The sequence below is a fragment of the Bubalus bubalis genome, chromosome X (genome assembly GCF_019923935.1).
Source record: "Bubalus bubalis isolate 160015118507 breed Murrah chromosome X, NDDB_SH_1, whole genome shotgun sequence".
Lineage (NCBI taxonomy): Eukaryota > Metazoa > Chordata > Mammalia > Artiodactyla > Bovidae > Bubalus > Bubalus bubalis.
Window position 1 is genome coordinate 101,820,900 of NC_059181.1, and position 1,153,433 is coordinate 102,974,332.

The window sequence follows — 1,153,433 nt, forward strand, 5'->3', positions numbered from 1 at the left end:
TTCAAAATAAAAGTATGTCACCTAAGATTAAAATATTGCCTAAGATCTACTTTTTACATAATAAGAAAGGAAACATATCTTTCATACAGATATACATTTGATTCTGTATTTGCATGAGATCCTAAGAATTAATCTCTCCCTTTACTTAGTTAAGTTTCTTGAGACAAAATGATAATGTTTCTGCTAGTTAGGGTAGGGAACCAACATACAAATTGTGTCAAATATGTAAATTAGCATTGCTAAGAAGCTGACTGAAATTTGGTCTAAGAGAAACTAAAACATGACCAACCAAGCCATTTATTTAAAATGTATGCCAATCCTATAATCCTCTAATGCTCATTACACTCAGATGAACCATTATGACACAGAATGTGTAAGAAGGGACATTCTACAATATTCTTTCTAGCCCCTGATCCCTAAGTAGCAGTATTTTCCTGTTCTGTTTCTATGCTTGTACTGGATCATGCAGAGAAGTAACCGGTGTTCACTCATTTTGCACAGTTAAAACTCACTGAAAAAATTCTAAAAGTGATTCTACAGTATTTTCTTAAATAAAACAAAATAAAATTAAATTTGTATTTGTATTTCATTAAATTAAATTCAAGTTTTACAAGTACTTTTGTTTGTAAAAATTAAAGGGAAATTTCGTAATTAAATTAAATATCCAAACCACAATGTATGTTTCTAATAACAGAACGATCTGATCTTTTCCCTGTAATTTGAAACATTATATCTGAATTTCAAATGTGAAGAGAAAGATAAACATACTCATATTTTAAATAATAAATACTACTTGATCTAAATAAGGTCTAAGAATAGAGTGCTTTTCCTACTAAAAGTTGTTTTGTTTTGCTTTCTTTTTTCTTTTTTTTTTTTTTTTTTACAATACAGATTTTTCCTTCAGATTGACTAAGTTAAGTAAGAATTTGATATGTGGTTTTGAACTAAATATGCATACATTTCTATTTTTTTTAACTTTATTTCCTATAAACAAAGCTAATCCATCATTCAGAGACCCAGGTTTGATCCCTGGGTGGGGAAGATCCCCAGAGAAAGGAATGGCGATGCACTCCAGTATTCTTGCTTGGAGAATTCCATGGACAGAGGAACCTGGCTGGGCTACAGTCCATGGGGTCACACAAAGTTGGATACACTGAGCAACACACACACACACATATTTTCAACATTACACCATATATGGATATCAATAAACTCCAAAGACCCATCATAAAACTCTTTCATTTTGAAAAATTGGCACTTTCAAGAATGAACACAAGCCATTCCCAGCTATCATTTCACTCTTTAGTTCAAATAATTTAAATGATATACATTAGAAAGAAGATATAATTCAAAATTAACTATATAATCTAAATCGATAACTTTAGGAGTCATAAACATATAATAGAATGCAATCCTAACACGAATAAATAAACATAGTGACATTAAATTTAAAATATTGATAAATATGTGTAAATTCTTGACCAAAAACGTCTCAAAGAACAAATACGTTACATAAGTGAAACGATTTTCATGCCATGCATAATCAAAATCCAAACATATTCTGGGGCAAAAAATATACATTTATGAGCATGTAGTAATTTATTAATAAATTCTCTCACAATACTTTTGGTCAAATATTTTTTTGTTTGTTTAAGGCTAACATGCAATTGTCTATTTAGGAGAAGCTTACACAAAGAGTAACCTAAAATAGTGTCTGACATGGTTAAATCTTTGACAAATATTTGTCGAGTAAATGAAAACTTGTTGAAACATTTGAATGTCAGTATGCCACAATCACCCTGTGACACTAATTCTAGCTAAGTGAAAATTAACAAAACAAAATCTAAGGATGAAAGATAAAATTCTGTAGTATATGCTTGTATCTAACCCATTTCTCACATTTTTCTGACAAATTTTCTAAATGGCCTTTTTGTCAGACTTCTGTATAATGTATTTCTGTTGTAATGAACATCCTTCTGTGTCACTACTTTGGTTTACAAAATCATGGGTACTCCTCCAATTAAAGCTTCTGGAACCTTACGTCCTCTATGATTTTTAATCTTAAAAGAAGAAAGAACACTTTTTTCTGACTCTATTTGAGCTGAAATCTCAAATCTAAAATACCAAACAAAACATGTCTGATATTCTTTAGACCAAAAAAATTTATCATTTATTATGTTTCAGGTCTTGTTATGTGTTGAGAAAACTTTTGTTAAAAAAAAAAAAAGAAAGAAAGAAAGAAATGTTCTCAGGTCACCTGGCACTTATATTCTATTGAACAATATGTATGTAATGGAAGATATGCTGATGCACAGGCCTCTATTTAGCATTGTTGAACGTTTTGTCCTTCTAGCGTTGTTTTGCTGCCACAGTGAGTTGCTTTAAAATGACCGAGCTAGGTGTCAGTTTACTATAGGTGATTGATCCAAATTATCTCTACAGATCATAGAAAATCAGCTCAATGGAACTATTATTGATACTTTAAATTTTAGAATATGATAAAACACCTAACTCGTTGTCTCCATACATATATCTATATCTATATAGCAAGTAGGTTGTAATCATTTAAAATATTAATATTACAAAGGTCAAAAAACTAGAGTACATGCAAATTTCACCTGAATTACCATACTTGAAATCACTTTACAAATCTTAAATTTGAGACTGTAAATATTTTAAATACTATTTCAAAAAAGAAATGCCTTTTTTTTTTCAAAGGACATCTAAACTCTAGATTGCATCAGAAATAATTTATGAGACAATAGGGAAATGTTTAAAAGATGCTATACGTAGTACCACAAAATAGAAAAAGAATTTCTTTCTGTTGACTAAACAGTTGGGGTGATTCCATTTTATGATTTTTTAATTTGATGGCAGTTTTAAAGTATCTAAATTTGACAACTGAGTAGAAAGATCATGGATTCAGTTTTCAAATATCTATAACTACACTCCTTACTTGATATATAACCTCTATTGACAAAGTATTTTGTAAGGTCAATACATATTTATATTTTAAATAACTGAGACAAGAGTTCACTATCTTATATTTTCATAAAGTAGTGTTAATTAGGACCAAATTCAGAGTATATTTCATAACTATATTTTCTATCACTTCTATATACTGCATCTTTGTGGCATGCAGGAGTACAAATCAGATGTTTATTACAAAGCAAGAAAACTAAGTCATTTCTCTAGTTTCCATTGACTTAGCAATCAAGGAAGTCACTTGGTCTTTATCATTAATGTATAATCCCCATTTTAATATTTAATACTGCATAAGATATATCATTACCGGTCACATTTTTAAGATAGATCTAAAAGAGGAACTTCTGTACCTCAAATGCAATTATAAATATTGATATCTCTATAAATATTCAACAATTATAATTCCATATGGGTCATTCCCTAAGTAAGTGAAGGAACTTATAAAAGAGGGACAGAGATAATAACAAAAACAAGGATACAGAAGTAATAGAAGGAAGATATATAAATGCCCCAAGTAATATCTCATAATATTATCTATATTTTGCTTTGCTTTTAGATCGTCTCAGTTTTGAACCATAGTGTTCAAACAGCATTTCTATACACTCTGTCAGGATGAAATGATCTTTGTTCCCACAGGAAGTTTTACTATGCATATTAAAGAACTCACAAAATGAGTGGTTAAATCTACCCAAGCTTACAAAACTGCTAATTTCTGGACTCAGACAATCTGATCCTGATGTTTATATTCTTTGTTTTATTAAATGTTTTGTTTAACCAAATGTGTCTATACATGAATCAGACTGTAGTCCCCTAGACTCCTCTGTCCATGAAATTTCTCAGACAAGAATACTGGAGTAAGTTGCCATTTCCTTCTCCAGGGGATCTTCTTGATTCAGGGATCTAACTCACATCTCCTGCATTGGCAGAGAGATTCTTTACCACTGAGCCACCAGGGAAGCCCAAACATATCATACACAGATAATATTAACATACAATAGAATTCACATATCCATGTGTGATAAAAATAATTTTACCTGTTCTTCAGCTTTCATATCAGTTCTATGAATGCTCTCAGATTCATAAAAATGTTATGATATAATTAGCATATGAAACTCTAATATCCATTTAAATAAATGCTGATTACCTCCCTGTTTCCTTTATTTTGAGAATTTTAAAATCATTGAATTTAGCCCAGGAATTTGACATGATTAAAAGGAAAATTTTGCTTTTCATCTGTCTTGTAAAGTATTTTATGATTCTCAAAGAAATAATGTTAAACAGATGACCATAAACAAAAGGGAAAGGCTACCCACTCCGGTATTCTGACCTGAAGAATTCTATTGACTGTATAATTTGCGGGGTCGCAAAGAGTCGTACACAACTGAGTGACTCTCACTTTCACTTCACTTTAAAACAAATTACAATGCCAGAAATTTTCGGCTCTTAATCAAATTAATTACTATTAATCAAACTAATACAATTATGTAAAGTTTAAAAATAAAATAAAATTTAAAAAATTTAAAAAAAAATCAAGCTTCTTTGATTTTCTTATCATGAAGGCTTTTCTGTTATATTTAGCTTAACGGCGTTTTGAGAATGTGCCTCCTTAGAAAATATATTTTCTTACCTCACGACAAAAAGAACTGATGGAATCAAAGATAAAAACTTTAGCTTCATTTGTGTGTGTGTGTGTGTGTGTGCATGTTAGTTTCTTAGTTGTGTCCGACTATTTGTGACCCCATGGACTGTAGCTCACCAGGATCCTCTGACCATGTAATTTTCCAAGCAAGAATAATGGAGGAGGTAACCATGCTCTTCTCCAGGGAATTTTCCCAACCCAGGCATTTAACCTGGGTCTATTGTATTGCAGGGAGAATTTTTTTTACAGCCAGAGCCACGAGGAAAGCACCTCCTTCATTTTTCAGTCAGTTGTGTTGCCCAGTCGTGTCCAGCTATTTGCAAATCCATGGACTGCAGCATGCAGTCCCTGTCTTTACCAACTCCTTGTCCTTTACCAACTCCTGGGGCTCACTCAAACTCATGTCCATTGAGTTTGTGATGCCACCCAAAATCTCACTCGCTGTAGTACACTTCTCCTCCTGCTTTCAATCTTTCCCAGCATCAGGGTCTCTTCCAATGAGTCAGTTCTTCACATCAGGTGGCCAAATTACTGGAGGTTCAGCTTCAGCATCAGTCTTTCCAATGACTATTCAGGACTGATTTCCTTTAGGATTGGCTGGTTTGACCTACTTGCAGTCCAAAGGAGTCTCAAGAGTCTTCTTCAACACCACAGTACAAAAGCATCAATTCTTTGGCACTTAGCTTTTTTATGGTCAAACTCTCACATGCATACTTTGCTACTCGAAAAACTATAGCTTTGACTATATGGACCTTCGTCAGCAAAGTTAATGTCTCGGCTTTTTAATATGTTGTCTAGGTTGGTCATAACTTTTCTTCCAAGGAGTAAGCGCCTTTTGATTTCATGACCACAGTCACCATCCACAATAATTTTGGAGCCCAAGAAAATAAAGTGTGTCAATGTTTCCATTGTTTCCCCATCTATTTGCCATGAAGTGCTGGGAACAGATGCCATGATCTTAGTTTTCTAAATGTTGAGTTTTAAGCCAGCTTTTTCACTCTTCTCTTTCAGTTTCACCAAGAGGCTTTTTAGTTCTTTGCTTTCTGCCATAAGGGTGGTGTCATCTGCATATCTGAGGTTACTGATATTTCTCTCAGCAATCTTGATTCCAGCTTGTGCTTCATCCAGCCTGGAATTTCACATGATGTACACTGCATATAAGTTAAATAATCAGGGTGACAATATACAGCCTTGACATACTCCTTACCTGATTGGGAACCAGTCCCTTATTCCATGTTCTAACTATTGCATCTTGACCTGCATACAGATATCTCAGGAGGCAGGTAAAGTGCCCTGATATTCCCATCTCTTGAAGAAATTTCCACAGTTTGTTGTGATCTAAACAGTCAAAGACTTTGGCATAGTCAATAAAAAAGAAGTAAATGTTTTTCTGGAATTATTTTGCTTTTTCTATGATGCAACAAATGTTAGAAATTTGATCTCTGCTTCCTCTGCATTCTCTAAAACCAGCTTGAATGTCTGGTAGCTCTTGCTTCATGTACTGTTGAAGCCTAGCTTGGAGAATTTTGAGCATCACATTGTTAGTATGTGAGATGAGTGCAACTGTGTTGTAGTTTGAACATTCTTTGGTATTACCTGTCTTTGGGATCAGAATGAAAACTGACCTTTTTCAGTCCTGTGGCCACTGTTGAGTTTTCCAAATTTGCTGGCGTGTTGAGAGCAGCACTTTAACAGCATCATCTTTTAGGACTTGGAATAGCTCAACTGGAATTCCATGATCTTCACTAGGTTTCTTCATAGTGATGCTACCTGAGGGCCACTTAAGTTCACACTTCAAGATGCCTGTCTTTAGGTGAGTAATCACACCATCATGGTTATTTGGGTCATTATGATCTTTTTTGCATAGTTCTGTGTATTCTTGCCACCTTTTCTTAACACCTTCTGCTTCTGTTATGTCTATATCATTTCTGGTTTTTATTGTGTCCTTCTATGAAAGAAAGTTATGACCAACCTAGACAGCATATTAAAAGGCAGAGACATTACTTTGTCAACAAAGGTCTGCCTAGTCAAGGCTATGGTTTTTCCAATAGTCATGTATGGATGAGAGAGTTGGATTATAAAGAAAGCTCAGTGCTGAATAATTGATGCTTTTGAACTGTGGTGTTGGAGAAGACTCTTGAGAGTCCCTTGGACTGCAAGGAGATCCAACCAGTCCATCCTAAAGGAGATCGGTCCTGGGTGTTCATTGGAGGGACTGATGTTGAGGCTGAAAATCCAATACTTTGGCCACCTGATGCAGAGAGCTGACTCATTTGAAAAGACCCTGATTCTGTGAAATATTGAGGGCAGGAGGATAAGGGGAAGACAGAGGATGAGATGGTTGGATGGCATCACTGACACAATGGACGTGGGTTTGGGTGGACTCCAGGAGTTGGCTCTGGACAGGGAGGTCTGGTGTGCTACAGCTCATGGGCTTATAAAGAGTCAGATACAACTGAGAGACTGAACTGAACTGAACTGATGTAATGAAATGTTCCCTTAGTATCTCTAATTTTCTTGAAGCGATCACTAGTCTTTCCTATTCTACTCTTTTCCTCTATTTCTTAGCATTTATCATTAAGGAATGCTTTCTTATCTCTCCTTGCTATTCTTGGAACACTGCATTCAGATGTGTGTATCTTTCCTTTTCTCCTTTGCCTTTCACTTCTCTTCTTTTTTCAGCTATTTTTAAGGCCTTCTCAGACAACACTTTTGCCTTTTTGCATTTCTTTTTATTGGGGATGTTTTGATCATTGTCTCCTGTACAATGTCAGGAAACTCTGTCCATAGTTCTTCAGGCACTCTGTCTATGAGATCTAATCTCTTGAATCTATTTGTCACTTCCATTGCATAATCAATCTTAAGAGATTTGATTTAGGTCATACCTGAATGGTCTAGTAGGTTTCCTTCCTTTCTTCAATTTAAGTCTGAATTTGGCAATAAGGAATTCATGATCTGAACCACAGTCAGGTCCCAGTCTTGATTTTGCAGACTGTTTAGATCGTCTCCATCTTTGGCTGCAAAGAACATAATCAGTCTGATTTCAGTATTGACCATCTGGTGATGTCCATGTGTAAAATTATCACTTGTATTGTTGGAAGAGGGTGTTTTCTATAACCAATGTGTTCTCTTGGCAAAACTCTGTTAGCCTTTGTCCTGTTTCATTTTGTTCTCCAAGATCAAACTTGCCTGTTATTCCAGGTATCTCTTGACTTCCTACTTGTGTATTCCAACCCTTTATGATGTAAAAAACCTCTGTATTTGGTGTTAGAAGGTCTTGATAGAATCATTAAACCCCAGATTCTTCATCATTAGTGGTTGGGGCATAGACCTGGATTACTGTAATATTTAATGTTTTGCCTTGGAAATGAACAGAAATCATTCTGTAGTTTTTGAGACTGCACCGAAGTGCATTTCAGACTCTTCTGTTGACTATGGGGGCTAATCCATTTCTTCTAAGGGATTCTTCAGTTCAGTTCAGTCACTCAGTCATGTACGACTCTTTGCAACACCATGAATTGTAGCACGCCGGGCCTCCCTGTCCATCACCAACACCCAAAGTTCACTCAAACCCATGTCCATCGAGGCAGTGATGCCTTCCAGCCATCTCATCCTCTGTCGTCCCCTTCTCCTCCTGCCCCCAATCCCTCTCAGCATCAGGGTCTTTTCCAATGAGTCAACACTTCGCATGAGGTGGCCAAAGTATTGGAGTTTCAGCTTCAGCATCAGTCCTTCCAATGAACACCCAGGACTGGTCTCCTTTAGGATGGACTGGTTGGATCGCCTTTCAGTCCAAGGGATTCTCAAGAGTCTTCTCCAATACCACAGTTCAAAAGCATCAATTCTTCGGTGCTCAGCTTTCTTCACAGTCCAACTCTCACATTCATACACGACTACTGGAAAAACCATAGCCTTGACTAGATGGACCTTTGTTGGCAAAGTAATGTCTCTGCTTTTGAATATGCTATCTAGGTTGGTCATAACTTTCCTTCCCAGGAGTAAGTGTCTTTTAATTTCATGGCTACAATCACCATCTGCAGTGATTTTGGAGCCCCAAAAAATAAAGTCTGACACTGTTTCCACTGTTTCCCCATCTATTTCCCATGAAGTGATGGGACCAGATGCCATGATCTTCATTTTCTGAATGCTCAGTTTTAAGACAACTTTTTCACTCTACTCTTTCACTTTCATCACAGGCTCTTTAGCTTCTCTTCACTTTCTGCCATAAGGGTGATGTCATTTGCATATCTGAGGTTATTGATATTTCTCCCACCAATCTTGATTCCATCATGTGTTTCTTCCAGTCTAGTGTTTCTCATGATGTATTCTGCCTATAGGTTAAATAAGCAGGGTCAAAATATGCAGCCTTGACATACTCCTTTTCGTTTTTGGAGCAAGTCTGTTGTTCCATGTCCAGTTCTAACTGTTGCTTCCTGACCTGCATATAGGTTTCTCAAGAGGCAGGTCAAGTGGTCTGGTATTCCCATCTCTTTCAGAATTTTCCACAGTTTATTGTGATCACACAGTCAAAGGCTTTGGCATAGTCAATAAAGCAGAAATAGATGATTTTCTGGAACTCTCTTGGAACTCAAATGGTAAATGATTGGAATGCATTTTTTTAAGTTTTTCTGTTTAAATCCTGCTTCTCCAATTAACCTACACATTTAATCCACTGGATAATTTAGCAAAAATACCATTTTCAGGCTCTATTCCAAGAGTAAATGATAACATTTGCCTGGAGTGGTACCTGGTGTCAATATAACTTTTTTTTTTTTTTAACTGTGGTAAATTATGTGTGTGTGTGTGTGTATATATATATATATATATATATATATATATATATTATGAAAATTTACTGAAAAAATAATCTCCATAGTAAGATCCCACAGGTGATCCATCTGCATATGTGAATTTGAGATGCATTCATTTTAACTACTCTGAAAATCATTCATATGTACTTTTTTCATTTCAAGCCTTCTGGAACAACAGACTGGTTCCAAATAGGAAAAGGAGTTCGTCAAGGCTGTATATTGTCACCCTGTTTATTTAACTTATATGCAGAGTACGTCATGAGAAACGCTGGACTGGAAGAAACACAAGCTGGGATCAAGATTGCCAGGAGAAATACCAATAACCTCAGATATGCAGATGACACCACCCTTATGGCAGAAAGTGAAGAGGAACTAAAAAGCCTCTTGATGAAAGTGAAAGTGGAGAGTGAAAAAGTTGGCTTAAAGCTCAACATTCAGAAAACGAAGATTATGGAATCTGGTCCCATCACTTCATGGGAAATAGATGGGGAAACAGTGGAAACAGGGTCAGACTTTATTTTTTGGGGCTCCAAAATCACTACAGATGGTGACTGCAGCCATGAAATTAAAAGACGCTTACTCCTTGGAAGGAAAGTTATGACCAACCTAGATAGCATATTCAAAAGCAGAGACATTACTTTGCCAACAAAGGTCCGTCTAGTCAAGGCTATGGTTTTTCCTGTGGTCATGTATGGATGTGAGGCTTGGACTGTGAAGAATGCTGAGTGCCGAAGAATTGATGCTTTTGAACTGTGGTATTGGAGAAGACTCTTGAGAGTCCCTTGGACTTCAAGGAGAGCCAACCAGTCCATTCTGAAGGAGATCAGCCCTGGGATTTCTTCGGAAGGAATGATGCTAAAGCTGAAACTCCAGTACTTTGGCCACCTCATGCGAAGAGTTGACTCACTGGAAAAGACTCTGAGGCTGGGAGGGATAGGAGCAGGAGGAGAAGGGAACAACAGAGGTTGAGATGGCTGGATGGCATCACTGACTCGATGGACGTGAGTCTGAGTGAATTCCAGGTGTTGGTGAGGGACAGAGAGGCCTGGCGTTCTGTGATTCATGGGGTGGCAAGAGTCGGACACGACTAAGCGACTGATCTGATCTGATCCGATCTATGATTAAAGGTTGGTGCAGCTGTTAGATAGCAGTCAAGTAGCTATGATGGATATACACAAACTGCAAACAAACTTCTTTAGACATTAAATTGATTAAATGTAATGACTTTTCATCAAAATTTCAGTTTAGATATGTAAATATAGTGTTAAATTTGATTGATATTTGCCATAATCGATGTCCTACTTTGACATTAATGATTTAAAAACTCTTTTGACAGATCTTTGCTTAACCAGTTCATTGGTCAAACAAAGTTCATTTTTTGTTTCCATTGAATAAAACATATTGACTTTTGACCTCTATAAGCTGTATGTACCTAATTAGGATGCTGCTACTTCCATTTACTTTTTTGCTGCCAAAATGAGTTTTATGCTTAGGAAAAGTTAGATATGTGTTCACAGACATGCTACTATCACTCCACTTGCTATTAATTTTTTTTCATTTAATTAAAATTTTATGCTAACTAGTACAATATGAATATAAAATAATTCCTTCAAAGAAGATCAAATTGAACTTTTCAGAAAGAATTATAAAGGGCAATGCTCACTAAAATTTGTCAGATAATTATGTCTAAGTAACAAAAGAGCAGAAGATTCAGGAAATTTACTATAAAATTTCATATTCATAAAGCTTTTCAAGACTGCTAAATACACATTGTATTTCATGGGATTCAAAACTGAAAGTTGCAGACTATGTATTATGGGTGTGGTTTGTGTAATAAAGATGATGCATGACTCTATCCAGTGTATGACTAACCAGTGAACATATATGTAAAGAAAAGGCAAAAGCCCTACTTCAAATAATGGAAGGTAAATGTGCACTTCTTTGTTTCAACTATTTATGAATCACATATATTTAAGGTAGGGCTTCCCAGGTGGCACCATTGTTAAAGAATCTGTCCACCAGTGCAGGAGATGCAAGAGACAAGGGTTCGATTCTTGGGTCAGGAGGATCCCCTGGAGGAGGAAATGGCAACTCACTCCCTTATTCTTGCCTGGAAAATCCCATGGACAGAGGAGCTTGAGGGCTACAGTTCATAGGATTGCAAAGATTCAGACACAACTGTAGCCACTTAAGCACACACACACACACACACACACATGTTCTTAAAAATAAAAATCTTCTAAACACAATTTGTTAATCTTATCAATAAAATTTAGCTCTAATTTCAGGTCTTTGTGGTTTAATTCTCAGTGTGTACATGAATGTACATGTATGTGGAGAAAATTTTCCCAATGATCTGAGATGGACACAAATACATTTGTCTTCACCTCTTCAGAAACTCAATGAGTTATTTATTTCTGTATTTATTTTTTAATCAATTTATTTATTTTAATTTGTGGGTAATTTCTTTATAATACTGTGATGATTTTTGCCATATATTGACATGAATTACACACGGGTGCACATGTGTCTCCCCATCCTGAACTGCCTCCCATCTCCCTCCCAACCCCCTCCTTCTAGGATGTCCCAGAGCACGGACTTTGAGTGCCCTGCTTCATGCATCAAACTTGCACTGGTCATTTATTTTACATATGGTAATATACATGTTTCAATGCTATTCTCTCAAATCATCCCACCCTCCCCTTCTCCCACAGAGTCCAAAAGTCGGTTCTTTCCATGTGTGTTTCTTGTGCTGCCATTGGTCATCGTCAATGGCTATGGATCATTCATTGGATCATCAGGATCGTCATTGCTAAGTTGCTTCAGTTGTGTCCGACTCTGTGCAACCCCAGAGATGGCAGCCCACCAGGCTCCCCCATCCCTGGGATTCTCCAGGCAAGAACACTGGAGTGGGTTGCCATTTCCTTCTCCAAGGATCGTCATTACCATCATTCTAAATTCGATATATATTTGTTAAGATACTGTATTGACATTTCTCTTTCATGACTTACTTCACACTGTATAATAGTCTCCAGTTTCGTCCACCTCATTACAACTGACTTAAATGTGTTCTTTTTTTTTTATAGCTGAGTAATACAGACCAGTTTCTAACACCATACACACACACACACACACACACACACAAACTCAAAATGGATTAAAGATCTAAATGTAAGACCACATAAATTATTTATCCAACATGAGATGAAATAGTATTTTTATTAAATTACACAACTATACATTTCCAATTAAAGAAAAAAATACAATGCACTTTTGTTTGTTACACATATGTGTGAAGAATGTTTTTCTTGCAGTCATTGTATTTCTTCAACAGATATCTAAGTTTGTAAGTATTATTTCACTCCTAGTTAATGGATAAGAAAACTGACATTCAGATAAGACGATTAGGAACAGATCTGAGACAAACAAAGTTTCTGACTCTTAGGATCTTTGTGGGCTTAATCACTGCATGTCAATATTCTTCCAGAATGTTCCCTGAAAGAATGGGCAGAACAAAGGGCAAACTGTCATGTAAGATTCAGTTTGCCAAGTGCTCATTTGTGTACCTATGGGCAAATAACCTTTCCTTCAGCCTAAACTCCAGATCTGTGGAGTGCAGTGATTGTGTATGTTATTTTAAATATTAATTTTATTATTGAAAGTTTTTTTTTTTTATATTCTCATATCAGGGACACATTTTTGAATTAGCAGGTTGACCGGAGACCCATTTTCTCCTTATTTTCTTGGCTGTTATCTTATCTTATTCTTCTAACTCACATGAAAATAACCCTCTGATAATGGTACGAAATCAAACAAAAACTTCATTTGAACAGTTAATTGAAATTTGTGGTAGAAATGATTGAAGTTATTATATTAGAAGTTAATCATAAGTGTTTATGATTTTCAAATCTGCTCTGTCCTGGTTCTGTTTAGTTGACTATGCTTGTTGACTGTTTATACTGTCTGTACCTGAAATGTCTAAGTATGATACCTGCACTACTTGCTAATATTTTTCTTTAAAAGTAAAATTCTACAGCTTACTTGTAGAGCAATGACTGCAGTTCATCATGAATGAGCAAAACACTCAGAGTATGTCTGTGCTGATCTTTCTGTTCTGAACCAGTTTAGTTACCAGATGAATGTCAAACATTTATTTGTTAGACTTGGCAAATACAAGTAATGCATGTTTCATTTGAAAAGGAATTTATAAAAGTCCTATATGCTATATCAGGAGAAGGAACTGACAAGCCACTCCAGTATTCTTGCTTGGAAAACTCCATGGGCAGAGGAGCCTGGAAGGCTAGAGTCCATGGGTTCACAAAGAGTAGGATATGACTGAGTGACTAGCACACATATGCTATATCAAGGTGTCTATCTGAGGAATGTCAAAGTCAGATTCACTTATGTGACTCATTTTAAAATGATATGAAAATCAGTTGCTGTTATTTTTTATGTGCTCATATAGGCCTTGAATTTTTTAAATTAATTTCTTTATTTTAACTGGAGGTTAATTACTTTACAATATTGTAGTGGATTTTGCCAACATCAACATGAATCAGCCACAGGTGCACATGTGTTCCCAATCCAGAACCCCCTCCCACCTCCCTCCACATCCCATCCCCCAGGGTCATACCAGTGCACCAGGTGTGAGCACCCCATCTCATGCATCAAACCTGGACCAGTGATCCGCTTCACGTATAATAATATACATATATTAATGCTACCCTCTCAAATCATCCCACTCTCGCCTTCTCCCACAGAGTCCAAAAGACCACTCTTTACATCTATATCTCTTTCTCTGTCTAGCATATAGGGTCATCATTACCATCTTTCTAAATTCCATACATATGTGTTAGTATACTATACTGGTGCTTTTGTTTCTAACTTACTTCATTCTGTATAATAGGCTCTGCTTTCATCCACCTCATTAGAACTGATTCAAATACATTCTTTTTAATAGCTGATTAATATTTCATTGTGTATATGTACCACAGCTTTCTTATCCATTTGTCTGCTGATGGATATCTAGGTTGCTTCCATGTCCTAGCTATTGTGAACAGTGCTATGATGATCATTGGGATACACGTGTCTCTTTCAATACTGGTTTCCTCGGTGTGTATGCCCAGAATTGGGATTGCTGGGTCATATGGCAGTTCTATTTCCATTTTTTTTTTAAGAAATTTCCACACTGTTCTCCATAGTAGCTCTACTAATTTGAATTGCCACCAACACTGTAAGAGGGTTCCCTTTTCTCCGTACCCTCTTCAGCATTTATTGTTTGTAGACTTTTGGATAGCAGCCATTCTAACTGGCATGAGATGGTACCTCATTGTGGTTTTGATTTGCATTTCTCTAATGACCAGTGATGATGAGCATTTTTTCATATGTTTCTTAGCCATCTGTATATCTTCTTGGGGAAATTTCTGTTTAGGTCTTTGGCTCATTTTTTGATTTGGTCGCTTATTTTTCTGGAATTGAGCTGCAGGAGTTGCTTGTATATTTTTGCGATTAATTCTTTGTCAGTTGCTTCATTTGCTACTATTTTCTCCCATTCTGAAGGCTGTCTTTTCACCTTGTGTATAGTTTGCTTCATTGTGCAAAAGCTTTCAAGTTTAATTAGGTCCCATTTGTTTATTTTTGCTTTTATTTCCACTAATCTGGGAGGTGGGTCATAGAGGATCCTGCTGTGATTTATGTCGGCGACTGTTTTGCCTATGTTTTTCTCCAGGAGTTTTATAGTTTCTGCTCTTACGTTTAGATCTTTAATCCATTTGGACTTTATGTTTGTGTATGGTTTTAAAAAGTGTTCTAGTTTCATTTTTTTACAAGTGTTTGACCAGTTTTCCCAGCACCACTTGTTAAAGAGCTTGTCCCTTTGCCATTGTATATTCTTACATCCTTTGTCAAAGATAAGGTGTCCCTAGGTGTGTGGATTAATCTCTGGGCTTTCTATTTTGTTCCATTGATCTACATTTCTGTCTTTGTACCAGTACCATACTGTCTTGATGAATGTGGCTTTGTAGTATATTTTGAAATCAGGCAGATTGATTCCTCCAGTTCCATTCTTCTTTCTCAAGAATGCTTTGGCTATTAGAGGTTTTTTGTATTTCCATATAAATTGTGAAATTATTTGTTCTAGTTCTCTGAAAAATACCATTGGTAGCTTTATAGGGATTGCATTGAATTTATAGATTTCTATGGGTAGTATACTCATTTTAATTATATTGATTCTTCCAATCCACAAATATGGTTTGTTTCTCCATCTATTTGTGTCATCTTTGATATCTTTCATCAGTGTTTTATAGTTTTCTATATATAGGTCTTTTGTTTCATTAGATAGGTCTATTCCTAAGTATTTTATTCTTTTAATTGCAATGGTGAATGGAATTGTTTTATTAATTTCTCCTTCTCTTTTCTCATTGTTGGTGCATAGGAATGCAAGGGATTTCTTGTGTTGATTTTATATCCTGCAACTTTAATATATTCATTGATTAGCATTGGAGAAGGAAATGGCAACCCACTCCAGTGTTCTTGCCTGGAGAATCCCAGGGACAGAGGAGCCTAGTGGGCTGCCATCTATGGGGTCGCTCAGAGTCGGACATGACTGAAGCAACTTAGCAGCAGCAGGAGCAGCAGCTCTAATAAATTTCTGGTGGAGTCTTTAAGGTTTTGTATGCAGAGGATCATGTCATCTGCAAACAGTGAGAGTTTTACTTCTTTTTTCAATCTGGATTCTTTTATTTCTTTTTCTTCTCTCATTTATGTGGCTAAAACTTCCAAAACTATGTTGAATAGTAGTGGTAAAAGTGGGCACCCTTGTCTTGCTCCTGACTTTAGGGGAAATGCTTTCAAATTTTCACCATTGAGGATAATGTTTGATGTGGGTTTATCATATATGGCTTTTATTATGTTGAGGTATGTTCCTTCTATTCCTGCTTTTTGGAGGGTTTTTATCATAAATGGATGTTGAATTTTGTCAAAGGCTTTTTCGGCATCTCTTGAGATTATCGTATGGTTTTTATTTTTCAATTTGTTACTGTGATGTACCACATTGATTGATTTGCGGATATTAAAGAATCCTTGTATCCCTGGGATAAAGCCCACTTGGTCATGATGTATGATCTTTTTAATATGTCCTTGGATTCTGTTTGCTAGAATTTTGTTAAGGATTTCTACATCTATGTTCATCACTGATATTGGCCTGTAGTGCTTTTTTTTTTTTTTTTTTTTTTTTTTTTTTTGTGGCATCATTGCCTGGTTTGGGTATTAGGGTGATGGTGGCCTCATAAATTAGTTTGGAAGTTTACTTTCTCTGCAATTTTCTGGAAGAGTTTGAGTAGGATAGGTGTTAGCTTTTCTCCAAATTTTTGGTAGAATTCAGCTGTGAAGCCGTCTGGACCTGGGCTTTTGTTTGCTGGAATATCTGATTACAATTTCGATTTTTGTGCTTGTGATGGGTCTTAAGATTTTCTATTTCTTCTTGGTTCAGTTTTGAAAAGTTATACTTCTGTAAGAATTTGTCCATTTCTTCCAAGCTGTCCATTTTATTGGTGTATAGTTGCTGATAGTAGTTTCTTATGATCCTTGTATTTCTGTGTTTTCTGTCCTGATATTCCCATTATCATTTGTAATTTTGTTGATTTGATTCTTCTCCCATTTTTTCTTGACACGTATGGCTAATGGTTTGTCTATTTTATTTATCTTCTCAAAGAGCCAGCTTTTAGCTTTGTTGACTTTTGCTATGGCCTCCTTTGTTTCTTTTACATTTATTTCTGCCCAAATTTTTATGATTACTTTCCTTCTACCCTGGGGTTCTTCATTTGTTCCTTTTCTAGTTGCTTTAGGTGTAGAGTTAGGTTATCTGATTTTTCTCTTGTATATTTAGGTAAGACTGTATTGTTATGAACCTTCTCCTTAGCACTGCATTTACTGAGTCCCATAGGTTTGGATTGTTGTGTTTCATTTTCATTAGTTTCTATGCATATTTTGATTTCTTTTTTTTATTTCATCTGTGATTTGTTGGTTATTCAGAGGCATGCTGTTTGGCCTCCATACGTTTGTATTTTTAATAGTTTTGTCCTGTAGTTGGCATCTAATCTTACTGGATGGCGATAAGAAAAGATGCTTGGAATGATTTCATTTTTTTTTTTTTTTTAATTTACCAAGACAAGGCTGTCAAACTTCTGCACTCAATACGTCAGCAAAACTGGAAAACTCAGCAGTGGCCACAGGACTGGGAAATGTCAGTTTTCATTCCAATTCCAAAGAAAGACAATGTCAAAGAATGCACAAACTACCACACAATTGCACTCATCTCATATGCTAGTAAAGTAATGCTCAAAATTCTCCAAGCCAGGCTTCAACAGTACGTGAACCATGATCTTCCAGATGCTGAAGCTTGTTTTAGAAAAGACAGAGATCAAATTGCCAACATCTGCTGGATGATTGCAGAAACAAGAGAGTTTCTGAAAAACATATATTTCTGCTTTATTGACTATGCCAAAGCCTTTGACTGTGTGGATCACAATAAACTGTGGAAAATTTTGAAGGAGATGGGAATACCAGACCACCTTACCTGCCTCTTGAGAAATCTGTATGCAGGTCAGGAAGCAACAGTTAGAATTTGGCGTGAAACAACCAGACTGGTTCCAAATAGGACTAGGAGTACGTCAAGGCTGTATATTGTCACCCTACTTGTTTAACTTATATTCAGAGTACATTATGATAAATGCTGGCCTGGAGGAAGCACAAGCTGGAATCAAGATGGCTGGGAGACATATCAATAACCTCAGATATGCAGATGACACCACCTTTATGGCAGAAAGTGAAGAAGAACTAAACAGCCTCTTGATGACAGTGAAAGAGGAGAGTGAAAAAGTTGGTTTATAGCTCAACACTCAGAAAACTAAGATCATGGATCTTGTCTCATCACTTCTTAGCAAATATATGGGGAAACAGTGGATACCGTGGCTGATTTTATTTTTCTGGGCTTCAAAATCACTGCAGATGGTGATTGCAGCCATGACATTAAAAGACGCTTACTCCTTGGAAGGAAAGTTTTGATCAACCTAGAGAGCATATTAAAAAGCAGATACATTACTTTGTAAACAAAGGTCCGTCTAGTCAAGGCTATGGTTTTTCCAGTGGTCATGTATGAATGTGAGAGTTGGACTATAAAGAAAGCTCAGTACTGAAGAGTTGATGCTTTTGAACTGTGGTGTTGAAGAAGACTCTTGAGAGTCCCTTGGACTGCAAGGAGATCCAACCAGTCCATCCTAAAGGAGATCAGTCATGGGTGTTCATTGGAAGGACTGATGTTGAAGCTGAAATGCCAATACTTTGGCCACCTGATGTGAAGAGCTGACTCATTTGAGAAGACCCTGATGCTGGGAAACACTGAGGGCTGGAGGAGAAGGGGATGACCGTGGATGAGATGGTTCGATGGCATCACCAACTCAATGCACATGGGTTTGGGTAGACCCAGCAGTTGGTGATGGATGGGGAGGCCTGCCGTGCTGCAGTTCATGGGGTCAGAAAGAGTCGCACATGACTAGGCAACTTAACTGAACTGAACTGAAGGCTAGATTTATGGCCCAGGTTGTGAACTATCCTGGGGAAGGTTCTATGTACACTTGAGAAAAAGGTGAAATTTATTGTTTTGGGGCAAAATGTCCTATAGATATCTATTAGGTCTAATTGGTCCTTTGTACCATTTAAAGTTTGTTCTCCCTTGCTATTTTTCAGCTTAGTTTATCTATCCATAGGTGTGAGTTGGGATATTAAAGTCTCCCAACATTATTATGTTATTGTTAATTTCCCCTTTCATACTTGTTAGCGTTTGCCTTACATATTGTGGTGCTCCTATGTTGGGTGCATATGTATTTATAATTGTTATATCTTCTTGGATTGACCCTTTGATCATTATGTAATATTCTTGTTTGTCTCTTTTCACAGCCTTTATTTCAATGTCTATTACCTAATATGAATATTGCTACTCTAGGTTTCTTTTGGTCTCCATTTATGTAGAATATCTTTTTCCAGCCCTTCACTTTCAGTCTGTCTGTGCCCCTTGTTTTGAGGTGGGTCTCTTGTAGACAGCATATTTAGGGGTCTTATTTTTTGTATCTAGTCAGCCAGTCTTTGTCTTTTGGTAGGGGCATTCAAACCATTTACATTTAATGTAATTTTTGATAAGTATGATCCTGTTGCCATTTATTTTGTTGTTTTGGGTTCAAGTTTATACACCTTTTCTGTGTTTCCTGTCTAGGAAAAATCCTTTAGCATTTGTTAAAGAGCTGGCTTGGTGGTGCTGAATTCTCTCAGCTTTTGCTTGTCAAGTTTTTGATTTCTCCTTCATATTTGAATGAGATCCTTGCTGTGTACATTAATCTGGGTTGTAGGTTTTTCTCTTTCATCACTTCAAGTATGTCTTGCCATCCCCTTCTGTCCTGAAGAGTTTCTATTGAAAGATCAGCTGTTATCCTTAAGGGATTTCCCTTGTGTGTTATTTGTTGCTTTTCCCTTGCTGGTTTTAATATGTACTCTTTGTGTTTTATCTTTGTTAATTTGATTAATATGTGACTTGGGGTGTTTCACCTTGGGTTTATCATGTTTGGCACTCTCTGGGTTTCTTGTACTTGGGTGGCTATTTCCTGCCCCATTTTAGGGAAGTTTTCAACTATTATCTCCTCAAGTATTTTCTCATGGCCTTTCTTTTTGTCTTCTTTTTCTGTGACTCATATGATTTGAATATTAGGGCATTTGACATCGTCCCAGAGGTCTCTGAGGTTGTCCTCATTTCTTTTAATTTTTTTTTTCCTCTCTACTTCATTTATTTCCACCATTCTATCTTCCACCTCACTTACCAAATCTTCTGCCTCATTTATTCTACTGTTGGTTCCATCCAGAATGTTAATGAATTATTCATTATTAATTGATTTCTTATCGTGTCTTCTAGGTCCTTGTTAAGCATTTCTTGCACCTTCTCAATCCTTGGCTCCAGACTATTTATCTGTAACTTCATTTTGTTTTCGAGATTTTGGATCATTTTTACTATCATCATTCTGAATTCTATTTCAGGTAGACTCCCTATCTCCTCCTCTTTTGTTTGGTTTAGTGGGCATTTATCATGTTCCTTTATCTGCTGAGTATTTCTCTGTCTTTTCCTCTTGTTTAGATTGTTGTATTTGGGGTGGTCTTTCTGTAGCTGGAAATTTGTGGTTCCTCTTTATTGTGGAGGTTCCTCCCTGTGGGTGGCATTGGACAAGTGACTTGTTGAGGTTTCCTGATTAGGGAAGTTTGCGTTGGTGTTCTGGTGGGTGGAGCTGGATCTCTTCTCTCTGGAGTGCAATGAAGTGTCCAGTAGTGAGTTTTGAGTTGTCTATGGGTTTGGTGTGACTTTGGCTAGCATGTGTATTAATGTTCAGGGCTATATTCCTGTGTTGCTGGAGAATTAGTGTGGAACTTGATGGATATTGAATGGAGCTTGGTTTCAGTGTAGGTATGGAGACTTTTGGATGAGCTGTTGCTGTTTAATCGTCCCTGGAGTCAGGAGTTTCCTGCTGTCCTCAAGTTTGGGATTTAAGCCTCCTGCCTCTGGTTTTCAGTCTTATTCTTATAGTAGCCTGAAGAATTCTCCATCCATACTGCACCAATGATAAAACATCTAGCTTAATGGTGAAAAGATTATCCACAGTGAGGGACACCCAGAGAGGTTTGCAGAGTTACGCAGAGAAGAGAAGAGGGAGGAGGGAGATAGAGGTGACCAGGAGGAGAAGAGGGGGAATCAAAAGGGGAGAGTGCAATCTAGCCAGTAATCAATTCCCTATGTGCTCTCTACAGCCTGGAACACACAGAGAGGTTCACAAAGTTACACAGAGAGGAGAAGAGGATGGAAGGAGATAGAGGTTACCAGGAGGAGAAGAGGGAAAGCCAAAAGGAGAGAGACAGATCTAGCCAGTAATCAGATCCCTAAGTGTTCTCCACAGCAGTATACCCAAAGAGATTCAGAGTTGGGTAGAGAAGAGAAGGGGGCGGGAGGAGATAGAGGTGACCTGAGGGAGAAAAAAGAGAGTCAAAATGGGGAGAGGGCAATCAAGCCAGTAATCACACTCCTAAGTAAAAATGGGTACTGAATATTGGATTCTTAAAGGTACAAAATTGATAACAAATACCAAAAAGCAAAGATTAGAAATCTAGAGTAGAGGTTAAACTCTCAAAAATACAATATGAAAAAATAAATAAATAAATAAAATCACAAAAATTATTTTTAAAATATAAGAAATTTACTTTAATAATAGGGTCTTTTCCCCCCCAAGGTAATAGAAGGTTCTAAAAATGATAATTAAAGAAGTACTAAAGGACTTAAAATATTTTTTTAATTTAAAAATTGATAATAGTAAAATATATCTAGGAATTTCTCTGGAGCTGTTGAGGGCAGTGTGGAGTCCGTTCAGTTTCAGATAGTTCCTTGTCCCAGCTTGTACTTCTTCTCGAGTTCTATAGCCCCCTTCCAATGTATTTGGTGCTAACTACAGGGTTTTAATCTGTTGTACCTGTCACTTCCAAAGTGGTTCCTTCTGTTTATTTTGGCTTCTTCTGTTTGCAAGTCTCTTCAGTGTCTAACTTCCACCCTGACACAAGGGGTCGGAAGTGGTCACTTATTTAGGTTCACTTGTTCATTTGTGCTGTGGGGAGGGAAGAGCACTGCAAACAAACAACACTGGTGTGTGGGGGAAGTGCTCTCAGTGTCTGGGCCACACTGGGTTTTCCCCTGCTCACGGCGTGTGTGCTTTCCCAGTCTATACTACTCAGGCTCCAGGTTGCTCTGCAGGAGAACTGTCTAAAGTGGGCCCTGCATTGCATGCATTTCCCAGGTCTAAGCCTCTTAGGTTCATGTTCTCAGATACTCCACAAAGGCACAGACTCAGTTGGGCCTGCTTTTTGTGTCCTTCCCAGGTCCAAGCAGCTCAGGTGACCAGGTGCTTGGCGAACACACTGTCCCCAGATGGGGTGGTGCATCTTATCACCTCCCCCATCCCAGCTGCTAGGTTTCCTTGGTGCACAGTGAGAATGCCGTCTCAGGTGTGTGGTGTCTCCTCTGGGGAGCTGATCTCTGGCTGCGACCCTCCTGGTGGATGTCAGGATGCCAGGAAGACTTGGTTAGCAACTGGGGGCCTGCTCACATTTTGGTGGAGGATGCTGTCTCTGGGGCCAAGACTGCCCCTCTCCCTCGAGCTCTGGCTATTGCCCCCTCTGCCTCTGCCTCTGCCTCCAGTGGGCTGTGGGCTGGTCTGCAGCCAGCTAGTTCTCCTCTGGTAATGGCTCAGCCGTTTGTCCTGTGAACAGGCCTGGTAGTGCCTTAGGTTAGAGTTTTTCGCGGGAAAACTCTCTCTCTCTCTCTCTTTTTTTTTTTTTTTTTCTCACTGGCTATCCCACAGTTTGTGTTGCTCTCTCACGTTAGCTCCCTCAGATTGTCCTCAGGGCATTCAGGCCCGGTCCTTACCCTAAGCAATGCATCCCACGCCTTCCTGTTCAGCCTCCACTTGCTGGTGGCGGACGCGAGCATCTGGGCTACTTCCCTGCTGGGAGTTGCAGTTAGGTGCATCATCTGTGGGTTTTATTTATTTATTTTTTTCCTTCCGGTTATGTTACCCTCTGAGATTCTAAAACTTCACACAGACCCGCTGGTGAGAGGGTTTCCTGCTGTTTGGAAATGTCTCCTCTTTCAGGACTCCCTCCCCGGGATGGGTCTCCATCCCTAACTCTTTTGTCTCTCTTTTAATCTTTTATATTCTCTCCTACCTCCTTTTGAAGACAGTGGGCTGCCTTTCTGGGTGCCTGGTGTCCTCTGCCACTGTTCAGAAGTTGTTTTCTGGAATTTTTTCAGCATTCAAATGATCTTTTGATGAATTTGTGGGAGAGAAAGTGGTGTCCCCGTCCTATTCCTCTGCCACCTTAGGGCTGCCCCCCCCCAAATTGCTATATGTTTTAAAAGGTAATGCTTTTGCCTGCTAATGAACAATAAAATTCAGGCTATAAGAAATTAAGAAATTACTGAAAATGAATTAACTATGTTACTTATATAAACTGTGCACAGAATTTTCCTTTCAAAATTCTTAAATTTGGAATGGTCAAACCCTGCTCCCTATCCTGTGCAATTTTTCCTCTATGGGTTCATTCTCTTCAGTTCTCATTTTAAAAGATACTGGAAATTACATATGATCGATTCAGGACAATTGTTTGTAATATTCTATTTTGCAGTGCTCTCTTTTGGGTTTATTTAATTTGGAAAAAAAAAAAAAGCATTATTTGTACACTACATAGGAAAACGGAGGCTAAAAGTGATCTAGAATTAAATACGAGGTCACATTCAGGAAGTAAAAAATATTCTTGTTTTTTCTTTTGTTAATTCTGCTTCATGACCCATTGAAAATGACTTTCTAAGATTAAAAATTTAGGTGCTGTTAAGTAAGTATACAGAATTTAAAATCTGATCAGGCTTTAGTGAAATGTTGAGCCATGACAAAAACAAATAGTATGAGGTTAAATTAAGAAACCTCATTGAAGTTGAAGGTATTTCATAGCATGTTTTAATCCTTTGGGATTATCAAGGAATCAAAGAGTAGGGACAAAATGATAATTTTCCTAATCCAGTCTGCTACCTCATTCCAACTAATTTTAGTTATCTGTGCTACTGTTAATTATTCTCAAGAGAGATGACTCCACAATTTCTCAGAGACTATATACAATGGCTATCTTACTCTAAAGAAACAATTCCTCAGTGCTAGTACAATCCCTAAATTTAATTCAAAATCCTTTTCCATACTTAATGGAAAAAAAAGAACTCTCAATCTTCAAATACTCTTTCAGTAAATACTTAAAATACTTGAAAACAACTTTAAAATTACTTTTCAACCTTTCCTGCTCCCAATTCCTCCTTTATACTTTTCTCATGGGTTATGTTTTCTTACCACGATTTTTTTTTTTCCTCTACTCTGAATACTTTTGTTGTTTTCAAACAAGCCTCATAGTTCGTGGTGCCCGAAACCCTAACAGTCTCTCATTGGTAAAGGAATGATATCAAAGTTCTTTTGTTTCAGGTAGACTGTTACTTATAAGATTTATATTTCTCTAAAGACCCAAATATGTGATCCTACTTGGTTGAAAATTTAACTTTAGGCATCATTAAAATCTGTGCTGTAATTTGATGATATTTAAATTATTTTACCTAAAAAATTGTTCATTTTATCACATAATAAATAAAAATAGATTAATAACACATGACTAGTGAATCAGAAAATTACCTTAGCTTCTATACCTCATGCTGTGCACAAAAAACTAAACAAATAAAAATTACCCTTTATCCTATTAGATCTAACTTCAAGTTTTTTTCTTCAGTTATCTGTTTTCCTGAATAGTATTTAGATTAAGGTCAACCTAAATGATAAGCACTTTGAGTAACTATATCCAAGATCTGAATATGGCACTTTTCATCTTCAAATTCTCTAACATGCTAGTTCATGAATATACCACTATAACATTGATTTATTTAGGATGTATGTTATCTACTTTACAAAGTGACTTTCAAACAATTCTTTCATTGATGCATCTTAAAACTAAATCTCAGTCTTATTTGGTATGAACTGTTGATATCCATGTTGCCATTAATTTGTATCTGAAGAATTTTAAAGTAATCTGTGGTATTTAAAGGTATGAAATCTCACAAATTATAAGACCATTGGAAGCATAGTTTATAAAAGAATAGTTAGCATTTAACATTACTTAATAGTTTTAAAATTGAGATTGTACTTGAGAATCTAAAGGAAAAATTACCACATCATAATAAAAGTGGACAAAATTAAATTTAAAAACTAGTCATCACAGCTTTAAAATAAGTATAATTATCAATTAGAAATAATTTTAAAAGTAATATTTTATACCCCATACTTTTAAATCCTAAAATTTACAATACTTTTCTGCTTGTTGATATAAGAAGTCTTTAGTCTTCCAAAGGTTGTGAATATAGTGATCTCTTTGAAATCATTTTGTTTTAAATATTTCGAATGCATAAACTAAAGGCAAAGGAGAAAAGGGAAGATATACCCATTTGAATGCAGAGTTCCAAAGAAGAGCAAGGAGAGATCAGAAAGCCTTCCTCAGTGATCAATGTAAAGAAATAGAGGAAAACAATAGAATGGGAAAGACTAGAGATCTCTTCAAGAAAATTAGAGATACCAAGGGAACATTTCATGCAAAGATGGGCACAGTAAAGGTCAGAAATGATATGGACCTAACAGAAGCAGAAGATATTAAGAAGAGGTGGCAAGAATACACACAAGTGTACATAAAAGATCTTAACGAACCAAATAACCACTATGGTGTGATCACTCACATAGAGCCAGACAACCTGGAGTGCAAAGTCAAGTGGGCCTTAGGAAGCATCATCAGGAACAAAGCTAGCAGAAGCAATGGAATTCCAGCTGAGCTATTTCAAATCCTAAAAGACGATGCTGTGAAAGTGCTGCTCTCAATATGCCATAAAATTTGGAAAACTCAGCAGTGGCTACAGGACTGGAAAAGGTCAGTTTTCATTCCAATCCCAAAGAAAGACAGTGAAAAAGATGTTCAAACTACTGCACAATTGCACTCATATCAACCATTAACAAACTAATGGGCAAAATTCTCCAAGCCAGGCTTCAACAGTACACGAACTGAGAACATCCATATGTTTAAGCTGGATTTAGAAAAACCAGAGGAACCAGAGATCAAATTGCCAAAATCCATTGGATCATCGAAAAAGCAAGAGAGTTTCAGAAAAAAAGAAAATCTACTTCTGATTTATTGACTATGCAAAAGCCTTTGACTGTGTGGATTACAAAAAACAGTGGAAAAGTCTTCAAGAAATGGGAATACCAGACCACCTTACCTGCCTCTTGAGAAATCTGTATGCATGTCAAAAAGCAACAGTTAGAATGGAATATGGAACAACAAACTAGTTGCAAATCAGGAATGGAGTACATCAAGGCTGTACATTGTCACCCTGCTTATTTAACTTATATGCAGGGTACTGCCTGTGAAATGTGAGGCTGGATGGAGCAAAAGCTGGAATCAAGACTGCCAGGGGAAATATCAATAACCATAGATACACAGATGACACCACCTCTATGGCAGAAAGAGAAGAAGAACTAAAGAGCCTCTTGATGAAAGTGATGGGAGAGACTGCCATCAAGAAGCATCCATAAGCCTCTTATCCTTATCGGACAGAGGACAGACAGAATGAAAACCACAATCACAAAATACTAATCAAACTAATCATGTGGAACTGTGCTCTGTCTAACTCAGTGAAACTATGAGCCATACCATGTAGGGTCACCCAGGATGGATAGGTCCTGGTGGAGAGTTCTGAGAAAATGTGGTCCACTAGAGAAGGGAGTGGCAAACCACTTCAGTATTCTTGCCTTGAGAATCTCATGAACAGTATGAAAAGGCAAAAAGATATGACTCTGAGAGATGAACTCCCCAGATCAGTAGGTGCCCAATATGCTACTGGAGAAGAGTGGGGGAAATAACTCCAGAAAGAATGAAAAGACAGAGGCAAAGCAAAAGCAATGCCCGGTTGTGGATGTGACTGTTGATTGAAGCAAGGTCCAATGCTGTAAAGAGCAATATTGTAAAGGAATCTGGAATATTAGGTCCATGAATCAAGGTAAATTGAAAGTGGTCAAACAAAAGAACCAAGAGTGAACATTGAATTTTAGGAATCAGTGAACTAAAATGGACTGGAGTGGGTGATTTTAACTCAGACGACTATTATATACACTACTCTGGGCAAGAAGCACTGAGAAGAAATGGAGTTGCCCTCATAGTCAATGAAAGAGTCCAAAATGCTATTGTTGTGTACAATCTAAAAAATGACAGAAAGATCTCTGTTCATTTCCAAGGCAAACCATTCAATATCACAGTAATTCAAGTCTATGCCCCAACCACTAATGCTGAAGAAGCTGAAGTTGAATTGTTCTATGAAGACCTAGAAGGCCTTCTAGAAGGAACACCCCCCCCCCAAAAAAAAAATGTCCTTTTCATCATAGGGGTTCAGTTCAGTTCAGTCGCTCAGTCGTGTCCGACTCTTTGCAACCCCATGAACAGGCCTGCACAACAGACCTCTGTGTCCATCACCAACTCCTGGAGATTACTCTTCCATGTCCATTGAGTCAGTGATGTCATCCAACCATCTCATCCTCCATTGTCCCCTTCTTCTCCAGCCGTCAATCTTTCCCAGAATCAGAGTCTTTTTAAATGAGTCAGCACTTCACATCAGGTGGCCAAAGAATTGGAGTTTCAGCTTCAACATCAGTCCTTCCAGTGAACACCCAGGACTGATCTCCTTTAGGATAGACTGGTTGGATATCCTTGCAGTTCAAGGGACTCTCAAGAGACTTCTCCAACACCACTGTTCAAAAGGATCAATTCTGTGGTGCTCAGCTTTCCTTATAGTCCAACTCTCACATCAATACATGACTACTGGAAAAACCATACCCTTAACTAGACAAACCTTTGTTGGAAAGTTAATGTCTCTGCTTGTTAATATGCTGTCTAGGTTGCTCATAACTTTCCTTCCAAGGAGTAAGCATCTTTTAATTTCATGGCTGCAGTCACCATCTGTAGTGATTTTGGAGCCCAAAAAATCAAGTCTGCCCCTGTTTCCCCATCTATTTGCCATGAAGTGATGGGACCAGTTTCCATGATCTTAGTTTTCTGAATGTTGAGTTTTAAGCCAACTTTTTCACTCTCCTCTTTCACTTTCATCAAGAGACTATGTAGTTCTTATTCACTTTCTGCCATAACGGTGGTGTCATCTGCATATCTGATTTACTGATATTTCTCTCAGCAATCTTGATTCCAACTTGTGCTTTATCCAGCCCTGTGTTTCTCATGATGTACTCTGAATATAAGTTAAATAAGCAGGGTGACAATATACAGCTTTGACGTACTCCTTTCCTGATTTGGAACCAGTCTGTTGTTCCATGTCCAGTTCTAACTGTTGCTTCCTGACCTGCATACAGACTTTTCAAGAGGCAGGTCAGGTGGTCGGGTATTCCCAACTCTTTCAGAATTTCCCACAGATTTTTGTGATCCACACAGTCAAAGATTTTGGCATAGCCAATAAGGCAGGAATAGATGTTTTTCTGGAACTCTCGTGATTTTTCTATGATCCAGCGGAAGTTGGCAATTTGATCTCTGTTTCCTCCACCTTCTCTAAAACCAGCTTGAACATCTGGAAGTTCACGGTTCATGTATTGCTGAACTCTGTCTTGGAGAATTTTGAACATCACTAGCATGTGAGATGAGTGCAATTGTGCAGTAGTTTGAGCATTCTTTGGCATTACCTTTCTTTGGGATTGGAATGAAAACTGACCTTTTCCAGTCCTGTGGTCACTGCTGAGTTTTCCAAATATGCTGGCATATTGAGTGCAGCACTTTCACAGTATCATATTTCAGGATTTGAAATAGCTCAACTGGACTTCCATCACCTCTACTAACTGGATTCCATCACTGCCACTAGTCGTAGAGGACTGAAATGTATAAATAGGAAATCTAGAGATACCTGGAGTAAAAGGCAAATTTGGCCTTGGAGTACAAAATGAATCAGGGCAAAGGCTAACAGGTTTTGTCAAGAGGACACACTGGTAATATAATCACCCTCTTCCTACAACACAAGAGAAGACACTACACTTGGGCATCACCAGATGGCCAATACCGAAATCAGATTGATTATATTCTTTGCAGCCAAATATGGAGAAGCTCTATACAGTCAGCAAAAACAAGAATGGGAGGGGACTGTGGCTCAGATCATAAACTGCTTATTGCCAAATTAAGACTTAAATTGAAGAAAGGAGGGAAATCACTAAACCATTCAGGTATGACCTAAATCAAATCACTTATGATTCTATAGTGGAAGTTACAAATAGATTCAATGGATTAGATCTGATAGAGTGCCTGAAGAACTATAGATGGAGGTTCATGACATTGTAAATGAGGAAGTGAACAAGATCATCCCCAAGTAAAAGAAATGCAAAAAGGCAAAGTGGTTGTCTTAGGCGCTCTATAAATAGCTGAACAAAGAAGAGAAGCTAAAGGCAAAGGAGAAAAGGAAAGATATACCCATTTGAATGCAGAGTTCCAATGAATAGCAAGGAGATATAAAAAGAAGTCTTCAATGAAATAAATAGAAGAAAACAATACAATAGGAAAAAACTGGAGATCTCTTCAAGAAAATTAGAGATACAAAGGGAACATTTCATGCAAAGATGTGCACGTAAAGACAGAAATTGTATGGACCTAACAGAAACAGAAGATATTAAGAAGAGGTGGCAATAATACACAGAAGAACAATACAAAAAAAGATATCCATAACCCAGATAACCACAATGGTGTGATCACTGAACTAGAGCCAGGCATCCTGGAATTCAAAGTCAGGTGGACCTTAGGAAGCATCACTATGAACAAAGCTAGTGGAAATGATGGAATCCAGCTGAACTATTTCAAGTCTTAAATTATGATACTGTGAAAGTGTTGCACTCAGCATGCTACTAAATTTAGAAAACTCAGGAGTAGCCACACGACTGCAAAAGGTCAGTTTTTATTCCAATCCCAAAGAAAGGCAATGTCAAAGAATGTTCAAACTACCACATAACTGCACTCATTTCTCATGCTAGCAAAGTAATCCTAAATATTTTCCAAGCCAGACTTCAACAGTACGTGCATCAAGAACTTCCAGATGTTCAAGCTGGATGTAGAAAAGGCAGAGGAACCAGAAACCAAATTGCCAACATCTTTGGATCATCGAAAAAGCGAGAGTTCCAGAAAAACATCTACTTCTGCTTTATTGACTATGATAAAACCTTTGACCTTGTGGATTACAACTAACTGGAAAATTCTTCATGAGATGGAAATACCAGACCACCTTACCTTCCTCCTGAGAAATCTGTATGCAGGTCAAGAAACAACAGTTAGAACTGAACTTGGAACAACAGAATGGTTCCAAATCGGGAAAGGGGTACCTCAAGCCTGTATATTGTTATCCTGATTATTTAACTTATATGCAGAGTACATCATATGAAATGCTGGCTGGACGAAGCATGAGGTGGAATCAAAATTTATGGGAGAAATATCAGCAACCTCAGATATGCAAATGACATCACCCTTATGGCAGAAAGTAAAGAAGAAATGAAGAGCATCTTATTGAAAGTGAAAGAGGAGAGTGAAAATGTTGGCTTAAAACTCCATATTCAGAAAACTAAGAGCATGACATCTGGACCTATCATTTCTTGGCAAATAGATGTGGAAATAATGAGAGACTTTAATTTTGGGGGTTCCAGAATCACTGCAGATGGTGAATGCAACCATGAAATTAAAAGATGCTTGCTCCTTTTAAGAAAAGCTATTACCAACTTGGCATATTAAAAAGCAGAGACAGGAACACGTGTACCCCCGTGGGGGATTCATGTTGATGTATGGCAAAACCAATACAATATTGTAAAGTAATTAGCCTCTAATTAAAATAAATTAAAACAAAAAAAGAAAAAAAAAAAAGCAGAGACGTTACTTTGCCATCAAATGTCTGTCTAGTCAAAGCTATGATTTTTCCGGTAATCGTGTATAGAAATGAGAGTTGGACTATAAAAAAAGCTGAGTGCTGAAGAATTGATGCTTTTGAACTGTGGTGTTGGAGAGGTCTCTTGAGAGTCCCTTGGACTGCAAGGAGATCCAACCAGTCAATTCTAAAGAAATAAGTCCTGAATATTCTTTGGAAGGACTGATACTGAAGCTGAAACTCCAATACTTTGGCCACTTGATGTGAAGAACCGACTCACTGGAAAAGACCATGATGCTGGGAAAAGCTGAAGGCAGGAGGAGAAGGGGACGACAGAGGGTGAGAAGGTTTTATAGCATCACCGATTCAATGCACATGAGTTTGAGCAAGCTCTGGGATTTGGTGATGGACACAGAAACCTGGCGTGCTGCAGTCCATGGGATCACAAAGAGACAGACACGACTGAGTGACTGAACTGAACTGAATGCATAAGTATATGCAAAGAAGGAGTAAGAAAGGGTAGAAGGAAAGGGAAGAGAAATATGAAATTTCTATGCTGATATATTTTTACACACCTAAACTTACACTTTCAAGAAGTTTACAAAATGTCTGTTTAAAATGCTTCCAGCAATGATTACTTAAGTGGCATGTGTCTTTAAATGTAGATATAAGACTCTTCTGGCAAGCTTTTCATCCTTAAACCCATCCTCTTGTGAATATTAACATGTCCTTCTAAATAATAATGTTTTTAGCACTAGGTGATTTGATCAACAGTCAATCAAAAAAGTGGCATTTTTAAAATATCATATGGAGGAAGATCCTGTGGCTCTGATTCAGTTGTAGTCTGTCTATATTCTTCCAGATTTAAGTCACATATTGTCCTTTTAAACTCTGTTCTCATTTCAGTATACTATAAAGTGTCACAATCCAAGGTAATTGCTAAGAGAACACAAAAGCTAAATTATTTTTATTATTGCAGTCCATTCAGTGCTATTACCTTCAGAGACGTGATCCTAGAGACACTCTTCTTTCCTTCTTCATTTTTATGACAGTTTATAACCTCAGCTTAATTGTGTAAATGCCATTAATCCACAATAACACCTAATTAGTCCAAATCGAATCTGAGTTATATATTTATGCCCATTCTGATATTCACTGAAAGACCAGGTTTCTCCTGTGTGTTTTGATAACAAAAAAATACAAAATTAAAAAATTCCTCATATATGTACTTTCCACATCATGGCATATATGCTCAAGTACATCAGATTTCCCTCAATGAATGTTTGATCCATAAATCACTTTTTAAAATTAAATATGACAAAATCATCAATTCCTTTAACTAATATTGCATTGAGTAAACTCAACAGCACACAGGTAGCTTATTATTATTATTATTATATGTGTCATGTTTCCTAAAGGATTACACATACAATTTTTAACACAATGTAAAGAATCCTTCAGGTTATAAATTGACTAGTTTTGTAATTAGAATAGGAGAAGGAAATGGCAACCCACTGCAGTATTCTTACCTGGAGAATCTCACGGACAGAGGAGCCTGGTAGGCTACAGTCCATGGGGTCACAAAGAGTCAGACATAGAAAGGAGGATATGTGGAATAAGTTGTTTGAATAATGAGAAGCAATATATGATTTATATAAATTTCCTTATAGCACTAAATTATTATAGATTCTAAAATATTGCTGTTTGCTAATGTCTACCTTACTACCTCGGAGAAGGCAATTGCATCCCACTCCAGTACTTTTGCCTGGAAAATCCCATGGATGGGGGAGCCTGGTAGGCTGCAGATCATACTACCTATCAGATTATGTTCAAACCATGCAGTCTGCATTTTAGGCAGAACTCAATTTTCTGTTCAATCTAATCTTCCATTAATCAGCAATGCTTCCCTTATTGTTTCTAGTACTCCTAATCATACTCCCATTCAATCTGTTCAGTTCAGTTCAGTTCAGTCGCTCAGTCATGTCTGACTCTTTGTGAACCCACGGACTGCAGCAGGCCAGGCTTCCCTGTCCATCACCAACTCTTGGAGCTTACTCAAACTCATGTCCATCAATCAGTGATGTCATCCACCCATCCCATCCTCTGTCGTCCCCTTATCCTCCAGCCTTCAATCTTTCCAGCAGCAGGGTCTTTTCAAATGAGTCAGTACTTCACATCTGGTGGACAAATATTGGAGTTTCAGCTTCAGCTTCAGTCCTTCCAATGAATATTCAGGACTGAGTTCCTTTAGGAAGGACTGGTTGGATCTCCTCACAGTCCAAAAGACCCTCAAGAGTCTTCTCCAACACCACAGTTCAAAAGCATCAATTCTTCAGGGCTTGGCTTTCTTTATAGTCCAACTCACATCTATACGTGACTACTGGAAACACCATAACTTTTTTTTTATGTATTAATTTTAATCGGAAGCTAATTGCTTTATATTGTTGTGGTGGTATTTGCCATACATTCACATGAATCAGCCATGAGTGTACATGTGTTCCCCATCCTGAACCCCCCTCCCTCCTCCCTCCCCATCCCATCCCTCAGCATCATCCCAGTACACCAGCCCTGAGCACCCTGTCTCATGCATCAATCCTGGACTGGTGATCTATTTCACATATGATAATATACATGTTTCAATGCTATTCTCTCAAATCATCCCACCCTCGCCTTCTCCCACAGAGTCCAACAATCTGTTCTTTATATCTGTGTCTCTTTTGCTGTCTTGCATATAGGGTCATTGTTACCATCTTTCTAAATCCCTTATATATGAATTAATATACTGTATTGGTGTTTTCTTTCTGACTTACTTCATTCTGTATAATAAGCTCCAGTTTCATCCACCTCATTAGATCTGATACAAATGCATTCTTTTTAATAGCTGAGTAATATTCCATTGTTTATATGTACCACTACTTTCTTATCCATTTGTCTGCCGATGGACATGGAAGGTTGCTTCCATGTCCTGGCTATTGTGAACAGTGCTGCAAAGAACACTGGGGTACTTATGTCTTTTTCAATTCTAGTTTCCTCAGTGTGTATGCCTACCAGTGGTATCGCTGGGTCATATGGAAGTTCTGTTTCCAGGCTTTTAAGGAATCTCCACACTCTTCTCCATAGTGGCTTTATTAGTTTGCATTCCTACCAACAGGGTAAGAGGATTCCCTTTTCTCCACACCCTCTCCAGCATTTATTGTTTGTAAACCTTTTGATTGCAACCATTCTGATTGGCATGAGATAGTACCTCATTGTGGTTTTGATTTGAATTTCTCTGATAATGACTGATATTGAGCATCTTTTCATGTGTTTGTTAGCCATTTTTATGTCTCCTTTGGAGAAATGTCTGTTTAGGTCTTTGGCACATTTTTTTTTTTTTATTGTGTCGTTTATTTTTCTTGAATTGAGCTGCATGAGCTGCTTGTATGTTTTTGAGATTAATTCTTTGTCAGTTGCTTCCTTTGCTAATATTTTCTGCCATTCTGAAGACTGTCTTTTCATCTTGCTTATAGTTTCCTTCATTGTGCAAAAGCTTTTAAGTTTAATTAGGTCCCATTTGTTCATTTTTGCTTTTATTTACACTACTCTGGGAGGTGGGTCATAGAGGATACTGCTGTGATTTATGTCAGAGGGTGTTTTGCCTATATTTTCCTTAGGAGTTTTTTTGTTTCCAGTATTACATTTAGATATTTAATCCATTTTGAGTTTATTTCTGTGTATGGTGTTAGAAAGTGTTCTAGTTTCATTCTTTTGCAAGTACTTGACCAGTATTCCCAGCACCAATTTTTAAAGAGATTGTCTTTTCTCCATTGTATATTTGTGTCTCCTTTGTCAAGGATAAGGTGTCCATAGGTGCATGGATTTATCTCTGGGCTTTCTTTTTTGTTCCATTGATTTATGTTTCTGTCTTTGTGCCAGTACCATACCGTTTTGATGACTGTAACCTTGTAGTATAGCCTGAATACCTTTGAATAGACGGATTTTGTTGTCAAAGTAATGTCTCTGATTTTTAATATGCTGTCAAAATTGGTCTTAAGTTTTCTTCCAAAGAGCAGGGATCTTTTAATATCATGGCTGCAGTCACCATCTGCAGTGATTTTGGAGACCCCCAAAATAAAGTCTGTCACTGTTTCCATTGTTTCCCCATCTACTTGGCATTAAGAGATGGGACCAGATGCCATGATCTTAGTTTTCTGAGTGTTCAGTTTTAAGCCATCTTTTTGGCTCTCCTCTTTCACTTTCAATAAGAGGCTCTTTATTTCTTATTCACTTTCTGCCATAAGGGTTGTGTCATCTGCATATCTGAGGTTATTGATATTTTTCCTGGCAATTTTGATTCTAGTTTGTGCTTCATCCAGCCTGGCATTTCACATGATGTACTCTGCATATAAGTTAAATAAGCAGAGTGACAATATACAGTCTTGATATACTCCTTTCCCGATTAGGAGCCAGTCTGTTGTTCCATGTCCAGTTCTAACTGTTGCTTCTTGACCTTCATACAGATTTCTCAGGAGAAAGTTCAGGTAGTCTGGTATTCCCATCTGTTCAAGAATTTTCCACAAGCTTGTTGTAATCCACACAGTCAAAGGCTTTGATGAAGTCAGTCAAGCAGAAGTAGATATTTTTCTGGAAATCTCTTGCGTTTTCAATGATCCAATGTATATTGGCAATTTGATCTTTAGTTCCTCTGCCTTTTCTAAATCCAGCTTGAGCATCTGGAAGTTCACAATTCACGTACTATTGAAGCCTGGCTTGGAGAATATTGAATGTTACTTTGCTAGCATGTGAGATGAATGCAATTGTGCAGTAGTTTGATCATTCTTTGTCATTGCTTTTCTTTGAGATTAGAATGAAAACTGACCTTTTCCAGTCCTGTGGCCACTGCTGAGTTTTCCAAATTTGCTAGCATATTGAGTGCATCACTTCAACAGCATGATCTTTTAGGATTTGAAATAGCTCAACTGGAATTCTATCATCTCCACTAGCTTTGTTCTTAATGATGTGTACTAAGGCCCATTTCACTTTGCATTCCAGGATGTCTGGCTCTAGGTGGGTGATCACACCATCATGGTTACTTGGGTCATTAAGATCTTTTTTGTATAGTTCTTCTGTGTATTCTTGCCACCTCTTCTTAATATTCTCTATTTCTGTTAAGTCTGTTCCATTTCTGTCCTTTAGTGTGCCCATCTTTGCATGAAATGTTCACTTGGTATCAACCTATGAGAGGGTAACAGGCAGGAAGGCCAGGGGTCTCCAAATGGAGGAAATGGCCTGCAAGTGTCAGACATTTTTATCTCTCTTAAGTGGCAGGAGGAAACAAACTAGCAATATTTTTTCCTTCTCTATACAAATTTAAAGGGAGGTTTTTCTTAAAATACTGTGTTGCCATAATGACACCTGGTTTCGCCTGAAGTTAGCTACTCTTGAGCCTAGAGATAGCAAATGCCTTTTTCTTATGGAAATGTTTGTCTTAAGCTATGCTAATGTACTATGCCTTTACCCCAAACTCTGTCTCCAAGTCGGTTCCGCCTCTTGGCCCAGAACCTACTTGACAAACCAGTATGTTATACTCAGATATTGTTCCCCTAATGTATGTAAATGAAACTATTTGTATGGTGGTCTGCCCTTCTTTAAGATTCAAGTTAATCATTTTATGGCCCAGGATAAACCATTTGGTGCCATTCTGAATTTTAAGACATTCCTTTCTTTCATTAACAGACTGCTAGTGACTATATAACATCCATCTGAAGACTAGCAAGGGGGTACTCTTTCTGCCCCCTTCTGATGCCTATGTCAGAAGCTTTCTCTATCTCCTTTATACTTGAATAAAATTTATTACACAAAAGCTCTGAGCGATCAAGCCTTGTCTCTGGCCCCGGATTGAATTCTTCTCCTTTGAATTCTTCTCCTCCGGGGGCCAAGAATCCCTGTGTATTCGCGTGATTCAACAACAACCTTTCACCTATTACCTACAATTTTATTTACCTTTCCATCCATCTTTTTAAAAGCTGCATTTTATCAAGGCTTATACCCAGCATCATTTTCAACCTTTGAGTTCTTTCAGACTAATTCTAGGTTTCTTATAGGAACATTGCATGTGTACCAAATTATCTATATTACATCAGTTCAGTTCAGTCACTCAGTCATGTCTGACTCTTTGCGACCCCATGAATTGCAGCACACCAAGCCTCCCTGTCCATCACCAACTGCTGGAGTTCACTCAGACTCACATTCATCGAGTCAGTGATGCCATCAAGCCATCTCATCCTCTGTCGTCCCCTTCTCCTCCTGCCCCCAATCCCTCCCAGCATCAGAGTCTTTTCCAATGAGTCAACTCTTCACATGAGGTGGCCAAAGTACTGGAGTTTCAGCTTTAGCATCATTCCTTCCAAAGAAATCCCTGGGCTGATCTCCTTCAGAATGGACTGGTTGGATCTCCTTGCAGTCCAAGGGACTCTCAAGAGTCTTCTCCAACATCACAGTTCAAAAGCATCAATTCTTCAGCGCTCAGCTTTCTTCACAGTCCAACTCTCACATCTATACATGACCACTGGAAAAACCATAGCCTTGACTAGACGGACCTTTGTTGGCAAAGTAATGTCTCTGCTTTTCAATATGCTATCTAGGTTGGGCATAACTTTTATTCCAAGGAGTAAGCATCTTTTAATTTCATGGCTGCAGTCACCATCTGCAGTGATTTTGGAGCCCCCCAAAATAAAGTCTGACACTGTTTCCACTGTTTCCCCATCTATTTCCCATGAAGACATGGGACCAGATGCCATGATCTTCGTTTTCTGGATGTTGAATTTCAAGCCAACTTTTTCACTCTCCTCTTTCACCTTCATCAAGAGGCTTTTTAGTTCCTCTTCTGTCATAAGGGTGGTGTCATCTGCATATCTGAGGTTTTTGATATTTCTCCTGGTAATCTTGATTCCAGCTTCTGCTTCTTCCAGCCTAGCATTTCTCATGATGTACTCTGCATACAAGTTAAATAAGCAAGGTGACAATATACAGCCTTGACGTACTCCTTTTCCTATTCGGAACCAGTCTGTTGTTCCATGTCCAGTCCTGTTTCTTCCTGACCTGCATACAAATTTCTCAAGAGGCAGGTCAGGTGTTCTGGTATTCCTATTTCTTTCAGAATTTCCCACAGTTTATTGTGATCCACACAATTAAAGGTTTTCACATAGTAAATAAAGCAGAAACAGATGTTTTTCTGGAACTCTCTTGCTTTTTCGATGATCCAGTGGATGTTGGCAATTTGGTCTCTGGTTCCTCTGCCTTTTCTAAAGCCAGCTTGAACAACTGGGAGTTCACGGTTCACGTATTGCTGAAGTCTGGCTTGGAGAATTTTGAGCATTACTTTACTAGCATGTGAAATGAGTGCAATTGTGCGGTAGTTTGAGCATTCTTTGGCATTGCCTTTGTGCACCTGTTGCAGGATTTCTGTTTCCACTTAAAACTGTGGACCATTCCATGTGAGAAATCTCTTCTGCTTCTTTAAAAGCCTCAAAGGTAATAATAACACATTGTCAGAGCAAATGATATAATTAGCAAAGCCAATGAAGTTAATTAATGAGCAAATGTTAAGTTTAAAGAGGAAATGATAGATGGCACACATTATCAATCAGCAAATTATTCATATCCATATTTATATCTCTGTTTTTTAAGGTCAGTTATGTAAGGTGATTTATCCTTCTTTATCAGTATTTGACTTTCCAAACTTATATTTACCTTTCAAATTTATTGATTTTCTGGGTAGATATTTACCCAAGAAATTCACTGCAAAATTTTACCGACACTTGTATAAAAAATATGAAATTTTACTGAAATGATTATGTGATTATTCATGCTTTTATTCATATTTGTTAAGTGGTGCATTTCTGGGTCAATCACATGTTAATAAAATTTTCCAAAACATTTTTTATTTATATTAAAATATGTAAAATAAATCTAATTAATTACTAGGGTAATGCAATTTAATTGAAGAGTTAGAAGTAGTATTTCCTTTATAGCGTTTCTTTAAAGGAATTTTTTTTTTAATTATTTAGGATTCTAATCTTATATAATTTTCAGAGGAGTGAAAACAGATGGATTCCTAGACATAACCTAATTAATTTCTATAAAGGTGATACAGAGTGAGATAATTAATTCATAAGCAACATGCAACCTCTCAAGTGACCAGCCTGAATATATATTGTAAGTTGGTGATTTTCAGGCTGAAACAGATATAGGCAGACAGGATTTCTTCTCACACAACTTCAAGATAATGTGATTAAGATGGCTGAGGCTTGAATTAATAAATATATCACACATGATAGATAATAATAGCTGGATAATAATGCTTCCTGCTTATTATTCATCACCCCCTAAAATATATGTCTTTAAGTTCTGTGGATTTACAAATACTTTGGTTACTTAGGTGTCAGTAAGCCTGCCAAAAATGGAGACTGAGTTTTCTTGTAAGTCTTTCATTTGATGAAATTCTGCCAAATCCTAAGTGTTTCCCTTTTATTATAATGCTAATTCAATGATGGTATTGTCATATAGGGGGCAAAAATGTCCCTATAAAATACAATTATCTAAAAGTTAGATGTCTTTGGTGGAAAGTACCTGTGTACAAACAAATTTTAGAAATGCATTACTTCTATCACACAAAACATCAACAAAGCATTTTCTTCACAAGTGTGGAGACTTAGAAGTATACATATGAATGAAAAAATGGGGGAAAGTCAGTTTTCAGTTACATTTTGAGGGGGAGTGTTAGATATCCTATACTTTTCATTTTATTTCCAAAAAACAGTATTATTATATAATATAAGATGATGACAGATTTTTTATCTTTGAAAAACAAAAGAAAGAGCATCTTCTGCAGGTTAATTTATATTCTGTAAAATCAGTAGAAGTATAAGGACAATGGAATTCACTTTAGCTTGTAATTCTTAAGCATTAATTTATCAGTGAAGAAATTTCGAAGTTGAGGTTTTGAGAATACAAAGATATATTGTCTTAATAGTCAGTAGTATAAAACACATGCTATCATGCATTACAGATGGATGCAAACAGAGTTGTAAACCTGACTTATTTTATTTTATGTATTATGTAAGGTGCTGCCTTTTACTAATGACAATTAACAACATATGACAAACCACAATTACAATAGGTTGTACTTTCAGACTGTTTCTAACAAATATTTTAAACCAGTCTTCCACAACGAAAATAACACAATTTCTTTCCTCTGATTTTTAGATATATTTCTAACTTAATTAATGAATATGGATTTAAGATTGACGGCAATGGAGGTTGCAAATTGTTTTTAGAGCAGATATGTTGGAAGTTCAACCACATAGCCAAGACAAAACAGCCACTGAGAGGAGCACACTCCTTGAAATTAAGCTAGTCTATGAGCAAGTTACCTCTTCCTTGGACAAATAATAAAACATAAATAAAATAAAAGTCACTTGGTCTTGCCTGACTCTTCGTGATCCCATGGACTGTAGCCCTCCAGGCTCCTCTTTCCATGGAGATTATCTAGCAAGAATACTGTAGTGGGTAGACGTTCCCTTCTGCAGGGCATCTTGCCAACCTAGTGATCAAACTCAGGTATCCTGAAATTCAGGCAGATTCTTTACTCTCTGAGCCAGCAGGAAAGCCCCTCCTCAGATTTAATTGGTGAAAAAACGTTGAAATTATCACAAAAAATGAACACTCTAAAGTAAAATGGACAACTGCTCAATTGATACTAGAAATAAAAAGTCTAGTCAAACAACTGTGCCAAACTACTGAACAAACATCCAATCAATTGCCATGGGAAATTAATTCTTAACAGCTATTTTTCAAATTTAATATTTTTATTCTGAATCTTATTTAGCCTTATTTCCAACCTCAAATAAAAATAGAACACAGAAGTTCAAAATGGAAAAGTATGCATTTTAGGATGAACTGTCAGAAATTATGAACTTCCACAAGAAGCCCTAATATTTGGTAAGATGTCACTTAGAGGATATTTTCACAATGGATAAAATTATAAATATGGTCACAGTACATTGAGCTCAAGTCTATTAATTTTAAGCCTGGAAAGAAGTCATTGATAACTGTTCTCTGAAGACATTAAGGCAGATGGTAAGTCTCATATTCTCAGTTCAGTTCAGTTCAGTTCAGTCGCTCAGTCGTGTCCGACTCTGAGACCCCATGAATTGCAGCACGCCAGGCCTCCTGTCCATCACCATCTCCCGGAGTTCACTCAAACTCACATCTATCGAGTTGGTGATGCCATCAAGCCATCTCATCCTCTGTTGTCCCCTTTTCCTCCTGCTCCCAATCGATCCCAGAATCAGGGTCTTTTCCAATGAGTCAACTCTTCGCATGAAGTGGCCAAAGTACTGGAGCCTCAGCTTTAGCTTCATTCCCTCCCAAGAACACGCAGGGCTCATCTTTAAAATGGACTGGTTGGATCTCCTTACTGTTCAAGGAACTCTCAAGAGTCTTCTCCAACACCAGAGTTCAAAAGCATAAATTCTTCGGTGCTCAGCTTTCTACACAGTCCAACTCTCACATCCATACATGACCACTGGAAAAACCATAACCTTGACTAGACGGACATTTGTTGGCAAAGTAATGTCTCTGATTTTGAATATGCTATCTAGGTTGGTCATAATTTTCCTTCAAAGCAGTAAGTGTCTTTTTATTTTATGTCTGCAGTCACCATCTGCAGTGATTTTGGAGCCCCCCCCAAAAATAAAATCTGACACTGTTTCCATTGTTTCCCCATCTATTTCCCATGAAGTGATGGGAACACATGCCATGATCTTAGTTTTCTGAATGTTGAGCTTTAAGTCAACTTTTTCACTCTCCTCTTTCACCTTCATCAAGAGGCTTTTTAGTTCCTCTTCACTTTCCACCATAAGGGTGGTGTTATCTGCATATCTGAGGTTATTGATATTTCTCCTGGCAATCTTGATTCCAGCTTGTGCTTTTTCCAGCCCAGCATTGCTCCTGATGTACCTTGCATACAAGTTAAATAAGCAGGGTGACTATATACAGCCTTGACATACTCCTTTTCCTATTTGGAACCAGTCTGTTGTTCCATGTCCAGTTCTAATTGTTGCTTCCTGACCTGCATATAGGTTTCTCAAGAGGCAGGTCAGGTGGTCTGGTATTCCTATCTCTTTCAGAATTTTCCACAGTTTATTGTGATCCACACAGTCAAAGGCTTTGGCATAGTCAATAAAGCAGAAACAGATGTTTTTCTGGAACTCTTGTTTTTTCCATAATCCAGCGGATATTGGCAGTTTGATCTCTGGTTCCTCTGCCTTTTCTAAAACCAGCTTGAACATCTGGAATTTCACAGTTCATGTATTGCTGAAGCCTGGCTTTGAGAATTTTGAACATTACTTTACTAACATGTGAGATGAGTGCAATTGTGTGGTAGTTTGAGCATTCTTTGGCATTGCCTTTCTTGGGGATTGGAATGAGAACTGACTTTTCCAGTCCTGTGACCACTGCTGAGCTTTCCAAATTTTCTGGCATATTGAGTGCAGCACTTTCACAGCATCGCCTTTCAGGATTTGAAATAGCTCAACTGGAATTCCATCACCTCAACTAGCTTTGTTCATAGTGATGCTTTCTAAGGCCCATTTGACTTCATATTCCGGGATGTCTGGCTCTAGATGAGTGATCACACCATCGTGATTATTTTGGTCTTGAAGATCTTTTTTGTACAGTTCTTCTCTGTATTCTTGCCACCTCTTCTTAATATCTTCTGCTTCTGTTAGGTCCATACCATTTCTGTCCTTCATCGAGCCCATCTTTGCATGAAATGTTCCTTGGTATCTCTAATTTTCTTGAAGAGATCTCTATTCTTTCCCACTCTGTTGTTTTCCTCTGTTTCTTTGCATTGATCGCTGAGGAAGGCTTTCTTATCTCTTCTTGATATTCTTTGGAGCTCTGCATTCAGATGCTTATATCTTTCCTTTTCTCCTTTGCTTTTCCCTTCTATTCTTTTCACAGCTATTTGTAAGGCCTCCTCAGCCAGCCTTTTTGCTTTTTTGCATTTCTTTTCTATGGGGATAGTCTTGATCCTTTTCTCCTGTACAATATCATGAACCTTAGTCCATAGTTCATCAGGCACTCTATCAGATCTAGTCCTTTAAATCTATTTCTCACTTCCACTGTATAATCGTAAGGGATTTGATTTAGGTCATACCTGAATGGTCTAGTGGTTTTCCCTACTTTCTTCAATTTAAGTCTGAATTTGGCAATAAGTAGCTCATGATCTGAACCACAGTCAGCTCCGGGTCTTGTTTTTCTGACTGTATAGAGCTTCTCCATCTTTGGCTGCAAAGAATATAATCAATCTGATTTTGGTGTTGACCGTCTGGTGAAGCATAATTCGTGCCTCTGTACAGACAAAAATTGCTAAAACTGAAAGATCCTTTCTCTTGCTTAACAATGTATTGGAAATTTTAAAGAAAACTTTATTATGAAAGAAGAAAGCCATCACTTACTTTTCTTCCACATGGACAAACTTGAGTGTGATATTGTCTGTCAGTGAAACTCATCAGGCAGTCATTCTCACAAGACTATGTACCTCTAGGGGTCTTATCTAGTGGCTCAGTGGTAAAGAATCCACCTGCAATGCAGGAGCCACAGGAGAGGTGGGTTTGATCCCTGGGTTGGGAAGATCCTCTGAAGGAGGGAATAGCAACCTATTTCAGTATTCATGCTTGGAGAATCCCATGGACAGAGGAGCCTGGTGGGCTATAGTCCATAGGGTTGCAAAGAGTGAGACATGACTAAAGTGACTGGTATGCACACACCTCTAGGAAGTTCAGAGAATCTGGGTAGTGAGGAGGTGTAATTTGAAAAAGCCCTTCAGTTATCATGATCTATGTCCCCTAGAGGTGCATTACCAGTCACTCATGCTTTCTGAGGTCTTCCCTAGAGCTCAAACAGTAAAGAATCTTCCCAGAATTCAGGAGTCCTGGGTTTGATCCCTGGGTGGGGAAGATCCTCTGGAGAAGGGAATGGCAACCCACTCCAGTATTCTTACGTGGAGAATCCCATGGACAGAGGAGCCTGGCATTCCTACAGTTCATGGAATTGCAAAGAGTCAGACACAACTTCGTGACTAGCACTACATGCTCTCTGAAAATCACGGATCTCTCTTCCCCCATGAGGTACAGAATACTACAAACAAGGGCTTGTGTATAAAAACATCTAAAACTAGATCTATCTCAGTTTTTCCCTAAGTGTGGAAGTGTATTCTTTTAAAATTTCACTAACTCCCTGACATTGACTTTCCTTGGCCTATTTAACTCCTGAAGGTGTGTATGGCAAATACTATTAACAGACAACAGAATTATCTATGATTTTTATCATCAGGCTGTTAACTCCTGAAGGTGTGTATGGCAGATACTATTAACAGACAACAGAATTATCTGTGACTCTCATCATCAGGCTGCTAGCTGCCACCTGTGCTTTCTGGGCAGGATGATTCTGTAGGAGGGTCTCTATGCCTTCCTGGGGTTGAGAAACTTCTTGAGTTTTTTCTTTTTTATATTTCAGTTGTCACTTTCAGGATTTATTTTGCTTCCTATGCCCCTGGGAGTTTCTTTTCAGATACTATTGTATTTTCCATTGGTCAAGGTAATTGTTGTCACAAAGGTGAAAAGGGAAAGCCACTTAGCATTCTGTGTTATCTTCTCCTGAATAAATGCAAAAGGATAGTTCAAGTCATTGGCTACTAAGAAGAAAATTATTTGCTATTTTCTGTAGAAGCTAAACTTTTTTATTTTAAAATTCAACACCAAAAATCTCAGCATTGAGACATCTAGAATGCATTCATCTGGACACAGGCATTGTCTGGTGCAGGATATAATCAATTCAGTACCTTTGATAGATTTGTGACTGGGCTTTATGCAGTGTTATCCCCTCTTGCCTTATTGAAAGCCAGATTATACGAGCCCATCTGCTCCAGATTCACCCTGCCGTATGTGTTATGAAAGCTCTCCTGCCTCAGAAGAGAGGGTGAAACTATAAATACCCAGGTGCCTTGACAGCTGTGGCACAAGCTGGATTTATTTAGTTCATGTTAATTATGCCATCAAAGAAGCTAAAAGGCTAAATTTTCAGATGGCACAACAGTACCAGCATGATCACTGAAACAGATAAATAAGTAAACGTATGAGAGCTGGCAACACAAAAAAAAAAAAAAAAAAAAAAAAAAGACAAGGCATTTTTATAAATATAGATGAATAAAAGCCATGATGTGTGACGCATTCAACCACCTTTTCTATTTGGGTAGGTGGGAGGGGCTGTAATCATGATATGTTATAGAGGGCTTTACCTAAAATGTCAAAGGGAGAAAAGGAAATCAAGAGGGACACCAGAAAAGGGAGCCTATGACAACCAATACATTTGCTTACACATGCTCCTGCCTTCCTCCATTATCTCTAGATAATAAAACCATGAAGGGAAAACATCAGTCTTGCCTGGGTGGGCTGGATGAGAAAACAAACAGCGAGGCAAACAGAAGGGAAAGCACAGTAATATGTACAAAGAAATCCACCACCACATTATTCAGCCCTTTATGAACACAGATGCACAATTCAGTTCATGCTAATAAGGGCCATCAGTTCCCAGAGAAAAATCATTGCCTTTTCCTTTATGGTGCACACACATGTTCTGCAAGAGTTTTATTACAACATGGAAGGAAGCACTGCAAGAAATGTTGCTATACCATTTGTATACTTGTATAAGAAATGGCAAGGACATCAGTAATTGCTCATCTGAAGCTCATAAATAAAATTCTCCATATCACTCTCTAACCCCTTCAATAGAACAAATACTCTAACAACAAGCTCGACTTGATTATAATTATTAAAATAATTGGACTTCTTAGGATGGTATATAGAAACATGCCAAAATCTTAAAGCAAAGATAATACTTGTTTAGATTATGGTTTTTTTATGCCTCCACTTATTTATGATGTCACTAATTGAATTTTAAGTAGACCAACTCCATAACAGTTCACAGGTTCTACTATGTCTCTTCTTTGAAACAGTGACTATGAATGCGTTCGTGAGTTTTCAGAAAGGTACTTCTTATTTGAGGAGAGCTGTTTATGATAATAAAAAGCTAGCAATGGCATTATAAACTAAACATAATTATCCTTATTTTCTAGATTAACAAACTGAGGATCTGAGATAGTAAATCATTTGCAAATTTCAAAATAAATAACTATGAAAAGTGAAATTCAATACTATGAGTATCTGCACACTTAAACCAGTAAATTTTAAGTATATTTGTCAATAGTCCAGAGAAAAGAGAAACCTTGAAACATGATTGATTTGAAGTTCATGAAATAAATGTCAGGGTTACTGTTATCTCTTTCTATCCCAGGATATATGGGCTAGTTTGTTCTCAGAAAGAGTAGAGATTATTTTTTTAAACTACAAAGAATTAAGAACATTCGAGTTCTTTATGGCTTCCAAAGGGCTTTAGGTGTGTCTGTATGTGTAAGGAAAGAATTATAGGGGAAAGTACTAGGATAATTCTTCTTTTTTAACCTTCTCCCATTTGATTAACACGTAAGTCTTCCTTTCTTAAAGGAGAAGAAGAAGCAAAAAATTAAAAGGGAGTAGGGAGAAAAGAAGGGAGAAAAGAAAAAGAAAAAGTCAGGTAGTGAAGAGAAATAAATGAAGAAAATACATTTTCCTAATATGTTTAATTTTCTTCTCTAATATGATTCTGAAAAATAAAGTGGCAAGAGTACTGAAAATCATCAGATAGCAAACTTTGTTAAAATTAGTCCTATTACTTTGGGTGAGTCATTCTATACACTGTATTTAAATTTCTACATTTATAAATACATAAACTTGGACCAGATCATCTAATGGGTCCCTTCCAAATAAAATTACATTATTCTATCTAATATTTTCACCTTAAGTTATAAGATAAAATACTATTTTAAAAGAGTATACTAAAGATAAGCAATATAATGTTTTCATTATTTCAACATTTTCAACTTCATAAATATAGACATATGATGGTTAATAATTTCCCAAAATAACATAACTTATGTAACAATATGTAAGCATTGATATTATGCATGATATTATTAAAATTGAGCCTTTATATTATTTCTTCTAATAGTTTTCAGCATTTCTGTGTACTTTCACAGAATATAGTTTGATGCAAATTTTTCATTATTTTAAAGTATATGTCAGTCCTAAATATGTGATCTCAAAATAATGTGGGCCAAACTGTTAATACAATATTCACAAAACTGATGAGAATACACTTCTTACTCATTTTAGGTTGCTCATTTTAGGTTTCTCATTTTAGGCTACTCATTTTAGGTTTCTCTAACTTGCATCACCCTTTGAAGACAGGACACTAATGTTCCAAATTGCTTACAGCAATGCCTGAAGTCTAGAACTGTTGAAATATCTTTTTAGCTCTATAAATATTATTTATGCTCTATTTATTAAGAGTATAATTTTTTGGTTAGTTCCACTATACTTTGTGGTCAATAGGTATCTGCTGATTATTTAATAACTTAATGATAACAATAGAAAAATATATACAACAGCTGAAAGAAACAACATATTAATAAAACCATAATCTTTTGTCAAAATACACTCTAGATTTCTGTTCTTTGAAAATGTTGTCTTTGAACTCATACAATTTCTCTGCTTTTCTTTTAGCAAACTCTTCAAAATAATTGTCTACATCAGTTATGTCCAATTTCTCTCCTCTCATCTGTCTTGAACCCACTTGATCCAGACTTTCACTTTCAATACTACTCTGAAAATTTTCTTACTGAGGTATGAGTAACTTTCATGGTACTAAAATCAAATAGTTAATTCTCAGATCTAATTTTACTTGACAGATATCATTTTCTTGATTTATGTTTGATATTGTTTCCATTGCTTCCGGTCTCCCACTGACTCAATTTTTCTCTTATATCATACTGCTCTTTCTCAGTCTACTTTGTTGACTTCTTCTCAGCTTTTCTACCTCTAAATGTTGGAATGTCCTTGGAACAAGTTCTCAGAACTTTTCTCTTCTCCATCTTCACTTACTCCCTAGATGATGTCATCTATCTTCATGGCTTTAAATTCTATCTATATACACTAAAGATTCCAAGCCAAGGCAAATTGCCTAAAATCCAGCTCGGTGTATCTAAGAACCTATTTAACATCTTAATCTGCATGTGAAAGAAGCCAATATGCCCTCCCTCCCATGAAAATTTCTTTAACCCAAAACTTACTTCTTCCACACTCTACCATTTCAATTGAAAAACAAAAACAAAAAAAAAAAAAAAAAACATAAACTTAGGTTTGTATTTCCTTAGATCAAAAAACTGGACTGCCATTGATTCCTCCATTATTTTTAAAATTCCATATCTCACATTTTAGGAAATCTTGTTGGCTTTATCTTTAAAATACACCTACAATCTGATCACTATCCTCCACATATACTGCTACTATCTTTGTATAAATAATTGACTTGAATTATTGTAATGCTTTATAACTAATCTGTTTTGCTCTAGTACCATTCAGTATGTTCTCCAAAGAGTAATCAGTGATCATCCTAAATCGGACATGAGATTATGCCACTTATCTGCTCAAGATCTTCCTTTAGGAACTATCCTAGCCAGCTTGCAGTTCTGTCAACACTTAAAGAAGCAATCAACTCACACCACCTTCTCCCTGATGCCTGTACCAGTTGGTCAACATCACTGTCTCAAGGTCAAAGTCTCAAGACAAAAACCTCCTTCTGTGCTCATAGACATAAGCACCAACTGAAATTCACCAATAACATAAGAGATCACTGATCACAGATCATCATTAAAAATATAATAATAATGAAAAAGTTTTAAATATTACAAAACACAAAATGTGACAGAGATACAAAGTGAGCAAATGATATTGAAAAAATACTGCCAATGGATTTGCTTGATACAGGGTTGCCACAAACCATCAATTTATGTAAAAAAAAAAAAATCAGTATCTGAAACAAAATAAAGTAAAACACAATAAAAAGAAGTACCTCTGCAAACTACAACCTAAGCCTCAACTAACTCTTGAGGCATACTGTACTGAAATATCTAAAATAAACAAAAAATAATTCATTTAATGTGATCAATGATAGAATTGAGATGGCAGAAGAGTCAATAGACTTGAAGATAAATCAATGGAAATCATCCATTCTGAAGAACAGAGAGAAAAAAAAAAATATATGATTCAGCCATGGGTGTACATGTGTTCCTCATCCTGACCCTACCTCCCACCTCCTTCCCTATCCCATCTCTCAGGGTCATCCCAGTGCACCAGATTTTTAAATGTTATGTTTCATTATAATAAAAGGCCAGTAGAGAGTATTTTCAGGAATGAAGGAAGAGCAAGAAAAATAGTGATTATACAGGTAAATATAAAATTATATTTTTTCTTATGCATGCTTACTGAAATCAATTTATATGGATTTAACCCATATGACAACTGTAATGAAAAGTTTAATGGGAGAGAATAAAAGGAACCTGTATGGTTGTAAAGCTTCTAAATTTTTAATAAAGTGGTAAAATATAACTGAGTATACTATGGACGTTTAGGTATGTATATTATAAAGCCTAGAGCAAACACTAAGAAATAATACAAAAGATAAGGGCAAAAGTTAATAGGCAATTAAACTAGAACATTAGAAAAATACTCAAATAATCCAAGGAACACAAAAGAGAAAGACAAACTGAAACTAAGTAATATAACGGTAGAATAAAATACAACTCTATCAAATAAATACATCAAAATAAATAGCTGTGACAGGTTTATTAAGAAATTGCCAGGTTGGATTAAAAACAGAAAAAAAGACTCACCTATATTGTGTCAACAAGAAACCTACTTTAACCATAAGGATATAGATAAGTTAAAAGTTGGAGGGCAAAAAAATGATATGCCATGCAAACAACAATCAAAAGGAAATTGCAACAACCACATTAATATCAGAAAAGGCAGACTTTAGAACTAGGAATATAACCATGGATAAAGAGATAAATTATATAATGATAAAAGGATCAGTTCACCAAGCAGACTGAACAAGCTCACAAGTATATGCTTCATGTTACAGAACTCTGAAGTACATGAAACAAAAAGAAATAGAACTGCAGAGAGAAATTTAAAAGAAAAAAAAAAAACACTTCTAAACAATACGTGGGTCTAAAAAGGAAGTTTCAAGGGAAATTAGAAAAAAAAAAATCTGTTGAATGAAAATAAAACTACAACATGCTTCAATTTGTAAGATGTAGCTAAAACAGTGGTTACAGAAGATTACATTAAATACCTCAGTTTGGAAACTAAGGTCTCAGTGATGACAAGATGGTGGAGGAACAGGTGGATATGGAGTACTTCTCTCTCCACAGATACATCAAGAATACATCTTCAGATGAAGAGGATCTCACAGAGCACTAGCTGAGAGCTGGCAAGAGTCCTTGACCAGTGGAAAGGAATATATGGACACATGAAAAACTTGGTAGGATGAAGGAAGGAAGAGAAAAAAAGGAGGAGAGTGAGTGGGACTGGACCAGTACCTGGGGTATGGAGTAACTGAAGCAACTTCCCACATCAGAGCAGTAGTATGGGACAGAGGAGAGGCATTTGAGGCTGTTGGAGAATAAAGCAGCTGATCTGTGATGGTCTGAATGAAGTGAGAACCACACAGACATTTCATACTTCAGCCCTATATACTTAATACAGAGACATGAGTCCTCTGGTATGCATGGTAGCCAGAGACTGCAGAATAGGGATTGGAGAGAAATCCCAGGGCAAGGACTACTGTTGACTGAGGGAGGAACTCACAGCAGGGAATGTCCTTGGAGAAAGCCAGGCAGCCATGGAGGCAGAGTGATACTGCTGAGTCATGCACAGGGGGTGGAACCATTACTGTAGCCTCTCTCTTTCCCCATACACTGAGGATGGGCAGCTGACCAATAGAGAAAAACTCCAGAGAGGGTGGCCTTTTGAGTGCCTGACAGGCTGAGCAATAGAGAAGGACCCCAATCAGGGGGCCTTTTGAGTGCCTGTTGTGCCAAGATGCAAAGAAGGATCAGACTGGGAAGCCTTTTGAATGCCAGCTACAAGAGGATAGAAAAAGACTCTAATAGCATCTTATCTCTTGTGCCCATGGTCAACGGCTTCCCTGTACATCTGGTGCCAGCAGGTTCCCCACAATCCAAACAGCCATGCCCCCTCAATCCCTGATCCTCACTGAGGCAGAGCTGCCAGAAGCTATTAAAATAATAATAATAATAACCATATCTTCTGTGCCTGTGGCTGCTGGGTCCCCTGCATACCTGGTGCTACCAGGGTCCTCACAATCCAAGCAGCTGTGCCACCTCCATACCTGGCTGTCACTGGGGCAGACCCAAGTCCTTCAAGGCAGCCTTAGGAGCAAACTCTTGTGGATAACCTCGATGCAGAGGGGGGATAAAACCCACAATAGAGCTCCGGGGGCAAAGGGGCTACGGAAGAGAATCAAAATCTTTCCACGAGCTGTACAAGATGCAGATTAAATCCTCAAGATACACTAGGTTGACTTTGTGTCTAGGGGATATATAAAAGGACAATGAGTGTTCACACAAAAGAAAAAGCCCTATCTCTGGCAACCGTGGATGTTGGAGGCAAGTACATGCCAGAGTAGAGCCAGATTACAGTCTGAGCTGTCCATGCAGCAGATTCAGAGAATGGTCCAATATCAGAGGGCCTCCTAGGGAGGCAGAGGTGGAACTACCACTCTATATACCTTTTTTCTCCTTTTTTTTTTTCTTTATTTTTCCCTTTTTTTCTTTTATTTTTTTCCCCCCATATTGCTCTCATGTCCTCAGTATGGGCATCATCAAAAAATCTACAATCAATAAATGAAAAAAGTGTGTGGAGAAAAGGGAATCACCTTGCACTGTTGGTGGGAATGCAAATTGATAGCGTCACTATGGAGAATAGTATGGGGATTCCTTTAAAAACTAGAAATAAAACTATCATATGACCCAAAAATTCCACTACTGGGCATATACACTAAACAGACCATAATTTAAAAATACACATGCACCCTAATGTTCATCAGAGCACTGTTTATAATAGATATAATATAGAAGCAACCTAGATGTCCATCAACAAATGAATGGATAAAGAAGTTGTAGTTTATATATATATATATATATATATATATATATATATATATATACACACAGTGGAATATTACTCAGCCATTAAAAGGAACACATTTGACTCAGTTCTAGTAAGGTGGATGAATCTAGAGCCTATCATAGAGAGTGAGGTAAGTCAGAAACAGAAAGACAAATATCATATAGTAACGTGTATATGTGGAATCTAGAAAGATGGTACTGATGAACAAATCTGCAGGGCAGCAATGGAGATGCAGACATAGAGAACAGATTTATGTATCCAGGAAGGGAAGGAGAGGGAGGGACAAACTGAGAGAGTAGCACTGAAATATATATATTCAGCTCAGTTCAGTTCAGTCGCTCAGTTGTGTCCGACTCTTTGCAACCCCCATCAATTGCAGCACGCCAGGCCTCCCTGTCCAGCACCAACTCCTGGAGTTCACTCAAACTCATGTCCATCGAGCTGGTAACGCAATCCAGCCATCTCATCCTCTGTCGTCCCCTTCTCCTCCTGCCCCCAATCCCTGCCAGCATCAGAGTCTTTTTCAATGAGTCAACTCTTCGTATGAGGTGGCCAAGTATTGGAGTTTCATCTTCAGCATCAGTCCTTCCAATGAACACCCAGGACTGATCTCCTTTAGAATGGACTGGTTGGATCGCCTTGCAGTCCAAGGGACTCTCAAGAGTCTTCTCCAACACCACAGTTCAAAAGCATCAATTCTTCAGTGTTCAGCTTTCTTCACAGTCCAACTTTCACATCCATACATGACCACTGGAAAAACCATAGCCTTGACTAGATGGACCTTTGTTGGCAAAGTAATGTCTCTGCTTTTGAATATGCTATCTAGGTTGCTCATAACTTTCCTTCCAAAGAGTAAGTGTCTTTTAATTTCATGGCTGCAATCACCATCTGCAGTGATTTTGGAGCCCCCCCAAAAAGAAACCCTTGACACTGTTTCCCCATCTATTTCCCATGAAGTGATGGGACCAGATGCCATGATCTTCGTTTTCTGAATGTTGAGCTTCAAGCCAACTTTTTCACTCTCCTCTTTCACTTTTATCAAGAGGCTTTTCAGTTCCTCTTCACTTTCTACTATAAGGGTGGTCCGTATGTAAAATTAAATAGCCAGTGGAAATTTACTATATGTTTCAAGGAGCTCAAAACCAGTAATCTGTGATAACCTAAGGCATGGGATGGGATGGGAGGTGGGGGGGCATATGTATACTTATGGCTGATTCGTGTTGATATATGGCAGAAACCAACACAATAGTGTAAAGCAATTATGCTCCAATTAATAACAAATTAAATTCAAAATAACAGTTCTCAATTCCATGTTCTAAATTTCCACCTTAAGAAATGAGAAGATCAAGTCACACCTGAAACAAACAAAAAGAAAGAAATAACAAAGAAAAGAGATCAAAAATCGAGAACAAAAATAACAGAAAAGTACAAATAAACCAAAAGCTGGTTATTTGCAAGGTCCAAAGCTAGGGGTGGGGGGGTGGGGGGAACAATACACAGGATATAGTAAATGTTACATTATCTTGTAGAGATACTTCTGCTTCTGGTGAAGTAAATCTATGGACAAGATGATCAGAGTTTGAGCTATATTCTGTTATCACCTGGACAGTTTAAGTTCATTCTATGTCTGTAGAAATTATGAAAATCTCTATATGCTTATATAAGTCAAGTGATAGATGAGACATCATCATGGAAACTATTGTTTTTCAAAACTTTATGTTCTAGCACTACATAAAAGATAATTAGAAACAAAATTTGAAAATTATAGGGTCTCATTACATAAGATTTTTAAAAAATATCTTAAACCATATTTGGTTAGGAAAATAAGTATTAGTATTGCTTTCCTAATACGGAGATGGAGTTCCCAGAGGCCTAATATGAGCTCATTGAAAAATTCAGATTGTGTTAAGGATAGAACTACACAGTCTACAAATCTATATATACTACAGTCAGATGATATTTTTGATCTTCACTTTTTTCTAAATAATAGGGTAATATGAATATAATATTCACAAATGAATTATAGATCTGAAACTGTTAAAAATATCTGGAAAGCCATTGTAAATAAATACAATTTAAGATTGAATAAATATATGATAGCTGTGAAAGCCTTCATCATACATGGTTTGGTGACTTAAATGATGATTAAACTGTCCTGCTGCAACCATAATAGAATCATTTCACAAAAAGTCTCAAAAGTTAGTGGGATAAAAAAATAATGTCATATATATTTCATCAGGGAAAACATTTTATTTATTTAGAATATTTTGTTTGTTTTATTCCTCTCACCATTGCACTATGTGTCTTTTCAATATAAACTTTCATCTAAAAATGGAATTAACTCTGGATATGTCTATAAATATTCACACTGCAATAATAGAACTCCTATTAAATTTATCAGGCTTTGTAGAAAGTTGGATGTTTGTAATGATTAGAATCTGGCTTGTTGCTCTAGGAACCACATCTATGAAAATACACTTGTCTGTCAATTGCCCCCCAAGTAAACAAATTATTAAATGATTTATGACAGTAAGTGAATGTAGAGAAACAATAGTGGGAATGCAAGTGGAAATCTATGAAACCCCCGCTAAACAGATCATAAAATATTGTCCTCTGGTGCCATTTTCTCACTATTCGAAATATGTCACATTGTACTAAATAAATGAAATTTACATAGCTATCATTTCTGTTGAAGTCCCTTATGCTATGCAGACAGCACAAGGTAATTTGATGCCATTCTAGGTGGATAATATGAATAATTTATGACAAATCTAATGGGAACTAATCTTGTTTTATTCAAGGTTAAGAATTACTTTCTGCCTTACTTCCAGGTTTATTGGCTTGATTATCTAAAGAACCTTTTGATCTTACTGACTACTACAAAAATAGGAACATCTGCCATTATTTCAGAAATTGCTATTAAAAATATCAACAAAAGCCAGATCTTGTAAACATTCTATCACTTGAATGCAAGTTGTATACTAGAAGAATTATTTCCTTTTCTGACAACACTGGTTTGTATTATGTTCTGAAAATGCAAACAAGAAGTGAGGATAAAGTATTTTAGAATGCCCTAAATGTTCAGAAATGTTTAACAAATTCCTAAACGTTGCCTTACTTTACTAACTTTTTATTTCTAAATGAATAATTCATCATTATCAAAGGATAGGAGACAACTAAAGTTTGTTATTAAAGCCCCAAGATATGGATTACCTAATATTTATGTATCACAGCAAACCTCTAAAATAAAACGTTGATTAAAAATTGGTATATTATATATACCTTCACCTCTAGGGGAAAAAATCATATAATACATTTGTAATGCATATACACTTTTGTGATTTTCTGGCCATTTTTACTTTATGAGTATCTGTCTTTATGGATAATCAAGAGTTTGCTCTATTTTGATACATTTGTCTTAGCAGGCAACACAATTTAGTAGTAATTGTTCCACACTTCTAAACTAGTTGGAAGTACTAGCACTATCAAATGTGTTAAATCAGAATAACTAAAAAGAGAGAACAAAATGAAAAACTGGTAGGTAGGGAAAAGATCTGCTTTTAGGTGATAGAATAATGTTGGAAGTGGTGAGAAGTTGTTCAGGTACATGCAAATATACCTCAGCAGAAGGATAGTTGAATGTTATTCAACATTATATTCAAAACACGAAAGTTAATATTTAAATAGGTCAAAGGTTATTATATTAAAAATGAGTAAACAGAACACATTTCAAGTAGTAAACCAGTCTGTCAAGAGTGGGTTGTTCAAACCTTAGTTTTCTAGTATGTGAAAAAAGAACAAGCTTTTCATAAGAGGTGAAAGAAACAGAAACAAAAAAACAGAAGAAAGGAAAAGCATGTGACCAGGGCTGTAAGTCAAAGTGATTTGGTGGTTTTTCAATACTAATTAAACACATTAGGCAACGAGTTAAACCACTACAATATCCATAGCCTATAATATTTTCATAGTCTCCTTAACCAGTCATTATTGTCTTTAAATTTAGTATGAGCAAGGAGCAGAAACAAAGTTTAACAAAAATTACATGTATAGATTAGAATTCCCTAAACATTGAAATATATTTTTCAAATTCGTATTGAGTATTCCCTATGTGTCTTTCCTGAAAGAAAGTTAGATGAACATTCTATTTCAATATGGCAATGAATAAAAGGTCTGTTTGAAAGCTAGTATAGAAAATCCATAATTCAATACTGACACATTTGGGAGCCAAGTCAACGGTGACCAATGTAGAGCACATATTTTTTGTTCTAATGCTGACTACATTTCTAAAAATCTAAAAGTATAATGTCAATTTGGCAACTATGTGCCTGGTATGACATTAGCAAGATAATAGAAAAAAATCACACAGAAAATTATTAATACTTCAGAAATACCAACTTCTACAAAATGCAAAAACTAATATTTACTTGCTTTTTACAATTCCACTAACCCTACTTGTTAAATTCTGCCAGGAGTTTGTTTATTGTTACCTTTTTTTCAACAAATTATTAATTTCTCAACAGATGGCATTTATCTCATGCATAATGGACAATACACCATTACTCAGAAAAAGGCTATAACAGATAAAAACAAAATACCTCTGACTAACAGCCACCCATCTCTGTCATTGCTAAAATCAATGAGATGCATTTATGTGAAGTGAAGCAATAGTCCTGTATACTAAAGCTATAATTGTGAGATGATGTTAAATCTACAAAAAAAAAAAAAAAAAAAAAAAGCCACTAAAGTGGTTTGGAGCCTGAAACATCAATAAATTATGTCCAACATTTATTTATATTTAACAAATATTCAGTTACCTGAATAAATAGAGGCACCAGGCTTAATGTTCTCAAAGACAAATAAGCACTTAAAAAAAAAAAAAAAAGGCGGAATCAACTTTCTACTTTCCATTCTCAATTAAGCCCAGATCTTCTTTTTAAACATATGCCTTCTTTTTCTTTTCCATTGAATATACAGGAGTTTTATACACTAAATATTGATGTTTACTTAAGAAAACACACAAACACAACAACAGCCTATCTGTGGCTTTTAATTGGTTAGAAAACATGAGATATATTTTTAATTCAAGTCACTTAGAAGCTTCATTATACGTACATTCAATACAGCACAGTAAGAAATAAAAACTAAGACAATGTTTACTTTCCTATGAGCACATATTAAAGCAATTATTCCGAATAAACAGAGTGAAAAATAACTATGGATACTTAGCCTTCCCTAATAGTATAGAGCTTTGGAAGTATTTTTTTACTAGTAAGTAAATTGTAGAATATCAATAACTAATTGTGGAATTTAGAATTCATGCCATTTCACCTACTAATTAAAACAAATATTCAGCATAGATTGTGTCCTATAATTCACATTTGCAAAACTTCTATTCAGTGAAGTATTTAAATAAGCCAAACATACCTCTCACTGTATTTATAACACATTCTTTCTCTTTTCTAAAATTCCAGACAATTCAGCTTTATAGTCACTAAAATAGTTTCTATTGGAAATGTTTTCAAATTGTTTATACTATATTTTTTGATTATTTTAGTGAAAATAAATGCTGATTTTTATTTTAGAATATCTCAAAAATGTCATTTTTTTAGTCAATAAAATACAATTCTTTCTTTTCATAAAATATATTTAATATTCAGATAGGACAACTGATGCACTTTATTTTTCATTCAAGGACTAGTCATCATATACATATTAAGAAGTAGAAATTAGGTTTTGTTAGTCAATGACATGTCTTTGTAGTTGTTTGGTCTCTCACTCATGTCTAACTCATTAAACCCCTTTGACTGCAGCATGCCAGGCTTCCCTGTCCTTCACCATCTCCCAGAGCTTGCTTAGACTCATGTCCATTGAGTTGGTGATGCCATCAAACCATCTTGTCCTCTATCGTCCCCTTCTCCTGCTTTCAATCTTTCCCAACATCAAGGTCTTTTCCAGTGAGTCAGATCTTTCCAACAAGTGGCCAAAGTACTGGAGCTTCAACTTCAGCACCAGTCCTTCCAATGAAGATTTAGGATTCATTTCCTTTATGATTGACTGTTTTGACCTCCTTGCAGTCCAAGGGACTCTCGACAGTCTTCTCCAACACCACAGTTCAAAAGCATTAATTCTTTGGCATTCAGCCTTCTTTATGGTCTGATTCTCACATTCATACATGACTTCAGGAAAAAACCATAACATTGACTATACGGTCCTTTGCTGGCAAAATACTGTCTCTGCTTTTTAACTTGCTGTCTAGGTTTGTCATAGCATGGCTGCAGTCACCATTCACAGTAATTTTGGAAACCAAGAAAATAAAGTCTGTAACTGTTTCCACTTTTTCCCCATCTATTTGTCATGAAGTGATGGGACTGGATGCCATCATCTTAGTTTTTGAATGTTGAGTTTTAAGCCAGCTTTTTCACTCTCCTCTTTCACTTTCATCAAGAGGCTCTTTAGTTCCTCTTTGCTTTCTGCTATAAGGGTGGTGTCATCTGAGTATTTGAGATTGTTGATATTTCTCCCAGCACTCTTGATTCCAGCTTGTGCTTCATCCACCCAGCATTTTGCATGATGTACTCTGCATATAAATTAAATAAGCAGTATGACAATATAGCGACTTGATGTTCTCCTTTCCCAATTTTGAACCAGTAGGTTGTTCCATGTCCAGTTCTAACTGTTGCTTCTGGACCTGCATACAGGTTTCTCAGGAGACAGATAAGGTAGTCTAGTATTCCCAACTAAGTAGTCAGTGAAGCAGAAGTAGATGCTTTTTCTAGAATTCTCATGTTTTATTTATGATTCAACGGGTGTTAGCAATTTGATCTCTGGTTCCTCTGATGTTTCTAAATCCAGCCTGCACCTCTGAAAGTTCCTGGTTCAGGTAGTGTTGAAGATTAGCTTGGAGGAGTTTGAGCATTACTTTGCAAGCGTATGAGATAAGTGCAATTGTACAGTAGTTTGAGCTTTCTTTGGCATTGACTTTCTCTGTGATTGTAATGAAAATTGACTTTTTCCAGTCCTGTGCCACTGTTGAGTTTTCAAATTTGCTGGCATATTGAGTGCAGCACTTTCACAGCATCATCTTTTAGGATTTGAAATAGGTCAATTGGAATTCCATCACCTCCACTAGCTTTGTTCGTAGTGATGCCTCCTAAGGCCCACTTGATTTCACACTCCAGGTTGTCTGTCTTTAGGTGAGTGATGACACCATTGTGGTTATGCAGGTCTAAGATCTTTTTTTCAGCACTGTACAACACTGATCTGTGTACTCTTACCACCTCTTCTGAATATTTTCTGCTTATGTTCATTCTTTACCAGTTTTGTCCTTTATTGTGCCCATCAATCCTTGAAATGTCTCCTGGTATCTTTGATTTTTTTTGAAGAGATCTCTAGTCTTTCCTATTTTTTTTTTCCCCTCTATTTCCTTACATTGTTCACTTAGTAAGGTTTTCTTATCTCTCCTTGCTATTCTTTGGAACTCTGCATTCAGATGGTTATATCTTTCCTTTTCTCTTTGCCTTTTGTTTCTCTTCTTTACTTATCTCTTTGTAAGGCCTCCTCAGACAACCTTTTGCTTTGTTGCATTTCTTTTTCTTGGGGATGGTTTTGATCACTGCCTCCTGTACATTATGAACCTCCATCCATAGTTTCAGGTCCTCTATCTATCAGATCTAATCCCTTGGATCTATTTTTCACTTCTACTGTATAATCATAAGGGATTTGATTTAGGTCATACCTGAATGGTCTAGTGGTTTTCCCTACTTTCTTCAGTTTAATTCTGAATTTTTCAATAAGGATTTCATGATCTGAGCCAAAGTCAGTTGCTGATTTTTTTTTTTTTTTTTTTTTTTTTTTACTGTATAGAGATTTTCCATCTTTGGTTGCCAAGAATATAATCAATTTGATTTCAGTTTTGAACACCTGGTGATGTCAATGTGTAGAGTCATCTCTTTTGTTGTTGGAAGAGGGTGTTTGCTATGACCAGTGTGTTCTCTTGGCAAAACTCTATTGACATACAGGTACATTAATGTAATGAAGTAAAGTCCATGATCTCTTGGAAATTATTTAAAAAGGCAAAATGATAGGTATATATATGTTCCCTCATATGTGGAAGTTAAGTGGTCCTCCTGAAAGCAGTAGTGTAACTCAGTGTAGAGCACTCTCCTTTAATGAAGATGCAGTGTGAATGGGTAGTTATTAGTGAGTTTCAGAACTTTTACTCAATGCCATCTGCTTCAGAGAACAATACAAAAGTAAAAATAGTTTACAATTTTTACTTTACAAGGCAAAGTTCTGAAGAGTACTACATTTCATTTCAAAGCCCCATGCTTGTGAAGAAAACCTTTCCTCTTTAATCTAGCATTATTGACCAGAACTAAGAATTTATACTAAAATAAATGAAAATAAATTATACACTGTACCCAAAGATAAATGCTGAGAAATATAATACAATTGCTTTCTGGAAATCAATTTTTCAATTTAGATGCCACTGGATTTGGCTGAGAATAAAAATTCCAGTATGATCTCTTATGTTGTTCTTTGGAATAGTATTTCATGCTAGGACTCAGGACGTGAGGAGACACTGGTGAAGCCATGTGACTCTTGTTGGTTAATACTGGTTGATTGTCTTAGAAAGCTGTAAACTTTTCAAATAATAAAATAATAATAGTGATTCTGCAAAACAGTTGGTGATATCTTCTTGCTCAATTCATAATCAATGTTTATGTGAAGATATCATGAATCTATAAACAAGCGTTTGTGTCAGGTCCACTTAATAGTTAATGATAAAGATGTTGGAATCAAATGTATTACTGGTCCCTTCATGTTCTAATGATATAAACTGGCAACCTGTTTAATTTAGCTTTTAAATTTGAGATATTAAATTTTGTCCCATATGTTTGATTCTGAGAATAAAATCTTAGTGCCTTGAACTCAGTAAACACATGATAAAAGGCATTGATATTAGTAATTAGTAGCAATATTTAAACAATGTCATATTTCTAAATTTTCCACTGTTATTACCTCTTGATCCATTCTATAATGGTATAGTAGGAGAATATGAATTGAGAGATCATAAATAACAAAGGCCACCAGACTTACTTTGTAGTAAAACTTTCTTGGAAAAATATGTGCATCAGTGTTTGATTTTTTTCTAAGAGATAGCAATAGAATTTGTTTTGTTCTTGAGAATTTATATATATATATATATATATATATATATATATATATATATATATATCTCCAAATGTTGCCAAGTTCTTCTTAATAAAATCTGGGTTGTTTATGCTATAGGAAATAATCAAAGATTATTTATTCTAGCTTTTATGAATTTTTTTCTGAAACAATAATAAATTAACATGGGGACCTGAATAAGGAAAAATAAAATTTTATTCCAACACTAACAAAGAACCAATCCAGGGGTAAAAAGAATGATCAAACCGAATATATGATTACTTACAACTGGCAGTTTATATTGAACACCTCTTAACTAGGTCATCTATAAATAAGAAAGACAAATGAAAATGACATTGGTTGGTTAAACTCTTGTAGGCACAAAGACTATTTTTTAAAACATTGAACTTTAGGTAGAGATTTTCGGTCAATATCCCCAAATCTGTTTTAAGCTTTTCACATCATATCTATTCCAAACAAAAAGCAATGATTTATTAAATGAGAAAAAGTAACTATAATGAATACATAGTGATAGCTTAATTAAAAATTCATTTTAAAATGTTGGTCTTTGGTATTTTTATAGGAGAGAAACTATTGTCTAAAATATGCTTTAAATTGTTGTTGTTTAGTTAGTTCCAGTATTACATTACTTTTCAGAAATACAAAAGTTATCCAAGAAGAAGATGGAAATAAGTGGGACAATGAATATGATAAGATTTAATGTGATTGAATGTAAAATTTTAAAAATGTATTTTCATTGAACTAATTATAATGCTATAAGGCAATTTCCAGTTTCAACTTTGATATGTAAAGAGCTTGGGCTGCCCAGGTGGTGCTTGTGGTAAAGAACTTGCCTACCAGTGCAGGAGACATAAAAGATGTAGGTTCGATCCCTGGGTTGGGAAGATGCCCTGGCGGAGGGCATGGCAACCCACTCTAGCATTCTTGCCTGGAGAATCCCATAGGCAAAGAATCCTTGTAAGCTACAGGCCATAGGGTCGCAAAGAGTTGGACATGACTGAAGCAACTTAGCACACATGCACGCTTTGTTACAAGAAAAAATCTGAAAAAGCTGACAATCACATGCTTTCCTTAGACCTATCAGAGAATTAAACTTTCAGGGCAAACAGATGGACCAAAATCTGGAGAGATAGACAAAAATCAGTCATGGGTGACCCCTGCATATCTGGAACAAAAGCCTCTAGAGTCATAAACAGGCATCAATCCTTAAATGGTAATTCTGATGAAATACAGGAGTTATGGACTATGCTGAGGGTATTAAAAAAAAAAAAAACTATTGAAGACCCTCATTTCTGGAAAAGATCCCACAATTTAATGAACTTTATCACCATGAAGACTACCAGGTTCTCATGGTAAAGATCTAGGAAGATCTGACTCTGGCTGGGAATAAAAGGAGTTAATTAACATTGTGAAATACTCCAGATTCTTTCCCAGAACAAAGGCAAGAGGAAAAGACTAACAAAGTCTTATTTTTGATGGAGGAAGAACATTTCTTCCAGTCCAATCCCCTCTACAGCCTTCCTGTCTTACTCAGGATGTTAATGGAGAAGCTATACCACTTGAGAAACATTTGTGAAGTCACAGGTCTGAGATGCAGACTCTCTAAGAGACTAAAATATAAACATAAAATTATCAAATGCTTCTACTCCCCCTTATCTTACCACCACAGCCAATAATATTGGGAATGTTCCAGTAAAATAGTATTGTATTATAGCCAAAGAAATTGCAAGATAGACTTTCTGAGGAGGAGTACTTCTGCAAGCCCAGTATCAAGAGGGTAGATAAAAACAAGGACAATAATGAAATTAAAAACCTCTGCAGCCTACAGATGCAATAATATTAAACACAGTATAAAACTAGGCAGATTAATATAAATCCTTATGAAAGAGGCTTGTATACATCAATCACTTCCTATTACCCAATACAGTATGTCCAACTTTAAGCAAAACATAAAAAGGCAAGCAAAAACAATCTGTAGAGACAAGAAAGGGAAAAGGCAGTGGCACCCCACTCCAGTACTCTTGCCTGGAAAATCCCATGGATGGAAGAGCCTGGTGGGCTGCAGTCCATGGGGTCGCTAAGAGTCAGACATGACTGAGCGACTTCACTTTCACTTTTCACTTTCATGCCCTGGAGAGGGAAATGGCAACCCACTCGGGTGTTCTTGCCTGGAGAATCCCAGGGATGGGGGAGCCTGGTGGGCTGCTGTCTATGGGGTCACACAGAGTCAGACACAACTGAAGCGACTTAGCAGTAGCAGTAGCAAAGACATGAAAATCACCAGAACTAGACTCAAATATGATACAGATATTAAAAGTATCAGAAAAGTAACTATGGTTAATATTTTAAGGAATGGCACCCCACTCCAGTACTCTTACCATGGAAAATCCCATGGATGGAAGAGCCTGGTAGGCTGCAGTCCATGGGATCATGAAGAGTCGGACACGACTGAGCGACTTCACTTTCACTTTTCACTTTCATGCATTGGAGAAGGAAATGGCAACCCACTCCATTGTTCTTGCCTGGAAAATCCCAGGGACGGGGGAACCTGGTGGGCTGCCGTCTGTGGGGTCCCACAGAGTCGGACACGACTAAAGCGACTTAGCAGCAGCAGCAGCATAGGGAAAAAGTAGACAATATGCAAAAAAAAAAAATGGGTATATAAAACATGGAGATGCAAACTCAAAGAAAAATCAAAAGGGATTGACAGAAATCAGAAGCACTATAACAGAAAAGAAGTATGTCTTTGATGGATTGATGAGTAACCTGGATGTGGCTGAGGAAAGAACTGGTGAAGATTTATCAGTGGAAACATCCATAACTGCAAAACACAAATAAAGAATACAGATTCTTGGAGCCTCTTTAGTGTCACAAAGAAATTTGTGGCTCAGTGGGGAGGAGCTAAGATGGCGGAGGAATAGGACAGGGAGACCACTTTCTCCCCCACAAATTCATCAAAAGAACATTTAAACGCCAAGGAAGTTCCACAAAACAATTTCTGAATGCCAGCAGAGGACATCAGGCACCCAGAAAAGCAGCCCATGGTCTGCGAAAGGAGGTAGAAAAAAATTTAAAAGACAAAAAAGGAGACAAAAAAGGGAGGGACGGAGCTCCATCCCGGGAAGGGAGTCTTAAAAAGAGAGAAGTTTCCAAACACCAGAAACACTCTCACTGCAGAGTCTGTGCTGAGCCTTGGAAGCACAGAAGGCAACATAACAGGGAGGAAAAATAAATAAACAACTAAAACCCACAGATTACAAGCCCAACGGTAACTCCACCAGCGGAGAAGCAGCGCAGACGCCTGCACCCGCCACTAGCAAGCGGGGGCTGGGCAGGCAGGCGTGGGCTGCATCCCTTAGAGTAAGGAACTGGCCTGAATGCCCCGAGCGCTATCTGAGTGAAATAACTTGGGCTAGCAAACCAGACTGTGGGATAACTGCCACGCGAAAAGCCAGCCCTAATTTAAGACACCACCAGGCCAATGCACAGAACAAAGGACTGAACAGACATAGCCGGCTGCAGACCATCCCCTTCTGGTGACAGGCAGCCAAAGCTGGAATGGGGCAATCGCAGCCCCAGAGAGACATTATCTACAAAACTGTAAGCAGGCTTCTTTGTTAACTAAGACTTCTTGGGGTTCTGGATGGTCAACATCCACCTGAGAAGGTGCACCGGTTGTACAGCCAGAAAACTGAGCAGCGGGGAGGCGATAAGTTGCAGCGACCGTGCTCGCCAAACACCTCATCACCTGAGCTGCTTCGATCTGGGAAGGGCAAAAAACGCAGGCCCAACTGAGTCTGCGCCTCTGAGGAATACCTGAGTGCCTAAACCTGAGCAGTTTAGACCTGGGAGGTGCATGCAGCCCAGGGCCAGCCTTGGATGGTTCCTGGTGGAGCAACCCAGAGCCTGACCAGTGTGGGCAGGGAGGGTACCCGCACCGTGAGTTGGGGCAGGCCCCGTGTGGCTGAGGCACTGCGAGTACACGCCAGTGTTATTTGTTTGCAGTGTCCCTCCCTCCCCACAGCGCGACTGAACAAGTGAGCCTTAAAAAAAAAAAGTGTCCACCACCGCCCCCTTTGTGTCAGGGTGAAAATCAGACACTGAAGAGAGCAGCAAACAGAAGAAGCTAAAACAGAGGGAACCGGCTTGGAAGCGACAGGTGCAATAGATTAAAACCCTGTCGTTAATACCAACTACATAGGAAGGAACCTACAGATCTTGAGAAATATAAGCTGTACCAAGAAACTAGCCAAAAATGAACTGACCACACAATACCCACAACAACACCAGAGAAAGTCCTAGATATATATTTTACTATTTTTACTATCATTCTTTCTTTCTTTTTTAATTTTTAAAAAATTTTAAGTCCTCTATTACTCCTTTAATTTTCACGTTTATAACCTATTATTACTTTGCAAAAAAAAAGACCCTATTTTTTAAAAGCAAACTTTATATATATATATATTTTATAATTTTTGTGACATTGTTTTTTTTTCTCTTTCTTTTTTTTTTTCTTCTTTTCTTTAACATTGTATTTCTGAAATTCCAAACTCTACTCTAGATTTTTAATTTTGCTTTTTGGTATTTGTTATCAATTTTGTACCTATATATATATATTTTTTATAATTTCTGTGACTTTTTTTTCTCTTTCTTTTTCTTCTTATTTTCTTTAACATTGTATTTTTGAAATTCCAAACTCTACCCTAGATTTTTAATTTTTGCTTTTTGGTATTTGTTATCATTTTGTACCTATATTTTCTTTATAATTTTTGTGACTTTTTTTTTCTCTTTCTTTTTCTTCTTCTTTTCTGTAACACTGTATTCCTGAAATTCCACACTCCACTCTATATTTTTATTTTTTGCTTTTTGGTATTTGTTATCAATTTTGTACCTTTAAGAACCCAATCTTCAGTACTCATTTTTAAATGGGAGCGAGATTAGTGGCTTGACTGCTCTCTCCCCCTTTGAACTATCCTTTTTCTCCACCAGGTCAGCTGTGTCTCCTCCCTAACCCATCTCTGCTCTACCCAACTCCGTGAATTTCTGTGTGTTTCAGATGGTGGAGAACACTTAGGGAACTGATTACTGGCTGGATCTGTCTCTCTCCTTCTCATTTCCCCCTTTAATCCTCCTGGCCACGTCTGTCTCCTTCCTCCCTCTGAGTGGTCCAGTTGTGGAGTGCACATAAGGAAGTGATTACGGGCTAGCTTGCTCTCTCCTCTATTGATTCCACCTCATCTCATTCGGGTCACCTCTAACTCCCTCCTCCCTCTTCTCTTCTCCATTTAACTTTGTGAACCTCTCTGGGTGTCCCTCACTGTGGAGAAACTTTTCATCTTTAACCTAGATGTTCTGTCAGTGGTGTTGTATATAAGGAGAAGTTTTGAGACTACTGTAAAAATAAGACTGAAAACCAGAATCAGGAGGCTTAAGTCCAAACCCTGACTCCAGGAAACTTCTGACTCCAGATCAGATCAGATCAGTCGCTCAGTCGTGTCCAACTCTTTGAGACTCTATGAATCGCAGCACACCAGGCCTCCCTGTCCATCACCAACTCCTAGAGTTCACTCAGACTCATGTCCATCGACTCAGTGATGCCATCCGCCATTGCATCCTCTGTCATCCCCTTCTCCTCCTTCCCCCAATCCCTCCCAGAATCAGTCTTTTCCAATGAGTCAACTCTTCGCATGAGGTGGCCAAAGTACTGGAGTTTCAGCTTCAGCATCATTCCTTCCAAAGAAATCCCAGGGCTGATCTCTTTCAGAATGGACTGGTTGGACCTCCCTGCAGTCCAAGGGACTCTCAAGAGTCTTCTCCAACACCACAGTTCAAAAGCATCAATTCTTCGGTGCTCAGCCTTCTACACGGTCCAACTCTCACATCCATATATGACCACAGGAAAAACCATAGCCTTGACAAGACGAACCTTTGTTCTCAAAGTAATGTCTCTGCTTTTGAATCTGCTCTCTAGGTTGGTCATAACTTTCCTTCCAAGAAGTAAGCGTCTTTTAATTTCATGGCTGCAGTCACCATCTGCAGTGATTTTGAAGCCCAGAAAAATAAAGTCTGACACTGTTTCCACTGTTTCCCCATCTATTTCCCATGAAGTGATGGGACCAGATGCCATGATCTTCGTTTTCTGAATGTTGAGCTTTAAGCCAACTTTTTCACTCTCCACTTTAACATTCATCAAGAGGGTTTTGAGTTCCTCTTCACTTTCTTCCATAGGGGTGGTGTAATCTGCATATCTGAGGTTATTGATATTTCTCCCAACCATATTGATTCCAGCTTGTGTTTCTTCCAGCCCAGCATTTCTCATGATGTACTCTGCATATAAGTTAAATAAGCATGGTGACAATATACAGCCTTGACATACACCTTTTCCTATTTGAAACCATGTCTGTTGTTCCATGTCAAGTTCTAACTGTTGCTTCCTGACCTACATGCAAATTTCTCAAGAGGCAGATCAGTCTGGTATTCCCATCTCTTTCAGAATTTTCCACAGTTTATTGTGATCCACACAGGCAGATCAGTCTTTCATTCCCATCTCTTTCAGAATTTTCCAGAGTTTATTGTGATTCACACAGTCAAAGGCTTTGGCATAGTCAATAAAGCAGAAATAGATGTTTTTCTGGAACTATCTTGCTTTTTCCATGATCCAGCAGATGTTGGCAATTTGATCTCTGGTTCCTCTGCCTTTTCTAAAACCAGCTTGAACATCAGGAAGTTAACGGTTCACATAATGCAGAAGCCTGGCTTGGAGAATTTTGAGCATTACTTTACTAGCGTGTGAAATGAGTGCAATTGTGCAATAGTTTGAGCATTCTTTGGCATTGCCTTTCTTTGGGATTGGAATGAAAACTGACCTTTCCAGTCCTGTGGCCACTGCTGAGTTTTCCAGATTTGCTGGCATATTGAATGCAGCACTTTTACAACATCATCTTTCAGGATTTGGAATAGCTGAACTGGAATTCTATCACCTCCACTAGCTTTGTTCATAGTGATGCTTTCTAAGGCCCACTTGACTTCACATTCCATGGTGTCTGGCTCTAGGTCAGTGATCACACCATCATGATTATCTCGGTCGTGAAGGTATTTTTTGTACAGTTCTTCTGTGTATTCTTGCCATCTCTTCTTAACATCTTCTGCTTCTGTTAGGTCCATAAGATTTCTGTCCTTTATCGAGCCCATCTTTGCATGAAATGTTCCTTTGGTTTCTCTGATTTTCTTGAAGAGATCTCTAGTCTTTCCCATTCTGTTGTTTTCATCTATTTCTCTGCATTGATCGCTGAAGAGGGCTTTCTTATCTCTTCTTGCTATTCTTTGGAACTCTGCATTCAGATGTTTATATCTTTCCTTTTCTCATTTGCTTTTCACTTCTCTTCTTTTCACAGCTATTTGTAAGGCCTCCCCAGACAGCCATTTTTCTTTTTTTCATTTCTTTTCCATGGGGATGGTCTTGATCCCTGTCTCCTGTAAAATGTCATGAACCTCATTCCATAGCTCACCAGGCATTCTATCTATCAGATCTAGGCCCTTAAATCTATTTCTCACTTCCACTGTATAATCACAAGGGACTTAGGGAACATTAATTTACAGGAGCTCATCAAACACCTCCATACCCTGAAACCAAGTACCACACAAAGCCAACAAGTTCCAGGGCAAGACATACCACGCAAATTCTCCAGCAACACAGGAACACGGTCCTGACCTCCAATATACAGGCTGCCCAAAGTCACCCCAAAACCATAGACATCTCATAACTCATTACTGGACACTTCATTGTACTCCAGAAAGACAAAATCCAGCTCCACCCACCAGAACACGTTTCCCTAACCAAGAAACCTTGACAAGCTACCTGTACAAACCCACACACAGTGAGGAAACGCCACAATAAAGAGAACTCCACAAACTGCCAGAATACAGAAAGGACACCCCAAACTTAGCAATTTAAACAAGATGAAGAGAAAGAGGAATACCCAGCAGGTAAAGGAACAGGATAAATGCCCACCAAACCAAACAAAAGAGGAAGAGATAGGGAATCTGCCTGATAAAGAATTCCAAATAATGATAGTGAAAATGATCTGAAATCTTGAAAGCAAAAGGGAATCACAGATTAATAGCCTGGAGACAAGGATTGAGAAGATGCAAGAAAGGTTTAACAAGGACCTAGAAGAAATAAAAAAAAAAGTCAATATATAATGAATAATGCAATAAATGAGATCAAAAACATTCTGGAGGCAACAAATAGCAGAATTACAGAGGCGGAAGATAGGATTAGTGAATTAGAATGGTAGAAATAAATTAATCAGAGAGGAAAAAGCAAAACTAATTAAAAGAAATGAGGACAATTTCAGAGGCCTCTAGGACAATATTAAACACTACAATATTCGAATCATAGGAGTCCCAGAAGAAGAAGACAAAAAGAAAGACCATGAGAAAATACTTAAGGAGATAATAGTTGAAAACGTCCCTAAAATGGGAAAGGAAATAATCACTCAGGTCCAAGAAACCCAAAGAGTCCACAACAGGATAAACCCAAGGCGAAACACCCCAAGACACATATTAATCTAATTAACAAAGATCAAACACAAAGAACAAATATTAAAAGCAGCAAGAGAAAAAAAACAAATATCACACAAGGGAATTCCCATAAGGATAACAGCTGATGTTTCAACAGAAACTCTTCGAGCCAGGAGGGAATGGCAAGACATACTTAAAGTGATGAAAGAAAATAACCTACAGCCCAGATTACTGTGCCCAGCAAGGATCTCATTCAAATATGAAGAAGAAAACAAAAGCTTTACAGACAAGCAAATCTGAGAGAATTCAGCACCACCAAACCAGCTCCCCAACAAATACTAAAGGGTATTCTCTAGACAGGAAACACAAAAAGGGTGTATAAACTCAAACCCTAAACAATAAAGTAAATGGGAACAGGATCATACTTATCAATAATTACCTAAAACATAAATGGGTTGAATGCCCCAAACAAAAGACAAAGACTGGCTGAATGGATACAAAAACAAGACCCCTATATATGTTATCTACAAGAGACCCACCTCAAAACAGGGGACACATACAGATGAAAAGTGAAGGGCATGGAAAAAGATATTCCATGCAAATAGGGACCAAAAGAAAGCAGGAGTAGCAATACTCATATCAGATAAAATAGACTTTAAAACAAAGGCTGTGAAAAGAGACAAAGAAGGTCACTACATAATGATCAAAGGATCAATCCAAGAAGAAGATATAACAATTTTAAATATATATGCACCCAACATAGGAGCACTGCAATATGTAAGACAAATGCTAACAAGTATGAAAGGGGAAATTAACAATAACACAATAACAGTGGGAGAATTTAATACCCCACTCACACCTATGGATAGATCAACTAAACAGAAAATTAACAAGGAAACACAAACTTTAAACAATACAATATACTAGTTAGACCTAATTGATATCTATAGGACATTTCATCCCAAAACATTGAATTTCACCTTTTTATCAAGCGCACACAGAACCTTCTCCAGGATAGATCACATTCTGGGCCATATATCTAGCCTTGGTAAATTCAAAAAAATTGAAATCATTTCAAGCATCTTTTCTAACCACAATACAGTAAGATTAGATCTCAATTACAGGAGAAAAACTATTAAAAATTCCAACATATGGAGGCTGAACAACACACTGCTGAATAAGCAACAAATCACAGAAGAAATCAAAAAAGAAATCAAAATTTGCATAGAAACGAAGGAAAATGAAAACACAACAACCCAAAACCTGTGGGACACTGTAAAAGCAGTCCTAAGGGGAAAGTTCATAGCAATACAGGCATACCTCAGGAAACAAGAAAAAAGTCAAATAAATACCCTAACTCTACACCTAAAGCAACCAGAAAAGGAACAAATGAGGAACCCCAGGGTTAGTAGAAGGAAAGAAATGCTAAAAATTAGGGCAGAAATAAATGCAAAATAAACCAAAGAGACCATAGCAAAAATCAACAAAGCCAAAAGCTGGTTCTTTGAAAGGATAAATAAAATTGACAAGCCATTAGCCAGACTCATCAAGAAACAAAGGGAGAAAAACCAAATCAATAAAATTAGAAATGAAAATGGAGAGATCACAACAGACAACACAGAAATACAAAGGATCATAAGAGACTACTATCAACAATTATATGCCAATAAAATAGACAACGTGGAAGAAATGGACAAATTCTTAGAAAACTACAAATTTCCAAAACTGGACCAGGAAGAAATAGAAAATCTTAACAGACCCATCACAAGCATGGAAATTAAAACTGTAATCAGAAATCTTCCAGCAAACAAAAGCCCAGGTTCAGACGGCTTCACAGGTGAATTCTACCAAAACTTTAGAGAAGAGCTAACACCTATCCTACTCAAACTCTTCCAGAAAATTGCAGAGGAAGGTAAACTTTCAAACTCATTCTATGAGGCCATCATCACCCTACTACCAAAACCTGACAAAAATCCCATGAAAAAAAGAAAACTACAGGCCAATATCACTGATGAACATAGATGCAAAAATCTTTAACAAAATTCTAGCAGTCAGAATCCAACAACACATTAAAAAGATCATACACCATGACCAAGTGGGCTTTATCCCAGGGATGCAAGGATTCTTCAATATCTGCAAATCAATCAATGTATTACACCACATTAACAAACTGAAAAATAAAAGCCACATGATTATCTCAATAGATGCAGAGAAAGCCTTTGACAAAATTCAACATCCATTTATGTTAAAAACTCTCCAGAAAGCAGGAATAGAAGGAACATACCTCAACATAATAACAGCTACATATAACAAACCTACAGCAAACATTATCCTCAATGTTGAAAAATTGAAAGTATTTCCCCTAAAGTCAGGAACAAAACAAGGGTGCCCATGCTCACCACTACTATTCATCATAGTTTTGGAAGTTTTGGCCACAGCATCAGAGCAGAAAAAGAAATAAAAGGAATCCAAATTGGAAAAGAAGAAGTAAAACTCTCACTGTTTGCAGATGACATGATCCTCTACATAGAAAACCCTAAAGACACCACCAGAAAATTACTAGAACTAATCAATGAATATAGTAAAGTTGCAGGATATAAAATCAACACACAGAAATCCCTTGCATTCCTATACACTAACAATGAGAAAATAGAAAGAGAAATTAAGGAAACAATTCCATTCACCATTGCAATGGAAAGAATAAAATACTTAGGAATATATCTACCTAAAGAAACTAAAGACCTATATATAGAAAACTATAAAACACTGGTGAAAGAAATCAAAGAGGACACTAACAGATGGAGAAATACACCATGTTCATGGATTGGAAGAATCAATATAGTGAAAATGAGTATAATACCCAAAAGAATTTATAGATTCCATGCAATCCCTATAAAACTACCAACGGTATTCTTCACAGAACTAGAACAAATAATTTCAGAATTTTTATGGAAATACAAAAAAACCTCAAATAGCCAAAGCAATCTTGAGAAAGAAGAGTGGAACTGGAAGAATCAACCTGCCTGACTTCAGGCTCTACTACAAAGCCACAGTCATCAAGACAGTATGGTACTGGCACAAAGACAGAAATATAGATCAATGGCACAAAACAGAAAGCCCAGAGATAAATCCATGCACCTATGGACACCTTATCTTTGACAAAGGAGGCAAGAATATACAATGGATTAAAGACAATCTCTTTAACAAGCAGTGCTGGGAAAACTGGACAACCACTTGTAAAAGAATGAAACTAGAACACTTTCTAACACCATACACAAAAATAAACTCAAAATGGATTAAAGATCTAAATGTAAGACCAGAAACTATAAAACTCCTAGAGGAGAACATAGGCAAAACCCTCTCCAACATACATCACAGCAGGATCCTCTATGACCCACCTCCCAGAATATTGGAAATAAAAGCAAAAATAAACAAATGGGACCTAGTTAAACTTAAAAGCTTCTGCACAACAAAGGAAACTATAAGCAAGGTGAAAAGACAGCCTTCAGAATGGGAGAAAATAATAGCAAATGAAGCAAATGACAAACAACTAATCTCAAAAATATTCAAGTAACTCCTATAGCTCAATTCCAGAAAAAAAAAAAAAACAATCAAAAAATGGGCCAAAGAACTAAACAGACATTTCTCCAAAGAAGACATACAGATGGCTAACAAACACATGAAAAGATGCTCAACATCACTCCTTATCAGAGAAATGCAAATCAAAACCACTATGAGGTACCATTTCACACCAGTCAGAATGGCTGTGATCCAAGTCTACAAGCAATAAATGCTGGAGAGGGTGTGGAGAAAAGGGAACCCTCTTACACTGTTGGTGGGAATGCAAACTAGTACAGCCACTATGGAGAACAGTGTGGAGATTCCTTAAAACGCTGGAAATAAAACTGCCTTATGACCCAGCAATCCCACTGCTGGGCATACACACTGAGGAAACCAGAAATGAAAGAGACACATTTACCCCATTGTTAATCGCAGCACGGTTTGTAATAACCAGGACATGGAAGCAACCTAGATGTCCATCAACAGATGAATGGATAAGAAAGTAGTGGTACATATACACAATGGAGTATTACTCAGCCATTAAAAAGAATGTATTTGAATCAGTTCTAATGAGGTGGATGAAACTGGAGCCTATTATACAGAGTGAAGTAAGCCAGAAAGAAAAACACCAACACAGTATACTAAAGCATATATATGGAATTTAGAAAGATGATAACAATAACCCTGTATACGAAACAGCAAAAGAGACACTGATATATAGAACGGTCTTGTGGACTCTGAGGGAGAGGGAGAGGGAGAGGGTGGGTTGATTTGGGAGAATGGCATTGAAACATGTAAAATATCATATATGAAACGAGTTGCCAGTCCAGCTTCTATGCATGATACTGAATGCTTGGGGCTGGTGCACTGGGATGACTCAGAGGGATGGTACGGGGAGGGAGGAGGGAGGAGGGTTCGGGATGGGAAACACGTGTATACCTGTGGTGGATTCATATTGATATATGGCAAAACCAATACAATATTGTAAAGTTAAAAAAGTAAAATAAAATAAAAAAATAAAAAAAAAAAAATTTGTGGCTCAAAATAACAATGATAAATGTGTTGTAAAAAGGATGCAAAAGCCACCTTGAATGAGCTCCCAATACCCAAAGTTGGAATAATTTGAGCAACAAAATAAAAGTTGTATTTATTTATAACCCAAAGTATAAAATAAATATCCATGGGTTCATACTGCTGTTAATAAAGGATTCAATATAAATAGATAGAGGTGAATGAAAGAAATATCTCATATAGAATTCCAAATAATTTATATAAACACTCTTGCCCTCAAGGAAGTGGAGTGTTAACTCCCCAAGCCTGAAGTGTGGGCTGTGCAGAGCATGGAAAGGGAGAAAAAAGGAGTAACCATGGTGGATAAACCTGAGGAACACTACCTCAGTCAAGTGATCAACATTAACGTCCTCAGTGATGTGTCATGTATGATGTATAATCTTGATAATGATGTGATGACAATGAAAGTTCACCTCTGTTTATCTGATTAACCCTCTCTGAAATATCATGTTTGATTTTCCTTTCCTGTTAACTCTTAACTGTCTTAAAAAATAAGTGCAACCACATAATTTTGCCAATTTCTTCAACCTGAAGGTAAATATATGTCTAATGTGTCTTCATAGCATTGAATTACTCAAACATTTTCTGGCAAAAATTTTTTGCAATGTATTGCATTTTAAAATCTTTCTGCCTCATATTTTTGTTAGTTTTTAAAACTTAGTGATACAAAACAGCCTGGAATAAAGAAAACACTGAGGCTATTTGAACTGTAATCTGCTGATTTTATCACTTTCACAGATAATACTGAAATATAAATGGTTTTCTTGAATTGTCTTTTTCTTCCTGATACCACATAGAACTACATTGCTTTTTAGAGTGTTTGCAGATACCTCTTTGTTACTCTCAGGGCATAAATTTCTTAATGGAAGACTAGTATCCTTTGATGTTATCAAATACTAGCTGACCTTCTGAAGTCCCTCAAGAAAGTAGCCCTTACCACTTATTCAGATTCCCTTATCTTATTCCCATTATCCCTTGTAACTTTTTGGCATTGCTGAGCCAAATATGACTTCTAAAATCTTAATATGCCCTACTATTTTTACAATAATGCATATTATGCTAGGGCTTCTGGATATACAAGCTGTATTAAGTATTTTAAGCCAAACTTGTAAAAGTTAATGATAATCACAAGTTATATTTTCCTTTATATCTTGAAGGAATCAACTATCTCTCTTCAAAGCTATCTTTTTGTCACTCTCTTTCTTATTCTCCTTTCCATTCAGGTGTAGCATTAAAATTCTCTTGGTACTGCAGGGACAATCTGCATGAAGGATGCTACTCAAGTACCAATTTCACCTTGAAAATAAAACAACATATGTTGCTGTGCAACCAATTATCAATATTTATAGTACATTGTCAAACAAGTCACTCACTATATGTACCAAGAAAATGACCCACTCTATCTCTAGCTAAACACCTGAAGGGAGACCTACCAGCAAGCAATGGGAGGAGAAGAGAAAATCATGCTTGGTAATTCCTAAGTGTGATTTTCCTTCCTTAATCACATTCCTTCCTACCAATTTTCCCAATAACAATGATGCAGGGTGGAGGCAACCCCGAAATGCATAAAGGATAGTTTCTTTAAAAATAAATTATACTGAGGTCATTGGAGGGAGGGAAGTCTTTATTCACACATGGATACATCCTTCTGAATTCCTCACAAAGTAATTAAACCTATTACTACAGTCACATTTCTAGTTTAAATTCTTCTTCCACCAGTCCAATGTGTAAATGTATGTTTATTTTAAAATGTTAAAAAAGTGGTGGATTCATTTTGATATTTGGCAAAACTAATACAATTATGTAAAGTTTAAAAATAAAATAAAATTAAAAAAAATAAAATAAAAAGGCCTTTAAAGTGCTGGGGAAAGAAAAATATTTCAAACTTCAAGGCATAAGTTTGAATAAGCAATTTCATGGCATTTATTTTCAGTAAATACAAATTTTGAGTCCACTAACTGAAATAGAATAAGTACAAGCAAACTGAGGTAGAGTAAAACAATTAACTAAGAGTACTGTGAATCAAAAATACTTAAGGACCAAATCTGCACTTGAGTTTAGCCATTGTTACTTTTTAACCCAGTTTTTAACAAAGCATAATTTCAATACAACACTATTTTGTGATCACAGAATTTGATTTTTTTTTTTTTTTGGCCTATTTCAGAGCTAGGGGAGAAAAATACTGCCTAGCTCTATCATTTCAGCCAAATGGAATTCTCTCTCATTACCATCTACTTGCTACTCACTGTATCTACATTATACTTTCACTAATATACATAATTTGGATGACTTATTCATCAATGTAGAATTATTCATAGAATGAATTAGTCATAGCAACAAGACAGTACTTTATAATTTTTATACCTCTTGAACTCAAAAAAATGAAGAGCAGGGCAAGTTTACCATTATGATATGTTCTTTAAAATTAAGTATTATGTGGTATTCTTGTGTCTATATGATAGCTACTATTTCAAATTGTCCTCTGCTGAACTATGATAGCATTGGGAGTATTACTGGATGACACACAATTTAATTCTAAAATTGAATTTGGTATTGTAAATAGCATCTCAAATTGGTCCTGCATGATTAACATAAGTACAGTCACTTATAATTAAAGAAAGTCATGCTAGCAAAATAAATTCTACCAAAGTACTTTAAAACATTTCAAATTAGCAAATGATATCTTTCCTCCCTAGCCCTCCAGAAGTATATAACATACAGTATGTCAATGTAAGTTGGGAAATGTCAACATTAAATATAATTAGCCAGGTAACTTTTTAAAAATATTTTAATGCTAAACATCCTTTTACAGAGATAGAATCTATATAAACTTCTGTAATGTACAATCCTGTAAAGAATAGTGACAAAAAGGCATTTCTCATAATTACATGCATTCTAGTAAACTACAACAAACACTAACATTTTGGGTGTTTCATCTGCCTTCTGTATGAGTTAAACAATGCAGTTTAATTTCTGTGCATAGAGCTTTATGTAATTGAGAAATTCGAGAATTTACTTTCAAAAAACTGCAGTAATTGACAAAAGTCCAATATGTTGCAAAGCAATAATGATAAAGGGAAATTTTTATAGCTGGAATGAATATTCTGGTGAACACGTGTTGAAACATGCTAAGATGTTCTGTCTCACCCATAAGTATCGAAAATTATATACAGACATCAACGAGAAACATTTTTCATATATCATTTAAGCAAAATTATAACAATATTCAGTGTCTGTAAGAGTGTAGGTGATAGGGAAAGAATAAGTTATACAGGTAGTTGTAGAAGTCCCAATAAGAGAGTATAGATAGAGGGAAGGCTAAGGAATGATACCTCAAGAAAACTACCTGAATGTCATGGAACAAAGCAGGTTTGCTTAATTACAAAGCTACAAATAAAAGCATGAGATATGTCCCAGGCCACTGAGTAGAAGAAAAAAATGTTACCACCCTTTTGCTGATTTGAATAAATGCTATGACAGTCCTGGTTTGGCCTCATAGAGTCAGATACTCTCCAGCCTGATACAAAGGAAGAGCTAGTGATGTAAGCCTGATGTCTACTAGAAGAATAAGGAAGAAAGTGGTCTTTTCCCCCTCCCCCACTTTCCTTTAATTATAAAATCGTAGCACACTTAATCCTTGGTGCAGAGCCCCCTCACTTGCTTGTGACTCTCACAAGTGTCCTACTTCTTTATCATAAAGCTACTTCTTTATCGCTTTGCCTCTCACTGAATTCCTCCTGCACTAAGATGCAAAGAAACTGATCCTCAGTAAGTCCAGACACCAGGTGAATGATTCTAATTAAAAGACTGTAGGCTTAAGTCCCAATCAGAGTTTAGGTAGGGTTCAAGTCTTGGCACATGGATTCAAGTCCCAATCTGAGTTATATGGTTAACAGGGGAAAAGGAAACTCAAGCACACTTAGTTTGTAAATGTTTCCCAGAGCTTATGTCATTTGATCCTGAAAACAATCCATTAGGGTAGGGGTTAACATTATCCACATTAATATTAGCCATTATCCCCCCTTTCCATACAAAGAGATAACTTGATGGAGAATGACCATGTAACTTCCTCAAAGTCACAAGCAAACACCATCCAATAACGTGCACCTTTATTCTTCATAATGAGTGTTCGGGCAATAACAGAACATAGCATGCATGGAGAGTTCCTCTAACAAGCAAGTAATGTGTGTCCTTTTCAGTTCAGTTCAGTCATGTCCAACTCTTTGCAACCCCATGGACTGCTGCACACCAGGCTTCCTTATCCATCACCAACTCCTGGAGCTGGCTCAAACTCATGTCCATCGAGTCAGTGATTCCATCCAAATATCTAATCCTCTGTCATCCCCATCTCCTTCTGCCTTCAATATTGCCCAGAATCAGGGTCTTTTCTAATGAGTCAGGTCTTCAAATCAGGTGGCCAAAGTATTGGATTTCAGTTACAGCATCAGACTTTCCAATGAACATTCAGGACTGATTTCCATTAAGATTGGGTGGCTTGATCTCCTTGCAGTCCAAGGGATTCTCAAAAGTTTTCTGCAAGACCACAGTTCCAAAGCATCAATTCTTCAGCACTCAGCTTTCTTTATAGCCCAATATTCACACCCATACATGACTACTGGAAAAGCCATAGTTTTCACTAGATGAACATTTGTCTGAAAAGTAATGTCTCTGCTTTTTAATATGCCATCTAGGTTGGTCATAGCTTTTCTTCCAAGGAGCAAATGTCTTTTAATTGCATGGCTACAGCCACCATCTGCAGTGATTTTGAGGCAAAATAAATAAAATTTGTAACTGTTTCCATTGTTTCCCCATCTATTTGCCATGAAGTGATGGGATCAGATGCCATGATCTTCATTTTTTAAATGTAGAGTTTCAAGCCAGCTTTTGCACTCTCCTCTTTCACTTTCATCAAGAGGTTTTTTTTTTGTTTTTTTTTTTCTTCTTTGTGTTCTGTCATAAGGGTGGTGTCATCTGTGTATCTGAGGTTATTGATATTTCTCCTAGCAATCTTGATTCCAGCTTATGCTTCATCCAACCTGCTATTTCTCATTATGTACTCTGCATACAAGTTAAAAAAGCAGGGTGGCAATGTACAGACTTGACGTAATCCTTTTCCTAGTTGGAACCAGTCTGTTGTTCCATGTTCAGTTCTAACTGTTGCTTCTTGACCTGTATACATATTTATCAAGAGGCAGGTCAGGTGGTATGGCGTTCCCATGTCTTGAAGAATTTTCCGCAGTTTGTTGTGATTTACACAGCCAAAGGCTGTGGCGTAATCCATAAAGCAGAAGTTGTTGTTTTTCTGGTATTCTCTTGATTTTTCAATCATCCAACAGATGTTGGCAATTTGATCTCTGGCTCCTCTGCCTTTGAAGTATTGTTGAAGCCTGGCTTGGAGAATTTTGAGCATTCCTTTGCTAACATGTGTGATGAGTGCAATTGTGCAGTAGTTTGAACATTCTTTGCCATTACCTTTCTTTGGGATTGGAATGAAAACTGACCTTTTCCAGTCCTGTGGCTACTATTGAGTTTTCCAAAGCTTATTGAGTGCAGCACTTTAACAGCATCATCTTTTAGGACTGAAATAGCTCAACTGGAATTCCATTACCTCCATTAGCTTTGTTGGTAGTGACTTCACATTCAAGAATTCTTCAATTTTGTGCTTGCTTAGACAAAATGGCAGAGGCCAGACCTGGCTATACTATATGTAATTAAGTCCATTCTCCAATATCTGCCTACCTCTCCCAACCACTGGATGGAGTGGTGGAATATAGTGATTAATCTTCAAGATCCACCTATGACCTAGCCACTAACCATTCTACTTAAATTCTGGTAAAGAAATTGTTCCAAAGAAATGCAAACAGGAAGACCAGAAGCTGTACTCCATTTGTAGCTCTGCTATTTATTTTTCCCTTTTCTCTTTAGAAAAGATTAAGGTTATGCCTATACCTACAATTATAAGATAAAAATGGTATTGTATTTTTACTATAGATTAGGTTTAGTGAGCCTAAATTTCATACATACATATATGTTATATTAGCTATATATATAATTATATATATATATGGTAAATAGTACTGATTAATTATATATATATAATATATATTATATATATATATATATATTAGCTAGGAGAATGTATACAATTGAAATTTTAATTCTACATTTCCACATGATCTAGCTAAAGACAAATTCTCTACATAGGTAATTTGAACATAAATGAGGGTAGATTGAAAGTCAATTCATTCACTCATTTATTTCTGAGGATAGATAGTAAAATATATGTTTTAAAATCTGGTTCAATTTTCTTTCATAGCATTGATTCCTCTGAGGATAGAAGCATAGGTTTGTTAGGATTTTGATATAAGTAATAATAAGTTAGATCAGTTAGAAAGTGTACAATATCATATGGCATTTGTAAATTTATTTTTATCAAAAAGAATATGCTTTTAATATTAAACTGTGAAACTCTAGCAAAGCCTTCCTAGTTAAATTCTGCCAGTCTTTCTATCGTGAAGAATTAATTACTATCATCATGTTAAAGATAAGCTTGTGATTCAAATCAAATGAATTACTCAGTACTATTTACCATTTTTTTTTAAATTATGGCTCCAACCAGGAAAATTAAATCCTACAAAAGAAAGGTGAAAATGTGAGTCACTATGTTCTTTTTTTTTTGTTAGATTTTATCTAAGAGACAAAGCTTTGCTTATCATCAAGACTTCTATTTTCCTGATTTCAGTCTCATTTCACTTGCCCTTGATAAGACATGTGTGCAGTGACCTCTAGCTTGTTAAATATTCAGCAGAAAGTTTATGGACTTTCCCATAACCTTGATTAAAAGCCTCAGATTTATGTTCATGTGTGGCAGAACCAATACAATATTGTAAAGTAATTAATCTCCAATTAAAACAAATAAATTTAAATTTTAAAAAAGCCTTTTGGTAAAATAAATGCTGAAACAAGAACTTCATTTGAAAAACAACTTGAGTGCTCCATACTGATTTCAGTGTCTCTAATAGTACTTATAATCAGCAGTCACTGGCATATGATGAGGCCAGAGTTAAAATATGGAAAAGAAACCTTTCTCTTCTTATGGGTTACTATAGTAGAAGACTAAATAAGGTATTTACAACTTGATTTAGCAAGCAGAAGACATTTATTTTTAAATTCATGGGAGGAATGCATGAAGTGACTTACAAATTTACATTCTACAAAATAAATAGCAAGCATATATCCCACCCATATCTCTGAATGCACATATAACAGGTACTCAGGTAGGTACTCAAATACACACAACTCATGATGCTTTGAACTAAAATAAATAGGAGGTCTGTAGATTTTAAAGTTGAAGATCTAGATGCAAATTAATAATTCAGACTGATTTGAGTTTATATGAAACCCAGGGAAATTTCTAAGGTATGAGGAATCATCATTATCTCAAGAGAGTAATCCTCTGCCTAAATGTCTAAATCATCTTTATCTTAAATTGGATAAAAATGGACTTGTAATATTTTATTAGTAATTTATGGTTTATCATTTCTTCAATGTATTACTTTGCTTTAGAATCTACTATCAGTAACTCAAAGCCATTGCAGTAAGATGTTCTGGATTTAAATGCACTATTCACCTTTAATTATAATCTGTAAAAATCTAGTACATTTATTTTTCTTTTTTTTTAATTTTATTTTATTTTTAAACTTTACATTTATTTTTCAACCTGCTATTTTGTTTTGCTATTATATGTATAAAATAAAATAATTCACCATCATTATATCATTGCCTTCAATAAATGTTTAGATTGGAAAAAGGAATCTAGAAACTCAGAAGGAAATTAGATTTTATATAATGTTCAAAAAATAGAAGTCAATACCATAGAATTTTTGTTTTGTTTTGTTTTGTTTTGTTTTTTTTTTTTTTTTGGTTACACCATGGAACATGCAGTCTCTTAGTTACTAGACCGAGTATCAAACCCATGTGCCCTACAATGGAAGTACGGAGTCTTAACCACTGGCTCACCAGGGAAGTTCCTTGATCTTCTTATGGAGTATTTTAGCCATGATTTGTCTTTCCTTTATTTATCCTTCCTTTTAAAAATAAGCTTCCTACCCAAGGTATCTATTGCTTACATTATTAATGAGTGATTTTTGTCAGGTAGGTTTTAATGCAAAATCTGCTGATAGTTTTTGATTGAATTATTAAATAAATAGAAGAGAAATGAAATTTACAGACAATGACATTTAAGGCATTATTAATATTTTTTGAAAGTCATATGAGATATCACTTAGTGATCATCCCTACGAGTAATGATGACATTGGAAGTAAGCCATAATCTCAGAGAAAAAGTGACTTTCTTATTTAATATTGAGTTGTCAAGTGGCACTAGTAGTAAAGAACCCGCCTGGAACACAGGAGACACAAGAGACTTGGGTTCTATCCCTGGTTCAGGAGGATCCTCTGGAGGAGAGTATGGCAATCCACTCCAGTATTCTTGCCTTGAGAATCCTATGGACAGAGGGGCCTCTCTGGCTACAGTCTACAGGGTTGCTAAGAGTTCAACCCAACTGAAGTGACTGAGCACTCACAATGATAGCCAAGTTATCATTCTGCAATGCAAATTTTAAAATGGACAATATAATATCAAACTAAAATTCCTTCACAGATTTAAAGAACCTACCATTGTTTCTATAGAAAATTTCAGAGTGCCTTGGGTTTTAAACATGACAAATAGCCTAACTTGGATTAAAGTTCCAAGATTTTTAAGTACATAATTTACACATAATCCATAAAACCAAAGTGACAACAATAGAGTATTAATCTTCAGATGGTAATCATTGTCGGAAATTTTGTTTAAAACTTTATCAAGAATTCACCATATCGTCATCATGTTAATGGACTGAGAACAAAACACAAGTACTTTGGAACATATTACATGTGTTACTTTTCTTAGAAATTGCATTTTAATGATTTGTAAGATATTTTGATTTTAAAGTGATTTGGCTTCAGGGTTATGTCAGATATATAAAACAAGTCTTTAATATAATATTTCCATGGGCTCTTAAAAAGTTTATGAATTGATCTAAAAATAACAAAAAATATACAACATAATTGAATATGTATTTGTATATGTGTGTATATGGCTTCTCTGATTGCTCAGTTGGTAAAGAATCTGCCTGCAATGAGGGAGACCTGGGTTTGATCCCTGGTTTGGGAAGATCCCCTGGAGAAGGGAAAGGCTACCTACTCCAGTATTCTGGCCTGGAGAATTCCATGGAATGTATAGCCCAAAGAGTCGGACAAAACTGAGCAACTTTCACCTTCACTTTCATATATGTATGTATATATGTATGTGTGTGTGTGTGTTTGTGTGTATTTGTAAAAATACTTAATTGCTCCCAGTGAGAGACCATGTTCACATAAGGGTATTCTTTATTTTCTCTTACCTTTACTATATCCTTCAACAAAAATGTAATAATTAAACATTATTACTAGGCCTGTGCCTTAATGAAGCAAGTCTTTTCATAGTATATTAAAAAGAAAGCAGTGTGTAATTAACTTTATCTTTAACTACATACATCCTCCCTTCCCACCCAAATGAAATCTAATGAAATAATAATCTCTATTCACCAACCCACAGGTGGGAGGTAAGGCTTATCATTAACCTATAAAAAGCATAAGCCCTCAGCAGGTTTACAGGAAGAAAAAGTATTTTTCATCTCAACATTTGTTTAGATGGTACTTTCTCTAACCAATGGAAACAAATGATGACTGATGATATGTATGTGTCTGCATATAGTTTTGGCAAGTGTATGAAACTGTAAATACATATAAAAGAAGAAATGCAGCAGAATCAGTTGAAAAGACAGTGTTAATTGTTCATCCCATATTTACCTAAGAAGCAATTGAGAAATTTGGTGTTGTTAAGTGAAGACCTAAGGAAAGCTATGTAGTCAAAACACACACACACACACACACACACACACGCCACAAAAGCCTTAGGTATTTCTGATAAGATAGTGGGCAGTGGTGGAATGGTATGCTTCATGAACCAAATCTATATGGTAGAAAATAGACTCTTCCTTCTATTTTTAAAGTAACATCAAAGTGTCACCTACATCTGCAAATAAACCAAATAGTACATGAAAAGTAATAGTTTTTGTTTTTTGATTAGGTCATGCTTTAAATTGCTAAAATGAGAAAATAAATATTTTTCAAGTTCTAGTGATCCTCCTTAGGTAATACTTTTTACTGCAAGCACTTTACGTTTTATCAGAATTCCCTAGGAAGTTTTCTATCTCCATAAATTATATGTGATTGATTCAGTGCCTATGAATCACTGACAGTAAATCAACATGTATAGTAAAATACTTTAATGATATATTTTAAAATATTTTCTTGCTGACTGTAATCACTGAATATAGTTCCTTTATTTTCTCTAATATTTCCTAAAGTTATGTCATACCTATTCGTCTACTAGAATTTCCCTTAAGGCTTAACCTCAGTAACATATTTTCCTCAGAATTTAGCTGGTTATTTTTTTGAGATTTAAGGTTTCCACCTTCACCTTGAAGTCATTATTTTTTTAGCACTGCACAGTATTTTGTTAGCTAAAACAGAAAATTAAAATTCAATCCTTTAGCATTAATAACAAGTATTAGTGATAGATATTATTCAGCATTAACAAATTAAGAAAATGTAACAGGAAAAAGAAGAAAATTTTTAAATGGTCATTTAAGTGTAATATAATATTTTGTATGGGAAAATTGAACCGCAAAATCATGGAACCATTCCAAGTCTGTCATTTTATAAATATGTGACATGGGCATAAATAGAATAACTGACTTCTTTAAGGACATGAAGAGTTATTTACAGAATCTAGATTATATCTCAGGTTCCCTTATCTCTAACCTTGTTCTTTCTATATCTATATAATATAAGTAGATATGTATCTATTCAGTTGATAACAAAATTATTCTTTCCTTCAAAAACAGGAAGGGGAAACTTAAAGAGGACACTAAGGATTAATTCATGCATCCATCTAAGGGCCATTTACTTTTCCATACAAATGAGTATTTCTCTTAAAAGTCATTTCTCTATTTGCTTAAGGATGTAGATTCAAGAAAGAGGAGAAAGAATATAAATGAGGCATCATCATTTGATTTATAGTAATTTGTCAAAACTGCAAATCATTGCTTCAAGAACTCTCGTACATGCCTAACACTGTCTTCATTAGATAATTACTTGTTATAAATCAGCACAGACTGAAGTCTGAAAGGGCATTCAACATTCCAGATACATAGCAGTTTCTTTACTTATATCAAGATAAAATACTTTAAAAGAAATTTCATTAATTAATTAAAAGCATATTTTGTGTTCACCTATGACTTTTTTAAGAAATAGCTTTTTGTCATGTGTTTATTTGCAATAAATCACCTTAAAATATTCCAATAAAATGGCTTTGTCTTATATATAATAATATAGGCAATGTACAGAGCATTTAAGAAATATAATTTACAAAGAAATGCATTTGTAATGGAGCAAAAATGTGGGGTTGCAATCCCATGAACTGCAGCATGCCAAGCTTCCCTCTCCTTCACTATCTCCCAGAGTTTGCTTAAACTTGTATCCATTGAGTCAGTGATGCCATCCAACCATCTCATCCTATGTGATGATTTTGGAGATTAAGAAAGTGAAATCTGACACGGTTTACACATTTTCCCCATCTATTTGCCCTGAAGTGATGAAGCCGGATACCATGATTTTAGTATTTTAAATGCTGAGTTTTAAGCCAGCTTTTTCACTCTCCTCTGTCACCTTCATCAAGAGACTCTTTAGTTCCTCTTCACTTTCTGCCATTAAAGTGGTATCATCTGCATATCTGAGGTTGTTGATATGTCTCCTGTCAATCTTGATTCCCAGCTTGTGCTTCATCCAGTCTGGCATTTTGCTTGATGAACTCTGCATATAAGTAAAATAAGCAGAGTGACAGTATACAGCCTTTATATACTCCTTTCTCAATTTTGAACCAGTCCGTTGTTCTAACTGTTGCTTCTTTGCCTGCATAAAGGTTTCTCAGGAGGCAGATGTGGCCTGTTATTCCCATTTCTTTAAGAATTTTCAGTTGAAGGCTTTAGCATATTCAGTGAAGCAGAAGCAGATTTTTTTTTTGGGGGGGGGGCGGAATTGTTGGCAATTTGATCTCTGGTTCCTCTGCCTTATTAAAATCCAGCTTGTACATCTGGAAGTTCTTGGTTCACTTACTGCTAAAGTCTAGTTTGAAGGATTTTGAGCATAATTTTGCTGGTATGTGAAGTGACTGCAATTGCACAGTAATTTGAACATTCTTTGGCATTGCTTTTCTTTGGGATTGGAATGAAAACTGACTTTTCCAGTCCTATGGCCACTGCTGAGTTCTCCAAATTTGCTGGCATAATGAGTGTAGCACTAACAGCATCAACTTTTAGGAATTGAAATAGCTTATCTGGAATTCCATCACCTCCACTAGCTTAGTTCATAGTAATGCTTTCTAAGGCTCACTTGACTTCACAGTCCAGGATATCTTGTTCTAGCTGAGTGGCCACACCATCATGGTTATCTGGGTCATTCAGAGCTTTTTTGCGCAGTCTTCTGTGTATTCTTGCCACCTTTTCTCAATCTCTTCTACTTCTTTTAGGTCCTTGCCATTTTTGTCCATTATTGTGCCTATCTTTGCATGAAATGTTCCTTTGGTACCTCTAATTTTCTTAAAGAGAACTTTGCTAGTCCCAATGTGGTTCCCAGACTAGCATGATCACCATCACCTGAGGGCTTGTTAGAAATGCAGAAACTCAGTTTCCCACACCAGACTACTGTGTCTACATTTTAGCAAGATTTCTAGGTGGTGTGTGTACTCATAAACTTTGGAAAGTACTGTGTGAGAATATGCATTATCACAGGAAAAAATCCTGTAAAATGTTTTAACTGTATATGTATATATACTCAGATACATGTGCACACACTCTTTTAATGCAACAATACTGTGAGACAGCTGTTATCATTGCAATTTTAATGATGAGGAAAAATGAGGCATGAGGATCTTAAATGTCTTGCCAATGTAATATCACTAGTGAGTTGTAGGACTGAGAGTCTAACTAAGCAGTCTGGCCCCTCCCATTAGAATGGTTCTCTTCACAATTCATTATTTAATCTTACATATTACAACAGCAACTAGGCTCACTTATAGACATGAGACTAACACAGAAATAGGAGAAGATAAAACATATCTGCACTTTATCTTAATGTATTTTTTTCATCTTCTGAGAGTTAAAATTCTTCAATTTTGGAAAAAAAAAAAAAAACTAAACCTATCTGGGAGTGGGCAAACAAAGAAAATCAATGTCTTTTAAAATCAAGGTCTCTTAAGGTCTTAGCTTGAATATGCTCCAATATTTATTTCTTTTTGCAAAAATAGTATTGCTGAAGCAGCTCAGAAAACTCAGTTTAAAATGTATAATTAATTTTACCTATGCATTGGTCTTTCACACTCTGTCCTGAAAGCAATTTGCTATTTTTCCTATATTGAGTGGTAAAGTATAGACAGATTTACTTCATACTATTGGGTATTACAGAATCTTTCTAGATGAAAGTTCTGTGTGTGTGTGTGTGTATTACTTAGCCACAGTTTATATCCTTTGAAACTCTGAGGGGATATTTCAAAGAGTTACATGGGTATTGAATTGGGTTCACTGTGTTTAAGATCTTTCCTCACGATATTTGGATTTCAGATATTATATTTTAGAAGCTAAGCTGTTCCGCAAAAAGTAATGGTTAGTTCTTTCAGAAGGGAAGTCTTATGGTAAAATATGATGGTACTTTTAATTGGAATTTTAATATTTGCACTTAATTCTGGTTGAATCCCAATACTCCAATTTTATACTTGAAGAAAAACAGATGTTTACACGAAGTTTTTGATATACACTGCTCTCCTTTCCAATTCAGCTCAGAATCAAAGCTGAGAGGAGAGGACAGAACATTAAAAAACATTAATATTGCAAGTTTGCAGTAGTTCTAAACATGTAAAAGTACCTTTTATAGAAAATGAACTCTAGGGAAACAAACAAACAAAAAAGATTAAAACAGAAACAGCTGAATAAAAAGCATGATGACTGAACAATTGAAAAGGCCTTTGGTGCATTCATAGTTCAAAAACATCTCTGATGAGTACCACATTCTTGTAACTAGAGTCTGAATTAAGCAAAGAATCCCTGAATTTCTTGTTAATATTTAACTTAGCCTTAAATAAATGCACTAGTCATAGCAAACACCCTCTTCCAACATCACAAGAAAAGACTCTACACATGGACAACACCAGATGGTCAACACTGAAATCAGATTGATTATATTCTTTGCAGCCAAAGATGGAGAAGCTCTATACAGTCAGCAAAAACAAGACCAGGAGCTGACTGTGGCTCAGATCATGAACTCCTTATTGCCAAATTCAGACTTAAGTTGAGGAAAGTAGGGAAAACCACTAGACCATTCAGGTATGACCTAAATCAAATCCCTTATGATTATACAGTGGAAGTGAGAAATAGATTTAAGGGCCTAGATCTGATAGATAGAGTGCCTGATGAACTATGGACTGAGGTTCATGACATTGTACAGGAGACAGGGATCAAGACCATCTCCATGGAAAAGAAATGCAAAAAAGCAAAATGGCTATCTGGGAAGGCCTTACAAATAGCTGTGAAAAGAAGAGAAGGGAAAAGCAAAGGAAAAAGGAAAGATATAAGCATCTAATGCAGAGTACCAAAGAATAGCAAGAAGAGTTAAGAAAGCCTTCCTCAGTGATCAATGCAAAGAAATAGAGGAAAACAATAGAATGGGAAAGACTAGAGATCTCTTCAAGAAAATTAGAGATACCGAGGGAACATTTCATGCAGAGATGGGCTTGATAAAGGACAGAAATGGTATAGACTTAACAGAAGCAGAAGATATTAAGAAGATGTGGCAAGAATAAACAGAACTGTACAAAAAAATATCTTCATGACCCAGAAAATAACGAGGGTGTGATCAGTCACCTAGAGCCAGACATCCTGGAATGTGAAGTCAAGTGGGCCTTAGAAAGCATCACTACAAACAAAGTTAGTAGAGGTGATGGAATTCCAGTTGAGCTATTTCAAATCCTGAAAGATGATGCTGTGAAAGTGCTGCACTCAATATACCAGCAAATTTGGAAAACTCAGCAGTGGCCACAGGACTGAAAAGGTCAGTTTTCATTCCAATCCCTAAGAAAGACAATGCCAAAGAATGCTCAAACTACCACACAATTGCACTCATTTCACATGCTAGTAAAGTAATGCTCAAAATTCTCCAAGCCTGGCTTCAGTAATATGTGTACCATGAATTTCCTGATGTTCAAGCTGGTTTTAGAAAGGCCAGAGGAACCAGAGATCAAATTGCCAACATCCGCTGGATCATGGAAAAAGCAAGAGAGTTCCAGGAAAACATTTATTTCTGCTTTATTGACTATGACAAAGCCTTTGACTGTGTGGATCACAATAAACTGAGGAAAACTCTGAAAGAGATGGGAATACCAGAACACCTGACCTGCTTCTTGATAAATCTGTATGCAGGTCAGGAAGCAACAGTTAGAACTGGACATGGAAGAACAGACTGGTTCCAAATAGGAAAAGGAGTACGTCAAGGCTGTATATTGTCACCCTGCTTATTTAACTTACATGCAGAGTATATCATGAGAAACGCTGGACTGGAAGAAGCACAAGCTGAAATCAAGATTGCCAGGAGAAATATCAATAACCTCAGATATGCAGATGACGCCACCCTTATGGCAGAAAGTGAAGAGGAACTCAAAAGCCTCTTGATGAAAGCGAAAGTGGAGAGTGAAAAAGTTGGCTTAAAGCTCAACATTCAGAAAGCAAAGATCATGTCATCCAGTCCCATCACTTCATGGGAAATAGATGGGGAAACAGTGGAAACAGTGTCAGACTTTACTTTTCTGGGCTCCAAAATCACTGCAGATGGTGACTGCAGCCATGAAATTAAAAGACTCTTACTCTTTGGAAGAAAAGTTATGACAAACCTAGATAGCATATTCAAAAGCAGAGACATTACTTTGCCAACAAAGGTCCGTCTAGTCAAGGCTATGGTTTTTCCTGTGGTCATGTATGGATGTGAGAGTTGGACCGTGAAAAAGGCTGAGTGCTGAAGAATTGAGAGTCCCTTGGACTGCAAGGAGATCCAACCAGTCCATTCTGAAGGAGATCAGCCCTGGAATTTCTTTGGAAGAAATGATGCTAAAGCTGAGACTCCAGTACTTTGGCCACCTCATGCGAAGAATTGACTCATGGGAAAAGACGCTGATGGTGGGAGGGATTGGGGGCAGGAGGAAAAGGGGATGACAGAGGATGAGATGGCTGGATGGCATCACTGACTCGATGGACGTGAGTCTGAGTGGACTCCGGGAGTTGGTGATGGACAGGGAGGCCTGGCGTGCATGCTGTGATTCATGGGGTCACAAAGACTCAGACACGACTGAGCGACTGAACAGAACTGAACTGAACTGAAAGATTAACTTGCTGCACTCTTTAAAAAGACTTAGATATGTATACACCTCTGTAAAATTTGTTCCTCCTTCAAATCAAAATCAAGAAGTATTTATGTATTATGAGGATACACATTTTGCAGAGATAAGTAGGGTGTAATTAAATAGAGCTATCAATTAGGAAAGAATTGTTTAATTCGGTTCTGGATTAATTTATATGCATAGATCTACAAAGAAGTTAATCTAATCTGACATGACCCCAGTCTTGGAAAACTAGGCCATTAAAACAAAAATGATAGTGTGCCTACGAGCCTATGATAATGTGCCTAGATCACTAACGAGCCAAAGAATAGAAGTAGAATCTTCAATAAAACAAGTTAAATCATAATTTTGTGTGTGTGTGTGTGTACTTGCTTAGATAACTTTGAGCTGTAAAAACACTGCTATTTGTGAGACTAAAATGTATTTTTCTCAAAATATCTTTTTAAATTGCAACATGACTTTCTCAATCCTGAGACTTAACTTCTATGTCATCAACCTAGTATAAATAAAAACAAAGTCACTTCCTAGGTAAGACAAACTCCTTCACACAATTAAAAAGTTTGAGCAAAGTGCGGCTGTTTTTATTTCCTAAAAGTTATGCTGCTTTATCTTTAGTTCAAGTCATCACCCATAAAAGACTGTTGCGATTTTTCCAAACATTTTACTACATGGCACACTACTAACTCAATGGACTTGAGTCTATCAAAATCATTTCCCTGTTAATTATAACTTCAGCATTCTGCTAGAAAATTGAAGTTGCATAGAATGACAGGAATTGCAGAATAGAGAAAGATTTGTTTCCAGCAGAAAGGAAGAATATGTTCATATATTCATCCTGTATTTCAATCCCTTGAAGTTCTTTTTATGTACTTTTCACCGTGTTCAGAGGAAATTAACTTTCAAAAATTCATTTTAATACAAATTTTCCTTCTAAGTAGTACACACACATACACACATGCACACAATAAAAAATGTATGTATATTAGATATTCATAGTAAAGATTAGATAGCTTTTATGATACAGTAATCATCAACATTCAGCATATTTACAATTTCCCCTATGAAACTTTCCCTGGTTAGCAGAAATAGTAATTTTGGAAATTATCTGTCTATATTGCTCAGTTGCCTTTAAGTTGTATAAAATGCTAAATGGGAACCTTTAAAAATTTTTTAATACAGGGCCTTGTCACATATATAAAAAAATGTTCCATATGGATATATTATAACATTCTCCTTGATGAATGGTAAATATTTAAATTTTATACTTGTCTATTCTCAAAAAAACACTTCATTTAAATTACAAAATGTAGCTGCTTACCAACATAAGTGACTCTTCTAGTTTAGAACTTGATAAACCTTAAATCTTGGTTTAGAACATTAAGCTATTGATCAAAAGGTTTAAATCTCAGTTCTCTCATTTGCATAATGAGGGAGTTGGACTAAATGGTCTTAAGGTCCCTTAGAGCTCTGAAATTCAAAGACTATATAAATGGCAACATCTGAACATGTACATTTTGCTGTTTTAATAGATACAAAACTATGACCATAGAAGAGGAATTAGGGATCAGTATAATCCTCTGATTTTATAGCTAAGGAAAAGAAGACACAATAAGGTTAAAAGGCCTATCCAAGGCCACATTGCTAATTAATTGCAGCGCCTGAGTTAGAACCTTGTAGTATGCAAAATGATGGCATAAATGAGATTATCTGCTGTGGTCTGTGGTAAAAATATTTCATTACTAGTAATTACAAAATGAAGTATTAGAACTATTAGTCAATATCCAAATTTTTAAAAAGTATGATTTACATGGAATACCTCAAAGTAATATTTCAAATCATCTCTTTTCTCATTGCTTCTGGGAGCTATACCCATAATAGGAGAAGAAGTTTCTAAGAAAAAAAAAGAAACTTATAAAGGCTAATTTCATATATATTACTTAGAAGAACTTTTGAATGTAACCTATAAATTTTTCCAATGTAAGAAAGATAAAAATAAGCTGTCAGATGATCATGTGTTTTATTTTTATTTTAGTGGAACTGAGACAATAATTACTATGATTCTTGATTAAAATAGGGAAAAAAACTGATTCAGCAAACACTGTCACTTCTATTCTATTCTCTATTTGGAATCTTCAGTATTCAATGAAGATGCAAATTAACAAATTGCAGGAATCATGGTAAGACAGATTGTCTATAATTATTCATTATTTAGTGATTTCCTTGATATACTCACTAGTTGTTGAGTGTTCCATTGACACAATCAGTTATGACAGTTGCAATTTACTGTACAATTTAAAAGTGTCATGGGGCAAAATATACTGCTATAATGCTTCTCATTTATTAAAATGTATAAGTTATTTTAAGACGAGATATTGGCTCGTGCTAAAATTAAATAGTTCGTGTCCCCTAAGAGTTTCATCCTGGATGACTGATTGTATTATCTTTCAAAAAACTACATAAAGAACAAATTGGCATACATTCTTCTCTTACAGGCTAAGTAAAGTGAGAAGCGAGACATAAAGTAAGTAGAATAAAGACACAAGAATGTCATGAAACATACTGCCTCATGGCTTATAAATAATAGAAATATATATGTCAAATTAACTTTGTTATATAGTATAGGTAGGCGAATAAAAATTTAGATGCAGAGGAAGGCTTTTTGTGAAGAGAAGACCACCTATTCTCTGTCCCTAAAGGCGGTTTTTCAAGCTTACTGACATTCCAGACCTTACAGCATTGGCTTTCAAATGGCAGCTTATGCCAAGCTCCTAGTACTTGTCATTTTCAAACAGAAAAGACATAATAAGAGTTTGCTTTACTTAGAATGGCCTGTTATTGATTGATAAACCTCCATCTAATCCATATTAGATTTAAGATACTAACAATATACTCATCTTAGAGGCTGTTAGGCAAATGGAATCCCGTAAATGTCTTCAAGTTTCCAACTTTAGAATTTACTTTTCATTTTGATCCATGACTTGTGAATTTTTTTTTTTTTTGGATTATCTCTAGTATAAATCCTTCATTGCCATTACGAAGCCTAGATACTTCGATTGGCTTGTAAGGTGGTTGCAATTCCTGCATAGGAAAGTTGGATATGATAGGATGGTATAGTAAGTTTTGTTTCACCCACTTTCTTATTATGATATATATTTTAACTTTCCTAAGTTTGAATAAAAAAAAATTGGGTCTTCAAAAGCATGTCAGTTTAAGTGATAAAATTAATACAAATTACAGAGCATCTTCCACTAGATCATTGTTCATATCTGCCTAAACTCATTTAGTATACAAACTGCTCTCAAGTAAACCTTATTCTTTCCCAAGCAATGGCAGATAGCTGAATTCTTGGGTGGAACCATTCTTTCTAATTTATTTCTATACACTGTTATTTATATAACACACCAGGGACTAAAATAAGCTGGAAGTCACAAACAGTATTCATGACTGCAATGATTTTCCTGTAAGAATGCATGAAAGTGACTTTGATATTATTGTTAGCTTAAAAATTTTTACTCTCTGAAGAATTTTTTTTTCAATAGATAGATAAAGCTAAAGCTGTTGTCGATTGGTAACACAATGAAAATTATCAGGCATTTGTCTTTCTTACACTTTCAGAATCCAGGAACATTGAGTTTAGTCCATTTCTTCAAGTGGGACAAAACTGACAATTGATATTTGATAATGCAGCCATGAAATTAAAAGAGGCTTACTCCTTGGAAGGAAAGTTATGACCAATCTAGATAGCATATTTAAAAGCAGGGACATTACTTTGCCAACAAAGGTCTGTCTAGTCAAGGCTATGGTTTTTCCTGTGGTCATGTATGGATGTGAGAGTTGGACTGTGAGGAAAACTGAGCGTCAAAGAATTGATGCTTTTGAAATGTGGTGTTGGAGAGGACTCTTGAGAGTCCCTTGGACTGCACGGAGATCCAACCAGTGCATTCTGAAGATCTCCCTGGGATTTCTTTGGAAGGAATGATGCTAAAGCTGAAACTCCAGTACTTTGGCCACCTCATGGGAAGTGTTGACTCATTGGAAAAAACTGATGCTGGGAGGGATTGGGGGCAGGAGGAGAAGGGGACGACAGAGGATGAGATGGCTGGATGGCATTACTGACTTGATGGACGTGAGTCTGAGTGACCTCCGGGTGTTGGTGATGGACAGGGAGGCCTGGCGTGCTGCGATTCATGGGGTCTCAAAGAGTCGGACACGACTGAGCGACTGAACTGAACAGAATGTACTCCTTAGAAACACTGATTGATTTACCTTTCAAAATCTGTGACTTCAGATTTGTTGAGCTAATTTGAATTATTTATTTATTATACTTTTCCCTCCCTGGACTGACACTACTATACAGGCTAAGAATGAACACAGTTTTAGGAAACTCTTCATATACATAGCCAGCTGAGATAGAATTCGCCTAGGTGGATAATTAACCTTTAAAAAGAGCGTAACTTTGCTTTCTTCGTTTGAATGCATTTTCTATTTGTTCACATTACAACATTAACAAAATTATTTCGTTCACTTTTATTCTTGTTATGATATGGAAATTAATGTGTGACTTTGTTCAAAAATGCATTTAAAAATATTGGAGGACTTATGAAGTCAAATTTCCTGGGTATTTGGCAACAAGAAAAAGTACCTAATTAAAATTTATATGAGTAATATTTGCTAAATTGTAGATTTAGATGATTTTTTTCTGACATCTTCTGGAAAAGTAATGGCTACTGTCCCCTTAAATATATAAACCAGTTATTGTTCTTCTTTCTATTTATAACAAACTGAATTGTTCAGATGAGTAATTAACACAGTGCTAGCATATCAAATTTGCCTGAAAGAATATATGGATAGTTTTATTTTGCCTTTAGTTGTCTGACTCCTAATGTTCTTAATTATGAAGGGCGGAGTTTTAATGGTCCATTATTAGGTGAGCTTTTTAAAGTTACCATTTTTTTTTTTTACCAATTTCTACATTTAGAATTAGATATTCAACTAATCAAACATTCAATTAATAACTACTGTGGTGTTATTCATGTCAACAGTCTCTGCAGAACAAGACAAAATTTTGCATTCCTCTGAGTAGTATTCTAGTCAATCAAATTCTTCTGTGTCAATTAATTAGATTACTTGTAGAGGATCAATCAAAATGTTTTTCAGGGAATGATTAATTACTTCAGTTTTCTGTGAACTAACTAGTACCATGTTAAGAGTGCTAAGTAAACCCAATCCAGTGAAAGAAAAATGAAAGTCATAGAGATGTTTCAACCTGAGATATACTCTGGTAGGGAAATTTATCATTTTTTTTAATTAATGAAAAATATATTCCTCTTTATTTTAATGTAGAATTTCTTTCGGAGTAGGCAATGGCACCCCACTCCAGTACTCTTGCCTGGAAAATCCATGGACGGAGGAGCCTGGTAGGCTGCAGTCCCTGGGGTCGCTAAAAGTCGGACACAAATGAGTGACTTCACTTTCACTTTTCTCTTTCATGCATTGGATAAGGAAATGGCAACTCATTCCAGTATTCTTGCCTGGAGAATCCCAGGGAAGGTGGAGCCTGGTGGGCTGACGTCTATGGGGTCGCACAGAGTCGGACACAGCTGAAGCGACTTAGCAGCAGCAGCAGCAGCAGCAGAATTTCTTTAGCCCTAAATGTTCTTGGAATTATATATATATTTTTTCTCTTACATAACAGAAAGGAGAAAGGAGAGCATTACAAAGCACTTTTTTTTTAACTGATAAAATTTTACACATATTTTGTTACTTTAAATCCAAATTTTTGACAATAGACCAAAATTTTCAGGTAGAGAGACTTCATGTGTGAAATGACCACATAAAATAAGAGGCTTCAAAAAATGCAGATGACATAACTTTTGCAATTGAAAATCATAAAAATGTGGAAATCTTTTTTTTCCCTTTATTTAGGAGGATTTTTTTTTCCTGAAAATGAAGTGTTACAACTGGTAAACTGAAGACTGAAGAATATCTTTAGTAACATTTTTTTTCACTATTTCTTCCAAAGAAACATGGATGTTTTCTATGATCAATTAAACTATAACATACCAGCAGATCATTAGAAATTTGTAAGTATTAATTGTTAATCTTTTCATTCCAGCTCACCCATAGTGAGAGAGTAGCAAAACATCCTCTATTTAAGGGGAAAACACACACACACATATTCACACACACAGACATTCACACACACACACACATGTTGGCTACATGTGTATGAACCATTCAGGAATATCTAAAGTTTAACATGATAGACCTTCATTAATATTTCCATGTGTCTCAGAACTTATTCTAAATTATAATATCAGAACAATGCTTTACAAAAGAATGTCAGAAAGTATTTTAAGTCTTCTTTTCATAAATTATATTTTACCTGATGCTACTTGCAAATAAATATATATTTAATATATGAACATAAAGTGAAAATGAAAGTGTTACTTGCTCAGTCGTGTCTGACTCTTTGTGACCACATGGACTGTAGCCCGACAGGGTCCTCTGTCCATAGAATTTTCCAGGCAAGAATACTGGAGTGGTTAGCCATTTCCTTCTCCAGGAGATCTTCCTGACCAAGGGATCAAACCCAGGTATCCTGCATTGCAGGCAGATTCTTTACCATCTGAGCCACCAAGGAAACCATATGAAATAGTGAAGTGAAAGTCACTCAGTCATGTCCGATACTTTGCAACCTCACGGACTATACAGTCTTTGGAATTCTCCAGGCCAGAATACTGGATTGGGTAGCCTTTCCCTTCTCGAGAGGATCTTCCCAACCCAGGCATTGAAGCCAGGTCTCCCACATTGCAGGCAGATTCTTTACTAGCTGAGCCACAAGGGAAGCCCTATGAACATAGGGCCATATGTAATCTAGTGTGTTTAGAGTAGTCCCAAGAAATCACACTGTCCTCAAGTCTCTTAATGCTATATCTTGACGTATACAATTCTCAGCAATATATGGTCATATTCTGTTGTCTACTATGGCCATGGTCTTGTAAGTCTCCACAAGATTATTTGAAAATGAAAAGATATAATCTGTCACAGTATTCACAGTAACCCAGAAGCAACTAATAATACTTTATATAGGCTGGATTTTTGTTTGCTTATATTTTTACTAATTAGCTAACTTCAAAGAGCAGGGTCTATTTGAAATGATACACATAATTTGATGGGGTTATGATGGGAGAAAAGCTCTATGACATTGGCTGTCAGCCAAGGAAGAAAAAACTTCATAGAGTGTCATTAAGCAACTCTCATACCAAAAGCTAAAGTCAGGAAATAGCAATTGTGAAATTTAAAAACTAAAAAACCTTCAAGTGGAATGAGACAGAATATTTTATTAAACTTGTCTCCTGAAAGAGAAATGATTGGACTGGGTCTTCTTGTTCCTTCTTTATCTTCAAAAGGGAAGTTAAGGGGGCAGTCCTAAGATGGTGGGCGAATAGGATGGGGAGACCACTTTCTCCCCCACAAATTCACCAAAAGATCATTTGAATGCTGAGCAACTTCCAAAAAACAACTTCTGAAAGCTGGCAGAAGACACCAGGCACCCAGAAAGGCAGCCCATTGTCTTTGAAAGGCGGTAGGACAAAATATAAAAGACAAAAAGAGAAACAAAGGAGTTAGGTATGGAGACCTGTCCGAGGCAGGGAGTCGTGAAGGAGGAGAAGTTTCCAAACACCAGGAAACCCTCTTACCGGCAGGTCTGTGGGGAGTTTTGGAATCTCAGAGGGCAACATAACCAGGAGGGGAAAAAAAAAAACAAAAAACATAATTAGTGCCTAAGGGCAACTCCCAACAGAGAAGTAGCCCAGACACTATTATGCACTATTTCAGAGCTATAGAGCTTCTTTTTGAAAGTACCTTATCATCTGTATTAGCCTAAAGAGACGATTTTGCTATGACCAATTTTATCATCAGCTATTTTTTCCCTTAAATCAAAGCAAAACATACATGTATATGCTAAAAATCTCACTAGTATGCCATATTAAGATAATAAAGTTCATTTAAAGTGAAATACGCTTCTGCACTTATATTATGGTCCTTTATTGTCCAAAATGGACAACATTCTCTTAGAACATGATTTAGAGGGAAGTTTCTGTTTCATTGGTAAACTAGGTAGCTAATATGACTCATAGCAAAAATAGATTTTAAACATTAAACCATAAATATTGTCACACTTATACAGAAATGAGTATTCATTTTTAATTTTCTATACCCATTACATAGTTTATTAAAATAATAAGTAGCAAAAATATATTATTTGCAGTATCATTATTATTGCATATAGCCATTTCAATTTTAAAATAAAGCATAATAAATTACTTCACTGACTTAAATTTTCCATTGCTTAATCCTGTACAGTAAATGTGAACCAAATATTTAGTAGTCAAAATTATTATAGTGTCAATATGAGCAAAGAAGAGAAATGTTTAATCCCTGGTAGAAACAAGCTTTAAAAATAAAGCTCTCAAGTATGTCAGTTCATAGATTTTTACTAACACTTACACTCTTTTTTTTTTTTTTAAAGTATGGTTGATTTACAGTATCGTATCAATTTCAGGTATATACTTGTACTCTACTAATAAAATCAATCCCTGCAAATAACTCTTCATTGAAATGTTTTTAAACAACTGCCTATTAATATGTATAATTGAGATAAATACAGCTGTGCTTAATTTTAAATGTCTTATAAAAAATTCTAACCCATACCAATGTGGTATGCTCCTTTAACTATCAATAATATAACATCTTAGTCTTATTCAGCTTAACAATATTTTTCAGAGTTAGATCCACACTGTGGATGCTTCCTCTGAGTTTACTCTTTAATGATTGCTATACAGTCTTCTAAGAAAAGTGTTTAGTAATGCATGTAATATGCAAAAGAATCAGTTCTGTTTTATAAAAATGATGCTTATTTCATCTATATACTTCTGTTACAAGGTAGTGGTATGTCTACAGTTAAAACAATAGTCTATGAAGTAATAAAGAACAGCCTTTGCTTAATGCATATTTGTTACATATGATTATATTCTTATTAGAAATTGACTCCGAGTTCATTATAGCAGAAGATACAGTCACAGCCATGTATTTCCTCCAGAAGTCATTATGTCATGTTACACATAAGTAAATGAAAGGTAGATTGGCATTGTATATTACAGAAGAAGTTTTCATCCTTAGAATGAATGCTGATAAATTGTTTTAAGCATAAAATTGAATATAGAGATATATGTTTAGTACTTTCTGAATTTTGTGTCTAAAAAGTCTCTAAAATGTTCATATTAAAAACATCTTTAATAGTCAGTGTCTACTTTTGTTGGAGCTTCCCTAGTGGCCCATACAGTAAAGAGTATGCCTGCAATGCAGGAGACTGGGATTTAATCCCTGGGTCTAGAAGATCCCCTTGAGAAGGAAATGGCAACCCACTCACGTATTCTTTCCTAGAAAATTCCATGGATGGAGGAGTCTGGTGGGCTACAGTCTACTTTTGTAGTGCAAAAAAGTCTGATATGCTGTCACTGGTTCTTAGTATGTATGTTTAGTCTTAGATTATATCCTGATGTTTAACCAATAATTTCCTTTTTTTTTTTTTTTTTAGTTTAGAAAATATGGATTAAAACACAATGATGGGGAGACCATTTTATTCTCAAAACTAGAGGTTTACTTAGATTATATATCCATACAATCCATAATGTTCAAAATTGTAGGAGACAGGAAGAATAAAAGAAAAGCAGGCCCCAGCAAAGGCCACAAAAGAGATTTATAATTATGGATAAACTGGATACTATAAGGCATGAGACGCTTGGAAGAAGTCCAGAGGGAACAGTTCATAGTCTTGAAAACAAAATATGATCCTGGGGTCGGAAAACCGACACCAGACTGTTTTTCAACTGGAGTCTCAGAGTCACATGTTTTACGTTTCTGGTGGAAATCTATAGATAAGAATATTAGTCTGAGTTACTGATTTGTTATTGATTACTGTTTTTTAGTTGCTCAATGGTTAATGATCACTTTGTTCTTTGGTCCTGAAGGCCACATGAATTATAGCTTAACTCCCCGCATATTCTTGTTTTCATGGCTGAAAGTATAATAAAGCTGGCTTGGATTCAGTTTTGGCACCTTCACCTTAGAGAGGTGTTGGGCCCCTGATCCTCTCTTTTCACTGAATTCTTGTGTTTTCTTTCTCATTCTCTCACCATATCATGCTTTTGGAAACCCTGCTTGTTGAGCCGGTTTTGAAAAAAATACCTTTCAAAATTTCTATTTAATGTTTATTTATCTTATATGTTACTTGGTCTCTTTTTTCTTCTTTCTCCATCACGTATATGGTATACTTTTCTTGTACCTATACAGCTTTATGTATATAAAACATACTGAGGCAATTTATAATTCTGCAAATACAAGAATCTCCTGAGATATGTATAATCTTATAAAATTTTGTATTTCCCAAAATTATGAAAACATAGGGATTTTCAAGATACATGTTTAAGATAATTTAATGAACTTCATGATCCTTTATAAGAGTTCAACATTTCTGAACTGTGTGAAATATAGCCTTTAATGCCTTCAATCTGAAGACCAAATCTGAACATCTTTCTAAACAGTAACATGGCATAAGGCATGTGGTTTCAATACATTATTGAAAACCTCAGACCAGTTTTTCTGCCTTGGAGTCAGGATCACTCATTTCCTCAAAAGAATTAATTGTCTATGATTCTTATCATTATTAAAAATTAAATTTAGAAAATACTTTATATGAATTATAAAATTATTTCTGTACACAAATAAAAATAAAGTGGCTGGTTTTATATATATATATATATATATATATATATATACACACAGATATACGCATAGGTAAATATAAAATTCTATCTATGCCTAGACAATATGACTATTAGATTTCATAGCAAATTTCAAAGTAGATATGATCACATATTTCAAAAATTATAAACTGCTGCATATATGCCTTCCACCTAATTTTGTATTGCTACCTTTTAAAAATGTGTTACTAACACATTTAAATTGGCCAATGTTATTATGGTTACAGTTGTTTTACTTGCAAACACAATAAGCCTTTTAACTTCAGGACTCGGGAGTTATCAACTTACTGGATTCAGGATCAGAGTTGCCATCCCCTTCAGTGCGGTTGTTGTTTGCAGCATGGTCAAAGTACTCCTCCTGAGGATAGCCAAGGGGCAGGGCATGGGATGTGCTGGAAAGGCTGCCTGCATCATGGTCTCCCAGTCCACCATCACTGCTGCTTTCTTGAGAGCCTTCTGGTAGGTGAAACGTGACACGCCGCTGGGACTAAAAGGAAGACAGAAAATTACAGGGTTTCAGCTATGATCTGAATAATTCCTTAATGCATCCAATTTAGAAAATGTATTATTTCCGCTGTCTAGTGAAGTCACATTAACATTATCTTGAGTTGTGAACAATTTCAGGCTTTTGTAAACAGTTCTATCTGTGTTCAAACCTTTTTCACCTGAAGCAGAATTGCTTTTATTATATTTTTAAACAGGGCTTATCCAGTTACAGGCTAAAAGTCAACTTGTTCTAAAGCTAGAGGCTGTCACCCATGTAGAAACTCAAGCACATTGGAAATTTTGATCATCATTTGAACATGGATTTATTTAATTATAATTTGACAAGATTTCATTTTTTGAACAATAAGCCTGAATGGATATAACAAAATTTCATTGCTATTTCTGTGAGATTCTGCCTGGCTGAAACAGTAAATAATAATACAAATTTATTCAGTCATGTAGACTTACAAATTAAAGTTACAAACCATCTTTTCAAAGAGTCTTAGGGGATATATTTTGATTTGGAATTTATTTAAATTGATTCTACACTCTAAAAATAAAAATAATTACATGGTATGGATAACAGGTGATAATTATAAAAGCAAACTATAGGTAGCATCTCTGATGGTAAATATAGCAGAACATTAAAAACATACACATGCCAACATGACATCCCATAGTGTAATAACTTCACCAGATGTAGCAGTGATTTTGTTTGCAGCATTGCTATATGTAGTAGTTACTCTCCAAAGATAGCCCTGACAATGAACCTCACCTCTTAGCATTCAAATCCTTATGGAGTCCTCTACCACAATGAATATGGATAAGTCCTGTGTAACCAAACTTCCTAGCTTCTGCCTTGCTCTCTCAGAATACTCATTCAAGAAAATCAGCTGAATTGAAAGAAGTCTGACTAATGGGAGACTGCCATACCATGAGGAAGTTCAAGCTGCCCATGTGGAAAGAAAGGTTGTAAATAAAATACCCAGAGAGACAAAGCAGCTCCAGCCACTCAAGTTCAGGTGACAAATATATATATGAAGAATCCATTCTGGACTTTTTAGTTTATGGCCTCATTTGAACCATCCATCCCAGCCATCTCCAGATATTTGAGCCACATGTTTGAAATACCAGTCATTGTGAAGCAGAGATAGCAATCTCTGCTGTGTACCACCTAAATTCCTGACCTAAAAAATGTCAGGTACAACTGGTTTTTGTTTTATGCTCCAAAGATCAGGGGCAATTTGTTATGTAACAATAGATTAAGCAAAACATTTAATTACTAGTAGCATGAAAGATGCAATTTAGAGATAATTATTTAAGAAATGTATGCATCTCAAAGGGTACATGTAATCAGGTACTAGGAATTCCCATGAAGTAATGCATATACTTTCACAAGTTCAGGCTTGATATTCAACCATTTCTTCAGATGCTGATATTGCTATAGACTATAGGCTTGTGCCCTCTCAAAAGTCACATGTTAAAAACTAATTCCCAGCATAATGGCATTTGGAGGTGGGATCTTTGCAAAGTGATTAGGTTATGAGGATGAAGCCCTCAATAATGGGATTAGTGTACTTATAAAACCAACCCTAGATACCTCCCTCTCCCCTTCTTCCATGTGAGGATACCGTGAGGTAATTTTGTCAGTCCAGCAAAGCTGCATTTGACTATTCTCTAACAAGCCAAAAGCTCATTTAGTTATAGCTTAAACTTCATTTAATTCCAAAAATTATTTATAGTTGTTAACATATTTCAGTCACTTCAAGTAAAATATAAGCATTTATGTTCATAAACCGTTTTTTAAAAGGCAAGACCTGGAAAAACAGGATTTTAAAAAGCTTGCAACCTTATATTGTAGACATTTATCTACAATTAGTTATTGTATATAATTTAATGTCAAAATAATACTTAAGACATAAATTAAAAAGTCACTGTATATAAAATAAGCCAGTTTAGCATGAGACAAATTTACAGCTAGTGGTGCTAGTGGCAAAGAACCCACCTCCCAATGCAGGAGATGAAAGAGACGTGGGTTCGATCCCTGGGTCAGGAAGATCCCCTGGAAGAAGTCATGGCAACCCACTCCAGTGTTCTTGCCTGGAGAATCCAATGGACTGAGGAGCTTGGTGGGGATTACAGTCCATAGGGTCTCAAAGAGTTGGATACAACTGAATCACTTAACATGCATACTTCACCATAATTCATAACTGTTAAGAGATATTTCAATTTTCTATTAAGACCAGGACATATATTTCAAGTATGTCTTATATTTCAAGTTTTTCATTTAACTTTTAAAAGCATTAGACCTATGTCATAGAATCTATAAAGGAAAATAATTACTGCTGACAAAAATAAATGAATCTAGAGCTTTAATATGCATTATTTAAGCATGGAGTCATATTGTTTAGTCACTAAGTCATGTCCAACTCTTGTGAAGCCAGTACTCTAACCCACTAGGGTTCTCTGTCCGTGGAATTTACAGAGCAATAATACAGAGTGGGTTGCAATTTCCTTCTCCAGGAGATCTTCCTGACCCAGGGATTGAACTTAAGTCTCCTTCATTGGCAAGTGGATTATTTACCACTGAGCTACCAGGGAACCCCATGGAGTCATATACCCTAACATAATTAAAAATGTGTCAGTTACAAATTATCACTTCCCTGTCAACTACAAATTGGCCCTTGTCAAAAAATGAACAACCACAACAAAGGCATTTGACATCTGCCTCTGTGGAGATTGAACCTGTGCTGCTTCAGCTGTGGACCTTCAATACCCCCTGGGTGTAGAGTGAGGCACTCTGTGCTCCAGGAAATCTGATGGAAGAGGTCTTTAGGTAGTCAGATATTTTTAGGAATTGATTTTATGATCCCAATCCTTGTTGTTGTTGTTGAGTCATTCAGTCATGTCTGACTCTTTACCACCCCATGGACTGTAGCATGCCAGGGTTCCCTGTCCTTCAACATGCCCTGAAGCTTGCTCAAACTCATGTCCATTGAGTTGGTGATGCCATCCAACCATCTCATCCACTGTCATCCCTGTCTCCTCTGCCTTCAATCTTTCCCAGTAGCAGGGTCTTTTCTAATGAGTTAGCTCTTCACATCAGATGGCCAAAGCATTGGAACTTCATCTCAGCATCAGTCCTTCCAATGAATATTCACAACTAATTTCCTTTAGAATTGACTGATTTGATCTCTTTACAGTCCAAGGGACTCTCAAGAGTCTCCTCCAGCACCACAGTGCAAAAGCATCAATTCTTCACCGCTCAGCCTTCATAATGGTCCAACTCTCACATCCATACATGACTGCTGGAAAAAACATAGCTTTGACTAGATGGACCTTTGTTAATAATGTAATGTGTCTGCTTTTTATTATGCTGTCTAGGTTTGTCATAGTTTTCCTTTCAAGGAGCAAGTGCCTTCTAACTTCATGGTTGCAGTCATCATCTGCAGTAATTTTGGAGCCCAAGAAAATAAAGCCTGTCACCGTTTCCATTGTTTCCACATCTATTTGCCATGAAGTGATGGGACCAGATGCCACGATCTTCATTTGTTGAATGTTGAGATTTAAGCCAGCTTTTCATTCGCCTCTTTCACCTTCACCAAGAGGATCTTTAGTTCCTCTTCAATTTCTACCCTAAGGATGGTGTCATCTGCATATCTGAGGTTATTGATATTTCTCCCAGCAATCTTGATTTCAGCTTGTGCTTTGTCAAGCCCACCAGTTCTCATGATATACTCAGCATACAAGTTAAATAAGCAGAGTCACAATATATAGCCTTGACGTACTCCTTTCCAAATTTTGAACCAGTAGGTTGTTCCATGTCTGGTTCTAAGTGTTGTTTCTTGACCTGCATACAGGTTTCACAGTAGGCAGGTAAGGTGGTCTGGTTTTCCCATCACTGTAAGAATTTTCCAGTTTGTTGTGATCCACATTGTGAGGTCAAGAAGCAACATATGCATATCAAGAAGCAACAGTTAGAACTGGACATGGAATAACAGATTGATTCCAAATCGGGAAAGGAGTACATCAAGGCTGCATATTGTCACCCTGCTTGTTTAACTTATATGCAGAGGACATCATGTGAAATGCCAGACTGGATGAAGCTCTAGCTGAAATCAAGATTGCTGGGAGAAATATCAATAACCTCAGACATGCAGATGATACCACTCTTATGGCAGAAAGTGAAGAGGAACTAAAGATCCTCTTGATGAATGTGAAAGAGGAGAATTAAAAAGCTGGCTTAAATCTCAACATTCAACAAATGAAGTTCATGGCATCTGGTCCCATCATTTCATGGCAATTAGATGCAGAAACAATGGAAACAGTGACAGACTATTTTGGGGGGCTCCAAAATCACTGCAGATGGTGACTGCAGCCATTAAATTAAAAGATGCTTGCTCCTTGGAAGAAAAGCTATGACAAACCTAGACAACGTATTAAAAAGCAAAGACATTACTTTGCCAACAACGGTCCATCTAGTCAAAGCTATGGTTTTTCCAGTAGTCTTGTATGGATGTGAGGGTTAGACTATAAATAAAGCTGAGCATTGAAAACTTGATGCTTTTTGAACTGTGATGTTGGAGAAGACTCTTGAGAGTCCCTTGGCATGCAAGGAGATCCAATCAATCAATCCTAAAGGAAATCAGTCCTGATATTAATTGGAAGGTCTGATACTGAAGCTGAAACTCCAATATTTTGGCCACTTGATGTGAATAACTGACTCACTAGAAAAGACCCTGATGATGGGAAAGATTGAAGACAGGAGGAGAAGGGGAAAACAGAGGATAAGATTGTTGGATGGCATCACTGGCTCAATGGACATGAGTCTGAGTATGCTCCAGGAGTTGGTGATGGACAGGGAAGCCTGGGGTGCTGCAGTCCATGGGGTCTCAAAGAGTCAGACATGACTGAGCGACTGAACTCCAACTCCAACATAGTCAAAGGCTTTAGCGTAGTCAGTGAAGCAGAAGTAGATGCTTTTTTTCCCAATCCTTGTATCTTTTCAGATCTAAAAACATCAGTAAATTCCTTCATGATGACATCAGCTCCTGGTGACTGCAGAAAAGCTTTTGTAAAATAAGTGCTTGATTTCACTGAATTCCCCCTTCACCAAAATATTATATATTGACCTTCCCCCACTACCTCTTTGGAGCAGTCTCTCAGAGCTTTGAGGTGCTGTCTCCTGGGCTTCAGTACTCATTTGACCCAAATAAAACTTAATTCACAGTTCTCAGATTATGTGTCATCTTTTATTCAAAATTGCCAGTGAATAGAAGGCAAATTTCTATCAAATGATAAAAGTAGAGTTTATATATTACTTCCTGATGTAAGAGAAATATAATTTTGTTTTCTCTTGCTTATCTTCACAGAAAAAAAGACAATTTAAGTCAAAAAGATATCTCATTCTATGACACCTGTAACTAGTAACTTAACTAAAATCCCTCACAAAGGAATGCTCTAGAGTGAATCTGTAATTACCCGTGTCACATACTGATCTCTAATGCTCTTGATGCTCATAAATTGAATCCCTCTAAGGCTACAGTCCATAAGATAGCAACGAGTCAGACACAACTGAACATCTGAGGACTGGAAGGGTAAATATAGGGGACTAAATGGGTTGGTACGGACTCCCTTTAGTGAATCCAACTGTTTTTTGTCCCTTCCTGAATGCTCATAAAATGCAAACAGTAGCATCCTGAAATGAAGTTTTTATATGTGACAGTATTACATATACACCTTTGATATTACTAACAATCATGCAAATAAACTCCCTTGTCTATATTAATTTTAACCAGTATTGGAATGCCTCAAGTGGAGACCAATGTACATTGTTTTGGTCATTAATAATGCCATGTTATTTTAAAAATAGTCCAAAGTTCAAAAGCATATTGAGGATTTGATTATTTTTCTCTCAGTTCACAGTTACAAAGTTTACAGTCTAAAAGATTTTTTTTTTACTTATTTCTATAATCTGTATAAAGCATTCATATAGCTTTGATTAAATGTGATGTTCTATTTCTTTATTTAGTGAATTCACAAGAGGCTCTTTATTGGCACATGTGTGATTAAGTTGTCCATCTTTGTATTAAATTTTCATGAAATATTTCCTTAAGTGAAATTGTTGAATTTAACTTTTAAGGAATTGTTTTCAAAAAGCTTCTGAAAATTTAGCTTTTAATGGGAAAAGAACAGTTACCTACTTTTTTTCTAGGGTTACTTTAATGATTTCTACTTAAGCTTGCATTTTGCAATTTGTGACACTTCTAGATAGAACTGAACATAAAATAATTATATGAATTTAGGACTTTCCTGTAGCTCAAATGGTAAAGAATCTACCTGTGATGCAGCAGACCAAGGTTCGATCCTTGGGTCAGGAAGATCCTCTGGGAAGGGAATGGCAATCCACTCCAGTATTCTTGCTTGGAGAATTCCATGGACAGAGAAGCCTGGCGGGCTACAGTTCGTGGGGAGCAAAGAGTCAGACACGACTGAGCGACTAACACACACGAATTTATGAACCCTTTGTAGTAAATTGTGGCAACTGGGTTTAGCTCATTTGCCTTTTACTTTTTAATGGATGAATCCTTAATCTCTGATGGCACTTTTCTGCTTAGATTTGTAATATAGATGTGTTTAAAATACAGAGGCATTTTTTTCCTATTCAATGTATTTAGAAATATTAACTATTTCAGGAAAATCATCCGTTAGGTCTGTCAAAGAAAAGAATAAATAATCCCCCTTTTTCAAGTGTTGACAAAGATTGCTATGCAATATAACAGAGCTATTACATTAATGACCATGTCATAAATTGTCTCTCTGCCACTCTTCTAGGAAGCTGTGTCATTCAAATTAAAACAATCTTTTGACTGCAATCATGACTTTATGGGATGGAAATAAATCTTGTATTATTCATGAATAAATGTCTGTAATGAAAGGCTAATTATTTTTCTGCCAGTAAGAAAAAATCCAGAGTGCCTCTCCATCTAATCTATAATCTACATGCCTTGCTTTTAGCTTTAATCAATCAAAATTCCAGAATGTATGAAATAATACTGGTGTCACCTAGGTGAATCATTTACAGGCAAACTATCAAATTCCCAACATTCTTGTGTCGATTATACTTCACGAAGGCATAATTCCATATCAAACATCAGGTTAACATTGTTACATCTTCATAACATGATGTAAATGGCATTTTAGGAAAGTTAATCTGGCAGCAGAGAGACTGCATACAGATAGGCCACCTTGTGACTCTCATTACTGAACACTTCAGTATCGTGTTCTAGAGGGCTTATCAGAATTGCCTGTCAAAGTTTTCAAACTAATCATACAACCTTGCATTCCCCCTGACTCCAATTGTAATATACCATGACCCACTCTACCTTAGATTCACTGCCATCACCAGAACTCTGATTAGAAAGGGTAATCATAGATAGGGTTATTATTTTTTAAGGATTACCATATGTAGGGGTGATTTGATTCACTTATAAAATATTCTTGGTATCAAACTATTTAACATATTTTAAGCTTCTGAGTTCCCATATTCTATAATATTCAACAGCTTAAATCTGAATGTCAGAGGTTGTCTACATTTTCCCATGGGTCCTGTCTCTTTGCAAAATAATTTATAATTACTCAATATATTATAAATTTAAATGTGAAAATGTCTTAGTTAGAAATTCAACTTGGAATTTTCACCAACATTACATGGTCAGCACACATATCCCACTTGTAGCTCATAATTCTCAGTGTGAAAACCCCCAGAAGACATAATTTCTAGTAGACCCTTACTATTTGACCCTATACTTGTAGTCATAAACCTCCTACTTTTCCAACTCAAGTTGTCTTGCAGGATAGATCAGTTCCTCTGATTATATTTACACTGTTCCATTTCCTAAAATTTGAAAGACCTGTCTCATTTCTCATCTTCCCTTTCATATTGTTTTCCTGAAATTATTACCTTACAAAACTTTTATTTTTTCAATACCATAACTTATTACCAGCATATGAAGAAAGTTCATGATCTTCTCCAGAATCAGATCTTCTCTTAGCTCCATTTTGTCATGAAATTTTTATGGCGTTTGCTTTTTTTTTTTTTTTAATTTATTTTACTTATTTAATTTTCTGGCAAATTGGTCAGACGTTCATTTGATGGTTAGAAGACTACATGGAATTTCATGAAGGTATCTGCCCTTGAGTCATGATTCATTTCAACTCAATCAAAATGGACATAATCCATTTGTACATAGGTACCATGAAAAACTGTTAAATTGGCAATTGGCGGAGTTTTGTGAGTTTAAATTTACAAATGTTTAAGAAGCTACAATTGTGTGACTAACAATGAAAATACCAATGGAACACAACTGAAACCTAACATGATTTGAAACTGTCATGTGTATAAAAATTAAGACCAGGTATTAAAGTTGAAATCTGATCACTGCAATGGTGTCACAGACAAAACCCAAGTATCAATTTTTAAAAATAGATGCAATATCTCTAATTTATTTTTGGTGCTAACCTCATGTAGATTTAGCAACTTACACTTAAATATATAAATCATTATAGGGCATTCATTATCCAAAAGCTGCACTCTGGTTACCTCAAACTATTCAAAAATCAGTTATGCCAGGAAGTAAGAAAGAAAACAAAAAGCATGTGCTAAAACATTTAACACTAAGTTACTGCTCAGAATCATGTTTACTTTACTCTGTTTTCATATTTAACTTTAACATCTTTGATTATTTGATTCCTGAGATCAGAATGTAATAGAATTCTTGGTAGCTGCTGGAAATAAAAATATTGACAAAAGGAGAAATTCCCATCAATTATTACTATATCCGTCTTCTGTACATATATAGAATAAGTGCGATTCATGTACATGACAAACCTTCCAGTGTTCTAAATATAGCTAATCATCATGTGCTAATATTCCTATTCCATGCTAAATTCTCCAACTTAGTTTGGTATCTATAGAGAAGCAGATTTTTTCTCCTTGGCAGATTAATTATTTTCAGCTGATCTTTTTCTAAGACACAGCAGACATGGGAAAAGCTCTGAAAACCAAGTAGCAGTTACCCTTTTATAGGAAATATTTACATTTGTAGGGAAAACATCCATTTGTAAGGGCATCTCCCTCCTGTACCTGGAAAAGAAAGATAACTAAATCCTTAGAAACGCTTACTAATGCAGAATTCAATGACTGAATGAGATGGGAACACAAGACCACCTTACCTCCCTCCTAGAAACGTGTATGCATGTCAAGAAGCAAGAGATGGAGAATCAGACATGGAACAACGGACTGGTTCAAAATTGGGAAAGAAAAAAAAATTGGGAAAGGAGTATATCAGGCTGTATATTGTCACCCTGCTTATTTAACTTACATGCAGAAAGCATCATTTGAAATGCCAGGCTGGATGAAGCACAAGCTGGAATCAAGATTGCCAGGAGAAATATCAATAACCTCAGATATGCAGATGATACAACTTTAATGGCAGAAAGCAAAGAAGAACTAAAAGAGCCTCTTGATGAGAGTGAAAGAGAAGAGTGAAAAAGCTGGCTTACACCTCAGCATTAAAAATCAAAGATCATGGCATCTGGTCCCATCACTTCATGAAAAATAGATGAGGAAAAAGTGGAAACAGTGACAGATTTAATTTTCTTGGGCTCCGAAATCAATGTGGATGGTGACTTAGCCATGAAATTAAAAGACACTCGCTCCTTGGAAGAAAAACTCTGACAAATCTAGATAGCATATTAAAAAGCAGAGACATCACTTTACTGCCAAAGTCCATATAGACAAAGCTATATTTAGAAACTTTCTTTTTTAAAACTCTTTTTAAAAATTTTGTGATGCCATGATTTTACGAAGAAATCACATCTAACTTTTTCCCCCCAGTGGTTTAATTTTAACAGCAACAAAAAATATTATACTTACAAGATGGTTACTGATAATTCATTTTGATAGCCCTTTGGAAAATAGTTTATTTTCATACCACTTTGCTGCTGCTGCTGCTGCTAAGTCACTTCAGTCGTGTCCGACTTTGTGCGACCTCATAGACGGCAGCCCACAAGGCTCCCTTGTCCCTGGGATTCTCTAGGCAAGAACACTGAAGTGGGTTGCCATTTCCTTCTTCAATGCATCAAAGTGAAAAGTGGCAGTGAAGTCGTTCAGTCGTGTCCAACTCTTAGAGACCCCATGAACTGCAGCCTACCAGGCTCCTCCATCCATGGGATTTTCCAGGCAAGAGTACTGGAGTGGGTTGCCATTAAATATGGATAAATAAGATCTGAATCACTGTGTATACATAGTGATATGAAGTATCATTGTAAACATCCCATTTAATTAAATTCCAAAAGCATTTGTTAAATGTCAACAATGTAATAGATACTGTGCTAAGTACAAGGGACATAAACATGAATAAAATATAGTTTCTGATCATCAAAGCTTTATAGAAGTCCACACTTCATGGTGAAGTTGCTCAGATACAGTTTTTATACTTGAAAAAAACTCATATCCAGATGATGAATCATTGAACTTTCTATTATTCACAAATAAGCCTACAAAATGTTAATTTTCCCAGAGAATTATTCTTCAAACAAGTTAAATCAATTATCAAATAGGAAAGATAATCTAACATGAATTTTGCACACCTAATAGACATTTCTGAAAGTAGAAGAAAAAAGAACTTCTCATTGATACTCTAAAGTATTAGTTAATGTCTTTCTTATTGTTAAAATGTTAGAATTAAATATCTAGACAAAGTGAATGTTCTCTGGGATAAAAGGGATAAACAATCTTTGGACAAAAGAGAAAGATTAAGATAAATGCCCTGTGTAATGGAAATCTGAGGCAGTAAATCTCAGGGTTTGTTTGAAGTAGGGGAAATGGATAATATATGACTTACAAATAAATTGATTGGTAATAATATTCAGAAATCTAGAATTTGGTACATGTATTTTTAAAATGATTGAGTTTACTGGATTTTTAAAATTTATACAATAAAAAGAGTGAAGAAAATGTACAGTCTGTTGAGGAAGAAATTGTTAGGCAGTCAGTGTAAGACTCTGAGACTTCAGTATTGTTTTCAATAAAGATCTCACCCCATTAACCTAAAACTATACCCTTTGTCCCGAATTCCGGGAATGTGTCCTTTGTCTGATAAATTATCGGTGTTCAAATCCAGGAAAAGGCAGCAATTAGTTTCTTTTTCATATGCCTGAGGGAAAAACAACTGGTGAACATTAATCTTTAACCCACACATTTGGTCCATTTTAAAATGACCAGGAGACATGAAAAATTATGGGGACTTAATCCGAGGATCAAAAGAAGCCATAAAATGTTAAGTTAAACATTGTGACCTTTAGACTGATTGGTTAAAAATACTTAAGGACAGGATCCAACCAAAAATTTACAGATCGATACTAGTAAAGATATAAACTGCTGTTTGTCCCACCATTTGGGGAACACTCTACCCACTGTCGGAGAAGGCAATTGCACCCCATTCCAGTACTCTTGCCTGGAAAAATCCCATGGATGGAGGAGCCTGGTAGGCTGCAGTCCATGGGGTCACTAAGAGTCGGACACGACTGAGCGACATCACTTTCAATTTTCACTTTCATGCATTGAAGAAGGAAATGGCAACCCACTCCAGTGTTCTTGCCTGGAGAATCCCAGGGATGGAGGAACCTGGTGGGCTTCCGTCTCTGGGGTTGCACAGAGTCGGACACAACTGAAGCGGCTTAGCAGCAGCAGCAGCAGCAGCTACCTCCTCTCAGTATCTATGCTGAGAGCTTTGTACTTTTCTTTCCTCTAATTAAACTTAAAAGCTTCTGCACAACAAAGGAAACTATAAGCAAAGTGAAAAGACAGACTTCAGAATGGGAGAAAATAGTAACAAATGAAGCAACTGACAAACAACTAATCTCAGAAATATACAAGCAGCTCCTACAGCTCAACTCCAGAAAAATAAACGACCCAATCAAAAAATGGGCCAAAGAACTAAATAGACATTTCTCCAAAGACATACATATGGCTAACAAACACATGAAAATATGCTCAACATCTCTAATTATCAGAGAAATGCAAATAAAAACCACTATGAGTTACCATTTCACTCCAGTCAGAATGGCTGCGATCCAAAAGTCTATAAGCAATAAACGCTCTAGAGGGTGTGGAGAAAAGGGAACCCTCCTACACTGTTGGTGGGAATGCAAACTAGTACAGCCACTATGGAGAACAGTGTGGAGATTCCTTAAAAAACTGGAAATAGAACTGCCTTATGACCCAGCAATCCCACTGCTGGGCATACACACCGAGGAAATCAGAAATGAGAGAGACACGTGTACCCCAATGTTCATCGCAGCACTGTTTATAATAGCCAGGACATAGAAGCAACCTAGATGTCCATCAGCAGATGAATGGATAAGAAAGCAGTGGTACATATACACAATGGAGTATTACTCAGCCATTAAAAAGAATGCATTTGTATCAGTTCTAATGAGGTGGATGAAACTGGAGCCTATTATACAGAGTGAAGTAAGCCAGAAGGAAAAACACCAATACAGTATACTAACGCATATATATGGAATTTAGAAAGATGGTAACAATAACCCTGTACAAGAGACAGCAAAAGAGACACTGATGTGTAGAACAGTCTTTTGGACTCTGTGGGAGAGGGAGAGGGTGGAATGATTTAGGAGAATTGCATTGAAACATGTATAATATCATATATGAAACGAGTCGCCAGTCCAGGTTCGATGCACGATACTGGATGCTTGGGCCTGGGGCACTGGGATGACCCAGAGGGATGGTACGGGGAGGGAGGAGGGAGGAGGGTTCAGGATGGGGAACACGTGCATACCTGTGGCAGATTCATGTTGATATATGGCAAAACCAGTACAATATTGTAAAGCTAAAAAATAAAATTAAAAATAAATAAATAAATAAAAAGCAAAGCCAAAAAAAATAAAATAAACCCCATTTGCTTGCTACCGTAAGCGTTTGAATGTTTGTGAAATTCATTCTTCGGATCTCCAAACAAGAACTCATATTCTCATTTCCTGTGATACATTTCAGAAGAAAAATATGCAAATATAAAATTCAGGCTTTGAAAATCCAATTGATGCAATAAATGTTCACATATTGAGGTATGGGGAACACATTCTGGCTTATTCATAAACTTGAATTTTATGCTAACTAAAACTGCCTGCTTGTGGCCTATTACAAGTACATGACACATCTGCTTTAATCTTTGAAGAAAAGAATGCATTTACAAATCATTATATGAATAAGCTCAAACTGAGTCCCCCCCCCCATAGTAGAATGAAGTTTGTGTAATTTAACACAATATTTCTCTATACTTGATCTAGGAATAGTGGCAGTAGTAGTGGTGGTGGTGATTGACAAGACCAAATAAATATTCAGAATCAATCTCAAGTGTCATGGTCTAGAAATTTGCCTTTTTACTTGAACCCTTCATGACTCTTCTGTTCCCTAAACTTTGAGTGTCACTGGCTATGGATAAATTATTACAAATTATATTATTTTCAGCTAATTGAAAAATTATAAGGGAGAAAATGCCCCACATTTAGATGTCATTACAATTCTAAAATTTATATCATAACTGAATATTCTTTAACTAGATGAATCAAAACAGTTATTGAATACTTAATCGTTATTTTGGTCACATGAAAACACATAATATAAATATATCAAGAAACATAAGTCCATACAAGCTAGAAGAATCAGAAGTTCATACAGTTGTATCTAATTCCCCCCAAAATCTAGTCTCTTAAGATTAATTCAAATATCTCCTGGTGTATCTCACTTCTAAAGTAGTTGTGCCCACTGAAACTTATGCCTTCATGACATAGACACAAGATGCACATTAGGGTAATGAAGAACAAATCTATAAGTAATGTGCTTCTATTATATTAACAAGAAATGGAAATCATGATACCAGTAAGGTTTTACACCATTTCAAGAGTAGTTTCTTTTTCTTTTTTTAATATAAATTTATTTTAATTGGAGGCTAATTACTTTACAATATTGTATTGGTTTTGCCATACATCAACATGAATCCACCACGGGTGTACACGTGTTCCCCATCCTGAAAACCCCCTCCCACCTCCCTCCCCATACCATCCCTCTGGGTCATCCCAGTGTACCAGCCCAGAGCATCCTTCTTCAAAACTCTTTCTATACTTACAGATTGTATATTGATTATTTATGTTGAAAGTTTAACAGGATAGATAAATATTACCTTGGTAAAGCTGATAGCAGGTAGAATTTATTTTTATAAATAAATGCAAGTGGCAACTGCTTCACCAAAAGGAAAAAAGTTTTATTTCAAAGCACATACACACACACATGTGCACACATCCTTAGGATTTGTATGTTTTATATTAATTTTTTAGATTATCTTGCATCATAATAGAAACTAATGAAAATCCATTGTCAAGTAACTGCTTGATTAATACTATGAAATATGGTTTCTTTAAAAAGATTATCATGTTGAGAATTAAATTGAGATTCATGTTAATGTATGGCAGAAATCAGCACAATGTTGTAAAGCAATATCTTGATATAATTTTTTTTAAAACCTTCCCTTAAATTTCCTAAATAGATATTCATAACATTCCTAGGATTTCAGAACACCAGAACAAAATCCAATAAATATTTTGGGTCCATACTTTTTTTTAAAGATTCTTAATTATCCATGGCCTTAATTATTAGTAATAATTGAATTTAGCTTAGCAAATACATATTTGGAAAAAAAATTCCTGCAAATTTAATAGTAAAGCAAATTATAAAATGTTCATGTAATCAACCTAATTCATATTTTCTCTTTAACCACAATATATCAGCTTAAAATAATCTCACATGCTATTTTTAATAATACCATCTGGTTGTTCTAAATTACCACTGCTCTCTCATTCTCATATGATACTGACTGAAAATAGGAAATCATTTGATATTAGAGAATTTTTTTTTCTTTTTAAATTTGTGATGAGAGAAAAAGAGAGGGAATCAGGACAATAATGAGATATGTACTACAGGAATATGAAAGAGCTGAGTGAGAAATTATGTACAGAATATTTTAAATATAAATTGAAGTAAGTTTGCAACTATCATATTTTAACTTAAAATTGCTTCCATGATTTAACTAAATGGAATAGAAATCTCTTGAGTCTCACTGCATTTACAAGCCATGTCTTATGCAGTATCATAAGAAAAACCAGGTTGTTCTCAGTTCTATCCATGATTAAAATCAAAATTTTCCTGACTTGTTTTGTCATTCTCCAGCTTTATTCAAACTGAGTAACTTTTCTGCACAGCATTAATTAAGACATAAAAATTCAATTATAGTTTAATAATGTTTTTAATTATAAAAATTTGAAATTAAAATTACATTTAAATTTTCAAAAAATTATTAAAGATGTTTTACAATCTTTTTAGTTTATTTAAAAAAAAAACTTTCACTTTCACTTTTCACTTTCATGCATTGGAGAAGGAAATGGCAACCCACTCCAGTGTTCTTGCCTGGAGAATCCCAGGGACAGGGAAGACTGGTGGGCTGCCGTCTATGGGGTCACACAGAGTTGTACACAACTGACGTGACTTAGCAGCAGCAGCAGCAGCAGCAGCAGCAACAAATACTACTGGTATATGTTTGAGTTTATTTCTGAATTGTCAATGGTATATTTCTCTGTTTGCTTTCCAGTATCATACTGTTTTGATAAATACAACTTTATAGTATACCTTGAAATCAGAAAGTACTGCTTTGTTCTCAAGATTTCTTTGGCTATTTTGAGACTTTTGTGGTTCAGTATAGATTTTAGAGATGTCACTTCTACTTCTCTAAAAAGTGGGGGGTGGGGGCAGAGGATGAAATGGTTAGACAGCATCACTGACTCAAAGGATGTGAATTTGAGCAAACTCCAGGAGATAGTGGAAGACAGAGGAGCCGGGTGTGCTGCAGTTCATGGGGTTGCAGAGTCTGACAAGACTTTGTGAGTGAACAACAGAATGCCATCAGAATCTAGGAATTCCATTGAATCTACAGATGGCTTTTGGTAGTACTGACATTTTAACAACATTAATTCTTTGCATCTATGAACAAGGGATACCTTTCTGTTATTTGTGTATTTTTCCAGTTATTTCATCAATGTCTTCTAGTTTTCAGAGTAGAGAACTTTCACTACCTAAGCTAAATTTATGTCTGAGTATTTTGTTATTTTGGTGCTTTTGTAAATACAATGGATTCATTTCTCTTTCAGAAAATTCATCATTTGTGTATAGAAAAGTTACTGACTTTTGTACATTAATTTCCTATCTTACAATTTTACTTAATTCATTAATTAGATCTAATTTTTTTTTTTACTAAATCTTTAGGAACTTGTAAATATAAAATCATGTCATCTGCAAAAGAAATGACTTTACCTGTTCCTTTGCAATTCAGATCTCTTGTATTTCTTGTTCTTGCCTGATTGGTCTAGCTAGGACTTCTAGTACTTTGTTGAATGGGGGTAGAGAATGTGTACCCTTGTCTTGCTCCTGATCTTAGATGAATAGCTTTCAACCTTCCACTATTAAGTATGATGTTAGTGGTCAGTTTGTCATATTTAGCCATTATTATGTTGAGATATGCTTCTTCTATGATTTATTTGGTGAGTTTTTTAATCATGAATAGATTTTAATTATGCCATATGCTTTTTATACATATATTGAGATGATCATATGAGTCTTTTATTCTAGCAATGTGATATATCATATTGATTGATTTGAATATGTTGAATCATCTTTGAATCCCAGAGATAAATCACACATGATCATAGTGAATTCTCAACTTAATATGCTGAAGAATTGATTTGTTAGTATTTTATTGAGACTTCTGCATCTATGCTTATTCCCTGGTGGCTCAGAGGTTAAAGCGTCTACCTGCAATGTAGGAGACGTGGGTTCGATCCCTGGGTCGGGAAGATCCCCTGGAGAAGGAAATGGCAACCCACTCCAGTATTCTTGCCTGGAGAATCCCATGGGTGGGGGAGCCTGGCAGGCTACAGTCCATGGGGTCACAAAGAGTCGGACACGACTGAACGAGTTCACTTCACTTCACTTCACTTCTGCATCTATATTGCTCAGAGATATTAGCCTATAGTTTTCTTTTCTAGTAGTGTCCTTTTCTGGCTTTGACATTAGGATAATGCTTGCCTCTAAAATGAATTTGAGAGTGTTCCCTCCTCTTCATTTTTTTTAGAAGAGTTTGAGAGGGATTGGTGTTAACTTTTTTAAGTGTTTGATAAAATTCACCAATGAAATAATCTGCCCCTGGGTTTTTCTTCACTTGTATATTTGATTATTTATTTATTCTCTTTACCATTTTAGATTTCGTATTTCTTCCTGATTCAGTCTTGATAAACTGTTTCTTATAGAAGGCAATGACAATCTACTCCAGTACTCTAGCGTGGAGAATTCCATGGATGGAGGAGCCTGGTAGGCTACAGTCCATGGGGTCACTAAGAATCGGACACGACTGAGCGACTTCACTTTCATGCACTGGAGAAGGAAATGGCAACCCACTCCAGTATTCTTGCCTGGAGAAACCCAGGTACAGAAGAGCCTGTTCGGCTGACGTCTATGGGGTCGCACAGAGTTGTACACAACTGACGCGATTTAGCAAGCAAGCAAAGTGTTTCTAAGAAATTTTACTTTTCTTTGAGGTTGTACAGTTTGTTGGCATAGAGTTGATTATTGTAATCTCTTATGATCATTTGTTATTCTGTAGTTTCAGTTAAAATGTCTCCTTTTTCATTTATAATTCTTTTCTGTTTGCTGTGTCCCATAATTCCCATAGGCTTCACTCCTTTTCATTCTTTTTTGCTTTTGGCCCCTCTGTCAGGTAATTTCTAATGTCCTGTCTCAAGGCTGTTGATTTTTTCTTCTGCATGGTCAAGTCTACCTTTGAAATTCTCTATTGAATTCTTCATTTTAGTTATTGTATTTTTTAATACCAGAATTTCATTTTTGTATGTTTTCTATTTCTTTGTTGAGCCTCTCATTTTCTTCATGCATTGTTTTCCTAAGTTTATTTGGTTGTCTGCCTGTATATTCTTGTAGCTCACTAAACATCCTTTGGAGGTTTATTCTGAATTATTTGCCTGTTCATTTTCATTTCCATTGGGTCAGTTATTGGAAGTTTATTAGTTTCTTTTGGTGGTATTAAATTTTTTTGTTATCCTTGATTCCTTACATGAGTATCTGTGCATTTGAGTAATTGTGTTCTTTCAGGCTTTACAGTTTTGCTTTGGTAGAGACAATTCTTCAACAGTCAGCTCAGTTTGGGCTTCTGGGCATGTCTGGACTGGTAATATCTAGGGCAGGTGTTCTGCAAACTATCAGTTTTACCTGTTCACGTAGACTGTTACAGCTTCTAGGAATTGTCCTCCGTCCTTCTGATTAAATGAGGCTGTAAGACAACCTGATGAGTGGGTGGACCTGTGCCTCAGCTCCCTTGATTGAGTTGGAGGGTATGGGGCCACTCTAGGCTACTTTTGATTTCCCAATAGTCTCTCCAGTTAAGAAAACTCACAACTACTCCCAGCCTTGCCTGTGAATATCATTGAAATTGTCCACACTTGATACTGACCTTGCTCTGGGAGCAATCAGTTCTGCTTGCCTGAACTGCAACTGCGTGCCTCTGAACCACACTGCTTCCAGGAGTTATTGCCAGTCTTTCTTCTCAGATCGGGCTGAAAAACACTCTCCATAGTGAGTGGATCTCTGATTCAGTTCCCTGCCTGAGTGTGGACAAACTGGGCTCTAGGGCCAGTAAAACTCCTCATTTGATGATGTGAATCAGGCAGATCTTCACAGCCTGCTGAGTTCCCTGGTCAGGATGCACTCTTTCTTGTTTCTGCATTTGAGAAAAGCCTCTGGTTGGAATTACTACCTAGTACTGCAGGTATGAACTCCATCTGCCAAGAGCCTTGTGCTGGTTATTGCTACCACCTCATGCTCACCCCTGATTTTAGCCCACCACCATAGATTCCCAGTGATTGGGGCCTTCAGATTCCCCTGCAAACCCATGATGTGAGATAAGAGTAGGGGTTTATGAAAAGTGCTGAAAGGGCTTGGTTGGCCCCTGTGTTTCCCCCCTCCCCCCACTGGAAGAAAAAAAAGGTTCAAGGGAAACTTCTCTGCATGGTGCTCTACTGGACTTTGTGAGGGACAATGTGATCAACATATAGCTGCTTCTCTTATTCTTCCATGCAGTCTGTTGTACAGGGAGGTGTTTAAGCCCCACCCTTATGTGCTAAGATCCTCTCAGCAATGCCCTCTTCTTAAATAGGTATTAATTAATATTCCCGTGAGAGGAATTAAAGTCAAAAACAACTTATGTCACCATCTTTGTGACATTCTCTTACTGAATTCACTTACAGTATTATAGTTTATTTCATTTTAAAATATATTTTTCAAAACAATGCAAAATCAAAAATTGGATTATTGTCTTTTATGAATTAAATAAGCAATTGCTTATCCTGAAAAATAGGCCATGCCTCTTCCAAGAATCTTTTAATTTTCTTCATACTATCAGTGTATTTTTGTCATAGCCTTCTGAACGGAAATTCTGATATTGATAATCATTAATTCCTCATTGTCCTACATGGGTTCTGGCCTTACTTTCTTAATCATTAAGCCTACATTGATTGCATTTGAGCTTAAGAGAGAGGATTTATATATGCAGCTAGTTATCAGTTTATAGGAAGCATACTAAGTCATGTGCTTTGTAAATGAGATACATAGCATTATTTCTTGCATTATAAAGATAATCAAATCTCATCAATGTCTCATACTGTAATTGTAAAAGTTCATGCATAGGGCTTTTGTTTGTATTATGAACCAAATCCAATCGATTTTCTTCCTTATGTACCCAAAAGTACTTCAAGCTTTACACTTAAGAGCCAGAAACAGAAGGAAAATATTTGACCATGCTTGCAAAGCATACAAGTTAAAAAGGAAAAACAAAAACCTGATGCTTTTAAAAATTCACCAAGGAATTTTTCCTTCATTAATTTATAATAAAATATATTGGCAATGTTGCTAATATATTTACCTTATCCATAAACATGGGTACAGTCCATGGGTCACAAAGAATTGGACACGACTGAAGCAACTTGGCACGCATGCAAGTGGTGTTACTGTTACCATTTCCACTTCTCTAGGTATTTCACAGCACATAAAAAGCTTCTGACATGCTACACATTTTAAAATTATCTTTCTTTTCTATCTCCATAGGGACAGAAGCTTTTATCCATCTTATTCACTGTAATATGCTTGGTGCCTCGAACAACATCCAAAACTTAGTAGGTAAAAGTCAAGAAATATTTGTTGAATTAAAAATAAGTTAACAAATTTAAGGGCCAATATTTGTAAAAGACCATAATACTTAGCCTTAAGTGACATGTTGAGAAATGTAATGTTTTATGTACTATATCTTCCAGTTTTTACCTTAAATATTGAAAACAAATGTCAACAGTAGCATCCTCTTTTTTATTTAAGTCAGTCCTGTAATGAACATACAAGTTAAGGTGTCAAACAAAACAACTGGAAATTATGTTTTGTACCTCAAGAGAAGTCACTTACACTTTAAGAGGTCAGTTCCAATTCAGAAAGTATTTAAGAGGAAAGAGCATTTTTAAAACACCTAATATGTATTGGGTACTATATTTGAGGGAGTATTTTTTACTAACAGTTCTTGAAAATGGGATAGAATGGGAGACAAAAGAATCAAGGACAAAAAAAAAAAAAAAAAAAAAAGGAATAGCCAGAGAAATAAACAAAGCAAAAATAGAAGAATGAGATGTAGGCTAATGATTTCAGATGTCAGTTAGATAATAAGATGATTGACTAGGATGTTTCAGGTTCACATTTCCCCAGTGAGATAGCAAAACACACACACACACAACACAACACACTTAGGAAAATAGCTTTGTTGGAGCTCTGGCAAGATGCAGGATACAGGATGCTTGGGGCTGGTGCACTGGGATGACCCAGAGGGATGATACAGGGAGGGATGTGGGAGGGGGGTTTAGGATGGGGAACACGTGTACACCATGGCAGATTCATGTTGATGTATGGCAAAACCAATACAATATTGTAAAGTAATTAGCCTCCAATTAAAATAAATAAATTTATATTAAAAAAAAAGAACAGGCATCTAACAACTAAAAGTCCAACCAAGAAAAGTCCACACTCAAAACAGTGGGAAATTTCATGATATTTTCCCTTATTTTTCCCCTATTCACTGCCCCAGTGGTATGTAGTACAGAGGGAGAAGCCCAACTCCCAGTTGTTCCCTCAGAATGAAGAGAAAGTGTCAAAATTGTTTCTAACATTCTGGCTTTTGGGAAGGGATTACTACCCAGAGAATTTGATTTCATCTCTCCTTACTCAGAGTGCTGTTGAGAATTATATAATAGTTTGGATGTCAAATTAGAGGCCACTTAAAGCAGTAATGGTAGCCATGTTCTTCAAAAAGACCAAAGAATTTGCAAAATTTTAGCTAGATTTACTAAGGAAAAAAGAGAATACTCAAATAACTAAAATAAATGAAAAAAAAAAGGATATTAAAACCAATTTTACAGAAATAAGGATTATACTATGAACAAATGTATCCTATTTATGTATGTATGTGTGTGTGTATGTATATATATATATATATATATATACATACACACACACACATATGCTCAGTCATCCCCAACTCTTTGCTACCCCGTTGACTATAGCTTACCAGGTTCCTCTATCCATAGGGTTTTCCAGGCAAGAATACTGGAGATAGTTGTTATTTCCTACTCCAGGGGACCTTCCTGACCCAGGAATCAAACCCATGTCTCTTGTATCTCCTGCATTAGCAGGCATCTTTACCACTGCACCACCTGTGAAGCCCACAATTTAGATAACCTAGATGAAGTGTACAAATTTTCAGAAACATTCAACATACTGAGGCTAATCTTGAAGAAATAGAAAATAAGCACAGATTGAATCAGTAGTCAAAAATCTCCTAACAAAGAAAAGCCCAGGACCAAATGGCTTCACTGGTGAGTTTTAAAAAATATTTTAAAATAATTATACCAAAAAAAAAGAAATATACTAATTTTCCTAAATCTCTTCTAAAAAGTTGAAAAGGAGGTAATTCTTGCCAACTTTTTTTCTGAGGTAATTATCATCCTGATGTCAAAGTCTGACAGAAGACATCATAAGAAAAGAAAATCACAAAACAATATCCCTGGTAAACATTAATAAAGAAATCCTAAAATAATAGTAGCAAACAGAATTCAGTAGCACTTTATGTGGATTACACACCAAGAATGAGCATAAATTATTCCTGGAATGCAAGGATGGTTTAACATACAAAAATCAATCAATGCAATATACCACATTAGAAAAACGAAGGAAAAACAAATATAAGTTGCTTCAGAGGAAGCTTTTTGACAAAATTCAGCACCCATGCATGATAAAATTTCTCAACAAACTAAAAATTGAAAGCAATAATTTCAACATTATATAGACCCATATATGAAAATCCAACAGCTGACATCATACTCAATGGTGAATATCTACAACCTTTACATTTAAGATTAGGAACAAGACAAGGAAACCTGTTTGTAAAAACTTCTATTCATATATTACTGAATAGACAAATTAAGTAAAAGAGAAGTAAAAACCATCCAAATTAAAAAAGATTATCTCTGTAAGTCTACATGAATTTATGTTAAAAAAAAAAAACCATAAGGATTCTACATATACAGAAAATGTTAAAACTAATAAACAAATTCAACACTCAAAAATGAGTTATTTCTATACAGTAATGATAAACAATCTAAAAGGGAAATTAAGAAAATGATTCCATTCCCAAGAGCATCAAAAATATAAATTATTTTGTGTAAACTTAATTAAGCAGGTAAAAGACTTATGCACTGAAAACTACATAATTTTACTGAATGAAATTGCACACAGAAATTAAAAGACATACTGTATTCATGGATTGGCAGACTTAATATTGTTTAGGGGTCAAAAATACTTATTCTATAGATTCGATGAAATGCCTAACAAAATCCTATTTTTTTCCTAAAGAAATTCATCCTAGAATTCATATAGAATCTCAAGAAACTCCTAATAGTCAAAACAATCTTGACAAATAACAAAGATAGAAGTCTCATGCTTCTTGATTTCAAAATTTATTCCAAATCTACAGTAATAAAAACTGTGTTACTGGCAGAAAGATAGATATGAAGACCAAAGGAATAAAGTTATAGAATAAATAAATCCATAAATAAACCTTCAAGTGTATGCCCAAATGATTTTCAAGAAGGGTGCCAAGACCATTAAATGGGGAATGGATGGTCTTTTCAACAAATGTCCATTGTAAAATATTGATACCCATATGCAAAATAATGGTATCCTATACAAAAATTAACTCAGAAGGATCAACTATGTAAACATAAGGAGCAAAACTATTAAATACTTAGAGGGAAATATAAAGGAAAAACTTCATGACTTTGGATTTGGCAAACAATTTATTGGAGATGGCAGCAAAAGTACAGTCAACAAAAGGATAAATAAATAAACTAGGTTACATCAAAATGTAAAATTTCTGTGCATCAAAAGATAAAATCAATGAGAAAACAACTCATGAACTGTTTAAGGAGGTGAGTTTTATGTTATTTGTGTGTTACCACTATTTTTAAAATGTTACAACAGAACAGAGGCATATAAAATGGGATAATAAAAAAAGGCAATAACAACAAAAAAACCTAATAAACCAGAGATTTTCAAGAAGTTATGAACTGAGAAAAATCAATGATATTGGTAACCACTGGTTCCCTTAAAGAAAATAAAATGATGAAATTGTGAAAATAATTCCATTCAAGAAGTTAAAAAGTTGATGTCTTCTGGTGGCAGTTATGGAATGAATACATAAGACCTTAATGAATACAAAAAATATCTTAATGGCCCAGATACACAAAAGTGTGATCAGTTACCTAGATCCAGACATCCTAGATTGTGAAGTCAAGTGAGCCTTAGGAAGCATCACTATGAACAAAGCTAGTGGAGATAAAAAAAATCCAGCCAAGTCATTTCAAATCATAAAAGATGATGCTCTGAAAGTGCTGCAATCAATTTACCAAAAATTTGGAAAACTCAGCAGTGGCCACAGGACTGGAAAAGGTCAGTTTTCATTCCAATCCCAAAGAAAGGCAATGCCAAAAAAATGTTCAAACTGCTGCACAATTGCACTCATCTCACATGCTAGCAAAGTAATGCTCAAAATTCTCCAAGCCAGGCTTCAACAATACTTGAACTGTCAACTTTCAGATGTTCAAGCAGGTTTTAGAAAAGGTAGAGGAACCAGAGATCAAATTGCCAACATCTGTTGGATCATTGAATAAGCAAGAGAGTTCCAGAAAAACATCTACTTCTGCTTCACTGACTATGCCAAAGCCTTTGACTGTGTAGATCACAACAAACTGTGGAAAATTCTTCAAGACATGGGAATAGCAGGCCACCTTACCTGTCTCCTGCAAAGCCTGTATGCAGGTCAAGAAGCAATGGTTAGAACCAAACATGGAACAACGGACTGGTTCCAAATTGGGAAAGGAATATACAAAGGCTGTATATTGTGACTGCTTATTTAAATTCTATGCAGATTACATCAATTGAAATGCCAGGCTGGATGAAGCACAAGCTGAAATTAAGATTGCAGGGAGAAATATCAATAACCTCAGATAGGCAGATGACACCACTCTTATGGCAGAAAGTGAAGGGGAACTAAAGAGTCTCCTGATGAAGGTAAAAGAGGAAAGTGAAAAGGCTGGCTTAATACTCAGCATGCAAAAAGCAAAGATCATGGCATCCACTCCCACTGCTTTATGGCAAATAGATGGTGAAACAAGGGAAACAGTGACAGATTTTATTTTCTTGGGCTCCAAAATCACTGCAGATGGTGAATGCAACCATGAAATTAAAAGATGATTACTCCTTGGATGAAAAGCTATGACCAATCTAGACAGCATGTTAAAAAGCAAAGATATTACTTTACCGACAAAGATCCAACCAGTCAAAGCTACGGTTTTTCCAGTAGTCATATATGGATGTGAGAGTTGGTTGATAAAGAAGGCTGAATGCCAATGAATTGATGTTTTTGAAATGTGGTGTGGAGAAGACTCTTGAGAGTCCCTTGGACTGTAAGGAGATCAAACCAGTAAATCCTAAACAAAATTGATCCTGAATATTCATTGGAAGAACTGATGCTGAAGCTGAAGCTTCAACACTTTGGCCACCTGATGTGAAGAACTGACTCATTAGAAAAAACCCTTATGGTTGGAAAGATTGAAGGCAGGAGAAGAAGGGGATGACAGAGGATGAGACAGTTGGATAGCATCTCTGACTCAATGGACATGAGTTTGAGCAAGCTCTGGGAGTTGCTAATGGACAGGGGAGTCTGGCATACTACAATCCATGGAGTCACAAAGAGTTGGGCACTACTGAGTGACTAAACTGAACTGAAGAGATGGAATGAATGATCTTTTCAATAATATGGAGACAACAAAAGTAGAGTCTGAAGGAAAAGTAGGGCTTAATATTTTTAAATTTATTTGTTTTTTTAATTTACTAGGTCCTGATCGTGCATACAGATAAAGGAAGATCAAATAGAATAATAATAAAGATTCAAAATGCAGAAATTGAAAGCCAATATATATATATCTTTTCTTAAAAGATAAAAACAAGAAAAGAAAGTTAAAGGAAAATTTCAATGATATTCTGAAATGTAGAGGTGAAAACCTAAGTTAAATTATTTTAATCTCCTAAACAAGATAGCAACTGAGATAATATCTGGCAAACTGTTAAGTGGCATTGGATGGAGCTAGGGGTTTGAAAGACTGAAAAAATTTGAATCAGCTTCTGAGGATAATGTGATAAGAAACAATTCAGTTCAGTTCAGTTCATTTCAGTTGCTCAGTCATGTCCGACTCTTTGCCACCCCATGAACTGCAGCATGCCAGGCCTCCCTGTCCATCACCAACTCCTGGAGTTCACTCAAACTCACGTCCATCAAGTCAGTGATGCCATCCAGAGATCTCATCCTCTGTCGTCCCCTTCTCCTCCTGCCCCCAATCCCTCCCAGCATCAGAGTCTTTTCCAATGAGTCAACTCTTCACGTGAGTTGGCCAAAGTACTGGAGTTTCATCTTCAGCATCATTCCTTCCAAAGAACACCCAGGACTGATCTCCTTTAGAATGGACTGGTTGGATCTCCTTGCAGTCCAAGGGACTCTCAAGAGTCTTCAACACCACAGTTCAAAAGCATCAATTCTTCGGTGCTCAGCCTTCTTCACAGTCCAACTCTCACATCCATACATGACTACTGGAAAAACCATAGCCTTGACTAGATGGACCTTTGTTGGCAAAGTAATGTCTCTGCTTTTGAATATGCTATCTAGGTTGGTCATAACTTTCCTTCCAAGGAGTAAGCGTCTTATAAATTCATGGCTGCAATCATCATTTGCAGTGATTTTGGAGCCCAGAAAAATAAAGTCTGACACTGTTTCCACTGTTTCCCCATCTATTTCCCATGGAGGACTAATAAAAATACTGCCCAGAGGCACCCGGAGCCCTGACTGAATAATGGTCCAATGTCTTTTTAAATATGTATAACATAGAAGACAACAGCAACAACAACAAAATCAACAAAAAAAGCTAAACTAAGGCAGTTTTGCTGTGTTTTTGTTTTTGTTTTTTAACTACGACATGATAGGGAGAAATTTAAACTTTAGTTTAGACCAAAAATACTGAAACAGCATTTTGATCTGAATGATGTCCAGTTTTGCTTTTCTTTCTCAGCTATATATAAAATAACTTCTCCATCTTAGAAGTGCTTACCTGATTTATGGACATTATATTTAGATAAGCTCAATTCCAGAAAAGACTATTCTATCCATATATCTTAAGTGTAATGTGAACAAATTCAAAATATTTTGAGTATTAAAATGTTCCAGTCTTTCAAACATTGTAGGAATACAAATGAAATTATGCTATTGCCCTAAAATTGTTTTTCAGTGTAAGTGAGAAGTAGCATCAGAAAAGAAAGGGATAAAGCTATGTTTCACAAACTGATAAAAGTAGTGTACAAGCACTTCAGAAAAGGGAACAACTAGAATATATAGCTTTATTTGTACCATTGAACTTATTTACAAAACAGAAATAGAGTCATAGATGTAGAAAACAAACTTATGGTTATCAGGGGGGAAATCGAGTGGGAGAGGAATAAATTGGCAGACTGGGATTGACATATACAGATTACTATATATAATATAGGAGGAGATCACAGCAACCCACTCCAGTATTCTTGCCTGGAAAATCCCCTTGGACAGAGAAGCCTGGTGGGCTACAGTCTACAGGGTAACAAAAAGTCCAATACGACTAAGGAGATTAGCATGCATGCATATGTAAAATAGATAACTAATAAGTACCTATTGTATAACACAGGGAACTCTTCCCAGTACTCTTTAATGACCTATATGGAAAAAAAGAATCTAAAAAAGAGTAGATATATGTATAAATGAAGCACTTTGCTGTACAGCAGAAACTAATGTAATATTATAAATCAACTTTAATAAAATTTTAAATAATAAACTATATACATTTAAACTATAAAAAAGTTCCTATAAAATAAAAAAAAATAAAAAAAATAAAATGAGGTAGACTTTAAGTTTTATAAAATTTGGAATTCAGATCTTTTGAATTCAGGTAATTTATAAAAAAAAAAAAGATTCCCTGAGGAGTGAGAAAATAAGGACCTTAGCAATGAAATTTGATTCAAGGATTTTTTTTTTTTTTTAATGCTTAGACAAATGGGTTGTTTGCTCTTACAGAAAACTCATTTATAAATACATATTAAGTATGTGCTGGGTGCAAAGCACTGAGGAGGAGCAGAATGGCTCTTTTTTTTTAATGAAGCAATATTGTGTTTTAAGACTTTTATAAAATTAACAGATGATTTAAATAATTCTATGATAGGTATCCTGTATACAGTATTTATCTATAATAGAATAATCCCATTTATTATGCTATCAGGTAATACTTTTGTTTACTTGTTCCAATAAGATCTAGTTACCATACACAAAGGCCACAATAGATTTGTTACACTTTCAGACACCAAATTATACATATTTTAGCTCATTTGCTGGCTCTGAATATCTTAAATGGCAGAGTCAATCAAATCTGTTGAGTCATAAAAAGAATCCAATGTTAAGTCAGCTAGAAACATTTGGTTTTCAATCCACTGAATTTCATCATCTAGACATGAACTTTTCCTTAAACTAAAGTTTAACTTCAATTGCTTTGCTTTTATTGTACTGTAAAAGAAATTGAATACAACAATCTAAACTGTTTATTGTGTATATGTTCCAAGGGATCTATTAACCCTTAATTGTTATGAGAAATCTATTTAGATGTTTTAAGCTAATGTAGTAGCCTATAGACTTGCAATTACAGTTTATTCACATGGTCCTTTTTTCTTTGCTGGTGATCAGCAACTTAAAATAATGAGTTCTCAAATTTGGCTTTATATTAGTGGTGATTATAAATAATCAACCCCTTCTGAACAACCCAAAAGGTAGAAATAATCCATTCAAACAAAATGTATGTTCATCCTCCTTTATTCCCAAGGTAATCATATGATTTTTCTAACAAAGGGCAGTTAGTATCAAAGTACACAAATGAGATGAGATGAAAAATAGCCGTTCCTGCCACAGGCATGAGGAACCACCACTGAACAATATGTGACACTCAATTTCCAGGGAAAATGTACACTTCAGCAACTGCCTTCAGATGACAGCTTTTCACAGAAATCAGATTATAAGGCTGAAGAACTACAGGCTAGTGAGAATAGATGAAACCATAAATGCCCTTGCTTTATTAAGACTCTACAGGCTGAAGTATAAACTTCCTGTAAGACTAACAGTGAGTCCCTTATGAGCAGAAATTGTAATAAATGAACAGAAGGAATTATAGATCTCAGATTCTAGTTGTTAAAAGTAAAATAAGAGGAACTAATGGAGGGTAGTGGCTTCACTGGTGGCTTCATCAGTAAAGAGTCAGGTAAAATGATATTCTGTTAGCCCAAGATCACACTTTCATCTCTATCTATGAGCATAATAGATAGAGTATTTTCTCATGTCTGTCGGTCCTCAGACTGTGTTGCTTGTAACTTTAGAGCTAGGAGAAATACTGAGATTCTTTAAGTCACAGTATAAACTATGGGTGATTATGGAGAGACAAATATTCAAATAATCAAATTTCTGTGTTAGAACAAAGTTCAGTGAAGCAAACAACCAGAAGTGTATAACAGAAATATATGTATATATGTGTGTGTACATATTATACACAATTAAAAGTATTATTACAATACTTATAACAACGCTTTCATAAAAGCCTGAAAAATACAAATCTAGTGCCATAAAGAATCTGGCAATGGCCCAAAATACAGATCCTACTTTAAATGAATTCATACTTTCAGCATCATTGTGTTTTCAATAACTTGAGTGTTATATCTTCTCATCATTTTGTGGGTGGTACAAAATCAACAGTCGAAATTGTTTGTTGAATACATGAATGAATCTGTATGTTGAGGCTCTAGAATCTCTCTCGATTTCACAATTTCAATTATTGCCTCTCTCCAATGACTTTCAAATATTTGCCTTCAGCATAGTTAGATGTTACTTGTGAGATTTAAAACAACATTGTTTTCCAACTACATACAGGAGGTGCCCAACTGATTGTTTATAGACATTTCAAAATCAACATATCCAAAAATATAATCTATATTGCCTTTGTCCCAGTCTTCTCCTTGTACTTCCTGCTTGTGAGATTTAAAACAACATTGCTTTCCAACTACATACAGGAGGTGCCCAACTGATTGTTTATAGACATTTCAAAATCAACATATCCAAAAATATAATCTATATTGCCTTTGTCCCAGTCTTCTCCTTGTACTTCCTGCTTGTGAGATTTAAAACAACATTGCTTTCCAACTACATACAGGAGGTGCCCAACTGATTGTTTATAGACATTTCAAAATCAACATATCCAAAAATATAATCTATATTGCCTTTGTCCCAGTCTTCTCCTTGTACTTACTGTTTTCTATTACTTGTGGTTTCTTAACCTTGGCCCCTTAATGCTGCTGCTGCTGCTAAGTCACTTCAGTCGTGTCCGACTCTGTGCAACCCGAGAGATGGCAGCCCACCAGGCTCTCCTGTCCCTGGGATTCTCCAGGCAAGAACACTGGAGTGGATTGTCATTTCCTTCTCCAATGCATGAAAGTGGAAAGTGAAACTGAAGTAGCTCAGTCGTGTCCGACTCTTAGCAACGCCATGGACTGCAGCCTACCAGGCTCCTCCGTCCATGGGATTTTCCAGGCAAGAGTACTGGAGTGGAGTGCCATTGCCTTCTCCATGGCCCCTTAATAACACATCACAAATTCTTGTCCTTACTGCACTCTCTGTGCTGCTGTGGTTAGTTGCTCAGTTGTGTCTGGCTCTCTGAGACCCCATGAACTGGAGCCCACCAGACTCCTCTGTCCATGGGATTCTTCAGGCAAGAATACTGGAGTGGGTTGCCATGCCCTACTCCAGGGGATCTTCCCAACCCAGGGCTCAAACTCAGGTCTCCTGCACTGCAGGTGGATTCTTTACCATCTGAGACACCAAAGAAATCCTACTAGACTTTCTATATGCCCCACATATGTCTCTTCACTTAACCCATAAACCTCTTGCCTTGTTCCTACAGTTATTGCCTGTGACTAAAACTCTTATCTGCAAGTATAAACAAAATAAAAATAACATACATTCCTGAAAAGTAACTTTTAGGAAGTGAAAGTTGAAGAAAGTGAAGAAAACCACTAGACCATTCAGGTATGACCTAAATCAAATGTCTTATGACTATACAGTGGAAGTGAGAAATAGATTTAAGAGACTAGATCTGATACAAAGAGTGCGTGATGAACTATGGGTGGAGGTTTGTGACATTGTACAGGAGACAGGAACCAAGACCATCCTCAAGAAAAAGAAATGCAAAATGACTGTCTAAGGAGGCGTGACAAATAGCTGTGAAAAGAAGGGAAGTGGAAAGCAAAGGGGAAAAGGAAAGATATACCGATTTAAATGTAGAGTTTCAAAGAATAGCAAGGAGAGATAAGAAAGCCTTCCTCAGTGATCAATGCAAAGAAATAGAGGAAAACAATAGAAAAGGGAAGACTAGAGTTGTCTGCAACAAAATTAGAGATACCAAGGGAATATTTCATGCAAAGGTGGGCTCAATAAAGGACAGAAATGGTAGGGACTTAACAGAAGCAGAAGATATTAAGAAGAGGTGGCAAGAATACACAGAACTGTACAAAAAATATCTTCATGACCCAGATAGTCACGATGGTGTGATCACTGACCTTGAGCCAGACATCCTGGAATGTGAAGTCAAGTGGGCCTTAGAAAGCATCACTACGAACAAAGCTAGTGGAGGTGATGGAATTCCAGTTGAGCTATTTCAAGTTCTGAAAGATGATGTTGTGAAAGTGCTGCACTCAGTATGTCAGCAAATTTGGAAAACTCAGCAGTGGCCACAGGATGGGAAAAGGTCAGTTTTCATTCCAATCCCAAAGAAAGGCAATGCCAAAGAATGCACCAACTATTGCACATAGGCACTCATCTCACACGCTAGTAAAGTAATACTTAACATTCTCCAAGCCAGGCTTCAGCAATATGTGAATCGTGAACTTCCAGATGTTCAAGCTGGTTTTATAAAAGGTAGAGGAACCAGAGATCAAATTGCCAACATCTGATGGATCATGGAAAAAGCAAGAGAGTTCCAGAAAAACATCTATTTCTGCTTTATTGACTATGCCAAAGCTTTGACTGTGTGGATCACAATAAACTGTGGAAAATTCTGAAAGAGATGGGCATACCAGACCACCTGACCTTCCTCCTGAGAACTCTGTATGCAGGTCAGGAGGCAAGAGTTAGAACTGGACATGGAACAAGAGACTGATTCCTAATAGGAAAAGGAGTATGTCAAGGCTGTATATTGTCACCCTGCTTATTTAACTTATATGCAGAGTACATCATGAGAAATGCTGGGCTGTAAGAAGCACAAGCTGGAATCAAGATTTCTGGGAGAAATATCAATAACCTCAGATATGCAGATGACACCACACTTATGGCAGAAAATGAAGAACTAAAGAGCCTCTTGATGAAAGTGAAAGAGGAGAGTGAAAAGGCTGGCTTACGGTAAACAACAAATATAATTATCAAGACAATCACCAAAGTTACAGTTACAGATCTGATACTGTGGGTAATACTTTGAAACCATCCTTGTGTGTCTAGCCCGGATAATTTGTTCAGCTAAAGTTTCCAAATTAGGGGAATAGGGCAGATTTTTAGAACAAGTTTTAAATATTTCCTTTTTAGTAAATGTACATTCAGAGAGGCATTATCATGTATATTTTGTAAATGAAATTTGATTTGTTCCCAGTTGTAGGCACTATGATTGAATGGAACAGGAGTAACACAAAATTGAGTAGCTTAAAGAAATAGAGGAGTTAAGACAAGTATATAGTTTTCAATTAATACAAGTTACAGAATGTAAAGTCTTATTAAATTGTAAATTTCCTATGGCTATAACAAAAGGAAGTGGGACACAGGCTTGTATAAAATATGACTGATTATAGCGAAGGAAATAGTTACTATGACCACGACAAGTCTCTGTGAAATGTCAGGTCCAAGTTCCAAATTTTTTGGTGTTCACAGCAAGTTTCCAAATGTCCCATTGTTCAGGCCCAATCTGTTTATCGAGGACAATTCGAGGAGGAGGAGGAGGAGTGCCATTCCACCGTCAAGCCAGCCAAGAAGTCCTTTGTCATGGTAATGTTTCATCAGAGTGTCAGTGACCTTCCATATCACACACAGTGTTGTTAATATCATCTGAGCAGTCAGATAACCACATGCCATGGGGTCCCCAATCAACAATTATATGATTAGCCACAAACATTAATTTTCTTGATTTGGTTTGACATTTGTCCCACCAAATGGAGTATATGTAATGTTTTTATAAGTAAACCCTTTGCATAATGTTTTTTGTACTTTACCTAACTCTTTCCCTAAAGTCTCAGTAGTATAAACGTGGTTCACAGACAAAGAAAGGGCAGTAAATAGTCCTAAAATCCTTTTTGGGAGGCAGGGCAAAAGCCCAAGTTTGTTGGCTGACGTTTATGCTCAATACTGCTGGGCCCATGCACAAGGGAAGGACTTCATAGCCTAAAGAAATGTTAGTTTTTCTTCCTCCCCAGGGTGTGATGGCTCCTTCACGTTCTAGGGAGGGGGCATATGTATAGAGTCATTAGTTGAAATGATTGGTCCACTCTGTCCATTCGACCACCTGTAATAGAGGGGGGTTGGGTATTAATCGAGCTCGAGCGGGAGGAGGTACAGGCCAAAAGACTGAGCATTGCCAGGAGAATGTGTTCAGGACTCCAAGGCAATCCCTGTTGAGAGACCAAATTTTCAGCTCAATTAGTAAGAGTTTTTATTTGTCCCCAAGTGGGGAGATCATAGGGGTGATGCCACCGAGGGTGGTGCTTTCTGGAGATCTTCAGAGCGGACATAGCCCATATTCTTCTTCCTGGGGTTCTTGTTGTTTCATCTCCATTTTGAATCGTGGGGGCCCTCTTGGGTCCAATCTTCCAAAGAGGTTAAAAAAATTTAAAACAAATAAAACTGTATTAATAATAGTTATAGGTTTACAAAATATCTTATGTTGGAATCTAGTAAAGTCTGCTTTAGATAAGGAAGACAATAGTGTACCTGTGTATACCCCCTTTTTAAATTTTTTTTTTGTAACTTTAGTGTGTGATGTGTTTGTTTGACTATGTCTTGTGCCTATGGATTATAAGGAATACCTGTAATATGTTTAATAGAAAAAGGTTGTAAAAACTGTTTCAAGTGTCTAGAAATATAGGTAGGGTATAACATGTTGTGTAGCTTCACCATGAAGAGGTGTGGCCCAGATAAAAGAGGAATTTGTGTCTATACAGATATGTAGGAAAGAAAATGGAGAAAGATCAGGGCAATGAGTTACATGCATTTGCCATAGTTCATTAGGTTGCAAACCGCAAGGATTAATACCTTGTGTGATGGGTGGAAGATGTAGGGATCTACAAGTAGAGCAATTACTAATAATTTCTTTAGCCTGGCGGTATGGGATTTTCCATAGCTGGTGTAGGGAGCCAGCATTGTTATGCAACAGAGCATGCTGTTCCTCTGGAGTAGCAAAGGAAACTAGTTTATCAGCTTGTTCATTATCACAAGTCATGGGGCCCTGAAGACAAGAATGTGTTCGAATGTGTAACATAAATGGGAGAATTGCGGTTTTTAACAACAGATTGTAGTTTGAAAAATAGTTGTTGAATAATAGGTTGATTGGAGTTTATGGTGGAGGTTTTTATATTTTTAATACAAAAACAGAATATATAGAGTCAGAGACTATATTAATGGGGTAAGGATGTAGGCAAACAACTTAAATAAGAACATATAATTCATTTTGTTGAGCAGAATGAAATTTAGTATAAAAGACTTTATATTCCTTAAGAGACCAGAATGAAGCTTTGGCGTTTTTAGTCCCATCTATATAAAAAACCTCGGCCTGTGGTATAGGCTGTGAGCTGATAATGTGAGAAATAATAAACTCAGCATTTTTGAAGAAATTCCACAGCTTTCCAGAAGGATAATGAAATGAAATTTCTCCAAAATATTCCAGATATGCCAATATTGAGGAATAGTGGTAGGTGATGGGATTCCCGGTTATAATGTACCCATAGGTTTCATAGATGTATTAACTTTTCTAAGGTCTGTTAGGGAACAGCATTTGTTAGATTTCTTTTTTATAACAAAAATAGGAGAGTTCCAAGGAGAACAAGATTTTTCAATTTGCTTTAATTTTAGTTGTGTATCTATAAGTTTCTTAGCTGCTTGTAATTTCTCTTTCGTGAGGGGCCACTGCTCTGTCCAAATAGGCTTGTCATTCTTCCAAGTTATTTTAATAATTGTATTGTTTGTTAAATGAGCAGTGGCCTCTAGGAAAAATGTGGAATGTATATCTGAGTTTGCCATATCTTATATCTTTTTATAAAAGCATGTCTTATTTTTCCTTAGCAACTATGAAGTGGCTTGTATATTAGCATTTTATAGATTGGTTAATATATTTATTATATCATATTATAATATACATATTCATTATATATATAAATATATGTATTTATATTTTTATATATAAATATATTATACATTATATAATATATATATTAATAATTTAAAATCTCTTTAGTTTTTCTGTAAGAAAAACGTTTTGTAAGAGGAAGTTAATGTTTAGTAATTAATTTTTTAATATCTTATTTTGTTTGGAAATGACCTAGTTATTTAATAAACTTTTATTATTTACTTTAGTACAAATCTAGAAATTTAAGTTATCCCAATCCTAAGAGATTATTTTAGATTATAATAATAGATTATAATAATAGATTATTTTATTTAAAATATAATTATTTTAACAGTTTATCTAAAAGTTTTTATCTCATTTATATATATATAGAGAGAGAGTAACCTTTTTGTTGACAAATTTAGTTTACCTTAAATCTAGGCATAATAAAAGTATTATATAATGTTGATGACTTAAGACATGTCTTAATTAGATTAGCAATTATATTTATATTTAAATAAACATTAAATTTAATATTGATTTTTTTTTAGTTCACGTGAGTTTGAATTTAAATAGAGCTCATTAACTTCATATTATCTAAAAACAAAACTGGTATATCAAAGGCAGCACTGCCGGATATTGAGGGTTTGAGGGAAAAGATGGAATTTGCCCCTGGTTTTTGTTGAAGGGGACCCTGGGGGTACCCTGCTTGGAGTTTCCTGGAATAGGTTTTCTTTAAATGTCAAATTTAGACTAACAATATTTGGCCCAATGCATTCCTCTACAGTAGCGAGGGCAGATTTTTGGAGGTATTTTACTTTTTAATTTATTTTTTATTTTATTTTTTTAGCTTTCTTAGGGCAGTGCCTTTTTAAATGGTTCTTATTTCCATATGTAAAGCATCCTTCTTTTCCCTTTCTTAAGGTACCAACCATTGTTTTAGCTAGCATTTGCAACTTTTGAGTTTCTAATATTAGATTGTGACAACCCTTCAAATAATCAATAATAGTTCCTGTCTCATGAATTGGAGCTATAGCTTTTTGACATTCCTGATTTGCATTTTCATAAGTAAGTAATTTCTCTAGTTGCCTTTTGGCTTTTTCTCCAGTTACAGTATGGGAAATAGCAGTTTCTAAAGCGAGGCTTCAGTAATATGTGAACCATGAACTTCTTGATGTTCAAGCTGGTTTTAGAAAAGGCAGAGGAACCAGAGATCAAATTGCCAACATCCGCTGGATCATGGAAAAAGCAAGAGAGTTCCAGAAAAACATCTATTTCTGTTTTATTGACTATGCCAAAGCCTTTGACTGTGTGGAACACAAGAAACTGTGGAAAATTCTGAAGGAGATGGGACTACCAGACCACCTGATCTGCCTCTTGATAAATCTGTATGCAGGTGAGGAAGCAACAGTTAGAACTGGACATGGAACAACAGACTGGTTCCAAATAGGAAAAGGAGAACGTCAAGGCTGTACATTGTCACCCTGTTTATTTAACTTATATGCAGAGTATATCATGAGAAACGATGGACTGGAAAAACCCAAGCTGGAATCAAGATTGCCAGGAGAAATATCAATAACCTCAGATATGCAGATGACACCACCTTATGGCAGAAAGTGAAGAGGAACTAAAAGCCTCTTGATTAAGGTGAAAGAGGAGAGTGAAAAAGTTGGCTTAAAGCTCAACATTCAGAAAACGAAGATCATGGCATCCGGTCCCATCACTTCATGGGAAATAGATGGGGAAACAGTGGAAACAGTGTCAGACTTTATTTTTGGGGGCTCCAAAATCACTGCAGATGGTGACTGCAGCCATGAAATTAAAAGACGCTTACTCCTTGGAAGGAAAGTTATTACCAACCTAGATAGCATATTCAAAAACAGAGACATTACTTTGCCAACAAAGGTTCGTCTAGTCAAGGCTGTTTTTTCCTATGGTCATGTATGGATGTGAGAGTTGGACTGTGAAGAAGGCTGAGTGCCGAAGAATTGATGCTTTTGAACTGTGGTGCTGGAGAAGACTCTTGAGAGTCCCTTGGACTGCAAGGAGATCCAACCAGTCCATTCTGAAGGAGATCAGCCCTGGGATTTCTTTGGAAGAAATGATGCTAAAGCTGAAACTCCAGTACTTTGGCCACCTCATGCGAAGAGTTGGCTCATTGGCAAAGACTCTGATGCTGGGAGGGATTGGGTACAGGCAGAGAAGTGGACGACAGAGGATGAGATCTCTGGATGGCATCACTGACTCGATGGAGGTGAGTCTGGGTGAACTCCGGGAGTCGGTGATGGACAGGGAGGCTTGGCATGCTGTGATTCTTGGGGTTGCAAAGAGTCAGACACGACTGAGCAACTGAACTGAACTGAATCTAGCTAAAAAATCAGCATATGTTTCATTAGGTCCCTGACCTTTAAATAAGTGATGAAGTAAAGTAGAAAAGTGATGGGGCTTTCCAGCCATTTTACCCATGTCTTAGTACTTACCGGCCTCAATAGGCCCTGAGGTCACTCCATCCGAATTTGCCTAGGTGTATCAAGCTCCTGTTCTGGGCACCACTTGTTGAGGTCCTTTAATGGACCAGAACGTGGTGGTGTGGAGTTGACCAATAAGAAAGTAAAGGAGAGAGAAAGAAGCTGATATTCCTTGGTTTACCCAGAAAGCCAATAAAGCCCCTGCACAGGGCTTGCTCTGTTCACAGAGGCCTCAGGTGCCCTCTTGATGGGGTGAAGGCACAGAGTGCCTTCTTGAGAGGGTCTTAGAAGCCCAGGCAGGAAAGTAAACACAGAGGACCTCTGTGCTCCAAAGAAATAGCCTGAGAGAGAGAGAGAGAGAAAGAGAGAAAGAGAAAGAAAGCAAGACATGGGAACCAAAGCTCTGATGGAGCAAAGGTATTTTAATCAACATGGTGTGGGCATATATACTGTAGTTATTCTCAGCAAAGATAAAGATTAAAATTCCAGACTTACAAAACATAGGCGATCCATATTAAAGAGAGAGAGAGAGAGAGAGTTGTAAATAATCACTTTTACCATATGGTTCATAAAAAGGAAGAGGGTACTTATCACCATATAGAAAAAGTAACGAAGGAAATGCCTGGATTCCTCAGCCCCTGGGAGAGGCTTGCCTCTCCTCTTAACTCCTGAATATTCAGAAATTAATAAGGAACAGAGAATTCCTGACAGATCCAAAACAGCACACAGGAAGCCTCCTGTTAAATGCTTCCTGACAACTCTCCACTGAGAATCCAAATGAGATTTTCCAACTTGGCCCCATGCTGAGTCACCTGCATTAGGTATTCAGTACTTACTGCATTTACACTATTCCATAGAAGCCACATTCCCTGCAAAAAGAAGCATTTCTTGCTATCTTTAACAATAATTATCTCCATTATGGTCTCTGAATCATCCAGAGTGGGCATCTTTATGTAGACCAACTTTGGATAATAGTAATCACTATGTAAATGACATTCACTTTAAGTAGATAACTAGGGAAACTGACATAGCCAAAACCATACACTAAAGATCACAGAAATTCCCCAGTAAGATATCTTGTGGCATATTTGTTAGCAGTTTTGCTTTATTTACTCTATTAGGCTTGAAAGATACATCATTTAAGTCATTTTATTTTTTTGCTCAGTGATTATAGAAATAATACTGAAATGGTAATACAACAAATAAATGTCATTATCTTCTGTATATCAGGCACTACCCAGATCAAACTTGTTTTCTACTTTCACTTAGGCTGTTATATTCTTGCTGCATTTGTTGTTTCTTGTATCAAGAGGTGAGTACATTGATTTTAAATTTTATTATGACAATGTGATTATACTTTAAACTATGTTGTAACTATAGATATATTTTGAAGGGGGTATATATTACAACTTAATAGTTGTAAGCTTAGGATAAATAGTTAAATTAATGGAATTTATATGACATATAGCCAAACATATTAACGCTAAATTTGGTATTTTTGTTTCCTTAAATAATTCAGTATTAGGTTTTTTAGAGACATGAAACATTTTAGTGTTGTTAATGGATCCTTTTTATAAAGCAATATAAATTCTAGTTTCTCTGCTGGCATGGCAAAGCCCATCTGTGAATAAAGTAAATGTATTCCTAGTGCATCAAAGGAGAAGAGAAAAATGTTACAAATTTTACTTTGCTCTCCAAATTATCTCCTAGGGTTCCCTCCAAGGAATAAAAGTTGAAGCATTTATCAGGAGCACTGACATAGAAGGAGCTCCTGGTTGACTAATTAAAAGAGACAATAAGAGCTATTCTTTCATTCTATGTATGAATTGCTCAGCTGCCCAGCTGAAATACGAGGTACAGAAATAGCAACATTTGGGTATATTTAAGGCAACAGTTAAAGAGTCTTTTTGAATCTACAGGGATTATATGGATATCTGTGATATTATATATTTGCACAGTCCCAAGATCAGGTAGCACATTTCTTTGATGGCAGTGATCAGTTCAGATCAGATCAGTCGCTCAGCCGTGTCCGACTCTTTGCGACCCCATGAATCAGATCACGCCAGGCCTCCCTGTCCATCACCAACTCCCAGATTCACTCAGACTCATGTCCATCGACTCAGTGATGCCATCCAGAGATCTCATCCTCTGTCGTCCCCTTCTCCTCCTGCCCCCAATCCCTCCCAGCATCAGAGACTTTTTCCAATGAGTCAACTCTTCACATGAGGTGGCCAAAGTACTGGAGTTTCAGCTTTAGCATCATTTCTTCCAAAGAAATCCCAGGGCTGATCTCCTTCAGAATGGACTGGGTGGATCTTCTTGAAGTCCAAGGGACACTCAAGAGTCTTCTCCAACACCACAGTTCAAAAGCATCAATTCTTCAGCACTCAGCCTACTTCACAGTCCAACTCTCCCATCCATACATGACCACTGGAAAAACTATACCCTTGACTAGACGGACCTTTGTTGGCAAAGTAATGACTCTGCTTTTGAATGTGCTATCTAGGTTGGTCATAACTTTCCTTCCAAGGAGTAAGCGTTTTTTAATTTCATGGCTGCAGTCACCATCTGCACTGATTTTGGAGCCCAGAAAAATAAAGTCTGACACTGTTTCCACTGTTTCCCCATCTATTTCCCATGAAGTGGTGGGACCAGATGCCATGATCTTCGTTTTCTGAATGTTGAGCTTTAAGCCAACTTTTTCACTCTCCTCTTTCACTTTCATCAAGAGGCTTTTTAGTTCCTCTTCACTTCCTGCCATAAGGGTGGTGTCATCTGCATATCTGAGGTTATTGATATTTCTCCTAGCAATCTTGATTCCAGCTTGTGTTTCTTCCACTCCAGCGTTTCTCATGACAATGGTCAAAAAATACTGCAATATGAATCTATATTCTCTCCCTGTATCCTTCTAAATGGATCCTTAGGCTGTTAGTGCTTGGTCAGGACCAAACTAGATGTCTATGAGCCAGATATAGAACACAGAATATCTCTATTAGATCATATTGTATTTGCAAAAAATCCAAGGACTCTTAGAAATTTGCAAAAACAGTTTATACTACAGTAAATACATGAAGAAACCATTCACCATGTCATGTTTTAATAATATATCATGGTTATAAAACTCAAAACCGTGTCTTTTATTTCTTACCTTCAGGTAGTAAAGAATTTTTTCATTATATTATTTCTTTTGCTTTTGGATTATTTTAACATACGATATTCTTCTTCCACAACTATTTTCTTTTTCCTGCAAAATAATCAACCTAGATTTTATTGGATTCCAAGACAGATAAAGATTACAAGAATAACAGTTCCTTTTAGAAAGTGAAATCAATAAAAATTACTAATTAATTAGAACTTTAATTACAGACCAGCATAAGTAAGGAATATTTATTTCAACTATGCTGCTATTGTTCAGAACATCATTCTGTTTCCCTTTCAGATTGATCTTCAGTGCTAGGTTATAAGCCACATAAAATCACTTTTATTATTTTACTGACTGACTCCACATTTATCAAGGCTTTTAAAACTCTACCACACTGAACTTATTATTATTTTTTTTTTAGAGTGCTTTTTTTTTCTGATGCTTTTCCTTGGTGCCTTTATTATTAATTCAACAAATTTCAAGCATTTTATTTTCTCTTTGACTATATATGTCAATGTCGATGTTACTATTCCCATGTCCTATTTGACCACTAAGAGAACATCAAAATTTTAGGAATCAGTGAACTAAAACGAACTGGAATGGGTGACTTTAACTCAGACGACCATTATATTTACAACTGTGGGCAAGAATACCTTAGAAGAAATGGAGTAGCCAACATAGTCAACAAAAGAGTCCAAAATGCAGTACTTGGATGCAATCCCCAAAACGACAGAAAGATCTCTTTTCGTTTCCAAGGCACACCATTCAATATCACAGCAATACAAGTCTATGCCCCAACCAGTAATGCTGAAGAAGCTGAAGTTGAACTGTTCTATGAAGACCTACAAAACCTTCTAGAACTAACACCCAAAAAAGATATATTTCATCTTCAGGCTTCAACAGTACGTGAACCATGAACTTCCAGATGGATTTAGAAAAGTCAGAGGAACCAGAGATCAAATTGCCAACATCCGCTGGATCATCTAAAAAGCAAGAGAGTTCTAGAAAAACATCTACTTCTGCTTTATTGACTACACCAAAGCCTTTGACTGTGTGGATCACAACAAACTGTGGGAAATTCTTAAGACATGGGGATACCAGACCACCTTACCTGCCTCTGGAGAAATCTGTATGCAGGCCAAGAATCAACAGTTAGAACTGGACATGGAGCAACAGACTAGTTCCAAATTTGGAAAGGAATACGTCAAGACTGCATATTGTCACCCTGCTTATTTAACTTATATGCAGAGTACATCATGTGAAATGCCGAGCTGGATGAAGCACAAGCTAGAATCAAGATTGCTGGGAGAAATATCAATAACCTCAGATATGAAGACAATACCACCCTTATGGCAGAAAGCAAAGAAGAACCAAAGAGCCTCTTGATGAAAGTGAAAGACGAGAGTGAAAACGTTGGTTTCAAATCAACATTCAGTAAACTAAGATCATGGTGTCTGGTCCAAGCCCTTCATGGAAAATAGATGGGGAAACAAAGGAAACAGTGAGAGACTATTTTTTTTTTTTTTTTTTTTTTGGCTTCAACATCACTGCGGATATTGACTAAGTAAGTAAAGTGAAGTTGCTCAGTCCTGTCTGACTTTGTGACCCCATGGACTGTAGCCTACAAGGCTCTTCTGTCCATGGGATTTTCCAGGCAAGAATACTGAAGTGGGTTGCCATTTCCTTCTCCAGGCGGTCTTCCCAACCCAGGGATTGAACCCAGGTTTCCCACATTGTAGGCAGATACTTAACCATCTGAGCCACCCGATGAAATTAAAAGATGCTTGCTCTTTGGAAGGAAAGCTATGACCAACCTATACAGCATATTAAAAAGCAGAGACATTACTTTGCCAACCATGGTCCATTTAGTCAAAGCTATGGTTTTTCCAGTAGTCATGTATGGATGGGAGAGTTGGAATATAAAGAAAGCTGAACACCAAAGAATTGATGCTTTTGAACTGTGGTTTTAGAGGAGACTCTTGAGAGTCCCTTGGCCTGCAAGGAGATCCAACCTGTCTATCCTAAAGGAAATTAGTCCTGAATATTCATTGGAAGGTCTGATGCTGAAGCTGAAACTCTAATACTTCGGCCACTTGATATGAAGAACTGAGTCACTAGAAAAGACGCTGTTGCTGGGAAAGATTGGAGGAGGGAGGAGAAGGAGATGGCAGAGGATGATATGGTTAGATGGCATCACTGACTCGATGGACATGAGTTTGAGTAAGCTCCAGGAGTTGGTGATGGACAGGGAAGCCTGGGGTCCTCTAGTCCATGGGATTGCAAAGGATCAGACATGACTGAGTGACTGAACTGAACTGATATATGTCGATACCAACACTTACCTTAGTGAGGAAAACAAACTCTTACAAAATAAAAGATCCAACATCTTTTATTTCTAATAAAATGTGCAAGACATAGTCAATAAAAAGGAGAGTTTAATGGAGTAGGAAGAGCCCTAGGTTGTGAATTGAGAGAACAATATTTCAGTCCCAGTTCTAGTTCATGTAAATCTGGGCAAATCAAAATACACCTGCCATCCGTTTTCTCTTCTGCCAAATGAGGGTTAGATCAGTCTCTAATTTTTAAAATATCTTTCCTCTCTTAAATTTTATGGCTTTTGTAGAAATTAGTTAATTCTAGGCATGAGTCCTAATTAATTTAAAATGTAAAGTCAACAGATGAGTATGAGAGTAACATATGAAATCTTCAAAATTACCATTTTTATTGTATAAAGTATAAAATCCTTATGATAATAATGAAAATTACTCTGTCCAGTTTAAGGCAATTGGAAATAATTGATGGTGTGATCATCTTTCCTCTCCTCAGTTTTCCACTGTCTGAAAATAGAGATTTCTATATAAACCCTTCACAGCTTTTCTACATAATCTATGTGATGCTTTATAGGCAACATTCAGGTGTGGAATGATGATCTTAAGGAAACAAAATATTAGCAAAACAACAGTTGATATGTCAGTAATTCAGGGTGAATCAACCTCTCTTGACCCCAACGCCATGAAAGTTCCACTTTAGTCAGATGTGCCCATTTTAAGGGAGAAACCACAAAATCACGGTGGAAAATTATGAAGGCAGTTGAAGAAAAGTGTATTTCATCTCAGATAAGAATCATATACTTGCAGGGACTGAGCATGCAGTGTTTGATCACAGTGTTAGAAATTTTGACCTAATCCCAGGGTGCACTATACAAATGCAGAAGTAATATCATTAGTATTACACTACAAATAACATTGACAATTCTTAAGACGAAATTGTGTATAGCATAGTTGCAGGTCTTGGAAAATTACTCGAATTCTAATCATGTCTAAAGAAATGGAAGAAACACATACTATTAAATGCTCATTACACAGTTAAGTAAAACAAACTAAGTTTTGATAAAATTAAATATCATTAGTTTACATGAAGTTAAATTAGGTCACCATTAAGTTGACCTAAGAATGACCAGTTGACCTAAGAATGACCAGTCTGAGTCATTCTTGGACAGCTTATACTGAAAGCAAGGAAACTTGAAATTATTTACTTGTAAACCAGTACAAAAGAGCTTCATGGGGGTAGAACTCAATTGAAAGGATGGTTCAAAGAAAGTGAGTCTTGTAAAATAGAGGTAATTTTAGTTCTTGAAACAGATGTACCTGATTAGGCATTATTGTCTCATAGGACTGAAGAACAATGGAACTGTGATCACAGTAAGTAAACATCTTGCCAGACAAAGGTTACTCAGAAGTTTAAAATCAACTCACAAGTTCTTTTTTCCCCTTTGAATTGCAAAGTAGTCTATATAAGTTCAAAAGCTGCCAGCAGCAAAATGAAAAACCTAGAGAAACATGGCAATTTCCATTGTCTATCAGTGCACAAATATTTCAAGACAAAAGAAGAGAATAATGGATGATATGGATAAGACAGATATATTTTGAAGTATAGTAGTATGAAAATAAATGAAACAGAATAACTGGTCACAGATTTACAATTTTTACACACATACTGATAAGCTATCCCACTTTATTTGTATTCAAGTTATAAATTTAGATCTACTGGAATTTTTTCTGTTAGAAAAGAGCTAATGTTTTTAGGCATTAAGAACATCATTATATAGACACAAATTATATTTATCAGGAAGGATAGAACATGGCTCCAATTATACAATCTACTTTTGAATCATTTTTCAAATGTCTTTATATAATTAACTTAATTGTCAACTAAAATCCATAAAGATTATCTCATCTTCAGTCAACAACTATTTATTCATCTACTATCTGCTAGAAACTGTTGTATGAGGTGAAGATACATCAGTTAAAGCAAAACAAGAATCCTTGGTCTTACAGAACTAATATTCTAATGTGGGCATCCAAATAAATAATATTTAGCCATTATATGGGCTTCCTTGGAGAAGACCTGGGTTCCATCCCTGGGTTGGGAAGATACCCTAGAGAAGGGAATGGTTACCCATTTCAGTATTCTTCCTTGGAGAATTTCATGGCCAGAGGAGCCTGGCAGACTACAGTCCATGGGGTTGCAAAAAGTCAGACACAACTGAGCAAATTTCACTTTTTTCACTTTAGATCATTATTTAGCCTAAACAATCACAATTTTTGCTGGTATATTTAAATTTTAAAAACTGTGAAAAAATCTAATAGATATATAAAAGGGATTTTTCCCAATCCAGGGATCAAGCCCAGGTCTCCTGCATTGCAGGCAGATTCTTCACTAGCTTAGCCACAAGGGAAACTCATATATATGTGTATACAATGCCTTTAATCATCTAAATATGTGTTAATGGACATTTCACAAAGATCTAAGCAGAAAGTTACCATGTTTAAGATCCTATGAGCTCTACCAGCTACAGATACATGCACTAAGCTGCAATTATACACTAATCACCATATACTTAAGATGCTTAGAGTTCTTATTAGAATTAATGCTTCTCTTTAAGAGAGCATGTATGCATTAAATTTTGACTACTATCAAGAAGCCAGTGGTGCTGACTATGATCAGTTTCCCATACTTTATTTGTCCCATATCGATTGTTGGGTTTGATTTCCATGAATTAAAATATCTCATAAATGAATGGTCTTAATCCCTGAACTCTGATTTTGAAGCCTACTGGGGCTTCCCTGGTGGCTCAGAGGTTAAAGCGTCTGCTGGAATGCAGGAGACATGGGTTCGATCCCTGGGTCGGGAAGATCCCCTGGAGAAGGAAATGGCAACCCACTCCAGTACTCTTGCCTGGAGAATCCTATGGAGGGAGGAGCCTGGTAGGCTACAGGCAGCCCATAGGGTCACAAAGAGTTGGACATGACTGAGCAATTTCACTTTCACTTTCCTTCAAAGAGAATTGAAGATAATGGTGACTTCCCTCAGCAGATCTTGTGCATGTACTGCTACAATCTGTCCCCAATCCTGAAGCAGGCCACCACCGACCCATGCCTCCATGAGAGATTCCTGGACACCCACAGGCAAGTCTGGGACAGTCTCCTTTGGGGTCACTGCTCCCTTGTCCTGGGTCCTGGTGCACAAGCTTCTGTTGTGCCCTCGAAGAGACTATTTCCCAGGTCCTGTGTAAGTTCTTGCAGCCCTATGGTGGAGTTAATGGCGACCTCCTCCAAGAGGGCTTATGCCATACCCAAGTCTGCTGCACCCAGAGCCCCTGTCCCTGCACCAGACCACAGCCAACCCATACCTCCACAGGAGACACTCAAACACAGTTCTCTCTCAGTCCCTGCGGGGTCCCTGGGTTCTGGTGCACACAAGGCCTGTTTGAGCCTTCTGAGCATCTCTGGCAGGAATGAGGTTTGATTCTAAATGTGAATTTGCCACATCTACCATCTTGCTGGGGCTTCCCCTTTGCTGTTGGATGTGGGGTCTCTCCTCACAGCCACTCCAGCACCTACCGTCTTACTGGGGTTTTCTGACCTTGGACGTGGGGTATCTCCTCTCAGCTGCTCAAGTCTGCAGTGTGGCGCTGCAGCCCCATACAGCCACCACTCGCTGCTCACCCATTAGAATAAGATGAAGTTTTCTCCTCAGTCTATCCCATCAGGAATCTTCCATAAGCTTCTTATCATTAACCATCAAAGGGCAGAATGAAAACCACAATGATAGAAACTATCCAATCTAATCAGAGGGAGCACAGTGTTGTCTAACTCAATGAAACTATGAGCCATGCTGTGTAGGGCCATCCAAGATGGAAGGGCATGGTGGAGAGTTCTGACAAAATGTGGTCCACTGGAGAAGGGAATGGCAAACCACTTCAGTATTCTTGCCTTTAGGACCCCACGAACAGTATGAAAAGGCAAAAAGATAAGACACTGAAAGATGAACTCCCCAGGTCAGTAGGTGCCCAATATGCTACTGGAGATCAGTGAAGAACAAACTCCAGAAAGAATGAAGAGACAGAGCCAAAGCAAAAACAACACTGAGTTGTGGATTTGATTGGTAATAGAAGCAAGGTCCAGTGCTGTAAAGAGAAATATTGCATAGGAACCTGGAATGTTAGGTCCGTGAATCAAGGCAAATTCGAAGTGGTCCAACAGAAGATGGCAAGAGAGAATGTCGACATTTTAGGAATCAGCGAACTAAAATGGACTGGAATGGGTGAATTTAACTCAGATAACCATTATATCTACTACTGTGGGCAAGAATGCCTGTGAAGAAATGGAATAGCCATCATACGCAATAAAAGAGTCCAGAATGCAGTACTTGGATGCAATCTCAAAAATGACAGAATGATCCCTGTTCATTTCCAAGGCAAACCATACAATAACACAGTAATCCAAGTCTATGCCTCAACCAGTAATACTGAAGAAGCTGACGTTGAATGGTTCTAGGAAGACCTACAAGGCCTTCTAGAACTAACACCCAAAAAATATGTCCTTTTCATTATAGGGGACTGGAACGCAAAAGTAGAAAGTCAAGAAACACCTGGAGTGACAGGCAAAATTGGCCTTGGAGTACAGAATGAAGCAGGCCAAAGGCTAATAGAGTTTGCCAAGAGAACACACTGGTGATAGTAAACACCCTCTTCCAAATACAAGAGAAGACTCTACACATGGACATTACCAGATGGTCAACACTGAAATCAGATTGATTATATTCTTTGCAGCCAAAGATGGAGAAGCTCTATATAGTCAGCAAAAAACAAGACTGGGAGCTGAGTGTGGCTCAGATCATGAACTTGTTATTGCTGAATTCAAACTTAAATAGAAGAAAGTAGGGAAAACCACTAGACCATTCATGTATGACCTAAATCAAATTCCCTATGATTATACAGTGGAAGTGACAAATAGATTCAAGGGACTAGATCTGATAGACAGAGTGCCTGATGAACTATGAACGGAGGTTTGTGACATTGTACAGGAGACAGAGATCGAGACCATCCCCAAGAAAAAGAAATGCAAAAAAAGCAGAATATCTGTCTGAGGAGACCTTACAAATAGCTGTGAAAAGAAGAGAAGCGAAAAGCAAAGGAGAAAAGGAAAGATATTTGCATGCAGAGTTCCGAAGTATAGCGAGGAGAGATAAGAAAGCCTTCCTCAGTGATCAATGCAAATAAATAGAGGAAAACAATAGAATGGAAATGACTAGAGTTATCTTCAAGAAAATTAGAGATGCCAAGGGAATATTTCATGCAAAGATGGGCTCAATAAAGGACAAAAACGGTATAGACCTAACAAGCAGAAGATATTAAGAAGAGGTGGCAAGAATACACAGAAGAACTGTACAAAAAAGATCTTCATGACCAAGATAATCATGATGGTGTGCTCACCTAGAGCCAGACATCCTGGAATGTGAAGTCAAGTGGGCCTTAGGAAGAATCACTATGAACAAAGCTAGTGGGGGTGATGAAATTCCAGTTGAGCTATTTCAAATCCTAAAAGATGATGCTGTGAAAGTGCTGCGCTCATTATGTCAGCAACTTTCGAAAACTCAGCAGTGGCCACAGGACAGGAAATGGTCAGTTTTCATTCCAATCCCAAAGAAAGGCAATGTCAAAGAATGCTCAAACTACTGCACAATTGCACTCATCTCACACACTGGTAAAGTAATGCTCAAAGTTCTCCAAGCAGGCTTTAACAATACATGAACTATGAAATTCCAGATGTTCCAGCTGGATTTAGAGAAGGCAGAGGAAACAGATCAGATTGCCAACATCCTCTGGATCTTTGAAAAAAAACAGAAAATTCCAGGAAAACATCTATATCTGCTTTATTGACTAGCCAAAGCTTTGACTGTGTGGATCACAATAAACTGTGAAAAATTCTGAAAGAGATGGGCATACCAGACCACCTGACCTGCCTCTTGAGAAATCTGTATGCAGGTCAGGATGCAACAGTTAGAACTCGTCATAGAATAACAAACAGGTTCAAATCAGGAAAGGAGAATATCAAGACTGTATATTGTCACCCTGCTTATTTAACTTATATGCAGAGTGCATCATGAGAAACGCTGGGCTAGATGAAGCACAAGCTGGAATCAAGATTGCCTGGAGAAATATTAATAACCTCAGATATGCTGATGACACCACCCTTGTGGCAGAAAATGAAGAACTAAAGAGCCTCTTGATGAAAGTGAAAGAGGAGAGTGAAAAAGTTTGCTTAAAGCTCAACATTCAGAAAACTAAGATCATGGCTTCCTGTCTCATCACTCCATAGCAAATAGATGGAGAAACAATGGAATCAGTGGTGGACTTTATTTTTGTGGTGCCAAAATCAGTGTAGATGGCGATTGCAGCCATGAAATTAAAAGACGCTTACTCCTTGGAAGGAACGTTATGACCAAACTAAACAGCATATTAAAAATCAGAGACATTACTTTTTCAGCAAAGATTCGTCTAGTCAAGGCTATTGTTTTTCCAGTGGTCATATATGGATGTGAGAGTGGACTATAAAGAAAGCTGAGCATCAAAGAATTGATGCTTTTGAACTGTGGTGTTGGAGAAGACTCTTGAGAGTCCCTTGGACTGCAAGGAGATCCAACTAGTCCATCCTAAAGGAGATCAGTCCTGGGTGTTCACTGAAAGGACTGATGTTGAAGCTAAAACTCCAGTACTTTGGCCACTGATGTGAAGGGCTGAGTCATTTGAAAAGGCCCTGATTCTGGGCAAGATTTAGGGCAGGAGAAAGGGATGACAGAGGATGAGATTGTTGGATGGTATCACCGACTCAATGGACATGAGTTTGAGTGAACTGTGGGAGTTGGTGATTGACAGGGAGGCCTGGTGTCCTGTGGTTCATGGGGTCACAAAGAGTCAGAAACGACTAGCAACTGAACTGAACTGAGAGTTAGGAGCTTTCCTTTACATACAGATATACTAGGAAAAGACTTGTCAGTTGGCTCATTGATAAAGAATCTGACTACCAATGCAGGAGATACAGGAGACATGGGTTCCATCCCAGGGTCAGGAAGATCCCCTGGAGAATAAAATTGCAACCCACTCCAATATTCTTGCCTGGAGAATTCCATGGACAGAGGGGCCTGAAGGGCTATGGTCTGTAGGGTCACACAGAGTTGGATATGACTGAGCACACACACAAAGAAATAAAAGTACTTAAGAAATCCAATTGTACCCAGAAACCTCTCAGATTTTAGACTATGATTTCAAGTGCCCTTTATTTTTTCCAGGCTATTTTATTCTTTGCTTTCTAACTGCCAGATTTTTTGTTGCATTAGAAGCCTGTAAAAACATCTGAAGGGAAAAAAACAAAACAAAACAAAAATCTCTTGATTAACTATTAATGTCATGTTTAACATCAAACATTTCATTGCATGACACTATGTGAATGCACAATAACATCTAATTTTCTACAATTTCTTAAATTACTTAATGGATTACTTGTCTATGAATAAGTTGTTTATATGTTGTTGATTAATCTGACATTTATCATTAGCAATAACATTGTTTAAGGGTGAGCTTGGCCATGCATACATAAATATGAACACATTGCAAATAACTAAAAAAGTCTGTTTTATAAAGCAAGGTACAGCTGTAATTCAATATATACTTAAGAATGTAAAAGTGAATTTTAAGTCTATCTAAAAATAGAAAAGATTATTTTAGTACAAAATACATAAGTACTTACTTCAAATGAATAATGTGAAGCTGATTTAATAAAACCTAGTTCTTTTAACCTACACTGACATTAAATTAATGATCTCTGTTCAACTTCAAGACAAACCATTCTTTATCACAGTAATCCAAGTCTATGTCCTCACCACTAATGCCAAAGAACCTGAAGTTGACAGGTTCTATGAAGACCTATAAGACCTCCTCAAACTAACTTCAAATAAGATGTCCTTCTCATCACAGGGGACTGGAGTGCAAAAGTAAGAAGTCAAGAGATACCTGGAGTAACAAGCAAGTTTGGGCCTTGGAGCGCAAAATGAAGCAGGGCAAAGGCTCAAAGTTTTGCCAGGAGGATGCATTGGTCATAGCAAACACCCTCTTCCAATGACACAAGTAATGAATGACCCTACACATGGACATCACCATGGACATACACATGGACATGACTATTCAGATGGTCAATACTGAAATCAAACTGATTATATTCTTTTCTGCTGAAGATAGAGAAGCTCTATACAGTCAGCTAAAACAAAACTGGGAGCTGACTGTGGCTCAGATCATGAACTCCTTATTGCCAAATTCAGACTTAAATTGAAGAAAGTAGGAAAAACCACTAGGCCGTTTGTGTATGACCTAAATCAAATCCCTTACAATTATACAGTGGAAGTGACAAATAGATTTGAGGGACTAGATCTGATACAGTTCCTGATGAACTATGCTTCATGACATTGTACAGAAGAAGGTGATCAAGACCATCCCCAAGAAAAAGAAATGCACACAGTCAAAATGGTTGTCTGAGGAGACTTTACAAATAGGAGGAAAAGAAGAGAAGCCAAAGGCAAGGAGGAAATGGAAAGATAATCCAACTGAATACAGAGTTCCAAAGAGCAGCAAGGAGAGATAACAAAGCCTTTCTAGTGAACAGTGAAAAGAAATAGAGGAAAACAATATAATGGGAAAGACTGGAGATCTCTTAAAGAAGATAGAGATACCAAGGGAACACTTCACGCAAAGATGGACACATTAAAGGACAGAAAACTGTATGGACCTAACAGAAGCAGAAGATATTAAGAAGAGGTGGCAAGAATACACAGAAGAACTGTCCAAAAAATGCCATAATGACCTAATCATGATGGTGTGATCACTCATTTAGAGCCAGATATCCTGGAAAGTGATTTCTAGTGGGCCTTAGGAAGCATCACCAGGAACAAAACTAATGAGGTGATGGAATTCCAGTTGAGCTATTTCAAATCCTGAAAGATAATGCTGTGAAAGTGTTCAACTCAATATATCAGCAATTTTGGAAAACGCAGCAGTGGCCATGGGACTGGAAAAGGTCAGTTTTCATTCCAATCCCAAAGAAGGGCAATGCCAAAGAATGCTCAAACTATCACACAACTGCACTCATTTCACATGCTAGCAAAGTAATACTCAAAATTCTCCAAGTGAGGCTTCAACAGTACATGAACAGTGAACTTCCAGATGTTCAAGCTGGATTTAGAAAAGGCAGAGGAACCAAATTGTCAACAGAGATCAAATTGTCAACATCAGCAGGATCATCAAAAAAGGAAGAGATTTCCAGAAAAACATCTACTTCTGCTTTATTGGCTACACCAGAGCCTTTGACTGTGTGGATCACAACGAACTGGAAAATTCTTCAAGAATGAGAATGCCTGACGACCCTACCTATTTCCTTAGAAACCTCTATGCAGGTCAAGAAGCAACAGTTAGAACCGGACATTAAACAATGGACTTTTTTTCAAATTGGGTAAGAAGTATGTGAAGGCTGTACATTGTTACCCTGCTTATTTAAATTCTATGCAGAGTACATCATGAGAAATGTCAGGCTGGATGAAGTACAAGGTGGAATCAAGATTGCCAGGAGAAATACCAATAACCTCAGATATGCAGATGACACCACCCTCATGACAGAAAGTGGAGAGGAACTAAAGAGCCTCCTGATGAATGTGAAAGAGAAGAGTGAACCTTTCTTAAATCTCAACGCTCAAATAACTAAGATCATGGCATCTGGTCCCATCACTTCATGGCAAATAGATGGGGAAACAGTGACAGACTTTATTTTCTTGTGTTCCAAAATCACTGTATATGGTGACTGCAGCCATGGAATTAAAAGACACTTGCTCCTTGGAAGAAAAGCCATGACAATCCTAGACAGCGTTTTTTTTTTTTAAAGCAGAGACATTACTTTATTGACAAAGATCAGTCTAGTCAAAGCTATGGTTTTTCCAGTAGTCATGTATGGATGTGAGAGCTGGATCGTATAGAAAGTTGAGAGCCGAAGAATTGATGTTTTTGAACTGTGGTGTTGGTGAAGACTCTTGAGAGTCCCTTCAACTGCGAGGAGATCATACCAATCTATCCTAATGGAAATCAATCCTGAATATTCATTGGAAAGTCTGATGCTGAAACTGAAGGTCCAATACTTTGGCTGCCTGATGCAAAGGGCTGACTAGAAAAGACCCTTATGCTGAGAAAGATTGAAGATGAGAGGAAAAGGGGACAGCAAATCACGAGATGGTTGGATGGCATTATTGACTCAATGGACGTGAGTTTGAGCAAACTCTGGGAGATAGTGAAAGACAGGGAAGCCCTTGGGATCACAGGGTCAGATAGGATTGAGTGACTGAATAACAACAACATAAAGTGCAAAGTTAATTAGAAATATATTCTATCTTAGTGGGTGCTACACAAAACATTTTCTGTGGGAAAAATATACTCTAGGTCACGTTCTTTAAGTTTTGAATCCATGTATAAAGATGCCTGTTAAATCTGTGGTATAAAAGTGAGTTAAATCATTATCTAGTGATGGTTATAACTACATGTCTGTGGCTGCCATCATAAGTATGGACTAAGATAAGCCCCTTGATTGGAATTAATTATTGAACATCAAGAAAACAAACTTAATAGAATTTGGATGGAATATGTAAATTTTCTGTAGGAAATCAGCATACACAAGCATTTATATTTTAAATATAATAGTCAATTATATATGCCTGTATTTTCACTTAAACATATAATTCTATGCATCACAAGTAAATTTTTAAATACCAGTTCTTACTTTCTCAGAAGATAGTCTGATAAAGCTATTGTTTTTTTTTTTTTTTATCTGTACAGATTTTATTGATGTTATGAGAGAAGGAGATTTGGAAAGTGGAAATAACTTCTCTCACACAGAGGATCCATCTAGTGACTGAGTATTCCATTATTGCAAAGTTTAAAGGATTATAAGCCTTGAGGTGTAAAATGAAGTAAAGATACTTTGCTCCAACAAATAAACCATGAACCCCATTTGAATTGTTCACTGACATTAAACAGACATTTCTATTTTACTGGACAATACGACTGATAAGAATTCTATGACATTTCCTTTTCCTCTTTCTTTCCTGCACAACAAAAATTTTCTACATAAAAATGTCATGGAAGGTACAAGAACTTGATCTTGAATCTGTCATATGAGTTGATAGACTCATTGCCAATATAATAGTGACAGTTTTTACTGTACATCTAAGAATTGTGTTAATATTTGTTGGTTCAGTTAAATAAGGAAAAAAAAAACTTTAACATAATTAGAAATACAAAACAACATTTTTTAAAGATGGAGTTCTGTGCATTTGCTCCTTCATATTTTAGGATTCTTTTGAAATATTATTATTCACACGTTGGAAACTATTCGTTTTATCAGAAAAGTTACAGATACTAACCCATGATACTATTCTAATATATGTTCAGGAGTGACTAATCAGTTCTCAATACCACATCCACTGTGTTCATTTATTTTTGAAGATAATGAGTGAGATTATTTTGATGAGTTTTACAATAATTCCAAGGCACAAATGCAGATGTCGGGAACAACTTGTTGAATTTCTACAATGTAAGAAAGATAATAAATAATTTTTAAGATTATGACCTTAATTTATGAAGTATTTTGAGATTTATTTTGCAATTATTATAATTCTTGAAATTAATATTTTAAAAATCATAAATTAAAAGCTTTCTGAATTAAAAATAATTATTTTAAGCATTTGTTAAAAGATTTTTAACATTTCTAATATTCTGATAGTAAGTATTTGTGAATGTTTGCATTGTATATTTGAGGGCAGTCAGAAAAAGGGTATAAAGTTTCATATCCTCAGTGAGTTTTCTCTGTGGTTTTCTCCTTGTAATTCTTCCAAGTTTTCTTTTTTCTTTTCAAGCTAATAAGATATATTTTGTGAAAGTACTGCACAACCAGTTTACCTGCATCCAACTCAAAGTGACTTTTGATGATTTGTCTGTTTATAAGGAGTAGTAGTCATAATTGAATTTAGTCATGTTATTAAAAAGCAGTACCTAAATACAACAGAAAAATCAAGCATCAAACTGAACAGATCTGTTTATTTCTATTTTTTTTCCTCTTCCCAATAAAGCTATGCTATTTGCTTATTTGTATCCTCTATTGTTTGATTAATAAGATTTACAAATTGACTGTTGTCCTTCAAAGAGCTCAAAAATTGAACCTAGTGGAAAAGAATGACTAAACTTAGAGAGACATATGGAAAAGTCAAAGGAAGGAAACTGGAGAAGGAATAAAAACAACAACAACAAAAGGGGAAAGATGATAGGCAAGCATTTCTACCTTTCAATTGTACAAAATTAAGAACAATTTGTGGGAGGTATTTGTCTTACCCCTGCTTCTTGAAGAGATAGTAGACACCATTCTGTTAGGTTCCTGGATTATCTTCCCAGACTTACACACATTGTTTCATTTTTAATTTCTATTTAACATTATTAATTTCAATTTCTTTGCTGTTATTACTTCTACCATTTGCCCCTTTTCTCATTCCTTATTCAAAATTTAGCTTATTGTATAAATTAAATGTTGAGAGAGAATATAAGAGTAACTTACAATAAAAATGTTCTTGACAAATCTGTTTTATTTCCTTATCAAATGTCATTAGTTTTATTTGCCTTGGTGATATATTAATAAAATCCATGGACGTTATTGTGATCAATGGCATTTCTATGATAAAATTCTATAGTAAACGTATGGAAAATATAAAGAATAAGATTTTCTTTTTACAAGTGTTTAACATGTCACATAAATGTCTTTTAACAGTTAAGATGACAGCAGCTTATTGTAAGGGAGACTTGAGACTAAGAAAGAACATATAAATTATGCTTCTCTCTCTACTTTGACTTGCTACATGACTTTGATAAAATAATGCAATAACCATATTGTTAACCAGTTTTCTCTTTATTCTTGCTGCCTCATCATTAATAATACCTTTAATTTTCCTCTAAGACATGAAGAAGAGACCAGATGGACACAATCCCCAAATATCATCATTCATTAGCTTCATGTTCTGTATATCAGAAATTATTAATTTCTTGAGTCTCTATTATGTACAGAAAATTGTGATAAAACTTCAGGAGCTAATGAACTTGTTGGTCAGAAGCAAAACAGACAAAAAGCCCCAAATTGTCATGTAATCCATCATCAAGGAATTTGCAATTTGATGTAGAGGTGCATGCATGTGTGCTCATCCACTTTAATTGTGTCCAACTCTTTATGACCCTATGGACTATATTCCGCCAGGCTCCATTGTCCATGCGATACTCTAGGCAAAAATACTGGAGTGGGTTGTCGTGCTCTCATTCAGGGGAATTTCCCTGATCCAGCATATTCTTTAACCATTGAGCCATCTGAGATGCTAGATGTAGAGATAGAATACGCAAAGCTCCTGGATAACCATGATAGTGTGGGTATGCAGCTAGAGCCAGACATCCTGGAGTGTGAAGTCAACTGGGTCTTAGGAAGCATAACTACCAACTAAGCTAGTGGAGGTGATGGAATTCCAGCTGAGCTATTTCAAATCTTAAAAGATGATGCTGTTAAAGTGCTGTACTCAATATGCCACCAAATTTGGAAAACTCAGCTGTGGCCACAGGACTGAAAAAGGTCAGTTTTATCCCAATCCCAAAGAAAGGTAATGCCAAAAAAATGTTCAAACTACTGTGCAATTCTGCTCATTCCCCATGCTAGCAAGGTAATGCTCAAAATCCTTCAAGCTAGGCTTCAACAGCATGTGAACCAAGAACTTCAGATGTACAAACTGGGTTTAGAAAAAGCAGAGGATCTAGAGGTCAAATTGCCAACATTCACTGGATCATAGAGAAAGCAAGGTAATTCTAGAAAAGCATCTACTGCTGTTTCATTGACTGAGCTAAAGCCTTTGACAGTGTGGGTCATAACAAACTGAAAAATTCTTAAAGAAATGGAAGTACCAGACCATCTTACCTGTCTCCTAAGGAACCTGTATGAAGACCAAGAAGCAACAGTTAGAACCGGACATGGAACAATGGACTGGTTCCTAATTTGGAAAGGAGTATGACAGGGCTGTATATTGTCATCTTGCTTATTTAACTTATATACAGAATACATCATGAGAAACCCTGCACTGGATGAGCTACAAGCTGGAATCAAGATTGCCAGGAGAAATATCAACAGTCTCAGATGTGCAGATGATACCACTCTAATGGCAGAAAGTGAAGAGGAACTAAAGAGCCTCTTGCTGCTGCTACTGCTAAGTCGCTTCAGTCGTGTCCGACTCTCTGCGACCCCATAGACAGCAGCCCACCAGGCTTCCCCGTCCCTGGGATTCTCCAGGCAAGAACACTGGAGTGGGTTGCCATTTCCTTCTCCAATGTATGAAAGTGAAAAGTGAAAGTGAAGTCACTCAGTCGTGTCCGACTCTAGTGACCCCATGGACTGCAGCCTTCCAGGCTTCTCCGTCCATGGGATTTTCTAGGCAAAAGTACTGGAGTGGGGTGCCATTGCCTTTGAGGGTGAAAGAGGAGAGTGAAAAAGTTGGCTTAAAACTAGACATTCAAAAACCTACATCATGACATCTGGTCCCATCACTTCATGCCAAATAGATGGGAAAAAGGTGGAAACAGTGACAGATTTTCTCTTTTTGGTCTCCAAAATCAGTGTGGACGGTGACTGCAGCCATGACATTAAAAAAAAATGCTTGCTCCTTGGAAGAAAAGTTATGACAAGCCTAGGCAGCATATTAAAAAGCAGAGACATCACTTTGCTGAAAGGTCTTTTTAGTCAAAGCTACAGTCTTTCCAGTAATCTTGTACAATGTGAGAGTAGGACCATAAAGAAGACTGAGGCCCGAAGAACTGGTGCTTTAAAACTGTGTTGCTGGAGAAGACTCTTGAGAGTCTCTTGGCCAGTAAGATCACACCAGTCAATTCTAAAGGAAATCAGTCCTGAATATTCATTGTAAGGACTGATACTGAAGCTGAAACTCCAATGTTTTGGCCACCTGATGTGAAGAGCTGACTCATTGGAAAAGGCCCTAATGATGGGAATGATTGAGGGCAGGAGGAAAAGGGGGTGACAGAGGATGAGATGCTTGAATAGCATTATCAATTCAATGAATATGAGCTTGAGCAAACTCCAGGAGATAATGAAGGACAGGGAAACCAGGCAGGCTGCAGTTCATGGAGTCACAAAGAGTTGGACACTACTTAGAGAGTGAACAACAATAAAGTTTTCTCATGTAGCTAAATTCTTAAACATTCAATTGTATTCTCATTTTCCAGACTCAACATGAGTCAATTTAGTTTACATACAATGTATAACTGAATGTCAAAAAATAATATTGAATGTCATTGAGTTAGGTACAAAATTTGGCAGCATTATTTTCCCAATTTTCTTGATTAAAACCATTAAAAAATCATGTTTAAAAAATTACAAGCTGTATTTTTTGGGGGGATATTATGGTGTGGTTTTATTTTTTTTTTAATTTTTTTAAAAAAATTATTTATTTATTTTTATTTATTTTTTTTTTACTTTAATATTGTATTGGTTTTGCCATACATCAACATGCATCTGCATTCCACATCCTGAACCCTCCTCCCACCTCCCTCCCCATACCATCCCTCTGGGTCATCCCAGTACACCAGCCCCAAGCTTCCTGTATCCTGCATCCAACCTGGAATGGCGATTCGTTTCTTATATAATATTATACATGTACAAACTATTTTTAAAGCTATAGAGAAGATCCTTCAGATAATTCAAAACTAGTTTGATCACACTATAAATATTGTCTAATGTGATCTTTTTCTCTAAAGACGAAAGGTTTTTTTGCATGAGGAATTAAGCCTGGAGATAGAGCCTAAATAAAACCTAAATAAAATATTTTGTGCATGTTTCCTTATTTTTCTATTCAATATGAGTGACTCTGAAATAAAATTTAAGGTTTACAATTTAAGGTCATTACAGTTTTAGGATTTACTGTTTCTTTTCCCCATCCTTCAGTGTAATCTGACCTTCCCATTAAAGGCTGAGGTGAAAACACATTCTGAAAATGAGTCTCAATATCTAAGTGCTTTTGGTTGATTTCTAAAATCATAGAAACATATAGGCTTATATCATTAGTACTCAACTGATTTCTGCTAAATTCTATGCTATCTTTTATTCAAGAAGACAGATAGAATTTCCAAAATGAATCCAGTCTTAAACGTTGGTCTTCCAAATGGCTTTGATGCATAGCATCTTAAAAATTGATTTTGTCTGAACTCTGCCTACTACACATTTACAATGTCATTTGAGTTACTTGAGTTGCAAAAAAAATGTATTAGCACCAAGCCAGGTTAAGCAAATAATGATTTTGATTATACAAAATACTCAATTTCATTAGAAATATTCTTACTTTAGCTGGTTGTTTAGCTTGGAAAATGTTTCAGATTAGCTACTAAAGAGTATGAAATAGACATAATCCAATAATCAGGAAAGTTAAACAGAAGAATATAATTATCTTCAAATATTGTTGTTGTTCATTTTGAACTTCTAAACAAGGTAAACAAATTTAAATCTGAGCTTTGATCAAACACTAGTAATTATGAATGGAGAAAAAGTAAACCAAACACTTCAAAATCAGTCTTAATACCTGAACTTGAAGATATCAACCAACATGGCCCAGCCAGTTATTGTAGAGGAATCGGTAACAATACTGATTAACAATTTGATCTTATTGACTATAGGTTATTTATAGGCATTTAACATGCTTGTTGTTTTTCTATATTTCTAAACCACTTGACGACCACTATAATGGGGTCTAAACCTAATAATTACCCATGGCAGAAAAACAGTATAATATGTTGGAATGCTTCCAATATTTGGTAAAGAATTAATTTTATATATGTGTAATCTTAGGAATTTGATTATTGGAGAGAAAATTAACTACAGGTTCTCTACTTAAATGTACTTATAGTTGTTTTACAATATATACACATTTTTATGTTTCCATGTTCAACTTCAGTTAGTTCATTTCAGTCACTCAGTAACGTCCGACTCTTTGAAACCCCACAAACCGCAGCACACCAGGCCTCCCTGTCCATCACCAACTCCTGGAGTCAACCTAAACCCATGTCTATCGAGTCGGTGATGCCATCAAACCATCTCATCCTCTGTCGTCCCCTTCTCCTCCTGCACTCAATCTTGCCCAGCATCAGGGTCTTTTCAAATTACTCAGCCCTTCACATCAGTGGCTAAAATACTGGAGTTTCAGCTTCAACATCAGTCCTTCCAGTGAACCCCCAGGACTGAGATCCTTTAGGATGGACTGGTTGGATCTCCTTGCAGTCCAAGGGGCTCTCAAGAGCCTTCTCCAACACCACAGTTCAAACGCATCAATTCTTCAGCACTGAGCTTTCTTTATGGTCCAATTCTCACATCCATACATGACTACTGGAAAAATCATAGCCTTGACTAGACGGACCTTTGTTGGCAAAGTAATGTCTCTGATTTTTAATATGCTGTCTAGGCTGGTCATAACTTTCCTTCCAAGGAGTAAGTGTTTTCAATTTAATGGGTGCAATCACCATCTGTAGTGATTTTGGAGCTCAGAAAAATAAAGTCAGCCACTGTGTCCACTGTCTCCCCATCTATTTGCCATGAAGTGATGGGACTGGATGCCATGATCTTCGTTTTCTGAATGTTGAGCTTTAAGCCAACTTTTTCACTCTCCTCTTTCACTTTCATCAAGAGGCTTTTTAGTTCCTCTTCACTTTCTGCCATAAAGGTGGTGTCATCTGCATATCTGAGGTTATTGATATTTCTCCCAGCAATCTTGATTCCAGCTTGTGCTTCCTCCAGCCCAGGGTTTTTCCTGATGTACTCTGCATAAATGTTACATAAACAGGTGACAATATACAGCCTTGACGAACCAGTCTGTTGTTCCATGTCCAGTTCTAACTGTTGTTTCCTGACCTGCACATAGGTTTCTCAAGAGGCAGGTCAGGTGGTCTGGTATTCCCATCTCTTTCAGAATTTTCCAGAGTTTACTGTAAACCACACAGCCAAAGGCTTTGGCATAGTCAATAAAGCAGAAATAGATGTTTTTCTGGAACTCTCTTGCTTTTTCCATGATCCAGCGGATGTTGGCAGTTTGATCTCTGGTTCCCCTGCCTTTTCTAAAACCAGCTTGAACATCTGGAAGTTCACAGTTCATGTATTGCTGGAGCCTGGAGTGGAGAATTTTGAGCATTACTTTACTAGTGTGTGAGATGAGTGCAGTTGTGCAGTAGTTTGAGCATGCTTTGACATTGCCTTTCTTTGGGATTGGAATGAAAACTGACCTTTGCCAGTCCTGTGGCCACTGCTGAGTTTTCCAAATTTGTTGATATATTGAGTGCAGCACTTTCACAGCATCATCTTTCAAGATTTGAAATAGCTCACCTGGAATTCCATCACCTCCACTAGCTTTGTTCATAGTGATGCTTCCTAAGGCCCACTTGACTTCACATTCCATGATGTCTGGATCTAGGTGAGTGATCACACCATCGTGATTATCTGAGTCATGAAGATCTTTTTTGTGCAGTTCTTCTCTGTATTCTTGCCACCTCTTCTTAATATCTTCTGCTTCTGTTAGGTCCATACCACTTCTGTCCTTTATTGATCCCATCTTTGCATGAAATGTTCCCTTGGTATCTCTAATTTTCTTGAAGACATCTCTAGTCTTTCCCATTCTATTGTTTTCCTCTATTTCTTTGCATTGGTCACTGAGGAAGGCTTTCTTATCACTCCTTGCTATTCTTTGGAACTCTGCATTCAAATGGATATATCTTTCCTTTCCTCCTTTGCCTTTTGCTTCCCTTCTTTTCACAGCTATTTTTTCAGGCCTCCTCAGACAGCCATTTTGGTTTTTTTGCATTTCTTTTTCTTGGGTATGGTCTTGATTCCTGTCTCCTGTACAGTGTCAGGAACCTCTGTCCATAGTTCATCAGGCACTCTGTCTATCATATCTAGTCCCTTAAATCTATTTCTCACATCCACTGTATAGTCATAATGGATTAGATTTAGGTCATATCTGAATGGCCTAGTGGCTTTCTCCACTTTCTTCAATTTCATTCTGAATTTGCTAATAAGGAGCTCATGATCCGAGCCACAGTCAGCTCCCAGTCTTTTTTTTTTGCTGACTCTATAGAGCTTCTCCATGTTTGGCTGCAAAGAATATAATAAATCTGATTTCGTTGTTGACCATCTGATGATGTCCATGTGTAGAGTCTTCTCTTGGCAGAACTCTGTTAGCCTTTACCCTGCTTCATTCTGTACTCCAAAGCCAAGTTTTCCTATTACTCCAGGTGTTTCTTGACTTCCTATTTTTGCATTCCAGTCCCCTATAATGAAAAGAACATCTTTCTTGGGTGTTAGTTCTAAAAGGTCTTGTAGGTCTTCATAGAATTGTTCAACTTCAGCTTCTTCAGCATTACTGGTTGGAGCATAGACTTGGATTACCATGATGTTGAATGGTTTGCCTTGGAAACGAACAGAGATCATTCTGTCGTTTTTGAGATTGCATCCAAGTATTACATCATTGTAATATGTGTAAATGATTTTTTTTTGTAAGGTGTAAAAGATTGCACATTGTATTACATCTTTAAATTTCCAGGTTTCTTGAATGATTATGAACTTGACTCTAGCTGGAAATGTGCCTTATTCAACTCTATATCTGCAGGGCCAAGAATAATTAATGAATTGAAGATATTCATTGGTTGAATGAATGACCTATGGATGTTAGCCTTTTTTCCCAAAGATGTTACTAAGGATAATGTGTTTTCTTTATCTGAAAAACTAATGATTGAAACCATTGAAAGTCTGTTAACTTTCCAAAGAGAATGAGAATTCTCAGTATTATCTACCATGAGCAAGGCACCAGGATACAGTCTTCATAGATAACTTATGGAATTCAACAATATGCCAGAAGTACTGTAAGGCATCTTGGAGAGCAAAGTGAGAGCTTCCCAGTTAACAAATATAAATTTCCTACCTTAAAAGATAAAGCACAGAAAATACATCACTCTACTCACAGATGAAACTTCAGTGTTCCAACTGTTTCCATTTTTCAACCTTATGAAAAAGATCATAAATGATTCTACTATGAAATGCCAAACATTCATAGTTTAAATAGGATCAAACTCATTATTTGTGCATTTTCTGAAGAATACCTTCACACTGTCATTTAATTTTGGAGAAACCCTCTGTCACATAGAGTGAGATGTCAAATATTTTTAGTCTATCATCCCCTTCTTACATAAATATAAAGCTGAGAGAGCATTGTGAGGAGCTGAATCCAAAAGACTGTTTTATGAATTGTTTGGTAAAGTTGAGTTAATAAGATCTCAGCCTCTCTGACTCTTTTCTTAAAACAAATTTGTTGAACAGATTGACCCAAAATCTTACTAGAAGAGACTCAGCTGCAATGAAATAAATATGCTGATGTAGTTGTCCATGCATTGTATGTCTCATAAACATGATGTTTGTAAATTTTGAGAAGTTTGAGTGAATTTGAAGTAAAGTAATTGTGTAGCATACAGTTTTCCCTACAGCACACAAGGTGAAAGTCAACGAATTGCTTAACCAAAAAGAAAAAAAGAAAAGAATCCTTATAAAAATATATTGAAAATATACTTTCGACCTAAAAGAAAAAGTTTTTGTATGTTGTCAGAAACTAGCTTTTGACATTTTCAAGTTCAAGATAATGTAGACCATCAACAATTAATTAATTAAAAAATTTGAATACACTTGCCATATGTGTAAAATAAGCATTTCTACATATTTATTTTCAGAATTATCGAGTACCTATGTTTTTGTTCTTGTTTTTTTTTTTTTAGAAAATGTTAATGACTTCAGGATTACAACTGAGTCTTTCCAGTATCTCAAAATGCAATCTGATTTTGACCTTGAAGTCACCTTTGTTTTGAAATAAATTTGTGTGTACAAGTTCTTCACAGATTTACCTGAAAAAGAAGACTTTCCTGTTAGAAATAATCAAAGAATAAATTAGATTACTTTTAATGATAATTATCATTATATAATTGTAACATATTTATATGACAGTTTCCTTGTAACTATAACGTAATGACCACAAGCAAATCACTAAAATTATATCTGTAGTTGTTACCTTGTAGTTTGTGTCATCTATAAGCATTAAAACAGCCCACTAGTTAATTTCCAAATCATAACACAGCTTTGCTAAATGACTAATACTGGCCTAATTAAAATGAAGATTCTAGTCTTATTTTTATGTCACCCACATACAAAGTTAGGTCAATAAAAACAAAATGTAATGATATTAAATAGGAAGAGAGGTCAGATAAAAACTCTCAGATAATAATCACTATTGTAACTGTTTTACAAACACACTCCTACACTCAGTTTCTATAGATCTATCTATCCAGTATGTGTGTGTGTGTGTGTGTGTGTGTGTATATATATATATATATATATATAAAATACTGGATGGAAGTAAGTGATCTCATTATAGTGATGTTTCAGGCTAACCAGCAAAATACTTTTAAAGAAACTTTTCTACACAACATTCTTGTAGATGCTTTCTGTTACTCATTTTAAGTGTGATTTTCACACAGTTTGGAAAACTCAAGATTGTTAGCCTGCTCCATTAACAGATGGAGTGTTATTGATTTGATACTTGCAGATTAGAGTGGAGCTCATCTTCACTCTTAAGATTTGTTATCATTTGGACATATCATTCTAGTCCAACAATGTTTGAAAAACATGCCTATGCATGCAAAGACCATTTGAGATGAATACATTTTGATTTCCTACAAATGCCTTGATTTTCACTTATTTTCAGGAATCAGAGCCTGGAGCACATTACTTTTAGATTTCTGATTATAGATGAAAGTATTATTTAAACATAAGAAGCTACTTACAAGTAAACCAAATAGAAAAGCAATCTCTCTTGTTGGATCAAGATTTACTTGAGATCTAAAGCTATGGACTTTGGTGTTCATCTGGAATTGAAAGTAGTTATTTTTATGCCTTGGGATTTCAAAAAAAAAGTGGTTTTTCACAAAATCAAAGTAGCTACATCCATCCAATATTGGGAAAATAATTTATTATTTTTAAATTGAAAAAAAGAGGGAGATATAGCATATCAGGAACACAGTGAATTTTGTTTTATCCTTAATGGATACTGATTGACCCTAAGTCCCTGAACTCTGAGAGACAGAACAAAATAGTCTGAAAACAAATGCTATATTCAGAGCCTAGAGTATAAACACACACTTTCTAATATAGTTGAATTGCAAAAGCATTAAAATAGATTGCAGGTCCAATTTTCAACACTGATGATAATTTACAGGTTATTTTAAAGGTAAAAGATCATAAGATTTTTTGGTCACTAAAGATGCTAATAAATATATCTTGCTTAATTGAACTTTCTAGAACTATCAAAGATAATTTTTAATGTCAATTTAATATCAGAAGATTAAATGGAACAGAAAGTGTTTAGATCAAATAGGGAAAATTGCCAGGCTAAACTAGAAAAGTGATCTATCCTATTAAACCTCTGTTCAGAACATGAGACTTGTTCAATGCCCACCTTACCTCAGGAAAGGTCTCAAAGTGAGTTCTTTCAATATCTTTATTTACGTGGCTACATATGCACTTCAAGTGACTTTCTGAATAGTGAAAAAATATTTCCAAATCAATCCTCCAGAAATTAAATGCTTGATAAAATATTAACTCTTAAGTGCAAAAGGTTTTCTCAAACAGATAAGAATGATTTAATCACTTCGTAACTCATATACAGACATTGATCATCGACTGTATAACATAAGCCACAAAAAAGGGGGGCAAAATGTAGTTTCGAGCAAAATCTTAGGATTTAAATATCTTAGAATTCAGACCCTTCAAATGTATTATTTTATCCTCACAAAATGCTATTCATCCGGTAGTATAATCAGCATCCTCAATTTGCACTTATGGATTTCTAACACAGAGGTTTAAAATAACAAGTTTTTATCACTAATTCATGGCGAAGCTGGGCTTGAAAACTTTAGCAACTTCAAACAAAATCAAGAGCACTAAACTAATAATCTATGCTGGCTTCTTTGTACATGTTGCATAGAATTTCTACATTCAGTTTCTTTCTTACTCTAGGACTTAGTATTCAATATCATAGCATTTCTTATTGGCTAATACTCTCTTGAATGCATAGTCATAAACCTAAGTTGTTAAGTTTCACTTAGTCTAACCCAGTAGTTACCTTTAACATGCAGCAGAATAAACCATAGCTTATTAAAACATCAATTTTTGGGGTCCACCTCTGGAGTTTTGATTCAGTCAGTCTGGCATGGGGCTTGAGAACGTGCATTTAGAATCAGTTCCCAAATGCTGTTGTTGGTCCAGGAACTACAGTTTGAGAATCATTGGTCTACTAACTCAATCCATTGCTTATTAATAAGCACGATATTTTGTGTAAGTACATGATAAAGGTAAATCACGATATTTAGATGCAGAGCTTCTCAGGACATATTTGTAAATCAAAGCCAATAATTTTCATTACTGATTTCCATTTCTTCACTGAGGGACAAGTTCTACTAGGAGAGAGTGGTGATACTTCAAGAAACACATAGGAACTCATAGTACCACAGATCTTATATCTTATGCTTTTATTATAACATTTGTAATCTTTACATACTAGGGACCTACAGACACACACACATGCACACACACACAAGCACACACACCAAAGATATAGTAAAATAAGACAAAGTCCAACCTGAATGTTCTTATTAAGAGTGAAGTTGCCCTGTGATACCAGTAAATAAATGCCCGTGTCAAAAGAAAAGAAATACTCATTTAAAAAGTATTTGCTTGCTCTCTTAATTTCTCTCGTTTTTATGTCTCATTGTGTTGAATATTAGGTGCTTCCCAGGTGGCACTAGTGGTAAAGAGCCCGAGATGCAGGAGATATGAGTTTGATCCCTGGGTCAGGAAGATCCCCTGGAGGAGGGCATGGCAACCCACTCCAGTATTCTTGCCTGGAGAATCCCATGGACAGAGGAGACTGATGGGCTACCATCCAAAGAGTCAGTCACAAAGAGTTAGACACAACCGAAGCAACTTAGCACACATGCACACATGTTGAATATGAACATCATTTTTCCAAGAAATTTAGGTGACCCCAACTCTTAAATGTTTAGCAGATAGTTAGCAAATGGTAGTGATTTTATTTTTAAAAAACAGCCTATAATTGCAAGTTAACACTCCAATAATTTGGCCACCTGATGCAAAGAGCTGACTCATTGGGAAAGTCACTAGTGCTGGGAAAGATTGAAGAAAAAAGAGAAGGGACCTGCAGAGGATAAGATGGTTAGATAGCATCAACAACACAATAGACACGAATTTGGGCAAACTCTGGGAGATAGTGAAGGACAGAGCAGCCTGATGTGCTGCAGTCCATGGGGTCACAAAGAGTCAGATGCAGCTTAGCAACTGAACAATAACAACAAAAACTGTAAACTTCAAATTGGAAATAACAAAACGCAAGCTATGGTAAGTGTCATAATTAATAGTTACCTGATAATGCTACTAATCTGGATGCCAATTATTCATGGAATGCTGGATTTAACAAGGAGGCATACAAAATAAATGAAAAATATAAGGTTCCTCAATAGCAATTGATTTAAGTTGGGCTTCTCTGGTAGCTCAGCTGATAAAGAATCCACCTGTAAAGCCAGAGACCTGGATTCCATTCCTAGGTTGGGAACATCCCCTGGAGAAGGGAATGGCTACCCACTCCAATATTCTGGCCTGGAGAATTCTATGGACTGTATAGTCCATGGGTCACAAAGAGTGCACATGACTGAGTGACTTTCATTTTCACTTTAAAGATGTAAATTGTAAACAAGCAGATTAACTTAGAAAAGCTGAGTTTAACAAGCTTGAGAGGATGTGTATTAAAGTGTGTGAATGAGAGAGGGAGGAGCTAAGATGGCGGAGGAGTAGGACGGGAAGAGCACTTTCTCCCCCACAAATTCATCAAAAGAACATTTAAACGCTGAGTAAATTCCACAAAACAACTTCTGAATGCCAGCAGAGGACATCAGGCACCCAGAAAAGCAACCCAAGTCTTCGAAAGGAGGTAGGGAAAAATATAAAAGACAAAAAAGAGACAAAAGAGGGAGGGACGGAGTTCTGTCCTGGGAAGGGAGTCTTAAAAAGAGAGAAGTTTCCAAACACCAGGAAATCTTCTCACTGCCGAATCTCTGCTGAGCCTTGGAAGCACAGAGGGCAGCGTAACAGGGAGGAAAAATAAATGATCAATTAAAACCCGCAGATTTTGAGCCCTACGGTAACTCCCCCAGCAGAGAAGCAGCGCAGATGCCTGCACATGCCACTAGCAAGCGGGGGCTGGGCAGGGAGGCGTGGTGCAGGCTGCATCGCTTAGAGTAAGGATCTGGCCTGAATACACCAAGTGCTATCTGAGCGAAATAATTTGGGCTAGCAAACCAGTCTGTGGGATATCTACCACGTGAAAAGCCAGCCCTAATCTAAGACACTGCCAGGCCCACACACCGAACAAAGGACTGAACAGAGATAGCCGGCTGCAGACCATCCCCCTCTGGTGACAGGCAGCCAGAGCTGGAAGAGAGCAATCGCAGCCCCAGAGAGACATTATCTATAAAACTGTAAGCAGGCTTCTTTGCTAACTAAGGCTTCTTGGGGGTCTGGACGGTCAACATCTGCCTGAGAAAGTGCGCCGGTTGTACACCTAGATAACTGAGCGGTGGGGAGGCGATAAGTCACAGGGACCGTGCTCGCCAAACACCTCATCACCTGAGCTGCTCGGACCTGGGAAGGGCACAAAACGCAGGCCCAACTGAGTCTTCACCTCTGAGGACCACCAAGTGCCTGAACCTGAGCGGCTTGTACCTGGGAGGTGCAAGCAGCCCAGGGCTGGCCACAGATGGTTCCTGGCGGAGCAACCTAGAGCCTGAGCAGTGTGGGCAGGGAGGCTACACACACCGTGAGCAGGGGCAGACCCAGTGTGGCTGAGGCACTGCAAGCACACCCCAGTGTTATTTGTTTGCATCATCCCTCCCTCCCCACAGCGTGACTGAACAAGTGAGCCTAAAAAAAAAAAAAAAATGTTCTCCACCATCCCCTTTGTGTCAGGGCAGAAAACAGACACTGAAGAGACCAGCAAACAGAAGAAACTATGACACAGGGAACCGCCTTGGAAGCTACAGGCAATAGATTAAAACCCTGTGGTTAGTACCGTCTACATAGGAAGGGGCCTATAGATCTTGAGAAATATAAGTCGCACCAAGGAACTTGCCGAAAATGAACTGAACTCACAATACCCACAACAAAACCAGAGAAAGTCCTAGATATATTTTTACGATCATTCTTTCTTTCTTTTTTCTTATTTTTTTAGTTTTAAGTCCTCTATTATTCCTTTAATTTTCACTTTTATAACCTACTATTACTTTGCAAAAAAAGACCCTTTTTTTTTCTTTAAAGCCAACTTCTTGTATATATTTTTTATAAATTTTGACCTTGTTTTTTTTTTTTTTTTCTTCTTTTCTTTAACATTGTATTTTTGGAAATTCCAAACTCGACTCTACATTTTTAATTTTAGCTTTTTGGTATTTGTTATCAATTTTGTACCTATATTTTTTTTTGTAATTTTTGTGACTTTTTTCCCCCCTCTTTCTTTCTCTTCTTCTTTTATATAACATTGTATACCTGAAATTCCAAACTCTACTCTAGATTTTTAATTTTTGCTTTTATGTATTTGTTACCAATTTTGTACCTTTAAGAACCCAATCTTCAGTACTCATTTTTCACTAGGGAGCGAGATTACTGGCTTGACTGCTCTCTCCCCCTTTGGACTCTCCTTTTTCTCCACCAGGTCGCCTGTGTCTCCTCCCTAACCCCTCTCTACTCTACACAACTCTGTGAATTTCTATGTGTTCCAGATGGTAGAATACACTTAGGGAACTGATTACTGGCTGAATCTGTCTCCCTCGTTTTCATTCCCCCCTTTTATCTTCCTGGCCACCTCTGCCTCCTTCCTCCTCCTTCTCTTCTCTGTATAACTTCGTGAACATCTCTGAGCGGTCCAGTTGTGGAGTGCACATAAGGAAGTGATTACTGGCTAGCCTACCCTCTCCTCTATTGATTCCACCTCATCTCATTCGGGTCACCTCTAACTCCGTCCTCCCTCTTCTCTTCTCCATGTAATGCTGTGAACCTCTCTGGATGACCCTCATGGCGGAGAAACTTTTCATCTTTAATGTAGAGGTTTTATCAATGGTGCTGTATAGAAGGAGAAGTTTTGAAACTACTGTAAAAATAAGACTGATAACTGGAAGCAGGTGGCTTAAGTCCAAACCCTGACTCCAGGGAACTCCTGACTCCAGGGAACATTAATTGACAGGAGCTCATCAAACACCTCCATACCTACACTGAAACCAAGCACCACACAAGGGCCAACAAGTTCCAGGGCAAGACATACCAAACAAATTCTCCAGCAACAAAGGAACACAGCCCTGAGCTCCAAGATACTGGCTGCCCAAAGTCACCCCAAAACCATAGACATCTCAAAACTCATTACTGGACACTTCATTGCACTCCAGAGAGAAGAAATACAGCTTCACCCACCAGAACACCGACACAAGATTTCCTAACCAAGAAACCTTGACAAGCCACCTGTACAAACCCACGCACAGTGAGGAAATGCCACAATAAAGAGAACTCCACAAACTGCCAGAATACAGAAAGGACACCCCAAACTAGGCAACAAGATGAAGAGACAGAGGAATACCCAGCAGATAAAGGAACAGGATAAATGCTCACCAAACCAAACAAAAGAGGAAGAGATAGGGAATCTACCTGATAAAGAATTCTGAATAACGATAGTGAAATTGATCCAAAATCTTGAAATCAAAATGGAATCACAGATAAATAGCCTGGAGACAAGGATTGAGAAGATTCAAGAAAGGTTTAACAAAGACCTAGAATAAATAAAAAAGAGTCAAAATACAATGAATAATGCAATAAATGAAATTAAAAACACTCTGGAAGCAACAAATAGTAGAATAACAGAAGCAGAAGATAGGGTTAGTGAATTAGAAGATAGAATGGTAGAAATAAGTGAATCAGAGAGGAAAAAAGAAAAACGAATTAAAAGAAGTGAGGACAATCTCAGAGGCCTCCAGGAGAATATTAAACGCTACAACATTCAAATCATAGGGGTCCCAGAAGAAGAAGACAAAAAGAAAGACCATGAGAAAATACTTGAGGAGATAATAGTTGAAAACTTCCCTAAAATGGAGAAGGAAATAATCACTCAAGTCAAAGAAACCCAGAGAGTCCCAAATAGGATAAACCCAAGGCAAAACACCCCAAGACACGTATTAATCAAACTAACAAAGATCAAACACAAAGAACAAATATTAAAAGCAGCAAGGGAAAAACAACAAATAACACACAAGGGAATTCCCATAAGGATAACAGCTGATCTTTCAATAGAAACTCTTCAAGCCAGGAGGGAATGGCAAGACATACTTAAAGTGATGAAAGAAAATAACCTACAGCCCAGATTATTGTACCCAGCAAGGATCTCATTCAAATATGAAAGAGAGTTCAAAAGCTTTACAGACAAGCAAAAACTCAGAGAATTCAGCACCACCAATCCAGCTCTCCAACAAATACTAAAGGATCTTCTCTAGATAGGAAACACAAAAACGGTGTATAAATTTGAACCCAAAACAATAAAGTAAGTGGCAACGGGATCATACTTATCAGTAATTACCTTAAACGTAAATGGGTTGAATGCCCCAACCAAAAGACAAAGACTGGCTGAATGGGTATGAAAACAAGACCCCTACATATGTTATCTACAAGAGACCCACCTCAAAACAGGGGACACATACAGACTGAAAGTGAAGGGCTGGAAAAATATTTTCCATGCAAATAGGGACCAAAAGAAAGCAAGAGTAGCAATACTCATATCAGATAAAATAGACTTTAAAACAAAGGCTGTGAGAAGAGACAAAGACGGTAACTACATAATGATCAAAGGATCAATCCAAGAAGAAGATATAGCAGTTATAAATATATATGCACCCAACATGGGAGCACCGCAATATGTAAGACAAATGCTAACAAATATGAAAGGAGAAATTAACAATAACACAATAATAGTGGGAGACTTTAATACCCCACTCACACCTATGGGCAGATCAACTAAACAGAAAATTAACAAGGAAACACAAACTTTAAATGATACAATAGACCAGTTAGACCTAATTGATATATATATATATATATATATATATATATATATATATGACATTTCATCCCAAAACAATGAATTTCACCTTTTTCTCAAGTGCACATGGAACCTTCTCCAGGATAGATCACATCCTGGGCCATAAATCTAGCCTTGGTAAATTCAAAAACATAGAAATCATTCCAAGCATCTTTTCTGACCACAATGCAGTAAGATTAGATCTCAATTACAGGAGAAAAACTATTAAAAATTCGAACATATGGAGGCTGAACAACATGCTACTGAATAACCAACAAATCACACAGGAAATCAAAAAAGAAATCAAAATTTGCATAGAAATGAATGAAAATGAAAATATTACAACCCAAAACCTGTGGGACACTGTAAAAGCAGTCCTAAGGGGAAAGTTCATAGCAATACAGGCATACCTCAAGAAACAAGAAAAAAGTCAAATAAATAACCTAACTCTACACCTAAAGCAACTAGAGAAGGAAGAAATGAAGAACCCCAGGGTTAGTAGAGGGAAAGAAATCTTAAAAAATTAGGGCAGAAATAAATGCAAAAGAAACAAATGAGACCATAGCAAAAATCAACAAAGCCAAAAGCTCGTTCTTTGAAAGAATAAATAAAACTGACAAACCATTAACCAGACTTATCAAGAAACAAAGGGAGAAAAACTGAATCAATAAAATTAGAAATGAAAATGGAGAGATTACAACAGACAACACAGAAATACAAAGGATCATAAGAGACTACTATCAACAATTATATGCCAATAAAATGGACAACATGGAAGAAATGGACAAATTCTTAGAAAAGTACAACTTTCCAAAACTGGACCAGGAAGAAATAGAAAATCTTAACAGACCCATCACAAGCATGGAAATTGAAACTGTAATCAATAATCTTCCAGCAAACAAAAGCCCAGATCCAGATGGCTTCACAGCTGAATTCTACCAAAAATTTGGGGAAGAGCTAACACCTATCCTGCTCAAACTCTTCCAGAAAATTGCAGAGGAAGGTAAACTTGCAAACTCATTCTATGAGGCCATCATCACCCTAATACCAAAACCTGACAAAGATCCCATGAAAAAAGAAAACTACAGGCCAATATCACTGATGAACATAGATGCAAAAACCCTTAACAAAATTCTAGCAATCAGAATCCAACAACACATTAAAAGGATCATACACCATCACCAAGTGGGCTTTATCCCGGGGATGCAAGGATTCTTCAATATCCGCAAATCAATCAATGTAATACACCACATTAACAAATTGAAAAATAAAGCCATGTGATTATCTCAATAGATGCAGAGAAAGCCGTTAACAAAATTCAACATCCATTTATGATAAAAACTCTCCAGAAAGCAGGAATAGAAGGAACATACCTCAACATAATAAAAGCTATATATGACAAACCCACAGCAAACATTATCCTCAATGGTGAAAATGTGAAAGCATTTCCCCTAAAGTCAGGAACAAGACAAGGGTGCCCACTCTCACCGCTACTATTCAACATAGGTTTGGAAGCTTTGGCCACAGCAGTCAGAGCAGAAAAAGAAATAAAAGGAATCCAAATTGGAAAAGAAGAAGTAAAACTCTCACTGTTTGCAGATGATATGATCCTCTACATAGAAAACCCTAAAGACTCCACCAGAAAATTACTAGAACTAATCAATGATTATAGTAAAGTTGCAGGATACAAAATCAACACACAGAAATCCCTTGCATTCCTATACACTAATACTGAGGAAACAGAAAGAGAAATTAAGGAAATTAAAGAAATTAAGGAAACAATTCCATTCACCATTGCAACGGAAAGAATAAAATACTTAGGAATATATCTACCTAAAGAAACTAAAGACCTATATATAGACAACTATAAAACACTGGTGAAAGAAATCAAAGAGGACACTAAAAGATGGAGAAATACACCATGTTCATGGAATGGAAGAATCAATATAGTGAAAATGAGTATACTACCCAAAGAAATTTATACATTCAATGCAATCCCTATCAAGCTACCAACGGTATTCTTCACAGAGCTAGAACAAATAATTTCACAATTTGTATGGAAATACAAAAAACCTCGAATAGCCAAAGCTGTCTTGAGAAAGAAGAATGCAACTGGAGGAATCAACCTACCTGACTTCAGGCTCTACTATAAAGCCACAGTCATCAAGACAGTATGGTACTGGCAAAGACAATCTCTTTAACAAGTGGTGCTGGGAAAACTGCTCAACCACTTGTTAAAGAATGAAACTAGAACACTTTCTAACACCATACACAAAAATAAACTCAAAATGGATTAAAGATCTAAATGTAAGACCAGAAACTATAAAACTCCTAGAGGAGAACATAGGCAAAACACTCTCCGACATACATCACAGCAGGATCCTCTATGACCCACCTCCCAGAATATTGGAAATAAAAGCAAAAATAAACAAATGGGACCTAATTAAACTTAAAAGCTCTGCACAACAAAGGAAACTATAAGCAAGGTGAAAATACAGCCTTCAGAATGGGAGAAAAATAATAGCAAATGAAAAAACTGACAAACAACTAATCTCAAAAATATACAAGCAACTCCTACAGCTCAACTCCAGAAAAATAAATGACCCAATCAAAAAATGGGCCAAAGAACTAAATAGACATTTCTCCAAAGAAGACATACAGATGGCTAACAAACACATGAAAAGATGCTCAACATCACTCATTATCAGAGAAATGCAAATCAAAACCACTATGAGGAACCATTTCACTCCAGTCAGAATGGCTGTGATCCAAAAGTCTACCAGCAATAAATGCTGGAGAGGGTATGGAGAAAAGGGAACCCTCTTACACTGTTGGTGGGAATGCAGACTAGTACAGCCACTATGGAGAACAGTGTGGAGATTCCTTAAAAAACTGGAAATAGAACTGCCTTATGACCCAGCAATCCCACTGCTGGGCATACACACTGAAGATGGTGAAGGACAGGGAAGTCTGGCATGCTTCAGTCCATGAGGCTGCAAAGAGTTGTACACAACTGAGCAACTGAAATTAACATCTTAAGGCAAGTCTGGCATGCTGCAGTCCACAGGGTCATAAAGAGTCAGACACGACTGAGAGACCGAATGGAACATCTGAACAATATTGAGAATTTCCATCCATATTTGATATTTTGCTTATTCTTTGTTAGTATGTAGAAATACAATTAATATTTGTATATTCATCTTGTATCCTACAGCCTTGATGAAGTCACTTGTTAATGGTAGTAGTTTTTGTGTAACATTTTTTGACATCTTTGAAGAAAGTTTTACTTCATTTACAATATTATTTCTTTTTCTTATCTTAAGCATTGCAAGTTAAATAGACGTGGTGACAACAGATGTTCTTGCCCTGTTCTTGATCCTATATAGAAATTAATTAGCATTTCATTATTCTGTATGTGGAGAAGGCAATGGCTACCCACTCCAGTACTCTTGCCTGGCAAATCCCATAGATGGAGGAGCCTGGCAAGCTGCAGTCCATGGGGTCGCTAAGAGTTGGACACCATTTAGAGACTTCACTTTCACCCTTCACTTTCATGCATTGGAGAAGGAAATGGCAACCCACTCCAGTGTTCTTGCCTGGAGAATCCCGGGATGTGGGAGCCTGGTAGGCTGCCGTCTATGGAGTTGCACAGAGTCAGACATGACTGAAGCGATTTAGCAGTAGCAGCAGTATTCTGTATGAGGTTAACCATATGTTTTCATGAATATCCACTATCAAGCTGAAAAACTTCTCTTCTAGTCCTAGTCTATTGAAAAAAATTTTATAATAGATCAATGCTGGATTTTGTTGTATTATTTTTTATATTGATTGAGATGCTCATTTGGTTTTCCTTTCTCAATCTGTTAGTATCATGAATTATACTACTTGATTTTGAGTGTTTAAGCCAATCTTGCATACCAGGGATAAGTCCCCCTTGTTCATGACATAGTATATTTTACTATATTGTTATATTTAATTCATTAAACTTCTGTTAAGAATTTTTGCATCTATGTTCATGAAAGAACATATGTTTATCAACATATGTTGATATATTGATATCAACATATGTTCCCTGGTGGCTCAGATAGTGAAGAATCTGACTGCGATGCAGGAGACCGTTTTTCAATCCCTGGGTCTGGAAGATCACATGGAGAAGGTAATGGCAACCCACTCTAGTATTCTAGTATACCTGGAGAACTATATGACTAGAGAAGCCTGGCAGGCTGCAGTTCATGGGGTCACAAAGAGTCAGATATGACTAAGCAACTAACACTAATGAAGGATATTGGTATGCAAGTTTTCTTTTTGTCTAATATTTGTTTCTGGTATTGAGATAAGAGTAATTTCAGCCTCAAAGAATGATTTGGTATATGCTTTCTCCTCTTCAATTATCTCAGTGTTTGTATAGAATTAATATTGTATAGTTTTAAAATATTGGTAGAATTCCCTAGTGTAGCCATCCAAGCTTGGAGAATCCTTTCTTAAAAGAATATTTTCAACTACAAATTCAAATTATTTAATTGACACAGAACTATTCAGGTTTTCTGTTTCTTCCTGAGTGGGTTTTTTTTTTTTTAATTTTTCCAAATATTTGCTATATTTCATCAAAGTTGCAAAATGTAGAGGTATAAATTTCATATTTCCCCATTTTACTTGAAGTATCTACAAAGTCTGTAGTGATGTAATCTTTCAGAATCCTGATATCAGGAAACTTTGTCTTCTCTCTCTTTTTTTATGATTAGTCTGGCAAAAGTTTTATTGATTTCATTTAACTTCCTCAAGGCAAAAGTTTTTGCTCTTATTGATGTTTCCATTATTTTTCTTTTTAGAAATTCTTATTTTATATTGGAGTATAGTTGATTTATAGTATTGAATTAAAATTTCAAGTATATAGCAAAGTGTTTCACCTATACATACACATATATCTATTATTTTTTCAGATTATTTTCCCATTTAGGTTATTATAGAATATTGAGTAGTATTTCCTTTGCTATGAAGTACTTCCTTGTTGATTATATATTTTACATATAGTAGTATGTATATGTTAATCCCAAACTCCTAGTTTATCCCTCCACTACATCTTTCCCCTTTGGTAACCATAAATAATTTTTCTAAGTGTGACTTACTTGTTGTTTTTGCTGTGGCTTCCTTCCACTGCTACTACCAAGGTGAGGAGAAGGCCTATTTTTCTATTTTTATTTCATTGATTTGCTAATTTTCTGTATCTCTTTTCTTCTCTTCTTCTCAATTCATTTTTATTCTTGCTTTTCATTTGCTAATTTCTTAGTGTGGAGGCTTAGTTAAGACCACCTTTCTTTTCTGATATATAATTATACACTATACATTTTCCATTTAACACTACTCTAGGAATCTAGCCACCTTGGCTTCCTTTCATTCAAAATTCCAGAAAAGTCAACTTCAAGAGTCCACTGTGCTCTCCTGTGTTTCCTCTCCCTGTGTTTCAGCTTAAAATCTAACCCAGGCAGTAAGCTAAAGCAATAGCAGAAATCACCTTATTTGTTTTCCATCTCTTAGTATCACTATCCTAGTAATTTTATGTATAATATCTTGAGAATCATTGTTACATGGTGCATGGTGGAGGATAAACTCTCTCTCTATTACTCAATATTGGCCAGAGGCAGAAGTTGGAAAATATTTTATTGCTTGTTTTTATTTAAATAAAATTATTGCCTTAAGTATCTGTGTATAAGTGCTAAATCGATTAAGTTGTGTCCGATTCTTTGCGACCCTATGGACTGTAGCCTGCCAAATTCCTCTGTCCATGGGATTCTCCAGACAAGAATACTGAAGTGGGCTGCCATGCCCTTTTCCAGGTGATCTGCCTGATCTAGGGATCAAACCCATGTCTCATGTCTCCTGTATTGGCAGGAGGGTTCTTTACTTCTAACACCACCTGGGAAGCCCCTAAGCATCTGGGTTTCTGAAAAGAAAAAAAAAAAAAAAAGTTAAAATAGGGCATTTTTAGTAACATATTACATGATTCAGAATCATTTGAGTTATGTCTCAGAGATTTTATATTTCTGAGGAAGAAATATTTACAGGCTTGATCTTATTTACACCTTTTAAAAAGTTTTAATTTATTTATTTTAATTGGAGGCAAATTACATTACAATATTGTAGTGGTTTTTGCCATACATTCACATGAATCAGCCATGGGTGTACATGTGTCACCCATCCTGACCACCCTCCCCCTCCCCGCACCTCCCTCCCCATCCCATCCCTCAAGGTCGTCCCAGTGCACTGGCCCTGAGTGCCCTGTCTCATGCATCAAACCTGGACTGGAAATCTATTTCACATATGGTAATATACATGTTCCAATGCTATTCTTTCAAATCATCCCACTCTTGCCTCCTCCCACAGAGTCCAAAAATCTGTTCTTTGCATCTGTGTCTCTTCTGCTGTGTCACATGTAGGGTCATCGTTAACATCTTTCTAAATTTCATATATATGTGTTAATATACTGTATTGCTGTTTTCTTTCTGAGAATTCATTCTGTATAATAGGCTCCAGTTTCATCCACCTCATTAGAACTGATTCAAATGCATTCTTTTTAATAGCTGAGCAATATTCCATTGTGTATATGTACCACAGCTTTCTTATCCATTCATCTGCTGATGGACATCTAGATTGCTTCCTATTGTAAACAGTGTTGCAATGAACATTGGGGTATATGTGTCTCTTCCAATTACCAATATCTTAGTTGCTCAAAAAAGTCTTCCTGTTGCAGAAATGTTCCTCAAGGAGGATTAAAATATACTTTGATGCTGTATCCTAATTGAATAGAAACCTCAACATGTGTACTAATGTCAGGTGCATACTATATTGGCAATTTGAGATGTCTTCAATAATTAATTTCTGTCAAAGCATGATCAAAAACTGTTAGGACTCAAAGTAAAATGATGAAATTAATTATTTCTTTTCAGAATGGCAATGATTAATTCTCACACAATGGATGTTATTTTCCCAAGTAACAAAAAGTACATGGGAACCTTGCAGGTAGTCTAAAGGAAACCTTTTATGTGTTCTTTCTAATAAACCCCCATAAAGCTTCAGAATACAGCTCTATATACAGTCACCTAGACTGCCCAAGTGTAGGTGACAAATGAGAATTTTTTAGGGCAATTATGCACTGCTGAAATGATATAATTCAAGCATTCGAAATGTTCAAGGGCTTCCAAGTTCATTCTTTGATCCACTAATGTAGGACTTTCAGGTCTAATGCTAATCTCTCTATTTCTGCACTATAATGATTTCCTCTATATATGGCCTTTGAATGTATGTAATTATGGGCTGAATATATATGAAGATATAGTCTTTCAGACCATTAAAACAGATATCTAAGAAGACTGATGAAAAACTTCAGATTAAAATGTTTTATAATTCTTTACTGTATTGCATTTTCAAATTGTAAGGTGAAGGTTTGGTATTTATAATAATTTCCAATTTTTTTTTCAAGGAGAATGTGACTTTTCAAACACCAATATAGGTTAAAATACCTTTGTTAAATATGCAAAAGCTAAGTAAGAGTTTAAAAGTTTTGGGGTAGTCTTCCTTAGGGAAACATGTAAAAAGAAAATGAAAATTCCTAAGTAGCATTCAATCAATTCTCCTATCATTTTCTTTTCCATTATATATTGATAAACATTGTTCAAAAATAAATATATCATATTGTAGAGTAAATATAATGAAGTCCACAAAATGTCCATATTACTCATTTTGGCAGATTATTAACTTCAAAAGATGTCTACAAAACTATCTCCTACCCTATAATTTCCTTTAGATCCTTGCCACTCTACCATCAAATAGTGGAGTCTGTATTTCCTCTTCTTGAATCAGAATGGGCCTTCATAACTATCTCCACTTACAGAGTGGAGCAGAAATGATGCTATTTAACTCCAATGGTAGGACATAAAATGTTGTGTACTTTCACCTTTTTCGCTGTTGGATCCATCAATCCCCCTGTAAGCAATCTGATTTCCCTGAGGCTGCCATACTGCAAGGGAGTCCGAAGTACTACATGAGGAGAAACCTGGAATCTATTTGAAGAAAGAGCTGCCCTGCCAGTATCCAACTCTTTCAGTCATCTGTTCCAGATCTATCCAACTTCTGACTGCAACTATATGAGAGACCCCAAACCAGAACCACCCATTCCATCCCCTCCTGAATTCCTAACCTATAGATACTGTGAGACATAAAAACATATTTGATGTTGTTTTGGAGAAGGCAATGGCACCCCACTCCAGTACTCTTGCCTGGAAAACCCCATGGACAGAGGAGCCTGGTAGGCTGCAGTCCATGGGGTCGCTAAGAGTCAGACATGACTGAGCGACTTCACTTTCACTTTTCACTTTCATGCATTGGAGAAGGAAATGAATCCCAGGGACAAGGGAGCCTGGTGGGCTGCCGTCTATGGAGTCACACAGAGTCAGACATGACTGAAGTGACTTAGCAGCAGCAGATGTTGTTTTGAGTCACTGAGTTTAGCAATGATTTGCTATGTAGAAATAAATAATAAAAAATCTCATTCCTTTGATTTATTTTAAAACATTGATTTTTTGCTGTCATCAATTATTAACACTGTGATGTTATTCTTTTCTGAGCATCAGTTGACTATAAAGGGAAGTAATGGAGGAAGGCTAGCTTTGATATGAATGTGGAGCTCAGGAAAATTCTGGAGCAATTTATGAAAGTAATATAAAATGACTTTGGGCATCCAGGGTACAACATGAGGAAAAGTGCTAGATTAAGGGATTTATTGGAGGCAGAGATAAGCTTTGTCTCCTGAATTAAGGTGCTATTAAAGTATAAGTCAGGGTTCTGCTGACTGACATTTGCCACAGCCATGGCACAGTTATGATCTGCCTTCTCTATAGCATGGGAAGAAACTGGAATAATGCAAGATATTTGTGATTTTCCTCTCATTTAAGTGAAAAATATCATTTAAAATCAATTTTGCTCTTTAAATTGGAATTATGATTTTTATCTGTAAATTATTTTCTTGGTGTTAGAATTATTTATGCAGAGACTATCTTTATTATTTTTTTACTTTACAATATTGTATTGGTTTTACCATACATCAACATGCATCCACCATGGGTGTATCTTAATGTAATTTTAGTTGTACTCATAGTTACTGTTTTTTTTGAAATTGGGAATTTTTACATAATTTTGTGAGAAAAGTAAGAGTTGTTGGCTACTATCATCTCTTTTCTTTTTTCATTTATTTGATTTAAGATCACAGAATCTGTGGTCTGACCTGGTGAGTCATTTACTTCTCAAATTCTTAGCCATACAATGTTGCCAAATTTAAAAGTATATAATACCATCCCTAAAGATTTCTGTTGCTCAGTTTCTATCCTTCCCAACCAGATATAACATTGTCCCAAAGAATTTTAGTGTGTTAATAATAGCACTCAAGGTGATAGTGATAAATAATAATATCATATACTACACTTATCTTTTTTATACTAGGACCTTAACTCAGCTATAAATTGTATATAAGCATTACTCAGGATAGTCTATCTTCCTGTTTCCTCTTTCCATTGAAAGAAGAATAGGAGAATGCCCCTGAGTTATTTCAATACTTCTACAGAGTGCTGTGAAACTCTCAAGCTATAAATGAAGGTAAATTTATCTGGCCTATGAAGTCAGATTGTTCATTCTATTGACACTGAAGAAAGGGATTGAAAAGTTGATTTATAAGTACTAGGGACACCACCATATTAACTCACTATCTTCCAGCAACATGTTGTCAGGTTAACTCAAACACTCTATGCACTAGGGTGGCCTCATGTGTGACCTGAGGGCTCTGGCTAACAGGACAGAGCAGGTGTGAGTGACTTTAACACATCTTGTTAAAAACCTAACTACTAGAAATGTCACTGTCCTGTACATCAAAAAGAAAAAAAAAAAGTGTATGAGGGTTTCTTTTACTTTTGTACCTTTTATAAGCCATTTATTGTACCTTTTATAAAGGTATAATAAGTTTTTACCTTTTCCCTCTCTGTATGCAGTTCAGTTCAGTTCAGTCACTCAGTCGTGTCCGACTCTTTGCGACCCCATGAATCACAGCACGCCAGGACTCCCTGTCCATTACCATATCCTGGAGTTCACTCAAACTCACGTCCATCGAGTTGGTGATAACATCCAGCCATCTCATCCTCTGTCGTCCCTTTTTCCTCCTGCCCCCAATCCCTCCCAGCATCAGTCTTTGCCAATGAGTCAATTCTTTGCATGAGGTGGCCAAAGTACTGGAGTTTCAGCTTTAGCATCATTCCTTCCAAAGAACACCCAGGGCTGATCTCCTTTAGAATGGACTGGTTGGATCTCCTTGCAGTCCCACCCTAAACCACCAGCTTAAGTAGAAACACACTAATCACTGTTATCAAAATAATTTTAAGTCAGACAGAGAAAAGCACATATCATATGATATTATATGTGGAATCTAAAACAATGATACAAATGAATTTATTTACAAAATAGATTCACAGTCATAGAAACCAAACATGATTATCAAAGGGGATGGGGGATGGAACTATGTTAGGAGTTTGGGATTAATATATATACACCACTGTATAGCACAGGGAACTATACTCAGTATCTTGTAATAGTCTATAAAGGAAAAAAAAAACAAAAAAATTATATACATATAAAACTGAATCACTTTACTGTACACTTAAAACTAACACAACACTGTAAATTAACTATATTTCAATTAAAAAGATAATTTTCATAAAGAAATACAAAATATATGAACTAGAGTAGATCATGATCTAAAACTAGTCTCTGGAATATTGATTGAATCTTATTTTAATGTAATTAATTTTCCTGAATTGACCTTAAGTATGTTATTAAGGGGCTTCCCAAGTGATGCTAGTGGTAAAGAACCTGCCCACCAATGCAGAAGACATAAGAGATGCAGGTTTGGTCCTGGGTCAGGAAGATTCCCTGGAGAAGGGTATGGCAACCCACTCCAGGATTCTTGCCTGAAGAAACCCACGGACAGAGGAGCCTGGTGGGCTACCGTCCATAGGGTCATGCAGAGTCGGACACAACTGAAGCAACTTAGCCCACATGCATGTTATTAAAGTCTGTAAAAATTGGAAAAGGTATAAAATAATCTCATTTCACTGAAAGGAGATGAAAATGAAGAGAAATCCACATATTTAAAATAAATGAATTTGGCACTTTTAGAAGCAAGATGAATCTAATCAGAGAATGTTAGTGTGTGATAATGAACCTCCCTTCCCCAGAGGCACACATCTGTATTCCTGAAAATATCAGCATCTGAAAGTTGAGAGGGATGGGCTATTCTAAGATAAGCACAGAACATTCTCCTATACAGGGCTCACCAAGCCACCAGTAAAGAGACATGTATGAAAACCAGGTTTCAAGAATGAATCTGTGAATGTATTGCTTGTTTATTCATCTAATGGTGAGAGGTAAATGACAAACCCTACAGTTACTTCTTTTTCTGGTCCTGCAACAATTCAAATACCAGTCTATCTAAATAGTATAATAGTAGATGGAAAAAATCATAGCCCAATAGCTTTTTTGATTAGTTTTTATGATGTATCATAGTTATAATTGAAACTCTATGAGAAAGGCCTTATTTCCCTTCTAAAACAAAACCTTTAATATATTCCATTCACATAAGCATAGTGATAGCATTAAATATAGAAATAGGCTTTTTCCCCTATGAAGCCTTTATGAAGTATTTGTTTATTGTAATGCACTTGCTTGTTAATTGTTTAGTTTCTTGCTTAAGCTAGCAAATAACCTAGAAAGGATAGTGTCATTACTCAGCCACTAAATGAAGTACCTGTAAAGGTCAATTTCAAGTTAACAATCTTTCCCAGTGGTTCCAGTGAAAGAACAGTATGGAACCGAGAGAGGAAACAAACTAGGCAACATATCTGAAGGACACAACATCACTAAAAGATAGCTGAAATAAAATGGTGTTAATAGGCATGCTCTTCATTTCAGTTTTACTCTTTGATTTCAAGCTGTTTTTCCCATCTCTGTCATTCTTTTGTCCTTAAAATGACTATATTTCCCTTGCTACTGCTACTGCTAAGTCACTTCAGTCATGTCTGACTCTGAGCGACCCCACAGATGTCAGCCCACCAGGCTCCTCCGTCCCTGGGATTCTTCGGGCAAGAACACTGGAGTGGGTTGCCATTCCCTTCTCCAATGCATGAAAGTGAAAAGTGAAAGTGAAGTCGCTCAGTCATGTCCAACTCTTAGTGACCCCATGGACCGCAGCCTGCCAGGCTCCTCCATCCATGGGATTTTCCCGGCAAGAGTACTGGAGTGGGGTGCCATTGCCTTCTCCGATTTCCCTTGCAATAGGTTTTATTAGTGTTGTTAATATATTGTTATTAATAGCATTGTGGTAGCTATTGAAATAGTATTGTTAGGAAATGACTCCTGTAAATAAAATTTTTTTTGTCAAGAACTATTTTTAGAATTATGTATTTATATGACTGTCATACAGTTGGACCTCTGACCTATGGGCTCTTCATTCATTAATTCAACCAACCATGAATAGATAATATTTGATAAAGAAATTCCAGAAAGTTCCAAAAAGCAAACTTAAATTTGTCTTGGGTAGCAAGTATTTACATAGCATTTACATTGCATTTACAACTATTTACATGGCCTTTACATTGTATTTATAACTATTTGCATAACATTTACATTGTATTAGGTATTATAAGTAATCTAGAGATAATTTAATGGAAAAAGCAATGGCACCCCACTCCAGTACTCTTGCCTGGAAAATCCCATGGACAGAGGAGCCTGGTAGGCTGCAGTCCATGAGGTCGCAAAGAGTCGGATACGACTGAGCGACTTCACTTTCACTTGTCACTTTCATGCATTGGAGAAGGAAATGGCAACCCACTCCAGTGTTCTTGCCTGGAGAATCCGAGGGACAGGGGAGCCTGGTGGGCTGCTGTCCATTGGGTCGCACAGAGTCGGACACGACTGAAGCGACTTAGCATCAGCAGCAGCAGAGATGATTTAAAATATACAGAGGGTGTGTGTAGGTTATATGCAGATACTAAGCCATTTTATATAAGACACTTGAGCATTTTTGGAACTCAATATATGTAAGGGTCCAGGAACCAAACCCCATGGATACAGAGAGACTACTATATATATTCATATTTGTACTTAGATGAGTAGAAACATGATAAGATTAAAGCAAGACAAAGACTTCATACAGCTCTAAGGTTATACTCCTGTCTTCATGATTAAACTCACTTTTTTCATATATTTTTATATTGTACTTAACCCCACTCAGCCTCAGTTTTTCCATTTGTAAAATATTGATTAAAAATATCTTTCTTCTTCAGTTACTTTAAGTGATATAATGAGCAGAAAGTACATAGTAAATATGGAGTAAATGTTTATTTTTGTTGTCACTCTTGTTAGTGTTCTTCCTCATACATATTTGATTCAGCCACCTATGCATTTGGAGAATATTGCATATAATTCTGGAAACTCTTAGTAGTAATTACCTAGGGCCAAGTGGGTTATATCTAAGGTAATACTGAACATTTAGTACTTGTTTTCAGTTTGGTTCACTTTGGACGCTCAATCGTGTCCAACTCTGCGACCCCATGGACTGCAGTATGCCAGGCTCCCCTGTCCATCACCAATTCCCGGAGCTTACTCAAACTCATGTCCATAAAATCAGAGATGCCATCCAACCATCTTATCCTCTGTCAGACTCTTCTCTTCCTGCTTTCAATCTTTCCTAGCATCAGTGTCTTTTCCAATGAGTCAGTTCTTCCCATCAGGTGGCCAAAGTATTGGAGTTTCAGCTTCAACATCAGTCCCTCCAATGAATATTCAGTACTGATTTCCTTTAGGATTGATTTGTTTGATCTCCTTGCAGTCCAAATGACTCTCAAGAGTCTTCTCCAATACCACAGTTCAAAAGCATGAAGTCTTCAGCACTCAGCTTTCTTTGTAGTCCAACTCTCACATCCATACATGACTACTGGAAAAAACATAGCTTTGACTAGATGGACCTTTGCCAGAAAAGTAATGTCTCTGATTTTTAATATGCTGTCTAGGTTGGTCATAGCTTTTCCTCCAAGGAGCAAGCATCTTTTAATTTCATGGCTGCAGTCACCATCTACAGTGATTTTGGAGCCCCAAAAAATAAAGTCTGTCACTGTTTCCAGTGTTTCCCCATCTATTTGCCAAGAAGTGATGGGACCGGATGCTATTATCTTAGTTTTTTCAATGCTGAGTTTTAAGCCATCTTTTTCACTCTCCTCTTTCACGTTCATCAAGAGGCTCTTTAGCTCTTCTTTGCTTTCTGCCATAAGGGTGATGCCATCTGCGTATCTGAGGTTATTGATATATCTCCCAGCAGTCTTGATTCCAGCTTGTGCTTCATCCACCTGGGCATTTCACATGATGTAGTCTGCATATAAGTTATATAAGCAGGGTGACAATATACAGCCTTGACGTACTCCTTTCCTTATTAGGAACCATTCTGTTGTTCCATGTCCAGTTCTAACTGTTGCTTCTTGACCTGCATACAGATTTCTCAAGAGGGAGGTAAAGTGGTCTGGTATTCCCATCTCTTTCAGAAGTTTCCCAGAGTTTGTTTTGATCCACACAGTCAAAGGCTTTAGCATAGTCAATAAAGCAGAAATAGATGTTTTTCTGGAACTCTCTTGCTTTTCTATGATCCTGCTGATGTTGACAATTTGATCTCTGATTCCTCTGCCTTTTCTAAATCCAGCTTGAACATCTGGAAGTTCACTATTCATGTACTGTTGAAGCCTGGCTTCGAGAATTTTGAGCATTACTTTACTAGTGTGTGAGATGAGTGCAATTGTGTGGTAGTTTAAACATTCTTTGGCATTGCCTTTCTTTGGGATTGGAATGAATCCCAATTCACTTCTTTTCTCCTTCTGGGAAATACTTGTGTGTGCACATAAATATTTAAGATCAAATTTCTGTAATATATAACTTACTAAATCATCCATATGAGAATATCAATAAAAAGTTAATGACAATAGTTATAATTTAAAAAACTATATATCAACAAAGTATATGTTTCTGCTACTAAAGTTTAAAAACAGAATACACTGTGTATGCCATGTGTGCAATTATGTGGAAGCTATATGTGAATATAATAAAAAACTGAAACAAATAATCATTGATATTTGAGTAATGGAGATAAGAAGATTGAAATTAATTTCTCTTTGCATCCTAATATCTTCATATATTGCTAGAATTAACTATGTATAATTAATTACAATAATGAGTTTAAAATCTATAACACCCTTTACTTGCTAGCGATATGAGCAAGCCTAGTGATTTATTCATCATATATTCTTTGTATTGTTGATTTGGTTGAACAAAATGTGTGTGTGTGAGAGAGAGAGAGAGAGATCTTTGTCTTTGTTAGATTTGCCCATTTTCTCTCTCCATTGTAAGTTCTATAAAAGGAGAAGTGGACAAGCAGAACAAATTTTAGAAGGAGTATATAGTATATATATAGTATATATACTCAAAGGAGTATGAAAGATAACTTTTGTCTACCATGGTGATTGTTCTTCATATTTTATTTTTCTCACTAGCTAATTGCCATAAACACATGTAGCATTTGTGTTACCATTCATAAAAGTGAGCAATATAAGAGAACGTAAAATGAAACATGTTTGCTTGGTTAGGTACATATAGAATGTCATATCCCATAGTTTTTTGGTACCAACCAAAACCCATTAACTGTGGTAACAATTCTGGGTACTGCATGTTGCCTTTAACTAAATTGCTGAGCATACATGAATATTGATTTGAATTACACCATGATGCTCACTTAGCAAAGTAAAAAAAAAAAAGTGTAATATTTTAAGAAAGCACAGGAAAGGTTAGCAATAAATGGCAGCATTTCAAAATGTATTCTGTACTCACTAGACACAAATCAGAAAGCCTTGTTCTACTAATCAGTATTATTTTGCATTTACAAATTTTAATTTATCATTGATAATAACAACTCTAATCTATACAGCATGCATGATATGACAGGCCTGTGTTAAGCACTTTACATGTAAAACCTCATTTCATTTTCTTGATAACCCTATCTGAGGTAGATAAACATGGTTATCTGCCCTTAACATAGAAAATAACTGAGCTAAATAAATCTTAGCTCTGTGACCATGATCTCATTCTTAATACATAGAAAACCTGGATCTTAAAACTCAATCCAACTTATTTAATTCTATATTTTGTAACCTGACCAAATTTTTAAAGCCTCACATTCAAAGTCCTCATGCACTGACATATATATATATATATATATAATCTTGAACAATCAAAATTTAAGCTGACAGTTTTGCAGGATGGTTTCAGGATATGTATTGTAGACAAGCATATATGATAAATAACCAACTGACAGAGAAACATGGACTTACCATGCACTCTCAAGATAACCAGAAGCCCCATGTAAAAGCTCTATAATATCAAGCATGGAGATAATAAGGGAAAATTCAAGTAGTTATCAAAGTTATCTAAATATTTCCACAAAGCAGTTTTATGGTTAATAAAATCTTTTAGTTTAGCTTACATACAGCTCTGTCCACAGAGCAATGAGACTGCTTTCAAAACGTGTGTAAAATGAGGCATTTTTAGAGAGAATTTGAATTCTTCTAATAAAGTGTTGTTATTTATTAGACAGTGCCTACTTTATTCTGCAAAGAGAAATTGTTTTAAAAAATAATGATAGTTTCATTGACTAGGACTTTTCATGGTATATAGTCTGTGAAGTCTTTAAATGACCATGAATTTCTTGGTCTTCAAGGATGTTAATAGTTTGCTTAACCTCTCACTGATCATTAAAACTGATGAAAACATTTGACTACTACAGAATTTTTTGCCTTTACCTTAGATAGTATTCTTTCCAATTTTTTTCTAAAGGAGTCTATTTTCCCTTAGTTAGAAAAATAATGAAAGACTTACTGAAATTTTAGGTTATCATATATTAAATCAACCATTTTAATGCCTAGGCACTTTGAAATAATAAAGATGCTGACCTATACCCATATAGTGGATGTTAAACATTAATCTTACACAAGTGCAAGAGTAAAAAGTATCCCACAGGAGAAGCAAAAAGATTTATGCAAATAAACTTCAACTACCCAATCTTTGTACTTCAAAAGACAACTTTTGCTTCTACTGACTATTCTTATTTTCGTCTTTGCATTTGCATGTGGTCTTTGATTGCTGGATATCACAGGCAGGAAATTTCTGTTTGACAACTGTCACAAAGCATGGCAGAATCAAGTTTAGCTACAATATATGGAATTCCCAGGAATGTGGAAAATTCTAAGTCAAGGGATAGAAGCATCAGTTTTGAAATGCAAATAGGCAATAAAAACATCTTAAGACCAAATAAATATGGCATTAGAAAGGTGATTTCACATTATGGGTTTTAGCATGAAATAAGCTAGAAAATGTCAAAAATAAGTTAATGGAGAAGGCAATGGCACCCCCACTCCAGTACTTTTGCCTAGAAAATCCCATGGACGGAGGAGCCTTGTAGGCTGCAGTCCATGGGGTTGCGAAGAGTCGGATACGACTGAGCAACTTCACTTTCATGCATTGGAGAAGGAAATGGCAACCCACTCCAGTGTTCTTGCCTGGAGAATCCCAGGGACGGGGAAGCCTGGTGTGCTGCCGTCTTTGGGGTTGAACAGATTTGGACACAACTGAAGCGACTTAGTAGCAGCAATCATATTTTCAGAGAAATTGTACTTCCATCGCTACTACTACTATGTCACTATTTCTACTGAAACTACTACTACTAAGAATAACATTTAATAAGAAGTATTGTGTATTGAGACATTTTATGTCTATTGATATATTTAATGCTAGCAGTAGTCAGGGGAGGTAGTTACCATTACCAGTTGGGTAAATTGAGTTTCAAAGAAGCTATGAAACTTGTTAATTTCAAATAGCTAGTAAATAGGGCATCCAGGATCTAACCTCAGGTATTTCTAATGCTAAATGTTTAAGCCTTTCTCCAATACTCTTATACACTTAAGTATGAGAAGAAAAAAAGATCTGATGGAACTGCTTAGGTTTGCTATGGATTATAAATCTTGTTTCAAAATAGTCTACAGATGTTTACTTACTGATTTTTTACCGAGACAATATTACAACTGAGAAATAATTAAGATATTTTACAAAACACTGAAAAATATTGTCAATAGTTACTGTCAGTTTATAATCATACTTGATATATTGTGAACTGAAGACCAGTATTAGAGAGACAAAGACAGAGAGATGGAACTTTTAAAAAAGAACTATCCTTGTAACAAATGGAAATTTTCATATTTGTACAACCTAGAGTTTGGGACTCTTCAGACAAACTGGTAGAATGGTGAAGAAATCTGAGCCAAAAATGTAGAGATATACTTTATAGGCTAAAAAAGGATAAACAAGGAACATCTACATATCAAATTATTTTTGTCTATCAGTATGTCTTCGATTAAATGTTACTCCTGGAGCAACCTGTTCAGGGATAATTCCAAAACAAGTGATGACAACATGTTCTTTCCAATTAACATTTCTTCACTCTTGTTCCTATCATATTTCCACTCTCTAATTCCAACATTTGGAATCTAAGTTTTATTGATGACTTTCTCCTCTTCCATCCTTGACTGCAATTGTTTTTTTATAGTATGTATTTGCCTGTCTTTCAGACATAAACATTTTAATTGTGCTTCTGGTACTGAAGAAACAGAATTGAACTTTTCAATGTAGAAGGACACAATACCTATCAGAAACTAGTTTTTTAAGTAAGTACAGGGACTTCATGAGATTAAAATTTCAGAAAAGCAGTTACTTGGTTTAGCAGACCTGGAAAGAGAGTTTCCAAAATCTACCAGCTTTAAATTCTTTAAAACTTAAAATACAAAGTAACTTTACTTTTCTCAAAGTTCTTTCTGATATTGGTCTCTGAACAGTTTTGACTATATAGTAAACTACTTGTAAAGAGTCCCAAATAAAAGAAACTAGTAATATTATGTCAATAACAGAAAAAAAACCAAACAAACAAATCTGACATCACTGTTTTCATAATTTCACAATGGTATCTTTCACAATGGCACTAAAAATTCCCAATAATGTCTAATTAAATTTCTAAACTGAATGAATTATTGGGTGCATAATAACAGACAATAATTGCCTTGGATATAAAGAAGAAGCTAATTTGGGAACTCCTTTTGAAAAATAAGTTTTGACTAACTGATTAACCAATCAAATTCAGCATTTACTGTTCCATTTAGAGAAATTTGTACATTTCTCTGCATCTTAAGCAATTTTCTGATGGGATTATGGAAGCCAGTTTCTTTTCAATGTGTCAGCAGAGATAAAGGATGATAGATAATAACCATGTATTTGGTTTCTATGCTGTCCCTTTAAAACAAAATCAGAGGACATTGATGGAAGTGAGGTAAGTCTTTAAAGATACAGCCTAAGTCCACAAGTTCAAATTCAATTTCTACAAAGGAGGCTAAGAAGTAGTGTAATTATTCAAGAGTAATTCAAATGATCATTCCTTAACTAAGAATTTTTACATGTTTGTATATATCTATATGGTGTATGTGTGTGTGTAGAGAGAGAGAGAGAATGTGTGACAGCGAGATAGAAATTTTCCGCCTTTATCAACTCTCCCTACTCTCTAAATATATATCTACCAAATGAGCAAATCAAACCAAACACTTTAATGCTTATCTGGCAAATAAAAAGCTCTTAAGGGGCTTTTAGCACAGCTATTCATCACCCCCACGTTTTTCACCCTCTATCATTTGATAGTATAATCCACTATAGTAACATCAAAGGATATTATATGCTTTTACCCTTATTATACTTTCTTCTGTCTAAAATATCAGTAGTTTCATGTACCCTGATTTCATCCCAGTGGTGTCTCAAAGAAAGAATATTACTCTGTTTCACTTTTCCCTCATAATCCCTCATGTACATGGGTATATGACCTCAGCTAATGCTAAAAGAAAATTTTATTAAATTCCAGAGTGAGCTGTGCACCATTATTTGTATCTTCCTATTACTTCTGCCTATAATCCTATCTTTTCTGCTTCTCTTCCTAGAAAAAGCTTAATCATTCTCCAAATTCAATTCGAATACATGTCCTTCTATGATTTTCTTATATAGTCATTCTCACAGTATTCTCTGCCTAGCATTTGGTAATGTTTTTGGAGAAAATGTTAAATATATTGTTTTACAATTTATGGTTTCTTTATCTTCCTCTGATACTACCATGAGTTTGTCTTAAGCAAGCACTATGTTTATAATCTTCAGATTTTAGCACAGTTCTAGGCACAAAATTTTCCTAGAAAATTTGATGATTAAATCATATGAGGTTTGGTACTTCCTCTGACATTAATAGGGCACCAATAATTTGTTCTACTAATGAAGGTAACATTTACATTACATTCATTTGCCAAGTCCATCCAGGTTTAAAAAAAAATAAAAATAAAGTACAGTTTTGTTTTAGTTGTTACACTTTCATTGATTACCTGAGTTGTTTTCTCAACTCTCCACTTGATTTTGGTTAAGAAAGTATAGCAACAATAAGTGAAAAACAGTGTCCCTAAATTAAAGGATTCTATTCATTCTAACAGGAATGTTATGGTTCAAGGTCACTTCTCTGAAGCCAGTTCTGCATAACTGAAATTATTCAGATGATTAAAAAAGCAATCTAGCTAGCGAACAAAACAAAAAATGCCGCTGTTAAGTAAAAGGAATTTGAAATATGTAAACTGCTATTTGTTGATTAATATTTATCAAGCAGATGCCAATCTTTCTCTGCACTTTATGCTACATAGGTCTAGCATGAATAAGTTGTACATATTACAGAATATTTTAGTATGGCATAGAGTGTACAGTTAATATCTCTGCACATCCATGTGCATCTATAAAAGATGTATAGCAATTCAACTTGCTTAAGGCTCTCTGGGAGGTATATATATTGATTGCACTCTTCCTGTGGCATGTACTTCCCAGGGGGATGGAAAGAGATTAGCAAAATTCACATTGATACTTGAAATAAAAAGAAACTAAATGGGAACCCAAGTCATGGCATATTATAAAGCATCCAAATTTAAATGTATTGAATCTGCACCTATGGAGATTTTCATAGAAGTACTGATTTATCCTGGTCTCCAAACATTGCAATTTTCATTCTTCATAGACTTAAAAAATGGTCTACTGTCCCTTAGGTTTTAATCTTATGCCCTATTTATATGATTGAGAATCTAAATGTTTTAGGTATTATAAAAAGCACTCCAGTGTTCTTTGTTGGTTTATTTAATAACATTGTGCAAAGAACTGTTTGAGGCTAGTATTAGTATCATTTAAATAAACTTATACAAGCATAATATGTTCAAGAAAACATTACATAGCAGATATTCTAATGTAAGGACAATTATAAATGAATCATACTTTTCCTTAGTATGATTGCATTGTGTAATGATGGAAAGACTATAGCTTTTGCCCAGATAGATGTAGGTTTGTCTTCTCAGAACATCAGTCACCAAATATGTGATCTTACCTCAGTCCCTCAGCCTAAGATTTTGTTTTTCATCTTCAAAGAGATCTAAAAGCACCTACCTTTGTGTAAAGTGTTTTGTAATGTTCTTGTCACATTAGTTCAGTTAAGTCACTCAGTCGTGTCCGATTGTTTGCAACACAATGGACTGCAGCATGCCAGGCCTCCCTGTTCATCACCAACTTCCAGAGTTTAATCAAACTACTGTCCATTGAGTCGGTGGTGCCATCCAACCATCTCATCCTCTGTCATCCCCCTCTCCTCCCACCTTCAATCTTTCCCATCATCAGGGTCTTTTCAAATGAGCCAGTCTTTTGCATCAGGTGCCAAAGTGTTGCAGTTTCAGCTTCCACATAAGTGCTTCCATGAATATTCAAGATTGATCTCCTTTAGGATAGGCTGGTTGGACCTTCTTGCAGTCCAAGGGACCCCAAGAGTCTTCTCCAACACCACAGTTCAAAAGCATCAATTCTTTGGCACCCAGCCTTCTTTATAGTCCAACTCTCACATCCACACATGACTGCTGGAAAAACCATAGCCTGACTAGACAGACCTTTGTTGGCAAAGTAATGTCTCTGCTTTTTAATATGCTGTCTAGTTTGGTCATAACTTTTCTTCCAAGGAGTAAGTGTCTTTTAATTTCATGGCTGCAGTCACCATCTGCACTAATTGTGGAGCACCTCAAATAAAACCAGCCACTGTTTCCATTGTTTCCCCATCTATTTGCAATGAAGTTATGGGACCAGATGCCATGATCTTAGTTTTCTGAATGAGGAGTTTTAAGAAAAGTTTTTCATTCTCCTCTTTCACTTTCATCAAGAGGCTCTTTATTTCTTCTTCACCTTCTGCCATAAAGGTGGTGTCATCTCATTATCTGAAGTTATTGGTATTTCTCCCGGCAATCTACATTCCAGCTTGTGCTTCATCTATCCTGGTGTCTCTCATGTTTTATTCTGTATAAACTTAAATAAGCAAGATGACGATATACAGCCTTGATGTACTCCTATTCCTATTTGGAAGCAGTCTGCAGTCTGTTGTTCCATGTCCAGTTCTAACTGTTGCTTCCTGACCTGCATACAGATTTCTCAAGAGGCAGGTCAGGTGGTCTGGTATTCCCATCTCTTTCAGAATTTTCCACAGTTTCTTGTGATCCACACAGTCAAAGGCTTTGGCATATTCAATAAAGCAGAAATAGGTGTTTTTCTGGAACTCTCTTGTTTTTTCAATGATCCAGTGGATGTTGGTAATGTGATCTCTGGTTCCTCTGCCTTTTCTAAAACCAGCTTGAACATCTGGAAGTTCATGGTTCACATATTTCTGAAGCCTGGCTTGGAGAATTTTGAGCATTACTTTACTAGTGTGTGAGATGAGTGCAATTGCGTGGTAGTTGGAACATTCTTTGGCATTGCCGTTCTTTGGGATCAGAATGAAAACTGACTTTTTCCAGTCCTGTGGCCACTGCTGAGTTTTCCAAATGTGCTGGCATATTGAGTGCAGCACTTTCACAGATTTGAAATAGCTCCACTGGAATTCCATCATCTCCACTAGCTTTGTTCGTAGTGATGCTTTCTAAGTCCCACTTGACTTCACATTCCAGGATGTCTGGCTCTAGGTTAGTGATCACACCATCATGATTATCTGGGTTGTGAAGGTCTTTTTTGTACAGTTCTTCTGTGTATTCTTGCCACTTCTTCTTAATATCTTCTGCTTCTGTTGTGTCCATCCAATTACTGTACTTTATTCAGCCCATCCCTAGTTTTCTTGAAGAGATCTCTAGTCTTTCCCATTCTATTGTTTTCCTCTATTTCTTTCCATTGGTCACTGAGGAAGGCTTTCTTATCTCTCCTTGCTATTCTTTGGAACTCTGCATTCAAATGGGTATACCTTTCCTTTTCTCCTTTGCATTTTGCTCTCTTAATTTCACGGCTATTTGTAAGGTCTCCTCAGACAGCTGTTTTCCTCTTTTGCATTTCTTTTTCTTGGCGATGGTCTTGATTCCTGTCTCCTGTACAAAGTCATGAACCTCCATCCATAGTTCATCAGGCACTCTGTCTATCTGATCTAGTCCCTTGAATCTATTTGTCACTTCCACTGTATAATCGTAAGGAATTTGATTTACATCATACCTGAATGGTCTAGTGGTTTTCCCTCACTTCTTCAATTTAAGTCTGAATTTGGTAATAAGGAGTTCATGGTCTGAGCCACAGTCATCTCCCGCTCTAGTATTTTCCGTCTCTATATAGTTTCTCTATCTTTTGCTGTGATTATAATCAATATGATTTTGGTGTTGACCATCTGGTGATGTCCATGTGCAGAGTCTTCTCTTGTGTTGTTGGAAGAGGGTGTTTTCCATCACCAGTGCATTCACTTGGCAAAACTCTATTAGCCTTTTACCAGCTGTATCTGTACTCCAAAGCCACATTTGCCTGTTACTCCAGGTGTTTCTTGACTTTCTACTTTTGCATTCCAGTCCCCTATGATTCAAGCATCTTTTTTGGGTGTTAGTTCTAGGTCTTGTAGGTCTTCATAGAACCATTCAACTTCAGCTTCTTCAGCATTACTTGATGGGGCATAGACTTGGATTACCATGATATTGAATGGGTTGCCTTGGGAACGAACAGAGTTCATTCTGTCATTTTTTAGATTGCATCCAAGTACTGCAATTCAGACTCTTTGTTGACCACATCTACTCCATTTCTTCTAAGGGATTTTTGCCCACAGTAGTAGATATAATGGCCACCTGAGGTATATCCACCCATTTTGGTCCATTTTAGTTAATAGTATGTAGCAAATAAATGTTAGTTCCCATCCTTCTTATCAAAGGAACCAAAAACAAAACAAACAAACAAAACAAAACAAAAAAGCCCTCATTCTGTGCAATTATAGACCACAAAAGGGCCATCTTTGTCTCTCCTTTGCTACTGGTCACTGAATTGCCTTGGTTCCCCTGAGTACTAATGAATACTACCATCAGGAAAATATGCATAATGATCAATAATACAACAACCCAGCCATTAAGAAGAAACCACCATGTAGGGAATAGTAGCAGGAGGAAAATCAAATAGTCATCAGACGGACAGCTTTAGATACTTGATTAAATAAGTCCAAGTCACAGAAACTCACTGGAGGAAACCACTATTACTGAACAAGTACTAGAAATTTCCGGCTTTAGAGGTATCCTTGTTAATTCCTCTCATTTAGGATACATATTATATATAAATATAGATATAACTTGTGTTAGTAGAAAAATGATATAAAATAAAGGAGCAAGTTCAAACAGTGGAAAATGTTTTTCAAATGCTAAATAAAATCTACTTGTATATAAATGTTTAATGGTTATGATGATTTGTGGTATTGTCATTCTAATTTCTAAGGTTAGAAACTGCTTATCATTCCTGCAAATAGGAAACTAAATGGCCGGCATCTGTCTTTTTTTTTTTTTTTTTAGTGTTTTTGTGTAGTAATTTATTTAAAAATAGTACATTTATGTCAGCTATGCTATTACTGGGATTGTGGATTAATTAAAACCTTTTCCCCAGGGGACCTAATCTCTAGCTTTATCATATAAGCTAAAATATAAATAGGATTCAATTTCAACAACTTTCATTTAAAGGAAACTTTCACTGGAATAAAACTATTTTATTAAATATAAAACATATATGCTAATGACTTTTTTTCATACTATATATAAAATCCTCTCTTAACTTACTTGACAGTGATATTAGGTGTCGCAATTTTCTTATTTTGCTCTGCAACTTCTCTACAGGGTACAACAACTTCATACCAAACATTCCTATATTTCATAAAAAAAGGTAAACGACTATGTTTTGTGGGAGGCAAATAAAATAGAAAAGTTAGCTTATCATGTAACAGTTTCATGACCACTAGCAGGAAAAGTCAGAGCATAAGTAGATCTGACCTTTTATCTCAAAGGACATCAAGCTATGCTTTTGCACTGAAAAGATGCCAAATTTATTAATAGATAATGCAAAATAATTTAAAACCAACCATTTATTTGACAAAGCTTAGATTATCTAACCTACTCAGTGAAGATGGGCTTCCCTGATAGCTTAGTTGGTAAAGAATCTGCCTGCAACACAGGAGATCCTGGCTCAATTCCTGGGTCAGAAGATCCCCTGGACAAGGGATAGGCTACCTACTTCAGTATTCCTGGATTTCCCTTGTGGCTCAGCTGGTAAAGAATCTTCCCTGCAATGCAGGAGGCCTGGGTTCGATCCCTGGGTTGGAAAGATACCCTGGAGAAGGGAAAGGGTACCCAATCCAGTATTCTGGCCTGGAGAATTCCTTGGACTGTATAGTCCATGGGGTTGCAAAGAATCTGACATCATTGAGGAATATTCACTTTCAATGCAGATACTTAATTCTCAAAAAAAAAAAAAAAAAAAAAATATATATATATATATATATATATATATATATCTTTTGCTGACCTATTTTCTCAATAATAGTAACTTTTTTTTTTCTATGCCATAAAGAAAATAATCCTGTCTTATGGAAAAACTGTTAATATTTCCCCCAATGTCTTAATTATATAGTTCATATATCTTATCTATAGGTCAGATACAATGAGGAAACAAGTACAATATCTTTTCTTTTCATTAAAAAAAATAGTAGGTAGAGGACAGTCTTAAGATGGTGGAGGAATAGGATGGGGAGGCCACTTTCTCCCCCACAAATTCATCAAAAGATCATTTGAATGCTGAGCAACTGCCACAAAACAACTCCTGAACACTGGCAGAGGACACCAGGCAGCCATAAAGGCAGCCCATTCTCTTCAAAAGGAGGTAGGACAAAATATAAAAGACAAAAAAAGAAACAAAAGAGTTAAGGAAGGAGACCCGTCCCGGAGAGGGAGTTGTGAAGGAGGAGATGTTTCCAAACACCAGGAAACCCTCTCACCAGCGGGTCTGTTGCGAGTTTTGGAATCTCAGAGGGCAACAAAACCAGGAGGGAAAAAAAAAAAGAACAGAATACATGCCTTAACTGCAACTCCCAGCAGAGAAATAGCCCAGATGTTTGCATCTGCCACCAGCAAGCGGGGGAGGCACAGATGTCATACTTAGGGTGAGGACTGGGCCTGAATGCTCTGAGGACAATCTGAAGGAGCTAACGTGAGATAGCAACCCAAACTGTTGGATAGCCAGGGAGAGAGATAAAAAGAGAGAGGAAGAACTTTCCAGTGAAAAGCTCTATCATAAGGCACAGCCTGGAGGGCTCACAGGACAAAGGAGAGGGTTAACTAGCTGCAGACTGGCCCATCCCCTGCCAGAGGCAGATAGGCAAGCATCAGACAGCCAGAACCAGAAGGCAAGAGGCAATCTCAGCCCCAGAGATGGCAACCTCCTGGCATCCTCCACCAAACTGTGAGCAGACTCCTAGTTACTAACCAAGTCTTCCTGGGATCCTGGACAGTTGACATCTGCCAAAAGGGCGGCAGCCTGAGATCAGCCCACCAGAGGAGACAAATGGCACACCTGAGATGGTGCTTTTGCAGTGCACCCAGGAAACCAAGCAGCTGGGACCGGGGCAGTGATAAGACGCACTGCACACCTGGGATGGTGCACTCGCCAAGCACCTGGTCTCCTGAGCTCCTCAGACCAGGGAAGAGCACAAGACGCAGGCCCAACTGAGTCTGTGCCTTTGTGGAGTATCCAAGAACCTGAACCTGAGCAGCTTAGACCTGGGACGTGCACACAACTCAGGGCCCACTTTGTACAGTTCCCCTTCAGAGCAACCTGAAGCCTGAGCATTGTAGACCAGGAAAGCACAGGCGCCTTGAGGGGGGGAAAAACCCAGTGTGGTCCATACCGTGCAAACACGCTCCACACACACCACTGATATTTGTTTTCAGTGTCCCTCCCTCCCCAAACCACAACTAATCAAGTGAGCCTAAATAAATGACCCACTTTGCTCCCTTGTGTTAGGGTGGAAATTAGACACTTAAGGGACTTGCAAACAAGGAAGCCAAAGTAAACAAAGAAGAGGGAGCTGCTCTAGAAGTGCAACTGAATAAAGCCCTGTGGTTAGCACTTACTAAGCATTGGAAGTGTGATCACTCACTTAGAGCCAGATATCCTGGAGTGTAAAGTCAAGTGGGCCTTAGAAAGCATCACTAGAAACAAAGCTAGTGGAGGTGATGGAATTCCAGTTGAGATATTTCAAAACCTGAAAGATGATGCTGTGAAAGTGCTGCACTCAATATGCCAGCAAATTTGGAAAACTCCACAGTGGCCACAGGACTGGAAAAGGTCAGTTTCGATTCCAATACCAAAGAAAGGCAATGCAAAAGAATGCTCAAACTACCACACAATTGCAGTCATCTCACATGCTAGTAAAGTAATGCATAAAAATCTCCAAACCAGGCTTCAGCAATACGTGAGCCATGAACTTCCAGATGTTAAAGCAGGTTTTAGAAAAGGCAGAGGAACCAGAGACCAAATTGCCAACATCCACTGGATCATCGAAAAAGCAAGTAAGTTCCAGAAAAACATCTACTTCTGCTTTATTGACTATGCCAAAGCCTTTGACTGTGTGGATCAAAATAAACTCTGGGAAATTCTGAAAGAGATGGGAATATCAGCCCACCTGACCTGCCTCTTGAGAAATCTGTATGCAGGTCAGGAAGCAACAGTTAGAATTGGACATGGAACAATAGACTGGTTCCAAGTAGGAAAAGGAGTACGTCAAGGCTGTATATTGTCACCCTGCTTATTTAACATATATGCAGAGTACATCATGAGAAACGCTGGGCTGGAAGAAACACAAGCTGGAATCAAGACTGCCGGGAGAAACATAAATAACCTCAGATATGCAGATGACACCACCCTTATGGCAGAAAGTGAATAGGAACTGAAAAGCCTCTTGGTGAAAGTGAAAGAGGAGAGTGAAAAAGTTGGCTTAAAGCTCAACATTCAGAAAACGAAGATCATGGCATCTGGTCCCATGTCTTCATGGGAAATAGATGGGCAAACAGTGGAAACAATGTCAGTCTTTATCTTTTGGGGCTCCAAAATCACTGCAGATGATGACTGCAGCCATGAAATTAAAAGACGCTTTCTCATTGGAAGAAAAGTCATGACCAACCTAGATAGCATATTAAAAAGCGGAGACATTACTTTTCCAACAAAGATCCGTCTGGTCAAGGCTATGGTTTTTCCAGTGGTCATATATGGATGTGAGAGTTGGACTGTGAAGAAGGCTGAGCACCGAAGAATTGATGCTTTTGAACTGTGGTGTTGGAGAAGACTCTTGAGAGTCCCTTGGACTGCAAGGAGAACCAACCAGTCTTTTCTGAAGGAGATCAGCCCTGGGATTTCTTTGTAAGGAATGATGCTAAAGCTGAAACTCCAGTACTTTGGTCACCTCATGCGAAGAGTTGACTCATTGGAAAAGACTGATGCTGAGAGGGATTGGGGCGGAAGGAGAAGGGGACAACAGAGGATGAGATGGCTGGATGGCATCACTGACTCGATGGACGTGAGTTTGAGTGAACTCCGGGAGTTGGTTATGGACAGGGAGGCCTTGCATGCTGAAATTCATGATGTCACAAAGAGTTGGACATGACTAAGCAACTGAACTGAACTGATTACCTTGCAAAAAAGACCCTATTTTTAAATCAAAATTCATATATATATATATATATATATTATAATTTTTGTGATTGATTTTGTTTTGTAGTTTTAATATTGTATTTTTGAGAATCTAAACTCTAGATTTTAATCTTTGCTTTTAGGTATTTTATCAATTTTGTACCTTTAAGAATCTAATCTTCAGTACCCATTTCTACTGAGGGGTGTGATTACTGGCTTGATTGCTCTTTCCCCTTTTGACTCTCCCTTTCCTCCCTCAGGTTACCTCTATCTCCTCTCTCCCCCTTCTCTTTCTACTTAATTCTCTGAATCTCTCTGGGTGATCTGACCTGTTTAGAACACTTTAGGAACTGATTACTGGCTAGATTGGTCTCTCCTCCTTTGACTGCCCCTCTTCTCCTCATCACCTTTATCTCCCTTCTCCCTCTTCTCTTCTCTATGTAACTCCATGAACCACTGGGTGTTCCAGACCGTGAAGAACACATAGGGAATTGATTACTGCCTAGAATGTGCTCTCCCCTTTTGAGTTCCCCTCTTCTCCTCCTGGTAACCTCTCTCACCTTCCTCCCTCTTCTCTTCTCCATGTAACTCTGTGAACCTCTCTGGGTGTCCCTCACTGTGGGGAATATTTTCACCATTAACCTAGACGTTTTATCATCAGTGCTGTATGGATGGATAATTCGTCAGGCTACTGTAAGAATAAGACTGGAAGCCAGAGGCAGGAAGCTTAAATCCAAAACTAGAGAACACCAGAGAACTCCTGACTCCAGGGAACATTAATCAAAAAGAGATCATTCAAAAGTCCATACCCACACTGAAACAAATCTCCACCCAAAAGCCAACAAGATTCAGAGCAAGACATACCACTATAAATATCCAGCAATGCAGGAACATAGCCCTAGCATTAAAATACAGGCTTCCCAAAGTCACACAAACTGATAGACACCTCAAAACTCACTACTTGACACTTCATTGCACTCCAGAGAGAAAAGATCCAGATACACCCACCAGAACACCAATACAGGCTTCCCTAACCAGGAAACCTTGACAAATCACTAGTCCAACTCCGCACCCCTCCCCCAGGGAGCAACCTCCACAATAAAGAAGAATCACAAATGTCCAGCCCACAGAAAGGCCATCCCAAACAGATCAGTCTAAACAAAATATAAAGGTAGAGAAATATTCAGTAGGTAAAGGAACATGATAAATGCCCAACAAACCAAACAAAAGAGAAAGAGATAGTGAGTCTACCTGAAAAAGAATTCAGAATAATGATAGTAAAGATGATCCAAAATCTTGAAAACAAAATGGAGTTACAGATAAATAGACTAGAGACAAGGATTGAGAAGATGCAAGAAATGTTTTACAAGGACCTAGGCGAAATAAAAGAGAGTCCATCAATAATGAATAATGCAATAACTGAGATCAAAAGCACTCTGGAGGGAACCAACAGTAGAATAACTGAGGCAGAAGATAGTATAAATGAGGTGGAGGAGAGAGTGGTGGAAATCAATGAAGCAGAGAGGAAAAATAATTGAAATAAATGAGGACAACCTCAAAGACATCTAGAACAAGGATAACACCCCAAATTTGAATCATAGGAGTCCCAGAATAAGAAGGCAAAAAGAAAGGGCATGAGAAAATACTTGAGGAGATAATAGTATAAAACTTCCCTAAAATGGGGAAGGAAATAGCCACCCAAGTTCAAGAAACCCAGAGGGTCCCAAATAGGATAAACCAAAGGTGAAACACCTAAAGACACATATTAATCAAATTAATGAAGATCAAACACAAAGAAAAAATATTAAAAACAGGAAGGGAAAACAACAAATAACACACAAGGGGATTCCAATAAGGATAACAGCTGATCTTTCAATAGAAACTCTTCAGGACAGAAGGGAATGCCAGGACATACTTAAAGTCATGAATGAGAAAAACCTACATCACAGATTATTATATCCAGCATGAATCTCATTCAAATATGAAGGAGAAACCATGAGTTTTACTTACAAGCAAAAGCTGGGAGAATTCAACATCACCAAACCAGCTCTTCAAAAAATGCTAACGGATCTTCTCTAGACAGGAAATACAGAAAAGGTTTATAAACTCGAACCCTAAAAAACAAAGTAAATGGAAATGGGATCATACTTATAAATAATTACCCTAAATATAAATGGGTTGAATGCCCCAACCAAAAGACAAAGACTGGCTAAATGGATACAAAAATAAGACCCCTATATATGCTGTCAATAAGAGACCCACCTTGAAACAAGGAACACATACAGACCAAAAGTGAAGGCCTGGGAAAAGATATTTCATGCAAATGGAGACCAGCAGAAAGCAGGACACACAATACTCATATCAGATAAAATGGACTTTAAAATAAAGGCCGTGAAAAGAGACAAAAGAAGACACTACATAATTATGAAAGGATCAATCCAAGAAGAAGATATAACAATTATAAATATATATGCGTCCAACATAGGAGCACTGCCAGAAGCCAGCATGGGAGTTCCCACCCATGACAAGGTCATGCGGGAGAGGCCTGATGGGCAAGGCAAGTCAGGACTCGAGGGGCCCCCAGGATCTGCTTGAGCATCTACCCCAAAACCAGAATCTGTCTGTTTTACTATTTTACGACTTTCACAACTCCTCTGATATTAACGGGGGGCTATCCCTGACCACCTTTCTCTGAAGGAAATCATCTTAGAGCTCTAGTTAATAAGCCTCCTGGGCATAATAGGAGTGTTTCAATCCAAACCCCTCAGATGGCTCTCTAACTTGCCTGACAGGTTTATCCGGACTCCTACAGCTATGCATATGATTGTTTACAGCCTCCCAACTGCAAGAAGCATGGAAAGCTTAAGATATTCAAATAGTATAGAGCCTCTTGGGGAGCTAGAAATTATTAGAATAGAACTAGTAGAAGATTTCATTCTTGAGCTACTGCTTGCTGCCAAGTTTCCATATCCCTTACCCACTGTGTCCCTGGGATTATATTAGTTAATATAGTCGGTATATAGAAAAAATAAGTAGTGGCCTTGGTGTTAACAACTTTAGACCCTTGAAGTAGTAAATTCTTTCCTTGGTACAGCCCACTACACCTTTGCCCTATAGGAATGTAACTTTATCTAGTGCTTTTGGAAAGTGGCTCCAAACTTTAGAAAAATTACTTTTAGAGAAAATAAACTTTCTTGTTAACTAACCTTTATCAGAACAAAGAGTCATAAAATGTTAATAGGCCTCCTGGCCAGAAGATGATGTAAATCACCTAAAGCATTTGTATACGATAAGTTTGCAGAAAAGAAAGCCTGGTCTCGATAAGGGTCAAGGACTGCTGACTTTGCAGGACTCTGCATCCCCTATTATCCTCTATGTACAACTTAGGGTATAAAAACTCCTTTTGAAAATTAAGCTATGGGCCTTGCTGATCAGGCTTGGTCTCCCTGTGTCGTTCTTGTTTTCTTTTATCTCCTTTTCTTCTCTGTTATTCCTTCAGGATCACTAATTGGAGTGTGGGGGCCCTCTGAGACCACTTAACTGCCCGGGCTTCTAAGACCCACTCGAGAAGGTGCCTAAGGTGGGGCACCTTCAGCTATTCGAAAGGGCGCCTGTGGCCTCCGCGGTCAGAGCAAGTTCGGTGTCACGAATTTTATTGTCTTTCCATGTAAACCAGTTAGATCAAGCCTCTTTCTCTCCCCTTTTATCTATCCTCTTTTGCTGACACCGTTCTCCTGAGGGAATCCCTGGATCCAACCAGGGCTGGACCCTGGTAGAGCACCACAATATGTAAGGTAAATGCTATCAAGTATGAAAGGGGAAATTAACAGTAATGCAATAATAGTGGGAGACTTTAATGCCCCACTCACAAATATCGATAGATCAACTAAACACAAAATTAGCAAGGAAACACAAACTTTAAATGATACAATGGACCAGTTAGGCCTAATTGATATCTATAGGACATTTCACCCCCAAACAATGAATTTTACCTTTTTCTCAAGTGCACATGGAACATTCTCCAAGATAGATCACATCCTGGGACATAAATCTAGCCTTGGTAAATTCTAAAAAACTGAAATCATTTCAAGCATCTTTTCTGAGCACAATGCGGTAAGATTAGACGTCAACTACAGGGAAAAAAAAAAAAAAACTATTAAAAATACAAACATATGGAGACTAAACAGCACCCTTCTGAATAACCAACAAATCACATAATAAGTAAAAATATGCTTAGAAACGAATTAAAATGAAAACACAACAACCCCAAACCTATGGGATTCAGTAAAAGCAGTGCTAAGGAGAAGGTTCATAGCAATACAAGCTTACCTCAAGAAACAAGAGAAAAATCAAATAAATAACCTAACTTTTCACCTAAATGAACTAGAAAAAGAAGAAATGAAGAACGCCAGTGTTAGTAGAAGAAAAGAAATCATAAAAATTATGGAAGAAATAAATGAAAAGGAAACAAAAGAGACTATAGAAAAAATCAACAAAACTAAAAGCTGGTTATTTGAAAAGATAAATAAAACAGACAAATAATTGGCCAGACTCATCAAGAAAAAGAGGGAGAAGAATAAAACCAACAAAATTAGAAATGGAAATGGAAAAATCACAACAGACAACACAGAAATGCAAAGGATCATAAGAGACTACTATCAGCAACTATATGACATTAAAGTGGACAACTTGGAAGAAATGGATGAATTCTTAGAAAAGTATAACCTTCCAAAATTGAATGAGAAAGAAACAGAAAATATTAACAGACCAATCACAAGCACAAAAATCAAAACTGTAAACAAAAATCTTCCAACAAACAAAAGCCTGGAACTAGACTGAATTCTACCAAAAATTTAGAGAAGAACTAACACCTAGCCTACCACTTATAAAAGAATGAAACTAGAACACTTTCTAACACCATACACAAAAATAAACTAAAACTGGATTAAGATATAAACGTAAGACCAGAAACTATAAAATTAGCTTCCAATTAAGATTCATTAATTAAAAAAATAGTAGTTAGAAACCTAAATTCCCAATTTAAATTATAAAACTGAATGTTAGGGACAAAAAAAAAATGTGTCAGTTCAGTTCAGTTCAGTCACTCAGTCGTGTCCGACTCTTTGAGACCCCATGAATCGGAGCATGCCAGGCCTCCCTGTCCATCACTAACTCCCGGAATTCAACCAGACTAACGTCCATCAAGTCAGTGATGCCATCCAGCCATCTCATCCTCTGTCATCCCCTTCTCCTCCTGCCCCAATCCCTCCCAGTATCAGAATCTTTTCCAATGAGTCAACTCTTCGCATGAGGTGGCCAAAGTACTGGAGATTCAGCTTTAGCATCATTCCTTCCAAAGAAATCCCAGGGCTGATTTCCTTCAGAATGGACTGGTTGGATTTCCTTGCAGTCCAAGGGACTCTCAAGAGTCTTCTCCAACACCACAGTTCAAAAGCATCAATTCTTCGGTGCTCAGCCTTCTTCACAGTCCAACTCTCACATCCATACATGACAACAGGAAAAACCATAGCCTTGACTAGACAAACCTTTGTTGGCAAAGTAATGTCTCTGCTTTTGAATATGCTATCTAGGTTGGTCATAACTTTCCTTCCAAGGAGTAAGTGTCTTTTAATTTCATGGCTGCAGTCACCATCTGTAGTGATTTTGGAGCCCAGAAAAATAAAGTCTGACACCGTTTCCACTGTTTCCCCATCTACTTCCCATGAAGTGATGGGACCCGATGCCATGATCTTCATTTTCTGAATGTTGAGCTTTAAGCCAACTTTTTCACTCTCCACTTTAACTTTCAGCCAACTAAAATGAACTGGAATGGGTGAATTTAACTCAGATGACCATTATATCTACTACTGTGGTCAGGAATCACTCAGAAGACATGGAGTGGCCATCATGGTCAAGAAAAGAATCCGAAATGCAGTTCTTGGATGCAATCTCAAAAATGACAGAATGATCTCTGTTCGTTTCCAAGGCAAACCATTCAATATCAGAGTAATCCAAGTCTATGCCCCAACCAATAATGCTGAGGAAGCTGAAGTTGAATGATTCTATGAAGACCTACAAGACCTTTCAGAACTAACACTCAAAAAAGATGTCCTTTTCATTTTAGGGGAGTGGAATTCAAAAGTAGGAAGTCAAGAAACACCTGGAGTAACAGGCAAATTTGGCCTTGGAATAAGGAATGAAGCAGGGCAAAGACTAATAGAGTTTTGCCAGGAAAATGCACTGGTCATAACAAACACCCTCTTCCAACAACACAAGAGAAGACTCTATACATGGACATCACCAGATGGTCAACATTGAAATCAGATTGATTATATTCTTTGTAGCCAAAGATGGAGAAGCTCTATACAGTCAGCAAAAACAAGACCAGGAGCTGACTGTGGCTCAGATCATGAACTCCTTATTACCAAATTCAGACTTAAAGTGAAGAAAGTAGGGAAAACCACTAGACCATTCACATATGACTTAAATCAAATCCTTTATGATTATACAGTGGAAGTGAGAAATAGATTTAAGGGCCTAGATCTGATAGATAGAGTCCCTGATGAACTATGGAATGAGGTTCTTGACATTGTACAGGAGCCAGGGATCAAGACCATCTCCATGGAAAAGAAACGCAAAAAGAAAAAAAAAAATGTGTCAAGGCCACTGTAAATGCTTCCTTTCTTGACTGCGTGAAGCCAATACTAGTAGTGGGTTTGAGGCCTGTGAGCTGCTCTGAAAAAAATTTTATTTCATTGCTTTTCTAAGGACTTCATTTTCAATTGCCAACTGTGGCAGCTCCTTATTTTAACTGAACAATGTCAATATTTAAGTAATAAGGATTTGTTTTAATTTTTTCTTCTAATTTAAGAACTATGCATTTAAACAATAAGTCCCTCTGCAGATAGCACACCAAATAAGATTACAAAATAATCAGAAAAAGAAAAACAAGAAGAAATAAATGCAAACATTAGCCTCTACTTATAAAACTAACAATTAGCTAATGTAGAACACTACTATTTTTAGAAGGTTGACTCTACCTTGGAATGGATTCAAGGTGAAAAATAGAGCTAATTTGAAAGCAGAAAACAGCCTACTGTAATCAAATGTTTACTAGGTTTCATGTAGATTTTATGCATTATTTTATTTTAGCAAACGTTGAGAGTTTGGCCTCATCCCTATTTTACATTTCCAGTTTTCTTCAGTGTTAGACATATCTAAGTTTATTATCCATCTACTACTCTTCTAATAGAAATTTGGCAAACTGGAAATTTGGTTGAGATAAAAGTCACTATAGATAAAATCTTTTGGGTTTCAGAAAGAAAAAGAGATTTCAAATATGTTTATAAAATTTAAAAGTTCCGGTTTTCAAGTTTAATTAAACAGCGTTCCCAATCCAACCTTCTTATTGTGCCATATTTCAACCTCAACAGAAGAGCAAAACATGAGAGAATATTTAAAATCAGAGAAAAGTATGCAAAGTTAGGTCATAATGGAGAGTTGAATAGTTTATAGGGAACAGGGAGCACAAAAAAGAAAAGTTACTATAGTTACCTGCATGTTGAAAAATAGGGTGAGGATCCTTCGTTTTCTTTGTGGAGAGAAAGCCCTATTTTGTTTCAGACAGGGTAGGAGTTACAGGTTTGCATTTGGTTTTGCTTTGTTTTAAATCTTTTTTTATTGTGATAAAATACAAATAACATAACATTTACCATTTTAAGTGTACAATTCAGTGACATTGAGTACATTTGCATTGTTGTACAATCATCACAATAATTCATATCTAGAAATTTTTCATCTTCCCAAACCAGAACCCCATACCAATTAAAAAATAACTTCTCATTCTTCTCCCTCCCCTCTACGTGGTGCTTGGCAAACACCATTCCACTTTCATCTCTATTAATTTCACTATTCTAGGTACCTCATTTAAGTAGAAGTGCTTTTATGAATTTGTTATTTTATGAATGGCTTACTTCACTTAGCTAATGTTTTCAAAATACCTCCATGTTGTACCATGTGTCAAAATTTAGTTCCTTTTTAAGGATGAAAATGCCAAACTGGATGAAGCACAAGCTGGAATCAAGATTACAGGGAGAAATACCAATAACCTCACATATGCAGATGACACCACCCTTATGGCAGAAAGTGAAGAGGAACTAAAAAGCCTGTTGATCAAAGTGAAAGAGGAAAGTGAAAAATTTGGCTTAAAACTCAACATTCAAAAAATGAAGATCACAGCATCCAGTCCATCACTTCATGGCAAATAGATGGGGAAACAATGGAAACAGTGACAGACTATTTTCTTGGACTCCAAAATTACTGAAGATGGTGACTGCAGCCATGAATTAAAAGATACTTGCTCCTTGGAAGAAAATCTATGACTAACCTACAGAGCATATTAAAAAGCAGAGACATTATTTTATTGACAAAGGTCAGTCTAGTAAAGCTATGGTTTTTCCAGTAGTCATGTATGGATGTGAGAGTCGGATCATAAAGAAAGCTGAGGACAGAAGAGTTGATGCTTCTGAACTGTGGTGTTGGAGAAGACTCTTGAGCGTCTCTTGGACAGATAGGAGATCAAACCAGTCAATCCAAAAGGAAATCAGTACTGAATAGTCATTGGAGGGTCTGATGTTGAAGCTGACACTCCAATACTTTGGCCACCTGATGCAAAGAGCTGACTCATTCATTGGAAAAGATCCTGATGCTGGGAAAGATTGAAGGCAGGAGGAGAAGGGGACAACAGAGGATGAGACTGTCGGATGGCATCACCAACTTGATGGACAAGAGTTTTTGCAAGCTCCTGGAGTTGGTGATGGACAGGGAAGCCTGGCATGCTGGAGTCCATGGGGTGGCAAGGAGTCAGATATGACTGAGCCACTGAACTTACTGAACTGAATATTCCACTGTGTGTATATACCACATTTGGTTTCTCCATTCATCCACTGAAAGACAATTGGGTTTTTCCACCTTTGGGCTATTATAAAAGTACTGCTATAAGCATAAACATGAGTGTACAAGCATCTATTCAGTCTTTGCCTTCAATTATATTGAATATATACCCAGAAGTGAAATTCCTGGGTCATAAAGCAATTCTGCTTTAATTTTTCCAGCCCTGAAATTTTCTCTGTTGAGAGGTTTATGATTATTGACTCAATTTCCTTATTAGTTGTAGGAGTATAAAGATTTTCTGTTTCTTTATGATGTAATTTGGAAGGCAGTGTATTTCTAGGCATTTGTCCATTTTATTTAGGTTATCCAATACATTGGTGTCATCAATTGTTAATGCTATTCTCCTTATAATTCTTTTTTAAAATATCATTAGTAATGTTCTATCTTTCACTTTTGCTTTTAATTATTAGAAGCTGCTTTTTTCCTAGTCAAACTTGCCAAAGGTTTGTCAATTTTGTTGATATTTTTTTAAAAAACAACTTTTGGTTTCATGGATATTCTCTGTTGTTTTTCTATTCTCTGTCTTACTTATCTCTTTTCTGATCTTTATTGTGTCTTTTATTTTAGTTTGTTCTCCTTTTTCTTCTTCTTGATGGAGAAAGGTAGATTGTTAATGTGAGATTATTTTTCTTTTTTAATGCAAGTATTAATAGGTATAAATTTACCTTTTATACTGTTTGCACTGCATCCCATAAGTTTTGGTACATAGTGTTTTCATTTCCATTTATCTCCATTTATCGCAAGATTTCTTCTTTGTGATTTCTTCTTTGACCCATTGGTTATTTTAGAATTTTCTCTATATTGCAAATTTCCCTTGCTGTTGATTTGAGTTTCATTTCATTGTGATTTAAAAAGTTGCTTTGCATTATTTTAATCTTTTTTTTTTTTTTTTAATAAGACTTGTCTTGTGGCCTAACATGTCATCTTTCCTGGGAAATGTTCCCTATGGTCCTGAAAAAATGTTTTCCACTGTTGTTGGGTGGAGTGTTCTGTATGTTTCTCTTAGGTTCAGTTTTCTGTAGTGTAGTTCAAGTTCTCTCTTTCTATATTGGTCTGGTCATTTCAGGTTTGAGTTTATTTTTTAATTTCGTGCTCATATTAGCTAGTTTGTTAAGGTACATTTTTATATATTTTAACCAAGGAATACAGAGCATTACTAACAAAGTATTCACATCTTTAAAATTATCAATTTTCATTATTAGTTGTGCAGTTCTGAATTATCATCTAGTGTTAGTTTTCTACATTTATTTATACAGAGTTTTCTCTTTAATAACATATTCAACCTCACGTTGAACAAAATGCCACATTTGGTTTCTATATTGTCTTTCTCTCTCTCTTTGTCCAGAAAAACTTCCTTCCAAACAGTCATAAAAGCTCTGCTTCTGCATCACTCAGACAACTCGATACCTACTACCTTAGAAACTGGAATGCAAGCTTTCTGAATAATAAATGAGTGCATTGCTTTGTATTTAAATGAAATTGATGTGCAAAGACAACATTTTACTGTTGCTTTTAGAGAGGGTTTTGGTATCAGGGCGTAGAAATATGCCTTTTCCCAATTGGGAGCAGCTTTCACTCTACTGTGATCCAAATGATTGCTACATACATAACTTATGAAATATCGACAAGAAGTCAAAACTTATTTATATCAATCTTACAAATAATTTAAAAAAGAAAACTACTACCATTGCTATCAACTTTGTTTTGGTTCATAATTTTTTTTTGAAAAAGGAAATTATGTATACCTGTGGCGGATTCATTTTGATATTTGGCAAAACTAATACAGTTATGTAAAGTTTAAAAATAAAATAAAATTAAAAAAAAAAAAGGAAATTCGTATTCATTTATGTTGGTTAAATGTTGTCCTGGATAAGTGCATCTAAAAAGCAAGAAATGTTTAGTGTGGTGTCTAGTTTGAAAGTACTGTGTCATTCAATGGCTTTTCACTGTATTAGTAACATGCAAGTATGTGTCAGCTCTTCCTCTAGGTAGGTTCCACTTTAAAAGTTTTTGAGTAGCAAAGGTGTGATAATAAGGTAAAAGAAAGTTAATATGTTTAAGAGGTGTTACAGAGTGGACTGTATCCCCTCAAAGTTCATATATTGGAGCTGTAACCCTTAACATGAGTGTATTTGAAGATTTATGAGATCATAAGGGTAAGGGCTTATTTCAATAGGACTTGTGTCCTTATAAGAAGAGGAAGAGACACCAGAGATCTTTCTCTCCATGTATGCACAGAAAATAGACTATGGGAGGCTACAAGAAGACTGTCATCTACAAATATCATTTATCACTTCAATGTAAAATTTTTAAAAAATGGTACAAATGAACTTAAATAAGTTCATTTAAAAGCAGAAATAGAGTTACAGACATAGAAAAGAAACTTATGATTACCAGGGGGAGAGTGGGGGAGGGATAAATTGGGAGGTTGGGATTGACATATATATACCACAATATATAAAATAGATAACTAATAAGGATCTACTGTGAGGCTTCCTAGGTGGCTCAGTGGGTAAAGAATCCACCTGAAATTCAGGAGACACAGGAAAATCGGGTTTGATTCCTGAGTCAGGAAGATCTCCTGGAGGACGGCATGGCACTGCACTCCAATTTTCTTGCTTGGAAAATCCCATGGACACAGTAGCCTAGAAGGCTACAGTCAATAGGGTCTCAGTTAGACATGACTGAAGTGAATGAGCATAAGGACTTAGTGTAGGAGAGAGGGAAATCTATTTGATACTCTATAATGATCTATATGGAAAAAGAAATTTAAAAAGGGTAGATATATGTATATGTATAACTGATTCACTTTGCTGTACAGAAAGTAGTATAATATAGTAAATCAACTATACTCCAATCATTTTTTAATTAAAAAAAATAAAAACAGTACTCAGGGGGGAGAAAAAGAAAGTTGTCATCTATAATCCAGAAAGAGACTTGTTGCCAGAAACCAACCCTGTGAAGTACCTTGATCTTGAACTTCTATCCTCCAGAACATTGAAAAAATAAATTCTTATTGTTTAAACCACTTAATGTGTGGTATTTTGTTATGGCAGCCCTAGCAGCAGGCTTTCTGCTGGCTATGTGTGGCACCATTATCAACATTTTGGGGATTTATTGAGGATTTTTTGCTGAGTATTTATGTAATCTGCTGTTAAGTGCACCCTTATTAAAATTACCAAATCAACAACAACAAAAAATTATTCAGTTGGCTGATGGTGGGCAGATGTGACTATAATAGATTGATTTCAAATATTCTTATTTTCAGTATCATCTCTGGGGAAACAAAAAAAATAGTGTCACTGAATTATATTCATTGCAATCATGGGTAACTTAAGAGGGCTGAGAAACTGTCATTTTTCTAAGTTTATCTCAGTTCTACATCATCTTATGTTCATCTCAAATTCACTAGAATAAGTAGTCAATGTAGCATTTTCATTTTATTGCTCTTTGATCAAAGATTATTATGACTTTTAGCATAAGGGTTATTCTAGTAAAGTGGAAGATAGGGCAGATAGAGGTCAGAACATAAGGATGGTTGTCCTGATCTTGACTGTAAGATGTTTTGTGAGCCAGGGAATATCATTTAATATTCCTAAACCTCATTTCATCATCTGAAAAATGGGGATTGGTGGGTAAACAAGATAATCCCTAAGGATTTCCCCAGTTCTGACAATATATTATTTGAAGATTAATATTCTTCCTACATAATATGCTCTCTTTATTTTGTCTGAAGGGAATTACAGCAGTAATAAACACATATAACATAGATATAGACATTGTAACATGTTTCTGTATTAGATGGTTCTTCTCTAGTATCACAAATGCATATCAATTAAAACAAATCATATATCTAATCAGCATTTATCAACTTAATAAACTCCAGTGAATTTGAGTCAGTTTCTGTTTATGCCTAATACGTTGCACTTAAAAGCTTTCAATGATAATAAGATCATCATTTTCATATATTATTTTATAGATTATATTCTCTAAATGAATACAGTGAAACCTTTCAGTAAACACAAGTTTTAGTTAATTGTTTTAGTCAACATTGAGTCCAGAGTTAAGCTGGGAAACATAAAGAAAGGATCTTGCAAAATATCTGATTAATATAATCAGTTTAACTAGCCAACCAGCATGAATGATCATGGGTCAATATAGTTTAAATAAGACACAGCATAAAATACTGTTTTTGTGATTTGCCTTTAAATATTCTCCCTGTTTGTTTTCCCTAAACATCATTGCTGAGAAAATTTCTCATTCCACTGGGAACTGAGAGTTCTCATGCTCTTAACATAAAATATCTCTGTCATTTAAAACTCATGTTGTATTGTAATAAATATCTGAATGCTTTTAAGCACTGTTTATCTTGTAAGGCATGATTTTAAAACACTAGTATTAATGACAGTACAAGGGATCGTCTTGGGTTGTAATTACAAACTTTAGTGTTAGTTGTTTTCATGTGAGGGAAAAGCAGATTCGCCATATGATAATACTATGTAAAAATAATCTTTAAAAAATGAGACTTAAATTTTACTTTTTAAAAGGTTTGAAATATCTCAGTTCTTAAACATTTGAGGGGCCTGAGAAACATTTAAACACATGTTTATAGGTGCCAAACCAATGCAAATTTGTTCATAGTTAGAAACAGAAAGCAGGACCTGTACACCAGACATTTGTCAGATAGTGTTTCTTTAAATGAAATGGAAATATATATTGCCAAGGTTGTTCCTTTTGTTCAGATTTATATCACTTAAGGGTTCTGTAGGATACTATATAAATGATCAACTTAGAGGAGGAGATATAAAAATCCACTGAATTTTAGAATACTATATAGAAATGCTGAAATTCTATAAAGGTCTCCTCTTCCTGAAATTATTGTCAAGCATTTGCTTTGCAACACTATTATCTTCCTCTGTTCCATTTTATTATTCTATTATCTATTAGTGAAATTTTGGGGTTCATTTTCATCCATTGAAATTCATTGAAATTATATTGTGCATAATTTTTATCTTCTTCTCTATGTTTTCTTGGGCAATATTATCTATTCAAATGACACATCTCTACCTTCAAGCTCCAATTCTCCCAGAACTCAAGACCTCTATTTTAGTTGCCTTCAGAATATCTTCATTGTGATGTCCTACAGTTCCATCAGTTTAATGTCTCCAAAACCATACCCATCACCTCTGCCTCAAATTTTTTCCTCCCTCTATATATCTTACTTGTGTTGAAATCAGAATCTAGTTAGAAACTATCATTCCATCATTAAATTTTTACTTGTCTTATATTCAATGTCCATATTCAATCAATTTTTAACTTTATATCTCTTATATTTCTTTTAAATGTATTCTTTACCTGCTTTTATATTAGAGTCGTGATATAGGCTCTTAAGAACTTCAATATGTAGATCTGCGCTTAGCTTACACCAATACTTGTCCATATGGAGGCTAAAATTGTTTTCTTTCTCTCTCTCTCTTTTTTTTTTTAACCCAAATTTGATCATATCACTCAGGATCTTAGAGGGTGCCAAAGTGCTACATGACAAAAGGATAATTTTTAATTCTGTATGCCATACAAAGCCCCTCACCATCTATGGTAACCTCATATCTTAAAGCTGTATCCTATGTAAAACAAAACAAAAAGTGTTCCTTCTAATAAACTCTGACTTTATACTCCATCTTAAAATTATAGAGTGAAAAGGGACTTCTAGCAGGACATCTGAGGAACTCCACAGAGTTGCTCCCCACTGAAACTGGTAAAAATTGTATAAGAATAGCCATTTAAAGTCTTTGGAAATGGACCTAAGTCATCCAAACAAATTAAGAAATACTTATTCAAGAATATCTACTAGAATTCAGTCAAAAACAGCAGGGGTCTATAGTATCTGAATAAAAGCATATATCTTTCATTTCTTTCTCTCTTCCAAGTGATTGCAACAGAGAGATAGGGGCTCCCTGCTTCCACCTCGCATATGGGATGGAGGCTGAACTTGGGGCTAGACTCATCTGAGAATATTGCTCAGTCGCTTTAGTCCTGTCTGACCCCATGGACTGTAGCCTGCTAGGCTCCTCTGTTCATGGGATTCTCCAGGCAAGAATACTGGAATGGGTTGCCATAACCTTCTCCAGAAGATCTTCCCAACCCAGGGATCACACCTGAATTTCTTACATCTCCTGCATTGGCAGGCCAGTTCTTTACTGCTAGCGCCACCTGGGGTCCAAATCTAACCTACCGAGGTTTGTGAGGTAATAAGTCTTCCATGCCCAGAGAGAAAGACTGAGAAGATTTGAAATTACTGTGACTGCCCATATCTTCTTTTACCAAGCCCTCAGCAACTAAACCAAGATTATCACTCAGAGAGAAGTACACCAATCCAGGATCAGATGACTTCACTGTTTAATTCTATTGAACATTTAAAAGAGGATCAGGATTAATTCTTCACAAACACATCCTCCCAAAATGGAAGAACCAGTGAATGCTCCCTAACTCTGTAACTCCCTAATCAGAGGACAATATTTCTCTGATTCTCAAACCAGATGAAAAATATCACAAGAAAACTACAGGCGTATTTCTTATGACTATGGACATGAAAATTCTAACATATCTATATATATATACACACACACACACACACTAGAAAATACAAAATTTCTGAAAAAAATGCTAGATAACAAATACAGAAACATATGAAAATAATTATACATAGCCAAGTGGGATTTAACCTAGGAATGCAAGGATGATTCAACATACAAAAAATAATCATATACCACATCAGTAGAAGATATAAATCCACATTATAATTTAAATAGATGTGGAAAACATGCTTGATAAATCCAACACCTTTTAATGGAAAAATACTCAACAAACTAGGAGTAGAAGGAAACTTCCTTGATCTAATAAAGATCATTTATGAAAAACCTACAGATAACATTATAACTGATACAAAAAAATTGGTTTCTTTCTCACTAAGACCAGGAACATAACAATGCTGTCCACTTTTGCCACTTTTATTCAACATTGTTCTAGAGATCCTTGCCAGAACGGTTATGCAAAAAATATAAAAATAAACAAATGAAATACATATCAATTGGAAAGGGAGAAATAAACTACTTATATTTGTAAATGACATGATCTTGTATATATAAAATCTTATGTAATCCACTGAAAAATAATCAGAACTCATAAAATTCAGAAGGTTTCAGCATACAAGATCAATATATAAAAATCAGTTGCATTCATCATTTATTTTATTTTTTTGTTTTTAGATATGACAGATGTAACCAACACCATATATTTTACTTTTGGACTGATTATCATTTTTATGCTTTCTCAGTTCTATAATTGCTTGCAGTTCAGTGTTTATTTTACAATTTTACTTATAAAAATATTTTACATTTGTCCTTTGTAAAATGTAAGGTATTTTTCATGTTTATTTTCTCTATATTTTTGGTATCACTACAAGTTTTCTTAATAATTCATGAAATAGCAGTTGTCTATTTATTCTAATTAATTCACAAAACAAGAGATGACTTCCTTTTAGGTAGTTACCATTTTGGCTTGTAGAGACTAGTTTAAAATAGCTGAATGAGAAATAGAAAACTTCAAAACTTCTTTGACTCAACAAACTTTTACAATGTGAGATGCTTCATCCTACACAACTCAAGACCAAAATAGCATCGTGCTTACTGAAAATGGCAGGCATATATTTCTATAGGGCTGTGAATCTAATAATTACTATTTATCTTTATGTATTGTCACACAGTCTGACAGGATGCTCTTGTTCTACAACTGAAAACACCAAGGTATTCTGATTAGAACTAGCACATAGAACTTGTAGAAAATTAGTTAATAAAAAATTTCTCCTTGCAGTCATTGTGGGTCTACTTGTTTTTCCATAAGACCACAGCTCCTAAAATGTATAAACAAAAATTATTTCATATGCATCCATTCCTATGAAGTGTTGAAATGTTGGAGAAGCCATGTCCTTAACTAATGGGCATATTTTCTAAGAAGGGGAGATTATTAAGCAGACTGGAGTAAAAGCCTTTGAAACTGCTAGAGTTGCTACTACAGCAGAATTCTCTAATACTTTAACATATGATTAAAATTGTTATATTTATTTTAGAATTGTTTTAGACTTGCAGATAAGTTGTAAATGTAATACTGATAGTTCCCCTACTCTATACACATTTTTCTCTCTTACATTGCTATGATACATTTTGCCACAACTAATAAACCAATCTTCATGAAGAAAAATTCATGACTCAGTAGCCATAATGGTGTGATCACTCACCTAGAGCCAGAAATCCTGGAATGTGAAGTCAAGTGGGCCATAGGAAGCATCACTACAAACGAAGCTAGTGGAGGTGATGGAATTCAAGTTGAGCTATTTCAAATCTTAAAAGACGATATTGTTAAAGTACTGCACTCAGTACTACACCTAATTTGGAAAACTCAGCAGTGGGCACAGGACTGGAAAGAGTCAGTTGTCATTCCAATCTCAAAGAAAGGCAATGCCAAAGAATGTTCACACTGCTGTACACTTGCATTCATCTCACACACTAGCAAGGTAATGTTCAAAATTCTCCAAGACAGGCTTCAACAGTATGTAAACTGTGAAATTCCAGATGTTCAAGCTGAATGTAGTAAAGGCAGAGGAACCAGAGATCTAAATGTCAACATCCTTTGGGTCATTAAAAAAGCAAGAGAGTTCCAGAAAATATCTACTTCTGCTTTATTGACTATGCCAAAGCCTTTGACTGTGTGGATCACAACAAACTTGTGGAACATTCTTCAAGAAATGGAAATACCAGACCACCTTACCTGCCTCCTGAGAAATCTGTATGCAGGTCAAGAAGCAACAGTTAGAACCAGACATGGAAAAACAGACTGGTTCCAAATTGGGAAAGGAGTATATCAAGGCTGTATATTGTCACCTTACTTATTTAACTTGTATGCAGAATACATCACACAAAGTGCCAAGCTGGATGAAGCACAAGCTGGAGTCAAGGTTGCTGGGAGAGATATCGATAACCTCAGATACGCAGATGACACCACCCTTATGGCAGAAAGTGAAGAGGAACTAAAAAGCCTCTTGATGAAGGTGAAAGAGGAAAGTGGAAAAAAGTTGGCTTAAAATCCAACATGGAAAAAACTAAGATCATAGAATCCGGTCCCATCACTTCATGGCAAATCAATGGGGAATCAATGGAAACAATGAGAAACTTTATTTTCTTGGGCTCCAAAATCACTGTAGATGGTGACTACATCCATGAAATTAACAGATGCTTTCTCCTTGGAAGAAAAGCTATGACCAACCTAGACAGCATATTAAAAATCAGAGACATTACTTTTCTGACAAAGGTCCATCTAGTCAAGGCTATGGTTTTTCCAGTAGTCATGTATGGATGTGAGAGTTTGACCATAAAGAAAGCTGAGCACTGAAGAATTGATGCTTTTGAACTGTGGTGTTGGAGAAGACTCTTGAGAGTCCCTCGGACTACAAGGAGATCAAACCAGTCAATCCTAAAGGAAATAAGTCCTGAATATTCATTGGAAGGACTGATGCTTAAGCTGAAACTCCAATACTTTGGCCACCTGATGCAAAGAACTGTCATGGGAAAAGACCCTGATGCTGGGAAAGACTGAAAGCAGGAACAGAAGGGGCCGACAGGATGAGATGGTTTTATGATATCACCAACATGATGGACATGAGTTTGCACAAGCTCCTGGAGTTGGTGATGGACAGGGAAGCCTGGTGTGCTGCAGTCCATGCAGTTGCAAAGAATAAGACACGACTGTACTGACTGAATGAATGAACCAATACACTATTATTAACTAAGCTATGCTTTATTTGAATTTACTTAGTTTTTACCTGATGTCTTTTTCTTTCCCAAGATCTCCTCCTGGATTTTGTATTGCATTTGGTCATCGTGTTTCCTTAGAGTTCCCCTGCTATAACAGGTTGTCAGACTTTGTTTTTGATGATGTTGATGATTTTGAGGATTACTGGTTAGGTATTTTGTAGAACCTCCTTCAATTTGGCAAAAACTTAGTGCTTTAAAATTCATATTTCATAGCAGAAGACACATAATGTGCTTCTACATGCCAGCATAGCTTTTGAGAATGTGTTTTAGTTTTAAGTTCAAAGGAAACAAGATAAGTGATATAAAACTTCAATTTTCAATTCTAGTCCTAGATATGTCAACATTAACTGAATAGACACAGGTTCCTAAAGAAGTAAAACCTGGACCTTTTATTTTTTTAATTGTATTTGATTTGCATGAAACTGCCATATCAAGTATCTTCTCATTAGGAGGTTACATTCATTTCTTCTTTATCTGCTTTTTATTTGTCCCTTTTACAACATGTTTGAAAAATTGTTTTCTTGGCATAAAGATATCTTATGCTTAGAAATATAATTAGAACTACATAAGAAAGTGAAAAATTCTGACCAAAATTCCCAACTTCTTAGAACTTATTTTTATACCTTTGACATATTAAGAGAAATAGACAAATCACAATGAGAATAAACAAAAGCACTGATTTAGTCCCCAGATGACTTTCAAGTTATGTTCTTTAATCATAGGGGATTCATCTCAGTGTCCTATACTTTTTACATGTAATCTACCACAGTGTACCCTGTTTTGTTTGGCCATGTTAACTCTGATCAGATCAGATCAGTCCCTCACTCGTGTCCGACTCTTTGCAGCCCCATGAATCGCAGCACGCCAGGCCTCCGTGTCCGTCACCAACTCCCGGAGTTCACTGAGACTCACGTCCATCGAGTCTGTGATGCCATCCAGCCATCTCATCCTCTGTAGTCTCCTTCTCCTCTTGCCCCCAATCCCTCCCAGCATCAGAGTCTTTTCTAATGAGTCAACTCCTCGCATGAGGTGGCCAAAGTACTGGAGATTCAGCTTTAGCATCATTCCTTCCAAAGAAATCCCAGGGCTGATTTCCTTCAGAATAGACAGGTTGGATCTCCTTGCAGTCCAAGGGACTCTCAAGAGTCTTCTCCAATACCACAGTTCAAAAGCATCAATTCTTCGGCGTTCAGCCTTCTTCACAGTCCAACTCTCACATCCATACATGACCACAGGAAAAACCATAGCCTTGACTGGATAGACCTTTCTTGGCAAAGTAATGTCTCTGCTTTTGAATATGCTATCTAGGTTGGTCATAACTTTCCTTCCAAGGAGTAAGCATCTTTTAATTTCATGGCTGCAGTCACCATCTGCACTGATTTTGGAGCCCAGAAAAATAAAGTCTGACACTGTTTCCACTGTTTCCCCATCTATTTCCCATGAAGCGATGGGACCGGATGCCATGATCTTCATTTTCTGAATGTTGAGCTTTAAGCCAACTTTTTCACTCTCCACTTTCACTTTCATCAAGAGGCTTTTTAGTTCCTCTTCACTTTCTGCCATAAGGGTGGTGTCATCTGCATATCTGAGGTTATTGATATTTTTCCCGGCAATCTTGATTCCAGCTTGTGTTTCTTCCAGTAGAGCTCTGATACCAACAACTATTTTAACATATTTAACATTTAATATTTAACTATTTTAACATATTTAACATATTCAACTCTGATACCAACAGTATTTTAACATATTTAACAACACTATTTTAATTCACTTACAATAAATATATATTATGTTATATTCAATATATTTATAATGATTTTTAATGACTAGCCTAATGCATCAACAAATGAGTAGATGTTTATTTTTGTTTATTTTATGTAAGCATTTTTGTCACTAAGATGAATAATTCCAGTTTTACTGATTTAGGCTTATTATATATAAAATGGTAGCTGGAGCATTGGGGTATATTCCTTTTCATTCAACAATTGATTCACAGTATAAATATTTTAGAGCAAGTGTGACAAAGCATTTCATCAATTAATTAATTAATTAATAAGATGGAATTCTAAACATAGAACAAAATGAGTTAATTTATTTTATTTTCATTTCCACATTTCCAAAATAAGCATCATATCTTCCCTTGTATATCTAGTGAAGGGAGTAAAAACAGGTGAATTAGAGGGCTCTGAAATCCTTAGAACAAATACATACTTAATACATACATATATAATGGAAACAAACTATTTACTGTATTATTTATTGCTGGGGTCCAGCCCCGGCTGATCCAGGGAGTTTGAAGCGGAGACAGCGTCAGCGAGGATCAGGATACGATAGCTTCAATTAGATATTAATCAGAGATGTAAAGAGTAATAGAATGAGGATAGCTCAGTAGGAAAATTCAGTGGAGAAAAGAAGCTGAGTAGCTTGGTTTATGCCAGAGACCAATAAAACTTCAAGACAAGAAGTTTGCACCACTTACGTAGGCCGCAGGCGTCCTTCCATTCTCCCAAAGGAGAGGAGACACTGAGGCCTCCCCGGTCGGATCTTAGAAGCCCAGGCATAATTAGTAAGCATGGCGGGTTCTGCGCTCCAGATGGAGACTCAGCCACGGTTTGAGAGAGAGAGAGACATGGGAAGACCAGTTTTTCGAGGAACTGATCCCATTTTTTATTTTCCAGGGTCTGTTTTATACACTGAGATGTTATGCAAAAGTCATGCAGGGACAGCAGTCCTGACTTTTATTAAAGTCAGGTGCTTTGTACAAATGTATACAGAGGTCTTAGGGGTGTTACATCATCTTCTGGCCAGGGGGGCCTGCTGACAATTTATGACCCTCTCCTTGTGACAGCAGTCAGTCAACCAGAACACTTATTTCTCCAGGGGTGATTATTCTTAAAACAGATGCCACCTTCCGAAGGTACCAGATAAAGTTACATTCCTATAGGGTGAGGGTATAGTGGGTTTTAATTAAGGAAAGAATTTGCTTAGCCTAAGGTCTAACGTGGTTTATATCAAAGGTTAATACTTATTTCTTCTATGTATTCATTAATGTGTTTAAGGGCAGGGGATGTGGAGACTTAGCAGCAAACATTGGCTCAACAAATGAAAGACCCTGCACCAATACAATTTCTAATCAGCCCACTATACTTATATTAATAGTTTTCTAACTTCTCTAAGGAACCTATTTTTAGAAGGTTTAAAGCATCTCATGCCTCTAACAGTTGGGAGGCTGTGAGCAATCACATGTGGCTGGATAAGCCTGTCAGGCAGGCTAGAGAACCTTCAGAGGAGTTTGTAGGTTGAAACACTCCTATCACGCCCAGGAATTATTATTAACTGGAGCTCTAAGTTAACTCCTTCTCCAAAAGAAGTGGTGGGGGACAGCCGCCCATAAAGGCAGAGGTGTAGGTGAAAGCACAAAGTAGTAAAGTAGGCAGACTGGTTTTGGGGGTAGATGCTCGAGAATTTCCAGGGGGACTCCTGAGGCTCCATCCTGCCTTTGCGTATGTCGAGCCTCCTTCCTCATGACCTTTGCCACAGGCGGAGTGCCTCACGCTGGCCCCAACAATTTATTGTAACTAGAATATAAATAGAGTAAAGTTTACAAAGGTGATTGCATCCATTATTATTCCAAAGTAACTAATTACATTTTATTCAGTGTTGCATTAAAGTTTACTTTTTGTCACACTGGAACATTGCATTTAAATGAAAAAATGTGTTGTATGCCACTCACCACACACAGCTTTTCTTAAACTTGGCATCAAAAACGGCATTGTGATATCACTGAGATCTGCCTACTACTTTATTGTTCTCTTCACTTTATTTTCCATAGAAGAAACTTTCATGTAATGAAATCTCAGCTGGTGCACACTCATGGTCAATTATAGCTTGTGTGTGTGTGTGTGTGTTTGTGTGTGTGTGTTAGTCGCTTAGTCATGTCTGGTTCAATTATAGCTTGAGTCATTGTTAACCCACTTAAGAACACTGAGAAATCCAAAAGATGCTTTGAGAAATTCATAGACTATAACATATAGTACATATTTAATTTTTTTCATGTCAGCTCAACTTTTCCTAGGCACAAAGACATAATTTTGTTCCTTTTTGAGAATTTTTAGCTGTGAGACATGATAACCATGACAGGAAACCCTACAGTTGTTCACAGAACCTTAAAGGAAATGAACATTTTAATTTTATTAGCTTTCAAAGATTGTTTGGTAGTGGTTAATGAAGACACAGCAGAGAAATTCACTGGCTATAATTGTAATATTGGACAGTTTAACCAATAAAGTCTCACATTCATCAGCATTTACCAAGCATTTTCTCTTCACTTTCAAGGGATACATTTAAATATCTCTGCACAGATGCCCACATGTACAACATGACAACTGCCTTTGGCAAAAGGCTTTTTGTTTTGCTGAATGGTTCCATTATGATATTATTTCTCTGGCTGTGGTTGATTCCTGAAACGAATATGATTCTTTCTTGGTATTAACAGGCAAACTTTTCCTTGTTAATTACTCTTAGTTCAAATAAGTTTGCATTTCATTGAGATCAACAAATTGAAGGAATTAAATAAATAATTCATGTTGTACTCTTACAGTAGCTTTATTTCCTTTACTTTGAAGTTCTTTGAATACCAATAAATACTAAAATGGTTTTCTTCCTTGCCTATTGTTCTCAATAGTGACTGTGCATAGTTATGTGTGTTGGGAGGGAGTGTGGTTTTGTGGTGCAGTATACCAATGTAAAGTGTTCATAGCTAGAGGTAGGAAGACAACTTCTTTGAACATTTTCTTTTTGACTTTTCTTGCTTTCCTTCTCAGAAGATTGTAGCTCTATTAGGTTTTATTTGAATAGCTACGGATGTATTAAAAACAAAACACACACACATCCTTTATGTGCCAAACTCTAAGAGGTCTCCTGAACTGTTCTCAATTCAAATAGAATAAGAGGTAATCTGACTTAGAAAATAGTGCATAGAAATGACTTCCATGAAAAGATAGCATAAGGAGAAATACAATAAGAGTGAAAGCATTTAAAGGACAGTGTGCAAGTAAAGTGCTCCAGCAGCATACAAATCCATTAAGGATCTTTCTAATTTGTAAAGTCTTCATTGTTTTCAGTAAAAAACTTGTCTGTTGACTATTATGGCACTTAAATATTTTTTCTAAAGTGAAATTATTTTTTTGCAGCAGAATCTGAGAATTGTTTACCCATTGATCAAATAAGATCAGCCACTTCATTAGTTCTAAGATGCAAGTGACTACTTGCATCCATAATCCACAGATATAAGATTAAACTCTATGTTTTCTACATCTACTATGTTATTGTCAGGGAACATTTATCTGTAGGATTCCTGTGTGCTGTTTTCTGTCTCTCATAAGCCCTCTGTTCCTTATCAGTTCCTGGTAACAGAAACGAGTGGAGCGGCATGCTGATCCCAGGACTGAGGTCATGGGATGGAATTCATGCATGTATTTCCTTCATTAGCTTTTCCATATGGTAAAAGTGATTATTTATGACCCTCTTTCTTTTGACATGGATTGTCTTCTGGCTTTATGACCTCCTTGTTTCCTTGGTAACTTGTAAATTTGGTTTTTTGATCTTTATCTTTGCTGGAAAAGCTACCTTGTAAAACAGTATATATATACTCATACAAAGTTCAATAAAGCACCCTTGTTCCACTAGAGACTTGGGTCCCCGTGTCCTTTTCTTTCTATATCTCTCTCCCTCCGGCTAATTCTCCGGAGTGTGGAAACCTGCTGAGCTCACTTTCCTGCCCAGGCTTTCAAGACGTCCTTGAGAGGACGCCCTGTGCCTCTGTGAGCAATATAAGCCTTGTTCTAGGGCTTTAATGGTTCTCTGCATTAACCCCTTTCTCTCTCTCACTTTCTTATCATCAACTCCAGACTACCAGGTTCTGGTCCATTAAAGGATCGCAACAGGTTATAAATATTAAATATAAAGTCCAGTATTATATATAATTGGAGAAGGCAATGGCAACCCACTCCAATGTTCTTGCCTTGAGAATCCCAGGGATGGGGGAGCCTGGTGGGCTGTCATCTATGGGGTCGCACAGAGTCAGACACGACTGAAGTGACATAGCAGCAGCAGCAGCATTATATATATTGACCATCTTTTCTTGGAATGTATATGGCCATCTACTAATACTTAACCAAATAATTATACTTGACTCTACATTTTTTCTATTCAGAGCTGATTTTCCAGAAAGTTTACAGGGTGGATAGTTAAAGAAAATGAATTATTCTTGTTTTCACTGGTATTCATATTCTCTATAATAATAATAAATACAAAGCCTGCATCAGTTCTTTTTGTTTGTTTGTTTGTAAATGGAGAGGCAATGCCATTCTTCCCTCAAATGTAATTTCTTTTGAACTTTCAGGCCAAAGAGCTTGATTACAGGAATACCTGGTTAAAATGGACTTGATTGGAGTTCTAAAAACAAATTAGCCTTATAACCCTTAATATAATTACCAATATACTCACATTATCTTTTATGAATCTAAATAGGTAACTGCCTTTTTCAATGAACTCACTATCGAAGATGAGTATTTTAAACAAAATTGGAAAACAGACTCACAGGATAATTTTCAAATCTATTTTATAGTAGATACAAGCTCATATTTTCCTTTGTATCCCCAATATCAATACATATATGCTGCTAAGTCACTTCAGTCGTGTCCAACTCTGTGTGACCCCATAGACGTCAGCCCACGAGGCTCCCCCATCCCTGGGATTCTCCAGGCAAGAACACTGGAGTGGGTTGCCATTTCCTTCTCAATACATATCTAACAATCTGAAATATTCAAGAGCGATAATAAGAAAACTTTCTATTTCTTAGGAATGAAGCAATGTACTCCTAGAAATATATACCACGTTTTCACCTATAAAACTCTCCAGATATGCAATTGTACTCAATTTCAATTGATTTTTTTTTCTCTTGAACAACATCATCTTCATATTTCTGAGCACTTGAAAAAGTAAATATCAATAACATTTATCACTTCCTTGTAACCACAGATAAATTGGAGAAGAAGGATTAATGCTTTCAGACCTTCACTTGTGGCCTAGTTCTGCTATTAACAAATCAGCTGAATGATACTTTCTGTCCAGTTCCAATCACTAATGGACATGTCAGAAAGATATCCTCTACTTTCCTGATTTCCTTCTTCTATTCAAATGTTTTTCATAACCTTTCAGTAATTTCCCTTAGAAAAATCATCCTATGGCTAACAAACACATGAAAAAATGCTCAGCATCACTCATTATCAGAGGAATGCAAATCAAAACCACAATGAGGTACCATTTCACGCCAGTCAGAATTGCTGTGATCCAAAAGTCTACAAGCAATAAATGCTGGAGAGGGTGTGGAAAAAAGGGAACCCTCTAACCCTGTTGGTGGGAATGAAAACTAGTACAGCCACTATGGAGAACAGTGTGGAGAGTCCTTACAAAACTGCCTTATGACCCAGCAATCCCACTACTGGAAATACACACCAAGGAAATCAGAATTGAAAGAGACACATGTACCCCAATGTTCATCGCAGCACTGTTTATAATAGCCAGGACATGGAAGCAACCTAGATGTCCATCAGCAGATGAATGGATAAGAAAGCTGTGGTACATATACACAATGGAGTAGTACTCAGCCACTGAAAAGAATACATTTGAATCAGTTCTAATGAGGTGGATGAAACTGGAGCCTATTATACAGTGTGAAGTAAGCCAGAAAGAAAAACACCAGTACAGTATACTAATGCATATATATGGAATTTAGAAAGATGGTAACAACAACCCTGTATGCAAGACAGCAAAAGAGACACAGATAGAACAGTCTTTTGGACTCTGTGGGAGAGGGGGGGGGGATGATTTGGGAGAATGGCATTAAAACATGTATAATATCATATAAGAAACTAAAAAAAAAATCATCCTAAGCATTCAAAAATGAGTTTGAAGACATACTCTATGTTACTTGATGCCTGCTGTCAGGCAGTCTTAGTCACTTCTCTGAGCATAATGAGAATTAAATTTTTGATCAAAATTGCAAACATCAATCAACTGTCTATATTCAGTATTCAGAGCTAGTTTATAGAAGGCAGTGGCTACAAACGTCATATACTGGAGGAAGGCAGGGGGAAAAGCCAACTTGTCAAATAATACCATTTCCATTTCATACCCACAGTGTCCCATGGCAATAATTAACTATAGTTATTATGACTAGTGATAGTTATTCCTTCTCTTCAGCCAGTGCGTTTAGAGTCTTCTTGAAGAAAATACATTTTCACCTGAAGGGGGGAAAATTAAGCCAAAATACAAGGCATGGGATCACAAGGAAGAAAACTTAAATGGTAGAATCCCATGAAATTCAGGGCATATGAGTGAGATAAAGTCCATTACATAAAAAGGAGCTAGAGCAGAACTGAGGCAAACTTGGGTCTATTTCCAACTTTGTATCTTCTTGAGAGGAAATGCCATTGAGCTACCAAGCAATAAATTTTGATTCTAATCTTGCCTATGATATAAACCAGTTGTTACCTCCTCTTTCTAAACTTCTAAATTTTAAGTTCGTCATGTGTGAAATGATACTGATGCAGCAGATGATCTCTAAATTATCCACTAGCTTTAAGGTTTCAGACAAGACACCTCAAAAAACCTCTCTACTATATAATTGGGCAAAATATGTTTCACAGGAGATGAACACTCTACAAAGTGAGTAAGATTTGTCACAGTTTATAATCTGCTTTTGTAACTATAGCTCTGTCTCTGCTGATGCTCAACACAGCAGGGAGATGAATTACATCAGATGTGCAATTGCCTACAATGACATAGCATCCTTTTCTATAACAAGTGCTCCATGAAATACTCAAACAAACGTTTTTTTTTTTTTCTTTTCCTTTGTGAAGAAAGAAAAATAAAAACCTATTTTTAATTTGTCATTCTGATATTACTTATGCTTTCCCCTTTGAGCTTTAAAACTTAATTGCTCTGGTAAACACGGTAGAGTAAAGGGATGTAGAATGAAGGACTGACTTTGAAGAAAAGTGCTAAATTTGTGAATTAGTTCTGCATTGAGTACTGTAAAGATTACATATTTTTTCATAAACTTAACCAACAAGTATAGCATATGGAATGCACTCAATATCTTATAATAATATCTTATAATGGAATAGAACATAAAATACACACACATACACACACACACACATATGTAAAAAACTGTGTGTGGTCTGTCACGTCCAACTCTTTGCAACCCCATGGAATGTAGCCTGTCAGACTTCTCTATCCATGATATTTTTCAGGGAAGAATACTGGAATAGAGTGCCATTTTCCCCTCCAGAGGATCTTCCTGATCCAGGGATCAAATCCGCATCTCCTGTGTCTCCTGCAATGCAGGTAGATTCTATACCCATTAGCCATCAAAGGCAATGTATAAAACTGAGTGTGTATGTGTGTGTGTGTGTATAACTGAATCACTTTGTTGTACATCTGAAGCTAACACAGTATAAAAATTAATTATATATCAATAAAAATGTTCCTAGAAAGCATAAATGTAATATTAGGTGCCATTTTTTAAAGTGCCTTTTACACTTAGGTAAATAATGTTATTCAAAATATGTAGGAATTTTGCATTTTCCCATTAAGAAATACATATAGACAGTCAATGAGAAATAATCCATTTCAAAATATTTATGACAGGGCTTGAAAGCTTATTGAAATGCAATTTGATCTCCTGTAGCTTTGGCTGCAACAAGCAGGCCACTCTTGATTACTTCTGCATGTCAATTAGAATTACAGCAATCACATTCTCAAGTCTAAATTGCTGAAAATTGGTCATCTGTCTCCAGAAGCAATCAGGGAAATGTACTGCATGTCTACCAACATGTAATCAAAGTTTTAGTTTAGAACTAAGAGTGACAACGGAGATAAAAATGGGATCAAATTCAATTTGCAGAAAGATAGGGGAGTGTATCTATCAAATTATTGACAAATTGAGAAATAACCAATTAGCAGAAATTTGTGTAGCAAAGACACACATTTTCTGAGATTTTAAGGATCCATTTGTGAGGAAACAATTTGCTGTGATACTATAAGTACAATTTAAGGATATTCTTCCCTGTGTAAAGAATTCTTTCCTGTGTAAAGAATCTTCTTACCAATGCAGGAGATGAGAGTTCAATCCCTGGGTCAGGAAGATCCTCTGGAGAAGGAAACGGCAACTCACTCCAGTGTTCTTGCTTGGAAAACCTCATGGACAGAGGAGCCTGGCAGTCTACAGTCCATGGAGTCCAAAGAGTCAGACATGACTTAGCAACTCAACAACACCAACAACAGTCTAAATAGAGAGGTATTGCAAAACTTACTTGCTGTCATCTCTCCAGCTTGGCTCCAATTCCTAAAGTGTCAGTCAAACATTTAATATTGATATCCCCAAATAGTATCATAAAGATTGCCAAGAGGTCAATATGCTGTCTGTCACTAAACATTAAGGTAAGAAGACTCTATTTTTCTTAACATTTTATTATAATTATCAGTTGTTCAGAGTAGAGAACTAGGACTGAGGATGGAGTACAGACAGGACAATGGTGACAAGAAGATGAGATCACAAAGAGACATGCCGTGGGTCCTGCCGGGCATAAGAAGGGATGATTCAAATCCACTTGGCATGGATTGCATGAAAGCATGAGGTAGATTGAAGGGAGGATACACTAGAAACAAAAAGCCTATTGTGTTGAATTTTTCCCAGATTGGGCCATAACCCTATTGAGGGTACCAACAAAGTGTTATTGTAAGTTTATTTAATACACATTTCCAACTCATTATTGTGTGCAGTATGACAGTTTATTGGCTTCCCTGGTGGCTAAGTGGTAAAGAATCTCCCTGCCAATGCAGGAGACACAAGTTGGATCTCTGAGTCAGGAAGATCTCCAGGAGAAGGAAGTGGCAATCCACTTCAGTATTCTTGCCTGGGAAATCCCATGAACACAGGAGCCTTGCAGGCTACAGTCCATGGGGTTGCAAAACAACTGGACACAACTTAGTGACTGAACAACAACGAATGACAGTTTATAGTACTTAAGCAGCATGTATGAAATTTCAGGTAGACTTCCAGCAACTTATTCTAAAGTTTTAAACTTGTTATAAGCTTTTCCTTTAACTCTTTGTAAAGTTACTACTGATTCTTGGATAGGAAGTGGTTCCCATAGTTTTTCTACCATTCCTAGAATACACTCCCTTTTCTGTTCTCTTCCTTATTTTTTGTGTCTGTTAAGTCTTAGTCATTTAGTCATGTCAGATTCTTTGCAATCCCATGGACTGTAGCCCACTAGGCTCCTCTGTCAATGGAATTCTCCAGGCAAGAATACTGGAGTAAGAAGTCATTCTCTTCTCCAGGGAATTTTCCAGATCCAGGGATCAAAACCAGGTCTCCTGCATTGCAGGCAGATTCTTTACCACTGTCTAGGTCCCAATTGATAATCACTGCTTTTCTTCACAACCAATCCAGTATCTATTAATACAAGAGAAATTTAGGAAAAAATTAATTAGTAATGTGAATATTTATTTTCTCTTCTTGAGACAAGAAGAGAGGAAAGAAGGACAAATAAAGAAAGTATTGATACCTTTTAAGGGAAATCAGAAAAAGAAAGAAAAGGAACACAATTCAGGGAAAGAATAAAATGAAAGAGGACAGGGTGTCAAACTGTTGTAGGCCCATTCCCACCCTGCTTTTTATCTCACACTATTAAAAAAAAAAAAAAAAAAAAACCTTCAAGTTTATTCTGGCTGATCAGCTCACTACCTTTTGTCTCATCTACAATCCAAATCCAAACTTACAGTAGCTCTAGCAAAGAAACTGTGGTTAAAAGAGATTTGCAGCAGGCAGAATTATAGGCATAGTATTTACTATGAATTTTTATACAGAAGTGTTGGCAAATGTCTCTTCCTTTGTTCCTTTTTTCAGTTCTAAAGGAGGAACCAGCAGCAAAACTTCATTATGGTAACTTAGGAGTCAGATAAAGGACAGAGGTAGAAACTATCCTTCTTTCCTTATGATTCTTTGAGTCCAAAGATGATGCAAAGTCATGTCAGACTCTTTGTGACCCCATAGACTGTAGAGGAGCCCTACCAGGCTCCTCCATCCATGGGATTTTCCAGGCAATAGTACTGGAGTGGATTGCCATTTCCTTCTTCAGGGGGTCTTCCCAACCCAAGACTCGAACCTGGGTCTCCCACATTGTAGACAGATGCTTTACTGTCTGAGCCACCAGGAAAGTCCAAAGAAGACATTCAGTTCAGTTCAGTTCGATTCAGTCTCTCAGTCATGTCAGACTCTTTGGGACCCCATGAATCACAGCATGCCAGGCCTCCCTGTCCTTCACCAACTCCCGGAGTTCACTCAGACTCACGTCCATCAAGTCAGTGATGCCATCCAGCCATCTCATCCTCTGTTGTCCCCTTCTCCTCCTGCCCCCAATCCCTCCCAGCATCAGAGTCTTTTCCAATGAGTCAACTCTTCGCATGACATTTACTTAATTAAAAAGATAACTTCTTTGTGAAAAAAAAAAAAAAATCTCTTCTTTCCCTTTCCATTTTCATCCGTCCATTCAACCCCATTCCTGCTACCCCTCTTTTCTAATGCCTTCCCTAGATTTCAAGTTGGAAAAATGAGAAAAAAAATACTTTCCTCCTTTGGGCTTTATATGACTCTAAAATGCTATGATCATTTCCCATGATAAAGTGTTGCTATGTCCTTTTCCCTCAGAACTAAAAAAAAAAAAAAAAAAGTAGGTCTTGGGTAGAGACATTTGCCAACACTTCTAGAGGAAATTTATAGTAAACGCTGCTTGCCTATAATTCTCTCTATAGCAAGTCTCTATTAACCAGAATTTATCCATTTTACTAGTACAGGGATGATGGGCATTCATGATTCCTCTCAATTGGTGAAATTCATATGGACCTTTTGAATTATTAGGAAATAGTGTCAACTAATCTATATTGTATTGCAATGCTTTTAAAAGTGATCATCAAATGATGAGATATACAACAATTAAATTTAACCAAGCAGAATTCCTTTCTTCCTGACTCTGATTTAAAAAAAAAAAAACTGTAACTTTACTGTACAATATCCTCACTCCCTAATGTAAGGAGTCAGTCTAAAACAGCAGGAGCAAAAAGCAGACAACCACAGCCATTATCTTTCAACAGCTGAGGAATAGCTCAATTGAATGCATGACTTCAGGTCTTTCTATTTTTCAAACTCTGCCCTATTCACAGAAATAAATGGTGCAGTGCAACTGTACTTTCAAAGAGTTGAATATAGATTCAGGAAAGGAGGCTAAATTTATCTGAGTTCCACACTGATTTTTACTTAGAAAGCTATCTTTTGTTGCTTCAAATAAAGCATTGTTAATATCCTGCAAAGTCTCATATATACTATCTTCAGCAATTTACATTTTCATAATGCCACACAGTATACTAAGTTATGATTTAGAAGCATTTACAAAACCATAAATTATGTCTCTGATGCTTTGATCCAAGATAGGATATTTCCACCTCTGAGCATTTAGGCACGAAAAGTACTATTTGATTCATTTCCAAAGATGAAAAAAGTGAATCATGTGATTTTAATAACAGTTTATGGAATTTTTTCTAAAGGTGGAAACTCACAACAAAATTAAAAACTAATTATCTTTCTTATATTTTAAGCAACAGAGAGTAATTAGATAGTTCATTTTGCTAGTTTAAGATCCCATAACCATTTTTATCCTATATCGGTTGGATGCATAGGCTTTAAAAGGTTGAAATTGGGTTAGAGCAAATATGTGTTCTATTTTACTGAACAATAAAAGTTACAAATGTGGTGTATCCATCTGTGAGTTCTCTCTATATTAAAAGATGGTGAATCTTCTGTGATTTCGAAAAAAAGGAGAATTCCATTTCTTTTCTGAAATTAGTTTTTAATTATTTAAAACTACCAAACATGCATCTTGGACACAGGATATACATCTTCACCCTAAACACACATACACAGGCTTATTAATGACTTTATAAACAAAAATGTTTGGAAAGACAATGTTATATCAGTATCTTTAAACAAATGAAAATTTCTTTCTCAGTTCATCTTTCATCCACTAATTACATCCTCCATGTAAATTACTTTGGGATTCTAAAAATATAAATCATATTAGTAATAAATACATGGCAGTGCATGGTTATTACTACTATGTTAATGTAACTGCTATACAATAACTTTGCATACTGAAATAATGTGACTGATAAAATGAGTTCAATGGGGGCCTTCCCTGGTGGTTAAGACTTTGCCTTCCAATGCAGGGGATGCATGTTCAATTCCTGGTTGGGGAGCTTTCCCACATGTCTTGTGACCAAAAACCCCAAACATAAAACAGAAGCAGTATTGTAACAGGTGCAACAAAGTCTTTATAAAAAAATGAGTTCAAATGACTTCAATCAGATTTATGTCTTTTGAAAATATTTGCACACTTATGCCACTGGTTAAACATCACAAAATATTAAATTTATTTCAGACAAACATGACAATATAGGAGGACAATTTCCTTAAAACACTTGATTTTCTTCATTTACAAAAAACAGTTTGAATCTCTCCACAGGTCAAAACTTTCTATATGTTTTCTATAGAATCATTGAAAGTATCTTTATTATTACTAAAATAATCAGATGTGGGATCTGAATTAAGGTTAAAGCACATGTTTGCAGAGCCAGATGTTAGAAGCCAACTATTCTTCACTGATTATTTCATTGCATATGTTTGACAATGCATTTTAACCACCCAGTGAATTTGTAGAAGTGGTATACTAACTATAACATCCTTCCAATCATTGTGGAAGAAATAACCACTGGTTTGTAATGCTTGTAAAAATTAGCATATTTTATATCTAATCATCTCTAATATACATATTGCAAATTGAAGGTAAATAAAATATGAAAGTGTAATTAACACAAATTGGATTTATTAATGATTTTAGTAGATGTCAAACAAGTGAGAGCATTTACATTGATCATAATCAAATAATTGTTAAAGAAAAATAATCAAACTTTAGCTATACTTAATGACAATTTTAAATGTTATCTCTCATTGCTCTTACTACCCTTGTATCAAAGAACTGTTTTAGACTAATGTCTTTCAGATTCATGACTATGACTCAATTTATTTAAAAATATGTTAGAACAAACTATGACTTAGGAAAGCTTAAAAAAATTATAAACTTCCCTAGGAAATCTTTATTAGATAAGATGATAGTTCAAAGAAATTTTCATATAAAGTATTATAATATATACTGATTAGTTAAAAGAAAAAATATATTGGCTTCTGTGTATTAAATTATGATCTTTCACTAGATTGCTGCTCCAATTTCTGAGTCTACACATTGTAAAACATAACTGCATTTTTCAGCTGAATCTATCTGACCTCATCATAACAATTTGTTATTTATGTTTATGTGAACATCTTCACAAATTTATTTTTCTTCTCACTCAATAGTACTCATCTCTTAATTTGCTAAAATCTATTAAAATAGTATTTACAGTTTCCATTTTAAATACATTTGTTCATATTCATCAGGACATAAATACTTATTTATAAGTGAAAGCTGAAATAATTTGAACAGTACTTTAAACATTAAATGAAATTATTTAACTTCCTAATGATTCAGTAGTTATGTTTCAGCCCTTGTTATACTAAGTTGGGAAAACAGAGTCTGAATTCCAACAACATTAATAAGCATTTTTAAACAAATCTAATTGTGTCACATACTGCATTCATTGAGAAGACAACAAATATATGATTCAATCTGTGATTTTAAGTATATAGGCTGAATATAATCTGAAGTTCAGATTAAAAACTTCACTGTAATCATTAAAAATATAGTGAAAATGAAAGTCACTCAGTCGCCGTGTCTGACTCCTAATTTTCCAGGACAGAATTCTGGAGTGGGTGGCCTTTTCCTTCTCCAGGGGATCTTCCCAACCCAGGGATCAAACCCAGGTCTGAATCATTGCAGGTGGATTCTTTACCAGCTGAGCCACAAGGGAAAAATACAGATGTAATAGTAACAATTTACATTTGAATGCAAATTTTAATTACAGAAATTAAAAGCCACTGGCTGATGTCAGGGGAGGAGCTGGGTCCATTGCCATGTTGAAGGAAAAACAACCCCCCCCCTCAAAAAAAAAGGGGGGGATACATTTTGAAGGTACTTCAATAAATAGGTTTATGTAGTAGATAAGAAACAACTATAAAAATTGAACCAAGCTAAGATTAAGTGGTAACTCTGTTTTTTTAGTACTAAATTTCCTAAAACCAAAAATATATGCAGTCTAAATTTAAAGAAATATCACTATTTTAGTTGATGATTTATAGTTCTTAAATAAATAGAAATTATAGAGGAATCAAATGCAGAGTGATTACCTTTCAATATGTAGCCATTAATTTCTCTTTTACACTATAGAAGTATTGTTCAACTAATAGTTTATAAAACTAAGAAAATATGCTTGCATTCATGATCATTCTCTATAAAACATTTTGAAATACGTGAAGTCTGGAAATGTTTTCTCGGATAAAACGAAACCTGGTACATGCTTTTGAAAAAATAACATTAAGATTAAAAAGAATCAGCTCAAAAAAAAAAATCAAAGATTTATTTATCATATTATTTATGATTTAATTTTCCACCCTGATGATAAAAGGCAGAGGAACCAGAGATCAAATTGCCAACATCCACTGGATCATCAAAAAGCAAGAGAGTTCCAGAAAAACATCTATTTCTGCTTTATTGACTATGCCAAAGTCTTTGACTGTGTGCATCACAATAAACTGTGGAAAATTCCGAAAGAGATGGGAATCCCAGACCACCTGACCTGCCTCTTGATAAACCTTGTATGCAGGTCAGGAAGCAACAGTTAGAACTGGACATGGAACAACAGACTGGTTCCAAATCGGAAAAGGAGTATGTCAAGGCTGTATATTGTCACCCTGCTTATTTAACTTTTATGCAGAGTACATCATGAGAAACACTGGGCTGGAAGAAGCACAAGCTGGAATCAAGATTTCCAGAAGAAATATCAATAACCTCAGATATGCAGATGAAACCATCCTTATGGCAGAAAGTGAAGAGGAACTAAAGAGCCTCTGAAAGTGGAAGAGGAGAGTGAAAAAGTTGGCTTAAAGGTCAACATTCAGAAAACTAAGAAGATCATGTCATCTGGTCTCATCACTTCATGGGAAATAGATGGGGAAACAGTGGAAACAGTGTCAGACTTTATTTTTGGGGACTCCAAAATCACTGCAGATGGTGATTTCAGCCATGAAATTAAAAGATGCTTACTCCTTGGAAGGAAAGTTATGACCAACCTAGACAGCATATTAAAAAGCAGAGACATTACTTTGTCAACAAAGGTTTGTCTAGTCAAGTCTATGGTTTTTCCAATGGTTATGTATGGATGTGAGAGTTAGACTGTGAAGAAAGCTGAGCGCCAAAGAATTGATGCTTTTGAACTGTGGTGTTGGAGAAGACTCTTGAGAGTCCCTTGGACTGCAAGCAGATCCAACCAGTCCATCCTAAAGGAGATCAGTCCTGGGTGTTCATTGGAAGGACTGATGCTGAAGCTGAAACTCCAATACTTTGGTCTCCTGTTATGAAGGACTGACTCATTTGAAAAGATCCTGATGCTGTGAAAGTTTGAGGGCAGGAGGAGAAAGGGACAACAGAGGATGAGATGGTTGGATGGCATCATCGACTCAATGGACATGAGTTTAGGTAAACTCTGGAGTTGGTGATGGACAGGGAGGCCTGGCCTGCTGTGGTTCATGGGGTCACAAAGAGCTGGACACGACTGAGTGACTGAACTGAACTGAACTGATGATAAAATTTAACCAGTTTTAATGACATAGTTTGTGTAAAGAAATAATAGCCCTCCTTGATTAGTGGTAAAATAAATAAATAAATACTTAAGGGTAGAATGTATCGATACAGCTTTAGAGAAATAACTAACCCCAAATTTCTAGTATCTCACTAGCAGTGCCTAAGCACATCCTTCCACAATGTAGTATAAAAGCCCACTGACTACTATCCTAGACCTCTCACAACAGAGCTAAAATTCTTGTGTGTGTGTGTGTGTGTGTGTGATAAATAGCCATTGATTTTTGACTTTAGAATCTCCTTGTAAAGGGAAAGTGCAATCCTAAGAGTGTGTGCTCACTCAGTCATGCCCTAATCTTTGCCACCCTATGGACTGTAGCCTGTCAGGCTCCTCTGTCCATGCGATTTTCCAGGCAAGAGTACTAGAGTGATTTGCCATTTCCTGCTCTTTGATATCTTCCTGACCCAGGGATTGAACCTGTGTATCTTGTGTCTCTTGCTTTGGAGGCAGAGTCTTTACCACTGAGCCAACTGAGAAGCCCAATTATAAGAGTAGTAATGCCTTAAATCCAACAGCACTGATTTATTTCAGTAGAAATAGCTAGCTATCTGTTTATTGTGTAGAGAATAAAGCCTGAAGAAAAAAGATATTGGTAAGAACATATTGATGTAGAAAATTAAAGGAAGAGGGTGGGCGGGGAGAACAATTCTACAATCTAGGATGTTTTCCAAATAGCATTAGGTCTTTTGGGACATACAACACAAGTATCCTTGCTTCTGGTTTATTGAATGGAGACACTAGAGAGACAGAGAATGCAGATGGTAGAAACTGAAAGGGATATATGTTGGGACAGGTAGAACAGAATCGGTATTTTCACATTCTATATTTTTACTGATAGTCAATTACAAAAACAAGATACTAGTTTGGTATCCATTGTTTTAAAGTCATGTAAATACAGTGCATTTAATCATTCTAACATTACCACTAATAATGATACAGGCTAAATATTGCACAGTGCTTCTATATGCCAGGCACTTGTTAAGATTAATTTTAGATACATGAAGCTATTTAATATACACTTATTTAATCCTTACAGCAACTCACAGAAGTAAGGATAATTATTATCTTCATTTTACTACCTTAAAAAAAAGACCTTATTCGATCCTTTAAGATGATTTCATGTTTGTAGATCTTTTGAAGGGATCTTATAAGATCTTTTGAAGAGATCTTATATCTGGAGATTATAACTCACTTTTTGCTATATTTTCCGATTTTCAGTCTTTGCTGCTCTTTCTTTTTTTTTTTCTTTTTTAATGTTTTTATTATTATTATTATTACTTTACAATATTGTATTGGTTTTGCTTTAATTACCACTAAAAAGTAAACTAAATTCTCTAATAGAGAATCTCGAGAATTGGAAACTAGTAAGATCATTTCAGCATATTAAAAAGCAGAGACATTACTTTGCCAACAAAGGTCTGTCTATTCAAGGCTACGATTTTTCCAGTAGTCATGTATGGATGTGAGAATTGGATTATGAAGAAAGCTGAGTGCTAAACAATTGATGCTTTTGAACTGCGGTGTTGGAGAAGACTCTTGAGAGTCCCTTGGACTGCAGGGAGATCCAACCAGTCCATCCTAAAGGAGATCAGTCCTGGGTGTTCATTGGAAAGACTGATGTTGAAGCTGAAACTCCAGTACTTTGGCCACCTGATGTGAAGAGCTGACTGGGAAAGTTTAAAGGTGGGAGGAGAAGGGGAAGACAGAGGATGAGATAGTTAATGGCATCACTGACTCAATGGGCATGAGTTAGGGTAAACTCCAGGATTTGACAATGGACAGGGAGGCCTGGCATACTGCAGTCCATGGGGTCTCAAAGAGTTGGATGCTACTGAGCGACTGAACTGAACTGAGGATCATTTAGGAGAACAGACCTTTGTGTAAGCGTCAATTTGAAAGTTAAGAAGCGCATTTAATTTAGAATAAGATAAATGGCTTCTTTTAAGGAGTTTATCCTCATTATATCCACTTGCTTTTCCTTTATTATTTATACTTTTGGTATTAAAGCAAATGTTTTGGGGTTAAAGCATTAAGAAGAACAATGCCTACTATTCCACTCTATTTTTCAAAATGTCAAGTGGTGTTTTGGCTAACCATCAGTATCCCTCATTTCAGGGCTAATTCTGAATCTGCTGTGAATGCTGGAATATTTTGTGGATCAACAATAAAGAATTTTTTCTAGGCTCATTAATGAAAGCAAACCAGAAACCACCTACATGTAACAAAGCAGTGTTGAAAACATTTTTTTTCCTAATAAATATTCCATATATGTGAATAAAAAAATAGACAATTGTGGTCAATATATTTCCTTGTTTTCAATTTTAGTTCTCTGACAAAACTCAAACGTAAAGTATAAAGATACATTATTACATACATAGATTGACCTATTACTTTTCTTAAAATATGCTACAGTCTGTTAGAAAATCCATGCTCTATAATAACGTGGGACCATTACCATAGACTTTGTTTATATATCTGCATTATGTTGAGTTCTGCTACCCTAATAATGATAATAAAACAACTAGGCACTGAATAAATGTCATCTTTCATCACAGTACAAAATATCTGTGCTTGTGTCTTCCTTGCAATGTCAGTATAGGTTGCTTGTATGCAAACTGCAGTTATTTGGAGTGAGACGGCAGAGGGAAAAAAACAAATAAAAGTGATTTTTGTGTGTATGGGCCTCCAGATACCACAGTTCACTAGCTACACAAATTGTTTTCAGGTGTTTTGACATATCCCATCAAGTCCCTCAGATTAAATTTGAACTGCAGTCCCAGATGTGAAAAGACAGTATTTTGCACACTAGACCCCAGAGTTTCAGCTTGTTTTTACACAAATTTCTGCAAAAAGCCATTGAGACTTGACACCAGATTATCCCCCAAACAAAATCTCTATATTGCATTAGAATATATCCTGCTCAAACATAAAAATAAACTGCATTTATTTTTTTTGACAGTAGAAGTATCCTTGTGCACAATTTCATCTTCCTTAAAACCATCTGAAACAAGTGGCCCTATCTCTCAGCAAAATTGTTCTTATCCTTTGTTTGCTGGCAGCTCATTAAGTGTACCTATCAAGAAAAGGGTCAGTAATATCACTTTCTTCCATGCTTAGAATCAATCCTAAATCATGGACATTTGTGGTGGGAGAAGATATTTTTATTTGATGTCTTTTATTCTGGGGAGGTGTAAGAGAATAAACAACAGCAGGTATCAGCATAAATTTTTATTTTTTGTGCTAAATTATAATCGCTTCAAGAGTGCATAGTAATGTGCAGTGTGTAACAGCTTGATTGAGTCTTACACATGTTCTGTTACATACATGTAGTTTTGATTTTTTTCTTTCTAAAAATACAATTAAGAAGCACAACCTTAGAGTTAGCAGGAATAAATATGAGCCATTCTAATGTTTATCACTAATATGACTTTCACCCAAATATAGTAAAAGATAAAATAAGATTTTATATTGGCCACCAAAATTACATAAATTGACTTAATAAAATTGATTGACTTAAATAAAGTTATTTATATGAAGATGAAGATGTAGAACTATTGAGAGGTGAACTAATAGAATAAATATGCTTAGAAACACTGGCTATATAACTTGGTAGATATAGCATTTTATAAAGGTATATGCCAAATAGTTCATCAGATCATGGAAAGTGCCAAATTCTTTGCTTTAGAAAAGAAGGTGATTTGTGGAAATAGAAGTGGAATCATGTGGGAAGAATATTAGGCTTTAGAAACCTAAACATAGCTGTAAAAAGCAAAAGAAAAATGAAATAAAATCATATTAAATTATTGTTTCATCAATGTTGGTCATGACATGAAAACTAGACTAAAAGAAAATCTTCAATTCTGACTGGGAAAAGGTCAGAAGTTCAGTGCATTCTGCTTTACTTAATCTAATTAAACTAACTAATCTGAAGTTTATTTCATACACGCTGCAGCTGTGTACACTCATGATTAGGGGATGAAAGTAATAATACTACATGTTTTGTGAAGCATACTCAATCGTGTCCAACTCTGCAAACCAATGGATTGTAGTCCATCAGCTCCTCTGTACATAGGATTTTCCAAGCAAGAATACAGTAATGCATAGTCATTTTCTCCTCCAGGGGATCCTCCCAACCCAGGGATCTAACCCACGTCTCCTGGATCTCCTGCATTGGCAGGTGGATTCTTTACCACTGAGCCATCTAGGAAGCCCAATAATAAAGGTAGATAATTTCAATAAAAATTATATTGAAATTCTTGGTTACACAGTTTTTCTTGTCATTAGAAAGTCCAGGGATTCCCAAGTGGCTTTAGTGGTAAAGAACCCACCTGCCAATGCTAGGGATGTGAGAGACGTAGGTTCGATCCCTGGGTTGGGAAGATGCCCTGGAGAAGGGCATGGCAATCCACTCCAGTATTCTTGCCTGGAGAATCTCCATGGACAGAGAAGCCTGATGGGCCCCAATCCATGGAGTTGCAAAGAGTTGGACACAACTGACTTGACTTAGCATGCACAGAGAACAGGGGCAAGAAAACTAACAAACTCCTGCTCAGACGATAAGAATCCACCAGCAATGCAAGCGACCTAGGTTTGATTCCTGGGTTGGGAATATCCCCTGGAGGAGAGCATGGCAACCCACTTCAGTATTCTTGCCTGGAGAATCTCCATGGACAGAGGAGCCTGGCGGGCCCCAGTCCATGGAGGCACAAAGAGTCAGATATTACTGAGTGACTAAGCACAGCACATATACCTTTTTATATACCTATAAAAAGCCTTCTAGGGAATTGATTTTTTTTTTCCATTAAGAGAATTTTATAAAGACTGAAATAAACGGGCATCCAAAAGTGCAATGTCTGGTGAATCTGGCAGATGAATCAAAACTTCCCAGCCAAATTGTAATAGTTTTTGCCTGGTCATCAAAACAAAAAACAAAAAAAAAAAAAACAAAAAAAAAAAAAACAAACAAAAAAAAACATGTGGTCTTGTGTTATCCTAATGGAAGATTATGCATTTTCTGCTAGTTTCAGATGCTTTTTGTTGAGTGTTGCTTTCAGCTAGTCTAATTGAGAGAAGTACTTGTTGGAATCAATTGGTTTTCTGGAAGGAGCTCATAAAAGAGGACTCTCTTTCAATTCCACCACATACCCATCACCTTCTTTGGATAAAGGTCAGCCTTTGGTGTGGTTAGCTGTGGTTCATTTAGCTTTTCCCATGGTTTCTTCCTTGCCATTTTATTGTACAGTATCCACTTTTCATCACCCTTCACAATTTGTCTTAAAAATGGAATGTTTTCATTAAGTTTAAGTAAAGAATCATATGTGAAAATATGGTCAAAGTTTTTTTTTTTTTTCACTTATGTAGAACCCAAACATCAAAATGATGAACATAACCAAGCTGGTGCAGATGATTTTCAGCACTTGATTTGGATATTTTGAGTATGCTGGCTATCCCCTGCATAGTATAACATTAATTGTTCTCAATGTCTCATTTTAACCACTAGCAACTTCAACTGGTCTACCTGACTGTGGAGTGTTGTCCAGTAAGAAGTCTTCAGAAAGAAATTTGGCAATCACTTTTGACATGCTTGATCACCTTCTCCATACACTGCACAAAACTTTGTATTTCAACTGCAAATATATCTGAATGCAAATGTTAAAATCTAACAACTAGCTCAGTTTCTGCCATATAGTTGGACTTCCATAAATTTTTGTTAAATGAATGAATGAGTTTGAGTCCCCATGGCACACATGGTCATGTGTATTTTAGACACAGAAGTCTCATTCGTATCTGCTACTGGCTTGGTTTAAGAAGAATATAAGGCTATGATACAGGGTCCAGATGAGTTGAAAATATGGGATAATTATTAGGTCAATATCTATAATTCAAATGTTCTTAATTTTGATTCTTGCTGTTTGAAGGAAAAGTCATGTTACAGGGGAGTCAGAAAACCCAATCAACAGAGATTATAATTATATGCCTCATAACTTTGGGCTCTTAGATTAATTGATGTTCATTTTTCCTATAAATTGTGTATCACTCAATTACATTGATACGTATTTTGTTGACTCTTTACAAATTGACTCTTTAATTTTATTAATTATGTTTCCAGATGGTTTTGCAACTTTTACTGTCAACTGCCTAAGTTTGACTTTTTTTTAACCACCAATTTTTTTTCACACAATGTGTATATACAAACACATGTAAAGTTGGATAGATTGAAATATAGATACTTGACCATATGTAAGCGATCCTTGCTTCAGAAATATATGTAAAAGATCCAAATGCTTGACCTTATGTAAATAATCCTTGATTCAGAAATGGAAAGGAGGTTCAGTTACTATGGAGATAAGCAGTGGTATGGTCAATAGAAAAATCCAGTGAGACATTGAGAAGCAAGATTTGATGTTGCACCATCTTCTAATCAGTTTAGTCCAATGAGCTCAGTACACAAATGGCCTTTATCCATCACCACCACTGATACTTAAAATTCAGCTAGTTAAAAAACTGATGCTCATACTTACAATGCTATAGAGGGAACTCATTCTGAACCTTAACATACTTTTTGTCAGTTCCTTGATTCATTTGCTGAAAACAATTTTTATACTTCCTATCTGGTGGCTCAGATGGTAATGTGTCTGCCTACAATGTGGATGACTGGGGTTCAATCCCTGGGTCGGGAAGATCTTCTGGAGAAGGAAATGGCAACCCACTCCAGTATTCTTGCCTGGAAAATCCCATGCATGAAGGAGCCTAGTAGGCTACTGTCAATGGGGTCACAAAGAGTTGGACATGACTGAGCGACTTCACTTTCTTATATATTTAGTTTTTGCAATAATATTAGACAAGATCTCAAGTTTTCCCCACATTTGATACTACACCCAATAAATAAAGAGCTACTTTCCACTATAATGTCAAAATTTTTAAAAATCTATTAGGTTAAATAGCTTTATGTCTCAAAGGATTGTTTGTTTATAGTATATATATTCCTTAAAAAACTAAAACATAGAGCTCTCATATGACTCTGCAATCCCACTCCTGGGAATACATCCAGAGAAGAACATGGCCCAAAAAGATACCAACACTCCAATGTTCACTGCAGCACTGTTTATAATAGCCAAAACATGGAAACATCCTAAATGTCCATCAATAGAAGATACTTGTAATTAAGAAGGAAAAAGCAAAAATGACTTGTATCTACATGATGTCAAATGTGTGGATGAAAAGTGAACTTATCAATTATTGAACAAAGTTTTTCCATATAGCCTGGATATTGAAATGTTTCTAAAGTTAGCATCACAATTACTGGACAATATTTCCTGAAAAAAATACTTTGATATGATATAAGCATAGCCTTAAGGAAAAAGAAAGAAAAGAAAAGAGAGTGCATTAAGAAAAGTTGAAGTCTAATGAAAATCATCAAAGGCAAAAAGAGAAAATTAAAGTGACTGAATAACTGAAAAATTATATCAATTAATTCAGTTTAAGATAAGGTTAAATAGGAAATCATCATATAACTAACAGTTGCTGGATTTTCTGACTTCCAAACTGGGATATTCACAACATGTGTTCCTCACATAAACAATAAAAATGGTCAAATTACCTATGAATATAGATATGGCCATAGACCAAAGACTGAGATGTATTGTGTATTTAAAATTGTATGGAGATGTATTTACTATAATATGTAAATTGATATTATTTTCAATGATTGCAAATGTATCTTTTTCAGTCACTGTTAAATTGTCTTTCAAAAATGTTAAAATTGCATTCAAATCATGTCTTAGTTTAGGTATTTCTAGCCAACAAATTTGCAAACCTAGGCTATTATTAGTCTCAAAATTAGTATGCATATATATCTAGAGCTAACATCTAAAGTTACATTTGACCATAGTAAGTCATCTAAATGGGGGAATTTGGTATATGCTTTTAGATTTTTTTTTTAATTTAATTACTGTAAATCACTTTGGTGTCTTTTATCTCCACATTATTTGAAATGAAATAACTTATAAAAAACAATATATTCTAAAAGGTAAAAGGCTAGAAATCCAATATATTGAACTTAAAAAGGAAATTTTTAAAATTAATTTGTTTATTTTGATTGGAGGCTAATTACTTTACAATATTGTGGTGGTTTTTGCCATATATCAACATGAAACAGCTACCGGTGTACATATGTTCCCCCATACTGGACACCTTTCCCACCTCAATCCCCACCCCATCCCTCTGGGTTGTTCCAGAGCGCCAGCTTTGAGTGCCCTGCTTCATGTATCAAACTTGCACTGATCATAAGAAGAGAAGCAAAAAGCAAAGGAGAAAAGGAAAGATATAAACATCTGAATGCATAGTTCCAAAGAATAGGAAGGAGAGATAAGAAAGCCTTCCTCAGCAATCAATGCAAAAAAATAGAGGAAAACAACAGAATGGGAAAAACTAGAGATCTCTTCAAGAAAATTAGAGATACCAAGGGAATATTTCATGCAAAAATGGGCTCGATAAAGGACAGAAATGTTACAGACCTAAGAGAAGCAGACCATATTAAGAAGAGGTGACAAAAATACACAGAAGAACTGTACAAAAAAGATCTACAAGACCAAGATAATCATGATGGTGTGATCAGTCACCTAGAGCCAGACATCCTGGAATGTGAAGTCAAGTGGGGCTTAGAAAGCATCACTACGAACAAAGCTAGTGGAGGTGATGGAATTCCAGTCGAGCTATTTCAAATCCTGAAAGATGATGCTGTGAAAGTGCTGCTCTCAATATGCCAGCAAATTTGGAAAACTCAGCAGTGGCCACAGGACTGGAAAAGGTCAGTTTTCATTCCAATCTCAAAGAAAGGCAATGCCAAAGAATGCTCAAACTACCACACAATTGCACTCATCTCACACACTAGTAAAGTAATGCTCAAAATTCTCCAAGCCAGGCTTCAGCAATACGTGAACCGTGAACTTCTGATGTTCAAGCTGGTTTTAGAAAAGGCAGAGGAACCAGAGATCAAATTGCTAACATCCACTGGATCATTGAAAAATCAAGAGAGTTCCAGAAAAACATCTATTTCTGCTTTATTGACTATGCCAAAGCCTTTGACTGTGTGGATCACAATAAACAGTGGAATATTCTGAAAGAGATGGGAATACCAGACCACCTGACCTGCCTCTTGAGAAACCTGTATGCAGGTCAGGAAACAACAGTTAGAACTGGTTCCAAATAGGAAAAGGAGAACATCAAGGCTGTATATTGTCACCCTGTTTATTTAACTTATATGCAGAGTACATCATGAGAAATGCTAGACTGGAAGATCACAAGCTGGAATCAAGATTTCCAGGAAAAATAGGGCAGAAAATGAAGAGGAATTAAAAAGCCTCTTGATGAAAGTGAAAGAGGAGAGTGAAAAAGTTGGCTTAAAGCTCAACATTCAGAAAACTAAGATCATGGTATCTGGTCCCATCACTTCATGGCAAATAGATGGGGAAACAGTGGAAACAGTGTCGGACTTTAATTTTTTGGGCTCCAAAATCACTGCAGATGGTGATTGCAGCCACAAAATTAAAAGATGCTTACTCCTTGGAAGGAAAGTTATGACCAACTTCCATAGCATATTCAAAAGCAGAAACATTACTTTGCCAACAAAGGTTCATCTAGTCAAGGCTATGGTTCTTCCAGTGATCATGTATGGAGGTGGGAGTTGGACTGTGAAGAAAGCTGAGCACTGAATAATTGATGCTTTTGAACTGTGGTGTTGGAGAAGACTCTTGAGAGTCCCTTGAACTGCAAGGAGATCCAACCAGTCCATTCTAAAGGAGATCAGTCCTGGGTGTTCTTTGGAAGGAATGATGCTAAAGCTGAAACTCCAGTATTTTGGCCACTTCTTGGGAAGAGTTGACTCATTGGAAAAGTCTCTGATGCTGGGAGGGATTGGGGGCAGGAGGAAAAGGGGACGACAGAGGATGAGATGGCTGGATTTCATCACCGACTTGATGGACATGAGTTTGAGTGACCTCTGGGAGTTGGTGATGGACAGGGAGGCCTGGCATTCTTCAATTTATGGGGTCGCAATTTCAATGTCATTCTCTCATATCGCTCCACCCTCGCCTTCTTCCACATAGTCTATTCTTTACATCTGTGTCTCTTTTGCTGCCTTGTATATGAGGTCATCATTACCGTCTTTCTAAATGCCATATGCTGCTGCTAAGTCGCTTCATTCGTGTCTGACTCTGTGAGACCCCTTAGATGCCAGCCCACCAGGCTCCCCCATTGCTGGGATTCTCCAGGCAAGAACACTGATGTGGGTTGCCATTTCTTTCTCCAATGCATGAAAGTGAAAATTGAAAGTGAAGTTGTTCAGTTGTGTCCGATTCTTAGAGACTCCATGGACTGCAGCCCACCACGCTCCTCCGTCCATTGGATTTTCCAGGCAAGAATACTGGAGTGGGTTGCCATTGACTTCTCTGAAATTATATATGTGTGTGTGTGTGTGTGTGTGTGTGTGTGAATATACTTAAACAGGAAATATTCTGTGTTATAGTAAGCTGAGTTTTCTACTTAGGAAAAAAGACTTTTTAGAAAGAGAATTTCACTTGCTTTAATAGATTAAAACATAACAAGGCAAATCTATAATACCTTAGGATGGTGCATTCCCAGTGGATGAATAATTCCTAACTAATAAATTATTATATCTCATATGAGTTTCCTTCCTTTTGAATAGAGAAAATATGGGTTAATTTGTGTCCTAAATGATGTTCAAAGGGCAAACTTGTAACAGTTTTTCAATGGCCAATGTCTGAATTGTGATTTTGATGTGAGAAAACATTGGAAGTACTCTTGAGCCCGTTCTCAATATAGTTAAGATCTCCACTTGAAAAGCTGCAACATCTGTGTCAAGTTCAGTTCAGTTCAGTCGCTCAGTCATGTCTGACTCTTTGCGACCCCATGAATCGCAGCACACCAGACCTCCCTGTCCATCAACAACTCCCAGAGTTCACTCAGACTCACGTCCATCAAGTCAGTGATGCCATCCAGCAATCTCATCCTCTGTTGTCCCCTTCTCCTCCTGCCCCCAATCCCTTCCAGCATCAGAGACTTTTCCAATGAGTCAACTCCTCACATGAGGTGGCCAAACTACTGGAGTTTCAGATTTAGCATCATTCCTTCCAAAGAAATCCCAGGGCTGATCTCTTTAAGAATGGACTGGTTGGATCTCCTTGCAGTTCAAGTGACTCTCAAGAGTCTTCTCCAACACCACAGTTCAAAAGCATCAATTCTTTGGTGCTCAGCCTTCTTCACAGTCCAATTCTCACATCCATACATGGCCACAGGAAAAACCATAGCCTTGACTAGATGAACCTTTGTTGGCAAAGTAATGTCTCTGCTTTTGAATATGCTGTCTAGGTTGGTCATAACTTTCCTTCTAAGGAGTAAGCATCTTTTAATTTCATGGCTGCAGTCACCATCTGCAGTGATTTTGGAGCCCAAAAAAAATAAAGTCTGACACTGTTTCCACTGTTTACACATCTATTTGCCATGAAGTGATGGGATCAGATGCCATGATCTTCATTTTCTGAATGTTGAGCTTTAAGCCAACTTTTTCACTCTCCACTTTCACTTTAATCAAGAAGCTTTTTAGTTCCTCTTCACTTTCAGCCTTAAGGGTGGTGTCATCTGCATATCTGAGGTTATTGATATTTCTCCCGGAAATCTTGATCCCAGCTTGTGTTTCTTCCAGTCCAGCATTTCTCATGATGTACCCTGCATATATGTTAAATGAGCAAGGTGACAGTATACAGCCTGATATACTCCCTTTCCTATTTGGACACAGTCTGTTGTTCCATGTCCAGTTCTAACTGTTGCTTCCTGACCTGCATACAGATTTATCAAGAGGCAAGTCAGGTGGTCTGGTATTCCCATCTCTTTCAGAATTTTCCACAGTTTATTGTGATCCACGCAAAGGCTTTGGCATAGTCAATAAAGCAGAAATAGATGTTTTTCTGGAACTCTCTTGATTTTTCAATGATCCAGCGGTTGTTGGCAATTTGATCTCTGGTTTCTCTGCCTTTTTTAAAACCAGCTTGAACATCAGGAAGTTCATGGTTCACGTATTGCTGAAGCCTGGCTTGGAGAATTTTAAACATTACTTTACTAGTGTATGAGATGAGTGAAATTGTGTGGTAGTTTGAGCATTCTTTGGCATTGCCTTTCTTTGGGATTGGAATGAGAACTGACCTTTTCTAGTCCTTTGGCCACTGCTGAGTTTTCCAAATTTGCTGGCATATTGAGTGCAACACTTTCACAGCATCATCTTTCAGGATTTGAAATAGCTCAACTGGAATTCCATCACCTCCACTAGCTTTGTTCATAGTGATGCTTTCTACGTCCCACTTGCCCTCATATTCCAGGATATCTGGCTCTAGATGAGTGATCACACCATTGTGATTTTCTGGGTCGTGAAGATCTTTTTTGTACAATTCTGTGTATTCTTGCCATCTCTTCTTAATACCTTCTGTTTCAGTTAGGTCCACACAATTTTTGTCCTTTATAGGGCCCATCTTTGCATGAAATATTCCCTTGGTATCTCTAATTTTCTTGAAGAGATCTCTAATCTTTCCAATTCTGTTGTTTTCCTCTATTTCTTTGCATTGATTGCTGAGGAAGGCTTTCTTATCTCTTCTTGCTATTCTTTGGAACTCTGCATCAGATGCTTATATCTTTCCTTTTCTCCTTTGCTTTTCACTTCTCTTTTCACAGCTATTTGTAAGGCCTCCCCAGACAGCCATTTTGTTTTTCTGCATTTCTTTTCCTGGGGATGGTCTTGATCCTTGTCTCCTGTACAATGTCACAAACCTCAGTCCATAGTTCATCAGGGACTCTATCTATCAGGTCTAGGCCCTTAAATCTATTTCTTACTTCCATTGTATAATCATAAGGGATTTGATCTAGGTCATACCTGAATGGTCTAGTTGTTTTCCCTACTTTCTTCAATTTAAGTCTAAATTTGGTAATAAGGAGTTCATGATCTGAGCCACAGTCAGCTCCTGGTCTTGTTTTTGCTGACTGTATAGAGCTTCTCCATCTTTGGCTGCAAAGAATATAATCAATCTGATTTCAGTGTTGACCATCTGGTGATGTCCATGTATAGAGTCTTCTCTTGTGTTGTTGGAAGATGATGTTTGCTATGACCAGTGCATTCTCTTTGCAAAACTCTATTAGTCTTTGCCCTGCTTCATTCCGTATTCCAAGGCCAAATTTGCCTGGTACTTCAGATGTTTCTTGACTCCCTAGTTTTGCATTCCAGTCCCCTATAATGAAAAGGACATCTTTTTAGGGTGTTAGTTCTAAAAGGTCTTGTAGGTCTTCATAAAACCATTTAACTTCATCTTCTTCAGCATTACTGGTTGGGGCATAGACTTGGATTACTGTGATATTGAATGGTTTGCCTTGGAAATGAACAGAGATCATTCTGTCATTTTTGAGATTGCATCCAAGTACTGCAATTCAGACTCTTTTGTTGACCATTATGGCCACTCCATTTCTTCTGAGGGATTCCTGCCTACAGTAGTAGATATAATGGTCATCTGAGTTAAATTCACCCATTCCAGTCCATTTTAGTTCGCTGGTTCCTAGAATGTCGACATTCACTCTTGCCATCTCCTGTTTGATCACTTCCAATTTGCCTTGATTCATGGACTTGACATTCCAGGTTCCTATGCAATATTGCTCTTTACAACATCGGACCTTGCTTCTATCACCAGTCACATCCACAGCTGGGTATTGTTTTTGCTTTGGCTCCATCCCTTCATTCTTTCTGGAGTTATTTCTCTACTGATCTCCAGTAGCATATTGGGCACCTACTGACCTGGGGAGTTCCTCTTTCAGTATCCTATCATTTTACCTTTTCATAATGTTCATGGGGTTCTCAAGGCAAGAATACTGAAGTGGTTTGCCATTCCCTTCTCCAGTGGACCACCTTCTGTCACACCTCCAAATGAGAGAGTTAAAGTTGAAGCTGAATAACATTGAGATCTAAATAATAATATTCTTTCTTTCCAAATTTCTAATCTCCTAAGCTACAACTCCTCAAATTTCAATAAAAGCTTAGTTTAAGAGCATATATTTTCTTTCTTTTATTATTTTGATTGTGCTGAGTCTTCCTTGTGGTGCTCAGCCTTTCTCTCATTGAATTACACAGGGCCTTTTCTCTAGTTCCAGCACTAGGGCTTCTCTTGTTGTGGAGCCTGGGCTTCTCTAGTTGTAGAGCATGAGCTCTAGAGCACATGGGCTCAGTAGTTGTGACCCGGTGGCTTCTCTAATAGTGGTGTGTGGGCCCAGGGCATGTGGGATCTTAGTTCTTCCATAAGGTATCAAAGCTACATCCCCTGCATTGGAAAGCAGATTCTTAACCACTAGACCACCAAGGAAGTCTCGAGCATTTATTTTTGTAGCAAAAGTTGCCACATATCTTAAACACAACATGGTGAAGTAATTCCAAGAAGTGATGGTAACAGAATGGATTTAGAAAGCAATGATAAGATGTTATTCCTATAACATTATAGGTTCCCTCTATTGAGAATATCCTTATCTATACTGAAAGCATATGGCAAAATAAACTTAACCAAAAGCACATAGAATATAAAAGAAAATGACATTGCTTGCTTTCTCTTGATAGTGATGATGAAAAAGATTTGCACTAAATATTAAATATGGTTAATGCTTGGTATAAAGTGTTCCAGTGAGGATGAATTTCTGTTTTTTATTAAAATATCAGTAGGGATGCTGAAATAGCAATAATATTCTCTGCTAGAAAAAGTATTAATAATAGAGTGTTGTAACACCTCAAAGCACAGTGAATATATCTCTCAGAAATATTGTTATGTGCCATGCAAACAAGTTTTATGTATTCAATAGTATGTGCCAGGCAGAAAATGACACTTATTTTAAAAGGTTCTATATCTAAGAAATGTCTTTATTCCTACAATACACTGTTAAGAATACATCAAAGATTGTGGGGTGCCATTCATATTTAAACAGATTTCTTGATAACAGCCACTTGAATAATGAGTGTAGAGTGAGAGATCAAGGATTCACAGTTCACACTCTTTAGTAAAAGCAATATAATCTTGAGATTTTTTGCACATTTTGTAAATAGGTCAAGAGTACTCTACATATCATCAGTTTCCAGAGTTTATTTCATGAGCACCCAATGTTTTCTTGCCATTCAGTTCTTATGCACTTCTCTCAGTACCATTGTCTTTAATTCACCCTCAGGATTCATTTGAACTCCACCTTTAGCTGGCTACCTCCTACTCTGATCATTTTCCAGCAATCTTTCCTATTTGACAAAACTTTTGTTTATCCAGTGGTGCTACAATATAATCACAGGAAGAATGGAAACTTTATTCAATTATTTTATGTTTATAGATTTCTAATGAGTACATTTAAGTCACTCAGTCGTGTCTGACTCTCTGCGACCCCATGGACTGTCGCCTACAGGGCTCCTCTGTCCATTGGATTTTCCCGGCAAGAGTACTGGAATGGGTTGCCATTTCCTTCTCTAGTGGATCTTCCTGACCCTGGGATTGAATCCAGTTCTCCCACATTGCAGGCAGACACGTTACCATTTAATACACTATTACCTTGACTTGGGATAGTGTCATGAAGCAACACTATTTCAACACTTCATTCCATAATGAAAAATATCAGAAACTATACATATCATGGTTGTTATTTGGATCAACATAAATAAATGGACACATTACTATCCTTACTCAATACCTAGATTTAAAATCTAGTATGCAATAACCATGGACTTCCCTGGTGGCTCAGATGATAAAGAATTCACCTGCAATGTAGGAGACCTCTGTTCGATTCCCGGGTCAGGAAGATACACTGGAGAAGGAAATGACTACCCACTCAAGTATTCTTGCCTGGAGGAGTCCAGGGACAGAGGGTCCTGGCAGGCTACGGTCCATGGAGTCACGAAGAGTTGGACACAACTGAGCAACTAACACTTTCACTTTCTTTGCCATGCTATAATCATCATGGCATCTTTTAAATACTATTAAACTGTTCTATACATCTGCGTCTCTTTTGCTGTCTCACATACAGGGTTGTCTGGGAGGGGAGTTCAGGATGGGGAACACATGTACACCCGTGGTGAATGCATGTTGATGTATGGCAAAACCAATACAATATTGTAAAGTAATAATAATAATAATAATTTTAAAAAAATCATCACATGAGAAATATTTCTCAAAAAAAAAAAAATACCATTAAACTTTAAGATTGAGTAAACAATCTAACTGGGATCTATTAACCAGGGACTGAATAAACCTATTGAAAACATGTGCTGCCTTTTTGGAAGGTTTTATATCATAAAAATCACACATGCATATATTTACTAGGCTTGATTAACCTCATTGACAAACATGTTATTGGTCATTGCTTGCCCTTACTGTGGTTACTGGTCCTACTTTGGCATGCAACCTATATTTTATGTCAATAAATTTAGGGCATTATTTTCATAACATTCATGAAAGGACCAATCATTCCAATTTTTTCCTCAAACTTAAGATTTTATATGGAGGCTTTGCCACAGAAACAAAATTTTCTAAATCTAAATTTAAGACAGTAAGAATTGAATAAAGTAGTTCTCAAAGTTGTCTAATATTTGAAAAATCTAGGGAGCTTAAGAGACTACCCATGCTTGAGTCCCACCCTAGAGATACTAATGTGCTTGCTTGGGATGCAAACTGGGCATTGCCAGGTTTCAAAGGTTCCTAGGTGAGTCTAACATACAGTCAGAGTTGGGAAGCACTACAAAAACTACCTCCCCACTTGAGAATCACTGTGCAGTGAGCCACGTTAGCTGACACTCATAAGAAGATTGGGAGAAGCAACTGGACTAATTGAGCATTTGCTACCTACTTGCTTCACAAAACCCAACAAAAGCTAAAAACTTTACCCACTTAGAACTTTTGTTTACTAGGTTTATTACATTGGTTTCTGCTATGAAGTGTGATTTTTTTTTTTTTTTTCCTGTGACAGGTGGCTTCTTTCCTCAGTTGTGTAACAGGATTTCCTGTTTTGCAATAGTCACTGCAGTTTTTATGGCTAATCCAAATCATAATGTTTTCAATCAATTTAACCCCCAGACAACTTTACATAGGCATTACAGAGATAGTATCTTCTCATCAATAAAAAGGATACACAACCTGTTCTGAATTACACATACAATAATTCTCAAGAATCACCTTTATTACAGAATATGAAACAGATCCCAGAGATGGTTCATTTAATGCTAGAGATTTACAGCATTGCATTCACAACTGCTTACTATGAAAAAAAAAAAAAAAAACAAAAAAAACAGCTAAAGGTCAGTATTTGAGATTTGCTCTCCTACACATCTTGTTTTAACGAAAATAAGGAGGAAAATCTGTCAAGTTAGTAATGAGATACACTGTTTAAAGCATTATGCACTTCAAGGAGAAAACTCAATTCATTCAACAATCAATGTTTAAGGTATATTTGGATAACAGTAGCTCTCACTCATAAATAATAAAACAAGCTGTTAAAGGGTATCTGATAAATACTGTAGGCCAGGAGGGGTTAAATATAATAGGGAAGGGTATGCTACTTGAACAGAATAAAAATACAATGGTTTATGTGACTGATATAAGCTAAAAAGAGACCAAAATATAGGTGCTCAAAAACATAAAAAAGAAGAAATTATATGTTAAAGAAAGGTTATGGAATTTATGGAAGCTCTTACCTCTCAATGAGTAAACCTGATAGAAAACTTAAGTACACATGAGTGGAATTTATTTTTATTCAAGAAGAATAATCTATAATAGATTATTATAATAGTTAAATAAGATTGTTAAATAAGCTAGTTAAATCAGATTGAATTTTTAGTTTACATATCTTATTTTCCTTACTACACAAAGGGGTCCTTGAGGTCAAAGATACTATCTGAACCCTTAGATATTTTCATCACAAAGCACATTCTGGCACACAGAAACCATTCCATATATGCTTGTTAAATAAATGACAAATTTTAATTAAATATTTACTATGTTTCAAGTAGTGTGATAGGCATAGACTAAGTTAAAAGACATCTTGAATTATTAATTCTTTATACCTCAACATTAGACTGTAAAATTTATCACTTTAGTGTCTCTAAAGCATAATCCTAGAAATTTCTTTTAGGGTATAAAGAAATAATTCAAGTAAATGAGGTAGACTATTTTCACAGGAATCCTCAATAGATGGGCTAGGAAATCAACTAACATGTTCATAGTTTTTTGGTAAGATAACATCTAATGATTAATTCTCAGAGGCTTCCCTTTGAGTTCCCTATGAGTTAAGTGGGATACTTGCCCACCTTAAAAATTAAATGCATGATGAGGGGCAAATATGTGAAAAATAAAAGAATACAAGGAAGTATGTCAAAGATAATGTATCTAACCTAATGATCACAAGATACAAGACTCTAAAATTTCTGTTTTTATTTATAAATGTCTCAGTGTCTGATTTAGCAACACTTGCTAACTATTTCTGTTGAAAAAATGTATGTTCAGAAGAAAACTCCTGAATCTTCCAATATAAATGTTGCTTGGCAAAAAAGAGATGACTGGCACTATTACTCCACTTATACTGCACTCTAATGGGACTTTCCTATAGCCAGATGGTAAAGAATCTGCCTGCCATTCAGGAGACCCAGGTTTGATCCCTGGGTCAGAAAGATCCCATGAAGAAGGAAATGACAACCCATTCCAGTATTCTTGCCTGAAGAAGGATCCTGGTGGGCTATAGTCTATGGAGTCTCAAAGAGTTGGACATAACTAAGAGACTAACACACATACTGCACTCTTAAATCCAGATATTTTGTCATAGAAAAAGATAAAATATTTATCGGTACTGTCATGCATTGCCAGACTTCATCTATCTTTCATGGGTCCAGTCTACTTGTAACATTTGTCATTAGTGTGTGCTTGTTCTAGTCCTCAAATCATGCTGCTCTGAAGGAGATCAGCCCTGGGATTTCTTTGGAAGGAATGATGCTAAAGCTGAAACTCCAGTACTTTAGCCACTTCATGCGAAAAGTTGACTCATTGGAAAAGACTCTGATGCTGGGAGGGATTGGGGGCAGGAGGAGAAGGGGACGACAGAGGATGAGATGGCTGGATGGCATCACCGACTCGATGGACATGAGTCTGAGTGAACTTCGGGAGTTGGTGATGGACAGGGAGGCCTGGCATGCTGCGATTCATGGGGTCGCAAAGAGTCAGACATGACTGAGCGACTGATCTGGTCTGATTTGATCTGAAGGGACATAACACATACAATAAATATTTAAAATATGATAATAATGGAGTTTTTGATGATTGAAAGACTCAATGAAAATTCTACATATCTTGTTACTATAAAGTTCACAGAATTATGGATATTAGAAAACTGAAAAATTAGCATCACTGCAAAAGAACATGGTATAACAAATGTAAACATGACTTATATATGCAATAGAAACTGAATAAGAATCTGTCCTCTACTGGTGGCAAAAAAGCAATAGATCATGGAGTAACTAAGCCTCAGCTCAGTCATGGAGAAAAACATACGATTGAATGAAATAAACATGATTTATCTAGTATTTCAAAAGAAAGTAGTCAGCAGATATCTCTATAGCAATGATACTGGCAAAGTTTATTAGAAAACAATATCCAATAAGTTGCCTAAGAAAGCTTCCTCTCCTAACTGCTTTCAGAAATCAAAATATACGACATAAGAAAGTGATATGCCTAAAGTGCAGGCAATATTGTAAATCAACTATACTTCAATTAAAACAATAAAAAAATAGGAAAGTAAACTTTAAAAAAAAAAAAAACACCAAAACTTTAAATGCATGAATTATATCTCCAATAAAGCTGTACACCAAAAAAAAGATGAAAGCAAAATAAATCTTTTTATAAACTAAAACAAGGGGAATTTTCCTTTTCAAAGGTGTTTCTGATATGAAAATCTAAATTTAGAATAGAATTGTAATTGTTTCAATTGTTTGGTTGAGATCAAAGGCATAAATCCCAATCTGAACAGTATAGTTTAGAGTATCAGTTTCAATGTACCAGTGGTTGAGTTATTCATAGACAGTACCAGAAAAGGCATCTAAATTATGTACTGACTCAGATGGCACTGACTGAAGAGAAACAAGGACTTTCAACAGTCACTAGAAAAAAAGGGATGGAAAACTGCTCAGTCTGTGAAAATGGAACAGTACATACAGGATAGGGTGAATTTGCAACTACATCTAACAGTATTGTAAAGCTAAAGACCTGGGAATAGTGCATTCAATACACATAAGAGTGCTATTCAAATACACCTTGAAATTGCTTTCTCCTTTTCTACTTCTTTGAATAAAATATATTTCAAAACCTTTTAAAACCCTGACTTATTTTACTTAAGATGTCACTGTCTATTGTTTCCCATACATTCAGAATAGGGCATACAGTTGAAATGAATATGTATGATTTTATTTCAGATTGTCCTCAGTAAGATGCCATACATAGAGTGAAAACATCTGTTTCTCAGAGATATAATGGGTGAATTTTGATACTGCAAGATGAGACAATAGGTAGGCAAAAGACTTAGAACATTTTCAGTAGCGGCTTAGAGATTTTCACTAAGGGACAAGGAAGAGGACACAGTACAGGCACCCCCCACCCCATCCACTTTTTTGGCATAAGAGGAAAGAAAAATAACATTTTTTAAAAAATAGCCTAACTTTGACAGTTCAGTCAATTGGGACCTTAAAGAAAAATACTTGAAAAAAAAAAATTCAGTGCATCAGAGTTTTAAAAAGAAAACTCTTCCCAGCATTGATTTTCCTAGGATACTTCTACACACACCAAAGAACAGGTTACAAGTGCCTGAATTAGGGCTAAGGAGTAGCTCACTATTTGTGATATCAATTTCCTTATATTTTACATGAACTCAGAGGACCCTAAAAAGAAGATTTATAAATCCCTATATAATCAAGCATTTGCTACTACATTAGTTGAATACTCCACATTTTATTTTGGAAAAGTATAAGTCAGTTTCATTTGGATTAAGTCAGTTTGGTTAAGCTTATCAAAATTTGGAAATTTAAAATAAGACAAATACAGCAAATATTTATAAAAAGTAAACATGATAGGATAGTGTGCTAGTGATAGGTTCAGGGCAGGCCATCCCAAGATATACTGCTTCAGCATATTAATCATTTTGAATTAAAGTAACAAGAAACAGCAAGTACAAGGACACTCTGACCTTTCTTTGTTCCTCTAACAACAGGAAATGAATCTCCGATGTGAAAGATATCTTTCCTGTTCAAGGAGAGACATAGAGATTCTCATCACCAGATTCAGAGAAGTCGGGGCTGAAAGGTTGCACAGAAAAACCTTGTTACCTTACTTCTTTACTAAGTTTAGTACCCCAAACCCAAATCCCTACGTATTGTTAATTCTTCACAAATTTATTGTTTCTTTATCTGAAAGGTATAAAAGCTGCCTGCTTTGGTTACTTCTTTGAACATTATTAGCTCCCATACATATGAAATTAAATTTTGTTTTCTCCTGTTAATCTGTCTTATATCAATTTAATTATTAGACCAGTGAAAGAATCTAATAAGGAAAAGTTTTCATTTTCTACACTAGGAATTGAAAGGATATAGAACAAATATGTACTTTATTAACATGAACTCACAATCCAGTTGTAAACACTATGTTTATGTGTAGAAATGGATGGACTGATCACAGATGGCTTTATGGAAGAAAGGTTTCCAGAAATAATGAGAGAGGGACAGTTTTTAAAATGTCAAATGTAACAGAAATTCTGGAGATATTAAGCAGAAAATCTTGGGCAAATGATGAAAGGGTTATATTTCAACTGTAAGGAAAGATAATAGATTATAGCAAGAAATGTGTGGTGGGAAAATGCAGTTAATAGAGATGATTCCCTCAATTTAGTAGTGAATTGCAGCAATGGCTAAAGAGTATTTAATCTACTTGGAGGGGTAATTATTTCATTTTTATTTTCCTTGACAAATGACATTTATGTATATTTAAAGGAAAAATGGAAGTGCAGTGTAGAAAGAGACTAAAGAGCTAGATACTTCAACAATTAAAAGGGAACAAATGAGATACTAGAAAGAAAATCAGAGATATATTGGGGTTACAAAGATGGTTTCCGTCTTAGGACAGTAGGACCTAAAGTAATTCAGGGTTGAAAGTTGTAAAAGTAATTTGAAGATAGTTGAAACGGTTTGGGACAGTCATTCAAGACCTAGGACATAAAGTTAATGAAAAGGAGCATAGAAAGACTTCTCACCAATACCTAGAGCCGCAGGGGAAGTTTAATACTATGAATGTGTAGTAAGTACAATTTTGTGATTTTTTTCTCCTTTTTCCAAAGAGTATTCAGTGACCTATGGAGAATATGATCTGTGATGGAACTACAGTTGGAAATTGGCACCATAAACAGAGTGAGAATCCAAGAATGAAAAGTCAAGAATGGCAATGATAAGATGGGGAAAGAAATATAACCAGGAAGAAATCTCATAAATTGGGATATGAGCAATTAGAAGACCTAAGAAGGAAAAGTTCAAGTTAACCAGATAGGATAATACAATGCAGATAATCAAGTTATGGTAATAAAAAGAGAGACACTTCAAAATCATGGAGTCCTTGTAATCACTGTTTATTAGGGCTATAGGATCAACCAACCCAGCAATAAAAATAAATAAAATAAAAAACAGATCATGTAAGACAAAATAGATATGTATTTATGGTGATAACTACATTAACAGCTTTAACATTGAATATCAGGTACAAGCAGAAGTCTTGAATAAGCACAGAAGTATAATCCAAAGATCAAACCAGAGATGTCCTTCAAATTATCTGTCACTTTTTTGCTACTAAATTTTCATTCACTACCCATTGAGTTAAATAATCGATTCCAAAGCAAAATAAGAAGCTGTTAAGACACTACCAAGGGACTCAAAGTATACCTGCAGTACAATGTCCCTGGAAGATCCTATCTATGGAACATATGTAAGAAAAAAGTTAATTGGTTTGCTTGTAGGTGGTAATGCTAAATTAGAGCACTTAGTGTGATTTAACTTTCTCATATCATTATTAGCATTCAATTGAATGCTTTATAAGGAAAACTGATTAGTATAGAAGAAATAGCATTCACAATTGCTGCAGATTTAGCTTCATGCATTTGCTAGCTTATCATGCTGTAAAAAGTATTATAAAAATAAACTTTCATTAAAGCCAAGGCCTGTGGATACAGCTCTTCAGTAACATACCCTTAAAATTAGTTTTATTTAGAGATAACCTTTAAAAAAATCTAAATATGCTCTGCTGTATTCAAATTCCTAAATTGTACAGTTAGAATAATTTATGATGAATCAACTTCCCAATATTCCTGGATTATTGAATAAGATAAGGGAAGAAGTACCTTGGAGACACCAGTAAAATGGTTAATATATATATATATATATATATATATATTCCTTCACATTCTCATTGCCTTCCTCTTCTTCATGTAGCCTTGGAGCAAATGGTTACACAAACGCCAGAGGTCTGGAAGAGGAGAGGCCAATGACAGACAATGGCTTTTGTTTGCTTTTTGACTATAGGTACTCTTTCTGATACCCGCTAGCCTAGTCTGAAAGAAGCCACTTTGTAAATTCACCTCAGGCAAATATAAAGAAATAAAAAATATACTTCTTTGATGGTCTCATTCAGTTCTGTTTCTGCCATTTTCAGTTTAGCACTTTTGTGAACATACGCTTTAAAAAGCATGGCCAATTGTGCAAACCCTAAGAGCAATTCTTGGTGGCTCCGAGGTTAAAGCGTCTGCCTCCAATGCAGGAGACCTGGGTTCAATCCCTGGGTCGGGAACATCCCCTGGAGAAGGAAATGGTAACCCACTCCAGTATTCTTGCCTGGAGAATTCCATGGATGGATAAGCCTGGTAGGCTACAGTCCATGGGGTCGCAAAGGGTCGGACACGACTGAGCGACTTCACTTAAGGGCAATTCAGACTCATGTTTAGCTAAAGGGGGAGGCATCTTGAAAAAAAAAAAAAGTCTAAGTGGAAATTTTTAGGTTAGTACTAAGGGAACCAGTTTGTGTTTGAGCAAGAAACGTTACTTTGTTTTAATATTAACCAGGTTCAAGCAATTGCACTTTTCCCAAGTTGAAAATAAACATTGCTAAGGGACTCTGTTGGAGAAGACTCTTGAGAGTCCATTGGACTGCAAGGAGATCCAACCAGTCCATTCTAAAGGAGATCAGTCCTGGGTTTTCTTTGGAAGGACTGATGCTGAAGCCGAAACTCCAATACTTTGGCCAACTTATGTGAAGAGTTGACTCATTGGGAAAGTCTCTGATGCTGGGAGGGATTGGGGGCAGGAGGAGAAGGGGACGAAGGAGGATGAGATGGCTGGATGGCATCACCGACTCAATGGACAAGAGTTTGGGTGAACTCCGGGAGTGGGTGATGGACAGGGAGGCCTGGAGTGCTGCAATGTATGGGGTCACAAAGAGTCGGACATAACTGAGCAACTGAACTGAACTGAACTGAACTGAACTGAAGGGACTCTCAAGAGTCTTCTCCAACACCACAGTTCAAACACATCAATTCTTTGGCACCCAGCATTCTTCACAGTCCAACTCTCACATCCATACATGACCACAGGAAAAACCATAGCCTTGACTAGACGGACCTTTGTTGGCAAAGTAATGTCTCTGCTTTTTAGTATGCTGTCTCGGTTGGTCATAACTTTCCTTCTAAGGAGTAAACGTCTTTTAATTTCATGGCTGCAGTCACCATCTGCAGTGATTTTGGAGCCCCCAAAAGATAAACTCTTACACTGTTTCCACTGATTCCCCATCTATTTGCCATGAAGTGATGGGACCGGATGCCATGATCTTCATTTTCTAAATGTTGAGCTTTAAGCCAACTTTTTCACTCTCCACTTTCACTTTCATCAAGAGGCTTTTTAGTTCCTCTTCACTGTCGGCCTTAAGGGTGGTGTCATCTGCACATCTGAGGTTATTGATATTTCTCCCAGCAATCTTGATTTCAGCTTGTGCTTCCTCCAGCCCAGCATTTCTTATGATGTACTCTGCATATAAGTCAAATAAGCAGGGTGACAATATACAGTCTTGATGTATTCCTTCTCCTATTTGGAATCAGTCTGTTGTTCCATGTCCAGTTCTAACTGTTGCTTCCTGACCTGCATATAGGTTTCTCAAGAGGCAGGTCAGGTGGTCTTGTATTCCCATCTCTTTCAGAATTTTTCACAGTTTGTTGTGATACACACAGTCAAAGGCTCTGGCATAGTCAATAAAGCAGAAATAGATGTTTTTCTGGAATTCTCTTGCTCTTTTGATGATCCAGTGGATGTTGGCAACTTGATGTCTGGTTCCTCTGCCTTTCCTAAAACCAGTTTGAACATCTGGAAGTTCATGGTTCATGTATTGCTGAAGCCTGCCTTGGAGAATTTTGAGCATTACTTTACTAGCGTGTGGAATGAGTGCAATTGTGTGGTAGTTGGAGCATTCTTTGGCATTGCCTTTCTTTTGGATTGGAATGAGAACTGACCTTTTCCAATCCTGTGGCCACTGATGAGTTTTCCAAATTTGCTGGCATATTGAGTGAAGCACTTTCACAGCATCATCTTTCAGGATTTGAAAGAGCTCAACTGGAATTCCATCACCTCCACTAGCTTTGTTCATAGTGATGCTTTCTAAGGCCCACTTGACATCACTTTCCAGGATGTCTGGCTCTAGCTGAGCGATCACACCATCGTGATTTTCTTGGTCATGTAGATCTTTTTTGTACAGTTCTTCTGTGTATTCTTGCCACCTCTTCTTGAGATCCACCAGTCCATTCTAAAGGAGATCAGTCCTGGGTGTTCTTTGGAAGGAATGATGCTAAAGCTGAAACTCCAATATTTTGGCCACTTCATGCGAAGACTTGACTCATTGGAAAAGACTCTGATGCTGCGAGAAATTGGGGGTAGGAGGAGAAGGAGATGACAGAGGATGAAATGGCTGGATGGCATCACCAACTCGATGGACGTGAGTTTGAGTAAACTCCGGGAGTTGGTAATGGACAAGGAGCCCTCCGTGCTGTGATTCATGGGGTCACAAAGAGTTGGACATGACTGAGCCACTGAACTGAACAGTAATTTATTCAATCACAGGTGGTTATGTGTTGAAATGTGGTTTCCCCTTAGTTAACTCAGCCCTCCCATACTAAAGAATTATGGCACTATGGAGTATGGCATTTGTTTTGTTTTTCTCTTTGAATGTCACTAGCTTCTCTATGAAATGTAATCTTAAATAAATAAATAAATAAAAAGGAGGTAGAAAAGCTTGTCTATCTCTGTACTTTAAACCTCTGATTTGGAATCTAAAACTAGTCTGGTGAGGCCTCTGAAGTAATTTAAATATAAATAGCTGGGGCAGTCATTGAGCAACTCTAGGTTCTTTGATGTTACAGTCTCTAGATCCTTTGATGTTTGAGACTCTAGGACAAAGCATTCATTTAGATACTTCTTTCTTGGCTAATATGGGCCCCCCCCCCTTTTTTTTTTATTTTAAACAAATGCAGGAACCTTTTATTTTTCACTTTGAATTAAACTGAAAATAAAAGTCATATTTTATAATCTAAATTTAAAAGCCTCCATAGGTGAAGTTCAAGATTTCAAGAGATTATTGAACTTTTTATGGAAACATTTCCAATAAATCCAAAGTTAATGAATATTATGACACCATATATTTAATGTTTATAGCTTCCTGAATTTAATATCCAACATCAAATGTATATATAAATGCAATGAACCAAAAATAAAGGGCATCAGAGGACAGACTTAATCTCCATAGTATATGTTAATCATATTACATCAATTTAGGTATGGAGTGAAAGGGCTTGATAAGGAGTCTGTAGCATCAGAGTTTTCAGAGGTAAAATTTTTAAAAAATATTATTCTTCCAGAAGCATCTTAAAACATTAAACATACTCAGGGTACTAAAACACACACACACACACATAAAAAACAGTTTTGATATGAAAGAAGTATTTGTTTTATGATTTCAAGTCTTTCTTTTTTTCTTTTTTAAAAGGTATTCTGGAAAAATTGTCTGGATTCAAACCATATCTCTTCTACTTGTGAGCTCTATACTCTGGCAATGAAAGGTTGTTGTTGACTCACGCGAATACACCAGGATTCTTGGCCCTCGGAGGAGAAGAATTCAATCCGGGGCCAGAGACGAGGCTTGATCGCTCAGAGCTTTTGTGTAATAAAGTTTTATTAAAGTATAAAGGAGATAGAGAAAGCTTCTGACATAGGCATCAGAAGAGGGCAGAAAGAGTACCCACTTGCTAGTGTTAACAATGAAGTTATATAATCCAAAGAATGTCTGGAGGTTGTAAAGACCTAATCAGACCTATTCCCATAATTTACATTTTAAGATAACACTGTCCTCAGGCAAGATACATCCTTGTAAAGACCAGGTCTACTCCCATAATTTACATTTTAAGATAACAGAAAGTTGAATCCAAAGACTGTCCTTAGGCAGGATACATTATTGTTATATAATCCTAAGGAATGTGGAGAAAGAAAAAAAGTTTGTCCTTTCTTCCTCCTTGAGAATTCCAGACCCCTCTCTCCTTGGGGACCCCTAGACTCCCTATCAACCTGCCTAGGAACTCACTCTCTCAGCAAGTCACTTAGGGTTTCTGTACCATGATTTCTTCATCTGTAAAGAGTTTATAGGATTCTTGTTAGGACTAAATTTGTAGTAGGTATAGAGATACAGATGTGGGTATAGAAGAATAGATATATACATATATGCCCTTATATGTATGCACACATACACACACATAGTGCTTTGAACAGAGTAAGCACAGTATTAGTGAGTTAATTTTACTATGCTTATTTTGGTATAGAAATGTGCTGGGGAAAATGAACAATTGCTCACAGCTTTCCCTTTCTTATCCTCTGCTTTTGAGGCAGGAGAGAAGTAGGCAGGGCACAACCATGAAAAGAATGACACAACTGTTGAGAAAAACAGGATGCCACAAAAACTGGATAGAACCTACTAGGTCCAAGATGGCAGAATATTTCACTTCCAGGGGACCTCGAGCCTCATTGTATGCTCATTGTAATGCATTAGCATATGCTAAGTGACATACCCACTTGCACCATGATAGCTTGGAGGCCAACAGTGAAAGACCCAAAAGTTGGTGGTGTCCCAATTCTTGGAAGTCTCTGCCCTTTCCCAGAAATAATTGGAATAATCCACTTGTTAGCCTATGAAATTACCTAGCCCATAAAAACTAGCAACCTGTATTCCCCAGGACCCTCTCACATTCTGAGATGGAACAAATTCTGCCTATGGAGTGTGTGTCTGCCTGAATAAATAGGCTTCTATTCTACTTGGACTCTCTCCTAGATCCTTGACTGTGCAAAGTCAAAGACCTTCCCTTGGGGGCCCATCCCAGGGACTTGCCTGAGACCTGGGATATGACCATTCTCTTGCTACCTCCTTCTCTTACAAGACTTTGTCTTGACTAAACTTTGGTCAAGCATCTCTCTTTCTTCTGGGTTCCAGAGCTCTGCTTGCTCACAAGCAATGAGCAAGCACTAAAACTGTGGAACACGTCCCCTTTATAAGGGTCTCCTGGGAATCAGCTGACCAAAGCAAGACACTTTTTCTGGTGGGTCCCACTGGTCACTTATCATGCTTGTCCAGTTTCTTCTTTAAAAATTCTGTTTATTTCTGCTTACCCTTTTTAACTTAAAAAAAAAAATAAAGTTTTTTTTTTTTTAATAAAAAAACAAGTTTTTGTTGTTGTTGTTGTTGGATTTTAAGAACCTGCAGTTTTCTGAGATCAGACCCTTCTCTCTGTTATGAATAAAATCTCTCCCTAAGCCCAGATTTGCTTTGATTTGACCAAAAAAAAAAAAAAAATCCTTCACTAAAACCATTTCCATTGCTCCTTATATTGAGATTATATTAATGTTTTAATATTCACAATTAAAATGTTTTAAGTTAAAATTTCAGGAGCCAGGTATCTTATGAATTTGCCCCAGACATTGTATACAAAGACCTAATTTTTAAAAAATAAAAAATACTTTTCTATTTCTAGAATAACTACACCTGATAAAATTTGCCATTCTGTTCTTCAAAATTCCAACTTATGACTGAGCAAGCAGTTCCATTTCTAAATTTATCAGATGATTGAGAATGTTGCAACACCTAAAGTCTTTAGAGCTTCTCTCTTTTACTTTATACAGCTAGTAACATTTCATTAACCTTGCTTCCCTCCTTTTAATTGTAGAACTCTTCTATGACCTTTTGACTTCTGGGAGGAGTTAATTTTCAAAAAGTTATCATTCCAAGGTCATAGTGATAAGATAATTCAGAAAGGCATTTGGAAATTCAGAAAGTGAAAATTTTCTAATGCTGATATTTTAGTTTATTTTAGTTTAGTCTCAAACACTAATGAAAATACATTTTGACATTCTACTCAGGCACCATTTTCTGGTAATTCTCACACTTTATAAAGCCATCTAGGGCTAACAGAGTACCTTGAGCATAGACTAGACCATCCTTTGGTAAGTTCTTTTTCAAAAACAAAATCTAGTCTCCCACACTATAGGAGGATATTACCAAAAAAAAAAAAAAAAAACTTACAAAAAAAATCACATTTAACTTAGGATATGGTTACGGCAATGTTTTGGTTCCTAATATGAACAGCATTTAAGGCTTATTGATTTTAATTTCCAAAATATCTTCCATCAGAAGCTTAAGGGAAACCTATTTCGTTCAACCTCAAAACATGGTGAAGAAACTGAGGCATAAATTCTAAGAAATAAATGTCAGTGAATTATTTGTAGTGGTGGAGCAGTCTAATAAATAAGGTAATTAAAATTTAACAGTATGTGTGACCTAGTTTATTTTTTTTAATTTAAATTTATTTACTTTAATTAGAGCCAATTATACAAAGTGCAGTAAGCCAGAAAGAAAAACACCAATACAGTTTACTAATGCATATATATGGAATTTAGAAAGATGGTAATGTAACCCTGTATGTGAGACAGCAAAAGAGACACAGATGTATAGAACAGTCTTTTGGACTCTGTCGCAGGGTGGATGATTTGGGAGGGGGGTTCAGGATTAGTTTATTTTTTTAATAGTAAAAAAACTTCAAATTTTTCTAGAAAGCTCGACTGTTTATATATACATGAGCAGAACTTAAAATTTTCACATTGAAGGAGTCAAAAATATACAACATGTAAAGTCTCTTAAAAAAAAAAAATGCTGTTGGGAAAACTAGACAGCTCCGGGTAAAAGAATCAAACTGGACTACTTTTTCACACCATATGGAAAAATAAACTCAAAATGGATTAAAGACTTAAATGTAAGACCTGAAACCATAAAACTCCTAGAAGAGAACATTGGCAGCATGCTGTTAACAATATTGGGGGGGGGTCTATTTCTCAGGGAAGGGAAACAGATGTGATATGAGAAGATGTTCAACATCACTAATTTTCAGGGAACTTCAAATCACACCTGCCAGAATGACTATCATTAACAGAAAACAAATAACAAATGTTGGTGAAGATGTATGGAAAAGGGAACCCTTTTGTGTACTGTTGGTGGGAATGTAATCAGTATAGATAACTGTGGAAAACATTATGAAGTTTGCTCAAAAAAAAAATAAAATAAAAATAGAACTTCCATATGATACAGCTCAAAAACACTAAATCAGAAGGATATATTATACACTCCAATTCTCATTGCAGCATTATTCACAATAACCAAGATATGAAAGACACCTAAGTATCCATCAGTAGATGAATGGATGAAGAAAATGTGGTATGTATGTACATCATGAGAAACGCTGGACTGGAAGAAACACAAGCTGGAATCAAGATTGCCAGGAGAAATATCAATAACCTCAGATATGCAGATGACACCACCCTTATGGCAGAAAGTGAAGAGGAACTAAAAAGCCTCTTGATGAAAGTGAAAGTGGAGAGTGAAAAAGTTGGCTTAAAGCTCAACATTCAGAAAACGAAGATCATGGCATCCGGTCCCACCACTTCATGGGAAATAGATGGGGAAACAGTGGAAACAGTGACAGACTTTACATTTCTGGGCTCCAAAATCAGTGCAGATGGTGACTGCAGCCATGAAATTGAAAGACGCTTACTCCTTGGAAGAAAAGTTATGGCCAACCTAGATAGCATATTGAAAAGCAGAGACATTACTTTGCCAACAAAGGTTCGTCTAGTCAAGGCTATGGTTTTTCCTGTGGTCATGTATGGATGTGAGAGTTGGACTGTGAAGAAGGCTGAGCACCAAAGAATTGATGCTTTTGAAGTGTGGTGTTGGAGAAGACTCTTGAGAGTCCCTTGGACTGCAAGGAGATCCAACCAGTCCATTCTGAAGGAGATCAGCCCTGGGATTTCTTTGGAAGGAATGATGCTGAAGCTGAAACTCCAGTACTTTGGCCACCTCATCCAAAGAGCTGACTCATTGGAAAAGACTCTGATGCTGGGAGGGATTGGGGGCGGGAGGAGAAGGGGACGGCAGAGAATAAGATGGCTGGATGGCATCACTGACTCGATGGACATGAGTCTGAGTGAACTCCGGGAGTTGGTGATGGACAGGGAGGCCTGGCATGCTGCGATTCATGAGGTCGCAAAAAGTCGTACATGACTGAGCGACTGATCTGATCTGATCTGATGTATATATGTAATAGATCATTATTCAACCATTAAAAATCATGTCATTTGTGACAACATGGATGAATCTAGAAAGTATTTTGCTAAGTTAAATAAATCAGTCAAAGACAACAACTGTAGGTTCTCATATCCAGAATCTAAAAACCAAAAGAAAACAAAAACAGACTCATAGCTACAGAGAACAAAAAAGTGGTTGACAGAGGGGAGGTCGGTGAATGAAAAAGGTAAAGAGGATCAAGAGATAGAAACCTTCAGTTTTAAAACAGGTAAATCATGTGGATGCAATATACAGCATAAAAGATATGGTTAATAATATTGTGATAACTTATATGGTTGTATATGGTTACTGGAGTTATCATGGTGTTGATCATTTCATAATGTATCAAAATGTCAAATCACAATATAATATATCTGAAAGAAACATAATATTGTACATCAACTACATTTCAATTAGAAAAAAAAAATTCACATTGAAATATGACATTTTAAAGCCCAATTTCTCAGAGAACATCAAACTACTGATTGACCATGTTTATAGTATTTTTCTCTGTGACCTTATCCAAGATCATCATGCTTCATATTTGCTAACTTTTGCTGTCACTGTTAATTGTGAGCTGACACCAAAATGGTCCCTTCTATTGCTAAAATTTATCATAAAATAACTGTATTACCAGAGCATTCACAAAGTGATGCTGTCATCGGGAAGATGTTTTGCCACATTGGGAAAAGAAAGTGTTGCTGAAAAATAAAATAAGCCTTGAAAATTGCCTCCAGGACTTTGTAAATAATACAAAATGCAGAGACAGTTCAGCTTGAAGCTCTTTTAAGGCAGAACTACAACATATGTCATCTTAAATACTTACAGTTTTAACTGCACTTAGTAGCTACTGTAGCTTCAGAAATTTAAGAAAAGATAGTGCAACAAATTTTGAGTCAATTTTCTTTGAAATTAGCATCTTACCTTTATTGTCCTTTTCCCCTCAGATTTCCGCTGATTTAGGATAAAATGTAGGAAAAGGAAGCAAAGGAAAAGAAAACAAAAACAAAAAAAATCAGTTTCAATTTGTTATTGCAAGTACATTAAAAAAAAGTCAATATTCTCAGTGCAATAATACAGTTTTGGTCTTCTAGTGAAACTATTTTTATTTGTTGCATTCTTCAGTGGTTTCAGGAAAAGTGTATAACAACATTGTAAATATCATGCAACAATATGTAGAACAATATGAAGCCTTCTTTTGGCATCAAAAATTGTTATATGCTTAGCTCACATAGGCATTAGGCGAGAAAAGACATCTTTCCAGTAAGATATTCTCCTATTATATCATTTATTTTCCATTCATTTTATAATGGATGAGTTTGTATATTTTTGAGATTAGTTGTTTGTCAGTTGCTTCATTTGCTATTATTTTCTCCCATTCTGAAGGCTGTCTTTTCACCTTGCTTAGAGTTTCCTTTGTTGTGAAGAAGCTTTTAAGTTTAATTAGGTCCCATTTGTTTAGTTTTGCTTTTATTTCCAGTATTCTGGGAGGTGGGTCATAGAGGATCCTGCTGTGATGTATGTCGGAGAGTGTTTTGCCTATGTTCTGTAGGAGTTTTACAGTTTCTGGTCTTACGTTTAGATCTTTAATGCATTTTGAGTTTATTTTTGTGTATGGTGTTAGAAAGTGTTCTAGTTTCATTCTTTTACAAGTGGTTGACCAGTTTTCCCAGCACCACTTGTTAAAGAGATTGTCTTTAATCCAAGGTATATTCTTGCCTCCTTTGTCAAAGATAAGGTGTCCATAGGTGCGTGGATTTATCTCTGGGCTTTCTATTTTGTTCCATTGATCTATATTTCTGTCTTTGTGCCAGTACCATACTGTCTTGATGACTGTGGATTTGTAGGAGAGCCTGAAGTCAGGAAGGTGGATTCCTCCAGTTCCATTCTTGTTTCTCAAGATTACTTTGGCTATTCGAGGTTTTTTTGGTATTTCCATACAAATTGTGAAGTTATTTGTTCTAGCTCTGTGAAGAATACCGTTGGTAGCTTGATAGGGATTGCATTGAATCTATAAATTGCTTTGGGTAGTATACTCATTTTCACTATATTGATTCTTCCAATCCATGAACATGGCATATTTCTCCATCTATTAGTGTCCTCTTTGATTTCTTTCACCAGTGTTTTATAGTTTTCTATATATAGGTCTTTAGTTTCTTTAGGTAGATATATTCCTAAGTATTTTATTCTTTTCGTTGCAATGGTGAATGGAATTGTTTCCTTAATTTCTCTTTCTATTTTTTCCTTATTAGTGTATAGGAATGCAAGGGAATTCTGTGTGCTGATTTTATATCCTGCAACTTTACTATATTCATTGATTAGTTCCAGTAATTTTCTGGTGGAGTCTTTAGGGTTTTCTATGTAGAGGATCATGTCATCTGTGAACAGTGAGAGTTTTACTTCTTCTTTTCCAATTTGGATTCCTTTTATTTCTTTTTCTGCTCTGATTGCTGTGGCCAAAACTATGTTGAATAGTAATGGTGAAAGTGGGCACCCTTGTCTTGTTCCTGACTTTAGAGGAAATGCTTTCACTTTTTCACCATTGAGGATAATGTTTGCTGTGGGTTTGTCATATATAGCTTTTGTTATGTTGAGGTATGTTCCTTCTATTCCTGCTTTCTGGAGAGTTTTTATCATAAATGGATGTTGAATTTTGTCAAAGGCTTTCTCTGCATCTATTGAGATAATCATATGGTTTTTATTTTTCAATTTTTTAATGTGGTGTATTATATTGATTGATTTGCACATATTGAAGAACCCAATCAAAAAATGGGCCAAAGAACTAAATAGACATTTCTCCAAAGAAGACATACAGATGGCTAACAAACACATGAAAAGATGTTCAACATCACTCATTATCAGAGAAATGCAAATCAAAACCACTATGAGGTATCATTTCACTCCAGTCAGAATGGCTGCGATCCAAAAGTCTATCAGCAATAAATGCTGGAGAGGGTGTGGAGAAAAGGGAACCCTCTTACACTGTTGGTGGGAATGCAAACTAGTACAGCCACTGTGGAGAACAGTGTGGAGATTCCTTAAAAAACTGGAAATAGAACTGCCTTATGATCCAGCAATCCCACTGCTGGGCATACACACTGAGGAAACCAGAAGGGAAAGAGACACGTGTACCCCAATGTTCATCCCAGCACTGTTTATAATAGCCAGGACATGGAAGCAACCTAGATGTCCTTCAGCAGATGAATGGATAAGAAAGCAGTGGTACATATACACAATGGAGTATTACTCAGCCATTAAAAAGAATACATTTGAATCAGTTCTAATGAGGTGGATGAAACTGGAGCCTATTATACAGAGTGAAGTAAGCCAGAAAGAAAAACACCAATACAGTATACTAACACATATATATGGAATTTAGAAAGATGGTAACAATAACCCTGTACACGAGACAGCAAAAGAGACACTAATGTATAGAACAGTCTTATGGACTCTGTGGGAGAGGGAGAGGGTGGGAAGATTAGGGAGAATGGCATTGAAACATGTATACTCTAATGTATGAAACGAGTCGCCAGTCCAGGTTCAATGCACGATACTGGATACTTGGGGCTGGTGCACTGGGACGACCCAGAGGGATGGTATGGGGAGGGAGGAGGGAGGAGGGTTCAGGATGGGGAACACATGTATACCTGTGGTGGATTCATTTTGATATATGGTAAAACCAATACAATATTGTAAAGTTAAAATAAAAAAAAATAAATAAAATGGATGAGTTTTTATCTTGAGCATGAATACATTTCTTAAAAAAAAAAAATCTAAGCTGGTTGGAGATTCATGATTTAGGAGTAAACATAAATATCTATACAGTTTTGGATACTATCCTCAAGTACCTAAATATTGACTTTTGTGGGTCTTAGGAATACCTTAATTCAATTCTATTCAACTAAATCTTTTCTGCAGCCATCCTGGTAAAATCATTCTTTTTGCTTTTATTTAAGACTCTTTTTTTCATCCCTTTCAACCTCAGGAAATGGGCAGTAAACTGATTTTGAAGACTCTGTAAGCATTTAGGTCATTTATCCCTTGAATTCATTCTTCTTTGTATGGGATGAATACATCACGTGATGAAGTATCATGTATCTAACATTTCTAGCTAATTATGGTCCCCAAAGTCCTTTCTCCTAATATTTTATCACACTTTCCTATAATAGTTACAGTTGTGTAAACGTTTCTTTGAGCATCACAGAAAATTGTGGAGGAGATAAGGCTGAATTTGAAATGAGGGTATGTACAAAAAGTGATACAATAAATATAGTAAGAGAATGAATGCTGTTGTACAGTGCTTTGATATGATTTCATATTTACTTGTTCATGACAAATATTAAGTTGTTTTGATCTAAGAACAAAGGTTTTAAAAGTAATATTGTTTTGATAAGAGAATTGAAGTTGTTATGTCAAGGTGTCATCATCAACATTTGCAACTGCTGATAAATACTCAGTCGTAGTTCAGATACTAAGGGGCAGTCCTGGGGTCTTATCAATTAAGAACAGATGAAGATGCAACTATGGCAAGGAGATATTAAGAGTACAAATATCCAGAGTCTATGAGAACCATCTGAGAGTGTTCAGTCCAGACAAGGTGTCTCTTGCTGATCTAAATAGCTCTCTGACTTTGGAGTATTAACTCCTGCCTAGGAAGGTGGATCCCTGCTTAGCAGTGGTGAAAATCAGGCAGTGGCGTGGAAGAAGGAGATTATCATGCTGGCCAGCACTAATGCCTTCATTTTCTAGTGATATGTTCTAGTAACAAGGGACTTTCATCTTTGCACTAACAACTGAACATCAGTTCTCAGTTGGCTAAGCTCTCTCTCCCAAAAGCCATCTCATAGAAATGTTAAGGAACTGTTGAAAGAAACCCACTGCTTTGGCCAGTTGCAATGATAACCTCTTGCCTGAGTTGTCTTGAAACAGGAGGTCCTGATAAAGAATGTGATGCTGCCACTGAAAACTAACTGGGAGAATTTGGGAGGGGTCAAAGAAAGGGGGAGAAGATGATATGTCCTGTCAATTTCCCAGAAACCCTCACACTAGAAACCATCTTGGCTGAAAGATGCAAACATCACCAGGGAGGACCCTCAGTCAGATCAAATATAAGCCAAGAAAGATGATTGATCAGCAACAACCCAGAAGCTAAGCACATTATCATAAAACCTGAGACTGCACACCATGTGGCAGAGCAGTCCTTCTGGTTTCTCTTACCCTCCTGCCCTCCACCCAAGAGCCCATTTACAATAAAGTATTTTGCTTTGTCAGTACATGTGTCTCCCTGGACATTTCATTTCCAAATGTTAGACAGGAGTCTACTCTCAGGCCCTGGAAGGGGGCCCCTTCCTGCAATAGAAAGGTACACCTCAGATAAATTTGGACCTTATTCTTTTCATCGTGCCCTTTGTCTGGAAAAATAGTATAATTAACCTATCATTGGTTTGGAGTATGTTATTTCTTTATTGGCTTATTAAGGGATATTATCTCCATGCTATTTGCTTATGAAATCATAATTCCCAGACTAGACCTGTGTTAAACAAAATATTAGCAAATATAATCTCATTCTCTGAGCATAATTTGCCTTGAAACAAAACAAAGGCTCTATATTTTGTTATACAATGACTTATTCTCAGACCAAAAAGGGTATATCTATATATTTCTTTTTCCTGTCATTTTAATATAACCTAAGTTTGCAAAATTGATATTTGACCCAGATAAGGGTATATCTATATATATTTTTTCCTGTCATTTTAATATAACTTAAGTTTGCAAAATTGATATTTGACCCAGATATCCTGACATGGGCACAATTCTATTACATAAGGAAATCAAAGTATGTTTGTTTTTTCTTTCCACTTTGGATAGTTATTTTTGGCCTTAAATATTCATATTGTTCTTATGTGTTGATCAAATTCAGCCATCAATGGCTCTGTGTTAGAATTTCATTTGTCTTTGAAGGCATAGCCTGAGCATAATGCTTTGAATAATCTCTTTGAAGAAAAAGTCCTTGTATTTTAATGTATTTAAACAATTGGTATTTATATCTCCTTTTATTATTAATGATAATTCTTAAATAACAGGTTAAAAATGTCAACTTTCCTACAGAGAAAATACCATGTACAAAAAAACACTCAAAAGTTTATCCATATCTAAGAATATGACATTCATGTCAATGTATGGCAAAACCACTACAATATTGTAAAGTAATTAGCCTCCAATTAAAATAAATAAATTTAAAAAATAAAAATACAATTCTTTCTTTTATAGAATAACAATAGATATTTCTATATTTGCTCCATTAGAATTTACTTTCAAGAACACAGTAGATTTTAGTTAGATGTTTTACCATTTATTACTGAGCAACTCAAAATCCTTAGCAAGACAAGTGAAAATATGAAAACATTAGTTATATCTATCTTGGTAAATCAGTGAATTATTGACAAATTAATGATAATATTTAAGGCTAGTCAAATATTCAGGAGAACACTTCTTTATCACTGCGGTGAAAAAAAGACAACTCCAGAATATGTGTTTATTTCATTAAATTATGCATTTTAAAAACAATAGCCTATGCTGTGCTACTTTTGCCCTTGTTTGAGAATTTCTACTGAGAAAAGTTCAAAATAGATCAAGTGGTAAATATTAAAATGATAGTTTTTGCATTTTTCTTACCACATAGACATAACACAATCTTTCACTATAAGTGGGCCATTCTCATGACAACTAGACAAGCATTAGAAATAAAAGAAAACACAGAAATATATTGGCAGGAATGTGAGTAGATTGTCAAATTGATACCAGATTTGATGATAGAAACATTTTTAAAAAATCAATTCTGGAAGGGAAAACACATGCTGAAAAGCAACTTATATTTTAATGAGGACATGGATTTTTAATCATTTTATATTTTTTAAAATAACCCCAAGAGATGAGTATTGAATCAACAAAATCACTGTCCAAACTAAATTATATATAGTGAAGGAGGGAGAAAAGTTCACCAGTCTGAACTTTATAAGCTCAGAAATTTCTATAATACACTAATCAAGTAGTTTTCACACATTTTTATCAACATCTAGGTGTAAATAAATTATCTTACTACCAATAAATAAACATTTCTCCTATTTTATCTAATTTTCAAGATTGATAGAGCTGATTGACTCATTAAAAAGAGGAGCAAGATATAGAGCAGAAGAGAAGCAAGTTTGTTAATATCAATGAAACGATCCAACTAGGAGATAAACCTCAAATTTTAGTTAGCTCTCTTCTGTATCACACAGAATTACCATAGTAGAATACGGTGGCAAATAAGTCATCACAGTGAAGAGTTATTCAAGTATACACTGAGGCTGTAACTGTATTGGTATAATTGAAAGAAATGATAATATTTCTTTGATCAAACGATTTTGGTATTCCTCAATATCTATGTGCTTTTGTATTTTAGCTTTGTTTTCAGTCTGTGCATTCAGAACAAACACAGCAAGAACAAAGTATGAGGTCAATACAAGAAGTTCTCTCTAACCCAAAAGAATATGGCCTCCCTGCAGATTCTGAGAAATCCTAATTCCTTCTTTTACCCATCTCCAGGTTTATCACTTCTCTTCCTTTGCTTAAATGCATACAGTACAGTTGTTACCTTTATTCTGCCTTCATGTAATGCTGTTGCTTGCAGAGTATATGTCCTCTTGAGTATAACTGTTAAGAATTTCTTTTTTATTATTTTTTAAATATATTTATTTATTAATTGAAGAATAATTACTTTACAGAGTTTGTTGTTTTCTGTCAAACCTCAACATGAATCAGCCATAGGTATATATATATCCCCTCCCTTTTGAACCTCCCTCCCATCTCCCTCCCCATCCCACTACTCTAGGTTGATACAGAGCCCCTGTTTGAGTTCCCTGAGACATACAGCAAATTCCCATTGGCTATCTATTTTACAAATGGTAATGTAAATTTCTATGTTACTCTCTCTATACATCTCACCCCTTCCTCCCCTCTCTCCATGTCCATAATCACTAAGGCTAATGATAGATGAAGTGTTAGTCACTCAGTCTTGTCTGACTCTTTGCAAACCCATCGACTGTAGCCTACCAGGCTCTTCTGTCCATGGGATTCTCCAGGCAAAAATACTGGAGTGGGCAGCCACTCCCTTCTCCAAGGGATCTTCCTGACCCAGGGACTAAACTTGGGTCTCCCGCATTGCAGGCAGATACTTTACCATCTGAGCCACCAGAGAAGCCCCAGTGATAGAGTAAAAGGCATAAGAACTAAAGTCAGAAGCCAGGGGCACCACATCTCTGAACACAGGTAACAGAAAGAGGAAGAAATATATTAGAGAACAAAGACACCAGAGCTTATCCTTAATTACTACCCTGCCTCCTAATTAGGAAAGAAATAGAACAGCATGTTTATAGAGACAATGCATTTAATAAGAATAGATAAATTTTAAAGGCTTATTACAATGATCACTCAATAAAGCATCGACCATAATTAATTTTTTTAACTGAATTAGTATTATTGTCGGTTTACAATGTTGTGTTAGTTTCTGGTGTACAGCAAAGTGATTCAGTCATGCATACATATATATCTATTCTTTTCTTACTCTACCCTTATAGGTTATTACAAAATATTGAGTATAGTTCCCTGTGTTATACAGTAGGTTATCTATTTTACATATAGTAGTCTGTATATGATAATCCAAAATTCTTAATTTGTCTCTCCCCTTTTCCCCTTTGGTAACTGTACATTTGCTTTATATGTCTATGTGTCTATTTCTGTTTTGTATATAAATTCATGGGCTTCCCTGGTGGTTCAGTTGGTAAGGAATCTTCCTGCAATGCAGAAGACCCAGGTTCGATCCATGGGTCAGGAAGATTCCCTGGAGAAGGAAATAGCAACTCACTCCAATATTCTTCCCTGGGAACTCTAATGGACAGAGGAGCCTGACGGGCTATAATCCATGGGGTCACAAGAATCAGACATGACTTAGGGACTAAACAACCACCACCACATAAGTACATTTGTATCATTTTTTTTTTTTTTTTTAGATTCTATATATAAGAAATATTGTATGATATTTGTCTTTCTCTCCCTGGCTTACATCATTTGGTATGATAATCTCTATGTACATCCAACTGTGACTCAGTTTTTGTCAGTTGGATCAGGTGCAATAGCAAATTGAGATGTTCACTGTGGTAAAAATAACAAAAAGCATTTCTGATGACACGAGCAGGGCTGTAAGGGTAACTTTTCTGAATTGCATAGTCAAAATGAAACATTTATAACTGTATACACAGAATACACATAAAATAAATATTTGTCTAACAAATGGCCAAAACTGCATGAGAAGTTTAAAAAAAGAAATCTTTAGGGTGCATGTGTGTTTATAGTGTAACAAATTAGAAGCCTAAGGAATCAGGTCTAATATTAATACTATAGAAGGTAAGCTTACCACTCCCCCTAATATACACTTTAAAAATATCAGAATGTGGAGTATAATTTTTACTTGGTTTAAATCTTCATGTAACTACAGTGGCCTGGTTTAATTTTTTTTAGTAGGCTGGTACACCTGACATTGTATTTCAGAAATTTATTCAATTATCAACTTAGAGTGTTGTTGGCTTCAGGGGAAATATACTGGTGAATCTAATAAAAATAATAAACTTAAATGTATTAAACATGTTTACTATTTTCTTTCTAAAATATAAATCATCATTTCAAAAGAATACATTTATGAGAATGTATCTAGGTATTTTTATTGCCTTATTCTCTTTTTTTATAAATTTGAGAATTGATATAAAAGTTGTATACATAGTGTCAACTCATCAGTAAAGAGATTATGAAATTTGAAATCAGAAGATCATTGGGTTTCAGTCTTAAGTTCACAAGTAGCTATATGAACTTATCCAAACAAAACTTTAGAAGGCTGTATCTTCCTCCTACACTAAAACCAGGGCATTAGCTACATTTAATGATGATCATGATGGGCTTCTCTGATGGTTCAGATGGTAAAGAATCTGCTTGCAGTGTGGGAGATCCAGGTTCGATCCCTGTGTCAGGATGATCCCCTGGAAAAGGAAATAGCAACCCACTCCAGTATTCTTCCTTGGAGAATTCCATGGACAGAGGAGCTTGGAGGGCTATAGTCCAAGGAGCCGCAAAGAGTTGGACACAACTCAGAGGCTACACTCAATGATGATGGTGGTAATGATTGTGACAATGACAGGAATAATATCACTATAATTTTCACTGCCACTGGTATCATCACCTTTCATTTATTGAGTGTGAAGCATTTCACCAAATGCTTTACAAGTATCATCTCACTGAACTGATATAGTGACACTTTGATGTGAGAAAATTATCAATCCCATTTTACAAAGAGGAATATGTGAATCAAAGAGGTGAAGGAACTTATTTAGTCACTCTACTTGTAAGGTATAGAAGTTTTCAACTCAGCTCTTCTGGATTCTAAAGTTCTGGAATGTAAGCTCCATGGCAGCACACATTTTGTCATTTTGAGTTTTGAAATTCTGCTATGTTCTTAATGCCTAAAAGAGTGCCTGGTACTAAGGAGACCTGCAATAAATATCTATAAATTGAATTAAATAACAAGATATTCCTCCATTTTTTAATTGCATAGATAATTAGAGCTGTGGCATAATTGATTATGACTCTTATTGGAAAGTACAAATTTTATAGCTTCAGTGATTGGATTCAACTGTTGCCTTGGTCACTTATTACCTATGTGACCCCAGGCATGCTTCTTCTTGTCATTTTGGCTTAGTTTAATCATCTATAGAATAGAGAAATATGAGTTCCTACTTTACAGTATTTGTTACAAGGGTTAAAGTAAACTAGGAGCATTGAACTGTAGTTGGCAGTTTTAATAGTATATATATATGTTAGTTATTGCTGGTGAGTCATATTAACACATTTATTGATATATAACATATAATGTAGAATTCATCCATTTAAAGGACAAATTCAGTGTTCTTTTGTATATTCACAGGTATCTGCAACCATTATTATAGTCAATTTTAAAGTATTTTGTCACCTCAAAAAGAAACCCCACACCCTTTAACTGTCACCTCCAACCTTTCATTTCTCATAAGCTTTAAGCAACCTCTAACCTACTTTCTTTTTATATTTCTCTGTTCTGGACTTATGAATAAAATCACTTAATATGCAGCCTTTTGTGGCTGGTTTCTCTCATTTATCATAATGATTTAAAGATTTAGCTATGTTGCATCATGTTTCAGTAAGCCATTCATTTTTTATGTCCAAGTAATATTTCACTGAATAAATATACAATATTTTGTTTAAACACTCATCAATTAATGGGAATTTGGGTTACTTACACCTTTTGGGTATAATGAATAATGTTACTTGTAAACACATACAGAGGTTTTTGCTTGGACATGTGTTTTCATTTCTCTTGGTTATACTTGTATACCTAGGAGTGAAATGGCTGAAAACTCTATGCTAAAACATTTGAGGAAATGCTAGACAGTTTTTCAAAACAGCTGCACTGTTTTACACTCCCATCAGTAGTGTACAAATGTTCCAATTTCTCCAAACCTTTCCCAACAATATAATTTCATTTTTAACTTATTAACTTTAGAATTAAAGACCCTTGAAAATATAATATAATTAAATATTAGAATTAAGTATTAGAAAATTTATAATTAAATACCTGTCTAAATATTTTTTAAACTATATGCTGGAGTTCAAAATTATTTTAATTAGGTCTGTAAAACTATGGTACATGAACTATTCTACTATTAATATATGAACTTAACGTGGTATTCCTTGTTACTAAGATATCAGTGAACAGATTGCCAAACTCATCCATTCAAAGGGTTGAAAAGTTACCTATCTCTTGATATAGGTCTACCTTTGTGGCTCAGACAGTAAATAATCTACCTGCAATGCAGGAGATCTGGGTTTGATCCCTGGATGAGGAAGAACCCCTGGAGAGGAGAATGACTACCCCCTCCAGTAGTCCAGATATGAATTTACACATAATTTGAAATACGTTAAGGAAATTCTCTCTGAATGAAACTTTTTAAAATGGTTGCCAAATTATTATTTATTCAAGTCCACCTACCATATAGTGTGTGTGTGCATGCTCAGTCATGTCTGACTTTTTGCAACCCCATGGACTGTAGCCTTCCAGGTTCCTCTGTCCATGGGATTTTCCAGGTAAGAATACTGGAGTGGGTTGCCATTTCCTCCTCTAGGGGATATTCCCGACCCAGGGATCAAACACGCATCTCCTTTGTCTCCTGCATTCCAAGGATTATTTACCCCTTGAGACATCAGGGGAGCCCATGGAACAATGACATTGCATTTGCTGAATATGGGGGAAAGGGATTGAAAGTACTTGATTAAATCCAGTTGAAATGATTTTTCATGGGTCCTGAATCTTGGAACATGCAGAGATTATATTCAGTACCAGAATGAGAGCCAAACTAAAGGGGGAAAAAAAAACAACAACAGTGCTTTATTCAGAATTGATACTAGAATTGATCTAACAAAGCTAAACAAGAGTAAAATATTCTCAAAATGACCTAGAAGCAGAATATTATGGATGATACAAATCCATAGTTTCTTATTGAAGACAGGGTTGGGCTAGAATACTATTGCACTTGCTTTCACATAATCTTTCTGGCTTATTCAAAACTCTACTCTTGCCCTGAAATATTCTTATACTGTGACAGTAACAAAAGCAATGCGACAAACACATCTGCTTTCTGAAAATACTGCAGGTCAGTTGAAACAATGTATCATTTTTGTTTGAATTTTGCATAAAATACCTCTGTTTGCTGCTAAAAAATGTATGCCATTGTCTTTATCATCATTTTAAATTACAGATCATCTTAACATGTCCTTCTCATGAAATGTAAAAATCTGACAATGCTGCATTGTGTCTATTAAACTTATAGATGTTACAATATAAGCATCAAAGTACTAAAGTGATTATGAGAATAAACATCAGAATACAAATGATCTTTCTTTTTTTCTAGAAGGAAAACATTTTTTAAAGTGCAGTAGCTACCAGACTGCTTACCTCTGTGAAGGCTTTTTTTTTTTTTTTAATAATAGATGAAAGCATAACTAGATCTATGATAAAATAAAAATTGAAAAGCAACCTATGTGTCTGCCTTTATATCAAACTCTAAGATAAACAAAGACTACTTTTAAGTAGTGTTATTGTTCATTAGCATTGTTTCAAGTGAAAGTTAAATGTTAATCTTATATAAATACTAGTTAAGCATGTGACTTTCTGATTGTGACTTGAAACTAAGATTCTTAATTTATCCTTTGGCTTTAAACTAGTATTACCTAGCTGAGAGAAAAATAAGTTATTACACCTGTCTGATATCAATTGTCATTTCTGGCTTATTTTCTAGATGGGAAAAATATTCCTTTTTAAGATTATCATTCAGTTTTCTTGAACTTTTAGCTGATTACTGATATATCCTCCCCTATTTCAAACTCCTCTAGCAATTCTATGCTGAATTTCTACTTTTCATGCATTTCTGTGGAATTTCAGCTTTATTTCAAATCATTAAAAAAAAAAAAAAAAAAACAGAGACTCGAATCCCTTCATTTTTTCCCCAGCTGAATGCATTGCTTTTAGGTTTGCTACATTCATTAGGCTTGTCTTAATAATGTCAATTCAAATAAAGCATAATAGTTTTAGTGGATAAAATAATGTACTCCAACAACTCATCTCCACTCCAAACTCAAAATTTGATCTTATTTGTAAAAAAAAAAAAAATTTTGAGATGTTAGTTAGATAAGGATCTTCAGTTGAAATCATCCTGGTTTTAGAGATGCCCTAAATCCAATAACTGGTGTCCTTTTAAGAAGAAACTTGAAAGTGTTAGTTGCTCAGTCATGTCTGACTCTTTGGGACCCCGTGGACTGTAACACATCAGGCTTCTTTGTCTATGGACTTCTCCAGGCAAGAATGCTGGAGAGCGTTGCCATTCCCTTCTCCAGAGGATCTGCCCAGGGCAAGGATGGAATCCAGGTCTCCTGCATCACAGGCAGATTCTTAACCAACTGAGAGGACACATATCAACAGAAAGAAGGTAGCCAAGTGATAGCAGGACAAGACTGGGGGGATGCAGCTACAAGCTAAGGAATGACAAAGATTGTCAAGTGCCCCCAGAAGCTGGAAGGAACAAGGGGCTCTCAGAGGCACTGAGGATACCTTGATTTCAGAATTTGAACCTGCAGAATTGTGAGAGTATAAATTTCTGCTGTTTTAGCCAATTTTTTTGGGTAATTTGTTCTGGTGCAAACAAATAGTGAAGGGACTATGCTCCCATTTCAACAAAAAAAATACACAAAGATATAAAATAGATTGTTCTATTTTCTGATTATCAAACCAAAATGCATTGAAAGATTATTGAACACCAATCACTGTATTTTATATAATATGTAAATTTTTGGAGGACTGGTATAATCATAAGCAAGAATATCATACAATAGACACAGAATATCCAGTTTTGAATAAATAGATACAGGTTCCAGTTTCAGATCTTTTACTCATCTGTAAAACATTTGGCAGAACCCTCTTTGGTACTATATACACATACTCTAAATTATAGAAAAATGAATGGAATAAGGCCCTTGCCCAAAAGGATCTCAGAGTTTAATAGGGAAGCCAGAGGTAGTAATCAATAAATACAATATTACATATTAAGTGTTACAATGGGCAGATGAATAAAATACTATCATACCATAAGAGAGCAAGTAGCTGTTTAATGCTGAGCAAGTCCTTTGAGATCTCTGAATCTGTTTAATGATCTGTAAAATGGAGATAACAATAACAATTCATAGCCTACCTACCTCTGGAGATTATTTTGAAGATGAAATAAAATAAAATCCTCTTCCTCTGATCCCTCCTTTCTTCTATATTTTTCTTTCCCAACTATTTTGAAAATCTACTATTTTAAGAGTCTTATGAATCAGACTCTCTCTTAGGTATTTAATATGCATTATTTGAATTATCCTTAAAATAGTTCATCATGATAAATGAAATTGTGCTAATATTACATATTCGGAAATCAAGGTGTGGAGATTTATACTATGTGCCAAAATTGCGTAAATCAGGAAGGAAATATTCTTTTCATCTAAGCCTGTTGTAAGTCTTAGGTATAAATACATGAAAAATAAATATTATACTACTAGAAGTTAATGTTCTATGTACCTCAATACCTAATAATAAATTAGATGATGAACAATTCTAACTAGATAAATATTATATATTCCCTATAGTACTTTATTAGCTCAGAAAGAACATTCTTATGTGTTTCTATAAAGTAGTCATAGGCATTGATTTTAATGGTAGGCAATTACATTTGTATTTACCTATTGGATTTCTCTAAGCTAATTTTCCCTTAAAATTTACAATTACATTTATATTAACTGTAAGAATATTCAGTGTTTTACATATGCAAGCAACATGGCCAGCTGTATAGTGTGGAGCCTCCAATATTAGTTTATTTTATATAATGTAGGCAAACTACTATTTTGTTGCTGTTCAGTCACTAAGTCATGACAATTCTTTGCCACCTCATGGACTGTAGCATGCCAGGCTTCCTTGTTTTTCACTATCTCCCAGACTTTGCTCAAATTCATGTCCACTGAGTCAGTGATAGTATTTAACCATCTCATCCTCTGATGGCCTCTTGTCTTTTTACCTTCAATCTTTCCCAGCATCAGGGGCTCAGTCTCTAAGTTGTGTCTGATTCTTTATGGCCTCATGGAATGTAGCCTACCAGGTTCCTCTGTCCATGTGATTCTCCAGGAAAGAATACTGGAGTGTGTTGCCATACTCTCCTCCAGGGTATCTTCCAGACCCAGGAATCAAACCCACATCTCTTGCATCTCCTGCATTAACAGGCAGATTATTTACCACTAGCACCACTTGGGAAGACAAGACTATAATTGGCCAATTTTCCAATTTAAGCATTTTAATTATTTGTTCAGTTTCCATCTGGTGAATTCAGATGCATCATATATGTAAAGAGAGCATCTTATTTGTGGAGAAAAGACCAAGGATTCACAATCGTGTTCCTCTTCAGGGTAAGAAGGACTATTCAGTGTGACAATGTTGGGAAAATACAGCCTAGAATGAACTCTTGCTTATTCCATCTCCTATAACTTCTTCATCCATTCATTCACCAGGCTAGTTATTAAGATACAGTGATCGCCAAGATAGAAGCAATCATCTTTTTGCTTACATAGATTATAGTATTCATAAGGGGATAGATAAGAATATAGATAATTACTTGTGATCTCAAAATAGTTTGGCAGCTTTTTACTTAATAATAGAAGTATCCTTTATAATTTCATTTCCCAGAGAATAATTTCTAATCATTTAGTTACAGCTTTGTTAGTGTTGGTAGCTCAGTCTTGTCCAACTCTTTGTGACAACAGAGTTATAAAGTGAACACTAACTAATAGTACAACTGAATATTTACTGTAGCTAAACTCCAATATCTATGATGCTGCCAGATTTCTATAATATGAAAATAAAAGCACTCCTCCTGATTGATCTACGAAGTCTTGAATTATCAAGAACTTACATTAAAACTGCATAAGATGGGGTCTGAGCTTTATTTAAAAAGGCATTTCATTCCCCTAGAGGCTCATCTGCCTCAGCTGTCTTCCCAGTATTTAGCTCTTCATCAAGTAGTTAGAATTTCCCATCTGTTGTGGGTTTTAGTTCTACTGAAGTATCTAAAATATTTTAAGCTTGTACATTTTTTACTGCTTTGTGAATCTACCATATAGATTTTCATATTTTTTTCTCCAATTTATCACATTTACACATTTAACCACATTGGCATTGTTATTTTGAGTGTCCAATTCAACATAAAACAGTGGATGGTTTCATTTATCTCTCTGGGTGCATTTATTCTCAGCAGAGCTCTGTATACAGGACATTTTTATTTTTATGATTGGTTATTTATCCTTGTTTTTAGAAGAATGAGAGAGTTGTAATTATTGGGAGCTTTAACTATAGAATTTTATCAGTCAACAAATATTTATTGAGCATCTACTATATGACAGGCATGGTACTTAGGATCATGGGCTCTGGAAGTAAACTGCCTAGCTTAAAACTCAGCTCTACCATTTATTAACTGTGTGACATTGGGCCAGTTGCTTAACTTCTCTATTTCCTGCTTGAGCTTGTCTATCTGTAAAACATCAAGAATAAAAATAGCAGCTGTATAATAGGGTGTTTGTGAGGGCTAATTGAGTTAATACAGTTGAGCATTTAGCACTATCATACAGTGAGCTCTCAACAAACACTGTATGTTATTGTTAATATCAATATCATAATTATTATTTTAACTATGCACTGGGAAACCTTGAGTACACTATAACAGACAAGGAAGAATCTTACAATCCACTGACCAAGTCAGCTACTAAAAAATACTTAGAGATTATCAGTGAATTAAATGCTGATATATATAAGAAAGTGCCTTGAGTGGTAGTAAGAGACTGTGAGAAGGAAAACTTTTGCTTTGAGTTCCCAAGAGAATCACTATCTCATAAAAATGAATTATAGAAAACTGTATAATACTGATCTAGTTTGCCTGAAGCATATAATATAAAGTCCCAGTTAAAAAAAAAAATCAAACATTTTATTCAGCTAGTGACTGTGGTCCAAAAGTAAAAAGTTAAGTTTACTAAGGGCTTTAAACATTTATAAATCTCCAGAGCCACAAGATTTAATACATGGCCCTTAATGTTAAATCAAGTAGTGAAACAGAGATTTCTATCTTGGGCTCATGGGATCAGGATCTTGGCCCAGATGATAAGCTCTTTATCATATTCATTCTAACTGTGGCTCATCTTGAAATGATTAGATCTATTGTTAGGAAGAGACCTTGTCAGCACTAAGGATGCAGTGATTAATAGAAAATTCAGTATAAATCCTTTGGATATATGTCTAAAATCTCAATTGAGACCTGGACCACATTATTAAGTGATTAAAGAAATTGTAATTGCCACCCTTTATTCACATTCAACAACTAATTAATTAATCATTGCAAGAAAAGAATAGCAGAAAGCAAAATATTTTATAACTAATATTTTACAGATAGATAGCAAAAAATTAAAATGGGCTACAGGAACAATGCTTGATATCATAAGCCAGAAAAAACAAATCATCAGAAATGCTCTAACAAAATCTGGTTTAATTTCAGTGAAGTTCAAATTTACCCTTGGGGCCACTCTTTTTTTTTTTTTTTCTTTCACTATTATGGCAAACTTAGCTTTGTTTTGTTTGTTTTTACTTCAATAAAAGGTAGAAAGTGACTTTCAGTCATCCCTGCCTGATAATCTCCAGAAGTTTTATCTTAATAGCATGCTGTTTGTAGGTGAGTTAACAGTCTGACATGTTTGTTCAGCACAAAGACATGTTTCCAGGTTGTAGCATATCAATATTAAAAGATCAGGACTGTCTCAGTGTTTCCCTAAAGTTGAATGGTTGTAGGAAGACCTACAGGCATAGATTTGGATCACCATGATATTGACTGGTTTGTCTTGGAAACGAACAGAGATCATTCTGTCGTTTTTGAGATTGCATCCAAGTACTGCATTTCGGACTCTTTTGTTGACTATGATAGCTACTCCAGTTCTTCTAATGGGTTCCTGCCCACAGTAGTAGATAAAATGGTCATCTGAGTTAAATTCATCCATTCTAGTCCATCTTACTTTGCAGATTCCTAGAATGCTGATGTTCACTCTTGCCATCTCCTGTTTGACGACTTCCAATTTGCCTTGATTCATGGACCTAACATTCCAGGTTCTTATACAATATTGTGTTGGGAGCCGCATTAGGCATTACTGACAAAATGGAGGCACAGCCCCAGACCCCTCTCCTCATTCAGCAGGCAGGGTCCGGGGATGAAGGAGTTAGGCCTTGAAGTTCTGACTTGTCTTTTTCTCTCCTCAGCTGAGTTGACTGAAAAGGAATATTAAGGTGCTTATTGTTCTTGAGAGGAGCATGAGAAGGCACAAAGCCTTCTGCGGCTGTGCTCAGAAAATAATTCATAAAGTTAATCATTGACATTTGTTCAAGGACTCTTACAAAAGAGTTTTCCAGGATGAGCACATAGGCCGTAGCTTGAGGCCATGGGAGGGATTGCTATCTGAAGCCTATTTGTGAGGAGAATGTTTATGGCAAAGGAGTTTGCTGAATTTAGGGCTTAGAAATAATTAAAACAGTTAGAAATTAAAGATTTAAGGAATGTTGTAAATTTAGCATATTTTACTATAGCTTATAGAAGTTAAGAATTTTTAGAGACACTATAGCTAGAAGCCTTTTTAAGAGATAGTGAGCTCAGGATAGCATATTGAAAAGCAGAGACATTACTTTGCCAACAAAGGTCCGTCTAGTCAAGGCTATGGTTTTTCCAGTGGTCATGTATGGATGTGAGAGTTGGACTGTGAAGAAGGCTGAGCACCGAAGAATTGATGCTTTTGAACTATGGTGTTGGAGAAGATTCTTGAGAGTCCCTTGGACTGCAAGGAGATCCAACCAGTCCATCCTAAAGGATATCAGTCCTGGGATTTCTTTGGAAGGAGTGATGCTAAGGCTGAAACTCCAGTAGTTTGGCTACCTCATGCGAAGAGTTGACTCACTGGAAAAGACTTTGATGCTGGGAGGGATTGGGGGCAGGAGGAGAAGGGGACGACAGAGGATGAGATGGCTGGATGGCATCACTGACTCGATGGACGTGAGTCTGAGTGAATTCCGGGAGTTGGTGATGGACAGGGAGGTCTGGCGTGCTGTGATTCATGGGGTTGCAAAGAGTCAGACACAACTGGGCAACTGAACTGAACTGAACTGAACTGAGCTCAGGATGTTAGGGGCAAACAGGATTTAAGAAGATAAGTAGTAAACTGAGGAATGTAGCATGAGTTACAATGTAATCACAAGTTAACTATAGGACACCTTACAGGAGGGAGATAATAGATGATAAGGCTGATTCCGAGAGAATCACTGAAGCAGGAACTCAGTTTGAAGAGCAACAGTGATTTATGGAGATAATAAATCTAGGAGAGGGGGAACTGAAAATGTCAAACCTCTGACCTAATGTTTTTGTAAAAGTATAAAAGAAAATCTTAAACTTGAAATAAATAGGCAGTCCAAGAAAAATGAGAGGCTGTCTCATTACTCGCTGACACCGTTCATCTCTTCAGGTTGAATCCCTGGCTGCTGGAGCTGGACTCCAGCCATATTGCTCTTTATACCACCGGACCTTGCTTTTATCACCAGTCCCATCCAAAAATGGGTGTTATTTCTGCTTTGGCTCCTTCCCTTTATTCTTTCTGGAGTTATTTCTTCAGTGATCTCCAGTAGCATATTGGGCACCTACCGACCTGGGGAGTTCATCTTTCAGTGTCTTAACTTTCTGCTTTTACATACTGTTCATGGGGTTCTCAAGGTAAGAATACTGAAGTGGTTTGCCATTCCCTTCTCCAGTGGACCACATTCAGTCACCAAACCATTCAGGTATGACCTAAATCAAATCCCTTATGATTATACAGTGGAAGTGAGAAATAGATGTAAGGGACAAGATCTGATAGAGTGCCTGATGAATTATGGACAGAGGTTCATGACACTGTACAGGAGACAGGAATCAAGACCATCCCCAAGAAAAAGAAATACAAAAAAGCAAAATGGCTGTCTGAGGAGACCTTACAAATAGCTGTGAAATGAAGAGAGCAAAAACAAAAGGTGAAAAGGAAAGGTGTACCCATTTGAATGCAGAGTTCCAAAGAATAGCAAGGAGAGAGAAAAAAAGCCTTCCTCAGAGATCAATGCAAAGAAATAGAGGAAAACAATAGAATGGGAAAGACTAGTGATCTCTTCAAGAAAATTAGAGATATCAAGGGAACATTTTATGCAAAGATGGGCTCAATAAAGGACAGAAATTGGATGGACCTAACAGAAGCAGAAGATATTAAGAAGAGGTGGCAAGAATACACAGAAGAACTGTACAAAAAAGATCTTCATGACAGAGATAATCATGATGGTGTGCTCACCTAGAGCCAGATATCATGGAATGTGAAGTCAAGTGAGCCTTAGGAAGAATCACTATGAACAAAGCTAGTGGAGGTAATGGAATTCCAGTTGAGCTATTGCAAATCCTAAAAGATGATGCTGTCAAAGTGCTGCACTCAATATGTCAGCAAATTTGGAAAACTCAGCAGTGGCCACAGGACTGGACAAGGTCAGTTTTCATTCCAATCCCAAAGAAAGGCAATGCCAAAGAGTCCTCAAACTACTGCACAATTGCACTCATCTCACATGCTAACAAAGTAATGGTCAAAAATCTCCAAGTGAGGCTTCAGCAATACGTGAACCATGAACTTCCTGATGTTCAAGCTGGTTTTAGAAAAGGCAGAGGAACCAGAGATCAAATTGCCACATCTGCTGGATCATCAAAAAAGCAAGGAAGTTCCAGAAAATCATCTATTTCTGCTTAATTGACTGTGCCAAAACCTTTGACAGTGTGCATCACAATAAACTGGAAAATTCTGAAAGAGATGGGAATACCAGATCACCTGACCTGCCTCTTGAGAAACCTATATGCAAGTCAGGAAGCAACAGTTAGAAATGGACATGGAACAACAGACTGGTTACAAATAGGAAAAGGAGCACGTCAAGGCTGTATATTGTCACCCTGCTTATTTAACTTATATGCAGAGTACATCATGAGAAATGCTGGGCTGGAAGAAGCACAAGCTGGAATCAAGATTGCCAGGAGAAATACCAATAACCTCAGATATGCAGATGACACCACCCTTATGGCAGAAAGTGAAGAACAACAAAAGAGCCTCTTGATGAAAGTGTAAGAGGAGAGTGAAAAAGTTGGCTTAAAGCTCAACATTCAGAAAACTAAGATCATGGCATCTAGTCCCATCACTTCTTGGCAAATAGATGGGGAAACAGAAGAAATAGTGGCTGACTTTATTTTTCTGGGCTCCAAAGTCACTGAAGATGTTAATTTCAGCCATGAAATTAAAAGACGCTTACTCCTTGGAAGGAAAGTTATGACCAACCTAGACATCATATTAAAAAGCAGAGACATTACTTTGTCAACAAAAGTCTGTCTAGTCAAGTCTGTGGTTTTTCCAGTGGTCATGTATGGATGTGAGAGTTGGATTGTGAAGAAAGCTGAGTGCCAAAGAATTGATGCTTTTGAACTATGGTGTTGGAGAAGACTCTTGAGAGTCCCTTGGACTGCAAGGAGATCCAACCAGTCCATCCTAAAGGAGATCAGTCCTGGGTGTTCATTGGAAGGACTGATGCTGAAGCTGAAACTCCAATACTTTGGCCACCTGATGCGAAGAGATGACTCATTTGAAAAGACCTTGATGCTGTGAAAGATTGAGGGCAGGCGGAGAAGGGGACTACAGAGGATGAGATGGTTGGATCGCATCACGGACTCAATGGAGATGGGTTTAGGTGGACTCCATGAGTTTGTGATGGACAGGGAGGCCTGGCATGCTGCAGTTCATGGGGTCACAATGATTCGGACATGAATGAGCAACTGAACTGATACTGTTCCCTCCCATTAAGAAGCTTGCACATGCCTCTTATCCTCATCCATCAGAGGGCAGACAGAATAAAAACCACAATCACAGAAAACTAACCAAAATGATCACATGTATCACAGCCTTGTCTAACTCAATGAAATTATAAGCCATGCCATGTAGGCACCCCCCCCCCCCAAGGCACAAAAGTCATGGTGGAGAGTTCTGACAAAATGTGGTCCATTGGAGAAGGGAATGGCAAACCACATCTGCATTCTTGCCTTGAGGATCCTATGAACAGTATGAAAAGCAAAAGTATATGACACTGAACCATAAACCTCCCAGGTTGGTAGGTGTCCAATACACTACTTGATAAGATCAGAGAAATAGCTCCAGAAGGAGAAAAGAGACTGAGCCAAGGCAGAAATGATGCCCAGTTGTAGATGTTTCTGGTGGTGAATGTATAGTCCAATGCTGTAAAGAATAATCCTGCATAGAAAATAGGTGAATGAATCAAGGTAAATTGGAAGTGGTCAAACAGGAGTTGGTAAGAATGAACATTATAACCCTGACCCAACACTAACAAAAAGCAATGTTAATAAAACAAAACCATAATACTAACCAATATCTTTCATTTGTGTTAGCAAATCAAATTCAACAATCTATAAAAATAATCACACACCATGATAAAGGGCATTCCAGGTACGCAGGACTTGCTCAACTTTGGAAAAATAATGTCATCCACTATCAAAACAAGCCAAGGAAGAAAATTATATGGATCTACCAACTGACACAGAAATTGCTTTTTGAAATGAAGCGAGACCATGTGGGTTCCTGGGCACAGAAACTTTCTGTGTCTCCTCTTTCTTGTTTATGGGGAACAAGCTTCAGCCTCTATGACCTTCAGGGCTTCCCTAGTAGCTCAAATGGTTAAAAAAAAAATCTGTCTGCAATGCAGGAGACTTGGCTTCAATCCCTGGGTTGGGAAGATCCCCTGGAGGAGGGATTGGCAGCCCATTCTAGTATTCTTGCCTAGAGAATTCCATGTAAAGAGGAGCCTGGCAGGCTACAGTCCATGGGGTCACAAAGAGTCAGACACAACTGAGTGATTAACACTTTCACTTTCTATGACCTTCCCTGAGTTCCAAGGGGCAGTTCAAACAGTTGCTAATCAGGGAAGGGAAAACATGCAGAGGCAAGGGAGGGCCAGGCAAGAAACAATACACAGCCTTGGGGCAGGGTTCTGGTTCTGTCTCAAGATCTTTGAGCTTCAGTAGAACTAAAACCCACAACAGATATCTGGAACATGCTAACTACTTGATGAAGTGTTCTTCATTCCAGAGAGAAGGTCACAGTTTGATAACCTTGAGAACCACAGAAGTTCAGAAGACCACCTGAGGCTAGATTAAAAGAATGCAGGCCCTGCACATAACCCTAATCCTTATCAGCAACCCCACAATTGAACTATTGCTATAAAACTCCTCACTAAACACCCCTGAGTTGGAACACATTGTTTTCAGGGCACAAGCCCACTGTGTCCCTCTTTGCCCGACAAAGCAATAAAGCTATTTTTTTTTTCCTATAACACCCAAAACTCTCTCTGAGATTCAATTCAGCACCAGTGCACAGAGGCCAAGTTTCAGCATCAAACTGGCTATTTTCAAAAAGACAACAAATAACGACTATTGCAAGGATGTGGAGAAAAATGAATCTTCATGCACTCTTGGTGGGAGTGTAAATTGGTGCAGCCACTATGGAAAAAATATATAAAGATTCCTCAAAATATTAAACATTAAACTACCAAAAGCACAATTCCTAAAAGTAAAATTAATCATGTTTCATCAAAATTTAAAATGTTTATGTGAGACCCTGTGAAGAGGATGAAAATACAAGCTGTTGTTTGGGGGAATATATTTGCAATTCATATATCTGACAAAGGGATAGTATCTACAGTATAGTAAAAAAAACTCTTAAATGCAACTTATAAAATCAAACAAACAAACAAACGAAAAAAAACCTCGGGTAATCTATTTAGAACATGAACTAAAGATACAAACAACCGTTTCCTTAAAAAAGATATACAGATAGCAAATGAAAAGATTGTCAGCATCATTAATATCTTAGTCTTTTGGGGCTGCAATAAATAGGTAACATAAACTAGGTAACTTAGACACAAAAAAATGTATCTTTCTCACAGCTCTAGAGGCTGATAAGTCTTAAGATTTGGTTGATTCGATGTTTGGTGAGGGACTAATTTCTGGTCCGTAGAAGGTCTTTTTGCTGTGTTCTCACATGGTGAAAGGGCAAGGGAGCTTTCTCAGACTTCTTTTATAAGGATATTAATTCCCCTTATGCCCTGGTCTCATGACCTAATCATCTTCCAAAAGCCTCACCTCCTAATACCATCACCTTGAGGGTTAGAACTTCAGCATATGTATGGGGGGTGGGACACAAATATTCATACCGTAGCAATTAGCCATCAGGGGAATGCAAATTTAAACCATAATGAAATAGCATTACACATCTATCAGAATGGCTAAAGTTAAAAAAGGAAAGTAACAACAGCAAATATCAGAGAGATTTCAAAGAAAATGGATCACTCATTCACTGTTTATGGGAATAAAAATTGTACATACACTGTGGAAATCAATTTGATGGTTTCTTATGAAATTAAACATGTGACCCAACAATTACACTTTTGGACATTTATGTCAGAAAAATTAAAAATTACATCCACACCAAAACTTGAATGCTAATGTTCATTGCACCTTATTTCATAATAGAAAAAAATTAGAAACAAATCAGATGCCCATCCACAAGTGAATGGTTAGGCAAATTATGGTGTCATGGTATCAATACCATGAAATGCTGCTGCTGCCACTAAGTCGCTTCAGTCGTGTCTGACTCTGTGCGACCCCATAGACGGCAGCCTACCAGGCTCCCCCATCCCTGGGATTCTCCAGGCAAGAACACTGGAGTGGGTTGCCATTTCCTTCTCCAATGAATGAAAGTGAAAAGTGAAAGGGAAGTCGCTCAGTCGTGTCCAATTCTTAGCGACCCCATGGACTGCAGCCTACCAGGCTCGTCCATCCATGGGACTTTCCAGGTAAGAGTACTGGAGTGGGGTGCCATTGCCTTCGCCACCATGAAATGCTACTCAGCTATATAAAGGAACAATTGAAGCATACGAAAACTTGGGTGAACTTCCCATAATTCATGCTGAGTGAATTATCCCTGATTATAAACTGTATGACTTGATTTATTACAATCTCAAAAATTTCAAAATTATGAAATTTGAGAATAGATTAGTAGTTGTCAGAGAGTACACATGGGAAGGAATGGTGTGAAGGAGATGAGTATGCTAATAAAAAGGCAATAGGAAAATTTTGGTGATGGAACTGTTTGATTTATTGACTATGGTGGTGGGTACATAAATATACACATGTGATAAGGCTGTATAGAACCACACATACACACACAAGTGAGTGTATGTAAATTTAATAACATCTAAATGAGTTTGGTGGACTGTATAAATGTTTATATCTTGGTTTTGATATTATGTTAAGAGTGCTGCAAGATGTTATCACTGGAACAAAACAGGTAAAGGGTATAAGGGGACATAAAATAATATATATGCCATTACATTTAAATCTAGAAGTATCTCAATAAAATTACAATTGCAATTTAAAAAGCAAAACTTACTTGAGTTTAAAAGAGAGCAAGGAAGGGAAAGTAGAATTTTTAGAAGCCAAAAAGTTGCCATGTCTGGGACAAAAGGTATTTACTATAAACATTTTCTCTGGTGCAACAGACTTCTACTTACAAGTATGTCCAATTTTTATAGTTATAACAAATTTTTAGTTTTTAGTAACTAGAATTTTTTTAGTGTTCAGTTTTTTTTTTTTTAACACAAATGACAAGGGGAGATAAAATGTGAAAAATGAAAGATCTAACCATGAAGCTGGAAAGGTTTCATCATGGGAAGTATTGGATTCGGATGCAGATGACACCACCCTTATGGCAGAAAGTGAAGAGGAACTCAAAAGCCTCTTGATGACAGTGAAAGTGGAGAGTGAAAAAGCTGGCTTAAAGCTCAACATTCAGAAAATGAAGATCATGGCATCCGGTCCCATCACTTCATGGCAAATAGATGGGGAAACAGTGGAAACAGTGTCGGACTTTAATTTTTTGGGCTCCAAAATCACTGCAGATGGTGATTGCAGCCACAAAATTAAAAGACACTTACTCCTTGGAAGGAAAGTTATGACCAACCTAGATAGCATATTCAAAAGCAGAGACATTACTTTGCCAACAAAGGTTCGTCTAGTCAAGGCTATGGTTTTTCCTGTGGTCATGTATGGATGTGAGAGTTGGACTGTGAAGAAGGCTGAGTGCTGAAGAATTGATGCTTTTGAACTGTGGTGTTGGAGAAGACTCTTGAGAGTCCCTTGGACTGCAAGGAGATGCAGCCAGTCCATTCTGAAGGAGATCAGCCCAGGGATTTCTTTGGAAGGAATGATGCTGAAGCTGAAACTCCAGTACTTTGGCCACCTCATGCGAAGAGTTGATTCATTGGAAAGGACTCTGATGCTGGGAGGGATTGGGGTCAGGAGGAGAAGGGGACGACAGAGGATGAGATGGCTGGATGGCATCACTGAATCGATGGACGTGAGTCCGAGTGAACTCCGGGAGTTGGTGATGGACAGGGAGGCCTGGCGTGCTGCGATGCATGGGGCCGCAAAGAGTCGGACACGACTGAGCGACTGATCTGATCTGATCTGATGATATTTCTGTAATAAAGTAAATACTCTTTTCTAGACTTTGTTGTACATAATAAGAAAGGCCAGTGTAGCTAGAATCACCCTATCAGGTTTCTCTTTTTACTGGCTTGATTCTTATTAACAATTTTGGGAAATTATTTTAGCTTTAAAAAAAAAAAGTTATATCTTCTTTATCTTGTATACATTTTCCCAATAAATAACCCTTTGTTTGATCATTCTAGTGAGGTATTACAGCAGTCAGGTGAAATTTTAGAAACTCAGAAATGTCAGTGAGTCATGAGGGGAACTGGTTAGGAAAGTAACACAAGGACTAGGGCTACTTTTATAAATTTTAAAATCATTGTTAAAAACTATATAAAATAATTGATTTCATTTTTTGTTGCCTATTCATTGTCTAAAAATGCAAATTAATATAGATCACTTCCAAAATTATGTTTCATTAAAAAAAACCCCAATTTCCCATCTGTAAGTTTTAAATCCCATTCATCAACAATACTACTTAGTCAAGACTACAGTAGGGGATCTGAAATTATTTCTCAGATCTCAGTTGACTGGGCCTTAACTTGATTAATCACCACAGTATATGAGTTCTTTGATCTTCACATGTTTAAAATAGTTAATGTACTTAAATCTACTTAACATGTACTTAAAAGAGCAAAAGTCTTAGATTTCTTTGTTAACATTGTGAGAAATAGAATATACTTAATAGAAAGTTTTAGCTTCTTAGCATCTAAAAGGTAAAGAACTTTTTATTATGGAAATATCAGGATAAGGTAAAACAATAGAGGTTATTTATGCCATCTAATGGAGAAGGCGATGGCACCCCACTCCAGTACTCTTGCCTGGAAAATCCCATGGACGGAGGAGCCTGGTGGGCTGCAGTCCATGGGGTCGCTAAGAGTCGGACACGACTGAGCGACTTCACTTTCACTTTTCACTTTCATGCATTGGAGAAGGAAATGGCAACCCACTCCAGTATTCTTGCCTGGAGAATCCCAGGGACGAGGGAGTCTGGTGGGTTGCCATCTATGGGGTTGCACAGAGTCGGACACGACTGAAGCAACTTAGCAGCAGCAGCAGCAGCATGCCATCTAAGCTGACAGTATCTATTTTTCTTAGGAATACATGAATTGAAACTTGAGTTGACAAGTTTTTCCAAGAATAAAAACCAAAATCCTGCACATAGCTGTACATAAGGGACAACCGCGAGTTCTGGGGTGCATTGCAAGCTATTGTTTGATCAACAATCTCTCAAAAACTTTGAGAGATTACACTAGCTACAAAAGCAAAATTAGAACTGCACTTGCAGTTCAAGCAAGTGCAAAGATGAATTCCTCTCAACATGATCCCACTACATGGGTTTCCAAATTGGCTCCTTAATAAGTTGACCCCTTTTTCCTTTTTCTTTCCCTTATGGGAGAAGGAATACAAAGACAGCTTTGAAGGTGGAGGGCTGCTCTGCTGGCTTTATCGAAGCTCTAAAGATATAAACCAACACTGTCATTTTCTAGTCATGATAATGAAATAACAAAGTCCATTTGCATAAAACTTTGAGAGATTATACTAGCTACAAAAGCAAAATTAGAACTCTTGTATTACAAGGGAGAAAATACTTTCAAGTTGATTTTATTTATATTCTGTTTCATGTTATCATTTACACTGTACCATCTTTATCAGAAAACATGTCTATTAGGGTAAGGAGCCTTATTTGTCAAAATTCTCACATAATTGGTCAAGAACTAACAATGTCACTGTGACAATATTACAATTTTACTGAAATCATAACCTGAACCTGACAGCTGGAATTCAGTGCAACCCAAGCATGCAAAGCCTCTGGGAGTCTCAGGGTTATTTCTGAAAATCCAAGAATACAAACAAGAATCATCTATGTAAGCAAGCTACTGCATTCCTAGACTGTAATATAGCTATAAAAAAAAAGAAAAGAATACATTTTGTGCTTGTATTTATTTTTCTTTCTTATTGTATCAATAAGTTCTTTCAATTAAAAAATTCATGCTTCTGAGGTTTCTTTCCTACTGTGTTAAAATATAGTTTGAAGGTATATAATTTATAAAAAATATATATATTATCCTTTGCAATACCTAGGTGAAGGAATTCTTTTTATTATCTTTTAATGCACCAATTCTTAAGAAAGACATGGTTTAACCAATGATAAAAATCCTTCCTTCTGAGAACTTGAGTAAAATACGTTGGCTCCTCTATGGTCCACTTACTAAAGTAACAGCTTTCTCCAGATGTAAATGCTCACAATAGGAAAAATAAAAAGTGCTTTTGAAGCTATAATAAGAATGATGATCCTTACGTTATATATTGTTTCATTTAGAACAAACAATGTGATATTCTAGGTATTCTGTGAACTTTGTCATAAAATGGTACAATTCATACTCATCATGTATATGCTTAAGTCTCTTGGGAAAGAAAGCCTAAAAATGAAAAACTATGATGAGTTTGCTGAATGCCAATATGAAGATGCATGCTAAAACTACCTTATACATTAGATTTGATATTGTCTGGTCTTGAGTACTTTGTTTGAACTATCTGCATTGAGTACCTGCTGTACATGCCTTAATAATGATAACTCTGCAGAGAATATTGCCCCCTGAATCTCCTCTGGTATGGTTGGGCAAGGCCCTTCTTTCTCCATTTTGGCAGCTGCTATGGCAAATCAGCTTGTCAAATCTATGTAGTTATCACTTTGTTTGCATGCTCTGACTAGCCAGTCTTCTCTTTGTAGGTAACTTTTAACTCAGTACAACTATTGACACACCATTTATTTGTTTGTTTGTTCAGTTGCTTAGTTGTGTCCAACTCTTTGCAACCCCATGAACTGTAGCATGCCAGGCTTCCCTGTCCTTCACTATCTCCAGGAGTTTTCTCAAACTCATGTCCATGGAGTTGGTGATGTCATCCAATCATCTCATCCTCTGTCGTCCCCTTCTCCTCCTGCCTTCAATCTTTCCCAGCATCAGGGTCTTTTCTGGGTCAGCTCTTTTTTATCAGGTGGCCAAAGTATTGCAGCTTCAGCTTCAGCATCAGTCCTTACAATGAATATTGAGGGTTGATTTCCTTTAGTATTGATTGGTTTGATCTCCTTGCAGTCCAAGGGGCTCTTAAGAGTCTTCTCCAGCACTACAGTTCAAAACATCAATTCTTCTGTCCTCAGCCTTGTTTATGGTCCAATTCTCACATCTGTACATGACTACTGGAAAAAACCATAGCTTTGACTAGATGGACCTTTGTTGGCAAAGTAATGTCTCTGCTTTTTAATATGCTGTCTGGGAATGTCATGGCTTTTCTTCCATGGAGCAAGTGTCTTTTAATTTCATGTCTTCAGTCTCAGTTCACAGTGATTTTGGAACCCAAGAAATATAGACTGTGCTATTTAATGCTGTAGAGTTTATGCCAATCAAAAGCAAATGATGTATTTAAAAAGAACATAATTATCTCATTGTCTTGGCTCCTTGATGATCTCCTAGAACATGAGGTCTAGAAATATTGTATTATTCTATGAAAATCAAGCTGTTAAACCGAGTACGGACATGGGAAATTGAAACCACTATGTTGTCATATAGTCATAAACTTGGAATTTCCTTTCATTTGGAAGCATGACTTTCAATGAGTACTGCAGAAAGCATGAGATATGTTTAAAGAATGTAAAAAGGTATAATTGAAACACCACTGCTCTTGCATCAATGACTCAAAGTAGTCTTTACTAGTTAAGACCCAAGCACATTTGAAATATCTGTGGATAGTAGAACTACTCTATAGAGTCAAAAGTACCCATAGTTTTAATGTGTATTCTTCATTACATTGGTTTCAATTAAATAAATAAATATATATGTGCAAAAATTTCTCATTGAGCTAAAGCACATACATAAATGACTAGTCCCAACAATGAAATGAATTAGCCTTATACCATAAAGCACAGGATAAAATAGAGAAACCATTAACAAAAATGGAAAAATTATGTCAGGACCTGAGAAATACATACTACCATAGCTCATAGGTGCTTTAATTTTATAGTCAAGCAATGAAATTTTCTCTGACCTTCATGACAAAGAAAGCACAAACAATAATCTAAGTTACTATCAAGGTCTATGACATGCAGTTCTAGGAACATATGAGTTGCATATTAAATTATGTAGAATGTTGTATAATAATTTCTATATTATTAAACAAATGAGAAAATACTATGTACTAATAGGTACTAAGTATGACAATAAAAAAGAAATAAACATAATCAAAGAGGTCATAGGTTATTACCATAGTATACTACCAAATATAAGGAAGCAATCCACAATGTGAGTTGTTTCTTAAGAAAGTACATTTGTGTGACTCTCTAGAAGGCATTAAGTGGGGCTTAGGGTGCAAATAATTGGAAGGAGCAATGGATAGAATAGGCAAGGAGTTTGGATGAAGTCAAATTTTACGGCTGACCTATATTTAGGACATGCCTGAATGTCAGCATGAACAAGCTTTCTCTTTGTTGCGAGTCTCTAAATTACATTGTCAACCTTGCTTGTGTGCAACCTTGCTTGTCAACCTTGCTTGCAACTCTTTGTGACCCCATGAACTGTAGCCTGCCAGGCTCCTCTGTCCATGGAATTCTCCAGGCAAGAATACTAGAGTGGGTTGCCATGCCTTCCTCAAGGGGATCTTCCTGACCCAGGGCTCAAACCCATGTCTCTTACGTTTTGTGCATTGACAGGTGGGTTCTCTACTGCTAGTACCACCTGAGAAACTCCTTGTCAACCTTGGACTCATTGTATATAACACTATGTCCTGGAAAAAATAAAATAAGTGAATGTATGCACTTACACGTGGACATGTGTAATTCCCCTATGGGCAGCAAAATCATATTAATTGGCAAGTAGAGTTATATGTACTAGCCTTTAGAGAGTTACAAGTAAGACAGATATTCCATATTTCTAAGAATTTCAGAAGGAATTCAAATATTTTATATAGTATCTTTTAAAATTTTGGAGCTGTAGCAAATGGCAACCCACTACAGTACTCTTGCCTGGAAAATCCCATGGACGGAGGAGCCTGGTAGGCTGCAGTCCATGAGGTCGCTACAAGTCAGACACGACTGAGCGACTTCACTTTCACTTTTCACTTTCATGCATTGGAGAAGGAAATGGCAACCCACTCCAGTGTTCTTGCCTGGAGAATCCCATGGACGGGGGAGCCTGGTGGGCTGCTGTCTATGGGGTCGCACAGAGTCAGACACGACTGAAGCGACTTAGCAGCAACAGCAGCAGCAAAGTTGCAGAGTGCACCATCTAGTGGTTCAGTGTAGTACATGACAATATCTTCTAGTGTTAGACTGCACAGAGTTCTTGTTTGCAGTTTTGTTTTACAGTTGTGATATCCCTTCTGTTTGCCTTTATTGCCATTCACCATAGTACTCCATTCTTTTGAAGAGAAATGAACTCAATTAGCATAGTGTTTATAATATCCCCTGCCATAAATCTGTTCTGTCATTTTTCATCTTAAACTATAGAAACTTCATCAGAGACACCTGATTCATGCAATAATAATAGCTGTGATATATATCATGGTCAAAGAATGGGTGAATCCCAAATGCAATCATCCATCTTCCCTCACAAAACTAATGTTGCATTTGGAGCAATATATGGACCTTTGCCTTCCTTATAGTTTCTCAAATCAACTGTCAAGCCTACTTTGGAATTTTGTCTTCATAGTCACATTTGACTTGAAATATGTCTTCTTTGTTTACACCAGCCCAAAGATGTACTCAAGAGTTTCATGATGGCCCCATGAGGTTTTGCAGAATAATACAGCATTTTGAATTGGGACTTCCCATGACCAATTACATCCTGTGGGAGAAGTGTAGCTTACTAGCCCATGTTCATATAACTTAAAATTGACATATGTCTAGTTATTTCTTATTTTGCATGCATTTTCACATGCCAGATGATGCTTTTCACAAATTTTAAGATTCTCATTCAACTACTGTTAATGACTAAATAACAGAAAACTGCATATTTAGCTGTAGAAATATATGACTATATCTCTACACAGCTACAAAGAGCAAATATAAACATATGAAAGGCCTTGCAGGCCTCATACAAACAATAAGGCTCCTAGAACTTGTTTACCTTAATCCAGAATAGAATTTCCCTAGTTCACCGACTTAAACTCCGACTGACATTTTTATTGCCATTATTAGAACTGTTTGAAATAATGGGGGGAAAAGAGAAAGAGATTTTCAGGGATATTCATTCTTCAAGATAATTTGGAGTTTTTTTTCATAGACCTTCAGCTATAGAATATCAAACATTACACAGAAGAACTACAAATTATTTTAAATAAATAAAAAGTTTCCTCTATAGCATACTTTTTCAGTTAGTAAACAATTAAAAAGCTTATATCTAATTATCTTCTAAGGAAATGGCAACCCACTCCAGTATTCTTCCCTGGAAAAATCTCATGGACAAAGGAGCCTGGTGGGCTGAAGTCCATGGGGTTGCAGAGTCAGGCACGACTGAATGACTAATACTTACTTACTTACCTCAAAATGGGTATATTTGGAAAAACAAAAAGAAAAAAATAAAATGCTCTTCTCTACTAAGACAGAGTTAATGAAGAAAATTATAATCCTCTTTCTATTTTTACTTTGGTAGAAGTTACCTGTTAAACATAGACAAATTCTCTATTAGAAATGAATCATTTATTGAAAAATGCCTAAAACTGCTATCTTTGTTCTCCATATTCTCAGATATTAGTGAAGAATTGCAGTGATTTTACTGCTTATTCCCTGTTGTTACCTTCTGTACTTTCAGACTATATTCTAAAGTTGTGGCAGATTAAAAATAAGAAATCCCTGAAACAGTGACAAATTTACTTCATTGCCTTTCCGCACAGCCATTTTCTCTTGTGGTAAGACTAGCAACAGAGAATCAAATTGGAATGTCCTGCAGTGTATGACTTCTCTGGAATATTTGCTGACAGTGGCAGAATATTTGTCAACAGCTCTGCAAGTTGTATAGCAACTTCTTCCTGTTGTCTCTTTGTCCCTTAAAAGTAAAGGAACAAGTTCCCTGGACACCAACTCTGTTGGTCACTCTAGCAACGTTCATATCCACCAAACCAAAATAACTTTGGGTAGAGAAATACCCCTGCCTTCCAACATGAAAGATATATAAATTCATACACATAGACAGAAATGCTTTAGAATAAAACTGGGATATTAAAAAAAATAAGACAATGGGAGAACAATGTAACTTCCAAGGCATGCTCTGAGTATGCCTGTTCAAACTATCTTAAGGTTATGTTTACCTTATCTGGTGTCCAAATTGCAAAAAATAATAAAGCTAATTCTTTTTGTACATGGATATTGTTCTCAAACAATTTCCCTTATACTTAAAATAGTTCTCAACTATTTTTATCATAAGTATAATTTCAGAATATGAATAAGATTTTTGCTTTACAAAGATGGGATATTCTCACTTTCAGATTATCCACATTTTCTGTGATTGCCCTCCAATGACTTTAATTACCTAGTGTGATCAATAGGACATTAGTTAAAAAAAAGTTATCAACAGTTCTGAGTTCTAGTTGAAAACAATTTGAATACTCTTTTATAGGTATTGTAAACTGTGCCTAACTAGGCTTTTTTTTTTTTTTTTAGAAATCATTTTTAGGGTGGCCAGAAACTATTTTTCAAAAAAGCAAGATTGTAAAACAAAAATCAAGTAACTTCTTTCACTGACTATACCAGGGCCTAGGCTGCATAGCAACTGAGGTCATTCTCTAATAAATAAATATGTTAAATTACAACTTCTTTATTTTATTTCAATTTACCCAAAATAAACATTAAAATCTGATTTTTGACTTGTCAGTGGCCTGAATGGTTAATGAGTTATTACAAAATTGGAAAAGCTGATAGATATAATTATACCCAGAAAAAACTTATGTCAATGCTGTCACTTTTCTGATATTAGCTGACTATTTATTTCAGGTGCTGTCATGAAAGTTTCAAGTCTAGACTTTTTCTCCACTCTGGGCTGTTAGTGCATCTTGACAATATTAATGGCTCCCTAATGGGGAGCTGAAAGTGCAACTCTTTAGGCATTAGCATTTATACTTCAGAATCACTTAGCAGGGAAGAAAACAAGTTTAAATTCCTCTGTGCCAAGCACTCCTACCACTCAGTTATCTTCAGGAATTGCCTGGGAAGAAAAATGAAATCTTGGCAAAATGAGGAGGGACCTAATGGCTACTGCATGTTCTGATTGATCTGATTGCTTATGATCTGATTGCTACTCTGACCACCACAGATGCCATTTTTTTTCTCCTACTTCAACTTTACTCATGCTGTTGACAATTTTTTCTCTTTAGATCTCATTAGAATATTCTCCTTTTCCTATCCAAATCATATTCATCTCCGAAGTCCCAGCTCCGATCTCACCTTTTCTAAGAAGCTTTACTGTATACTGTAGCAACTATCAGTCACATCAGTCTGTAACTCCTACACTACTTTTCCTCTGTAATGCAGAATTTTAGCACTTAATTAAAGCAGATTTGTGGCTTTTAATGTGATTTTTCTCCCTGTAACCTAGCAGGACCCTATGGGAACTTCCCAGGACAGACATCTTCCCAACCATATCCTCCTCTATAGCTCCTCTCTGAAGTACTCAGATAATAGTATCTCATGTATATTTCTGGAGTTTCCCAGATGCTAAAAACCACCACAAAAGGGAAGAAATTAACTACTTGATGGTCATGAACATGTAGTTCCCAAAACTTTTTGGTGCCTAAGGATCAATTGCCATGAATGAATCAGAATTGTTCATGAGGTGATCACGTATGCTGGGATGCCTCTCCCTCGCATGGCCTTTAAAACTGCTTTGCTGAAATTCTTTGGGGAGTTCTGATTGTTGGATAACAAGACACTCATTCTTGCATGGCCCTGCAATAAAACTTTATTTGCTCTGAAACTCTAGCATTTGGTTTCTTTGACCTCATTGTGCATTCAGGCACACAAACTTTTGCATGGTAACACTGGGGCTTCCCAGGTGGCACGGTAGTAAAGAATCTGCCTGCCAATGCAGGAGACACAAAACATGCAGGTTCAATCCCTGGATAGGGAAGATCCCCTGGGGGAGGAAATGGCAACCTGCTCCAGCATTCTTGCCTGGAAAATTCCATGGACAGGGAAGCCTGCTGGGCTACAGTCCATGAGGTCATAAAGAGTTGAACACAACTGACAAAGAGAGAGAGATCCCTATTCAAGGCATAGGTTTCTTCTAAGAAATAATTAATTTTTGAACATCTGTATATCCCTTAGCCTATACAATGCACATCTGAAATCTGATGAATTGCTTTGAGTGAGATGTTTATAAGAATTGATAAGGTCTCACATAGTGAAGGAGTTAATAATCATTTTCCAGTGAAGGGAAAAGGTCCACTACTTGTCCTTGGAGGTAAACAGAGCAAGCAGCCAGATAATATCCCTTTTTAAATGTTGAATAAAAAGATTTAAGGAACAGTAACAGCTTCAGTTTTAGAGCTTTGGCTGTGTCCTATCACTGGCCCAATTGTTTGACATGTATTGTTGAATTTAATCCTTCCAACAGCCCTCTGCAGCAAGTATGGTATTACAATCTCAATTTTACTGATGAGAAAACTGAGACTTAGAGAAATTAACTAGTTTGTCCATTGTTGTATAATTAGTAAAGACCGAGTTAAGATTCAAACTTCACTTTCCCGATTTACAAAGCTCAAGGTTCTTAAGCATAAAGTATGTTTTGTTGCCTTCCCAAAGTGAAATTGAATTATACGGCTACTGCTGCTGCTGCTAAGTCGCTTCAGTCGTGGAGGACTCTGTGCAACCCCATAGACAGCAGTCCACCAGGCTCCTCTGTCCCTGGGATTCTCCAGGCAACAATACTGGAGTGAGTTGCCATTTCCATCTTTGTGAATTCAATGGAGAGGGAGTAAATACAGAATTCCTGCTTTCAAATTTGAATGTAAATAGAATCATAGGGGCAGAACTTAGAGATACCCTGAAGTCTCCCTGCCTGGATCCATTTTCTTTTAGAAGTTCAAAAGCAGTTTCTGAATTTCCCATTTGAGTGTGACTTAAACCATTACCTTCTCATTTTGACACATTGATTAAAGGAGGAAAGAGAAACTGAGGGAAGTCCTTTCTGCTAAATCCTTGTTTCATATTTAATCTTTAACGTTACTTGATCTCAGATTTAGTATGCATAAATTAACTGATTGGATGTACCAAAGCTGCTGAACTGAAGCCCCAAAGAAAAAAGCAGGTCTTCAGATTTCCTAGGCATTGTGTAAGATGTCAAATGTTTGAATAGCAGTGCCAGTTATGGGTGTTTCCAAACACGGTCTAGACATAAAAGGAATTTGAATTCATGTAGAATTTTTAAGATTCTGTGTCTACTTCTATTATTTTTATATCATTGCCTTAAGTTCTATGCCTCAAGCAGAAAAGTGTAAGTTTATTCTTTTTATCTATTAAATAGCTTAATCTTAGTTTAAAAATAATAATAAAGGTAAAAGAGATTCACTAAAATAAAAGTCTATTCTTAATCCCTCCTCTTGGGGCAATATAAATTATTCCTTCAGTTAGTGTTCTGTTCTGAATACATCATTTATTTAGTTTATTACTGAGCCCAGTTGATATATATATGGTAGCCTCTCCTTTAAAAAGCAGTTCAACCTAAAGATTTTTAGATTAACTACAGGTTATTTAAATTCTCTTTGCACAAGTTTGCACAAATTGTAGTATCTCTACAGTAATTTCCTTAAATTCAGTATCTATTCACTCAACAAACTACTTTTACCTCTTCTGTAGCATGAATCACAGGAATTTATCAATATGTGAAAGAAGTATCAGAGGTGGCAAAACATGTTTGTTGCCTATAACATGCTCCTATATTATTATAAGACTAGTACCAATAGTTCTTATATTATTTAATTATAGGCTGTTAATAATACTTAAGTTATTTGATGAAATAGTACATCAAATAACTAATGAGCATTTCATTTTCTTGTTTACTATGTGAATCCCAAAATTTAAGCACCCATTTTCTCTCTCTTGCCAGCATTTTAAGCATTTTCTAAGTATCTGTTAGAGAACATGAAAAGCATTGAGGGAGGAAACAAACAGAACAAGTTCCATCTTAAAAGCAGGGCTCCATCTTAAAAGCAGGGCTCCATCTTGAAAACAGGACTCCATCTTGGGCCGGACTGTGGACTTAGAGCTATATGCCCAGTATCTATGGAAATGACATACCAACTGGAAAACCAGATGCCCCTGATAGAAGAGCCCCAGGGCTCAAACCTAGACTCTCCATCGCCTAAAGGAATACCCTAATTATCTGTGTAACAGGATAGAATCATAAATTCTATTATGCTTATTGGGGTGTGACCACAGGCCTATTGATAATTGTCCACTGTTAACTACCTAAGCTTAAGGCATATGAATCATGGGTTAACTTTGATTGTATCTTTCTTTTCCTTTGTCCAGACTAGTTTCAGAGAATTTGGGAAGGTGGGTTTGAGCACGTACACTTAGGGTACGTAAGGTTTTCACAAAAACTGATCGGGGTCCTTGGCTAAGAGGAAACTCTGCCTTGGGCCCACCAGTGTAATAAACTGCACTCCACTATCTGCATTGTCCTTCTGAGTGAGTTTGTTTCTGGGGATGTGTGGCTACAACATTTGGTGCACTGGCAGGGAAACTCCTCACTTTGAGGAGACAAGTCCCATTTGGGACTACTCCAAGGCCTTGCAGCTTGAATCTTCTAGTGGAGGAAGGCACCTCGCCCTTCTGGAAGGATTCTGCTTCTCAATGCCCAGACCTTTCACGTTAGCAGGTAGTGGATGGCAGGAGGGGAACTGAGTGCTCAGGTGAGGAGGAACTCACTTTGCAGGGTGGAAGAGGGGGTCTGATCACCCCCTTGGGAGGGACTAGAAGGGATGTGGACCCACAGGAGCCTGGAATAGGCAGGTGGCAGTGATTGCATGGTACACAGGTTGACAAGTGTGTTAGGGCTTAGGAAGGAAATTTGTGAAGGTCATTTAGGAGGTAGTGTCCATGCCGTCTTGGGGGAAATTATTACCAAGCAATCATCAAGGAATTGTTAAGAGAATAAACTTGGCCTTTGTGTGCTTATATTCTGCCCTCCCCAAGGAGGTGTCCGATTTGCTGTGAAATTCTTGAGGCCCTCAGAATTGTCAGGCCAGAAGGAGGGGGATACATAAGTGATTATGAAATGGCTTTTCCAGAGATGGCTTGGGATGTGGGATATTTAATTCCTCTGTGTTTTCATCCATACCCAATCAAGCCCACCAAGCCAGAATGGAGTTTAAAAGTTAAGGGAGAAACAGTCTTGGAACACGTGGTGTTCTGGTTAGGCCATGATGACCGCAGGTGAAGACACGCCCATCCCCCTCTCCCTCTGGGATCTGGCAGGTAAGACTTTTCTCACCCCAATTAGGAAAGAGATGAAATGGCAATTTGAGTGTTTCATTGAGTGAAAATACAGAAGTACACAGGGTACCAAGAACTTCATAGATAGAATGAAAAGCAAAAGTAGAAGAAGGTCCAAGAAGGTAAGCAAGATTGGGGGAAGTGAATCTAAGGCAACTGTATCAGAGTGCATGATTAAAATTTTAAAGAAGGGATTTGGAGGAGACTATGGGGTGAAGATGACGCCTAACCACCTCCACATACTTGGTGAGGTCGAATGGCCCCCTATGGGAGTAGGATGGCCACCAAAGAACACCATGAACTTAAAAATAGTGGAAGCAGTCTATAAATAGTCATAGGAAAGCCAGGACACCCGGATCAATATCCATTTATTGACTCATGGCTAGGGTTAGCTCAAGACCCGCCTACTTGGACAAGGTTTTGTATCCAGAATGAAAAGAGAAAAATATTAATGGCACAAACATTGACTGATGATAAAAATGGAAATTCTACAGGATTTTGATGGGGATGACCCAACCCCTCCACCATACTGGAGAATGACACACCTGCCTCCCAGTGTTCCATCAGGACCAGAGCCCACCTTAATGCCTGATACAGGGCCAGGTGAAGTTCATGCAGCAGCCTCTGATCTTCTGTCAACTCTCCCAGAAATCATAGAGCCGTTTTGGCAGGCTCCGATCCCAGCAATGGAGACCTCTGGTTAATGCCCCCAGAATTTCACCTCGGCTGGATCTCCTAGATTGTATCCACCTCTCCCAGTGAGTACTGATGGGAAGGGGGAAGAAAACACAGGAATTAGACAGATGCTGCCCTCCACCAAGGAACAGGGGGAAAGAACCCCACTATAGATGCCCCTCAGAGAATTACAACAGCGTCCGATTCAGGATGCATGTGGGCACTACCATCAGCCCCCTGTAGCCTATGATTACCAGCCATTTTCCTCTACGGATATATTAAAGTAGCAGACACACTCCACCATACTCGGGGGAGCCACAAGCCATGATTAGGCTAATGGAGACTATTTTTCAAACCTACCGCCCTACATGGGATGACATAATCCAACTACTGGTCTCCCTTTTCAGCACTGAGAAAAGACATAGGATCCTAACTGAGGCCAGAAAATGGTTAAGAGAAATGGCACCTGAGGGTACTGCAAACCTACAGCGGTGGGCAGAACTAGCCTCCCTGGATGAGAGGCCCAATTGGGACTGTAATACAGATGAAGGGAGGGGCAACCTGGAGAGATATTGAGTAGCTACTTTACAAGGTCTTAAGAGGGGGGCACGGAAACCTATGAGTATGGCAAAATCCTCTGAAGTGATTCAAGTGGAAAGTGAATTGCCCTCTGAGTTCTATGAAAGACTATGCAAGGACTGTAGACTTTATACGCCAATAGATCCAGAGGCTGCTGTGTCTCAGATGGTGATAAGTGCAGCCTTTTGTCTCAATCCTACCCTGAAAATGTCAGATGGGGGGACACCAAGTAATTCATGAATTTTTATACATTCCTGAATGCCCAATACCTTTGTTGGGAAGAGACTCGCCATCTAAATTGGGAGCACAAGTGACCTTCCCCCCCATGAAAGGCCCACTCTTTGAGTGAGCTCAACCACCCATTTACTCTTCCTCTCAGTAACCCCTCAAGTTGAATGGAGGTTGCACGATCTCCGGGAAGGGCTAAACATTCGAGAGAGAGAGAGAGTTAACTCAACAATTCCCTGAGGTCTGGGTGGAAGACAGCCCCCTCTCCCCAGGATTGCAAAACGAGTCCCACTGGTAATAGAACTAAAACCCAATACAATTACATCAGCATCTGCCTTGGGCCTGCCAGACCTTGTTAAGCTGTTTACTTTTTACATGAGTGAAAAGGACAAGGTGGCTATGGGAATGTTGTCCCAGACTATGGGGACATGGGACAGACCCGTGGCTTTTCTCCCGAAACGGCTGGACAATGTTGCCACTGGGTGGCTAGGGATACTTACGGTCAGTTGCTGCAGTTGCCTTACTGGTCTAGGAGGCAACCAAGCTGACTTTGGGCAAATGTTTGATCATAAAAGTCCTTCATGAGGTCAACTCTCTCCTGCAAGGGGATCCCCACAAATGGCTGTCATCATCCCAGATTACTCAATATCAGGGACTGTTATGTGAGAACCCCCATGTTACTATTGAGCCTTGTCAGGCCCTGAGTCCAGCCACTCTCTTTCCTGTGGGAGAATGTGGATCCTCACATGATTTCAAGGAAATATGCCAGCAGACTTGATTGGAGAGACCAGCCAATCCCGGACCCAGATTTGGTCCTGTACACCAATGGCACCAGCCTGGTGAAACAAGGACAACGACTGTCAGGATATGCAGTAGTCATGGAAGAAACCATCGTTGAGGCTAGCTCTCTGCCATCACACTGGTCTGCTCAATGGGCTGAACTATATGCTCTAATCCAGGCCCTACAGCTGTCAAAAGGTAAGAAGACAAACATTTACACAGACTTCAGGTATGCTTTTGCCACACTACATGTACACAGGGCTCTGTATAAGGAGAGAGGCCTTTTGACAGCTAGTGAAAAAGATACTAAAAATAAGGAAGAAATTAAGACCCTATTAGATGCTGCCTGGGAACCAGAAAGGGTTGCGGTCATAAACTGCTGAGGACATCAAAAAGTGGATACCCCCCGGGCTCAGGGAAACAAACTGGCAGATAAGACCTCTACACAAGCAACCAAGGGCTTGGGGATGACAAGTGAATCCTCTATTAAAGCTCTCATATTGGCAGAGCTGCCTGAGCTAAAGCTGGACTCTCCAAAATACACTGAAGCCCAAATCCAACTATCCAAAGTGTAAGGGGGCATCCAGACTTAAAAGTGACAGTGGGAATTGCCAAGTTGCAAATTATTGGTACCAGAGGATCTGGCACCCACTCTGGTAAGCCAAACACACCAAGCGACCCACTTAGGCCATGATAAACTGGAAGAGATAATTCAAAAATATTTATTGGTCCCTCCCCCTCCTACCTTCCCTATGCCGGACAGAATCTCAGAACTGCACTGCCTGCTCACCAGTCAAGGCTGCCTCTCAGCACAGACAGAAACCTCCGGGGATTCAGCTAAAAGACACGTTGGCCTTTGAACACCTGGATGTGGACTTCACTGAAATGATGCCTCATTGACATTACCGTTATCTGCTGGTCATTGTATGTACATTCTCTGGATAGGTAGGAGCTTTTCCTACCCAGACTGAAAGAGCATCAGAAGTAGCCTGGTGCCTGCTTAGGGAGATAGTTCCCAGAACTGGATTTCCTGCCAGGATTGGATCGGACAATGGCCCAGCTTTCATAGCTGATTTAGTATGACAAGTAGGCAAAACTTTAAACATGAAATGGAAATTACATACAGCATATAATTCCCAGAGTTCTGGGATGGTGGAAGGAACCAACCGGATACTTAAAGAGACACACTCCAAGTGAATCATAGAGACTGTGCTCCTGGGTGGACTTGTTTCCAATGACTCTTCTCAGACTCACAATGACCCCATGGCCCCATGGCTATTCTCAGTACAAAATTGTGTATGGGAGGCCCCCTTCCATAATAAAACAGATGTCCACAAATTTGCCTCATGTAAGGGGAGATGAGAGTTCACAGCAGAAGGAACAACTGGGTAAGGTAATAAATCAGGTAACTACCACACGCCCAAGGCCAGGGCGGCGGCCTGGAGGAGCTACCCCACACCCGAGGTTAGGGGAGGTGGCCGAGAGGAGCAACCCCACTTCCAAGGAACGGCGGCTGCGTGGGCAAAGGAGGGCAGAGAGGAGCCACTCCACATTCCAGGTGAGGAGGGGTGGCCGTGAAGAGATACACCTCGTCCAAGGTTAGAGAAATCCAAGTAAGATGGTAGGTGTTGCAAGAGGACATCAGAGGGCAGACACACTGAAACCATAATCACAGAAAACTAGCCAGTCTGATCACATGGACCACAGCCTTGTCTAACTCAGTGAAACTAATCCATGCTGTGTGGGGCTACTCAATATGGGAGGGTCATGGTGGAGAGGTCTGACAGAATGTGGTCCACTGGAGAAGGGAATGGCAAACCACTTCAGTTTTCTTGCCTTGAGAACCCCATAAACAGTATGAAAAGGCAAAATGATAGGATACTGAAAGGGGAACTCCCCGGGTCAGTAGGTGTCCAAAATGCTACTGGAGATCAGTGTAGAAATAACTCCAGAAAGAATGAAGGGATGGAGCCAAAGCAAAAACAATACCCAGTTGTGGATGTGACTGGTTCGATGTGGAAGCTTCCAAAGTGTCAGATGCTTCTGATGTGGAAGCAAGGTCTGATGCTGTAAAGAGCAATATTGTATAGGAACCTGGAATGTCAGGTCCAGGAATCAAGGCAAATTGGAAATGGTCAAACAGGAGATGGCAAGAGTGAATGTCGACATTCTAGGAATCAGTGAACTAAAATAGATTGGAATGGGTGAATTTAACTCAGATGACCATTATATCTACTATTGTGGGCAGAAATCCCTTAGAAAAAATTGAGTAGCCATCATGGTCAACAAAAGAGTCCAAAATGCAGTACTTGGATGCAATCTCAAAAATGACAGAATGATCTCTGTTCATCTTCAAGGCAAACCATTCAATATTACAGTAATCGAAGCCTATGCCCCAACCAGTAATGCTGAAGAAGCTGAAGTTCAACGGTTCTATGAAGACCTACAAGACCTTTTAGAACTAACAACCCACAAAAAAAAGATGTCCTTTTCATTATAGGGGACTGGAATGCAAAAGTAGGAATTCAAGAAACACCAGGAGTAACAGGCAAATTTGGCCTTGGAGTGTGGAATGAAGCAGGGCAAAGGCTAATAGAGTTTTGCCAAGAAAACGCACTGGTCATAGCAAATACCCTTTTCCAACAACACAAGAGAAGACTCTACACATAGACATCACCAGATGGTCAGCATCGAAAACAGATTGATTATATTCTTTGCAGCCAAAGATGGAGAAGCTCTATACAGTCAGCAAAACAAGACCAGGAGCTGACTATGACTCAGATCATGAACTCCTTATTGGTAAATTCAGATTTAAATTGGAGAAAGTGGGGAAAACCACTAGACCATTCAGGTATGACCTAAATAAAATCCTTTATGATTATATACTGGAAGTGAGAAATAGATTTAAAGGACTAGATCTGATAGACAGAGTGCCTGATGAACTATGGATGGAGGTTCGTGACACTGTACAGGAGACAGGGATCAAGACCATCCCCATGGAAAATAAATGCAAAAAAGCAAAATGGCTGTCTGGGGAGGCCTTACAAATAGCTGTGAAAAGAAGAGAAGCAAAAAGCAAAGGAGAAAAGGAAAGATATAAGCATCTGAATGCAGAGTTCTAAAGAATAACCAGAAGAGATAAGAAAGCCATCCTCAGTGATCAATGCAAAGAAATAGAGGAAAACAACAGAATGAGGAAAACTAGAGATCTTTTCAAGAAAATTAGAGATACCAAGGGGACATTTCATGCAAATATGGGCTCGATAAAGGACAGAAATGGTATGGGATTAACAGAAGCAGAAGATATTAAGAAGAGGTGGCAAGAATACACAGAAGAAGTGTACAAAAAAGAGCTTCATGTCCCAGATAATCATGATGATGTGATCACTCACCTAGAGCCAGATATCCTGCAATGTGAAGTCAAGTGGGCCTTCGAAAGCATCACTACAAACAAAGCTAGTGGAGGTGGTGGAATTCCAGTTGAGCTATTTCAAATCCTGAAAGATGATGCTGTGAAAGTGCTATACTCAATATGCCAGCAAATTTGGAAAACTCAGCAGTGGCCACAGGCCTGGAAAAGGTCAGTTTTCTTTCCAATCCCAAAGAAAGGCAATGCCAAAGAATGTTCAAACTAGCACACAATTGTACTCATCTCACATGCAATAAAGTAATGATCAAAATTCAGCAAGCCAGGCTTCAGCAATACATGAACTGTGAACTTCCAGATGTCCAAGCTGGTTTTAGAAAAGGCAGAGGAACCAGACATCAAATTGCCAACATCCGCTGGATCATGGAAAAAGCAAGAGAGTTCCAGAAAAACATCTATTTCTGCTTTATTGACTATGCCAAAGCCTTTGACTGTGTGGATCACAATAAACTGTGGAAAATTCTGAAAGAGATGGGAATATCAAATCACCTGACCTGCCTCTTGAGAAACCTATATGCAGGTCAGGAAGCAACAGTTAGAACTGGGCATGGAACAACAGACTGGTTCCAAATAGGAAAAAGAGTATATCAAGGCTGTATATTGTCACCCTTCTTATTCAAATATTTAGCACCTATTTATTGTTATTTTATAATTAGTGGTTAGCACACCTTTTTCTTGCTAAGCTGTAAACTACTGGAAGACAAGGCTTGCATTTTTTTTTTCTTTCTCATGATTATATTACCAGTATTTGCCTCAGGAGTTCTCACAAACTAAACACTCAATAAATGCTGTTTTTGATTTCTTATTGTTTTAAGTGACAATAAAGTAAGAAAGAAATAGTACAAACAGCTTACTTTGGAAAATGTTAGACCACACAGAGAGAGTGGGACATATGGCACAAATTATTTATTTACCTTAATTTAGAGCAAAATGAATTTTGTACAAGTGTAAATTATATTGTCTCAGAAGAGGTAACTCTCAAAGGTGTTTTTATTAGAATATTAAAAGAAAAGTTTGTATTTGATATGTTGTAAAACTCCTTTTCAAACTAACAACAAAGCTTTTAAGAGTTGTAATAGGAAAAAATATCAACAGAAGGTCAATATGTTTCCATGCTACATATTAACAACTATGCCTAACACTCAGAGGTGATGCAAGGGAGAAGAGGAAAGGCAATTGAATTGGTGGAGAACACCCACAGAATTCCCAAAGCACACCTGATTAGCCAAGACAAACATTTTAGACAGAACAAAGGTAAATGATACCTAAGGCATGTTTTCCATGATTAAGTTCCACTTTTAAGGAGTTGCTGGAGTTGTTCATTTAATTAATTTCTTGTTGAAGTGCATGCATTAAATGCCTTCAAGGATCCAAAAAGTCTGCAATATTTTTGTATCATCCTTTCTCTATAAACATTCTTTACTACCATCTCTTTAGGGAATCAGGGAGGAGACATGCTATGCTGGTTAAGTGACCTCAGTGTTGCCTTCAAGTATCAGAAGCCTTAATAAGCACCACTGCCTCAAAAGAGTCAGCACAGTTGTGTGACTGATTATTCATCTTGCTTGAACTCTCAACATACTTTGATTAGATACTTCTTCAGGTTTCCTTTGGTCAATGGGGAAGAGAGGCTGGGGGCTGGGATGTAGAGGTGTTGCCATTCTTATTCCTTGCATCAGAACACTTGAGACACTCCCTTACAACAGCTCATTTTCTCTATGCACAAAGCACACCTTAAATTTACACACAGTTACATGTCAGTTGAGTTCAGTCTCTCAGTCCTGCCCAACTCTTTGCGACCCCATGGACTGTAGCCCACCAGGCTCCTCTTTCCATGGGATTCTCCAGGCAAGAATACTGGAGTAGGTTGCCATGTCCTCCTTCAGGGGATCTTTCCGACCCATGGATAGAACCCACGTCTCTTGCATCTCCTGCAGGCAGATTCTTTACGGCTAGTGCCACCTGGAGAGACCACATGTCAGTTACATATATCTCAATAAAACTGAAAAACAATGGTCCAAGAGTCCCACAGTTATCTTTCACGGTCCAAATACATGTGCATTAAAGAGGCAAGGCAGATCACTAAATCCACTATTTGTGTACCTTCAGTATTTATGCCCAGTAAGCAGGTTCCCATTCCTGTAAATCCACAGAGTACAAGAGTAGCTCACATATAAACAGATACTTTAGAAAGAATTCATCCCCAAAATGATTTTATGGAGTATGTCGAGAGATCACTCGATAGCACTGAGCAAATTACTTATAGTTGATTTTTCAAATGTAGCTTTAATTAGGATGTCAATTATTGAAGCCTCCAAGCATCAGAGTTCATTTGATCATGTTTCAGATTTAGCCTCATTACGAGGAACACTGATGGAATTCTCAAGAGCAGCAGTGATGATGAATAGAAAGTGAAAGACAGTTTTGCTTCTTGGGTCTCTTGTTCCATTATGTCTTACCATTTGACCTCTTGCCAAAGAAGGGCAGAGTTTAATTAGTTATTTTAGAGGCTAAGTAAACAGGTAAGAGTTGGACTGTGAAGAAAGCTGAGTGCCGAAGAATTGATGCTTTTGAACTGTGGTGTTGGAGAAGACTCTTTAGAATCCCTTGGACTGCAAGGAGATCCAACCAGTCCATTCTAAAGGAGGTCAGCCCTGGGATTTCTTTGGAAGGAATGATGCTAAAGCTGAAATTCAAGTACTTTGGCCACTTCATGCAAAGAGTTGACTCATTGGAAAAGACTCTGATGCTGGGAGGGGTTGGGGGCAGGAGGAAAAGGGGATGACAGAGGATGAGATGGCCGGATGGCATCATCGACTCGATGGACCTGAGTTTGAGTGAACTCTGGGAGTTGGTGATGGACAGGGAGGCCCGGCATGCTGTGATTCATGGGGTCACAAAGACTTGGACATGACTGAGTGACTGAACTGAACTGAACTGAATCTTCCTCTTTGGTGACTTTAAAACAAAAACGGAAACCACGTTGTGAAATGAAATAGGTTGAAAGACAGAGTAGCATGGACTTCTTGAGAATAAATGGATTAAGAAATAAACAATGTTGCATTAAATTAGAAAACACTGATCTGTGGCCTGGAGTTCAAACAGTCAAACTGTGTACACACACACAAAGTCACACACGTTCGTATATAAAATTAACTTTTATTGAATATTTACAATGTGCCAGACATTGTGCTAAGTAATTTACATAGGTTATGCATATAATCTACACCAATTTCTGATAAAAGAAATGTATTAGTATTGTCATGATAAACAATGAAAATAAAACTTAGAGCTATTAAACAGTTTGGCAAAGATTACATAACTAGTCTGTGGCAATGCTGATATTCAAACCCAGACTTTTCTGACTCCAACGTGCAAACTCTAATTCAATATGATGTATGACCTCATCTCCTGTATTGGCAGGTGGTTCTTTACCACTAGCACCACCTGGGAAGCCTCTTCAAGAAAAGTGTAGGTGAATACCAGTCCTTAAGTGGGGGAGAATATTTTGTCTCTCATTGGAGAACTCTTACAGAATTCAAGATACACTACTAGATATGGAGTCATGAGTTGAAATCCATCCTTGTTCTCAAAGAGCTAACATTATAGAGGGAGAATAAGATATGGGCACAAATATTTGAAATGTAAGCCTGTGTGTCATAAAAACCCTGAGGGGTACATACACAGTGCTATGGGAGCTCAGGGAATGGAGTGGACTCAGTCAACTGGGTGGACTGAAAAGCATTTCACATGGTACCTTAAAAAGATGAGTACTATGCCAATGGTTCAGCACAGGAGGAGATAAGGGAGAAACATTATTTGGAAGTGGAGAAATAGATACAAACAAATAGGTAGGGGGGATTAAGAAATTGAAGGAAGAGTAAAGACTCTATTTTGATTAGAACATATGGTAGGCATTGAGCAATGAGCCAGAAAGAAAAGTGCAGAAAGACCAGAAAGAAAGTGTGGGTCAAAATATGGAAATATGGTTTCAACATTATTCTCTAAAATCATCCCACCCTCGCCTTCTCCCACAGAGTACAAAAATCTGTTCTTTACATCTGTGTCTCTTTTGCTGTCTTGTATATAGGGTCTTCATAACCATCTTTCTAAATTCCATATATATGCATTAATATACTATATTGGTGTTTTTCTTTCTGACTTACTTCACTCTGTATAATAGGCTCCAGTTTCATCTGCCTTATTAGACCTGATTCATGTGTTCGGGGAGGGAGGTGGGAGGGGTGTTTGGAATCAGGGGACACATGTACACTCATGTCAATGTATGGCAATATATGGCAAATTCATGTCAATGTATGGCAAAAACCACCATAATATTGTAAAGTAATTAGCCTCCAATTAAAATAAATTAATTAATTTAAAAGAACATGGAATCATGGGACTGTAACTAAACTTCATTCAGTAAGTAATGGGACGCAGTTGATTTTTAAAGTAAGAACCTCCATATGGACCTTCCAATCAGTATTGGAATTTAGGATGAAATGGAACAACAAACAGGTTCCAAGTAAGAAAAGGGGTCCGTCAAGGCTGTATATTGTCACCCTGTTTATTTAACTTATATGCAGAGTACATCATGAGAAATGCTGGACTGGAAGAAACACAAGCTGGAATCAAGATTGCTGGGAGAAATACCAATAACCTCAGATATGCAGATGACACCACCCTTATATGCAGAAAGTGAAGAGGAACTAAAAAGCCTCTTGATGAAAGTGAAAGTGGAGAGTGAAAAAGTTGGCTTAAACCTAAACATTCTGAAAGTGAAGATCATGGCATCCAGTCCCATCACTTCATGGGAAATAGATGGGGAAACAGGGGAAACAGTGTCAGACTTTATTTTTCTGGGCTCGAAAATCACTGAAGATGGTGATTGCAGCCATGAAATTAAAAGATGTTTACTCCTCGAAGGAAAGTTATGATCAATCTAGATAGCATATTCAAAAGCAGAGACATTACTTTGCCAACAAAGGTTCGTCTAGTCAAGGCTATGGTTTTTCCTGTGGTCTTGTATGGATGTGAGAGTTGGACTGTGAAGAAAGCTGAGCGCCGAAGAATTGATGCTTTTGAACTGCAGTGTTGGAGAAGACTCTTGAGAGTCCCTTGGACTGCAAGGAGATCCAGCCAGTCCATTCTGAAGGAGATCAGCCCTGGGATTTCTTTGGAAGGAATGATGCTAAAGCTGAAACTCCAGTACTTTGGCCACCTCATGTGAAGAGTTGACTCATTGGAAAAGACTCTGATGCTGGGCGGGATTGGGGGCAAGAGGAGAAGGGGACGACAGAGGATGAGATGGCTGGATGGTATCACTGACTCAATGGACATGAGTCTCAGTGAACTCCGGGAGTTGGTGATGGACAGGGAGGCCTGGTGTGCTGCGATTCATGGTGTCGCAAAGAGTCGGACACGACTGAGCGACTGATCTGATCTGAACACGGTAGTTCTTTGAGAATAGACAGGAGAAATCTAGTAGAGGGGAGAGGAATGGGAGTTTTACAACAGCATTCCAGGTGTGCTTTTGCAGCTTTATCGTAAAGAACATATAGATGAAATATATTTGGAAACTCACTTTGATAAATTCTAAGGTAACTCAAATCTGACCAAAGATCTTTTGTAGAAACCTCATGAGAGTTTCAATATGAGTATAGGTCTTCTGTTACCATACTCATTTTTCAATAATTTTAGTTAACAAAAAAACAGCTTTATATCACAGAGAAGGGCTGACAACTGCAGAGGGATCAAGATGGTCTACAGTGTTTGCTAATAGGAATTAGCAGCTGGAAATAGCAGCAGGGGAGAAGGACTAGCTACTGCAAAATCAAAGAAAACAGAAAACAAAAGAAAAAAAAAATCTTTACTGTCAGAGGCATGTAAACTGCTAAATTGCTCTAGCATTGCTTCTCTGACATTTGGGCACTAACATAAAATGGAGCGATTTGACATTGTTGCATGTGAAACAGAATATATTCTAAACAAATAAGTCCTGGAATGACACATTTACTATTTAGATTATCTGTCAAATTCATGAGGTGAAGTACTTTCACATCACATTAAGGAATGTGATGTTCTATACGTTTTATAGATTATAAACATTATATGTTCTATGTATGTGTGTGTGTGTGTGTGTGTGTAAGCATGTGCATTAGTCACTTCAGTCATGTCCAACTCTTTGTGACCCTAAGGACTATAGCCTGCCAGGCTCCTCTGTCTATTGAATTTGCAAGGCAAGAATACTGGAATGGGTTCCCATGCCCTTCTCCAGGGGATCTTCCCCATCCAGGGATCGAACCTGCATCTCTCACATCTCCTGCATCAGCAGGTGAATTATTTACCACTAGCACCACCTGGGAAGCCCACATGTATACCCAGGGATCGAACCTGGGTCTCCCGCACTGCAGGCAGATTCTTTACCATCTGAGCTATCAAGGAAGTATGTGTGTGTGTGTGTGTGTGTGTGTGTGTGTGTGTGTGTGTGTACTTATGCTATATATATATATGTATACATATGCTATATATATATATGTATATATAGCATAAGTGTGGCATAAACTGTTTCCAGTTTTTTTTCCACATTTATGGTAGAAATCAACAATTGGTCTAATGATTAGGTAATAAAATAGACCTAGAGATGAGATTTTGAAAGGTTTTTTTAAATTTTTTATTTTATGTTGGTGTGTAACCAGTTGACAATGTTGTGATCATTTCAGATAAACGGTGAAGAGACTCAGTCATACATACATGTGTATCCTTTATTTTTACTAATTTTTAACTTAGCTATAGATTATATCAGCAGGTGGATCAAAGTAACTTAGGGACCATATGCACTTGTTACTATGAACCTGTGCAAACTCAGCAGTGCTTCTTCTAATAGGATTTCTTTAATTTGCTTATGACAGTTTTAGATTAGATAAAAGGAAATCTCTTAAGCATATAATCTCTTGCTGATCTGAGAAAATAATATATAAACTGGAATTTTTCCTTCAGTATATCTGCTATGAAAATAAAGAGGCGTGAAAGTATGATGTCTCTGGCAATTATCTAGTTTTCCGTTATAAATACTTCTGAAGGTTGTTAGCCCACTGAACTGTACAAGGTGAAAACCAACTCTACATTGGCCCTGAAATTATCTGTGTCATATGTGGGAGTATTTTAAGATGCTCAATCATCTTACTACCTAAGGGCAGAGTGTTAAATACTAGGGCAGGCCATGCAAACCTAAGTGTCCATGCTTGCTATTGCCAGTTTCACTCAGTCAACTCATATACATGGAATTATCCCTAACTTCTTGCTTTACTTTCCAATTTGTAGATGGGATAGGAGAAAAATGAAAAGGAATTGAATATCTGGCTATTGAACATCTATTGTGTGCCTGCTTTAGAATCTACTGTGTTAACACTCATAGCAGTTCTATAAGAATGATATAAACATCCTCATATTGCAGGTGTGAAAACAAATTTAGATGCTTTATCACTGATTCCAAGCTTCACATATAGTAATGGAGAGCCATTGGCTGGAGTCTTACAATAAAGAGAACCCAATAATACGGTTGCCTAACCATGAATTACCAGCACTGCTTAAATATCTTTTCTACAGAATCCTTCCCACTAGTTCAGGATATCTGGCTTCTGAACGTTAGTCCAAGTTTATCATATTCTTCCTTGGGCATTATACCTTGCCTGCTGACAGTTCACTTTTAAGGATCATACCTTCACCCTGAATGGTGTCCCAAACTCTACACAACCTAATTTGATGTTTATTCCTTTCTCATATAGTCAACATTTAATTCCCAATATACTTTATTTATGACCTCACATGATAGAGTATACCAAGTGATGAGCTTTTAACATTGTGATCTCAGTATCATCAAAAAGTTTCATCTGTGATTATAAATACAATTTATTTTGCTTGGGAGGTAGACATTGCTAGAGGACTCATGTGCAAGCTAAGTCATAATCCAGATTCTGTGTAAAGAAATGATTAATATGATAAAAAGTATATTCATCCTTGATTTCTTTCTTATATATTGAAAATTGAGACTTTTTAATTCATAAAAATTACTATTATATATTTTTGGTCCATATTCATATTATACTTTAAAGCTTAATAGCCAGTGGATATTAACATCATAGTTATCAATTTTTAAAAACTGGTTGTCAATATTTTGTAGTCTAAGAGTTCCAGAAGAATGGTTCCCATCTTTTGCAGTGTGTATTCATCTGCTATGGGTGTTTACAAGCCTTTTATCTGTGGACATGGCACAAATCTGCTATGCTGCTGATATTCACTAATATGCCATGGGAATCAGTCACATGTGGGTTGTGTCACATGTCAGGTCACATGTCAGTCACATGTCAGGTCACATGTGGGATGCATGTTTCACTGAAGAGGAATTCTCTATGAATGTAAGAATGGGAGGCAGTGTATGGTTGGGGGAAAATCATGAACTTTAGAATCAGAACATTAGAGTTTGAATCCCTCTAACACTCAAGCCTTACTCACATTATTCAACCTCTCTGAGCCCCAGTTTTCTCACTAAGAAAAGCAGATATTATAGCTGTACATCAACAAAGCTGCTGTAGGGACTGGAGAAAAAGCAGAAATTGCTGTGGAGCACCTAGCATGATGACTTTAGTAGTCATTTAAAAATAAAATCATTAATAATTAAAAGTAAAGTACTCATACCACTAAAGATCAAGGACAAAGGCTAAACTCCTAGGGCTCTAGTCACAGAACAAAGCTATTTTCCATATGTCTGAAAATAAAGCCTTATATATAATGTTACATCAAGGCATGTTGATTTATTTTTTCTTTATTTTTTACCAAGCTTCTTATTATGTCAAGACTAAAATCAGAAGTTGGCTTGGCATTTTAAGGCTTTCCACAAAATAACCCTTGAGGATGAAAATAAACCTCAAAAGTTCCCAGATTAAGCTTTGGGAAAATTTTGATCTCAGATCCTTGTATGATCATCATTAGCTTACATTCCCATAGAACATATACTTTATATCTACAACATAAAGGAATAATAACCAAAACAACAAAAAGCACCCTGAATTTCCAGCCAAAAGATAAGTGCTTTGGGCTTTGAGGAAAACATAAATTATGAAGTGTGTGGTTCAAAAAAAATTTTTTTTAATTAGTGTACATCTTAAAAGCATTATCAAAAACATCATCTGATATGAAACCAAGGTTGGCAATTAAAAGAAATTAGTGGTATGTACACTTTGGAAATTGTTCTGTGTTTTCATGACCCCAGTGAATTTTTTTCAAGATATTTTTGCTGCTAATGAAGAAACATAAGTGGCCCCACTGAGTAGACACATATTGAAATCAATACAAAATGCTACCTGAGTGTATTCTAACATTTCAGAATTCAATTATACACAGTCTAAGAAGGAAGTTTTCTTGAATTATTTATTTTTTTTTCCTTGCAAGAGAAGCAAAGACACCAGTATTGACCTGAGCACCTAAACTTTCCTTTCGTGTTATTTTATTTCAAAACAAAACACAAAAATCAGTGTCATAGGCCATTTAAAATATGAAGGAATTGTAAGAGTTTATTTTACTTTATGAAAACTGATTTATCAAAGCCCTGTGGATTTCCTAACCATGCTGTGGTAAAATGTAAGATTAGTGTAGCAATTCCTTCATCAAATGGATTTACTTTGACCATATCGACTTAGTGATCCTGTTAGCCACTATTTCAAGATTACAAGGTAATTCTTTAAAACCATGGGTATTCTCACATTCTGTCATTGTTAATTAGCCTTTCTCATCCTGCAGAAAGATTTTCATTAAAGATTATCATTGTAGATTTAATATTTCTAAAAATTGCCTTTTTCTGATTATTTTTAAAACCTCATATTCTTTATAATCCACGTCTTTATTGTTCTTTTATTTTCACTCTAGCATCATAAAGGGGTCATCTTTATCATATGCAAATACATGCAGGTGTTCTAGCTGAATAGAAAACTATGCTAGTTTAACACTAGAAAGAGACTCCTTTTAAAATATCTCTTGCCCTAGGGACCACCTTCCATTATCACTGTTCATTCCTGGTGAGAAATTATTAAGCAGTTGTTACAAAGATAAGCTTTAGAGCCAGACCCAGGAAATCTGCAATCTGTCTTTGGTACTTTCCAGCATCTCTTAGTGCTTCAACTTCCTCATCTACAAAATAGAGTTAATGATAATAGGCTTAATAATAGCTATAAGTTTGTAATGAGAATTAAATGAGTCAATGTTGTAACTGTTTAAAAGGCTACCTGCTATGTAGTAACTTTTATATAGATTTTGTGAAATAAAATAAATATATTCCATTGCTACATATGACTTTCTTTGTCTTTCCAAAGTAAAAATGTGTACATAAGATGTTATGGAATAACTCAAATGAACTTTTTGGCTATCCTAACACTTTTTATTATTCCCCTGTACCACTTTACAGAGTTTGCACTATTTTATTTACTGTCTGTGTCAGAGGTCATTTGTGTTATTTGTGGGAGACTTGAGTCACTAGCTGTGGGTGTGAAGGTTTGCCTGGAGAATCCCATGGACAGAGGAGACTGGCAGGCTACAGCCCATAGGGTCACAGAGTCGAACACAACTGAACATGCACGCATATACACCTTAAACTTAAGTAATACTACAAAACAGTGGTTCTCGATTTCTGTTGTTGTTCTTCCACTACCTTGTGACTAGACTTAAACATCGGTGAAACAATCATTTAGAATATACTTTTTGGGTGATGCTTGCATCTGATGTAACAAATAAACTACTTCCACTATTATTATCGAACCACACTAGGAAGAAATAGGTATTTACAGTCATATTTTCACACGAGTCGAGGGCAAAGTCACCTAAAGAAATTTCAAAGACCATATATTGAGAAATATAACAAGAATTTTTTTGTATATAAATTCATAAAAATCAGTTAAAGGGAAACATTGTGTTTCCTTTCAAACCTGTGATTGGGGATGAGTCCAGATCTCCACAGTAGTTGTTTCTTTCATGGGTGTGTGAGATCGTACAACTTCCTTCATTGGCTTTAAAGAAGGAAAAAACAGAAGTATTCGATAAATGATTTGTTAAAAGTGAAAAACATAGTACATTGCACACAAGCATCAAACACAGGTAAGTAAAAGAGTGCCTGAGTAAATATCTCTTTCCAGATATTGCAGTTATTGAGAATTTACAGCGTAACAAGTACAGTTCTAGGTAAGGGAATAAACAAGAGAAAAAAGAATTCTTTTTCTCATAAAGCTTATATACCAGTGTTACATTTAAGAGTTCCATTAAACATATGAATAGGATTGTGGAGGGCGAATTTTAAATATTTAAATGGATGAAATTTAAGCTGCAGACACTTTCAGTCCAATGCTTTTACAACTCAATGGCTTCAATAACTTGTGTTTGCAAATTTACAGTGTCTGAAATTAAAATCTATCCTGGGAGTGCCACCACATCACAAAGTTGCTATTTATCATAAGAAGATATTTAATAGTTCATATAAGTGCCAAGAAATTTATGAATTGGTACACAGACACTAGCATACCAACCCAGAATAATTATCATGATCTTGAAAAGACATTTTATATATACTTTATTTTTCTCAAGACAGAGAGCATATTCTCTGCTTTAATAATGCTGAATATATTTAGAAAAGGCAGAGGAACCAGAGATGAAATTGCCAACATCTGCTGTATCATTGAAAAATTGAGATGGTTCCAGAAAAACATTTACTTTTGCTTTATTGACTAGGACAAAACCTTTGACTATATGGATGACAACAAACTGTGGAAAATTCTTAAAGAGATGGGAATACCAAACCACCTCCCTTGCCACCTGAGAAATCTGTATGCAGGTCAAGAATCAACAGTTAGAACTGGACATGGATCAACACACTGGCTTCAAATAGGGAAAGGAGTATGTCAAGGCTGTATATTGTCACCCTGCTTATTTAACTTATATGCAGAGTTCATCATGAGAAATGCCAGGTTGGATGAAGCACAAGCAAGAATCAAGATTGCCATGAGAAATATCAATAACCTCAGATATGCAGATGACACCACACTTATTGCAGAAAGCAAAGAAGAACTAAAGAGCTTCTTGATGAAAGTGAAAGAGGATAATGAAAAACCTGGCTTAAAACTCAACATTCAGAAAACTAAGATCATTGCATCTGCTCCCATCACTTCATGGCAAATAGATGGGGAAACAATGGAAACAGTGAGAAACTTTATTTTCCTGGCCTCCAAAATCACTGCAGATGGTGACTGCAGCCATGAAATGAAAAGACGCTTGCTCCAAGAAGAAAAGCTGTGACCAACCTAGACAGCATATTAAAAAGCAGAGGCATTACTTTGCAAACAAAAGTCCGTCTAGTCAAAGCTATGGTTTTAACATGTATGAATGTAAGAGTTGGACTATAAAGAAAGCTGAACATCAAAGAATTGATGCTTTTGAACTGTGGTGTTGGAGAAGACTCTTGACAGTCCCTTGGACTGCAAGGAGATCCAACCAGTCCATCCTAAAGGAAATCAGTCCTGAAAATTCATTGGAAGGACTGATGCTGAAGCTGAAACTCCAATAATTTGGCCATCTGATGTGAAGAGCTGGCTCATTTGAAAATACCCTGATGCTGGGAAATATTGAAGCTGGAGGAGAAGGGGAAGACAGAGGATGAGATGGTTGGATGGGCATCACCGATGTGGTGGAGATGAGATTGAGTAGGCTCTGGAAGTTGGTGATGGATAGGGAAGCCTGGCCTGCTGCAGTCCACAGGGTCACAAAGATTTGAACACGACTGAATGACTTAACTGACTGACTATATTTTCTATATGTGTGAATTTAGTATATGGGATAAAGGGTTTGGAACATCACATTTTTAAGGTTTGGTTGAGCAAGAATTATTATGCTTTCATTTAAATGCAAATTGTGTTTATTCTGCAATGACACTATAGCTGTGACAAAAAGAATTCAATATGCATTTATATTACCAGGCTAAGCACTTATCACAACATTCCAATTCACAGGAAAGCAACAGAAGAATTAGGAATTTAAAATGAAACATATCATCTTAGAATTTCATCACAAAAATAAATAAAAATGAGTGACAAAAATCAGTTTCTGAAAGATTCATTTGTTAGCCAATCAGAGAGAACCACTTACTGATGTGAGTTATTAAATCAGGCTTGCTTAGATAACCAAAGAAACAGGTCTAGAAAACATAAACTTAAGATTATTAGCATTTCACCACATTGAGAGTAACATCAATGGTGATTTTTTTTTTTTTTTTTAGGCAAATGATATTGGGTAGTTTTCCTTGTCTTCTTCATGAGTTAACAGATCCTACCAACAACTTTTAATTATTGATACTTACTTGAGGAAGCAATAACAAGTTTGAAGTGACTGAAGAATGAATTGTGTAGAACAGAATAGACAATATTTTCAAAGAATTTGACAAAACCTGATCTGGAATCTGCTAAGGTGTCTTGCAATTAATAGTGGATAAGATAAATGTGGCAAAGAAAAAAGTTTAACTGGACAAATATACAAGACTTGGGAAAATGTAAGGTGTTCAAAGCCTATGTTTATTGTACTAATATACATCAGCAGGTGTTTTGTGCAAAATATTTGAGTGTATCATGTGTTATTGAACTAGGAGTGTCAATAGTGAACTTTATTCACTACTGATAATGGAACCATATTCATTCTGTGAACTTTCATCTAAACAGCAAGCTGAATATTCTTACTTGCCCTACCATATAAGTAGTTAGAATATAAATTGACTTATAAGTGGCAAAGGTTTATTTTTGAGCTCAAAGTCAAGACTGAAATTTTGCTGAATTGGAAGTTCCCTTGACCACTATTATTGAATACTGACTCACTCTGGCAGTTAGTTTTTATTGCAAACTTGATAATGTCTCAATAAATCAGTCTAAAATTGTAAGGTTAATGAGTGCTTATATGCAAAACTTACACTACAGTAAAATCATTTTGATGACAATCAAAATTTTGAATCACAAGTAATGGTAAGTTACTATATACACTCCAGTCCTCTAGAAGTTCAAATAAGCAAAATCTCCATCTGTGCACACACACAAATTTGCAATGGGTTGAAGTAAATATGGAATTAAGGAGCCTTTACCTAACTGTCAATTATAAATGTTTAATCTTTGGGACTTCCCTTGTGGTCTAGTGGTTGAGAATCCACCTTCCAATGCAGGGGACTTAGGTTCAATCCCTGGTCAGGAAACTAGGATCGCATATGCCATGGAGCAGCTAAGCCTGTGCACCGCAACTACTGTACTTGTGCACCACAACTAGAGAACTCATATGCCACAACATAAGATCCCTTGTGGTGTAACTAAGACCTAACTCAGACAAATAAATAAATATTTTTTTTAAAAAAGAAATGATTAATCTTCAATATAATCACACTAAATGGCTGCTGCTGCTGCAGCTAAGTCACTTCAGTCAAGTCAGACTAAAGGGCAGATATGAAGGAAAAATCTAATAGAATTTTTCACATGCCTTCTAAAGATAGATATGTTGAGTTAAAACTATTTGTTTCTGGACTGATATCAGTATTTGGCAGTACCTATCTGTGTGAAAAGACATTTTCCAAGATCAGATACACAAGTCCATTAATTAGTAGTTCTCTGCTACATGAAACTTTGTACTCATTACACTTGATGATGTAAATAGCATCAGTTGAAATTTTATGGGAATTTGGTTTCTCTTTTGTTATATATAAAACTTCCTGAAACTGAGCAGGGCCTTGTGGGGCTCCTGGACACTAAAGTCTTTCTATTTTCCCTGTTTCTTGTTTGTAGGAAATAGGCTTCATCCAGGCTCCATGACCATCCCTAGTTCCAAAGGGCATGTTCAAACTGTTGCTAATCAGGGAAAGGAAAGGATAGGAGAAAAAGGAGGAGCAGTTAAGAAACACTAGTGCAACCTTGGGGCAGGGTCCTGGTTCCTCCTCAAGGGATTATATATAACAATATTTTTGAGTTCTTCTACTGGAACTAAGATCCCAACCAAATGGAAGATGTTAACTATTTGATGAAACATTCTTCATTCCAGAGAAAAAGTCAGAGTTTGATAACCTTGAGAAACACAGAAGCCCCTCATAAGACCACATGATGCCAGGTGATCTGTATATTGAAGGAATGCAGACCCTGCATGCACCCTGATCCTTTTCAGCAGCCTTGCTCCTTGAACCATTACTAAAAAACTCATCACAAGCTCCCTTGGAATGGGACACACAGTTTTGAGTTCATTAGCCCACTGTGGCCTCTTTTGCCTGCAATGGCATTCTTTGCCTGGCAAGGCAATAAAGCTATTCTTCTCTACTTCACCCTTTACAGAAAAAGTTTGCTGACCTCTGATCTAGAGGAAAAGAAAAGAAACACTAGTAACTATAATTGATGAACAAGTCTATGAAATAAATGCAACCCCTAGAAGCAGAGGGTAAAGAGGAGAGTTTTTCTGGTAATTTAGTCTAAGTTAGGGAAATCCAAGATGTGTTCTATATGATGGAAGATGTAACTGAATGATGGGACAAATATATGGGAAAGTGAATTAAGCACATACTCCTGATGGACTTGTAAAGTCAACTGGTGATTTTATAGGGGCTTCCCTGGTGGCCCAGATGGTAAAGAATCTGCCTGCAATGCAGGAGACCCAAGGTTTGATCCCTGGGTTGGTCAGATCCCCTGGAGAAGGGAATGGCTACTTACTCTAGTATTCTTGCCTGGAGAATTCCATGGACAGTGGAGCCTGGTGGGTTACAGTCCATGGGGTTGCAAAGAGTCAGACACAAGCAAGTGACTTTCACTTTCATGTTTTCATTATACACTAAAAAAAGCAGAAATACTCAAATGTATTTGAGCAAAGTGTTCTGTGCCATAGGAGTTTCTAGGCAGATTTTTGCTCAGATCTCAGATTTAGCTTTATTATTAAACCAAGTCTACTAGTGTTACATTTCCCATGCACATTTTAACCATTTGCTTTTAACATTTTCTGTCAATTGTAAGCAGTTTTATGTCTGTCTGTGGAGCTATTTGTTAAATGTATCATGCCACATTGTAGATGAGCAAAATGCCACCCTAATATATATTTTTGACATGAGGATTAATTTAGGCTGATTATTTTTAAGTAACAGAGAGCTCAGGAAGTTTTTCCTTTTCCTTCCCCCTTAAATTCCTAAAAGAATTTAGATAAAGGGCTTATTCCCAGAACAGAGCTAACACTAGAGATATTTGCAAAGAATATAAGCATGATGAGATGGGGGAAACTAAGCAGGGCCTCTGTGTCCCACCCTCTCTGCAGGGTCCAGGGAATATTTGTTTACCAAAGATTTGCTTTTCTATCTCCATCTGAATTGCCTTCCTCAGCTTCAAAGTCCCAAATCACTACCCCCAAGATCCTTCTCTGTGTAGAGCTGAAGATGATATTTAAGGTGAGACTGACAGCCATTTTGGTGAGTAATTCAGTTTCCCTCAGTTCAGTTCAGTTCAGTTCAGTCGTTCAGTCGTGTCCGACTCTTTGCGACCCCATGAATCGCAGCACGCCAGGCCTCCCTGTCCATCACCAACTCCCGGAGTTCACTCAAACTCATGTCCATCGAGTCGGTGATGCCATCCAGCCATCTTATCCTCTGTCATCCCCTTTTTCTCCTGTCCCCAATCCCTCCCAGCATCAGAGTCTTTTCCAATGATTCAACTCTTCACATGAGGTGGCCAAAGTACTGGAGTTTCAGCTTTAGCATCATTCCTTCCAAAGAACACCCAGGGCTGATCTCCTTTAGAATGGACTGCTTGGATCTCCTTGCAGTCCAAGGGACTCTCAGGAGTCTTCTAGGTCTCTCCTATGTATGCATGTTATTCAATTTTTGTTTGATTTTTGCCTGTTAATTTGTCTCATGTCAATTTAATTCTTAGACCAGTGAGAAGAACTTAGAAAGATAGAGTAAAATTTTTTCCTCTCTGTGCTGTGCTTAGTCACTCAGTCATGTCCGATTCTTTGCAACTCCATGGACAGTAGCCCACCAGGCTCCTCTGTCTATGGGGATTTTTCAGGCAAGAATACTAGAGTGAGTTGTCATGCCCTCCTCCAGGGGATCTTCCCAACCCAGGGATTGAACCCAGGTCTCCAGTGTTGCAGGCAGATTCTTTACCATCTGGCCCAACAGGGAAGCTCATTTCCTCTCTGACAACATTCAAATGTTCACTGAACTATATAAGGATGGTATTTTAGGTGGTCAAATACTTAAAGCTATGCGTATGTATCTTTTCCACTTAAATTTGGCAATTAAACATCTCCATTGTATAATATGCTTCAATATTCAAACATTAAGAAAAATCTATTGAAGTTTGTTTTGTACAAAAATAACAAATTAAAGTTAAAATAATACTCCCACCCCTAAAAATGTTCTTCCATTACCCCTCCCCCTTCTACCAAGACCCACAGTTTTAATTCTAGTAACTAGGAAATAGTCTAATAAAATAGCTCTAACATACAGAACTGCTGAGCATTAACTACAATAAAAGTGAGAGAAATGGCAGTTCTAGGATTAATACTGATCAAAAATATGTATTTTACTTTTTTAAAAAAAATGAAATATGGTTCATCATTGACATCTAAAAATTAATATGCTGATCTACATTTCTGTTCCCTTACATGTACCATATACTGAACCAAACTGCATTTTCCCTTTTATGGAATCAGATGTCAAGTAAAGAGTAAAGTGCTTTATAATAATCACTATCTTTAAAGATTTAAGCCTCATTTTAATCCAGTTCATGTTAAGAGAGTGCTCAATAGTAAAAAGTGAGAAGTATGTCTTACCATTGAGCTTAAAGAGTTTTGAGAAGTGTCACTGGCATTATTGCTAAAAGTACAAAAATAATACTTTCAAGAGAAGGATGGATATATATTGGATCTCCTTATCATTCTTGAGTCAGATATTACTAGTTCATAGTTTAGACATTGGAAAGGAATTCAATGTTATTTTAAAATGTATTAAATCCTTAAACACTAACATTTCACCCATGATGTTCTGTTGGTCTAATAAAATAGTCATATGCGAAAGAAAAAAAAAAGTTCATTTATCTTATTTCACCTTTCAGAATCCAGAAATTTTATAGCTTAAAAATTTATCTATAGTTTGCTTGAATGATTTTACCTACAAATGTGGGAAGAGTCCAGATAATAAAAAGTATTGATTCAGTGTAAATGACCAAAACTCTATTAAATCTCCCCCAATTTGAGGGGGGGGGGCAGGTCTGAGGCAAGAAGTAAGGAAATTTCAGCCAAATTTCTATTCACAGAAATGTGAATTGTAGCTCATAATATATACAATGATATAGTTTCTGTGATTGTCAGGAACATATTTTCAGCTGCCACAGGATTTACTCTTTCAAAAAATAATGGGAGACTGTTACACGTGACCTACAAGAGTAAAATTCACTTCCCCAACTGTAAGGGGACAACAGAGGTTGAGGTGGTTGGATGGCATCACTGACTTGATGGACATGAGTTTAAGCAAGCCCTGGGAGTTGGTGATGGCCAGGGAGGCCCGGTGTGCTGCAGTCCATGGGGTCACAAGAATCGGACACAACTGAGAGACTGAACTGAACTCGACTGTAGGTGCCTTGCCAAAAAAAAAAAAAGGCTTATGAAGCAACATGATTTGATTGAACTCTCTCAATACAGCAAGACCTTCTAACTCTTCTCGAATATTTTCCTAACAGTGTCACACAGAAGCTGAGCTTCAGGGTCTTAACATATTGACTGCATACCTTCCCTTGACTAATCCCAAATTACTGGACCATGCAAACCCAGACTAATTTTGTGATCAGTTTAAGGTGAAATGTGGAATGCATACCTTATTCTCCCTGTTAAAAAAATTTATTGCCACTTAAATCTAATTGTTAGGGGAAGCACACTGACTGAAACCACCCACCCTGGCCAGGCACCATAGTAACCATTTGCATGAGTTGTTTTATGACAGGAGATCCTGATATGAATACAGAACTAATAAGCCACCACCAACTGGAAGAGTTCGGGAAAGGTCGAAAGGAGACACCTCACGTCCATCAACTTCCCAGAATCCCTCTCACTAGCATCCATCTTGGCTGAGTGATGCGTGCACCACCAGGAAAGACTCTGAATTAGAATGATTGGCCAAAGACCACCCAGAATCTAATCCCATCACCATAAAACCCGAGACTGTGAGCCATGTGGCAGAGCAGTTCTCCTGGGTTCCCTTACCCTACTGCTCTCCACCCAGGTGCCCTTTCCCAATAAAATCTCTTGCTTTGTCAGCACATGTGTCTCCTTGGACAATTCATTTCTGAGGGTTAGCCAAGAGCCCAGTTTCGGGCCCTGGAAGGGGTCCCCCTTCCTGCAACATAATGATAAAATCATAGTTAAAATAAGATCATGATATCTCTGACTAGAGTCTCAACATTATATTATTGTTTCAAAATCTAACAAAAAGAGAATCCGGAGGAGCTTCAGTGATTCAGCAATTACATTTCTTTCTCAAATATAGCTGGTTTCCCATTAGAAATGCAAGTATGTTTCCATTTTCTTGGTAATCATACACACTCCAGGAATCTCAAATTTTGCAGAAAAGTGGCATTCTAAATTGTCACAACCATCCCTTTATTTAACTACCAAAGACTACAAGTGAATTTAACTCATAGATTATTGTTATTTTATTGCCGTATATTTGACATATTGACAGATTAGGGGGAAAAAGTCTCCTCAAACTATCATATGAGACAATTTTAGGAGAGTTTTATGTAATACCTACCACAAAGATATATGCCTAAAGAAATGTAAGGTTGCAGGTGATGTTTCTAGAGATAACATTTACAAAAATGTTCCCTCATTCTCATTTACTTCTTTAAAAGAAATCAAAATCCTTACTATGGAAATAATATCCATCAAAACTGTGGCAACATTTACAAATATGAACTGTAATTTGATCCCTATTTTTGCCCATGATATGTTTAGTTGAAGGATTTTGTGTTAAAATCCTTGGCAAAATATCAACTTTCAACTTTTGTAATAAATCACAGGGAACATTTTTCAATGATAGAGAATACACTCCAGAAAGTTCCTGAAAATTCCTTAGTTAATTCCTACTCTCTTTAAAGTTTCTTAAGGTCCTTCTGCATGTTTTTCTGTCTCACAATTAGCAAAGTGGTAGGCAATGTATACCTGTGGTGGATTCATTTTGATATTTGGCAAAACTAATACAATTATGTAAAGTTTAAAAATAAAAATAAATAAATAAATAAATAAAAAGAATTAACATCTACTCAACAACACAGTGTTATAATGGAAAAGGCAGGGCTATTGGAATCTGCTTCTGTCTCTACCTCCTACTAGTTTTACGAACTCTGTCAAATTAAAGATGACTATCAGTTTCATTATCTGTGAAATGAGTATAATATGAGCCTCTTAGGATCATTGTATTATACCAAGTTACTATAGTAAAGTGCCTGGCATTTTACAAGTATCTGATTCACTTGAATTTATGGATATATCTTCCCTAATCACATGAAGTGGAAACCATCTAAAGCCATCCACCATGCGGTTCTCTCTCTCCCCCTCCCTCTTCTTCCCTCTTTTTACCCCAACATTTTTGAAACTACTAATTCCAATTACTTACAAAAGGTTCTTGCATATTTGAAAAATTAAAATTACAAACCACTACAATAAACAGCACAGTAATATGATGATGAAGGTAGAGGGCAAAAGAAAGGCAGACATTATTCTCTACTTTTTGAAATTATTGTATAGCCTCTAATTGGGAGAAAAAAACAGGTTTTTGATTATAGATAAATTCTATTATTTTGATTTTAGATAAATTTTTGATTATATATAAATTTTTTGATTATAGATAAATTCCTCTTAGCACCAAAAAAATAAATTATTTGTGAATTTAGTTGGTGTTTCCAAAAAAGTTGGTTTATAGAGCCAGAGATTTGTGAAATCTTCAGAGTCTGAGAGCCAACATTAATCATGTTTATGAATGTCTAAAGATAAATAAAGCCAAATTGATGATTTAAAATTTTTCAGTGAATTGACTAATTAAAATGTTATAGAATGTGTGTAAATTTGCTGAAATTTCAATGAAAAAATTTTTTTGGATTTAGGCACGAAAGAGAGAGTTTAGATTGAAATTTAAAGATGGAGTTTGATACTTGGTATTCATTTAAATTTTTGAAGTTTACTTAAAATATTGTTCCCAAAAGTACTGAATCAATTATACACTTGAAGAAATATAACAAATTAAATTTTACCTAATAAGTTATACAGAGTAAAGCCTTCCCATATAAACTCACAGACTAAATTTATACCACATTTTTGGGCAAGGAAGTAAGGCCATAAAATACACAATTTACTATGTTTCCTTTCCACATGGTAATTGGGACACATTTGTCAGAGTTAAAAAGTTATGAAAACCTATATTTATCCACATTTTGGTATAGATAGAATATTGTGGTTCTGGAACACTTTATGTCCTACTATTAACTCTTCTTTATTGTTTGGATTTTTTTTTCTCTCTTTTTTACTTGCTAGCTGGTTTTAAGAGACATGTATACCTGTGGCGGATTCATTTTGATATTTGGCAAAACTAATACAATTATGTAAAGTTTAAAAATAAAATAAAATTAAAAAAAAAAAGAGAGACATTGGTTTCTCAAAGGAAAGCACACATTTGTTAGTGGTAGATGGAATGGTGTAGAAAGATTTACCAGGTTCAGTTCATATCAGTTCAGTTGCTCAGTTGTGTATGACTCGTTGAGACCCCATGGACTGCAGCACATCAGGCTTCCCTGTCCATCACCAACTCGCAGAGCTTGCTCAAACTCATGTCTATTGAGTTGGTGATGTCATCCAACCATCTCATCCTCTGTTGTCCCCTTCTCCTCCCGCCTTCAATCTGTCCAAGCATCAGGGTCTTTTCCAATGAGTCAGTTCTTCACATCAGGTGGCCAAAATATTGGAGTTTCAGCTTCAGCATCAGTCCTTCCAATGAATATTCAGCACGGATTTCCTTTAGGATGGACTGGTTGGATCTCCTTGCACTCCAAGGTACTCTCAAGTCTTCTCCAACACCACACTTCAATAGCATCAGTTCTTCAGTGCTCAGCTTTCTTTAAGGTCCAATTCTCACATCAATACATGATTACTGGAAAAACCATAGCTATGACCAGAGGGACATTTGTTGGCAAAGTAAAGTCTCTGCTTTTTAACATGCTGTCTAGGTTGGTCACCTCTTTTCTTCCAAGGAACAAGTATCTTTTCATTTCATGGCGGCAGTTACCATCTGCAGTGATTTTGGAGCCCCCCAAAAATAGTTTCACTGTTCCCATCATTTTGCCATCTATTTGTCATGAAGTGATGTCATGAAGATCATGAAGTGTCATGATCTTAGTTTTCTGAATGTTGAGTTTTAAGCCAACTTTTTCGCTCTCCTCTTTCACTTTGCTATGCTGTTTCCAGTGGTCATATATGGATGTGAGAGTTGAACTATAAAGAAAGCTGAGCACCGAATAATTGATGCTTTTGAACTGTGGTTTTGGAGAAGACTTTTGAGACTCCCTTGGACTGCAGGAAGATCCAACCAGTCCATCCTAAAGGAGATCAGTCCTGGGTGTTCATTGGAAGAACTGATGTTAAAGCTGAAACTCCAATAGTTTGGCCACCTGATGTGAAGAGTTATCTTATTGGAAAAGACCCTGATGCTGAGAAAGATTGAGTGCAGTAGGAGAAGGGGAGGACAGAGGATGAGATGGTTGGATGGCATCACTGACTCGATGGGTATGGGTTTGGGTGGACTCCATGAGTTGGTGATGGACAGGGAAGCCTGACGTGCTGCAGTTCATGGGGTCACAAAGAGTCAGACACGACTGAGCGACTGAACTAAACTAAACTGAACTTTCATCAAGAGACTTTTTAGTTCTTCCTCACTTTCTGCCATAAGGGTGATGTCATATATGTATCTGAGGTAATTGGTAGTTCTCCTGGAAATCTTGATTCCAGCCTGTGCTTCATCCAGCCCAGCATTTCACATTGTGTATTCTGCATATAAGTTAAATAAGCAGGGTGACAATATACAGCCTTGACATACTCCTTTCCCAATTTGGAACCAATCTGTTGTTTCATGTCCAGTTCTAACTATTGCTTCTTGACCTGCATACAGATTTCTCAGGATGCAGGTAAGGTGGGCTGGTATTCCCATCTCTAAGAATTTTCCACAGTTTGTTGTGATCCACACAGTCAAAGGCTTTGTTGTAGTCAATAAGGCAGGTTTTGTTTGTTTGTTTTAACTCTCTTGCTTTTTTGATGATCCAATGAATGCTGGCAATTTGTTCTCTGATTCTTCTGCCTTTTCTAAACGCTTTACTATGAGCAAAGTTAGTGGAGTTGATGGAATTTTAGTTGAGCTATTTCAAATCCTAAAAGCTGATACTGTGAAAGTGCTGCACTTAATATTCCAGAAAGTTTGGAAAGCTCAGCAGTGGCCACAGGACTGGAAAAAATCACTTTTCATTCCAATCCCAAAGAAAGGCAATGCCAGAGACCAGGATAATATAAACTAAAATTTATTTTAAGAATATATAGTTTTTCTAAAAAAAAAAAAGAATATATAGTTTTTCTATGATAATTGCTATCATCAAAGCTTAAAGGATGAAGGCTTAGGGAAAGCATTGTAGAATTATTCAGTAGGCATATCCAGTGTTTTCCAGACTGGTCTGAGTCCCTCAGATGTGTTTTGGCATTTCAAGAATATTCGGACTCTCCTTCTGGTTTTAGTTAGGCCTAAGCAAAATGTGGCAAAAAGAAGGGAGTAGGCTTTGAGGAATATATTCACTTATCCATGAAGATTCCAATGATTCTGCCAAAAGCAAACAACTATTTTGAAACTGTCTTCAAGGGTAACAAATCACCATGTGGAAAAATCAAGAAGCTTGGAGCACTTAATTAGATCTTTTATCTTAATCATCAATAAGTCAAGTGCATGCTTGTGTGTTTAGGGAAGGGGGAAAGTGTTATAGAAGGGGGATGAATTAACACTTAGAAAGCTCAAAGGTTTAACAAAACCTGACATGAGATTTGCCAGATGGTTTGGTACTGGATTGTAAAACTTGAAACTAATCTTAGTTTAAGAGTTTTAATGGTTGTATATCTTTTATAAAGCCTCTTGCTCTTCTGCTATGGTGATTCTGCAAAATTATAGATCAGGCTTTAAAGAACAGCTTCTATGAACAGAGTCTCCTTAAATCTCAGCTAAACTGAGCAAGAAGATTATATGTTATTATGAGGCAGCACAGCAGGATTTTTCCCCAGCAAACATAATGATGTGAAAATGGATAAAGCTATGACTCTGTGCAAAGAGGTCATCCATTGAAGAACAATGATTTTCACACAGATTATATGTACATGTTGAAACATTCACATTGCAAAAGCTTTTTCTTAATGTCTCTTTGAAGAACTCTGATCCCAACAAGCAACCAGATCTAGATAACAAGACCCAGTGATCATATCACTAGGAGGTGGCTTGCCCCAGGGCACTTGAAAGAGATTGTGTCTGTCACAGACATTTACCGGAAAAAAATAAAGTATAATATTTATTTACCAGGTAATTTGTATTTAGTCCCAGCTTACTGAATTTATTTGAAGGAGAAGATATTTTTCTCAGTTTTACATAATTTAAGTTTACTGCACATTAAAAATACATATTCTTATTAGCGCACAAAAGACCAAAAAGGCAATACACAGAACTATAATCCTGTATGTATTTTCATATTTCAGTATTCCTACTAAAAACTGATTAAGGTATGTGCCATAATAATGACCCTCAAATATGCAGTAGAAGACTTATGCCATCATCAGATTATTTAACACCAGATTGTTTGAACTTTCTTCTTTTAAATATCAACAACTACAGAATATACCAATACATTATGTTTAACACCTTGAAAGAATAATTTGTGTTTGCTTATTCACTAGGTTAATTCTTGCTTTCAACTCTCTGATAATGACTGGAAATTACTCCTCAAAGTAGACACGGATATTTCAAACATATCACTGCTAATTTTTTTGCAAGAACTAGATCCAAATAAAGACACAAGAATATACACTCATGGGCTTCCCAGGTGGCTCAGTGGTACAAGAATCAGCCTGCCAATGCTTAGGACACAGAAGATTCAGATTCGGTCCTTGGTGGGTAAGACCCCTTGAGAAGGAAATGTAAACCCACGCCAGTATTCTGGCTGAAAAATTCCATGGACAGAGAAACTTGGCTACAGTCCATGGGGTCTCAAAGAGTCATACATGATTGAGCACATGTATATGCACAGGCATACACATGCACACACACACACACACACACACACAATTATAAAATTCATTTAGTAATCATTTTCAAAGGAATTATTGTCATGGCAGTTACCGTAAATTCCAAGAATACACCATGTAAGAAGAATCTGGGCTAATCTCTTAAATGATTTCAAATTCTTTAAAGGTGGCTATGAAAGCATTAAAAACTATTCTAAGCTTACAATTCAAAAATAACAATTATACATTTTCAAAGATTTTATAAATTGTTAGAGAAAGGATGGGATTGGTAGTAAATCTTTGCTCTAAAATAATTTTTCTAATAGGAATTGAAAGAGCTCGAAAGAGTGAGATTAACTGACTATTTTGCAGCTTAATGTAGGGTAATTTTTATATAAACATTAATTTTTATAATTTTTCTTAGACATGTAGGAGCAGAAATAATTCATGCATTTATCACACATTTTAAAACATGTGTCTTTCACTTGGAAACATTCCCATGCATAAATCTCTTTAATGGAGAAATATACAATAATTTATTACATGTTATAACAATGTTTAAGTTGAAATATAAATATTATTTTGCAATTGGAAAAGAAAAATACAGCAAGTTTGGCCAAATTGCCATTTCCTTCTCTAATGTGTGAAAGTGAAAAGTGAAAGTGAACTCTCTCAGTCGTGTCGGACTCTTAGTGATTCCATGGACTGCAGCCTACCAGGCTCCTCTGTCCATGGGAGTTTCCAGGCAAGAGTACTGGAGTGGGTCGCCAGTGCCTTCTCCAAAACACAGTATGCTGCTAAGTCACTTCAGTCGTGTCCGACTCTGTGCAACCCCATAGACGGCAGCCCACCATGATCCCCTGTCCAGGGGAGTCTCCAGGCAAGAATACTGGAGTGGGTTGCCATTTCCTTCTCCAATGCATGAAAGTGAAAAGTGAAAGGGAAGATGCCCAGTCGTGTCCAACTCCTAGCGACCCCATGGACTGCAGCCCACGAGGCTCCTCCGTCCATGGGATTTTCCAGGCAAGAGTCCTGGAGTGGGTTGCCATTGCCTTCTCTGAAACACAGTATAGATGAAGCTAAACTCCTAAAGATTTAACTCTTTCCTACAATGAAAAACATGACACAATAAAAATTGTTTAAGTTATTGGCATCTTTTTCATCTCCAATAAAGGAACCAGATCAGTATATAAACTAGATGTCATCATGAAGAGGATATGATGTATATCAGTAGTACTAATATCCACATCCCCTGACAATCTCTGGTAAAGATAAATTAACCTTTCTTAAGAACACACACATAAAACAATGTCTTTGTCACTACCACCAGTCTGTAATCTTGCTTGCAGTAAGTTTTCCTAATGATTATGTAAAATGCACAATCTCTCTTTCAGTTACATATTAAAATCTGGATTGGTAACTCCTAAATGTTAAACATGTTTGCCCTTAACTATAAGTGAATTATAATTGTATCATCTATTGTATGTATCTATTCTGACTGGCCATCATTCAGACATAAAAATGATGACACCAATTATTTAAATAGGGAATGAAATTATGGACTTCTAATTTTTCCTTCTAATGTTTCCCCCATGAACACAAAATCTATGGGAAAAGGGTTGTCGGACAGCTGATGGTCACAGCAATTATGAATTAGCTTTCTTCTTCAAAAATCAAATTACAAGTCAAAAATTACAAATTATATGCTTTTTTATCTCCTAACATCAGGACATTAGATTCAAGTGTGGGACAGAGAGAGTAAATTTTCTTATTGCATTATGGAAATCATGATTTCCCTCAGGATTTGTATCATAAGGCATAAAAAGAAACTTCTTCCCAACCATGAAAATTTAGTGAAGGTATATTAATAATTTAGAAAATATGTTTTCATTTCCAAATAAAGAAACAAAGTCTTACTAGATTTCTTGTCCAAAAGAAAACTATCCATGAGATTGCTGTCATGAAGTCTTCTGAGTTTTTCAAAGGTGCTACTTATATTGAATTTTTCGGAAACATGTGTGTATGCTTAGTCTCTCAGTCATGTTCAACTCTTTGCGACCCCATGGCATGATCAAATAGGGATCCTCATTGCCACTATGAGAACTTGGCTTTGTAAGTATAAATTCAATATTAAAGAATTAAAAACAATCCATGTAAACCCTATTTAAGCTTCTAATTAAAATTAGTTTTCAAGATCAAAAAGCTTACTAATTAGCTACTTTAAAAGCATTCATCAGTATTGCTTGCTAAACATACATATCTCCAATTCCTAGCTTGATATTAATAAATCAGTAATGAAATAAGAGTGATTTATACAGTTAAAAAAATATGCTAGACTAAGGTATGGTTAAATCTAATTTCCTTTTGCAAGAACCTGCAGAATATTATATTAATATGATTATACTAAAGGCCTTCATAAAATAATGACATTTCTAGTTCCTCAAGAGATCCTTCTGGAAATCTCAAGTGATATGGTAAGCAAATTTTTTGACCTGAATTTGTCTACAACCTACATCAATCAGCTAAAATCATGGAACAAAGAGTAAACAGAGGAATGGAGAATAACAAATAAATAAGAATGGAAAAATAATAAATCTAATTAGTGAGGAAAGAAAGAAGTTAGCTGTCTGGAATATGACAGGAAATACTATAGGTGAAATAGAGACATAACCTATATAACTGGGCCCCTATCCTAAGCGATTACTGAATTTAGATGGATAGTAAGGCAAAGGGGAAATATCCCAATGTCAACAACAAAAACTAAAGAGTCCATATTAGCTTAATTAGAGCAAATTTACCTTGACCAAAGCAAAAGGAATAACAAACAAATATGAAAATGGAATGTTAAAATTGGAATTAATTTACGAGTAGAAAATTAGCACTGGTTAGTTTTGTATTAGAACTTTAGGGGAAATTTGCATATTATGACATTATAATAAAAGTAATAAAAGCATCAGCAAAGTAACAACATCACAAGTATGTTTCTTTATAGGAAATTTTCTAAACCTATGTTAGATTAAAATCTCAAGTTTATTTCACAGTAGATTTTATAGAAAGTGGTCTTTAAGGACTAGCTAAAAAGGGGGAAAAAGTAAAAATAAATAATATATATTTCTGAGAAAGCAAACATTTCATATATCAAGAAATGTATGATTAGGTATTATTATTATTATTTTCCCATCAAATGTATTGAGAAAACATCTATTTACTAGACTCATTGGAATCTTAAGAGAAATGAGCACTCATTATGTACATACATGGGAACAATATTTAGACTGATAAGACAGGAATGTTGAAATCCTTTTGAAGTCAAGGGAAAATGCAATAGTTTGGCAGTGTTTAGTGGGTACAGTGATGGCAGAAATAAACTAAATTAATAGCAAAGATTTTGAACTATTATTTTTTAAGCTGCCTACTTTAACTCTAGCCTAACCTGATTAAATAATATACCAAATAGGGGTTTTCAAAGAAGATACGAATGTAATTATTCTTCTAGCTCAAGACCTACATGCTGCATGCTTAGCTGCTCACTTGTGTCTGACTCTTTGTGACCCCATGGACTGTAGCTCACCAGGCTCCTCAATTTATGGGAATTCTCCAGGCAAGAATACTGGAATGGGTTGCCATGCCCTCCTCCAGGGGATCTTCCCCACCCAGAGATTGAACTCATGTCTCCTGCATTGCAAAAGGATACTTTAATATCTGAGCCACCAAGGGAAGCATATTATGTTTTAGATTTCAAATATCTAATAAATTTGGCTATTTGCAACAAAATAATTTGTATATAAATAGTTTGAGTCGACAGGTAAAAATAACAGAGTTTTGGAACACAGGGTTTAGAATCACACAGACCTGAATCAAATGCCTTTTGTGCATGTTAACATATTGTAAAGTCTTGTACAAGTCAGTTAATTTATTTGAATCTCTGTTTGCTCATCTTTAAAAGAGATTGGAATGAGGATTAAACAGACATATGTGCATAGCAATTAGAATAGTACCTGATATATATCATTAGTATTCAATAGATCCTGCCGTCTATTTCATGTTAGTCCAAAACAAATATAATCACCTTGATCCATAATCAATGTTTGGGCATAAGAGGGTCTACTTTAGTTTCCTATAGACTCCAAGAAGGAAGAAAATGATAGTCCAATACAGCACTTCAGTCATAACATATAACCTCTTTGAGAATGACTCTGTAACAATTTATATCTCATTCCACATAATATCACTTACCAGACATCCTATGAAACAGCCTTAGACTACATTATTAATTATATTTCTCTCTCTGCCTTCTTCATACTGGCCCATCCACACTGTCTTCTTTGTTTCCCTTTTACTATATAACCATGTTCTGGCTCCTTGTTCTTGTGCATTTGGAAATGTCTTCCTCTAGATTTCCATATGGCTCAATCCCTGGAGAAGGAAATGGCAACCCACTCGAGTATTCTTGCCTGGAAAATCCCATGAATGGAGGCTCCTGGCAGGCTACAGTCCATCGGGTTGCAAAGAGTCAGACACAACTGAGCGGTTTCATTTCACTTCACTTACTGCTTTCAGATCTTTGATGACATAGGAAAGAAAGCTATGTCAAACCTAGACAGCATTTTAAAAAGTAGAAACATCATTTTGCTAACAAAGGTCTGCAAAGTTAAAGCTATTGAGCTTCCCTGGTTGCTCAGATGCTAAAGAGTCTGCCTGTAATGCAGGAAACCCAAGTTTGATCCCTGGGTCAGGAAGATCTCCTGGAGAAGGAAATGGCAACCTGCTCAAGTATTCTTGCCTGGAGAATCCCATGGACAGAAGAGCCTGGAGAGCAACAGTCCATGGGGTCACAAAGAGTCGGGCATGAATGGGAGACTAACACGTCACTTCACTTCATGGTTTTATTAGTAGTCATGTATGGATGTGAGAGTTGGGCCATAAAGAAGGCTGAGCACTGAAGAACTGATGCTTTCAAATGGTGGTGCTGGAGAAGACTCTTGAGAGTCCTTTGGACAACAAGGAGATCAAACCAGTCAATCCTAAAGGAAATCAGCTCTGAATATTCATTGAAAGGACTGATGCTGAAGCTGAAACTTCAATATTTTGGCCATCTGATAGAAAGAGCCAACTGACAGGAAAAGACCCTGATGCTGGGAAAGATTGAGAACAGGAGAGGAGGGTGACACAGGATGAGATGGTTGGATGGCATCACTGACTCAATGAACATGAGTTTGAGCAAACGCTGGGAGATAATGAAGGACAGGGAAGTCTGGCGTGCTGCACTTTCAGTTCAGTTCAGTTCAGTCGCTCAGTCGTGTCCGACTCTTTGCGACCCCATGAATTGCAGCACGCCAGGCCTCCCTGTCCATCACCGTCTCCAGGAGTTCACTCAAACTCACGTCCATCTAGTCAGTGATGCCATCCAGTCATCTCATCCTCTGTCGTCCCCTTTTCCTCCTGCCCCAATCCCTCCCAGTATGAGAGTCTTTCCCAGTGAGTCAACTCTTTACATGGGGTGGCCAAAGTACTGGAGTTTCAGCTTTAGCATCATTCCTTCCAAAGAACACCCAGGGCTGATGTCCTTCAGAACGGACTGGTTGGATCTCCTTGCAGTCCAAGGGATTCTCAAGAGTCTTCTCCAACACCACAGTTCAAAAGCATCAATTCTTCAGCGCTCAGCTTTCTTCACAGTCCAACTCTCGCATCCATACATGACCACTGGAAAAACCACAGCCTTGACTAAACGGACCTTTGTTGGCAAAGTAATGTCTCTGCTTTTGAATATGCTATCTAGATTGGTCATAACTTTCCTTCCAAGAAGCAAGCATCTTTTAATTTCATGGCTGCAATCACCATCTGCAGTGATTTTGGAGCCCAAAAAGATAAAGTCTGACACTGTTTCCACTGTTTCCCCATCTATTTCCCATGAAGTGATGGGACCAGATGTCATGATCTTCGTTTTCTGAATGTTGAGCTTTAAGCCAACTTTTTCACTCTCCTTTTTCACTTTAAGAGCCTTTTTAGTTCCTCTTCACTTTCTGCCATAAGGGTGGTGTCATCTGCATACCTGAGGTTATTGATATTTCTCCCCGCAATCTTGATTCCAGCTTGTGTTTCTTCCAGCCCAGCGTTTCTCATGATGTACTCTGCATATAAGTTAAATAAATGGGGTAACAATATACAGCCTGGACGTACTCCTTTTCCTACTTGGAACCAGTCTGTTGTTCCATGTCCAATTCTAACTGTTGCTTCCTGACTTGCATACAGGTTTCTCAAGAGGCAGGTCAGGTGGTCTGGGATTCCATCTCTTTCAGAATTTCCACAGTTTATTGTAATCCACACAGTCACAGTTTTTGTGCTGCATTTTATGGGGACAGAAAGAGTCGGACATGACCTAATAACTGAACAATAACACATTTGCAATTTTTCAGTATGTTCTCATAATCTCAAACTTCCTTCTCTATTTTATTCAATAGTACTTAATATGTTGACTGTCTTCATTTTCTAAGACTGCTATAACAAAATACCACAATCCTGACTGCTTGAAACAACAGAACGTAATTTCACAGTTTGGGAGGTCATAAGTCCAAAATCTTGGTATTAGCAGATTTGGTCCCCTCTGGCAACTCTGAGGGGAAATTTTTACCATGCCTTCTCTCTCCTGGCCTCTGGTGGCTACTGGTAACCTTTGGCATTCCTTAACTTGGGGCTGTATAACTCCTGTCTCTGCCTCCTTCACATGGCCTTTTTTTCTGAGTCTCTGTGTCCTCCCCTCTTCTTATAAAAGACCTGTCAGTGGCTCTAACTCACTCCCCACCCACAATACACAAGATTCTTAATTATATCTGCAAAGACTCTTTTTCCAAATAAGGTCACATTTATAGGTACTGGGGATTGGGACTTGGGCATGTCTTTTGGAAGGACACATATTAATCCACTAGATTAATTTAGTATAAATGTTTATCTATATTTATTTATTCATCTATTTGTTCATTTTCAATGTCCCCCTACTAGAATGTTGTCCTTGACAAAGTTTAATTTTTTTTTTGTTTATATTTGTGCCTTGACCAATTTCTGTCACACAACAGGAGCTTAATAAATATGTGTTAAATAAATGAAGAAGAAAATGTGTATGAGACACAGAGGTTATCAAGATAATTGAAGCCAAAAGTAGAAATAAAAAAAAAGAAAGAAAAACAGGAAAAGAGAATTTGAAAAATAACGTCAGACTGTGTGAAGAAATACAGAAAAGAGTAAAGCCTTTGAAGCCAAAAGTATTTACATGTGAAAGAAAAGAAAGGGAAAAAAATCATGGTCACTTCATTTCCTGGAGTAGTGACTACTTTGAATAATATATTTGTTAGAATGAGCAAGCTGATGTTAAGGCTATGGGTTAAGGAGAAATAGGATCATTTATTTTAATTATTCAATCAACATTAACTGAGAAGCCACTATATGCCAAACAGAGTTGTAGGGTGTAGAGTCAAAGAACATAGCTGTCTGAGATTGTGTCATCCCTACTCTACAATGTTTGATGTGTTCCCATTCAGTGTCATTGTCTCAAAGATTTAGAGACATTGGAAAAACTAACTAATCTTCCGCCTCCATTTTCATTAAGACATTAAGTATTTTACAGATACTCCCAACACACTGTCAAGAATAAGAGCTGAAAATAAGTGTGTTAGCTTGATTACACTAAAATGCATATGATTACACTAAAAAGCATGACAGATATAAAAACATCACATAAAATGTTAAATGAAATTATCAAATGATATACTAAGAAGAAAGCAAAATAATATGCTTAGCAATATATGCTTTAAAATATGCTTGATATAAAAAATAACGTTGCATCTGCTAAGAAATATTTTTTAGACCAAGAGGATGATCAACAGAGATTTGCTACAGTGCCAATATGCAAACTTTTAAAGAAAATTTCTGTAATGTGAATGCACACTATGTAATAGGCTGACAAAAATTTAACCATTGATAGTTTAGAGCAATGAGAACTGCAAATCTATTGTTAAATTTAAATTTTAAATGTCCTTGGTTCCCATTATCATTCCTATAGAAACAAGATAGATCATATATTCATTCAAAGTGCTAAAATAATTCAATATATAAAAACATATTTTAAGACTGTCACGAGGAGTTAGAATCTTAGTCATATTGCTATATTAAAAATCACTTATATTTGGATTTCTGCCAACTAAACTTGACCATGTGAAATTATATTCCATGTATATATAGTCATGGTGAAAAACAAACAGATATGTGATTATACTGAAAACACATTTTACCACAATGAAAGATTTTCCATTACTCAAGTTCTTCCCTTGTAAATGTCATAAAATCAATAACTTTGGCATCATCTTTGAGATCACTTTTGTATATAAACTTGTTAAATGTGGATGTCTAAAAAGTAGAGACAAAGATGTTCATTTAATTTCCCTTCTTAAGACCTTTGAGATTCTCCAGAATACATTTCAGTCTCATTTCATCCATCATCTCTCATGGCCAAATATGAAAATATGAATAAAAAAGAAAATATGAATTAAATAATAGGAAAAAGTAATAGTCAATGTCTTCCTCCCATGCAATATTCTGTAGCTATTTGCAATGATGCCAGTTTTTCCTAATCATAACAAAAAATGTTTAAGTAGCTGCCCTAGGATTCCCTTTTTTATAAACCCCATTTAGACTTGTTTTCCCTCAGCAAGTCCCCAACATAAATTTCCTTTCTCTATTTTTCCATCAAATAGATTTTAAAGTTTTGTTTTCTCAGAACCATCTATTGTCAATCACAGGCTAATTTGATTAATATATCCTAAAGTATTCATCTCTTATTATGCTAATTCTTATTATGCTGAATTGATAGAGACCTAAAGTCTTTATCCAACTGAATAGCTATAATGATGAGCTATGTAGAGGCTGGAAATGCCAATGAGGGAAGAACCTATAGAAAAAAACAGAGAAGCAGGAAATTAGGGAGATAGGACCCCCCAGTCTTATCTCATCATTTTCCCAATCACGCCATTCATGATATCTAGTCACAGCTTTCTCATCCTCTGCCACATAGATTACAGGAATTCCTAACTCTCCTCATGGGTATATATGAATATAAAACCCACCCATGGAATGAGGTGACAATTGTTTCAGTCAGTTGTTCAGCATCCTGGACTTTTCAAGAACTTTATGTAATCAGTTTTCATATGTAAGTTTCACTCTCCTTGTACACTTCATCTAAGTCATCACCTTTCACTTCTTATTTTCACTGACTGTAAAAATCCATATAGGGGATTTTCACACCTTTGATAACACAGAGAAGAATAAATATCCTCATGTTTATATTCAAGATTAGCCCTGGGGATCCACGGGGTGTGGGTTTGATCCCTGGTTAGGGAACAAAGATCCTGCATGCAGTGTGGTCAAAAAAAAAAAAAAAAAAAACAAGCTTAACCATAGTTTAGAGCAAACAAAAATCACTTGAGCCTTCATCCCTCACTGGAAACAAATCATTCGTGTTATTTAATAAAGATATAACAACATTTTGAATCACATATTCAGAAGTGTCTGCAATTTTTTTCTTTGCTGAAATGAAAACCTAAACTTGCAGATTACTTCACAGGATCTATTCTTTCAACAGTACTGGCAGATTTGTAAACAGCATAAAAATTCTACTTTTATAACTAACTTCTTAAAATATTAGGATACATATTTTATCTTAGGAAGAATTTCACTATTTGCTTAGATGTTGACAGTGTTTTCCATCACCACTTTAAATTAATTCCATTAAAAATTCAACATTTTATAGTAGGTAGAATAATGACTCTTCCAACCTATCCATATCCTAAACACTGAATTTGTAAAATGTTAACTTGCAGATTGCATTAAATTTAGGTACCTGCAGTTGGAGAGATTATCCTGGATTATCAAGGTGGATGCAATTTAATCACAAGTGTCCTTAGGAAGGAAAAAAAGAAGGAGAATCAGAGAAAAAAGATGTGAAGAGAGAAGTAGAAGGCAAATTGATGCAGCCCCAGGCCAAGAAATGAAAGCAGTCTTTAGAAGCTGGAAAAGACAAGAAAACAGATTCACCTCAAGAGCCTCTGGAAGGAATATAGGCCTGATGAAACCTTAATTCCAGCCACATAAAAATCATTTGGGATTTTTTATGTCCAGAAGTGTAAAATAATGATATTTTTGGTGTTAAGGCACTACTTTTTTGGTATATGTTACAGTAACAATAGGAAACCAATACACCTACCACATGGTGAGTTTAAACCATAGATGTTCTGAAATATGTAAATATATAGGTTAGATACAAAACATTTTAAATGGCAATGAGAGCCTTGAAAATACTGACTAGTGCTGATTTGTTGGGATGTAAGAAAATTCAGTGGGCTTGGCAGCACAGTATCTACACTTCCACCAAAGCTCATAATAAACAAAATCTCATGAGTACAGGTCACCATGAACTGTACAGGACACTTAAGACAAGGATACTTCACATGAACATTCATTCACTCATTTATTCAGTATATATTTAATAAGCACCTAATAAGTACTACACACTGCTCCACATATGGACAGTGGTGAATAAGACCATCAAAATCTCTGCCTCATGGAGCTTATATTCTGTAGCGAGTGTGAAAGAAATAAAATCAACAAAATGCATAGTCTGTATGTTTTTAGCAAGGAGATTAAAAAAAAAAGCATTCCTAAGTGAACAATGCAAAGAAAGAGAGGTAAACAATAGAATGGGAAAGACTACAGATCTCTTCAAGAAAATTAGAGATACCAAGGGAACATTTTATGCAAAGATGGGCACAATAAAGGACAGAAAAGGTATGGACTTCACAGAAGCAAAAGATACTAAGAAGAGGCGACAAGAATACACAGAAGAACTATACAAAAAAAGATCCCAACTACCCAGATAACCACGATGGTGTGATCACTCACCTAGAGCCAGACAACCTAGAGTGCAAAGTCAAGTGGGCCTTAGGAAGCATCACTATAAACAAACCTAGTGGAGTTGATAGAATTAAATATTAAAAGATGATGTTGTTAAAGTGCTGCACTCAATATGCCAGTAAATTTGGAAAACTCAGCAGTGGCCACAGGGCTGGAAAAGGTCCGTTTTCATTCCAATCCCAAAGAAAAGCAATGACAAAGGATGTTCAAACTACCACCAATTCCACTCATCTCTCATGTTTGCAAAGAATGCTCAAAATTCTCCAAATGAGGCTTCAAGAGTAAGTGAACTGAGAATGTCCATATGTTCAAGCTGGATTTAGAAAAGCCAGAGGAACCAGAGATCAAATTGCCAACATCTGTTGGATTATTGAGAAAGTAAGAGAGTTCCAGAAAAACATCTATTTCTGCTTATTAACTATGTCAAAGCCTTCGACTGTGTGGATCACAGCAAACTGTGGAAAATTCTTCAAGAGATGGGAATACCAAATCACCTGACCTGCTGCCTGAGAAATCTGTATGCAGGTCGAGAAGCAACAGTTAGAACTGGACATGGAACAGTGGACTGGTTCCAAATAGGGAAAGTAGTACATCAAGGCTGCATATTGTCACCCTGCTTTTTTAACTTTATGCAGAATATATCATGTGAAATGCCCAGGTGGATGAAGCACAAGCTGAAATCAAGATTACCAGGAGAAATATCAGTAACCGCAGATATGCAGATGAAATCACTCTTATGGCAGAAAGTGAAGAGGAACTAAAGAGCCTCTTGACGAAAGTAACAGAGGAGAGTGAAAAAGTTGGTTTAAAACTCAGCATTCAAAAGACTAAGATCATGGCATCCGGTCCCATCACTTCATAGCAAATAGAGAAACAATAGAAACAGTGATAGACCTTATTTTCTTGGGCTCCAAAATCACTGCAGATGGTGACTGCAGCCATGAAATTAAAAGACACTTGCTACTTGGAATAAAATCTATCACCAACCTAGACAGCCTATTAAAGGCAGAGACATTACACTGCCGACAAAGGTCTGACAAAAGTCAAAGCTATGGCTTTTCCAGTAGTCATGTATGGATGTGACAGTTAGACCACAAGAAAGCTGAGAGCCAAAAACTGATGCTGCTTAACTGTGGTGTTGGAGAAGATTCTGAGAGTCCCTTGGACTGCAAGGAGATCCAACCAGTTCATCCTAAAGAAAATCAGTCCTGAATATTCATTGGAAAGACTGATGCTGAAGCTGAAACTCCAATACTTTGGCAACCTGATGCAAAACCTGACTCTTTAGAAAAGACCCTGATGCTGGGCAAGATTGAAGGTGGGAGGAGAAGGGGATGACAGAGGATGAGACGGTTGGATGTCATCACCAACTCAATGGACATGAGTTTGAGGAAGCTCCAGCAGTTGCTGCATTCCATTGGTTCACAAAAAGTTGGGCACAACTGAGACGACTGAACTGAACTGAACTGCACTGAATGTAGTGGGACAAAATTTAATGCAAATCAGAGGGACAGAAATTTCTAGAGAGTATGGTTGCTATTCTACATAGACAGATTAAGGGAAGTCTCATTGAAGATCTGATTTTGAGTAGAGACCTAAAGGAGTTTTGTTTTCTGTTTTTTGTTTTTGTTTTTGTTTTTGTTTTTTTAAAGCAAGCTATAGGGATATCTGGGGAAAGGGAGTCCTAAGCAAATAAAGCAGCAAGAATAATGTTCCTAACACAAAATAATGATATGCTAGATGTGTCTAATGAACTGTAAAGGGGCCAGTGTATATAGAGTATAATGATTAAGGAGGACAGAAACATATGAGATTAGAGAAGAGACACAAGGTCTGTAAAATCATATAGAGTCTTTCAGACCATTGAATACATTGGCATTCATTTTGAGTGAGTGATAAGGAATTGGAACATTTTGAACACAGGAGAGACATAATCTGACTTGAGTTTTTACAGGATTTCTCTAGATGCATGTAAATAGACTGGAAGGCAACATGAAATGTAGGGACACCTGTGAGAAAGTCATTTTGATAATCCAAGAGGGACATGATGATGGTTTGGACAAAGGGGTTATCAATGAGGTAGTCAAAACCAGCTGGCTTCTATAGATCTTAAAGACAGAGCCCACTGCTGCTGCTGCTGCCTCTAAATCATTTCAGTCGTGTCTGACTCTGTGCGGCCCCAGGGACGGCAGCCCACCAGGCTGCCCTGTCACTGGGATTTTCTAGGCAAGAACATTGGAGTGGGTTGCCATTTCCTTCTCCAATGCATGAAAGTGAAAAGTGAAGTCGCTCAGTCGTGTCTGACTCTTAGCGACCCCATGGACCGAAGCCCACCAGGCTCCTCTGTTCATGTGATTTTCCAGGCAAGAGTACTGGAGTGGGGTGTCATTGCCTTCTCCGGACAGAGCCCGCAGGCAGGAGTTGTTAAATGATTGGATATGTGATGCTACAGAAAAACAGAGGAGTAAAGACGGATCCCAAAGTTTCTTCAGGACCAACTGAGATGGCAAAATCTCAGAAAGAGCAGATTTGGAGGGAGGGAATCAGGCATTGAGTCTTGGGTGTATTGTTAGAAAAGCCTGAAACACATTCAGGTAGAAACTCTGGAGTTTAGGGGAGACGGACAACTGGGGGATATACATTTGGAAGTCATCAGTATGCAGATGTTATTTAAGCCATAAGTCAGTATAAGCCCACCAAGAGAGTGAGAATTGATAGGAAAGAGAAGTTCAAGCCCTTTCCACTGCAATGTAGAGAGGCTGAGAAGATGACGATTCAGCAACAGACACCTGAGAATGAATGGCTTTGGGGTTAGAGCAACAAGGGACAGTAAGGTCCAGGAAGCCAATGGAAGAAAGTCATTCAAGTAGGAGTGAGTGACCAATCTAACCAAATGCTACAAGCAGATCAAGTAAGATGGGAATTTTGAACTGATCACTATATATAGCCACAGAGAGATAAGTATTGATCTTTCTATAGCTACTTCAGCCGAGTAGTAGGGGAAACTCCTGATTGGAGGGGGGATAAGATGTCTTTCAGGCTATCCAAACATTTTTCAGATTTTTACAACCATATTATTTCTAACTGCTTTCTGAATAAGTTAAAAAAAGATAGCATGATACAAGCATGGAATTCACTTTTAATACTGCCTATTCCATTACGTAAGTTATGCATAAAGTAATAAGCATTTTCCTAACAAGAAATTGTGATTTTTTTATACCAAACATTTTTCAATAGAATTGAACAATTTTTCACTATTTTTCTTTCTCCATGTTATTCTAATTATATGCCTAGCAGTTTAGACATGTGTCTTTTTTATACAATGTTTTTATGGTCAGTTCAGTTCAGTCACTCAGTCGTGTCCCACTCTTTGCGACCCCATGAATCACAGCATGCCAGGCCCCCCTGTCCATCACCAACTCCCGGAGTTCACCCAGTCTCACATCCATCCAGTCAGTGATGCCATCCAGCCATCTCATCCTCTGTCGTCCCCTTTTCCTCCTGCCCCCAATCCCTCCCAGCATCAGAGTCCTTCCTAACTCTTTACATGAGGTGGCCAAAGTAGTGGAGTTTCATCATTCCTTCCAAAGAAATCCCAGGGCTGATCTCCTTTAGAATGGACTGGTTGGATCTCCTTGCAGTCCAAGGGACTCTCAAGAGTCTTCTCCGACACCATAGCCAGTAGTAATATAGTTTTATGTTAACTTTTTGAAATTCAGATGGATTAAAAATTTCAAATGTTTGTGTCATCATTAGAGATGGATATATACAGTAAAATAAAGGGAAAGCAAAAATACTTCTGAAAAGAAGGTTACTTGAAGTAGTCTGCCTTTTGGAAAATGAAACCTGATGCCTTTATGTGTTTATATCCTTCATAAAAATGTCATACTCTAATTATCCATTCGCTTTAAATGGTCCATGTTGTCTTGTTTATATACAGAGTGAAATGGAAAATTAAAAAAAATAATTCAAATACTTTAAGATAAAAAAAATACAGCTTTACCTGCTCCTAATTGAATGTTGTGTTTTTGACATAATCTGTAGCTTCTATCAGCAGGAGAGTTTTACACCTATTACATGAAGAGATGCTCATTATATATTGTGAAATTCATTTTTTTAAGCAAAAAAAAAAAAAACTTTTACTTCTGTATAAGTTTCAGAGAATGTCATCTTTTGACTTGGGTTTGCTAAGTTGTTTCATTTTTATACTTTCTTATATATGTGGAGAAACATGAGAGGTATTCTTGACTGAGAAACAATATACATGCAGGGAAAAGCTGACGGATAAAAGAAGCATTATCTGAAAACATTTTGTGTGAATTCATGTGTTTAATGGCATGTGAATTCATGTTAATAATGGCAGTGAAAGATGTACTTGCCCATTTTTCATAAAATGTTTTATTTAATCCTGAAAGAGCCTCTGATTTGAAACAAAAGACCCCTTTCTTTGTAACTTTTAGTCTTAATGATTGTGAAGTTTGTTTGACTTGTAATACATAGTGAAATTCATTATTTCTATCATTAGATGAGGGCTTTTGCAAGCTTGAGAAATATCTGTCTACACTAAGGAATGTTCACCATTGTCCTTGGGAAGTCAGTATGAAGCTTAATATATGTGAATTATTAAATAAGACTTAGAACCTGGAAACCATGGATTATAGGACATAAGAAGTGAAAACTGAACAATTATCTGATGAATTTTAAGCAAGGCCAAAAATCAATTTAGAGATACATTTTCAAATATATATTTCCAAATTGCATGAATTTACCATAATATTTTGTCATATTCAAATTTTTTAAGGTATGTAGACATCATCAAGCCACTGCATTAAGTAATACAGAATAATGTCATAAGAATATGAATACTAAATGAATTAATATTTTAATTCTTGAGATCTGTCTGGAGCTAGATGTGATTCTATGGTTATAGAATATCTGAAGCAGGAAAGAATGGATGCAAATGATGAACATCAATTGAACATCTATAGACATCCTAGTTTGCTGAATAATAGTCACTGGTTATTCACTGTGTGAAATTGAAACGCACACTGTTATGTGTTAACAGTAAGCAAGGAGGGGGAAACAGACAAAACAGGCTCCATCTTGAAAGCAAGACTCCATCTTGGGCTGGACTGTGGATTTTGAGCTATATGTCCAGTATCTATAGAAATGACCTATCAACTGGAAAACCAGACTCCCCAGTTGGAAGAGACCAAGGGCTTGTACCTAGACACTTCGTCGCCTAAAAGAATACCCTAATTATCTGTGTAACCAAAAAGAATCATAAATTCAATTGTGCTTATTGGAGTATGACCACAGGCCTATTGATAATTGTCCACTGTTAACTACCTAGGCTTAAGGCATACAAATCACAGGTTAACTTTGATTGTATCTTTCTTTTTCTTTGTTCAGACTAGTTTAAGGGAATTTGGGAAAGTGGGTTTGAGCACGTACACTTAGAGTATATAAGATTTTCACAAAAATTCGTCGGGGTCTTTGGCTAAGAGGAGACTCTGCCTTGGGCCCACCGGTGTAATAAACTGCACTCCACTATCTGCATTGTCCTTCTGAGTGGGTTTGTTTCCCGGAAATCATGGCTACAACATTTGGTGCATTGGCCAGGAAACTCCTCACTTTGAGGAGAAAAGTCCCACTTGGGACTACTCTGAGGTCTTGAGGCTTGAATCTTCTAGAGGGGGGAAGGCGCCTTGCCCTTCTGGGAGGATTCTGCTTCTCAATGCCTGGACCTTTCACATTAGCAGGTAGTGGACGGCAGCAGGGGAACTGAGTGCTCAGATGAGGAGGAACCCAACCATCAGGGGAGTTCAGGGGGGGTTCAGGGTCAGAGGGGGCCTGATCACACCTCTGGGAGGCACTAGAAGGGGCATGGACCCACAGGAGCCTGGAATAGGCAGGTGGTGGCGATTTCTTGGTACACAGATTGACGAGCATTTTAGGGCTTTGGAAGGAAATTTGTGAATGCCATTTAGGAGGTGGTGTCCACACTGTCTTGAGGAAAATTATTACCAAGCAATTGTCAGTGGATTGTTAGGAGAAGAAACTTAGTCTTTGTGTGCTCATATTCTGCCCTCCCCAAGGAGATGTCCCATGTGCTGTGAAATTCTTGACCCCCTTGGAATTGTCAGGCTAGAAGCAGGGGGATACATAAGTGAGTACAAATTGGCTTTTCCCGAGATGGCCTGGGATGTGGGATATTTAACCTATCTGTGTTTTCATCTGCACCTGATCAAACTCACCAAGCCAGAATGGATTTTAAAAGTTAAGGGAGAAACAGTCTTAGAGCATGTGGTGTTCTGGTTGGGCCATGCCAACTGGCAGGTGAAGACACGCCAATCCCCTTTATCCCTCTGGGATCTGGCAGATTAGGGCTCTTCTCATCCTAATTAGGAAGGAGGTAGAATGGCAATGTAAGTATTTCATTGAGTGAAAATATCAGAAGTACATAGGGTATGGAGAACTTTGTAGACAGAACAAAATGGAAAAGTAGAAGAAGGTCCAAGAAGATAAGCAAGATGGGAGGAAATGAATCTAAGGCAACTGTATTGGAGTGCATGATTAAAATTTTAAAGAAGGGATTTGGAGGAGACTATTGGTTGAGGATGATGCCTAACAGCCTCCACATACTCTCTGAGATCAAATGGCCCCCTATGGGAGTAGGATGGCCACCAGAGGACACCATGAACTGAAAAACAGTGGAAGCAGTCTATACAGTAGTCACAGGAGAGCCAGGACACCTGGATCAATATTCATATATTGACTAATGGCTAGGGTTAGCTCAAGACCCTCTTCCTCGAGTGAGGTTCTGTATCCAGAAAGGTAAGGGAACAATATTAATGGAACAAAAAGTGAAATGATAAAAATAAATTCTACAGTATTAGGATGGGGGTGACCTGCACCATTCTCCATAATGATGACACACCCGCTGCCCAGTACTCCACCAGGACTGGAGGCCACCTTAATGCCTAATCCAGGGCCAGGTGAAGTTCATGTAGCAGCTGCTGCTCCTCGGGCAGCTCTTTCAGAGATTGTAGAGCCACAGTTTTGGCAGGCTCCAATCCCAGGGATGGAGACCTCTAGTCAATGACCCCAGGATTCCACCTCAACGGGATCACCTAGACTATATCCACCTCTCCCAGTGAGTATTGATGGGAAGGGGGAAGAAAACACAGGAATTAGAGGCTGTGCTCTGCCAAGGAACAGGGGGAAAGAACCCCACTACAGATGCCCCTCAGAGAACTACAACAGCCTCCAATTCAGGACGCATGTGGGCACTACCATCAGCCCCCTGTAGCCTATTATTGTCAGCCATTTTCCTCTATGGATATATTAAACTAGAGAGACACACACTATACTCAGGGGAGCCACAAGCCATGATTAAGCTAATGGAGATTATTTTTCAAACCCACTGCCCTACATGGGATGACATAATCCAACTACTGCTCTCCCTTTTCAGCACTGAGGAAAGACATAGGATTCTATCTGAGGCCAGAAAATGGTTAAGAGAAATGGCACCTGAGGGTACTGCAAACCTTCAGCAGTGGGCAGAACTAGCCACCCCAGATGAGAGGCCCAAATGGTACTGTAACACAGAGGAAGGGAGGGGCCTCCTGGAGAGATTTCAGGCAGCTATTTTACAAGGACTCAAGAGGGGGGCCCGAAAACCTGTGAGTATGGCAAAACCCTCCAAAGTGATTCAAAGGGAAAGTGAATCGCCCTCTGAGTTCTATGAAAGACTGTGTGAGACCGCTAGAGTTTAGATGCCAATAGATCCAGAGGCTATTGGGTCTCGGATGGTGATAAATGCAGCTTTGTGTCTCAATCCTACCCCAAAAATGTCAGAAGGGGGGACACCAAGTGATTAATGGATTTTTATATATCCCTGAATACCCAGTACCTTTGTTTGGAAGAGACTTTCTGTCTAAATTGGGGGCACGAGTGACTTTTCCCCCATGAAAGACCCATTCTTCGAATGGACTCAACCACCTATTTACTCTTCCTCTTGGTAACCTCTCAAGATTAATGGTGGAGAAGGCAATGGCACCCGACTTCAGTACTCTTTGAAGGAGCCTGGTGGGCTGCAGTCCATGGGGTCTCTAAGAGTTGGACACGACTGAGCGACTTCACACTCACTTTTCATTTTCATGCATTGGAGAGGGAAATGGCAACCCACTCCAGTGTTATTGTCTGGAGAATCCCAGGGATAGGGGAGCCTGGTGGACGGGGAAGCTTACTACAAAGCCACAGTCATCAAGACAGTATGGTACTGGCACGAATACAGAAATATAGATCAATGGAACAAAATAGAAAGCCCAGAGATAAATCCACACACCTATGGACATCTTATCTTTGACAAAGCAGGCAAGAATACATAATGGAGAAAAGACAATCTCTTTAACAAGTGGTGCTGGGAAAACCGGTCAACCACTCATAAAATAATGAAACTAGAACACTTTCTAACACCATAAACAAAAATAAACACAAAATGGATTAAAGATATAAACATAAGACCAGAAACTATAAAACTCCTAGAGGAGAACATAGGCAAAACACTCTCCGACATAAATCACAGCAGGATCCTCTATGACCCACCTCCCAGACTACTAGGAATAAAAGCAAAAATAAACAAAGGGACCTAATTAAAATTAAAAGCTTCTGTACAACAAAGAAAACTCTAAGCAAGGTGAAAAGACAGCCTTCAGAATGGGAGAAAATAATAGCAAATGAAGAAACTGACAAAGCACTAATCTCAAAAATATACAAGCAACTCCTGCAGCTCAATTCCATAAAAATAAACCAGCCAATCAAAAAATGAGCCAAAGAACTAAACAGACATTTCTCCAAAGAAGACATACAGATGGCTAACAAACACATGAAAAGATGCTCAACATCACTCATTATCAGAGAAATGCAAATCAATACCACAATGAGGTACCATTTCAAGCCAGTCAGAATGACTGCTATTCAAAAGTTTATAAGCAATAAATTCTGGAGAGGGTGTGGAGAAAAGGCAACCCTCTTATACTGTTGGTGGGAATGCAAACTAATTCAGCCACTATGGAGAACAGTGTGGAGAGTCCTTAAAAAACTGCCTTATGACCCAGCAATCCCACTACTGGGCATACACACCAAGTAAATCAGAATTTAAAGAGACACGTGTACCCCAATGTTCATCGCAGCACTGTTTATAATAGCCAGGACATGGAAGCAACCTAGATGTCCATCAGCAGATGAATGGATAAGAAAGCTGTGGTACCTATACACAATGGAGTAGTGCTCAGCCATTAAAAAGAATACATTTGAATCAGTTCTAATGAGGCGGATGAAACTGGAGCCTCTTATACAGAGTGAAGTAAGCCAGAAAGAAAAACACCAATACAGTATACTAACGCATATATATGGAATTTAGAAAGATGGTAACGATAACCCTGTATGCGAGACAGCAAAAGAGACACTGATGTATAGAACAGTCTTTTGGACTCTGTGGGAGAGGGCGAGCGTGGGATGATTTGGGAGAATGACATTGAAACATGTATAATATCATATACGAAACGAATTGCCAGTCCAGATTCGATGCAGGATACAGGATGCTTGGGGTTGGTACACTGGGATGACCCAGAGGGATGGTATGGGGAGGGAGTCAGGAGGGGCATTCAGGATGGGGAACACATGTAAACCCATGGCTAATTCATATCAATGTATGGAAAAAACGACTACAATATTGTAAAGTAATTAGCCTCCAACTAAAATAAATAAATTAAAATAAAATAAAAATAAAGGGAAGATTTGGGAGAATGGCATTGAAACATGTAAAATATCATGTATGAAACGAGTTGCCAGTCCAGGTTCGATGCACGATACTGGATACTTGGGGCTGGTGCACTGGGACGACCCAGAGGGATGGTATGGGGAGGGAGGAGGGAGGAGGGTTCAGGATGGGGAACACATATATACCTGTGGCGGATTCATTTTGATATTTGGCAAAACTAATACAAGTATGTAAAGTTTAAAAATAAAATAAAATTAAAAAAAAAAAAAAAACACCTAAGATCATGGTATCCAGTCCCATCACTTCATGGCAAATAGATGGGGAAACAGAGGAAACAGTTGCTGACTTTATTTTTGGGGGCTCCAAAATCACTGCATATTGTGATTGTGGCCATGAAATTAAAAGACACTTACTCCTTAGAAGGAAAGTTATGATCAACCTAGACAGCATATTAAAAAGCAGAGACATTACTTTGCCAACAAAGGTCCGTCTAGTCAAGGCTATGTTTTTTTCCAGTGGTCATGTATGGATGTGAGAGTTGCACTATAATAAAGAAAGCTGAACACAGAAGATTGATGCTTTTGAACTGTGGTGTTGGAGAAGACTCTTGAGAGTCCCTTGGACTGCAAGGAGATCCAACCAGTCCATCCTAAAGGAGATCAGTCCTGGGTGTTCATTGGAAGGACTGATGTTGAAGCTGAAACTCCAATACTTTTGCCACCTGATGCGAAGAGCTCCCTCATTTGAAAAGACCCTGATGCTGGGAAAGATTGAGGGCAAGCAGAGAAGGGAACGATGGAGGATGAGATGGTTGGATGGCATCACTGACACAATGGACATGGGTTTGGGTGAACTCCGGGAGTTGGTAGTGGACAGGGAGGCCTGGCGTGCTGCAGCTCATGGGATTGCAAAGAGTCAGACAGAACTGAGCGATTGAACTGAGCTGAATTATCTGTGTAACGGAATAGAATAATAAATTCTATTGTGCTTATTGGAGTTGACCACAGGCCTGTTGATAATTGTCCACTGTTAACTACCTAGGCTTAAGGCATATGACTCACGGGTTAACTTTGATTGTATCTTTGTTTCCTTTCTTCAGACTAGTTTCAGGGAATTTGAGGAGGTGGGTTTGAGCACATACACTTAGGGTATATGCTGCGACTGCTGCTGAGTCGCTTCAGTCTTGTCCGACTCTGTGCAACCCCATAGATGGCAGCCTACCAGGCTCCCCAGTCCCCGGGATTCTCCAGGCAAGAACACTGGAGTGGGTTGCCATTTCCTTCTCCAATGCATGAAAGTGAAAAAATAAAGTGAAGTCGCTCAGTCGTGTCTGACTCCTAGCGACCCCATGGACTGCAGCCCACCACGCCCCTCCATTCATGAGATTTTCCAGGCAAGAGTACTGAAGTGGGTTGTCATTGCCTTCTCTGTAGGGTATATAAGGTTTTCACAAAAACTGGCCAGGGTCCTTGGCTAAGAGGAGACTCTGCCTTGGGCCCACCAATGTAATAAACTGCACTCCACTATCTGCATTGTCCTTCTGAGTGAGTTTGTTTCCTGGAACGTGTGGCTACAATACTATAAATTCCAGACATTTTTCTTCAATTTTCATTATTTTAAGAGTCACTGCAGCCTTCAGGATTTTTGTAAGAATTTTAAGTGCTTTCATTCTACTTGGGATTCATACTTTTCACAAAATAAATTTCAAATTATTTTGTAAAAAAGTTTTGTTCTGTATTTGTGAATTTTTATCTTTAAAATAATAGGAAAATAAGTCAATCTGAATTCTCCTCACAATTCATTTATCAATGGTTTATAATCTGTCCTTGAAACAAATGAAGACTCAATGGGTAAAAAGTAAGTGGTGGTGGTGGCTGGTGAGAAGTGTTCGAGTATGCCAAAAACAAAACAAATATTAAGTAGTACCACTAAATATAGAACATTTTGAAAATTATACATGTATGTGTACACATAAATAAAAATTATTCAAGAGATTGTAATTACATACAAGCCTTGTGCTGTTCTTAGTCATTCAGTCATACCCTACTCTTTGAAACCCCATAGACTATAGCCTGCACAGCTCCTCTGTCCATGGGGATTTGCCAGACAAGAATACTGGAATGGGTTGCCATGTCCTCCTCCAGGGGATCTTCCCAACCCAGGGATCAAACCCAGGTCTCCTGCATTGTGGGTGGATTCTTTACCAGCTAAGCCACCAGGGAAGCCCAAGAATACTGGGGTGGGTAGCCTATCCTATCTTTAAGGGAACTTTCCCACTCAGGAATTGAACTGGGGTCTCCTGCTTTTGAGGCAGATTCTTTACCGGCTTAGGTACCTGGAAAGTCCATACAACCCTTACGTATCATATAAAAACATGTATTGCAAAAAACTGGCTCAGTTCTAAAAAACTGTTCTGTTTTCTTTGAATGCCACACTGAAATTCAGGAATTCAACTCAAAAAATGACTATTACATTTATGCTTTAAATACATCAAGATATTTCTAAAACTTAAATGGATAAGCCCCAAAGGATAAAAATTTATTTGGCTACATGATTACAAATTTAAATGGCCCTATCATTCAACTGATTTGTAAGTTTTACTGTCTATTAGAAAATAAACCACGTTCAAAGTGAAAGGGTTTTAGATCATCTCAATTCTGGATTCTAGCCCCAAAGAAGCTTTTGTAATGAAATCAAAATGTGCTACTGTCTGCATGCTGAGTTTTAACCTCTGCACTTTAATAGCTGTTGCTGCTGCTAAGTCGCTTCAGTTGTGTCTGCCTCTGTGCAACCCCATAGACGGCAGCCCACCAGGTTCTCTGTCCACAGGATTCCCTAGGCAAGAATACTGGAGTGGGTTGCCATTTCCTTCTCTGACTTTAATAGCTAGGTGCATTATTTGTACCAGAACTACTCCAAAGGAAAGCACAGGGCACAATGCCTCAAACTAAGCTTGAATTAAGAATCACTTAAGTCACTTAGTTTACAGTTTAAAACAACTGACAGTTACAGTGAGGGTTGTGACTCCCCATTCTCCCACTCTTCAAAAAAGTATGGAAAACTATTCCAAAGTCTGTGGTATATGCCCTAGAGAACATTAAAAAATATGGCAGAAGCTATTAACTGAAGCAGGGATATTGTAATAGCTTCATGTATATAATTTTTTCTTCTTCTACTCTCATGTAAAAGTAGTAGACAGCTTGAATTATAGAACTGCATATGGTTTTATAAGCAAAGATATAAAGGTTAACTTTCAAAACTGACAAGTATTCTGCATGTTGAATCTGAATCTAATTCTTGAAACAATATTCCCTGCTATATTGCACACTGAACGACTACATGTGTTGGCCGGTGTTGTAGGAATTGAAGGAAGTTAAACTTGGAAGATAAAGGAAGCTTTACTTTTCAAGCAACTCAGCACATTGCCTGAAAATATCTACAAGCCTGTGATTTGACTAATCCACTAAATTCCTGTGGCATTTTCAGTGAGGATTTTAAAGCTCTAGTGAAATCCATTACAATGAATAATAAGAATCAAGTCAAAATCTCTAAATCTATTCATTTTTGTTTAGACCCAATCTGAAAAGTCATCTCCTATGTACATCCAAACTTGGGAAACCAAGGTAACATTCCAATGATGAACCATATGTTGGCTGTGCTTGTTCATTCTGCTTCTTCCAGTGAACTTGTAGTGTAATGGTGTGTCACAGTGAAAAGGAGTACATAAAAAATCAGTTTAGATTCAGTTTTATTCTGCCACTTTTTTCTTTTTTTGCCACACCAGCATGTGGAACTTTCCCCACGAGGGATTGAACTCATGCTCCCTGCCTTGGAAACATGGAGTCCTAATCACTAAAGCACCAGAGAAATCTGCCACCTCTTTTTCTATAATTTTAAGACAGTTACTTTGACTGTTAAATAGAAAAATTACAATGTTTTAACTAAAAAAGGAAACCAATCTAAATAATTTGCCTTCATGGAGTTGTAAATTGGAAAGTTCTTATTTGAGGGATTTTAGCTTATCACAAAGGAACATAAATATATGCATATTTTTTGTACCTGTGTGTATTTTTCAGGGAGAATATCTTCTTCAGTTATGCATAATTCATATCTGCTTCAAAAAGTTAGAAATCTTAGGTAAAGGTGCCTAAAATTTGAATCCTTTTTGTCTGAGCACACACACACACACACACACACATATATATATATATATAATACATATGCAAACCTATTATTTTTCAGTTCTTTTCCATTATAGGTTATTGAAGAAGTGCAGTGAAGTCACTCAGTCATGTCCGACTCTTTGTGACCGCATGGACTGTAGCTTACCAGGCTCCTCCATCCATGGGATTTTCCAGGCAATAGTACTGGAGTGGGTTGCCATTTCCTTCTCCAGGGGATCTTCCCGACCCAGGGATCGAACCTGGGTCTCCTGCATTGTAGACAGACGCTTTACCATCTGAGCCACCAGGGAAGTCCTTATCATATGTTATTACATGATATCAAATATGCTGCTGTGTGCTATATAGTAGGTTGTTGGTTATCTAACATTTGAATATTATAGACCCACTAGGAACATTGAATTAATCACCCAAAAGTATGGTTTATTCTTCATGACTTTCTTGCAAAATCAGATTTCCACACACACCGCCCCCCCTCCACCCCCACCCTCCCACACCTCCACCCCCCCACACACCCCCACCCCACCCCCGCCAACCAGTATATTGAACTGTATGCTAGGCTGTATGAGCTTCCAGGATGGCTCAGTGGTAAAGAATCTGGCCACAATGTGGGAGGCCCAGGTTCAATCCCTGGGTCGAGATGATCCCCTGGAGAAGGAAATGGCCACCCACACCAGTGTCCTTGTCTGAAAAATCCCATGGAAGAGTTGAACATGACTTAGCAACTAAACAATGGCAACAATGCTAGGCTGTAGTAGTTTTGCAGGGAAGCTGCATATTTACAATATCTACCTTTCTTTTCCTTGAATGATTAAAGGACACTGTTTTCAAGCAGTGGAAACATCTTTGGTGGTCTCCATTCCAATAATGTGAACTAAAATCCAAGAAAGACTCTAGCAAAATCATATTCTCTTCCAAGTCAACCTGTAACATCTTTACCTTTTGCTCTGTTATTCACCTTTGCTTACTTACAACTGGGTATTATAGGTTTATTATCTCTTTGTACAACTAATTTTAATCACTCTTTTATATAATCTCCTATTTTTAGGATCACCTTTGACACTAAAAATAAAAGTAACTTCTCCTTTGTCCTAATTTCCATCCAAGATTCTGTGGACTATTTCATTTGTTTTTTTCCTTAATGAATTTGCTCTTATCTTTATTCTCATTTATCAAAGTTTCTTGTTTAGGTGAACAATTGTGTTCCTGATTTTTGCTTCTCATTACATGGTTTAAATTATTTTTTTTTAATTGAGGCAATGTTGATTATATAAGTTTCACATGTGCAACATTATATTTTTACTTTGGTATAAACTACAGAATTACAAATATATTTGGAAGTCAGATTTGAAAATCAGATTTTCCAGGAAAAATTATTTGTGCCAATTAAGTAAAAAAGCAAGGTTCCTTTGTACTCTTTTTTTCTACATGTCTACTTTCCTGGTTAATATTGAAGTCATCATGAATATATGACCTAATCAATTTTGGCTGTTTGTCTTCAAGAAGGAGCTAAATGATAGTCTTTGACTTGTCAGATTATGTCATTATAACTTCTATTATATCTAGAAGAAGCTTAGAGAATCAATTGCCTCAAACAATGCAGGACTTCCCTGGTGATCCAGTGGTAGGAATTCGCTGGCCAATGCCGAGGACATAAGTTCAATCCCTGCTGCTGGAAGAGTTCATATACTGTGGGGCAACTAAACCCATGCACCTCAACTACTGAAGCCGGGCTCCCTAGAGCCATGTGCTCCACAACAAGAAAAGCCAGGTGATGAGAAGTTTTCACACCAAACTAGAGAGTAGCCCCGCTTGCTGTAACTAGAGAAAGCCCATGCACAGCAACAAAAATTCAGTGCAACCAAAACTAAATACATAAATCAACAAAAACAACTAAACAAACAAAATTAAAGGCTCTTTTCTTCTTTATTCTGAAAAATCACATAGTAAGAGTTATTTCATGGTTGAGCAAGACTTTAGCAGTGAATTCAGTACAGACCTACCTGCAGTAAGTCCTAGACTATTAGAATATATCATCAGAAAGAAATGTAATCTCAAAGTCAATAGCCTGCATTGATTAATGTTTTGGGATCCCCCAGAAAGAAAGGTTAATGCCTTTCCTGGCATTATTTGGGTAAAATAGTCCTTCAATTACAACCTGGTCATAGAAGATTAAGATAATGAAATAATTTCTTATAAAGATATATTTTTAAAAACTGTAAACAATTTCAATATACTGAGGCAATTTTCTGGGTAATTCAAATATAAATCAGTTAATCAATTGGATATTTTATTTCCTCAAGAAAATTGTCTTGAGAAAGAAGTCAATGACCATAATTATATGTACAACTGTCTTAAATATTTTTTGAATAGACATGTCTAGTGAGCGCTATTCTTCCAAACATATAAAGAGAAGATTCATTCATTTAAAACACAGAAAGAAACCTGTATCACCTTAAGAACAATCTCATTTTCTAAACAACTGATTTTATTTTGAATTCATCCACTGCTCAGATCTGTGTTCTTCACCTAAGCTAGCTACATAGCTAGCTTACAACACTACATGCTGAGATGTATATGGATTAAACATTTTGCCCACAAGTTTTTTTTTTTTTTTTCTTTTGTTTGTTTTTTCTGCTCCTCTACTGAATTATTGAGCAGTGGAAATAGAGTTTCACCAGTAATCAAAAGTGAAATCATTTTTTTTAAACTAAAATCTCCATGAAGCCAACACACTTTTGGTGATAAAAAGATAAACAAGAACTGTAAGGAAACTCCCGTAACCTAACAAAGGACAACTGTAAAATAATCGCAGCTATCATCATACCAAATGCTGAAAGACTGATGATGCTGCTAAGTTGCTTCAGTCGTGTCCGACCTTGTGTGACCCCATAGATGGCAGCTCACCAGGCTCTTCTGTCCCTGGGATTCTCCAAGCAAGAATACTGGAGTTGGGTTGCCATTTCCTTCTCCAATGCATGCATGCATGCTAAGTCACTTCAGTCTTGTCCGACTCTGTGAAACCCCATGAACAGCAGCCACCAGGCTCCTCCGTCCACAGGATTCTCCAGGCAAGAATTCTGGAGTGGGTTGCCATTTCCTACTCCAGGTGAAAGACTAAATGATTCTTTACTACTATCCAGGGTATCTGGCCTCCCACTGCAATCCAACATTGTACTAGAGATTCTAGCTAGAACAATTAGTCAAGAAAAAGTAATAGATGGCATCTAGATTGGAAAGGAAGAAGTAGGGCTACTTCTATATGAGAATGACATATACAAAATCTTGTATATAGTCTTATATATAGAAAATCCTAACTGAACTACTTTATGGTAGCAATTCCTATCAACAATGAAATTAAAATAATTCCACTTACAATAGTATCTAAAAGATAAAATATTTAATCAATTTAGCCCCAAAAAGTGCAAATTATTTGTACAGTGAAGATTAAAAATACTGTTGACATAAATCAAAGAAATATTAAATAAATAGAAAGATACTAAATATTTATGGAACAGAACACTTAATATCATTAAGATGACAAAACTTTTCAAATGGATCTATAGATTCAACATAATCTCTATCATAATTCCAACTGCATTATTTTGAAGAACTTGACAAGCTGATCTTAAAATGTATGCTATGCTATGCTATGCTAAGTCACTTCAGTTGTGTCCGACTCTGTGCGACCCCATAAAATGTATAGGGAAATACATAGAACTTATTCAAACAATAAACAGTATTGAGAAAGAAATAAAACAACATTGGAGAACTCATACATCTCAATTTCAAAATGTACTACAATGCAAGAAAGAGCAGTACTAAAAATAAGAGACATATAGGTCAATGGAGCATAATTGAGTCCATAAATAAACCTTCACATTTTCAATCCATTTCTTTTGTACAGGGTTATACTAAGACAGGCTTCCCAGGTGACATTAGTGGTAAAAAATCTACCTGCCAATGTAGGAGACACAAGAGACGTGGGTTCAATCCCTGGTTTGGGAAGATCTCATGGAATAGGAAATGGCAATGCATTCCAATATTCTTTCCTGGAGAATATCATGGACAGAGGAATCTGGAGGTCCATAGGGTCATACAGAGTCAGATACGACTGAAGTGACTTAGCACACAGCACATACTAAACACAATGGGGAAAAAGGGTCTTCTCAACAGATGTTCCTAGAAATAATGGATACCTACATAAAAAAAAAAAAAAATAGCATTTTGGAATCCTTTCTCACATTGTATGAAAAATTAAATCAAAATGGACCATAGATCTAAATTTATGAGCTAAGACTTTAAACTCTGATAAAAAAAAATATAGGAGAAAATTTTCATCACTTTGGGTTAAGCTAGCAGCACAAACATCAGTAGAAAAATAAGTAATGTTGGAATTAATCAAAATTTAAAACTTTTGTGCTTTAAATTATGCCATAATAAAAGTGAAAAGACAAACCACAGAATCGGGGGAAATTTTGCAAATAGTGTATCTGATGATAGACTATGTCTATAATGCATGCATAAAGAACTCTTAAAAGTTCATTAAAAAGGATAAATAAGAATAGAATTTTTTTCAGAGATTATGCACAAATGAACAAAAAGTGCATGAAAAGATGATGAATGCTATTAGTCATCAGGTAAATGCAAATTAACACTGCTATAAGTTACCATTTTACACCTACTATAGGATTAGTTGTTTTTCTTTAGTTTCTAAGTCATGCCCAACTCTTTGCAAACCCAGGGACTGTAGCCCAGCAGGCTCCTCTGTCCATGGAATTTTCCAGGCAAGAATACTGGAATGGGTTGCTATTTCCTTCTTCAAGGGATCTTACCAACCCAGTAATTGAACCTGCATCTCTTGCATTGGCAGGCATTGGCCAGAAGATTCTTTACCACTGAGCCATCAGAGAAGCCCCATACTATAGGATGGCTACAATCAAAAAGACAAACAATAGCATGTTTTGAGGATATAGAGAAGTTGGAACTCTCAAATATTGCTGATGGGAATGTAAAGTGGTACAGGTACTTTAGAAAATAGTTTTGCTCAAAATGTTAAGCATATCACTGACCCAACAATTCCACATCTAGAGAATTGAAAACATGCCCATACAAAAGTTGTACACAAATAAATGCTCAGAGAGCACTATTCATAACAGTCATAAAGTGAAAATAATCCAAATGACCATCAACTGATGAATGGATTAAAAAAAGAAAAAGTAATATATATATATATAATGTATATATATATATATATATATATATATATATATATATATATATATATAATGGGCTTCCCAGGTGCTACTAGTAGTAAACAACTTGCCTCCCAATGCAGAAGACATAAGAGACACAAGTTCAATCCTGGGTCAGGAAGATTCCCTAGATGACGGCATGGCAATCCAGGGTATTAGAGAATACCCTGAACAGAGGGTCCTGGAGGACTACAGTCCATAGGGTCACCAGAGGCAGACACAACTGAAGTGACTTAGAATGCATGCATACATATATGCAATGGAAAATTATTCAGCCATAAAAAGGAAGAAGTACTAGATACATGCCAAAATATGGATAAACCATGAGGACATTATGTTAAAGGAAAGAAGTTAGATGCAAAAGACCACTTATAATTTGGTTACACTTATATAAAATGTCCAGAAGAAGTACATCTTATAGAGATAGAAAGTCCATTAGTGGTTGCCTTGGCTTACAGAGGTTTGGTGATTGACAGCTAATCTACACTGGGTTTCCTTTTGGAATGATAAAAATGCTCTAAATTTTTTTGTGATGGTGGTTGCAAACTTTGAATACATTAAAAATCATTGAATTGTACACTTTAAAAAACTGGATTTTTACAGTATGTGATTTGTATCTCAAAAATGCTGTTGTAAAAAGCGATTGAAAAAATTACTCTACATTCATTTGTCAACCGATTTTTGAACACCTACTTTGAGTTTCTCAACCTTTAGTGTGCATTAGAGGAGCTGCTCCACCTTCAAGGTCAGGAGGGGCGACCGTTAGGAGATATCCCTCATCCAAGTTAAGGAGCAGCAGCTGCGCTTTGCTGGAGCAGCCGTGAAGAGATACCTCACGTCCAAGGTAAGAGAAACCCAAGTAAGATGGTAGGTGTTGCCAGAGGGCATCAGAGGGCAGACACAAGAAAACCACAATCACAGAAAACTAGCCAGTTTGATCACCTGGACCACAGCCTTGCCTAACTCAATGAAACTAAGCCATATCGTGTGGGGCCACCCAAGATAGGAGGGTCATGGTGGAGAGGTCTGACAGAAACTGGAGAAGGGAATGGCAAACCACTTCAGTATTCCTGCCTTGAAAACCCCATGAACAGTACAAAAAGGCAAAATGATAGGATACTGAAAGGGGAACTCCCTGGGTTGGTATATGCCCAATATGCTACTGGAGGTTAGTGGAGAAATAACTCCAGAAAGAATGAAGGGATGGAGCCAAGGCCAACACAATACCCAGTTGTGGATGTGAGTGGTGATAGAAGTAAGGTCTGATGCTGTAAAGAGCAATAATGCATAGGAACCTGAAATGTCAGGTCCATGAATCAAGGCAAATTGGAAGTGGTCAAACAGGAGATGGCGAGAGTGACTGTCAACTTTCTAGGAATCAGTGAAATAAAATGGACTGGAATGGGTGAATTTAACTCAGATGACCATTATATCTACTACTGTGGGCAGGAATCCTTTAGAAGAAATGTAGTAGCCATCATGGTCAACAAAAGACTTCGAAATGCAGTACTTGGATGCAATCTCAAAAAAGACAGAATAATCTCTGTTCATTTCCAAGGCAAACCAGTCAATATCACGGTAATCCAAGCCTATGCCCCAACCAGTAAGGCTGAAGAAGCTGAAGTTGAATGGCTCTATGAAGACCTACAAGACCTTTTAGAACTAAGACCCTAAAAAGATGACCTTTTCATTATAGGGGACTGGAATGCAAAAGTAGGGAGTCAAGAAACACTTGGAGTAACAGGCAAATTTGGCCTTGAAGTACGGAATGAAGCAGGGCAAAGGCTAATAGAGTTTAGCCAAGAGAACACACTGGTCATAGCAAACACTCTCTTCCAACAACACAAGAGAAGACTCTACACATGGACATCACCAGATGGTCAACACCAAAATCAGATCGATAATATTCTTTGCAGCCAAAGATGGAGAAGCTCTATATAGCCAGTAAAAACAAGACCGGAAGCTGACTATGGCTCAGATCATGAACTCCTTTTTACCAAATTCAGACTTAAATTGAAGAAAGTGGGGAAAACCACTAGACCATTCAGGTATGACCTAAATCAAATCCCTAATGATTATACTGTGGAAGTAAGAAATAGATTTAAGGGACTAGATCTGATAAACAGAGTGCCTGGTGAACTATGGACAGATGGTCGTGACATTGTACAGGAGACAGGGATTAAGACTGCCCCCATAGAAAAGAAATGCAAAAAAGCAAAATGGCTGTCTGAGGAGGTCTTAGAAATAGCTATGAAAAGAAGAGAAGCAAAAAGTAAAGGAGAAAAGGAAAGATATAAGAATCTGAATGCAGAGTTCCAAAGAATAGCAAGGAGAGATAAGGAAAACTTCCTCAGCGAACAATGCAAAGAAATAGAGGAAAGCAATAGAGTGGGAAAGACTAGAGATCTCTTCAAGAAAATTAGAGATACCAAGGGAACATTACATGCAAAGATGGGCTCAATAAAGGACAGAAATTGGATGGACCTAACAGAAGCAGAAGATATTAAGAAGCAGTGGCAAGAATACACAGAAAAACTGTACAAAAAAAATCTTCACGACCAAGATAATCATGATGGTGTGATGACTCACCTAGAGCCAGACATCCTGGAATGTGAAGTCAAGAGGACCTTAGAAAGCATCACTACAAACAAAGCTAGTGGAGGTGATGAAATTCCAGTTGAGCTATTTCAAATCCTGAAAGATGATGCTGTGAAAGTGCTGCACTCCATATGCCAGCAAATTTGGAAAACTCAGCAATGGTTACAGGACTGGGAAAGGTCAATTTTCATTCCAATCCCAAAGAAAGGCAATGCCAAAGAATGCTCAAACTACTGCACAATTGCACTCATCTCACACGCTAGTAAAGTAATACTCAAAATTCTCCAAGCCAGGCTTCAGCAGTATGTGAAACATGAATTCCCAGATGTCCAAGCTGGTTTTAGAAAAGGCAGAGGAACCACAGATCAAATTGCCACATCTGCTGGATCATCAAAAAAGCAAGAGAATTAAAGAAAATAAACATCTATTTCTTCTTTATTGACTATGCCAAAGCCTTTGACTGTGTGGATCACAATAAACTGTTGAAAATTCTGAAAGAGATGGGAATACCAGGCCACCTGACCTGCCTCTTGAGAAACCTATATCCAGGTCAGGAAGCAACAGTTAGAACTGGACATGAAACAGCAGACTGGTTCCGAATAGGAAAAGGAGTACATCCAGGCTATATATTGTCACCCTGCTTATTTAAACTTATATGCAGAGTACATCATGAGAAATGCTGGGATGGAAAAAACACAAGCTGGAATCAAGATTGCCGGGAGAAATATCAATAACCTCAGATATGCAGATGACACCACCCTTATGGCAGAAAGTGAAGAGGAACTAAAAGGCTTTTGATGAAAGTGAAAGAGGAGAGTGAAAAAGTTGGCTTAAACAGCAACATTCAGAAAACTAAGATCATGGCATCTGGTCCCAACATTTCATAGGAAATCGATGGGGAAACAGTGGAAACAGTGTCAGACTTTACTTTTTGGGGCTCCAAAATCACTGCAGATGGTAATTGCAGCCATAAAATTAAACGACTCTTACTCCTTGGAAGGAAAGTCATGACCAACATAGATAGCATATTAAAAAGCAGAGACATTACTTTGCCAACAAAGGTCCATCTAGTCAAGGCTATGGTTTTTCCAGTGGTCATGCATGGACGTGAGAGTTGGACTGTGAAGAAAGCTGAGCACTGAAGAATTGATGCTTTTGAACTGTGGTGTTGGAGAAGACTCTTGAGAGTCCCTTGGACTGCAAGGAGATCCAATCAGTCTATCCTAAAGGAGATCAGTCCTTGGTGTTCATTGGAAGGACTGATGCTGAAACTGAAACTCCCATACTTTGGCTACCTCATGCAAAGAGTTGACTCATTGTAAAAGACCATGATGCTCTGAGGGAATAGGGGCAGGTGGAGAAGGGGACGACAGAGGATGAGATGACTGGATGGCATATCCAACTTGAAGGGAATGAGTCTGAATGAATTCCGGGAGTTGGTGATGGACAGGGAGGCCTGGCATGCTGCAGTCCATGGGGTCACAAACAGTTGTACATGACTGAGCGACTGAATCAAACTTAAGTTAAAAGCCTACACTGTTTCAGTCCATAAAGTATCTGCCCACAATATGGGAGCCTCAAGTTCAATCCCTGAGTCAGGAAGATCCCCTGAAGGAGGAAATGGCAATCTACTCAATATTCTTGCCTAGAGACTCTTATGGACAGAGAAGCCTGGTGGGTTCCAGTCCATAGGTCACAAAGAGCTGGCCACACCTGAAGCACACACTGGGTCTATACTGCTTTCTGTTCATACTCCACACTGTAAAAAGTTATTGTAATTAATATTTTTATATGTGTCTCCTCCACTAGATTGTGAGATCCTTGAAGGCAGAAACTGTGTCTTGTTAGTCATTGTATCACCCATCCAAAACTTTTTTCTCAGTGTTTATTTTCAATCAGATACAATGGCAGTTGGTAGAAATTCAATTAAGTTAATGTTTAGCACACTCCATAGCTTACAGTGAGCAGTGAAAAAGGGTTTATGGACATTGAAGAGGGAATAAATACAATAATACATTCCAGTGTATCAAAAATACAAAATACTGAAGAGGTTATACTAAGAACCCATCCAATCAATTGTTCATGAAGTTGGCTAAATTAATTTCAAAAGAATAGATATGCAGTCTCTTTCTAAAGTTACTGGCCCAGAAATATATGGGGTTGGTGAAATTAATATAATAATAGTAGGCATTTGCCATTTGGATTAAAACCTAAATGTAAGAAGTTCACTAACTCTTTTCCTACGAAATTGAATCTCTGTGCTTCAGTCTCCATCTGTTGTGAGCAGTACTTTGGGTGAAAACATTCAGAAGAGTAAGAATGCTTCTGAAATTCATTCTTAGCTCTAATTTTGTCATATAAATTTATAGAATTTTTTTATATCTCTGAAAGCATTGCACTATAGCCCCTTTTCTCTCATAAGAGTTAGAAGACTCACCTGAAGTCTATAATTTTCACAATGCTTCAAGGCATTGAACCAAATTTAGACCTGCATTGGAAATGAATGTAACTGACTTCCACAGTACATGAATTGTGAACTTCCAGATGTTCAAGTTGGATTTAGAAAAGGCAGAGCAACCAGAAATCAAATTGCCAGTATCCGCTGGATCATTGAAAAGCAAGAGAGTCCCAGAAAATAATCTAATTTTGCTTTATTGACTATGTCAAAGCCTTTGACTGTGTGGATCACAAGAAACTGTGGAAAAATCTTAAAGAGAGGAATACCAGACCACCCTACCTGCCTCCTGAGAAATCTGCATGCAGGTCAAGAAGCAATAGTTAGAATTGAACACGCAGCAACAGATTGGTTCCAAATTAGGACAGGAATACCTCAAGTATATTGTCAAGTCAAGTACATCTTGTATATTACCAAGTGTGTTGTCAAGGAGTATGTCAAGTATATTGTCACCCTGCTTATTTAACTTTTATGCAGAGTACATCATGAGAAATGCTGGACTGGATGAAGCACAAGCTGAAATCAAGGTTGCTGGGAGAAATATTAATAACCTCAGATATGCAGATGACACCACACTTATGGCACAAAGCGAAGAACTAAAGAGCCCCTTGAAAGTGAAAGAGGAAAGTGAAAAAGTTGTCTTAAAACTCAACATTCAGAAAACTAAGATCAGGGGGAGGAGCTAAGATGGCAGAGGAATAGGAAGGGGAGAACACTTTCTCCCCCACAAATTCATCAAAAGAACATTTAAACGCCAAGTAAATTCCACAAAACAACTTCTGAATGCTGGCAGAGGACATCAGGCACCCAGAAAAGCAACCCATTGTCTTCAAAAGGAGGTAGGAAAAAATATAAAAGACAAAAAAAGAAACAAAAGAGGGAGGGACAGAGCTCCTTCCCAGGAAGGGAGTCTTAAAAAGAAAGAAGTTTCCAAACACCAGGAAACATTCTCACTGCCGAGTCTGTGCTGAGCCTTGGAAGCACAGAGGACAACATAACAGGAAGGAAAAATAAATAAACAATTAAAACCCGCACATTGTGAGCCCTACGGTAACTCCCCCAGTGGAGGAGCAGCGCAGACACCTACATCCGCCATTAGCAAGCGGGGGCTGGGCAGGGAGGCACGGTGGGGGCTGCATCGCTTAGAGTAAGGATCTGGCCTGAATACCTTGAGTGCTACCTGATCGAAATAATTTGGGCTAGCAAACCAGACTGTGGGATATCTACCACACGAAAAGCCAGCCCTAGCCTAAGACACCGCCAGGCCTGCGCATGGAACAAAGGACTGTACAGAGATAGCCAGCTGCAGACCGTCCCCCTCCAGTGACAGGCAGCCAGAGCCGGAAGGGGGCAATTGCAGCCCCAGAAAGACATTATCTACAAAACTGAAAGCAGGCTTCTTTGCTAACTAAAACTTCTTGGGGTTCTGGATAGTCAACATCCTCCTGAGAAGGTGCACCGGTTGTACACCCAGATAACTGAGTGGAGGGGAGGCGATAAGTCGCAGCAACCACGCTCACCAAACACCTCATCATTGAAAGGCAAGTATATGTCTTGTCTTTCTTGTCTGAGCTGCTCGGATCTGGGAAGGGTCTGGGAAGGGTCTGGGAAGGCACAGATCCGAGTCTGTGCCTCTGAGGACTACCTGAGTGCCTGAACCTGAGCGGCTTAGACCTGGGAGGTGCAAGCAGCCCAGGGCCGGCCGCGGATGGTTCCCAGCGGAGCAATCTAGAGCCTGAGCAGTGTGGCAGGGAGGCTACATGCGCCGTGAGCAGGAGCAGGCCCAGTGTGGCTGAGGCACTGCAAGCACACGCCAGTCTTATTTATTTGCAGCGTCCCTCCCTCCCCACAGCACGACTGAACAAGTGAGCCTTAAAAAAAAAAAGGTGTCCACCACTGCCCCCTTTGTATCAGGGCAGAAATCAGACACTGAAGAGACCAGCTAACAGAAGAAGCTATAACAGAGGGAACCACCTTGGAAGCACCAGGCAATAGATTAAAACCCCGTGGTTAGTACTGAATACGTAGAAAGCGGCCTATAGATCTTGAGAAATATAAGCTGGAACAAGGAACTAGCTGAAAATTAACTGAACCCACAATATCCACAACAACATCACAGAAAGTCCTATATATTTTTTTTTACTATTTTTACGATCTTTCTTTCTTTTTTTTATTTTTTTTAAATTTTAAGTCCACTATTACTCCTTTAATTTTCACTTTTATAACCTACTATTACTTTGCAAAAAAAAGACCTTTTTTTTTAAAAAAAAAAAAAAGCTAACTTCATATATATATATTTTTATAACTTTTGTGACCTTGTTTTTTTTTTTTTTTCTTCTTCTTCTTCTTTTCTTCAACATTGTATTTTTGAAATTCCAAACTCTGCTCTAGATTTTTAATTTTAGCTTTTTGGTATTTGTTATCAATTTTGTACCTATATTTTATAACATTTCTGATTTTTTCCCCTCTCTTTCTTTCTCTTCATCTTTTCTTTAACATTGTATTCCTGAAATTCCAAACTCTACTCTAGATTTTTAATTTATGCTTTTTGGTATTTGTTATCAATTTTGTACATATATCTTCTTTATAATTTTTGTGACTTTGTTTTTTGTTTTTTCTCTTTCTTTTTCTTTTTCTTTTCTTTAACATTGTATTCTTGAAATTCCAAACTCTATTCTAGATTTTTTAACTTTTGCTTTTTGGTATTTGTTATCAATTTTGTACCTATATTTTCTTTATAATTTTTGTGACTCTTTTTTCTTTTTCTCTCTTTTCCTTCTTCTTTTCTTTAACATTGTATTTTTGAAATTCCAGACTCTACTCTAGATTTTTAATTTTTGCTTTTATGTATTTGTTACCAATTTTGTACCTTTAAGAACCCAATCTTCAGTACCCATTTTTTTACTAAGGAGCAAGATTACTGGCTTGAATGCTCTCTCCCCCTTCAGACGCTCCTTCTTTTCCACCAGGTCGCCTGTGTCTCCTCCCTAACCCTTCTCTATTCAACCCAACTCTGTGAATTTCTGTGTGTTCCAGACGGTGGAGAACACTTAGGGAACTGATTACTGGCTGGATCTGTCTCTCTCCTTTTAATTCCATCCTTTTATCCTCCTAGCAACCTCTGTCTCCTTCCTCCGTCTTCTCTTCTCTGTATAACTCCGTGAACATCTCTGAGCGGTCCAGTTGTGGAGTGCACATAAGGAAGTGATTACTGGTTAGCCCGCTCTTTTCACTATTGATTTCACCTCATCTCATTTGGGTCACCTCTAACTCCCTCCTCCCTCTTCTCTTCTCCATGTAACGCTGTGAACCTCTCTGGGTGACCCTCACGGTGGAGAAACTTTTCATCTTTAACCTAGATGTTTTATCAATGGTGCTGTAGAGAAGGAGAAGTTTTGAGACTACTGTAAAAATAAGACTGATAACTGGAAGCAGGAGGCTTAAGTCGAAACCCTGACTCCAGGGAATATTAATTGACAGGAGCTCATCAAATGCCTCCATACCTACACTGAAACCAAGCACCACACAAGGGCCAACAAGTTCCAGGGCAAGACATACCAAGCAAATTCTCCTGTAACACAGGAACACAGCCCTGAGCTCCAAGATACAGGCTGCTCAAAGTCACCCCAAAACCATAGACATCTCATAACTCATTACTGGACACTTCATTGCACTCCAGAGAGAAGAAATACAGCTCCACCCTCCAGAACACCGACACAAGCTTCCCTAACCAAGAAACCTTGACAAGCCACCTGTACAAACCCACACACAGTGAGGAAATGCCACAATAAAGAGAACCCCACAAACTGCCAGAATACAGAAAGGACACCCCAAACTCAGCAACTTAAACTAGATGAAGAGACAGAGGAATACCCAGCAGATAAAGGAACAGGATAAATGCCCACCAAACCAAACAAAAGAGGAAGAGTTAGGGAAATTACCTGATAAAGAATTCTGAATAATGATAGTGAAATTGATCCAAAATCTTGAAACCAAAATGGAATCACAGATAAATAGCCTGGAGACAAGGATTGAGAAGATGCAAGAAAGGTTTAACGAGGACCTAGAAGAAATAAAAAAGTCAATATATAATGAATAATGCAATAAATGAGATAAAAAACACTATGGAGGCAACAAATAGTAGAATAACAGAGGGAGAAGATAGGATTAGTGAATTAGAAGATAGAATGGTAGAAATAAAAAATCAGAGAGGAAAAAAGAAAAAACGAATTAAAAGAAGTGAAGACAATCTCAGAGACCCCCAGGACAATATTAAACACTACAACATTCGAATCATAGGGGTCCCAGAAGAAGACAAAAAGAAAGACCATGAGAAAATACTCGAGGAGATAATAGTTGAAAACTTCCCTAAAATGGGGAAGGAAATAATCACTCAAGTCCAAGAAACCCAGAGAGTCCCAAACAGGAAAAACCCAAGGCGAAACACCCCAAGACACATATTAATCAAACTAATAAAGATCAAACACAAAGAACAAATATTAAAAGCAGCAAGGGAAAAACAACAAATAACACACAAGGGAATTCCCATAAGGATAACAGCTGATCTTTAAATGGAAACTCTCCAAGCCAGGAGGGAATGGCAAGACATACTTAAAGTGATGAAAGAAAATAGCCTACACCCAGATTATTGTACCCAGCAAGGATCTCATGCTTGGATCCTTATCCAAATATGAAGGAGAAATCAAAAGCTTTGCAGACAAGCAAAAGCTGAGAGAATTCAGCACCACCAAACCAGCTCTCCAACAAATACTAAAGGATCTTCTCTAGACAGGAAACACAAAAATGGTGTATAAATTTGAACCCAGAACAATAGAGTAAATGGCAATGGGATCATACTTATCAATAATTACCTTAAACGTAAATGGGTTGAATGCCCCAACCAAAAGACAAAGACTGGCTGAATGGATACAAAAACAAGACCCCTACATATGTTGTCTACAAGAGACCCACCTCAAAACAGGGGACACATACAGACTGAAAATGAAGGGCTGGAAAAAGATTTTCCATGCAAATAGGGACCAAAAGAAAGCAGGAGTAGCAATACTCATATCAGATAAAATAGACTTTAAAACAAAGGCTGTGAAAAGAGACAAAGAAGGTCACTACATAATGATCAAAGGATCAATCTAAGAAAAAGATATAAAAATTATAAATATATATGCACCCAACATAGGAGCACCACAATATGTAAGACAAATACTAACAAGTATGAAAGGAGAAAATAACAATAACACAATAATAGTGGGAGACTTTAATACCCCACTCACACCTATGGATAGATCAACTAAACAGAAAATTAACAAGGAAACACAAACTTTAAATGATACAATAGACCAGTTGACCTAATTGATATCTATAGGACATTTCATCTCAAAACAATGAATTTCACCTTTTTCTCAAGTGCACACGGAACCTTCTCCAGGATAGAACACATCCTGGGCCATAAATCTAGCCTTGATAAATTCACAAAAATTGAAATCATTCCAAGCATCTTTTCTGACCACAATGCAGTAAGATTAGATCTCAATTACAGGAGAAAAACTATTAAAAATTCCAACATATGGAGAATGAACAACACGCTGCTGAATAACCAACAAATCACAGAAGAAATCAAAAAAGAAATCAAAATTTGCATAGAAAGGAATGAAAATGAAAACACAACAACACAAAACCTGTGGGACACTGTAATAGGCAGTCATAAGGGGAAACTTCATAGCAATACAGGCATACCTCAAGAAACAAGTCAAATAAATAATCTAACTCTAAACCTAAAGCAACTAGAGAAGGAAGAAATGAAGAACCCCAGGGTTAGTAGAAGGAAAGAAATCTTAAAAATTAGGGCAGAAATAAATGCAAAAGAAACAAAAGAGACCATAGCAAAAATCAACAAAGCCAAAAGCTGTTTCTTTGAAAGGATAAATAATACTGACAAACCATTAGCCAGACTCATCAAGAAACAAAGGGAGAAAAATCAAATCAATAAAATTAGAAATGAAAATGGAGAGATCACAACAGACAACACAGAAATACAAAGGATCATAAGAGACTACTATCAGCAATTATATGGCAATAAAATGGACAATGTGGACGAAATGGACAAATTCTTAGAAAAGTACAACTTTCCAAAACTCGACCAGGAAGAAATAGAATCTTAACAGACCCATCACAAGCACAGAAATGGAAACTGTAATCAGAAATCTTCCAGCAAACAAAAGCCCAGGTCCAGACGGCTTCACAGCTGAATTCTACCAAAAATTTAGAGAAGAGCTAACACCTATCCTACTCAAACTCTTCCAGAAAATTGCAGAAGGTCAACTTCCAAACTCAATCTATGAGGCCACCATCACCCTAATACCAAAACCTGACAAAGATCCCACAAAAGAAGAAAACTACAGGCCAATATCACTGATGAACATAGATGCAAAAATCCTTAACAAAATTCTAGCAATCAGAATCCAACAATACATTAAAAAGATCATACACCAAGACCAAGTGCCCTTTATCCCAGATATGCAAGGATTCTTCAATATCTGCAAATCAATCAATGTAATACATCACATTAACAAATTGAAAATAAAAGTCATATGATTATCTCAATAGATGCAGAGAAAGCCTTTGACAAAATTCAACATCCATTTATGATAAAAACTCTCCAGAAAGCAGGAATAGAAGGAACATACCTCAACATAATAAAAGCTATATATGACAAACCCACAACAAACATTATCCTCAATGGTGAAAAAGTGAAAGCATTTCCTCTAAAGTCAGGAACAAGACAAGGGTGCCCACTTTCACCATTACTATTCAACATGGTTTTGGAAGTTTTGGCCACAGCAATCAGAGCAGAAAAAGAAATAAAAGGAATTCAAATTGGAAAAGAAGAAGTAAAACTCTCACTGTTCGCAGATGACATGATCCTCTACATAGAAAACCCTAAAGACTCCACCAGAAAATTACTAGAACTAATCAATGACTATAGTAAAGTTGCAGGATATAAAATCAGCACACATAAATCCATTACACTCCTATACACTAATAATGAAAAAATAGAAAGAGAAATTAAGGAAACAGTTCCATTCACCATTGCAATAAAAATAATAAAATACTTAGGAATATATCTACCTAAAGAAACTAAAGACCTATATATAAAAAACTATAAAACACTGGTGAAAGAAATCAAAGAGGACACCAATAGATGGAGAAATATACCATGTTCATGGATTGGAAGAATCAATATAGTCAAAATGAGTATACTACCAAAAGCAATTTATAGATTCAATGCAATCCCTATCAAGCTACCAACAGTATTCTTCACAGAGCTAGAAAAAATAATTTCACAATTTGTATGGAAATAAAAAAAAAAAAAAAAAAACTCGAATAGCCAAAGCAATCTTGAGAAAGAAGAATGGAATGGGAGGAATCAACCTGCCTGACTTCAGGCTCTACTACAAAGCCACTGTCATCAAGACAGGATGGTACTGGAACAAAGACAGAAATATAGATCAATGGAACAAAATAGAAAGCCCAGAGATAAGTCCACGCACATATGGACACCTTATCTTTGACAAAGGAGGCAAGAATATACAATGGATTAAAGACAATCTCTTTAACAAGTGGTGTTGGGAAAACTGGTTAACCACTCATAAAAGAATGAAACTAGAGCACTTTCTAACACCATACACAAAAATAAACACAAAATGGATTAAAGATATAAACATAAGACCAGAAACTATAAAACTCCTAGAGGAGAACATAGGCAAAAGAGTCTCCGACATACATCACAGCAGGATCCTCTATGACCCACCTCCCAGAATATTGGAAATAAAAGCAAAAATAAACAAAGGGACCTAATTAAACTTAAAAGCTTCTGCACAACAAAGGAAACTATAAGCAAGGTGAAAGGACAGCCTTCAGAATGGGAGAAAATAATAGCAAATGAAGCAACTGACAAACAACTAATCTCAAAAATATACAAGCAACTCCTACAGCTCAACTCCAGAAAAATAAATGACCCAATCAAAAAATGGGCCAAAGAACTAAATAGACATTTCTCCAAAGAAGACACACAGATGGCTAACAAACACATGAAAAGATGCTCAACATCACTCATTATCAGAGAAATGCAAATCAAAACCACTATGAGGTACCATTTCACACCAGTCAGAATGGATATGATCCAAAAGTCTACAATAAATGCTGGAGAGGGTGTGGAGAAAAGGGAACCCTCTTACACTGTTGGTGGGAATGCAAACTAGTACAGCCACTATGGAGAACAGTGTGGAGATTCCTTAAAAAACTGGAAATAGAACTGCCATACGACCCAGCAATCCCACTGCTGGGCATACACACTGAGGAAACCTGAAAGGAAAGAGACACATGTACCCCAATGTTCATCGCAGCACTGTTTATAATAGCCAGGACATGGAAGCAACCTAGATGTCCATCAGCAGATGAATGGATAAGAAAGCAGTGGTACATATACACAATGGAGTAATACTCAGCCATTAAAAAGAATACCTTTGAATCAGTTCTAATGAGGTGGATGAAACTGGAGCCTACTATACAGAGTGAAGTAAGCCAGAAAGAAAAACACCAATACAGTATATACTAACGCATATATATGGAATTTAGAGAGATGGTAACAATAACCCTGTATATGAGACAGCAAAAGAGACACTGATGTATAGAACAGTCTTTTGGACTCTGTGGGAGAGGGAGAGGGTGGGATGATTTGGGAGAATGGCATTGAAATATGTATAATATCATATATGAAACGAGTCGCCAGTCCAGGTTCGATGTACGATACTGGATGCTTGGGGCTGGTGCACTGGGAGGACCCAGAGGGATGATATGGGGAGGGAGGTGGGAGGAGGGTTCAGGATGGGGAACACATGTGTGCCTGTGGCAGAATCAGAATCATTTTGATATACGGCAAAACCAATACAATATTGTAAATTTAAATAAAATAAAATTTTAAAAAAAGAAAAAAACTAAGATCATGACATCAAGCCCCATCACGCCATGGAAAATAGATGGGGAAATAATAGAAACAGTGACAGGCTTTATTTGCTTGGGCTCCAAAATCACTGCAGATGGTGACTGCAGCTATGAAACGAAAAGACACTTGTTCCTTGGAAGAAAATCTGTGACCAACCTAGACAGCATATTAAAAAGCAGAGACTGTACTTTGCCAACAAAAGTCCATCTAGTCAAAGCTTTGGCTCTTCCAGAGTCATGTATGGATGTGAGAGTTGGAATATTAAAAAAAACTGAGAGCCAAAGAAATGATGCTTTTGAACTGTGGTGTTGGAGAATACTCTTGAGAGTCCCTCGGACTGCAAGGAGATCCAACCTGTCCATCCTAAAGGAACTCAGTCCTGAATATTCATTGGAAAGACTGATGTTGAAGCTGGAACTCCAATACTTTGGCCACCTGATGCGAAGAACTGACTCATTTGAAAAGACCCTGATGCTGGGAAAGATAGAAGGTGGGAGGAGAAGGGGATGACAGAGCATGAGATGGATGGCATCACCCACTTAATGGACATGAGTTTGAGTAAGCTCTGGAAGTTGGTGATGGACAGGGAGGACTGGGGTGCTGCAGTCCATGGGGTCACAAAGAGTTGGACACGACTGAGCTACTGAACTGAGCTGAACTGACTTCCCCTAATTGAGTGAAGATAGGAAGGGGAGAGATTAAAGTAAGGAAGAGAGAATACAATGATGCATTCCTAATTCTGCTACTGTATAGTCTAGCTGCCTTAAATTCCTCCAAGTGGATTTAAACATTCTCAGTTTTTGTCCCTACAGTTCATTTCCCAGAAATGAAGACTGACTTGCATTTCCCAATTTATTTTCCTTCCATTCAACTTGAGAAAGTATTTTTATAGATACTGTCTTCAGTCTGAAGAAAAGAATCAAGAATGTAGTTTTCTAGTCTTTCATTAGCAAAATAATCCTTCAATGGTTTGCCATAGAATCTAACAATAATTTCATTAAACACACATATAACATGTTTTAAACAAGGCAGTATTACCCAGCTTTGAAAATTTGAAGGAAAATTGCCATGTCACCAGCCTAGATCCAGAGCTGACCTATTAACCAGAAAATATATGGAACTTGATAGAACTGTGATTCAACTTCTAGTTTTGCTTTGCCCAAGGATGTGAACTTAGGAAATTCACTCTGTCTCTCTGAACCTAATTTTTCTCTTCTTTTAAATGAGATTATCGGACAGATGATATGTAAAATTACTTTCAATGGTAAAGCTCAATGATTTTATGGAAAAAAGAAAAAAAAAAAAAAAGGAAAACTGGTCATTTGTCCTCAAAACTACAGAGAATAGGCACCCTCTCAAGTTTATTTTCTGTCCTAATTTTGGAACTTATATAGTTTAAGAGATTATTGTGTACTCCAAATTTGTTGCAAATAAGGGAACAATGTTAACCTCTGAGTCACAGGTTGATCTAGTCCTCATCCTAGCAAGCTATAACTTTTCTCAATAATCTCATTCAGAACTTATCAGATACGTACTTACCCATTTTGTATTATACAATGAATAATTTTATTTAAATATAAGTTTATAAACAGATTGTAGTGATATCACACTCTCTAATTTTTTCCAACTGCCTCATTTTTAGGCGAGGAAGAAAACAGATGACCAATGATTATGATAAGAAATCACTAAATAACAAAACAGGTAGCAAGATCTTTCCAGGAATTTAACTAGTCAAAGTCATCTATCATTAAAAAGCAAGGAAATACCTATAACCATTTTCTATGATAAGAATTTTGTTTTCATCCTAAGGCAACAAAGGAAATTAGTAGTAACAAAGAACATGAATAAAAAGCAGACTTTGGAAAATGAGATTTGATTTTGACTGTTTCAAAAACAACACAATTCCCTGAAATTAAATATCATTAGATGTTGTCTTATAAAATAGACACCATATATTTTACTGAAATAAATTATTACTATATTTACATTTTCAACTGAAATGTAAATAAATATTTCTCTTCATGATTCTATGGCTGAGAGTCTCTAGATTGCTTATTTTCTGATCTAGACTTAAAATTATTCATCTGCAGTGCTATTCAATGTTTATTTTAAAACTTCAGAGAAGTTTCATTTTCAGCCATATAACTCCAGTTTTTATAGTTTTTTGGAGAATCCTTTTAATAAATATTTTAATGTTTAATATGGCACTTCATATTGAGTGAGTAAAAAGAAAGAAAAATTAGCAGGTAAAACTACAATATACAATTGAGGTTAAGATGTTTCAGCAAAAAGAAATGCAGGTGCAGGTTTAAATGACAGGAAAGTGATCATTTTAATGTTCATAATAAGGAGAGCTGACAACATGATAATGAATAGAATCATCGATTTACAACCATTGGTGACATTTCCTGTTGTCATTCCTCAAACTAATTGCCTCCTTTGTCAGATGAATTTCTTAGAAATGTTGCAAGAAATTCTGTTTGGGCAAAAGAAGTTCTGATATTTAAAATTTTCTGCTTAGGCAATTTTTTTATATATATATAAGTAGTGTTCAGATGATTAAGGTGGCATTTATCAGTAAGAGCTCCATGTGAAATGTTATACAAAGTATAGAATTGTGAAGTTTGTGGAAACCCATACTTTAAATAGTTTATAAAATTATAAATTATTTTCTTTTACTAAAAAGCAGTCATATCTACTCAAAATAATTATGGATCAGAAGTAACATCAAATTAAAAGTAGAACATCATTAAAAATAAGATTGATATAATAATTACATTAACTGAATACAGTACAGTGTGTGCATTGTCTGAACACTTAATCTCATAAGTACTAATATATACCAATGATAGCTTTTTTCCCTTTAAAGTATTGAAAATATATTTCACTATTATATGATGAAATAAAACAATGCAGTGGTTAGCTTCAGAGTTTTAATAAGAGAAACAGATAGTATATAAAGAAATACTTGGAAACTCAATTTATATTTAAATATTTATATTATTGTATACTATATTTAGCTATACATTTTTTAACACATATTTTCATAAGTTTACAGAACAGAAGTAATTTCATTCACACATGCTATCCTCATAGTAACTAAAAGAATCAGGTAAACGTCCTTGAGTTAATGTTGGGCATTCAAGTCTTTTTACAATGCAAATGATATAACTTTATTAGTTTGTCTTTTTTGGCCAAATTCCCTTTGCAAATTCTGTGTGTCTAGTGATAGTCACACAATCCTTTTAGGAATTTCATGAAAATTATTTCCTGTTATGGAAGATGCATTTGTAACAGGAAGTACTAGAAATGCAAAAGTACAAACAATGATTTTTCATTACCTGGAAAGCCATCCTTAAGCATTTAAATATAACACCAGACACATTACCAAAGCAATTACCAGGCATATAACTACTCAAATCTGAGCATGGACCAGTTCTAAATTGCTTTAAAATCAATAATATATATCACTGGTCATAATTATAGAACATCAGTAGCAATGTAGGATTATATATATTTATGGTACCTCCATGGCACTTTACAACAAAGCCAATAGCCCCTTGGACTGAATCTCTTTCACTTGTGCTGCCTAATTCTGTTTAAATGGGGTATTACATATGTAATAGAGCAAGAAAAAGATAGATGTTATGAGAAATACCCTGTATAGACATCAAAATCCCATAGGCAAGATGATTTGAGAATACAATAAGCGTAGTATAGAGGATGCTTTATTTGAGGGAGTCCATGTTCATTGTTAACAATATCAACCAAATACAAAATAAGATTGTGATCTCAAGTCATTTTCATCTTTCAAAATATACATAGAGATTGGTGCTTATCAGAGCATATTTAAATTACAGAGATTTTACACTGGGTCTGCAATGCAACTCTTTTTGTGTTCTTATATATTTGGAACTCTTTGTTACATCTAGTCATGATATTTTAAAATTTTTTTTTTCAATACTTAAATACTCAATCTGATACTCAATATTCAATCTTAAAATACTATCATGAGGATAGTAACTCTACATCATACTGTAAATCAAGTTCTTGAATCAAGAATGCTGTGTTTTTTAACTCAAGAATTCGTGGTAAGATGGATGTGTTAATATTTATTTGAAGCAACTGACTTTGTTTTTAGTCTTATTCACATTTTCATTGCTTTTTTTATGTATGTTCATACTTCACTTCAAAGCTTCCACTCAAAAACATTCATAAATATGTCATTCACTCCTGACATATCTCAGACTATTTCTAATAAGATAATACACAGCAAAATTTAATTACTTGTAATTAGAAAAATGAAGGAAAATATTTATTGGTACATTCCTCCCTAAACAATTTTCTACTTTGTCCTCTTTATATGGGCTAAATGTTACTTTTCTAACATTCTGACTCCATAATAAAGTCCTTCTAGTTAGTAAACCAAAATAAAACAAAACAAAACTAGGAGAAAAAAAAGAAAAAAAACAATGTAATGGATATATGTATATGTATAACTGAACAACTTCACTGTACACCTGAAACAGCACTACTTTTTGAAAATCAATTATGTGCTATGTCACTTCAGTCCTGTCCAACTCTTTGTGACCATATGGACTGTAGCCCACCAGGCACGTCTGTCCATGGGAATCTCCAGGCAAGAGTACTGGTTGTGTTGCCATTTCCTCCTCCTGGGTATCTTGCGGCCCCAGGGATCCAACTGCAGTTACTTAGGTCTCCTGCATTGGCAGGGAGATTCTTTACCATTAGCAACACCTGGGAAGCCAGGTGGAGCTAGTGGTATACTCTAATATAAAACAAAACTTAAAAAGCCCAGCAATCACACTTTTAATTAGTATATGTCAGTAACTGGAAGGTGGTGCTATAAATATTATTTATAAGTTTCTCAAAGGTACAGGATACTTGAACACTAGATAATAATACTAATTAAAAACTATCTCATAAAATTATTGATTTAAAATTGGAAAACAGGACTTATTACTTAATTTAAGTGGACTGTAAAGATAGTGGAGGTGATGGAATTCCAGTTGAGCTATTTCAAATCCTGAAAGATGATGCTGTGAAAGTGCTGCACTCAATATGCCAGCAAATTTGGAAAACTCAGCAGTGGCCACAGGACTGGAAAAGGTCAGTTTTCATTCCAATCCCAAAGAAAGGCAATGCCAAAGAATGCTCAAACTATCGCACAATTGCAATCATCTCACACGCTAGTACAGTAATGCTCAAAATTCTCCAAGCCAGGCTTTAGCAGTATGTGAACTGTGAAATTCCAGATGTTCAAGGTGGTTTTAGAAAAGGCAGAGGAACCATAGATCAAATTGCCAACATCTGCTGGAACATCAAAAAAGCAAGAGAGTTAAAGAAAAAAACATCTATTTCTGCTTTATTGACTATGCCAAAGCCTTTGACTGTGTGGATCACAATAAACTGTTGAAAATTCTGAAAGAGATGGGAATACCAGACCACCTGACCTGCCTCTTGAGAAACCTGTATGCAGGTCAGGAAGCAACAGTTAGAACTGGACATGGAACAACAGACTGGTTCCAAATAGGAAAAGGAGTACATCCAGGCTATATATTGTCACCCTGCTTATTTAACTTCTATGCGGAGTACATCATGAGAAACGCTGGGCTGGAAGAAGCACAAGCTGGAATCAAGATTGCCAGGAGAAATATCAATAACCTCAGATATGCAGATGACAACACCCTTCTGGCATAAAGTGAAGAGGAACTAAAAAGGCTTTTGACGAAAGTGAAAGAGGAGAGTGAAAAAGTTAGCTTAAAGCTCAACATTCAGAAAACTAAGATCATGGCATCTGGTCCCAACATTTCATGGGAAATAGGTGGGGAAACAGTGGAAACAGTGTCAAACTTTATTTTTTGGGGGGCTCCAAAATCACTGCAGATGGTGATTGCATGCATGAAATTAAAAGACGCCTACTCCTTGGAAGGAAAGTTATGACCAACCTAGATAGCATATTAAAAAGCAGAGACAGGAGGAGCTAAGATGGCGGAGGAGTAGGACGGGGAGAACACTTTCTCCCCCAAAAATTCATCAAAAGAACATTTAAACGCTGAGTAAATTCCACAAAACAACTTCTGAATGCTGGCAGAGGACATCAAGCACCCAGAAAAGCAACCCAAGTCTTTGAAAGGAGGTAGGAAAAAATATAAAAGACAAAAAAAGAGACAAAAGAGGGAGGGACAGAGTTCCGTCCTGGGAAGGGATTCTTAAAAAGAGAGAAGTTTCCAAACACCAGGAAACCTTCTCACTGCCGAATCTGTGCCGAGCCTTGGAAGCACAGAGGGCAACATAACAGGGAGGAAAAATAAATAAACAATTAAAACCCGCACATTGCGAGCCCTACTGTAACTCCCCCAGTGGAGAAGCAGCGCAGACGCCTGCACATGCCACTAGCAAGCGGGGCCTGGGCAGGGAGGCGCGGCGCAGGCTGCATTGCTTAGAGTAAAGATCTGGCCTGAATACCCTGAGCGCTATCTGAGCGAAATAATTTGGGCTAGCAAACCAGACTGTGGGATATCTACCACGTGAAAAGCCAGCCCTAACCTAAGACACCACCAGGCCCATGCACGGAACAAAGGACTGAACAGAGATAGCCGGCTGCAGACCATCCCCCTCCGCTGACAGGCAGCCAGAGCTGGAAGGGAGCAATCGCAGCCCCAGGAGACATTATCTATAAAACTGAAAGCAGGCTTCTTTGCTAACTAAAACTTCTTGGAGGTCTGGACGGTCAACATCTGCCTGAGAACGTGCGCCGGTTGCACACCTAGATAACCAAGCGGTGGGGAGGCGATAAGTCGCAGCAATCGCGCGCGCCAAGCACCTCATCACCTGATCTGCTCGGATCTGGGAAGGGCACAAAAAGCAGGCCCAACTGAGAGTCTGCACCTCTGAGGACTACCCGAGTGCCTGAACCTGAGTGGCTTGGACCTGGGAGGTGCAGGCAGCCCAGGGCCGGCCACGGATGCTTCCCGGCGGAGCAACCTAGAGCCTGAGCAGCGTGGGCAGGGAGGCTACACGCGCCGTGAGCAGGGGCAGGCCCAGTGTGGCTGAGGCACTGGGAGCACACGCAGGTGTTATTTGTTTGCAGCATCCCTCCCTACCACCCCACAGCGCGACTGAACAAGTGAGCCTGAAAAAAAAAAAAAAAAAAAGTGTCCTCCACCATCCCCTTTGTGTCAGGGAGGAAACCAGACACTGAAGAGACCAGCAAACAGAAGAAGCTATAACAGAGGGAACCGCCTTGGAAGCTACAGGCAATAGATTAAAAATCTGTGGTTAGTACCAACTACATAGGAAGGGGCCTATAGATCTTGAGAAATATAAGTCGGACCAAGGAACTAGCCAAAAATGAACTGAACCCACAATACTCACAACAAAAGCAAAGTCCTAGATGTATTTTTACTATTTTTATGATCATTCTTTCTTTCTTTTTTTTCTATTTTTTAAATTAAAAAAAAAAATTAAGTCCTCTACTATTCCTTTAATTTTCACTTTTATAACTGATTACTTTGCAAAAAAAAAAAAAAAAAAAAAAAGAAGACCCTATTTTTTTTAAAGCAAACTTCATATATATATTTTTTATAATTTTTGACCTTTTTTTTTTCCTTCTTTTCTTTAGCATTGTATTTTTGAAATTCCAAACTCTACTGTAGATTTTTAATTTTAGCTTTTTGGTATTTGTTATCAATTTTGTACCTATAGTTTCTTTTTTATAATTTCTGTGACCCTTTTTTATTTTTTCTTTTTCTTTTTCTCTGTTTCTTTCTCTTCTTCTTTTAAATAACATTGTATATCTGAAATTCCAAACTCTACTCTGGATTTTTAAATTTTGCTTTTTGGTATTAGTTATCAATTTTGTACCTATATATTCTTTATAATTTTCGCAACCTTCTTTGTTCGTTTTTTCTCTCTTTCTTTTCCTTCTTCTTTTCTTTAACATTGTATTTTTGAAATTCCAAACTCTACTCTAGATTTTTAATTTTCGCTTTTATGTATTTGTTACCAATTTTGTACCTTTAAGAACCCAATCTTCAGTACCCATTTTTCACTAGGGAGCAAGATTACTGGCTTGACTGCTCTCTCACTCTTTGGACTCTCCTTTTTCTCCACCAGGTGGCCTGTGTCTCCTCCTTAACCCCTCTCTACTCTACCCAACTCTGTGAATTTCTGTGTGTTCCAGACGGTGGAGAACACTTAGGGAACTGATTACTGGCTGGATCTGTCTCCCTCCTTTTCATTCCCTCCTTTTATCCTCCTGGCCACCTCTGTCTCCTTCCTCCTTCTTCTCTTCTCTATATAACTCCGTGACAACTCTGAGTGGTCAAGTTGTGGAGTGCACATGAGGAAGAGATAATTGGCTAGCCCACTCTCTCCTCTGTTGATTCCACCTCATCTCATTCGGGTCACCTCTAACTCCCTCCTCCCTCTTCTCTTCTCCATGTAACGCTGTGAAGCTCTCTGGGTGACCCTCATGGTAGAGAAACTTTTCATCTTTAACGTAGATGTTTTAACAATGGTGCTGTATAGAAGGAGAAGCTTTGAAACTACTGTAAAAATAAGACTGATAACTGGAAGCAGGAGGTTTAAGTCCAAACCCTGACTCCAGGGAACTCCTGACTCCAAGGAACATTAATGGACAGTAGCTCATTAAATGCCTCCATACCTGCACTGAAACCAAGCACCACACAAGGGCCAACAAGTGTCAGGGCAAGACATACCAAGCAAATTCTCCAGCAACAAGGAACACAGCCCTGAGCTCCAAGATACAGGCAGCTCAAAGTCACCCCAAAACCATAGACAACCCATAACTCATTACTGGACATTTCATTGCACTCCAGAGAGAAGAAATCCAGCTCCACCCACCAGAACACCGACACAAGTTTCCCTAACAAAGAAACCTTGACAAGCCAACTGTACAAACCCACACACAGCGAGGAAATGCCACAATAAAGAGAACTCCACAAACTGTCAGAATACAGAAAGGACACCCCAAACTCAGCAATTTAAACAAGATGAAGAGACAGAGGAATACCCAGCAGATAAAGGAACAGGATAAACGCCCACCAAGCCAAACAAAAGAGGAAGAGATAAGGAATCTACCTGATAAAGAATTCTGAATAATTATAGTGAAAGTGATCCAAAATCTTGAAATCAAAATGGAATCACAGATAAATAGCCTGGAGACAAGGATTGAGAAGATACAAGAAAGGTTTAACAAGGACCTAGAAGAAATAAAAGAGAGTCAATATATAATGAATAATGCAAAAAATGAAATTAAAAACACTCTGGAGGCAACAAATAGTAGAATAACAGAGGGAGAAGATAGGATTAGTGAATTAGAAGATAGAATGGTAGAAATAAATGAATCAGAGAGGAAAAAAGAAAAACGAATTAAAAGAAATGAGGACAATCTCAGAGACCTCCAGGACAATATTAAACGCTACAACATTCGAATCATAGGGGTCCCAGAAGAAGAAGACAAAAAGAAAGACCATGAGAAAATACTCGAGGAGATAATAGTTGAAAACTTCCCTAAAATGGGGAAGGAAATAATCACTCAAGTCCAAGAAACCCAGAGAGTCCCAAACAGGATAAACCCAAGGCAAAACACCCCAAGACACATATTAATCAAACTAACAAAGATCAAACACAAAGAACAAATATTAAAAGCAGCAAGGGAAAAACAACAAATAACACACAAGGGAATTCCCATAAGGATAACAGCTGTTCTTTCAATAGAAACTCTTCAAGCCAGGAGGGAATGGCAAGACATATTTAAGGTGATGAAAGAAAATAACCTACAGCCCAGATTATTGTACCCAGCAAGGATCTCATTCAAATATGAAGGAGATATCAAAAGATTTTCAGACAAGCAAAAGCTGAGAGAATTCAGCACCACCAAACCAGCTCTCCAACAAATACTAAAGGATATTCTCTAGACAGGAAACACAAAAACGATGTATAAAATAGAACCCAAAACAATAAAGTAAATGGCAACGGGATCATACTTATCAGTAATTACCTTATACGTAAACGGATTGAATGCCCCAACCAAAAGACAAAGACTGGCTGAATGGATACAAAAACAAGACCCCTACATATGTTGTCTACAAGAGACCCACCTCAAAACAGGGGACACATACAGGCTGAAAGTGAAGGGCTGGAAAAAGATTTTCCATGCAAATAGGGACCAAAAGAAAGCAGGAGTAGCAACACTTATATCAGATAAAATAGACGTTAAAATAAAGGCTGTGAAAAGAGACAAGGATGGTCACTAGATAATGATCAAAGGATCAATCCAATAAGAAGATATAACAATTATAAATATATATGCACCCAACACGGGAGCACCGCAGTATGTAAGACAAATGCTAACAAGTATGAAAGGGGAAATTAACAATAACACAATAATAGTGGGAGACTTTAATACCCCACTCACACCTATGGATAGATCAACTAAACAGAAAATTAACAAGGAAACACAAACTTTAAACGATACAATAGACCAATTAGACCTAATTGATATCTATAGGACATTTCATCCCAAAACAATGAATTTCACCTTCTTCTCAAGCGCACACGGAACGTTCTCCAGGATAGATCACATCCTGGGCCATAAATCTAGCCTTGGTAAATTCAAAAAAATAGAAATCATTACTTTTGCATTTATTTCTGCTCTAATTGTTAAGATTTCTTTCCTTCTACTAACCCTGGGGTTCTTCATTTCTTCCTTTTCTAGTTGCTTTAGGTGTAGAGTTAGGTTATTTATTTAACTTTTTTCTTGTTTCTTGAGGTGTGCCTGTATTGCTATGAACTTTCCCCTTAGGACTGCTTTTACTGTGTCCCACAGGTTTTGGGTTGTTGTGTTTTCATTTTCATTCGTTTCTATGCAAATTTTGATTTCTTTTTTGATTTCTTCTGTGATTTGTTGGTTATTCAGCAGCGTGTTGTTCAGCCTCCATATGTTGGATTTTTTAATAGTTTTTCTCCTGTAATTGAGATCTAATCTTACTGCATTGTGGTCAGAAAAGATGCTTGGAATGATTTCTATTTTTTTGAATTTACCAAGGCTAGCTTTATGGCCCAGGATGTGATCTATCCTGGAGAAGGTTCCATGTGCGCTTGAGAAGAAGGTCTAATTCATTGTTTTGGGATGAAATGTCCTATAGATATCAATTAGGTCTAACTGGTCTATTGTATCATTTAAAGTTTGTGTTTCCTTGTTAATTTTCTGTGAGTTGATCTATCCATAGGTGTGAGTGGGGTATTAAAGTCTCCCACTATTATTGTGTTATTGTTAATTTCTTCTTTCATACTTGTTAGCATTTGTCTTACATACTGCGGTGCTCCCGTGTTGGGTGCATATATATTTATAATTGTTATATCTTCTTCTTGGATTGATCCTTTGATCATTATGTAGTGACCATCTTTGTCTCTTTTCACAGTCTTTGTTTTAAAGTCTAATTTATCTGATATGAGTATTGCTACTCCTGCTTTCTTTTGGTCCCTATTTGCATGGGAAATCTTTTTCCAGCCCTTCACTTTCAGTCTGTATGTGTCCCCTGTTTTGAGGTGGGTCTCTTGTAGACAACATATGTAGGGGTCTTGTTTTTGTATCCATTCAGCCAGTCTTTGTCTTTTGGTTGGGGCATTCAACCCATTTACGTTTAAGGTAATTACTGATAAGTATGACCCCGTTGCCATTTACTTTATTGCTTTGGGTTCGAATTTATACACAATTTTTGTGTTTCCTGTCTAGAGAATATCCTTTAGTATTTGTTGGAGAGCTGGTTTGGTGGTGCAGAATTCTCTCAGCTTTTGCTTGTCTGAAAAGCTCTTGATTTCTCCTTCATACCATGTTCATGGATTGGAAGAATCAATATAGTGAAAATGAGTATACTACCCAAAGCAATTTATAGATTCAATGCAATCCCTATCAAGCTACCAACAGCATTCTTCACAGAGCTAGAAAAAATAATTTCACAATTTGTATGGAAATAAAAAAAAAACCTCGAATATCCAAAGCTATCTTGAGAAAGAAGAATGGAACTGGAGGAATCAACCTACCTGACTTCAGGCTCTATTACAAAGCCACAGTTATCAAGTAGTATGGTAATGGCACAAAGACAGAAATATAGATCAATGGAATAAAATAGAAAGCCCAGAGATAAATCCATGCACATATGGACACCTTATCTTTGACAAAGGAGGCAAGAATATGCAATGGAGAAAAGACAATCTCTTTAACAAGTGATGCTGGGAAAACTGGTTAACCACTTGTAAAAGAATGAAACTAGAACACTTTCTAACACCTTACACAAAAATACACTGAAAATGGATTAAAGATCTCAACGTAAGAACAAAAACTATAAAACTCCTAGAGGAGAACATAGGCAAAACAGTCTCCGACATGCATCATAGCAGGATCCTCTATGACCCACCTCCCAGAATATGGGAAATAAAAACAAAAATAAACAAATGGGACCTAATTAAACTTAAAAGCTTCTGCACAACAAAGGAAACTATTAGCAAGGTGAAAAGGCAGCCTTCAGAATGGGAGAAAATAATAGCAAATGAAGCAACTGACAAACAACTAATCCCAAAAATATACAAGCAACTCCTACAGCTCAACTCCAGAAAAATAAATGACCCAATCAAAAAATGGGCCAAAGAACTAAATAGACATTTCTCCAAAGAAGACACACAGATGGCTAACAAACACATGAAAAGATGCTCAACATCACTCATTATCAGAGAAATGCAAATCAAAACCACTATGAGGTACCATTTCACACCAGTCAGAATGGCTGTGATCCAAAAGTCTACAAGCAATAAATGCTGGAGAAGGTGTGGAGAAAAGGGAACCCTCTTACACTGTTGGTGGGAATGCAAACTAGTACAGCCACTATGGAGAACAGTGTGGAGATTCCTTAAAAAACTGGAAATAGAACTACCTTATGATCCAACAATTCCACTGCTGGGCATACACACTGAAGAAACCAGAAGGGAAAGAGACACATGTACCCCAATGTTCATTGCAGCACTGTTTATAATAGCCAGGACATGGAAGCAACCTAGATGTCCATCAGCAGATGAATGGATAAGAAAGCTGTGGTACATATACACAAGGGAGTATTACTCAGCCACTAAAAAGAATACATTTGAATCAGTTCTAATGAGGTGGATGAAACTGGAGCCTATTATACAGAGTGAAGTAAGCCAGAAAGAAAAACACCAATACAGTATATTAACGCATATATATGGAATTTAGAAAGATGATAACAGTAACCCTGTGTACGAGACAGCAAAAGAAACACTGATATATAGAACAGTCTTATGGACTCTGTGGGAGAGGGAGAGGGTGGGATGATTTGGGAGAATGGCATTGAAGCATGTATAATATCATGTATGAAACGAGTTGCCAGTCCAGGTTCGATGCACGATACTGGATGCTTGGGGCTGGTGCACTGGGACGACCCAGAGGGATGGTATGGGGAGGGGGAGGGAGGAGGGTTCAGGATGGTGAAGATATGTATACCTGTGGTGGATTCATTTCGATATTTGGCAAAACTAACACAATATTGTATAGTTTAAAAATAAAATAAAAATTTTTAAAAAAAGAAAAAAAATAAAAAATAAAAGCAGAGACATTACTCTGCCAACAAAGGTCCGTCTAGTCAAGGTTATGTTTTTTCCAGTGGTCGCATATGGATGTGAGAGTTGGACTGTGAAGAAAGCTAAGTGCCAAAGAATTGATGCTTTTGAACTGTGGTGTTGGAGAAGACTCTTGAGAGTCCCTTGGACTGCAAGGAGATCCAACCAGTCTATCCTAAAGGAGATCAGTCCTGGGTGTTCATTGGAAGGACTGATGCTGAAGCTGAAACTCCAATATTTTGGCCACCTCATGGGAAGAGTTGACGCATTGGAAAAAACCCTGATGCTGGGAGGGATTGGGGGCAGGAAGAGAAGTGGACGACGGAGGATGAGATGGCTGGATGGCATCACCAACTCGATGGATATGAGTTTGAGTGAACTCCGGGAGTTGGTGCTGGACAGGGAGGCCTGGTGTGCTGTGATTCATGGGGTTGCAAAGAGTTGGACACGACTGAGTGACTGAACTGAACTGATTCATTAGTTAAATAAAGCACCTGTCTTATTTAACTTAAGTGAAGTGAAAGTTTCTCAGTCGTGTCTGACTCTTTGAGACCCATGGACTATAGTCCATGGAATTCTCTAGGTCAGAATACTGAAGTGGGTAGCCTATCCCTTCTCCAGGGGTTCTTCCCAACCCAGGGATCAAACCCAGGTCCCCCACATTTCAGGTGGATTCTTTACAGCTGAGCCACAATGGAAGCCCAAGAATACTGGAGTGGGTAGCCTATCCCTTCTCCAGCAGATCTTCTCAATCCATGAATCGAAGTGGGTCTCCTGCATTGCAGGTGGATTCTTTACCAGCTGAGCTATCAGGGAAGCAGCTACTAACCAAAAGTATTTTAAAATATGTTATGCAGGTCATGTAAAACTCATCTAAGTAGTTAAATTCAAGTACCATTGCTATCTTTTGATTTCTTATACAACAGGAAGTCAGGATATTAATTTCATGATTGTGAACTTATTCTTTGTGGATGATTTTGAAGCAGTAAAGTTCACCTATGTACAAAGAAACAGAGTGACTTCTCAAGCCAAAGTTTTTGACTTGAGCAACTGAAAAAACAGTATTGACATTTGCTGATTACAAGATTACTGAAAGACCAGGTTTGAAAGTAAAATGCTAACTTGGATTCATTCTAGAAATATTTCTCCTTGATTTAGCCTAGAGTTACAGCTTGACAGGGTAGACCTTTGTCTATCATGCACAGTCTTCCCATGAAATATTTTGTTATGAGAAAGTAATAGATAAAGAGAACATATGATTGATCATTAAACCAGTAAACTCTTGAAAGTGAAAGGCAATGCAAATATATTATACTGCAGCAACAGACATAAACTGCACCATCCCAGAAAAAGAAGCAAAAGTAGATTAAGACAAAGACTAATTGAAATTTAATTTGTCATGTACTAAATGGAATCCTTCTTCATGACATAGAAGAGATTTTTATAGGAACTCCTTAAATATCTTTTCCTGAAGTTTCTCCTGTTGTATCTTAAATTATGTATACCTGTGGCGGATTCATTTTGATATTTGGCAAAACTAATACAATTATGTAAAGTTTAAAAAAAATAAAAAATAAAAATTCAACATTCAAAAAAAATAAATAAACTATTTTAATACCATTATATAGCAGGTTTAATAAAAAATGGAATGAATCTTGAGAAAACTGGTGGTCAGCTTTCCTACTTCCCAATCAATATATAGGCAGATGAATTTCCATCTACAAATACATGGCTAGTCACAGCAGATTTTATTCATTAAAGTTGAATAACAAATTTATGGTATAGCTCTTACATGGTTTTTATAACCTAAATATTCCGACGCTTTATTTGTAGTGATGCTGCTCATTTATGTCTTACTTTTTAAAAAATTTCCACAGCCATTAATTTTTGGTATTTTCCTCATTGTATAACTACCTTTCTTGTTGTTTGTTTTTATGGTGCTTTTATCCTCTTTTGTTATTTGTTTCATCAATAACAATAAAGAAATCTGTAATAAATCAGGTTTATTTACAGACAAGAATATTTTGTTCTTATTACTTCTGTTATGTCTGTTGATTCTTGTAAAATTAGTGTTGATATTGAAAGTATATAGTCCTTATAAAAATCTTAGATTTATTTAGTGATAGAATTCTTTATAGTCCCTGCCATATTCACCACCCCAATACCTATGTGTCTTTTGTAAGCCTCTCACTTATAGTGAATGGGAAAAATCCTTTAACTAATAAAGGCAATACAAATTTTAAATATAAACTGCCTACAAAAGAAGTGTCTGGGGTTTCAATACACCCCTAATTGTTCTTAAATTTGCTCTTACATTATCTAAATTTTCAACCTGATCAAAATAAGCCACAACAAATCACTGAAAAAAAAAATGATTGTTTTCAAGCTGCATACAAAGTCTAAAGAGGCTCTGTTTCATAGGATTATATTCCTTGCATAGGCCACCATATAAGATGGCATTACAGTCTAAGATAGGAATGACATTTTATTCCAATTGTATTTGTTTCATAAAAATGAAAGAGAAGATTCCATATAAGGGAACTGTACAGATGCACCTTATTGTGTATCAAATATCAGACTTTGCGATATAGATTTTAATGTGTCCCCCAAGTACACCTTCTGGCAGAAAATTGTATTCTCAAAAGATTTTCACTGTATCTCATTAGTAATAATAATATGACTATTATCAAAAGGGATGAGGTGAATCTTAACATGTTTTTAGACTTTTGTTCATGAAGCTTGAAGAAAGCTTTGCTGTTCTGAGATGGGCTTCATAAAATTATCCATCAGTATTTGTGGCTGTGTATATAGATAAATTCATAAAAACATTCATCTACTTTAAATAAGCAAAGGCTCTTGAAATAAAAGTTTAAAGTACAATTCTAAAGCACATTTTCTTTATGACTTCCTTTCCACCATTTTAAACATTTTAGTGTTCCAAGTACTCATAAAGTGAAGTGTAACTGAAACTAAACAAGCGAATATCAGTCTTCCAGTATATAAGCTTTTGGGAGTGTCCTATGTTGAATTACAACTGAAAAGGACATAAAATTAAAGTATTTTTACTAGATTATTTGACTAATGTTAAAAACAAACCAAAAAATAAGTGATATCTTAATCAGTTTCTCCTGTGCTGTGATTTTGTATTGGATGGAACTATTCAAATATAAAAATGTGTTCATTGATGTTTGTAAAAGCAGTTCCATACTGCAGTGAAGTACTCTTAATCATCAGCACAAATTCTTTCCAGTTTTAAGCACATTCTGTTTCATTGACAGGTATACACAATTAACACATATATTAGCATGACATGATGCCCATCCAAAAGTTGTAATGTCAGAGTGAAAAGATATAGGTGCAAAACAAACATAGGTGAGGTTTTAAACCACATCTACCTTTGCTTTCTTCACCTTATGCTTTTCTTACTTCTTGTAATGCATTTGTGGTATCTTACCTTATATTTTTATGCTATTTGTCTCCTGAAATTTTAGATCTAGAATGTTAAAAGCACATAGCCATATGTAAACTGTCTCAAGTTTTCAGAGATATAGTTCTACAGAAATGTATTGGATTGATATAATATCTATTAATATTCATATGTAAATGAACTCTATAAGATTTGCTCATAAGGGTGAGAAACCTTTTCATCTAGTCATGTCTACAATTATGGTGAGATAAACTAAATGTAATAATAATAAATAATAACTCTTCAGTTCAGTTCAGTCGCTCAGTCGTGTCCAACTCTTTGCGACCCCATGAATCGCAGCACGCCAGACCTCCCTGTCCCTCACCAATTCCCGAAGTCCACCCAAACCCATGTGCATTGAGTCAGTGATGCCATCCAACCATCTGATCCTCTGTCGTCCCCTTCTCCTCCTGCCCTCAATCTTTCCCAGCAGATACTAAAATGTAGCTTTGTTCAGATTTTATCTCTAAAACAGAAGCAAAAGATTATATATCAATAACTTGTTTCACAAGCAAATTACACTAAAAAATAAATATAATATACCATGTTAACAAAATAAAGAATATTATTTCAGTAAATGCAGAAAAAGCATTTAAAAATTTAAGATCCAATCATATTAATATTTGCATATATGTCAAATTATGCGAATTCCTGAAATTATTCTTGTAGATGACCTTATAAAGGAAAAAGGTTTTTAAGTGGCTGAAGAACATGTTTGTGAAATAAAATAATTTCCTAATGTATATTTTATGTAAATCTAGATGTGCTTGCAATAGGTGTGCTAAGTAAGTGGTTGTATTGTAGTCTATCATAAATGTTATTCCTGTACACTAAGAAGAATTTCAGTAAGTGAGGAATATAGCTACATAGAAGGAAAAAAGAAAATTTTTAGATTTATGTTAGGGCAACATATACCATTTTTGAAACAAATTTTGTATTTTTTAACACAAACAATAACATACCATAGTCTATTATGTACTAATGAAAAACTATGGCCTATTCTAAAGAGAATTAAATAGGTAAAGCTCCCAAACAAGTTGCTGTCTTCTGAAGCTAAAAAGAAAACAAGAACATAAAATCTTGTTTATTTAATACATAAAGGAGTAAAAATAGGGTAAAGGTATAGTTTAAAATGTCAAATTCAAATTACATAATACTGTACCTTTTATTACAATTTGGGTACTTAGGTGACCTAGTTGAACAGCTGTTAGAATTAAGATTGTATAATTTTAAGGTTAATTTAATTTCTTAGATTTATATTTCTAAAATTGCTTATACATAAGTAAACTTTTTGAGATGAATATTTTGTTCTGTCAGTAAGGATTGCCACCAAGCTATTACCTGCTTCCATTTTTGCTTGCTCATTTTTATTACCTCTTCCCTTCTCCTTGGACCTTGCCTGTGACTACTATGTTTCTAATTGACAAAGTACAAAAGAAGCTTCCGATACTCAAGATTGTCCTACTAACCTTCCCTTCATTAGAAGTTTTTCCACCTTAGAAAAGTAATTTTGCTTCTACCTTTTGACTAGCATTATTCAATAGAAATATAAGTCAAATCTCAAATGAAAGACATGTATTCAGTTTTAAAATTTCTATTAGCCACACTATAAAAAGTAAAAAGAAATGGGTGAAATTAATTTTAACAATATAGTTTATTGAACCCAATACACAAAAAAGATTTCAAAATATCATCAATATGAAAATTATTCATGAGATAGTTTGTTTTTCACACTAAATCCTTATTATCTGATATATATATATATATGTATATACATATATATATATATTATACTCAGCACATCTCAATTCAGACCATTATCATTTCAAGTGCTCAATAAACATATGTGGCTAGAAGTTTCAGTACTGCCAAGATTTCAAAGATTTTAGGAAGTTTTCCTGGCCTAAGACCCTGAAATATATTAGAGTGTTAACCATGTACAAGTCTAGACAGAGTCTATAATTTAATAGAAAATATTACAGAACAGTATTATTCTGCCACTAATTTATAAATAGTTGTACTTGTTTGTATTTATCTCAAATCTATGCTGCACTGAATACAACAAAAATTTTAAAATTCAGTTTTTTTTGCCTGATAATAAGAGTAGAAAATGAGTTACTGTCTTTTATCACAGCTCTGATACTTCTCCAGTGTTCTGTTCCAAAGTTGTCAACAAGTCTGGCAATTTTGGTAATTTCCCTCTTGATACATAGGTGTGTAGTAAATTAAGAAATTCAATTAAATTTAAGTAAATTATTTATCACTAAAAGAAGTCAAACTGTCATCAAGTTCTCTGCTGGATTTTAGAAAAACCTCTGAACATCTAGCCAATAGGTTAAACAAGCAAGCAAGATTTACAAGAAACATTCTTCCTTTTTCCCCCTACCCCTTCATTATTTGTCATTGTAAAACCAAGCTTTGTTGGCCCAAAGCCCAATCAATACCCACAGTCTTCTTTTTTAATACACATTAAAGTAGAATCTAAAAGAAGTCGTCTAGAAATTAAATTTGAAAAGGTTTCCAAAAAATCTGAAGACATAAAGTTATCCAGAAAATGTTGCAATTAGAGACTATGATCAAATAAGAGGATTAAATTTGTCAGGTTTTATTGTCATTTAAAAAAATAATTCTGTATAATTGGCTGATTCATGTTGATATATGGCAAAACCAATACAATATTGTAAAGTTAAAAAATAAAATTAAAAAAATGGATAACCAAAAAAATAAATAAATAAAAATAAAAGGATAATTCTTTTAGACCTAAAGTAGTTCAATAGTCCCATTCACAATTTTATTTCTGCTGATGGTTTTAAAAAAATGTATTATCTCAAACTCCAATTTCTTCCTCCTCAAATTAAAATAATAATAGGTCCTCAAATAATAGTTATCTCTTTCCCATTTAAGAGAAATCAATATATACCCCTATATCATATCAGAGAAGGCAATGGCACCCTACTCCAGTACTCTTGCCTGGCAAATCCCATGGATGGAGAAGCCTGGTAGGCTGAAGTCCATGGGGTCGCTAGGTGCCGGGAGCCGGCATATTGCATATTGAGTGAGGATCTGTAATAGCTCAACTGGAATTCTATCACTGCCTGGAGCCAGCGTGAGGAACTCCGCCCATGACAAAGGTCATGAGGAAGGAGGCTCGGCATACGCAAAGGCGGGATCGAGCCTCAGGAGTCCCCCTGGAAATTCTCAAGCATCTACCCCCAAACCAGAATCTGCCTACTTTCTGCTTTGTGCTTTCACCTACACCTCTGACTTTACAGGGGGCTGTCCCCCACTACCTCTCTCTGAAAAAAGAGTTAGCTTACAGCTCCAGTTAATAATTCCTGGGTGTGACAGTGTTTCAACCTAAAAACTCCTTTGGAAATCCTCTAGCCTGCCTGAATAGGTTTTTCCGGCCACATGTGATTGTTCAGAGCTTCCAAACTGTGAGAGGCAAGAGATGTTCTAAACTATCTAAACACAGATTCCTTTGAGTAGTTAAAAGATTGATTAGAAATTGTATTGGTGAAGGGTTTTTCACCTGTTGGGCCAATGTTTGCTGCTAAGTCTCCATACTCCTTACCTACTGTGTCCTTGGCAGTGTATTGATTGATATAATGGGTGTATAGAAATGTAAAATGCAGCTTTGTCCAATGCTTTTTTGGAGGCTGGTGCCTGACTTTGGAATAATCACCTTTAGAGAAAAATAAGTTTCTTAAAATGTTAACAGGCCTCCGGGCCAGAAGATGATGTCAATCACCTGAACTTTTGCATATGATAAGTTTGAAAGCCTGGCTTCGATTAGGACCAGGAACTGCTGTCCTTGCATGACTCCACCCCTTCCCCCATTATCCTCTATGCATAACTTAAGGTATAAAAACTACTTTGGAAAATAAAGTGCGGGCCTTGTTCACTGAAACTTGGTCTCCCCATGTCACTCTCTCTCCCAAATTCTAGCTGAGTCTCCATCTGGAGCGCGGAACCCACCATGCTTGCTAATTATGCCTGGGCTTCTAAGATCCAACCGGGGAGGCCTCAGTGTCTCCTCTCCTTCGGGAGAACGGAAGGACGCCTGCAGCCTACGTAAGTGGTGCAAACTTCTTGTCTTGAAGTTTTATTGGTCTCCCGCGTAAACCAAGCTACTCAGCCTCTTTTCTCCACTGAATTTTCCTACTGAGGTATCCTCATTCTATTACTCTTTGTATCCTTAATTAACGTGTAATTAAGCAGTTGTTTCCTGACCCTCGCCTATGCCGTCTCTCCTTTGAATACCCTGGATCAGCTGGGGCTGGTCCCCGGCAGCTAGGAGTCGGACACGACTGAGAGACTTCACTTTGATTTTTCACTTTCATGCATTGGAGAAGGAAATGGCAACCCACTCCAGTGTTCTTGCCTGGAGAATCCCAGGGATGGGGGAGCCTGGTGGGCTGCCGTCTATGGGGTTGCACAGAGTCGGACATGACTGAAGTGACTTAGCAGCATGAGTATATATTACTAAAGTATAGTTTAACCTTCAAATTATCCACACTGCAAATTCTATGTGGCATTTATGCTATATTAACAGGTCTTCTACAATTTTAAGAGTGTACTTAGACTAAGAATTACCAGAAGAATTCTGCAATGTGGGCTTGCTCATAGATACCTCAAAAGTCCACCCCAAAATGCTTAATGAAGAGAAAGAAGAAAAAAAAGAAATAAGCATTTGAGATAATAAAGACCTTAATTAATGGGGAAAAAAGCCAGTATTGTCTATTGTTCCTTTCTGTGATATATTTTGACTTTTAGCTACAACACAAGCTGCTCATATATAAGGGAATATTGCCCTTGCCATCTCCAAAAAGCAAGCAGTTGTACACAGCAACATTTTCCAGTTTAATAGACTCCCAGAGTGAAAGAAAAGATTGTTGTCCCTGACTGGAATGTCTTTGGGGATTCTCAGTTGTCAAAATTAAATTTCAAAATAATAGTTCAGTTTTTATTGGCTTATTCTTCAGCATAGGCAGGAAGAAAAGAAGAGTATACTAAAACACCCACTAATTGTGATGTTTATGAAAAAACCTAGGTCTTAGGATTTTGATGATGAAAAAAAAATATATTCAGGGGTTGTCTGTTATGTACAAAGCACATTTGCAAGGCACTAGACCAGAGGCAATGGAACATTTTAATGCTTTTGCATTCTCCAAATAGATATATTATACATTTTTTAAAAAAGCAAAAACTTTGAAACAGCTTGACATTTTTATTTGAAAAATAGTTTCTAAGTATGTGGAACTGAACCATCTTTCAAGAGATTATAAAACTGCTAAAAAAACAATATTAAGTCATCATAGAATGTATTCAAAAATCCAGTGGTGTAGGGGAATTCTGGAGCTATACAAAATTAAATCTGACTTTCAAGTCTCTATTTTTCAAGAAAATTAGTAAAGTTTTATAATGATAGTTTAGTGTATAAGACCATTTCAGTCATCTATTTATTTACAAATTTCAAGTACCTGCCTGTCAGGCACTGATAAAACTTGGTTCTGTGTTATGGTTTTGCTTTAACTGATAATATGAATAGGAGTTTCAATCTGCTACCTCTAATTAAAATGCAGACTTTAAAAAAAATCTAGCCACAATTATATATTTTTAAAATAAAATAACTTGGGCATTTTCTACATGTGCCATTTATAGAGCAAAAACATCTTATTTGATACAAGAGTCTTTTGCTAATACAGTTTTAAGTCTCTGGGAAATGTAGACTTTACTTGAAAAGTCAGATAATTTCCATGAAGTCTAAATTCTGTTCTACAATTTCCTGCAAAACAGTTTCCTGTTTCTACAGTTTCATCACAAAAAGCAAGATAAATTATAAAAGATAAACAAATAACAGCTGCAGATATTTGGATTGATAAATATTCATCAAGCGACTATAGCAACACTTCTCCAAAAGTTCCAATTCTTTTTCATCTGTTCAAGGGTTGTCTTCACACTTTCCTGATTCCCTTTGTTTATATTTAATGAATATAAAATTTGAGCCATTGTATATGTATTTGAATTAATACAAGCAGTCATTTACTTTGCACAATCATCTCACTGTCAGCAGGTTATGTCCATTGGAAAGCCAAGATTATCGCCCAAACTGACACTATGGAGATTATGCAATGATTTTAAATAGATAAAGCAATCAAAATAGCCAAATAAATGTTGGATAGAATGGTAGCACTGTTTGGCAGTTCCTCAAAGATGTTATATATAATCAGTGGCATGATGTCACTTAGATTTTCTATATGCATCAAGCAATACTGTAGCTCCAGTTCAAAGTTTAGAAGTTTAAATCAACGGCCAAAGTCAAGGTAGAAAATTATCAACACATATTTTTAACACATCAGTGATATCATGTCATCCCTCTCCACTGATTTCACGAAAGATAAAGAATTCAGAAGTAAAGAATGAAGTCCATGAAATCCTAGTAATAGTGACATTAGGATGGCTGGCTATCCAGGATTATACAATAAGAGGAGAACAAATCTGAAAGTGTTTGGGTGATACTGTCTGAAAATGTCAAAGTATAAAACTGCCAAATAACCAAGAGAAAACAGCAAAAGATAACTAAATTTGTAATGGTATTTTAAAATATAATATTTATTTACATGTAGAACTAATAGAACAACAGCATTTCTTGAAATGAGCTTTGTAAAGTGCATATTCCATCCTTTTTTTTTTTCCCTTCTCTTCAATTAACTGGACTTATTTGAATATGACTTACTCTATTACTCTATGACTGGCTGAAAGTGAAAGTGAAAGTCGCTCAGTGGAGTCTGACTCTTTGCCACCCCATGGACTATACAGTCCATGGTATTCTCCAGGCCAGAATACCAGAGTGGGTAACCTTTCCCTTCTCTAGGGGATCTTCCTAGCCAGGGATCAACCCCAAGTCTCCTGTATTCCAGGCGGATTCTTCACAAGCTGAGCCACAAGGGAAGCCCAAGAATACTGGAGTGGGTAGCCTATCCCTTCTCCAGGGGATCTTCCTGACCCAGGAATTGAACCAGAGTCTCCTGCATTGAAGGCAGATTATTTACCAACTGAGCTATCAGGGAAGCCCTATGACTGATTGAAATAACCATGACTTTCAGGACTTTAGTGTCCTTGACCATGAGAAGCAGAACACTAATGTATGAGTTCTGTGTTGTCACATCAGAATGATGCTCAGGTTATGTTCTGGAAAAAAAAAAAAGTTTTCTGAGTAGATTCAAATTCTATTGTCTTCTGAAAGAGAATGATAATTCTAGGAAATTGGTTTCTATCTCCTCTTGTAGAAAGAAAGGGGCTTCCCTGGGGGATCAGACGATAAATAATCTGCCTGCAATGCAAGAGATGCAGGTTCAATTCCTGGGTCAGAAAGATCCCCTGGAGAAGGGAATGGCTACCCACTCCAGTATTCTTAGTTTCCTGGACGGTAAAAAGCAGAACAGAAACGTATGTGTTATGACATCGAGATGATGTTCAGGTTATGTTCTGGAAAAGAAAAAAAAAAAATGTTTTTGAAATAGATTTAAAATCTTTTGTCTTCTGAAAGACAATGAAGTTCCTAGGAAATTGGTTTCCATCTCCTACTATAGAAAGGAAAAACTTGGCAATTGAAATGGTCTCTCTGGAGTTTTCTCATGAATCTACAGGTATCACTGTTAAAACACTTACACCAGAATAGAAATTTACTAACATAAGAATATTCAGGGTATTCACTCATTTGCATTGTCAGTATATATTTTGCATCTTGAGATCAGTGTGCAATCCACACACACAGCAATCCTCTTTCTTGATTTTAAAATTTCTACAATGCCAATGAAAAAAATTTCTCTTTTGACCAGAATAATACTTTTTTAGAAATCTTATAATATTGAAAGGCCTTTTTTGGATGAGTTTTTTAAAAAGATAAGTGACCTGGGAGGTCCTAAGATGTCAGAAGAATAGGACAGGGAGACCATTTTTCCCCCACAAATTCATCAAAAGAACATTTGAACACTGAGCAAATTCCACAAAACAACTTCTGAACGCTAAGAGAGGACATCAGGCACCCAGAAAGACAGCCCATTGTCTTCAAAAGGAGGTAGGACAAAATATAAAAGATAAAAAGAGAGACAAAAGAGGTAGGGATGGAGATCCATCCCAGGAAGGGAGTCTTAAAAACGAGAGAAGTTTCCAAACACTAGGAAACACTCTCACCAGCAGGTCTGTGGTGAGCCTTGGAATCTCAGAGGGCAACATAACCAGGAGGAAAAATAAATAAATAATTAAAACCCACAGATTACATGCCTAATGGCAACTCCCAGTGGAGAAGTAACATAGAAGCTCGCATCCACCACTACCAAGCAGGGGATGGACAGAAAGGTGCGGGCTGTATTGTTTAGGTGAAGGACTGGGCCTGAATGCCCTGAGGGCAATCTGAGGGAACTAACTTGAGATAGCAACCCAGACTGTGGGATAGCTATCCCATGAAAAGCCCTAACCTAAGACACCCCCAGGCCCACTCACAGAACAGAGGACTGAGCAGAGTTAGCCAGCTGCGGACTGGCCCATCTCCCAATGGAGACAGGCAGGTGAGGGCAGACAGAGCTGGAAGAGGGCAACAGCAGCCCCAGGGAGGCATCCTCTACCAAACTGTAAGCAGGCTTCGTTGCTAACCAAGACTTCTAGAGATTCTGGATGATTGACGTCTGCTAGTAGGGTTGCAGCCAGAGATAAGCTCCCCCAGAAGATACACACGGCACACCTGAGAAGGCACGAACATTGTACACCCAGAAAACCTAGCAACTGGGATGGGGAAGGCGATAAGACGCAGCCTCAAACTGGGGGCAACTGCGCTCACCAAGCACTTGGTCATTTGAGCTGCTTGGACCTGGGAAGGGCACAAAACGCAGGCCCAACCAAGTCTGCACTTTTGTGGAGTACCCAAGAACCTGAACCTGAGTGGCTTAGACTTGGGAAGTGTATGCAACCCAGGGCCTGCCTCAGACAGTTCCCCTGAAGAGCTACCTAGAGCCTGAGCAGTGTAGACTGGGAAAGCACACACACCGTGAGTGGGGGCAAACTCAGTGTGGACGAAACACTGTGAGCACTCCCCACACACGCCAGTGATATTTGTTTGCAGTGTTCTTCCCTCCCCACAGTACGACTGAACAAGTGAGCGTTAAAAAAGTGACCACCACCACCCCCTTGTGTTAGGGCAGAAATTAGACACTGAAGAGACCAGCAAACAGAAGAAGCTAAAATAAACAGAGGGAACCGCTTTGGAAGTAACAGGTGCAATAGATTAAAACCCTGTAGTTAGCACCAACTAAATAGGAAGGGGCCTATAGATCTTGAGAAGTATAAGCTGGATCAAGGAACTATCTGAAAATGAACTGACCCCACACTGTGCACAACACCAGAAAAAGTCCTAGATATATTTTTACTATTATCCTTTTTTTTAAATCCTCTATTACTCCTTTAATTTTCATTTTTATAACCTACTGTTGCCTTGCAAAAAAAAAAAAAAAAAGACCCTATTTTAAAGCAAACTTCATATAACAGATTTTATAATTTTTGTAACTTTGTTTTTTTAATATTGTATTTTTGAGAATCCAACCTCTACTCTAGATTTTTAATCTTTGCTTTTTGGTATTTGTTATCAATTTTGTACCTTTAAGAACCCAATCGTCAGTACCCATTTTTACTTGGGAGCGAGATTACTGGCTTGACTGCTCTCTCCCCCTTTTAACTCTCTTTTTCTTCACCAGGTCACCTCAATCTCTTCCCTCCCCCTTCTCTTCTCTACCCAACATGGTGAATCTCTTTGTGTGTTCCAGGCTGTGGAGAACACTTAGGTAAATGATTACTGGCTGGATCTGTCTCTCTCCTTTTGATTCCCCCTTTTATCCTCCTGGCCACCTCTGTCTCCTTCCTCTCTCTTCTCTTCTCTGTGTAACTCTGTGAACATCTCTGAGCGATCCAGACTGTGGAGAACACATAGGGAAATGATTATTGGCTAGCTTGCTCTCTCCCCTTTTGATTCCCACTCTTCTCCTCATCACCTCTATCTCCTTCCTACCTCTTTTCATCTCCATGTAACTCTGTGTACCTCTCCGGGTGTCCCTCATTGTGGATAAACCTTTCATCATTAACCTTGATGTTTTATCACTGGTGCCATAAAGATGAATAAGTCTTGAGGCTACTGAAAGACTAAGACTGAAAACCAGAGGCAGGAGGCTTAAGTCCAAATTCTGAGAACACCAGAGAACTCCTGACTCCAGGGAACATTAATCCATAGGTGCTCATTAAAAGCCTCCATACCTATACTGAAACCAAGCACCACTCAAGGGCCAACAAGTTCCAGACCAAGACATACCATGCAAATTCTCCAGCAACACAGGAACATAGACCTGAATGTCAATATACTGTCTGCCCAAAGTCACAACAAACCTACTGATATCTCAAAACTCACTACTGGAGACTTCATTGTACTCCAAAGAGAAGAAATCCAGCTCCACCCACCAGAACACCGACACAAACTTTCCTAACCAGAAAACCTTGACAAGCCGCCCATCCAAATCCACCCACAGAGAGGAAACTCCATATAAAAGAGGAACCATAAACTGCCAGAATACGGAAAGGCCACCCAAAACACAGCAATATAAACAAGAGGAAAAATCAGAGAGATACTCAGCAGGTAAAGGAAAAGGATAAATGCCCACCAAACCAAACAAAAGAGGAAGAGATAGGGAATCTACCTGATAATTCCAAATAATAATAGTGAAAATGATCCAAAATCTTGAAAACAAAATGGAGTTACAGATAAATAGCCTGGAGACAAGGATTGAGAGGATGCAAGAAATGTTTAACAAGGACCTAGAAGAAATAAAAAAGAGTCAATATATAACTAATGATGCAATAAATGAGATTAAAAAAAAAAAAAAAAAAAAAAAACCTCTGGAGGGAACCAACAGTAGAATAATGGAGGCAGAAGATAGGATAAGTGAGGTAGAAGATAGAATGGTAGGAATAAATGAAGCAGAGAGGAAAAAAGAAGAAAAGGGTTAAAAGAAATGAGGACAACCTGAGAGACCTCTGGAACAATGTGAAACGCCCCAACATTTGAATCATAGGAGTCCCAGAAGAAGACAAAAAGAAAGACCATGAGAAAATACTTCAGGAGATAATAGTTGAAAACTTCCCTAAAATGGGGAAGGAAATACTCACCCAAGTCCAAGAAACCCAGAGAGTCCCAAACAGGATAAACCCAAGGTGAAACACCCCAAGACTCATATTAATCAAATTAACAAAGATCAAGCACACACACAAAAATATTAAAAGCAGAAAGGGAAAAGCAACAAATAACACACAAGGGGATTCCCATAAAGATAAGAGCTGACCTTTCAATAGAAACTCTTCAGACCAGAAGGGAATGACAGGATATACTTAAAATGATGAAAGAGAAAAAACTACAGCCCAGATTACTGTACCCACCAAGAATCTCATTCAAATATGAAGGAGAAATCAAAAGCTTTACAGGCAGGCAAAAGCTGAGAGAATTCACACCACCAAACCAGCTCTCCAACAAATGCTAAAGGATCTTCTCTGAGACAGGAAACACAGAAAGGGTGTCTAAACTCAAACCCAAAACAACAAAGTAAATGGCAACAGGATCAAACATCATTATTTACCTTAAATGTAAATGGGTTGAATTCTCCAACCAAAAGACAAAGTCTGGCTGAATGAATACAAAAACAAGATCCCTATACATGTTGTCTGCAAGAGACCCACCTCGAAACAAGGGACACATACAGACTGAAAGTGAAGGGCTGGAAAAAGATATCCAATGCAAATAGAGACCAAAAGAAAGCAGGAGTAGCAATACTCTTATCAGATAAAATAGACTTTAAAGCAAAGGCTGTGAAAAGAGACAAAGAAGGACAGTACATAATGATCAAATGATCAATCCAAGAAGAAGATATAACAATTATATATATATATATATATATATATATATGTCTCCAACATAGAAGCACCACAATATGTAAGACAAATGCTAACAAGTATGAAAGGGGAAATTAACAATAACACAATAATAGTGGGAGACTTTAATACCCCACTCACACATATGGATAGATCAACTAAACAGAAAATTAACAAGGAAACACAAACTTTAAATGATACAATAGACTAATTAGACTTAATTGATATCTATAGGACATTTCATCCCAAAACAATGAATTGCACCTTTTTCTCAAGTGCACACGGAACCTTTTTTAGGATAGATCATATTCTGGGCCATAAATCTCGCCTTAGTAAATTAAAAAAAAAAAAAAAAAATAGAAATCATTCCAAGCATCTTTTCTGGCCACAACGCAAAAAGAATAGATGCCAATTATAAAAGAAAAACTATTAAAAATTCCAACATATAGAGGCTGCACAACATGCTGCTAAATAACCAACAAATCACAGAAGAAATCAAAAAGGAAATAAAAATATGCATAGAAACGAATGAAAATGAAAACACAACCCAAAATCTATGGGACACTGTAAAAGCAGTGCTAAGGGGAAGGTTCATAGCAACACGGACATATCTCAAGAAACAAGAAAAAAGTCAAATAAATAACCTAACTCTACACATAAAGCAACTAGAAAAGGAAGAAATGAAGAACCCCAGGGTTAGTAGAAGGAAAGAAATCTTAAAAAATTAAGGCAGAAATAAATGCAAAAGAAACAAAATAGACCACAGCAAAAATCAACAGAACTAAAAGCTGGTTCTTTGAGAGGATAAATGAAATTGAAAAACCATTAGCCAGACTTATTAAAAAACAAAGGGAGAAAAATCAAATCAGTAAAATTAGAAATGAAAATGGAGAGATCACAACAGACAGCACAGAAATACAAAGGATCATAAGAAACTACTATCAGTAACTATATGTCAACAAAATGGACAACTTGGAAGAAATGGACGAATTCTTAGAAAAGTATAACTTTCCAAAACTGAGCCAGGAAGAAATAGAAGATCTTAATAGACCCATCACAAGCATGGAAATCGAAACTGTAATCAGAAATCTTCCAGCAAACAAAAACCTAGGACCAGACAGCTTCACAGCTGAATTCTACCAAAAAATTTAGAGAAGAGCTAACAGCTATCCTACTCAAACACTCCTAGAAAATTTCAGAGGAAGGTAAATTGCCAAACTCATTCTATGAGGCTACCACCCTAATACCAAAACCTAACAAAGATGTCACACACACACACACACACACACACACACACACACACACACACAAAACTACGGGCCAATATCACTGATGAACATAGATGTAAAAATCCTTAACAAAATTCTATCCAACAGGATCCAAGAACATATTAAAACGATCATACATCATGACCAAGTGGGCTTTATGCCAGGGATGCAAGGATTCTTCAGTATCCACATATCTATCAACATAATACACCACGTTTAAAAAATGGAAAGATGTAAACAGTATGATTATCTCAATAGATGCAGAGAAAGCCTTTGGCAAAATTCAACATCCATTTATGATAAAAACTCTCCAGAAAGCAGGAATAGAAGGAACATACCTTAACATAATAAAAACTATATATGACAAACCCACAGCAAACATTATCCTCAATGGTGAAAAAATGAAAGGATTTCCCCTAATGTCAGGAACAAGACAAGGGTGCCCACACTCACCACTACTATTCAACATAGTTTTGGAAGTTTTGGCCACAGCAATCAGAGCAGAAAAAGAAATAAAATGAATCCATATATGGAAAAGAAGAAGTAAAACTCTCACCGTTTGCAGATGACATGATCCTCTACATAGAAAACCCTAAGGACACCACCAGCAAATTACTAGATCTAATCAATAAATATAGTAAAGTTGAAGGATATAAAATTAATACACAGAAATCCCTTGCATTCTTGTACACTAACAATGAGAAAACAGAAAGAGAAATTAAGGAAACAATTCCATTCACCATTGCAACAAAAAGAATAAAATGCTTAAGAATATTTCTACCTAAACAAACAAAAGACCTATATATGGAAAACTATAAAACACTGGTGAAAGAAATTAAAGAGGACACACATAGATGGAGAAATACACCATGCTCATGGATTGGAAGAATCAATATAGTGAAAATGAGTATACTACCCAAAGCAATCTATAGATTCAATGCAATCCCTATCAAACTATCAACGGTATTTTTCACAGAACCAGAACAAATAATTTCACAATTTGTATGGAAATAAAAAAACCTCGAATAGCCAAAGCAATCTTGAGAAAGAAGAATGGAACTGGAGAAATCAACCTGCCTGACTTCAGGCTCTACTACAAAGCCACAGTAATCAAGAGTATGGTACTGGCACAAAGACAGAAATATAGATCAATGGAACAAAGTAAAAAGCCCAGAGATAAAGTCACGCACCTATGGAAACCTTATCTTTGACAAAGGAGGCAAGAATATACAATGGAGAAAAGACGAACTCTTTAACAAGTGGTGCTGGGAAAACTGGTCAACCACTTGTAAAAGAATGAAACTAGAACACTTTCTAACACTATACACAAAAATAAACTCAAAATGGATTAAAAATCTAAACATAAAACCAGAAACTCTAAGACTCCTACGGGAAAACATAGGCAAAACACACTCCGACATAAGTCACAGCAGGATCCTCTATGACCCACTTCCCAGAGTATTGGAAATAAAAGCAAAAATAAGCAAATGGGACCTAATTAAACTTAAAAACTTTTGCACAACAAAGGAAACTATAAGCAAGGTGTAAATACAACCTTCAGAATGGGAGAAAATAATAGCAAATTAAGAAACTGACAAAGAATTAATCTCAAAAGTGTACAAGCAGCTCCTGCAGCTCAATTCCAGAAAAATAAATGACCCAGTCAAAAATGGGCCAAAGAACTAAACAGACATTTCTCCAAAGAAGACATACAGATGGCTAACAAACACATGAAAAGGTGCTCAACATCCATCATTATCAGAGAAATGCAAATCAAAACCACAATGAGGTACCATTTCATGCCAGTCAGAATGGCTGGTATCCAGAAGTCTTCAAGCAATAAATGCTGGAGAAGGTGTGGAGAAAAGGGAACCCTCTTACACTGTTGGTGGGAATGCAAACTAGTACAGCCACTATGGAGAACAGTGTGGAGATTCCTTAAAAAACTGGAAATAAAACTGCCATATGACCCAGCAATCCCACTGCTGAGCCTACATACTGAGGAAACCAAAATTGAAAGAGACACATGTACCTCAATGTTCATTGCAGCACTGTTTATAATAGCCAGGACATGGAAGCAACCTAAATGTCCATCAGCAGATGAATGGATAAGAAAGCTGTGGTACATATATACAATGGAGTATTACTCAGCCATTAAAAAGAATGTATTTGAATCAGTTCTAATGAGGTGGATGAAACTGGAGCCTATTATACAGAGTGAAGTAAGCCAGAAAGAAAAATACCAATACAGTATGAAGTGAAGTGAAGTGAAGTCGCTCCGTCGTGTCTGACTCTTTGCGACCCCATGGATAGTAGTCTACCAGGCTCTGCCATCCATGGGATTTTCCAGGCAAGAATACTGGAGTGGGCTGCCATTTCCTTCTCCAGGGAATCTTCCCAACCCAGATATCCAACCCGGGTCTCCTGCACTGCAGACAGACACTTTACCGTCTGAGCCACTAACACCTATATGTGGAATTTAGAAAGATGGTAACAATAACCCTGTATGCAGGACAGCAAAAGAGACACAGATGTATATAACAGTCTTTTGGTCTCTGTGGGAGAAGGTGAAGGCGTGATGATCTGAGAGAATAGGATTGAAACATGTATATTATCATATGTGAAACAGATTGCCAGTGCTGGTTCGATGCATGAGACAGGTGCTCAGGGCTGGTGCACTGGGATGACCCAGAGGGATGGGATGGGGAGGGAGGTGGGAGGGGCGTTCAGGATGGGGAACACATGTAAACCCATGGTTAATTCATATCAATGTATGGCAAATCCTCTACAATATTGTAAAGTAAATAGCCTCTAATTAAAATAAATAAATTTATATTTTAAAAAAATAAGTAAAAAGATAAGTGACTTTGCACATGTGAATAAAACAGAGACAACATATATCAATATAATTCCCAAACATCCTACAAAATACTAATGATCTTAATCTAAACTATAAATTTAATATAAAATGTATATTTAATAATTTATAACAATATGTCATATTTTATCAAACTTTTGAAATATGTCAAATGCAGGAAGAAAAAAAAAACAATGGGAATTAAGAAAAGTAGAGTGGAGAAAGTAAGTTGCACAGAATTTTAAATTCATATATGTGTATGTATATGAAAAAGTTTAGGGAAATTTTTGAAATAAAGTTTGGAAGCATCCTATATAAGGCTGTCAAGATTTAAAAATTAAGGCACAGTAAGTAAGGATGTCATATGATCTAGTAAATTCACTGCAAAAAAAAAAAATACAAGAAGTTATTTGTCAAATGGATTAAATATTTTAAAGGTGTAGTATGTGGGCATGCCTTGTGTATCTGTGTGTGGGTGTGAAATTCACAGAACTTTTGCCCAGGTACTTCAGTTAAATGCTAAAACTATGAAATATTTTGGCTGTCAAATTGTGCTCTAGTTGTTTCAGTCATTATAATAGACTCATTTACTCCCTATCTCTGCACTTGACCTACAAAGAACCGAGCCACTTGATTTTCAGAAGCACTTTTATACGTGGCCATAGTAAGACAGTGGTGTTTTATAGTTATCTGATGAGTTTGAGACAATCTCTAAAAAGTATTCAGCTACATTTATACATCTAGTTATTATCATAACATTTTATAAATCATGTACATCTACCTTGTCTGATAAGAGGTACCCAAACAAGTCCACATATAGAACAACATTAGGCAATGATGCAGAACTTTATGAAGTGAATAGTCACATCTTAAAACTTACACATAGTATTAGGACAGGTGGAATATTCAAATTATAGGCAACTAGAAACATATTCTTAAATATATAGCTATTCTTCAAAATTAACTTTGTTGAGTTTTGTTTGAATACCTATCTCTACTCTAAGTTGGCTTCCCAGAATACTACTTAATGAATGCATTGTATCAATAAAAATATTGCAGTCAAAATTATTTTTTAAAATGCTAATAGGTTTAACTAAAGCACATGGATTCACTTAAACTATAAAATGGTAATGCAATTTATGTGAGGAAGAAAATGGTATTTGAAAGCCAACATTGGACTTAAACGATCTTTTTATTTCATCAAGAATCTTACAAACAATATGAAATTTAAAATCGAAGGGAAAATTTCCATTGTTAATATAGGCTATAGCCTTATTTTTTAAAATCAAAACTTGTCTTTACCTGACCTAAATTAAGATGTGATCATCTCTTAACAGCATTCCCTTGTTTTGCTTTTATATTTTTAATAAACTAAGTAATTTATCATGTTCGACTTTATACCTACTGATCCAGCAATCCATCAAGATATGGTCCTGTATTAACATGGCTTGCTAATTTGCAATGTTAACACTCTGGTAAATGGCATAAACAATGAAAAGTTGAATCTCAAATAAAAAAATCCATGCAGCATTCAATACCATTGTTTACCAGTTATATGCCCTGCCATTCATATCAAATTTCAATTAATTTAATTCACTCGTGTAAGAAAAATGTTATGAAAAAAAGTTAAATCAAGTTAAGGTATTTTTCTACTCTCCACCTGTTTCCCTTTCTTTAATAATAACTATAAGCATTCTATAGATGCATGGCATTGTATCCAGAAACAAATGGAACAGAATGATGATATCTGACTTCTGCCCCCTCCCCCCCCCCCCGGAAAAAAAAAGAAAGACAGAGTGATAATGAATAAAAATATATATTACATACATGAGCTGTTCTTATTAGAGAAGGAAATGGCAACCAACTCCAGTACTCTTGCCTGGAAAATACCATGGACCCTGGTGGGTTACAATCCTTAGGGTTGCAAAGAGTCAGACACACTTAGCAACTGAGCACAGAAGCATGGGTGATTCTTACAGTTCTGTTTACATACTCATCTATCTTTTCTCTGTAAATATAGAAGAAAAATACACATTTAACAGCATATCTTCATTTTGAAACACTGCCACTATGAGCCGTAACGATGCCTGAATTCTTGGAATTGGGAGGAGAGGAATTGGATCCGGGGCCAGTGATGGGGCTTGATTGCTCAGAGCTTATGTGTAATAAACTTTTATTAAAGTATAAAAGATATAGAGAAAGCTTCTGACATAGACATCAGAAAGGAACAGAAACAGTGCCCCGTTGCTAGTTTTTAGAAAAAAGTTATACACCTATTCTGTTCAGCTCAGTTGCTCAGTCATGTCCAACACTTAGTGAACAATGGACTGCAGCATGCCAGGCCTCCCTGTCCATCACCAACTCCCAGAGTTTACACAAAATCATGTCCATTTAGTCGGTGATGCCATCCAACCATCTCATCCTATGTTGTCCCCTTCTCCTGGCGTCTTCAATCTTTCCCAGCATTGGGGTCTTTTCAAATGAGTCAGTTGTTCTCATCAGGTGGCCAACGTATTGGAGTTTCACCTTCAACATCAGTCCTTCCATGAATATTCAGGACTAATTTCCTTTAGGATGAACTGGTTGGATCTCCTTGTAGTCCAAGGGACTCTCAAGAGTCTTCTCCAATACCTCAGTTCAAAAGCATCATTTTCTTTGGTGGTCATCTTTATTTATAGTCCGACTTTCACACATACACATGACTACTGGAAAAACCAAAGCTTTGAATAGGTGGACCTTTGTTGCAAAGTAATGTCTCTGCTTTTTAATATGCTATCTAGGTTGGTCATAGCTTTTCTTACAAGGGGCAAGTGTTTTCTTAATTTCATAACTGCAATCACCATCTGCAGTGATTTTTGGAGCCCACAAAAATAAAGTCCCTCACTGTTTCCACTGTTTCCCCATCTATTTGCCATGAAGTGATGGGACCAGATGCCATGATCTTAGTTTTCTGGATGTTCAGCTTTAAGCGAACTTTTTCACTCTCCCCTTTCACTTTTATCAAGAGGCTATTTAGCTCTTCTTCACTTCCTGTCATAAGGGTGGTGTCATCTGTATATCTGAGGTCATTGATATTTCTACCCCAGCAATCTTGATTCCAGCTTGTGCTTCATCGAGACTCGCATTTCACATGATGTAATCTGCATGTAATTTAAATAAGCAGGGTGACAATATACATCATTGAAGTACTCCTTTTCCTATTTGAAATCAGCTCCATGTCCAGTTCTAACTGTTGCTTCCTGACCTGCATACAAATTTCTAAAGAGACAGGTCAGGTGGTCTGGTATTCCCATCTCCTTCAGAATTTTCCACAGTTTATTGTGATCCATACAGTCAAAGGCTTTGTCATAGTCAATCAAGCAGAAATAGATGTTTTTCTGGAACTCTCTTGCTTTTTCCATGATCCAGCGGATGTTGGCAATTTGATCTCTGGTTCCTCTGCCTTTTCTAAAACCAGCTTGAACATCTGGAAGTTCACAGTTCACTTATTGCTGAAGCTTGGCTTGGAGAATTTTAAGCATTACTTCACTAGCCAGTGAGATCAGTGCAATTGTGAGGTAGTTTGAGCATTCTTTGGCATTGCCCTTCTTTGGGATTGGAATGAAAACTGATCTTTTCCAGTCCTGTGACCACTGCTGAGTTTTCCAAATTTGCTAGCATATTGAGTGCAGCACTTTCACGGCATCATCTTTTAGGATTTGAAATAGCTCAACTGGAATTCCATCACCTCTACTAGCTTTGTTTGTAATGTTGCTTCCTATGGCCGACATGACTTCACATTCCAGGATGTCTGGCTCTAGGTGAGTGATCACACCATCATGATTATCTGGGTCATGAAGAGCTTTTTTGTATAGTTCTTCTGTGTATTCTTGCCACCTCTTCTTATTATCTTCTGCTTCTGTTAGGTCCATACCATTTCTGTCCTTTATCGAGTCCATCTTTGCATGAAATGTTCCCTTGGTATCTCTAATTTTCTTGAAGAGATCTCTAGTCTTTCCCATTCTGTTGTTTTCCTCTATTTCTTGCATTGATCGTTGAGGAAGGCTTTCTTATCTCATCTTGCTCTTCTTTGGAACTCTGCATTCACATGCTTATAGCTTTCCTTTTCTCCTTTGCTTTTTGCTTCTCTTCTATTCACAGCTATTTGTAAAGCCTCCCCAGACAGCCATTTTGCTTTTTTGCATTTCTTTTCCATGGGGATGGTCTTGATCCCTGGCTCCTGTACAAAGTCACAAACCTCAGTCCATAGTTCATCAGGCACTCTGTCTATCAGATCTAGTGCCTTAAATCTATTTCTCACTTCCACTGTATAATCATAAGGGATTTGATTTAGGTCATACCTGAATGGTCTAGTGGTTTTCCCTACTTTCTTCAATTTAAGTCTGAATTTGGTAATAAGGAGTTCATGATTTGAACCACAGTCAGCTCCTGGTCTTGTTTTAGTTGACTGTATAGAGTTTCTCCATCTTTGGCTGCAAAGAATATAATCAATCTGATTTCGGTGTTGACCATCTGGTGATGTCCATGTGTAGAGTCCTCTCTTGTGTTGTTGGAAGAGGGTGTTTGCTATGACCAGTGCATTTTCTTGGCAAAACTCTGTTAGTCTTTGCCCTGCTTCATTCCGTATTCCAAGGCCAAATTTGCCTGTTACTCCAGGTGTTTCTTGACTTCCTACTTTTGCATTCCAGTCCCCTATAATGAAAAGGACATCTTTTTTGGGTGTTAGTTCTAAAAGGTCTTTTAGGTCTTCATAGAACCATTCAACTTCAGCTTCTTCAGCATTACTGATTGGGGCATAGACTTGGATTACCATGATATAGAATCGTTTGCCTTGGAAACGAACAGAGATTATTCTGTCATTTTTGAGATTGCATCCAAGTACTGCATTTCAGACTCTTTTGTTGACCATGATGGCTACTCCATTTCTTCTAAGGGATTCCTGCCCACAGTAGTAGATATAATGTCATCTGAGTTAAATTCACCCATTTCAGTCCATTTCAGTTCGCTGATTCCTAGAATGTCAACATTCACTCTTGCCATCTCTTGTTTGACCACTTCTAATTTGCCTTGATTCATGGACCTTACATTCCAGGTGGAAATGTTCGTCTAGGTGGGGGAAATCAAAGAAAAATGCTTGGTAGAGAAAGTCGATATGGTATTAGAGAAGAAAGTCATGTAGGTCAACATGCAGAGGTGATGGCGACAAAAGGAAAGGATATGAAGTCAGGATAAATTTTCCCACAAAATAAGGATGCAGCACAAATGTGCTCACGTTGAAGGAACCATAGGTCACCCAACTGGTGAAAGCATAGCGTGAATGAAGGGTGATACTTTGAGGTTACAGTTTTCTTAAATATAAACTTTAAGTACTCAAAGAGCCTTCATTCTCAGTATACCACCACTTAGTGTGATATTTGTTGATTCCTTTTATCTCATTTATTTGTAAAGTAATTTCTAGCCAGGTTGATAAATATAGTACCCATGGTAAATTTAAAAGAAACAGCGAAGATTATGAACTAGAGATTTCTTATCATAGAAATCACTTTGAAACTAGTTACATGTAGACCAACAAAACAACTAGTTCAAAATTCAGTACTTTCAAAAATTATTTCTGATATAGTCCTGTTATGCTAATTTCAGACATAGGAATAATAATGTGATTGAAATTCTAATTGAATTTGGTTTTTCAAGAGGTAGCTGCTTCTTTATATCCATTTGTCCTTTGAAGATTGATGTCATAGGTTGCCTTTCTACCTCCATTTCAAATTATTCATTTGTCTATTCACTTGGCATCTTTTTATTTATTTTTTTAATTTTGCTTTTAAACTTTACAAAATTGTATTAGTTATGCCAAATATCTTTTTTAAATTTTTTAAATTGCTTTATTTTATGGGGGAGAGAAAATGGATTACAAAAGTATATTCAACTGTGGTTTTACCTTTTTATTTAAAAGTTAAAAGTATATCTATGTTAATTATTTGGAGAAAAAAAAATATTGTTTCCTTCTAATCATATAATATCCACCCAAACCCAAAACTTAATGTTCAACTTTCTTTAATTTCTAAATATTTAAAGACTGCATATTTAAATATTTAATTTCTAAATATATTTAAATATTAAATATTTAATTTCTAAATATTTAAATATGAGTGGAAAAGTAAAACCACTTAAAAAAGAAGAAATGATGCTATCGTTGTTTGAATAAAGGAATTATATTTTTTCCCAACTATAAATTGTTCCTAAACCACTCTAAGAGGTAAGAGGAGCATTGTGTAACAGATGACACACAGACTAGGAAAGACATGTATTGAGAGTACAGACACCCTAGTGACTTGACATAATGCTTATAAAGACCTAAATTATTTAGTTGAGTGTCAGAGTTAATTTTTAAAAAAATTAGAAGTTTTGTCCAAAAGTAAGTATCATGTAACACGTAGAAGCTAATTATTATAAAATATTATCTAAGGTTGCTTATTGGACAATGTTCATATGATCAGAGAATTTCATAACTGACTGAAGTGAAAAATACATAAATGTGTACTAGATCTCTGAAATACTTTTTTTTTTTTACATAAAGGCCACATGATTAAAAGGTGTCACAATCCAGTGTATATACTACAAATATTGAATGCTTATGCAGAATCCTATTTTATTAATTTTGCTCAGCTAAAACACTTATGTCTGAGAGAAGAAAATTAAGTTCAAATAAAATTTATTTTCACCTATCATAGTCATGTTATAATTGTCACTTAATGAAAGACAAGTCATTTTCTGCAACAAGACTTTAGCTTCCAAATTCATATGGCCTGTTTTGATTTATGGGTCTTAAAGGCATTACTCTTACAATGCAATATCACTAAACATATAATGCTTAAGGTCAAAGAGTATAAAATATGAATTTGTCAATTAGCATCTAAAATCACTTCATCAGAAATGAAATCCTACTTATTGTTAATCTCCATTTTAACTATACTTATTTTTTCATTTACCTGAACATCTAAGGAAAAGTTAGAAAATGATGCCATTCTACAAGTGATTATTTTTACTTGAAAATATATATTGTGGATCCCAATGGGATAACTTTGCATTATTAGAAGCATATCATAGCATATTTTTCTGCCCCTTTTCATCTTACTCCATTCTGATGGTGTGTTTTGTAGCAGTTTTATGATATATCATATTGATGTCCTTGACAATCAAGACCACATAATTATTTCTTCCCTCCAAAAGTACAAGAAGACAAAAACATCTTTATTGTGTAAAAACCTCTAGTTCACTTTTGCAAAAAATTAAAAATGTGTCTTCCCTCACAGATAAATGAAGAAATATATAAAATATTAAAAATGCATAAATATACTTTAGGTATTGACATACATTTAAGAGCATACAGAATTTGTTAAGCAGGGTGCAACCCATTCAGTCTAGCTTGAACGCATGTATTCTGCAAATAATTTTATTTGGAAAGAATAGAAATAATGGAAATAATAATGAAAAACAATGGGATCTACTATTAATGAGTTAACTTCAGTGTAGGAGATTATTGTATTTATTTGGGCCTTCCACAATTCCTCCATTTTTTCTAATTTTCTATTTATTCTAATGAAGTACTTTTGGTTTATGTGAAATATCTATGCCAAATAGTATATTCCAAAAAGTTATGCCATATAGGATTTTGCTGCTGGTAAGGTCTGATTCTATCACATCACTTTTATTTTTTAAAAATTATTTATCAGCTTTTCTCAATACTGCTTACAACCAAACTAAAAACTGTGCAGGCCTAGTTTGCATACAAAATTCAATAAATTTTTAAATGTGATGAAACTGAAAGAATATGCTTCTAGAACTATTGATTTTTAATTCATATTGTAAAGCACATGTGGAGGAGGGCTGTGAGACTGAAGGCTCATCAGGCAAGACTTCCCAAAAATGGAGATAGCAGCTAAGAAGTTGATATCATTGTTTTCTAGTTTTGAGGTCTTTTAAGCATGCTTAGAAATGAATGAATACATGTGTATATTCCATCTCCCTTTCTTGTGGGTAGGATTGGAGTTTTTAAATCGCAGGCTGTTAGTAAAGCAGAAAAACATATTTAAATTGCAGCATTTACAGTCTTGTTTAGGAAATGGCAACCCACTCCAGTGTTCTTGCCTGGAGAATCCCAGGGACGGGGCAGCCTGGTGGGCTGCCGTCTATGGGGCCGCACAGAGTTGGACACAACTGAAGCGACTTAGCAGCAGCAGCAGCTGCAGTAGCATACTGGGCACCTACCAACCTGGGGAGTTCATCTTTCAGTGTCCTATCTTTTTGCCTTTTCATACTGTTCATGGAGAGGGAAATGGCAACCCACTCCAGTACTCTTACCTGGAGAATTTCATGGATGGGGGAGCCTGTTGGGCTGCAGTCCATGTGGTTGCAGGGAGTTGGACACGACTGACTGACTTCACTTTCACTTTAGTTACATGTTAGCTAGATTTTTTTTTTTCTGACATCTTGGCTTCTCCCCTTTAAATGAAAGATTTTTATGAAACATTAGAATAATGTACATTATTATGACAGGAAAAGCTCAATTGCCTAAAGGATATGTTTTTTTCATAAAGCTGTTGGTGGTTGATCTGTGTTGTAGGTTGGAAATCTATAGTAAAAGTAATCCGTGGCTCAAGAAATAAGGTAGGTGCCAAGTACTTGCATATAAATGGGACATTTGTGGCTGTTAAGAGACTACTGTTTTAAAACAGCAGCATTGCATGACCATAAATCCATTAGACATTTATATAGCCCAGCTCTAATCTCAATGTTCCTTGCATGTGGAGCAGCAAGATCTATAAATGTTATTACACATTGCTCATTAATATGCAAAGTGAACCTGTATACTCAGTGCATATTGCCTTGGCTTGTTAATGAGCATTTCATGGATTGTGTAGCTGCTGAACTACATTTTGATAGATACACTGAATTGTTTCTTCAGGCCTTATGTTTCAGCATGCTTGTTCTCAGTTTCATGTATAAATTAGAGCACTACATTGAAGGGACCCAGGGGTTACTGCTACTGCTAAGTCACTTCAGTCGTGTCTGGCTCTGAAACCCTATAGCCTGTAGCCCACCAGGCTCCTCTGTCCATGGGATTCTCCAGGCAAGAATACTGGAGTGAGTTGCCATTTCCTTCTCCGATAAATGGTACTGGAATTCAATGAATAGAGAGGTCACTTCCAGCTATTATAATTTAGAAAACTTCATGGGAGAAGTTTAACTTCATTAAAACATTGGAAGGGCAGATGACATTTGGCTAGAAGTGTAGAGATTGGAGAGTAGTAAAGGAGAGCTTTCAAGAAGGAGTTTTGAAAATACATACAAAAGCAGAGAGCAAAAACAAACAAAAAAAACAAAAAACCCGCAAGGCATGTTTAGACAATCTCTAGGAAATAAACTTGGATGAGACAAAGTGTTTGCATAGAGGAAGAAACAGAAAAAGTAATGAGAATGTGGAGAACCTTGAATAACTTTGATCTTTGTCCTTTAGGCAAGGGGTTTTCAAAAACTGAAAAGTTTAAACTTTGTAAAAGGTCTTCCCACCTTTTTAAATGGAAACTTTGCAGAATCAAAGCCACAATATAGAAAATAGATAAAAGTGCCACTATTGTGGTTGATGTAGAAGTAGTCCCTGCTCCCCTGCACCTAACCCACATACACTCACTGACCTCCCTGAAACATTTAGGATGTGCAAATATTTTTAAAATGTCCATTTAAGCTAAAAAGTGTCATTATAGGTTCTTGTGCAGAAAAATTGACCAATAAAATGCATGTTTCAGATGAAAGCAATCTACCTCCAGTGTTAATCCCTCGCACCAAAAATGCAAAATATAAATTACTGTCTTTTTTGAAATTAAATAAATTGCACTAAAACAACTTGAGTAATTCTTCAAGGAATCTCCAAATGATCAGCTTCAAAATTTAATAAAACTCAAATGTTTTGACCCAATACTCCTCTCTTAAAAGGAGAAAAATGGCTGAACAAATTAATAGCAAAAATTTTCTTAACTCATGGTTAAAAGTTTAATAATAGTGAATTAATTACCTAAATAGAGTATCCTGGTAGGATAAAAAAGAGAAGCAAATAATTTTTAGAGTAATATAAGCAAAGAACATGATGATATAACAACGACATTTGAAAACATCATAATGAATCTCTTTAAGTAGAAAATGAACATGCTTATTCAAATTATTCACACAAATGACAATAAGTAGCAATTATATGATCAAAATCATTACTGTTTTAATTCAGTTGTATTTTTCATTGGGAGAAAAAGCAAAATACTAAATATTTCTTAAACTTCGGGGAAAATTATTTATTTAAATAATTTAAACCATATGATATGATACAATAATAACTATAAAGTAATATTTCTCACCACAGTCTTATCTTACTCCCAGACACTACCCATTTGTCAAGCCTCCTGCAATCCTACAAACCCACCATGATGTATATTATCTGGCTTCTGGACAAATAACACACAGATTTCCTGTCCTGATCATTTGCAGTTTTTGTCTTATATATATTAATATCTCTCCTACTAAATTATAAGATTCATAAGATCAAGGATTATAACATCATTTTTTGGTTTTGCATTTTTTGCAATGATTAGTTGATTGATAGTCAGTGCAGTTTAGGGAAATGAGCATTTGGTTGAGGGCTGCAAGATAAATGTTGGCCCCAGATCTGCCACTAAGTATGTGACTTGGAAAAACTATTTTATCTTTCAGGATTTCAATTTTCTCTTTTATAAAATGATGACATTAAACTACATATTCTAGGGCTCTTTAAACTTAGTGACTCTGTGATTAAAGAAAACAATGAATATCTGATGATTGTTTTCTTTCTTCTGCATTTCCTCCTTACATGCTATCTTAAACAACTATATAGAATATTGATTATTATTTGAGGAAATTTACTTTCATCAAATGACATTAAATTTTTGTTTGAGACTATTAGATAAAGTCTTTTAATATAAATTTATTTATTTTAATTGAAGGCTAATTACTTTACAATATTGTATTAGTTTTGCCATACATTGACATGAATCCACCACAGGTGGACATGTGCTCCCCATCCTGAACCCCCTCCCGCCTCCCTCCCCATACCATCTCTCTGGGTCATCCCAGTGCACCAGCTCTGAGCATCCTGTATCATGCATCGAACCTGTACTGGTGATTCGTTTCACATATGATAATATACATGTTTCAATGCCATTCTCCCAAATCATCCCACCCTCGCCTTCTCCCACAGAGTCCAAAAGACTGTTCTATACATCTGTGTCTATTTTGCTGTCTTGCATACAGGGTTATCGTTATCATCTTTCTGAGACTATTAGATAAAGTCTTTTTGAACTGCATTTCTAATAGACAACCATATTTTCATGAAAAACTTTCTTACTGATAGCTAGAAGCATTAAGGTAAGATATGAAATTTTTAGGTAGATGCTTTTTATTTTTTTTTTTACTCTGAGTGTTCAAGTGTTTGGGAAAAAGACATATCGACTTCCTAAGTAGTTAAAAAAAAAGGAGAAAAAAATTTAATCTTAAGTGATTCAAATCCAGCTCAGAATGTTTAAGGCTAATACAGAGTTAACTTTTCATAGCCTCCAAAACTATGGAGAGAATGAAAACATTAAAATACCATTGATGCAGATAGACACATAGTAATCTTTCTTTTGCCAAGAAGGCTAAGGATATAGACACTCTTTTCAGGTGAAAATATTTTTCTTTTGGATTCACCAAACTTCCAGAAAACCCCAAATGCTCACTAGATTTATAGATTAACCTGCCTTAAGAAAGGTTATCTGTATGCCCTGGTTTCACTAATGAAACAAAGCAGAAACTGACAGAGATACTGAGAGTTGTCAAATATATGACGTCTTCTGAAATTCAAAACTTTTTCTTTGATTTTTTAGATGTGTAATTTATACTGGCATTTGTATTGTGAATTCTTAATCTTGAATTTTATCTCTCTCTTTCTTTGAAAAATCTAAAGATTTCTTCTTCCAGTTGAATTATTTAAACCACATGGACAACTCTCTTCATTTTCAATAAGCTGGAATTTCTAATTAGTTTTACCTATAGGCATAAGTTTAAAATTAAAACTATTTTAAACATATAATTGATTTATATTTAGGGACTAAACAAAGTAAAAGAGAGTGAAAAAGTTGGCTTAAAGCTCAACATTCAGAAAACTAAGATGATGGCATCTGGTCCCATCACTTCATGAGAAATAGATGGAGAAACAGTGGAAACGGTGTCAGACTTTATTTATTTGGGCTCCAAAATCACTGCAGATGGTGACTGCAGCCATGAAATTAAAAGACACTTACTCCTTGGAAGGAAAGTTATGACCAACCTAGATAGCATATTCAAAAGCAGAGACATTACTTTTCCAACAAAGGTCCGTCTAGTCAAGGCTATGGTTTTTCCAGTAGTCATGTATGGATGTGAGAGTTGGACTGTGAAGAAAGCTGAGCACTGAAGAATTGAGGCTTTTGAACTGTGGTGTTGGAGAAGACTCTTAAGAGTCCCTTGGACTGCAAGGAGATCCAACCAGTCCTTTCTAAAGGAGATGAGTCCTGGGTTTTCTTTTCTCTCCAGTACTTTGGCCACCTCATGCGAAGACTTGATTCATTGGAAAAATCTCTGATGCTGGGAGGAATTGGAGGCAGAAAGAGAAGGGAACAACAGAGGATGAGATGGCTGGATGGCATCACCGACTCAATGGACCTGAGTTTGGGTGAACTCCAGGAGTTGGTGATTGACAGGGAGGACTGGCGTGCTGCGATTCATGGGGTCACAAAGAGTCGGACACGACTGAGTGACTGAACTGAACTGAACTGAAACAATCTGTTAAAAAATGGCCATTTGAATTATGAAGCAACTTTTAGAAAAGAGAAACTGCTAAGAAGAATTGCAGCTCAATTGGCCAATAGCTGAATTATGTAATGTCTTCTTCAAAAAAATGAGCCATCAAAGAAAAACTGAAAGTTTCTCAGTTGTGTCCGACTCTTTGCAAACCCATGGACTACACAATCCATGAAATTCTCCAGGCCAGAATACTGGAGTGGGTAGCCGTTCCCTTCTCAAGGGGATCTTCCCAACCCAGGGATCGAACCTAGGTCTCCCGCATTGCAGGTGGATTTTTTACCAGCTAAGCCACAAGGGAAGCCCAAGAATACTGGAGTGGGTAGCCTATCCCTTCTCCAGAGGATCTTCCTGATCCAGGAATTGAACCAAGGTCTCCTGAATTGCAGGCAAATTCTTTACCAACTGAGCTATCTGGGAAGCCCAACAAAGAAAAACTTAATCCTATTTTTAAATTTGTAATGGTAATAAAACATTTTATATAGCATTATTCAATGCTTAGAAATGCACATTATAGACAATATTTGATGATTCTAACCATAATCACCTTTGCACTTTAATTTATGTACTTACTCCTTACAGCTTATTCAAAACCTAAAGGAATAACATTTTTTATAGCAAGGTTAACATTTAGTAGTTCAAAGGATAGAGGTTATGTTTACAAATGCATTACTGAAATTCTATTTTAAAATTATTTCCTATCATAGTTTCAAAAAAAAAAAAAAAGTTTGGTCGTAAAGGTCAGAATGGGAAACAGAACACTCTACATTGTATTCATACCACAGTGGTGAAACTTTATATTGATAGATTGCTGGACGCTTCAGTCGTGTCTGACTCTGTGCGACCCCACAGATGGCAGCCCACCAAGCTCCCCCGTCCCTAGGATTCTCCAGGCAAGAACACTGTAGTGGGTTGCCATTTCCTTCTCCAATGCATGAAAGTGAAAGGGAAGTCACCCAGTTGTGTCCAACTCTTAGCCACCCCATGGACTGCAGCCTACCAGGCTCCTCCGTCCATGGGATTTTCCAGACAAGAATTGATAGATTGAGGGAAAGTTTTTATCATATTGAGATGCAGAAGGTAAGACTCAATGCAGCAGAAAACTAACCACAGGATAATAGTGTTTTCCAATTTTCTAAGCCTCTGTTGAACATTTGCTTCAGTTCCTTTCTTAATTTTCAAAATTGATGCATGCTGATTGAAAATACAGAGTCTTCCCAAAGCAGTCAGACTTGAAAATACTAAATTCCGTTTCTTATCATATTGTTAAATTCTTCTGAGTGAATCCCAAGTCCAGCTTGATTGAATACACTCTCCAGTCTACTGTCATTGTAGCACTTTAATTTAAAAAAAAGAAAAACTAGAGAAGTAAATTGTTATATATTTCCTTTCATACTTATGCAGACATTGTGAGAAAATCTATGCTTTGAATCTGGTGTCTTTTCAGAGACACATCTTGGACTGTATGATGCTGACAAAGTTAAGCGGCAGCCAAGACTTTATTATTAAATAATTTTTACTCATTTGACTTGTCAAAGAACTCTGCTTCTGAGTAATCACAATTATATTTTCTATTTATCTGTTCATATTATTCACACACAAAAACACTTTGCAAACTATCAAATAATCTTGATAAATTAATTCAATTTGTGATTTTCTATGTATATTGTAAAGGTTACTATCTCAAAGAAGTTAAACGTTTAAAATCTGGTGATACAATATTCTATCTAAATATTATACTTCAGCTATTCCATATCTTAATTGAGCTTTTCCTTTATAACTCTTCTTTGGGCTACCATTCCTCACCCTTCTCCTAGAATATTATACTAAGATTACCCGGCTTTCAATTTTTTGTGGAAAGCAGTTTGTTATGACCAACAACAAAAAATAGTTAAAATTGTAGTTTATGATATGAAACCACACACTTTTTAAAAATGTTTTTAAATTTTGCAATACCATTCTAGTAACTGGGGTGAGCTTGAGTCATTATACAGCAGGAGCTGAGAAAGAGATAAGAGAAAGTGACCAGTTTAGCTCAGCAGATACAAGGATAGCCAGGCTAGCATGTGGACTAGATAGTTGAGAGCAAGTAATGCTGCTCCCTGAAAAATTCTTGTGCTAATTTTCTGCTTCAAGTTTTCACTTCTGACTTAGTCTCTACCTACGCCCAACAGCAGTTCAATTCAAATAGCCACCTTTTCTTACAGTACTGTGAATTACTTGGTCTCAGTAATTTACTGTCCTTCTGCTAAAACAAAGATAAAATTATTTATTCTCTATTTAAAGGTGTTAGATTTAACGAGTTAGCAGTGATGAAAAATGCTTAACATTGCTATTATGTATACATATATATGAAATGAAGTGAATAAAGAAATCTATAAAAAATGCTGCATCTATGACATTACCGCCTCACAGACATGTTATATTTCCAAGCTGCTCATGTACATTTAGTCACTGGATCCCATTAACTGGGTGTCACACAGATCAAAGGGTGTCACACAGCTAAATCCTAGCGAACAACTTGGAAAATGTAAATGATGTTAACTGTAGAATTAATTCATTATTTGAATCTATTTAAAGGGACAAATCACTAAACAATAATAAGGCTCTTTTGATTTTATCCAATTTGAAAAGTTTTATGATAATATATTATTAATCAGCAAGTTTTGAGGAATTCCCAGGGCTTTACCATGGTAGCATAAACTTAGCAAGAAAAATAATTATTCATTAAATATTAATGCAAATAAAGTATTTGGATTAGCACATATTTGATAAAAATTATACTGTGTGCTACTACCAATTTTGCTCAATTATCCTTATATTTCTTACATTCACAGAAATTATTTTGCTAAGACTGCAAGGACATTTACAGTGCATGCATGCGTGGTAAATCACTTCAGTCGTGTTCAACTCTTTGCAACCCTGTGGACTGTAACCTGCCAAGCTCCTCTATCCATGGGACTCTCCAGGCTAGAATACTGGACTGGGTTGCTATGCCCTCCTCCAGGGGATCTTCCCCACCCAGGGATTGAACCTACATCTCTTATGTCTCCTGCTTTGGCAGGCAGGTAGTTTATCACTAGAGCCACCTGGGACTCCCATTTACAGTAGGAACATAAAAATACAACTGGAATTGTGCAGTGGTCATAAGAAAAAAAATAAAATATTTCAGTATAGAACTTTAAAATGGAACAAGGGAAAATACATGGCTGTAATCTTGGAGGAAGGCTCAACATCATAAATCTGATTCTTCTCCTTACATTAATCCCCAAAACAATAGTAACATTTTTCTAGAACTAGATAAGTTGATTTTTAAACTTCATTTGACCCAACAATCTCACTTCTGGGAATATGTATGAATGATGTCTGTGCAATGTTATTTATTACAGCACTGTTTACCATTTTAAGATTGTAGTTAATCCTTATATCCATCTATTAGGGACTGTGTATAACAAATAGGATAGATACTATGAAACTGCTTATACCTACATAAAGAAACTTTGAAACACACGTAAGAAAACAAAGTGATTGCTTAGAGAGATAAGGATAAGAGGGATAAATGGGGGCTGTTGATGGAAGTAAGGTTTCTAGATGTGTACCTTGTTACATGGTTTTGATTTTTGAACCATTCAAATACACTATCTATTTAAACACCAAGAAACTAAATTTTAAGACATTAAACACCTGAAAAAAGGAAAAGGTTGCAGAATATATAATCTACTAAATGCTGTAAATGGTAGTCCTGACAGTATGGTAGAAATGTTTCCAAAACATATTTGATTTAACCATAATTTGAATTAATCTGTTGAGTTCATTCATCGTTTATTTTTGCTACTTGTAGCCTGATTCTGGTTTTCAGAGAAATTACAGAGAAGAGCTCTTCTTTTCACCTAAACATCATACCATACCATAGTGCACATTGCAATTGGTTTTGATGACTATTAAAGATAGTACAAAAACCCTGGAAAAATATAAGCAGATCTTTACTGAGTGACAGTAGGAGACATAGCAATAGACTAAATGATTGAGTTTTGTATAAAAATGTCACTCTGGCTCCTGTTCAACAATTGCCTTTTTCTTTTCCTATAGTTATTGCAGGCTGAAGGTTTAACAGAAATCAGAAGTGAGAGAATAAAGAATTTAGCAACCATAGCTTCACTCAGATTAAGGTTACTCAATTTGGGGGAATTGTACTCAAAGGATTAAAATGATTAATCTAGCTCTGTATATGGCCTGCAATTGAAGACACCTGGCTCACAGCTTGCTATGAGTTTGATACATGAGGTTCTTCAGCATTTACTGCCACAAAGTTTGAAGGGAACATACTGAAAAGAAGACACAGCAATAAACTTTAGGCAATAATTTCTCTCACAGTTTCTGTCAAGCTAGAAAGATATGTCATTCATATTTCTTAATTGGATTCATTTCCAAACAAATACAGACTTTCTGTAAAAGTTTCTAAACAGCTGTACACATGGAATTAATAACAATACAAAGTACTTATTGAACCAAGTTGTGAATGAACAATTCAAACAGAAATGAGAAAGAAATCCAAGAACAAAAAAGTGATTAAAGTATGAGAGCAGTTTTTAGATATGTTTCTCTAAAATGGATATGAATTACAAGGTAGTAGTTTCCTTGATGTGGCCAATATGGCTTGGTGTTATGTTTTTAGGAGCATGCAGATCCTTATGTATTTGCAATGATTAAATACAAGAGGGCATTTGGAGCTTCATTGGACAAACACAGCCTGCTCAGTTGAATTTGGCATTTCTAAGAACATTTTCAGAATTGTGCCTGTGCTTTTAACATGGATAAGGTTCTAGCTAGTGGCCCAAAGGAAGAAAAATACTATGAGCAAATTCAAACATGATGTTTCAGCTTTGTCTTTTGGTTTAAATGGACAACTACATGTTTATTTAAATAAGGGTTTTTAATATTTACTAAAAACAAAATCAAAATAAAGATGCATGATATCACAATCATTTATCGTATTAGTTCTATGTGTCATACCTTAGAAACACACTTACTAAGAATTTAATTATATTTAGAATTAAGTCTAAATCCACCTAAATTTGTTCCTGTGCTCAATTTCTGATCACATAATTTCATCGCATAAAATGTAATTTTTCACTAGTTTCATTAGTATCAGTCAGAAAATGCTAGTTCAACAAGGAAAAATAAATAAATACTTAGGATCAATGAAACAGCATGTGTTATATTAATTTTTTCTTAGACCTCTGTGTTTTAGGACTGATATAATTGACTATAAATAGAATGTATTTAACTATTACTATATAATATAAAATATATATGTGTAAATATGTATTCATATCGGAGAAGGCGATGGCACCCCACTCCAGTATTCTTGCCTGGAAAATCCCATGGACGGAGGAGCCTGGTAGACTGCAGTCCATGGGGTCGCGAAGAGTCAGACACTACTGAGAGACTTCACTCTCACTTTTCACTTTCATGCATTGGAGAAGGAAATGGCAACCCACTCCAGTGTTCTTGCCTGGAGAATCCCAGGGACAGGGGAGCCTGGTGGGCTGCCGTCTCTGGGGTCACACAGAGTCCGACACAACTGAAGGGACTTAGCAGCAGCAGCAGCATGCATTCATATGCAAATATAATACACACATATATAAAGAGAGAAAGAGAGCACAAGCAAAATAAAGATTCATGTCTAGAAATTCTGTGTAGTTCTACTTAACACCCTTTTAGCTAATAGAATCTTAACCCATAACTTGTATATTAACAGTGTCAATTCTGCTAAATAATGAATTTTTCTCATGAATATACACTATCATTATAGAAGTAAAAGGCTTAGGAATAAGTTAAAAAAAATTTGTTAGTGTTGGGAGAACTGTTTAGTGAAATGTATTTCTTTAATTTTTCCCTGAGGGCTTTTTAAATTTTGCTTTCTAATCTGAGAGGAGAAAATAAATAAAATTAAAGGATGATTGAAATAACATTATCAATATTTTACACCTTCTTATTAATTAAAATATTATCACAAGATGAACATCTCTGTCTAATAGTGATTGGCTTGTATTTGGCAGATCTATTAAATTTAGTTCCCATGTTAATTCCAACTTCACTCAAATTTTCATCTAAACTACACACACACACACACACACACACACACACACACGGACACTACCCTGGGCCTTCTCAACTATATGTAAGCTTAATGCTCATTCAATCTCAGATAGTCTCTGTGAGATCAAGGAGATGTAATGTCTTCAAAGTGCCTTGTTATCTTAGCTCAAAACAGTGAAAGAAGCTTTCATATATATATATATAATTCAGAATGGATCTCTAATTCTTCCATACGTGAATAAGGTAATGTTCTCCTGATTATATTAAAATTGGATAAAGATTGATCTAACAAGTGACTTCTATTGTTGAATATATGAAAAAATTAAATTCGCCTTGTATATATAAGGAAAATCCCTTGTTCTTGATGCCCACTGTGATCAAGCAGTGACTTGCTGGTGACTATTTCTGTTATTTGAAAATTTATAAGTTTTAATTGTTATATTGCTTTCAAGAATTTGCCAACAATGTAAAACACGTTAGCTTTTTTTTTTTTTTTCCAACAAAAATATGTTTAATGGTTGCCTAAAACCATTCAATGATTCTCTTTGTCCAGGAAATTGAATAATAAAAAGCAAATCTGAGTCAACACTATTGCCATTTGAAGAAAATTTCCAAGATTTTCTAGGGAAAAGGGAGATTTCCCAATGTAGAAATCTCTGGCTTGTCAATATCCATAAACAATTTCACGATGTGTATAAATTTAATTATTAGGAAACACAATGTCACTACTGTTGAAGTGCAGGGCACAAGTTTTAAATGGCACAACTTTTAATATTATGGATCTTTTAATTTTCAAACTTCAATATGAGGAACTGACAAGTAATCACTCGATTAGGATTTCTCATGGTTTTAAACTTTAAATTGGACTTAATTTAAGACTATAGAGACCACTACATGAAAAAGAAGTTACTTCTAGATGAGAAATACTGCAAACATTGCCACACTATTGCCAGAATGAAATCTTTTTATTTTTATCAAATACCAACTAAAAACATAACTTTGGGGGGATATATACTTCTAGACAACAATCTAAAATATTCTGAAATAAATAAATTGTTATTGGAGAATAAAAACATATTTTGTATTAAGAACTGAATTCTGAAGACATAGTACAACACTTCATAAAAGTAACCAGAGAACAAAAAGTCAGTCAAAGAAACAAAGATATAAAATACAGAGAAAGCTTGAAAAGTAGTGGATATTGGGGGAGCAAATGCATTAGCTTTTATCAAAACACTAATGGCAACCTAGGTATTTCTGTGGCAAAAATACCATGGGGGTATGGGGATTGAAAAGATATCAATTGAATGACTTTCAAGTACAGAAATTTAGGATTTGACCTTGCATTTTCTTTAGAATGAGATCTCCCACAGAATTCTGTTGTTAATCTATGTTCACTAGGTGAAACAAAATGTTACCATATACACTGTAATGAAAATGTTTTCTTCTTGAAAAAAGTACTTTTAATGTATTTGTGTTGATAATAATGTATAGGTGTTTTTGTGTGTATGCCATTGCAAACAATCAAATCAAAGGAATTTTAAAATATTTTTAATCTCTAGATTTTAGAAATTATTGTGATACTCTCTCCAGGCATATTTTTTAAAGCATTAATTGTTTTTTTTTTTTTTCTTTCTAAAGCGAGGAAGTACTCATGAAGGCACAGCACATTGTCCTGGTGAATTCTGTTGGCAAAATCAAACTGTTGTGAATTACTGTAATGCTGAATTACTAGCGGCTAAGAAAATTGGAAAGTATGATCATCCAGTTTGCAGACAGCCTAGTAATGGAGATGATAGAGCAGTTGGAAGTTAGAATAGGAGTCTCAAATTGTCTCAGGGTATAAAATTAGAAAGAAATAAGACTTATCTCTGAAGCAGGAGATAGATGGGCTCCAGATTAGACATTTACAGCCAGCCTCCTCTTTACACCTCCTGATAGAAATAATAGGAACAGGCTAAATAGTTGGCCTTTGCCTCAGGTGGACACTTTAAGATAACAGTAATGGCAGGGGCAGAGAGAGGAGCTGAGCCCTGGGCAAATAAAAGATAAAGAGGCCACATATTTCTCATTCTCAAGGTCAAGGAGACCTTCCCAACTACACATGTGCAGAAAGTTCAAAAAGGGAGGGGGTTCCACCACATAGAAAGTGATGTCAACTTACCCATAAGCCTGTTCACTAGACTCTATCTGGCTAAAAGATGCCCCTGCACACTGGGGAGGATCCTGAATAAAGCCAAATACAGACTCAGAGAAGGGAAAACAAAATGATTGGCGAGAGGAAACCAGGGGAAATTGTGCAACATAAATGCTTCAGACTACCATGAGGGTGTGACTCTGTGTGGGTGGGTCTGCTTGTGCCTATTCACATATACTCTTTTTCTTTTTACTAAACACTTTAATTGTTTCACTATTTTCTGTCTCTTTGTAAAAATTCATTTCTACAAAGCTGATGGGCCAGGGCCTTGTCACTAGCCACTGTACCTTGTGGTAGAGTGGCTAGGATACAGCACTCTCACTGCCATGGCCTGATTTCGGTCTCTGACCAGGGAACCAAAATCCTGTTTCAACCTCCTGCAGGCCGAGGCCATCTGAAATCATTTCCACAGTCTGAAAGTATATTGCTTTACAAGGAAAAGAGAAAAAAGGGGGCTACTATTCAAATGTACCTTGATATCCTCAAAGTTACATATAAGCAATTAAATTGAGTTACACATGCATATCATAGGTCCTCAGAGGATTTTTTAAACAAGGGATGATGGTTCAAATTGCAATTTTTATTTTAAATACTTACTTCAAATAGATTCAATAATGATTGCTAAATTTATCCCTATTTTGTGTATTTAGTACAAATATTTTTCAAACAAAAGTTTTGACAAAATGTTATTGTCCAATTTTTCAGTTATTTAAACCAGTATATGTGGGACGTTAGCCAAACCACTATGATGAATATTTTGAAGAGCAAAATATAAATAAGTGGAAAGGAATAAAGCTTCATGAATAAAAATTTCATATGTAATTTATGTTTAATCAAAACAGGAATATTTAGGACAAAAATAAGGCATGAGTGTAAGCAAATGTGTATTAAATGACTTGCCAAGTAATAGCCTAACTAAATGAGGAATGTGGACATTTTAATGTTTTGGACCACAATGAGTTTTAAAATTTTTAGAGTTAATCACTTTCATATCACCATATATTGTCCTACAAATGCTGATGGGCTTCCCAGGTAGCTGAAATGGGAAAGAATCTGCCTGCAATGCAGGACACCTAGGTTCAATCCCTGGGTAAGGAAGATTCCCTGGAGAAGGGCATGGCAACCCACTCCAGTATTCTTGCCTGGAGAATTCCATGGACAGAGGAGCCTGGTGGGCTACGGTCCATGGGGTTCACAAAAAGTTGGACACGACTGAGCAACTAACACACACACACACACACACACACATGCTGATACACTGGAAAATTGAGTCGCTTTCTTTGATAAATCAGAGGATACCTATGACTCCTTTTGGCATCACTAGACACAGCATTCTTGGTGGCAATCTGCAACTAAATTTTCCAAGGCTACTGCTTTTCACACAGATGTATTCCTAAAGAATTTATAGTTGAAGGTCTGAGTACACATTAATGAGCTTCTAGAAGGGACAGTGGTTAGGTACAAAATCATATGAAATGCCTGTGCCTGTTTACTTCTCACAGTGGTGGGGAGATGTCTTTGTCCCAAGCATAAGTGCAGTTTCACTGGCAATGCTTACTACCACTGTGGAACACATTTGTATGAGTCTTAAATTATCTATTCAAACATGGCCCAATTCATATTGACATGGTAATAACTTTCTTTAGTTCAAATTGTATATAGGATCTCATAATTAAAATGTTTTCTTCTTGCTAAAATAGTTACCTGGTTTAAAATGTGCAAATTATGCTGAAAAAGAAAAACAGTGAAATGCTACCTAGTCATTAAAGCACACTTTCAAATAGATTCTTCTTCTCACTCTTCAAAATGTGAAGATGAAAACCTAGCCACTTGGCACACAAGAGTCACATTTCTCCATATCTATAGAGATCACTACTATCTCCATTTGTACTCCTTAGAGAAAGACTGTGGAGACGGCAATGGCACCCCACTCCAGTACTCTTGCCTGGAAAATCCCATGGATGGAGCCTGATGGGCTACAGTCCATGGAGTCGCTAAGAGTTGGACACGACTGAGCGACTTCACTTTCACTTTTCACTTTCCACTTTCATGCATTGGAGAAGGAAATGGCAACCCACTTCAGTGTTCTTGCCTTGAGAAACCCAGGGATGGGGGAAACTGGTGGGCTGCTATCTATGGGGTCACACAGAGTCAGACATGACTGAAGCGACTTAGCAGCAGCAGCAGCAGAGAAAGACCAGTGTCTTCAGTGCATTATCTTGTCAGGTCCTAAAGGATATATATAGCATTTCCTTGCCTGCTGTCATATTGGGCAATTATATAACCACATCAACCTACCTAGATTTGAGAATAATCATGTATAGACCTGAAAAATGCAAAGATAGGCATATACAACAACAGAGAAGATACGAAGTCTGAGAACAAATCTATATTGGCAATCTAATCTGGGAGTTTAAATGAAGTATGCAAACAGTTGTAAGGATGTACTTTACATGCTTCTGCTATCATTGTTGGATTCATAACTCTGCAATCTTCTAAACTGACTTCCTGTTTTAAGAACTAGAAATCCCTGAACCACTTAATCGACGGTAGAAAATAAAAAGCAAAAACCTCACTAAAGCATTACTACTTACGTTAATATGATAGCAACTCAATTTATTCAAGTGCTGATCAAAGCTAAACAATCAGAGAGATTCATGAATTATGTATTTCAAAAAAACCTAGTGCTTTTTAGTGGAACGTCACAAGGTTAACCAACTGGTAGACATGGATTCCCTTGGGCACAATTTCACATGTAGCGCTTACTACTCCAGTCGATGGAAGAACAATAGCAAAATAGAGCTTTGTTTGAAATACATAATGAACTGCTCTCATAAACCTCAACTTTGAAAAATCATTATACATGAGAGTTTGATACTGTAGACAATTACTGGATCTCCATTTGTCTGGGAGTATCATCTCTTGTTGCGTCTATTCCTTAACCATATCTCAGTAATTATTGATAGCACAATTGTCATAGATTGCCCTGTTAATACAAAGACATTAGCAATTAAAACAACTTGTTATGTACTTCCTACTTCAGTGGTCTCTAGTCTATCTCAACTCTGTCTCCATTTCTCAGTAATGCTTACTTTTGAAAAACCTGAAGGCCTAGACTTCACTTTCTTATGTCTGAGTCACTCATGTAACTATTTCCCCACTTTTTGCTTTTATTTGTATTCACATCAGTCGAGCTTTACTCAACCATTTTAAAATCAGGACAATTACCTTTGAAGCTAAAGTTAGAATATCAGTATCAGAACTGGCATTTTCTAGGTGTTTGTAAAGGCTATCAATTGATATGGTTAGAAATTTCAGTAATCAATTAGCTCTTAAAATTATTTGGAACCCATTCTTGCAAGAAGTTCCTTTCACTCAGCCCTTATTATTGGAAACTTTACCATTATTCAAAACTCTGAAAAATAATGGTGGCAATGTATCTAAATCGTATCTGAAAGTGTTCATTTCTCTGTATAGTTCTTCATACACTCAGTGGTAAATCTTGACATTTCTAATGTTTACCACTTTTAGCAATGCCATACAATGAGTCTATTCCTTCCAAATGTTGTTCAAAATAGAGACTGTAGAAAAAACGAATAAAGTAGCTATGTGACTTCACCAACATTATAATGGAGCTGCTGATCTTGAAGAAAAATGGGAGTAAATTGCAAAAGATTTACTGCAATAACAATAAGATACTGAATCAGTCTCTGAGCAGTGAGTGAGTTCATTTAATCAAACTGCAAATCACCTGCTGTCACATGTTTATGCTATATCCCCTTTTAAACAAGCAGGACAGAGAAGGCAATGGCACCCCACTCCATTACTCTTGATCTGAAAAACCCATGGACGGAGGAGCCTGGTAGGCTGCAGTCCATGGGGTCATGAAGGGTTGGACACGACTGAGTGACTTCACTTTCACTTTCATGCATTGGAGAAGGAAATGGCAACCCACTCCAGTATTCTTGCCTGGAGAATCCCAGGGACGACAGAGCCTGGTGGGCTGCCATCTATGGGGTCGCACAGAGTCGGACATGACTAAGGCGACTTAGCAGCAGTAGCAGCAGCAAACAAGCAGGAAAAGGTTGAAAATGACAACTTATTTAGGATAGGTATGGCCTCACTAACCCCAAAGGAATGTAGAATGTAGGCTTTTATTTTATTTTAGATGTTCCTAATAAGCTAGGTTCAAGAGACCATGAAACATTAAAAAATGAAATGACTAATACCATATAGATGTACATAATCATATGATGCAAAAATAACTTAGCATCTACCCATATTAGACTATTCAGAAAGCAAATGAACATATAATATTTAAATTGATAATTATTTAGGAAGAGTAAATGTCCTTCAGTTTAATTAATGTATACCATAATTCCATCTGCATTAAAGCATGTTATTACCACCTATATTATGTGCATAGTTATATCAGAGCTTGTATTTGCCTTGTAAAAACTTTATATTCAAGGTATAGTATTGGAAAACCAGTATGTTTATGCTTCTTATGAACATTGCTTATAACATTTGTAGGTATCTGAAAGGATTGCTGCACACTGCCTAGTAACAAGAAATTGTCTTCAGATGCTCAGATGAGATGTCTCCTCATTCCAAGGGTTATTTCACCATCGACTTTTATCTTTAGTAGAACAATCTGTCATAAGTTTATTTTGTTTTAGCAATTTCTTCTTTTCTGTTATCTGAGCATAACAATGTGAAAATATTTGGGGGACACTAATATGTTGATATTTCTCCCGGCAATCTTGATTCCAGCTGGAATCAAGATTGCCGGGAGAAATATCAATAACCTCAGATATGCAGATGACACCACCCTTATGGCAGAAAGTGAAGAGGAACTAAAAAGCCTCTTGATGAAAGTGAAAGAGGAGAGTGAAAAAGTTGGCTTAAAGCTCAACATTCAGAAAACGAAGATCATGGCATCTGGTCCCATCACTTCATGGCAAATAGATGGGGAAACAGTGGAAACAGTGTCAGACTTTATTTTTTTAGGCTCCAAAATCACTGCAGATGGTGACTGCAGCCATGAAATTAAAAGACACTTACTTCTTGGAAGGAAAGTTATGACCAACCTAGATAGCATATTCAAAAGCAGAGATATTACTTTGCCAACAAAGGTCCATCTAGTCAAGGCTATGGTTTTTCCAGTGGTCATGTATGGAAGTGAGAGTTGGACTGTGAAGAAGGCTGAGTGCCAAAGAATTGATGCTTTTGAACTGTGGTGTTGGAGAAGATTCTTGCGAGTCCCTTGGACTTCACGTAGATCCAACCAGTCCATCCTAAAGGAGATCAGTCCTGGGTGTTCATTGGAGGACTGATGCTAAAGCTGAAACTCCAGTACTTTGGCCACCTCATGTGAAGAGTTGACTCATTGGAAAAGACCCTGAAGCTGGGAGGGATTGGGGGCAGGAGGAGAAGGGGATGAAAGAGGATGAGATGCCTGGATGACATCACCGACTCGAAGGACATAAGTTTGAGTGAACTCAGGGAGTTGGTGATGGACAGGGAGGCTTGGCGTGCTGCAATTCATGGGGTCGCAAAGAGTTGGACACAACTGAGTGACTGAACTGAACTGAACTGAACTGAATATATGAAAACCTGTAAGATGATGATATTTTGTGGGACATTACCTTTGATGGATATGCCAAAAATAAATAAACCTAAAGATGTAAAGGGAAGAAATCCCAATTCTGATAGAACTGGGAAAATAAAGTAATATAAAAAATTATTGGATCATTTCCCACTCAACTTGCAGAAAGAAACACACTTTGCACTAGGGAAATCCAGTTAGTTACTATGTCTGTACTCTGGCATTCTGATTTGAATCTATATGATATTTCCCAGATGTACACTGGCTCCTCCAATCACATACTAGCTAATAAATCGAAAGTGTCTTTGAGCTTTAGAGCATAAGTTTGGAGAACTGTAATAAGCAAAAGTAATTTCTTTTCTTATAGCCCGTTTCTTACTTATTTAAAATGAGGATTGTCAGATAATTCTAGGAGTAACTAAATGAGCAGACATGCAGACTAGTTAATGATTTCCCAGGATGCGATCAAAGTATTAAAAAATATTGAGGAGGAGCCAAGATGGCGGAGGAGTAGGACGGGGAGAACACTTTCTCCCCCACAAATTCATCAAAAGAGCATTTAAACGTCGAGTAAATTCCACAAAACAACTTCTGAATGCCGGCAGAGGACATCAGGCACCCAGAAAAGCAGCCCAACTCTTCGAAAGGAGGTAGGAAAAAATATAAAAGACAAAAAAAGAGACAAAAGAGGGAGGGACGGAGTTCCGTCCCGGGAAGGGAGTCTTAAAAAGAGAGAAGTTTCCAAACACCAGGAAACCCTCTCACTGCCGAATCTGTGCCGAGCTTTGGAAGCACAGAGGGCAACATAAAAGGGAGGGGAAAAAAAAAAAAAATAAACAATTAAAAATCGCGGATTGTGAGCCCTACGGGAACTCCCCCAGCGGAGAAGCAGCGCAGACACCTGCACACAGCATTGGCAAGCGGGGGCTGGGCAGGGAAGTGCAGCACGGGCTGTGTCCCTTAGAGTAAGAATTGGGCCGAATGTCCTGAGCGCTATCTGAGCGAAATAATTTGGGCTAGCAAACCAGACTGTGGGATATCTACCACGCGAAAAGCCAGCCCTAACCTAAGACACCGCCAGGCCCGCGCACAGAACAAAGGACTGAACAGAGATAGCCGGCTGCAGACCTTCCCCCTCCGGTGACAGGCAGCCAGAGCCGGAAGGGGGCAATCGCAGCCCCAGAGAGACACTATCTATAAAACTGTAAGCAGGCTTCTTTGCTAACTAAAACTTCTTGGGGGTCTGGACGGTCAATATCTGCCTGAGAAGGTGCGCCGGTTTTACACCCAGATAACCGAGTGGCGGGGAGGCGATAAGTCGCAGCATTGGCGCCCGCCAAACACCTCATCACCTGAGCTGCTCGACCTGGGAAGAACACAAAACGCAGGCCCAACCGAGTCTGCGCCTCTGAGGACTACCCGAGTGCCTGAACCTGAGCGGCTTGGACCTGGGAGCTCAGTCCAGGGCTGGCCTCTGATTGTTCCCGGCGGAACAACCTAGAGCCCAAGCAGTGTGGGCAGGGAGGTTACACGCGCCGTGAGCGGGGGCAGACCCAGTGTGGCCGAGGCACTTCGAGCGCACGCCAGTGTTATCTGTTTGCAGCATCCCTCCCTCCCTCCCCACAGCGCGGCTGAACAAGTGAGCCTAAATTAAAAAAAAAAAAAAAAAAAAAAAATAGGGTCCTCCACCGTCCCCTTTGTGTCAGGGCGGGAACCAGACACTGAAGAGACCAGCAAACAGAAGAAGCTATAACAGAGGGAAACGCCTTGGAAGCTACAGGCCATAGATTAAAACCCTGTGGTTACTACGGATTACATAGGAAGGGGCCTATAGATCTTGAGAAATATAAGTCGGACTAAGGAACTGCCAAAAATGAACTGAACCCACAATACTCACAACAAAACCAGAGAAAGACCTAGATATATTTTTACTATTTTTACGATCAATCTTTCTTTCTTTCTTTTTTTTTTAATTAAAAAAAAATTTTTTTAAGTCCTCTATTGTCCTTTAATTTTCACTTTTATAACTATTACTTTGCAAAAAAAAAAAAAAAAAGACCCTATTTTTTTTTTTTCTTCTTCTTCAACAAACTTCATATATATATTTTATAATTTTTTGACCGTGGTTTTTTTTTTTTTTTTCTTCTTTTTCTTCTTTTCTTTAACATTGCATTTTTGAAATTCCAAACTCTACTCTAGATTTTTAATTTTAGCCTTTTGATATATGTTATCAATTTTGTACCTATAGTTTTTTTCATAATTGCTGTGACTTTTTTTTTCCCTCTGTTTCTTTCTCTTCTTCTTTTATATAACATCGTATATCTGCAATTCCAAACTCTACTCAAGATTTTTAATTTATGCTTTTTGGTATTTGATATCAATTTTGTACCTGTATTTTCTTTATAATTTTTGCGACATTGTTTTTGTTGGTTTGTTTGTTTTCTCTCTTTATTTTTCTTCTTCTTCTTCTTTTTTTTTTTTTAACGTTGTATTTTTGAAATTCCAAACTCTACTCTAGATTTTTAATTTTTGCTGTTTGGTATTAGTTATCAATTTTGTACCTGTAGTTTCTTTATTACTTTCACGACCTTGTTTGTTTTTCTTTGTTCGTTTTTTCTCTCTTTCTTTTCCTTCTCCTTTTCATTAACATCGCATTTTTGAAATTCCAAACTCTACTCTAGATTTCTAATTTTTGTTTTTATGTATTTGTTACCAATTTTGTACCTTTAAGAACCCAATCTTCAGGACCCATTTTTCACTAGTGTACGAGATTACTGGCTTGACTGCTCTCTCTCCCTTTGGACTCTCCATTTTCTCCACCAGGTCACCTGTATCTCCTCCCTAACCCCTCTCTACTCTACCCAACTCTGTGAATTTCTGTGTGTTCCAGACGGTGGAGAACACTTAAGGAACTGATTACTGGCTGGATCTGTCTCCCGCCTTTTCATTTCCCCCTTTTATCCTTCTGGCCACCTCTGTCTCCTGCCTCCTTCTTCTCTTCCCTGTATAACTCCGTGAACATCTCTGAGTGGTCCAGTTGTGGAGTGCACATAAGGAAGTGACTACTGGCTAGCCCACTCTCTCCACTATTGATTCCACCTCATCTCATTTGGGTCACCTCTAACTCCCTCCTCCCTCTTCTCTTCTCCATGTAACGCTGTGAACCTCTCTGAGTGACCCTCACAGTAGAGAAACTTTTCATCTTTAACGTAGATGTTTTATCAGTGGTGCTGTATAGAAGGAGAAGTTTTGAAACTACTGTAAAATTAAGACCAATAACTGGAAGTAGGAGGCTTAAGTCCAATCCCTGACTCCAGGGAACTCCTGACTCCAAGGAACATTAATTGACAGGAGCTCACCAAACGCCTCCATACCGACACTGAAACCAAGCACCACACAAGGGCCAACAAGTTCCAGGGAAAGACATAACAAGCAAATTCTCCAGCAACAAAGGAACACAGCCCTGAGCTTCAAGATACAGGCTGCCCAAAGTCACCCCAAAACCATAGACATCTCATAACTCATTACTGGACATTTCATTACACTCCAGAGAGAAGAAATACAGCTCCATCCACCAGAACATCAACACAAGCTTCCCTAACCAGGAAACCTTGACAAGCCACCTGTACAAACCCACACATAGCGAGGAAACGCCACAATAAAGAGAACTCCACAAACTGCCAGAATACAGAAAGGACACCCCAAACTCAGCAATTTAAACAAGATGAAGAGACAGAGGAATAGCCAGCAGATAAAGGAACAGGATAAATGCCCACCAAACCAAACAAAAGAGGAAGAGATAGGGAATCTACCTGATAAAGAATTCCGAATAATGATAGTGAAATTGATCCAAAATCTTGAAATTAAAATGGAATCACAGATAAATAGCCTGGAGGCAAGGATTGAGAAGATGCAAGAAAGGTTTAACAAGGACTTAGAAGAAATAAAAAAGAGTCAATATATAATGAATAATGCAATAAGTGAAATTAAAAACACTCTGGAGGCAACAAATAGTAGAATAACAGAGGCAGAAGATAGGATTAGTGAATTAGAAGATAGAATGGTAGAAATAAATGAATCAGAGAGGATAAAAGAAAAACGAATTAAAAGAAATGAGGACAATCTCAGAGACCTCCAGGACAATATTAAACGCTACAACATTCGAATCATAGGGGTCCCAGAAGAAGAAGACAAAAAGAAAGACCATGAGAAAATACTTGAGGAGATAATAGTTGAAAACTTCCCTAAAATGGGGAAGGAAATAATCACCCAAGTCCAAGAAACCCAGAGAGTCCCAAACAGGATAAACCCAAGGCGAAACACCCCAAGACACATAGTAATCAAATTAACAAAGATCAAGCACAAAGAACAAATATTAAAAGCAGCAAGGGAAAAACAACAAATAACACACAAGGGAATTCCCATAAGGATAACAGCTGATCTTTCAATAGAAACTCTCCAAGCCAGGAGGGAATGGCAAGACATACTTAAAATGATGAAAGAAAATAACCTACAGCCCAGATTATTGTACCCAGCAAGGATCTCATTCAAGTATGAAGGAGAAATCAAAAGCTTTTCAGACAAGCAAAAGCTGAGAGAATTCTGCACCACCAAACCAGCTCTCCAACAAATACTAAAGGATATTCTCTAGACAGGAAACACAAAAATGGTGTATAAATTCGAACCCAAAACAATAAAGTAAATGGCAACGGGGTCATACTTATCAGTAATTACCTTAAACGTAAATGGGTTGAATGCCCCAACCAAAAGACAAAGACTGGCTGAATGGATACAAAAACAAGACCCCTGCATATGTTGTCTACAAGAGACCCACCTCAAAACAGGGGACACATACAGACTGAAAGTGAAGGGCTGGAAAAAGATTTTCCATGCGAATAGGGACCAAAAGAAAGCAGGAGTAGCAATACTCATATCAGATAAAATAGACTTTAAAACAAAGACTGTGAAAAGAGACAAAGATGGTCACTACATAATGATCAAAGGATCAATCCAAGAAGAAGATATAACAATTATAAATATATATGCACCCAACACGGGAGCACCGCAGTATGTAAGACAAATGCTAACAAGTATGAAAGGAGAAATTAACAATAACACAATAATAGTGGGAGACTTTAATACCCCACTCACACCTATGGATAGATCAACTAAACAGAAAATTAACAAGGAAACACAAACTTTAAACGATACAATAGACCAGTTAGACCTAATTGATATCTATAGGACATTTCATCCCAAAACAATGAATTTCACCTTCTTCTCAAGCGCACATGGAACCTTCTCCAGGATAGATCACATCCTGGGCCATAAAGCTAGCCTTGGTAAATTCAAAAAAATAGAAATCATTCCAAGCATCTTTTCTGACCACAATGCAGTAAGATTAGATCTCAATTACAGGAGAAAAACTATTAAAAAATCCAACATATGGAGGCTGAACAACACGCTGCTGAATAACCAACAAATCACAGAAGAAATCAAAAAAGAAATCAAAATTTGCATAGAAACGAATGAAAATGAAAACACAACAACCCAAAACCTGTGGGACACGGTAAAAGCAGTCCTAAGGGGAAAGTTCATAGCAATACAGGCACACCTCAAGAAACAAGAAAAAAGTCAAATAAATAACCTAACTCTACACCTAAAGCAACTAGAAAAGGAAGAAATGAAGAACCCCAGGGTTAGTAGAAGGAAAGAAATCTTAAAAATTAGAGCAGAAATAAATGCAAAAGAAACAAAAGAGACCATAGCAAAAATCAACAAAGCCAAAAGCTGGTTCTTTGAAAGGATAAATAAAATTGACAAACCATTAGCCAGACTCATCAAGAAACAAAGGGAGAAAAATCAAATCAATAAAATTAGAAATGAAAATGGAGAGATCACAACAGACAACACAGAAATACAAAGGATCATAAGAGACTACTATCAACAATTATATGCCAATAAAATGGACAACGAGGAAGAAATGGACAAATTCTTAGAAAAGTACAACTTTCCAAAACTCGATCAGGAAGAAATAGAAAATCTTAACAGACCCATCACAAGCACGGAAATTGAAACTGTAATAAAAAATCTTCCAGCAAACAAAAGCCCAGGTCCAGACGGCTTCACAGCTGAATTCTACCAAAAATTTAGAGAAGAGCTAACACCTATCCTGCTCAAACTCTTCCAGAAAATTGCAGAGGATGGTAAACTTCCAAACTCATTCTATGAGGCCACCATCACCCTAATACCAAAACCTGACAAAGATCCCACAAAAAAAGAAAACTACAGGCCAATATCACTGATGAACATAGATGCAAAAATCCTTAACAAAATTCTAGCAAACAGAATCCAACAACACATTAAAAAGATCATACACCATGACCAAGTGGGCTTTATCCCAGGGATGCAAGGATTCTTCAATATCCGCAAATCAATCAATGTAATACACCACATTAACAAATTGAAAAATAAAAACCATATGATTATCTCAATAGATGCAGAGAAAGCCTTTGACAAAATTCAACATCCATTTATGATAAAAACTCTCCAGAAAGCAGGAATAGAAGGAACATACCTCAACATAATAAAAGCTATATATGACAAACCCACAGCAAACATTATCCTCAATGGTGAAAAATTGAAAGCATTTCCTCTAAAGTCAGGAACAAGACAAGGGTGCCCACTTTCACCATTACTATTCAACATAGTTTTGGAAGTTTTGGCCACAGCAATCAGAGCAGAAAAAGAAATAAAAGGAATCCAAATTGGAAAAGAAGAAGTAAAGCTCTCACTGTTTGCAGATGACATGATCCTCTACATAGAAAACCCTAAAGACTCCACCAGAAAATTACTAGAACTAATCAATGACTATAGTAAAGTTGCAGGATATAAAATCAACACACAGAAATCCCTTGCATTCCTATACACTAATAATGAGAAAACAGAAAGAGAAATTAAGGAAACAATTCCATTCACCATTGCAACGGAAAGAATAAAATACTTAGGAATATATCTACCTAAAGAAACTAAAGACCTATATATAGAAAACTATAAAACACTGGTGAAAGAAATCAAAGAGGACACTAACAGATGGAGAAATATACCATGTTCATGGATTGGAAGAATCAATATAGTGAAAATGAGTATACTTCCCAAAGCAATCTATAGATTCAATGCAATCCCTATCAAGCTACCAACAGCATTCTTCACAGAGCTAGAACAAATAATTTCACAATTTGTATGGAAAAACAAAAAACCTCGAATAGCCAAAGCGATCTTGAGAAAGAAGAATGGAACTGGAGGAATCAACCTACCTAACTTCAGGCTCTACTACAAAGCCACAGTTATCAAGACAGTATGGTACTGGCACAAAGACAGAAATATAGATCAATGGAACAAAATAGAAAGCCCAGAGATAAATCCACGCACATATGGACACCTTATCTTCGACAAAGGAGGCAAAAATATACAATGGATTAAAGACAATCTCTTTAACAAGTGGTGCTGGGAACTCTGGTCAACCACTTGTAAAAGAATGAAACTAGAACACTTTCTAACACCATACACAAAAATAAACTCAAAATGGATTAAAGATCTAAACGTAAGACCAGAAACTATAAAACTCCTAGAGGAGAACATAGGCAAAACACTCTCTGAAATACATCACAGCAGGATCCTCTATGACCCACCTCCCAGAATATTGGAAATAAAAGCAAAAATAAACAAATGGGACCTAATTAACCTTAAAAGCTTCTGCACATCAAAGGAAACAATTAGCAAGGTGAAAAGACAGCCTTCAGAATGGGAGAAGATAATAGCAAATGAAGCAACTGACAAACAACTAATCTCCAGAATATACAAGCAACTCCTACAGCTCAACTCCAGAAAAATAAATGACCCAATCAAAAAATGGGCCAAAGAACTAAATAGACATTTCTCCAAAGAAGACATACAGATGGCTAACAAACACATGAAAAGATGCTCAGCATCACTCATTATCAGAGAAATGCAAATCAAAACCACTATGAGGTACCATTTCACGCCAGTCAGAATGGCTGCAATCCAAAAGTCTACAAGTAATAAATGCTGGAGAGGGTGTGGAGAAAAGGGAACCCTCTTACACTGTTGGTGGGAATGCAAACTAGTACAGCCACTATGGAGAACAGTGTGGAGATTCCTTAAAAAACTGGAAATAGACATGCCTTATGATCCAGCAATCCCACTGCTGGGCATACACACTGAGAAAACCAGAAGGGAAAGAGACACGAGTACCCCAATGTTCATCGCAGCACTGTTTATAATAGCCAGGACATGGAAGCAACCTAGATGTCCATCAGCAGACGAATGGATAAGAAAGCGGTGGTACATATACACAATGGAGTATTACTCAGCCATTAAAAGAATACATTTGAATCAGTTCTAATGAGGTGGATGAAACTGGAGCCTATTATACAGAGTGAAGTAAGCCAGAAAGAAAAACACCAATACAGTATACTAACGCATATATATGGAATTTAGAAAGATGGTAACAATAACCCTGTGTACGAGACAGCAAAAGAGACACTGATGTATAGAACAGTCTTATGGACTCTGTGGGAGAGGGAGAGGGTGGGAAGATTTGGGAGAATGGCATTGAAACATGTAAAATATCATGTATGAAATGAGTTGCCAGTCCAGGTTCGATGCACGATACTGGATGCTTGGGGCTGGTGCACTGGGACGACTCAGAGGGATGGAATGGGGAGGGAGGAGGGAGGAGGGTTCAGGATGGGGAACACATGTAAACCTGTGGCGGATTCATTTTGATATTTGGCAAATCTAATACAGTTATGTAAAGTTTAAAAATAAAATAAAATTAAAAAAAAAAAGTATTAAAAAATATTAATAATTTCCTAGAAAGAGGAATATTTAATACTTAATCTAAAATAATGACATAATTGTTATCATAGTTTTTTACAAAGTAATAATGAAAAAGGAAAAAAAAACACTGCTGCAACTATTAAGGCAATTGAAAATATTCAAAGGAAAAGATGTGTTGCTCAGAATTATATGGTCTATTGGTTCTATAACCATGCAAATTTATTAAATCCATTTAATCTCTTACTTTTAAAGCAGTTTTTAAAATTATATATATATATGCACATATGTATATCATTATTTACTTTCACATAAAATGACTGACAGCTTTAAATTTCCATGAAATGTAGTCAAACTACAAATCTCACACTCAAAATTATTGGGGCTTTAAGAGAACCCAAGTGATCAAGACCTTCTTTATGGAGTTAAGTTGTTTACTAATCAAGTAGGAAAATTTCAAACTAAGTAAGTAAAATCAGTATTATTTAAATCCCATTAATCATCCAGAATAATCATTATTTGCCATTGCAAGAACATACTTGGAGGGTAAAACAGTATATATGCTATAAGATGAGTAGCTTTTTCAGCTGGCTCAGTCATAATTCTAATAGTAAATGATGAAGAAAATGATCAACAAACATTTGGAAATATCATAGGTCAATTATTAAATAATTATCATGAATCACATGCAAATTTTTCAGAAAATGTACTTAATGTATTAAGATAAAGACATTTGTGTGGTTGTCTTTCTCATAGTTCTGAGATAACTAATAAAAGAAAAACTTGTACTTTTGAGTGCAAGAAAATATGAAATACAAGGGGGCAAAATGAGTATGTCCTCTAAAAATATCTATGTTTTACAGTTTATTTATTATTTTTGGGTTCAGATAGCTCCTTAATATCAACAGCTAAACTTTCATGAACATTATTTTCAATTAGGCAGTTATCACCATTTCTGTGGCCTAAAAAGTAATCCCTTTTAGAAGATACTGTGAAGAGAGGCTCAGTCCCTAATTAACTTATAAGCTTCTGGATCCTTAAAAGCATATTTAATGTTAATATGTGTTGATTAATAGTAATTCTATATTAATATTTAATATTACAATCCATAGATAGTATATGACTTTGCCTTTGATATTATATTTTTAATCAGCCATAATATAATTAGCATTAAGTAACTTTCAAACAAAGTCTTCCTTACTACTTTTGGTATAGAAGACAGTTGTTCAGCAAAAACATATGTAATTTCTAATAGGTACAGTAAAGAAAGCAAGAAGAAATGTGAAATTAATTTAGCCCAATATATCTAAAATGTTCTCACTTCATTATGCAACTAAATGGATTAAGAGGTACAAACTATTAGGTATAAAATAAACTACATGGATATATTATACAACTTGAATAATATAGCAATTATTTTATAATAACTATAAATTGAGTATAGCCTTTTAAAACTGTGAAGCACTATATTGTACACCTATAACTTATATAATATTGTATATCAACTATAATTCAATACAATTTTAAAAAATTATTAAGGAGATATTTTACATTATTTTATCCATACTAAGTGATCAAAATCTGGTAAATATTTTACACTTATAGCATATCTCAATTCAGTCTTGCTGTATTTCAAGTGCTTAACAGTCACACATGACTCCTGGCTACCATACTGACCACCACAGATGGAGAAGATCTTCTGCAACAGTATTTTACTTTGATAGATATAAGTGAATTAAGCTTCTGAAGTTCCAGCTTTATGATATTTTTGTTTTGCTTTCTTGCATAAGTGCTATTTGAAAAAAAAAAAAAAAAAGAAAGATGTTCTGACCATAACTTAGGATTCCTTCTTTAGTTTTCAATGTCTCAATATGCCAGATGGTTGAAATTCTCTGAACTTTTTTTTTTTTTTTTTTTTGGTTTTTTGCTTTTGCTTCTACAATATGAGGGTGGGGGTTGTAAAAGATTTAACAAAGCTGAGCACATACTGTTCAGTAACGGTAGAATTCCAGGGTAAAAGAACACAGGGAGCCATGGCATGTGGGTGGCTTTTTTTTTTTTTTTCTTGCAACCAGTTAAGAAGAGAATTTAGACAATAAATTTCTATCACAAGGGGAGTCAGACTGGAGGTGGTAGGGGAGATAGTTTTAACTTGAGGTTTCACAACCTAATGAAAGGTTAATTTTAATTTCAAACAAGTAATTCAGTTCAGTTCAGTTGCTCAGTCATGTCTGACTCTTGACAACCGCATGGACTGCAGCATGCCAGGCCTCCCTGTCCATTGCCTACTCTTGGAGTTTACTCAAACTCATTTCCATTGAGTCGATGATACCATCCAATCATCTCATCCTCTGTCGTCCCCTTCTCCTGCCTTCAATCTTTCCCAGCATTGGGGTCTTTTCCAATGAGTCAGTTCTTCACATCAGGTGGCCAAAGTATTGGAGTTTCAGCTTCAGCATCAGTCCTTCCAATGAGTATTCAGGACTGATTTTCTTTAGGATTGACTGGTTGGATCTTGCAGTCCAAGGAACTCTCAAGAGTGTTCTCCAACACCAAGTTCAAAAGCATCAGTTCTTCGGTGCTCAGCTTTCTTTTTAGTCCACCTCTCACATCCATACTGGAGAAGGCAATGGCACCCCACTCCAGTACTCTTGCCTGGAAAATCCCATGGGTGGAGGAGCCTGGTAGGCTGCAGTCCATGGGGTCACTAAGAATCAAACACGACTGAGTGACTTGGCTTTCACTTTTCACTTTCATGCATTGGAGAAGGAAATGGCAACCCACTCCAGTGTTCTTGCCTGGAGAATTCCAGGGACGGTGGCTCCTGGTGGGCTGCCGTCTATGGGGTCACACAGAGTCACACATGACTGAAGCGACTTAGCAGCATCAGCAGCACATCCATACATGACTACTGGAAAAACCATAGTCTTCACTAGATGGACCTTTATTGGGAAAATAATGTCTCTGCTTTTTAATATGCTGTCTAGGTTGGTAAATAGTATTTAACTTATATCAATTAAAAAACTTATGGATAAATGAGTAATTGATTCAGATGGTGTTAACAAAAGTAAGCTAACTTCATTTATAATCAGAACTACAGTTTCAAGTAATCATGTAACTATATCCGCCAATGTGCCATTATGTACTGGCTCTTTTAAAAACACTCTTATCTAAAGAACCTCTTGATGAAAGTGAAAGAGGAGAGTGAAAGACTGACTTAAAACTCAACATTCAGAAAACTAATATCATTGCATTTAGTCCCATCACTTCATGGCAGATAGATGGTAAAACAATGGAAATATTGAGAGAGTTTATTTTGGGGGCTCAAAATCACTGCAGATGATGACTGCAGCCATGAAATTAAAAGATGCTTGCTCCTTGGAAGAAAAGGTATGACCAACCTAGACAGCATACTAAAAAGCAGACATTATTTTGCTGACAAAGGTCCAACTAGTCAAAGCTATGGTTTTTCCAGTAGTCATGCATGGATGTGAGAGTTGGACCATAAAGAAAGCTGAGCATCAAAGAATTGATGTTTTTGAACTGTAGTGTTGGAAAGACTCTTTTTTTAAATACATTTATTTATTTTAATTGGAGGCTAATTATTTTACAATATTGTATTGGTTTTGCCATACATTGACATGAATTGGCCACGGGTGTACATGTGTTCCCCATCCTGAACCCCCCTCTAATCTCCCTCCCCAGCCCATCCTTTGGGGTCATCCCAGTACACCAGCCCTGAGCATCTTGTATCATTCATCGAAACTGGACTGGCGATTCATTTCATATATGATAATATACATGTTTCAGTGGCATTCTACCAGGTCATCCCACTCTCGCCCTCTCCCACAGAGTCCGAAAAGACCATTCTATACATCTGTGTCTCTTTTGCTGTCTCGCATACAGGGTTATTGTTACCATCTTTCTAACTGAGGGTCCCTTGGACTGCAGTGAGATGCAGCCAGTCAGTCCTAAAGGAAATCGGTCCTGAACACTCATTGGAAGGACTGATGTTGTAGCTGAAGCTCAAATAGTTTGTCCACCTGATGCGAAGAACTGACTCATTGGAAAAGATCCTGATGCTGGGAAAGATTGAAGGCAGGAGGAGAAGGGGACGACAGAGAATGAGATGATTGAATGGCATCATCGACTCAATGGACATGAGTTTGAGTAAACTCCGGGTGTTGGTGATAGACAGGGAGGCTTGGCGTGCTGCAGTCCATGGGGTTGCAAAGAGTCGGACACAACTGAGTAACTGAATTGAATTGAATAAGTTATGATGAATTCCACCTCTGGTAGTCCAACCAAGTGCCTGTAATTCTCAAGAGGTGCAATTACTGCATGCTAGCTATATACACACCTGAATTTTCTTATTAGTATAATAAAATCTTTTTTTTTAATTTAATTTTATTTTATTTTTTAACTTTATAATATTGTATTGGTTTTGCCATATATCAAAATAAATCCACCACAGGTATACATATGTTCCCCATCCTGAACCCTCCCCCCACCTCCCTCCCCATACCATCCCTCTGGGTCGTCCCAGTGCACCAGCCCCAAGCATCCAGTATCATGCATCGAACCTGGACTGGCGACTCATTTCATATATGATATTATACATGTTTCAATGCCATTCTCCCAAATCATCCCACCCTCTCCCAAATTTCATATGTATAAATTATTAGTCAAAAATTTTTATCTCTTGTTAATATTAGACTATTGCAGTGAAGCAAGATGTTCAGAAGTTAATTCAATCATATTAACTGAACTCTTCTAAGTTCTCCAAAACACTAGACCACTTTGATTTAGAATGGGTGATCACAAAAAATATTCCAGTAAATAATATAAAGTAAGCTACTCATATGGTTTTACCAAATGCTTCTTTCCTCTGTAAAATGCCTTTTGTAAAGTAGTGGTTATTAGATATTCACATCTTCAAATCAAGTAAAACAAAATTTAATTTGGGGTTCAAAAGTAGGCCTTATTAGTTTAAAAGTGAAAGTCTCTTAGCAGTGTCTGACTCTTTGCGACCCCATGGAGCCCATGGAACTCTCTAGGCCAGAATACTGGAGTGGATAATCTTTCCCTTCTCTAGGGGATCTTCTCAACCAAGGGATCAAACCCAGGTCTCCTGAATTGCAGGTGTACTCTTTACCAACTGAGCCACAAGGGAAGCCCAATAACATTGGAGTGGGTAGCCTATCCCTTCTCCAGGGGATCTTCCTGACCCAAGAATGGAACCAGGTTCTCCTGCATTACAGGTGGATTCTTTACCAACTGAGCAACCAGGGAAGCCCAAGCAAAACCTGAAATAATGGTTAGATAAACTTAGAGTTCTTTGACCTTTGTTAATGCAGATATAAGAAATAGTGCTGTGCAAGGGGAATGTATGCTTAAAATTTGTACTTTTTCTAGTTTACAGTTTACATTACTATGTATTTAAAAATTCATCTTGTATTTAAAAGAGACTTTTTTTTCTGGAGTCTCAAACTATGCAGAGCAAGTGTGATTTAGTTTAATTTTCAAAGTCAAATATTCCTTGTGGTTGGAATTTTGTAAGTTTGTTTCATTTTATTTCTTGGGTTTATTCTATACTCTTCTTAAATGGGCACAGAGCTTAAATTAGGTGCAGTTTCAAGGGTGAAATACACTTCTCTTAACCAGTAGGGTAAGCCAAGATCACAATAGAGTAAGGTTTTCATGAGACACAGTGTCAGCACTTAGCACAGTTTAAAAATAAATAATAGATAGTAAATTAAGAATTGCATACTTCACAAAAAATTCTGGTGGCTCCTACCAGTTCTGACACAATTCCATCTGACCATATTTTTCCTAGATAAATGCATCATACATAACAAGACACCCATTTCAAATATTACAGTATTAGTATTAACTGTGATCATTCATAGTGTTAATATGATCCAGGCCTGCAACTATAACGGTGATCCTGTCATTTAAGCACTGCTGTGGTCCTGAAACATTTAAAATCTATATTCCACTAAAATTATTTTGTAATATGAACTGTTATCATATAATAGAATCTCAAGATCCAATATTTTGAATTGCTTAACAATGTCTATAATTTTTCCTCATTAATCTTGAAATTATTAATTTATGATTTCTATTAACATTAAATATCCAGGAAAGTGTGATCTTTACCAACACAGAAGAAATAAATGTGTCCAATTTTACTTTTCAAATATAGCCAACTGGGTTTTATCATTTTTTTGAGAATGTGGAATGCTTGACATGAGCCAACATCAACAAAATCAAAGGATCTTAGCAATTTAGAGCAAGATCCACCTAGATAGCATATTCAAAAGCAGAGACATTACTTTGCCAACAAAGGTCCGTCTAGTCAAGGCTATGGTTTTTCCAGTGGTCATGTATGGATGTGAGAGTTGGACTGTGAAGAAGGCTGAGTGCCAAAGAATTGATGCTTTTGAACTGTGGTGTTGGAGAAGACTCTTGAGAGTCCCTTGAACTGCAGGGAGATCCAACCAGTCCATCCTAAAGGAGATCAGCCCTGGGATTTCTTTGGAAGGAATGATGCTAAAGCTGAAACTCCAGTACTTTGGCCACCTCATGCGAAGAGTTGACTCATTGGAAAAGACTCTGATGCTGGGAGGGATTGGGGGCAGGAGGAGAAGGGGATGACAGAGGATGAAATGGCTGGATGGCATCACTTACTTGATGGACGTGAGTCTGGGTGAACTCCGGAAGTTGGTGATGGACAGGGAGGCCTGGTGTACTGCGATTCATGGGGTCGCAAATAGTCGGACACAACTGAGTGACTGAACTGAACTGAACTGATACCCTGGATAAAAATCTAATCAATCATCTCACTTGAAAGATGAAGAAATGAAGCTAGTAGACTTGAGAAGTTCATTTTCCAAGGTCATACTAGGTAGAAGCTGTGATGATACTAAGTGAAAAGCATTCTAATGCTGAAATTAAAACACAATACTGGTTGTTTAGATTATTCTGAAATTAGCATTAGTCTAATTTGTTTCACGTTCATCAGTTCAGTTGCTCAGTTGTGTCCAACTCTTTGCTACCCTATGGACTGCAGCACTCCAGGCTTCCCTGTTCATCACCAACCCCCAGAGCTTGCTCAAACTCATGCCCATTGAGTCAGTCATGCCAGCCAACCATCTCATCCTCTGTCATCCCCTTCTCCTCCTGCTTTCAATATTTTCCAGCATCAGCATCTTTTCCAGTGAGTCAGTTGTTCACATGAGGTAGCCAAAGTATTGGAGTTTCAGCTTCAACATCAGTCCTTCCAATGAATATTCAGGAATGATTTCCTTTAGGATTGACTGGTTGGATCTCCTTGTAGTCCAAGGGACTCTCAAGAGTCTTCTCCAACACCACACTTCAAAAGCATCAATTCTTCGGTGCTCAGCTTTCTTTATAGTTTAACTCTCACATCCATACATGACTATTGAAAAATCCATAGTTTTGACTAGACGGATATTTGTTAGCAAAGTAATGTCTCTGCTTTTTAATATGCTGTCTAGTTTGGTCATAGCTTTCCTTCCAAGGAGCAAGTGTCTTTTCATTTCATGGCTGCAGTCGCCATCTTCAGTGATTTTGGAGCCCCAAAAAAGAGTGTCTTTCAAAATTCCATTGCTTTCCCATCTAGCTACCATGAAGTGATGGAGCCAGATGCCATATTAGTTTTTTGAATGCTGAGTTTTAAGTCAGCTTTTTCACGCTCTTCTTTCACTTTCATCAAGAGGATCTTCAGTTCCTCTTTGCTTTCTAACATAAGGGTGCTGTCATCTGCATATCTGAGGTTATTAATATTTCTCTTGGCCATCTTGATTCCAGCTTGTGCTTTAATCCATCCCAGCATTTCACATGACGTACTCTGCATATAAGTTAAATAAGCAGGGTGACAATATACAGCCTAGACATACTTCTTTCCCAATTTGGAACCAGTATGTTGTTCCATGTCCAGTTCTAACTGTTGCTTCTTGACCTGCATACAGATTTCTCAGGAGGCAGGTAAGGTGGCCTGGTATTCCCATCTCTTTAAGAATTTTCCAGTTTGCTGTGATCCACAGAGTTAAAGGCTTTGGCATAGTCAATAAAGCAGAACTAGATGTTTGTTTGGAACTTTCTTGATTTTTCAATGATCCAGTGGATGTTGGCAATTTGATCTCTGGTTGCTCTGCCTTTTCTAAATCCAACTTGAACATCTGGAAGTTCACGGTTCACATACTGTTGAAGCCTGGCTTGGAGAATTTTGAGCATTACTTTACTAGCGTGTGAGATGAGTGCAATTGTGCAGTAGTGTGAACATTCTTTGGCATTGCCTTTCTTTGTGATTGGAATGAAAACTGACCTTTTGAAGTCCAGTGACCACTGCTGAGTTTTCCAAATTTGCTGGCATATTGAGTGCAGCACTTTCACAGCATCATATTTTAGGATTGAAATAGCTCAACTGGAATTCCATCACCTTCACTAGCTTTGTTCGTAGTAATGCTTCCTAAGGCCCACATGATTTGGCATTTCAGGATGTCTGGCTCTAGGTAAGTAATCACACCATGGTGATTATCTGGGTCATGAAGATCTTTTTTGTACAGTTCTTCTGTGTATTCTTGCCACCTCTTCTTAATATCTTCTGCTTCTGTTAGGTCCATCCCATTTCTGTCCTTTATTGTGTACATCTTTGCATGAAATGTTGCCTTGGTATCTCTAGTTTCCTTGAGGAGATCTCTAGTCATTTCCATTCAATTGTTTTCCTCTATTTCTTTGCAAATATCACTGAGGAAAGCTTTCTTATCTCTCCTTGCTATTCTTTGGAACTCTGCATTCAAATGGGTATATCTTTTTTTTTTCTTCTTCTTCTTTACCTTTAGATTCTCTTCTCAGCTGTTTGTAAGGCTTCCTCAGGCAATAATTTTGCCTTTTTGCGTTTCTTTTCTTAGGGATGATTTTGATCACCACCTCCTGTACAATGTTAGGAACCTCTGTCCATAGTTCTTCAGGCACTCTGTCTATCAGATCTAATCCTTTGAATCTATTTGTCACTTCCACTGTATAATCGTATTGGATTTGATTTAGGTCATATCTGAATGGGCTACTGGTTTTCTCTATTTTCTTCAATTTAAGTCTGAATTTTACCTTCATGGTTCATATCAAATACCTTACTAAACATAGTAACTGTACTTGTTTAATTTTAGTAATAAATATAGTGACATAACTATCAGGACTTGTTTTTCCCAAATGTCTTCCCATTGCAGGGAAATACATAATGAAAATTAACAGCAAGTTTCTTTTTTCATTTACATATAGCATTAGTGCTCTAAAAGATGAATGAAAACTCTTATATCCAATATACTTCATTCTTTTATGTATTTGATGAGCTCTAATACTTCACATATCAAACTTTACATATTCATAGTTTGTTTCAAATACATTACCATATTCTATTGCATCTTCTTTAGATTCTGCAATAATTGTGCTATTGACATCTGCATATTTTTGAAGGTAATAGTTTTTTTGTTTATTTGTTTGTTTAAGACAGTGAAGAAAATGTTGGAAAGCCTAGAAAAGCTGATAGTTGTCAAAATACATTTTTCTTCCACTTCTCAACCTGAGATTAATAGTACATTCCATAATTTGTTAATGTCTCTATAATTATTGACAAACAATAAAATTTTGTACACTTTCTGAAGCATTTCATATTTAATATTTAATAATTGGTATTTTTATAGGCTATTAGTCATTTACTAGCTTTCATATGCAGTGAAATTTCTCTAATTCAAGTCATCTACCCACTTGCTTTAAGGAACATTGCTTTAAGGAACATTAATTGACATTTCTTTATTTCTTGAAAAAGCAATATCCCTAAGGACACTCATCTTTTTAGTATGACTTATAAAGTATTCAATTTAATCTCATTATCCTATCATTTCACATATTCCGAATTATTCACATACTCCATATTATCCTTGTGAAAACAACAGTAAAGCTTATCACACCATTAACTTTATTTATATGACATTCAGACAAATGATGTTATTTTTTGTTTGTTTTTTAAATTTATTTATTTTAATTAGATGCTAATTAGTTTACAATATTGTAGCAGTTTTTGCCATACATTGACATGAATCAGCCATTGGTGTACATGTGTTCCCCATCCTGAACCCCCCTCTCCTCTCCCTCCCCATCCCATCCCTCAGGGTCATGCCAGTGCACGGTGAGCCCTGAGCACCCTGTCTCATGCATCACACCTGAACTGGCAATCTATTTCACATATGATAATATACATGGTTCAATGCTATTCTCTCAAATCATCCCACCATAGCCTTCTCCCACAGAGATAAATGATTTTAGATGTTAATGTGTACTTCTGCAGTTTACATAGTTATGTCAAAGAAATATAGAAACCTCCTGGATATTGCTAATCTATTGAAGAAATAATAATTCCTCAAAGGTTAAGTGTGTATACATGCAAATATATGCCTTATTTGGAAGTATGCTTACCTACAAACTGAATGAAGTCTTTATTAAGTGTTTGAAACCTACCCAATCTTAGTTCCTCTCTATATCCCAACTCCTCAAGTGTGTGAGAACAGAATGATATCAGGGTGTCAGACAGACCTGAATTTCAGCCCTAGCTATGTCACATAATAGATCCATGACCCTGAGAAAACTGTTAAATTATACTAGGTCTTGTTTCTCCATCAAGGAAACAGATAGTAAATAGTACCCACCCCAGAGGATTGTTACAAAGATATAATTAAATAAATAATGTAAGGAGCTCAGCCTGTAAGATATTTTTGCTTTTTCTAAATCAAGCCATTCCTTATGGTATTGTTTTCCATCTATTGTTCCATTATTTGAATGGCTGCTGCAAATTAAATAGACATCACATCATAGTCATCTCTTAAATTGAAGACTGCATCTTACCTCTTCTATGACGCCAATATCCAATTCTTCATTGTGTTATTGGTTAAGCTAAAGCTGAATCTTACTATCTTATCCTCTAATTTCCAGTGTCTTACATATTAGTGCTTAATTATGTATTAGATCATACTAATGATGATATGTCTGTGTGCATTTTATCTTCCCAATTAGACTGTAAGTTATTAGTGAAATTGGAGTGAGTCATAGATCTCTTTTGTAGCCACAATGATTAGCCACATAGTAAGTACTTAATTGATCAACACTAGATGAATTATGTATTTGGTTCCAGTTCCCCATCTCTATCTCATCCCTCATATATTATTGTCACATGAATCCTTCACAATAGAAAATGAATTTTGAGAGGAAAACATGCACAGGTGTACATGAGACACAGGTGTTTCATTTTGCTGACATATTTTTGGTCAGAGTCGATCCCCTACCCCTCTCTCTTTCTCTCTCTCAGTTTCCCAATTAGGTATTCAAGCAGGGTTGCATCCAGGTTTGGGGGGTCCTGAAAATTATGTGAGAGACACTTTCTATTGCTTTAGTAATATTACTTTAATTATATTGTATTTGAAATTTTACAAAAATGTATGATCCATGTTACACATTGATAGGAGAGCAACCTCTTCTGTGACTTGAAATGAGAGGTGTGCTTTTATTGGTATCAAGGTAAATCATTATCTGTATCCAATAATTGCTCCTGGTAAAGTTCCCAACTTGTGCTATCATCTTCAAACTTTTCTACTCCATGATAACAAATAATATTGAAAGGGAAATTGTTTTCAGCTAAAAGGTTGTTCTCATTTGACTCTTTTTTAGTGCCAGTTAATTTTATCATTTTGACAAAAATGACATTAACAACAGCAAAAAAAAAAAAAAAAAAAAAACTTATTATTTGAAGACATTTGTATTTGTTTTGTTAGATAGTTAGAATAGGAAAAAGAAGTCCAGAATGGTGGTGGCTAAAAGACAAAGAAGGGAAAAGCCCATGAAAATAGAACAAAGGAAGTTCCAGGGACAGGAATGAGAACCTGAGGTAAGGCAAACAGCCCTCCTGGCTAGCCCAATTTATATAGGGCAGGTTCAGGGGGGAGGAGAAAAAATGATATTAAAAGAAAAGGAGACAAAATTGAGCTGGAGGCTTCTCTTCTCTTTACATTTTTTGAGTTGGCATGCCCTCATGCCTCGAGGATGTATTTTCCCTTGCTTGTCAAATAAAATTGAGCTATAACACAGAGCTGTAACATTGGTCCGTCCATCCCTTCAAAGTTTTGATGTGGTGAGACAGAACTGAGGAAATTATAAACTTCCCTGAAAATTTCCTATTACTACTGTAAATAATTTACTACAGACTTAACTGTTAAAAAAAAAAAAAATTTATTACTCTGGAGGTTAGAAATCTGAAATGGATCTCATGTGCATAAAATCAAGGATTGCATTCCTTCCTGGAAACTCTAAGGGAGATCTGTTTCCTTGCCTTTTCCAACTTCTAGAGACCACCCACCTTCTTTGAATAACAGTCCTCTAGGAGCAGGAAATGACAACCCACTCCAGTGTTCTTGCCTGGAGAATCCCAGGGAGGGGGAGCCTTGTGGGCTGCCGTCTATGGGGTTGCACAGAGTCGGACACGACTGAAGCCACTTAGCAGTAACAACAGTAATTTCATAGTCAGCAGGGTTAGGCTGAGTCTTTGTCACACTGTCATCTTTTGTTCTCCCTCTTCTGCCTCCTCTTCTACTTTTAATGATCCTTGTGATTACATTGGGTGCACCAAGATAATCCAAAATAACCTTCCTTTTTTTTTTTTCCTTTTTGGCTTCAGTGCATGGCATGCAGGATCTTAATTTTCTGACTAAAGATTGTCTCCTTACCCCCTGCAGTGCCAGCACAGAGTTTTAACGCTGGACCACCAGGAAAGTTTCTAAACTTCCTATTTAAAGTCAGCTCAAGAGTAAGTTTAACTGCATCTGCAACCATAATCCTCTTTTGCCATGTATCCTGACAGATTCACATTTACCAGAGATTAGGATGGGGACATCCTTGGGAGGCCATTATTCTGCCTACCACAAGGTTCTTTGGGAAATCACTGAGCTATAAATAGAGTTCAATCATGTAAACCTATCATTAAATAAATAATATGAATTACAGTTTCTGGGTCAGTGATTCATTCCTTCATTCAGCGATTACAATTGTTTCTATTTGCAATAGTTCTATAAAGTTGCTGTGAACACTGAAAAAAAGGCAATGTGAAGAGAAGTCGCTCAGTCATGTCCGACTCTTTGCTACCCCGTGGAGTATAGCTCACCAGGCTCCTCTGTCCATGGGATTTTCCAGGCAAGAATACTGGAGTGGGTTGCCATTTCCTTCTCCAGGGCATCTTCCCAACCCAGGTATCGAACCCAGGTCTCCTGCATTGCAGGCAGATGCTTTAACCTCTGAGCCACCAGGGAAGCCAAAATAGGCAATACTGAATCATTATTCCTAGGGAAGATTCTGTGTGAGTATGTGTATATACATATATATATGTGTGTGTGTGTGTGTGTATGTATGTGTGTGTGTATATATATACATATATATACACATATATACACACACATATATATACATATATATATATATACATATATATACACACACGTATATAGGCTTGTATATGTGTGTATATATATATAGGCTTGAAATATGTATATATATATGTGTGTGTATATATATGTATGTATATATATATATATATATATATATAGGCTTGAAATGTGAAAGCTGGACAATAAAAAAGGCAGAGAGCTGAAGAATTGATGCTTTCAAACTGTGGTATTGGAGAAGACTCTTGAGAGTCCTTTGGAAAGCAAGGAGATCAAACCAGTCAATCTTAAAGGAAATCAACCCTAACTACTCCTCAGAAGGACTGATGCTGAAACTCCAATATTTTGACCACCTGATTTGAACAGATGACTCACTGGAAAAATCCCTGATGCTGGAAAAGATTGAAGGCAGAAGGAGAAGAGGGTGTCAGAGGATGGGATGGCTGGGTGGCATCATCAATTCACTGGACATGAACTTGGGTAAACTCTGGGAGATGGTGAGGGACAGAGAAGCCTGGTGTGCTGCAGTTCATGGAGTTGCAAAGATTTGGACATGACTTGTGACTGAACAACAACAGGCCTGAAATTCCCTGTAGATTCTATTTATTTGACAAAAGAGAAAAGGACTTTCATTCACATTAAATGATTTGCCTCAGGACAACCATTAACAGGTACCATAGTTGAGATTAAATTCCATTCAACTGGCCCCAGTCAGTGCTTGTGTTACACTGCAGTGCCCCTCCACCACCCCCATCTTCTGGTCATTTCTTAGAGCTGAGACAAGACAGAAAGGCATCTGGTGAATCTCAGCTGAGTGCACACACTAGCAGCTCAAACTTTTCCACTCTCTGCATGTCCACAAATGATTGTGAAAAAGCCACAATTGTTGCTTTGAAGGGTACAAATAAATTTTAATGAAGTATATTTGCAAATGTAGACTACAAATAATGAAGATCAGCTCTATTTTCTAAGCACTTACTGTGTAGCAAGCATTGTTCTATGATCTAGAAAGAGAGAGAGAAACAGATTTAGTCTTACAACACAGAAGATAAGTTAAAGAATAAGAAAATAGGTAGATAGATAGAGACATCCATGGAAGTTCTATGTGGGTGGCACTAGTGGTAAAGAACCCACCTACCAATGAAGGAGATGCCTGAGACTTGTGTTCGATCCCTGGGTCGGAAAGATACCCTGGAGGAGGGCATGGCAATCCACTCCAGTATTCGTGCCTGTGAAATTCATTGGACAGAGGAGCCTAGCAGGCTACACTTCATAGAGTCACAAAGAATCGGACACGACTGAGGCAAGATCATAGAAGAGCTGGACGGATATCTCCAGAAATGTAAATATGCAAGAATACACTGAATGACAATGCCAATGAAACAGCCATGTAATCTCATTTTCTCTAACCTTGAACAATTTCATTTTCTTTTGCTATTCCCAGAAAGTAGGCTTGGGCAGGGTGGGGGGGGGGGGGGAGAGGGAAATGAGTGAGGCTTAACACATCTCTGAAGAATTAGCATAGTCAGCTGCTCAGCTGAGCAAAAGTTTTAATGTAAAGTACCATTAATTGGGAGAGTGGTACCATGCTATACAGACAGTGTTGCTGTTCCTTTTTATAACTGTCCTCATTCTGCCAAAAATTCTAAGAATCACTCATTAGCAGCCTTTAAACAACTTGAAGCTGATACTCCTTGCAAATATTACAAGCAAATCTCTAGAAAACTTACCTAAATCAACAACACTTGAATTTGTATCTAATTTTGTATTTCAAAAAGTAAAGCAAATGGTGCCTAAAATGAGTATACTATCTATACAAGTGAAAAAGGAAAAGAGAAAGAATGGCTTTAAGCTTTCTATACTATTGGGATTCAGCTAAAACATTTTATAAATATTTTGCAATGTGAGCAAATCTTTGCAATGCTTAAACTAAAATATTGTAGGGATACCAAATTTTCCAGCATCTCCATTTAAAAAAATTCAGTTTTCAATAAGAGACAAATTTATTCATAACTATTATTATTACAAAAATTAAAATAAAAATGAAGGCTTAGCAATATACATATTTCTGCTCAAAGAACAGGTGAGAATATTAACTTTTTTAAAGCATGCAGGAAATAGTGAAAATAGTTTTAATAATCTGTTGAGTCCACAGGGAAAAACTACTCTACTTTATTTCCAGGAACAAGCATAGTGCTAATGAGAATAGTAATAATAATAGTTATAAGGTACTCATTTTCCTTACTGAGGCACTCAAAATATGACAGTTTAAATATGATTATAAATAAAAATTTAACCTTTTTATTACTATAATGAAAAATTGTGAAAATGTTTGATTAAGGTTTTGGAGGTCCAAAGTCTTGACAGAATTAAAGCTATTCCTGATTTTGCCTAATTGGAAATATCTAGCTCCAAGCTTTAGTTTAAATTCCTTTAAAAAATTAAAAGTTATACCTTTCTGTGTTTCTTATTTTTTTGGAGTTTATGAACTATATCCGAGAAGGCAATGGCAACCCACTCCAGTCTTCTTGCCTGGAGGATCCCAGGGACGGGGGTGCCTGGTGGACTGCCGTCTATGGGGTCGACATGACTGAAGCAAGTTAGCAGCAGCAGTAACATGAACTATATGCTAAGGTGGGATTTATGTGACCAGTTTGTTTACACTTGTTTCTTTACCCTTCTTTCCTTCTACCCTTCCTTCCTTATCGCCCTCTTTTTTTTGTTTTTGAAGTATTTATTATGTGGTCAATAAGAATGAGAACTGCTATGGAAACAATGAGAAATACTTTCTTCCAAATGACGTTCTAAGTATTACATCATTCTATATTGGTGAAGTTGCTGCTGCTGCTAAGTCGCTTCAGTCATGTCCCCATAGATGCGACCCCATAGATGGAAGCGCTCCAGGCTCCCCCATCCCTGGGATCCTCCAGGCAAGAACACTGGAGTGGGTTGCCATTTCCTTCTCCAATGCATGAAAGTGAAAAGTGAAAGGGAAGTCACTCAGTCATGTCTGACTCTTAGCAACCCCATGGACTGCAGCCTACCAGGCTCCTCTAGCCAGTGCCTTCTCTGATTGGTGAAGCTAGAAGGAAATAAATCTCATGAAGTTCACTCTCCTGATTTTACAGTTAAAGAAGTTGAAGACCATGAAGTGGAAACAATTTCACAAATATCACATGGCAATTCAATAGTAGAATTAAAGCTAGAATGACTATTTCCTTATTTCTACTCGGTGTCCCTTCAATTGCATAACTGCATTATGCTGTCTTCTATTCATGTAACAAGGATGCACTGACTGCTTACTATGGTCCAAGAATCGCGTGAAAGCTATGGAAAAAAATTCATGGATTTTCTACAAAATTTACTATGATCATGGGGCTGACTCATCTCAGTACTCAAAGTTTTGAGATTAAGGTTTTATTTATTTATTTATTTTTAATTTTATTTTATTTTTAAACTTTACATAATTGTATTAGTTTTGCCAAATATCAAAATGAATCCGCCACAGGTATACATGTGTTCCCCATCCTGAACCCTCCTTACTCTTTGTATGCAAGTCAGGAAGCAACAGTTAGAACTGGATATGGAACAACAGACCGGTTCCAAATAGGAAAAGGAGTACGTCAAGGTTGTATATTGTCACCCTGCTTATTTAACTTATATCCAGAGTACATCATGAGAAATGCTGGGCTGGAAGAAGCACAAGCTGGAATCAAGATTGCCAGGAGAAATATCAATAACCTCAGATATGCAGATGACACCGCCCTTATAGCAGAAAGTGAAGAGGAATTAAAAAGCTTCTTGATGAAGGTGAAAGAGTAGAGTGAAAAAGTTGGCTTAAAACTCAACATTCAGAAAATGAAGATCATGGCATCTGGTCCCATTACTTCATGAGAAATAGATGGGGAGACAGTGGAAACAGTGTCAGACTATTTTTTTGGTCTCCAAAATCACTGCAGATGGTGACTGCAGCCATGAAATTAAAAGACACTTACTCCTTGGAAGGAAAGTTATGACCAACCTAGATAGCATATTCAAAAGCAGAGATATTACTTTGCCAACAAAGGTCTGTCTAGTCAAGGCTATGGTTTTTCCAGTGGTCATGTATGGATGGGAGAGTTGGACTGTGAAGAAAGCTGAACACTGCAGAATTGATGCTTTTGAACTGTGGTGTTGGAGAAGACTCTTGAGAGTCCCTTGGACTGCAAGGAGATCCAACCAGTCCATTCTGAAAGAGATCGGCCCTGGGATTTCTTTGGAAGGAATGATGCTAAAGCTGAATCTCCAGTACTTTGGCCACCTCATTCGAAGAGTTGACTCATTGGAAAAGACTCCGATGCTGGGAGGGGTTGGGGGCAAGAGGAGAAAGGGACAACAGAGGATGAAATGGCTGCATGGCATCACTGACTCGATGGAAGTGAGTCTGAGTGAACTCCGGGAGTTGGTGATGGACAGGGAGACCTGGTGTGTTGAGATTCATGGGGTCACAAAGAGTCAGACACAACTGAGTGACTGAAGTGAACTGACTGAACTGAATTGCTATTTAATTTTAGACATGTGACACAACTGCTAATGACTTAAGACACGTATAAACTCACCAAAGAAAGTTGCATACTAGGGTAATTATTTTCTAACCATAATACCAACTGTATGTTGTTGGTGTTCAGTCACTAAATCATGTCTGACTCTTTGGGACCCCATGGACTGCAGCACATTAGGCACCAGCTATATGTGAGTAGCTTTTGTCATAACATGTACCATCAACAAAAAGATGAGAGCAGTTAATGGCTGTGGAGAGTCCTTAAAAGCTGTCTGGGATAGCTATGAGGAACTCTATGAGGGCTAGTAACAATTTTGTCTTGCTCACCTTTATTTCCTTGTACAATTCTCAGCCCATGGTAGTTCCTAAAGAGTTTTGTTGTTTGAATGATGTGTATGAAAAGGTTTACTAACAAGATATATGAAAGACAATGAGCCTGTTTCATTGAACATTACTGTTTTAGAAGATAGAGGGAGTTTATGAAATTATTTGTAATATTCCAAGTGAAAAGAGCTTTCTTTATCACATAAGTCTATTCCTCCCAAAAGATTTTCAGCCTATACCTCTAACACACTAGATCTAACTTTGCATCTAGGAGATCATTTTTATGCACAGAGAAAGGTTTTTCTGTATTTTTAGTGCCAGAAAATAAAAACTGAGGATCTAGAAATTTTGAGTAAACCCAGATGGGCAGATGTCAGTTTCATCGTATTTATGAAATGACAACCCACTCTAGTACTTGTGCTTGGAAAATCCCATGGACCAAAGGGCCTGGTAGGTTACAGTCCATGGAGACACAAAGACTCAGACATGAGTGAGTGACTTCAGTTTCACTATGTATTCAGATAAGAATATTGTGTTAGCTGGCAGGAAACAAAAATGCCAAATGCCAATAAAAATAGATGATTCATATTGGGTTTTACTGAAATGATGTCATTTGAAGATTTTACATGTTTGATAAGGGAAACTTCAGTCCCACAAAGGCTATGGGGCTCCTGTTATATTTCCCTTTTGGTATAATTCTGCTTTTATGATGCTGATCCTTTTCCAACCCTTTTAATATGGCTGTTCCACATTGTGAGCATCAAAGTCTGATCTCAGTAAAATCCAAAAGAGGAACCACTTAATCGATCACAGACCTTACTGGAAAAATTCCCGACCAAATTATAACTGAGTACTTTGCTTCCCTTTCTGGGTAATAAACATTGGCTTCTCACTACATTGCACTAGGACTGATTTCTAAGTTTGGCTCATCTTCATTTGATGATGACAATAATGAACAGTTGCTGTAGTCTTTCACTGGTTTTCTCTTGGAGACAGGCTAAATGTTAGGAAAAGGATTCAAGTAAAATGATGCATAACCTTTTTAGATACCATAAACCTGCTGCCATTGGAACAATATTTGAGCTAGAGGCTAACATATTTCCTTCCACAGACTTCCTTTCTCTTGATCTTTGACTAGTAAGTTTCTCTAATATCTCCTTTGCTCATTCAGAGAGATAGTTGTAGTTATAAGGATGGTGCCACAAGTCTTCTAGCTGGATTGATTTCACTGAGGTTTTACTATTACTTCATTTCCATGATAAAGAATGATTCTACCAACAAGAGGGCACTCATACTTTCCAACAGCCTCTAATGTACTATCCACTATGTCTTTGTACACAGAGCTTAATACAGTGGAAAGAGTCATGGTCTACAGTGGATATATCTGAAACATGGACTTCTTTTTACTAAATGTTTGGCTTGGGAAAATTGATAACACTGAAGTTCTATTTACCCATTTGTAAAATGAAAAGGTTGATAGTTACTCTCATGAATTTTTGTGAGGATTAAATCAGATTTTTTAAATGTCATTGAAATTTGTTCAATTCTTCCAAGTTTGTTTCATGGTTCTGTTTGAATTTGTTTTGAAGAACCAGAATGACCTTGGAATAGATACTTTATTTAAGTTGGAGAAACTTAAAAATATGCTTGAAGAAAGTAAGGTTTGCTCAAAGGGAAAAAAAGAAATCTCTAAAGCAATATATAGTCTGAGTCACTTTCTGAAAGTTGCTTTTCTTCAAGACATTTTTTTTTTTCACACTATGGCATTGAGGTGCCAGAGAGGGGAATATGATTTGTTCATTCAAATGGAAATCCCATACAAAATATTTGCTCAGGATCTTGCTTCTTAAAGATGAGTCCAAGAACCATCTGTTGTCAGGGATGCTGAGGTACCTTTTTACAATGCAGCTTCTTGTGCATGACCTCTGACCCACCAAATCTATGTGTTATCAAGATTCTCAGGTGACTTTTCTGAACTCTAAAACTTTGAGACTACATATTCTAAGGAAATAAAATGGCTAGTTATTATATCATTTCAGTTTAGGCCTCTATGATGAGATTTAGGTTAAAAAAAAAAAAAACATAAAAAGCATTTCAAGGATCTTTGAATTTGGAGTCCAGCATTGCATGAGGGAGAAAATAATTCCACCTTATAGTTACTATCAAGAATGAAAGTATCCCCATGCATATATCATAAAATTTGGCTTTACCTCATTTTTGGTATTGCTTTTTAACTTATAAGATCTATGTCCTTTGAGTACATAGATACAGAGACAGAATTGGGAAAGGCTGTTTACATGAATTCGTTCAGTGGCTGTGATGTCACATCACACAATAGCTTTTAACTGCAGTAATGTATGGAAATGGGAGTAGGACCATAAAGAAGGCTGTTCAGTTCAGTTCAGTTCAGTCGCTCAGTCGTGTCTGACTCTTTGCGACCCCATGAATTGCAGCACGCCAGGTCTCCCTGTCCATCACCAACTCCCGGAGTTCACTCAAACTCATGTCCATCGAGTCGGTGATACCATCCAGCCATCTCATCCTCTGTCGTCCCCTTCTCCTCCTGCCCCAAATAAGGCTGAGTGCCAAAGAATTGATGCTTATGAACTGTGGTGTTGAAGAAGACTCTTGAGAGTCCCTTGGACTGCAAGGAGATCAAATCAGTCCATTCTAAAAGAAATCAATCTTGAATATTCATTAGAAAGACTGATGTTGAAGCTGAAGCTCCAATACTTTGGCCACCTGATGCAAATGGCTGACTCTTTAGAAAAGACCCTGATGTTGGGAAAGATTTAAGGCAAGAGGAGAAGGGAATGATAGAGGACGAGATGATTGGATGGCATCACTGATTCAATGGACATGAGTTTGAGCAAGCTCTGGGAGATGATGAAGGACAGGGAAGTCTGGCATGCTACAGTCCATGGGGTTGCAAAGAGTCGGACATGATTGAACAACAACAACAACCAGAGTAAATAGAATTAAGAATATTGCAATACTATTATGAAAGAAAACTAAGAAAGGGGAAAATAAAAGCAATTTTTCTAAATACAGAAAATAAAACAATGATTTTAGTTGGAATTAACACCCTTCAAATAAATATATGAATTATTACTTGTGAAATTAATTATTGGGTAGGAAAAAATCTCAGAAGAGCATTATATGGAAGCACTATTCATTATTTAGAAATGGAATAGATGCTCTATTGCATTGTTTCCATCCCTGATTTATGTCTCTATAACATCAGTTGCACAAAAAAAGGATGTTTTCCAATAAGCTAAATTGAGTGGACAATAGGTGAATAAGTAGAACGATTTCTACACAAAGACCTACAGGTAGTGGAAAATGAGGATTAAAACACACCAAGAAAGATAATTCTATTATAAGATACACTAATATATTTAAAAGTTTTTAACTAGATGATTATGTACAGTAGGAAACATGGATGTTTGTTTTTCTTCTTCAGTTTTAGACATATATAAGTTCAGTTAAATTTCCTAAAAATAGCAAAATTTTCCTAGCACAAGCTTTACTTTATATCTGAAGCTGAGCTATGTCTCTTAATTTGGCCTCATTATAACCCTATTTTATTGAAATATAGAATAATTGTCATCCTTTCTGTACTTTTCCAATGTCTCAGTTTGCTTTTAAAGTATTTTACATTACAGAAGTTTCACAATCAAATGCTAACAAGAGAAAAATTTGACACAAAATAGCACTTTGGCAGAAAGGAATCAAAGAGATAGACGTTTCTTGTTGTGGATCCAGCAATCACTTGAATCAAAATTATGCTTTTATCATGTTCCCCAGAGAATTCTTATTCATATTTTTAAAGATTATGTTTTGAGAAACATATTTAATGGAAATAAAGCTGCTTTCAATGAGCAGTTCAGAATGACATCATAATAAATAAATGAACCCAGTGAGCATCAAGTTGTATTCTATTACATATATAATGCACTTGGAAATAGCACCATAAAATACATGTTTATAGCTTTTGCTTCAGCTGGATTGATCTATGTTACTCTCACCTTCTACAGTTCCAAAATAGGTACACTCTTCCAGTATTTTAGTCATCCAGCTATTTTCCTATACAAAGCAAACGACTCCCACCATTCTTGAAACATCTTGATTAACAGTCTCATCACCAGTGAGTCTACCTGCCTCATCTGGGCTCATACTGTATCTAAAAGAAATGACCTTCCAGAAAATAACCAACAGATACTTACTGATCTCACAATCTGTCCTGCATTTGTTTACACAGACAAGTCTATTCCCCTCCATCACCTCAGGGTTCCTCTATGAATGCTTTGCAGACACTTGGAAAATAAAAAGTGGCTAAGGTAGATGAAACATGTTAATATAGCCTACCTTATTATTACTCTTTTTGTCAGTTGGCTTTCTGTGTTCCACTTAATATTAGATAGGAAATGATCAATGTCTGCCTCATTTTCAGCATTGGTTTAAAGTAAAAGAATCAGGGTACACATTTTTCTTTAAGAAGTACATTGCCACTTTTCCTGGTCACAATGGGCAGTGTATCTGGTCCTGTTTTATCACTACTGTATGGCTTAAATTTTATTTCTGAAAAATTTCTGATAATTTATTTTATACCAATGGCTATATTTTGAAGAGCCAATGCATATTTGAAGGATCAATACATATTTCAGGGCTCAAATATGCCCTGAAAATTTATAAGAACAGGACTTTGCAATTTGATAAACTATTATTCATAGGCATGTCTGACATATTATAAGACAATTCTTCACAACACTCTAACATCTCTAGATTGAATCTTCGTAGACACTATAAATTTATTTTTAAACTATATGCATAAGAAATTGATTTTAGAGGAAGTATGGAGATTTAAATATCTATCATTTGAATGTGCCTTTAGGGGCTTCATGACTGAACAGATAAATGGTGGTTAAAGTAAGCAAAACTTTTGTAATGCTAAGAAATGAAAACAAGTTTGATTCACAGCAGTGGCAGGTTTGTAGTAGCAACTGTACCAATTAGCATCAGAAAAACAGCTCCTCTTCCATGGGGTAATGACTGATATAGATAATCACAGGGATAATATTAAATGATATTGAGTCTAGCTTCCCCTGATGTCTCAGTGATAAGGAATCACCTGCAGTGCAGGAGGCTCAGGAGATGTAGGTTTGGTCCATGGGCTGGGAAGATTCTCTGGAGGAGGGCATGGCAACCGACTCCAGTATTCTTGCTTGGAGGATCTCAATGACAGAGGAGCCTGGCGGGCTACAGTCCATAGGGTACAAAGAGTTGGAAATGACTGAGGTGACTTAAAGTGAAGAGGAACTAAAAAGCCTATAGACAATATTGAAAGAGGAGAGTAAAAAAGCTGGCTTAAAACTCAACATTCAAAAAACTAAGATCATGGGCAACTGGTCCCATCACTTCATGGCAAATAGACGGGGAACAATGGAAACAGTAAAACAGACTTGATTTTTGGGGGCTCCAAATCACCACAGTTGGTGACTGCAGCCATGAAATTAAAAGATGCTTGCTCCTCGGAAGAAAAGCTATGACCAACCTTGACAGCATATTAAAAAACAAAGACATTACCTTGCCAAAAAAGGTCCATCTAGTCAAAGCTATGGTTTTTCCAGTAGTCATATGTGGATGTGAGACTTGGACCGTAAAGAAGGCTGAGTGCCAAAGAATTGGTGTTTTTGAACCTTGGTGTTGGAGAAGACTCTTGAGAGTTCCTTGGACTGCAAGGAGATCAAACCAGTCAATCCTAAAATAAATCAATCCTGAATATTCATTGGAAGGACTGATGCTGAAGCTGAAGCTCCAATACTTTGGTCACCTGATGCAAAGAACTTATTGATTGGGAAAGATTGAAGGCACGAGGAGAAGGAGACGACAGAGGATGAGATGGTTGGATGTCATCAATTTGAGTGGGCTCTGGGAGTTGGTGATGGATAGGAAAGCCTGGCTTGCTGCAATCCATGGGGTCAAACAGTTGGACACAACTGAGTGACTGAACTGACTGACTTTTTGTTCAAAAATAAAATTCTAAATTTGTTGTCAATAGATGCTTCTTAAATTGGTCTTTTTCTAACAGACACATAGAAATAAAATGGTCCTGCAATGAGTATACTAATATGTGTCGAGTGGTAGTGTAAATCAAAGTTAAATAAAGGACCTAGTTCAAATTTTATTCAGGCATATTTATTCATTGCCAATATATCCCAGTAGGTCTATTTCCTCATTATAGAGATTCTCCTCTAGGAAAAGTTAAAGTTATGAGACTACTTTAAAACTTCCACTTTACCTTTTCTGTAATAGGAAATGCAAGGCTTTTGGGATACCAGTTAAGAGCTCTTGATAGCCACATAATGGGCATTTTCTATCTTTACAATGGAAATTCTCTTATAATTTTACATTTTGAATTTCTCCTGAGCAACTCGTTTCCATTAAATATTTTGTTTTGTTTTCCATTTCAAAGGTAAATAAATCACATTGAGCTTACTTTTTAATCCCAAGTACTTTTCCCTTGAATTGGAGGAGTAACCATGACCACATTAAACTAAGGTAGAAATTTCTTACTGATGAGGCTTTGAATGATGAAGTAAAAATTTTCATATGAAATATTTCACTGAAGTCCTACAAAATCCTGTGAGTTGGGCATATGCGATCCCCATAGGCCACTTTAACAGATGATGTGACTTTAAAAAGTTTGCACAGTCAGGATATGACAAGAACACTGATCTTGTCCATTCCTTATAAAGTGCATTGTTTTACTTCTGGGTCCAAAATAAATATAAATAGATAAAGTTAAGCCAAATTTACAACTTGTAAATGGTTTAGGAACTAATGAGGCATTTATATAAGCTATTGACACACTTCAAATTATCCTCATAGTAATGTTAAGTGTTGATAGGTTAGACATTTTTAATTAAATGGTTGTCTATGGAGTAGAATCAGGAGCAAGGGTCTAGGTTCTACTAAGTATGAGTTCTGTGACCTTGGCCAAGTTTCTTACTATTTCTGAGCCTTCATTTTCTCATTTGGAAAATGGGAATAGCAGCATCAACCTCAACTATTCTGAACATCTAAATGACAATGACTTAGTAAGCACAGATGAAAATGCTTAGCATGAAACTTAACAGGTATCAAAGTCTCATTTCAATGTTAGCTGGAATTTCTGTCACTTATCTGAAAAATTGCCACAAAAATGTGAGTTATTCAAACCTCTTAGGGTTTTGTCATTTTCAGAACATCCCTGATAATGCCATATTATGAAATTTTTAATAATTATAGAAGTATAGGTCACTAATTCTGAATCACCATTAAGAAGAATACAAAATGCTATGAATCTGATATGAAGCCAATTTTATAGCTATTTTTAAAAATAATAGGTTGACTCCTGGGGTTTATTATTATACCATTGCCTGTTGAGTTAACATAGTTCGTGGCCCTATGCCTCCTCATGCACTTAAAGCATGTATTCAATATGCCAATAAAACATAAATTGTCTTCTGTTAATCTAATAAATAACACACTCAGGAGTTTTGAGAAACACCTGAAATGTATTAAAGCTGTTTCTAATAACTTTCAAAATTCAGATTACAAATCAAACATGATTGGTATTGTAATTAACATTAGCACACATGAAATAAAAAATTCTGTGAATAAAAATAGATTTACCACTCAATGAACATATATTAATAAAATGAATATTGACAGATCTTTCTTTTCACAATAGAAAAATATTTCTGCATCTAATTTCAGCAATAAAAATAAAATATTTATTTTTTTATTTTTTGACTTTAATTCAAAAAGTTCATAGTAAATAAGAAAAATTTCTTACTTCATAAAACTTTGACAGAGAGTACACTAGAGAGCCTAAACAGGAGAAAGCTAGAATTCCTTGGGAAATAATATTTTAAAGAATCAAAATTATAAATATAATGGAGTGCAAACACATCACAGGTAGATATAATCTGCAAATTTATTTTTTAACATAGTGTTTGCTATGGTTTATAAAGAAAAAAAAATAAATTCAGTAAATTATAGAAAAATCTATACCTATTAGGTTGACTGAAATTTTGAAGAATGTGTTCAGGAGTTTAATTTCTACTCTATTTCAGTAGCCTTAGTATAATTCTAGAACTGAATTGAGAGAGAGAATGAATGATTCATAACTGGGCTATACAGATAATACTGTTTTCTGCACAGTACTTTTTCCACTCAGAATTTAATATCTTCACCATAATTTTTATTCTTCTGTGATTTATAATATATTAAAGAAGGAAAATTAATCAATGAAGAGTTGAAAATAAGCACACATTTATATATCTTTTATAAAACAAATCATTTCCATGTCTAGTATTCCTCATTCTAACAAAACTCACATATAACTATAATTTAATAAACGGTCCCTTGTAAGAATATTTCCCATTTTTCCTGCAATAATCAACAATTTTCAAAAATATTGTGACTACCAGTTTTTATAATTATATGGAATTTAAATTCAAAACCATGAGTCAATTCATACTATCTAAACAAGCAGGTTTACCAAGGCAGGAGAAATGGAGGATGGGATATTCATTCTAACTGCTTTGTGCTACTTAGGGATTTAAAAATGATGTGAGGGACAAATTGGGAAGAATGAAAATAAGATTTTACTACTTTGTTACTCCTCAGTGTGTCAGTGTTCGTTTTCACTGGAGCCAGAGGGAGAGACTAATGTAGAGTGCTTTATATGATAGTTTAATTGAAAGTGTTCAGAATACAGTTTACATTTTTTAAAGTGTTTGTATGAGTATCTTAACAGATTTATTGAGATATAATAAAAAGGCCATAAAGTTCACACATTTATGTGTATAATTTATTTATTTATTTTTTTAATTTCAGCACTATCAAACATGGTCTTTTGATTATTCACTTGAATGCTCAGAATTATTTACCCAGACTCTAATTTCTTATCATGTTTTAACATCCTTTAGCTTTAAAAACTACCACCCTAACATCTATCTGATGCTTTGGGGATTGTTGAGACCAACAACAACAATAAAAAAAATTGTACAGTCTTAAGAATGAAATCCCATACATCCTCACAGCTTCCCATATTGCTAGAGAAAAGAATTCACATTTTCATATTTTCGTTGTATTGTTACTGACAATAGAAAAAAAGAATATCAACTACATGTATTCATGTGTCTCAACAATTGATATTTTGTTCCTAAGCATATATAATAAACGACTGATTAACATATACTGCATTTTCATCAGCTTGGAATTTAGAACATATTATGTTGGAAATCCTTTCTGGGTCATTTATCATAATATAATCATAAAAAATCATAACCAGAGAATGTGCTAACCATCGGACAACTGCACTCATCTTCCATGCTAGTAAAGTGAAAGTGAAAGTTGCTCAGTTGTGTCCAACTTTTTGAACCCATGAACTGTACAGTCCATGGAATTCTCCAGACCAGAGCACTGGAGTGGGTAGCCATTCCCTTCTTCAGGGGATCTTCCCAAACCAGGGATCAAACTCAGATCTCCCACATTGCAGGCATATTGTTTACCAACTGAGCCACTAGGGAAGTCAAACGATACTGAAGTGGGTAGCCTATCCCTTCTCCAGTGGATCTCCCCGACCCAGGAATCATACCAGGGTCTCCTGCATTGCAGGTGGATTCTTTACCAGCTGAGTCACAAGGGAAGCCCTCCGTCTGACCTACCATGACCCCATGCTAGTAAGGTCATGCTTAAAATCTTGTATGCTAGGCTTCAACAATATGCAAAAAAAAGAGCTTCCAGATGTCCAAGCTGGGTTTAGAAAAGGAAGAGGAACTAGAGATCAAATTGACAACATTCACTGGATTATAGAGAAAGCAAGGGAATTTCAGAAAAAAATATCTGCCTGTTTTATTAACTACACTAATGTCTTTGTGTGGATCATGACAAACTGTGGACAGCTCTTAGGAAATGAGAACACTGGTTCATCTTACCTGTCTCCTGAGAAACCTGTATGTGGGTCAAGAAGCAACAGTTAGAACCCAGTATGTAACAACCGATTGGTTCAAAATCGAGAAAGGAGTACGACAGGGCTGTCTGCTGTCACCCTGTTTGTTTAATCTATACACTGAACACATCATGAGAAATGCCAGGCTGGATAAGTTACAGGCTGGAATCAAGATAGGCGGGAGAAACAACAGCCACAGATTTGTGGATGATATCACTCTAATGGCAGAATGTGAAGAGAAACTAAAGAACCTCTTGATGATGGTGAAGGAGGAGAGTGAAAGAGCCGACTTAGGACTAAATACTAAAAAAAAAAAAAAAAAAAAAAAAAAAAAAAAAAAAAACCTAACCCAGGTCTCCCGCATTGTAGACAGACGCTTTACCATCTGAGCCACCAGGGAAGTCCTAAAATCAAGGCATCCAACCCCAATACTGCATGGCAAATAGAGGGGGAAAAGGTGAAAGTAGTGACAGATTTCCTTTTCTTGGGCTCCAAAATCACTACGGAAGGTGACTGCAGCCATGAAATCAGAAGACGATTGTTTCTTGGCAGGAAAGTGATGACAAACCTAGACAGTGTGTTTAAAAGTAATTCTATATTTTGCATCTGATTGTCTGTCCTTGCATCCAACCATTTATCCCTCCATTCATCTATCCTTCAGCCTATGATTTTGTTTTATTGAATTGTGGAATACTAATTTCCATGCTATAGTAATTAGCATGAATAAACTCTTGAACATTTATTGTGTAAAAAAGAAAAAGAATATCATCTAATGGTGTTGATACAAACAGAGGAAAGGGGACCATCATGTTATGAAGTTCTTTAAAAAATATTTCTTGCATTGGATTAGAATGTAAACCAGCAAATGTGGTACAATATGATGTTACATTGGGTTCCAGTGCAATTTGGCCAGAAATTACAAGGAAATCATAAGTAACTTCCAACATGCAATGGAACATTTATTTTCATTCAAAATATTTATTATTTGCTTATCATACTTAGTAGGTATGCTCCTAGGTACTGTATATATAAAGACAGTTATGTAAAAGCCTTACACTTGCAGGATTTATAACCTACTTTCCTGGTATTTAGGTTAAATACTCTTTTATGGGAAGCAAAGTATTATTATTAAAAAGTCCATTTAAAAACATGAGGAAACTGATGCTCAGAACTGTCCATTGACTTGTCCCAGGTCACACAACTAGAAAGCCTCAAGGAGCAAGAATTCAGACTCAAACAGTCTAACTCCAGAGTCCATACTTTTACAAAAATGGGCTCTGTACATAGAGTGTTTTCTATAGTGTATACTTAATAAGTAAAGAAAGCTTTAGAACATAATTCCAGTAGACTATGGAATTTTATGCTGGGAAATCATTCGACCATGTTTCAAATTTATGTCAATAAAATGATAAGCAATATAAAAAAAGACAAACCTTCTATTCACATCAGTATCTTGCTGTATGTTATGAAAATATATTTTTTAAAGTATGAATTCCAGCTTTCCTACAAAGTAAAAATAATTGAATTTCTCATTGCTATAACACTTAATGTTGTCCATGCGTGTGTGTTTAGTTGTTCAGTCGTGTGTGACGCTTTGTGACTCCATGGACTGTAGCCTGCCAGGCTCCTTTGTCCATGGAATCTTCCAGGCAAGAATACTAGAGTAAATTGCCATTTCCTACTCAAGTAACTGAAAAAGAACAAATGAATGAACTTGTCTTTCAGGTCATTGAAACTTTGGCATGTAAGTATCAATAAGAGCTCTAATTTGATGCCAAATACTTGTTAATTTTGAAATTTAAATCATACCAACAATCATTAAGGTTAAACTTAATATAATTAACAAAATGTTTTTCAGTTGTGCTAAAATCATTAATCTTATACAATAAATTATGGAAAATGCTATAATAAATATGAAAAGGAACAATCATTTTAACAAATATAAAATGTTGGTGATACATTTATTTTTAATAAAAAATGCATTTTTCTCTACAGATGTCAGTATTTTCCATATATAAATGCAATTCATATCTTTCAAATGCTAAATTCACTATTGCTATACTAGGAATTTGAATTTTGTGAATCTCCTTGAATTCCCTAGGAGATCCCTTAAAACTGCACTCAACATGAAAATATAACAGCTAATGCTATAAAATGAATTTATTTTCTAATAGATATTTTCAGATGGTATTTTTAACAAAAAAGTGTGATCTTTAACCAAAAAGTCAGAAACAAAAATTGGCAGCCAAAAGTTGCCACTTTTAGCTTCTCTGGGTAAGAAAGTATGCAAAAAGTAAGTACATCCCTTTTTAGTACTTACTATAACAAAGCTTTGAATTGTCTGGTAATAAATATGTGACTCATATATATTCAGTTCAGTTCAGTTGCTCAGTCATGTCTGACTTTTTGCAACCCCATGAATTCCAGCACACCAGGCCTCCCTGTCTATCACCAACTCCCGGAGCTTACTCAAACTCATGTCCATTGCGTCAGTGATGCATTCCAACCATCTCATCCTCTGTCATCCCCTTCTCCACCCGCCTTCAATCTTGCCTAGCATCAGGGTCTTTTCCAAGGAGTCAGTTCTTTGCATTAGGGGGCCAAATGTTGGAGTTTCAGCTTCAACATTAGTCCTTCCAAGGAATATTCAGGACTGCTTTCCTTTGGGATGGACTGGTTGGATCTCCTTGCAGTCCAAGGGACTCTCAAGAGTCTTCTCCAACACCACAGTTCAAAAGCATCAATTCTTCGGCACTCAGCTTTCTTTATAGTCCAACTCTCACATCCATACATGACTACTGGAAAAACCATAGCCTTGACTAGATGGACCTTTGTTGGCAAAGTAATGTCTCTACTTTTTAATAAGCTGTCTAGGTTGGTCATAGCTTTTCTTCCAAGGAGCAAGCATCTTTTAATTTCATGGCTGCAGTCATCATCTGCAGTGATTTTGAAGCCCCCCAAAAATAAAGTCTCTCACTGTTTCCACTGTTTCCCCATCTATTTCCCATGAAGTAATGGGACTGGATACCATGATGCAAGTTTTCTGAATTTTTAGTTTTAAGCCAATTTTTCACTTTTTAAGCCTCTTTCACTTTGATCAAGAGGATCTTTAGTTTCTCTTTGCTCTTGCCATAAAGGTGATGTCATCTGCATATCTGAAGTTATTGATATTTCTCCTGGCAATCTTGATTCCAGCTTGTGCTTCATCCAGCCCCATATTTCGCATGATGTAATCTGCATATAAGTTAAATAGGCAGGGTGACAATATACAGCCTTGATGTATTGCTTTTCCAGTTTGAAACCATTCTGTTGTTCTTTGTCCAATTCTAACTGTTGCTTCTTGACCTGCATACAGATTTCTCAAGCAGGTCAGGCTGTCTAGTTTTTCCATCTCTTTAAGAATTTTCCAGTTTGTTTTGATCCACACAGTCAAAGGATTTGGCATAGTCAATAAAGCAGAAGTAGATGTTTTTCTGGAATTCTCTTGCTCTTTCAATGATCCAGCAGATGTTGGCAATTTGATCTCTGGTTCCTCTGCCTTTTCGAAATTCAACCTGAACATCTGGAAGTTCACAGTTCACGTGCTGTTGAAGCCTGGCTTGGAGAATTTTGAGCATTACTTTGCTAGCGTGTGAGATGAATGCAATTGTTCCGTAGTTTGAGCATTCTTTGGCATTGCCTTTCTTTGTTATTGGAATGAAAACTGACCTTTTCCAGTCCCGTGGCCACTGCTGAGCTTTCCAGATTAAATGTTAAGTACCTTGAATTCACTCATTAAAACTGGATAGCTTGGTCACCAAGAAAGAATTTTTTTGGTTTCATTTATTTTGAGTTGTATCATATAAACTGGAAGTTCTGCAGTCTCAAAACTTTAAAAGGAATGAGTGTTTGAGAGAAAGAACACTTTTCACATGACTAAAGTGAGAAAGTAGCTGTAAAGGAGGAGATAAAATGTATTTTCTTGAAAACAAAAGTTTCACATCACTTTGTAAGCAATAATTAATAGTATTTTGGAAGGATATATTTTCAGATGATCATACGACATCTCCAAACCTCAGTAAATTAGACTATCCATCATTTCTCCTGAACTATGAAAGTCCTGCACTTGAAGACATTCACAAGTTGGTATATAACTAAGAATCAACATGTGATATTGAGATTAATATTACTTTAATCTGAAAAAAAATTAGTCAGCAAACATTCTTTTCCCTCCTGTACATCCAACTGCAGTGAATCCATCCATCTTTCATTTAAGGTGCATCCACAAAAGGAGGACTGTGTAGCCCAAAGTGGCTCCTGTGCATATATCTACTTTGTTTTTTTTTTTTAATTGTAATTTTTTTTTATTGGAAAACAAATATACAACTTGGAATGGATTTGAGGCAAATTGTGCCATAAGCAGATTTTCTTTAAGTGGCTAAAACAAAGTTTAAAAAGCAAGTTAACAATAAAAGAAAATGTTTCTGGTATAGGACCAGCAGTACAAAAAAATAGTGTACGAGTACCTGGATAAAACACGCGTTTTGCAATAGTGCAACTTTTAAGTACATATTGTTGACTGTCCGTAGTCCATGCAGAGTTACAACTCCACACTTCAACAACAACATGCTGACAGTTCCTAAAGAAAACTACTCAAAAAAAAAAAAAAAAAAAAAAAAGGCATAACCCAGATGTTCCCTCATTTGACCAACTCTATCTAAGTTTAGTTGTGCAGAAGGGCTTAGATATATCCAAAGTAAGCCACATGCAACATGTTACTTGATCAATTTTCTAAAATAAGGTTTCAGGACAATGATAGTAAGATAAGGGAAGAAAACATGGAGGAATGAAGTCCTAATTACTATACATGCATATTTTTTTTTGGCAGTAGGGGGAAACCTTTTACAGATAAGTTACAAACAAAGAAAAGGCAAATAAACAATTTTGTACAAGAAATTTAACACATTCTGTACAATGTCTGCACTTTGCTGTTATCATTTGTACAAACTCTTCATAGTTTACTTGACCATCACCATCAATATCTGCTTCCCTGATCATTTCATCAACCTCTTCATCTGTTAACTTCTCTCTAAGGTTTGTCATCACATGGCGGAGCTCTGCTGCACTAATATAGCCATTGCCATCCTTATCAAACACACGGAATGCTTCTCTAATTTCTTCTTCACTGTCTGTATCTTTCATTTTTCTTGCAATCATTGTCAGAAATTCCGGGAAGTCAATTGTGCCATTACCATCAGCATCTACTTCATTAATCATGTCCTGTAACTCTGCTTCTGTGGGATTCTGCCCAAGAGACTTCATTACAGTTCCCAATTCCTTTGTTGTTATAGTCCCATCACCATCCTTGTCAAATAGTGAAAAAGCTTCTTAGAATTCTGCAATCTGCTCTTCAGTCAGTTGGTCAGCCATGCTGCAAGCGCTACCGGTCTCCAGGACGCAATCACATAACCACTCAGCTCGCTCGCTCCACTCGGACTCGCATATATCTACTTTGATTTTGACAATTCATTGAGCTGGATAACGTTTGCTTTCTTCAAGGCTGTTAAAACCTTCTTTTCTAGCTGCTTGAAAATGCATTGTGTGAATGTTTCTAAATTCAACTTCCAAAAATATGTCTCTGTATTCTTACCACCATGGGTTTCAAATTTCTCTCTTGAAAATGGATAGGGGAAACTATTTACTATGACTTTTTAGAAAAAACAACAAAAGAAAAAATATTATTCACCTTTCTATATGTTACCTGGAAATGTAAGCCATAAATATACCCTGTTTATGTTATAGTATGCCACATATCAGCTTTTAATATATAGTATGATCACACATGGGGACTTTCCAGGTGGTGCTAGTGGTAAAAATCCTGCCTGCCAATGCAGGAGATATAAGAGACATGGATTCCATCCCTGGGTATAGAAGATTCCCTGGAGGAAGTCATGGCCACTCACTCCAGTGTTCTTGCCTAGAGAATCCCATGGACAGAGGAAACCAATGGGCTACAGTCCACAGGGTCAGAAAGAGTAAGACATGACTGAAGTGACTTAGCACGCATGCATGCATGATCACACCACATCCCAGAACAAGTGAAAATACAACTAAGCAAAGGGACAGTGCTAAAGTACATAAAAACAGAATCATCTTGAATGTATTGATGATCAAAGAAGCTGGAAGCTAGATTGATCCAGAGGCCCAGTAGTGACTCAACCTATGTGTATAGAACAAGACTAAATAAGACAAAAAGAGAATGGCTGAAGTGGAATCCCAATGTTTCCCAGGAAAACCTGAAACACAAATATATGATTTGCATTGACCCTAAGGAATGCAATGGTGTGGCTCGAGCTGACTAGTACCTGCTTGTGAGAGTAACAAGATATCTTTATAATGATATCTTATATTTTAATGTTTTTTGAAATGTTATCTCCTTTGCTTGATATATCGTCTGTTATAATATGCAGTATAAGGCTATATAAAATATGCTAAAGTGATTACAGTAATAATAATACTACAATTTATATTTGGAAATGTAAGATTATTATCGATTCTTTCAAGATTTAATATAAAGTTTATCTTTCTTGGTTATTGTTAAATACGATGCCTAAGGATCCCTTCTGTAATTAAGTGAAAGATGAAATGGGCATGAGAAGGCTGAGAACATGTGACCATATTGATGCAAATAAAGGAGTCCCCAAATAACTCATTTTCCTGTCTAATGCTTTGACTTTTAGCACCATTGTACTTACATTAATCAGAAAACATTGTAGTGGTAACTGCACTAAATCACAGGACCTTTCTTCAAATAACAAGAATTCACTCATTTGATCTTGACCATAGGTTGATAAGAAACATACCAAATGCTTGTGTATTTTCCTCACAGCTACTGGCTATGGGCAGGTAGATAACCTACATGCAGAGAATAACAACCACCACAACAAATACAATAAACACCTGTGTAATCAAAAGTATAAGGTGGGAAAAAGCAAACTCAAAGTCAGAAGCTAAAGTTGAACAGATTTTTAACTGCCACATATTTATACTTTAAAAGTCTATGTTTACTTAGCATTATAATAAAGCCATGGAAACTTTCTGCCTCCTCTTACTTATATTATTAGTTATGCATTTAGAAATTCAGGAATCCCTTTCTAAACTTTTTTTTTTAACTATATATATATACATCCATTAAATATACAGATATATGATCTCATTTTATCTAGAAAGGGAGGAGTTGGCAACATTATAAAGCATTTGCAACTAAATTTCTTTTTGGAAAATAAATCAAAACAAAAACAAATCCTGTAAACACAATATACATATATTCATCTCAATTCCGCCTTCAGCTCCTGTCAGTGAAAACATTAATAGACAACATAGTCATCAGAATTACTTTGTCACAGTTCTGCAGAGATTTTGCTAATTCTTTTCAAGTCTATTTCATTAGTTGGAAAAAATAAATATTTTGAAAAGTCAAATCCTGATTTATAAGTGGGGATTTGAATAAATTACATCCCTCCCATGTTCAATGAACTTTAAAAGAATTTCACTACAACCCATTGCCAGACAACTAGGCTCTATCCTTAAGAATTTTGACAACATACTTATGTTAAATCAACAAGTTGAACAAATACTTTACCGAGTATTTCAGCCTTGTAAGATTTTAAATAAGTGGAAATTCTCTCATTAACTCTATCAATCATCTATAAATACAAGATTATACATACCTAATACATTGATGCTGCTATTTTAGACCTCCAGAAAGTTATGTCTAGTACAGTATGGTTGTCAGTAAAGCTCAACCACTTAAATGCAAATTAAAGTTTTATATTGGATTTGTATATGACTGAACTTTTGTGAGGATTATATGTCATTTTGACTGATAAATTGACAACTTGCTATTTCTGTGAAGTTGTTTTTTTTTTTTCATAGTGAACATTTGCTTATAAATTATAGCAGCCAATTTTCATTTTGTGTGTATTGATTTTCTTTTTCTAGCTCTATGTTTTAAATTTATCACTGTGGGCCAATTACCCATGAAAGCTTGAGAAGGAAAGATAATTTAGTGCTCTGATGAAGGACTCATAGAATATCAATATATCTATTTTTGAAAAATGTTAATTCCTAAACACAAGGTTTGAAATATCTTCAAAATTATGGGCCTTATGGGAGAGCACGCCTAACAGTCTCCTAAAGACATTTTAGGCCCTCTGCTGTGCATACATTCAATGATTTACACCCCAGTCCTCTACATTTTGTAAACCATTACACAGTTGCACTGACAAGGAAACAAATAGAACAATAACCACTAATTGCAGTAATTGCAGTTAAACTTTACTAAAAAAAAGTCAATAGAAGTAAAATGTGTTAAAGAAATTGTATATTTAAGCACTTTTGTTCTTAGTGTGCTAACATACCAGAGACAATAATTAATTTCTAAAAAAATAATATACTCTATTGCTTTTTAACTATATATGTATCAACATTAATATATGAGTGTCATCCCTTTTAAGCCGAAAGCTAGGGCATTCAATAACAGCATGAAAGTTTCTACCATCTGAAAAATGCATAGTTATATGTAAGTTACCTACAATGGTACAATAAACTGAAAATCACTGAAATGTGTTATTTAAAAAATTAACAATGGTACTGCTTCCTGAACTATAGGGTTTTGGTTTTTTTCAGAATTATTTGCTTTTGGAAATAGCTACTCACTAGCAAAATGTAGTTCATTGATAGAAAATCATTGTATAGTATATATGTTACTATAAAAACCCATGTTAGATGTTCATTAGAAGAAAAGAACAGATGTTCATTAGAAGAAAAGAACAGATGTGTTTTCATCTGAGTCATGTATTTTACATAAAGAACTCTTGAGAAAGATAAATTTAATACAGATTAATTTTCCAGTAACATCTATATATATGTTTTTAAAAAGTAAGCATAGCTCATATTTATTCAAGTCAGAAATTCTGATCATTCATTAAAGAACATGACAGCACCCCACTTCACAGTATATACTAATTTAATAAGTGAATATTTTAAGATATTATAGGCTTTTTATAGACACTATTTCCTAATGTTGAACATTAAACTTTAATGCATTACATGGGAAATATTCACACTCATGTTCTTATCACATATATTTTAATTAAAAAGCATTTTGGTAAATTATTTGTTTTATAATTATATCACATTTATGAATAATTATTTTTAAACTATAATATTGGTTATTTATATGGTACTCATTCACCCTTTTACAATACCAAATATATACAGTTTATTACTGTAAATTGAAGTTCAGGGAATATAACCCAGAATTATTTACTCTTTTACTGGCCTAACTACCAAAGCTCATCAACTTACACTGCCTTTTACTAATGTGAAAACTTAAGGAGTGCTTCCTTGGTAGTCCAGTGGTTAAGAAGCTGCCTTGCAATGCGGGGGAAACTGGTTCAACCCCTGGTCCAGGAAGATCCCACATACCACTGGGCAGCTAAGCCCTCACACCACAACTGCTGCTGCTACTGCTGCTGCTAAGTCACTTCAGTCGTGTCCGACTCTGTGTGACCCCAGAGAGGGCAGCCCACCAAGCTCCCCCGTCCCTGGGATTCTCCAGGCAAGAACACTGGAGTGGGTTGCCATTTCCTTCTCCAGTGCATGAAAGTGAAAAGTGAAAATGAAGTTGCTCAGTCGTGTCTGACTCTTCGCGACCCCATGGACTGTAGCCTACCAGGCTCCTCCGTCCATTGGATTCTCCAGGCAAGAGTACTGGAGTGGGGTGCCATTGCCTTCTCCACAACTGCAGAGCCCATGAACTCTGCAGCCTGTGAAGTCACCAAAATGAGGATCCCACATGGCAACTAGAGTGTAGCCCCACTTGTCACTACTAGAGAAAAGCCCATACAGCATTGAAGACCCAGCACAGCCATTAAAAAAAAAAAAAAAACACATATTTTTAAACAATACATATCTTTAAAAGAAACTTAGAGAGAAGCAGATATCCTGGACTGTGATTTCAAAACCCTGAATACTTGTATAACCAAATTATGATATTGTTTGCACTGGATTATTATGAGACAAAATATCAAGGTGAAAGTAGATTGTTCTCATCATGAGACAGTACCATTAAGGTGATTGTGTAAGAAACAACTTTACTTAGGTTTTATATTTCATAGTCTACTATATGAACAAGTCTACTTTTCAAAGTGTTATTTTTAAAAAAATGATCAATAACATAAGCAGTAACTCCTAAAACATTCAAAATCATGAACCATAATGCCAAAGTTTTGAAACTACTGAAAAAAGAATTGTTTTTATCATTTTCAAAATGCATTAATCTTTAGTGCAATCTTTGCCCCACCAGAAAATGTAAAAATGTAAAACATCTCAGTTACTATTTAGAAATACAAAAGCTTAAAATTTACTTATTGTAGCTTTTTATGTTTTTTTGACATGATTTTTCAATATTAATCAAGTGCTCATTGTAAAATGAGCAAATAAATCAGGTAAGATTTCTTTTTGTGTAATAAGTGATAAAGTAAGGTTTTACCATAAAAAACTATGAATTAAATATTTGATAACATTTTTGAAATTCAAAAGTTTTCTCTTGATTTCCAGAAACACTTAATGCTACCTAAAGGTAATAACAGTTTCAAAATGTACTCCTTCTTCCTGATTTCTTTGCAAGGAAGATTCCTGAAATAGCATATGTTACAATAAGTCCAAAGAATAACTCACCTAATATCAGACTGAATTGGTAACCTAAACAAAATAGATATGGTAGTCCCTGAAATATGATGGATCTGGGAGCATTGTGACAAAAGAATCTAAATGATATGGCAGCCCCACAATCTCATATCCATTATAAATGCCTCATCTACTCCAATTTCTGATGATGTCACATATTTTAGATTTTAACTACATAGAGGGAGAAATTTCATCCTCACTTGACTGCCCAAAATGAGGTGGAGATGAGTAGTAATACAGTGAACTGAGATGAAAAGGCAGTTAAAAAGGAATGTGGGGAGGATTTGAGCATTAAAGTATTACTGATTATGTTCACTTAATTACCTGTGGGAGGGATGATAAAAGGCACATTGGACTTTGAATATAATCTTTAAGCACTTCATAATCAGTAAACTTGCTTTGCTAGTGCCCTCCTAAGGAGCAGAGTCACTGAAGTCTCTTTTAATCAGTAGTCATCCTATCCTGTCTTGTAGAAGATGTGCATTTTACCAACAAACTAAGCCAGATTTTCCAGATACATAAGCTACTCCTGGGAAGTATAATAACCATTTATGGAAGCTACATTAATTCTTTCAGGCACTGAAGCAGTAATTTTCAATGGTATCCTCTGGCCACCGAAAAGACAAGAAAATGTCAAAATCAACAGTGTATGTAGGTTGCTCAAAACAGCTCATTGAGTCTCCCTTCCAACTTGGCATAATTTGTAGTTTAAGCAAAAAATCTCAAAAGGAGAGAACAGACAACATGTTGTTGCTTTGCCTGTGTTTGGGGCCTCCTTTGTACCATTGTTTATACCTGTTGAGTCTTAGGGTCTCAGAAGACCACAAAGCAGAAAGTAATTTGTGACTATTTCAGCCTCATGGGGTTCAAAACAAGGAAATATGCAAAAGAACTCAACACAATAATTCATAGAGAAGAGAATAGAGCCTAATTTGAATAAGGAAAAGGTAGAAGGAGATGAGTTAAATAGAAATTACTCATATTGATAATTTGAAGGAAGATTGTATAAGGCTAGTCTAGACTATTGTAAAGACCTTAGGTTTTGGTTTAAATAAAGAGAGTTATTAGAGATATGAACAGAAGGATTAGCTGCTTTCTTTTTGAGAGTCTCTCTATGGAGGCTCTTTTGAGAATAGAGTGTGGAAAGCAAGTGGGAAAATACAGAAATGATTATGAAACTATTGAAATAATGCAGGTGAGAGATAGTAGTGGCTCAGGTTAGCCCACAAATAGTGAAAGTGACGAGAAATTGGTTGCTTAATAAATTTGGGTCTGACTTAAAGTCACAAGTAGGAAGCTTTAAAATAAATCAGATTGTTAAGCTGGCTCTAATTTTTGCTATCACTGTCTCACAGAATATGAAATATGTAATGGAACTCACAGAGAAGCTTTGGGGAAGCTTCAGCCAATTTTCAGAGACTTCCTTTACTGTGATCTTTAAATAAATTTTAACATTTACTTTTGTTTCTCTTAATTAGCTAATAAGCTTTTGATGGCACTTATTGTGCAGGAAGCTTTACACTAGACACTGTTAGATAATTAAATAATAATATTTAGAAAACTCTGTACTCAGACTGTAAAGGGAAGGTTAGTTGATAGTAAAGCTGCCTGCTGGGAGCCGGCATATTGCATATTGAGTGAGGATCTGTAATAGCTCAACTGGAATTCTATCACTGCCGGGAGCCAGCGTGAGGCACTCCGCCCATGACAAAGGTCATGAGGAAGGAGGCTCGGCATACGCAAAGGCGGGATCGAGCCTCAGGAGTCCCCCTGGAAATTCTCGAGCATCTACCCCCAAAACCAGAGTCTGCCTACTTTCTGCTTTGTGCTTTCACCTACACCTCTGACTTTACGGGGGGCTGTCCCCCACTACCTCTCTCTGGAAAAAGAGTTAGCTTACGGCTCCAGTTAATAATTCTTGGATGTGACAGTGTTTCAACCTACAAACTCCTTTGGAAATCCTCTAGCCTGCCTGAATGGGTTTTTCCGGCCACATGTGATTGTTCAGAGCCTCCCAACTGTGAGAGGCAGGAGATGTTCTAAACTGCCTAAACACAGATTCCTTTGAGTAGTTAAAAGATTGATTAGAAAATGTATTGGTGAAGGGTTTTTCACTTGTTGGGCCAATGTTTGCTGCTAAGTCTCCATACTCCTTACCTACTGTGTCCTTGGCAGTGTATTGATTGATATAATGGGTGTATAGAAATGTAAAATGCCGCTTTGTCCAATGCTTTTTGGAAGGCTGGCGCCTGACTTTGGAATAATCACCTTTAGAGAAAGATAAGTTTCTTAAAATGTTAACAGGCCTCCGGGCCAGAAGATGATGTCAATCACCTGAACTTTTGCATATGATAAGTTTGCAGGAAGAAAGCCTGGCTTGCTGCATGACTCTACCCCTTCCCCCATTATCCTCTATGCATACCTTAAGGTATAAAAACTACTTTGGAAAATAAAGTGCGGGCCTTGTTCACTGAAACTTGGTCTCCCCATGTCACTATCTCTCCCAAATTCCAGCTGAGCGTCCATCTGGAGCGCGGATGTCCTCTGTGACCATTTATTTTCCTGGGCTTCTAAGACCCACTCGAGAAGGTGTCTAAGGTGGGGCACCTTCCGCTATTCGAGAGGGCGCCTGCGGCCTCCGTGGTCAGAGCTAACCTGGTGTCACGGGTTATATTGATTTTCTGTGTAAACCAAGCCACTCAGCTTCTTTTCTCCACTGAATTTTCCTACTGAGCTATCCTTATTTCAGCCGCTTTTCTCCACTGAATTTCCTCACTGAGCTATCTTTATTCTATTACTCTTTGTATCCTTAATTAAAGTGTAATTAAGCAGTTATTCCCTGACCCTCGCCTAGCCGTCTCTCCTTCGAATACCCTGGATCAGCCGGGGCTGGTCCCCGGCAGCTGCCAGAAGAACTATTTTTTTAATTTATTTTTTACACATATTTATTTTTTTAATTTATTTTAATTGGAGGTTAAGTACTTTACAATATTATATTGATTTTGCCATACATCAACTATTAAGGAATTTAATGAGAAAGAGACAACTCAGTCAGGATTTATCTATGACAAACTGTAAGAGAGAAAATGAAATTAATTGGTAAAAGCCTATAATTTTTAGCAAAAAAACATTAAAATGCATAACTCAGATAGTAAGAAAATTTTATAGCATATTTTCTTGCAATTCAATGTCATTGAAATAGACACATACACATATAACAATAACTTAAGTTCCATATCCTAGCCAAAACATTGAATGTTAACTCAGTTCTCTCTGGAATATTATAGTTTGGTTTATATAATTGAGTGTGAAATACTTAACTATATTTTTGCAGCTATTCTACAGGATTACATGGGCTTTCTAATGCCTCTTTCATGCATGGACTAACCACTAAGCATAAATGATAAATCAATATTCATGGATGAGTGAAAAGAAAAGTGATATGGTATCACTTTCATGCTTCTTTTGCTATAACATATACAAGATATAATAAACCTAATTTATGACTCACATTCTGTCTTTCTTGGTGATAATACACACAGTCCCTAGGGCTATTTAACTTGTTCTGCATATTTCCTATCCTTCAACTAAGAAGCAATCAATGAAAATTTCTTTGGCTCCCCGTGCTCTATATTATTTGGCTTCTATACAGCTAGTAGATGGAAATTTAGCTACTGTGAGGGCATTTAGATACCAACTAAGAGTTTTGTTAAACAGATCAACAAGAACCTTGGCTCTTGTATTCCAGTGAAATAAGAAAGCTAAATTTTATTAGATCATACCAATAATCACCAGGTTGCTATGACAATGATATAATCATTGGGACATATACATGCATAAATATAATATTCAAATAATCCACATTATGTATATGCACACATTTATATGTGTGCTGTGGGTATGCAGAAATACACATGAATACACTCACAGACATAGATTTTAGCACAAGAGAGAAGTTAGAACATATACCTCAAAAGAGATTAGACATGGTCACAAAAATGGCAGTAAATAATGCTGATGATTGTGAGAAATAAATATTCATCACAATCACATTTCCATGGAATAAAAGGCAGAGGTTGCTCAAACAGGATTAAGTGAAAACAGATACAATTCTCCTCTTTGACTCTAGAAGAATTTCTTTGCCGCTTCAGAGCAGCTCCTTGCCTCCCAATACCTGCATTCCAGTCAAGCAATAGGACACCCAGGTAACAACCAAACTCATCTTGAAGCAGATACAGCTTCTACCCTCATATGAAGGAAGAAGAATAAATCAGACAATAAGGTAGAATCACAAGCTGTCTTTTCTTCCTTCTACCCACACCCTACCCAATTTGATATAAGAACTGCAATACTCAGAAATACACACTTATAGTGGTTTAATGCCTAAAATTTGGAAAGTATTTTTCCTTCAAGTCCCAAGGGAAACCCATGAAGTTACTACATTGCTTCATTCATCAGTTCAATTCAGTTCAGTTCAGTTACTCAGTCTTGTCTGACTCTTTGCAATCCCATGAATCGCAGCATCCCAGGCCTCCCTGTCCATCAGCAAATTCCAGAGTTCACTCAAACTCATGTCCATCAAGTCGGTGATGCCATCCAGCCATCTCATCCTCTGTTGTGTCCTTCTCCTCCTGCCCCCAATCCCTCCCAGCATCAGGGTCTTTTCCAATGAGTCAATGTTTTGCATGAAGTGGCCAAAGCACTGGAGTTTCAGCTTTAGCATCAGTCCTTCCAATGAACACCCAGGACTGATCTCCTTTAGAATGGACTGGTTGGATCTCCTTGCAGTCCAGGGGACTCTCAAGAGTCTCCTCCAAGACCACAGTTCAAAACCATCAATTCTTCAGCACTCAGCTTTCTTCACAGTCCAACTCTCACATCCATACATGACCACTGGAAAAACCATAGCCTTAACTAGACAGACCTTTGTTGGCAAAGTAATGTCTTTGCTTTTGAATATGCTGTCTAGGGTGGTCAAAACTTTCCTTCAAAGGAGTAAGCATCTTTTAATTTCATGGCTGCAGTCAACATCTGCAGTAATTTTGGAGCCCAAAAAAATAAAGTCTGACACTGTTTCCACTGTTTCCCCATCTATTTCTCATGAAGTGATGGGACCAGATGCCATAATCTTAGTTTTCTAAATGTTGAGCTTTAAGCCAACTTTTTCACTCTCCTCTTTCACTTTCATAAAAAGGCTTTTTAGTTCCTTTTCACTTTCTGCCATAAGGGTGGTGTCATCTGCATATCTGAAGTTATTGATATTTCTCCTGGCAATATTGATTCCAGCTTGTGCTTCTTCCAGCCCAGCGTGTCTCATGATGTACTCTGCATATAAGTTAAATAAGCAGGGTGACAATATACAGCCTTGACATACTCCTTTTCCTATTTGGAACCAGTCTGTTGTTCCATGTCCAGTTCTAACTGTTGCTTCCTGACCTGCATATAGGTTTCTCAAGAGGCAGGCCAGGTGGTCTAGTATTCCCATCTCTTTCAGAATTTTCCACAGTTTATTGTGATCCACACAGTCAAAGGCTTTGGCATAGTCAATAAAGCAGAAAGAGATTTTTTTTTCTGGAACTCTCTTGCTTTTTCCATGATCCAGCAGATGTTGGCAATTTGATCTCTGGTTCCTCTGCCTTTTCTAAAACCAGCTTGAACATCTGGAAGTTTACAGTTCATGTATTGCTGAAGCCTGGCTTGGAGAATTTTGAGTATTACTTTCCTGGCATGTGAGATGAGTGCAATTGTGCGGTAGTTTGAGCATTCTTTGGCATTGCTTTTCTTTGGGATTCGAATCAAAAGTGACGTTTTTGAGTCCTATGGCCTATGCTGAGCTTTCCAAATTTGCTGGCATATTGAGTGCAGCACTTTCACAGCATCAACTTTCAGGATTTGAAATAGCTCAACTGGAATTCCATCACCTCCACTAGCTTTGTTCATAATGATGCTTTCTAAGGCCCACTTGACTTCACATTCCAGGATGTCTGGCTCTAGGTCAGTGATCACACCATCATGATTATCTCGGTCATGAAGCTCTTTTTTGTACAGTTCTGTGTATTCTTGCCACCACTTCTTAATATCTTTTGCTTCTGTTAGGTCCATACCATTTCTGTCCTTTATCGAGCCCACGTTTGCATGAAATGTTCCCTTGGTATCTCTAATTTTCTTGAAGAGATCTCTAGTCTTTCCCATTCTGTTGTTTTCCTCTATTTCTTTGTATTGATCACACAGGAAGGCTTTCTTATCTCTCCTTGCTATTCTTTGGAACTCTACATTCAGATCCTTATATCTTTCCTTTTCTCCTTTGCTTTTCACTTCTCTTCTTTTCACAGCTATTTGTAAAGCCTCCCCAGACAGCCATTTTGCTTTTTTGCATTTCTTTTCCATGGGGATGGTCTTCATACCTGTCTCCTGTACAGTGTCACAAACCTCCATCCATAGTTCATCAGGCACTCTGTCTATCAGATATAGTCCCTTAAATCTATTTCTCACTTCCTCTGTATAATCATAAAGAATTTGATTTAGGTCATACATGAATGGTCTAGTGGTTTTCCCTACTTTCTTCAATTTAAGTCTGAATTTGGCAATAAGGAGTTCATGATCAGAGTCACAGTCAGCTCACGGTCTTGTTTTTTTCTGACTGTATAGAGCTTCTCCATCTTTGGCTGCAAAGAATATAATCGATCTGATTTTGGTGTTGACCATCTGGTGATGTCCATGTGTAGAGTCTTCTCTTGTGTTGTTGCAAGAGGGTGTTTGCTATATATCACTTGTTAAATCCATACAATTTTATCTCAAGCCTGGATAATAAGTGTTCCTTAAGTCTAGGGAAAAATATATTGCTTATTACACTCACCTTATCTTTTTACTTCAGTAGATGACTTTAAAACTTGCTAAGTATTCAACATTTTTTTTTCTATAAAGGAATAGATCATAAATAATTTAGGCTTTGTAGATCATAATTTGTGTTGCAACTACTCTAGTCTGGCATAGTATTGTGAAAGCAGCATAGATGACATATAAACAAATATGACTGTGTTCCAATAATACTTTACTTATAGACACTGAAATTTGAATTTCACATAACTTCCACACATCACAAAACATCATTACCTATGGACACTGAAATTTGAATTTCATATAACTTCCACACATCACAAAGCATCACCCTTCTTTTGAATTTTTTTCAACATTTTTAAAATATAGAAACAATTCTTAACTCACAGGAAAACTGGATACAGCTCAAGAATCATAGTTTGCCAATGCTATATTTACAACCTGAGGTCCTCTCTTGCACATATAAGATATTGATTGAAAGCAGAGTGGAACTGGAAGACAGGCAATGAGTTGTATGCATGCTTCTGCACACACAACACTGTTAGATACTATATGAGACATGGCTTTATGTTAACACAACTGGTTGTTAACAAACTTAGCAAAACATTCATAGTTGAATAAATGCCATTTCTAAGTGATTATCCTGAGAAGTTGTAGTCATTACTCACAAGCAGGCTTCCATTGCTCACACCATTTTTGGAATGTTTAATTTGAAATTGTATTTCAAAGTAACTGCTATGAAGGCAACAGCATTTCCGACTCTGTACATTCTGGTATATTTGTTTAAACACTATTAACATTATCTTTATATAATGTCTTACTTGATGATGAAAGTGAAAGTGAAAAAAATGTCAGTCTCTCAGTCGTGTCCAGCTCTTTGCTACTCCATGGGCTTAGCCCACCAGGCTACTCCATGTAATTCTCCAGCCAAGAATACTGGAGTGGGTAGTCATTCCCTTCTGCAGGGGATCTGCAAGACCCAGGAACTGAACTCAGGTCTCCTGCACTGAAGGCAGCTTCCCTGGTGGCTCAGACGTTAAAGTATCTGCCTGCAATGTGGGAGACTTGGGTTTGATCCCTGCATCGGGAAGATCCCCTGGAGAAGGAAATGGCAACCCACTCCAGTACTCTTGCCTGGAAATTTCCATGGATGGATGAGCCTGGTAGGCTACAGTCCTTGAGATCACAAAAAGTCAGGCATGACTAAGCAACTTCACTGGTTCACTTACCATCTGTGCCAGATGCATAACATTGTATTTCCATTTACACTTCTATCAAATATAAACATTGAGTTTTTCATTCTTTTAGCTAAATTCTGAATTATCTTTAAAACTGAAAAAGATGTACACAATTTTATTGACATCTATTTAATATATACATAAAAACAAACTTTAATATAATTTAAGTTAGAGACTCAACTGATAATGCATAAAGGCTTCAGATAATCTTTCTCCAGTCATTTCTGTGGTAAATCCCCTTAAATACCCCCCATCAGCTCTGGCAGCAAACATTAATAGTAAAAATGAGACAAATAAGTGCCAAATCTCTACTAAAGCCTCCATGCCGGGGCCCAGCCCCGGCTGATCCAGGGTATTCGAAGCGGGGACAGCGTCGGCAAGGATCAGGATACAATAGCTTCAATTAGATATTAATTAGAGATGTAAAGAGTAATAGAATGAGGATAGCTCAGTAGGAATATTCAGTGGAGAAAAGAGGCTGAGTAGCTTGGTTTACGCAGAAAACCAATAAAACTTCAAGACAAGAAGTTTGCACCACTTACGTAGGCCACAGGCATCCTTCCGTTCTCCCGAAGGAGAGGAGACACTGAGGCCTCCCTGGTCAGATCTTAGAAGCCCAGGCATAATTAGTAAGCATGGCGGGTTCCGCGCTCCAGATGGAGACTCAGCCAGAGTGAGAGAGAGAGCGACATGGGGAGATCAGTATTTCGAGAAACTGATCCCAATTCTTTATTTTCCAGGGTCTGTTTTTATACACTGAGATGCTATGCAAAAGTCACGTGGGGACAGCAGTCCTGACTTTTATCAAAGTCAGGTGCTTCATACAAATGTATACAGAGGTCTTAGGGGTGTTACATCATCTTCTGGCCAGGGGGCCTGCTGACAATTTATGACCCTCTCCTTGTGACAGCGGTCAGTCAACCAGGACACTTATTTCTCCAGGGGTGATTATTCTTAAAACAGACACCACCCAAATAAAGTTACATTCCTATAGGGTGAGGGTGTAGTGGGTTTTAGTTAAGGAAAGAATTTACTTAGCCTAAGGTCTAACATGATTAATATCAAAGGTTAATACTTATTTCTTCTATATATTCATTAATGTGTGTAAGGGCAGGGGATGTGGAGACTTAGCAACAAACATTGGCTCAACAAATGAAAAACCCTTCACCAATACAATTTCTAATCAGCCCATTATACTTATACTAATAATTTTCTAACTTTTCTAAGGAACCTGTTTTTAGAAGGTTTAAAGCATCTCGTGCCTCTCACGGTTGGGAGGCTGTGAGCAATCACATGTGGCCGGACAAACCTGTCAGGCAGGCTAGAGAACCTTCAGAGGAGTTTGTAGGTTAAAACACTCATGTCATGCCCAGGAGTTTTTATTAACTGGAGGTCTAGGTTAACTCCTTCTCCGAAAGAGGTGGTTGGGGACAGCCCCCATAAAGTCAGAGGTGTAGGTGGGAGCACAAAGTAGTAAAGCAGACAGGCTCTAGTTATGGGGGTAGATGCTTGAGGATTTCCAGGGGGACTCCTGAGGTTCGATCCCGCCTTTGCATATGTCGAGCCTCCTTCCTCATGACCTTTGCCACGGGCAGAGTGCCTCACTCTGGCCCCCAACACCTCCAGGTAGTTGCCTCAGTTTAACCATTTGGCTAATTTTACTCTTGTTGGTATCCATACATTTCATAACCTGGTAAAGTATAAATGTCTCCTATTTTGTATAAAATGTAAATATTTATTCACTATTAAGATGATGCAATGTAACATTTCCATTAAATCTAGGGGATTTTTCCCAATGAGACTATGGACCCATACCAGGCTTAGCATTTTAAGCCCACAAGTGATTTTAAGCAGGAATTTTATAAAGTAAGGCATACATTAATTTAACTACTTGTCATAATATTGACTGTACCTAGCTTTATTCAAATACTGGTATACATTTATACTTTCAAGAAGACCACACTTGCAAAAGTTGTTTTTAAAACCTTCCTTCAAATTATTTAAACACTTTTGGTACAAATTCAGTTTTCTTTATTTTATTTTCAGGAGAAAAACAACTTCTTATTGAAGCCAAGAGAATAGGGTTCCTAAAGCAGTATAGATGTGCAGAACAATTTTACATATGGGTTAACTTCTCTTTGCCCATTTAAGGAAGTATCATATATTCACAGCTGGAATTTCTTTAGTAAGAGGTCTTCTAGGGTAAAACCAGCTGCCATTTTATTGTCTCCCAAAGACAAGCCACTCACCAGCACATCAAAGCATTACAACTTTAAACAAAAATAACACATGGTCTTTATAAACACACAGCTGCTTGATGCATTCACTACCGATTCATTATTTTCATGCAAAGCAAAGAATCAAGTTGTGTCTGAATTTTTTAGAATAAAAAGGATATATACTAGATGTACCTATTAGGTTGTAATAGACATGAAAGTCAAGGTTACATTTTTCAAGCTATCATAAAAATCAAGAATTACCTTTTAGATATTAGAAGATTCACTAAGGTGACTTTAAAATTCATCAGAAATACTGCTTATGGAAAATATTTGGCCAAGAGTTGGAAGGTCTAGATTCTAAAATTGACTCTACTGCTAACAAGATTTGGACATTGGGTAAGTCACTGTTGTTCTTTGGGTTTTAGAGGCTTCATCTCTAAGAAGTATTGTTTTCTCTGTTTTTATCAATCAAGTTTTCTCTATCACTTATGTAACAAAATTTTCTCTTTCTTTGTATCTATCATTATCTACCTTTCTAAATCCCCGTGCTGTGCTTAGTCCTTCAGTCATGTCTGACTCTTTGCGACCCCATGCCCACCAGGCTCCTCTGTCCATGGAATCTCCAGGCAAGAATACTAGAGTAGGTTGTCATGCCCTCCTCCAGGGGATCTTCCCAATCCAGGGATCCAACCCAGGTCTCCCATACTTCAGGCGGATTCTTTACCATCTGAGACACAAGGGAAGGTCAATTTACACATTATACAGTCACTATAAGGGATATGAAAATAGGGAATGATATCATCTAAATCTTTTATCAGAAAAATTCTTTTGAAGTGTAAAATTTACAGTTTCCTCAGATTGTCAAATCCTTCAAGGCCATAAACTTTATTTTCTATATACTATTGTACACTTTGTGTATTAGATTGGTCTCTTAAATAAGAAGGTTGGTCACACAAATTAAGTTAGAATTTTTTTTTTCAGAAATATTTGCCTTTTCCAGATGAACTCCAATTTGTACTACGTTAGTTAAATTATATACTATGATACAAGGCCCTGGATGAAAATAGTAACTGTTGCTTTTTCACTAGCTTTTGACTTTTCAGTATTCATCTAAAAAAGAAATAAGACCTGTATATACCAAACTTGTAGGATTTTTAAAAAATATTTGAACACACAAAACCAAACTTTTTCATACACGTGGGAAAAAAATGGGTGGGTTATGAACTAATGAGGTAATGAAATAACTCTTTGGAATAGTAAAACAGTACTGATGTACCAATCATTGTAATGAATTAATAACATATGTAGGGGTGAACCAGAGGGAAGCCCACCTTATACATTAAACAGTCATTCTAGGGGATATGAAAACAGGGAATGGTATCATCTAAATCTTTTGTCAGAAAAATCATTTTGGAGTGTAAAATTTACACTTACCTCAGATTGTAATTTGGAAAACTCAGCAGTGGCCACGGGACTGGAAAAGGTCACTTTTCATTCCAATCTCAAAGAAAGGTAATGCCAAAGAATGCTCAAACTGCCGGGCAATTGCATTCATCTCACACGCTAGCAAAGTAATGCTCAAAATTCTCCAAGCCAGGCTTCAACAATATGTGAACTGAGAACTTGCAGATGTTCAAGCTGGATTTAGAAAAGGCAGAGGAACTAGAGATCAAATTGCCAACATCCGCTGGATCATGGAAAGAGCAAGAGAGTTCCAGAAAAACATCTATTTCTGCTTTATTGACTATGCCAAAGCCTTTGACTGTGTGGATCACAATAAACTGTGGGAAATTCTGAAAGAGATGGGGATACCAGACCACCTGACCTGCCTCTTGAGAAATCTGTATCCAGGTCAGAAAGCAAGAGTTAGAACTGGTCATGGAACAATAGAATGGTTCCAAATCGAGAAAGGAGAACATCAAGGCTATATATTGTCACTGTGCTTATTTAACTTATATGCAGAGTACATGATGAGAAACACTGGGCTGGATGAAGCACAAGCTGGAATCAAGATTGCCAGGAGAAATATCAATAACCTCAGATATGCAGATGACACTACCCTTATGGCAGAAAAGGAAGAAGAGCTAAAGAGCCTCTTTAGATGAAACTGAAAGAGGAGAGTGAAAACGTTGGCTTAAAGGTCAACTTTCAGAAAACTAAGATCATGGCATCCGGTCCCCATCACTTCATGGGAAATAGATGGATAAACAGTGGAAACAGTAAGAGACTTCATTTTTGGAAGCTCCAAAATCACTACAGATGATGACTGTAGCTATGAAATTAAAAGACACTTGCTCCTTGGAAGAAAAGTTATGACCAACCTAGAAAGCATGTTAAAAAGCAGAGACATTACTTTGCCAACAAAGGTTCATCTAGTCAAGGCTATGGTTTTTCCCGTAGTCAGGTATGGATGTGAGAGTTGGACTGTGAAGAAAGCTGAGTGCCGAAGAATTGATGCTTTTGAACTGTGGTGTTGGAGAAGACAATTGAGTGTCCCTTGGACTGAAAGGAGATCCAATCAGTCAATTCTAAAGGAAATCAGTCCTGAATATTCATTGGAAGGACTGATGTTGAAGCTGAAACTCCGATACTTTGGCCACCTGATGCATAGAGCTGACTCATTTGAAAAGACCCTGACACTGGGAAAGATTGAAGGCGGGAGAAGAAGGGGATGACAGAGGATGATATGTTTGGAAGGCATCACCGACTCAATGGGCATGCGTTTGTGTAAACTCGGGGATTTGGTGATGGACAGGGAGGCCTGGCGTGCTGCAGTCCATGGTGTTGAAAAGAATCAGACATGACTGAGTGACTGAACTGAATTGAACTGAACTGTAGGGATGAGGGAATGTCATGTTATTGGATATGTCTGTAAGCACAGAATAAGCAAAAAGAGAAATAGGAGATATAATCATTTTAGACATTTTAATAATCACCAAATATGGCATATTTGGGAGATAATCTCTGTAAATTGGTTCCACTGTTAAAAATCTGAAGGCCCATTCATATTTGGGGAATAATGCACCTTATGTATTTTCTATTTTAAGTGAAAGTTGATAATTTGGGAAAGTACTTTTGCCCCACACAGTATCTTGTATGTATTTGCTTATTATGATGAAAGAAAACATTATTTTTTCATTAGTTTAAAAACACACATTCCTATTAGAGTATTCTTTTATGAGAAATTCCAAGATAATAGTACATATAAAATATTGAAATACTTGTCAATATAATTCTATTTTATTTCATAAAAGATCAATGGAAAAAATTCTAATAATTTTATGTAATATAATCCCATCACAAAGTACAGTTATTCCATTTTAATTATATATTGAAAAAAATTAATCTGAATATTATTGAATGGTATTAACACTTTTGGTAAAATTATAGCTTTCAGCAATTATTTATCTATAAAAATGTTCCATAATATTACATTCAAGAGAAAATAACTTGTTAAGAAATTTCTTAATCTAAAATATATAATTAATCATACAAAGAATATAATCTAACTTTTGGGATAAACACTTAAGTTTCTAGTAACTATATCAGAACTATTCATATGAAAACAGAAGCAAAATAAGTAGAACATATTTAGGGAAAGATAAATCAATGATAAAAAGTCTTCCACTTTATTTTTAGTGTGATAATGACATTGCTTCAGTATATGTAAGAAGACATACACTTTTAATTATTTCACAACTTCCTTAACAGTGGTTTTATTCTAAGCCATTTTGTTGCTTTTAATTGATAGTATATTTGAGCTTTAGGAAAGAATACCTTGCTAAAAAATTAAAGTCCAAAGTCATAAAATTATGATATTAATTATTTTAGAACTGGATCATAAAATATCCTGCATAAATTTTCCAAATAACAATTGTATTTTTATATTTCCATTATCTTACCTGGAAGGTAGGAGAATAGCACTAGAATACTTCTTTTGAGGGGAAATCCAGTCATAACCATGTCCAATCTTAATCATGGGAATAAACTTAGAATTTTTAATATAGTTAGTAAAAAGGAGATAGATAATTTACTCCTTATCTACAAACACACTTGTATTTAGTGTATTCATATTTGGCTAAAATTATTATTTGTGTAAAATAAATTATTGATGGAAATACTCTACTTGTTTGAGAGTGTTTGTTCTGTTTTCTTTATCGGTGCCTAAGCATCAGAGCTATATCCATAAAATCAACTAGTCAGAGTTTTGCTCACATTCACCTGTTATCTAAAGATGATTAGTTGGTGTTGATTTATTTGTAAATATACTTTACTTTTGATCAGTACAACAATCTGTGCCATTCATGTTATATGAATACTTAATCTGCTGAGAAATGTACAGAAAGGAAACCTAATGTTAATTAGAAAACAAGATACCTAATTAAATATAACTTTAAATATGATAGAAATTGAATGTAAAATATCATTTTACTTCATTGTTTATGATAATATCTTAGTTACCTGGAACCCATTTTTCACAGATTTTTTTCAAGCTGCCAGTGGACTTAGTTCTAAATAACTAAGATATTCACATTAATTAAGGAGTGTAACTTCAGAGTAGCCTGTATATGATCTAGCCCTCATCATACATAATGATTACTTTTTTACCTGGGAAGAGTAGAATCTGTTTGCCTGCCAATTGTCTCATGTTTTTCAGTCATAATTTTAAGCTTTGTTCTCTAGCAAAGAGGACTAGAGCCAATACTAAAGTTGTTTTGTTTTTTTTTTTTAATTAGATTTGTATTTCAATGCTGTCATATTCAATCTTCTTACTCTGACTAGTGGAGCAAGCCGGCTACTCCTATAGCCTTAATCCAAGACCAAGCAACTTTGGTAGGGCTAAAAAAAGAAAGAAAGAAAGAATAAGAAAGAAAGATGTGCCCTGCTATATTATCTTTAATCAACACCAGTAATGAAATCAGTTATCATAAATGGGTCACTCTTCTACCCATCTGATTCCATGAATACCTCCTAATTTCTCCATCCTCAAGCATGACTAGTGCTAACTTGATATTTTTCAAGTAAAAAATTTGAAGCTGTCATTTTTTTTCCTGAAGATCCATTGTCTCTGCTCTTCTAAGCCATGTGAATTTTGGAGGAAATATTTTACTTTTCTCTTCTAATTTCTTGCTATTTATGTAGCATTTTTAGTAACAAAGTTGAGTATTTTTACATAGACTATTTCTAAGCATATTTCTCTGACTGAAGTTTTATTAGAAACATAGTTGTTTCCCCCCCCAAAAAAAAGATAATTAAGAGTGCAAGCAAATATCGATACACAGATTTTAGTGTTTTGGTGGTTGATTCCAGTATTCAATTTGGGGGATAACCTATCTTAAATAAGTGTACTGCATCAAATGATGAAAATGATTAAATAAAAAACTAATATATCAAAATACCATAGTCACCGGCATGCCAGTTAAGTGAAGTGCTATTGTATTATTCTTTTATGGAAATGTGCTATCAATCAGGCAATAGATTTACTGATACCTAGTAAATGTTCAACACTGTATTAGACATGGTGATAGAACAGAAAAAACTGAACTTATAAATCCTAACCTTCAAGAAGCTTATAATTTGGTTGGAGAGAAAATAATCATGTCAATGTGTGTGTGTGTGTCTGTGTGTGCACACATGCACGTGTCTGTGTGCGCTTAAAAGAGGTTGTTGTTATTTAGTTGCTAAGTCATGTTCGACTCTTTGCAACCACATGGACAATAGCCCACCAGGCTCATCTGTCCATGGGATTTCTCAAGCAAGAGTACTGGAGTGGGTTGTTATTTCCATCTCCAGAGGATCTTCCCAACTCAGGGATCAAATTTGGGTCTCCTGCATTGCATTCAAATTTTTTACCACTGAGACACCAGGGAATCCCCAGTCAAAGGATATACAAATAAAAATACACAGATATGCACAAGCATTCACACACACTCACTCAAAATGTTTTGATACATACTGTAAAGAAAGGATTAGTCTGAAAGGACCAAAACTACAGAGTTAAGATATAGTATAATTATGTGAGATGTAATATAAGCAAATTCTACAATAGCAATACAGAAACAATAATAGAGATGATAAAATACTCACAAAATCATTTAAATCATACATTATTCTTCAATTAAAGAAAGATTGGAATGCAATATGTCAATGACCTTTGCTCCTGATGAGCTTCCATTCTAAAGCAGGACATTATACACAATATTCATATTATGTATTTTCATTTTCTGGGAATACACATGACATAAAATTATCATTATAAAGTACACAATTCAGTGACATTCAATACATTCACAATGTTGTGCAGCCATCACCACTATCTAACTTCAGAACTTTTTCCTCACCCTGAATGGAAATCCCATATCTATTAAACAGTCACTCCCCATTCCTTCATCTCCCAAGCCACTGGCAGCCACTAATCTGCTTCTCTTCTCCATGGATTTGGCTATACTGAGTGTTTCATTAAATGGTTTATAGATCCTTGTCATTGATTTCGTTCACTTAGCATAATATTTTCATGGTTCATCCGTTTTGTAGCATGTAAAATTACTTTATTTCTTTTTTATGACTGAATAAAATTCCATTGTATAGATAAATCACATTTTGCTTATCCATTCATCAGTTGAATGTGTGTTTAAAATTTTGGTTACTGTTAGTAGAATATGCAATATATTAGTCAATGTATTGGATGTATATGATAAACAAAATCATACATACCAACATATATACATATATAATATATCACACCAACATATATATATATATATATGTATATATTAGGCAAGAATACTCGAGTGGATAGCCATTTTCTTCTCCAGAGGATCTTCCCAACCCAGGAATTGAATCCCAGTGTCCTGCATTGCAGGCATATTCTTTACTGACTGAGCTATGAGGGAAGACTCTATGTAAACACGAGTATTCTATTTTTTCTGCTTATATTGTTAGTCTTTTATTTATGCAACACTGATGAAAAGGTAATGAGAAAGCTATAGAATGTTCTGGGAACAACAACAATGGCATGAGTTTAAATGGACAATCTGAAGGCATATTAATTCAGTGTACCTGCTCACAATATAAACATTAAATTTAGATAACACATCATCTCCTACATCAAGATATACCTACGGTATAAATATAGATCTCATGGCATGGGATTAAATGAACCGTCTGAAGGAATATTAATTCAGTGTATCTGCTCACAATATAAACATTAAATTTAGATAAGACATCATCTCCTACATCAAAATATACTTACGGTATATAGATCTTTATGCAAAAGCTTTTTCTCCTACATTTTCCCCTTGTAGACATTTGTTAAAATTATAGCATTTCAAAAGCTTATCTGTTTGTAATTTAAATTTACTTCATATAAACTTACAGCATACTCTGGGGATTTCGACAGCCTTAGTTCTTATTTTTCTATGTTTTATAAGGGTTAATATACATTTCCAGTAGTAAAAGAATAATTTTAAACTTCTTATATCCTAAATCAATTATAGACATTGAATACTATATTTACCTTCTGTTAGCCTCACTAATGGACAAGGCAGTGGCACCCCACTCCAGTACTCTTGCCTAGAAAATCCCATGGATGGAGAAGCCTGGTGGGCTACAGTCCATGGGGTCGCTAAGAGTCGGGCACAACTGAGCGACTTCACTTTAACTTTTCACTTTCATGCATTGGAGAAGGAAATGGAAACCCACTCAAGTGTTCTTGCCTGGAGAATCCCAGGGATGGTGGAGCCTGGTGGGCCCCCATCTATGGGGTTGCACAGGGTTTGACATGACTGAAGTGACTTAGCAGCAGCAGCAGCCTCACTAATAAAAACTAAAGTAAAAAGCACTGTACAATAATTGGCCAAATGTTTCAGAAAATCAGTACACACTGAATAGACACAGTAACAGAAAATTTTATTTTTGACATTAATAATAAATATAAGTATAAATGAAGTCAGATTAATCACCAGAAAGTAACATTACTCCTACAGCCAAGGAGAAGAGAAAGTGACCCTAACAGGCCTATTTCTTTATATTTCCCTGAAAGCAGCCTTGTTAAAACAGTTTTGTCAGCCATTCTGCAGATTTTGGGGTCCTGAGGAAAATTAGTTTTTTTCTAGTTCTGTCAGCTGTAAATTTGTCACTTCACAGGAACACAACTTTAATACACTGGCACCCCCCAACTCCACTCTGTTTTATTAAAGAAGGAGAGAGAAAAGCCAAGATTGTAATCTGAATTTTAACAGGATCCATAGCATAAAGTTTTTTTTTTTTTAAATATGTATATTATTCATTTAACCTGCGGCTTTCCATCTGTAAAAGAATAATTCAGAACAGCGGTAGTCGTAGCAACTTTTCTTTAATCTTTGAAATAAATCACAGTCCTTGTAGGTGAGGAAAAAGTTAACAGAAGATACACTATTCCAATTTCCGTTTGGCTGCTAAAAGCTTTAATTTTGTTAAAAATTACTTTTCATACAATATGAGCCATTCTACTATTAACATATCACATTGTGAAACTAATTAACAAGAACACAGTCTTGGCAAACTTGATAATTCGAAAAGACTCTAAACTTCAACAAATTTCACCTTGGTGTACTCAGTATATTCATCTTTGCAAGTAGATCTAAGCTGGTTTGCAAAATATTTAGTTATTCCTGCAAATGAACATTGGTACAACTTTTATGTGTCCAATGTCATCTTTGATTTAATGATATCTATTGCCTCTCAAAGGCAATGGCACCCCACTCCAGTACTCTTGCCTGGAAAATCCCAGAGACAGGGGAGCCTGGTGGGCTTCCGTCTATGGGGTTGCACAGAGTCTGACACGACTAAAGCAACTTAGCAGCAGCTTAGCAGCATTGCCTCTCGTGCTGCGATTCATGGGGTCACAAAGACTTGAACACTACTGAGCAACTGAACTGAGCTGAACTGGACTGAACTGATTGCCTCTTGTTAACAAGGGCTCTGGCACTATTTTTCACTTTTACATTTCCAGGGCCAAGCCCAATATCTAGCATATGATGTATTCATTACATGTTTGATGTATGCATAAATTAATTAATGAGAAATATGTTATTGCTCCCAAGTTCTACCCACACTAGGTTGAGATTTACAGTAGTAGAGAAGTAGTCTCTATAAAATTAAAAGCATGGGATTTCATGCTGACCAGACCTGAGATAAGTCATTGCTCCACCATTTATTAGCTGTATGGTTTAAATCACTCAACCTCAATTACTTCATCTAAAATATAGAGGTGATAATAATACTTGCCCCATAAAGTTATTATGAAGCCAAAGCAAGAAAATATTTCTCTCCCAGTGAGCCCAGAGTAAGTATAATAGAGGATAAGTCTGGGAAGATGGTGGTAGTTTTTGAAACTTCCAGAATCTGCATAGAAAAACAGACAGAGCACCTAGCTTGCAAAACCAAAAAATGGGAAAATATTTACAAGTGCATTAGGTGACAAAATATTCCCATGATTCTCAAAATAAAAGTGGATGAGGAAAAATCACCAACAAATATAAGGCCAGCATGTTATTAAGGAAAAAGCAGAAGTGAAAGATGGCTGATGGACCTGAGAACAAAGGAACTCTGAAATAGTAAATAAGCATTCACTGGAAAGGACAGTGAACAAAGCTGAGAGAGCAGCTGAAGTTGCTAAGGGTTTAGCCCACTCCGAACATGAGTGAGTGTAAGAGGCCAGCATTTGTAGCATAAAGGACTATTGCAGTGTAGCCTGACCCACTTTTGAAAATGACCACTCAAGGGTCCGTTCCAGGACAAGGCCCTACACTGAGACAAAACCTCTGGGTGTGGAATCAAAATTGAGCAGGATAGGGACAATAATGATGAAGGCAAGAGAAGATCCAGATAAAGTAAGGGAGAGAAAGAATATCATATTATCTCAGAAAGGAAGCCATGATTTTTACCACAATGATGCGAAAAAGAGCTCTCTTAAGTAGGTAGCACCCATGAACTACCCTGTATACTGCTTCATCTAAAAGTTCAAAAAAATCTAATAATTTTACATAAGAACAGTAAAATATTATTGAGGTAAACTTATACAAAGTTATTATAAGACAAAAGAAAATAAGGAGAATAGTATTCTTACAGTTCATAAAAATGTATTAAAACTATATGACTTACTATTTTATTTTTTTTGACTTAATATTTTAAAATGAACCAAAAGACATTAAGAAAATTACACAAGACATGAAAGAACAATATAAAGCAGACTTATAAGTTGTTAAAAAAACATAAGGAGACAGAATTCAGGAAAAAATAGAAACAAATTAATCTCGAAAATGTTCCTTTTAAACGTAAAAAATAAATAGAAGTAAGATAGAGAAAGAAAATATGATATTGTTTATATGTGGAATCTGAAAAACAAGGGCATAAATGAACCTATCTACAAAACAGAAATAGAGTCACAGATGTAGAAAACAAACTTATGGTTACTAAGGGATAAGGGGTAAGGGCAGGGAGACAGATAAATTGGGAGATTGGAAATGACATATACACACTACTACACACTACTATACACTACTATACACACACTATACATAGGTCCTTATCAGTTATCTATTTTTATATATCAGATCAGATCAGTCACTCAGTCGTGTCCGACTCTTTGCGACCGCATGAATCGCAGCACGCCAGGCCTCTCTGTCCATCACCAACTCCCGGAGTTCACTCAGACTCACATCCATCGAGTCAGTGATGCCATCCAGCATCTCATCCTCTGTCGTCTCCTTCTCCTCCTGCCCCCAATCCCTCCCAGCATCAGAGACTTTTCCAATGAGTCAACTCTTCGCATGAGGTGGCCAAGTAGTGGAGTTTCAGCTTTAGCATCATTCCTTCCAAAGAAATCCCAGGGCTGATCTCCTTCAGAATGGACTGGTTGGAAAAATAGATAACTGATAAGGACCTATTGTATAGCACAAGGAACATTACTCAATAGTCTGTAATGAGCTATATGAGAAAAGAATCTGAAAAAGAGTGGAGATATATATATATATATATATATATATGTACACATTCACACACATAAATGATTCACTTTGTTGGACACTTGAGGCTAACACTACATTGTAAATCAACTATATTCTAATAAAATTTTATTTAGAAAAGAGATAAAGTTTAAATGGAAGAAAATCTTTAGAAACAATAAACAAATTTAAAGATGGTTTAATAGAAAGTGTCAGTTATTGAAAATAGGTAAAGAAGATTCAGTATACAAACAATAGGACTCATTGAGGAAGAAAGTCCAACCAAAGGAACAGAACAAATAAAAACTGAACAAAAAAATTGAAACTACATATTGAAAGAAAATACCATGACACCATGGGCCTGAAAATGTTAACCTAGAATGACCTACACCATTATATTTTCTTTAAAAAGTACCAGAATTAACAAAAGAAAAAAGAGAAAAAACTCAGAACATCTAAGAGAGTGAATTATTTAGGAATAAAACATATCATCATAAGACTTTTCAGTAGGAATTATGCCAGAAAGAAATGGAGTATATAGTAATTTTATATCTAGTAAAACTGACTTACAGTTATAAAAATCGTAAACTATGTTTATCAATATGAAAGAACTCAAGAATATTGTTTCCAAGAGTTAATCAAAGATTCCATTAGAGAATAAGCTTCAGACTGGAGAGGCTTAAAAATAGACACCAGTATTCAATACTAAGCATTAAATATATAGCTGATGTAGAAAGAAGACTAAATTAAGACTAAAACAAAGCGAATGTAGCAAGTATATTTATGTGCTATATAAACATAGATACACTAAAACTATTTTTAAAATAGTGCACAATGAGGGAATATAGCCAAAAATATTTTAACTCTTTCAATGATTATATTAGTCATGTTAGTATATGTATTATTACTCTGAAACAATTGAAGGTGCATGCAATATGGGAATAAGCGAATGATAATTAGAGACAATTCTGATTTTTTTCATACCTTATGTCCTTGAGAAATAGGATAATAGATCTGAAAGAAGGCATGGATAAAGTACAGAAGACACTATATTAAAAAAAAAGAAACTTGTATTCTTGAATTTGAAGTATCAGTGTAAATCTATGAAGTGTTTTATGTTTTATATATATATATATATATATTAATATATATATATATATACACACACACACATTTTCATATCTCTGTCCACTGCAAAGACCTATAAGAATGACCCAAATAGTATCAATGAAGATCCCTAGTACCTAGAATTATGGTTTCAAAACACTACCCTCTAAAAGAAAAGAGGCCCTCTTGGAATACTGGCATATTTAAGATCTAAAGCAGGAAACCTACAACTCTCTCAGTCGTGTCCAACTCTTTGCAACTCCATGGACTATATAGTTCATGGAATTTTCCAGGCCATAATACTGGAGTGGGTAGTCTTTCCCTTCTCCAGGGGATCTTCCCAACCCAGGGATAGAACCCAGGTCTCCCACATTGCAGGAGAATTCTTTACCAGCTGAGCCACAAGGGAAGTCCAGGAATACTGGAGTGGGTAGCCTATCCCTTCTCCAGCAGATCTTCCCAACTCAAGAATCAATCCAGAGTGATCTCAGAGTGGTCTCCTGCATAACAGGCAGATTCTTTACCAACTGAGCTATCAGGGAAGCCCAAATAAGGAGCAGCAGCTCAGTCGGTAAAAGAATCTTCCTGCAGTGCAGGACCTGGGTTCGATCCCTGAGGTGGGAAAATCCCCTGGAGAAGGAAATGGCAACCCACCCTAGTATCCTTGCCTGGAAAATCTCATGAACAGAGGACCCTGGTGGGCTGCAGTCCATGGGGTCACAAAGAGTCTGGCACGACTGAGCAGCTAACACTAACACTAAATTAAACTGGAAGTTGCTCAGTCATGTTTGACTCTTTGCAACCCCATGGACTGTAGCCCATCAGGGTCCTCTGTCTATGGAATTCTCCAAGCAGGAATACTGGAGTGGCTTGCCATGCCCTTCTCCAAGGGATCTTTAGACCCACGGATTGAACCCTGGGTCTCTCACATTGCAGGAAGATTTCTTACCATCTGAGCCACTGGGGAAGCCCATCCCACGAGTAAATGAATAACATTTCTTTTATAAAAGTGTTGCAGGAAATGAATTAAAAGAAATATAGAATAATAATATCATTATTTTAAAACTGCAATAACAAAATGCCCCTCTCCCTCCCCATGGGATAGATGTGTCAGAGAAGACCTAGTGAAAAGTCTAGTCTCTTAGCACTGCACAACACTAAGGAGGCCAGCTTCCCTCAGCCCCTTAGGGAGTAGTAGTAAGGCAGCTCTGACTCTCTCAACCAGGGTGGTATTAGGAGAGGCCTCTTAGGGAAAAGGGACTTCTAACCCCACCCTATAATAACTGAACATTACTTACATTACAGCAAATATATAATCAAAAGATGAAAATATCAGTAGACATGTTTTTACCTGTTATTTCTGCTAACTACTGCCCCAAATACTGAACATGATATATAAAACTAACATAAGGAGTGTCTGAAAGTTGGAGAGAGGTCAGTCCAGGAACCTCAGAACCCAAAGAAAGACATGGTGGTGAGGCCTTGGGTTTTCTTTTTGTCTTGGGTATCCAGACTGTATACTGGAGAAGTCAGTAACCTGGAAACACCAACAGACATAGACCAGAAGAATCCCATCAAATGCCTGCTCTCAGTAACAAAAGTTTCTGGAAAGGGACAGCTGAGCAAAAGAGAAATGGTTAGACAGCAGCTTCTTGACTCAGTCCTACACCACAAAAAAGTATGTAGCTGCACCCCTAGTTTTCCACCTTTGGCAGACTGTTCTTAAACTCTTCTCCCTCTCACCATTCTTCTTGACTATTACCATTATCCTTCCATGATGATCTCAGGGAAGACAATGTGGGGGCAGTAATGATTCACTCCCACCCATCCCAGCCAGGGAGGGATCAGCAGATTACAGGAGAGGGCAGAACTCCCACCACATCCTAGCAGCTCACTGCTCAAGGCAGAGTGTAAAACATAGACTTATTCCCTCCACATCAGGCAGTAACAAAATGCCCCTCTCCCTCCCCATGGGATAGATGTGTCAGAGAAGACCTAGTGAAAAGTCTGGTCTCTTAGCACTGCACAACACTAAGGAGGCCAGCTTCCCTCAGCATTAGTGAAAGCCCCTTAGGGAATAGTAGTAAGGCAGCTCTGACTCTCTCAACCAGGGTGGTATTAGGAGAGGCCTCTTAGGGAAAAAGGACTTCTAACCCCACCCTACAATAAACCCCAGCCCCCACAGGGTATCAGTGAAATTAGTGGGGAACTGAGACTTCCATACAAGACCTTCTAGAACTAACACCCAAAAAAGATGTCCTTTTCATTATAGGGGACTGGAATGCAAAAGTAGGGAGTCAAGAAATACCTGGAGTAAGAGGCAAATTTGGCTTTGGACTACAGAATGAAGCAGGGCAAAGGCTAATAGAGTTTTGCCAAGAGAACACACTGGTCATAGCAAACAGTCTCTTGCAACAACACAAGAGAGGACTCTACACATGGACATCACCAGATGGTCAATACTGAAATCAGATTGATTATATTCTTTGCAGCCAAAGATGGAGAAGTTGTATATAGTCAGCAAAAATAAGACCAGGAGCTGACTGTGGCACAGAACCTGAACTCCTTATTGCCAAATTCAGACTTAAATTGAAGAAAGAAGGGAAAGCCACTAGACTATTCACGTATGACCTAAATAAAATCTCTTATGATTATACAGTGGAAGTGACAAATAGATTCAAGGGATTAGATCTGATAGAGTGCCTGAGTGACAAATAGATTTAAGGGATTAGATCTGATAGAGTGCTTGAAGAACTATGGATGGACGTTCATAACACTGTACAGGAGGCAGTGATCAAGACTATTCTCAAGGAAAAGAAATGCAAAAAGGCAAAATAGTTGTCTGAGGAGGCCTTACAAATAGCTGTGAATAAAAGAGAAGTGAAAAGCAAAGGAGAAAAGGAAAGTTATAACCATGTGAATGCAGAGTTTCAAAGGATAGCAAGGAGAGATAAGAAAGCTTTCCTCAGTGATCAGTGCAAAGAAATTGAGTAAAACAATGGAATGAGAAAGACTAGAGATCTCTTCAAGAAAATTAAAGATACCAAGAAAACATTTCATGCAAAGATGGGCACAATAAAGGACAGAAATGGCATGGATCTAGCAGAAGCAGAAGATATTAAGAATAGGTGGCAAGTAAACACAGAAGAACTGTACAAAAAATATCTTCACAACCCAGATAATCATGATGGTGTGATCACCAACCTAGAGCCAAACATCCTGGAATGCAAAATCAAGTGGGCCTTAGGAAGCATCATTAAGAACAAAGCTAATGGAGGTGATGGAATTCCAGTTGAGCTATTTCAAATTCCTAAAGATGATGCTGTGAAAGTGCTGCACTCCATATGCCAGCAAACTTGGAAAACTCAGCAGTAGCCACAGGACTGGAAAAGGTCAGTTTTCATTCTTATCCCAAAGGAAGCCAATACCAAAGAATGCTCAAACTACCGCATAATTGCACTCATCTCACATGCTAGGAAAGTAATGCTCAAATTTCTTCAAGCCAGGCTTCAACAGTATGTGAACTGTGAACTTCCAGATGTTTAAGCTGGATTTAGAAAAGGCAGAGGATCCAGAGATTGAATTGCCAACATCCTTTGGATCATAGAAAAATCAAGAGAGTTCGAGAAATATATATATATATATATATATATATATATATATATATTTGTTTTATTGATTACTGCAAGGCCTTTGACTCTGTGGATCACAACAAAATGTGGAAAATTCTTAAAGAGATGGTAATAGTAGACCGTCTTATCTGTCTCCTGAGAAATATGTATGCAGGTCAAGAAGCATTGGTTAACTGAGGAAACCAGAATTGAGAGAGACACACATACCCCAATATTCATCGCAGCACTGTTTATAATAGCCAGGACATGGAAGCAACCTAGATGTCCATCAGCAGATGAATGGATAAGAAAGCAGTGGTATGTATACACAATGGAGTATTACTCAGCCATTAAAAAGAATACATTTGAATCAGTTCTAATGAGGTGGATGAAACTGGAGCCCATTATACAGAGTGAAGTAAGCCAGAAAGAAAAACACCAATACAGTATACTAACACATATATATGGAATTTAGAAAGATGGTAATGACAACCCTGTATGCGAGACAGCAAAAGAGACACAGATGTATAGAACAGTCTTTTGGACTCTGTGGGAGAGGGAGGGGGAGGATGATTTGGGAGAATGGCATTGAAACATGTATACTTTCATATAAGAAACAAATCGCCAGTCCAGGTTCAATGCAGGATACAGGAAGCTTGGGGCTGGTGCACTGGGATGACCCAGAGGCATGGTATGGGGAATGAGGTGGGAGGGGGGTTCAGGATTCGGAACACATGTATACCTGTGGTGGATTCATGTTGATGTGTGGCAAAACCAATACAATATTGTAAAGTAATTAGCCTTTAATTAAAATAAATAAATTTAAATTGAAAAAAATAAAGAAGCAACGGTTAGAACTGGGCATGGAACAATAGACTGGTTCCAAATCTGGAAAGGAGTACGACAAGGCTGTATATAGTCACCCTTCTTATTTAACTTATATCCAGAATACATCATGTGAAATGGCAGACTGGATGAAGCACAAGCTGGAATTAAGATTGCAGGGATAAATATCAATAACCTCAGATATGCAGATTACACCACACTTATGGCAGGAAGCAAAGAAGAACTAAAGAGCCTCTTGATGAAAGTGAAAGAGGAGAGTAAAAATGCTGACTTAAAGCTCAACATTTAAAAAATGAAGATCGTGGCATATGGCCCCATCATTTCATGGCAGATAAATAGGGAAAAAATGGAAATATTGAGAGACTTTATTTTCTTGGACTCTAAAATCCCTGCAGATGGTGCCTGCAGCCATGAAATTAAAAGATGCTTGCTGCTTGGAAGAAAAGCTATGATCAAACTAGACAGCATACTAAAAAGCAGAGACATTACATTGCTGACAAAGATCTGTCTAGTCAAAGCTATGGTTTTTCTGGTAGCTATGTATGGATGTAAGAGTTGGACCGTAAAGAAAGCTGAGCACTGAAGAATTGATGCTTTTGAACTGTGGTGTTGGAGAAAACTTTTGAGAGTCCCTTGACCTGCAAGGAGATTCAACCAGTCCATTCTAAAGGAAATAAGTCCTGAGTATTCACTGGAAGGACTGATGCTGAAGCTGAAACTCCAATACGTTGGCCACCTGATAGGAAGAACTGACTAATTGGAAAAGACCCTGATGCTGGATAGATTGAAGGTGGAAGAAGAAGGGGATGACAGAGGATGAGATGGTTGGGTGTCATCACTGACTTGATGGACATGAGTTTGAGTAAGCTCTGGGAATTGGTGATGAACAGGGAAGCCTGGCATGTTGCAGTCCATGGGGTCGCAAAGAGTCAGACACGACTGAGCCCTTAACTGACTTACTGACTGAATCCATCATGTTTACATCTTCTTACTCATTCTTGAATATATTGTTGTATTTTACTTTAAAAATTAAAACCTGCTCAAAGTATTATTTACTACTTTTAATTGTGTGACATTTTAATACTTCATTTTGCTACTTCAAATCTAATGTATCAATGTTTCTATACCCCAAGATGCTGACAGATGTTTTTCCTAGTGAATTCCTCTTATGCCCTCAGTACTTATCCCCCAAATTAAAGTGGTTTAAAAGACTATGGCAAGTTGCTTAATTTTAAAAAAGAATAAGTGAAAAAGTTATACAGACCATTTTATAGAAATGAATATATTTCACATTTTTATTCTCTAATATTTTACATAGAGATATTAGGAGGTATGCAAACAATCTATTTCAGGTTAATTCTCTCAATAAATGAAAATCGAGCTGCAAATATAAAATGATCATGATTTTAAAATTTAGATTTGTTATAAGTACCTTCTATTTTTCATATTAGAAGTAATTGCAAAATCTCCAAGCAGTTCATTTAATCAAATGCTGCCTAATCTCTGATGACTTGAACACATAATCAGCTTCACACTTTTGCCCACTTGACAATTATAGATTCTTCCTATTAAAAAAAAAATACAGATTCAGGTGATACATATTATAATTATCACAGCTAATGTTATTAGTGCATGTAAATTGATTACTATAATTAGGATATGGTTATCTGTATGAGAGAGAGAGAAGTAAATTTTTAGTAGGGGTTTTGGAGAAAAGAAAGATTAAGACAATATAACACTCAGCAACCAAATAAAGGGAAAAATAAGTTAGTGGTATATGCCACTATTACTTATGCTTATTTTAATATGTATTAGCCAACTGTTTTTAGATAGCAAGGTTTTGAATGACTTCAGTATAAGAAGAGGGGAAGACTGTATGTAGGGAAAAGAGAGGAAGAGGAAATAAAGGAGGCCAAGAGAGAAATGGGGAAATAAATGGAAAGTAAATAAGAAAAATAAGTCAAAAGGTGGGAAATTAAAGGGAGGAAAAGAAGGATGAGAGAAAAGGGAAGAGAAAATAAATACAAGTTTCCATACAAAATATTATCTGTTATGATAATCATGCTATCTATTGCAACATTGCTATTCAAAAGAAGTGTGCTAAGTGGAATTCTATTCCAAGATTTCTTTCTCTGTGTTTTAAACTTTTAACTTGTAAAAACAATAGCTTTGATATATTCATAGCTCATAAATTAAATAACAAAAATATCATCATCACACCATGAGAGACACAAAGATGAATAATACTTGGTTTTGCTCCAAAGGAATTTACTTTTCCATTGTGAGAGTTTTATTATAAACCATAGTGTGTTTCAAAAATGTTTCAATTCTTAACCCTCAGTGAAATGCAAGCTACTTAACTCTTAAAAGGTTTATTGTATAATGAACTTTACACAGAAGAAAAGCAAAATTAATTGTTGACTGAGTACTATATTTTATTTTAGTATGTAATGTCTGGTTCTGAATAAAGAATGATTTACTAGATTAAGACAAACATTGACTTTCATCACAAATTCTATGCATTTTTGAAATGCAAATAAAAGCCACTTTATGGTAATATTTGGGCTTCCCTGGTAGCTCAGCAGTAAAGAATCTGCCTGCCAATGCTAGTGATCCAGGTTGGGAGGATCCCCTGGAGTAAGAAATGGCAACCCACTCCAGTATTCTTGCCTGGGAAATCCCATGAACAGAGGAGCCTGGTGGGCTACAGTTCATGGAATCACAAAAGAGTTGGACACAACTTAGCAACTAAACCACAACAATGTGATAAGAGAGAATGATGGCACCCAAAAGTGCTCATGCCCCATTAACAGAAACTAGGACTATGTTACCTCACATGGCAAAAAAACTTTATAGATGCGATTAAATTCCTTGAGATGGAAGATTATTCTGGATAATGAAAATGGGTCCTATCTAATTACATGAGTTCTTAGAAGTTGAAAACATCTGTATTTTCTTGGATACAGTCAAAGGGAGCTATCTGAAGAAGACTAAGAGAGAAGGACTCCCCTGGTAGTCCAGTAGTTAAGACTTCATCTTTCAATGCAGGTTCAGTCCCTGGTCAGAGAGTTAAGATTCCACATACCTTGCAGCCAAAAATAAGCACCAAAACATAAAACAGAAGCTATATTGTAACAAATTCAATAAAGACTTTAAAAATGGTTCACATCAGAAAAAAAAAAAAAAAAAAAACAATATTGAGAAAGATGCAAGGTTGTGGCTTTGAAAATGGAGGAAGGGACCATGAGCCAAATGAGGCAAGAAATGTGAGCCAACTATAAAAGCCAGTAAAACAAGGAAACATTTACCCATAGAACTTCCAGAAAGGAAAATGGTCTCACTGCCATCCTTTTAGCCCACTGAGATCTGTGTTGGGCTTCTAATCTTCAAGAATGTAAGATAATATATTTAAGTTGTTTTAATCCACTAAATTTGTGATAATTTATTATGATAGCAGTAGAAACTTAAAACGTATACACATATTTATTCAGTTCCTGCATATTGACATTGACAAAGGATTAATGACATGTGTCTGACTCTTTGCAGCCCCATGAACTGTAGGTCTACCAGGCTCCCCCATCCATGGGATTTTCCAGGCAAGGGTACTAGAGTGGGTTGCCATTTCCTTCTCCAGGGGATCTTCCCAACCCAGGGATCAAACCCAGGTCTACCCGCATTGTGTGCAGATGCTTTACTGTCTGAGCCATTAGGGAAACCTAGATAATATATTTCAGACGTTTTAATCCACTAAATTTGTGATAATTTATTATGGCAGCAGTAGAAACTTAAAACATGTACACATATTATTCAGTTCTGAATACTGACATTGGCATAGGATTAATGACATACACAGAGAATGTGTTATAAAATGGTTGACACATACATAATTTAACTTAGACTTAGAAAATTTATGATTCAATAATTTAAATCCATAATAACTTAATTTTCCTCAGAAATTTGAGTTATTTAGGGTTTTGTGGGTATAACTTAAAATGATACCTCCAAAAAAAATAGCAGTTGGAGCTGCCAGCATTTTTAGATGATCTTGTCTATTTCTTCCTTACCTTATTTCAAAAAATCTACTTTCAAGAAAAGGCTGAGGTTTACTGTGCTGAAATAACTTACTTGAGCTAACCACTGAAAGAAATAGATTCCTGAGGAATGGAGCCAGATAAGTAAGTGGGAGAAAAGGCATCTGCTGCCCTCACCATGGTGGGATGTATCCCTGTGGGAGGCCGAAAAACATGTGTGCTTCATGAAACCATTTCATGAAAGAATTATGCTTCTCCACCAGACATTTCAAGCTCTTAAAACAGTGCATTTAAAAAAGACTGTTTTTCATACTAGCATTTAACTTAGCATTTGGCTTATTTTTATTCTGGATTAATTTAAATTTTCCTATAAAATAGATTTCAAGTTATACATGGCTTTTTTCTAGTTTTACAAAGAGTACCCTTTCTTCCTGAAATGGTAGTTCTGTGAACTTAGAAAACAAGAAAGACAAAAGACTAGTGTATTTAAAAGTTAAGCCCAAATGTAAGGAAAACAAACAAAAAATCTTCATGAAATCCCCAAGTTCATGATTGAACATGGCAAGTAGCCTCCAATTAAAATAAATAAATTTATATTTAAAAAAATAAATAAAAAAGAAAGCATACACTACAAGGAAAATAGAGATTTTGAGTATTTTCCCTGTATATCATAAATTAAACTTTTGAGTATGTAAACCTACTATACTTCCATTTCTGATGTTATGGCAGAATGAGTTCAGTTAGTTGCTCAGTCATGTCTGACTCCTTAAGACCCCACGGACTGCAGCAAGTCAGGCTTCCCTGTCCATCACCAACTCCCAGAACTTGCTCAAACTCATGTCCATTGAGTTGGTGATGCCATCCAACCATCTCATCCTCTGTCATCCCCTTCTCCTCCTGCCTTCAATCTTTCCCAAGATGAGGGTCTTTTCCAATGAGTCAGTTTGCTCATCAAGTGGCCAAAGTTATTGGAGCTTCAGCTTTAGCATCAGTCCTTCTAATGAATATTCAGGACTGAATTCCTTTAGGATGGACTGGTTGGATCTCCTTGCAGGTCAAGGAACTCTCAAGAGTCTTCTCCAATACCACAGTTCAAAAGCATCCGTTCTTTGGCGCTCAGCTTTCACTATGGTCCAACACTCACATTCATACATGACTACCAGAAAAACCATAGCTTTGACAAGATGGACCTTTGTTGGCAAAGTAATATCTCTGCTTTTTAATATGCTGTCTAGGTTGGTCATAGCTATTCTCTGCTTTGGGGTCATAGCTTTTCTTCCAAGGAATAAGCATCTTTTAGTTTCATGGCTGCAGGCACCATTCACAGTGATTTGGGGGCCCAAAAAATAGTCTGTCACTTTGTCCATTGTTTCCACATCTATTTATTGTAAAGTGATGGGATGGGAGGCCATGACCTTAGTCAGTTTCTTGAATGTTGAGTTTTAAGCCAGCTTTTTCACTCTCCTCTTTCACTTTCAAGAGGCTCTTTAGTTCCTCTTCACTTTCTGCATAAGGGTGGCGTCATCTGCATATCTGAGGTTATTGATATTTCTCCCTGCAAACTTGATTCCAGCTTGTGCTTCATTCAGTCTGGCATTTCACATGATGTACTCCACATATATAAGTTAAATAAGCAAGGTGATAATATACAGCTTTGATGTACTCCTTTTCCAATTTGGAACAGTCTGTTGTTCCATGTCCGGTTTTAAATGTTGCTTCTTGACTTACATACAGATTTATCCAGAGGCAGGTAAGGTGGTCTGGTATTCCCACTCTTGAAGAATTTCCCACATTTTCTTGTGATCCATAGTCAATGAAGCAGAAGTAGATATTTTTCTGGAATTCGCTTGCTTTTTCTAAAGTCCACCAGATGTTGGCAATTTGATCTCTCGTTCCACTGCCTTTTCTAAATCCAACTTGAACATCTGGAATTTCTCAGTTCTCTTACTGTTGAAGCCTAGCTTGGAGAATTTTGAGCATTACTTTGCTAGTGTATGAGATGAAGGCAGTTGTGCAGTAGTTTGAGCATTCTTTGGTATTGCCTTTCTTCTGGATTGGAATGAAAACTGACATTTTCCAGTCCTGTGGCCACTGGTAGAATAGATCATCTGAAAATTCTCCTGTTAACAGAACTCATAGAATTATAACACTGAGAACACAAGAAAAGGAAAGCAATCCTCCAGGATGGAAATAATAATAATAAAATAAAAAGAAGACTGGCACTTTCCTGGCAATCGTGTTGGAGGAGGAGGGATTTCTGCTGTTTGGGTCAGCCAATGCACATGCAAGAGCCGGCCCACAGGCCCAGGCTAGCAGCTCCAGGGGCAAGGAAAACAAAGGGTTTTGTAATCCCATAGCAACACCTTGTCTTAGGTTCATATGAGGTGAGATCTCTAAAGTGAGGTGAGTGAAAGTCACTCAGTTATGTCCGACTCTTTGTGACCCCATGGACTATAAAGTCCATGGAATTTTCCAGGACAGAATACTGGAGTGGGTAGCCTTTCCCTTCTCCAGAGGATCTTCCCAACCCAGGGATCAAACACAGGTCTCCCACATTGCAGGCAGATTCTTTACTAGCTGAGCTACAAGAGATCCCTTAATAAACCCAGGATCTTTAAGGACCTATACATTGGGAATTTCCTGGTGGTCCAATGATAGCACTCTGTGTTTCCAATATGGGGGGCATGGGTTTGATCCTTGGTCAGGAAACTAGGATCTTGCCTGCCTGCATGATATGGCCAAAAAAAAAAAAAAAAAAAGTCAATTAAAGAACTATGCACAGGTTGGAGTTTTTTGTTTTTTTATTTTTTTTAGTTGCTCATCACAAGAGTGAGATTCTAAGAATCCAAAATTTTCTTGGTTTGACCTCTGGGTGGGAAAAGGTCTCTTTTTAGAATTTATAAATACTGAACTGTATTTTAAGAAGTTGTAATCTAAATTTATATTACTCAAATAGTATATGGATGCCCAAAGTGAAAAGTTAAACAGTGGTCCCAAATACATAATACTCCTGGGTTGCCTGGCAGTAGTAAACTCTAAACTTGTCCAGAAGGATGCATATTCAATCCAGGCAGAATAGAATTCATGCAGACAAATCATCTATCTTTAAAGGTTATTTCCAAGTTCAAAATTTACCATAGAGAAGAGTCAATAGCCACACAAATAGCCCTATTGTTGCCCTGAGGAATTTTGAGAATCATTAGATAGATGAAAATAATTATCTTTAATTAAAGAAATAAAATAATTTTTAAAACAAAGAATAAAGCATTATCACAAAACACACATATTTTAAAAGAAATTAAACTAGCAAAAAGAACAAATATATAGCTAATAAAATTAAAATCTAGGAGAATATTTATTCAAAAAGGGAAAATCTCCAGAGTAATATGATTTTAAAGAGTAAAAAGCAATTTAGAACATTTTTAATATGGTAATGTAGTAAAAATTAGGACAATCATTCTACATGGAGTTCACCTTCTTTCAGATTTTATCCTGATTTTAAAATACTATAATAACAATCCCAAGATTAAAGGGCATCACTGATATATAGAAGTCTAGATGTATAATTGTAGTTCCAGGAAAAAAAAAAAAAAAGAAAGAAAAGCAAGTTTCCATATAAAGTATACAGTAATAAATTTGGATGATTTTCAGTATTCACTCAAATTAAGGACTTCAAATGAAACTCTAAATGTAAATAGAGCATGGTAAGTGCTGAATATTTTCCATAAATATATTATGAGCAATTTTTATGGTACTCTTTTTTTTTGCAGTTTATAACATATAGCATGTATCTTTCACATGCAAATGCATTTTTCATCTTATTAAATTGGCTTCATTGATGCTATAAATGGTTAAGTGGTAGATCATGAATACCTATAATTTTTGACTTGCATTTTTTTCTAATTAATTCCTCTTTTGTACAACAACAGCAGGCAGTGGTGGGCTCATCAGGTAGCCACTCATGCTTTTCATCGGATCTTGCATTACTGTAGACTGTCAGACCACTTATCAAACCACAACTATAAATCCCTGTTGAATATTTGATTTTTACAAGAATGAGTCACGTTTCTGTTGGATTAACAAAAAAAAAAAAAAAAAAGGTTTATCTGGGGTAGTGATCAGTTTGAAGGAACTCAGTTCATTTTTTTTCCTTATTCAATTTGTCATTCAATGATTGAATGGTTAGGGAGGTATAGCTAAAAAAAAATAAAAATAAAACAAGCAAACAAAAATACTGTCAGTTATAGCACTGTAGAGTTCCACTATTAAACATTTTTTGATTGTAAGATGTTTGCTGTACTATGAGCATCTTGGAGACATGGAGCAAATCTTCCCTACTATTTATATCCAGAGCCTAGCAGAAAATTTTAAAATAGTAGCCACTCCATAATATTTACTGAATTAATAAAATAATTTCAATTCTCCTTCCTTTCTGATATGAAATAAGTGGTAATGCACCTTCATCATTTTTACACATACCCTTCATTAAGGCAACACAAAATGCTCTATAAAATCCCTCATTCTTTGCAATTATCACTTGTTAAAATTGCTTTTTGTCCTTTTATACACTTTGGAAGGACTGATGCTGAACTCCAGTATTTTGGTCATCTGCTGCAAACAGACAACTCATTGGAAAAGTGCCTGATGCTGGGAAAGATTGAGTGCAGAAGGAGAAGAGGGTGTCAGAGGATGAGATGACTGGATGGCATCACTAATGCAATGGACATAAACTTGGACAAACTTTGGGAGTTGGTGAGGGAGGCCTGGAATGCTGCAGTCCATGAGGTCGTGAAGAGTCGGACAGGATGTTGGACACTGAAAAATAACAACAAAAATTGCTTTGCTAAGCTGGCCATCAAAAGATATCATTAAAGAGCCAGAAGAACTTGGAATGCTATGAGAAATCATTTAAATGGGATGTGGCTGGTCAAGGGTCAGCTTGACTCTGCTTTGAAAGAAATGTGGTATGTCGTTGGTGGAGATGTGTGTGGAGTGCAGTTCAGAAAGAAGGAATGGCTTAATCCAGGATCCCAGAGCTATTATTAAAGATTAATGCTTCTAGTTCAGGTTAGAGTCATCAGCTTCTTAAACATTAAATTTTCTACTCCATGTCTTGCTTTCATTCACTTCAATTTTGTCCTAAACTTAGAGTAAACAACCACAGCTGTCTTTAATTTTTAGAAATTAGAGACGGAGAATATTCTTGCTAATTTTAATCCAGCGTAAGATATTAATAGATCATTCTGTAAACTCCTCAGTGCCTCCTCAGTTTCTGATGTACCCCTCTAACCATTGATTATTGAGAACTTCAATTCTTATTTGATGTATCAGAACTTGGAAAATTGTATTCACCTGAATTCATTGCTTTCAAAAAATGTTTGCTTTCAGGTAGGATATTTGACAATAGCTGCTATATTACTCTTTTGCTATTCAGTAATTGCCATTTGGTTATACTTCCATTGGTTATGAAGATAAGGCTTTTCCAAAATATTGTATTTCAATATGTAGGAACAAGTATGATGACTATAGTTCCACACAATTTATAATCACTTTATAGAGAAATAAAAGCATCTTTCCTAAAATTTCACACACTCTGGGGAAAAAAAAATGTCAAATGAAGGGGAACAGCACGGAAAAGTGTGAAGATTCCCAATGTAGGAGTAAAGAGACTTGGATTTTAGTCCAAGCCCTGTTATTAGCTACTTGTTTGTCTTTGAGCAAGTCATTTAGATTCCCTGAGTTTCTGTTTCCTTATCTATAAAATTATGTGCTCTATTTTCATGGTAAAAATAATCTAATACAAATGTTGATAGGAAGAAAAACAGAAATGCATTAAAGAAGACAATATAAAAAGTAATAGCCTGTTATTATTCTTTCTTGTCTTGCACTGACACTTTAGCAAAAGTATTACGGTGCTTTTAATAGTTTTAAGCAATACAAATTATACATTAATCTCAACCCTATAAGATTAACTTTTCTCCATTCATATTCTATATTTTGCTGGATAGCAGACTTGATGTTTTAGAATTTGTGTAATCTCACTCTCAAGAATAAATCTACTGATTTTACTGTGGTTATTTATTCAAAATTGATACCCTATTCATGTATGTTACAGACATATAAACAAGATATCATTAGTACACTATGTTTTCAACCTAAATTTTATCTGAATGCTGTTCAAACAGTTTCAAAACGCATTCAGATATATAGAAAATTCAATATCTTTGATTTGCTGTTAAATTTTAAACTGACAAAACTGCCCTTTAAGACATATTGTATAATAAATGCAGACATGAAGTACTAAACTACACATATCATAAGCCTCAAATCATCAGAGATATCACTAGAATTTTACTATGCCCTAAGATATTGGAAGAAGTCCTGGAAATTGAAAAAAATGATGGCAGCTGCTGTCACTGATGCTGGAGCCAAACCAAACTGCTATGTCCACATGTAATCAATCACAGTTCCCTTGGCCTTGCCTTTATCACCATCTCCTAAACCAGAGCCCATGGGTATAAGATGAATAAGCATGATGTCATGAGGAAGTCTGAGCAGTGATGAGAGGGAAATATTGAGAATCAGGCAAAGAAGCAGTGGGATAGCAGCTGTCCGCAGAATATAAGTAGGGGTAAAAAGGGAGATCACTATTTCACCTATTCAAGAATCATGCTTTCTGTACCTATTATGCACCAGACACTTCTGTGTGCTAGTGATACAAAAATGAATTAGACCCAACCTTGCTTATCAGAGAGCTCCTTGTATAGGAAGTGAAGCATAGACACATAAATATTAAATCACATTTAGCGGTGATAGGTGCTACAAAAAAGCTATGTGCAAAATGCAATTGGTAGTCCAAAACAAGAATCAACTGCCCAGAAGACTCAGGAAACTGTCTGCATGGGACAAGGGGATCATCCAACGATTTGGTTCTTATGAGGAAAATAGGAATTTTCCAGTTGAATTAGAGAGTCAAAAGGAGTATAGGCAGAAAAAAGCACAGGTGAAAAAAAAAAGGGACATGAAAAAAGTACTCAGGCTAAATGGACTAGGTTTAGCATGCTCAGCTGGAGGTCTTGGTGCATGTTGTGGAGGCAGGAGGTTAAGAAAAAGTAGAAGTGAAGAGACTAGAATAGTAGACTGGAACTAGATGATGAAACATCTCATCTGCCATGTTAGAGTCTTGATCTTACCCTACATTCAACAGGGAAGTTAACAGGATTTATAAAGAAGTGCTTTTTAGAATGTTATATCTGAGGAAAGTGTAGAGGGGTAATTTGATAGGGAAGACTACAGGAATGAAGGGTGAAATATTAATTGGGAGACTGGGTTACAATAGTATAAACAAAGATTATAAATCCAAATGCTTTCAAGTGATAGTCTCTCAGTCGTGTCTGACTCTTTGCAACCCATGGACTGCAGTTTGCCAGGCTCCTCTGTCCATGGGTTTTCCAGTCAAGAACACTCGAGTGAGGAGTCATTCCCTTCTCCAGGGGATCTTCTTGACCTAGGGGTCGAACCTGTGTCTCCTACATTACAGGCAGATTCTTTATTGTCTGAGCCACCAGGGAAGCCCAAATGCTTGCAAAGGCCTGGCAAATAATGCAAATGTGAAGCTGGTTCCTGCCCCTGCCCCTTACCTCAGACATTTAATTAAAATAATTAAATAAATAAATATCCAGGCCAAATATCACTTAGGATAAAATTTGCTTTAGGGATGCAAGTTTTTTTGTTTTTTGTTTTTTGTTTTTTTCTTTAACCTAGGAAAAAGGAGGATAACATTTTGAATTATGTAATGAATAAATTAGGAATACAAAAGAGATGGTGAATTCCAGATCTATTTGAGTGGTGCATAGAACTGTTCCAGCTATTTCTGAATCCCTAGGAAATCAGCTGTTGTTCAGTCAGTAAGTCATGTCCAATTCTTTGCCACCCCCTGAACTGCAGCCTGCCAAGCTTCCTTATCCTTCACTCATGCCCATTGAATTGGTGATGCTATCCAACCATCTCATTTTCTGTCACCCCACTTCTCTTGCCCTCAATCTTTCCCCACATTAAGCTCTTTTCTAACGAGTTGGCTCTTCAGATCAGGTAGCCAATATACACTAAAAATTCCATGTGTGCTGACCGACTGCATCCAATAACAGCTAAGGAGAAAGTAAGAGAGAAAACCCTGCTCCTCATGCACTGCCAGTGGGAAAGAACTCTGCAGATATTTAAGCGCTAAATCATTTCAGTCGTGTCGGACTCTGTGACCTTATTGGACTGTAGCCTGCACGGTTCCTCTGTTCATGGGGATTCTCCAGGCAAAAATACTGGAGTGGGTTGCCATTTCTTCCTCGGGGTATCTTCCCAACCCATGGATTGAACGGGAGTCTCTTATGTCTCCTGCATTAGCAGGCAGGTTCTTTACCACTAGCACCACCTGGGAAGCCCAGATACTAAAGATATAAGTTAACCCCATTAAAAAAAAAATATATATATATATATATATATATATAGTGAAATCATAACTTGGCCTTAGCAATACAGAAAATTGCCTAGCCTTAGTCAGAAGCTGTTTTATTTTTTATATTATATATTTGTTTTAAGGTAGACAGTAACTAGATTAAACAACTGTGTAAAAACAAATGAACAAAACTATGCTAAAGCAGTGAGAAAAGCCAAAATGACTATACCATTAAAAGTTATTTTCAATTGCAATTCTGCTATAACTTTATACAAATAATCTTTTTACTCCTTCAATCTATATCTAAATAGATATATATCTAAATATTATCTACTACCATGATATGGCAGGAAAGATTGCAGACAGAGTCCATTTAGACTTGAAGTGAGAGAAACATAAATGAGGAAGTACAGAAACTTAATTCTAAGGGTTGGATAATTTCTGGACAAAAGGGGGATTCTAATGTATAAGAAGAAGAATAGATTGAATACAGGTGGTTATCTCAAAATCAATATGGAATCTTAAAATGATTTCCCCCACTTAAACTAATTTGATCATAAATTATTACTGAGGTAATATAGATAAATATTATTTTAAAAACTACTATATGTGATTTTAAAAAAGCACCATATGCAATTCTGATACATTTAAGCATATGATTTAAATGCATTTCCTGCTTTTGAAAATGACTGCAATTTACATATTTCATTTACCTAAATATAGTAAGTCTCATATATGTCAGGTGGTTAATGAATAGGTTAAGTGAACAGTGGTTAGTTAGCATAATAGAATGGCAAACTTTATGTCAGAAGATTGATATGATATGCTTAAAAAAATTTAAGAGCTCAATGAGAATTCAGGGTCTTGATCATATCACAGCTGGTTGCTGTGCAACCTTAAATAAGACACTTAATCTCTGTGTTCAAATTCTTCTTTTGTGAAGAAGGATAAAGGAAGGCCAGATTGCAAACCAAGGGTTCCTTTTAACAAGCAGTCTAACATTCAGTGCCCTTGTAAAATGAGAGAATGTCAAGCTTTGAAATAAATTTGGATGAAAAATTTAATTACCCCAAATTAAAAATCATGATCTTTTATCTGTAAGAATGGAATAACTGTGCCTTCAAAATTACATCAATTAATGTCACTGCATGAAAGCAAAAGTGCACTTAATATCTAGGGGTTACAAATTCAAAGCTTCCAAGAGCCAAGGAAAAGTCATAAATATGTGACGTTTCCAAAATACAAAATAATATGAGATGATGGGTTCTATGAGCAATGAGAGAAAGCATATCTTACAATAACCCTCACATTCTTTTTTTTTTTGTCCTAAACATTGCCTGTAAAAGCCTGTCTTTGGCTGGATTCAGACAGTGTGCCATAATATTGTGACCTCCAAACCTTGCCATCTATTATTAGGCCCTAAACTGTCTCTTTTCACTTGGGAAGTCATACTGCTTCTTACAAGTCAGTAAACTATCTTATCAATGGCCAGTTTTTTCTTCATTTTATCTGATGCCATCAACAGCATTTAACCTATTGGATCACCCCCTTCTCTTAGACAACTTCATTCATCTGGCTCCCCAGACACCATATACTCAGGTTTGCTTCTGAGCCACTCCTCAGTCTCCTAGTTAGTCTCCTAGATCTATAAATGTTGGATGACTCTAAGGTTTATTCCCCTCTGTTTCTACACATTCACTCCTTTGGTGAATTCCAGTCTCTCATCTTTAAATAACAGCAATATGCTGTCAATCACCAAATGTGTATTTGCAGCCCAGAGTTTTCTCCCAAACTCCAGATTCCTATATCCAACTGACCGTTTAACATTTGGATATGGATGTCTGACATTTCAAATTTCAGATGTCTCAAACTAAAATCCTGTTTTCTTCCACAAATGTGCCTCCCTTACATTCTTTACAATCTCAGTTAATAGCAACTCTATTATTTCAGTTACTGGACCCAAAAATCTTGGTGTTATTTGGAAATCTCTGTTTTCCTCACACCTTACATCTTAGTCTGTTGGGGCATCATCCTAATTTTACCTTCAAATAAATACAGAATCTGGTTACTTTTCAGCACCTTTGCTGTTTACATCCTGTTTCAAGGCACTATTCTCTCTCTCCTGGGAATCACTGAAGTTTCTACTTCATTAAGGCAAAGACACTATTCTCAGCACAGCTGCCAAAGTGATCTTTTCAAAATTAAAGTAAAATTATTTCACTCTTTTGGATAACAGCCTGCCACAGCTCTCTGTTCTACTCTGAGTTAAGTAATTACCCTCACAGTGGCTTCTTCAGTTCAGTTCAGTCGCTCAGTCGTGTCCGACTCTTTGCGACCCCATGAATCGCAGCACACCAGGCCTCCCTGTCCATCACCAATTCCCGGAGTTCACTCAGACTCACATCCATCGAGTTGGTGATGCCGTCCAGCCATCTCATCCTCTGTCATCCCCTTCTCCTCCTGCCCCCAATCCCTCCCAGCATCAGAGTCTTTTCCAATGAGTCAACTTTTCGCATGAAGTGGCCAAAGTACTGGAGTTTCAGCTTTTGCATCACTCCTTCCAAAGAAATCCCAGGGTTGATCTCCAAAATGGACTGGTTGGATCTTCTTGCAGTTCAAGGGACTCTCAATAGTCTTCTCCAACACCACAGTTCAAAAGCATCAATTCTTCGGCACTCAGCTTTCTTCACAGTCCAACACTCACATCCATACATGACCACTGGAAAAACCATAACCTTGACTAGATGGACCTTTATTGGCAAAGTATTATCTCTGCTTTTCAATATTCTATCTAGGTTGGTCATAACTTTTCTTCCAAGAAGTAAGCGTCTTTTAATTTCATGGCTGCAGTCACAATCTGCAGTGATTTTGGAGCCCCCAAAAATAAAGTCTGACACTGTTTCCACTGATTCCCCATCTATTTCCTGTGGCTTCTTACAAGGCCCTTAAAATTATCTCCCTTGCCACCATCAGCATCCCCTCCCACTATGTTTTCTCCTAACATTTCCCCTCAGTTTAAGTTGCTTTAGCTGCACTGGCCTCCTTGTAGTTCCATGTACATCTTGGTAATGTTTTAATGTAATCACCTAATTATTCCCTCTGAGTGGAAAATTCTTCCTTAGATATTTACTTAACCAAATTCCATACCACATTTAATATTTCTTCAACTATTACCCTTTCATGAATCAGACCCTGACCATCTACAGAACTGCCACCACCCCAAGCCCTGGCACTTCTAATCCTGTTTACACTGCTCCAGAAAGGCTACTATATATTAATATTCTCTAAAATTTAGTAACTTGATTAGCATTTAATATTTTCTCTTCCTTTGCTAGATTCAAAGTGCTATGAGAACAGATATATTTTATTGTTCATCTCAAGCACCTTGAAGAATGTCTAGGCCACAAATATTCAGTAAATATTTGTTGTGGTTTATTAAATTATCAGAAAAGACAATTCATCAGGGAATTTAAATTTAGTTTTTAGAGTCTTGGTGTTATTTTTATGATTATCAATAAAAGGAAGTAAAATAAATGATGTGTTAAGTGCCTACTATGAATTAGTCAGTGTGCTAAGATATTTACATATATTATCCCATTTTATTCTTAGACAACCATGTCAGAATGGCATAATGTGTCCTGTTTTCTAATAATAAAGTCATATAACTTGTAAGTTACATAGTCAAGCTTTGCACCTATGGTTACTTAACACAAAATCTATGACACTCAAAAAGAAGTTGTATGACATATATTCTTTAAGATAATTAATACACAACTGTAAAATAAACCCTGGAAATGTAAGGATAACTGTCCATAAGATTGATGTACAATTAACCAAAGTCATCCATTTACAATTTAACATTTCTGTTAACGGTTTGCTCATATTATAGAAAAAAAATTCAGATTTGTAAAAAGCCTTCTACCACTATAAAATTGAGAATAGAGAATTGATACAAATGGGAAATACCCCCAAATATAGAAGCTTCACAAAATATCTGGTAATTTTATTTTTAAAGTATAGCTTACATGTAGCTAACATGTTGTTTAGGCTGATATTAAAAAAATATATATGTGAAAAATTATACTAAAGACAGTAAAACGGGTTTTCTTCCAGTTTCACTTAAGCTTTCAATGCTTAGAATTGAACAGATCAGCTACTTGAAGAAATATCAAGGGCTTGTCAGAGAGCTTCTGTTCACTGTCAGAATTCTGCCAACTAGTTTCCAGAACAGGCCAAAAAATGTGTCACTTAAAACGCTAATGCATTGTCTACAAGACAAATTGTTCACTAAGGGTGAAGTAACTGTTTTCAAGAAGAAACAGCTGTGTTATCATTAGAAGTAAAGCTCTCATGATTATACAGCCACTTATATCAGAAATTCAGCCACCTTAACTGCAGTGTACAATTTGTCTTCCTGACTGGATTCATTGTCTATGTAACTGACAAAACTCCCTGGTTTAAAGCCTATTCACATGATGGAAATTAAGTAGTATGTTTGTACAGATATAAATTACTCTAAAGCCTTCCTCAAAAGAAGAAGTCAATGTCCTTTCCAACCTTGCTAAAACACCAAAACACGCTGAATAAGCTTAATTGAATTGTTTTATTTTACCAAAGTATGAAAAGCTGTTCCTTTTTATAATAATTGTGACCCCAGGCTCTCATAAATGAATTTGCTGCTCCCTTTGAAGAAAAAGATCAAGAAAAATTTCCCAAGTGCAAAATCAAAAAGAAACTAAAGCTTTCTTTGCTTACTTGAACTATACATCTTGTCTTACTGTTACTTTAATGTTTTCTTAAGTAGTGAAAATTAGTACAGAACAGGTAGTTATGCTTTTTTCTCCCTTGCCCATTCTTCTAAAGAAACATATTTATGAAAATTTCTGTGATTTTTAAATTATGATAACTAAGTACTTTTGCATGACATTAATACTACAGTTTACAATGCCTTGTACCTTCACTATCATTTGGACTTCACAGTCCATTCAAAATTTGCAAGTAACTAACAGTGACAGACTTCACTGTCTTGGGCTCCAAAACCACTGTGGATGGTGACTGCAGCCATGAAATTAAAGGAGGTTTGCTCCTTAGAAGAAAAGCAATGGCAAACCTAGGCAGCATATTAAAAAAAATACATTACTTTGCCAACAAAGGTCCATATAGTCAAAGTTATGGTTTTTCCAGTAGTCATGTATGGATGTGAGAGCTGGACAATAAAAAAGGCTGACCGCCGAAGAAATGATGCCTTCGAACTGTGGTGCTCGAGAAGACTCTTGAGTCCCTTGGACTGTAAGGAAATCAAACCAGTCAATCCTAAAGGAAATCAACCCTGAATATTCATTGGAAGGACTGATGCTGAAGCTGAAGCTCCAATATTTTGGCCACCTCATGCAAAGAGCTGACTCATTGGAAAAGACCCTGATGCTGGGAAAGATTGAATGCAGAAGGAGAAGGGAATGACAGAGGATGGGCTGGTTGGATAGTGTTACCGGCTCAATGAAGTTGAGTTTGAGAAAATTCCAGGAGATGGTGAAGGACAGAGAAGCCTGGTGTGCTGCAGTCCATGGGGTCACAAAGAGTCGGACATGATGGAGTGACTGAATAAAAACAGTCACTGAAAGTTTATGAGGCTAAACCCTGTATAAGGTATACTAGCTGTATCATAGCATTTTACTCTCAACAAAATAGGTATCTTTATAGCCCAATTTTGAGATGCAGAAACTGAGTCACATAAAACAAAGGAAATCACATGTGAAGACGCAACTCATAAAACAAAGTAGAATTCATGCTGTCATAGGTCTATGCCACTATTAAAAGTTATTCTCAATTGCATTTATAAATTAGGCACTCTCTCCCATTTTGTTGACCTATAATCCAAAGGATTGTGGTGGGGTTTTTTTTGCATCATGTTTTATGGCATTTGATGTTTAAAAAAAAAAAAAAAAAACAAAACTATAAGAATCAGAACCACCTTTATTGAGTGTCTGCTAGGAATTCATTACGAAATTTGCCTTATTGATAATTTTGACTAGAACCATGCAAGATAGGTATTATTATACTTATTTTATGAATGAGAAAACTGAGGCTCAATGAGTTTAATTAAAATATCCCAGGTCACATAACAAGAACGGGAAGAATCAGGATTCCAGGTCATTGACTTTCCATAGACCATACGGCCAAAAGGATGACAGTCCTTTGACCATCCTTACTACTTGGATGCTCAGTGAATTCTAAGCAATGTGTCTCTAACTTCCTAAGGGGACAGTATGTTTTAAAACAATCACAACTATTTTCTATATAAAAAAAAAACAAAACTTATTTTCTGTCTAGCAAAACATTATGTTCTAAGACATTGCATGCAAAATGAGGAAAGTCTTGTTTGGATACTAATTTTATAGTGTAAATTGGTACAGGGAAAGCTGCTTCGACATGTGGATGTATTTGTAAATGTTGCCTTTGGGCTTGCAAAGTATTCTTCTCTGGAGTCAACAAAATGCAAATATAATTAAGCTACCCTTTCTGAGGTGACCTCTTTTTAACCAACTATCTTTTATAATATCAGCTGCATTCCTTTGGGTAATAATGGGATAGTTGAAATTATGCAATTATACTGTATAGTATTTTAATTAAAAGATGTATCACTGAATACTTAAACATTATGTGTCTGCCAGAACCTACAATAATTACGCAAATGTGAGAGAGCAGGGGAAGAAAATACACATCTTTTCTGTTTATATTTCAATTAGATTGTGAAATTTAATTGCTGAAACTGAAAATGTCACATTTTCTAACAGAAACAAAAAGTTCAGAAATGCTGTTTTTTAGTTCTAAGCTACATCAAATTCTACAAATATTAAAATATAGCAAATTCATATTTATATGTATATGTTATATATGAACCCACAAAGTACAACTCAATTAGGTGATTCATTTTTAGATTTATAACAATATAGGGTCAGAAATCACAATGTTTTATTGTAATATTTCAATGTGGCATGGTGAACTAGATTCTTCCAAATTGATAAGTTCTTCTGAAGTTGAAAATAACACTTCTAATACAATTTTTCAGGTTATTTGATAATAATATGGAGTGTTAAGCATGGCTGAAACACATTATGTTAAAGTCCTATCAGCCTCAGAACAACTAAGCTAAGACTGAATAAGAGGAGATGTACAAGAGAAGTAAAAATATACTTTTGCTGTCAAAAGGGCTCTGGTCTAGAATTAGGAACATGAGTTTGGGAGATTTGTGTTGAACACAAACTAGCTGTGAGATCTTATGTACCATTCTTTACTCGCTCAGGACTCGGTTGGTTTAACTGTTAAATGGAAAGGAAAGGGAAAGGGAAAAGGAAAGGAAAGGGAAAAATAGATGCATTTGTAGTATGAGAGGGGAAATACTATTGTACATACAAATCTAAGGTATTTCTATTTTTATTTTACTGTTCATACTGAAGATAGATTGACTATTAATAGTTAATGGCATGGCCCTATTGGGAAAATATTAACATGCCTCAGAAAGAACTACAAAGAAAAGTGAACTCCCTATCCAAAATCCATTCTTCAGAAATCATCACTGCTAGCAATTTCTTCTCTTATAAGATTTAAAAAATAAATGCTAAGGCTTTCTATTTGAGTGAAAAGTTGTTTTTAAATCAGTTTATATTTGAAGACTTGCTTTTCCAACCCACTACACAGCTCTGATTTATTTTGTAGTACAGATGTGTGTGTGTTTGTGTGTGTGTAATGGGGGTGGAAGCAAATAGGCTGTAGTCAGAAGACCTTGTTCAAGTCCCAGCATTGTACCTTATCAGCTGGGTTGCTGGGTAAAAAGTGAAAACTCTAAGTATACATTTCTTATCAGTAAAATCAGAATAGTAATATTCCCTCTCAGAGCTATTAATGAAATAAGAATATGAACATGCTTTTTAAACAAGTGAAATATTAAGTTGTCATTATGAGTATAGTTTTTAGAAAACACAAATATTGATCTGTCTAGTAGGAACAATGGAATAAAGTACTCCCAAATTCAAGATGCCTACTCATATCATATTGTTAAGCTGTTCTGCCCTTGTTCTACTTTGTCAGCTCTCTGGGAATGTTGAAAACTGACTATGAAATAAAGAAACATTTCTGCTTATCTCCTTTTCACACAGCAGTCTCACCTACAGAAGTTGCTCACAACTTTCCAATAAATATATACAGGTAACTGAAAAAACAAAGGAAGAGCAAGGAAAGAAAGTGACACAAAATCAGTTCCCTTCAACATCTCTCCCATAAATTTAATTTCCCTTCACCCAACAAACTGTCAAAAGCAATAGGAAAAAATATAGGACAAAATCTTCAGGTAAAAAACACATTTTCTCTATATTCTAGGAAATAGTGTTCCAAATAAGTCAATTTACCTCTGAAAGTATCAAATATTCATGTGTTCAACTCACAGAATGTTGCCTTCTGAAAAAGCTTAGAGAACCAAAAGTACCATTCTGTAAACTTCCATTCCTTTATAGGTCAATGTGTTTGACTTCAGAGCATGTAACTAACAGTTGCTTAAAGAACTTTCTTAATTGAAGCTGGACTTATATTAAGAGATAGCTATAAGGAAACAGAGAATGGAAAACCAGTTCTTTCTAAACTGAAATAAAGAAATCAGGTTCCATGATTTGTGGAACTGACTTTGTGTTCTTTGTCAAGTCCCTTAATTGTTTGGTCCCTTTCTTACTCAACTATAAATTAAGTTTAACTCACAAGTGTCTCTAGAAGGCACTGAACTTAATGCCTGCTGTCAATAAAGTCAAAGCTTGGAATTGCACATATGACATACATGGCCTCTAATTCTTCTTTTAGCCATGAATGCAGGGGAAAGAAGGGTATCAAAAACTGGGGCTGCAAGGGCCCATCACCATGCTTCACATATAAGAATGATAAATTGTGTTTGTGTGAATGACCTCTATTTCTACTCTTCTGTGCCCTCACATGTAACTTAAGAATAGAATACAATAAAGAACAACCTTCCTAGCCACTATAATTTTATTTATCATTCCATATTCTTCTCTCCCATTCACTGTCTTTCATTTTATATTTTCTACTCATTATAATTCATTAAATTAGAGGAATATCATAACTTTGCATCTTCGTTCATTCCTTCTATTTGTGATAACTTTAAATGCATCCTCTGTTTTTCCTTTAAAAAGCAGAATGCACTTTAAACTACTGAAAACAAAAGTGAACAGACTGTTTCCCATTTTCATGTATCTTTAAAATGCTGACAACTTCAAATTCAGTATCTTTCATCGTTATGTAAAAAACATCTGCAAGAAAGATAGAAACTCAGTGACCCACAAATTATAGCTAGATTTGGCACCATTTAAATTAAATGTCAGCAGTTTCCTTCAGCTCAGGCCTTATCTCTTTCTCCTGTTTTTCAAGAGCTGTTGCTGAAGACCTAAGGGTCTAAACTTGTACTCTATTCATTACAGGTCATCTCACATTGCATGTTGCTAGGCCACAGAGGCACAGATATGAGATAGCGTATGATCTAGCACAATCTGTTGGTTCTCTAAACAAAATATATGTTAAGTGCTGCTGATGGAGGAAAGTCCAGAAGAGAAAACCACACTTTAGCAAGATCATTTTCAAATAGAAAAGAGGATGTAGAAACATTATTTAAGTTCAATGGGTATAAAACTTTATAGTATAACCACCAAAATTCTCTTTTAAGTGGCCTTCATGTAGCCACAGTAAATAAGTTTTCAAACAAAAATGCTATTGTTTATTAATATAACATGGTTTAATCATATTAACATTGGCTTGTATTTCTTTCTAGCTAAAAATCTGGATGTAGCCTACAATATAGAGTTTTAAGCAAGATTCAATGTCTTTATAGTCAACCAACTAATAAAAAGCATATAGTGTGAAAATTTTGCATCTTTAACAAAAATTAAATTCAAATTCTCTGAATCACTTCAGGGAGAAAAAAACAAGCCTTATGAATTTGTTACTTCTGCAATAGATGCTATCAACAATATACTAATAAAAATATTATCTGTCTAGTGGAAACAGTGCCAATTTGTCTTGAGGGCCATCTTATTAGCATTTTTCCAACATTATTAATTATTAACATCAATTCATATTTCAAAATTGAGACTTAAACTAATGTTCCTAACATCATGAACTTTTCTATAATGCTGCTATTCATAAGTATAATAAACATTAATCTTATATATATAGATGTCGACATGATCATGTTAACAAACTACATAGTAGAACTTTATAAGAATCTGACTTCCAGACCCGACTCCCAAATAATAGTGATAGAGCAAATATATCTTCTCTGGTTCTCAGTCGAATTATAGACTATTAAGTAATGTACTAAGATACATTGATACTTTTGTCCTAGGGCTTATAGAAAAAGTAAAACCTATTGGTAAGATACTAACATGCATGTAGGAACCAGATACAAATTTGAAGAAGACAATGCATTTTGTATTTGTGGCTAGACCTCTAATGAAAAAATGAATAGTGGATGCTGAATTTCTGACTTCTTCCATCCTGTGCCAACTTTCTCTGAAATTAAAATGGCAGAGCTGTAACTAACACAGATACCCTGGTAATTATTTAGTGAACCAGATGTGTCAATTCATTTTACTTTTGTTACAATAGCCAATCTGATATCTCTTCAAGGTCTTTCTGCATCACTTTGTTTAGATTGTGATTAGACTCTCTACTGGTTGATATGTCCCAAAGCAAATGTATTTTTTTTTTACTTGCAATATAGTTAAACAAAAAAGCATCAAAAGAGCTGTTGCATCCTAGCTTTATTTGTCTATCTATCTGTCTCTTTATTGGCAGTTTTATCATTTTTCAAAGTTGAAAAGTGATGACTTCTTCTCAGCAAAAATGAGAAATCATTAAACTGACCAAAGAAAAATGATAAATAGAAAACTATTACTAGATGCTGAACTTAAGCAGTCAAGAAAATGTCATAAAATGTTTTTATTCAATCTATTTCAAACTTCATGTGCCAAAACAGAACTCAAGTGTTAATATGTTTACATTAAAATAGAGGTTACTGATTAATAACTCATCCACTGTCAAATCAACTCTCATTTGCAACAAATTTACCTAATTCATCTGTTATATGTATTCTTAAAAGTAATTGTCATTCTAAAGTATTTTCAGTATGTAGAATCTTTCATAATGGATAGATCTTCTAGAAAGTTTGCTATAAAATGAATTTCCATGAAGTCTATTTTCCAATAGAGAGGCATGGCAGAGAGGTAAGGAATGTTGTTGGGATACTTAAGGGAGTTTTGTTTTTAGCATCCAGCTCTGATAACTAACAACACTTTTTAGAGGTATTTTAGAAAGAACAAGGCATTAAGAGTTACAACACTCATGATAATGACAAAATAGCTGCCATACCAATGGGCAGGTCTAGGATTTGCTACTAGCACTTCTACTGCAACTTTAGCAGGCAAGGGCCCCTCAAAGAGCAATGGGAAGCTTTCCTTCCCACCAGTGCTGAGGGATAATCCCTCATCTATAATAATGAAAACGTTATAAATTTCCAAACCCTTAGCTGAGAATCAACCGAAAATGCAATTTTCTCCATGGCTTTATTAATTTGATGAGAGGAAAAGTCATGCATGTTGATTTGCTGTTTATCATGTGATTGTTGGATTGGGACAATTGTGAAAAACAAATACAAAGACGTCAGAATTTACAGCAATTTTTCCAAAAATTTTGTGTTGTTAAAAGTTCATGTCAATGTATTGCAAACACCACTACAATATAGTAATTAGCCTCAAATTAAAATAAATTAATTTACAAAATACACAGAATATCAAAATTTAATAGCCCTCAATGATTCTAATTTGTGTTCTAAAAATGTCTGCCCTGTTCTTAATATTGATAATAATGCAAATGATTTATAAATCTCTTATGTTTAAATATTAGGGTTATGACTTTAAAAATCACATAGTACAATAGAAAGGCAATTCTTCAAGTCTGCAGAAAAATGAAGTCCACACAAATGCTGTACCATGAGTACATCTACTGTTGTGCTGTTTTAAATTGTTTCAAATACTATACTCACACAGTGTTCCATAGCAAACAGCAGTTGCAGTTGTACTGACTTTCAAATGGCTTTCACTCCAGTGGCAGAGGCTGTTTTATAATCCAGGTACACTCACATTTAACACAGTGCCCCAAGAGTAAAATAACAAACCATGGTTGACTATTTATCATTTCTACTTGAAAAATGAAGATCCATTATTTACTGATATTTAGGATGTAGTCATTAATGCCTTCAGCTGAAAAGCTACAAAAATGTCTAAATCTCCTTTTAAAAAAATAATAAGGCTTCTCATAGTAATTGTAACTTCCTTATATCTCTCTAAACATGGGAGTGATTTCACAAGACTCCTTTAATGTACACTATCCCATATTTCAAGATGTGAAAACGAATTCTGATTTTTTGAAAGCAAACTTTAACCTAGGTAAAATGTTTCTTATGCTAGGCACTATTCTAAATATTATGAATAAAGAAGGAACAAAGTAGACAATAATCACATGGAGCTTACACACTAATGGAGAGAGCAAAATACTCTACCCATAACTGTGTATTTTAAAATATTTTATGTTTTGAAGTATATTTTGAAAGGTAGAAATATATTTTCGTCTTGTAGTATGTTCTATGAGAACTTAATATGCTAGGATAAATTGCTAAGTCATGCAGTTCTGTCTGATGTGTCATTTTCAACTCTCAACTCCTATGAGGCTGTTCTCTTTAGTGGTTCACTTACAGTCAGCTGCCCTTCCTGTCAAATATGCCCTTACTTTTCCTCATCATTTACTTACTAGTACTGGCTTTTTGTTCTTATTTTTCTCATTGCCTACAAAATTCCTGCCCAGCTTTTTAAGCAACCTTGATGTATAAAGTTTAAATTCTACCTCATTTGTAATATCCTCCCAATCATTTCAGTCTTTATTTCCTCCTCCTCTGAACTTTTATAGTACCAATTAATTAATTATTGTTCCTTTCTGATTAATTTTGCAAAGACTAAACTCTTACAATATATCTAGAATGGATTTTAAAGGTCTTCAAATCTAATCTCATTTTATAGCAGAGAAAACTGGGTCTTAGAAGCTGAGTAATTTACTCAGTCATCCAGGTTACAAATGCAGAAGTAAGTTTGAAGCCTTAACACTTGATTCCCAGTGAAGATTTTTCCACTCCACCAAATCTGTTTATACATGACTATTTTGCCTTTTTTTTTTTTTTTTTTTTTTTTGGTCACTAATCTGTATTTTATAATAATAAAATACAATCAAATTCCAAACTCTTTAGCCTATGATAATATCTCTCAGGTTAATTCATTTATTTAATAGTACTTTCTATTGAATATATTTCTTCTTACTTAGGCCTCTCTGAAAAATCCTTGGAAATTTTTATCTGATTAACTAAAAGTGGACTGTTTCAGTCATTTCCCATGCTTGTTTAGTTCCTATTGTTTGAACTCATTTTTGTAAGAATCTTCCTTGAGGTAATCAATTCCCAAAGATCATACATACCTTTTTACTGCCCCTTCCATGCAACTTAACCTTCAAGTGACAGACCCACCACATTATTGCCAACTCCATGTTGCCCATATAGTGGGCAAAACTTCAACTACCAAATACAGCTTTTTCCTTTTGCTTGCTTTGCTTGCTGATTTATTGTGTTTTTATTTTACTAGTATTTCTTTTTAAAGGAGATAATATTGGGTTTTGGTGGCTTCCCTGGTGGCTTAGATGGCAAAATATCTGCCTGCAGTGCAGGAGACTTGGGTTCAATCCCTGGGTCAGGAAGATCCCCTGAAGAAGGGAATGTCAACCCACTCCAGTATTCTTGCCTGGACAGTTCCATTGACAGAGGAGCCTGGCAGGCTACTGTCCATGGAGTCACAAAGAGTCAAACACGACTGAGTGACTAACACAACACAATATTGGGTTTTAGCTTCCCTTCATAGGAAAATTAAAGATTTCACTTAAAAACAACTTTATTCTAATAGCAATTAAAAACTCTCAGTTAAAGGACAGCACTGGAAGCTTGAAATCCAAGAAGAGTAAGACTGTCTACATGTGAATAAAATATATGAATACCGGAAGCATCTTAGGTTTGCTTCTAGGAAATTCTAAAAAGAAGATTGCCATATTGCAAAATTCAAAACATTTCAGGGGCTTCAGGCACCTAGATTAGAAAGGTGAAATGGGTTGAGTGGAACAACTCAACAGAATGCTTTGAAGGCACTTCTATCTTAGTGCTTGGGTCTGATTTTTAGAATTAGAAAGAGAATTTGCCCTCTGGTTTTCAGAAATTTGAGTAATTGGGTGGCTACCAGCAGGTTGTTCAAGTTGCTGAATGTGTATACCTAGAGAGATTACGATTTAAGGTGGCCATATTCCACATACCAATCAGAGAACTGGAAATGACTCAATTCACTAATTTTGGTATGGTTTCCATGCTGAGGCCTAAGGCAAAATCACTCTATATGTTACCAGAAGAGTGGTAGAAAAATATTACTCACACAGAACCCTGCTCTATAACACTTTTGAGAAAAATCTTTGTAGGCATTTTTTTTCCTCCCTAAAATTTCTTTTTCACCTTTTATATAGTTCGTGAGGTTCTCATGGCAAGTATACTGGGGTGGTTTGCCATTCCCTCCTCTAGTGGGTCATGTTTTGTCAGAACTTTCTGCTGTGACCTGTCCATCTTGGGTGGCCCTTAACAGCATGGCTCATAGCTTCATTGAGTCACACATGCCCTTTCTCCACAACAAGGCAGTGATCCATCAAGTTAGGAGAGAGAAACATCAACAACCTCAAATATGCAGATGATGCCACTCTAATGGAAGAAAATGAAGAGGTACTAAAGAGTCTCTTGAAGAGGGTGAAGGAAGAGAGCAAAAGAGCCAGCATAAGACGAAATATTAAAAAAAAAAAAAAGCCTAAGATCATGGCATCTGGTCCCATTACTATATGGCAAATAGAAGGGGAAAAGGTGAAAATAGTGATAGATTTCCTCTTCTTGGGCTCCAAAATAACTTCAGACAGTGACTGCAGCCATGAAATCAGAAGACAATTGCTTCTTGACAGGAAAGCGATGACAAACCTAGACAGTGTGTTGAAAAGCAGAGACATTACTCTGCCAACAAAGGTCCATATAGTCAAGGCTATGGTCCTCCCAGTGGTCATGTATGTTTATGAGAGCTGGACCATAAAGAAGGTGAGCGCTGAAGGATTGATGCCTTCAAATTGTGGTGCTGGAGAAGACTCCTGAAAGTCCCTTGGCTAGCAAGGAAATCAAACCAGTCAATCTTGAGGGAGATTAGTTTTGAATATTCACTGAAAGGACTGATGCTGAAGCTGAAGCTCCAGTATTTTGTTTATCTGACGTGAACAAATGACTCATTGGAAAAGTCCCTGATGCTGGGAGAATTGAAGACAGAAGAGAGGGCATCAGAGGATGAGATGGCTGGACGGTATCACCAATGCAATGACAATGAACTTGGGCAAACTCCGGGAGATGGTAAGGGACAGGAAGGTCTGTCTTGCTGCAGTCCATAGGGTCACAAAGAGTGGGACACGACCGGGTGACTGAACAACAACAACAAAGATTTCTTTAAAGACTCTAACTGCAAAATTATATTTATTTATATTTATTTATTTTCTTTTTTATTTTAAATATAAATTTATTTATTTTAATTGGAGGTTAATTACTTTACAATATTGTATTGGTTTTGTCATACATCAACATGAATCTGCCACAGGTATACATGTGTTCCGCATTCTGAACCCCCCTCCCTCCTCCCTCCCCGTACCATCCCTCTGGGTTGTCTCAGTGCACCAGCCCCAAGCATCCAGTATCATGCATCGAACCTGTACTGGCGATTCGTTTCATATATGATACTATACATGTTTCAATGCCATTCTCCCAAATCATCCCATCCTCTCCCTCTCCCACAGAGTCCAAAAGACTGTTCTATACATCTGTGTCTCTTTTGCTGTCTCACATACAGGGTTATCATTACCATCTTTCTAAATTATATTTAAATCTCTAACAAAATTATAGCTTAAATCTGTATCTCAAAAATTAGATCAATATCTAGTATTACATGAAAGAGTTTTAAACATAAATTTCCCTCCAACTACTGTGTCAAAAAATAATAAAATTTTTTGTAGAAAGTATTTATGTGAAATATATCATGCAAGTGCATATATGTCCCCTAAGTGTGAAGAGACAGAAATGGATGACTCCTGTCCTCCCTATTCTTAAATTGCTTCTTACCTATGAAATGGAGCAGGACTCTATGGCGACATTCCAGGTACAAATCCCCGGTTTCCTGTTTGTAGGAAATAAGTTTCATTCAGCCTCCTTGAAGTTCTCTGAATTCCAAAGGACAAATTCAAGCAGTTGCTAATCAGGGAAGGAAACAACTACAGAAACTAATGAGGAGCAGCCAAGAGACACTAGTGCAGCCTTGGGGCAGGGTCCTGGTTCCTCCTCAGTTCAGATCAGTTCAGTAGCTCAGTCATGTCCGACTCTTTGAGATCCCATAGATTGCAGCATGTCAGGCTTCCCTGTCCATCACTGACTCCTGGAGCTTGCTCAAACGCATGTCCATTGAGTCACTGATGCCATGTAACCATCTCATCTCTGTCATCCCCTTCTCCTCCTGTATTTCCCAGCATCAGGATCTTTTCAAATGAGTCAGTTCTTTGCATCAGGCAGCCAAAGTATTGGAGTTTCAGCTTCAACATCAGTCCTTCCAATGAATATTCAGAACTGATTTCCTTTAGGATGGACTTGTTGGATCTCCTTGCTGTCCAAGGGACTCTCAAGAGTCTTCTCCAACACCACAGTTCAAAAGCATCAATTCTTCAATGCTCAGCTTTCTTTATTTTCCAACTCTCACATCCATACATGACTACTGGAAAAACCGTAGCTTTGACTAGGCAGACCTTTGTCTACAAAGTAATGTCTCTGCTTTTTAATATGCTGTCTAGGTTGGTCTTAGCTTTTCTTCAAAGCAAGAAGTACGTGTCTTTTCATCTCATCACCATCTGCAGTGATTTTGGAGCCCAGGAAAATAAAGCCTGTCACTGTTTCCATTGTTTCGCCATCTATTTGCCATGAAGTGATGGAGTGGTACATAACAAAACACCTTTGAGTTCTTCTGCTGGAACTAAGGCCCACAGCCAGATGGAGAATGGTACCCTCAGGCTAAACACAACATTCCTGCAGCAGTACCCTGTCATTTCACCAAACACCAATCAGAAAAAGTCGCACATCCTGCAACCCTGACTCCAAGTTTGGCTGTAAAATCCTCTTCGTGGAAACCATTGGGGAGTTCGGGGTTTTGAACACAAGTCACACATTCTCCTTGCTCAGCCCAGAAATAAACATTTCTCTGATCCAAACTCTAATGTTTTGGTTTGTTTGGCCTCACAGTTCATGGGATACACAAACTTGTATTTGGTAACACCTACCGTTTCTTTGGGTTTCCCTGGTGGCTCAGATGGTAAAGAATCTGTTTGCAATGCAGGAGACCTGGGTTCAATCCCTGGGCCAGAAAGATCTCCTGGAGAAGGGAATGGCAACCCATTCCAGTATTCTTGCCTGGAGAATCCCTTGGACAGAGGAGCCTGCCAGGCTCAAGTCCATGGGGACCTGAGAGTTGGACATTACTGAGCTATCATAGTTTCTGTTTTCTTATTAATATCAAGACTTTCACCTGGGTGAAGTTAAAACAACTGTTTGTGGAACCCCAGTATCAAGGTGTTTCAGTCTGCTATATCCTGCTCCCAAAACACACACTCCCTTAGTTTGCAAGCACAAGTGTACACTTTTAGTGTCAAAATTTTCATCAGAGGTTTCAGAAGGAAAGTAAAATTCTTCCTGGGGAATAATTTGATAGCATGGTTTTTATGGTAAATGCACCCCCTTGTTGACCACTAGCCAAAATCAGCTCTGTGCATATAGGCACTTGGGATTAATTTTCATCATCTATAGATACCGTTTCATTAGGCGTTTCAGAATTAAATTACATGCCCCCCAGCCCCAAAACTGAAGCATGCATTCAGGTAGAAAACATGCAGAGTAAATAAAATGAAGATTGTATTAAGGTCCAACTTCAGTGATTTTAACTCAGCCTGCTTTATAAAACACCTAGAAGTATTGAACTATCTCTATAAATATGGATGAACTTTGAGTAACTATAATGGATAGAAAAAAAGGAAAAAGTGGGAATTAGAGATAGGGTCAGAGAATGAAATCTAGAATTAATGAAATGCGAATTATTGCTATTGTTTAAAATGTACATTGCTTCAAACTGTGCTTTGCATAGAAATGACAAGCTTTTCTGGATTGAATATTTTAAATACAAAAAAATAGAACAAGGAGATAGATTTGAATCCAAATCCAAACTCCAGTCATCAAGCATGGATGACAGAAACACAGTTCCCCTATAATTTTCATGTTCATTCAGTGTTGCTGTTGTTCAGCAGCCCAGTCATGTCTGACTCTTTGCAATCCCATGGACTGCAGCTTCCCTGTCCCTCATCATCTCCCAAGTTCACGTCCATTACATCTATGAAGCCATCCAGCCATCTCATCCTCTGATGCCCTCTTCTGCCTTCTATCCTTCCCAGCATCAGGGACTTTTCCAATCAGTCAGCTGTTTGCATCAGATGACCAAAATACTAGAGCTTCAGCTGCAGTATCAGTTCTTCCAATGAATATTCAGGGTTGATTTCCTTTAAGATTGACTGGTTTGTCTCCTTGCTGCCCAAGGGACTCTCAGGAGTCATCTCCAGCAACAAAGTTCAAAGGCATCAATTCTTTGGTACTCTTCCTTCTTCATCGTCCAGCTCTCATAAACCTATTTGACCACTGGGAAGACAATAGCCTTGACTAGGAGGACCTTTGTTGGCAAAGTGATGTCTCTGCTTTTCAACACACTGTCTAAATTTTTCATAGCTTTCCTGCCAAGAAGCAATCATCTTCTGATTTCTTGGCTGCAGTCATCATCTGCAGTGATTTTAAAGCCCAAGGAAAGAAAATCTGTCACTACTTCCACTGTTTCCCCTTCCATTTGTCATGAAGCAATGGGGTCAGATGCTATGATGATTCCTGGGTCGGGAAGATCCCCTGGAGAAGGGTTAGGCTACCCACTCCAGTATTCTTGGGCTTCCCTGGTGGCTCAGATGGTAAGGAATACACCTGCAATGTAGACCTGGTTTTGATCTCTGGGTGGGGAAGATTCCCTGGAGGAGGGCATGGCAACCCACTCCAGTATTCTTGCCTGGCAAATCCCATGGACAGAGGAGCCTGGCAGGTTACAGTCCATATTGTGGCACAGAGCTGGACATGACTGAAGTGACTTAGCACAGCACAAACAGTCATGATCTTAGCTCTTTTTTAATATTTAGTTTTAGCTGTTTTTTTCACTCCCCTCCTTCACCCTAATCAAGAAGTTCTTTAGTTACTTTTCACTTTCTGCAGTGAGAGCGGTATCATCTACATATCTGAGGTTGTTGATGTTTCTCTCGCCTATCTTTCTTCCAGCGTGTAACTCATTCAACCCAGCATTTCTCATGATGTGCTCAGCATATAATTTAAATTAAGAGGGTGACAGCAGATAATCCTCTTGTACTCATTTCTCAATCTTGAACCAATCTCTTGTTTCTTTTTTTTTTTTAATTTTATTTTATTTTTAGACTTTACATAACTGTATTAGTTTTGCCAAATATCAAAATGAATCCACCACAGGTATACATGTGTTCCCCATCCCGAACCCCCCTCCCCATTCCATCCCTCTGGGTCGTCCCAGTGCACCAGCCCCAAGCATCCAGTATCGTGCATTGAACCTGGACTGGCAACTCGTTTCATACATGATATTTTACATGTTTCAATGCCATTCTCCCAAATCTTCCCACCCTCTCCCCCTCTCACAGAGTCCATAATCTCTTGTTTCATAGAGTGTTCTAACTTATAATGTAGAAAGCTTCCTCAACATTTATACATTAATTGCATAATGTTTAAAGTATAAATTATAATATTCCCACAATAAGAGTATGAATAAAAAATAAAATTTAATGTCTAGTTGAAGCAAAGTAATGTGGATGGGCACTTCAAAAATGCCTCCTCTATATTTGATTCTGGGACTGTATATAATCTATGTGTTCTTTCTTTTTTGTCAAATGGAGATAAAAATAACACCTATAGCTGAAGGTGTATTGCAGGGATTGTGAATACTGCAATCAATATAAAATACTCAAACACACTAGTGCACTAAATAAAATAGCTCAGAGTATGCAAGAAGGAGATTATTATTTTTTTCATATGTGTGTATATGTGTGCACACACATGCATGCAAAATATTCCTCATTCACTGTATTTGGTGTGTGCCTCATTTAAAATTGTTATATAGGTACAGCATCTACATACTAAAAATTGTTTTGCTACTACTGGAATAATTGAACATACAAAAAATATATTACCAACTAAGTTATGAGGGAAGCTATTTTGAACACACTGCATTTTCAGAACATCAAAAGACATGCTTTCTTACTCATACAATTTTCAGACTTATTTTAAAGTACTTGTGTTCTGATTTTAAAAGATGTTTAAAATAATAGAGATTACATTTTTCAAGGTTAGTACCAGGAAATTGTGCATCTAGCTCTTCATGAACAACAAAACTGGTCTTTTGTTATTTTAGGGATTAAAGAGGACTTTGAAAATTAGGAATTTTATTTAGGGTATATTTCACTTTACTTGTAAAGGCCAGAGTTATTTATATTTCCTTCTAACCACCATAAAATCTTAGTGCTTCAGTTTTGACTGCTAACATGTGACAACATAACAAATTTATATGTCTCTCTAGTATTGGAAGATTTACTTGCATATTTTAGGGCTGAGGTTTAAATATTTACTCCTGAAAGATTATAAAGTAGAAATAAAATTAGTGGCTTCGTACAGAGTTTTTCACTTTATCACCTGAATGGTATTTCACTTTAATATAAACTTGACATTAGCTTTCCATAGGAGCACTGTGTTTTTAAAAACCTGATAATTTCCAATATATATGAAAACGGTGACATCATCTTGACATTGTAAAAGATATACATAAGGTCTATGAAGACACAGAAAAATAAGTGAGGCAGCTGCATTTATTATAAAGACTTTCAGAGAATAGAGATTTTAAGTATGACTATAGTACTGTGTGCCAGGTGGTGGTTTTGACCTAATTATTCATGTGATTACTTCATAGATTGATGTATTTGATATGTTTTAAAGATTATTCATTTTAATAGTTTTAAATGTCCTTTTAATAGTTCTACAAAAGGATTATTTTCTGTCAACTAATGATATTAAAAACATTACACTAAATAATAAACACCTTAGTTTCATATTACATGGGTTGCTTCAATGTGTAAGTCCATTTCAAAACTAAACCCATACATAATTCTTTCACTATTTTGAGGGATCAACTAAAATAAACTATTTCAATTTGCATTCTACTAGAACATTTTCCTTCCAAGCTATTTTCCACAGATAGAGTTAGTGTATAAATATTCAAGAAAAATGAGGATTTGTTAAAGGATTTGATGTTATACAATGCACTGCACAATTCATTCAAAAAATCACTTCATATATTTTATGTTTAACATTTAAAAATTAGTATTGTATAGATTTTGAGGGTGAGTATTCCTATTGCCTGATCTGAAATACAAAAATGTTAACAGTTTTTGAGATGCTGCAGACCACTACTTTTCACCAAAACAGTTTCAATGTAGCTATGGTTCTCCTATTAGAATTTCATAGTAAACAATTTCTGTGAGTACTTCTTACCAATTTTACTCATTTCAACATTAGTTTCAATTTCATCTTCTGTGTGAGGAATAGTTAACCCTAATTTTATCATGGTGTGATCAAGGAAGTCCTACTGTTGTTCTGTCACTCAGTTGTATTCGACTCTGAAACCCAGTTGACTGCAGCATGCCAGGCTTTCCTGTCCTTCACTGTCTTCCAGAGTTTGCTCAAACTCATGTGCACTGAATCGGTGATGCCATCCAACCATCTCATCCTCTGTTGTCCCCTTCTCTCCCTGCTTTTCAATCTTTCCCAACTGTGTATTGAAAGTGGAAAGCTGTTGTGGGTCTATTTCTAGTATTGAAAAATAACAGCAAAAACAAAAATCCAGGAAGACATATCATTTTGGACCAAGCAGTTATAAAAGGAGAAAAACAGTTAAACAAGCTAAGGTGAAATCACAGATGGTTCTCACCATATATGTCAATTATTTTAAAGATTATATCAAAAGCTGGAAATAAACTTTTAACCTGTTATTGTTTTTTTATTATTTTATTTTATTTTTTTTACTTTACCATATTGTATTGGTTTTGCCATACATCAACATGCATCCAGCATGGGTGTGCACGTGTTCCCCATCCTGAACCTCCATCCCACCTCCCTCCCCATACCATCCCTCTGGGTCATCCCAGTGCACCAGCCCCAAGCTTCCTGTATCCTGCATCAAACCTGGACTGGAGATTCATTTCTTATATGATATTTATATGTTTATTGCCATTCTCCCAAATCATCCCCTCCTCCCTCTCCCATAGAGTCCAAAATACTATTCTATACATCTGTGTCTCTTTTGCTGTCTCGTATACAGGGTTGTCATTACCATCTTTCTAAATTCCATATATATGTGTTAGTATACTGTATTGGTGGTTTTCTTTCTGGCTTACTTCACTCTGTATAATAGGCTCCAGTTTCATCCACCTCATTAGAACTGATTCAAATGTATTATTTTTAATGGCTGAGTAATACTCCATTGTGTATATGTACCACAGCTTCCTTATCCATTAAACTGTTATTGTTACTTACATTCTAGTCTGAACAAAATAGAGAACATCATGGTTAACATAGTTTATGTGCTCTCTTTTAAGTTTGTCGAAAATTTTTTTCCTATTTTCAAATGTCAAATCTGATGTACTGATAGATTAAAAATTACTTGTTACCTTCTTAGTACTCTACCTGCAAAAATAATTTTAAGCAACTGTTTATGATTTATGTATGCATCAAAAACAATTTTTATTCCAAAGTATAGAAATATAAACTTTTGTTTTAACAATAGTTTCAAGTCATGAAACAAATGGAGGAAGGGAAATATGATAAAGAAAAATACTTTAGTTGCCAGTCCAGGTTCAATGCATGAAACTGGATGCTTGGGGCTGGTGCACTGGGACGACCCAGAGGGATGGTGTGGGGAGGGAGGAGGGAGGAGGGTTCAGGATGGGGAACACATGTATACCTGTGGCGGATTCATTTTGATATTTGGCAAAACTAATACAATTATGTAAAGTTTAAAAAATTAAATTAAATTAAAAAAAGCATCTAATAAAAATTACATTTTTAGTATATTTTATGTGTCTTATTATTAAAATTTTTAATGTATTGATTTTGGAAATATCCCCATTTTCCGAACTCAGATACAAACATTTTTAACAATTTCTGAGGTACTAGAGACCATTACGTTTTTCATCAGTTTCAATGTAGCTATGCTTTCAAAACTATTGGAATTTCCATCTAAACTGCTTTTGTAAGTATTTCTTCAGTCAGTTCAGTTGCTCAGTCGTGTCTGACTCTTTGCGACCCCATGAATCACAGCACGCCAGGCCTCCCTGTCCATCACCAACTCCTGGAGTTCACTCAGATTCACGTCCATCGAGTCAGTGATGCCATCCAGCCATCTCATCCTCTGTCGTCCCCTTCTCCTCCTGCCCCCAATCCCTCCCAGCATCAGAGTCTTTTCCAATGAGTCAACTCTTTGCATGAGGTAGCCAAAGTACTGGAGTTTCGGCTTTAGCATCATTCCTTTCAAAGAAATCCCAGGGCTGATCTCCTTCAGAATGGACTGTTTAGATCTCCTTGAAGTCCAAGGGACTCTCAATAGTCTTCTCCAACACCACAGTTCAAAAGCATCAATTCTTCGGTGCTCAGCCTTCTTCACAGTCCAACTCTCACATCCATACATGACCACAGGAAAAACCATAGCCTTGACTAGATGGACCTTTGTTGGCAAAGTAATGTCTCTGCTTTTGAATATGCTATCAAGGTTGGTCATAACTTTCCTTCCAAGGAGTAAGCCGCTTTTAATTTCATGGCTGCAGTCACCATCTGTAGTGATTTTGGAGACCAGAAAAATAAATTCTGACACTGTTTCCCCATCTATTTCCCATGAAGTGGTGGGACCGGATGCCATGATCTTCGTTTTCTGAATGTTGAGCTTTAAGCCAACTTTTTCACTCTCCACTTTCACTTTCATCAAGAGGCTTTTGAGTTCCTCTTCACTTTCTGCCATAAGGGTAGTGTCATCTGCATATCTGAGGTTATTGATATTGCTCCCAGCAATCTTGATTCCAGCTTGTGCTTCTTCCAGCCCAGCGTGTCTCATGATGTACTCTGCATATAAGTTAAATCAACAAGGTGACAATATACAGCCTTGATGAACTCCTTTTCCAGTTCCATGTCCAGTTCTAACTGTTGCTTCCTGACCTGCATATAGGTTTCTCAAGAGGTAGATCAGGTGGTCTGGTATTCCCATCTCTCAGAATATTCAACAGTTTATTGTGATCCACACAGTCAAAGGCTTTGGCATAGTCAATAAAGCAGAAATAGATGTTTTTTCTGGAACTCTCTTGCTTTTTCTATGATCCAGCGTATGTTGGCAATTTGATCTCTGGTTCCTCTGCCTTTTCTAAAACCAGCTTGAACATCAGAAAGTTCACGGTTCACATATTGCTGAAGCCTGGCTTGGAGAATTTTGAGCATTACTTTACTAGCATGTGAGATGAGAGCAATCGTGCGGTAGTTTGAGCATTCTTTGGCATTGCCTTTCTTTGGGATTGGAATGAAAACTGACCTTTTCCAGTCCTGTGGCCCCTGCTGAGTTTTCCAAATTTGCTGGCATATTGAGTGCAGCACTTTCACAGCATCATCTTTCAGGATTTGGAATAGCTCAACTGGAATTCCATCACCTCCACTAGCTTTGTTCATAGTGATGCTTTCTAAAGCCCACTTGACTTCACATTCCAGGATGTCCAGCTCTAAGTCAGTGATCACACCATTGTGATTATCTGGGTCGTGAAGATCTTGTTTGTGCAGTTCTTCTGTGTATTCTTGCCATCTCTTCTTAATATCTTCTGCTTCTGTTAGGTCCATACCATTTCTGTCTTTTATCGAACTCATCTTTGTATGAAATGTTCCTTTGGTATCTCTCATTTTCTTGAAGAGATCCCTAGTCTTTCCCATTCTGTTGTTTTCCTCTATTTCTTTGCATTGATCGCTGAAGAAGGCTTTCTTACCTCTTCTTGCTATTCTTTCGAACTCTGCATTCAGATGTTTATATCTTTCCTTTTCTCCTTTGCTTTTTCTTCTCTTCTTTTCACAGCTATTTGTAAGGCCTCCCCAGACAGCCATTTTGCTTTTTTGCATTTCTTTTCTATGGGAATGGTCTTGATCCCTGTCTCCTGTACAATGTCAGGAACCTCATTCCATAGTTCATCAGGCACTCTATCTATCAGATCTAGGCCCTTAAATCTATTTCCCACTTCACTGTACAATCATAAGGGATTTGATTTAGGTCATACCTGAATGGTCTAGTGGATTTCCCTTCTTTCTTCAATTTAAGTCTGAATTTGGCAATAAGGAGTTCATGGTTTGAGCCACAGTCAACTCTTGGTCTTGTTTTTGCTGACTGTATATAGTAAGAACTCAATAAACCTTCTTATTCCTCTTTTTACACTCTCTAAGTGCTTGACCATCAGATGGATTAAAGTGTAATACAGTAACTAAAATAAAATATAAACCAAATAATTCACACCAACTATCATTCTCACAATGATTATAATGATTTTATGAAATACGTGAAAAACAGGTAATTTCAGTTTTCAGAAAAAAATAACTAAACAGAATTAATTGATTGTCAAAATTTGAATTTATTAATTCATATTTACTAATTCAAAATTGCTAAACAGTATAGAAAATATAATATTCACTACCATATAAACTAGGCACCACTTAATCAGATTAAAATATTTATGTATATATACTATACCTAAATATTTGATTCATTTGCTCCTGTTTAACTTTTGTTCACAAGCTTATACAATTCGTTCATTCCCCTAATCTACCATGGCATTTGATCACTTCCATGACATCCTGGTGCAGTGAATTCTGTAAGTTTAAATATAATATTTAATGTCAATTTCAAGGATATTGTATCAGATCACAATACTTGAAAAGTCAACAGCATTTTGTATCATTTTCAGAGCACATATCATTCATTATGAACTCTTACACATGCTATTTACATTCTCAACTAGGATATGCCAGTCATTCAATTCCCACTATAAAGATATTTCCACACACATCAAACAACTAATTGTTAAACTGCAATTTGAGAGTTTGAGAGTGTCTTAAAGTGTACTGTCTAGGTAAACTCCTGTTAAATTTAAACTTCAGTAAGTGTAATAACATCCTTATTTTCTTCCTCTGCCTAATATTTGCATTCAACTTAGGCTACGTTTTTTTTTTTTTTTTCTAGATTTACAGTAACTATTCATATACTCCATCAAGTCTGATAAATTAATCATAGTCCTTTTAGCATATTCTCTATTCAAAGCAATCACTTCTTATATAATATATATGAATAAATGATGCTCCTTTGCATGATATAAGGCTATGTTTTTACTATAGGTGCCTGCAAAGAATTCAAACCACAAGGGTCAAGTTTCATTAGGTTTTTCATTTTACAAAACCCCAGGGTAAATAGTGCAGTCTTTTATATGCATAATGAGTGAAGTGTTACTCAGTGCAACATTCAAGAACATATTCACAGCCTACTGTCAGTAGTGAGTACAGATAAGGGGAATCACTATAATAAATCTTGAAACTTAATTTCCAGTCTAGGTGTCTATTTGTCTCAACTTTTTTTTATTTTTAACTGAAAAATAAGTGCAGAGAAATACATGTACTTTTACCTGGCCATTTATTTCGACTATAAACTAGACTAAGTTTAACTTTTGATGGTGGACAAATTATTAATACTCTCCTAGTAAATAAGGGCCCTTAATACAATACTTCCTCCTTCAAAATCTTGTGAATTATGACACCTACTCAAGTCTAAGTGAAGTCGCTCAGTCATGTCCAACTCTTAGCGACCTCATGGACTGCAGCCCACCAGGCTCCTCCACCCATGGGATTTTCCAGGCAAGAGTACTGGAGTGGGGTGCCATTGCCTTCTCCGAAAGAAAGCACTGCTGCTGATGCTGCACTCAAGTCTAAGCCAATGTCTAATTAAGTAGTAGATTCAGAACCTGAAAACAGATTCTGTAGGTGTTACACTGCCTCTCTCAGTATTCTCAGTATGTTGTTTTTGTTTTTTTTCTCCATCTTCCCCATAAGCAATGGGGGAAATTCTCAGAAAGATTATGACAGATATCAAAGATATGCTGCATGAGCTTCAGTTCAGTTCAGTTCAGTTGCTCAGTCATGTTCAACTCTTTGGGACCCCGTGAACCACAGTACACCAGGCCTCCCTGCCAATCACCAACTTCCAAACTCATGTCCATTGAGTCAATGATGCCATCCAACGATCTCATCCTCTGTTGTCCCCTTCTCCTCCTGCCCTCAATCTTTCCCAGTATCAGGGTCTTTTCAAATGAGTCAGCTCTCCGCGTCAGGTGGCCAAAGTATTGGAGTTTCAGCTTCAATATCAGTCCTTCCAATGAACACCCAGGACTGATCTCCTTTAGGATGGACTGGTTGGATCTCCTTTCAGTCCAAGGGACTCTCAAGAGTCTTCTCCAACACCACAGTTCAAAAGCATCAATTCTTCAGCTCTCAGCTTTCTTCACAGTCCAACTCTCACATCCATACATGACTACTGGAAAAACCATAGCCTTGACTAGATGGACCTTTGTTGACAAAGTAATGTCTCTGGTTTTTAATATGCTGTCTAGGTTGATCATAGCTTTTCTTCCAAGGAGCCAGTGTCTTTTAATTTCATGGCTGCAGTCACCATCTGCAGTGATTTTGGAGCCCCAAAACATAAAGTCAGCCACTATTTCCACAGTTCCCCCATCTATTTCCCATGAAGTGGTGGAACCGGATGCCATGATCTTAGTTTTCTGAATGTTGAGCTTTAAGCCAACTTTTTCACTCTTCTCTTTCACTTTCATCAAGAGGCTCTTTGGTTCTTCTTCACTTTCTGCCATAAGGGTGGTGTCATCTGCATATCTGAGGTTATTTGTATTCTCCCGGAAATCTTGATTCCAGCTTGTGCTTCTTCCAGCCCAGCATTTCTCATGATGTACTTTTCACGTAAGCCAGCGTAGGAGCAGTGGCTGTGTGGCGCAGGAGCGGCAGAGAGGATCTACCCCACGTCCAAGGTCAGGAGCAACGGCCAAGAGGAGATAACCTATGTCCAAGGTAAGGAGCAGTGGCTGTGCTTTGCTGGAGCATCCGTGAAGAGATACCCCACGTCTAAGGTAAGAGAAACCCAAGTAAGGTGGTAGGCACTGAGAAAGGACATCAGAGGGCTGACAGACTGAAACCACAATCACAGACAACTAGCCAGTCTGATCACATGGACCACAACCTTGTCTAACTCAATGAAACTAACCATGCTGTGTGGGACCACCCAAGACAGGCAGGTCATGGTGGAGAAGTCTGACAGAATGTGGTCCACTGGAGAAGGGAATGGCAAACCACTTCACTATTCTTGCTTCCAGAACCCCATGAACAGTATTCATGAGCTTAGACAAATCCTTTCACTTACCTGTTTCCTGATATTCCTCATCAATAAAGTGAAAGAATAAGACAAGGAAGCTCTTCTACTTTCATGAGGCTAAATTCCCTGCCATTTACCTTGTTTACAATATCAGTCATATCACAAGATTTTTTTTTTTTTAATCTCCTTTGAAAGGCAGGATGCTTGATTATTAAGAACATGGCCTCTAGAGCCAAGAAGCCTAGATCTTTTCATTACCACTTACTAGTTCAACCAATTATCTAAACTCTCTGTTCCTCAGTTTGCTTATCTATGAAATGGGGAGGATAATGGAATCTATACCATACAGTTATTGTGAAAATTAAATTAATTGGCATATTAAAACATTTAGAAAAGTCCTTAACACTTAGATAGATGGTGAATTTGTTATGTGAGCTATGTGCTAATGACAACAACCTGGAATCAAATTGACTTATCACTATTTTTCTGAGCAATTTCCAAAAAGACTGTCTTGCATTGAAGAACATTCAGATATTCTGAACAAATATGTGGCATGCTTATGTGTATTAATTTCCTGTCAATTTCCTGTCACTGCTGTAACAAATCACCATAGACTAGTGGTTTAACAAAATCTGTATTATAGACTAGTTTAACAAAATCTATATTATAGTTCTGGCCATCAGAAATCCAAAATGGGTCTTGCTGGGCTCTAAAGGCAAGGTGTCAGTTGGGCACTGTTCCTTCCTGGAGGCTCTTGGGAAGAATCCCTTTCTAATTTCCTAAGCCACTCATATCCCCCTTTTCTCCATTTTCAAAGCCTGTAGAGGTCAGAATGCCCAGCTTCCCATCACCATGATCTCCTGATCTGTCCTTCTCTTCCACATTTAATTCCACTTTTGATTACATAGAACTCACCTGGATAATTCAGGCTACTATGCCTATCTTAATATCATCTGGTTAGCAAACTTAATTCCATCTGAAAATTTAATTAGCCTTTGTTACCTAAAGTTTCACATTCACTGATTCCAGGGATTACAACATGAATGTCTTTGGGAGGACATTATTCATCATAGCACAGCATATATTTTTTACATTGAAGCCCACAAAATATGAGTTAGTTTTTTTCATTTTTATTAATTCAAGAACATGTTTCTTTTGATTTAGAATTTCCAGGAAGTGTTCCTTCTTAGAGTCTATGTGAAATTGCAGATCCTCTGAATCTGGTTTAAGACTTAGTAGGACATAAACATTGCTTGCTTTTCCTAAAGGTTATATGTAACAAAAGTATTTTTAAGCTCTGAAAGATATTTGTAATAGAGATCTAAGGTTCTATCATCCAGAATATCTTAAGACTTCTACTATAGTCTCAAAGCTAAGAGCATGGATTCTAGATATAAGTGACTGTGTTTGAGATTTATCACTTACTAATTGCTTTATCTTCACCTAACTATGCTATGCCTCATTTCCTAATCTGGAAAACAGAATTCAAAATATTTCATAAATAATATAATATGCATTAATAGAACAGAGTCTGACACTCAGTTAAGTGGTATATACATGTTTACTATTATTACCAAGTTATAATAAATGTTGAAATTATTTAAAATAAATTATTAAAATAATATTAATAGATCTTGACTGATTTTATAAGTACTAATTTAAGATCATGGCATCCACTTCCATCACTTCATGGCAAATAGATGGGGAAACAGTGGAAACAGTGGCTGACTTTATTTTTCTGGGCTCCAAAATCACTGCAGATGGTGATTGCAGCTATGAAATTAAAAGACACTTACTCCTTGGAAGGAAACTTATAACCAACCTAGACAGCATATTAAAAACCAGAGACATTGCTTTGTCAACAAAGGTCCATCTAGTCAAGGCTATGGTTTTTCCAGTGGTCATGTGTGGATGTGCGAGTTGGACTATAAAGAAAACTGAGTGCCAAAGAACTGATGCTTTTGAACTGTGGTGTTGGAGAAGACTCTTGAGAGTCCCTTGGACTGTAAGGAGATCCAACCAGTCCATGCTAAAGGAGATCAGTCTTGGGTGTTCATTGGAAGGACTGATATTGAAGCTGAAACTCCAATACTTTGGCCACCTGACACGAAGAGCTGGCTCACTTGAAAAGACTCTGACACTAGGAAAGACTGAGGGCAGGAGGAGAAGGGGATGACAGAGGATGAAATGGTTGGATGGCATCACCAACTCAATGGACATGAGTTTGGGTGGACTCCGGGAGTTAGTGATTGGCAGGGAGGCCTGGCATACTGCAGTTCATGGGGTTGCAAAGAGTCAAACACGACTGAGTGATTGAACTGAACTGAATTATATTATAGAACACAGGCTCATTTAAAAATGTAAATTTTATATGTCCATGTGTAACGGAGAATATGGACTAAAATAAAGGTCACTTCTATATGATAGAAAACATTGAGTCATAAAATGGTTGAGATATTATCTGCTACCATATTCAAAATGAAAGAAGATCAAATATTTCTAAGGTAAGAGATGTTCTGACAGCAAGTTTATAAATGAAAAATTCATCCACAGACCAATCATCACTGGAGGGGCTCTGTGGCAAATTTTATTAGTAACTTTCTGGGTTATATTTTGAGTTTGTCTGGAAATCTACATAGTCAAAGGCATTTGTAGATCCAAAATTTTTCAAGTGTGTGCTATTGGCAAACACTCATATTATTAAATTACAAATTAGGGTAACTGGCTATTTAGGTCTCAGTTGAGATTTACTTAAAATTGAAGATCTGCTAATGAGCAGGTAAAAGAGAATTTACATGATCCCAAGATTCCTAAGACAGAATTTTTCAAATTATGAGCATTGTAACAATAAAATTATAGTTAATGGGAGAAAAAAATAAAACTAAAAAGATAAATTCAGGAATTTTTTCCATTAATACATTTTTCTCATTACTCTATTATGTTCATTCAAAAATGTAAATAATAAATATAGACTAAAATGTCTCAATTGTCAGGAAAGAATCACAAATCAAATTTTAATAAGCATAAATGCCTACATATTTTGTAGATTGCCCATTATCTCTGTTAATCTTACTCTTAGCAATTCAGTAGACAATTTGGGATCGTTTTAAGTATTCACTTTCCTTTTAAGTTTAAAAACTTATACTGACTGAGCAAAACTCTTTTTACAACTTCATTGCCTTTTCTTTGTAAATGTTTACTGAATACAAAATATACATTTGAATTATTTAGCATAGAAGGGACTTACTGAGGGCTCTAGAGAAAATGCTTCTGGTACAATATAGTGCAACCCTATTTTATCCACCATTGCACAGAACATCTATAAATGGCCCCAGTGCTTGCACAGTGCTATAGGGCTCATTACCATTATCCTTGAGCTGTGGTTCCTTCAAATGTTCTGCTAATCATTCTGTGCTCTAACATGCTCTGGAGGAAAATCTAAATGTTCCCGCAAAGTCAAAGAGGAGTCCTGCTAATGGAATTAAGTGAAGGGAACAAAATGCGTTTTTGTCAATGTAGACCCCTTAAGCTAAACTTTGGAAGGTAATGCACATGGATTATTCATTAGAAACGTTTTTAATTAGTGTTACTTTACACTTACTCCATAAAGGGCAAAAATAATCAAAACAAGCCATTAGGCTTGTTGAATGTGTAACTAAGCAAATTTTCAACAAGATGAGTTCACATTAGTTATCTACTTGAAAAGTACCTAATTTAAAACAAGTCACAAAGAGTGTCTAATCAAGTTATTTCAGAGGAAACATACTTTGCTCCTTTAATATTAATAATAATAAAAGTTATTTTTTTAAACCAAATTTCATTCTAGTTATTTCTATTATGAATTCCTTTCTCTTCCTGACTGGATTCTCCTTTTCTCATTACCTCACTCTTTAGCCCTGGTTGTGGAGTGTAAAGTGCATTCAAAACACTGATTTCTAAAAGATTTGGTGACGACATAGTGACAGAGAAAAAATATATGGAAATACTCAGCCTCTGCCTCAATATTGATTTCTAACCAGCCCGAAGTGTTAATGTAATTGCTTTAATGGACAATTGTCTACAGTTTGTAAATCTGAATCAACCCATATCACTCTTAGAGTGCAATGCCCCCAAAATTATTGATTCAAATATTGTCTCTAAAAACAAAGATAATTCTTTTTTGAGACTTCAAATTTAATTTAAAGACTGTGTGTAAGTGACACTAGGTCAGTGCTGCCATCAGCTGAATGCCAACTGACCTTGACAGCTCTGACATTTTAAACAGGCAGTTGGTAGTGATTGACTCACCAGAGAACAGCTCATTATTTATAGTGCTATCTCTTACTGAACTGACTTGATTCTGACCTAAGGAGTTTTCATCTGCACCTGAGCAGTGTAAAATTACAGACCCTTATTGAATTGAAAAGTAATCTGCTCCTTTGTATTCTCTAATTTTAGGCTTTCATTTTTTAAGTCTCCCTGAAGGATTTATATTCTCTACTGTGAGTAATATTCTATCAACAGTGTCCCAGGGGAAGTATCTCTGGTTTGTACAAATCTCTTAAGTGTGTATTGTCCTGAGTTTTATTTGGTGAATTAGACATTATCTTAATATTTGAAAAGAGAGAACCAGAATACCAGTGCTTTTTGGATGAAGTCATTTATCATGTTCAGTTCAGTTCAGTTGCTCAGTCATGTCCGACTCTTTGCGACCCCATGAATGGCAGCATGCCAGGCCTCTCTGTCCATCACCAACTCCCGAGGTCCACCCAAACTCATGTCCATTGAGTTGGTGATGCTCATCCTCTGTCATCCCCTTCTCCTCCTGCCCTCAGTCTTTCCCAACATCAGGGTCTTTTCAAATGAGTCAGCTCTTCCCGTCAGTTGGCCAAAGTTTTGGAGTTTCAGCTTCAATATCAGTCCTTCCAATGAACACCCAGGACTGATCTCCTTTAGGATGGACTGGTTAGATCTCCTTGCAGTCCAAGGGACTCGCAAGAATCTTCTCCAACACCACAATTCAAAAGCATCAGTTCTTCGGCACTCAGCTTTCTTTATAGTCCAACTCTCACATCCATACATGACTACTGGAAAAACCATAGCCTTGACTAGACGGACATTTGTTGGCAAAGTACTGTTTCTGCTTTTTAATGTGCTGTCTAGGTTGGTTATAAGTTTCCTTCCAAGGAGTAAACGTCTTTTAATTTCATGGCTGCAATCACCATCTGCAGTGATTTTGGAGCCCAACAAAATAAAGTCAGCCACTGTTTCCACTGTTTCCCCATCTATTTGCCACAAAGTGATGGGGCGGCACCCTGATGTCCTGCACTGCAGGCAAATTCTTTACTGACTGAGCTACGACGGAAGGCCCTGACTATAGGAAAATGATTCTCATACCAATTGGTTTGATAGTCTGCAGATGACACAACTTGAAACCAGAAAATCATTTATAAAATAATCTTAATATTTAAGATGAAAGATAGTAAAATTGTATGCTTTACTTCAATACAAAAAAAAATTACCAAAAAATAAGAAAATAAGATCGTAAATTTAGATGTTAATAGAAACATATGAACTATTTTGGACTTGAAGAGAACTTGGAATCAGATAGATACGAAGGTGATAAAGAAAGATGTTTATCATCATAGCTTTATTGTTTTTGTATTACTTCAAAAATCTCAGAAACCTATTATTTGTGATTCAGTTCAGTTCAGTACAGTCGTTCAGTCGTGTCTGACTCTTCACGACCCCATGAACAACAGCACGCCAGGCCTCCCTGTCCATCACCAACTCCAGGAATTCACTCAGACTCACGTCCATCGAGTCAGTGATACCACCCAGCCATCTCATCCTCTGTCATCCCCTTCTCCTCCTGCCCCCAATCCCTCCAAGTATCAGAGTCTTTTCCAATTTGTGATTAATGTCCTATAAATGATGTAAAATTAAACACATGAACAACTCTCATCAAAAGTTATGCATAAATAGGCATTCCAAATAAACTTTCTATCTTCATAAAAATGAATATATCTTATCTGTATGACTGCTATGCTTTTGGACTCCTACATGTAAATAATTCAGATAATTTTAAATGCTTGAATTAAAAAATTTATAGATGGCTTCTTATATTTAATTCAATGATGTTATAATTCAATGCTAATGTCAAAATTTATGTTGCCATTTATTTTACTCAAAAGGAACTTCAATAATAAGTGAAAGATAAAACAAGTTGCAGCAAACCAAAGTTAAAGGAAATCTTATTACCTGATTATGTATATTTGATGGTTTTATAGGAATCCATTATGTCAATAATCAGTGATGAAGAAATTTTCTTTAGAGAACAAAGAAGATGGATGACTGCAGTTTGAGTTCAGATAATTATTTGCATAAGTTTATTTGCTTATACCATGTTTGGAGAGAAATATTTGAATATATTTGATACTTCACCAGTTGAAAATAAATCTCCTTAAAGGTCTGTACACACACACACAATGTTGTATTAGTTTCAGAAAAGACTCAGGAAGAAAAACATATGAAAGGAAAGAGGATAGATTCACTTTTTTTAAAAAAAGAAATCAGTGATTATTATCTTTATTTTATGAGTTTGGTAAAGTTTGTGTTAGAAACAAAGGCCAAACTTAAAGTCTTATGTTCCTTACAAACTTCAGGATCTTTAAATTTTATTTTTTTGTTTTTGAATCCATTTTACTTGTATCTGTATTTTTATTTATTTTTTTTTTAGTTTTTTTATCATGTAATTTTGTTTTCTGCTTTATTTATTTTTTTATAGATTCCTGAACTTTATTATTTTTTATTTATTTTATTTTTTAAATTTACAATATTGTATTGGTTTTGGCATATATCATGTTAGTCTCTAAAAGGAAGAAAGAGTGAATAAACACTCTATGTTTAACTGTTTCTAATGAGGTGGATGAAACTGGAGCCTATAATACAGAGTGAAGTAAGTCAGAAAGAAAAACATCAATACAGTATATTAATGCATATATATATATATATATATATATATATATATATATGAAATTTAGAAAGATGGTAACGGTGTCCCTATATGCAACACAGCAAAAGAGACACAGATATAAAGAACAGACTTTTGGACTCAGTGGAAGAAGGTAAAGATGGGATGATTTGAGCGAATAACATTGAAACATGCATATTACCATATGTGAAAAGGATTACCAGTCGAAGTTCAATTCATGAAACAGGGCACTCAAAGCCAGTACACTGTGACAACCCTGAGGGATGGGATGGGGAGGGAGGTGGGTGGGGTGTTCAGGATGGTGGACACATGTACACCCATGGTTGATTCATGTTAATGTATAGCAAAAACTACTACAATATTGTAAAGTAATGAACCTCCATTTAGCTTGGGGCTGGTGTGCTGGGATGACCCAGAGGGATGGTATGGGGAGGGAGGTGGGAGGGGGGTTCAGGATTGGAAACACGTGTGCACGTGTGGAGGATTCATGTTGATGTATGGCAAAACCAATAAAATATTGTAAAGTAATTAGCCTCTAATTAAAATAAATAAATTAAAAAATTAAAAAGTGCATGATTAAATAAATTAATTCATTAAAAAACACTGCTACTTTGTTTACACAATTCTAAAAAGAGGACAATGATTTTATTTTTTTTTTAAGATTTTTTTTATTTTATTTTATTTTTAAACTTTACATAATTGTATTAGTTTTGCCAAATATCAAAATGAATCCGCCACAGGTATACATGTGTTCCCCATCCTGAACCTGAAGAGCCTCTTGATGAAAGTGAAAGAGGCGAGTGAAAAAGCTGGCTTAATACTCAGCATTCAAAAAACAACAGTCATGGCATCCAGTCCCATCATTACATGGCAAATAGATGGGCTTTCCTGTAGCTCAGTTGGTAAAGAATCTGCCTGCCACACAGGAGACCTGGGTTAGACCCCTGGGTCAGGAAGATCCCCAGGAGAAGGAAATGGCAACCAACTCCAGTATTCTTGCCCAGAGAATCCCATGGGCAAAGGAGCCTGGCAGGTTGCAGTCCCTGGGGTCACAAGAGTTGGACATGACTTAGCAACTAAAACCAAAAACCAGATGGGTAAACAATGGAAACAGTGATAAACTTTACATTCTTGGGCTCCAAAATCACTGCAGATGGTGATTGCAGCCATGAAATTAAAAGAATCTTACTGCTTGGAAGAAAAGATATCACCAACATAGACAGCATAGTAAAAAACAAAGACGTTACTTTGCCAACAAAGGTCCGTATAGTCAAGGTTATGGTTTTTCCAGTAGTCATGTATGGATTTAAGAGTTGGACCATAAAGAAAGTTGAATGCTGAAGAATTGATGCTTTTGAATTGTGGTGTTGGAGAAGACTCTTGAGAGTTCCTTGGACTGCAAGGAGATCAAACCAGTCAATCCTAAAATAAATCAATCCTGAATATTCATTGGAAGGGATGATGCTGAAGCTGAAGCTCCAATAGTTTGACCACCTGATATAGAGAACTGACTCATTGGAAAAGACCCTGATGCTGGGAAAGATTGAAGGCAGGAGGAGAAGGGAATGGCAGAAGATGAGATGGTTGGATGGTATCACCGATTCAATGGACACTAGTTTGGGCAAACTCTAGGAGTTGGTGATGGACAGGGAGGCCTGGCGTGCTGCCATCCATGGGGTCGCAAAGAGTCAGACTCCACTGAGCAACTGAACTGAACCAAATACATATGTATGGACTCCCTAGTGGCTCAGATGGTAAAGAATCCACAAGCAGTTCAGGAGACCCAGGTTCAAGCCCTGGGTCTGAAAGATCCCTTGGAGAAGGGAATGGTTACCCACTCCTGTATTCTTGCCTGGAGAATCCCATGGACAGAGGAACCTGAGATGCTGCAGTTCATGGGGTCGCAAAGAGTTGAACATGTTTGAGTTACTAAAACACATACATATATATCATACACACATATTAGAATGCCAAAACTCTAATATCTAATTATTTAACTTTAAATGAGTTTATTTTTACTTAATATTTCATTAAAGTATGAATTTGCATTATTTGATCATAATTCTAGCATATATCAATTGAATTTACAGAGTTTTCATAGAATGTCTTCTATGAGTCTTTTGATTCAAAAATTTTAAATTCTAACCTATGGCATGGTTTTAGAGCTATATTCATAACAGTTGTGACCTCCAAACATTCTTCCTCTTTCTTTATGAACTCAAAATCAGCTAGACAGATTTTCAAAATAATTAGCCTCCTTAGATGAATATTAAAAGCTATCAAAATCTTTAAAGTTGTTATGAATAAAAGGAGAAAGCCACAAAGCTAATTGATTTTGCAATTTATGATCGCTTATTGGACTGTCAACTCTAGAATTCTAGAGGGGACCACAATGCATATATATCTATGCATTCCAGCATTGTACCTGGTAAAAAACAGACCCTCAGCACATACCTTTGTTGTTTTTGAATGACTCATTATAAACCAAGTAATTTTCAATCCAACAAAATATATATCATCAGACAGAAAATCTACTCTATTCTTTCTGTGGAGGTAGATTTATCTTTAGGAAGTTACCAACCAATCAAAAGAGATATGGAAATTGTAAAGTGCCATAAATATCTTGTGGTTATTTTGAGAAGGTTGACTTTAAACACAGAAATTTTCTAAATGATTTATTTGGATGACTTAAAAGTCTGGTTACATGCTAAGTGAAATAGTTCAAAAAATATATTGCATCATCCAAATCATTCTGCACATTAAGTAATTAGTCATGTGTGAGATGGCTCACAGAACTGGAACACATACCCAAAAGTCATGATTCACAAGTCACTCTATGGTAAGTGTAACCCCTTCTTTAAAATTACTGCTTTAGAACATTTAATTTCATTACTTAATTCATTATTTAATTTCATTACCTTAATTTCTTTTTTCTTGGTAGTTTAACAAATGTTATAAATATAGAGGCTAAAATGAGATATGCTGGACTGGAAGAAACACAAGCTGGAATCAAGATTGCTGGGAGAAATATCAATAACCTCAGATATGCAGATGACACCAGCCTTATGGCAGAAAGTGAAGAGGAATTAAAAAGCCTCTGGATGAAAGTGAAAGAGGAGAGTGAAAAAGTTGGCTTAAAGCTTAAGATTCAGAAAACGAAGATCATGGCATCCGGTCCCATCACTTCATGGGAAATAGATGGGGAAACAGTGGAAACTGTGTCAGACTATTTTTTGGGCTCCAAAATCACTGCAGATGGGGACTGCAGCCATGAAATGAAAAGACGCTTACTCCTTGGAAGGAAAGTTATGACCAACCTAGATAGCATATTCAAAAGCAGAGACATTACTTTGCCAACAAAGGTCCGCCTAGTCAAGGCTATAGTTTTTCCTGTGGTCATGTGTGGATGTGAGAGTTGGACTGTGAAGAAAGCTGAGCACCGAAGAATTGATGCTTTTGAACTGTGGTGTTGGAGAAGACTCTTGAGAGTCCCTTGGACTGCAAGGAGATCCAACCAGTCCATTCTGAAGGAAATCAGCCCTGGGATTTCTTTGGAGGGAATGATGCTGAAGCTGAAACTCCAATACTTTGGTCACCTCATGCGAAGAGTTGACTCATTGGAAAAGACTCTGATGCTGGGAGGGATTGGGGGCAGGAGGAGAAGGGGACAAAAGAGAATGAGATGGCTGGATGGCACCACTGACTCAATGGACGTGAGTCTGAGTGAACTCCAGGAATTGGTGATGGACAGAGAGGCCTGGTGTGCTGTGATTCACGGGGTCATGAAGAGTCGGATACGACTGAGCAACTGAACTGAACTGAAAATGATAAAAGTCTAAAGTATGCAAAATCAACTTCTGATAGTACTGTAATTTCCTTTTACTTATTCCATCATACTTAAATGTAACAAATTAAATGATGCAAAGATTTATCAAAAACATTAAAGTTAAGTGTTTCAATGGAAAAACGCATTAAATAGATTTTCTAACAGTAATGTCTTATAGCATTCCAGTTTCATAAATTGAAACAAGTATTACAAAGTTTGTGATAAAATATGTTCATCTAAAACAGCTTAAAGTAATTTATACTAAATAATATAATCAGAAAAAGTCATAATTACATGTTACCAAGTATTTAAGAAAGTAGGGAAAACCACTAGACCATTCAGATATAACCTAAGTCAAATCCCTTATGATTATACAGTGGAAGTGACAAATAGATTAAAGATATTAGATCTCATAGACAGAGTGCATGAAGAACTATGGTGGAGGTTCATACCATTGTACAGGAGGCAGGGATCAAGACATTCCCCATGGAAAAGAAATGGAAAAGGCAAAATGGTTGTCTGAGGAGACCTTACAAATAGCTGTGAATAGAAGAGAAGCTAAAGGCAAAGGAGAAAAGGAAAGATATAAGCATCTGAATGCAGAGTTCTAACGAATGGCAAGGAGAGATAAGAAAGCATTCCTCAGTGATCAATGCAAATAAATAGAGGAAAATAACAGAATGGGAATGACTAGAGACCTCTTCAAGAAAATTAGAGATACCAAGGGAACATTTCATGCAAAGATGGACACAATAAAGGACAGAAGTGGGATGGACTTAACAGAAGCAGAAGATATTAAGAAGAGGTGGCAACAACACACAGAAGAAATATACCAAAAAAAAAAAATCTTCATGACCCATATAATCACGATGGTGTGATCACCAACCTAGAGCCAGACATCCTGGAATGTGAAGTCAAGTGGGCCTTAGGAAGCATCACTGCAAACAAAGCTAGTGGAAGTGATAGAATTACAGTTGAGCTATTTCAAATTCTAAAAGATGATGCTATGAAAGTGCTTCACTCAATATGCCAGCAAATTTGGAAAGCTCAGCAGTGGCCACAGGACTGGAAAAGTTGTTTTCATTCTAATCCCTAAGAAAGGCAATGCCAAAGAATGCTCAAACTACTGCACAATTGCACTCATCTCACACGCTAGCAAAGTGGTGCTCAAAATTCTCCAAGCCAGGCTTCAACAGTATGTGAACCTTGAACTTGCAGATATTCAAGCTGAATTTAGAAAAAGCAGAGTTACCAGAGATCAAATTGCCAACATCCGTTGGATCATTGAAAAATCAAGAGAGTTCCAGAAAAGCATCTATTTCTGCTTTATTGACTATGCCAAAGCCTTTGACTGTGTGGATCACAGTAAACTGTGGAAAATTCTGAAAGAGATGGGAATACCAGACCACCTGACCTGCATCTTGAGAAATCTCTATGCAGGTCAGGAAGCAACAATTAAAACTGGACATGGAACAACAGATTGGTTCCAAATAGGAAAAGGAGTATGTCACTCTGCTTATTTAACTTATATACAGAATATACCATGAGAAATGCTGGGCTGGAGGAAGCACAAGCTGAATCAAGATTGCTGAGAGAGTATCAATAACCTCAGATATGCAGATGACACCATCCTTATTGCAGAAAATGGAGATTAAAGAGCCTCTTGATGAAAGTTGAAAGTGGAGAGTGAAAAAGTTGGCTTAAAACTAAACTTTCAGAAAATGAAGATCACGGCATCTGGCCCCATCACTTCATGCCAAATATATGGAGAAGCAGTGGAAACAGGGACAGACTGTTTTGGGCCCTCCAAAATCATTGCAGATGATGACTGCAGCCATGAAATTAAAAGACGCTTACTCCTTGAAAAAAAATTTATGACCATCCTAGACAGCATATAAAATAGCAGATACATTACTTTGCCATCAAAGGTCCATCTAGTCAAGGCTGTGGTTTTTCCAGTTGTCATGTACGGATGTGAGAGTTGGACTATAAAGAAAGCTGAGTGCCAAAGAATCAATGCTTTTGAACTGTGGTGTTGGAGAAGACTCTTGAGAGTCCCTTGGCCTGCAAGGAGATTCAACCAGTCCATCCTAAAGGAAATCAGTCCTGAATGTTCATTGGAAGGACAGATGTTGAAGCTGAAACTCTAATACTTTGGCGACCTGAGGCAAGCAACTGACTCATTGGAAAAGACCATGATTCTGGGAAAAATTTAAGGTAAGAGGAGAAGGAGACAACAGAGGATGAAATAGTTGTATGTCATCACCGACTTGATGGACATGAGTTTGAGGAAACGCTGGGAGTTGGCAATGGACAGGGAGGCCTGGCGTGCTTCAGTCCATGGGGTGCCAAAGAGTCAGAAACGATTGAGCGATTGAGCTGAAATGAACTTAAGTATCCCCAGTATCTCCGAAAATATTGAAATATACATGGTTCAATGCTCTGCCTAAGTAATTTTACAAAACATATGCAAATCATTTTTATGCTCCCATAATATCAATAAAACTTAGATGCTTGGCATTATCAGGAAGTTTAGTATTCTACTGATAAAGCACTGTTTTATTTAACCTATTAGATAATATATACTGAGGCTTTAGAAACATGCAAGACAAAATCAGCAGACCCCATAGTGTAGCTGATGTCATGCTCAATGCAAATACGATGTTTCTTCTTTTCTTTCTTGAATATTTATTTTAGAGACTATATTTGTGAATAGTTAGGCTTATTACCTTTTCAGTAAGGCTGAAATTGCTGTTCATTAATGATGGAGGACAATACACAATGTTCCTACCTCTTCCAGTGTTGTCTGTTGAAGTCAATCTCACATTGCTTTAGCCAGAGAATATGCAGTTGTATATTTTGCTTATTCTTTCTTCACCTGAGGTAGAAGTAAAATGAACAGCCCCTGAAAAATTGATAGTATGTATTATAAATTATCCAGAGTCCATTTTACTTCCAGAGACTGGTTTGGTAAGAATAAGTTGAACGGTTCTATGAAGACTTACAAGACCTTTTAGAATTAACACCCCAAAAAGATGTCCTTTTCATTATACGGGACTGGAATGCAAAAGTACGAAGTCAAGAAACACCTGGAGTAACAAGCAAACTTGTCCTTGGAATAGGGAATGAAGCAGGGCAAAGACTAATAGAGTTTTGCCAAGAAAATGCACTGGTCATAACAAACACCCTCTTCCAATAACACAGAGAAGACTCTACACATGGACATCACCAGATGGTCAACACCAAAATCAGATTGATTATAGTCTTTGCAGCCAAAGATGGAGAAGCTCTACACAGTCAGCAAAAACAAGACCAGGAGCTGACTGTGGCTCAGACCATGAACTCCTTATTGCCAAATTCAGACTTAAATTGAAGAAAGTAGGGAAACCCACTAGACCATTCAGGTATGACCTAAATCAAATCCCTTATGATTATACAGTGGAAGTGAGAAATAGATTTAAGGGCCTAGATCTGACAGATAGAGTGCCTGATGATCTATGGAATGAGGTTCGTGACATTGTACACGAGACAGGGATCAAGACCATCCCCATGGAAAAGAAATGCAAAAAAACAAAATGGCTGTCTGGGGAGGCCTTACAAATAGCTGTGAAAAGAAGAGAAGTGAAAAGCAAAGGAGAAAAGGAAAAATGTACACATCTGAATGCAGAGTTCCAAAGAATAGCAAGAAGAGATAAGAAAGCCTTCTTCAGAGATCAATGCAAAGAAATAGAGAGGAAAACAACAGAATGGGAAAGACTAGAGATCTCTTCAAGAAAATCAGAGATACCAAAGGAACATTTCATGCAAAGATGGGCTCGATAAAGGACAGAAATGATATGGACCTAACAGAAGCAGAAGATATTAAGAAGAGATGGCAAGAATACACAGAAGAACTGTACAAAAAGAGCTTCATGACCCAGATAATCACGATGGTGTGATCACTGACCTAGAGCCAGACATCCTGGAATGTGAAGTCAAGTGGGCCTTAGAAAGCATCACTATGAACAAAGCTAGTGGAGGTGATGGAATTCCAGTTGAGCTATTCCAAATCCTGAAAGATGATGCTGTGAAAGGGCTGCACTCAGTATGCCATCAAATTTGGAAAACTCAGCAGTGGCCACAGGACTGAAAAGGTCAGTTTTCATTCCAATCCCAAAGAAAGGCAATGCCAAAGAATGTTCAAACTACCACACAATTGCACTCATCTCACACGCTAGTGAAGTAATGCTCAAAATTCTCTAAGCCAGGCTTCAGCGATACATGAACTGTGAACTTCCGGATGTTCAAGCTGGTTTTAGAAAAGGCAGAGGAACCAGAGACCAAATTGCCAACATCTGCTGGATCATGGAAAAAGCAAGAGAGTTCCAGAGAAACATCTATTTCTGCTTTATTGACTATGCCAAAGCCTTTGACTGTGTGGATCACAATAAACTTTGGAAAATTCTGAAAGAGATGGGAATACCAGACCACCTGATCTGTCTCTTGAGAAATTTGTATGCAGGTCAGGAAGCAACAGTTAGAACTGGCCATGGAACAACAGACTGGTTCCAAATTGGAAAGGAGTACGTCAAGGCTGTATATTGTCACCCTGCTTATTTAACTTCTATGCAGAGTACATCATGAGAAATGCTGGCCTGGAAGAAACACAAGCTGGAATCAAGATTGCCAGGAGAAATATCAATAACCTCAGATATGCAGATGACACCACCCTTATGGCAGAAAGTGAAGAGGAACTCAAAAGCCTCTTGATGAAAGTTAAAGTGGAGAGTGAAAAAGTTGGCTTAAAGCTCAACATTCAGAAAACGAAGATCATGGCATCCGGTCCCATCACTTCATGGGAAATAGATGGGGAAAGAGTGGAAACAGTGTCAGACTTTATTTTGGGGGGCTCCAAAATCACTGCAGATGGTGACTGCAGCCATGAAATGAAAAGCCGCTTACTCCTTGGAAGGAAAGTTATGACCAACCTGGATAGCATATTCAAAAGCAGAGACATTACTTTGCCAAAAAAGGTCCGTCTAGACAAGGCTATGGTTTTTCCTGTGGTCAAGTATGCATGTGAGAATTGGACTGTGAAGAAGGCTGAGCACCGAAGAATTGGTGCTTTGGAAGTGTGTTGTTGGAGAAGACCCTTGAGAGTCTGTTGGACTCCAAGGAGATCCAACCAGTCCATTCTAAAGGAGATCAGCCCTGGGATTTCTTTGGAAGGAATGATGCTAAAGCTGAAACTCCAGTACTTTGGCCACCTGATGCGAAGAGTTGACTCATTGGAAAAGACTCTGATGCTGGGAGGGATTGGGGGCAGGAGGAGAAGGGGACGACAGAGGATGAAATGGCTGGATGGCATCACTGACTCAATGGACGTGAGTCTGAGTGAACTCCAGGAGCTGGTGATGGACAGGAAGGCCTGGCGTGCTGGGATTCATGGGGTTGCAAAGAATCGGACACGACTGAGTGACTGATCTGATCTGATCTGAGATCATTTTCATTCAACACCTTTATAATTGGCAGAATACTAAAATTCCTCTCTCAAGGTGTACATCAGACTCTCTGGGACTTGCAATATGATGAGATGTCTATGATTGCATTAAAATAATATCAAGAGGAATTTTGCAGGTGCAATTAAAGTTACTAATCAACGGGCTTAATGCTCATAAAAAAAGATTAGTAGGCCTGATCTAATTACATAACCCCTTTAAAAACAGACCATTTTCTCTAGCTAGTAGCTGAAGATGTCAGAGAGATTCGAAATTCTAGAAGGATTCAACACACGGGAGCTATTTCCTTTGTGGAGATGAAGTGGACCAAGGATTAAGGACCTAAGAGTGGCCTCTAGAAACTAAGAGTGGTCCCTGGCAGATAGTCAGCAATAAAATGGGATCTCAGTCCAGGAACTAAAATTTTCCACCACCTGAAAGAGCTTAGAAACAAATTCTTCCCCAGGGCTCAGATAAAAGCCTTGGCCTTGTGAGACCCTAGGCAAAGAACCCAGTCAAACTTGCCTGAACTTCTGACCCAAACAATTGTAAGATAATAAATGAGTAGTTTTTAGTTTCTAGGTGATCAAAGACTAACACAATATTCATTTTTTATAGATAAGAAAACTGAATCCCAGAGAAGTCTATAAATATAAAATGATGTCCTTAATTTCCATTCTTCTTATCCAACTTACACTTGCTTTGTATTCTTACATTGGCAACTGTCTGTGAATCCCACAAAACACAATATATAATTATTTTAAATATCCAAATATTCATAAAATTCAAAAAGCTGAGAAGGAAATAATACATGAATTACTGAGTTATCAAGTGTATTAATGTGGGAATTATGATTATATACCTCCATACTCTAATTATAACCATTTTCCTTTTTGCCTTGACAGTAATAAACTGATTAAACTCCTTATTTTACTAGGTCCAGAATCTTTGGGTGTCCATAATAGCTTTTCTACATATATATTCAATTAATTATTTCAAAAAGCAACCTCTAGAGATAAGCTTAATTACTCTGACTTAGCTAGTTTCATGATTTCATAATGAATGAACATGTGAAAGTCCCTATGTGTTTGCAAATTTCAGAAATAAATATAAAATTAACTATTTTTGTGTAGACATAAATGGGCTTTAAAAATACATCATATCAAATTAATGGAAGTTTAGTAATACTATTAAGGGACAGAAACTGCTGATGTGACTTTGAAATCTGTCACTTGCTTGAGTTAGCATGTATTTGTTCTAAATAGCTTGTCAGCCGTAAGAAAAATATCAGACTATGGTTATATTAGAGTTCTATAGAAAAATAAAAGGGACAAATTAAAGTAAGACTTCAGAATGTGTCCAAATAGCAGTTTGATAGTGTGTGTGTGTGTGTGTGTGTGTGTGTGTTTGCACGTGTATTTTTTTTTTTTTTTTACTTTACAATATTGTATTGGTTTTGCCATACATCAACATGCATCCACCACGGGTGTACATGTGTTCCTCATCCTGAACCCCCCTCCCACCTACATGTATCTTTATGTATGCTTCTTGGCATTATTGCTGGTTAAATAAAGCTAAATGATGTAATATGAATCGAGAAGGTAGGTTAGTGTCTTGGGAAAAAAAAAAAATCAGTGAACTAAGTAGCAGTCAGGAGATTTGACTAGTCTGTCATAAATCCTGTTTCCCAGTCTGTGTTCCCTGTAAAGCCCCTTCTACTTCATGGGTACAATTTATACGTGGGCCTAATTAAGCTACCTTGGGTCATATTTAAGATTTATTTTTTCATTTATATGTCCTATTCCTCCTCCATAAATATAACTCTTATGATGATCACAGCATTATAATGTTGAAGATTATAAGAATGCACCTAGAATTTTTAATCAGTGGAACTTCAGTCTGACCTGTCTTCCCTTTGATTCTATACTCCTTCAACACAAATTGTTTTACTTCACTCATATTGTTCAGGCTCTCAATTAATTATTAAGATTCACTTTTATGGACCATGACTCAGGGTGGCTTGATTTTTCTGGAGATAAATCATTACTTTTGAGAAAATGTTTTCTTACTGTTATGTACCTCTGTATTTTGGTACCTGGAAAACATGAAACATACTGATGTGCTTTGTGCCAAGTGTACTGATTATATTAACTAAGGACATTGATATAATATGAGTCAAGAATGAATCTTTGTTTCTGATAAGATTAAAATTATTTTTTAAGTTAAGCAACAAGATAATTAGTTCTCTACACGTTAGCTTCAACATGCCAGGGTCAGGATTACAGTGAGACGATGAGGTTTCTCTATCAGAGCACTTGCAAGACCTTGAAAGTGAATGCCTTTTAATTTTGTGGACTAAGTGTCTCCTTCATTTCAACTTAGTCCCGGCCATGTAATGTACATTAACTGATGTTTATATTATTTAATTTTACATCTCTTCTTCTGTCCAGATGTTCCATTCAGTCAGAATTGAAGGTATATAAAATTTCCATGTATGTGTGCATTTTCAGTACTTGAGAATTAAGGACAAAAGTGTGATATGTTTTACAAGTGGTGTTTGAAGGTACTAAAAAGGATGCTCACCAAATACTTGATTTCAAATGATAGGGCATCTATTTTTAATATAAATTACAGGGTAACAGATTTATCCCTGGACATGAGAAGTAGACTTTGCTTAATATAGTTATTAAAATGGTCATGCATATGTCAGTCAGTCAGTTCGGGTGCTCAGTCAGGTCCAACTCTTTGCAACTCCCTTAACTGCAGCACACTAGGCTTCCCTGTCTATCACCAACTCCCAGAGTTTGCTCAAACTCATATCCATTGAGTCAGTGATGTCATCCAACCATCTCATCCTCTGTCATTCCCTTCTCCTCCTGCCTTCAATCTTTCCCAGAGTCAAGGTCTTTTCCAATGAGTCAGTTCTTTGCCTCAGGTGGCCAAAGTATTGGAGCTTCAGCTTCAGCATCAGTCCTTCCAATGAATATTCAGGACTGATTTCCTTTAGAATGGACTGGTTTGATCTCCGTGCAGTCCAAGGGTCTCTCAAGAGTTTTTCCAGCACCACACTTTGAAAGCATCATTCTTCGGCTCTTAGCTTTCTTTATGGTCCACCTCTCACATCCTTACATGACTACTAAAGAAATCATAGCTTTGAATATACAGACCTTTGTTGGCAAAGTGATGTCTCTGCTTTTTAATTCACTAAGTTTGTAGTAGCTTTTCTTCCAAGGAGCAAGTGTTTTTAAATTTCATGGCTGCAGTCAGCATCCACAGTGATTTTGGAGCCCAAGAAAATAAAATCTGCCACTGCTTTCATTTTTTCTCCATCTATTTGCCATGAGGAGATGGGATTGGATGTCATGATCTTTGCTTTTTTCTTTGATTTTTAAAAATTTATTTTTAATTGGAGGATAACTGTTTTCCAATATTGTTTTGGGTTCTGCCATAGAGCAATGTGAATCAGCCATAAGTGTACATGTCCCCTCCCTTTTGAACCTTCCCCCTCAACCCTCCACCCCATCCCACCCTTCTAGGTTGTCACAGAGTATCACATTTAGCTCCCTGTGTTATATAACTTCTCATTAGCTATCTCATTTACATATGTTAATGTATATGTTTCAGTGCTACTCTCTCAGTACATCCCACTCTCTCCTTTCCCTGCTATGTCCAAAGTCTGCTCCCTATGTCTGTATCTCTATTCCTGCCTTGCAAACAGGTTCATTAGTACCATTTTTTCTAGATTCCATATATATGCATTAATATATGACACTTATTTTTCTTTCTGACTAACTTCAGTCTGTTTAGCGGGCTCTAGGTTCATCCACCTCATTAGAACTGCCTCAAATATGTTCCTTTTTATGGCTTAGGAGTATTGCATTGTATATATGTACCACAACTTCTTTATCTATTAATCTGCTGATGTATATGTAGGTTGCTTCCATGGCCATCTATTGTAAATAAGTTTCAATGTTCAGTTTCAAGACAGCTTTTTCACTCTCTCTCACTTTCAATCAAGAGGCTCTTTAGTTCCTCTTCACTTTCACTACCTTTTGCATTTTGTGATTTTACTTCCAAATAAATATCTTTAAAGGTTATAAAAGCTGTGTTTGAAATTCAGATAATAAACATTAAATTAGAAGTGGTAGTTGTATAAAATTCATATTGAACTATTTTGACAGGGTTTTATGAATTTTATCTCATGATATATGGTATAAAAAAAACAGCCAGTCAAATTACTTTGTATATCTTAACTGAACCAAATTATTATGATTTAGGGAATAAGATGAGAGTGACATTTTGAATAAAGGTCAGACACTTTTATAGAAAACAAAATATGCATTTGACATTGCTGAACTTTGTGAACTAGACAATGATACTGGTAAATGTGATCTGATATAAGAATACTTCCAAATTGTATTCTTAGATGTTTTTGCATTTTTGAAGATCATCATGTATGCCTTCTGTGAGGACTGCAAATGTCAGTATTAGGATATATCTTATTTAAGAAAGTCAAGTGTTGTATATCTAAAAATTATTGAGAATGGTCTTTTTTGTTTGTTTTGATGAGTGTTTGTATGAACACTTAAGAACTTGCTTAAATCTGTGGCTGAATGTTTCTACACAAGGCACCTAGAGCTCTCTTACGGTAACATTTCATTGTTTATGCAAATCACCAAGTTGCTAAAGCAAGGTGTTTCAGCTAGGCATATGAAAGGAATACATATCATAGTTGAATATTAGTATCAACTTTTTCCAGCTTCTAATTTCATTTCTTCCTACCTTAGGTAGTACTTACTGGAAACTAATAAGACTCAACATGGGAAACATTAGCTTTGTTATTTTCATTGCTTCACATGAAGTGAAACCTTATCACAGTGATATCCATAGACAAGCCAGAGATAGAAAGGCAAATTTGATCATCAGCAGTCTTCTCAGATTAGTTGGAACATTTTGTTTCACTGACAGATGCTATAAATATATACATTCCAGGGATAAAAGCTTAGTGAAACTGGCTTCAATGGCTAGGTACTATTGGTCAGTGACTCTCTCCAAGCAAAAAACAGGAAGTGTTATAAAGCAGACACTACTGAAGAGTGAAATTACTTTAAAACTGGAAATCTAACCATATAATGTGCCTTTTCAGACAAATTAAAAAATGGATGTGACATACCAGTTTCCACGATCTCTCCTGAACTGGTTTTCTAATATTTATTCAGTTCAGTTCAGTTCAGTCGCTCAGTCATGTCTGACTCTTTGTGACCCCATGAATCGCAGCACGCCAGGCCTCTCTGTCCATCACCAGCTCCTGGAGTTCACTCAGACTCACGTCCATCGAGTCAGTGAGACCATCCAGCAATCTCATCCTCTGTCATCCCCTTCTCCTTCTGCCCCAAATCCCTCCCAGCATCAAAGACTTTTCCAATGAGTCAATTCTTCGCATGAGGAGGCCAAAGTACTGGAGTTTCAGCTTCAGTATCATTCCCTCCAAAGAAATCCCAGGGCTGATCTCCTTCAGAATGGACTGGTTGGATCTCCTTGCAGCCCAAGGGGCTCTCAAGAGTCTTCTTTAACACCACAGTTCAAAACCATCAATTCTTTGGTGCTCAGCTTTCTTCACAGTCCAACTCTCACGTCCATACATAACCACTGGAAAAACCATAGCCTTGACTAGATGGACTTTTGTTGGCAAAGTAATGTCTCTGCTTTTCAATATGCTATCTAGGTTGGTCATAACTTTCCTTCCAAGGAGTAAGCATTTTTTAAATTCAAGGCTGCAGTCACCATCTGCAGTGATTTTGGAGCCCAGAAAAATAAAGTCTGACACTGTTTCCACTGTTTCCCCATCTATTTCCCATGAAGTGATGGGACCAGATGCCATGATCTTTGTTTTCTGAATGTTGAGCTTTAAGCCAACTTTTTCACTCTCCTCTTTCACTTTCATTAAGAGGCTTTTGAGTTCCTCTTCACTTTCTGCCATAAGGGTGGTGTCATCTGCATATCTGAGGTTATTGATATTTCTCCTGGCAATATTGATTCCAGCTTGTGTTTCTTCCAGCCCAGAATTTCCCATGATGTACTCTGCATAGAAGTTAAATAAGCAGGGTGACAATGTACAGCCTTGATGTATTCCTTTTCCTATTTGGAACCAGTCTGTTGTTCCATGTCCAGTTCTAACTGTTGCTTCCTGACCTGCATATAGGTTTCTCAAGAGGCTGGTCAGGTGGTCTGGTATTCCCATCTCTTTCAGAATTTTCCACAGTTGATTGTGATCCACACAGTCAAAGGATTTGGCATAGTCAATAAAGCAGAAATAGATGTTTTTTCTGGAACTCTCTTAGTTTTTGAAGGATCCAGTGGATATTGGCAATTTGGTCTCTGGTTCTTCTGCCTTTTCTAAAACCAGCTTGAACATCTGGAAGTTTATGGTTCACCTATTGCTGAAGCCTGGCTTGGAGAATTTTGAGCATTACTTTACTACCGTGTGAGATGAGTGCAATTGTGTGGTAGTTTGAGCATTCTTTGGCATTGCCTTTCTTTGGGATTGGAATGAAAACTGGCCTTTTTCAGTCCTGTGGCCATTGCTGAGTTTTCCAAATTTGCTGGCATATTGAGTGCAGCACTTTCACAGCATCATCTTTCAGGATTTGAAATAGCTCAACTGGAATGCCATCACCTCCACTAGCTTTGTTCATTGAAATGCTTTCTAAGGCCCACTTGGCTTCACATTCCAGGATGTCTGGCTCTAGGTGAGTGATCACACCATCATGATTATCTGGGTTGTGCAGATTTTTTTGTAGAGTTCTGTGTATTCTTGCCACCTCTTCTTAATATCTTCTGCTTCTGTTAACTCCCTACCATTTCTGTCCTTTGTTGAGCCCATCTTTGCATGAAATTGACCTTGCCTGTAATTAAAGATCAGTTATTTACAAAACCACCAAAATCAGTTTAATATGTGCTAATATTTAAAAATCTTACTAATGAAAATAGTTTAATAGTACACATGATTTTTATATTTTCTTTTGCCATATGATTTTAATTTATTTTAAAGATAGAATTACACACTGTGCCTTGTCTGCATGTCATTAGAACAGCCCCTTAAAGTTTATTTTTTAGTAATTATACAGTGTGTTCATTTAGCATCATAATGGTGAAATGCATTTTTAGACAAATTATTCTTGAGCTTCCTCCAGGAGGCTTATCTTTCTTAGAAAGAAGAACAATAAAAGAGCAATGACAATATTTGTTCCAAAAGTATTAATAATTTTGTGTTTTATTTTTAAATACTGATTTAATAAACATTTTATTTGTCACTTACTATTGCCGGGAAGAATAACAATAACCTCGAATATGCAGATGACACCACCCTTATGGCAGAAAGAGAAGAGGAACTAAAAAGCCTCTTAATGAAAGTGAAAGAGGAGAGTGAAAAAGCTGGCTTAAAGCTCAACATTCAGAAAACGAAGATCATTGCATCTGATCCCATCACTTCATGGGAAATAGATGGGAAAACAGTGGAAACTGTGTCAGACTTTATTTTTCTGGGCTCCAAAATCACTGCAGATGGTGACTGCAGCCATGAAATTAAAAGATGCTTACTCCTTGGAAGGAAAGTTATGACCAACCTAGATAGCATATTCAAAAGCAGAGACATTACTTTGCCAACAAAGGTCTGTCTACTCAAGGCTATGGTTTTTTCAGTGGCAGTGTATGAATGTGAGAGTTGGACTGTGAAGAAAGCTGAGTGCTGAAGAATTGATGGTTTTGAACTGTGGGTTTGGAGAAGACTCTTGAAAGCCCCTTGGACTGCAAGGAGATCCAACCAACCCATTCTAAAGGAGATCAGCCCTGGGTATTCTTTGGAAGGAATGATGCTGAAGCTGAAGCTCCAGTACTTTGGTCACCTCATGAGAAGAGTTGACTCATTAGAAAAGTCCCTGATGCTGGGAGGGATTGGGATCAGGAGGAGAAGGGGACGACAGAGGACGGAATGGCTAATGGCATCACCAACTCGATGGACATGAGTTTGTGTGGACTCTGGGAGTTGTTGATGGACAGGGAGAACTGGCATGCTGCGATTCTTGGGATCACAAAGATTTGGACACGACTGAGTGACTGAACTGAACTGATCCATCTAACCAGTGTCGTGATTCTTCATTGATTTAATGATCTCTATTACTACATGAAATAAACAAACAAACTAGCAAAAGCATTTCCTAAGTGCCTATGTGATTAAAACTGAGCTGGTTACTGTGGGTAGAAAACTAATATAGACATTGTACCTGTCATTGAAAAAAATCAGTCTAGTGACTAAGTTTATTAATGAGCAATGTGTCAAACACATGGATGAGGATTCATTTAATGGAGGTATGATTGTATTTGTATTCAATGTTCATCATCTTCGTTTGCACATCCAAATCACCTGTTAAGCTAATAAAAAACAAAGATAGCTAGGCTTAAATTCAGATCTACTCTATCAGAATCTCACAGGAGAGATTCTGACCTTTAAATGCAATTTCAACACATAGCCAGTGTTGTTAATCACTGGTCTAGACAGTGATCAAATGAAAGGTCATCTTTATCAAAATGGTTAATATAATGGGTCAGTCAGTGATGATTCAGCTTGTTTGTCTCATTCTAATAATAGGGGAGATTGAAGTTTGTTTTACTCTTAAATAAAAACAAATTGAGAAAATGCCGAATAATACTCAATATATCATTGCTTATTAGGCATTTTAACCCTCTATGACCAACACAGAATACAAAGACTTCAATATGCTGAATTTTATTAAAATAAGATTTAAAAGTTATTTATACATATTTGTACATTAAAGTGATGCAAATATCAGCTTCTAGAGATATTTGGAAGCTAAAAATGTCTTCTTTATTACAATATTAAATATATAGCATTGTACTTTTTTCTAGTGTTGAATATGCTAATTTTTGTTTTAAATATGACCCAACAATTAAAAGATATTATGTGTAAACTGAAAAACCACGTCCTGAATTGTACTTTTTCTAACTGAATGCTCTGAAGTGCAAATTTTGAGTATAAAAGTAACAAGTGGTTGGTTTTATATGTTAAAGATTAAGAATTAATGTGTTGACATCCTCTTGGATAGGAAGAACTAATACTGTTAAAATGTCCACAGTACTCAAAGCAATCCACAGGTTTAATGTGGTCCCAGTCAAACTACCCATGACATTTTTTCACAAAATTAGAACAAGTAATACTAAAATTTATACTGAACCCCTAAAGACCTAGAATTTCTAAAGCAATCCTAAGGGAAAAGAATAAACCTCGAGGCATAACACTCCCAGACTTCAGATAATACTAAGAAGCCACAGTAAGCTAAACAGTATTGTGTAACAAAAACAAATATATAGATAAATAAACCAGAATAGAGTCCAGAATTAAAACCCATAAAACTATGGTCAATTAATATTTGATAATAAAAGGCAAAATGTACAGTGGAGAAAATACAGTCTCCTCAGCAGGTAGTAATGGGAAAGCTGACAGCCTCATGTAAATCAATGAAACTAGAACACTCCCTCACACCATATACAAAAATAAACTTAAAATGGTTAAAAAATCTAAATAAACTTCTAAGAGAACATAGGCAAAACATTCTCTGACATAAATTGCGGCAATATTTTCTTAGATCAGTCTCCCAAGCCAAAGAAATAAAAGCAAAAATGAACAAATGAGACAAATAAAACTTTAGAGGTTTTGCACAGCAAAGGAAATGATCAACAAAACAAAAAGACACTTACTGAATGAGAGAAAGTATTTGCAAATAATCTGACTGATAACGGGTTAATTTCCAAAATACACAAACAACTTATATAACTCAATATATAAAAAAAGCAATCAAAAAACAGAAAATCTAAATATGCATTTTTTCAAAGCAGACATAAAGATAGACTTCTCTGTCCATGGAATTATCTAGTCAAGAATACTGGAGTCGTTAGCCATTCCCTTCTCTAGGTGATCTTCCTGACACAGGGATGGAACCTGGGTCTCTTGAATTGGCAAGCAGGTTCTCTACTTTGTGAATAACCAAAGAAGCCCAGATAAAAAAAGAGGCACATGAAATGATGCTCAACATTGCTAATTATTAGAGAAGTGCAAATCAAAACCATGATGAGATATCACTTCACACCAGTGAGAATAATCATCATCAGAAGAGAACATCCTCTTCCAACAACACAAGAGACAACTCTACACATGGACATCACCAGATAGTCAATATCAACATCAGATCGATTATATTCTTTGCAGCCGAAGATAGAGAAGCTCTACATTGTCAGCACAAACAAGACCAAGAGCTGACTGTCTCAGATAATGAACTCCTTATTGCAAAATTCAGATTTAAATTCTACTTCATTGACTATGCCAAAGTCTTTAACTGTGTGGATCACAACAAACTGTGGAACATTCTTAAAGAGATGGGAATATCAGTCACCTTACCTGCCTCCTGAGAAATCTGTATGCAGGTCAAGAAGCAACAGTTAGAAACAGACATGGAACAATGGACAGGCTTCAAATTGGAAAAGAGGTACGTCAAGTCTGTATATTGTCACCCTATTTATTTAACTTACATGCAGAGTACATTAGGTAAAATGCTGGGCTGGATGAAGCACAAGCTGGAATCAAGATTGCCAGGAGAAATATCAATAACCACAGATATGCAGATGACACCACCCTTATGGCAGAAAACAAAGAGGAACTGAACAGCCTCTTGATGAAAGTGAAAGAGGAGAGTGAAAAAGCTGGCTTGAAACTCAACATTCAGGAAACTAAGATCATGGCATCCGGTCACATCACTTCATGGCAAATAGATAGGGAAACAACAGAAACAGTGACAGACTTTATTTTCTTAGGTGCCAAAATCACTGCACATGGTAACTACAACCATTATATTAAAAGACCCTTTCTCTTTTGAAGAAAAGTTATGACCAACACAGACAACAGAGACTATTAAAAAGCAAAGACTTTACTTTGCTAACAAATGTCCGTCTAGTCAAAGCTGTGGTTTTTCCAGTAGTCATGTATGGATGTGAGAGTTGGACCATAAAGAAAGCTGAATGTCAAAGAATTGATACTTTTGAACTGTGGTGTTGGAGAAGACTCTTGAGAGTCCCTTGGACTGCAAAGAGATCCAACCAGTCCATTCTAAAGATCAGTCCTGGGTGTTCTTTGGAAGGACTGATGCTGAAGCTGAAACTCCAATACTTTGGACAAGGAAGCCTGGTGTACTGCAGTCCATGGGGTCACAAAGAGTCAGACATGACTGAGTGACTGAACTGAAACCATCAATAATAAAAGCTGAAGAATGTGTGGGGAAAAGAGAATCCTTGTACATTCTTCGTAAAAATGTAAATTGGTGCAATCATTATGGAAAACTGTATGGACGTTCCTTAAAAAAACTAAAAAAATAGAGTTATCATATGGTTCTGCAATCCCACCCTTGGAGATATATCTAGAGAAAACTCTAATTCAAAAAGGTACATGCACCCCAATGTTCATAGCACCACTATTTATAATAGCCAACACTGGAAGTGACTTAAATGTCCATCAACAAATAAATGGATAAAGATGTGTGATATATATATACAATGGAATATTACTCAGCCATAAAAAATAATGCCATTTGCCACAACATAGAGGAACCTAGAGAAAGTCAGACAGAGAAAGACAACTATTATATGAGACAAAGAATATACTAAATATTATATCATATTTTCAGCCATTAAAGGAAAAATATGTACATTGGGTATAAAGGGGGAACGATAACAAAAAAGAAAATGGAAATACCACTCACTCTCCAAAAATTGACTTTTTATTAATTATGTAGTATTTTGCAATTGAAAGTAAAAATATAATTTAACAGAAAAAAATTCTGTTAAATGAAACTACAACATTTCTCTATAAAAATTACATTCAGTACAAATATCAGCTATTGTGTATGAAACAAAAAATTATCTAATAATGATATCTATTAGAGTAATTGATAACCAATAGGATGAAATATAAAGACGTTTTAAAATTTAGTTACCTTAAAATTTTTTCCTATTTATGCTTATAATACATTTCTAAAACTGTAATTTCAGACTTTTGGTAAGCATTACCAAAGTTTACTTCTGAAAGCTGCTGCTTACACACTACCACAGTGTCTCTTGGCATGTCTCAGTAGATGATGACTATATACTAAAAGCATTGAATTTCATTTTCAGTATCTATTATTTTCCTGCATAATTATTTTGAATAAAATATATGGAACAATTTTAAACAAATAATGCTTTAGTCACTAAATCATGTCCTACTCTTGCGATCCCATGGACTTTAGCCCACCAGGCTCCTCTGTCCATGGGATTTTCCAGGCAAGAATACTGCAGTGGATTGCCATTTCCTTCTCCAGGGTATCTTCCCAACCCAGGAATCAAACCCAGGTCTCCTGCATTGCAAGCAGATTCTTTACCAACTGAGCTATGAGGGAAGCCATATTATTACTTATTACAAACTTATTACTGATTTTAATGGAATCTCCTCTGGTATTTCTCTATGAATTGTAATGTTGACTGCTGGATAAGTGCACAAGGTGATTTGTGTTCAATAACTTTCATTATAAGTTTGTTTATAATAGCATATAATTTAAACATCTAACAGTATATTAGATAATTCATGTATTATGGAATATCTATATAATACAATAGTATATAACAATCAAAATTTTTATTTTAGAAGAATATTTAATAAAATAATAAAAGACCCCTATTTTGTAAAAAAAAAAAAAAAAAAAAAAAAACACTGGAGTATATACACAGGAAAAAAAACTGGAAAATATGCACTAAAATAACAATATCTATTGTTTTTGAGCTGGTGGGTTTGCAGGTAACTTATCTTTTCTTCTTTGTTTTATTTATCCATCTTATTTTTCAGACTTTCTACAATTATTACATGCTATTTTATGGTTCAAAAAGTGTCAATTACTGACAAGTACAAGTTATTTTGGGAAAACTTAATGTCCAAACTTGATGGTAGTTGAAGAACTCTTTGCTCATTCATCAATTAATCATAGTTGGATTATTTCCACTAAACTATATAATAAAGAAATATCAATATATAGTTGTACTAAGTTGAATATATTTCCATCATGTAAAACTATGCTAAATACATTCATATGGGCCATATGAATGTATTTCAAAATATTTAATCCCTCAGCTCATTTTCTCACACTCCCCTCCCCATGGATTAAAGAAACTAGAGCATCCCCAGCTTTATTTAGAAAACACAAACACATTTTTTTATCTCAACTTTCAATTCTTTACAGAACTTGCACTTCTAATTACCTTAGTTCAAAGTCTAAATACTAATCTCCAACTAAGTGCCTTAAATTTGGGAATCATGTTAGAAATGTTATTCACTGATCTCCCCATTTAATTTGTCAAGACTGATTTTCAATTCTTACCTCTATCACACTAGTCTACCCTTAATCACTTATTTTTATCTCAACAAAACATTCTCCTAGCTACTTTCCCTACTTTAAACTTGGCTTCTGTCTTCTGATATGATCCTTAATTCTTTAATTAGCTATCTCATAAATAGTTTTACCATAATATTTTCCCACTCGTTATATACATTGCATACATCGTATATGTATTATATCTTAGAAATGTGCTTATGTTGGAAATGCAGGAATTATTCTCCCAAACAACTCAAAGTCTAGTGGATTGAAAAAGATTTTATGTGACTGAGGTAAGAAAGAGGGCTTCCTGGTCAGCTCAGCTTGTAAAGAATCTGCTTGCAATGCAGGAGACCCCAGTTTGATTCCTGAGTCAGCCAAAAAGTTCCCCTGGAGAAGGCATACACTACCCACTCCAGTATTCTTGGGCTTCCCTGGTGTCTCAGACGGTAATCTGCCTGCAATGTGGGAGATCTGGATTCAGTCCCTGGGTTGGGAAGATCCCCTGGAGGAAGGCATGACAACCAACTCCAGTATTCTTGCCTGGAGAATTCCCATGGCCAGAGGAGCCTTGCACGCTGCAGTCCATGGGGTCACAAAGTGTCGGATGCAACTGAGCAACTAAGCACAGCACACACACACACACACATAGGTAAGAAAGAAGTTGGTTAGGGAAGGCTTCATAAAGATGCCTGATCTGAGTCATAAAGAATTCATGGAAGTTAATCACCTGAAAAAGAGCAGGCCTGCACTAGGAAAAACAGGAATGAATTTGCAGAGACTAAGAGCAGAATGTTGTATAATAGAAAACGGAAAGCAATTTGACTTTCTTGAAGAATATATTATGACCCAGGGAGGGATGGGTGAAACCTAAGGCTGAAAAGTAAGCAGAGAGCTTTGTATGCTATGTTAAAAAGCTAGAGTACTTATGAAAATTATGAGAAGCCAGTTAAGGATTTCAAACACAGAAGTGGAATGATAAAATGTACAATTGAAATAGAGCATCCAGTTATTTTATTATTTTGGCTCACTAAGTAGTTTGCAATTGAGCTATTTCAAATCCTGAAAGATGATGCTGTGAAAGTGCTGCACTCAATATGCCAGCAAATTTGGAAAACTCAGCAGTGGCCAAAGGAATGGAAAAGGTCAGTTTTCAATCCAATCCCAAAGAAAGGCAATGTCAAAGAATGTTCAAACTACCACACAATTGTACTCATCTCACATGCTAGTAAAGTAATGCTCAAAATTCTCCAAGCCAGGCTTCAGCAATACATGAACCGTGAACTTCTAGATATTCAAGCTAGTTTCAGAAAAGGCAGAGGAAGCAGAGATCAAATTGCCAACATCTCCTGGATCCTTGAAAAAGCAAGACAGTTCCAGAAAAACATCTATTTCTGCTTTATTGACTATGCCAAAGCCTTTGACTGTGAGGATCACAATAAACTGTGAAAAATTCTTCAAGAGATGGGAATACCAGACCACCTGACCTGCCTCTTGAGAAACCTATATGCAGGTAAGGAGGCAACAGTTCGAACTGGACATGGAAGAACAGACTGGTTTCACATAGGAAAAGTAGTACGTTGAGGCTGTATATTGTCACCCTGCTTATTTAACTTATATGGAGAGTACATAGTGAGAAATGCTGGGCTGGAAGAAGCACAAACTGGAATCAAGATTGCCGGGAGAAATATCAATAACCTCAGCTTTGCAGATGACACCACCCTTATGGCAGAAAGTGAAGAGGAACTAAAAAGCCTCTTGATGAAAGTGAAAGAGGAGAGTGAAAAAGTTGGCATAAAGCTCAACACTCAGAAAACGAAGATCATGGCATCTGGTCCCATCACTTCATGGGAAATAGATGGGGGAACAGTGGAAACAGTGTCAGACTTTATTTTTGGGGGGGCTCCAAAATCACTGCAAATGGTGACTGCAGACATGAAATTAAAAGACACTTACTCCTTGGAAGAGAAGTTATGACCAACCTAGATAGCATATTCAAAAACAGAGACATTACTTTGCCAACAAAGGTCCGTCTAGTCAAGGCTATGGTTTTTCCAGTGGTCATATATGGATGTGAGAGTTGGACTGTGAAGAAGGCTGAGTGCCGAAGAATTGATGCTTTTGAACTGCGGTGTTGGAGAAGACTCTTGAGAGCCCCTTGGACTGCAAGGAGATCCAACGAGTCCATTCTGAAGGAGATCAGCCCTGGGGTTTCTTTGGAAGGAATGATGCTAAAGCTGAAACTCCACTATTTTGGCCACCTCATGTGAAGTGTTGAGTCTGATGGAAAAGACTGATGCTGGGAGGGATTGGGGGCAGGAGGAGAAGGGAAGGACAGAGGACGAGATGGCTGGATGGCATCACTGACTCAATGGACGTGAGTCTGAGTAAACTCCGGGGGTTGGCGATAGACAGGGAGGCCTGGCGTGCTTTGAGTCATGGGGTCGCAAAGAGTCGGACACGACTAAGTGACTGAACTGAAATATTTTGCAGAAACTTACTTCCCTGACCAGGGATCAAACTGGGGCCCTTGGCAGTGAAAGCATTGAACTAACCACAGGACTGCCAGGGAATTCACATCTGTTCAGAATAGTCATCATGATCTCAAGGCTTGTTTCAAAATTTGCAAATATCAAGTGTCAATAAAAACTGACGATGAAACACTAATGAGTGTTGAATTCTCATGCTTTAGGTGTACTTCCTTTTTAGATTTTTTAATTTTCTGCTATTTTTAGTATATTGTTTCATTTAAATTTCCTACATGCTAAATTTGTGTTACTAAAGAAAAAGCACAATATATACAAAAAAATTAACATGTATTGTTTGTGTAAGAGACTGATTTTAGTGGAAAAAGACTAGATATAAAATGAATGACATTCAAGCAGCTATTGCATTTGTTCATGTGAAAGATGAAGAGAACCTAAAATAGGACAATGTAGTAGAGACAGAAAGCAACATAGGCTACCATTCCGAGTGTGGAATATGAAATTAAAATATTTGGAGTTTAAAGATCAGATTTACTGACTGCAGCGCACCAGGCACCCCCGTCCCTGGAATTCTCCAGGCAAGAACAATGGAGTGGGTTGCCATTTCCTTCTCTAATGCATGAAAGTGAAAAGTGAAAGTGAAGTCGCTCAGTTGTGTCCAACCCTCAGCGACCCCATGGACTGCAGCCTTCCAGGCTCCTCCATCCATGGGATTTTCCAGGCAAGAGTACTGGAGTGGGGTGCCATTGCCTTCTCCTGTTACTGTGTAACATGTGGTAAATCACTCAACTTCCCTAAGCCCCATTTTCCCCATAAGTGAAAAAGCAAAAATGATTACTGTACCATTTTTAAATGTAAATGAGATGTTCTTAAAGTTCTTGGCACATGACTGGCCTGTAGTTAATTCTCAAAATACATTGTTAGCTATTATTTTCATAATTTTCATAATATTTCAAAGGTAAAATTAGAAAAAAATGTTGAATTATTGCAATGGGGAGGGGTAAGGAGAGAAGGAAGCATAGGATATTACCTAAGTTTTCTACTTCAGTGATTTGCATGAATGGTGACTCCATTAATTGACAGAGGTAATTAGCCAGATTTGGGAAAAAGAATTCAGAAGGGAATTGATCCCATTTGGAAAATGCTGAGTTTGAGGATCCATGGATCATTGATGGGAAAATGTCCATAGGGAAGTTTAACATATCTGCCAGAATTGCAGAGAGAGGGCTGAGCTATACATGGGGAATTAGAACTTGTCAGGATATAGGATAAATATGAAAAACAGGGGGATTATAAAGTGATGAGAACAATAGATGCAAGATATAATTCTAAGAAAAATGAACACTGATGCCATGGACAAATGATGAAGTACTGACACACATACAGAAAATAAAATTGTCAGAAGGCAGAAGAAAAATCAGAAAACAATATCATCATTGAAGCCAAGAAAGCAGAACTATAAAAGGAGGGAATGAATGAGACAAAGTGTCAAATGAAGGAGAAATGTACTCAAATGAAAAGATGTCCTTTAAGCTTAGCAAACAGGAGGCCAGTGCTAAGAAGATGAAAGATGTGAGTAGTGAGCAGATATTGAAAAAGACTACATCACAATGTTTTGAGGGGTAAGTGGGAATTAAGGAAGTATAGACAGTAAATATAATTTTCCTATTTGAGGATATACAAGAAACAGTGTTTCAAAAATAAACATCAAAATTATTTTAGTCAGGTATAATTGCCTTCTCAAAGTTATCAAAAATATAGCCCTAAAACAGCTTCTTAAATGTATCTCAAAGATAGCTGAAAACTGTTCTAGAAATACATGTGCTTTAGCTCATTTAATTGCTACCAACAGGGACTTCTTCATCCTCTCCATTTTCCCAAATCCTACCTTAAAAACTAAATCATGGTTCATTCTCTCCTCCATGAGCCTATCTCATTCTACTCTAGCTCACAGTGACTTCCCTTTTCAAACTCAAAATGAAAATGATTCCTGTACTGCCTTGTATTTTAGATATTTATTTTCAAGGTTGTACAGTGTATGTGCTGTACTTAGTCACTCAGTCATGTCCAACTCTTTGTGACCCCATGGACTGTAGCCCAACAGGCTCTTCTGTTCTTGGGATTTTTCAAGCAAGAATACTGGAGTGTGTTGCCATTTCCTCTTCCAGGGGATCTTCCTGATCCAGGAATCAAACCTGCATCTCCTGTTTCTCCTGCTTTGCAGGCAGATTCTTTAAACTGTGTGCCATCAATGAAGTCCATACAATGTATAGGTCTAGATAATGCATTTTTAATTTTAAAACCAAACTTTGAATTACTCAGTTGTTAAATGAAGAAGTTAACACAGTCATTTATAAAGGCACAGTATGGTTAGAATTCTATCATTTTAAATAACATACATGTTTTAAATATACAAGCTTATGCTTAGAAAAAAATAGAAATTTATTTATCAAAATGCTAAAAAGGGTTAATTTTGAATAGGAGGAATGTAAAGTGATTCTTATTTCCATCACTGTATTTTTGTTTATTTTCTATCAGAAAATTTTAAAATTAGAAAAATTAACTATAGTACAAATAAAGTAATTATGCTACTGAGATGAAAATCTATAAATCCTTTATTTAAAAATTTATGGATGTGTAATTTGCTTTGCTAAACCAATATAAACAACTTAGCATTACAGGTGTGATGGAAATAGAACACTTTAATTAAAAATTATTTAGCAGATCTTAGATAATATATGATATGTTAAAGTTTCAAACAATTTTTTATGAAATTTGATTTCCATATTGTATGGAATCTAATTATGCTGAATCTAGGCTCTATTAAAATTTTTGTCTTAATATTTTATTTCTAGATACGTATTTTAATTAGAAATATCATTTGTAAGATAGCCATTCATGTGTACAGAGATAATAGAGTAAAATGGCTATTAAAACCACATATGAAGTCAGATTCTTATCATTATATTATAACCTTTTCTGTCTTAAGTTATTTATTCACAGTTGAGAAAATAGAGTCTTATTCATATCTCCATATGCCTAAGGAAAATGAATGTGAAAAAGATAATTAAATGCATGTTTAAGGCCATGCATAACAACTTGAGTTTTCTGAGTTTGCAAACTACTTCTGAACAAAGACATTTTGGGTTTTATGCCAAAGACTCAACTGCTGCTGCTGCTGCTAAGTCGCTTCAGTCGTGTCCAACTCTGTGCGACGCCATAGATGGCAGCCCGCCAGGCTCCCCCGTCCCTGGGATTCTCCAGGCAAGAACACTGCAGTGGGTTGCCATTTCCTTCTCCAATGCATGAAAATGAAAGGTGAAAGTGAAGTTGCTCAGTCGTGTCTGACTCTTAGCGACCCCATGGACTGCAGCCCACCAGGCTCATCCATCCATGGGATTTTCCAGGCAAGAGTACTGGAGTGGGGTGCCATCGCCTTCTCCAAAAGACTCAACAGTGGACAAGAAATGGGCTTTGGACAGGAAATGGACAGTGAACTTAAAATTGAGTTAGGCCAGTCTTTGTAAAATTTCAGACAGGCTAATTGCCAGTTGCTTGAGCTTGAGTAAATAACTGAATTCTTTGAGACTCCCAATTAGTTTTAATTAAATTGAGTCTCTCAATTTAGTTTGCAATGTGAAGATGACACTAATAATATCTTATTCACTGGGTAACTGAGTGGATTAATTGAAACAATTGATGAAGGGTGTTAGCACTTATTAAGTGTCTGTTGTTTGCCAGTCACCTTTTATAAGGTTATCTCATTTCATTGTCAAAACAACCCTATGAGTTTGACATTATTGTTAGACATTTTTATGGATGACTATCCTAAGACTCAGAAATATTAGCAAGTTTTATGGAAGACCCAACAGCTAAAGATCACAAAGTCAAGTTTAGAACCCAGACTGCCTGATTTGGAAGCCAATCACCTTCCTGCTGCTCCAGTGTGCCTATCACAGAGAAGGTAGACAGAAACAGTTTTCTCCTGCTTTTTTTTTTTTTTTTTTTGAGATGACTCACTATAGCTCTATCATTCTAAAATGGCTTTTACTTGCCACTGAAAGCAGTCTCAGCTTCCTTAATTCAATGCCATGAAAACCCCATGGTTTTAAGGAATTTGATTCCATGTGCTTACAAACTAGTCTAAGAAATACCTGACATAATTTAGTCCAAGAATTAGAAGTATATTTCAGAAACACAGGGGTCTCCCCATATAATCACAAGCTGGTCATATTGGGAACTTGCATGAAATATTAATAAGATATTTGTAATCAAGAACACATCAATTTCAGTATCCTGTGAGGGAAGAAATGTGATTGTAGAACAATTTTAAAGGCATTTTAGTTATAATATATTGGTAATAATTATCATTTATGTAGATCTATCATTTTTCAAATGCTTTTTGCAAACTCATCTCATTTGAGGTTCTGAAAAGCCCATCCTCTTCATTTTGAACATGAAGAGAGTGAGTTTCAGAGAGGATAAGTGACTTTTCAAGATCACAACAGATTTATAGGAAAGCTTAAACTTCAACCATGGTCTAATTCCTACAACAGTTTTATTGTTGTTAGTGTCAATTTTTTTCATTATATTAATACTATTCAATACTACTTTATACTGTTGTTATTCAGGGCACAAAGTCATCACAAAATAAATAGGTTGTATACTTAGTGGTAAGAATCCTGAACTGGAAGTCAGGAGACTAACACTCATCACTTGATTCTTTTAAAACTGAACTGTATAACCTTGGGCAAACCACTTTCACATTCTGAATCTTATCTTCTTCTTCTAACATTTTATGATTCTGACACTACGTTAGGCTTGTCAATACTTTACACAATCCTTAGAATGCAAACTTTATTTCCACCAGCTACATTTAAAAATTCATTCACCTACAACTGAAAGGATTTTAAAGTTAACATTATTGCCTCAAGCAATACTCATTACTTCTCCTCAAGCTCCTGTAAAGAACACACAGCATAGGGTTCAAGAAGCAGGGCTGTTTTGCAGCTTGGCTTTAGTTAAGCAGTTAGTAAAAAATTATGTTTGCCTGCCATGCTAAGTCATTTCAGTAGTGTCTGAATCTGTGTGACAGCATGGACTGTAGCCCACTAGGCTCCTCTGTCCATGGGATTCTCCAGGAAAGAATACTGGAGTGGGTGCCATTTCTTCCTCAAGGGGATCTTCCCAACCCAGGCATCAAACCCACGTATCTTACATCTCCTGCATTGGCTGCTAAGTCACTTCAGTCATGTCCGACTCTGTGTGACCCCAGAGACAGCAGCCCACCCGGCTCCGCCATTCCCGGGACTCTCCAGGCAAAAACACTGGAATGGGTTGGCATTTCCTTCTCCACCTGCATTGGCAGGTGAGTTCTTTACCACTTGCACCACCTGGGAAGCTATGGTTGCCTAGATTCTTGATTTGAAACAGTGATGTATAGGGGAAAGAGTACTTAAATTGGTTAAATTGGGTTTGGGCAAAAATTTTGGAAGCCTACAAGAATCCAGTTTGTCGGTTTGTTTGTTTTTAATCTATAAAATCAGTACAATATCAATAATTTCTAGCTCATTGTATTGTTCAGATTAGATTAATTGATCAGTGTGGAACAGGACTTATTATCTACTTTATGCCGAACGCTGTACAATGAACATTTTTATACACAATGTCTTTGAATCCTCAATTAAAATCCTGTGAGTTCGACATCTTGATATCACAAATCAAGATCCTGAGGTTCAAGCATACAGATAGTACCTAAAAATCCAGATTTGGAAACCAAGTCTGACTCTAAAGTCTAATTATGTCACACTACATTTTGCTGTTCAGTGTGCCTAGCACTACTCCTGGTGCCTCTAGTCATTCCCAATTTTTCTTTTCCTTGAACTATCCTTTTATCTTTTCCTTCTTTCTTTTCCAATCCTTATTTTCAGAAGCTAATGTATCACGGGAATCTGATATATACATTCCCTAAGTGGTCTTATTGCCAAATGCAGACTTAAATTGAAAAAAGTAGGGAAATCCACTAGACCATTCAGGTATGACCTAAATCAAATCCCTTATGATTATACAGTGGAAGTGAGAAATAGATTTAAGGGCCTAGATCTGATAGATAGAGTGCCTGATGATCTATGGAATGAGGTTCGTGACATTGTACACGAGACAGGGATCAAGACCATCCCCATGGAAAAGAAATGCAAAAAAGCAAAATGGCTGTCTGGGGAGGACTTAAAATAGCTGTGAAAAGAAGAGAAGTGAAAAGCAAAGGAGAAAAGGAAAGATATAAGCATCTGAATGCAGAGTTCCAAAGAATAGCAAGAAGAGATAAGAAAGCCTTCTTTAGTGGTCAATGCAAAGAAATAGAGAGGAAAACAACAGAATGGGAAAGACTAGAGATCTCTTCAAGAAAATTAGAGATACCAAGGAAATATATCATGAACAGATGGGCTCGATAAAGGACAGAAATGGTATGGACCTAACAAAAGCAGAAGATATTAAGAATAGATGGCAAGAATAAACAGAAGAACTGTGCAAAAAAGATCTTCATGACCCAGATAATCACGATGATGTGATCACTCACCTAGAGCCAAACATCCTGGAATGTGAAGTCAAGTGGGCCTTAGAAAGCATCACTATGAACAAAGCTAGTGGAGGTGATGGCATTCCAGTTGAGCTATTTCAAATCCTGAAAGATGATGCTGTGAAAGTGCTGCACTCAATATGCCAGCAAATTTGGAAAACTCAGCAGTGGCCACAGGACTGGAAAAGGTCAGTTTTCATTCCAATCCCAAAGAAAGACAATGCCAAAGAATGCTCAAACTACCACACAATTGCACTCATCTCACACGCTAGTAAAGTAATGCTCAAAATTCTCCAAGTGAGGCTTCAGCAGTATGTGAACCGTGAACTTCATGATGTTCAAGCTGGTTTTAGAAAAGGCAGAGGAACCAGGGACCAAATTGCCAACATCCCCTGGATCATGGAAAAAGCAAGAGAGTTCCAGAAAAACATGTATTTCTGCTTCATTGACTATGTCAAAGCCTTTGTCTGTGTGGATCACAATAAACTGTGGAAAATTCTGAAAGAGATGGGAATACCAAACCACCTGATATGCCTCTTGAGAGGTTTGTATGCAGGTCAGGAAGTAACAGTTAGAACTGGACATGGAACAACAAACTGGTTCCAAATAGGAAAAGGAGTACGTCAAGGCTGTACATTGGCACCCTGCTTATTTAACTTATATGGAAAGTACATCATGAGAAATGCTGGGCTGGAAGAAGCACAAGCTGAAATCAAGATTGCCAGGAGAAATATCAGTGACCTCAGATATGCAGATGAAACCACCCTTATGGCAGAAAGTGAAGAGGAACTAAAAAGCCTCTTGATGAAAGTGAAAGTGGAGAGTGAAAAAGTTGGCTTAAAGCTCAACATTCAGAAAACGAAGATCATGGCATCCGGTCCCATCACTTCATGGGAAATAGATGGGGAAACAGTGGAAACAGTGTGTCAGACTTTATTTTGTTGGGCTCCAAAATCACTGCAGATGGTGACTGCAGCCATGGAATTAAAAGACGCTTACTTCTTGGAAGGAAAGTTATGACCAACCTAGATAGCATATTCAAAAGCAGAGACATTACTTTGCCAAAAAAGATTCATCTAGTCAAGGCTATGGTTTTTCCTGTGGTCATGTATGGATGTGAGAGTTGGACTGTGAAGAAGGCTGAACACCAAAGAATTGATGCTTTTGAACTGTGGTATTGGAGAAGACTCTTAAGAGTCCCTTGGCCCACAAGGAGATCCAACCAGTCCATTCTGAAGGAGATCAGCCCTGGGATTTCTTTGGAAGAAATGATGCTAAAGCTGAAACTCCAGTACTTTGGCCACCTCATGTGAAGAGTTGACTCATTGGAAAAGACTCTGATGCTGGGAGGGATTGGGGGCAGGAGGGGAAGAGGACGACAGAGGATGAGATGGCTGGATGACATCACTGACTCGATGGATGTGAATCTGGGTGAACTCCGGGAGTTGGTGATGGACAGGGAGGCCTGGCATGCTGGGATTCATGGGGTCGCAAAGAGTCGCACATGACTGAGCAACTGAACTGAACTGAACTGAATAGCTATTTGGTGGTCCATATTTGATATATATTTTTGTTTATCTCTAATATGTCTCATCAGCTTATTAGAAATTCATAACTATACTGAATGCATTATGTTCATTTTTATTATAAATTGATATAGAAAACATATTTGGTAACATACATTTATACCCTTCTCTTTCAAATTCATCTTGTAGCTTACCAAACTGCAGGACATTAGAATCATACTGTATTTTAAAAATTGCAAAGGCAAATTGAAAAAGGAACTCTCTGGAGAAAGTTCAAGTTGATTAAATACTTTTTGAATAGCTGATGTTTTCAAAGTTTATTTGGTCTTTCATATACTGACAGTGGAAGTAGATGGAAGAGAGGCTTCTTTGTCTATGCTATTTGCATTTTTCCAACTGACCTGTTCAGAAAGAATTATGCACCATAGTTTTCAGAATGAACTTGTTGCCTGCCAACCTTATGAAATCTAGCAACAAAAATCATTTAAAGATCATCTATCTTAGCTTAATACATGAGCATGAGTCCAGAAAAGGGCAAAGATAATGGGGAAAATCTACATCGGTTTATTGGGTGTTGATTTGGACACCAGAGGAGAAATTTGATAAGAAGGTGATAAAAGTCAAGGAACTCTGAGCTTCAGAGCAAGAGCTGTGGGAGCCATAGATATGCCAGATGTGATGAAGTAGAGAGCAAGGAAAACTTGAGAGTTAATCAGATCTAACCACAGATCCTATCTTGGCCACTTGCTCTGAGATAATGAACTATCATATGTAAGGTGTCTAGCTCCTTGGAAGGAAAGTTATGACCAACTTTAGTATGCATACTAAAAAGCAGGGACTTTACTTTGCCAATGAAGGTCCATCTAGTTATAGGTATGATTTTTCCAGTCATGTATGGATGTGAGAGTTGGACTATAAAGAAAGCTGAGCCCCGAAGAATTGATGCTTTTGAACTGTGGTGTTGGAGAAGACTCTTGAGAGTCCGTTGGGCTGTAAGGAGATCCAACCAGTCCATCCGAAAGGAGATCATTCCTGGGTGTTCATTGGAGGGACTGATGTTGAAGCTGAAACTCCAATACTTTGGCCACCTGATGTGAAGAGGTGACTCACTTGAAAAGACCCTGATCCTGGGAAAGATTGAGGGCAGGAGGAGAAGGGGACGACAGAGGATGAAATGGTTGGATGGCATCACCGACTTGATGGACATGGATTTGGGTGAACCCCGGGAGTTGGTGATGGACAGGGAAGCCTGGCGTGCTGCAGTTCATGGGGTTGCAAAGTGTTGGACATGACTGAGCGACTGAACTGAGCTGAACTGAGAACACTGCCTGACATAAAATAGGTGCTCATTAAGTTCTCTCTCTGGCCCTTGGTTCCACCATCTTTCAAATAATAGAGGCAGACTTTAGGAAACTTTAGGAATGATCATTTGTAAAAGGATATTGTAGAATTGTATTGTAGCATATCACATGATATCTAAGATTCATTATTTCTGAAATAGAAGCATATCCCAGATGTAACAATACAGCTCATAAAGGTTATAGGAAATACTACAGATCTGGGAATTAGATTGGTTAGCATAATATAAAAAGAAGAGCTAGAAAGCATTTTCAATAATTCAAGTAAAATATTTATCCAAGTTCAAAACAAAAAATTTATCATTAGAAGAAAATCTTTGTCTTCTTAGTTTTTCTTTTTAAATTAGGATTTAAATTTAAGTTATATTAACTCTATAACATTAGTGTTATATAGATCTAGATATCTCTGGAAATTCAACCTATATGGAGATCTTTCTGGACTATTAGATTCCTTTCGGCAAAGGGAAACCTTGAGGGGAACAAAAATGACTATTTGATGTTTCTGCCAAAGAAGAGAGAAAAAGTAAAGGTTTGGGGGGATGAATAGATTAAACTGTAGAAATGGTCATTTGTAGAAGGGCCAATTGTAGGCATATCAGAGAGAGGCAAATTAATGAATATATAAGTTGATGAAATTGAAGAAATCTTAGCATGAAAGCCATATTTTTTTTTTTTTTTTTGTATCTATGGTCTACTTTGTTTAAATTGGGAAAGCGTTTGGAAATGTAAAAAGAAAATGAAAACTAAGAAGCCAAATGGCACTAACTCATAATTAAGAAATGCTCAATTATCTATATAACCCAATACTTACTTCATATTGACAAGAACCAAATATCAAAATTTCAAATCTTACCAATAAAACAAATAGATAAAAAGATAAAGTTTAAAAATCCATGTAAGTACTTTCTTTGTGAATGTGTATGATAATGACATTTCACATGATTAAATTAATCAGTTAGATTTAATTAGAAAAGTAGCTGTATCTATACCTCAGTTAATACTGCAAATACCAGTTAACACAAAACTTTCTGATATAACAGTTATTTTGCTGAAAATAAATTAAAAGTATTTTTTAAATTTATTACCATGTATAAGAGTACTGGTTTTGTGGTCCACTTGGTAACACATCATTTGCATACATATCTTCTATTATTGAACTACTTTCCTTAAGGATAAATACAGGCATTACGTATCCTTGTAGTAAGGCCTTATGAAAAATGTGTGCTCAGTAACTCTCTAATGGCTGAATGAATGAGAATGATCATTCATCCTTATTCTTGAAAGCCATGGTTTTAGTTTTAACCCTCTGGCTACTACTGCCTCTTTTTCGTTTCCTGTTAGGCTTTTAGTTTTTTCAGCACTAGCACCCTCTCCTTGTGTCTCAAGCTCTGTTTCACTAGACTCAAGCACCTCATTGCTTTAGCTATGAAAACTATACTTCTTTCAGTGTGAAAAATGTAATTTCAAAACAGCAGGTTATGTGGGTAAATGAACTTTACTCTCCATACAGTGCATATTTACCTTACAATAAGTGCAGTGATCACTGCTCAGGGATAGGAGAGTTCAGGTGATTTGACTGAAGTACATCACAGAGTGGTTTTACTAAGTGTTATGAAGAGTATTATAAGGACAGGATGGTCAAAGACTTATTTTCCAGGGTAGAAAGGACCAACTAGTCCAGAATTTGTCTAAGTAACTGAGGCTTTTTCTCTTATTGGATTGACAGAGATAGATACAAGGCAAGACACATGTTCTTATCTGAACATGAGGCCAGAAAATGGAGAGGATTGACCTATCCCATACTTCCAATGTATGTTAACAGGACAAGTCTCTGTCAACGGGTCAAGCATCTCCCATGTCCATAGATGATTGTCAACTTGGGGATTTTTTTTTTTTTTTTTTTGTGGATTTTTTTTTTCTTTTGTCTTTTCTTTTTCTTTTTTTTTTTTTTTTAATTGGAGGCTAATTACTTTACAACATCATATTGGTTTTGTCATACATCAACATGAATCCACCACGAGTGTACACGTTTCCCATTCTGAACCACCTTCCTCCCCATACCATCTCTCTGTGTCATCCCAGTGCACCAGCCCAGAGCAGCCTATATCATGCATTGAACCTGGACTGGCGATTCATTTCACATACGATATTATACATGTTTCAATGCCATCCTCACAAATCACCCAACCCTCACCCTCTCCCACAGAATCCAAAAGACTGTTCAATACATATGTGTCTATTTTGCTGTCTCGCATACAGGGTTATCTTTATCATCGTTCTAAATTCCATATATATGTGTTAGTATACTGGATTGGTGTTTTTCTTTCTGGCTTACTTCATTCTGTATAATAGGCTCCAGTTTCATCCACCTCATTAGAACTGATTCAAATGTATTCTTTTTAATGGCTGAGTAATACTCCATTGTGTATATGTACCACTGCTTTCTTATCCATTCATCTGCTGATGGACATCTAGGTTGCTTCCATGTCCTGGCTATTATAAACAGTGCTGCGATGAACATTGGGGTACACGTGTCTCTTTCCCTTCTGGTTTCCTCAGTGTGTATGCCCAGCAGTGGGATTGCTGGGTCGTATGGCAGTTCTATTTCCAGTTTTTTAAGGAATTTCCAAACTGTTCTCCATAGTGGCTGTACTAGTTTGCATTCCCACCAACAGTGTAAGAGGGTTCCCTTTTCTCCACACCCTCTCCAGCATTTATTGCTTGTAGACTTTTGGATAGCAGCCATTCTGACTGGTGTGAAATGGTACCTCATAGTGGTTTTGATTTGCATTTCTCTGACAATGACTGATGTTGAGCATCTTTTCATGTGTTTGTTAGCCATCTGTATGTCTTCTTTGGAGAAATGTGTGTTTAGTTCTTTGGCCCATTTTTTGATTCGGTGGTTTATTTTTTTGGAATTGAGCTGCAGGAGTTTCTTTTATATTTTTGAGATTAATTCTTTGTCAGTTTCTTCATTTGCTATTATTTTCTCCCATTCTGAAGGCTCTCTTTTCACCTTGCTTATAGTTTCCTTTGTTGTGCAGAAGCATTTAAGTTTAATTAGGTCCCATTTGTTTATTTTTGCTTTTATTTCCAATATTTTGGGAGGTGGGTCATAGAGGATCCTGCTGTGATTTATGTCAGAGAGTGTTTGCCTATGTTCTCCTCTAGTAGTTTTATAGTTTCTGGTCTTACATTTAGATCTTTAATCCATTTTGAGTTTATTTTTGTGTATGGTGTTAGAAACGCTTCTAGTTTCATTCTTTTACAAGTGATTGACCAGTTTTCCCAGCATCACTTGTTAAAGAGATTGTCTTTTCTCCATTGTATATTCTTGCCTCCTTTGTCAAAGATAAGATGTCCATAGGTGCATGGATTTATCTCTGGGCTTTCTATTTTGTTCTATTGATCTATATTTCTGTCTTTGTGCCAGTACCATACTGTCTAGATGACTGTGGCTTTATAGTAGAGCCTGAAGTCAGGCAAGTTGTTCCTCCAGTTCCATTCTTCTTTCTCAAAGATGGCTTTGGCTATTCGAAGTTTTTTTTTGTTGTTTTTTTTTTTTTTTTTTTTTTGCATTTCCATACGAATTGTAAAATTATTTGTTCTAGCTCTGTGAAAAATACCATTGGTAGCTTGATAGGGATTGCATTGAATCTATACATTGCTTTGGATAGTATACTCATTTTCACTATATTGATTCTTGTGATCCATGAACACAGTATATTTCTCTGTCTATTATTGTCCTCTTTGATTTCTTTCACCAGTGTTTTATAGTTTTCTATATATATAGGTCTTCTGTTTCTTTAGGTAGATATATTCCTAAGTATTTTATTATTTTCGTTGCAATGGTGAATGGAAATTTTTCCTTAATTTCTCTTTCTATTTTCTCATTATTAGTGTATAGGAATGCAAGGGATTTCTGTGTGTTGATTTTATATCCTGTAACTTTATTCATTTTTTAGCTCTAGTAATTTTCTGGTGGAGTCTTTAGGGTTTTCTATGTAGAGGATCATGTCATCTGCAAATAGTGAGAGTTTTACTTCTTCTTTTCCAATTTGGATTCCTTTTATTTCTTTCTCTGCTGTGATTGCTGTGGCCAAACTTCCAAAACTATGTTGAATAGTAGTGGTGAGAGTGGGAACCCTTGTCTTGTTCCTGACTTTAGGGGAAATGCTTGCAATTTTTCACCATTGAGGATAATGTTAGTTGCGGGTTTGTCATATATAGCTTTTATCATGTTGAGGTATGTTCCTTCTATTCCTGCTTTCTGGAGGGGTTTTTTTTTATCATAAATGGATGTTGAATTTTGTCAAAGGCTTTCTCTGCATCTATTGAGATAATCATATGGTTTTTATTTTCCAATTTGTTAATGTGATGAATTACATTGATTGATTTGTGAATATTGAAGAATCCTTGCATCCCTGGGATAAAGCCCACTTGGTTATGGTGTATGATCTTTTTAATGTGTTGTTGGATTCTGATTGCTAAAATTTTCTTAATGATTTTTGCATCTATGTTCATCAGTGATATTGGCCTGTAGTTTATTTATTTATTTATTTGTGGTGTCTTTGTCAGGTTTTGGTATTAGGGTGATGGTGACTTCATAGAATGAATTTGGAAGTTGACCTTCCTCTGCTATTTTCTGGAAGAGTTTGAGTAGGACAGGTGTTAGCTCTTCTCTCAATTTTTGGCAGAATTCAGCTGTGAAGCCGTCTCGTCTTGGACTTTTGTTTGCTGGACAGTTTCTGGTTACAGTTTCAATTTCTGTGCTTGTTATGGGTCTGTTAAGATTTTCTATTTCTTCCTGGTTCAGTTTTGGAAAGTTGTATTTTTCTAAGAATTTGTCCATTTCTTCCAAGGTATCCATTTTATTGGCATATAATTGCCCATAGTAGTCTCTTATGATCCTTTGTATTTCTGTGTTGTCTGTTGTGATCTTTATATTTTCATTTATAACTTTATTCATTTGATTGTTCTCCCTTTGTTTCTTGATGAGTCTGGCTAATGGTTTGCCAATTTTATTTATCCTCTCAAAGAACCAGCTTTCAGCTTTTCAACTTGGGTTTTCTAATACATTTTATAAGCCAGACCAATCTGAAGAAGAAAGAGAATGTCGACAACTCTATTAACAGGGTTCGGTTTTCATATGAGAGGGGATATGGAATTTTTCTCCAGGAAAAGCAAAATGCACCATTAAATTTAAAATTTCACATACAAGGACAGTTATGGTAGGATTATAGTTAAGGCAGATTTGGCATATAGCTGGGAGGGATTGGGGGCAGGAGGAAAAGGGGATAACAGAGGATGAGATGGGTGGATGGCATCACCGTCTCGATGGACGTGAGTTTGAGTGAACTCTGGGAGTTGGTGATGGAAAGGGAGGCCTGGCGTGCTGCAGTTCATGGGGTTGCAAAGAGTTGGACATGACTGAGCGACTGAACTGAACTGAACTGATGGTAATATTTGTTAGATTGATTTTAGATAGGATTGTTCCCCCAAAATAAATCAGAGTAACAAATACATTTTGACTTTAGCAGATGAAAGAAAAGTGAGGGTGTATTTTATGAATGATAATGATTGTCTTCCCAGGGCCATGTCATATTGAGAAGCTCCTTTTGTTAAATACCCAAAAGCAGAATGTGGTTCTCTGGTATATGGACTACATTAAGATGAACTTCAAAAATATGATATTAAAAACCATACAAATATGAAGGGAAAGTTTGTTCACTAGAAATGTGGCACTGTTTTACTCTTGCAAGTTTTCCTGTTATTAATCCCTTACCTTATCTTTATATCCAATCTTCCACTTTATTACCCTATCCTATTATTGGCTCTACATTCCCAAGGTTTGTGTTTTGAAGAAAATAGCTACTGACTTTAAGATTGTTAAGAAGTGTTTTTTATTTTACCTGGTATAGCTGGAAAACTCTCAATAATTATAAATGAGCTAACAAAACATTACTTCTCTACTCATGGTGATGTTCATTTCCTTTACACAAAAAGGTAAAATAATTAATGAAATTTTGTTAACAATCACCAACTAGTATGGAAATGTTTTATAGTAATTTTGGCATTCCAGCATCCTGATATAAGGCTGCTTAGCAACAATATGAAAGAAAACTAGCCAAAACAAAACCGCAGTCTCCAAGGATGCTTCCTGCATGCAACTTAGAAAGATTTTTTTCTGTCATAATAAGAACCAAAGAAAAAACATACCAATTCAAGAACTATCTGGTTTATTTTCATCTATTTCTAGGAAGTAGGTGGTGTATTTGCTTTCAGTGCGTGTGCAAGAAGTGCATTCCTTAAAGACGTGTATGTGTTTATGTGTATGCATGTTTGTGTAATACACTCTCAATTTTGGGAAGGGATATGTAGTTTCTGAGTTTTCAGGGTAGCTCTACCACATTATAATTTGGATGTTAGCTACATTTGATATCCCACGGCTTTCTCCATCTGTCCTGTTTTCGCATTTTTATAACTTTGACTTTCAGTATTGAGGGGAAAGTGATAAAATGAGTTCTATCTGTGATGGCCATGTCATCTCAATATTTTGGTGACAGTTTTTATGAATATACAAGCACATTTTAACTAGAGTTCTCAATATCTGTTTGCTACAATTCACTATGGAAAAAGTTTTTCTATTGAGGACAAGAATACATTTTTCTTACCTCATTTATAAGAAATGTCACATTGAGATGCTCCTTGTGCTAAAATACCTAAAAGCAGTATGTGGTTCTCTGGTATATGGACGCTGTTAAGACCAATGTGTTAAAATTTCCCACTTATAATTTTAAGTGCAACTCATGGATGGAAAATGTAACAAGAATCAAACTAACTGAGTTAAATACTTTAAAATATTTCTAAGATTAATGAATAAAAATGATATAATATCATTTTTTTGGAAATAGTTTCTGGAAGCTACTGTTTGAAAGGTTATATGATCTAGTCCTTTATTGAGACTTTGCATTTTACAAGGATTATAGTAGTTTAATGTTAAGAAACAAGAAAGATATTGAAGAAAGTGTACCATCCAGGCTTCTTTCATTTTTAATAAAATCACAGTTAACATTCTTTCATTTTATCATATTCTTTCTGCTCCTAAAGGTATGTTTTCTAACATTATCTCCACAATTACACTTCTACTTCACTGACAATGGGTTAATTACTTTTGTTGTTCTCACAGAAGTGTCTTAACCAAAGGAAGTGCTTAACATAATTCTGGTAAGTAGTTCAGTTTAATGGAAGTACCAAAGTTCAACATAAAGTCAAGGAACAAGAAGTAGTAGGTATGACAAAAATTTTGGGTGCATGGAGTAGTAGAAGATAAGGATGAGCAAGTATATCTGATTAAACATATAAAATCTTTGAAAAATAGAGTAATTAAGGTTTTTTCCGATATACAACATCTGCTTTATTGACTATGCCAAAGCCTTTGACTGCGTGGACCACAACAAACTCTGGAAAATTCTTAAGAAGGTAGGAATACCTGACCACCTGACCTGCCTTGAGATATCTATATGCAGGTCAGGAAGCAACAGTTAGAACTGGACATGGAACAGACTGGTTCTAAATAGGAAAAGGAGTATGTCAAGGCTGTATATTGTCACCCTTTTTATTTAGCTTATATGCAGAGTACATCATGAGAAATGCTGGGCTGGATGAAGCCCAAGCTGGAATTAAGATTGCTGGGAGGAATATCAATAACCTCAGATATGCAGATGACACCACCTTTATGGCAGAAAGTGAAGAAGAACTAAAGAGACTTTTGATGAAAGTGAAAGAGGAGTGTGAAAAAGTTGGCTTAAAACTCAACATTCAGAAATCTAAGATCATGGCATCTGCTCCCATCACTTCATGGCAAATAGATGGGGAAACTGTGGAAAAGGGGCAGACCTTATTTTTTGGGGGGGCTCCAAAACCACTGCACATGGTGACTTCAGCCATGAAATTAAAAGATGCTTGCTTCTTGGAAGAAAAATTATGACCAATCTAAAGAGCATATTAAAAAGCAGAGACATTACTTTGCCAAAAAATGTCCATCTAGTCAAGGCTTTAGTTTTCCCAGTAGTCATGTATGAATGTGCGAGTTGGACTATAAAGAAAACTGAGTGCTGAAGAATTGATTCTTTTGAATGATGGTGTTGGAGAGGACCCTTGAGAGTCCCTTGGACTGCAAGGAGATCCAACCACTCCATCCTAAATGAAATCAGTCCTGAATATTCATTGGAAGGACTGATGCTGAAGGTGAAGCTCCAATACTTTGGCCACCTGATGCGAAGAACTGACTCACTAGAAAAGGCCCTGATGCTGGGAAAGACTGAAGGCAGAAGGAGAAGGGGAGGGCAGAGGATGAGATTGTTGGATGGCATCACCGACTCAATGGACATTTGTTTGAGTAAACTCCGATTGTTGATGGTGTACAGGGAGGCCTGGTGTGCTGCGAGTCCATGGGGTCACAAAGGTTTGGACACGACTGAGTGACTGAACTGAACTGAAAGGGGACTTTTTTCACTTCACTTGATCAAATCCGTAGTTTAGGAAAGTGTTTTGGGTACAGGGTAAAAAATAACTTGGACCAATGAAAGTAGGAAGCAGGCCAAACTATTAGTAGTGGAACCAGTAACTCTTGATGAAAACCTGAATAAGTAAGTGGAAGGGTTTTTAAAATATCCAAGGTATTTTAGAGGCAAGATCAACAATATGTGGTTGCTATTTGGGTGTGACTCTAAAAACTGTTGATGACTTTACGATTCTTCCTGAAATGGGTTAAGTAAATATGCTTGCTCACTTCCAATTTCAAGGAATTTGAAATGAACAACTAATGCACGTAAGATACTCTACTAGTGATACACACAGACACACACACACCCTTCTAATTATTACAATAAAACATTTTAATTTTTTTCTTAAAAAAAACTGTATATTCAGGGATTTTCTGCACCAGAAAAACTGAAATTTTTTTTTTAACATAGATTCCATTAAACTTGCTGGGCAAAAGACTTTTTACACTAATAAAAAACAAGAGATAACCTTGACTGTTCCACATATCTACCCCTTAAAACCCCATCCCTCACCATAACCACTATCATTCTCTACATTTCTTTGCTCATAGTAGAAGCTTGAGAAATATTTAATTAATCTCATTTGAGCTTGTTGTAAACTCCATTATGTGTAGCATGTTCTAAGAAAAACAGTAGTTTAGTAAATGGTATCATATTAACAATGTTCAAAGAATTTGAGTACAATAAAATGCACAAAACTAAAATTTCAGTTGAATATGAGTCACTTCAATCTACTTCACTGCTTTGAATCAGTTATCTCACAATATTAGTGACCAGGGATGCCAATATAGAGAGTTCTAGTTAACACAACACAGATAATGAGTTATAACAACAAACTGCAAGATATTAATGTACTAAAAATTATTTTATGATCCCTGATGATGTTAATGAAATTGGTAGACCCTACTGACAACAAACACTTCAAAAAATATCAAAAGATATGTTATTGCAATGCAGAAACAACTTTATTTATAGGTATTTCACTTATATAGATTTGCACATATTTTATGCACTGAAAAATACATCAAATACAACCAGTGTTAGTAATTACATGTATTCCAGTTTAAAGATGCTCTATAATAGTCATTCCAACATATTTACACAAAAACCTGTTTATTCCTTTTTAAAACCTACAGCTACAAATAACAAAGCCAAAACAAAATTTTAAGAATGACTGTTTACGATGGCTCTTGTACTTTTAATCCTCACAATTTTAATGTTACTTTACACAGCTTGTCTACAATGGTAGTTCTTAATACTGCTGCTGCTGCTGCTGCTAAGTCACTTCAGTCGTGTCTGACTCTGCAACCCCATAAATTGCAGCCCATCAGGCTCCCCCATCCCTGGGATTCTCCAGGCAAGAACACTGGAATGGGTTGCCATTTCCTTCTCCAATGCATAAAAGTGAAAAGTGAAAGTGAAGTCGCAACCCCATGGACTGCAGCCCACCAGGATCCTCCGTCCATGGGATTTTCCAGGCAAGAGTACTGGAGTTGGGTGCCATCGCCTTCTCCAGTTCTTAATACTGCTGCTGCTGCTGCTAAGTCGCTTCAGTCGTGTCCGACTCTGTGTGACCCCAGAGACGGCAGCCCATCAGGCTTCCCCGTCCCTGGGATTCTCCAGGCAAGAACACTGGAGTGGGTTGCCATTTCCTTCTCCAATGCATGAAAGTGAAAAGTGAAAGTGAAGTCGCTCAGTTGTGTCCAACCCTCAGTGACCCCATGGACTGCAGCCTTCCAGGCTCCTCCATCCATGGGATTTTCCAGGCAAGAGTACTGGAGTGGGGTGCCATTGCCTTCTCTGGTTCTTAATACTAACTCCATTCAAAAGCAGAAATGATAATTACACACATTACCCAGTCTAAAAACTGAACCTATTCTCACAGATATTTCCAAAATGTATGTCAATTAATAGTCTGCACTGAGCTGTTTATAAAGTATATGTGTGTATACACATTCATAAATAATTATGTATGCATGTATATGATTATGGCAAATCCATATCTTAGCCTATATAAACCCATAAAGTGGCAGATTTATGAAACTGAAAATATGACATTGTATAGAGCACTGAGTCATTTATGTCTTTTTTTTTTGTCTCAGAGATATTAAAAGTAAATAAGGTGTTAATTCAAATAAAGATGATTATTTTAATTGTTTGGTATATATTTTAGTTATGCCAATCGAGTAAAAGTTGACCATTACTGAAGGCAAATTTATCTTAGCTTTTTTTGTGTGTGCAAAAGAAGTATAATCTGCATAGGTACTTAGGAAAAAGTTTAATTTTTCATGTATAATTTAATGTTACTGGATCTGTGAGCCTTCAGAAAACAAGGAAACTTTATGAAGAGATGCATCACAGTTACAATAGAGGCAAAGCAATTTGGAAGTAAAAAAAAAACAAAACACATAAGCATGTATTCAAAATGCACTGGATATGACAGGAGTTTTATTAAATAAAAGGTGCTGTGTAGGATGATATAAGGGATAAAGGATAATTAAAGTTTGGAAGTGAGGCATGAGTTTATAAGAAGAGAGAATAACATTGCCAATGTAGATGCATGATCTTTGAACAAGCTGTCTTTATGCTTATATTACTTTTTTTTCTGCTAAAAATTTGACAAACACATAAACACAAACATGTGTGTACTTATTATGCATACAGTAATCCATTTTATTCCCACTGTATTAGAATTACATAAACATCAAATTAAAATGAACTTTCTTCTAGACTCACAAATAGGTCTCTCAGTTTTAAGAGTTTGATATGACTTTCTTTCAAGTTCCACACCTAAAAAGACTTCATTGTATGTACCTCATCGTTTCTACAATTTGCATGCATTTTGAAATAAATGTGTGTATAGTCTTGGAACCAACTAAAATGTATGTACATAAAACAGAATTGTAGCACTGTGTAGAGTTTTGTTGTTAAATGTTATCAATTGCTCTAGATTTGGATAATGATAACTTCATATAGCATGTCACTTTTTGTCCTATTTAAAATGTTAAATGTTATCAATTGCTCTAGATAAATGTTAAATGAAGTAAAATAAATAAAATGTTAAATGTTATCAATTTGTTGTTAAATGTTATCAATTGCTTTAGATTCATATAATGATAACTTCATATAGCATGTCCCTTTTTGTCCTATTTAAAAGGAAAAAATAATATTTTGTAGCACTAAAGTCTGGATCTTTATAGAGTCAAACAGTTTTATCAGATAGACAAAATATACCCGTGTTCAATGAAAAACTGCATTTTGGCTCCAGATATTTTGGCAACACATAGATAAAGCTATGATACCTATCTGGAAGAGAAATCAGCACCTTCTCTTGAATAACTATATTTATGTGAAAAAAAAAAGGTAATTATTCAATCTGAACATCATAAATAATGTATATAATTATCTACAAGAAAGGCACCCAATACATAGTTTTGAATGAATGATCAAATAAAATTAATAATAAGATAAATTAAAAAATAATAATAAGATAGTATCTCATTTAAGAGTTCATAAATTAGTTTTCCAGAGTCCATGCAATTTCATTTTTGTGTGTTTTTTTCTCAGCTTGAATATGAGACTTGTGTGTATGTGTGAGGTTGTGTTAAATTACTTCAAGGCTGTGATACTGAACAACTATTTGAGCTCTATATTTGTATTACTAGAAACTTTTTGTTTAAGGTGATAGCATTTATGAGCAATTTTGTTTAGTTTTAAATTATTATTGTAATAAAGATCTGCATTGGTTTTGAAACTGAGGTTAGAACTGATATGTAATAAGACAAATAAATATATTTTAATGCTTATTATTGGATTTCTGAAAAAGTTTTTCACCAGTATTGTATATTCATTTACTTCTAACAACAACCAAATAGAGTAAAAGTGGTATTATTCAAAATTTCTCTAAGTATCTAATGAAACCATTATTTTGCTATCTAATGTGTTTTATCAAGTATTAAGATAAAACAATGAAAATGCTTTAAAAGTGTATTTCAAAGAGAACAACATTTTATGAAATAAATCAATGAATAATTAATAAATATAAGGCTCTAAGACAAGGGATAAAAGTGCAAGTATTTCTAGAATACCCATTGAGATACTTCATTTTCATTATTATGTCAATTTGACTATCTGAAACCAAATAGAATGTGACTTTTTTTTACTTCACAAAAACACTTACTCCTAATTGGGTAGTACAGTGTATGTGTAGATTATTAAATATAATTAATCACTTATAAAGGGACAGTTAATTTTAACTGAGAATATCTAGAATATGAAAAAGGCAAGAGTTGGTTATGAGATTTTTTGGAAATAATTATATAACTTGGTTGTTCATTCTAAGGGAACTTATGGAAGGTAATTAGATGGTATTCTTTTTATCGAAAAAGCTTTTTCATTGACTTGATATTCTCACCGAGGGGAGATTAGCCTCACAGTTGAGATATAAAGCATGCCTCTTTATTATATCTTCAACTAGTCAGACTCTGCTATTTAATAAATACGTCTAATCATACATCAATAAAAATAAACAATATGCATAATAATTGAGTAAATTACCACTATTTATAAAAAATCCTGCATGTATAGTTTATCATAAAAAAAGAACATGTTTCAGTGCCATTCTCCCAAATCATCCCACCCTCTCACCCAGAAGGATGGTAAGGGGAGGGGGGAGGGAGGAGGGAGGAGGGTTCAGGATGGGGAACACGTGTATACCTGTGGCAGATTCATGTTGATATATGGCAAAACCAATATAATACTGTAAAGTTAAAAAATAAAATAAAATAATAACAGGATGTAAAAAAAGGAAAAAAAAAATAGAATACTTCTTTAATTTTAAAGTGTACCACTTTTAAAGCTTAAACAGAATTACCAACTGAATTATTAAAAAAAACTTACTGGAATAGCTTGAAATAAAAACAAATAGTTTAAAAATTCTTCATGTAAGATATATCTAAGATTTACTAAATTTTTCTACAACAAATAAGTATTATGTGTCCAATAAAAATAAAGGCATATGACTATGCTACAATTTTAAAGTCTGCTCCTAATTCAAATACCATATAAGGCCACAGGTGTTATAATATGAACATCCATAATGCATGAAAAAAACACACTGCACAGTAGTTCTTTTGAAAAATAATTACATACAACACATACAGCTCCATAATATCATGAGACCTTTGGGTATGCTAGAAATCTAAATATTTAAAGTACATAAACTAAGGAAAATCTAAGAAACATGCCTATTACACAAAAGCACCTACAGGAAACATTTACAGAGTATTGCCCAAGTTCATATAAGATTACAACAATCTGCTTGTCCTAAGCACTTCAGTTGAGATGAAGTTTCATATCACACCTAACTAGAAGCACAATTACAAAATCTAATTAATTGTGACTAATGCAGGTGACAAAATTGTAATGTGAGGCAGTATTAATTTGTGTTAAAATTAGATTAGCAAATATTGTACAAAATAATGACTGATTGAATCTAAATTCAACTTAAAAATTATTCTAAACTGTAAATTTCCTCATTGACAACGTCAACAGGATGTTCAGCAGAGAAAACAAAATTATACATAAAAGATTAACTAACAGAGTTTTGCCAAGAAAATGCACTGGTCATAGCAAACACCCTCTTCCAACAACACAAGAGAAGACTCTACACATGGACATCACCAGATGGTTAACACCGAAATCAGATTGATTATATTCTTTGCAGCCAAAGATGGAGAAGCTCTATGCAGTCAACAAAAACAAGATGAGGAGCTCACTGTGGCTCAGATCATGAACTCCTTATTGCCAAATTCAGACTTAAATTGAAGAAAGTAGGGAAAACCACTAGACCATTCAGGTATGACCAAAATCAAATCCCTTATGATTATACGGTGGAAGTGAGACATAGACTTAAGGGACTAGATCTGATAGAGTGCCTGATGAACTATGGAATGAGGTTTGTGACATTGTACACGAGACAGGGATCAAAACCATACCCATGGAAAAGAAATGCAAAAAAGCAAAATGGCTGTCTGGGGAGGACTTACAAATAGCTTTGAAAAGAAGAGAAGTGAAAAGCAAAGGAGAAAAGGAAAGATATAAACATGTGAATGCAGAGTTTCAAAGAATAGCGAGAAGAGATAAGGAAGCCTTCCTCAGCGATCAATGCAAAGAAATAGACTAAAACAACACAATGGGAAAGACTAGAGATCTCTTCAAGAAAATTAGAGATACCAAAGGAACATTTCATGCAAAGATGGGCTCTATAAAGGACAGAAATGGCATGGACCTAACAGAAGCAGAAGATACTAAGAAGAGATGGCAAGAATACACAGAAGAACTCTACAAAAAAGATCTTCACAACCAAGATAATCACGATGGTGTGATCACTGACCTAGAGCCAGACATCCTGGAATGTGAAGTCAAGTGGGCCTTAGAAAGCATCATTACAAACAAAGCTAGTGGAGGTGACGGCATTCCAGTTGAGCTATTTCAAATCCTGAAAGATGATGCTGTGAAAGTGCTGCACTCAATATGCCAACAAATTTGGAAAACTCAGCAGTGGCCACAGGACTGGAAAAGGTCAGTTTTCATTCCAATCCCAAAGAAAGGCAATGCCAAAGAATGCTCAAACTACTGCACAATTGCACTCATCTCACACACTAGTAAAGTAATGCTCAAAATTCTCCAAGCCAGACTTCAGCAATACATGAACCGTGAACTTCCAGATGCTCAAGCTGGTTTTAGAAAAGGCAGAGGAACCAGAGATCAAATTTCCAACATCTGCTGGATCATCGAAAAAGCAAGAGAGTTCCAGAAAAACATCTATTTCTGCTTTATTGACTATGCCAAAGCCTTTGACTGTGTGGATCACAATAGACTGTGCAAAATCCTGAAAACGATGGGAATACCAGACCACCTGACCTGCCTCTTGAGAAACCTGTATGCAGGTCAGGAAGCAACAGCTAGAACTGGATATGCAACAACAGACTGGTTCCAAATAGGAAAAGGAGCATGTCAAGGCTGTATATTGTCACCCTGCTTATTTAACTTATATGCAGAGTACATCATGAGAAGCGCTTGGCTGGAAGAAGCACAAGCTGGAATCAAGATTGCCAGGAGAAATATTAATAACCTCAGATATGCAGATGATACCACCCTTATGGCAGAAAGTGAAGAGGAACTAAAAAGCCTCTTGATGAAAGTGAAAGAGGAGAGTGAAAAAGTTGGCTTAAAGCTCAACATTCAGAAAACGAAGATCATGGCATTTGGTCCCCTCACTTTATGGGAAATAGATGGGGAAACAGTGCAAACAGTGTCAGACTTTATTTTGTTGGGCTCCAAAATCACTGCAGATGGTGACTGCAGCCATGAAATGAAAAGACGCTTACTCCTTGGAAGGAAAGTTATGACCAACCTAGATAGCATATTGAAAAGCAGAGACATTACTTTGCCAACAAAGGTCCATCTAGTCAAGGCTATTGTTTTTCCTTTGGTCATGTATGGATGTGGGAGTTGAACTGTGAAGAAAGCTGACTGCCAAAGAATTGATGCTTTCTGGGATTTCTTTGGAAGGAATGATGCTAAAGCTGAAACTCCAGTACTTTGGCCACCTCATGCAAAGTGTTGACCCATTGAAAAAGACTTTGATGATGGGTGGGATTGGGGGTAGGAGGAGAGGGGGATGACAGAGGATGAGATGGCTGAATGGCATCACTGACTCGATGCACATGAGTCTGAGTGAACTCCGGGAGTTGGTGATGGACAGGGAGGCCTCTCGTGCTGTGATTCATGGTGTCACAAAGATTCAGACACGACTGAGTGACTGAACTGAACTGAATGGATAGAATGAAAATTTTTTATAAGATTTTCAATTTAAGTCATCGAAAATAAAAGTAACTTAAAAATATATAATGGCAAAACTATTCTACTTGTAAAAATAAACTTTTATATTTAATGAAAAATGAGGAATTGCATTTAGCAATATTATTTTTCAGTTTATGTTCTGTGGATTTTAATCAAAAGAAAGTAATAGTCCTTTGAGTGCTTCCAGGTGTGAAATCATACAGCATATTCTAGTTAATCAATTAGATAGTCCATAAAAGTTTATTTGATGACTAGTCTTAAGATTTGGTTTCCTTCAGTTTTCTGTATTCACTGGCTAGAATATGAACCAAAGAGACCATCAAGGACACTTCATTGAGAATATTCTAGGAGTCCATTAATTGCAGCACAATTGATGGGGAAATATCTGAGATCTTGTAAGGCAAACATGTAAGAACACCAATGATTAAATTAAAAGTGTCAGCAAAGCAACTGACAAAGAAGGAATCAACTAGAAAAATACATATTTTTGTTCTCTCTGGCTGTTGTGAAAAATGAGATTCAGTGATGTCCATACTGTTCTCAAAGGGTAATATTATTTCTTCAAGCATAAGCAAAGGACAGACCAAGGGTAGTTAATAATCAAAAGCAGGATCCATTTTCATCAATGGCCGAATTTTAAATACTGTTAAATCTCGATCATCATTAGTTTATATGGGTAAATATTTAGCCACAAAGAGCAGGAAAGACATCATTTCAGAAGTTCTTTTCTCACAGAAATAGTATTATGTGAGATGGGATCACTAGCAGCTTTCAAAATAATTTCTATTTTCATCTTTTACAAAGATGACACCCAAACAAATATTGAGGAATTTTGTTAAGGGATTCTAAATAACTGTTTCATACTGTTCATGGGATTCTCATGGCAAGAATAGTGAAGTGGTTTGCCATTCCCTTCTCCAGTGGAACACATTCTGTCAGACCTCTCCACCCCATATGCTACTGGATATCAGTGGAGAAATAACTCCAGAAAGAATGAAGGGATGGAGCCAAAGCAAAAACAATACCCAGTTGTGGATGTGACTGGTGATAGAAGCAAGGTCTGATGCTGTAAAGAGCAATATTGCATAGGAACCTGGAATGTCAGGTCCTTGAACCAAGGCAAATTGGAAGTGGTCAAACAAGAGATGGCAAGAGTGAATGTCAACATTCTAGGAATCAGCGAACTAAAATGGACTAGAATGGGTGAATTTAACTCAGATGACTATTATATCTACTACTGCGGGCAGGAATCCCTCAGAAGAAATGGAGTAGCCATCATGGTCAACAAAAGAGATTGAAATGCAGTACTTGGATGCAACCTCAAAAACGACTGAATGATCTCTGTTCATTTCCAAGGCAAACCATTCAGTATCACAGTAATCCAAGCCTATGCCCCAACCAGTAATGCTGAAGAAGCTGAAATTGAATGGTTCTATGAAGACCTACAAGACCTTTTAGAACTAACACCCAAAAAAGATGTCCTTTTTCATTATAGGGGACTGGAATGAAAAGTAGGAAGTTAAGAAACACCTGGAGTAACAGGCAAATTTGGCCTTGGAATACGGAATGAAGCAGGGCAAAGACTAATAGAGGTTTGTCAAGAAAATGCACTGGTCATAGCAAGCACCCTCTTCCAATAACACAAGAGAAGACTCTACACATGGACATCACCAGATGGTCAACACTGAAATCAGATTGGTGATGGACAGGGAGGCCTGGCGTGCTGTGATTCATGGGGTTGCAAAGAGTGGGACACGACTGAGCGACTGAACTGAACTGAAATAACTGTTTCAAGACATTTTCATCTTCATATATACAAAGGAGTAATTAGGAGTTTTCCTTATTACAGTCATAAAGGAAATGTTCACAGAAGTAGAAGAAAAATGAAGTGTTCTCTAGTTCACAGAATGTGTCCATGAAACTAATATTTAAAATGCTCTTTTATAATAATTATATGTACAAATGGTCATGAAGCCCCAGTAGTTGATCATGAGACATGTGAAGTATTAATTCATTTTCTTGGGTTTCATCACTTTACTTACAATTAAACTGAGGCTATGGATTTTGGAAACTCCTACTCTTAGTACACCATCTTGGTACCTGCAGGGCCTTGACTCTAAGGGTATAATGAGTTGGCTCAATTTTGACATTCCTTGAAATGATTTGAATTAAACTCAAATATTTAATTTAAGAAGTGGGAGAGGAATTATAAGATTATTCTATATGAATAACTTTCACAAAGGTAAATTTTAATTTTAAGTATTTTTCTACAATAGTTGTTTATAAGTATTGCAATACAATATTGTAATTTACGTGACACTTCTCATTACCAGTAAGAGCTACAATCACAATCTTTATCATTAACTAAGTTATATTTAAAACACCAAATAGCAAGTATGTTCAAGGAATTTGATATTAATGGAGGTACCAGAGATTTGTACTGAGTAAATGCAAATGCTAACTTTTAACAGAAATCTTAAAAAAAAATACTGCCTATATGTCAGATATATAAGAATTACACTAATTTTAAATGCTAAATAAAACATAAACCACTTGTAAATACCTTTACACCAAAGAACACTTCAAATACTTCACTAATTTAATGTACATACATGATAGACCAAATTCTATTCTCACTTTGCAAGGTAAGATGATACACAATGAAGCATTTGAATGAGAAGCCAGGAAACATCTGTTATGTAATAATTTTAAGGGTCCTTTATACTCCCTTTTTGTCACACAAAATCGTGTGTTTCTTTAACTTTTATTAGTATGGTTAGTAAATCATAAGCAGCTTAAAAATACAATATAAAATTGAGGCACATCATTCCTTCCTCAGTAAATATGTACACCCAGTTTGAAGCATTCAGTCATTTGTATAGGAAATTGGTTGATCAACATATTGTGGAGAATATGTTTAAAGGCAAATTACTCAAAGCAATGGAATGTATTCAGAAAATTAATGCCAGAGAAATAATGCAGATCTATCTAGCTGTGACTATAGTGTTGTATATTTTCCTTTGTAGTTTCAAAATTAAGTTTAAAATCTTTCAAAATATGGTATTTAAATCCTTGTCTCTACTCTCATATGACGGGAATTATGTTTCATTACATAAGAAATACCAGCATGTTTTTTACAAAATGTCAGGGAGTATAAAGAACTGACATTCTTGAGAGGTAAAAATAGAAAACAAACAAACAAACTTATTTTTCAGTATTTATAGAAAAAGAAACATAATTACAGCAAAAATAAATTTTTAATGAATAAAGTAGTGAAACAACATGATTATAGTCAACATAAAAACCTATTAAAATTTGTTTATATAATCTAACTTTTAAGCAGAGAGATGGATATTTATACTTATTTTCTCAACAACACTGTATTAGTGAATATTTTTCAAAAAATCAACTAGAGTGTTTTTGCTTGTTGCTGTTTGGAGTATTAAAGACAATCTCTTTCCCTGGATACCTTTCAGAGTGTAGCTTGGATAATTCAGCTTCACTTCCAAACTCCTGGAGATGATGTTTAAAATCTTCAGCAATAGAACCAGGCAAGTAATTCCATGTTTCATGATTGATATATTAATCATCAGTTTGTACATCAAGACACATTATATTACATCACAATTGTTGACATTCAGAGCAAGCAAATGGAGAAACAGCATGATAAAACTTTTTTTTATCACACTGCACTATTTTTTCCACAAATTTAAAATTTTGATTGCAAATTATAGCCAAAATAATATGAGGTTCAGTGGGGCATAATCTTTAATGTGGTTTTTGTTTTGCTTGCCTTTATAGTGGGAAATCCAGACTACAAGATTAATGATCTTAGCCAAATTTTGAAATCACAAATCATAGATTTTTTTGGAAGGGGAATGGAATCATGTTGTTCCTAGAAAGTTATATCTCACTGTAGATTTCAATAGTTGATGTCCTGGAATCAGTCTAGGACAAGAAAAATAACATGATATCAAAATCAGGTGGCTGTGTTCTAGAAGTCTTAGTTGCCAATCATGCTATGTGGCTAAAGTTCATATTGCTAAAATACAGATACACAAGATCAAGGTTATGGAATTTAACAGTGGTGAATACCAATCTTATTCCAAGCTAATTCAGACTCCTCTTACATTTCAAATCCATTTATAATACCTACATTCATGTAACCATGAATTGTTTCTTTTTGAAATGAAGTATCTTAAATACATGGCTAAGACAGTGACTTGTACACAGAAGGCCATTTCAAGATAATAAATTCATTTTTTCCTATTTTCCAAATATATTTTCTTCACAATATTTTAATGGGAGAACTGTGTTAAGCAAGGCTTCTTTTTGGCATTGTATCTCTTTTATACAAGTATCAAAATTGATTCTAAAATGATTATTCATACTGTTTTCCCAGAGTCACACCAAGCAAACCCTATCTGCTTACTCTGAAAGATGGAAATAAAAAGCAAACTGTAAGATCATCTTTCAAAAGTCTTGTTTTTAATTTCTACTACAATATATACAGAAATGTCATCCAGAATACTTGTAAAAATTTATATCAAAGAGGAGTATCTTTGCTGGGTTTATACCATTAAATCTGGGTTTATACCATTAAACCCAGGTATAAATCATTTCATGCAATAGATATACTTCTATCTAATGAATGTTCCATATTTTTCAAAACACAAATGTCAGAGAAAAAAAATATGGAAAATACTTGATTCTCTTTTTAAAACATGAAAATTTTAATAAATCCACTTATATCTTACTGCCTCCTAGAACCAATTAATTTCTTCACTCATATTTCTATTCAGATGAAGAGTGAACTAAATGTAAATATCACCCTAAAGCCTCCTTTGAAAAGTGTATTTCTCACTTTGTTTAAAGACAATTGGATTTAATTCTGCCTTCTGATAACACTAATATTTTATTCCACTGTCAGAATTTCCTTAAGGAACAATACATTTTTATTTTATTGGCTGACAGTTTTCCCCATTTTGTATGATGTTTTTTTTGAAAAGAAGACATCTACTGTATTTGAATTTTATAAATACATGAGTTCTTTTTCAGTGCTCAGTGAGCATTCAGCATTCTGCAACATCAGTGAATATAAATGACTCTTCTTGGCATTAATCAGAAAATGAAGTGTATATAGAAAGGGCGAAGAACATTGCAAATGTTGCAAAAAATACAAGGATTCAAATTATTTTTAGTATCACATTAGTCTCCCTAAGTTCACCAATTCATGTCCAGAAGATATTTAGTAATTAATCTGAAACATCTGTCAACCAATGACATAAAATATATAATTTACCTATTTCTTAAGATCTGAAAAAGTAGAATTTCATCTGAGAGCACATTGATTCTAAGATAGTCCTTTTAGCTAATTAAAACCAAATGATAACCAAGATTTTATTCTCATTAGCATCTACTTTCCTTATTTTGCCTGTCCTGTGAAATTATTATCCTATGTTTAGGAAAAGATTCCTTTGCTAAATAAAATAAAATGTATGAATAAAAGTTATTAATTGTATTGACTTTCTCAGGATTAGAAAATAGTTTAAAAGAAGCAGAAGATATTTGGAAAACCATCTATGGTTTGCTTACTGTATGTTCTTGTCTTCATGTAAAATAAGTCTAGCTCTTAAACATCTCCATGCTTTTGAAAACAGTTGAAACCAGAATTTTCTCTTTTAACAAACTTTACAAGCCAATCTATTAAAAATGATGCTCTGTGAAAGTAATTCACAAACCCTACTCATTGAAGGTTTTAAAGTGAATCACAAATTTACCCCCGGGAAAAGTGCTATTAGGCTACACAAAACACATAAAGTGCTAGTCATAAAAAATACTTTTTTGTTGAGAAATGTTTCCAAAAACAGAATGATAGCAATGAGAAATAGGAAATGAGATCACACTTTTTAATGGTTACATATAAATAAAAACCCACCATGATGAAATGTTAGGCGTCTGTTATGTTTGCCACCCATTTAAGATCCACCTTGGTAGAAAACATGGGGCTCATGTGAACTGTAGAAATAACCACTGCCCTGTAAACTCATTCAAAGCATATAAAAAACTCCATAGAGAGTAGGGTTCTATTTTACCATTTACAATAACATAATTATGAAATTATTGTAACAAAAATGAATGCACAACTAAATTAGTTTCTTAATTTTGCTCAGTGATTGAGAAAGGCTAACATTGTATTATTTAACTATGCATTGATCCTTGAGTGACTTCGATTCTTAAGACATTTCCTAATCATAAATCATTTTCATTGCTATTTGGAATCCTGGTAGATTTCTTTAATATCTCTAACTTTGGTGAGAAGAAACTTATTCTGACTTTCATATTACTACATTTTATTAAGCCTAACTAAGTTTTTACAAGCTTTTATTCATTGAAATTGAGATGAAGACCTTCTTAAGAGTAACACAAACAAAGTCAACATATGGCATGATTTTGCGAGAAAAAAAAATGTAGATAAATTCCATCATATAACTTTATTAAGGAAACAATCATACTTAAATTATTTAATTTAGTTGTGGATTTCTGGATACATTTTTATTCATTTCTCCATGAAATACCGATAAGAAGACTGTATAAGCTCTTGTTTTCATAATTCATTGGATTTTAAATTACTGTACGCCGATGCCTTGGGTCTTAATATGCTCATATTTTCCTTCAGGCCAATTAGAGAAAGCAATCATATTTCATTTTCCAAAAGTCATTATCTCTTAAGAATGTCTCTTGAAGGTCTCAATACCTTGCATGAATATGCAAATACTCAAATGAATATCTAGAGTAGAGATTTCATATATATTTCATTCTCTTGACTGAACATGAGACTAGCATGACTTCATTTTCCTAATTTCATTCCTGCTACATTGTGTCAATACAGATGTATAAACCAAAATAATGGTGAGTTCCTAATCGGAACATTATACTCCCTTTTCATTGTGGGGGCTAGGGAGCATGGTGAGTGGGGAGGATATCTTGATGCTATTCGACTATCTTGGGTAGATAGATTTTACCAACTGAAGCTGGCAGTCTCAGTACCATTAAGATCTGCTTATCAAATTCCAAAAGGTATTATTGTGATATATGCAGCCCGGGCTGTTCTCGTCCTCATGCACACAACTGTACTGAGGACGGTGTCATGACCTCCAAAAATTTTGGAGTTTTTCCAGTATATTGGAGAAGGAAATGGCAACCCACTCCAGTACCCTTGCCTGGAAAATCCCATGGACTGAGAAACCTGGTAGGCTACAGTCCATGGGGTTACAAAGAGTCAGACACGACTGAGTGACTTCACTTCACTTCACTTCTTCTCTAACAGGAAGTGTCATAGTGCCATCTACAGACAACACTGCCCCTATTATAATCATCATTCCTCACCCAATTTTCCTATAATTAGGAGTCATTTTGTTTTGATTTTCCATCAAACTTAAATAAATCCATATACCTATTTGGATAATTCTGAAAAATATGATTGTTTTGATCCCCCATTGAGTCAGTAGATTCTGTAAAGCCCTACTACAACTGAAAATAATTTTGAAAAATAAAGTTAGAAAGGTTAGTGAGAAACTTTGATTACCTACCAGTCTGGTGTGTACAGACACAGGGGTCTTGAAATTTGTCACTGGATAGCTGCACTCAGAAATGCTGTAGGGATCAGAACTGCTGGAGGAACACTTGGAGATGGAATCACAGCCCACAAAGGTGTTATCAAGAGGCAGTTCCTGGATGATGTGGTGCTTTAAATTTAGGGGAGTTTCTGGCTGGATCTGGAAAGCAGGCTGTGGAGAGGCAGATTTGTAGTGCTGGGCCAAATCAGGGCTGTCAGGCTTGAAAGTAGTAGGTGTAGTGCCCCAGTTGTACTTGCCCATAGTTTGCTCTTCCAATTCAATGGGAAGGTCTAGTGTGACGGTGTTTCTATCATTGTCAGCATTGTCTGCCTTAGCTTCTTCAATAGTGACAAAGTTAAGCCGTAAGGTCTTAGGGGTATGCTTCTTCTTTTTCTTCATCATCATCATCTGCCTGTTTTCAGGGTTTGGAGTAACCCATTCAGAATTCTGCTTGTTTTTCTGAGAAGCCTTAAGGTGTGGTGATTGGCGGCATCTTACTACAGCAGTGATGAAAATAACAAGAATGACAGTTATGGTGCCAGCAACAATGGCAACCATGATCTTGACATAGTCACTTGATGGTGAGGATGTATGAGTTGTCTCAACATTTTGGGTCACTGGTATTTCAATGTTTTTGCGCATCAATTCATAAATTAGTGTAGCATTGGTCATCGACTCATTAACAAATAGATTAACATTTATGACACTGAAGAGAGAATCAGGTTGCCCTAAATCCTTGGCTTTGACTATCAGTTTGTGTAAACCAAGATCTGCAAGGACACATTTCTCCTTCAGTGTAATGTTGCCTGTTGTTTGGTCAATCATAAACAGACCTTTTGTGTTTCCTCCTACAATGCTGTAACGAAGCTCTGCATTCATGCCAGTGTCACTGTCAATAGCAACTACCGTGAAGATCACTGTGCCTGGATTAGCAGATGGTGAAACCAATTCAAAGGAGTAGTTGGAAGGAGGGACAACAAAAACTGGTTTATTGTCATTGACATCGACCACATTTATAGTGACTTTGGCAGTTGAAGAATGTGATACCCTACCACCATCCTCAGCCTTTACATTGAAAGTATAAGATTCTTGTTTTTCTCTATCAAATGAAATATTCGGTTGGATGACACCACTCTGTGGATCAATTGTGAAGTCATCATTTGCATCTAAAATGGAGAGAGTTACTGCAGAATTTTCTCCATAATCAGGATCAGTTACAGTGATTAGTCCTACTGTGCCATGTCTTGGAAGGTTTTCTGGGACATAGAAGTTGTACTCATTGTGAGTGAAAATTGGACTGTTGTCATTCTGATCAAGAACAGTCACTAAGACTGTGGCATTGGTTATTAAAGATGGCATCCCATTATCTTTTGCCAGAACTGTGAATGAGTATTTTTCCTGTTTTTCTCTATCCAATTTCTTCACTGCAGTCAGAATGCCTGTACGATGATCCAGGTTGAATTCAGATGGAGCATCAATGCCTAGCAGGTAATGTATCTCAGCATTACGCCCAGTGTCTGCATCTGTTGCACTTATTTTTGTCAACTGGGTGCCAGGAGAGTTATTCTCAGGAACAGAAAGACTTATGAAAGGCTGAGTGAAAACTGGAGCATTGTCGTTTTCATCTTTTAATTTGATGAGGAGCATGGATGATTGATTCAAAGGAGGTTTGCCAGCATCTGAGGCCAGTAATTTAATTGCATATTCTCTTGTGGACTCATAGTCAAGATATGCAGCAGTCTCTAGGAGGAACTGATTACTGAACACTGGCCTTAATCTGAAAGGGACTTCATGATCTGTAAAGCATGTCACCCTACCATTATGGTCAGCATCCTTATCTGTCACAGTTATGAGAGCAATTTTGGTGTTGAGAGGAGCATTTTCTGAAAGAACCACAGTGCCATTGATTGGATTAATGATGTATCTTATGTCAATCAATGGGACATTATCATTGACATCAGTAACATTTACTAGCACCATTGCTCTTGTTGGCATCAATCCACCATCACTTGCCAAAACCAGTAACTTGTGGTTTGGAGATTCCTCCCTATCCAGTGGTTCTTTTACTGTGATAAGTCCAGTGGTAGAGTTGAGGTAAAATAGCCTCTTGGCCATGCTGGAGACAAGATTGCTGAAATAGAAATGAATCCTGGCATTTTCACCTATATCAGCATCTGTGGCATGGAGCTGTGTTACTGAAGAACCTACAGGAGCATTTTCTGGTATACTGACTTCAATCTCATCCTCCTTAAAAACTGGATGGTTGTCATTTGTATCAGCAACACTGACTTGCAAAATAGCAGTACTGGATCTTTGAGGAAAGCCACCATCTTCAACCTTTACTTTCATTACATATGTATCTTTCTCTTCCCTATCTAACTCCTTTTGAACTATTAGTTGCGGCATCTTTTCTCCTTCTGGGGTTTCAATGATATCAAGCCCAAAAATATTTTGACCCTGAAAAACAAAGAATGAAACATTTTAGCTTATGTTATTATTTAATGAGACTGGTTTTCAATTACTTGAAGCCACATGACATAGGATCAACTCAGAAATAAATGCCAGAGACTTGGGTTCTAAGTCCCAAATTTGTCTATAATAGTGTCACCACAAACAAGGTGCTTAACATCTCCAAACACTTGTGAAATTTGAATTGTTCTAGAAGATGTTCTCAGGTTACAGCATTTTACAGTGATAAGTGTAACTAATTTTTTGAATTACTAATGATTTCAAAAAGAAGAATAATGTAGAATTTAAAAAGAATTATCACAATTTCACATGGAAAATGAAATTATAAGTGAATTAACCATGGTTACTTCAAATGAATTAAAATATCTTACTGTAGATTTCAGCTGTTTAGGGCACTTTTCACTTCCAAAAGTAACAATTAAGTATAAAATAACCAACACAAAAGTGCATATACAACGTCTAACAAATATAGCTAAAACCTTTGGCAAAGGGAGAAAATATGCAAATTCTGATAAGAATAAAACTTTGTGTAAAGAACACAAACTTTCCCTTTTTTTCTCCTATAGAAAAAGGTGTTAAAATGAATTTTCGGGAATTCCCTGGTGATCCAGTGGTTATGACATGGCACTTTTAATACCAGGGTCCAGGTTCAAGCCATGGTCAGGGAACTAAGATGCTGCAAATATGGGGTGGCAAAAAAAAAAAAAAAGCATCTTAGAGATTAAAAGCACAATGTTATTTAAATTCTTGTTGTAGTTGTTGTTGTTGTTTTAAATTAGCAGGCACAATAGACTGAACCTACAGTCAACGAAAACAAAACCAGGAGCTGACTGTGGCTCAGATCATGAACTCCTTATTGCCAAATTCAGACATAAATTGAAGAAAGTAAGGAAAACCCTAGACCATTCAGGTATGACCTAAATCAAATCCCTTATGATTATACAGTGGAAGTGAGAAATAGGTTTAAGGGCCTAGATCTGATAGATAGAGTGCCTGATGAACTATGGACTGAGGTTTGTGACACTGTACAGGAGACAGGGATCAAGACCATCCCCATGGAAAAGAAATGCAAAAAAGCAAAATGGCTGTCTGGGGAGGACTTACAAATAGCTGTGAAAAGAAGAGAAGTGAAAAGCAAAGGAGAAAAGGAAAGATATAAGCATCTGAATGCAGAGTTCTAAATAATAGCAAGAAGAGATAAGGAAACCTTCCTCAGTGATCAGTGCAAAGAAATAGATTAAAACAACAGAATGGGAAAGACTAGAGATCTCTTCAAGTAAATGAGAGATACCAAGGGAACATTTCATGCAAAGATGGGCTCAATAAAGGGCAGAAATGGTACGGACCTAACAGAAGCAGAAGATATTAAGAAGAGGTGGCAAGAATACACAGAAGATGGTGTGATCACTGACCTAGAGCCAGACATCCTGGAATGTGAAGTCAAGTGGGCCTTAGAAAGCATCACTATGGGGGGGAGGAGCCAAGATGGCGGAGGAGTTGGACAGGGAGAACACTTTCTCCCCCACAAATTCATCAAAAGAGCATTTAAACATCGAGTAAATTCCACAAAACAACTTCTGATTGCCGGCAGAGGACATCAGGCACCCAGAAAAGCAACCCAACTCTTCGAAAGGAGGTAGGAAAAAATATAAAAGACAAAAAAAGAGACAAAAGAGGGAGGGATGGAGTTCAGTCCCGGGAAGGGAGTCTTAAAAAGAGAGAAGTTTCCAAACACCAGGAAACCTTCTCACTGCCGAATCTGTGCCGAGCTTTGGAAGCACAGAGGGCAACATAAAAGGGAGAAAAAAAATAAATAAACAATTAAAAATCGCAGATTGCAAGCCCTACGATAACTCCCCCAGCGGAGAAGCAGCACAGATGCCTGCACATGGCTTTAGCAAGCGGGGGCTGGGCAGGGAAGTGCAGCGCGGGCTGCGTCCCTTAGAGTAAGAATCAGGCCCGAAAGTCCTGAGCACTATCTGAGCGAAATAATTTGGGCTAGCAAACCAGACTGTGGGATATCTTCCACGCGAAAAGCCAGCCCTAACCTAAGACACCCCCAGGCCCACGCACAGAACAAAGGACTGAACAGAGATAGCCGGCTGCAGACCTTCCCCCTCCGGTGACAGGCAGCCAGAGCCAGAAGGGGGCAATCGCAGCCCCAGAGAGACACTATCTATAAAACTGTAAGCAGGCTTCTTTGCTAACTAAAACTTCTTGGGGGTCTGGACGGTCAACAGCTGCCTGAGAAGGTGCGCCGGTTTTACACCCAGATAACCGAGTGGCGGGGAGGCGATAAGTCGCAGCATTGGCGCTCGCCAAACACCTCATCACCTGAGCTGCTCGGACCTGGGAAAAGCACAAAACGCAGGCCCAACCGAGTCTGCGCCTCTGAGGACTACCCGAATGCCTGAACCTGAGCGGCTTGGACCTGAGAGCTCAGCCCAGGGCCGGCCTCTGATAGTTCCCGGTGGAACAACCTAGAGCCTGAGCAGTGTGGGCAGGGAGGATACACGCGCCATGAGCGGGGTCAGACCCAGTGTGGCTGAGGCACTGCGAGCGCATGCCAGTGTTATCTGTTTGCAGCATCCCTCCCTCCCTCCCCACAGTGCGGCTGAATAAGTGAGCCTAAAAAAAAAAAAAAGAAAAAAAAAAGTGTCCTCCACCGTCCCCTTTGTGTCAGGGTGGAAACCAGACACTGAAGAGACCAGCAAACAGAAGAAGCTATAACAGAGGGAAACGCCTTGGAAGCTACAAGCCATAGATTAAAACCCTGTGGTTACTACGAACTACATAGGAAGGGGCCTATAGATCTTGAGAAATATAAGTCAGACCAAGGAACTAGCCAAAAATGAACTGAACCCACAATACTCACAACAAAACCAGAGAAAGACCTAGATATATTTTTACTATTTTTACGATCAATCTTTCTTTCTTTCTTTTTTTTTGTTTTAAATTCTTTTTTTAAAAAAATTTTAAGTCCTCTATTGTCCTTTAATTTTCACTTTTATAACTATTACTTTGCAAAAAAAAAAAAAAAGACCCTATTTTTTTCTTCTTCAGCAAACTTCATATATATATTTTATAATTTTTTGACCGTGTTTTTTTTTTTTTTTTTTCTTTTTCTTCTTTTCTTTAACATTGTATTATTGAAATTCCAAACTCTACTCTAGATTTTTAATTTTAGCCTTTTGGTATATGTTATCAATTTTGTACCTATAGTTTTTTTTTATAATTTCTGTGACTTTTTTTTTCTTTTTTTTCCCCTCTGTTTCTTTCTCTTCTTCTTTTATATAACATCGTATATCTGCAATTCCAAACTCTACTCAAGATTTTTAATTTATGCTTTTTGGTATTTGATATCAATTTTGTACCTGTATTTTCTTTATAATTTTTGCAACATTGTTTTTGATGGTTTGTTTCTCTCTTTATTTTTCTTCTTCTTTTTTTTTTAACATTGTATTTTTGAAAGTCCAAACTCTACTCTAGATTTTTAATTTTTGCTTTTTGGTATTAGTTATCAATTTTGTACCTGTAGTTTCTTTATAATTTTTGCGACCTTGTTTGTTTTTCTTTGTTCGTTTTTTCTCTCTTTCTTTTTCTTCTTCTTTTCATTAACATAGCATTTTAAAAATTCCAAACTCTACTCTAGATTTTTAATTTATGCTTTTATGTATTTGTTACCAATTTTGTACCTTTAAGAACCCAATCTTCAGGACTCATTTTTCACTAGAAAATGAGATTACTGGCTTGACTGCTCTCTCTCCCTTTGGACTCTCCGTTTTCTCCACCAGGTCGCCTGTATCTCCTCCCTAACCCCTCTCTACTCTACCCAACTCTGTGAATTTCTGTGTGTTCCAGACGGTGGAGAACACTTAGGGAACTGATTACTGGCTGGATGTGTCTCCCTCCTTTTCATTTCCCCCTTTTATCCTTCTGGCCACCTCTGTCTCCTGTTTCCTTCTTCTCTTCTCTGTATAACTCTGTGAACATCTCTGAGCGGTCCAGTTGTGGAGTGCAAATAAGGAAGTGACTACTGGCTAGCCCACTCTCTCCACTATTGATTCCACCTCATCTCACTTGGGTCACCCCTAACTCCCTCCTCCCACTTCTCTTCTCCATGTAACGCTGTGAACCTCTCTGAGTGACCATCACAGTAGAGAAACTTTTCATCTTTAATGTAGATGTTTTATCAATGGTGCTGTATAGAAGGAGAAGTTTTGAAACTACCATAAAAATAAGACCGATAACTGGAAGTAGGAGGCTTAAGTCCAAACCCTAACTCCAGGGAACTCCTGACTCCAAGGAACATTAATTGACAGGAGCTCATCAAACGCATCCATACCGACACTGAAACCAAGCACCACACAAGGGCCAACAAGTTCCACGGCAAGACATACCAAGCAAATTCTCCAGCAACAAAGGAACACAGCCCTGAGCTTCAAGATACAGGCTGCCCAAAGTCACCCCAAAACCAGAGACATTTCATAACTCATTACTGGACATTTCATTACACTCCAGAGAGAAAAAATACAACTCCATCCACCAGAACATCGACACAAGCTTCCCTAACCAGGAAACCTTGACAAGCCACCTGTACAAACCCACACACAGCAAGGAAAAGCCACAATAAAGAGAACTACACAAACTGCCAAAATACAGAAAGGACACCCCAAACTCAGCAATTTAAACAAGATGAAGAGACAGAGGAATACCCAGCAGATAAAGGAACAGGATAAATGCCCAAAAAACCAAACAAAAGAGGACGAGATAGGGAATCTACCTGATAAAGAATTCCAAATAATGATAGTGAAATTGATCCAAAATCTTGAAATTAAAATGGAATCACAGATAAATAGCCTGGAGGCAAGGATTGAGAAGATGCAAGAAAGGTTTAACAAGGACTTAGAAGAAATAAAAAAGAGTCAATCTATAATGAATAATGCAATAAGTGAAATTAAAAACACTCTGGAGGCAACAAATAGTAGAATAACAGAGGCAGAAGATAGGATTAGTGAATTAGAAGATAGAACGGTAGAAATAAATGAATAAGAGAGGATAAAAGAAAAACAAATTAAAAGAAATGAGGACAAACTCAGAGACCTCCAGGAGAATATTAAACGCTACAACATTAGAATCATAGGGGTCCCAGAAGAAGAAGACAAAAAGAAAAACCATGAGAAAATACTTGAGGAGATAATAGTGGAAAACTTTCCTAAAATAGAGAAGGAAATAATCACCCAAGTCCCAGAAACCCAGAGAGTCCCAAACAGGATAAACCCAAGGCAAAACACCCCAAGACACATATTAATCAAATTAACAAAGATCAAACACAAAGAACAAATATTAAAAGCAGCAAGGGAAAAACAACAAATAACACACAAGGGAATACCCATAAGGATAACAGCTGATCTTTCAATACAAACTCTTCAAGCCAGGAGGGAATGGCAAGACATACTTAAAATGATGAAAGAAAATAACCTACAGCCCAGATTATTGTACCCAGCAAGGATCTCATTCAAGTATGAAGGAGAAATTAAAAGCTTTTCAGACAAGCAAAAGCTGAGAGAATTCTGCACAACTAAACCTGCTCTCCAACAAATACTAAACGATATTCTCTAGACAGGAAACACAAAAACGGAGTATAAATTCAAACCCAAAACAATAAAGTAAATGGCAACGGGATCATACTTATCAGTAATCACCTTAAATGTAAATGGGTTGAATGCCCCAACCAAAAGACAAAGACTGGCTGAATGGATACAAAAACAAGACTCCTACATATTTTGTCTACAAGAGACCCACCTCAAAACAGGGGACACATACAGACTGAAAGTGAAAGGCTGGAGAAAGATTTTCCATGCAAATAGGGACCAAAAGAAAGCAGGAATAGCAATACTCATATCAGATAAAATAGACTTTAAAACAAAGGCTGTGAAAAGAGACAAAGGTGGTCACTACATAATGATCAAAGGATCAATCCAAGAAGAAGATATAACAATTATAAATATATATGCACCCAACACGGGAGCACCGCAGTATGTAAGACAAATGCTAACAAGTATGAAAGGAGAAATTAACAATAACACAATAATAGTGGGAGACTTTAATACCCCACTCACACCTATGGATAGATCAACTAAACAGAAAATTAACAAGGAAACACAAACTTTAAACGATACAATAGACCAGTTAGACCTAATTGATATCTATAGGTCATTTCATCCAAAAACAATGAACTTCACCTTTTTCTCAAGCACACATGGAACCTTCTCCAGGATAGATCACATCCTGGGCCATAAAGCTAGCCTTGGTAAATTCAAAAAAATAGAAATCATTCCAAGCATCTTTTCTGACCACAATGCAGTAAGATTAGATCTCAATTACAAGAGAAAAACTATTAAAAATTCCAACATATGGAGGCTGAACAACACACTGCTGAATAACCAACAGATCAGAGAAGAAATCAAAAAAGAAATAAAAATTTGCATGGAAACGAATGAAAATGAAAACACAACAACCCAAAACCTGTGGGACATGGTAAAAGCAGTCCTAAGGGGAAAGTTCATAGCAATACAGGCATACCTCAAGAAACAAGAAAAAAGTCAAATAAATAACCTAACTCTACACCTAAAGCAACTAGAAAAGGAAGAAATGAAGAACCCCAGGGTTAGTAGAAGGAAAGAAATCTTAAAACTTAGAGCAGAAATAAATGCAAAAGAAACAAAAGAGATCATAGCAAAAATCAAAAAAACCAAAAGCTGGTTTTTTGAAAGGATAAATAAAATTGACAAACCATTAGCCAGACTCATCAAGAAACAAAGGGAGAAAAATCAAATCCATAAAATTAGAAATGAAAATGGAGAGATCACAAAAGACAACACAGAAATACAAAGGATCATAAGAGACTACTATCAACAATTATATGCCAATAAAATGGACAACGTGGAAGAAATGGACAAATTCTTAAAAAGTACAACTTTCCAAAACTCGACCAGGAAGAAATAGAAAAACTTAACAGACCCATCACAAGCATGGAAATTGAAACTGTAATCAAAAATCTTCCAGCAAACAAAAGCCCAGGTCCAGACGGCTTCACAGCTGAATTCTACCAAAAATTGAGAGAAGAGCTAACACCTATCCTGCTCAAACTCTTCCAGAAAATTGCAGAGGAGGGTAAACTTCCAAACTCATTCTATGAGCCCACCATCACCCTAATAACAAAACCTGACAAAGATCCCCCCAAAAAAAGAAAACTACAGGCCAATATCACTGATGAACATAGATGCAAAAATCCTTAACAAAATTCTAGCAATCAGAATCCAACAACACATTAAAAAGAACATACACCATGACCAAGTGGGCTTTATCCCAGGGATGCAAGGATTCTTCAATATCCGCAAATCAATCAATGTAATACACCACATTAACAAACTGAAAAATAAAAACCATATGATTATCTCAATAGATGCAGAGAAAGCCTTTGACAAAATTCAACATCCATTCATGATAAAAACTCTCCAGAAAGCACGAATAGAAGGAACATACCTCAACATAATCAAAGCTATATATGACAAACCCACAGCAAACATTATCCTCAATGGTGAAAAAGTGAAAGCATTTCCTCTAAAGTCAGGAACAAGACAAGGGTGCCCACTTTCACCATTACTATTCAACATAGTTTTGGAAGTTGTGGCCACAGCAATCAGAGCAGAAAAAGAAATAAAAGGAATCCAAATTGGAAAAGAAGAAGTAAAGCTCTCACTGTTTGCAGATGACATGATCCTCTACATAGAAAACCCTAAAGACTCCACCAGAAAATTACTAGAACTAATCAATGACTATAGTAAAGTTGCAGGATATAAAATCAACACACAGAAATCCCTTGCATTCCTATACACTAATAATGAGAAAGCAGAAAGAGAAATTAAGGAAACAATTCCATTCACCATTGCAACAGAAAGAATAAAATACTTAGGAATATGTCTACCTAAAGAAGCTAAAGACCTATATATAGAAAACTAAAACACTGGTGAAAGAAATCAAAGAGGACACTAACAGATGGAGAAATATACCATGTTCATGGATTGGAAGAATCAATATAGTGAAAATGAGTATACTACCCAAAGCAATCTATAGATTCAATGCAATCCCTATGAAGCTACCAACAGTATTCTTCACAGAGCTAGAACAAATAATTTCACAATTTGTATGGAAATACAAAAAACCTCGAATAGCCAAAGCGATCTTGAGAAAGAAGAATGGAACTGGAGGAATCAACCTACCTGACTTCAGGCTCTACTACAAAGCCACAGTTATCAAGACAGTATGGTACTGGCACAAAGACAGAAATGTAGATCAATGGAACAAAATAGAAAGCCCAGAGATAAATCCACGCACCTATGGACAACTTATCTTTGACAAAGGAGGCAAGAATATACAGTGGATTAAAGACAATCTCTTTTACAAGTGGTGCTGGGAAATCTGGTCAACCACTTGTAAAAGAATGAAACTAGAACACTTTCTTACACCATACACAAAAATAAACTCAAAATTGATTAAAGATCTAAACATAAGACCAGAAACTATAAAACTCCTAGAGGAGAACATAGGCAAAACACTCTCTGACATACATCACAGCAGGATCCTCTATGACCCACCTCCCAGAATATGGGAAATAAAAGCAAAAATAAACAAATGGGACCTAATTAACCTTAAAAGCTTCTGCACATCAAAGGAAACTATTAGCAAGGTGAAAAGACAGCCTTCAGAATGGGAGAAGGTAATAGCAAATGAAGCAACTGACAAACAACTAATCTCGAGAATATACAAGCAACTCCTACAGCTCAACTCCAGAAAAATAAATGACCCAATCAAAAAATGGGCCAAAGAACTAAATAGACATTTCTCCAAAGAAGACATACAGATGGCTAACAAACACATGAAAAGATGCTCAACATCACTCATTATCAGAGAAATGCAAATCAAAACCACTATGAGGTACCATTTCACACCAGTCAGAATGGCTGCGATCCAAAAGTCTACAAGTAATAAATGCTGGAGAGGGTGTGGAGAAAAGGGAACCCTCTTACACTGTTGGTGGGAATGCAAACTAGTACAGCCACTATGGAGAACACTGTGGAGATTCATTATAAAACTGCAAATAGAACTGCCTTATGATCCAGCAATCCCACTGCTGGGCATACACACTGAGGAAACCAGAAGGGAAAGAGACACGTGTACCCCAATGTTCATCGCAGCACTGTTTATAATAGCCAGGACATGGAAGCAACCTAGATGTCCATCAGCAGACGAATGGATAAGAAAGCTGTGGTACATATACACAATGGAGTATTACTCAGCCATTAAAAAGAATACATTTGAATCAGTTCTAATGAGGTGGATGAAACTGGAGCCTATTATACAGAGTGAAGTAAGCCAGAAAGAAAAACACCGATACAGTATACTAAGGCATATATATGGAATTTAGAAAGATGGTAACAATAACCCTGTGTATGAGACAGCAAAAGAGACATTGATGTATAGAACAGTCTTATGGACTCTGTGGGAGAGGGAGAGGGTGGGAAGATTTGGGAGAATGGCATTGAAACATGTAAAATATCATGTATGAAACGAGTTGCCAGTCCAGGTTTGATGCACGATACTGGATGCTTGGGGCTGGTGCGATGGGACGACCCAGAGGGATGGAATGGGGAGGGAGGAGGAAGGAGGGTTCAGGATGGGAAGCATGTGTATATCTGTGGCGGAAACATTTTGATATTTGGCAAAACTAATACAATTATGTAAAGTTTAAAAATAAAATAAAATAAAATAAATAGATGACCAGTGCAAGTTTGATGCATGAAGCAGGGAACCCAAAGCCAGTGCTCTAGGATAACCCGAGGGAGGGGGTGGGGGGAGGTGGGAGGGGAGTTCAGCATGGAGGGTACACAGGTATACCCATGGCAGATTCATGTCGATGTATGACAGAAGCCATCACAATACTGTAAAGTAATTATCCTCCAATTAAAATAAATAAATAGATCTAAAAAATAAATTAAAAAAAAGCATCACTATGAACAAAGCTAGTGGAGGTGATGGCATTCCAGTTGAGCTATTTCAAATCGTGAAGGCTGATGCTGTGAAAGTGCTGCACTCAATATGCCAGCAAATTTGGAAAGCTCAGCAGTGGCCACAGGACCGGAAAAGGTCAGTTTTCATTCCAATCCCAAAGAAAGGCAATGCTAAAGAATGTTCAAACTACCACACAATTGCACTCGTCTCACACGCTAGTAATGTAATGCTCAAAATTCTCCAAGCCAGACTTCAGCAATATGTGAACCGTGAACTTCCTGATGTTCAAGCTGGTTTTAGAAAAGGCAGAGGAACCAGAGATCAAACTGCCAACATCTGCTGGATCATGGAAAAAGCAAGAGAGTTCCAGAAAAACATCTATTTCTGCTTTATTGACTATGCCAAAGCCTTTGACTGTGTGGATCACAATAAACTGTGGGAAATACTGAAAGAGATGGGAATACCAGACCACCTGACCTGCCTCTTGAGAAATCTGTATGCAGGTCAGGAAGCAACAGTAAGAACTGGACATGGAACAAGAGACTGGTTCCAAATAGGAAAACGACTATGTCCTTGCTGTATATTGTCACCCTGCATATTTAACATACATGCAGAGTACATCATGAGAAACGCTGACTGGAAGAAACACAAGCTGGAATCAAGATTTCAGGAGAAATATCAATAACCTGAGATATGCAGATGACACCACCCTTATGGCAGAAAGTGAAGAGGAACTCAAAAGCCTCTTGATGAAAGTGAAAGTGGAGAGTGAAAAAGTTGGCTTAAAGCTCAACATTCATAAAATGAAGATCATGGCATCCGGTCCCATCACTTCATGGGAAATAGATGGGGAAACAGTGGAAACAGTGTCAGATTTTATTTTGTTGGGCTCCAAAATCACTGCAGATGGTGACTGCAGCCATGAAATTAAAAGACGCTTACTCTTTGGAAGGAAAGTTATGACCCACCTAGATAGCATATTAAAAAGCAGAGATATCACTTTGCCAACAAAGGTCCGTCTAGTCAAGGCTATGGTTTTTCCAGTAGTCATGTATGGATGTGAGAGTTGGACTATAAATAAAGCTGAGTGCCGAAGAACTGATGCTTTTGAACTGTGATGTTGGAAAAGACTCTTGAGAGTCCCTTGGACTGCAAGAGATCCAACCAGTCCATCTTAAAGGAGATCAGTCCTGGGTGTTCATTGGAAGGACTGATGTTGAAGCTGTAACTCCAATACTTTGGCCACCTCATGCGAAGAGTTGACTCATTGGAAAAGACCCTGACTCTAGGAGGGATTGGGGGCAGGAGAAGAAGGGGACAACAGAGGATGAGATGGCTGGATGGCATCACAGATTCGATGGACATGAGTTTGGGTGGACTCCGGGAATTGGTGATAGACAGGGAGGCCTGTTGTGCTGCGTTACATGGGGTCGCAAGGAGTCGGACACAATGGAGTGACTGAGCTGAACTGAACTGAATAGAACTATGACATTCATAGCATATGGTTCTTTGGTGTTAATGTAAGTCCCAAGAAAAGTAATTCCTTCCATTGACTTATTTTTTCCCTCCATTTCATCAGATTTCAACACTAGGAACAGTTTACTTTTTTCTTTCTTATGTAAGAGTAGGTACTCATGAAGGTTACTGAAAATGACAGTGTCTTGATACTACCTCTTTTTATTTTAATTGTAGTATAATTGCTTTAAAGTGCTGTGTTAAGTTTCTGCTGTAGTGAATCAGCCATATCCCATCCCTCATGGACCTCCCTCCTACCCGCCTTTTTCATTCACCTTGGTCATCACAGCACCGAGCTGGGCTTCCTATGCTTTATAGCAGGTTCCCACTATTTCACACATGGTAGTGTATATATGTCAATCTTAATCTTCCAATTCATCCCACCCTCTCCTTCCCACTTTGTTCACGTGTCCATTCTCTATGTCTGCCTCTCTGTTCTTGCCTTGGAAATACGTTCATCTGTACCATTTTTTTTTTTCTAGATTCCACAAATATGCATTAATATATCATATTTGTTTTTCTCTTTTTTAAAAAAAAGTTATTTATTTTTTTATTACACTGGGTTTTAATTGCTCTGCGTGGGCTTTCTTTAGTTGTGGAGAGCAGGGACTACTCTCTTGTTTGAAGCATGGCACAGGATCAGTAGTTGTGGTCCATGGGCTTAGTAGCTTCATAGCATGTGGGATCTTCCCAGACTAGGGATCAAACCAGTGTCTCCTGAATTGGCAGGTGGATTCTTATTCACTGTACTACCAAGTAAGTACTATTTTTCTCTTTCTGACTTACTTCACTCAATGTCTGTCTTAAAGTGTATTTTTCTCTTACTTCAGGATTTGTGTGTGTGGGGGGGGACATAAGATAAATCTATATCTTTGCTTTTTTGTGGTCATGTGTCACTATCACTATTCTGTGTCCTCCAACTAAAAGAACAATCAAACTATGTGACTATATTATTTGGAATAAGCATTCAGATTGAAATGTTTTAAAGTGTTCACTTAAATTCATAATGTTACAGACTGGCACAAAGGAGATTTAATTGAAGATACCAGGGTGATTATATACATGAGAAGAGATGGGAACTGAAAGAAATCCATTCATCAGGTTTCCACTTTTTTCAGTAACTTAATTTTGAAAAGCCAGATTTTGACTTTTAGAAAAAAAAAAAAGGAATATCTTAAACAAATGACTAAATATGAGACATATATAAATGTAGCAGAGAACAAAATCTGATTCACTCTACCAACACCCTAGGAGGACACCAACATTTTTTATGAGTATGTATAATAACTCAACATTATCTTTCTTACTTGTTCCATTGCCTGCTAGCTCACTCTCTTTCTCTTCAGTTTCTAACACTTGCAAAATCTAAGCATGCCTCATAATATTAAAAAAAGCTCTTTAATACTAGCAAATGTTTAGAATAAAAATTGGACTTGATCCCAGACATTTTAATGTTTTACATTTTATTTGAAAATATTGTCTTTTAAGGACTATATTTTCAAGCATGTGATTTTAATCACTAACTGTTTTTAATTGAAAACACGTGCAAAACAAATGAAATGTCACTCCTAATTGTTGATAATCAGCTCTTCTTAGCAGCTGCTTCCCTTGTGCTCAAGTTAGATGAGCTGGTTTCATAAGAAAACAAGAATACAGTATATTGAATCCTTCAATCTCAGTACTAGAAGGAACTTCTGATATCATCTAGCCTTCCTTCTTCTCCTTTTACAAAAAGGACAATGAGATTCAGTGAGGTTGGGTGATTTACTCATGATCACATAGTTAGTTTATTGTAGAGGCATATTTGAGCACCAAGTCTCTTGACTTTGAGTTCAACAGTTTTAACTATAGTTGCCTCTTAAAAGGGATGCCTTACTGCTGTTGGCAAGAATTCTTCTACTATGGAGAGTTCTTGGGTGTGAGATAATCAGCAGGTAATCATTACCAAAAAGAATAAAACAACAACAAAAAAACTGTTACTTAATCCCCATTGTGCCACTGACAGAAAGATTTCTATACAATATTTCACTAATAGATACTTTTGAAAACCAAACTGATTGTTATTAATATCAGAATGATAAAATTCAAGATGGTTCTGACCCATTGTCAGAGAAAACTTTAGGTAAAGACAGTTAGTATGTAAGATAAGGTAAATCTGGGGGTCGAGGGGAAAATACTTTTAGAAAATCTAAGATCTTATGAAGACATTTTATCTTTTAAGTCTCAGCACTTCTAGAGTGATTATAACTCTTGTTGGTTCTATTCTCTCTGAATTGTGGAAAGTTCTCAACCAATTTCTGTTGGATTTAATCCTCAAAGCTCAGAAATCTCCTTTATTCCAAAAAAATGATTTCAGTTTCTATATCATATGGGAAGGTCATTTCTTCTCTGTATCAGGGTGTTGGAATATTGATTAACTGGATGCCATGATAAATATGGTGGCAGATTTTCTTGAGAGAAGTTAAATAAATGACAAAGTTATCCTTGGATTACATTCTCTTGAAAATGAGTAATCACTGCAAGAATATGTCAAATCCTTTGCTCTTTAGGGAATGGAGTTTCAAATGGGCAGTGACTAATAATAGATGGCTCATTTTAATCAAGGCAATGCTGAATAATTGGAAGTCATTAATGCTAATGCTATCATGGGTGAACAGACATATCCTGTGGATGATGATGATGATGATGATGTGTGTGTATAGTATTCTTAGTCACCAAAACATTGTTCACATTTGTTAATGAAAATACTAGATTTCTCAGTGATCTAGTTTTTAATAGGTAGGTTGTAGCCCAACAGTCAGAGGCATATCATCATGGAGGTAGGGGGAGGGTTTGTTGGAATATGGATGGGCAGCAAACCTGGGTCTTTTATCCCCTGCACATTTCACAGATTAAAAGAGTCTTTTTCCTAGTGGAGGTGAAAGTGAAAGTCATTCAGTCGTGTCTGATTCTTTGAGACCCCATGGACTATACAGTCCATGGAATTCTCCAGGCCAGAATACTGAGTGGGTAGCCTTTCCCTTCCCCAGTGGATCCCACATTGCAGGCAGATACTTTGCCAGCTGAGCCACCAGGGAAGCCGAAGAATCCTGGACTGGGTAGCCTATCCCTTCTCCAGGGGATCTTACTGATCCAGCAATTGAACAGTGGTCTCCTTCATTGCAGGTGGATTCTTTACCAACTGAGCTACAAGGGAAGGATTGGCAATTTTAGACTTGGCTTTCTACAGTTCAGACTTTAACTCAAATGTATATTCTTTGTGGGTTAAGACTGGGCAAGGAATAGAGGACATGAGATAGCTTTGATATGCCTCTGGAATAAGAGCTAATTATAAGCAGAAAAAAAATTAGGACAGACAATATTAAATCATGCCCAGATAAAAGTATCTTATCCACTGAATCAGAGAAAGCTCCAGGTGAGGCCATTTACAGTCCGAGTTATTTTCATAATCCAAGGCTTACCAAGCCGGTACTGACCCTTTGGGCTCTATCTTGAGACGTTAAAACATTGAGACATTAAGATGTTACCTCTGACCTATGCTTTCCTGTTTTAATTTAAGGGGAAGAGGAACTCATTTCCATTTACCTAAATGTTTTCCTGATTCTCATTTAGAAGGAAGTACCATGTCCTCTGAGATCATTTCCAGTTCTTCATTATTGCCCATGTCTTTAGCAAAATGGAAACATGAAGCCCAAATCTCTTTGATGTTAAGTATTTTGTCAGTAGTATGCTTTTTTAATATCATAAAATAAATAATAATCACTGGGACTTCCCTGGTGGCTCAGATAGTCAAGAATCTGCCTGCAGTGCAGGAGACAGGGAATCGATCCCTTGGTTGGGAAGATCCCCTGGAGAATGGAATAGCTACCCAATCCAGTATTCTTGTCCAGAGAATTCCATGGTCAGAGGATCATGGTAGGCTACAGTCCATGGAGTTACAAAGAGTTGGACATGACTAAGCACACACACACATATATGTCAAAGTGATCATCATTAGAAAATTCATCATTTTCATCATGAACAATATTCTCATCATTGCCATTATATTCATTACATTCATTATCATCATGATTCTTGTAGTAATTTTCCTCCTCTGAAGACACTACCTCTTCTGCATAACTGGCACACCAGTTCCATAAGTCAAGAAAGGTATCTTCTACAAAACACAAGGAACCAACAAAGTCAAAATAAAATTTTAATATCTATTCACTTTGAAAATTAAACACATAAGCTATTGCTATCTAAATGAATTATCAGCATCAGTTCAGTTCAGTTCAGTCACTCAGTCGTGTCCGACTCTCTGTGACCCCATGAACTGCAGCACGCCAGGCCTCCCTGTCCATCACAAACTCCCAGAGTTCACTCAAACTCATGTCCATTGAGTCGGTGATGCCATCCATTCATCTCATCCTCTGCCGTCCCCTTCTCCTCCTGCCCCCAATCCCTCCCAGCATCAGAGTCTTTTCCAATGACTCAACTCTTCCCATGAGGTGGCCAAAGTACTGGAGTTTCAGCTTTAGCATCATTCCTTCCAAAGAACACCCAGGGCTGATATCCTTTAGGATGGACTGGTTGGATCTCCTTGCAGTCCAAGGGACTCTCAAGAGTCTTCTCCAACACCACAGTTCAAAAGCACCAATTCTTCGGTGCTCAGCTTTCTTCACAGTCCAATTCTCACATCCATACATGACTACTGGAAAAACCATAGCCTTGACCAGACGAACCTTTTTGGCAAAGTAATGTCTCTGCTTTTCAATATGCTATCTAGGTTGGTCATAACTTTCTTAACAAGGAGTAAGCGTCTTTTAATTTCATGGCTACAACCACCATCTGCAGTGATTTTGGAGCCCAAAAAAATAAAGTCTGACACTGTTTCCACTGTTTCCCCATCTATTTGCCATGAAGTGATGAGATCAGATGCCATGATCTTCGTTTTCTGTATGTTGAGCTTTAACCCAACTTTTTCACTATCCTCTTTCACTTTCATCAAGGGTGGTCCTAAGATGGCAGAGGAATAGGATGGGTAGACCACTTTCTCCCCCACAAATTCATCAAAAGATCATTTGAACGCTGAGCAAATTCCACAAAACAACTTCTGAACGCTGGCAGAAAACACCAAGCACCCAGAAAGGCAGCCTATTTTCTTCAAAAGGAGGTAGGACAAAATATAAAACATAAAAAGAGAGACAAAAGTGTTAGGGATGGAGACCCATCCTGGGGAGGGAGTCGTAAAACGGGAGAAGTTTCCAAACACCAGGAAACCCTGTCACCGGCGGGTCTGTGGGGAGTTTTGGAATCTCAGAGGCCAACATAACCAGGAGGGAAAATATATAAATAAATAAATAAAACCCACAGATTATGTGCCTGATGGCAACTCCCAGCAGAAAAGTAGCCCAGACACTCGCATTTGCCACCAGCAAGTGTGGGCTGAACTGGGAGGCACGGGATGCATTGCTTAGGGTGGGGAACGGACCTGAATACCCTGGGGAAAATCTGAGGGATCTAACGTGAGATACCAACCCAAACTGTGGGATAGCCAGAGAGAGAGAGGGAAAAAAAAAGAAAAGAAAAAACAAGAGAGAGAACTTTCCCGTGAAAAGCTCTAACCTAAGGCACTGCCAGCCTGTTCACAGAACAAAGGACTGAGCAAATACCAGAGGAGAGCAAGCAGGCTGCAGACTGGCCCATCCCCCACCAGAGGCAGCTGGAAAGGGGCAATCTTGGCCCCAGAGATGGCATCCTCTACCAAAGTGAGAGCAGGCTGCCAGTTGCTAAGAGTCTTCCTGGGATCCTGGACAGTTGTCATCCGCCAGGAGGGTCATAGCCAGAGATCAGCTCCCCAGAGGAAATACATGGCACACCTGAGACAGTGCTTCTGCTGTGCACCCAGGAAACCGAACTGCTGGGGCAGGGGAAGTGATAAAACGCACCACCCCACCTAGGAGTGCACTCGCCAAGCACCTGGTTGCCAGAGCTGCTCAGGTCTGGGAAGGGCACAAAACGCAGGCCCAACTGAATCTGTGCCTTTGTGCAGTACCTGAGAACTTGAACATGAGTGGCTTAGACTGGAAAGTGAATGCAACCCAGGACCCACTTTAGACAATTGACCTGCAGAGCAACCTGGAGCCTGAGTGTACACTGGGAAAGCACACATGCCATGAGCAGGGGCAAACCCAGTGAGGCTGAGACACTGCAAGCACTCCCTACACATGCCAGTGATATTTGTTTGCAGTGTTCCTCCCTCCCCACGCCACGACTGAACCAGCGAGCCTAAATAAGTGACCACTTTCGCCTCCTTGTGTCAGGGCAGAAATTAGACACTGAAGAGACTAGCAAACAGAAGAAGCCAAAATAAACAGAGGGAATGGCTTTGGAAGTGACAGATGCAACAGATTAAAACCCTGTAGTTAGCATTGACTACATTGGAAGAGGCCTATACATCTTGAGAAGTATAAGCTGAAACAAGAAACTATCTGAAACTGAACTGACCCCACACTGCCTCCAACAGCTCCAGAAAAATTTCTAGATATATTTTTACTTTTATCATTTTTAAAATTTTTAGTCCTTTATTACTCCTTTAATTTTCATTTTTATAACTTACTATTACCTTGCAAAAAATAGACCCTATTTTAAAGCAAATTTCATATATGTTTTTTTTAATAATTTGTGGGTTTGTTTTTTTTTTTAAGATTGTATTTTTGAGAGCATAACCCTTACTCTAGATTTTCTTTCCTTTTTGGTATTATCAATATTGTACGTTTAAGAATCCAATCGTCATTACCCAGTTTTACTTAAGAGTGTGATTACTGGCTTGATTGCCCTCTCCTCCTTTTGACTCTCCTTTTTCTCCCCTAAGTCATCACTATTTCCTCCCTCCCCCTTCTCTACTCTACCCAACTCTTTGAATCTGTTAGGGTATTCCAGGCTGTGGAGAACACTTAGGGAACAGTTACTGGCTAGATCTGTCTCTCTCCTTTTGACCCCACCACCTCTCCTCCTGGTCACCTCTATCTCCTTCCTCCCTCTTCTCTATGTAACTCTGTGAGCCTCCCTGGGTTTTCCAGGCGGTGGAGAGCACATAAGCATTTGATTACTGGCTAGATTGCTCTCATCACTTTTGATTCTCCCTCTTCTTCTCCTGCTCACCGCTATTTCCCTTCTCCCTCTTCTCTTCTCCATGTAACTAAGCGAACCTTTCTGGGTGTCCCTCACTGTGGAGAATCTTTTCTCCATTAACCTAGATGTTTTATCATTGGTCCTGTATGGATGGAGAAGTCTTGAGGCTACTGTAAGAATAAGACTGAAAGCCAGAAGCAGGAGGCTTAAATCCAAAACCTGAGAACACCAGAGAATGCTTGACTCCAGGGAACATTAATTGATAAGAGCTCATCCAAAAGCCTCCATACCTACACTGAAACCAAGCTCCACCCAAGAATCAACAAGTTCCAGAGCAAGACATACCACATAATTTCTCTAGCAACTCAGGAACATATCCTTGAGCTTTAATATTCAGGCTGCCCAAAGTCACACCAAACCCAAAGACATCTCAAAACGCACTACTGTACACTTCATTGCACTCCAAAGAGAAGAAATCCAGCTCCACCCACAAGAACACCGACACGAGCTTCCCTAACCAGTAAACCTTGACGAGCCACTTGTCGAACCCCACCCACAGGGAGAAACATCCACAATAAAGAAAAACTACAAATTGTCAGAAGGCAGAAAGGCCACCCCATACACAGCAATCTAAACAAGATGAAAAGGCAGATAAATACATGGCAGGTAAAGGAATCTGATAAATGCTCACCAAACCAAACAAAAGAGGAGGAGATATGGAGTCTGCTTGAAAAAGAATTCAGAATAATGATAGTAAAAATGATCCAAAATCTTGAAAACAAAATGGAGTTAGAGACAAATAGCCTGGAGACAGGGATTGAGAAGATGCAAGAAATGTTTAACAAGGACCTAGAAGAAATTAAAAAAAAAAAAAGAGTCAATCAATAATGAATAATGCAATAAATGAGATCAAAAAGACTCTGGAGGGAACCAACAGTAGAATAACTGAAGCAGAAGATAGGATAAGTGAGGTGGAAGATAGAATATTGGAAATAAATGAAGCAGAGAAGGGAAAAAAAAGAATTAAAAAAAATGAGGACAACGTCAGAGACCTCTGGGACAATGTCAAACATCCCAACATTTGAATCATAAAATACCATGAGAAAATACTTGGGGAGATAATAGTTGAAAACTTTCCTAAAATGGGGAAGGAAATGGTCACCCAAATCTAAGAAACCCAGAGAGCCCCAAACAGGATAAACCCAAGGTGAAACAGTCCAAGACACATATTAATCAAATTAACAAAGATCCAACACAAAGAACAAATATTAAAAGCAGCAAGGGAAAAACAACAAATAACAAACAAGGGGATTCCCATAAGGATAACAGCTGATCTTTCAATAGAAACTCTTCAGGCCAGAAGGGAATTGCAGGACATACTTAAAGTGATGAAAGAGGAAAATGTACAACCCAGATTACTGTACCCAGCAAGGATCTCATTCAAATATGAAGGAAAAATCAAAAGCTTTACAGACAAGCAAAAGCTTAGATAATTCAGCACCACCAAACCCCCTCTTCAACAAATGCTAAAGGATCTTCTATAGAGAGGAAATACAGAAAGGGTGTATAAACTCGAACCCCAAACAACAAAGTAAATGGCAACAGGATCATACTTATCAATAATTACCTTAAATGTAAATGGGTTGAATGCCCCAACCAAAAGACATAGATTGGCCGAACAGTTAAAAAAAACAAGACTCCTATATATGCTGTCTATAAAAGACCTACCTCAAAACAAGGGACACATACTGACTGAAAGTGAAGGGCTGGAAAAAGATATTTCATGCAAATGGAGACCAAAAAAAAAAAAAAAAGCAGGAGTTGCAATACTCACATCAGATACAATAGACTTTGAAATAAAGGCCATGAAAAGAGACAAAGAAGGACACTAAATAATGATCAAATGATTAATTAAAGAAGAAGATATAACAATTATAAATATATACGCACTCAACATAGGAGCACCGCAATATGTAAGGCAAATGCTAACGAGCATGAAAGGGGAAATTAACAGTAATACAGTGATAGTGGGAGACTTAAATACCCTACTCACACCTATGGATAGATTAACTAAATAGAAAATTATCAAGGAAATACAAACTTTAAATGCTACAGTGGACCAGTTAGACCTAATTGATATCTATAGGACATTTCAATGCAAAACAAGGTATTTCACCTTTTTCTCAAGTGCACATGGAAACTTCTCCAGGATAGATCACACCCTGGGCCATAAATCTAGTCTTGGTAAATTTTTTTAAAATTAAAATCATTTAAAGCATCTTTTCTGCACACAATGCGGTAAGATTAGATGTCAATTACAGAAAAAAAAAACTATTAAAAATTCCAACATATGAAGGCTGAACAAGATGCTTCTGAATAACCAACAAATCAAAGGAAAAAAATCAAAATATGCATAGAAATGAATGAAAACACAGCAACCCAAAACCTATGGGAATCAGTAAAAGTCGTGCTATGGGGAATGTTCATAGCAATACAAGCTTACCGAAGAAACAAGAAACAAGTCAAATAAATAACCTAACTCTATACCTAAAGCAACTAGAAAAGGAAGAAGTGAAGAACTACAGGGTTGGTAGAAGGAAAGAAATCATAAAAATTAGGACAGAAAAAAATTGAAAAGAAACAAAACAGACCATAGCAAAAATCAACAAAGCTAAAAGCTGGTTCTTTGAGAAGATAAATAAAATTGACAAACCGATCAAGGAGCTAAGATGGCGGAGGAATATGATGGGGAGACCACTTTCTCCCCCACAAATTCATCAAAAGAACATTTAATCGCTGAGTAAATTCCACAAAACAACTTCTGAATGCTGGCAGAGGACATCAGACACCCAGAAAAGCAACCCATTGTCTTCAAAAGAAGATTTTTAACTTATGCTTTTTGGTATTTGTTATCAATTTTGTACCTATATTTTTTTTATAATTTTTGTGACTTTGTTTGTTTGTTTTTTTTCTCTTTCTTTTTCTTCTTCTTTTCTTTAACATTTTATTTTTGAAATTTCAAACTCTACTCTAGATTTTTAGCTTTTGCTTTTTGGTATTTGTTATCAACTTTGTACCTATATTTTCTTTATAATTTTTGTGAATTTTTTTCTTTTTCTCTTGTTCTTTTCCTTCTTCCTTGCTTTAACCTTGTATTTTTGAAATAACAAACTCTACTCTAAACTTTTAACTTTAGCTTTTAGGTATTTTTTTTTTAACCAATTTTGTACCTTTAAGAACCCAATCTTCAGTATCCATTTTTTACTTGGGAGCGAGATTAATGGCTTGACTGCTCTCTCCCCCTTTGAACTCTCCTTTTTATCCACAAGGTTGCCTGTATCTCCTCCCTAACCCTTATCTACTCTATCCAACTCTGTGAATTTCTGTGTGTTCCAGATGGTGGAGAACACTTAGGGAACTGATTATTGGCTGGATCTGTCTCTGTCCTTTTCAATTCCCCCTTTTATCCTCCTGGCCACCTCTGTCTCCTTCCTTCCTCTTCTCTTCTCTGTATAACTCCGTGAACATCTCTGAGCGGTCCAGTTGTGGAGTGCACATAAGGAAGTGATTACTGGCTAGCCATCTTTCTCCTCTACTGATTCCACCTCATCTCATTTGGGTCACCTCTAACTCCCTCCTCCCTCTTCTCTTCTCCATGTAATGCTGGGAACCTCTCTGGGTGACCTTCATGGTGGAGAAACTTTTCATCTTTAACCTAGATGTTTTATTGATGGTGCTGTACAGAAGGAGAAGTTTTGAGACTACTGTAAAAATAAGACTGATAACTGGAAGCAGGAGGCTTAAGTCCAAACCCTGACTCCAGGGAACTCCTGACTCCAGGGAACATTAACTGACAGGAGCTCATCAAATGCCTCCATACCTACACTGAAACCAAGCACCACACAAGGGCCAACAAGTTACAGGGCAAGACATACCAAGCAAATTCTCCAGGAACACAGCCCTGAGCTCCAATACACAGGCTGCCCAAAGTTACTACAAAACCATAGACATCTCATAACTCATTACTGGACACTTTATTGCACTCCAGAGAGAAGAAATACAGCTCCACCCACCAAAACACCGACACAAGCCTCCCTAACCAAGAAACCTTGACAAGCCACCTGTACAAACCCACACACAGTGAGGAAACGCCACAATAAAGAGAACTCCACATACAGAAAGGACCCCCCAAACTCAGCAATTTAAACAAGATGAAGAGACAGAGGAATACCCAGCAGGTAAAGGAACAGGATTAAATGCCCACCAAACCAAACAAAAGAGAAAGAGATAGGGAATCTACCTGATAAAGAATTCCAAATAATGATAGTGAAATTGATCCAAAATCTTGAAATCAAAATGGAATCACAGATAAATAGCCTGGAGACAAGGATTGAGAAGATGCAAGAAAGGTTTAACAAGGACCTAGAAGAAATAAAAAACAGTCAATATATAATGAATAATGCAATAAATGAGATCAAAAACACTCTGGAGGCAACAAATAGTAGAATAACAGAGGCAGAAGATAGGATTAGTGAATAAGAAGACAGAATGGTAGAAATAAATTAATCAGAGAGGAAAAAAGAAAAACGAATTAAAAGAAATGAGGACAATCTCAGAGACATCCAGGACAACATTAAATGCAACAACATTCGAATCATAGGAGTCCCAGAAGAAGAAGACAAAAAGAAAGACCATGAGAAAATACTTGAGGAGATAATAGTGGAAAACTTCCCTAAAATGGGGAAGGAAATAATCACCCAAGTCCCATAAACCCAGAGAGTCCCGAACAGGATAAACCCAAGGCAAAACACCCCAAGACACATATTAATCAAATTAACAAAGATCAAACACAAAGAACAAATGTTAAAACCAGAAAGAGAAAAACAACAACACACAAGGGAATTCCCATAAGGATAACAGCTGATCTTTCAATAGAAACTCTTCAAGCTAGGAGGGAATGGCTAGGCATACTTACAGTGATGAAAGAAAATAACCTACAGCCCAGATTATTGTACCCAGCAAGGATCTCATTCAAATACAAAGGAGAAATCAAAAGCTTTACAGATAAGCAAAAGCTGAGAGAATTCAGCACCACGAAACCAGCTCTCCAACAAATACTAAAGGATCTTCTCTAGACAGGAAACACAAAAACGGTGTATAAATTTGAACCCAAAATAATAGAGTAAATGGCAACAGGACCATACTTATCAATAATTACCTTAAACGTAAACGGGTTGAATGCCCCAACCAAAAGACAAAGACTGGCTGAATGGATACAAAAACAAGACCCCTACATATGTTCTATACAAGAGACCCACCTCAAAACAGGGGACACATACAGACTGAAAGTGAAGGGCTGGAAAAAGATTTTCCATGCAAATAGAGACCAAAAGAAAGCAGGAGTAGCAATACTCAAATCAGATAAAATAGACTTTAAAACAAAGCCTGTGAAAAGAGACAAAGAAGGTCACTACATAATGATCAAAGGATCAATCCAAGAAGAAGATATAACAATTATAAATATATATGCACCCAATACGGGAGCACCACAATATGTAAGACAAATGCTAACAAGTATGAAAGAAGAAATTACCAATAACACAATAATAGTGGGAGACTTTAATACCCCACTCACACATATGGATAGATCAACTAAACAGAAAATTAATAAGGAAACACAAACTCTAAATGATACAATAGACCAGTTAGACCTAATTCATATCTATAGGTCATTTCATCCCAAAACAATGAATTTCACCTTTTTCTTAAGTGCACATGGAACCTTCTCCAGGATAGATCACATCCTGGGCCATAAAGCTAGCCTTGGTAAATTCAAAAAAATAGAAATCATTCCAAGCATCTTTTCTGACCACAATGCAGTAAGATTAGATCTCAATTACAGGAGAAATACTATTAAAAATTCCAACATATGGAGGCTGAACAACACGCTGCTGAAAAACCAACATCACATACATCACAGAAGAAATCAAAAAAGAAATAAAAATTTGCATAGAAATGAATGAAAATGAAAACACAACAACACAAAACCTGTGGGACACTGTAAAAGCAGTCCTAAGGGGAAAGTTCATAGCAATACAGGTATACCTCAAGAAACAAGAAAAAAGTCAAATAAATAACCTAACTCTACACCTAAAGCAACTAGAAAAGGAAGAAATGAAGAACCCCAGGGTTAGTAGAAGGAAAGAAATCTTAAAAATTAGGGCAGAAATAAATGCAAAAGAAACCAAAGAGACCATAGCAAAAATCAACAAAGCCAAAAGCTGGTTCTTTGAAAGGATAACTAAAATTGACAAACCATTAGCCAGACTCATCAAGAAACAAAGGGAGAAAAATCAAATCCATAAAATTAGAAATGAAAACGGAGAGATCACAACAGTCTAAACAGAAATACAAAGGATCATAAGAGACTACTATCAACAATTATATGCCAATAAAATAGACAACTTGGCAGAAATGGACAAATTCTTAGAAAAGTACAACTTGCCAAAACTGGACCAGGAAGAAAAATAAAATCTTAACAGACCCATCACAAGCACAGAAATTGAAACTGTAATCAGAAATCTTCCAGCAAACAAAAGCCCAGGTCCAGACAGCTTCACAGCTGAATTCCACCAAAAATTTAGAGAAGAGCTAACACCTATCCTACTCAAACTCTTCCAGAAAATTGCAGAGGAAAGTCAACTTCCAAACTCATTCTATGAGCCCACCATCACCCTAATATCAAAACCTGACAAAGATGCCACAAAAAAAGAAAACTACAGGCCAATATCACTGATGAACATAGATGCAAAAATCCTTAACAAAATTCTAGCAATCAGAATCCAACAACACATTAAAAAGATCATACACCATGACCAAGTGGGCTTTATCCTAGGGATGAAAGGATTCTTCAATATCCGCAAATCAATCACCGTAATACATCACATTAACAAATTGAAAAATAAAAAACCATATGATTATCTCAATAGATGCAAAGAAAGCCTTTGACAAAATTCAACATCCATTTATGATAAAAAATTCTCCAGAAAGCAGGAATAGAAGGAACATACCTCAACATAATAAAAGCTATATATGACAAACCCACAGCAAACATTATCCTCAATGGTGAAAAATGAAAGCATTTCCTCTAAAGTCAGGAACAAGACAAGGGTGCCCACTTTCACCATTACTATTCAACATGGTTTTGGAAGTTTTGGCCAGAGCAATCAGAGCAGAAAAAAAAAATAAATAAAAGGAATCCAAATTGGAAAAGAAGAAGTAAAACTATCACTGTTTGCAGATGACGTGATCTTCTACATAGAAAACCCTAAGACTCCACCAGAAAATTACTAGAACTAATCAATGAATATAGTAAAGTTGCAAGATATAAAATCAACACACAGAAATCCCTTACATTCCCATACACTAACAATGAGAAAATAGAAAGAGAAATTAAGGAAACAATTCCATTCACCAGTTCAACGGAAAGAATAAAATACTTAGGAATATATCTACCTAAAGAAGCTAAAGACCTATATATAGAAAACTATAAAACACTGGTGAAAGAAATCAAAGAGGACACTAATAGATGGATGGAGAAATATACCATGTTCATGGATTGTAAGAATCAATATAGTGAAAATGAGTGTACTACCCAAAGCAATTTATAGATTCAATGCAATCCCTATCAAACTACCAACGGTATTCTTCACAGAGCTAGAACAAATAATTTCACAATTTGTATGAAAATACAAAATATCTCGAATAGCCAAAGGGATCTTGAGAAAGAAGAATGGAACTGGAGGAATCAACCTGCCTGACTTCAGGCTCTACTACAAAGCCACAGTCATCAAGACAGTATGGTACTGGCACAAAGACAGAAATATAGATCAATGGAACAAAATAGAAAGCCCAGAGATAAGTCCATGCACATATGGACTCCTTATCTTTGACAAAGGAGGCAAGAATATACAATGGATTAAACAATATCTTTAACAAGTGTTGCTGGGAAAAATGGTCAACCATTTGTAAAAGAATGAAACTAGAACACTTTCTAACACCATACACAAAAATAAACTCAAAATGGATTAAGAATCTAAACGTAAGACCAGAAACTATAAAACTCCTAGAGGAGAACATAGGAAAAACACTCTCCGAAGTACATCACAGCAGGATCCTCTATGACCCACCTTCCATAATATTGGTAATGAAAGCAAAAATAAACAAATGGGACTTAATAAAACTTAAAAGCTTCTTCACAACAAAAAAAAACTATAAGCAAGGTGAAAAGACAGCCTTCAGAAAGGGAGAAAATAATAGCAAATGAAGCAACTGACAAAGAATTAATCTCAAAAATATACAAGCAACTCCTACAGCTCAGTTCCAGAGAAATAAATGACCCAATGAAAAAATTGGCCAAAGAACTAAATAGACATTTCTCCAAAGAAGACATACAGATGGCTAACAAACGCATGAAAAGATGTTCAACATCACTCATTATCAGAGAAATGCAAATCAAAACCACTATGAGGTATCATTTCACGCCAGTCAGAATGCCTGTGATCCAAAAGTTTATAAGCAATAAATGCTGGAGAGGGTGCAGAGAAAAGGGAACCCTCTTACACTGTTGGTGGGAATGCAAACTAGTACAGCCACTATGGAGAACACTGTGGAGATTCCTTAAAAAACTGGAAATAGAACTGCCTTATGATCCAGCAATCCCACTGCTGGGCATACACACTGAGGAAACCAGAAGGGAAAGAGACACGTGTACCCCAATGTTCATCACAGTACTGTTTATAATAGCCAGGACATGGAAGCAACCTAGATGTCCATCAGCAGATGAATGGATAAGAAAGCTGCGGTATATATACTCAATGGAGTATTACTCAGCCATTAAAAAGAATACATTTGAATCAGTTCTAATGAGGTGGATGAAACTGGAGCCTATTATACAGAGTGAAGTAAGCCAGAAAGAAAAACACCAATACAGTATACTAACACATATATATGGAATTTAGAAAGATGGTAACAAAAACCCTGTGTATGAGACAGCAAAAGAGACACTGATGTATAGAACAGTCTTTTGGACTCTGTTGGAAAGGGAGAGGGAGGGATGATTTGGGAGAATGGCATTGAAACATATATAATATCATATATGAAACGAGTTGCCAGTCCAGGTTCAATGCACGATACTGGATGCTTGGAGCTGGTGCACTGGGACGACCCAGAGGGATGGTATGGTGAGGGAGGAGCGAGGAGGGAGGAGGGCTCAGGATGGGGAACACATGTACACCTGTGGCGGATTCATTTTGATATATGGCAAAACCAATACAATATTGTAAAATTAAAAAAAAGATAAAAAAATAAAAATAAAATTGACAAATCATTAGCCAGACTCATCAACAAACAAAGGGAGAAGAATCAAATCAACAAAATTAGAAATGAAAATGGAGAAATCACAACAGACAACACAAAAATACAAAGGATCATAAGAGACTACTATCAGTAATTATATGCCATTAAAATAGACAACATGGAAGAAATAAATTCTTAGAAAAGTATAACTTTTTAAAAATGAACCAGGAAGAAATAGAAAATCTTAACAGACCCATCAAAAGCACAGAAATTGAAACTGTACTCAGCAATCTTCCATCAAACATAAGCCCAGGACCAGATTGCTTCACAGTTGAATTCTACCCAAAATTTAGAGAAGAGCTAACACCTATCCTACTCAAACTCTTCCAGAAAACTGCAGAGGAAGGTAAACCGCCAAACTCTCTCTATGAGGACACCATCACCCTAGTACCAAAACTAGACAAAGATGCCATAAAAAAAGAAAACTACAGGCCAATATCACTGATGAACATAGATTCAAAAATCCTTAACAAAATCCTAGCAGACCTATTAAAAAGATCATATGTCATGACCAAGTGGGTTTTATCCCAGGGATGAAAGTATTCTTCAATATTCGCAAATCAATCAATGTAATACACCACTTTAAGAAATTGAAAGATAAAAACCATATAATTATCTCAATAGATGCAGAGAAAGCCTTTGACAAAATTCAACATCCTTTTATGATAAAAACTCTCCAGAAAGCAGGAATAGAAGGAACATACATCAACATAATAAAAGCTATACATGACAAACCCACAGCAAACATTATCTTCAATGGTGAAAAATTGAAAGCATTTCCACTAAGTCTGGAACAAGACAACGGGGCCCACTCTCACCACTACTACTGAACATAGTTTTGCAAGTTTTAGCCACAGCAATCAGAGAAGAAAAAGAAATAAAAGGAATCCATATTGGAAAAGGAGAAGTAAAACTCTCACTGTTTGCAGATGACATGGTCCTCTACATAGAGAATCCTAAAGATTCCACCAGAAAATTACTAGAGCTAACCAATGAATATAGTAAAGTTGCAGGATATAAAATCAACACACAGAAATCCCTTGCATTCCTATACACTAACAATGAGAAAACAGAAAAAGAAATTAAGGAAACTGTTCCATTCACCATCACAACAAAAAGTATAAAATAGTTACAAATAAATCAACCAAAAGAAACAAAAGACCTATATATAGAAAACTATAAAACACTGATGAAAGTAAACACAGATGACACAAATGGATGGAGAAATATACCATGTTCATCGATTGGAAGGATCAATTTATTGAAAATGAGTATACTACCCAAAGCAATCTATAGATTCAGTGCAATTCCTATCAATCTACCAATGATATTTTCAGAGAACTAGAATAAATGATTTCACAATTTGTATGGAAATACAAAAAAACCTCGAATAGCCAAAGCAATTTTGAGAAATAAGAATGGAACTGGAGGAATCAACCTGCCTGACTTCAGGCTCTACTACAAAGCTACAGTCATCAAGACAGTATGGTACTGGCACAAAGACAGAAATATAGATCAGTGGAACACAATAGAAAGCCCAGAGATAAATGCACGCACTTATGGACACCTTATCTTTGACAAAGGAGGCAAGAATATACAATGGAGAAAAGACAGTCTCTTTTACAAGTGGTGCTGGGAAAACTGGTCAACCACTTGTAAAAGAATAAAGCTAGAACACTCTCTAACACCATACACATAAATAAACTAAAAATGGATTAAAAATGGATTAAATGTAAGACCAGAAACTATAAAACTCCTAGAGGAAAACATAGGCAAAACACTCTCTGACATAAGTCACAGCAGGATCCTTATGACTCACTTCCCAGAGTGATGGAAATAAAAGCAAAAATAAACAAATGGAACCTAATTAAACTGAAAATCTTTTGCACAACAAAGGAAACTATAAGCAAGGTGAAAAAACAGCCTTCAGAATGTGAGAAAATAACAATTGAAACAACTAACAAAGAATTAATCTCAAAATATACAAGGAGCTCCTGTAGCTCAATTCCAGAAAAATAAACGACTCAATAAAAAAATAGTCCATAAAATTAAACAAATATTTCTCCAAAGAAGACATACAGATGACTAACAAACACATGAAAAGATACTCAGCATCACTCACTATCAGAGACCCACAAATCAAACCCACAATGAGGTACCATCTCAGGCCTGTCAGAATGGCTGCTATCCAAGTCTACAAGCAATAAATGTTCGAGAGGATGTGGAGAAAGGGGAACCCTCTTACACTGTTGATGTGAATGCAAACTAATGAAGCCACTATGGAGAACAGTGTGGAGATTCCTTAAAAAACTGGAAATAGAACTGCCATATGACTCAGCAATCCCACTACTGGACATACACACTGAGGAAACCAGAATTGAAAGAGACATGTATACCCCAGTATTCATCACAGCACTGTTTACAATAGCCAGGACATGGAAGCAACCGAGTTGTCCATTGGCAGATGAATGGATAAGAAAGCAGTGGTACACATACACAATGGAATATTACTCAGCTATTAAAAAGAATACATTTGAATCAGTTCTAATGAGGTGGATGAAACTGGAGCCTATTATACAGAGTGAAGTAGGTCAGAAAGAAAAATACCAATACAGTATACTTAGGCATATATATGGAATTTAGAAAGATGGTAATGATGGCCCTGTATGCGAGATAGCAAAAGGACACATATGTATAGAACAGTCTTTTGGACTCTGTGGGAGAACGTGAGGGTGGGATGATTTGAGATCATAGCATTAAAACATGTATATTATCGTATGTGAAACAGATCACCAGTCCAGGTTTGATGCATGAGACAGAATGCTCAGGGCTGTTGCACTGGGATGACCCTGAGGGATGGGGAGGGAGGTGGGAAGGGATTTGGGGATGGGGAAAACATGTACACCTGTAGCTGATTCATGTCAATGTATGGCAAAAACCACTACAATATTGTAAAGTAATTAGCCTCCAATTAAAATAAATTAAAAAAAAAAAAAAGAATTATCCTACTCTAAATGTCAATACTGCCAGGATCAAGAAATCCTGGGCCAATACACTGAGAATTACAATCCTAAAAGAAAAAGACTAAATTGTATCCAAAGTTTTACTATGAAATCAGTATAAAAAAATTATATTAAATTCTTATAGGAGATAGCAAACAAATAATCAGAAGAGTCTCAGAAATATAAATGGAAATGAATTAATCACATTTGTGTGTTAGAATCATTTGTACAAACATAAATCTTCTATGGCAGTAAGCTGACTATAAACATATTTTTGTATAGACTATCGTATCTTGTGGTTGCTGCTGCTGCTTCTGCTAAGTCGCTTCAGTAGTCTCCAACTCTGAGCGACCCCATAGATGGCAGCCCACCAGGCTCCCCTGTCCCTGGGATTCTCCAGGCAAGAACACTGGAGTGGGTTGCCATTTCCTTCTCCAATGCATAAAAGTGAAAAGTGAAAGTGAAGTCGCTCAGTCGTGTCTGACTCTTCATGACGCCATGGACTTCAGCCTACCAGGCTCCTCCATCCATGGGATTTTCCAGGCAAGAGTACTGGAGTGGGGTTCCATTGCCTTCTCCATATCTTGTGGTTAATTGTACTTTTAAAAACTCTGCAATTACCAATAAGTAATATCTAATTGTGTGTGTGTGTGTATGTATGTATGTATGTTCAGTCATTCAGATGTGTCCAACTCTGCGATCCCATGGACTGTAGCCAACCAGGCTGCTCTGACCATGGGATTTCACAGGAAAGAATACTGGAGAGTGTTGCCATTTCCTCCTCCAAGGGATCTTCCTAATCCAGGGATTGAAGCCGGGTCTCTGGTATCTCTTACATTGGCAAGAGGATTCTTTACCAACTGCGCCACGGAGGAAGCCCATCTAATTTTAGGCATTACTAAAACTAAAATTTTAAAATCAAGTTTCGACAATTTCCAAAACACATTCTTATTCAATAAGAGCTAATGCTATAGATGACAAAGAAAAACTGAACATATAGCAAACATGATGTAAACATTAAAGATATTATTCTATTCATTTTATATTAATACATGTCCAACTTTTCATTTTATGTTTATGTTACTTTAAACCCAGTTTCATTTTATTATTTTAAAAATAAAATTTATGAATATATTTGATCTGTGACAATATCATATAAAAATACAGTGGTTTAAATATCTAGGGTTTTATACATATTTTCATAATACTATAATTCTTAGTTTTATGCATTGCTTAATGATTTATTGATGTACATTCAGTAAACATTTTTATGACAAAATGTAAGAAATTTTCCACAGCTCACTACAGATCTTAATTAATTTGCATTATATTGAGTACTAATGGATAACCCAGTGGACTGTACAGGAAAAAAAAACAAGAGTGTAACTGTAGAATTATCACTTACTTTCAATCTACCAGAAAGCTGCCCTAGTCAGATTCCTTACTTACTACAACAATGCCTTTGCCTTATCCTACTAAAAGAGCTGTCATAAATGACAAAAGATATGATAATTCTTGACAGTTAAGGGTTATCAAATAAAGGCTTCAAAGTACAAAGTTAGTAGAAAGGAATGTTTAGTTTCACTCTTTGGAACTGGGACATTTGAAGGGCTTTACACACTTTTTTATTCATTAAAAGAAAGATGCTGCAGCTACAATATTTTGACCACCTGTTGTGAAGACCTGACTCATTAGAAAAGACCCTGATGATGGGAAAGATTGAAGTCAGGAGGAGAAGGGGACAACAGAGGATGAGATGGTTGGATGGCATCACTGACTCAATGGACATGAGTTTGAGAAAACTCTGGGAGATGTTGAAGGACAGGGAAGCCTGGCATGTTGCAGTCCATAGGGTCATGACTCAGCAACTAATCAATGAACAACAACCTCCTTTTTTAATATCCACATTAAATAAAGTATGGTACAGGGAGGGAGGAGGGAGGAGGGAGGAGGGTTCAGGCTGGGGAATACATGTATACCTGTGGCGGATTCATGTTGATATATGGCAAAACCAATATAATATTGTAAAGTTTAAAAATAAAATTAAATTAAAAAAATAAAGTATGACAATTAAGGTCATAAATAAGCAAAAGTATTCTCAGTCCTTCTGAAGCTACAAGTTTTAGTTTAAAAGGGTAGAATAAGGGGATAAAAACTATATCATTTTTAACTGTAATAGGAAAAGGCTGTGCATTTGGAAAGTCACTTCTCATTAAGATTTTTAGAATTAAATGTTCTCAAACTCAAGTTCTAAAAATATAATGTCCATGAATACATTCTGTAGCATTAATAATTTACTTTAACTAAAGGATGATGGTCGGGCAATGTGGTGAAAATAAGAAAATTATTTTCTTAACTAAGAATTAATGTAAAGATCTTATATGTCAAAGGCAGTATAATATTACATTTCCCCTCTGGAAATCAAGGCAGAATTTAAAATTGTAGGTATTCACAGCCTCTGTATGTTTTCACAACCTCAGTAAGGCGATAGAAAAAAAACATGGCTAAAGGAAACATACCAAAAAATCTTCCAAAGTTATGTAGCTGCACCACAATAAATTGTTAAAAAAGGAGGGAGGAGCTAAGATGGCGGAGGAGTAGGATGGGGAGAACACTTTCTCCCCCATAAATTCATCAAAAAAACATTTAAACGCTGAGTAAATTGCACAAAACAACTTCTGAATACCTGCAGAGTACATCAGGCACCCAGAAAAGCAACCCAAGTCTTCAAAAGGAGGTAGGAAAAAATATAAAAGACAAAAAAAAGAGATGAAAGAGGGAGGGACGGAGTTCCGTCCCAGGAAAGGAGTCTTAAAAAGAGAGAAGTTTCCAAACACCAGGAAACCTTCTCACTGCCGAATCTGTGCTGAGCCTTGGAAGCACAGAGGGCAACATAACAGGGAGGAAAAATAAATAATTAAAACCCACAGATTGTGAGCCCAACGGTAACTCCCCCAGCGGAGAAGCAGCGCAGACGCCAGCACACGTTACTAGCAAGCAGGGGTTGGGCAGGGAGGCGCGGCGCAGGCTGCATCGCTTAGAGTAAAGATCTGGCCTGAATACCCTGAGTGCTATCTGAGCGAAATAATTTGGGCTAGCAAACCAGACTGTGGGATATCTACCACGCGAAAAGCCAGCCCTAACCTAAGACACCGCCAGGCCTGTGCACAGAACAAAGGACTGAACAGAGATAGCCGGCTGCAGACCATCCCCCGCCGGTGACAGGCAGCCAGAGCCGGAAGGGGGCAATCGCAGCCCCAGAGAGACATTATCTATCAAACTGAAAGCAGGCTTCTTTGCTAACTAAAACTTCTTGGAGGTCTGGACAGTCAAAATCTGCCTGAGAAGCTGCGTTGATTGTACACCTAGATAACGGAGCGGCGGGGAGGCGATAAGTCGCAGCAATCGCGCTCACCAAACACCTCATCACCTGAACTGCTCTGACCTGGGAAGGGCACAAAATGCAGGCCCAACTGAGAGTCTGCACCTCTGAGGACTACCCGAGTGCCTGAACCTGAGCGGCTTGGACCTGGGAGGTGCAGGCAGCCCAGGGCCGGCCACAGATGGTTCCTGGTGGAGCAACCTAGAACCTGAGCAGTGTGGCAGGGAGGCTACACGCGCTGTGAGCGGGGGCAGACCCAGTGTGGCTGAGGCACTGTAAGCACATGCCAGTGTTATTTCTTTGCAGCATCCCTCCCTCCCTCCCCACAGTGTGACTGAACAAGTGAGCCTAAAAAATAAAAGTGTCCTCCACCGTCCCCTTTGTGTCAGGGCGGAAACCAGACACTGAAGAGACCAGCAAACAGAAAAAGCTATAACAGAGGGAATCGCCTTGGAAGCTACAGGCAATAGATTAAAACCCTGTGGTTAGTACCAACTACATAGGAAGGGGCCTATAGATCTTGAGAAATATAAGTTGGACCAAGGAACTAGCCGAAAATGAATTGAAACCACAATACTCACAACAAAACCGGAGAAAGTCCTAGATACATTTTTACTATTTTTACAATCATTCTTTCTTTCTTTTTTTTGTTTAAATTAAAAAAAAAACAATTTAAGTCCTGTATTATTCCTTTAATTTTCACTTTTATAACCTATTAATTTGCAAAAAAAAAAAAAGACCCTTTTTTTTACAAAGCAAACTTCATATATATAAATTTTATAATTTTTTTGACCTTGTTTTTTTTTTGTTTGTTTGTTTTGGTTTGGTTTTTGTTTTTCTTATTTTCTTTAACATTGTATTTTTGAAATTCCAAACTCTACTCTAGATTTTTAATTTTAGCTTTTTGGTATTTGTTATCAATTTTGTGCCTATAGTTTTGTTTTAATAATTCCTGTGACTTTTTTTTCCTCTGTTTCTTTCTCTTCTTCTTTTATATAACATTGTATATCTGAAATTCCAAACTCTACTCTAGATTTTTAATTTATGCTTTTTGGTATTTGTTATCAATTTTGTACCTGTATTTTCTTTATAATTTTTGCGACTTTGTTTTTTTTTTTTTCCTCTCTTTCTTTTTCTTCTTCTTTTTTTTAACATTGTATTTTTGAAATTCCAAACTCTACTCTAGATTTTTAACTTTTGCTTTTTGATATTAGTTATCAATTTTGTACTTATATTTTATTTATAATTTTCATTACCTTGTTTGTTTTTGTTTGTTCATTTTTTCTCTCTTTCTTTCCCTTCTTTTCTTTAACATCATATTTTTGAAATTCCAAACACTACTCTAGATTTTTAATTTTTGCTTTTATGTATTTGTTACCAATTTTGGACCTTTAAGAACCCAATCTTCAGTACCCATTTTTCACTAGGGAGTGAGATTACTGGCTCGACTGCTCTCTCTCCCTTTGAACTCTCTTTTTTCTCCACCAGGTCGCCTGTGTCTCCTCCCTAACCCCTCTCTACTCTACCCAACTCTGTGAATTTCTATGTGTTCCAGACGGTGGAGAACACTTAGGGAACTGATCACTGGCTGGATCTGTCTCCCTCCTTTTCATTCCCCCCTTTTATCCTCCTGGCCACATCTGTCTCCTTCCTCCTTCTTCTCTTCTCTGTATATCTCCATGAACATCTCTGAGCGGTCCAGTTGTGGACTGCACATAAGGAAGTGATTACTGGCTAGCTCACTCTCTCCCCTATTGATTCCATCTCATCTCATTCGGGTCACCTCTAACTCCCTCCTCCCTCTTCTCTTCTCCATGTAATGCTGGGAACCTCTCTGGGTGACCCTCACAGTACAGAAACTTTTCATCTTTAATGTAGATGTTTTATCAATGGTGCTGTATAGAAGGAGAAGTTCTGAAACTACTGTAAAAATAAGACTGATAACTGGAAGCAGGAGGCTTAAGTCCAAACCCTGACTCCAGGGAATTCCTGACTCCAAGGAACATTAATTGACAGGAGCTCACCAAACGCCTCCATACCTACACTGAAACCAAGCACCACACAAGGGCCAACAAGTTCCAGGGCAAGACATACCAAGCAAATTCTCCTGCAACACAGGAACACAGCCCTGAGCTCCAAGATACAGGCTACCCAAAGTCACCCCAAAACCATAGATATCTAATAACTCATTACTGGACACTTCATTGCACTTCAGAGAAAAGAAATACAGCTCCACCCACCAGAACACAGTCACAAGCTTCCCTAACGAAGAAACCTTGACAAGCCACCTGTAGAAACCCACACACAGCGAGGAAACACCACAATAAAGAGAACTCCACAAACTGCCAGAATACAGAGAGGACATCCCAAACTCAGCAATTTAAACAAGATGAAGAGACAGAGGAATACCCAGCAGGTAAAGGAACAGGATAAATGCCCACCAAACCAAGCAAAAGAGAAAGAGATAGGGAATCTACCTGATAAAGAATTCCGAATAATGATAGTGAAATTGATCCAAAATCTTGAAATCAAAATGGAATTACAGATAAATAGCCTGGAGACAAGGATTGAGAAGATGCAAGAAAGGTTTAACAAGGACCTAGAAGAAATAAAAAACAATCAATATATAATGAATAATGCAATAAATGAGATCAAAAACACTCTGGAGGCAACAAATAGTAGAATAACAGAGGCAGAAGATAGGATTAGTGAATTAGAAGACAGAATGGTAGAAATAAATGAATCAGAGAGGATAAAAGAAAAACTAATTCAAAGAAATGAGGACAATCTCAGAGACCTCCAGGACAATATTAAACACTACAACATTCGAATCATAGGGGTCCCAGAACAAGAAGACAAAAAGAAAGAGCATGAGAAAATATTTGAGGAGATAATAGTTGAAAACTTCCCTAAAATGGGGAAAGAAATAATCACCCAAGTCCAAGAAACCCAGAGAGTTCCAAATAGGATAAACGCAAGGCAAAACACCCCAAGACACATATTAATCAAATTAACAAAGATCAAACACAAAGAACAAATATTAAAAGTAGCAAGGGAAAAAACAACAAATAACACACAAGGGAATTCCCATAAGGATAACAGCTGATCTTTCAATAGAAACTCTTCAAGCCAGGAGGGAATGGCAAGACATACTTAAAATAATGAAAGAAAATAACCTACAGCCCAGATTATTGTACCCAGCAAGGATCTCATTCAAATATGAAGGAGAAATCAAAAGCTTTACAGATAAGCAAAAGCTGAGAGAATTCAGCACCACCAAACCAGCTCTCCAACAAATACTAAAGGATCTTCTCTAGACAGGAAACACAAAAACGGTGTATAAATTCGAACCCAAAACAATAAAGTAAATGGCAACAGGATCAAACTTATCAGTAATTACCTTAAACGTAAACAGGTTGAATGCCCCAACCAAAAGACAAAGACTGGCTGAATGGATACAAAAACAAGACCCCTACATATGTTGTCTAAAAGAGACCCACCTCAAAACAGGGGACATATACTGACTGAAAGTGAAGGGCTGAAAAAAGATTTTCCATGCAAATAGGGCCTAAAAGAAAGCAGGAGTAACAATACTCATATCAGATAAAATAGACTTTAAAACAAAGGCTGTGAAAAGAGACAAAGACGGTCACTACATAATGATCAAAGGATCAATCCAAGAAGAAGATATAACAATTATAAATATATATGCACCCAACACAGGAGCACTGCAATATGTAAGACAAATACTAACAAGTATGAAAGGAGAAATTAACAATAACACAATAGTAGTGGGAGACTTTAATAACCCACTCACACCTATGGATAGATCAACTAAACAGAAAATTAACAAGGAAACACAAACTTTAAACGATACAATAGACCAGTTAGACCTAATTGATATCTATAGGTCATTTCATCCCAAAACAATGAATTTCACCTTTTTCTCAAGCGCACATGGAACCTTCTCCAGGATAGATCACATCCTGGGCCATAAATCTAGCCTTGGTAAATTCAAAAAAATTGAAATCATTCCAAGATCTTTTCTGACCACAATGCAGTAAGATTAGATCTCAATTACAGGAGAAATACTATTAAAAATTCCAACATATGGAGGCTGAACAACACGCTGCTGAATAACCATCAAATCACAGAAGAAATCAAAAAAGAAATAAAAATTTGCATAGAAATGAATGAAAATGAAAACACAACAACCCAAAACCTATGGGACACTTTAAAAGCAGTCCTAAGGGGAAAGTTCTTAGAAATGCAGGCATACCTCAAGAAACAAGAAAAAAGTCAAATAAATAACCTAACTCTACACCTAAAGCAACTAGAAAAGGAAGTAATGAAGAACCCCAGGGTTAGTAGAAGGAAAGAAATCTTAAAAATTAGGGCAGAAATAAATGCAAAAGAAACCAAAGAGACCATAGCAAAAATCAACAAAGCCAAAAGCTGGTTCTTTGAAAGGATAACTAAAATTGACAAACCATTAGCCAGACTCATCAAGAAACAAAGGGAGAAAAATCAAATCCATAAAATTAGAAATGAAAATGGCGAGATCAAAACAGACAACACAGAAATACAAAGGATCATAAGAGACTACTATCAACAATGATATGCCAATAAAATGGACAACTTGGAAGAAATGGACAAATTCTTAGAAAAGTACAACTTGCCAAAACTGGACCAGGAAGAAATAGAAAAACTTAACAGACCCATCACAAGCACAGAAATTGAAACTGTAATCAGAAAACTTCCAGCAAACAAAAGCCCAGGTCCAGACAGCTTCACAGCTGAATTCCACCAAAAATTTAGAGAAGAGCTAACACCTATCCTACTCAAACTCTTCCAGAAAATTGCAGAGGAAAGTCAACTTCCAAACTCATTCTATGAGCCCACCATCACCCTAATAACAAAACCTGACAAAGATCCCACAAAAAAAGAAAACTACAGGCCAATATCACTGATGAACATAGATGCAAAAATCCTTAACAAAATTCTAGCAATCAGAATCCAACAACACATTAAAAAGATCATATACCATAACCAAGTGGGCTTTATCCCAGGGATGCAAGGATTCTTCAATATCCGCAAATCAATCAATGTAATACACCACATTAACAAACTGAAAAATAAAAACCATATGATTATCTCAATAGATGCAGAGAAAGCCTTTGACAAAATTCAACATCCATTTATGATAAAAACTCTCCAGAAATCAGGAATAGAAGGAACATATCTCAACATAATAAAAGCTATATATGACAAACCCACAGCAAACATTATCCTCAATGGTGAAAAAGTGAAAGCATTTCCTCTAAAGTCAGGAACAAGACAAGGGTGCCCACTTTCACCGTTACTATTCAACATAGTTTTGGAAATTCTGGCCACAGCAATCAGAGTAGAAAAAGAAATAAAAGGAATCCAAATTGGAAAAGAAGAAGTAAAACTCTCACTATTTGCAGATGACATGATCCTCTACATAGAAAACCCTAAAGACTCCACCAGAAAATTACTACAACTAATCAATGATTATAGTAAAGTTGCAGGATACAAAATCAACACACAGAAATCCCTTGCATTCCTATACACTAATAATGAGAAAACAGAAAGAGAAATTAAGGAAACAATTCCATTCACCATTGCAATGGAAAGAATAAAAATATTAGGAATATATCTACCTAAAGAAACTAAAGACCTATACATAGAAAACTAGAAAACACTGGTGAAAGAAATCAAAGAGGACACTAATAGATGGAAAAGTATACCTTGTTCATGGATTGGAAGAATCAATATAGTGAAAATGAGTATACTACCCAAAGCAATTTATAGATTTAATGCAATCCCTATCAAACTACCAATGGTATTCTTCACAGAGCTAGAACAAATAATTTCACAATTTGTATGGAAATACAAAACCCTCAAATAGCCAAAGCTATCTTGAGAAAGAAGAATGTAAATGGAGGAATCAACCTACCTGACTTCAGGCTCTACTACAAAGCCACAGTCATCACGACAGTATGGTACTGGCATAAAGACAGAAATATAGATCAATGGAACACAATCGAAAGCCCAGAGATAAATCCATGCACCTATGGACAACTTATCTTTGACAAAGGCCGCAAGGATATACAGTGGATTAAAGACAATCTCTTTAACAAGTGGTGCTGGGAAAATTGGTCAACCACTTGTAAAAGAATGAAACTAGAACACTTTCAAACACCATACACAAAAATAAACTCAAAATGGATTAAAGATCTAAACGTAAGACCAGAAACTATAAAACTTCTAGAGGAGGACATAGGCAAAACACTCTCTGACATACATCACAGCAGGATACTCTATGACCCACCTCCCAGAATATGGGAAATAAAAGCAAAAATAAACAAATGGGACCTAATTAACCTTAAAAGCTTCTGTACATCAAAGGAAACTATTAGCAAGGTGAAAAGACAGCCTTCAGCATGGTAGAAGATAATAGCAAATGAAGCAACTGACAAACAACTAATCTCGAGAATATACAAGCAACTCCTACAGCTCAACTCCAGAAAAATAAATGACCCAATCAAAAAATGGGCCAAAGAACTAAATAGACATTTCTCCAAAGAAGACATACAGATGGCTAACAAACACATGAAAAGATGCTCAACATCACTCATTATCAGAGAAATGCAAATCAAAACCACTATGAGGTACCATTTCACACCAGTCAGAATGGCTGCGATCCAAAAGTCTACAAGTAATAAATGCTGGAGAGGGTGTGGAGAAAAGGGAACCCTCTTACACTGTTGGTGGGAATGCAAACTAGTACAGCCACTATGGAGAACACTGTGGAGATTCCTTAAAAAACTGCAAATAGAACTGCCTTATGATCCAGCAATCCCACTGCTGGGCATACACACTGAGGAAACCAGAAGGGAAAGAGACACGTGTACCCCAATGTTCATCACAGCACTGTTTATAATAGCCAGGACATGGAAGCAACCTAGAAGTCCATCAGCCGATGAATGGATAAGAAAGCTGTGGTACATATACACAATGGAGTATTACTCAGCCATTAAAAAGAATACATTTGAATCAGTTCTAATGAGGTGGATGAAACTGGAGCCTATTATACAGAGTGAAGTAAGCCAGAAAGAAAAACACCGATACAGTATACTAATGCATATATATGGAATTTAGAAAGATGGTAACAATAACCCTGTGTACGAGACAGCAAAAGAGACACTGATGTATAGAACAGTCTTATGGACTCTGTGAGAGAGGGAGAGAGTGGGAAGATTTGGGAGAATGGCATTTAAACATGTAAAATATCATGTATGAAATGAGTTGCCAGTCCAGGTTCAATGCATGATACTGGATGCTTGGGGCTGGTGCACTGGGACGACCCAGAGGGATGGAATGGGGAGGGAGGAGGGAGGAGGGTTCAGGATGGGGAACACATGTATACCTGTGGTGGATTCATTTTGATATTTGGCAAAACTAATACAATTATGTAAAGTTTAAAAAAAAATAAAATTAAAAAAAAGATTATAATTGATTTGTACTATATATATACACACATATATATCTTCTGAGGGTGTCTTCAGTGCCCATATCTATCTATTTTAAAAATATACATATTTTAAAAATTTTCAACACTCTTAGTGAAATCCATGCAAATTATGAAGAAAATCCATGAAAATTATGAAGCATATGATATAAAAATAATTCATTACTTGTCACATGATGGTTTCTAATGTTGGTGAGTGGAGAAACAAGAGTACAATTTGATACTGCATCCATAGTATCATTTATTCTCAAATCAGTATAATGAAGGAAAATACAAACTGTTATTTTTTAATATAAATTTATTTATTTTAATTGGAGGCCTATTAAAATATTTATGAAGCATATGTCCATGCAGACAAAATCACTATTATTCTCTTATGAAAACCACTCTATGCTCTAATCTACAACCTAACTTTTATTTCAAAAAGATTTGCAAGAGAGTCTCTAACTCATCAACTCTTTAGGCTATATTCAAAAGACTTCTAGATAAAAAGATACTCAGGGAAAACTGTGTATAAAAGGAGAAATGGGGTAAGATTTAGCGTCCTAAAACCTTAAATGTTTAAAACCTTGGACAGAGGCTGAAAGTGAAAGTAGCTCAGTGGTGTCCAACTCTTTGCGACCCCATGGGCTGTAGCCTGCAAGGCTCCTCTGTCCATGGAATTCTCCAGGGCAGAATACTGGAGTGGTTAGCCTTTCCCTTCTCCAGGGATCTTCCCAACTCAAGGATCGAACCCAGGTCTCCCACGTTGCAGGCAGATTCTTTACTGTCTGAGCCACCAGGGAAGCACAGAGGCTAATCCTTTTTTAATTTTTGTGAGTCAAAGTTTGGAAGCAAAAGATAGATAGCCCTATATATTTAAATAATGATTAAGAAAATCATATGTTCAAAATAAAAGAATTTTTAATGAAATTACATCTGTTTTCCATGTTATTCTCTTGCCTGTTTAGCTTTAGTGAATACTACATGAGATGAACAATGCCAGCTCAGAAAATGATTCACCCTATATAAATGAGATGCTTGTGGCTCAGGTGGTAAGAATCCACCTGCAATGCGGGAGACCTGGGTTGGAAACTATGGGTTGGGAAGATCCCCTGGAGAAGGGAAAGGCTACCCGCTGGGCTGGAGGAAGCACAAGCTGGAATCAAGATTGCCGGGAGAAATATCAATACACTCAGATATGCAGATGATACCACCCTTATGGCAGAAAGTGAAGAACTAAAGAGCCTCTTGATGAAAGTGAAAGAGGAGAGTGAAAAATTTGGCTTACAGCTCAACATTCAGAAAACGAAGATCATGGCATCCAGTCCCATCACTTCATGGCAAATAGATGGGAAAACAGTAGAAACAGTGGCAGACTTTATTTTTCTGGGCTCCAAAATCACTTCAGATGGTGATTGCAGCCATGAAATTAAAACATGCTTACTCCTTGGAAGGAAAGTTATGACCAAACTAGATAGCATATTCAAAAGCAGAGACATTACTTTGCCAAAAAGGGTCCTATCTAGTCAAGGCTATGGTTTTCCAGTGGTCATGTATGGATGTGAGTGTTGAACTATAAATAAAGCTTAGCGCTGAAGAGTTGATGCTTTTGAACTGTGGTGTTGAAGACTCTTGAGAGTCCCTTGGACTGCAAGGAGATTCAACCAGTCCATCCTAAAGATCAGTCCTGGGTGTTCTTTGGAAGGACTGATGTTGAAGCTGGAACTCCAATACTTTGGCCACCTGATGCGAAGAGCTGACTCATTTGAAAAGACCCTGATGCTGGGAAAGATTGGGGGCAGGAGGAGAAGGGGACGACAGAGGATGAGATGGTTGGATGGCATCACTGACTCAATGGACATGGGTTTGGGTGGACTCCGGGAGTTGTTGATGGACATGGAGACCTGGTGTGCTGCGGTTCATGGGGTCGCAAAGAGTTGGACACGACTGACCGACTGAACTGAACTGAACCAACTCCAGTATTCTGGCCTGGAGAATTCCATGAACTTTATAGTCCATGGGATCACAAAGAGTTGGATACAACTGAGATACTTCAACTTCACTTCACTTCAGCATGTCTACTGCCTAAGCAATAATCAAAATAAGCAGTTATGTTTTAAAACAACTACTGATAACTGCAAATAGGACAGCAAATTCAGTTATCTGTGAAATAGAGATTGCTAAACATGTGGGAAAGCACAGAGTTATGCAGCCCATTATTTGTGGGGAAAAGAACAATGAAAAATCTTTCAATATAACACTAACACAAAATACAAAAGCTGTTGTCACTGAAAAGAATTGTCAATAACTCATTGTGGCAATGTATTGCAAATATGTGTGAATCAAGTATCACTAACTCATTGGAGCAATCAAGTTTAAGAACGCTTAACAGTTGTAGCAGATGAAACAATTGTCAGTAAACTGTAGCAAAGCATGAAGACACTTTGAAATAACTCTTGAGGTTATGTAAGACAATAGTTTATGCTTGCTTACAGCTGAATCTGACTAATACACCAAGCTTTAAAATGAGGAAAAATAGAAAAATAATTGCTTACTAAATCCCACAGTTGTCTGATAATGGCAGGGAGCTATTTGGTAAAATGCTGCTTTTTACATTAATCAATACCCAAATAAGGTCAGCCACCAATTTGTAGGTTATGCATTTAACAGACAATTACCTCAGATAGGAGTCAATTTTTTTGTCTCAAACCTTTAATAGTCTAGATGATAGAAGGCCAGACATAGTTAATGAGATTACTATGTACAAAATATCAAATAAAACTAGTGGAGAAGAATTTTAAATTATGTTAAACTACTTAGATTTGCCATGCTGCTGCTGCAGCTGCTGCTAAGTCGCTTCACTCATGTCCGCCGACTCTGTGCGACCCCATAGATGGCAGCCCACCAGGCTCCACCGCCCCTGGGATTCTCCAGGCAAGAGTACTGGAGTGGGTTGCCATTGCCTTCTCCGAGATTTGCCATAGTATGACTATATTTGTGTAGACAAATATAGCTCAATAAGTCATGTCTATTACAGTAAATAACCAACAAATCAGATTTCTGGGTTAAAGAGATTAAAATCTCAGTTTTATTAATCTAGCTATTCTACATGTAAACTGGTTTTTAGGTAAGACTTCTAGCTTTATAAAAATCTGTTCATTTTAACAATTTTGTATTTGATCTAAAGCATCATTTGAAAGAGAAAAGTAAAACTCTAGGCAGTTAAATATGCCTGAAAGCTCAAGACAGATTTTCTGGAGAAAACAGACTTCAGAGAATGTCTAGAATCCTAAAAGCTACAGATGGATAAACTACTTCAGAAGCCAGCCAACAATGTTTCAACTAAGTGCCATATATTGCTATGCATACACACACACACACACACAAACACACACACACACATACACATACCATCCCCAATGAGTAAATTTTCACTTTTCCAGTCCTATGAGTACTTCCAGTTAAAGGTGCATTCCCACACCATTACAGTGGCTTTCAAAGGTAAAAAGGATGGGATGGCCATCACAACTTCTTTGACTTAAGGAGTTCTAGACTGGTTTTGGAATCTAGGATAATGAGGTATTTGAAGGGGTGATATGGTGTTGAAGAAAATGGTATGGCTATCTGTAGGTAATCCTTTAGAATAATTTTCCTTACAGAAAAATTAAAAGATTTTTTAATTCTTTTTTTTATTTTAATGTCTTCTGCAATTCATAAAATCTATTAAATATTTAAGTTCTCAGAGAAAAAGCAGTGAGACACCACTAAATGAAGTCAAGGATATAATAATCAAAATGAGAATTTTATAATTTTTGTGAATTCAACCAACCTAAGTAGCCTTCATTTCATATTTATTTATTGAAGGGAGCTGAATATCTAAGTTAATTTAATAATCATTAGTTTGTAACTAAGCATGATTATGTTTTCCAGCTTTTTGATAGCTATATGTACTCTCATATTCACCCATACAATCATTCAGTGACTTCAATAAAGCACTATGTTCAACTAAAAGTAATCTATAAAGTTCTACACTTCTTAATTTATTTATAATCCATTAAACTGTTTTTTATTTATGCATTCCTACATTGTTTAGAACATCATTTTGTTCTTCTGTTAACTATTTACTTCATTATTTTCTTTTGACAGCAAAGGTCTTCTTGTCCTTAACTTAGCTACTTTAAATCCATGCTTCTAAGCAAACTCTTGTCCTCAGTGAATATAATGCCTCCCTCATAAACCAGGAAAACATACCAATATCCATGAAAGGCTAGTTTTAGCAAATCTCTTATTTGAAACTGATATTTAAAACATTTAATTTAGAATGGCTAAAAATTAAACATTAAAATGTTCCATATCTCTCCTACAGAATCCACTGCAAAGGACAATTTTGACCGACTCACAAGAAAAGAAATAGGAAAATAGGAAAAGTTTTCAGTGTGGAAAAAGACAAGATAGAAAATCTTATATTTTAAAATGGCATATGAATGAGATGTAAATAAAGCAATCCCAGATGGTAGAAGCTATATATGAGAAAGTATTCACATTAGCAGCATCATAGTCATATGGAGGGCCAGGAGGAGGGAAAGATGAATGAAGGGAAGGAAACATTTGATTAAAGAGGTAAGCTAAAGAAGGTAAATGGTTGTTTTAAAATGAAATAAGTCCAGAAATATATGTGGTGCCAGTGGCATTGATTAAGAAAGAGAATAATGTCACAGTTTCCTCTATATACATACATAAAATATGTATGAAAAGATTAGGCTGTAAAATAAGCTTTTTAAAGAGTATAAAGCATAATTTTAGAAAAATTGGGAAGAGTATAATTAATCTTAAACTACAGAGCAAAACTGATGACTGTTTATAATACAATTTTCTTCAAGGCACTCAGCAACTTTTACGTATTTTTCTTATTTCATTAATTTTTATAATAACCCTACCTGCAAGATAAGGATAATTTTAATTTTATCCATTATGAAGGAGAGAAATTGGGGGCATAGATAACAAGTTTGAGAATTAAGATAATAGAAAGACTCATGTAATTACCACCACAAGAATAGGAACTAGATGACCCAGAGGGATGGTACGGGGAGGGAGGAAGGAGGGGGGTTCAGGATGGGGAACATGTGTATACCTGTGGCAGATTCATGCTGATGTATGGCAAAACCAATACAATATTGTAAAGTAATTAATTTCCAATTAAAAAAAATAAATTTATATTTTAAAAAATATATTTTATTTCCAATCTCAAAATTGTTTTGAAGATAAGTGTTGAGAGAAAGTATGACTGTCATAATTGCAGACCTAGTAAAAAATAAAATATCAGAAATTAATGAGAGTGCTAGGTGAAAATCTACTACAAGTAGATTGGGAAATTTTAGCTTGTCTGAAACTGTGAAGACTTAAAGATAATTCCGTTCTTAGTGTCAGAATGACCAATTCAAGATAAAATGTTCTTTTAATATAGTGAATGTTTTCTTTCTTACTATCATTAGTGTGAAATATACTCCCCAGAATGCCTGTTAAAGGCTCCTTGGGGACAGTGACTATTTTTCAAACATATTTTTATCCCTAAAGACTTTGTATACTGGGCACTCATTAAGTATATGCTAAATTTAGATGACTAGAATTGGGCTAAGATATTAGTTGGTAGTCAATTACTGTTACAACTAAAAATATTTAATAGAACATCTTTCCATTCTTTAGAGTTCCACTTCATTCTATTGAAGAAACTTAAAATAATGGATTTCTATGTTTAAAATAAGAAAAAGGATGAAAATGTTCATGAGAATATCCTGATTTCATAAAAATAAAAATACTGATTGAGATCACAAGGATAAATATAAATTAGGTTAGATAACCTAAAGCTTCATTTTATAATATTCCACTATTAAAATGCCTTTTTTTAATGAAACAAAGTTTAAAAATACTTTTTTCAAAAAAGTATTTTATTTGTATCTCCTATTATATAACTTTGTATTACTTTTATTAGTTTACCTGAAAGTTTACAGATGTCTACATGCAGCAATTAAAATATTATGCCACTGAACGTTCTTTGGGGCTTCCCAGTGGTAAATTACCACTTGGGGCACTAGTGGTAAATTACCTATTTGCCAATGCAGGAGACATAAGAGATGCGGGTTCACTCCCTGGGTAGGAAAGATCCCATGGAGGGCATGAAACCCACTGCAATATTCTTGCCTGGAGAAGCCCATGGGCAGAGGAGCCTGGTGGCCTGTGGTCCATAGGGTCGCACAGAGCTGGACACAACTGAAGTAACTTAGCATGCATGCACATTTTCTGTACTATCTGAGCCACCAGGGAAGCCCTAAACATTCTTTAACTGTGTTTAAAAAAACAAAAACAAAAACAGTATGTTTCTTATGTCTGGTCATCTAAAATTATATCTTATATTTCACAGCAACTGAAAAATATATGCAAGCAAAAAACCAATGTAAAAATAATATTTCAAAAATAGTTATTTAAGCTCTGTGTGTTAAGGTTAAATTGAAACTAATACTTTTCTCTGGTACATTCTACCTGCATTCAGAAACTAAAAGATACTTCAGCAAAGATATACTAAAATTTAATTTGTAGTCAAAGTGACTTTTTTGAATCTATTGAATTATTCACACTTCTTATTGATTTATGAAGATGACTCAAAACTGACAAATACAAAGGGAAAATATTAATTGTTCAGCATTTTATTTTGAAATAATAACTATTTTCATATGCATTTTATATTTTTTGCTAAAGAATCATTTCTTCAAAACTCTTCAAATTCACATAAAGCTTGGTAAAGGCATAAAGTGTGGTAAAAACATAAAGCTATATAAATTAATTTCTTGATCAAATTAAGTCAAAATCAGAAATTTCCCCCAAAATAACCTCATTGCCTTTATCATCACTTTTGAACAAGAAGTTTTTACCTCAGGTGCAAACACTTTACCAATGCACTTTTTTTGGTGTAAGACTGAATGTAAGATCATATTTCAGTTCTCTGAGTGTTGTTATACAGTCAGTACAAAGTGATATAGACAAAAAATAATAATTTATGCTCAACTAGCTACATACACTGTGGAAAATTCTGAAAGAGATGGGAATACCAGACCACCTGACCTTCCTCTTGAGAAACCTATATGCAGGTCAGGAAGCAACAGTTAGAACTGGACATGGAACAAGACACTGGTTCCAAATAGGAAAAGGAGTACGTCAAGGATGTATATTGTCACCCTGCTTATTTAACTTATATGCTGAGTACATCATGAGAAATGCTGGGCTGGAAGAAGCACAAGCTGAAATCAAGATTGTGGGAGACATATCAATAACCTCAGATATGCAGATGACACCACTCTTATGGCAGAAAGTAAAGAGGAACTAAAAAGCCTCTTGATGAAAGTGAAAGAAGAGAGTGAAAAAGTTGGCTTAAAGCTCAACATTCAGAAAACGAAGATCATGGCATGTGGTCCCATCACTTCATGGGAAACAGATGGGGAAACAGTGGAAACAGTGTCAGACTTTAGTTTTTGGGGCTCCAAAATCACTGCAGATGTTGACTGCAGCCATGAAATTAAAAGACGCTTACTCCTTGGAAGGAAAGTTATGACCAACCTAGATAGCATATTCAAAAGCAGAGACATTACTTTGCCAACAGAGGTCTGTCTAGTCAAGGCTATGGTTTTTCCAGTGGTCATGTATGGATGTGAAAGTTGGACTGTGAAGAAAGCTGAGCGCAGAAGAATTGATATTTTTGAACTGTGGTGTTGGAGAAGACTCTTGAGAGTCCCTTGGACTGCAAGGAGATCCAACCAGTCCATTCTATAGGACATCAGCCCTGGGTGTTCTTTGGAAGGACTGATGCTAAAAACTCCAGTACTTTGGCCACCTCATGTGAAGAGTTGACTCATTGGAAAAGACTCTGATGCTGGGAGGGATTGATGGCAGGAGGAGAAGGGGACAACAGAGGATGAGATGGCTGGATGGTATCACCGACTCGATGGACATGAGTTTGGGTGAACTCCTGGAGTTGGTGATGGACAGGAAGGCCTGGCGTGCTGCGATTCATGGGGTCCCAAAGAGTCGGACATGACTGAGTGACTGAACTGACTGATCTACACACATTGGAATGTTTATTATTTTAGGTTCCTTGTATCAGTCAGAATTATGGGAGCCAAACCTCATGTTTCCATTAGAGTTCTATACCAAATAATTTTGACTTGTAATTAAATACATATTTATTTAGGTTGTATGTCATTACTTATGGCAGGCACAAAATTAAACATCAAATTGATTTTTATTTAGATATAGTGAACAATGGAATAACAGATAAATAAACCTGTGCCATATATTAATTGATGTAAAATTTAGCAGTATTTCTTAGAGCTCATTGCTATTATCAGGTCAAATAGTAGAACTTGAGTAAATTAATCAAAGTTGGGGACATATTTGCTGTTCAGAATCTCAATTTATAAATTCTACAATTGAGCTATCTAAAATGTCCTACCTATATGTGCTTCATTTGGGACTATTGATAACACATGTATCTAATGAAAGGCAGTAATGAACTGTACTAACCAGGACTCTGATAATAGCAATGAATTCAAAAGTTACTTAATCCTATTAGTGTCACACTCTCATTTTAATAAGACCTGACAGCATTAATAAAGATCTATTTATGAAGAGAATGATTTCTATGTTGTCATTTTTCCCCACTGGAGGTGCACTTTAATAATAACCCCCAGCTTTCAGGGACCTAATGGTCATTAGCATTTGATTGTCATCTCTTTTACTTTTTAACACAGATCAAAAATGTTAATCTGCACATCACAGAATTCAGAGAACATAAAATCAAATTATCTTAAAGTGGAAAGGGTGAATTTCCAAATAAAATTTTATAGTAGAAAAAGGAAGAAATCACTATATTCAGACCTTTCTAAACATCTTTAGAGGCAACTGTGTTCTAAAGCAGTTAAACACATTGTTATACCATATTATGCCTGCAATGGCATTATTGAATCTGTACTCCTCCTGATACTACATACTATGCTAATCTATGCATACATATGATAAAGAAATATTAATTCCTTCAGAATAATAAAGTTTGCTTGCTCTTTGCCTCCACAGCATATTATTCGATGTCTCATTTTTGGCAAGTGTATTCAAGATTACTAAATCTAATGGTAGACACAATTTTCACAATGCGTATTTTGTAGTCCCAGATTTCAAAGCAAATCTAAGTCTAACCTTAGTTTCATAAATCCAGATTTTTGATCAAGAGGGAAGATACTTGGTTCTCATTTAGATTTAAAAGTAAAAATCAAATGTATCTTATTTTAAACAAAATAGAAACAAGGACCCAAACCTTGATTATTTAAAGACTCTGTCCAAGATTAAATTTTTCTGGAGGTGGATGGAAAATATGAGGATGCTTTATGAGATGGGCAAAGATGTGTGAGGGCTTTGAGTGTGGTCACCAATCTGAGAAAAACGTGATCTTCACGCTCCATCAGCACAGTCAACCTTTGAAACACTGTCATGCCTGCCTCAAGGGAACTAATCAACATGCTGTCACTGGGCTAGTATAGAAATATTACTATTGGTATATATGGGGGAAGATGAAAATCTGAAGCAGAAAATGAAGACATATGCAACATCATTACATAAACTAATTTAATTTCCCCTGAGTTCCAAACATAGGAAGAAGTAGATCCCTGTGCTTCATATCCATATCCTGAGTCAGACTGGGTGCTTGAAGTATATTTCTATTTGTAAGTATACTGTCTCCCTGATGCCAAAACTTAGAATTTGAAAAGATATTTTATAACTAACAGGCCATCAGAATAAAAAAGCAGAAGTTAGAAACACACTGTAATTTCCTACTCCTGGACAGCAACTCTATCAAATACTACTAGGCATATACATAATAAATGACACATAGATGCAGATAATTATATATATATAGTATACAATATGTAGTGTATACTATATACCATGTATAATATATATAGTTTAAAATATATTATTTAATAACATTTAAAAATGGTATATTTATCATATATTAAAATGGCATACATGCCCATAAACATGTATGTGTATATAATAGATATATACTTACAGATCTTTAGCATGTTGCTGCTACTGCTAAGTTGCTTCAGTCGTGTCCGACTCTGTGTGACCCCATAGACGAGAGCCCGCTAGACTCCTCTGTCCCTGGGATTCTCCAGGCAAGAATACTGGAGTGGGTTGCCATTTCCTTCTCCAATGCATGAAAGTGAAAAGTGAAAGTGAAGTCGCTCACTCGTGCCCAACTCTTAGCGACCCCATGGACTGAAGCCTACCAGGCTTCTCCGTCCATTGGATTTTCCAGGCAAGAGTACTGGAGTGGGTTGCCATTGCATGGCTAGTGCAAATTAAGGATAATTAAATCAGAATATCATGGGAAATTCGCATTATAGCATGAGTTTACTTGAAACAGGGGAAAGAGAAGATTTCATTTCTGGATGCTTTTTTAAGTGACAATTTCACATCAAAAACTTTTATACATGAATCTTTTGTCTTTAGAGTAATGTAATCTCTCAAAAAAGCTGAAATTTAACCTTGCCATGGTAGTATAAGCTTTATTTTATCATAACTTTTTTGTACTAAGCAGAATCATTTGTTAATCATGTTACCCATTCATTCCTCACTTTTTTTGCCTTCTTCTTTTGTTTCTTTTCCCTCCTGTTAAACTTTCTGTGATCCCCACTCTCAAGGTTATCTGTCTGTCTGTGTTTCTGTCAGTCAAATCTAAGATTCAGAAGACCTTATTCTGGTTTCCAATTTACTAATCGTATCAGTATAAGCAAAATAAATTATTACTTTGAAATGAAATTAAATTTCCATATATTTAAAATGTGAAATAATAACATTTTCCTGTTTATTTCAAAGCACAGATAATATCATAAAAATGTATAAATGAAATTAAACTATATGTTATGGTTTTGAAGATCAATATTATTAAAGTTTTGTCTAGACTACTTTTTATTATACACAATTTGACATTTATCAAATGACTGCATTTTCAGTTATCTTGTTAATTAATATACATTTGTTAATAACAAGATCTTTCATGTGTAAATTGACCTAATTTTCTCCTATATCTTCCACTTCTCTCCCTTTGTTATCTGAACATTTAAGTACAAATCTTATACTTCCTTAGGATAAACTGATTTTGCTAGTCCTATCTATTCAGCAAATATAAAACAAGCTAATATTAATTCAATTTTCAACCTATTCTGCAGGACAGGGTATCTTTTAAAAGAAATTATTATGGTTGGCTTACTTTCAAATTATAACACTTTAATAAAGTTTATGGGTGAATTGTAACATGTTTCTTTTCTTTCTTTTTATTTAACCTCCCTATCTCCCCCCCAGTATATATGCCACTTTCATGACAGGACCTTCTTGTAAGTCAGAGTGCACTCAGTTAACACATGCCATGACCTTCTGCAAGCCCAGGGGTATGTTTTGTGTTCCATTCTCATTATTTTTAACAAGCTGTCAGGACAGTATTTGCCCATAGGGCCATACAAATGCCCCAGTGCTTTAGGTACATCGTATAGTTCACTTTTGGCTTAGCACATATTCTAAAACAGAATGAAATTTTAGAGCATATCTATTTCTAAGACTCATCTCAGTACCTCTAATGAGCCTGTCTTTATGTCACTTGCTGACAATCTTTCGAAGAAATTCAAGTGAAAAAAGACTTCAACAAACCTAAATCATGCCAGTGGGTTTATTTGTTTAATTAGAATTTGTTAAGCAGCTTTCATGACAACAGAAATTTCTTGGAAGTTCATTAAGTTTCCCTAAGGGAAACATGACAAAATTATTCTTTGAGTAAAGCACTACATTTCAAAATAACACTTTTGTCAGGATAGTTGGGAGAGATCCTATTGCTAATTCTTGATTTAAATTTGGTAAGGCCTCATTTTTATTTCAATAAACTATTTTTTGTTTGTTTGTTTTGTTTTAGCTGTGCTCTCCAATATGGTAGCCAGTTGCCACAGGTGGCTATTAAAATGAAGTAAAATTAAAAATTCAGTTCCTTTGTAACACTAACCACATTTCAAGTACTCAATAGCCACTTGTGGCCAGTAGCTACCATATTTGATACCACAGATTACAGAACTTCCCTCATTGCTGCAGAAAGTTTTACTGGACATTGTAACTTTAGAGATGCTATTTAAAGTGATAAGCCTCACATTTCTATAAACAGTTAACTGTTTCAATGCATCTCCAAAAATCTTTTATGCAGGTATATCTACCCTCTACTTAGTGCTTACTCTTCCCAATTATACTCCTGTGACATTTATAGCACCATCCTCATATTATGATTTGAGAAACTAAAGATCAGAAAGATTAATCTGGAGGTGGCTTTTCTAGTTGGTGGCAAGCACAAAATTGTGATCTATATCTTTCTGACTCCTGCATATTTTTCCATTTCATCAGATAAGGGGATGCCATTGCAGGGACCTTACCTAAAAATGCTCATTTATAACATCTATCCTTTTTCAGTTTTTACTTCTTATAATTCACACACAAATTTGCATTTCATTTGAAATTACTCAAAAAATCTCTAGAGTTAGATTTCTGAATCTATTTATAAATAAATACATCTCCACAACATATCAGCATCAGCAAAAATCTTCAGATGATATACATAAAAGTATCTTATTTATATGTTCTTTTAATAATTTTAACATTGGTCATCATGATGATCATAATCTGGTAGTGAATAGTCAGAAAATGCTTATAAAACTTTGAAAATCACTTGATCATGTCTACATAATATCTGCACATTTGTTCTTTTACACATTTGCCAAAATCATTCAAGTGATTATGTATGTATTATTTGGGTATGTATTATTTCACATACCCAAATCTGAGTTTTCTACTACTCTATATACCATATAGGTAATTAAAAGGAATCACCCATTCACTTGATAAATGAATTCCTTCTTCACGATTTTAAAGAATATCAAATATTTCATCTATCCTTCCCTCTGCATTTCCCATCACAAGGCCCAAATCAAACCGAAAAAGGTTCTTTAGAGTAAGGAATTTTTTAGTTAAAAAAAAAAAACAAAAACTTACCCTTTATAGCAAAGTAATGTTCTGTGTTTTGAAAGATTCAGAACAAAATGAAAACATTTAACATTAACAACACGTGTCTAAAATTTAATCTCATTTTGTGATTCAAGAGATGCTTAAAGATCTTTCCCTGACTTGAAATCAGCATGAAATATATTTGTTATTACTATATAAGTGTAGAAATGCTGGTAATAAAAAAGTTCTATTCACCTAAAGTAGATTTATTTACAAATGACAAGATAAAGCTTTCTGTCTAAAATAATCACTTAGAAAAACTGATAGGTTTTGTGGATTCATTCTTAATGAATTCTTAGATTTGCTTGTTTAGGCCAAGTTTGAGGCACAGCCATGACTAGATAGATTACAAATAAGATGTTGGGTAAGTTATTGATTTGTAAGCAGCAATGCTGAGCTCATTGTCTGACTCCTATAATAGATTGTTAGTGGAAACACAAACAATTGCTTGAAAATGAATATACTTAAAATGATTCTTAAACCCCATGCCATTGCAAAAATTGTATTGATAAATTTTCTCTGCTATGCATTAAACTTTGAATAATTGTGAAGATGAATTACTCAAAGTATGAAGTACACTAAGATTCTCTTTTTTTTCCCTTTAAAAATTGAACTATCTTTAACAAAGTATTTTTAAAACGTACCTTAATTAGTTGGTAGTTTTGAACTCCGTTTATTCCTGTGTCTGGATCAATGGCCGCTGGGAGAGCATATCGAGAGTTTATAGCCGAGTTCTCTGGAATTGATATATTGATAACTGTTGCAGGGAATAATGGTGCATTATCATTTATGTCTTCTATCAGAAAACGTATTTTAACCAATCTAAATATTTCATCCGGCAGAACGGCAACCTCCACTTCATAAAAGCAATGGGTGTCCACTATGATGCCAGCACACAATTTCTCACGATCAATGCGAGCTCCAGTAGTGAAGATCTCACCTGTGCCCTCTTCAATTCGAATCAGTGGCACATCTCCGGTCTTGTATACCAACTTGAATTGCATAGGAGTTGTTAAAGACTTGTCTGGAATTAGCGACAAGTTGAGGTCTTTCAGCAAGTCGCCTATGAGGACGTTTTCTGGCATTTCTTCCCGAATGGTGTAGTTCTTCTCCTGGGCGCCAGACTGAAACACTACACATGCTAACAGAACCGCAAATATATACGTCCCGGACAACAAGTCCATACCAGGCAGGATTGCACTAGGGTGTTTTTTGTATCCCTCACCGAAAACTGTCAAAGAGAAGAGAAAAGAAACAGGAAGAAATTATTAAAGCCAGGTACTAAATGTAGTTAACTAAACGCTCAGTTTTAAGTTAAAATCATTAAATGAAATAACAAGGTCCTACTGTATACCACAGGGAACTATATTCAATATCCCGTAATAAAACATAATGGAAAAGAATATGAATGAGAATATGTATATGTATAATTGAATCACTTTGCTGTACAGCAGAACTTAATAAAACAACCTTGTAAATCAACTATAGTTCAATAAAATTAAAAAATACCCAAATCACTAACTGAAAATACTAGCACAGTAGACTCTGTTAAATAAACTAATGACAAATTTGTTTTTACTCTAATATTATGTATTTTTACATTAAAATGAAAGATAAATTAAGCAAGATACCTTGAGTATATGAGACCCAGAGTATTTATAAAGGTGTTCACCATTGAGAAAATATATACAAGATAATGTTATAACAAGATAGTTAAAAGTAATGCAGTATGGCACAAACCACTACCATATTGTAAAGTAATTAGCCTCCAATTAAATTTAAAAAAATTTAAAAATAAAATAAAAGTAATGCAGTATGGTAAAACAATTATCCTTCAATTAAAAATAAACAATTTTTAAAAAGATAGTCAAAAGTAATAAAAATAATTTAAAACATTTCATTCAATAGTTAAAGAAAAGATATTTGTTACTAACAACAAAAATATACTCATTTACCCTTTGTTACAATGTGGATTTTAAATGCAGTTCTTCCATGTGAAATGAATGTTTTATGCAATATTCCATGTGTTTAGCTCTGGGCATCAAAATGTAAATATGGGTCTACATTAGGAAGTTTGGATTAAAGAAGAAATATCTTTTCAGAGATAGAGGGTTTGATATGGCAAATGCGTAAACATGGGAAGAACAATTGTGTAAAAAAGGGATTAAAGTTGTCTTTCTTTGAATGAGAGGAACAAGATCTGGTATAAAATTACAAGGAGGCAACTTTCATGTTGATGAAGAGCTGTCTATTAATTCCAGAAAAAGAATGATTTTCAGGAAAGACTGAATTCCATATAGTTGGAGATACTGAAACAAAAGCTATTTCACCAGTTTAAATTTGTATATTTATGATTTGTTAGCATCTGAACATTCAGTGAGAGAAGTGGAATACAAGACATAACAACTCACAGAATTTGTTTATAGTTTGCATGAAGTAGTCCATGTAAAAATGGGCTTTCACATCTACAAACTGACATAATTGTTGTTGTTTTTCAGTCACTAAGTTGTGTCTGACTCTGCAACATAAGAATTACCCAACTAAAATAAACAGCTTGTCTAGGGTTTAGAAATAAGAAAGGCATTTTAAAAGATTTTGTCAAGTTAAAATAGAGAGTCCAAAAACAAACAATATCTCTGGCTGCTTTCCCTCTCCTTGTTTATTACTTTTCTTTCCCTAAAATTTGCCATTTTATTTCAGTTGAGTTCTGAAAATGTTCAAACAGGAATTTGTATTTCTTTGTAATTTGCAAATTTCTCTTCAATTTCCTGTATTAATTCTCAATTCCTATTCTCAATTTTATTGGATATAGTCTCAATTTGGTATATTAAATATGTTTTAATATCTAGTATCATGATACGTCATAATATGCTTCTGGATGTTATTTGTATGTGTCAATGATATGGTCTATAAACACAAAGAAAAATTTGTATTACACTGCTCTAAACCCTGTAGGACATTATATTTTTATAATTAAGTATGGATTAATATAGCTATCAATTCATTCCAAAGTTTTAAAGAATCAGATGACAGATGGTCATTTTAAAAATCTGTTAAAGATTTTTAAAAAATAAAAAATAGTTAGAGAGAACTATTATGCACAAAGGTATCTAATTAAGGAAATTCTCAGTTTTCATTGGTAGTTGATAACCAATTTAAAATTTTCAAAACCTTTTAATTATTGTTCTAAAAACATCATGAAATGATATAAATAACTTGCTATGGATATCATCATCTGATTATGCCAGACAATGTATTACATTAAATAATTTTAGAAAATATGCATATTGACAGGCCTGAAGACAAAAGTGGGAAAAAAGAAACCTTCCCGTTTGCAATCAGTAACAGAATAAATTCATTTGTTGCGATCATTGAGATAGTTTGGATCATGAACAAAACCAAGTAATGAAGTAAATAGATCTGAAGCATCTCATTTTATAAATTTTTATCACAGAATTTAAAAATTATATATCATGGGTCAAACCACCTTCCTATGTTAAAGAGTTAATGTCATTTTTTTTTAAATTAAGTATCATAGTCAGTAATGCTAATGCTGAAGACATTTTCTATTCTAGTAAACAACACAAAAAGACTATTGCCTGTAGTATTTTTAGCATCATTTGCTCAATGATGAGCACTGGGATTACATAATATAGAAACCTTTTCAACTCATTCTCTTATGAATTATTGGTCTTACACCCCTCTATGAATGTGACAGAATAGAAACACCCCATTTTTGCTTACTATAAGTCAATATGCATACATATACATGTGTCCTACTGTGAAGCTAGGACATCTAAAAAAATTGAGTGTCTGTGTGTGATTTTATAAATACCATGCAAACACAAGCAAAAATAAAAATAGGGCAGTTACAATAAGAATTAAAACTACCACTCTATTCTTATCTTACCCTTAGGTATTACACATTATTACAACTGGCAGAAGAATACTACAGATCTCTTTTTTAAGCATTGCATGCATTTGCAATCTCTACACAAGAAGGAGGATTAAGAAAATGACCTAATTCTAAGCAGTCCTGTTATCACAATCCATTTGAAATATGTTCTATTCTATCTTTAATAATAGCATCAAATAAAACATTTTAAAATGTGTTTCATCACTTGAAATTCTCTCAGAGGTTTTGAAAACCAGAAAAATAAGTTGGGAAAAAAACATACTTCAATTTCTAAAATTTAGCCAAAAATACATATTGCAAACCTAGAAGGAATAGTTACTGTCCAGTTAGTCATTACTTTCATGAAGGTGTAGTCACATGTTCAACAGATATTTTTAAGGAGTTCGTATATATCAGGCATTATTGTAGGCACTGAGAATGAATCAGTGAGCAAAACAAGCAAAATCCTCCGCCCTCACAGAAGATATTTGATAATACAAATATACCAGACCGTTTTTGAGTGTCCGACCAGTGAGTAACAAAGTTTGCTCTACCTCTGTCAGGATGTAAACATGCATAATATAAATATGCATGAAAATTACCTCAATCTCCAGAATCTGATTCAAAACCTTGCATTTACCACTTGAAAATGTATTGTTATGCTTAAAATTTTGAAGTTCCTTTTAAAATGCTGAGTTTAATTTTTTGAATGACCAGTACAGGAATTTAGCTAGTAAATATGGATAGAAAGAGCCATTGTTTAGCTTTATGGAAGCATGATGAATTTAACTCAGATACTCAGGGTAAAGATTCCTATGCACATACCTTTTTTGGTGGTGTTGTTTAGTTGCTAGTGTTTGATTCATTGGGGGTCCATAGACTGTAGCCCACCAGGCTCCTCTGTCCACGGGATTTTCCAGTCAAGGATACTGGAGTGGGTTGCCATTTCCATCTCCCGGGGATCTTCCTGACCCAAGGATTGAACCTGAGTCTCCTGCATTGGCAGGAAGATTCTTTACTACTGAGCCACCAGGGAAGCCTGCACATAACCTTTATTTGGCTCTAATTTTCCCTCTCCCATGAACAACTATAAGATAACATTAAATTTCTTTATCATGCTCCCACATCCACATCCTGCTATTATAGTCTACTGTTAGTTTGGAAACTGATAAGGGGGATACAATGAAAGCAGTTACAGAGAATCAAAATTGTCTACAAGTTTCAGTAGTGCCAACATTATTTAAGTACTGTTTTTACAGGCAATATATGGTGATTAGGTAGGCAACAATCATAGTTGGACAGAATCATAACAATCAGAGAAAGCAAAAGTAGAAACAAATAAGAAACTCTGAAATTTTAAAATATCAAAAATGCAAGTTTATTTTATAGTCTCTGAGCAATTTGGATTAAAAAAAAGTAAATAGATAGGGGAACTAAGTCTTTACTATATGCAGGTCTAGAGATTTCAAGCCATAAAAGTGGTATTTAAATAGTTTGTCGGAAGAATTCCATTGCATAATTTCCCTGACATGCTTATTACATTCTCCTTCAATGTAGTGCTGTATTTAACTTGTAATAAAGTATATGGAGCTTTCCTGGTAGTTCAGACAGTAAAGAATCTGCCTGCAATGCAGGAGACCAGGGTTTTATCCCTGGGTCTGGAAGATTCCCTGAAAAAGGAAATGGCTACCCACTCCAGTATTCTTGACTAGAGAATTCCATGGACAGAGGAGCCTGATGGGCTATTGTCCATGGGGTCACAAAGAGTCAGAAACTACTGAGTGACTAACACACACACACACACACACACACACATTTGAAGTAATTCTATATGAATGAGTGTCTTACATGCTACAACAACAAATTGTTAAAAAATAGTACAAATTTAAGTATTATATGAAAATAAGAAATACGTGTTGCACATGATCCTAACTCCACTTGGCTCTCATCACTGTAATTACTATAATGCCTCATGACATCAAAAATAGACAATTGAACAACCATAATATATTATATTGGAGAAGGCAATGGCACCCCACTCCAGTACTCTTGCCTGGAAAAACCCATGGATGGAGGAGCCTGGTAGGCTGCAGTCCATGGGGTCGCGAAGAGTCAGACACGACTGAGCGACTTCACTTTCACTTTTCGCTTTCATGCATTGGAGAAGGAAATGGCAACCCACTCCAGTATTCTTGCCTGGAGAATCCCAGGGACGGGGGAGCCTGATGGGCTGCTGTCTATGGGGTCGCACAGAGTCGGACACGACTGAAGCGACTTAGCAGCAATATATTATATAGTTGCTTCCACGTTCTTGTTCTCATACGTATACAAAGCTTCTTTCACGGACTGGGGAAACAATAATGTAGTTCTTCAGGTTGACAGGCAGCCATGTAGGACATTTCAAGAAGAGTAACCACATCTGGAGAAAAACAAATGGGAGCAACTGATAAACTCAAATACTTTCAAAGGGATCGACTACAAGTAGAGTCGGGTAGGTGCATTGGCTGTCCTATTTTACCTGACTATTTCCTATGTACTCTGAAACTTGCAATGTCAAAATGAAAGATTTAGTAAGGTAATTTAATTCTATAAAACTGATATTTTTATTAAATTTTACCCCACAAAGGACTCCTTTATGGTACATTTGTATGGGTCTAATATCCAAGAAGTGGATTCCATCAATGTTTCTTTCTTCTAAAAAAAGTTTATGTTTTATCAGGAATGTGCTTGTCAGTACAGTAGTTAAGATTACATGCTTCCACTGAAGGGCACATGGGTTTAATCCATGGTGAAGAAACTAAGATACCCGAATACATGTGGTGCTGCTAAAATTTTTTAAAATATATAAATATATAACATGTTTATGTTCTTTTCATTCTATGGGATCACAAAGAGTCAGAAATAACCGAAAGATTAACACTAATACTAATAGTTAGTGTAGTGTTCTCTAACAGGGCTTCTAATCTGTTAATAATCAGTGCTCAAAAATCACTTATAAGATAATTTGTGAAGGTTGTCCTTTTATATTAATTTATCTGGATGCTTAAACATGATTTACGGAGCATTTAAAAAATGACTTTACAGATTAATCAAGCAAGAGACTTATTTCATTTGGCAAAAATTTAATTGTTGTTCATCATCATATATCCTTTTATCACCTTGTTCAGTTCAGTTCAGTTCAGTCGCTCAGTCATGTCTGACTATTTGTGACCTGATGGACTGCAGCACGTCAGGCCTCCCTGTCCCATCAGCAAATCCTGAAGCTTGCTCAAACTCATGTCCATTGAGTCACTGATGCCATCCAACCATCTCATTTTCTTTTGTCCTCTTCTCCTCCTGCCTTCAGTCTTTCCCGGAATCAGGGTCTTTTCCAATGAGACAGTCTGCTGCATCAGGTGGCCAAATACTGGAGTTTCAGCTTCAGTATCAATCCTTCAAATGAATATTCAGGACTTATTTCCTTTAGGATTGACTAGTTGGATCACCTTGCAGTTCAAGGGACTCTCAAGAGTCTTCACCAACACCACAGTTCAAAAACATCAATTCTTCTGCGCTCAGCATTTTTTATAGTCCACCTCTCACATCCATACATGACTACTGGAAAAACCATAGCTTTGACTAGACGGACCTTTGTTGGCAAAGTAATGTCTCTGCTTTTTAATATGCTGTCTAGGTTGGTCATAGCTTTTCTTCCAAGGAGCAAGCGTCTTTTAATTTCATGGCTGCAGTCACCATCTGCAGTGATTTTGGAGCCCCAAAACATAAAGTTTCTGACTGTTTCCACTGTTTCCCCATCTGTTAGCCACAAGGTGATGGGACCAGATGCCATAAACTTAGTTTTCTGAATGTTGAGTTTTAAGTCAACTTTTTTACTCTCCTCTTTCACTTTCATCAAGAGGTTCTTTAGTTCTTCTTCACTCTCTGCCATAAGGGTGATGTCATCTGTGTATCTGAGGTTATTGACAATTCTCACAGCAATCTTGATTCCAGCTAGTGCTTCATCCAGCTTGGCGTTTCACATTATGTGCTCTGCATATAAGTTAAATAAGCAGGGTGACAATATACAGCCTTGCATACTCCTTTCCCTATTTGGAATGTGTCTGTTTTTCCATGCCTAGATTTAACTGTTGCTTCTTGACCTGCATACAGACTTCTCAGGAGGCAGGTCAGGTGGTCTGGTGATACACACAGTCAAAAGCTTTGGCGTAGTCAATAAAGCAGAAGTAGATGTTTTTCTGGAATTCTCTTGCTTTTTCAATGATCCAAACGGATGTTGACAATTTGATCTCTGGTTCCTCTGCCTTTTCTAAAACCAGCTTGAACATCTGAAAGTTCATTGTTCACATACTGTTGAAGCCTGGCTTGGAGAATTTTGAGCATTACTTTGTCAGTGTGCGAGATGAGTGCAATTGTGTGGTAGTTTGAGCATTCTTTGGCATTAACTTTCTTTGGGATTGGAATGAAAACAGATCTTTTCCAGTCTTGTGGCCACTGCTGAGTTTTCCAGATTTGCTGGCATATTGAGTGCAGCCCTTTCACAGCATCATCTTTCAGGACTTGAAATAGCTCAACTGGAATTCCATCACCTCCACTAGCTTTGTTCATAATGATGCTTCCTAATGCCCACTTGACTTCACATTTCAGGATGTCTGGCTCTAGGTGAGGAATCACACCATCGTGGTTATCTGGGTCATTAAGATCTTTTTTGTACAGTTCTTCTGTGTATTCTTGCCACCTCTTCTTAATATCTTCTGCTTCTGTTAGGTCCATCCCATTTCTGTCCTTTATTGAGCCCATCTTTGCATGAAAAGTTCCCTTGGTATCTCTCATTTTCTTGAAGAGATCTCTAGTCTTTCCCATTCTATTGTTTTCCTCTCTTTCTTTGCATTGACCACTGAGGAAGGCTTTCTTATCTCTGTGCTATTCTTTAGAACTCTGCATTCACATGGGTATATCTTTCCTTTTCTCCTTTGCCTTTTGGTTCTCTTCTTTTCTCACCTATTTGTAATGCCTTCTTAGACAAACCTTTGCCTTTTGCATTTCTTTTCCTTTGGGATGATCTTGTTCACTGCCTCCTACAATGTCATTAACCTCTGTGCATAGTTCTTCAGGCACTCTGTCTATCAGATCTAATCTCTTGAATCTATTTGTCACTTCCACTGTATAATCATAAGAGATTTGATTTATCACCTTGAAGTGAATTTAACCATGATTACTTCAATACCTAGCAATTACTTTAATATTTTTGGTCTGTAAGTAACATGTTATCATAACAAATAATTCCTAGATTCTCTGAGGATAAAAGGATAATCTCCATTTGGTGTAACATTTTAATTTCTCTAAGTAGTTTCAAATCAGTTATTTCTTTTAATCTTTATACCAACCATATGATTTTTATGAATATCTGTAGGCATTGATTTATGTATTAAATATTTATATCGAATAGGTGGTAATTTCATACTCTAGAGATCCTCTAAATGGTCATGTTTAAAGAAGGTCAAAAAATGGGATACATTTCTGACTTCACTGAGAATTTATTGAAGAGTCTATTTTGATTTTTAGATATGTAAGGCTCAGTGAATACTTTTATTAATTCCTATCATCAGAAACTAATAATAAAACAGTATAGGTCTAATCAGAAAAAAAAAGTGATGACTTGGTATATTTTCTATTTGTGTTAGCTTTTAATTTATCAAAATCATGATGCAATAACTTCAACAGTTAAAAGCAAATGAGATATACCACCAGAATCTTGGAAATGGTGTTGAAAACAAGATTCCAGTTGATAGTCTGAAAAATGAATCAAGGTAAGTTATCAGTTATAGGAAAATGAATGGTGACTATCAACCTATTGTTCCAAGGAACAAAAAGATGACTTTCATCCTTAATAGCTGCATTCATTCACCCAGATAGACAAAGAAGCTTTTCCTGGTAAGATGACTTCGGGGTGACATAAATCCTCAATCAGTGGCTACACTTCATAGACCACTAAGCAAAAATGACCCAGCAATTTTTTAAAAACCAGTATTGCTGTTTGGCTAATCAACTACTTAATAACAAGTACCTCAGTCTAAAAGTTCAGCCAAATTCCCTTCTCCTTTTAATTCTTATTCCCTTATACATATTTTAATATCCATACTGAGATTTTCATTTTTTTCACTTCAAAACTCAAACAAATTGGATGACAAGTTTAAAATGACAACATCAATGAATCAATGGGTAAAAAAATATTTGAACCCCTAAATGAGACATACACAAAGCACATTTTGATGCATTTAATTTGGGGCAGAACAATAATCATACAGAATTCTGGCTTTAAAAACAGAATTAGCATTTATGAATTAAACACTACTTCCTGCCAGTTCTTAATTTGTACAAGAAACTTATATTGTAGGGTCAACTCCATTTTCATAAAGAAATTGTTTCTATAACCATTTTTTTTTAGTTTAGCTCTTTTCCTGCTTATGAAGAACATAACTAACTTTGCTTATTTATGAAGATTTGCAAAAAAAAAAAAAAAGAAAAACGTAATCTTCTGGAAAATACATTTCACATTGATTTTGGAAAAGTTTGCCAAAGAATGTACCTAAAGACATAATTCTTCCTGTTAGGTATCACCTGAGGTTCAAATTATTTGTATTACTTTACTCCCTGCTAAAAACAAGCAAAAACAAAGTTTGGTTTTTAGAATTACAACTTACATTGTGATTATTTCAACTGAAATAGAGTATGAAATAGGTGAAAAATGGTCATTCTATTATTTTAGATAGCTCACAATTGCTGAACAGATGATAAGTGTATAAGTGTTCTGATATTTACTTATTATTCTAAGAAATATTTGAAATACTGAAAATTATTTATCCTTTTCAAAGGTATTCAATACCTTAATGGAGATGATAGAATGAGCTATCATGACTAGAAATATTTGACACTTGTTAAACAGACACTCACTCTAGGAAATTGTGATCACATGCTGCATTAATTCTTCCTATAAACTGACAACCCTGGAAAATGAAGGCCAGTAATATTTATGACAAAATTGATTTGTATCAGGACTTGATCTTATAGGTGGCACAAGAATAAAACTTTAGAGAAGAAAAGATGATTAGACCCTCAAAAATCAAAGAAGTATATTTTCCACTGTATAGTCATATTTAGACCATAAGCACCTGGAAATATGCAATTCAGTATAGTCACCCTGGCCATATGTATCTATAAAAATTAAAATAACAGTTCAATTGTTCAGTTGTACTAGGCACATTTCAAGTGTTTAAGGCAAATAGGCAAATGTGGCTAGGGGCTACAGTATTGGACACTGCAGGTTATAGCACATTTCTACCATGGCAAAAAGTTCTATTGGACAGTGCTAATTTAGAGCAAGAGGAAAATAATCTTGAGCTATGCATGCATCCAGGAAAGTGGCAATCATGCTGGGGTATCCAATTCATAGGCAAGGGACAAAAAAAATGATAAACTGAGATGATGCAGTAACATTTATTATTGAATTATTTAGTAACGAATGCTTTTTTATGACATTAAATCTTGAAACTAGTAGACAGTGAATATTTTTAAGAGATTGGTAACTTGTTTATTCAAACAGAAACAGTCAAATTTCCTCTCAGTTTAAATTAGAAATCAAACTGCTTGAGATCCTCTGAGAGAAAAAATGTGCAGTTTTACAGTTATAAATAAAAATTATCTGACAATTATTTTCATAAAATATTATATGATCCCCATAACACCTATGAGAAATACTATATAAATAATTGTACTGTATCTGATACACTAAAATTATGAAGAGGTAGTATACCAATGCAACTACCCATTTTGATAGTTTTTAGGATATTGTTTAGAGTCAATATTAGTGTGATGTACTGACTATTTTCTCCTGATTTACCACCATCATAATTCTTATAAGGATATGAAGAATATGATGCATGATAAAAATCATTAGTCTTTCAAAAGCTCCAGACAGGAAACTGAAGGGTATAGTGCAAATATCCCACATAGACTTCTATTTAAGTTTGTCTTGCTTTAAAATACCAGAAATTCATGCATACTATAAATAGTATAATATAGAACCAGCTTCCCTGGTTGATCAGCTGGTATAGAATCTATCTGTAATGTGGGAGACCTGGATTCGACCTCTGGGTTGGGAAAATCCCCTGGAGAAGGGAAAGACTACTCACTCCAGTATTCTGGCCTGGAAAATTCCATGGACTATAGAGTCCATGGGGTCACAAAGGTTGGACACGACTGAGTGACTTTCACTTCACTTAACTTCAGTAGAGAACTATGCAATGCAAGCCTGTATTGATTGTTGTGTTTTCTTATATTTCTATTTTTGTGCCGATTTAATCCTTCACCTCCAAGTTCTCCACAGTGCTGGATGCAGTCTTAACAAATGCTGCTGATTTTTAATTTTTATGTACATATATACATTATAATAAAGAAACATAATTTAATAAATAAAAGACAAAATTTTTAAATGTAAAGAAAGCGATTTAGCTTAAAAACTGAGACAAGTTGATTTAAACCACTAGTGCGAATTAAAATGGACTGGAATGGGTGAATTTAAATCAGATGACCATTATATCTATCTACTATTGCAAGCAAGAATCCCTTAGATGAAATGGAGTAGCCATCATAGTCAAAAAAGAGTCTGAAATGCAGTAATTGGATGCAATCGCAAAAACGACAGAGTGATTTCCATTCATCTCCAAGGCAAACCATTCAATATCACAGTAACTCAAACTATGCCCTGACCAGTAATGCTGAAGAAGCTGACATTGAACGGTTCTATGAAGACAAACAAGATCTTCTAGAACTAACACCCCAAAAAGATGTCCTTTTCATCATAGGGGACTGGAATACAAAAGTCAGAAATCAAGAAACACCTGGAGTAACAGGCAAATTTGACCTTGGAATACAAAATGAAGCAGGGCAAAGGCTAATAGAGTTTTGCTAAGAAAACGCACTGGTCATAGCAAACACCCTCTTGCAACAACACAAGAAAGGACTCTACACATGGACATCACCAGAAGGTCAACACCAAAATAAGATTGATTATATTCTTTGCAACCAAAGATGGAGAAGCTCTATAGAGTCAGCAAAATCAAGACCAGGAGCTGACTGGCTCAGATCATGAAGTCCTTATTGCCAAATTCAGACATAAACTGAAGAAAGTAGGGAAAACCACTAGACCATTCAGGTATGACCTAAATTAAATTCCTTATGATTATACAGTGGAAGTGAGAAATAGATTCAAGGGACTAGATCTGATAGACAGAGTGCCTGATGAACTATGGACAGAGGTTTGTGACATTGTACAGGAGACAGGTATGAAGATTATCCCCAAGAAAAAGAAATGCAAAAAAACAAAATGGCTGTCTGAGGATGTCTTACAAATATCTGTGAAAAAAAGGGAAGTGAAAAGCAAAGGAGAAAAGGAAAAATATATCTATTTGAATTCAGAGTTCCAAAGAATAGCAAGGAAAGATAAAGCCTTCCTCGGTGATCAACACAAACAAATAGAGGAAAAAAATTGAATGGGAAAGACTAAAGATCTCTTCAAGAAAATTAGAGATACCAAGGGAACATTTCATGCAAAGATGGGCTCAATAAAGGACAGAAATGGGATGGACCTAACAGAAGCAGAAGATATTAAGAAGAGGTGGCAAGAATGCACAGAATAACTATACAAAAAAGATCTTCGCCACCAAGATAATCATGATGGTGTGATTACTCACCTAGAGCCAGACATCCTGGAATGTGAGGTCAAGTGGGCCTTAGGTAGTGTGACTACGAACAAAGCTAGTGGAGGTGATGGAATTCCAATTGAGCTACTTCAAATTCTAAAAGATGATGCTGTGAAGGTGCTGCACTCAATATGCCAGCAAATTTGGAAAACTCAGCAGTGTCCACAGGACTGGAAAAGATCAGTTTTCATTGCAATCCCAAAGAAAAGGAAAGGAAAGTCGCTCAATCATGTCCAACTCTTTGTGACCCCATGGACTGCAGCCTATCAGGCTCCCTCATTAATGGGATTTTCCAGGTAAGAGTACTGGAGCGGGTTGCGATTTCCTTCTACAATCCCAAAGAAAGGCAATGCCAAAGAATGCTTAACTACCACACAATTGCACTCATCTCACATGCTAGTAAAGTAATGCTCAAAATTCTCCAAGCCAGGCTTCAACAATATGTGAACGGTGAGATTCCAGTTTTCAAGCTGGATTTAGACAAGGCAGAAGAACCAGAGATCAAATTGCCAACATCTGTTGGATCATGAAAAAAGGAAGGGAGTTCCAGAAAAACATCTATTTCTTCTTTATTGACTATGCCAATGCCTTTGACTGTGTGGATCACCACAAACTGGAAAATTCTGAAAGAGATGGGAATACAAGACCATCTGACCTTCCTCTTGAGAAGTCTGTATGCAGGCCAGGAAGCAACAATTAGAACTGTACATGTAACAACAAGCTGGTTCCAAATAGGGAAAGGAGTACGTCAAGGCTGTATATTGTCACTCTGCTTATTTAACTTACATGAAGAGTACATCATGAGAAATGCTGAGCTGGAAGAAGCACAAGCTGGAATCAAGTTTGCCAGGAGAAATATCAATAACCTCAGATATACAGATGACACCACCCTCAAGGCAGAAAGCAAAGAAGAACTAAAGAGCCTGATGATGAAAGTGAAAGAGGAGAGTGAAAAAGTTAGCTTAAAGCTTAAGATTCAGAAAACTAAGATCATAGCATCTGATCCCATCACTTCATGGCAAATAGATGGGAAAACAGTGGAAAGAATGGCAGACTTTATTTTGGGGGGCTCCAAAATCACTGCAGATGATGACTGCAGCTTTGAAATTAAAAGACACTTACTCCTTGAAAGGAAAGTTATGACCAACATAGACAGCATATTAAAAAGCAGAAACATTATTTTCCGACAAATGTCCATCTAGTCAAATCTATGATTTAGAGTAGTCACTTATGGATGTGAGAGTTGTACTATAAAGAATGCTGAGCGCTGAAGAACTGATACTTTTGAACTGTGGTGATGGAGAAGACTCTTGAGCGTCCCTTTGACTGCAAAGAGATCCAACCAGTCCATCCTAAAGGAAATCAGTCCTGAATATTCATTGGAAGGACTGATGCTGAAGCTGAAGCTCCAATACTCTGGCCACGTGATGCAAAGAACTGACTCATTTGAAAAGACCCTGATGCTGGGAAAGATTGAAGTCGGGAAGAGAAAGGGATGACAGAGGATGAGATGGTTGAATGGCATCACCAACCCAATGGACACTAGTTTGGGTAAACTCTGAGAGTTGTTGATGGACAGGGAGGCCTGGAGTGCTGCAGTCCATAGGGTCACAAACAGTTGGACAGGGCTGAGAGACTCACCTGAGAAAAGCCTTTCCTGAAATGAAAATGGAATCATTCAGTTTCTCTGTACAATATTTAGTCTTGCTCCTAGTCTCTTTTTTCTCTAAAATTCTTATTTCTTTGAAGTCAGATGTTCCCAACTTTATTATTTTTAAATTCTATTTGGAAAAAAAAAATGGACAAATAGATTTCATGTGTAGAGGAAGATCGATCATTCTAATTTTGTTTATATATTTATCTTTCAGAATTTATTATATATAAAACAGTAAACTCACATGGGCATTTTTGTGCATAAAGTGTTGGATTTTACATTTTCTATATCTACTATATAATACTGCTTTGTTTTCATTTACTTATAATTATTTCCTTCTCACCTATCAATAAGCTAACATGTCATTATTAAAACATGCCCTTTTTAAAAGGGCAAGATTTAACCGTTACTTTCAAAATAGCAATTGAATTCACAGACTAAAACAAGCTAGAAGAAAACAGGACTTTTATTTCTGTGTTATGGGCCATATTCATGGGAAAATGTAAAATCAGTTTTTCTTAGGCATTATTAAGTGTATGAAAAAATAATCCATTGATAGCTAATTCTACTGTGTTTACCAAAAGAAGCCATTTTATAAAAATATTGTTAAAATATACTTTTGGTGTGATCTTCTTGTTTAAGAGTAAATGAAAAGTTATTTATAACCAGAATGAACCAAAAGACTCCATAAAGCTCCATTCCCCAGTCTTTATTGGTCTTAATGACCAATATTAGTGATTTCAAACAAATCATTCAGGGGTTCACACTGTAGCAAGATCATTCGTGTAGAGCTATTGTTAAATATGTTTGATATGGAAATTGAGACAAGCATTTGTTTCCCAACTTAAAAATCAAAATCACAATATTATATCCAAATATAAATTGTCTTGATACAATGAAATTAAGAAACAAAAGAAACAAACACTTATTTAAGAGTTTTCATCATGAGCTAGGGAGATTGATTGCCTGGTTCTGAATCCATACCACTTATTAGCTGTGCAACTTTGTGCAAGTTTTAAAAAATTCTGTCTCATTAAAAAATATATATAATAACAGCATCTACCCCATAGTCTGAAGACTAAATGAATTAACATGTGTAAAGCATTTACTTCCTGGGATCCACACGTGTTTGCAATCATTAATGCTGTCACTATTTAACTAAAGAAAACAAACAAATGCATTGTATTTCCTATACTCACTGAAAGCAAAAAAATGTCTAATCCCATGGGAGAAAAAAAAAAAAATGGACTTGAATTCTAGAATTAACTCTGACTTTAAGGGCTCCTCTGGTGGCTCAGTGGTAAATAATCCACCAGCCAATGCAAGAGACATGGGTTTGTTCCCTGATCTGGGAAGATCCCGCATGCTGTGGAGCAGCTAAGCCTGGGCACCACAACTACTGGGCCTGTGTTGTAGAACCTGGGAGCCACAACTACTGAAGCCCACCTGCTGCAACTACTGAAGCTCACTTGCCCTAGAGCCCTGGCTCTGCGGCATTGAGAAGACCATGCATCAAAACTAGAGTAGCCCCTGCTCAGCTCACTGAAACTAGAGCAAAGCTCTTGCAGCAACAAAGACCCAGTAAAGACAAAAATAAATAAATAAAATGTAAAAAAATTTGCCTTTAAGTATTTATGACTTTGGACGAGTCATTTAATCTTTCTGTGCCTCTCTTCATTATGGTGAGTAGAATTGGAGACCTCTAACATCCTTCTTGTTCCAGCATTTTAGCTTGAAATAAGCTTTCATCATAAATCCACACTCATTTGCATAATGGATCTCAATTATGTGTAGTGCTACAGCTTAAAAAATTTTACATCACAATTCTATATGTAAATCCAAAATATCTTATTGTTATCAGCTGCATATTTTATATAATTTTAATCGATTAAAATTATGTTTACATGGGTTAAAGACTACATGCTTTGTTTCCAGGAGGTAGTGATTTTATGGATTCTAGCCTGGCAACAAACACTTCTTCATATAATTTAGAAATAAAAACTTTGTTGTAAAAGAGTATTTTAATGATTATTTCCTGTTTTCAAAGTTTTATAGTAATAAAATTTCCCCTCAAAAAGGATATATTCCAATGATGTTTATCTTTAGATACTATGGTCAGTTTTCAAATGTATACATTGAACAGTTATCCCCTTGATGAAATAGAAAACATACTAACTCATGGGTAATTTTAATTCGTATTTGCAATTTTAGGAACAAATGTAAGTTAGAGAAAGTGGGAGTTTATTTTCATTGGATAATTATAATACATTTTGAACCCCTGTAATACATTTTGACTATGTGGATCACAATAAACTGTGGAAAATTTTGAAAGAGATGGGAATACCAGACCACCTGACCTGCCTCTTGAGAAACCTGTATTCAGGTCAGGAAGCAACAGTTAGAACTGGACATGGAACAATAGACTGGTTCCAAATAGGAAAAGGAGTACATCAAGGCTGTATATTGTCATCCTGCTTATTTAACTTATATGCAGAGTACATCATGAGAAACGCTGGACTGGAAAAAAACACAAGCTGGAATCAACATTGCCGGGAGAAATATCAGTAACCTCAGATATGCAGATGACACCAGCCTTATGGCAGAAAGTGAAGAGGAGCTAAAAAGCCTCTTGATGAAAGTGAAAGAGGAGGGTGAAAAAGTTGGCTTAAAGCTCAACATTCAGAAAACTAAGATCATGGCATCTGGTCCCATCACTTCATGGGAAATAGATGGGGAAACAGTGTCAGACTTTATTTTTCTGGGCTCCAAAATAACTGCAGATGGTAACTGCAGCCATGAAATTAAAAGACGCTTGCTTCTTGGAAGGAAAGTTATGACCAACCTAGATAGCATGTTAAAAAGCAGAGACATTACCTTGCCAACAAAGGTCCGTCAATCAAAGCTATGGTTTTTCCAGTAGTCATGTATGGATGTGAGAGCTGTACTATAAAGAAAGCTGAACACCAAAGAACTGATGCTTTTGAACTGTGGTGCTGGAGAAGACTCTTGAGGGTCCCTTGGACTGGAAGGAAATCCAACCAGTCCATCCTAAAGGAGATCAGTCCTGGGTGTTCATTGGAAGGACTGATGTTGAAGGTGAAGCTCCAGTTCTTTGGTCACCTGATGGGAAGAGGTGACTCATTTGAAAAGACCCTGATAATGGGAAAGATTGAAGGCAGGAGAAGGGGACGACAGAGGTTGAGATGGTTGGATGGCATCACTGACTCGACGGACATGAGATTGGGTAAATTCCGGGAGTTGGTGATGGACAGGGAGGCCTGGCGTGCTGTGGTTTGTGGGGTCACAAGGAGTCGGACACGACTGAGGGACTGAACTGAACTGAGTTGAATACAGTTTTAATACATTGTAATACATTTTGAACTCCTGTGTTGAAAATATTGAAGCAAACATATCTCAGAAAATCAATTTTTTAAAGTTGTACTTCCAACTAAAATATGCCATCATGATTTTGTATTGAAAATGATAAAAGTTCAAATTCTTTAAAGTTTATCACTTTAAAATTAAAAAAAAAAAATTAAAACCTGTTACAGCTGACAACTGCAACTTTGCACCTTAAATTTTTTCCAGTAATTACAGCTGCTAATTTTCAAGGGAAACAACAATGAGTCAGATTTTACCTAAGGACAGTTTTTCCACCTCTTTTTTTTTTTTTTTTTCTTATTCAGAAGAAATGTGTGTGTTTTTTTTTTTAAACAAAACATTGCAAATATATTATCTATCCAACCAGTACATTTTTGTGGACTACTTTTACTTTTTTGGTGTTAGAAAATAAATAGTAATTGTTTTGTAAAACTTTATATACAACAACCAAAATGAAACAACAGAAACTGAAAACCAAGAAACTCCACATGTTACCTATTAATGCTACCTATTAAAATTTACATTTTCTAAACTCTGAGGCTAAAACTCAAAGGTCCTTGATTAGTTGCTTCCAACATAGGTCTTTTCTCATTAATTTATAATCCATGACATCCCCTCTTCAGTCAAACCAACACCCAACCTTTAATCATAACATTTTCCAGATCTCTGGTCATCCGATGTCCTCATCTGCCCCGGGGCATTTCACACAACTCATTTTCTCTAAGAAACTTTCATAGATTAACATTACATGGGGATATTTGAATACGTATAAAAGTAAGCATAAGCTTAGAAGTAAGTGCTTAAGGGACTTGTTAAAATATGGCAACTATGGAGAAGGCAGTCAACAAAGTCCTGGAGTGATCAGCTTTTCATTTTTTTTAACTTTAATTTGGAAGAAAAATCTCATTAACAGTTATTACATGTCATGTGTATTTGAATAGCACATTCCTTTACTTATCTATTATTTCTCTCTCAACCTGTAAAGGTATACAGAATATTGTTTTGAACTGAATATACTGTTGAATAAAAATTTTACCTTGGTTTAATTTGGCTTTGCTATCTTAATGGTAGGGCTTCCCTGGTAACTTAAAGATAAAGAATCTAATTACCAATGCAGGAGAAGTGGGTTCCTTACATGGGTTGGGAAAATCCCCTGGAGAAGGAAATGGCAACCCAATCCAGCATTCATGCCTGGGAAATTCCATGGAGAGAAGAATCTGGTGGGCTAAAGCCCATGGAGTCACAAAAGTGTAGGACACAAATTAGCAACTAAACAACAACAACAATCTTAATACTAAACTATCACTAAGAAAATGGATACAGTGCATTCTATTTTTTTTTTTTTTCTTTTCTTTTGTAAGTCCAAAGTTTACCAAAAACTTTTGGTAAGACTTTTTTTTTTTTTTTTTTTTTTTTTGTAAGTTCATTATCTCACGTCCCATTGAAAGCAAATCTGGTACATGTTTTAGGTCTTTAAAACATTGTGTGCATGTTAAATGGCAATAATGAAAAGGATTCAATCAGCCCGTTGATGATTAAATTATAAATGGTCTTATTCATTAGTTCAATTCAGTTCAGTTGCTCACTCATGTCCGACTCTTTGCGACCCCATGGACTGCAGCACCTCCCTGTCCATCACCAACTCCCAGACTTTACTCAAACTCATGTCCAACGAGTCCGTGATGCCTTCCAACCTTCTCATATCATCCCCTTCTCCTCCTGCCTTCAACCTTTCCCAGCATCAGGGTCTTTTCCAGTGAGTCAGTTCTTCCCAACAGGTGGACAAAGTGTTGGAGCTTCAGCTTCAGCATCAGTCCTTCCAATGCATATTCAGGACTGATCTCCTTTAGGATGGACTGGATGGATCTCTTTGCAGTCAAAGGGACACTCAAGAGTCTTCTCCAACATCACAGTTCAAAAGCATCAGTTCTTCAGCGCTCAGCATTCTTTATAGTACAACTCTCACATCCATACGTGACTACTATAAATCATAGCTTTGACTAGATGGACATTTGTTGGCAAACCAATGCCTGTGCTTTTTTAATATGCTCTCTAAGTTGATCATGGAGAAGGAAATGGCAACCCACTCCGGTGTTCTTGCCTGCAGATTCCCATGGACAGAAGAGCCTGGTGGGCTGCTGTCCACAGGTTCACACAGAGTCGGACATAACTCAAGCGACTTAGCATGCACACATGCGATGGAGAAGGAAGTGGCAACCAACTCCCGTATTCTTGCCTGGAGAATCCCAGGGACAGCAGCCTGGTGGGCTGCCATCTATGGGGTCCCACAGAGTCAGACATGACTGAAGTGACTTAGCAGCAGCACGTTGATCATAATTTTTCTTCCAAGGAGCAAGCATCTTTTAATATCATGGTTGCAGTCATCATCTGCAGTGATTTTGGAGCCCCCCCCCCACCAATTTGTCATTGTTTCCACTGTTTCTCCATGTATTGCCCATCTATGAAGTGATGGAACCTTATGCCATGATCTTAGTTTTCTGAATGTTGAGTTGTAAGTGAACTTTTTCACTCTCCTCTGTCACTTTCATCAAGAGGCTCTTTACTTCTTAGCTTTCTGCCATAAGGATAGTGTCATCTGCATATCTGAGGTTACTAATATTTCTCCTGGAAATCTTGATTCGAGCTTGTGCTTCATCCAGACCAGCATTTATCATGATGTACTCTGCATATAAGTTAAATAAGCAGGGTTATAATATACAGCCTTGATGTACTCCTTTCCGGATTTGGAACCAGTCTGTTATTACATGTCCAGTTCTCATTGTTGCTTCCTGACCAGCAAAAAAATTTCTCAAGAGACAGATCAGGTGGTCTGTATTCTCATCTCATTTTCCACAGTTTGTTGTGATCCACACAGTCAAAGGCTTTGGTGTAGTTAATAAAGCAAAAATAGATATTTTTCTGGAAATCCCTTTCTTTGTTCATGATCCAGTGGATGTTTGCAATTTCCTCTGCCTTTCCTAAAACCAGCTTCGTGAAGTTGCTCAGTCATGTCCGACTCTTTGTGACCCCATGGACTGTAGCCCACCAGGTTCCTCCATCCATGGAATCTTCTAGGCAAGCGTACTGGTATGGGTTGCCATTTCCCATCTGGAAGTTCACAGTTCATGAACTGCTGAAGCCTGGCTTGGAGAATTTTGAGCATTACTTTGCTAATGTGTGAAATGAGTGCAATTGTGTGGTAGTTTGAGCATTCTTTGGCATTGCCTTTCTTTGGGGTTGGAATGAAAACAGACCTTTTCCAGTCCTGTGGCCACTGCTGAGTTTTCCAAATTTGCTGACATATTGAGTGTAGCACTTTCACAGCATCATCTTTTAGAATTTGAAGTGCCTCAACTGGAAGTCCATCACTTCCACTAGCTTTGTTCATAATGATGCTTCCTAATGCCCACTTGACTTCACATTCCAGGATGTCTGGCCCTAGGGGAGTGATCACACCATGGTGGTTATCTGGTTCATTAGGATCTTTTTTGTATAGTTCTTCTGTGTATTCTTGCCACCTCTTCTTAATATCTTCTGCTTCTGTTAGGTCCATCCCATTTCTGTCCTTTATTGTGCCCATCTTTGCCTGAAATGTTCCCTTGGTATCTCTAATTTTTTTGAAGAGATCTCTAGTCTTTCCCATTCTATTGTTTTCCTCTATTTCTTTGCATTGATCTTATTCAGGACAGTTTGATCTTATTCATGACAGTTTGTAAAGTCAAGATTTTGTAAATGTAGTAATAATGTGATGAATTATGTTCCAACTACCTGTAATGGACTTGAACAATTTGGGAAGGGCTATGAGGCAGTCGCAGAAAAGGCAATGGCACTCCACTCCAGTACTCTTGCTTGGAAAATGCCATGGGTGGAGGAGCCTGGGAGGCTGCAGTCCATGGGGTTTCGAAGAGTCGGACACGACTGAGTGACTTCACTTTCACTTTCCACTTTCATGCATTGGAGAAGGAAATAGCAACCCCTCCAGTTTTCTTGCCTGGAGAATCCCAGGGACAGGGGAGCCTGGTGGGCTGCCATCTATGGGGTCACACAGAGTCGAAGATGACTGAAGCTACTTAGCAGCAGTAGCAGCAGTGAGGCACTAGAGAAATGAGGAGTGGTAGAGTGTTGGGGGCCGGCATGAGGCACTCCGCCCATGGCAAAGGTCATGAGGAAGGAGGCTGGACATACGCAAAGGCGGGATCGAGCCTCAGGAGTCCCCCTGGAAATCCTCGAGCATCTACCCCCATAACCAGAGCCTGCCTACTTTACTACTTTGTGCTCTCACCTACACCTCTGACTTTGCGAGGGGCTGCCCCCCACCACCTCTTTCGGAGAAGGAGTTAACCTAGAGCTCCAGTTAATAAAAACTCCTGGGCATGACAAGAGTGTTTTAACCTACAAACTCCTCTGAAGGTTCTCTAGCCTGCCTGACAGGCTTGTCCGGCCACATGTGATTGCTCACAGCCTCCCAACCGTGAGAGGCACGAGATGCTTTAAACCTTCTAAAAACAGGTTCCTTAGAAAAGTTAGAAAACTATTAGTATAAGTATAATGGTCTGATTAGAAATTGTATTGGTGAAGGGTTTTTCATTTGTTGAGCCAATGTTTGTTGCTAAGTCTCCATATCCCCTGCCCTTACACACATTAATAAATATATAGAAGAAATAAGTATTAACCTTTGATATTAATCATGTTAGACCTTAGGCTAAGTAAATTATTTCCTTAACTAAAACCCACTACACCCTCACCCTATAGGAATGTAACTTTATTTGGGTGGCGTCTGTTTTAAGAATAATCACCCCTGGAGAAATAAGTGTCCTGGTTGACTGACCGCTGTCACAAGGAAAGGGTCATAAATTGTCAGCAGGCCCCCCTGGCCAGAAGATGATGTAACACCCCTAAGACCTCTGTATACATTTGTGTGAAGCACCTGACTTTAATAAAGGTCAGGACTGCTGTCCCCGAGTGACTTTTGTATAACATCTCAGTGTATAAAAAGAAACTCTGGAAAATAAAGAATTGGGATCAGTTCCTCGAAATACTGGTCTCCCCACGTCTTTCTCCCTCTCAAACTCTGGTTGAGTCTCCATCTGGAGTGCGGAACCCACCAAGCTTACTAATTTTGCCTGGGCTTCTAAGATCCGACCGAGGAGGCCTCAGTGTCTCCTCTCCTTTGGGAGAATGGAAGGACGCCTGCAGCCTCCGTAAGTGGTGCAAGCTTCTTGTCTTGAAGTTTTATTGGTCCCCCACATAAACCAAGCTACTCAGCCTCTTTTCTCCACTGAATTTTCCTACTGAGCTATCCTTATTCTATTACTCTTTATATCTTTGATGAATAAATAATTAAATAGGTCGCCGACGCCATCCCCGCTTTGAATACCCTGGATCAGCTGGGGCTGGACCCCGGCAGCAGAGGGTATGGATGAAACTGTGGAGGAAACTTTAAAAAGAGTGGGAATACAAAGGATAGGTAGGCAAGGGATCGTTTTGAGTATTGGGATGGACCAGGAAAAGTATTCATGGAATCTAAACAGGAAAAGGATGGATGAAAACTACCTGGAGGAAATTGAAGTTGGAGACCTAAAAAGTAGGTAGAGACTTGGAAGAATTATACAGACTCAAAAGCACAATGAGGAATTTGGCAAAACTGTAATGAACTGATCAGGACTTCATTGAGTGGGAGACTTGAAGGATTGAAAAAAAAAACAAACAAACAGGGAAGGTGTGAGGAGATTTCATGAATCTGGGAGGACTCAGGCATCACTGAGTGTGGATCTGAGTAGAGTGTGGATTTGAGTACCTAAAGTGGATGGAGGGAAGAGATAGAGGTAATAGAGCTAATGGAAGGGAACAATTAAAATAATGATGTAACAAGTAAAAGAAAGTTGTTTAACTCTTCTTCCCTAAGTAAAAATTAAATTACTGGAGAAGTTTTACATAGACTAACAATTTTAATATATTTCTTCTTTTAGTAATGCTGCAAATGGGGGTGGGTTGGGGTAGCACATATTTCACTTTCTTATTCTGCCACATGGAAGAGAAAAACTAAGAATGGGAATTTGTGACAAATAAACACATTATTTTAAAATATAAAATATATTGTACTACTTTATCACAGTACTACTCAATACTGTAAGAAGGCTGAAGGGTTTCACTGGAGGACACATTATTCACTAAGTCTACAAACATAAATGATTTTTGAAAAAAATTAAAACCTCCTATGACACTTTGAACATTATTTCAAATTTCATTTAATTAAATAGAATCTTAAAAACTTTTAATCACTTAAATGAAGAATGGGGGATACACTACTAGCTTATTTATTTATTTTAATTTTATTTATTTTGTTATTATTATAATATATACTATAAAGTTCCAGAAGAAATGTGATTTCCAGGTCAGGAAGCAATAGTTAGAACTGGACATGGAACAACAGACTGGTTTCAAATAGAAAAAGGTGTACGTCAAGGCTGTATATTGTCACCCTGCTTATTTAACTTATATGCAGAGTACATCATGAGAAACGCTGGGCTGGATGAAGCACAAGCTGGAATCAAGATTGCCAGGAGAAATATCAATAATCTCAGATATGCAGATGACACCACCCGCATGGCAGAAAGCAAAGAGGAACTAAAGAGACTCTAGATGAAAGTGAAAGAGGAGAGTGAAAAAGTTGCCTTAAAAGTCATCATTCAGAAAACGAAGATCATGGCATCTGGTCCCATCACTTCATGGGAAATAGATGGGGAAACAGTGTCAGACTTTATTTTTTGGGGCTCTAAAATCACTGCAGATGGTGACTGCAGTCATGCAATTAAAAGACGCTTAGTCCTTGAAAGGAAAGTTATGACCAACCTAGATAGCATATTGAAAAGCAGAGACATTACTTTGCCAACAAAGGTCCATCTAGTCAAGGCTATGGTTTTTCCAGTGGTCATGTATGGATGTGAGAGTTGGACTGTGAAGAAAGCTGAGCGCCGAAGAATTGATGCTTTTGAACTGTGGTGTTGGAGAAGACTCTTGAGAGTCCCTTGGACTGCAAGGAGATCCAACTAGTCCATTCTAAAGGAGATCAGCCCTGGGTGTTCTTTGGAAGGAGTGATGCTAAAGCTAAAACTCCAGTACTTTGGCCACCTCGTGCAAACTGTTGACTCATTGGAAAAGACTCTGATGCTGGGAGAGGTTGGGGGTAGGATGAAAAGGGGATGACAGAGGATGAGATGGCTGGATGGCATCACTGACTTGATGGACGTGAGTTTGAGTGAACTCCGGGAGTTGGTGATGGACAGGGAGGCCTGGTGTGCTGCGATTCATGGGGTCACAAAGAGTCGTACATGACTGAGTGACTGAACTGAACTGAACTGAACATATATAAAACTCACCTTGAAATAACTGAATGAAAACCCACTTTTGCACAGTCCTCATAGTACTCTGCAATCAGATGTGCGGTGGAGGACAAAAAGAGGGAGAGGAAGAAAGGTCTCTGCCTCAAGTACAATGTAATTAATTGAAACTTAAAATAGGTGTACTAAAATGATCGGGTTTTGTTAATCCTAGGTGGGAGGTTCCACAGCAGGACCTGCAAGGTCCCTTTAGTTTTAGGGATGCAATGCCTCTGTTATACCCTGATTGATAAAGTGTTGTTAGCAGCAAATCATTCTGGACTCTGAAATGCAGGCACAAAGTAGTCTAGGAATTCAAAATGAGGCAAAGACTCTGCTACCTTTATTTGCCTGCTAGAGGAAGGTCAAATAAAAATGTTGTATCCACTAAATGGGCTTTCTCCCTCTATACCTAACACATAGAATTGGGAATCTGTAGTAGGATTATGAAACAATAGAAACCATCAGAAAGCCATATAGACTCACAGTACTATATATATGTGCACTAGTTGTGATCCTAGTCCTTCAATTAACAGTATTTCTTCCCTGAAGCTGAGGAAAAATGTCATTCTTTGAATACTAATCACGTATTATATCATTAAGAATTAATAATCACCGATATGTTAAATTAAAGTTCCTTCAGTTATTAAACTGATCTAATGCTTCTTGGTATCAATTCACACTATCTTATAGGAGGATTTCTAATTCTGTAAGGATAACAAAATGTTGTCTCACTCAAGCTTGTCCCTTTTTCACAAGACTACAAAGTTGAGAGCAGCTGAGGCAGGACCTCTCTGGCATGTGGATAGAATCCTTCTTAATTGTTTTGTGAGTAACAAAACAATTTTCCAAAGGTTAAACACTTGGATTTGGATTTCAAGAAACCAAAAATCTAAATTTAAAAATTAGACCACACAATGGCAGAAGTCCATCATTATACATCACAGTCTTCCAATTTGCTGTCACGGCTACAAATTAAGAAAAGGTAAATGACCTTTCCACAATTTTAGATTTTGGAAAAAGGGAAGCAAACCACATAAATTTGTGATTTCAATATGATCTTATGGTTTTTCTTGGATTAAAAAACAAAAAGTCCGCAGCAATTTTGGAGGTAGGGTATGCTAGAAGGGTATTCAGGCTTTAGACTAGAAGAAGCTTTAAAAATTTTGAAAAGCCAACCCACACTGTTGCATTCTTAATTCCAATTAAGTCAAATCTTTTAAAGGATTTAATGCATATTTGTGTAGAAATCATGGAAATTTGCTACCTATTTCTATTATATTTTTAGTTTTATATCAGTGTTGCAAAAACAGATTAACTGAAAATGTGACTAGAATCTTACTGGTATAAATTTTCTTCAGGGAATAACAGTTTACTCTGCAAATGGCTGGAATTTATACTTTTTAATATGAGAAATGGGAGTGCTATGCCTTATTATTGCATGATTATGACTTTTCTAGAATTCCAGACACATTTATTTCTCACATCCATTTCTCTATCAAAACTTTTTAGAGCAGTACTGTGCAGAACTTCCTGTGATGATAGAAGTAGTCTATATCTGAATGTTCCAATATGGTAGTTAAAGGTGGCTATCAAACCCCTAAAATGTTGCTAGTGCAACTAAAAAAATCTATTATTAATTTTACATAATTTTAATTAACTTTGATTTAAATAGTTACATGTGCTAGTAACTACCTTATTGAATATCACAGTACAGAGATACTTTGTATTCTGTATTTAATTTAAGGTATGCATGATTTGGGACAATGAACATGATTTGATCATTTGGACATGGAACAATGGACTGGTTCCAAATTGGGAAAGGAGTACATAAAGGCTGTATATTGTCACCTTGCTTATTTAACTTATATGCAGAGTCCATCATGCAGAATGCCAGACTGGATGAAGCCCAAGCTGGAATCAAAATTGCAGGGAGAAATATCAATATTTGCAGATATTGCAGATGACACCACTCTTATGGCAGAAAGCAAAGAGAAACTAAAGACTCTCTTGAGGAAAGTGAGGGAGGAGAGTGAAACAGCTGGCTTAAAAATTAACATTCAAAAAACAAAGATCATGGCATCCAGTCTCATCATTTCATGGCAAATAATGGAAAACAATGGAAACCATGACAGACTTTATATTCTAGGGTTCCAAAATCACTGCAGATGGTGAATGCAACCATGAAATTAAAAGACACTTGCTCCTTGGAAGAAAAGTTATGACCAACCTAGACAGCATATTAAAAAACAGAGACATTACTTTACAGACAAAGGTCCATCTAGTCAAAGCTATGATTCTTCCAGTAGTCATGTATGTATGTGAGAGTTGGACTATAAAGAAAGCTGAGTGCCAAAGAATCTATGCTTTTAACTGTGGTATTAGAAAAGACTCTTGAGAGTCCCTTGGACTGCAAGCAAATCAAACCAGTCCACCCTAAAAGAAATCAGTCCTGAATATTCATTGGAAAGAATGGTGCTGAAGCTGACTCTCCAATACTTTGGCCACATGATGCAAAAAACTCACTCATTGGAAAAGACCCCGATGCTTGGAAAGATTGAAGGCAGGAGGAGAAGGGGACGACAGAGGATGAGATGGTTGGTGGCATCACTGGCTCGATGGACATGAGGTTGAGCAAGCTCGGGGAAGCCTGGACTGCTGCAGTACATGGGGTCACAAACAATCAGACATGACTGAGCGACTGAACTGAACTGAAACAATGCATGATTTGGCTTTTCTGGTGGCTCAGGTGGTAAAGAATCCACCTGCAACGCGGGAAACATAGACTTGATCCCTTGGTTGGGAAGATCCCCTGGAGGAGGTCATGGCAACCAATTCCAGTATTCATGCCTGGAGAATTCCCATGGACAGAGAAGCTTGGCAGGCTACTGTCCATGAGATCACAGAGTCAGACATGACTGAGCAACTAAGCACAGCACATCATTCATGATTTACTTATGGAAAATGTGTGTTATTAGGATACTCCTGTTTTTCCATCCATGCATCCATTCATCAACCATCTAGTTGATCTTTAATTCTGAAGCACCTTCAGTATGTAAAACAACATGTTAAGTTTACATAATAAAGGAGATTTATGTTAGGTTAAGTTTAGGTGGTGCAGTGGTAAAGAATCCACCTGCCAATGCAGAAGATGCAGGAGACATAAGTTTGATTCCTGGGTCAGGAATATCCCCTGGAGTAGAAGAAGGGAATCCCCTTCAATATTCTTGCCTGGAAAATTCCGTAGACAGAGGAGCCTGGCAGGTTATAATTCATTGGGGTCACAAAGAGTCAGACATGACTGAGCATGCATACCCACATATGGTGGGGGAGATAAGGCAAGACCTGTACAGGATAAGTAATACTGTACATTGAATAGGCTAACAAAGAAAAGAGCAAAATGATATGGGAATACCAAAGAACACTTTTGAATAATGGAATTAGGAAGAGGTTCATGGAGTTCTTTAAATGTTTTTGATAAGTATGCAAGGCATATGAAGGACTGTAAGAAAAGAAGATTGCAAGATAGGAAAGTCTGAAGTCTAGCCTGAAATGTGGGGATTAGAAGGAGAGGATATTCAAAGGCTTTTTAAATGACTGAAAAATTTAGTGCCAAGAACAGAAAAGGTAAAGTCAGGAGAATGAACATGTTTGTAGGAAAATGTTGAGGCTAAATAAGAGAATGCATTTTAATCTAAGATTTTTTAATTTATTTAATTATAAATAGCTATTTGTTATAAAAGTTCATTTTAAAAGAGTTAAAATTTTAGCCAAAATAAATTTATATATTAACTTTAATTGTACTATTGATACATATGATCAACATAGAGACCACTAGTAAAGTGAAGTCATCAATCATCTACCTTAACTTCCATCTTGGCCTCTAAAGACTACAGATTAGGATAGCTAAAATAAGGAAAGCTAAACACAAACGTGAATTTTCCTTTAATTCCTGTATAGAATTCCTATGGGGCCATGCCAGATAACCTAAGATGTACTGAATGATTTTTCATTCCCTAGGAGAGTGACTTGAATTCCTCAGCAAATATTGAATTATGTATTAATCTAAAGGCAAATATCAAAACACTTTGGGAAAGCAGACACCCTTACAATGTGATATAGGTAGCTAATCAAATACCACAAATATAAAAACAAACTGATGGATTTATTGATGCCCAGATCTATCACATGTTCCTTTTGAATATAAATATAAAAATGTATTAAATTTGAATAAAAGTTCACATCTATTTGCAGAGATCATTGATATTTTTGCTTTGCTTCTATGAATTAATGCCCATTGTTTCAAACAAAAAATAATTTTTGCTTCCTTTGCAAGTAGAAAATTAAATATTTCCATAGTTTTAATAAATATGATTTTATTTAAACACTCAGATAATGAATTTCAATACATAATTAATTTGAGTATACTTTGAAGTATGGGAGATAATCAGGGTTTTATCTTTGCCTTTAATAAAGACTGGACCTATAATGTTATCTTCATAGCTAAATTTTCATCTCTGGATTTATAGAACTAACAGATATGGGTGTTTTCTTCTGAGGAAATTATGATTTCAAGGAATTTGATTAACATGAGTGCTCATTTCTTCCTTTAATAAAAAATTTGAACGTTGAGAATTTGTAGACCTATTTTATTTACTATCAAATATTATTATTTTATTAATTATTTTATTTTAAATTAATTTATTAAATAAAATAATTTTGATTAATATTTTCTTTTTGTGAGTAATGTTATTGTTATTATGAATAATGATATTTGTATAATATTAAATTTAATATTGTATTCACTGTTCAGGTATACTTTATGACTTAGGGGCCATGCCCATGTAGGTAATTTTCTTCCTACTAGAATGATATACAAGGGTCAAGAGGTTGTGAATATACAGTTTGCTGACACATGGATTCTTAACTCCTGGAATTTCTTCCCTCTAATAAAAAGTATCTCTATTAGCTTGTCCATCCAATGGTATGTTGCTGCTGGTTGAATTAAAATGCTACTTTTCTAATCTCTCTCTGTCACACACACACACACACACACTAGTCACACACTTTCTCACACACACATACCATTTTCATTTTTAATTAAGAGCATAAATGATGAATGTTTGAGGACTGATCATATTTATCTCTTCAAATTACTTTTAGTTCTTGGTAAAGCAATATGTCAATGGGACTAATTCACTTCAAACAAAATATTAAAGAAAGAACTGTCTATGAGAATAAGTTTAAGTAGTAATTGACTTGATTGTACATTTAGGATATGTATATTTTATGTACAGATATAGTTCCTGTGAAATTCAAGATGAACTTGAAGCCAAAATATAGCTAATTACATTTGACCACCTCTCAGAGAATAGCTTCCTTCCTGATAAATTGTTATAATAAAACTGAAATGGCCAATAATTAATTCATGCTTTGAGTTCTTCCACTTTATTCCTGCTAGCTGTTGACTTACTAGTAAATTTGTATAATTGCAAACTGAAGCAAAAATTACTTAAATCTTAAGCACACTTATTGTAGGAAAATCTGGTATTGGGTGAGATACCAAATTCAGGTACAGCATTATTAAGATGAACTACATGCTAAATGTTGAGTCTAGTAATACTAATGGTAATGTGCACTGTAAAGAATAGCAAAGGATCATGCAAATTTTCAGATGTAGAAAATATAGAGATTACAGTAATATTAGAGAATGTTTGAAGGTTGATAGAAAGCAGTATGCTACTTTCAGGAGCTTCCCAGGTGGCGCTGGTGGTAAAGAACCTGCCTACCAATGCAAGAGACGTGGGTTCGACCCCTGGGTCAGGAAGATACCCTGGAGGAGGGCATGGCATCCAATTCTAGTATTCTTGCCTGGAGAATCCCATGGACAGAGGATCCTGGTGGGCTATAGTCCATAGAGTCACAAAGAGTCGAACACACTGAAGTGACTGAGCACACATGTGTGCTACTTTCATTAAGTTATACTTTCTCCTGGTTGGCCAACATATTTTAACCAGTTCAGATAATGAAACTCCATGATTTTTTTCCATGAGGCTCTGAGAACTTAATAAAGAAGTCTTGGAATAAAACAAATAATAAATCTTTAAAAGAACTCTCATTGATAAATATTTCTAGGTGTAAAAAAAAAATATTCACATGTTTTTAAGGTTAAGAGATCATCAAGCAAACAACACATGGCTAAAGGTTGAAGGATCTAACCTAAGATTTTGCTATTAATAATATACAAGAAAATCAGATAAAGATGACTGGGGAGAGAGTAAACTAACTTATCAGCTAAAGGAAACAATAGTCTCCACTAGACAATCACCTTCACTAGTTGATTTGACCTTATGAATTTATTTATCAATTCCAGTCACTATCTGCCTTAAGTATTGATTCTCCCTGGTCACCTTTACATCACTAAAGTTTACTAAGAAGTTTCTGTTAAAATTTAAACTATTTGAACTTTTTAAAAATTTATGTCTTTATTTATTTTAATTGGAAGCTAATTTCTTTACAATATTGTAGTGGTTTCTCCATACATTGACTTGTATCTGAATTAGGAGTATTTGACTCATTGCCTCTTCCTGATCATTAGATGCATAGGTCTACAAGAGACCAAATCCTTAGTGTTTTTGATAGTAGAAAACTTTCATCTTTATTCACATTTCACAGAAACTATGAATAAAACAATGCTTACTCTCTGATCTTCTGCACATGTTCAGATATGGCTGCATGAATCCAGCAAGGTATATAGAAACTAGCTCCTGCCAATATCAAAAAATTTTATAAATATTTTATTGTTGTATTTTTCCTGCACTCAGTAAGTGTGATCAAGTACTAAATTCCACATTGCCTATTATGTTTCCACCAGCTTAAGTCCAAGCCTAAACTCAAATTTTAACTTGCTTATGCAAATTTAATTTACATAGAAATATTTAGTTCCTCAGTGAGATTAAAATTTCCATTACCTCGGTGCCTTATTAGTTGGAAAGTAATAGGAAAAGACATTCTCATGGTGAGGTGACTGAAATTTACACTCCTTGTGACTTATCATCTTGAGAAAAGTTTCTTTTGTGGTTTCAGATTTCTGCAGGCTACAATTTTTTAAACAGGTGTACTGTGGAGATTATTACAAATCTGCACATAGAGAATTTAAGATATCGAAGAGAATTGTCACAACCATGAAAAATGAGAAACATCCAATGCCCATGGTTTCCTTTTAAATCAAAGCAACTTTTTCCAGTGGAACTCAAACCCTTTTAAGTGGTTGTGTTGTAGTAAATACAAGACATTCCTTCACTGTCATTCTTTCTATTCTAACAAGTTTGTTGTTGTTGTTGCATACATCAAGACAGGAAAAATATATCTATATTTTGCCTCAATTAAAAAAAAATTGTAAACTTTTATAATATTTAGAAGATGTTTAGAATATCTCCTTATAAAGAAATCAAAATATTCAGCTATGTGATTACAAAGGCAATCAATTTAAATCGAGTTTGAATAGTAATCTTTCTTCTCTCCTTTACTTATATAGTCCTGCTGACATCCCCATATTATAGTCCTTTAAATTATTAATATAAAATGCACTAAAATATTCAATAAAAATGTCCTAGTCACTTCACTCATCCAATGTCACTTTCATATTACTGAACATTGTTTTCACTTTTTTTGAGGGGGGTAAGCATTCTGTCTATTTTACCTACATCTTTTTGTCCTGATGACTTATTTTAGTGTGAAAATGCTCTAAATATAATACATGTAACTAATGGAAATTATTGTGGTAAATATAATGGTTCTATTCCAATATTAGAGCCTTAGACTATTTGAAATTCCTTTTTGAGATGTTACTACAAATACAGATTTAAAAATACATAATGTACTTGTATGCATATATGGATGTGTATATATTTAACATGTATATATGAAATACATAGTATTTAAATCAAAAGAAGCAAGTGTCCAGTATAAAGAATGCCAGAGACTGTATGAAACTAAATTTTGGAGAGAATGATAATTTAGGGGCTCAAAAATTCATCTTCTATTTGGGGAGAAGGGGGACTAAAATAACTGAACATTAAAATGTAGTTATAAGCATTTTTAAATAGATCAAGTGAGTAGGAATATAATCAACAGAAAAAGTTAAATCTGATTATTACTTTTTATATTCACACACACAAAAAACTCTGAGAATAAAGTTTGGTATATTCATTATCCTTAAATACATCACAAAGGGAATCTCCAACTTCTAGAAGTAATAACAGTAAGTGATTCTATCAGTATTTTGTCATATTTACTTTCATAAATGAAAATTGAGTGGTTTTTGCCATTTTATATAGGTTATATTTACTAGTTTTCAACACTCTCTGACTTTATCATGTTAAAAAATGAAAGAAAATTATTATTCTTGGATCATCTTCTAGAACTGAGTTAAGTTTCTCAGGAAAATTAAGAGTTTATGAGTAGAACCAAGAAACGTCTTTAACCAAATGTCTTTTACCATAACATTTTATAGTATGTCTATTATTATCATTTTTATATGAATTTTTTAAAAGCTTGCATACTTAGCTTATTTGAATATCTGGTAGTTCAAAACTAAAATATTTACACATATTCAATGTAAAAAATTACACTTTAAACTATACCCTTTTGATCAAAATAATCAGTTTATAAATAAAATGTCATTTCAGGCATAAAATAAGGAAATTCACTACCACATATATGTAGACTGAGTAGTCATTTGATAAGGATAAAGTAATACATTTATTTTAAAATAGAATTTTCTAAGATAAACCAATAAATATATTATTAAAATTTTGAAGACAATAAATTTAATTTTTTTCTAATTAATTAATGGTATTTTAGAGAGTCACATTTGTTCTTTACCCCTGTTTCATTAAAAATGATCAGAACCACTTTAAATATAATACTGCTGTTTCACATTATGTGGCATTCTTATTGATAAAATATATTTAGAATCACCACAAAAATCCAAATTAGAATGACAATTTTAATGATATAAAAACTATTAAAACAATTTCAAAGTTTTTTTTTTAATTGGGATTAATCTTAGAGTATGAAAAGACTTGCTTTTCTAAAAAAAGAGATCATATCACATTAACATTGCTTAAACTGTCAAAAATAATCTTCTTTATTCCTACTGACTTCCATTGCCAGCACTGGTACCAATCCAAGAAGTCTAAAATTTCCACTATTTAGCAAAGAGCAGGCTTTATTGTAATCACACTATCAATATGTGATTGTTTTAATTCTAGGAAATTGGGTAGACCTCCACTCAGGCTATTGAACTCCTTCCAAGATTATTTAAGTACTGGTAAATTCTTGCAAGCCAAAATCCTATTAAAATAAAATATAAAGGTAATAAACGTCCATTTACTATAAATTATAATGGGGACAAATATCTCAATAGATTCATAGTTAGATTCATCTTATAAGTTTAAATTCAGTAATTCAGTTCAGTCACTCAGTGGTGTCTGACTCTGCCACCCCATGGACTGCAGCAGGTAAGGCTTCCCTGTCCATCACCAACTCTTGGAGTTTACTCAAACTCATGTCCATCAGGTCACTGATGCCATCCAACCATCTTATCCTCTGTCATCCCCTTCTCCTCCAGCCTTCAATCTTTCCTTGCATCAGGGTCTTTTCCAGTGAGTCAGTTCTTCCCATCACGTGGCCAAAGTATTGGAGTTTCACCTTCAGCATCAGTCCTTCCAATGAATATTCAGGACTGATTTCCTTTAGGATGGACTGGTTTGATCTCCTTGGAGTCCAAGGGACTCTCAAGAGTCTTCTCTGATGCCACAGTTCAAAAGCATCAATTCTTCAGCAATCAGCTTTCTTTATGGTCCAACTCTCACATCCATACATGACTATTGGAAAAAACATAGCTTTGTCAAGATGGATCTTTGTTGGCAAAGTAATGTCTCTGCTTTTTAATATGCTGTCTAGGTTGGTCATAGCTGTTCTTTCACAGAGCAAGTGTCGTTTAATTTCATGGCTGCAATCAATATCTGCAGTGATTTTGGAGCCAAAAATAAATAAATAAAGTCTCTCACTGTTTCCATTTTTTCCCATCTATTTGACATGAAGTTATGGGATGGGATGTCATGATCTTAGTTTTCTGAATGTCGAGCTTTAAGTCAATTTTTCCACTCTCCTCTTTCACCTTCATCAAGAGGCTCTTTAGTTTCTCTCCACTTTATGGCATAAGGGTGGTGTCATCTGCCTATCTGAGTTTATCGATATTTCTCCCAGCAATCTTGAAGCTTGTGCTTCATCCTGCCTGGTATTTCATATGAAGTATTCTGCATATAAGTTATATAAGCAAGGTGACAACATACAGCCCTGATATACTCCTTTCCCAACTTGGAACCAGTTCATTGTTCCATGCCCAGTTCTAACTGTTACTTCTTGACCTGCATACAGACGTCTCAGGAGGCAGATAAGGTGTTCCAGTATTTCTATTTCTTGGAGAATGTTCCACAGTTTGTTGTGGTGATCCACAGTCAAAGGCTTTGGTGTAGTCAATAAAGCAGAAGTAAATAGAAGTTTTTCTGGCACTCTCTTGCTTTTTCTATGATCCAACAGATGCTGGCAATGTGATCTTTGGTTCCTTTGACTTTACTAAATCCAGCTTGAACATCTGGAATTTCCCAATTCACATACTATTGAAGGTTCACTTGGAGAATTTTAAGCATTTCTTTGGTATCCTGTGAGATGAGTGCAATTGTGCAGAAGTTTGAACATTCCTTGGGATTGGAATGAAACTGACCTTTTCCAGTCCTGTGGCCACAGCTGAGTTTTCCAAATTTGTTGGCATATTGAATGCAGCACTTTAACAGAGTTATCTTTTGGGATCTGAAATAGCTTAACTGGAATTCCATCACCTCCGCTAGTTTTGTTCATAGTGATGCTTCCTAAGGCCCACTTGACATCACATTCCAGGATGTCTGGCTCTAGGTGAGTGATCACACCATCATGATTATCTGGGTCGTGAAGATCTTTTTTGTATAGTTCTTCTGTGTATTTTTGCCACTTCATAATATCTTCTGCTTCTGTTAGGTCCAAACCATTTCTGTCCTTTATTGAGCCCATCTTTGCATGAAGTACCCCTTGGTATCTCTACTTTTCTTGAAGAGATCTCTAGTCTTTCCCATTCTATAGCTTTCCTCTATTTGCATTTCCTCTATTTCCTCTATTTGCATTTTCCTCCTTTGCATTGATCACTGAGGAAGGCTTTCTTATCTATCTTTGATCTTCTTTGGAATTATGCATTCAGATGAGTATATCTTTCCTTTTCTCCTTTGACTTTCACTTCTCTTATTTTCTCAGCTATTTGTAAGACCTACTCAGACAACCATTTTGCCTTTTTGCATTTCTTTTTCTTGGTGATGTTCTTGATCACTGCCTCTTGTACAATGTCCTGAACCTCCATCCATAGTTGTTCAGAAACTTTGTCTATCAGATCTAATCCCATGAATCTATTTGTCACTCCAAATATCATAATACTTAGATCACTCCAAATGAAAATAAAATGTGACTTTCACTACTGAAAGGAAAGTTTACTTCATCCTGGGATATCATGCTTGACTATTTCCTTTCCTTTGAAAATAATTAAGGATATATGTACCATTTCTATGCAAATGCTTTTCAATCAGTTTATGTTGAAAATTTTTTGTTATTCAGATACAAAATGTAGCCCATCTTAGCTTTTGTTAACAATTTTAAAATGAAGTAACAAACCACCTATGTCTCCTGAGAAACCTGTGTGGGGATCAAGAAGCAACAGTTAGAACCTTACCTGGAACAATAGACTGGTTCCAAATTGGGAAAGGAGAGTACATCAAGGCTGTATATTGTCATCCTGCTTATTTACCTCATATGCAGAGTACATCGTATGAAATGCCTGGCTAGATGAATCACAAACTATAACCACGATTGCTGGGAAAAATATCAACAACCTCAGATAGGCAGATAATATCATTCTAATGGCAGAAAGTGAAGAGGAACTAAACAGCCTCTTGATGAGGCTGAGAGAGGAGAGTGAAAAAGCTGACTTAAAACTCAACATTCAAAAAGCAAAGATCATGGGATCCGGTTCCATCACTTCATGGCAAGTAAAAGGGGAAAAAGTTGAAACACTGACAGATTTTATTTTCTTGAGCTCTGAAATCACTGCAGACAGTGACTGCAGCCTGAAATTACTAATAAAAGATGCTCACTCCCTGTAAAGAAAGCTATAACAAACCTAAAAAACTTATTAAAATGAAAGACATCACTTTCCCAATAAAGGCCTGTATAGTCTGAGCTATGATTTTTCCAATAGTCATGTAAGGATGTGAATGTTGGACGATAACAAAGGCTGAGTGCGGAAGAATTGATGCTTTTGAATTGTAGTGTGGAGAAAACTCTTGAGCATCTCTTGGATTGCAAGGAGATCAAACCACCCAGTCCTAAAGGAAATCAACCCTGAATATTCATTAGAAGGACTGATGCTGAAGCTAAAGCTCCCATACTTTGGCCAGCTGATGACTCACTGGACAAGACCCTGATGCTGGGAAGATTGAGGGCAGGAGGACAAGAGGCGACAGAGGATGAGATGGTTAGAGAGCATTGCCAACTCAAAGGACATGAATTTGAGCAAACTCGGGGAGATTGTGAAAGACAAGGGCGTGTTTCAGTCCATGAGGTCGTAAAGAGTTGGACATGACTTCATAACTGACCAACAACAAGTCCTCATTGAAACTCAAGAGCGTTTTTTATATTGACAAAGGAAGATACAAATGATTCTCTTTAAAACTCTGCATTATTGGCTTTAAATTCTTCTGAGCTGAATAAATAACAGCCCTACTTATTAAATCAGCTTATTTAAAACCCAGATGGGATAATGAAGTTTTTTTAAAAAACCATGTCTATATTAAGAAAAAAAGAACGAAAAACTTGAAATATTTAAACTAAGCATTCCTAAAAATTAAATGTAAGCTATCACATACCTTAAATTGTTGATGATGGGCAAAATATTATGATAGGATTAGTTTGGCTTTGGTTTTGCTGTTTTCTCAAGTGTAGTGGATAGTAGCAGAAAGTGTCTCAGTTGTTACAAGAAAGCTATTGCTGCCTCAAATCTTAGATGAAAAACAAATAGGTACATAAACATGTTACACATAGATAATCATTTTAATTACAACAAAATTATCCATTTCATATCACCTTTGTTCAAAATGCTAGTCAAAAAAAATATGCCTACATGTTCCTTTTTATCAGACAACATTTAGCTATATAAATCAAAGCCTTATTCTCCTGGGCATATATTCCTTTATTACACATCTCCAGATTACTGAGGTGCTTCCAGGTGAGAGAGTCAGTTCCTAGACAGGTTGATAGGGAGTCTAGGGGTCCCCAAGGAGAGAGGGGTCTGGAATTCTCAAGGAGGAAGAAAGGACAAACTTTTTTTCTTTCTCCACATTCCTTAGGATTATATAACAATAATGTATCCCACCTAAGGACAGTCTTTGGATTCAACCTTCTGTTATCTTAAAATGTTAATTATGGGAGTAGACCTGGTCTTTACAAGGATGTATCTTGCCTGAGGACAGTGTTATCTTAAAATGTAAATTTTGGGAGTAGGTCTTATGAGGTCTTTACAACCTCCAGACATTCTTTGGATTATATAACTTCGTTGTTACCACTAGCAAGTGGGTACTCTTTCTGCCCCCTTCTGATGCCTAAACCAGAAGCTTTCTCTATCTCCTTTATACTGTAATAAAACTTTATTACACAAAAGCTCTGAGCGATCAAGCCTCGTCTCTGGCCCCAGATTGAATTCTTCCCCTCCGGGGGCCAAGAATCCTGGTGTATTCGCGTGATTCAACAACCTTTCATATTGGGGGCTCATCCGGGATCCTTCAGGACAAGGTAAGGATGCTTGGAGCTTTAGTTCTTTGTTCTCTTAGCGAACACGTTTTCTGCTGTGCTTTACTAACTCTACCGTGTGCTTGTGTGAATGAATGGCATGCCCTGCATGAAGCAAGTAAGGAGCCCTGTTCTGCGGTTCCACGGTGATCTCATACGGCTTATGGCAGAAACCTGTTGGGGGGTTATACCAACCTGCCAATGCCAAGAGGCACCCAATGTCTCCTTAGGGAACCGACCAGAAATGGGCAAAGCATGTGGAACGAACTCTCCTTTCTCAGTCAAACTTTTCGGTCTCTTTGACCATTTCATAACTCCTTGGGAATTAGAAGTACTAACCTAATCTATCAGATCATAGACTTTCAAGGGACTTGTGATCTAAACTGTTACTTGTGTACTGTGGCTTAGGTCCCAAACTTGGACTGGTATTCAAGAAAGCGCCTAGCCTCGCTAGGAATTGAAAGTTCAGAAGCTAGATGGAGCTCTAGCTCCCAGAACATCTCTGAGGTTAAAGGTTACTCAGATTGGGACTGCGATGGGTTTTTTTTTCCTTTGGTAACCCCGGCTCTTAGTGGATCAGAGGAGGCTGTTATACTGGTGTGGTGATGCTTGGAAAGAACATCTCAGTTTTATGTTTGTGTCAGTCTTATTGTGGTCGGGAAATACTCAGGGTTGTGCACAGGCACTCAGGTGATGAGTGTTTCCCCTAGCGGTCTTAGCTTGGGAGGCATTCCGGAAGGTTACTCTGATTCACCCCAGGTGACATCAGAGCCAAGCAAGGTTAAAGGTGAAGAGCTGGATGTCAAGTAGGGATGCTAACAAGTCTACCCCTGGTACATCCCCACCCCATCTCAGTGGTAGAACCAGGAGGGACGAGTACAGCGCCTGCATCAGTAAGGGACAGACTAAGTCTGACCAGGAAGGAAAAGCTTTTAGTGTAACATCTGTCTACACCCCCATCTAGAGCAGGGAGGGACGCCTCTGGTATAAAAATGGCCTTGGTCGCTTTTTTTATCTCTTAGAGATGGGAGCTAACAATTCCAGCCTCACTCCTTTGAACTGTATCCTGAAAAACTGGGATAGATTTGATCCCCAGGGCTTAAAGAAGACACACTTGGTCTTCCTATGTGATACTGCATGGCCACGGTATCCATTGGAGGATGGCGAACGGTGGCCAGTTGGAGGGTCTCTTAAGTATAATACTGTTCTACGATTAGACCGGTTCTGTAAGGAACAAGGGAAATGGGTAGAAGTAGCATATGTGTTGCCCTTTTTCTCTCTGTGAAATATGCCAGACTTATGTCCTAAGGGTATAGATTTGGGCGTGAAACCTTCAGCTCCCTCCTTTATATCTCCTGTCTCAGTACGACCTCAGACTACTCTGATTTCAGTAGAAACTCAGACCATCGAAGTAAGAGATGAGATGGAGGACAGGAGACAAAGAGAAGAGAAAAAACAGGCTTCTCCAATCTATCCCTGGGATCATATGTGCAGAGCAGCCAGGGAGACTGAGGAACAGCCACACAAGCTGTTGCCTCTTTATGAAACACCCACCAGGAGAAATAATCAGTCTGTGAGATTTAATAAGCCTTTCTCTTATCAAGAAATACAAAGAATCAAGGAGGATCTGGGAGACTATTTAGAGGACCCAGAAAAATATATTAGAGCTTTTAAAGGTGTTACTCTGTTTTATGACCTCACTTGGAAGGATGTGATGTATATCTTGGGACAAACGCTGACTCTCAAGTCAAAGACTGGAGTTTTGGGAAAAGCGGTTGCTTATGGAGATGAATGGCTTGGTAATGATTCAGTAGGCAAGAGGGAAAACGAGATAGCGGCCCTCCCCACTGGGAATCAGGCGGTCCCAACTATAGAACCAGACTGGGACTACAACACAGCTAAAGGAAGATGGGATCAGAGTCATTTTGTTAGATGTATTCTTGAAGGACTTAGGCAGGCACGTTTTAAGCCTTTAAACAATGGCAAATTGGCAGACATAGAGCAGGAGGAGAAGGAAGCTCCTGGTAAATTCCCAGATAGACTGAGAGAAGGCCTTCGCAGATTCACTGAGATGGATCCCAAAAGTGAAGAGGGAAAAGTGATCTTAAAGGATAGATTTCTCACTCAGTTGGCTCCAGATATCTGCCGTAAGCTATTAAAACAGGCGTATGGACCAAATCAGTCTTCAGATACTCTGTTACAACTGGCTCAGACAGTCTATTATGGTAGGGAATATGAGGAAAAGAAAGAAAGGCAAAAAAAGACAAAGGAAAAGGCAGAAGCCTTCGCCATGGCTATGAAAAACGTTCTTAAACAGCCTGAGAAAAATGCCCAAAGGGGCCCAGGTGAAAAGGGATGGGCTTGCTATTACTGGGGAAAGGAGGGGCACCTCAAGCGGGATTGCCCTCAGGCATCTAAACCACCCCCGGCTCCATGTCCGGTCTGCAAAGGACCACATTGGAAGAGAGACTGCCCCCAGAGGCGTAGGTCTCCGGGGTTGGACTCTCAAGACAATCAGGACTGAAGGTGCCCGGGGGTCCCCACACAAGCTCCTGTCCTAATTACACCTGAGGAACCCAGGGTATTAATAATTGTGGGGGGCCAATCCGTTGATTTCCTTTTAGATACTGGGGCAACTTATTCTGTGCTTACTGAAGCCCTGGCCCACTTTCTTCCAGATCCGCTTCCGTAATGGGACTGTCTGGACGAGCCAAAAGGTATTATTTCAGTTATTCTTTATCTTGCAACTGGGATTCTGTGCTGTTTTCACACGAGTTTCTGATTCTCAGAATCTCCCTCACCCCTTTTGGGAAGGGATATACTGAGCAAGGTTCATGCCTCTGTTTTGATGAATATGGAGCCCTTCCTTTCTCTCCCTTTAGTTGAACAAAATGTAAATCCTAGAGTATGGGCGGATGGAAAATCTGTGGGTCGAGCACAAAATGCTATTCCTGTAGTTGTTAAGCTCAAAGACCCGCATGTATTTCACATAAGAAGCAGTATCCACTGAAACCTAGTTAAGGAAGGGTTAAAATCCATCATCGAAAATTTAAAGGAGCAGGGACTATTAATTCCCTGTAACAGTCCTTGCAACACTCCTATTTTGGGTATAAAGAAATCGAGTGGTAAATGGAGACTAGTTCAAGATTTACGAATAATAAATGAGGGTGTAGTTCCTTTACACCCCGTGGTGCCTAATCCTTATACTCTATTGTCTGAAATTCCTGAACGGGCCAAATATTTCTTAGTAATTGATTTAAAGGATGGCTTCTATTCAGTGCCTTTGGCGGAAGAAAGTCAATTTCTATTTGCCTTTGAAGACCCTACGCAGCCAGCTTCTCAGTTAACCTGGACAGTTTTGCCCCAGGGATTTTGTGACAGTCCTTACTTATTTGGACAAAGTTTGTCATGGGATCTACAAAACTTTAATAGCTCTGAAGCAGTGGTGTTACAATATGTAGATGATATTTTGCTCTGTGCTGAGACAAAGGAAGCATGTTCGCAAGCCTCAGAAGATTTCTTAAACTTTCTGGCAGACTGTGGTTACAAGGCATCAAGAGAAAAGGCTCAGCTTTGTCAACAAAGATATCTGGGCCTAATCATATCAGAAGGGACTAGGGCCATAGGCCCTGAGAGAATTAAACCTATACTAAATCACCCCATACCTATGACTTTAAGACAATTGAGAGGATTTTTGGGAATCTCAGGTTACTGTCACATTTGGATTCCGGGTTACAGGGAACTTGCCCGGCCTTTATATAAACTTATAGCTGAAACTCAGCAGGCCCAGACCAACAAACTGGTTTGGTCTCCAGAAACTCAAAAGGCTTTTAAGGTTTTTCAGACTGCTCTCCTGCAAGCTCCAGCTCTGAGATTGCCCACAGGGTCAGAATTTAATTTGTTTGTCACTGAAAGAAAAGGTGTGGCATTAGGAGTTTTGACACAACCCTGAGGGCCTCACCAACAACCTATTGTTTATCTAAGCAGATAATTAGATGTAGTTTCACGTGGGTGGCCCCACTGCCTAAGAGTAATTGGGGCAGCAGCTTTATTAGCACCTGAAGCTTTAAAAATAATTAATGGACGAAACCTTACTGTACTGACTTCTCATGATGTGAGTGGAATCTTAAATTCTAAGATTAATATTTGGATGACAGACAGTAGGCTTCTTAAGTATCAGTCATTGTTAGAAGGACCAGTAATTAAGCTTAAAGTTTGTGGACATTTAAATCCTGCCACTTTCCTTCCTGAGAAGGAAAATGAAACACCTGATCACGATTGTTCTCAGTTCCTAACTTTAAACTATGCAGCTCGGGAGGATCTAAAGGATACCCCCATTAGACAATCCTGACATGGACATATTTACAGATGGCAATTCTTTTGTTCAGGATGGAAAGCATAAAGCAGGTTATGCCGTGGTGACTGCTGAACAGGTTTTGGAAGCAAAATCTTTCCCCCAGGGAACCAGTGCTCAGTTAGTGGAGCTTGTGGCTCTGACCCAAGCTCTAGAGTTAAGCAAAGGGCAGCGGATGGGCCTGATAATCTATGTGAGTCTACTTCTGCTGACTTCAAAAATCCTGAGTCTGCAGTTTGATCCTCAAGACAATGCCTTCCTGTCCTGGGCTCACTCCTACGCTGCATTCCACAATTGGTCTAACTGCTGGGTCTTCAGAGCGCTCCCCTCTTCATCAGTGGAAGGCTTCCCGTGGTGGACATCCCCACTTCAAGGAAAATACTTTCTTCAAGTCTGTGAATACCTTCGACAATAATCACATGCGATGCCTCTTCTTCATCTGATGACATCTACCAACCCTAAAATGGACTGGTGCAGCACTTTGTACTCTAACTATGGACATAATGTGACTTTTATTTTTGATTATACATTATCTTGGTTCAATGACTGTTTTGCTACATATAAGGTAAATAGGTCTAGATCTAATGGTTTTTCACCTGAGATTTATTAAATATGGGATGAGGTTACATGGCTAACTCCTGAAAAAGGACGTTTAATATCTACTGCCTCTATATGCTGGGAACAAACAGAGCCATCCCCAAAAGTTAGCCAACAACTTAATTACAATGATTGGAAACAATTGGGATATTTGTCTCAGGAAACATGCAATGTAATCATTCCCGTGTTTTCCAATCCCAGTCCAGGTTCTCCCTTTGTCTGGCCAGGCAAGAATTGGGACTGGATAGCTCAGTCTGGCTGGCTTGCTCCAAACGGGACTTATTGGATATGTGGCTCTTACCTATGGGCATGGCTTCCCCCTGGTTGGATAGGGAGATGTACCCTGGGTCTAGCCTTTACTCACGGCTTTATATTTTCAGAGCTTCCAGAAAAGCCTGCTAATTTACCCCACCTTAAAACTTGGTGGGCAAGGTCTGTATTTCATTGGTATGATTATTTGGCTGCAGCGTTTGTTCCCTCTTTGGGAACTACAGATGTTATATTACGAGTGGATGCTTTGACTAATTTTACTCAACAGGCATTACAAGATTCTCAAAAGGCTACTTCAGCTCTTAATGCTGAACAAGCACAAATTAGAAAGGTGGTTTTACAAAACAGATTGGCTCTAGATATTCTGACAGCTGCACAAGGAGGAACTTGTGCCATTATTCATACCCAATGCTGTACATATATACCTGATATGAGCACAAATGTTACTCATTTTACTAACCACATGAACAAGATGATTAGGGCCGTGGATACTCCTGAAGCCTCAATTGCCTCACTTTGGGAGATGTTAACTAGTTCCCCATGGTGGACAACTATCTTAATTACAATAATTCTGGTTGTTTTGTTCTTGCTGTTTGCTCCCTGCATCTGTAATTGTATAACTGGATTTGTTTCTAGTCGCATGAAAGCTTTTAAGTTACAAATGGTTGCTCAAACTCCTGCTACTGCTGTAGCTTCCTCCAGCTACTATTTGGGGCCCCTGGATCAGATATCCTCAATATGAGGATTAGGAGAATATGGTGCCTCACCAATTTAGGGACAATGCCCCTTGTCAGCTCAGAAGTAGTTATGGAACGAGAATGATGCCCCTTTTCCCTAGGCAACAAAATTCTCCTAAAAGAAAAGGGGGGAATGAGAGAGTCAGTTCCTAGGCAGGTTGATAGGGAGTCTAGGGGTCCCCAAGGAGAGAGGGGTCTGGAATTCTCAAGGAGGAAGAAAGGACAAACTTTTTCTTTCTCCACATTCCTTAGGATTATATAACAATAATGTATCCTGCCTAAAGACAGTCTTTGGATTCAACCTTCTGTTATCTTAAAATGTTAATTATGGGAGTAGACCTGGTCTTTACAAGGATGTATTTTGCCTGAGGACAGTGTTATCTTAAAATGTAAATTATGGGAGTAGGTCTTATGAGATCTTTACAACCTCCAGACATTCTTTGGATTATATAACTTCATTGTTAACACTAGCAAGCGGTACTATTTCTGCCTCCTTTTGATGCCTATGTCAGAAGCTTTCTCTATCTCCTTTAAACTTTAATAAAATTTTATTACACAAAAGCTCTGAGCGATCAAGCCTCGTCTCTGGCCCTGGATTGAATTCTTCCCCTCTGGGGCCCAAGAATCCTGGTGTATTCGCATGATTCAACAACCTTTCACCAGGTGGCTCAGTGGTAAAAGAATCCACCTGCAATGCAGGAGACGTGAGTTTGATCCCTAGATGGGGAAGATCATATGGAGAAGGAAATGGCAACCCACTGCAGTATTTTTGCCAGGGAATTCCAATGGAGAGAGGAGCCTGGCAGACTACAGTCCACAGGGTTGTAAAACAAGACCACAGACTACTGAGAGCAAGCAAGGAGCCAAATTCACAGCAGGGGGCAAATAGTTGCCTTAAGGAGCCCAAGAACACATTTCTAATTGTTAATTTTGTTTTAATTTTTAGAAAAAGGGATATTTTTAATATAGGATAATAAGGGTTCCTAAGATGGCAGAAGAATACGATGGGGAGACCACTTTCTCCCCCACAAATTCATCAAAAGAACATTTAAACTCAGTAAATTCCACAAAACTACTTCTGAATGCCAGCAAAGGACATCAGGCACCCAGAAAAGCAGCCCATTGTCTTCGAAAGGAGGTAGGAAAAAATATAAAAGACAAAAAGAGGGACAAAAGAGGTAGGGATGGAGCTCCGTCCCGGGAAGGGAGTCTTAAAAAGAGAGGTTTCCAAACACCAGGAAACACTCTCACTGCCGAGTCTGTGGCAAGCCTTGGAACCACAGAGGGCAACATGACTGGGAGGAAAAATAAATAAATAATGAAAACCCACATTACATGCCCAATGGTAACTCGCCCAGTGGAGAAGCAGCGCAGACGCCAGCACCCGCCACTAGCAAGTGGGGGCTGGGCAGGGAGGCACAGGCTGCATTGCTCAGAGTAAGGACTGGGACTGAATGCTCTGAGGGCAATCGGAGGGAACTAACTTGGGCTAGCAAACTAGACTGTGGATAGCTACCACACTAAAAGCCCTAACCTAAGACACCATCAGGCCAGCTCCCAGAACAAAGGACTGAACAGAGCTAGCTGGATGCAGACCCTCTCCCTCCTGTGACAGGCAGCCAGAGCTGGAAGGGGGTAATTGCAGCCTAAGAGAAGCATTATCTAGCAAACTGCAAGCAGGTTTCTTTGCTAACTAAGACTTCTTGGGGCTCTGGATGGTCAACATCCACCTGAGAAGGTGTTCTGGCTGTACACCCAGAAAACTGAGTGGCAGGGACAGGGGAGGCAATAAGTCACAGCAACTGCACTTGCCAAACACCTGGTCACCTGAGCTGCTTGGACCTGGGAAGGGCACAAAACGCAGGCACAACTGAGGCTGCGCCTCTGAGGACTTCAACTCCTCTGCGCCCGAGTACCTGAACCTGAGCGGCTTAGACCTGGAAGGTGCATGCAGCCCAGGGCCCGCATTGGACAGTTCCTGGTGGAGCAAACTGGAGCCTGAGCAGTGTGGGCAGGGAGGGCACACGTGCTGTGAGCAGGGGCAGGCCCAGTGTGGCTGAGACACTGTGAGCACATGCCAGTGTTGTTTGCAGCATCCCTCCCTCCACACAGCGCGACTGAACAAGTGAGCATAAAAAAGTGTCCACCACTGCTCCCTTGTGTCAAGGTGGAACTCAGACACTGAAGAGACCAGCAAACAGAAGAAGCTAAAACAGAGGCAACCACCTTGGAAATGACAGGTGCAATAGATAAAAACACTGTAGTTAGTACAGACTACAAAGGAAGGGGCCTATAAATCTTGAGAAATATAAGCTAGATCAAGGAACTATCCGGAAATGAACTGACCCCACACTGCCACAACAACACGAAAGTCCTAGATATATTTTTACTATTTTTACTATCATTTTTTATTTTTTTTTAAATTTTAAGTCCTCTTTTACTCCTTTAATTATCATTTTTATAACCTACTATTACTTTGCAAAAAAAAGAGACCCTATTTTTTAAAGCAAACTTCATATATATATATATATATATATATATATATATCTTATAATTTGTGTGACTTTTTTTTCTTTTCTTTAATATTGTATTTTAGAAAATCCAATCTCTACTCTAGATTTTTAATCTTTGCTTTTTGTTATTAATTTGTTATCAATTTTGTACCTTTAAGAACACAATCTTCAGTGCCCATTTTCACTTGGGAGCAAGATTACTGGCTTGACTGCTATCTCCTCCTTTGGACTCTCCTTTTTCTTCACCAGGTTGCCTCTATCTCCTCCCTCTCCCTTCTCTTCTTTACCCAAATCTGTGAATCTATTTGTGTGTTCCAGACGGTGGAGAACACTTAGGGAACTGATTACTGGCTGGATCTGTCTCGCTACTTTTGATTCCCCCCCTTTATCCTCCTGGCCACTTCTGTCTCCTTCCTCCCTCTTCTCTTCTCTGTATAACTCCATGAACATCTCTGAGTGGTCCAGACTGTGGGCCACGCATAAGGAAGTGATTACTGGCTAGCTTGCCCTCTCCTCTTTTGATTCCACCTCATCTCATTCGGGTCACCTCTAACTCTTTCTTCCCTCTTCTCTTCTCCATGTAATTCTGTGAACCTCTCTGGGTGTCCCTCACTGTGGAGAAACTTTTCATCTTTAACCTAGATGTTTTATCAATGGTTCTGTATAGATGGAGAAGTCTTAAGGCTATGGTAAGAATAAGATTGAAACCAGAAGCAGGAGGCTTAAGTCCAAATTCTGAGAACACCAGAGAACTCCTGACTCCAGGGAACATTAATCGACCGGCGCTCATCAAACGCCTCCATACCTACACTGAAACCAAGCACCACCCAAGGGCCAACAAGTTTCAGAGCAAGACATACCATGCAAATTCTCCAGCAATAGAGGAACACAGCCCTGAGCTTCAATATGCAGGCTACCCAATGTCACTCCAAACTCATTGAAATCTAATAACTCATTACTGGACACTTTATTGCACTCCAGAGAGAAGAAATCCAGCTCCACCCACCAGAACACTGACACAAGCTGCCCTAACCAGGAAACCTTGACAAGCCACCAGTACAACCCCACCCACAGCTCCGAAACTCCACAATAAAGAGAACACCACAAACTGCCAGAATACAGAAAGGCCACCCAAAGCACAACAATATAAATAGGATGAAGAGACAGAGGAATACCCAGCAGGTAAAGGAACACGATAAATGCCCACCAAACCAAACAAAAGAGGAAGAGATAGAGAATATACCTGATAAAGAATTCCAAATAATGATAGTGAAAATGATCCAAAATCTTGAAATCAAAATGGAATCACAGATAAATAGCTTGGATACAAGGATTGTGAAGATGCATGAAAGATTTAACAAGGACCTAGAAGAAATAAAAAAGAGTCAGTATATAATGAATAATGCAATAAATGAGATAAAAAAATACTCTGGAGGAAACAAATAGTAGAATAACAGAGGCAGAAGATAGGATTAGTGAATTAGAAGATAGAATGGTAGAAATAAATGAATCAGAGAAGAAAAAAGAAAAACGAATTAAAAGAAATGAGGATAATCTGAGACCTCCAGGAAAATGTTAAATGCCCCAACATTCGAATCATAGGAGTTACAGAAGAAGAAAACAAGAAGAAAGACCATGAGAAAATACTTGAGGAGATAATAGTTGAAAACTTCCCTAAAATGGGGAAGGAAATAATCACCCAAGTCCAAGAAACCCAGAGAGTCCCAAACAGGATAGACCCAAAGCAAAACACTCCAAGACACATATTAATCAAATTAACAAAGATCAAACACAAAGAACAAATATTAAAAGCAGCAAGGGAAAAACAACAAATAACACACAAGGGGATTTCCATAAGGATAATAGCTGATCATTCAATAGAAACTCTTCAGGCCAGAGGGGAATGGCAGACATACTTAAAGTGATGAAAGAAAATAACCTACATCCCACTTTACCGTACCCAGCAATGATCTGATTAAAATATGAAGGAGAAATCAAAAGCTTTACAGACAAGCAAAAGCTGAGAGAATTCAGCACCACCAAACCAGCTCTCGAACAGATGCTAAAAGATCTTCTCTAGACAGGAAACACAAAAAGGTGTATAAACTCCAACTGAAAACAATAAAGTAAATGGCAACGGAATCATACTTCTTAATTATTACCTTAAAAGTAAATGGGTTGAATGCCCCTACCAAAAGACAAAGACAGGCTGAATGGATACAAAAGCAAGACCCCTATATATGTTGTCTACAAGAGACCCACCTCAAAATAAGGGACACATACAGACTGAAAGCATGCAGATAGCGACCAAAAGGAAGCAGGAGTAGCAATATTCTCATCAGATAGACATTAAAACAAAGGCTGTGAAAAGAGACAAAGAAGGACACTACATAATGATCAAAGGATCAATCCAAGAAGAAGATATAACAATTATAAATATATATGCACCCAACATAGAAGCACCACAATATGAAAGACAAATGCTAACAAGTATGAAAGGGGAAATTAACAATAACACAATAATAGTGGGAGACTTTAATACCCCACTCACAACTATGGATGGATCAACTAAACAGAAAATTAACAAGGAAACACAAACTTTAAATGATACAATAGACCAGTTAGACCTAATTGATCTCTAGGACATTTCACCCCAAAACAATGAATTTCACCTTTTTTTCAAGCGCACGTGGAACCTTCTCCAGGATAGATCACATCTTGGGTCATAAATCTAGCTTTGGTAAATTCAAAAAAATTGAGATCATTCCAAACATCTTTTCTGACCACAATGCAGTAAGATTAGATCTCAATTACAGGAGGAAGACTATTAAAAATTCCAACATATGGAGGCTGAACAACACGCTGCTGAATAACCAACAAATCACAGAAGAAATCAAAAAAGAAATCAGCATATGCATAGAAACGAATGAAAATGAAAACAGAACAACCCAAAACCTATGGGACACTGTAAAAGCAGTCCTAAGGGGAAGGTTCATAGAAATACAGGCATACATCCAGAAACAAGAAAAAAGTCAAATAAATAACCTAACTCTACACCTAAAGCAACTAGAAAAGGAAGAAATGAAGAACCCCAGGGTTAGTACAAGGAAAGAAATCTTAAAAATTAGGGCAGAAATAAATGCAAAAGAAACAAAAGAGACCATAGCAAAAATCAACAAAGCCAAAAGCTGGTTCTTTGAAAGGATAACTAAAATTGACAAACCATTAGCCAGACTCATCAAGAAACAAAGGGAGTAAAATCAAATTCATAAAATTAAAATGAAAATGGAGAGATCACAACAGACAACACAGAAATACAAAGGATCATAAGAGACTACCATCAGCAATTATATGCCAATAAAATGGACAACTTGGAAGAAATAGACACATTCTTAGAAAAGTACAACTTTCTAAAACTGAACCAGGAAGAAATAGAAAATCTTAACAGACCCATCACAAGCACAGAAATTGAAACTTTAATCAGAAATCTTTCATCAAACAAAAGCCCTGGTACAGACGGCGTCACAACTGAATTCTACCAAAAATTTAGAGAAGAACTAACACCTACCCTACTCAAACTCTTGCATAAAATTGCAGAGGAAGGTAAAACTTCCAAACTCATTCTATGAGGCCACCATCATCCTAATACCAAAACCTGACAAAGATGCCACACAAAAAAGAAAACTAGAGGCCAATATCACTGATAAACATAGATGCAAAAATCCTTAACAAAATTCTAGCAACCAGAATCCAACAACACACTAAAAAGATCATACACCATGACTAAGTGGGCATTATCCCAGAGATGCAAGGATTCTTCAATATCTGTAAATCAATCAATGTAATATACCACATTAACAGATTGAAAAATAAAAGCCTTGTGATTATCTCAATAGATGTAGAGAAAGCCTTTGACAAAATTCAACATCCATTTATCCTAAAAACTCTCCAGAAAGCAGGAATAGAAGGAACATACCTCAACATAATAAAAGCTATATATGACAATCCCACAACTAACATTATCCTCAATGGTGAAAAATTGAAAGCATTTCCTCTAAAGTCAGGAACAAGACAAGGGTGCCCACTTTCACCACTACTATTCAGCACAGTTTTGGAAGTTTGGCCACAGCAATCAGAGCAGAAAAAGAAATAAAAGGAATCCAAATTGGAAAAGACGAAGTAAAACTCTCACTGTTTGCAGATGACATGATCCTCTACATAGAAAACCCTAAAGACTCCACCAGAAAATTACTAGAACTAATCAATGAACATAGTAAAATTGCAGGATATAAAATCAACACACAGAAATCCCTTGCATTCCTATGCACTAATAATGAAAAAATAGAAAGAGAAATTAATGAAACAATTCCATTCACCATTGCAACAAAAATAATTAAATACTTAGGAATATATATACCTAAAGAAACTAAAGACCTATATATAGAAAACTATAAAACACCGGTGAAAGAAATCAAAGAGGACACTAATAGATGGATAAATATACTATGTTCATGGATTGGAAGAATCAATATAGTGAAAATGAGTATACTACCCAAACCAATCTATAGGTTCAATGCAATCCCTATGAATCTACCAACAGTATTTCACAGAGCTAGAATAAATAATTTCACAATTTGTAATGAAATACCAAAAACCTCGAATAGTCAAAGCAATCTTGAGAAAGAAGATAGGAACTGGAGGAATCAACGTGCCTGACTTCAGGCTCTACTACAAAGCCACAGTCATCAAGACAGTATGGTACTGGCACAAAGACAGAAATATAGATCAATGGAACAAAATAGAAAGCCCAGAGATAAATCCACGCACCTATGGACACCTTATTTTTGACAAAGGAGGCAAGACTATACAATGGACAAAAGACAATCTCTTTAACAAGTGGTGCTGGGAAAATTGGTCAACCACTTGTAAAAGAATGAAACTAGAACACTTTCTAACACCATACACAAAAATAAACTCAAAATGGATTAAACATCTAAATGTGAGACCAGAAACTATAAAACTCCTAGAGGAGAACATAGGCAAAACAGTCTCCGACATAAATCACAGCAGGATCCACTGTGACCCACCTCCCAGAATATTGGAAATAAAAGCAAAAATAAGCAAATGGGACCTAATTTAAACTAAAAGCTTCTGCACAACAAAGGAAGCTATAAGAAAGGTGAAAAGACAGCCTTCAGAATGGGAGAAAATAATAGCAAATGAAGCAACTGACAAACAAGTAATCTCAAAAACATACAAGCAACTCCTGCAGCTCTATTACAGAATTATCAACCAAACAATCAAAGAATGGGCCAAAGAACTAAACAGACATTTCTCCAAAGAAGACATACAGATGGCTAACAAACACATGGAAACATGCTCAACATCAATCATTATCAGAGAAATGCAAATCAAAACCACAGTGAGGTACCATTTCATGCCAGTCAGAATGGCTGCGATCCAAAAGTCTAAAAGCAATAAATGCTGGAGAGGGCGAGGAGAAAAGGGAACCCTCTTACAGTGTTGGTGGGAATGCAAACTAGTACAGCCACTATGGAGAACAGTGTGGGATTCCTTAAAAAACTGGAAATAGAACTGCCTTACGACCCAGCAATCCCACTACTGGGCATACACACCAAGGACACCAGAATTGAAAGAGACACATGCACCCCAATGTTCATTGCAGCACTGTTTATAATAGCCAGGACATGGAAGCAAACTAGATGTCCATCAGCAGATGAATGGATAAGAAAGCAGTGGTATGTATACACAATGGACTATTACTCAGCCATTAAAAAGAATACATTTGAATCAGTTCTAATGAGGTGGATGAAACTGGAGCCCATTATACAGAGTGAAGTAAGCCAGAAAGAAAAACACCAATACAGTATACTAACACATATATATGGAATTTAGAAAGATGGTAACAATACCCCTGTATGTGAGACAGCAAAAGAGTCACAGATGTATAGAACAGTCTTTTAGATTCTGTGGGAGAGGGTGGGATGATTTGGGAGAATGGCATTGAAACTTGTATAATATCATATATGAAATGAATCACCAGTCCAGGTTCGATGCAGGATGCTTGGGGCTGGTGCACTGGGATGACCCAGAGGGATGGTACGTAGAGGGAGGCGGGAGGAGAGTTCAGGATGGGGAACACGTGGACACCCTTGGTGGATTCATATTGATGTATGGCAAAACCAATACAATATTTTAAAGTAATTAGTCTCCAATTAAAACAAATAAATATAAAAAAATTAAAAAGAAAATTAATGACTGAAAAAAATAAATAAAATAGGATAATATAAAAATTAAACACTAATTTTTTGGCATAGATGTTCATATTGTGGAACTGAAATATAAAACAGAGTGACTTGTAGTAAAATATTTAATCTTTCAAGAACTTAATAAAGAAAAGGGGTGAAAATTCAATGGTAAAAGGAAACACATAGTAGAAGGAAAAGATAAGGGATTGGAAAGTGAAAGAGCATGAATGTGTTGTGCAAAAACTCTTATAAGGTATCAGGTCAGTCTCCCTACTGTGTGAACTTGGCAACTTTCTCTGACAGAATGTAGTTGTGCTTGTTATTAAGGGGTCAAAATTCTGCTAGTGTATTAGAATTGGTTATGTAGATGAAAACTTAAAAGATCTAGTTTGTTTTCCAATGATTAGTATATATAATAATCTCAAACATTTTATGAACATGTGTCTAATAATTATATTGCCACTTGCTTAAGCAAGAATACATGGGCATATTTATCCATAAAAGTCTTTCCATAAATATTAATGTCTCATATATGTATAATATACACATATCAAAATTCTACAAATGCATTTGCAATAATATTTGGAAAAATATACAATTTAGTTATATACCATCTCATCCAAATTTATAAGGTTATGTATAACACCTAATTTTAAAAAACGTATTTATGAACATATCAGTGATCAGTGTTTGTGGTCATTTATGAATACAAGTGTATACCATTTAAAATAGTTAAACCCTCATATCTTTCAGCTCTATTATTCTGAGTAATACAATTGTTTACACATCTCATGATTATTTGCAGTCTCTCAAAAAAACATTCAATGAGCATTATTTTTAGTTCACAATCAGGAAATTATTTGGACAGTTACACAGAAATTCATAATAAATCAACTGAATGGGCAGAAATCTATCTTCTCTTGTTAATCTTTAAGAACATTCTTAAGTTCATTTACATCACTTATCACACTATATCAAAAAATGTGTTTGTCTCATCATGACAAGTAGTCTATTAAAGTCTATTCCACATTTACTCTTGTGAGTTTAGCAAAATCCCACAATAGAAACAGAGTCACTTAATAGAACTACATATGTTTATGATTGATTATTTAACTGCAAGGTGATAGAAATTTCAGTTGCAGATATTTCTTTTGAAAATCCACCAGAGATACAATCATTTTTGTCTAGGAGAGGATGATTTTAGTTCAAATCTCTAACTTTGTGTAATATTCTTCTAAAATTTCTATTTTAAATTACCAAGGATCCAAAATATTTTTTTTCAAATAAAATAATACAGGAAAATATTACAAAATATTAAATAAATCAGAAATAAGTTAATTAAAGTCTGGAGAAGAGCAGGGTTTGAATGAGTACTAAATTGGTGATATAAATAAACTATAATAAGTTGGACCCAAATGTTTATTTTTCATAAGATTTTTAATACATATGTACTTGTGATTTTTGTATAATTTCAGACATTCAATATATTAGAGGAAGAAATAATCCATGCCTGCATGAAACATCTACCGAACAAAAACTGAATTCTTACAGCACCACAGCTATCTGGTGGTATTAATAATATAGCCCAATATCAGGAAGACAACTAAAGTTTTACAAAATAGTTTCCTTTCTGTGAACACTAGAATTCTCAAGTAACAAAGAGGTATTGAGTATTAGTAATGGAAATACAATTGCTAAGAATTATTAAATAAAAATGTATACTTGTTATTATCTAATTTGAAGGCCACCATGTATCACAGATTTTAAAATTTGTGCCTATATGTTTGTATACTTTTATTTTATAAAAGTGATTCTATTTTTCAAAGGTTCATATATCACTATAATTTTAAAATGTGCAATATTTGCCTAATAGAATGAGAGTCTACTTAGGCAAAATTCCACCAGGTTAAGCTTCTCAATGCTGTGCTGCACTCAATATGCCAGGAAATTTGGAAAACTCAGCAGTGGCCACAGGACTGGAAAAGGTCAGTTTTCATTCCAACCCCAAAGAAAGGCAATGCCAAAGAATGCTCAAACTACCACACAATTGCATTCATCTCACATGCTAGAAAAGTAACACTCAAAATTCTCCAAGCCAGGATTCAGCAATACATGAACCGTGAACTTCCAGATGTTCAAGCTGGTTTTAGAAAAGGAAGAGGAACCAGAGATCAAATTGCCAACATCCACTGGATCATCAAAAAAGCAAGAGAGTTCCGGAAAAACATCTACTTCTGCTTTGTTGACTATGCCAAAGCCTTTGACTGTGTGGATCACAATAAACTGTGGAAAATTTTGAAAGAGATGGGAATACCAGACCACCTGACCTGCTTCTTGAGAAACTTGTATGCAGGTCAGGAAGCAACAGTTAGAACCAGACACGGAACAACAGACTGGTTCCAAATAAGAAAAGGAGTATGTCAAGGCTGTATATTGTCACCCTGCTTATTTAACTTATATGCAGAATACATCATGAGAAACGCTGGGCTGGAAAAGCACAAGCTGGAATCAAGATTACCAGGAGAAATATCAATAACATCAGATATGCAGATGACACCACCCTTATGGCAGAAAGTGAAAAAGAACTAAAGAGCCTTTTGATGAAGGTGAAAGTGGAGAGTGAAAAAGTTGGCTTAAAGCTCAACATTCAGAAAACTAAGATCATGGCATCTGGTCCCATCACTTCTTGGCAAAGAGATGGGGAAACAGTGCAAACAGTGGCTGACTTTAGTTTTCTGGACTCCAAAATCACTGCAGATGGCGATTGCAGCCATGAAATTAAAAGACGCTTACTCCTTAGAAGGAAAGTTATGACCAACCTAGATAGCATATTCAAAAGCAGAGACATTACTTTGCCAACAAAGGTCCATCTAGTCACAGTTATGGTTTTCCAGTAGTCATGTATGAATGTGAGAGTTGGACTATAAAGAAAGCTGAGTGCTGAAGAATTGATGCTTTTGAACTGTGGCATCAGAGAAGACTCTTGAGAGTCCCTTGGACTGCAAGGAGATCCAACCAGTCCATCCTAAAGGAGATCAGTCTTGGGTGTTCATTGGAAGGACTGATGTTGAAGCTGAAACTCCAATACTTTGGCTACCTGATGCGAAGAGCTGACTCATTTGAAAAGACCCTGATGCTGGGAAAGTTTGAGGGTGGGAAGAGAAGGGGAAGACAGAGGATGAGATGATTAGATTGCATCACCACCTTAATGGACATGAGTTTGTGTAAACTCCGCGAGTTGGTGATGGACAGGGAGGCCTGGCGTGCTGCAGTTCATGGGGTCACAAAGAGTTGGACATGACTGAGCTACTGAACTGAACTGAAGCTTCTTGTTTGTACTTATCAAGTAGAGAAATCTGAGGTCATCTGTGTTCTATATTTGCACTGCATTTGCAACATTATTGCATGACAATAATGGTAATTATTTTAAAAAATACCTAAGACAAGATATTTTAACTTTTGACCGATCTTTGTTCAATAACCTTGACTCACAGTTTTCCATTCTGGCTAATAAGCCTTAAGGATATGATTAAATTTTAAGGAATTGCTGTACTGCATTTGTCTGAAGTAGAAACACAAGCTTAGTTATTTGGACAATAGTCTAATGTCTACATAAAAATAAAACAGTTAATTTGAATAAAAAATCAGTTACAATAATTGATTGATTCAACTAAATGTGATACTATGAAGATTAATTTTAAGTTCAATTCTCCCTTTGTGGTTCCAGAGAATGTTAGTGATTTAGTTGTTTAATGTTGAGACATTTCATTCTTCTAGTATTTATTCTAGCATTATGTATAAAGTTTTCAGAGCAGAGACTAAAATTGAAGGCTCTTATTTTAACTTGGATAGTTCAAGCAAATTCATTAAAAATAAAAATTACTACATGTCTCTAGATCAAACCTGTCAAATTTCAAATACAAATGAAACAAAATACAACAATCTTTGATGACAAAGATCATAAGCCATCTATAATTTTAATTTTCTTAAACTGATTATATAATCTACAACAAAAATGCAATTATCAAAGGATAAATCTAGGTTTTAAATTAGATCAGTAAAGTGTGTGTCTGCATTTGTCAGGCTGCAACTGAATTGTTAATGACAGGTGATTTATAGATGGAATATTTCTCCTACAAGGGGCTTCCCTGGTGGCTCAGAGGTTAAAGCATCTGCCTGCAATGCGGGAGAACTGAGTTCGATCCCTTGGTGGAGAAGATCCCCTGGAGAAGAAAATGGCAACCACTCCAGTATTCTTGCCTGGAGAAACACATGGACGGAGGAGCCTGGTGGGCTACAGTCCATGGAATTGCAAAGAGTCGGACACTATTGAGCGACTTCACTTTCACTTTCAAGGAAAAAAAAATATTTAGTTTAACTGATGTAGTTTATTGTTTCCTCAAGGCATGCCATTCTACAGCCTTAATACAGTTAATAAAGCTGAGGAATGGATTATTGAAACATGTCTAAAAGAAATAAAAATATCCATGTACACAGTCATTATTAATACAGTTAAACGGTATTTAAAAAATGTAGACAATACTCAATACTGATCAATATTCAGAAATAACCTAAATGAGAAAATAATTTGAAATAGAATAGATATATGTAACTGTATAACAGAATTACTTGCCTGTACACCTGAAACAAACACATTGTTACTCCAGTATAAAATAAAATGTTTAAGAAAATATGGACAAAAATATACTTCTATTTATCATTGTAGTTAAAAGTCTGGGCTGTGAAGTAAAAAATATCTGAAGTTGATTCTTGACATAGTTGTTTACTATCTGTTTAACTCTGTGCTCAGTTGATCAATCATTTCTGACTGTGCGACCCCATAGACTGTAGCCCACCAGGCTCTTCTGTCTATGGGATTTTCCAAGAATAGTGAAGTGGATTGCCATTTGGAGAAAGTCTCAATTTTCATATTTAACACAGGCATAGAATACACATATATAATAATGATTATCAAATGTGCAAATTATATATATAGTACAAAAATATAGAGAGATTAGCAAGTGTACAAAAATAATAGTAGATGTGCCCTTGTAATCATCACTTTCCATTAAATGACCATGGATTTTTCAGTTAACTTTTTAGTTTTGAGAATTAGCTTTCAAGTAAGCCTTTTCTAGACGAAGAGCTAAGAAAATTTGATCAATAAGTACGGAAAATAAAATGCTGTTGTTTGTTCCAAGTGAAAACTCTTCAAACTTTGAAAGAAAAAAGATATAAGCTTAGTTACATAAAATCAATTTTGATTCAAACAAGTATAGCTAGAGCAAAATATGACTAAGGTTTTTGGTTTTCAGACTACTTCCTTACATTTAACCAAAAGTCATTAATTTATGTTTTGAAAAACAGCATGACCTTTGAAGGTGTGTTTGCTAAGCAAAAGTTTACAACTCTATTCCATTAATCTATTAAAAGCCTAATATGTTAGACATTTTTAGCAGGAGAGCATACACGTTTAAAATAAACAGGAGAAATATTTAATTTACTGTAAATAAGCAAAACATAAGTTTAATAGATTGGATCACTCATAATGTTTATGGAACATTAAAATTTTAATACATTTTTGGCCCAAGGTTACAGGGACATGCTGTTAAAGTCAAGATGATTACAAAACTGTTTTTGTAGTATTTCTTCAAAAAGAATTTTTAGATTCAAGACCGATCTATATTGTGATACAGAAGAGTATTATAGTAAAATTTCCGTCAACTTAAGTTGCAGTATAAAAACTTCATGTAGAAGATATATCTAATATTCAAGTTGGTAAATTATATAAAATATGTAACATTGTCTTATAAAACATAAGATTTTTTCATAAAATTTGTCAATAAATTAACATTTAATTTGTTCCAAAAAAGTCACCATTTTTGCTATTTAATACACTCTTGTTTGATATTTACTATTCAAATCTAAAACCAAAATTAGTGGCAACACTGGAACATTTCAAGCCTTTGATCATTACACATCTAACTTTTCATTATTAATGTAAACCCTTTTCCTATGATAAAAGATATAATATTGTATGATACAATGAAAAGCATATCTGCCAGAGAGACCTAAATTCAATTCCAGACTGTCACTGACTAGCTTTTTTGACATTCTGCAAGTCACTTCAAATGAAATGGGACCTTCTGGAAAAAAGCAAATCTTAAGTAAGTGCAATTCATCACACTTAAACAGTATCTGTGTTTTATTAAGTTACTTATGAAAAAGTGCAAATTATGCACAAAGTCCAAAAATTCTAAAGGGTGACCTTCCTAAGCAAAAACAAACCAAAAAAAAGAAAAAAAACTAGAGATTCAAGGATATTTCATAATGTCTATTAGCATGTGTTTCACAAAAATGTCCCTATTTCTCTAGTTGGAGTCATTAATAATGAGAGCAGAAGGAAAATCCTAACAGCAAACAAGTTAAGAATATTTTCATCAAAACATTGCTGGTTATGAGTTACCTCAGCATACCATTAATTCCCTCAAGCTTGAGTATCTGTCTCATCACCTTTGCATTATTGTCTGCAGAGAAATGTTAATCTTAACCCAGAGTCTGTATCTAGGAAATATATCCTTTCTCTTTCTTCCTTTATTAAAAAATTTAGATCATTGCATAATTCCCAGGATAAGTTACTTACAAACAGTGACCCAATCTATTTAGCATAGTAAGAAGTTCACTGAATTTGAAGTTAACTTCTAATTTGGTGTGGCTTTAGGCAAGCTATTTAGCTAATTCTGGATGTTGATTCTTTATTTGAAAAGAAAAAAGAAAGACAAGGAGGATAAAAATGTCTGTGCCACTTAACTCACAGTGTTGTTTGGAGTGTTAGATGGTTAATGTGAAGTCTTTTGTCAGGATAAGTTCATCAACAAATATCAATTTTATGTAGAGGAACTGTATTTTTAAGGAAACATTACAATGAGGGTAGTGTTTGTCTTTTATATCCAATAGCACTTTGGCAGAATATGTGTCATCATTTAAACTTTAAGTCTACTAATTATCTCATGAGATTCATTAAAGGAACTAAACAGGGTTTGCTTCTCTGACAACAAAAGATATTTTTGTAATACCTCCTAATAATCTAGTTCTTCCAAGGGAAAACAAAATGTGATTTCCCAGTGGGTAAAGCTATTCACCCCACGTGATTAACTACTATTACAAAAAATTATCTTAAAGAAATGCTTGAATGTAATTCAAATAAAATGAGAAACCTGAAACCTCTCAAAGTTCCAGGTTGCAAGCATTGCCAAGACTTAGAGCAATACACCTTAGTTTATGACTTAACATTCTATATATAAGCCAACCCACTGCAGTAATAGATTTTCCTTTTTTTCCTTTCAAATACTCTGCCTCCAGACCTATTCTCATAAATAGTTTTATCTTTACAGAGAAAGAAAACTCTTAGGAACTTAGCTTTTGTGTATTTTAAATTGGAAACAAATCCTCATTTCTTTTTGTAAAAAGCCTTATTGGATTTATCCATCACAAGTACTCTTTTCTTATTCAATATGATCACATCCTTATCTCCCAGCTCACAATGACAATTGTGTCATTGCATACTTATGTTATATGTTTGAAATGACTAAAACCAGTGATATCCTAATTGTGCCAAATAAAATTCAATGAGTGCTCACTACAACTTTCTAATACAAATTCAAGACTCCTAAAAGATTAAACATAATAAACAATTGTTCCTTTGATATATAACCTTAATCATATTTGAACCCTCAATTATATTACATACACTGGCTGATGGAATGAATATTTTTCCAGGGATCATGAGAATAAGGATCTAGTGCAGTCTTTGACATTCAATAGGTATGTGAACTTAAGGGGGAAAAAATCTTGTCTAAGTGGCTTTCCTCATATGTGAAAATGGTTAATACCTATTTCACAGGACTGTAGTGAGATCAGATGAGATAAAATTTGTAAAATCCAGAGGGATGGAATGGGGAGGGAGGAGGGTTCAGGATGGGGAACACATGTATACCTGTGGTGGATTCATTTTGATATTTGGCAAAACTAATACAATTATGTAAAGTTTAAAAATAAAATAAAATTAAATTAAAAAAAAATCCTAAAGTGCAAAGAAAACAATTTAAATGATAATGTAATCAGTCACATATTTAGAAACCTGGTGTTAGTGCCTGTCATATTTACCAAGAGGTGCCATTTCAGGTAATTTCTTGATAATTTCTTTAAATTTATTGCAAAGACTCATGATGCATCTACTTTGGGTTTTGTATTTTTTTTTTTTTTTTGGTAAATTATTAGTTTTTTCCATAAATGCACTTGTTTCAATTTCTGGAAAAACTTGTGCTTAAGTGATTTAGTTGCTATCATTAGTGTATGATATGAATAATATAGAAAATATAATAACTTTCTCAAAGAAAATATTAAACATTATATTATCAGAATGTCTTCCATTTATTTGAAAGATGATACTTCCTTGAGTTGTCAGTCTCTATCCTGGAATCTAATCTTGGAATTCTCGATTTTTTCCAGTGAATATAATCAACCCATTTCCTTAGTAATGCTATTACTAACTTTTGCAATTCTGTATTATTAGCAATTACAAGCACTTCAACATTTAATGTATATTATATGACATTATCTACTGGCTGATTGTGTTTAATCTTCACTGACACCTATTTTAAATGTTTACTAAAATTATATGACTTATGATTCAAATTTTGTCCAGTGAAACAATATTTTCCTCTAACTTAAAAAATCTCATTCTATTAAGATGTATCCATATTTCCTCTGAAACAGGAAAAAGGAGAACTGGTCTAAATTATACAGCTGGATTTGATTACTCTAGTTCACAAAATTTTGTTTAATATTTTCAGCATTTCTCATAGTTGTTAGATTAGTCCAAGAAATTATCTTATATTTTTATGCTGGTTGTTGTGATCCTGAAGTATTTTGGTGTTTTACATGAGTCAATTTTATATAATTTTTGGGTTTTAGGGCCATTGTAAATTAACTCAATTTTTTCCTCATTCTGTCTTAAGTTTTGACCAGCATATTTTCATAGAAGTACAGTAATATCTCTACTTTCTATAGTTTCCATCTCTATCTAGCCTTTGAAAATTGAATTTGAAGAAGTCTGTTATTTTTCTCTTTTTTTGATCCTTTTTTTTTTGCTTTCTTTTTTTAAATTTAATTTTATTTTTTAATTTTATTATTATTATTATTATTTTTACTTTACAATATTGTATTGGTTTTGCCATATATCAACATGAATCAGCCACGGGTGTACACATGTCTTTTCCTCTTCATGTACTTCGGAGTTTCCTCCTTAAAAAAAAAAAAAAAGATATATGATATTTTGCTTGTTATACATGCTTCCTCAGGCACATGGAAACAGTCTATGCTGAAAATTAATAAATAAGAGTAATGAAATCCAAGGCAATTTTGGCAGACACCCAAGTTCATTTAGCACTTACAAAAAGTATTTTAGTCCAGTTGGCCCTTTAGTTCACTGAGATCATCAAGTTGCACCAAACAAGCTTTGCTGTTGCTATTAAAGTATCAGAGCTTAGCAAAGATTAATAAAGTTTCATTAGGAAGGCGGTAGCTGCTGAATCCCAATGCCACAATTAAGACGTGAAGTGACAATTTTTTCATTTGTTTTCCTCACCCTGCCAGAACCACAATTGTGCCTAACAAACACAGTCTAAACACTCACAAGTTGACTTATCTCAATAGCTGTTTTCAACATTGTTTGACACTGGTTCTATACCAAATTGCACTGCATACAAAGAAATGGAACTACAAAAATTTCTTAAATGGATTATGAATGAAAAGTTCTGTTGGATTAAATGGCTATTCTGCTGCAATCTATGATAAAAATCTAGGTGTGAAGAAAGCAGCTCCGTGGGCTTTGAGTAGAATTTTAGGGGATAGCAAATATAAAATAACCTTTACCAAGTATCTTTTGTTGCTGTTGTTGTTACCTTGAAAAATGTCAGACACAAAAAGAAACTAAAAATAATGTTTTCAACTTAGGTAAATGAAAATTTAATTAATCATTGTACCCTGCATGCAAGCATACATGCTAAGTCGCTTCAGTCGTGCCTGACTTTACAATCCCATGGACTGTAGCCCACCAGGCTCCTCTGTCCATGGAATTCTCCATGCAAGAGTACTGGAGCAGGTTGTCATGCCCTCCTCCAGGGGATCTTCCCAACCCAGGAATCGAACTCACCTCTCTACCATGCAGGTTCTTTACCACTAGCATTACCTCAGAAGCCCCATTTTATTCTGATATCTGAATAATTAACTGTTATGTTCATTTTAAACATGTCATAAACAAATATCTTCAAGGATCTGTACCATATTAAATTCAGAATTTTTGGATCTTTTTGAAAAACATTTTATAATATTAGCAAGCTATTGACACTGTGGTCAATGGTTTTCTTTTTGAAAAAGTATAACTGTATGTACATAGTCCTTATACATATATTTGACAATATAATGAGCAGTAAACTTTTATTCTGAACTATAGTTTCAACTGATCTAGCTACATCAAAGATTAAGATCAATTTTAATATCCATGTATAATAAGCATATATCATTTTTAATTTTTATATATTACATCCTTTGCAAAATAGCTAAATGCAATCTTTTAAATAAATCTGTAAACTTTTGTTTACTTCACTTTTTTCATGCTTGTTTACCAGACTAAAAATTAACCCTTCTTTTTCAATGTGGATTGAGAGGCAACAGCATCCTACATTCCTAGGGAACTTGTTAGAAACGCATAATTTCAGGCCCCAGCTACAATCTACAGAATCAGAATGTGCATTTTAACAGGGTTCCCAGATGAAAGGGATGTGCATTAAAATTTGAAAAGCACAGGAATAGAACTTAACTTCCTAGAAACTAGAGTTTAAAATAAATCATCAGCAGTGATGGTGACTGATTAGAAGCTCTATTTCTTGCTCAAGTGCTTAGCTTCTATTATAGCTGCACTGTTTATATATATATATATATATATATATATATATATATATATATATATTAGCATTGGCCTTATATTCCCATGGGCTTCCCAGGTGGCTCAGCTGGTAAAGAATCTGTCCGCAATGCGGGAGACCGGTTCGATCCCTGGCTTGGGAAGATCCCCTGGAGAAGGGAACAGCTATTCACTGTGGTATTCTGGCCTGGAGAATTCCATGGACTGTATGTAATTTGTGACTGGGGTCACAAAGAGTCAGACACGACTGAGTGACTTTCACTTTATATTCCCATAACTGTTTACTCTTGTATGCAATTTGAAGGTATTTAGAAGCCATGTGATATTTAATGTACTCCAACTCCCTTCCTCAAATAATCCTTCTCTGCACTCATTCACTTTATAAAATGGAAAGCATAGATTGTAACTGTTTTATCTCGTGAATGTTAAAACTGAATTCATGGGCTTAGGAAAGTTGCAGGACAAGGGCTGATATAAGAAATGTTCAGCCTGACTGAAGGCTAAAACGTCGGTCTTAAACTGAGCGATATTTTCCTGGTGTGAGCAGAAAGAACAATGGAAATTCTTCCTGATGACCATAAAGCAAGCTCTCTGTAAAAGTTTTATCCTATTTGTGTGTTTTTGCATGTGTTTATTACCCATTCTTAAGTCTCTGTTTTTTAAAAAAATTCATGCATTCCCACATTTCTTTTGAAGATTTTTGATCCTAGTAAAATTAGCAAACAAGTATCAAATAACAGTTAAGGTATTCTAAATACACAATATGAGGACTGAGAGAGAAGCCAGCCTAGGCATTTTCAAAAAGGTTGCATATTTCACGCTAAACTGAAAACCAGGTCCTATCACCTAACACTCTGAGAGTGTTCTTCTCTTTTTATTTCCTTTCCCCTATTTCTTCCCCTCTGCCACAAAGTAAAATAAAGCAGTGTAAGGTTATTCAGGGGAGAAAAGTAAGCTTTGTTTAGCACATTCTGCCTGACCTTTGCCTGACCCATACTCCTGAAACTGTGTACAAACCCCTGAGTCCTTGTTTTTTGAAGTAAAATGCTGTCTCAAGAGTTAATGACTGTGAAATGTGAAGATATAGAAACAAAGAATATCTGTTGGGCTAAGGAACTGGTAACAATTTAGACTGCAATTCTGCCACATAACAGAATCACCAAACTCCCAGTTCCCTGAAAGATACAGATAAAGGCCTGACACACATTTCTAAGTTGTTTTTACAGGAAGCAGACCCCCTACCACCACCACCCAGATGAAAACTGCTGATCACAAGCACATAGACCCCAAACTGGCTGAAACCAGAATGCTGATGATGCTTGAAACCTCACCGTGATGCCAGTCAATCCAAGAACGGTCCACCAGCTGATCATGCCCTGCTCCTCGAGCACTATAAAACTCCTCCCTACTCCCTCCAGGGTGAGTCACACGGTCTTCAGGGCATTAGCCCACTGTGGCCTCTTTTGCCTGGCAAAGCAATAAAAGCTACTCTTTTCTACTTCACTGAAAACTCTGTCTCCATGTTTCTATTTGGCACTGGTGAACAGAGGCCAAGTTTCTACAAAACTCCCTTACACACAATCCTGACATGAGCTGCAAGATCATGCAACATACCAAAGTTTAGAAAATTCACTTACAAATTTTCCCAAATTATATTTAAACATTCATAAAAATGTACATTTAAGTCCTTAGGTAAATATCCATTTATAAAAACAAAACCATTCTTTGGGGTATGTATATGTCTTGCTATCTTAAGTAAATGGGCTTTTCAAGTAATTTTAAAAGACTTAAAATATTTATACACTTTAATGCATAGATTCTTTAGTCTATTCACTTTGCCTTCATGTCAAGACTACATTTTTCATGTTTTATAACATAATATGCACAATAAAGGTGTTTTTAATAATCTAAGTTAAAAAAAAGTGTAGAAAATATACCATTTTCTATGTCTAAGTCAGATTGGGAAATTTTCCAGCTTAATAAAGCCAAAGAAATAAACAAACAAATCCTGGATATTTTTAACTTTCTGATAAGGTACAAAACTATTATGACATTTGAGCAAAGGAGGGAACAGGCAAGGTTGCAGAGTAAACTAAAGAATGTTATCCCCTAATACCTCGTATGAGCTCCTGTTACACTCATTTTACATTTCTGAGCCTTAGTTTTCTTGTCTGTGAAATTAAAGAGTTGGATTAAATGCTCTTTCTGGCCCCTTCCAGTTTCAGAGTTTATGAAACCTGGGCCATTCTTGGCATACTGTAATGAACCACCTGACAGTATTTGTTAAATTTAATATGACTGTATGTTACATCTTTGGTGGTGCTTACTGTGCCCAATCAGAATATAAGCTTCTCAAAGGACATACTGCCTTAAACTTCTTTAAGAACTCCCTTTCTTAACCCAGTCCAACCACTGCATTTAAAATTTGCAATGCTGAACAAGCAATAGACTTTTAGATATTGAGGGCTAATGAATTCAGGTATTGAAACTGGAAATATCTGTAAAGCCACATGATAAGGACGGAATATATGGTAGAGCTTTCTGTAAAACATCATAAACATTTTTCCCTTCATTGGAAAGGGCCTTAAAATAAGGTAAAATTTATCCAAATTACTTTTGGGAAAACTGTATTCCAGGGAGATGAAGTTATTTGCCTAAGATCACTCTCTGGATACCAACAAAATATCAGTCATAAAATATATTGTGTTTACACAATTTAAATAAACCTTTTGCTCTCATTTCCTATACCAAAAATCGCAGGATGAAGGAGTTCATAATCCTGAAGGCAACAGAAAATGGTTTGCACATCAGGAGCTTAATGTCCTTCAGTTTAAATGATATAAACCTACACACAATTGATTCCTAAAGATATTTTGCTTCAAAGATGGCATATCAGAACAAAGTCAGTATTTACAAATCACTGTCAAACAGTCTCTAAAACAAATCATATATAAAATATAAATGTCTTTCAAGAAAAATGAATTAGGCAATAACACTAAATATTTTCCACATTAGGTAAGCTTAAACTTTATGGAGGGTCATTTTGATGGGTCATATTTTGAATTATTCTTATAAATAAAATAAAGAAAGTATATGAGCATATATGAGCATGTACTGCTAAATTTAAATAGTCTTATAAATATATATATATATATAAAGATATATATATATATATCTTATACAGTTTTTACAGGGTTAGTGCACAAAGACTTAAAAGAGGAGGAGAATATGACACAAGTAGACAGTTAATCAACAAGCTTATTTAGATATATTCAAATATACTTTGAAAATGTTTTTTTAATCCAAGAAGCATTCTTTTTTCTTTTCTTTTTTTTTTTTTTTTTTTAACATTCAGAACTTTGAGGAAATATACTCAAAATAAATGAGTGGCAAGGCAGGGTGTTGGCAAAAGCCCTTGCTTGGAAACCAAAAGTCCTATATAAACTTCCCCTCTTGCTACCTGGAAAGCCTTAGACAAGATTTCATTTATTTGACCTTCAGTTTCCCCATTAAAAAAATAGGTACAACCATGTTTTTTCTACTTAAAATATTTTTATGAGACTAAAATGATATACTTTTAAAATTATATAAAATACTATGTAAATTAAATTAGTGGAATGAATTGAAACAAAAAGGTACCTGAAATTTTAATGTTTTGTTTACATTTCATATGATGACAATAAATGAATTATAAAAATCGGTAATATCTTGATTTGCATTCTAATCAATTGAAATTTTAAAAGAAATGAATTTTCACCTGCCACTGCTACTGCTAAGTCACTTCAGTCGTGTCCGATTCTGTGCGACCCCATAGACGGCAGCCCATCACGCTCCCCTGTCCCTGGGATTCTCCAGGCAAGAATACTGGAGTGGGTTGCCATTTCCTTCTCCAATGCATGAAAGTGAAAAGTGAAAGTGAAAGTGAAGTTGCTCAGTCGTGTCCAAATCCTAGGGACCCCATGGACTGTAGCCTACCAGGCTCCTCCGTCCATGGGATTTTCCAGGCAAGAGTACTGGAGTGGGTTGCCATTGCCTTCCCCGGAATTTTCATCTAGTTTAATTCAAATCCATCAGGAAATTAGTTTTATTATCATGCTAGAAGATAAGTTAGATTAATAAAATAACTTTTAGAGAAAAGAGAAAAATCCTCTCCTAGATTTTATTCTCTTCTTTCCTCTTTCCTCTTTTTGGAGGAAGAAAATTTGGGAGTAGTTTTTCCGAATGTACGTATTCAAGATGAGCAAATTAGGTGGAAAAAAAAATTCTTTCAAATCTGGGATGAAAATGGCAACTATAGCTATCGTCACTTTAAGTTTCAAAATTTATTATACTGATTTCACACTTAACACATTAAAGACAATTAAAAGGACAGTTTAAATCCTTGATCAGTTGAGGGTGTTTAAACTGCAAAAGATAACAGAAGCATTCAGGATTTCTGCCAAGTCACTCTTCTAATTCAAAAACTATAATTGAAAAAAGACCCTTTATTCAATTTATTTTCACTGTCTGGTAATGAGAATGCAGTCTTTCTACAGATATAACCAAATCTCAACACACTTTATACCCTAAAATAGTTTGCTTCATGTGATAAACCTGTGCTTTACAATTAATGTTGTATTGAGCATAAATTTTGACGGACCTTGGCAGACAGGTCATTTTATATTTTTTTCTTAACAAAAGATACTACATTTCAAAATGAACTTCTATGGAAAAATAGCACCTTTACAAACAGCATTAGATTAACTTAAACAATGCAAGTCAGTCTGGAATATCAAGGCATCTTCATTCTAGATACTGAATGATCAATAAAATCTTCCAATAATAGAACTCTGTTCAGACAATGACATATAATTTGAAATGTTATAAAGTCTATCTAATTAAATGTACTTATAAATTTTATTTTTCCCAAAGGTAAAATTTATATATGTCATTGATGGAAGCATGTGTCATCTATTTTTATGGCATACTCTTCCTTAAATCCCCAATTCCCAATGATGCTGAGCCAACCTCAGTACATGGAGAAGTATGGACAATTTGAGAATTTCCCATTTCCCTCATACACAAAAATATCTTTTCACCAACACATAAAAAGCAAGGGTTCCTTTGACTCTGAAGAGGCAAACCTGTTGTTGAGGAAAACCTGTCTGAGGAGGATGGCCTCTCAAAATACTTAAATCTGAGCTACTATGACAATTCCACAAAGCAAAAAGGAGGAGGAATAAAACAGAAATAAACTTTCACTGAAAATATAAATAGAATAACCCATGGGAAGAGCACACACCAGAAAGAATGGGATGCAAAGAAACAGTTTCAGAGTGTGTGATGAGAAATTCAGAAAAGTTGTAATTACTACCCAAAGTACAATGTTTAAATCCCTTGTGGTAACCAAAGGAAAACAGACATTTTCAGGCATTATATATATATATATATATATATATATATATATATACACACACACACACACACACACACACACACACACACACACACATATAAGCTAGTGGAGGTGATAGAACTCCAGTTGAGCAATCCAAATCCTGAAAGATGATGCTGTGAAAGTGCTGCACTCAATATGCCAGCAAATCTGGAAAACTCAGCAGTGGCCACAGGACTGGAAAAGGTCAGTTTTCATTCCAATCCCAAAGAAAGGCAATGCCAAAGAATAGTCAAACTACCACACAATTGCACTCATCTCACACACTAGTAAAGTAATGCTCAAAATTCTCCAAGCCAGGCTTCAGCAATATGTGAACCGTGAACTTCCTGATGTTCAAGCTGGTTTTAGAAAAGGCAAAGGAACCAGAGATCAAATTGCCAACATCTACTCGATCATCGAAAAAGCAAGAGAGTTCCAGAAAAACATCTATTTCTGCTTTATTGACTATGCCAAAGCCTTTGACTGTGTGGCTCACAATCAACTGTGGAAAATTCTGAAAGAGATGGGAATACCAGAACACCTGACCTGCCTCTTGAGAAATTTGTATGCAGGTCAGGAAGCAACAGTTAGAACTGGACATGGAACAACAGACTGGTTCCAAGTAGGAAAAGGAGTTTGTCAAGGCTGTATATTGTCACCCTGTTTATTTAACTTATATGCAGAGTACATCATGAGAAACGCTAGACTGGAAGAAACACAAGCTGGAATCAAGATTGCTGGGAGCAATATCAATAACCTCAGATATGCAGATGACACCACCCTTATGGCAGAAAGTGAAGAGGAACTATTTAAAAGCCTCTTCATGATAGTGAAAGTGGAGACCGAAAAAGCTGGCTTAAAGCTCAACATTCAGAAAACGAAGATCATGGCATCCGGTCCCATCACTTCATGGCCAATAGATGGGGAAACAGTGCAAACCATGGCTGACTTTATTTTTCTGGGCTCCAAAATCACTGTAGATGGTGCTTGCAGCCATGAAATTAAAAGACACTTGCTCCTTGGAAGGAAAGTTATGACCAACCTTGATAGCATATTCAAAAGCAGAGACATTACTTTGTCAACAAAGGTCTGTCTGGTCAAGGCTATGGTTTTTCCAGTAGTCATGTATGGATGTGAGATTTGGACTATAAAGAAAGCTGAGCGCCAAAGAATTGATGCTTTTGAACTGTGGTGTTGGAGAAGACTCTTGAGAGTCCCTTGGACTGCAAGGAGATCCGACCAGTCCATCCTAAAGGAGATCAGCCCTGGATGTTCACTGGAGGGACTGATGTTGAAGCTGAGGCTCCAATACTTTGGCCCCATGATGCAGAGAGCTCATTCACTTGAAAAGACCTTGATGCTGGGAAAGATTGAGGGCAGGAGGAGAAGGGGACGACACAGGATGAGATGTTTGGATGGCATCACCGACACAATGGACCTGGGTTTGGGTGGACCCGGGGAGTTGGTGATGGACATGGAGGCCTTGCATACTGCAGTTCATGGGGTTGCAAAGAGTCGGCCACGACCGAGTGGCTAAAATGAACTGAACTACCAGCTTCAGCTGTTTCTCTATCAACCATTCAGTTCAGTTTGACCCCATGAATCACAGCACACCAGGCCTCCCTGTCCATCACCAGCTCCGGGAGTTCACTCAGACTCACGTCCATCGAGTCAGTGATGCCATCCAGCCATCTCATCTTCTGTCGTCCCCTCCTCCTCCTGCCCCCAATACCTCCCAACATCGGGGTCTTTTCCAATGAGTCAACTCTTCGCATGAGGTGGCCAAAGTACTGGAGTTTCAGCTTTAGCATCAGTCCTTCCAAAGAAATCCCAGGGCTGATCTCCTTCAGAAGCTGGTAAGGGTGGGAGAAATGATATGGGACATGGAGATGATGCAAGGAGGTATGTGGAAAATGGAGTGCAGTGGGCTTTATAAATGTGCTTGCAAGTTGCGGAAGGAGTTTACTCTGATGGTAGAAGATAGGGAGTTTGGAAGGCTTGGTGGGGAAGGTGAGATGACCCTAAAGATAAAACTATAGAGATGATTAGGACTAAAGAGAAATTCTCTTTCAGCAAATAGCATTCATTTATTTCTTAGTTCTACTGATTTACCTTGTGTGGTGTGTGGGTTTAGGCCCTCTTCAAAATGTGTCCTGTTTTCTGGATATGACAGTATCTTCTTAACTTATTTACCTTCAGTCTGTATTCCAATATCTTAGTTTACTCAAATACACATTTAAAAACATTTAAAAACAAGAAAAATATTTCTATTGTGTGCCATCTACTGCCCATTTTTTTTCACCCTGTTTTGTTGTTGTTAACATACCTACTTTAATAATGTTCAAAGTGGCCTATGCCTACAAAATACACACACAACTGCTAACTCCACAGTGGGACATCAACCCCACCACCACCACCACCACCTTACTTAGTCTGTACCAGGCTCTTTCAAGTCCATTTCTTGGCTAGTCACTGCTTAGGAATGCCTATTTTTCAAAGCCAGAGAGACATCGTCTTTATAAATCTTTTCTCAACCTCTTAGCAAAAATTAATTCCTCCCTCGATTATGTTCAATTAGAGCATTAATCACATTGTATTATAAATTTGTCAGTCTCCTGGCTCACAGAGGCCCCAGATACCTTTCCACATGCTCTTTTATATTCCTGGAGCCTGCCATATTGTCTGGCACAGTAGGTTTGCAGATTCTTTGGTGAATAAGTAAACATATTACACCTCCTTTAAAATACATGAAACAAGATTATTGAAGAAAATTAGATTTCAAAATTTCATCCCCTGAATAATTCCCCTTCCCACTAATAGAAAATGTGGCAGCTATACATATTTTGTCAATTTAGTTTAAAGCCAGTGGCTTCTATAAAGGCTCCTTGTCTGGGAGCCTCCCCTCCCTTCCCCAAGAACCTTATAAATCCTGGCTAAAGGCTGTTATAGACTGCTTGCACAGAGAAAAGGAGAATTTTCTGCTTTCTAAATCCCTTACCAGATTTCTCCCTGCCACCAGCAGTCTGGAAGCTCTCTATCAGGAATTTCTATCTTGCAAAGAACATCAAGTTTTGAATACCAAGAGAAGAAATGTGTAAACTGCAATTCCTTCTGCCAGGACTCCCAGCTGCCAAAACCCAACACGGCTTGGACATCCATCAGAATTGCATTCAGGTGATTATTTTTTAAAGGGGGGCTCCTTTCAACCCTAAGCAAATTATTGAACCCTAGAAAATGAATGCACTTTTATGCTTGGTCTGAGTTTTCTTTCCATTCCTGTATTGCAAACGCATAGGAACTTTTTTGCTGCTTTTGCTGATACACAAAACCCTAGATTTACAAAACGGAAGAATTCTCTGCTTCTGCTCCCTTTTCCCCAAAATCCCCTACCTACCTCCAAACCAAAATACATTCAGTAGGTAAGCTTTTTATTGCGATCCCCTCTGATGGTAATTTCCTTGGAAAGGAAGCTCAGTTCCGAGGCCCAGATGCCTCCACACACCCTGCCTCAGCCCCTCCTTCTTGCCCTGTACAGCCTTCTCCAAGGGCGCGCTGCGGTCCTTCTCCCAGAGCTAAAGAAAGAATTGTCCGTAATCAGGGAAAACTGATTAGCCTCCAATTCCGGGAAGCAGGGGTTTGCTCCGTAAAAGGAGAAGAGCAAACTCAGAAAGGAAGACGCAGCGGGCTTCCGTCTTGTAAAACCCCATTCCTGAACGTTCCCAATTTGGCGCTCCGGCCTCTGGAAGTGACTGCGCAGCCTTATAATAAAGAGGACGGTGGCCTCTCCCCTGCGGCAGCAGCCCTCAGAGCCTTTCCGCAACTTCCAATCTTCAGTCCCTTCTTTCACTGAAAGGGGACCCTCCACACAGTGCAAGCCCACCTCCGATCGCCCTCCTTCCCCACCGCACCATTTCACTGGGAATAAGACCCACTTCGCCTTCTAGGGGGCTTACTCTGTTGAAGGCAAAGAGCCACAAGATTTTAAGGATTCCAGTCTTCATATCACCCGGGGAGGACAGATAACAGTGGAAATTTAATGCTAGTAACTGTTATTATTTCATCTTTAAAACTTGCCCTCCAGAACGAAGCTAAATAAGTGGATTCACGTTGAATAGTGAAGGTGGAAGCTGAAAAGGAGCGAGGCCATTGGGTGGGGGTCGTGGGGAACAGGGAAACGGAGGGAAGGAGTGCAGAAAGACCCTAAATCTGTATTAGATTCCGGGGTTCAAAATCTGCCCTGGCCCAGGCTGCAGTAACCCCTCCACCCCCCGCCCCCGGCGCCTCGGCAAGGGAGCCGGAAGGAGGGGCCGAGAGCTAGAGCGCGGGAAGGAGGCCGAGAGAAGCGAGGGCGGCTGCGCACAGGGAGGGCGCGGGGCTGGGCCGCTCGCTCAGCCTCCTCTCGGCCCGCTGAGCCGTTCTGGGGCTGACATCATTGCCAGAAGGAGGGGCTGCCCGTGCCAAAGCTACTGGAGAACAAGGTTCTCAGGCCTCGCTGGCGTAGGCGCTCCCTCGCCGCTTGGCAGGCGCAACGCGGTGGCGACCAGATTCAGCCCGCGTGAGCTGAGCACGGCAATTCTTAATTTAGCGGAGGAAGGAAGGTATCTTTAGACCTTAGCGCGTCCATCTTTGGGTTCATTCGTCAGAGCAGCCCGCACACCGTCCGCGCTTTCCTCTGATGAACCAGACAAAGGCAAGAAAGGGGGGAACATGTACAAATACTACTATTACTTCGACTTGCTTTCAAATGCCTCACCCCCCTACCCAGCGAAAGGTCAGCTCTGAGGCTGAGCTTTCCTGCCGTGATTGTTTGAGACAAGATTAAGAGTGAAATTCTAAGTTCACCAAGTTCAGAAGGTGCCCTCAAGTATCTTTTTTTTTTTTTTTTTTTTTTTAAGTCACACCTGTTTTAACCTTTAAGTGACGGGAGGGAGTCGCTTTAGTGTACAGCGAGGCTACCTTGTCCGGTGTTTTGCTCACTGTTCAGTATTCTCGGTAGGCTCCTCAGGTTGTTTCCTTGTTGCAACGTTAAGAGCACCAAAGCAGCTCTCCCAACACCATCGCCCCCTCCCATTATTTCCTGTCCCCCTCACCGTCTATCCCCACGTTTAAACACTTTCTTCCACACACTCTCCTTCGCACAGAAACGGTTCCTATGTGAGGTTTAAACCCAACCTGAAGATGTTTCCACGCAAGGACTCGCTTTTGTTTGGTTCTCCCAGTTCAATTTTATTTATTCTTTTGTCCTCGCCTCTCTTCTCTCAAGTCTTTTGCTTTGTGAATTTGTGCCGCAGTGGCGCAAGTTTCGATTCCCAGGCCCCAGCCAACATTTTTAGAAAGGTACCCCGCTGGGAGACTCCAAGGCAAGCCCTCAGACGCGCGGGCACACGAACTCAACAGGCGCACTCCTGCGCCCCGCAACCCAAAGGCGGCCAAAGCAGTGAAGCGCGGAAGAGGCCATTTGCAGTTGAGCTCTATAAGTCTTTCCTTAGGGAAGGAAAGGAAGTGGCTGGTGCTATACACTCTTCAAAAGTGGCACCTCCCCCCTTTATTTTTTGCAAGGGGAGGATGTCAATTTGAGGCTAAGAGTGCACGTTCAAGTCGTGTTTCCAATCGAGGGCAGACTGCCGCTCCGCTCTTCTAAGTCTCAAGAAAAGACTCATTTGCGGCTATGCCTTTTTAAATAGTCACCTTTTCTGAAGACTCTCTTAAGAGGCATTCATTTTCGCGAAACAGGACTGTTTTATGGCTACGCGCTTTAAAAGTTAATTCCTTTATGGACACATAAACTGTTTCTCGGTCCAATCTTAGTCAACGTCATTCATTTATGAGATAGCTAAGCGGGTTTTGGCTAAGGGCTGAAAAGTCATTTATTTTGGAGAAAGAGCAGTCCCTTTATGTTTGGCTAAGCTCCTAGAAAGTCTTTTTTTTTTTTTTTTTTTTTTTTTTAATGAGAAAACGATGCGTTTTTCGGCTACGAGACTGTAAGACGTTTCTTTAAAAAAAAAAAAAAGCTAGGCAGAATTTTCCACACCTACCATCTCCATATCCAGCAGGTGCTGACTGAGCACGGCCCCAGAAGTAGGGCGGGAAGGAAGGGCGGGGAGGCGAGGGGCAGGCGAAATTACATTGGAGACCCTGAGCGCTCAGTGGTGCGTTGCGATCTCCTCTCTGCGCCAAGGGTCGGGTCCCCAAGGACTAGGGCCAACCTGGCAAGGATCCAGACCTGGAGCCCCCAGAGATGGGAGTGCAGCGGTGCCAGACCACGCGAGAAGTCCGGAGCGGGCTCCGGGCTTTGCCGCTCGGTTAAGACCGCTTCTCCTGGCTAACCCGAGAATCTGGAGTGTGATCTTTTCTCAACCCCTGCTCTAATCTTGAGAGTTTGTCTCAGCTTCGCTGAAGCTGTGTCCGTTAAAGCGAAAGACCTTTTTGCACGGCCAATGTCGGGCAAATTCACGCGCGGACACTTTTCTGACAGAAGTGTTTTCTTAAAGTAACCAAGGCAAGCCGACTGGTGGCTATGCCAAAAAGAGATTCTAGCTGCGCTCACCTCCGGGGTTTGCTCTTAAATCCAGGGAAGAGATGGGGGAAGGGGGAAGGGAGGACACGGGAAGAGTTTCTAAAACCACTCTGTGGTCCTAATCAAGACCCTGAGAGCAGGCAGCCGGAACCTCCGCACACTAAGTGCGGGACTCACGCTTCACACGGTGCACTCTGTTCTGGCCCCGGGACCGGATACTTACCTTGTTGTCCACGCCACTAGAGTAGAAATGAGGTGGTAGGTTTAAAAAAAAAAAAAAAGCTTCTGCTCGCTCCACGGAGACTGCGATTGCTGTAGCGGGGCTCTGCCGCCACAGCTCGCAGTCCGCGGAGCAGTTGGAGTCTCAAAGTCTTCCTTTTAGGCTGATTGGGCCGCCCGGATTGCCTGGGGTTGCTCAGGCTGTCTGTGACGCCGTTGCCGCTGCCACTCTACGCACTCTGTTTCAGCTGGCTTTCCGCTTTGCCGCGCGGGTCGCTGCGTGCAGCTCAAGCTCACGGCTCCTCCTGCCCTGACAGTTCGCCGACTGCAAGGAGCCGGGGCCGAGCCAGCCCTTTTCAATGGCGAGGGGGAGGGACTCGATAGAGGGAGAGAAGGGGGAAGGAAGGGGGGTGAGCGAGTGGAAGGCGGGCGGGGGGAGAGAAGCGAACCAGTGCCCTGGCCGCCTGCTGGGAGGGGATGGCGCAGCACCAACTGCTGGGTACCCACCTCTGGTCCCCACTCCTTGCACCCCACATCCCCCACCGCTTCGGGGGAGGCCCCTCCCGGCTGACGGGCAACCGGGAAAGAAGGGCGGGGGCGAGATGGAGGTAAGCTTAGGAAGTTACTGTTCGCCGCCCCAAGCAGGCGGCAGAAAGCGTTCTGGCTGCACCCTCGTGTTCGGGACCCGCTGCTGGGAAAAACGCGCCGCTTTCCGGCTTCCCGCTTTGCTGAGCGAAGCCGAGGGCACGTTCCTCTCCGCTCGGTCCTCCGCTCGCTGCTCTCTTTGGCTTCCCTTTAAGTTGAACTCATTCACATTATCTTACAGAAGTTTTATTTTTCTTGTTATGTTTGCTTTTCTCGCGATCCCGCTGACCGCCCTCAGTCCCGCTAGAGAACGAGCATCCAGCAGCACCATTGTCTCATACAAAGGATACTTAAGGCAGAGTAGTGGAAGTAGGGGCAAAGCTGCAGTTGGAGCCGAGAGACTGTCTGTGCATATATTACACTCTGCTGTGAACCGGGTCTAGTCCCTCGATTTCCTTCAGACGGATCGTCTGGGGGTAGCGGAGAGAGGAGTGAGGGGAAAAATCTAGCATTTGGCTACCCCAGAGAGCAAGTATGAGTGAGCCTAAGCAGGTTTGGGCTTTGGGCTGCTTTAGTGGGGTCCAGCCGCTTCTCTGCCGGGGATCAGGCAGAATCGCGGGCTTGGACAGCTCTTTTCCGTGGTGTAGGAAAGGATACCGGAGAGGAAGGAACCCAGCCGCAAGACATGCTTGCCAGCGCACTCCGACTGCCTAGTCGGTGACGCCCAGGCGAGCATCGCGGTGCCAGGTCTTCCAAGACTACTAGAGAGATCAGGGGCAGTCTGGCTGGTTTGTGACTCGGAACGGTTGTGGGTATCTAGAAGCAGGGCTAATTCCCCCGTCCCTGTTATGGAATTACAAGCAAATAGCAACACCAACCAAAACCTTCCCAGCTGGTCTACTCTGATTCTTACTCCAAGGAACAAGTCCTTAAATTTACCCAGTGGCTGGAGAATGAACCAGGTGAATGCTTTAATTTTTTTTCCCAGAAAAAAATGTAGTATTTTAGGTTTAGGTTTTAGCATCCGTTTTCCATGCTTAACCAATAGAAAAACTTATCTTTCTAGTGCTCTGCTCTTTTTGGGAAAGAGGAAGCTCTCTTTCCTAAAATAAAAGAAGGAAAAGTAGATAATGTTTTCCGGCTCCAAGAGCACAGTATTCATTTTTATTTTTGTCTACTGAATCGTAGGGGGAATACATCTGCATAGGGCTAGAACATCAAGAAGGGGATAATTTGTGCCCATTATCATGAGTTGATTTTATCTAATAGCTTATTCGTGGAAAGTTATTATTATTATTATTGAAGGGCAAATCTTTCTGACTTCTTTCGCCAGTATATCCCTCATTTCATAACTGCCTTCTTTCCAATTCCTGATATTTTAAAAGGATAAAACCCTAGTTCAGATAATCCTCACATAACCTTTTGTTTTTCTCTTGCTTTTTCTTTTCTTTCTTTCCTTTTTTAAATATTTACAGCCACTACCAGAAGGAATAATAGCAACGCAGTTCAGTGCAGTCTGCATGAAAAGAGGATACAGGAAGTATTTACTGTTACATTTTACTCCTCATGTAACTCTGCTTCCATTAGTCGTGGTATCCAGCATATGCATTGTCCTCTTCTTGGGAGCTAGGAGATGCCTTGGAGTTGAAATCAGAAGTTGTCAAATGGTTATAGTTTACAGCTCTGATTCTTGGGATTTGCACTGCTACATGAGACTCAGTCATAGATGATGGCAGGAAGTCAATGAAAATAAAATCAGTGATTGATCCAGGAAAGTCTGTCAAAGCCATGCTATGGAGGCACTCACTCTCAGAGCATTAATAATCATTCATAACATCTACATTAGAAATAAATTAATTGATGTGTTAAAAGGAGAGAACTGTCCAGTGAATATTATGAAGTATTTAAAGTTATCAAGGCAGACTTATGAGGTTAATATTAATTATCTACATTTTACAGTTTCTAGAACTGAGGATTTGCACAAGATCATGGCGCTGAAGAGTAGCAGACTCTGGATTTTCATTTAGAGTATAAATCTAAACTTTAGCTACATGCTTTCTTTACAATGAATCTGGATTCTTCTATATATATAGCACAACATTTAGTCTTAAGTGTCTCATACAGTAGAAAATAATCTCTGTAGATTAGAGACATTACTTCCAGACCTAGTTCAACTAAGTAACCCAGAAAATCATCTGAGAAATTCAGTTTTGTTGATAAAAGTGGCAGAAATCCACATTTGAAAATAATGAAAAATGTTCCCATTTTCTCTTCTTGGTGGCACCAATGAGCAACGGAATAACCAAAAGCCAGGCCACCCAGCAAAAGCTCTTTACTTGGTGCTCTAACTCTAAAAGGACTGATCAGGAATCTACTCTGCTTTCACACAGAGAGAATTCCTTGACTGAATGCCTTTTATGCACCATTTGAATTATTATATATTGTCCTGCTGCTGCTAAGTCGCTTCAGTTGTGTCCGACTCTGTGCGAACCCGTAGACGGCAGCCCACCAGGTTCCCCCGTCCCTGGGATTGTCCAGGCAAGAACACTGGAGTGGGTTGCCATTTCCTTCTCCAATGCATGAAAGTGAAAAGTGAAAGTGAAGTCGCTCAGTCTGTCCAACTCTTAGCGACCCATGGACTGCAGCCTACCAGGCTCCTCAGTCCATGGGATTTTCCAGGCAAGAGTACTGGAGTGGGGTGCCATTGCCTTCTCCAATACATTGTCCTACTAATCCTCAAAACCACTCTATGAGATAGGTATTATTAGCTTTTTTTTTTTTTTTTTAACAAGTGAGGAAACAGAGACTCACAGAGACTAAGTAAAATGCCCAAGATTATACAGCTATAAAGTATAGAGTTGGGAAAATCAAACCCATGTCATTTCCAGTTCACTATGCTGACCCTCAGCATACGGTCTTCAGATTGTGTGATTACACATTTTCAGAATTTGCATTACATCAAGAATTTTATAATTAACAAAAGGAAACTTTAGGAATTGTGTTTTTTTTTTTTTTTGTAGGAGAGGCCATGAGCGAACTGCTATATTTATTGCATTTGTTTATTCAGTGTTCCAATTTGGAACTTTAACCAGGGTTCTACTAAGATTGGAAAAAGGAAGTTATGGTAATGTCTACCCATAAACATGGAAATATGTGTAATCTCTGAGAATTAAACTATAAAATCATCATATAATTATAGAATGGCTCATACAAGAAAATTAAAATACTTCAATGAGTTAGGATGTTTCTCAGGCCAGTGAGAATTGATTAAAACTGAGAAATAATGTGGTAATCTGAAGAAGGTTGATCAGCTGTGCAGACCTAAAAAAAGAAGCCTCAAAGAGATGAGTATTGGTAACTCTTATCCATGTACATTTTCATCTCACTGGCAAAAAGCATCCTTGATATGAGATTGATGAAGCTAATCACATACTCTGTAATTTCGGTTGCCTTTGCATTGAAACACCTCTTATCAAGCAGTCTACCATCTGATTGTGATTTGCTTTCCCATGTACACTGTCTAGAGAGAGAATGCATAGGTCTTAAAGATGGATGAAACTATGTGCTAGTTATTTTACATCAAATTCCATTCATCTTTATGTCATCCACTACAACTTGTACCTATATTACACGTGAATGCTATAATCAGTAAATCATCACTGTTATTGAGAAAGTAGGTATTTGTATGGACAGAAAACTGTAAAAATGGATAAATTACATTCTCTGTGATATTTTTCATATTTAATGTTAACCATCAACAGCAATTAAAATTAGTAAGAGGCAGTAAAGCCTAATGCTTAGAAAAGAACTTTAGTTTTAAACCAGATTTGAAATTCTGGCTCTGCCATTTTCTAGTTGTGTAGCTTTAGGCAAATTAATCTCTAGATCTATATGTACAAGACAGAGACTAGCCACATGTGCTGCTGAGCATTTGAAACTTGACTAACCAAAATTGAGATGCACTGTAAGTATAAAATACATACCCTATTTTGAAGAGTTAGCACATGTACATACAAACATGTATATGAAATATGTAAGTAATATTTTTCATAAATTGCATTATGAAATGTTTATGTTTTGACTAACAGAGTAAGTAAAATATTATTAAACTAATTTAACCTGCTTATTTTCAATATTTTAATGGGCTCCTAGAAAATTTTAAATTATATATGTGGTCTGAATTATATTTTTGTTGTAGAGAGCTATCCTAAGAAGCTTTAGTTTTTTCATCTAAAAATGGGGATGATAATCTTATGTAGCTCAAATTGTTGTAATGATATTTAAATAAAATAATGTACCTCAAATGCTTAGCACAGTGCTTGACTTTTAGTTTAAAAGTTATCACTCTGCAAGAGTTAAGAAATAAATTAAGAAATAAAGATAAGTAAAATTACAAAACAAAATCTATAATCCTGAATGGGTTAGGGACTGCTCAAAGGGAAGGCTTTAGTTATGAATTGGTTTTCTTTATCTCAAGTGAAATCATTCTAATTCTCTCTAGAAACAAAGGCAAAGATACATGTCTGGTTGTGGGGGGAGAACGATATTTGTGACATACAAAAATAATCATGTGCAGGCAAATGTTTTGAACAGTTCAAGGTACTTTCTCAATTCCAAACATTTTTACTACCGTAATTTGTGAGGCACTTTTACATTTAATTGGTTGATATTTCTAGTGTTTGGGCATTCAGGTTGTAACAGCCACGCATTCCGGGAAACAAACTCACTCAGAAGGATAATGCAGATAGTGGAGTGCAGTTTATTACACTGGCAGGCCCAATGCCAAGGACCCCGACCAGCATTTGTGAAAATATTCTATACCTCAGGTGTACGTTTCCGAACCCCCCACCCCAATTTCCTTGAGACGTACATAAAACAAAGGAAGGGTAAATACAATCACAATAACCCCATCATTCATGTGCTATGTATTCAAACGGTTAATAATCAATAAGAATTTATGACCTGTCCGGAGGCAGGGATGATTAGAGAATGTTTTCTCCTAGGTGATGAGTAACCTGGATGTGATCTTCAAATCCCCCTGTCCAGAAGGGGGTCTTATCCTTCTATTGTAGTTTCCATGGGCACTAAGCAAAGAGTTCAGAGTCCATTGGAGAGGTGGCCAAGCATGATCAGCATGAACAGGCCTAAGATGGAGTCCAGCTCTGTCTGTTTCCTCCTTCAAGGTGACATAAATAAGGCTGAAAGGCAAATACTTTTCTGCAGATACAGAAATGGGAGAAAGCATAGTAGTTCACTGTACCTCAGTTCAGTTCAGTTCAGTCACTCAGTTGTGTCCGACTCTTTGCGACCCCATGAATTGCAGCACGCCAGGCCTCCCTGTCCATCAACAACTCCAGGAGTTCACTCAGACTCAGGTCCATTGACTCAGTGATGCCATGCAGCCATCTCATCCTCTGTCATCCCCTTCACTTCCTGCCCCCAATCCCTCCCAGCATCAGAGTCTTTTCCAATGAGTCAACTCTTCGCATGAGGTGGCCAAAGTACTGGAGTTTCAGCTTTAGCATAATTCCTTTCAAAGAAACCCCAGGGCTGATCTCCTTCAGAATGGACTGGTTGGATCTCCTTGCAGTCCAAGGCACTCTCAAGAGTCTTCTCCAACACCACAGTTCAAAAGCATCAATTCTTCAGCACTAAGCTTTCTTCACAGTCCAACTATCACATCCATACATGACCACTGGAAAAACCATAGCCTTGACTAGATGGACCTCTGTTGGCAAAGTAATGTCTCTGCTTTTCAATAGGCTATCTAGGTTGGTAATAACTTTCCTTCCAGGGAGTAAGCGTCTTTTAATTTCATGGCTGCAGTCACCATCTGGAGTGATTTTGGAGCCCAGAAAAATAAAGTCTGACCCTGTTCCCACTGTTTCCCCATTTATTTCCCATGAAGTGATGGGACCAGATGCCATGATTTTAGTTTTCTGAATGTTGAGTTTTAAGCCAAGTTTTTCACTCTCCTCTTTCACCTTCATCAAGAGGCTTTTTAGTTCCTCTTCACTTTCTGCCATAAGGGTGGTGTCATCTGCATATCTGAGGTTATTGATATTTCTCCAGGCAAATTTGATTCCAGCTTGTGCTTATTCTAGCCCAGTGTTTCTCATGATGTACGCTGCATATAATTTAAATAAACAGGGTGACAATATACAGCCTTGATGTACTCCTTTTCCTATTAGGAACGAGTCTGTTGTTCCATGTCCAGTTCTAACTGTTGCTTCCTGACCTGCATACAAATTTCTCAAGACGCAGGTCAGGTGGTCTGGTATTCCCATCTCTTTCAGAATTTTCCACAGTTGATTGTGATCCACACAGTCAAAGGCTTTGACATAGTCAATAAAGCAGAAATAGATGTTTTTCTGGAACTCTCTTGCTTTTTCCATGACCCAGCAGATGTTGGCAATTTGATCTCTGGTTCCTCTGCCTTTTCTAAAACCAGCTTGAACATCTGGAAGTTCACGATTCATGTATTGCTGAAGCCTGGCTTGGAGAATTTTGAGCATTACTTTACTAGCATGTGAGATGAGTGCAATTGTGCGGTAGTTTGAGCATTCTTTGGCATTGCCTTTCTTTGGGATTGGAATGAAAACTGACCTTTTCCAGTCCTGTGGCCACTGCTGAGTTTTCCAAATTTGATGGCATATTGAGTGCAGCACTTTCACAGCATCATCTTTCAGGATTTGAAATAGCTCAACTGGAATTCCATCACCTCCACTAGCTTTGTTCGTAGTGATGCTTTCTAAGGCCCACTTGACTTCACATTCCAGGATGTCTGGCTCTAGGTCAGTGATCACACCGTCGTGATTATCTGCGTCGTGAAGATCTTTTTTGTACAATTCTTCTGTGTATTCTTGCCACCTCTTCTTAATATCTTCTGCTTCTGTTAGGTCCATACCATTTCTGTCCTTTATCGAGCCCATCTTTGCATGAAATGTTCCCTTGGTATCTCTAATTTTCTTTAAGAGATCTCTCGTCTTTCCCATTCTGTTGTTTTCCTCTATTTCTTTACATTTATCACTGAGGAATGCTTTCTTATCTTTTCTTGCTCTTCTTTGGAACTCTGTATTCAGATTTTTATATCTTTCCTTTTCTCCTTTGCTTTTCCCTTCTTTTCTTTTCAGAGCTATTTGTAAGGCTTCCCCAGACAGCCATTTTGCTTTTTTGCATTTGTTTTTCATGGGGATGGTCTTGATCCCTGTTTCCTGTATAATATCACGAACCTCATTCCATAGTTCATCAGGCACTCTATCTAACATATCTAGTCTCTTAAATCTATTTCTCACTTCTACTGTATTATCATAAGGGGTTTGATTTAGGTCATACCTAATGGTCTAGTGGTTTTCCCTACTTTCTTCAATTTAGGTCTGAATTTGGCAATAAGTAGTTCATGATCTGAGCCACAGTCAGCTCCTGGTCTAGTTTTTGTTGACTGTATAGAGCTTCTCCATCTTTGGCTGCAAAGAATATAGTGAGTCTGATTTTGGTGTTTACCATCTGGTGATGTCCATGTTCAGAGTCTTCACTTGTGTTGTTGGAAGTGAGTGTTCGCTATGACGAGTGCTTTTTCTTTACAAAACTCTCTTAAATTTGCCCTGTTTCATTCCGTATTCCAAGGCTAAATTTGCCTGTTACTCCAGGTGTTTCTTGACTTCCTACTTTTGCATTGCAGTCCCCTATAATGAAAAGGACATCTTTTTTAGGTGTTAGTTCTAAAAGGTCTTGTAGGCCCTCACAGAACCGTTCAATTTCAGCTTCTTCAGCATTACTGGTTGGGGCATAGGCTTGGATTACACTCCCCCAAAAAAGTCTGTTGTTTGCTGATGAGAAAAGTGCATAGCTCAACTGGAGACACTAGAGGGTGCTATTAGTGAGGGTTTAGAAGGATGAATAAAGCCTTTCAACACCCTTCCCCCTCTCTCTCCATTGCTATAGATTATAAAATTTTGAAAAGGGCATACCTGTGAAGAGAAACTAACACTTCTCCATTCACTCCTGGACATGACTTGCAAGGCTTTTCTTTCTTTTTTTTTTTAGTCTTGAGACTCCTTTTCAACATTCCCCAAATAATAAAATATTAGAAGTTTCCTATAGTACTTGGGCAAATAATTGAGAAAAGTTTGAAATGGTTCCCTGCTCTTGGAAAAACACTACCAAAGCCCAACGAAGGAAGTAGGAGAAATAAAAATACACAAGAAAGGGCTTCTAATGAAAGAAAGACTCCAACAACATCCATAATTAAGTAGGGGTGAGAAAATTGTTTGATAGTCATGCCATATAATATTTTCTCTCTCTCTCTCTAGGCTTGAACAGCTTTGCACTTGCAGAGGACGAAACTGCAGCTGACTTTCTTTCATCAAAGCCTGGAAATTACAGCCTTATGTGTATAACTGAACTTTGCTGAAGCACTGAACACTGATTAAGGCAATTAAATGAATACAGGTACGTGGTGTTTTCCTCAAGGTTACAGTTTCCTACTAAAGAATGCACTTCTACTGTACTCTCATTTTTTTCTTTTTTATAGATAAGTAGTTGCAAACTGTACCAGATAAGGCTTCTCATCTCTGTGTTATTTGCCTGTATTGTGATGTAAGCACACGAGCAGGGAAAAGTATTGTGTATTTCAAACAGTAGAAGGATCAGAATACTATTAATGGTTTCTATCCTTCTTATTTCCTTAGGACAAGCTTTAGCTTGAGTTATCCAGATATTGCCTGGTGAGGTGAAAAATTCAAAGAGATTTTGGTTGATGAGGAAAGCAAATTCCTTTTTGTTGTTTCTTTTAACAATGAGATTGAATTTTTTCCACCCTGTCAAAACTCCTATGCTGTCATATCTTCAGGAAGTAAGCATCAGGGACTGCTTTAAATTTAGGAAATACACACACTATGAAAATAATCACATAATGTTTCCAAAGCAACATATTGGGATTGATAAAAATATAAATTTTTAAAGAATCCTGAATCAATTCCATACCACTTAGCCTTCTTTATTTTTTAAGCCTCTTTATTTCTATTATAAGATATGACTATGAGGTAAGTAGATTTAACTTTCTTATGGTTTGTAAAATCAGTTACATTTTCTAATGTATGATAACAAATATACTGTTCATTTCATTGAAACATGTAGGAAAACTGCTTTAAGTTTTGTTTCTGTTTATAATTAACAAACTACCATGGCTGTGGTTTAGTCAAAGAAGTGTTTAATAGATGACTACTTTGAGCCATTTTTCATTGACTGGGGTGCTTTAGAAATCCCATAAGTGATTAGACTGCATTTAGATAATCAACATAGAGTTTCTGTTTTCTTTTAAGACTGAACAGTTTTATCTCATAATTACTGAAACTTAGCTGAATGTCAATTTATTTGCATAAAAAAAAAAAGAATTCTTCTTAGTTGCCAAAATACAGCTGGTCTCAACTATTCATTTTAGATTTCCTGCCACACAAGTTGAAGAATGGTGATTCATTTTACTTTTGGAAAAAAAATAAAAAATAAAAACCAATGCATTGAATCTTTGAATTAATTGTTCTTTCTTGACTAACTTAACCACATATTCAGTCTGGCACACTATTGAATCTATCATGGTTATCTTTTTTGTCAGGCTAGATAGGGAAGGAAAAGTGTTTGGAACATAGCAGGGCTCTCCTTTTAAGGGAAAAAAATGTGTATACAAAACTGGCAATGAAAATAAAATATTGTTCCTGGGTTCCTTCCATTGTGAATATTGTTATTATTAGGCTCCATTTTCCCTACATCTGTTGTTGGAGCTCAAAGCAATAAAGGAGCTTCACCTTCAGACTGAACCTAATCCTGTCATACTGAAAAATCCTTCAAAAATTTCCACCTTGTCAGATGGCTTTTCAGATTTGATGTCTTTTCAGACCCACTGTTCAGTGTTCTTGTGGTGAATCTAACAAATCTGAATTTTACTACAAGTCCAATACTGGTGATTTAGTTTGTGCAGTTAGCCATCTACCTCAGATATGTGAGTGGCACTTTAGTACCCACTGCTAGGACAAGAGTGCAAGCTCTGATAATCAGTTCAAGCATTGGCATATTATTTACTTTCCACCTATTTCCCTGGTGCCCTAGTCTCAGTATCAGTGAACTATTACCTGCTTGGCTAAGGTTCATGATCCCAACAAGAAATCTTTCTTAGAAAAGTCCTATTAATACCAAAATAACTTACGATTCTAGCCTCACATTTTATGTTTTACATTCTTGGACCATTTATTCTACAGAAGATGCTTAAGTGGGTACGGTATGTTTGTTAAGCCTTTTACACTTCATCACATTAAGTAATGACATTCAACGATGGTTATTATTCTTGAAGAGTACACCTGAATTACTTAGCACCCACACTTACATGCCCATTAATTATAAATTATTCTCCAAAAACAAGCATAGAGATGTAACAATCATAGAAAAATTACAAGTAAAACATCGGAAAGTTTAAAAATAACTTTGTCATAAACTTGTTAAATGACAGAGGTTTCTAACTGTCTTATGAATGAATAAATTTCCCCCGTTTTACAAGGATCACTTTGGGTAGGGAGCTTGAATCAATTTCTGAAAATGCAGTAGTATTTTACAAGATAGGATGTGTGGTCACTTTGAAAGATACACCAATTAGTGACACAGACAATGAAAGGTATATCTCCAAATGTAGTGAAGGACCTCAAGAATTATATACTTATATTGAAAGTATTAAACTCTTATTTGTCAGCTATTGTTCTAAACTTACATCTCATGGAAAATTAAATACTACTATCAGATCAGATCAGATCAGTCGCTCAGTCGTGTCCGACTCTTTGAGACACCATGAATCACAGCACGCCAGGCCTCCCTGTCCATCACCAAATCCAGAAGTTCACACAGACTCACGTCCATCGAGTCAGTGATGCCATCCAGCCATTTCATCCTCTGTTGTCCCCTTCTCCTCTTGCACCCAATCCCTCCCAGCATCAGAGTCTTTTCCAATGAGTCAACTCTTTGCATGAGGTGGCCAAAGTACTGGAGTTTCAGCTTCAGCATCATTCCTTCCAAAGAAATCCCAGGGCTGATCTCCTTCAGAATGGACTGGTTGGATCCTCTTGCAGTACCAGGGACTCTCAAGAGTCTTCTCCAACACCACAGTTCAAAAGCATCAATTCTTCAGCGCTCAGCCTTCTTCACAATCCAACTTTCACATCCATACATGACCACAGGAAAAACCATAGCCTTGACTAGACGAACCTTTGTTGGCAAAGTAATGTCTCTGCTTTTGAATATGCTATCTAGGTTGGTCATAACTTTCCTTCCAAGGAGTAAGCGTCTTTTAATTTCATGGCTGCAGTCACCATCTGTAGTGATTTTGGAGCCCAGAAAAATAAAGTCTGACACTGTTTCCACTGTTTCCGCATCTATTTCCCATGAAGTGATGGGACCGGATGCCATGATCTTTGTTTTCTGAATGTTGAGCTTTAAGCCAACTTTTTCACTCTCCACTTTCACTTTCATCTAGAGGCACTTTAGTTCCTCTTCACTTTCTGCCATAAGGGTGGTGTCATCTGCATATCTGAGGTTATTGATATCTGTTCCAGCAATGTTGATTCCAGCTTGTGTTTCTTCCAGTACATCGTTTCTCATGATGTACTCTGCATATAAGTTAAATAAACAGGGTGACAATATACAGCCTTGAGAAACTCCTTTTCCTATTTGGAACCAGTCTGTTGTTCCATGTCCAGTTCTAACTGTTGCTTCCTGACCTGCATACAAATTTCTCAAGAGGCAGATCAGGTGGTCTGGTATTCCCATCTCTTTCAGAATTTTCCACAGTTGATTGTGATCCACACAGTCAAAGGCTTTGGCATAGTCAATAAAGCAGAAATAGATGCTTTTCTGGAACTCTCTTGCTTTTTTGATGATCCAGCGGATGTTGGCAATTTGATCTCTGGTTCCTCTGCCTTTTCTATAACCAGCTTGAACATCAGGAAGTTCACGGTTCACATATTGCTGAAGCCTGGCTTGTAGAATTTTGAGCATTACCTTTTACTAGCATGTGAGATGAGTGCAATTGTGTGGTAGTTTGAGCATTCTTTGGCATTGCCTTTCTTTGGGATTGGAATGAAAACTGACCTTTTCTAGTCCTGTGGCCACTGTTGAGTTTTCCAAATTTGATGGCATATTGAGTGCAGCACTTTCACAGCATCATCTTTCAGGATTTGAAATAGCTCAACTGGAATTCCATCACCTCCACTAGCTTTGTTCGTAGTGATGCTTTCTAAGGCCCACTTGACTTCACATTCCAGGAGGTCAGTGATCACGCCATCGTGATTATCTGGATCATGAAGGTCTTTTTTGTACAGTTCTTCTGTGTATTCTTGCCATCTCTTCTTAATATCTTCTGCTTCTGTTAGGTCCATACCATTTCTGTCCTTTATCGAGCCCATCTTTGCATGAAATATTCCTTTGGCATCTCTGATTTTCTTGAAGAGGTCCCTAGACTTTCCCATTCTTTTGTTTTCCTCTATTTCTTTGCATTGATGGCTGAAGAAGGCTTTCTTATCTCTTGCTATTCTTTGGAACTCTGCATTCAGATGTTTGTATCTTTCCTTTTCTCCTTTGCTTTTTTCTTCTCTTCTTTTCACAGCTATTTGTAAGGCCTCCCCAGACAGCCATTTTGCTTTTTTTGCATTTCTTTTCCGCAGAGATGATCTTGATCCCTGTCTCCTGTACAATGTCACGAACCTCATTCCATAGTTCATCAGGCACTCTATCTATCAGATCTAGGCCCTTAAATCTATTTCTCACTTCAACTGTATAATCATAAGGGATTTGAGTTAGGTCATACCTGAATGGTCTAGTGGGTTTCCCTACTTTCTTCAATTTAAGTCTGAATTTGGCAATGAGGATTTCATGGTCTGAGCCACAGTCAGCTCCTGGTCTTGTTTTTGCTGCCTGTATAGAGCTTCTCCATCTTTGGCTGCAAAGAATATAATCAAACTGATTTCAATGTTGACCATCTGGTGATGTCCATGTATAGAGACTTCTCTTGTATTGTTGGAAGAGGGTGTTTTTTATGACCAGTGCATTTTCTTGGCAAAACTCTATTATTCTTTGCCCTGCTTCATTCCCTATTCCAAGGCTAAATTTGCCTGTTACTCCTGGTGTTTCTTGACTTCCTACTTTTGCATTCCAGTCCCCTATAATGAAAAGGACATCTTTTTTGGGTGTTAGTTCTAAAAGGTCTTGTAGGTCTTCATAGAACCGTTCAACTTCAGTTTCTTCAGCATTACTGGTTGGGGCATAGACTTTCATTACTGTGATATTGAATGGTTTGCCTTGGAAACGAACAGAGATCATTCTGTCGTTTGTGAGATTGCATCCAAGTACTGCATTTCAGACTCTTTTGTTGACCATGATGGCTACTCCATTTCTTCTGAGGGATTCCTGTGCGCAGTAGTGGATATAATGGTCATCTGAGTTAAATTCACCCATTCCAGTCCATTTCAGTTCACTGATTCCTAGAATGTCGACATTCACTCTTGCCATCTCTTGTTTGACCACTTCCAATTTGCCTTGATTCATGGACCTGATATTCCAGGTTCCTATGCAATATTGCTCTTTATAGCATCGGACCTTTCTTCTATCACCAGTCACATCCACAGCTGGGTATTCTTTTTGCTTTGGCTCCATCCCTTCATTCTTTCTGGAGTTATTTCTCCACTGATCTCCAGTAGCATATTGGGCACCTACTGACCTGGGGAGTTTCTCTTTCAGTATCCTATCCTTTTGCCTTTCATACTGTTCATGGGGTTCTCAAGGCTAGAATACTGAAGTGGTTTGCCATTCCCTTCTGCAGTGGACCACATTCTGTCAATACTACTATAGCCTATACTAAATTAAATTTGTTTTTAACTCTGTCATTCTAGTCTCTTCTTCTAAGGTCTTTTTGAGTTAACAATGAATAAAAGTAACATAAATTAAAGTTTTCTCTGAGATATAGTGCTTGATTCTTATACTTTACAGAACACCTACAGCATGAGATGCAGTCTTAACTGGCAAAATGTCTGATAATATCTTTATTGTTACATTAGATTTGCTCTACCAAGAAGCTATCAATTATAATCCAACAAATTCTTAATGAAACTTACTTAGCTTAGAGTTCTATTCAACTAATAATAAATGAAAAGACATTTTACAACTAAAAGATAGTCTTTTGTCTCCCAAGCATGTGTGTCTCTCGGAAGAGGAATAGGAAGAGAAGAAGGGGTGTGAAGAATAGGCAACCTCAGTGTCCTTGAAGGAAGCAAGGCAGTACAGGTCCCTTTTCATTTTAAAATTATTTTGTAAAGTTTATCCTTCAGCTTCACTATCATTACTTTAAAAACATTTTATGCAACTTCTGTTTCAAATTTTTACAATTTTTAAGTATTCTGGCAGGGTAAAATACTCACATGGAGACTGGTGTGGGGCTAAGTGGAAGTGACAACAGAAAGACAATTAAAGTCACCATTCTCTTCACAGTGACTTTTCATAAGGCAGACTCTGGAAAAAAACAAAAAGAGAGGGAGGAGAGAGGAGGGATCAGGATGGGGAACACATGTATACCTGTGGTGGATTGATTTTGATATATGGCAAAACCAATACAATATTATAAAGTCAAAAAATAAAATAAAATAAATAAAAATAAATAAATTGCCGATAACATAAAAAAAAAAAGAAAAAGAAAGGGATACTGGACAGATACAGGTAGATGTTCAAACCCCATCTCCAACCTCTTAATCTCTTTACTTTGAGCTGCCAGTCCTGAGTTCCACCAATGTAGTTTACAGTAGAAATACAAGTCAGCAGGGAAAGTGTGGTGATGGTGTGTGTACTGTCTGAGGCCTTTTGTTGTTGTTGTTGTTTTTTAGTTGCTAAGTCATGTCCTACTCTTCTGCAATCTGATGAACTTTAGCCCACCAGGCTCCTATATCCAGGGGATTTCCCAGGCAAGAATACTACAGTGGGTTGCCATTTCCTTCTCCAGGGGATCTTCCCCATCCAGGGATAGAACTCACATCTCCTTCATTGGCAGGTGGATTCTTTACCACTGAGCCACCGGGGAAGCCCCTGAGGCCCTTCAAAGGACAACAAAGGAACAAGTTTGGAGTTGGGAGAGTTGGGGACATGCCCAGAGGGGAAACAGGTTTATTTAGAGAAGGACTTCCTATGTCTTTAATATGCAAATATGTGGCAAGGGCTTGTGAAGAGTTTATTCAGCCATGGGAACCCTTTTGAAATAGCACAAAAAGTGTTGCTAGTTAGTTTTAGAAGCACCTCTCTGAACTCTTCGAACCTGTCTACCCCATGGTGATAAGGTTAATCTTTCTCCATATAGCTGTGTCATGCTATTAATATTAACATTCATGTCACCTTTGATGTGCTGCTGTTCAAAGCAGACCAGACCCCATTTCAAAACTGGGGATAGGAGGAGCAATTTGTGGATATGGAAACAAAAAGGAATAAATTGAAGAAATCTGTGCATTGTAGTACAACAATGAGAGGTTCTATTGTAACTTTTGCCATAATATATTGCATTTTTTGTCTGGAACTTGTCTAGAACACAATTTTAATTTAAACTGCTCTCCTAAAAATTCTTTGGCTATATTTTTTGCAGCGTGGCCTAATGGGAACAAAGTCTAGAAAACTTGGATTCAATTTATGATTCTGTGGCATTCTAGTTGCAGAATATTTGAAAAGTTACTTTAACTCTCTAAATCCAATTTTAACAACTGTGTATTGAAAAATATAATTACCTTGAGAATTGTTATGAGGAATAAATGAGATGATGAACATAAACACAGCTAACAGAGTGCCTGACATAGATAGTTTAACATAGTTGAATGCTCCAATAGATTTAGACTTCATTACACACCTAAAGCAGTCACTGAGGTAAAAGAAAATGGGAGGTAAGGATTGATGTATTATTCATCAAGTCATTTGCTAGTTCATTTATTCATTCATACACAAATATTTAATGAAGAAGTATATATTCAAGGCACATTTTAAGGTAAATTAATTCCTTAAATAGTCTTTCCATCTTATGTATATGTGATAGATTTGGATGTTGAGTAATACAATGCTGAGTACAGCTGAGTTAATTGAGGGAGTCAAGGAGAAAGGATTGGTAACCTCAGCTTATTTGCAGAAAATAAATACCACCTCCTACCATATACCTTACATCTTCCCTGGGGAGCCATTTGCCCTCAAGTACACTCCAAAATTAAAATTAATACTTTGTATTAATGTGTGTATATTTATGTGTGTATACATATATACATATAGATAGATAAATATATATAGATAGACAGACAGACAGACAGACATATTTTGAAATAGCTGTCACTAGTTTAGACTATTTGAGCAACCACATAGTGAGAGAATGATTGATGTAAACAGAGACAGATTTATTATGAAGCGAATGAAATTTTAGCTTAAAACCCCCAATGAACATGGACCTCTTCTGAGGCCTGGTATTAGAAAATCAAATGTCTTAGGAGGGAGAGATAATAAAATGATATGTCGTCAAAAATGTTGGGGGAAAAAAAAAAACTATTGTAGAGATATATCAAGAAGTTTATTCATATATGTATGCAATTGCAATTTTTGTGATGGCAGCTTTTATAAATTTGTTACTTGTCATTCTTTCTTTTTATTTGGCTGTACTGTGAAGCTTGCTGGGTCTTAGTTCCCTAACCAGAGATTGAACCCGCATCTTTGGCAGTGAAAGTGCAGGGCGCTAACCATTGGACTGCCAAGGAATTCCTGTTGTGATTCTTTTTTGTCTGTAAATTAATATTTTGTTCATACCAAATTTTGCATTGGTAATTCTCTATCCTTTTGTTAAAAAGAGCCCCTGTGTTTAAGCTTCATATTCCAGAACACCAGGGTTCATCCCCTACTTTCAATGTCAAAATACTTCCCTTTTGTTCTTCCCAGAGGAAATAAAAATACCATCAAAAATAGAATTTAAGGTATAGGCTTGGGTCTTTACTGAGTGGATTGATTTAAGCCTACAAAATGACTTTAATTTTTGATTTTGAAAAGATTTTGATCATTTCTTTTACCTTCTGCAATATGATTCTTAGCCATATCAGCAACTAAAGGGAAAATAAAAACAAAATCTCCAAATACTTATGGAAGAGATCTCAGTGGTTTAATTAAAGGACAAAAAACACGCAGTCTGTACAATATGGATCTCTGAGAACTAGGAGGGACACTTATCGTCTTAGAAATTATGAAATTTGTTCAAGTTTTGCACTTTTGGTCATAGGATATTTTTCTTCTCAGATAATCATCTGTCATGTTTAAAGGATATATGAAATTCCCGAGAAATCAAATTAAATGGAATTTTGTATTGAACATAAAATAGAAAACTATCAAATCAGTCTTTCTTTTGAGTTTTATGATGACAATTCTCTCTTGGATTAGACTTTTTCCACTTTGAACTACTAAGTATATTGTATCCCACACAAAGGAGCATAAGTCAAACTTCAAAACTTTTCTTTAGAACAGTTGTCATTTTTGTTATTTTTAAATGACAAGAGATTGGAAGCAGTGCAATGATTTTATCCACTCCAATTGAGATTCTGTGCCATTATTTAAAATCTGCTCTGAGAAGGAAAATGGAATGGTAATTCATAGACAAAATTAAAATGAATAGGATTTTTATATGAAAATAGAGGAATTAGATTTTAGTAGATAATAATAATGCAAGAAAGTCTTGTTTTTATGTTTGCTGTAATACTATACATAGTATTTTTCAATTAAAAAACGGTTAATACTAATATAAGAAAAAGAGCAGTTTGAAATTTGTTAAAGGGAAGCATTTGTTAAAAGTATGATTAAATCTTGACTATTTCCTCTTGGGAAAATTCCGTTAAGTAAAGTACGTGTTTAGAGGAATGGCTTAAGATCTGTTAGTTAATAATGATGAACAGTGTGCTGCCCACATATGCATATGATCCTGCTTTCTCCTTTTAAAATAAAGAATAGCATCAGTGACAGGTTTCCTTTAAGATTAAAAAAAGAAAATAGACATTCATTAGAGGGTTGGTTAATGACAAAGGACCTAGTGTGGGTGGAAAAAAAATATTATTTTCTGGACAAAATTAACTGGCCTATATGTGACTCAAATCCATGGTCTTGGACTCATTAGCACAATGTTCTAACTAATTAAACTAATGAATCTCAAAATAATGACAAATCCTCAGTTTGAAAGAATAAGGTTCTTCTTTAACTTGGCTTGTTAAAACAGATACAGATGGCAAAACCAATACAATATTGTAAAGTAATTAACCTCCAATTAAAATAAATAAATTTATATTAAAAAAACCAGATACAGACTATTAAGCAAGGATGCCAAAAATATGCTAACACTTCCTGAAATCACAATGACAATAGGGAGAAAGAATTGCCTTTTTTTCCTCCTGGTACTTGTTCATAGTGGCAGAGAATGTCATAAGTTAGCATCCAGTAGTCTACTGGCCAAGTGTTGATAATACTAATAAATATGAAAGATGATAGGGGGAACTCAAAAATAGAGATAGAGATCAGAAACTGTGGTTATTGTTAAATACTATGTTTGTATGTTCATAAACAAAATTGGAAACATAAGAATTCTAATACGTTTTCTATTTGAGACATTTGGTGCTGAGTCGGAGCTCAGGTACCACCAAATCTAGTATTGTGGGATCAACATGTCTAAATTGGGCAATTGAGTCTTTTGCTCATTGATCATTTCAGTGATTTTAAGTGCAAGAGAATTGAGGACTGATCCATCAGTTTGCTTATTAAGCTACCTTAAAGATTCATTCAGACAACCATATAACCCTGGCTATTAGTTCAATGATATTTTACTTATTTTACTTCTAAAGTAGGTTCCTTAGATTTGTAATTAATATTAGCTTTAAAAGCTCTGAGATGTGTTACAACAAAGAAATAGGTACAACAGTTTGTAGCCCAGAATTTTCTCAAATTAATCACCTGTGGAATCTGTCTTTCTCTTTTCTTTTCATTATTGTTCTGTTGAACTCATTTTGAGAAATGGTGACTCATAAGCTAATTATATTCTTACTGAGAAAATATATAAATGAATAGATGAAAATTACTTGTATATTGAAGAAATATCATGAGGAAGAAACAGACCCAATTATGTTAGGAATTGCTTCCTTTATTTAAAAATAAAATATTTTTATTTTTATAAACATGTAAAATTTTAATATATAAAATTATGCAATATAATATTTTAAATGATTAAAATCAAATTAATACATTTAAATAACAATTCTTTAAAATCTATGCATTTGAGCTAGAGTGTCTTCATTATGAGTCAAATCATGCATGAGTACAAAAGAAGCAATATCAGATACATGGTCAAAGTACAATTCCTGCTAAACTGCTTTCTGCCTAATTAAAATTTTCCTTATAAAATCCATTACATGTAGTTTTCTTTCACTTCTTGCCTCAAACCTCTGTTATGTTGCCTTATATTATTTTGTTGCTAAGTAACACCTACAAGACCTTCTAGAACTAACACCCCAAAAAGATGTCCTTTTCATTATAGGGTACTGCAATGCAAAAGTAGGAAGTCAAGAAACATCTGGAGTAACAGGCAAATTTGGCCTCAAATTACAGAATGAAGCAGGGCAAAGGCTAATAGAGTTTTGCCAAGAGAAGGCACTGGTCATTGCAAACACCCACTTCCAACAACACAAGAGAAGATTCTACACGTGTACATCACCAGATGGCTGACACCAAAATCAGATTGATTATATTCTTTGCAGCCAAAGATGGAGAAGCTCTATACAGTCAGCAATAACAAGACCAGGAGCTAACTGTGGCTCAGATCATGAAATCCTTATTGCCAAATTCAGACTGAAATTGAAGAAAATGGGGGAAACCACTGGACCATTCAGGTGTGACCTAAATCAAATCCCTTAGACTATACAATGGAAGTGAGTAATAGATTTAAGGGACTAGATCTGATAGACAGAGTTCCTGATTATCTATGGACGGAGATTCATGACACTGTACAGGAGACAGGTATCAAGACCATCCCCAAGGGAAAAAAAATGCAAAAAAAAAAAAGCAAAGTGTCTGTCTGAGAAGGCCTTACAAATAGCTGTGAAAAGAAGGGAAGCAAAAAGCAAAGGAGAAAAGGAAAGATATAAGCATCTGAATGCAGAGTGCCAAAGAATAGCAAGGAGAGCTAAGAAAGCTTTCCTCAGCAATCAATGTAAAAGAAATAGAGGAAAACAATAGAATGGGAAAGACTAGATATCTCTTCAAGAAAAATTAGAGATACCAAGGGAATATTTCATGCAAAGATGGGCTCAATAAAGGACAGAAATGGTAGGGACCTAACAGAAGGAGACGATATTAAGAAGAAGTGGCAAGAATACACAGAAGAACTGTACCAAAAAAAAAAAAAAAAATCTTCATGACCTGGATAATCACAATGGTATGATCACTGACCTAGAGCCAGACATCCTGGAATGTGAAGTCAAGTGGGCCTTAGGAAGCAGCACTATGAACAAAGCTAGTGGAGGAGATGGAATTCCAGATGACCTATTTCAAATCCTGAAAGATGGTGCTGTGAAAGTGCTGCACTCAATATGCTAGTGCTGCTAGCGAATTTGGAAAACTCAGCAGTGGCCACAGGACTGGAAAAGGTCAGTTTTCATTCCAATACCAAAGAGAAGCAGTGCCAATGAATGCTCAAACTACCGCACATTTGCACTCATCTCACATGCTTGTAAAATAATGCTTAAAATTCTCCAAGCCAAGCCTCAGCAATACGTGAGCCATAAACTTCCAGATGTTCAAGCTGATTTTAGAAAAAGAAGAGGAACCACAGATCAAATTGCCAACATCTGCTGGATCATGGAAAAAGCAAGAGAGTTCCAGAAAAACATCGATTTCTGCTTTATTGACTATGCCAAAGCCTTTGACTGTGTGGATCACAATAAACTGTGGAAAATTCTGAAAAAGATGGGATCACCAGCCCACCTGACCTACCTCTTGAGAAACCTGTATGCAGGTCAGGAAGCAACAGTTAGAACTGGACATGGAACAACAGACTGGTTCCAAATAGGAAAAGGAGTACTTCAAGGCTGAATATTGTCACCCTGCTTATTTAACTTATATGCAGAGTACATCATGAGAAACACTGGGCTGGAAGAAGCACAAGCTGGAATCAAGATTGCCAGGATAAATATCAATAACCTCAGATATGCAGATGACACCACCCTTATGGCAGAAAGTGAAGAGGAACTAAAAAGCCTGTTGATGAAAGTGAAAGAGGAAAGTGAAAAAGTTGGCTTAAAGCTCCACATTCAGAAAACTAAGATCATGACACCTGGTCCCATCAGTTCTTGGCAAATATATAGGGAAACAGTGTCAGATTTTATTTTTTTGGGCTCCAAAATCACTGCAGACGGTGACTGCAGCCATGAAATTAAAAGACCCTTGCTCCTTGGAAGGAAAGTTTTGACCAACCTAGGCAGCATATTGAAAAGCAGAGACGTTACTTTGTCAACAAAGGTCCGTCTAGTCAAGGCTATTGTTTTTCCAGTGGTCATGTATGGGCTATAAAGAAAGTTGAGTGCTGAAGAATTGATGCTTTTGAACTGTGGTGTTGAAGAAGACTGTAAAAAGTCCCTTGGAATGCAAGGAGATCCAACCAGTCCATCCTAAAGGAAATCAGTCCTGAATATTCATTGGAAGGACTGATGCTGAAGCTGAAACTCCAATACTTTGGCCACTTGATGGGAAGAGGTGACTCATTTGATAAGACCCTGATGCTGGGAAAGTTTAAAGGCAGGGGGAGAAGGGCATGACAGAGCATGAGATGGTTTAATGGCATCACTGACTCAACGAACATGGTTTGAGTGGACTCCGGGAGTTGGTGATGGACAGGGAGGCCTGGCGTGCTGCAATTCATGGGGTCGCAAAGAGTCGGACACGACTGAGCAACTGACCTGAACTGAGCACCCCTGGGAAGACTGATTGAAAAGTATTTAATTTGAAAAATGATTTCAGATGATAGTCACAGTGTAAGCAAATCTCATTTTATTTTACCATAATTTCCTTGTCTTTGTTTTGTTAAGAGATTTTTTTTTTTTTTTTTTGCAGACATGAAGGGGAACTCTCATGTATTTCAGTGTATATAATTCAACAGATCTCTCGTATACCAATTTTATAGATTATTGACATTCTAAGAAATTATTGTGCCAAGTATCAATTTTGCCTGTTGACAGCCAAAGCAATAGACATTAAAGCCACATATTTAAATCACTGTTTGTTTCTGTTAGGATTAAAAACTATGTTCAACATAGGAGATATTGAAAGTAAGACACTTATTTTTTAGTATTTTTATTAAATGCTCCACAGGAAATAATATACTTAAAAGACCTGTGACATTGCAGGTACATTCTGTTTACCAAAGTAGTTTTCGAAAAATAATGAAGGAATTTCTAGTATCAACTTTGTCATTTCTATTTGTATTCCTGTTTAAATCTATCAGATATATTCTCTTCTAAAATTAACCTGACTCAGATATACATATGGGCTTTCAATTAATTTTAAATTTATGTTTCTAATTGGATAACAAAATATTCCCTCATAGCTGTAAATGGTTGCTTATATGGTAAAGTTTATCATAAGTTTAAGACAAATACAAGTTTTGTTTCAAGTGGAATTCTGAATTCATGTAGTTTATGTGCTTGTGCACAGGAGATGCATATGTATTAATTACATATCTCTTTGGAATAGTGGCACTACCTATTTTTTAGCATGCTTAAGACCATTTTTAAAAATTATTTATTTATTATATTTTTAGCTGTCCTGGGTCATTGTTGCTGTGCAGGCTTTTCTCTAGTTGTGACTAATGGGGACTACTCTCTAGTTACTGTGCACAGGCTTCTCATTGTGGTAGTTTCTCTTGTGAAGCACAGGCTCTAGGGCTCCCAGGAAGCACATGGGCTCTGTAGTTGCGGTTCCTGGGCTCTAGAGCACAGGCTTAGGCTCAACAGTTGCAGCACCCGGGGTTAGTTGCTCTGTGCCATGTGGGATCATCTTGGACCAGGGACTCAACCCCCTGTCTCCTGCATTGGCCAGTGATCCTTTACCACTGAGCCACCAGGGAAGTCCATAACCGAATATTTTTGATATCCTTTTTAGAAGAGCATCTAACTTCCCTGGTGGCTCAATCGGTTTTGAATCAGCCTGCAATGAAGGAGACCTGGGTTTGACCCCTGGGTCGAGAAGATTCTCTGTAGAAGGAAATGGCAACCCACTCCAGTATAATTGCCTGGGAAATCCCATGAACAGAGGAGCCTAGCAGAGCTTGCAAGAGTCAAACACGACTTAGGGACTAAACCACCATAATCCCAGTCATATAATCCCATGGTCACAAACTTAGTTTTTGTTATTTGGAAGGAAATAAATATTGTGTTCTGAAATGTATCAGTATAATGGGGTCTGGGTCTTTCATAGGTCTAATAATCTCTGTGGGATATTGACTTTTCTTGACTTTTATTATAGACTCTATTGGTACTGCTATACAAATTTCACAATGACTTTTGGACCTGGTAATAACTAATACTTTGTGTGATGAGAACACAAAAAGTTGTTTTTCAGTGATGTTTTAAATGAAAAATTAATCTGCTTTAAAATCTAACCAATAAAGTAGAAAAATTAAATACATTTTATGACAGTAAACTTCATTTCATAATTGGGAAGACATTGTGGTCTTTTAAAGTATGAAAATCAAAGGACAAATAACACAAATGAAAAAAAGTTGCTATGACAGTGTTGGATTTTCTTCCTATTCTGTTCTTAGACAATAAAATATTCTATATAAAGAAACAGTGAATGGGTCTTTTTTTTTAATGTGTCTTTTTAATTGCCATGATTTTAAACAGGCATTTCAAACTAGAAGGCATATTAATGATCAGCTTTAGACGTTTCACACTATTCCTCAGAGTCCTACAGCTTCAAGGAGATGGATTAGAAGCTAAAGAATGAGGTGTAGTGAGAAGCAGCAAGGTTGTTGGGAAGGTCCTGGATTATACTTAGCTTTTTTCTGCTGTGTATGTGTGGCTTCACTTAATATTTTGTTTGAAGCCAGAGTTTTGCTGCTAAAAACTGAAAAGTAACTTTAAAAAAATCACTGATCTAGGCCATCATCAACATTTTACAGTTGAGAAAACTGAGGTCCAGTGGATTTAAATAATTATTTATGACCATACCCATTTACTGAGTGGCATAATAAATTGTTCATCAAAGTAACTTGGCAGGATATATTTATTATTCCTTATATTTACATATGATTTTGAACTTTTCAAAGCAGCCTCACATCTGATATTTGATTTGATCCTTGGAAAATAACACTATTAAGTAGTTATAGAAAGCCTTAGTTCAATTTTAAGATGAGGAAATGAGGTTCAAAGAAATAAAACCACCAGAGTTATACCACATTATTGGTAGAGACAGGATGACACACAGAAGTTTGCCCTATATCACAGTTTGTTCTAATAATAACTTGCCTAGAAAGTGGCAATTTATACAAATGTGGCATATGTCCTTACAAAATGCTTATCAGAAGTCCATGATGCTGTTACTATAGACTCTAAGTACTCACAGAGGGTTTTTTTGTCCTTTATTTTTGTATATGTGACTATGTTATTATTTTAATTTTAATTGGAGGCTAATTTCTTTACAATATTGTATTGGTTTTGCGATACATCAACATGAATCTACCGCAGGTATACACGTGCTCCCAATCCTGAACCCCCCTCCCACCTCCCTCCCCATACCATCCCTCTGGATCATCCCAGTGCATCAGTCCCAAGCATCCTGTATCCTGCATCAAACCTGGACTGGCGATTCGTTTCTTATATGATATTATACATGTTTTATTGCCATTCTCCCAAATCATTGCCCCCCATCACAGAGTCCAAAAGACTGTTCTATACATCTGTGTCTCTTTTGCTGTCTCACATACAGGGTTATCATTACCATCTTTCTAAATTCCATATATATGCTTTAGTATACTGTATTGGTAAGGCCTCCCCAGAAAGCCACTTTGCTTTTTTTGCATTTCTTTTCCATGGGGATGGTCTTGATCCCTGTCTCCTGTACAATGTCACAAACCTCAGTCCATAGTTCATCAGACACTGTATCAGATCTAGTCCCTTAAATCTATTTCTCACTTCCACTATATAATCCTAAGGGATTTGATTTAGGTCATACCTGAATGGTCTAGTGGTTTTCCCTACTTTCTTCAATTTAAGTCTGAATTTGGCAATAAGGACTTCATGATCTGAGCCACAGCCTTACAAATAGCTGTGAAAAGAAGAGAAGAGAAAAGCAAAGGAGAAAAGGAAAGATATAAGCATCTGAATGCAGAGTTCCAAAGAATAGCAAGAAGAGATAAGAAAGCATTCCTCAGCGATCAATGCAAAGAAATAGAGGAAAACAACAGAATGGAAAAGACTAGAAATCTCTTCAAGAAAATTAGAGACACCAAGGGAACATTTCATGCAAAGATGGGCTCAATAAAGGACAGAAATGGTATGGACCTAACAGAAGCAGAAGATACTAAGAAGAGGTGGCAAGAATACACAGAACTGTACAAAAAAGACCTTCACGACCCATATAATCACGATGGTGTGATCACTCACCTAGAGCCAGACATCCTGTAATGTGAAGTCAAGTGGGTCTTAGAAAGCATCACTATGAACAAAGCTAGTGGAGGTGATGGAATTCCAGTTGAGCTATTTCAAATCCTGAAAGATGATGCTGTGAAAGTGCTGCACTCAATATGCCATCAAATTTGGAAAACTCAGCAGTGGCCACAGGACTGGAAAAGGTCAGTTTTCATTCCAATCCCAAAGAAAGGCAATGCCAAAGAATGCTCAAACTACCGCACAATTGCACTCATCTCACACGCTAGTAAAGTAATGCTCAAAATTCTCCAAGCCAGGCTTCAGCAATACGTGAACTCTGAACTTTCAGATGTTCAAGCTGGTTATAGAAAAGGCAAAGGAACCAGAGCCCAAATTGCCAACATCCACTGGATCATCAAAAAAGCAAGAGAGCTCCAGAGAATCATCTATTTCTGCTTTATTGACTATGCCAAAGCCTTTGAGTGTGTGGATCACAATCTACAGTGGAAAATTCTGAAAGAGATGGGAATACCAGACCACCTGACCTGCCTCTTGAGAAATTTGTATGCAGGTCAGGAAGCAACAGTTAGAACTGGACATGGAACAACAGACTTGTTCCAAATAGGAAAAGGAGTACATCAAGGCTGTATATTGTCACCCTGCTCATTTAACTTATATGCAGAGTACATCATGAGAAACGCTGGGCTGGAAGAAGCACAAGCTGGAATCAAGATTGCCAGGAGAAATATCAATAACTTCAGATATGAAGATGACACCACCCTTATGGCAGAAAGTGAAGAGGAACTAAAAAGCCTCTTGATGAATGTGAAAGAGGAGAGTGAAAAAGTTGGCTTAAAACTCAACATTCAGAAAACAAAGATTATAGCATCTGGTCCCATCACTTCATGGGAAATAGATGGAGAAATAGTGTCAGACTTCATTTTTTTGGGACTCCAAAATCACTGCAGTTGGTGATTGCAGCCATGAAATTAAAAGACGCTTACTCCTTGGAAGGAAAGTTATGACCAACCTAGATAGCATATTGAAAAGCAGAGACATTACTTTGCCAACAAAGGTCCATCTAGTCAAGGCTATGGTTTTTCCAGTGGTCATGTATGGATGTGAGAGTTGGACTGTGAAGTAAGCTGAGTGCTGAAGAATTTATGTTTTTGAACTGTGGTGTTGGAGAAGACTCTTGAGAGTCCCTTGGACTGCAAGAAAATCCAACCAGTCCATTCTGAAGGAGATCAGCCCTGGGATTTCTTTGAAAGGAATGATGCTAAAGCTGAAACTCCAGTACTTTGGCCACCTCATGTGAAGAGTTGACTCATTGGAAAATACTCTGATGCTGGGAGGGATTGGGGGCAGAAGGAGAAGGGGACGACAGAGGATGAGATGGCTGGATGGCATCACTGACTCGATGGACGTGAGTCTGAGTGAACTCTGGGAGTTGGTGATGGACCGGGAGGCCTGGCGTGCTGCGATGCATGTGGTTGCAAAGAGTCGGACTCGACTGAGCAACTAAACTGAACTGAACGGGTACTGTATTGGTGTTTTTCTTTCTGGCTTACTTCGCTCTGGATATGTGGCTCCAGTTTCATCCACCTGGTTAGAACTGATTCAAATGCATTCTTTTTAATGGCTGAGTAATACTCCATTGTGTATATGTACCACTGCGTTCTTATTCATTCATCTGCTGATGGACATCTAGGTTGCTTCCATGTCCTGGCTATTATAAACAGTGCTGTGAAGAATATTGAGGTACATGTGTCTCTTTCAATTCTGCTTTCCTTGGTGTGTATGCCCAGCAGTGGGATTGCTGGGTCTTAAGGCAGTTCTATTTCCAGCTTTTTGAGGAATCTCCACACTGTTTTCCATAGTGGCTGTACTGGTTTGCATTCCCAAGAACAGTGTAAGAGGGTTCCCTTTTCTCCACACCCTCTCCAGCATTTATTGCTTGTAGACTTTTGGGTCGCAGCCATTCTGACTGGCTTAAAATGGTACCTCATTGTGGTTTTGATTTGCATTTCTCTGATAATGAGTGATGATGACCAACTTTTCATGCGTTTGTTAGCTATATGTACGTCTTCTTTGGAGAAATGTCTAGTTCTTTGGCCCATTTTTTTATTGGGTCCTTTATTTTTCTGGAATTGTTCTGCAGGAGTTGCTTGTATGTTTTGAGGTTTAGTTGTTTGTCAGTTGCTTCATTTGCTATTATTTTCTCCCATTCTGAATGCTGTTTTTTCACCTTGCTTATATTTTCTTGTGCAAAAGCTTTTAATTTTAAGTAGATCCCATTTGTTTGTTTTTGCTTTTATGTCCAATATTCTGGGAGGTGGGTCATAGAGGATCCTGCTGTGATTTATGTCGGAGAGTGTTTTGCCTATGTTCTCTAACAGTTTTATTGTTTCTGGTCTTACATTTAGATCTTTAATCCATTTTGAGTTTATTTTTGTGTATGGTGTTAGAAAGTGTTCTAGTTTCATTCTTTTACAGGTGGTTGACAAGTTTTCTCATCACCACTTGTTAAAGAGATTATCTTTTTTCCATTGTATATTCTTGTCTTCTTTGTCAAAGATAAGGTGTCCATAGGTGTGTGGATTTATCTCTGGGCTTTCTATTGTGTTCCATTGGTCTATATTTCTGTCTTTGTGCCAGTACCATACTGTCTTGATGACTGTGGCTTTGTAGTAAAGCCCAAAGTCAGGCAGGTTGATTCCTCCAGTTCCATTCTTCTTTCTCAAGATTGCGTTGGCTATTCAAGGCTTTTTGTATTTCCATACAAATTGTGAAATTATTTGCTCTAGCTCTGTGAAAAATACCATTGGTAGCTTGATAGAAATTGCATTGTATTTATTTGTTTATAACTGGAGTATAATTCAGCTTTCCAATGTTGTGTTGGTTTCTGCTATAAATCAACATGAATCAGCCATAGGTATACATACGTCCCTTCCCCTTTGAACCTTCCTCTCTCCTCCCACACCATCCCACCCCTATAGGTTGTCATGAAGAATTGGATTGAGCTCCCTCATCATACAGCAAATTCCCACTAGCTACTGTTTTACATATGGTAATGTATATATTTCAGTCTTACTCTTTCCATTTGTCCCTCTCTCTTCTTCTCCCACTGTGTCCACAAGTCTGTTCTGTATGTCTGTGTCTCTGTTGCTGCCCTACATATAGGTTTATTAGTACCATTTTTCTAAATTCCATATACATGTGTTAATATATAATATTGGTTTTCCAATGACTTATGTCACCCTGTATAACAGGCTCTAAGTTCATCCACCTCACTAGAACTGACTCAAATCATTCCCTTGAATGACTGAGTAATATTCCATTGTATATATGTACCACAACTTCTTTATCCATTAATCTGTCAATGGACATCAGGGTTTCTTCCATGTCCTGGCTATTATAAATAGTGCTGCAATGAATATTGAGGGTACATGCGTCTTTTAGAATTATGGTTTTTTTCAGGGTATATGCCCAGTAGTGGTATTGCTGGGTCATATGGTAGTTTTATTTATTTTTTTTTAATTTTATTTTATTTTTAAACTTTACATAATTGTATTAGTTTTGCCAAATATCAAAATGAATCCGCCACAGGTATACATGTATTTTTTTTTTTTTTTTTGGAAATTTCCAATCTGTTCTCCATAGTAGCTGTATCAATTTACATTCTCACCAACAGTACAAGAGGGTTGTCTTTTCTCCATATCCTCTCCAGCATTTATTGTTTGTTGATTTTTTGCTGATGACCATTTTGACTGATGTGAGGTAATACTTCACTGTAGTTTTGATTTGCATTTCTCTAATAATAAGTGATGTTGAGCATCTTTTCGTGTGTTTATTAGCCATCTGTTTGTCTTCTTTGGAGAAATGTCTATTCAGGTATCCTGCCCATTTGTTGACTGAGCTGTGTGTTTTTCTAATATTGAACTGCTTGAGTTGCTTATATATTTTAGAGATTAATCCTTTGTCAATTACTTCATTTGCAATTATTTTCTTCTGTTCTGAGTGTTGTCTTTTCATCTTGTTTATGGTTTCCTTTATTATACAAAAGCTTTTAAGTTTAATTGGATCACATTTGTTTATTTTGTTTTTATTTCACCACTCTGGGAAATACATCATAGAAGATCTTGCTGTGATTTATGTCAAAGAGTGTTCTGCCTATATTTTCCTCTTAAGAGTTTTATAGTTTCTGGTCTTACATTTAGGTCTTTAATCCATTTTTAATTTATCCTTGTGTATGATGTTATGAAGTGTTCTAATTTTCCATTTATGATTGCAACAAAAAGAATAATATACTTAGGAATAAACTTACCTAAGTAGACAAAAGAACTGTATACAGAAAACTGTAAGACACTGATAGAAGAAATTAAAGATGACATAAACAGATAGAGAGATATATCATCTTCCTGGATTGGAAGAATCAGTATTGTAAAAATGACTATACTACCCAAAGCAATCTACAGATTCAATGCAATCCTTATCAAATTACCAATGGCATTTTTCATAGAACTAGAGCAAAAAATTTCACAATTCATATAGAAACACAGAAGACTCCCAAATATCCAAAGCAATCTTGAAAAAGAAGAGTGGAGCTGGAGGAATCAGCCTTCATGACTTCAGACTCTACTACAAAGCTACAGTCATCAAGACAGTATAGCACTGGCACAAAATCAGAAATATAGATCAATGGAACAAGATAGAAAGCCCAGAGATAAGCCTATGCACCTATGGGCACCTTATCTTTGACAAAGGAGGCCAGGATATACAATGGACAAAAGACAGTCTTTTCAATAAGTGGTCCTGGGACAACTGGACAGCTATGTATAAAAAAATTGAATTAGAACACTGAGATCTTAAAAATATCTCGGCCCACTTTCTCATCTTATTGATGAAGAAACTGAAACTCAGGCTATGTAAAAGGGCTTGAATTAAAATTCACATATCTTAAATTCAGGTCAGCATTATTTTTCCAAATAAACTGCTTTGCACCTAAATTTATAAACATATAGCTAACTAGTGAAAATACACATTCTTGCCAGAGTTCCAACACCCTTGTTTTTAATTATCTATCCCTTCTGTTTTACAATGCAAAAAGATTTGCAGTAGATTTACAAACCCTATAAAATGGATGTGATAAGCCCTTTTATGATTTGCAGTGATCTTAAGATTGCGTGTGTGCTCAGTTGCTTCAGCTGTATCTGACTCTTTGTGGCCCTCTGGGCTGTAGCCCACCAGACTCCTCTGTCCATGGGATTCTCCAGGCAAGAAAATTGGAGTGGGTTGCTATGCCTTCCTAGAGGGGGTCTTCTCGACCCAGGGATGGAACCTGTATCTCTTGCATAGTCCTTCACTGGGAGTCAGACTGTTTACTGCTAGGGCCACCCAGGAAGCCCCACCCTAAGGAATAAAGGCATGTTAATGTGCAAGGAGGGGTTATTGTTGTTCAGTCCCTCAGTTGTTTCTGAATCTTTGTGACCCCATGGACTGCAGCACGCCAGGCTTCCCAAATATCCTTCACTATCTCCTGGAGCTTGCTCAAACTCATGCCCATTGAGTTGTCATACAGTTATCTTGTCCTCTGTTGTCCCCTTCTCTTCCTTCTTTCAATCTTTCCCAGCATCAGGATTTTTTCCAATGAATTGGCTCTTTGCATCAAGTAGCCAAACTATTGGAGTTTCAGCTTCAGCATCAGTCCTTGCAGTGAGTATTCAGGGTTGATTCTTTAGGATTGACTGGTTTGATCTCCTTGCAGTCCAAGGAACACTCAAGAATCTTCCCCAACACCACAGTTCGAAAGCATCAATCTTTAGTCACTCAGCCTTCTTTATTTGCATAGAAATAGTAGTTTTCTTAATCAATTACTGTGTGAGAATACTAGTGAATAAGTTAATACCCATTTTTCTATCCAGTAGAAAGATTCATTCTCCATGTTTTTTAAATGAGGTGTCAATGCACTAGAAGTTTAATTCTTTTGAAATGTATAGTTCCCAGACAATTCAGACTCAAGAATTGTGCTTATTTAAACGATTGTTTTCTTTCTAAATCTCTACTAGATATATTAAAAGTATTTTTTTAAATGGTTAATTTTCTGGGTGCACTTTGCTTCTATTATGTCACCTCAGATGTCTTCTTAATGGTAGAGCTTCTTTCACAGATAAATTTGCAAAAGGAAATGTGATTTAGTGTATCTCAGGTAATAACCTTACCAGCAATTATATACACCTCATTTAACCAATGTCTATATTGGACTTATGCAACTACATTCTTGCCAGTAAAAAATAAGCAGGAAAAATATAAGCTACTCTCATGGATTTATGACTTCTTGTTTAGCTGAAATTAAAATAAGAAATTATTAAAGAAGACCCATTTGAATGATGCAGTTCATTGAGGAAAAATATGCTTCTGATGATAGCAATAAATGAAGCATAACAATGTATTCCAGATCAACAATTACATACAAATTTTTATCAAAATAGACTAAAGTTTTCAAATACAGTATAAATAAGATAAGAGTTTAGGAGAAAGTGAAAAGAAGACAGTTTATGAAGATACAATCTCTTCAATAAATATGGTTGGGTAGTATAGGAAACATTCTAAAAAACAAAGAAGCCACAGGGCAAGGGTGGTAACCCTTGACCCCTAGAAACTATAGCTCAGGACTGCTATGTATGTTCCTGCAGTTTTTCGCAGCACACCAGGTTTACAACTGAAAGCTTAAATCAGATTTAAGCATTTTACAATTTTTTTTTTCTTTTGGAGGAAACACTACTATGGTAGCCAAATTTTAAGGATCCCTCCACTCCTGAACTCCAGTTAAGATTTTCATGCCCTGGTTTTTCAATCAAACACTTATCTGAATTCTATTAAGAAGGGATTTAGCAGATGCAATTAAAGTCCCAAGTCAGTAGAATGTAAAATACAGATATTATCTAGGTGACACTGACTCCTTTAAAAACAGAGTTTTCTCCTGCTGGACACAGAAAGGAAAGTGACAAATCCAAAGAACACGAGGGATTCAACATGCCTGTCTGATGTTGAATATGGAGGAGATCATGTGAAAAGAAATGTGAATAGCCATTAGAAGCTGAGAGCAGCCCCAGCCAACAACCAACAAGGGAGCAGGAACCTCAGTCCTATTACCTAAGGAACTGGATTCCGCCAGTCACCTGAATAAGCTTGGAAGCAAATTCTTCCCCAAAACCTACACCAAAAGAGCACAGATCTGCTAACACATTGGGTTCAGCCTTGTGACACCAGAGCAGAGAACCCAGTCAAGTCCACCTGGATTTCTGACCTATAAAACTACAAGATAAAAGTGAGTGTTGTTCTCTACTACAAAGCTACAGTGACCAAGATAGTAAGATACTGGCACAAAGACAGAAATAGAGAACAACAGAACAAAATAGAAAGCCCAGAGATAAATCCATGCATCTATGAACACCTTATATTTGATAAAGGAGGAAAAAATATACAATGGAGAAAAGACAATCTCTTTAGCAAGTGATGCTGGGCAAACTGATCAACCAACCAGGTGCAAAAGAATGAAACTAGAACACTTTTTAACACCATATACAAAAATAAAATCTAAATGAACTAAAAATTCTAAATGTAAGACAAGAAACTATAAAGCTCTTAGAGGAAAACATAGGCAGAACAATCTCTGACATAAATCACAGCAAGCTCCTCTGCAACCCACCTCTAAGAGTAATGGAAATAAAAACAAATATAAACAAATGGGACATAATTAAACTTAAAAGCTTCTGCACAAAGAAGGAAACTATAAACAAGGGAGCCTAATATACAGAGTGAAGTATGTCAGAAAGAGAAACATCTATACAGTATATTAATGCATATACATGGAATTTAGAAAGACGATAATGATGATCCTATATGCAAGGCAGTAAAAGAGACACAGATGTAAAGAACAGACTTTTGGACTCTGTAGGAGAAAGCAAAAGGTGGGATGATTTGAGAGACTAATACGGAAACATGTACATTACCATTCAGGTATGACCTAAATCAAATCCCTTATGATTATACAGTGGAAGTGAGAAACAGATTTAAGGGCCTAGATCCGATAGATAGAGTGCCTGATGAACTATGGAATGAGGTTTCTGACATTGTACAGGAGACAGGGATCAAGACCATTCCCATAGAAAAGAAATGCAAAAAAGCAAAATGGCTGTCTGGGGAGGCCTTACAAATAGCTGTGAAAAGAAGAGAAGCGAAAAGCAAAGGAGAAAAGGAAAGATATAAACATCTGAATGCAGAGTTCCAAAGAATAGCAAGAAGAGATAAGAAAGCCTTCTTCAGCCATCAATGCAAAGAAATAGAGGAAAACAACAGAATGGGAAAGACTAGGGATCTCTTCAAGAAAATCAGAGATGCCAAGGGAACATTTCATGCAAAGATGGGCTCGATAAAGGACAGAAATGGTATGGACCTAACAGAAGCAGAAGATATTAAGAAAAGATGGCAAGAATACACAGAAGAACGATACAAAAAAGATCTTCACAACCCAGATAATCACGATGGTGTGATCACTCACCTAGAGCCAGACATCCTGGAATGTGAAGTCAAGTGGGCCTTAGAAAGCATCACTATGAACAAAGCTAGTGGAGGTGATGGAATTCCAGTTGAGCTATTCCAAATCCTGAAAGATGATGCTGTGAAAGTGCTGCACTCAATACGCCAACAAATCTGGAAAATTCAGCAGTGGCCACAGGACTGGAAAAGGTCAGTTTTCATTCCAATCCCAAAGAAAGGCAATGCCAAAGAATGCTCAAACTACTGCACAATTGCACTCATCTCACACGCTAGTAAAGTAATGCTCAAAATTCTACAAGCTTCAGCAGTATGTGAACCGTGAACTTCCTGATGTTCAAGCTGGTTATAGAAAAGGCAGAGGAACCAGAGATCAAATTGCCAACATCCGCTGGATCATGGAAAAAGCAAGAGAGTTCAAGAAAAGCATCTATTTCTGCTTTATTGACTATGCCAAAGCCTTTGACTGTGTGGATCAAAATAAACTGTGGAAAATTCTGAAAGAGATGGGAATACCAGACCACCTGATCTGCCTCTTGAGAAATTTGTATGCAGGTCAGGAAGCAACAGTTAGAACTGGACATGGAACAACAGACTTGTTCCAAATAGGAAAAGGAGTTCTTCAAGGCTGTATATTGTCAGCCTATTTATTTAACTTATATGCAGAGTACATCATGAGAAACGCTGGACTGGAAGAAACACAAGCTGGAATCAAGATTGCCGGGAGAAATATCAATAACCTCAGATATGCAGATGACACCACCCTTATGGCAGAGAGTGAAGAGGAACTAAAAAGCCTCTTGATGAAAGTGAAAGTGGAGAGTGAAAAAGTTGGCTTAAAGCTCAACATTCAGAAAACGAAGATCATGGCATCCAGTCCCACCACTTCATGGGAAATAAATGGGGAAACAGTGGAAACAGTGTTAGACTTTATTTTTTTGGGCTCCAAAATCACTAGAGATGGTGACTGCAGCCATGAAATTAAAAGATGCTTACTCCTTGCAAGGAAAGTTATGACCAAACTAGATAGCATATTCAAAAGCAGAGACATTACTTTGCCAACAAAGGTTCGTCTAGTCAAGGCTGTGGTTTTTCCTGTGGTCATGTATGGATGTGAGAGTTGGACTGTGAAGAAGGCTGAGCATCGAAGAATTGATGCTTTTGAACTGTGGTGTTGGAGAAGACTCTTGAGAGTCCCTTGGATTGCAAGGAGATCCAACCAGTCCATTCTCAAGGAGAGCAGCCCTGGGATTTCTTTGGAAGGAATGATGCTGAAGCGGAAACTCCAGTACTTTGGCCACCTCATGCAAAGAGTTGACTCATTGGAAAAGACTCTGATGCTGGGAGGGATTGGGGGCAGGAGGAGAAGGAGACAACAGAGGATGAGATGGCTGGATGGCATCACTGACTAGATGGACGTCAGTCTGAGTGAACTCCGGGAGTTGGTGATGGACAGGGAGCCCTGGCGTGCTGCGATTCATGGGGTCGTAAAGAGTTGGACACGACTGAGAGACTGATCTGATCTGATATTAACATATGTAAAACAGATGACTAGAGCAAGTTTGATGCATGAAGCAGGGCACTCAAAGCCAGTGCTCTGGTCCAACCCAGAGCGATGGGTTTGGGGAGGGAGGTGGTAGGAGGGTTCAGGATGGGGAGACACATGTGCACCTATGAATGTTTAATATTGATGCATGGAAAAAACCATCACAATGTTGTAAAGTAATTATCCTCCAATTAAAATAAATTAATTAATTTTAAAAAATGAGTTTTGTTTAGGTTACTAAGTTTGTGGCAATTTGTTATGTTAGCAATAGAAAATCAATACAAATGCCTTAAATATATCATCTGAAGATGCTCTGTTAGCTAATAGAGCAAAGCTTTTTGCCCAAATTCTTCAGAAAAGCAGAAAAAAGTCTTATGGGTGACCTATCACATATTTTTCTTTTTGATTCTCATTCCAAGTTCCATTGCTTTCAGGGGCAATTGGGACAACTATTTGTGCAACTACTGACCTGAAAACCTTAATCAAATGTAGAGGAATGTATGTTCTCATGCTTGTTTTCCCTTTCAATTTCACTTCCTTTTGCATCTTTAATCTCTTCCACAGGGCATCATTAAGAGCGACTTTGTGGCAAAACTGTTAATGAGGCTAATTTTTCCATAAACAAATTTTTAGCTAAGACTTTTAATTGTGTATGTCATTAAGTGCTTCTTAGAACCAGCATCTTATTTGTTGGAAAGAGGTGATAATTCTTTAGGGCTCTGGTTGGTCAGTGCACTGTGCCTATAGCAACCCGAGTTTATAAGATTTGATATTTAAACTTGTAAACTAAAAATCCAAGCCTTGTAACTAAATAACCCCTTTGAAATAAGGGAGGGCAGAACTCCTGTGATTCATGATACTGATGCTTCAAGAAAATGATAAAGAAAATATGTAGAAATGTGGCTGAGAGGATACCTTTGAAATAGTTTCACTTATAAAAAAATTCAACTTTATCGTTCTTCTACAGAGCTAAACTATAAAATAACAAATACTTTGTATTTTATTTTCTTTTTCTGCATTCAAAGGCAAGACTTTCCTATTTTCCCAAAATGACACAATAGTTCAACATGTAATAATAAAATTGGAGAATAATTTTATTTAACTCTATTAATTAAAAAAAATTAGCTAACTCAGCATCATTTTTGGATGCAAAACTAAAAATCAAACCAAACCAAATTAAAAAATAGTAGTGTTACATGAAATATTATGAACAGATTTCATTTACATTTTTTAGTATTCTTTATTGTATTTATATTTTGTCAGATTTAGAGATTTCAAAGTTCCTGAGAAAAATGCCACTACAATATCAACTCCTAAAATATGAACTCCTGTGACTAGAAACATGTTTAATTTATGAACAGTTTATTTGCTTGTTGTTTTAGCGTATAATATAGTATAGATCTAAGAGTAGTCTACTGAATGCACTTCAAAAAAATTATAGTTTTGTCACCTAAGGCTATAATCTCTAATGAAATGGATGAAGATGAAAGTTTCATATGTGCTATGACTAGATGAAGATAAATTTTATTGTAAACAAAGTGTTATTACAGCAAAGGCAGTAGTAGTCCTGTTATGTAGTGATCACTAGTCATTATATCTAAATTATGGTACATCCCAAAATAAGAGTGAGGTTACATAAAATATTGCATTCAAGCTGGATGGACTCAGGCAGGATCTAAAATAACACATTCATATATTTGGACATGTAAAGTGTTTGCAGTGAAACTTTTACCAGTCATGAATTTCTATTTAAATATCATTCCCTATTTGTGGGATTCAGTGACTGGCTTGTTCTCTGAATCAGTCTCATTTACCTACTTCCTGTGTATCTCCATTTCATTTCATCTAAACTACTGTTTAGAACTGGAAAATGTGCAACATTTAAGAGAAGATACTTTATCTCTTTAGTAAGTGCCCTCTAGAGAAATGTAATATTGGATTATGTTTGTTTTGGCTTGTAAATATTGATTATTAATGTGGCATGGTGAAGAAAATGATAATAATTCCTTTGTCTCTATGAACAGAAAATGAAAAATTCTGAACTCTTTTTCTTTAATGTTTAGATATACCAATGAGGGGCAGCCATAACAGCTAAAATAGTAAGCTACTTTAAGCAAGCTATTTTTGACTTTCAAAGTCATGTTTGAAAGTGACTTTCATGTGACTTTCATGTGCTTGAATTCAAAGAAAATCTACATATTATCATTTTTCTGAAATATTAAAAATTGTGTAGCTTTTTTTTGCTAATGGATTTTAAGGCGTTGGTTTATTACCCTTTATTTTTTGCTTATTCTTACCATTTCTTCTTTCTAAAATTAACCTTCAGTTACATCCAAATTGAAATACCAAAGTAATTATTTGTCATTATTTTTTAAAATTGAAATACTGATTCAGAAAATGTCATAGTAAATGTAAACCAATCTGCATTTCCAAGTGCTATATTTACTTTCTTCTGCATCATTTAAGAAATAAGCTGAGATGTTAATAAAGATTTTATAATCATTCTCATGAAATTTATTATAAATGTGGGCTAAAGAGAATTTGCGACATTCTGTATTATCACAGTATTTATATCAGAGAATTATTCCCAAGTGTAGAGCTGACAGGATTTTTATGATGAATTTTTATTTTGAATGTTTTTTTTTTTTTTTCAGTATAATGACAATGTCAACCCCAGTGATAAGCAGGTAACTCCACAGACAAATGGAGAATAAAACTGGAAAATGCAGAAGCAGGCAATAGTAAGGGAAGTTTGATAGCTAGTATAGAGAATAGCCATGGGATCTTAGGGAGAGAGATGTTTTTGTTTGGATGACAACTAGCAAGAGTAACATAAGCTCTGACCCTTGAGTTACTGGAGTATTCATTAGACAAAATATACAGTCATTAATCAAAACTATATTAGAAGACTCTCAGTTTTCAGAATAATGCAAAATTCAGTTCTCAGGGCATAAAGTCAGCATTGGATTCCTCCTAGCTAATAATGAGATTGATTTGGTAAATATGGCATGGCTAAGCCAGCAGAGAGAGGGCAAATAGCTGAATCTGAAGAAGAAAAATGACCTGTAAGGAAGAGACTAACTTTTAAGATCATAGACAACGGTTTCTTAACCTTGACACTATAGACATTTTGGTCTGGATAATTCCTCATGGTGGGGGCTCTCTTGGGCAGAGTATGATGTTTGGCATTATCCCTAACATCTACTCCACTAGATACCAGTAGCACTCCCCTCCCCGAATTGTGACAATCAAAAATATCTCCAGAAGTTGCAAAATGTCCCCAGAGAGGCAAAACTGCCACAGGTTGAGAAATATTTGTCTAGAGTAGAGGAAGGCCTCAGTCTGCTGTAGAGAAAAGCCTAACTATATCATCGAAGTGTTTGAAGTGGAGAACATAAGGCTATTTCTGACCACCAATAAAAGAGAGTCCACTGCAAGTGGATTTTAAGTAATTAACCTCCAATTAAAATAAATAAATTTATATTAAAATAAATAAATAAATTAAAATTAAAATATAAATAAAATAAAATATTAACAAGAAAAAAATTATCTAGTATCTGCCCTTGAATATTAGCAAAAATATTACTGACCACAATGATTAATTATATCTTGCCACAATATGTAAGATATTATCCTTTATAAGGTCAAAGGTAGAGGTACAGTTGCCAATTAATTTGAGATTTAGATGGTAAATCAACTTCAGTCTTGATAATATAAAAGAAAATAGGTTAATATTAATTGTGCATTTTTTAAAGCAAGTTACTATAGGAGAAAAAACTGTAATATTTTACAGTTGTACACAAGAAGCTTATAATTGTATCAGGATGGTTAAGATATACCATAAATTTTAAATACTAATATGAGATTTACAAGGTAAAACAATTAATTAATTACAGAAGTAGTGGCAATAGGAGTTATAAATTCTCAGTTAGAGTTGTAAAAGTAGAGGACAGATTTTGGAACCAAATGGCAAATATTTTATTGAAGAATGTTGAGTATAAGAAAGATTTTATGAAACTACTCTTCAGGAGATTAGTTTGATATAGGTTAGTATAATGAAATAAGAGTAGGGTGGGAAAGGTGCAAAAAAGTCTTCTTAGAATGCTAGTATAGTAATCCAGTGATGAGAAGAAAAGAATGTGAGCTAGTATAGTAGCAATGGGCATTAAAAGGAGGTAACTCATGAAAGATTTGATAGGACTTGGATGAGGGAGGATATAAAGTGTAGATGTTGACTGATACTTTTAGTTCAGATATCTAGTTAATGATGATGACATTAGTAGAAATGGAAAACTTGGGATAGAGAGTTGGATTTCAGGGAAAGCCTGACATCTATATTCAATTAGTTATGAGGAAAAACAAGGCATTTATAAGATTGTGTCCAGTAAAAAAAAAAAAAAAAAAAAAAACTGTATCTGTTAGTTTGGAGCTTGGAAAAATCTCCAGAAGAGCTGGAGATATAGATTTGGAAATCATTCATATGCTTCTATGTGCCAGGTACTGTCCAAAGTGCTATATATGTATTAACGAATTAAAACTTCTTAATAACATTAATAATAACCCTATTCTGGAGTAGGAAATGGCAACCTACTCCAGTATTCTTGCATGGAAAATTCCCTGGATGGAGGGGCCTGGTGAGCTACAGTACATGGGGTTGAAGAGTCGGACATGACCAAGCACACACACATGTTAAACATGTAGATCATTTGTTGTTGAATAGCTATTGGGTAGTAAGTTGTTGTTGTTGTTGTTCAGTCACCCAGCCTAGTTGTGTCTGACTCTATTTTGCATATGAGGAAACTGAGGCCCATAGATATTAAGTTACTTGTTAAGGTTCACGTAGCAAAATGAGATCCATGAGGGGAAACATGAAAAGAAGGGAAAGTAGAACTGGGGGAAAGTGTTCAAGAAGTATAGCATTTTAAGATTTCAAATTCAACATATTTTCAAGCAATCAACAAAGATCCTTGCCTTTACTTAACAATTTTTCTCCCTGAGAGCTCTTGCATATCTATTATCTGAAATAAACAGAAGCCAAACTGGAAACAGTGTCAGACTTTATTATTTTGGGCTCCAAAATCACTGCAGATGGTGACTGCAGCCATGAAATTAAAAGATGCTTACTCCTTGCAAGGAAAGTTATGACAAACCTAGATAGCATATTCAAAAGCAGAGACATTACTTTGCCAACAAAGGTCCGCCTAGTCAAGGCTATAGTTTTTCCTGTGGTCATGTATGGATGTGAGAGTTGGACTGTGAAGAAGGCTGAGTGCTGAAGAATTGATGCTTTTGAAGTGTGGTGTTGGAGAAGACTCTTGAGAGTCCCTTAGACTGCAAGGAGATCCAACCAGTCCATTCTAAATGAGATCAGTCCTGGGTGTTCTTTGGAAGGATTGATGCTGAAGCTGAAACTCCAATACTTTGGCCACCTCATGCAAAGAGTTGACTCATTGGAAAAGACTCTGATGCTGGGAGGGATTGGGGACAGGAGGAGAAGGGGATGACAGAGGATGAGATGGCTGGATGGCATCACCGACTCAATGGCTGTGAGTTTGAGTGAACTCTGGGAGTTGGTGTTGGACAGGGAGGCCTGGCGTGCTGCGATTCATGGTGTCGCGAAGAGTCGGGCAGGACTGAGTGACTGAAATGAAGTAAACTGAAAGTGTGAACCCACAATGTTTCTTTTATGGTAAAATAGCTACATTACAAGCATTTAGAAAAGATAGATTCTTCGCTTGTTTTCCAGTAATTGAATAAATATATACTGTGCTTATTTTTCCCTAGTTTTAGAGTTGATGAATAAATAGAAGAAGAGAAGAAGCTAGGAAACTAGAAATGGCTTCTTAGTGTGAATGGGAATAAAGGTTTCTGGACTTTATCATGGAATAAACCAGATACTTCCATTGCCAAAAATTTCCACTGGCTATGCCAGTGTGCGCTAAAATAGTAATTCACTAATTTGAATATAAAGGCCCTGAAGGAGTGATGCAGAGTTCAGAGATAATTTGCTCTATGGGGATATTTTATTCACTGTGAAAGAAAGTATGTGTGAATCACTCTTCTTCCAAAAAAAGAAGAAAACAAGCAAACAAACAAAAAACACGAAGGAACTTCCTGGCATGTTTGTTTGAGACCACTTCCATTAGGTAACATGTATATGGCATATCTTGGAGAAAGGTTATCAGGTACTGCTCAAGCTTCAATGTTGATACACATCATTTGGGTTGGGGATGTTGCTAAAAATGCAGATTTTGATTCTGAGGGTCTGGGGTGAAGCCTGAAATTCTGCAGTTCTAACAGTTTACCAATGATGCACTGCTATTCATCCATAGATCACATTTGGATTAACAAAGACTTAAGTTCACTGGTCTTCAATTTCTTCACCCATTTGAGTATGCATTATATAAATCTATAGTCTCTTTCAACATAACTTTTTGTTATTCTGCTTGGTCTTGAGTTAATATCTTTATGGTTTTGTCTTGTTTTCCTTGGGGGTAAGTTGGTTTGGGGTAAGAAAGTACTCTTTTCAAAATGTATTGATTTTTTTTTCTTTCTTTCCCTGTTTAAGTACTATGATGATATAAAGACTTTTTTCCCCTTTCTAGCCAGACAGGGAAAAACCTAGAATAAAGTGCTTTTTGGATAAAACATTTAGCCTTTTGCTCTAAGAAATTTTGCAAAAGAACAAGTTTGGAGAGTTGGCTTTCTAAGGCTACTTGCTATCAATCTGAGTAATAATTTCCCACATTATTTGGACAGGATGAAAGTAGAATTTGGAAGCTGGTAGCTTTCCAAACTTGATTATCAGAAGAGGGTCGGTCAAATTCTTCACAGTAGGTTCATAAGTCTGTCAAATTATATGCTCATATTCAAATCTAGCTCCAGACATGTCAAACCAAACATTCATGAGTCTTTCAATACCTACCATTGGAAATTCTGTGATTGTCCTCAATCACTGGCATGGATAACAGGAAATTAACTGCACACACTTAATATACACTCAATTTGTTTTACTCAAAGTCTTTTACCTGTCACTTCTGATTTGCTACTTTGGAGCATGTTGTCACACCTCAGTTATTCTAAAGAAAAGAAAAAAATGCCTTTTGACTTTTAAGAATACTGAAGACGTGCATTTTTTTTTTTTGCCTTAACTTGCTTAAGATTCTGCTGCTGCTGCTAAGTCGCTTCAGTCATGTCCGACTCTGTGCAACCCCATAGACGGCAGCCCACCAGGCTCCACTGTCCCTGGGATTCTCCAGGCAAGAACACTGGAGTGGGTTGCCATTTCCTTCTCCAATGCATGAAAGTGAAAAGGGAAAGTGAAGTCCCTGAGTCATGTCCAACTCTTCACGACCCCATGGACTGCAGCCTACTAGGCTCCTCCGTTCATGGGATTTTCCAGGCAAGAGTACTGGAGTGGGTTGACAATGCCTTCTCTGGCTTAAGATGCTAGGCATTCCTAAATGTGTTTTGCTATTCATTATGATTTTTAATGAGGAAGCAGGTAATCCATGGATAGGTGTGATCTGTATAACTTAGTAATGCTAAACAAAATCCTTTTTCATTCACTATAGCTTTATAGTCACTGTAAATCAAATCCAATTTTTAGATGTGTATTCACAGCTCCTGTCAACATCACCAGGTGTCACATGTGTCACACTGATAAAGGAAATTTCTGGTTACATTTTCTTTCCATTCTCCATATCTGAACTCTGAAGTGATGCTCTGGAACACAAGAGGTATACTCCATATATGACATTTCCAGAGGGATGGTATGGGGAAGGAGGTGGGAGGGGGGTTCAGGATGGGGAACATGTGTACACCGTGGCGGATTCATGTTCATGTATGGCAAAACCAATACAATATTGTAAAGTAATTAGCCTCCAATTAAAATAAATAAATTTATATTAAAAAATAAAAATAAAGTTGTTTGGTGTAATCTTAATATATATATATATATATATATTATAATTCATAATGTCCCTGTTATCTCCCCCAAAAGGCTAAATTTTATTTTGTTTTAGAATAGTTTTGCTTATTAATTTATCATTTGCTTTCTTTCAAAAAAATTTTGACAGTTGTAACTCTGTAGTAAATATCACATATAGCTAAAAAGCACACATAGAGATATATTTGCACAAAAATAATTTCTGTGTGTATGTGTGAGAGAGAAATGTGGAAGGAGATACAATCACAAGTATTTAGGTATATTATGACAGTAAAGAATTAGAGAAACTATATATTTTACACAGTTTTATTAAAGAATGCTAAAAGAAAGAAGGTGGCGATAGCACAGGGAAGAGAGTATTGCAGAGAAAAGTGAAGGGCAAGGACAGTAATTTGGCCCCAAAGGGCCAAGAGTACATTGTCAGTCATGTCTAGTTTGTGGGATTCCTTGCTCAGTTTTTCTCCCTGTGGAAATCATACATTGACAGGAAAGAGATTTCATGAAATAAATCTCACTTCTGTTAGCTGGCATATCCATTGTAAAAAGTGTTCATTGTATTACTCTTCAGTAGTTTAGAACTACTGCAATCACATCCTTTCAAATAATGGCTGTAGAAATCTTGGAGTAACAAGCATGGTTTGTCTGCTTATGTTAAAATATCAGTGCCTTCTTCCTGCTGTGGCCAAATGACTGCGGGCTGTTTCATCAGCAGCTTTATCACACTCACATTTTCATATTATGAAGTCTGAATTACCTGACAGGAACACATTTTTTTCAGTGATTTTTTTTGTTGTTGTTGTTATTGTTGATCTTGTTCATCTGTGTTCTCCCTGATTGCACCAGCTTACCGAACTGTACCACTGGAATATGTTAGAGAGGAGACTGCTCAGAGAAGCAGAATTGTTCCTTTTGAAAAATTTCCAGGAATGACTGGAAGGTTTTATTTTTTTATTTTTTATTTTTTTTAATTTAATTTTATTTTTAAACTTTACATAATTGTATTAGTTTTGCCAAATATCAAAATGAATCCGCCACAGGTATACATGTGTTCCCCATCCTGAACCCTCCTCCCTCCTCCCTCCCCATTCCTTCCCTCTGGGTCGTCCCAGTGCACCAGCTGCAAGCATCCAGTATCGTGCATCGAACCTGGACTGGCAACTCGTTTCATACATGATATTTTACATGTTTCAATGCCATTCTCCCAAATCTTCCCACCCCCTCCCTCTCCCAGAGTCCATAAGACTGTTCTATACATCAGTGTCTCTTTTGCTGTCTCGTACACAGGGTTATTGTTACCATCTTTCCTTCCAGTGCAAAATGACCACAATTCCACATCTGTAATTGTACTCTCTTTTATTTTCATTTATCAAGAACAGTGCTTTCTGGAAGTGCTTATTAAATTGATACTTTTTTTTCTGTGAATGTCTTTGGTGACTGCTGAGATGATGGAAAGTAAAAATAGTGGAGTAAAAAGTTATATTAATTAATTAAAACATTTTTCAGAATGTATTTTTGGAACTGCTTAGGTTTGTTAACCCAAAACGCCTCTTTGTGGTTCCTGCCCTCAACCCATGCAAGAAGATAAATTCCCTAATAGCATTATCAGGAAATATTTTTATAAAGCTATGTCCTTGTTGGTTAAAAGACCTTTAACTAAGAAGAGAGGTGTTTTATATTTCACGGAAATACTATAAGTCAGTCTTAATGGATTTTTTGGTTGTTGTTGTTAAAAATAAAACATATAACTGTGATTTTTTTTGGTTTTGTATTTTTACATGGTAATATTTTAGTGCATTTGCTTAGGTCTTGCTAGAGCTAAAAATAAGAGCTTAGTAAATTTGATGCTTCCTGAGTTTATGGCATGACTAGCTTTTTTGTACTTACCAACATACATTAAAATCATATTTCCTTGTAAGAAGCTCCAAAAACAGATACTTTTGTTCCTTTATTTTTCTCTATTGTGTCTTCACTCAGCAAATAGGTAAGCTGGTCTTGTTTAGTAATTTCATTGAAATATGATATTTACTCATATTTGACACAATGCTCAGAGAAGGAAACAACAAATTTTTTAGGATGACCTCTTGGAGAGGTTTATCCTGACCTCATCAGTTCTGCATCCAAGGTCTATGAAAACGGCTTACCAGATGTGTGGCTTGTAACTGTTTGGATAGCTCTTCCTTATTGCCAGATTCTGACTTAAATTGAAGAAAGTAGGGAGAACCACTAGACCATTCAGGTATGACCTAAATCAAATCCCTTATGATTATACAGTGGAAGTGAGATATAGATTTAAGGGCCTACATCTGATAGATAGAGTGTCTGATGAACTATGGAATGAGGTACATGACATTGTACAGGAGACAGGGATCAAGACCATCCCCATGGAAAAGAAATGCAAAAAAGCAAAATGGCTGTCTGGGGAGGACTTACAAATAGCTGTGAAAAGAAGAGAAGTGAAAAGCAAAGGAGAAAAGGAAAGCTATAAACATCTGATGCAGAGTTCCAAAGAATAGCAAGAAGAGATAAGAAAAACATCTTCAGCCATCAATGCAAAGAAATAGGGGAAAACAACAGAATGGGAAAGACTAGGGATCCCTTCAAGAAAATCAGAGATGCCAAGGGAACATTTCATGCAAAGATGGGCTCGATAAAGGACAGAAATGGTATGGACCTAACAGAAGCAGAAGATATTAAGAAAAGATGGCAAGAATACACAGAAGAACTGTACAAAAAAGATCTTCACAACCCAGATAATCACGATCGTGTGATCATTCACCTAGAGCTAGACATCCTGGAATGTGAAGTCAAGTGGGCCTTAGAAAGCATCACTACAAACAAAGCTAGTGGAGGTGATGGAATTCCAGTTGAGCTATCCCAAATCCTGAAAGATGATGCTGTGAAAGTGCTGCACTCAATATGCCATCAAATTTGGAAAACTCAGCAGTGGCCACAGGACTGGAAAAGATCAGTTTTCATCCCAATCCCAAAGAAAGGCAATGCCAAAGAATGCTCAAACTACTGCACAATTGCACTCATCTCACACACTGGTAAAGTAATGCTCAAAATTCTACAAGCCAGGCTTCAGCAATATGTGAACCATGAACTTCCTGATGTTCAAGCTGGTTTTAGCAAAGGCAGAGGAACCAGAGATCAAATTGCCAACATCCGCTGAATCATGGAAAAAGCAAGAGAGTTCCAGAAAAATATCTATTTCAGCTTTATTGACTATGTCAAAGCCTTTGACTGTGTGGAACACAATAAACTGTGGAAAATTCTGAAAGAGATGGGAATACCAGACCATCTGACCTGCCTCTTGAGAAATTTGTATGCAGGTCAGGAAGCAACAGTTAGAACTGGACATGGAACAACAGACTGGTTCCAAATAGCAAAAGGAGTACATCAAGGCTGTATATTGTCACCCTGTTTATTTAACTTTTATGCAGAGTACATCATGAGAAATGCTGGACTGGAAGAAACACAAGCTGGAATCAAGATTGCCAGGAGAAATATCAATAACCTCAGATATGCAGATGACACCACTCTTACAGCAGAAAGTGAAGAGGAACTAAAAAGTCTCTTGATGAAAGTGAAAGTGGAGAGTGAAAAAGTTGTCTTAAAGCTCAACATTCAGAAAACGAAGATCATGGCATCTGGTCCCATCACTTCATGGGAAATAGATGGGGAAACAGTGGAAATAGTGTCAGACTTTTATATTTCTGGGCTCAAAAATCACTGCAGGTGGTGACTGAAGCCTTGAAATTAAAAGACGCTTACTCCTTGGAAGGAAAGTTATGACCAACCTTGATAGCATATTCAAAAGCAGAGACATTACTTTACCAACAAAGGTTCGTCTAGCCAAGGCTATGATTTTTCCTTTGATCATGTATGGATGTGAGAGTTGGACTGTGAAGAAGGCTGAGCGCTGAAGAATTGATGCTTTTGAACTGTGGTGTTGGAGAAGACTCTTGAGAGTCCCTTGGACTGCAAGGAGATCCAACCAGTCCATTCTGAAGGAGATCAGCCCTGGGATTTCTTTGGAAGGAATGATGCTAAAGCTGAAACTCCAGTACTTTGGCCACCTCATGCAAAGAGTTGACTCATTGGAAAAGACTCTGATGCTGGGAGGGATTTGGGGCAGGAGGAGAAGGGGACGACAGAGGATGAGGTGGCTGGATGGCATCACTCACTTGATGGACACGAGTCTCAGTGAACTCCAGGTGTTGGTGATGGACAGGGAGGCGTGGCGTGCTGTGATTCATGGCGTCCCAAAGAGTTGGACACAACTGAGTGACTGATTTGATCTGTTCTGATCTGGCAGCAGATGCCTTATGAATCTTAGCTCAAACTCTATATAGACCATGATTTTTGGTGCCAGATAGCCTTTTAGTGTCCCTATCACTGGTGCTGGTTATTCCTTCCGTCTGGGCTCTGTAGTGTAATAACTCATTGCTGACTGGCAGTTGAGTCATAGCATTTCAGCTTTTGAAAGTCTCCTCATAATAACTGCCATATATTATTCAATTAGCACTGCTTCATAAATTACTCTGTGACAACTGTATCTGGTGGTATCATCATGGCAATTTCCTGCTCATGCATGACACAATATCAGTTCAGTTCAGATCAATCGCTCAGTCGTGTCTGACTCTTTGTGACCCCATGAATTGAAGCACGCCAGGCCTCCCTGTCCATCACCAACCCCCGGAGTTCACTCAGACTCACATCCATCGAGTCGGTGATACCATCCAGCCATCTCATCCTCTGTTGTCCCCTTTTCCTCCTGCCCCCAATCCCTCCCAGCATCATAGTCTTTTCCAATGAGTCAACTCTTCGCATGAGGTGGCCAAAGTACTGGAGTTTCAGCTTTAGAACCATTCCTTCCAAAGAACACCCAGGGCTGATCTCCTTTAGAATGGACTGGTTGGATCTCCTTGCAGTCCAAGGGACTTTCAAGAGTCTTCTCCAACACCATAGTTCAAAAGCATCAATTCTTCAGCACTCAGCTTTCTTCACAGTTCAACTCTCACATCCACACATGACTACTGGAAAAACCATAGCCTTGACTAGATGGACCTTTGTTGGCAAAGTAATGTCTCTGCTTTTGAATATGTTATCTAGGTCGGTCATAACTTTCCTTCCAAGGAGTAAGTGTCTTTTAATTTTATGGCTGCAGTCACCATCTGCAATGATTTTGGAGCCCCCCAAAATAAAGTCTGACACTGTTTCCACTGTTTCTCCATCTATTTCCCATGAACTGGTGGGACCAGATGCCATGATCTTAGTTTTCTGAATGTTGAGCTTTAAGCCAGCTTTTTCACTCTCCTCTTTCACTTTCATCAAGAGGCTTTTTTGTTCTTCTTCACTTTCTGCCGTAAGGGTGGTGTCATCTGCATATCTGAGGTTATTGATATTTCTCCTGGCAGTCTTGATTTCAGCTTGTGCTTCTTCCAGCCCAGTTTTTCTCATTATTAGCTCTGCATATAAGTTAAATAAACAGGGTGACAAAATACAGCCTTGAGGTACTCTTTTTCCTATTTGAAACCAGTCTGTTGTTCCATGTCCAGTTCTAACTGTTGCTTCCTGACGTGTATACAGGTTTCTCAAGAGGCAGGTCAGGTGGTTTGGTATTCCCATCTCTTTCAGAATATTCCACAGTTTATTGTGATCCACACAGTCAAAGTCTTTGGCGTAGTCAATAAAGCAGAAATAAATGTTTTTCTGGAACTCTCTTGCTTTTTTGATGATCCAGTGGATGTTGGCAATTTGATCTCTGGTTCCTCTGCCTTTTCTAAAACAAGCTTGAACATCTGGAAGTTCACAGTTCACATATTGCTGAAGCCTGGCTTGGAGAATTTTGAGCATTACTTTACCAGTGTGTGAGATGAGTGCAATTGTGTGGTAGTTTGAACATTTTTGGAACTGCCTTTCTTGGGGTTGGAATGAAAACTGACCTTTCCCGTCCTGTGGCCACTTCTAAGATTTCCAGATTTGCTGGCATATTGAGTGCAGCACTTTCACAGCATCATCTTTCAGGATTTGGAATAGCTCAACTGGAATTCCATCACCTCCACTAGCTCTTTTCATAGTGATGCTTTCTAAGGCCCACTTGACTTCATATTCCAGGATGTCTGGCTCTAGGTGAGTGTTCACACCATCGTGATTGTCTTGGTCATGAAGATCTTTTTTGTACAGTTCTTCTGTGTATTCTTGCCATCTTTTCTTAATATCTTCTGCTTCTGTTAGGTCCATACTATTTCTGTCCTTTATCGAGCTCATCTTTGCATGAAATGTTCCCTTGGTATCTCTAATTTTCTTGAAGAGATCTCTAGTGTTTCCCGTTCTGTTGTTTTCCTGTATTTCTTTGATTGATCGCTGAAGAAGGCTTTCTTATCTTTTCTTGCAATTCTTTGGAACTCCACATTCAGATGTTTATATCTTTCCTTTTCTCCTTTGCTTTTCTCTTCTCTTATTTTCACAGCTATTTGTAGGGCCTCCCCAGACAGCCATTTTGCTTTTTTTTTTTTTTTTTTTTTCATTTCTTTTCCATGGGTTGATCTTGATCCATGTCTCCTGTACAATGTCACGAATCAGTCCATAGTTCATCAGGCACTCTATCTATCAGATCTAGTTCCTTAAATCTATTTCTCACTTGCACTGTATAATCATAAAGGATTTGATATAGGTCATACCTGAATGGTCTAGTGGTTTTCCCTACTTTCTTCAATTTAATTCTGAATTTGGCAATAAGGTGTTCATGATGATTTTCTATCTAATGTTATGACATTTAGAAGCAAGTATCACCTTACTACTCAAAACTGTGTTTAAGGGTAAAGAATGCTCATATTTTAATCTTGTATATGTAACCAACAGGGAAAAATAAGTCACCATTTATTAATTTTATCAAACTGACTGGACGAGGCCGTATAAAGCAATTATGCCCCTTTTGTGAGTGGTTACTAGCTTTACACAATGAGGTGTTCAGAATTATAAAGAGCTCATTTGCACCCTTGTCCACCGTGCTAATTTCACAGTTGCAAAACCTGAAGTCCAGGTAAGTTATAGTTGCTAGTTAGTGTCAGGTTAGGAATGAAAGCCAGCACTTTTGACCTTCAGTTAAAAATCTTTTGACATGAAGCTAAGTTTTCATCATCACATCTTACAGAGCTATAATGGGTTATCATGCATGGTGCACCTGCAATATAAAAACACATTGAAACATTCATACTGGTGATTAAAAGGCTGCTTTGGAAGTTGTTATCTCATATCCTGTGGTAGGCTTAAATTGGGCACAGTTTTATATAACATCATATTTATAATGTAAAATAAAACTAGTAAATAATATTGCTAATGCCATTATTTTATTTTTAATATAAATTTATTTATTTTAATTGGAGGGTAATTACTTTTCAATATTGTAATGGTTTTGCCATACATGTTATTGGGCCCCAGAGCAAAAAGAGGTCACCTTACTCACTCAAGTGCTTTGAAAACAATTGCTTCACAAATGTGAATTTATAGCATTGCTTTCTATTATTCAAACAATAGTTCCTTGGGGGAAAGAGATCTTTTTTCATGCCCTTCACCCAAATTTTAGCAATGCAGGGAGTACTAGTGCTAATTATGCCTATATCATTTAGTTGCTGGATGACTGTTTTGAGATTAAATGGATCTCTATATGCAAATGGTCTTCTCTGGTGGCTCAGAGAGTAAAAGCATCTGCCTGCAATGTAGGAGACCTGGGTTAGATCCCTGGATCAGGAAGATACCCTGGAGAAGGAAATGGCAACCCAATCCAGTACTCTTGCCTGGAAAATCCCATGGATGGAGACGCCTGATAGGCTACAGTCCATGGGGTCACAAAGAGTCAGACACCACTGAGCAACTTCACTTTCAGTTTTTCACTTTCTGTATGTATGAGTTAGAACAGTGATCGTGTGTCATAAATTCTTGTTGCTGTTGTTGTTCATTCCCTAAGTTGTGCCAGCTCTTTGCAACCCTATGGACTGTTGCCTGTCAAGCTCCTCTCTCCATGGAATTTTCCAGCCAAAAATGCTGTAGTGGGTTGCCTTTTCCTTCTCCAGGGGATCTTCCCGACCCAGGGATCAAACTGGCATCTCTTGCATCTCCTGGATTGGCAGGCAGATTCTTTATCTCTGCGCCACCTAGGAAGCCCCGATCTATAAAATTGGAACATCAATAATACATACCATAGGTTATTTGTAAGGATATGAGTTAATATATGTAAAAGACTTAGAACAGTACCTGGCACATAGAAAACACTTTGTAAATTATAGACATTACCATTTTATTATGCTTAATATTTTAATATTATTTATGTATTAGTGTATTAATTCATCCAAAATATCATTTGCAGCTCTGCTATGTTTGACTCATGATGAGGATACAGTTTATTGTGGGAAGTAGGCAAATAAATAAGCATTCTGCAGTGTCATTAATGATATGCTGTGGGGAATGCAGTGTGTTCAGGCAGCACATTAAAAGCCATCTTCCCTGTTTGTGTATCTATATGGTGGGAAGGGGACTGAAAGATGGGAGTGGAAAGCATGGTGAATGAGAGATAATGGCTCAAAGAAGACTGCCTGGCTGAAAGAAAAAGCCTGAATAAGAGGATGGGATGAAAGGGATGGAAGAAGGAGAAAATTCAAAAGAAATTTTTCTGAAACTATATTACTGTATGCTAAATCATATATGCTAAATATATAACTGTGTATTATGTGTCAGGTTTTGGTATTAGGGTGATGGTGGCCTTATAGAATGAGTTTGTAAGTTTACCTTCCTCTGCAATATTCTGGAAGAGTTTAAGTAGGATAGATGTTAGCTCTTCTCTAAACTTTTGGTAGAATTCAGCTGTGAAGCCGTCTGGACATGGGCTTTTGTTTGCTGGAAGATTTCTGATTACAGTTTCAATTTCCGTGCTTGTGATTGGCCTGTTAAGATTTTCTATTTCTTCCTGGTTCATTTTGGAAAGTTGTACTTTTCTAAGAACTTGTCCATTTCTTCCAAGTTGTCCATTTTATTGGCATGTAATTGCTGATAGTAGTCTCACATGATCCTTTGTATTTCCGTGTTGTCCGTTGTGATCTCTCCATTTTCACTTTAATTTTATGGATTTGATTTTTCTCCCTCTGTTTCTTGATGAGTCTGGTTAATGGTTTGTCAATTATATTTATCCTTTCAAAGAACCAGCTTTTGGCTTCGTTGATTTTTGCTATGGTCTCTTTGGTTTCTTTTGCATTTATTTCTGCCCTAATTTTTAAGATTTCTTTCCTTCTACTAAACCTGGGGTTCTTCATTTCTTCCTTTTCTAGTTGCTTTAGGTGTAGAGTTAGGTTATTTATTTGACTTTTTTTCCTGTTTCTTAAGGTATGCCTGTATTGTTATGAACCTTCCCCTTAGCACTCATTTTACAGTGTCCCATAGGTTTTGGGTTGTTGTGTTTTCATTTTCATTCATTTATATGCATATTTTGATTTCTTTTTTGATTTCTTCTGTGATTTGTTGGTTATTCTGCAGCGTGTTGTTCAGCCTCCATATGTTGGAACTTTTAATAATTTTTCCCCTGTAATTGAGATCTAATCTTACTGCATTGTGGTCAGAAAAGATGCTTGAAATGATTTCAATTTTTTACATTTACCAAGGCTAGATTTATGGCCCAGGATGTGATCTATCTTGGAGAAGGTTCTATGTGCTCTTGAGAAAAAGGTGAAATTCATTATTTTGGGGTGAAATGTCCTATAGATCAATTAGGTCTAACTGGTCTATTGTATCTTTTAAAGTTTGTGTTTCCTTGTTAATTTTCTGTTTAATTGATATTTCCATAGGTGTGATTGGGGTATTAAAGTCTCCCACTATTACTGTGTTATTGTTAATTTCCTCTTTCATACTTTTTAGCATTTGTCTTACATATTGTGGTGCTCCTATGTTGGGTGCATATATATTAATGATTGTTATATCTTCTTCTTGGATTGATCCTTTGATCATTATGTAGTGTCCTTCTTTGTCTCTTTTCACAGCCTTTGTTTTACAGTCTATTTTATCTGATATGAGTATTGCTACTCCTGTTTTCTTTTGGTCTCTATTTGCATGGAATATCTTTTTCCAGCCCTTCACTTTCAGTCTTTATGTGTCCCTGTTTTGAGGTGGGTCTCTTGTAGACAAGATATATAGCGGTCTTGTTTTTGTATCCATTCAGCCAGTGTTTGTCTTTTGGTTGGGGCATTCAACCCATTTACGTTTAGGGTAATTTTTGATAAGTATGATCCCGTTGCCATTTACTTTATTGTTTTCAGTTCGAGTTTATACACCTTTTTGTGTTTCCTGTCTAGAGAAGATCTTTTAGCATTTGTTGGAGAGCTGGTTTGGTGGTGCTGAATTCTCTCAGCTTTTGCTTGTCTGTAAAGCTTTTGATTTCTCCTTCATATTTTAATCAGATCATTGCTGGGTACGGTAAAGTGGGATGTAGGTTATTTTCTTTCATCACTTTAAGTATGTCTGCCATTCCCCTCTGGCCTGAAGAGTTTCTATTGAAAGGTCAGCTATTATCCTTATGGGAATGCCCTTGTGTGTTATCTGTTGTTTTTCCCTTGCTGCTTTTAATGTTTGTTCTTTGTGTTTGATCTTTGTTAATTTGATTAATATGTGTCTTGCAGTGTTTCACCTTGGATTTATCCTGTTTTGGATTCTCTGGGTTTCTTGGACTTGGGTGATTATTTCGTTCCCCATTTTAGGGAAGTTTTCAACTATTATCTCCTCAAGTATTTTCTCATGGTCTTTCTTTTTGTCTTCTTCTTCTGGGACTCCTATGATTCGAATGTTGGGGCATTTAACACTGTCCTGGAGGTCTCTGAGATTATCCTCATTTCTTTTAATTCGTTTTTCTTTTTCCTTCTCTGATTCATTTATTTCTACCATTCTATCTTCTAATTCACTAATCCTATATTCTACCTCTGTTATTCTACTATTTGTTGCCTCCAGAGTGTTTTTGATCTCATTTATTGCATTATTCATTATATATTGACTCTTTCTTATTTCTTCCAGGTCTTTGTTAAACCTTTCTTGCATCTTCTCAATCCTTGTATCCAGGCTATTTATCTGTGATTCCATTTTGATTTCAAGATTTTGGATCATTTTCACTATCATTATTCAGAATTCTTTATCAGGTAGATTCACTATCTCTTCCTCTTGTCTTTGGTTTGGTGGGCATTTATCCTGGCCTTTACCTGCTGGGCATTCCTCTATCTCTTCATCCTTTTTATATTGTTGTGTTTGGGATGGCCTTTCTGTATTCTGGTAGTTGTGTTCTCTTTATTGTGGAGTTTCAGAGCTGTGGGTGGGGTTGTGCAAGTGGTTTGTCAAGGTTTCCTGGTTAGGGAAGCTTGTGTCTGTGGTCTGGTGGGTGGAGCTGGATTTCTTCTCTCTGGAGTGGAATGAAGTGTCCAGTAATGAGTTATGAGATGTCAATGGGTTTGGAGTGACTTTGGGTAGCCTGTATATTGAAGCTCAGGGCTGTGTTCCTGTGTTGCTGGAGAATTTGTGTGGTATGTCTTGTTCTGGAACTTGTTGGCCCTTGCGTGGTGCTTGGTTTCAGTGTAGGTATGAAGGCGTTTGATGAGCGCCTGTTGATTCGTGTTCCCTGGAGTCAGGAGTTCTCTGGTGTTCTCAGAATTTTAACTTAAGCCTCTTGCTTCTGGTTTTCAGTCTTATTTTTACTGTAGCCTCAAGACTTCTCCATCTATATAGCACCATTGATAAAACACCTAGGTTAAAGATGAAAAGTTTCTCCACAGTGAGGGACACACAGAGAGGTTCACAGAGTTACATGGAGAAGGGAAGAGGGAGGAGGGAGTTAGAGGTGACCCGAATGAGATGAGGTGGAATCAAAAGAGGAGAGAGCAATCTAGGCAGTAATCACTTCCTTATGTGCGCTCACAGTCTGGACTGCTCAGAGATGTTCAAAGAGTTATACAGAGAAGAGAAGAGGGAGGAAGGAGACAGAGGTGGCCAGGAGGATAAATGCAGGGAGTCAGAAGGAGAGAGACAGATCCAGCCAATAATCAGTTCTCTAAGTGTTCTCCACCATCCAGAACACAGAAAGAAATTCACAGAGTTGGGTAGAGAAGAGAAGGGGGAGGGAGGAGATAGAGGCGACCTGGTGGAGAAAAAGGAGAGTCCAAAGGGGGAGAGAGCAGTCAAGCCAGTAATCTCGCTCCCAAGTAAAAATGGGCACTGTAGATTGGGTTCTTAAACGTACAAAATTGGTAACAATTTGATAACAAAAAGCAAAGATTAAAAATCTAGAGTAGAGGTTGGATTTTCAAAAATTCAATATTAAAGAAATTTAAAAAACCACACAAATTATAAATATATATATATATATATATATATATATATATATGAAGTTTGCAAAGTAATAGTAGGTTATAAAAATGAAAATTAAAGGAGTAATAGGGGACTTAAAATTAATAAAAATTTAATAAATGATAGTAAAAATATATCTAGGACTTTCTCTGGTGGTGTTGTGGGCAGGGTGGGGTCAGTTCATTTTTGGATAGTTCCTTGGTCCGGCTTATATTTCTCAAGATCTATAGACCCCTTCCTATGTAGTCGGTAATAACTACAGAGTTTTAATCCTTTGCACCTGTCAATTCCAAAGCGGTTCCCTATGTTTTAGCTTCTTCTGTTTGCTGCTTTCTTCAGTGTCTGATTTCTGCCCTGCCACAAGGGGGTGGTAGTGGATAGTTTTTTAGGCTCACTTGTTCAGTCACACTGTGGGGAGGGAGGGACGCTGCAAACAAATAACACTGGCATGTGCTTGCAGTGTCTCAGCCACACTGAGCCTGGCCCTGCTCACGGTACATGTGCCCTCCCTGCCCACACTGCTCAGGCTCTAGGTTGCTTCACTGGGAACCGTCTGTGGCCAGCCCTGGGCTGCATGCACCTCCCAGGTCTAAGCCGCTCAGGTTCAGGTACTCCAGTCCAGAGGAACTGAAGTCCTCAGAGGCGCAGACTTGGTTGTGCCTGCATTTTGTGACCTTCCCAGGTCCGAGCAACTCAGGTGACCAGGTGTTTGGTGAGCACAGTCACTGTGACTTATCATCTCCCCCATCCCTGCCACTTGTTTTTCTGGGTGTACAACTGGTGCACCTTCTCAGGTGGATGTTGACAGTCCAGAATCCCAATAAATCTTAGTTAGCAAAGAAGCCTGCTTGCAGTTTGGTAGATAATATCTCTCTGGGGTTGTGATTGCCCCCTTCTGGCTCTGGCTGCCTGTCACAGGAGGGGGATGGTCTGCAGTTGGCTAGGTTTGTTCAGTCCTTTGTTCTGTGAGCGGGCCTGACAGTGTCTTAGGTTAGGGCTTTTCGCATAGCTCTAGTCTATCCTTTGCTCTGTGAGCGGGCATGGTGATGTCTTAGGTTAGGGCTTTTCACGTGGTAGCTAAATCACAGTCTGGTTTGCTAGCCCAAGTTAGTTCCCTCAGATTGCCCTCAGGGCATTCAAGCCAGGTCCTTACTCTAAGCAATGCAGCCTGGACCTCCCTGCCCAGTCCCCACTTGCTACTGGTGGGTGCAGGCATCTGTGTTGCTTCTACACTGGAGGAGTTACAGTTGGGCATGTAATCTGTGGGTTTTAATTATTTATTTATTTTTCCTCCCAGTTATGTTGCCTTCTGTGGTTCCAAGGCTCGCCATAGACTCGGTAGTGAGAGTGTTTCCTGGTGTTTGGAAACTTCTCTCTTTTTAAGACTCCCTTCCCAGTACGGAGCTCCATCCCTACCTCTTTTGTCTTTCTTTTTGTCTTTTATATTTTTACCTACCTCCTTTTGAAGACAATGGGCTGCTTTTCTGGGTGCCTGATGTCCTCTGCCAGCATCCAGAAGTTGTTTTGTGGAATTTACTCAGCGTTTAAATGTTCTTTTGATGAATTAGTTGGGGAAAAAGCGGTCTCCCTGTCCTATTCCTCTGCCATCTTAGCATCGCCCCCCACTTTCGGATATTTTTAACAATTGTGATGTGATATAAAATTATCTGACTTTTGTGAATGACAAATTTATAGGTATTATTTATAGTGTTTTATTTTTTTAAGTAATACTAACTTTCATTTTGGGGAAAGAAATGGCAACCCACTCCAGTGTTCTTGCCTGGAGAATCCCATGAACAGAGGAGCCTGGTAACTGAAGTCCATGGGGTCACAAAGAGTCAGACACAACTGAGCGACTAACACAACTTTCACTTAAACTCTTAGAGGTTAGTGAAAATAAAGATGTAATACATCTGTACCCAAATCACATGACTATTATTATTATTACTATTATTATTCTTGAGATCTTTGAAATCTGTGGACTCCAGATTAACAGGCTATTAGAGCCCTGATAAACATTGATACCCAATGGGATGTGCAGAGTAGAAGGAACTCAAAAAGGAGGCCAAACTCAAAATGTGAGTGAAGCCAGAGAAAACCTTTTAGAATGGAAAGCAAGACAAGAGGATATTTCCAGAAGTAGTGATTCCTGGTGTTGAATGCTATGGAGAAGTCAAATAAAGTAAGAACTGAGAAGTTTTCTTTAGATTTTGCAGGAAAGAGATCAATGTTAGACTTGACAAGAGGTTTCAGTGATGGTAGTAGGTGTCCTGCTGGTGGTAGTGACAGAGATTAGCTAAATTTCAGTAGGTTAAGGAATAATCATTGGTGGTGAAAGGCAGATGGCAAACAAAAATGTCTTTCTGGAAAGGTGATGATGTAAAGAACCATACATAGATGTAAACATGGGCCAAAAGAAAATTTTTGTTTTTTATTTTTAAGATAGCAGACAGTTGATCATATACACTTATAAAAAAATGTCTATAATGTTAAAAATAGCATAAATACATTGAGTTAAATTTTGAGAACGGGCAGAGGAGGAAGTGGACTAGGAGAATTATTAAAAATGCTTTGAAAGTTCCCAAGTAAAATTTTGTCCAGAACAATGAACAATAGCATCTCTTTAAAGCCTGAGAAGTCTGTGACAGTATAGCCCTTCCTAGGTCAGGGATTTTAGTCTTTGATTACACCAAGACAGTCTGAATATGAAATGCCCTACCCTGGGATTCACCTTTCCATAACCTCTTGATCTATAGTTTTCTTCAATTGACAGGGTTCTTTCTCCATATTATTGAAGTTTGTGTGTGTGTGTGTGTTAGATGAAAGTCCACATTGAAACACACAAGCTGTGGGACTTCTTTGGTGGTCCTGTGGCTAAGACTCCATGGTCCCAATGCAGGGGCCTGGGGTTTGATCCCACTAGATTCCACATGGAACAACTAAGACTCAGTGCAGCCAAGTAAATAAATAAAAATTAAAATTAAAAAAAAGAATGTATAAAACTGCCTTAATTGCTCTGCAAGTATTAATATTACTAAGATTATATTATTTAGCCATTTTTTAATGGAAATCATATTTTTCCACAGGTAGCTTAACCCACCTCTGTGACGTACATTTAACAGTATGTTGAAACACACTCTAATATTTAAATAATGTTTAGAGATGTTGTACCCTTTCTACTGTTACTTTATAAATCATCTTCTAAATTTTTGCTCTTGAAATATACATTTAACAAAGTATTTGTGAGAAAATAGGCTTCCCAGGTGGAACTAGTGGTAAAGAACCCACCTGCCAATGCAGAAGATATAAGAGATGGATTCAATCCCTGGGTTGGGAAGATCCCCTGGAGAATGGAATGGCTATCCACTCAGGTATTCTTGCCTGTAGAATCCCATGGACAGAGGAGCCTGGTGGGCTACAGTCCATATGGTGATAAATAGTCAGACACCACTGAAGTGCCTTAGCACACAAGCACATAAGTCCCATGATGCAAATCCAAGTTATACGGAGGTGGGTCATATTGTCCCTGATCAAGAATGTGGGCTCTGAAACCAGACTGTCTATCTTTGAATCTTGCCTCCACCACTGAGTTGCTGTGTGACCTCTGACAAGTTACTTAACCTCTTCATTACTCAGTTTTAACATCTATATATAGGGATAATAGTGGTACCTGTTTCCTAAAATTCAGTTCAGTTCAGTCACTCAGTAGTTTCTGACTCTTTGCAACCGCATGGACTGCAGGACGCCAGGCCTCCCTGTCCATTGCCAATGCAGGGAGTTTACTTAAACTCATGTCCATTGAGTCAGTGATGCCATCCAGCCATCTCATCCTCTGTTGTCTCCTTCTCCTCCCACATTCAATCTTTCCCAGCATCAGGGTCTTTTCCATTGAGTCAGTTCTTCACATCAGGTGGCCAAAGTATTTGAGTTTCAGTTTCAGCATCAGTCCTTCCAATGACTATTCAGGACTGCTTTCCTTTGGGATGGACTGGTTGGATCCTTTTGCAATCCCAGGGACTCTCAAGAGTCTTCTCCAACACCACAGTTCAAAAGTATCAATTCTTCGGCACTCAGCTTTCTTTATAGTCCAACTCTCACATTCATACATGACTACTGGAAAAACTATAGCCTTGACTAGATGGACCTTTGTTGGCAAAGTAAGGTCTCTGCTTTTTAACATGCTGTCTAGGTTGGTCATAGCTTTTCTTCCAAGGAGCAAGCATTTTTTTTTTAATTTCATGGCTGCAATCGCCAACTGAAGTGATTTTGGAGCCCCAAAAAATAAATTCTGACACTGTTTCCACTATTTCCCCACCTATTTCCCATGAAGTTATGGGACCAGATGCCATGATCTTAGTTTTCTGAGTGTTGAGTTTTAAGCCAACTTTTTCACTCTCCTCTTTCACTTTCATCAAGAGACTCTTTACTTCCTCTTCACTTTCTGCCATAAGGGTGATGTCATCTGCATATCTGAGTTCCTAGAGTTCCTAAATTTCTTAAAGTTCCTTAATTCCTAGAATTGCTCTGAAGTTAAAATGAGTCAGGGTAGATAGAAATTTAAGATGATGCCTGGCACGTGGTGAACACAATGGTTCACATGCTAAACACCATTCCCTATACCATGTTTGCTATAGGGCAATAATGGAGAAGGAAATAGCAACCCACTTCCATATTCTTGTGTGGGAAATTCCATAAAACAGAGGAACCTCAGGGTTTACAGTCCAGGGGTCACAAAGTGTTGGACATGACAAAGCACAGCACAACATAGGGCAATAAATGTTTTGCTAAGAAGGCTAAAAATGCTTCATCATTTTATTGAACATAAATCTGCTGAATGTAAAAGTGCTAACTGGATGTTGTGTCCTGAATGGTGGGCCTCAAAAAGTTAAATACATTTCCCGATGCCCATAACCTGTGAATATTATTTTATATGGTAAGAGTGAATATTACCTTATATGGCAAATTATGTGATTATGATTAAATTAAGAATTTTGATAAGAGATTGTAAGATTATCCCAGTTGGTCCTAAATCCAATGACTAGTGTCCTTTTTAGAGTGAGACAAAGGGACATTAGACAGACGAGTAAGAGGCAATATGACTATGAAGGCAGAGCCAGGAGTAATGCAGTCACAAGAAAAAAAGCCTGGAGCTTCCAAAAGCTGAAAATGGCAAGGAATATATCAGAGCTTTCTGAGGAATTACAACCCTGATGACATCTTGGGTCAGACTTCTGGACCCCATAACTGAGCAAAAATACATATCTGCTGTTTTAAATCACCAAGTTTGTGATAAATTTGTTATGACCATCCTAGGAAATTAACATACTGGGACTAGTTGCTTAGCTCACTTGTGTTTCTTTGACTAGCTTTCCTTTTTAATCTGTTACAAAGTATTTTGTTTGATTTTTTTTTTCCAATCCTCTTATTTGACTGTTTACAGCATTTTTGGACTAGTAGAGGGAAGCAGTTCCAGTATTAATTTTTCAACACACAAAGGGAAAAGTTTAGATCTCACTCATTATTTTCATCATAATAAACATCATCATACTTTAGTAAACAAAAAGCTACTATTTGTTTAGAAAGTGCACACCATGCTAGTGTACACTTTATTCCTTGACATAATTGTTTTTCTTCTTTTTTTCTTCCTCACTTAGTTTTTTGGCATATATTGATTTAATTGCTCACCATTCCATCTGTTTTCCCTCTGTGTTATTCCTCCACCCTTGAATCTGTCCTAGGGAGATAAACCACCATATTGTTTCAATCTATCTTAATGTTTTGCATTTCACAATATTTTTACATAAATACTAATTTGATCATATATTAACTCTGAGGTAGCCATGTCAGAATTATCTGTCAGAATTATCTTTTTATAGATGAGAAAACTAAGGCTTAGAAAGGGGAAAGAAGTGTGCTCTTCCAAGTTTTGTGGGCACATAAATCATCATGGGACCTTGTTAAAATGCAGATTATGATTATGTACATTTGGAATAGGACCTGAAATTCTACATTTCTGTTAACTTTCCAGGTGATGCCTATGCTACTGTTTTGTGGAACACACTTTGAGATGCAAGGAAGATTTAGTTGATAGATTTATAATAAAAACTAGAAACCAAAACTGTAAAATTATAAAGGCTATAGCTGTAAACTTTATATGGTGGTTCATAGCTGTATTTTGCAAGGCAAAAGAAGATTACATATTTGGATGCCAAAAATTCAAGCATAAAGGTTTTTACAAGTGCTGCAAACTCCCTTTTGTAGTTTTTTCAGTAATTTGTGAAGTTCAGTTCATTTGCTCAGTCGGGTGTGACTCTGCGACCCCACAGACTATAGCACGCCAGGATTCCCTGTCCAAATTTGTGAAAGATGACCCATAAAAATGAGACATTTATCACATCTTTGTTTATACAGGAAATTCTGATTATATATACATATATATATTATATATATATGGAAATTCTGATTCATATATATTTATATATGAATAAAAGCAGGTGTGGCATTTAAACTCTCATGAACATATCAATGATATTATATACTTTTTTAACTTGGACGGTTAGCTGTTCATCGAGCCCATTTGCCATTTATGAAGTACTGTGTTAGTATCGCAATAGTTTACATATTGTTTTAATAATGAATTGAAGCAATAGGGTGTATAATTATTTGAATGTGTCTTTGCAATGACTGTACAGTGTTGCATCTCCTTGCACCTGAGAAAGTGTTTTCTTCTATCTGCCACTTTAACGAGCAAATTTCTAGTCCTTTGGCAACAAATGCATACAATTTTGAATACATCTCACTCATATAATTAGGATTTAAAATGAAATATATTGCCAAATAGTATTAGGACAGCAGACGCACAGGGACAATTGTCTTCTCATTATTCTACATTGTATTAGGCATTATCTTGTCTTTGAAACCACTGGACCATTCAGGTATGACTTAAATCAAATCCTTTATGATTATACAGTGGAAGTTACAATAGATTCAAGGGATTAGATCTGATAGACAGAGTACCTGAAGAACTATGGAATTCATGATATTGTACAAGAGGCAGTGATCAAGACCATCCCCAAGAAAAAGAAATGTGAAAAGGCAAAATGATTGTCTGAGGAGGCCTTACAAATAGCTGAGAAAAGGAAAGTCACAAAAGACAAAGGAGAAAAGGAAAGATATACCCATCTGAATGCAGAGTTCCAAAGAATAGCAAGGAGAGATAAGAAAGTCTTCCTCAGTGATCAATGCAAAGAAATAGAGGAAAACAACAAAACGGGAAAGACTAGAGATCTCTTCAGGAAAATTAGAGATACCAAGGGACAATTTCATGCAAAGATGGGCACAACAAAGGACAGAAATGGGATGGGCCTAGCAGAAGCAGAAGATATTAAGAAGAAGTGTCAAGAATACACAGAAGAACTGTGCAAAAAATATCTTCATGACCCAGATTATCATGATGGTGTGATCACTCACTTAGAGCCAGACATCCTGGAATGCAAAGTGAAGTGGGCCTTAGGAAGCATCACTACAAAGCTAGTGGAGATGATGAAATTCCAGGTGAGCTACTTCAAATCCTAAAAGATGATGCTGTGAAAGTGCTGCACTCAATATGCCAGCAAATTTAGAAATTTCAGCAGTGGCCACAGGACTTAAAAAGGTCAATTTTCATTGCAATACCAAAGAAAGGCAATGCCAAAGAATTCTCAATCTACCACACAATTGCACTCCTCTCACACACTAGCAAAGTAATGCTCATAATTCTCCAAGCCAGGCTTCAACAGTATGTGAACCATGAACTTCCAGATGTTCAGTCTGGATTGGAAAAGGCAGAGGAACCAGAGATCAAAGTGCCAACATCCTTTGGATCATCAAAAAAGCAAGAGAGTTCCAGAAAAACGTCTACTTCTTTTACTGACAACGCCAAAGCCTTTGACTGTGTGAATCAGAACAAACTGTGGAAAATTCTTGAAGAGATGGGAATACCAGACCACCTGACCTGCCTCCTGAGAAATCTGCATGCAGGTCAAGATGCAACAGTTAGAACTGGACATGGAACAATAGACTGGGTCCAAGTTGGGAAAGGAGTACGTCAAGGCTGTATATTGTCACCCTGCTTATTTAACGTATATGCAGAGTACATCATGAGAAATGCTGGGCTGGATGAAGCACAAGTTGGAATCAGGATTGCCAGCAGAAATAGCAATAACCTCAGATATGCAAATGACACCACCCTTATGGCAGAAAGCGAAGAACTAAAAAAGCCTCTTGATGAAAGTGAAAGAGGAGAGTGAAAACATTGACTTAAAACTCAACATTCAGAAAACTAAGTTCATGTCATCTGGTCCCATCACTTCATGGAAAATAGATGGGGAAACACTGGAAACAATGACACAGACTTTATTTGCAGATGGTGACTGCAGCCATGAAATCAAAAGACGCTTGCTCCTTGGAAGAAAAGCTCTGACCAACCTAGATAGCATGTTGAAAAGCAGAGTCATTACTTTGTCAACAAAGGTCCATCTAGTCAAAGCTATGGTTATTCCAGTTGTCATGTATGGATGTGAGAGTTGGACTACAAAGCGAGTTCCCAAGAATTGATGCTTTTGAACTGTGGTGATGGAGAAGACTCTTGAGAGACCCTTGGACTGCAAGGAGATTCAACCTGCCCATCCTAAAGGAAATCAGTCCTGAATATTCATTGGAAGGACTTATGTTAATGCTGAAAATCCAATACGTTGGCCACCTGATACAAAGAACTGACTCATTGGAAAAGACCCTGATGCTGGGAAAGATTGAATGTGGGAGGAGAAGGAGGCGACAGAGGATGAGATGGTTGGATGGCATCACCGACTCAATGGACATGAGTTTGAGTAAGCTCCGGGAGTTGGTGATGGACACAAAGGCCTGGTGTGCTGCAGTTCATGGAGTTCCAAAGAGTCAGACATGACTGAGCGACTGAACTGTCTGATCTTGTCTTTATCCTCTCTCTCTTTCTGCCTCTCTTCTTTGCCACCTGCCCGTCTGTCTCTCTATCTCTCTATCTCTGTCTCACTAAGATATCAGAGAAGTAAAAGAACCAATGGATCAGTGTTTTCTCTCGCCATGACTGTCATGCTTCCAGACTCAAGAAAAGGAGTAAAAGTAAATTACTTTATTTTCCCTGTAATTCAGTTATTAATGTGTAATGGGAAAGTATCTAGAGTGTTGCACTTAAAGGAGGGACAATACCCTGTAGCAAAAAGTTAAGTACTTCTGAGCAGTAATAATACACTCACTTGAGAAATGATGGGCATTATGTTTTATATTTAGAAAAAAAAAAAATGTTCCTTCAAAACCTACATGACTAGGACTTCATTCAGCAATGATTCAAGGTTATGTTCTTGAGTCTTTGTACAAGGGTATTTACTTGTTCAACTCATAGTCAGTAGGGACACAGGTGTTCTAAAATTCTTGTAAGCTTAGAAGTTGCTTAAATATCAACAAGTACATATATTTAACCTGGTATTTTCATTCCTACTCCTTATTTTTGAAAAAACAGTCTGCATTTCCCATTACTGCACATGTTTGCTATTTTTTTTTTTTTATTCAGGAGGGCAAAGGCTCATGTAGTGAGAAATTTCATTGATAAATATTAGTGGCATTCATAGGGCACAAGATATGGGGGAAAGCCTTTTACATGTTCTATATATTATAAAAAGAAGCGTAAATTCTCCTTTTTGACTTAAAAATTCATAATAAAAATATTCAGTCTCCTGAACCAATTTGTTCTTACCTAACTGCTGCTTTGTTCACCTACCCCCAGAGTTTTTTGAAAGATGGAAAATAAGATTCCTTACTATTTTTTATATAGATTTGTCTTCCCTCCCGGAAAGATCTCAGTCAGATGGAAAGGGGAGATAGGCTTTTAAAATGTCCCAGATTCAAACATGAACAGTATGATCCATCTGGTAGCAGAAAAAAAAAAAAGAGAGTTATTCTGAAATAGATGTTGCTGCACTAACTCTGAGCAAATACTTATTTCTTTCTAAATGTACACCATTGAGAGTAAAATGTTAACAATTATTCATGTTATTTATTTATCTTACAATGCATATATTTGTAAATTATTAATTTGCCCCTATTCTTAGACACTAATTCATTACATTTGCATCAGTAATAAACTTTGTATAATATTTTAATAGATACTATTTGACAGGGTAAACTTATTATAGGAATAGAAGAGTTTTAAAAGGACAAATTTTCCATTAGCATTAAGCAGAAATCAATTTTTTGCTGTTATGAGTTTCAAATAATATTCAAAACTGTGCATTCAAACAGCAGAATAGTAAGATAATTTTGATCTTAGTTAATTAGGGAGCCGAAATGATGGAGATTAGTCCTGATCTCTGCCACTGGCTTCCTTTGTGACCATGACCACACGTTTCCTGTCTTCTTTTTATAGTTGGGATAATAATGAGCCTAATCTTTCTCAGAAAGATTTTATATAAAAGCACAGAATACTTCTTCATTTTAACACTCACTGAATCTTTCTGGAGGGAATAGTGGGCTCCAAGTCATCGAATTTTCAGTGGATGAACTGCAGGTGCCTTCATACCTCAGGTACATCAGTTCAAGACTCCTATTGACACAAAGCATTTATATTCAATATAAAAACATTCATTGATAGAAGAGGAGAAGAGAAAACTCAGGCAAGATAAAAAATTGAGGAAATATTTTGAAGGAAAATGGTTCTAAGGTAGTCACAAAAAACAATTAGACTGTACTTATTGAAAGCCAGAAAAAATGTCTTATTCAACTTTATATTCACGAGATCTAACATAGCAATTGGTACATAGAGAAGCTCTATATAGTCAGCAAAAACAAGACCAGGAGCTGACTGTGGCTCAGACCATGAACTCCTTATTGCCAAATTCAGACTTAAATTGAAGAAAATAGGGAAAACCACTAGATCATTCAGGTATGACCTAAATCAAATCCCTTATGATTATACAGTGGAAGTGAGAAATAGATTTAAGGGCCTAGATTTGATAGATAGAGTGCCTGATGAACTATGGAATGAGGTTCCTGACATTGTACAGGAGACAGGGATCAAGACCACTCCCATAGAAAAGAAATGCAAAAAAGCAAAAATGGCTGTCTGGAGAGGCCTTACAAATAGCTGTGAAAGAAGAGAAGCAAAAAGCAAAGGAGAAAAGGAAAGATATAAACATCTGAATGCAGAGTTCCAAAGAATAGCAAGAAGAGATAAGAAAGCCTTCTTCAGCCATCAATGCAAAGAAATAGAGGAAAACAACAGAATGGGAAAAACTAGGGATCTCTCAAGAAAATGAGAGATACCAAAGGAACATTTCATACAAAGATGAGTTCGATAAAAGACAGAAATGGTATGGACCTAACAGAAGCAGAAGATATTAAGAAGAGATGGCAAGAATACACAGAAGAACTGTACAAACAAGATCTTCACGACCCAGATAATCACAATGGTGTGATCACTGACTTAGAGCTGGACATCCTGGAATGTGAAGTCAAGTGGGCCTTAGAAAGCATCACTACGAACAAAGCTAGTGGAGGTGATGGAATTCCAGTTGAGCTATTCCAAATCCTGAAAGATGATGCTGTAAAGGTGCTGTGCTCAATATGCCAGCAAATCTGGAAAACTCAGCAGTGGCCACAAGATGGGAAAAGGTCAGTTTTCATTCCAATCCCAAAGAAAGGCAATGCCAAAGAATGCTCAAACTACCACACAATGCACTCGTCTCACATGCTAGTAAAGTAATGCTCAAAATTCTCCAAGCCAGGCTTTAGCAATATGTGAACCGTGAACTTACCGATGTTCCAGCTGGTTTTAGAAAAGGCAGAGGAACAAGAGATCAAATTGCCAACATCTGCTGGATCATGGAAAAAGCAAGACAGTTCCAGAAAAACATCTATTTCTGCTTTTTTGACTATGTCAAAGCCTTTGACTGTGTGGATCACAATCAACTGTGGAAAATTCTGAAAGAGATGGGAATACCAGACCACCTGATCTGCCTCTTGAGAAATTTGTATGCAGGTCAGGAAGCAACAGTTAGAACTGGACATGGAACAACAGACTTGTTCCAAATAGGAAAAGGAGTACGTCAAGGCTGTATATTGCCACCCTGTTTATTTAACTTATACGCAGAGTACATCATGAGAAACGCTGGACTGGAAGAAACACAAGCTGGAATCAAGATTGCCGGGAGAAATATCAATAACCTCAGATATGCAGATGACACCACCCTTATGGCAGAAAGTGAAGAGGAACTAAAAAGCCTCTTGATGAAAGTGAAGGTGGAGAGTGAAAAATTTGGCTTAAAGCTCAACATTCAGAAAATGAAGATCATGGCATCCGGTCCCACCACTTCATGGGAAATAGATGGGGAAACAGTGGAAACAGTGTCAGACTTTATTTTTCTGGGCTCCAAAATCACTACAGATGGTGACTGCAGCCATGAAATTAAAAGACGCTTACTCCTTGGAAGGAAAGTTATGACCAACCTAGATAGCATATTCGAAAGCAGAGACATTACTTTGCCAACAAAGGTTCGTCTAGTCAAGGCTGTGGTTTTTCCTGTGGTCATGTATGGATGTGAAAGTTGGACTGTGAAGAAGGCTGAGCGCTGAAGAGTTGCTGCTTTTGAACTGTGGTGTTGGAGAAGACTCCTGAGAGTCCCTTGGACTGCAAGGAGATTCAACCAGTCCATTCTGAAGGAGATCAACCTTGGGATTTCTTTGGAAGGACTGATGCTGAAGCTGAAACTCCAGTACTTTGGCCACCTGATGCGAAGAGTTGACTCATTGGAAAAGACTCTGATGCTGGGAGGGAGTGGGGGCAGAAGGAGAAGGGGACGACAGAGGATGAGATGGCTGGATGGCATCACTGACTTGATGGACGTGAGTCTGAGTGAACTCCAGGAGTTGGTGATGGATAGGGAGGCCTGGTGTGCTGCGATTCATGGGGTTGCAAATTGTTGGACACGACTGAGCAACTGATCTGATCTCAACCTTTTAATAAATTTTTGTTACACTGAGTTCAGAACAAAAATTAGACTTCTTGAATTAGTCAGAGAGGTCTTTTGCTTTGAGGGATATGTTTCAGGAGACCATTTTCATACTGAGTTCGTTGGGGGTTGTCATAGCAGATATTAACTATTGCACTTGGAAAATAAGTCTTTTTGTAAAACAAAGCAATATGTTGCTGCTGCTGCTAAGTCACTTCAGTCATGTCTACCTCTGTGCGACACCATAGACCACAGCCCACCAGGCTCCCCCGTCCCTGGGATTCTCCAGGCAAGAACACTGGAGTGGGCTGCCATTTCCTTCTCCAGTGCATGAAAGTGAAAAGTGAAAAGTGAAAGTGAAGTCACTCAGTCGTGTCAGACCCTCAGCGACCCCATGGACTGCAGTCTTCCAGGCTCCTCCGTCCATGGGATTTTTCCAGGCAAGAGTACTGGAGTGGGGTGCCATTGCCTTCTCCAAATATGTTGCTAAATTTGTCTAATCCAATTTCCTTCCTTTGTTGAATACATAGCATTGATTGCTGTCAGTTCCTTCATCTTTTGAATAATATTAAACAAACTGTACTAGTTTATCAACTGTGACTATATAGCAAAGAGAAAACTTAGGCATTTACTAGAATATTCAATGGAGAAGGCAATGGCACCCTACTCCAGTTCTCTTGCCTGGAAATCCATGGATGGAGGAGTCTGGTAGGCTGTAGTCCATGGGGTCGCTAAGAGTCAGACACGACTGAGCAACTTCACTTTCACTTTTTATTTTCATGCATTGGAGAAGGAAATGGCAACCCACTCCAGTATTCTTGCCTGGAGAATCCCAGGGATGGGGAAGCCTGGTGGGCTGCCATCTATGAGGTCGCACAGAGTCAGACACGACTGAAGCAACTTAGCAGCAGCAGCAGAATATTCAAAGTAAATAATATTTTTGCAATTATCAGTAGTTTGAAACTCCTATTAATTAACATATAATTTTGAGGTCTGATGCCACTCCACAAATTACAGGCAGGTCCTCAGGTTGAGCACAGTTTAAAAAGCTGGTGATGTGGGGGCTTCACCCAGATTTGAGGAGAGCAATGAAAGCAATAGGGACTAGTTGAGATGTCTTTCCAGCTCCTGGAGAGCAAGTATAGATTAGCCAGTTGTGAAAAACATTGCTACTCCTATGAAAGGGAAAATGATGGAAGACACAAGAGTTAGGATGTCATTACAGTTATTATATTTGTGAATGTGACATTTCTTTGAAGTCATAGCAGAGGTAATGTTCCAGAGGAGAAGAAATTGGCTCTTTTTGTGTGATGCCATAAAGCCTACATTAGTGTGGACCCTGAGTTCTGTGGTTGACCAACACATCTAGGTGCAGTTAATTGCAAACAGATGGAAAATCTAAGGTGGAACACTCTCATTGTGAGGAAAAAGACTTTTCCTGGAAATGTTAATCATTGCCTCTTTTAGGAACTATTTCCAAATTTCCCTGAAACTTCCTTGCTTTATTAGTAAATGATGGGTTAAAAAAAAAAAAAACACACAAACAAATCTTGATCTCAGTAGCTTAAAAGACAAAGTTTATTCGTTGCTCAGACCTGTTCTCTTATGGGTTCAGGCAACTCCATGAAGCATTTTGTCCTCTGTGTATTGACTTTGCATTCCAGATTGCTTATGTCAACTGTATGTCAAGATATACAGTACAATTACTATAACAGGGAAGGAACAGGGTAGAAAGTAAGCATCAACACATTTTATTTGCCAAAGCATGTCACATAGCCATATTTATGGCTCTTTTTGGATGGACACTCCTTCCATTGTTTCATGATTTTTCCTAGATTGTTAATGGTCTGTGCCATCACGTTAACAACAGATTAAAAGTACACTATCACAGCCTAACATGACAAATTACAGAAACAAACTGTACTACATACAATGTCCATTCTTGATAGCATCTGCCTCTAAGCTCAATATGGCCATATACCTTGTTTTGGAAGTGCTTATTGCATGTATTTTCTACAGTTTCATGCATTTTAATCTTGTTACAATAATTCCAACTCCCCTCACAACTTTTCCATCAAGCTATCATTACATTTTTCTCTCAAGATAAAAATCTTACATTTATTGGTTTAATTATTCATTTAGTAGTTTAATGTACATTTATGTAATCACTGCTATTATTAGGATTTAAAAAATTGCTTTCCAAAACTTACATAGAGCTTGAGTGGACTGCTCAAATATATTTTCCCCCACAGCACCATTTATTTTCATTGACTGCTTTTGCAGACTGTGAAGTTCACTTATAGTACACGTATTGCTTATAGCAGAAATGCTTGTTTTGCAGCCATTGCTGTTCCAGTACTGGTGAAGTAGATATAACCAGAATGAGGCTGTAAAGGGGCTTTGCTCTAGCAACCAGTCCATCTCAGGTTTGAGGTGCACATAAGTAACTATATAAATCAAAGAGACCCTGGGGAATTTGAGTAGCACTAGAGTAGGCTTCAGCAATATGTGAACTGTGAATTTCCAGATGTTCAAGCTGGTTTTAGAAAAGGCAGAGGAACCAGAGATCAAATTGCCAACACCCACTGGATCATCAAAAAAGGAGGGAGTTCCAGAAAAACATCTATTTCTGATTTATGAACTATGCCAAAGCCTTTGACTGTGTGGATCACAATCAACTGTGGAAAATTCTGAAAGAGATGGGAATACCAGACCACCTGACGTGCCTCTTGAGAAATTTGTATGCAGGTCAGGAAGCAACAGTTAGAACTGGACATGGAACAACAGACTGGTTCCAAATAGGAAAAGGAGTACGTCAAGGCTGTATATTGCCACCCTGCTTATTTAACTTCTATGCAGAGTACATCATGAGAAATGCTGGACTGGAAGAAACACAAGCTGGAATCAAGATTTCTGGGAGAAAGAAATATCAATAATCTCAGATATGCAGATGACACCACCCTTATCGCAGAAAGTGAAGAGGAACTAAAAACCCTCTTGGTGAAAGTGAAAGTGGAGAGTGAAAAAGTTGGCTTAAAGCTCAACATTCAGAAGACGAAGATCATGGCATCTGGTCCCATGACTTCATGGGAAATAGATGGGGAAACAGTGGAAACAGTGTCAGACTTTATTTTTCTGGGCTCCAAAATCACTGCAGATGGTGATTTCAGCCATGAAAGTAAAAGACGCTTACTCCTTGGAAGGAAAGTTATGACCAACATAGATAGCATATTCAAAAGCAGAGACATTACTTTACCAACAAAGGTCCGTCTAGTCAAGGCTATGGTTTTTCCAGTGGTCAGGTATGGATGTGAGAGTTGGACTGTGAAGAAGGCTGAGTGCTGAAGAGTTGCTGCTTTTGAACTGTGGTGTTGGAGAAGACTCTTGAGAGTCCCTTGGACTGCAAGGAGATCCAACCACTCCATTCTGAAGGAGATCAGCCCTACGCGTTCTTTGGAAGGAATGATGCTAAAGCTGAAACTCCAGTACTTTGGCCACCTGATGCGAAGAGTTGACTCATTGGAAAAGACTCTGATGCTGGGAGGGAGTGGGGGCAGAAGGAGAAGGGGACCACAGAGGATGAGATGGCTGGATGGCATCACTGACTCGATGGACGTGAGTCTGAGTGAACTCCGGGAGTTGGTGATGGACAGGGAGGCCTAGCCTGCTGCGATTCATGGGGCTGCAAAGAGTCGGACACGACTGAGCAACTGAACTGAACTGAGAGTAGTCCAGAATTTGTTTAATAATCATTTAAAAATGTTTTGGGCACCCATTGTTTTACTATGTTACTCTATATGTCTAGGATCTGCCTGTTGCAAAATGTCAGGTAATCAATACTTTCATTGTAATATAACTCCCTTTTGTCTCATTAAAGTCCAGAGTGCTTATAAATTGATGTTTTCACCTTTTGTTAGGCTGTTCAATAGAGATTGCCCCGATTTTTACATGGAGAATTACTCCAGTGAGAAATGATCACTTAAAATTAATGCAGATTTTTTGTGTCATGTTTATATCTGGTCCGATTATTATACATACAACTTCACTGTTTAGAGAAGCTGCCTTTCATTAAAAAAATGGTTTATTTAAATGTGAGGGTATAATACCTGTCAGATGCCAATATTATAAAAACAGTTAAATTCACTGGTTAGAGAAGCTGCCTTCCATTAAAAAAATGGTTTATTTAAATGTGAGGATATAAAACCAGTCAGATATCAATATTATAAAAACAGTTAAATTCAAGTAATTTTCATAAAATCTTTAAAATTTTAACTGATTACTTGAAAAAAAATAACTTTATCTTAGAGAAAATAAGAATAAAAGTGATTAACAATTAGTGATTATTTTGTTTGTAATCTTTGTAAGAAATATTATTAAAAACAGTCACCTTTATTCTCTTTCCCTTATTAAAAGTATGTGAATGCATTGGTACAGTCACTGGAATTTCTGTCAGAGTTGTTACTGTCTGTACAAGAGACTCTTGCAAACCCCATCACATCTAGGATGGGACTAGGTTCAAGGTGCTCATGACACATTTTTTGGTAGTGAAAATTAAAAGATGATTAAACAAGAAGTATTTTCTATTAAAATTGCTTTTGATTTTATATAAAGGCTTAAAATATAATATTCCATCACTCCATCTCTAATTTTTGGTAAGGAAATGATAAACACTTTAAGCTAGGGTACATTTAAAATCATTACATTGAGGCAAATTCTTATAACTTGTATGTCTCTATGTAGGGTATACTACAGCTGTACAATGTGAAACCTTCCCAGAAAGATTTATTCTATTTTTGCTTTTTCAGAATTCTGTAGCCCTGGCAAAGGAAGAGATATCAAAAAGGGCTAGAAAATGATTTATTGTCAAACATAGTCCTTGACTACTAAGCTAGATAGTAGCACTAGGAAAGCTGCCACAATTTTATGAGAGGAACATAAAATAAGAGGTGAACAAGCTTTGGAATTCTCAAAGGTCCTTTCATCAGTTACCACCTTCATCCTGGAGAAAGGAGCTCTTATTTCTCCAAAGCAGGTGTATCTAATACTTTTCTATGCTAGATGTATAAAAGGCATTTCATTGTTAAAATTAATAATAGAGCATTTGTGGAAAATTCTTTGCAAACTACTTTGACTTCAAAGAAAAGTTTGAGAAAATAGTGTACATGAAGTGCTGTATATTTGTAGTTCTTGCTCTAGAGAGTAACTCAGTTCCTATTAGACATTACCAATTAGTATGTTAGATGGAAGATGCTATCAAAAATAACAACAACATTTGGATATTTAATAGATTCTGTAGAAATATGCACTTTATTTTTTTTAATTTTATTTTATTTTTAAACTTTACATAATTGTATTAGTTTTGCCAAATATCAAAATGAATCTGCCACAGGTATACATGTGTTCCCCATCCTGGAATATGCACTTTAATGTCTAATATGTTGCATTGCAAATGCAACTGTTTTCTTTTGGTACTCATCATATGTGTGCTCAGTGACTTCAGTCGTGTAGTATTCTTTGCAACCCCGTGGACTACAGCCTGCCAGGCTCCTCTGTCCATGGGATTCTACAGGCAAGAATTCTGGAGTGGGTTCCTGTGCCCTCCTTCAGGGGATCTTCCTGACCCAGGAGTTGAACCCGCATCTCCTGTGTCTTCTGCATTGCAGGCTGACTCTTTACCCACTGAGCCACCTGGGAAGCCCACTCATCATATAAGTAAGTCAAATTGCTGTTAGAAAAAAAGGTTCAAGCAGAAGAGGCAGGAATTCTGAACTTTATCTGCAAATTGGGAATAACATTTTTTCCCATACAGTTTTGATGAGAAATTGAATAAAATAATATATATTAATGTGCTTTGTGATTGTAAAATGTTCTGTAGATATTAATCCTAATTCCAATGTCAATTACAATAAGTATTATTATTCTTTTAAATTCCAGTAAGTGTTCTTTATTCCAATGTGAGAGAATATCTTTTATTTCTCCACCAATTGCATGGATTTTCTGGTGAAATATGGTATCTATGCAATTTGATCACTGAAAGAGAAAAAAAGAAATTACTGAAGAGAGTATCTATTTTGTGTAAAGGAAAGGGAATAAAATTGGAGCTAGTCCCAGCCATCCCAGGCATTTTTCAAGAAATGGCTTCATTTTTACCTATAACTAGCATTCTATTTATCTTGTTATATGTTTTCCCATAACCAGCATTCTATTTACCTTGTTATGTTTTTTCAACAAATATAAGGAAAGATCAAGGGGTAAAATTGTTCTTTGTCTGGCTTTACTTTTGTCCTTCTATTTGGCTTTCTGGATCATTCTTCAGTAGGGGAACATTTCAAAGAAATTTACAATCACTATGATTTTATTCATCTTCTGCAGTAATGGACAAGATTTCTCAAGGTATGAACAAGAAAAATAGCACTGACCAATTTTTAAATTAATGTATCTTTCAAGTATATAACATTATCTTAATTAACCATGATTTGAATTTATACGTTGAATTATTTCAGGGACTAAAGGATAAAATAATTATAACTCTTAAAACATATGTGTATTTGAACATTTTAACTGCTGTTTTATAAATTTAACAATTTGTATTTCTTTGGCATAAATTGTGCTATTCTGGGTTCAATAAGTGTTTGAAAGAACCTAGTTTTTGTAATAATATCTGTGTATGAGTGTATATTTATATGTTTATCACCAAAACTGAAAATTTTTTGACATGCACTCAGTTAAATATCTGAACATGTATGATCATATATACTACATGATTTTAAGCTAACCATAGATTTAAAAATGATTATCATTTTATTTGTGAAATTAAGGTTTCAGCTATTTTTTCCCTCTCTTATCCTAAATTAATTAAATTCTTATGATGATTCCACCAAAGTTAGAGCCTCTGAAATGTGTTATTAAGCCTTATGATTCTATTGATTTCTGTATTAGTAAAGCATATACATAGTTTGATTATAGAAGTAAATACTTTTCAGCTATTAAGAAAATAAAAAGTTGAAATAATTATTTATCTGGATTGAGATAGATGACCAGATCCTATATACTCTTTTTTTTTGTTTTTTTCTTCCCAACCTGGCTAAACCTGTGATGCTGATCAAAAGCTTTCACAAAGACTACCTTGGAAGCAACATCATAGATAAGTACTGCGATCACAAAGATAAGTGAGTATGCTTTCATTATCCTACTTCCTGCTTGGAACAACTGAAATTTTTTGTTGAAGGAAGAGATGGGAAGTGGAAACATCCTCAAGATAGTTGTTGAACAAATGTAAAATCCCTCTAATAAATACTCTACTTGCCACATCCTATATCAGAACACAGACAGTCATGTTAATGGCTGCTACTGCTGCTGCTGCTAAGTCGCTTCAGTCGTGTCTGACTCTGTGCGACCCCATAGACGGCAGCCCACCAGGCTTCCCCGTCCCTGGGATTCTCCAGGCAAGAACACTGGAGTGGCTTGCCATTTCCTTCTCCAATGCATGAAAGTGAAAAGTGAAAGTGAAGTCGCTCAGTCGTGTCTGACTCTAGCGACCCCATGGACTGCAGCCTACCAGGCTTCTCCGTCCATAGGATCTTTCAGGCAAAAGGTATATAAAAATATTGGTTTGCAAATACAAAAATATTTCATCTTTACGTGGGTTATGTGATTGTAGTAGACAGTCAGAAATACAAACATTTAGGAAATGAAGAGTCTGGGGTAAGTTGTGCAGTACAAAGATATATTTGAGTTTTGTAAAAAGAAGAAATTACTTCAGCACTTCATATCAGATTTGAAAGCACTGCCGTGGGAGCCATTTAAAAGCTGGCAGGGAGTGGAGGTGAAGGAAAATCAAACAGGAAAAAAGCCAACTGACAATAGTCATGTTTGGATTTGTTACCTATACTAAAGTAAAAATTAAAGATTATTTTATCAGGATATTTAAAACAATTTGGTTTCATTACCATTATTTTACTGACCCTTGTCCATAAATTTATTTTTAATGTAAAGTACAATAATAAGTTTATATACCATTACTAAAATCAGGTCTTATAAAGGCTTTAAATTTTTTTAAAAAATTTTACAATCAGCAACAGTAAGTATAAATTTTTTATTGTACCTAAGGTTTTTATTTTTTAAAAATTTTAATTGAAATGTAGTTAATTTACAATGTTCTGTTAGTTTTAGTTGTACAGCAAAGTGATTCAGTTTATATGTGTGTGTATGTGTGTGTGTGTGTCTGTGTGTGTTTGTGTGTGTCTGTGTGTGTATGTATTGGGTTGACCCAAAAGTTCATTTGGGTTTTCCATAAGATATTAATTGACTTTTTGACCAAATCTCTCTCTCTCGCTCTCTCTTTTCATGTGCCTTTTGGCCATTTGTATGTCTCTTTTGGAGAAATGTCTGAAGGCTTTTTAAATATTGACTTAAGAGCATGATATCTTTTATGACACATTGTATTGACCATAACAATAGAGGAGGCTCATATTTCTGTAGCTGTCACTCATTATACAATGTATTTCTGTTACTGGCTTGACATGGGTTGTGTGAGATAGCTTCAGATGAGGAGGATAATGGGTGACCCGAACCTGCAATCTCTGTCTTTGAGATACATATAGCAATCAAAAAATTGCAAACTACCACTGTGGGCTTAGGCACAAAGCAACGTTTATTAAAGCATAGATACTCTCTCAGAGGGGCTTCTCAGGTGGCTGAGTGGTAAATAATCCACCTGCCAAACAGAAGAGGCTTGTTCGATCCCTGGGTCAGGAAGATCCCTTGGAGAAGGAAATGGAAACCACTCCTTTATTCTTGCCTGGAAAATTCCATGGGCAGAGGAACTTGGCAGGCTACATTCCATGGGGTCAAAAGAGTCAGACAGAGCTTAGTGACTGAACAGCAACAACAACAACACTCTCAGAGGGAGGCAGGGCTGTTTCTACAAAGTAAAACCAACCCTCCCATACAGGGTTAAAGGAGTTGTTCTGGGAGGAAGCAGGTGTGACCATGGATGAGTGACAGGAGATTGGTATTTGATTGACTCTCCTGAGTTCTGTAACAACTTATTATTGCATATGCCTTCACTCTTGATTTGTTAAGACATGCTCACCATGGGTAGGGAAAAGCCACACACATATTTTATTATAATGTGGTATGAGTGTGGGTTTATTAGATATTATACGCCTGTCTAGTCTGGGTATGTGTAGCCCATAGAAGTTATCTTGTGTTACAATGCTCCCTCTTTATCAGGATAAGCTGCCCACCACTTGACCATATCCTTGCCTATCCTGGTGAGAGGGTAACAGGCAGGAAGGCCAGGGGTCTCCAAATGGAGGAAATAGGCTGCAAGTGTCAGACATTTTTATCTCTCTTAAGCGGCAGGAGGAAACAAACTAGCATTATTTTTTTCCTTCTCTATACAAATTTAAAAGGAGATTTCTCTTAAAATACTGTGTTGCCATAATGACACCTGGTTTCACCTGAAGTTAACTATTCTCAAACCTTGAGTTAACCAATGCATTTTTCTTATGGAAATGTTTGTCTTCAGCTATGTTAATGTACTATGTATTTACCCCAAAGTCTGTCTTCAAGTCGGTTCCGCCTAATGGCTCAGAACCTACTTGACAAACCAGTATGTTATACTCAGGCATTGTTCCCCTAATCTATGTAAATTAAACTATTTGTATGGTAATCTGCCCTTCTACAAGATTCAAGACAATCCTTGTATGGCCCAGAATGAATCCTCTGGTGCCAAGATTATCCCAAAATACATCTTATGGATGACGGGCCTGGTGCCATTCTGAGTTTTAAGACATTCCTTTCTTTCATTAACAGACTGCTAGTGACTATATAACATCCAGCTGAAGACTAGCAAAGGGGTACTCTTTCTGTCCCCTTCTGATGCCTATGTCAGAAGCTTTCTCTATCTCCTTTTTACTTTAATAAAACTTTATTACACAAAACCTCTGAGCGATCAGTCCTCGTCTCTGGCCCTGGATTGAATTCTTCTCCTCCAGAGGCCAAGAATCCTGGCGTCTTTTTGTTCAGCAACAACCTTTCATCTTAGGGACTCATACAGGATCCTTTAGGACAAGGTAAAGATACTTGGAGCTCTAGTTCTTTGTTCTCCTAGTGAACACGTTTTCTGCTGTACTTTACTATCTCTAAGGTGTGCTTGTGTGAATGAATGAAACACCTTGCGAAAGCAAGTGAGGAGCCCTGCTCTGTGGTTCCACGGTGATCTTATATGGCTTATGGCAAAAACCTGTCGGGGGTTTATACCGACCTGCCAATGCCAAGAGGCACCCAATGTCTCCTTCGGGGATCGACCAGAAATGGGCAAATTGTGTGGACCAAATTCTCCTTTCTCAGTCACACTTTTTGGTCTCTTTCACCATTTCATAACTCCTTGGAAATTAGAAGCACCAACCTAATCTATTGGATCATAGACTTTCAAGGGACTTGTGATCTATGCTGTTACTATGTACTGTGACTTAGGTCCCAAACTTGGATTGGTAGTCAAAAAGCGCCTAGCCTCACTAGGAATTGGAAGTTCAAGGTCAAGAGAGGGTCTCCAGATGGTTGGGACATAACTAGACTATTCCCCTCTTGTCTTTAGCCACCATCACCTCTTTGCTGCTACTGTCAGGGGAGAGATGCTGGATGGTTGGGGTGTGACTTGGTTATTCCTCTGTAATAAGAAAAAAAAAAATCCTTATTTTTTTTCCTGCCTATGTCACATTCTTTCTGCTAATGTCGACTATCTAACATTTCTATTTTTCACATCTGTGAATTAAATCTTAAGATAGCTTCATCATGTGGTAAAGCTGAAATAATATATGTAAATTGCATAACCAATACTTGATGCTTTCTAAATTGTAGCTCTGGTCATTCATAGTCATCACCATCTTCTTTTTTAAATGTCAAAGAAAATATTTTCATTGCATTTTATTCTTGTTATTTTAAAAGTCTGACTCTATATACACATGCATATGGGCTTCCAAGGTGGCACTAGTGTTAAAGCATCTGCCTGCCGATTCAGGAGACACAGGAGCCATGAGTTTGATCCTTGGATCAGGAAGATTCTATGAGGAAGGAAATGGCAACTCACTCCAGTATTCTTGCCTGGAAAATTTCATGGACAAAGAAGCCTGGTGGGCTGCAGCCCATGGGGTCGCCAAGAGTGGGACATGACTGAGCATGCACACACACACATAAATATTGCATCCTCTGAATTCCTTGACACGTCCTTCTTTAAATCTTTTTCTTCTCTGTTTCTAGTTCTCCAATAGAAATTACCAAATTTAGTATAGTTTAGATGTAGCTGAACCCCACTATATAGTATAGGGATATGAGAATAAGTAAGGTTCTTCGTTTTTATTATTTTCTGGAATAATTCACAGTCAATGACAACCTAAGTCCTGTTTCTTGTCCTTAAATGATAGCATAAATAACATAGTTTGGTTACCTTTTTTCCCCCTCCTGAAGTGAATTCCCTCCCATTTACTTATCTTCAAACTTTTCTAGGACTTCTCACGTGGCGCTAGAGGTAAAGAATCCACCTACCAAGGCAGGAGATGTAAGAGACGAAGATTCCATCCCCAGGTTAGGAAGATCCTCTGGAGGAGAGCATGGCAACTCAGTCCAGTGATTCTTGCCTGGAGAATCCCATGGACAGAGGAGCCTGGCAGGCTACAGTCTATAGGGTTGCAAAGAGTTGGACATGACTGAAGTTACTTAGCACGCATGCATGCAAACTTTTCTTGAAGATTATCTGATGCTTTTTGTCAACTAAAACGATCATGTTGTAGCTTTGTATGGTTTAATGCACTCATATAAAGTGCCATTTTTTTTTTCCATTTGACTCTGTGCCATTTAAATTACCAGAGAGATAGGAAGCAAAGCCATTTAACAATGCACTGCTATGCAGGCTTCCTGAAGATTTGTCCTAAAATAACTTAACAAAGGAGTATCTCCCAATAGGATATATGGCTACATTTGTGCTATCCTTTGAGGAATGCTGTGACTCCTCCCCTATCCTCATCTACTCTCTGTCACACTTAAAAATGGCCCCATTCTTAACTTTCTGTACAGTGAGTGTCTAAAGCAAATTTTAGAATGTTTTAAGTCCTGATGGCTTTCCCAGGTTCAAGATAACCTTACTAATCATCAAAGACCCAGATTAAATATCATTTTCTCTGGGAGCACCTTCTTGATTCCTTGAGGCAATTAAACCTCATTCTCCTTCTGTTCCCTGCTCACACATTAGTTGTAGCATCAGATAAATATACTTGTCCTCACAATAGTTAACACAGTGCCTAAAAGAAAAATGCTCAATACATGTATGAACAAATTTTAAAAAATGAATAAGCCAAATGCTTAAGGTATAGTTTTTATCTTAAGCTTAAAAAATCTCAGCAGGGAATTCCTAACGAAATCTGTATGTGAGTTGGTTTGTTAAGAATGAATGGGTTGTGAGGAGTGAATGGAGTGGAAAGATGTTTCTGATCCAAATGAGAGGGGAGTTCTCTGTTGAATAGAGGTATAGAAAGACAGGTAGATAATTCTTATAGTTTTACTTAGAGCCAATTATGCCTCTGCATATCTAATCAAGAGAAATTATTTACCTTATACATGATCAAATGTAAAATATAAATTGCTGTCAATGTGGAGAAGGCATAGAAACATAGAAACACACATATTAACAAAGAATGACAAAATTTAAAGCTGCAGTATTTTGATTTGTGAATATCCATTTAGAAGGATTCATTTCTTTGGTAAAGAAGCTATGTTTTAATTTTTAATAAAGTATAATGTGAAATATTAAAAATTTTGAATTAAATGTTACATAAAATGAAAAGTTATAGTATCGCTCTTGCATGAATCTGTCACTCAGATACATGATTTTCTGCTTATCTGCCTATAGTGTGGAATTTGATGGAGGGTTCTTTTTTTCTTTTTCTTTTTCCTTAGCAGTTTGTCAGAACAGAGGTGTTTAAGTGGGTTAATATCTTTCTGAGTGACAAACGTCTATGACTTTATTACTATATGCCCATTACTGTTTTGCTTATAGAGCAATCTTTTCTATGAGATTTTCATTCAATTTTTATGTGTTTTCCTTTATTAGAAATAAAATAAATAGGACATTTTTCCATTTAGGGAATATCTTAAGGAATGACATTCAGTTAGAAAGCTGGAACTTTATAATAAAACAGAACTGATATAGACACAGATAGATGTAATGTTGAATATTACATATGGAAATAAATTTTAAAAACACTTTTAGGATTGTTAGTGGGAAACACTGAGGCATAACATAATTTTTTTTCCACATTCCAATAAATTTATTCTGTAAAAACAATACATTTTTTGTTTTTGATTTTTTTTACAGTAAACTTTTCAACTACAAACCTTGAATATGCTAAAGATCTTCCAAGGACAAGCATAATAGGATTGATAAAACCCAATTGACTAAATGTGTTTTCATAATACAAGTTGGCATAAAAATAAATAAAATTTTCTATTATCACAATTGCAACAATAATGTAGACATAATAATGGTTTATGGATGAGTATTAACTATTCTAATTCTAGTTCCAAAAGAAAACAGATCGTTTAAAAGTCTATATTTAAAAGTCAATGCTTTGTCTTACTTCCCATAGGGCTACTGATGAGTCCAGCTTTAAAATGTAAAGTATCCAGCTTGAGTAATTAGCTCAGATTGTATTGGCACTGGGAGAAAATAAAGCATAGCCTTTATCTTGGAGTAACACAAAAGACTCACTTAACTTCACATATGGAAACTGAGCTTGTGTACGTAAAACATGAGTTTTTAGAAGTAGAAGTTGTCAACTAGCTATTTCTAATACGGAATAAGTATTTTAGAGCGTGGTTCAACTTTACACATGGCCTAAAGACTGAAGGACAATTTTAAGTTCACCTTCAATATGCCAACATTATGCATCTAGTAATTTGTTCCTGGGTTCTGTCACAGAGAAGAAATCCCTTAAGCATTATGTTGAGTGGTCTTTTTATTTATTTATTTATTTATTTATTTTTGATAACTGACATGGTCACAGGATTTTTTTTTCAATTATATTTATTTATTTATTTATTTATTTTTACTTTACAATATTGTATTGGTTTTGCCACACATTGACATGAATCCACCATGGGTGTACATGTGTTCTCCATCCCATCCCTCTGGGTCATCCCAGTGAACCAGTCCTGAGCACCCTGTGTCATACATCAAACCTGGACTAGCAATTCATTTTACATGTGATAATTTACATGTTACAATGAAATTTTCTCATATCATCATGCCCTCGTCCTCTCCCACAGAGTCTGAAAGACTGTGCTATACATCTGTGTCTCTTTTGCTATCTTGCATACAAGGTTATCATTCCCATCTTTCTAAATTCCATTTATATGTGTTAGTATACTGTACTGGTGTTTTTCTTTCTGGCTTACTTCACTCTGTATAATAGGCTCCAGTTTCATCCACCTCATTAGAACTGATTCAAATGTATTCTTTTTAATGGCTGAGTAATACTCCATTGTGTATATGTACCACAGCTTTCTTACCCATTCATCTGTTGATGGACATCTAGGTTGCTTCTATGTCCTGGCTATTAAAAACAATGCTGTGATGAACATTGGGATACATGTGTCTCTTTCAATTCTGGTTTCCTCAGTGTGTATGCCCAGCAGAGAGATTGCTGGGTCATATGGCAGTTCTATTTCCAGTTTTTTAAGGAATCTCCACACTGTTATCCATAGTGGCTGTACTAGTTTGCATTCCCACCAACAGTGTAAGAGGGTTCCCTTTTCTCCACACCCTCTCCAGCATTTCTTGCTTGTAGACCTTTGGGTAGCAACCATTCTGACTGGCGTGAAATGGAACTTCATTGTGGTTTTGATTTGCATTTCTCTGATAATGAGTGATGATGACCATCTTTTCATGTGTTTGTTAGCCATCTGTATGTCTTCTTTGGAGAAATGTCTATTTAGTTCTTTGGCCCACTTTTTGATTTGGTCATTTATTTTTCCAGAATTGAGCTGCAGGAGTTGCTTGTATATTTTTGAGATTAAATCTTTGTCAGTTGCTTCATTTGCTATTATTTTCTCCCATTCTGAAGGCTGTGTTTTCACCTTGCTTATAGTTTCCTTTGTTGTGCAGAAGCTTTTAACTTTAATTAGATCCCGTTTGTTTATTTTTGCTTTTATTTCCAATATCCTGGGAGGTGGGTCATAGAGGATCCTGCTGTGATTTATGTCGGAGAGTGTTTTGCATATGTTCTCCTCTAGGAGTTTTATAGTTTCTGGTCTTATGTTTAAATCTTTAATCCAACTTGAGTTTATTTTTGTGTATGTAGTTAAAAACTGATATAGTTTCATTCTTTTACAAGTGGTTGACCAGTTTTCCCAGCATCACTTGTTAAAAAGATTGTCTTTTCTCCATTGTATATGCTTGCATTCTTTGTCAAAGATAAAGTGTCCATAGGTGTGTGGGTTTATCTCTGGGCTTTCTACTTTGTTCTATTGATCTATATTTCTGGCTTTGTGCCAGTACCATACTGTCTTGATGACTGTGGCTTTGTAGTAGAGACTGAAGTCAGGCAGGTTGATTCCTCCAGTTCCATTCTTCTTTCTCAAGATTGCTTTGGCTATTCAAGGTTTTTTGTATTTCCATGAAAATTGTGAAATTATTTGTTCTAGTTCTGTGAAAAATACCGTTGGTAGCTTCATAGTGGGGAGAAGGCAACGGAACCCAACTCCAGTACTCTTGCCTGGAAAATCCCATGGATAGAGGAGTCTGGTGGGCTGCAGTCCATGCGGTCGCTAAGAGTCGGATATGACTGAGCAACTTAACTCTCACTTTTCATTTTCATACATTGGAGAAGGAAATGGCAACCCACTCCAGTGTTCTTGCCTGGAGAATCCCAGGGACTGGGGAGCCTGGTGGGCTGCCATCTATGGGGTTGCACAGAGCTGGATATGACTGAAGTGACTTAGCAGCAGCAGCAGCTTGATAGGGATTTCACTAAATCTAAATATATCTTTGTGTAGTATATTCATTTTCACTATATTGATTCTTCTGATCCATGAGCACGATATATTTCTCCATCTATTTGTGTTCTCTTTGATTTATTTCACCAGTGTTTTATAGTTTTCTATACACAGGTCTTTTGTTTCTTTAGGTAGATATATTCCTAAGTATTTTATTCTTTCCGTTGCAATGGTGAATGGATTTGTTTCCTTAATTTCTCTTTCTATTTTCTCATTATTAGTGTATAGGAATGCAAGGGATTTATGTGTGTTGATTTTATATCTTGCAATTTTACTATATTCATTGATTAGCTCTAGTAATTTTCTGTTGGAGTCTTTAGGGTTTTCTATGTAGAGGTGCCAAGGTCCAGCCTCAGTGGATCCAGGGAAATTTGAAGGAGAGACGGCTTCGGCAAATACACTGGCTTTAATTAGATATTAATTACAGATATAAAGAGTAATAGAATAAGGATAGCTCAGTGAGAAAATTCAGTGGAGAAAAGAGGCTGAGTAGCTTGGTTTACACAGAAAACCAATAAAACTTCAAGACAAGAAGTTTGCACCACTTACGTAGGCCGCAGGCATCCTTCCATTCTCCCGAAGGAGAGGAGACACTGAGGCCTCCCTGGACGGATCTTAGAAGCCCAGGCAAAATTTGTAAGCTTGATGGGCCTCCGAGCTCCCGATGGAAACTCAGCCAGAGTTTGAGAGAAAGAATGACATGAGGAGACCAGTATTTCGAGGAACTGATCCCAATTCTTTATTTTCCAGGGTCTGTTTTTATACACTGAGATGTTATACAAAAGTCATGCGGGGTCAGCAGTCCTGACTTTTATTAAAGTCAGGTGCTTCATACAGATGTATACAGAGGTCTTAGGGGTGTTACATCATCTTCTGGCCAGGGGGCCTGCTGACAATTTATGACCCTCTCCTTGTGACAGCGGTCAGTCAACACTTATTTCTCCAGGGGTGATTATTCTTAAAACAGATGCCACCCAAATAAAGTTACATTCCTATAGGGTGAGGGTGTAGTGGGTTTTAATTAAGGAAAGAATTTACTTAGCCTAAGGTCTAACGTGATTTATATCAAAGGTTAATACTTATTTCTTCTATATATTCATTACTGTGTATAAGGGCAGGAAATGTGGAGACTTAGCAGCAAACATTGGCTCAAAAAATTAAAAACCCTTCACCAATACAATTTCTAATCAGTCCACTATACTATACTAATAGTTTTCTAACTTCTCTAAAGAACCTGTTTTTAGAAGGTTTAAAGCATCTCGTGCCTCTCACGGTTGGGAGGCTGTGAGCAATCACATGTGGCCGGACAAGCCTGTCAGGCAGGCTAGAGAACCTTCAGAGGAGTTTGTAAGTTTGGAACACTCCTGTCACGCCCAGGAATTATTATCAACTGGAGCTCTAAGTTAACTCCTTCTCTGAAAGAGGTGGTGGGGGACAGCCCCCTGTAAAGACAGAGGTGTAGGTTAGAGCACAACGTAGTAAAGTAGGTAGGCTCTGGTTATGGGGGTAGATGCTCGAGAATTTCCAGGGGGACTCCTGAGGCTCGATCCCACCTTTGCGTATGTTGAGCCTCCTTCCTCATGACCTTTGCCACGGGCAGAGCTCCTCACGCTGGCCCCCGGCATAGAGGATCATGTCATCTGCAAACGATGAGAGTTCTACTTCTTCCTTTCCAATTTGGATTCCTTTTATTTCTTTTTCTGCTCTGATTGCTGTAGCAAAAATTTCCAAAACAATGTTGAATAGTAGTGGTGAAAGTGGGCACCCTTGTCTTGTTCCTGACTTTAGGGGAAATGCTTTCAATGTTTCACCATTGAAGATAATGTTTACTGTGGGTTTGTCATATACAGCTTTTATTATGTTGAGGTATGTTCCTTCTATTTCTGCTTTCTGGAGGGTTTTTATCATAAATGGATGTTGAATTTTGTCAAAGGTTTCTCTGCATCTATTGAGATAATCATATGGTTTTTCTCTTTCAATTTGTTAATGTTGTGTATCACATTGATTGATTTGCATTGAAGAATCCTTTCATTCCTGGGATAAAGCCCACTTGATCATGATATATGATCTTTTTAATATGTTGTTGGATTCTGTTTGCTAGAATTTTGTTTAGGATTTTTGCATCTGTGTTCATCAGTGATATTGGCCGGCAGTTTTCTCTTTTGGTGGCATCTTTGTCAGGTTTTGGTATTAGGGTGATGGTGGCCTCATAGAATGAGTTTAGACGTTTACCTTCCTCTGCAATTTTCTGGAAGAGTTTGAGTAGGATAGGTGTTAGCTCTTCTCTAAATTTTTGGTAGAATTCAGCTGTGAATCCGTCTGGACCTGGGCTTTTGTTTGCTGGAAGATTTCTGATTACAGTTTCAGTTTCTGTTCTTGTGATGGGTCTGTTAAGATTTTCCATTTCTTTCTGGTTCAATTTTGGAAAGTTGTACTTTTCTAAGAATTTGTCCATTTCTTCCAAGTTGTCCATTTATTGGCATATAGTTGCCAATAATAGTCTTTTATTATCCTTTGTATTTCTGTACTGTCTGCTGTGATCTTTCCATTTTCATTTCTAATTTTGTTGATTTCATTGTTCTCCCTTTGTTTCTTGATGAGTCTGGCTAATGGTTTGTCAATTTTATTTATCTTCTCAAAGAACCAGCTTTTGGCTTTGTTGATTTTTTTCTATGGTCTCTTTTGTTTCTTTAGCATTTATTTCTGCTGTAATTTTTTAAGATTTCTTTCCTTCTACTAACCCTGGGGTTCTTCATTTCTTCCTGTTCTAGTTGCTTTAGGTGTAGAGTTAGATTATTTATTTGACTTTTTTTCTTGTTTCTTGAGGTAGGCCTGTATTGCTATGAACCTTCCCCTTGCTGCTGCTGCTGCTGCTAAGTCGCTTCAGTCGTGTCTGATTCTGTGCAACCCCATAGACGGCAGCCCACCAGGCTCCCCTGTCCCTGGGATTCTCCAGGCAAGAACACTGGAGTGAGTTGCCATTTCCTTCTCCAATGTATGAAAGTGAAAAGTGAAAAGTGAAAGTGAAGTCGCTCAGTTGTTTTCGACTCTTAGCGACCTCATGGACTGCAGCCTACCAGGCTTCTCCATCCATGGGATTTTCCAGGCAAGTGGAAATGCCATTGCCTTCTCCAATGAACCTTCCCCTTAGCACTGTTTTTACAGTGTCCCACATGTTTTGTGTTGTTGTATTTTCATTTTCATTCGTTTCTATGCATATTTTAATTTCTTTCTTGATTTCTTCTGTGATTTATTGGTTATTCAGCAGCGTGTTGTTCAGCCTTCGTATGTTGGAATTTTTAATAGATTTTCTCCTGTAACTGAGATCTAATCTTACTGTGTTATGGTCTGAAAAGATGCTTGGAATGATTTCAATTCTTTTGAATTTACCAAGGCTAGATTTATGGCCCACGATATGATCTATCCTGCAGAAAGTTCCATGTATGCTTGAGAAAAAGGTGAAATTCATTGCTTTGGGTTGAAATGTCCTATAGATCAATTAGGTCTAACTGATCTATTGTATCATTTAAAGTTTGTGTTTCCTTGTTAATTTCCTGTTTAGTTGATCTATTCATAGGTGTGAGTGGGGTATTAAAGTCTCTCACTATTATTGTGTTATTGTTAATTTCCCCTTTCATACTTGTTAGCATTTGTCTTACATATTGTGGTGGTCCTATGTTGGGTGCATATATATTTATAATTGTAGTATCTTCTTCTTGGATTGATCCTTTGATCATATGTAGTGTCCTTCTTTGTCTCTTTTCACAGCCTTTCTTCTAAAGTCTATTTTATCTGATATGAGTATTGCTACTCCTACTTTCTTTTGGTCTCTATTTGCTTGGAATATCTTTTTCCAACACTTCATTTTCAGTCTGTATGTGTCCCTTGTTTCGAGGTGGGTCTCTTGTAGACAACATATTTAAGGGTCTTGTTTTTGTATCCATTCAGCCAGTTTTTGTCTTTTGGTTGGGGCATTCAACCCATTTACATTTAAGGTAATTATTGATAAATATGATCCCGTTGCCATTTACATTATTGTTTTGGGTTCAAGTTTATATACCCTTTCTGCATTTCCTGTCTAGAGAAGATCCTTTAGCATTTGTTGGAGAGCTGGTTTGGTGGTGCTGAATTCTCTCAGCTTTTGCTTGTCTGTAAAGCTTTTGATTTCTCCTACATATTTGAATGAGATCTTTGGTGGGTACAGTAATCTGGGCTGTTGATTATTTTCTTTCATCACTTTAAGTATGTCCTGCCATTCCCTTCTGGCCTGGAGAGTTTCTATTGAATGATCAGCTGTTATCCTTATGGGAATCCCCTTGTGTGTTATTTGTTGTTTTTCCCTTGCTGCTTTTAATATTTGTTCTCTTTGTTTGATCTTACTTAATTTGATTAATATGGGTATTGGAGTGTTTCACCTTTGGTTTATCCTGTTTGGGACTTTCTGGGTTTCTTGGACTTTGGGGTTATTTCTTTCCCCATTTTAGGGAAGTTTTCAACTATTATCTCCTCAAGTATTTTCTCATGGTCTTTCTTTTTGTCTTCTTCTGGGACTCATATAATTCGAATGTTAGGCCATTTAACATTGTCCTGGAGGTCTCTCCGTTTGTCCTCATTGCTTTTATTTATTTTTTCCTCTCTGTTTCATTTATTTCTACCATTCTATCTTCTACCTCACTTATCCTATCTTCTGCCTCCGTTATTCTGTTGTTGGTTCCCTCCAGAGTGTTTTTTATCTCATTTATTGAATTATTCATTATGTATTGACTTCTTTTTAATTTCTTCTAGGTCCTTGTTAAACCTTTCTTGCATCTTCTCAATCCTTGTTTCCAGGCTATCTGTAACTACAATTTGTTTTCAAGGTTTTGGATCATTTTCACTATCAATATTCCAAATTCTTTATCAGGTAGATTCCGTATCTCTTCCTCTTTTGTTTGGTTTGGTGGGCATTTATCCTGTTCCTTTCCCTGCTGGGTATTTCTCTGCCTTTTCATCTTGTTTATATTACTGTATTTGGGGTGGCCTTTCTGTATTCTGGCAATGTTGTTCCTCTTTATTGTGGAAGTTCCTCACTGTGGGTGGGGTTGCATGAGTGGCTTGTCAAGGTTTCCTGATTAGGAAAGCTTGTGTCAGTGTTCTGGTGGGTGGAGCTGGATTTCTTCTCTCTGGGGTGCAATGAAGTGCCCAGTAATGAGTTTTGAGATGTCTGTGGGTTTGGTGTGACTTTGGGCAGCCTGTATATTAAAGCTCAGGGCTATGTTCCTGTGTTGCTAGAGAATTTGCGTGGTATGTCTTGTTTTGGAACTTGTTGGCCCTTGGGTGGTGCCTGGTTTCAGTGTAGGTATGGAGGCATTTGATGAGCGCCTGTTGATTAATGTTCCCTGGATTCAGGATTTCTCAGGTGTTCTCAGGATTTGGACTTAAGCTTCCTGCCTCTGGTTTTCAGTCTTATTCTTCAGTAGCCTCAAGACTTCTCCATCTATACAGCACTGATGATAAAACATCTAGGTTAATGATGAAAAGTTTCTCCACAGTTAGGGACACACAGAGGTACACAGAGTTACATGGAGAAGAGTAAAGGGAGGAGGGAGATAGAGATGATCAGGAGGAAAAGAGGGTGAATCAAAAGAGGAGTGAGAAACCTAGCTAGTAATCACTTCCCTATGTGCTCTCACAGTCTGGATCCCTCAGAGATGTTCACAGAGTTACACAGAGAAGAGAAGAGGGAGGACGGAGACAGTGGTGGCCAGGAGGATAAAAGGGGGAATCAAATGGAGAGAGACAGATCCAGCCAGTAATCAGTTCCCTAAGTGTTCTCCACAGCCCGGAACACACAAAGAGATTCACAGAGTTGGGTAGAGAAGAAAAGGGGGAGGTGGGAGATAGAGGCAGCCTGGTGGAGAGAAAGGATAGTCAAAAAGGGAAGAGAGCAATCATGCCAGTGATTTCACTCCCAAGTAAAAATGGGTACTGAAGATTGGGTTCTTAAAAGTACAAAGTTCATAGCAAAAACTGAAAAGCAGAAGTTAAATACCTAGAGGAGAGGTTAGAGTCTCAAAAATGCAATATTAAAAAAAGTCACAAAATTATAAAAAATATGTATATGAAGTTTGCTTTAAAAATAGGGTCTTTTTTGCAAGGTAATAGTAGGTTATAAAAATGGAAATTAAAGGAGTAATGGGGACTTAACTATATATATATATATATATATTAAATTTAAGAGATGATGATAGTAAAAATATATCTAAGACTTTCTCTGGAGCTGTTTTGGACAATGTGGGTCAGTTCATTTTCAGATGGATCCTTGGTCCAGCTTGTACTTCTCAAGGTCTATAGGCCCCTTCCCATGTAGTCAGTGCTAAGTACAGGGTTTTAATCTATTGCACCTGTCACTTCCAAAGCTGTTCCTTCTGTTTATTTTAGCTTCTTCTGTTTGCTGGTCTCTTAAATGTCTAATTTCTGCCCTGACACAAGGGGGGCGGTGATGGTCACTTTTTTTAGGCTCACTTGTTCAGTTGTGCTGTGAGGAGGGAGGAAATACTGCAAACAAATGTCACTGGCATGTGCTCACTGTGATTCAGCCACACTGGGTTTGCCCCCATCACGGCATGTGTGCTTTCCCAGTCTACACTCTTCAGGCTCTAGGTTGCTCTGCTGGGAACTGTCTGATGTTGGCCCTGGGTTGTATGCACTCCCCAGGTCTAAGCCTCTCAAGTTCAGGTTCTCGGGTACTCTGCAAAGCCACAGACTTGGTTGGGGCTGCGTTTTGTGCCCTTCCCGGGTCCCAGCAGCTCAGGTGACCAAGTGCTTGGCGAGCACAGTTGCCCCCAGTTGAAGGCTGTGACTTATCGCCTTCCCCGTCCTAGCCACTTGGTTTTCTGGGTGTACAACGGGCGCACCTTCTCAGGTATGTCGTGTGTCTGTTCTGGGGAGCTGATCTCTGGCTGTGACCCTCCCGGCAGATGTCAGCCATCCAGAATCCAAAGAAGTATTGGTTAGCAACGAAGTCTGCTTGCAGTTTGGTATAGAATGCCTCTCTGGTGCCACAATTGCCCCCTTCAGGCTCTGGCTGCCTTACCTACCTATCTCTGGTGGGGGATGGGCCAGTCCACAGCCGGCTACCTCTGTTCAGTCCTTTGTTCTGTGAGCAGGCCTGGTGGTGTCTTAGGTTAGGGCTTTTCACAGAATAGCTATCCCACAGTCTGGGTTGCTATCTCAAGCTAGTTCCCTCAGATTGCCCTCAGGGCATTCAGGCCCGGTCCTTACCCTAAGCAATGCAGCCCATGCCTCCCTGTCCAGCCCCGGCTTGCTAGTGGGGATGTGAGCGTCTAGGCTGCCACTCTGCTGGAAGTTGGTGTTAGGCACATAATCTGTGGGTTTTAATTATTTATGTTTCCTCCCAGGTATTTTGCCATCTGAGATTCCAAGGCCACAGACCCACCAGAGAGAGTGTTTCCTGGTGTTTGGAAACTTCTCTCTTTTTTAAGACTCCCTTCCTAGGACAGAGATCCATCCCTACCTCCTTTAACTCTATTTTTATTTTTTATATTTTGTCCTACCTCCTTTCAAAGACAATGGGCTGCCTTTCTGGGTGCCTGATGTCCTCTGCCAGCATTCAGAAGTTGTTTTGTGGAATTTGCTTAGCGTTCAAATGTTTTTTCGATGAATTTGTTGGGGAGAAAGTGGTCTCCCAGTCCTATTCCTCTGCCATCTTAGGACTGCCCTCCTGAGTGGTCCTTTTAAAAAAAATGCTAATTTATATTTAACTGAGTGTTTGGTGATGATGGAGTAAAAGGCAGGAGAATGATGAACATAACTGCCTTGATAAACGATCCTAGACTTGTATGAGCTTTTGCAAAGATCTTGATAATCCTTAGTGGTTAAGGGCAACTTCATGCAACCAAATAAGATGAAATTAAGTCAATAACCTTAAAAAAGGCTAAAATGTTTTTTTTTCCCCCCAAACACATCAGAGAGGAATGTGAATAATGTACATACAAACTGGTGTTCTGTCAATGACAACAAGGACTATGTGTTGGTTCATATCAAATCCGAGAATATTGGATTACCAAACATATAACCTTCTTGTGGTTTTCTTAGTATGCAGCATTCATTATGGTAGTTAGATCCCTTCACTGGCTTTTTGCAAGTCTGAAGTTGTGTTTCTTGTGTCGTTGCTGGCATCTCCACCCTCAGAGCTGCTTTTATTTTCTTCTTCTTTGCAGTCCTTGTCATCTTTGTCTCCTGGAGATTTCTGGGACTGTTTAGAGGATTTCTTTGAAGTGTATGACTTTTTCCGCTTTGAGCCTGCTTTTTCACTCTTTCTTTTGCCTTTTCCATCTTCCTCTACTCTGTCGCCTTCTTCCTCACTGCTTGTGTCAGTGGTATTCCCACCTTCTCCCTTGGTTTCTGAAGAGCTCTGTGGCTGAATTGCCTGGTATCCAGTAAACTTTACTCCTGTGTTATTTTCTATTTCCCACAATCCTTCATCAAATTCTTTACATTTGTTTGATTTTCCAAACTTGTCTTTGTATTCCTTGTAAGGGAAGAGGTGTTTGGGACCTAGAAAAGCAGTTTTGTAGGTGCCAAAAAGAAGATAGGGTACTTACTGGCTGGAGGCTTCACAGCTCCCTCTGGGAGTTCATCAATCCCAGTGGGTTAGTGCAGGTAGCCCTTCATCTTGGCGAAGACCAGGTAGCTTGCCTTGTACTCATGGGGCTGTGGACCCGCCATCCAGGCCGCTCCCCTTCCTGGTCATTCTTGGGAGCCGAAAAGATTCCAGGATGCTGCCCCCACAGCAGGCCTCGAACTGGGCAGGTGGGCGGACAAGCGGCCACTCAGATAAGGGGAAGCATCAAGGTGGCGGCTGAGGCAAGAGGGTGGGTAGGGGGGCTCAGCAGGCTCAGCAAATCACCACCCGGCAGCGAGAGAGGAGAGTCCCCGGGCTCTCGGCTCTTGCCCAGGCCGAGGTCCCTGCCACCGTCACGCGCTGCCCATAAATTTTAATATTTCAGAAAAAATGCCTATTTGTGGTACTAATTCCCTCATAGATGTTTTGAACATTTTGGTGATGTTGTCCTGAGGTGTAGCAGCCTTAACTGTCCTTATCTTAACTGGATTTCTGGTTCCGTAAGCCTTTTCAGTACAATTTTCAGTCAGTAGTGGCATTTTCTCAAAATTAACATGTGGAAGGTAGTGTATAATTAGTAGAGAGTATGTGCTTTGCCTCTTAACTGAACTTTGAGAACATTTTCTGTATGTCTAGCATCAGTCTACCTCATCCCACCAGGAATGAACAGCCCATTTTATTCTCTCTTGATTTGGACCATATGGCCCATCTTTATAAATGAATGGCTATGTATGTGGCATGATGTGAAAACTTCTGACATTCCCCTTGGTGTCTTAATATCTCTCCTATGCTTCCTGCCAGTATTCTTTACAAGGTCTTATATTATCATTCCTGTTGTGATTTTGAACAGACATTTTAACTTTTATTAGCTGCAGTGTTTTTGTATGTACAGCAAAAGTAATGTGTTATTCTTAGGTTCAAGGGAGATTATTTGTATGAAATGCTTAGTAACAACAACAATGTGGTAACTACAGCAAATGTGAGGATAATTTCATTTTATTTTTATCGAAGACATTATAGTTACTCACTAGTATTTCTAATTATTTTCCCTTTCAAGGTGTAATTGAAAGTTGGACTTCCCTTCCCCTTTGAAAATAGGTGCAGCCATTAGAATTGCCTTGAGCAGGCAACAAAATGTGAGCAGAAGTTATGAGTATCATTTCCAAGCAGCGGTCTTAAAATGTTTGTCTTGTTCTCCCTCATAACTCACCATGTCAGTTAAAGTAAATGACAACCTTCCAGATAGTGGAGATTTGGTCAGACTGTGTCTCTGAGTGAAGACCTGTGGAGCAAAAGAGCAGACATATAGGGAATATAACATGAGGCAGAAACAAACTACTGTTTTTAAGCCAGTAAGATTTTGGTATTGTCTTTTTACCATACCATATATTATTGTATCCTGATTGGTTTAATCTTATTAAGTCTTTCATAATGTTGAGTATTTTTTAACTGTGGTAAAATACACATGAACACAGGATACTTTTCCATTTATTTATATGTTGTTTCATTTCTTTCAGCAATATTTTGTTGTTTTCAGTGTACAATTCTTTCATCTACATGGGTAAGTTTATCCCTCAGTATTGTATTATTTTTGCCATATGTTATTTGTTATTGTAGTAAAATATACATGGCATAAAGTTTACCATTGTAATCATTTTTAAGTGTACAGTTCAGTGACATTAATTATATCCACATTATTGTGCAACCATCACCACTATTTATCTCCAGAACATTTTTCTCACCACAAACTGAAATTAATTATGTGCCAATTAAATAATAATCATCTATTTCCCTCACCCTCACTCCCTTGTTACTACTATTCTACTTTTTGTCTATATGAATTTAACTACTCTGGGAAATTCATAGTATAGAAATCATACAATATTTGTGTTTTTAAATGGTTTATTTCACTTTGTATAATGTCTTCAAGATTGATACATGTTGTAATGTGTCAAAATTTTCTATTCATTTTTAAATTTGAACAATAATTCATTGTATGTATATAACAACATATTTGCATATCCATTCAGCAGTTGAGGGACACCAGAGTTGTTTCTACCTTTTGGCTATTGTGAATAATGATGCTATATTATATAAACATGAGAATTTCTCTTTCACTTCTTTGGGGTATATATCCAGAAGTGGAATTGTTGGATCATATAATTCTATGTTTAGTATTTTTTAAGAATCGTTGTACCATTTTCCATAGTACCTGTTCCGTTATACATGTCCCCCAGCAATGCAAAAGGAATCCAATTTCTCCATATCCTTGCCAACACTTATCATCTTCCTGCCTTCCTTTCTTTTTTTTTCTGATAGATTTCAGGAGCTATGCTGAGCTGGGAGACAGAGAGAGAAAGGGAGAGAGAGGGCTGAACTGTTACATGTCACAGTAGCTCATTAAAACAACAAACCATTAGCCCATTAAAACAACAAACCAAAAATTGAAAAAAAAAAAGTGATTAATCACTTACTGTGGTAGTAGAAGACATTAAAACCAGGAAAAGTGCCACTTTCCTCTGTTCCCCCATGGAACAGTTCACAAGTGGGTGATCAGGTGTATCAGCACAGATATGGGCTACTTCTCAGTGTTGAGAGAGCACCAGATAAAAGGCCCCAATATTTTTATGGACTCAGGGGTTGCAGGTAGGTCAGGAAGAGGGCTCAGAGTGGACTAGTACTGAGTCAGAGTAGATAAAAGTGACTTTAGAATTTCCTCCATCTTCTTCCATAAGGAGGTATTGGCAGAGGTGCTTGAAAAGGACCTCGAAGGAAGTCCTCAGGTGAAGAGACATAGGAATCAAGGCACGAAGGCTAGGAATGTAAATATGTGAAGGGCATGACTAGCTAGGAGAGCCTGAGACCTTGACTGTAACTCTCTTCAGAGATTGTGATGCACTGAGCCGTGGCTGCGCAGGTGCAGGAGGGCCTACAGGAGCTATCCCATGTTGAATGTCAGGAAGGGAGGTTTGTTGCTTTAATGGGCTAATGGTTTGATGTTTTAATGAGCTACTGTGACATGTAACTGTTCAGCCCTCTCTCTCTCTCCCTTTCTCTCTCTGTCTCCCAGCTCAGGTACCTCTCGTTCAAGGTAAGGAGCAAAGGCTACACTTTGCTGGAGGAGCCAGGAAGAGATACCCCACGCCCAAGGTAAGAGAAACCCAAGTAAGACGGTAGGTGTTGCAAGAGGGCATCAGAGGGCAGACACACTGAAACCATAATCACAGAAAACTAGTCAATCTAATCACACTAGGACCACAGCCTTGTCTAACTCAATGAAACTAAGCCATGCCTGTGGGGCAACCCAAAATGGGCGGGTCATGGTGGAGAGATCTGACAGAATGTGGTCCACTGGAGAAGGGAATAGCAAACCACTTCAGTATTCTTGCCTTGAGAACCCCATGAACACTATGAAAAGGCAAAAGGATAGGATACTGAAAGAGAAACTCCCCAGGTCAGTAGGTGCCCAATATACTACTGGAGATCAGTGGAGAAATAACTCCAGAAAGAATGAAGGTATGGAACCAAAGCAAAAAGAATACCCAGCTGTGGATGTGACTGGTGATAGAAGCAAGGTCCGATGCTATAAAGAGCAATATTGCATGGGAACCTGGAATGTCAGGTCCATGAATCAAGGCAAATTGGAAGTGGTCAAACAAGAGATGGCAAGAGTGAATGTCAACATTCTAGGAATCAGCGAACTGAAATGGACTGGAATGGGTGAATTTAACTCAGATGACCATTGTATCTACTACTGCAGGCAGGTATCCCTCAGAAGAAATGGAGTAGCCATCATGGTCAACAAAAGAGTCCGAAATGCAGTACTTGGATGCAATCTCAAAAATGACAGAATGATCTCTGTTCGTTTCCAAGGCAAGCCACTCAATATCACAGTAATCAAAGTCTATGCCCCAACCAGTAACACTGAAGAAGCTGAAGTGGAATGGTTCTATGAAGACCTACAAGACCTTTTAGAACTAACACCCAAAAAAGATGTCCTTTTCATTATAGGGGACTGGAATGCAAAAGTAGGAAGTCAAGAAACACCTGGAGTAACAGGCAAATTTGGCCTTGGAATAGGGAATGAAGCAGGGCAAAGACTACGACAGAGAGGCCTGGCGTGCTGTGATTCATGGGGTCGCAGAGTTGGACATGACTGAGTGACTGAACTGAACTGATGCCAAAATCAAAGTTAGGAAATCAAGAGGCTTGAGAATATACAGATTATTTTAGAAAATGTGTGCCATGTTTACCTAAGAAAAGTAAAAAATAAGACTTGAGAAAATATCCAGATGTCTGGATAATGTGTGCCACATCCATATCATTGTTTGAAATACTCATGGAATTGGGTTTAAAATGTGTACTTATTTGTATATATTTATTTCAGGTTTTCACTTCACTGTTACCTTATAGGTATAGTCACAAAAATATTTCACTATGTTTTGTACTCAACTAGTTTGGTTTACTTTGACATTTCACAAACAGTCGTGCATGTTTTCTTACTTTACATGATGCAAACTGTGAAAGGCTGCCAGTTGTATCAGGTTAGACAAATATCATTCTGCCTGTAGAAATCAGATGAAGAGAGTTCATGCAGCCTGTTTACCTCATCTGTCAAACTAGAATAGAACGACATATTATAATTCTGAATCTCATTGCATTCACTCAACCTCTGCTTTATGAAACTTGGCTGGAAAAAGTACATAATGCTGGGTTTCGGATCTGTCTTGCTGTTTCTGAATTTGGAATAAGTAACTACATATGGTGGTACCAATATTGTATGTCCATATGACAAACACAAAATTTAAATTTTCTCTTCCTGAAAAGACTTTTGGTACACTCAGTATAATTTACAGTGTTGCTTATGAATTCATACACCTTTTCTGCCTGAGGAGAGGGATAAATTGATTGATTTACATATTTGTTAAATATATCTTACAAGGATGCACACACATGATATTTCATCTCATTTACAGGGTCACTTTTGTTTCAGCTAGTCATAAATGGAAGACATGAAACAAAAGTCGACATAAATTGAATATCTAAAACAGAAAATAAAGTAAAACATGAGATATAGACATATATTCATAGACATACAAAGGACATATATAGAGCAAACAAAACATAAGGTTTTAAGGAATGCTTAGATAGCATATTGAAAAGCATAGACATTACTTTGCCAACAAAGGTCCGTCTAGTCAAGGCTATGGTTTTCCAGTGGTCATGTATGGATGCGAGAGTTGGACTGTGAAGAAAGCTGAGTGCCGAAGAACTGATGCTTTTGAACTGTGGTGTTGGAGAAGACTCTTGAGAGTCCCTTGGACTGCAAGGAGATCCATCCAGTCCATTCTGAAGGAGATCAGCCCTGGGATTTCTTTGGAGGGAATGATGCTGAAGCTGAAACTCCAGTACTTTGGCCACCTCATGTGAAGAGTTGACTCATTGGAAAAGACTCTGATGCTGGGAGGCATTGGAGGCAGGAGGAGAAGAGGACGACAGAGGATGAGATGGCTGGATGGCATCACCGACTCAATGGACGTGAGTTTGAGTGAACTCTGGGAGATGGTGATGGAAAGGGAGGCCTGGCGTGCTGTGATTCATGGGGTTGCAAAGAGTCAGACACGACTGAACGACTGAACTGAACTGAGTGCTTTTTAAATTTAACAATGTTACAATAAATGCAAACTCTTTTAAATTTGTTTAACATTAGAATTAAATATTATCTGTGAAATATGATTCAGGCTTTCTGGTAAACAAAACAGGAAATATATTCTAGATATTTTTATAATTTCTTCATCTAAACGTGACTGTTTTTATTAATAGTATGACTTGAGCCGGAGAAGGCAATGGCACCCCACTCCAGTACTCTTGCTTGGAAAATCCCATGGACAGAGGAGCCTGTTAGGCTGCAATCCATGGGGTCGTTAAGAGTCGGACACGACTGAGCGACTTCACTTTCACTTTTCACTTTCATGCATTGGAGAAGGAAATGGCAACCCACTCCAGTGGTCTTGCCTGGAGAATCCCAGGGACAGGGGAGCCTGGTGGCCTGCCATCTATGGGGTCGCACAGAGTCGGACATTACTGAAGTGACTTAGCATAGCATGACTTGAGGATTGTTTTCAGTAATTAGAAAGTATTTGTTTTTGGTGCTTCTTTAGCTATAACATCTACTTTCTGGATAGCAGAGAGATATTAAATATATAATCATACACAATTTTACAAATGTAAAAATAGAGTAAATATTTGAAAGACAACTCTTTCTTCTGTAGTAAGAGTAAATTCACATTTCTTTGAACTATGAAGCAACCTTAAGATTTATAGCTATTGAAAACATTGCCATAGAGCAAGAACTCATGTTATATAATCTTATAAATGTGTCTCAAGGTTCTGTGTGTATGTATGTGTGTGTTTTGTGTGCTCAGTCATGTCCAACTCTTTGAAACTCCAAGGACTTTAGTCCTTCAGGCTCATGGAAGTTTCTAGGCAAGAACAGTGGAGTGACGTGCCATTTCTTACCCCTGGGGATCTTCCTGACAGAGGGATTGAGCCTGCATCTCTTGTGTTGCCTGCATTGGCAGGCAGATTATTTACCACTGCACCACCTGGAAAGTTTTAGGTGGTAAATAATAAATATTGCATAAATTAGGTTTTCCAAAAGAATACAATATATGGAAAATAATTTGATGATTCCTCATTTTGAAAGATTCCTGAATACCAAACAACACCAGACTTGACAGAACCATCTAGTTTGCATTGGTTATAAGGTCAGGTCATGTGGAAGCTTAGACTAGTTTACTGATTGTTAATATAATTGTTTGGATCAGAACAAATTACACTCCACAGCAGGAGGTTCCCCATATAAATCACTATTTTATTTTATGTCATGTTTGACACCATAATCCTGAACCATGAAATTCCTATGCCCTTTGAAACTGCAAAGAATCACATTCATTTTTTTCCTAAATTTGGTTTGATTGACCCCTTTAAGAAGTTTCAGAGCTGTATTTAGAACTCAGCTCACCTAGGAGGTATCAATATGTCATAGTATATAGCACTATACTGGGGGATTGATGTTTGCCTAGAAGTTACTTTTTTTATGTCAAAGTATGTAGGTACCAAATTGTCTCTTATCAGAGACTATGAAATATAGCTGGAAAATTGCATTCAATAGATTTTTGTAGCATGAAAACCAGAGTTTAAATGCTAGCTCTCCTACATCATACAGGGAATCTCTGGTGTCTCAGTGGTGAAGGATTCATCTGCAAAGCAGCAGATGCTGGTTCAGTTTCTGGATCAGGAAGATTCCCCGGAGAAGGAAATGGGCAACCCAATCCAGTATTCTTGCCTGGAAAATGCCATGGACCGAGGAGTCTGGCAAGCAATAGTCCATGGGGTTGCAAGAGTTGGTCAAGTTTGGCAACTAAACCACCACCACAGCTACATAATAATGGAATAATCATGAGCAGGCTAATTATTTTTTTGAGCCAAAGATGATGATACCTCCTCATACCTAATCATACCTCATGTTTATTACTATGAAGATCACTTGAGATATAATGGCTAACTAATTTAGATAGTTTGGCTTATAGTAAGAATTCTCTCAAATAATATTTTCCTTCAAAATGTTTGCTTCCCTGCCCCAACATTCCAAATCTCTTGAACAACTAAGGTTTCTGGTTATCATCCTAGTATTATGAAGCATAATGACTGACCAATGGAGAAGGCAAGTGACTAGCTTTTCAGATATGCAAATTGTATATCCCTAGTTATATTAATGATAAAGTAGTTACCTTTGATGTATTCCATTTTACTTCCAGAGGAAAATAAAATTCTTTAACAAAACATTCTAAATGAAATATATCTGTAATCTACATATAATTTATATTGAACAAAATTATATAGCAAACAAGAATAAGTGACTACTTTGATAAGGTCTCAAATTTAAAAGTTTCTACTCCTAAACATAACTTAACCCATAAATGAATGAAGTAGAGCCTAATTTCAATGTCTTAATTGACATCTAACATTAATTATTTTGGCATTTGATTTTGAGATGTTTCATTATATACTTTTTGGAAAGACTATGAGCAGATAATAAATTGCATTTTTATTTTTGTTTGAAGTCAGTATGTATTTTGTTGAAATGGATCCTGAATTTTAAAAATGTAATGCAAGATTATAATAGATGGTGATAGTCAGAGATTTCATCCTAGAAGTCAACACTAATAAGAAATGAAATGTCAAGGCATCATAAATATATGTCATATATTATGACAATATATGTATCTCAGCAGATGTTTTAGCTTTACTTTCCTTGAACAATGAAGACTCTGAAAATCCTTATTGAACTCATCTATTAATGATCCAACAACATCAAGTCTTGTTTTAGTACATGTAAAATGGCAATAGATTACATTATGATGTTGCTTTATCTTTCTTCAAGATAATCTAATTTCCGAACTGGTGTAAATTTCAAAGGGCAATGTAAGTAAAAGTTAGTAAATATGAATGATTTCTCAAGGTTTGGATTCTATACATGTCAGCAACTGTCAAATCACTATAAAATTTGTATATTATCTTTATAGATTATTTACATAATGATGCATTAACTTCCTACTGCTGCCATAAGAGAGTATCTCAAACTAACAGCTTAAAGTAACATCAATTTATTTTCTCCAGTTCTGGAGGTCAGAAGTCTAAAATCAAGGTTCTGGCAAGATCATCTCTCAACAAAATCTCTCTGGGGAGAACATTCTTTGCCTGTTCCAGTTTCTGGTAACTCGAATTGTTTTGTGGCTTGTGGAAGCATAAATATAATTTGTCTTTATCATCACATGGCTGTCTTTTTGTTTCTATCTCTCCCCTTCTTATAAGGACACCAGTCATACTGGATTAGTGACCTATTCTACTAAAGAATGACCTCATTTTACCTTAACTAATAAAATCCTCAGTGAGTCTAATTTTCAAATAAATTCATATTCTGAGGTACTAGGGACTAAGACTTCAATATATCTTTTGGAATAGGAATAGGAATAAGTTGCTCAGTCGTGTCCAACTCTTTGCGACCCTGTGGACTGTAGCCCACCAGGCTCCTCCATCCATGGGATTCTCCAGGCAAGAATACTGGAGTGGGTTGCCACTTCCTTCTCCAATAACTTCTATATATTTTGGGAGGGACATAATTCAACTGACAATGTTTCACCCTGTGTACCACTAAGATTCATATCATTCCCACCTACAAGATATATTCACCCCATGCCCAAATCCTTCAAAATTGTAACCCATCCTAGAATCAACTCTAAGTCTAAAATCTCATCTAAATATCATCAACTTAAAAAGTTCCAAATTTTACCTTATAAGGGGAAACAGTGGAAACAGTGGCAGACTTTATTTTTCTGGGCTCCAAAATCACTGCAGATGGTGATTGCAGCCATCCAATTAAAAGATGCTTACTTCTTGGAAGGAAAGTTATGACCAACCTAGACAGCATATTAAAAAGCAGAGACATTACTTTGCCAACAAAGATCCATCCAGTCAAGGCTATAGTTTTTCCAGTGGTCATGTATGGATGTGAGAGTTGTACTATAAAGAAAGATGAGCACCGAAGAATTGATCCTTTTGAACTGTGGTGCTGGAGAAGACTCTTGAGAGTCCCTTGGACTGCAAGGAAATCCAACCAGTCCATCCTAAAGGAGATCAGTCCTGGGTGTTCATTGGAAGGACTGATGTTGAGGCTGAATCTCCAGTACTTTGGCCACCTCATGCTAAGAGCTGACTCATTTGAAAAGACCCTGATGGTGGGAAAGATTGAGGGCAGGAGGAAAAGGGGACAACAGAGCATGAGATGGTTGGATGACATCATTGACTCAATGGACATGGGTTTGGGTGGACTCCGGGAGTTGGTGACGGACAGGCAGGCCTGGCGTGCTGTGGTTCATCGGGTCACAAAGAGTTGGAAATGACTGAAAGACTGCACTGAACTGAAGTCATCTAAATAACATATAAATTAGACTGAATATGATTCATTCTGGAGCAAAATTTCTCTCTATCTGTGTGCCTGTAAAACCGGAAAGCAAGTTATATGCTTCCAAAATATAGTGACAGTACAGACATAAGATAGACATTCCCATTCCCAAAGGGAGAAATTGGAAGAAAAAAGGAGGTTGTGGGTCCCAACCAAGTCCCAAACCTAACAGGACAAACTACATTAGATTTCAACTCCTGAGAAATATTATCAGTGACTTGATGCTCAGTCTCTGGATCTGCATAGTGGTAGGGGGCAGGCTTCCAAACTCTTGACCTAATTAAGTTCCATTAGTCCCAGTCTCTGAATCAATGGTTCTTACTTTGAAGCCATTCTCCTCTCAATTCAGTTTGACTGTCCGTTTTACTTCAGACTGGCAGTTTTTCTGTTAGCATAAAATCCTTAAAAACTATAATATAACTATGTATAATATAATCATCAAAAATATAAGAGTTATATATATAACTCTCTCTCTATATATATAATATTTATATGCATTGTATAATTCCCTAAGACAGTATAAGCTTATTTTACAGCTCTCCTCTCTGAGACCTCACCAGAAATGCCTATAGTATCCATAATCTCTGCTAACAATCTCTCCAAAGCAATTAAGGTTTTTTTTGTTTTGTTTTGTTTTTTTCCTAGCCTGTACTCATTACCCAACTACAAAACCATCTCCACATTTTTAGGTGTTTGTTACAGTAACATCCCTCAAGCCAGTACTAGAATGTGTATTAGTTTCTTAATGTTGCTGTAACAAAGTACTACAAACTGGGTGGTTTAAATCTATGGCACATAGCATAACACAGTTGTGGAGGCTAGAAGTCTAAAACTAAAATGTCGGCAGGGTCAAGCTCCTCCTAAGCCTCTAGGTGAGGATCCTTCCTTGCCTGTTCTGTCTTCTGGTAGCCTCAGTGTTTCCTTGACTTATAGAGACATAAATCCAATCTCTCCCTCCATTTTCCTGTGGCCATCTTCTTTCTAAATTTGTCTCTATTCTTCTCATAAGGAGTCTGATCACATTAGATTAAGGGTCCATCCTACTCCAGTATGACTTAGCTAGTTACATTGCAATAACTCTTTCCAAATATACTCACATTCTGAAGTACTGGGGTTTAGGGCTTCAACAACATGTCTTTTGGAGAGATAAAATTTAACTGATAACAATGGATGAACTGTGAAATGAGCCCTAAAAATGAACAATATTTCAGTGCTTTGAGTTATCTTTACATCATATGAATGGTGCTGGTAATATCCATTGCTTCACTTTTTCTTATTGTGCTGCATTTATAAGTGAATAATCAGAATTTTCAGCATGTATTCAGAAGTCATATATATTTGAAAAGATTAAAGTTTCCCAAAAGATCTTGTAGGAACAGAAGTTACAGTAGAGTATTTCAGACATCATGTAAATTAATGTGTCAGTTTGGAAGATAATATTTTAAAAGCAAGACATTATTAAAGTAGAAGCATTTTTTTCAGATGTTAGCTTTTCAAACATTAGAAAAATTTAGCCCATGTTTCCAGATTTATTTTTATCCTCCAAAAGATTGTGTATTAATTTTCTATTGCTGCATAAGAAACTACCACACACTTAGGGGCTTAAAATAGCATTCTTTATTTTTTTAATCTCAAAATTCTATAAATTAGAAATCTGGCCTAGCAGGTCTGGGTTCTCTGATCAGGTTAAAATCAAGGTGTTGGTCAGGCACTGTCCTAATCTGGAAGCTCTGGGGAACCATCTTTTTTCCAAGCTTATTCAGGTTGTTGGAAGAATGCAGTTCCTTTGGGTTATAGACTGAGGTCTCTATTTTCTTTCCCTGCTGTCCATTGTGGGCAGTTCTCAGCTAAGTAACCTATTCGTATTCCTTCTCAGGTCCATCACCTACAGGAACAGCATTGTTGAATCTTTCCCATGTTTCAAACTTCTGACTTCTTTCTCTGGGAAAAAAGACAGAGAAAACTCTCCTCTTTTAAAGGGTTCATGTGATTAAGTCAGGCTCAACTTGATAATCTCCCTATCTTAAAGTTAACTGTGCCATATAATCTAATCATTAAGAATAAATATCCTTACACTTACAGTCTCAAGTTTTATGTAGTGTGTGCACATGGATGGCAGTAAGTTCCAGGGTCCATCTTTGAAATCTGCTCCTCCAATATGGTGCCTGTTATTTCAGCTTATTATTTGTTTAAAAAAAAAGAGTGAACAGAAGGAATAGGTTCATTAGTATCTTCTTTCCATTTCCTAATGGCATTTATTACATTTTAAAAGAAGTATTTGCTACTTAGAAGTAATATATGTTTATACATTATTATGTTATATATATATACATATATATACACATATATGTGTGTGTGTGTGTGTATATATATATATAATATTAATTAAATGAACAACCATTGACACATCTTGCAACCTAAGAACTAGAACCTCACCAATACCTTGTGTATATTTCTATGGGATGCAATCTTTTGAGAATTTCTCTTTTAACTTAAAAGAGCTGTAGTCATAATTTGGTGTTAACTAAATTTGTTAATATTGTTAACATCAATATTCCCTGATGTCCCTGACAGTTGAAAATTAGAAACACTGGTGTAAATTTTAAGTTCCAAGTAGTTCTGAGAAGAAAGACATTAGCTCAAAAAATTAGGGGACATTTTATGGCAGAGCAGAGATTTGATCTGTTACTGAAAGAATGATGAGTAGTGCTTGGTAGTCAAGGAGAAGACAATGAAGAAAACTCACATAGAAGAAATAACTTAGGAAAAGGTATATATTTGAGAATGAATAGTTTATATTTGAAAGGGAATGTGGAGATGTTTCTGGCTATATTAGAGAGTTTATGTTATATAGCATATAAAGAGATATATGTAAAAATAATTACAAGCCATATCTTAAACTACCTTAAGTACATAATTGTGGAGTTTGAAACTGTCTCAAAAACAGGGGGAACCATTTTAGGTTTTAATTATTCAAAAATCAGTATCTCTTTTGTTTACCACTGTATCTAAAATGCCTGACATAAAGTAAGTGCTCAATGAATATTTGTTAATGAACAGATTATATAATGGAAGAGATTAGATTGTTCTGGTTGCTATTGTTAAATCTCTTATTTGTGCCTGACTCTTCTGTGACCTTATAGGCTGTATCCTACCAGGCTCTTCTGCCCAAGGGATTAGATGCAAGAGGATAATTTATGAGCCCATTCCATGAAAGACCTGGCACAGAGTGGTAGAAGTGGGAATTAATATGAAAATTGGGATATATGTCATGAGCACAATAGAAACTGTGGTTGTTCAAGAGCATCTTAAGTACTGATGAGGTCAACAGTGAAGCAGGTGACTGCAGAATCTACTCTGGGTGCAGAATTATTATGTGCTCATGTACAGGGTGGAGTGGGTAATTTGGTGGCCTGAGTGAGGACACAGAATTGATTCACTGGGTCAGGGAATTTAGATAATCTTGATTTAAAATGTTTCATTTGGGAACATGAATGACTTGGAGAAGTATCATGATTCTTAGCAGGCTAAGCAACATATATCAGATTTCATAGTGGGCATTCTTTCAATGCATTATGCCAATAAGCAGACTGTTTTTAGGATTATTCTCATTTCTAGTGTGAGGATGGTAATGGTAATTACTTCATAGTATTTTTATAAGTATTAAATGAGTTAATAGATGTAAAACACTTAGTAGAGAACATGCCACATAAAAAAGAGCTTGATGAATATATTCTAGTGTAATTACTATTATTAATTCAATATTAACTTCTGTTTGAACATTTATCTGACCAATTCTTGCTAAAGCTCAACCAGAGCTATTATGGGTTTGGGGACTTTTTATGTAGAGTAAAATATACTTCACGCTCTTACCAGTTTTGGCCTTGAATTGGACTTATATTAAGATGATTGGTGTCTTCAATCTATTTATTACCTTTTGGATGGCCGTATTTGTGAGGAAAATAAACACTTTTAAAATAGCATCATCTTATAAATTATTTGCTTGTGTGACTAGGCCATATTTGCTATTTGAAGTAAATTTAGTGTCAAACCATGGGGTTTTTGTATTTCTGCCAACATTGAAATATACTATTGAATTCTCAAAACAAACATATAAATAACTTCAAATGTCTTGGATGACATATGAACCACATTGTTACCTTTAATTTAAAGGTGTTTCTATTAATAAAAAGAAAATGTAAAGGCCTTTCTATAAAGAAAAATAAAATATTTATGCTTTTTTCTACTTTCAGAAAGTGAAATCAGTTTAGAGATTAACTTAATGTGGAAATTGAGACAATTTTCCTGACTAATGATTTATCTGAATATATCAAGTCAGTGGGTTTCCCTGGTGATTCAGATGGTAAAGAATCTGCCTGCAGTACAGGAGGCCAGGGTTCAATTCCTGGGTTGGGAAGATCCTCTGGAGAAGGGAAAGGCAAAGCACTCCAATATTCTTGCCTGGAGAATTCCATGGGATGGAAAAGAGTCATATATGACTGAGTGACTTACTTCACATCTAGTCAAGGCTATGGTTTTTCCAGTGGTCATGTATGGATATGAGAGTTGGACTGTGAAGAAAGCTGAGTGCCGAAGAATTGATGCTTTTGAACTGTGGTGTTGGAGAAGACTCTTGAGAGTCCCTTGGACTGCAAGGAGATCCAACCACTCCATTCTGAAGGAGATCAGCCCTGGGATTTCTTTGGAAGGAATGATGCTAAGGCTGAAACTCCAGTACTTTGGCCACCTCATGTGAAGAGTTGACTCATTGGAAAAGACTCTGATGCTGGGAGGGATTGGGAGCAGGAGGAGAAGGAGAAGGGGACAACAGAGGATGAGATGAATGGATGGCATCACCAACTCGATGGACATGAGTCTGAGTGAACTTCAGGAGTTTGTGATGGACAGGGAGGCCTGGCATGCTGCAATTCATGGGGTCGCAGAGTCAGACATGACTGAGCGACTGAACTGAAGTCATTATTTAAGCTAAACTTAGAATATAGTTATAATAATTTACCCAGAGTGATTTCTATAGATATTTACTATAAATATTGAAAAATGTTTGTTATTGAATTTTTGCCAAAATATTTTTTTAGGTACTATATTTTTTTTAAAGAAAAGGGCATAAAGAAACAGATTACCAGCATGAATGCTGTCCCACTTTTTTTGCATACTTTTTCTCATTTAAGAAAAGGGATGATAATAGTATTAATTTCATAGTTTTTTTTGTGAAGATTAAGTAAATTAATACATGTGAAATGATTAAAATTTGTGTATGTGCTCAGTCGTGTGTGACTCTCTGAGACTCCATGGACTGTAGCCTGCCAGGGCCCTCTATCCATGGAATTTTCCAGGCACGAATACTGGAGTTGGTTGTGATTCTCTTCCCCAGGGGAGTTTCCATACCAAGGAAAAAAGCCCATGTTTCTTGCATTTCCTGCACTGGCAGGCAAATTCTTTATCTCTGTGTAACCTGGAAAAGTGGATTAAAGCATACCTGACATATATTAGATGCTCGGTAAGTATTATCTATTATCATTACTGTTTGATTTTAGAAAATTATCATACTTGAGTGTCTTTTTATTTTTATTTTTTTTACAATGTGGTGCTAATTTCTTTTTAAAAATTTATTTATTTTTATTTTTTAATTTATTATTATTATTTTTACTTTACATATTGTCTTTTTAAAAAGTCTCTCACTTTACATATTCTATATATGTGTCTCTCTGTGTGCCAGTAGTATAAGTGGTTATTTGAAGATGTTATTTTTTGATTTGCAACTTGCTTTTGAAAAGCTATTTAAAATATATAAATGAAATAAATTTTCTGATGTTAAAGGCTGAATTTCCATTTCTCTCATGGACTTGATGGTTTTCTTTATTCATTCTAATAGCTAGAGATGCTAGATTCCTCCTATAGTTTCCTTAATTCAGAAAATTCTTAATTAATTAAGAATTAATTATAAGAATTATTAAGAATTAAGAATTAATTAAGAATTAATTAAGAAAATTCTTAAATAATATAAGACTTGCCTCTTGAGAAATCTGTATGCAGGTCAGGAAGCAATAGTTAGAAGTGGACATGGAACAACAGACTGGTTCCAAATAGGAAAAGGAGTACGTCAAGGTTATATATTGTCACCCTGCTTATTTAACTTATATGCAGAATACATCATGAGAAACGCTTGACTGGAAGAAACACAAGCTGGAATCAAGATTTCTGGGAGAAAGAAATATCAATAATCTCAGATATGCAGATGACACCACCCTTATGGCAGAGAGTGAAGAGGAACTAAAAAGCCTCTTGATGAAAGTGAAAGTGGAGAGTGAAAAAGTTGGCTTAAAGCTCAACATTCAGAAAACGAAGATCATGGCATCCGGTCCCATCACTTCATGGGAAATAGATGGGGAAACAGTGGAAACAATGTCAGACTTTATTTTTCTGGGCTCCAAAATCACTGCAGATGGTGACTGCAGCCATGAAATTAAAAGATGCTTACTCCTTGGAAGGAAAGTTATGACCAACCTAGATAGCATATTCAAAAGCAGAGACATTACTTTGCCAACAAAGGTCTGTCTAGTCAAGGCTGTGGTTTTTCTTGTGGTCATGTATGGATGTGAGATTTGGACTGTGAAGAAGGCTGAGCACCGAAGAATTGATGCTTTTGAACTGTGGTGTTGGAGAAGACTCTTGAGAGTCCCTTGGACTGCAAGGAGATCCAACCAGTCCATTCTGAAGGAGATCAACCCTGGGATTTCTTTGGAAGGAATGATGCTGAATCTGAAACTCCAATACTTTGGCCACCTCATGCAAAGAGCTGACTCATTAGAAAAGACTCTGATGCTGGGAGGGATTGGGGGCAGGAGGAGAAGGGGATGACAGAGGATGAGATGGCTGGATGGCATCACTGACTCGACGGACATGAGTCTGAGTGAACTCCGGGAGTTGGTGATAGACAGGGAGGCCTGGCATGCTGCAATTCATGAGGTCGCAAACAGTCGGACACCACTGAGTGACTGAACTGAACTGAACTGAAAGATTTTATTTATAGATGTCTGTGGGTACTGGCATGGAGTATGGGCCCCAGGTAAATAGCAGGGAGGGAACACAGCTCCACCCATCAACAGAGAATTGGATTAAAGATTTACTGATGATGGCCCTGCCAATCACAACAAGACTCAGTTTCCCCCTCAGTCAGTCTCTCCCATCAGGAAGCCTCCAAAAGCCTCTTATCCTTCTCTATCAGAGGGCAGAAAGACTGAAAAATACAAACAGAGAAAACTAACCAATCTAATCACATGGACCATAGCCTTGTCTGACTCAATGAAACTATTAGCCATACAGTGTAGTGCCACCCAAGACAGATGGGTGATGGTGGAGAGCTCTGACAAAATGTGGTTCACTGGAGAAGAGAATGGCAAACCACTTCAGTATTTTTGCCTTGAAAACATCATGAACAGTAGGAAAAGGCAAAAACATAAGACACTGAAAGATAAACTCCCCAGGTCTGTAGGTGCCCAATATGCTACTGGAAATCAGTGGAAAAATCACTCCAGAAAGAATGGAGAGATGGAGCCAAAGCAAAAACAACACCCAGTTGTGCATGTGACTGGTGATGGAAGCACGGTTCAAGGCTGTAAACAGCAATATTGCACAGGAACCTGGAATGTTAGGTCCATGAATCTGGCAAATTTGAAGTGAAGTGGTCAAACAGGAGATGACCAGAGTGAACATTGACATTCTAGGAATCAGCAAAATAAAATGGACTGGAATGGGTGAATTTAACTCAGATGACCATTATATCTACGACTGTGGGCAAGAATCCCTGAGAACAAATGGAGTAACCATCATAGTCAACAAAAGAGTATGAAATGTAGTACTTGGATGCAATCTCAGAAATGACAGAATGATCTCTGTTCATTTCCAAGGCAAACCTTATTCAATATCACAGTAATCCAAGTCTATGCCCCAACCAGTAATGCTTAAGAAGCTGAAGTTGAAGAGTTCTATGAAGACCTACAAGATCTTATAGAACTAACACTCCCAAAAAGATGTCCTTTTTATTATAGGAGACTGGAATGCAAAAGTAGGAAGTCAAGAAACACTTGGAGTAACAGGTAAATTTAGCTTTGGAGTACAGAATGAAACAGGGCAAAGCCTAATACAGTTTTGCCAAGACAACTCACTGGTCATAGCAAACACCCTATTCCAACAACACAAGAGAAGACTCTACACACATGGACATCACCAGATGGTCAACACCAAAATCAGGTTGATTATATTCTTTGCACCCAAAGATAGAGAAGCTCTATACAGTAAGCAAAAACAAGACCAGGAGCTGACTGTGGCTCAGATCATGAACTCCTTATTGCCAAATTCAGACTGAAATTGAAGAAAGTGGGGAAAACCACTAGACTATTCAGGTATGACCTAAATCAAATCCCTTACAATTATACAGTGGAAGTAAGAAAAATTTAAGGGATGAGATCTGATAGACAGAAGGCCTGATGATCTATGGATGGAGGTTCGTGACATTGTACAGGAGACAGGGATCAAGATCATCCTCCGAAAAAGAAATACAGAAAAGCAAAATGGCTGTCTGAGGAAGCCTTCCAAATAGCTGTGAAAAGAAGAGAAGCCAAAAGCAAAGGAAAAAAGGAAAGATATACCCATGTGAATATAGAGTTCCAAAGAAGAGCAAGGAGAGATAAGAAAGCCTTCCTCAGTGATCAGTGCAAAGAAATAGAGGAAAGCAATAGAATGGGAAGATTAGAGATCTCTTCAAGAAAATTAGAGATACAAAGGGAATATTTCATGCAAAGATGGGCTCTATAAAAGACAGAAATGATATGGACCTAAGAGAAGCAGAAGATATTAAGAAGAGGTGGCAAGGATACACAGAAGAACTGTACAAAAAAAATCTTCATGATGGTGTGATCGCTCACCTAGAGCCAGACATCCTGGAATGCGAAGTCAAGTGGGCCTTAGGAAGCATCACTACAAATAAAGCTAGTGGAGGTGATGAAATTCCAGTTGAGTTATTTCAAATCCTAAAAGATGATGCTGTGAAAGTGCTGCACTCAATATGCCAGAAAATTTGGAACACTCAGCAGTGGCCACAGGACTGGTAAAGGTCAGTTTTCATTCCAATCCCAAAGAAAGGCAATGCCAAAGAATGCTCAAACTACCACACAATTGCACTCATCTCACATGCCAGGAAAGTAATGCTCAAAATTCTCCGAGCCAGGCTTCAACAGTATGTGAACCATGAACTTCCAGATATTCAAGCTGCTTTTAGAAAAGTCAGAGGAACCAGAGATCAAGGTGCCAACATCCTTTGGTCATCAAAAAAGCAAAAGAGTTCCAGGAAAAAATCTACTTCTGCCTTATTGACTATGCCAAAGCCTTTGACTATGTCGATCACAATAAACTATGGAAAATTATTTAAGAGATGGGAATACCAGACCACCTGTCCTGCTTCTTGAGAAACCTGTAGGCAGGTCAGGAACCAACAGTTAGAACTGGACATGGAACAACAGACTCATTACAAATAGGAAAAGGAGTATGTCAAGGCTGTGTGTTGTCACCCTGCTTATTTAACTTATATGCAAAGTTCATCATGAGAAACGATGGGCTGGATTAAGCACAAGCTGGAATCATGATTGCCAATAGAAATATCAACAAGCTCAGATGCAGATGACACCAACTTAATGAAAGAAAGTAAAGAAGAACTAAAGAGCCTCGTGATGAAAGTGAAAGAGGAGAGTGAAAAAGTTGGCTTAAAACTCAACATTCAGAAAACTAAGATCATGGCATCAGTCCCATCACTTCATGGAAAATACATGGGAAACAATGGCAGACTTTATTTTTTGGGCTCCAAAATCCCCGCAGAATGTGACTGCAGCCAGGAAATTAAAAGGCCCTTGCTCTTTGGAAGGAAAGTTATGACCAACCTTGATAGCATATTAAAAAGCAGAGACATCACTTTGCAAACAAAGGTCCATCTAGTCAAGGCTATGGTTCTTCCAGTAGTCATATATGGATGTAAGAGTTGGATTATAAAAAAAGCTTAATGCTAATGAATTGATGCTTTTGAACTGTGGTGTTGAAGAAGACTCTTGAGAGTCTCTTGGACTGCAAAGAGATCCAACCAGTCCATCCTAAAGGAAATCAGTCCTGAATGTCCATTGGAAGGACTGATCTTGATGCTGAAACTCCAATACTTTGGCCACCTGATGTGAGGAACTGATTCATTTGAAAAGAGCCTGATACTGGAAAAGATTGAAGGTGGGAGGAGAAGGAGATGGCAGAGGATGAGATGGTTGGATGGCATCACGGAGTTGATGGACATGAATTTGAGTAAACTCTGGGAGTTGGTGATGGACAGGGAGGATTGGCGTTCTGCAGTCCATGGAGTCGCAGAGTCGCAAAGACTGAGCGACTGAACTGAACTGAACTGAACTGATGAGTATTGAGACAAGAGGTTACTTTTTCAAGGAGGCAGTCATTCTTCTTAGTTGAATGGCAAGTTTCTTATTTTGAACAATCTTCTATTTTTTACTTGTGTATAAGAAAATCATTTACAGTTTAGACTTTAGGCTATATAAGAGGCTAGCTAACTTATCTTTGTATTGAAGAGCAGATATTTTGAACCTCTTAACAATGATGATTGTGTCAAAATATTGTAATGAATTATAAGCTTCAGTATGATCAGCTTTGCCTCTATCCTTTATGAGAGCTATGCCTGATTCTTGGGCTGGTTGCATTTGCCATTTATCATACTAAAGTTGATTTTGATTCTCAAAATATCATCATTTTTGTGAATAAGTATTCTCTAGTATGATTTCTCTTCAGTTATCCTGGTTCTATTCTAGTCAATTCTTCTCTTCCATGTGTTTAGAATTTATTTCAGTCACAAAGAATGTATTCATAATCCTAAAAAAGGTTCTGAAAAAAATCCAATTTGCAATATATTTATCATTAGAGAGGAAAGGATTATTTTTTTCAACTGGTACAAATAGATTTATTTTAACAATTTCAAGTAGAAAGAATATAAATATTGATAGCCAATAACAAAAATCTAAGTCCTCTGTCACACACTGGTAATTTATAATTTTTAGTTTAAAGTTTTTTATCATGTAAATACATAAAACAACTCTGCAAGTTATTTATAGTGATAAATGTGTTTAACCATTATTTTCATTAAATGTGTATAAAATATATAAATGCCTTAACTTTTATGTGTATACAATAATTACATAAAATAAAAATGCACTACATCATTCTCTATTTTTATTTTAAAATTCACACTTGAACCACTGATTTTGTATTTCAAATACATGTGAACATGCTAAGTTGCTTCAGTTGTGTCTGACTCTTTGTGACTGTAGCCCATCAGACTCCTCTGTCCATGGGATTCTCCAGGCAAGAAAACTAAGGTGGGTTACCTGCCCTCCTCCAAGGGATCTTCCCAACCCAGGGAACAAATCCAAGTCTCTAATATCTCCTGCTTTGGCAGGCAGATTCTTTACCACTAGAACCACCTGGGAAGTCAAAATTTAGAATACTCCTTAGTTATTTAAGTTTTATTTTCCTTTTTGCAGATATTCAGAATTATTGTCACTCTCCAGTATTTATCATGACATGGTTTTAGCAAACACAACCTATATTTCATGCAATACAGGAAAATTATTCTTAATGAAAAAACACGATTAATGAACTTTATTTCATTAACATTGTATTACCTGATATTGCCTAGATTTTAATTACAGGTTTTCTCTCTTGTTTCTCAATTTCTATTTGTTTTAAAACTTCTAACTCTGGTGTCTGTCAATCACTATCAATTTTCATTAATAATTTTTGTTTTATATATGACACAAAATTTGGAAAAAAAAGATGCATTTTCATAGGCTAAGTAAAGAGTTTTCAAAGTTGAGTAACAATCAATGTTTTGAAAATACTTTACTTAGCTGATAAGTAATTTATTAATTTTAATTGGATGATAATTGCTTTAAATATTGTAGTGGTTTTTGCCATACATTCACATGAATCAGCCATAGGTGTATATGTGTTCCACATCCTGAAACCTCCTCCCAATTCCCTCCCTATCCCATCCCTCAGGGTCATACCAGTGCACCAGCCCTGAGCACCCTGTCTCATGCATCGAACTTGGACTAGTGATCTATTTCACATATGATAATATACATGATTCAATGCTATTCTCTCAAATCATCCCACCCTCGCCTTCTCCCACAGAGCCCAAAAGTCTCTTCTTTACATCTGTATCTCTTTTGCTGTCTTGCATATAAGGTCGTCATTACCATCCTTCTAAATTCCATATATATATATATATGTGTTATTATACTGTATTGGTGTTTTTCTTTCTGATTTACTTTGCTCTGTATAATAGGCTCCAGTTTCATTGAACTCATTAGAACTGATTCAAATGCATTATTTTTAATAGCTGAGTAATATCCCATTGTGTATATGTACCACAGCTTTCTTATCCATTCATCTGCCAGTGGACATCTAGGTGGCTTCCATGTCCTGGCTGTTGTAAACAGTGCTGCAGTGAAAATTGGGGCAAACGTGTTTCCTTCAATTCTGGTTTTCTCGTTGCTTATGCCCAGCAGTGGGATTGCTGGGTCATATGGCAGTTCTATTTCCAGTTTTTTAAGGAATCTCCACACTGTTCTCCATGGTGGCTGTACTGGTTTCCATCCCCACCAACAGTGCAAGAAGGTTCCCTTTTCTCTGCCCTCTCTCCAGCGTTTATTTTTTGTAGACTTTTTGATAGCAGCCATTCTGACAGGCATGAGATGGTACCTCACTGTGGTTTTGATTTGCATTTCTCTGATAATGAGTGATGTTGAGCATCTTTTCATGTGTTTTTAGCTATCTGTGTGTCTTCTGTGGAGAAATGTCTGTTTAGTTCGTTGGCCCATTTTCTGATTGGGTGGTTTATTTTTCTGGAATTGAGCTGCAGGAGCTGCTTGTATATTTTTGAGATTCTTTGTCAGTTGCTTCATTTGCTATTATTTTTTCCCATTCTGAAGGCTGTCTTTTCACCTTTCTTATAGTTGCCTTTGTTGTGCCGAAGCTTTTAATTTTAATTAGGTCCCATTTGTTTATTTTTGCTTTTAGTTCCTTTACTCCAGTAAGTGGGTCATAGAGGATCCTGCTGTGGTTTATGTCAGAGAGTGTTTTGCCTATGTTTTCCTCTAGGAGTTTTATAACTTCTGGTCTTACGTTTAGGTCTTTAATCCAACTTGAGTTTATTTTTGTGTATGGTGTTAGAAAGTGTTCTAGTTTCATTCTTTTGCAAGTGGTTGACCAGTTTTCCTGGCACCACTTGTTAAAGAGATTTTTTTTTTCCATTGTATATTCCTGCATTCTTTATCAAAAATAAGGTGTCCTTAGGTGCATGGATTTATCGCTGGGCTTTCTTTTTTGTTCCATTGATCTATATTTCTGTCTTTGTGCCAGTACCATACTGTCTTGATGACTGTGGCTTTGTAGTATAATCTGAATTCAGGCAGGTTGATTCCTCCAGTTCCATTCTTCTTTCTCAAGATTGTTTTGGCTATTCAAGGTTATTTTGTAATTCCATACAAATTGTGAAATTTTTTGTTCTAGTTCTGTGAAAAATACTGTTGATAGCTGATAAGGATTGCCCTGAACCTATAGATTGCTTTGGGTAGTATACTCATTTTCACTATATTGATTCTTCCAATCCACGAATATGGTATTTTTTTCCATCTATTTGTGTAATCTTTGATTTCTTTCATCAGTATTTTATACTTTTCTATGTTGGTTTTTGTTTCTTTAGGTAGATTTATTCCTAAGTAATATATTCTTTTCATTGCAATGGTGAATGCAATTGTTTCCTTGATTTCACTTTCTGTTTTCTCATTGTTAGTGTATAGGAATGCAAGGAATTTCTCTGTGTTAATTTTATATCATGAAACTATATTATATTCATTGATTAGCTCTAGTAATTTTCTGGTGGAGTCTTTAGGGTTTTCTATGTAGAGGATCATGTCATCTGCAAACAGTGAAAGTTTTAATTATTCTTTTCCAATTTGGATTGCTTTTATTTCTTTTTCTTCTCTGATTGCTGTGGCCAAAACTTCCAAAACCATGTTGAATAGTGGTGGGGAGAGTGGGTACCCTTGTCTTGTTTCTGACTTTAGGGGAAATGCTTTCAGTGTTTCACCCTTGAGGATAATATTTGCTGTGGGTTTATCATATATGGCTTTTATTATGTTGAGGAATGTTCCATTTATTCCTGATGTCTGGAGGGTTTTTATCATAAATGGATGTTGACTTTTGTCAAAGGCTTTCCTGCATTTATTGAGATTATCATATGGTTTTTAATTTTTCAATTTGTTAATGTGGTGTATCACATTAATTGATTTGCAAACATTGAAGAATCCTTGCATCCCTGGGATAAAGCCTATTTGTTCTTGATGTGTGATTTTTAAAATATGTTGTTGGATTCTGTTTGCTAGAATGTTGTTAAGGATTTTTGCATCTGTGTTCATCAATGAGTGATATTGGCCTGTAGTTTTCTTTTTTTTTTTTTTTTTTTTTTTTGGCATCTTTTATACTGGTTTTGTTATTAGGGTGATGGTGACCTCATAGAATGAGTTTGGAAGTTCACCTTCCTCTGCAATTTTCTGGAAGAGTTTGAGTAGGATAAGTGTTAGCTCTTCTCTAAATTTTTGGTAAAATTCAGCTGTGAAGCCATCTGGTCCTGGGCTTTTGTTTGTTGGAAGATTTCTGATTACAGTTTCGATTTCCGTGCTTGTGATGTGTCTCCTAAGATTTTTTATTTCCTCCTGGTTCAGTTTTGGAAAGTTGTACTTTTCTAAGAATTTGTCCATTTCTTCCAAGTTGTCCATTTTAGTGACATATAGTTGCTGATAGTAGTCTCTTATGATCCTTTGTATTTCTGTGTGACTGTTGTGATTTCTCCATTTTCATTTCTAATTTTGTTGATTTCATTGTTCTCCCTTTTCTTCTTGATGAGTCTGGCTAATGGTTTGTCAATTTTATTTATCTTCTTAAAGGACCAGCTTTTAGCTTTGTTGATTTTTGCTATGGTCTCCTTTGTTTCTTTTGCATTTATATCTGCCCTAATTTTTATGGTTTCTTTCCTTCTAGTATCAGTGGGGTCCTTCATTTTCTAGATGCTTTAGGTTTAGAGTTAAGTTATTTGTTTGACATTTTTCTTGTTTCTTGAAGTATGCCTGTATTGTTATGAACCTTCCCCTTAGCACTGCTTTTACAGTATCCCATAGGTTATGGGTTGTTGTGTTTTCATTTTCATTAATTTCTATGCATATTTTGATTTGTTTTTTGATGTCTTCTGTGATTTCTTGGTTATTCACAAGTGTGTTGTTTAGCCTCCATATGTTTGTATTTTTAATAGTTCCCCCCCACCCCCGTAGTTGACGTCTAATCTTACTGCATTGTGATTAGAAAACATACTTGAGATTATTTCAATTTTTTTGAATTTACCAAGGCTAGATTTATGGCCCAGGATGTGATCTATCTTGGAGAAGTTTCAGTGTACACTTGAGAAAAATGTGAGATTTGTTGTTTTCAGTTGAAATGTCCTATAGATATTAATATAGGCCTAACTGGTCCATTGTATCATTTAAGTTTGTGTTTCCTTGTTAATTTTCTGTTTAGTTGACCTATTCATAGGTGTGAGTGGAGTATTAAAGTCTCCCACTATTATTGTGTGACTGTAAATTTCCCCTTTCATACTTGTTAGCATTTGCCTTACATATTGCAGTGCTCCTATGTTGGGTGCATATATATTTATAATTGTGATATCATCTTTTTTGATTGATCCTTTGCTCATTATATAGTGTCCTTTGTCTCTTTTCACGGCCTTTATATCCAAGTCTATTTTATCTTATATGAGTGTTGCTACTCCTGCTTTCTTTTGGTCTCTATTTGCATGAAATATTTTCTCCAAGCCCTTCATTTTCAGTCTGTATGTGTCCCTTGTTTTGAGGTGGGCCTCTTGTAGACAGCATATATAGAGGTCTTCTTTTTGTGTTCATTCAGCCAGTCTATGTCTTTTGGTTGGGCCATTCAACACATTTACATTTAAGGTATTTATTGATAAGTATGATCCTGTTGCCATTTACTTTGTTGTTTTGGTTTTGAGTTTATACCCCTTTTCTGTGTTCACTGTCTAGAGAAGATCCTTTAGCATTTGTTGAAGAGCTGGTTTGGTGGTGCTGAATTCTCTCAGCTGTTGCTTGTCTCTAAAGCTTTTCATTTCTCCTTCATATTTGAATGAGATCCGTGCTGGGTACAGTAATCTGGTTGTATGTTTTTCTTTTTCATCTCTTTAAGTATGTCCTGCCATACCCTTCTGGCCTGAAGAGTTTCTATGGAAAGATCAGCTGTTATCTTTATGGGAATCCCCTTGTGTGTTATTTGTTGTTTTTCCCTCGCTGATTTTAATATTTGTTCTTTATATTTGATCTTCATTAATTTGATTAGTATCTGTCTTGGGATGTTTCACCTTGGGTTTATCTTCTTTGGGACCCTCTGGGTTTCTTGGACCCGGGTGGTTATTTCCTTCCCCATTTTGAGGAAGTTTTCAACTGTTATCTCCTCAAGTATTTCCTCATGGTCTTTCTTTTTGTCTTCTTCTTCTGGGACTCCTATGATTCGAATGTTGGGGCCCTTGATGTTATTTTAGAGGTCTCTGAGATTTTCCTCATTTCTTTTAATTCTTTTTTTTTCTTTTTTTGCCTCTACTTCATTTATTTCCACCATTCTCTCTTCCACCTCACTTATCCTATCTTTTACCCCAGTTATTTTACAGTTGGTTCCCTCCAGATTGCTTTTAATCTCAGCTATTGCATTATTCATTACTGATTGACTCTTTTTTATATCTTATCAGTCCTTGTTAATCATTTTTTGCATCTTCTCAATCCATGTCTCCAGAGTATTTATCTGTAACTCCATTTTGGTTTCAAGATTTTGGATCATTTTTACTATCATTATTCTGAATTCTTTTTTAAGTAGACTCCCTATCTCTCCCTCTTTTGTTTGGTTTGGTGGGCATTTATCATGTTCCTTTACCTGCTGAATATTTATCTTCCTTTCATCTTGTTTAGATTGCTGTGTTTGGGAAGGCCTTTCTGTAAGTTGGAAGTTTGTGGTTCCTCTTTATTGTGGAGTTCCTCCCTCTGGGTGGGGTTGGACGAGTGGCTTGTCAAGGATTCCTGCTTAGGGAAGCTTGTGTCAGTGTCCTGGTGGATCTTCTCTCTCTGGACTGCAATGAAGTGTCCAGTATTGAGTTTTGAGATGTTTATGGGTTTGGTGTGACTTTTGGCCACCTGTATTTTTGTGCTCAGGGTTATGTTCCTGCTTTGTTGGAAAATAAGCTTAGTATGTCTTGCTCTGAAGCTTGTTGGCTCTTGGGTGGAACTTGGTTTCAGTGTAGGTATGCAGGCTTTTGGATGAGCTCTTGTCAATTAATGTTTCCTGGATCAGGAGTTTTGTGGTGTTCTCAAGTTTTGGATTTAAGCCTCCTGCCTCCGGCTTTCAGTTTTATTTTTAAAGTAGGCTCAAGACTTCTCCATCCTTACAGCAACGATGGTAAAACATCTAGGTTAATGGTGAAAAATTCTCCACAATGGGGGACACGCAGAAAGGTTCACGGAGTCACATGGAGAAGAGAAGAGGGAGGAGGGAGATAGAGGTGACCAGAAGGAGAAGAGAGGGAATCAAAAAGGGAGAGCGAAATCTAGCCAGTAATCAATTCCCTAAGTGGTCTCCACAGTCTGGAACACTGAGAGAGGTTCACGGAGTTACATAAAGAAGTAAAGAGGAAGTAAGGAGATAGAGGTGACCAGGAAGAGAAAGGGGGAGTCAAAAGGAGAGAGACAGATCTAGCCAGTAATAAATTCCCCAAGTGTTCTCCACAGCCTGGAACACCCAAAGAGATTCGCAAAGTTGGATAGAGAAGAGAAGGGGAAGGGAGGAAATAGAGGTGACTTTGGGGGAGAAAAAGGAGAGTCAGAAGGGGGAGAGATCAATCAAGCCAGTCATCACACTCCTAAGTAAAAATTGGTACTGAAGATTGGATTCTTAAAGGTGCAAAATTGATAACAAGTAACAAAAAGTAAAAATTAAACATCTAGAGCAGAAATTAGACGCTCAAAAATACAATATTAAAAAACAAAACAAACTCGCAAGAATTATAAAAATATATATATGTGAAATTTGCTTTAAAAATAGGGTCTTTTTTTGCAAGGTAATAGTAGGTTATAAAAATGAAAATTAAAGGATTAATAAAGAACTTAAAAATAAAAAAATAAATTAAAAATGATAATAGTTAAATATATCTAGGAATTTCTCTGGCACTCTTGAGGGCAGTGTAGGGTCAGTTCAGTTTCAAGGTCAGTTCCTTGTTCCAGCTTATACTTAAGGTCTATAGGCCCTTTCCAGCATAATTGATGCTAACTACAGGGTTTTAATCTGTTGCACCTGAAACTTCCAAAGCGATTCCCTTTTCTTTGTTTATTTTGGCTTCCTCTGTTTCAAATCTCTCCAGTGTGTAATTTCTGCCCTGACACAAGGGGGAGAAGGTGGTCTCTTATTTAGGCTAACTTGTTAAGTTGTGCTGTGGGGAGGGAGGAACACTGCAATGAAATATCACTGGTGTGTGTGGAGAGTGCTTGCAGTGTTTGGGCCACACTCGGTTTGCCCCCACTCATGGCATGTATGCTTTCTGGTCTACAATGTCCAGGCTCCAGGTTGCTCTGTAGGGGAACTGTTGAAAGCGGACCCTGGGTCGCGTGCACTTCCCAGGTCTAAACTGCTCAGGTTCAGGTTCCTGGGTACTCTGCAAAGGCACAGACTCGGTTGGGCCTGCGTTTTGTGCCCTTCCCAGGTCCGAGCAGCTCAGGTGACCAGGTACTTGGTGAGTACACTGTCCCAGGTGGGCGGTGCATCTTATCACCTCCCTGGTTCCAGCCCCTTGGTTTCCCAGGTGCCCAGCAAGAGTGCCATCTCAGGTGTGTTGTGTGTCTCCTCTGGGGAACTGATCTCTGACTGTGACCCTCCTGGTGGATGTCAACTGTCCAGTATCCAAGGAAGACTTGGTTAGCAATTGGGAGCCTGCTCACAGTTTGGTGGGGGATCCTGTCCCTGGTGCCGAGATTGCCCCTCACCTTCAAGCTCTGGCTGTTGTCTGCATGCCTCTCTGCCTCTGGTGCGGGGAGGGGCTGGTCTGCAGCCAGCTAGCTCTCCTCTGGTATTCGCTCAATTCTTTGTTCTGTGAGCAGGCCAGGCTGTGCCTTCCAGCTTTTTGCAGGAAAGTTCTCTCTCTCTCTCTCTCTCTCTCTCTCTCTCTCTCTCTCCCTCTTTTTTTTCTCTCTCTGGCTATCCCACAGTTTGTGTTGCTATCTCACGTTAGCTCACTCAGGTTGTCCTCAGGGCATTCAGACCTGGTCCTTACCCTAAGCATGCAGCCCACACTTCCCTGTTCAGTCCCCGCTCTCAACTGGCAGACCTGAGCGTCTGGGCTACTTCTCCACTAGGAGTTGCGGTTAGGTGCATAATTTGTGGGTTTTTGTTTTTTATTTTTCCTCTCGGTTATGTTTCCCTCTGAGATTCCAAAACTCCCCGCAGACCCACTGGTGAGAGGGTTCCCTGGTGTCTGGAAACTTCTCCTCCTTCACGACTCCCTTCCCAGGATGAGTCTCTGTCCCTAACTCTTTTGTCTCTCTTTCTATTTTTTTATATTTTGTCCTACTTCCTTTTGAAGACAATGGGCTGCCTTTCTGGGTGCCTGGTGTCCTCTGCCAGCTTTCAGAAGTTGCTTTGTGGAATTTGATCAGCATTCAAATGATCTTTTGATGAATTTGTGGGGGAGAAAGTGGTCTCCCCATCCTGTTCCTCCGCCATCCAATCCTTACTCTTCAAAAATGCATTACTTTAAAAAAAAAAAAAAAAAAAAAAAAAAAAAACTAGGATCATGGCATCTGGTCCCATCACTTCTTTGTAAATAGAGGGGGAAACAATGGAAACTGTGAGAGACTTTATTTTTTCAGGGCTCCAAAATCACTGCAGATTGAGACTGCAGCCATGAAATTGAAAGACACTTACTCCTTGGAAGAAAAGCTATGATCAACCTAGACAGCATATTGAAAGCAGAGACATTACTTTGCCAACAAAGGTCCATCTCATCAAAGATATGATATTTCCAGTAGTCATGTATGGATGTGTGAGTTGGACTATAAAGAAAGCTGAGTGCTGAAGAATTGATGATTTTGAACTGTGGTGTTGGAGAAGACACTTGAGAGTCTCTTGGACTGTAAGGAGATTTAACCAGTCAATCCTGAAGGAAATCAGTCCTGAATATTCATTGGAAGGACTGATGTTGAAGCTGAAACTCCAATACTTGGCCCCCTGATGTGAAGAACTCACTCACTGGAAAAGACCCTGATGCTGGGAAAGATTGAAGGCAGTAGGAGAAGGGGACGATAAAGGATGATATTGTTGCATGGCATCACTGACTCAATAGACATGAGTTTGAGCAAGATCTAAGCGTTGGTGATGGGCAGGGAAGTTGGGTGTGCTGCAGTCCATAGGGTCACAAAGCATCAGACATGACTGTGCTACTGAACTGATCTGAGGAGAGTTAAAGAAGAAATAGAAGGAGAGGGCCTATGGCTATGTTAATTTATACTCAATTGTAGTTACAGAATTAAAAATAAAAATAAAAACAACTTTTTACTTCTCCACATCTCCTTATTCTCTATTATGCCCTTAAACACTAGGCCTAGGTCATACATGTCTTGTTTTTCTATATAGTGGATAGATTTAGATTGCTATAGATTTATTTTTTACATACTAAATTATAGCTTTGGATTGTTATAATGCTCTTTCTTGAGATGAATGTGTATTAGTAAAACATAAATGGGATAATTTAAATTCAATTATTGAACTTTTTGAGAGTAATCTAATTTATGATTCTGCATTAATCAGAATCCCTGTATAATCAGAACTACTTGATTAACAGCAATTCTAGCTTTCATATGAGATATGATTTTTGAAGAATACTCCAACATGTTCCATTCTGTTTTCTTAGATCTTCTTAACTATCCTATAGAATATAGAAATGTTAGTATCCCTACTTTAAAGATGAGGAAACTGAAACTTGTTAAGCATAATATGATAAGTAGGATTTAAATGAAAATTTTTATGTAATCAAACAGTATTTCATCTGAATGACCAGAGTTTACTGTAGTTATCTAGATCATTGCCTAATGTATGTACAATGTATCACATGTCCAAGGAATTTTATAAGCTGTTTTATTATTTTCTGAAATCTCATCGATTTCAACACTCAATTTTTTAATTATTTTACATAATTATTGTAAAGAGTATTCCTATATATTTCCAAGGTTTTTGAGTATGACAAGTGAATCTATTTTGAAATGATTTATAATAAAATGAACGGTTGAGTAACATATAACTTTGAGGTTGATTCTAATAGAGTCATAACATTGAGTTTAAGAATGAGCATAGATAGGAAGGGAAACAGGAGTGTGGGTGTGCACACAGGTGATTGCACACATTATTGAAAGAAGGTTGTCAAATGAAGACTAATATTAATTTACTTTGCTTATTTCAATATAAATTGTATTTACCTAGTTTCCCTTATCTTAATTCTCATATACTTTATTACAACTTTTTCTATGTTCTTTGGTCTTACTGTACTTGTGAAACCCCACACCATGCCCCTATTTCATTTCCATTGATTTGACTATTTATCTGACAGGCTTAAAACAAGAGTATATCAGATAGAGAGAATTCCCATGAAGTCAGCAAGAGGTTCCAACTATAGTTTTCTTTTCCTTCATTCCACGTTTTTGTAAATAAATCACACCCATATGTAAGAGAAACCCTCTGTGTAGCTCTTAGTTTGAACCATCTAGATTTACAAACCAAGACTTTATAAGAATGCTAATGAAGCATAAGACTGATTTATTTGTAAATATTTTATTGGAAGTTCCAACAAGGAGTAAAATGAAAGGAAAACTAAAGTGGAATTATAGTAATTCACTGCTCCAGGGTCATCTCAAAATGATAATGTGCATAATATTTTATTTTATTAAAAGTAAACAAAATGGTATAAATTGATATGTTAAAACTTAGAAAAATTAAATATAAAATTATCTGTTCCATTAGCAAATTAATCACTGCTTTGCTTGATATAATAAACATATGTCCTTAGAGTTAAAAAAATGCTCAGTCCTAATTATCATTTGGATAAATAATTCACTAATTTTATCAGTAAAGTATCCCTGTGAATTCCTCTTATCTGAAAGAATAGAAAATTTTCTTTATGTCTTGTTTATAAGCTTGAATAATAAAAAGTTATATTATTATGAAGTTTTAAGTGTATCAGCCAATAATTGATATAAATTCCAGTTTGAGGTAGGTTAATTATGTCTGCTCCACAGTTTCCCTTTTTAGTAAATAATGATGGAAGCAATTTCAAGTAAAAATACTATTCAGAATTTGGAGAAATCAAAAGCATTAGCTTTAATTGAATCAAAGATATTGTTGAATAATGGCTACCCTTTAAATGTTATCAAACAATACCTAAATAATTAAATTCCCTATGTCTTTTCAGAAGCAACGGTCACTGAATTCATAAATAGCACAAAATTTCTGGCTCTCTTTTGATTTTTTTATTTTAAAATTGGGTTGTCCAACATAACATTATTGAAGCTTTCTTAGCCATATGTATACATTAAAGTTTAGATATTGGTTTCCTTTTTTAATTTTTTGTTGATGTGCCAAATTTGTTTCACATATGTTACATTAAAATTAGATTGTCTTAGATTCTTTGTCCTACCTTGATAGTTCATTTTCCCTCTTCTTCTCAATACATTGTCTTTGTATTTTCCTAAATTCTGAATAATAGTGAATTATAAAAAAGTGAACAGGCTAATACGTGTACATCTTTTGTTATTTTGGAAATTATGCTGAGCCATCCAGACCTTTCTACTTCCAAAGTTATTCCATTTGCAAAATGATAAGTGAATGCAGCATTGTGCCTTTTCAAAATTCCAAATTTTTCATTCAAATAAGCAATAAATATTAAAAATATTTTCTCAACAATACTCTTTGGTTTCATGTAGTAAATCTAGTCTCAGACTTGTGTGATTCTAGTCTTTGTGCTTTGCTCTCTGCCTTTGAAATTAAGTATAAAATTCTTCCCGTCTGCTAAGTAAAAATTTTATAATGTTTCAAATTAATATGAAGCTAATTAGTTTACAATTTGCTATACAATCCAAACATAAGACATCATTAAAGACTGAAACATATCTGCTGCTTCTCTTTGTTAACACCAAAGTCAAGTACAGATGTTCTTCCCAGGGGGAGAGATACAAGGTCATGAACTTTGCTTTATAGAAAACAATAACTATGCCTTTAATAATTTAATTCATAACATTAAGAGAATTGGCAGTGTTTTCATTACAAGTCAGAAAATAAACCTTAGAATTTTTGTGAATAACAGAAAATTTATTAAATATACCAGAGATCAATTCAATACTTAAACAGAATATCATCTTTTTTAACACTGGAGAACAAAAGAATTACCTTGGTTACTTTTTTTTTTTTATTTTATTTTTTAACTTTACAATATTGTATTGGCTTTTCATTTCTTTTGATAGAAATTAAGTAAAAATAAAATTGGAAAGTCATGAAATACTATGACATCTTCTGATATAAATAATTACAGGCAAATAATTAAATTCATGTCTGTATAATGAGGTGACTGACATCAGTCAGTTCAGTTCAGTCACTCAATTGTGTCTGACTCTTTGCGACCCCATGAATCGCAGCACTCCAGGCCTCCCTGTCCATCACCAACTCCCGGAGTTCACTCAAACTCATGTCCATCAAGTCGGTGATGCCATCCAGCCATCTCATCCTCTGTTGTCCCCTTCTCCTCCTGCCCCCAATCCCTCCCAGCATCAGAGTCTTTTCCAGTGAGTCAGCTCTTCACATGAGGTGGCCAAAGTATTGGAGTTTCAGCTTCAGCATCATTCCTTCCAATGAACACCCAGGACTGATCTCCTTTAGAATGGACTGGTTAGGTCTCCTTGCAGTCCAAGGTACTCTCAACAGTCTTCTCCAACACCACAGTTCAAAAGCATCAATTCTTTGGTGCTCAGCTTTCTTCACAGTCCAACTCTCACATTCATACATGACCATTGGAAAAACCATAGGCTTGACTAGATGGACCTTTGTTGGCAAAGTAATTTCTCTGCTTTTCAATATGCTATCTAGGTTGGTCATAACTTTCCTTCCAAGGAGTAAGCATGACTGACTTCCAAGACTTCCAAGGTGACTGACATAATGGGCTATAAAATACAGTGAAGACAAGGGTCAAACTGAGTGAGCCAGGAAATCAGCTAGTATGATGAATCCTTCTCCCATTCACAATAGCCAGTTTTTATTCTAGCTACACCAGTTCCTATTGTTTCCATGAATAGCTCTGCTCATTCTTATCTGTGCAGCTTTGCTTATGCTTTTCCTATATCTACTAATATTCTCTAGCTCTGACCTTTTAGGCAATGTCTTCCATTGCAAGTTTAGGGAAACTTTCTTAACTACTACAATTTTAAAATATCTACCTTTTATTTGAAGTATCAATAGTATTTTCAGTATGCATCACATAGTTTAACATATAATTTATATTATCATATTTTTTCTTAGCTTTTTACTAATTAATCTAGCCTCAGTAGCTACATTGTAAACTGATTGATGATATGTTTAAATATTTGTATTTTGGGGCTCTACCACAGTTCTAAAAACAAAACATCAAATAAAGAATTGTTGATACTTACTGAATGAAATAGTACAATCTGTATATTCTACCATTGAAAACTTCTCACTGATTTTTTTATTTTGGATCTTTGAGGTTTATTCTATTCTCCAAACCCACTTGCAAAGTTTTGGAGGATTTACATACATAAAATGGAGCTTTTATTTTTATCAATGTATAGTATTGGCTTATCTAATATTTACAAGTTTGATAGATATTTTCTGAGCACCAAACTCTGTTGCAGATCTTGCATTATATTAGATATTGGAATTAAAAGAATAAGAATACATAACAGATATCCTAATATAGCTTATAATTTAGTGCAGAAGATAACTTATGGGTCTTAGAAATTAGATCTATGAATCCTAGGTATTCATGAACCTTGTTTTGGGAAACCATGGTACAGTAACTTTAAACAATGTATTTAGAGATTTAGAAAGAAAATACAGAGAGAATGCTGCCTCCAAAGTGAAAATAGGATAAGTGAAAAAGTGAAGTCGCTCAGTCGTGTACAACTCTTTGCAACCCCAAGAACTGTAGCCCACCAGGTTTCTCCATCCATGGAATTTTCTAGGCAAGAGTACTGGACTGGGTTGCCATTTCCTTCTCCAGGGGATGTTCCCGACCCAGAGATCGAACCCAGGTCTACCACATCGCGGGCAGAGGCTTTACCATCTGAGCCACCAGGGAATCACAAAATAGGATAGGAGATAATTAAAGAATTAGAATGTGTTTAGGGTGTTACATGCTGCTATGAGGTTAAGTGAAATGAATATGAAATTGTCCACGGTATTTAGCAGTTAGGCTACTACTGACAATCTTAGAGTAGTTTAATTGGAATGGCAAGAGCATAAACAAGACTGAAGTGATCTCAGAAATAAATGTTATGTGGGAAACTTTCTCTTCCTGGGGAGAGGGATTAATGGAAGAAAAAGATGTTAAATTATGGCAACATGTGGTTTTGAATGCAATGTGCACTCTAGAAAGTAACCTAAAGTTTATTATGCTCACTTCTGCAAGTAGCATCCTAGAAGCATAATTTTTAAAAAGTCAAATATCTTTCAGCAAGTAAAGGAAAGCAAAGACTGAATTCACCCTGGTGTACAAACAAGAGAAATAAACAAAAAACATGATATAGCCTTATAGGCCTTTTTCAGGGAAATTATGAGGAATATACCAGCTTATAACCTTCCTAAGAACAGGGGCAATGTGCAGTTCTTTTTTGTGTATCATGTTGATAACTATATCTTATCTTTATTTTACAAATGTAATCAATTGGATTTTTTTAGACAGCAAGATACTGAATGTTATATTCAAAACTTAAGAGAACATTGTTGTCCATAAAAGTATGGAGCACATGTTGTTGCTTTTTGTTGTTATGCTGTTTGCTTTATTTTTAGGAATGGATATTTGGTATTTTATCTAAATTACTGATGTAGTCACTATGGGGGATAAATTGAGAAATGTATAGGCTTCCCTCTCTTAGGAGCTTCCCTGGTGGCTCAGACAGTAAAGAATCTGCCTGCAATGCAGGAGACCAGGGTTCAGTCTCTGGCTTGGGAAGATCTCCTGGAGAAGGGCATGAGTACCCACACTACTATTCTTACCTGGAGAATTCCATGGACAGAATAATCTTGATATTAATATTCCTTTTATTTCAATTCATATGGAACAGAATGGCCCCCTTCTACATACACACCTTTATTGTTTGTTTGATTAATGTTTCTAGAGGCACTAATTGGATTTGAATTTAAAGCATTTAACTGGGTGGGAGGTGGTGGTGGTGAGAGTTGTGTGATGGGACAAGGATACACTCATGGAATCTTGGACTCATGAGTGCTTGGACCATCCAGAAATTGGGATTTTGATTTTGTTGATCATGTACATCCCATGTATAACTAGGTATGAATGGATGGAATTTATTTGTGGATATATAATAGAAAACCATTAAATGGCTATCCAATATTTTTATTATTATTATTTTCATCATTGCTATCATTAGCTGTGCAATTTTGAGGCATATTGATTATTGCTACAGAGCTTTTCTTTTTTTCTACATAAGTACTGTCTGTGATATCAGAGATCCAAAGTAAAAAACATTTTCAAGTAAATATCTGTGCTAATGCATTAGTTTTCTCTTCTGCTATAACAAATTACCACTTATTTACTGGCTTAAACAACACAAATGTATTATTATCTTAGCTAGAGATAAGGTCAGGAAAAAAGTTTCGCTAAGATGCAATTAATGTGTTGGTACTGCTGTATTCTCTCTGGAGAACCTAGGGGAGAATCAATGGACTTTTCCTGTTTCTAGAGTCTATGTACATTTCTTGGCATGTGGTCTGACCTCTGCTTGCATAATAGCACCGCTGTCTCTATCTCTGACTGTCCTTCCTCCTTAGGGACACTTGTGATTACACTGAGCCCACACAGATAGCTTAGCATAATATTCTTCTCTCAAGATCACATCTACAAAATCCTTCTTGCATGTAAGGAAACATTCCCAGATTCCAGGGTTTGGATGTGGACATATGTGGGAGGTCATTTTTCTGCCTACCACAGCTTGTGTGTTTTTCATGGGACAAAAATGTAATGGCTTGATATAAGAATATTTTCTATGTAAATACTCATATTTTGATAATGGTGCAAGATGTCTTTCTCATCTCCAGTTATAAGTAATAGAAAATTCATTTTAGCACATGGGTGCTTTAAAATTTCCACTGACTTTAACAATTGTAATACCAGTTAAAAATGAAGCGCTCTTTCATAATTTAGTGTTGTTCATCCGTAAACCAGAGAAGGCAATGGCAACCCACTCCAGTACTTGCCTGGAGAATCCCTTGAACGGAGGAGCCTGGTAGGCTGCAGTCCATGGGGTCACGAAGAGTCAGACACGACTGAGCTACTTCAATTTCACTTATCACTTTCATGCATTGGAGAAGGAAATGGCAACCCACTCCAGTGTTCTTGCCTGGAGAATCCCAGGGACGGAGGAGCCTGGTGGGCTGCCGTCTATGTGGTCACACAGAGTCGGATACAACTGAAGTGACTTAGCAGCAGCAGCAGCAGCAGCAGCAGCATCTGTAGACTGCCTGCTGCCAAGTTGCTTCAGTCGTGTCCGACTCTGTGCGACCCCATGGACTGCAGCCTACCAGGCTTCTCCGTCCATGGGATTCTCCAGGCAAGAACACTGGAGTGGGTTGCCATTGCCTTCTCCAATGCATGAAAGTGGAAAGTGAAAGTAAAGTCACTCAGTCGTGTCTGACTCTTAGCGACCCCATGGACTGCAGCCTACCAAGGCCCCTCCATCCATGGGATTTTTGGGGCAACAGTACTGGAGTGGGGTACCATTGCCTTCTCCCATCTGTAGACTAGATACAGTTAAATTTTTAAGTAATTTATTGCAATTGCCTTACCCAAAGTGTATTTCAAAAGCTTAGGCTTTTGGTTTTTTTTTTTTTTTTTTCAATTATTTTGGCTGAGATTAGGGTATCTCAGCAGAAAAATAAAAATTTTGCTTCAAAATAGTAAAAAAAAAAAAAATAGTTAAATGTGTGGAATTATTCCTTTCTGTTCGGAAAGAGATGTTTCTCTCTTGTAAATGACTAAAACTGGCTTTTTTTGTGGTTGTTACCTATCAGCTTCGAAGGTCATGGTTGAGACCACGACCAAGTCTTTTGGATAATGTTTACAGTGTTCTCAAATGACTTGAAAAAGGACTAAATTGTTTTGATTCTACAGAAGCAAAGGTCAGAGAGAGTATCAGTTTAGTCAGTCTTGTCTTGTTCCTAAGTACACATAGTAAAATATGGTATAAAGTACAGTGAGCAACTTTTAACTTTAGAGGAAATTGGCAGCATAGTGATTAGAATACATGCCTTGTGTACTTAAATTGCTGGAGAGGAACTTTGAAATATAGTTTATTATTAAAGGTTGCAGACCAATCACTCCTAAATTTTATGTTTTATGTTTTCACTCTTAGTCACATTAGACTACATTATTTATATGAAAAATATTTTTAATGTATCCCCTTTTCAAATTATTGGGCATAGTTATCATGTGTGTTGGATATACTTAATATCCAACAATATCCAATATACTGTGTTGGATATTCTTAAGATTATTTTATTTTGATATTTAAATCTTATTATAATTTAATTTTTTTAATTCATTAAGCATTAAGAAAAGCAGCTATATGCTAGGTACTCTGTTAGGCATTGGGGAAAATATAAATAAGATATACTTTTATTCATTAGTGATATCACAGCATAGCAGGAAATTCTTCAGACTCTTAACACATCCTAGTATTACTGATCAAAATAATCATTTTGGCTTGAGTAGTGACAATGTAAAGAGATGATGCAGCAGCTTTCTTAGAATCATCATTACCATAGTAATTAAATTGAAGACGTTGTAAATAAGATAACAGTCTTTTTTCTTGAGGTATATTTGACTTTTGATATATGAGTTTCAGATGTACAACATAGCAATTCAATCTTTTGATAGATTATACTTTGTATAAAGTTACAAAATATTGACTATATTCTTGTTGCTGTATATTACATCCTTCCACTTATTAATTTTATATTTGGTAGTTTAAAAATAAGTTACATTAACATAGTTTCTATTTACTTTAAAAATAGGTCCTGATTAGACTGAAGCTACTTTGAGCAGTAAAGCAAGTAATAATTCATTTGAGAAAAGTTTCATTATCCATGAACTTGCTGCAATACTCTTATCTGTTCAAAACTGAGTCCTTTTTCTATTTCATTCATTCAGTTATTTATTTGTTCACTCATTGGGGTGATAATTCATTTACTAAGCAATGTCTTAGCCCTAGGCATAAGGAGTGAAGTCGATATGGTCCCTGTTCTCAGCCCAGTTTCTTAACTTGTTGTAACCCTCTATATTCATTTTTCTTAAAATGGTTGCACCCCTGAAAGTTTTCACAGTAGTAGTATAAGATCAAGCAGTTCAGGAAAAAGGTTTGAAGTAGGGGAAGAAATCAGAGTAGAGGAAATACCTAATCTCTTACTTTCCAAGTCCCTTATCTTCTTCATAGAACATTGGCAATAAGAGGTCAATATTTTACCACAATAATAAAAGAGGAAGACTGGTTCAGGAATTCCCCCTCACCTTCAATTCTTTCCTATATAAGACAGCTTATTTTTATTATTTATTTTACAGACACTTAAATAGTACTTAGCACTTACTATGTTCTGGATACTGTTTGAAACACTTCAAGATTACAAAGCATTTTATTAAGTGGGCCCTGGGTAGAAGAAAATATACAGTCTAAAAGCTAATAGAATTGAACTTTCTGATTAAAAAAAATCAAGTTAATTATAATGACTAACAAGATATGTGCCTGGTACTTCACATACATTTTCTTTTAATATCAATTGAAAAGCTATAGACAAACCCTACTGGCATCTCAGTTATACTGTTGAGTAAAACAGAGGTTAAATAAATCCAAGGTCACCAAGTAATTGATGGAGCCTGATTTCAAATCGACATGTTTGACTTCAAAGCATAAGTCCATACCATCACACTGAACTGGTTGTGTGTGAATTTGGATACAGAGTTTAGAAATTTGTAGCCCTAAAAATTTTACCTCATAACTTGTAAAGTTTTCTGAAATTGTATCATTTTTTGAAATTAATTTTTCTTGCAGTATAGTTGCTTTATAATGTGTTAGTTTCTACTGTACAGCAAAGTGAGTCAGCCATAGATATACATATATTCCCTCTTCTTTGGACTTCTGAAACTGCATCTCTATTGATTCATTTTTAGGGATCTATTTCTTTTTTAATTGAGCTATTTTTTATTGTAGCTTTATTTTTATTCTTCAAAATTAGAACAGACACACAGAACTCAATAAAACACATATATAGTCACACAGTAGAATATTATACAGTAATTAAAAAGAATTTATGACTTTCACAACAAAGATCATAAAATTTACAGGCATAATATTAAGGTAAAAAATCATTCCTTTTATACAAAATTTAATTTTTTAGTTAAAATATAGTTGACTTACAATTTTATATTAGTTTCAGGTCAGCAACATAGTGATTCAGTATTTTTGTAGATTATGCACCATACAGACTTATAATACTATTGACTATATTTCCTGTGCTATGCATTCCAGCTCTGTAACATTTATAGGAGGTAGTTTGTACTTCATAAGTCCCTTCAACCTAATTCGCCCATCCACACACACCTCAGAAACCACCGCTGCTGCTGCTGCTGCTGCTGCTACTGCTGCTGCTAAATCGCCTCAGTCGTGTCCGACTCTGTGCGACCCCATAGACGGCAGCCCACCAGGCTCCCCCGTCCCTGGGATTCTCCAGGCAAGAACACTGGAGTGGGTTGCCATTTCCTTCTCCAACGCATGAAAGGGAAAAGTGAAAGTGAAGTCGCTCAGTCATGTCTGACTCTTAGGGACCCCATGGACTGCAGCCTACCAGGCTCCTCCGCCCGTGGGATTTTCCAGGCAAGAGTACTGGAGTGGGATGCCATTGCCTTCTCCTCAGAAACCACTAGTTTGTTCTTTTTATCTGTATCCTTTCTCTTTGTTTTTTGTTTGTTAGATTCCACACATGAGTAAAAATATTTTTCTTTTTCTGTTTAGCATATTTCACTTAACATTATACCCTTCAGGTCTGTCCATGTTGTCACAAATGGAAAGTTTCATTTTTTTTTTTTTTTAGTTTTTTTTTTAATTAAATTTGTTTATTTTAATTAGAGGCTACTTACTTTACAATATTGTATTGGTTTTGCCATACATCAACATGAATCTGCCACAGATGTACACATGTTCCCAATCCTGAACCCCCCCAGCCCACCTCCCTTCCCATACCACCCCTCTGGGTCATCCCAGTACACCAGCCCCAAGCTTCCTGTGAACGTGAACGTGAACGTGAAGTCGCTCAGTCGTGTCTGACTCTTTGCGACCCCATGAACTGTAGCTTACCAGGTTCCTCTGTCCATGGGATTTTCCAGCCAATAGTACTGTAGTGGGTTGCCATTTCCTTCTCCAAGGGATCTTCCCAACCCAGGGATCAAACCCGGGTGTCCCGCATTGTAGACAGACGCTTTACCATCTGAGCCACGGAAGACACATGTACCTTAATATCCACTTCAGAGCTATTTACAATAGCTAGGACATGGAAGAAACCTAGATGGCCATTGGCAAATGAATGGATAAGGAAGTTGTGGTACATATACACTGTATTCTGCATCAAATCTAGACTGGCAACTCGTTTCTCATATGATACTATACATGTTTCAATGCCATTCTCCCAAATCACCCCCCCCCCAACAGAGTCCAAAAGACTGTTCTATACATTTGTGTCTCTTTTGCTGTCTCCCATACAGGGTTATTGCTACCATTCTTTTTTATAGTTGAATAGTATTCCATTATAAAAATATATACCACAGATTCTTTATCCATTCATCTATTGATGGACACATAGGTTGCCTCTAAATGCAGAGTGTTGTAAATAATGGTGCAATGAATATTTGCATGCATATATACTTCAAAATAGTTTTTTCATTTTTCTTCAGATAAATACCCTGGAGTAGAATTGCTAGATTGTATGGTAACTCTATTTTTAATTTTTTGAATAATTCCATGGTGTTTTCCATAGTAGCTATACCAGTTTTTATCCCCACCAACAGTGCATGAGGGTTTGATTTTCTCATTTCTTATTTTTTGATGATAGCCATTCTGAAAGGTATGAGGTGATATCTCATTGTGGTTTTGTTTTGCATTTCTCTGATGATTAGCAATGTTGAGCATCTTTTCATTTGTCTATTGGCCACCTGTATGTCTTCTTTGGGAAAATGTCTCTTTAGGTCTTCAGTGCATCTTTCAAAGCGATTTTTTTTTATATTGACTTGTATGAATTGTTTATATATATTGGATATCAACCCCTGATCAGTCATATATCATTTGAGAATATTTTTTCCCATTCAGTAGGTTGTCCTTCTGTTTTGTCAGTGGTTTCTTTTGCTGTGCAAATCTGTTAAGCTTAATTAGGCCCCCTTTAGGAGACATATCCAAATAAATATTGCTAGGATTTATACCAAGGATTTTTCTGTCTGTATTCTCTACTAGGAGTTTTATGGTTCCAACCTTATGCTTAGGTCTTTAATCCATTTTTAGTTTATTTTTGAAAATGGTATGAGAAAATTTTCTAATATCATCCTTTTACATGTTGTTGTCTAGTTTTCCCAGCACCACTTATTGAAGAGGCCATTTTTTTCTCCATTGTATATTCTTGCCTCCTTTGCCATAGATTAATTGTCCATTGGTGTGGGTTTATTTCCAGGCTTACTATTCTGTTCCAGCGATCTGAGTCTGTTTTATGTCAGTACCATGTTGCTTTGATTACTGCAGCTATGTAGCATTGTCTGAAGTCAGGTAGCATGTTTCATTCATCTCTGCCCTTTTCTTTTCAAGATTCTTCTGGATAATGGGGCCTTTTTTGTTTCCAAACAAATTTAAAAATTATTTGTTCCTTTTCTGTGAAAAATATCATTGGCATTTTGATAGGGATTGCATTAAATCTGTAGATTCCAATATTATGTTGAGTGAAAGCAGTGAGCGTGGGCATCCTTGCCTTGTTCCTTATCTTAGAGGTAGTGTTTTCAAATTTTCACGATAAAGTATGACATTACCTGTGGACTTATCACAAATGGCCTTTATTATATTGAGGTATATTCCCTCTACAACATTCTGGAAAGGTTTTTTTTTTTTTTTTTTTTTTACACAATAAATTGATGTTGAATTTTGTTAAAAGCTCTTTCTATATCTATTGAGTTGATCATATGGTTTTTATTCTTTAATTTTTTAATGTGATACATCACACTGATTGATTTGTGGATATTGAACCAAACTTTGTGTCAATGGGATAGATCTTACTTATTCAAAGTTCATTACTTTTTAAAATGTATTTTTAGTTTCAGTTTGCAAATAGCTTTTTGAAGATATTTGCATCTATGGTCACTTGCTGCTGCTGCTGCTGCTATGTTGCTTCAGTCGTGTCTGACTCTATGCGACCCCATAGACGGCAGCCCACCAGGCTCCCCCGTCCCTGGGATTCTCCAGGCAAGACTACTGGAGTGGGTTACCATTTCCTTCTCCATGGTCACCAGTGACACACAATTTTTTTTTCTGTGTCAGAGTGATCCTAGCCTTCCAGAATGAGTTCCAAAGCAAATTTTTCCTATCCAGTTTTTGGAATAACTTCAGTAGGATAGGTGTTAACTGTTCTCTAGCTGTTTGGTAGAATTCACCTATAAAGCCGTCAGTCCTGGACTTATTGCTGGGAGATTTTTTTTTTTTAATTATTGACTCAATATTTTTACTTATAATTTGCCTGTTCATATTTTCTATTTCTTCCTAGTTCAGTCTTAGGAGATTGTGACATTTCTAGGAATTTGTCCATTATTTTCTAGGTTGTCTATTTCTAGGTTGTCTATGCCAATAGTTGTTTATAATAATCTCTTATTATCCTTTGTATTTCTCTGGTGTCTGTAACTACTTTTTAATTTCTCAGTTTATTGATTTGGAACATCTTTTTTTTTTTTTTTTTTTTTTTTTTTTTTTTTTTTGATGGCTCTAGCTAAAGACTTATTGATTTTAACTTTTCAAACTCTTAGCTTTTCAGCTCTTAGTTTTACTTTTTAACTTTCTACTTTATTTATTTCTGCTCTGATCACTAGCATTTCTTTCCTTCTACTAACATTGGGGTTTGTTTGTTCTTCATTTTCTTGTTCCTTTTAGGCATGGTGTTAAGTTATTTATTTGAATTTTTTCTTGTTTCCTGGGATATTGCTATAAACTTCCTTCTTAGAACTGCTTTTGCTGCATCGCACAAATTTTGGATTGCTGTGTTTCAGTTTTCATTGTTCTTTGGATGTATTTAAATTTCTTCTTTCATCCACCTCATTAGAACTGATTCAAATGTATTCTTTTTAATGGCTGAGTAATACTCCATTGTGTATATGTACCACAGCTTTCTTATCCATTCATCTGCTGATGGACATCTAGGTTGCTTCCATGTCCTGGCTATTATAAACAGTGCAGAGGGATGGTATGGGGAGGGAGGTGGGTGGGGGGTTCAGGATGGGGAACATGTGTACACCCGTGGCGGATGCATGTTGACATATGGCAAAACCAATACAATATTGTAAAGTAAAAAAATAATAAATAAAGAAAGAAAAAAGAAAAACTTGGAAAAACATTAAAATAAATAAATAAATTTCTTCTTTGATTTCTTCAGTGACCTGTTGATTGTTTAGTAGCATATTGTCTAGCCTTCACATATTGTGGGGGCTTATTGATTTTATTTTATTTTTGGTTTGGTTTATTTTTTTATTTGTTTGTTTTTGTTTTGTTGTTGCAGTTTTTCTTAAGTTGATGTCTAGTCTCATAGCACCATGGTTGGAAAAGTTTCTTGAGATGATTTCAGTTTTCTAAAATTTGCTAAGGCTTGTAAAGAGCCTACCATGTTCTCTGGTCTGGAAATGTTCCATGTGCACTTGAATTGTTATATCTTCCTGATGATGTGACCCTTTTATATTATCTATTAAGTCTGTCTGGTCTAACGTGTCATTTAAGACCAATGTTTTCCTATTGATTTTTCTCTCTGGATGATTTGTCCATGGGTGTAAGCAGGGTCCTAAAGTCGACTACTACTATTAGTTACTGTTGGTTTTTCCCTTTATGTCTGTTAATAACTTCTTCTTCTTCTTCTTTTTTTTGTAAATTCATTTATACTTCTGTTGCTGCTGCTAAGTCGCTTCAGTCGTGTCTGACTTTGTGACCGCATAGACGGCAGCCCACCAGGCTCCCCCGTCCCTGGAATTCTCCAGGCAAGAACACTGGAGTGGATTGCCATTTCCTTCTCCAATGCATGAAAGTGAAAAGTGAAAGTGAAGTCGTTCAGTCGTGCCTGACTCCTAGCGACCCCATGGACTGCAGCCTACCAGGCTCCTCCGTCCATGGGATTTGCCAGGCAAGAGTACTGGAGTGGGTTGTCATTGCCTTCTCCATCATTTATACTAATTGGAGGCTAATTACTTCACAATACTGTACTGGCTTTTGCCATGCATTCACATGAATCAGCCATGGGTGTACATATGTCCTCCATCCTGAACCACCCTTCCATCTTCATCCCCATCCCATTGCTAAGGGTTGTCCCAGTGCACTGGACCTTAGCGCCCTGTCTCATGCATTGAACCTGGACTAGCGATCTATTTCACATATGGTAATACAGATGTTTCAATGCACTTCTCTCAAATCATCCCACCCTCGCCTTATCCCACAGAGTCCAAAAGTCTGTTCTTTACATCTGTGTCTCTTTTGCTCTCTCACATATAGGGTCATCATTACCATCTTTCTAAATTCCATATATATGTGTTATTATACTGTATTGGTGTTTTTCTTTCCTACTTATTTCACTCTGTATAATAGGCTCCAGTTTCATCCACTTAATTAGAACTTTTTAATAGCTGAGTAATATTCCATTCTGTATATGTACCACAGCTTTGTTATCTATTCATCTGATGATGGACATCTAGGTGGCTTTCATATCCTAGCTATTGTAAACAATGCTGCGATGAACATTGGGATACACGTGTCTCTTTCAATTCTGGTTTGCTTGGTGTGTATGCCCAGTGGTGGGATCGCTGGATCATATGGCAGTTCCAATACTCTTGCCTGGAAAATCCCATGGATGGAGGAGCCTGGTAGGCTGTAGTCCATGGGGTCACAAAGAGTCAGATACTTACTGGGCGACTTCACTTTCATGCCTTGGAGAAGGAAATGGCAACCCAGTGTTCTTGCCTGGAGAATCCCAGGGATGGCGGAGCCTGGTGGGCTGCCATCTGTGGGGTCGCAGAGAGTCAGACACGACTGAAGCGACTTAGCAGCAGCAGCATGGCAGTTCTATATCGTTTTTTAAGGAATCTCCACACTGTTCTCCATAATGGCTATACAATTTTGCATCCCTACCAAGAGTGTAAGAGGGTTCACTTCTCTCCGCACCCTCTCCATTATTTATTGTTTGTAGCCATTTTGATAGCAGCCATTCTGACCAGCATGAGATGGTACCTCATTGTGGTTTTGATTTGCATTTTTCTGATAATGAGTGATGTTGGGCATATTTTAATGTGTTTGTTAGCCATCTGTATGTCTTCTTTGGAGAAATATCTGTTTAGGTCTTTGGCCAATTTTTTTATTGGGTGGTTTATTTTTCTGGAATTGATCTGCAGGAGTTGCTTGTATATTTTTGAGATTAGTTCTTTGTCAGTTGCTTTGTTTGCTATGATTTTCTCCTATTCTGAAGGCTGTCTTTTCACCTTGCTTATAGTTTCCTCCATTGTGCCAAAGCTTTTAAGTTTAATTAGGTCCCATTTCTTTATCTTTGCTTTTAGTTCCTTCACTCTGGGAGGTGGTTCATAGAGGATCCTGCTGTGATTTATGTCAGAGAGTGCTTTGCCTATGTTTTCCTCTAGGAGTTTTATAGTTTCTGGTCTTATATTTAGATCTTTAATCCACTTTGAGTTTATTTTTATGTATGGTGTTAGAAAGTGTTCTAGTTTCATTCTTTTGCAAGTGGTTGACCAGTTTTCCTGGCACAACTTGTTAAAGAGATTGTCTTTTCTCCATTGTATATTCTTGCATTCTTTGTCAAAGATAAGGTGTCCATAGGTGCGTGTATTTATCTCTGGGCTTTCTATTTTGTTCCATTGATCTATGTTTTGGTCTTTGTGCTAGTACCATAATGTCTTGATGACTGTAGCTTTGTAGTATAATCTGAATTCAGGCAGGTTGATTCCTCCAGTTCCATTCTTCTTTCTCAAGATTGTTTTGGCTATTTGAGATTTTTTGTATTTCCATACAAATTGTGAAATTATTTGTTCTAGTTCTCTGAAAAATACCGTTGGTAGCTTAATAAGGATTGCACTGAATTTATAGATTGCTTTGCATAGTATACTCGTTTTCACTATATCAATTCTTCTGATCCATGAACATGGTATATTTCTCCATCTATTTGTGTAATCTTTGATTTCTTTCATCAGTGTTTTATAGTTTTCTATATATAGGTCTTTTGTTTCTTTAGGTAGATTTATTCCAAAGTGTTTTCTTATTTTCATTGCAATGGTAAATGGAATTGTTTCCTTAATTTCTCTTCCGTTTTTCTCTTTGTTAGCATTTAGGAATGCAAGGGATTTCTGTGTGCTAATTTTATATCCTGAAGCTTTACTATATTCATTGATTAGCTCTCGTAATTTTCTGGTGGAGTCCTTAGGGTTTTCTATGTAGAGAATCATGTCATGTGCAAACAGTGAGAGTTTTACTTCTTTTTCAATCTGGATTCTTTTTATTTCTTTTTATGCTGATTGCTCTGGCCAAAACTTCCAAGACTATGTTGAATAGTAGTGGTGAGAGTGGGCATCCTTGTCTTGTTCCTGACTTTAGAGGAAGTGCTTTCAAATTTTCACTATTGAGGATAATGTTTGCTGTTGGTTTGTCATATATGGCTTTTATTATGTTGAGGTATGTTCCTTTTATGCCGGCTTTCTGGAGGGTTTTTTTTTTTTTTATCATAAATGGATGTTGAATTTTGTCATAGACTTTGTCTACATCTCTTGAGATAATCATATGGTTTTCATCTTTCAATTTGTTAATGTGGTGTATCATACTGATTCATTTGTGGATATTGAAGAATCCTTGCATTGCTGGGATAAAGCCCACTTGATCATGATGTATGATCTTTTTAATACATTGTTGGATTCTGTTTGGTAGAATTTTGTTAAGGATGTTTGCATCTATGTTCATCAGTGATATTGGCCTGTAGTTTTCTTTTTTTGTGGCATCTTTGTCAGGTTTTGGTATTAGGGTGATGGTGGCCTCATAGAATGAGTTTGGAAGTTTACCTTCCTCTGCAATTTTCTGGAAGAGTTTGAATAGGAATGGTGTTAGCTGTTCTCTAATTTTTTTTGTAGATTTCACTGTGAAGCTATTTGGTCCTGGGCTTTTGTTTGTTGGAAAATTTCTGATTACAGCATCGATTTCCATGATTATAATGGGTTTTTTAAGATTTTCTATTTCTTCCTGGTTCAACTTTGGAAAGTTATACTCTTCTAAGAATTTGTCCATTTCTTCCAACTGGTCCATTTTATTGGCATGTGGTTTCTGATAGTAGTCTCTTATGATCCTTTGTATATCTGTGTTGTCTGTTGTGATTTCTCCATTTTCATTTCTAATTCTATTGATTTGATTCTTCTCCCTATTTTTCTTCATGGGTCTGGCTAATGGTTTGTTTATTTTATTTATCTTCTCAAAGAACCAGCTTTTAGTTTTGTTGATTTTTGCTATGGTCTCCTTTGTTTGTCTTTCATTTATTTCTGCCCTAATTTTATGATTTCTTTCCTTGTACTAATGCTGGGGTTCTTCATTTCTTCTTTTTCTGGGTATTTTAGGTGTAGACTTATGTTTTTGTATGATTTATCTCTTGTTTCCTGAGGTAAAGTTGTATTGCTATGAACCATCCCGTTAGCACTGCTTTTACTGAATCCCATAGGTTCGGGGTTGTTGTGTTTTCACTTTCATTCATTTCTATCCATATTTTGATTCATTTTTAAAATTCCTTCTGTGATTTCTTGGTTATTCAGAAGCGTGTTGTTTAGCCTCCATATGTTTGTATTTTTAATAGTTTTTTTTTTTTTTCCTGTAGTTGGCATCTAATCTTACTGCATTATGATCAGAAAAGATGCTTGAAATGATTTCAATTTGTTTGAATTTACCAAGGCTAGATATATGGCCCACAATGTGATCTATCCTAGAGCATGTTCTGTGTGCACTTGAGATAAAGGTGAAATTCATTGTTTTGGGGTGAAACGTCCTATAGATATCAATTAGGTCTAACTGGTCCATTGCCTCATATAAAGTTTGTGTTTCCTTGCTAATTTTCTATTTAGTTGATCTATCCATAGGTGTGAGTGGAGTATTAAAGTCTCCCACTAATATTGTGTGACTGTAAATTTCCCCTTTCATACTTGTTAGCATTTGCCTTACATATTGCAGTCCTCCTATGTTGGGTGCATATATATTTATAATTGTTATATCTTCTTCTGGGAGTTATCCTTTGATCATTATGTAGTGCCCTTCTTTGTCTCTTTTCAGAGCCTTTATTTCAAAGTCTGTTTTATCTGATATTAGTATTGCCACTCCTGCTTTCTTTTGGTCTCCATTTGTGTGAAATATCTTTTTCAAGCCCTTCACTTGCAGCCTCTATGTGTCCCTTGTTTTGAGGTGGGTCTCGTGTAGACAACATATATAGGGGTCTTGTTTCTGTATCCATTCAGCCAGTCTTTTTCTTTTGGTTGGGGCATTCAGCCCTGAATGACTAATAATTTTTATTTAGAGTAATTATTTATAAGTATGATCCCATTGGCATTTACTTTGTTGTTTTGGGTTTGAGTTCATCAACCTTTTTTGTGTTTCCTCTCTAGAGAAGATCCTTTAGCATTTGTTGAAGAGCTGGTTTAATGGTGCTGAATTCTCTCAGCTTTTGCTTGTCTGCAAAGCTTTTGATTTCTCCTTCATATTTGAATGAGATCCTTGCCAGGTACAGTAATCTGGGTTGTAGGTTTTTATCCTTCATCACTTTATGTCCTGCCATTCCCACCTGGCCTGAAGAATTTCTATTGAAAGATCAGCTGTTGTCCTTATGGGAATCCCCTTGTGTGTTATTTTTTGCTTTTCCCTTGCTCCTTTTAATATTTGCTTTTTGTGCTTGATCTTCATTAATTCGATTAATATGTGTCTTGGGGTGTTTCACCTTGGGGTTATCCTCTTTGGGACTGTCTGGGTTTCTTGGACCTGGATGGCTACTTCCTTCCCCATTTTAGGGAAGTTTTCAACTATTAACTCCTCAAATATTTTTTTCATGGCCTTTCTTTTTGTCTTCTTCTTCTGGGACTTCTATGATTATAATGTTGGGACATTTAACATTGTCCCAGAAGCCTCTGAGGTTGTCCTCATTTCTTTTATTTCTTTTTTCCACTCTGCTTCATTCATTTCCACCATTCTGTCTTTCACCTCACTTATCCTATCTTCTGCTTCAGTTATTCTACTGTTGGTTACCTCCAGATTGCTTTTGATCTCAGCTATTGTATTACTCATTATTGACTGATGCTTTTTTTTTGTCTTCTAGATACTTGTTAAACGATTCTTCCATCTTCTCAATCCTTGTCTCTAGTCTATTTATCTGTAACTCCATTTTGTTTTAAAGATTTTGGATCAACTTTACTATCAGTATTCTGAATTCTTTTTCAGGTAGACTCCCTAGCTCCTCCTCTTTTGTTTGGTTTGGTGGGATTTATTGTGATCCTTTACCTGCTGAATATTTCTCTGCCTTTTCATTTTGTTTAGATTGCTGTTTGGGGTGGCCTTTCTGTATGGTGGAAGTTTGTGGTTCCTCTTTATTGTGGAGTTTGCTCCCATGGGTGGGGTTGGACTATTGGCTTGTCAAGGTTTCCTGGTTAGTATGCTTGTGTCAGTGTCTGGTGGGTGAAGCTGAATATCCTCTCTCTGGAGCTCAATGAAGTGTCCAGTAGTGAGTTTTGAGATGTCTGTGGGTTTGGTGTGACTTTAGGCAGCTTCGATTTTAATGCTCAGGGCTATGTTCCTGCTTTGCTGGATGTATGTCTTGCTCTGGAACTTGTTGGCTCTTGGGTGGAGCTTGGTTTCAGTGTAGGTATGGAAACTTTTGCTTGCGCTCTTGTCAATTCATGTTCCCTGGATTCAGGAGTTTTCTGGTGTTCTCAAGTTTTGGATTTAAGCCTCCTGCCTCTGGCTTTTAGTCTTATTCTTACAGTAGCCTCAAGACTTATCCATCCATATAGCACTGATGATAAATCATCTAAGTTAATTGTGAAAAGATTCTCCATAGTGAGGGACACCCAGAGAGTTTCACAGAGTGACATGGAGAAGAGAAAAGAAGAGGGAGGAGGGAGAAAGAGTTGACCAGGAGGAGCAGAAGGGGAGTCAAAAGGGGAGAGGCCAATCTAGTAAGTAATCAGATCCCTAAGTGTTTTCCACAGCCCGGAGCACCTAGAGAGATTCACAGAGTTAAGTAGAGAAGAGAAGGGGGAGAGAGGAGATAGAGGCAACTTGGGGGAGAAAAGGGAGAGTTAATAGGAGAGAGAGCAATCAAGGCAGTAATCACACCCCTAAGCAAAAATGGGTACTGAAGATTAGATTCTTAAAGGTACGAAATTCATAACACATGCCAAAAAGGAGATATTAAAAATCAAGAGTAGAGGTTAGACCCTGAAAAATACAATATTAAAAATGCAAAACAAAATCAATCACAAAAATTATAAAAAATATATATGAAATTTGCTTTAAAAACAGGGTCTTTTTGTTTGTTTGTTTTTTCAAGGTAATAATAGATTATAATGGAGAAGGAAATGGCAACCCACTCCAGTATTCTTGCCTGGAGCATCCCAGGAATGGAGGAGCCTGGTTGGCTGCTGTCTATGTGGTCCCAGAGTCGGACATGATTGAAGTGACTTAGCAGCCACAGCAGTAGGTTATAAAATGAAAATTAAAGAGTAATCAATAATTTAAAAATAAAAAAAAGATTTAAAAAAGATAATAGTAAAAATATATCTAGGAATTTCTCTGGAGCTGTTGAGGGCAGTGTGGAGTCAGTTCAGTCAGATAGTTCCTTTTTGCAGCTTATACTTCTTCTCAAGATCTATAGGCCCCTTCCAATGCTTAGTAAATGCTAACTACAGGATTTTAATCTGTTTTGCCTGTCATTTCTAGAGTGGTTCCCTCTTCTTTGTTCCCCCCGGCCCCCAGGGATGGGGAGGGCTTCCTCTGTTTGCAGTCTCTTCAGTGTCTAATTTCTTCCCTGACACAAGGGGGCAAAGGTGGTCACTTATTTAGGCTAACTTGTTCGTTTGTGCTGTGGGGAGGGAGGAACACTGCAAGCAAATATCACTCGTGTGTGTGGAGTGCTCACAATATGGACCACACTGGGTTTCCCCCTGCTCATGGCATGTGTACTTTCCTGGTCTACACTGCTCAGGATCCTGGTTGCTCTGCAGGGGAACTGTCCAAAGCAGGCCTTGGGTTTCGTGCACTTCCCAGGTCCAAGCTGCTCAGATTCAGGTTCTTGGGTACTCCACAAAGGCACAAACTCGGTTGGATCTGCGTTTTGTGCCCTTTCCAGGTTGAGCAGCTCAGGTAACAAGGTGCTTGGTGAGCACGCTGTCCCAGGTAGGGGGAGCATCTTAATCACCTCACTGGTCCCAGCTGTTAAGTTTCCCAGGTGCACAGTGAGAGCGCCTTCTCAGGTGTGGCATGTGTCTCCTCTGGGGAGCTCATCTCTGGCTGTGACCCTTTTGAGAGATGTCAACCATTCAGGATCCCAAGAAAACTTGGTTAGCAACTGGGAACCTGCTCACATTTTGGTGGAGGATGCCATCTCTGGGGCTGAGATGCCCTTTGCCTTCAGGCCCTGGTTGCCACCCGCCTGCCCTTCTGCCTCCAGCGGGGTGCAGAAGGGGCTGGTCCACAGCCGGCTAGCTGTCCTATGGTATTTGCTCAATCCTTTGTTTTGTGAGCAGGCCAGGCTACACCTCAGGTTAGAGCTTTTTGTGGTAAAGTTCTCTCTCTCTCTCTCTCTTTCTCTTTTTCTCTCTGGCTATCCCACAGTTTGGGTTGCTATCTCACGTTAACACCCTCAGATTGTCCCCAGGGCATTCAGGGCTAGTCCTTACCCTAAGCATGCAACCCAAACCTCCATGTTCAGCCCCTTGCTCGCTGGTGGCGGCTTGAGAGTCTGGGCTACTTCTCCACTGGGAGCTGCTGTTAGGCATATATACTGTGTTTTTTTTTTTTTTTTTCCCTCCCAGTTATGTTGCCCTCCAAGATTCCAAAACTCCCCACAGACCCACCAGTGAGAGGGTTTCTTGGTGTTTGGAAACTTCTCCACATTCATGACTCCCTCTCTGGTATGGGTCTCCATCCCTAACCCTTTTGTCTCTCTTTTAGTCTTTTATATTTTGTCCTCAGTTCAGTTCAGTTCAGTCGCTCAGTCGTGTCCAACTCTTTGCAACACCAAAAATGGCAGCACGCCAGGCCTCCCTGTCCATCACCATCTCCCAGAGTTCACTCAAACTCACATGCATCAAGTCAGTGATGCCATCCAGCCATCTCATCCTCTGTCGTCCCCTTCTCCTCCTGCCCCCAATCCCTCCCAGCATCAGAGTCTTTTCCAGTGAGTCAACTCTTCGCATGAGGTGGCCAAAGTACTGGAGTTTCAGCTTTAGCATCATTCCTTCCAAAGAACACCCAGGGCAGATCTCCTTTAGAATGAACTGGTTGGATCTCCTTGCAGTCCAAGGGACTCTCAAGAGTCTTCTCCACCACCACAGTTCAAAAGCATCAATTCTTCGGCACTCAGCCTCCTTCACAGTCCAACTCTCATATCCATACATGACCACAGGAAAAACCATAGCCTTGACTAGATGGACCTTTTTTGGCCAAGTAATGTCTCTGCTTTTGAATATGCTATCGAGGTTGGTCATAACTCTTCTTCCAAGGAGTAAGCATCTTTTAATTTCATGGCTGCAGTCACCATCTGCAGTGATTTTGGAGCCCAGAAAAATAAAGTCTGACACTGTTTCCACTGTTTCCCCATTTATTTCCCATGAAGTGATGGGACCGGATGCCATGATCTTCGTTTTCTGAATGTTGAGCTTTAAGCCAACTTTTTCACTCTCCTCTTTCACTCTCATCAAGAGGCTTTTTAGTTCCTCTTCACTTTCTGCCATAAGAGTGGTGTTATTTGCATATCTGAGGATATTGATATTTCTCCCAGCAATCTTGATTCCAGCTTGTGCTTCTTCCAGCCCAGCGTTTCTCACGATGTACTCTGCATAGAAGTTAAATAAGCAGAGTGACAATATACAGCCTTGACCTACTCCTTTTCCTATTTGGAACCAGTCTGTTGTTCCATGTCCAGTTCTAACTGTTGCTTCCTGACCTTCATGTAGGTTTCTCAAGAGGCAGGTCAGGTGGTCTGGTATTTCCATCTCTTTCAAATTTTCCACAGTTTATTGTGATCCACACAATAAAGGCTTTGGCATAGTCAATAAATCAGAAATAGATGTTTTTCTGGAACTCTCTTGCTTTTTCGATGATCCAGCGAATGTTGACAATTTGATCTCTGGTTCTGATACCTTTTCTAAAACCAGCTTGAACATCTGGAAGTTCACGGTTCATGTATTTCTGAAGCCTGGCTTGGAGAATTTTGAGCATTACTTTACTAGTGTGTGAGATGAGTGCAATTGTGCGGTAGTTTGAGCATTCTTCGGCATTGCATTTCTTTGGGATTGGAATGAAAACTGACTTTTTCCAGTCCTGTGGCCACTGCTGAGTTTTCCAAATTTGCTGGCATATATTTTGTCCTACCTCCTTTCAAAGAGAATGGGGTGCCGTTCTGGGTGCCTGGTATCCTATGTCAGTGTTTAGAAGTTGTTTTGTGGAAGTTGCTCAGCATTCAAATGACCTTTTGATGAATTTGTGAGGGAGAAAAAGGTCTCCCTGTCCTATTCCTCTGCCATCTTAGGACCTCCAGTTAATATCTTCCTTATGTATTTAGGTGCTTCTATGGTGGGTGCATATATATTTACAATTGTTATGACTTTTCCTTGGATAGATTCCTTGATCATTATGTAATACCCTTCTTTGTCTCTTATAGCAGTCTTTATATTAAAGTCTGTTTTGTCAGATATAAATATTGCTAGCCCAGGTATCTTTTAATTTCTATTTTCATGGAGTACCCTTTCCTATCCCTTCATTTTTCTTCTGTGTATATCTATCAGTCTGAATTGAGTCTCTTGTATGCAGCATATACATGGGCCTTGTTTTTCATATCCCATCAGCCAGTTTATGTCTTTTGATTGGAACATTTAGTTCATTTACAGTAATTGTTGATACATGCATTCACATTGACACTTTATTAATTTTGAGGAGGTTGTTTTTGTAGTTCTTTTTTGTTCCTCTTTTCTTATTTTGTTCTCTTGTGATTTGATGACTATTTTTTGTCTTATATTTGTATTCCCTTCTCATTTTTGTGTGTGTATACATTATAATTTTTTGGTTTGTGGTTACCATAAGGTTTATATACATTAATAGTATTATCTCTATACATACATATAATTGTTTTAAGTTGCTGATCTCTTAATTTCAAGTGCATTTCAACAATATTGCATTTGTACTCTCCTCCCCTCACATTTACTCATTTTGGCATCCTATTTTATATCTAATTGTTTGGTGAATAACTTAACTGCTTATTTTGGATATAGATGATTTTTCCACTTTTGTGTTTTAAACTTCCTGTCAGCTTTGTATGTGGTTGATTTTCTATCTTTACTGTATATTTACCTCTACTGCATCAGGTCTTCCCTTTCCTAATTTTTATTTATCTAGTTATGGCCTTTTTTTTTTTTTTTTTTTTTTAGCTTAGGTAAGGTCCTTTCATATTTCTTGTCAAGGTGGTTTGTTGATATTGAGCTCTTTTTACTTTTGCTTATCTATAATACTTTTGATCTCTCCATTAATTCTGAATAAGAGTCTTGACAAGTAGATTATTAATAGTTTTACGTTATTCCTTTTCATCACTTTAATTGTATTATGCCATTCTCATCTGGTCTGCAGAGTTTCTGCTGAAAAGTTAGCTGATAGCTTTATGGGAGTTCCCTTGTATGTAACTTGTTCCATTTCCCTTGATGTTTTTAATATTCTCTCTATATATTTAATTTTTGCTATTTTAGTTATAGTGTGTTTTTTGGTGTATTATCATTGGTTTGATCCTGTTTGGGACTCTCTGTGGTTCCTGGACTTGGATATCTGTTTCTACTTCCAAGTTAGGGAAGTTTTCAGACATTAACATTACATCTTCAAATATGTTCTCTGCCCCTTTCTCCCTCTTCTCCTTCTAGGGCTCCTATAATGTGAGTGTTAGCATGTTTGATGTTTTCTCTGAGATCTCTTACATTGTCCTTATTTCTTTTCAATCTTTTTCCTTTTTTTATGTTCAACTTCAGTGATTTTCACTACTCTGTCTTGTAGCTTGCTGATTTTCTCCTCATTATTTAGCCTAATGTTGATTTCTTCTAGAGTATTTTTCATTTCAATTATTGTATTATTCATTTTTGGTTGTTCTTTATATTTTCCAACTTTTTGTTAAAAACTTCTACCTGGGTAAATATATGGAGAAAACCATAATTCAAAAAAAATGCTTGCCCCTCAATGTTCATTACAGCACATTTACAATAGTTAGCACATGGAAAAAACCTAAATATCCATCAACAGAGGAATAAATAAGTTGTGGTACATATATGCAATGGGATATTACTCAGCATAAAAAAGGAACAGAATTATGCCATTTCCATTAATATGGATGGACTTATAGGTTGTCATACTAAGTGAAAAACAAATTTTATATGATATCACTTTTATATGAAATCTAAAAAAATGTACAAATGAACATATTTACAAAGCATAAGTAGAGTCATGTTTGTAGAAGACACACTTATGGTTACTAATGGGGAAAGAGGGGAGGGATAAATTGAGACTGACATTTACATATTACTGTATATAAAATAGATGACTAATAAGGACCTGTTGTACAGCATAGGGAATGCTACTCAATACTCTGTAATGACCCATATGAGAAAAGAGTCTAAAAAATACTGTATATATATATATACATATAAACTTAAGCATGAATATAAATTTAAAATCGGAGAAGGCAATGGCTACCCACTCCAGTATTCTTGCCTGGAAAATCCCATGGATGGAGGAGCCTGGTGGGCTGCAGTCCATGGGGTCTGCTAAGAGTTGGACACGACTGAGCGACTTCACTTTTACTTTTCACTTTAATGCATTGGAGAAGAAAATGGCAACCCACTCCAATGTTCTTGCCTGGAGAATCCCAGGGATGGGGGAGCCTGGTGGGCTGCCATCTATGGGGTCACACAGAGTCGGACACAACTGGGACATCTTAGCATATATTTAAAATAAATATATATTTATATTTATGTATATAAATATATATGTATATAAACTGATTCACTTTGCTGTACAGCTGAAAGTAATACAACATTATAAATCAATTATACTCCAATAAATTTTTAAAAAATATTTTTACTTCTTGCTCTATGTATTCCCCTGCATTCTTTGATCAACTTTATGATCACTATTGTGAACTCCTTCTCAGGTAGATTGCCTAGCTTCACTTCTTCTTCTGGGGTTTTAACTTATTTTTTTGTTTGGAACATGTTTCTCTGTCAACTCATTTTGCCTAACTTGCTATGTGCGCCATGTACTGTGGTACACTGACTACTGTAGGGTTGTTTGGCTCTCGGTCCAGTTCACTGTTAGGTCCTGCCTTGCAGAGGCTACTGGTTGGTTGGGTCACGTCATGAGGCATCTGGCTGCTGAACCCAGGAGGGTTCGGTTCAGTTCAGTTCAATTCAGTTCAGTTGCTCAGTCATGTCTGACTCTTTGTGATCCCATGAACCACAGAACTCCAGGCCTCCCTGCCCATCACCAACTCCCGGAGTCCACCCAAACCCATATACATTGTGTCGGTGATGCCATCCAACCATCTCATCCTCTGTCGTTCCCTTCTCCTCCTGCCCTCAATCTTTCCCAGGATCAGGGTCTTTTCCAATGACTCAGCTCTTTGCATCAGGTGGCAAGGTAATGGAGTTTCAGCTTCAACATCAGTCCTTCCAGTGAACACCAAGGACTTCTCCAACATCACTGTTCAAAAGCATCAATTCTTCTGCACTCAGCTTTCTTTATAGTCCAATTCTCACACCCATTCATGACCACTGGAAAAACCATAGCCTTGACTAGACGGACCTTTGTTGGCAAAGTAATGTCTCTGCTTTTTAATATGCTATCTAGGTTGGTCATAACATTCCTTCCAAGAAGTAAGCATCTTTTAATTTTACCATCTGCAGTGAGTTTGGAACCCAGAAAAATTAAAGTCAGCCATTGTTTCCACTGTTTCCGCATCTATTTGACGTGAAGTGATGGGACCAGATGACATGATCTTCGTTTTCTGAATGTGGAGCTTTAAGCCAACTTTTTCACTCTCCTTTTTTACTTTCATCAAGAGGCTCTTTAGTTCTTCACTTTCTGTCATAAGGGTGGTGTCATCTGCATATCTGAGGTTATTGATATTTCTCCCAGCAATCTTGATACCAGCTTGTGCTTCATCCAGCCCACCGTTTCTCGTGATGTACTCTGTATATAAGTTAAATAAGCAGGGTGACAATATACAGCCTTGACGTACTCCTTTTCCTATTTGGAACTAGTCTGTTGTTCCTTGTGGCTCAGACGGTAAAGCGTCTGCCTAAAATGCAGGAGACCTGGGTTCGATCCCTGGGTTGGGAAATTCCCCTGGAGAAGGAAATGGCAACCCACTTCAATATTCTTGCCTGGAAAATCCCATGGATGGAGGAGCCCAATAGGCTACAGTCCATGGGGTTGCAAAGAGTCTGACACGACTGAGCAACTTCACTTCACTTCACTTCACTTTTGTTGTTCCATGTCCAGTTCTAACTGCTGCTTCCTGACCTGCATACAGATTTCTCAAGAGGCAGGTCAGGTGGTCTGGTATTACAATCTTTTTCAGAATTTTCCATAGTTTATTGTGATCCAGACAGTCAAAAGTTTTGGCATAGTCAATAAAGCAGAAATAGATGATTTTCTGGAACTCTCTTGCTTTTTAGATGATCCAGCAGATGTTGGCAATTTGACCTCTGGTTCCTCTGCCTTTTCTAAAACCAGCTTGAACATCTGGAAGTTCACAGTTTATGTATTGGTGATGCCTGGCTTGGAGAATTTTAAGCATCACTTTACTGGCGTGTGAGATGAGTTCAATGATATGGTAGTTCGAGAATTCTTTGGTATTGCCTTTTTTTGGGATTGGAATGAAAACTGACCTTTTCCAGTCCTGTGGCCACTGCTGAGCTTTCCAAATTTGCTGCCATATTGAATGCAGCACTTTCATAGTATCATCTTTCAGGATTTGAAATAGCTCAACTGGAATTCCATCACCTCCACTGGCTTTGTTCATAGTGATGCTTCCTAAGGCCCACTTGACTTCACACTCCAGGATGTTTGGCTCTAGATGAATGATCACACCTTCATGATTATCTTGGTCGTGAATATCTTTTTTGTACACTTCTTCTGTGTATTCTTGCCACCTCTTCTTAATATCTTCTGCTTCTGTTAGGTCCCTACCATTTCTGTCCTTTATTGAGCCCGTCTTTGCATGAAATGTTCCCTTGGTATCTCTAATTTTCTTGAAGAGATCTCTAGTCTTTCCCATTCTACTGCTTTCATATATTTCTTTGCATTGATCACTGAGGAAGGTTTTTTTATTTCTCCTTGCTATTCTTGGAACTCTGCATTCAGGTGGGTATATCTTTCCTTTTCTCCTTTGCTTTTCACTTCTTTTCTTTTCATAGCTATTTGTAAGGCTTCCTCAGACAGCCATTTTGCTTTTTTGCATTTAATTTTCTTGGGGATGATCTTGATTCCTGTCTCCTGTACAATGTCATGAACCTCAAGTCCATATTTCATCAGGCACTCTGTCTATCAGATGTCATCCCTTAAATCTATTTCTCACTTCCACTGTATAGTCCTAAGGGATTTGATTTAGGTCATACCTGAATGGTCTAGTGGTTTTCCCTACTTTCTTCAATTTCAGTCTGAATTTGGCAATAAGGAGTTCATGATCTTAGCCACAGTGAGCTCCTGGTCTAGTTTTTGTTGACTGCATAGAACTTCTCCATCTTTGGCTGCAAAGAATATAATCAAAGCTTCTCCATCTTCGGCTGCAAAGAATATAATCAATCTGATCAATCTGATTTTATTGCCGACCGTCTGGTGATGTCCATGAATAGAGTGTACTTTTGTGCTGTTGGAAGATGGTGTTTGCTATGACCAGTGTCTTCTCTTAGCAGAACTCTATTAGCCTTTGCCCTGCTTCATTCTGTAGTCCAAGGCCAAATTTGCCTGTTACTCTAGGTGTTTCTTGGCTTCCTACTTTTGCATTCCAGTCCCTTATAATGAAAATTATATCTTTTTTGGGTGTTAGTTCTAGAAGGTCTTGTAGATCTTCATAAAACTGTTCGATTTCAGGTTTTTCAGTGTTACTGGTCCAGTCATAGACTTGGATTACCGTGATATTCAGTGGTTTGCCTTGGAAATGTACAGAAATCATTCTGTCTTTTTTAAGATTGCATCCAAGTACTGCATTTTGGACTCTTCTGTTAACTATGATGGCTACTCCATTTCTTCTAAGGGATTCCTGCCAACAGTAGTAGATATAATGTATAATGGTCATCTGAGTTAAATTCAACCATTCCAGTCCATCTTAGTTGGCTGATTCCTAGAATGTTCACTCTTGTCATCTCCTGCTTGACCACTTCCAATTTGCCTTGATTCATGGACCTAACATTCCAGGTTCCTATGCAATATTGCTCTTTACAGCATCGAACCTTACTTCTATCACCAGTCCCATCCACAACTGGTTTTTTTTTTTTTTTTTTTTTTTTGGCTCCATCCTTTTCTTCTTTCTGGAGTTATTTCTCCACTGATCTCCAGTAGCATATTGGGCACCTACCGATCTGGGGAGTTCATCTTTCAGTGTCTTATCTTTTTGCCTTTTCATACTGTTCATGGGTTCTCAAGGCAAGAATACTGAAGTGCTTTGCCATTTCCTTCTCCAGTGGACCACATTCTGTCACTACCTCTGTACTGAGGTAGTTCTGGCTCACCGGTAGGCATGTAGGTGTTTAGGAGATTAGGGGCCTAGTGCTCACGTCCTAGTATATGAAGCCAGATCCTGGAACTAATGCTGGCCCTTTGGTAGGCAGACTGAGGTCCTGGGGTCTGGCTACAGGGCCCAGGTATTCCCAGAGCTACTGTCAGACCACTGGTACTTTGGGTTCATTCCTGATATAGCTGGCTTTAGGGTCTGCATTGTCCCAAATCTTGTGTTGGCCTGTTGGTGGGTGGATTCAGGGACCTGCTGGTCCTAAGACTAATGTTGGCATGCTGGTGAGTGGGTTGATCCACAGACTGCAAGGGTACTGTTGTCCAGGCGCTGGTTTCTGCTTGATGCCAGTAGATCTGGGACCCCATATCTCTGGTTGCAGGAACATGGGGAGTCTTGGCTCTAGTGACTGTGCATTGATATATGGAGTCTGATCCTGGGCTCTCTGGTGGATAGGACCATGTCCAGGAGCAACTGTGGGCTCAGAAAGGTCTTAAAGCAGGCTCTCTATTGGTTGGTGGGGCTGTGTCCCAGCTCAGCTATTTTCTTGGCTTGAGGTGTCCTGGCACTTGTGCTTACAAGCTGTTGTGCTGATGTGGGGCTGGGTTTTGGGGCTAATAAGGTAGAGGAAAGATTCCAAAATAGTGCTCACCAGCACCAGTATCTACATGGTAGATAAATCTCCCCAAAATGGCTGCTGTCAATATCTATGATCCCAGGGTGAAGTCCAGTTGCTTCCTGTGTCTCAGGGAGACTCTCCAAGTTCAGCAGATATGTCTGACCCAGGCTCTTTTCAAATTAACTTCTGCTCAGGATCCTAGAGCCTGTGAAATTTTGCTCCCTTTAAAAGTAGAATCTTTATTTCCCACAGTCCTCTGAGTCTCCCAAATGTAAGCCCTGGTGATCTTCAAAGCCAAACTTCTTAGTGGTTCATCTGCCTGGTTCAGGACCACTTGCCTGGGGTCATGATGTTGGGCTCAGACCTTTACTCCTTGGGGAAAACCTCTGCAGTTATAATCAATCTTTCACCTGTGGGTATGCAACTTGACTATATCACATCTGTGCCTGCTCCTGTCTCATTGTGGTTCCTTCTCTATATCTTTAGTTGTAGAAGATCTTCCTTGGTAGGTTCCAGTCTTTTCAATGATGGTTGTTCTTTTTCATCGATGGTTGTAAATTTTGTGTGTCCATGAGCAGAGGAATTCAGGGTCTTTATAGTCTGCTATTTTGGCTATCTCCCCCCATTTTTAAATCAGATTGTTTGCTTTGTCAATACTGAGTAGTATAAAGTCTCTATCTTAAAAGTCTTTTTAGAAAATAAAAAACAGAATCTTAGTAGTATACTGTAAGCGTTTTGATAGTGAGTAGGCTTCCCTGGTGGCTCAGGCTGTATAGAATCTGCCTGTAATGCAGGAGACCTGGGTTCAATCCCTGGGTCAGGAAGATCCCCTGGAGAAAGGAATGGCAACTCACTCCAGTATTCTTGCCTAAAGAATCTCATGGACAGAGGAGCCTAGTGGGGTTCATGGGGTTGCAAACAGTTGGACACTTAGTGAGTAACTAAGCACACACACACAACCATACACAGTGAGACCTGGGAAGAGTAGTTGGCAAAGTCACTGAAGAAAATGAGCTGGCTAGATAGAACCAGCAACTTGATAGGAACTGGTAACTTAATTGATTTAACAGTTTGCCTGTCCACCTCTGTCCTCCCAGCACTAATTGGCTAAGCTTGTTTATTGAAACTTAAGATTATACCATCATTTAATTAGCAGAATGCATTCATTTTTTTGGATTTAAATTAAAGGAATAGGGTTGTGGTAGTTAGCTGCTTTAATACAGGAGTATCAGTTTTGGCATATTTTAAATCAGAGACTAGATTAATAAAAGTATCGCCTCAGGAAAATGTCTTAAAGTATTTGTATTTATGACTTAATTCATCCTTAAGTGGATCCCTTTCTTGTTCTTCTTTCTTTTAGGTCTTTCCACTCAGATCAGAACCCCCATTCTTGTCAAAACATGCCTTCCTGAAATTTCTTTTCATCTGCTGTTATATTTTAGTTATTTATCTCACACATAAGCATAGAGTAGTGCCTGGATCTTTCTTTTTAAAAACTTTTTCTGTGCAACACTGATGTTCACATTTAATATGGATACACATTACTCCTGTGCTTGAAATCCTTCAGTGTCTTCCCATTCTCAGTAAGGTTAAAAGCCTAAGTCCTATACAACTCTAAACAATGAGAATATTATGCATGCTGATAAGGAAAAACAAAAGTGAAAGATAATACCATGTTACATCTTCAATTATTTCAGGAATTTGTTTTTACTCTTCTGATGCTTCCTGAAAAATAAAATAGTTTATTTCTTTTAATTGTTTAATAATAGCTGTCATAGTGCAGCCCAATTTTAGTACTATCTCGTTAATTAAATCTTGAAGAAAATATTTTTGGCACCAGCAAAGGTAGACTTCCCACAAAATTCACCTTAATTTGGTGTTAATCATGGAGTTTACATGAATACATTTACATTTCAAAATAACTCAGAACCGGCAGAAATCTTTCTTTTTTCTTCACCTTCTAAAATGGGGAAATGTTTAACCTTTTTAGCAGTAAGAAGAAGGTTCTTTATGCCTTATGGCATCACTTAGCCACACTGCTTGCTGCTGATAAAGTTTGAAGGAAATTGAATTCCATTCTATACAGTATTCTATACACATTCTATTCAGTGTTCTATACTGAATACTATAAAAATCTGTGGCCATACAAAAATGAGAATCATAGTAATATGAGCCTTTTGTTCATCATTATTAAATTTAAATTCATAATTTTAACAGTGTACTATTATGCATTTTTATTTAATTTGTTTTCATTGCTAACATACAACAGAAAATACAATTTACAGAAAAACAGTGGGAGTAAAAAATAGTGACAATCCCAACAGGGATGTGAACAGAGATTTCAATTTTATTGAAAAGACAGAGAGACACAGCGGAGGCTGGGAAACAAAAGAAATATGCTTCAACTGGTAAGTTTTGGTAGCTTTTGCTTTTATCATTTGGGGCATGTAAAATCATGTTACCCTTCTGTCTTAGTCTGCTTGGGCTGCTGAAACAAAATTCCACAGACTGAGTAGCTAATAAACAACAGATTTTTTTTTTTTTTACAGTTCTAGAGGGTAGAAGTTTGAGATCATAGTCATTTGGACCTTGAAGTATTGGACATACAGCATTTGGACCTTGAAGCTTGTTCACAGTTAAATACATGCAATATCCTCACAAAAAGTGCTGCATAAGCGACTTCCCTCTCTTGTTTGTAACTGAATTTTTTTTTTACCCGAAAACCAACCTCATGCATATTTTCAAGCAGATGATTTGCATTTTCTGTTGGAGAGCAAACTGGAATGCTTTCAGAGGGAAAGATAACCTCATAAGTGAAAGTATATTTGAAACCCAGAACATAAATAGCATTTCAATGCTCTTTGATAGGGTACAATATTACAGGAAGCTAAACATCAAAGTATAGAAGCTCTTTCTTTCCTGTCATATAATACAGCTCTAAGAATATGCTCTCTTATAAGTTTGAAAATTGAGGATTATTCATATTCTAAATGGAATTTCCAGGAAAGTGTCTGTATATTGGGGGGTAAGTAGACAAGATGGGGGATGTCCTTAAAATTAACAGAAGCCCATGAGGTCTGATACAGGATCAATGCCTTTTATTCTTATAACTTTCAGTGTAAAATTTATATGAAATATTTATTTAGCAGTATATCATCAGCTGAAAAGTAATGGTGAGTACAGTAAATAATTAATTTACAACCCATTTGAACAAAAAGGTAGCTTTTTAATCACTAGGCTGTGAAAGAACCCCTTAGCATGAAACAATAGGTATCATTGCTAACATGGGAAATGTTAGTGTGATTTAAAAAAAAAAAATAACTCTTCTACTATCACCCAAACTTTCATAGAAAAAGCATTCAAATACACCCTTGAAAATCTATTCACCCTACATCAATCACATGTGCTAAAAAACAAAAAAAATCCAAAATGATTGTGAGAAAGGAGTAACTATTGTCTATACAATGTGAATGAGTAGATTTAAAGTGCTATTAAAAGAAATAAATTATCTAATTCAGGTTAAAATGTTTTTCATGATAAAATTGTATTATGCAGCACTTCATTAAAATATGCCTTATTTTCCCAACAGACAGCTAACACTCTAGTTAATAAGTAAAATTACATGAACTGGGCTGCAGTCTTGTGCTTCACAATTGCTGCACACACTTGCTGCATATTCTGGAGGCTGAAATAAGTCTGTTTGTACATTGGATTGCTTGACTACATGTAATAGTGGGATGTTTTCTGAAAAAATCTTTCTAGTACAAGACATCACTAAATTAATCATTCGCTGTTTTTGTTCATAGACTTTAATAGATTGACCAGTAGGATGTACAAATTAATTCCCTTAAGACAAAATGTAAAAAAAAAGGAAGATTTCAAATTTAAAATTATATAGAGAATTACCTTTGTAGTGTAATCTCTTGTTTATAATACATAGTTCTTTTTCTGAGTTTCTAAATCAGGAATGTAAACATCTTAGATTAGTTAACCTATTATACTATCTAACAAAATCATATTCTTCTCCAGGTTATACTGGATACATTTTGACAGAGCCAAAATATGTAATCAGAGTACCTGGGCTAACTCCAGAGTACCTGCTGGAGTAACTGCAGGGAGGTGATTTTGAGAGCAGTGTTAATGATTATACTGTAAAAATATATTTGTATATGCACTGCTTCAGAAAGATTAATGATTACTCATTTACTCGGCCAACAAACATTTACTGATATATGTGCTGTGCTTAGTCGTTCAATTGTATCTGACTCTTTGCGACCCCTTGGACTAGTAGCTCTCCAGGTTCTGTCCTTGGGGATTCTCCAGGCAAGGATACTGGAATGGGTTGCCACACCCTCTTCCAGGGGATCTTCCTACCCAGGGATCGAACCCAGGTCTCCTGCATTGCAGGTAGATTCTTTACCATCTGAGCCACCAGGTAAGCCCACTGACATCCAAAATACAGATATGCTTTTAAGGAGCTGACTATCTGGTTGGGGATCAGCATGCAACAAAATAACTTATAGTCATAATATACTGGTCTAAGTGCAATTATAGAGATATATTTTTTAGGTTTTGTGGTACTGTAAGAGGACTGCTAACCTCTGCTTATTTAGGTCAGAGGAATTTTTATAGTGGTGGAAACATTTGATTTGGATCCTGAAGGAGTACCATATAGCTACTTATGTGGAAGTTACAATGAATTTATAGTCTCCAAGTTTAGATTGGTACACAACACTTTTCAGTAATTCTGCCACCAAAAAGTTAGATAAACCCTCAGAATCCCTTCTACTGCTCTCCATTGTCTATTTCAGACTTACATATTTTCCCCTCAAATCTAACATTCCACCTTCTCCTAACATTCCATCTGTATCCTTCAGAAGACAGCCTCTCACTGCAGTGAGGAAATTGAAGCCACAAGACAAAACTTCGTACAATATTCTTCCTTCCTGCCATCTATGTTTCTTCATATCTATGCATTATTTTCTCCCTCACTCATAATTCAAATGAAAGAGGGTTTCTTTTTTCCCTACATGGCTAATTTCCCCCTTTTGCTTCTCTATGGAACTTATTTCATCAGATACCTTCTTTATATCCTTTGTCAATAACATAAATCTCTCTATCAAGCTGTTTCATTACAGCAAATAGTAATCACAAAAGCAATGTACATTTACTGCCTCTATTTACTTGCTGCCCATTTTCCCCACATACAACCATCTGGATTCCCCCCAAACCCTACCATTGCTTTGAAACAGGTCTTCTTAGTTTACCAAAGTGTTCACTATTTTCAAAGGCATTAGTCATTTTGCATTTCTTATTTCATATCTCTTTAATGTTTGAGACTGTTTGGCCAATATTTCTTTCTTGAGACTTTCCTTCCTCTGCTTCTATGATACACTTTTCTACTGGTTTTTCTCTATTATTCTGGTATTTTTATCTTACTCTCTTTTCAAGTACTTCTACATGGACATCCCTAAAATATTGATGATGTTCAGAGACCCAGCCTCACCTCCTGAACTTTTGACTCCTTGGCTTCTTCCTGGATAACTGCAGATATGCCCACGTCTACACTTTTATGCCTATAACCCAAAGTTTCTACCTGGACTCACTACAGAATTCCAAATCAAATTAATTCAACTTCCAACTGCACATTTTCATCAGAACATTCCAGTGACATCTCAATAAACAAACCTCCTTTCTCCAATTTTTTCTTCCTGTTTCCTGTCTTTCTTGTTTGTCTAAGCACTATCCAGTGCCCACTAAAGTTTAGGCTTAAAAAAAAAAAAAAAAACAACTCTGTTCTTATTACATGCATCCATGCCCCCTGGTGGCTGAAATGGTAAAGCATCTGCCTGCAATGAGGGAGACCTGGGTTCGATCCCTGGGTTGGGAAGATCCCCTGGAGAAGGAAATGGCAATCCACTCCAGCACTCTTGCCTGGAAAATCCCATGGACGGAGGAGCCTGATAGGCTACAGTCAATGGGGTCGCTAAGAGTCGGACATGACTGAGCAACTTCACTATTACTATGCCCCTAAAAGTAAGAAACAATGCATAAGAAACAATGCAAGATAGAATATGAAATACCAGAAATAAAAGTGACTTCTTTTAAAAATATACTAGAACATGTTGGCTCATTATAATAATTGTAAAATTCAAGATGGACAACATATAATTATAATTAATATAGTGTCATGTGGCCTTCAAAATATCCTAGTTTAATGAGAGTCTTTAAGTGAAAGCATATTAGCTAAACACATATTCACTTCAGAAAGCTAAAGAAAACACCTTGAAATTATAGTGGCAACTTAATATTTCATTTGGGATAATCTAAGAGCATGTTACAGTTTACTTTTAAAATAGATTTCTAAGAATACCACTAATTATTATAAACTAATAAGCAAGTAGAGTTAATAATTATTTTCTTAGTCTTCTTCCCAAGTATATTCTCAAAGCAAGGGGAGTTTGTTGAGAGTAGTACCATTTTAAGCCAAATGCATGTTTTGGCTTAGGTCATAATTGAAATGAAATTGTGTGTTCTGATCTTATTTTCTAAAACAGTCTTCAGCTTCTTAATTTCTGTTTTTTTATTAATAAAATATGTTTATTCAGTTTCCTCATAACTTGCCATCAAATTTTGGGGTAGGGAGATGAAAAAGAAAAATAGTCAATTTAACATGATTTATTCAATGTAAGATAACTGGCTTACTTGTTGGTTTTATATTAATTTATACTGAATTAATTTTCTCATAGAAATGTTTGAATTTTCTATTTATGTCAGTTTCCAATCCAGAAGCAGAGAATATAAAATAATTCTCTGATTGAAAAGTCCTAACTCATGTCATCAAGTGGAAACAAAGGATAAGGTATAAAATGGAGTCAGCAATAACTTTTGCCTACTAGAAATTAATAAAGTACCAGTTTTCACATTAGCTATAGCCGTTACTTATGTTCACCTTCTAGCCAGCCAATGTGTATGCTCTTTTATACCATATAGTACATTTTAAGTTGTTTATCAAAATAGCATACAGCTTTTTTTTTGCTTATACTAGCAGATCTTCAAGATATTAACAAATGATGTGCTTAAGCCTGAATCTCTTATTTTTAATGCATTTTTGGGTATCTAATGATATTTTTGTTTCTTTCATTTATATTATTATCAAACATTTATTGAGTAAATACTCTGCCAATTGCTGTTTTCTGAGAGATATAAAATTGAAAAAAAAAAAAGACAAGCTCTCTAAACATCAAGTTATTATAGTCAAGTGAAAGAGAGAGATATACCAACAACAATAAAAGTTTTTAGTAGTAAAATGACAGTGGATATTCCAAAGTTAGGAGTAGTTAATTTCTACCACAAGTTTAGATCAGGAAAAGCATCATGGAGGGAGTTTTTGAAAAATTTTAAGCTGGAAAATGACATTGTCAAATGGATATTATATATAGATTACTTTGATGGACGAATGAGGATCATTGGATAGATGCAAAAATGAGTCTGAGAAAAACCAGTTGCAATTATCTAGACAATAAGAATACAAAGGCCTGACTTAAAGTGCCGAGGATGGAGAAGAGAAGACATAAACAATGTGAAGGATGTTAAATCAGTTGGGTATGTGGAGGTTGAGGTAAGTTTTTGGAATGATTCCTAAGAAATGACTTGACATAGTAAGACATTAGTCAGGATATGAGATACAGGAAAACACAAGTATAAGGAAGGATGTTATAATAATGTAATTAATTTTGGTCATTTTAACTTTGAGAAATATGTGGGACATCCAGGTGAAAATGTCCAATTGAAGTTGGTTTTATTCATTTTAATCTCAGAAGCAAGGTCTGGGAGGAGGGAAGATTAAGACTTTTTGAGTTGTTAGCATATTGATGGGAATTGAAGCACTGATAGTGAATGAGATTATTAAGGGATAATAAGATAAAAGGATTGAAGACAAAACTATAAAGAATGATTGCACTAAATAGAAAAAAAATGGAAACAGTCAAGGAGAGAAGCTATTCCCCAAATGGTAAAATGTAGGAAAAAAGGCAGGGCGATGTGTTATCAAGGAAGCCTAATGCAAGAGACAGTTTAAAACAAAACAACAAAAAAAGAGTAGTTAGCTGTGTCAAATGTCTTATTCTGCCTGAGACTGCTCCTGAATAGGAGTGGAAAAGGAATATTTGCATTATTTTCTTCATAGCAGTTCAGTTACCAAAAAGTGATATTTGAACCAAATATATAATTAATTCTTGCTATATCTCTATTTATGGGAAGTTTTAATGGAGATGTGTGTGTGCTCAGTCGTGTTTGACACTTTGAGGCCCCATGGACTGTAACCCACCAGGCCCCTCTGTCCATGCAATGAAGTGGGTTGCCATTTCCTCCTCCAGGGAATCTTCGCTGACTCAGAGATCTAACTGGCCTCTCCTGTGTCTGACTCCTGTATTGGAAAGTGGATTCTTTAGGACTAAAGAATTCCCACCTGGGAAACCCATTTTAATGGAGAGAGACTAAGCAAAAAGAAAAGAAGAATGGTTGGCTGGATTTATGTAAACGTTCCTGTCGACCTAAGGACCAGATTGGAATGAGTTATGAAATTAAATTTTTGTGTTAACTAATTTACTACCATGAGTTTCTAGGTTCAAAAGTGAATATGATATGACTTTTATCCTCAAGGAACTTTTGGTTTAACCTAGAAAACAGATAGATTTTTAACTCTGGTACCATACAATGAGAGATAATTACAAGTATTACTTCCTTTGAGAATTTACTCTTTAGTTCTCTAGTTCTTCCTGATTTCAGTGTTTACATCACAACATTTCCAAGTTCTTTGAAGTCTTACAGATTCCAAAAATACAAAACACATCATAGTCATATGCATGTTTAAATGACTTTTGGAATGTGCCATGAGTTTCCTAACTTCAAAATAACTTCAAACACTTCAAAATAGCATCTATATATGTATAGACAGCAAATACCTGCCTAAATTTCTCCCTACTAAAGAAAAAAGAGAGAGAGAATGAAATTAATCATTCCAAATTTAATAATTGTATTCCTCTACACATATACTCTCTCCTCTGGAATTGGAGCTTAGCTCACCAAAACATTTGATAGCAACAAAATATGTACATGATGTACTTTTAAGCAAAAACAGTAAAACAGGCAATGCATTACACTGGCATGTAACACAGTAGAATACTGTTAACTTACATTACAAGAATAAGAATAACAACAATTTTAAAACTAAATTGCTTTTAGACATATGATCTATGTAGTATTTACTCTAGCAAAATAATGTGTCTGGTGAGCTAATCACCCAGTCTCACCAATCCATACTCAGCTGAATTTAAAGAATATTCCCCAAAGTATAATTTTCTCACTATTTCTCTCATTTCAAGAGTCCGAATTTTTCTTTATCTGGGGAGCCATAAACTAAAAGATTGATATTCAAATAAAAACAGGTTCGTGTAGTGGAGAATATAGCCTATGTACAGCTATGAAAACCTGGAAGATTTAGAGTAATATTTAAACTTCAAGTCAAATTCCTTGATTAAAACATATTCTGTGAATTGGAATAGATTTTTACTGAGAACATTTTGGCCTATTGTTTCTGTAGCATTAGGACCCAAGCATTAGGGCCTTGCAAATTACCTTGGTGAAACATTCTCTTCCTATGGTTATATTTCCTTTTCTGCTTCTTACATCTCTGGCAGCCATCTATTCCAGCTAGCTATTAACTTAATAATTTATCTGAGAAAATATTTTGAATCTTATTTATAGAGGTTTTTAGTCTATAATTTATTTTCCTTTGGATGTGATTCAGAACATAGTGTTTCAAGGAAAAGGATACATTTAGTTATTTAGTTATGTGCTGTGCTGTGCTTAGCTTTTCAGTTGTATCAGACTCTTTGTGACCCCACGGACTGGAACCCACAGGCTCCCCTGTCCATGGGGATTCTCCAGGCAAGAATGCTGGAGTGGGTTGTCATTCCCTTTTCCAGAGGATCTTCCAACCCAGGGTGATCCCTGGTCTCCCACACTGCATGTGGACTCTTTACCATCTGATCCATCAGGGAAACCCTTTAGTTATTACACTAGGGATTAAAAGGTGACGGTGTTTCTGCTTTGGTCAATGTATCTCCTTGGAAATGTGGTAAATCCAAATTCTTTTTTTTTTTTAATTTTTTTTAATTTTATTTTATTTTTAAACTTTACATAATTGTATTAGTTTTGCCAAATATCAAAATGAATCCGCCACAGGTATACATGTGTTCCCCATACTGAACCCTCCTCCCTCCTCCCTCCCCATTCCATCCCTCTGGGTCGTCCCAGTGCACCAGCCCCAAGCATCCAGCATCGTGCTAAATCCAAATTCTAATGAGAATTAATGCCCATCCACTGGGGCTTTTACTTGAAATTTCTATATTTATAAATCAAATAATTTCTGAATTTATAAATCAAATCTAAAAAGGAAGCTGAGCATTAAGATATCCCAATATACAAAAAGAGGACTTCCCAAGTGGTAAAGAATCTACCTGCCAGTGCAGGAGACATGGGAGATGTGACTTCGATCCTTCAGTCAAGAATATCCCCTGGAGAAAAAAATGGTAACCCACTCCAGTATTCTTGCCTGGAAAATTCCATGTACAGAGGAGCCTGGTGGGCTACAGTCCATGGGGTTGCAAAGAGTCAGACAATGACTGAGTGATTAAGCATGCATGAGATATAAAAAGTTTTTGTGGTTAGTTGTGGTTGAATTCAGTCATTGTTAAATATAATTATAAACCCATAGATAGATGATTATTTCATGTTCAAGTCACTGTCTAATAACATGAAAGATTTAAGCTGTGACTGAGGCCCAGAGGGATGCAAAGAAAAGAACAATAAGGAAAGCTATCACACTCTGCAGTCCTCTCTCATGTCAACACTTAGAGAGGACAGAGTCCTCAGAGTCTTCTAGAAGCTGTTCTTTCAAACACTCAATAGGAGAGTTGGAAAGTGAGATTGAAATCAAATTATACATTTGTATTTAAGGTTGGTGATGGACAGGGAGGCCTGGCGTGCTGCGATTCATGGGGTCACAAAGAGTCGGACATGACTGAGTGACTGATCTGATCTGATCTGATTTAAGGTTTTGAGTTTTCCATGCTTCCCACTCCAAGGATCCATCATGTTTTTATCACAGTTTGCCATTTTATTCAAAAGCCAAAACAACTATATTTCTTCATGACAATTAGGACAAGTTTAAACTACCAGTGTGCTTAGTTGCTCTGTCATGTCTGACTCTTTGCGACCCCATGGACTGTAGCCCACAAGGCTTCTCTGTCCATGGGGATTCTCCAGGCAAGAATACTGGAGTGGGTAGCCTATCTCTTCTCCAGGGGAAACTACCAATACATGTATTTGTTTACTTAAACATTCTTTAATATTGTTTAAATTAGGAAGTTGGAATAGAAATAACACAAGAGCAAGGAATGTTGGATAGATAATTCATTAGCAAGTAATTAATTATAATTATAAACCTATTAATCATCTCCGAAATTGACATATGTATATGTGTGCATGTGTGTGCGTGTAAATGTGTATATATGAAAATGAAACAGTTTATAAGTTAGGAATATCTACCCAATCTTTATTATTAAACAGATGGCTTACACTGTCTGCTAAGTCACTTCAGTCGTGTCCGACTCTGTGCAACCCCATAGACGGCAGCCCACCAGGCTCCCCCGTCCCTGGGATTCTCCAGGCAAGAACACTGGAGTGGATTGCCATTTTCTTCTCCAACGCATGAAAGTGAAAAGTGAAAGTGAAGTTGCTCAGTCGTGTCTGACTCTTAGCGACCCCATGGACTGCAGCCTACTAGGTTCCTCCATCCATGGGATTTTCCAGGCAAGAGTACTGGAGTGGGGTGCCATTGCCTTCTCCTTACACTGTCTAGACAGTATTTATTGGATAATCATGCATAATCACTGAAGTGGTTCAATAACAATGAAATGAAAAGGTCAAAATATTTGCACAAATAATTACTAAGATTGATTTTATAAAACTGATTTTTAAGTAATTGTGTTGTGTTTCACATCTGCTTTAGACTCAATTTTCACTTCAATACATTTCCCCTAACTCTTTATATATTCTACCAGCTGTTCTCTACAGTTAAGTATTGTGCTTTGTGACTTACTTAATTCTGGCCCCTCTAAATCAGGCTCTCTCTTTCACTGGGTTTGCACTCTTCTGAGTGTCCCTTTTCTTACTTACCTATTTAATTTGTACTTCTCCTTTATTTCTGAAATTGAGTAAAATTCCTCTAGGAAACTTTCCCTGGGCTTCCTGACTAGGTTAAATTCATACTATATGCTCCCATAGCACTATTTTGCTCTCCTTCATATCAGTTTTCACAATTCTAATTTCACTATTTCTGAGAAATATATTTAATATATTGGATGCAAAGGTCATGACAATATTTCTCTTACTCTTTTTTAATGAAAGCATTCTGGAACGATGCTGACTGTAAACACATAGATAAACGAGAGAACCAATACATTCTCAAATGCTCAGCAGTGCTTCTTCTTTATTTGGGGATTAGTGGTTTGCTCCACTAAAAATCATAAGTCAGATGGAGACTGAAAATTTTTGTTTGAATATTTTTTAATGTTGTTCAAGCACCCTTTAGGTTAAAATTTGTTTATTCAATTCTCACCTTGACACTGTTACTTTGTTATTTCTTTCCCAATTGAAATTATAAATCTTGTTTTAAGAACCATTTAAACCTTTTGCATTTATGTGTTGTTTTCAATGTAACTGAAAATCTTTTTACCTTCATCAATCACAACAACTGTTCTTCCTTTAAAAATTACAGTAAAATGTCAATCAGATGTAGAGATGAGAGTAGAAAGTGAGTGATAATATAGAATACAAAGGGTTCTTGTATATTTTATTGATGATCAGATTAAATAGAACTTGAGAAAGAGGTTCCAAGATGCATGGCTCACTTTACCAAACATCCCCTTCCTATGGTCACCTTCTATTTTAAATGTAATTTAATGCAGAATTGGTTACAAAGTTCAGGGAAACATGGGCTTCCTAAGCAAAACCAAACGATATTGACTAAGTGTTGTGTCACTGGAAGCAGACATTCAGACTCCCCGATTTTTTAATTTTTGATTTAATTTTTGATAATGCACATAGTTGCATCTCTGTATCTCAGACAAGAAATAGAAAAAAATGACAAGCTAAACCATTAAAGCATTTGCATCTACTTACCAAGGATTTTTATTTATTTATTTTTTAGTACATTTTCTATTTTTAATATCCCAAATCTTAAGGCCTCCCAGAATACTAAAATAGATGTGACTGGGTTATTATCTGTCAAAGATAAAATACAATGACTCATACAACATGAAATCAAAGAGAACTGTAAAGTCTAAAATGATATCACTATCTCCACATTCTCATAATCAAGTTCTCATTTACCTTGGGTATATAAATATGCAGTTAGGTGCTCTATCTTTCCCTATTTCCTGCACTCTGATCAATGTCTCTGTGACCTATATTGCTATATAGAACACACCTACTTCATGAGCATGTATTTGGATCATAAAATAAAGCAAATAGAAAAATATTTTTCTCCTTCTAAAAGCATCTAGTTGATCATAAAAAGTCAAACCTACTGAAAGTTTTCCAATTGCTTGATTTCCAAACTTAAGGCCAAGGTCCAACTCCTCCACACTTTTAGCAGTTTATGAAGTTGTATTTTTTCTGTATCAATTTAAATCACTGGATTTTACAACTCAAGTTCTTAGATCAGAAAATTGTATGCTTTGATATATTTATTTCAAATAATAGCAAGGGTTTTTAATAGAAACGTTTTCATGATTAATTAAAATTATTCTGTTACCTTTGGGGTTAGAATTAAAGAGCAGTGAGAAAGAGGTAAGAGCTAGAAAAGGTAGTAACAGCCACTTTTTAAAATTATTACACACAAACACTACACATAATGGGCTTCCCTTTAGCTCAGCTGGTAAAGAATCTGACTGCAATGCAGGAGACCTGGGTTCGATTCCAGGATTGGGAAGATCTCCTGGAGCAGGGAATGGTTACCCACCTCAATATTCTACTGTGGAGAATTCCATGGACTGTATAGTTCATGGGGACGCAAAGAGTCAGACACGACTGAGCAACTTGCATTTTCACACACAAAAAATAGTTTGTCATAATATTTTTTGCCAACCTTGATAAAATGGATAGCAAATTTCTTTATTCAATGCCTATGTGCCATGAACTGTGCACTCAGTATCCATTGTAGACAGGTATAATTATTCATATTTTACATATAGATCAAGCATCTACATAATTAGACCTCAAGTCCCTCAAATAAAATTGGCTAAGGTTAAATTTGATTCAGTTAGACATCAAGGCTTGCTCAAATTGTTTCTGCACTTCACTGGCAGAGTAGGGTATAACCCATTCTTCATATACTAGTGAAATTCAGCTTACTCCTTTAGCACAAATCAGGTGAATCTGTTACTTTGTAGCAAAGGATTCTGCTTTTCAATCTACTAACAGGGTCAGATAAAGCTGCATATTTTTATACTTGGTGGAAACATTCAAGGGATGACTTGATTCTTAATTAGCAGGTAAAGGATTCTCACATGGAAGGTGTTTTCTCCCACCATAGCAGAGAATATATATTTATTCCTAGTAGAGCGATTAAAAAAAAAAAAAAAAAACAATGGGGAAGTCTGTGTATGTGTGTATAGAGGAAATTTTGTTACTCTCAGAGTTAGATGCCAAGGAAGGAAATATAATCTATTTAGTACAACACTAACAATCTCTCTTACAATGTTACAGATAAGATTCTTCAGGCAACACACTGAGAGAGCTTGGAATTTTGACCTATCTTGACTGTTGATTTTGATAACTCTCCCTCTTAGCAAGTTTTACTTTAGTAAGTAACTCCTTACAAATGGTTAGTGACTTTTGAGTCCATGGACTGTATAGTTCATGGGGTATAGTTTTCTTCTGGATATAGTTTTTAGTTAATATGTTGGAAATGAATTCATAACTGATTTCACTGTGCTTTCCAAGATTATTACCACACTGAGTTGTGTGAAGAAAAATATGTGGTATTTTCTCATTGTCATTCTGGCTGTATTGCCCCAGGTCGCCTAGACATCTGTTATGAAAATCATGGGTAGGTGTTGCTTGATTCTGCAAGGGGTGAAAAAATTAGGAGGCAAGGAGTTGTCTGCTGCTGCTGCTGCTGCTAAGTCGCTTCAGTCCTGTCCGACTCTGTGCGACCCCATAGGTGACAGCCCACCAGGCTTCCCTGTCCCTGGGGTTCTCCAGGCAAGAACACTGGAGTGGGTTGCCATTTCCTTCTCCAATAAGGAGTTGTCTAGAGACCTAGATTGGAGAAGGCAATGGCCACCCACTCCAGTACTCTTGCCTGGAAAATCTCGTGGACGGAGGAGCCTGGTGGGCTGCAGTCCATGGGGTCGCAAAGAGTCAGACATGACTGAGTGACTTCACTTTCACTTTTCACTTTCATGCGTTGGAGAAGGAAATGGCAACCCACTCCAGTCTTCTTGCCTAGAGAATCCCAGGGATGGTGGAGCCTGGTGGGCTGCCGTCTATGGGGTTGCACAGAGTCGGACACAGCTGAAGTGACTTAGCAGCAGCAGAGACCTAGATAATTTCTTGCAGTGCATTTTGATGCTTTGATTCCACAATTTTGTGGTAATGGCGATGAGAATAATTTCTATGCTTTTTAGCTCCCCAAACCATTGCAGAACACATTTTGAAATTTCCCAGATGATGAAAGTTAAAGTTTCATTAATTTGAGAGTTGTGAAATAGTGCCTAGAGGGCATGCAGCGCAGTTAGTAAAATAATAAATCTCAAGTGAAAGTTTACTGTCTTCCTCAAAAGAAGGCCTAGAGTTAATAGTTCTGTTCTTGCTCCATGAATATCTGTAGTGCTGGGTCTTTTTTATTTTCCTGATGCTTGGTTAGTACCATAGAGTGAAATATGAAGATTATTGAATGAGAAATTGAGTCATGAACAGATTTGACTATTCCATATATACATTTGACATTTGGCCAAAATAAGGAAAATAAGTGATCAAGACTCTGTGTTAGATAATTCTTCACAGGAGAAAGAATATGGGAAATGATTCCATTTTTATCTATTATAAAGTCTTAGCCTTAGATTGGGAAAATTTCTCTGAAGAATAAGATAATAAATTTAATTTAACAAATACCTGAGTGCCTAATATGTGCCAAAAAGGAGGCTTGGAAGAATGCAAATATGAATTAGAGGAGAACTTTACTTTTGAGAAGATCACAGTACAGCCAGAATGACAATGAGACAATATCACATTTTTTTCCCCACACAATTCAGTGTGGTAATAATCTTGGAAAGCACAGAGAAATCATTTATGAATTCATTTCCAGTGCAATAACTAAAAACTATACCCAGAAGAAAGGATTCAATATTCCTTTAAAGGATCAGGTAAATTTCATTTTTTTCACCGAGTTTTCTCTGTTTCCTTCAAAGTCCACACTCCATTTTTTTTTTTTTAACTGTGGTGTTCGGTACTGCCTAAAATATATTCATAAATTTGGTGTCATTCTGTCATGATTTACAATCTTTATGAATAAAATTCCTATATTAGAATGTAAGCTATATGAGCAGATTTTTTTGGGGGGGAGGTCTGGTATAACGTTGTATATGGATGAAGTACTATGGATGGAAGTTCCTAACACTGTATAGGAGGCACTGATCAAAACCATCCCCAAGAAAAAGAAATGAAAAAAGACAAAATGGTTGTCTGAGGAGGCCTTACAAATAGCTGAGTGAAGAAGAGAAGTGAAAGGCAAAGGAGAAAGAAAGAACTATACATCTGAATGCAGAGTTCCAAAGAATGCCAAGTAGAGATAAGAGAGCCTTCCTAAGTGATCAGTGCAAAGAAATAGAGGAAAACAATACAATGGGAAATACTAGACATCTCTTCAAGTAAATTAGCTATACCAAGGGAACATTTCATGCAAAGATGGGCACAATAAAGGACAAAATGGGATGGACCTAACAGAAGCAGAAGATATTAAGAAGAGGTGGCAAGAATACACAGAAGAACTGTACAAAAAAGATCTTCATGACCCAGATAATCACAATGGTGTGATCACTCACCTAGAGCCAGACATCCTGGAGTCTGAAGTCAAGTGGACCTTAGGAAGCATCACTATGATCAAAGCTAGTGGAGATGATGTAATTCCAGATGAGCTCTTTCAAATCTTAAAAGATGATGCTGTGAAAGTGCTGCACTCCATAAGCCAACAACTGTGGAAAACTCAACAGTGGCTACAGGAATGGAAAGGTCAGTTTTCATTCTAATCCCAAAGAAAAGCAATGGTAAAGAATGTTCAGACTACCACACATTTGCACTCATCTCACACACTAGCAAAGTAATGCTCAAAATTCTCCAAGCTAGGTTTCAACAGTATGTGAACCGAGAACTTCCAGATTTTTAAGCTAGATTTACTAAAGGCAGAGGAACCAGAGATCAAATTGCCAACATCTGTTGGATCATAGAAAAAGAAATAGAATTCCATCAAAATGTCTACTTCTGCTTCATTGACTATGCCAAAGCCTTTGATTGTGTGGATCACAACAAACTTTGGAAAATTCTTAAAGAGATGGGAATATCAGACCACCTTACCTGTCTCCTGAGAAATCTGTGTGCATAAGTAGAAACAGTTAGAAACAGACATGGAACAATGGACTGATTCCAAATTGGAAAGGAGTATCTCAAGGCTATATATTGACACCCTGTGTATTTAATGTATATGCAGACTATATCATGCTAAATGCTAGGCTGAATGAAACACAAGCTGGAATCAAGATTGCTGGGAGAAATACCAATAACCTCAGATGTGCAGATTACACCACCCTTATGGCATAAAGTGAAGAGAAACTAAAGATGAAAATGAAAAAGGAGAGTGAAAAAGCTGGCTGAAAAATCAACATTCAAAAAACTAACATCATGGCATCATGAGGGTCCCATAATTTCATGGCAAATAGGGAAAAAAAAATGGAAACAGTGAGATACTTTATTTTCTTGGGCTCCAAAATCACTGCAGATGGTGACTGTAGACATGAAATTAAAAGATGCTTGCTCCTTTGAAGAATAGTTATGACCAACTTAGATAGCATATGAAAAAGCAGAGACATTACTTTGCCATCAAACGTCCATCTAGTCAAAGCTATGGTTTTTCCAGTAGTCATATACGGATATGAGAGTTGGGCCATTAAAAAAAAAAAAAGCTGAGTGCTGAAGAATTGATGCTTTGGAAATGTGATGTTGGAGAAGACTCTTGAGAGTTACTTGGATCGCAAGGAGATTAAACCGGTCAATCCTAAAAGAATTCAGTCCTGAATATCCATTGGAAGAACTGATGCTGAAGCTCCAATACTTTGTCCACCTGATGCGAAGAACTGACTCATTGGAAAAGACCTTGATGCTGGGCAAGATTGAAGGCAGGAGGAGAAGGGGACAACAGAGGATGAGATGGTTGGATGTCATCGACCACTCAATGGACATGAGTTTGAGGAAGCTCAGGGAGTTGGTGATGGATGGGGAAGCCTGGCATGCATCCATGGGGTGGCAAAGAGTAGGACAAAACTGAGTTACTGGACTGACTGTTGTATCTGCTGCTGCTGCTGCTGCTAAGTCACTTCAGTCGTGTCTGACTCTGTGCGACCCCATAGACGACAGCCCACCAGGCTTCCCCGTCCCTAGTATTCTCCAGGCAAGAACACTGGAGTGGGTTGCCATTTCCTTCTTCAATGCATGAAAATGAAAAGTGAAAGTGAACTCACTCAGTCGTGTCTGTCTCAGTGACCCCATGGACTGCAGCCTACCAGGCTCCTCCATCCATGGGATTTTCCAGGCAAGAGTACTGGAGTAGGGAGCCATTGCCTTCTCCAAGGTACTTCTTACAATTGCCTAATTCTATTTTTCTTTTTGGTTCAAAGCAGTAGGATGCAAGGAGATGCCTCCTCATTCCTTAAGGTGAGACTAATATACAAAACAGTGAATTGTCCTTCAAATTATTTCCCACCGAAATGTGCCAAGATTTTGATCTTGAGATAATTGAAGATTCACAAACATCTTTAACAAATATTATAGACTGATGCTGCATACTTGTTGTTGTTATTATTGTTTAGTCACTAAGTCATGTCCAACTCTTTTGTGACCCCATGGGCTGTAGCCTGCCAGGCTCCTCTGTCCATGGAATTTCCCAGGCAAGAATACTGGAGTGGGCTACCATTTCCTTCTCCAGGGAATCTTCACAACCCAGGGACCAAACCCATGTCTGTTGCATTGGCAGGTGGGTTCTTTACCACTGAGCCGCCAGGGAAGGCCTGCATATGCATTACTGCATTTTAAACTATAAGCACAATGTTATACAACATATCTTTAAAACTTTTTCATCTTGCATGACTGAAACTTTATATACATTGAACAGCTATTTCCCATTTTCCCTTTTCTCCAGCCCCTGGCAACCCCTAGCTCCTGGCAAAACTACCCTTAACCCCTTAGCCACTAGCCCCACACCCCTGGCAACACTCTGCTTCCATGAGTTTGACTATTTTAGATTCCTCATGTAAGTGATATTATGTAGTATTTGTCTTTCTGTATCTGGTTTATTTCACCTAAGATAATATCCTCCAGGTTCATCCATGTTATTGCAAATGACAGGATTCCCTTCTATTGTAAGACTGAATATTCCCTTGTTTATGTGTGTGTATACACACACATCATCATCATCTTCTATATCCATTCATTTCGTTGATGGATATTTAGGTTGCATGGTGGATGATGTATGGATAATGCTAGTGTGGATAATGTTTCCATGAACATGAAAATGTAGTTGCCTCTTCAAGATCCTGGTTGCAGTTCTTTTAAATATATACCCAGAAGTGGGATTATTGGCTCATATGTCAGTTCTATTTTCAAGCTTTTCAGGACTTTCCATGTCACTTTCCATAGTGGCTGCACTAGTTTACATTCTCATCAACATTGTACAAGGGTTGTCTTTTCTCAACATCCTCCAACAGTGGATATTTTTTTTTTAATAATAGCCAATATAAATAACAGGTGTGAGATGATATCTCACTGTGGTTTTGATTTGCATTTCCCTGATGATTATATACCTGTTGACCATTTGAATGTTTTCTTTAGAGAATTGTCTATTCACATACTTTTCTCATTTATTAATGTTGTTATTTTATTTTTACCATTGAGTTCTAAGAGTCTCATATACTTTGCATATTGACCCTGCATCAGATATATGGTTTGCAAATATTTTCTTCCATGGTACAAATTGCCTTTCATTTTGTTAACTTTTTCTTTTCCTGTGGATAAACTTTTTGTTTGATGTAATCCTACTTACCTGTGTCAGCTTTCATTTCCTGTACTTTCAGCATCATATTCAAGAAATCACTGCCAAAGCCAATATAAAGAAAGTTTTCCTTTCTGCTTTCTTCTGGGAATTTTATGGTTTCAAGTCTTGCATTTTAGTTTTGATCCACTTCGTCTTACATTTTAGTTTTGATCCACTTCGACTTCATTTTTGTGTATAAGCATTTAGTTTCATTGTTTTACACACAGATACCCAGTTTTGCCAAAATGTCAAAATATCTGATTAAACCTATTATATATTGGCTTATCATCCTATAGAAGGATAATAGAAGTCACATATCCTTTAATTCCCATGTGTAAATATTCTTATCTTTTATACTGCTCCAGTCAAAGAAACATTCATTCTTAATATTTTTATCAGTTATGTTATTTTTTTCTATTTAAAGATAAAACATCAATATTTTTCTGTTTACCACAAAGAATAAGGTTGGGAGATTCTAAGTTTAAATCTTTATAATTGAAATTTTATATGTCTGTTCCTCTTGTCTCAACATCTTATAGTATTTCAAATAAGGTAGCACATTTCAACAAGAAATTAGTGGAAAACAATTGATTATTTTATACTCTGATTTATTAGATTATTTGTTCCTTTCCAATTGGGATGTCCTTTATTTATCTTTCCTTCTTTATGAACTGGCTAGAAAACCCAGTGCTGTGTTGAATAAGAGTGGTGATAACTGATATCTTTGACTTGTTTCTGAACCTAGAGGGAAAGCAGACAAGTTTTGTCCCATTTAGAATGATGTTAAATGTAGGTTTTCTGGTAAATGCTTTATATCAAGGTGAAACACTTTCCCTTCATTCCTAATTTGTTGAGAACTTTTATTATGAATGAGTTTTTTCAAAAGCTTTGTCTGCTTCAATTGATACAATCATATGATTTATCTTTTTTAGCCTATTGAAATGGTGGATTACAGTGATTGATTTTCAAATATTGAAGCAGTTTTACATATTTGGAATGAATCCCCTTTCTAGTGGTGTATTATTTTAATATTGCTATATATGATTTGCTGATTTTTTTTTTAATGTGGGACTTTTAAAGTGGGACTGGGGAACTAAAGTTTTGATTTTAAAGTGAAAGTCGCTCAGTCGTATCCGACTCTTTGCAACTCCATCGACTATACAGTCCATGAAATTTTCCAGGCCAGACTACTGGAGTGGGTAGCCTTTCCCTTTTCCAAGGATCTTCCCAACCCAGGGATAGAACCCAGGTCTCCCATATTGCAGGCGAATTCTTTACCAGCTGAGCCACAAGGGAAGCCCAAGCATACTGGACTGGGTAGCCTTTCCCTTCCAGTGGGTCTTCCCCACCCAGGAATCAAACCAGGGTTTCCTACATTGCAAGCAGATTCTTTACCAACTGAGCTATCGGGGAAGTCCAGTTTGCTGGGAATAAATTTTTGATTAAAAAAATCAAAAGTTTAAAGTTTTGATTTAAATTAATTTTAATAATTTAAACCCTGGTGGCTCAGTGGTAAAGAATTGGCCTGCCGATGCAGGAGGCACAGTTTCAATTTCTGGGTCAGGAAGATCCCCTGGAAAAGGAAATGGCAACCCACTCTAGTATTCTTGCCTGGAAAACGCCATGGGCAGAGGAACCTGGTGGGCTACAGTTCAAGGGGTTTCAAAAGAGTCAGACATGACTTAGTGACTTAGCTGCTAAACAACAACAAAACAATCACAAATACCTAGTGGCTACCATATTTGACAGTGCAGGTAGCCCCTTCAACTGATACTTTGTTGAATTGTATTTTTATTAACTCAAAAATTATTGAGGTATAATTGACATAAAACTTTATATTACTTTCAGGTGTATAACATAATGATTTGATATCTGTATGTATTATGAAATGGTCACAGGGTCTAGTGCATTGTTATCTTCCAATAAGTTGTATTATTGTGGGTCCACTGATCTGCCAGGGAAATGCCAAGGACCATGGTATGGAGTGGTGAAATTTGTCTGCTTATATCTGCATGGTTTGGGTTAGGCCTGACTGAAGTGGTAGCCCTGACCATGGCTTCTGTTTCCCTAGGTCTTGCTGGCAATATCATGCTGCTTCCTACCTTTGATGTGCCCTGTGTAGGTTTCCAATAAAAAAGAAAGTGAGAGGGTGGGATGATTTGGGAGAATGGCATTGAAACATGAATAATATCATATATGAAACGAGTCGCCAGTCCAGGTTTGATGAACGATACTGGTTGCTTGGGGCTGGTGCACTGGGATGACTCAGAGGGATGGTACAGGGAGGGAGGAAGGAGGAGGGTTCAAGATGGGGAACACGTGTATACCTGTGGCAGATTCATGCTGATATATGACAAAACCAATACGATATTGTAAAGTTAAAAAATAAAATTAAATTAAAAAAAAGAAAGTGAAAAAATTTTAGATAAAAAGTAAATGAAAAATCACCTTTTATGCTTAGTGCCTTGCTGTGCATGATACTCAGTGATCAATAAATATTTGTTGATTACTAAGATTTTGTTAGAAGTTTTAGTTGGATAAGTTCTTATAGGCAGAGTTTGTTTTAGATATCTTAAAGAGATGTCTTCAGATTAGAAAAATTCCAGCTATGATGGAATATAGAGGCATGTTAGCCAGTACAGGAAAGTGTAAAAGGTCAACTGGGTATGATGATACAAGTGTGAAAAAGTTTTAAAAAGAAAGCAGCAAACATCCAATATAAACTTGCAGCATAGGCTAATTTACTACGTAGACTAAAGGCCACTTTTTCTATTGATACCTAGGGAGTCAATAACAAGTACAAGTGCCTTTCCTACTCCCTGTTGGATTGCACCTACAACTATTTCATTTGTTCTTGCCATTTCAGTGTCAGTTTATTGGACTATTGAATGCACTGTATGATGGCAACAGCTGGACAACTGCTGGACTATTGTGTCTAATTGTTGTAGCAGATGGTTCTGCCATGACAATTAGTCTTGAAATGTGCAACATGCTGAGGATATGAATTTTATCCTATTTGTGTTTATAGTTTTAAGCTGTAAGAATCATAAGAAGCAGTACATATCAGTAGGTCAGTACTAAGTTAAAGTGACCACTGTTAACTATTTATTTTTAAATCATTTTTTTAAAAACCCTGATAATGAACTCATATCTTTAAATCCTGCCTTAGTTAATGAAACCAATGTTATATAATGATAGTTTTGGTATATTGCTAAGTATGACTTTTTTCCCTTCAAAACACACTCAAGACAAGAATTTTATGGAGAAAATAAATCATTTACCAAGTAATAAAAACTACTTCCTATTAATAATAAAATAAATAAATTTATTTAATGAACACCTATATTTGAAAAAAAAAACAGCCTTTCTTTAGTGAGAAAATTCCTATAAAAAGAGATTTTTTTCAGCATAGAAATAAGTTCAGGAAATTCTTTAAGTGAGATACTTATTGCCATTGAGAGGCTTATTTGCATGACCAATTTTGCTTGCTATGGTGAAACCTTGTCTGATGGTATTAAACATTAGTAAATCAAATAAACACCATCAGGTATTATTCATTTCTAAATTATTAAAAGTTCTTTATCTACTATTATAGCTCAGTCTGCGTCATTGGGTTTATTTTAATTTTCATTTTTTAAAATTTAAATTTATTTATTTTAATTAGAGGTTAATTACTTTACAATATTTTATTGGTTTTGCCCCCAAACCACCCACTAATGTAAAGCAACATGTTTGAATGGAAAGAACAATGGATTAGGAATTAGAAAATATAATTTTAGCAATATCTCTTGCTGACTAATCATACCACTTTAGTAAGGAACAGCGCTACTGAATTTCAAGTTTCTAATCAGTTAAAAAAGTATATTCAATAATATCAGTCTTGTTCTCTTCAAGGCTGTTCTGATATTTCAAATGAAGTCATGTCAAAGAAAATATTTGGAAAATGTAAATAAAGGTATAGGTATAAAGACAGAATTTTACCATTACTGCATTACCAACTACAGCTCCTTCTTTAAAAGTTATCAAAACAGTTGAATCTTCAAAGAAATTAACTCATAGACACCATAGTCACTGACAATTTAAACAATGAAGACATATTCTAAGATTTGTACAGGTAATTTGGATTTATAAATTTAGCAGATTTATAGATCTTAAAATCATAGACCCTAACAAGAAAGGACTTTCAAAGTTATGATATCCCTCTGCAGCATTCTTGACTTCTCATCTTCCACTGCAGGCTCAAGTATATAGAGTAAAAGAGAGTTTATTTCCTTAAGTAAATATTAGAAAAAAAATTTCTTTATACTGACCCCAAAACTATACATCTTCTTTCCCTTGGGGTTCTGGCTTTCTTGAAGACCACACAGGATAATTCTAATCACTTTTCTCCATGACAGCTTTTCAGATATTTAAAAGTAGCTTTCAAGGCTATCTACTTTTGTTTATTCCAAGTTAAACTTTTGATATTTCTTCAGATGCTTCCTATGTTCCCAGTTTAGGTCATAAGGAAGCTATTGCACTGATCAAGAGGACAGACAGTGAGAACCTAACCTAGGGTACTTACTCTGGGTATGAAGAGGAAGGATCAGTGCAAAAATATGTTATGGAACTTGAAGCAATAGGACTTGAAAAAAAATTAATTTTGTGTGACAAAGAAGGACTCAAAGATAAAACTGAAGTTTCAAGCCTAAACCAATGGGGCGATATTAAGTAGGATGATATTGACACAGCATGAATTAAAATATTAGAAATAAGAGTTTTAGAGAGGATGAGCTAAGCTGATTTTTAGAAGCATAGCTTTAGATGCTAAAAGATAAAGAAATGGGTAATGCTAGGTTTTAAGACGTAGATTTAGAACTCAGGAGACTATATGAAACTAAAGACATGGAAAACAAAGTATTTGAGACTGATTGGCAAAAATAAGTATGCAAAATAGATCAGTTATAGCACAGTGGCAAACTAGAGAATAGTTTGCTCAATTTGAATGCTTAACAAACATCCTGTAATTCATGTTTGGTATAGAGACTGCCTGTTTATATGTTATCTATAGAAAAGAGAGCTAAGAAAAAATACTCCCAGAAAACATACATCATGCTTTCATAGAAGGAGGAAATGAGAGCAGAAAAGCATATTGTATCACGCATGAGACTGAGAGGGAATAGTCAGAGGAGGAGGAAGAGAACAGCTGGGAGAGTAAACAGAATGGCAATAGCCAGGAAGGCATCAACATTGTAAATCAACTATACTCCAGTAAATTAAAAAAAAAATGCACACACTACTATATGTAAAATAGATAATCAACAATGACCCACTGTATAGCACAGAGGACCATGTACTCTGTAATAATCTATATGGGAAAATAATCTGAAAAAGAATAGATATGCATAATGAACTCACTTTGCTGTACACATGAAACTAACACAACATTGTAAATTGACTATACTCCAATATAAAATTAAAAACAAATAAGTTAAATTTAAGGCAGATGACAAACAGTCCCAAGATGAAAAATGAGAAGAGCTTCCTGGCCCTTTTTGATAATATTTAAATCAAGAAGAACTAGAAATACAATTAAACATCAAAAGAATATAAACTGAACATGTTCCATATAAGCTTTATTACCTATTGATATAGTAACAAATTTCTAATTAACAGATAAGTTAAATTTAACAGCTGTAATCATAATGACAAGAATTGTATTCAGTATATTTCTTAATAATAAGGTATATTTAATGCTTACTTGCAAAAACAAAAGCTCTTAACCAAGAAAACAAAGAATAAAACAAAACTCCAGAATAATTTTATTGAAGTGTAATTGATTTACAATATTCTGTTAGTTTCAGGGTAAGAACAAAGTGATACATTTTTATATATATATATATATATATACACACATATATAAATATGTATATATAAATATATATATATATATATATATATATAGAGAGAGAGAGAGAGAGAGAGAGTGATGGACACTTAGGCTATTTTCCATTATAGGTTACTATAGGATATTGAATATAGTTCCTTGCAACAAATCATTGTTGCTTATCTATTTTATGTATAATAGTTTGTATCTGTTAAAACTAAACTCCAAATTTGTTCCCCCACATACACACCTTCACCCTTTGGTAATCATAAGTTTATTTTCTATGTCTTTGAGTCTGTTTCTATTTTGTAAATAGATTCATTTGTTCATTTGTATTATTTTTTCTTAGATTTCACTTTTAAATGATCTTATATAATATTTGTGTTTCTCTGTCTGATGCCACTCAATATGATATTCTCTAGGACATTCTGTGTTGCTGCAAGTGGCAGTATTTATTCTTTTCATGCCTGAGTAATATTTCATTATGTGCGTGTGTGTGTGTGTGTGTGTGTCTCTTCTTAAACTAATCATCTGTTGATGGGCACTTTGGTTGTTTCCATGTCTTAGCTATTGTAAATAGTGCTGCAGTGAACATTGGGGTGCATGAATCTGTTCGAGCCCTGGTCTTCTCTGGATATGCCCAGGAGTGGTATTGCAGGGGCATATGGTAACTCTGTTTTTAGTTTTTTAAGGAACTCCCGTACTGTTTTCCATGGTGACTGCACCAGTTTACATTCCCACCAACAGTGTAGACAAAGCTCTAGGATATTAACTCACTTTGTGTACATAATATTTTGTGTTGTAAAATATTTACTAAGATAAATTTCACCATTTTTTATCTTCATGTTTTTCCTTAAAATGAATCACCAAATAGTATATTACAAACAGTTTTTGACATTAATTGTCTTAGTTCGTGTGCCATATACCCCTAATGAAAAAGTAATAAATGGCCAAAGAAGTATAGTTATCCTGTGGTACATTCATTTCTTAAGCAGTAAAGAGGTTCAGGCAACATATTGCTTTTCTCTTGTGAGATTTTTTTAGCAGCTTTATTGAGGTTTAATTGACACATGAACTGTGTATACATTTAACATGTGAAACTTGATGTTTTGGTATGTATACATTATGAAATGATCACCAACCATAATCAAGCTATTTAATATATCCATCATCTTCACAGGTTTACAATTTTCTTCTGTGTTTGTATATGCTTGGGGGATGGATAAAATTACTTAATATAAACTTTACTTTCTCAGGAAATTTCAAGTATATGATAGTGCATTCTTAACTGTAATCTCCAAGCTTTATATTAGAATATATTTACTTTGCATAACTGAAACTTTGCTGATGTTGGTCAAAGAATACAAAGTTTCACATACTTTTTGGTCAGATTTTCCAGTAACTCTGGTGCCTAGACCTGCTTCTAAAGCAATGGATTGATAATATTTTATGCCAATGGAAAATAAAATTTACAGCTTATAAATATGAACATTTTTTGCAATTTAAAGTGATTTTCTTTGTAGATATTCTTTTTTCCAAATAGTTTTATATAATTCCATTAATATATCCCAAAATGTGTGAATATGGCATGAATTATTTACACTAACAGATTGGAGTTTAAAACAACATATCTCTAGGGAATCTCAGAAGGATGCTTTTGTTGTATATACTGTGCACAATAGTGTGCACCAGCGTCATAGTGTGATGTTCTTACAGAGGCCAAATTTTATGTTCTGTTTCAGAATATTTGGTCATGGCAAACCTCTGAAATGTGTTTTTATTATTATTTCAAGACCTATATTGGATATCAGATTTCTCTATGGATAAAACCAAAAGCAGTGTGCAAATGCACACATTTCTGTGAATCCACTTTTTCTCTATAAAAGAAATAAGTAGATGTAAAATCATTTCTCCTAGCTCTTAAAAAAAAACACCAATTTTCTCTAGAACTCATTTAGTAATTATACTCTATTATCTAGACAATATTCTTATAATGAAGAAGAATCTAGTTATAGGCATAAAATCATGATATTCTTATGTATGCAATCTCTTGAATGGAACAGCTGAAACAATTTATCCTCTCAAATAATATTACTGAAAACTCTGTATAAAGTAAGGTATATTGAAGACCTAGAGTCTTATTCATTAAGCTAGAAGTGCCAGAGTCATGCTGACATTATGGAATGCTGCTACTAAATATGGGAACACTTGCATACAACACCTGAGTCATTCAGTTCAGTTCAGTTCAGTTCAGTTGCTCAGTCGTGTCCGACTCTTTGTGACCCCATGAATCACAGCACACCAGACCTCCCTGTCCATCACCAACTCCTGGAGTTCACTCAACTCACGTCCATTGAGTCAGAGATACCATCTAGCCATCTCATCTTCTGTTGTCCCCTTCTCCTCCTGCCCCCAATCTCTCCCAGCATCAGAGTCTTTTCCAATGAGTCAACTCTTCACATGAGGTGGCCAAAGTACTGGAGTTTCAGCTTCAGCATCATTCCTTCCAAAGAAATCCCAGGGCTGATCTCCTTCAGAATGGACTGGTTGGATCTCCTTGCAGTCCAAGGGACTCTCAAGAGTCTTCTCTAACACCACAGTTCAAAAGCATCAATTCTTCAGTGCTCAGCTTTCTTCACAGTCTAACTCTCACATCCATACATGACCACTGGAAAAACCATAGCCTTGACTAGACGGACCTTTGTTGGCCAAGTAATGTCTCTGCTTTTGAATATGCTATCTAGGTTGGTCATAACTTTTCTTCCAAGGAATAAGTGTCTTTTAATTTTACGGCTGCAGTCACCATCTGCAGTGATTTTGGAGCCCAAAAAGATAAAGTCAGCCACTGTTTCCCCATCTATTTCCCATGAAGTGATGGGACCAAATGCCATGATCTTCATTTTCTGAATGTTGAGCTTTAAGCCAACTTTTTCACTCTCCTCTTTCACTTTCACCAAGAGATTGTTCTGCCTATGTTTTTCTCTAAGAGTTTTATAATGTCTGGTCCTCCATTTAGGTCTAAATCCATTTTGAGTTTATTTTTGTGTTTGGTGTTAGAAAGTGTTATAATTTCATTCTTTTACACGTAGTTGACCAATTTTCCCGTCTCCACTTTTTAAAAAGACTGTCTTTTCTCCATTGCATATTTTTCCTTCCTTTGTGAAAGATAAGGTGTCCATTGGTGCATGGATTTATCTTGGGACTTCCTATTTTGTTCCATTGATCTATATTTCTGTCTTTGTGCCAGTACCATACTGTCTTGATGACTGTAACTTTGTAGTATAGTCTGAAATTAGGAAGGTTGATTCTTCCAGTTCCATTCTTCTTTATCAAGATTGCTTTGGCTATTCTGGTTTTTTGTTTTGTGTTTCCATACAAATTGTGAAATTATTTGCTCTAGTTCTGTGAAAAATACCATTGGTAGCTTGGTAGGGATTGTGTTGAATCTATAGATTGCTTTGGGTAATATAATCATTTTCACTATATTGATTCTTCCAATCCAAGAAAATGGTATATTTTTCCAGCTATTTTTTTTTGTCATCTTTGATTTCTTTCATTAATGTTTTATAGTTTTCAGTATAAGGTCCTTAGTTTCCTTAAGTAAATTTATTCCTAAATATTTTATTCTTTTTGTTGCAATGGTGAATGTGATTGTCTCCTTAATTTCTCTTTCTGATTCTGCATTGTTAGTATATAGGAATGCAAGTAATTTCTGTGTATTAATTTTATATCCTCCAACTTTACTAGTAGCTCTAGTAGTTTTCTGGTGACATCTTTAGGGTTTTCTATGTAGAGGATCATGTCATCGGCAAACAGTGAGAGTTTTAATTCTTTTTTTCCAATCTGGATTCCTTTTTATTTCTTTTTCTTCTCTTATTGCTGTGGCTAGGACTTCCAAAACTATGTTCAAAAGTATTGGTGAGAGTGGGCACATTTGCCCTGCTCCTAATTTTAGAGGAAATTCTTTCAATTTTTCACCTTGAAGGATAATGTTTGTTGCGGGTGTGTTATACATGGCTTTTATTAGGTTGAGATATGTTCCTTATATGCCTACTTTCTGGAGAGGTTTTTTTTTTGTTTTTTTTTTTTTGTTTTTTTTTTTGATCATAAACGGGTGCTGATTTTTGTCAAAAGCTTTATCTGCATTTATTGTGATGATCATATGGTTTTTATCTTTCAATTTGTTAATATGGTGTATCACATTGATTGATTTGAGAATATTGAAGAATCATTTCATCTTTGGAATAAAGCCCACTTAATCATGATGTATAATCTTTTTAATATATTGTTGGTTTCAGCTTGATAGAATTTTATTGAGGATGCTTGTATCTATGTTCATCAGTGATATTGGCCTGTAGTTTTCTTTCTTACTTTTTTTTTTTTTTTTTGGTGGCATCTTTGTCTGGTTTTAGTAATAGTGTGATGGTGGCCTCATAGAATGAGTTTTGGAGTTTACCTTCCTCTGCAATTTTCTGGAAGAAAATTGAGTAAGATAGGTATTACCTCTTCTATAAACTTTTGGTAAAATTCACCTGTGTATCAATCTGGTCCTGGACTTTTGTTTTTTGGAAAATTTTTTTATTACAGTTTTGACTTCCATTCTTGTGATTGGTTTGTTCAAATTTTCTATTTCTTCCTGGTTCAGTTTTGGAAGGTTATTGTTTTCTAAGAATGTGCCTATTTTTTCAAAGTTTTCCATTTTACTGGCATATACTTGGTCATAGTAGTCTCTTATATAACTCCGTTTCATGTTACCCTAAACTATGTTGTGAAGTAAATATCCTAATTTTCTATATTTCAAAAATCTTTCCTGTTGTTTCTGTCTTCTGCATCCTTATTCACACTACTTTCATTTAGACCCTAATCATCTCTCATCTAGAGTCTCAAAATACTTTTCAATCTAGTCTGTACTTTTTCTTTCTGGCTTACTTCACTCTGTATAATAGGCTCCAGTTTCATCCACCTCATTAGAACTGATTCAAATGTATTCTTTTTAATGGCTGAGTAATACTCCATTGTGTATATGTACCACAGCTTTCTTATCCATTAATCTGCTGGAGTTCAGGAAGGGGAACATGTGTACACCCGTGGTGGATTCATGTTGATGTATGGCAAAACCAATGCAATATTGTAAAGTAAATAATAATAATAAATAAATGTAAATTGTTAAAAAAAAAAAGAAATGCTACTTCCTATAGTAAGTGATGATGAAAATAACTCAGTATTTTCACTGGAAAGTAATATTTTTTAAGAGCTCACTCAAATTTTCAAAATGATTTAAACATTTATTGCATTCATTATTTGATGAATCAAATGGTACACTTAATTCCTACCTTTTATGTAGTCTGTAATGAGATCTAAAAATCTCTTATTTGCATAGCTATGAAATATTTAAGCTATGTCAATAAACTTAAATGGGTCCAAATATTGCAAGTAAAGTTAATCAAAACATCCTTATGAAAAAAATAAATGCACTTGGAAAGAGTAATTTGTAAGTCAATCAAAGTACATTAAACCTTGGCAACCTGGGAACTTCTTTGGTGGTCCAGTAAGTGTCCACCTTTCAATGCAGGGGACATGGGTTTGATTCCTGGTTGGGGAACTAGGATCCCACAGGCTCTGGAGCAACTAGGCTTGTGTGCACAAGGAAGATCAATCTACTTTAGTATAGGTCTCACTCTTGTTAATAAATGATAACTCAAGTAGTACACTGAAATGCATTGTCATTTAAGGAGTGCTAGTTTCTCACCTGTTTAAAAATCATTTTTGGTGATTGCAAATGCAGATCACTGGGCCCTTCTAGAGGTAGGATTCAAGAATTTGCATTTTTAAAAATTTGTTTATTTTAATTGGAGGCTAATTACTGTACAATATTGTAATTTTTTTGCCATACATTGACATGAATCAGCCATGGGTGTACATGTGTTCCCCATCCTGAGCCTCCCTCCCACCTACCTCTCCATCCCATCCCTCTGGGTCATCCCAGAGCCCTGAGAACCCTGTCTCATGTATCGAACCTGGACTGATGATCTGTTTCACGTATGATATTTCATGTATGTTCCAGTGATAGTCTCTCAAATCATCCCACCCCCGCCTTCTTCCACAGAGTCCAAAACACTGTTCTATACATCTGTGTCTCTTTTGCTGTCTCACATATAAGGTTATCGTTACCATCCTTCTAAATTCCATATATATGCGTTAGTATCCTGTATTGGTGTTTTTTTTTTTTTTTTTCTGGCTTACTTCACTCTCCAGTTTCATCCACCTCATTAGTACTAATTCAAGTGCATTCTTTTTAGGGCTGAGTAATATTCCATTGAGTATATATAACACAGCTGTTTTATCAATTAATCTGCTGATGGACATATAGGTTGCTTCCATGTCCTTGCTATTATAAACAGTGTTGTGAGGAATATTGGGGTACACGTGTCTCTTTCAATTCTGGTTTCCTTGGTGTGTATGCCAGGAGTGGGATTGCTAGGTCATATGGCAGCTCTATTTCAAGTTTCTTAAGGAATCGCCACACTATTCTCCATAGTGGCTGTACTAGTTTTCATTCCCACCAACAGGGTAAAAGGTTTCCCTTTTCTCCACACCCTCTCCAGCATTTATTGTTTGCAGACTTTTGGATAACAGCGATTCTGAATGGCATGAAATGGTACCTCATTGTGGTTTTGATTTGCATTTCTCCATGGCAACCCACTCCAGTATTCTTGCCTGGAGAATCCCATGGACGGAGGAGCCTGGTAGGCTACAGTCCACGGGGTCACAAAGAGTTGGACACGACTGAGCGACTTAACTTTCACTTTCACTTTCAATAATGAGTGATGTTGAGCATCTTTTCATGTGTTTGTTAGCCATCTGTATGTCTTCTTTAGAGAAATGTCTGTTTAGTTCTTCCCCCATTTTTTTGATTGGGTCATTTATTTTTCTGGAATTGAGCTGCAGGAGTTGCTTGTGTATATTTGAAACTAGTTCTTTGTCAGTTGCTTCATTTGCTATTATTTTCTCCCATTCTGAAGGCTGTCTTTTCACCTTGCTTAGAGTTTCCTTCATTGTGCAAAAGCTTTTAAGTTTAATTAGATCCCATTTTTTATTTTTCCTTTTATTTCCAATATTCTGGGAGGTGGGTCATAGAGGATCCTGCTGTGATGTATGTCGGAGAGTGTTTTCCCTATGTTTTCCTTTAGGAGTTTTATAGTTTTTGGTCTTATGTTTAGATCTTTAATTCATTTTGAGTTTATTTTTGTGTATGGTGTTATAAAGTGTTCTGGTTTCATTCTTTTGCAAGTGGTTGACCAGTTTTCCCAGCACCACTTGTTAAAGAGATTGTCTTTTCTCCATTATATATTCTTGCCTCCTCTGTCAAAGAAAAGGTGTCCATAGGTGCATGGATTTTTCTCTGGGCTTTCTGTTTTGTTCCATTGATCTATATTTCTGTCTTTGTGCCAGTACCATAATGTCTTCACGGCTGTAGCTTTGTAATAGAGCCTGAAGTCAGGCAGGTTGATCCCTACACTTCCATTCTTCTTTCTTAAGCTTATTTTGGCTATTTGAGGTTTTATATATTTCCATACAAATTGTGGAATTATTTGCTCCAGTTCTGTAAAAAATACCGTTAGTAGCTTGATAGGGATTGTATTGAATCTATAGATTGCTTTGGGGAGTATACTCATTTTGACTATATTGATTCTTCCAATCCATGAACGTGGTATATTTCTCCATCTATCTGTGTCCTCTTTGATTTTCTTCATCAGTATTTTATAGTTTTCTATATATAAGTCTTTTGTTTCTTTAGGTAGATATATTCCTAATTATTTTATTCTTTCATTGCAATGGTGAATGGAAGAGTTTCCTTAATTTCTGTTACTGTTTTCTCATTATTAGTGTATAGGAATGCAAGGGATTTCTCTGTGTTGATTTTATATCCTGCAACTTTACTATATTCAGTGATTAGCTCTAGTAATTTTCTAGTGGAGTCTTTAGGGTTTTCTATGTAGAGGATCATGTTATCTGAAAACAGTGAGAGGTTTACTTCTTTTTTTCCAATCTGGATTTCATTTCTTTTTCTGCTCTGATTGCTGTGGCCAAAACTTCCAAAACTATGTTGAATAGTAGTGGTAAGAGTGGGCACCCTTGCCTTGTTACTGACCTTAAGGGAAATGTTTCAATTTTTCACCATTGAGGATAATGTTTGCTATGAGTTTGTTATATATGGCTTTTATTATGTTGCTATGAGTTTGTCATATATGGCTTTTATTATGTTGAGGTATGTTCCTTCTATCCCTGATTTCTGGAGGTTTTTTTTTTTTTTTTTTTTTTTATCATAAATGGATGTTGAATTTTGTCAAAGGCTTTCTCTGCATCCATTGAGATAATCTTATGGATTTTATTATTCAAGTTGTTAATGTGGTGTATCACATTGACTGATTTGCAAACATTGAAGAATCCGTGCATCCTTGAGATGAAGCCCACTTAGTCATGATGTATGATCTTTTTAATATGTTCTTGGATTCTGTTTGCTAGAATTTTGTTAAGGAATTTTGTGTCTATGTTCACCAGTGTTATTGGCCTGTAGTTTTCTTTCTTTTTTTTTTTTAATTTTATTTTATTTTTAAATTTTACATAATTGTAGTTTTCTTTTTTTGTGTGATCTTTGTCTGGTTTTGCTATTAGGGTGATGTTGGCCTCATAGAATGAGTTTAGAAATTTACCTTCCTCTGCAAATTTCTGGAAGAGTTTGAGTAGGATAAGTGTTAGCTCTTCTCTAAATTTTTGGTAAAATTCAGCTGTGAAGCCATTTGGTCCTGGGCTTTTGTTTGTTGGAAGATTTCTGATTACAGTTTCAATTTCTGTGCTTGTGATGGGTCTGTTAAGAATTTCTATTTCTTCCTGGTTCACTTTTGGAAAGTTGTACTTTTCTATGAGTATGTCCATTTCTTCCAAGTTGTCCATTTTATTGGCATATAGTTGCTGATAGGAGTCTCTTATGATCCTTTATGTTTCTGTGTTGTCTGTTGTGATCTCTCCATTTTCATTTCTAATTTTGTTGACTTGATTCTTCTCCCTTTGTTTCTTGATGAGTCTGGCTAATGGTTTGTCAATTTTCTTTATCTTCTCAAAAAACCAAGTTTTAGCTTTGTTGATTTTTGCTTTCTTTCTACTAACCCTGGGGTTTTTCATTTCCTCCTTTTCTAGTTGCATTAGGTGTAGAGTTAGGCTATTTATTTGACTTTTTTCTTTTCTTTTCTTTTTTTTTTAGGTAAGCTTGTAGTGCTATGAATCTTCCCCTTAGCACTGTTTTAAAGTGTCCCATAGGTTTGGGTTGTTGTTTTCATTTTCATCCATTTCTATTTTGATTTCTTTTGTGATTTCTTTTGTGATTTGTTGGTTAGTCAGCAGCGTGTTGTTCAGCCTCTGTATGTTGGAATTTTTAATAGTTTTTTTCCTTATAATTGAGATCTAACCTTACTGCATTGTGGTCAGAAAAGATGCTTGGAATGATTTTAGTGTTGTTTTTTTTTTTTTTTTTAAATTTACCAAGGCTATATTTATGGCCCAGATGTGATCTATCCTGGAGAAGGTTCCATGTGCACTTGAGAAAAAGTTGAAATTCATTGTTTTGGGGTGAAATGTCCTGTAGATATCAATTAGGATAACTGGTCTGTTGTATCATTTAAAGTTTGTGTTTCCTTGTTAATTTTCTGTTTAGTTGATCTATCCATAGGTGTGAGTGGGGTATTAAAGTTTCCCACTATTATTGTTTTATTGTTAATTTTCCCTTTCATACTTGTTAGCATTTGCCTTATATATTGCAGTTCTCCTATGTTGGATGCATATGTATTTATAATTGTTATATCTTCTTGGATTTATCTTCTGATCATTATGTAGTGTCCTTCTTTGTCTCTTTTCATAGCCTTTATTTTAAAATCTATTTTATCTGATATGAGTGTTGCTACTCCTGCTTTCGTTTGGTCTCTATTTGCATGAAATAACTATTTGCAGCCCATCATTTTCAGCCTGTATGTGTCCTTTGTTTTGAGGTGGGTCTCTTGCAGACAACATATATAGGGATCTTGTTTTTGTATCCATTCAGCCAGTCTTTGTCTATTCAACCCATTTACATTTAAGATAATTATTGATAAGTATGACCCTGTTGCCATTTAGTTTGTTGTTTTGGGTTCCAGTTTATACACCCTCTCTGTGTTTCCTGTCTAGATAAGATCATTTAGCATTTTTTGGAGAGCTTGTTTGGTGTTGCTGAATTCTCTCAGCTTTTTCTTGTCTGTAAAGCTTTTGATTTCTCCATATTTGAATGTGATCCTTGCTGGGTACAATAATCTGGTTTGTAGGTTTTTCTCTTTCATCACTTTAAGTATGTCCTGCCATTCCCTTCTGGGCTGAAGAGTTTCTATTGAAAGATCAGCTGTTATCCTTATGGAATCCCCTTGTGTGTTATTTGTTGTTTTTTCCTTGCTGCTTTTAATATTTGTTCTTTGTTCTTAATCTTTGTTAATTTGATTAATATGTGTCTTGGGGTGTTTCACCTTGGGTTTATCCTGTTTGGGACTGTCTGGGTTTCTTGGACTTGGGTGACTACTTCCTTCCCAATTTTAGGGAGATTTTCAACTATTATCTCCTCAAGTATTTTCTCATGGTCTTTCTTTTTGTCTTCTTCTGGAAATCCTATGATTCGAAGGTTGGGGCATTTAATACTGTCCCAGAGGTCTCTGATTGTGTTAATTTCTTTTAATTATTTTTTTCTTTTTTCCTCTCTGCTTCATTTATTTCTACCATTCTATCTTCTGCATCACTTATCCTAAATTCTGCCTCCGTTATTCTACTGTTGGTCCCCTCCAGAGTGTTTTTTATCTCATTTATTGCATTATTCATTATCTATTGACTCCTTTTTATTTCTTATAGGTCCTTTTTAAACATTTCTTGCATCTTCTCAATTCTTGTCTCCAGGCTATTTATCTGTATCTCCATTTTGTTTTCAAGATTTTGGATCATTTTTACTATCATTATTCTGAAATCTTTTTCAGTTAGACTCCCTATCTCTTCCTATTTTGTTTGGTTTGGTGGGCATTTATCCTGTTCCTTTGAAATGAAGTGAAGTCACTCAGTAATGTCCAACTCTTTGTGACCCCATAAACAGTAGCCAACCAGGCTCCTCTGTCTATGGGATTTTCCAGGCAAGAATGCTGGAGTGGGTTGCCATTTTCTTAGATTGCTGTGTTTGGGATGACCTTTCTGTATTCTGGCAGTTTGTGGTTCCTCTTTATTGTGGAGGTTCCTCACTGTGGATGGGGTTGGATGGGTGGCTTGTCAAGGTTTCCTGGTTAGGGAAGCTTGTGTTGGTATTCTGGTGGGTGGAGCTGGATTTCTTCTATCTGTAGTGCAATGAAGTATCCAACAGTGAGTTTTGAGTTGTCTGTGGTTTGGTGTGATTTTTGGCAGCCTGCATATTGAAGTTCAGTGCTATGTTCCTGTGTTGCTGGTGAATTTGCATGGTATGTCTTGCTCTGGAACTTGTTGGCTCTTGAGTGGTGTTTGGTTTCAGTGCAAGTATTAGGGCTTTTGGATGGGCTGTTTTCGATTAATGTTCCATGAAGTCAGGAGTTCTCAGGTTTTTGAATTAAGCCTCCTGCCTCTGGTTTTCCATCTTATTCTTATAGTAGCCTCAAGAATTCTCTATCTATACAGCACCAATGATGAAACATCTAGATTAATGAGGAAAAGTTTCTCCACAGTGAGGGACACCCAGAGAGGTTCACAGAGTTACATGGAGAAGAGAAAAGGGAGGAGGGAGATAGACGCGACTAGGAGCAAAGAGGGGGAATCAAAAGGGGAGAGAGCAAGCTAACCAGTAATCAATTCCCTATGTGCTGTCCAGTCTGAACCCCTCAGAGAGGTTCACGGAGTTACACAGAGAAGAGAAGAGGGAGGAAGGAAACAGAGGTGACCAGGAGGAGAAAAGGGAGAATCAAAAGGAGAGAGACAGATCCAGCCAATAATCAGTTCCCTAAGTGTTCTCCACAGCCTGAAACACACAAAGAGATTCACAGAGTTGGGCAGAGAAGAGAAGGGGTAGGGAGGAGATAGAGGCGACCTGGTGGAGAAAAAGGAGATTCAAAATGGGGAGAGAGAAATCAAGCCAGAAATCACATTCCCAAGTAAAAATGGGTAGTGAAGATTGGGTTCTTAAAGGTACAAAGTTTGATAACAAATACCAAAAAGCAAAGATTAAAAATCTAGAGTAGGTGTTAGGCTCTCAAAAATGCAATATTTAAAAAAAAAAGTCACAAAACTTATAATATATATATATGAAGTTTTCTTTAAAAATAGGGTCTTTTTTTGCAAGGTAATAGTAGGTTATAAAAATGAAAATTAAAGGAGTAATAGAGGACTTAAAATTAAAAAATAAATAATTTAAAAAATGATAATAGTAAAAATATATCTAGGAATTTCTCTGGAGCTGTTGAGGGCAGTGTGGGGTCAGTTCAGTAACAGTTCCTTGATCCGGTTTATACTTCTCAAGATCTATAGGCCCCTTCCAATGTAGTTGTTGCTAACTACAGGGTTTTAATTTGTTGCACGTGTCACTTCCAAAGCTGTTCCCTCTGTTTATTTTAGCTTCTTCTGTTTGTTGGTCTCTTCAGTGTCTAATTTCCACCCTGACACAAGGGGGCAAAAGTGGTCACTTATTTAGGCTCACTTGTTCAGTCGTGCTGTGGGGAGGAAGGAACACTGCAAACAAATATCCCTGGCGTGTGTGGGGATTGCTCACAGTGTCTCGGCCACACTGGGTTTGCCCCCGCTCATGGTGTTTGTGCTTTTCCAGTCTACATTGCTCAGGCTTCAGGCTGCTCTGCAGGGAGTGGGCCCTGGGTTGTATGCACTTCCCAGATCTAAGCCACTCAGGTTCAGGTTCTCAGGTACTCTGCAAAGGTGTGGACTTGGTTGGGCCTGCGTTTTGTGCCCTTCACAGATCTTAGCAGCTCAGGCAACCAGGTGTTTGGTGAGTGCAGTCTCCCCCAGGTGGGGGGCGCATCGTATCTCCTCCCCCATCCCAGCCACTAGGTTTTCTGGGTGGCTGAGAGCACGCCCCTCTCAAGTGTGCTATGTATCTCTTCTGGGGAGCTACTCTCTGGCTGCGACCCTCCCAGTGGATGTCAACCACCCAGAATCCCAAGAACTCTTGGTTAGCAACAGAGCCTGCTTGCAGTTTAGTAGAGGATGCCTCTCTGGGGCCGAGTTTGCCCCTTTCTGTCTTTGGCTGCCACCCACCTGCCTGACTCTGGTGGGGGATGGGCCAGTCTGCAGCCTGCTAAGTCCTTTGTTCTGTGAGCGGGCCTGGTAGTGCCTTAGGTTAGGGCTTTTCGTGGGATAGTTCTCCCTCTCTCTCTTTTTTTTCCTCTCTCTGGCTATCCCACTGTTTGGGTTGCTATCTTATCTTAGGTCCCTCAGATTGCCCTCAGGGCATTCAGGCCTGGTCCTTACCCTGAATAATGCATCCCACACCTCCCTGTTCAGCTCCCGCTTGCTGGTGGCAGCTGAGAGCACTGGGAGTTGCCATTAGCCATGTAATCTGTGGGGTTTATTTATATATTTTTCCTCCCAGTTATGTTGCCTTCTGAGATTTCAAAACTCCCCACAGACCCACCGCTGAGAGGGTTTTCTGGTGTTTGGAAACTTCTATTTTAAGACTCCCTTCCTGGGATGGATCTCTGTCCCTATCTCTTTTGTCTCTCTTTTTATCTTTTATATTTTGTCCTACCTCCTTTTGAAGACAATGGGCTGCCTTTCTGGGTGCCTGATGTTCTCTGCCAGCATTCAGATATTATTTTGTGGAATTTTCTCATTGTTCAAATGTTTTTTCGATGAATTTGTGGGGGAGAAATTGGTCTCCCCATCCTATTCCTCCACCATCTTAGGACCGCCCAGGAATTTGCATTTGTAACAAGATTTCAAACTGATTTTTTTGTTTTGGATTCTAAAGTTTGTATGTATTTCTTTAAAAAGTTGAGAAAGGATACTTTTTTGACATCCTTGTGAATGCACCCTTTCATGAATTACCAAATCAATTAAGCATAGAAATTTTCTTAGTCCCTTCCTTCTCCCCCAACCTTCCTAGCAATATCTGAAGTACAGATTTGACATGAGAAATCATCTTGCTGGCTTCCCAGCACAAGGTTACCTAAAAGGATAAATACAATGTAGAGAAATAATAAATACAACACCAATTATTAAATGTGTATTCAATGTTACTGATTAAGTGTTTTTCAAATATAATCTTACTCTTCAAACTAGGAAGTGTAATAGACCATATTCTGATTTAGTATTTGAAGAAACTAAGGTTCATAGGGGTTGCATGCCTGTTCAGTAATATCTGACTCTTTGCAACCCCATGGGCTGTAGCCCACTAGGCTCTTTTGTCCATAGGATTTCTCAGACAAGAATACCTGGAGTGGGTTGCCATGTCCTCCTCCAGGGGATCTTCCTGACTCAGGGATCTAACCTGTGTCTTCTGCATTGGAAGGCAAATTCTTTGCCACTGAGCCACTGCTACTGCTGCTGCTAAGTCGCTTCAGTCGTGTCCGACTCTGTACGACCCCATAGACGGCGGCCCACCAGGCTCCCCCGTCCTTGGGATTCTCCAGGCAAGAACACTGGAGTGGGTTGCCATTTCCTTCTCCAATGCATGAAAGGGAAAAGTGAAAGTGAAGTTGCTCAGTCGTGTCCGACTCTTCGCGACCCCATGGTCTGCAGCCTACCAGGCTCCTCCATCCATGGGATTTTCCAGGCAAGAGTACTGGAGTGGGGTGCCATTGCCTTCTCCACACTGAGCCACTAGAAGCCCTCATATGGGTAAGGTAACATGTTTAGAGTCACAATTAGTTATTGGTGAAGCCTGGATTAGAACACAGGTTTTTTGCTCCAAGCTCTCATGCTTTTTCCACACTATCTCTGAAAAATGTCCCTATGTCATTAAATCCTCAATTTCTTTCATGATGCAGTAGCAACTGGCCATACATGTCTATTCCAATGTAATTAATTTAATATTTTAATTTAAAATTAATTAAAATTGAATACAAATCCAGTTGCCTGATCACACTAAGTAGATTTCTGATCTACCTAGTAGGTTTCAGGAAACATTTTTAAAAGCAAGCTGAAGGATAGGAGTTGCAGGATTTGTGATCAGCTTGTGCACAGTTTGCTGGTTGATGGTGAGGTAAGAGGGTCATGTCACAGGGATTAACATCAATGCTCAGGCTCCAGTAGGTCAGAGTCTACATGTTCATGGTCATCAAGTAGTTAACTTCTTCCATTTGGTGGGGTTTTTATCATCTGTAAAACAACTCATGAAATATGCCTCAGATACTGTTATCTATGTATTTCAGGGACGAGCTAAAGATTCTGTAACTGCCACATGGCTGATTTACCATTTAAATCATTACCACTTCTCCTGGTCTAACTGCTACTTTTGTAATTACATGGTCATATCCTTTCAATCATTAATTCTTGTGTCAGGCTTTTGTGATTCAGGGGAGGCCTGAGAAACTGGCTTTTCTACAAATAAGATGCAGGCAGAGGGAATGGGGGTAGAGGGTCTGTCCTGGGAAGGCCTCATATAATCATTGTCAAAACCAAAATACCTAAAGTTTCTTCAGAATAAAATGGATACCTAACTAGCTTTGTAATCTTCACTGTTTTCCTCAGCATTGTCAGTTCTAAAAGACTCCACATTAAAAATTATCCCTCAGGTTGGTGAAAATTTCTCCCCTTATCCTAAAGCCACTAACTCCTTATTCTTGCTTTCCCAATCCTAAACAAAGCAAACTTTTAGTTAAAACTGGATTAACCCTGGTTGTAAACCCAAACCCCAACCTTATCCCCACCCACTAATCCTTCCTCCAACCCACCAGCATCCTCAGACTCCCTTCATCCCCTCCACACCCTGATATAGAAGCTGTAACAAATGTGCCCAGAAGAATGAGGAGAACTCCTTTCATACAAAACAGACAAAATATAACAAATTGAACTGCCAGCTTTATTAGGGTGATAGAATTATCATTTATTTTTAAATTACATGAGATATTTCTGAATCTATTCCAGAGCAATTCTATCAAACTTCCCCTTATCCTTTCTGTAGAGCTAAGCTATCTCAGGCACCAAAGGATCACCTGAGTTGGGATAGCACAACATGGAGCAAATGAATAACAGTACTTTCGAGATGGTCAGTGCTGGCAACCACTCAGATCTAAGAATGTCCAGACAGATGTTTCCATTTCTGTTAATGTTTGGATGGTAAATTCAGGCGGAGAACACGATTTTCAGTGGTTTGAAAGGATACTTTGAAGGGAACTGGATCCTTAAGAAGAAGACTCCTCCCTGATAGGGGCTGTCCTTGGGCTCCATTATCTTCACTTGCCAGTGAAACATGTCGTTGTCCACTGGCCCTCCCGAACATGGGGAGTGGGGGTGTCTGTGGCACAGGTTTAGAAGCTCCTTGCAGATGCAGTTTAGGGCCATCATCTGCTACATGTGACCAGTCTTTGGCTCTAGGCCTGGCGACAGGAAGAAGGCCACCAGGATGGTCACGGGGTGGAAGGAGCAGCGACAGACTACGCAGGCAGATGGGTGGGCTGAGGGCCTGCTAGCGGGAGGGTTGAAGCAGGCTTCATGGGAGGCGGACAGGTGGCGGAGAAGGTAACTGAGGAGGGAGGGAGTGGAACCCTTGACCAGACCTGATGAGCTACTGGATGCTAGTTGTTTGTGGCCACTGCCTCCTTCCGCTGTCCAGAGTTGGAGACTGCCGCCTAGAAGCTGCACAGCTGGGAGGTCACACCGCCCCGAGCTGCCAGCCTCTGCTGCTCACCTCTGCTGACTACACTGGGGCCCTGGGGCCAGGCGAGGAGCATTTCTGTGAGGTCACAAGGGCCACATTGATGACGCAGCTCAGTGTCTCACCTGGGTGGCAGGGGGTGGAGTTTACTGTAGACGGGGAGGGGTGGAGTAGGTGAAGAGAGGAAGGGATGGGGTTGGGAATGGAAGAGGGAGAAGACAGAGAGGGGAGGTTCAGTGTCGAGGACTGGGGAGTGAGTGAGCGTTGGACGGGCCGGGATCTGCCTGGCACACTAAGCCCTGGTGCTCTGGGCTGGCAGGCTGGGCCACACAAACTGTCCACCAGCGAGAGTTACCTCGTTAGATAAGAGCAGTTCAATGTATCCCCCTCTTCCCCCTCAATAACACAGATTCGCCATTGGTTTTCTACACATTCGTTCTCTGTCTCATATATATATGTATGCTGCTGCTGCTGCTAAGTCGCTTCAGTCGTGTCCGACTCTGCGCGACCCCATAGACGGCAGCCCATCAAGCTCCCCCGTCCCTGGGATTCTCCAGGCAAGAGTACTGGAGTGGGGTGCCATCTCCTTCTCCACATATATATGTATATATACCTATAATTGTGAGTTAACTACATACTTCTGGCCTTTATTTCTAGGTATTTCTATGTTTCCTAAGAGAAACATTGTTTTATATGAGCATGAAATTTAGCATCATTCAACATGTTTATTTTTAAAATTCATTTATTTTAGTTGAGCCACCTTCCCTGGTGGCTGCCTACAATGCAGGAGACCCAGGTTCCATCCCTGGGTTGGGAAGATCCCCTGGAGAAGGAAATGGCAACCCACCCCAGTACTCTTGCCTGGAAAATCCCACGGATGGAGGAGCCTGGTAGGCTACAGTCCATGGGGTCACAAAGAGTTGGACACTACTGAGCGACTTCTTAGTTGGAAAATAATTACTTCTCAATATTGTGGTGATTTTTGCCATACATCAGTATAAATCTGCTGCAGGTATACATGTGTCCACCCCTCTTCATCCTGAAACCCCCTCCCACCTCCCTAACTACCCTATCCCTCTGGGTTATCCCTGAGCAGTGACTTTGGTTGCCCTCCTTCATGCATCAAAACTTTCATTGGTCAGCTATTTTACATATGGTAATGTGCATATTTTAATGGTATTCTCTCAAATCATCCCCTCTTGCCTTCTCCCACTGAGTCCAAAAGTCTGTTCTTTACATCTGTGTCTCCTTTGCTGCCCTGCATGTAGTATTGTTGGCATTGTTTTTATAAATTCCATATATATATATGTGTTAATATACAGTATTGTGTTTCTCCTTCTGACTTACCTCACTCCACATTAGTTTTCTTTCCCACTCCTCTCTACAAACCATATACTTTGGATAGAGTTCTTATCTACTCAATATTCACTCCTCTCCCAGAACACAATATTCTTGTCTGTACATCACAGTGATTCTCAGAGCAATGTGGGCTGGGAGCTAATGGGATGAATCTTTGGGAGCGAAACTACTGTGTTTTATCCATCATTAAAATTGATATGCTCTTTATCTGTGAATTTGAGAAATGCTGAGTATAAACAGCAATATCACAGATGACAGTGTATTTTACCTGTGAATGTTCTGTACATATTGGAATCATGCCCTTCTTTCAATGTCTGATGTTCTTTTGTCTTTTCCTTTTGAATGTCCAAGAATTCATTTCATGTTGCTTTCAGTTAACTATATCTTTCAGCAAGAAAATTATAAAGAAGATAACTTTCATATCCAATTTATTCTGAGCATCCATATATAAGTTATCTAAGTTTTGTGTATCTCAGTCTTTACATCTGTGAAAAGGAATGAGAAATACTGAATATATATCATTAGCTATTTGTAACTAAAGTAATGTGTTTGAATATAGAATGCTTCTTGAAATGAATATACATGCTCCACTATTCACCAGTCTCATGCTGATTTTGTATCACTAATTAAAATCATGTATATGAAATCTCTTTTTAAAGCTGTAAGGCATTGTACAAATAAAAGGTACCATTATAAAAGAACAATATGATATTTTCATCTTTGCCAAGTATTCTCTGTAATATTATCTCATTTAAAGTTCTTAGCAAAATTATATTCAATGAGTGCATGGGCATTGCACTCAATTAATGCAATTACTCTAAATAATAACAATAATTTATATATAAAATATTAATATTATTATATATGAAATATACTTAGCTTCAAGCAGGCATTCTAGAAATAATGTAATTTTTCAGGTGGTTAGGGAAGCTTAAATTACAGATAGAACATATTTTGAACTATCTTGCCCTAAGTATAAATGGATATATAGTTTAATATGTTGACATATAAACACTAAGATAGTATCATCCTTAGAAATTTAGTGACTAGAAAAATAAAACCACTTCCCTAACTTAAATGGTTAAATGGTTTGTCTCTGTATTTAAAAGTAGACAAAAAGATAACTACAGGTTCTTGTTTCAGTAAGTTAAGAGCAAGTGTAACCCAAAGTGGATGACATCTTGACTGACATCCAATGAGTACCGTCATCTGCATACATGGATTTGTTTGTTTATATTTTAAGGAGTATAGCCTTTTTCAGATATGAATAGAGTGTCACTGGAAGATATTCCATATAAATGAAAGCTAGTTTGTTGAGAAAATTGATACAAAGCATTATTTGGATATTATTTTACATATGTATATTAGTATATGGATGTGTGTAATGCATGTGTGTATACATATACCTGTGTTTTGTATTGATTTGCAGTAACTTTGACATATTTAGCATAAGAAGAAAGAACACAGGACAGAAAGATAACACATTTCATTAGTCAATTGAAGGAGTTGGAGATTTATGAGCCCTTTTCTAGTCCTTGGTTTGAAAATTATAGTAATAATGACAATGACAATAATAATAGCTCCACTTATAAGTATGTACTGCATCTCAAGATTTTCTCATTTTATCACTTAACTATGTTGTTGTTCAGTTGCTCAGTCATGTCAGACTCTTTGTGACCCCATGGACTGCAGCACTCCAGGCTTCCCTGTCCTTCATTATCTCCCGGAGTTTGCTCAAACTCTTGTCCATTGAATCGGTGATGCCATCCAACCATCTCATCCTCTATCGTCCCCTTCATATTTGATATCACTTGTGGTAGCTTAGTGGTAAAGAATCTGCCCGCAGGAGATGCAAATTCAATTCCTGGGTCAGGAAAATCCCTTTGAGAAGGAAACAGCAACCCACTCCAGTATTCTTGTCTGGAGAATTCCATGGACAGAGGAGCTTGGCGGACTACAGTCCATGGGGTCACAAAAGAGTAGGACAGAGCTTAGCAATTAATAACAACAGCACATATCTTAATTAGATAACAAAAATCAAACTCAGAGTGGCTTAGTAATTTGCCTAAATCCACACAACCAGTAAATAGGGGAACTGAATGAGTTTTTTTTTTTTTATGTTGTGCTTTTTAATGACAGTATTTTTATATTGAGGTATCATTTACATGTTGCAAAATTCACCCTTTTAAGTGTACAGTTTTAAGTAGTTTTTCAGTATATTCACAAAGGTGAGCATCCATCACCACTATCAAATTATAGAACATTTTCATGGCAATCATTTTCCATTCCCTCCTCGTCTCAGTCCCTGGCAACCATGAACCTATTTTATTTCTCTGTAGCTTTGCCTATCCTTGGCATTTCATATAAATGACAGCAAACAATATGAGACATTTTTCTGCTTGGATTCTCTCACTTAGCATAATGTTTTCAAGTTTCATTCATGTTATAGAATGTATCAATAGTTCATTACTTTTTTAACATCAAATGATATTCCATTGCATGGATATTCCATATTTTATTTATTCATTCATCAGTTGGATATTTTTATCCTATTTTTAATACTATTATGAATAATGCTGCTATGAATATACATGTACAAGTTTTTATGTAAACTTATTCCTTTATTTCTTTTGGATATATACTTAAGAGTCAAATTGTTTGGTCATGTTGTAATTCTATCCTTAACTTTTTGAATAACTGACAAATTGTTTATGAAAGCCCAATAGAGTTTTTAAACAATTTGATAGTTAAGAAGTATCACTATCAAATAGCTTCCAAAATTCAAAGCAACAAGATGAAAAAAAAAAAATACAGTTCTCCCTTTTCATAAGTGAAAATGCCCAAGGGTAGCTCAATGAACTAAATAAAAAATGATTATTCTACTCACTCATATAAATATTGGCCAAACAGCCCTGAAGTTTTGAAGATTCAAAGTGGTGCAAGAAAGGAGAACCCACTTTAGTGAAGATATGCTTATTTTCCTAATCACACTATCTCTTTTTTTGGTTTTGTTTTGCACTTTTAATGTAAATGTGCATGCTATTTTAAATAATTATGCGTGTAGCATTAAAAAGCTACATTAACTCAGTTACTGATTACTCTGTATATTTAAAGCTGTGTGTTTGAAAAGCCTGCATTACTTTGCACCATTCATGAATGGAAAATCTATATTCTGTTATTTACTTGTACAAAATCAAAGAAAGAAAATTAATTGCAAAAGGAATTTATAATTGAGTGATCTGTGAACATTAGTAATACTCTTCTATAGTTGTGTGAGGGTGCAGTTTATTGTTTCTGAATGACAATAGAACACATATTTTCTCTATAAGTCATTTTGTTTCATGTTATTTCTCTTAAAACTTGCCAGTTGAAAGCATTGTATCCACTGTAACCTGTATTTTTCTCTCTGTGCTTTCATTAATTGGATCAACCATGATGTTAAAGAATTGGTACTTAACTAAACCCAAGATCCCAAACTAATAAGCTGGACAAAGGACTTAAACTTAGTCCTCTATATCAAGATGTGGACATGTACACTTTTTAAAAAATTTCTTATTTTATCACTTTTTTTAGAGGGTGGTTTAGAGTGGTGATTGAAAGCAATAACCAGAAGAAAAGCAAAATCTTTCATGCTTTCAATACTGGAATGTCACAGACAGAAAGGATAGGTCTTATAGTACATGAAATAACTCTCTGGGAAATGAAAGGAAGCTTATGGTTGAAGTCTCCTAATTTGGAGGATGTAGAGAATGTGAGCTTTGAATGGATTTGGGGATTTTTTTCTCTTTCCTATTTGTTTTAAACTGAATTGAAAGTATTAATATGCCAGCCACTGTGATCAGTATGGTTTATGATATACACTTATGTACAATTGAACTGAAAATACATGTGCAGGAAAGAAATAGTAGATGAATTAATATTAAGGATAATATTAAAAATAAAGATGTCAAAATACACAGTTGGATGAGATACTGAAGAATGGGAAGCTAATTTATCCCAATATTCAAAACACTCCTGGATCTAAAAATCTACTCTCAAGGATTAAAGAGAACAATTTCAAGTTAAGCATGAATAATAAATAAAACTCCATGCATTATTGATAAGTTCATAGGATGATCTCAAAGACTGACCTTTTTAGAACCTTCCTTTATCAGAGTTTGGTCGATGGAAGAGGGAGTTTTACAGTGACACTGTCTTGTCAGATAATGTCATTGTGTGGCATAGGCAAGCTACTCCCAAGTGTCTTTTACCGCAGAGCTACAATAAGGTGTTCCTTAACATCCAAAAATAACAGACTGTTTCTTATTAGGTTTTCCTGTAAAAGAGCTTGAAGGTATGAAGTTGATTCAGTTTTAGTGAAACCATTTCCTTGTTATATTTTCTCATTACTTTTTAAGAACAGTGTAAATAGATTGTAAGCTCCACTGAGGGCAGTGTTTTTATTTCATCCTCTTTTGCTGACTGCTAGATCTCCAGTACTTATAAAGGTGTCTGACACATAGTAGGTACTCAATAAGTATCTTTTGAACAAATAATTTTATGGCTAATTAATCAAAAAATTATTGAAAGGATGGGAAAAATGTTCAAGAGGGAGCTGATATATGTATAATTAAGGCTGATTTGCATTGTATGGCAGAAACCAATGCAACATTGTAAAGAAGTTTCCCCCACACACACAAATTTTAAACAGAATAAATTTTACTCTGAAATATTCATAGACTAACTAATTGAAAATTGGGATACCTGGAATGATAAAAATGCTGTACAAATTGTGTGAATAAGGTAAAATTACTTAGATTATGTCAAAGATATTTACTTTTATAAAAGAATTTGGTAATGATTGAGGCAACATCTAAACACAAAAATACATTTTTATTTCAGGATGTAGAAATCCTCTTAAGTTCTCAAGATGGATTTATGACAGTAAGAAGAATAGTTTTTAATCAAGGCCAATACTATTTGCAGGATTTTACTTTTTGTATTCATGCTAAGTATTTTGGTCATTTGATGCAAATAGCTGACTCATTGGAAAAGTCCCTGGTGCTGGAAAAAATTGAGGGCAGGAGGAGAAGGGGATGACAGAGGATGAGATGTTTGGATGGCATCACTGACTCAATGAATATGAGTTTGCACAAGCTCTGGGAGCTGGTAATGGACAGGGAAGCCTGGAGTGCTGCAGTCCATGGGGTTGCAAAGAGTTAAACAAGACTGGGCAACTGAACAACAACATTCATGCTAAAGACTCTTTAAATTGTTTACTTGTTTTTGGACTGTATCTCTGAGGACAAATGTCTATGATTTGTGATGGGCTTCTTGTATTTTGAGTTTCCTTTATACGTTTGGCGATTCCTCCCTATTTTGCCTCTCTTTTCAGAACATGGACAGCTTAGATGATTTTCAAATAATGCTGATTTTCCATAAAATGTCAATTTTATGTTGACATAAATAATATACATTATTATTTTCACAGAGGGGTTCTCATTGCTTGGAGAAAGGGAATTTTTCCTTTACAGGAAATGCTACTTTTTTTTTTTTTTTTACTTTTCTACAAATCTAAAATTATTCCAAAATAAACTGGTTTTTATAAGACTTACTTTTATATAACTACATATAAAATGCAAAACTACAAAACTACTGAAAGTTTTTTTTTTTTTAATAAGGCTGTTTTAACTGCTATAACAAAACACCACAGATTTGGTAGTTTATAAACAACAGAAATCTATTTCTCACAGTTCTGGAGGCTGGTAAGTCTAGGATCAAGATGCCACCATGGTTTCCTGTATCTCCCTTAACTGGTTTCCTCATTGTTAACTTTTTGCATCACTGTGGTACATTTGTCAAAACCTGGAAATTAACATTAGCTCATTACTATTAACTAAGACCTATGTTTTAATAACTCTGTCCAACTTATTTGATAAATAGAAAATCATTTTGGAAAAATTATTTTGGAGATAGGCCCTTCCAAACCATATAATAAAAACTCAGTTGATCAGACATTTTTGTGTATACTTTCTTTCTTTTTTTTTTTTTTTAGATTTATTTATTTTTTATTTTTTACTTTACAATATTGTATTGGTTTTGCCATACATCAACATACATCCATGACGGGTGTACACGTGTTCCCCATCCTGAACCCCCCTCCCACCTCCTTCCTCATACCATCCCTCTGGGTCATCCCAGTGCACCAGCCCCAAGCTTCCTGTATCCTGCATCGAACCTGGACTGGTGATTCGTTTCTTATATGATATTGTACATGTTTTAATGCCAGTCTCCCAAATAATCCCCCCCCTACCCCCCCGCTCTGAGTCCAAAAGACTGTTCCATACATCTGTGTCTCTTTTGCATATACTTTCAATGGACATGAATCCTTTGAAACAAATTAAATGGAACTGTCCAGCTTTGTATAGCAAAGATTACAATGAGAAATGTAAGCTAACTTATTAATATTAAAAATATATGAATTCTGTGGGATACTCATTTTGTGTTCCTTTGAATTGCCTTATGCTTGGCAGCATTTGTAGACTTGAATTTAATTGCAACATTCTGATTTTTCCTTATAATTTTTGAAGTTCAAGGATGAATCTACTGATTTTGTTCCGATCGATATTTAAGAACTAAGCTAGGAATAAAATCTCTGCTTAGTAGCCATTGAACTTGTCCTTAGAACTATGACTAGACTATGTGATATAATTAAAACCCAAAGTTTGAAAACTATTTAGGAAGGATTGTAATATTCTTTACTTTTTCCACCAACTGAAGATATTTATTTTTGTATAGTGAAAAGACTGGTTTCCAGGATAGGCACTGAAATTTGACTAGAGAAGAAAACTGTTTCATTGAACCCTGAGCCAAAACATACAATTTTTAAAATAAAATTTTCCACTTGAATACACTCATGGAAAAATAGCTTAAGGAAATGATCTTTCTTAACCTCTAAACACAGTTTGACTGTTCTTTAAATATTTTAGAATAGAAAGCAAATTACTGAGTATTTCAATTGGCAGTCACTTTCTGTACTAAAGAATAAAAGACACCATCCTTGTGGAAGAGGACACTGACTTTCTCACTAATGTCACTAAAAGCCATTCTGTATATAACATGAATGAACTCACCATTAGTCTACCTGCCAGAATGTTCATTTCAAGGAGTTCACATATATTCCTCCCAACAACTTCCCAACTGCCTCCTACTCTTCCTAGCCAAAATAGTTATACAAAGTATGAGCTTAATCTTTTTTTTCAAAACACTTAAAATTTCCAGATTTGATTTCCATTCTCCTCTTTTTAATTTTTTTTGTGTGTGTGTGTGGTAAAAGTCATCTAATAGAAAACATACAATTTAAACCATATTTAACTGTACATTTCAGTGGTACTAAGTACATTCACATTGTTGTGAAACTCTCACCATCATCCATCTCCTAAATTTTTCACTTTCCTGAACTGAAACTGTCCCCATTTAAACACAATGTCTAGATTTCCCCTTCCCCACCTGCTTCCAACCCCTGGCATCTACCAATGTACTTTCTGACTCTATGAATTTGACTATTCTAAGTACCTCATATAAGTGGAATCAGACAGTATTTGTCTGCACCTACTTTATATTGGAATGCATTTTTAAGGTTAACTTACTTTATTTCCTACAGACAGATTATACCTTCTTTTCTTTCCCCCTGTGCTATACAGTAGGTCTCATCAGTTATCATTATACACATAGTAGTGTGACCAGGGCACTAAGCGCAGCCGAGAGGAGCCACCCCACGTCTGAGGTCAAGGGCAGAAGCCGGGAGGACCCCATGCCCGAAGGGTGGTGGCCGGGAAGAGTTACCCCTCGTCCAAGGTCAGAGGCAGCCGCCGAGAGTACCAGACTGAGACTGCGCAGGAACGGTTGAGAGGAGCTATCCCATGTCTGAGGTCAGGGGAGCAGCTGAGAGGAGATATCCAGCTTCCGAGGTCAGAGGCTGCAAAGAGAGGAATTACCGCGTGTCCGAGGTCAGGGGCCACGGCCTGGAGGAGCTACCTCATGCCCCTAAGGCCAAGGCCAGGGGTGGCGGGTGGGAAGAGCAACCCACGCCTGAGGCCAGGGGCGGCGGCCAGGAGGACCAACCCAACGTCCACGGAGCCCTGGCTGCACAGGCACAGGAGGGCCTAGAGGAGATATCCCACATTGAAGGTCAGGAAGGGCGACTGTGAGGAGACACCCCTTGTCCAAGGTAAGGAGAAATGGCTGCGCTTTGCTGGAGCAGCCGTAAAGAGATACCCCACATCCAGGGTAAGAGAAACACAAGTAAGACTGTAGGTGTTGCAAGAGGGCATCAGAGGGAAAACACACTGAAACCATACTCACAGTCAGTCTAATCACACTAGGACCACAGCCTTGTCTAACTCAATGAAACTAAGCCATGCCTGTGGGGCAACCCAAGATGGGGGGGCCATGGTAGAGAGATCTGACAGAATGTGGTCCACTGGAGAAGGGAATGGCAAACCACTTCAGTATTCTTGCCTTGAGAACCCCATGAACAGTATGAAAAGGCAAAAGGCTAGGATACTGAAAGAGAAACTCCCCAGGTCAGTAGGTGCCCAATATGCTACTGGAGCTCAGTGGCGAAATAACTCCAGAAAGAATGAAGGAATGGAGCCAAAGCCAAAAGAATACCCAGTTGTGGATGTGACTGGTGATAGAAGCAAGGTCCGATGCTGTAAAGAGCAATATTGCATAGGAACCTGGAATGTCAGGTCCATGAATCAAGGCAAATTGGAAGTGGTCAAACAAGAGATGGCAAGAGTGAATGTCAACATTCTAGGAATCAGCAAACTGAAATGGACTGGAATGGGTGAATTTAACTCAGATGACCATTATATCTACTACTGCAGGCAGGAATCCTTCAGAAGAAATGGAGTAGCCATCATGGTCAACAAAAGAGTCTGAAATGCAGTACTTGGATGCAATCTCAAAAACGACAGAATGATCTCTGTTCGTTTCCAAGGCAAACCATTCAATATCACAGTAATCCAAGTCTATACCCCAACCAGTAATGCTGAAGAAGCTGAAGTTGAATGGTTCTATGAAGACCTAAAAGACCTTTTAGAACTAAAACCCAAAAAAGATGTCCTTTACATTATAGGGGACTGCAATGCAAAAGTAGGAAGTCAAGAAACACCTTGAGTAACAGGCAAATTTGGCCTTGGAATACGGAATGAAGCAGGGCAAAGACTAATAGAGTTTTGCCAAGAAAATGCACTGGTCATAACAAACACCCTCTTCTAACAACACAAGAGAAGACTCTATACGTGGACATCACCAGCTGGTCAACACTGAAATCAGATTGATTATATTCTTTGCAGCCAAAGATGGAGAAGCTCTATACAATCAGCAAAAACAAGACCAGGAGCTGACTGTGACTCAGACCATGAACTCCTTATTGCCAAATTCAGACTTAAATTGAAGAAAGTAGGGAAAACCACTAGACCATTCAGGTATGACTGAAATCAAATCCTTTATGATTATACAGTGGAAGCGAGAAATAGATTTAAGGGCCTAGGTCAGATAGATAGAGTGCCTGATGAACTATGGAATGAGGTTCATGACACTGTACAGGAGACAGGGATCGTGACCATCCCCACGGAAAAGAAATGCAAAAAAGCAAAAAGGCTGTCTGGGGAGCCCTTACAAATAGCTGTGAAAAGAAGAGAAGTGAAAAGCAAAGGAGCAAAGGAAAGATATAAACATCTGAATGCAGAGTTCCAAAGAATAGCAAGAAGAGATAAGAAAGCCTTCTTCAGCGATCAATGCAAAGAAAGAGAGGAAAACAACTAAATGGGAAGGTCTAGAGATCTCTTCAAGAAAATCATATATACCAAAGGAACATTTCATGCAAAGATGGGCTTGATAAAGGACAGAAATGTTATGGACCTAACAGAAGCAGAAGATATTAAGAAGAGATGTCAAGAATACACAGAAGAACTGTACAAAAAAGATCTTCACGACCCAGATAATCATGATGGTGTGATCACTGATCTAGAGCCAGACATCCTGGAATGTGAAGTCAAGTGGGCCTTAGAAAGCATCACTGCGAACAAAGCTAGTGGAGGTGATGGAATTCCAGTTGAGCTATTCCAAATCCTGAAATATGATGCTATGAAAGTGCTGCACTCAATATGCCAGCAAATTTGGAAAACTCAGCAGTGGCCACAGGACTGGAAAAGGTCAGTTTTCATTACAATCCTAAAGAAAGGCAATGCCAAAGAATGTTCAAACTACTGCACAATTGCACTTATCTCACACGCTAGTAAAGTAATGCTCAAAATTCTCCAAGCCAGGCTTCAGCAATATGTGAACCGTGAACTTCCTGGTGTTCAAGCTGGTTTTAGAAAAGGCAGAGGAACCAGAGATCAAATTGCCAACATCTGCTGGATCATGGAAAAAGCAAGAGAGTTCCAGAGAAACATCTATTTCTGCTTTATTGACTCTGCCAAAGCCTTTGACTGTGTGGATCACAATCAACTGTGGAAAATTCTGAAAGAGATGGGAATACCAGACCACCTGATCTGCCTCTTGAGAAATTTGTATGCAGGTCAGGAAGCAACAGTTAGAACTGGACATGGAACAACAGACTGGTTCCAAAGAGGAAAAGAAGTACATCAAGGCTGTATATTGTCACCTTGTTTATTTAACTTATATGCAGAGTACATCATGAGAAACGCTGGACTGGAAGAAATACATACTGGAATCAAGATTGCCAGGAGAAATCTCAATAACCTCAGATATGCAGATGACACCACCCTTATGGCAGAAAGTGAAGAGGAACTAAAAAGCCTCTTGTTGAATGTGTATGTGGAGAGTGAAAAAGTTGGCTTAAAGCTCAACATTCAGAAAACGAAGATCATGGCATCCAGTCCCATCACTTCATGGGAAATAGATGGGGAAACAGTGGAAACAGTGTCAGACTTTATTTCTTGGGAATCCAAAATCACTGCAGATGGTGACTGCAGCCATGAAATTAAAAGCCGCTTACTCCCTGGAAGGAAAGTTATGACCGACCTAGATAGCATATTCAAAAGCAGAGACATTACTTTGCCAACAAAGGTCTGTCTAGTCAAGGCTATGGTTTTTTCCTGTGGTCATGTATGGATGTGAGAGTTGGACTGTGAAGGAGGCTGAGCACCGAATAATTGATGCTTTTGAATTGTGGTGTTGGAGAAGACTCTTGAGAGTCCCTTGGACTACAAGGAGATCCAACCAGTCCATTCTGAAGGAGATCAGCCCTGGGATTTCTTTGGAAGGAATGATGCTAAAGCTGAAACTCCAGTACTTTGGCCACCTCATGCGAAGTGTTGACTCATTGGAAAAGACTATGATGCTGGGAGGGATTGGGGGCAGGAGGAGAAGGGGACGACAGAGAATGAGATGGCTGGATGGCATTGCTCACTCAATGGACGTGAGTCTGAGTGAACTCAGGGAGTTGGTGATGGACAGGGAGGCCTGGTGTGCTGCCATTCATGGGGTCGCAAAGAGTCGGACATGACTGAGCCACTGATCTGATTTGATCTGAGTGTATATATGGGCTTCCCAGCTGATGATAGTGGTAAAGAACCCACCTGCCAATGCAGGGTTAGGAAGTTTCCCTGGAGGAAGGCATAGCAACCAACTCCAGTATTCTTACCTGGAGAATTCCATCAATAGCGGAGCCTGATATACTACAGTCGATAGGATCACAAAGAGTTGGACACAACTGAAGAGACAGCATGCTTAGCATGCAGTGTATATATGTCAATGATGCTAAGTCGCTTCAGTCGTGTCCGACTCTATGCAACCCCATAGACGGCAGCCCACTAGGCTCCTCTGTCCCTGGGATTCTCCAGGCAAGAATATTGGAGTGGGTTGCCATTTCCTTCTCCAATGCATGAAAGTGAAAAATGAAGTCGCTCAGTCGTTTCCGACTCTTAGCAACCCCATGGACTGCAGCCTTCCAGGCTCCTCCATCCATGGGATTTTCCAGGCAAGAGTACTGGAGTGGGGTGCCATTTCCTTCGCCAATATATGTCAATACCATCACTCAATTTATCTTCTGTCTCTCCCTCTTTGTACCCATAAGTTTATTTTCTACATCTATAACTCTATTTCTGCTTTGCAAATATGTTCATCTGTATTTTTCCTCTAGATCCCAAAAACATACATTAATATGATATTTTTCTCTTTCTTACTTACTTCACTCTGTATGACAATTTCTAGGTCCATCCATATTGCTTCAAATGACATTGTTTTCTTCCTTTTTATGGCTGAGTAATGTTGTTCAGTTGCTAAGTTGTGTTTCTGTGACACCATGGACTGCAGCACACCAGACTTCCCTGTCCTTCACTATCTCCTGGATTTTGCTCAAAATCATGTCCATTGAGGCAGTGATGTCATCCATCCGTCCCATGCTTATCTCCCTCTTCTCCTCCTGCCCTCAATCTTTCTCAGTGTCAGGGACTTTCCAATGACTCAACACTTCAAATCAGGTGGCCAAAGTATTGCAGCTTCAGTTTCAGCATCAGTCCTTCCAATCAATATTTAGGTTTGATTTCCTTTGGGATTGACTGGTTTGATCTCCTTGCTGCCCAAGTGTCTCTCAAGAGTCTCTTTCAGCACCATAATTTGAAAGCATCAATTCCTTGGCATTCAGCCTTCTTTACAGTCCAACTCTCACACCCATAGATCACTACTGGAAAAAAGAGCTTTGATTATGTGGACCTTTGTTGGAAAAGTAATGTCTCTGCTTTTTAATGTGCAGTCTAGGTTGGTCATAGCTTTTCTTTCAAGGAAAAAGTGTCTTTGAATTTCTTGGCTACAGTCACTGTTCGTAGTGATTTTGGAGGTCAAGAAAACACAATTTCCCACAGTGTCCAAGTTTTCCCCATCTATTTGCTATGAAGTGATGGGACCACAATCATAGAAAACTAATCAAACTGATCACACGGACCATAGTGTTGTCTAACTCAATATGGGCCATGCTGTGTAGGTCCACCCAAGACGGACAGGTCATGGTGAAGAATTCTGACAAAATGTGGCCCACTGGAGAAGGAAATGGCAAACCACTTCAGTATTCTTGTCTTAAGAACCCCAGGAACAGTGTGAAAAGGTAAAAAGATATGGCCCTGAAAGATGAACTTCCCAGGTCAGTAGGTGTTCAATATACTACTGGAGAAGAGCGGAGAAATAACTCCAGAAAAAATGAAGAGACAGAGCCAAAGCAAAAACAATGCCCAGTTGTTGATGTGACTGCTGATGGAAGTAAGTCCAATACTGTAAATAACAATATTTCATAGGAACCTGGAATATTAGGTCCATGAACCAAGGCAAATTAGAAGTGGTCAAACAGGAGATGGCAAGAGTCAACATCAACAGTTTAGGAAATCAGTGAACTAAAATGGATGGGAATGGGTGAATTTAACTCACAGGACCATTGTATCTACTACTGTGGGCAATAATCCGTTAGAAGAAATGATGTAGCCCTTATAGTCAACAAAATATTCCAAAATGCACCACTTTGGTGCAATTTCAAAAATGACAGAATGATCTCTATTCATTTCCAAGGCAAACCATTCAATATCACAGTAATACAAGTTTATGCCCTGACCAGTAATGCCAAAGAAACAGAAGTTGAAAGGTTCTATGAAGACCCACAAGAACTTCTAGAACTAAAACCAGAAAAAGATGTCCTTTTCATCATAGGGGGCTGGAATGCAAAAGTAGAAAGTCAAGAGATAGCTGGAGAAACAGGCAACTTTGGCCTTGGAGTACAAAATGAAGCAGGGCAAAGGCTAACAGAGTTTTTTCATGAGAGTTTTACCAAGAGAATGCACTGGTCATAGCAAAGACACACTTCCAAAAACACAAGTAATAATTCTACACATGGACATCAAAAGATGGTCAATAACAAAATCAGATTGATTATATTACTTGCAGCCAAAGATGGAGAAGCTCTATATAGTCAGGAAAAACAAGACTTGGACCTGACTGTGGCTCAGATCATGAACAGCTTATTGCCAAAGTCATACTTAAATTGAAGAAAGTAGGGAAAACCACTATACCATCCAAGTATGACCTAAATGAAATCACTTATGATTATACAGTGAAGGTGATGAATAGATTCAAGGGATTAGATCTGATAGAGTGCCTGATGAGCTATGGATGGAGGTTTGTGACATTGTACAGGAGGCAGTGACCAAGACCATCCCCAAGAAAAAGAAATGCAAAAAGAAAAAATGGTTGTCTGAAGAGGCCTTAAAGTTAGCTGTGTAAAGAAGAGAAGCAAAAGACAAAGGAGAAAAGGAAGGATATACCCATTTGAATGCAGAGTTCCAAAGAATACCAAGGAGACATAAGAAAGCCTTTCTCAGTGATCAGTGCAAAGAAACAGAGGAAAACAAAAGAATGGGAAAGACTAGAGGGCTCTTCAAGTAAATTAAATATCAAAGAAACATTTCATGCAAAGATGGGCACAATAAAAGACAGAAATGGAATGGACCTAGCAAAAGCAGAAGATATTAAGAACACATGGCAAAAATACAGAGAAGAACTATACAAAAAAGATCTTCATGACCCAGATAATCATGATGGTGTGATCACTCACCTAGAGCCAGACATCCTGGAGTGTGAAGTCAAGTGGGCCTTAGGAAGCATCACTATGAAAAAAGCTAGTGGAAGTGATGGAATTCCAGTTGAGCTATTTCAAATCCTGAAAGATGATGCTGTAGAAGTGCTGCACTCAATATGCCAGCTAATTTGGAAAACTCAGCAGTGGCCACAGGACTGGAAAAGGTCAGTTTTTCATTCCAATCCCAAAGAAAGGAAATGCCAAAGACTGCTCAAACTACCACACAATTGAACTCATCTCACATAGTAGTAAAGTAATGCTCAAAATTCTCCAGGCCAGGCTTCAACACTACATGAGCTGTGAACTTCCAGATGTTCAAGCTGGTTTTAGAAAAGGCAGAGGAACCAGAAATCAAATTGCCAACATCTGTTGGCTCATACAAAAAGCAAGACAATTCCAGAAAAACATCTGCTTTATTGACTATTCCAAAACCTTTGACTGTGAATCACAAAAATAATCTGTGGAAAATTCTTAAAGAGATGGGAATACCAGACCAACTAACTTGCCTCCTGAGAAATCTGAATGCAGGTCAAGAAGCAACAGTTAGAACTGGTCATGTAAAAACAGCCTGGTTCCCAATCAGGAAAGCAGTACATCAGTGCTGTATATTGTCACCCTGCTTCTTTAACTTATATGCAGAGTGCATCATGAGAAATGCTGGACTGGATGAAGCACAAGATTGAATCAAAATTGCCAGGAGAAATATCAATAATCTCAGATACACAGATGACACCATACTTATCACAGAAAGGAAAGAAGAACTAATGATCCTCTTGTTGAAAGAGAAAGAAGAGAGTGAAAAAGATGGCTTAAAACTCAATATTCAGAAAACTAAGATCATGCCATCTGGTACCATCACTTCATGGGAAATAGATAGGAAATAAATGAAAACAGTGATAGATTTTATTTTCTTGGTCTCCAGAATCACTGCAGTTGGTGACTGCACCCATGAAATTAAAAGACATTTACTCCTTGGAAGAAAAGCTATGACCAACCTAGACAGCATATTAAAAACCAGAGACATTACTTTGCCAATAAATGTTCGTCTTGTCAAAGTTATGGTTTTTCCAGTAGTCATGTATGATTGTGAGTGTTGGACCATGCTGCTGCTGCTGCAGCTAGGTTGCTTTAGTCGTGTCCGACTCTGTGCAACCCCATCAATGACAGCCCACCAGGCTCCGCCATCCCTGGGATTCTCCAGGCAAGAGCACTGGAGTGGGTTGCCATTTCCTTCTCCAATGCATGAAAGTCAAAAGTGAAAGTGAACTTGCTCACTTGTGTCCGACTCTTTGCGACCCCATGGATTGCAGCCTACCAGGCTCCTCTGTCCATGAGAGTTCCCTGGCAAGAGTACTGGAGTGGGTTGCCATTGCCTTCTCCAGTGTTGAACCATAAAGGTAGCCAAAAACTGATGCTTTTGAACTGTAGTGTTGGAGAAGACTCTTGAGGGTCCCTTGGACTGCAAGGAGATCCAACCAGTCCATCCTAAAGGAACTCAGTCCTGCATGTGCATTGGAAGGATTGATGTTGAAGCTGAAGCTCCAATACTTTGGCCACCTGATGCAAAGAACTGACCCATTGGAAAAGACCCTGATGCTGGGAAAGATTAAAGGCAGGAGAAGGGGGGAGGATGAGATGGTTGGATGACATCACCGACTAGATGGGCATGAGTTTGAGCAAGCTTTGAGAATTGGTGATGTACAGGGAAACTTTGGCGTGTTGCAGTCCATGGAGTTGCAAAGAGTAGGATATGACTGATCAACTGAACTGACTGGCTGGCTGACTGAGTGATGGGACCAGATGCCATGATCTTAGTTTTTTGAATGCTGAGTTTTAAACTAGCCTTTTGACTCTCCTCTTTCACTTTCATCAGAAGCCTATTCCTCTTTGCTTTCTGCCATGGTTGGTATTATCTGCATATCTGAGGTCGCTTTCTCCCAGCAATCTTGATTCCAGTTTGCATGTCACCCAGCCTGGCATTTCACGTGATGTACTTTGCATTTAAGTTAAATAAGCAGGTTGACAATATATAGTCTTGACATACCCCTTTCCCAATTTTGAGCCAGTTGGTTGTTCCATGTCCATTTCTAACTGTTGCTTCTTGACCTGCATACAAGTTTCTCAGGATGTAGAAAAGGTGGTCTAGTATTCCCAACTCTTTAAGAAATTTACACTTTTTCATGATCCACATAGTCAGAGGGTTTAGCATAGACAATGAAGCAGTAGTAGATGTTTTTTTCTGGATCATAGTAAAAGAGTAAGAATTCCAGAAAAAATTAACAGTAAAAATGCATTATATATATATATATATATATATATATATATATATACCACATCTTCTTTATCCATTTCTCTGTTGATGGACAAATAGGTTACTTCCATGTCCTGCCTATTGTAAGTAATGCCATTCTCCTCTTGAAGTACATCTGAGAACTGTCTATCAAGAGTGAACAGAAATTGGAATATACATGAGAACTGTGAAATGATTCATGCCTTAAAATTTATATAGTCATAATTTAGTCTAGAGTTCAATTCAGTTCAGTCATTCAGTCGTGCCCTACTCTTTGTGACTACATGGACTGCAGACAGCCAAGTTTCCCAGTCCATTACCAAGCCCTGGGTTTACACAAACTCATGTCCATTGAGTCAGTGATGCCATCCAGCCATCTAATCCTCTGTTGTCCCCTTCTCCTCCTGATTTCAGTCTTTCAAAGCACCAGGGTCTCTTTCAATGAATTAGTTCTTCACATCAGGTAGTCAAAGTATTGGAGCTTCAGCTTCAGGATCAATCCTTCCAATGCATATCCAGGACTGATTTCCTTTGGGATGGACTGGCTTGATCTCCTTTCAGTCTAAGGGACTCTCAAGAGTCTTCTCCAACACCTCAGTACAAAAGCATCAGTTCATTGGCACTCAGCTCTCTTTATGGTCCAACTCTCACAATCACACATAACTGCTGGAAAACCATAGCTTTGACTAGACGGACCTTTGCTGGCAATGTAATGTCTCTGGATTTTAATATGCTGTCTAATTTGGTCATAGCTTTTCTTCCAAGGAGCAAGTGTCTTTTAATTTCATGGCTGCAGTCACCATTTGCAGTGATTTTTAGAGCCCAGGAAAATAAAGTCTGACACCATTTCCATGGTTTCCCCATCTATTTGCCATGAAATGATGGGACTGGATGCCATGAAATTAGTTTTCTGAATGTTGAGTTTTAAGCCAACAGTTTCACTCTTCTCTTTCACTTTCATCAAGAGGCTTTTTAATTTCTCTTCAGTTTCTGCCATAAGGGTGGTGTCATCTGAATATCTGAGAATATTGATATTTCTCATGGCAATCTTGATTCCAGCTTGTGCTTCAGCCAGCCCAGCATTTAACATGATGTATTATGCATATAAATTAAATAAGTGAGGTGACAACATACAGCCTTGATGTATCCTTTCCCAATTTGTAACCAATCCATTTTTACATGTCTGGTCCTAACTGTTGCTTCTTGACCCGCCTATAGATTGCTCAGGAGGCAGCTAAGGGGGTCTGGTATTCCCATCTCTTGAAGAATTTTTCACAGCTTTTTATGATCCACACAGTCAAAGGCTTTGATGTAGTCAATAAAACAGACATAGATATTTTTGTGGAACTCTTCTTTTTCTATGATCCAATGGATGTTGTCAATTTGATCTCTGCTTCCTCTGCCTTTTGTAAATCCAGCTTGAACATCTGAAAGTTCTTGGTTCACGTGCTATTGAAGATTAGCTTGGAGAATTTTGAGTATTACTTTACTGACGTGTGAAATGAGTGCAAATCTGTGGTAGTTTGAACGTTCTTTGGCATTGCCTTTCTTTGGGATCGGAATGAAAACTGATCCTTCCCAGTCCTGTTGCCACTGCTGAGTTTTCCAAATTTCCTGGCATACTGAGTGCAGCACTTTCACAGCATGATCTTTTAGAACTTGAAATAGCTCAGCTGGAATTCCATTACCTCCACTAGCTTTGTTTGTAGTGATGCTTCCTAAGGCCCACTTGACTTCAGACTCCAGAATATCTGGTTCTATGTAAGTGATCACACCATCGTGGTTATCTGGGTCATGAAGATCTTTTTTGTATAGTTCTGTGTATTCTTGCCACCTCTTCTTAGTAGCTTCTGCTTTTGCTAGGTCCATCCCATTTTTGTCTTTTATTGTGCCATTCATTGCATGAAATATTCCTTTGGTATCCTAATTTTCTTCAAGTGATCTCTAGTCTTTCCCATTCTGTTGCTTTTCTCTATTTCTTTGCATTGATTATTGAGGAAGGCTTTCTTATATCTCCTTGGTATTCTTTGGAACTCTGCATTCAGATGGGTATATCTTTCTTTTTCTCCTTTGCCTTTCACTTCTCTTCTCAACTGTTGTAAGGCCTACTCAGACAACCATTTTGCCTTTTTGTATTTATTTTTCTTGGGGATGGTCTTGATCCCTGCTTCCTGTACAATGTCACAAAATCTGTCCATAATTTTTTAGGTACTCTATCAGATGTAGTCCTTTGAATCTATTTGTCAGTTCTGCTGTATAATCATAAGGGATTTGATTTAGGTCATACCTGAATGGTCTAGTGATTTTTCCCTACTTTCTTCCATTTAAGTCTGAATTTGGCAATAAGATTTCATGATCTGAGCCACAGTCATCTCCCAGTCTTGTTTTTGCTGACTGTATACAGCTTTTCCATCTTTGTCTGCAAATATAATCAATCTGATTTCAGTATTGACCATCTGATGATGTCCATGTGTAGAGCTTACGCTTGTTTTGTGGAGGAGGATGTTCTCTATGACCAGTGCATTCTCTTGGCAAAACTCTATTAGCCTATACCCTCCTTCATTTTGTACTCCAAGGCCAAACACGCCTGTTACTCCAAGTATATCTTGACTTCCTACTTTTGCATTCTACTCCCCTATGATGTTGAGGACGTCTTTTATTGGTGTTAGTTCTAGAAGGTCTTGTTGGTCATCACAGAAAGATTCATCTTCAGCTTCTTCAGCATTAGTGGTTGGGGCACAGATTTAGATTACTGTGATATTGAATGGCTTGTCTTGGAAATGAACAGAGATCATTCTTTTTTTTGAGATTGCACCCAAACACTGAATTTCAAACACTTTTGTTGGCTATAGGGCTATACCATTTCTTCTAAGGGATTCTTGCCCACAGTAGTAGATATAATGGTCATCTGGATTAAATTCACCCATTCCAGTCCGTTTTAGTTTAGTGATTTCTAAAATGTTGATAATATAATTAAGTATGTTAATTTTAACTTATTCCACTTCTGGTAATTTTATTAGTACTTCTGTGAAAAAGGAGATAAGATTCAGTGCTACCAGGTATATTTTAACTTCATTTTTTTTCCCTATGAATATAATATAGGAGCTTGTATATTGGATTGGCCAGAGGCTTCAAATCATGTCTAACTTCACCTGCCTCCCTTGGGCTAGCAGAGGCAGTTAAGATTAAGGTGTACATGAAAATATATCACAGTATTTATTCAATAGCAGCTTATTTGGGCTTCCCTGGTGACTCAGCTGGTAAATAATCTGCCTGCAGTGTGTGAGACCTGGATTTGATTCCTGGTTTCAGCGGATCCCCTGGGGAAGGGAATAGCTACCCACTCCAGTATTCTTGCCTGGAGAATTACATGGAATATATAGTCCATGGGGTCACAAAGAGTCGAACATGACTAAGCAACTTTCACTTTCAGCTTATTTGGTCGAGTCATGATAATGGCTTAGAGCAATACTGGAGCACTGAACTGTGGTGGTTGTTTTTTTCTGAATCATAAAGATAATATGGGAACACAAATATGAGGCATTTCTAAATTCTAGATAATATATATACATATATATGTATATATATACACATACATATATTCTTTAAAACAATACTCGACATCCTTTTTGAAGTATGGCTCAATAGATGAAATTTCTGTTTTCAATCAGTCATTTGCCTCAAAGGATTCAATAAAATGTGTTATATTACAATTTTGTTTTTCTAAAATAATAATCTTGTTTGGCTTCAAATTTTGAGTTACAAATGTTATGTTGTTCTTCTTTCCTTCAAATATTATAGCATTTTGGGGGGCGGTCCTAAGATGGCAGAGGAATAGGGCGGGAAGACCACTTTCTGCCCCACAAGTTCATTGAAAGATCATTTGAACCCTGAGCAAATACCACAAAACAATGTCTGAACGCTGGTGGAGGACACCAGGCACCCAGAAAGGCAGCCCATTGTCTTCGAAAGGAGGTGGGACAAAATATAAAAGATAAAAAGAGATAAAAAAGAGACCTGTGCTGGGGAGAGAGTCTTAAAAGAGGAGAGGTTTGCAAACAACAGGAAACCCTCTAACCAGCAGGTCTGTAGGGAGTTTTGGAATCTCAGAGGGCAACATAACCAGGAGGAAAAAAAAAAAAAAAAAAACCCACAGATTACATGCTTAACTGCAACTCCCAGTGGAGAAGTAGCTCACATGCTCGCGTCCGCCACCAGCAAGAGGGGGCTGAACAGGGAGGTGCGGGCTGCACTGCTTAGGGTAAGGACCTGGCCTGAATGCCTTGAGGGCAATCTGAGGGAGCTAACTTGAGATAGCAACAAAAACTGTGGGATAGCCAGAGAGGAAAAGTAAAGAGAGAGAGAGAGAACTTTCCTGAGAAAAGCTCTAACCTAAGGCACTTCCGAGACCACTTACAAAAGAAAGGACTGAGCAAATATCAAAGGAGAGTTGGCGGGCTGTGGACCGGCCCATCCCCCGCCTGAGGCAAGGAGGCAGGCAGGGACAGCCAGTGCTGGAAGACAAGGGGCAAACTCAGCCCCATAGACTGCATCACCTACCAAACTGCGAGCGGGCTCCAAGTTGATAACCAAGTCTTCCTGGGATCCTGGACGGTTGACATCTGTCAGGAGGGTTGCAGCCAGAGATCAGTGCTCCAGAAGAGATGCATGGCACATCTGAGATGGTGCTTCTGCTGTGCACCCAGGAAACCTAGCTGCTGGGACCAGGGAGGTGATAAGATGCACTGCCCATCTGGGAAGAATGTGCTAACCAAGCACCTGGTCACCTGAGCTGCTTAGACCTGGGAAGGGCACAAAACGCAGGTCCAACTTAGTCTGTGCCTGTGGAGTATCCAAGCAGTATTCCTGAACCTTAGCGGCATCAACATGGGAAGTGCACACAACCCAGGGCCCACCTTAGACACTTCCCTGGCAGAGCAACCTTTAGCCTAAGCAGTGTGGACTGGGAAAGCACACATGTCATGAGCGAGGGCAAACCCAGTGTGGCTCAGACACTGCAAGCATTCCCCACACACGCCAGTGATATTTGTTTGCAGTGTTCCTCCCTCCCCACAGCACAATTGAACAAGGGAGACTAAATAAATGACCACCTTTGCCCCCTTGTGTCAGGGTGGAAGTTAGATACTGAAGATACTTGCACAGAGAAAGCCAAAATAAACGAAGAAGAGGGAACAGCTTTGGAAGTGACAGGTGCAACAGATTAAAATCCTGCAGTTAGCACTGACTACATTGGAAGGGGCCTAAAGAGCTTGAGAAGAAGTATAAGGTGGAACAAGGAACTATCTGAAACTGAACTTACCCACACACTGCCCTCAACAGCTCCAGAGAAATTCCTAGATATATTTTATCATTATCATTTTTAAATTTCTTTTTAAATTCTACAGCTCCAGAGAAATTCCTAGATATATTTTATCATTATCATTTTTAAATTTCTTTTTAAATTCTTAAGTTCTTTATTACTCTATTATTTTTCATTTTTAAAACCTATTACCTTTAAAAAAGACACTATTTTAAAGCAAATTTCCTTTTTTTTTTTAAATATAACCTTCGTGATTTTGCTTTGTTTTGTTATTATATTTGTGAGAGTCTAACCTCTACTCTATATTTTTAATCTTTGCTTTTTGGTATTTGTTATCAATTCTGTACTTTTAAGAATTAAATCTTCAGTACTTATTTTTACTTAGGAATGTGATTACTGGCTTAATTGCTTTCTCCCCTTTTGACTCTCCTTTTTCTCCCCCAGGTCACCTCTGTCTCCTCCCTCCCCCTTCTCTTCTCTACTTAACTCTGCAAATCTCTTTGGGTGTGCCAAGCTGTGCAGAAAACGTAGGGAACTGGCCACAGGCTAGATTTATCTCTCTCCTTTTGACTCCTGCTCCCCTCCTCCTCATCACCTCTGTCTCATTCTTCCCTCTTCTCTTCTCTATGGAAATCCGTGAAACTCTCTGAGTGTTCCAGACTGTGGAGAGAAAATAGGGAATTGATTACTGGCTAGACTGCTCTCACCCCTTTTGATTCCCCCTCTTCTCCTCCTGGTCACCTCTATCTGCCTCCTCCTTCATCTCTTATTCATGTCATTCTGTGAACCGCTCTGGGTGTCCCTCACTGTGGAGAATCTTTTCACCATTAACCTAGGTGTTTTATCATTGGTGCTGTATGGATGGAGAAGTGTTGAGGCTACTATAAGAATAAGACTGAAAGCCAGAGGCAAGAGGCCTAAATTCAAAATTTGAAAAAAACAGAAAACTCTTGTCCCTGGAGTCAACCTGAGCATAACCCTGAGCACAAAAATTCAGGTGGCCACAAATCACACCAAATAGATAGACATCTCAAAACTCACGACTGGACACTTCATTGCACTCCAGAGAGAAAAGATCCAGCTCCACCAACCAAAACACACACACAAGTTTCCCTAACCAGGAATACTTGACAAGCCACTTGTCCAACCTCACCCACAGGGAGGAACCTCCACAATAAAGAGGAACCACAAACTTCCAGCATACAGAAAGGCCACCCCAAACACAGGAACCTAAACAAGATGAAAAGGCAGAGATATATTCAGCAGGTAAAGGAACATGATAAAAGGCCACTAAACCAAACAAAAGAGGAGGAGATTGGGAGTCTAACTGAAAGAGAATTCAGAATAATGATAGTAAAAACATCCAAAATTTTGAAAACAAAGTGGAAGTACAGATAAATAGTCTGGAGACAAGGATTGAGAATATGCAAGAGAAGTTAAACAAGGACCTAGGTGGAAAACAAAAATCAATAATGAATAATGCAATAAATGATATCAAAAGCACTCTGGAGGGAACCAACAGTAGAATAACTGAGGCAGTAGAAAAACTGAAGATAGGATAAATGAGGTGGAAGATAGAATGGTGGAAATAAATGAAGCAGAGAGGAAAAAGAATGCAAAGAAATGAGGACAGCCTCAGAGACCTCTGGGAAAATGTTAAATGCCCCAACATTCAAATCATAGTAGTCCCAGAAGAAGAAGACAAAAAGAAAGGCCATGAAAAATACTTGAGGAGATAATAGTTGAAAACTTACTTAAAATGGGGAAGGAAATAGAAACCCAAGTCTAAGAAATGCAGATAGTCCCAAACAGGATAAACCCAAGGCAAAACACCCCAAGACACATATTAATCAAATTAATGAAGATCAAATACAAAGAACAAATATTAAAACAGCAAGGGAAAACAACAAAGAGCTCACAAGGGGATTCCCATAAGAATAACAGCTGATGTTTCAATAGAAACTTTTCAAGCCAGATGGGAATGTCAGGACATACTTAAAGTGATGAAAGAGAAAAACCTACAACCCAGATTATTATACCCAGCAAGTATTTCATTCAAATATGAAAGAGAAATCAAAAGGTTTATAGACAAGAAAAAACTGAGAGAATTCAGCACCACCAAACCAGTTCTTCAACAAATGCTAAATGATATTATCTAGACAGGAAACACAGAAAAGATTTATAAACTCCAACCTAAAACAACAAAGTAAATGCCAGTGGAATCATACTTATTAATAATTACCTTAAATGTAAATGAGTTGAATGCCCCAACCAAAAGACAAAGACTGGCTGAATGGATACAAAACAACACTCCTATATATGTTGCCTACAAGAGACCCACCTCAAAGCTAGGGACACAAACCTAGTGAAGGGCTGGAAAAAGATATTTCACATAAGTGGAGACCAAAAGAAAGCATGAGTAGCAATACTCATATAAGATAAAATAGACTTTGAAATAAAGGTCGTGAAAAGAGACAAAGAAGGACACTACATAATTTTCAAAGGATCAATCCAAGAAGAAGATATAACAACTATAAATATATATGCACCCAACATAGGAACACCACAATATGTAAGGCAAATGCTAACAAATATGAAAAGGGAATTAACAGTAACACAATAATAGTGAGAGACACTAATACCCCACTCACACCTATGGATAGATCAACTAAACAGAACATTAGCAAGGAAACACCATCTTTAAATGATACCTTGGACCAATTAGACCCAATTGATATCTACAGGATGTTTCAACCAAAAACAATGAATTTCACCTTTTTCTCAAGTGCACATGGAAACTTCTCCAGGATACATCACATCCTGGACCATAAATCTAGCCTTGGTAAATTTAAAAAAAAAATGAAATCACTCAAGCATCTTTTCTGATTACAATGTGGTATGATTAAATGTCAACTACAGGAAAAAAAAAAAACTATTAAAAATTCCAACATATGTAGGCTAAACAACGCACTTCTGAATAACCAACAAATCACAGAAAAAATAAAAATAGAAATCAAAATATGCATAGAAACGAATGAAAATGAAATCACAACAACCCCAAACCTATGGAATTCAGTAAAAGCAGTGCTAATGAGAAGGTTCATAGCAATACAAGCCTACCTCAAGAAACAGGAGAGAAATCAAATAAATAACCTAGCTCTACACTTAAAGCAACTAGAAAAGGAAGAATTGAAGAACCCTGGGTTGGTAGAAGGAAAGAAATTAGAAAAATAAATGAATAAATAAATGCAAAAGAAACAAAGGAGACCATTGCAAAAATCAACAAAGCTAAAACTTGTTCTTCGAGAAGATAAGACAGACAAGCCATTAGCCAGACTCATCAAGAAACAAAGGAAGAAGAATCAGAACAACAAAATTAGAAATGAAAATGGAGGTATCACAACAGACAACACACAAATACAAAGGATCATAAGAGACTACTATCAGCAACTATATCCCACTAAAATGGACAACTTGGAGGAAATGGACAAATTCTTTGAAAAGTATAACTTTCCAAAACTGAACCAGGAAGAAATAGAAAATCTTAACAGACCCATCACAAGCACAGAAATTGAAACCATAATCAGAAATCTTCCAACAAACAAAAGCCCAGGACCAGATGGCTTCACAGCTGAATTAATGTAAAAATATACAAGCAACTCCTGCAGCTCAATTCCAGAAAAATAAACGATCCAATCAAAAAATGGGCCAAATACCTAAACAGATATTTCTCCAAAGAAGACATACAAATGGCTAACAAACACATGAAAAGATGCTCAACATCAGTCATTATCGAGAAATGCAAATCAAAACCACAATTAGGTACCTTGTCACATCAGTCAGAATGACTACTATCAAAAAGTCTACAAAAAATAAATGCTGGTGAGGGTGTGGAGAAAAGGGAACCCTCTTACACTGTTGGTGGGAATGCAAACTAGTACAGCCACTATGGAGAACAGTGTGAGATTCCTTACAAAACTGGAAATAGAACTGCCATATGACCCAACAATCCTACTGCTGAGTATACATATCAAGAAAATCAAAACTGAAAGAGGCATGTGTACCCCAATGTTCATCACAGCACTGTTCATAATAGCAAAGACATGGAAAAAACCTAGATCTTCACCAGCAGATGAATGGATAAGAAAGCTGTGGTACTTATACACAATGGAATGTTACTCAGCTATTAAAAATAATGCATTTTTATCAGTTCTAATGAGGTGGATGAAACTGGAGCCTATTATATAGAGTGAAGTAAATCAGAACGAAAAACACCAATACAGTATATTAATGCATATATATGGAATTTATAAAGATGGTAACAATGACAGTACATGTGAGACAGCAAAAGAGACACAGATGTAGAGACTGTTGGGCACTGTGGGACAAGGTGAGGGTGGGATGATTTGAGAGAATAGCATTGAAACATGTATATTATCATATGTGAAATAGATCGCCAGTCCAGGTTCGATGTATGAGGCAGGGTGCTCAGTGCTAGTGCACTGGGATGACCCTGAGGGATGGGATGAGGAAGGAGGTGGGAAAGAGAATCATGATGGGGAACACATGTACACCTGCGGCTGATTCATGTGAATGTATGGCAAAAACCACCACAATATTGAAAAGTAATTAGCCTCCAATAAAAAAGAAACACTTAAGGGAATGAAAGAAAAAAAATTAAAAAAAGAAATATTATAGCATTTCATCATATCTTAGTCTTTGATATGATGAAATATCGACATGTGGAGTTACTTTATTACAGAACTTAAAGTAAATATCATAAGAAATTTAGAGTCATAGATAAGAATAAAAGGACAGCTAGAACAACATAAATGTATTTCAGTATCTTTGTGCTCTATATTTTAGTTATTCCTTTATTATCCTTTGGGTCAGATGCTTTATTTGTATATAATGGGGCAGAAAATTAAAAGCATAGAAACAAAGTGAAATTTACATGTGATATATATACTGATAATAATTATTTGAATTATATGGAAGATATATTAAATCTAGGGGCTTCCCAAGAGGCACTTGTGGTAAAGAATATGCCTTTCAATTCAGGAGACAAAAGAGATGCAGGTTCGATCCCTGGGTCAGGAAATCCCTTGCAGGAGGGCAAAGCAGCCCACTCCAGTATTCTTGCCTGGAGAATCCCATGGACAGAGGAGACTGGTGGCCCACAGTCCATAGGATCACAAAGAGTCAGACACGACTAAAGCAACTTAGCACACATGCATGCATGCTGTATCTAAGAACATATTATTGTAAGTATAGGTATCTACCGTTAAATTGAGTAGAGAAATACTGGAAGAGAAGAGAAAAGTCATTCTTGTTTTAAAAGAAAAAAACTAAAGAACACTAAAAGACACTGAAAAATCTAGGAATTCTAGATTTAAAAAATATATAAATTTAAGCACTAGCAGAGAAAATATGGTTGTGGCACAGCTGAAATTTTACCTTCCTTTAGGACAACCTCCTGTACCAGTTGTTTTATTTAGTGTGCACTGGTAAACAATACATTTGTAATCTCTTGCTCACAGTTCAATTATAAAATATGTTTCTTCTTTCTCATCTGCTTTTCATTTGAAGGAACTATTGCCACTGCTAAATTGCAGCTCAGCTGTTAATATTGTTTCAATGACTCATAAGACCAGTAACAGTGTCACAACTACTTTTAGATGAAGCAAAAAGAAAAGAAAAAAAGTACACATAATATTAGAAAAATAACCCGTGGTCATACCATTAGTACAATTACAAAAGGAGACAAGATTCAGGTTCTCCAGTGTTTTAAGGAAATATAGAGGTGTTGTTGAAAATTGTTACTCCTTTTCTGGGGTGTTAAGTTTGGGATTCTCTTTACTCAAGTTACCTTCATGTTGATCTATGTTTTTCTTCTTCCAGAGGTATTAATAACACATAGTCTTGAACTGCTTATTGAATTACTGAGTGAATTTTCTGACTCCATATTTATACAAGGGACTTTGTTATATTTTAGTGGCAATAAGATTTTCATCTATTTTAAAGTCATGGATAGTTGTATCAAGTTTTCATTTTTAAATTGTTTAAAGGTGATTATTTTATTTAAACATGACCAGGAGTCTCCATTACGATTTGAAACGATGGTAAATCTGTGCTATTTTACATTATGTGACTCTCAGGAAAACAAGGGAGGAATTTTATAGCCACATGAGACATGGTAAACACTGCCCTCCCCCCAAAACAATTATTTTGTGGTTATTTAGGGACTATAAATATTTAATACTATGGAGAAGTTTGTCTTATGACATGTACATTGTGGTAAAGCTAAAAAAAAATTTTATGTGTTTCAACGTTTCATACATTATATAAAATTAAGATTATGTACATAATTCATTAGGTATTTAAAATAAAAGAGACACAGACTCCAGTAAAGCTTAATAAAAAAAAATTATTTTGTGCCTTATAAATCAAAAGAACACAATTAATTCTACTTTATCTAAACTGGCTATTTTTCTTTTTATATACTCTTAGCCTCTTAGAAACTTGTGTGAACTTTTGAAAAATTTTAATTTAAAACTCAGACATTTCTTTGGGTGCTGCAGTACAAGCAATCAGTTAATTATCTGATAAAGATTAAGTTTGCAATACAAAATGCAACTAAATCACATATGATTGCTTAATATGTTGACAGCTGTTTCGACAGGCAACTAAAATTATAATTATGAGTAGCTAATGAAGTATTGTTTTATTTTCCATATCTGCATTTTCCATTGACTTTTTCTCTATTTTAATGTGATCTCTTCCCAGCTTCCCTAAAAAGCTACTACTATGGTCATCTTCTTAGTTATTTTACTGCAATACTTGCCTTGGTGTTTTTATTAAACTGGAGACAAATGTTTAACCATAAGGATGTTTCTAAAGCAGTTTAATTACCAACACTGAAGAAGATGACACATCATGTATATGCCCCTGTTTAATTGAGCACCCACACCTTTTAGACACAGTGAGAACACTTTGTTCTTCAATGGAGTTGTTCATTGCTGTGTATTCTCTGCCTATGTAAAAGAATATAATGAATACTAGGTTTTAGCATCTTACTGACTTTCATTTTTTAAGGTGTCTTACCCATGATTAAAGGATAAAAATAATGCATAATGCTAATTTTAGAGGTAGAATGGCCAATAACCAGTTGTGTAAGTAAGAGCCTTTTCTTAACAAGAGTCTGTATTTTCAGATAAATTCAAAAGTCTACCAGCTGAAATACAGACTTCAAAGTATTTTATAAGATGACAGTTACCTCTTGGGACTAGAATTAGGAGAGGGAATATGGCCCTGGGGATTTCATTATTTTACACCTTGCCTAAACGTTAGAAATTATTATAATGAACACATCACTTATAATGATTCTCTTTATAAAAAGCAAACTAATGAAAGAGTTTTCTAGTCACAAAATTTCATTCTCCAAATCCAGCTTAGGCAGTGTCTTATGTGTTTTAGCTTTGCCATACTTCCTTACCCTAGAGTCTCTGCTGCTGCTGCTAAGTTGTTTCAGTCATGTCCGACTCTGTGTGACCCCATGGACTGCAGCCCACCAGGCTCCTCCTTCCATGAGATTTTCCAGGCCAAGAGTACTGGAGTGGGGTGCCATTGCCTTCTCCACTACAGTCTCTACATCTCTACAAAATTTATCTATCTACAGCTACATTTCTCCTAAATGTGTAATGTATACTTTAGAGTTAATCTGGACAATTAATCCTTTTTACTGTGTTATGGGTAGTGTTTTGTAGTTCTCTAAATTCCTCTCATATATTGGCTCAGCTAATTTACAGCCTAAAACAAGAACCTTAAGGTGTCAGAATATTACAGTTAGGAGACAATCTTTGGTGGTGAAATATTTGGTAACTCTCAAATTGAACCATGTAATTATTATTATTTTTCTGGTTACCTCTAAGGTTAGCTTTGTTACTATGTTACAGTTCAGTCAGTTCAGTTCAGCTGCTTAGTCATGTCCAACTCTTTCCAACCCCATGGACTGCAGTGTGTCAGGCCTCCCTGTCCATCACCAACTCCCAAAGTTTACTCAAACTCATATTCATTGAGTCGGTGATGCCATCCAACCATCTCATCCTCTGTTGTCCCCTTCTCCTCCTGCCTTCAATCTTTCCCAGCATTGGGGTCTTTTCAAATGAGTCAGCTTTTCATATTAGGTGGCCAAAGAATTGGAGTTTCAGCTTCAGCATCATATACCAAATATCCAGAAAATGTAAAAACTCTCACAGACCCGTTTGTGAGTTGTACGTTTACTTTTTATTTTAAATTATGATTTTCAAGTATATAGGATTTTCATCCATTCATGTTTGATACACTCATTTGGGAGGGAGGATTGGACAAATCCATGTCCATTTCCTTTTTGGAAATGACATAATCTCATTATACCAAAAGAGCAATTTTCAAATGCAGTTAGTGAAGGGAGAGATAATATATTGAGACTTTAAGACCTTAATGAAAATTAGATTTTATTATCTCAGAGAGTTTGGTGAAGAAGAAAAGTGAACGTTGATCTCATATGTTAATTGATTATCTTCATGCATAGAAAAGAACAGTGTTGCTATCTTTTCCAAACTAAGTGTTTGATTTTGCAACTTGAAAAAAAAAAAAAAAAGTTCTTTGGCATTAACAAGCCACAGTTACCAATTGCTCTTTTAAAAATTACACTATCTCAAGAAAGCTTTTTATAAGTATTCTCATCGTTTTCATACATTCTTTCTTGAAAACAAGAGTTAACAAAGTACAAGTTCCTTAAGTACCAGTAATAAAGGAAGCTTTGGAATATCTGAAAAATGCAAACTATGGTTTGATTTACAATGTTGAAGGATTGCTTTTTTTTTTTTTTTTTCTCGTCAACAGGCAATGGCAACCCACTCCAGTACGCTTGCCTGGAGAATCCCATGGATGGAGGAGCCTGGTAGGCTGCAGTCCATGGGATCGCTAGGAGTCAGACACGACTGAGTGACTTCACTTTCACTTTTCCCTTTCATGAATTGGATAAGGAAATGGCAACCCAGTCCAGTGTTCTTGCCTGGAGAATCCCAGGGACAGGGGAGCCTGATGGGCTGCCATCTCTGGGGCCGCACAGAGTCGGACACGACTGAAGCGACTTAGCAGCAGCAGCAGCAGCAGAAAAGTTACATGAAACGTAAGGCCAGAAACTATAAAACTCCTAGAGGAAAACATAGGCAAAACACTCTCTGACATAAATCACAGCAGGATACTCTATGACCCACCTCCCAGAATATTGGAAATAAAAGCAAAAAATAAACAAATGGGACCTAATTAAAATTAAAAGCTTCTGCACAACAAAGGAAACTATAAGCAAGGTGAAAAGACAGCCCTCAGAATGGGAGAAAATAATAGCAAACGAAGCAACTGCCTGTGGAGGAAAGCCAGGAAGCCATGGAAGCCAAGTGATAGTGCTGAGTCACATGTAGGGGATAGAGCCATCACCATAGCCTCTCTCCCCCCACAGGCCAGCATTAGCAGCTGAACAATAGAGAGTCTAGCCCATCAAATGCCTGACACACTGAATTACAGAGTAGGACCCCATGTGGGGTGGGGGGCCCTCTATGTGCCTGATGCACCAAATAGCAGGCAAGGACCCCAGGCAAGGAAGCCCTCTAAGTGCCTGGAGGGGCAGATCTGTGGAGAAAGAGGCCTTCTGATCGCCAGCTACAAGAGGCTCAAAAAAAAAAAAGACTCTGATAGGGCCATAACACCTGTGGTGGAGACAGTCCATGTGCCTGCACACTTGGTGCTGCCAGGGCCCCTGCAAGCCAAACAGCTGTGCTACCTTCACTTTCAACTCTCACTGGGGCAGAGCTGCCACCGGCAAAAAAAGCCTTGTGCCTATATGCACAGGTCGCTTCAGTAGTGTCCAACTCATTGTGACCCTGTGGACTGTGGCCTGCCAGGCTTCTCTGTCAGGGAGTGGGGGCTCTCTGGGCAAGAATACTGGAGCATATTTGCCAATACTGGTTGTCATACCCTTCTAGAGCACTAGCTGCCCTAGTTGCCAGCTCCCCTGAGTACCTGGTGCTGCCAGAACCCCTGCTACTCAAGCAGCTGCACCACCTCCACACCTGGCCCTCACAGGGGCAAACCCAGGTCCTCCAGGGCAGCCTCAGGAGCAAACCCCAGTGGATAATGCATATACAGACGTGGAAATAAAATCATAATTGAAATCCAGGGTCAATGTGACTAAGGAAGAAGATCCAAAACACTCCCACAAGCTGTACAGCTGCAGATTAAACCCACACGATCAACTAGGCAGACTCTGTCTGTGGAATATATAAAAGGTCATTGAAAGCTCCCACAAAAAAACAAACAAAAACAACAACAACAAAAAATGCACTAGTTCTGATAGCTGTGGACGTTGGAGGCAAGAACATAGAGGAGCAGGAGCAGATTAGAATCTGAGCTGCCCTCTCAACAGGTCCAGAGATCAGCAGTGTTAGAGGGCATCCTAGGGAGGTGAAGTGGACTGTGACTCCCAGAACAAGAAAGGACTCTGATAGCAGTGATGCCGGAGTCCAACTCCAGCAACCAGGGATTCAACCTGAAAAGATGAACGGTGTCAGCAAGAAAAATGAGTCAGCCTCTCAGTTTTCTTTTGGACTGCCTGTTTATTTCAAGTTTAAGATTCTCTTTTATACTTTTACAAAAACATTAGGCCAGAGATTTGACATTTTCAGTTCCCCCCTCCCAGATTTATTATCTCCATAAATCATTGTTTCTCTTCAAACAGAGTTTCTGCTTCAGTGATTCTCTTGGAATCAGCCTTATCATCTATCTACCTCCTCTAATGTGTCCTATAGTTAACTTGTGATTACATTGTAACTCATGCTACATTCCTCAGTTTACTACTTATCTTCCTAAGTCCTGTTTGCTCCTAACATCCTGAGCTCACTATCTCTTAAAAAGGCTTCTAGCTATAGTGTCTCTAAAAATTCCTAACTTCTATAAGCTATAGTAAAATATGCTAACTTTACAACATTCCTTAAATCTTTAACTTCTAACTCTTTAAATTATTTCTAAGCCCTAAATTCAGTAAACTCCTTTGCCATAAACATTCTCCTCACAAATAGGCTTCAGATATCAATCCCTCCCATGGCCTCAAGCTACGGCCTATGTGCTCATCCTGGAACACTCTTTTGTAAAAGTCCTTGAACAAATGTCAATGATTAACTTTATGAATTATTTTCTGAGCACAGCTGCAGAAGGCTTTGTGCCTTCTCATGCTCCTCTCAAGAACAATAAGCACCTTTATATTCCTTTTCAGTCAGCTCAGCCAAGGAGAGGAAAAGACAAGTCAGAATTACAAGGCCTAACTCCTTCATCCCAGGATCCGTGCCTGCAGAATGAGGAGAGGGGACTGGGGGCCATGCCTCCATTTTGTCTGTAATGCCTAACGAGGCTCCGGACACAGCGACTCAAGAAAAACATTTATTATTATTATGTTTTGACGTGTTCTGTAGATTCTTTTTTTTCCCCCTTTTTTTCCCTGTTCTGTTTTAGTTGTCGATTTTGTTGGCACTATGAAATCTAACTAAGCTTTTGAATTTTTTTTTTTTCCTTTTCTTCCTCAGTCACATTTTTTTTTCCTCAGTCATATTTTTTTATTGTTGTTATAAACCTCTGCCTCTATATCAGGCTTTTGCAGCTCTGGGGAAGTTTTTCTTCCCCCACTTTTTTAAATTTTAATTTTTTAAACCTATTATTATTTTTTGTACATTTATCCCTTTGTTTGCTTTTCCTACTGCTCTTTTCTCCTTGCAGTTAATCTTTAATATATGTAAATATTCTTTTCTACTTCTATTTAACTTTGCATATCTATTATTTATTTTCTTTCTTTCCTTTAGTCTCAATATATTTGTTAGTTTTATTTTCATTGCTTTAAATCCCAATTGGCACCTTGCTTTATTTTTGTTTTCCAGTTTGTGCTTTAGTTAGTTTTGTTCTGGTGGGCATAATTTTTGGTTCCCTTTGTTCGCCAGGTCAATCTATTGTACTTTATTTTTGTTGGACTGTTTTGATTTTGCTTATGGGTATAAATGTATATGTGTATATTCAGTCACAATTTATATTGTTGTTATAAACCTCTGTCTCTATGTTGGGCCTTTGCAGTTCTGTGGAGTTTTCCTTTTCTCTTTAATCTTCTTCTTTTTTTTTTTTTTTGTCTGTTTCATGATTTGAATTTTTAATTTTCTTAAACCTATTATTTTTTTATACATTTATTCCTTTGCCTTTCCTACTGTTCTTTTCCCCTTGCAGTTAATCTTTATATATATATATATATATATATATATATATATAAATATATATATAATTATATATAAATTTTCTTCATCTACCTCTGTTTAACTTGGCATATCTATTCTTTCTTTCTTTTCCTCTCAACATATTTGTTAGTTTTGTTTTTCTTGCTTTGTTCCTCACTAAGCACCTTACTTTAGTTTTGTTTTCCAGTTTGTACTTTAGTTATTTTTGTTCTTAACTGCTAAATATATATTTTTCATTTCCTTTGTTCGCTGGGTCAGTCTATTGTACTTTATTTTTGTTGGACCGTTTTGACTTTGTTCATAGGTGTGTATGTATATGTGTATACTTCATTATTTTAATTATTTGCCTGATTTTGTAACTGCCATTTGTATGAGGTTCATCTTTCATTTCTCGTTTTTGGATATTTGTTTTAATCTCACTTAATGCCGTAACAACCCAATTGTGGAATCTTCATTCCTGACCAGAGATCAAGCCCTGAGTCTTTGAAGTGGGAGCACTGACTCCAAGACTCTAGACTATCATAGAACTAAGCCTGCTGCAGCTAAGTCACTTCAGTTGTGTCCAACTCTGCAACCCCATAGACCGCAGCCCACCAGGCTCCCCCGTCCCTGGGATTCTCCAGGCAAGAACACTGGAGTGGGTTGCCATTTCCTTCTCCAATGCATGAAAGTGAAAACTGAAAGTGAATTCGCTCAGTCGTGTCTGACCCTCAGTGACCCCATGGACTGCAGCCTTCCAGGCTCCTGCATCCATGGGATTTTTCAGGCAAGAGTACTGGAGTGGGGTGCCATTGCCTTCTCCTGAACTAAGCCTAGGGGGTATCAAATAGTGTGAACTCACAGAAAGGAAACCATTATAATACAAGACCCAGTATCACCCAACCAATAGCACCCTGTGCAAGACACCTCATCTAAACAACAAACAAAACAAAAATACAAACCTGATCATCTGAAGACAGGATTACCACCTCACTCAGCCTTGCCCATCAGAGGAAAAACAAACAAAGAAACTAAAGCTCAGCACAAATCTCACCGTATAAGAAGCTTACACAAACCACTGGACCAAACTTAGCAGAAAGCAAAAGGAAGAAAGAATTCAACACTGAAGCCTGGGAAAAGGAGACCTCAAACACAGTAAGTTAAAAAATAATAATAATAAAAAGGCAGAGAAATACTACACAAATGAAAGAACAAATTAGAAACACAGAAGTACAAATAAATGAAGAGGAAATAGGTAAAATACCTGAAAAAGAGAATTCAGAATAATTATAGTAAAGATGATTAAAAAAAAAAAAAAACCTTGAAAGCAAATGGAAAAAATGCAAGAATCAATTAACAAAGACCTATAAGAATTAAGGAATAAACATACAGAGACAAACAACACAATTATTGAAATTAAAAATATTCTAGAAGGAAACAATAGCAGAATATCTGAAGCAGAGGAACGAATCACTGAACTGGAAGATAAAATGGTGGAAATAACTTCTGAGGAGCCTAATAAAGTAAAAAGAATGAAAAGAACTGAGGATACTCTCAGAGACCTATTGGGAAATATCAAAAGGAACAACATTCAAATAATAGGGGTCCCAGAAGAAGAAAAGAAGAAGAAAGGGTATGAGAAAATGTTTGAAGAGATGATAGTTGAAGATTTTCCCAACATGGAGAAGGAAATAGTCCATCAAGTCCAAGAGGCACGAAGAGTCCCATACAGGATAAACCCAAGGAGAAACATGCTAAGACACATACTAATTAAACTAACAAAGACTAAACACAAAGAAAGAATATTAAAAGCAGCAAGGGAAAAGCAACAATTAACATACAAGGGAAACCCCATATTCTTAACAGCTGATCTTTCAACAGAAACTCTGCAGGCCAGAAGGGAATGGCAGAATATATTTAAAGTACTGAAACGGAAAAAATCTACAACTATGATTACTGTACCTGGAAAGGACCTCATTCAAAATTGATGGAAAAATAAGAATTTTTTCAGACAAGCAAAAGTTAACAGAATTCAGTAGCTATACAACAAATGCTAAATGGACTTATATAGTCATGAAATACAAGAGGAAAAAAAAATCTACAAAATCAACCCCAAACAATTAAGAAAATGGCAATCAGAACATATATATCAATAATTACTTTAAAAGTAAATGGATTAAATGCTCCAACCAAAAGACACAGACTGGCAGAATGGATACAAAAACAAGACCTATATATATGCTGCCTACAAGAAACCCACTTTAGACCTCAAGGCACATATAGATGGAAAATGAGAGGATGGAAAAATATACTTTGCAAATATATCTTTTATATTTTTCAAATAAATCTTTTGCAAATGGGAAGCAAAAAAGCTTGAGTAGCAATTCTCATATCAGAGAAAATAGACCTTAAAATAAAGAAGATTATAAGAGATAAGGAAAGACACTACATAACGATCAAGGGATCAATCCAAGAGGAAGACATAACAATTGTAACTATGCACCCAACATAAGAGCACCTCAATACATAAGACAAACACCAACAGACAGAAAAGGATAAAGTAACAGTAACACAATAATAGTAGGAGACTTTAACACCCTACTCACATGAATGGACAGATCATCAAAACAGAAAATTAATAAGGAAACACAAGTCTTAAATGATACATTAGATGAGATGGATCTCATTGATATCTTCAGGACATTCCATCCAAATGCAGAAGAATACACCTTCTTCTCAAGTGCACATGGAACATTCTCCAGGATAGACCATATCTTGGGTCAAAAATCAAACCTCAGTGAACTTAAGAAAATTGAAATCATATCAAGCATCTTCTCTGACCAACACACTATGAGACTAGATATCAATTGCCAGGAAAAAAAAATCTATAAGAAACACAAAAACATGGAGATTAAAAAACACGTCTCTAAATAACCAACAGGTTACTGAAGAAACCAAAAGGGAAAACAAAGTATTTCTAGAAGCAAATGATAATGAAAACAAGACAACTCAAAACCTATGGGATGCAGCCAAAGCAGTTCTAAGAGGGGAGTTTACAGCAATACAATCTACTTCAAGGAACAAGAAAAAACATCAAATAGACAGCCTAACTCTACACCTAAAACAACTGGAAAAAGAAGAACAACAACAAAAAAAAATAGTAGAAGGAAAGAAATCATAAAGATCTGAGCAGAAATAAAATAAAAAGAAATTAAATAATCAATAGCAAAGATTAATAAAACTAAAAGGTGGTTCTTTGAGTAGATAAACAAAATTGACAAACCCTTAACCATACTCATCAAGAAACGAAGAGAGACAAATCAAATCAATAAAATTAGAAATGAAAAAGGAGAGATTATAACAGACAGTGCAGAAATATGAAGGATTATAAGAGACTATTATGAACAACTATATGGCAATAAAATGGATAACCTGGAAGAAATGGACAGATTCTTGGAAAAGTCCAATCTTCCAAGACTGAACCAGGAAGAAATATAAATTATGAACAAACCAATTACAAACACTGAAATTGAAGCCATGATAAAAAAAAAAATCTCCCCAAAAACAAAAGCCCAGGATCAGATGGCTTCACAGGAGAATTCTATCAAACATTTAGAGAAGAGCTAATGCCTATCCTTCTATAAGTCTTTCAAAATATTGAAGAGGAAGGACACTTCCAAACTCATGCTATAAGGCCACCATAACCCTGATACCAAAACCAGACAAAGACAACACAAAAAAGAAAACTACAGGCCAATACTACTGATGAACATAGATTAAAAAGTCCTCAACAAAATTTTAGCTAACAGAATTCAGCAACACATCAAAAAGTTCATACACCGTAATCAAGTTGGGTTTATTCCAGGAATGAGAGGATACTTCAATATACACAAATCAATCAATGTAATACACCATATTAACACATTGAAAGATAAAAAAAACATAATATAACCCCAACAGATGCAGGAAAAAAGCCTTTGACAAAACTCAGCACCCATTTATGATTAAAACTCTTCAAAAAATGGACATATGATGAATGTAACTCAGCATAGCAAAGGCCATATATGATAAGACTACAGCAATCATTATTCTCAATGGTGAGAAACTGAAAGCATTCGCCCTAAGATCAGGAACAAGACAAGGATGACCACTTTCACCACTATTATTCAACGTATTTCTGGAAGTCCTAGCTACAGCAGAGAAGAAAAAGAAATAAAAGGAATACAGATCAGAAAAGAAGGAGTAAAGCTCTCACTGTTTGCAGATGACATGATACTGTACATTGAGAACTTTAAAGATAGTATCAGAAAATTGCTGGAGCTAATTAGTGAATTCAGCAAAGTTTCAGGATACAAAATCAACAGACAGAAACCACTTGCATTACTAGAAATCCAACCCATTCACCCTTGCCACAAAAAGAATTAAATATCTAGGAATAAACTTACCTAAGGAGACAAAAGAACTGTACACATAAAATTATAAGACACTAATGAAAGTAATCAAAGACAACATAAAACAGATAGAGAGATATTTCATATTATTGGATAGGAAGAATCAATATTGTGAAAATGACTATACTACTAAAAGCAATCTACAGATTCAATGTGATGCCTATCAAATTATCAATGGCATTTGTCTCAGAACTAGAACAAAAAAATTCACAATTCATATAGAAACACAAAAGATCCCCTGGAGAAGGAAATGGCAACCCACTCCAGTACTCTTGCCTTGAAATTCCCATGGACAGAGAAGCCTGGTAGACTACAGTCCATGGGATCGCAAAGAGTCGAACACGATTGAGTGACTTCACTTTCACTTTCACTTTATCTCTCTAAGCATATCTTATCACTCCCTTCTTTACTAAATTTTCTCCATTTCTACTGGTTTTCATTCTGCTCCTTAAATCCACTAAGTTCATTCCTGCCCCAGGGCTTTTGCACAAGCTCTTTCCTCTTCTTGGTATACTCTTCCCTCTGATTTTTATATAGCTGCATGCTTCTTGCTGTTAGATGTCAGTTTGATCAAAATGATAGTCAATAATACTGTATTATAAACATCAAGGTTACTAAGAGACTAGATGTTAATTTTTCCCACTACAAAAATAAAATGATAATTATGTGGTACATGTATTAGCTAATGCTATGGTAGTTATCATATGGCAATATATAAATGTATCACATCATCACACTGTACATCTTAAACTTACACAATGTTATATGTTAATTGTATTTCAATTTAAAAACAATCAACAGAGCATTGACTTTGGGTGCTGTGTAGCCTGGATTCAAGACTGCTATAATTCTCACTAACCTACATGACCTTGGAGGGGTGTTTCAATTCAATTCCATGCATTTCAGTTTCTTCTCTTACAAAATTTCTGCAATAGTTATGTACCACATGAACTTATTTAGGAAATTACATTTGTTTAATATTAGGATGTATCTGTCTATTTATTCCTTTTTCTGTCTGTTGGTCTTTGCTCCACACTAGAATCTAAGCTCCATGAAGTTATAGGCAATGTGTCTCTTGTTCAGTGCTATAACTCCAATGCTCCCAAATTGCCTTATACATAAGAGGCATGAACTTAATATTTGTTGACTTAATTAATGACTCTTTTAAACTGCCTTCACACCATTTTATGCTTGACACTCAAAGAAGGGAACTACCCAGGAGCAATAGGACTAGTTAATGTCAGAACTGAGATTTCTTGATTTATTGCCCAAGCCCATGGCCAGTAGTAAGGAGTCTTGTATTCAAATTCCATTTCTCATTCTCATTCATGTTTGTGGAAAAGGGAAAGTAATTTAAACATACAATACTAAGCTTCATTTTTCTCACCTATAGAAGTAGGACAGAGTTATGAGATGATGCCTCAAGGTTACAATTTTTTAAAAAAATCAAGATCCAAGAGGGCTTTTAGTTTCCAATTTAGCAAGGCAGTTAGAAGATTTGGATGGACAACAGATACAAATGTAAGGACTCTGCAAACCCCTTTTGAATTGTTAAAAATTCTTGATCTAATCTTTAGAAGAGTTGACCTTTAGGTGCATTTTGCTAAAGTCATCTCCTGGTATATTTAAACATTTCTCTCTAGAAGAGTATGGACAAATTTTCTTTTTTTTTTTTTTTTTCTCTCTTCAAAATTAGTTCCTTCCAGTCATTTTAATATGGCATGGTCCCTGATTCCTTGTCCAATCATTGCACCTATGAAACTGTCGTATAGGTTAAAAATGTTATGAACATGAAAAATATTATACCAAGACACTGTAAAACCTCCTTGATATTTTTGGCAGCTCTTGGTATTTTAGTTTCTTTTTGAATCCTTCAAAGTACTTACTGCACCCTAATTTCTTGATTGTATCTATGCCTTAATTCCTGGAATACATCTATTTATGCTAAATATTGACACATAATATATATGTCAAACTATCTGTCTAGTTTATATTTTTGTTCAGTTTGTAGGCTATCTACATGCTTAGTACAGTCATCTTTTCCTGTCTTATAGGGCAGTACAGTTGGTTGCTCTGTGATAGGCCTGTGCCCTTTTTGATGACTATTTTTATTTCTTTCTCTATGAAACTTAGAGGCCTTGGCAGTTAGGTGTTGTGTAAATTAAAGGTAGAATGAAGTATTTGGAAAGATAATTATTCCTTTTATTCATAAGTCTGCATGATGAAGGAAAAATATCTATACATTTTTTAAAAGTGCATTAGATGTTTTTCTTCTTTCTGTTTTCAGTTTTGGAAATATTTCTGACTTATATTCAAAGGTAAAAGACATATTTCCAAATGATCAGAGAAATACAAGTTGGAGAACTTATTGCTTCTGTAAGAAATGTAAAAACCATGTCTTCTTGAATATTATTAAATTAAATTCAGATGGCCTGTGTGCTTAACAGCAGCAGGGTTTTGAGCATCAGCTTAGGTCACACTAAATTACATAGTAGAGTGAGACATCCGGCCAAGAGGCCTGGTCAGAATGAGTCTTGGAACAAATCTCAAAATCATTTGGCCTCCATCTGAGTATTGTCTTAAAACAAAGAAACCAGGCTACTAGGTCAGCAAGCTAGGAAATGATTCTGAATGCTGGAACACAGTGTTGTAAAATATTGAAAGAATGTCTTCTCTTGTGTTGTGAATTTCTGCCAGGTAAGGATTGGTTTCTTTTACTTCTATTAGATACAGCAACATATTTTTGAACAATGATAAATTGTGAAGACAGTGATACATAGAGAAGTGGCTCTGGTGTCTTGAAGCTGATTATTTTGTGTTCCATTGAGGAAGGTGATGCATGAATACATTGACTTATTTTTAATTTTTAATGATAATTTCACAGATTTTACAAGCCAACTGAGGAAGTGTAGTTTAAGTGGAAATGTATTTTTCAGATAAATGAAAGAAATATTGATTTTCACTTTTCAGTTGTAACCATAAGAATGTAAATATAAGCAGTAAGAGAATTATAATAAAAATGACAAATTTCTTAATTTTTTAGTGCTAATGGAATAAAACATGAAAATAAAATCATTTATAATTTTACAAAATAAAAAACTGATATTTATGATATTGAGTTAAAAGTGGGAAAATTATAGATGAGTGTGCATATGAGATAATAAATATACATGCATATATATCCATATATAAAGCATACATAACTTTTTAAAACAATAGACCATTAACAAATTTTAAATGACTGACTGACAAACTCAAGAATTGTTAAAAACATTAAATATATAAAATCTTGCCTCTATACACTCTGCAGTGAGCTACATGAAGGAGGCAGCAGGCATTTGCAAGGATTTCAAACTGATCTAGAAAGTAGCTTCCTCTTGTTTTAAAAGCTGCTCTAGAGTGTCCCAAAGGAATTTCAAATATATTTAATAAGATTTGGTGAAATTTTCTAGCATTTTAAAAGTGATACAATGTAATAGAAATTTGCACTACAAATAGAAATTTAACATTTTAAAATTAATAGTAATAATCATGTCTAATTTCTACTGTTCCAAACTCCTCATGGGATTGTAACCTTTAAAGAGTGTTCTGAGAATTTGATGAAAGCTATGGTCTGCATCTCTAGAAAAATTAGAGCTACAGAGACATGTATTTTTGCATATACTTTTAAACATCTGTGGGGGCTGTCTTAATACTCTTCTCTGGATTCCTAGGACTGAGATAAACCCCAGTCAAGAACTCTGGTAGTTCTGGTAGTAAGTCAACTAGATATCTAGTTGTCTAGTTAGAGTTGAGATCATTTTGAAAAATCTCTACCAAGTGAAACTTTGTCCTGGGTAATGCCTACAGTAGAGCAGGTTGAGTTTTAGTTCCCAATGATTCAGGTGGGAGATGTTATGGATAACTTTCTGTGAATTACTTGCAATACTTGGAGAAGTAGTAATTTATAAAGTCATCCCCAATCTACAGTTTACAACTTGAAATTCCATCTTAGATCTTTATTAGCATACAAGCTAATCTGCTCCAAGGTTGTTTAACAGTGAAAAAGCACATATTTGAGGAATATTTGGGGCTACAGAAATTTCCAAGGAAGGTGTTTCTCAGCTATCCTTAACTGTAGGGCCACATGAGAAGCCTAGTGGTATATAGTGGAGAGGATCCTGACCCAAGTGTTAAAAGATTTGAGGTCAAGCCCTATTCCTTATTTTACCTTGAGTAAGACACTTAATGGGCTTCCCCTAGTGACTCAGTGGTGAGGAATTCACCTGCAATTCAGGAAATGCAGGAGATGTGGGTTTGATCCCTGGGTTGGGAAGATTCCCTGGAGGAGGGCATGGCAACTCACTACAGTATTCTTGCCTGGACAGAGGAGCCTGGTGAACTACATAGAGTCCATAGGGTCTCAAAGAGTAGGACAGACTGAAGTGAAAGCACACACACAGGTACAAGTCACTTAATGCTACTGAGACTCACTTTCTCTTTTGGTAAATTGGGAATAACAATGCTTGTTCCTTTTACAGGGCATTGTGAGAATCAGTGAAAATCATATAAGTGATTTTTTAAATGAAAAGCTATCGGCTGAAAGATAAAGGGACACATAATATAGTAGCTATGACAAATTGGAACCTCCATTCATTCACCATGCATTTATTCATCAGTAAATATCTATAATCTAGGATGCACAAGGGCATCTTTAATTTCCCTGTGCTTCTGGTTGGAAACATGACACTTCTATCCTTCAAATATTTTTTAGACTTAATTCATCTTGTCTAGAAAAAAAAAGTAAAAGGAGGTTTAATGGTAGAGAATGAGGGAGTAAAATTATTTGTGTAATATTTAAATTGGAAAGATCAGTAACTCTTAACATGATAGTCAAAGGAATCAAGATGCTTTTAGGCTCTTCTGAAAATAGTGAGATCTCATTCTGTTCCAGATTCTGACCTGGAGATGATTTTGTTATAGGAAAATGAAAATAGCTGCCATTTCCTGAGAGTTTCCCTGTCTTTACATATTTCCTATTTCATTTAATCATCATTTGCCCAAGGTCACACCACAGTTGCTCCCACAGTTGAAATTCCAGTCCAGTCCATGCTTATAGCTACCTGGAAGCAGAAAACTGGGGCTGAACTAAAATGAGCTGAATTGGCATTTGCCTTTTCTGAGATTCAAAGGGATCATTGTTAATTCACATCCTTCAACCTTCAAAGTCAAAATAACTTTTGACTTTGCTCTTCAGGACTTAAGAGATAGTGATAGCAAACTAGAACTCAGATGGAATCAAGTTTTAGTCTTAAGAAACAGGGATTTCATACATAACTTTTCTAAGTGGGAAAATTTAAGTGAGAAATTTGTAGTAGGTAACAGTCTAAAAATTAGGGAAAGATGATGATTAAATAAAGTGTACCACTCTTGAAACTGTTCTCCAGTGCATAACAGGAGTGTACTGAATACACATTTTGGCTGAATTACAAGTGGCCAAGTACTAAAGTCAGTATTTGGTCAATGTTGGATATCATCATCATTGGATGAAGTTCTGAAATAGAAGGATAAAATAATTTTATATTTTAAAGTATGAAGTACTATATTTGCATTACTAACAGTGCAAAATTTACTATATTGTATTATTTAATTATCTTCTGAGTATACAACTAAAAGGTGTGAGTAAAACATTATGTATTTGTAATTTCTTAATCACTGAAGTCTTCACAGTGATTACTCTATTATCTGTGGTAATTGCATCAGATGTGTGCATGCTCAGTTGTGTCATACTCTTTGCAATCCTATGGACTATAGCATGGCAGACTTCTCTGTCCATGGGATTATCCAAGCAAGAATCCTGGAGCGGGTTGCCTTTTTCTCCCCCAAGGGGATCTTCGCAACTCATGGCTCAAACCTATGTCTCCTGCATTGACAAGCTGATTCTGTACCACTGAGCTACCTGGGAAGCCCTTGGTAACTGCACAGGTATTTTAAAAACTGACATTACATTCTATAGACATTCTTTACCATACTGGTGATTGTGGCAAAAGAAACAGCTGAATTCCTCATTCAACTTCTACCCCTGTTTCAAAATACAGTAGGGATATCTTTAAAAGGAAAAGGCTTGTGGGCTCTCTTGCGTGCTCTCTCTGTTTCTCACTGTCCCTCTCTTCTCTGTCTCTGATTCTGTCTTTGTCCCTCTGTCTCTGCCTTTCTTTTTGTCTGTCTCTCCTCTGCTGTCCCTATGATAATGATATCACTTCATGTTTTTTTTTTTTTTTTTGTATTTTGATATGAGCATTTAGATTAAGCCAAATTTAAATGAAAGATTCATACATTTCTAAATTAGGGCTTTAATTGAAATTTTATGGAAAGTAACATTCATAGCATGTGCGCACACACACATATGCAGGCCTCAAGTAAATGGATGAACAGTCACAACCCTAACCCTTATCATAGAAGAATCATTAACCTGCCAACAGAAAGCTAGTTTGCTAAATATAGCGCTGCACTGAATGAAGGAGAATATATGATGGTTGCTTTTGTGAAAGATTTTGATTTGACAAAAGAAATTTTGCTTTAACAACTTATTGTGACTTCAGATCAGATCAGATCAGTCACTCAGTCGTGTCCAACTCTTTACGACCCCATGAATCGCAGCATGCCAGGCCTCCCTGTCCATCACCAACTCCCGGAGTTCATTCAGACTCACGTCCATAAAGTCAGCGATGCCATCCAGCCATCTCATCCTCTGGCGTCCCCTTCTCCTCTTGCCCCCAATCCCTCCCAGCATCAGAGTCTTTTCCAATGAGTCAACTCTTCGCATGAGGTGGCCAAAGTACTGGAGATTCAGCTTTAGCATCATTCCTTCCAAAGAAATCCCAGGGCTGATCTCCTTCAGAATGGACTGGTTGGATCTCCTTGCAGTCCAAGGGACTCTCAAGAGTCTGCTCCAACACCACAGTTCAAAAGCATGAATTCTTTGGCGCTCAGCCTTCTTCACAGTCCAACTCTCACATCCATACATGACCACAGGAAAAACAATAGCCTTGACTACATGGACCTTTGTTGGCAAAGTAATGTCTCTGCTTTTGAATATACTATCTAGGTTGGTCATAACTTTCCTTCCAAGGAGTAAGCGTCTTTTAATTTCATGGCTGCAGTCACCATCTGCAGTGATTTTGAAGCCCAGAAAAATAAAGTCTGACACTGTTTCCACTGTTTCCCCATCCATTTCCCATGAAGTGGTGGGACTGGATGCCATGATCTTCGTTTTCTGAATGTTGAGCTTTAACCCAACTTCTTCACTCTCCAATTTCACTTTCATCAAGAGGCTTTTTAGTGCCTCTTCACTTTCTGCCATAAGGGTGATGTCATCTGCATATCTGAGGTTATTGAGATTTCTCCTGGCAATCTTGATTCCAGCTTGTGTTTCTTCCAGTCCAGCGTTTCTCATGATGTACTCTGCATATAAGTTAAATAAGCAGGGTGATAATATACAGCCTTGACAAACTCCTTTTCCTATTTGGAACCAGTCTGTTGTTCCATGTCCAGTTCTAACTGTTGCTTCCTGACCTGCATACAAATTTCTCAAGAGGCAGATCAGGTGGTCTGCTACTCCCATCTCTTTCAGAATTTTCCAGTTTATTGTGATCCACACAGTCAAAGGTTTTGGCATAGTCAATAAAGCAGAAATAGATGCTTTTGTGGAACTCTCTTGCTTTTTCCATGATACAGCGGATGTTGGCAATTTGATCTCTGATTCCTCTGCCTTTTCTAAAACCAGCTTGAACATCAGGAAGTTCACGGTTCACATATTGCTGAAGCCTGGCTTGCAGAATTTTCAGCATTACTTTACTAGCGTGTGAGATGAGTGCAATTGTGCAGTAGTTTGAGCATTCTTTGGCATTGCCTTTCTTTGGGATTGGAATGAAAACTGACCCTTTTCTGTCCTGCAGCCACTGCTGAGTTTTCCAAATTTGCTGACATATTGAGTGCAGCACTTTCACAGCATCATCTTTCAGGATTTGGAATAGCTCAACTGGAATTCCATCACCTCCACTAGCTTTGTTCGTAGTGATGCTTTCTAAGGCCCACTTGACTTCACATTCCAGGATGTCTGGCTCTAGGTCAGTGAGCACACCATCGTGATTATCTGGGTCATGAAGATCTTTTTTGTACAGTTCTTCTGTGTATTCTTGCCATCTCTTCTTAATATCTTCTGCTTCTGTTAGGTCCATACAATTTCTGTCCTTACTGAGCCCATCTTTGCATGAAATGTTCCCTCAGTATCTCTAATTTTCTTGAAGAGATCCCTAGTCTTTCCCATTCTGTTGTTTTCCTCTATTTCTTTGCATTGATGGCTGAAGAAGGCTTTCTTATCTCTTCTTGCTATTCTTTGGATCTCTGCATTCAGATGCTTATATCTTTCCTTTTTTCCTTTGCTTTTCGCTTCTCTTCTTTTCACAGCTATTTGTAAGGCCTCCCCAGGCAGCCATTTTGCTTTTTTGCATTTCTTTTCCATGGGGAAGGTCTTTATCCCTGTCTCCTGTAGAATGTCATGAGCCTCATTCCATAGTTCATCAAGCACTTTATCCATTCGATCTAAGCCCTTAAATCTATTTCTCACTTCCACTGTATAATCATAAGGGATTTGATTTAGGTCATACCTGAATGGTCTAGTGGTTTTCCCTACTTTCTTCAATTTAAGTCTGAATTTGGCAATAAGGAGTTAATGGTCTGAGCCACAGTCAGCACCTGGTCTTGTTTTTGCTGACTGTATAGAGCTTCTCCATCTTTGGCTGCAAAGAATATAATCAATCTAATTTCGGTTTTGACCATCTGGTGATGTCCATGTATAGAGTCTTCTCTTGTGTTGTTAGAAGAGGGTGTTTGTTATGACCAGTGCATTTTCTTGGCAAAACTCTATTAGTCTTTGCCCTGTTTCATTCCATATTCCAAGGCCAAATTTGTCTGTTACTCCAGGTGTTTCTTGACTTCCTTCTTTTGCATTCCAGTCCCCTATTATGAAAAGGACATCTTTTTTGGATGTTAGTTCTAAAAGGTCTTGTAGGTCGTCATAGAACTGTTCATCTTCAGCTTCTTCAGCGTTACTCATTGGGGCATAGAGTTGCATTACTCTGATATTGAATGGTTTTCCTTAGAAATGAACAGAGATCATTCTGTCGTTTTTGAGATTGCATCTAAGTACTGCATTTCCGACTCTTTTGTTGACCATGATGGCTACTCCATTTCTTCTGAGGGATTCCTGCCCGCAGTAGTAGATATTGTGACTTACTTCATTCTAAACTGGAGTTATTGATATATTAACTTGGAAGATTGATAGAGGATAGTAGCTAATGCTGCTTGTAATATGTCTAAGAAAACCAGTTTCAATGTATAGGTTGGTCAACTTCCAGAATTTTCCCACTGATAAAGCAGATATAGAAGAGTTGAAGTTAAGTGACAAGAACACATTTCAGAAACTGAGATAGAAAAACTAATTTGAAAAAATGCATAGACAAGCAAAAGTAAGTATAATCTAGAATGACTGAAAAAGAGTTCATGATATTGTCTTTTAAGTTGATAGCTTGTGACACATACAAAATACAATAAATGAAACAAAAATTAAATGAAAGCTAGAATGCTTATTTTTTTCCCCCATTTGCTGGAATGAGTGGTACAAATCTATGTAAAAATTGAAATAGAAATTAAGAAATATTTAGATCTAGATTTATGATGAGGAAATTCTACTTGCATTGTGTTAAAAGAAGGAAGAAGTATATAGAAACAAAATCCCTCACTGAAATTTTTAGATAATTTTTTCAAAGTATTTTATTTAAGACAAAATTTTATTGGAAAAATTGGAATGAGCAAGAGGCGGGGTTCCTATTTAATAGGCAGAGGGCAAGACTGCTTTCAATTTTGTAGTTAAATATAATCTCAGCCACAGCCTGTAGCCTTCATGGACTTATTTGTTCATTCAAAATAAATCAGAAACTGCTTACATAACAAATTCAGAAAACTACGGAAAGAATGAAAAAAAGTAATGTACTCCAAATCAATACTTGTCAGATCTAGTTCTTAGGTTTTAACTTATTCTTTAAAAAATGGAGATGTAATTGACATATAACATTGTGTAAATTTAAGGTGTATAAAAGTTGATTTGATGTATCTTAGAGTATGGTGTAGTATTAGCTAACTCTACATAACAGTCATTCCTTTTTGTGGTGAGAACATTTAAGATCTAGTCTTTAAGTAACTTTCAAATGTATAATGAGGCATTATTCACTATAATCACAATGCTGTGCATTAGATCTCCAGAATTTATTTACTTTCTTACTACATGTTTGTACTCTTTGACCAACATCTCCCCAGTTACACAACCCCTGAGCTCTTGGTAACCAGCATTTTACTGTTTCTACGGCTTCAGCTATATTATATTCTACTTGTTGATTTTTTATGTTATTTCTTATGCTTTTTGTCATGTCCAAAATATCATTGCCCAGTCCAATGTCAAGGAATTTCTTCCCTATATTTCCTTCTAGGAGTTTTATGGTATCCAGACTTATGTTCATATTTTCAATTCATTTTCAGTTAATTTTTGTGAGTTGTATCATAGGGACCCAATTTCATTTTACTGCATGTGGTTGTCCAGTTTTCCCAAAACCGTTTTTTGAAGAGAGTATTCTTACCCCCATTGAGTGTTCCTGATTTCCTCATCAAGTAATAGTTAACCATATGCACATGGGTTTATTTCTGGCCTTTAGATTCTGGTCCATTGGTCTATGTGTCTTTTTTTTTTTTTTTAAGCAAGTATTATGCTGTCTTAATTACTATAGCTATAGTTTGCAATCAAGAAATGATACTTCTGACTTTGTTCTTTCTCATGATTGCTTTGGCTCTTTGAGGTTTTTTGTGGTTCCAGGCAAAGTTTAGAATATTTTTTTTCCTATTTCTGTGAAAAATGTCTTTCAAATTTTGATAGGGATTTTATTGAATCTATAGATGGCTTTGGGTACTATGGACATTTTAACAATATTGAATGTTTTGATCCATGAACATGGGATATCTTTTCATATGTTTGTGTCCTATTCAATGCATTTTTTCAAGGTGTTGTAGTTTTCGCTTAGTAGATTTTTCACGTGCTTGATAAACTGTTTCCCAAGTAGTTTATTGTATTTTGTTGCCGTTTTGAATGGGATAAGTTTTAAAATTTCTTTTTCAAATGTTTCTTTGTTAATGTATAGAAATGCAATTCATTTCTGCATATTGATTTTATATCCTGGATCTTCACTGAATTTGTTGAGTAGTTCCAACAACTTTTTGGTGGAGAATTTAGGATTTTTCTCTATATAAAATGGTATTATTTGCAAATAATGGCAATTTCACTTTTTCTTTTCTAATTTAGATGATTTTTATTTCTTGCCTAATTGCCTATGTATTACATTGATTGATTACATATTTCTTGCCTATGTATCACATTGATTAATTTGCAAATATTAAAGAATCCTTGCATCCCTGGGATCAAGCACACTTGGTCATGATGTACAATCTTTTTAATGTGTTGTTGGATTCTGTTTGCTAGAACTTTGTTAAAGATTTTTGCATCTATGTTCATCAGTGATATTGGCCTGTAGTTTTCTTTTTTTGTGGCATCTTTGTCTGGTTTTGTTATTACAGTGATGGTGGCTTCATAGAATGAGTTTGGAAGTTTACCTTCCTCTGTAATTTTCTGGAAGAGTTTGAGTAGGATAGGTGTTAGCTCTTCTCTAAATTTTTGGTAGAATTCAGCTGTGAAGCCGTCTGGTCCTGGGCTTTTGTTTGTTGGAAGATTTCTGATTACAGTTTCAATTTCTGTGCTTGTGGTGGATCTGTTAAGATTTTCTATTTCTTCCTGGTTCAGTTTTGTAAAGTAATACTTTTCTAAGAATTTGTCCATTTCTCTAAGTTGTCCATTTTAGTGGCATATAGTTGCTGATAGTAGTCTCTTATGATCCCTTGTATTTCTGTGTTGTCTGTTGTGATGTCTCCATTTTCATTTCTAATTTTGTTGATTTGAGTCTTCTCCTTTGTTTCCTGATGAGTTTGGCTAATGGCTTGTCTATTTTATTTATCTTATGAAAGAACCAGCTTTTAGCTTTGTTGATTTTTGCTATGGTCTCCTTTGTTTCTTTTGCATTTATTTCTGCACTAATTTTTCTTATTTATTTCCTTCTACTAACCCTGGGGTTCTTCATTTCTTGCTTTTCTAGTTGCTTTAGATGTAGAGTTAGTTTATTTACTTGATTTCTTTCCTGTTTCTTGAGGTAGGCTTGTATTTCTATGAACCTTCCCCTTGCTGCTGCTGCTGCTAAGTCACTTCAGTCATGTCCAACTCTGTGCGACCCCATAGATGGCAGCCCACCAGGCTCCCCTGTCCCTGGGATTCTCCAGGCAAGAATACTGGAGGGGGTTGCCATTTCCTTCTCCAATGCATGAAAGTGAAAAGTGAAAAGTGAAAGTGAAGTCACTCAGTCGTGTCCGACTCTTAGCGACCCCATGGACTGTAGCCCATCAGGCTCCTCCATCCATGGGATTTTCCAGGCGAGAGTACTGGAGTGGGGTGCCATTGCCTTCTCCGAACCTTCCCCTTAGCACTGCTTTTACTGAATCCCATAGGTTTGGGGTTGTTGTGTTTTCATTTTCATTCATTTCTATGCATATTTTGATTTATTTTTTGATTTCTTCTGTGATTTGTTGATTATACAGAAGTGTGTTGTTTAGCCTCCATATGTTGGAATTTTTAATAGTTTTTTTTTTTTTTTCCTGTAGTTGACACCTAATCTTAATGCATTGTGATTAGAAAAGATGCTTGAGATGATTTCAATTTTTTTTTTAATTTTACCAAGGCTAGATTTATGGCCCAGGATGTGATCTATCATTGAGAACGTTCTGTGTGGACTTGAGAAAAAGGTGAAATTCGTGTTGTGATGAAATGTCCTACAGATATCAATTAGGTCTAACTGGTTCATTGTACCATGTAAGTTTGTGTTTTCTTGCCAATTTTCTGTTTAGCTGATCTATCCATAGGTGTGAGTGCAGTATTAATGTCTCCCAATAGTACTGTGTTACCTTCAATTTCCCCTTTCATATTTGTTAGCATTTGCCTTACATATTGTTGTGCTCCTATGTTGGGTGCATATATATTTATAATTGTTATGTCTTCTCCTTGGATTGATCTTTGGTCATTATGCAGTGTCCTTCTTTGTCTCTCTTCACGGCCTTAATTTCAAAGTCTATTTTACCTTATATGAGTATTGCTACTCCTACCTTCTTTTGGTCTCCATTTATGTGAAATATCTTTTTCCAGCCCTTCACTTTCTTTGGTTGGGCCATTCAACCCATTTGCATTTAAGGTAATTATTGATAAGTATGATCCCGTTGCCATTTGTTGTTTTGGATTCAAGTTTATAAGGCTTTTCTGTGTTTCCTATCTAGAGAAAATCCTTTAGCATTTGTTGAAGAGCTGGTTTGGTGGTGCTGAATTTTCACAGCTTTTGCTTGTCTGCAAAGCTTTTAATTTCTCCCTCATATTTGAATGAAATCCTTGCTGGGTACAGTAATCTGGGTTTTAGGTTTTTCTTTTTCATCACTTTAAGTATGTCCTGCCATTCCCTTCTGGCTTGAAGAGTCTCTATTGAAAGATCAGCTGTTATCCTTATAGGGATCAGCTTGTGGGTTATTTGTTGTTTTTGCCATTCAGCTTTTAATATTTGTGTTTGATCTTCATTAATTTGATTAATATGTATCTTGGGGATTTTTGCCTTTGGTTTATCCTGTTTGGGACTGTCTGGGTTTCTTGGACTTGGGTGACTATTTCCTTCCCCGTTTTAGGGCAGTTTTCAACTATTATTTCCTCAAGTATTTTGTCATGGCTTTTATTTTTGTCTTCTTCTGGGACTCCTATGATTAGAATGTTGGAGCATTTAACATTGTCCCAGTGGTCTCTGAGGTTGTCCTCATTTCTTTTAATTCTTTTTTCTTTTTTCCTCTCTGCTTCATTTATTTCCACCATTCTATCTTCCACCTCACTTATCCTATCTTCTGCCTCAGTTATTCTACTGTTGGTTCCCTCCAGAGTGCTTTTGATCTCCTTTATTGCATTATTCATTATTGACTGACTCCTTTTTATTTCTTCTAGGTCCTTGTTAAACTTTGCTTACATTTTCTCAATCCTTATCTCCACACTATTTATCTGCACCTCCATTTTGTTTTCACAAATTTGGTTCATTTTTACTATCATTATTCTGAATTATTTTTCAGGTAGACTCCATATCTCCTCCTCTTTTGTTTGGTTTGCTGAGTTTTTATCATGTTCCTTTACCTGCTGAATATTTCTCTGCCTTTTTGTCTTGTTTTGTTTGCTGTGTTGGGTTGGTCTTTCTGTACGCTGGGAGTTTGTGGTTCCTCTTCATTCTGGAGGTTTCTTCTTGTGGGTCGAGTTGAATGGGTGGCTTGTCAAGATTTCCTGGTTAGGGAAGCTTGTGTGGGTGTTCTGGTGAGTGGAGCTGTATCTCTTCTCTCTGGAGTGCAATGAAGTGTCCAGTAGTGAGTTTTGAGGTGTCTATGGGTTTGGTGTGACTTTTGGCCGCCTGTATTTTTGTGCTCAGGGTTATGTTCCTGCTTTGTTAGAGAATTAGTGTGGTATGTCTTGTTCTGAAGCTTGTTGGCTCTTGGGTGGAGCTTGGTTTCAGTGTAGGTATGGAGGCTTTTGGATGAGCTTTTGTCCATTAATGGTCCCTGGAGTCAGGAGTTTTCTGGTGTTCTCAAGTTTTGGATTTAAGTCTCCTGCCTCTGGCTTTCAGTATTACTCTTATAATAGCCTCAATACTTCTCCATCCATACAGCACTGTTGATAAAACATCTAGGTTAATGGTGAAAAGAGTCTCCACAGTGAGGGACACCCAGAGAGGTTCACAGAGTTATGTGAAGAAGAGAAGAAGGAGGAGGCAGATAGAGGTGACCAGGAGGAGAAGAGGGGAAATCAAAAAGGGGAGAGCAGTCTAGCCAGTAATCAATTCTCTATTTGCTCTCCACAGTCTGGAACACTTAGACAGTTTCATGGATTTCCATAGAGAAGAGAAGAGGGAGAAATGAGATAGAAGTGAGCCAGGAGGAGAGGAAGGGGAGTCAAAAGAGATAGACCAATCTAGCCTGTGGTCAGTTCCCTAAGTTTTCTCCACAGCCTGGAACACCCAAAGACATGAACAGAGTTAAGTAGAGAAGAGAAGGGGGAAGGAAGAGATAGAGGTGATCTGGGGGAGAAAAAGGAGGATCAAAATCATAGAAAGCAATCAAGCCAGTAGTCACACTCTTAAGTAAAAATGGGTACTAAAGACTGGATTCTTAAAGGTTCAGAATTGATAGCAAATACCAAAAAGCAAAGATTAAAAATCTAGAGTAGCATTCAGTTCAGTTCAGTCACTCAGTCATGTCCGACTCTTTGCGACCCCATGAATCACAGCACGCCAGGCCTCCCTGTCTATCACCAACTCCTGGAGTTTATTCTAACACATGTCCATTGAGTTGGGGATGACATCCAGCCATCTCATCCTCTGTTGTCCCCTTCTCCTCCTGCCCTCAATCCCTCCCAGCATCAGGGTCTTTTCCAATGAGTCACCTCTTCACATCAGGTGGCCAAAGTATTGGAATTTCAGCTTCAGCATCAGTCCTTCCAATGAACACCCAGGACTGATCTCCTTTAGGATGGACTGGTTGGATCTCCTTGCAGTCCAAGGGACTCTCAAGAGTCTTCTCCAACACCACATTTCAAAAACATCAGTTCTTCGGCGCTCAGCCTTCTTCACAGTACAACTCTCACATCCATACATGACCACTGGGAGTAGTGTTAGGCTAAGCTAAGCTAGCTAAGTCGCTTCAGTCGTGTCCGACTCTGTGAGACCTCTCACAAATACAATATTAAAAGAACAAAACAAAATCAGGAAAGTTATATTAAAAAATATTAAATTTTCTTTAAAAAATGTAGTCTTTTTTTTTTTTCAAGGAAATAGTAGGTTTTAAAAATGAAAATTAAAGGAGTAATAAGGAACTTAAAATTAAAAAATGATAATAGTAAAATATATCTAGGAATTTCTCTGGAGCTGTTGAGGGCAGTGTGTGGGTCATTTCAGTTTCAGATAGTTCCTTGTTCCACCTATACTTCCTCTCAGGATCTATAGGCCCCTTCCAATGTATCCAGTGCCAAATATAGGGTTTTAATCTGTTGCACATGTCATTTTCAAAGCCATTCCCTCTTCTTTGTTTATTTTGGCTTCCTCTGTTTGCAACTCTCTTCAATATCTAACTTTTACCCTGACACAAGGGGGCAAAGGTTGTCATTTATTTAGGCTCACTTGTTGAGTTGTGCTGCATGGAGGGATGAACACTGTAAACAAATATCACTGGTGTGTGTGGCAAGTGCTCACAGTGTCTGGGCTACACTGGGTTTGCACCCACTCATTATGTGTGTGCTTTCTCGGTCTACACTGCTCAGGCTCCAGGTTGCTCTGCTGGGGAACTTTCTAAGGTGGGCCCTGGGTTGCGTGCACTTCCCAGATCTATGCTGCTCAGGTTCAGGTTCAGGTTCTCAGGTACTCCACAAAGGCACAGACTTTGTCGGGCCTGTGTTTTATACCCTTCTCAGGTCCGAGCAGCTCAGGTGACCAGGTGCTTGCCAAGTGCACTCTCCTCAGGTACAGTGAGTCTTATCACCTCCTCGGTCCCAGCGGCTCCATTTTTGTGTGTGCAGTGGGAGCACTGTCTCAGCTCTACTGTGTGTCTCCTCTGGAGAGCTTGTCTCTGGCTGCAACCCTTCCAGCAGATGTAAACCGTCCAGGGTCCCACAAAGACTTGGTTAGCAACTGGAAGCCTGCTTGCAGTTTGGTAAGGGATGCTGTCTCTGGGGCCAAGTTTGCCCCTTTCTGGCTCTTGCTGATGCTCATCTGCCTCCCTGCCTCCAGCGGGTGATGATCTGGTTTGCAGCCGGCTAACTCTCCTCTGGTATTCACTCAGTCCTTTGTTCTGTGAGTGGGCCTGGAAGTGCCTTAGGTTAGAGCTTTTCATGGGAAAGTTTTCTCTCTCTATCTTTCCTCTTTTTTTTTTTTTTTTCTTTCCTCTCTGGCTATCCCAAGGTTTGGGTTGCTATCTCATGTTAGCTCCCTCAGATTGCCCTCAGGGCATTGAGGCCCAGTCCTTACCCTAAGCAACACAGCCCGTGCCTCCCTGTTCAACCCCCCACTTGCTGGTGGTGTACATGAGCATCTGGGCTACTTCTCAGATGGGAGTTGCCATTAGGCATGTAACCTGTGGGTTTTATTTATTTTTTCCTCCTGGTTATGTTGCCCTCTGAGATTCCAAAACTCTCCACAGATCAGCTGGTGAGAGGGTTTCCTGGAGTTTGAAAACTTCCCCCCTCTTTTAAGACTCCCTCCCCAGCATGCGTATCCATCCCTAACTCTTTTGTCTCTCTTTTTATCTTTTATATTTTATCATACCTCCTTTTGAAGACAGTTGGCTGCCTTTCTGGGTGCCTGGTGTCCTCTGCTAGCGTTCAGAATTTGTTTTGTGGTATTTGCTCAGGGTTCAAATGATCTTTCAATGAATTTGTGGGGGAGAAAGTGGTCTCCCCGTTCTATTCCTCTGACATCTAAGGACCGCTCCCCCCACACACATTTTCTTTTAGTTTTCACTTACATAGGATATTTTTTTTCTTCCCTTCACTTCGAATGTATGTGTATCTTTAAAGCTGAAATGACTTTTTCTGTAGAGAGTATGCCACTGTGTCTTGTTTTCTTTTGTTTTATCCATTCAGCTACTTTATACCATTTGATTGGTTAATTTTATCCATTTGCCTTTAGACTTAATATTGCTATGTGAGTACTTACTAATGCCATCTTATTACTTGATTTCTGGTTATTTTGTATTTCATTTGTTCCTTCCTTCTATTTCTGCCTACCTTTGTAAATTGATGATTTTTCCTTGCAGTATGGTCTGTTTTCCCTTCTTTATCTTTTCTGCATCTGCCCTAGGTTCTTTCTTTGTTGTTAATATAAGCCTTATGTAAAACATCAAGTGGGTGAATTCTCATTTAGAATCAAACCCCATACCCGCCAGAAATGCTCAGAGGGCTCAAATAAACCTTGTGCACACCAAGACCCAGAGACCCCACAGAGACTGAGACAGAACTGTATCAGAGTGTCTCCTCTGGAGTCAGCAGTGAACTGCTGCAGGGGCAGGGTCTCTGGGTGCAGCAGACCTGAGTCTAGCATAAGCCCTCTTGGAGGAGGTCGCCTTTAACCCCAGCATAGAGCTGCCAGAACTTACACAGGACTGGGAAACAGATTTTTGGTGGGCACAAACAGAAACTTGTGAGCACTAGGACCCAGGAGAAAGGAGCAGTGATCCCACAAGAGACTGACCCAGACTTACCTGTGAGTGTACAGGAGTCTCTGACAGTGGCATGAGTCAGTGGTGACCTGATGCAGTGCTGGCGAAACTGTGAACTTCCAGATATTCAAGCTGGATTTAGAAAAGGCAGAGGAACCAGAGATCAAATTGTCAACATCTGTTGGATCACAGAAAAAGCTAGAGAGTTCCAGAAAGAAATATCCACTGCACATGTTTTCATCTGCCCAGCCAGCCTATGTCTTTTGGTTTGTGCATTTAATCCATTTACATTTAAGTTAATTATCAATATGTATAACCTCAGATATGCAGATGACACCACCCTTATGGCAGAAAGTGAAGAGGAACTAAAAAGCCTCTTGATGAAAGTGAAAGTGGAGAGTGAAAAAGCTGGCTTAAAGCTCAACATTCAGAAAACGAAGATCATGGCATCCGGTCCCACCACTTCATGGGAAATAGATGGGGAAACAGTGGAAACAGTGTCAGACTTTATTTTGGGGGGCTCCAAAATCACTGCAGATGGTGACTGCAGCCATGAAATTAAAAGCCGCTTACTCCTTGTAAGGAAAGTTATGACCAACCTAGATAGCATATTGAAAAGCAGAGACATTACTTTGCCAACAAAGGTCCGTCTAGTCAAGGCTATTGTTTTTCCTGTGGTCATGTATGGATGTGAGTGTTGGACTGTGAAGAAGGCTGAGCACCGAAGAATTGATGCTTTTGAACTGTGGTGTTGGAGCAGACTCTTGAGAGTCCCTTGGACTGCAAGGAGATCCAACCAGTCCGTTCTAAAGGTGATCAGTCCTGGGTGTTCTTTGGAAGGAATGATGCTAAAGCTGAAACTCCAGTACTTTGGCCACCTCACGCAAAGAGTTGACTCTTTGGAAAAGACTCTGATGCTGGGAGGGATTGAGGACAGGAAGAAATGGAGATGACAGAAAATGAGATGGCTGGATGGCATCACCAAATCAATGGACATGAGTTTGAGTGAACTCCGGGAGTTGGTGATGGACAGGGAGGCCTGGCATGCTGCGATTCATGGAATCGCCCAGAGTCGGACACGACTGAGTGACTGAACTGAACTGAACTAAGCCAGCACATTTCATTTTTCTCCTTTTCTCTCTTCTTTATCTTTCTTTCCTTTCTACTACTCAGCCTTTCTCCTTTCTATCCTTTGTTGTTTCTTTGTTCTTTTCCTATCTTGTATTTTGCCATACCAAATTGCTTCTATTAGCCATATAAAATTATTTTCCAAAAATCAGAACCCACAGATGTTTCTTTTTCATGGAATAGCTACTAGTTAACTAGGCACAGATAGTATGAGTTATAGAATATTGTTTTTATTTATTTATTTTAATTGAAGGCTAATTACTTTACAATATTGTAGTGGTTTTTGCCATACATTGACATGAATCAGCCATAACAAGTATCATATCTGTGAAAACTATTTTCCTTAAAAATAAATGTGTAGTTAAAATCAATATGTTCTCAACATAATCTGCAAAAGTAACATTTTTTTCCTAAAAATATCTCAAACACTAAGTTTATAGTAAATCAATTCAAATAGGCACAAACTTTACCAAGTAAAGTTATTTTACTGTACTGATTAGTTATAAACAACATTAGCATAATGGAAGCAAGTTAGACTTTCAGCAATAACTATAATAGGAAAATTACAGTGAAAATTTCTTCTAAATTTCATTGGAAGTTTTGTTTAAGAACTTGGGAAAGGAGGAAATCAGAGGATCCAAAGTATCTTTGGTCATAATAGATGGCATAGGTATCCTATGCCATGAAAAAAAAAAAAAAAAGTTGGCTAAATATGCCCCATTTTTTTCTTACAGCATTTACACTTATTCATTATGTTGTTCTAGGTAAAGTCTAGAAGAAAAACTATTGAGAATACAGTACAAATAGAGATTGATTTAAGATGTTTAAGAATCATTTTTGAAGAAGGAATTTTATATTTGTCAATGAACAAAAGATCAAATATTTGGGTAGTATTGAGGCCATGTCCTCCAAGCTTACTCCTGACTTATTCTTTGGGCTTCTGCTTCAAAAACGTAATATTCACCTTCCCAAGAATATGCTGCTATCTGTTAATAAAATAGTATGGTAAAATACAATCAAATCATGTTTTTAATAGTTTGATATTATAACATTCTGACACAGTGACTAAGCAAAATGAAAGATAAAAGATTGCTTATGCATTTAGTACATCCACATATATTAAATTCATACATATAAGTTCATGTTTTTTAAAATTATACATAAATATTTTCTATACATTACACAAAAGTCATCAGTAAAAGTTCTATAATCGTGAAGTTAAATTAAATATAATTAATGGCATTATACAATTTTTTTCTTACTATAAAAGAAGTTTGGTAAAGTTACATCACAGTATAAATAAAGCACTTACCTTAGTGAGGTCTTTGTACAGTTGATCAAGACATATATGGCACAAGTAAGAAACTAATATGTATATTCTAAGCACTTTAAGGGAGGATTATAACACATTTACAATCAGGAATAGCCAGTACATTATTCATCTTAACATTTTAAACAGACTCATATTGAAGTTTATGAAAATGCCATCTCTCTAATATCTATGAAAATCCATAATAGTAGCTCATGAGCTCTCTTTGGCAGAGTAATAAGTTTCAATTACTTGCCTTTTAAATGTCAAGTCTGAACAGTGAAACTGTCAACTGTCAAAAAATACGTATCATAGGCATTCCTTTCTTATCATTGTTATGAAGTATGCAAATATAACAGCAATTCTCTTTATAGAGCTAACGCTATTTCTTCCTCCTGATTAAAAACATTTTTCAGAGTGAAAGATGCTGAAATAAACTCTGCACTTAAATGCATTTTTTTTTTTTCTTCCTGGATTGGTACAAAGACGAATTTCAGATCTGGTGGTGGATTTATTTATTGATTTGGCATTTCTTTTTCTAAGCATATAAATAAGTTGAAAAGTGTTCATTTTGTTGATCTTGGGAGAGGAAACTTAAGATTATGAAAATCATTCAGCCTACAAACAAATTTCCTGATGTGGCACCCATTATGTCATAGAATTGACATGTCTCATGGCTCAAATAATAATTATGTGAAAAGAAATAATATGAATAGGCTGGACCAAAGTTCTATTAGGCACAAGGAACTTGTGCTGAGGCCAGTTTCACTACCAATAGAAGTACTTAAATTTGTATATTCTGAGCTAAAAAGCTCAAACTAAACTGAAGATATTTCATTGTTGTTTCAATAACATTAAAAGGCATAGAAATGGAAAGAGGTATGAAATAGTTGGAATTCTTGTTCCTTTTTTGTTACTAATTGTGAATTTTAGGGTTTCTTATTGTCATTAAAAATTTTTAGAAATTAAGAGCAGATAATATATGTGGAATTCTCCAGGCAAATTATCACATTGATATGAATTACTTGTTTGAATAACAATGTAATACATTTTAAGAATATACATAGTACTATCAGCTACTTTCTCAAAGAAAAATATATGGCCTCTGATAATGATTGCTAATAATGGGTTGGACATGGAAACTTGTAAATGAACATTTGTAGATTGTTAATGTCCATATTATGAGAACTATGCCCAAGGACAGAATATTTAATTTTAAGCCTATCACTAGATCATTAGATTCTCAAACAAATGGATTTTATTACACTTTTATTCTAAAAAGTGTTACTTCTTCACTTCTCTATCTCCTAATTCATCTTCTTGTCCTGACTGCTTGGGAAGTTATTTTATAAAACCACATGTAACATTCTTTTTCCTATAGCTCTGATTATAATTGTAATTCTTTAAGCTAAGATTTATGGACAGTTATCACTATACTGTTCAGGATGAAAAGATGAATTAACAAATGCATTTTTAAAAAGTCATCAATAAAAGTTCTATAATCGTGAAGTTAAATTAAATATAATTAATGGCATTATGCAATTTTTTTTCTTATTATAAAAGAAAGCCCTTGAGCACCTATAGTTTTTCTAGCTGAGATATTGACTAGTTCTAAAAAAGTCCCTGTTAGGTATAGAAAGTTTCCATTGTTAAAGTGTCGTAAGAATTTGCTGGAAACATTTTTGTAATGTCAATGCCAGATGGACTGATTATTTTAAAAATGCCAATGGGATAGGAATGGTCAACTCATTTAGACATTTATTCTGACATATATGCTTTGATTTTCTGAAATTAAGTCATTTTTTGTTTGGTTTTATTTCTTAACTTTACTATACTTAAAGAAATAAGTAAACACAAATATATATGCATATGATATAGCGAACAAATTCATTTTTCTGAAATTGACAATGTCGGTTTCTGCCATACATCAACATGAATCAGCCATAGGTGTACAGTCTTTGGTCTTTCTGTGCATTCCCACGAAAGAGAAGATAAATTAAAACAAACATGAATACCAGTGATTATTCAAATAAAAAATATGGAAGGTATGTGTTTCCTTCTCAGGACAGTTTTTCTGCTCAGGTAACCTATCTTTCACACAGAACTTCACAAAGAGATGCAATTTGATTTGTATCAAAAGACCTTCATTTACATGTTTAAAGTAACTCACCATACAGTTCAATCTGTTTGGTAAACCACTAGAACCATTAATAAGATTATTTATACTTTTATTAAGTGAAGCAATGCTTCCTGGTAGCTCAGTGATAAAGAATCCACTTGCGAATGAAGGAGATATAGATTTGATCCCTGGGTCAGAAAGATGCCCTGGAGAAAGAAATAACAAACTACTCCAGTATTCTTGCCTGGAGAATCCCATGGACATAAGAGTCAGATGTGACTTAGTGACTCTACAGCGACAACAAAATATGAAGTTAAACAAGTTTCACTACCATTGTAACTTCATAAAATGTTATATTTCTGAGTTCAGAAAAAAAAAATATTTCATTGATTTAAATAAAATTATTTATTCAGACAATTATTAAACAAGTAATTCAACAAATTGTTAAGTAAAATTGTCCTCATAGCACAGTTATCTCCTCTGACTTGAATAGATTTGGGAATCTATTTTTTACTACTTTAATCAACTTCTATTGTATATGTTGCTGCTAAGTCACTTCAGTCGTGTCCGACTCTGTGTGACCCCAGAGATGGCAGGCCACCAGGCTCCCCTGTCCCTGGGATTCTCCAGGCAAGAACACTGGAGTGGATTGCCATTTCCTTCTCCAATGCATGAAAGTGCAAAGTGAAAGTGAACTCGCTCAGTTGTGTCTGACTCTTAGCGACCCCATGGACTGCAGCCTACCAGGCTCCTCCATCCATGGGATTTTCCAGGCAAGAGTACTGGAGTGGGGTGCCATTGCCTTCTCCGATTGTATATGCTGGACAGTCTCAAAATTATCCAATTACTCAGAAATGTAAGCTATTAATATATTTCCTTAAATCAGGCACAGGAGCTTATTCTTGTGAGAAAGTAAAAAAGGTTGAGGAGGAGCCCCTCTGCAAAATAATATAGTTTTGGATCTGACTAAATGATATGGAATATAATTATTTCAACATACTTTTTGCAATCTCTAACTTATCAAAACAAATACACACACATTCTCGTGCACACAGGAATGACTTTATTTATGAAAACATCTAGTCTTCCCCCACCTTGGGACCACACTTGAAATTTTAAGTGACTGAAAAAAGCAATTTGTTTTCAAAAACACTAGAGATGTATACATCTCAGAGAGAATGCTAACCAGTTTAGATTTCACTCTATAATTGGAATCATAAACTCTTTTTCTATCTTCATTTGAAGTAAGAACAGGTTACCTTTTTCCTTTGATTATCATTTATCATTTGGTCATCATGATCAATATTGTGCTACTTTTCTCTTTTTTTTATCTCCAGGCTGAATAATTGCAATTTTTTAAACATGTTTTCCCTATTTTTCTAGCTATTTCCTTGGATATGAAATTTTTATTGAACTGTTTCCAAATCCACTAACTTTTTACTTAAAGAATCTTAACAAGTCATTGCTTATCTTTTCTGGATTTGCCAAAGGATTAAAAAAAAATAAAATTTAAGTTTGGCTAATATGGATTCTTTCATTCAGCAGATGGGTACATAAACTCTACTGTATGCTGAGAACTATTTCAGGAGCCGAAGATACAATAGTGTATAAGATAGACATATGCATGGAATTTACAATTGACTGGGACTTACATGTAATGTAGGTCTTAAAAATTCGTTATTAAAAAGGCAATGTTGATAATTATAATCCAGTTTGTCATCCATGTGATCTCTCAGTTGCCATCCCCTATCTTTAATCTATGATGATATCTACCTGAAAGGAGGGAAGAGTGACACCAGTGAGTTTACCACACAGAGTGATCATTGAAAATTGAATGGTGATAATAGAAAATTAGTATCGTGTGAAGTCTGAGAGTCATATTCCTTTATGTTTGTCAGCCATTTTCAATTTTCTCCATTACTGAACTTAAATAATAGTATGTGTGCCCTGGAACCATGGCCAACACAGACAGGGAGGAAAATTATTTTTTTTCCAAAGGGAGAAAAATTAGCATTACAAACACTTTTTATGCATGGTTTTAAAACTGCTGCCTGGAATGATTGCTGCAAGCTACTTGAAGACACCATCCTGAGAATCTCAGTGAAAGCTAGTATAAGGCACAATGCATTTTCAAAAATGTTATTTTGCAAATATCTTTATAAAATACAAGGACCAAAAATAATGCTTTAGTAGAGGTTTTTCTGAGTAAAAGAACGTCCAAATGCATTCAGATAGCAAACATTTAATTTTAAAACTTTATGTCTTTATTACTGAAAAATAAATTATGAAAAGAAAAGTGATTCAAACATAGTGTTAAGAACCAGCTTCCTCATGTTCTCTAATATAGACTGATGGATGGGGGAATTTGAGATGGCGGGAATTCAAGATAAAACTATGAAATTGTATCTCTAAACCATTTCTTAAATCAATTAATTATGAAGTCAATAATTTTATTTGATATTAAGCATAGTATTTTACAGAACTTAAATAATTACTGTAAGAGAAAACTAGATAAATTGAAAGATTCATGTAAAAAGTGTTTTTATAATATATTTATATGATTATAAAATTATAAATATAAGATAAAATAATGTATTTTATTATGTGTTTATATCACAACAAAATAAGCATTCTAAACTAAAATACATTTACAATATTTGTTTTTCTCTCTCTGACTTACTTCACTTTGTATGACAGGCCCTAGGTCTATCCACATCTCTACAAATAACCCAATTTTGTTCCTTTTAATGACTGAGTAATAAATATTTCATTGTATATATGTACCACATCTTCTTTACCTGTTGATGGACACTGAGGTTGCTTCCAAGTCCTAGCTATTGTATATTAACATATGTATGTGGAATCTAGAAAACTGGTAGAGATGAACCTATTTTCAGGGCAGAAATGTAGACACAGATTTAGGGAATGGACAGGTGAACAGGGGGGTAAGGGGGAAGAATTGGGAACTTGGGGTTGACCTATGTGCACTGACATGTGTGTAACAGGTAGCTTATTGGAACCTGCTGTATATTGCATGGAGCTCAGCTGGTGGTCTGTGGTGACCTAGATGGATGGGATCGGGGGTGAGGTGGGAAGGAAGAGGGAGTAGATATATGTATACATATAGTTAATTCACTTCATTACACAGCAGAAACTAAAACAACATTGTAAAGCAACTATACCCCCAATTTAAGAAATGCATTTAGCATTCTCATATGTCCTATCAAGCATATGTGAAAGTCGTTCAGTTGTATCTCTTTGCGATCCCATGAATTATATACAGTCCATGGAATTTTCTAGGCTAGAATACTGGAGTGGGTATCCTTTCCCTTCTCCAAGGGATCTTCGCAACCCAGGGATTGAACCCAGGTCTTCCTCATTGCACGTGAGTTCTTTACCAGCTGAGCTACAAGTGAAATCCACTACTGGGAAGGGAGAGGGACATAAATTTTTATAAAGTGGACAAAAATAATCACAATATTAGTTATGAATGCTTTCAAGAAAAGAAAACAAGGCAAGGGATAACTTTTGATAAGGTGTTTCTAGAGTAAATGACACAATCAAATGAGATAGTAAGTCTTGCAGGTACCAGGAGGACATTGCTAGTGTGCTCAAGGAGTTTCAACTCAGTTGCCTTGGTAAAGTGTGGCAAGTCAAATAACAGTGCAAACCTTTAATTCACAAGACCATCAATACATGATGAATCATACCTTTTGGTTTCCATCACAATCATCTAAAAGGAAGAATTCCCTGAAGTAGGACAAGAAGAAGCATAATGTGCATAACCTCAAGCATAACAGATTGAGTTGAAGCAGATACCTCAGAAGTATAAAATTCACACCAAATATATGTACACATCCATTCTGATTTGTTTCTGTCCTTCCTATTAATACCCTCAGTCTTTCTGTGGTTCCTCTGTTGTCAAGAGTCCTGGTCCTAGTATCTATGCTCTAAAAATTCAAGCATCTTTTCTTAGTTGAAGTCCTGGTTATTAAAATCTATTTTATTATCAATATATAAGATATTGTATTAATTATATATAATTAATATATAATATTTATTATTAATAGTACGAATGCTAATACTATCAGCAGCTACTAACATTTAATAGGTGGCTTTTATATGTCAAGACACATTTGCATATATTATTTCATTCCATCCTCACAACTTTCAGGAAAAATAGGTATTATTTTGATCCCAATTTTACAGTTTTTGAAGACTCTCAAGAGTCTTCTCCAACACCACATTTCAAAAGCATCAATTATTTGGCAACCAGCATTCTTTATACTCCAACTCTCACATCCATACACGACAACTGGTAAAACCATAGCTTTGACTAGATGGACATTTGTTGGAAAAGTACTCTCTGTGCTTTTTAATATGCTGTCTAGGTTGGCCATAGCTTTTCTTACAAGGGGGAAGTGTCTTTTAATTTCATGGCTGCAGTCACAGTGTGCAATGATTTTGGAAGCCCGCAAAATAAAATCTGTCACTGTTTCTATTGTTTCCCCATCTATTTGCCATGAAGTGATGAGACCGGATGACATGATCTTAGTTTTCTGAATGTTGAGTTTTAAGCCAACTTTTTCACTCTCCTCTTTCACTTTCATCAAGAGGCTCTTTAGTTCCTTACTTTCTGCCATAAGAGTGGTGTCATCTGTGTATCTGAGGTTATGGATATTTCTCCCAGCAATCTTGAGTCCAGCTTGTAAGTCGTCTAGCCTGGCATTTCTCATGATGCACTCTGCATATTAGTTAAATAAGCAGGGTGACAATATACAACTTTGATGTACTCCTTTCCCGATTTGGAACCTGTCTGTTGTTGCATGTCCAGTTCTAACTGTTGCTTCCTGACCTGTATACAGGTTTCTCAAGAGGCAGGTCAGGTGGTCTGGTATTCCCATCTCTTTATGTTCCACAGTTTGTTGTGATCCACACACTCTAAGGCTTTAGTCTAACCAAGAAAGCAGAAGTAGATGTTTTTCTGGACCTCTCTTGCTTTCTCGATGATCCAACAGATGTTGACAATTTGATCTCTGGTTCCTCTGCCTTTTCCAAATCCACCTTGAACATCTGGAAGTTCATCGTTCACGTATTGCTGAAGCCTGGCTTGGAGAATTTTGAGCATTACTTTGTTAGGGTGTGAGATGAGTGCAATTGTGCAGTAGTCTGAACATTCTTTGGTTTTGCCTTTCTTTGGGATTGGAATGAAAACTGACCTTTTCCAGGCCTGTGGGCACTGCTGAGTTTTCCAAATTTGCTGGCATACTTAGTGCAGCACTTTCTCAGAGTCATCTTTTAAGATTTGAAATAGCTCAACTGGAATTCCATTACTTCCACTAGCTTTGTTTACAGTGATGCTTCCTAAAGCCCGCTTGACTTCGCATACCAGGATGTCTGACTCCAGGTGAGTGATCACACCATCATGATTATCTGAGTCATGAAGATCTTTTTTGTATAGTTCTTCTGTGTATTCTTGCCACATCTTCTTAATATCGTCTGCTTCTGTTAGGTCCATCACATTTCTGTCCTTCATTGTGCCCATCTTTGCATGAAATGCTCCCTTGTTATCTCTACTTTTCTTGAAGAAATCTCTAGTCTTTCCCATTCTATTGTTTTCCTCTATGTCTTTGCATTGATCACTGAGGAAGGCTTTCTCATTGGAGAAGGCAAAGGAAAACCACTTTAGTATTCTTGCCTTGAGAACCCAGAGAACAGTATGAAAAGGTGTACAGCATAGTGATTCAGTATGTTCACAGATTATATTCCAGTAAATGTTTTCACAAGATAATGGCTATATGAAGTTGGATCCTCATCTTCCACCATTAAAAAAAAAAAAATCTCAAAATGAATCAAACCCTAAATGTAAGAGCAAACATGTAAAGCTCTCAGAAGAAAACATAAGAATAAATTTTTGTTCTTTTGCTGAGTATTCTATAGATGTCTAGATGATTTATAGTGTTGTTGTTCTTGATTTAAGTGTAGCTGATTTATAGTGTTGTTCAAGTCCTCTGTTTCCTTGTTGATTTTTGGTCTAGTTGTTTTATTTAGTATTGGAAATAGGATATAGATGTTTCCAACCCTTATTAAATTATCATTTTTCCTTCATTTTTGTTTGAGTCAGATTAACAATTAAAATTCGGGAGCACCACTTCAGAAAGCTCAGAGAACTGTTCCACCCATTAGAAGTCAAGGCACAGTTAGATAAGTCTTTTGAGGCAGAGAGCTGGACATGAAATGACAGTTTACACAATCCAGAATCAAGTGTTGCTGTGACCCCTTACAAGATCAAGTAGGCATGTTATCTTTAAAGAGTTGTCCTGTTGGTGCTAAGACAATGTTGCTCTTTATGGTTCAGCAGGTATTTCTGTTGATCAGGGAGGTCTGGCTGATGCGTAATGCAGATACACTATGCACAGTAGGAGGAAGAGAGGAGGCCAAAAAGCAGAGAAAAAATTTTTATGTTTAAATTTGTGTCTTGCTATAAAATATGAATTTTATTTCACAAGTACATATAGAACTGTTATATCTTTAAATATATTAACTTTTTATCATTATAAAATGTCTCTCTATATCTCTAGTGAAATTTGGTGTTTTAAAGTCTTTTGTGTGTGATATTATTAATAGAATAGTACATACACTCTGGTTTTCTTGAATTTGCTATTTCTGTGATATCTTTAAAGTACTCTTTTACTTTCAATCTGTTAGTATCTTTGAATATAAAGTATGTCTCATGTACCCTTAGTTCATTAGTTTTATATGTCTTATAATTTATCCTTTTTGATTGTTTTTTCACATTTAATATTATTAATAAGACTGGATTTACATCTGCCATATTACTTTTTATTTTCATTGTGTCCCATTGTTCTTTTTGCTACCCTATTTCTCCTTTGAGGATTTTCTTTTCACTAAGTGAATATTTGTTGTATTTTTTCTACTCCAGAATGGCTATTTGGTTCTTCTTGGTAATTTTTACTTTTTTATTGATATTCTTTATTTGATGCAACATTGTCATCATATACTCTTATTTGTTTAACCATGCTTTCCTTTAGTTCTGTGAACATATTCATTTAGTGGTACTTTGAAATCTTTCTCTGTCTTTGAGTTTGTTATTATCATTTGCTTATTATTTAGTGACTATTTTGGGACTATTTTAGTGAAATCTCTCCCTCACCCCCTCCATGCCATCTACACACACACAGTATTATCTCTGAAGTTTCTTCTCAGGAAGAAACAGCATAGCCACAGTCAGCCCTGATGGCAATGGTACTGATAGGTCTCCCTTCTAAGCAGTCTATAAGCACACACAGCTGTTACACTGCATTAATTGCTGGCTGACTGCTATATTCTTTACAATAAGGCATAGAGTCCGCTACAAAGTAATCACATGGGGATTCTCTAGGCAAGAATACTGGTGGGTCACCATGCCCTCCACCATAGGATCTTCCTGACCCAGGGATCCAACTCAGGCCTCCCCCATTGCAGGCAGATTCTTTACCAACTGGGGCTTCCCTGATACCTTAATTGGTAAAGAACCTGCCTGCTATGCCGGGGACTCCAGTTTAATTCCTGGGTCAGGAAGATCCACTGGAGAAGGGATAGGCCACCCACTCCAGTATTCCAGCCTGGAGAATTCCATGGACTGTATAGTCCATGGAGTCGCAAAGAGTTGGATGACTGAGCAACTTTCACTTCACTTCTTTACTGTCTGAGCCACCAGAGAAGCCCAAGAATACTGGAGTGGGTAGCCTATCCCCTTCTCCAGGGGAACTTCCCTACCCAGGAATCAAATCCAGGTTTCCTGCATTGCAGGCAGATTCTTTACCATCTGAGCTATCAAGTAAGCTCAGGTTTGCTTCTACTTGTGTGAAACTACTGCCTCACCAGTTAGGGGAGAGCTGTATGGGGTCTGGAATTTTCAGCATGTCCTGCGCAAGATTCCATTCCACCAGTAGCAGAAGGAATCCCCTACCTTTTGACCGAACTCACTTGGGTCTCAGCAACCATCAGCTGGGGACAGGATAAGAAAAGCTGATGCTTTTTTCCTTCTGGGGAGAAAAGTCTGGGCTGAGAGCTGGAAGAGAGATAGCCTTTTGCTTTTGGCCACAACAGTCTGAAGTGCAGTCTTTGCCTCACTTAGCTGGGAGTTGGGAAGAAGGGAGCAGTTGTGATACGACTATCACAGACTCTTGTCTTTCCCCCGACTTTTCTTGGTGGTTTAGTCACTAAGTTGGGTCTGACTATTGTGACCCCATTGACTGTAGCTCACCAGGCTCCTCTGCCCATAGAATTTCCCAGGCAAGAATACTGGAGTGGATTGCTATTTCCTTCTCCCCAGGATCTTCCCAACCCGGGAATCGAACCAGGGTCTCCTGCATACAGGTGGACTCCTGCACTACAGGCAGATTCTTTACCAACTGAGCTATGACTTTTCTTAGATACTCTTGAATAGATGTATCTTCATTTTCTGTTTGCCCTTAGGACCATTTCCAGAAGCTTTAAATGGTTATATGTGTTTTTAAAATATTTTCTACCAGATTCAAAGGACAGTGCATCAGCGGAGTTTCTTATACTGTTATGCTGGGATTCAATCTAAGTGCTAATGACCTTTAGGCTTTATTTATTTTTTTTTTTTTCATTCTCTGTAGAACAAGAACAGGTCATTCCTTTATTGACATGCATAAAATACATCACATTTTCTGTTCTGCTGATGCTATAAATTCAATACCAATTCTCCAGCCATATCAGTTATGAGCATAAATTATATCATGTAACCTCAAATCTCTAACAGTGGAAGGCTTAAACAAGAATGGATGCTGCTAGAATAATGCTGCTTCCTTTGATGTGACAACTCAGCATCCATCTCCCTCCTTCTCAGATGATTCTTCAGCATGTTAGAGCAGTGAGGAATGGTTTTAGTCTCATAACCAAGTTAGAGTGAAGACATTGGCCACATAATACACATGCTCCATTTTTTAAAAAAAATTCTGAATCTTGGGCAACTGTTCTCTTGTAACTACTTTACAGTTTCTAAAAGCAGTTATTGTCCAAAGCTGGAAGAACTTAAGTCTTCTCAGATGAGCATGTGAATGAATGGAGGGAGGTAAACAAAAAATAAAATTAAAAAAGATGAGGTCTGATAGGGGAGCAGCCAGATAAGAAAATCAAAAAAGGAACAGTAATTTAAAGTTTATTCCAGCTATAATGCAGGTTATTCTGACTTTAAGGTAGCATCACATGGCATACTTCTGAGTCCATTCCCGAGATATTCTGTTGTACTTATCTCTGTCTGTTTTATAGATCCGTGCAATCTCTGGCACTAGGGGGTCATCTGGGTTTGGATCACATAGCAGTGAACAAATGGATAAAAGAACTTTAGAAATAGTTAAAGCAGGAGACCACTGTGATCTTAGAATATCGAGACAAATGCTGCCATTACTGTTAATATTTGGATGATAAATTCTTGTTGTAAATGCAACCTTAGGTGGTTTGAAGGGGTAGTCTGTAGGAAAATGAATTGTCAAAAAGAATACACTGCCTTGATATGGGCTGTCATTAGGTCCCATAATTGTGGCTTGCCAATGAAACATATCATCCCCAACTGGACCTGCAGAACATTGTGCTGGAGGGTCACAGGCCAAATCACTAAGTTCCTTATTAATCCGTTTCAGTGCCATAGTCTGTGCTTTTCGTCTGGCTCCTCACTATCTCGGTGTGTGCTCGAAGGTCCGGCCAAAACTCTTGATTATCCCGGCGGCTGGGAAGGATTGTCTCTTCGTCTCACACCGGCTCTGCCAGACACAGGCGCAGAGGGGCCGGGGCCTCCCTCATGCTGCAGCCTCGGCCTCCTCCCCGCGTGGCAGCTGGTGCCTCCCCGACCCTACCGACCTTTAGGCTTTAAAAGAGTGGATTCTTTTGCTCTTCAACTTACTCTTAAACATAATGGATTTTACATAAAAAGATAATGTTTTATTATGCATTTTATTGTAATGGTCATAGAATGAAGCAAAATACAAGCTTTGCTTTTTAAAAAAAAATTATAGTAGGAAATTGCTTTCCATTTTGTTGACATAATTTGTGGTAAAATAATTCCTACTGACACGTGTAAACCGAGTTCTATTCACGGAGCCAAAGAATGAATTCTGCAAACTCTCACTCACACAGACAAAGTTTATTTTAGAAGATATAGAGATACAACGCTCACAGCATAGACACTGAGAGGGGGCGAAAAGCCCCCAAAGGGCGAAGATTACATCAGTTTATATCTTCACTATTATTGATCTGTATATTTTTTGTTGGCTCATGATTTTAATATGTCATTTTTCACCAATCAGTTTGAATATTGTAATGTCCAGTTTGTCATTTTTATGGCTTTTCTGGCTCCCCCAGTTTCTCAGTTTCTCCAGATATTGCAATGCCATCCCTCAACCCTTTCTCAAGACCCCAGACCATTATTTAGGGACTAGATGTATGTTTAAGAGCTACTGCTCTTCTTGATTTTTGTTTGTTTGTTTGTTTTTTGTTTTTTGCCTTGATAAACTGGACAGCAGTTAATGATTGCCTTGTCCTGGGTCTGAATTTTTTATGACCCTCCAGACCAGGGAGGCGTTCCTCTAAATGCCTGGCTGCTGCTGCTGCTAAGTCACTTCAGTCATGTCCGACTCTGTGCGACCCCATAGATGGCAGCCCACCAGGCTCCTCCGTTCCATGGGATTTTCCAGGCAAGAGTACTGGAGTGGGGTGCCATTGCCTTCTCCCTAAATGCCTGGAAAGTGGAACAAAAAGTGAGATGCTTACTTGAGGAGATAAAAAAAAAAATGAAATTAAAAAAAGGAACCAAGGTCGCAGAGTCCTATACTGTCTAGCAATTTCTACCTCACTATTATCCTGCAATGTGTTAAGTAGTGTTTTGAATAATGCTTTTGCACTCTAGTGGTTAAATCAAGAACGGATTACCATTCTTTCATTTATTCATTGACAAAATATGTAGCGAGTGCATTTTATAGCCAAAAAATAGTGTAGGATCTATGTTTAACCTCAAAATGAAAATAGACATAATTTCTGCCAGCAATAGTATTAGTATTAAATTCAAAGAAAAAAATTTGCCAATTACAAAACAGAGTGATAAATAGCTATGATAGGCAAACAAGCTTACATGAATGTCAATTAACATATAGTGGGCAAACAAGTCACAGAGAGTGATACAATTGAGGGGAAAAAGCATGAGCAAATGTATAATCTTTATTGTAATAAAGTTAATGCAAATCAAAATAATATACCAACTTCCAGTCTGAACAAGATGGAGTATTTTTGGACTGAATTCTGCAGGCTTGCAAGCCCTGTACTTGCCCAGCTTCAAGACTGAAAGAAGAGCCTGGAGTCAGCAATAGAGATAACAATACTTTAATAGATAAGACATCTTACACGTACTCTGGAGCAAAAGGGTCCTGGAACAACACCTCCCCATGTAAGGCAGACATGGGCAGGATGCAGTTAGCTGACCAGTGGCAGTTCCTGGTGCAGAAGTCGGCTGAGAAGAGCCTGAAGCTGAAAGAAGCCAACAAGCAGCAGAACTTCACCACTGGCATCAAGGACTTCAATTTCTGGCTTTCTGAGGTGGAAGCCCTGCTGGCCTCTGAGGATTATGGCAAAGACCTGGCTTCTGTGAACAACTTGCTAAAAAAACATCAGCTGCTGGAGGCAGATATCTCTGCCCATGAGGACCGCCTGAAGGACCTCAACAGCCAGGCAGACAGCCTGATGACCAGCAGCGCCTTCTACACCTCCCAGGTGAAGGACAAGCGGGACACCATCAACGGCCGTTTCCAGAAGATCAAGAGCATGGCCGCCTCGCGGCGAGCTAGGATGAATAAATCCCACCGCCTGCACCAGTTTTTCCGGGACATGGACGATGAGGAGTCCTGGATCAAGGAGAAGAAGCTGCTGGTCAGCTCGGAGGACTACGGCCGTGACCTGACGGGTGTCCAGAACCTGAGGAAGAAGCACAAACAGCTGGAAGCAGAGCTGGCTGCCCATGAGCCGGCCATTCAGGGTGTCCTGGACACTGGAAAGAAGCTGTCTGATGACAACACCATTGGGAAGGAGGAGATTCAGCAGCGCCTGGCACAGTTCGTGAAGCACTGGAAGGAGCTGAAGCAGCTGGCAGCTGCCCGGGGCCAGCGGCTAGAAGAATCTTTGGAATATCAGCAGTTTGTAGCCAATGTGGAGGAGGAGGAAGCCTGGATCAATGAGAAGATTACCCTGGTGGCCAGTGAAGATTATGGAGACACTCTTGCTGCCATCCAGGGCTTGCTGAAGAAGCACGAAGCCTTTGAGACGGACTTCACTGTGCACAAGGACCGAGTGAACGACATCTGCACCAACGGGCAGGACCTGGTGAAGAAGAACAATCGCCATGAGGAGAACATCTCTTCCAAGATGAAGGGCTTGAATGGGAAAGTGTCAGACTTGGAGAAGGCTGCCTCCCAGAGGAAGGCAAAGCTCGATGAGAACTCGGCCTTCCTCCAGTTCAACTGGAAAGCCAATGTGGTGGAGTCCTGGATCAGTGAAAAGGAGAATAGCTTGAAGACAGATGATTATGGTCGAGATCTGTCTTCTGTCCAAACTCTCCTCACCAAACAGGAAACCTTCGATGCTGGCCTGCAGGCCTTCCAGCAGGAGGGCATCGCCATCATCACTGCCCTCAAAGATCAGCTGCTGGCTGCCAAGCATGTCCAGTCCAAGGCCATCAAGGCCCACCATGCTGCACTCATGAAGAGGTGGAGCCAGCTCCTGGCCAACTCGGCCACCCGGAAGAAGAAGCTGCTGGAGGCACAGAGTCACTTCCGCAAGGTGGAGGATCTCTTCTTGACCTTTGCCCAAAAGGCTTCAGCCTTCAACAGCTGGTTTGAAAATGCAAAGGAGGACTTAACAGACCCTGTGCGCTGCAACTCTCTGGAAGAGATCAAGGCCTTGAGAGAGGCCCATGATGCCTTCCGCTCCTCGCTGAGCTCGGCCCAGGCCAACTTCAACCAGCTGGCTGAGCTGGACCGCCAGATCAAGAGCTTCCGCGTGGCCTCCAACCCCTACACCTGGTTCACCATGGAGGCCCTGGAGGAGACCTGGAGAAACCTACAGAAGATCATCAAGGAAAGGGAGCTGGAGCTGCAGAAGGAACAGCGATGGCAGGAGGAGAATGACAAGCTGCGCCAGGAGTTCGCCCAGCATGCCAACGCCTTCCACCAGTGGATCCAGGAGACCAGAACGTACCTCCTCGATGGGTCCTGCATGGTGGAAGAATCTGGGACCCTCAAGTCACAGCTTGAAGCTACCAAATGCAAACACCAGGAGATTCGAGCTATGAGAAGTCAGCTCAAGAAGAATGAAGACCTGGGGGCGGCCATGGAGGAAGCACTGATCCTGGACAACAAGTACACGGAGCACAGCACCGTGGGCCTGGCCCAGCAGTGGGACCAGCTCGACCAGTTGGGCATGCACATGCAGCACAACCTGGAGCAGCAGATCCAGGCCAGGAACACGACAGGAGTGACCGAGGAGGCCCTCAAAGAATTCAGCATGATGTTCAAACACTTCGACAAGGACAAGTCCGGCCGGCTGAACCACCAGGAGTTCAAATCCTGTCTGCGCTCCCTGGGCTATGACCTGCCCATGGTGGAGGAAGGGGAGCCCGACCCTGAGTTCGAGGCCATCCTGGACACTGTGGATCCTAACAGGGATGGCCACGTCTCCCTGCAAGAGTACATGGCCTTTATGATCAGCCATGAGACCGAGAACGTCAAGTCCAGCAAGGAGATTGAGAGCGCCTTCCGGGCCCTGAGCTCTGAAGGGAAGCCTTATGTGACCAAGGAGGAGCTGTACCAGAACCTGACTCGGGAACAAGCCGACTACTGCGTCTTCCACATGAAGCCCTATGGGGACGGCAAGGGCCTCGAACTCCCCACTGCTTTTGACTACGTCGAGTTCACGCACTTGCTCTTCGTGAACTGATCCTCTGCTCCTAGGTTAGCCTGGCCCATGCTGCTTGCCCTACCATCGCCTTGCTGCATGTCAACTCCTCTCTGTGCTCTTAAGAAAAATACTCCAGACAGTGTTGCTTTCCAGTGTAACCTTAACTTGCTTAGCTTGGTTTAAGATTTAGTAGAAAACGGTGCTTCAGTAACCGGCTTTAGGTCCAGTCACCATTGCCATGTTGCTGTGGGGACCCAATTCCTGTCTCAAGGCCGGCTGCCCCATTCCGACTACAGAAAAATCTGAGCAGCCAGCTAGCTCCCCTCTTGTTCGCCCTCCCTCAATTTTGTTTTCATGTAAAAGACAAATAAATGACTTGACTCCCCCCCCAAAAAAAAAGTCTTCATTCTTGGTGGGTTGGGGGGAAGTGGATAGGAGACTATGAATTATAGGGAGAATTGATGTCAGACAGACACCTCACTACCAGGGAAACCAACAGAAAGGCAAGGCTCTCATAGCCCCTCAGGCTAAGTGCCATCATGGGGTGGAAGTCTTCCCTTTTTTAAACTATCAATGAGGAGCCATTCTAATCTAGAGATTAAAATAATCACTAGTTGGTGAGGGGGGCAGATAGCAAGTACATAGGTATTTACTGATTAGGCTCCACAGTTAATGGGAAAGGTTGGTCATCCCATAAGTGGGATGTAGGTGAAACAGGGACTGGAGGGACTGTTTGAGCAGTGGATATTGAGAGAAGCAAACCGTTATCTTGGGTGTCCTGATCATACAGGTAGACCCCTTGTTTCTCTTCCACTAAGTCCACATATAAACCTTGGACATGTACAACAGGCAATCAAAAAACTGAAAAGGCAGTAAGAAAAATGTGTATCGGCTTGGGACCCTAGGACTGGAAGAGCAACACATTTGAAGGGCATCTTGTGTCCTCCTGAGCAAAAGAAGAAGGTACCACAGACCCAGGATTTCCCAGCCCCAGACCTATCATTAGAAGACAGCTTAGATAGGCTCATTTCTGCATCAAACAACACAAGAGAAGGTGAGCCTGGCACCACCAGCAAGGGTGATTGATTGGGAAACCTACCAACATTAAGCAGTCGAAGGAAATGCTATCATTTTTGCAGGGTCAGGAATTCCCCTCTCCTACTGAAAGATACTAAAGAGGTACAGGCAAGAGAGACCTTTAAAAAACAATGAATCCACTGGGAAAGTCTCCCTGTTCCTGTGTACCTGAGATTATCTTATTTTCCTCAGAGACACTAGGAAAACTCTGGGGCACAGACAGGAAGACCCTACTCCAACAAGTGGCCTGGCCCAGGAAGCTTTCTCTACCCTCCATGGGCAAAGAGGATCATGCCAAAATAAGCATCCAGCCAGTTTCCATCCTACAGGCCCAAAACTCCCTTCATTTGCTGGGAGACAAGGTAGCTGGCAAGCAAAAGGGACAGGAAGTACCCAGATATAGTTAATAGTAATTCCCAGAAAATCTCTTTGTTCACATGGGTCTGAAACTTCTCTTCTGCATCCAAAGACAAGGTCAGCTGGAAGGCACTGTTAGTATTATCTTGCACGGTCGTAGTATTACCAGGGAAGCCTCTTCATCCTAGGGGACCTATGCTTTCCTTTGCTCACTGACAGACACCCAGTGGCCTGATCTGACGAAAATATTTCTGCCCCTTTAGACATCACTAACATAGACAATAGGGGCCCTTGCAGCCTTCCAGGCTCCTCCGTCCATGGGATTTTCCAGGCAAGAGTACTGGGGTGGGGTGCCATTGCCTTCTCTGATTAACTGAGCAAAACAAAATAATACCACAAGATCTCTGAAAATTAAACCAACACTTGAGGCGGAGCCCAGAAAAGTAGACCATAATAGTATGTTTAACAAACAGTGAAGATGTGATGAAGTAAAATATTTAAATAGAAGCAGTGTCTCTGCTAATGTAGAGAAGAAATATACAACTGATCATACTCAGAACCAAGAAAATTACAATGAGAAAAGACAATCAAGTAATGCCAACATTCAGATGAATCATATATTGATAACTGTTGTATTATCTGATGATTTTGAAACAGTCATCATAAAAATGCTTCAACAATCAATTACAAATTCTCTTGAAATTAATAAATAAAAAAATATAATGACAAAGAAAAAAAAAAAAAAAACTCCTTGGATGGACTTTAAGGGGAAATAATCAGTGAACTTGAGAATGGATTAAAAGAATTCACTACTCTAAATAGCAGAGAGAAAGCAGACTGAAAAAAAAAAGAAAAAGAAAAACAGAGAGCAGAGCAGCAGTGTCCTATGGAACAATAACAAAAGGTCCAATATTTACATCATTGGAATCTGCAAAAGAGGGGAAAAACAAGGTCTGAAAGAAAATATAGAGAAGTAGTGGATTGAAACATTATTGAAGTGAAGTGAAGTGAAGTTGCTCAGTCATGTCTGACTCTTTGCGACCCCATGGACTGTATTCTACCAGGCTCCTCAGTCCATGGAATTTTTCAGGCATGAGTACTGGAGTGGGTTGCCATTTCCTTCTCCAGGGGATCTTCCTGACCCAGGGATTGAACCTGGGTCTCCTGCATTGCAGGCAGAGGCTTTACTATCTGAGCCACCAGGGATGGATCAGAACATTATTGCTGAGAAGCAATAACTTATAGATTCAAGAAGATAACTGAACTCTAATAGGGTAAACTCAAAGAAATCCACTTACCTGTATAATAATTAGACTTCTGAAAATGAAAGAAAACTTAAGACAAACAAATTTAATAATCATGAAAATAGCCAGAAACAAATGATACATTACTGATAGAATACCAACGCTAACAACAGTGGATTTCTCATCAATAAATCACCAAGGCAAGAAGTAAAGTGTCACAATAGCCTTGAGGTACTGAAAGAAAAGAACTGTTAACCCTGAATCCTATTTTCAGTGAAACTATACTTTGCTAATGAAGGGGAAACAAACACATTATCAGATTAAGGAAAAGTAAAATAATGTGTCTTTAGGGTACCTATTTTTAAAGGCTACAATAAGTTTGTCAAAAGGAAAGGAAATTATATTTTTAGAAAAATCTTGAAACATTAAGAAGGAAGAACAAGGGAAAGAGTGGAAATATGGATACATAATGACTTACTGTTTTTCTTATAGGTTTTCTAAATATAATCAATGATATTTAAAAGTGGGGAAGATAAAGGAACCTAAATGGAAGTGAGGTTTCCATACTTTAATCAAAGTAGTGAAATGTTGATATCAGTAGATTGTTATACATTTATACAGTAATATCCAAAGCAATCACTATGAAAAGTGTACACTCAAAAATAATATAAATAAATGGGAAAGAAAAAAAAATATGATGCCTAAATGAACAAGAGTTTGCTCTCTGAATAGCTCTCTCCTCTTGATACTGTATCCTGTGAATTCTAATAGAATTGTTATCTTCAAATTTTCAGTTCTATTTCCTTAACTCAGAGAGAACACCAGGATTCACCTGAGTTTCTTCTCCTTGTAACATGGCCTTGTTAGGTAATTAGAATAGTAAAAAGGAGTCCAGAATGGAGGTGGATAAAAGACTAAGAAGGGAAAAGCCATGAAAATAGAACAAAGGTAGGTCAGAGGACCGGAGTGAGAACCTCAGGTAAAACAAACAGCACTCCTGGCTAGCCCAATTTATATAAGTCAGGCTCAAGGGGAGGAGGAAAAACATATAAAAAGAGGAGCCAAAATTGGGCTGGAGGGCTTCTCTTCTCCTCACGTCTTTTGGGTCAGCTGCCCTCACACCTCGAGGATGTATTTTCCTTTGCTTTCTAAATAAAACAGAGCTGTAACACAGAGCTGTAACACTGGTCCATCCGAGGAAATTACATGGAGCTGTAACAATGGTCCATCTGTCACTTCAAATTTTTGTTGTGACAAGACAGAATCAAGGAAATTACAAACTCCACTGACATCTATGATGCAATTTCTCAGATTTAACATGGCTGAAACAACCTCAGCTCAGCCCTGAGAGGCAGAGACCAAACACAGCAGAAGCCCAACTCAGCGAAAGCTCCCGCGGTGGAAGCGGAACACAAAGAAAACCCAGCACAGGGGAAGTGACAAGAAGCCCAGCATGCTGGAAATCAGGACAGCAAAAACAAACTGAGCAAAAAGCTCACACGGCTCATTCTCAGATTCCAGAAGACCTCTGGTTAAAGTAGGAGGTCCTTGCTCCTATGGCTGGAAGGACATATGGCTAACAAAATCTTAATTCCTTTATAACCTCTCATTTCTTGTTTCCTCGACCCACCCGCCATGAACAGGCAAGCAGAAGTGGGTGCAATTGAGCGACTCTGACAGGAGCTACTCCTCAGTGTGTCAAGGCTCTATGACAAGGATTAGGGCAATGAAAGCTGAGCACAGGTCAGGTAATTAGCAAATTTTCTGGCAGGTTATGAAGGGGATTCCTCGGCATGTTTTTCAAACTGCTTTTTTCTCCCTTCCTTCATCTCTCTCCTGGGACTTGAGCCCAGCCAAAACCCATGGTGCCTGGCTTCAGGACCTAGTGAAGCTCAGGCTCTGATATCTCATTGCAAAAATTCAATTAGAGACACAGCAATAGGTAAAAAGTGTATTTGTTCGGATTCAGAAAGAAGCACACTCCACAGGGTCTGGGTTATCACAGAGGAGAGTACAGTGGCCATGGGATGTGGTGTGGTTCGTTTTTGTCAGCTGGATGATTTCATATGCTAATGAGTAGGAGGATCACTCCAACAAGTGTGTCATTTAGCTTGCAGATCAAAGATCAAGGTTTAGTTGAGTTTGACTTGTCATCTTTGACCCATTTGATTTTAATCGGTTTATGTTTTGCCCTTGGGCTATATCATTCTTTCAAAAGTTGTGCCCTGCCCCCTTCTCTCCTGTTTCATGCTCTTTTCCTAAGCCCTGTCCTGGCCCACAATGTTACCTCTACAGTCTTCTGGAGGGACAACCAGAAAATAGCTGGCCCTTGAGAGGGTAATACTGCACAATATCCAATCCCTCTAGATATTTAGGCCTGCATCTTCCATGTTTCCTACAACATGTGCAACAACAGCATCTCTCAGTGAACCCACTAGGGCAGGTGACAGGCACATAATGCCTGCTGGAAGTCCATCTATTGATGGCATCCCTTCAAGGGCAAATGGGCTTCCAGGGATAATGTTTGCCACTTTGGGAGTTATCCCTGAAAGCTCTTTGGGCCCAAACCCTTACCACCCTTCTCCTAAAGTTACAAACATACCCCCAGATCAAATCTCCACTCCACTTTTATGGACCATCTGGTCTGTTGCCTCTTATCAATTTGTTCTTACGCCATTTACTAGCTCCTACAACCAGGACCCTGCCCCCTTGTAGGCAACATTGCTCCACCTCATTTATTATTAAAATACTCTTAATGCCCCTAACAGGACCAAATAACCCACCCCTTTGTCATTACTTCTGTTATTACCTAAAGTGGGTCTATGACAATGAAATGTTTACCATTGGAGATACCCTAACCTGATCTTATGGAGGACTAGGGGAGGAAATCTGGAGAAGGAAATGACAACCCACTCCAGTATTCTTGTCTAGAGAATACCATGGACAAAGGAGCCTGGTGGGCTGCTGTCCATAGGGTCACACAGAGTCAGACATGACTGAAGCGACTTAGCACCAGCAGCAGGGCAGGAAATCAGTGACTTATATTCCCTCAGAGCAATAAGAGGATAATGCTTTTGGCTGCTTCACCAGGTTCCCAGTCTCAGGGCACAGGCTTGAATTGCTTTACATCATGCTACTCCCATCTGTGGTGAACAAACTGGCAATGAGTTAAGATTACAACCCTTTAATCCTACCCAGCACTGGTCACACTGGAGTCCTTGGGGATGCAACTCCAGTCCAGGGGTCCCAGGAGACTGACTTGCCTCAACCTGCCTGGGGTTTCGATCTTGTTAGGTAAGTAGATTAGGGAAAAGGAGTCCAAAATGGCGATGGCTAAAAGACAAGGAAGGGAAAAGCCTGCGAAAATAGAGCAAAGGAAGGTCAAAGGAAGGTCCGAGGACCAGAGTGATGAAGACTTCAGGTAGAACAAACAGCACTCCTGGCTAAGCCCAATCTGCATAGGGCAGGCCCAGGTGGAGGAAAAAAAAAAAACATATAAAAGGAGGAGCCAAAGTTCTTTCTCTCTCTCTTTCTCTCCCGCATGCATGCACTCTTTCTATCTCTCTCCTTCTCTTACTCTCTCTCCCTCCCTCTCTCTCTCCCTCCCCCACGTGCTCCTTCACTCTCTTCTCTTCGAGTCTTTGGGTTGGCATGCCCTCACACTTAGAGGATGGATTCTCCTGCTATCTTCTAAGTAAAATAGAGCTGTAACACTGATTTGCCTAAGAGCTATAACGTGGTTTGTCCAAGACCAGAGAGCTGTGACGCTCTGACGACTTTAATGTCCGTCGCTCTAAATCTTTGCTGTGATGAGACAAAGAACCGAGGAACATACACTTGCATGACATCTATGGTGCCGTGACTCAGATTTAACCTGGCTGAAACAACCTCCGCGCAGAAGAGGCCAAGCACAGCAGGAGCCCAACTCAGTGAAGCTCCCACGCTAGAAGCAGAAGGTGAAGAAACCCAGCACAGGGGAAGGCCCAACATGCTGGAAACCGGGACAGTGAAAAATGAACTCAGCAGAAAGCTCATATGGCCCAGTCTCAGATTCCAGAAGACCTCCGGTTAAGGTAAGAGGTCCTCACTCCTATGGCTGGAGGGACCTTTAAAATCTCTTGTTTCTTGTTTCCTCAAACCTCCTGTGAATGGGCAGGCAGCAGGGGTCACAACTGAGGGACTCTGGGGAGGCTACTCTTCAGCATGTCCCAAAGGCACTATCTGCTGAGCTCCAGTAGCTGTTACACAAGCTGGTGGGGGTTCTTCTGTCCTTTCTCTTCTCTGTGCCAAGAATTAGACCAATGAAACTCTGAGCACCGGTCACATATTTAGCAAATTTTCTGGTAGGCTATGAAGGGGATTCATGGGCAAGTTTTTCCCACTGCTTTTTCCTCCCTTCCTTCAGCTTTCTCCTGGGACTCAAGCCCAGGCAAAACTAATGAAACTCAGGCTCTGATGTCTCATTGCAAAAATTCATTGAGAAACAAAACAATAAGAGGTGGATTTGTTAGGATCCAGAGATGCAATCTCAAAAATGACAGAGTGATATCTGTACATTTCCAAGGCAAACCATTCAATATCACAGTAATCCAAGTCTATGCCCCAACTAGTAATGCTGAAGAAGCTGAAGTTGAACGGTTCTATGAAGACCTACAAGACCTTTTAGAACTAACACCCAAAAAAGATGTCCTTTTCATTATAGGGGACTGGAATGCAAAAGTAGGAAGTCAAGAAACACCTGGAGTAACAGGCAAATTTGGGCTTGGAATACGGAATGAAGCAGGGCAAAGACTAATAGAGTTTTGCCAAGAAAATGCACTGATCATAACAAACACCCTCTTCCAACAACACAAGAGAAGACTCTACACATGGACATCACCAGATGGTCAACACCGAAATCAGATTGATTATATTTTTTGCAGCCAAAGATGGAGAAGCTCTATAAAGTCAGCAAAAAGAAGACCAGGAGCCGACTGTGGCTCAGATCATGAACACCTTATTGACAAATTCAGACTTAAATTGAAGAAAATAGGGAAAACCACTAGACCACTGAGGTATGACCTAAATCAAATCCCTTATGATTATACAGTGGAAGTGAGAAATAGATTTAAGGGCTTAGATTGGATAGATAGAGTGCCTGATGAACTATGGAATGAGGTTCATGACATTGTACAGGAGACAGGGATCAAGACCATCCTGGTGGAAAAGAAACACAAAAAAGCAAAACGGCTGTCTGGGGAGGCCTTACAAATAGCTGTGAAAAGAAGAGAAGTGAAAAGAAAAGGAGCAAAGGAAAGATATAAGCATCTGAATGCAGAGTTCCAAAGAATAGCAAGAAGTGATAAGAAAGATTTCTTCAGCGATCAATGAAAAGAAATAGAGGAAAACAACAGAATGGGAAAGACTAGAGATCTCTTCAAGAAAATTAGAGATACCAAGGGAATATTTCATGCAAAGATGGGCACAATAAAAGACAGAAATGGTATGGAACTAGCAGAAGCAGAAGATATTAAGAAGAGATGGCAAGAATACAAAGAAGAACTGTACAAAAAAGATCTTCATGACCCAGATAATCACGATGGTGTGATCACAGACCTAGAGCCAGACATCCTGGAATGTGAAGTCAAGTGGGCCTTAGAAAGCATCACTACGAACAAAGCTAGTGGAGGTGATGGAATTCCAGTTGAGCTATTCCAAATCCTGAAAGATGATGCTGTGAAAGTGCTGCACTCAATATGCCAGCAAATTTGGAAAACTCAGCAGTGGCCACAGGACTGGAAAAGATCAGTTTTCATTCCAATCCCAAAGAAAGGCAATGCCAAAGAATGCTCAAACTACCACACAATTGCACTCATCTCACATGCTAGTAAAGTAATGCTCAAAATTCTCCAAGCCAGGCTTCAGCAATATGTGAACCGTGAACTTCCTGATATTCACGCTGGCTTTAGAAAAGGCAGAGGAACCAGAGATCAAATTGCCAATATCCGCTGGATCATGGAAAAAGCAAGATAGTCCCTGAAAAACATCTATTTCTGCTTCATTGACTATGACAAAGCCTTTTATTGTGTGGATCACAATAAACTGTGGAAAATTCTGAAAGAAATGGGAATACTGGACCACCTGATCTGCCTCTTGAGAAATGTGTATGCAGGTCAGGAAGCAACAGTTAGAACTGGACATGGAAAAACAGACTGGTTCCAAATAGGAAAAGGAGTTCGTCAAGGCTGTATATTGTCATCCTATTTATTTAACTTATATGCAGAGTACATCATGAGAAACGCTGGACTGGAAGAAACACAAGCTGGAATCAAGATTGCCGGGAGAAATATCAATAACCTCAGATATGCAGATGACACCACCCTTATGGCAGAAAGTGAAGAGGCACTAAAAAGCCTCTTGATGAAAGTGAAAGTGGAGAGTGAAAAAGCTAGCTTAAAGCTCAACATTCAGTAAACGAAGATCATGGCATCTGGTCCCATCACTTCATGGGAAATAGATGGGGAAACAGTGGAAACAGTGTCAGACTTTATTTTGGGGGGGCTCCAAAATCACTGCAGATGGTGACTGCAGCCATGAAGTTAAAAGACGCTTACTCCTTGGAAGGAAAGTTATGACCAACCTAGATAGCATTTTAAAAAGCAGAGACATTACTTTGCCAACAAATGTTCATCTAGTCAAGGCTATGGTTTTTCCAGTGGTCATGTATGGATGTGAGAGTTGGACTGTGAAGAAGGCTGAGTGCCGAAGAATTGATGGTTTTGAACTGTGGTGTTGGAGAAGACTCTTGAGAGTTCCTTGGACTGCAAGGAGATCCAACCAGTCCATTCTGAAGGAGATCAGCCCTGGGATTTCTTTGGAAGGAATGATGCTAAAACTGAAACTCCAGTACTTTGGCCACCTCATGCGAAGTGTTGAATCATTGGAAAAGACTCTGAAGCTGGGAGGGATTGGGGGCAGGAGGAGAAGGGGACGACAGAGGATAAGAAGGCTGGATGGCATTATTGACTCTATAGACATGGATCTGGGTGAACTCCGGGTGTTGGTGATGGACAGGGAGGCCTGGCCTGCTGCGATTCATGGGGTCGCAGAGTCGGACAAGCCTGAACGACTGAACTGAACTGAGAGAGAAGCCACTCTTCAGGGTGTGAATGATTGCCGAGGGCAAGGGCTGGGGCCATGGAATTAGGCCTGGCTGGGTTTTGTGAGGGAGTATAATTTATATGCTAATGAGTGGGAGGATCATCCCAACCATTGGGAACCACCCAGTCCTCCCTCTTTTGACCGTGCCTTGGAGCTGTCCTGCCACGTCTAGGTGTGTCTGTTGCCTTTTAGATTTGGGATTAAGGTTTACTTGAATTTGACTTGTCATCTTGGACCCAACTGATTTTAATTGGTTTAGATTATACCCTTGTGCTATGTCATTCTTTCAAAGGTTGTGCTCTGCCCCCTTCCCTCCTGTTTCATGATCTTTTCCTGAGCCACAAGGTTGCCTCTACAATCTTCTGGAGAGACAACCAGAAAGTAGCTGGCCTTGGGAAGGAAATACTCTATAATATCCAACTCCCTAATCCAACCCAGTTCTGGTCACACTGGAAATCTTGGGGATGCCCAGGGACCCAATTCTCAGGAGGCCGTCATGCCTCGACCTGCCCAGGGATTCAGTCTCTAGGAGGCTGTCACGCCTCAGCCTGCCTGGGGATCTGCACCCTGTCCCGGGGACGCCTGGCTCTCAGGTTGCAACAGTACTAGGTAGGATGAGCTTACATATCTATTCCCATCCACGGTGGGTAAACCAGCAATGAGTTACAAACCCCTTAATTCTACCCAGCACTGGTCACGCTGGAGACCTTGGGGATGCCCAAACTCCAGCCCAGGGGTCCCAGGAGGTCATCACGCCTTGACTTGCCTAGGAATCTGGTCCTCAAAAGGTTGTCACGCCTCAACCTGCTCGGGGATCTGCAAGTTCCAGGGGTCCCAGGAAGTCGTCACGCCTTGACCTGTCCAGGGACCCAATTCTCGGGAGGCTGTCATTTCTCGACCTGCCTGGGGATTCAATCTCTAGGAGGCTGTCACACCTCAGCCTGCCTGGGGATCTGCACCCTGACCCGGGGACGCCTGGCTCTCAGGTTGCAACAGTTCTGGGTAGGATAAGCTTCAGAAAGACTCACCCCTAAGGAAGTCTACCCATGGAAACAGAAGGAACCCTATTACTTGTGGGACTGTGGCCAGTCTCAGCAATAACTCAGGATCCCAGGGAGAACCCCATTGCCTTTCTGGAAAGGCTAAAAGAGGCACTCCAAAAGTTTACCAGTCTGGACTTAGACTCTGATGAGGGACAGCTGACTTTAAAGGACAAATTCCTGTCCCAATGTGCATCAGATATCAGAATTAAATTACAACAGCTACAACAGCAGGACCCTGCTGCCTCTTTAGATGAGATGGTCCAGACAGCTACAAATACCTCTTATAACAGAGAACAGGAGAAGGAGGCCAAGGCCCAGGAGAAGGACAGAAAGAAAGAGACAAGGCATGCCCAGATGCTGGCCGCCCTCCAGAGAAGCCCTATGGTAAACCCCGAGTCCTTGAAGGACAAGGCACTAGACAAATGCCTGATCTGTAGACAGGCCGGGCATTGGGCCAAAGAGTGCCCAAACCGTGACAAGTCTCCTAGAACGGCTTGCCACAAATGCCATCAACTGGGACATTGGGCGGCACTCTGCCCTTGGGACCCAAGAGCCTCAGGGTCAAGCGCCAAGCCTACCCTCACGATGGTTCAAGAGGACTGAAGAGGCCTGCTCCAGCCAGCCCGCCTGTCACAGATAACCATCACGGGGCTGGAGCCAAGGGTGCAACTGGATGTGGCAGGTAGGTCCGAGAATTTCTTTGTTGACACAGGGGCTACCTACTCTGTCTTGATTTCCTACTCTGGAGCCTTCTCCTCCCAAACCTGTACCATTTTGGGTGCTATAGGAAAAGCAACTACTAAAAGATTCACCTGAGCACTTCTTTGTTGCTGAGATGGACAAATATTTTCCCACCAGTTTCTGGTGGTCCCTGAGTGTCCTACTCCCTTAATGGGAAGAGACATACTCACTAAACTGGGGACCACCCTTGTGATGCAAAGTTTTTCAGCCCCTAGAGCTCTACAGCTCCTGGTTACTACTGAAGAACCCATTACACCTTCAATAGAGAGGAACCAAAAACTATGGGAAGACAAAATTAACCCCCAGGTGTGGGACCAGGGGATTTCTGGACGAGCCCACCAAGCTGAATCAGTCATCATTGTCCTCCGAGATCCCACTCGGTTTCCTAACCGGAAACAATACCCTATCAAAAGAGAGGCTTGGGAGGGACTACAGCCTTTAATAAATAAATTCTTTGCTTTTGGGCTATTGGTCCCCACCAATTCACCATGTAACACCCCAATCCTCTCTGTAAAGAAAAAAGATGGAACTTGGTGAATGGTTCAAGATCACTGGATCATAAATGAAGCTGTAGTCCTCCTCCATCCCACAGTACCCAATCCCTATGTAATCTTGGGAGAAATCCCACCCAGTGCCAAGTGGTTTACAGTCTTGGATCTCAAAGATGCATTTTTTTTTTTTTTTTGGCATACCACTGGCTAAAGAATCCCAATATCTTTTTGGCTTTGAGTGGGAGGCCCCAGGAGAAAAACACCAACAGATGACTTGGACAGTATTACCTCAGGGGTTCAGAGATAGCCCCCACCTGTTTGGACAGACCCTTAGCTGAGATCTCCTAGATCTGGACGTGGGACCTAATGGGAAAATATTACAATATGTAGATGACCTACTAATCTGCTCTCCAGATGAAAAAAGTGCCCAACAACATGCAATTCAGGTTCTAAACTTCTTGGCAGAAAGGGGATATAAAGTCTCCCGTGCTAAGGCACAGATGGTCGAGACAAAGGTCACTTACCTGTTCAGATTACACATGGGTCCAGGAGTCTGTCCTCTGATTGGGTACAAGGAATCTTCCAGTTGCCCTCCCCCATGACTCGAAAACAATTGTGAGCTTTCCTGGGGCTAACTGGATATTTTAGAATCTGGATACCCAACTATGGTTTAATTGCCCAGCCCTTATATGAAAGCTTAAAGGGACAAGATGATTCAATCCCACTGATGTGGGGAACTCCTCAAAAGAAGGCAGAGGCTACACTAAAACAGGACTTAACTCAGGCACCTGCCTTAAGGTTGCCAGACCCAGAAAAAGCATTCCAACTTTATGCCCATGAAAGAGAGGGAATAGCCTTGGGAGTGTTAACTCAAAGGTTGGGATCTGAGCCCCAGCCTGTAGCTTACTTATCCAAGAGGATTGACCGAACTGCCCTAGGCTGGCTCCCCTGCCTTCAAAATCTTGCAGCTATTAAAATCATGATAGAAGATACATTAAAACTCTCCTTTGGGGGCAAACTAACTATTTTTACCAGCCACCAAGTAAAACAACTCCTAAATGGGAGAGGCCATTTATGGATGGCTGTCAAAGAATTCTCAGATATCAAGTAATGCTGATGGAAAATCCAGGTTTCACTATATGCCCTTGTGAGGTTCTCAACCCAGCCACCCTCCTCCCTACCCCTGAGGGCTCTCTCCCCTTTCACTCTTGTCTAGAAATCTTGGACCACTGGACAAAACCGCGAGAGGGACTGTCAGAAGATCCTCTGACCAATCCTGAGGAAATCTGGTACACTGATGAAAGTAGCTTTCTCTTGGATGGAAAAAGAAGAGCCAAGTATGCAGTAGTCTCCAATTTTGAGACCATAGAGGCTAAGCCTATGCCACCAGGTACTTCAGCCCAATTAGCTGAGCTCATAGCCCTGGCTCAAGCTTTAGAGCTGGGAAAAGGAAAAAGAGTAGCCATTTACACTGACTCCAAGTATGCCTTTCTGGTGCTACGTGCACATGCTGCTATTTGAAAAGAAAGGGGCCACTTGACCACCCGAGGGTCCCCAATCAAATATAGTGATCAGATTCTTTGACTCTTGGAGGCAATCCATCTGCCCACTGAGGTTTCAGTCTCCCACTGTAAAGGACACCAAAAAGGGAGCGCAGAAGTGGCATGAGGGAACCAAGCAGCTGATCAGGCAGCTAGGAGAGCAGCATTACAGAACCATGACATAATAGGAATTGCCACCTTAGTTCCACAGACTAATTTGCCAGAAACTCCTTCATATACTGAAGGTGAGACTCTTAAAGCTAATTGCGAGGGCTTTCAAGAAGATCATATGGGGTGGTTCCAAAAGGAGGGGCTCCTTTTTCTGCCTGGGAGCCTCCAATGGAAGTTGGTTAACTCCTTACATACCACTATTCATTTAGGAGAAAAGGCCCTCCAAATACTACTAGAAAGGTCCTTCAGAGGAACAGGCTTCCAAACAATTATAAGACAGGTGGTCTCCTCTTGTCCCACTTGCCAATTAAAAAACCTCCAAGGATCTCGAAGACCCCAGCTGGCCCAGCCCATCCAATGATGTGGGACCTACCCAGGAGAGGACTGGCAGATGAACTTCACCTGGATGCCAGTTTCTCAAGGGTATAAATACCTATTAGTCATGACTTCATTCACAGGATGGATTGAAGGCTTTCCCACCTGGACTGAGAAGGCTGAGGAGGTGGTAAAAAAAACTGTTACATGAAATCATTCCAAGATTTGGTCTGCCCAGGTCATTACAAAGTGACAATGGGACATCATTTCCTTTTAAGGTCACCTAAGGGGTCTCAAAGCATTGGGCATTACTTATTATCTCCATTGTGTCTGGAGGCCTCAATCTTCAGGAAAAGTAGAAAGAGCCAATCAATTCTTAAAATCAGCAATAAAAAAGATAACCCAGGAGACCTCCCTGGGATGGAAGGAGGCTTTACCAATAGCTCTCCTCCACACCTGCATTGCCCCTAAGGAACAGGTTGGTCTTAGACATTATGAGATGCTATATGGGAGACCTTTTGTTTATGTCAATGACCTCTTCCTACATCCAGAGGTTCAGACCCTCCAGTCTTATACCATGGCCATTGGGCAATTCCAACAGGATATATGCTTGTGGGGTATGAACTAGGACCCAAAAGATTCTAAAGAGTCACCACTATATGCTCCTGGGACTCAAGTCCTAATTAAAGTCTGGAAAGATGGGTCCCCAAAGGCTCAACTCCAGCCCACATGGTAAGGACCCTACCCTGTAATACTTTCTACCCCCACAGCAGTCAAGGTACCAGGACATGACTCCTGGATTCACTACTCACGAATCAAGCCATGGAAGAAAAGAGAAGAGGACACTCAATACACCTGTGAGCCCCTGGGAGATCTCAGATACCTATTCAGAACTACAAATGAGTGCCATTCCAATGAACACACCCAAAATCTGGTTTATGGAGATAAGATTTCTCAGGATAACTCTAAAGAGCTAGCACAGCTTGACAGAGACTGTACTCCAAAACAGACAGGAGATAGATCTTCTGATCCCTGAACAAGGAGGGACTTAAGCCATCTTGGCCATGTGAATTTAAAATTGACTAATGCCCCTACTAGTCCTTGTTATGCTATATTGATGATGCCTATGATTATTCCATGTACTGTCAATTGTCTAACCTGTTTTTTCTCTGCCCAGGTCAACAAGCTACAACATGCAGTGCCAGTTCAACAAAGATATAAAACTACAGCTGACCACGGAATATATCACACACCCTTAGATGGACACCACTATAAGGACTCTGAGGCTTGAGACTAGCAAGAGGGGGAGACCCACAGGAAGTAGCCATAAAGACCTCAACACCCCTATTCCCAAAGAACTGGGCCTCCCATCTCTTGAGGGGGGAATGTTAGGTAGGTAGACTAGGGAAAAGGAGTCCAAAATGGTGGTGGCTAAAAGACAAGGAAGGGGAAAGCCCGTGAAAATAGAACAAAGGAAGGTCAAAGGAAATTCCAAGGACCAGAGTGAAGACTTCAGGTAGAACAAACAGCACTCCTGACTAAGCTCAATTTGCATAGGGCAGGCCCAGGTGGAGGAAAAAACATATAAAAGGAGGAGCCAAAGTGCTTTCTCTATCTCTCTTTCTCTCCAGCGTGCGTGCACTCTTTCTCTCTCTCCCCCGTCTCTCTCTCTCTCCCTCCCCCGCGTGCTCCTCCACTCTCTTCTCTTCGAGTCTTTGGGTTGGCATGCCCTCACACTTTGAGGATGGATTCTCCTGCTATCTTCTCAATAAAATAGAGCTGTAATACTGATTTGCTTAAAAGCTATAACACGGTTTGTCCAAGACCCAAGAGCTGTGACGTCGAGGGCTTTAATGTCCGTCGCTCCAAATCTTTGTTGTGACGAGACAAAGAACCAAGGAACATACACTCGCGTGACAATCTCCAGGAGACTGTCATGCCTCAGCTTGCCTGGGGATCTGCACCCTGACCCAGGGATGCCTAGCTCTCATGTTGCAACAGTATTGGGTAGGATAAGCTTCAAAAAGACTCTGCCCTAAGGAAGTCCACCCATGGAAATTGAAGGAGGCCTATTAGTTTTTTTTTTTTCTTTTTTCTTTTTTCTTTTCCTCCCTGTCATCACTCTTTCAGATGGGAAATAACCAATCCACTTCCCGACTGATGCCCTTGAGATGCATCCTTGATAACTGGAAGCTGTTCGATCTTCTATCTCTAAGGAGAAGTTGCTTAAAAATCTTTTGTGCCCCTTTGTGTCCATGGTATCCTCTGGGGGGACAAGGAACGCTGGCCTGATGATGGGAGCTTAAATTACAATACCATCCTGCAGCTAGACTTATTCTGCAAAAGGCAAGGGAAATGGACAGAGATCCCCATGTCCAGATTTTCTTCCAACTAAGAGATATGAAGGAACTTTGTCTTAAGTATGGGATTGTTGTATGCCGTAAAAGTGAGCCTACTAGGCAAATGGTGTTAGGCACAGGCAACCAACGGAAGGAAGTCCCCCGTGAAGGCTCACCTCCCATGGCTCCTGAGTTGCCTAGTGCTCCTTCCTTGTATCCAACTTGTTCCCATATCCAGAAGCACCCTCTCCACAAAAGCCAACTCAAGTATGTCGCTTAGTTGAAACTGGAGGAGAATTCGGACCAACCTGGGCCCATAAGCCCTTCTCCCTCTTAGAACTAAGACAGATCAAACAAGACCTGGGAAGCTATACAGATGACTCAGGCAAATATATAGATACATTCTAACACATTACTGAGAGAGTCAATTCCAAGGCAGGTTGATAAGAAGTCCGGGGTCCCCAAGGAGGAGGAGAGAGAGGTCTGGGGCTCTCAAGGAGGAGATAGAGGTCTGGAATTCTCAAGGAGGAGGAAAGGACAAACATCTTTTTTTTTTTTTTTTTTCTCTACATTCCTTAGTCTTCAGTTCAGTTCAGTTCAGTTGCTCAGTTGTACCTGACTCTTTGCGACCCCATGAATCGCAGCACGCCAGGCCTCCCTGTCCATCACCAACTCCCGAAGTTCACTCAGACTCATGTCCATTGAGTCAGTGATGCCATCCAGCCATCACATCCTCTGTCGTCTCCTTCTCCTCCTGCCCCTAATCCCTTCCAGCTTCAGAGTCTTTTCCAATGAGTCAACTCTTCGCATGAGGTGGGCAAAGTATTGGAGTTTCAGCTTTAGCAACATTCCTTCCAATGAAATCCTTCAGAATGGACTGGTTGGATCTCCTTGCAGTCCAAGGGACTCTCAAGAGTCTTCTCCAACACCACAGTTCAAAACCATCAATTCTTTGGTGCTCAGCTTTCTTCAGAGTCCAACTCTCACATCCATACATGACCACTGGAAAAACCATAGCCTTGACTAGACGGACCTTTGTTGGCAAAGTAATGTCTCTGCTTTTCAATATGCCATCTAGATTGGTCATAACTTTTCTTTCAAGGAGTAAGCGTCTTTTAATTTCATGGATGCAGTCACCATCTGCAGCGATTGGGAGCCCCAAAAAATAAAGTCTGACACTGTTTCCACTGTTTCCCCATCTATTTCCAATGAAATGATGGGACCAGATGCCACAATCTTCATTTTCTGAATGTTGAGTTTTAAGCCAAGTTTTCACTCTCCTCTTTCCCTTCATCAAGAGGCTTTTTTGTTCCTCTTCACTTTCTGCCATAAGGGTGGTGTCATCTGCATATCTGAGGTTATTGCTATTTCTCCCGGCAATCTTGATTCCAGCTTGTGCTTCTTCCAGTCACATGAAAAAATTTTTTTTCTTTAAATTGGGAACTGATGATTACATGACAAACAAACTCTGTACTAGGGGTTGTATAATAACAATGTATCCTGCTTGAGGACAGTTTCTCCTTCCTAAAATCCTTCTAGCTAAATCCTGTTATCTTAAAATGTAAATTGCTGGAGTAGGTCTGGTAAAATTTTTACAACCTTGAGACATTCTTTTGATTTGTTATAATAATTAATTTAAAAAGTATATAACTCCCTAGCTAACACTAGCAAGTGGGGGTGGGGGCACTCTCCATCCCCCTTCTGATGTCTATGTCAGAAGCTTTCTCTGTCCCTTTTTATACTTTAATAAAACTCTGCTATACAAAAGTTCTTGAGTAATCAAGGCTGGTCGCTGGTCCTGAAGCTAAATCTTCTTCTTAAGATATCATGAATCTGACATCATTCACTGTAAGCTATCATTACCTTGGCTTTTGATTTGACGTGGAAGGACATCATGGTCATATTTAGTCAAACTTTATCTGACCCTGAGCATGCTAGGGTCTTAAAGGAAGCCTGAAAGTATGCTATGGGGTTTCACATGTAAAGCAATAAATACCCAGCAGGGGAAACTGCGGTTCTTTCCTCAGATACTAACTGGAGTTATAATGACCCTGAGCACATCTATGAAAGGGATCATTTTCTGATCTGTGTGAAGGCAGGACTGAAAGCAGCCCAGCAAAAAGTAATCAGCTATACCCAGGTCTCAGCAATAACTCAGGAGCCCAATGAGAACCCCATCGCCTTTCTGGAAAGGCTAAAAGAGGCCCTCCAAAAGTTTACCAGTCTGGACTTAGACTCTTATGAGGCACAGGTGATTTTAAAGGACAAATTCCTGTCACAACGTGCATCAGACACCAGGATAAAGTTACAACAGCTACAGCAGCAGAACCCTGCTGCCTCTTAGATGAGATGGTCCAGACAGCCATCAACAGTTCTCTTATAACAGAGAGCAGGAGAGGGAGGCCAAGGCCCATGAAAGGGAGAAAAGGAAGCTATAGTCCCCCTCCATCCCACAATACCCAATCCCTATGTAGTCTTTGGAGAAATCCCACCCAGTGCCAAGTGGTTTACAGTCTTGGATCTCAAAGATGCATTCCTTTGCATGTCACTGGCTAAAGAATCCCAATATCTTTGTGCCTTTGAGTGGGAGGTTCCAGGAAAAAAATCACCAACAGATGATTTGGACCTCAGGGGTTCAGAGATAAACCCCACCTGTTTGGGCAGGCTCTTAGCCAGGATCTCCTAGATCTGGACCTGGGACCTAATGGGAAAACATTACAATACATAGACGACCTACTAATCTGCTCTCCAGATGAGAAAAATGCCCAACAACATGCAATTCAGGTTTTAAAGTTTTTGGCAGAGAAGGGATATAAAGTCTCCCGTGATAAGACACAGATGGTCAAGACAAAGGTCACTTACCTGGGATTTCAGATTACACATGGGTCCAGGAGGCTGTCCTCTGATCGAGTACCAGGAATCCTTCAGTTGCACTCCCTTATGACTTGAAAACAACTGCGAGATTTCCTGGGGCTAACTGGGTATTGTAGAATCTGGACATCCAACTATGGTCTAATTACCCAGCCCTTATATGAAAGCTTGAAGGAATGGGATGATTCAATTCCACTGATGTGGGGAACTACTCAAAAGAAGACAGAGGCTACAGTAAAACAAGCCTTAACTCAAGCACCTGCCTTGATGTTTGCCAGATCCAGAAAAAGCATTCCAACTTTTTAAGTATTCTTTTTTTAAATATAAATTTATTTATTTTAATTGGAGACTAATTAAAATATTGTATTGTACTTTATGTCTACGAAAAAGAAGTAATAGTCTTGGGAGTGTTAACTCAAAGGTTGGGACCTAAGCCCCAGCCTGTAGCTTACTTATCCAAGAGACTCGACCTAACCACTTGAGGCTGGCCTCCCTGCCTTTGAAATCTTGCAGCTATTGAAATCCTGATAGAAGATGCTCTAAAACTCTCTTTTTGGGGTAAACTAACTATTTTTACCAACCACCAAGTGAAAAAACTTCTAAATGGGAGAGGCCATTTATGGATGTCAGATCAAAGAATCCTCAGATATCAAGTAATGCTGATAGGAAATCCAGGCCTGACTATATCCCCTTGTGAGGTTCTCTACCCAGCACCCTCCTGCTACCCTCGAGGGCTCTCTCATCTTTCACTCTTGCCTAAAAACCTTGGACCACTTGACGAAACCCAGAGAGGGATTGTTGGAAGATCCTCTGACCAATCCTGAGGAAATCTGGCACACTGATGGAAGCAGCTTTCTCTTGGATGGAAAAAGAAGAGCCAGGTAGGCAGTAGTCTCCAATTTTGAGACCATAGAGGCTAAACCTTTGCTACCAGGTACTTCAGCCCAATTAGCTGAGCTCATAGCCCTGACTTGAGCTTTAGAGCTGGGAAAAGGAAAAAGAGTAGCTATTTACACTGACTCCAAGTATGCCTTTCTGGTGCTACGTGCACATGATGCTATTTGGAAAGAAAGGCGCCACTGGACCACCCAAATGTCCCCAATTAAATATGGTGATCAAATCCTTAGGCTCTTAGAGGAAGTTCATCTACCCAATGAGGTTTCAGTCTCCCATTGTAAAGGACACCATAAAGAGAGCACAGAAGTGGCATGAGGGGACCAAGCAGCTGACCAGGCAGCTAAAAGAGCAGCATTACAAAACGATGACATAATAGAGAGTGCCACCTTAGTTCCACAGAGTAATTTGCCAGAAACTCCTTCATATACTGAAGGTGAGTGAGGGCTTTCAAGATGTTCATATGGGGTGGTTCCAAAAGGAGGGACTCTTTTTTCTGCCTGGGAACCTCCGAAGGAAGTTGGTTAACTCCTTACATGCCACCACTCACTTAGGGGAAAAGGCCTTCCAAAGATTACTAGAAAGATCCTTCAGAGGAGCAGTCCCCCAAACGACTGTAAGGCAAGTGATCTCCTCTTGTCCCACCTGCCAATTAAACAACCCCCAAGGATCTCGAAGACCCCAGCTGGCCCAGCCCATCCAATGATGTGGGACCTACCCAGGAGAGGACTGGCAGATGGACTTCACTCAGATGCCAGTTTCTCAAGTGTATAAATATCTGTTAGTCATGATGGATACATTCACCAGATGGATTGAAGGCTTTTCCATCTGGACTGAGGAGGTGGTAAAGCTGCTCCATGAAAGCATTCCGAGATTTGGTTTGCCCAGGTCAAAGTGACAATAGGACATCATTTACTTCTAAGGTCACCCAAGGGGTGTCTAAAGCTTTGGGCATTACTTATATCCATTGTACCTGGAGGTCTCATTCTTCAGGAAAAGTAGAAAGAGCCAACCAATTCTTAAAATCAGTGATAAAAAAGACAACCCAGGAGACCTCCCTGGGATGGAGGAGGCTTTACCAATAGCTCTCCTCTGCACCAGTATTGCCCCTAAGGAACAAATTTGTCTTAGTCCTTATGAGATGCTATATGGCAGACCTTTTGTTTATGTCAATGACCTCTTCCTAGATCCAGAGTCTCAGACCCTCCAGTCTTATACCACGGCCATTGGGCAATTCCAACAGGATATATGCTTGTGGGGTGTCAACCAGGACCCAAAAGATTCTAAAGAGTCATCACTATATGCTCCAGGGACTCAAGTCCTAATTAAAGTCTGGAAAGATGGGTTCCCAAAGGTTCAACTCCAGCCCACATGGAAGGGCTCCTACCCTGTAATACTTTCTACCCCCATAGCAATCAAGGTACCAGGACACAACCCTTGGATTCACCACTCATAAGTCAAACCATGGAAGAAAATAGAAGAGGACACTCAATACACCTGTGAGCCCCTGGGAGATCTTAGATACCTATTCAGAACTACAAATGAGTGCCATTCTAATGAACACTGCCAAAATTAATTTTCTGGGATAAGCTTTCTCAGGATAGCTCTAAAGAGCCAACACAGCTTGGCAGGGGTTGTACTCCAAAACAGGCAAGAGATAGATCTCCTGATCCCTGAACAAGGAGGAACTTGAGCCATTTTGAATGAGACATATTTCTGGGTAAATACCTCCAGCTAAGTTAAAGGAAATCTCATAGTCCTCAAGAAAAACATTCAGACCATACAGGATCTCAAAAAATGAGCTGGAGAGTTCTCAGGGTGGCTACAATCTCTCTTTGGGGGATCCTCCTGGCGATGGGAAATTTGGAGTTGGCTAATGCCCCCAACTAGTCCCTGTCATCACCATACTGATGCTGCTTGTGATTACTCCATGTATTATCAATTTTCTAACCCATTTTGTCTCTGCCCAGATCAACAAGTTACAACATGTAGTACCAGTTCAACAAGGGTATATAAAACTACAGCCAACCACAGAAAATATCACTCACCTTTAGATGGACACTTCTATAAGGACTCTAAGGCTTGAGACTAGCAAGAGGGCGAGGTCCAATTCCCCTGTCCCGCCCCTGTTCAGGGGGCATTCCAATGCCATCCCAGTTCAGCAGGAAGTAGCCAGAGAGATTTTGATGCCCCTATTCCCTAAGAATTGGGCCTTCTATCTCTTAAGGGGGAATGTTAGGTAGTTAGAATAGGAAAAAGGAGTCCAGAATGGCAGTGGCTAAAAGACAAAGAAGAGAAAAGCCCATGAAAATGGAACAAAGGAAGGTCAGAGGACCGGAGTGAGAACCTCAGGTAAAAAACAAAAACTCTCCTGGCTAGCCTAACTTACATGGGTCAGGCTCAGGGGGAAGAGAAAAAACATATAAAAAGAGGAGCCAAAATTGGGCCAGGGGGGTCTCTTCTCTTCCAGTCTTTTGGGTTGGCTCACTTTCATGCCTCAAGGGTGTATTTTCCTTTTCTTTCTAAATAAAACTGAACTGTAGCATGGAGCTGTAACACTGGTCCATCTGAGGAAATTACACGGGGCTGTAACACTGGTCCATCCAAGGACAGTAACACTGGTCTGTCCATCGCTTCAAATTTTTATGGTGACAAAACAGAACTGAGGAAATTGCAAACTCCCCTGTCTGCCTGGAAACTCTTTTCAGGCAGTCTGCTCAGCAGTAGTTGGACTTAATTCATTTTTTCCTATGTCGAAGGAGTAAGTCTGTTGCCTGATGTCCAGCGTCTTGAAAGACATTTTTCATGTTTCTTTCTTTTTTTTTCCCCTCTGATTTTTTTTTAGTTGTTTTAAGAGTGGCAATTAATCTGGTCACTATAAAAAAAAGAAATGACAAGACCTATGTTACAATAGCAGTGTTTTGCATAGAAATTCCTTTAGAACATTAAAGATAGTTTATGTTAGGCAGCAGAGCAAGGTTTGTTTGTTTTTATCCTTTTGTAGGTAAAACTCTACAATTAAAAGGGCTACTTTCAGATTTGTAGCTTATCTTTTGAAAATCATCTTGATGTTTTTATGTTGAAATAATTTTCAAATGTATTTAATTGATATGTGAATGGTTTTATTATTTCGTTTTAAGTCAATACAAAATGTAGAGTGGTGTTTTTGCTTTGTTTTTATTATTACTCCAACTGATTCAACAGCCTTACTTTCAAATGGAAATTTCATTTAAACTTTTAATGAATTGGTAAATGGTACTTAAGAGTTTATGATGCAGAGCAATGATAGGGACCTGCCTGATTAAACTTGAACTGCTACCATTTACAGATAATTTATTAGGAGAAATATCAATAATCTCAGATATGCAGATGACACCACCCTTATGGCAGAAAGTGAAGAGGAACTAAAAAGCCTCTTGATGAAAGTGAAAGAGGAGAGTGAAAAAGTTGGCTTAAAGCTCAACATTCAGAAAACTAAGATCATGGCATCCAGTCCCACCACTTCATGGCAAATAAATGGGGAAACAGTGGAAACAGTGTCAGACTTTATTTTTCTGGGCTCCAAAATCACTGCAGATGGTGATTGCAGCCATGAAATTAAAAGACGCTTACTCCTTGGACGGAAAGTTATGACCAACCTAGATAGCATATTCAAAAGCAGAGACATTACTTTGCCAACAAAGGTCCATCCGGTCAAGGCTATGGTTTTTCCAGTGGTCATGTATGGATGTGAGAGTTGGACTGTGAAGAAAGCTGAGTGCTGAAGAATTGATGTTTTGAGCTGTGGTGTTGGAGAAGACTTTTGAGAGTCCCTAGGACTGCAAGGAGATGCAACCAGTCCATCCTAAAGATCAGTTCTGGGTGTTCATTGGAGGGACTGATGTTGAAGCTGAAACTCCAATACTTTGGCCACCTCATGCGAAGAGTTGGCTCATTGGAAAAGACCCTGATGCTGGGAGGGATTAGGGGCAGGAGGAGAAGGGGATGACAGAGGATGAGGTGGCTGGATGGTATCACCAACTCGATGGACATGAGTTTGGGTAAATTCCAGGAGTTGGTGATGGACAGGGAAGGCCTGGTGTGCTGCAATTCATGAGGTCACAAAGAGTCGGACACGACTGAGCAACTGAACTGAACTGAACTGAATATATTTCTTAAAAAGTAGTTATGTCAATTGAACATAGTAGAGCTAATAAAACATGAGAAATGATGGACTTGTATATTTCTGTTGTTTTTTGAAGATGACTGTTGGAAAGCTGGCTATAGTTATAAGGTTTAATATTACTCATTTACTGAGCATTGAGTAAATATGAACTCCTTCTATGACTTTTGATGAATCATGTGGAAATTATTCATGGTAGAAGAAGGCAAAACTATATGGCACGTTGTCTGTTAACTATATTTGTGTTCAGTGATGCCCAGAGTCATATCCCTAGCAAATCATTCAGTTCAGTTCAGTCGGTCAGTCGTGTCTGACTCTTTGCAACCCCATAAACCACAGCACCCCAGGCCTCCCTGTCCAACACCAACTTCCGTAGCCTACCCAAACTCATGTCTGTTGAGTTGGTGATGCCATCCAACCATCTCATCCTCTGTCGTCCCCTTCTCCTCCTGCCCTCAATCTTTCCCAGCATCAGGGTCTTTTCCAATGAGTCATCTCTTCACATCAGGTGGCCAAAGTATTGGAGTGTCAGCTTCAACATCAGATTTCCCAATAAACACTCAAGCCTGATATCCTTTAGGATGGACTGGTTGGATCTCCTTGCAGTCCAAGGGACTCGCAAGAATCTTCTCCAACACCACAGTTCAAAAGCATCAATTCTTTGCTGCTCAGCTTTATAGTCCAACTCTCAAATCCATACATGACTACTGGAAAAACCATAGCCTTGACTAGACGGACCAAATCATTACTTGCTGTTAATTATTCAGAAACTAAGTAAAATGAACTGATTGTTTCACTCTAATGCCCAGTAGAACTTTGTTTACATCATCTAATAGAACTTCCTTGACTGATTAATGTTCAAACTACGAAGTTAAAACAGACTAAATGAGAGAGATTGACCCATTCTATAATATAGTGTTCTGAAGATAGTATCAAGGCTTTCAAAAAGGTATAGGCCTTTTTTCTGGTTTACTATACATAGCAAACACAGCAATTAGAAAATGTCATTAGCTAAGTGTGAAATTTTCAGTCACTAATTTCACTTAAAGATCTAACCTTTCATTCCTGCTTTACATATTTTAATTAGTTTTTTTTTTCATTTTTAATATTTATGGCTAAGACCATGAGAATAGACAATTAATTGAGAATTTTTTAGGAAAAAATGTCTTTAAGCAGGAGGGAAGCTTCTAGTAATTATGTTTGAAAATCACCCTGAAAATAATCAGCACTCTACATTTTTTCCAAAATAAAACCATATGAAATAGGATAATTAAAACAGCCACCTGTACCTAACATATAAAAACTAAGAAGTTGCTTTTAAACTACTAGTTAATTCAGAATAATGTCTCACTGATTGTAAACCTAATAAATTGATGATTGAGGGAATTCTAAGAATTACTGAAACAGAAAAACATGATCATTTATTGTTTTCACTAGTTTATATGTAATTTATTCCTTCATTCATCAAACATTTATTAATCATCAAACATTTATTAATCACTTACTTCATTACACTGCATTATTTGATCCATTGGGTACTGAGAAAATGAAGACAAGATGTTAGCAGTTTAGTAAAAGAAACTCAAATTACTATAATTTGAAACCTAATGTTTGTACTACAGCAGAAAAATAGGCAAAGTATTGTGAGAACATTCAAAAAAAGTTAGATTCTGAGTAGGCAGACATAGGGAACATTTCACACTGAAGTTGGCATTTGATGAACCAGCCTTGAAAGATAAGTGCTATTCTTCAAGCAGAGAATGTATGGAAGTACATTCTAGGCAGAATAAATAGTATTGGAAAAGGCAGAAAATCCTGTAAGTTCAAGGTAGGAAAAGAAAGTAGCCATTCATTATTATGGTTTAATGTTCTTTAATGAGAATAAAATTTAGTATGAGGATAAGAGAGATGAAATATTGCATACTTGTGGAATGGGAAAAACAATTAAAAAAAACATATATTTAGAAAATAGATTCTGAAACAGACCTTTTAAAAGTATATGCTCCAGATTTCTTAGCTGGAAGGGTGATTTCACATGGTTCCTAAGTAGTACATCAAAATAATAGTCATAAAAATACAGATACATAAAGATTTTTTTTCATTTGATTTTTAATATAAATTTATTTATTTTAATTGGAGTCTAATTACTTTACAATATTGTATTGGTTTTACCATACATCTACATGAATCTGCCACAGGTATAAACGTGTTCCCCATCCTGAACCCCCCTCCCATCTCCCTCCCCTAACCATCCCTCTGGGTCATTCCAGTGCACCAGCCCCAAGCATCCTGTATCATACATCGAAACTGGACTGGAGAGTTGTTTCATATATGATATTATACATGTTTCAATGCCATTCTCTCAAATCATCCCACCCTTTCCCTCTCCCACAGAGTCCAAAAGACAGTTCTATGCATCTGTGTCTCTTTTGCTGTCTCGCATAAAGGGTTATTGTTACCATCTTTCTAAATTCCATATATATGTGTTAGTATACTCTATTGGTGTTTTTCTTTCTGGCTTACTTCACTCTGTATGTGGGTCAAGAAGTGACAGTTAGAATCATACATGGAACAATGGACTGGTTCAATATAGGGAAAGGAATATGACAAAACTGTATATTGTCATCCTACTTATTTAACTTACATGCATCATGCAGAGTACATCATGTGAATTGCCAGGCTGGATGACTACAACTGGAATCAAGATTGCCAGGAGAACTATCAACAACTTCAGATATGCAGATGACACCACCCTAATGTCAGAAAGTACTAAAGTACTAAGGAGGTACTAAAAAGCCTCTTGATGAGGGCTAAAGAGGATAATGAAAAAAATGGCTTGAAACTCAATATTAAATAAACTAAGATTATGGCATCTGGTCCCATCATTTCATGGCAAATAGGAGGGGGAAAAGTAGAAACAGTGGCAGATTTTATTTTCTTGGGCTCCAAAATCAATGTGGACTGTGATTGCAGCAATGAAATTAAAAGACACTTTCTCCTTGAAAGAAAAACCATGACAAATCCAGACAACATATTAAAAAACAGAGACATCACTTTGTTGACAAAAGTACATGTAGTCAAAGCTATGGTTTTCCCAGTAGTGGTGCAGAGATATGTGAGCTGGACCATAAAGAAGTCTGATTGCCGAAGAGTTGATGCTTTCAAATTGTGCTGGAAAGGATTGTTGAGAGTCCCTTGGACTTCAAGGAGATCAAACTAGTAAATCTTAAAGGAAATCAACCCTGAATATTCGTTGGAAGGACTGATGCTCAAGCTGAAGCTCCAACACTTCGGCCACCCATTGTGAAGAGCCAACACACTAGAAAAGATTCTGATGCTGGGAAAGATGGAGGGCAAGAGGAGAAGTGGGTGACAGAGGATGAGATGGTTGGATGGCATCACCAACTCAATGGACATGAATTTGAACAAACTCTGGGAGACAGTGGAGGACAGAGGAGCCTGGCATGCTGCAGTCCATGGGGTGGCAAACAGTTGGATGTGACTTAATGACTGAACAAGAACAAAATACATACCAAATTTCATTTATCCATTTATGGATTAACAGACATTTAGGCTATTTCCATATCTTGGCTATCTTTTTTTTTTTTTTAAATGCTGAAATGACCATTAATTACAGATATCTCTACAAGATACTTATTTCATTTCCTTTTTATATATACTCTGAAGTGGGATTGCTGGATCATAAGGTAGCACTATTTTTAATTATTTGAAGAATTTCACACAGTTTTCCATAATAGTTGTACCGTTTACAATTCCAGCAATATTATACAAGAGTTCTCTTTTCATTATGTTCTCACTAACATTTATTTTTCATCTTTCTGATAGCAGCCATTCTAAAGTGTGAGATGTGATATTTCACTCTTGTTTTGATTTGCATTTCCCTGATGATTAGTGAAGTTGAGCACTTTTTCATATACCTTTTGCCCCTTTGGATGTCTTGTTCTGAAAAAAATATCTTGGGTCCTTTTTTTTTCAGTTGTGTTACTTGAGTTCCTTATGTATTTTGGATATTAACTTCTTAACAGATATATGAGTTGCAAATATTTTCTCTGTTGTCTTTTCATTCTAAAAATCACTTTCTCTGCTGTACAAAAGCTTTTTAGTTTGAAGCAATCCTATTTGTCTATTTTTGCTTTTGTTTCCTGTGCTTTTGGGGACATATCCAAGAAATAATATTGCAGGCCAACTTCAAGAACCTTTTACTCTATGTTTTCTAGTATTTTTGTTTGTTTCAGATCTTATGTAAATCTTTAATCCTTTTTCTTTTTCTTTTTCTTTTTTTTTTTAAGAGAGAAAATTTGCCAGATGTAGTATTCTTGGTTGACAGGTGATTTTTCTTTTGTTTTCTTTCTTTCTTTCTTTTTTTTTTTTTTCAGTACTTTAAATATATCGTTACACTCTCTCATGGCCTGCAAGGTTTCTGCTGAGATACCTCTGATAAATTTATGGTGGAGATGGTGGGGAGCTGTTCCATTGTTTGTGACTTTTCTCTTGCTGCTTTCAGAATTCTCTCCTTGTTCTTGACTTTTGACATTTGGTTATAATGTGACTGGTACAGTCTTCCTTGGGTTGATCATATTTGGAGTGTTTTGACTTAAGTGAATCTGAATGTCCATTTCCCTCCCAAGGTTTGGGAAGTTTTCAGCCACTATTTATTTAAAAAATATTTCTTTCTCTTTCTCTACTTCTCCTTCTGAGATTCCCATAATATTTATATTGTGTTCATACTCAGTCATTTAGTGATGTCTGACTCTTTGAGACCCCATGGACTGTACCCCACCCAGATCCTCTGTCCATGGGATTTTACAGGCAAGAATATTGGAGTGAGTTGCCATTGCCTCCTCCTGGAGATCTTCCTGACCTGAGGATCAAACCCAAGTTTCCTGTATCTCCTGCATTGGCAGGTGAATTCTTTTCCACTGAGGCCCCTGGGGAGCCCTAATGTGTATACTGACCCTTCATAATATCCCATAAATTTCATGGGCTTAGTACTTTTATTATTTTATCTCCTCTGACTGGGTAAGTTCAAATATCTTGTCTTTGAATTCACAAATTCTGTCCTCTGCTTGATTGACTTAGATTTTGAAGCTCTTTGTTGCATTTTTCATTTCATTTGTTATATTCCAGAATTTCTTTTTGGTTATATTTTATGATTTCTACCTCTTTGTTGAGCTTCTCATTTTGTTCATGCATTTTTTCCCCTTATTTTGTTGAATTATCTACCTTTGCTCTCTTGTAGCTTGTTGAGCTTCTTTAAAACAAATATTTTAAATTCTTTTTTAGACAATTTGTAGATCTTACTTTTTATTACTGGAAAATAATTTGTTCCCTTGATAGTGTCATGTTTTCATTGATTTTTTGGGTGTGTGTTTGCGTGTGTTTGTGTGTGTTTGTAGCCTTTGTCTAAATGTTTCCATATTTGAAGGGGCAGTCATCTGTTCCAGACTTTATGGAATGGTTTCAGTGAGTAAAGTCCTACACCTTAACCTGATTCTGAGAATGCCATCTGGGTTAGTCTTAGCAGCTCCAGTTCAGTGGGAACACAATTGCTGATCTAGCACTGTGTCATGGTTTCATCAAGCTCTGTCAACTGAGGTCTGTGTTGGCAAAGATGGCAGGGGTCCTCCTCAGCCAAGTCTGTAGGTGGTAAGGGCTGTCAGTGTCCTCAGTGGTGAGGTTTACTGTGATCTTCCTGCTTTCCTTTTATCTGTGAAAAAGATTCATGGTTCAAAGATATACAGGCACATATGTGGCAGCAGTGGTGGGATCATGTGGATTTACTGCAGTGGTGACACTGGTGGGGGGTGCATGCAGAGTGGCTATCAAGCTGGGGCCTGGGTCATGGACATGGTTTGGGGAGTCGGAGTCATTTCTGGTCCCAAAGTGGGTGGAATGCAGTGTAACTCCATCCTTGGAGGCCTCACACTGCAGCCTGTCAGATTTATTCTTTCATTAGGAGGAGTAAACAAGGTAAACTTGATATGAGGGAGTGCAGTAAGCAGTGGCTTGTTGAGAAAGCTTTTTAGGCAATATTGTCCCTAAGTTTAGCCTGTTCTTGGGAAGAACTGTTAAGGAGGAGATGTTGATGTTGGCTCTGGATGAGGTTGGGTCAAAGTTCAGGTGCTTTAAGGGAGGAGATAAGCCCAACTAAAGTTTGGTCAAGTCAAGTTAATGGATATTTTGTACAAACTGGTCAGTGGAAACAAACAATTCAGTTAATTATTAATAAGAGAAAGAATGGAAATTTGAAATATCTGTATCTGGCCTTGTCATAGATAACTAAGAAATAAATCTGCCAGCTTTATCTAAGTCATATAGGGAAGGGTAGATCTGTGTGATAAGCTATTTTCCACAACACAAAATGTTGGGGGAACATTTTTCTGTTTTCCAGGAGTGTAAGACTCAGGCAAACTTTAAAACTGTTACTATTTTTGAAGCTGTCTCTAGGATATATTAATAGCAAAAAGGGTCCAAACTTGGTGGTAGATTTCTTGTTAAGGAATACTTGAAGTAATTTATCCCTGTAATGTTCCCCAAATGAAATGAAAAAAAAAAAGGCAAAATGATTGTCTGAGTAGGCCTTACAAATAGCTGTGAAAAGAAGAGAAGTGAAAAAGCAAAGGAGAAAAGCAAAAATAAACCCATTTGAATGCAGAGTTCCAAAGATTACCAAGGAGAGATAAGAAAGCCTTCCTCAGTGATCAGCACAAAGAAATAGAGGAAAACAATAGAAGGGGAAAGACTAGAGATATCTTCAAGAAAATTAGAGATACCAAGGGAGCATTGCATGCAAAGATGGGCTCAATAAAGGACAGAAATGGTAGGGACATAACAGAAGGAGAAGATATTAAGAAGAGGTGGCAAGAACACACAGATGAACTGTACAAAAAAGATCTTTACTTCCCAAATAATCACGATGGTGTGATCACTCACCTAGAGCCAGATATCCTGGAATGTGAAGCCAAGTGGGCCTTAGGAAGCATCACTATGAACAAAGCTAGTGGAGGTGATGGCATTCCAGTTGAGCTATTCCAAATCCTAAAAGATGATGCTGTGAAAGTGCTGCATTCAATACGCCAGGAAATTTGGAAAACTCAGCAGTGGCCACAGGACTGGAAAAGTTCAGTTTTCATTCCAATCCCAAAGAAAGGCAAAGGCAAAGAATGTTCAAATTACCACACTATTGCACTCATCTCACATGCTAGTAAAATAATGCTCAAAATTCTCCAAGCCAGGCTTCAACAATACATGAACTTCCATATGTTCAAGCTGGTTTTAGAAAAGGCAGAGGAACCAGAGATCAAATTGCCAACATCTACTGGATCATAGAAAAAACAAGAGAGTTCCAGAAAAACATCTATTTCTGCTTTATTTACTATGCCAAAGCCTTTGACTGTGTGGATCATAATAAACTGAGGGAAATTCTGAAAGAGATGGAAATACCAGACCACCTGGCCTGACTCTTGAGAAATCTGTGTGCAGGTCAGGAAGCAACAGTTAGAACTGGACATGGAACAACAGACTGGTTCCAAATAGGAAAAGGAGTACATCAAGGCTATATATTGTCACCCTGCTTATTTAACTTTTATGCAGAGCACATCATGAGAAACGCTGGGCTGGAGGAAGCACAAGCTGGAATCAAGATTGCTGGGAGAAATAATAACCACAGATAGCCAGATGACACCACCCTAATGGCAGAAAGTGAAGAAGAACTAAAGAGCCTCTTGATGAAAAGTGAAACCTAGAGTGAAAAAGCTGGCTTAAAGCTCAACATTCCGAAAACTAAGATTGTAGCATCCTGTTCCATCACTTCATGGCAAACAGATGGAATAACAGTGGCTGACTTTATTTTTGGGGCTCCAAAATCACTATAGGATAGTGACTGCAGCCACAAAATTAAAAGACACTCCTTGGAAGGAAAGTTATGACCAACCTAGACAGCATATTAAAAAGCAGAGACATTACTTTGCCAATAAAGGTCTGTCTAGTCAAAGCTATGTTTGTTCTAGTAGTCATGTATGGATGTGAGATTTGGAGTATAAAGAAAGCTGAGATCCGAAGAATTGATTCTTTTGAACTATGGTATTGGAGAACACTCTTGAGAGTCTCTTGGACCGCACGGAGATCCAACCAGTCCGTCCTAAAGGAGATCAGTCCTGAGTGTTCACTGGAAGGACTGATGTTGAAGCTGAAACTCCATTTCTTTGGCCACCTGATATGAAGAGTTGACTCATTTGAAAAGACTCTGATGCTGGGACAGATTGAAGGAAGAAGGAGAAGGGGATGACAGAGGATGAGATGGTTGGATGGCATCACTGACTCAATGGACATGAGTTTGGGTAAACTCTAGGAGTTGGTGATGGACAGGGAGGCCTGGCGTACTGCTGTCCATGGGGTTGCAAGAGTCAGACACGACTGAGCCACTGAAATGAACTGAACTGAATGTTCTTGACGAGTCTCATTGAAAGTTAAAAAATCAGATATGTTTTCCATTGTTTCCCTGGACTGTTCCATCTTTAAAATCAGCAGAAGAATATTCTAGAAATTCTTTCTACAGTGGAGACAAAAATCTTTTGTTGTTACTATATACAGATCTCCTGCTGCTGCTGCTGCTGCTAAGTCACTTCAGTTGTGTCCGAGTCTATGCAACCCCATGGACAGCAGCCCACCAAGCTCCTCTGTCCACAGGATTTTCCAGGTAAGAATACTGAAGTGGGTTGCCATTTCCTTCTCCAACAGATCTCCTGAGGAAATTTTTAATATAGTAATAAAAATGATATTTTGCTATAAATAACAACTCTCTATGAAAAAACATAGAATATCATGGGCTTAAAAATAACAATAAGAAATCTTGGGGTTCGTTACTCATGTCAGGAGACTTGGAGAAAGCAAGGGTCTGGAGTAACAATTTTTATTTGAATTTCTAGCAGGGTATGGAACTTTGATGTACTGCATAGAATGAAAATATCTGTTTATAGTATCTGTTTCCTTTCTGCACCATCACCTTATAATTTGAGCATAAAGTTAGATTGAAAAAAAGTGCACAGTTCTAACACAGTTTTAATTTACTGCTTTCCCTAGTAATGCAGACTCTATTATGTCTTCAGTGTAGATCATGAAGAATATGTATGTAGCGAGATTTATGTTATGTTAACCTTACATTGGCAGTAAACCTTTTTGTGGGAAGCTTGATTAGCTTAGCAGAAACAGGCAAAAGTTTGAGCTGCCTAATTTCCAAACACATAGAATTTCATGATACTGTAAATTTTTCCTTTTTCTAATGTGCTGGCACACATTTATTGGTTTAAATTCTGCCCAGCTCCTGTATTGATAATACAGGATATTATCAATATCACTCATATGATAATATATTTTCTGTCACCCATGTGATAATATATTTTCTCTTTATAAATGACTTATCTGACTATACAGACCTCTTGATCTCCTTCATTTCCTTTTTGTTAAATGCTTCCACTACCAAAATCTTAATGGAGTGAGAACAAATGATTCCTTTTGTGTACCTTAAATGTACTGAATAGCCCAGTAATTTAAATTTCATAAGGTTGTTTCTTTCTATTCTGCCCTACAAACATGGTCGTGTGGGTTGAAATGATATTTTCTGTTGATGTGGGAACTTAATGTATTTTGTAATAGAAAATACTAAGTTATTTATCAGACAGTATTTTGGCATACTTTTGAATACTTTTTGAGTGCTTTAATTGATCCCATTTTCTCATAAAAATATTTCAGGACAAAATTCTGATATACACAAGCTCCAAACAATTACTCTTTCTTTACTTTATCAGTGGCTATAAATGGGATATTGAGTAAAGAGCTCTATACAAAATTTTTAAAAAATGGATATCTTATCTCATTTATGCTGTTTTTATTCATAGGTGTCTTCAAGTATTATAAAATTGTCAATTATTTCATAATTACATCTTACCACACTCATAGAATGAATTTTATTTATTTGGCTATGAAAACATTGAGGTGGCCTACTCATAGACTGTGACAGAGTTAAAAAAGTAATTTTTTAATTTACTTTAAATACTAAAACTTGCTGCAACTAATCTAGTTTGTGAATGCGTCCTCTACAGAACAAAAGTTACCATCTGTCTTTGCTTTGAATCCTTGTAAACCAAAATCTTTTAAAACCACTAAATTTCTGTTGAATCATGTAAAATAAACTCGATGGAAAGAGTGTTAAAATGAAATTAAACCTACTATAATTCACTTCAATGTAATCCAGATATTTTTCCAATTTTTCTTCTTTTATTATGTGTACTTCATAGAAATCTTTTAGTGAAAGATTTTAGCACAACAGAGATATTGAATAACATTTTAGTAACTGTCCTATTGTATTTCTAACTTTATAAATTACTAATTACTACAGAAATTTCACTCTATTTTTAAAATATGTACTTTCAAATGTATTTACTTGGCTGTGCCAGGTCTTAGATGTGGCATGCAGTGTCTTCAGTCTTCATTGCAGCATGCAGGATCTTTAGTTGAGGCATGTGGAATTTAGTTCCCTTACCAGGGATCAAACCCAGGCCCCCTACATTGGGAGTGTGCAGCCCTAGTCACTGAACTATTAGGGAAGTCCCAGATTCTATTTTTTAAAAACCTGCATCTAGGATGTTATTTAATGATGGGAGCATTTCATTTACTAAAGTGAGGCCTGGTATAAGATTAAGTTATATATAAGTAATCTTGAGTGATCTAAATTACCATGGCAACCTATAGTATTCTTTCTTATTATCCTTTTCACAGAACAAATTGCCTATAAATATTTGGATCTTGTTAGAGTACTGGATGAAGCAGTAACTTGGATTTTTTTCTGATTCATAATATACATTTAGTAAAGGTTTTTTAATTTTTAAAAAACACCTGTTTTTTTCCTTTTTTCTATATTTTAGACAAAGCAAAGTGAAGATTGCTGAGGAAGCAAATGCTCAAAAATATAAAATTGAAAAGTAATTGAATAAATAGTTTTGTGACTGCTAACTGACTCAGGTATAATAGGGTTTCTCTCTCAGCTATAGTACACATTTATGAAGAACAAATAATAGGGAAGTGCCCCAAATCCATATATCTTTTCTCCATGTGGTCATTGAGGTTTAGGAGGGTCTTAAAACAAACAAACAAACAAACCAACAAAAAAAACAAAACAAAACAAAACTTCCTCAAGACTTTTAGAAATGTGGAGACAAGAAACCTAAGTCCTTTTTCAAAAATACATGTTTTTAATTCCAAGATCCTACAGAATTCTAGAGCTGAAAATCACCTGTTCCAGAAATTATTTCATTATTACCAGAATATAGGGCTTCCCCAATGGCTCAGTGGTAAAGAATCTGCCTGCAATGCAGGAGATGTGGGTTCGATCCCTCGGTCAGGAAGATTCCCCTGGAGAAGGGCATAGCAACCCACTGCAGTATTCTTGCCTGGAGAATCCCATGGACAGAGGAGCCTGGGGGATTCCATCCATGGGGTGGCAAAGAGTCAGATATGACTGAAGCAACTGACCCCACATACTCGCAACTAGAAAATAATTTATTTTAAAGACAGTAAAATAACTCTACATATCACCCTATATATATGTTGATGCTCTTGTAAATTTTTTCCAAAATATTTTAACTCCCCTCACATTTGTGTGCTGTCAGCATGACCCCGTACCCTGCCTGATGGGTAACTGAAGCATTTAGTTACTGAAGGAACATAATAATAGACATATTTTTTCAAGATGTTTGGGATCCGTGCACATTGTAGAATCCCATAAGCTTCTTTCCTGATTGTGTATTAAGCCATACACAGTCCTAGCTTATAATATCAACTACATCTTTACAAACACTCTCAACTATCTTATAATATCCTGAGGCAATAGTCAAGACCATAGAGGAGAGTTTCCCAAAAGAGTAGATATACATATTAAAATGAAAACATTGACCTCTGTGTGAAGTTAGATGGTTAAATCATGGGTACTTTCTGGTCTTTCATTGCCTGTTCTCTCTTGCTCTTTTCTCTGATCATTTGATACCTATTTTTATTTAAAATAATAATAATACATAATATGTAGATAATTACTTAAATAATGAGGTACACATTCTTATCTTATCCATCCTTAGCTTTTTTCCTTTGGCCTAGTACAAAGTATTAACCACAGAGACTAGTCATCAACAATTTAAACTTTACCACAACTCAGGAAAATGAAAAGCCTAAAGTGCCATCTTTATGGATGAGACTACTGAGGAAAAGAGATTTGATTGTGTGCCTATAGTCACAGAACCAGCTAGTAGCAAAGTAGAAACAAAATATCTTTATCTTTCCTCTTCTAGCCTTATCTTTAATGGTATCGTCCTTGTTTAATATGAGGAAGTATGACTCAACTTTAAAATGCATATTCTGTCATTTAAACCTCCCCTTCTTTTGTTCATTTTTGAATAGAGATCATGAAAATTGATAATAAAAAAACTACAATAAAAGTGATAGTAAATGTTGTTTCTGGCTCAGGTAGCAAATATATAGAAAGTGAAAAGATTAGAAAATATATAAATGCACAATAATTTAAAACATTAAAATCAAGAAAACCCTAATGATAAAATTGAATTAGCACTGGAAGAAATCTTTTATTTCTTATTTTCTGAAGTAGTAGCTTGTTCTGACTTAAATATATGCATATTTATTTAAAATTAAAAGTAGTAAAATGATTGAGATATGATTAACAGCTGTTCTAATTACCAACATATTTGATTCTCACTTGCACTTATGAAATATGCTACTAAAATCTTAGAATGTATAAGATATTTGTGTCTCAATGTCTTAAAATGTACAAATATTATCATTATTTTAAATAACTGAAAAAAAGAACATTCGATATCTTTCTTCTTGGCAGATTCAATAGGATGATTAATAATAAGAATGTGGCAGCATGAACAAACTACATGTATTGAGTTTTTAGAAATCTTATGAGTGAATGATGCTTTTCTAATAAGAAGTGGCCCATAGGCCCAACTTCAATAATTATTACATTTATGTACATGACAGATATTACATGGTATTAAGCTTTTTTAATATAAATTTATTTATTATAATTGGAGGCTAATTACAATATTGTAGTGGTTTTGCCATACATTGACATGAACCCACGACAGGTGTACATATGTTCCCCATCCTGAATCCCCCCTCCCACCTCCCTCTCCATCCCATCCCTCTGGGTCTCCCAGTGCACCAGCCCCGAGCACCCTGTCTCATGCATTGAACCTGGACTGGAGATTCATTTCACATATGATAATATACATGTTCAAAAAGGGTTTTTTTTTTTTTTTTTTTCTTAAAAAAAATAGGCAAATGACTCCACTGACCCATTTTCGGAAGTGTGGGAGGCCCAGGAGGTCCGTGAAACGTTGCAGGGATTTCTGTAAAAGACATATGTGACCACTGGGAACCATCAGGGGGTTAGTTTAGCATGGATTTTGTGAGCAATATATTTGAGACTTAATTCTCATTCACACAAGACTTCTCAACAGGACGTCTTTGATTCTATGGAAGCAAAAGGTGAGTAGCATGTGAATGGCATTTAGTACTTACGTAGTCTGTTCCCTGGAAATCCCCTATATCCTACTATTTGATTAATATGAAGTAAAACCATAAAAAACATGCAAAGGCAGTGAATATTTTTAAAGAGTGGAGGAAATTGGATCATTCCAGTTCTAATTTAACTCATTCATTTTAGAGATTATTTTTCTTCACCTTTGAGTTTTTTATAAAGCCACTAGTGGTTTACATTTTAAAGTCACTAAAGGTCAAACTTCAAAATAATAAATTCTCTAATGGAAAGAAATACCCTTAGATGGCTTAATTGTAGGGTGTGCATTTCTGTATAATAAAGGGCTACCCTGTTCCCTGAATCTTTTTGTTAACTAATTACAGCCTGTTCCCAAGATTTGAATTCTACTTCTTTCTTAAATAACTAGCATGAATGAGAGAAAATAGACTCTGCCTTAAGCCTTTGTTCATTTATGTTGTTTCCTGTTTACTTGCATTACATTAATAATCAGAATTTTATTTTGCCATAATTTCATGTGCACCTACTCTGTGTTGGACACTCTATAATCAAGATAAATTAGATATGGTCATTGCCTTCAAAACCCTCAAAGTTTAATTGGCAATAAACATGTAAAATATTGAAATACAGTATGATAAAATCAATACACAAAGGGCTCAGAGCCTTTTTGTGTTTTCTGTATCTCTCCAAATAGGATATGTATATATGCTTGAGTGAAGGCAATACCTGGGTAACCTCCATATAGAAGGCAATGCTTAAGTTCCCAAAGGACAATTGATGGATTGTTCATTCTGAATAGGGAGACTAGTGTATACAAAGGCACAGAGATATAAAAAAGATTATGGTATCAGGCAACAACTAATGGCTCAGTACAGGATTCCTGAGAAAAGTGGTGTAAGAGGAGACTTAAAATTAGTCAGGATCTAGTCTGTCTAAGTGATTTTGCATACTGCTATAAGTATTTTATAATGTATCCTATAGATGATATGGTGCTACTAGTGAATAATTTTTATTACAAATTTATTTATTTTAATTGGAGGCTAATTACTTTACAATATTGTATTGGTTTTGCCATATATCAACATGAATCTGCCAAGGGTATACACTTGTTCCCCATCCTGAACCCCCTCCCACCTCCTTCCCCGTACCATCCCTCTGGGTCATCCCAGTATACCAGCCCTCAGCATTCTGTATCATGCATCAAACCTGGACTGGTGATTCATTTCATATATGATATTATACATGTTTCAATGCCATTCTCCCAAATCATCCCACCCTCTCCCTCTCTCACAGAGTCCAAAAGACTGTTCTATACATCTGTGTCTCTTTTGCTGTCTTGCATACAGGGTTATCGTTACATACTAGTGAATAATTTTAAACATATAACTGAAATAGGCATCTGCATTTGAGAAAGATTTCCTTGTTGATAATGAGCAGGGTAGATGCATGGAGTGAGGTGCAGAGAGGTTGGAGGTTGTGTGGACTTTCGATGCTATCTCTGTCACTAATGCAGAGCCAGTGAGTTGGAAGAGGAAATGACACACTGAGTATTATTTCAGAATAATTAACCCATTTTGTTTCTTTTTCATAATAACATATGGTCCAATATGGTTTTAAAGTATCTTTGAATGAGAAATCTAGAGTTTCAGGCTATAAGTATCTATCTACATTCCCATTTCACAACTCCCTCTCACTGCAAACCAATGTTCTAATATTAGTATGGTTACAAATATTAACTCTTTTTCCATTACCTGTTACTATAACAAGCACTGATATTAGGCAAATGAGTTTGCATGCCCCTTCTTGACTCCATTAAGTATTAGATATTTTAAACTTTTTTACAATTATAAAGATGGAATATTCCTCTGTTACCTTTCTTTTTACCAAACTTGTGCATCACTTTCTTAAACACTTAAAATCCACATCTGGGATAAATTTATCTTTTGTTTTAGATGCTTTTACCTTGCATCTCTCAATATGTAATATTAAACTTACACTAGTTTTGTGCTTGTTGATTGTTGGTTTTGTTTCTTACTACCATTAAGATGCAATCCCACTGCTGGCCATACACACCGAGGAAACCAGAATTGAAAGAGACACACATACCCCAATGTTCATCACAGCACTGTTTAGCTAGGTCATGGAGGCAACCTAGATGTCCATTGGCAGATGAATGGATAAGAAAGCTGTGGTACATATACAGAATGGAATATTACTCAGCTATTAAAAAGAATGCACTTGAATCAGTCCTAATCAGGTGGATGAAACTGGAGCCTATTATACAGAGTGAAGTAAGTCAGAAAGAAAAACACCAATACAGTATATTAACACATATATATGGAATTTAGAAAGATGGTAACGATGACCCTATATGCAAGACAACAAAAGAGACACAGATATAAAGAAAAGACCTTTGGATTCTGTGGGAGAAGGTGAGGGTGGGATGATTTGAGAGAACAGCATTGAAACATGTATATTATCATATGTGAAACAGATCACCAGTCCAGGTTCAATGCATGACACAGGGTGCTCAGGGCTGGTGCACTGGGATGACACTAAGGGATGGGATGCGGAGGGAGGTGGGAGGGATGTTCAGGATGAGAAACAAATCTATACCCATGGCCGATTTATGTCACTGTATGGAAAAAAAAAATACAATATTGTAAAGTAATTAACCTCCAATTGAAATAATTTAAAAAATTAACATCACAGAATCTATTCATAATAATTTGTTCATCACTAACCATCATTTAGAAGACCCCCATATAATAAAATATATAGTCATCTAGATTGATCTAGTGTATGTGTGTTAGTTGCTCAGAGTTAGTCTGACTGTTTGCCATCCTATGGACTGTAGTCCACCAGGCTCGTCTGTCCATGGGATTTTCCAGGCAAGAATGCTGGAGTGGGTAGCCATTCCTTCTCCAGGGGATCTTCCCATCCCAGGGATCAAACCCAGGTCTACTGCATTGCAGGTGGATTCTTTGCCATCTAAGCCACCAGGGAAGCCCAGATTGAGCTAGACTTTTTGAAATTACTTTCAAAACTTGCTTTTATTTTATTTTTTTCTATTAAACTGCATTTTAACTTTCCTAAATTAAAGGACTAAGTTGTGTTTCTTTGGAATTTACTACTTGTCATAATACATGGTTCTAAATTTCAGTGATTTAGTTTAAAATTAATCAATTCCTTTTGACTTTCTTGGATTGATAGAAAGGCAGCTTTTCTAGCATACCATCATGGTGTAGTAAGAACTTCCAGAGTATTGCTTTTTGCAGACCTTGAAGTAGAGTGGTTATTTTTGCTTGCAAACTGGCCAATTCTTTTCTAAGCTTATCTCTGTCTTTTTAAAAAATTTATTTAGGTTTTTATTGAAGTATAATTGCTTTACAGAATTTTGCTGTTTTATCTCTTTTAATACATTCTAAAAGCAGAAAATAAAAACAAGGTACAGTATGACTCTGACTCTAACTCTTAATCTTTAGAGCTATAGGCTTCGTGAGCATATGGTTTGCCTTCTAAGTTATAGCAAGCAACAATTTAAAAAATATATTTTTCAACTGTGTATCATGTGTCTTTATCTTCTCAGCCTCCAAATCAGTTACCTTACTGCTGCTCACTGTCTGACTGTTAAAGTAATGAAATTTTAGGTTTCTCTTGTGGCAATTTGTCATTTAAAAGAACTAATTTCTATAAAATAAGATTTGATAGCTATGGTATCAGACAAATGTTAAATATAAGTAGCTTAGCTTCTATATAAAGTGAAAAACAAAGGTTTCTCAGTTGACAGATTTCATCCAAGTAGTGATTCAGGAATTTGGGCTCCTTCCATCTTGTGGCTCCTCTGTCTTCAACACATAGCTTCTAAAGTCACTGCAGAAAGCATGGCTGATCACAGTGGGGGGTTTTTATGGGATAGTTTTTGAAGTAGTGCCCAACACTGCAACCTCCATTCTATTACTCAGAAATCAGGATCGCACTTAAGCCAGGAAGGCTGAATAAAGTAATGAGTTTAGTGAACGTACATTAGAATCTGCTTGTATTTTATGACTCAAAAACATACATTTTGTTACCATCCTTTCTCCCATTTGCTCCATTTTTCCAGCTAAGTACTAGAACAAAATAGGGCCTTCCCTGGTGGCTCAGAGGTTAAAGCGTCTGCCTCCAGTGAGGGAGACCCAGGTTTGATCCCTGGGTTGGGAAGATCCCCTGGAAAAGGAAATAGTAACCCATTCCAGTATTCTTGCCTGGAGAATCCTATGGACGGAGATGCCTGGTAGGCTACAGTCCACGGGGTCACAAACAGTCAGACACAACTGAGCGACTTCACTCACTAGAACAAAATACAATTTTTCTAATATTATATATTAATGATAATGCTTATGCAGTTTTATCACCCTATGATAAAACCATTTTTAAGGGAAAAAAAAACATTAAAGTGAAATATATTTACAAAAGTCCAAAGGTATCAATATTAGAAAATATATATTTTTTCTACTATTTCTATTTGTTAGCAGCTCAGTTGGTCATATTTCTAGAACCTGCCACATAGTGCTCTACATGGCAGATGCTTAGTAAAGAACTATTTCTCCATTACTGAAGATAACATCTTGTGCTGATAATAAAGGACAAAACTGAATAAAAAATAACATATTTTTACATTATATTCATTTGTTAAACAAATACATATTGATCACCAATTATGAGCCAAGTTAGTTATTCTTTTCCTAGGCATGCTCTAAACTGCCTATGCCAAGTGTTTAGCATGGCCTGAGAAAGTGAGTAAAGTTCGATAAGCTTGCTTTATCCATTATAGTGGAAGTGGCTGTAGAAATGTAAAGAACCTTCACTGAATAGCTCTTTTAACTAGAATTTCTTTTATATCATCTTAGCCTCTAGCACAGAGACTTTAAAGATTTAGTGAGCCTGAAAATCATTGTGAACACTGTACTAGAATGCATATTCTTTAATGCCAACTACAGAAATTCTGTTTCAGCAGGTCTGCTGCAGTAAGGCAGAAATCAGCATTTTTAATAAGTTCACTTGATACTGTTGCAAAGTGTTCTTGGATGATCCTTTGAGAAAACAGCTACAGAATGCTTTAGATACTTTTTTAAAAATCATAATATACTATTACAGATGAAACAAATGTGAGTAGGTAATTATTTTAAAAATTCTAATTACTTTTAACATTCCAAGTGAGTCAATTGATGATTGCAGAGTTTCTTCCACTTGTGTGATTTATAGGTTACTTTTATCTAAATAGATATTAGGCATGTGGAATGGGAGAGGCTGTCTTCATCCATTGGAAGAACACATTTCATAAACTTACTATCCCTGTGTGCATACTCAGTCGTTCAGCTGTGTTCAACTGTTTGTGATCCCGTGCACTAATTGTAGCCCACCAGGCTCCTCTGTCCATAAGATTATCTAGGCAAGAATACTGGAGTGGGTTGCGATTTCCTACTCCAGGGGACCTTCCCGATTCAGAAATCGAACCGGCATCTCCTGAGTCTCCTGCATTGACAGGCAGATTCTTTACCACAAGCCACCAATATTAATAAATATTGATAGATATCTCCTTCATTTGCAAATTTTATTCTTGTCTGTTTTAGTTGCAGGTTAATTTACCTTTTCCACAACTAAAAATAAAAGAAAAAACATGCAACCATTACAGACACAAAACTTTGAAAGGTACAAGTATAATTAAGGTTACAAAGTAATAAAGTTGTTGACATATATTTCTTAGTTTGTAGTAAAATAAGCATTGTATTTTGATTTATTTTTTGAAAGCATACCATGGACTTCAGTACTCTTAGGTTTGGTACAATTGTCACAGCAGAAACTAAATAGATAAAATGATCACAATATGAAAATCAAGTTCATCCAGATTTAACTTGCATTTTTAATCATTTTGTGCATTGTTCTGGCAAATTAATCTTGAATTTATCAAAGAGCTGACTTGAAATCACGACAATCTGTGTTAAAATTATCCTATATAAGACTCATGAGCACTTAGATGCTATATTCCTTTTCTTTCTCATGGGAGACTACTTTTAAACATTACCCCTTGAAAACTCTTTTATTTAGCAACTGCTGATGAATGGTTTACATTAAATGTCTGCAATTTTCATTTTGTTTCATGTTTATGGTGCATTTTATATGTGCAGAATTACTTAGAATATCTTAAGCTTTTTATTTTGGAAAATCTCAAACGTATATAAAAATAGAAGAAACTGATGAACCCTAATGTATTTATCGTCCAGTTTCAAAGCCTATGAGTTCACAGCAAATCCAGTTCATATCAGTTCAGTCACTCATTTGTGTCCAACTCTCTGTGACTCCATGGACTGCAGTACGCCAGGCCTCCTTGTCCATCACCAACTCCTGGAGATAACTCAAACTCATGTCCATCAAGTTAGTGATGCCGTTCAACCATCACATCCTCTGTCATCCCCTTCTTTTCCCACATTCAATCTTTCCCAGTATCATGGTCTTTTCCAGTGAGTCAGTTCTTCGCATCAGGTGGCCAAAGTATTGGAGTTTCAGCTTCAGCATCAGTGCTTCCAATGAATATTCAGGATTGATTTCCTTTAGGATGGACTGGTTTGCTCTCCTTGTAGTCCAAGGGACTCTCAAGAGTCTTCTTCAACACCACAGTTCAAAAGCATCAATTCTTTGGTGCTCAGCTTTCTTTATACTCCAACTCTCATATCCATACATGACTACTGGAAAAACCATAGCTTTGACTAGATGGGCATTTGTTGGCAAAGTAATGTATCTGCTTTTAATATGCTGTCTAGGTTGGTCATAGCTTTTCTTCCAATGAGCATCTTTTAATTTAATTTAATTTTATTTTATTTGTCATGAAGTGGTAGGATTTGATGCCATGATCTTAGTTTTCTGAATGTTGAGTTTTAAGCCAACTTTTTCACTCTCCTCTTTCACTTTCATCAAGAGGCTCTTTAGTTCTTCTTCACTTTCTGCCATAAGGGTGGTGTCATCTGCATATCTGAGGTTATTGCTATTTCTCCCGGCAATCTTGATTCCAGCTTATGCTTCATCCAGCCCAGCATTTTGCATGATGTATTCTGCATATAAGTTAAATAAGCAGGGTGATAATATACAGCCTTGATGCATTTCTTTCACAATTTGGAACCAGTCTGTTGTTCCAAGTCCAGTTCTATCTGTTGCTTCTTGACACCACAACCCACTTCCCTTCTGACTAGATTAAGTTTCACATTATATTACGTTCACAATTTTTAAAAATTATGTAAATGCCTCTTTGGGAATGGGCTAGCAATATTCTGTCATTGGAGTAAACAAGAGTCAAAATCAAACCAATATTTCATATTGAATGGTTGTTTAGAGAAAAAGGGCATGTACTGTATTACACAGTATTACAAAAGAAAAATTATAACATGATATAGAACAAAGGAATAAAAAGTAATCCATAGATAAGCAATTTTCCTCTGAAATGGCAACAGATACTCCTGTCACTCACTGTCTTTTTAAAAGAAGGGTTACATTTTCTCTTCATTCATAGCTCCTGTGACACCAGCACCATGTGATCTCATCTGCAGCCATGAACTCAACTATAATCTAAAGATAAATGACTTTTAAGGTGATTTCTCTTCTGAGGTTTCTCCTGAGATCACACTTTTATTCACTGTATATCCACTGGCATGTCCCATTTGCACTTCCATGTAATGGATGGTAAATCAAATTTGCCATCATCCCTCCAATCATTAACAGTTTTTTTTTTTTTTAACCGCCTACTCAAGATAAATATCTATTAATTTCCTAACTTCTTTTCTTTCATCTCTCACATTATTTGTTCCTATAATTAATGAATTCTTCATTTAAATATTTTCACAATGTCCTCTCATTTCCATCTTCACGGACATTGCCTTAGTATAGCTACTCTTCTCTAGATCTCAGCAAAACATGCCTAACCAGTGTCTTTATTTCCAGTATTTATCCCCGTCTATCAGTTTACCCTCTGCTATTCTAGTGATTTTTTAAAAATATACAAATTAGACAATGTCAGTACTACTAATTATTATTCAATGAGTTCCTTAGCTTAGCATGTGAGCCCTGGTATAATCTGGCATTGGCTGCCATTCCAGTCCAATATAAAATCTATTTCTTCACTGAACATTTCCCTTCCTCTACTTAACTACTTTTTCAGGAATATGTGTTAATTTTTCTCATTCTTATATCTGTGCATATGTCATTTACTCTCCAATAAATGTCCTTCTCTATCTCTATTTCTGCATAAATTCTGTACTCAAAGACTTCACTACTGAGTCATGAACTTTAGTCTTCAGGGAAACATTCGCAATGCTACAACCACTTCCAATGGCATCTTTAGATTTTTGGGGGAAAAGACAATTTATTCTCTTGACAAAAAATTTCAAACACCTTTGATATTGAACACTGACAAAATGTCATTTCTCCTTACACAGATATGTTGATATTGATTAGCAGAAATGTAATGCCTTTTAGAAATTTGCTTTCTTTCAAGTAGTTTGACACATGAGACATTTTCTGAAATTTAGGATTTAGCCAAATTTAGAAATGGCAACCCACTCCAGTATCCTTGCCTGGAAAATTTCATGGACAGAGGAACCTGGTGAGTTGCAGTCTATAGGGTCACAAAGAGTCAGGCACAAATGAGCAACTACCACTTACTTACTTCACACCTTGAACCTTCATATACCATCTGATCACTTCAGTTCAGTCACTCAGTCGTGTCCAACTCTTTGCTACCCCATGAATCGCAGCGCGCCAGGCCTCCCTGTCCATCACCAACTCCAGGAGTTCACTCAGACTCACGTCCATCGAGTCAGTGATGACATCCAGCCATCTCATCCTCTGTCATCCCCTTCTCTTCCTGCCCCCAATTCCTCCCAGCTTCGGAGTCTTTTCCAATGAGTCAACTCTTTGCACGAGGTGGCCAAAGTACTGGAGTTTCAGCTTTAGCATCCTTCCTTCCAAAGAAATCCCAGGGCTGATCTCCTTCAGAATGGACCTGTTGGATCTCCTTGCAGTCCAAGGGACTCTCAAGAGTCTTCTGCAACACCACAGTTCCAAAGCATCAATTTTTTGGTGCTCAGCCTTCTTCACAGTACAACTCTCACATTCATACATGACCACAGGAAAAATCATAGCCTTGACTAGATGGAACTTTGTTGGCAAAGTAATGTCTCTGTTTTGAATATGCTATGCAGGTTGGTCATAACTTTCCTCCCAAGAAGTAAGCGTCTTTTAATTCTATGGCTGCAGTCACCATCTGCAGTGATTTGAGAATCAATAATAAATAATTAAATAAAATAAACAAAGACTGACACTGTTTCCACTGTTTCCCCATCTATTTGCCATGAAGTGATGGGACCGGATGCCATGATCTTCGTTTTCTGAATGTTGAGCTTTAAGCCAACATTTTCACTCTCCACTTTCACTTTCATCAAGAGGCTTTTTAGTTCCTCTTCACTTTCTGCCATAAGGGTGGTGTCATCTGCATATCTGAGGTTATTGATATTTCTCCCGGCAATCTTGATTCTAGTTTGTGTTTCTTCCAGTCCAGCGTTTCTCATGATGTACTCTGCATATAAGTTAAATAAACAGGGTGACAATATACAGCCTTGACATACTCCTTTTCCTATTTGGAACCAGTGTTTGGTTCCATGTCCAATTCTAAATGTTGCTTCCTGACCTGCATACAGATTTCTCAAGAGGCAGGTCAGGTGGTCTGGTATTCCCATCTCTTTCACAATTTCCCACAGTTTATTGTGATCCACACAGTCAAAGGCTTTGGCATAGTCAATAAAGCAGAAATAGATGTTTTTCTAGAACTCTCTCGCTTTGTTGATGATCCAGCGGATGTTGCCAATTTGATCTCTGGTTCCTCTGCCTTTTCTAAAACCAGCTTGAATATCAGGAAGTTCATGATTCATGTATTGCTGAAGCCTGGCTTGGAGAATTTTGAGAATTACTTTACAAGCGTGTGAAATGACTGCAATTGTTCGGCAGATTGAGCATTCTTTGGCATTACCTTTCTTTGGAATTGGAATGAAAACACATTTTCCAGTCTTGTGGCCACTGCTGAGTTTTCCAAATGTGCTGGCATATTGAGTGCAGCACTTTCACAGCATCATCTTTCAGGATTCGAAATAGCTCAACTGGAATTCCATCACCTCCGCTAGCTTTGTTCATAGTGATGCTTTCTAAGGCCCACTTGACTTCATATTCCAGTATGTTTGGCTCTAGGTCAGTGATCACACCATCGTGATTATGTGGGTCATGAAGATATTTTTTTGTATAGTTCTTCTGTGTATTCTTGCCACCTCTTCTTAATATCTTCTGCTTCTGTTAGGTCCATACCATTTCTGTCCTTTATCGAGCCCATCTTTGCATGAAATGTTCCCTTGGTATCTCTGATTTTCTTGAAGAGATCTCTAGTCTTTCCCATTCTGTTGTTTTCCTCTATTTCTTTGCATTGATCGCTGATTAAGGCTTTCTTATCTCTTCTTGCTATTCTTTGGAACTCTGCATTCAGATGCTTATATCTTTCCTTTTTTCCTTTGCTTTTCGCTTCTCTTCTTTTCACAGCTATTTGTAAGGCCTCCCCAGACAGCCATTTTGCTTTTTTGCATTTCTTTTCTATGGGGATGATCTTGAACCCTGTCTCCTGTACAATGTCACGAACCTCATTCCATAGCTCATCAGGCACTCTATCAGATCTAGGCCCTTAAATCTATTTCTCACTTCCACTGTATAATCATAAGGGATTTGATTTAGGTCATACCTGAATGGTCTAGTGGTTTTCCATACTTTCTTCAATTTAAGTCTGAATTTGGAAATAAGAAGTTCATGATCTGAGCCACAGTCAGCTCCTGGTCTTGGTTTTGTTGACTGTATAGAGCTTCTCCATCTTTGGCTGCAAAGAATATAATCAGTCTGATTTCAGTGTTGACCATCTGGTGATGTCCATGTGTAGAGTCTTCTCTTGTGTTGTTGGAAGAGGGTATTTGCTATGACCAGTGCATTTTCTTGGCAAAACTATTATTCTTTGCCCTGCTTCATTCCATATTCCAAGGCCAAATGTGCCTGTTACTCCAGGTGTTTCTTGACTTCCTACTTTTGCATTCCAGTCCCCTATAATGAAAAGGACATCTTTTTTGGGTGTTAGTTCTGAAAGGTCTTGTAGGTCTTCATAGAACCAACCGTTCAACTCCAGCTTCTGCTGTGTTACTGGTTGGGACATAGAGTTGCATTACTGTGATATTGAATGGTTTGCCTTGGAAACGACAGAGAATATTCTGTCATTTTTAGATTGCATCCAATACTGCATTTCGGACTCTTTTGTTGACCATGATGGCTACTCCATTTGTTCTCAGGGATTCCTGCCCGCAGTAGTAGATATAATGGTCATCTGAGTTAAATTCACCCATTCCAGTCCATTTCAGTTCACTGATTCCTAGAATGTCAACATTCACTCTTGCCATCTCTTGTTGGACCACTTCCAATTTGCCTTGATTCATGAACCTAACATTCCAGGTTCCTATGCAATATTGCTCTTTACAGCATCGGACCTTGCTTCTATCACCAGTCACATCCACAGCTGGGTATTCTTTTTGCTGTGGCTCCATCCCTTCATTCTTTCTGGAGTTATTTCTCCACTGATCTCCAGTAGCATATTGGGCACCTACTGACCTGGGGAGTTTCTCTTTCAGTATCCTATCCTTTTGCCTTTTCATACTGTTCATGGGGTTCTCAAGGCAAGAATACTGAAGTGGTTTGCCATTCCCTTCTCCAGTGGACCACATTCTGTCAGATCTCTCCACCATGACCCGCCCAACTTGGATTGCCCCACGGGCATGGCTTAGTTTCATTGAGTTAGACAAGGCTGTGGTCCTAGTGTGATTAGATTGACTAGTTTTCTGTGAGTATTGTTTCAGTGTGTCTGCCCTCTGATGCCCTCTTGCAACACCTAGCATCTTACTTGGGTTTCTCTTACCTTGGGCATTTGGTATCTCTTCACGTCTGTTCCAGCAAAGCGCAACCACTGCTCCTTACCTTGGACTAGGGGTATCTCCTCACTGCTGCCCTTCCTGACCTTCAACATGGGATAGCTCCTCTAGGCCTTCCTGTGCCCATGCAGCCACAGCTCCTTGGACGTGGAGTAGCTCCTCCTGGTCGCTGCCCCGGCCTCGGGTGTAGGGTTGTGGGGTAGGTCCTGCCGGCTCCTGCCCCTGACCTCGGATGTGGGGTAGCTCCTCCTAGCCGCCACCCCTGACCTCAGACTTGGGTAGCTCTTCTCGGCCATTCCTGCGCCATCACAGCATGGCACTCTTGGCTGCTGCCCTTGACCTCGGACGTGGGGTAACTCCTCTTGGCCACCGCCCTTCAGGCATGGGGTCCTCCTGGCTTCTGCCCCTGACCTCGGATGTGGGGTAGCTCTTCTCGGTTATGCTTAGTGCGTGGGTCGCAGCCGCCCGTGCTTAGTGCACCGGTCACAGCCACTCACGCTTATAGCGGTGATTTCTTGTCACTTCATGGCCACAAATTGGGTCACATCAGAACAAATGTTACTTGCCTAGCTCTCTAATTCTTTCTATCTAGTTTGCGTACCAAGGAAACACCATAGTAGCAAAGTCTCCAAGCTTTTCCTAATAATATGCTGCTCATGAAATAACTCATCATCCCTTTTATGAAACTAATCAGACTGGGATGCTTATGATTTTTTGAAGCTGTATTATTCATTAGAGGGCCCCTTGTTGGCAATTTTCTAACCAAATGAACCTGAAGTACAACAGTGGCCAGGATAATGGAGATTATATCAGCAGAGATTTTATAACTCAAACATGAAACATTCTATTATAATATATTAAAATCTCAAAGCTATAGATTATAGTTAAGTTTATAACTACACAAAAGATAGTAATTTAAAACTGCTATTTTTATTAAAGAAAAAAAAACTTTGCAAACCTCAATGACAATATTTATTACACAAAATATAAAGTCTACCCATCTTGCAGCCTCATTGGTCTTTCATAAGTGATTATCCCATTAACAACTACTTAATATGGAGTATCAAAAACAGCTGTGCTAAGTATTATTTAAAGGCATTAAGCACTGAGAATTAGTGAATCATATTTGAAAGAAATTTTTACTCAAAGTTTAGGTGGATGAGAGAATCCACAAAATTGGAGGCTCTCATTACACAGTATTTAAGTTTTTATTTTACCTCAAGTGTTAGGAAAGTATCAGTTAGTTACATAGCTGAGTGATTATTAATCCGTCCTCATATTTGCATCTTAAGTCAGATGAGCTAATATTAAATTCACAAGGATCACAAATTGAGAATTTTAAATATTCTTAAGTGATATATAAGAAAAATCGATTGGTGGTTTATCTTGAAATATTGATGTGACTGAAAAGTTTCATGAAAAGAATTGCCTTAGAAACTTTATTTTGATAACATAATTGAGTTAGCCTTCTTAAGAGTGAAATGTTTATACGTAGACCCCTTACATTAAAGGCTGTACTACTTTTTTGTTTTTAGATACAGTAAAGTCATGATATGAAAATTAGGTCTAAATAATTGTTCTGATTCTAAGTGGTAGCCATATTAAAATATATGTATTAATTTATATATTTGGCACAACTTTATGCTTAATATGAAAATTTTTCTTCCAGCAATGTATTTGGTATCACAGTTGAAAGAAGTTTTGTCCTGACTGAAAATATGCAGTTAATGTAAAAATTTTTATTAAAGCAAAAGATGGACATAAGGAAAATGATCATTTTACAGTGTCTTTAGTTGTTTTACTTTGTAATAAATAGCCCTGAATGTGTTTGAGCACTTGTTGATGAGATGTTGAAGTAGCAAGATAAATTGTAGAATATGTTGAGTGAAAAACTGAGCTTGAAAGCGATCTCACATCAATAGTTTTATAAAGAAGAAATATATTTGGTTTAATATTGTTTTCCATTGCTTTCTTTTTCTTGGAAAATGTTCTCTTCCAATGAAAGTTTATGTATGACATTCAATAAATTATGAACAACTGAATATAGGAGACCTAATAACCTTTTCAACCTTCAGTTGAAATTATAGTCTTCTAATTCTCAGAGGAAAAGAAACCATCCTAATGTGATGCATCATTTTCAGCTCTACAAGATGATTTGTTGCTTTAAAAAAAATCTAATCCTTATGGGAGAAAAATGCAAGATGAACTTTATTACTAAAAGCAATTAAGTGAAAATTAGGTAATCACAAGGTGAGAAAAGCTCATCAATTAGAAAACTAGAAAAACAGAGCAGGCTGTCAAAGATGAAATACTTAGGAAAAAGCAGATATATGTAATAGTCATTATGACAACATCAATATTAACTGCAAAGTTACTGAATATTAAAGTAATGATATCTTTTTGAAAGTATAAATGGATACATTTTTGGAAAAGGATTACTTTGTAAATCTTAATCTGAGGACTTTATTTCCTATTCACTTTATTTTCAACCCTCTTTTCTTTTTCCTTTAAAGGTGTCCTTAAGCAACAAAAAAATTTTTCCCTCCTTATGGCTATTAAAGAATATACACATATTCCATTTTATATTAATCCATTTTTTAAATACAACTAAACTCATTTCATCATAAAAAGTCATATTTAAGAAACCAAAATGAGCGTTAAAGTGGTTATGCCCATGTTCAGAGGCTGAGAAAGGAAATGTATTAGTCTGCAAAATTTGTGCTATTATGTCTCACTTAGTACTCTTATTGAACACTTTATGCCAAAACCATATAGTGACAGCTTTTGAAGCTGCTGTAACATACATTTACAAGATAATCTTATGAGTTTCATTAGCTATTAGTGAAATTGTTTTGAAAGGCATTTATAAGCATTATTAAAAAGCTCAAAATGTAAATTATTTAAAAATCTTACTGTGAAAAAAGCAATATTTAATGCTTTTAAAAACAGTGAATCTTTTCCTGAAATTCTTTTTTTTTTTTCACTTTTAAAAAATGTGTTTAATATATATTAAAATAAAAGGCACAAACCCCTATACTCCTTCAAAACATCCTGTTTGCCCCATGTGGGGGTGAGAATGCTCTTGGAAGTTCCCTTTTGTCAGCTTTTTTCTTTTTTATAATTGAAGGATTATTGCTTTATAGAATTTAGTTGTTTTCTGTTAAACCTCAACATGAATCAGCCATAGGTATACATATATCCCCTCCGTTTTGAAACTCCCTCTTGTCTCCCTCTCCATCCCACCCCTCTAGGTTGACACAGAGCCCCTGTTTGAGTTTCCTGAGCCATACAGCAAATTTTCGTTGGCTATCTATTTTATATATTGCAATGTAAGTTTCCATGTTACTCTTTTCATACATCTCACCCTCTCCTCCCCTCTCCCCATGTCCAAAAGTCTATTCTTTATGTCTGTTTCTCCATTGCTGTCCTGTAAATAAATTATTCAGTACCATTTTTCTAGATTTGGTATATATGCATTAGAATACGCTATCTTTCTTTCTCTTTCTGACTTACTTCACTCTATAATAGGTTCTAGGTTCATCCACCTCATTAGAACTGACTCAAACGTGTTCCTTTCTATGGCTGAGTAATATTCCATTGTGTATATGTACCACAGCTTCTTTATCCATTCATCTGTCGATGAACATCTAGATTACTTCCATGCTCTAGCTATTGTGAATAATGCTTCAATGAACAATGGGATACATGTGTCTCTTTCAATTTTGGTTTCCTCAGGGTATATGCTTAAGAGTGGGATTGCTGGGTCATATGGTGCTTTTATCCCTAGTTTTTTTTTCTTTCTTTCTTTAATTAATCTCCATACCATCTTCCATAGTGGCTGTACGAATTTGCATTCCCACCAGCAGTGCAAGAGAGTTCCCTTTTCTCCACACCATCTTCAGCATTTATTGTTTGTAGACTTTTTGATGATGGCCATTCTGACTGGTGCCAGGTGATATCTCATTGTAGTTTTGATTTGCATTTTTCTGATAAAGAGTGATGTTGAGCATCTTTTCATGTATTTGTTAGCCATCTGTATGTCTTCATAAATTCCCTGGTGGCTCAGATGGTAAACCATCTGCCTACAATGCGGGAGACCCAGGTTCAATCCCTGGGTCGGGAAGATCTCCTGGAGAAGGAAAAGGCAACCCACTTCAGTATTCTTGCCTGGAAAATCCCATGAATGGAGAAGCCTGGCAGGCTACAGTCAGTGGGGTCGCAAAGAGTCGGACACGACTGAGCGATTTCACTGTCTTCACACTGTGTGTATGTCTTCTTTGGAGAAATGTCTATTTAAAGGTCTTTTCCCCACTTTTTGATTGGGTTGTTTGTTTTTCTGGCATTGTGTTGTATGAACTGCTTGTATATTTTGGAAATTAATCCTTTGTCAGCTGTTTTATTTGCTATTATTTTCTCCCATTCTGGGTGCTGTTTTTTTCATCTTGATTATAGTTTCCTTTATTGTACAAAAGCTTTTAAGCTTAATCGGGTCCCACTTGTTTACTTTTTTTTTTTTTTTTCTGTTACTCTAGGAGGTGGGTCATAGAGGATCTTGCTTTGATTTATGTCATCGAGTGTTCTGCCTATTGCCTATGTTTTCCTCTAAGAGTTTAATGGATTATGGTCTTACATCTAGGTCTTTAATCCATTTTGAGTTTATCTTTGTGTATAGTGTTAGGATGGAGAAGGCAATGGCACCCCACTCCAGTACTCTTGCCTGGAGAATCCCAGGGACGGGGGAGCCTGATAGGCCGCCGTCTATGGGGTCGCACAGAGTTGGGCATGACTGAAGTGACTTAGCAGCAGCAGCAGCATAGTGTTAGGAAGTGTTCTAATTTCATTCTTTTACATGTAGCTGTCCAGTTTTCCCAGCACCATTTAGTGAAGAGGCTGTCTTTGCTCCATTGTATATTCTTTCCTCCTTTGCAAAAAAATAAAGTACCCATAGTTGCATGGGTTTATTTCTGGGCTTTCTATCTTTTTCCATTGGCCTATACTTCTGTTTTTGTGCCAGTACCTTATTGTCTTGATGACTGTAGCTTTGTACTATAAGCTGAAGTCAGGAAGCTCCATTCTTCTTTCTCAAGATTGCTTTGACTATTCAGGGTCTTTTGTGTTTCCATATGAACTGTGAAATTTTTTGTTCTAGTTCTGGGAAAAATGCCACTGGTAATTTGATAGGGATCGCGTTGAATCTGTAGATTGCTTTTAGTAGTATAGTCATTTTCACAATATTGATTCTTCTTACCCAGGAATATGGAATATCTCCCCATCTGTTTATGTTGTCTTTGATTTCTTTCATTAGTGTCTCATAATTTTCTGTGTCCAGTTCTTTTGTCTCCTTAGGTAAGTTTATTCCTAGATATTTAATTCTTTTTGTGGCAATGGTGAATGGGATGGATTGCTTCATTTCTCTTTCAGAATTTTCATTATTTGCATATAGAAATGCAAATGGTTTATGTGTATTGATTTTGTACTGTGTGACTTTGCTGAATTTACTGATTAGCTCTAGTAACTTTCTGATACTATCTTTAGGGTTTTCTATGTACAGTAGCATGCCATCTGCAAACAATGAGAGCTTTACTTCTTTTTAGATGTGGATTCCTCTTATTTCTTTTTCTTCTCTGATTACTGTAGCTAGGACTTCCAGAACTATGTTGAATAGTAGTGGAAAAAATGGACACCCTTGTCTTGTTCCTGATCTTAGGGGGAATGCTTTCAGTTTTTCAACATTGAGAATAATGTTTGCTGTAGGCTTATCATATATGGCCTTTACTATGTTGAGGTAGGTTCCTTGAATTCCCCCCCCCCCTTTTTTTTGGAAGAGTTTTAACAACAAATAGTAGGTTCCTTGAATGCCTCCCTCCTTTTTTATTTTGAAGAGTTTTAATAACAAATCAGTGCTGAATTTTGTCAAAGGCTTTTGCTGCACCTATTGAGATTATCATATCTTTCAATTTGTTAATATCTGGTGTATCACATTGATTGATTTGTGTACATTGAAGAATCCTTGCATTCCTGGAATAAACCCAACTTTATCATGGTGTGTGAGCTTTTTGATGTGTTCCTGAGTTCTGTGTGCTAAAATTTTGTTGAGGATTTTTGCATCTATGTTCATCAGTGATATTGGCCAGTAGTTTTCTTTTTTTGTGTTGTCTTTGTCTGGTTTTGGTATCAGCGTGATGGTGGCCTCATAGAATGAGTTTGGAAGTGTTCCTACCTCTGCAGTTTTTTGAAAGAGTTTTAGAAGGATAGGCATTAGCATTTCCCTAAATGTTTGACAGAATTCTCCTGTGAAGCCATCTGGTCCTGGGATTTTGTTTTTTGGGAGACTGTTGATCACAGCTTCAATTTCAGTGCTTTTAGTTGGGTTGTTCAAAATTTCTATTTCTTCCTGGTTCAGTCCTGGAAGATTGAACTTTTCTAAGAATCTGTCCATTTCTTCCAGGTTATCCATTTTATTTCCATATAGTTGTTCATAATAGTCTATTATAATCCTTTGTATTTCTGCATTGTCTGTTGTAATCTTTCTTTTTTCATTTCTAATTTTTATTGATTTGATTTCTCTCTCTTTTTTCTCTTGATGAGTCTGGCTAAGGGTTTGTCAATTTTGTTTATCTTCTAAAAGAACCAGCTTTTAGTTTTATTAATCTTTACTATTGTTCCCTTCATTTCTTTTTCATTTATTTCTGTTCAGATATTTATGATTTCTTTCCTTCTACTAAATTGTTTTGTTCTTCTCTTTCCAGTTGTTTTAGATGTAGAGTTAGGCAATCTATTCTATGTTTTAATTGTTTCTTGATGTAGGATTATGTATTGCTATAAACTTCCCCAGAGATCAAATTGTCAACATCCGCTGGATCATGGAAAAAGCAAGAGAGTTCCAAAAAAACATCTATTTCTGCTTTATTGACTATGCCAAAGCCTTTGACTGTGTGGATCACAATAAAATGTGGAAAATTCTGAAAGAGATGGGAATACCAGACCACCTGATCTGCCTCTTGAGAAATTTGTATGCAGGTCAGGAAGCAAAAGTTAGAATTGGACATGGAACAACAGACTGGTTCCACATAGGAAAAGGAGTACCTCAAGGCTGTATATTGTCACCCTGCTTATTTAACTTATATGCAGAGTACATCATGAGAAACTCTGGACTGGAAGAAACACAAGCTGGAATCAAGACTGCTGGGAGAAATATCAATAACCTCAGATATGCAGATGACACCACCCTTATGGCAGAAAGTGAAGAGGAACTAAAAAGACTCTTGATGAAAGTGAAAGAGGAGAGTGAAAAAGTTGGCTTAAAGCTCAACATTCAGAAAACGAAGATCATGGCATCCAGTCCCATCACTTCATGGGAAATAGATGGGGAAACAGTGTCAGACTTTGTTTTTCTGGGCTCCAAAATCACTGCAGATGGTGACGGCAGCCATGAAATTAAAAGACGCTTACTCCTTGGAAGGAAAGTTATGACCAACCTAGATAGCATATTCAAAAGCAGAGACATTACTTTCCCAACAAAGGTCCGTCTAGTCAAGGCTATGGTTTTTCCTGTGGTCATGTATGGATGTGAGTGTTGGACTGTGAAGAAGGCTGAGTGCCGAAGAATTGACGCTTTTAAACTGTGGTGTTGGAGTAGACTCTTGAGAGTCCCTTGGACTGCAAGGAGATCCAACCAGTCCATTCTGAAGGAGATCAGCCCAGGGATTTCTTTGGAAGGAATGATGCTAAAGCTGAAACTCCAGTACTTTGGCCACCTCATGCAAAGAGTTGACTCATTGGAAAAGACTTTGGTGCTGGGAGGGATTGAGGGCAGGAGCAGACGGGGACGACAGAGGATGAGATGGCTGGATGTCATCACTGACTCGATGGACGTGAGTCTGAGTGAACTCTGGGGTTGGTGATGGACAGGGAGGCCTGGAGTGCTGCAATTCATGGGGTTGCAAAGAGTTGGACATGACTGAGTGACTGATCTGATCTGATCTGAAGTGCTTCCTATGTTTTGGGAATTTTATTGATTAGTAGAGGTAGGGAGATGAATACACACCTGATTCCAGCTCTTTGAAATGCACAGTATAAGGTAAGCATGAAAATATGATTTCAGTGCATTGTATGATTTGGCATGGAAAGCATGAAGAAGTCGCTTCCAGATAAAAGGAAAGATTCACAAAAACTCTCTAGGAGGAACAAGGAGCCATTTATAGAAAAATTGAGATTTGTGCAATGCCCCAACTGATCATCACGTCACCTAGTAGACAGAGAAAAAGAACATGTCCTTGAATTTTGATTCATGAAATAATTTCCCCAGTTTTGTTCATGGTTTAAATCAATTCTAATAAAAATGGCAAGTGTATTTTGGAGAAAGAAGGAAGTATTTTTAAATTGGTTAAATAAATGTTAGTTCCATTAATTCAACTCTTTTAAAATATTCAACTTCTCACATAACTGACCCCCTAGTGGAGAAACAATTCCTGTCAAACAGTCATTACTTTGGAGCAGTTGTTCATGGGAATGCAAGCTGACATGTTGCCGCCTAGAGGCAGCACACATTTTAGACACATTTTGTTCCTTCATTTGCCTGACTTCTTTTCTTAATACTAAACAAATGAAAGTCTTCCTACATTTGTGAGGCACTGTAGTATAATGGATAAGAGAAGGCATCAGGAATCAAACTACATTTTAACACCACTTTATCATTTGCTACCAGCATACATTTGGACTAGTCACTTTATCAGAGGCTAAGATTCTTCACTTCTGAAATAGAGATACTATATATATATATATATATATATATATATATATATATAATGCCATTATATCCATGTCTATTTGCATAGATATAAGGATTTTATTTTTGTCTTCAACTTAAAATCTACTTCATTCTCAGAATTATCTTAATATTTTCATCCAAATTTTCTACGTTCTGTATTTTTCTGCTAATACTGAGCCAATTTCTCTGGAGATGAGTATGTAAACATGACAGCAGAATCATTTTTACATGAAAGAAATAATCAACAAAGTGAAAAGACAACCTATGGAATGGGAAAAATATTTTTAAGCCATATACCAAAAATGTATAAAACCATACAATGAAGGAGCTGTGGATTTGATCCCTGGGTCAGAAAGATCACCTGGAGGAGAAAATGGCAACCCACTCCAGTATTCTTCCCTATAAAATTCCATGGACAGAGGAGCCTGGTGGGCTGCAGTCCATGGGGCTGCAGAGTCAGAAACGACTGAGTGACTGAGCACACAATCCAATTTAAAATGAGTAAAGGACATGAATAGATATTTTACCGAAGAAGATATACAAATGGTCAACAAATACATTAAAAGGTGCTTAATATCACTAATCACCAGGGAAACACAGGTCAAAGTCATAGATACTATCTCACATTTGGTAGAATGACTATCATCAAAAAACAAGAGATAACGAATGCTGGCAAGGATGTGGAAAAAAGGGAACACTTGTATACTGTTGATGTGAATATAAATAGTGCAGCCACTATGTAAAACAATTTGGAGAGTCCTCAAAAAATTAAAAATAGAACGACCATATGATCCAACAGTTCTACATCTGGAACTATATCCAAAGAAAAGGAAAACACCAAGTTGAAGAGATATCTTCACCTCCATATTCATGGTGACATTTTTTTCTTTTTTGGTTGCAGCTATTTTGAGACATAATTTAAAAACCACACAATTCACCCATTTAGTGTACCACTGAACAGTTTCAGTGTAATCACAGAGCTATGTAACTATCATCACATTCAATTTTAGAATATTTTCATCACACCAAAAAGAAACCACAAAGATTTGACTGTCACTCCCAACCACTCTGTCCTTAGGCAACTTCTATTAACAAACATTCTGTCTCTGGACAGAAAGTTCTACTTTGGATATTTAACATAAGTGGAATCATATAATATCTGGTCTTTTATAACTGGCTTCTTTCACTTAACATAATGTTTTCATAGTTCATTCATGTTGCTGCTTGTATCCTTTTCACTGCCAAATAATATTCAATTGTCTGGAATTTTACAATTTCAATGCTGTTCCATTCCACAGTTTGTGTATTCATTCATCATTTGATGGACAATTGGGTCGTTTCCCCTTTTTTGGCTATTATAAATAATGTTGCCATGAATATTCATGAAGTTTTTGGGTGAACATGTGTCTTAATTTTTCTTGGATATATGTCTCAGTCAGTTCAGCTGATATCCCTCGTCCAAGGTAAGGAGCATTGGCTGTGCTTTGCTGGAGCAGCCGTGAAGAGATACCCCATGCCCAAGGTAAGAGAAACCCAAGTAAGATGGTAGGTGTTGCAAGAGGGCATCAGAGGGCAGACACATTGAAACCATACACACAGAAAACTAGTCAATCTAATCACACTAGGACCACAGCCTTGTCTAACTCAATGAAACTAAGCCATGCCCGTGGGGCAATCCAAGTTGGGCGGGTCATGGTGGAGAGATCTGACAGAATGTGGTCCACTGGAGAAGGGAATGGCAAACCACTTCAGTATTCTTGCCTTGAGAACCCCATGAACAGTATGAAAAGGCAAAAGGATAGGATACTGAAAGAGAAACTCCCCAGGTCAGTAGGTGCCCAATATGCTACTGGAGATCAGTGGAGAAATAACTCCGGAAAGAATGAAGGGATGGAGCCACAGCAAAAAGAATACCCAGCTGTGGATGTGACTAGTGATAGAAGCAAGGTCCGATGCTGTAAAGAGCAATATTGCATAGGAACCTGGAATGTTAGGTTCATGAATCAAGGCAAATTGGAAGTGGTCAAACAAGAGATGGCAACAGTGAATGTTGACATTCTAGGAATCAGCGAACTGAAATGGACTGGAATGGGTGAATTTAACTCAGATGACCATTATATCTACTACTGCGGGCAGGAATCCCTGAGAACAAATGGAGTAGCCATCATGGTCAACAAAAGAGTCCGAAATGCAGTACTTGGATGCAATCTCAAAAATGACAGAATGATCTCTGTCATTTCCAAGGCAAACCATTCAATATCACAGTAATGCAACTCTATGTCCCAACCACTAATGCAGCAGAAGCTGAAGTTGAATGGTTCTATGAAGACCTACAAGACCTTTCAGAACTAACACCCAAAAAAGATGTCCTTTTCATTATAGGGGACTGGAATGCAAAAGTAGGAAGTCAAGAAACACCTGGAGTAACAGGCACATTTGGCCTTGGAATATGGAATGAAGCAGGGCAAAGACTAAAGAGTTTTGCCAAGAAAATGCACTGGTCATAACAAACACCCTCTTCCAACAACACAAGAAAAGACTCTATACATGGGCATCACCAGATGGTCAACACTGAAATCAGATTGATTATATTCTTTGCAGCCAAAGATGAAGAAGCTCTATACAGTCAACAAAAACAAGACCAGGAGCTGACTGTGGCTCAGACCATGAAATCCTTATTGCCAAATTAAGACTTAAATTGAAGAAAGTATGGAAAACCACTAGACCATTCAGGTATGACCTAAATCAAATCCCTTATGATTATAAAGTGGAAGTGAGAAATAGATTTAAGGGCCTAGATCTGATAGATAGAATGCCTGATGAGCTATGGAATGAGGTTCATGACATTGTACAGGAGACAGGAATCAAGGCCATCCCAATGGAAAAGAAATATAAAAAAAGCAAAATGGCTGTCTGGGGAGGCCTTACAAATAGCTGTGAGAAGAAGAGAAGTGAAAAGCAAAGAGAAAAGGAAAGATATAAGCATCTGAATGCAGAGTTCCAAAGAATAGCAAGAAGAGATAAGAAAGCCTTCTTCAGTGATCAGTGCAAAGAAACAGAGGAAAACAACAGAATGGGAAAGACTAGGGATCTCTTCAAGAAAATTAGAGATACCGAGGGAACATTTCATGCAAAGATGGGCTCGATAAAGGACAGAAATGGTATGGACCAAACAGAAGCAGAAGATATTAATACGAGATGGCAAGAATACACAGAACTGTACAAAAAAGATCTTCACGACCCAGATGATCACGATGCTGTGATCACTGACCTAGAGCCAGACATCCTGGAATGTGAAGTCAAGTGGGCCTTAGAAAGCATCACTACGAACAAAGCTAGTGGAGGTGATGGAATTCCAGTTGAGCTATTCCAAATCCTGAAAGATGATGCTGTGAAAGTGCTGCACTCAATATGCCAGCACATTTGGAAAACTCAGCAGTGGCCACAAGACTGGAAAATATCTGTTTTCATTCCAATCCCAAAGAAAGGCAATGCCAAAGAATGCTCAAACTACTGCACAATTGCACTCATCTCACATGCTAGTAAAGTAATGGTCAAAATTCTCCAAGCCAGGCTTCAGCAATATGTGAGTAGTGAACTTGCTGATGTTCAAGCTGGTTTTAGAAAAGGCAGAGGAACCAGAGATCAAATTGGCAACATCCACTGGATCATCGACAAAGCAAGAGAGTTCCAGAAAAACATCTATTTCTGCTTTATTGACTATGCCAAAGCCTTTGACTGTGTGGATCACAATAAACTGTGGGAAATTGTGAAAGAGATGGGAATACCAGACCACCTGACCTGCCTCTTAAGAAATCTGTATGCAGGTAAGGAAGCAACAGTTAGAAATGGACATGGAACAACAGACTGGTTCCAAATAGGAAAAGGAGTACATCAAGGCTGTATATTGTCACCCTGTTTATTTAACTTATATGCAGAATACATCATGAGAAACGCTGGACTAGAAGAAACACAAGCTGCAATCAAGATTTCCCGGAGAAATATCAATAACCTCAGATATGCAGATGACACCACCCTTATGGCAGAAAGTGAAGAGGAACTAAAAAGCCTCTTGATGAAGGTGAAATGGAGAGTGTAAAAATTGGCTTAAATCCCAACATTTAGAAAACGAAGATCATGGCATCCTGTCCCATCACTTCATGGGAAATAGTTGGGGAAACAGTGGAAACAGTCAGACTTCATTTTTCTGGGCTCCAAAATCACTGCAGATGCTGACTGCTGCTATGAAATTAAAAGACTCTTACTCCTTGGAAGGAAAGTTTTGACCAACCTAGATAGCATATTCAAAAGCAGAGACATTACTTTCCCAACAAAGGTTCGTCTAGACAAGGGAATGGTTTTTCCTGTGGTCATGTATGGATGTGAGAGTTGGACTGTGAAGAAGGCTGAGCACCAAAGAATTGATGCTTTTGAACTGTGGTTTTGGAGCAGATCTCCTTGCTTGGACCGCAAGGAGATCCAACTCTCCTTGGACTGTAAGGAGATCCAACCAGACCATGCTAAAGGAAATCAGTCCTGGGATTTCTTTGGAAGGAATGATGCTAAAGCTGAAACTCCAGTACTTTTGCCACCTCATGCAAAGAGTTGACTCAGTGTAAAAGACTCTGATGCTGGGAGGATTGGGAGCAAAAGGAGAAGGGGATGACAGAGGATGAGATGGCTGGATGGCATCACTGACTCGATGGACATGAATTTGAGTGAACTCTGGGAGTCGGTGATGGACAGGGAGGCCTGGCGTGCTGTGGTTCATGGGGTCGCGAAGAGTCAGACATGACTGAGCAACTGATCTGATTTGATCTGTTGCTCAGTCATGTCTGACTCTTTGTGACCCCATGGACTGCAGTATGTCAAGCCTCCCTGTCCAACATCAACGCCTGTGGCTTATTCAGACTCATGTCTATCGAGTTGGTGATGCCATCCAACCATCTCATTCTCTGTTGTCCCCTTCTCCCATTTTCAATCTTTTCCAGCATCAGGGCCCTTTCCGATGAGTCAGTTGTTCGCATCAGGTGGCCAAAGTTTTGGAGCTTCAGCTTCAGCATCAGTCCTTCCAATGAATATTCAGGACTTTTTTCTTTTAGGATGGACTGGTTGGATCTCCTTACTGTCCATGGAACTCTAAAGAGTCTTCTCCAACACCACAGTTCAAAAGCATGAATTCTTTGGCACTCAGCTCTTTATACTCCAACTCTCAAATCCATACATGACTACCGGAATAACCATAGCTTTGACTAGATGTACCTTTGTTGGTAAAGTAATGTCTGCTTTTTAATATGGTATCTAGGTTGGTCATAGCTTTTCTTCCAAGGAGCAAGCACCTTTTAATTTCATGGCGGCAGTCACCATCGGCAGTGATTTTGGAGCCACAAAATATAAAGTCTGTCACTGTTTTCATTATTTCCCCATCTATTTGCCATGAAGTGATGGGACTGGATGCCATGATGTTAATTTTCTGAATGTTATTTTAAGCCAACATTTTCACTTTCCTCTTTCACTTTCATCAAGAGGCTTTTTAGTTCCTCTTCACTTTCTGCCATAAGGGTGGTGTCATCTGCATATCAGAAGTTATTGATATTTCTCATGGTAAGCTTGCTTCTCGCTTGTGCTTCATCCAGCCCAGCATTTCTCATGATGTACTCTGCATATAACGTAAATTAGTAGGGTGACAATATATAGCCTTGACGTACTCTCTTCTTGATTTGGAACCAGTCTGTTGTTCCATGTCCAGTTCTAACTATTGCTTCTTGACTACCATACAGATTTCGCAGGAGGCAAGTCAGCTGGTCTGGTATTCCCATCTCTTTAAGAATTTTCCATAGTTTGTTGTGATCCACACAGTCAAAGGCTTTGGCATAGCCAATAAGGCAAAAGTAGGTGTTTTTCTCAAAGTATCTTGTACTATCGATGATCCAGTGCATGTTGCCAGTTTGATCTCTTCTTCTGCCTTTTCTAAATCCAGCTTGAACATCTGGAAGTTCATGGTTCACGTATTGCTGAAGCCTGTCTTGGAGAATTTTTAGCATTACTTTGCTAGCGTGTGAGATGAATGCAAGAGTGCAGTAGTTTGAACATTGTTTGGCATTGTCTTTCTTTGGGATTGGAATGAAAACTGACCTTTTCCAGTCCTGTGGCCACTGCTGAATTTTCCAAATTTGCTGGCATATTGAGTGCAGCACTTTCACAGCATCATCTTTTAGGATTTGAAATAACTCATCTGGAATTCTATCGCCTCCACTAGCTTTGTTCATAGTGATGCTTCCTATGGCCCACTTGACTTCACTTTCTAGGATGGCAGGTTCTAGGTCGGCGATCACACTATCATTGTTATCTGTGTCATGAATATCTTTTTTTTGTACAGTTCTTCTATGTATTCTTGTCACCTCTTCTTAATATCTTCTGCTTCTGTTAGGTCCACCTGAAATCTGTCCTTTATTGTGCTCATCTTTGCATGAAATGTTCCCTTGCTATCTCTGATTTTCTTGAAGAGATCTCTAGTCTTTCCCATTCTATAGTTTTCCTCTATTTCTTTTCATTTATCTTTGATGAAGTCTTTCTTATTTCTCCTTGCTATTCTTTGGAACTCTGGATTCAGTTGAGTATATGTCTAGGAGAAGAATTTCTGGGTCATATGATAGCTATGATAACTGAGGAACTGCCAGATTGGTTTTCAAAGCTGTGTGTATTTTGTTTGCAATCCTTCCAACAATGCATGATGTTTCCAATTTCTCCACATCCTCACCAACACTTGCCATCATCTTTTTCTTGATTATAGGCATTCTGTTAAGGTGTGAAGTGTTATGTCACTGTAGTTTTAATATGCATTTCCATCATATCTAATGATTTTGAACATCCTTTCTTGTATTTACTGGCCATTTGTGTATCTTCTCCAGTCTAATATTCATTTAGAAATTGCCTATTTCTAAATTGTGTTGCCTTTTTCCCACCCATGTGTTGGATCTGTATTATTATTATTATTTTAAATTGGAGGATAGTTGGTTTACAATGTTGTGCTGATTTCTGCTATACAGCAATGTAAGTCAGATATAAGTGTACACATATCATCTCCCTTTTAAGCCTCCTTCCCACCCTCCCTATCCTACTCCACTAGGTCATCACAGAGCACCACATACCAAGTTTGTTTACAATATCCAAGATATGTGGGAATACTAAGTGGCCATTGGCATATGAATATTAAACATGTGGCACATTTACACATTGGAATATTATTCAACCATAAAAGAAGGAAATACTTCCATTTGCAACAACATGAATGGATGGACTTTGAGGGCATTTTGCTAAGTGAAATAATTTGGGTAGAGAAAGACAAACACCATCTTATATCACTTATGTGGGATAATAAAAAAAAAAAACCCTCATAGAAAAAGAAATGAGACTTGTGGTTACTAGATGTGGGGAGAGGGGAGTTGGATGAAGGTAGTCAGAATATACAAACTTACAGTTGTAAGACAAATATCTATGATGAAACAAAAATTCATATTTGAGGGAAAACAAGAAAATTTAAACATTTTTTTTCTCTCCCTATTTGGGCCTCCTTCCTCCACTCTAGTGTGCTCTGCACATCTACATTATGTGTTAATATGACCTCCTTAGTGGCAGAAATATTTCTGCTCTACCATAAAGATTAGTTTCTCTTCTTTTGGCATCAGCCATGTAACTCCTTACAAGATAACATTTTTTTTAATTTTATTTTATTTTTAAACTTTACATAATTGTGTTAGTTTTGCCAAATATCAAAATGAATCCACCACAGGTATACATGTGTTCCCCATCCTGAACCCTTTCTCAATCCTGTAAGTGGTCATGATGAACCATCACTCACTTTGTATGTGCAGACATCTTTGGTGAACTTTATGTACAATGCCAATATATAATTTCCCTTACAGATAGCTATTGGATCAGAAGAGAATGATCAGATCAGATACCGGGAAAATATTGAGTCACTCCTAATTGAAGTTCTTAGGTTAAATACTTACTTTTGACCCTATTAATGTGACTAGACATGTTACTTGTTTTGTCTTCTCTATAAGATTATTGTTTCTTGCATTACCAACTGGCAACTGAGACTCAGGAAAAAATAATGATGATTAGGTGACTTGAAACTAATGACCAAATATACAGTTCGGAACATCATGTGAAATGCTGGGCTGGATGGAATCAAGATTTCCAGGAGAAATATCAATAATCTCAGATACTCAGATGACACCACCCTTGGGGCAGAAAGTGAAGAAGAACTAAAGAGCGTCTTGTTGAAACTGAAAGAGGAGAGTAAAAAAGTCATCTTAAAACTCAACATTCAAAACACTAAGATTATGGCATCTGTTTCCAAGAAAAAGAAATGCAAAAATACAAAATGTTTGTCTGAGGAGGTTTTACAAATAGCTGACAAAAGAAGAGAAGCTAAAGGCAAAGGAGAAAAGGAAAGATATAACTATCTGAATGCAGAGTCCCAAAGAATAGTGAGGAGAGATAAGAAAGACTTCCTCAGTGATCAATGCAAAGAAATAGAGCAAAACAACAGAATGGGAAAGACTGGAGATCTCTTTGAGAAAATTAGAGATACCAAGGGAAAATTTCATGCAAAGATGGGCACAATAAAGGACAGAAATGGGATGGACTTAACAGAAGCAGAAGATATTAAGAAGAGGTGGCAAGAACACAGAGAAGAACTATTAAAAATATTTATTACCCAGATAACCATGATGGTGTGATCACTCACCTAGAGTCAGACATCCTAGAATGCAAAGTCAAGTGGGCCTTAGGAAGCATCTCTATGAACAAAGCTAGTGGAAGTGATGGAATTCCAGTTGAGCTATTTCAAATCCTAAAAGATGATGCTGTGAAAGTGCCACCAAATACACCACCAAATTTGGAAAACTCAGCAATGGTTTTCCTGAGTGGAAAACTCAGGACTGGAAAAGGTCAGTTTTCATTCCAATCCCAAAGAAGGGCAATGCCAAAGAACATTCAAACTACCGCACAATTGCACTCACCTCACACACTAACAAAATAATGCTCAAAATTCTCCAAGCCAAGCTTCAACAGTACTTGAATCATGAATTTCCAGATGTTCAAACTCGATTTAGAAAAGGCAGAGGAATCAGAGATCAAATTGCCAACATCCGTTGGATCCTATAAAAAGCAAGAGAATTCCATCAAAATATCTACCTCTGCTTTATTGACTATGTCAAAGCCTTTGACTGTGTGAATCACAACAAACTATGGAAAATCCTTAAAGAGATGGGAATACCAGACCACTTTACCTGTCTCGTGAGAAATTCACATGCATGTCAAATAGACACAGTTAGAACCGGACATGGAAAAACAGACTGTTTCCAAATTGGGAAAGGAGTATGTCGAGGCTATATATTGTCACCCTGCTTATTTAGCTTATATGCAGAGTACATCATGCGAAATGTCAGGCTGAATGAAACACAAGCTGGAATCAAGATTGCCAGGAGAAATATCAATAACCTTAGATATGCAGATGACACCACCCTTATGGCAGAAAGTGAAGAGGCACTAAAAAGCCTCTTGATGAAAGTGAAAGAGGAGAGTGAAAAAGTTGGCTTAAAATTCAACATTCAGAAAAGTAAGATTATGGCATCCATGATCTTCATGGCAAATAGATGGGAAAACAGTGGAAACAGTGACAGACTCTATGTTTTTGGGCTCCAAATTCACTGCAGATGATGACTGCAGCCATGAAGTTAAATGACGCTTGCTCCTTGAAAAAAAAAAAAAAAAAGCTATGATCAACCTAGACAGCATATTAAAAAACACAGATACTACTTTGTTGACAGTGGCCCATCTAGTCAAAGCTATGGTTTTTCTAGTATTCATGTTAGGCTGTGAAAGTTTTACTATAAAGAAAGCTAAGCACTGAAGAATTGATGCTTTTGAAAGGTGGTGTTGGAGAAGACTCTTGAGAGTCCCTTGGACTGCAAGGAGATCAAACCAGTCAGTCCTTAAGGAAATCAGTCCAGAATATTCATTGGAAGAAATGACTATTTCTGAATGATGCTGAAGCTGAAACTCCAATACTTTGACTACCTGATGTGAAGGACGGACTCATTAGAATAGACTCTGATGCTGGGCAAGATTGAAGGCAAGAGGAGAAGGGGATGACGGAGGATGAGATGGTTGGATGGCATTACTGACTCCATGGACATGAGTTTGTGCAAGCTCCAGGAGTTGGTGATGGACAGGGAAGGCTGGCGTGCTGCAGTCCATGGAGCCACAGAGTCGGAGATGACTGAGACTGGACTGAGCTGAAATGATAAGATTGTAGTAATTGAACTCTAGATATGGGAAAAAGCAAAAAAAAAGCACACCATTCTGTGGACCATGACAGACTAATAAGACAGGCAGTCTAGAGGTTTCTGGCTACTCTTAATAGGCCTGGTCCAATAATAGCATACAAATGTCTGTCAACGGAAGCCTCATTTGACCTGGGAATGAATGTTCCTAGTGCCATGAACTGGAGAAGGTGATGGCACCCCACTCCAGTACTCTTACCTGGAAAATCCGATGGACGGAGGAGTCTGGTAGGCTGCAGTCCGTGGGGTCGCTAAGAATCAGATACGACTGAGCATCTTCACTTTCACTTTTCACTTTCATTTATTGGAGAAGGAAATGGAAACCCACTCCAGTGTTCTTGCCTGGAGAATCCCAGGGACGGGGGAGGCAGCTGGGCTGCCATCCATGGGGTCGCACAGAGTCAGACACAACTGAAGTGACTTAGCAGCAGCAGCAGTGCCATGAACATACTTATCAGGAAATGCCTTGCAAATCTTGGTAGAAATATTAATAAGGCCATAAGGTAAGTGATTCTAAAATAAGTAATTTTGCCCATCATCTAGTTCTATAAGAATCAAGTCATTAGCCAGTCCAGTTGCTGAAAGATCAGGATGAGGCATTCAGTGCTCTGGGAAAACAGGCAGAACAGGCCATGAGATATTTAAATATTTTCAAAAGAAAATTTTATAAACTCAGTTTCTTGCATCTTCCTATACTTAGAAAAGTACTAAAACCATTAACTAAGATATCTGTACCTTGCAAATAGCAGTAACCTTCTACCAAGGTATGTACTTGAATGCATGTATTCCTTCTCTAAAATCACATATATACTGATTTACCCCATTACCTCTTTGGAACACATCTTAGAGCTTTCTGAAAGATGTTTGCCAGGTTATAATCCAGGTTGGTTTGAATATATATATTTTTTATTTATTAGATTGACTATTGATTAACTTTTTTGGTACACAAGTACCAGGTATATAACATACAATGTGATGAGTATAGTTGATGCTGCTGTTTGGTATTTGAAAGTTATTTTAAAAAGTAGACCCTAAGAGTTCTCATCACAATGAAGAAAACCTTTTTTCTTTCTCTTTTTTGTATCTACATGAGATGATGGCTGTTAACTAAACTTACTGTGGCAGTTACTTCACAGTATATGTTAATCAAATCATGCTGTATACCTTAAAATTATACAGTGATGAATGTAAATTATATCTCAAAAAAACTGGAAAAAATACATTCACTTGGATATAAACTCTTTAAAAAATAAATAAAATCATGAAATTTACTACATAAAAATAATCTGGAGATCAAATTATTTTGTATTTGACTTTTACAATATGATATAACTGTCAGGCCATTTAATTCGGGAGAGGTGTGGCATTCTTTGGCATTTCCACTATTCCCAGTGGTGAAAATCAATTCATGTGACCAAGAGCACTTGGGAACAGTGCACAGGGCTTCATTCTAAAAAATTTCAGTGACTGTGCAGCTTTCTATTTGATGATAGCAACTATATTCCTGCCATACTGATGGAAATCTTTGCTGATAAGGATGCTGTCAAGAGATTATTGCTATTTTAAAACATTCAGCACTTCTGAAAACATTATTGGCTGTTGTTCGCTTACTTTTCATTGTCTCCTTCCTTTTGTAAACCCCAGATTAGGACCTAGTGTAATTAAGTATAGTAGCACACTTATAATGAAACTTGGGTCTTCCTTCCCAGGAAAAAATGATTGCTTTCCCAGCTTTCCTCAAATAATAGGTTGGTGTAGTTACTCTGAGGGTTATAAATTGTAAGTGATCCCTTACGGGATGTAGCTAGCATATTGAAATCCTTAAGCAAACTACAGAGTAGATTATAAAATCTATTCCCTGGGGAGAAAGGAGGGGTTCCATTTTCTAAAAGGACATTTTGCTCTTTTAAAAACAATTTTAGTAAATCAATCATGGTACCAGAATAATGACAGAGGAAACTTCTATCTCAAAATCTAGTGGTGCCCACCAAAGTAACTAGGTAAGTATCTACTAAGAATATTTAGATGAGAATATAACGGAATAGTTGATGTTTGAAAGATAAGTATCAGTTCAGTCATTCAGTCATGTCTTACTCTTTGTGAACCATGGACTGCAGCACACCAGGCTTCCCTGGCTATCACCAACTCCTGGAGCTTGCTCAAACTCATGTCCATCCAGTCAGTGATGCCATCCAACCATGCCATTCTCTCCCATACCTTTATCCTCCTGTCTTCAATCTTTCCTAAGATCAAGGTCATTTCCAATGAGTCAGCTCTTCACACCAAGTGGCCAAAGTATTGGAGCTTCAGCTTCAGCATCAATTCTTCCAATGAATATTCACGACTGATTTCGTTTAGGATTGACTGGTTGGATCTCCTTGCAGTCGAATGGACTCTTAAGAGTCTTCTCCAATACTACAGTTCAAAAGCATCAATTATTTGCCACTCATCTTTATAGTCCAACTCTAACATCCACACGTGACTACTGGAAAAACCATAGCTTTGACTAGACGGATCTTTGTAATAAAAAGATGAATCTTTTTAATAAGCTATGTTGGTCATAGCTTTTGTTCCAAGGAACAAGTGTCTTTTAATTTCATGGCTGCAGTCACTATCTGCAGTGATTTTTGTAGCCCCCCTCCCCCCCAAATGAAGTCTCTCACTGTTTCCATTGTTTTCCCATCTATTTGCCATAAAATGATGGGACTTGATGCCATGATCTTAGTTTTTTTATGCTGAGTTTTAAGCCAGCTCTTCACTCTCCTCTTTCACCTTCATCAAGAGGCTCTTTAGTTCCTCTTCACTTTCTGCCATAAGGGTGTTGTTATCTGCATATCTGGGATTATTGATATTTCTCCCAGCAATCTTGATTTCAGCTTGTGCTTCATCCAAGGATACATATACCTGTTGTTAAACTTAGAATTTTAACCTATGTAAAATATCATGTTTTATTAAGGCATATTGATATCCCTAAAGAATGACCCATCTTGTATGGTGAGGTGTTCTGTAGATTTTTCTTTGAAAACATTTTTTCTTTCACTTAATCTTTGAATTGTATTAAAAGCTAGAGTTTTACAACTAAAAAAAAAAATAGCACAAAATTATTCCTATAGACAAAAGTTTAAAGAAAAACAATGCATGTTGAAGTTACAGGTTCAATGTAATTTTCTAAACCAGTAGAAACAATTCACCCTCAGAATACCTAATTACTCCTCAGTCACTCCTTACTTCCCAACAATTTAAGTTTATGGTAGTTAGGAGCATGTTTGTCATTTCTTTTAAAATGGAAATATGTACAAATGCTGCCACCACCGAGCCGTGCTCAATTGACCCCATGGACTGTAGCCCACCAGGCTCCTCTGCTAGTGGAATTTTCCAGGAAAGAATATTGGAATAGGTTGCCATTTCCTCCTTCAATGTACAAAAAAGTACAAGTAAATGCTTAAGGCATATCTTAAATGGCTTAAATGAAAGTAATATCAACACATGTTACCAAGTATATTATCAACATATGATATCAAATTTAATGTTAAATTTCATTTTAAGAACAAGGGAAATGATTCTTTATTTGTTGCAAGAATATATAATTATAAATGAATATAATAATTCTTTTTTATGTTATCTTCTGCAAAAATCATGTATCACACATCAAAGAAATGAAAAATACAGCAAAAAAGTATCTACAACTACAGATATGTATCTGTCACATTCCAAATTTTTTATTATCTCTGATTTTTACAAAAGAAAGTAGCATTTGATATCTCCAAGGTTTGTAGCTACCAACACATATCTAAATATCAAGTACACACTAGAAGATTTTATCACATAACAACATCTTAAGGAGATGATAACAGCTGGTTAGGAAAAATACTGTACATTTCAACTGAGGTGCTCAAGAGGATTGTAGGGGCATATTTTCATCTATTATGTAAATGAAAATATCTCTATTTCTTGAGCTAATCAATGCACTAAAGGGACTAGAGACTTTATGATTCATTGACAGTGATATATTGAAATATTCTACACAGTTAGCTGACTTTATGAGGTTTAATTCTCAGTTCAGAAGCTAACATTAATAATTTTGGCAATATACTAAATTAGCATTAATGCTCAGTACTAATGTAAAAGTGACAGTGATGCATACCAGATTACTAAAACTCAGGAACAAGTGAAGCTGAATAAGTAAAGAGAAACCTATAGGACCTTAAAGCAATATTCAAACTTTCCAAAGGCAAACAGTAATTTACTGCTTAATCTATATATCAGGTCATTAATAATAAAGAATCCACATTATACCAATTCATTATACCATTATAACCAATTCTGTTTCAAAATAGTTTACATTTTGGGAGAAAATTTACATTAATATATGGAGGTGCTGGTTTATTACAGCCAGTAATGGTTGTGAGCTTTCATAACTTTACCCAGGGCACTGCCAGTAACAAAAAACTAGCAACTGAATTTCTCTGAACAGCTATAATTTATTATAATACTTAACCAAAATATTGCCTTAATTTGACTGCAACACAGAACTTTCTATAACAATCTGTGAAAACTTGAAACTATCCATTGTATGTTTCAAAGAAAAAAAGTTGACTTTTCAAAGTTTCTCAATTATTTGTTCCTGAGGAGGTTAACTGCAAAGATAACACAGATATTTCTGAATTATTTTCTGCTAAAAATCAAGAATACTTAGATATTATGGAGATCATGTTACTTATTCTGGATATATTGTAGAGAATCCCTGTTGCCTATTCTGAACCTTTGTATCCAAGAAGCTTAACAGACATAATTTATGATTTACTCTAGAATAGTCAGTGATCTCAGTGGTAATCCTCTGATTATCCATGAATCAGACACTGAATGAACTCAAACTATGAGGATGGGACTTTGTCAAGGCACTTAAGTCATGATAAAGAAATTAGTATGAGAAGGAAAGGGTTATACAGTACACAAAGGGCTATCTAATATACGTAGGGATAAAGTAGATGATGAAACTGGCTGGTGGAAAGGGTGAACAAGACTTTAGTATAAAATACAAGTTACATCGGAATGTTTATGGATACATGAGCTGAAGATTTTTATAGAAAGTAATACACTCTTAATTATTGCTAATATAAACATTTATTATGAACTTGTTATTTATCAAGTACTATCTTTAGCATCATATATACAAAAATATATAGTCTATGATGCTAATATTTTTTTCTCTGCTTTACAGATGAAAAAAGTAAAACAATAGATTTACCAAAGGTCACAGTTAATAATGTTAGAGATGGGATTCAAATACTGTAAGTTTACCTTGAGGACTTTCATTCCTAATGCATGCAAGATGTAGCAGAATGAAGGCATTTATGTGTAACTTTCCCACATTAAAGGAAGAGGAACAAAAATGAAAATGTCTGTGGGACTAAAGATTAAAGTCTAGAGTTGAAATATGCAAATTTTTCATAGTCAGAAAAGAAAAGCAAAAATGATCATGCAGGTAGAATTATAGACAATAGTTTGGAACTGCAAATACTGTAAAACAAAAGTGACTAATATGTGACATTATATTTAATGCTTATAACAACCCTGTGAATTAGGCACTGTTAATAGCCCCACATGAGGGGGATGAAAGCTGAAAGCAGTTAAGTAACTTGGTCACACAGCAAGTAAGTATTATAGCTGAAATTGGGTCCAAATATGATTATGCTATAATTATTTTTCATTAATTCTGTATACATTCTTAAAAGTACAGAGTAGGTAATATCTTACCTTTCTGGTATAAAGCATATTAATTGTAATTTACACCTGTTTTCCTATGGATCATTTCCTTCCACTGGGGGTGGGCATTTTTTAAAGTTATATTTTGATATTTATAGACCATAAAGTTTACCTTTTTAAAGTGTATAATTCAATGGTTTTTAGAATAATCACAGATTTGTATGACCATCACCATTAACTGATTTTAGGATATTTTTCTCATCACAAAAAGAAACCTCCAACCCATTAATAGTTACTCTTCATCTCCTCCCTTCCAAGTTCTAAGCAACCACTCAGTTGTCTGTCTTGTACATTTCAGTATTTTGGACATTTCATATCCTTCCCTTGACCCTGGGAATTTTAAAAACCCATTCTTCTTCAAAGGGTTTCTCTTAGTTTTTATATTTTACTTTTGGATATATTACAGCATCTTGAAGAGTCTGAAGCAGACAAACCTATTTCAGTAGAAAACCAATTTCCACATAAGTTATGCAGTTTTATTTTCAAATAGACTTAAAAATGAAATTAGGGAAGTGGCAAGATAATATTGTGGAAAGAATCGTATTGTCAAGCAAGTAATCTCTGTTGCCTATTGTCAGGAGTAGAAGTCTGAGCACTTCTGCCAACTGCGTCTTGATATCAGCATTACCAAGGAAAATAACACAACCAAACACTGGGTGGGAAAATGGTTTACTCACACAGAGAAGAGGCAGAAGAAGATCAACTTCAGTAGTGGACATAGTCTCCCATGACCAGTGAGTCCCTCTCAGTAGCAGACATAGGGCAATTAGCTTGTGTGAATCCACTTCATGCTACAGCAGAAAGACTCTGTCCCCTTCCAAAATGGGACAGATACAGCAGAGGGATTGGCCAGGTGCCATATGGTACACATAGTTAAACCTAACAATGGAACACACCTTGAGTATGAACCAGGAAATGATATTCCCACACAAGGTGATAAGTCCAGCATAAGCTGTGACAACTTATCTCTTAGGAAGTATTCCAGGGCCAAGGCCCATTCTTATGAGACGAAGTGGAAGTCAAAAGCCTGAATGTGAGGTTGCGTTTCCCCAGCACATATCATAAAACCTAGGTTTAGCCCCTAGTCTTTCACTTAATAATTTTGTTCAGGTAATAAACATTTGTTGAAATGTACCAAGCACAAGCTTTGTGCATGTGTGTGTATTTGTGCATGTGTGTGTATATTTGTGCATGCAAATGTGAGTCTAAAGAAACTCTATTTTCAAAATATTTATAATCAAGTAAATGAATTTTATATTCAATAAACTTATCAAAAGTTAGTACAGAGTTAGAAATATGCATGCACTCTTTTGAAAGGACAAAGAAGAAGCGCTTAGATGAACATTTGAAGGTGGGCAGAATGTTAAATAAAACATTCTCAGAAGAAATGTGGTGATTCCCTGTATAATCTCCAGGATGTCAATTTACTTCTTAACAAACCTGGGCTTTACTTTTTTTAAGGTGAGATGCTTAGAAAAATTATCTTCAAGAACCCTTTCAGTTCTATAATACTGAGTGAGGGGAAGGAATATTCTTATCTACACCCTTCAGTCCCAACAACAAAAATGAAATAGAAACCAAGAAAAATTACTTATTTAAAATATACTTGGGCATGAGGGATTTGGGATGAAATATTTTAATTAATTAGGAGTTCTTTGGGGGTACTTCTGAATTAATGCATTCATTCATTCATTCAACTATACTAAATACTTAATATTACCATATGCTATTCTAACTGCTGGTGTTACAAACTGACAGAAAAAAAAAAAAACTAGATAATTTTCCAATGTTGATATTTATCAACTTTGGTAGCTTTCAATACATTAGAGTATATTTCATATATTAGAGGCTTCAGTTTTTTGTGTTCCAGTTTTCTCATGCTTGGAAAAAGTGTAAGTACACTTGTATTTGTTTCAGAGAAATATGAGGGCTTTAAATTTATACCAAATTAATCATCAATGACACTTGCTTAAGAATTTGTAACAGATATCTCCAGTTCATCAATTGCTCTATTGACTTAAGACAAATATGTAGGCTTTCCCGGTGGCTCAGATGGTAAAAAATCCTCTTGCCAATGCCTGACAATACAAGAGATGCATATTCAATCCTTGGGTCAGGAAGATATGCTGGAGAAGGAAATGGTAACCCACTCCACTATTCTTGCCTAGAAAGTCTGGTCCATGGGATTGCAAAAAGTTGGACATGATTCAGTGACTAAACAGAAAGAACAAAACAAATGTGTAAGAATTATTTTTATAAACAGCTTTTTTAAATATAGTAATGTCTGTATTCTAGATCAGCTCAGTTCAGTTGCTCAGTCATGTCCGACTCTTTGCAACCCCATGGACTGAGCACACCAAACTTCCCTATCCATCACCAACTCCCAGAGCTTACTCAAACTCATGTCCATCCAGTCGATGATGTCATCCTACCATCTCATCCTCTGTCTTCCCCTTCTCCTGCCTCCTTTAATCTTTCCCAGTATCAGGGCCTTTTCCAATGAGTCAGGTCTTCCCAACAGGTGGCCAAAGTACTGGAGTTTCAGCCTCAGTATTAGTCCTTCCAATGAATATTCAGGAATGATTTCCTTTAGGATTGACTGGTTGGATCGCCTTGCAGTCCAAGGGACTCTCAAGAGTCTTCTCCAACACCACAGTTCAAAGCATCAATTCTTCTGCACTCAGCTTTCTTTATAATCCAAATCTCACATCCATACATGACTACTGGAGAAACCATAGCTTTGACTAGACAGACATGTGTTGGAAAAGTAAAGTCTCTCCTTTTTAATATGCTAAGTTAGTCATAGGTTCTCTTCCAAGGAGCAAGTGTCTTTTAATTTCATGGCTGCAGTCACCATCTGCAGTGATTTTGGAGCCCCAAAACATAAAGTCTGTCACTGTTTCCATTGTTTTCACATCTATTTGCCATGAAGCGATGGGACTGGGTGCTATGACCTTAGTTTTCTGAATTTTGAGCTTTAAGCCAACTTTTTCACTCTCTTCTTTCACTTTCATCAAGAGGCTTTTTAGTTTTTCTTTGATTTCTGCCATAAGGGTGGTGTCATCTGCATATCTGAGGTTATTGATATTTCTCCTGGCAATCTTGATTCCAGCTTGTGCTTCATCCAGCCTGGCATTTCACATGATATACTTTGCATACAAGTTCAATAAGTAGGGTGACAATATACAAGCTTGATGTACTCCATTCTGGATTGGGAACCAGTTTGTTGTTTCATGTCCAGTTCTAACTGTTGCATTTTGACCTACATACAGATTTCTCAGGAGGAAGGTCAAGTGGTCTGGTATTTCCATCTCTTTAAGAATTTTCCATAGTTTGTTGTGATCCACACAGTCAAAGACATTGGCATAATCAATAAAGCAGAAGTAGATGTTTTTCTGGAACTCTCATGCTTTTTCAATGATGCAACGGATGTTGGCAATTTGATCTCTGGTTCCTCTGCCTTTTCTAAATGCAGCTTGAACACCTGAAAGTTCACGGTTCATATACTATTGAAGCCTAGCTTGGAGAATTTTGAGCATTTCTTTTCTTGCATGTGAGATGAGTGCAACTGTGCAGTAGTTTGAACATTCTTTGGCATTGCCTTTCTTTGGGATTATAATGAAAACTGACCTTTCCTGTCCTGTGACCACTGCTGAGTTTTCCAAATTTGCTGGCATATTGAGTGCAGCACTTTCACAGCATCATCTTTTAGGATTTGAAATCACTCAACTGGGATTCTATCGCCTCCACTAACTTTGTTCATAGTGAAGCTTCCTAAGGCCCACTTGACTTAGCATTCTACGATGTCTGGCTCTAGGTGAGTGATCACACCATTGCGATTATCTGTGTCATGAATATCTTTTTTGTATGGTTCTTCTGTGTATTCTTGCCACCTCTTCTTAATATCTTCTGCTTCTGTTAAGTCCATCCCATTTCTGTCCTTTATTGTGCCCATCTTTGCATGAAACTTTCCCATGAAAGTTTCTCAAAGAGATCTCCAGTCTTTCCCATTCTGTTGTTTTGCCCATTTTCTTTGCATTGATCACTGAAGAAGGCTTTTTTATCTCTCCTTGCTATTCTTTGGAACTCTTTATTCAAATGAGTATATCTTTCCTTTTCTCCTTTGCCTTTAGCTTCTCTTCTTTTCTCAGCTATTTGTAAGGCCTCCTCAGACAACCATTTTACCTTTTTACATTTCTTTTTTTTTTTTTTTTTTTTTTTTTTTGGGTGGATGGTCTTGATCACTGTGTCCTATACAATGTCACAAACCTCTGTCCATAGTTCTTCAGGCACTCTCTCTATCAGACCTAATCCCTTGAATCCATTTGTCACTTCCACTGTATAGTCGTAAGGGATTTGACTTAGGTCATACCTGAATGGTCTAGTGATTTTCCCTACTTTCTTCAATTTAAGTCTGAATTTGACATTAAGGAGTTCATGATCTGAGCCACAATCAGCTCCAGGTCTTTTTTTGCTGACTGTATAGATCTTCTCCATGTTTAGCTGCACAGAATATAATCAGTCTGATTTCAGTATTGACCATTTGCTGATATCCATGTGTAATAGTCTACAAATCTAAGAGTTAGAAATATTTCTAGAGGTTACTATAAAAGAGTAGTTTAAGAGGTAATAGAACATGGCTCCATGGAAATTCCTAAATGAGTATTAAAGTCTCTAACAAAATATATGGCTAATTACTCTGTCTTATTTAGGAACAGCACCACATTAGTTCAGGCAAGCAGTCTAGCTTAGTGGTTAAAGACTTTGGGTTCGTAGTTAGATGGGCAAAGGTTTATTATCATCATAGGCCCTTAAACACATTTGACTGCATTTCAGGGAATAAATTCTTACGTGGGCAATTATTTCACAGGGTTGTTTTGAATATTATATGACATAATGTATATAAAACACTTAGTATATAACTGGAACATATTAAAACTTAACAAATATTAAAATAGAAAGGGTGCTAATATCACTCTAAGGCAATAAGGGTATAACTGTGTCATTTAAAGGAAAGTTTGTGTTGGTTTTTTCCTACACAAATCCTATGAGATCTTCAATGCAATATTGACCTATGGTCAGACATTAGGAAAACTTTATACTGTTTATACTGTTTAAGATTCATAGAGCACACTGGTATATTAAAAATTCTACAAAGTCCTATGGTAAAGAATCCAGTTTAACATTTTTAATAGAGCCTTTTCAAAATTTATATGAACAAGAATTTGGAAAATACATTGCATAAACTGGGCACAGTGTATGATTATAATGAATTTGCTATAAAATAAATTATGTAAGACAGCTTACAATACAGCCTAATAATTTTTATTTTCCTTTCCAGGATCTAATTTGAGGTACTACATTCCAGTTAGTTATCATTTATCCTGTTCTCTTTTAATTTTTTGAAATTCCTCAATCTTATCTTGTATTTCATGATCTTGTCACATTTGAATATCACTGGTTAGCTATTTGTAAAGCATTCTTCAATTTTTTTTTTTAATTTCATGATACCAAGTTTACAGATCTTCAGGAAGAATACCGCAGTGATAAAGTACCTTTCTCATCACTTTATAAGAGGTGTTACTTGGTATAAAGAGATTACTGTTGATGTTGAATTTGATCACTTGGTTAAGGGGGTAACTGCCAAGTTACTATTTTATTAGTAATTATATTATAGCCCATACACGAGAAGAAGGGAATCAAACTCAATTCTTGAAAAAAGTGTACCAAAGAGTTTGTAGACTTATGCTAAAATCTACCACAATAATTTTTTAAAAATTCAGGGGAAAATATTTTCAAGGCTATGCAAATATCTTCTTTCTCCTTAAATTTTTATCTACTCCTTTTAGTATCCTTCTATGGCTCTAACCTCTAGCAGGTATTACTATGCTGCTTTAATTGATACTTTCTTTTTTTTTCATTACTTCCACATTTATTGATTAATATTTTTGGTGAGGAAATTTTGTCCTTTCTCCCATAATTATTTATTGATTCAATTACTTGTATTAATATGGATTCATGTATATTTATGTTATACTTTGATTTGCAATCCAACACTAACTTTATTTTGCTGCTCAAAACTCTTCAGATTTAGTCCCTGGGAACTCTTTCAAGTTGTCTCATTTTATCCTTTTAACAGACCTCACCCTTTTCCAAGTGACTCTTTAATTTTTGGTATTGTAAGATAATCATCTTATATTTTATCTACCTCAGCCTTTTGTCCAAAGCTGATAATTTTAGAAATGATTTTTTGATCATCATACCAAGGATCAGCAAAGTTTTTCTGTAAATGGCCAGATAGTAAATGTTTTAGACTTTGTGAACCATAGAATCTCTGTCACAACTACTTAACTCTGCTATGGTAGCAGAAAAGTGTGCTGTGTTACAATAACATTTTATTCATAAAAACAAGTTGCAGACTAGTTTCAGGCCCTGGACCATAGTTTGCTATACTTAATTTAGATACCCAAAATTCTAAAATCAGAGTGAAAATGATAGTTATCCAAGAGATGTATTGAAAATCAGGTAAGCTTTATTTCAAACCTAATTTTGAGTCTTGAAACCAAAAAGACCTATCTGTTTTTAAAAATTATACCTAGAAAGTAATGTCAGAAGATGCAAGAGGAGGTCCCTAGCTTGCATTCCCCCATGGACACAGTGATATGGTAACCATCCAAGGGGGGAAAAAAAGTGCCTTCATGGGAGTTTTCATATCTAGGCAAGAGATCACAAATTCCTGGTGAAGTCCAAGACTGAGGAGAGCCACTCTGAGAAGACAGTCCTGTACTTCAGTGGTAAGCTTGCCAAACATGGTCTCAGCTGCAGACTGAAAGCAGCTATCACCCTAAGAACTGGATTTCATTTCTCCCTGGCTATAGTCCTACAACCAATCCTGTCCACCAAGGGACCTGGGAGGAGCCACACACATCTATGTCCTCTGCAACAGGCCTTTCTACCACAATCCTGGCTACAGATTTTGAATTAGCCCTGTGAACCAGCTTCAACTGTGATGTGCTATGGTCAGAAGTCAATCCTGCATGCTGAAAGACTTGCAGAAGATACATCTGTCCATGCCCTCAAATAACAGGCTCTGTGACCCAGTTACAATTCCACTCTACTACACTCCAGAATCAGTCCTATGCATTTAGGGACCCACCCAGGGAACCAATGGAAACCACACACATCTGGGCCTCTAGTATCTGCTCCATCACCTGTGTATTTGACTGTGAATCCAGAAGTAGCCCCATGATATAGCTCAAGCACTGTTAGCCATGATCCCAGAAGCAGTCTTGTCCACTGGGGACCTGACACTACACCCACCCACTACCTATCTAACAGATCTGAAAATCATGTGTTCAACTGTAGCTATGTCTCGTGGCCTCAGCCACACTTTCTGGCAATCCTGAGGGCAATTCTGTGTATTCAGGGACTTGGCAGAAGAAGGTCTTTATCTGACAAAGATGTGAAAAAGTATTTCATATGCATAGATATCAACCCGAGGCTACACAGATCACAAAGAACCAGACAAACATAGTACCACCAAAAGAAACTGATAAAAATCCAGTAATAGAACCCAGAGAAATGGAGATTTATGAATTTCTTAACAATGAAATCAAAATAATTGTTTTAAGGTAGTTCAGTTAGCTACAAGAAAACATATACACACTACTCAATGAAATAAGGAAAACAATGCAATAACAAAACACAAAGTTCAAACAAGATACAGAAATCACAATAAATAACCAAATAAATTCTAAAGCTGAAGAATACAACAATTTTAATAGCAGAAGAAAGAATTTGCAAACTCAAAGAGAGATCATCCAGTCAGAGGAGAAGAAAGGAAAACTGACAAAAAGTAAAGAAAGCCACAGAATTTATAGGATACTAGCAACAGAATCAATATAAACATTTTGGGACTTTCGGAAGGAAAAGGAGAGAAAGGGGAAGAAAGCTTATTTAAAGAAATACTGGTGGAAAACGTCTCAAATCTTGGGAAGGATATAGATCTCTAGATCCATGAAGGTCAAAAGTAACCAAATTAGCTCAACCCAAAGAAGACTATGAGACAATTCTAATCTGATTATCAAAAGTTAAAGACAAAGGGAGAAGTTTGAAGGAAGTAGAGCAAAAGCGACTTATCATATAAAAGGGAACTTCCATAAGGCTATCAGTGAAGTTTTCAGCAGAAATCTTGAAGACCAGGAGAGAATGGGATGATTTTCTCATTCAAAGTGCTGCAAGAAAAGATCTTATAACACAAGAATGCTATACCCATCAAAGATATTCTTCAGAAATGAAGGAGAAATAAAGATTTTCCCAAACAAAACTTGAGGGAGTTCATCACCATTAGAGCTGCCTTGATTAAGAGGTTTTTTTCAAGTTACCTGTAAGAATGCTAATTAGTAACATTAAAGCATATGAAAGTATAAAACTCACTGGTAAATATAAAGTCAAATTCAGGATATTTTAATACTGCAATAGTGGTACAAATATAAAAGCTAAAAGACCAAAGTATTAATAAGAATTACACATATAATAATTTGTTAATGTATATACAACATCAGTTCAGTTCAGTCGCTCAGTCGTGTCCGACTCTTTGCGACCCCATGAACGGCAGCATGCCAGGCCTCCCTGTCCATCACCGACTCCCGGAGTCCACCCAAACCCATGTCCATCGAGTCAGTGATGCCATCCCAAACATCTCATCCTCTGTCATCCCCTTCTCCTCCTGCCCCCAATCCTTCCCAGCATCAGAGTCTTTTCCAATGAGTCAACTCTTAGCATGAGGTGGCCAAAGTACTGGAGTTTCAGCTTTAGCATCATTCCTTCCAAAGAAATCCCAGGGCTGATCTCCTTCAGAATGGACTGGTTGGATCTCCTTGCAGTCCAAGGGACTCTCAAAAGTCTTCTCCAACACACTTCAAAAGCATCAATTCTTCGGTGTGCAGTCTTCTCTATAGTCCAACTCTCATCACTGGAAAAACCATAGCCTTGACTAGATGGACCTTTGTTGGTAAAGTAATGTCTTTGCTTTTGAATATGCTATCTAGGTTGGTCATAACTTTCCTTCCAAGGAGCAAGTGTCTTTTAATTTCATGGCTGCAATCACCACCTGTAGTGATTTTTGAGCCCAGAAAAATAAAGTCAGGCATTGTGTCCACTGTTTCCCCATCTATTTACCATGAAGTGATGGGACCGGGTGCCATGATCTTATTTCTGAATGTTGAACTTTAAGCCACCTTTTTCACTCTTCTCTTTCAATTTCATCAAGAGGCCCTTTAGTTCTTCTTCACTTTCTGCCATAAGGGTGATGTCATCTGCATATCTGAGGTTATTGATATTTCTCCTGGCAATCTTGATTCCAGCTTGTGCTTCCTCCAGCCCAGCGTTTCTCATGATGTACTCTGCATATAAGTTCAATAAGCAGGGTGACATTATACAGCCTTGATGTACTCCTTTTCATATTCGGAACCAGTCTGTTGTTCCATGTCCAGTTCTAACTGTTGCTTCCTGACCTGCATAGAGGTTTCTCAAGAGGCAGGTCAGGTGGTCTGGTATTCCCAACTCTTTCAGAATTTTCCACAGTTTATTGTGATCCACATAGTCAAAGGCTTTGGCATAGTCAATAAAGCAGAAATAGCTGTTTTTTCTGGAACTTTCTTGCTTTTTTGATGATCCAGCGGATGTTGGCACATTAAAAGCCCTAAATTATGATACCAACAACATAAAATGTAGGAGAAGAAGAAATAAAATTGTTATCATCTTAAAATACACTACCATAACTATACGATGTTTTATATAAGCCTCATGATAACTGACAAGGCTGAAAAAAATCTCAAGAAGATATACAAAAGAGAAAGTGCAAACAACCACATACTACTACTACTACAAAATCATTAAATCACAAAGGAAGACAGCAAGAAAGGAAGTTAGAAACAAAAGAATGAAAGAACACTCAGAAAACAGTTAACAAAATACAGACATAAGTCCTTACCTATCAATAATACTTTAAGCATAAATGGATGAAATCCCCCATTTAAAACACATAGAGGGGCTAAATGGATTACAAAAACAAAAGATTCAAAAATAGTTTGCATACAAAAGATACTGTATATTTAAAGACAAATATCAAGTGAAAGTGAAAGGAAGGAAAAGATATCCCATGCAAATCGTGATCAAAAGAGAACAAAGGTCACTATACTTACAAGAGACAAAGAAGGTCATAAATAATGACAAAAGGGTCAATTTAACAGGAAGATACAACAACTAAAAATATATATAAACTCAACATTAAAGTACCTAAATATATAATGTAAACATTGACAGATTTGAAGAAGAAATAGCAATTTAATAATAACAGGAGACTTCAATATCACACAATGGCTATAATGGATAGAATCTCCAGACAGAAAATCAATGTGGAAATAACAGAATTGAGCAATTCTATAGACTAAATGAACCTAACAGACACATGCAATAATTTCCACCCAATAGCTGAAGTATATAGATCATATGTTAGGTTGAAAAACAAGTCTTAACAAATGAAAGGATATTGAAATCACTACAAGTATCTTTTGGGGTCATAATGTAATGAAACTAGAAATCAATAACTATAGGAAAATGGGGAAATTTACAAATACATATAAACTAAGCCACATACTCTTGAACAACAAAAACCATTGGATGAAAGAGAAAATCAAATGGGAATTTTGAAAATACCCCCCCCCAAAAAAAGAAAATATCCCAAAACAATATGAAAATACAATATGTCAAAGAAGACAAAATAGATAAAATCTAAGAAACTACATTATGAAAAGAGAATTATGATGTTGGAGAGGCTCAAAAGGCATAAGGGTCATGAGGTTGAAGTTTTCATTGAGTGAATGCCTCAACATCTCTGAAATGGAAAAATAAAGTAAATATTTATTGAACCTTATTTGGGTGAAATATCCCTTTTAAAATATGTCACCCAATATCATTAGTTATTTCCCCAGGTTTTGTGTCACACCTAGGTGTAATAATAATGTATTGCATGTATTTATTCAAATTAATGATACACATATTCTATAAGACTGATAACCTACTTCTAGAAATATCCCTCTAGTCTGGAATGGGATTATTCATCTTTGGGTATAATTATTTCAGCAGCAGTGGCTAATGTCAAGCAGTTATTGGGTCATGGAGATGGGAATACGAGACCACCTGACCTGCCTCTTGAGAAACTTACATCCAGGTCAGGAAGCAACAGTTAGAACTGGACATGGAACAGCAGACTGGTTCCAAATAGGAAAAGGAGTATGTCAAGGCTGTATATTGTCACCCTGCTTATTTAACTTATATGCAGAGTACATCAAGAGAAACACTAGGCTGGAAGAAGCACAAGCTGTAATTTTGTGGAAGAAGCACAAGCTGTAAAAGATTGCCAGGAGAAATATCAATAACCTCAGATATGCAGATGACACCACCCTTATGGCAAAAAATGAAGAGGAAGTAAAAAGCCTTTTGATGAGAGTGAAAGAGGAGAGTGAAAAAGTTGGCTTAAAGCTCAACATTCAGAAAACGAAGATCATGGCATCTGGTCCCATCATTTCATGGGAAATAGATGGGGAACAGTGGAAACAGTGCCAGAGTTCGCTTTTTTGGGCTCCAAATTCACTGCAGATGGTGACTGCAGCCATGAAATTAAAAGACACTTACTCCTTGGAAGGAAAATTATGACCAACTTGGATAGCATATTGAAAGGCAGACATTACTTTGCCAACAAAGGCCCGTCTAGTTAAGGCTATAGTTTTTCCAGTGGCCATGTATGGATGTGAGAGTTGGATTGTGAAGAAAGCTGAGTGCCGAAGAATTGATGGTTTTGAACTGTGGTGTTGGAGAAGGTTCTTGAGAGTCCCTTGGACTGCAAGGAGGTCCAACCAGTCCATCCTAAAGGAGATCAGTCCTGGGTGTTCATTAGAAGGACTGATGCTAAAGCTGAAACTCCAATACTTTGGCCACCTCATAGGAAGTGTTGACTCATTGGAAAAGTCTCTGATGCTGGGAAGGATTGTAGGCAGGAGGAGACGGGGATGACAGAGGATGAGATGGTTGGATGGCATCACTGACTTGATGGACATGAGTTTGAGTGAACTCCGGGAGTTGATGATGGACAGGGAGGCCTGGTGTGCTGCGATTCATAGGGTTGCAAAGAGTTGGACATGACTGAGCAACTGAACTGAACTGAACTGAAAGTACATAGGTGCTAAAGGCAGATTTTGAGGGTTCAAGTCTTAGGCCTTCAGCATTTCATTCTTTGACAAAACTTTATCACTTTGTAATTGCTACAAATGGTGAATTATACTAAATCAGTCTTCCAAAGGGATTTTTTTAAATATTTTATTTTATTTTTTAACTTTACAATATTGTATTGGTTTTGCCATATATCAACATGAATCCACCACAGGTATACACGTGTTCCCCATCCTGAACCCTCCACCCTCCTCCCTCCTGGTACCATCCCTCTGGGTCGTCCCAGTGCACCAGCCCCAAGCATCCAGTATCGTACATCGAACCTGGACTGGCGACTTGTTCCATATATGACATTATACATGTTTCAATGCCATTCTTCCAAATCATCCCACCCTCTCCCTCTCCCACAGAGTCCAAAAGACGGTTCTATACATCAGTGTCTCTTTTGCTGTCTCGTATACAGGGTTATTGTTACCATCTTTCTACACTCCATATATATGCGTTAGTTTACTGTATTGGTGTTTTTCTTTTTGGCTTACTTCACTCTGTATAATAGGCTCCAGTTCCATCCACCTCATTAGAACTGATTCAAATGTATTCTTTTTAATGGCTGAGGAATACTCCATTGTGTATATGTACCACAGCTTTCTTGGATTAGATCCAAATACCTTTCTTTTTTTTTTTTTATTTTATTTTTAAACTTTACATAATTGTATCAGTTTTGCCAAATATCAAAATGAATCCACCAGAGGTATACATGTGTTCCCCTTCCTGAACCCTCCTCCCTCCTCCCTCCCCATTCCATCCCCCTGGGTCGTCCCAGTGCACCAGCCCCAAGCATCCAGTATCGTGCATCAAATCTGGACTGGCAACTCATTTAATACATGATATTTTACATGTTTCAATACCTTTCATTTTTACTGCATTATATTTATACCTGAAATTTAATGCTGCTGCTGCTGCTGCTAAGTTACTTCAGTCATGTCCGACTCTGTGCGACCCCAGAGATGGCAGCCCACCAGGCTACCCTGTCCCTGGGATTCTCCAGGCAAGAACACTGGAGTGGGTTGCCATTTCCTTCTCTAATGCACGAAAGTGAAAAGTGAAAGTGAAGTCGTTCAGTCGTGTCCGACTCTTAGCGACCCCGTGGACTGCAGCTTACCAGGCTCCTCCATCCATGGGATTTTCCAGGCAAGAGTACTGGAGTGGGTTGCCTTTGCTTTCTCCGGAAATTTAATGAAAAGCGTATAATCTTCAGTACCAGTCAGACCTAGAATTTGACTTTCCAGTTTGATTGTGATTTATTTAACCTCTAACTTGGACGCATGCAACATGGAAATAACAACTCCTTTCTTATAGTGTTATTGTGAGGATTGAAGCAGAGATTATATGTTAAGTTCCAACAGGTTTTGACACGGTAAAGGAAATCACTAAATTTATTTCCCTCTGGAAAGTAGATTCTGGGCATTGAATAATTAATAAATGAATCTTCATACAACAGTTGATATATTTTCTCAGTCTTAACTGTCTAGTTATTGTAGTATTAAGTTTGCATTATTCTAATAAATGTAGGAAAGTCACTTGAAAATAGCCAAGAAAACTACTTTTAACAGAACTCTGTATTCAAGTACTTTCTTGAAAGTGAAAGGTTTTCTATTTAGCTCTTGTAGGAGGGAAGGATGCTTATAAAAACAAATTCAATCTTTGATTGTAACTACTGGCAACAATTTTGTTTGTAATGGCAACTTTATTTTTCCAATTTTTAAAAAGTAGAGCATGTTTGTTCTTTTTTGCTTACCTTTGTCATATACATTCACAGACTCTATCCTTTATACACTGATTCCTGTATTTTTTGTCTTTGAACATATTTAATATTTTCTCTTCAATTTTTTCCTATTAAACTTCTCAAAATTATGTATAAATGCTCCATAATATAATAGTAAGCTAATCTTTTAAAATGGCTCTAGCCTGAATGTTTTGAACAGGAATGAGAATTTCCAGATGCAGGAGGCTTACAGGTGTTTTTTTTAATAGCAGTAAGAAAATGCTGATTAGGTTTGGAGTGTATGCCAGCTACAGAAATGAACCAGACTTAATTTGTTTCCTTCACAGATCACTTAGTCTTCAGAAACCAGTTAATGTTTTAGTTTCACCATGTTACCAATTAATAAACATTTCCATTATGTTCCAAATCACCTGAAAAAAATGAAAGCATTTGAAAGTCATAGAGGTGCATATTACAAACCTGTTGGATTAATGTGATAGAATAAATTCATGGTCAGAGCTAACAATAGTTTCAAGCATGGGCTTACCATAACCATGCATACATCCTTTTTACTGTTTTTATTACTCTGTGTGTATGTGTGTGTGCGTGTGTGTGTTTATGTGCACATGCACATGTGTGCTTTGGGGAGTTTTTTGTTTTTTTTTTTGTTTTTTTGTTTTTTTTCTGTAATCCCAAAGTAGAGGGAAATCATCAAAAACATTACTATAACACCATTAAATGCCAGCACAGTTGAGCATTTCCAACTTTTTAATGAATTCCATATATAAAAGGTCTCTGGTGACTTTTTCAAAATAAAAAATAAATAAATTTGAAAATGTAGACCCATCAATGTTTCTTCAACTGCACGTGTAGTATGCACAACTAAGGAAAAGAGGCAAATAATGAAATAAAAAAAAATGAATGCTGACATTCAATACTTCAGTAATAAAACTTAACTTTGAATAATTTCTTTTTAATAGTTTTTTTTTTTTTTAATGTAACTTGAAACAATCACAAATTTATAGAAAAAGTTTTAAGTACACTTCAGGGAATCATTTTTTTCTGAACTATTTGAGAGTAGATTATCAATCCTTAATACTAGTTTAATGTATATTTCCTACAAACAAGGACTTTATTCTACACAACCACAGTACAACTATCACAGTCTTATATTCTCTTTGACCAGCCCCAGAATCAGTAATTTCTTTAAGCAGCTCTGGTCCCTTTTAGTATAAAATGATATTTATAATCAGAATCTGAGCACTCCATATGTTCATTGATATTGGGATGTTACTGTGACAAGGTTCTCTGTCCTACTGAGTAGGTGAGGGTATGTATATGTGTACATTAGTGTGTATGCAAAAACAAGCAAAATAATTACTTATATATTTACTTCCACATCTAATTTTACATTTTTAAAACCATGATCTTGTATTTTTATCTTCAATTTCAATCTATGCTATTGGGTTTATTCTAGTTTTATCCTTTTCCTTTATTTCCTTTTTTTACTGACAGTGAAGAACCTGGCTCCTGTTATGTTTAATATATTTGTTTACTTGATCAGTCCCTTCTATGTATAATTAATCTCTTGACTTTGCTCCCATTCCTCTCCTCTCTGCAACCCTCTCATGTAGATGTCCTTCTCAACTTACTTGGACCTTAAACTCAAATCAGGCTGTTCCCTGCATGGAAGTCTCCCTCACCCTGCTTGAGCTATTATACCCAGTACCAAACTACCTCCTTGCATATGCCTTTCTCAGCTATGAAGATGGAGCCCTCATGAATGGGATTAGTGCATTTATAAAAATCATGAATGAGGTTGCTTCCCCTTTCTGCTCTCTCACGTGAGGCTACAAAAAGAAGTCAGTAATCTGTACCCAGGAAGAGGATCCTCAATAGAATCTGACCAGGTTGGGAACCTGATCTTGGACTTCAAACCTCCAAAACTGTGAGAGAGAAACGTCTGCTCTTTAAAAGCCATCCAGTGTATGGTACTTTGTTATGTCAGCTCAAACTGATTAACATGCTTTTCTTATTTCAGCTGGATATGATTTAAACATAATTTAGTATTAAGGGCTCCTATGGAGGTGTTCTTCTTATTCAACTCTGACACCCTAATTTGGGTCACTGCAGCTTCCATATCCTCTGGCATGATTACCTACTTTGCTTTGGCTCACCATATAGTTTGAGGACTGGGTTTTCTATAAGGAAAAGAGATGGAAGAGATAATAAGGAAGAATAAGAGCTATAATTTAGTGTATAAATTGACTTGGAAAAAAAGAATATTTTAAGTTTGTGTCTTTATCTACAAAGTGGTAGTACATAAAAACATACTAAAGAATATACAGTGAAAAATAAGTCCTCTTTCTGTCTCAGTTCCACCTTCAGAATGCAAACATTGTACCCAGTTCTTTTTGTGTGTGTGTATATACTTCCAGACATAATCTATGTATTTAAAAACAAACCCATGTGTAGGTATGCACATGCATATCAGAATGCATTTAACTGGCATTCAGTTTATGGAAAGTTGTTCCCATTTTTTTTTCTATTACAAAAGACTTTACAATGAATATCTTTCCTGTACATGAATCATTTTGAACACGAGTATAACTTTGAAATAGAGTATCTGAGTCATCTTTGCTAGCTCAATATGTTACCAAACATTTTAATATTTAACATATTTGTAGTTGAAATCTGATATCTCATTGTTCTTTGTATTTTATGTCACAGATGAGCGACATTGAGCTTATTGTCTATTTTGTTTCTAAGTGTCATTGGCAGTTCTTTTTTTATGTACTATTTGTTAGTCCGATTTGTTCATTTTTACCATGTCCTTTTCCTTTTTTAACATTTTAACATTTTTTTTAATTGAAGGATAATTGATTTACAATATTTGTGTTGGTTTCTGCCATACATCAGGATAAGGCAATGGCACCCCACTCCAGTACGCTTGCCTGGAAAATCCCATGGACAGAGGAGCCAGGTGGGCTGCAGTCCATGGGGTCGCTAGGAGTCGGACACGATTGAGCGACTTCACTTTCACTTTTCATTTTCATGCATTGGAGAAGGAAATGGCAACCCACTCCAGTGTTTTTGCCTGGAGAATCCCAGGGACCGGGGAGCCTGGTGGGCTGCCGTCTATGGGGTCTCACAAAGTCGGACACGACTGAAGCGACTTAGCAGCAGCAGTAGCAGCTGCCATACATCAACATGAATTAGCCATAGGTGTACATAAATCCCCTCCATCTTGAACCTCCTTCCCACCTCCCACCCAATCTCACCCCTTTAGGTTGTCATAGAGCACTGGGTTTAGCTCCCAGTGTCACACAGCAAATTCCCACTTGCTATCTATCTTACATGTGATAATGTCGATGTTTCCATGCTATTCTCTCAATTCGTCCCACCCTCTCCTTCCTCACTGTGTCCACAATCTGTTCTCTCTGTCTGTGTCTCCATTGCTGCCCTGAAAATTGATACCATCTTTCTAGATTTCATATATATGCATTAGTATACAATATTTGTCTTTCACTTTCTGACTTATTTCATTCTGTATAATAGGCTGTAGGTTCATCCACCTCATTAGTGCATGCATGCTAAATCACTTCATTCATGTCTGACTCTTTGTGACCCTATTGACTGTAACCCATGAGGCTCCACAGTTCATGGGATCTCCCAGGAAAGAATACTGGAGTGGGTTGTCATTTCCTCCTTCAGGGGATCTCGCTAACGCAAGGATCCAACCCATGTCTCTTACATCTCCTGCATTGGCAGGTGAGTTCTTTACCACTAGCAGTATGCGGGAAGCCCTGTCAGCTCAATAGAATGGACTCAAATGCATTTATTTGTATGGCTGAATATTTCATTGCATATATTCATCTGAGCTTCTTTTTCCATTCATCTGTTAATGGACATCTAGGTTGCTTCCATGTCCTAGCTATTGTAAATACTTCTTCAATGAACATTGGGGTACCTGTGTCTTTTTCAATTATGATTTTCTCAGGGTATATGCCCAGTAGTGGGATTGTTGGGTCATGTGGTAGTTTTAGTCCTAGTTTTTTAAGGAATCTCCATACTGTCCTCCATACTGGCTGTATCAACTTGCATTCCCACCAACATTGCAAGAGGGTTCCCTTTTACCACACCTTCTCCAGGATTTGTTCTTTGTAAATTTTTTGATGACAGTCATTCTGACTGGTGTGAGGTAATATCTCATAGTTTTGATTTGCATGTCTCTAAATATCAGCATTGTTGAGCTTCTTTTCATGTGTTTATTAGCCATCTGTATGTTTTCTTTGGAGAATTGTCTGTTTATGTCTTCTCTCCACTTTTTGATTAGGTTGTTTGTTTTTCTGGTATTGAGGTGTACGAGCTGCCTCTATAATTTGAAAATAAATCCACTGTCAGTTTTTTCATTTGTTACCATTTTCACCCACTCTGAAGGTTGTCTTTTCACCTTGTTTATAGTTTCCTCTGCTGTTAAAAAGCTTTTTTAAGTTTAATTAGGTTCCACTTGTTTATTTTTTGTTTTTATTTCTGTTATTCTAGGAGGAGGGTCATAGAGGATCTTGTGATTTATGTTATACAGTCTTCTGCCTATGTTTTCCTCTAACAGTTTTAGTTTCTGGTCTTACATTTAGGTCTTTTGTCCATTTTGAGTTTATCTTTGTGTAAGGTGTTAGGAAGTATTCTATTTCATTCTTTTACATGTAGATGTCTCATTTTCCCAGCACCACTTATTAAAGAGACTGTCTTTTCTCCACTGTATATTCTTGCCTCCTTTGTCAAAGATAATGCATCCATAGGTGCATGGGTTTATCTCTGGGCTTTCTATCTTTTTCATTCATCCATATTTCTGTTTTTTTGTCAACCATACTCTCTTCTTGATTAATGTAGCTTTGTAGCATAGTCTGAAGACAGGATGGTTGATTCCCCCAACTCCATTCTTCTTTTTCAAGATTGCTTTGGCTATTTGGGGTTGTTTGTGTTTCCATACAAACTTTGAGATAGTTGGCCTAGTTCTGTGAAAAATGCCTTTGGTAATTTGATAGTGATTGTACTGACTCTGTAGATTACATTTAGTAATACAGTCATTTTCATACTATTGATTCTTCCAACCCAGGAATATGAAATATTTCTCCATCTGTTTATGTAATCTTTGCTTTCTTTCCTTGGGCTCTTTTAGTTTTCTGTATACAGCTGTTTTGTCTCCTTAGGTAGGTTTATTCATAAATACTTTATTCTTTTTGTTGCCATAGTGAAAGTGTAATTTCTTTTTCTGATTTTTCATTGTTCGTGTATAGGAATGCAAGTGATTTCTGTAGAGTTTGAATATATTAAATTGACTGATGAGCTCTAGTAATTTTCTGATGGTATCTTTAGGGTTTCTGTGTATAGCATCATGTTGTCTGCAAACAATGAGAGTTTTACTTCTTTTCCAATCTGGATTTCTTTTCTTCTTTTTCTTCTCTGATTGCTGAACCTAGGACTTTCAAAACTGTATTGAATAATAGTGGAGAGAGAGCTCACCCTTATCTTGTTCTTGATCTTAGAGGAAATGCTTTCAGTTTTTCACCATTGAGAATAATGTTTGCTGTGGGTTTATCATATATAGCTTTCATTATGTTGAGGTAGGTTTCTTCTATGCCCATTTTTTGAAGGTTGTTTTTTTTTTTTATCATAAGTGGGTGCTGAATTTGCAAAAGCTTTTGAGATAATTGAGATTATCATATGGCTTTTATTTTTAAATTTGTTAATATTGTATCACATTGATTACTTAGAGTGTTTTGAAAAATACTTGCATCCCTGGGATAAACCTGACTTGATCATGGTGTATGATCTTTATAATATGTTGTTGAATTTAGTTTGCTAGAATTTTGTGGATGATTTTTGCATCTATTTTCATCAGAGATATTGGCCTGTTATTTTCTTTTTTGTGTGATGTCTTTATCTGGTTCTGGTATCAGGGTGATTGTAGCCTCATAGAATGAGCTTGGAATATTTCCTTCCTTTGCAAATTTTGGAAGAGTTTGAGAAAGATAAGCATTAACTCTTCTCTAAATATTTGATAGAATTCACATATGAAGCCATCTGGCTTTGGCTTTTGCTTTTTGGGAGATTTTTGATCACAGCTGTTTTGATACCAGTGCTTGTGATTCGCTTGTTCATAATTTCTATTTCTTCCTGCTTCAGGCTTGGAAGCTTGAACTTTTCTAATAATCTGTCCATTTCCACTAGGTTGTTGATCTTATTAGCATGTAGTTGCTCTTAATAGTCTCTTATGATTCTTTGTATTTCTGCATTGCCTGTTATAACCTTTCCTTTTTCATTTTTACTTTTGTTGATTTGATTCTTCTCCCTTTGTTTCTTGATGAATCTAGCTAATTGTTTGTCAATGTTATCTTCTCAAAGAACAAGCTTTTAGTTTTATTGATCTTTGTTATTGTCTCTTTCATTTGATTTATTTCTGCTCTGATATTTATGATTTCTTTCTTTCTACTAACTGTGGGATTTTTGTTGTTATTTTTCTAGTTGTTTTAGATGTAAAGTTAGGCTATCTATTTGATGTTTCTCTTGCTTTTTGAGGTAGGATTTTATTGCTATAAACTTCCCTCTTAAAACAGCTTATGCTGCATCTCATAGTTGAGTCATTGTGTTCTCCTTATCATTTATTTCTAGGAATTTTTTTTATTTCTCTTTTTATTTCTTCAGTAACCTGTTCGTTATTTAGAAACACATTGTTTAATATCAATATGTTTGCATTTTTTACATTTTTTTTCCTGTGCCTAATATATAGTTTCATAGTGTTGAGGTCAGAAAAGATACTTGGTACAATTTCAATTTTCTTAAATTTACTGAGGCTTGATTTATGACCCAAGATGTGGTCTATCCTGGAGAATGTTCCATGTGTACTTAAGAAGAAAAAAATTCTTATGCATTTAGGTGAAATGTCCCAAAGATATCAATTAGATTCATCTGGTATAATGTGTCATTTAAGGCTTGTGTTTCCTTAATAATTTTCTGTTTTGATGATCTGTCTTTTGCTGTAAGTGGGATGTTAAAGTCCCCTACTACTTGTTTTGTTATGGTCAGTTTCCCTTTATGTCTGATAGTGTTTTCCTTACGTATTCAGGTGCTTATATGTTGGGTGCATAAGTATTTATAATTGTTATGTCTTCTTGGTTTGATCCCTTGATAATTATGTAGGGATCTTTACTATATAGCTTCTTTGTGTTTGATCTTTGTTAGTTTGATTTGTATGTGTTTCAGCGTGTTTCTCTTTGGATTTATCCTGTATGGGACTCTCTGTTCTTATACTTGACTATTTCCTCTCCCACATTAAGGAAGTTTTCAACTATAATCTCTTCAAAAAATTTCCCATATCTTTTCTTTTTCTCTTCTTCTGGGACCCCTATAGTTTGAATGTTGGTGCATTTAATATTGTACCAGAGGTCTCTGAGACTATCCTCAATTCTTTTCATTCTTTTTCCTTTATTCTGCTCTTCAGCTGCTATTCCTACCATTCTATCTCCTAGCTCTCTTATCTGTTCCTTTGCCTCAGTTGTTCTGCTATTGATTCCTTCTAGAGTACTTAATTTCAGTAATTTTGCTGTTCATCTCTGTTTCTCTATGTCCTTGCTAAATGTGATAATTAATTCTTGCATTTTCTCCATTTTATTCTTGAGATTTTAGATCATCTTTACTATCATTACTCTGAATTCTTTTTCAGGTAGTTTGCATATTTCCTCTTGATTTATGTGGTTTTGTGTTTTTACCTTGTTCCTTCATTTTGCAGTATTTCTTTGCATTTCCCCCCCCAACTTAGAGTGTTTGAAGTCTCCTTTTCCCAGGCTTTAGAATCGTATTCCTTCTTATTTTTGGTTTCTGCCTTTGGTGGGTGAGGTTAGTCCAGTGATTTGAGTAGGTTTCATGTTGGGAAGGATGTGTGCCTGTGTTCTGGTGGGAGTAGGTGCATTTTATCTTTCCCTCTGATGGGCAGAGCTGTGTGAAGTAGTATGTTTTGGGGGTATCTGTGGGAAGCATCTCTGCTGATGATTGGTTTTGTGTTTTTTTCCTTGCTTGTTGTTTGAGTGAGACATCCTATGCTATGTGCTGCTGGCAGTTAGGTGATGCTGGGTCTTGGAAACAGGTTTAGGCCTGTGTGGGACCTCTCACTAATTAATATTTTCTGGGGTCAGGAGTTCTCTGACAGTCTAGTGTTCTGTACTACATGCTCCCATTCTAAAGGCTCAGGCCCAATCTCTATCTGGGGAACTGTAATTCCATAAGCCATTTGTTAGACATTAACAGAGATGAAAACACAAACAAAACAAACAAACAAACAAACAAACAAAAAAAACAAGAGACAAAAGACTAACCTGACCAATGGTAAATCCAAAATCAGACAACAAAAACAAACAATGAAAACTACACATACACATATATACACACACAAACAAAATCAAAAGAATCCAAAAAAATAAAGTGCAAGAGAGTCACCTGGCAAGCAAAGGAACTCAAAAATGATATCAACCAATTAAAAGCAAAACTAACTAAAACACAAACTGGAAAACAAAACGAAGCAGATTTCCAACTGGGTAATATAGCAAAGAAAACAAAACTAGCAAATATGGTGAAATAAATAAAGAGGAAGGAAAGAAAAAAATAGAAAAACAAAGTTAAATAGAAGTGTATGAAAAAATATATGTAAAAGAATAACTGCAGGGGTCCAGCCCTGGTGGATCCAGGGAATTCAAAGCACGGACGGCGTCGGCGAACTGGATACAATAGCTTTAATTAAATGTTAATTAGAGATATAAAGAATAATAGAATAAGGATAGCTCAGCAGGAAAATTCAGTGGAGAAAAGAGGCTGAATAACCTGGTTTATGTGGAAAGCTAATAAAATTCCAAAATAAGGAATTTGCGTCACCTACATAGGCTACAGACTTCCTCCCATTCTCCTGAAGGAGAGGAGACACTAAGGCCTCCCCAGTCAGATCTTAGAAGCCCAGGCAAAATTAGTAGGCTTGACGAGCCTCCACACTCAAGATGGGAATTCAGCCGGAAGGTGAGAGAAAGAACGACATGGGGAGACCAAGTTTTGGTGAACAAGGCCTGCACTTTATTTTCCAAAGTAGTTTTTATACCTTAAGTTGTGCATAGAGGATAATGGGGGAAGGGGTAGAGTCAGCAGTAAGCCAGGCTTTCTTCCTGCAAACTTATAATATGTAAAAGTTTAGGTGATTTACATCATCTTTTGGCCCAGAGGCCTGTCAACATTTTAAGATCCTTTTTTCAGAAAATTTATTTTTCTCTAAAGGTGATTATTCTAAAGTCAGGCACCACCTTCTGAAAGCATTAGATAAAGTTGCATTCCTATAGGGCAAAGGTGTGGTGGGCTATAACAAGAAAAAGAATTAACTCAAGGGTCCAAGCTTACAAGCATTAAAGCTACTACTTACATTCCTATACACCAATTATATTAATCAATACACTGCCAGGGACACAGTAGGTAAGGAATATGGAAACTTAGCAGCAAACATTGGCCAAACAAGTGAAAAACCCTTCAGCAATACAATTTCTAATCAATATTTTAACTGCTCAAAGGAATCTGTATTTAGACAGTTTAGAACATCTCATGCCTCTCACGGTTGGGAGGCTGTGAACAATCACATGTGGCCAGAAGAACCTGTTCAGGCAGGCTAGAGGACTTCCAAAGGAGTTTGTAGTTTGAAACACTCTTATCAAGCCCAGGAACTTTATCAACTGGAGCTGTAAGTTAACTCTTTTTCAGAGAGAGGTGGTGGGGGACAGCCCCCCGTAAAGTCAGAGGTGTAGGTGACAGCACAAAGCAGTAAAGTAGGCAGATTCTGGTTTTGGGGGTAGATGCTCAAGAATTTCCAGGGGGACTCCTGAGGCTCGATCCCACCTTTGTGTATGCCGAGCCTCCTTCCTCATGACCTTTGCCACGGGCGGAGTTCCTCACACTGGCTCCCGGCAAATAACTACAGCAGAGAAAGAAGAGTAAGAAATGCAAACAAATTTTGTTTTGTTTTGTTTTTTAAACACCCACAGAACCACAAAAAGCCAACATGGAGATAGAAGTATATAAAAGAAATAAAAGGTATAATTAAAAAAAAAATCGTTCTCAAAAGCTTAAATAGAGTTGGGCTTCCCTGGTAGCTCAGTCAGTAAAGAATCTGACTGCAATGCAGGAAATCCAGGTTCAATTCCTGAGTTGAGAAGATCCCCTGGAGAAGTAAATGGTAACCCACTCCAGTATTCTTGCCTGGAGAATCCCATGGACAGAGGAGCCTGGCAGTCTACAGTTTATGGGGTCACAAGAGTCGGACATGACTTAGCAACTAAACTAGTATTACTATTACTACTACTAAACAGAGCTAATAGCAAAAATAAAATAAAAAACCACTGCAAAAGAGAAAAAAAAGAAGGAAAAAAAAAAACAGAGAACAAATCAAAATGTAAAAATAATAATAAGTGTTTTTCTCTGATCTCATCTGTCAGCCTCTTTTCGCTTGCTGTGAGTCACATTACACCCTGCCTCCCTAGGATGCCCTCCAACACTGGACTGGCCTCTGGATCTGCTGTGGGGATGGTTCAGACTCTAATCTGGCCCTACTGCTACCTTTTCTTTCCTCCAATGACCACAACTACTAGAACTAATGTGTTTTCTTTTGTGGGAAATCTCATTGTCCTTTTATGTATTCCATAGTCACAGAGTCTACCTTGTTGATCATGTAGATTTAACCTGCAGTTTGTACAGCTGATTAAAAGGTTTTTGATCCCCTTCCTTGGCCATTCTGCCCCTGGAGTTCAACTGTAGTTTTATTCCCATCTCTGCATGTGGATCATCCACAGGAGTTTGCTCCTAAAGTTGCATTGAAGGACTTGGGTCTGCTCCAGTGAGGATCAGGTGTGGAGTTGGCATAGTTTCTTGGATTGCAGGTACCTTGGGAGCCACCAGAGCAGGAGATATGGCAGTATTAGGGTTTTTTCTAGCCTCTGGCAAGTGAGGATTGAGTATGGAGGTAGTACAGATACTCTGATGTGGAGATCTCACCCCTGCTTCAGTTCCCCTATCCCCCCAGGTTCAAGTCCAGTGCTACTCACTCTCCTCTTTTCCCTCTCCTTCCTTTGTTCTACCGAGTTTTCTGTGCATCTATATATTTTCTTCTGGTGGTCAGGGACTCATGCACACTGGGTTCTGAAAGATCTTCTGTATCTGAAGGTGTATTCCTAATGGAGAGAGATGTGATCCACATACACATGCTCCTCTGCCATCTTGTCTCTCTCTCTTTTTGAATGGAAAGAACATTTTATAAATCAAAGAAGTTAACCTTTGCTACTGGTGATTTGAGTTGTAGTATTTTTTCCAGCCTATTTTTCTCAAACTTTAATTTTTTTATTCTGAAGAAAATTTCTCAATTAAAAAAAAAAAAAAGAGTTGCATATACACTTTTGCTACATTACCAGAAATTGTGCTGTGGTATCCAGAAATCCATGAAAACCTACTAAACACCTTTGCAATTACCAGTTATAATGAAATAAAACATAGCAAAGTAAATCTGGCATTTACTTAATGATGCACATATTGTAATCATGCTTCAGGGTAATTATGCCTTAATAATACAGTTAACATAAATGAATTATTGTATTACTTTTTACAAAACCAGAAAAACTGTGTAAGCTATTTTCTTGTGACTGAATTAATTTTTCCCTTCTGTAATAAGCATTACTGATGACTTTTTATTCTTTTCATTGTACATATTTTATAATTGATTTGAATCCTATTGTTGCTTTTTTCTGAGTCTACAACATGTCCTGAAGAATTCTAAAAAATCTGTTTGCTTGTGTGTTTTTTTTTTTTTTTTTTTTTTACTCAATCAAGTTAAAAAAAAAAAAAAACAAACTGTTTCAGGAGCTATAGAGTTTGAAAAAGCATGATCTCCACACATTGTATCATTAGAGGTTTGTCAAAGAAGAGAGAATTATCACTGAGGTTTAAGTATGAGGGTGGACAAAACAATTTTGAAAAAGAATTATAGGACTGAGATGACCTGACTTCACGATTGAGCATAAATCACTATTGAAGTCAATGAAGTTTTGGAAAAAAAGATAAGTAGATCAATGGAATGCATAAGGGATATAAGAAATAAACTTACAATATAGTACAGGAGTGAAGGAAATGAAAGTCACTCAGTCGTGTCCAACTCTTTGAGACCCCATGGACTATATAGCCTGCCAGGCCCCTCTATCCATAAAATTATCCAGACAAGAATACTCGAGTGGGTAGCCATTCCCTTCTCCAGGGGATCTTCTCAACCCAGGGATTGAACCCAGGTCTCCCACATTACAGGCAGATTATTTTCTGTCTGAGCCAGCAGGGAAGCCCAGACTTACACATGTATAGTCAAATGATTTTTAACAAAACTGTAAATAAAATCCAAAGTAGTAAATAAAGAAAGAATGGTCTGCTCAATAAATGGTGCTGCAACAACTGGACAGATCTATGTCAAGCAGAAGAAGAGGAAGAAGAAAAAAGAAGAGAATGAAATGGGGAAGAAGAAAAAGAAATGAAACTCATAAATTCCACAAACCATACACAAATTGGATCATAAGCCAAACGGAAAATTTAACCTATAAAATATAAAATACACTGTTGTTCAGTCACTCCGTTGTGTCCAACACTTTGTGACCCCATGGACTGTAGCATGCCAGGCTTCCTTGTCCTTCACCATCTCCTGGAGTTTGTTCAAACTCACATCCATTGAGTCGGTGATGTCATCCAACCATCTCATATTCTCCTTCTCTTTCTCCTCCTGCCTTCAATCTTTCCCAGAAGCAGGGTATTTTCCAATGAGTCAGTCCTTTACATCAGGTGGCCAAAGTATTGGAGTTTCAGCTTCAACATCAGCCCTTCCAATGAATATTCAGGATTGATTTCCTTTAGGATAGACTGGTTTGATCTTCTTGCAGTCCAAGGGGCTCTCAAATCTTCTCCAACACCACAGTTTAAAAGTTCTTCACCACTCACCCTTCTTTATGGTCCAACTCTCACATCCATACATGCCTACTGGAAAAACCATAGCTTTGACTAGACGGATTTTTGTCAGCAAAGTAATGTCTCTGCTTTTTCATACACTGTCTAGGTTTATCATAAATTGTCTTCCAAGGAGCAAGTATCTTTTCATTTCATGGCTGTGGTCACCATCTGCAGTGATTTTGGAGCCGAAGTAAATAAAGTCTGTCACTGTTTCAATTGTTTACCCATATATTTGCCATGAAACGATGGGACTGGATACCATGATCATAGGTTTTTGAATGTTGAGTTTTAGCCAACTTTTTCACTCTCCTCTTTCACTTTCATCAAGAGACTCTTTAGTTCCTCTTCACTTTCTACCATAAGGGTGTGTCATCTGCATATCTGAGGTTATTGATATTTCTCCTGGCTATCTTGATTCCAGTTTGTGCTTCATCAAGCCTGGCATTTCTCATGATGTACTCTGCATATAAGTTAAATGAGCAGGGTGACAGTATACAGCCTTGACATAATCCTTTCCCAATTTTGAACCAGTCAGTTGTTCCATGTCCAGTTCTAACTGTTACTTCTTGACCTTCATACAAGTTTCTCAAGAGGCAGATAAGATGCTTTGGTATTCCATCTCTTGAAGAATTTTCCACAGTTTGTTGTGATCCACACAGTCAAAGGCTTTATCATAGTCAATGAAGTAGAAGTAGATGTTTTTCTGGAATTCTATTTATACAAAATATTAAAGAATACATTTGTTATCTTGGCCTTGGGCTAGGTAAATTTATGTTTAGATATGACTCAGACAGCATGATGCATAAAACAAGTAAATGATTAATGAGACATCAAAATTTAAAATTACCATTCCTGTTTTTACAGCTGCTGCTTTAGCATATAGTTCATGGATCAAACAAACTGGAATCTATACTTCCCACTTCTATGCCTTTGTTCACATTGTTCTCTCTGTTTTAAATACCTATTACTCAGAATTTGACCCATTCTTCACAGCATAACGGTGCCTTTCTGGAGCTCCCCAGGCCCAAGTAATAATCTACCACATTTTTGCTTCTATGCCATATGAATGTATATATAAAACATATATAATATATAGAATATCTTTTTTTATTTTATTACTGTATTAAAAATACTTTGAGGGTAAACATTACATCTTCATCTTTTCTTACCCTTAGGCCCAACCAAAAGCCTTATACATAACAGATACTTTAAAAATGTTGAATTCTATTACATGGGTAAAGTGTAAGCAAAGATTTACTTCAGTTCATAAATTATATTTGTTCAAATAGTAGCTATCCTACCAAATAGTAGGATAGAATTGGACATGTCTGATCCACAGTAGAAATTATGCATAGAGCAGTAGTTGTCATTAGGTAAAAAATTCAAATGCAGCCACTTCTCCATATGCCTTTGTATCCGGACTTCTGGGATTTCTTTCCTATTGCTCTCCTTGGTGGATTAGCTAATTCAAACACACCCCACATCATTCCTATGCCAAATCAATAAAGGCAAAGGTAAGAGCAAGTAGGACTAAAGAAAACAATGTACCTCCTTAATGGTGTTCTAGAGAGGGAACCTTGAAAAGCTGAAGATGTAATATGAAAACTTCAGCAATTCTTGGTTCCAATTTTTAGGATATCAATTTACTGAATATTAATTATAGACTTTCTCTTTTGCAAAATAAAGAGTTTATTAGATAATCCTGCTCCAGTAGTTAGATTGTATTTATAATTTCATTTAATTACTTGTATTTAAATAAATGAATAAAAATAATTGCTTTATTCACTACAACAGTTTTAGCTCTTATTATATCAGATGGAATTTTATAATGAAGTATGCCTTAGTGTATTGAGGGCCCTTGGAAGAGTATAAGAAGAAAGCAGTTGTCTGGGAGTAGTGTTAGTAAAGTGACAAAAAACAAAAGCATTCAGAATTCAAGCATTTTCCCCAATTCATATATATTATGTATATGTTTCACTTCATATATCTATATATGCAGAACACATAACTCTGCTCTCACTGTAGATGTATACTATAGAGATAGACACAGACATAGATTTCATCAATAATGGTCTAGATTCACAAGGTTTCAGATCAGATCAGTCTCTCAGTCATGTCCGACTCTGCAACCTCATGAATAGCAGCACGCCAGGCCTCCCTGTCCATCACCAACTCTCAGAGTTCAATCAGACTCACGTCCATGGAGTCAGTGATACCGTCCAGCCATCTCATTCTCTGTCGTTCCCTTCTCCTTTTGCCGCCAATCCCTCCCAGCATCAGAATCTTTTCCAATGAGTCAACTCTTCGCATGAGGTAGCCAAAGTACAAGGTTTAATTATGCTATTTTTCAGTTCAGTTCATTTCAGTCGCTCAGTTGTGTCCGACTCTTGGTGACCCCATGAATTGCTGCATGCCAGGCCTCCTTGTCCATCACCAACTTCCGGAGTTCACTCAAACTCACGTCCGTCGAGTCAGTGAGCCATCCCACCATCTCATCCTCTGTCGTCCCCGTCTCCTCCTGCCCCCAATCCCTCCCAGAATCAGAGTCTTTTCCAAAGTATCAACTCTTCGCATGAGGTGGCCAAAATACTGGAGTTTCAGCTTTAGCATCATTCCTTCCAAAGAACACCCAGGGCTGAACTCCTTTAGAATGGACTGGTTGGATCTCCTTGCAGTCCAAGGGACTCTCAAGAGTCTTCTCCAACATCACAGCTCCAAAAGCATCAATTCTTCAGTGCTCAGCTTTCTTCATAGTCCAACTCTCACATCCATACATGACCACTGGAAAAACCATAGCCTTGACTAGACGGACCATTGTTGGCAAAGTAATGTCTCTGCTATTCAATATGCTATCTAGGTTGGTCATAACTTTCCTTCCAAGGAGTAAGCGTCTTTTAATTTCATGGCTGCAATCATCATCTGCAGTGATTTTGGAGCCCCAAAAAATAAAGTCTGACACTGTTTCCACTGTTTCCCCATCTATTTCGCATGAAGTGATGGGACCAGGTGCCATGATCTTAGTTTTCTGAATGTTGAGCTTTAAGCCAATTTTTTCACTCTCCACTTTCACTTTCATCAAGAGGCTTTTTAGTGCCTCTTCACTTTCTGCCATAAGGGTGGTGTCATCTGCATATATGAGGTTATTGATATTTCTCCCGGCAATCTGGATTCCAGCTTGTGTTTCTTTCAGCCCATCGTTTCTCATGATGTACTCTGCATATAAGTTAAATAAGCAGGGTGACAGTATACAGCCTTGACGTACTCCTTTTCCTATTTGGAACCTAGATCAGAGGCAAAAGCCAGGAGGACCCCATGCCCTACAGGGGTGGCGGCCAGGGGGAGCTACCCCATGTCTGAGGTCAGGGACGGCGACCGGGTAGAGGTACCCGACGCCCAAGGCCAGGGGCAGTGGCCAAGAGGAGCAACTCCATGTCCAAGGAGCAGTGGCTGCCCGGGAGCAGGAGGGCCTAGAGGAGCTACTCCAGGTTCAAGATCATGAGGGGTGGCGGTCAGGAGATACCCTTCAAACTTTTCCTATTTGTTTCATGTCCAGTTCTCATTATTGCTTCCTGACCTGTATATAGGTTTCTCAAGAGGCAGGTCAGGTGGTCTGGTATTCCCATCTCTTGAAGAATTTTCCACAGTTTATTGTGATACACACAGTCAAAGGCTTTGGCATAGTCAATAAAGCAGAAATAGATGTTTTTTTTGGAACTCTCTTGCTTTTTCGATGATCCAGCAGATGTTGGCAATTTGATCTCTGGTTCCTCTGCCTTTTCTAAAACCAGCTTGAACATCAGGAAGTTCACGGTTCACGTATTACTGAAGCCTAGATTGGAGAATTTTGAGAATTACTTTACTAGCATGTGAGATGAGTGCAATTGTGCAGTAGTTTGAGCATTCTTTGGCATTGCCTTTCTTTGGGATTGGAATGAACACTGACATTTTCCAGTCCTGTGGCCACCGCTGAGTTTTCCAAATTTGCTGGCATATTGAGTGCAGCACTTTCACAGCATCATCTTTTAGGATTTTATATAGCTCAACTGGAATTCCATCACCTCAACTAGATTTGTTTGTAGTAATGCTTTCTAAGGCCCACTTGACTTCACATTCCAGGATATCTGGCTCTAGGTGAGTGATCACACCATCGTGATTATCTGGGTAATGAAGATATTTTTTGTACAGTTCTTCTGTGTATTCTTCCACCTCTTCTTAATATCTTCTGCTTCTGTTAGGTCTGTACCATTTCTGTCTTTTATAGAGCCCATTTTTGCATGAAATGTTCCCTTGGTATCTCTAATTTTCTTGAAGAGATCTCTAGTCTTTCCCATTCTGTTGTTTTCCTCTATTTCTTTGCATTGATCATTGAAGAAGGCTTTCTTATCTCTTCTTGCAATTCTTTGGAACTCTGCATTCAGATTCTTATATCTTTCCTTTTCTCCATTGCTTTTCACTTCTCTTCTTTTCACAGCTACTTGTAAAGCCTGCCCCAATAGCCATTTTGCTTTTATGCATTTCTTTTCCATAGGGATGGTCTTGATCCCTGTCTCCTGTACAATGTCATGAACCTCAGTCCATAGTTCATCAGGCACTCTATCTATCAGATCTAGGCCCTTAAATCTATTTCTCACTTCCACTGTATAATCATAAGGGATTTGATTTAGGTCATACCTGAATGGTCTAGTGGTTTTCCCCACTTTCTTCAATTTAAGTCTGAATTTGGAAATAAGGAGTTCATGATCTGAGCCACAGTCAGCTCCTGGTCTTGTTTCTGCTGACTGTATAGAGCTTCTCCATCTTTGGCTGCAAAGAATATAATCAACCTGATTTCACTGTTGACTATCTGGTGATGTCCATGTGTAGTGTCTTCTCTTGTGTTGTTGGAAGAGGGTGTTTTCTATGACCAGTGCGTTCTCTTGGAATAACTCTATTAGTCTTTTCCCTGCTTCATTCTGTATTCCAAGGCCAAATTTGCCTGTTACTCCAGGTGTTTCTTGACTTCCTACTTTTGCATTCCAGTCCCCTATAATGAAAAGGACATATTTTTTTGGTGTTAGTTCTTAAAGGTCTTGTAGGTCTTCATGGAACCATTCAACTTCAGCTTCAACATTACTGGTTGGGGTATAGACTTGGATTCTATGATATTGAATGGTTTGCCTTGGAAATGAACAGAGATCATTCTGTCGTTTTTGAGATTGCATCCAAGTACTGCATTTCATAATCTTTTGTTGACCATGATGGCTACTCCATTTGTTCTCAGGGATTCCTGCCCACAGTAGTAGATATAATGGTCATCTGAGTTAAATTCACCCATTCCAGTCAATTTTAGTTCACTGATTCCAAGAATGTCAACGTTCACTCTTGCAATCTCCTGTTTGACCACTTCCAATTTGCCTTGATTCATGGACCTAACATTCCAGGTTCTTATGCAATATTGCTCTTTATAGCATAGGACCTTGCTTCTGTCACCAGTCACATCCACAACTGGGTATTGTTTTTGCTTTGACTCCATCCCTTCATTCTTTCTGGAGTTATTTCTCCACTGTTCTCCAGTAGCCTATTGGGCACCTACTGACCTGGGGAGTTCCTCTTTCAGTATCCTATCATTTTGCCTTTTCTTAGTGTTCATGGGCTTCTCAAGGCAAGAACACTGAAGTGGTTTGCCATTCCCTTCTGCAGTGGACCACATTCTTTCAGACCTCTCCACCATGACCTGCCGATCTCCATTTTTACTTATCTCTTATTAATTGAATGGAATAGGACAAAGTATTTTTCTTGAGTTATGGTAGTACTGATATATTACTTATGACTGTGAATATAGTAATAAATGTTATATTTAGTTATTTATAATCTTGGTGTATGATTAGAATTAATGTAATGCCCTACAATCTATTAATATCTTTTATTTTATAGAAGTAAATTTGGAATGTATATAATTTAAAGTGAGTAGAAATATAAAAAGAACATGATAGTCAGCATATACAAGCACACTTTTAATCCTAAGTATATTTTGTATTCAACTAAAAATTTTTTCTAGATTATCTGACTGAGTAGAGTTTATAAACTTCAAATACAAGATGAAGCAACTTAAATCAGTACTTTGCAATAAAATCAGTACTTATCAATCATACTAAATCTCTTTTTAATTTGAAGCTTTGCCAGTATTAAAAATAGCATGAATATAAAATGGAAAGTGATGCCATTTGGCTTGTCAATACAAAATAAAATAATATCTCTTCCCTTTGAAATCAAGTATAGTAAGGCCCCAGACCTTACTATATATCTTTTCTTTTGCAAGCTATTTTTCTAAAATGTTTAAAACTTTTCAAAGTAAATGAGCCTATTTTTAGATCTCACCATCTTTTATTGTACTGTATCTGTACAGTCTTTCAGCTAAAAGAGACACAGATAATGCCTATATTTCCTTGCAGAACGTATTCTTATAAGCATAACCTAAGCATAGTTACTGACTGTAAGCAAGAGAAACAGGGATATCAAAATTGGTATCTAATAAAAAGAGCTCATTTCACCAACAGCATTTACCTTTATTCAACTACATTGTTTTATCCAAGCTTCTAAGGAATGAGAAATTTAATATTTAAAGTTTTACTTTCTCTTCCTAACATGCCTGCTCTGTTGTAAGTGAGGAGTCAAATTAATGAGAGGAAAGTGAAAAAATGTGTGGATACTTAACTTGATAATCAGATTCTCAGTAGTGGAAATGTGTACTTTCAAGAGGAAAAGATAGTGTAAAAAATAGAAAGCATGTTTTTCTTAATTAATGCATTCCCCCCAAATTAAATACAGTAACATGCTACTTAAACCTGCAATGATTGTCTTTGAATTTCTTATCATTTATCTTGAATTTAGCTTAGAGGTTTATGTTTAGCCCATTTTTGATGAGATACTTGAATGTTTATAAACCTTAACAAGAAGATTATGTGGGGAGTTTCCTGGCAGTCCATGGTTAACACCCCTGCTCCCATACCCTGCTTTCACCACCAAGGGCCTGAGTTCAATCCCCGGTTGCCCTAATTGGGGGACTAAGGTCACATGATGTGGTTAAAAGAAAGATTATGTGTTTGCTTGCCTTTCTAAATATGCTGTCATAATTGCAAGAAACAATATTTTATATTGTTTCCACCACATAAATTAGTTTTACAAAATAACTTATGTGAAAAAAAATTTTGTTTCTATGGCCATTAGACTTTTCCACCTCATTGGTGAACTTATTCAAGAAAAGGCTCGAAAATCACCTGTCAGGGGTATTTGCAGTGATTACTACTTCTCAAGACAAGTTGGTTACCTGATCTCTAAGGTCCCTTGTAACTCTCAGTTCTATAATTCTGTTAGGGAGGAGAAAAAGAGGCTGTTAGGCAAAGCAGAAATGTGAAAGATTACTAATAAGCAGCCTAATATAGTGTGTGTTCACTTTTATACAACCTGATTACAAATGCAATTTAATTCATGCAAACTTTGATTTACCAAAAGAATAAAAAAGAAATCATACAATACTTGAATTGCATACTTTTGGGGATTCTAATGTCTATCTTAATATTAAATTTGACCACAGAGAGCCCCTTGTGTTGATAAAAAGAAACCATTTCTGCTTTTTAGGGACTACATGTGATCCATCACTAGGATTTATTTCAATTATTATTTATGTTATTATTAATATTTTATTTTAATGAAATTTCTATACAAAGACAATTAAGATACAGAATTTTGAAAAAAGTAATGACTGATTACTGAACTAATATATTTAACAATACTTTTATTTTTCACCAATATATACGGAAAATAAAGTAAAAAATCAGTTCAATTCAGTTCAGTTCAGTCACTCAGTCATGTCCGACACTTTACAACCCCATGGACTGAAGCATGCCAGGCTTCCCTGTCCATCACCAACTCCTAGAACTTGCTCAAACTCATGTCCATCCAGTCGGTGATGCCATCCAACCATCTCACCTCTGCCATCCTGTTCTCCTCCTGCTTTCTATCCTTCCCAGTATCAGGGTCTTTTCAAATGAGTCAGTTCTTCACATCAGGTGGCCAATGTATTGGAGTTTCAGCTTCAGCATCAGTCCTTCCAATGACTATTCAGGACTGAATTCCTTTAGGATAGACTGGTAGGATCTCCTTGCAGTCCAAGGGACTCTTAAGAGTCTTCTCCAACACCACAGTTCAAAAGCATTAATTCTTCGGTGCTCAGCTTTCTTTATACTCCAACTCTCACATCTATACATGACTACAGGAAAAACCATAGCTTTGACAAGAGAGACCTTTGTAGCAAAGTAATGTCTCTGCTTTTTCATATGTTATTTAGGTTAGTCATAGATTTTCTTCCAAGGAAGAAGTGTCTTTTAATTTCATGGCTGCAGTCACCATCTGCAGTGATTTTGGAGCTTCCCAAAATAAAGTCTCTGTTTCCATTGTTTCCCCGTCTTTTTGCCATGAAGTAATAGGACTGGATGTCATGATCTTAGTTTTTTGAATGCTGAGTTTTAAGCAACTTTTTCACTCTCCTTCTTCACTTTCATCAAGAGGCTCTTTAGTTCTTCACTTTCTGCCATAAGGATTGTATC

General features: G+C 37.1%; 3 protein-coding genes and 2 pseudogenes across 7 annotated transcripts; all 5 read right to left on the bottom strand.

The window, feature by feature from the left end:
• Positions 1-102,179: 102,179 nt before the first annotated feature.
• PCDH11X (protocadherin 11 X-linked) lies at positions 102,180-765,949 on the bottom strand. 5 transcript variants are annotated; one of them, XM_025277000.3, is made up of 5 exons: positions 765,617-765,949; positions 688,379-688,965; positions 630,053-632,536; positions 329,501-329,581; positions 102,180-102,475 (listed from the first exon to the last, which is right to left on the bottom strand). In XM_025277000.3, the coding sequence occupies exons 2-5, from the start codon at positions 688,916-688,918 to the stop codon at positions 102,251-102,253; spliced, it is 3,330 nt and encodes a 1,109-aa protein (XP_025132785.2). In that variant the 5' UTR covers positions 688,919-688,965; positions 765,617-765,949; the 3' UTR covers positions 102,180-102,250. The 5 variants fall into 5 exon arrangements, with proteins under 5 accessions (XP_025132785.2, XP_044793324.1, XP_044793325.1 ...); XM_044937389.1 differs by lacking the exon at positions 765,617-765,949 and adding an exon at positions 692,455-692,516; XM_044937390.2 differs by lacking the exon at positions 102,180-102,475 and adding an exon at positions 273,869-273,925.
• Positions 490,302-490,882, bottom strand: LOC102416387 (calmodulin). Its single transcript, XM_025277002.3, has one exon. The coding sequence runs from the start codon at positions 490,736-490,738 to the stop codon at positions 490,319-490,321; it is 420 nt and encodes a 139-aa protein (XP_025132787.1). The 5' UTR covers positions 490,739-490,882; the 3' UTR covers positions 490,302-490,318.
• Positions 765,950-859,510: 93,561 nt separating the features above from the next.
• LOC102415925 lies at positions 859,511-860,136 on the bottom strand (annotated as a pseudogene).
• Positions 860,137-964,850: 104,714 nt separating this feature from the next.
• LOC102389793 lies at positions 964,851-965,644 on the bottom strand (annotated as a pseudogene).
• Positions 965,645-1,037,899: 72,255 nt separating this feature from the next.
• LOC102416252 (ubiquitin-conjugating enzyme E2 D3) lies at positions 1,037,900-1,038,754 on the bottom strand. Its single transcript, XM_044936800.2, has one exon. The coding sequence runs from the start codon at positions 1,038,594-1,038,596 to the stop codon at positions 1,038,153-1,038,155; it is 444 nt and encodes a 147-aa protein (XP_044792735.1). The 5' UTR covers positions 1,038,597-1,038,754; the 3' UTR covers positions 1,037,900-1,038,152.
• Positions 1,038,755-1,153,433: the final 114,679 nt, after the last annotated feature.

Excerpts from the sequence above, each read along its gene's own strand:
- LOC102416387 (XM_025277002.3), bottom strand. The coding sequence starts at position 490,738 with ATGAAGTCTCTTGGGCAGAATCCCACAGAAGCAGAGTTACAGGACATG.
- PCDH11X (XM_025277000.3), bottom strand. The coding sequence starts at position 688,918 with ATGGACTTGTTGTCCGGGACGTATATATTTGCGGTTCTGTTAGCATGT. Across the intron at positions 632,537-688,378 it reads AAAACTACCAACTAATTAAG|GGTCAAAATATTTTTGGGCT; the intron begins GTACGTTTTAAA and ends TTTGTTTTTCAG. Across the intron at positions 329,582-630,052 it reads TGTCTGTACACACCAGACTG|CCAATGAAGGAAGTTGTACG; the intron begins GTAGGTAATCAA and ends CCTTCTTTAAAG.
- LOC102416252 (XM_044936800.2), bottom strand. The coding sequence starts at position 1,038,596 with ATGGCACTGAAACGGATTAATAAGGAACTTAGTGATTTGGCCTGTGAC.